We start from the raw sequence: 1,153,433 nt of genomic DNA on the forward strand, positions 1-1,153,433 counted from the left end.
TCAAATGCAACGGGGACAGATGAGAGATAGGGAGACCAAAAAGAAGAGTGGAGCAATAGAAAACACGAAAAAAGATAAGAGAGGCTACAAAAAGCTTAGTCGTGTGGAACAAAAGAAAGAGTCTATCTTTTCAGATGTTAAAAAAAGGGAAGCGGCATGAATGAGCAAGAGAAGAAATCAGAGTGGAGAAAGTAAGAGAAGAAACAAAATAGATGCCAAGGGTAAGTGCAGATGAAGAAAAAGAAAAAGAATCAGGAGGAAATGACAGAGAGCTGGAAGGAGGAGGAGGAGGGATCGTAGAAGCGGGAAAGAAACAAACATCGATCTTCGAGGGATTGAGGTGAAAAATGTGGTTGGACATCCAAGACTGGATTGTGAGAAAAAGGCGGAGATGGTATTGTGAATGGTAAATCTGCCCAGATACCATCAAACTGTATTACTGTTACCGCCACTTGGTCTGGCAGTATTACCACCGGATGACAAGTGGTGGAAGGCCATGTTCGTGTCCATGTATTTGAGTCCATTAGACTCAATGGGGGATTTTGGCAGAATTGGGCAGCCAGTTGGTGAATTTACCTCCAGCTTGTAGCTGGAGGTGAATCCTCCATGTTTCCTCCCTGTTCATAGTTGGGCACTGCAGTATTGTGTCAGTTAACGGTATTACCGCTACATTTAACCCACATCGCCCAACTCGTAATGAGGCCCTAAGTGTGGGTGAGAGGTCACCCGCCCAAGAGACCGAGTAAGTATAGTTAGAAAGATAAGAACAAAACTACTGAAGGTCAGAGTTTTTAAACATAAACATAGGTGAATCAAGGGAAAGAAGCAGAAGGGAGTGATCGACTGTATCAAACGCTACCGATAGATCTACACGTACCAATAGAGAAGAGTGTTTAGAATAGCGAACTGAGAGGAGGGGGTGACAGAAAGAAGAACAGTCTCAGTGGAGTGAGAAGGTCAAAAGCCAGATTGGTAACATGGAGAAGAGAGAGTTAGAGTTAATATGCGAGGAGACCTGAGAATAGACAATACGCTCTAAGAGCTTGGAAAGAAAGGGAAGAAGAGAGAGGTTGAAAGTTGGAGGGCAGACAGGGAATGGGCAAGAGTTTTTTAAGAATAGGAAGGATCATAGTGGGCTTGAAAATGGTAGGAAAAGTAAACAATTGGAGAGAGGTATTAAAGAGTGAAGTAAGGTCGGGAAGGAGAAAAGGGTCAACTTTAGGACCAGTGACAGGTGCAATCAGCTGACCAAAGACAAGCTTTCCCTACTCATTTACTCTCTTTAATAATGAAGGTGATTGCAATCTTACCTAAACCAGGCCTAGTTATAGTCACATTATGGTGGACGGTTGAGTCATCCCAGGTGTGGTTCACTTCTTGCCCTCCCATCCCAACTGTCATATTTTTATGTGACTAGCCTAACGGGTGTGAGAGCCCTGGAGGGTCACCTCATGGTGCCTGTCATTTCATGGTGTTGGTATGCGCATGTTTCATTTCTTTCTTTGGAGATGGTATGTTCTCTGGAAAGGAGTGACCATGGACTGCTAGTGACTGACTCGCCCATGTAGTGTTAGTAGGAAATGGGCTTTTTTTGGGTTGGCACCTTTATCATTATATTTGTTGTCTGCGATCCTTTGGTGGAATTTTCATCAATCTGGCTATGGCGTAGGGAGTTTACGGGGGAGTTTTGCTAGGTGACAGAAGGTGCAAGGGAGAATAACACTTAGCACTAGTAGGCGTGAGAGTTGCACTTGGCTGAAGGGTGAAATTGAATGACATGTAAGGTCTTAGTATGCAAGTGAGAGTAACACTGAGGGGCATCAGATGGAGTGAGTAAGCTGTTGCCGTCTTGCAGATAGAATGCATGTGAATTACACTGGCCACCAGATGGTATAGCGTGAGGTAGACATCAAAGGGTGCATTAAAGTTACTTTAGACATCAAAGAGCTTTAGGGGCGTGCATATGCTGTGCTTTTGTTAAGAGACTTTTACACTGTGCCAAATCACCATGAGAATAGTATCAAAGTGTCTGTCCTCACTGGAAGTTGCCAATTGGTGTCCCCTCTTGGAGTGTCCCGACCGTCGTCTGCGTAAGAAGAAGGAGCAGTGAGAAGATACAAGTGCGGATGCAGGAGCACACAGACAAAGGGAGGAGCGAGGTAGCAGGGAGAGGTGATTGTCTGTGATAGCTTCCATGCATGGGGATCATTTAGCGTGGCCCATGCATCTGCATGCAGAAAGGCAATATATATATACCAAGTATGTTTGGAGTTACTCATAATATGCGAGGCCGCCTCGAGGATAAATAGGTGGAGATCACCCATACTGTTGACTGTGTGATGGGCTGAAGAAGTGCTTGAACTATACAGTTAGATTGTGCTGATTTTCAAGCTGGGATTATCTACAACTCTGAATGATAATTCGGGAATCATCCAAGCGTGAAAGTGAAGAAGAGACCCTGTGAAAGGTGAAGGCAGTTGGGAAACGAAACGTTTCTATGGATCAGCGGACTTATTTCCGGAAATATATTATAAACCTGGCACTCCTAAAGGTCAGACTATCTCCCGATCAGAAGCTTTTGTTTCCGGTATCGGACACGGTCCACGCTGTCTATGGTCAGGGTCAGGGCCTGCCTAAGTTTATATGTCATTTTTTCCTATTAATTCACTTTCTGTGGGGTTGACGTGCCTTGCTGGAAAATGCCTGTGAGGATGACACTTTGTATCAGTGTGTGTAGGCGAAGGTCATATTGCACATCACAGGGTGTATGTAAGTGGTCACGCTGCGTGTTAACTGGTGTAAGTGGTGGATATCTGTGCATATAGGTTGGAGGGTCATATTGTGCAAGGGATGTTGTAAGTGAAGGATGTAGGTGGTTGTGATCATTGGGGGGGGGGGGTGATCCTGAACATCAGAAGAGCATCAGAAGGAGCATTAGAGGCCTTGCCATTGGGCAGTAGACAGGGTATTGATGTTGTAAGCAGCGGTCACGCTGAGCATTAGTGTGTGTACGTGGGAGACATATTGGGCAGTAAATAATGTGATGTAAATGGAGTCTCACTAAGAGTCATGGGGAAGATAGGATCAGACTCGGTATCAAAGGGAGAAAATAGGGGCCAGACTCCGCATTGAAAACTGTATGTTGGGGTCACACTGAGCTTTGGAACTTCGAACCGGGATGTGATGCTGTGCATTGGAGGCGACAAGGAGCTGTACTCTGCATCAGGTCTGAAGGGGCCGGGGGTATAAGTGGGAATTATACCAGATATTTTGTTGTACGTTAGGTTTATACCAGGGTTATAGTAGGAGTCAGGCGAGTGCCATACTGATAGGTGTGGGGATGGTACAAATGGGGCTCTATATTATGTAAACTTTCATACTTGGTTTTGGAGGCTGAAAATGGGTATGATTTTGAGTGTTACAGTGTGTAATCGGGGTCATGCTTGCCATCCGAGGGAGTAAGGAGGAGCACTCTTACTTTTGATGACAAGAATTAGGTTTCGAGAAAGAATCAATTTTATTTATGCTAGGGCCGGAAGGCAATGAGAATTCTGCCTCTAAATGTTGTGGCCTGCACCCCATCCCGGGTGACTTCACCAGGCATCCTCGTAGTGCTGGCCAGACCTGTATGTCCGATCTAACCAGGCTGCTGAGCTCTTGCACTTCTATTTTTATCCCTCTTGCAGCTGCTTTTAGATCAGTAGGTACATTGAGAGGCGTGTGTTCATTGTGACAGAGACCAGCTAAAGGCCACTATACTGAAACTCCATTTTTCAGCAATTTAGCCTCATAGAACCGGGGAGTAGTCATTATTGCAGGCTAATGTCCCACCCCTAAATTATTGCCAGAAGTGAAGCCGAGGGCCATGAATTGAGAAAGGGTAATTATACCAACCCCCCGGGGGGGGGGTTGTGCTGTGCGGCTTAGTCCTCCCAGCCAATTAGGAGGCTCAGAATGGGGACTTTACCACATGGCAAAGACACCATCCCAGCCCCAGCCGGGTGTAAGGTAAGTGATCCCTGCACTCCACCGCCTTCATCCTCCCATCCCCCCACTTTTCTACCTGTACCGGGAACAGTAGTGTTGTCGGCACTTCCACGACACGCGACTGGCCGCCAGTCTACGTGGGACTGCATCTAGTTCCCTTCTCCCCAATCCATGGCGCCAATTTTTATTTTTTTTAAACTGTGAAATGATGAAGACGTTGTTTCACAACATAAACACTATAAGTACCCCGGTACAACATCCCAGATTACTAATAGCAATATTACCCGAGCAAGGGGGCATTATCAAGCCAAGTACTACCCCAGGGCAGCAGTTACAAGCCCGAGCGAAGCAAGGGCTTTAATGTAAGCATTACTATTGCTTAAATAATTACCAGTCATGAGGTCTATAAGGCTACTTGTCTTAACAATGGGTAAGTACAGAAAATGTGTTGCTAAATTATTTGTGGTTTCATTTTGTGATATATTAAATAACTAGGTTGTCTTCTGTAAGGTAAGCATTTTAATTGTGAACCTGGTTGAAATTGAATACTTTTAGCATGAGTTTGCTTTAGGTCCAATATGAATCTGAACTTTTTTTTCAACACAAATGAAAGCATTATCCAAACCTTTAAATTTCTGTTTCTTGTGCTAAATTATGGAGAAGTGTCTTTTTGAAAGAAACCTTGCTGGGAAATTACATTGCTTTTTCTTGAACGCTGTGACATGCTTTCTGTTATTTCCCTGGCTACTTCTGAACTCAGAATGTCTGGAATGCAGTGAATATTAGAGGCTATGGGCTGCATTCTGAACAGTCTAATCAATAATGACTTCATGTGCTTATAACAGTTACCAGCAGCTTGCAACAACATTATGCATAGCACGAAAAGTAAACTGAAGTGTGCATTCTCTGGCAATCTACATATGTTTGTATATTAGAAAAGGAAGAGAAGAGATAACGGAAGAAGGGGAAGGAATGAAATACATTTCCTCACCCATTACATCACAAAAGCAAAAGGGCACCGCGAGCAACCGCAGCAAAACATAGAGGATGAAGAAGCAGAAGAATTTATCATCAACCCGATAATCAACCTAACATATCATTTCTGCAAGGAAGCAGATTACATGGAGCACCAACCATATGGTGACCTAAATAAAGAAGAATCCCAACAGAACAACCACAATACAAGAAAAGATTAAAAAACAACTTTAACTTTGTCAAAAAGACCCACTGCGACTTCATCAAGGCAAGATAAATGTTTAGTAATTTTGTGCATTTTTATGTGTAAGTAAATTCAAAGAGCACGGCTCTTCCACTGAATCATTGTTACTGTCACGCACTCCACTCCCTCTGGGGGTCCCATTCCTCATCCCCGTGCCCCGAATACACCCCTCGCCCTCTTGCCCGGTTCCGGGACTCACAGGTTGTCTCTTCGCCCCAGTTCCCACGGCGCCGACTGCCACAAAGCTTGGGTCGGCATGCTCTTTGCACGTGGAGACGTCTACCTCCCTGGCGTCTTCCGTGGCGGCTGCTAGACTGACTTCTTTCGTGTCACAAACCGCCGCCTTCCGCTCACGTGTTTCTGGACTACACTCACGTGATGCGCTCGCGGGTCATGTGACTGGGAGGAATTAGCAGCGCCAGTATTTAAACGGCTCAGTTGTGGGGCTTCAGTGCTTCACAGCTGTTTCTTCGGATTCCTGTACGGCGCTACATACCTTTTGTTTCACACCTTTTGGATCTTGACCTCGGATTTGTTTCACGGACTGGCAACGGATAACCCTTGGCTTTGGTACTTGCTTTTGGATCATTATTACTTCACAGACTCCTTCTACGTCCCGCCCTTCTTGTGCGGATTCTGGCATCAGGTGGGCCTGGCACTTGCAACCTTGCTGGGAAACTTACATTCTGGAAGAACAACTTTGCTGGGTCTTGGAACCTTCCCATAGGTTAAACCACCACTCCACAGACACCTTTTGGTAAGACCATTCCACTTACTTGTTGATTGGTTTTTGATACTGTTTTGGCTTGACACTTAACCGGTGTTTCCTTTACAGTGGTTCGGGGTTCCACGAGTACCGCAGTTCCGGAAAGAACATCTCCCACCTGTGGCCTCAAACGCGGCACAGAGAGTGACTTTGATTCTCTCTGTGCGGCACTTGTGGACAGAGGACTCTTCGGCTACACGACAGTCAAGACACAACAGTTACAAAGAGTTATACCAACAAGAGAACCAACACTAAGAGTGTGTTTTCAATGGTAAGAAACATGTTGGGATCTTAATGGCCTTATTAAATATGACCCATTAATTGTGTGTGTACCTGCTAGACAGTGCAAGTTAGATAGTTATTCATTTAACAGTTATTTTGCTTGACCACCAATTTTTGTATTTACCTTTTTTCATATAGAATTGATTTAATTGATTGTGTTATTTTTTTGTTTTTTTCTATGTTTATGTCTGTGATACACCTGTATTAGGAGTGTCTAGTTTTGTTTTGACTCAATGTTAATTTTTGGTCAAGGTAATCTTGTTTGGTTTGTTCATCACTTATGAATTGTTGTGGTGAATTTTTAGGAATATATATTGGTTGTTTCTTTTTGTGTATTCGATAGTTACTATGTACCTTTTTTTTAATAATAGCACAGTTATATAAATTATATTTTTTTGTAATATTTCATCATTATATTGACTTTTTAATGTTCCATTAATGGATTTTTCTTTTATACTAAAATTATGAGAATGTATAGAAGTGGATGTGAATTGAATTCTTTCCCCTCTAATTAATAGTCCTTGTAGCATCAATGTGGACTGAACTCTTGGGACAGTGCTGAGCTTTATGTGCTTTTGCATTCACTACACATATGCACTTCTACTCCGGTCCCCTCTTGATTGTTAGATAAATGTTCAAACATGCCACAGTGATTTTGGACCTCCTATGCGAAGGTGGTATCAACATCCTAGTCCTAAATGAAACATGGCTAGATGGCAACTTCAAAACCACACTGCATAACTGCATCCCAGACAACTTCAAGTGTTTACAAGTAAACCGGAAAAATGAAGGAGGAGGAGTACTGGCGATAGCATACAAGGAACACCTCAAAATTAAAACAGATGAACTGCTAAACATCAAAAACTATATATCCATGATCTTTTAACTAACAGCAAATCCCTAAACAAACCTCAAATTCATCCTGGTATACAGACCACCAAAATACGATGCAAGCTTTGCTGACGTATTCTTTGAAACAGTCACCGGACTAGTCACCGAGCAGGAACATCTGGTACTCCTCAGAGACTTTAAAATCTGGTTTGATGAAGAATCGGCTAACTCACAGAAATCACTAGCCAAACAACTGAAGACAATGAAACTACATCAACTAGTCAAAGGAGCAACCCACAATGTGGACCATACGCTAGACGCAATCTTCGCCAACAAATGTCTCATCACCACAACTCCACCATTAACGATCCTCTGGAGCAACCACCTTGTCATTCCATATGTGATCACACTCCCCACGACAATGGCAGAAAAAACAGACAAACTGCCAACTATCATGAAAAGAACCTGGAGAGCCGTCAGAGCTAGCAACCTAGCAGAACAATTAGAAATCAACAAACCACCGATAAAAACCCTGGACGAAGCGGACATCAAAATAAAAACAGAACTACTCCATAAATGGATCGCTGGAACGATCAACGGGATCTCAAAGGAAAAACCTTTTACTCCATCACACAAAAGAGCAACAGCAAAATGGTTTATCCCGCTACTCTGCACCACTAAAAGGAAAAACAGGAAACTTGAATTTAAATGGTGATAAAAAACAATTGGGGGAAGAAGAAATTACAACTCCTGTGACAAATCCACTCATACAAGAAGGAAATCCATAAGGCCAAAAGGAAATACTACAAAAACAGAATCACCAAAGCCACCAACACCCAAAAGGAACTGTTTAAAATGATACACGAAATAAGAAACCCTCCTAGCTGCAACATCGCTCCGATACCTTCAACGAAGCTATGCAATAACCTTGCAGACCACTTCAAAGACAAAATCACCTCCACAAATCATACAAGGCAGACCAATCGACTACAACATGTGACCCACTCAGCCATCAGAGGATCACCAGAACAAACTCTGAAGCTTCCCCAAATTACCAGCGAAGACATTCGTCAAGCTGGTGAGCAACAGCAACAAAGCAGGCTCCCCCATGGATCCATGCCCCCCAGAAATACAGAAATCAATCTTCACACAAGTAACACCCATGGAATACTACATATACCTTTTCAATCACTTTCAACATGGAAAGAACCACAATCATTCCAAGTGGCATGCATAAAGCCACTCCTCAAGGACATAGCGGGAAACGTGGAAGGCCACTCCAACTACAGACCTATCTCCATCATCCCCTACCAAGCTAAACCACTCAAGACATACGTCTACAGAATTCATAGAGGAGCACCAACTGTTGGACCAAGTGCAATTAGGCTTCAGACCGATGAGGGGAACGGAAATGGGATTGCTCTCAATCTGGGATGATCAACAGACTAATGCAGACTCAGACAAAAGCACAGCTCTAATCCTTCGAGGCCTCTCCGCAGCATTAGACACAGACAACAATGAAATCCTCTTCAGGAGACTAGAAGAAATAGGAATCACTGGTACAGCCCTACTATGGATTAAATCCTTCCTAACAAACAGCACAGAAACCGTCCGGATCAAACCTTTCAAATCTTCTATAAGGGAATCCAACAGAAGAGTACTACAAGGATCATCCTTCTCCCCGTTGCTTTTCAATATATACCTGATGCCACTAATCAAACTCATCAAAAAACACGGCCTCACATGCTACAACTACGCAGATGACACGCAGATCGTCTACAAAATACACGATACACAGGAAGAAAAAAAACGCTGAACAACTGCCTACAAGAGCTCTACAGGTGGATGAACACAAACAGCCTCAAACTCAAACTCGTGCAAAACTTAAATAATGATCATTGCTAAAAGCGAGGAAAACAACCACTACATCCCATTGCCAACGGAACTGGGTACAGCACTGACTCCATCAACTATAGTAAAACACCCGGGAGTCTTGATGGACAATGAACTAACATTTGAACCACAAGTAAACACCATAATCAAGACATGTTTCTTCCTTCTATACACAGTAAAAAGGATCCTACCATTCCTCTCTTTCACCCACAAAACACTCACTATCATTGCACTCATCATGTCCATAGTAGACTACACCAACAGCCTATAGCAAGGAATGTAAGAACAAATGTTAAAAAAACTGCAGCACATCCAGAACGCTGCGGCAAGACTCCTGCTCATACTACCTCAAAGAGAACACATTACCCTAGCGCTGAAAATGCTACACTGGCTGCCAATAAAAGAGAGAATAAAGTTCAAAACGATGTGCAGAACGCACAGAGCAGTCCACGCTCAGGGAACAGAGTTCCTAAAGAAATAAATACCTGTCTACTACCCGACTAGATCACTCAGATCAAGGAACATTTGCCTAGTACCCAAACCTTACAACAAAAGAAAACTTGGAGGATCATCTTTCACTTACCTGGCAACCTCGACCTGGAATAACCTACCAAAAAACATACACAACACAAGGTGTCGTTTGGAGTTCAGAAAACTACTCAGAACTTGGCTCTTTGCTCCAGATTTAGGAGGAATCAACTAGGCAGAATGGTCCACAACCAAACCTGTGAATACCCTTATAGGAAATCATAAACCCTACCCTAGCCCCATTACAAAAAAAGGGAGTAGGCGTGCACCGCCACCCAGCCCCACACACCACCGATCCAAAAGGATACTTGGATAGGTGGGGACAACCAACAGGATGGACAATAAGGGACAAGTGCTGCAACCAAAACTACACCTGCAGCAGAGCAGAGGGAGTAGCGGATATGAGCTGGGCACACACGCCACTGAGGCCACTCCAAAGAGCGCTCCCACCATGCAGCTTGCCTGCCAGCAAGGCGCTCAAAGTAGAGTACTACAAACACAGGAGATAACCATAGTGGTTTAGCGCAGAAACGCAAAGAGAAAGTGGTAGGAAATCTACAAATACTTCAAAACAATTATAACCATATCTTAAAATTGTAATTCTCTGCATACTCAACATACAGAAACTCACACAACCTCTTCTCTGCACATCAATCCGCACGCACTTCCCGACATTGCAACAACAGACTAACAACACATAATCTGCCACAACAGCACACAGGGATTTTCTGGCACCGATCGAAAACCGCACTTAACCCCAGCGAACGGTGCAAACCGAACTGAAGCAGCCAACAGGACATCACAACTCTCACGTTCCTATTCCCACTACACCCTACTAACCCCCGCCACCCACTCAAATCCCTTCTTGATACCCTCCTTTTCAGATACGCCAGAGCGCCTGAGGACCACAGCAGTGGTGACAGTGCTCGGTACAAATACCTTTAACATTAACACATTAAAATTAACAAATAAACCTTTGACAAACAATACACTTCATACAAAAATTCAAAGATAAAGCCATAATTCGCATCACGATAAAATTAATCAATTAACATACATCCAAAATCCAGAAAGTCTAAAAAGGAAAACAAGACCAAAATTAACGGGCAACAACTCAGAAATAAAGATCAATATTAATCCTATATTGCTTTTAAAAGGAACTCCAATGGATGTGGATACTTGCAGGGTAATTCATAGAATTTCGCAGAAAAGTGTCGCAAGCAGCTGGCGCAGAGTGTCCGTGTGCGATTGTCTGCGCCAGGCGCGTGCGCCAAAACCGATTTCGGCGCACAGCGTATTCATGGATTTTAGGCTCCCAAACCAGCCGTGGCGCAGAGTATCGCAGCGACTCTGCAGCAGCGCCAGTAACGCCCCCAAGAACGCCCTCGCGCAAGGAAAAGCCATCAAAATCGCTAAATCATCGCAAAGGGCTGCGCTAACCCTGGACCAGTTGATAGGGCTGCCAAACAAGGAACGCAAAGCGGGTAACGTTCATATCAGGGGTACGTGGGAAGTTTTACATGCGATTAGCCAGGGTACGTGTATGACAGGGGTACGCGTGAAGTTAAACACGCGATTAGCCAGGGTACGTGTATTACAGGGATACGCGGTAATTTTCACACGCGATTTGGCTGGGTACGTGTATGACAGGGGTACGCGTGAAGTTTTACACGCGATTAGCCAGGGTACGTGTATTACAGAGGTGCGCGGGAATAATCACACACGATTTGGCTGGGTACGTGTATTACAGGGGTGCGCGGGATTTATCACACGCGATTTGGCTGGGTACGTGTATTACAGGGGTGCGGGGAATAATCACACGCGATTAGGCTGGGTGGGTCCTCACAGGTGTACCCTGTACACCCTCCACGGCCCCTACAGGCAGCCCACAAAACAGGGGACTACCCTGCACACCTGCTCATGCCTCCCACCCCCCACCCCCCAGCAGTGTGGGGCACCCTCCACCAGGCCCCCACCCATGTCTCCCACCACCCCCACCCCCCAGCCACCATGGGCATCCCCCACCAGGCTACCACCCCCCCACCCCCCAGCCACCATGGGCAGCCACCACCAGGCCCCCACTCATGTCTCCCACCACCCCCACCCCCCAGCAGTGTGGGGCACCCTCCACCAGGCCCCCACCCATGTCTCCCACCACCCCCACCCCCCAGCCACCATGGGCAGCCCCCACTAGGCCCCCACTCATGTCTCCCACCCACCCCCCCAGCCACCATGGGCAGCCCCCACCAGGCCCCCACTCATGTCTCCCACCCACCCCCACCCCCCAGCCACCATGGGCAGCCCCCACCAGGCCCCCACTCATGTCTCCCACCCACCCCCAACCCCAGCCACCATGGGCAGCCTCCACCAGGCCCCCACTCATGTCTCCCACCACCCCCACCCCCCCAGCAGTGTGGGGCACCCTCCACCAGGCCCCCACCCATGTCTCCCACCACCCCCACCCCCCAGCCACCATGGGCAGCCCCCACCAGGCCCCCACTCATGTCTCCCACGACCCCACCCCCCCAGCAGTGTGGGGCACCCTCCAACAGGCCCCCACCCATGTCTCCCACCACCCCCACCCCCCAGCCACCATGGGCAGCCCCCACCAGGCCCCCACTCATGTCTCCCACCCACCCCCAACCCCAGCCACCATGGGCAGCCTCCACCAGGCCCCCACTCATGTCTCCCACCACCCCCACGCCCCCAGCAGTGTGGGGCACCCTCCACCAGGCCCCCACCCATGTCTCCCACCACCCCAACCCCCCAGCCACCATGGGCAGCCCCCACCAGGCTCCCACCCATGTCTACCACCCCCCCACACCCCAGCCACCATGGGCAGCCTCCACCAGGCCCCCACTCATGTCTACCACCACCCCCACCCCCCCAGCAGTGTGGGGCACCCTCCACCAGGCCCCCACCCATGTCTCCCACCACCCCCACCCGCCAGCCACCATGGGCAGCCCCCACCAGGCTCCCACCCATGTCTCCCACCACCCCCACCCCCCATCCACCATGGGCAGCCTCAACCAGGCCCCCACTCATGTCTCCCACCACCCCCACCCCCCCAGCAGTGTGGGGCACCCTCCACCAGGCCCCCACCCATGTCTCCCACCACCCCCACCCCCCAGCCACCATGGGCAGCCCCCACCAGGCCCCCACTCATGTCTCCCACCCACCCCCAGCCACCATGGGCAGCCCCCACCAGGCCCCCACTCATGTCTCCCACCCACCCCCACCCCCCAGCCACCATGGGCAGCCTCCACCAGGCCCCCACTCATGTCTACCACCACCCCCACCCCCCCAGCAGTGTGGGGCACCCTCCACCAGGCCCCCACCCATGTCTCCCACCACCCCCACCCGCCAGCCACCATGGGCAGCCCCCACCAGGCTCCCACCCATGTCTCCCACCACCCCCACCCCCCATCCACCATGGGCAGCCTCAACCAGGCCCCCACCCATGTCTCCCACCACCCCCACCCCCCCAGCAGTGTGGGGCACCCTCCACCAGGCCCCCACCCATGTCTCCCACCACCCCCATCCCCCAGCCACCATGGGCAGCCCCCACCAGGCCCCCACTCATGTCTCCCACCCCCACCCTCCAGCCACCATGGGCAGCCCCCACCAGGCCCCCACTCATGTCTCCCACCCACCACTCCCCCCAGCCACCATGGGCAGCCCCCACCAGGCCCCGACTCATGTCTCCCACCCACCCCCACCCCCCAGCCACCATGGGCAGCCCCCACCAGGCTCCCACCCATGTCTCCCACCACCCCCAAACCCCAGCCACCATGGGCAGCCTCCACCAGGCCCCCACTCATGTCTCCCACCCACCACTCCCCCCAGCCACCATGGGCAGCCCCCACCAGGCCCCGACTCATGTCTCCCACCCACCCCCACCCCCCAGCCACCATGGGCAGCCCCCACCAGGCTCCCACCCATGTCTCCCACCACCCCCACCCCCCAGCCACCATGGGCAGCCTCCACCAGGCCCCCACTCATGTCTCCCACCACCCCCACCCCCCCAGCAGTGTGGGGCACCCTCCACCAAGCCCCCACCCATGTCTCCCACCACCCCACCCCCCAGCCACCATGGGCAGCCCCCACCAGGCCCCCACTCATGTCTCCCACCCATCCCCACCCCCCCAGCCACCATAGGCAGCCCCCACCAGGCCCCCACTCATGTCTCCCACCCACCCCCACCCCCCAGCTACCATGGACAGCCCCCCACCAGGCCCCCACTCATGTCTCTCACCCACCCCCACCCCCCAGCCACCATGGGCAGCCTCCACCAGGCCCCCACTCATGTCTCCCACCACCCTCACCCCCCCAGCAGTGTGGGGCACCCTCCACCAGGCCCCCACCCATGTCTCCCACCACCCCCACCCCCCAGTCACCTTGGGCACCCTCCACCAGACCCCCACCCATGTCTCCCACCACCCCCACCCCCAGCCACCATGGGCAGCCCCCACCAGGCCCCCACCCATGTCTCCCACCCACCCCCACCCCCCAGCCACCATGGGCAGCCCCCACCAGGCCCCCACTCATGTCTCCCACCCACCCCCACCCCCCAGCTACCATGGGCAGCCCCCACCAGGCCCCCACTCATGTCTCTCACCCACCCCCACCCCCCAGCCACCATGGGCAGCCTACACCAGGCCCCCACTCATGTCTCCCACCACCCCCACCCCCCCAGCAGTGTGGGGCACCCTCCACCAGGCCCCCACCCATGTCTCCCACCACCCCCACCCCCCAGCCACCATGGGCAGCCCCCACCAGGCTCCCACCCATGTCTCCCAACACCCCCACCCCCCAGCCACCATGGGCAGCCTCCACCAGGCCCCCACTCATGTCTCCCACCACCCCCACCCCCCAGCCACCATGGGCAGCCCCCACCAGGCCCCCACTCATGTCTCCCACCCACCCCCACCCCCAGCCACCATGGGCAGCCTCCACCAGGCCCCCACTCATGTCTCCCACCACCCCCACCCGCCCAGCAGTGTGGGGCACCCTCCACCAGGCCCCCACCCATGTCTCACACCACCCCCACCCCGCAGCCACCATGGGCAGCCCCCACCAGGCCACCACTCATGTCTCCCACCACCCCCCCAGCAGTGTGGTGCACCCTCCACCAGGCCCCCACCCATGTCTCCCACCATCCCCACCCCCCAGCCACCATGGGCAGCCCCACCAGGCTCCCACCCATGTCTACCACCCCCCCACCCCCCAGCCACCATGGGCAGCCTCCACCAGGCCCCCACTCATGTCTCCCACCACCCCCACCCCCAAGCAGTGTGGGGCACCCTCCACCAGGCCCCCACCCATGTCTCCCACCACCCCCACCCCCCAGCCACCATGGGCAGCTCCCACCAGGCCCCCACTCATGTCTATCACCCACCCCCACGCCCCCGGCCACCATGGGCAGCCCCCACCAGGCACCCACTCATGTCTCCCACCCCCCAGCCAGAAAGGTCAGCCCCCACCAGGCCCCCACTCATGTCTCCCACCCACCCCACCCCCCAGCCACCATGGGCAGCCTCCACCAGGCCCCCACTCATGTCTCCCACCACCCCCACCCCCCCAGCAGTGTGGGGCACCCTCCACCAGGCCCCCACCCATGTCTCCCACCACCCCCAACCCCCAGCCACCATGGGCAGCCCCCACCAGGCTCCCACCCATGTCTCCCACCACCCCCACCCCCCAGCCACCATGGGCAGCGTCCACCAGGCCCCCACTCATGTCTCCCACCACCCCCACCCCCCCAGCAGTGTGGGGCACCCTCCACCAGGCCCCCCACCCATGTCTCCCACCACCCCCACCCCCCAGCCACCATGGGCAGCCCCCACCAGGCCCCCACTCATGTCTCCCACCCCCCAGCCACCATGGGCAGCCCCCACCAGGCCCCCACTCATGTCTCCCAGCCACCCCATCCCCCAGCCACCATGGGCAGCCTCCACCAGGCCCCCACTCATGTCTCCCACCACCCCCACCCCCCCAGCAGTGTGGGGCACCCTCCACCAGGCCCCCACCCATGTCTCCCACCACCCCCAACCCCCAGCCACCATGGGCAGCCCCCACCAGGCTCCCACCCATGTCTCCCACCACCCCCACCCCCCAGCCACCATGGGCAGCCTCCACCAGGCCCCCACTCATGTCTCCCACCACCCCCACCCCCCCAGCAGTGTGGGGCACCCTCCACCAGGCCCCCACTCATGTCTATCACCCACCCCCACGCCCCCGGCCACCATGGGCAGCCCCCACCAGGCCCCCACTCATGTCTCCCACCCCCAGCCACCATGGGCAGCCCCCACCAGGCCCCCACTCATGTCTCCCACCCACCCCACCCCCCAGCCACCATGGGCAGCCTCCACCAGGCCCCCACTCATGTCTCCCACCACCCCCACCCCCCCCCCAGCAGTGTGGGGCACCCTTCACCAGGCCCCCACCCATGTCTCCCACCACCCCCAACCCCCAGCCACCATGGGCAGCCCCCACCAGGCTCCCACCCATGTCTCCCACCACCCCCACCCCCCAGCCACCATGGGCAGCCTCCACCAGGCCCCCACTCATGTCTCCCACCACCCCCACCCCCCCAGCAGTGTGGGGCACCCTCCACCAGGCCCCCACCCATGTCTCCCACCACCCCCACCCCCCAGCCACCATGGGCAGCCCCCACCAGGCCCCCACTCATGTCTCCCACCCACCCCCACTCCCCAGCCACCATGGGCAGCCCCCACCAGGCCCCCACTCATGTCTCCCACCCACCCCCAGCCACCATGGGCAGCCAAACCAGGCTCCCACCCATGTCTCCCACCACCCCCACCCCCCAGCCACCATGGGCAGCCTCCACCAGGCCCCCACTCATGTCTCCAACCACCCCCACCCCCCCGCAGTGTGGGGCACCCTCCACCAGGCCCCCACCCATGTCTCCCACCACCCCCACCCCCCAGCCAACATGGGCACCCTCCACCAGGCCCCCACCCATGTCTCCCACCACCCCCACCCCCCAGCCACCATGGGCAGCCCCCACCAGGCCCCCACTCATGTCTCCCACCCACCCCCACCCCCCAGCCACCATGGGCAGCCCCCACCAGGCCCCCACTCATGTCTCCCACCCACCCCCACCCCCCAGCCACCATGGGCAGCCCCCACCAGGCCCCCACTCATGTCTCCCACCCACCCCCACCCCCCAGCCACCATGGGCAGCCTCCACCAGGACCCCACTCATGTCTCCCACCACCCCCATACCCCCAGCAGTGTGGGGCACCCTCCACCAGGCCCCCACCCATGTCTCCCACCACCCCCAACCCCCAGCCACCATGGGCAGCCCCCACCAGGCTCCCACCCATGTCTCCCACCACCCCCACCCCCCAGCCACCATGGGCAGCCTCCACCAGGCCCCCACTCATGTCTCCCACCACCCCCACCCCCCCAGCAGTGTGGGGCTCCCTCCACCAGGCCCCCACCCATGTCTCCCACCACCCCCACCCCCCAGCCACCATGGGCAGCCCCCACCAGGCCCCCACTCATGTCTCCCACCCACCCCCACCCCCCAGCCACCATGGGCAGCCCCCACCAGGCCCCCACTCATGTCTCACATCCACCCCCCCCCCAGCCACCATGGGCAGCCTCCACCAGGCTCCCACCCATGGCTCCCACCACCCCCACCCCTCCAGCCACCATGGGCAGCCTCCACCAGGCCCCCACTCATGTCTCCAACCACCCCCACCCCCCCAGCAGTGTGGGGCACCCTCCACCAGGCCCCCACCCATGTCTCCCACCACCCCCACCCCCCAGCCAACATGGGCAGCCCCCACCAGCCCCCACTCATGTCTCCCACCACCCCCTTCCCCCCAGCAGTGTGGGGCACCCTCCACCAGGCCCCCACCCATGTCTCCCACCACCCCACCACCCAGCCACCATGGGCAGCCCCCACCAGGCCCCCACTCATGTCTCCCACCCACTCCGACCCTCCAGCCACCATGGGCAGCCCCCACCAGGCCCCCACTCATGTCTCCCATTCACCCCCACCCCCCAGCCACCATGGGCAGCCCCCGCCAGGCCCCCACTCATGTCTCCCACCCACCCCCACCCCCCAGCCACCATGGGCAGCCTCCACCAGGCCCCCACTCATGTCTCCCACCACCCCCACCCTCCCAGCAGTGTGGGGCACCCTCCACCAGGCCCCCACCCATGTCTCCCACCACCCCCACCCCCCAGCCACCATGGGCAGCCCCCACCAGGCCCCCACTCATGTCTCCCACCACCCCCACCTCCCCCAGCAGTATGGGGCACCCTCCACCAGACCTCCACCCATGTCTCCCACCACCCCCACCCCCCAGCCACCATGGGCAGCCACCGCCAGGCTCCCACCCATGTCTACCACCCCCCCATCCTCCAGCCACCATGGGCAGCCTCCACCAGGCCCCCACACATGTCTCCCACCACCCACACACCCCCAGCAGTGTGGGGCACCCTCCACCAGGACCCCACCCATGTCTCCCACCACCCCCACCCCCCAGCCACCATGGTCAGCCCCCACCAGGCCCCCACTCATGTCTCCTACCCACCCCCATCCCCCAGCCACCATGGGCAGCCCCCACCAGGCCCCCACTCATGTCTCCCACCCACCCCCACCCCCCAGCCACCATGGGCAGCCCCCACCAGGCCCCCACTCATGTCTCCCACCACCCCCACCCCCCAGCAGTGTGGGGCACCCTCCACCAGGCCCCCACCCATGTCTCCGACCGCCCCCACCCCCCAGTCACCATGGGCAGCCCCCACCAGGCCCCCACTCATGTCTCACACCCACCCCCACCACCCAGCCACCATGGGCAGCCTCCACCAGGCCCCCACTCATGTCTACCACCACCCCCACCACCCAGCAGTGTGGGGCACTCTCCACCATGCCCCCACCCATGTCTCCCACCACCCCCACCCCCCAGCCACCATGGGCAGCCCCCACCAGGCCCCCACTCATGTCTCCCACCACCCCCACCCCCCAGCCACCATGGGCAGCCCTCACCAGGCCCCCACTCATGTCTCCCACCCACCCCCACCCCCCAGCCACCATGGGCAGCCTCCACCAGGCCCCCACTCATGTCTCCCACCACCCCCACCCCCCCCAGCAGTGTAGACACCCTCCACCAGGCCCCCACCCATGTCTCCCAACACCCCCACCCCCCAGCCACCATGGGCAGCCCCCACCGGGCCCCCACTCATGTCTCCCACCACCCCCACCCCCCCAGCAGTGTGGGGCACCCTCCACCAGGCCCCCAACCATGTCTCCCACCACCCCCACCCCCCAGCCACCATGGGCAGCCCCCACCAGGCTCCCACCCATGTCTACCACCCTCCCCACCCCCAGCCACCATGGGCAGCCTCCACCAGGCCCGCACTCAGGTCTCCCACCACCCCCACCCCCCCAGCAGTGTGGGGCACCCTCCACCAGGCCCCCACCCATGTCTCCCAGCACCCCCACCCCCCAGCCACCATGGGCAGCCCCCACCAGGCCCCCACTCATGTCTCCCACCCACCCCCACCCCCCAGCCACCATGGGCAGCCCCCACCAGGCCCCCACTCATGTCTCCCACCCACCCCCACCCCCCAGCCATCATGGGCAGCCCCCACCAGGGCCCCACTCATGTCTCCCACTACCCCCCCCCCAGCAGTGTGGGGCACCCTCCACCAGGCCCCCACTCATGTCTCCCACCACCCCCACCCCCTAGCCACCATGGGCAGCCCCCACCAGCCCCCCACTCATGTCTCCCACCCACCCCCACTCCCCAGCCACCATGGGCAGCCTCCACCAGGCCCCCACTCATGTCTCCCACCCCCCCCAGCAGTGTGGGGCCCCCTCCACCAGGCCCCCACCCATGTCTCCCACCACCCCCACCCCCCAGCCACCATGGCCAGCCCCCACCAGGCCCCCACTCATGTCTCCCACCACCCCCACCCCCCAGCAGTGTGGGGAACCCTCCACCAGGCCCCCACCCATGTCTCCCACCACCCCCACCCGCCAGCCACCATGGGCAGCCCCCACCAGGCTCCCACCCATGTCTAAGACCCCCCCCAGCCACCATGGGCAGCCTCCACCAGGCCCCCACTCATGTCTCCCACCACCCCCACCCCCCAGCAGTGTGGGGCACCCTCCACCAGGCCCCCACCCATGTCTCCCATCACCCCCACCCCCCAGCCACCATGGGCAGCCCCCACCAGGCTCCCATCCATGTCTCCCACCACCCCCACCCCCCAGCCACCATGGGCAGCCTCCACCAGGCCCCCACTCATGTCTCCCACCACCCCCACCCCCCAGCAGTGTGGGGCACCCTCCACCAGGCCCCCACCCATGTCTCCCACCACCCCCACCCCCCAGCCACCATGGGCAGCCCCCACCAGGCCCCCACTCATGTCTCCCACCACCCCCACCCCCCCAGCAGTGTGGGGCACCCTCCACCAGGCCCCCACCCATGTCTCCCACCACCCCCACCCCCCTGCCACCATGGGCAGCCCCCACCAGGCCCCCACTCATGTCTCCCACCCACCCCCACCCTCCAGCCACCATGGGCAGCCCCCACCAGGCCCCCACTCATGTCTCCCACCCACCCCCACCCCCCAACCACCATGGGCAGCCCCCACCAGGCCCCCACTCATGTCTCCAACCCACCCCACCCCCCAGCCACCATGGGCAGCCTCCACCAGGCCCCCACTCATGTCTCCCACCAACCCCACCCCCCAAGCAGTGTGGGGCACCCTCCACCAGGCCCCCACCCATGTCTCCCACCACCCCCACCCCTCAGCCACCATGGGCAGCCCCCACCAGGCCCCCACTCATGTCTCCCACCACCCCCACCCCCCCAGCAGTGTGTGGCACCCTCCACCAGGCCCCCACCCATGTCTCCCACCACCCCCACCCCCCAGCCACCATGGGCAGCCCCCACCAGGCTCCCACCCATGTCTACCACCCCCCCACCCTCCAGCCACCATGGGCAGCCTCCACCAGGCCCCCACTCATGTCTCCCACCACCCCCACCCCCCCAGCAGTGTGGGGCACCCTCCACCAGGCCCCCACCCATGTCTCCCACCACCCCCACCCCCCAGCCACCATGGGCAGCCTCCACCAGGCCCCCACTCATGTCTCCTACCCACCCCCACCCCCCAGCCACCATGGGCAGCCCCCACCAGGCCCCCACTCATGTCTCCCACCCACCCCACACCCCAGACACCATGGGCAGCCCCCACCAGGCCCCCACTCATATCTCCCACCACCCCCACCCCCACAGCAGTGTGGGGCACCCTCCACCAGGCCCCCACTCATGTCTCCCACCACCCCCACCCCCCAGCCACCATGGGCAGCCCCCACCAGGCCCCCACTCATGTCTCACACCCACCCCCACCCCCCAGCCACCATGGGCAGCCTCCACCAGGCCCCCACTCATGTCTCCCACCACCCCCACCCCCCAGAAGTGTGGGGCACTCTCCACCAGGCCCCCACCCATGTCTCCCACCACCCCCACCCCCCCCCAGCCACCATGGGAAGCCCCCACCAGGCCCCCATTCATGTCTCCCACCCACCCCCACCCCCCAGCCACCATGGGCAGCCCTCACCAGGCCCCCACTCATGTCTCCCACCCACCCCACCCCCCAGCCACCATGGGCAGCCTCCACCAGGGCCCCACTCATGTCTCCCACCACCCCCACCCCCCCAGCAGTGTGGGGCACCCTCCACCAGGCCCCCACCCATGTCTCCCACCACCCCCACCCCCCAGCCACCATGGGCAGCCCCCACCAGGCTCCCACCCATGTCTACCACCCTCCCCACCCCCAGCCACCATGGGCAGCCTCCACCAGGCCCCCACTCAGGTGTCCCACCCCAACACCCCCCCCAGCAGTGTGGGGCACCCTCCACCAGGCCCCCACCCATGTCTCCCACCACCCCCACCCCCCAGCCACCATGGGCAGCCCCCACCAGGCCCTCACTCATGTCTCCCACCCACCCCCACCCCCCAGCCACCATGGGCAGCCCCCACCAGGCCCCCACTCATGTCTCCCACCCACCCCACCCCCCCAGCCACCATGGGCAGCCCCCACCAGGCCCCCACTCATGTCTCCCACCACCCCCACCCCCCCAGCAGTGTGGGGCACCCTCCACCAGGCCCCCACCCATGTCTCCCACCACCCCCACCCCCTAGCCACCATGGGCAGCCCCCACCAGGCTCCCACCCATGTCTCCCACCACCCCCACCCCCCAGCCACCATGGGCAGCCTCCACCAGGCCCCCACTCATGTCTCCCACCACCCCCACCCCCCAGCAGTGTGGGGCACCCTCCACCAGTCCCCCACCCATGTCTCCCACCACCCCCACCCCCCAGCCACCATGGGCAGCTCCCACCAGGCCCCCACTCATGTCTCCCACCACCCCCACCCCCCCAGCAGTGTGGGGCACCCTCCACCAGGCCCCCACCCATGTCTCCCACCACCCCCACCCCCCTGCCACCATGGGCAGCCCCCACCAGGCCCCCACTCATGTCTCCCACCCACCCCCACCCTCCAGCCACCATGGGCAGCCCCCACCAGGCCCCCACTCATGTCTCCCACCCACCCCCAACCCCCAACCACCATGGGCAGCCCCCACCAGGCCCCCACTCATGTCTCCAACCCACCCCACCCCCCAGCCACCATGGGCAGCCTCCACCAGGCCCCCACTCATGTCTCCCACCACCCCACCCCCCCAGCAGTGTGGGGCACCCTCCACCAGGCCCCCACCCATGTCTCCCACCACCCCCACCCCCCAGCCACCATGGGCAGCCCCCACCAGGCCCCCACTCATGTCTCCCACCACCCCCACCCCCCCAGCAGTGTGGGGCACCCTCCACCAGGCCCCCACCCATGTCTCCCACCACCCCCACCCCCCAGCCACCATGGGCAGCCCCCACCAGGCTCCCACCCATGTCTACCACCCCCCCACCCTCCAGCCGCCATGGGCAGCCTCCACCAGGCCCCCACTCATGTCTCCCACCACCCCCACCCCCCCAGCAGTGTGGGGCACCCTCCACCAGGCCCCCACCCATGTCTCCCACCACCCCCACCCCCCAGCCACCATGGGCAGCCCACGCCAGGCCCCCACTCATGTCTCCTACCCACCCCCACCCCCCAGCCACCATGGGCAGCCCCCACCAGGCCCCCACTCATGTCTCCCACCCACCCCACTACCAGCCACCATGGGCAGCCCCCACCAGGCCCCCACTCATATCTCCCACCACCCCACCCCCCCAGCAGTGTGGGGCACCCTCCACCAGGCCCCCACTCATGTCTCCCACCACCCCCACCCCCCAGCCACCATGGGCAGCCCCCACCAGGCCCCCACTCATGTCTCACACCCACCCCCACCCCCCAGCCACCATGGGCAGCCTCCACCAGGCCCCCACTCATGTCTCCCACCACCCCCACCCCCCAGAAGTGTGGGGCACTCTCCACCAGGCCCCCACCCATGTCTCCCACCACCCCCACCCCCCAGCCACCATGGGAAGCCCCCACCAGGCCCCCACTCATGTCTGCCACCCACCCCCACCCCCAGCCACCATGGGCAGCCCTCACCAGGCCCCCACTCATGTCTCCCACCCACCCCCACCCCCCAGCCACCATGGGCAGCCTCCACCAGGGCCCCACTCATGTCTCCCACCACCCCCACCCCCCCAGCAGTGTGGGGCACCCTCCACCAGGCCCCCACCCATGTCTCCCACCACCCCCACCCCCCAGCCACCATGGGCAGCCCCCACCAGGCTCCCACCCATGTCTACCACCCTCCCCACCCCCAGCCACCATGGGCAGCCTCCACCAGGCCCCCACTCAGGTCTCCCACCCCCACACCCCCCCCCAGCAGTGTGGGGCACCCTCCACCAGGCCCCCACCCATGTCTCCCACCACCCCCACCCCCCAGCCACCATGGGCAGCCCCCACCAGGCGCTCACTCATGTCTCCCACCCACCCCCACCCCCCAGCCACCATGGGCAGCCCCCACCAGGCCCCCACTCATGTCTCCCACCCACCCCCACCCCCCCAGCCACCATGGGCAGCCCCCACCAGGCCCCCACTCATGTCTCCCACCACCCCCACCCCCCCAGCAGTGTGGGGCACCCTCCACCAGGCCCCCACCCATGTCTCCCACCACCCCCACCCCCTAGCCACCATGGGCACCCCCCACCAGGCCCCCACTCATGTCTCCCACCCACCCCCACCCCCCAGCCACCATGGGCAGCCTCCACCAGTCCCCCACTCATGTCTCTCACCCCCTCCACCCCCCCAGCAGTGTGGGGCACCCTCCACCAGGCCCCCACCCATGTCTCTCACCACCCCCCAGCCACCATGGGCAGCCCCCACCAGGCCCCCACTCATGTCTCCCACCACCCCCACCCCCCAGCAGTGTGGGGCACCCTCCACCAGGCCCCCACCCATGTCATCCACCACCCCCACCCCCCAGCCACCATGGGCAGCCCCCACCAGGCTCCCACCCATGTCTACCACCCCCCCCACCCCCCAGCCACCATGGGCAGCCTTCACCAGGCCCCCACTCATGTCTCCCACCACCCCCACCCCCCAGCAGTGTGGGGCACCCTCCATAAGGCCCCCACCCATGTCTCCCACCACCCCCACCCCCCAGCCACCATGGGCAGCCCCCACCAGGCCCCCACTCATGTCTCGCACCCACCCCCACCCCCCAGCCACCATGGGCAGCCTCCACCAGGCCCCCACTCATGTCTCCCACCACCCCCACCCCCCCAGCAGTGTGGGGCACCCTCCACCAGGCCTCCACCCATGTCTCCCACCACCCCCACCCCCCAGCCACCATGGGCAGCCCCCACCAGGCCCCCACTCATGTCTCCCACCACCCCCACCACCCCCAGCAGTGTGGGGCACCCTCCATGAGGCCCCCACCCATGTCTCCCACCACCCCCACCCCCCAGCCACCATGGGCAGCCCCCACCAGACTCCCACCCATGTCTACCACCCCCCCTCCAGCCACCATGGGCAGCCTCCACCAGGCCCCCACTCATGTCTCCCACCACCCCCACCCCCCCAGCAGTGTGGGCACCCTCCACCAGGCCCCCACCCATGTCTCCCACCACCCCCACCCCCCAGCCACCATCGGCAGCCCCCACCAGGCCCCCACTCATGTCTCCGACCCACCCCCATCCCCCAGCCACCATGGGCAACCTCCACTCATGTCCCCCTGCCCACAGGCCCTGACAATCCTCAAGCATGGGCCTCATGGCCAGCCACCACAGCCCAAAGACACAACCAAGTATTACATGCGCCCATGATACTACTCCAATGGAAACAATGGAAATCAACACATGTGTCTCACACACACACACAATGGTTGCAAGTGAACCTGAAAACCCATATCATGACATGCATGAAAACAATGAGATGAAACCACACATCGAAGAATGAAAAAATCCAAATAATGTATTAATAACAACAGTAATGGCAATCAAAATTAAACAAAATACACAAGTAAAAAAAAAAAAATTAAACTGGCTGTCCCTTTTCAAATTAAAATCAATAAATGATAATCCAAAAAAATTTCTTCCAAAGTTCAAGTCCATAAAAAGGAAATGAAGGGAAAAAAAATAGAAAAATATTGGTCCAAGGGAAAAAATATTCATAGTAAAAAAAATGTCCAAATCCAAAGTCCAACTATGTACAAAGTATTCAGGGTCCATCATCCCAACAGAAGAAATGAAACCTACCAAAAAACCTAAAATGGAACTATATACAAAAGGTGGAGCAGTGTCCGTCGACTCCAAATAAAAATAAAATATAAAGGAAACCTATCACTAAATAACTATATACAATGGCGGCGGGCCAGTCCAGCGGCTCACTTAGTGGTGTTCCGGGCCAGGGCATCATCAAACTCCTCGTCTATGTCCCGGAGGCGGTCCTGTTCCATGGCCCCGAGGGTCCGCACGGACGCCGACATGTTCACCTCCAACTCCCTGCGGATTGCCTCGAGGCACTCGGCCCGCCTCAGGGCCCTCCGCATGGAGTTCTCCGCCCTGACCATCGTGAGCCGCGCCTCTTCCGCCCGCCACCGCTCTGCATCTATGGCGTGGCCCAACCGCTGCCACACGGAAGACACTTCCTGTCCAGGGTCCTCCTGCCCTCCGGCCGATGCCTGCCCCTCCGATGTTGAAGGCCCCGAGCTATCGTGGCTCCCACCTACAGCCTCCTGCTACTGCAGCTGCTGCTGTCCATGTGCCCTGTCCGATGGTGCCTGCACATCCTCCTCCAGCTGGGGTGCAGTCGTTGATGTGGCCACCCCTGCTGGACGTCCGACTCCCGACTGTGGCAGGAATCTGTTGTCCACCAGCCTGGCCGCACGGTCGGAGGCAGCTCCACAGGGCACCCAGGTGACACATGGGTGGGAAGATGGCATGGAGGACGACTGGGGCATAGGGGGTTCCGTGGAGGAGGGGGTCGGAACAAGGTCCAGGAAACGGAGGAATCCAGCCCTGGTGAGCTGTCCCAGTGGGTCAACGCAGTCAACGAGCCATGCAAGAAGACGTGCAGACTCATCATGAAAAGACTGCAGGTCAGCTCGCATGGCCCGTTGACGCAACGCCACCCCACCCTGGATAGGCTCAACCTGGTGCAGGATAGCCACATCCGCAGGGAGAGGAAGGCCAGGTGTTGTAAGCCAATCCCCTCCCTGAGAACGGGTCTGGAGGTAGGCATCCCCGATGGTGCAAGATGATGCAGTGACAGGAGCAGGGACAGGATTGCACACAGGCACCTCTGCGGCGGCCTGTGCTGCCTCCTGTCCCAGATCCTGCACTGCACCACTAGCACCAGTGGAATCCCCACCTCCAGACCCCGCCTCTGTCGCTTGCACGGCCTCCTCCTCCTCCAAACCCCCCACCAACCTGGATGACTCCGTGCCATCCTCCTCCGTTGGGCCCTGTGGGGTCCCAGCTGCCCCTTCTGCTGCTGAGGAGTCCAACTCCAACCTCCACCTCTTGGACCTCCCCCCGGCAGCTGCGGCCTGGGACACGGCACCGGACTCCTCACTCCCCGACGAGATCAGAACCTGGGAGGGGATCCGGGCCTTGCGTCTCCGACTGGTGGTGCGACCCCTGCCACTGTGCTCCACAGCACCTTCTCCGCCCTCTTCATCAGTTGACGCTGCAGACAGGGAGAAAGAAAACACAGGCATCAGGGCACTGTCCAATGGACTCATACACACATGACAGTCATACATGAGTGGCATTGGTAAACCTCAGACATGGCATCACAATCCCCAACACACATGTCATTTCAACTTGCACACATGAGCCATACCACAGGCATATTGCAACAGCCAGCACCATCCATTCACATACAACAGCATGAGCAGCCAAAGGTCATCCACACATCACATGCAACATAGGGAGTACACTACACATGCGCACACACCACCAAACTTGCATGCATGTGTACACCTCCGCCAACTGTCGCAGTGTTCCGATCGACATCCATGTCACACCTGACAATCATTCCTCCACATCCTGTGCCATGCAAGCCCACACACACAAGCACCATCCATGTGTCACACATGAGACCCCTCGCATGTGTCACCCTCACGGCCCTGTAAACCCCCCCTACTTGCCCACATAAAAATACATGTTCAACCTGCACACTCCTGGCACACCACATGCACGGCTTACAATCAGTATGCATGTACACTTACCGCTCGACTCCAGACGGGTCTGCCTCTCAAGGACCTGGACGTGGAGCGCTGGGGATATGTGTTCCAGGACCCTCATCTGATCTTCCGACAAGTGGCCCCGGCGCCCCTTAGCATCCGCTGCCTTCAGGAGGCGCCGGGCCTTGTTGAGGGTCCTGGACCTGAAGTCCTCCCAGCGCTTCCTGACACGTTCGTAGTCGCGGACTGCCACCTCCTCCGCGTTGATGGCAGTCACGATGTCCATCCAGATCCGAGTCCGTCCTGCCTTGTCGGCGTGCAACCTTCCGAAGAGGGCATCATACTGCCCCAGGACATGCTCCACCAGGACACCAACTTCGGTGACAGTGAAGCTGGTGCCCCTCTGCCTCCTTGGCCGGGGGTTGCCACTGGTGCCAGATGTTGCAGTGCCCGACATGGCAACCCCAGAGGCAGGAGTGGGTGGGCAACTGGGTCCTGAGGCTGGGCTGTGGGGCGATGGAAAAGCAGTCGGGAGTCTTCGGTTCCAGCAGGGGTGGTAACAGCAACAGCACCCCTGGCTGATGTGCAGGCAGCAAATGGCAGGGCACGTGGGCAGCAGGCAGTCAGGCAGCAGCAGATGGCAGGTGGGAGCGTGCTCAGGGCTCTGGGGGGCAGTAATTCGGCCTTCTGGGCAGGAGCGTGGTCTTCCGTGTGTGAACGCGTGGCCAGCTTGATACGGAGTGATTTTGCACGTGAAAATCCAGCACGTCTGTGTGTAATTCGAGGAAAGGCCCTTAGCGCGTAAGCGCGTCAGCACACGTCTGTACATTCATTGGCCCAAAGTCCACCAGCGTATGCGCGTCTATGAAGTCACGTGCACGTTGAATATGGCACACGTTTGAAATGTTGCGTGTTAAAAAAATGAAAGACACGTCCGAGTGTCAAAGCGTGTAATTGGTGGAAATGGCCTTAGCGCGTACACGCGGAAGTGACAAAGCGTGTAATTGGTGGAAATGGCCCTACACGCGGAAGTGACAAAGCGTGTAATTGGTGGAAATGGCACTAGCGCGTACACGCGGAAGTGACGCTGGACGTGTGGGCCTGCATAAAAGGTACGTGTAGAACACCATTTCCTTGTACGTGCTTTTCGTGGAGAGCGAGTGGGTGAAATCTGTACTTCTTGTCGTTTCACACACGATTTACTTCACGGCGTTTCAAGTTTGTACTCCCTGTTACCTCTGACAGCTTTTTCTCTTTTTTCTCTTTTTCTGGTTTTCCTGGGCCTGTTCCCTCAAACAGCGTTCCCTTCTACTGTTGTCCTGTCTCCTCAGACAGCGTACAATTCTTCTTTTGGCGGGGGTGTTGCCAACGCGCAAACGCGCTTCTTTTTCACGCTCTTTTTCCTGGCAGACAGTGAGTCACGCACGTATCTAACATCTGTGCTTGCCCCGTGTGTAGCCTACCCCTTCAGAGGTCATTCTAGGCTGCGTGTGACACGCATACGTTCATTCTTGTGTTACTGGGTGTCACACCGTAGTGCAGGGTTTTTTTTCCGCACACGTGGTCTAGGAGGGGTTGCGTGCACGTCATCTCCCTTTTTCGGGCTTCCTGTGCGTTGCGTGACCCGTCATCTTTCCCCAGGGGTCACATTCAGCCTTGCTAGAGCACTAGGGTACAATTACCATCTGGTACCCAACCCCTTTGACCCCCAATTGCCCAGACAATAGTTTACAACCACTCCCATACGCACATTAACATCAGTGCCATGGTTGGGAGGCGAGGAATCCGTAAGGGTGGCAAAGGTGGACGAGCCACAAGTGGTGGCCGTGGTGGATCCGGTAGGGGACGTGGTCGTTACTTGCAGGGTGACCCTGCCCCCCCATGTGTGGAGGACCAGTCAAGGGCACCCATAATCCCCCCCCGCCCCCCTGGTTGAGGCTGATGTGGCTGACACCATCCATGCTCAGCCCTTGTTGGACCAGCCCATTGTGGCACCAGACCTGGCTGACTCCATGGCTGACTTCCAGGTCAGCAGGCCTATGACACGTGCGCTGGTGCACGTTGATGTCATCAGGCCACGTGGATCAGGGGCAGCAAGGTCATCTGCTGCCCCAAGTAGGCAGGGTGGAGAGGCTGCAGGGGCAGCTGCGGCTCCATCCACCCCAGCTCTCACACACCCAGCCAGGACAGTGTCGGTCCTCGTCCATCCTGCTGACATTCCCCCTGACACCATTACACTTGAGCCAATGCCTGCACCAACTCCCATGCTGAGTGTGCAATCCCACACTCCTGATACAGAGTCCACCAGGGCTCCTGCCCCTAGTGTCCAGAGCGGCGTAGGACACTCAGGATCACCACCACCTTCCAAGCGGAAGAGGAAGAGTGCTCGTCCGGCACAGGCTGATGCCCCAGACACAGCTACACAGTCCGGCCCGTCGAGGAAGCCCAGCTTCACGGATGCCGAATTGAATGCACTTGTCGAGTATGTGTCCGCACATGATAACGAGATGGTCATTCTTGCAGGATCCAAGACCACACCTGCACAATGCCAGGCACACTGGCAGACCGTTGCGGACATCGTAAGTGCCCTTGGAATCGAGAGGTGCCCAGCCAATGATTGCTATAAGCGCTGGAATGACCTAAAGCGCAGGGAAAAGAATAAGCTGGCCTCAAGTCATGCCGCAACTCTAGTGACTGGAGGTGGGTCTCCAATAGAAGACATGGAACTCACTCCACATGAGTCAGTCGCTGGGACCTACGTCACGGAGGAACAGATCCAAGGCGTGGGAGATCTGCCTGATTATGAGGCATTGTCTGGTGAGTGCACATGCATGTGTGTGTCATCCATGTGCATGGTGTGTGTGAGGGCTTCTGTTTGTGTGCCAGGTGAGGGTGTGTGCGCCTGAGTCGTTTGGGTCACCCATGTGCTTCATGCAATACATTCTGCGCAGCAGCATTTGGCCATAGCAGTATCCCTTCTGCCAACAGTAGACATCTAGCCCAAAAGCACGCCAGTTGCCCTTGAAATGTCACCTTGCCACAACATTGTTGCTTATTTTTCTCTGTTCATTCAGGCAGATTGTTTGCATTCCACCACTTTTACTAGGCATTTCTCAGTCCTCTAGTCACATGTCTGACATGGCTATGGTAAAGTGGAGTGACTTTGTTACCTGGATATCATTTGTTTAGACATGTCCCTGTGCAATCGGACCATTTTGGACTGGCAGCTCCAGGTGAAAAATCAGACCTGTTTGAATTAGAAAAGCTATTACATGAGGGAACTGGACTGAATGAATAAGTGCTGCCCTCCTCTCCATCTTCACTCAATAGCAATGGTACATGCCATCTGTGTGATGGCATGTGTATTTCACCTGGCAATCACAGGCCAATGTGTCATGCCACTGCCAGGCAGCATGCAGAAAATGTGTTCATCTTCCATCTTGGTGTCATCAGTGTGTGCCATTTGCCTGCCCTTCATACGCAGTGAGGGTGCATGCATGGGAGGGTTTTAGTCATGTGGGACATGTGTCAATCAAGTACTGGTTCTGTTGCTTCTCAGCCCTCATTGTGTGCCATGGTGCTAATGCCTGTTTCCATTTGTTTGCTTTTATGTCTTTGCAGGGGAAGACGCACCTGATACTGCTGGGGTTGTGGAGATGGTGCAGACCCAGGAGGGGTCCGAGGGCCGACCGACCACCAGTGAGGGACGTGGTGTGGTGGTGGGTGAGAACCCACAACTGCTGCAGGTCGTGCTCTCAAGGGGTGTCTCTGGCTGCACCTCCCCCGAGCTGTACTCAGGTGTTGATTCGGATGATGAGACCTACGTGCCGTCGCAGGTGAGTGTTCCTGGGAGGGATTCTGTTCTGTCCCACCCACCTGCACCAGGGTCAGAACCCTCAATGGGGATGTCAGTGTTGGCAGCTATCTTGTTCCTGGGCCAGCATATCAGAGGGGGAATGCAGTCCTGCAGCCTCAGGCAGTGCCGGCACAGCAAGGCGCAGTTCGCCTTGCCCCAGACAGGTGTGGTTCCCGCCGACGTGGTGGCCATACGCTACCTGGCAATACCGCATGGGAGCAATCCATTTACGGTATGGCAACCCAACAGGCAGCATCATCAGAGATGATGGCTCAGGCTAAGTATAGGGTGGCCACTTCCATTGTCCCCCCCGAAATGCTGATGGAGCGACTCCATCTGCCAGTCACACAGGGAGGACATGTTGGCGTCCAACAGGGACAGGCGGGCGGCACTGGCGACTCTGCAGGAAGCCATCTCCATAGAGTCCCAGGGCCACAGGGAAGCCCTGAGGCTGGAACTCCTTCATCTCAGGACGACTCTTATTGAGCTTGATGCTTCAACAAACCGAAGGACAGAACAGCAGCTGGGGCGTCTCACCCGTACGGTCTCAGCTGAGATGCAGGCAACTAGGGCGGAGGTCCGGGCATCCCGTGAGTTGTTGCATGGGGACCTCCGCACACTCATCCTCCAGAACGAGACCTACCACACCCGCATGCTTGCAGCCATGGAGGAACAGACTAGGGCCTTGCGTGGGCTGCCTCCCAAAGCTCCGGATGCAGCTGCACAGGGTGATAATAGCGACAGCAGTGATACTCCCACAATAGGGTAGCCGTGTGGGCCATGAGCCCATGGAGGTGTTTTTTTTTCGCAAGATCCACACAGGTGGGTTTTGGTGTGCACCCTGTCCTCAGAGCTCCTGGGTGGCCTCCCCAACCCCCCCGGGCCCATTAATGGCCATTTTTTCTTTTTTTTTCTTTTTTTTTTTTTTTTTTTGGGACAATGTGTTGCCTTGTGTGGCTCCCGTGGGCATACGCTGCATTGTGGCTGGGCACATGCAGGCTTGTCATGTATTTGGTTCAGATGCTTGGGTTTTTGTCACACACACCCCTCCTGCTTCCCGTTTCCATGGGCTTGCAAAGGGTGTGCCCAAGTGACATTGACGTACATGGTGACATTGGACTCCCACTACATGTGTGGTTAGTCTAGTCAATACTGTGTATACATTCCTAGTGCATATTGCTGTTGTGTTATACACTGCATGTTGCATTGATGTGTAACTCATCATCCGTGTCTACCTCCTAATTTGCAGGTCCTTTCCTCATGTCTACACAAGGCCCTCTACTTTGGAGATGGGGTCCATGTTGGCAGCAGTGCACCTACAACTCTACATGGCGGCAACACTGTACAGTTGGAAGTGGTGGGAGTGCAGGCATTTCCAGGTGGCGAGACTACTAAATCCTTACATTCGTAATGTCATGTTAATGGTAGTTTTGAGGGTCAGTAGCTGATAAGTGTTATTGCTAAATGCTCAAGTGTGTTGTTGGTCCTGCATTACTGTGAGCATTTCAGGTGTCGCGAGTTTCAATTAGGGACACTGTACATTGTGACACTTGTGTCATGTTGTGGGGATTACTTTGTTTACCTGCACATACCATGACATGGCACGGTGTGTCGTGTGGCGGTGCTGGGGATGGGTTGGGTGACATGGCACTGTCCTCATGTTGCATTTTGCAAGTGGGTATTCATTTTAGCTGCATGAATGTGTTTTTTCACTAAACTGCATTGGTGGTGTCTGTGTAGGTAGGGATGCACACATTGTAACACTTCCAGGTGAACAATCTCAGGCTGATATGGTTTTGACAGTTGATTCTCCAGATATTCAGGATCAGTGTCAGGTTGAGTCATCATTGATTGTCAGATGGTATGTGCCAGGGCAGTGTGCACTCCACAGGGGTGTGGTTTCTATGTGAAGTAATTAGCCACTAGCTGTGTACGGGCTGCCTCCCCCCGTGCCCTTTCCCCTCCCATGCGCAGCGGGCGTGCATGTGGTTGGGGATGTGGGGGCACCACCATGTCCACGGCCAGGCCCCAGCGTGTTGCAACGTTGTGCAGGACACATGCTGCCACTATGATCCTGCACACTACTGGGGGAGCGTATAACAGCTGCCCGCCAGAACGGTCAAGGGAGCGAAAGCTTGACTTAAGCACTCCGAATGTGCACTCCACTATGCCCCGGGTTGCAATGTGGGCTGTGTTATATCTTACCTCGGGTGGCGTGGTGAGGTTCCGAATTGGCGTCATCATGTGGGGGCTGAGAGGGTAGGCACTGTCCCCTGTGGAGGTGGTGATTGGTATCATTGGTGGGGTTGTGACCTTGCTCAGTATCTGACATGCATGCATGTGCAGTGGCATTCATACTCACCAAGCAGCCATGTATCGCCATGCCGCCCAGCTTCTAGGTCCCGGCTTAGGGTGGACATTCGGTAAATGAAGCTGTCGTGGGTGGACCCGGGATAGTTGGCATATACTGAGGTGATGATTCCCTTGGCATTACATACTACCTGCACGTTGATGGAATGCCAGTGCTTGCGGTTCCTATAGATGTGCTCAGATGCCCTGGAGGGACGTAGAGCCACATGGGTGCAGTCGATGGCATCTAGCACTTTGGGGAATCGTGCCACACCGTAAAAATCCAGGGCGGCAGCATGCCTTTCTGCAGGTGTTCTGGGCAGGTATATGTGCCTGCGGACTGATGGGCGTGCAGTGATGATGTTCAAGACCTGGTGTAGGCAGCGTGACTGCGTGGACTGTGACACCCCACCCACTATGGCACTTGTCCGCTGAAATGATCCAGTGGCTAAGAAGTGCAGTACATTGAGGACCTTCTCCAGGGGGCTGAGTGCTTGGGAGCACAGGGTGGGTGATGTGAGGTCATTCTCCCACTCACTCACCAGGTCCAGTATTATGTGTGGTGGAAACCTGTATCTCCCATACACCTGGTCATCAGGCATCCCGAAAAGGCTGGTTCTGGGTGTGAATATTCTGGCCCTGACTATCCTCCTCCTCCTCCTTTGGTAGCCCACGGCCACTGCTGCTAGGAACGGTATATTCATCCTGGCGTCTGAGCTTGTTATTTTTTTGCGCGCAAATTTATGCGTCGCGGGTCGACGTATGCCTGCTTCCTACTGGCGTACGTGTTTCTTTGCACGTGTTGTAGGCGATCGTGTGAAGCTTCCTGCGCACCCCTGAAATCCAGTACCCAGGCCAATAGCGTGTGGAAATTCCCGCGCACCCTGGAATACACATGCGCTGATGTACTTGCGTGTGTAAGTGCCCGCGCACCCCTGAAATACACGTACATAGGCCAATTGCGTGTACGCGCACTTTTGTCCAATTACACACGATGACACTCTGACGTGCAGTCTTTCCACGTGTGCTCCGTCATCACGTGCTATGAGGGAAATACCCGTGCGGGTCATGTCACAGACGCGCTTACGCGCTGAGGGCCTTTGGTCCAATAGAATCGCATATGCGTGCTGACGCGCTTACGCGCTAAGGGCCTTTCCTCGAATTTCACGCTGACGTGCAGGATTTTCACGTGCCAAATCACTCCGTATCAAGCTGGCCACGCAAAAACACAAGGAAGACCACGCTCCTGCCCAGAAGGCCGAATTACTGCCTCCCAGTGCCCCGAGCAGCCTCCCACGTGCCATCTGCTGCTGCTGCCTGCCTGCCTGCTGCCACCGTGCCCTGCCATTTGGTGCCTGCACATCAGCCATCTGCAGGGGTCCAGTTGCTGTGTCCACCGCTGCTGGAACAGAAGACTCCTGACTGGGATAACATCGCTCCACAGCCCAGCCCCAGGACCCAGTTGCCCACCCACTCCTGCCTCTGGGGTTGCCATGTCGGGCACTTCCACATCTGGCACCAGTGGCAACCCCAGGCCAGAGGGGCAGAGGGGCACCAGCTTCACTGCCACCGAAGTTGGTGTCCTGGTGGAGCATGTCCTGGGGCAGTATGATGCCCTCTTTGGATCGTCCCGCGCCAGCAAGGAAGGACGGGAGAGTATCTGGGCCAACTGTGTGGTTGCCATCAACGCAGAGGGGGTGGCAACCCGCGACGTCCAGAAGATCAAGAAGCGCTGGGAGGACTTGAGGTCCAGGACCCTCGTGAAGGCCCGGCGCCTCGTGGAGGGGGGCCGGGGCCGCATGAGTTCCATCCAGATGAGGGTCCTGGAACGCGTACACCCAGCGCTCCACGCCCAGATCCTTGAGAGGGAGACCCGTCTGGAGTTGAGCTGTAAGTGGCCAAGCATTGCTCTGTGAGACAGGGCATGTTGCGGTGTGCTGGTTGTCTGATACTTGCCTGTATGTGTGACATAGGCCATGTATGCATGTATGTGTGCAGGGATATCATGGTAATGCATGTGCGACCAGTGATGTGTAAACCACATGGTTGTTGCATATGTTTAAATGCGACATGGGGAGCCCTATGCAGATTTTACACATGAGAGCATGCCAGTCTCTGTTCCTGGACATGGGTGGGGGTGAGGGATGGGTGCTGATGCCAGGTACATATATGGTAGCCATGTCTGTGTGCCTGACCTGCGTGTCTGTGACTTGTGAATGCCGTGGATGCATGACACATGTGTGTGACAATGCACAGATTCACTGATGCAGCCTAGTTATCCTTGTATCCGCTGTGTTTGGGGTGTATGAGGCCAGATGGATGTGACTGAGGTGAAGCGTGTGCATGTGATAGGCATGACCCATGATGCATGTGAGTTCCATATCATTGTATGTTTCAAGAGTCCATTGGACATGTATGGAAATGTCCATGGCATGCACCATGCCTGTTACTGTGTGTGTTTTGCCTGGACTGACCCATGTGTTGTGGAGGGACATGATGGAAGTGTACTTTGACAGTGGTACTCATCTGCTATTGCTTCCTGTCTAGGGGACCATTGAACAGTACCCTGATGCTTGTGTTCTATGTCTCCCTCTACGCAGCGGCTAGTGAAGAAGAGGGCGGAGACGGCGCTGTAGAGCAAGGCGGCGGGGATGCCCCCACGGCTGCAGCGGAAGGGGTGGGTGAGCCCCCACAGGGGCCTGCTACGGTGGAAGGCGGTGAGGAGCCATCCAGGTTGGTGGTTTCCACAGAGGAGGAGGAGGCCGCCACTGAGGCACACATGGGGCCTGGTGGGGGCATCCCTGCTGGTGCAAGTGGTGCAGTCCAGGGGCTGGGGCAAGAGGCAGCACAGGTCACCGTGGAGGGGCCTGTGCATGTCGCTGTCCCTGACCCTGTGAGTGCACCACCATGCACCAGCAGGGATGCCCCGTCCCAGGCCCATCCGCAGGTAGAGGGGATGTCCATGTCACCTGACTCCCCTCCACCTGCGGACGAGGGGACATGTGGCAGTATGGAGAAGGTCCTGATTGGGGTCACGATGCGCGCGGGTGCTATTCATGATGACGTGCGTGCTTCCCGGGAGGAGCACGCACGTCATCACGAAGAGCACCGTGCCGACGTGGCCCAATTGGGATCTTCCATGTTCGGGGGTTTCCTGCATGTGTCGGCCAATCTGGCGGCCCTCTCCTCCTCTGTGGAGGCTATACGCCGGTCGTTCTCCTTGCCGTCTTCCGGCCCAGATGCCACCAGGGCCCCCTGTGGACCTGCCCTGACCAATGCAGCCAGCTCGGTGGGGATCCCATCCCTGCCACAGTCGGGAGTCGGAGGTCCAGCAGTGGTGGACACCACAGCAACTGTACCCCAGCAGATGGAGGATGTGCCGGCATCATCAGGCGTCGGTGGATTCCATCAGCTGGATGCCGTCGTGCTGGCAGAGGCAGTTGCGTCGGAGGCAGCAGCAGAGTCAACGTGGGAGGCATCATGGCTCGGGGCCATCAACATCGGAGGGGCAGGCATCGGCCGGAGGGCAGGAGGACCCAGGACAGGAAGTGTCTTCCGTGTGGCTGCGGTTGGGCCAGCAGATAGGTTAGGAGCGGCGGCGGGCGGAAGAGGCGCGGCTCACGATGGTCAGGGCGGAGAACTCCATGCGGAGGGCCCTGAGGCGGGCCGAGTGCCTCGAGACAATCCGCAGGGGGTTGGAGGAGCAGATGGCGTCGTCCCTGCGGACCCTCGGGGCCATGGAACAGGACCGCCTCCGGGACATAGACGAGGAGTTTGATGATGCCCTTGCCCGGAACACCACGGAGTGAGCCGCTGGACTTGCCCGCCGCCTTTGTATATAGTTCTTTAGTTTTAGGTTTCCTTTGTTTCTTCTTATGATTTGGAGTCGACGGACACTGCTCCACTTTTTGTATATAGTTGCATTTTAGTTAGGGTTTTTTATAGGTTTCCTTTGTTCAGTTGGGCTCATGGACCCTTGGATGTTTTGAACATAGTTCTTCATTGGATTGTTTTATATTTATTTTTTATTTATTCACCATGGAGCAATGGTCTTTGCATTTATTTTTCTCTCTCGGATTGATTTATTTTTAATGTGACTTTGGACAACATTTTTTGGGATTTGGATTTGTAGTTTTGATTTTTTTGGACGGACATGCAGCTTATCTCTTTTTCATTGCCATTGTAGTTTCATTTCATTTGCATTCAATTTTTTTTAATACAATTTTGTTTTCATACTTCACTGTGTGGTATCATCTCATTGGTTTCATGCATGTCATGTTGGGTGTTTTCCCATTCAATTGCAACCATTTGCTTTATGAACATTGGGGGTGTAACATGTAATTTCCATTTCCATGTGGGTTAATGGGTTACTTGGTAGGGCCTTTTGGCTGTGGAGGCTGACCATAACGCACATGATTGGGGATTGTGAGGACCTGGGTGCAGGGGGACATGAGTGGGGGCCTGGTGGAGGGTGCCCCTGCACTGCTGGGGGGTGGGGGTGCAGGGGGCCATGGGTGGGGGCCTGGTGGAGGGTGCCCCTGGAGGCTGGGGGTGGGGGTGCAGGGGGCCATGAGTGGGGGCCTGGTGGAGCGTGCCCCTGGATGCTGGGGGGTGGGGGTGGGTGGGAGACATGAGTGGGGGCCTGGTGGGGGCTGCCCATGATGGCTGGGGGGTGGGGGTGGGTGGGAGACATGAGTGGGGGCCTGGTGGGGGCTGGCCATGGTGGCTGGGGGTGGGGGTGGGTTGGAGACATGAGTGGGGGCCTGGTGGGGGCTACCCATGGTGGCTGGGGGGTGGGGGTGGTGGGAGACATGGGTGGGGGCCTGGTGGAGGGTGCCCCACACTGCTGGTGGGGTGGGGGTGGTGGGAGACATGAGTGGGGGCCTGGTGGGGGATGCCCATGGTGGCTGGGGGGTGTGGGTGGTGGTAGACATGAGTGGGGGCCTGGTGGAGGGTGCTCCACACTGCTGGGGGTGGGGGTGGTGGGAGACATGAGTTGGACATGAGTGGGGGCCTGGTGGTGCTGCCCCTGCACTGCCGGGGGGTGGGGGTGGGTGGGAGACATGAGTGGGGGCCTGGTGGGGGCTGGCCATGGTGGCTGGGGGTGGGTGGGAGACATGAGTGGGGGCCTGGTGGGGGCTGCCCATGGTGGCTGGGGGGTGGGTGTGGTGGGAGACATGGGTGGGGGCCTGGTGGAGGGTGCCCCACACTGCTGGTGGGGTGGGGGTGGTGGGAGACATGAGTGGGGGCCTGGTGGAGGGTGCTCCACACTGCTGGGGGTGGGGGTGGTGGGAGACATGAGTTGGACATGAGTGGGGGCCTGGTGGTGCTGCCCCTGCACTGCCGGGGGGTGGGGGTGGGTGGGAGACATGAGTGGGGGCCTGGTGGGGGCTGGCCATGGTGGCTGGGGGTGGGGGTGGGTGGGAGACATGAGTGGGGGCCTGGTGGGGGCTGCCCATGGTGGCTGGGGGGTGGGTGTGGTGGGAGACATGGGTGGGGGCCTGGTGGTGGGGGCCCCACACTGCTGGGGGGTGGGGGCGGTGGGAGACATGAGTTGGACATGAGTGGGGGCCTGGTGGAGGGTGCCCCTGCACTGCTGGGGGGTGGGGGTGGTGGGAGACATGAGTTGGACATGAGTGGGGGCCTGGTGGTGCTGCCCCTGCACTGCTGGGGGGTGGGGGTGATAGGGGCCATGAGTGGGGGCCTGGTGGAGGGTGCTCCTGGATGCTAGGGGGTGGGGGTGATAGGGGCCATGAGTGGGGGCCTGGTGGAGGGTGCCCCTGGATGCTGGGGGGTGGGTGTGCAGGGGGACATGAGTGGGGGCCTCGTGGAGGGTGCCCCTGGATGCTGGGGGGTGGGGGTGCAGGGGGACATGAGTGGGGGCCTGGTGGAGGGTGCCCCTGCACTGCTGGTGGGTGGGGGTGGTGGGAGACATGAGTTGCACATGAGTGGGGGCCTGGTGGAGGGTGCCCCACACTGCTGGGGGGTGGGGTGGTGGGAGACATGAGTGGGGGCCTGGTGGGGGATGCCCATGGTGGCTGGGGGGTGGGGGTGGGTGGGAGACATGAGTGGGGGCCTGGTGGGGGCTGCCCATGGTGGCTGGGGGGTGGGGGTGCTGGGAGACATGGGTGGGGGCCTGGTGGAGGGTGCCCCACACTGCTGGGGGGGTGGGGGTGGTGGGAGACATGAGTGGGGGCCTGGTGGAGGCTGCCCATGGTGGCTGGTGGGTGGTGGGAGACATGAGTGGGGGCCTGGTGGGGGCTGCCCATGGTGGCTGGGGGGTGGGGGTGATAGGGGACATGAGTGGGGGACTGGTGGGGGCTGCCCATGGTGGCTGGGGGGTGGGGGTGGTGGGAGACATGAGTGGGGGCCTGGTGGAGGCTGCCCCTGCACTGATGGGGGGTGGGGGTGGGTGGGAGACATGAGTGGGGGCCTGGTGGGGGCTGCCTATGGTGGCTGGGGGTAGGGGGTGGTGGGAGACATGGGTGGGGGCCTGGTGGAGAGTGCCCCACACTGCTGGGGGGGTGGGGGTGGTGGGAGACATGAGTGGGGGCCTGGTGGAGGCTGCCCATGGTGGCTGGTGGGTGGGGGTGGTGGGAGACATGAGTGGGGGCCTGGTGGGGGCTGCCCATGGTGGCTGGGGGGTGGGGGTGATAGGGGACATGAGTGGGGGCCTGGTGGGGGCTGCCCATGGTGGCTGGGGGGTGGGGGTGGTGGGAGACATGAGTGGGGGCCTGGTGGAGGCTGCCCCTGCACTGCTGGGGGGTGGGGGTGATAGGGGACATGGGTGGGGGCCTGGTGGGGGCTGCCCATGGTGGCTGGGGGGTGGGGGTGGGTGGGAGACATGAGTGGGGGCCTGATGGGGGCTGCCCATGGTGGCTGCGGGGTGGGGGTGGTGGGAGACATGGGTGGGGGCCTGGTGGAGGGTGCTCCAGACTGCTGCGGGGTGGGGGTGGTGGGAGACATGAGTGGGGGCCTGGTGGAGGCTGCCCATGGTGGATGGGGGGTGGGGGTGATAGGGGACATGAGTGGGGGCCTGGTGGGGGCTGCCCATGGTGGCGGGGGGGGTGGGTGGGAGACATGAGTGGGGGCCTGCCCATGGTGGCTGGTGGGTGGGGGTGGTGGGAGACATGAGTGGGGGCCTGTTGGGGGCTGCCCATGGTGGCTGGGGGGTGGGGGTGATAGGGGACATGAGTGGGGGCCTGGTGGGGGCTGCCCATGGTGGCTGGGGGGTGGGGGTGGTGGGAGACATGAGTGGGGGCCTGGTGGAGGCTGCCCCTGCACTGCTGGGGGGTGGGGGTGATAGGGGACATGGGTGGGAGCCTGGTGGGGGCTGCCCATGGTGGCTGGGGGGGTGGGAGACATGAGTGGGGGCCTGGTGGGGGCTGCCCATGGTGGCTGGGATGTGGGGTTGATAGGGGACATGAGTGGGGGCCTGGTGGGGGCGGCCCATGGTGGCTGGGGGGTGGGGGTGGGTGGGAGACATGTGTGGGGGCCTGGTGGGGGCTGCCCATGGTGGCTGGGGGGTGGGGGTGATAGGGGACATGGGTGGCAGCCTGGTGGGGGCTGCCTATGGTGGCTGGGGGGGGTGGGTGGGAGACATGAGTGGGGGCCTGGTGGGGGCTGCCCTGCACTGCTGGGGGGTGGGGGTGGTGGGAGACATGAGTGGGGGCCTGGTGGACGGTGCCCCTGGATGCTGGGGGGTGGGGGTGCAGGGGGACATGAGTGGGGGCCTGGTGGAGGGTGTCCCTGCACTGCTGAGGGGTGGGGGTGGTGGGAGACATGAGTTGGACTTGAGTGGGGGCCTGGTGGAGGGTGCCCCTGGATGCTGGGGGGTGGGGGTGCAGGGGGACATGAGTGGGGGCCTGGTGGGGGCTGCCCATGGTGGCTGGGGGGGGTGGGTGGTAGACATGAGTGGGGGCCTGTTGGGGGCTGCCCATGGTGGCTGGGGGGTGGGGGTGCGTGGGAGACATGAGTGGGGGCCTGGTGGTGGCTGCCCATGGTGGCTGGGGGGTGGGGGTGGGTGGGAGACATGAGTGGGGGCCTGGTGGGGGCTGCCAATGGTGGCTGGGGGGTGGGGGTGGTGGGAGACATGGGTGGGGGCCTGGTGGAGGGTGCCCCACACTGCTGGGGGTTGGGGGTGGTGGGAGACATGAGTGGGGGCCTGGTGGAGGCTGCCCCTGGATGCTGGGGGGTGCTGGGGGATGCTGGATCTACGTACCCAGCCAAATCGCATGTGGAAATTCCCGCGCACGTACCCGGCCAAATCGCGTGTGCAACTTCCCGCGCACCCTTGAAATCCACGTACCCTGCCAAATCGCGTTTGGGACTTCCCGCGCACCCCTGAGATCCACGTACCCAGCCAAATCGCGTGTGGAAATTCCCGCGCACGTATCCGGCCAAATCACGTGTGGAACTTCCCGCGCACCCCTGAAATCCACGTACCCTGCCAAATCGCGGGTGAGACTTCCCGCGCACCCCTGAGATCCACGTACCCAGCCAAGTCGCGTGTGGAAATTCCCGCGCACGTACACGGACACATCGCGTGTGGAACTTCCCGCGCACCCCTGCAATCCACGTACCCTGCCAAATCGCATGTGAGACTTCCCGCGCACCCCTGAGATCCACGTACCCAGCCAAGTCGCGTGTGGAAATTTCCGCGCACGTACCCGGCCAAATCGCGTGTGGAACTTCCCGCGCACCCCTGAAATCCACATACCCTGCCAAATCGCGTGTGAAAGTTCCCGCGCACCCCGCAATACACGCACACGTTATTTTTCAGTCCGTGTCCGTGGGTGTCCGTGTTTGTGGGTACCCCTTTGAACGTCATTTGTCCTGGAGGGCCACAGTTTAGGACATTCATCATAGCTGTATATAGGTGCTATTTGTTGGCGCACCTTTTGGCGCACATTTATTACAGGCGCAGAGACGCTACCGCCTGCTTTCTTGTGGCGGTCGTGTTTGTGCCTGTGTGCTGGTTTGACTTTTTTTGCCCTATTCGATTCCATGAATACGTGTTGTAGGCGAGCATGTGGGCGTTCCGCGCACTTGCACCCTGTACTTCCCCCATGACGCCCACATTTTGGCAAGTTGTTCCCCGTTCCGAGTTTTACGCCCTGTGTTCCACCTACTTTTGTTGTGTGCGCCGCACTATGTGCGATTTTCGCTGTGGCCTGACGCACGCCTTTAGATGGCCTGTGCGCACTTGCACTGCGATTTTCGTTATTCCACTGCGAATCGCACGTTTTTGGCCACTTGCGCCGCGCTAATTATTCCATGAATCGGCCTGTCGATGTTCCATAACAATTCTTGGCCAGAAATGGTCAGAGTAAAGCTTATCTCATTATGTACAGATTTCTTCAAGAATGATTTTCTTCTTACTGCTAAACGGTGACATTCGATAAGGTGATGCTTCTTCATAGTTTCCACATTATTACAAAAATGGCGCAATCTGGACTCTCGCGGAGTATTACTTCAAGCACCTAAAATCTCATTTGTTAAAAATAAATTCATTTTGAATCGCATACAATTATTGCTAAAAACCCTTGGAGGGTGTTGTCAAAGATAACAAGAGAAGTCATTGCATTTCCTTTAACCAGCAATATAATAGACATTGTCAGACTTTAAGGCCAAACATTAAGGTAAAATGTTTGGTAACCTAAGTTAGTGAACTCTTTCACTCATACATTCCTCATTATACCCGAAATCCACTGCAACCCCCTCACCCACAAACCGAAAAATGAAACCGTCTCAAAACAATAAACAGGCCTTTCTGCAGATGAGCAGGGGTGGGGTGACAAAGGCTTAAATGCAAAAGTCAGACTGGGTGGGCAGCATGTCTCATCTGAAACCATTCTCTTAAACTACCTAATTGTGTACATTATATACATGGCGCCACGTTGTAAAATGGCTTCACTTTACACCCTGCACCATTAGACATAGGCCAGTGTTCGTTTCAGTCCAGAAATCTTCTTGTGCTATCAGTCTTCCTCCTATAACTGCTAAACCGGTGCACACACAATACCCCACGGCTCCACCAGCAGCCATGCAGGCCAGAGGGATCCTCGCGTGCTGCCAACACACTTTTGTTGTAAGCTGGAAACGAACTCCCCGCTCCGCCAAAATCGTTAAAGTAAAGGCTTGAAGAATAACTAAAGATTATAATGAAGCCACTTTTTCTGGCCAGGTTTCGAGCTGCTGCCCACTTGAACATCTCCTGTTCCATGAAGTAACTTCTGCTATTCTTCATCTTTTCTATTTAATTCTGCTTGCACTTCACCCAGCGCCTCTTGACCCTCATCAGGACTTGTCATGTTCAGGCCACAAATAGCGAACAGTGCTGTGGATGAATCGCGCGTGCGTAATTATAGTTGCATAACCAAACAAACTGGAGAAACAAGTCATCGCGCCTAACGAAAGCATGGCACCAGCCAAAACTACCAAACGTCTATCGTGGCTGCAATAAAAAAAGGTCTTATCCCCAAGTTAGTGGCCTTTGAAGCATCCTCGATGTAATGATGTACTGTGGCAACTCGGGGCCCTGCGGGGGTGGCTGGGGTTTGTGCGGATGGGGGTGGAGGGGCCTGCTGCGCCTTATTTCGGCGTCCCATGGCTTCCTCCTGCTGGATGGCTCACGCCGACAAGAGCAGCCGGGGCACATGGGTAATGATGACAGCTATGCACTCTATCAATCCGGGGAAGAAGTCGGCTGCAGGACAGAATAGGGCGGCTCGGTATCCTGCAGGAAGCGTGTGTGGGGGGCTCTGCAGTCCCTCCATGGTATCGGTCATGCCCACACCACGTTAAATACCGATCCTTCCGCAACTTCACCAGCACCCGAAGGCAGACAAATGTGGCATCACAGATGAAGAATTGTGCTAATGTAGTACAGGGCATGCGACACTGTGATTGGCATAGGATGGCTATGTAAGGCTGCACCTCACTTCTGTTGATGGTACAATACAAATTGTCAGGATGGATAGCTCAATGAGGTAAAGACTCTGCTGTGACATGGGTCCGGCATGCACATCACAGTTCAAAACCCAGCAAGCCTGTCTCGGCTCTTCATCCTTCTGATGTTGAGACAATTGGTGCCATTAAATTGGGTAATAACAATAGACATTGTTACAGCACTTAGAAGCATTAGGAACCAGCATGAAGCACTACGTACATAAAATCCTAATGTTCTTATAATGTGATCCCTGACATTAAATAGGGAACCGAGGTTGCTCTTGGCTTATGATTGCAGCAAATGGACACGTGAGGCTGTGTCTTACATTTGAGGACTATACCAGACATGGATCTACATTAAAACAACAAAACTTTTACTGCGATTCCCATAATGTCAAAAAGGATTTTTCAAATTTTAAGACATTTCTTCGAAGAAAATACGTGGGGAGTCCCCCCGCAGCCCTCCAACACATCCCCACCATAGTTAAAACTCCAACCCAACCCCACCCCCATCTATAATTTCGATGAAAGAAGTGTGTTGTAATGTGATTATCAGTAATGGGTTTGATGTTTTGGGGTAATAACCCAGACATTAGTCCACATTACATTGAATTTGAAAATTTGCGTGGCAGCACCTGAACATGTGAAAATATGGAGCCTCATTACAATATTGGCAGTCCAGAAACAAGGGTGCCCGATCCTGCCAGGCACAGCGGCCACGCTAGGCAGAGCCATCACGAAAGCACCGACACCATTACCAACGGTGCCGGTGCTTCTGTAAACCCATTCCCGTGGGACTCCATGGGAATGGGGAACAACATTTTCCGGCACCAAGCTTGCCGGTCCGACGTGACTTGTAATGTCCCGGTGCCGGTGCAATGTCATGAGTCCGGCGGGAACCTGCCGGTAGCACCAGCAGGGTTATTACTGGACTCGTAATGAGGCCCATGGTTTGTTTACTAGGCATATGAAGCATTTGCCAACATTAGGTGGCACAGCTGGGGAATATGATACTGGACCTGCATGCAACAGTAGCATAAAGGCACGTGATTCATTGACTACAGCATGCATTATCCTTTCAGCATATTATGGTAACCTTGGCGCCACACCAGGGATGCGAAAAACAGAGTGCCATTAGATTACATTGCTGGGGTGTTTGAGGCTGCACTTGCATACAATGGCTGCACCAGGCCATGTGAGACATTGCATGTGGTGACTATACCATACATATTTATTTTTTTTAATTTTTGTAGAGCACCACATGGCCATGGGCCTCAGAGCGCTCAAAGGACATAACAAGACAAGACAACAAAAAGCTTATAATAAGCATATAATGCATAGATTGCCATTAGCCGAGCTTTCGGAAGCTTGTGACAACCCATTAACCATATTAGGGTCGCACTGAGGCTGCAGCTTAAATGTGGCTACCATACCAGGGATGTGGAGCACTGAGTGGCATTGGATGCTATTGCTGGGGCATTTGAGACTGTTCTTGCATACAGTGGCTGCACCAGGCCATGCGTGATCACGCATATGGTGACTATACCAAGCATCTGATGCATTAACTGGCCTTATGTGCAATATCCCTGGAGCTTGTGATGATCCAGTTGGCATAATATGGTAGCTCTGGCACACGTGAGATTGCAACTTTCATCTGGTTACCAAACCAGGGATGTGGAGCACTGAGTGAGTGGCATTAGATGACATGTAATGGAAATGTGCCGCTGCCTTAAGCATACTATTACTCTATCTTCTGTTAGATGTTCCAAGTAACATAAGATGGCGGCAACTGATCATATGGGGATATTTTGGCACAAGATGGCAGCACGCATGGACTAAGTTGGTTCCGCTGGGTGTACCCCTGTCCTTTCATGAACCCACCCAAGCCATAGCAAGGCAGCGCCCTCGTTAAAATATGGTTGGTAACTAAAATCGTCTTGAGTCTAATTCAGTAGCTATTATTGTATTCATCGTCCGCTTAACTACGTGGCTTTTACAACTGCACCATCACTTTCGGGTGTTTGACCAAAGAACTCCGTGCGATGTCATCAAGGAAATGGAAACGTGACATCACTTCCTGTGATGTCCCTTCCGCTGCCCCAGGCATTTTGACGAATTGACGTCCATAAAAGCTGTTCATTTATATTTCTTGGCTTTTTCTTCCTTGTGTTTCCTTGACGAATCTTTTGCATGTCTTGTATTTTGCTTAAACAAAGAAAGCAGAACTTTGCCAGTCAAATTAGGCTATGCATTCACCAGCCTTGCGTTCACCATGGCCTTGCATTTCAACTGCCCTGGCTAGAAATGGCTGCCCGTGGACCTGTTGGTGGCAGAGATGGCTGCTGCTGCTTAGCACCACCGTGCCCTGTGGTGCGGCTCCCCCTTCTCAGATCGGAAGGAAGCAACTGCAGACAGCCGTGCAGTCTTTGTAAAGGTGATCCGCTTGGTAGCCACCAGGAGACCTGCGCCCGCTTCCTCTCCTTCAATGACAGCCAGGAATGAGGCGCGCAGCGTTAGCTTGTGCGTACGCAGTAACCCTAACCCTCCGCGGGCCGTGTCACACGCTGGGCAGCACTCCTGGTTGCTAAGGGGGCCGACGGAGCCTTTGTGGGAAGAGCAGCCATGGAGCAGAGATGCTGCTTCGTGTCAGCTTACCCTCCGCCGTCATCCCTGTATCTGTTTTCAGTGACAATACCGACGGGCATCTCTACTGACCTCCCATTCACGGCCTCGGAGCGATCAGCGATCTGCGGGCAGAGCCGGGCACCCGAGGGCAGTCTGAAGACTGTCCAGCTTCCCTGGGGCATGCCTGAGCTAGGGTCAGCATTTCTGTGTCTCTAGCTGTGCCTTCTGCCTGCCCGCTAGGCCCACCCAAGGCATCAACGAGAACCTGAAGCAGGGGTGTGCCATCCCACGTCATTAGCAGCCCACGAGCAGAGGTCAGCCACTTACCTCACCATTGTCAGGCAGTATTAGGGGTTAGGCCCTTAATACATCATCTGTTGGCCAAGAGCGAGGTGAGACCCTTACTGCTACAAGCAAGCAACTGGCGGACGTGAGACCCTTTCTCTATCAGCGATAGGCCACGAGCAGAGGTAAGACCCTTCCTAAATAGGAAAGAGCCCAAATATAGTGGCAAGCCACTGCCTACATCACTGATATGGCCACGGTAGGTGGTGAGACCCTTTCTATATCAGTAACAGGTGACAAGTGCAAGTGAGACCCTTTCTATGTCAGTGATAGTTCAATGAGCGCAGGTGAGATCCTTCCAAAATCATCAACAGCCCACGATTAGTGGTAAGCCACTTCCTACATCATCGGCAGGTCACCAGTGGCAGTGGGAACTGACCCACACTGCCAGCAACCAGGGAGCAGAGGGTCCAAGAACATCAATAGTAGCCCAAGAGCAGAGGCAAGGACTTCCCGAATCAGAGGATGCAACCAGAGGCTACCACAGTTCAAAAGTGTAGAACTACACGAGCAGAAGTCAAGAAGTAGAGGTGAGCATCTTTCCATATCAATAGCAGCCGGAGAGGGGAGGTGACAATCCTACCAAGTCAACTGCAGTGTAAGGCTGAAGGTAAGGACCTACGTGCATCAACAACAAGCAAACTTCCAAGATGAAGGTCTTAGGATATCAGCGGTAGCCCAAGCGTTGAGCTGAGCACTTTCCCTTAACAACAGCAGCCAGAGAGTGGAGGAGACAATCCTACCAAGTCAAGTGCACGGTAAGGGGGTAGGTAAGGACATACCTGCAGTGACAACAAGCAAACATACGAGATGAAGGTTTTAGGATATCAGTGGTAGCCTAAGAGTCGAGCTGTCCCTTAACGACAGCAGCCCGAGACTGGAGGTGACAATCCTCCCAAGTCAAGCGCATGGTAAGGGTGTAGGTAAGGACCTACCTGCAGTGACAACAAGCAAACATACGAGATGAAGGTTTTAGGATATCAGTGGTAGCCTAAGAGTCGAGCTGTCCCTTAACGACAGCAGCCCGAGACTGGAGGTGACACTCCTCCCAAGTGAAGCGCAGAGTAAGGGTGAAGGTAAGGACCTACCTTCATCGACAACAAACAAACCTAGGAGATGAGGGTCTTGGGACATCAGTGGTAGCTACACTGTCTATCTGAGCACCGTCCCACATTGACAGCAGCCTCAGAGCACCCGTGGGGACCTTCCCACATCACCCAGAGCCCAGGAGCAGAGAGAAGGCTTTCGAACATTGGCAGCCCCACATCACTCACAGTCCTGTGGTCTAACTGCCTGAGGCAGCTGCGCATTACTTCAAGGAAGAGCGAAGCCGGTGAGAGGAAGACTTCACATTACTCCAGGATGAGCGAAGCCGGTGAGAGGAAGACTTCACATTACTCCAGGATGAGCGAAGCCAGTGAGAGGAAGACTTCACATTACTCCAGGATGAGCGAAGCCGGTGAGAGGAAGACTTCACATTACTCCAGGATGAGCGAAGCCAGTGAGAGGAAGACTTCACATTACTCCAGGATGAGCGAAGCCGGTGAGAGGAAGACTTCACATTACTCCAGGATGAGCGAATCAAGCGAGAGGAAGACTCCAATGATTGCTGCCCGCGAAACAGGTACTTATAAGCTATACATACAGAGTTCATATGCTGCAACAAACGGGCTGTAATGTATTTGCTCATGAACATTGTTTCCATAGTATACATATACGTTCTTCACAGTTACGAATGCCCCCCCCCCACAACATGTAACTAATAAAAATGGAAAGCATGCAGAATAATGAGAACATTTTAGTGTATGATTGTTTCACACCTAGTACTTATGAGAGTGCACATGGGCCAGCATGCTGACAGACCCTCCCACCATTTTACCATCCCCCACATCTATCCACCATTGTGACTTTGTAATTAAACCCCACTTTGTGACCAGACCGGTTTGACTCTTGTAGGATAGAAGATTAACATGTGCCATCTGGAAGAACAGGTTCCCCCCCTCCCCCACCCCCACCCCTTGCTGGTCTGAAAAGGCTGAGGCAGGGAAAAGAATGGGACGTACCGGCCACTCTACTCCTTAGATTGAAAGCCTCAGGGGTAGGCAAGGAAATTAGGCTGGACTGAACCAAGTCTGACTCTCTGAGAATGCATTCTGTTCTCTCAGCCCTGCCCTTGTATCTAAGAGAGGAAAAACAGCCTGAAAGCCCACGTGTGTGAATTTAGGATCACACCCTCACGTTTGCTCTCAGTCTATATGCTCCTCACACCAGACACCATGGTACACACCATGGTAATGTCAGTCTATGGATTGAGGCACCTGCTGCTATGCTACCTGCAGAGTCCACTCTCACACCAGAGGTCCATGGTAATATCCGTCTATGGATTGAGGCACCTGTCGCTATGTTATCTGTAGAGTTCACTCTCACACGAGAGGTGGCTGCTAATATCAGTCTATGGAGAGAGGCATCGGCGCTCTGTTACCTGCAGAGTTCACTCTGACACCAGAGGTCCCTGGTAATGTTGGTCTGTGGATTGACGTACCTGTCGCTATGTTACCTGTAGAGTTCACCCTCACACCTGAGGTTCCTGGTAATACCAGTCTATGAATTGAGGCACCGGCCACTCTGTTACCTGCAGAGTTGACTCTCATACCAGAGGTCCCTGGTAATGTCGGTCTGTGGATTGAGGCACCAGTCACTATGATACCTGTAGAGTTTACTCTCACACCTGAGGTCCCTGGTAATATTAGTCTATGGATTGAGGCACCTGTCGCTATGTTACATGTAGAGTTCCCTCTCACACCAGAGGTCCCTTGTAATATTAGTCTATGGATTGAGGCACCTGTCGGTATGTTACCTGCAGAGTTCACTCTCACACCAGAGTTCCCTGGTAACATCAGTGTATGGATTGAGGCAGCAGTCACTATGATACCTGCAGATTTCACTCTCACACCTGAGGTCCATGGTAATATTAGTTTATGGATTGAGGCACCTGTCGCTATTTTACCTGTAGAGTTCACTCTCACACCAGAGGTCCCTGGTAATATTAGTCTATGGATTAAGGCACCTGTCACTATGTTACCTGTAGAGTTTACTCGCACACCAGAGGTCCCTGGTAATATTAGTCTATGGATTGAGGCGACGGTCGCTATATTACTTGTAGAGTTCACTCTCACACCAGAGGTCCATGGTAATATTAGTCTATGGATTGAGGCACCTGTCGCTATGTTAACTGTAGAGTTCACTCTCACACCAGAGGTCCCTGGTAATATTAGTCTATGGATTGAGGCACCTGTCGCTGTGTTACCTGTAGAGTTCACTCGCACACCAGAGCTCCCTTTTAATATCAGTCTGTGGATTGAGGCACTGGTCACTCTATTACCTGAAGAGTTCACTCTTACACTGGAGGTCCCTGCTAATGTCGGTCTGTGGATTGATACAGGGTTTCCTGTGTGACCTTCATTGTCCCCATAAAACCATTTGTCCCTGCTAATGTCGGTCTGTGGATTGTGGCACCTGTCGGTATGTTACCTGCAGAGTTCACTCTCACAGCAAAGGTCCCTGGTAATATCAGTGTATGGATTGAGGCATCAGTCGCTATGATACCTGCAAAGTTCACACTCACACCTGAGGTCCCTGGTAATATTAGTCTATGGATTGAGGCACCTGTCACTATGTTACCTGTAGAGTTCCCTCTCACACCAGAGGTCCCTTGTAATATTAGTCTATGGATTGAGGAACCTGTCGCTATATTACCTGTAGAGTTCACTCTCACAGCAGAGTTCCCTGGTAATATCTGTGTATGGATTGAGGCAGCAGTCGCTATGATACCTGTAGAGTTCCCTCTCACACCAGAGGTCCCTGGTAATATTAGTCAATGGATTGAGGCACATGTCGCTGTGTTACCTGTAGAGTTCACTCGCACTCCAGAGGTCCCTGGTCTGTCGCTGTGTTACCTGTAGAGTTCACTCGCACACCAGAGGTCCCTTTTAATATCAGTCTATGGATTGAGGCACCTGTCGCTGTGTTACCTGTAGAGTTCACTCTCACACCGGTGGTCCCTTTTAATATCAATCTATGGATTGAGGCACTGGTCGCTCTGTTACCTGAAGAGTTCAATCTTACACCGGAGGTCCCTGCTAATGTCGGTCTGTGGATTGATACAGGGTTTCCTGTGTGACCTTCATTGTCCCCATGAAACCATTTGTCCCTGCTAATGTCGGTCTGTGGATTGTGGCACCTGTCGGTATGTTACCTGCAGAGTTCACTCTCACAGCAAAGGTCCCTGGTAATATCAGTGTATGGATTGAGGCACCAGTCGCTATGATACCTGCAGAGTTCACACTCACACCTGAGGTCCCTGGTAATATTAGTCTATGGATTGAGGCACCTGTCGCTATGTTACCTGTAGAGTTCCCTCTCACACCAGAGGTCCCTTGTAATATTAGTCTATGGATTGAGGAACCTGTCGCTATATTACCTTTAGAGTTCACTCTCACAGCAGAGTTCCCTGGTAATATCTGTGTATGGATTGAGGCAGCAGTCGCTATGATACCTGTAGAGTCCCCTCTCACACCAGAGGTCCCTGGTAATATTAGTCAATGGATTGAGGCACATGTCGCTGTGTTACCTGTAGAGTTCACTCGCACTCCAGAGGTCCCTGGTCTGTCGCTGTGTTACCTGTAGAGTTCACTCGCACACCAGAGGTCCCTTTTAATATCAGTCTATGGATTGAGGCACCTGTCGCTGTGTTACCTGTAGAGTTCACTCTCACACCGGTGGTCCCTTTTAATATCAATCTATGGATTGAGGCATTGGTCGCTCTGTTACCTGAAGAGTTCAATCTTACACCGGAGGTCCCTGCTAATGTCGGTCTGTGGATTGATACAGGGTTTCCTGTGTGACCTTCCTTGTCCCCATGAAACCATTTGTCCCTGGTAATGTCCGTCCGTGGATTGTGGCAGATGACCTTTGAATGTATCATCTGTAACACCCATGAAAGTAAGGCTACTCTACACAGAGGAATAGAACTGTTCACCCTTTTTTATGAATATAAACCAAAAAAACTACCGAAAAGAAGCAAAACTCCCTAAAAAGTGAACAAAATACATAGACCCCATGTTATTGTGTATCCTGCACAGCACCTCTGACCCTCTCACATTTGAGGGGTCATTTCGAGTTGAATAGACTTTTTTGCAGAAATACTGCCAGCTGTAAATGTCACCTCTGCCTGTGGTAGTTCTGCAAGTCCACCCTATTCAGGCGCTTATGTTCTATTATGCCTTTACGTCATTCATTCACGTTACGCTCATATTCAATCATTTGTATGGTGTAGAGGAGGGTCAGAATACAACTTGCAATTTTGCTGTCTCCCTTTCTCTCTGCCATACAAATGGCCCAGCATATGCTCCGGCATGGATTTTCATGCTGGCGATCCCTATGGGGTCTGTCAGCTTTATGCACCAGCATAAAGCAGGAATGCCCCATAAGGATCCATTTTGCACGCTGCCTGCCATGCTTACATGGCAGGCAGCATGTACAATTACAATGAAACCCTCTCTGACATGCTGCTGCAGTGTTCACAATTGAAATTAAACCCTCCCTTAGTGAGCGCCTCTTGGCATGCTCGCATGGCAAGCAGCACTCAGAATGCAAGCCAGGCAGCATTTGCTCACTTTGCACAGCGTTGTGCAAAAGTGGAGGTAAGAAAGCGGCGTGCACAGTCTTTCAAGGTTGGTAACCTCTCCATATTGCCACTCTCAACTCCCGCTCAGCTGTCAAACACTCCTTTAACATCTGCCGCCTGCTGGAAGAACTTGATCCCGATGTCCTTGGTCTCACCGAGACATGGTTCACGGCCAGCTCTGTCACACGCTTTGACACTCTCCTTCCTGATGGCTACAAGATCCTCTGCGCGCCCAGGTCCAACCGTTTCGGAGGGGGTGTAGCCTTGATCTTCCCTGAGTCGATTCCTGCCTCTGTCATTCCTATGCGGGCCTACTCCTCTTTCAAATGCCTTGTCTGCAGGCACTCTTTCTCCTGGCCACTCTCTTACCATGGCTTCTATCGATTGGCCAAACAAAAAAAGAGTTAGAGATAAGGCTTCTATCTAGCTAGGGCACAATGATAAACCAAACGGAATCAAATATAAAAAGCCACAAACAATGTGACCTGTTGCAATTGTAGTAGAATTCAGACTAAAAATATACCATATGATTTTATGATAGATTCAATTTTTATTAGCAAGTACAGTTTTTAATACAAAAGTATCCTAACTCAACATATAATCACCGCATTTTCGTATAAAACAACCAATCTGTTTGTAACCCAGAGCACAATTATTGCTTCCACACCCTCTCCTTTTTCTCATCTGCAGACCTCCTCTCATATTTACCACACACATACCATACTTTCAAACGCAATAATAAAAATACAATAAAATGAACATCTTTCAGACAAAATGTGAATAAGATTCATGTAATGCAACTCCTGGTATGACTCTGACCTTGTCACCCTTAAACGGAAGTGCAGGGTGACTGAGAGTAAATGGCTAGCTTCTTGAGCATCCTCTGACAAACTGGCCTGCCGCCCGCTCCAAAGGCAATACGGGCTCTCTGTACGCACTAAGAAGACAGGCCACATCCAAGCCCACGTCTCTGCAGCATCTAACAACTCGGCCTAACTCTTTAAAAGCTGCAAGGAGCTGGACAATCCTGCTGCAGTCTCTACCTCTCCTGTCCCCTCCCAGGCCCTCTGCATGGCCCTGGCTTCTCATTTCAGCTCTCCTGTTCGCCCTCTCATCCTCTCCCCTCTCTACTCTCTCCTCTACCTCTGGCCCCCCTGTAGCTACTTCTACTTCTTTCTCTTCCTTTCCTCTCTTTGTGGGATGTATTTACCCATGCATCCGAGCCCTACCTCAAAACTGTGCAGTACTGACATGGAAAACATCATGATGGCCAGAGCTTCCCAGAAAATGCACAGGGAAATGCATGAAGAATAGGCTGCCACTCATTTTTGCCGATGTTATGGGCACAGAAGGACGCTGCCTAAAACCACCATTGGACTACCCACACAGTAGTCTGAAACCATTGGGAGTGGCAATGCTGATTGCCAAAAGCAAACCCATAACTGTTGGGAATTCATTTTCTTAAATCCCAAAAAGGGGTGCAGTACCAGTACTCACCACTATCCAAAAGCCGGCGTTTTAAAACCACCAGATTTTGTAGAAAACTGAATAAATGAACCCAAAGCAAGCCAAAGAAAGACTTACTGAGAGGTGGATCCAATGTAAAGTTATATTCTGAAGTGACTTGAAGGTTTATAGCAAGACTGGCTGAGCTGTGGATTTCAGCAGTTTAAGTAAATTTGGACTGAAAGACACTACAAATCTAAATGTTTAAATTGACTGAGTGACCTATTTCTGAGTGTCACATAGGTTGCAATTGTTTAAATGTCATAGTTTTGAACTTAGAATCAGCATTCTAGCTGCATATGTAAAAATGTTTAGTTTTATTTGAATGCAGAAAACTGGGGAACAGAAATGACATGTAGCTAAAAACTGGCTTAAAGAGATTCCAATTTTGCCTGGCAACTACCCCCCATCAGGAGTGAAACTTGAGTCACAGCTGTGTTCCCAGGCCTATCTGCCTTTTGCTGGCCACATTAAGGATATGCCATCTCTCTGATAATTGAATTAAGGGGAGCCCCCACAGAATACAGGAGCTCTGAACAAAGCCCTGTCCTGACTCAGGCAAATGTTTTATTGGCGGGAGTCGTAAATGGAGCTTCCTCTTGGCAGAAGCTGGGAGGGGCAGGGTCTCTGAGCTTGGCAGAAACTGGAAAGACTGGTTTCTGTACCATGTGACATGAAAAGACACACCTCTATAGCCAGAATATGGTTTTAGAAAAAGATGAATAACTCATAGAGCGGACTTGTGAAAATTATTTAAATGACACCATAATTCTTGTGATTTTTCTGCCCACATTTTAAGAGGTTTTTAGAACCGGTGGCATGTTCAGGGGGGTTTTAGCGGAAAAGAGGATATTACTCAAAATGTGTGCATGTGAAAAATCTGACACTTCATCAACTAATGTCCATACTCCTTGCGCACATGTGTGTAAATCTGGAGAAAAATCTGATGTTGCAAAACCACTAAAAAGGTGCAAATATTGCCATTTCTGAATGCAAGCCCCCAGGAAGAGCAAAGTTTGAACAGGGTATACCTCCTGTAATGCATGATGGGTGCATATGCTTTTAAAACAATATGGACCTCTGCAAATATGGTTTTTTTTATCAAATATAGATTGTGTGCAATTTGACAGGGGAGGATCCTCTGACCCATAAAACCTACAGCATCACTCTGACTCACAGTTCCTTCCCCAATCAAGTGAGAAACGGAAATTGGGCCAATGGCAAGTGGAGAGGGGTAGGGGCTAGTGATGCTGCACACACACCCACATTCAAAACACATAAAAGCAGAGAGACAGGACAGATAGGGACCTTCAAATCCATTTGCAGCTGGAAGCTCTGCCGGGAAAATCCATACTTTACCTCCATCAACCTTCAGAGACCCAGACCAGACCAGCAGAGTAGAGCTGACCTGTTAGCAGAGGCAGAGCAGAGCTGACCCAGATCACTGTGAAGTGCAGAGACCAGAGTCCAGTCTAAAACCTGACCAGATCCATGGCGAGGCCCATTTCACTCAAGAATATAGTGTGAGTACCTAGAAAACTGTGCAGAACCAATCTCTTAGTTAAAATAATATAATTCAATCTATTTTAATCTAAGTAGAACTGTCTCCTAACTGTCACCTGTCATTTGCAAAGCTGTCACCTGTCACTTTCTAGTTGCAAGCTGCACTTGTCTTTTTGAACTTTAAAATTTCAAATCTGAAAAACGACCTTTATTTAATCGCTCATATCTCCGTGACCGTTTGTGCTAGAGACTTGCAGTAACTTTCCTCTGAAAGCTTAGAATCGTGGCTTTCCTACAAACCTAGAACTCCTAGCATTCCTACCCCCTATAGTTTTGCCGCAATCGCGTAAAACGCATGCGCGAATTTTGCCGCGATTTGCAAATTTCTCCACGTGTGAAAACAGCAGTTTGCTTGCCTTCCATTTGCCAGAAATTCGTTTAACCTGCTAATTATCCCTGAATCATTGCTAGTGTGAGCCTGGACTAATATTAACTAGATACCACTCACCCTGAACCTCTAGAGGGAATTAAAAGCATTTTAACATATTTTCACTCCATTGCCAGCACATATCAAAGCATTTTGCCTGTGTTTTCAACTTCTGTAGTGTAAGTTGCTGGGTGAACTGAATTACATTTGAATTGCATTTCTGAGAATTGTGTGCCTTCCTTCCATTTCCTTGCATTGCATAAAAGGGGGGGTGAATTGTCCAAGAAAGTGATTACATTGTCTTTTGCTGAAATCCTATCAAGTTATTTTCTGTACTGCATTTCATTCCACCTGCATCCATTTGAAACCATAAAAGTATTGTTGCTATCTTATCCATTTCATGTCAACTCCTTAGTGATTATAAAGAAGTGTGCTAGTGCCAGATTCTCCTTGTTAATCTTTATCATATCAGATTAAGTGTGATATTCAATTATTAATTTATTATAAAGTGTGATATATATACCTATTGTTGAAACTATCAATTAAACCTTTTAACTTGCAAAACAGAACTACTTCTTGGCTCAGTGGGGTCAGGAGGATTCCAAGAGAGGGGTGTTATATAGGGGTAGTCATCCAGAACGCATGAACTGGACATAAAGTTATATCAATAAGGGTTTTCATTCAGTATTATAGACTAGGCGTTGACTTAGCTGTAGTGTTGAATTGAATCCTCTTACAAATTGGGGGCTCGTGCCGGACGTTTGGATTAGATCTATCACTTGTGCAGATTAATACAGCGTGCCAGCTGACCAGATACACATATCCGGTCGGAGCACACGCTGTGTTACGCTGTAAAGCACTTCTCAAAGGAACGCTCTAAGAAAAAGGTCTGTTTTGCAAAAATAAAATACAAACTTCTGTAAGTCAGGACAGAGACCAATCTCTAGAATGCCGACCTTAGTAGACATGAAAATAGCCAGAGAGCACCTCTTACATAAGCTATTTGTGAGAGGTGAATGGACCGAACAGGGCCAGGAGGCGTGGTTGCAGGCAATCACACAACAGGTCACTGAAACAGGGTCAGATATATATAGAGATCAGGGTCCCTTACATGTGGCCCTGAGTGAACTATATATGTCCTCTAAGGCCAAGGATGAGCACAACAAGATTGCCAGGGTAGCGGCATATTTATATTTACATATGGGAGCCATGCAGGACAGATGTGCTGAAGGCCAAGATTTGGCGAGTAGGCAACTGCTGGCATTACAGAAGGCCCAATCTGATCTGGACTCTTCTGAGCAGAGGCTGCAGAGGAGCCAGGAGTCAGAAAATGAGAGTAGACAGCACATCATTAAAATAAAGAAGGACATGGATATACTGCAACAGGAAAAGGCTGACCAGGATACTAGATTTCTGGCCCTGCAGAAGGAGCACCGAGACAGTTTGGACTCCTTACTGCAGAGGCAGAAAAAGCTGGAGCAACAATTAGACTTTAACAGGGCATGCACGGAGCAGGTAGCCACCCTGCAAAGTCAACTAGATAGAGTGAAGGTAGAGAGCAACAAGCTGATTTCGAAAGACCTGGATACCCAGGCAGAGTTTGATGAAGAACGCCAGAAAGCTGGTGCCTTTCAAAGGCAGAGGGACGACCTGGCGGCACAAATGCAGGCTCTTAGTCAGGAAAGAGACGCCTTAGGCCAGGAAGTCTGCCATTTAAAAAGAAAAATGGAAGAAAATCACCTGGCCCACCAGGGACTGGGTGACCTCCAAAAAGAACACCAGAACTTGTTAGAGCACACCAGGAGGGTGGAGGATGCTCTAGCAAGAAAGGAGCAGGCCAATAGGGACACAGCCCAGGAGGTAACCCTCCTGCAGCAAAGACTGGCCCAGTTCTCCAGGACCAACCAGGAAGCACAGAGGGAAAATGAGGCCCTCTGTCAACACAATGATAGGCTCCAACAACAGGTAGCGATGCAGGAGAGACTGATAGAGTCTAGTAAGGCCTTAACTGAGGAACTGAAGGCACAAATGCAGGCTCTTGCATTGCAACAGGGAGCAGGGGCGGATAGAGATGAGGTTTGCAGGGAAATGGAAACTCCGGAGCATAACCTCAGGAGCCCTAGTACTAGAGGCCCTCATACCTCTCAGTCCCTGGACTCTGCCACCCCCATGTCCCCTGGCGCACATGAGCACAGGGCCACAGGGATGGCAGATTACTATCCAGCCAGAAGCATGGGGCTCATAGGCCAGTACCACCCAGGAATGGAGGGGCGGGCATCCGGGTATGGGCACCCAAGCACAGTGCAATTTAGTGGGGAACCCCAGGAGAGTAGGCCCATTAAGGGCATCCTGAAAACCTCTGCCCAGTTAGGTCAGTGGGGGGGGTACCCATCAAATCCTGGCAGCAAGGAGGAATATGAAGACTCCTCTGAACTGCGCAGGACACAGGAGACCAGGTCCCCACATTCTGCCAGCCATTCCCAGGCTCGCAGAATCCGGGAAAACCTGGAAGAGCAGACAGGAACCTCTGGGAGCAGTGCCTCTGAGTCAGAGGATGAATGGACAAGGGTTACCCGAACCAAAAAGGCCAATAAGGCAAAAAGGGCCTTGCTTAAGGACCCCTTAAAGCAGATTAAGGCGATCAGGAGCGTCATCACGCCTTACCATAAGAACGCTAAGTATTCTGTTTGGGAGCACTTAGAGTTGTTTGAGCAAATGATGGAGACTTTCCATTTGAAGGACAGCCAAAGCTGTATTCAATATGTAAAGTGGGCCTTCTCCCCGGAATACTCCAGTTTCTTTGCGGGGCTGGAGGACCAAAATCATTTAAGATGGTCCACCTATAAGGCGGCCATCTTGAAACATTTTTCCATTCATAGAAATCCTCAAGAGGCTCGCAAGGCAGCCTACAATTTACAATGTGGGGAGGATCAGGCCCCACAAGAATTTGTGCAGGAGTTAAAGCGTGCTTTTGCGCAGACCACCAGAAGGGTGCGCACAGACAGTAGAGAATTCATTAATACATTTTTTCATGCCTTGCCCAAATACATAATGACCCAGCTCGTGAGGGATTTTCACGAGAAAAGATCTTTAGACTGGGTCATTGAACAGGCTACCCGGATCTATGAGGTGCAGAAACCGGTAGATAGCAAAAGTAATGCCCAGAAAAACCCCAAAGCCAACAGCACCCCTGCTGCTGCCAAGGTGGCAGAGGTAAAGGTCACCCCCGTTTTGGATTTGGAGATGGGGGGGCCTAAAAACCTACCTGCACCTAATAATGCTAGGCCCAGAAGGTCCTCGGGCCAGTCACAGACAGGGAGCCAGGGAGGCAGCCCCACAAATGGGGTCCCTCGCTCTCCTGATTATGTAAGTCCCCGTTACAAGGGAAATCGACCCATCCTGGGTTATGTGTGGACTCCTCCAGCCCAAGGGGAGGGATCCAGCCAAGCACCTAACCCAGGGAACTTCCCTCCCAACTTCCCACAGGAGGGCAGAAATTCTCCAAATCCTGGGCAGAACTTTTTCCCCAGGTATCCACCCAATTTCCAACCCCAAAATCATCCATCCTTCTTTCCCCAATTCCCTGAGCCCAGACAACCTAATCCGGGAGAGGGGAGGCCAAGGGTGGAGGGGTACCCAAATCTTCCCAACCAGGGGTACTACCAAAGAAGGGATAGCTACCCTTCCCGGGATCAGCCCAGGGGAGAAAACAGGGCCCCGTATCAGCCTGAGCGGGTTTCCCAGTTAGAGCGCCAGGTTCAAAACATGGCGCGGGATCTGGGTCAAATACTGAGGGCACAGCAGAACCCTCAGATGAGCATGCTGGCACAGAATGCCCCAAACTCTGGACCTGGTGCCCCAGAACAATGACGGGGGCAGCACCCCGATAACTCACCGGTTCCCAGGGAGGAGGCACAAAGGGAAGGGGGGTGTAAAGCCTTGGAGGAAGCTTCCTTCCTCACTTGTAAACAGCCCCGGGAAACCCAGGAACCGGAAATAAAATCTCTTGCCCCTGAAAGTCTGCCTCCTAAGGAGCAGAGGGGGGGGGTAGGAGAAACAAAAGACCCAAACAGACACAGTTTAAGGAGGAGGCACAGATCTTCCAATTTGAGGGAGAGGGATCCTCAGAGGATCCTGGGAAAAGGATCTTCTCCTTCAGAGAGGGGGGAACTCCTCCCAAAGAAAAATGGGTCCCTAGGGATGCAAATCCAGACTGGGGAGATGTGGAGACTGAGCTACCGCCGCCCACCATCTCATCCCAGAACCAACAACAAGAAAATCCCCTGGTTCAAACCCATCCTGGTGACTGCCTCCAAAAAGGGGGGGGCGGCCCAGAACCGGAGCCAGGGGAACCCACAATGGCTCTGATCTCCAGTTGCCAACTTTTTCTTTCAAATTCCCAAGGCTCTCCTCAGAATTCCGCCCAAATCTCTTCGCTAGCGATGTCCAAAACCAGAAAGTTAGCCCACCAGTTGTCCAAAAATGTGCATTATCTGTGCCCCCTTGAGGAGAAGGAGGGAAGATACTATGCCCCGGTACAAGTACAGGGGCAGGGTACAATTTTGGCACTGGTGGACACTGGATCTCAAGCCACCCTTCTGTCCAGAAGGGCCTTTGATGAACTGAATGCAGGAAGGGGAGAGAATTACCAAATTCCTCTCACCTCTCTTCCTGGACAACTGCAGAACTTTGACGGGAAGGAAATTCCCGTTGAGGGGACTGCAGACTTGGACATTAAGATCGGGCGACACAAGGTGAAACACCCGGTCATAGTAGTGACTCCAGAGGGCACCCCTTGTTTACTGGGCAATGACCTCCTGAGGAGGTTGTCACCCCTAATAGATTGCGTAAACAAGGTCCTCTGGACCCAGACTAGCCGACCAATAAAATTAAAACAGAGTGTCAACCATGTTAGTTTAAACGGCACCTGCCACATGGTTGAACAAAAATCTGACCAAGTAGAATTTCACTTCTAGAACAACCAGATTCCAGACGTGACAGTAATAGCAGTAGGACAACAGACTGGTGATGGGGGGTCCTCTCTATTTCTGAAAATCAACCTTCCTTCCAGTCTAAAGTGGTACTCCACGCTGGAAGGAAACACTCTGAGATTCTATACTAATCCACAATCAGAAACTCCCACTCCTATAGTCCAGAAAGATGTGAAATCAGCTCAGAGCCTGGCTGATATTCAGCAAATTGGAGAGCAGTTGTTCATCCCTGTTCAGATAAATGATGGGAAGGACTCTGTTCTCGCTCGAGTGTGTGTGAACAACGGTAAGAGCTTCATCAGCGAAGCCATGTTCCGCCAACTCCCAAAAGATCCAGCCATTCCCACATTCAAACTGATAGACAAATGGGAAATGGACTTGGAAGCACCTAATTCCAAACATCTCCTGCCAAGCAGGTGTATGCTCAAAATCTCCATTGGCAACAAGAGCATAGTCCACAATTGTTGGGTCGTGCGAGACGTCCCTGCCGCCTTTTACTTAGGCAGTGACATTCTCAATCGCTTTGCCATTAGTTTGGACCTAATAAACTTCAAAGCTTGGTCCCGATTAGCGGATAATCCCATGGGCTTTGATGATCCAGAAAAAGCATTTAGGTCAGCTCAATTGCTACCTTATGCAGTTGAAATTCAGATCAAAGAGGAAGTCACCATCCCAGAAAGGACCCGACAATTCTCCCTGGAAGTGAAAGTTAAAAGGGGACAAGAGTTGAAAAACCCTGATGCTTACATACATCTACATGCTTCTCTCCAACAGCAAGGGTTAGGGGTAAAACCAACACCATTAGTCAACATAGAACATGACACCATTCTAATAGAGGTGGATAACAGCGACTTAAAGAGTATTACTCTAGCCGCAGGCACCATTATTGGAATGGCGGTTGATGACCGACATTTTTCCATCGACTTAGTAAATGAACTGTTAGGGCCAATCCCCAAGGACTGCTTTGACAGTGACAGTGACGACAATACAACACCAGACAGGATTTTTACCCGGCATGGGGGGAACTTCCTGGTGTACACTTCTTGCCCTTATGGTAAGGAAGATGTGACTTGTGACTTCAGGAGGGATGAGGTGATTTTCCAAGTCCATGAGGGCTGCCTTTCCCACCTGAAGCCTCCAGTCCAAATCAGCACTCTGACCAGGGACTTCTCCACCCAGCTGGAGGAGGCCGCTGAGATAGCCAAACCAGAAGTCTTTCCAGGCTTCAGGCAGATGGTGGAAGAGAGAGTCAACCTAGCTGACGCCTGTGTGACTCTGGAACAAAAGCAAAAGTTGAAACAAGTTTTCTTGGATTTCCAAGATCTCTTTGCGGTAGACTCATATGACTGTGGCTGCACCGACATCCACACAACAACAATCCCCACGGACCCTGGCATGACTCCTGTGTTTGTGAAGCAATATCTCTTGCCTCTCGCATCAATGGAGTCCCTTACTGAAATAATTAAGAACCTTGAGTCCAGGGGAATAATCCGTCCAGTCCACAGCACCTTCAATAATCCGGTGCTGGGAATATTGAAGCCAAACGGCCAGTGGAGACTCTGCGCCGACCTCAGGGAGCTCAACAAACGGGTCCATACTTCCCGATGGCCTCTGCCCTACATTGACCAAGGGCTGGCCCAGATCCAGGGGTCACAGGTATTCACTGCAATAGACCTGACCAATGGATACTGGACTGTGCCTGTCAGCAGGGAGGACCAATACAAACTGGCTTTTACCTTTGGGGGCCAGCAGTACACATGGACCCGGACGCCCTTCGGATACCTCAACTCCGGCAATGAATTCAACATTTTCCTACATAAGGCCATGCCCGACCTGGGTGCGAGGGGTAACCTGGATTATGTAGATGATGTCCTCATCAAAAGTTCATCTGTGGAGGAACACATAGCGGAAATCCGTTATGTTCTGACACAGTTGAGGGCCGCCGGAGCAAAACTTTCCTTTCAGAAAGCACAGTGGTGTAGAACCCGTGTTAATTTCTTGGGGCATGAGATTACTCCTCAGGGTCTCTGTCCCCAGGAAAAGAAAGTGGAAGCACTTCAGAAACTGAAAGACCCCACAACTCTGCGAGAACTAAGGAGCCTCCTTGGACTGACTAATTACAGCAGAAAGTTCATTGAGGGCTACGCAGAGATTACCAGACCCCTGATTCATCTCCTGAAGGGGGGGTCAAGTGGGAATGGGGTCCAGAACAAGCCGAGGCAGTAAGACAACTCAAGAGAAGCATCTCACAAGCGCCTTGCCTAGCTTACCCTGTCAGAAACAAGGAGTTCTTCCTGGAGACGGGGTTCTCTAATACATGCTTGACGGCAGTATTATACCAAAAGCATGACAAGGTCAATAAAGTAATCTCCTATGCGAGCAAAACTTTATCCTCTGTGGAGGAAAAATTCAACGATTGTGAGAAGGCACTCCTGGAAACGGTGTGGGCATTGAAGAATTACCGCCCGTTTATCCAGGGGGAACACATCATAGTGGAGACTCCACACCAGCCTCTGCAATATCTCCAAAGTGACAGAATCCGGGCCGGAAATGTGAGTAATTCCCGAATTACTTCCTGGATTCTGTCAATGCAAGGCTTTCCTGTGGAGGACAGATATGGCCAAAACAAGAAGAGTCCCCTCGCGCAAGGTCTGGCTGACTTGCATGATTGTGCCAGAGAAAACTGTCTCGAGGACGAAAGTCTAAAAATCAAGGACAACACGGAGGCATACCTTAATTCCCCACACAAAGTCTTTGAAGAGGACAAGTGTGAGGGAATGCCCACTGTCTATGTGGATGGATGGTCGTACCATGTTGACAACAACGGGGAGTAAGAACTGGTGGCCGGCGTAGGGAATGCATGGGTGAATGAGTCCCCAGAACCCTCCGCTGGATACAAAATTGGTCCCCGAAGTAGTCAGGTGGCAGAATTGATGGCTGTGCATCAGGCCATCCTCACTGCTGTCCAGCATCAACTCCACGAACTGGTCATAATCACAGATTCGGATTATGTACGGAACGGGTTCGTGGAGCACCTGGTTAATTGGAAAACCAGAGGCATGTTATGTGCTAACAACAAACACTTGAAACATGGGAAGTTGATTCAAAACATTGATGACCTGGTCACCTCGAATGAGATGACCATCTATTGGAAGAAGATCAAGGGTCATTCCAAAGTAGAGGGACCAGACAAAACTAGAAATGACTTAGCTGATCAGCTGGCCAAAACCGGGGCCATCCAAAGGGATCTAATTGAGATTGAGTCCCTGTTGGGGGAAATCCAGGTCACTGCTATCACTAGGTCCCAGACAAATGCTCACAACGACCTTTCAATTGCACAATGGAGTAAGGAGACCCCTGATGCTGATTTAATTACCGCTCAGAAGGGGGATCCAATAATTGGTAAATTTTACCAACACCTTGAGGACCCTGAGAACTTTCCCCTGACGGATACCGATTACATTGGGAAAGAGGACCTAAGAGTGTTGATGAAATGTCCAAAAATGTTCCGGATCCAAGACGGTTTGTTGGTAAGGAAATCCAAAGCTGGCCACGATCAGTGGGTGGTTCCTACCTCATTCCGAAGCCTGATGTTAAGTCACGCCCATGATGCGGCCACCGCCGGTCATAGGGGGTGTCACACAACATTGGAAATCTTAAGAGAGGTTGCATACTGGCCACACATGGGGCAGGACCTCGACCAATACTTGAAGGGGTGTCTTGTGTGTGCACAATTTCAGCCATCATCCCTCACGCACCGTGCGCCTCTCCAAAAGCGGGGGATGACACTGCCATGGTCAGATTTACAAATCGACTTTGTAGGCCCCGTGATTCGCTCTGCTAGGGGGAATAAGTACATGTTGACTGTGACATGCTTGTTTACCAAGTGGGTGGAATGTCTCCCAGCCCCAAATTGCAAGGCAGAAACGGCAGCCGCCTTGATGATTAACCACATCTTTTCCCGTTTTGGTCTACCTCAAAGGATTGAGTCAGACAGAGGTAGCCACTTCACCAGTGAAGTAATGACAAAGATGTGGGAGATACTGGGGGTCAAAAGGAAGTTGCATATTGCTTACCGGCCAGCTTCTTCTGGGGCAGTAGAGAGATATAACCAGACAATTGTGAGCATCTTAAAGAAGTTTGTGGCAGGTTCTGGGCCAAGTTGGGATATCCGATTACCTCTGGTCCTAATGGCCATCAGATCTACCCCTTCATCTGCAACCAAAATGTCACCATTTGAGTTGATGACTGGGCGCAAGATGGTGCTTCCGCAGCATTTGCTCTAAAGGACCCAAGAGCAGACACTAATAAATGCCTCCACAACTCATGAGTATGTGGAGAATTTAAGGAAACACCTTCAACATGCTTTTGCTTATGCTCAGCGGAATCTAGAAAGATCAGCTGATAGCATGAAGACCCACTATGACCTGAAGACTTCCAGGAAGGAATATCAGGTGGGAGACCGGGTCTATCTATACAACTTCCAAAGGAACCAGGCCAAGCAGCGCAAATTTTTGCCTACATGGAAGGGACCCTTTGAGATCATCGACAAGATCTCCCCTGTGGCCTACAAAATCCACATCCCCAAAGGTCCTTTGGCAGTGGGGGAAGACAAGTGGGTCCACATAAACCAGTTGAAATGTTGCCATCCCAGGCACACTCTGCAACAACTGGAGGAATCCTCTGGAATCCTAGCGGGTACTGTCTCAGATTAATTCAGTTCCAACCATAAAACATACCACATCTAGTCTCTAAAATATTGTGATTTGCATGAAACTGTCTCTTAGTTATACTGTTTTTTTTTTCAAAATAAGAATGTAATGTTTCGTTATGATGAAATGCATATGCTGCCCCACTATCTCAACAGTGGTGGAAAAAACGTCTATGAATAGGTATTACCGCTCTTCCTTTGTCCTAGGAGAAAGAAAACCTGGAGACGGGACAAGGAGGACGATCCGGTGACCGGGAGCAGAGACGCAACGGGCCCAGGGTACCGCCCAATTTTCCCATCAGGACCGGCGAGGAGAACCGATCGATCCGACCGGATGGAGAAAAAGATGCTGAACTGTGCCATCTATTGGAAGAAGATGAGGAAACATCCCAGGTCTTGCGAGTCCCATTCGTGAAATAGAATGGCCATCGCAAGAGGGGGGCTTGTGGGATGTATTTACCCATGCATCCGAGCCCTACCTCAAAACTGTGCAGTACTGACATGGAAAACATCATGATGGCCAGAGCTTCCCAGAAAATGCACAGGGAAATGCATGAAGAATAGGCTGCCACTCATTTTTGCCGATGTTATGGGCACAGAAGGACGCTGCCTAAAACCACCATTGGACTACCCACACAGTAGTCTGAAACCATTGGGAGTGGCAATGCTGATTGTCAAAAGCAAACCCATAACTGTTGGGAATTCATTTTCTTAAATCCCAAAAAGGGGTGCAGTACCAGTACTCACCACTATCCAAAAGCCGGCGTTTTAAAACCACCAGATTTTGTAGAAAACTGAATAAATTAACCCAAAGCAAGCCAAAGAAAGACTTACTGAGAGGTGGATCCAATGTAAAGTTATATTCTGAAGTGACTTGAAGATTTATAGCAAGACTGGCTGAGCTGTGGATTTCAGCAGTTTAAGTAAATTTGGACTGAAAGACACTACAAATCTAAATGTTTAAATTGACTGAGTGACCTATTTCTGAGTGTCACATAGGTTGCAATTGTTTAAATGTCATAGTTTTGAACTTAGAATCAGCATTCTAGCTGCATATGTAAAAATGTTTAGTTTTATTTGAATGCAGAAAACTGGGGAACAGAAATGACATGTAGCTAAAAACTGGCTTAAAGAGATTCCAATTTTGCCTGGCAACTACCCCCCATCAGGAGTGAAACTTGAGTCACAGCTGTGTTCCCAGGCCTATCTGCCTTTTGCTGGCCACATTAAGGATATGCCATCTCTCTGATAATTGAATTAAGGGGAGCCCCCACAGAATACAGGAGCTCTGAACAAAGCCCTGTCCTGACTCAGGCAAATGTTTTATTGGCGGGAGTCGTAAATGGAGCTTCCTCTTGGCAGAAGCTGGGAGGGGCAGGGTCTCTGAGCTTGGCAGAAACTGGAAAGACTGGTTTCTGTACCATGTGACATGAAAAGACACACCTCTATAGCCAGAATATGGTTTTAGAAAAAGATGAATAACTCATAGAGCGGACTTGTGAAAATTATTTAAATGACACCATAATTCTTGTGATTTTTCTGCCCACATTTTAAGAGGTTTTTAGAACCGGTGGCATGTTCAGGGGGGTTTTAGCGGAAAAGAGGATATTACTCAAAATGTGTGCATGTGAAAAATCTGACACTTCATCAACTAATGTCCATACTCCTTGCGCACATGAAATAAATGTAAATGAATATAAATGTTAAATAAATAAATAAATGTGTGTAAATCTGGAGAAAAATCTGATGTTGCAAAACCACTAAAAAGGTGCAAATATTGCCATTTCTGAATGCAAGCCCCCAGGAAGAGCAAAGTTTGAACAGGGTATACCTCCTGTAATGCATGATGGGTGCATATGATTTTAAAACAATATGGACCTCTGCAAATATGGGTTTTTTTTATCAAATATAGATTGTGTGCAATTTGACAGGGGAGGATCCTCTGACCCATAAAACCTACAGCATCACTCTGACTCACAGTTCCTTCCCCAATCAAGTGAGAAACGGAAATTGGGCCAATGGCAAGTGGAGAGGGGTAGGGGCTAGTGATGCTGCACACACACCCACATTCAAAACACATAAAAGCAGAGAGACAGGACAGATAGGGACCTTCAAATCCATTTGCAGCTGGAAGCTCTGCCGGGAAAATCCATACTTTACCTCCATCAACCTTCAGAGACCCAGACCAGACCAGCAGAGTAGAGCTGACCTGTTAGCAGAGGCAGAGCAGAGCTGACCCAGATCACTGTGAAGTGCAGAGACCAGAGTCCAGTCTAAAACCTGACCAGATCCATGGCGAGGCCCATTTCACTCAAGAATATAGTGTGAGTACCTAGAAAACTGTGCAGAACCAATCTCTTAGTTAAAATAATATAATTCAATCTATTTTAATCTAAGTAGAACTGTCTCCTAACTGTCACCTGTCATTTGCAAAGCTGTCACCTGTCACTTTCTAGTTGCAAGCTGCACTTGTCTTTTTGAACTTTAAAATTTCAAATCTGAAAAACGTCCTTTATTTAATCGCTCATATCTCCGTGACCGTTTGTGCTAGAGACTTGCAGTAACTTTCCTCGGAAAGCTTAGAATCGTGGCTTTCCTACAAACCTAGAACCGCATTCCTACCCCCTATAGTTTTGCCGCAATCGCATAAAACGCACGCGAGAATTTTGCCGCGATTTGCAAATTTCTCCACGTGTGAAAACAGCAGTTTGCTTGCCTTCCATTTGCCAGAAATTCGTTTAACCTGCTAATTATCCCTGAATCATTGCTAGTGTGAGCCTGGACTAATATTAACTAGATACCACTCATCCTGAACCTCTAGAGGGAATTAAAAGCATTTTAACATATTTTCACTCCATTGCCAGCACATATCAAAGCATTTTGCCTGTGTTTTCAACTTCTGTAGTGTAAGTTGCTGGGTGAACTGAATTACATTTGAATTGCATTTCTGAGAATTGTGTGCCTTCCTTCCATTTCCTTGCATTGCATAAAAGGGGGGGTGAATTGTCCAAGAAAGTGATTACATTGTCTTTTGCTGAAATCCTATCAAGTTATTTTCTGTACTGCATTTCATTCCACCTTGCATCCATTTGAAACCATAAAAGTATTGTTGCTATCTTATCCATTTCATGTCAACTCCTTAGTGATTATAAAGAAGTGTGCTAGTGCCAGATTCTCCTTGTTAATCTTTATCATATCAGATTAAGTGTGATATTCAATTATTAATTTATTATAAAGTGTGATATATATACCTATTGTTGAAACTATCAATTAAACCTTTTAACTTGCAAAACAGAACTACTTCTTGGCTCAGTGGGGTCAGGAGGATTCCAAGAGAGGGGTGTTATATAGGGGTAGTCATCCAGAACGCATGAACTGGACTTAAAGTTATATCAATAAGGGTTTTCATTCAGTATTATAGACTAGGCGTTGACTTAGCTGTAGTGTTGAATTGAATCCTCTTACATCTTCTACCCATACAAGGTTTCTAGACAATTCCGAGCTATGAAAGTCAGTCAAAAGAGGTTCTTCCGTGTTCTTCCAAAACCGTCAAGGACCACATTGACACCCTCGCTCCTGCCCTGGCTGACTTCTGCAACTACTCTTTTGCCACTGGAGCCTTCCCTTCCCCCCCAGAAACACTCTGTTGTGCACCCTCTTCTCAAGAAACCCTCCTGCCCAGCTATCACCTGTTCGCCATCACTCCTTTCCTGGGCAAACTCCTGGAAAAGCTGGCCATCTCCCAGCTTAATCTTCACACTGAATCTGTTGGTTGTCTCCATGACCATCAGTCTGGCTTCAGAGCTGGCAGAAGTATGGAAACTGCTCTCCTGAACATCTGTGAAGACCTGCGCTCTAACCTTGATTCTAATCTCCCCTCTGTTCTCATCTTACTCAATCTCTCTTCTGCCTTTGACACGGTCAACCATGTCATCCTGCTCAATCATCTCTGTGATAACCTGGGTAACACTGATCAGGCCCTGGCCTGGTTGACCTCATTCCTCTCTAATCGAACCTCCCAGGTCCAACTTGGGTCCTTCCTTTCCTCTATCTCACTCTCTACATGTGGTGTTCCCCAGGGGTCTAACCTTTCTCCCTGAAGGATCAACCAATACCTGGCACCTCTCGCCCACCGTATTGCCGCTCTCTGCTCCAACTTTCAGTGCTATGTGGATGACACTCCAATCGTTTTCAGGCTCCCCTCTGCCACCTCTTCTCCTTCTCTCATCTCTGACTGTCTGCCTGCTATCCAGGAGTGGTATGCCGCCAACGACCTCTGCCTTAATGCCAGTAAGACAGAGATTCTCCTCATCGGCACACCTGCACCCTCCTTTCCTGTCACTCTCTGGATGGCTTCCCTTGGCCCTCTTCCTGCTCCCACCTGTGAGGCTAAGAACCTTGGAGTCATCTTCGACTTCACACTCTCCTTTTCTCCTCACATCTCTGATGTCTCTAAGAAGTCAAACTACCAACTGCACCTCCTCAGAGGTATTCTTCCTTTCCTCCCCTTCCCCGAGAAGCTCACTGTCTAAAGCTCTGGTTCTCATTAGGCTGGACTACTGCAACATCCTCTTTCTAAATCTGCCTGCCTCTACTCCCCGCCCTCTGCAACTCATCCAGAACAGGACAGTGAGACTTGTCCTTGGCCTTAAGCCCAGGGATCATATCTCTCCATTACTGAAATCTCTGCATTGTCTCAGAGTGGCTGCAAGGATTAAGTTCAAAACCCTCTGCATTGTCCACAAGGCCTTCTGGGGCCTGGGTCCTCAATACCTCCAACTCTCTCTTCGTAAATACCTTCCTACTCGAGCTCTTCACTCCTCCACCTACAACTCCCTCAGGGTCAGTCACTTCTCCAAGCAATGGGTTGGTGGTAGATCTCTTTCTTCGGCTGGGGCCTCCCTCTGGAACAGCCTCCCTGCCTCTCTGAAACTTGAGGAGAACCATCCCCGGTTCCGGAAGCACCTGAAGACCTTCCTCTATACTTCTGCCTTCTCTCTTCCTCTCCCTTGGTAATTTCCTGTCTGATACTGCACTGGTCACCTGGCTACCCTCTGATTTCGGGCACAGGTCCCTGCCCGCCCAGTTGCAGACCTACACTGCCTCCCAGCAACCCTTGCACTTGGGTCTGTATTTGTAACCCTACAGTCCCCCTACCTGCACTTTTGCACACCTGCTGTCTGCACTTTCCCTTGCACCTGCCACCTGCTGGCCCCACTTGTTATTGATTTGATCCCATGTACAGCACTACTCCCTTCCCCTTTTCCCTGGCACTTTTCCTCTCCGACCGCCCCTGCACTTGCATGATCGCAATGTCACTTGGCCTAGTAAGATCGTTGTCTCTGTCCTCCCTCTGTTCCCCCTTCCTTGCCTTGTTGTGCCTTGAAACACTTGTGTATGGGCTCGTTACAAATGCCACATCATATCACAAGTGCACGCCGCCTTTTGCACTGCACTTTAGCACTCCACTCTGCAAATGATGAACATTTGGCGATAGGGAGCCGTTTACATTGCAGTGAATCGTAACGGTCCCCCGGCACGGGCTCCTCAGAGTTTACCACTGGCGGATGTGATATTTCTGGAATACCTCTAGTGGTATTCCAGAAATACATCCTCTGGCAATGGTAACTTCTGAAGTCATTTTTGCAAACATTTTTATATGTCCATTACCACCTACAATGCGATAGTGGAAATAGACAATATAAGTTAATAGCATTACTGTACACTTTTTAAATATAAAAAAGGGTCAATACTTCATTATTATTATTTATGGTATTTATTGTGCCCAGACCTGGCTTTGAGAAGCAACGAAGCGATTTACAGAGGTATACAAGAACACAGATACATAACAGAGAACCTTTAAGAGGTATACAACAGTACAGATGCATAACGGAGCGCATTTGAGATGTAACAACAGAATAGATATACAGCAGGGGTGGGATACAGAGGGGCACAGAAGAGGGGTACAGCTGGACCGGGTAGCGGGGAGGTTATGTGAGGGTGGTGTCTAGTGAGTGAGTGAGGGGCGATGTGATGGCCTAGGGGTTGAGGCCTACACCAAGGTACTGACCCTTTTATGCATTAAATGTGCATGAGGGTGTGAGGGGGTCACCAGAGATGCCATAGTTTCATACCCAAACCATGGGCCAGTAATACATATTTTACATTACAAAAAAGTTAACATTTTTGGGGCCAAAATTGAATTTTTACCTCCACCTTTTAGGTGGAGATAAAAACATTCAGACTTTGGCAAAAATGAACTGGAACATTTTACCTCCCATGGTATTGCACTGTAATATTGCCTCAGGGAATAACTACAGAACCCTTAATCCAAAATCCAATGGAGAGTAATCCTGGTGGTAATTTATGAATATCGCTAAAATTATTCCTACCACAGAATTTGTAATTACCTTCTTGAAATCCCTGCTGATAGCCCTCTGTGGAATCAGTCATGCATTTGCCCCTGTGTATCTTCAAGACTCCTCTGTGCCACATCTTGTGCCCCTGGTAATGCCAGTCTATAATCTGTTAAACATGTCCCTTGATCGCCTGTGGAACTCCGCTCTCCCACCTGGTGCTCCGGGTAATGTCAGTCTATAATCTGGTAAACATGTCCCATGATCGCCTGATGTTCTCCGCTCTCCCACCTGGTGCTCTTGATAATGTCAGTCTATAATTTGTATTTGGATTTATTTTATTTGTAGTGCACACCTTGCCCCGGGGCATCTGGGCGCATGTTTTGCAAGGCAGTTACAGGTTACAGCAAAGATATATTTTACATTTTACACATATATACAAGCAGTTAAGAGCATTACATAGAAGAAAAAGCTGAGCAGAACAGTCAATAAGCAGTACACAGCCAGTTCGCAAGTAAAAGGATTGACAACTGTAAAGGCTTATAGAGAGTTGGCCTGGGCATCCAGATCATGTAGCCACAATTTGGTTTTCGATTTGAAGGAGTGGATGTATGGAACATTTCGTAGAGCATTGGGTAGGGTGTTCCAGAGCTTAGCCGCAAGGACTGGGAAGCTCGAGCCTCTGGCTGTCTGCAGCTTGAAACTGGGAATAGTCAATGTGTGAGCTTGAGCAGATCTCAAGGGTCTGATTGCTGTATGTTGAGTAAAGCACGTGGATAAGTAGGCAGGGGCTACATTGTTCTGAGCCTTGTGAGTTAGAACAAGTGCTTTGAGAGATATGTGATGTGTGACGGGTAGCCAATGCAAGTTGCGTCTAGTGTTGGAAATGTGAGAGCGCCTGGGGACGTTGAGAGCTGCCCTTAAGGCATTGTTCTAAGTGACCTGGAGTTTATCAAGGTTTCTTTGACTGGTCCCTAAGTAGAGGGCGTTGCAATAGTCGATTTTGGACATGATGACGGTTCTGGCGAGGATCAGGCAGTTATCCGCTGTCAAGAAGGGGCGGCGCTCTGTGATCAGTTTACAGGTATAAAATGACGCTGAGACTACTGCATTGGTTTGTCTATTGAGGGACAGAGTAGAGTCTAAGTAGATTCCAAGTGTTTTAGTGACGTTGGAAACTTTGATATCATTCCCGTCAATAATAAAGGATTTGTATTTGGGGTCAAGTTTAGTGAGTTTGGGTTGAGAGCCTAGAATGAGTAACTCTGTGTTTTCATCATTTAGGCAGAGCCCATGATGTGCCATCCATGCCTGGATGACAGGGTAGACTGCATTGAGTGCTTTGACATCGGTTGCATAGTCGCCCGTGATAGGGATGAGTATCTTTGTGTCGTCCACATAATTAGTGTAGGAGACACCCAGATAGTCAAGTATATCAAAGAGCGGTTTAGTAAACACATTGTAAAGTGTGGGGGATACACAAGATCCTTGTGGGACTCCACACGGGACATGAGCTGGATCGGCTGCGGCTAAGGAAGAGAAGACCCTCATGGTTCTGTTTGCCAGGAAAGAGCTGATCCAGGATGTGGCTGCGTCTGAAAAGTGAGCAGCAATCTTGAGATGGTGGCAGAGGATTTGATGATTGACCAAATCGAAGGCTGCTGAGAGATCAAGAAGGAGCAGGAGCGCCTGTTTGCCCTTGTCTTTCAGGTCCTTGATTTGGGTTTTCAGATCAATTAAGGCTGTCTCCGTGCCGTGTCTGGGATGGAAACGGAATTGTCTAAGCCCTAGTAGATTGTTGGTTTCGAGGTAGTCCTGGATTTGCAGATAGGCCACTCTATCCAGAATTTTGAGTAGGTATGGCACCGTGGTGATGGGCCTGTAGTTGGAGGGGTTACTGGGATCGAGATTAGGTTAAATCTGGTATAATCTGGTAAACATGTCCCTTGATCTCCTGTGGTACTCCGCTCTCCCACCTGGTGATCCTGGTAATGTCATTCTATAATCTGGTAAACATGTCCCTTGATCGCCTGTGGTACTCCGCTCTCACACCTGGCGCTCCTGGTAATGTCAGTCTATAATTGGGTAAACATGTCCCTTGTTCACCTGTATTACTCTGCTCTCACACCTGGCGCTCCTGGTAATGTTAGTCTATAATCTGGTAAACTCTCACACCTGGCGCTCCTGGTAATGCAAATCTATAATCTGGTAAACATGTCCATTGATCGCCTGTGGTACTCCGCTCTCACACCTGGTGTTCCTGGTAATGTCAGTCTATAATCTGGTAAACATGTCCCTTGATCTCCTGTGGTACTCCGCTCTCCCACCTGGTGCTCCTGGTAATGTCATTCTATAATCTAGTAAACATGTCCCTTGATCACCTGTGGTACTCCGCTCTCCCACCTGGTGTTCCTGGTAATGTCAGTCTATAATCTAGTAAACATGTCCCTTGATCACCTCTGGTATTCCACTCTCCCACCTGGTGCTCCTGGTAATGTCAGTCTATAATCTAGAAAGCATGTCCCTTGATCTCCTGTCGTACTCTGCTCTCACACCTAGTGCTCCTCGTAATGTCAGTCTATAATCTGGTAAACATGTCCCTTGTTCGCCTGTGGTACTCCGCTCTCACACCTGGTGCTCCTGGTAATGTCAGTCTATAATCTGGTAAACATGTCCATTGATCGCCTGTGGTACTCTGCTCTCACACCTGACTCTCCGGGTGATGTCAGACTATAATCTGGTAATCATGTCCCTTGATCGCCTGTGGGACTCCGCTCTCCCACCTGGTGCTCCTGGTGATGTCAGACTATAATCTGGTAATCATGTCCCTTGATCGCCTGTGGTACTCAGCTCTCCCACCTGGTGCTCCTGGTAATGTCAGTCTATAATCTGGTAAACATGTCTCTTGATCTCCTGTGGTACTCCGCTCTCCCACCTGGTGCTCCTGGTAATGTCATTGTACAATCTAGTAAACATGTCCTTGATCTCCTGTCGTACTCCGTTCTCACACCTGGTGCTCCTCGTAATGTCAGTCTATAATCTGGTAAATATGTCCTTTGTTCGCATGTGGTACTCCGCTCTTACACCTGGCGCTCCTGGTAATGTCAGTCTATAATCTGGTAAACTCTCACACTTGGTGCTCCTGGTAATGTCAGTCTATAATCTGGTAAACATGTCTATTGTTCGCTTGTGGTACTCTGCTTTCACACCTGACTCTCCTGGTGATGTCAGACTATAATCTGGTAATCATGTCCTTTGATCGCCTGTGGTACTCCGCTCTCCCACCTGGTGCTCCTGGTGATGTCAGAATATAAATTGATAATCATGTCCCTTGATAGCCTGTGGTACTCCGCTCTCCCACCTGGTGATCCTGGTAATGTCAGTCTATAATCTGGTAAACATGTCCCTTGATCTCCTGTGGTACTCCGCCCTCCCACCTGGTGCTCCCGGTTATGTCATTCTATAATCTAGTAAACATGTCCCTTGATCGCCTGTGGTACTCTGCTCTCCCTCCTGGTGTTCCGGGTAATGTCAGTCTATAATCTAGTAAACATGTCCCTTGATTGCCTGTGGTACTCTGCTCTCCCACCTGGTGCTCCTGGTAATGTCAGTCTATAATCTAGTAAACATGTCCCTTGATCTCCTGTGGTACTCCGATCTCACACCTGGTGCTCCTGGTAATGTCAGTCTATAATTTGGTAAACATGTCCCTTGTTCGCCTGTGGTACTCCGCTCTCACACCTGGCGCTCCTGGTAATGTCAGTCTATAATCTGGTAAACTCTCACACCTGGTGTTCCTGGTAATGTCAGTCTATAATCTGGTAAACATGTCAATTGATCGTCTGTGGTACTCCGCTCTCACACCTGGTGCTCCTGGTAATGCCAGTCTATAATCCGGTAAACTCTCACACCTGGCGCTCCTGGTGATGTCAGTCTATAATCTGGTAATCATGTCCCTTGATCGCATGTGGTACTCCGCTCTCACACCTGACGCTCCTGGTGATGTCAGACTATAATCTGGTAATCATGTCCCTTGATCGCCTGTGGTACTCCGCTCTCCCACCTGGTGCTCCTGGTAATGTCAGTCTATAATCTAGTAAACATGTTCCTTGATCTCCTTTGGTACTCCGTTCTCACACCTGGAGCTCCTGGTAATGTCAGTCTATAATTTTTTAAACATGTCCCTTGTTCGCCTGTGGTACTCCGCTCTCACACCTGGCGCTCCTGGTAATGTCAATCGATAATCTGGTAAACTCTCACACCTGGCGCTCCTGGTAATGCCAGTCTATAATCTGGTAAACATGTCCATTGATCATCTGTGGTATTCCACTCTCACACCTAGTGCTCCTGGCAATGTCAGTCTATAATCTGGTAAACATGTCCCTTGATCTCCTTTGGTACTCCACTCCCCCACCTGGTGTTCCTGGTAATGTCATTCTATAATCTGGTAAATATGTCCCTTAATCGCCTGTGGTACTCCGCTCTCCCACTTGGTGTTCCTGGTAATGTCAGTCTATAATCTAGTAAACATGTCCCTTGATCGCCTGTGGTACTCCGCTCTCCCACCTGGTGCTCCTGGTAATGTCAGTCTATAATCTAGTAAACATGTCCCTTGATCTCTTGTGGTACTCCGCTCTCATACCTGGCGCTCCTGGTAATGTCAGTGTATAATTTGGTAAACATATCCCTTGTTCGCGTGTGGTACTCCGCTCTCACACCTGGCGCTCATGGTAATGTCAGTCTATAATCTGGTAAACCTTCACACCTGGCACTCCTGGTAATGTCAGTCTATAATCTGTTAAACATGTCCATTGATCGTCTGTGGTACTCTGCTCTCACACCTGGTGCACCTGGTAATGTCATTCTATAATCTGGTAAACATGTCCCTTGATCTCCTGTGGTACTCCGCTCTCCCACCTGCTGTTCCTGGTAATGTCAGTCTATAATCTAGTAAACATGTCCCTTGATCTCCTGTGGTACTCCGCTCTCACACCTGGCGCTCCTGGTAATGTCAGTCTATAATCTAGTAAACATGTCCCTTGATCTCCTGTGGTACTCCGCTCTCACACCTGGCGCTCCTGGTAATGTCAGTCTATAATCTGATAAACTCTCACAACTGGCGCTCCTGGTAATATCAGTCTATAATTTGGTAAACATATCAATGGATCGTCTGTGGTTCTCTGCTCTCACACCTGGTTCTCTTCGTAATGACAGTCTATAATCTGGTAAACAAGTCCCTTGATCCTCTGTGGTACTCCGCTCTCCCTCCTGGTGCTCCTGGTAATGTCATTCTATAATCTGGTAAACATGTCCCTTGATCACCTGTGGTACTCCGCTCTCCCACCTGGTGTTCCTGGTAATATCATCCTATAATCTAGTAAACATGTCCCTTGATCTCCTGTGGTACTCCGCTCTCCCACCTGGTGCTCCTGGTAATGTCATTCTATAATCTGGTAAACATGCCCCTTGATCGCCTGTGGTACTCCGCTCTCCCACCTGGTGCTCCTGGTAATGTCAGTCTATAATCTGGTAAACATGTCCCTTGTTCGCCTGTGGTACTCCGCTCTCACACCTGGCGTTCCTGCTAATGTCAGTCTATAATCTGGTAAACTCTCACACTTGACCGCTCCTGGGCATTTCAGTCTCTAATCTGGTAAACATGTCCATTGATCGCCTGTGGTACTCCGCTCTCACACCTGGCGCTCCTGGTGATGTCAGTCTATAATCTGGTAATCATATCCCTTGAACGCATGTGGTACTCCGCTCTCACACCTGGCGCTCCTGGTGATGTCAGTCTATAATCTGGTAATCATGTCCCTTGATCGCATGTGGTACTCCACTCTCCCACCTGGTGTTCCTGGTAATGTCAGTCTATAATCTGGTAAAACTGTCCCTTGATCGCCTGATGTACTCCGCTCTCCCACCTGGTGTTCCTGATAATGTCAGTCTATAATCTAGTAAACATGTCCCTTTCTCACCTGTGGTAATCTGCTCTCCCACCTGGTGCTCCTGGTAATGTCAGTCTATAATATGGTAAAAATGTCCCTCGATCGCCTGATGTACTCCGCTCTCCCACCTAGTGTTCCTGGTAATGTCAGTCTATAATCTACTAAACATGTCCCTTGATCTCTTGTGGTACTCCGCTCTCACACCTGGCGTTCCTGATAATGTCAGTCTATAATCTGGTAAACTCTCACACCTGGCGCTCCTGGTAATGTCAGTCTATAATCTGGTAAACATGTTCATTGATCGCCTGATGTACTCCGCTCTCCCACCTGGTGTTCCTGGTAATGTCAGTCTATAATCTACTAAACATGTCCCTTGATCTCCTGTGGTACTCCGCTCTCACACCTGGCGCTCCTGATAATGTCAGTCTATAATCTGGTAAACATGTTCATTGATCGCCTGTGGTACTCCGCTCTCACACCGGGCACTCCTGGTAATGTCAGTCTATAATCTGGTAAACATGTCCATTGATCACCTGTGTTACTCCGCTCTCACACCTGGCGCTCCTGGTGATGTCAGTCTATAATCTGGTAATCGTGTCCCTTGATCGCCTGTGGTACTCCGCTTTCACACCCGCCGCTCCTGGTAACGTCAGTCTATAATCTAGTAAACATGCCTCTTAATAACCTTTACAATTTCCTCTCTCACACCTGATGTCCCTGATAATGTGAGTCGACAGATGGATGTAGCAGTGTGCTGTGTTCCTGTAACAGTAACGCCCCTTTCCTATATTACGCCAATGACTGTGTGTCTGTGATCCTTGCTTGCAGGTCCTGGTCCCGGCCGCTACCGGTTACCGCCGACAGTGGGCTTCGTCAGCCATGACTACACCCGCTTCACAAGCCCAGCGTACTCCTTCCACGGGCGGCTCAGCAACGTCAGTAAGTGTCCCCAGAAAGCTCCCGGATGACGGGATTATCGTGCAGCTGAGAGGATCGCCAGTGTACTCCTGCCATTGTTTGCTATATCTCATATTACCTGAAGTAAAGTTAAGAAGTGCAGCTGGTCCTGGTGTTTTGGCTCCCATCACTGAATCTTGGTACTTCTGACGCTGTATTTGTGAAGGACAAAGTAGCACTACGAGTACCAGAATGCATACCGTTTAAGCTAAATCGCATTGACTATAAATTGAAAATAAAAAAAATAGCTACGAACAGCTCACACCTGAGATGAACTACATGTCTGTAATCTGTGATGCATCCTAGTTGAGGCGGGGAGTGGGTTCAAGTGGTTAGGTCCTTGGCAGCAAGGTCTGCTAATATACCCATTTTGTTTTTGTTATGCTATGGGTTACATGGTATTTTTAAAGCAGGAGTCTACCATTTTCCAAACCTAGTTTCCCTGTTGAAGTTCTTGAACTGTTGTGGGACGCCATACTGGATATCTGAGGGCAGGTGGCGGATGGTCCTGGCTGGGGCTCAGAAGCCTAATGGTTCTAGCCATAAACCTCTGGTCCTGGATTTGTGGGCTGGTGCCGTGGGGTGTGGTGTGACCCAAGTTCCATATATATATGCTCCACAATATCAATGATGACTCTGAGACATTGATTAGGTCTTAATTCGTTTAATATTAGATCTTAACTGCCTTCCAGCTGTCCCCAGCCCTACATTCCACATTCCATTCTGCAGGCTCCCTTGCCTACATTCCACATTCCATTCTGCAGGCTCCCTTGCCCACATTCCACATTCCATTCTGCAGGCTCCCTTGCCTACATTCCACATTCTATTCTGCAGGCTCCCTTGCCTACATTCCACATTCTATTCTGCAGGCTCCCTTGCCTACATTCCACATTCCATTCTGCAGGCTCCCTTGCCTACATTCCACATTCTATTCTGCAGGCTCCCTTGCCTACATTCCACATTCTATTCTGCAGGCTCCCTTGCCTACATTCCACATTCCATTCTTCAGGCTCCCTTGCCTACATTCCACATTCTATTCAGCTACAACATCCTCCCTTACTTATCATCTGAGTTCATCATACACATCTATTTAATGTGTCCAATAGTCTGTTCGAGAATACACAGATTATGCTTTGCAAATATAATACTCCATCACAGCCTGGCCTCTCACATTCCCGTGTCCTTGGACCTCTTCTCCGTTATTCCCTTATGAAGGTTCCTTCATCACCACGCACAATGCAATGTAAAGTTAACGTCATGAAGTCAACCAACATTAATGCCTCTCCTAAGAGCAGTGCATGTATCTGTCTTTCAGCATGCATCCACTGACAGTATGCCCAGCCTGTGCACTTTCGCCTTGTCATCCCTTTTTGTCTTGGTATCCTTTTATGGTACTCCCCCGCAACACCCCGCTCACTATACCACACTGGTTTTTTTTACTTACCTGCAATGCTACCACCAAAGGTTCAAACTTTTGGTGTTTGAACCTTTGGTGGTAGCATTTTTAGAACTTTTTGTTCATGCGACCGTTTAGATACAGTCTTTTTGTACAATACCTTCCACATTCCATTCTCCAGGCTCCCTTGCCTACATTCCACATTCTATTCAGCTACAACAGACTGTTGGCACTCCTGGTATCTTACCACTCACCGTTTGTGGAAGAGACTTGTGTGTTTGAGTCTGCGTGATTCCTGTGTTGTGGTGTGTCGTGTGAGAGAAGAGGGTTGTAGTGTGCTAGGGCCTGTGCTCCCATCTCTTTGTGGCTGTGTGGTGGTGTGCGTCGGTGGCCTTTCAATGTGTTCTTGCTGGAAACTGATAACTCAGGGTACATTGCAGTGCTTGCCTGCCGTGGTGTAGGTTTGAGGGGTCAGTCATGTTATGTTATTTGCTCTCATATAGCACGCCTTCAGGCCTTCTAAATGCAATGGTGTGTCACTGAGGCCAGAGGGTGTTCTTGTGTGGGGTTAGACAGGTAAACATTGGTACTTCCAAATTCCTTTCTGTTTGCTGTGTTGTAGGTCTGGATGGGAGAGTGACCATCCCGAGAGGGAATTGGCAAGCTAAATGCTCTCCCTGTTTATCACAAGTCAGGTTTTGTTGAGTAGATGTGTTTAGGTGCGATTGGTGCCTAGTAGTGTCAGCCATAGGGGTGAGATGACCGTAGGTCTCCTCTGCCTATTTCAGCATAGGAGTTTGATGATGTATGACAGTAGGGGGGCTGTGACGAATCAACTTCTGTGGCACCAGTGGTCCAGGGATGAATATCGGTTTCTAAACCGTCAATCACCCCACACCTCTAGTACACCAGAATGGATCTGAATAAATTGGACACACAAGTAAATTAGAAACCTCCTTGTCCACTTTTGGCAATGTGGATGGAACGGCAGGCTTATCTCTGCAAGGTTGTGGATCATTGTTTAATACAACCCACAAGGTAAAGGAACACAGAGTACAGACAGTTTCACGAAGGAAAGGGATGCACTCTGGATACTGACAGGATGGTAGTTGGTAAAGCAATCAGTCTTAACTGTTCAATGTTATTGGGTTTCAGCACCAAAGAAGCAAGTGGTCGTAAATGTCACAAGGGGCCTTCGGAGAAGGACCAGGTGGACCGACCCACAATGATCCTAGTGCTTGAGATGATCTTGATGCTCGACAGCATCGAGTCGGTTCCAGGACGATTTGCAGCTCCTGCGACAGAGTTCAAGACAGGAGACGGCTGCAGGTATCAGGCGGCAGGCAGTTTGGCAAGCCTGGCTGGACAGATGGTTGCAGGATGGCCTACACCGCGGTGCGGGGTCAAGAATCATCGCTGTGCTGGTTTTGGTGGATCTGGAACGCTGGTCGAGGCATATCGGATGGCTTTAGTGACTGCAGCAAGACACAATCAGTGGCACAGCCAGTCGCGGTTCGAGGTCTCGACTGCCTTGAAAATGTCCTTATAAGCTGGATGCTGGTTGATGCTTGTTGTGGCACTCCACCTAGCTTCTTTGCAGAGCTTGTGTAATCCTTTGTGGCAGACGGCCCAAAGCTGAGGAGAGTGTTTGCAGGCTACGGCCTTATCCTTTGTTCAGAGACCCTCTGGCACTTCCCACCTAGGAAGCTTGCTGGCAGAACCTAGCAGGGCACGCTTTGGAGCTGCTGGATGGGTCCTCTGAGTCCGGTATCTCCCTCTGTTCCTTGTGAGTTGTTTAGGGGAGGGATCTTGCTTCCCTCTTGGAAATCCTGGCCTTCCTTCACTGGCAGAAGCTGTAAGGCAGACTGTTCCTTCAGCCAGGGTCCAAATTAGTCCCTTTTTCGTATTCTTTTTAGAAGTGATCGGATGATCTGCTAATTGAGGAGCTCAGCCTTCTTTAAAAGCCAAATAGGCCCCAGTGATTGGAGCAGACTAAGCCTACCTTAATGAACCAATCCTGGGTCCCTACCAACAATCTTCTGTTATGCGTGAGGTCAGGACCAGAGTGCTTTGCAACAGGAAAGGTAAGAGGTGACAACATGTACTTCTAAGTACCACCCATCTTCATGTCTGTTGTAGATCAAAGTGTCTCTCTGGTTATCTGAGCCCTTTGTGGCTCTTGATCAAAGTGGGGCTCTTGATCAAAGTGCAGCTCTCCCTTGAAGTTTGTGGTGAGAACAGACTTCTGTCTCCATAAAATCACATACTTCGTCCCTCTGAAAGGGGTCTGCTTTACAGGGGGTGCCTAGGGTAAATAGTGGACCCAGACATGCCATTTTCTGTCCTTCATACAGAGGCATGGGAACTAGTTTCAGGTCGACACATTGCATATCCAAGAGGTGTGAGTACTGTCTTCATCGTGTCCATTCTGCGATCAAGCCTGATGCAGGCCTGTTCCAATTAACTCCAATAAGTATGCACTGCCACCAGCAGTTTAGACAATAGGAATGCAGATCCATTAAGCATTTTGATATTTTAATTAGGCTGCCCATGGCGGGAGGAATGTGTTGCCTTCCCCCTTCTTGAGATGCTTTGATGTACCCATAGCTGTAAAATTCCAGCGAAATGTGACAGGGAGGACTGCACCTGTAGGTTGTGTCCCCCTCCGGAGTACATATGACTATGGGCCTCATCACAAGCTTGCCGGTCCGCAAACAACGGTTGCGCACAGTGCCGGTGCTTCCGTCCTCCCCATTCCCATGGAGTCATATGACTCCATGGGAATGGGGAGTAACAATTGCTGCCGCCTGACTTACTGGACCGGCGGGGCTGTAATGCACCAATTACTCCGGCAAGTCATGCGGTGGTAATTCATCACAAGTCTGGTGGTAGATTGCCGGTTTTACCGGCACGGCTACCGCTGGACTTGAAATGAGGCCCTATGTGTTTGTTGTGCGGTGAGCAGACGAAAATGTGTGGGGATTAGCCACACACATTTTCTGAGGTTGATCTCCCATCATTCATTTTCATTACAAAACTTCAAAAAAGCCCAGCCGAGCGCACCCTCCCCGTGCGAATGATCGAATTCCTCACAGCGGCAGAGAATGTTTTTGGCATGGGTCATTTGTGGTGTTATCCAATTCCTGGTTGTATTGCATTGACCTATTTCTCAGTAGTATGTTATGTTACTCTTCTATAGTATGACATCTGACGTGTGCATGGCATGCACTCTTGGCACTTTGGTCCTAAAAGAGATGCAGTGGGAGTGGTTGGTGGGATATGGAGAGGGGAGGAAGGTTGTTTTTTGTAAAGTAATGACACGTGGCAGACCATGCTCTGCTGCATGTATGCGTCTACATGTTGAGAACGCGCATGGTGATGTGTGTTGCCTAAAGGGTGATCCGAGGCTCTGCTGTGGGTAAGCGTCTCCATGTTGAGAACACGTGTGGTGATGTGTGTTGCGAAAGTGCTGTTGAGAGGCTCTACTGAGGGTAAGTCAGGTGGCTACATGTTACGAACGCGTTTGGTGATATGTGTTGTTGAAGTGGCAATGCCAGGCAATTCAGATAAACTGTGCTGTGGGCATGCCGCTATGTGTTCTCAAAGCAAGTAGTGATGCGTGTTACTGATTTGGTTACGCAAGGCAGATCAGAGAAACTGCTCTGCCGCAGTTAAGGAGCTACATGTCAAGAATGTGTGTGGTGATGTGTGGTGCTGAAGTGGCAATGCAAGGCAGGGCACCTGCCTAGGGTTGTGCTGGGGGATAGGCGTCTACACAGTGAGAAAGCGAGTAGTGATGTGTGTTGCTGATTTGGTTACGCAAGGCAGATCAGAGAATCTGCTCTGCTGCAGGTAAGGAGCTACATGTCAAGAATGTGTGTGGTGATGTGTGGTGCTGAAGTGGCAATGCAAGGCAGGGCGCCTGCCTAGGGTTGTGCTGGGGGATAGGTGTCTACACAGTGAGAAAGCGAGTAGTGGTGTGTGTTGCTGATTTGGTTTTGCAAAGCAGATCAGGGAAACTGTGCTCCCCTGCAGTTCTCGGTGTTAATAAATAAAATGAGCATTGATGTGTGTGTTTTATAGGTTTATGGCCTGGCGGCAAGTGGGTTGGTTGTCCACCTGGATTGAGTCGAGGGTGGTCAGACCCTGCTCCATCCAGACCTGCACTTTCTCAAATAGTTGGACACCCCTGTAAGAAAGCACCCCAGGACACCAGAGGAGTGATGCTGGTGTGCTGGAAGGCCACGTCCTCAGCTCACTTTTCCAGGTAATCCATGGTAGAAAAGGTATGAAGGCCCTAAGAACCAATCACAGCAGAGGCTCATCGTTTTAAGGGTAACCAGTACGTGACGGAGCTCTGCAGACACGAGGGGTTGTTGGCCTTGGTTCCCGGGTTACCTCGAGGGGGGAGGCCCCCGAAGTGGCCTACCTGAGGCACTGTGACCACGGCGTGGATGGAGAAACGGGTGAGTAGATGCAACACGCTGTGTGAGTATGGCTGTCGTATTGGCCACTGTAATCTGGATGGAGTGGTGGCGGCAGTGTGACAGTGGTAGTATGATTGGTGTGGTGGGGACATTAAATGTTGTGGTGTAGCCTATATTGTGAGTGTAGTGTTTGTGATGTTAGCATTTTAGAATTGTGGGTGTGGTGGTAGTGATTGTCATATAAATGGGGCGGAAGATTTTGTACCATGAATTGCTGTGTGAATGTGGTAGCAGGGAGTATGCAGTAGATGTGGTATGTTGAGAATATGGCAGTGGTGATTGCAGGGCGGCAGTGACTGTTATTCCAATGTGGTTGTTGTGAATTCTCGTGACTACGGTGATGATTAAAGTGAGGCACCATATTCATGAGATTCAAGTCGCTTCTGGCCCAGCAGCTGGATGTTAATTTGATTGCCTGGGGGCAATACTCGTGGAGATGAGGACCATTAACCCTCCTTACGCACCTTTGCTCCGCTTTGGCCAATAAGTTGGCCTTCTTAGCTTATAACCACCATATTGGCCAACACTCTTGTCAATAGTGATAAATTCAACTGTGTCAGGATTGGGTCCTTTTCCCCCACCTTTCCTCTCTTTCCCGGGTTTGGTTTTCCCTTTTCTTAGTTTGTCATGGGGGAAGCATGTGGTGGTTTGATCACGATGCCCATGGGCTGTTGCACATTCTACAAACGCAAATAAATAAATAAATAAATAAATCGCCTGCCTTGTTCGAGCGCCGCCAGGGCTCACAAACGATGTGGGAGAGCAGTTGGCATCTGGTGGCCGGAGCAGCGGCAGTGCAGCCATGACTGGGGGTCTTCCACTATTAAACTTACCCTTCTTCCCAGATCCGCCGTCTGCCTTCTCGGACAACAATCTAAGCAAAACAGTGTCAGGACATGGTGAACTAGACAGTGCCTCAGGGTGTCGTAACTATGACCATACAGATCTTCCCCAGGATTCCCTAAGATACATTAACACTCTAGATTACTATGGATATAGTGCCCTACCTTCTTTTTGATACTCCCACTTTTGTCAGGAATTGATATTCGCACTGTCTGGCCATAGCACGCAGCATCAATACCTCATAACACACTCCGAACAGCGACTATTTCCTCCCACCTGCTTAGGGTGCTTATAGATTCCAAATATTCTCACCATCCAGCCAGGGGTCATGCTCCTTAGCCGGTAGATCCTTCTCGTCCGATGACCAGCTTTTCTTACCCTGTGGCAAGATTAAGCCATTTCAGCAGTTTCTTCCTTTTATATTTACAGGTCTTGATCAAACTCCTTCTCAGCCCCTGACACTAGTGGGGAAATGGTCCGCTCTGGACTTTACCAGTGGCAACTCTCTGGGTGAGCGTCTTCTCCTCCTCTCGCCTGCTCTTCAGCTCACACTCCTTTCCACTCTGGACCATGGAGCATGTCTTGAGTCACCATGACAGAGACCGCAGCTCCTTAATAGTCAGTCTGTTTGGTGTTAGCACATAACAAAGGGTTTTATACATTAGTCCCTAATTCTTCCATGATCTTAGTTGTTTGTCCTTTGCCGTGTCTTTTTCCCCTTCTAACATATTGCCTCAGCCTTTTCCTGTTATTAGATTACTCTTGGTAATCATGTGCAATTAGACTTGCTGCTTTGTGGCTCAAATGGCCTGGCCACCATTTTGAAGTCAGATGGAAGTAGTGCACAGATCGCACGGCTCCACTTCATAGTGCAAGTCCTGCTCGACAGCTGGTAGCTGTCTGGGAGTATGGTAAGTGTTTGTGCTTTCCCAGTGCATGTCTGCAGCAGAGGAAATGCAGTATTCGTGAGCAATACTGCTGGCTCCACTTTCAGTCAGTGGAGGCTGGTACATTTTTTAACTGGAGGGGCATAAATGTATGTATCAAATATGAGAGGGCGACCGAGTTCGGTGAGGCAACCCGAACCAAACAAGGCAGGTGGTGGTCCTGCCCTCTCCCCTCACCCCCTCCCCTCCCCCGCACATGAAAACGTTTCAAATAAATGGTTAAAATGGTGCTTTTTGCAGCACTATATGGGAAAAGTACTGTAAAAGACCACACAGCGCATTCACTTTTGCATGATAGCACATGAGAAAAGGCAATGACAGAAACACCACTCAAACAAAGGGAGGCGGACTTGCCTTCATATACAGAAATACCTTCGACATCAAAATCATCCAAGATGCGCAAATCCCGTCTGCCGAATCTTTGTCAATTAAGCTACCCCTCTCACTCAACCACACGGCCACCGTGCACCTCATTTATCGACCACCAGGACCCAGCGCCTCTTTCACAGAGGACATTGCATCACTTATATCCATAAACACCAAACCTAACTCGCAAACCATCCTACTTAGGGACTTTAACCTCGGTCTCAATGATCCTAAAGACACCAATGCCCTTGACTTAGCCAATTCACTATCTGATTTGGGTCACACGCACATCATCCACGAATCTACCCATATTAAAGGTAGAACTCTAGACTGGCTCTCACACATCAACTGCTCTATTGACCTCCTATCCAATGACCCATGCATCTGGTCAGACCACCACAAACTAACCTTTGCTATCAAAGCTAACACTACTCACTCAGCGCCCACCATCGCCCCTGCCATCCGCACGAGAAATAAGAAAGACATTACTCCCGACAAACTCCTACCTATACTACTCCCCATATTGAATAACATTGATTCAGATGCAGACCCTACAGCTCTAGTGGACACCTACAACCAGGCTATACTTAAAGCTCTGGATTCCATTGCCCCGCTAAAACTGCGGAAACCGAAACCACAGCGTCACCTTAACACATGGTTCACGCCTCAGTTAAGAGAACTACGTAAAGCCAAAAGAACCGCTGAGGCACTTTGGAAAAAACATCCCACAGCACCGAACAAATTTGAACTAACCCTAGTATCCTCTAGCTACAAAGAAGCCATACTCCTAGCCAAAAAAGACTCCTATAACAAAAGGATTACACAAGCGGAATCCAATACTAAAGAACTCTTCAAAATACTCAAAGAATTAGAATCCCCTATTGCCCCGACTGACAAAGGTATTACTGACGCATTATGGTGCAGCAACATCCAGAAAGCCTTATTAGATAAAATAGCTTGTCTACAATCCAAAATTAACGCAAAAAAATCTGTGCTATCTGCAGACCCTAACCACAAACAACTGCCTAACATACCTCCAACCCTCCAAACGACTTGTAAACCTTTCAGCTTCTCACCCCTTTCAACGTGGGAAGTAGAAAACATCATCAGGAAACTGAAACCTTCAAACTGCCAAGGCGATGCCTGCCCTGCCCCGTTTGTTAAAGCAGCTGCACACGATCTTGCGCCATTCATTACCAATCTCATCAATGCCTCTTTCAAATCTGGAATAGTTCCTGACAATCTTAAAGACGCTTGGGTCATTCCACTCCTCAAAAAACCTACGCTTGACCCAGCTAACCCGTCTAATTACAGACCAATAACGACGGTACCTTTCCTATTAAAAATACTGGACAGAGCAGCCAACCTACAAATACAGGCTTATCTAGAAGCCAACAACCTCTTAGGGCTCAGGCAATCAGGCTTCCGACCAAGACACGGTACGGAAACTGCACTTATTGACCTTACCACCCAGATCCAAACCTTGAAAGACCATGGCAAACTTGCACTCCTTTTATTGCTTGACCTGTCAGCAGCGTTTGATTTGGTTAATCATCAAACACTCTGCCAACACCTGAAATCTGCAGCCCACTTTTCAGATGCAGCCACGGCATGGATCAGTTCCTTCCTGGCGAACAGAGCCATGAGGGTCTTCTCTCCCACAGATTCCGCCGAGCCGGCCCCAGTACCTTGTGGTGTCCCGCAAGGCTCATGCGTGTCCCCGACACTTTATAATATATTCACGAAACCCCTCTTCGATATCCTAGACTATCTGGGTGTCACGTATACCAATTACGCGGACGACACCCAGATACTCTTTCCTATCACGGGTGACTACGAAATAGACAGTACGACCCTCAATGAAATCTACTCAGTTATACAAGCATGGATGGCACACCATGGCTTGTGTCTCAATGACGATAAAACCGAGCTGATTATCTTGGGCACTCATGCCAAACTTAAAAATCTCAATCCCTCATTCAAAGCATTTACCATTGATGGCAATCTCATCTCAGTCTCTAATAACACTAAAACCCTTGGTATTTACATTGATGCTACCTTATCCCTCTCTAAACAAACCAACGCAGTAGTGTCATCAGCTGCTTACACTTGCAAGCTTATCACTGCATGCAGACCATTCATCTCCGCACCCAACTGTATCACTCTAGCGAGAGCTCTAGTCCTTTCCAAAATAGACTACTGTAACGCCCTTTACTTGGGCACCAGCCATAAAAATATTAATAAACTACAAGTAGTCCAAAACAATGCTATCAGAGCTGCCTTGAACATCCCCAAAAAAGCACACATATCTGAGACCAGACGTAACCTACGCTGGCTCCCTGTCAAGCACAGAATATCCCTGAAAACGCTTGCCCTCACTCACAAAGTCAGGGCTAACCTTGCTCCAGCATACCTCACTAACCACTTCACACCACACTCCGCCTTGAGACCTCTTAGAGCAGCCCAAACTAACACCTTGACCATACCAAGATTTAAACTCCTCAACTCGGGTGGAGCTAGCTTCCCGGTACAAGCATCCAAACTATGGAACACCATCCCCCCACATCTACGCGCAGAACCGTCATTCAACCGGTTCAAATATAGCACGAAATGTTGGCTCCATAACACGGACTCCTGACAGTTTAACTTCCGCGCATGCACTTGTTTATTATGCCAGCTCCTACCTGTAACTACTTTGGAACCTGGCCGACTGTATTGTTTTGATTGCATACTGTATTGTTTTGATTGCATACCCATGTAACTGTAACGTAACTCTGTTTAACCCTGTAACCAGCTCTACCTTACGCGCCCATATGCCCCAGGGCCTGGCTGCGCTTTATAAATAAACTAAATACTAAATACAAATACAAATACAATAGGTGCAAGTCACTAACACTGATATACGAATGGTTCCTGGGTTGTGATAAGCCAGGAGTTTGGAAAGACCTCGTGTGAGTGGCTCACATATGCGTGTAAATAGACTTTATACGTATGCTTCAAAAACATTCTACATGAAATTCTATGTTGGATTCTCTGTTCCTTTTTCCAAACCTCAAAGAAACTTCACTAAAGTATCCAGGGCTTTAAGTGGGGTAAGAAATCGAAGGGGGGCCCTCATTTGGGGGCATGGCTTGTGGGATGGGCATGGCCTTAAATACGTACACAAACCATAGTAAGGTACGCAAACATTTTATATATTTGTATGCGTACCTTTCTATGGTTTGTGTAGTATGCAAGCCATCTTTTATAAACATAGAAATATGCAACATATTCTTTGTTTATAAAAGATGGCTTGCATACTACACAAACCATAGTAAGGTACGCACATAAATATATAAATAGTTACATTTATATATTTGTTTGCGTGCCTTACTATGGTTTGTGTACTTCGAGATGACTTGAAAAGTACATAACCCATAGTAAGGTACGCACACAAATGTATAGCATTTACAAATTTGTGTGCGTACCTTATGGTTTGTGTACTTTCCAAGCCATCTTTGTTAAACATTTCTATGTTTAAAAAAGATGGCTTGAAAAGTGCACGATTCAAGCCATCTTTTATAAAGCTTTCCCCAGGGACAAAGCCTGTCACGTCTTTGTCCGTCGGCAAAGCTTTATAAAAGAAGTCTTGAATTGTGTACTTTTCATGCCATCTTTTATAAACCTCGAAAGATGTCGAGGAGTCCCCAGGTTCGCCAAGGGTTAAAGATGCCTCGGCGACCTGGGGAAACAAAGGGACAGTAACTTCCTCTGGTGACGCCTTGAGCGAGAGGTCGCCATAGAATGTTACAGTGACTGACAGAAGTGCCAGCCAGCTACAGAGATGCTGTGGCTGTCTGACACTTCTGTCAGTTTGCCTGACCTAATAGCGCAAGCATCGTCCGTTGCTGCTGCAGCCGCAACGGGATAATGCATCCCGCCAATGTTGTGGTGGGACGGGGGCCCCAGAAGGGCCCCGACTCAACCCCACTTTTGGGAGACTGCCGGGGCCCGGGTCACTGAAAGCACTGAAAGTATCCGTAAAAAGAGTGTTTATCAGGGACGTCGTTTCATCAAAATGCCTGGGGTAGCGGAAGTGACATCACACGATCCATGACCCCCTGATGACATCACAGGAAATTATGTCATTTGACCCCACTCCCAAGTGACATCACGGGAAGTGATGGGAAACTACCTTCAGATTTTTCAGATGCGTCTAGCACCCGTGTTTCCAGGTGCTCTAATTTCAGCCAGATATAAGAACCCAGGCACAGAGGGAGGCAGGATTTGTCCAAGAACACGGATTTGGGGAATGTCATTTTCCAGATTCTACGTGGGGTCTGGAAACATACATAATGCAGTATTTGTAACAGGGTAACCAGAATCTCTAACGCAGGCTACAGCTAGTGTATGAAACATCTATAGATCAATGGACACAGAAGTATGCGTTATCTGTGGTGTTGCTGTGTTAAACAAGCCAAACAAGCTTGTTTAAAACAGCAGGCATGTGCTGCTGTTTACCAAGGAGAAAAATGCTGCACGAGCAAGGCCTGAAAATTAAATCATTTAGTATAAAAAAAATTCCCTGGTTATACATGTCTCTATGAGTCAGCTTGCACTACAATAAAAGAAACCTATAAGACTGGTCTGTGTGCATATAGGGGAGAATGGCATTTTGGTGCAGTCAGTCTAGCCAATGCTTACTGTGGCATGACATTTATTACTCAGCATCTTTAAAAAACGATGGCATGATAAGTAGTGTTACCTCGCTATACTGATGTTTTGGTGTAGCGGCCTGTATATTTTTAACTGTAGCATGACTCTTTATTAACTGAGCATCTATGATGAGCATCTATGAATCAAGCATAATAAGTGTTCTTATGGGTCTAAACTGACTTACATTGGAACCAGTTTGGGTAGGTTTTCATATTCTGACATGTCACCCAAACCAACTGAACTATGTTCCTACATAGGAGTACTGGCATATATTGGCAAAGCCAGTTTTCTGTCCAGTGCCAGTAATGATAATATAAAAATACATCTTAAAGCGAACATGAGTATGGTCTTATATAGGAATACTAGCATATGTTGGTGGAGCCAGCATGGAAATGTATGGGCACAGCCAGCATGAACAAGTTTTTTATACTGGCATAGAGTGCAGGGACCGGCATGATAATGCGTTGGGAAATGCCCTGTGCACATTTGGTGACTTGCATCTATTGTACTTTTTTCATGATTTACCCTACACCCTACAAAACCGATTGTTGGCCTTTTACCCAAATTGTTGGCCTCTTTACCCAAATTTTCACAGAAAGTGTGCTGTGTAATGCACTATTTCAAACCATTATTCATAAAATCTCCCCTGATCCCCACACCGTAAACCCATTTTCGTTAGTTCGGGCTCCCTCGCTAAGGTGGTTCTCAATCACATACGTGTGGCAAATAATTAAACCCTAAAAAAAGAACTCACCAGCCACCACTGGTGGCTGTTATATTTGTAGACCAGGCACTGCACCCTTCTTTCTATGTTACGTTAAACATTTAATCTTTCAATAAAATACATATTTACTTCTTTCACATGCAGTAGTGCATGCCCCTACAGCGACATAATCACACATAGACATTGTGCACATGTGGTGGTCTGGACCAGCCCAGTGTGTGGCGAGCCCTGTGCTTTGTTAAGGTGCTTGGGGGAGACGCACTGCACGGCTTGCAGGGGAGCTACCAAATATTGAGCTACGCCATTGGGCACCACTGGGTCTGACAAAGGGGTAGTGTGCAGTGCCCGTTTTGAAGTCTGCCAGTGAGTCCCTGGGTGAAAAGAAACTCATGGGTGTTTTCAATTTAAAATAACTGTGTGGTGCCATGGATTTATGTGTGCAGCAATGATATTACATTCAATGGTGTTTCTTTTCAAGTCCTCTGGCACCCGGTATTACGCTTAAAAATAAGAACTATGGGGGTCTTGGTTATATTGAAAGAACCTTACCCAGGTATTATATTTCAGCATAGATAACTGCAAATAACTGCAAGAGCTTCATGGTTCCTATTTGTGAGCTGCGAGGAAGCCAGGGAGAAGGGGTTAGAGCTGAACGTGGCATGTGGCATGTGCCACATGTCACGGTCATTCTTCAACCCCTACTGAGCAACTTCCCGGCCCAGCCTTCACCCTGATGGATGGGTGAGGCCTCGTCCGGGGACCCACTAGACCTGGTGTGGTGGGCCCCCCATACCACGGGCCCTCCGCTACACCAGGAGCCTCTGTTTTTTTTTAAGTTGGTGTTGCAAAGGAGTTCTCAGGGTTTGCAACTGTTGGCCCCTGTGGTCGCAGTAGCTACCCCTGTCAATCCCCAAATGATGTCCCTGGGGTTTATTGCAAAGACCCAGGTTGTGTTAAAACGTACAATGCATTTGGGTCCAGATGACCATCCTCAGGGACCAATTTCGACAGATTTTTCTTTTTAAACTACTTAGTGATGTTTTTTCTCAATAGTCTAACTGTATTTTCACATAGTAAATTAGATTTTCCTGTCTGGTGTGTCTACCTCTGAACAAGCTCTATTTAGTGTTTAAAGTTCTGATAAGCCATTCAGGTTGTTGTCCAAGGATATTTCTTAAAAACCTACGATCTGCCTTTAAGACCAAAGGTGTAAGTGTATCTTTGTCAGTAATATACATATTTTGTGTTCCAATAATAGTTTTTTTACCACCTGTGTGATTTTGTTAAATATAGAGGGGAATACCTTCTTTTTAGGCACAATATCGTTCAGCAGTCATTCCATTTCCTCCATTGATGCATGACATATGTTGAATTAAGGGTTGTATAAAAATAGAGAAAGTAGATATACACCAGGCAGGTAAATCTAATTTACTGTGTGAAAATACGGACTCGCTGACTGACGTAAGAGAGCTCATCTCCTGTCAGGTAGCATGTCTACGTTGCTAGCACAATAATGAGAGATGGCGGGCCGCTCTTCCGACGCCCTACTGTTATGTTGTGAGGTAGGGCTCAATCTGTACATACACAGACCAGCTGTGGAGCCACGTAGTTTAGTCCAGGACGCTTTATTATACATATATACATCTTTATAAGTTCCAGTTACTTGCAGTATGTACATCACAGGTTCAGGTAGACACAAGTGGACATTATGGGAACAGATCCACGGGCCATACTTTCACTCCCAGCTCAGGCCTCCAACAGACATTCATAAAACAAACACTCACACACACATTCACTGAACATTTTCCTGAGCTGTCTATTATGCATACATCAACATTCCAACAACATGCAGTCCTGGCAAGTGACACAATACAAGACTGACTTAAATTACAACACCTACCGCCACCCATTTTTATGCACTACCTTTGTTACGAAGCTGAAAGGGCTCTGCAACAAACAAAAGAAAATGTGTAGCAGGGAATGTGGCCATGCTCAGAGTCAGGCAGAACAGTCACGCAGCCAAATAAAGCAAGTGGGGGGACTGTGCTGCCTGGGACTCAGTCGAGGGGGCGGTGTTGCCTTGCCCATAGTGGTAGACCGCCATTGCTTTCAGTGAACCTATCAGCTCTCAGACAGCTCTTCACTCTTACTCTTAAAGCTTATACCTGTGAATGACACCCACATTCCCTTTCACTACAGGACTCATAATTAATCTGAAAGACATTATGAAATAGTAACCTTAGGCAAGAAGGGTCTGGAGGATCTTGGACTAGAGAAATGGACCTCAGGCATGGTTTCTAACAGGACTTGTACGCACCCCTGTATGTGCCCCTGTCCTTGTCTCAAGTCCATGGGTCAGGGTTCCGCCACAGTAAAGCCTGCATTGCTCTTGGGCCCCAATGAAATCAAAGATCGAGCACATTTTCTGATTTTGTTCATGGGTAGAACCACAACATAACACATTCAGCCATATTTGTTATTCGTACACAGGGCGGGTAGCTGGTCTGATCAGCATGCTTGTGTTAGAGTTCTAGTTCATAATAAATGCCTATGTTCCAAGTAAACTGGCACTTATTCCTTCACTCACTGCCCCTCGTCTTAATCCCCCTTAAACTTTTCACACGTACCTGCTGCATTCTGTTATTGGTCCCTCACATACGTCCATCTTTGGGGCCACAATGGGATTTGAAAAGGTGCTCTCTCTAGAGCTCCTTCATTTATTTTCTCCATACGGCCGTCTTGTATTGGGTTTGCTTTTCTTTGATGGGAAGATTCTGACCATAGACCATTTTTTCATCAAAGAACATCACTGCAAAATAAATTCCATTTGCCACCCAGGGGATTTGCTAGGGTGTTAATGGCGATAATGAGGTTGGGTCATGCTGTACCAAACAGTAATGGCACCTCAGCCGGTGGTAATGGCCTTCACTTTCCTCGGGCCACTACCATGGGCTAGTGGACAGTTAGATGAACCTGTATAAATGGCATTTAAATAATTAATAGGGTAATGGTACATTGACACGTGAGGGTAAACTTTATATCTAGACAGTTAGGCAGAACATTTTAGGACATTCAAACATATGCACATGATATATTTTTATTTGGGCTTTATTAAGCATGACCCTAGCTCGGAGGCAAAGTGTATAGTATGACATCAGAAGTGAAAGAGGGACTTCTAGAGAATATATACATAGATTGGGCTTGGAGTGTTCGTGGTCGGTGCCCAGCAGTTATGGATGCGATGTTCTTTGAATCGGTGGATCTTTAAATCAATTCTGAAGCCCAATGGGAGGTTATTCCAGAGCCTGGGAGCAGAGCAGGAGACATCTTGTCAACTAGTCTTTTCTTTTTTTGTAGTTATAGGATTCAAGTCTGATAATGATTGGCTTCTGCTGCTGGTTGCCCTCCTGAGATGTTGATTTGTACTGAGAAGTCAAGTGGTATCTTGGTAGCTAGTGCCAGGTACATTAAGGTGTATGTTCTAAAGCTGACATGGCCGCGGAGTGGTACCACTGTGGGTCTAGCAGAAGGTGCACAAGCCTCATCCTAGAAAAATATATACAGGATTGAGAGGGTGCATTACAACAGGTAGAGCATAGTAACCTATTTGTTTTTATTTAGAACAGAAGTCAATCGACATTGTGCGAAAATAACAAAAACAAATGCTGAATGTGCTTTTACTGCGCATTTGGCAGGAACGAAAATGCCAAATCCCATAATACCGAACAAGGGGAGCAGGGGTTGCAGGGGTGTCCCCCGCTGCGCTTCTTCGGTAGTATAAAGGGTTCCGGGGCTGCGGGGGTGTCCCCTGCTTCCATTGGAAGGATTGCAGTGCCAGCGGATAATAAAGTTTTGAAAACAAAAAGAAAAATAAAGGACCCTGCGACAGAAGCCCCTACCTACTTTAGGGATAGGACACTTACGTCGCAGGGAGACGGGTAAGTCGAGGTTCGTTTGGGAGTGAAGGTAAGTAAGCGGAAGAAAAGGTAAGTAGGGAGCAACGGTTGGCAGATAGAGGGAAAGCGGTACAGTGTGATCTCTTTGATCCCTGCACAACGCAATTTTCGTATTCAACTTTTTCGTATTCAAAATAAGAGGGTGCGCAGTGATCACAGAGATCGCACTGTACCGCTTCCCCCCTATCCGCAACCTAGAGCTCCCTGCTTACCTTTTCTTCCGCTTACTTACCTAGTCAATGTGGATGCAAAATTGTTCCGGATTTAAAAATCATATTTCTGACTACGTTAAAGGCTTTGAGTTAAATTACTGTCTAAATTAAATTGACACCAATTTCCTCTAAAGTACAGAATTTTAAACAACATTATCTGCATTTAGTTTATCCGTAATTTAATTTGAATTAATACACCATATTAAATATTGCCTCCATCATCAGTCATTGCTGAACTAAGGTATATTGTTCCCAAGTTTAGTTAACCAAATGTATGCTGATTGATAGCCAAAACTGGAGCAGGCATAGTATGATCAAATGACTCCATGTCCTTGGGGCATTGCCACTGCAATCCTGGTCTTTCGGACGTAACAGATGGATGTATGCTTGGAGTTAATCGTCTTGGATAGGTATGATCATATTGTATCTACTAGCTTGTGGGGGGGATCATATGTCTATTTTCCATGGGGAAGATGTGTGCACCAATGACCTTTAAACTTCATGCACAATCATTTACACATTTTGAAGTCAGTAGTGAAAATTGACTTATGTAATGCTCATTTTTGTGAATATGCTGCAGAGCCTGTACTGGTTAGGAACAATATAACTGGCTCTCAGATTATACATTAAATTCAGAACATTCTTAAAAACAAAAACATGTTTGCAGCTTGGATCCTTGTCAACTTTCTCACCTCAATAATCATCGTTTAAGTAATACTTCAGCTACCAGAAGAAGATTGCGCCGATTTTCCATATTGACTAGTCATAGGCCACATTGCTTCTGACAGAGGTTTGAAATGTCAAGTATTGCAAAAGATCTGATATCTTCCTGAAATGCATTACCTTACATCGAAAGGAAAATTCAATAATTGTGCAATCCCTGGTAAATATTGTAGAAGTAATTCATCATAACACCTGCTTCACAAGATTCTTCAGCTGGCAGGTTTTGTTTGCATGCAATACCTGGTGAATGAAGCTCAGACCGTTTTTCTAATTTTTGGTTATTTTATATCTGCACTTCATAAAATGGGAAACAAAACACACACTCCCGAGTATATCTGAGCACTGGACTGTGTATAAAACACAGATCTATACAAACAAAAATAATAGACCTAAATAACAAGGTCTAACATTATCATGAAAGGTTTTGAGAAACCCCAATCGTGTGTATTTCATGTATACTGCCACTATACCAATGCTATAACGTGCAAGTTCCCACCCTATATGCACAGATCTTCCCCAATGAATATTCAACAACCAATTTCCTTTTGACTCCCAATTGCCTGAGGATCCTGATATTGAACCTGCCTTATTCCCGCCACCGACCTTTTTAAAAAAAAAAAAATCTTTTAAATTCTTTTTATTAACTTTTTCGCCGCAGCATTAGTGCTTTGCAACAACAACGGAAACATAGATATTGTAGGGAGCAACATCTCCGGAAAACTGTGGTACAGTTATTGGTTACAACAGATATCAGCAATACTTTAATACATCGCCTCTTGTATTTGATGTATCTTCCCACTTTATCATAGCCTCGCTCAAAAAGCAAGGGTTCAAATTGCTCAAAGTACTCACGTCTCTGCCCTCCTCGCTTCATCTGGGGTCTTTATTCCCTGTGTGGGTCTTGCTGGGTTGCCAGTCTTGCTGGGTTGCCAGGGGAATATTGGCAGCAGAAGTGTGTGTCTCTAAGGTGGGGATATCAAGTATGGTATATATGGGCCCCATATGTCCCTGGGCATGGTCTGATTGAGAGACAGCCTGCCTAGTTCTGATTCCATTTCGTTACAGTATAGAATGTCCGCCCGCCACTGTTCCATCTTCGGGAGTTTGCACCTCCCCCACACCATTCCCACCCTCCGTTTAGCCCGAATCAGCAGCAAACTGGCCAGTCTCTGTACACCCCTCGGGATATGAGCTGTGTAACCCAATAGTGCAGTCAGCGGGTGTGGGGCCACTTTGTCTCCCACTATTGCACTCATGTTAGGTAAGAATTGATGCAGTCACACTGTGTGAGACTAAACAACACTTATCTGCTATATTAGGTAACCTACCTTTTGGTATAGGTGTGTACTACACAAGTTGGTAGTGTGACTGAGCAGCCAGGTCTATCTCAAGAGGGGTAAATGTGAGCTGTAGCGCTGTACAAATGAAATCCGTAAATACAAGTAGCCAAGTAACACTTACACTCAAGGTTTTAGTTATAAATAATTGTTTATTTAATTAATATCAAGTTTCAAATAAGCGTTCTTTAAAAAGGCAATTCATGTAACAATGTAAATATACTTTAAAAGTACTTATCAGAATCAAAACAAGTTAGTGGATAATCTTTGGGTATGCTTCATACACAATTCCTACACCCTGAGGTGACATCCATTATAAGGACAGTACTGACATTTATATATCACACTAGTATACTTTGCAGATTCTGAGGTTGCAGAAAGTTAAGGTTAGGGAAGGAAAACATGTCAAACAGTTTCTCAGCATGTGTGAGGGCAACTAACTCTTCCAATGAAATCTAGATAAGCCTTTCCCATCAGTAACAGTCCACAACAAGCTACCACCTATGAGGGATAAACAGTATCACAGTCAATGGACCAGAGGAGTCTTCAGGGAGCCAGGACAGCCAAAGTCAATTGGAACACAGTCTATGGATCTGAGGCATTTCTTAAATCAAAGTCTTGCACAAAGTTAGGCAATTTGTAGAATAAATCACTTGTAGGGTCAAAAGCTGTTAAGTCTGTGAAAAGAGAGTTGGAATCAACTCTAAAAGGTAAGCCACTGCAATTCCTAACTGGGAAACGCACAGCTAAAAGGCAATGAGGTAAATACCACAAGCCTAATCAGTACCTCTGATTTGAAGAAGAGTAGTCCAGCTGGATTCTGTCTTGCTACAGCGGTGCATACCCTTGTTCCTGAGCCTCAGTCATGGGGACAAGAGGGAGGACATATGGAGGGCTCCTGCAGCGGTACGTGGGAGGTCGTCGGCAGCTATGGGCTCATTTCGGTTCAGCAGCACTTGGCGTTTTCAGCACTTAGCAAACAGCACCATTGCAGATCTTGGATACCGGTTGGGCTTCCTTCACTCCTTGGGTCCTGCACTCTGGTGAGGGGACTCGGGATCAGGTTGCCCTGCTTCTGGAGCGTCCTTAGGAGACTCCTGGAGCTTCTCACCAGATTTGTTACTGCTTCAGACTTTTCATTCCACTACGGATATTTGACCCCTGGCATTGGGCTTCTGAAGCAACAGAGAGGCACAGCAAGTCGGGGGTGAGGGCCCAGTGGAGTTTGTCTCGAGGTTAGTTGGTCCCAGTAACCCAAGGGGAGAAGACGTTCCATCCGAAGCTTCTCTGTTGAGGTGAAAAAGGAGTTCAGCACAGCAGCAGGACTTCACCGGGCAATTCAAAAGTCCAGAAGGATGCAGCAAGCTTCATTCCTGGTTTATTCATTGGGTGTTCTTCCCATTGGCTGACGCTGCTTCCAGTCCCAAAACCCTCACCTTTTAAGCAAGTTTCTCCCATTCATGCACAGCCTAGGCTGTTAATCACACATCAGGGTGGATGTCCTGATAGGACAGCACGCCAGTCAATCAGGACTGGTTACATTCAGGCATTCCTGGAGACAAAGAAGGACAGGGGAGTTTTGGGACCCTCTCTCACATCCTGTCCTTCCAAACACACTGGAGCCAGAGGCAAGACAAACAACGGGCTCAAATCTATCTCAACACACAGAGTAAAACTGAAGAAAGACTACACAAACAGAAATTGACGAAAAAGTTAGACAGGGGCCATTTTGACGAAATGGCCACCTATGTGTGCTGTACTGCAGCTGAGGGTTCAGCCTTCGATAGAAAAGCACAATGGTAGGAAAAAGTAACCCACTGGTACCATCCATTTAAAGTAGTGAGGGTAATATAAAAATGTTACATGAGAGAGTAGGATAAGGGGCTTCTAGGTAATCCCCAGCACTCCACCCAAAATGGGGTGGGCTGGACCTACTGAGAGAGAATGATATCAACGGCAATTTCACTTTACTATTCTTGGGAACTGTAGTTCACACAAGAAAAGGTATTCAAACCTTGTGAGAAATCTAAAATGATTTTTTTGTGAAACTGCACTGAAGGTGCTGTGTGTCACCATACAAAACGCAGATGCCTATGGAGTTTGTCAGACTCCAGAAACAGTGAAAACACAAAACCCAAATCAGGTAAAAACACATGAGAGAGTGAGAAAAAGGCCTCACTCACTGCAGGGTAAAAATTTTAAAGTCCTAAGTCGAGCAAAAGAGCTGGGGGTCTCTAAGGTTGAAGGGAATTTGAACAAAAATGAGAATTCTCCCTAACACCTCAAAACATCAAAGACCCTTTCCCAGAATTCTCAGACCCCCCAAGCAACTCTAGGCCAGGTGGAGAATGTCAGCTGGGGTTGTGCCACATCTAGCACAGCCCTCCAGGATTTCTGAATAGAACCTATGTAATGAGATTGGGCTGTGGTAGAATTGATGCAGATATTTAAAGTGTATCAGTTTAAATTTGGTGTTAATAGCAACTCTTCTCAGAGCCACCCTCCCCCTCATTGCCTCCAGTGTTAGGAACTGTCCTCAAGGGAACATATCCGGGAAACAGGTTATAGCCGCTCACCGCATGCATGTCACGTAGTCACTCTCACTGGTTAACAGGGTACCTGGTATGTGGGTCACTAGCAGGTCTGGGGAATAAATAACCTCCCCCTTCTTTCTAATTTCTATGCAGACCCATTCTCTGCAGGTTACCTCAACCATGTTATTCACCCTTGAGGTCCTATCCTGGGACGTTAGTATAATTGACCAAAGGAGGAATGGGGTCACCAGCACCCACTCTATCTCTACATGCCTTCTATCCGTTTGGTCCCCATACCAGTATAGGAGGTATCCAGCCTGAGCCACCTCATAATACATCTCAAAATCGGGGAGCGCTTGTCCCCTCTCCTCCAACGGTGCCACAAGTCTCTCCCAGGAGATCCTACCTTGTTTCCCAGCTCATATGAATTGCACTTTCGTGGACCTCAATATTCGGAAGCAGCTAGCCGGCACTACCCGGGGGACTGACTTTGTGGTGTTGATTCTCAACCCAGAGAATTTTCCAAATTGGTCTATATCCCCCATGATCGTATTCAGATTCTGCTGCAGATCCCTGATGTAGAGCACCATGTCGTCCGTATAAAGTGAGATGATTAGTTTGTTGGTGTATAGGTGCACTCCCCTTTCCAGATGGTGGCTCCTTATCAGTTCGGCCAGGGGTTCCATCGTCAGCGCAAACAGTAGTGGAGAAAGAGGGCACCCCTTCTGCGTCCCCCTTTCCAGTGCAATCACTGGCGTGAACATGCCTTTTACCCTAATCTTGGCTCTAGTCAGGGTATACAGTAGTGATACCAGATAATCCCGTCCCCCAGACCCATTCTACGTAGGGTTGCCAACATAAAGGGCCACTCGACTGAGTCAAAAGCCGTTGTAGCATCCAGGAGTGATGCCACCACGGAGTCATCCAGATTTATCGCGGACATCAGCCCAAGCACTCGACGTATCCCGTGTGCAGTGGACAGCCCTGGGATGAATCCTATCTGGTCTGGCCCCACTAGCTTGTGAATCACCGGAGCCTGCCTGGATGCCAGTATCTTGTCCAGGATTTAATTGTCCAGGTTGATAAGGGAGATTGGTTGGGGGCATGAGCATTCGTTTGCCTCCTTGTTTGGCTTCAGGAGGACCACTACAATAGCCTCTCTCATGGAGTCTGGTAGTCTGCCATCTTTCAGTCCCTGGTTGTACACCTCTAGCAGATGGGGGGCCAGTTTCTCAGTGTATTGTTTATAGAATTCCGCTGAGTAGCCGTCTAGTCTGGGAGATCAGATGGCAAGGATTTGATTGCCGCCAGGCCCTCTCCCAGCAAAAAGGGGTGGCCTAGGGACTCTCGTTCCTTATCTCCACATCAGTACATCTGCTTTAAATATGCATTCACCTCTTGCTGGGACACCTGTACCTGGGTGGCATATAGCCGACCATAGAACGTACGCAATGCCTGGATGATGTCCACGTCCCCAAATTTCTCAGCCCCGTGTGATGTGATTGTGTGCACCCCAGAATGCAGTGGTATGGCAAGTCCCTCGGTGATGAGGAGTGTATCTATTACACAGGCTTTTACTGGACGGACCACAGGCAGCCACAAAAATAATGTTTCAATATAAACAAAAGAGTTTTCAGTTCATGTATACATATATTATTGTTAGTGGAACATTAAATGTTCCCAGATTTCAATGGGCGAAGGTCCACCCAATCTATGCCAGGGTTTACAAGCTGTCCGTGTTTCAAATGCCATCATGTTCAGTGCAAACGTAAACTCATCATCTAGAAAAAAAAGTGAGTCCATTTTTTCAATTAGCCAATCATAACTACTACAATTAATACGACTCACCCGAAGCCACTACTAAATAAAAACACACCCAACAAGCAAATATTCACAACATCAGGTCTACCAATGGTTCAGATTAAGGCGTGTAAACTCCCTAAATCATCTAAGTGGGCATCAAATCAACAGACAATTCAAAACAAACCTTTCCTTATCAGCATGTATTATCTATAAGCCCAGCCCTGTTGTGAGTTTCAACATCCTACAACAGACAGACCATTTATCTTGAGTTGTTATTGGTCCTGAAACGAACGTGTATAGTTCAGGATACTACATTTCTGGGTACATATATTGCAAACGTACCCAATTTACACCCACTACATTTAAGTAACAGTTTTCGTTTAGCAATCCCATGGTGGGGGGAAACATATTAATGGTTAACAAGAATGAGACTGGTGAAGTACAGGAAAGTAAGTTATTAACGATGACCCCAGCGTTTCTGGCTTCGGAGCCAGGGAGGGTGGGGTACCCAGGGTGCCCATGAAAGTCGGCCATAGAAAAGGAAGAGAGGCAGGAACATTAGAGCCTGGGTAGATGATTCTTTCCTCCTCTACTTTAAGACACACATTATTCATTGACATCCAGTCGTGGCCATAAGAGAGGCAGGAGGAAATCAAGCTGGTATGAGTCTGAAAACTGCACGTGGAGGGTAATAATGTCAGTGTCAAGAGTCCTAGGACACGTGACAAGGACAGACCTTCTATGCAGCATCCTTTCCTGTGTATTGCAAGGCTATGGGACCTTTGGAGATGGATCCTGACACGTTCCAAGGGGCTGCTGTACACAAAATGGGAGAAAGCCATGCCAGTTCTGCATGTGGAAGTGTAGACTGCGCATGCTTCATCCAGATACACTATTAAAACCAGGACACAGTCCAACAACTGTTCCTGTTAGACAACAACCTGAACGACCATTGTCGATAGCTCAATTATACGAGCCATTGGACACCTAGAAGGGACACTTCTGTCTTGCGTATAGGTGATTCTTTTCAACTCTGCTTTTGCGTGTTATGCAATGTGAAATACATTTGTTGTTCTGGTGTAACACGGCTACAGAGCCACTATTTTCACTCATCGTGTTCTATGCAGGCCTGGAGCAGATTAAGCAGTCTACACTCCTCCAGAGCCTTTCACCTTGTCACTAAGCTGTTTAGAGCGACACTTATCTCCTTCATTGCTATTTCGTGCATATGCCCTGCCCAGACACCCTAGCTAACTCGTAACATATATTGCATCAAATGCAGAGCGGACACCCAGACACTCCACGCCATTTGTTTGGAGTCTAGGCCGGGTCGGAACACTAATCTCTAGTGCTTTATTGTTCGACTGTATCCAATCAGAGACACGAATTACCAAATCAGAGAAACGAGAGACAACCTTCTCTGTTGCTGCTTGTTCTTTCAAAGACGTTACTCTTTATTTGAGAAGATCTTTCGTTCTGCCTCCTGTGAATCTAACACGGCCGTAACTTAATTTTATTTCTGTTTGTAAGGATAATAAACATCTGACTCATCAGACCTTGATCTTGGATCTTTACTTTTGAAAGCTTGACAGTCAGCGAGAGGCGCAAGGTACAAATGAAATAACCAATGGGAGAGAAAGGCGACTTGAATAGCCCCATAGTCAGAAGTAGCAGGGAGAGACGGATAATAGTCAGACCTCACCCAACTCAGTCTGTTTAGGAGGAAGGAGGAGATAACTCCAGAGCTTTATCGTTAACACCAAAGGTTGAAGAGAATAGCGTGATTGACAGTGTCGAAGGAAAACCGCTCAACAAGCATCGGGATAGCCGGAAAGTTAGCCTCCAGAGACCAAAGGCGTTCATCCCTCATGAAGACGAGAGCCAACTCAGTTCCTCTAGATGAACACAAACCAGATTGTTGGTCATACACAAAGCCATTGGTTTCACTAGAGGCATAGAGATGGGCGATGGCCATCTTCTTCAAAATGTTACCAATGAAGAGCGTGAAGGCAATAGGGTGATAGTTTACAAGAACTGCAGGGTCATCAGAATGTTTCTTTAGGAGAGGAAATAGTGAAGAGCAATAAAGAGGAATGAGTTGTTACATAATGTGGCCAAGGTGGAGCCAAGGTGGCAATGTTGTCTTTGAAGGTGGATGCTGGGCCCAGGAAGATCTCTTCAGTGAATTAGTTAATTGTTTACACAGTGGAGAGGATGTTGGCAGAAAGATTGGTTTGAAAGAAATTAATGTGGGGGTAGGACCAGTTGAAGAGGCCAAAGAGAAGTAAGCAAAGGCCTGGCAGGTAAAGGACAAAGGGACACAAATATCAGGTGCACTCCATTCTCTGTAGAGCCTGAACATCTCTGCAGGTGTGTCTGTTGCCAGATCAGTGTGTCTATGCAAGATATCCACCTTCTTGTGTTTTATTTATGCATAGTAGCCTCAGGTGCAGCAGAGATAGACCAGCCTATCCTCCATTGACTTAGATTTGCATCATTAGTTTTCCACAAATCTTTTCTTCCTCTTCATAAGGTCAAGATCTTAGATCTTAGTCAAACCAATGATTGCATTTGCTGGTGTTATTTTCTTCTTCCTGAATGCACAAGCCAGGTTATCGAAGGTGTCTGAGAGAGTGCTGTATAGGCAAGCTAGTGATGAGTTCATTGAGGAAGTCAGGGGTCCTTGGTCCCAGCAAAGAGGTTCCAGAAAAAGGCATGAGTAGTGACTGCTTTCGTTCATCAGGGATGGAGAATCTGAACCTCAGTAGTAGGAGCAGGGATGGAGCCTCTACCGGGTTTGGCCTGGTGAGCTCACATCAAGGAGTTGTCCATTCAAGGAAAAGCCATGGATAAGGTGTATGAGAATGGAAACTTGATGTGAGGAATTCGACCATTTACACAGGGAGTGTGCGCTCACTTGGGCTTTTTTGATGATGAAAATGAATGATGGGAGCTCCACCTCTGAAAATGTGTGAGGCCATTCCGCACAAATTGTCTCTGCTCGCTGCACGAAACGCATGGTCACGTGTACTCCGGGAGGACACAGGCCACAGGTGCAATCCTCTCCTGTCATGTTCAGCTGGAATGTGACAGCCACAGGTACATCAAAGCATCTCAACAAGGGGGAAGGCACACCTTTCTCCAGCCATGGGCAGCCTAATAAAAATATCAAAGGCTCCATGGATCTGTTTTCCTATTGTTAGTCCAGCTGGTGGAAGTGCAAACTAATGAGAGATCATTGATGCAAGCCTGGAAGAGGCTTGGTCGCCGGACAGAAAACGAGAAAGTGGGGCTAACTCCCCTTTGGTATGCAATGTGTTGACTTGAACTTAGTTCCCCCCCCTCTGTATGGAAGACAGTGCATGTCTGGGTCCGTTTGTTACCGTAGGTACCCCTGCAGAGTGGAACCCTTTCATAGGGGAGACGTATGCGATTTGAGGGAGACAGGAAATATGCTCTCGGCACAAACTTCAAGGGAGGCCTGCGCTCTCATTAAGAGTCACAGATGGCTCAATTACCCAGAGAGACACTTTGATCTACAACAGACAGGAAGATGGGTGGGACTTAGGTATATCTTGTCTCCTCTTCCCTTTCCTCTTATAGAGGACTCTGGTCCTGACCTCATGCATGACAGAAGATTGTTGGTGGGGACCCAGGATTGGTTTGTTAAGGTAGGCTTTGCCTGCACCAATCCCTGGGGCCCATTTGGCTTTAAAAGAGGGATGAACCCCCCACTTAGCAGATCACCCGACGACTTCGAAAGGAGTATGAAGAAGGACTCATTTGGACCTGGGCTGAAGGTACAGTCTACCTCACACCTTCCGCCAGTGAAGCAAGGCCAGGATTTCCAAGAGGGAAGCAAGATCCCTCCCCTAAACATCTCCCAGTGAACAGAGGGAGATAGGGGACTCAGAGGACCCATCCATCAGCTCCAGAACCGGCACCCAGACAGCACACAGCATGCCCTGCTAGGTTCTGACAGCAAGCTTCCTAGGTGGGAATTGATGGAGAGTATCTGAACTAAGGACAAGGCCGTTGCCTGCAAACAATCTCTTAAGCTTTGGGCCATCCATCTTGACTGGACGACACAAGCCCTGCGAAGAAACTAGGAGGAGTGCCCCTACAAGCATCATCCAGCGTCCGTCTTTTAAGGACATTTTAAGCACAGTCACCAGAGCCGTCCGAGACGCCTCGACCAGCATTCCCGATCCACCAACCAGCAGAGAGACAATGATTCTTGACCCTGAGCCGCCGTGTAGGCCAGCCTGCAGCTGTCCGTACAGCCTTGCTTGCCGAACTGCCTGCTGCCTGATAACCGCAGCTGTCTCCTGCCTCGAACTCTGTCTTAGGAGCTGCAAACGCACTGGAACCGCCTCGACGCTGTCGAACATCAAGAACCTCTTAAGCACCAGGTACACTGTGGTTCTGCCCCCTGGTCCTTCTCCAAAGGCCCCTAGAGACAGTTACAACCCTTTGCCATTTGGTGCTGTAACCAAATAACCTTGAACAGTAAGACTGATTACTTTACCGACTACCCACCTGTCAGTAACCAGTGTGCTTCCATTTCCTTTGTGAAAGTGTCTGTCCTCTGTGTTCTCTTACAGGGCGGGTTGTATTTTGAAGTGTGATAGAACTGTCTGTTGTAGTAATAATAAAGTAGATATTTTCATACAACCTTGTCTGGACAGTCCCTTTTATCATTGGGTAATAATTGTATTGTCGCTGTGTTGCAACTAACCAACGATCCATGACATTGCAGAGATAAGCCTGCCATTCCGTCCACGTTACCAAAATTGGACAAAGTCGTTTATAATTGACATGTGTTCCAATCTGTTCAGATCCCTTATGGTGTACTAAAGGTGTGGGGCTGATTGATGGTTTAGAAACTGATATTCATCCCTGGACCACTGGTGCCCCGGAAGTTGATTCGAACACTGAGACAATATCATTGCATGACAAGGTGATTCTTTTTCACAAGCATCCTTAATTGGTGCAACTGTTGTTTTTTCATAACTGAGGGGGCAGAAAACCTAGCCGATGCATTTTGGCCAAGAACTCCATTGTGAGGGCTGGTTCTACAAAAATGCAAAATATACATAGAGTTACCAAGTGTATATACATAAAAGGTAACACCTAAATAACATTTAACCAATGTAACCATGATTACATCTCCATCGTACTTGTCCTTAACTGAAATATGAAAAGGGCAACTGAAATACTCTTGAAGATATTCTTGAATGCGACTACATTGTGCAAACCCTCCTACCTGATGGTGCAAATGAGAGTACACCCAAAGTCTTTATTTATATTTATTTAAGTTTTTGATAACGCTCCAGCTCGCCCGTAGGGCCCAGGGTGCACATAAAACAGACAGGACAGGTGCAAAAGAAACTAGGTAGGGGGTACATTGAATAGAAAGGTTTTCAGCCTCTTCTTGAATTCTGCAAGAGAAGGAATCTCTTTCAATTCAAGCGGGATGGCATTACAGGTGGCGGGGGCCAGGACATCAAAGTTTGTCTTAACGTATTTGGCCAGATGAAATCTAGGTTGGCTTAGTTAGGCCTATTCTAGTGACCTGAGGGGGCGCAAGGGCAAATAGCTCTTCAGACGCTCAGTGAGATAGACAGGTGCATTGAGGGCAAGGCACTTAAATGTGAGGGTAAGGATCTTACATGAGACCCGGTGCCTCATGGGCAACCAGTGCAGATTTCTTCTTGCTTCAGTGATGGACTGCCATCTGGGAATGCCCAGAACTGCTCTATCGGCACCATTCTGGGTGACCTGAAGTACACTGGGCAGCGCCGGTCAGAAGACTATTGCAATAATCGAGCCAAAAATTGACCTGGGCAGAGGCTAAAATGGACATTATTTTTGTAGACAGAAAAGGGCGCACGTGGCCTAGGCCTAGAAGTTTGTTAATACAGCCACATGATGCACAGGTCTTGGCTACCTGCTGCCTCATGGTAGGTTCAGCATCAAGGGTGACACCTAGCTTTTTACACTCTTGGCCACGGGGTTGGTGGTGTTGGCGATTGAGAAGTTGGCGTACTCCGATGCCTGCTTTCTCAAGCATATGGCTGGAGGCGGTGATGAGAATTTCCGTCTTCTCGGCATTGAGGGCCATTGAATTTGCAACCGTCCAAGAATGGATGTTGGAATATATAGAGTTAATGGCCTAAGAATCCTGGGCGTAGATGCCTGAGAGTTTAAGGATGACCTGGGTGTCATCAGCCTTGGACGTTCACTTACACACCAATGCATCCTGGCAGTTGTATTGTTTTTCGATTGGACTACAAGTATTGGAATACAATGATTTGTAAGAGGAAATGCGAAGACATGAAAATGATGTCCTTGTGACCAGCACACTTCTGGTGCCCCAGAATTGAACTTTTCAACACCTACTGCACACCATTAATGTCCCAAACTCATGACTTTTCTAAGAACACCTCTTATGCCTTCCACCCACAAAAAGCTCCTTTAATTTTTAAACAGTGATCTAAAGTTTTCCCATGACACACAGCAAAGGCTCACCCTGTTCTATTTTTGTATGTACATTATGGGTTTTTCCAAGTCCTGCATTATGAGAAAAGTACCAGAATACCAAGTTAAAACCATGACTGGATAAAATATGCACACTTGACATGTGTCATTTAAACATCACCTAGCTCATGCTTTCTCACATGTAATCTTTGTCCAGTCCTGATGTTTTATGCCATAGTATTTTTAATTCTGAAAATGCCAGCTATGGACAAGCTGAAGGTGCCCTTCGTGACAGAATGACCCTCCTCCTACAGTCTAGTAGGAGAGGGCCTCTGAGAGCAGAGGTCTCTTTTCTGTATACCTCTCGCTGTTAGGCACACACTGTTTGTTTTTCCGTTGAGCTGGATAAGCTGCAGGGCTATCTGTTCGGTTATGTGTGATTTTTTCGCACTGTGAAGGCCGATTTCGCACTTTGAAGGCTAAACACAAGAAACACTGATTTATTTTGTGTGGCCTTCAAAATGCCGAAATATCACATTGTGTGTTTTTTCATCCCCCTATCCCCCACCCCCATGAATGTGATCCCATCCCCACTCCCTCATTTCCTGCGCTCATGACATTTATAAATGTACCCACTCCCTTGCTCCTCCACATTCTTTCTTCCTAAAGCGATCTTTCGGCTAACAGAAAAAAGATATTTTCACATGATACCGGTCAGTTTGCTTGCATGCACAAGTTCTGTATCTCGGCCTCTTCTGTGCCAGCAAAGCCCCAAAGATTGGCACCTGTTTCACTAACCCCAGATTCTTCAGCTGCCCACGTTAATCTGGGCTCGCGCCTCGAATGTAAAGTTCCAGTGCCAACGAATGACGAATAAGAGAGGTGAGCCTGTATTTCCCACAGTGCACTGCGAGATGTCTGAGAGCATTGTCAAGTGGCGGTACAATGCGGATTGTTGGGAAGTGCGAGAAGCTATTACTTTCAGTGCGGGATAGTACAGGCACTTCTGGGGGGCAGAGCTGCAGCACTTCAATGGGGCAATGCCAGAACGTCTCAGCAGGGCTGCCATACTTTTAGTAGTACTGTATTGACTCTGTTTGGCATTCTTATGAAGAAGGCCACAGTTTAAAATAGTTTTGAGTCTGACATAGTATAGAGACTATTATACTGTAAAGCAGGCCTTTAGCCAGCAATATTTGTTTGGGGTATGAGGCACCCCCAAATAATTACAAGTTAAAAGGTGGGTTGAGGAGAATCACCTACTCTCCACTTGATCTTTGCACCTACCCTCAATTTTTAATTTTTTATTTTGTAATGTATTTGTATTGCAGTTTCCTAAACACATAACCAAATAAAACATTTTTCCCCACGACTCGATCCCCTGCTCTCTCCTACACCCCTTCCTCCCACCAGAGTGCCTACATTTTTTTAAAAATAAACTCACAATGGTGCACTTAAAAGACATTTTTGCAGTCAGTTTGGCTAAAAACCTATAGGTCGCTGACCTGACACAGAGGTCTTGAAGCAATAAACCATTTTACCATTAGCTACTGGTCTGCCAACAGCCTTACTCCACTGGAACAGAAACTACAGTTTTATACCCATGGAGAAACTATACTCACCAGAAATTTCTATGGGCCTCCTCACGAGTTGGGTGGTATACTGACTGTAATACTGGCCAACTGTAATTGCGTTAGCGCCAACCTGTCCGGCACTATTAGTGCCGACTCACAGGTTGGGCGTTAACGGTAAATCCCCATTCCCCATTGGATTCAGGGCATTTTTGGCACAAACACTGCGCGCTATTCTAGCTTGTGGTGATTGAGCCAAAAACGGGGCACTAAATGTGATTTTCACCTCCAGAAAGAAACTGGAGGTAAAACAGCCCATTTAGCGCCCAACTCGTGATAGGGCCAGCTCTTAAATGCAGCAGTAATACCATTTCCGCCTCATTTAAGGACTACAGCCAAACTCGTAATGAGTCCCAGAGCTGTGCCAGAAAAATGTGTGCATCAGAATGTCTGTGCCAGAGAATATGGAAATCTGGAAGCCTGACTAGTGCTACGCGCAGCTGCGTTCTTGGCAAGAGAACAACATAACAAAATCACTTGCTGATAACAGTAAAAGAGAAGAACATCTTTTATAAATAAGAATCAGTAAACATGTGCATAGCTCTATCACTGAAGACTAGCCAATCAGTTTGTGTCCCAAAATAATTTTCAATCAGAGCCTCTGCCACAACATTTCTAAGCCCATCTGTAGAGGAGGAGCCAAATGCCTCAACCGGAAGTCCCGCCCCCATTTTGCCTATATGTTGGTAGCCGGAAATTGCAACATGTAAAACGCCAATAATGATGCCTATAACATGGAATGCCTTTGAGACAAGGTATCCATTAATCCATTGAGAAAACCTTATCCGATGTATCTGCGGAGATCTGATGGTCTCCTGGGGGAGATCCTTGAAGACGTGTGAAGATGAGTGAAAGAGAAGATTGGTGACATCACAATGAAGTAAAGATGGCGCACTGAGAAGAGTGACCAAGGGAGAAGATGAATAGACCGTACAGAATCTGATGACGAAATAAGTAATCGAGTAATCTTTTGTAAGTGATTTCAGTCTGGCACTTCACCCGAGTCAATGCCTAGCGTGGGATGCACAACTGAAACCCTTAATTATTTATTTGTGTCTATAAATTCTTTTATTCTGAACGATGCACCACTTATATCACGCCCCTCTCTTTGAACCCCCCCCCGGTCACACCGAACCAGGAATCAGGCTGGTTTGCAAAGTTAAAAATATTTATTTATATATTGCACAATAGATATCACACTATTTTAATGGGTATACAATAATCACCAATGGGGTGATGTCACACTAAATAATCTCTTTAATCATAAGGAGTAATGATGGGCAAAATAATGCAGCATAGACATAATACTTTTGTGTGTGTTCAATCAAATGGTAATGTGATTACTATTTCCCCCTGCACACTCTTCAATCCCCCCAATATTCCATATGAAGAAATAGAAAGAGAGAAAACAGGTTTCAGGAATGCAGAATTCAAGCAAATATATCAATCCCTATTCCCCCCCCAGCAAACACAAGAGGGAAACAGGAATGATTGGCAAACTGTCAAAAATGGTTTCAAAGTTGGCTTTGAATGAATGGGTAAAACACTAAATCTGGATTTAATTCACTGAAATTATTTAAATACTAATGGGAGCCACTTTGTATGGTTGTAGACACACACTAGCAATGATTTGAGAGTAATAAGCAAGTAGAAAACTTAATTTTGAGGTTGGGTGCAATGAAAAGCTATTTTACACATTATAGATGTTAGCCAAACGAAAAATTTGCGGCAAACATTTCCGTGTGCGGTAACTATAACTATAATGAAAATTGAAGAAGTTATGAACGTTTTTCGTGGAGGTCGTTGTTTTCAGATAAAGGCAAATTGTAAAACAAGAATGCGCTTTTAAAATACAAACAAGGTTTCTTTACATTAGGTAAGGACTATGAAGAAACAAATTACACGACAGCACAACCACCAGACCAGGACGTCTCTGATCAGGTTTTTGACCGCCGTGACGCTTGCCTTCTTCAGATGAATATATCAGCGCAAAGATGATTTTTTAACAGTATTATTACAGAAGGACTATAGGATAAGAGAGAGAGTTCAGGCAAGACAAAAAGGATTTCTAACAATATAGTTCTGGATATAAGATAGATTTGATTTGGATAGGGATGACTATGGAGAGTACATAGACTAGTGACAATCCTATACTATGGATACTCACTACCAATGTTTTGAATGGAACCGTCAGGAATTCTGGTTCTGGTCAGGGATTTCTTTCTGGGACAGACTGATGGGCACACCGGACTGGTCTGGTTCAGCGATCAGCAAGGTGCTCTGGACACCGCACGGCAGGACTGGACAGCAAGGCGCTCTGGTCTACACTGCACAGCACGACTGGACTGGATCTGCAATGGCTCTCTGGTCTTCATAGAACGGCACCAGATTGGGATTTAATCTGCCCTTCTGGTTAGGAAGATAATTCTTTGTCAGGCAAGCAGTTACAGCATAGCCTGGCTGCTTCTTTTGGTTTCCCCTTTAAGTTGAGGGATGGATTCTGGACGTTAGGCCCAGTTGAAAGTGGTTCAGCTATGCTCTGAGTGTTTCTGCTTGCAAAGTTTTTTGGAGTCTGGAACAAGAAGTATGGATGGATATCCTTCAAAGTGCTTTGCCAAATTAGGGATGGTGGGTGGATCAGTGTCTCTTTTCTAGGTCCACAGCCGTCTCTATTTATGTGTTTGATAAAGGGGTGGGTATACTGAATTATCCTAGGCGCACCCATAGGTAGTCCACTGGCTAAAGTCTGCTCTCTCCCTTGATTGGAGGAGAAAACAGAGTGTCATCATGATGATGTGGTTTATGAGGCAAAACATCCACCCCTTTGCCTTTTGCACACAAAATCTATTTTTGATATGATAAATCTTTACATGTGTACAATCTTTATACCAATAACATACATAGATCACATATTTTGTGGAGCACACCCTCTTCCAATCCTCGCTGCAGTGGGATCATGGGTCGGGATTTGACACATTTTCACACTTTTTGTCCGAGACACAACATCTGATTTGTCCACAATTTTGTACGTAAGTGCGCATGATATCTGTGCATAATCGTATGAAGTTTCATGCTTCTGACATAAATACAATTGCTACAAAACCAGAATTTTCACTGTGTTCACACAGTCTTTTATTAGTCTTTTTCAAAAATATGCTTTCTGTGCTTTGTGAATCCACAAATGGTCGTCTGTCTTTGCCTCTATCTCCATCTTGTAGCTCAAGAGCAATCCCCGCCTTCTTCCTCTGGCAGAGGCCACTGTTGACACTTTACAATCTGCATATCCTTTCAGCCAAGGAAGGTTAATTGTCTCTCCGAGAAGCAGCCCCAGTGCCCCTCCCCTCTTAATCAACACCTGAATGTGAGTTCCTGGTCCAGAGAGCAGAAGGGAGGTGCCTTGCCCAGTGGGGGGAGTTGCTTTGTAGTTTTGGCTTGCATCAGGCTTACTTTAAAAGTCACTTTGTTAAATTTTTCTTTGTTGAAAATAAACTTGCAATTTTAAAACAGGCAACTAGAACTCTATTTCCAGTCTCTAAACCATGGAGATTAAATAGTTGCAACCTATATTACTTTTGATAACAGGTCACTTAATTTATAGACATTTGATTTCAATTGCACATGTTTAAGCTTCTAAAGCAACTAATGACAGCTGTCATACAGGCGGCCGCTGGTACTGCGCCCATATTTTGACAGATTTCCACAGGCAAGCACACTTTTTACTATGGATATTTTGATGATAGATTCCACCTTTCCTGACATTGTGTGTTCATAATGAATCCTTAAATGAAGTGGCGGTTAACACCCAGCAAAGATATAGGATGTTTTATGGTGTTTTGGACCGGTATTTTGTATTTTCAGCAAACAAGAAAAAAGGGATTTAAGAGCAATTTCTGTTTTTTTTGCAATAAAGCACTGCCTTTCCTGCAATGTTCATCTTTACTTGGTGGGCGGCCCAGTAACATGTTTCAGCAGTGAAGTCTTCTTTCCACTACTGACAACTGGCAAAGTAGATTTGGCAGCCATCTTTTCGTGTTTCAAAGCGCAATTTCCATGGGTTCTGGCACACATAGGGCTTTTGCAGCCATTTTGATGATTCTTGCACCATCAACACACAGGGATGTCGCAGGGCAGAGCCTAGTGGGTTAAAACATCCCACACTTTTATGTGCGGAATGAAGATTGCATGTGTAAAGATCTCTTTAGAAAATGAAAGACGTTTTATAACTGTACAGAAGCTGTAACACAAGTAGACTAAGTAATAATAATAATAATGATAATTTCGCATTTATATAGCACTACAAACCCTCAGGTATCTGAATGCTGCTCATTATTACCCACGGTGTGTGGTGCTCATTTATCGACCTCGGAAGGATTAAAGGCTGAGTTTGGCCCTGCCGGGATTTGAACTTGCGTCAGCAGGCTCTACACAGATGTCAAAGCGAGCGCTCTACTCGCTGTGCTATTGGACCGAAGGTCTGGCTATACGTAGTGAATAGACTGCAGGCGGTGCCGCCATTATGTTGAACCTGGATATTCAATATCACATTTTAGTAAGCCAGGACCCATGAAGAGAAGGGCTGAAAGTGTGGCATAGTAGGAAAACAGCTGAAGATCAAGGAAGGATCGAGAAGGCTGTCTGGCTCAGTGTCAATGGTTGAGGCAGCCAAGAACTGGTTAGCTACCTATGGAGATACAAAAGACATGAGAAGTAAGACGAGCCCCTGTTAAGGTGCGAACGAATGACACCATAAATGCCAAGTTCTATTCATTTATAACTATTAAATATGAGAAAAGGAGCTAAAACACGGTCTTCTGTCACGTGGGTAGATGGAAATAGAAATTGGGCACAGAGCTCCGAGCCTTGAAGATAAGAACGTGCTCATACTCCCTTCTATTCTCAGGAGCAGTGATACTTTGCAAGGCCAAGTTCAATGACCGTTGATGTCCATTGTACTCCCTGCTTTAGACAATTGAGAATAAAACAGATTACTTTGCAACTTCCTGAGTCGGTCCAACGAAGGCCGGCCCTCTGCTATTGTGCACCCTAATACCCACACACCAGTAACTTAAAGAAATATAAAGGCCAAATCGTGCATGAGCCATTAAAAACCTTGACCATCAGCTACCGTGCCACACAGTGCTTGGCCCTCATGCATGGTGTCACACATTATGTGACCTTTATGTAATATGCCCATACATTATATCACTTTTTATATATCACTTATTGTCAGATTTCTCCTAATCCTTTTCAACATTATAATCAGTGTTATTCTTTCCCAATTTAATGGCCCTCGATGTATTGACCAGAATCGGGTAAAAGGCTGTGGCGGCCCTGCTGGGATCAAAACAGTGTCCTTTATACAGAACACAGATGATGGAGTTTATGCTTGATTTGCTGAGACACATATGGACTTACTGCGTTCTCACTACTTACTCTGTCACCAAAGATCAGCTCCTTAATTATTACGTCACAGACAGTATGACTATAAGTTATTGTGTCTTTGGATGCCTGCCCATTATTTACTGTGTACACAATGCTACTGTGCCTGTATAAGTGGAACATGAGTTACAGTGTACGGTAATTCAGAATCAGGAGACGGACAAGATGGCATTTTAAGTCAAAAGGGTATTAGTTACTACACCCAAAACCCAAAACCTATGCTGTTCCTAAGATTCTTGGAACTACTTCTAAAGAAAAAAAAGAAGTCGAATGGAGTGCTCATCATGATGTTCTACAAGGTAAACAAAGTCCACCGTCCAGAAAACCTATTCTAACCTGATTACTGTCCCTACCACTGTCCCTACCACTACGAACACAAAAAGTCTAACTTCAAACCTTTACCGAAAAGGAAAGAATGCTGGCTGGTTTCCAACTCCACCCAGATGTTTCTTCATCAAAATCAAGGGGCTAATTGCCTCGTGGCACAGTACAAATCAGAAGAACAACATTCTCTTCCTCCTTGGTTGGTGAAGTGCCTTCTCTAAGTCTCTGGTTCTTTTCTGTCATTGGAAACCACCTGGTTCCTGTGTCCACACTCAGTGGTATTCTTGATTTTCCTACCAAGGAGCTCCCCACTCGGGAGCTTCTTGTTTCTCTCCCCACACTGGGGCTTCTCTCTGGCTCTTGTCCCACTCTGGGACCTCTTGTCTCTTTCCCGCACCGGGGATTCTCTCTCTCTTTCAATTGTGCAGCTTCTTCTTTCCTTCCCCACACTGGGGCTTCTGTCTGTCTCTTTCCCCACTCTGGGGCTTCCTTTTTCCTTCCCCGCATTGGGATCATTTAGCTTTAACCCCTTCTAGGGGTATCTAGTCTCTTACCTTGTCTTGAGGGCTGGCTGGGTCTCTCTGCCCTCCCTGCTCTCTGGAACAATTGAGCACCTTCTCGGTTGTAGTGGTGTCCCTCTGGGAAGGCGGTTTCCTTGGCTGACGCGGAAATGCAGTTTGGCTTCTTTTCCGGTTCTCTGCATCTGGCTATTTGGCTTTGTCTCGCTGGTACTCGCTAGTTATTCTGTGCCATGGACAGTGGCTCTTGTCAACCACTTGTGGTTTGGTAGTGACTTCTCCACAGGTTCGGTGAAGCTTTGTTGGATCCAGACAGTCTCAGAGAGAGTAGGGTTCCACAGGCTTCTCGGGTCCTCTGCAAAACACACCTTCCGCGTCAAGGTGCTGCCTGTCTCAGCCTTTCAGGAGGACGTCTCTTCTTGTGGCTCGTTCTGCAAGACTTTCTCTTCCCTTTTCTTCTCATATGGTGTTGCTCATATGACCACTTTAAGATTCGGGCTGAAATGAGATTGGACAATCTGTTGATTCTCTGGTTCACGTAGAGAGGGTCTCATCAAAGGGTCAACAACCACACCAGCCATTTCAACATGGTTATTCATGCAACTATACTGCTGAATCTTCATATACTTTTCACATGAGAGAGGATGAATACAATCCCTTTCTTCGGCTTCCTTGGGGAATTAACTCCAGTGGGATCCTGCTTGCCCTTCCCCTTAGGGAGTGTTAAGCTTAGCAGGCTCACCACCCTAGTCTCAAAGGGGTAGCTCCCCTTGGGGAGAAGGGACACATTCCCTGGATTGGTCACAAGTGTCACATAAGCTTGCCCATCAGTTCTTGGGCATGTAATGCTGGACCGTAGGTCCATGTGTCACAGAACAATTGACCATTGGTTACAGTGTCATCATTGATTACTTATTCATCTTACTTTGCACATCATGCCTACCCATCATTTTATCTGCCCATCACTCACAGTATAAAAGGCCCCTGGGCATCCATGCATGTGCATGGAATGCCTACTCAGCGATTACTATGCCGCACGCATGCCCATCGGTGTTTGTGTGCATAATGCTTACGTTTATGTTGGGTTATGTTATTGTGATTTATACAGCGCACCATTGCCATTTTCATGGTCTCCAAATCCTTGTGGAAGCCATAATGCTGTTGAATGAATTGCCTTGGTTTGTAGGTTAGTGGCAGGCAGTACACAGCAACACTCGTGGCTGCAATGTAACAGCTGCATGGCACTTTTACTTCCACGAAATACATCGTATTTCGCTCTCTTCAGCCCGTCAACTCATTTTCACTCCCGATCACATCGTTACAAAAAAGGAGTGCTGCGAGAATCTCATTAAATGTACCTCTCACCATATATTAACAGTCCCACTCTATGTGAATGTCGCACAATGCAGAATAGCCTCACGCAGTGCCTGTGAGTACCATGAGGAGGAGAGAATGGCTGCTTAGTGGATGCATGTTAAGCCTCGTTTCAGTCTCACTCTGTGTGTGTGTCTCCAACCTCACAGACAGGTTCACCCCGTGACAGTGAGTCTCACTCCTAGGGAACTGCCACAATCGTAGGATGTAATTCTCATATTTGGGAATACTGTCTCCCCCATTTAAAATGAGTCTCACACTCACACTACATCGACATGTCTTACTCATTGTGCACTATGGACCACAGCTGTTTTGGGACGTAAGCCTTACACTATGGATCACTGTCTCCCTCTTTGAGCGCGAGCTGTACTCTTCAGAGCAGCCTGACTCACTAGGTGCAAGGCTCACAGCTTAAAGTGCAGCCTTCCCCAGTGTGTGTGTCTTCCCACTCGGGCCGCGTCTTACTCACTGAGTCTGAGTCTCACTACTACTGGTTGAACCGTCTGAATAAATGTGTTTTAGTTCACACCTTAAAGCAAAGTTCCACTGATTATATTTGAATCTCACACCTTGGAACACAGTTTCACTTGTTGGTGGCGAGTCTCACTGTGTGCACGGTCTCAGTTAGTGGGTGAGTCTGACACCATCAAGCACATCCTCATTCTTAGGTTTGGAGCCTTAGCAGTCCCACATTATGGGTGCGAATAACATATCCCAGAACACAGTCTCTCCCATAGGGATGTGTCTCACTCTCTAGAGCAGTCTCACGTGTTTCTAGGTCGCACACCTTGACGCACAGTCTCACGCATGTTATGTGAGCCTGGCATCTGGAGCACAGCCTGACCTATTGGGTGTGAGCCCCTCACATCAATTTGTGAAAATGACATACCATGCAGCAACATCCTTCTCATTGGATGTAAGTCTCATACACAGGAGCACTGTATCTCTCCCCGGGTGTGATTCCCACAACCAGGACCACAGTCACACTAGGTGTCTGTGCATGTCACACTTCAAAGCAAAAAGTCAATCAGTGAGGTTGCGTCTCTAACCTTAGAACACAGCATCACTCATTTGTTGCAAATCTATTATGTGATAACACAGACTCACTCAATCGATGTGTGATGCACCTTGGAGTGCAGTTTCACACATGCAGGAGGGAACTGATGACATTGGGACATTATCTCTTTCACGGAGTCTGAAGCTTACTTGTAGGAGACTTCGATTGATTTGCGTCTCACTCCTTGGTATAGTGCCATGCTTTGCAGGTCATCCCCAGACCTTTAAACATAGTGTCACGCCAACGCATAATCTTTCCTCTTAGTCTTTCTAAATTACCCCATTTGTATTAATGGAGAAAGCCTTATAACTGAGCAACAGAATATTTCTGTGAAAAGAGGATTTGGCCATGCATTCTGAAATATCCCTCTTGTAGACAGCCTCATGTTGAGATTCCAGCCCTAATAGGTCAGTTTGAGTAGGAAGGAGGAACTCTGATTTTGGGAGTGTTCAGATTCCCATTTGTGAAAGGTGCAATGACTACAATCTCTTTTCTGTTTAGACAGCATTTGCGTTGTGGCCTCTTATTTCACAATGTGGACAGTTTCCAAAGATCAGCCGACCCTGCCCCCCAAAGGCACACACTTTCTAAACCTTAGCCAAATGGCTTGAAACTCCGGGTCACAGTCCCTGTGATTGATTTGTAGCTGGTATTCCACAAGCAGCTTATGACATGGAGGTTACCCCATCAATATAATGTGGGGTACACAGTGTACACTGGTCTAGCACCAAGAAGCCACGCGGGTGGTGATGGAGCATCCAATAAACCTCTAGCTGAATTCCACCTCTGAGTACATCAGCACTGATGATGAAAGCTGGTGTTGTCCCATAAAAAGCAAAGCCGCCAAACTGAGAAGAGTAAATAGGTCACATTAAAGTGGTATCACTACATATTATCCCCACCAAAAATATCACTGTATATATGGTCGCCTGGAACGGCTATAGGTGTTATTTTTGGGGGGTTAATTTTTGGGGTTATTGGGAGCTGGGGTTGCGGGGGTGTTCCCCGCTCCTTTAAAAATAATGCAGGGGTTGCGGGGGTGTCCCCCGCAGGTTCCATGCCTTAATATCGCCACAAAAATATGGCAATATTTTTATATGGCGAGATTTTTGCGGGGTTATTAACACATGGAACCCATTAAAGTACACAACCCCTATGGAGAAGTGCTGCACTTTGCCATTTAAAGTACAGAAACCTTGCTGAGAGGTGTCTGTAGTTTCTCAATAAATGTATATTTTTCCTGCCTAGATGGGCAAGCACTGACCTACTGTGCTATACCAGGCTTAGAATGGTCAGCATCAGTCAATTACAATATAGCAGCTAACATGAGAATTGTACCATTGCCCCATTATATATTCTATGCTATTTTTCCTTTGGGATATTAAGACTGCGGTGATCTGCTATGGAGGCTGGTGAATTGTTTGATTGGAGGGGCGTAAATGTTTCCCAGCATTATGTAGGAAAGATGGAGCAAAGCGAGGGAGCCCGAACCAAACAAGGGGGTTTGGGGGGTCTCCCACTGAAATCATCTAAAAATAAAGGGTTAAAATTAAGCAGTTTACAGCACAACTTCTTTGAAAAATTGTGGAAAAAGCAATACATTTTTATAGGGTAACACATGAAAATGTGCAAGTCACAAACCGTGCATTTTCATGGTGCCTTTGTATATACACCAATGTAGGCCATCATGGCCACTGAAGAGCACTCATCCTGTAGGATATATCAGTGACGCCCAGAGAAAAGCCATGCCACAGTAAGAAACCATTTCCTGGCTACCAAAGCACAAATAGACCCAACCCTGCATAGCCCCCGCAGTCAGAGGCACACTCCCCGCAACACATGCAATCATAAACTGTTCATACAGCATTTCATTGATACATGCTCACTCTCTCGCCCGTGCACCTGTACAACATGCACTCTCTCTTTCACACAAACATACACTCCTACATTCACACGTGCACTTACAGACACAAACCCTTGCATGCACGTGTGCACACACACATACATTTTTTCTTTCTTACTTGCAGCCCCAGTCTGGACTTTAGATTTCGTCTGTAGCAAAGGCACTTTGTCTCTCGCGCAGCGCACGTGAGGAAGCAGGGAGAGCTTTGGGGTTCGTGTATATGCTGGGTGGAGATGGAGCACATCCATCATGCCGTGCAGGGAGACCTAGGATTGCACGGAGGAGCAGGAACACCCCCTATGCATAGTTATGCCTGCAGTTCCCCAGTCTCCATCCCCAATGGGCAGTGCAAGGCACTCCCTGCCTTACATGGTCAATTGGCCATGTGCGTTCGGGAACTGAAACTGTCAATGGAAATCTATGTTTCCCTTTGATAGTTAAAGCAAGCCCAGGAGCGGCCTCTCACCTGCTTGCTACAGACGAGGAATCACTCTGTGTTTTCACTGGGCTGGTTTTGGCTTGTCCATAATTGCTGGTGGGTCTGTGCCCATCGCCAGTTATTGACGAGGCACCCCTGCTCTCTCATCCTTTTCAGAAGATATTAGCACCTGCATTACCCAGGTGGCATATAGCCCTGCGAGGACGTGCTGTCGCAAGCAGATCTGCTTAGAAGTGGTAATACCATTGTGCTTAGAATACAGCAGGTCTATCCAGAAGTGCTGCCATTGTTCCATTAAACTAATCGCAGCCCTACTGGGAATGGCCAGTAATGCCCCTTTAACACGATAGTAGCCCACACTTAGAAGGCTCAGAAGTGCTGTCACTGGCTCATTAGAAGCGCAGCAGAGCCACTGGAAAGTGTCAGTCGTGTGTTCCTAAAGACCACTAGCCCTAATGATGAGGGCTGCCTTTACAGGAACACTGGTGCACTGCGGATGGGCGCTGACATTCTCTCACTAATGAAGTCGCAGCTGCCTGAAAAGTCATTATAGCTTCTCTTGCTTCATGCCCACCTACTCGAGCAGAGAGAACTTCATACCCAGTCAGTTATTGTCCTCGCTGCTAAAACCACCAAGTGGTGAACTCACTTGACACATTAAAAAAATATTATCATAAAACAGATTCATACTCCAGTCAACCCACAACGAACGCAATACTCAATGCCTGCTCATCCCCCCTTGCCCTCTCTACCCCCAACTCTTTCGCATATTTTTCTATTCGCATTCCTTCCAAGGCTTTTGATCCCTATCTCTCATCCCCCTTTCGCCCTCCATACTCTGTGCGTGTCTACAGTTCCCTTTGCATTCAGATCCACCATCCCTTGCTTTCTCTTCAATCCATTATTCTGTTTTCTTCCCTCGTTGTTTCCACTTGTTTCTTCCCCTTATCCCATCCTCTACCACAATGACTGTTACCCCTCTCACTCTCTCTCCCCTTCTCTCCCTGTCAATTTATCTCTCCCTCTCCATCTCTCCCTCCCCTCCTCTCTTTCACTCTTTCAGTCTCTATCTCTTTCTCCCCTCTCTCACCCCCTCTCTCTCAGCCTCTCTCTCTCCTTGTAACTCTCTATCCATGTCTCTCTCTCCATCTCTCTCTTTCTCGCTCTGTCTTTCTCTCTCCCTCTCCCTCCCTGTCTCTCCCTCTCTGTCTCTTCCTTTTCTTTCTTTCTTTCATTCTTTCTTTCTTTCTTTCTTTCTTTCTTTCTTTCTTTCTTTCTTTCTCTCTTTCTTTCTTTCTTTCTTTCTTTCTTTCTCTCGTTCTCTCTTTCTTACTCTTTCAAAGTGACCACAGGGCAAACAAGGTGGGGACAGAGGAGGTAGACAATAAATTACATCAAGGATAAATAATTAAATTAATAGTACAAACAAATATTGAGACTCGAGGGAAGGGGAGACAAACCTACCATGCCTTGTGAGTGTTCAGAACGTGCAAGTGCAGTTTCTCTCTTTCTCTCTCGGTCTCTCTCTCCCTCTCCATATGCTTCTATGAGGCCATCGTGTTCTCTCTCCCATCTGATTTCCATCCTAAGGATGCTTTTACTCCACGTTTCTTTGTCTATTTCTGTGCCATATAGGCTGGCGTCAATGGTGTGTCCAGGGAGTGGCCTAGGGTGGCCTGTGCTGCCCCTGCACTCTGATTGTTCACCCCAGGTGCCACCCCATTATCCTAACATATGATAATTATGAGTGTGTGCGCTCGTGCCAGCCCTGCATAAGTCAATGCCCCACTTGCCCCCCCCGTCTACCCCAGTCAAAAGAATCTGGACACGCCACTGCTCGGTGTCCCTGTTCCATCTGCATCAATGCATCTCTCTGCCTACCACTACCTCCCTCTGAACTCTCTCACTCTGAGGTGCAACTCTCCCTCCATGCTCCATCACACTGTGCCTTTATACTCTCTCACGCTTTGTAACTCGCCGCCTCTCTCTCTCTCTCTCTCTCTCTCTCTCTCTCTCTCTCACTCTCAGGTGCATCTCTCCCATCATGCTCCATCACACTGTGCCTTTATACCCTCTCACGCTTTGTATGTCTCCGCCTCTCTCTCTCTCTCTCTCTCTCTCTCTCTCACTCTCAGGTGCATCTCTCCCATCATGCTCCATCACACTGTTCCTTTATACCCTCTCACGCTTTGTATGTCTCCGCCTCTCTCTCTCTCCCTCTCTCTCACTCTCAGGAGCATCTCTCCCACCATGCTCCATCACACTGTGCCTTTTGAATCTCCCACTCTTAATATCCCTCCGCCTCTCTCTCTCTCTCTCTCTCTCTCACTCTGAGGTGCATCTCTCCCTCCATGCTCCATCACACTGTGCCATTATACTCTCTCAAGCTTTGTAACTCGCCGCCTCTCTCTCTCTCTGAGGTGCATCTCTCCCACCATGCTCCATCACACTGTGCCTTTAGACTCTCTCACGCTTTGTATCTCGCCGCCTCTCTCACTCTCTCTGAGGTGCATCTCTCCCACCATGCTCCATCACACTGTGCCTTTAGACTCTCTCACGTTTTGTATCTCGCCGCCTCTCTCTCTCTCTCTCTCAGGTGCATCTCTCCCATCATGCTCCATCACACTGTGCCTTTATATTCTCTCACACTTTGTATCTCTCCGCCCCTCTCTCTCTCCCTCTCTCTCACTCTCAGGAGCATCTCTCCCACCATCCTCCATCACACTGTGCCTTTATACTCTCTCACACTTTGTATCTCTCCGCCCCTCTCTCTCTCCCTCTCTCTCACTCTCAGGAGCATCTCTCCCACCATGCTCCATCACACTGTGCCTTTCGAATCTCCCACTCTTAATATCCCTCCGCCTCTCTCTCTCTCTCTCACTCTGAGGTGCATCTCTCCCTCCATGCTCCATCACAAAGTGCCGTTATACTCTCTCCAGCTTTGTAACTCGCCGCCTCTCTCTCTCTCTCTCTCTCTCTCTCTCTCTCTCTCTCTCTCTCTCTCTGTCTCTCTCGTTCTCTCTCTCTCTCTCTCTCTCTCTCTCTCTCTCTCTCTCTCTCGTGCATCTCTCCCTCCATGCTCCATCACACTGTGCCTTTAGACTCTCTCACTCTTTGTATCTCGCCGCCTCTCTCTCTCTCTCTCTGAGGTGCATCTCTCCCACCATGCTCCATCACACTGTGCCTTTAGACTCTCTCACGCTTTGTATCTCGCCGCCTCTCTCTCTCTCTCTCTCTCTCAGGTGCATCTCTCCCATCATGCTCCATCACACTGTGCCTTTAGACTCTCTCACGCTTTGTATCTCGCCGCCTCTCTCTCTCTCTCTCTCTCTCTCTCTCTCTCTCTCTCTCTCTCTCTCTCTCAGGTGCATCTCTCCCATCATGCTCCATCACACTGTGCCTTTATACTCTCTCACACTTTGTATCTCTCTGCCTCTCTCTCTCTCGAACTCTTTCCCGCTCACTTTCTAGTTCTTGCCTCATATGTCTATCTGCTCCATCTTTCTGTGCTTATCTCAACCTGTACAGATGCATTAAAATAAATCTCTAATTAGCAAAGAATCGGCCCCACATGCAGCACTGGCTGACTACCCCATTTTTAGGGTGACACTGGGCCCCTATTGGCCCAGCAGTAGCTGCGTCCCTGCTGTAAACACTGCACCTTCCAGGACATCTGCCAGGCCTAACATTGTAGCTGACACTGCCCCAGCCACATCAGCCTGTCGGACATTACTTAATGGAGGGGCTGTGACCATGTGTCATGCCGAGGCATCTACGTTTCCCATGAACTCCCTTTCTTCCCCTAAACCGGGATAGTGAAATCCATGATTGCAAACACATTGGGCCTCATTACGAGGCTTGCGCTCCCGTAACGGGTGCCGGTACGGGACCGGCACCGTTCATTACGGGATGCCTTATTAGGAGATCCACTAGTGGGACCCGGAACAGACGTCTGGTAAAACCAGTCGTCCTTTCCGGGTCCTGCGAGGGGTCCAAGGAGCTAATAACGGGCCCGTTATTAGCTCCATCCCCATTCCCATTGAGCTCTATGGGGGCTCAAATGGGAATGGGGATTGGTTTTGTGAATGAGGAATTACCAGGTCCTCCAAGGTTGGAATGACCTGGTAATTCCTCATTCACAGAACCCGGAGCTGGAACCTGGTATGGAGGCGGCCATGCCCTTGCTAAGGGCATGGCTGCCTCCATACTCGTAATGAGGCCCATTTACCAGACCCTAAAACTAAGATGTAAGAAACATAAGATATGATGTCATTCTTAGAAATGCAGGTGCTGTAAGGTACCTAGTGCGTCAATGAAATAGTTGATGTTATTAATATGTTTTCCCTGCCTGCCACTGATGCTAATCTAAGCAAGTCGAGATTTCTAGCCTACACCTGATAGGCTTAATTCATGCCAAATTGTGCTTTTTCAGAGTCTGGTCCAATAAAATGGTCTGGGAATTCACTTGGAAAGGAACTTGATATTTTAATAAGGCGCCCAACAACAGGCTCCTCAGGCAAAGGTACCACAGGACCTGCTCTGGGTACTTTAATGAGGATGTGTAAATAAAAGAAAAACAATATCTCATTAGCTGAACAGAAGGCAAAATAGCAATAGGGAATAATTTCCAGGAGTAAACCTGAACCTTAACTGGTATACAAATGGTGAGAAAAGTTAGGAGAAACAAGAGACATCAGAACTCCTCCAGAAATAATTACCGCTTTACATTGACCCTTTCCAGGCAGCCAATGTAATGAAGATAAAGAAAGTGTAATCTACTATAAAATATGAAGTTGCTTTCTCAGAGAAATCCTAGATCACTTTCTTGCATTAGGCCCTGAAGAACATACGTAAGGCATTCATTAAGTCTTTCAGAGTGATAGACTTGGTCGCCCTCCCTGGGCATCCTCTCGCTTCCGCTCATTCTCTTTTCTTGCTCAACTTGCATGGAATTCTCTTCCCCGGGACATCCGAGAAACAGTCCACACAGATTTCTTCAAAGCCAAACTCAAAGCCTACCTGCTTGCCTCCTAGTTACCCTCTCAACCAACCTCTCATCTGCCTGCTAGCTGACATTTTCCCCTCACGCCTAACCTGCCTCTGTCCCTCACTTTCTCTGTCTCCACTCTAGCACTTCACCCATCAGGGTAACATACCGATCACAGCTGGACTCACCGCCTACCTGCACTTAAAATGTCTAATGTTGGTTGTCCTTAATCTAATTGCAAGGGGTAAGGAGTTTAAAGTCGGGACAAGCTGGTCCCCTGCGCAATCCATTCTCTGTTGGCAAGGTTTGGCCTGCGGCCTGGCACAGGGTTTTGTCGGGGAACCAAACTCCAGGGTTCCCAGGGTCGGGTTGTAGAAGTTCGGTGAAGGTTGACAAAACCCTGTTGGTTGTGGGCGCTGGCAAGGAGTTGGTGCACCAGTACTGTCGGTAATTATTCACAGAACAGTCTTGGATTGTAGTTGTGCAATGATATTTATTAGTTCTGGTGCACCATAACACTTGCGGCACATTGTGCCTGGGTGATAGAAACACACATCCGACGCGCGTTTCGACCTAAGTGTTTCTCAAGGCAATTGGTAGTAATGTGAGCTCGCGTTGAAGCATGTGGTGAACAACCCCTGGATAGGGTGTTGGATCTTGGCTTGTTAGCTCATCTGAGAGGATGTTGCTGTAGCACCGAATGGTGAAGATCCTGTCCTTAATCTATGTATGTGCTCTTATGTATTGACCCCAGTGACTGTACACTGGTCAGAATGTCCCTCGCACTCATCCCATTGTAAGAAGCTCACAGCTTCCTGTCAAATATTATTTCTTATCTATAATACGTTCTTTTGTGATCAAAAGATAATTGTGCCTCATGTAAGTAAATAAATAAATAACATATGTTTAGACCTGAAATCTCTGCTGGTTTAGATTAGCGGTATTGAATGCAATCCCGGGATTAGACGTATTTCATGGACTTTTATGTCGGGGGTCTTCATATCATAATTGTACATACACTAAAAGTAGGGGAAATGATTTGTGATGACAATGGTATATCAATTATTAAGAATACCGGAATTCTTTGAAGCCAAGCTTGTAAGAAAAAAATGTATTGTCAATTAAAAACATAGAATCCAAATACATTAAATATTTCTGAATTTTCATTTGACTAAATAGTACTCTAATGTACCAGCACATTGAGTTAGACCAACTATTTGATAAAATGCAAAATATGGTATAAACCACAGAAACATATGAGAGGGATTCGTGAGGGGCACGCAGAGCAGCTACAACTCTAGCAAGGTTGACATGGCAACCGTAATCCTCACTCTCTGATTGCCCACTCAAACTCGTCATCAGAACTGGGGGGCCGTGGGCTGATGTCAGAAGGCCCCTTCATAGTGCTAGGCAGCCATCAATCATGCAGAACGGTGGCGCGGGGAGAGGGAGGAGTGGTAGATGGGCAGGTGGGTGGGGCAGTGGTGCATTTGTAGGTGTTCAGAGGAAAACTGGGAGGCAAGCCCTTCTGGGTGGGCCGCACAACCCTAATGTGATGGTGCTTCAGTGCGGGTTCAATGCACCACACTGCAGACGAACTGCTTAGGGTAGGCCTGCTACGCACAAGCCATAGCTGGCTTTTGGGAAGAGGCACGCCACTTCACATGACGAGGTGCAAGTGGAACTAGACCTGGCGCTGAGGCATAAATAGGCACATTAGACTCATTGGCCAGCCCAGCCCAGTGGGAGTCCAGCCGCGTTGTGAAGAGAGTGAGCTAGAGGGCCAATTCTTGAGGTGACAGGGACAACACTTACACTTCTGTAAGCTATGAACCCACTCCATGTATCATTGATGATAGATACACATAGTCCACGCCGGCAACCCCCCTTTGTGCCTCTGTCGGGAGTGGGTGGGCAGGCAAAGTGCAGACGTGCAGCATCAATGTGGAGAGTAAAACTGAGAGCATGGCGATCAGACATACTAAGAGATGCTGGACCAATAGCACTGCAACTGGAAATCAGCAGAGCAGAAGCGTGACATAGCACAGAAATACACAGAGGACATTGCACTGTTAACCAAGCAAGAATCCCAACCAGAGAGCGAAACTATCACTACACCCAAATGCTCAATCTTACATATACATCAGGCTGCAGGGAGACTCCCAGGAAGCTTACATGGGATGCAGAGTGTAAGCCTGACCTTGCTAACACTGGCATACTCGGCAAATCACAGGGGACTTGCCAGTAAGTAAAAGCTCCTTGCCTTTTTTAAAATTAATTTGTTAGGTAAAGCATTTTGACTATCATATTTTTGAAGGATTTGATTTTGGTGTTTTCGCACACACAAATATAATACAAAAAATATCCACAATTTTGCAATTTGTATTAATCTAAAAATTATGGATTTCTCCAAATTTCAACTACAGTATTACATTTTCTCTCATCGAAAGTTATCCCTCTCTCGCTTGAGGTTCCTCATGTCTCCGTTGGAGATGCAGGCAGCTGATGATGTATCATGATGCATGTGTGAGGTTCCTGACCCTGCCATCTAAGTTCCTTCTTACCTGGTGATGGCTATGTGGCATGACTCTGTTGGTTAATTATTGATATATCTCTTCCTCTTTGCGCTGTCTCCTCTCCACCTTGTGACCCGCCCCTCATCCTTGAATTCTCTCATGTCTCACTTGGTTGGTGACGAGGTCTCTTGTTTTTCCAAGTGTATTTCAAGGACTCCAGTCCAGGACCCCGCTACTTTGTGGATCCGCAGCTCACCCGCTTCGGCCAGGGAGGTGGCCCAGCCTACTCTATGCAGTCTCGCACAAAAGTCCCAGGTGAGCATGATGGAAGATCTGTTGTGTGATCGTGGACAGGTTTGGCAGCACTGAAAAGCAGTCACCATGTAAGGTAGTAGGTTAATGGTGCAACACGTTATAGGAGTGACGCTTGTGAATAGGGCTATCATTAGAAAAGAGTATCCTGTTGGCTTTAGGAATGACTAGTGGGGGAAGTGTCTTTGTGTATAGTTGAGCCAGCTCTGAGTTATGTTGTCTCTTACTTAATATGGTAAGTTTTTGGCCAGGACTTGTGCGGTTATGAGCAGCGCAGAACTGCATGTAGGGATATTTGGAACTTCACAGAGAGGCTGGCAGACCTGATAGTTTAGGAGGACTCGATCAGAGTCACCCATGTCATACAGAAATGGTTATCACCAGTACTCCTGCCATTTCACAGTACGGTGTCCTTCTCTCAGGTAATCTCCTGATTTTCATTGCAGCCAGTCTCCCTCTGAATATGCGCCGGGCATCCTATAGAATGCTGTGATTGTGTGGCGTAATTTCCATTTTGCTGGAACTCCTCCCTGGTCACGATGCTCACTCATTGGAGTCCTTCAGATCACATGAGAGATCCCCTAACATTAAAGAAAAATCTGAATTTTACTGCAACCATAAGTCCCACTGATTTATAAGGCATAGCAGGGACGGGGGGGGGGGAGAAGCAGGTGGAGACTTTCAGCACTGTTCCTCAAGCTTGCCTCGAAGAACATACCATGTTTTCGACCAACCTTTAGAATTAGAGGATGTGTTGTGGGTAGATGGAGGAGACAGAGAATAATGTGGATTCACTAACTGCAGATCCAGCATTACCCTCAAATCTTCTTCCTGTCAAATTCCTCCTTCCTTGAGGACATACCTAATAAAACAAAAAAGTTGAGGTATTCACAAAAGGTACAAAATAAAATACTTAACGCTGAAATTCAGCACACCCGTGTTTATTTGGATTTTTACAGCAAACTCCCCGCACGTGGACTTAACCGTGTCTGGAATTGTGGAGCCCACCACAGCTTCTTTTGAACTTTCACCTGGAGTTGATAATGAATCATTAATGTGGGGGGATTTGTCCAGGTCACTGGTCTAAAAAATATTCACCAGGGGAATTCCTAATGTCGGTCTAGGAGGCCTGGGTCCACCCCTGCCGAGAATAAGGAAGGGGAATCCCTGCAAGTTCATAGGTCTTCATAATGAACAAGCTCATGCTCAGGTGAGTGTTGCCACCCAGGGCTTCATTCCTTTCAGGTTTCTTCCAAAGGAAATGAACCTGTTCTGTTATCCCCCGCTACGGATCTGAATGAGCGATCTGAATGTCACTGTGCCTCGTAGGATCATTGTCTCTGTCTTCCCTCTGTTCCCCCTCCCTTGCCTCGTCGCGCATTGAAAAACTTGTGTATAGGTGCGTTACAAATGCCATATCCTATCATAGCATCCGGAGGAGAGGCTCAATAAATGTCTAACTCCAAATATTTGTCTGGTGAAAGGCCACTTGATTCAGATCCGTGCACAGGTTTACATGAACCCCATCAATGTTGTCTCTTCTTATCACATATATTTTATTCCCCTTCTACCTTCTTCTCCCGCCTCCCCTTGCTGCCTTTAGCAGGTCTTTTCCTCGTTGTTTCCTCTGATGTTCCCTTCCCATCATTGCTTTTCTTTGTGATTTCATTATAGTCTCTTATTTCTTTCCTCCTTTCATTCTGCCACGTACCTCCAAGCTCTGGGACCAAGTAACCACCCAACTGTACACTTTTGTACCCTTTAAATCTGTTTCTTTCTTCTGGCAATCAGAGGGACCCTCCCTAGATGGTGACCCACTCCCCCGGCTCACCATCCACTCTTGTCGCTCTGACCTCCTTTCATGAACCCATGTGTCATGTCCATCTATGTCATTAACTACTCCTCATTTCCATAAATCCGAACAATTATCCTCATCCTGCCTGAAATATGATGGCTTGTCAAATCTAATGAGCTCATGCCACATTACACCATACCAGTCTGCCATCTCCATGTTTATCCTCCACGGGCTCTATCTATGGCTGCCGCTTTCTTCGCCACCCTCCATGACCTCCTCGGCAACAGCTGCGTCCACCCAATGTGCGTGCCTGATCGCAGTCTTTATTATCTCCAGCTCTGTCCATTGTCCCATATTGTCCTCACCAAGATGTGTCATCAATGTGTTTGCCCCAGTGCAAAGAACATAGGCAGCAGTCCTCGCCCCGCCACAGATCATACCAGCTCCACCGCCTCGCAAGACTTGCCTGGGGGTCTTCTAAAAGTCCACGCAGTGTGTGCCTAATTTCAAGCCCCCCTACTTGATGTATAAACTTCATTCTCTTCTGCCAGCCATGGAGAAGGGCGAGGGCATGTAAAATACCTTAAACGATGAGCACACCTTAGGCCTCTGGGAACATCTTAATTATATTGGTAATGTTTTCACTCTTCTCTGTTGCAAAAATACACACAGTTCAAAAATAAGGATGACCAGAGATCTAAACTCTTAGAGCTCCAAGTCTATGCACTGAGGATATTAGCCCAGAGTCTTTAAAAGACAACAGTTTCAGGTGAGCCTACCACAGAGGCTTAAAGGAGCAAGCAAATAGTATCTGCAGAACTAATGGGCAAATCAGTGGGTAAAAGCCAAACTTAGAGGGTGGATCCAGAACAATAAACTCTCTGAAGAATCCTAGGAGCCCAGATTTCAATTCCCCCAGACCATCCAAGAGCAGCCTAAATGCTTTTATATATGACCACTGAAGCTTCATGGTAGCAGCAGATGAACGTTTCTAAAAACCTGTTGTTTTACTATATTGAGGGTGAAGTTCCAAGCAAGTGACGGCCGGAAACTCTTACCCAAGGAAGAACCTCTCACGCTGGCCTGAGGACCCCTTTCTCTGTACTGGCAGCTCTCTACAAGTTACTCAAGCCAGATCAAGGCAGAACACATTTTCATTGTCTCTGTGAAGTAGTCGCCATGTCAGCTTATTCTTAATCACCTCTAAAACTGGAGCCGTTGCCTCCAGGTCTTGTGACACAGGATTTCAACTTGGTATGAAGTGATTCACAGTCAAAACGTTAACAGCAACTCCCTCAACCACCCTGGCTACATCAACTGCCACATGGAAGTTGTATTTGGTTTTTACTTGGTAGTGTGGCCCACTTCTACCAGAAATGCAGCGCAGAGAGCAACAGCGTCGAAATCAGCCTTAGAGCGGAGCTGCGTTTACACAAGTTGCATAATATTCTGATCCGGGGTAAGTCAGATGGTGATGGCATTGAACACAGGAACATAGAAAGGGGACATTTGAAAAATATGAGAACATTCAAAACATTTTACATAAATTAGTCAGTGAACCAGTATTTACACAGTAGCACATTTACATGGGTACTTTGTGATCTCTGGTGGCTTGGTAATGCAAGTGGCAGGAAATGGTGGTGAAGAGTAAATATGTAAAACAATTAAACCAAAGTAAAGAATTAGGCACCCGGTCCATATTTATTAGACTTTCCCACAACAAACCCGAATCACTAGAATTTTTGGATTCGTCAAGGACGAACCTCAGACAAACGTTTGAAAAGGTTCATATGAAGCTTGCCCTCGTGGCTTAAAGGGGACAGGCGGCTGGAACTCCCAGTCCTTCTCAGTGAGTCCGCAGGTTGATGTTGGATGCAGGCTTTGGATATTTAGGAAATGTCTAATAAACTGGAATGCTTTTAGTTGCAGGAAAAAGGGTAGGAAGAGTTAATGAGTGACTGGGACCGTGGCAGGGAGTGAGATTGAGGGTTGGTTTTGCTTATGCAATGCTGCGTGGCACTTTCAGGGCTTTGGGTGTGGAAGAACAACACAGGAGCATCGTAAGATATTTGGGGAGGGTGGTGACAATGCAGTGAGTGTCATTCCCTTGAAGCGAGTGTATGAGACATTTGCCATTGGGTGACACCTTCAACAAGGAGTGTGAGGAGTGGGAATCTGTGAGGGTATCTTGTGGGGGAGTTGTGCTCATCTGATTGTGGTGGGAGGAAGCAGCAGAGATTTGGAGAGGAGCGGCAGATTACACAACAGTCAGTGTATGCCTCTTGAAGGGAGTGGACAGGACAGATTCCATCAGGTGACACCTGGGAGGAGGAGCAGGAGGAGCCATGAATCCCTGTGGACAGCTTCTGGGAAGGAGAGTCACACTTTCCTGATTTTTCTTAGTAGGAGCGTCCTAGATTTGGGAAGGTGGGGCGTGCCACAGTAGTAAGCACCTGTCTCTTGAACAAGTGGGCAATACACATGCCTTCAGGTGTCATCTGGGAGGAGGAGCAGGAGGAGCCATGAATCCCTGTGGACAGCTTCTGGGAAGGAGAGTCACGCTTTCCTGATTTTTCTTGGTGGGAGCGTCCTAGATTTGGGAAGGTGGGGCGTGACACAGCAGTAAGCACCTGTCTCTTGAACAGGTGGGCAATACACATGCCATCATGTGTCATCTGGAAGGAGGAGTGGAAGTAACTAGACATCCATGAGGTTGCGTTTGTGAGAGGCATGCCTACCTGATTTGCAGAGACAGCAGAAGAGGTTCAGAGAGGTAGCGGGTGACCAATATTTGGACACATTTGGGACAAAGATACAAGAAGCAGGTGATGACGTGCTGCACGTGGTATTTTAACTCCTGTGGCTGCTCTTGCTGTGTTTACTGGGGTTGCCACGCATGTGGTCAATTGAAGCAATCACGTCTCTCTCTTTCCACACCCCTGTGACAAGTCACTTGTGACAGATTTGTCAGTACAAGAAAATGCATGGGCATTGTACTCCGACAATGTGCATCCACTGAGATTAACAGAGAAGGTTGCACTTTCGTTTCCATCCACTATCTCAAGGGCAGAAGAGGGAGGTGTGCAGATCTTATCTACTAAAGATCAGGGAAGATCAAAATGGTGTGGAGTGAAAATGTTTATTTTATCCAAAATAAAAAAAGACTGATTTAGAAAGACCGCTCTGAGATTGATCCAAGCAGTCTTTCTAAATCGATCTGTCACACCCTGGATGCAAATGAGTGTGTGCAGGGGCTGACAGGCACTGCCCGGCCAGGAAGGAAGCTGCAGATGTATTAGGTAAGTGTATGTAAGTGTGTGTGTGGGTGTGTGTGTAGGGAGAATGTTTGCAGCGTGGTGGGTAGGGTGTTGGGTAATGTGCTTGTTTGGAGGAGTGTTGTGTGGAAGGAAGGGGGCGGGTGGTCAAATAAGTGTGTGTGTTTCTGCGTGTGAGTGTGTTTGTGTTTGTGAGTGCGTGTGTCTGTCTGTGAGGAGAGTGTGTGGGTTGGATAGGAATGGTTATGCCAGGTAGGCGGCGGGGGATAAATGGGGATCGAGAGGTGTAACCCCCCACAATTGTAAAGGTGAGGGCAGGCAGAGGATTTTGTTTTCCAGAGGGTTTGGGGTGGGGAGTGAAAAGTGATATTAGTGAAAATTAAAGGCTGCACCAAATAGGCAGAAAACAATCAGTCTTTTTTGCGTGCATCCTTTAATACTCAAGAATATCACATAAAACCGATCAACATTTTTAGTACTTGAACTGCGAGAGGAGAATGAAAATCCCAGGTCTCACTCTCTGGGTCAGATCATAATGATCAGGACAAAGATTATGTTACATCAGAGTCCAGACGGGAACAGACACTGATGTTGCAAAGAAGTGATGATGAGGAGGCAGAGGAGAATGACACAGCAAATGCAGAGTTTGCAGTATCAATAGAAGTGTACCCTGTAAGGAACTCAAGGAACTCATGGTGGCAACTGTTAAGACAGATATAAGTGATCACAGTTCACGGGTGTTTATTACATTGTAAGTGTAGGGTGGAAAAATGCCTAACCTAAACCTAAATCTAAGATCGGAGGAAGATGAGACCATCAAATGAAAAATAAGGCTGTGCTTGTGGCGTCTAGTCAAAGTAAAAAAGGCCTACACTTAAAAACCTATTGCCCAATCCATACAACTAATTACAAAAAGAGTTTGGCATTGGGTTTTCAATAAAGGGAGAAGTGTTCACAAATAATAAGTCAGGATATGATTTCCAGGGGTCTCCCTTCCTCACGTTTTGAGCACGGGACAAGGTGGATCTCCAGAGCACAGCACACACTTGATCCTTCCCAGCACGAGTCGACAGTTCTGTATTAGCTATTAGATTCATCGATAGTTAAGTCTCTTTTCAATAAAAAGTCTCTGTCTTCGAGGGCCTGATGGTTTCAACAAAACGAACAAACTAACACATAGCTCCTTTCCAAATGAACGTTGGGGTGATGGCTTTCAGGGGAGGGATTTCCTTTATGAGATTAGTGGTATCTGATTGGCTGAATGGATCTATCTGATCACTGTGCATTTTTTACTGCAAATGCTGAAATTGTCGAATTAAAGAAATGCGGGGGGAACCCCGACATACACCGCCACAATCCTTCTTGACTAATTACTACCCCTTTTACACTTACCATTTACATTTGTGAGAAAAAGTGCAAACATTTGATGCAAAAAAAAAACTACATTTTCGGTTTCGGAATAATGGGATTTTACATTTTCTCCCTGAATGAACTCTGACAATTAAACCCAGTATAATGAGATCTGATGCTCATCAGTGGGCATAGAATCAAGAAACCCAGAAGCCCACTGTGAGTTCATCAGGGATTTGTAGGCACCAAAACCCAAGTAAATTATGGTTGCTAGCAGGGATGGCGAACAGAGGGACGAGAGATGGTCAGGTGAGAGTTGGACTGCTCTCCAGGGAAATTAGGAACCTTCCCTGTCAGGCTAATGCCCCTAGCAGATGAGGAGGGTTGTGGAACAGTCAGCTAGATGGCGGGCAAACCTTTGACCGACTAGAATGGCTCTGGCAGACTCAACCACATGTTACGGCAGTGCTTTTGAAAGGCTAAGGGGGCTGGGGCCCAAAAATTCAAATATCATGCTCACCTCTGAACACAACAATATGACTGTGGATGGTTAGTAGAGTCCGGAAAACGTTGGTCAAGTTGCGTACTAAGGCCTCTGGACGGACAGAAGGGCTGAGGAAGAGATAGCATAAGTTATCGTCACTTTTGAAAGGTGGTTAGGGCTCGTGTCGAGTCAGTCACATGTTGTTAAGCCACTTTATGTTGGCAGTTTTGTTACTGACAGACACACACGTTTTCAGTTATTGGCAAAAGCGTACAAGAGAAAGCTTAATGTGGTTAAGACTAGTGAGACTGCTTAAAGCTCACTATTTCTGTTTTGGCTTACTGCATAAAAACCCAGACTCATTTAAAAGTGGAAAAGGTCGCTTTAATGTGACAGGCCAAAGCTTACAATTAAACGCTTACCTGGCTCCATGGCCTTACAGACTAATGAAATATTTAAACAAACAATTAACTAATTACACATTTTCATTTCCCCCAACAATTAAATAATTAAATAGAGCCATTTCCTCCCTAACTGTCCCTTGGACCCTACCATCTCCTTACCCCTTTTCCAGGCATCCCGCTTTCTCCCTGGGGCCATGCCCCTCCAGGCTCAATACCTGTTCCCCCGGGGTGGCCCGCTTGTGCAAACAGCACCACCCCATCCTTTCCCGTGTCATTCCCCCATTGTGCTTCCCTCCCCCCACATCAAAAGGGGCCATGCCCCCGGAGCCCAGACCCACTTCAATACCTCTCAGACTCCCATCTACACCAATCTCCCCCTTCCTATGACCTGCAGCCAGTCTGACCTGCCACATCAGCAACAGAAATTTTACATCACAACTTCACTAAATGCCCCGACCTGTCACACAAAACTACCAGCCAATCACCCCTTAACATACACCAAAAACCCCCTAACAACTTGCCATGGGACGTAAAAAACCCCGGCATAACCAACATACAATGGTCCTCCCCCCGTTTAATAAACCAGACCCCAGACCTAAACCAAAATGAAGGGGTGGGAGGGCGGGACAATCGCCAAGTCCAACCGTCACCTGCCTCCCGAACCTTCCCTGGCCCCTTAAATACCCCGGAGAGGCGCTCTGCCCCCACGGCCACTCGCTGGCCGTGTGCAGCGCCAAAAACCTCCTCGGTGGGAAACGCTTTGCGTTCCCCCCAGGGCCCTCCTTTTGGCTTACTGCACAAAAACCCAGACTCATTTAAAAGTGGAAAAGGTCGCTTTAATGTGACAGGCCAAAGCTTACAATTAAACGCTTACCTGGCTCCTTGGCCTTACAGACTAATGAAATATTTAAACAACCAATTAACTAATTACACATTTTCATTTCCCCAACAATTAAATAATTAAATAAAGCCATTTCCTCCCTAACTGTCCCTTGGACCCTACCATCTCCTTACCTCTTTTCCAGGCGTCCCGCTTTCTCCCTGGGGCCATGCCCCTCCAGGCTCAATACCTGTTCCCCCGGGGTGGCCCGCTTGTGCAAACAGCACCACCCCATCCTTTCCCGTGTCATTCCCCCATTGTGCTTCCCTCCCCCCAAAAGGGGCCATGCCCCCGGCACCAGAAACCCCCCCAGAGGTGTTCTTTCTGCCCCCCTCCCCCACAACTTTACTTTATTTCCAACTCTTTAACCAATCTCCCAGCCAAGAGCCCAGGTCCGCCAAATAGTGATTGTTCCCATAAATCGACAAGTGTACACCATCCTCCCTAAAGATCATAAAGCCCTCATACACTATTTCCTTATGTTCCAGCACCTGCACCGCCACAGAGGCACAAAACTTCCCCATTTCTCTGTTGATCCCCTTTCTAGCCCGCTCTATCGCTCCCTCGCTCCTCGCTCCCCTCCACACTCTGCGCGGCAACAACTTAGTCCACAACACCTCTGCTTGAGGCCACCTTTCCCGCACCCAGACTAAATCCCTTTTCATTTTCCTTAGCAGGGCCACCCCATATCCCTTACCAGGTCATTCTCCCCAGTGTGAATAATCAACACCTCCGGCGCCCCGTAGCGTTCCGGCAACCACGCCAACATAGGCAGCAACTGGTCCCAGCGCAGGCCGCCTAACCCTTGCCATCTTACCACCAGATCCTTGTAGCTACACCCCAGTTGCCTGCCCATAACCCTTTTCTCCGCTTCTTTCCCAGCCCGAATGGCCGACAATCCACACTCGCGCCAACTCCCCCTCCTTTCGCACAGCATCTGAAAAAGAAATTACAAAATTACCACCACAATAGATACAACCCCCACGCTGTTGTCAGCCAACTTCTGCCACCTTCCTTCAAAATTCCCCTTTATGAAACTCCCTGACATACCCCTTGTATCTCCCAGACCTCCAACGCCCCAAACTTTTCACCTTAGTCTCCTAAAAACCCAACCTGTTACCCTCCGATGCTGCGCCCATCCTGAAAGAATGTGTACCAAAATCCTCTCCCTTTTCTCCTACCACTAGCAGAGCCTTCCGCAATACCCCCAAAACTTGTGCCGCTGAAACCGGCGGCCCATCCTCATGCTTAAACACCAAGCCTGTCTTCCCTCCACACCGCTCCTTCCACAACCTCCCTGCCTGCACTGGGCATAAGTCCTTGCTCCCCTGCCCCAACAAAACCCAGGAACCCTTCCCCTTCTGGTCCGTTTTAGACTTATTAATCTTGATGTCCAAACCCCATTCTGTGATTTGTACATCCTCCCTCTGCAATCCCCCAGACCCCCTTTTTCCCCCCCACCAACTCCGAAACCCGAAAAGCCCCGAAAAATAACCACGTAAAACAGGTCGCAAAAAGCTCCCCCTCCCATACCGACCAGCAAACTCCCCCTACTGCCTTAACCAACCTCTGCAGCAATTCAGCCGATATCGGCCTCCTCCTGCCCTTGTCCCTCTTACTTTCCCTCGCCCATCCTTCCAATATCCTACTCGCCATTTCCCCCCCACTCGGCTGGAAACCCCAAAACCATTTCCCATAGAAAGCAATTCCTGCTAACTTCCCTGCTATAGTTGCTCTTGACCAGCCCCTGTCCATGCACCTCAGGAGGAAGTTCATGACATCATCCCTCCTCCGCTCTTCCGCATCTCATCTACCCTTCCAACTACGCGCTCCCCCCCAATAAAATCCTCCCAGGCCCTCCTGTATGACTCCTTAGACGCCCCGGCCAATGAACCCTCCACCAAAGCCAGGGCTCTCATCTTCCTATCTTCCACAGCTCCTCCGGAATCTGCTGCCCCTCCTGATCCGCATCTGGAGCTAATCCACGGAATCTCTGCCATTGAAAACAAGATAATGCATCAGCGATGCCATTATCCTTCCCTGGCACATGCGTTGCCTTAAACACCACATTCAATTCCATGCATCGCAGCACAAACTCTCTCATGAGTCTTGCCACCCTCTGATCCCTTGCTGAGTGCCTGTTTACCACATGGACCACGCATTCATTGTCCACATTGAAATTCACTTTCCTATCCTGCAAATCCTTCCCCCACAACTCCATTGCCACCAGTAATGGGAAAAATTCAAGGAATGCTATACTCCTTCCCTCCTTCAACCACAGATCAGGCCATTTCTCCGCACACCATTTCCCCCCCCAAAATACTCCAAAACCTCCTGCTCCTGCTGCGTCCAAAAATATCTGTACTTCCCATGTCACCGGGTCTCCCTCCAACCACATTGACACCCCATTAAACTTCTCCAAAAAACACAGCCAAATTCTGCAGTCCTCCCTCACTGACCCTGATACTCTTTTCCGATGATGTGGGCACTTTGCTCCCACCATAGCCCTCGCCATGTTCCTACAAAACGTCCGTCCTGGGGCCACCACCTTGCATGCAAAATTCAAATGCCCTACCAATGTCTGCATGTCAACCAGCGTCATTTTCTTGGCTCCTACCGCCCTTTCCAGCAACACCACCAGTTTGCTCACCTTGTCGTGCGGCAAGCGTGAGGTCATAGCCACTGAATCCAGTTCAATTCCCAGAAATGTTAACACCACTGCAGGCCCTTTAGTTTTGTCTTCCGCTAACGGCACACCCAACTCCTTCATTAGCTCCTGAAACAACTTTAGCATTCCCTTGCACTCTCCCTCTCTATCTGCCCCACTAATGACCAAAATATCGTCCAGATAGTGCAGCACACTCTCCCACCCCGAGTTAAATGAAAAAACCCATTGTAAGAAGGAGCTGAATCGTTCAATCAGCGCGCAGGAAATTGCGCACCCCATTGGCAAGGCTTTGTCTATGTATATGCGGTCCTCAAACTGCAAGCCTAACAACCAAAAACCCTCCGGGTGCACCGGCAATAACCTAAAAGCCGCTTTGATGTCACACTTGGCCATGAAGGCCCCCCGCCCTTCTTTCCTTACCAGCTCCACTGCCTGGTCAACACTTGCATATACAACCCCACATTCTTCCGGGGCAATGAAATCATTGACTGACATGCCCTCCGGCCATGACAAATGGAGTATTAATCGAAACTCCCCCTGAGCTTTCTTGGGTACGACCCCCAGTGGGGATATAACTAAGTCACCCGGCAGGTCATGAAATGGCCTTACAATCCTTCCCGCCACTATTTCTTTGCTCAATTTTTTCCTTACCACTTCAACATTTTCTTTGGCTGACTTCAGATTTTCAGCCCACCGGCGCACCCTTGGACCCTGGTACCCTAATCTGAAACCTTGACTAAACCCTTCACTCAAAATCTTCGCCCCTTCCCTGTCTGAATAAAATTGCAACCATTTCTGCAGCACCCCCACTTTAATTGGCGTAGAAGCTTTTCCCCACAACCCCTCTGCCTGAACCTCTCCCCCTCCCCCTGTCTCCCTGTTGGAAACACTGCGTAAGAGGGTGTTTTCCTCCACACTTGCTACATTCATGCCTGAACCTACACAGGGTCCTTGTGCAGCCGTCCTTATTAAACGCCCAACATGCCGCTGAGGACTGCCCTCTGCCTCCTTCCCCCGCCCCTTCATGGGTGGGGCGACCAAGAAAGGGCCGGAATGGCACCGGCAGCCCACTTGCTGTGTGCAATGTCGGGGCAGGCCTCGTTGGGGCCATCCATTGCAGCCAAAGATCCATATCTATCTCCCCCCATATCGCCTGACTGTTCTCCGCCATTCTCGCTCTGAATTCCTCATCATACCTTACCCAGGCAAAGCCCCCAAAACTCGTGAAAGCCTTCCTAATTACGTCCATATATTTAAGTAGGGCCACACAACGCTCAGGGAATTTTTCACAATAAACACTGGCATAAATGATAAATGCCGACGTCCAATTCTCAATAGTCACCGGTACCCTTGGGCGCGCAGCCAGTTCCCTCTCCTCTTCTTTAGACCCCTCCTTAGCTCTCACTTCCCTATGGAGCAATTTAAAAATGTCTACAAATTCCCCCGCCTAAATCTTCTCCCTGGTCGCTGCCATCAAGTGCGCCCCCAACGGTTTTGTTATCCCCATGTATGGCAGTTTTTTCTCCTTGCCTTTCACTTCAACCTCCTTTTCTTTTCCATCTTGCACCTCGAGCCCCAATGGCTCCACCACCTTGTCCGTTTGGATCTCCACTGAGCAAATGCTCTTCTCAACCCCCAAGGCTCCAATGGCCTGTACACCAACTTCTTTCCTTACCCCTTGCAGTCCAGACCCTTCATTTACCGTCCCCCTTCTTGTGACCCCTCTCTGCCATGCAGAAGACCATTCCCTTTCCTGCTCACCTCTTTCCACACCGGCCGTCTGCGGTCTGGCGTCCCCACCGATGCTCCTCATCTCTTTTCTTAGAGGGCTCCTACTGCGGGGACAAACCATGTCAGCAGACTCACCCAGCCAACAGTTCCCCCGACCTCCTATCCCCCGACCCCCCTGCACCTGCCTTTCCAGATCCCACCCCCAATATCTTCTCTCCTCCCCCTCTTTCCCCCACCGCCCTATAACCTTCCCCCTCCCACTGCCCCACATAATCCTCCAAACCACCTTCATCACCCCTCAAATACCATTGTGGCTGCAAGCTCGTGCCCCAGTCGAGTTGATCATCCTCCTGAGAGCCCGGGGCTTCCGCCCCACCACTCCTTTGACGTCTTCTCGGCAGGGCCGCGGAAACCCCTGCCTGGTCCTCTTCTCTCGGGCGAGGCGTTCCGACCTCAACCCTGGAGTCCACATTGCTAGGGGCCATGCTGCACCCTCTAGGCTCTCCGTGCGCTGACCGTGGAGGGGCCGTTCTCAAACCCTCTACCTCCACAGGACCCGCGGGGGCTGTGCAGCACCCTCCGCCCTCACTCCTCCTCCCCGGGGGGGCAGTCCGCGCCCCACCCTATCCTCCTCAATTGATGTGGACCTCTCCCTCCTTCTCCCACCCGCACTCTTCTGCAGGTATTTACCCCCTCTTCCCCTCTGCCCTGCCACCCCCTTCTGCGCCTCATCAATGGCCCCGCCGTGGTTCACCTGAGCCACCTCCTTTTGAGCACTCACAGCTTCCCTAAGCTATCATTCACTCCCTCACTAGATGGCTGCCCCCCGAAATCATTTCTCCCCCGGACGCCCTCTTGTCTATTTCCCTCCTCGTCTTCCTGCCCCTGGATTCCCACACCTCCCCTCTCCCCGCCGTGGGGGTGCAAGCCACCACTGCCGCGAGAGCCCCATCAGCTGCAGCTCTACGCTGCGGTCTACCCCCCCTTATCGCCCCCTCGCCCGTGACTTCCCCCACCGCCCCTTCCAGCTGGGCCTTAGATGCACTGCTGATGATTTCCACGGCCTCCCTCAGAGCCCTAGCATCAACCATCCCTTTCTTGCCTGCTCCCTGACCCACCATCATGCACAACTAGTCTGATAGCTCACTGAAATATGTCTCTTTCTTTTTTTTTGAAAAAACCCTGGGAACCCCTATGAGAAACCTAAAAGCAGCTCCGGCCCGCCCCCTGGTGGCTCACTAGCTGCACCGCACTACCCTGCAGTCACTTGAAAAGAAGAGCGGTCCCTTTAAGAGGACTGCTCTGCCCCCTGTGCCAGAAGGCTGTAACCGCGCACAAGGACCCTTCAATCCCAGGACGAAACCAGTAAGACCCGGGCAGAGCGGGACCGGCACCGGGTGCTGGGGACAATCAGGTGACCCCCCGCCACTTGCAAGAGGAAGGATGTGCCCCTCGACTATTCCCGCTCCCCCGCAGGACCCCGGCTCCCCCACCGACAACAAAAACCCGGGCAGGGCAAAACCATGGCACAAACCAAAACCGCCCGACAGGATCCAAGAGAAACGCCGTTGGCGGCTCCAGTAAGGGGGGGGGTAACTTATTTACGATACCCCTGTAATACTGAAGTGTTTACAAAAACACCATTTTTTTTTAAACCGCCGTAATTATAACTATACCTAACAACCCCCCGCCACTAACGCCTGACCAGACCCTACCTCACCGTCTCTAATTTCGACACCCTAGGCCCAGCTACAGGGAAGGCTCGGGAGCAGGCGACAGGACTTCACAATCGCCAAGTCCAACCGTCACCCCCCTCCCGAACCATCCCTGGTCGCTTAAATACCCCGGAGAGGCGCTCTCCCACCTGCACTGCCCACCTGGCAACCCTTGCACTCGGGGGCTGTTTCTGTATCCCTACAGTCCCCTACCAACACTTGACACTTGATGCCTGCACTTATCCTTGCCATCAGCTGGCGGCACTTTATATTCAATGTTTTTTATTTTTTTATTTTGTTTCACTGTTGATCCCATGTACTGCCCCCTCCCCCTTTCCCCTCACACTCTTCCCCTTCCCCCTACCCTGCACTTGCACCTAGTAAGATCATTGTCTCTGTCTTCCCTCTGTTCCCCCTACCTTGCCTTGTCACGCCTTGAAACACTTATTTATAGGCACGTTATAAATGCCATATGATATCATATCCCTGTGACTGCAGGTGCCACCTGTGGTCAGTGCATCATGGGTTCAGGATAGTGTTCATCTCAAGGACTGCCTGTGTTTTGGCTGAATATTAACACCCTTTCTACCTCTGTATGTCAGGTTTCAAGCAGACGATACCCGGGCCAGGAGTCTACAGTCCTGAGAAAGCTCCTGTGGTGACCCACCAGCGACCACCTTCATATACCATGGGAACCCGTACCAGATACCGTATTGTGGACCCTGTTCCGGCTCCCAATAGCTACCATCTTCCCTCACTGCTAGGCTCCCAAGTACCAAACAAGTCCTCGACACCCAGCTACAGTGTAGCTGGCCGTACCAGATCTGGGGGATACTCTGAGGACCTGGCACAGACACCGGGACCTGGACAGTACAACAGCACCGAACCTGGCACCTATAAACGCCGGGGGCCAGCCTACTCCATGCTTGGGCGTCACAGCGCTTCAGCCAGAGTCAGTGAAACACCGGGACCCGGGACGCACAGCCCCGAAAGGGTGACAGCGCACAGGGTCCGGGCCCCCTCCTTCTCAATGGGGGTGCGACATTCTGAGTTCATGACCCCACTTATTGTTGATGTCACATATTGAATGGAGTGAAAATTCAATTGGTTTTAAGTGTTTTTAGTGCCTTATTTCTCTGTTACTGACCTCATCTTTATTTCATGACTGCCTTGAAATATGCTTTAGGTTTCAATACCTAAAGCAATCTTTCCATTAGACGCATGAAAAGATCTAGAAGCTGCTAGAGGCTAAGCCTTTCCTTTACTCTGTCTCCCTCTGGCTGGTTAACTTGTGAAGATCACTTCCCGATAATTCCGCTAGGGAAGAACCTTGCTTTAAAAATACCTGTCTTGAATAATTTCAACTTCCAAAACATCGGAAGTAAAAGGTGGTGTGAAGGGGGATTTGGTCAAATAATCAAATACGGTACTTAAGCAGGAGGCCAGAAATGAAAAAGAAGCAGAGATTGACAATAAAACCTAAAGTAATTACTTAAAATAAATAACTTTGAAATCCTGTTGATTCCGTTTGATTTCTATTTCTATGCCCGGGGAGGGAGATTAGAGTCTCACATTGCCTTGATCATGTCAGCCTTGTGGTGGGTTACCAGATTACCAAGCAATGGACAGACGCTGTTGCCGCCAGCATAAATATCCCAAGGGACGTCTGGAGATTTCTCCGGCTGCTTTACCACCGTATGTAGCCAGTTTATTCATTTTACTTTTGTTTTTATGAATCTGAGGGTAATCTGCACACAGACTTTGGGCCCATAACATGGAGACCTTGTAGGTTAACCCAGCACCCTGTGACATCCCCACAGAGCTACTGATTAAATTCAAGACCCTTCGCTTTGTCCACGAGGCTTTCTAGGGCCTGGTTCAAAAATACCTTCAACTCTCCCTCCGTAATAACTGCCCCTCGAGCTCTTCGCTCCTCCACGTCCAACTCCCTCAGGAACAGTCGTTTCTACAAGCAGCGAGTTGGGGGTAGATCTCTTTCCTTGGCTGTAGCCCCCCTCTGGAACAGCCTCTGTGCCACTCTGAAACTTGAGGAGAACCATCTCAGGTTCTGGAAGCTCCTCAAGACCTTCTGCTTCTGCCTTCACTCTTCCTCTACCCTGCTGATCTGTCTGCTTCGGCACCTGGTACCATCTGATTTCGGGACCAGTTCCCTCCCCACCGAGCCACACACCCGCACTGCCGTCTAGCAACCCTTGCACTTGGGTCTGTATCTGTAACCCTACAGTCCTCTTACCTGCACTTATTAGACACCCTTTGTTTGCGCTTTAAACCTTGCACTTGCCACCCTGGTGGCTACACTACCAGTTGTTGTTTGTATCCCTTGCTCAGAACTTTCCACTTCTCCCCTTTCCCATACACTTTCCCCCTTCCCTCTCCCCTGCACTTGAGAGTTCTCAATGTCACTGCACCTAATAAGATCGTTGTTTTGTCTTCCATTGTTCCCCTCCCTTGCCTCATCGCACTCTGAAAGACTTGTGTATGAGCGCGATACAAATAAAATTTCATATCATATCATACCGCTTAATAGGGAGAAAGGAAACAGAGTGCAAACTAGACCGCCCACATCCAATGCCCAAGCACTCAAAAACCTGCTACGTGCACAGGGAACAGGTCACCTCATGATTCCATCAGACCTGCCAACCCCAGATCTGAAGGCACCCCCAGAAGCAGAGTGCTGCCCACAGGGATACGATAATACATGCAACATCTCCAGAAGCCTGATCACCATCAGAGCGTCCAAGAACCTCGCCTTAGATTGAAACATACAATGGTACCTCAGGACCTGGACCAGCCAAGGGACCTCAATATCAGATCAGACCCTTCAATCACCTCCACCTCCTCCTCGCCTCACCCATGCAGCGCACATATCACCATTCCCGGAAAATGGAGTGGGACACGAGGTGATATTTGCACATGGTAATTTTCACTTGTGATTTTAGTAACCGTCTCTGCATTATTTTGGTTCTTAATAAAATCAGCAACGCTTTAACACATTTTTTCATTTCGTATTTGTATTTTTGGTAGGACACGGCTTCTCATTGCAACGTTGGAGGTACAAAAAAAAAGTGACTTTGACAAAATTACTTTTATCTCAACGCCAAATTACTTAGCGAGTAGGTTCGAGAGTGCAAGGTAGGCCCCACTCCCTGCTATGCATTTGACGATGGAGCAGAGGGCAATATTGCCGTTTAATTATTAAATCCATACAGATATTTCATTTTTGTTTGCATGCATTAAAGATTAACGCAATCATATTGCCCTGCAAAACCCATTTCCGTGGTGCAAGATAGAACCTCCACCACCAAACACATGGCGCAGGATGATAGCCAACCTTGCACCATGGACATGTATTTTACAGGATAATACCAAGACAACTCTCATTGAAAAACGCTGGCATTTTTGAGAAAATACAAGAAAAGCATTGTCTTACAGTGTTTGGCAGTACTAACGCAGAGAAGCCATCATCGGGTTTTCTTACACCTGTAGTACTGGTATTATTGCTACACACCAACCTTAATGTGTTCTTACAGTGAAATAAGGGCATACATTGTGGGCATCTGTATCCTGACAATGCTTTGGAAAATGGTCCTGTGTTTTGCTGGTGACTTGGCATTCATTCGATTTGTTCATGTTTTACCCTACAGAACCAAATGTGCAGCTTATTCATTTGTGCCTCCACAAAAAAACAAAAAAAAAATCACCAGCCGCCCCTGGTTTAATAGAGATGGGCTTGGGAGCAGTGAGGGCTAGTAGGGAAAAATGTGACCCGAGGGAGCATGGGAGCAGGGATGCCGAGTCAAGTCCAATTTGGTGGGGGCATTTTAGCGTGGTTGATGTCCCACAGGAGATCAATGGGGTATTCTGTTACAAGGGAATGCAGAAGAAGGTCAAGATCAGGTAAAATACGTTTGGGGGAAGCAGGTGGTCTCAAGATAAGGAGGGCAGTGTGGGGTGTTAGGAGAGATTAGCTGAGTGTCAATATGCTCAAAAGGGAATGGGGGAAGTAAATTGGTAGGGTAGGTCAGTGGCATTAGCCTTGGTGGTTATAACTGTGGGATGTCTAAACCCACTGGTCCAAGCCCTGCAACATTACTGTGCATTGCTGGCAGCGGAAACCTCAGAAATGGCCAATGGAAAGCATGCTGCTCAATAGAAATCCCCATAAAGTGCACAGTGAAAAGCTGAAAAATAGGCTGCCATCCACTTTTGCCTATGTCAGTGGTAACACAGGAGACCACTGCCAAAACCCATCATTTGGCTGCCCACAGAGTAAAATCATTGCAAAAGGAATACAGAGCTGTCTCAAAAATCAATTTTTATTTGGTCTCAAATTTGCAAAAATCGAGGCTCACAAACCACCCAAAAAGATCCAACCTCCTTGTTGGGTGGTCAACATCATTCTCCTTCAAGAATCTACATAAATATAAGGTCCACAGAAGTATATGCTCTCTGAACAAAGTCCACTTTGGGACTTTGGGACACCCACAAAAATGGGTGTAATACCGTTACTCACCTCTATCAGAAGCCGGCGATTTAAAACCATTTTGTATAAAGTTGTACATTGAACCCAAACCATGCCAAAGAAAGACTTGCTATCAGAAGCCTAAGAGTTGGAGACAATTCAAAAATATATTCTGAATAGACTTGAAGTAAGAAATTGTTTGATGTATGTGTTCAAAAAGTGAGTTATATTATAAGATAAGACAATTTTTAGACATTGGGGTTAGGAGTTAAAGTTTCCCACACTGTGCTTCAAACAAATTCCACACCTCCTCCCTGAACAAAGGAAACTTCCCCCTGCCCTTGGCTAAGAAATTGACAGGCTGTTGTGAAAGGGAACTAGGAGGGGCACCCTGGCCTATTGCTCTGAGTAAAGACAAAGGAGTCCTTGAGCTGAATAGAAATGCTAATTCGGGTGTGACTGACAACAAACTGCTGGCAGGAAGAAGGATATGTGACCCTCTGAGTCAGCCCAGCTCTGGAGGCGGACCAGACTGAAATGTGGATTTAACATTGGAGTAAATATATGTTTTAGAAAAACAAATTGCACTGAACTGACAAAAATGAGATTGTTAAAATGAAAAATTCGCTCACAGTTTAAGACTAAACTGGAATCCGTGCGATGTTCTGAGACTAAACCCCGGAATGTATTCATATTGTAGCTACTGTGTTTATGCTAGGAACGTGAAAAATTACAGAAATGTGCCCAGATGAGCTTTGCATGCATATATAAAAATTGGTGCAGAATTAATATTGAGAAACCCACCAAAAGCACGAAAAAGTTGTCATTTCTGAACCAAAGCTATTAGGAAGATGAGAGTTGAACAGAAATGTACCTTGGGTAATCTGTCATGTAATTTATGTAGTATTAACATGTTGTGTATATTGTAAATATGTGTTTTATGAAAAATAAGATATACTGTTCAGGGACAAAGGGGCGGGTTTTCACCTAAGCCATAAACATGACACATCATGACACTGCATGACACGCTTCTCCTTGCTCCAGTCAGGGGACAGGGAATCCTATGTCCTATCAGATCCATAGAGGGTTGGGCATAGAGAATCAGCCTCCCCACCCACTTTGGAAATACATAAATAGGGACTGCTGGGGACAGACAGAACACACACTACCCACTTCTCAACTGATTTCTTGGCGAAGCACCCTGCAGGAAGATCCAGACATAGATCCAGAAACCAGAATCCAGAACCAAGCTTTAGAACAAAACTCTAGAACCTTGAAGCAGAGAGGCCCAACCCACAAGCTGAACCTTTTTCAAAAGCTTCAGAATCTTTTCGAATCTGAATCTAATCCCTAAACTTCCACGGGGCCTACCCAAACCATTCAACAGCCTGGCTGAGCTGTTTTGCTATTCTAGCTAAGAACCCTTTGCTAGAACCCAGATCCAGACCCAGAGAGCAGAGCTGTATCCAGAACCTGTCAGATCCAGTCCAAGAGGCCATGCAGACCAGAGTGCTGTGTGGAGAGCAGAACCCAGTGCCTGATCCTGCCTGGTGGCGAGAAAATCCAAGCCAAACCCTTGACCAGATCTTTGACGGGCCCACTCCATTCCAAAGCCATAAGAGTGAGTATCTAGTCTAGAACTGTCCATAGTCATCGCTTAGTTTAAAGTAATCCTATTCCATCCATTGAACCTGTCCAGAACTGTATTATAGAATCTTGTGTCCATCCTGAATCCTTGTCATTATATTGTCTGCGATAATTGTAGCAATAATCATCTTTGCGCTGATATTTTTCTGGAGGTACAAGTGTTTTGACGGACAGAGATCAGAGCGGAGGCGCCGCTGTTCTGGTGGCTGCCCTTTGAGTGTCTTGCTTCTTCATAGCCCCTTAGTATAAGCCTATCCATTTTGGTAAATCTTTAAAGCGCATCTTTCATTTTTGAAATTTTGACTCTGTTTCTGAAAAATCTACCTTCACAAAAACCTCTCTAACTTTTGAACTGCACGTCCTATAACCAAAATGTAACTGTCATTGAAGCTAAGATCCTAAGCTTTCCAACAAACCTTCCAATTCCTTATAGTATTTCCTTAATCACGTTTCCCGCACGTGGAAAAATTGCCACAAATTGCAATTTGACTCAATTTCACCACATGTCAAAATAGCTGTTTCTTGTTTTCAACTGCTGAAATTTGTTTTGAATCTGATAATCATTCATAAATCATTGCTAGTGTTGACCTGAACCAATCCAAAGTAACTCTCACTAATTCTGAATCCCAATTAGCAAATTAAAATCATTTTTTGTATTTTCCCATTCATTGCAATCACATTCAAAAGCCTTTGTGGCTTGTGTTTAAAGCATACCTGTTCTCTCTAAGGATGCTGGCGGTACTGGGATTGAACTGCATTATTGATTGTATTCCTGAAACCTGTGTGCCCTCATTTCCATCTCTTCATATTGCATAGTCGGGGGAGTGAGTAGCCACAGGGGAAAAGTGATTATATTGTCTTTTGTGGAAATCATATGAAGTTTTATTTCTGTGTTGTATCCTTTCCTATCATTGCATTTCCTTGAACCATACAAAGTATTCTCTGCTACATTATTCTCCTATTCCTACTCCGAACTGATTAAAGAGATTGTTGATATTGTAATATTACCCATTGCTGATCACTGTCATATTCATAAGTGTGCTATTCAGATATTATTCTATTCATAAAAGTGTGATATATATATTGTTCAATTCTTCAAATAAACCTTTTAATTTGCACAACAAACCTACTTGTTGGCTCAGTGAGGTCGTGGAGATTCAAAGAGAGGGGCGTTACATAAGGGTTCATCATCCAGATTTAAAGAACTTTTGACATAAAAATATATAAATAAGGGTTTCCATTCGGAATCCCATACTCAGCATTGACTTAATGGAATGCTGGATTGAAGTCACTTACAGATTGGGGGTTCGTAGCGGGACTTCTGGATTAGATCTACCACTTGCGCAGCTTAATACAGTGTGCTAACTAATAGGATACATAAATCCTGTTGTGCTACCATGCTGTGTTATGCTGTAAAAGCACCCCAAAAAAGGGAACGCTCTAAGGAAACGGTCTGTTTTGCAAAATAAATAAAAAAAACTTCTGTAAGTCAGGAAGGAAATAAATTTCCAGAATGGCGACATTGGTAGACATCAAGATAGCTAGAGAGCACCTATTACATAAGCTATTTGTGAGAGGTGAATGGACAGAGCAGGACCAGAATGTGTGGTTGCAGGCAATCACACAACAGATCACCGCAACTGGGTTAGATATCTGGAGAGAAATAAGATTGCCAAGGTAGCGGCATATTTATATTTATCTATGGGAGCCATACAGGACAAATGTGCTGAAGGCCAAGATCTGGCAAGTAGGCAACTGATGGCATTAGAGAAGGCCCAATCTGATCTGGACTCTTCTGAGCAGAGGCTGCAGAGGAGCCAGGAGTCAGAAAACGAAAGTAGGCAGTATATAGTTAAAATGAAAGAGGATATGGGTATTCTGCAACAGGAAAGAGCAGACCAGGATACCAGAATTCTGGCCTTGCAGAAGGAGTACCAAGAAGGTTTGGACTCCCTACTGCAGAGCCAGAAAAAGCTGGAGCAACAACTGGATTTCAATAGGGCATGCGCAGAGCAGGTAGTCACCCTGCAAAGCCACCTAGATAGAGAGAAGGCAGAGAGCAATACATTATTTCTGAAAGACCTGGACACCCAGGCAGAATTTGAGGAAGAGTGCCAGAAAGCTGGTGCCATTCAAAGACAGAGGGACGACCTGGTGGCACAGAGGCAGGCTCTTGCTCAGGAAAGGGATACCTTAGGCCAGGAAGTCTGCCACTTAAAAGGGAAACTGGAAGAAAATCACCTGGCTCTCCAGAGGCTGGGTGACCTCCAAAAAGAGCATCAAAACTTGTTAGAACACACCAGGAGGGTGGAAGATGCTCTGGCAAGAAAGGAGCAGGCCAGTAGGGACAGGACTCAGGAGGTAACCCTCCTGCAGCAAAGACTGGCCCAATATTCAAAGACAAACCATGAAGCACAGAGAGAAAATGAGGCTCTCTGTCAGCACAATGATAGGCTCCAGCAGCAGGTAGCCATGCAAGAGAGACTGATAGAGTCTAGTAAGGCCTAGATTGAGGTACAGAAAGGTCAGGCACTTGCATGGCAACAGGGAGCAATGGCTGATAGAGATGAGGTTTGCTGGGAAAGGGAAACACCTGAGCATAACCTCAGGAACCCTAGTACCAGAGGCCTTCATCTCTCCCAGTCCCTGGACTCTGCCACCCCCATGTCCCCTGGCGCACATGAGCCCAGGGCCATGGGGATGGCAGATTACTATCCAGTCAGAAGTATGGGACTCATGGACCAGCACCTCCCAGGCATGGATGGGCGGGCATCTGAGTATAGGCACCCAAGTACTGTGAAGTTTAGTGGGGAACCCCAGGAGAGTAGGCCCACTAAGGGCATCCTGAAAACCTCTGCCCAGTTAGGCTAGTGGGGGGGTACCCATCAAATCCTGGAAGCAAGGAGGAATCAGAAGACTGCTCTGAGCGTCCCAGGACACAGGAGACTAGGTCCCCACATTCTGCCAGCCATTCCCAGGCTCGCAGAATCCAGGAGAACGTAGAAGATCCGACGGGCACCTCTGGGAGCAGTGCCTCTGAGTCAGAGCATGAATGGACCAGGGTTACCCAAACCAAGAAGGCCAATAAGGCAAAAAGGGCCTTGCTTAAGGACCCCTTCAAACAGATTAAGGCAATAAGGAGTGTCATCACACCTTATCACAAGAACGCCAAGTATTCTGTGTGGGAACACTTAGAGCGCTTTGAGCAAATGATGGAGACTTTCCATTTGAAAGACAGCAGTAGCTACATTCAGTACGTAAAATGGACATTCTCCCCAGAATACTCCAGTTTCTTTGCGGGGCTTGAGGACCAAAATCATTCAAGATGGTCCACATATAGGGCGGCCATCTTAAAGCACTTTTCTGTTCACAGAAATCCCCAAGAGGCTCGCAAGGCAGCCTACAATTTACAATGTGGGGAGGATCAGGCCCCGCAAGAATTTGTGCAGGCGTTGAAGCGTGCCTTTGCGCAGACTACCAAAAGGGTGCGCACGGACAGCAAAGAATTTGTTAATACGTTTTTCCATGCGCTGCCAAAAAACATCATGACCCAGCTAGTGAGAGATTTTCATGAGAAAAGGTCACTAGACTGGGTCATTGAACAGGCCACCTGAATCTATGAGGTGCAGAAGCCCATAGAAAGTAAAAATAATGCTCAGAAAAGCCACAAACCGACCAGCACCCCTGCCGCTGCTAAGGTGGCAGAGGTAAAGGTTGCCGCCCTTTTAGACTTGGAGATGGGGGGCCTAAAAACCTGCCTGCACAGAAAAAATCCAAACCCAGAAGGCTCTTGGGGCAGTCACAGACAGGGAGTCAAGGAGGTAGTCCCACAAACGGGATCCCTCACTCCCCTGACTATTTAAGTCCATGCTACAAGGGAAACCGACCTATCCTAGGTTATGTGTGGACTCCTCCAGCCCAAGGGGGGGATCCAACCCAGCACCTAACCCAGGGAACTCCCCCCTAACTTCCCCCAGGATGGCAGAAATTCCCCAAATCCTGGGCAGAATGTTTTCCCCAGGTACCCACAGAACTTCCAACCCCAAAAACATCTGTTCTTCTTTCCCCACTTTCCTAAGCCCAGACAACCTAATCTGGGAGAGGGGAGGCCAAGGGTGGAGGGGTACCCAAATCTTCCCAACCCGGGGTACTACCAGAGAAGGGATAGCTACCCTTCCCGGGATCAGCCCAGGGGAGAAAACAGAACCCTCTATCAGCCTGAGCGGGTTTCACAGCTTGAGCGCCAGGTCCAAAACATGGCACAGGATCTGGGTCGCATGCTGAGGGCTCAACAGAACCCTCAGATGAGCATGCCGGCACAGAATGTCTCAGACTCTGGACCAGGTGCTCCAGAACAATGACAGGGGCAGCACCCCGACAACTCACCGGTTCCCAGGGAGGAGGCACAAGGGGAAGGGGGGTGTAAAGCCTTGGAGGAAGCTTCCTTCCCCACTTGTAAACAGCCCCTGCAAACCCAGGAACTGGAAACAAAATCGCCTGTCCCTAAAAGTCTGCCACCCAAGGAGCAGAGAGGGGGTAGGAGAAACAAAGGACCCAAACAGACCCATTTTGAGGAGGAGGTACAGATCTTCCAATTTGAAGGAGAGGGATCCTCAGAGGATCCTGGGAAAAGGATCTTCTCCTTCAGAGATGGGGGAACTCCTCCCAAATAAAAATGGGTCCCAAGGGATTCAAATTCAGACTTGGTAGATGTGGGGACTGAGCTAGCACCGCCCATCATCCCATCTCAGAACCAACAACATCACAATCCCCTGGTTCAAACCCATCCTAGTGACTGCTTCCAAAAAGGGGGGTGGGGTGGGGCAGACCAGAACCAGAACCAGGGGAACTCAAAACGTCTCTCATCTCTAGTTGCCACCTTTTTCTTGCAGATTCCCAAGACTCTCCACAGAATTCCCCCAAATCTCTTCTCTCTCCATGTCCAAAACTAAAAAACTAGCCCACCAGTTGTCCAAAAATGTGCATTATCTGAGCCCCCTTGCGGAGAAGGAGGGAAGATACTATGCCGCGGTTCAAGTACAGGGGCAGGGTACAATTTGGGCACTGGTGGACACTGGATCCCAAGCTACCCTTTTGTCCAAAAAAGCCTTTGATGAACTAAATTCAGGAAGGGGGGGAGAATTACCAAATTCCTCTCACCTCTCTTCCTGGACAACTTTAGAACTTTGACAGGAAGGAAATTCCCATCGAGGGGACTGCGGATTTGGACATTAAAATTGGGCGACGCAAGGTGAAACACCCGGTCATAGTAGTGACTCAAGAGGGCACCCCTTGTTTACTAGGGAATGACCTCCTGAGAAGGTTGTCACCCCTAATAGACTGTGTAAACAAGGTCCTCTGGACTCAGACTAGCCGACCAATAAAGTTAAAACAGAGTGTCAACCATGTTAGTTTAAATGGCACATGCCACATGGTTGAACAAAAATCTGACCAAGTAGAATTTCACTTCCAGAACAACCAAATTCCTTACGTGACAGTAATAGCAGTAGGACAACAGATTGGTGATGGGGGGTCCTCACTATTTCTGAAAATCAACCTTCCTTCCAGTTTAAGGTGGTATTCCACACTGGAAGGAAACACTTGGTAAGAGCTTCATCAGCGAAGCCATGTTCCGCCAACTCCCAAAAGTTCCAGCGATTCCCACATTTAGACTTATAGACAAATGGGAAATGGATCTGGAAGCGCGCAATTCCAAACATCTCCTGCCAAGCAGGTGTATGCTCAAAATCTCCATAGGCAACAAGAGCATAGTCCATAATTGTTGGGTCGTGCGAGACGTCATTGCCGCCTTTTACTTAGGCAGTGATATTCTCAATCGCTTTGCCATTAGTTTGGACCTAATAAACTTCAAAGCTTGGTCCCGATTAGCGGATAATACCATGGGCTTTGATGATCCAGAGAAAGCATTTAGGTCAGCTCAATTGCTACCTTATGCAGTTGAAATTCAGATTGGAGAGGAAGTCACCATCCCACAAAGGACCCAACAATTCTCCCTGGAAGTGAAAGTTAAAAGAGGACAGACATAGAAAAACCCTGATGCTTATATTCATCTAAATGCTTCTCTCCAACAGCAAGGGTTGGGGGTAAACCCAACACCACTAGTCAACATAGAACATGACACCATTCCAATAGCGGTGGATAACAGAGACTTAAAGAGTATCACTCTAGTCGCAGGCACCATTATTGGAATGGCGGTTGATGACCGACATTTTTCCATTGATTTAGGAAATGAACTGTTAGGACCAATCCCCAAGGACTGTTTTGACAGTGACAGTGATGACAACACAACACCAGAGAGGATCTTTACCCGGCATGGGGGGAACCTCCTGGTGCACACTTCCTGCCTTTATAGTAAGGAAGATGTGACTTTTGACTTCAGAAGGGATGAGATGATTTTCCAGGTCCATGAGGGCTGCCTTTCCCACCTGAATCCACCAGTCCAAATCAGCACTTTGACCAGGGACTTCTCCACCCAGCTGGAGGAGGCCGCTGAGATAGCGAAACCAGAAGTCTTTCCAGGGTTCAGGCAGATGGTCGAAGAGAGAGTCAACCTAGCTGATGCCTGTGAGACTCTGGAGCAGAAGCAAAAGTTGAAACAAGTTTTCTTGGATTTTGAAGATCTCTTTGCGGTGGACTCATATGACTGTGGTTGCACCAACATCCACACCACAACATTTCCCACGGACCCTGGTATGACTCCAGTGTTTGTGAAGCAATATCGCTTGCCTCTCGCATCAATGGAGTCCCTTACTGAAATCATTAAGAACTTTGAGTCCCGTGGGATAATCCGTCCGGTCCACAGCACCTTCAATAATCCGGTGCTGGGGATATTGAAGCCAAACGGCCAGTGGAGACTCTGTGCCGACCTTAGGGTTCTCAACAAACGGGTCCATACTTCCCTACATTGACCAAGGGCTGGCCCAGATCCAGGGGTCACAGGTATTCACTGCAATAGACCTGACCAAAGGATACTGGACTGTGCCTGTCAGTAGGGAGGACCAATACAAGCTGGCTTTTACCTTTGGGGCCAGCAGTACACATGGACCCAGACTCCCTTCGGATACATCAACTCCGGCAATGAGTTCAACATTTTTCTACATAAGGCCATGCCCGACCTGGGTGAGAGGAATAACCTGGCTTATGTAGATGATGTCCTCATCAAGAACTCAACTGTTGAGGAACACATAGCGGAGATACGTTATGTTCTGACACAGTTGAGGGCCGCCGGAGCAAAACTTTGCATTCAGAAAGCACAGTGGTGTAGAACCCGTGTTAATTTCTTGGGGCATGAGATTACTCCTCAGGGTCTCTGTCCCCAGGAAAAGAAAGTGGAAGCCCTCCAGAAACTAAAAAACCCCACAACTCTGTGGGAACTAAGGAGCCTCCTTGGACTGACTAATTACAGCAGAAAGTTCATTGAGGGCTACGCAGAGATCACCGGACCCCTGATTCATCTTTTGAAGCGGGGCGTCAAGTGGGAATGGGGTCCAGAACAATCCGAGGCAGTAAGACAACTCAAAAGAAGCCTCTCACAAGCACCTTGCCTAGCTTACCCTGTCAGAAACAAGGGGTTCTTCTTGGAGACAGGGTTCTCTAATACATGCTTGACTGCAGTATTATACCAAAAGCATGACAAGGTCAATAAATCAATCTCCTATGCGAGCAAAACGTTATCCTCTGTGGAGGAAAAATTCAACGCTTGTGAGAAGGCACTCCTGGCAACGGTGTGGGCATTGAAGAATTACTGCCCGTTTATCCAGGGGGAACCCATCATAGTGGAGACACCACACCAGCCGATGCAATATCTCCAAAGTGACAGAATCCGGGCCGGAAATGTGAGTAATTCCCGAATTACTTCCTGGATTCTGTCAGTGCAAGGCTTTCCTGTGGAGGTCAGATATGGCCAAAATAAGAAGAGTCCCCTCGCACAAGGTCTGGCTGACTTGCATGATTGTGCCAGAGAAAACTGTCTCGAGGACGAAAGTCTAAAAATCAAGGACAACATGGAGGCATACCTCAATTCCCCCCACAAAGTCTTTGAAGAAGACAAGTGTGAGGGAATTCCCACTGTCTATATGGATGGATGCTCTTACCATGTTGACAACAACGGGGAAAAAGAACTTGTGGGCGGCGTAGGGAATGCATCGGTGAATGAGATCCCAGAACCCTCCGCTGGGTACAACATTGGTCCCCAAAGTAGTCAAGTGGCAGAGTTGATGGCTTTGCATCAAGCCATCCTCACTGCTGTCCAACACCAACTCCACAAACTTGTCATAATCACTGATTCGGATTATGTACGGAACTGGTTCGTGGAGCACCTGGTTAACTGGAAAACCAGAGGCATGTTATGTGCTAATAACAAACCCTTGAAACATGGGCAATTAATCCAACATATTGATGATCTGGTCACCTCGAATGGGATGACACTCTACTGGAAAAAGATCAAGGGTCATTCCAAAGTAGAGGGACCAGACAAAACTGGAAATGACTTAGCTGATCAGCTGGCCAAAACTGGGGCCATGCAAGGGGATCTAATAGTGATCAAGTCTCTGTTTGGGGAAATCCAGGTAACTGCTATCACTAGGTCCCAGACAAATGCTCACAATGATCTCTCAACTACACAATGGAGTAAGGAGACCGCAGATGCTGATTTGATTACGGCTCAGAAAGGGGATCCAATAATTGGTAAGTTTTATCAACACATTGAGGACCCTGAGAACTTTCCCCTGATGGATACCGATTACATAGGGAAAGAGGACCTCAGAGTTTTGATGAAATGTCCAAAAATGTTCCGAATCCAAGACGGTTTGTTGGTAAGGAAATCCCTAGCTGGCCATGATCAGTGGGTGGTTCCTACCTCATTCCTGAAGCCTGATGTTAAGTCACGCCAATGATGTGGCCACAGCCGGTGATAGGGGGTTTTATACAACACTTGAAATCTTAAGAGAGGTTGCATACTGGCCACACATGGGGCAGGACCTCGACTAATACTTGAAGGGGTGTCTTGTGTGCGCACAATTTCAGCCAACATCCCTCACACACCGTGCACCTTTCCAAAAGAGGGGGATGACACTGCCATGGTCATATTTACAAGTAGATTTCATTGGGCGAGTGATTCGCTCCTCTAGGGGAAATAAGTACATGTTGACCGTGACATGCTTATTTACTAAATGGGTGGAATGTGTCCCGGCCCCAAACTGCAAGGCAGAAACAGCAGCTGCCCTTATGATCAACCACATATTTTCACGTTTTGGTCTACCCCAAAGGATCGAGTCAGACAGAGGTAGCCATTTCACCAGCGAAGTAATGTCAAAGATGTGGGAGATACTTGGGGTTAAAAGGAAGATACATATTGCTTACCGGCTAGCCTCTAGTGGTGCAGTAGAACGAAACAACAAAACCATTGTGAGCATATTAAAAAAAAAATTGTGGCAGATTCTGGGCCAAGTTGGGATATTCGATTACCTCTTGTGCTAATGGCCATCAGATCTACCCCTTCATCTGCAACTAAAATATCACTGTTTGAGCTGATGACTGGACGCAGGATTGTGCTTCCCGAGCATCTCCTCTACAGAACCCAAGAGCAGACATTGATCAATGCCTCCACAACTCATGAGTATGTTGAACATTTAAGAAAACACCTTCAACATGCTTTTGCCTATGCTCAGCCAAATCTAGAAAGATCAGCCGACAGCATTAAGACCCACTATGACTTAAAGACCACCAGAAAATAATACAATGTAGGAGACCGGGTCTATCTATACAATTTTAAAACGAGCCAGGCCAAACAGCGAAAATGTCTGCCTACCTGGAAGGGACCTTTTGAAATTGTAGACAAGATCTCACCAGTCGCCTACAAGATCTGCATCCCCAAAGGCAGTTTGGCGGAGGGGGAAGGCAAGTGGGTCCATATTAAACAACTAACGTGTTGCCATCCTAGGCACACTCTGCAGCAACTGGAGGAGTCTTCTGGAACCCCAGAGGGGGCCACTCCAGATCCATAAAATTCCAACCCTAAAATATTCCACATATAGGGCCTCATTACGACCCAAGGCGGAAAATCATGGTGCTAATAGCACCATGGTCCATGCCGTTAACTTACCGACTCCGCCATGGAGAAAGGGGGAATTACCACCCCATTACAAGGTTGGCAGGGCGGTAATTCCCCCTTCCTCCATGGGGCTCAATGGGAATGGGGATGGGGAAGGCGCTAAGTAGGGTATTGCAAATTGCGGTACCTTACTTAGCACCAAGGTCCCTTTGCGGGTCCCTACTTTAACGGCTGGTGTAGACCAACCATTAAGGTTGGGTCCCGCAAAGGGTCCTCGTAATCAGGTGCTAATGGGTTAACGGTGCCACAGCCTTTTACGGCGCCCTTAACCCATTAGCGCCAGGGTCGTAATGAGGCCCATAGTCTATAAAATACAATAATGCAAATGTCTCCTGATTTATAAAATGTATATGTCCGCCCCACTACATTAATAGTGGTGGGGAAATGTCTACACATATGTTTTTGCTTTGTCATCCTAGGAGAGAGAGAGAGAGATAAACCATGGAGACTAACCAAGGAGGATAACCCTCAACATTACTGTGCATTGCTGGCAGTAGAAACCTCAGAAATGGCCAATGGAAAGCATGCTGCTCAATAGAAATCATCAGAAAGTGTGCAGTGAAAAGCTGAAAAATAGGCCGCCATCCACTTTTGCCTATGTCAGTGGTAACACAGGAGACCACTGCCAAAACCCATCATTTGGCTGCCCACAGAGCAAAATCATTGCAAAAGGAATACAGAGCTGTCTCAAAAATCCGTTTTTATTTGGTGTCAAATTTGCAAAAAGCATGGTTCACAAACCACCAAAAAAGATCCAACCTCCTTGTTGAGTGGTCAACATCATTCTCCTTCAAGAATCTACATAAATATAAGGTCCACAGAAGTATATGTTATCTGAACAAAGTCCACTTTTGAGGATTGCTTGCTGGAAGAAATCTGTCAAAAATGGGTGTAATACCGTTACTCACCTCTATCAGAAGCCGGCGATTTAAAACCATTTTGTGTAAAGTTGTGCATTGAACCCAACCTATGCCAAAGAAATACTTGCTATCAGAAGAGGTGGAGACAATTCAAAACTATATTCTGAATAGGCTTGAAGTAAGAAATTGTTTGATGTATGTGTTCAAAATGTGAGTTATATTATAAGATAAGACACTTTTTAGACATTGGGTTTAGGAGTTAAAGTTTCCCACACTGTGCTTCAAACAAATTCCACACCTCCTCCCTGAACAAAGGAAACTTCCCTCTGCCCTTGGCTAAGAAATTGACAGGCTGTTGTGAAAGGGAACTAGCAGGGGCACCCTGGACTGTTGCTCTGAGTGAAGACAAAAGAGTCCTTTAGCTGAATAGAAATGCTAATTCGGGTGTGACTGACAACAAACTGCTGGCAGGAAGAAGGACATGTGACCATCTGAGTCCGCCCAGCTCTGGAGGCGGACCAGACTGAAATGTGGATCAAACATTGGAGTAAATATATGTTTTAGAAAAATGCTTATAACAAATTGCACTGAACTGACAAAGATGTGAAAATTTGAGATTGTTAAAATGTAACATTCGTCAACAGTTTAAGACTAAGCTGGAATCCGTGCGATGTTCTGAGACTAAACCCCGGAATGTATTCATATTGTAGCTACCATGTTTATGCTAGGAACGTGAACAATTGCAGAAATGTGCCCAGATGGGGTGTGCATGCATATATAAAAATTGGTGCAGAATTAATATTGAGAAACCCACCAAAAGTGCGAACAAGTTGTCATTTCTAAACCAAAGCTCTTAGGAGGATGAGAGTTGAACAGAAATGTACCTTAGGCAATCTGTCATGTAATTTATGTAGTATTAACAAGTTGTGTATATTGTAAATATGTGTTTTATGAAAAATAAGATATACTGTACAGGGACAAAGGGGAGGGTTTTCCCCTAAGCCATAAACATGACACATGCTGACACAGGATGACACGCTGATCCTTGCTCCAGTCAGGGGACAGGGAATCCTCTGTACTATCAGATCCATAGAGGGTTGGGCATAGAGAATCAGCCTCCCCACCCACTTTGGAAATACATAAATAGGGACTGCTGAGGACAGACAGAACACACACTTTCCTGTAGGAAGATCCAGACATAGATCCAGAAACCAGACTCTAGAACCAAGCTCTAGAACCTTGAAGCAGAGAGGCCTAACCCACAAGCTGAACCTTTTTCAGAGGCTTCAGAATCTTTTGCAACCTGATTCTAACCCCTAAACTTCCACGGGGCCTAACCAAACCATTCAACAGCCTGGCTGAGCTGTTTTGCTGTTCTAGCTAAGAACCCAGCGCTAGAACCCAGATCCAGACCCAGAGAGCAGAACTGTATCCAGAACCCGTCAGATCCAGTCCAAGAGGCTGCGCAGACCAGAGTGCCGTGCGGAGAGCAGAACCCAGTGCCTGATCCTGCCCGGTGGCGAGAGAATCCCAGCCAAACCCTTGACCAGATCTTTGACGGGGCCCGCTCCATTCCAAAGCCATAGGAGTGAGTATCTAGTTTAGAACTGTCCATAGTCATATCTTAGTTTAAAGTAATCCTATTCCATCCATTCAACCTATCCAGAACTGCATTATAGAATCTTGTGTCCATCCTGAATCCTTGTCATTATTTTGTCTGCGATAATTGTAGCAATAATCATCTTTGCGCTGATATTTATCTGAAGAGGGACAAGTGTTTTGACGGACAGAGATCAGAGCGGAGGCGCTGCTGTTCTGGTGGCTGCCCGTTGAGTGTCTTGCTTCTTCATAGCTCCTTAGTATAAGCCTATTCTTGTTGGTAAATCTTTAAAGCGCATCTTTCATTTTTGAAATTTTGACTCTGTTTCTGAAAAATCTACCTTCACAAAAACCTCTCTAACTTTTGAACCGCACGTCCTAGAACCGAAATGTAACTGTCATTTTGAACCTAAGATCCTAAGCTTTCCAATTTCACCACATAGCTGTTTCTTGTTTTCAACTGCTGAAATTCATTTTCAATCTGATAATCGTTCATAAATCATTGCTAGTGTTGACCTGAACCACTCCAAAGTAATTCTCACTAATTCTGAATCCCAATTAGCGAATTAAAATCATTTTTAGTATTTTCCCATTCATTGCAATCACATTCAAATGCATTTGTGACCTGTCTTTAAAGCATACCTGTTCTCTCTAAGCTTGCTGGGGGAACTGGGATTGAACTGCATTATTGAATGCATTCCTGAAACCTGTGTGCCGTCATTTCCATCTCTTCATATTGCATAGTGGGCGGAGTGAGTAGTCACAGGGGAAAAAGTGATTATATTGTCTTTTGTGGAAATCATATCAAGTTTTATTTCTGTGTTGCATCCTTTCCTATCATTGCATTTCCTTGAACCATACAAAGTATTCTCTGCTACATTATTCTCCTATTCCTACTCAAACTGATTAAAGAGATTGTTGATATTGTAATATTACCCATTGCTGATCACTGTCATATTCATAAGTGTGCTATTCAGATATTATTCTATTCATAAAAGTGTGATATATATATATTGTTCAATTCTTCAAATAAACCTTTTAATTTGCACAACAAACCTACTTGTTGGCTCAGTGAGGTCGTGGAGATTCAAAGAGAGGGGCGCTATATAAGAGTTCATCATCCAGATTTAAAGAACTTTTGACATAAAATACATAAATAAGGGTTTCCATTGGGCATCCCATACTAGGCATTGACTTAGTGGAATGCTGGATTGAAGTCACTTACATAACACACACTCAACCCCAATCGCTTGGTCATGCAGGGGTTGGAAGAGTCAGAGTGCAGGATGGCAGAGGTCATGGTGTTGGGGTGGAGGGGTAATCCCATGACTATGATTTGCAGATTGTGGGAGTCAATGTGGTGGGGAAGGAATGAGGTTGCAAAACATAATGAGTGGGTACTCCACAGTTCGAGGGTGGGAGTAGTGTCAGAGTAGAATGAGCGTAGAGTATTTGATGGGACCTGAGAAGAATAGTTGAGGGTGGAGTGTGATTTTGCACATTGTGGAATTGTAGAGGAGGCAAACAACATAAGGCAAGTGTTGAAACCCAGACAAACAGAGAGAGAAACATACACACAAACAGGCAAAACACACAGACATAAGCAAAACACTAAGACCCCTCCCCTGAAACAGACATAAGCAAAACACACAGACCCCTCCCCCGAAACATAAGCAAAACACACAGACCCCCTCCTCAAAACAGCCATAAGCAAAACACACAGGCACACACCTATAAACAGACATGAGCAAAACACAAAGACCAAACTCAGAAACAGACATGAGCAAAACGCACACACACACACACACACACACACACACACACACACACACAGAAACAGACGTAAGCAAAACATACAGCGCGCCCCCAGAAGCGGACATAAGCAACACACACAAACACACACCCAGAAACACCCATAGCCAGCACTTTTACTCACCAGTAAGCTGTTGCTGGGCTCTTAGCGTCTCATAGTGAGGACTTCATACCCACCACCAGATACTTTCCCAGTTCTCCTGTTCTGTTGGGACTCCTAGTTCCTCACTCCATCTCTGCATATATGGGAACGTATCTGATTGTAGATTCCCCTGTAGGACCTCAGTTACTCTTTTCTTTTGCAAGCACTCATCGAGAGTCAATTCCAACCCCCTGGGAGTCCGACTCCCGGCTTCTAGGGCCCCTTTGTGTGACACCCAGTGCCTCAGCTGAATATAGTGAAACCGTTCTCCCTCGCCCATCCCAAACTTTGTTTTGCATTCTTCAAAGGTCAGTTGTCTAGATCCCGAGTACAGGGCCCCAAGAGTTAGCTGTCCCCGTGCCTTCCAGGCTTCATATCCCATCCCAGGCATGCCCAGGGAGAATTCTACATTATGCAAATCCGGAGACTGTAGGCCCAGGCACGGAGACATCACAATAATTCCCATGTCCCTGTCCCAGTGTTCCAGGGATGTCTGTGTTGCATACAGGAGATCCCATCACACCGACCTAGTCCTTCTACAAGGAATGACTGGGGCATGGCAGCTTGTTCAACATCCCGCCAGAGGTTTACCGAAATACTTTTTATTCAAAGAATGCTGACTTGACTCGTCACCTAAGAAAATCCAAGAAAGTTAATTTTGGCAAGGTGGACACATGAATGGTCTAATGCTGGATGAGGTTCCTAGTTACCTGGGGTTTATCTCAGCTGGCTCTGGTTTATGGTCCCCACAAGGAAGACAGAAGAAGGTTTTCCCAAACCAATGAACCAACCCGGCATGATACATTTTTAATCTATGGCGGCCACACATTTTCTATGACTCTCATAAAATGTTCAGTGCTGAAGTGTTGGCTGCAGTCTAGCATGCAAAGGAGGTCTGGGGCTATTCCTGATCCAACCACAAGGTAGAGCCCCTTTTGACTTTTCTCAGGGTAATGACCAGCACCCATCTGGACATCCCCGGCAATGTGCTATGCCTGGAATGAGGGACCCAATCATTGGGCCTCATTACGAGTTCGGCGGTAACTGTGGCGGTAAAACCACCTGGTTACCGCCGGACTCGTATTACCATTCCGCCTCTGTGACTCCCGGAATTACCAGGGCATTACAGCCCTGGTGTCCCAGGAATTCCGGAGGCGGAATTCGGTAAATCCCCATTCCCATTGAGTCCCATAGGACTCAATGGGAATGGGGAAGTGGAAACACCGGCACCATCTCGTGATTGTGCTGGTGTTTCCACGTCTGCCTGCAGGCGGGAGGTGTTCAACCCGCCAGGTCAGACCTGGCGGGAAGATCACCTCCCGCCTGCAGGACTCGGGATCGGGCGGTCCAGTCTTAACAGTGGCAGCGGGTTTACCGCCACTGTTAATTCCGGACCGCCCGACCTGTAATGAGGCCCATTGTCTCTAAGACATATTCGCCCATTGTGCTACGTCCGATAAATGTTAATATTGACACCAGTACCTGGTTAAAGCAGCCCAGAAAGAATTTCCAGACTTACCAGCAAATCTAACACCTCATGTGCGGGTTGCCTTCAAGATCAAATGGTTATTCTTGATACTAAAGAACCTGAGGAGTTTGTTCCCAAAGCCAGTTGAAAGTCTGTGGTAAGGTACATCGAGGAACCCAGAAAAGTCCATGGTTGTCTAGTTGATTGCAAAGAAAATGCTTCTTTATGCTCACCACATAACTATTTGCCTGTGATTGATCCATCTGAGCTGTGGTGCTACCCGGGCAACATGAAATCTCCGGAAATTAGAAGTGCATTGACTAGAGCCAGACTGAAAGGGCCTCATTACAAGTCCAGCGGTAACCATGGTGGTAAAACTGGCAGGTTGCCGCCGGAGTTCTACATTTTACCGGTGCCTGGCTTGCTGGAAACACCGGGGCATTACAACCCCAGCAGTCTGGGAAGTCAGGCGCTGGTAAAATGTTGTGCCCATTCCCATAGAGTCCCATAGGACTTTATGGGAGTGGGGAACACAGAAGAACCGGCACCGTTAATAATGGTGCAGGTGCTTCCGTGAAAGTCTGCATACCGTGGCCGATGTGACCAGTAGGGTCAGACCTGTCGGGCACAGCAGTTCCGGCCAGCAGATTTGTACTTTGCCGGTCTGGAAACATTGGTGCCGGTGTCTTCTAGTGTCACACATATTATTTTTACATGTATTTATTTATTTAGTGTCATATGGTTTAGAATTAAACTTTTCATAACACAATACAAAACATATAGCAACCTCTCGAAAAATACAGTTCTATTTAAAAACCAAACATGTAGAAAGAGTTACGTTCTGTATTAAATACCATGTATGAGGGCAACATTCCTTAAAACGAAGTTACAAAATGTGTCAGAGGTAAAATAAAGGAGATTTGTTGTCCTCTTCTCAATCTTTTCCACAATGTCACTGATGCATAATTTGATAATATACAGTTAGATAATTCTATATAATAAAGGGCCAGATGTATGTTTGTCCGGAGCCGTCATGCGCAATAGACACTGCCCGCTTTGCCTGCTGTCATCGCTAGAGCTGTTGCCTTGCAAAACATACCTAAGTTCGGATTCCATTATTATTTCAAAATTGAGCAAAAACTCCCTTACATCGAAAATGGGCAACAAACAAAGAGGGAGGTTAATTATTGAAAGTGTGAGAGGGGAGTTCAGAGACATGAGGGTGCCCACCAATAAATGCAAAGGGGTTTGGGTGGTAGACAATAGTGCAAGATTGAAATTAAAATTAGTAGTAGAAACCTGCTTTAAAGCAAAAACATAGACCCTAAAAATAATTCTGCACCATATTTCACAGCACAATGTCAAATGCAATGAAGGGAAACACCTATGTTAGTGTTAAAATTAATACGCTCCATTGATATGGTAAAATAGAACTATGAATTTAACAGCACTGCTGAAATAGACCCTACTTCTGCTTCTTTAGGTGAAGTCAAACACTGTGACACAAAGCCTGAGTTATGCATTAAAGAGCTATGAAGTTCCACTGGGCTTTCACATTGATGGTTTTTTATAAATGAGGGCTATGGGCTTGCAGCTGAGCACCTCTGACAATCAGGCCAAGAATGAACTCAGAGGGGACCACCCAGAACGCCCTGGTTGAGGCCCCTTCCTTATTTCCCCAGGCAACCCAACACTTTCAGTCCATCTTTTGCCTCATTTGAAAGGCCTCTCAGCACTAGCTCTCCACACTCATCCTCACCATCTAACTCTGCCAATGTGGAGCTTTTATGCAAACTTGGGAGAACACATTCTAAAACCAACAGACAAATGATCAAACTAAATGAGGCAGTTCTGAAATTAGAGACCAGGGTGTATGGAGTCCAATGCTTTGGCTCATCAATTACATTAAAATATATCACAAAATGGGATATATCAGGAGGTGGGAAGTATCTAGGCTGTAAATCCTCCCACATACTGCCCAATGCAACTAGCGTTACTGCAACTTAGTCCGGCGCTATTAGCGCCCGATCACAAGTTGCGATGGTGGGGTAAGTCCCCATTTTTTTTGTCAATGGTACTCAATGGGGCATTTCCGGTGCAATTGCTGCTGTGGTAATAGTGCTGCAGTAATTGCACCCAAAATGGGCAGACAGTTGGTGCATTCACCTCCAACTAGAGGTGAATGCTCCGAATTTCTCCCAAACTCAGGATTGGGCGTAGCATTAATGCGGGGTAATAGCTTTACCACAGCATTTTTACCACTCTTTCCAACCCCTGATGAGGCCCAATATATGAACACTCTGAAAATGTCTTCCTTTACGCACTTTGGCCCGTGTACACAGGCTTTTACAATAGTTTGCAATAAAGTGCAAAGTTCTAAGATCTTTGAAACCTGGACATCACATGTTTATGTTCATTTGCTAATATTCTGAGGGGGTGGCTAGTAAGAGCCCTTTCGTTGGCCGATGAGGTTTGCTGTAGAAAGGCTGCCCTTTTTTCCCTGGAAACGTCCCAAAAGACTGTATCCATTTGTACGAATTATACAAAAGACCGAAAAAGGCCTCTACCATTCAGGGGTTGACCGTACCGGTCAAGTTAGCTATGGTCGTTTCCTCTGCAAACTTTTCTGTTGTGGGCAAACAACTCAAATCCTTTCTTTCTACTATCTGCTACAGACCGAGAGGTGATAGATCCAGTGGGCATGTTCGTAAGATCGCTGCAAGTCGATCAATGTTTATGGCTTGGCCAGTTGTCGAACTGGAAATTATATTGTGCCTCTTATACTGTATGAATATATGTGTATTGGCCTACGCCAAGCTGCTAATAAGCCACTTGCGAAGAAATCCGTGTTGCAAGGTCCCGACCTTAGAATCAATGTAAACCGCCATTTTAGGTCAATCCGCCATTTTAGGTTCTCTCTGCAAAGTCACCCTGTGAGCTAAAATGGTGGACATTCCGAAAATGTAACATGGCCGTCTTGACCTCTGTGTATAAACTAATGGATAACTTGCCTGCAGGCTACATGTTGGGGTCATGAACTGAGACCTTGTCCTTCGCTGACCTGTGTGTAGAGGATTACTTGCGCTAACAAAACTAAACCGCAAGCACATGTTAAACACAATGTATTCAAATACTGAAATGTGAACACTTGTTTGACTATATTGTATAAAAATGTTTAAGAAGGCTTAACATGAAATCCTAAGATACACTGTCGCCATTGAGGCTTGTTAAGTGAATACATTAAAGATAAACCCTAAGTGCACAGATGCGTGAACTCTGCACGAACCATAGATCCGTAATGTATTAACCAGTATTAACCCACAGAAGGGTTGGACATCATGTTTTCAAAGGTATATAAGGTGCGGCTATTCTAATGTACAGTCCCACTCACTGAGCACACCGAGCCATGCTGGAGTTTGTTGTGTTGTACTGAGGGCCGATAACTATCTGTTGTTTTGTCCTTTGAAACTGTTCAGTATAAAATAACGATCTTTGTATGTTCCTTTGTAACCCGTGTTCGGTGTATTTCCTTTTGTGGTTACTCAGCCTCGATATTTTCTCTTTGTTTTCACAAAGTGGGGTGACCCTAATGCCCGCAGCAGTGTGCCCAACCCTCAAGATGGCCAGTGTGTTACTGTTGATGACTTTATACTAGCTAGCTTGAGCTGGAATGCTAAAGTAAGACTCAAGGACTTTCTGCCCTTAAGAATATCTCCTTAAGTTACCAAATCAAAGTAATCTGGAATATAGAAGAACATCTATCCCACTGTACAGTCTCAGTGACAGCTGGCAAGGCCTCGTCCTCATCCCTACATCCCAGTCCTCCTACTGAGATTCCCTACCCCCCTTCAATATCTCTATCCTATTCACTTGTCTTGCCTCTCACCTTGAAGAATCAAAGTCCCATACCCCAAGAACCTCACCAAGTTCCCCATATCTCAGTGAATGGGCCTCATTATTCCTCAAAGGACCCCATATCATTGTGTGTCACATACGTCAATTTCTTCATTGAGTAAATGTCCCAAACCTTATTTAGCTAATCCTGTTTATCAGGCAATGATTGGTTTATCCACCAGTCTACCAGCCCTAGACAAGGCTTCCCACATCCTTGGGAAATGATAAATGGCACTTGCCTTCGGAGGTATTCCTAACAATACCAACAAGTAGCTCAATTCCAGCTGGACTCCCATCACCTCTTTTATCCAAAGTAACTCCATCCAATACATTTGAATAAACTGACTTTGCAACCACATGGGACTCAAGAGCCCAACCTGACCACACCCCTGAACACACAGCTGAGAAGTGCTTACGTACATTTTAGATAACTGCATTGGGTCTCTATGCCACCCGTGCACCACCTTGAAATTATGCTCTGTAGCATGAGTGGAGACATTGCTGTGGACCATAATCTTATATATCTTCTCCCAGAGGATCTCTGGGATTTCCTCCCCAGCCAATGTATCCCAATACCCTTTATAGTTTTATCTACCCTCTAAATTACTTGTAATACGAACTCTATATATTTTTGAAATGATCCCTTTCCTTGAATTCGATTCGTCCAAGACATTGTCCAATGTCTTAAGGTCTCTCTCAAAATGCTAAACCCATCATGGGTCTGTTAAGTGGTCCCTTCAGATGTAGATAGTCAACAACATCAATAACGTCCCAGTCCAACATGTTTCGAACTTTGTCATACCCCTTAAACTTGCTGTTCAGAAACATCTGTCCCACTCTTTCTAAGCCCCTTTCAAACCACTCTTGTGATTTTTGAAAACCCAAATGACTCAAGTTGATAGGCGTACCCCATAATGAACTCAAAGAAGAGGGCCACAAAGACAGCATCTTGGTCTGACCCATCTTCCCCCAAACAGTCCAGAGTACCACCATAGTGGAGTGGGAGCCCACCTTACTGGGTACCATCTTCAATGGGGACCACAGCATATCGCAAACCTTTCTGGGGTGTGCAAATACCTGCCTACATTTGAAAATCAAAAACCCTGAGATTTATGCCCTGCCCATAGACACACAAGACTCTGCCCAATTGCACAAGGCTCTGCCCACATTCCACACCCACATGTCAAAAAGGTAAACTCATTTGTGAATGCTGTTAAGTGAAGTGCAGCAAATAAATGCAACATTAACAACACTAAGTAGCAGTGTAGTTAAGATCAAAACTAAAAATTCAATTAGTAGTTGTTAATATACAGCTATGCAGGGGACCGAGAAAGAAGAGCAAAGGAACCCGTTACATGCTGATAAATACGATCCATCTACTATTTGTAAAATCTTTGTAGCTATTTATCCAGTTAAGCTCACACTAGCTTTTTGGAATGTCTGCCGCAAGGCAGGGACGTCATTTAGGGGTTGCCAGAGGTCGCAACTGCAACCTCTGAGGTCTCCCTTGCGACCTCTGTGGTCTCCCTTGCGACTGCTACAAAAAAAAAGAAAACAAGTTTTATTATTTATTTTTTATGCAAGCTCCTGGGCTGTGGCCAGCACCATGTGACTCTTTACTTCTGGACTGGCTGGCTTCCTTGTTCAGGCCCCTTGAAAAAAGAAGAAAAATAAGAACAGGTGTGCCACAAGTCTAACACTTTCAGCACTGACCCTAAATAAGAAAGAATAGCAATACCAAATAATGTGTCTTTCTGGAATTCTATACAATAATTGCTAGACTCATTAAAGGTTTATTTCATGCACACTTCAGGGCGTGAGTCACTGATTTAGTCTGTTCTTAAATGCCTCAACTCAGCCTTTCATCCTTCAGAGGTCGATAAATGAGTACCAACACAGGTTGGGTGATATTGGGTGTATATTTTTTCTCTATAAAGTGCTTAAACGTAAGTGCTATATAAGTGCTATATAATAACACATCATTATTATTTGGTCATGGACGTCTGCTTGCATTCACAGTAATTTGGTAATATGGGCCTATACACACTGATCTTAATGATACATATGGTGATCCATTCTTGTATGAAATGTACATCATATTATATTGATATCGTAACCATATTTTTCGTAGTATACAATGCTATGTGATACTACTTCCTGTCAACGGGTGAAAGGTACTGCTCCATCGCTTCCCGCAATATCACACTGGGTGGGGTCAAATGACATCACTTCCTGTGATGTCATCAGGGGGTCAAGGGTCCTGTGATGTCACTTCCGCTACCCCTGGCATTTTGGTGAAACTACATCCCTGCTGCAAGGCCGTCTCCAGATTTTGTTCATATTTTGTATTCAATACAATTCTCTGTTATGCACAGCTCTAACCTTTTAACAAAAAGGCACATTTGTGAATGGAGAGAAAACACGTTCTGTGATATGGAGCCACATTTCAAAGTCTCATTCTTTTGACCGCCAGCCATGTAAAGCAGTCTAGTGTGTTCGCGCAAACAATTGGAACTCCAGCAAACGGGCAGCCTGAACGAACGCACTGCGCAAATGAAAATGGGGGTTACAAAAAAGAAAGAGAAAATACGAGGGCGATCCCTTCAGGCAATTGGGTGGGGAACAGGGCGGGGCGCTGAAAAGGCACAGTAAGATTACTCCATTCAATGTGTGGTGTCAACGGAAAGCCATAGGGTAGAGGAAATACCCAACGTTCCGTAGGTTCACCCAACAGTCGAGCACACAGCCACATACAAAGATAGGTAAAGCAAGAGAATCACTCACTCACTCAGTGGGTGCTGGTGTGGAGGTCAGAGCTGAGTCCAGGTGGAGGGCAGCTGCTCTGCCACCTCTCCACCAGGCTGCTCCGCTGGTGATTGTGGATGAAGAGCAGTACTTTGCGCCCCTAGCGGGTTCCGCCCATGCCTCCACTTGATTGGCTAACAGCAGCAGTCTTTTGTAGCCAATCGGATGGCGGCATCTGCAGAGCTGTAGCAACTCTGGGCCTGCACTGGAAAACCCAGACACTCCACGCTCTTCCCTGGAAACCCGGCGAAGAGAGTAAAAACCCAATGATACATATGGTGATCCATTCTTGTATGAAATGTACATCATATTATATTGATATCGTAACCATATTTTTCGTATTATACAATGCTATGTGATACCACTTCCTGTCAACGGGTGAAAGGTACTGCTCCATCGCTTCCCGCAATATCACTCTGGGTGGGGTGAAATGACATCACTTCCTGTGATGTCTTCAGGGGGTCAAGGGTCCTGTGATGTCACTTCCGCTACCCCTAGCATTTTGGTGAAACTACATCCCTGCTGCAAGGCCGTCTCCTGATTTTGTTCATATTTTGTATTCAATACAATTCTCTGTTATGCACAGCTCTAACCTTTTAACAAAAAGGCAAATTTGTGAATGGAGAGAAAACACGTTCTGTGATATGGAGCCACATTTCAAAGTCTCATTCTTTTGACCGCCAGCCATGTAAAGCAGTCTAGTGTGTTCGCGCAAACAATTGGAACTCCAGCAAACGGGCAGCCTGAACGAACGCACTGCGCAAATGAAAATGGGGGTTACAAAAAAGAAAGAGAAAATACGAGGGCGATCCCTTCAGGCAATTGGGTGGGGAACAGGGCGGGGCGCTGAAAAGGCACAGTAAGATTACTCCATTCAATGTGTGGTGTCAACGGAAAGCCATAGGGTAGAGGAAATACCCAACGTTCCGTAGGTTCACCCAACAGTCGAGCACACAGCCACATACAAAGATAGGTAAAGCAAGAGAATCACTCACTCACTCAGTGGGTGCTGGTGTGGAGGTCAGAGCTGAGTCCAGGTGGAGGGCAGCTGCTGTGCCACCTCTCCACCAGGCTGCTCCGCTGGTGATTGTGGATGAAGAGCAGTACTTTGCGCCCCTACCGGGTTCCGCCCATGCCTCCACTTGATTGGCTAACAGCAGCAGTCTTTTGTAGCCAATGGGATGGTGGCATCTGCAGAGCTGTAGTAACTCTGGGCCTGCACTGGAAAACCCGGACACTCCACGCTCTTCCCTGGAAACCCGGCGAAGAGAGTAAAAACCCAGAGTCTCTGGGCTAAACCTAGAGGTTGGGCAGATATGGGTGTGCTAAGAAGGACCAATATGTACTGAGGTCATGCCCCACGTGATCCAGGAGGATTCTAAGATGGCCAGCCCTGTATTAATTAAAAAGTTGGTGCACCCATATCCCCAATGGTCTTTGGCTAGGGTCAACGCCTCCCTTTTAATCCTGTGTTTTTTCGCCTGCCATGTAAATCTATAAATCATAACATCAAATTCTCTAAAAGAATCTCTCAGACAGGGGTATAGGGATCATAGTGAATAGAAAAAGCAAGCAGGGAGGAACATTAATCTTTACAGAGTTCATCCTTCCAGACCAAGACAGGGTGAGTGCTGACCATATCTTAAGATCCAATCTCAAGGTTTCAATAATTGGGTCAACATTTAAAGCATGTAGTCTAGTTAGATCACTGGAAACTCTAATACCAAGCTATGTAATTGCCTTTTTCTCCACCTTTATCCTGTGAACCTCCCTACTCTCTGCTAGACTTGACCCAGTTACCCAAATTGGTAGAACACTGGACTTATCCACGTTAATCCTCAGCCCTGCAAATTTGCCAAACATTTTCATAGTCCCCACCATTTCCCAAAGCAACTGACCAGCGTCATCAAGATATCCCAGAATGTCATCCGCAAATAGTGAAAATTTTAATTCGGTTTTGCCACAATTAATCCTTTTAATATTGGGATGACTTCTAATAGCTACTGTAAGGGGTTCAATGGCTAATGCATAAAGTAACGAAGACAAAGGCACCCCTGTCTCGTGCTGTGGAATAGCTTGAAGGAGTTGGAAAATTATACAACGATGCAACCCACATTTGAACGTTCCGACCCACGCCAATTCTCTCAAGGACTGCCCTCAGAAACTGCCATTCCACATGGTGGAACGCTTTCGCAGAGTCTAGAGCCATTATGCATGCATCGACCCCCCTGTTTCTGCACCAAGTGGATTAAGTCCAAAGTCTTTTGAATGTTATCTGAGCCCTGCCTTCTTCTTATAAAACCAACCTGATCTCTGTGAATAAGGGAGGGAAGAACACCATTGAGCCTGTTCCCCAGGATTTTGGCAGATATTTTTACACCAATGTTTAGGAAAGAGATAGGCCTATAAGATGAGCACAGTTAGGCATCCTTTTCCACCTTTGGAATAACCTCTATTATGGCCCAGCATAGACTCTGGGAGTGTCCCACCTTCTAGGATTTCACTAAACACCCTAGCCAAAATTGGTGCAATGGTTGAACAATACATTTTAAAAATATTAATTGTGAAACCGTTGTCCCTTGGGGTTTTACCCCCTTTCATATTTTTTATTGTTGTCACTACTTCCTCTTCTGTATTCAAGGAATCCAGGAGTTTCGATGTCTCTGGTGAGATTCTAGGTAAAACCAATCTTTCCAGAAATGTGGTTATAGAGCTCCCATCACCTTCACGTGCCACGGCACACAGGTTCTCATAGTACTTTCTGAATTCTACCCCGATATTGTAATTGTCATACGCTACCTGGGAGTTTGTGGTGTGGACTGAGGTGATCATATTTGATTTCCTGTGCTCTCTCAGTTTCCAGGCCAAATCTTATCTGCCGTTTCCTGCTTTTCGTAATTTTATTGTTTATAGCTCCCATTCCTTTCATACTCCCAATTGCAGCTTCATTTCTGTTTCATGTATTAATAATCCCTTAAACTCTGCTTTATAAATCTTTAACTCCTTTGGGGATGCCAGATTGATGTAGTTTGTATGAGGGCTTTCCGGCCGGAAAGCCGCAATCTTGCCTCTCAAATACGCTTCCTTTGTCGCTCCAGATTTTTTTTGTGATCCTCTCCTAATTAACTCTCCCCTCTTTGTAGCTTTAAACCTTTCCCAAAGAATGGGGGTCGAAACCTTCCTATCATCATTGAACTGAAAATACTCCTTGATACTTACTAACAATCCCTGCCCCACTTGTCCTTGAGTAGGAAATCATTGCAAACCAACCTCCCTCTCCTTTCCTCCCCATCCCACACTCCCATCTTAACCACCACCAGATCATGATTCGGCCAGGGGAAGGTGAGAGGCCTACTTCCTGCACCTTTCTTCTTACCGTGGAGTCTACCAAAATAAGAGCTATACTAGAATAGGAATCATGTACCGCAGAGTAATGAGTCTAAGAGTGGTCGCCAGCCCCTACCAGGCGCCACAAATCCTTCACTTCCAAACCCCAGTTTATATCACCAAAATGTAGTGACTGCCCTATCTGACCTATACGTTTCCTATACCTGACCATGTTTAGAGCCATATCGAAGTCTACTCCTATGAACAGGACCCCATTCACAAATCGTTTCATCCTCTGAACCAATTGCTCCCAAAAGGGAATCTGGACAATATACCAAGCCTGCCGTAATCTTAGAACCCTGATAGCCCCACCTCAAAAACAGGTACATTGTCTCTGGATCCCTTAAGATATTCTCCACCAACAATCTGTATCGTTCTCCCACCACCATGCTGGGTCCTTTCTTTTTAATCTGCTCGAGGCTCAGTACACCTTCTCAATACCTTTCCTTCCTAGTGAAGACTTTGTCTGGAGACAAAGAAATTCCAAGCGCAACCTTCCAAATTCCCAGATTGTCATGGCATTTTTGGTCAGGGAATTCAACCCCTGTACATTCAGAGTCACCACTGTAAAGTCAATATTGAGGTCAGCCATGACCCGTACTACTGTAATACTCATATAACTCCCTTTGACTGTACCATTCTGTAAACACCTGTATCTTACCTGTTACCCCCCTTTTAATCCTGCATTCCCCTGCAAATCAAAACCAATACCAAAATAAACCCCCAATAACCCTTCCCCAACAGAAAACACACAAGCTTCTCTCCCCAGGCTTCCAGCTAGGATCACACCACCTTCCCATAACCAAGCTTAACCACCAGTAACCCTCCTCTCCCTCACCATTTCAAACATAGGAGCACCACTGCATTGAACTCCCAGTATTACCTTGCAACAGTGCTCTTTCCCAATATCACAACCCCCAAACCAACCCTGCAACACATCATCCTCTTCCTCTTGCATCACCCCCTAGCTGCCCGACCTGCCTATCAGTATCCTGCTTCCCAAAATCGACACTTTCATGGCTCCATGGCTCCCACAGCCCAGCATCCCCTGCAATAGCAGACAGACTGCCCCAACCGAGAACCATTCCCCTGCTCATTTTTTCTTAGGGGATGGGTTGTTCATCTTCTTGAATTTCGAGACCCTGGGACTCTTTTTCTTTCAAAGCTCTTTTCCCTCCTGGAAGGACCATTCCACTGCGAGTCATCCCCTCCTGTAGCTGGGAGCGCCCTCAGCCATCAAATATAATTATAATTGTACTTTCATAACGCATTTAATACCAACGAGTGGTTTCTAAGGGCAGGATCGGGATTGAAACCTGTGTTGCGATGCGTTGTCATGCTTCCAGAACAAACGCGTTGCCTCAGAGCTATCCTTCCCTCAAAACCCTCTCAATATCGTCTTCCATGACTAGGTTGTATTTCATTCCCTCATATTCGAAAGAGATCGAGAATGGGAATCCCCACCTGTACCTTACCAACAGTACCTCACCCCTTTCTCTTTCAGCCAGCGGGTAAGAGGAGAGCACAGGCATTTTCTGGCTAGGGCCTATGAACATCTTTACTTTGCCTCCTCACCTCGTCTCCTCCGGGCCTACCATACACACCAACGGCAACCGCCTGGGGTGCCAAGGGCAGGGGGGTTTCCTCTAAGTGCTGGCACTGCCTGAGTTCCTCAATGTCACAAATCTCTCCTTGGTAGATGGCCCTCTCCTTCTGCTGTTAGAGTCACTCAGCCGCTATTACCGGACCAGACGTCCCCATAATTCAAGAACAGTCAGGGGGATACACCTCACTCCACTCCCTTTTCTGAGCCATCGCCGACTCCCTCTACAGACTCCATGGTGGGGGGGTTCCGAGACCATCTGAGAATGCAGAGAGAGAGGAGCTCGATGACAGGGCTGTCCTCCCGCTTGTGCCCTCTGTTGGCCTCCAAATACCGACCCTTTAACACCAGGCAGCAGGGCCAGCCCTAGGATCCGTGTGGCCAATTGCGGCAAATTAAGTGCGGGGCACCTTAATTTGCATGAAGTGACATCAGAGGAAGTGACATCACAGTATAATAACCACTATATGTGTAGGCAGTAGCAAACAAAAGTGTATATCACCTGTTGTCAAATTTCAATAATGTAAATGGTGTGGCTAGTAACTTCTATTTGTTTTCCCCAGTCAGTGATTACATTTTCCTCAGTCGGGGATTACGAGGTGAATGAGTACCTGGTTTGCCCACATTCTCAGTGTTAGGGAGAATTCTCAAAAATGTGTTAATTCCCTTCACCTTAGAGACGCCCAGCAACTTTGCTGGATTTTGAGGACTTGATTTTTTTACCTGATGAGAGTGTGACCCTTTTTTTCCACTCTCTCGTGTGTTTTGAAATGTGTTTTACTCTTGTGTTTCTTTGATTATGGAGTCTAATAGGCATCATCTTTTCATGTGTGTCACACAGCACCCTCAGTGCAGTTGCACAGGGAAACCTTTCCAGGCTTTCCCAAGGTTTAAATACCTTATCTGGGATAAACTACTGTTTCCCAGAGTAAGTAAAGTGAAATTGACTTTACAAGTGTTTTTAAATTCCTAGACCCAGCACACACTATCTTACAATAGAGTGCTGGAGGGGTTACTTAGTATCCCCTGTGTCTAGATACACATGTAGCAGTCAAATGCTACCCTTTCCTCTTGAAATGGCTGGTGGCAGTGGTTTTACAATGAACTACCATGTGTCACGATATCCAGATCCAAGGCGCGGGAGCAACGTTATACCAACCACCCCCACTATGGTCGTGGAGCCCCGCAAGTCGAAGCTTACACGGGTTTCCTGAACCAGAGCAGGGAAGGAGGGTTAGGGTCTCGATGATTGGATGGGTAGGGTGAAGTTAGGTAAACTGGATTGGGGGTAAGGTAGAGGTTATGGTAGGACAGGGGGAGTATAGGGTAAGATTGATTGTTGCACACTTTTGTTCAGGTGTCCTCAGCCCTTACTAGCTGTTCCTTACATAAGCACCAGATTGCACACAAGTTCAACCCTCCACTATCTAACCCTATGTCAACATACCAGTGCACAGTTTAAAACATTACATTTTGCATTAAGACTTAGCTTTGGTCTTTCGAGTCCTGTCCAAGGGAGGCAGTCGAGTTCTTTGGCACGTCTGTGAAGTCCTCTCACCAATGGTCCAAGCTAAAAGAAAGGACAAGAATTAAAATATGCCCTCAGAGTTGCCAGCATTCACACCATGCCACACTCACAAACATACAAGGTTTCCGTCTCAAGGTGCGAATTGCGCAAGGTAAATGCCCCCAAAACAAGAGATGTACATCGGAGTGCACAACAAGAAGCAAGCGATCTTCCTGCAGATCCCTGCTGGCATAACTGTAGTTTTCAGTGGGTTTTCGCGAGCGGTCTTTCCTCAGACCCTCATAGGCGCGTGTGCGCTGTTAAACGTAGCAGGACGTCACTGGTGTTTTCGCCTCGTGGGCCTTCCTTGGTCTCCAGGAGGCGGAAACACCCCAACAATAATGTGGAACCCTGTACAGGTTAATTCCCTCAAAGTATGCCGCCCGTGCACTAAGGCGCTGAAGTTATGGCCACTTATCTTAATTGGGAAGTGCAGGGGCTATAGATGGGCAAACGATAGCCCCCTGCGCTTTCCCCTCGATCCCCTTTGGTTCAAGCGTGGGTAAGTACTTATCTAGTAAAGGCGAGGGGCCGGGCTGCTGCTCGGTTGGGGCTGGGCCCCTCACGTGTGTATCTGCTGGAGCTCCGGTGCACATGCGCGTTGCAGTATCACACCCTGTCCTGGCTCCTGATTTGCCTGGGCCGGCCCTGGGCATGCTGGGTATTGTAGTTATTCGATGCCGGCTGCTGGGCAATGTAGTTTTTAGCGCTGCTGTTTTCCTGCACATAGGGCAAAGCAGCCTTTTATACGGTTGCAGCTTCCTCAACAGTATTTGTGCAACTGATCCTGCCACAATAGTTCCCACAACACCCTTATGAGTGCCCTGTCTGTGTCTTTGTCTGCCCTTATCCCTGACACCATGGTTTTTCCCGACCGCTAACACTGGTAGCGTTAAATCGTGGGAGCCATGTTTTTCAAGATGGAGTCTGAGCCCCCTCTGTAAAAGCAAGTCCCAGTCTTTTTATTTCACTGTGTCTTTTTGGAAAGGTCATTCTAGAGTTTTGCTCTGCGTGCCAAACCAGGTTTGGTTCCTTTGTTCATTCGCCTTTGGCAGCTTCAGGAGTGAAGACCGCCTCCGGTGCCCGAGTATCTGGGGTGGACAGGAAGTGAGGTAGGTGCCCGAAACTCCATGTGCTTAGTCTCCTAGGAGACCCCAATGCACTCTGTGGTGATTGGCTGGCTGACTGTCCGGCAATGACAGCCACCCTCCTGGGTGAGTGACAGCTAGGCTGGAATAAATGGAAGAGAACTGAATCTTGGCTTGGAAGGCAGAGTCGACTACTGGAACTAAATAATTGAAGACAAGCTTGAAGTGGACGCCTGCTGCAACTCCTGGACTGTTGGTTTGCCCAGTAAAGCCCTGCTGCATGTCCAAATCGCCAAGTTCACCTCGACAGAGAAGCCCCTTCAAGGACGACGTCTCCCTTTCAGCTGGTGGGACAAATCGCCCCGACATTAAGCCACCTGGATACCAATCTCAGAGCTGGTTGTATTTTCCTCAGAGTGCTCCAGGAAACTGAATAACCAGGGGGAGGGACTCCAGCTTGTGTGCTTGACTACAGCGACCGGAATTGAAGATTTTCCAGTTGCCAGCTTTGTGACCAGTCACAGTGCAGTGCAGGAGTCCCCCAATGTCCTCCCTCTTGTCCCCACGACTGAGGCCCAGGAACAGCGAGATCTGCAGGAACTGCCAGTAACAGAAGTCTTCCGCTGCACTTTTTTCTTCATTTGCGAGGTACTGTGAAATGAGAGTACTTACCTCTCGCAGTGAAAGTGCTTGAAACTTTTGCAACTTGCAGGCCTAATCAGCCTGTGACCCAAAATATGATTCTTCTTTTTACAAACTACTTCTGAGAACTTTGACAGAGACGTTTCCATTTACTTACCAGAACTGCTTTATCCTATCCAAGACTTTAGCCCATTGACTTTGTCCTAGCCTATTGAATTGAATTGACTCTTCTGGTGAACTCAAAATATCTGCACTGTCTAAAAAATAATTGTATTCTTTTTATGTTCTAATAACCTATGACTTTTTGCTCCTCCTTCAAAGTATTCTGAATGCCCCAGTACTGAAGTATAATTGTGTGTGATTATATTGCCTCCTTCTTATGAATGTTTTGTGACTGACAGTTAAATAAATTAATAAATGTTTAACAAAGAAACCTTGAGTGTAAGAGTTTATTTGAACACCTGTGATTGTAGACCTCTGTGTAACATCATTACAGCTCACATTCCCTCTTGAGATAAGCCTGGCTGCTCAGCTCTGCTACCAAAATCTGTGTAGTACAGACTTATACCAAAGGTTGGTTTTGCTTACACCTGTAGTCCTAGTTGTGTGTAGTGGTCCCAAAGGGTACTGCATACAAATGTTGCCTAACAGCCAACAGCATGTTATCCTGAAGGGTTGGAAGGGGACAATCCTGCAATGTTGGTTCGAGGCGATGATCACTCCAACATGTGGTGGGGCTAGTTGGGGTGCTGTCACAGTCTATTTATATTATCTTATATTCTGGTGAAGCTTCAATGTTACAAGTAGTTAACTCTTCTTTACATCTGAATCCAAACACTTAAGGACTGTTGTGAGAATGAGCTGCCTCCTGTCCCCTTACCCATACAATCACTCCCTTGACATGCAAGTACTAACCCCACATCACAATTTCAATAGCCTAAAATGTATGCATATGAATGCAGGTGCTAACAATGAAATGCTTTAAGTTAGTAATAGCAGGGTCTTTGTTAACAGCGAAGCCCAGGCGTCGTTTAATGGCTGTGTCCTGTTCTGTCCGGCCATGGGTGTGTGGGTCAGCCAGGTTGAGTCAACATAGCCCAACATTTTGAGGGGGGGGTCTATAGCCCGAGCTGCTCAATTGTGCTGCGCCACCGCATTTGTGTTACAGTCTGAGTCTCGCTGTGCGCTGCCCACCTGCTCTATCCCCCACTGCCCCCATGCTTGCACTTAAGTGCAGCTTTAGAGAGCCAGCCCCAGGATTTGTGGGGATAGGCACACCTGCAAACATCCGATCTAAAATCAGTTTGTTTTGAGAAATGTTTTCCACACAGAAGCCCTGAACAAGTCTGAAGAGCTTGAATGACAGGTTGGCCTTAAATGCAGAACAAACAGTAAGTGATTGATTGGGGCTTTCCTAAGAATTCTTTTGTATAGTGCTCACAGCAAATTGACATCACGTAGGAGCTTTATAACACACGCATCTCCACTTAAAAGATCAAGCAGACATTTGGGGATAGAAGAAAATAGTTTTCTTCCAAACTGTGTTGGGTTGAGACCAGTTGTTATTGAGAAGAACATGGCATTCCAGAGCAGAGAACCAGCATGTGAAAGTCTGGTACCACCTTTGAAGAAGAGGTAGGTTTTTGGGGACATCAATGAAAGTGAAATTTAATGACAGCTTGGTTGCCATGGCTTTTTTGGTCTTAGAGCATGTGTAAAACAGATTCACTTCAATTTGATCCTAGCTCACATAAAAAGCCAATGGAGGCCATTAAGTGGGGAACATAGATTCCTTTTTACTCTTTTCCCAGTATGCAGGTGCAGAGTTTTGAACTCTCTGCAGTCTTGTGCTGAAATTCATTGGCTTGCTTAGATGTAGCGGCTGCAGTAATTTAGTCATCGGTTGATAATGGTAATGAGATGTCAGTCATGTGTGCTGCGATAAATGAAGAGGTTTTTAAGGTGTTACAGAGAATCGATGTTTGAAAGAGTTCACCAGACAGTGTTGACAAGTGAGAGCAAGTCTAGAAGAAGCATTTGGTTTCTTGCTTTTTCAGATTTACTGATGGTACCTCCAAAGGATGGGTGCAGAAAGGGATGAGAGGAGATCAAAGGGGTAACATAACAGGCGTATTTGTAAAGTGCACAGTTGACCCCCGAAGGGGCATCTTGACACGAACAACAGATGTTTGTTGTTACCCAACTTATTTTCTCGATCTTAGAAGGATGAAGGGCTGAATGGACCTGCCGGGATTTGAAACTGTGATGATGAGGTCAAACACAGGTCCCTGTAGTGGATGCCTTAGTCCACTGAGCCACAGACCCGGCTAAATAGGATTAGGGTAGGATAAAGAAAGTTCTGTTTGAAACCATTCAGTTTTAGAAAACTACATTACATTCCCTATTTTGTAGACATTTGGTGTTCTTCAGGAATTCTGTGATTTTGGGAGTTTCGGGTGAATTTGGGTGCAATTTACACCGGAAAGCAGATTTATGACATTATTTTCTGCATTCTGATTAATAAAACTCAGAAAGGAACATGTGCTGGAGGAGGGCAGGGATTTTAGGCAGCCAACTGGTGCTTTGCATGTGCTTTAAAAATAAAAATGCCCCTTTGCACTTCTTAACAAGTTAAGAACGCGTTGTCCAAAACAATGGTTTCTTAAATCGGCCATCACTTGTAAATCGAACCCTCTTTAAATGCTCTGATTTAAGAAAGAAAGTTATCAGCAGTGTTTACAGGTCCACCAGCACCTATTGGGCTGCTGGAAGGGGGGTATTTGTCTCCCCAAAGTTGCAGCAGGAGGTTGAGATGTGACACGTTGCCTCACATGACAAACAAAAAGGGAGCTCAGCCTCGAGGTAGAACAGCCTTGGTCTGACCCTGGACAACAAACTCAACTGGAGAAGCCATATTGAGAATGCTCAGCAGAAGGCATCAGGAAAGATGGCAGCACTGTACCCACTCCTGAAGACCAAGTCCATGCCCCTGCAGACAAAGATCAACATCTACAGGGCGATCATCAGACCTACCCTGAGGTATGCCTCCCCAGCATGGATGACTTGCCATGAGCGACACCGGAAGAATCTTCAGATAGTCCAGTACGAAGCCCTGTGGGTATCATCTGGAGCTCCACTCTTCACAAGGATAGCTGGCCTTCATCGAGATGTTGGACGAACATCTAGCGAAGCTGGGCAAGAACTTCCGCCAGTGACTGTATCAGAACCCGAAACCCTGTGATCAGAAGACTCACTGCCACCACTGAAAACACTTTCGACTGCTACGCCCAGCCCATCATGGCGAAGACCGGGTGAAACCAGCCCTAATGTGACAAGTCCACACAGACCATGAAGAAATCCACTCCACAACTACACACTCAACCAGAGAATGTGGTGTAATGAGGCTCAAGCTGATGGATAAAATATGTCAGCAAGAACAGGAAAGAAGAGGGAGGTAGAACAGCCACATTTGAAAAAGATATTCCACAACACCAGCAAGCTTCCCCATCATTATGCCTTCTGAAGCGTGGGCTGCCCGTGCGCTCAGAGTACACCTCAGTAAGTTTAGCTACTCTAAGCACACAGCCTACGCTGCAGTCTGCAAAAAGATGGAGTCAAGGGCACCCTCTGCCAGGGGCCCCATCAGTGCAGGGCCAAGTGCAGCCGTGCATGCTGCACACGACTAGCGCCAGCCCTGCCTGGCTGCTTATATTATCAGCCTAACCCACCGGGCATGATAGAAATGCTTGGCGAATGGAGAACGGATCATGCACCCACCAGGCGTTGAATTTGCTCTCCACTGATGCATGAGGTCCTGGAGGAGGGGATCACCCGTGTTGCGGTCATGGACGTAAAACAAAATCCTATTCGGCAGGGCCGAGTCCATAGGGTGAGGCCAACTGCGTGTCTGTTATTCTTGGCCACTACCATGGGTTGCCCAGCGGGGGGGATCTCAGGTCCTGTAGACAGCTGGTGCATGAGCTGGTCCGCCCGCTCCCTTATGACACACCAGAGATTTGCGGCCTGAGTGATCTTAGTTCGGGTACTGCAGTTGCGGATATGTGGAGTTGCAGACGCCTGGACTGGCACACCATACTCTGCACCACGCTCTGGACTATCACCTCCTCCTGCTGTGGGACCCACAGTGGGGAACGTGGAGCCCGGAGGCCCTCTTGACTCGGGAGGGGGATGAGCTCGTTCACAGAGGAGCCATTTTGCCCCGCCCCTTGGTAGCCACCGAGAGTGTGGGTTTTTAATGGAGTAATAAAAAATTGTGTTGATGAGAATGCTATCGATGGAGACTTGCATTGCCCCAGTAGACATCTAATATGTGTATTTCTCGCCTTCCATTTCCCTTCGCCTTCCCTCCACTATTTACCAAAAGAGCACCTTGTTTTAGAGCCTGTTCTTCCTCAGTGCTTTGAAGCTGCCTTGCAGCGGCATACTGTACATTAGACTCGTACAACCTAACAGAAGCTCATAACAGAAGATGGTGTTTCCGTCTCTCCTATCCTGCTTCTCCCTCCCTCTCTCCTATTCCCTGAGTTGCTCTGTCCTGTATTCTCTCGGTGCTTAGAAGCAGTCTTAGGGCAACATGAGCACTATGCAAGCACATTAAGTGTCACATAACCTGGGGCAGGGAGAAAGTGTAGACGTGAGTACACGCAGGCCGCCCAAAGATTTTAAGCATCACCCATTTGAATAGCTTTATCTGGATCTGAAATACTGCCAGAAGGTCCATACAAAGCTGTAAGGGGCAGAGAAGAAAGGTCCTTGAATAACCTTGCAGGGAGGTCATCTTTAATTTCTGAACAATGATCAGCCAGGGCCATTCCTAATGGATGCAGCCATGTAATAAGCGTTACTTCCGGAAGCTAGGACCACCGCATTTCAGAGCAGGGAGGGGGGGTAAAGGTCACGTGGGGTGGCGGGGAGGGGGTTCTTGCACCTTCTTCCTTTGTCCTTGGGCCCTTCCCCGGGCCAGATGGCTGCTTCTCTCTCTCACCAGTGCTAAACCCTGCCTAAAAGATGCGGGGCACTGTGAAACATTCTGGCACGTCCAACATCTTTCTGGCTTCAGTCAGTCTTTCTGGATCTGGGAGCTTCAGGTCTGTCACTCTGTCTTTATGAATATATATATAGTGGATATGTCATGGTTACATGTATCTCATTGGGAGAAATACATGTTTTAAAAAGTGCTAAGCTTAGTACCGATTAAGATATTAAGTATGCAAACAATGGGAGTGCCACCGCCAAAGTAAAGTTACGCTGACTCAGTGCAAAGGTACTAATTCCCGAATCCAAACACGATCCAATATACTACTAATTTAAGTTTAACTCACACTACACTATTACTTCACAACAGAGGCGTAGCCAGGATTGTCTATTAAGTGGGGCCTGAAGCTAATGTAGTTGGACCCACAGCGGTGACATTAACATCTGTAAATGCCCACACAGTGCTGCTCAGTGGGCATCTACAGATTTTCGGTGGGCCATGCCCGCTCAGGCCCTACCCTGTCTACGCCTCTGCTTCACAACACTTGCTTAAACTATTAGGTAGCTGATATCCTTGCTATAGTTAAAGTGAGTCTTGGGAATTAATGATGTAGTGTGACCTGTACCATTTTGTGTAGTGGTTAATGTGGCTGTGACACACACTGCACCACAATTGAACAAGACTCCAAATATAGGACAGATGTGATCTTTCAGCTACCTAATATTTTAGAGAAGTGTTTTGAGTTTGTCAATTTCCTAGGAGGCTATCTTTCAAGCCCCAGCATGCAATATTTCTCGTGGATATCCGTTTCCTAATGTCCCTTGGACATTTTGCGTCAACTTGCAACCTGCATTATTTCCCTGTACAATCAGCTTGTCAGCCTCTAGAAACTTCGTCTTCATATCCCAGCATGCACTGCTTCTCTTGGTAGCAGTTTCACAATGGCTCTAGGAACTTGGAGTTCAATTTCCTGAATACAGTGATTCACCTTGCGCTTCGTTTCTCAAGGGCAGCAGGAACTATTGCTGCCAGTATCAGCGAGCAACATCTCTTCTCCCAATGGCTTGCTATACCCACCTGAATGAGGTTTGCCTTGGATCTCTCCTCATTGTGTTGTGGACTTCTCGTTGGTTCACCACCTCTCCAATGTTATGTGTCCATTGAACTCTTGCCAGCTTGGGCTCCACTCACCTGTGTCTCGTCTTCTCCTGTTCGGCTTATGGGTGCCGACCCTGCCAGGAAGTGTTGCGCCAGCTCCTGGGTGTACAGCATGTAGACATGACCAAATTGACATCTGCTTAATTTGGAAGCGTTTTCAAGTAAATATCTAATTTTATCCTATCCCTCATCGCAAGCTTTGCTGCAATAAATTCACAACCCCTTTTTTATCAAGGTGCATAATTTTTCTGCCAATTGGGAAATCCTTTTCTATCCCCGCCACCAATATCTTTAATTCTGCACTGCACTTTAATTACTATATTATCTAGGATTAATTAAGTATTATGTATCTCCTTAAAAATGTCCCGCTGCCAGACTAACCTTAAGTTTCAAGATTTATTCACCGGCTGACCCTCTTCCTCGTCATGCACATTCGCTCAGGAGTAACGTGCTGGCCTTGGAAGCTAGACAATGCAGAGCAACACAGGTTCGAATCCCGGTCCTGCGCTTGGAGACTGGTCTCCGGTATTAAGCGCGTTTTAAAAGATTAATTAATGAATTCCAATAATGTAATAAGGTTCTATATGCATATGCCACACACCTCCACTCGAGAGGCCTTCTATCCACTGAGTGGGTCAGTATAAAGTGGAGTGAGCCTTTCAGGAAAAACTGCGCACACTTGGTATGATCTACCCTAATTCTTCTTGCAGAGGCTGTACTTGCCACCATACTTTGCCGTTGAAGCTTTAAACCACTGTCAAACACCCACACAGGCATTCTGAGAATGGTAGTGCTGACTTCCGCGCTGGAGAGCGTACTTCCTATTACAGCGTGGGCTGAGAATTTCAACGCCACGACTAGACAGCGATTTAACAAGTTTGGTGTGAGACATATACCTTAGTGTTGATGGATATAAGTTCTTTTTTGTATTTGTTCGATATCCAACATTTCACCTGGGGATGGGGTTACTTCATGGCCATTGTTCCCTGGATATACTGTGATCTCTTGGCAAATGCTATTCCTGATGTGCAAAGTGATCCTTCACCTGCAAAATCAGCACAAAATAAATGCAACATTTGCAATGCTATGTTAGTATGCTTTTGTACTGAATGCGTATAGTGTTAAGATGGATTTCTAGAATCTGGACAGATTTTAGGAGGCCACCCTAGTTATAGAGAACAGGGTAACTCTGAAAGGTTAGCCAAAACCCAATCAAGGTAAGCGTGGAGAGCAGTCAAGGCTATCCTTAGGAGAGTGGGAGTGCAGGTCAGTGGCCCACAATCAGTAAACACAATGAAGGTCATTCAATTTAGAAAGGTAAGTACAGAAATATTGTACTCAGTCTAGGCCCAAAACACACACTAGGAAATGAAACAAGCAGGTGTTAATATTACACAACACTCAATTATAAAAATATATATACAATCACCTTTAGGTTCTTAGGAATGCATTCAATAATGTATTCAACAAAAAGAAGGTAATTAGTGATGCAGTAGAATAGAGCTAAGCCACTAGAAATATACTGTAACTTTATAAGTCCAGTACCTTTGATGAGTGGGGCCTTGTGCCCAAAAGTCACAACGCTTCATTTTAGGAAAAGGGTCTGATGTAGGAAGAGTTCTTGTGTTGATGAAATGTTCCAGAGTGATATTCAGTAAGGTTACTGGTAAACCCTTCTGTACTTTGCCTCCTCACCTTGTCTCCTCATACCATCCACACCAAAGACAACCACCCGGGGGTGCCAATGGCAAGGTTCCTCTCATGGCTGGCACTGCATCAGTTCAGTCAGGCTGCAAATCTCTCCATGGGAGGTGGCCTTCTCCTGCTGTGAGAGTCACTCAGCCACTATTACCACACCCAGGCATCCCCACAATTTGAGGACAGTCAGGTGTGCACACCCCACTCCACTGCCCTTTCTGTGAAGCTGAGTTCCAGTTATGGCCACTGCAGACAAGTGACGGCAGGCATCCTTCCAGTCATATTTGCAGAAGACTTTCCAGAGCAGGATGTCTTGAAGCTGGGAGACTGAGAATCGGCAGGAAGGTGACTTACACCACAAGCTGGCGACGACTAAGGGCCCAAGTGCACTATGCTTTTGGCATGGAGTTACAACAAAGGGGGGATCTGGTTAGCAGATTACCCCTTTGGAGAAGGAATCACCTGCATCATTTTATATACTAATACAAATCAAAAAAGCCAGGGCTTTGCACACTTGCCAGATGGCAATTCCTCAAACAGGGCTGACGCAAAGGAGGGAGAAGTGCAATATAAGGGTGAAGTCCATAGAGTATCTTGGTCACAACTTGTGGGGTGTATACCAGGAAAGGGTTGGTAAAGAAGATTTCATAAATCCCAAGGATCGACAGGAGGTGCTGTCATTCTTGGGGTTAGTGGAATATTATTCTAGGTTTGTGAGCTATTTTCCTGACATGTGCAAAAACATCAGAGATTTAAGTAAGAAGGGTGTGGAGTTTAATTGGATAGAGTTGTGTGAGGCTGAGTTTGAAATCAAAGGGGCTTTTTCTTCAGTACCGGCATTACCTCATTTTGATATGTGCTGCGACATCCTGGATAATGCCTGAAGCTGACAGGTCTCCAAGCTGTGCTCTTATAAAGGGGGGATGGTTTAGACAGAGTGGTGGCATTTGCCTTCGAGAGTTTTAAGAGGAGCTGAACTGCGATACTCAGTTATTGATAAGGAAGCCCTCAGTGTAATGTGGGCAATAAACAGAGTCAAAGTATTTCTTTGGGACGTCAATTCCACTTTTAACTATTCACAAAACTTTGGTGGGAGATTTCACGACTCGTGGTCTGGAGGGGATATCTCAGATAATCAGGAAGTGGGTCACCTCATTACATGGATATGATTTTTCGGTCCAACATGTGGCGTGTAAGGAGAATGTAATAATAGATGTATTATCCCGAGCAAGGCGATAGGGGGTTATGATGAGGTGGAGGAGATGGAAGAACATGTAACAAGTATATGTTGTATGTTGGGAAGTGGTCAACAAGAGTGGGTCGAGGCACTGGAATAGGATGTGGAGATAAGGGATGTTGTCAGCAGGGTGGAGTCAGGTAGCGACAAGCAAGTGGATTGTTCAAGACCTAAGCAGTTCAGTAAAGTAAATGATGAATTGAGCATCAAGGATGGTTTCCCCTGCAAGAGATATAGAGTAGTACTTCCTTTGGGTTTAAGAAAAAAGTACTGGAAGTAAGTAATGAAGGATGTCTAGGCATAACCAAGGTTAAAGGTTGGCTTTGGTGTGACTATTGGTGGCCTGGAATGGATTTGGAAGTTGTAATAATGGCCAATGTATGCAGTGTGTTCCGTGCTGCTGATAAGATCCAGCCATTAAAGCTGCTGGAATTTACCAGCTTACCTTGGGAGTTTGTGGTGTTGGATATACTAGGTCCACTTGACAGTGACAGGGGGTGCAAGAAGTATATTGTGGTTCTTACGAAGCTCTACTCAAAATGAGTGGGGACCTATGTGGTGAGAGAGACTCCTTGAAGATGTGGGTCTTGAGTTCTATTCTGAATTGTAGGAGCGTGGAGGTGAGTCTGATGCTGACGGGGAGGAGGTTCCATAGTCTTGGGGCATAGGCAGAGAAGGCTTGTTTTCTGGTTCTTCCCATAATCAGTATCGCACCAAAACATAAGTACAGTCAAAGAGGAGATAGGACGCAGAGAAGTAAGCTATGGGTGTGGGGTGTGGTGTGAGGAAGAGTGAGAGAAATTGATGTGATGTTTCCTAAAGGGATCACACTAGTGAGGGGGGTACTGCGGACATCAGGGATTTATCTAGTAAAGGCTTTTGGAATGAAGGTGAACCACTCTCCTTTGCCCAACTCCAGCAATGCCACCCTGTCCCAAACATTAGGGACATAGGGTTCTAGGATTGAAGTTGTAGCCCTCCATTTACAAGGACATCGGAGAGGAGAGAGAGGACTTGGCTAAGGTCAAGAGACGCGTCAATCTATAGACTGACATTTCCAGAGACACCTGAAGGCGAGCATGCAGGCTGGCTTATCAGATCGCCCATGTCACTTTTACAGTCCTAAACTTCATTTTACTTCAAGCTATGAAATTGAAGTGAACCAGGACTACAATTCACAGAATGCAATTGGTGGTAAGACAAAAGCCAAGGTCCAAGTCATGAACCTCAGTGATATGGTGGCTTTCCTTAGATTCCACGCTTTGTAGCCACAATGAAGCCACAACGGGGCCATCTTTATCTTGTCTGGAGCGGCTGCCTGCTCCCACGCCACCTGTATATATCAGAATTTACCTTTTAAAAGTGCGGAAATTGCTGAAATTGTAATATTGTGATAGAGTTTTTGAATCTATTCTTACATGTGATTTTTGTTTAGGGTGTAGGTTTCTGGTTTTAATGTGATGTCATTGTTTATATAGAGTTCATTGTTTGTTATTCTGTGACTTTGTTACTTTTGTATGGCACTCTGACACACCTTTGGTGCTTTATTTGCGCTCGAATAAAAGTAAACAAGTGTCCCATCCAGTAACCTTACAGGGCGGGTAACTCGGGGCCAGATGAATCAGACCAGGACTATGCTCCTTCACTTTACGCACACGTCACCCATTTTCTCTCTGAACGTGCTCTGTTATTATAAAAACAACACGGAAATTAATAATTTGCCAGCCAGGTTCATTTTTCGGTTAACCTCCATGGATTACACATTGACCTCCATAGGATTTTCGCCGGCCGGTGGTGACCCGTGCTTCTTTGACGGTAAAGGCCCTCTTTCGGTACTGGGCTCCACCAGTACCTCTTAACAGTCGCCAGTGCGTCTCCTCCCGCTTGCTTGACCTCATTCCGGAAGCCTGCCACTTGGCGGAGAGTGAGGGGGCAGACGAAGGCCTGCGCGGGACACTGGTGGACGTGTCACATCCGGCACGGGATGTGGTGACAGTCGCAGCGCTTCAGGGCTCCTGCGATCTCCTGGCCGGGTGACGGTGTGAGGAGGCCGGCTGTGGCAGCAGGTACGTGTCCCAACTGTGCGCTTGTGAATTGTGACACCATGGGAAGGTCCCCAGAGAGTTAGCTGCCTGCGAGAGAGGGTTCAAACAACACGTGCCCTCCCTTAGATTTTAGGGCAGGTACATTCGAAGAACAGGTTATGAAGAAAGCCATATTCGAGAAACCACTTTTGTGTTGTTATAAGTCACATGAAGAGTCCTTACTTTGGCGATTTAAGGTCGCTCTTTAGTGTCTCGATTGTGAGGAGTGAGATTTGTGTGGCCAGTGGAACGCACAGCAGAGGCCAGCCGTCGTAGTGTGTGTCAGTGTGGAAGTTTGGGGGGCAGCAATGTAGTGTACAACAGAGGCATTGTCATTAAGTGTGTAGAGAAGAGTGCTGCAGGGGAAGAAGTATACAGCAGAGGGCGGCAGGAAGGCGCGGGGTCGAGGGCCTCATGTCTACGGCCAGTGGTAGCTTACTCTATAACGTTGTGGGTGTGAGATTTGCAAAAAGTGCATCGAGTCGGGAACTGACACATTTTTATTAACCATGAAGTGAAAAATAACTATATCCTACATCAATTGGGGTGCCTCCATTCCTACCAGTATTTTGCTATACATTGGATCTCTGACATTGTGATTCAGGTTGAACCAGTTTGAGGGAAATTCAAAACATTCAAATTTCAAACTGTTCCCCCTATTTATGGCTAAACATGTTCGTGGGGCCAAAGCAGACAAAGTGGGTGGGGTCTTCTTCCCCCCTCAAAGCAGGGCGGGATCCCACCGGGCGGGGCGGGATCCCACCCCTTCCACCACACAACCCTGTTTTATTCCGTTCCAAACTCGAGCACCTGCTCCAGATGGAAGTGGAAACAAAATGCTTTTCCTGTATGTCGCGCAGGGGTGTTGCTGGAAAAGACCGGGCGTTACGCTGATGTCGGAACTGTTGGGACTGGGGGCTAGCTAGCCTTTTGGTTGTAGCTCCTGAGATTCTATCCGGGGCTACAACCTAAAGATCAGGGGCTATAGCCTCCTCAGCCCCCCCCCCCTAGCAACGCCTCTGATGTCGCGATAGCAGGTATTCTGTCACTGGGCCGTTTATTCTGGCAAGCATACACACGCGGTATCATTTGTAGCAGGAGGTCGTTACTGGTGATAAAAAGAGGACATTCTTTTTTCATATTGCCTGCGCCCGATTATTCGAGCAAGGCTGCCCACCAATATGAGAAGTAGTATTTGTCTATTTCTGAGCAGCCGCAGGACGGAGAAGAGGAAGGTGGTTATAAGCGAAGTTTGGGATGGTATAATGCTTGTGCTGCTGCATTTTAAAGGGGCGAGCCGTGAGCATTTACATGTCACTACTGAAGTGGTTCCATAACCACCAGACATGATCCCCTCCTTTCCTACTCTACGCAGGATTCAGACTGGGCCTTTCCAAGCCCCTTCCACACTGTAGTGTCATTGAATTCACTTATCCGCAACCCCCATTTTGGCCGCTAAGGGAAATAAGACTGAGTGATATGAAGTCATTTGCCTGGTAGATACTTTGGTCAAGTGGGTAAGGTGAGATTTGAACCCACGTCTATTTCTTTGACATTTTACAATTTAGTTGTCTTTCAAAAGCTATCTTTTATATTTTACAATGTAAGCATGAGACTATAAGACCTTATTACAAGTTTCGTGGTGTGGGAGGGAAAAGTGCCGGTAATTCCGTGACCGTCACTTTTACTGTACTACAAAACTACATGTTTGCCGGTTGGGTTCACTGATTTACCGCCAGCCAAGCGCTGGAGGTAAATCAGGCCTCTACCAGCACAAAACTGCCGGTATTATTGGCACCGGGAATGCCAGTGCCTGTAATATCGGCAATCCTCTCCTTGGAGTCTTACGGGACTCCATATAATGTGGATTTACCGCCCTTTCCGTCACCTAAAATATCCTGGAAATTTCTGAGATGTCAGGCGGTGGAAACAGTAGGTCGGTTTGTCGGTATCTGCCAGAATTACCGGCGGGATACCAGCAAACTTATAATGACGCCATATATCTCATCTGTCCCATCTTAAGTCGTGCACCGCATATAATATACAGTTGTCTTTCGAAAGCTATGTTTTTCATTTTACAATTTAAGCACGAGACTATATCTCATCACGTCCCATCTTTAGTCATGCACCAGCATATAATGATGCATAGTTGTCTTTCGAAAACGACCTTCTATTCATTAAAGTTACATTAAAAGCATTAAACCACATGGTAAATAAACCTACCAACATATACAAATTCATAATACAAAGTTTTAGCCAAAGCATTTATCCTGCAGTCTGAAAGGGAAATAGAACACATTAGACATTGTGGCCGTAATTCATGTAATTATCTGTGCATTAAATAGGGTACTTGCATGCAAAAATGCGCACAAATCTACCTTTGTCGATTCATGGAATCGAATGTGCAGTGCTTTTTTTGGAGTTGCATGGAGTATGCGCTGGCTTGGCATGTCGTGCGAGCTGGTGAGGGCCTTGTGTGATTCTCCAAGCAGAGCCTGGGCGTGGCTTGTGCAGAGGGCTGGGAAAGGGGCGGAACACTACAAATGGGGAAGATCCTGCGAAAAAGTGGGTGCTCTGATGGACAGCCTGCAGGCAGTCCCTCGCACGCCCACAATTGCCCGGCACGAGATGTATTCATGAATTTGATTGTGCAATGTTTCAGCTGGGAAATGGCCACGTAAGTCCTTCATACGAAGGGAGGCGTGAATACACTTGCACGTAAGATTTGAGGCGTACAAGGTGGGGTTGTATGTCAGATTTCGGGGTACTTGTACTCAATCGGGGTTCCGATGTAACTTGGGGGTGTGGGAACGTTGTACTGGGGTTGGCACGCAGATTTCCTGCTTTATGAATTACTATACACATGTTGTCAGGGTGCCGGATAGGGTTACGGGTGACCCCGCGCAGGGTTTCCGAGTCACAGGCCTACTTACGGGGAACCCCCCACACACTGTTTGAAGGGTGCGTGTATTCTGCGCATAGGTAGCTGTTCTGGCTGTTTATGCTTTGTGTGTGGGCGTGTCTGGCCGTTCTGGGCCCGCCTTGCGAATACGGTTACTTTGTGCTGTAGGTTCCATGAATATGCAGGGTGCACATTTTTCTCTCTGCGCGCAGGCTCACACAGTGGGACTCATTACAATAGTGGCGGCCACGGTATGAACGGTGCCAGTAAGGCACCAGCACCATCCATACCAGGCTGCCGCATTACGAGTTCTGCTCGCGGGTTCCTGACAGCCCGCCAGGTCTTACCTGGCAGGCTGTGCAGCACCCACGAGCAGAACTCGTGATTGCACCGGCACCGTTATCAGCGGTGCTAGTGCATCCATGCTCCCCAGCCCCATTGTGCCCTTTGGGGCAGAAAGGGCACAATGGGGACCGGGAGCCCAGAATTACCGCTTCCCGCTAACGGGCATTTACCAGCCCCTTCATCTCTTAATGGTCCGGTTATTGCCCGATCATGGGAGGCGGTGCCGGTAGCGAGCATGGCAGTAGTCGTGCCTGCCATAAAGGCATGTCTACCGCCATGCTCGTGATGAGGCCCAGTGTCCTTCTCGGCGCGTGGCCCTTGCGGTATTTCTGTTCACATTTCCATGGATCGGGCTCTGTGTCTTCAAAATTATTACAAAACAATCCAGGAAATATTGGTTTAAAATTCAAAGTGCATCATTCCCCAAATACACTTTCAAATACAAGGAAGGGCAACACCTTTGTGTGTAATTTTAAATCATTAAGATGCACTGCCTTACGGTAACTCGTCGAGAAGTTTACAAACATGTTGGAATAAAAAACATACTTCTAAACATGATTAGTGATTGATTTGTGTAGTGTGTTCAGGGGTATGCTTACGGGAGGATATACCTCAATATGTGCGACCCTGATGGTAACATTGTGCAGTGCAATGAACACCAACTACAGAGATGTGTGTGGTCTCTATATCACAAGGTAAAATCTTGGTATGGCCAAATTTACATATCTTAGTCCAAAAGCAATACAATGATTACCCTTATGTCACATGATTATATTGCCTATTAATGGCATGTACAGCCTGTTTTTCAGGAGAAAGTATTTTGACACTGTACACCTGCATGGTCAATTGCAATCTACCAGATACAATTCCTCATGTTGAAACTCAAAAGTAGTGGGTCTAAGGGGTCTAAGGAGCGATGAACTACTGACAGGGCCATATCTTAGCTAATGGTGAAAATTAAATATTCCCCAAACAGCAATGTGGGCCAGCGACAGACCTTTGATTGCTTAGCCACAGAGTAGTTAGTAATCTGCATCTGAAGTAACCAATTAGTCAGAGCATTCATGATAGTCAGTGTTGACAAACTGCTGTCCACTGCCGCTATTTAACTTAACTCCTTCTTTAAGACTCATATCGCAAACACATGCAGAAGCAGAGCTTCTCTGGTGTCCCACGCCGGATCGGGGATGCTCTGCCCACATTGGTATTTTGGCTCATGTCATGTTGCTGTCTTGTGCTTTATTATTATTAAACTGATGAAATCTGTTTCTGGAATTGCAATGTTGTAAATTGTTCTAAAATGTCTAAAAAATAATATTAAGAAAATATGTGCCTGACAACCAAAGACACAAATAAAAAAATAAAATAACGTATTATTATTATTATTATTATTATTATTATTATTATTATTATTATTATTATTATTATTATTATTATTATTATCGTATGTATTGAGCAGGGTCCGAGCTTCGAGAAGCAACTGAGCTACAATGTTGCATTTTAAATGTTCCCATTATACATGCAGAAGTGCAAGGAGCAGATTGCATAGCGATGTGGGCCTGGGTGCCAGGACAGGCAGAGTATCTAATCTGACATGGGACAGCCTGAAGAGCTACAGAAAGGAGACTAAATTCCAACACGGTTTTCATTAAATGGTACCATGTAAAGCCCAGGCTTTTCATTCAAGTAAACTTTGCATTCTGGTACTTGTAGTCTTGCTTTTCCCATAAGAATAACTCACAAATATTCAAAGAAAAAGTGATTTTGGCTTATAAGTAAAGATTAGCCACTTTGCAGCTACTTTTCCACCACTACCCAGTCCAGATTCTCTGGAAAGTCAGCAGGGCTGGATATGTCACACACACAGCTTTCGAAAACTTGATATCTCTTTAAACCTCTCCGGGTTATAGGTCAAAGGATTGAATCAAAAGGATCGAAATGCAATAGGGTAGAATCAAAAGGAACGAAAACAAAAAGGTCGAATTTATTTATTTTTAAAAAAAAATTTTTTGGTGTAAAAACCACTTTTTTTTCCTATACGGAAACCCACAAAAAAAAATACATTAAAAAAAGGCATTCAACCCTTTTGTTTTCGGTCCTATTGACTCGAACCTTTGACTGGACCCGACCTCTCCGTATTGCATTATCATAACACTAGATGATGTCGTTGTTAGAAACAGGCATTTATCTTGTTATTGAACATTTTGTGATACAAATGTGAAGTTCAATAATATAAAACAGTGTTTTCATTTTTTTTGTGAACTTTTGCAATAAATGACTTTTGTTCTGCATCTTAAACAACCTATGGATGATGTAGGGATGACATTTTGCAATGGACGCGGCCCATCACACAGGCCCCTTGTAATGCTATGACAATTTGTCACGATAGTGCTACTAAGGCCAGAGAGCAAAGCAAGCCCATTTAATTTGAAAGAAAAAGAGATTCAGCCTTCAACAAGGGGGCACGGGCTACGGTGGGGCCCCAGTCTGCCTGGTGGCAATGGGTGTGATGTCATGCTCTCAGTCATGTGGCATGTCACACTGAAATTCAGTAACATGCCACATGACTGTCACATGACTGTCGACAGTACCAACCCGCACATTTCCAAACCCAGAGATGCGACCGATATGGATAGTCTGACAAGACAGGAACGGAAGGGTGTCCCTCCTGGCAACCCCCCCCCCGCACCCCCACCCACCGGCCCCCCACTGCCCCACCCCCTGTAAGTGACAGTGACACACCTGGGTACAGCATACGGATTTCTTTAGTTACTGTGTGAGACGGTGTGCGGCCCAGCGATGAATTGCAAAACAGTCTAGCAGTGAGGTGTGGCCAATACGGGTTCTTTGATAGGGTCAGGGTGTGCAGTGTGGATGCTGCAATGGTGTGGGCAGGCAGACACCAGCAGCCATAGGGTGGGCGCTAGTGGCAGTGTGTTCAGCAGAGTTGACAGTAACAGCGTCGTGAGACGGTGGTGTGCGCCCAGCTTTCTAGCGTGCAGTTCAGAGCTATGAGTGTGTGTGGCAGAAAAGGTTATCGTGCACAGCAGGCGCCAGCAATGCTGTTAATATGCACCTCTTCTGATTGACCCACAGGGCTGGAGCCCACACAGTCATTTGCGGGACACGACCATGAAAGTCTTGCTTGATGAGGGATTACGGTGTTGCTTCTCAGAGTGATAAAGAGCTTATGCAGTGTTTACCAGTGGCGGCTTGTCAATAACGAGCGGTGGGGTGGTGCCCCACCACCCATTTTGGAGGAGTTGAGAGCATAACAAGCTGCTCGCCTTCAAGACATCAGCAGTTGCGTGAGGGTGAGCAGCCTTCTCTGTGGTACGAACATCAGACTAAGCTGCGTGCACATACACCAGCTTGCGCTGTGTCAATGCACACACACATGCATTCTGCACATGCGCCTTGCGCTTTTGTGGTTGTCCAGCTACACATAAGCATGCAAAAATCACATACCTCTCATTAGCCAGAGTGCTGGCCTGCTATGGGGCAGTGATCGAAGTGAGTTCCACTACTTTTATTTTTTTCTGTTTACCATTCCTCTACTTTTACGACCATATTCACCATTCTATATGGAGGATTTTTCCATTCTCTTCCCTGTGCAAGTGTAAAGTTGTGATAGGATTTTTATACACACTGGGTCGTCCCATAAATTTGTTGTTGCTGGGGGGCCTTAATCGAAACACAGGTAGTTAATATCAAGCAGACAGAAAGCGAGAGTTAGGCTACCCCTCCCCCTTTTGGGCAGACCCAACAGCCTGATCAGGACGGTGTGCAGTTCAAAAACGGATGCTACGCTTTACCTCTAATTTACGTTTGCCATAAAGCCAATTTATTCAAAAACATGTATTGTGAAATACATACAATTGCACAGACATTAAGGACGGATAACCACAACACAAGTGGTATACAAATTATATGCATAACATTTTCATGGCAAGTAGCTGCAGTTTCTAGAACTCCTACAACCAAAGGCCTACATATTTTGCCTAATCGTTATAATGCATGAATGCAAAAAAGAAATTGTAGCAAAACTGGGGTTAGAACGTTAAAGTGCTTGTTTATCAGGACACGTTTTTTACTTATTTATACCCATATGGATATGCATACTCAAACAACCTAACATGTATCTTCCTAGGTAGATCAGTCTTGATCTAATAATTCATTGTATGATAATTTTTCGACCAATATTCACATAGGGTTATGTCTGCCCATATATCCCTGCAGAAAAGTTATATTTCAATCCCCATATCTGAAGGAGGTATTATATAATATATGGTTGACACTGGGGTGTTTCGGCCCTGTATTGAGGATCTGCCCATTCTTGGCAGTCTTCTACACAACTTAGAATTGGGTCTTCATCAGGACATATCATTTGAATTGAAGAGCGCTTTAAAAGTCGTAGGACTACCCCTTCTTCTTTTCTTCTATGGTCTGTGGGGTTACAAAACACAGGACTTATAAGTGGGGTGCTCTGGTGTGGGTTACTATATGCACACATATCCTTCTATCCTCGGCTTCTGACCTGGATTAAGTTCACATATGGGGAAATGTATGCATTTCTTTTCTTAAGGAGTTATTCTTAATTCCATGATGGATCACAATTCATCCATTTGTGGGCTATGGGGGTCTTCGGTCTCACCTACCAAAACAACAATGTTTATTAAATCCTGCCTTCATATATATTTAGGTAACTTCATTTATTGTTTACAAATCCTTTTCTGATTTTCTCTGAATGAAGGCTACTGTCATCATTTACTGACCTTCCCTTCTGGGTAGACCGGTGGTACTTATTAGATGAATGTCATGTATCGACTGGATTTTCCTCTCTTGCAGCAGACCCTTATCAGACGAGAATGAGAAAATGGTGGGGGGGATTTATCTCTGAGAATACTGCTAATCAATAACGTCTTAACGGTCTCATTGTCTGTTGGAACTCATTTTTGTTCCCAATTGCTTATAGATTTATTCTCTTTGAGACCTTTTCTTTTCTTTTCTCTTCATATACCATGTGAGAAGTGTACGTTGACAGACCTGTATAAATGCTTTCATATTGCATATAAATGTATTTATATCTTGCCTAAATCAACTGGCGGACCTCTAAAAAAAGCACTTAGATTTTGTTTAAATTATAATTGTATGTCTTTGTTTAAAGCAATGAATTTTATGTACACACTCACTTTTTGTGAAATAAATAAGTCAGAAATAAAATATGTTTTTCTTTGTGTAAAATGATATTGCTCTATGCTTCTCATGGTGACCTTGGGTTGTTCTAAGTTAGAATAATCAGGATATCCTGTTGGATACCATTTGAATAGCACTTCATACATTTTCAAATTTAGTTTTTACGGCTTTTGAAATCCTTGTTATGTGAATCAATAAGCATTTGGCATCAGTCAACATTTAACATAACCCACTGGGAAAGGGGGTTTGGGAGTGAGTTCCCCAATATACCCACTCCCTGAATAATGCTATGGATACTGCTCGTTTTAGTCGTCCGGATCGGGAAATATTACTGAGCGTCCCGCATTGAGCAAGTGCTTGCGACATACTCTTAGTAACAATACCCCGGATTAGGCAGTTATATATTAGCGCCCTTAGCATATGTGCTAATAAGTTTCAGAGGTGTGTTGGTGCAGGTGCCTGCCACAGCAACTCAGCGTACTAGATGCATATTTAATTACCCGGAATAGCATCTGAAATAAAATACACAGAGACAGAACTTACTCTGGCCAGAAATATTTCAGCGTCCACAATCAACGCCGTCTATACATCACGGTCGATGTTTGAGAAAGTGTGTGCCGGTTTTTCTCCACTGTTTATCACTGGTGTTGGATCTTAGTCCCTTTTCACTGTTCAGCCTTTTTAGATTAATATCTTGTTTTCAGAACGTGGCAGCCATTTGTACCCGGGCTAAGTGTACACACCAAGCTCTGATATTCCCAATGCACTCCCAACGAAACAATGTGGTCCTACTCAATGTCGCACACTGCATTTCAGTCGCAAAATAGAAATGGTACGTCTAAAGGGTCATACTTTTTGTTTATGATTGCCTTTTATCGATGCATTTTTGGATACATTTACTACATATTATTTTATTTTCATCATTCCATACTTGCACTGCAAGGATTACCTAGACAATCCCATGCAATGTAGTAACATGTATATGCCTTCAATCACACATTTCAACATATGCAATTACAATTTTTCATTTTTACATTTTTTTAACAGTCTTTTATTTAGAACTTGCTTAGGACGTGTCTTTTCCCGATTTACATCTACGTGTCACTTTTTTCGCAACATAAGCTGTGGGCATTTTAATTGGACCAATAGGCTACTTACTGGCCACACACAATTAGATACTTAGATATTGCCCTTTGCAATCAAAGAAACTGACCATATGCCACCATGTGTCAGAATGATATCAGATAAACAAAAACCCCAGGAGCTAGATGCCAATGGTGATATTTATGTTAACAACGAAGCCAATCGAATTATATGGAATCCCGTGAACCTCGAAAAAGCTAGAGCTGTAGCTGAGTTAGAGTTGCACCATTTTATAGAATATTGTAATAATGCAATTGAAAGTGACGTCCCGTTACCTATTTAGGACTTCTCTAGATGCACACTGCCAATGAAAAAAAGCAATAAAAAAAGGCAATATAAAAGCATATCTGAACCATAGCATGCCAGACGTGATCATAAGCATGTTTACGATCCCAGAATCCAAGTAGCTAAAAAACAACTGCGCTCGGATATTGCACAAATTCTGGAGGTTAAACACAACAGTCTCTCAGAGACTGAAACTAATAAGAGTATAAAAGCAGTAAAAACTAAATATCGCCTATGGTTGAGAAACCATAGAATAAAATGTGAGACTGAAGCCTGGAAAAAACTAGCGAGTTGCACCAGTTCTGGTGATAAAACAGGAATATGGAGTGTTAATAAGAGGTACAGTAAATATACCTGTAAACAGTATTCCTGAAAATAAATGGAGTGATCAAAATTGAGATCACATTAGGTGCTGTTGAATCGGTAGACCATTGTGAAATTATTACTTATGAGCAATGGACTTGTAAATTGTCGGTAAGTGACATAATTAGAATTATTAAACAACTAAAGAACTTGCAAGTAGCTGGGCCTGATGGCATATGTAACTGCATGATAAATTTGCCACAGGGTGCGTGCATCTCCCCCTGTTTATACAACATTTTCATAGCTCCCATCTTTGCCTTCTTGGAGCAGGATGGGGTCATGTTTTCCAATTACGCAGATGACACTAAATGTATCATCCCTATGACTGGTATTCATTCTAAAGACGAAGATGAACTCAATAGAGTTTATTCTCTGATAGAGAAATGGATGGTCGGTAACAATCTCGCCTAAAATAGAGGAAAAACAGAGTTGATGATTGTTGGTACTCCATCAATGTTGGCAAAGTTGGCCCCTCCTATAGCCGTTTCTCTTTGGGAGATGTTAAACTAACCCCACAGGTGAAAGTTAAATCTTAGGAGTGGTTCTTGATCAACTACTGAATATGAAGGCCCATGTGAGCAGTCTCGTCATTTCGAAGCTGTCTACTATGTCAAGCTGTTAGCGCATCCGAGACCCTTCATATCCCAGGATAATGCCAAAACTATAGCAAGAACTTTTATTGGCGTAAAGATAGATTACTGCAGCAGTATTCTGGTTGGTCTTTGTAAAGCAGACACCAACAGGCTTCAAATTGTTCAAAATGCCACGGTTCGAGTGGTCGTTGGACTATCCCGCCCTGACCATGTCTTAGCGGCCAGACGCTCCCTGCATTGGTTACCCGTGGAAGCGCGAACCCGATTCCGACTGTTGGTCATCACCTTCAAATGTGGATTGGGCCTCATGCCTTTGTATTTGCAAGACCTTATTCTTAATAAGGTTAACAGCAGAACCCTTAGGTCAAATAATCAGAATGATCTGGTTTCTCCCAGATGCAGAACCAATAAGGTAGAAAATGGAGCCTTCTTCTCTGCAGCCCCTAGGACCTGCCATTTGCTCCCCCCTGAGCTACGTGGCATGGTCTCTATGAACCTTTTCTAAAATAAACTGAAAACATGGTTGTTCTCTAAATCTCTCCTGTTGCTTTGACTCTTGATCTTAGATCAGAACTGCATTCCTGACCTTGTCCACCCATCTGCTCTGTTTCTTTCTGTGGTTTGTCTGCGCCCTAATGCCTAAGGGTCCATGGTTGCGCTATATAAATGAAATAAAGTAAAGTAAAGTAAAATTAGGCACACTAAAGACAAGTTGGCTTGGCTATGAGGATGATTTACTCTTATTTGACTACACCCCATAGGGGCTGCAACAAATGCTTGATGCTTTGGGTAATTATGATGTGGTGAATGGACTAAGAATGAATGTCAATACAACCAAAATGATGGTCTTCCCTGTGAAAAAAAGCTATCCCTAAGCAAACTTGGAAGATCGATAATAAAAGGATTGAGATAGTTAAAAATGTCAAATACCTCGTTGTAGTTATAGATGACAGACTTGATTGGAAGGTACACTAGGAGCAAAACAAATATACTTGCATGTTGATTGTACATACCCTAACTCCCTCAGGGCCAGTTGTTTCTCAAAGAAACGTGCTAGGGGTATATCTCTGTCTTCAGCTGGGGCCTACCTCTGGAACAGCCTCCCTGCCACTCTGAAACCTGAGGAGAACCATCTCCGGTTCCGGAAGCACCTCATGACCTTCCTCTTTGCTTCTGCTTTCTCTCCTCCTCTCCCCTGTTGATCTGTTCTGCTATGGCATCGTGCACCTGGTTACCCTCTGATTTTGGCCCCAGGTACTTCCCACCCTGCCACACATCCGCACTGCCTCTTGGCAGCCCTTGAACTTTGGGTCTGTATCTGTAACCATACAGTCCCCCCTTTACCCTGCACTTATCAGACAACCCGGTCTGTGCCTTAAACCTAACACTTGCCAGTTGCTGGTTGTACTACCATTTGTTTTTCATTATTATGCACTGCACTTTCCACTTTCTCTTCTACCCCCTTGCACTTCCCCCTTCCATCTACCCTGCACTTGCGCGTTCTCAAGGTCACTGGGCCTCGTAAGATTGTTGTTTTTGTTCTCCCTTGTTCCCCTCCTTTGCCTTGTCGGGCTCTGAAACACATGTGTATGAGCACGATACAAATAATATATCAATATCAATATTTATTAGCAGACACAGTGGCTGGTCGATTCAAACTGTATTTCAAATGTACCAAGCAAAAATAGTACCATGTATGGCATACGGTGTAGAAGTATGGGGACTGAACCTATTAGTAGAACTAGAAGCAAAAATTCTACGGCTGCTATTTAGGATGCCAAAAATTCTACCAATTGAATATCTGCACCTAGAATTGTCACAGAGGAAAATTGAAGTAGCATGCATGCTCAAATTCATCATGTGCTATGAAAAACTCACTTGTCTTGGTAATGGAACAATATTAGTTGATATGTTTAAAAAATATACTGATATAGATCAAAATGTACTACTTAAAACATTTAGCAATCTATTAAGTGTACATGGATGAGGGTCAACTGGCTTTTAGACACTGTGATAAATGGTATAACACAACCAGAATACAAAAAGTAGATTAAACAGAAACTAAGTTTATATAGCACCGAAACTGATATTGTGAGACTGGCAACAAATGTTACCAGTGGTCCTTTTATCCAATATTTGTTGGATCGTGACTAAATGCCTTGTTATATAACCGCCTTTCCAAATAGCTTTCTTATTCAACAGTACCTTTTAGTGAAATGTAATATTAGTAACATTTTAGAAATAGAAGGTAGAAAAATTGGTATTCCAAGATCAGATCTCCAATGTCGATTGTGTGGCGATTCTGAGATTGAATCCACTAAACATGTTCTAATTTATTGTGAGAGTATGGATGAAATAAGAAAGGACTACCTAAGAGCGTAAGAGCGTATAACAATTAAATGAATTGTGAAGAGATTTCAACCCTATGGAAAAAGTTCATGGAAGGTGATGATATTAATATTATTTATCACATGATTAAATTTTATTTACTATTGAGCTTATGGCCCTTAAATAAGTAGCATCTTGTGCAGTAGATGGGGTGCAGCGTAACTCTTACACCAGGTAATCAAACCAACTCAGGGGAGAAGGCAAAGTCGTTTTACTGTTTTATTATCAATTGTCTAAAACAGGGACTTACAACAGACATCAACGGACGTCGCACAAAATCTCACTTGAAGCATTTCATAAAAAATTACATTTATATAGTAAAGACTTGTCATACTTGACATCATACTACGTGGCAAAAAAGAATAACATATGAGGGGTTGTGATTGGTTTAAAGGGAACATCTACGCATACTTTCTATACGGGATCGGGTTGTGATTGGGTTCTCTACAGTCAGGTGGACAACTTATGCCCACCCCTAGTGCAAGTAATCTTCAACAGTTATTAGAAACACAGCTCATCATTGGCTATCAAACTATAAGGCTCTCTGTTACATAGCCTTTTATAATTGGTTGGCACACTTGTGCCCTTCTGGGACATTCGCTCACTAGCAGCATGTGAGCTGGTACCCCAGGTGTCAGTGGGTGAACTTTGACCATGTATCCACCCAATTAGCCCAACATCTCTCATCGCCCATGCCTTCTGCCATGGAGATTGCCTTTGAACTCGGCCTTGCAAAGTATCCTTACTCCTGGGAATATAAGGCAGACCCTCCAGCTTATAGCGATTTTGCGATACCGCAAAATGCCGCGAAAACGGCCTTTTTGCGCAAAATGCCACAAAAACGTCCGTTTTGTGCAAAAACAGCATCTTTAAAAAAAAACCTTTTTTTTTTTTTACATTTTTTTTAAAGTAATCTGCAAAAATTACTGTTTTAAAAAAAATAATACTCGGGGTGGCAGGTTCTCAACTTTTATTTACACAAGAAATGAAATGCGCTAACACATCTCATCACTTGCGCCCCAAAAAAGTGCAGCCCAATCCACAAGGGACACATGAATGGGCACATTTTATATGTGCGCCCATTCAGATGGCCTTTTTCACCTCCTTGATCAAATAAAGTGGCGTTTCTGTCAATTTAAAAGTGCATCCCTCATTTCCAAGCAAGATGCACTTTTAAATGTGCAGAAATTGTAGGCAACCCTACGCGCACGGGATGTGGGGCTGCCACTGCATGACAGAGGCCCTCATTACAACACTGGCGCTAAACCAAGGTGCTATTAGCACCATGGTTGCTGCCGGTATTATTGTAACGAGTCCACCATGGTGAAATGGTGAAGTACGACCCCATTCCAAGGTTGGCGGGGCGGTACTTCCCCATTTCACCATGGCCCTTCCCCATTCCCATTTTTGCCCCATAGGGCATAATGGGAATGGGGAAGGTGGTAATTACGGTACCGCAAATTGCGGTACCGTAATTAGCACCAAGGTCCCTTTGCGGGTCCATTTCTTAACGGCTGGTAAATCCAGCCGTTAAGGTGGGAACCCGCAAAGGGACCTCGTAATCAGGCGCTAAGGGATTACCGGTACCGGTAATCCCTTAGCGCCAAGGTCGTAATGAGGCCCAGGGTCTTTCCTGACCCTGTCATGCATTTCTTTTAAGGTATGAACCGCTGCTGTCGCTTGCATTTCTGTTCCTCAAACAGGATAAAAATGCATTTTTTGGGTCGCATTTTACAGCGCAGGCCCCTGGAGGGCCTGCCCCTGTGAAAGGCGCTGGGAGCTTGCAGAACACTGTCGGGAGAGCGATTCTATTCAAAGTACTGGCCATTTTGATGACAAAAATCTGTCGAATGTTACAATTTGACCTATTTCGTCCAGTACTATTCAATCGATTTTTCTAAATACTGAACATGTGTTGCGGGGGTGTCACCTGCTCCCCATGTTCAGTATTTTTGGTCTAGGGTGGTCAGTATTTTTGGTCAACGGTGGTTGCAGAAGTGTTTTCCCCTTTTACCTCAAAATTGGAGGTGGGGACAGAAAAAAAAGAAAATAACGAAAAAGGGACCCTGCAGAGTCGGATCCGACCCGCGTTCGAGGGACGGATCTGGCACCGCAAGGTTGCAGGGGAAGCGGCAGCGACCAAGCAGTTAAGTAGGGGAGGGGCTGGGATGGGGTGGTGGTGAAAGGTACATTTTGGGTTGTTTGGCTGAAGTGCAACTCAATTCGCAGCGAAATTGACTACGTTCAATTTTGCTGCAAATAATTACACTTCGGTCAAACAACCCAGAACACCATTCAAGGCAGCTGGCCAGCGCACAATTTGCGCACCAGCTCAAGCCTGTGAAAATGCGCCGGTCACCTTTGAGAATAAGGTGACCTGCTCATTTCCAAAAATGGGTTGTCTAAAAATAGCATATCCTCCTTTCTTTTTTTAAATGCCCCATTATTTGAGGAACTGGGTCAACATCTACATTTAAAGAAAATAAAAAAAATGGTAACACTATGAGAGAGAGGGAGAGTGATGGGTGAGATGTGAAGTGATGGGCAAGAAAGCAGAGGGAGGGCAGTGGGTCAGAGGAGGAAGCACTGCACAAGAGAGCAGAGGAAGCAGTGATGCGGTGGGAGAGAAATCTGAGAGTGAGCAGAGGTACAGAAAGTAGAGGGAGCGTGTGGTCAGTGAGCCAGAAAGCAGAGAGGAAGCGGTTGGCCAGAAAGAGGCAGTGAGCTGCAGATTGGGAAAAAGGATGAGGGAAGAGTGCGATAGCATGAGATTAAGGATGCAAGATGCAGAAGCAGCACAAAAGAATGAAGGACTGTATATTGCGGGAGAAATTGTAGAGTGTAAGGTGTGAGTTGGGAGTATGATTTGGAGTGTGGCAGGGGCTGGGCAGTGCAATTTGTGACTTGACAGTGTGACCTAGCACGTGAGTATTTGTATGACAGAGTGAGAGGTTAAGTATCGTAAGTTGTAATAGAGAGTTGGTGAGATGTGTGTTGGTGAGAGAGGTGTGTGGGTGTTTGGGGGATTGGAGAACATAGAAGGGGAATATTTTCAGCATTACAGTTGATAATGATCAATTTAGGTAATACTATTAAATAGGCATGAACATTAAACCAGAAATGTAGCCAAATCAAACACTGTTCTGCCATGCCAGAGACATCTGGGACTCTTCCTATTAAATTAATACAAAAGATACATAATAATGATACCCTGGCTCTCTTGTAGCCTTGCACTGTGCATATTTCCTGCAATGTGGCAATCTTACACCCTCCAGTTAATACAAAATGTCCCACAAAAATGCTGCAATAAATAAAGATTTGTGCCGCAAAATTTGCCATTTCATGCCGCAAAATTTGCCATTTCATGCCGCAAAATCCTGGAAGGTCTGATAAGGGAGTGTGAGCACACGCTATCTTAGGTCTAGAGATTCATGCCCATCTTCTATTGCTATCCATATCCCACGTGGTAGGAGACCGCAATTCGGTTCATTTTCTATCATTTAATTGTATTAAATGAATATACATGCCACTCATGGCGTTCTTTCTTTGCACCTTAACAGGGGATGACTCTGCCTCTCATGTTCACTGTTCTTCGAGGATAGATAACCAGTTCTTGGCTGCTTCAGACTTTGACACCAGGGCAGACAGCCTTTCTTTGTCCTTCCTCGATTCCAGCTGGTTTCTTGCTGCAACACAGCTTTCAGTCATCTTCTCCATGGGCTTGCGCATACTAAAACTGTGACACCGAAGTCCAGATTCTATATAATGGCGGCATCGCCTGCAGTCTATTCACTACGCATAGCTAGCTTCTATGATTACTTAGTCTACTTGCGTTGCTGCATCTGTACAGATATTAAACGGCTTGCATTTTCTGCAGCGCTTTTCACACGTGCGATCTTCACTTCACATATGACTGTTTACTCGATTCTTTATTTCGTCATAAGATTCCATAAGGTCTATGCATCTTCTTCTTCAGCCACTCCTCTCAGTGAGTCACGCTCATCTATTGTGACATCACCAACTCCTCTTTCTTTCATCTTCATATTCCTTCGGGGACCTCTTCCAAGAGATTGTCATCTCTACGGGGATACATCATGTAGAGTTTTCTTTGTGGATACCTTTTCTCAAAGACTCTTCGCTGAATAGGCACAACTACTGGTGTCATGCATGGCACGATTTCTGGTTTACAGCATATAGGTAGGAGGGGGGCGGGACTTCCTGCAGATGCATTTGGCTGCTCCTCTACACTATGTATTGACATTTCTGGTGAACTGACACAGGGGCTTTTATATTGATGTTTTTATGTTGATGATTTTATTCACCCCGATTTGAAATATGTAGTAATCTTATGAAATTGTCAGATTTTTTTTAAAATATATTGTATATATGTACAACACTGTTTTTGCTGAATGTATATTATAAATTGCCCTTTTATAGGCGGCCCCACTACTTTGTCTGTGGCCCCCTCTATGCTCCTCCCCTAAATTTGATTCCTGGAGACACCACTGCACATGCACCCCTAATGCCACCATCATGCACCTTTCTCCCTTTTGTACCTCTCCATCTGTTCACTCTGTTTTGTGCCCTTTCCACTCTCACTATTCTTTTTCTGTTTTCTCTTCCCTTTTCTATTTTTCTTTCCCTAACAGACCACCATCTGTTTTACCCCAGGCAAGCCTCGGTTTCATAATAGTACTATGGTGGGGATGGGTGCAGTATAAATGCTTGTAACATAAGATAACATACATAACATATGCTGTCAATGGTATTACATATATATTACGGGATGAGGGAGATATCATGCAGTTGTACTAATAGGTAACATTTACACAGCCCATGATGTAAGCATTGCATAGAGAAGGGGGAGGGGAGGAGGGATGGATAAAGTGAAGTTGAACCTTGAGTCCTATGTAATATTGTCAAATTCCCCACCTTCAGAAGTGCACCTAAATGTCTGTGTCCTGGTGACCTCTATGTCTCCCTAACTCCGGCCAGCATCAGACTCACCCCCAAGCACCTAAAATTCGGAAAAGAACTCAAGACCCACCTCTTCACGGAGTCTCTCCTCCTCAACACCTAGGCATTCAAGTCGCCCCTCGCGCCACCTGACTTGCTAGACGCCGCCTACCCCTCTACTCCCCACCACCCTGTACAGCCCCTCCTCTGTGCCCCTGTGTATCCTACCACCCGCTGTGTACCTGTTCTGCTGTTACCTCTGAAATGTGCTCCGTCATGCATCTGTACTGTTGTATACCTCTGTAAAGCGCTCCGTTGTCTATCCGTGTTGTTGTATACCTTTGTAAAGAAAAAAGTGGGGTTCTCTCATCCATATTTCCCTGCCCTTTTGCCCTCCTCCCCCTCACATTTGACCATCTTTCTTTTATTTGTTCCTGCTTTTTTCTCTTTCCCGCTTTTACATTACCCTTTCTTGACTCCTTTCTAATAATATATGCATCAGGGAATTTGTTTTTAAAACTGCCATTAGTGTTTCTTAGTTTGGCCACAATCCCTGTGCGCAGCACCTTCGAGAAGATGCTCTTTGAGGTCAGTCCGTTGATTTGAAGTCTAAAAGGAGAGCTTTTTTTTCTTTTTTCTTTTTACAGATTTTTATTAATAGAAATTCGGTATACAAGGCAAGTGATACAACCATCATGTGTAAAAAATGTCTCTCTTGTACATGTCTTGCCCTGTTTTTGTTTTGTCTTGCTGTTCGTAAAAGGAGAGCTTTGAAGAGGGCAGGATGATGCGTCCAGAACCAGTTCCCATGGATTTGTGGGCACAGGCGGGGAAGCAGCAGCGGTGGGTACTGAAAGTATGAGTTGCAAAGTGCGAAACTTTGTTTAGGAGGACACCAGAGTAGAGAGGATGGTTCCAGGAGGGGCAGGCATCAGCAGTGCCAATGTCTGCGGAGTACAAGAGCAGAGATGGTGATTTGGTTTCCGCCAGGAAAGAGGACCTGCGGGTGCCAGCCAGAGGGCGGGTGGGAGGAGGTCCGGGGGGAAAAGAAATGGGTGGGGTTAAGCTTTAGTGGAGAGAGGTAGATCGTCTCTGCTTTAGAGGACATCTGCATGCGGAACCTAAGTTGCATCCAGTGGTGGATTCGCCAAGACAGAAACACAGGTGTAACGTTCAGAGTAAAGGCGCAACAAATCTGAGTGTCTGCAGCAAAGGTGTTAGGAGAAGTCACAGAAAGAGAGAACCCGACCCCCCTCTCCCCTCCCCCCAGGGTGAGAGGGGCGCGGTTGGAGGCGTAATAGTTCCATGGTACAGAGAAAGAACAGTCAGACTAGTAGGAAGTGTGGCAGGTACATGCAAGTGGAATGATGCAGGCCTGTGGCGGCGATGGGAAAGCAGCGGAACGCCATTTCCTGGCGCCAAACCTGACACACAGGAGCATCTTCTGGGGGCAATGAAGAGTATGGAATGACAACATTAAACTAGCACACCTGGAAGTTAGTTATTAACTGGGGCTTCCTGGAACTATCTTGGGAATGCCCACACGGGCATAGCAATGTTTATACTGACAGACCAGCTCACTGATGTATTTGAGAGCCCATGGTGGATTCAAGAAGCACTGTTGCATGTTTGCACATTTAGCATGTATTCATTTCCAGCACCCTTGATTATAGTAATCCGGCATTTTGGTGCTAGGAGCACCCTTGCAAATACATACTAGCAGCTACCTGTATTTTTGTATTTGTATTTATTTTTATTTATATAGCGCCTTACACCAAAGCGCTGACATCATAACAACCGCACGGAATACCCACACACCCACAGTCCACCACCCACTAACCTAGCCACACCCTGCAATACCACCTCACAGAACATACCAGACACGACCATCACTCACACCTCCACAAGCAAACATCACACACCTCACATCAAATGTGCCCTCCTCAATGTCCGATCACTCCCAGCTCATGCCTCTGATATCCATGACATTATAACCAGTAATAACATTGACCTGTTAGCCATCACCGAAACATGGTTACATGAAGCATCAGGCCCTGCCGTTACACTTGCGCTACCACCGGGCTTCTCCATACTCAGACAAGATAGGCCAGATCGAATAGGAGGCGGAGTAGCCCTCATCTACAAAGAGAACCTACAGCTCCGACCTATCAGTCACCCCTCGACCAACAACTCTGACCTCTTATCGGCCAAACTCACATTGTCACCCAACAGCACCATCAACATTCACCTACTATACCGCCCCCCAGGCAATTCCCCAGACTCCCAGGACAACATCTTGCACATCCTTAGCAACAATATCAAAAGCTCCACCAAAACCATTCTACTAGGGGACCTCAACCTAGGATTCAATGATCCCAAGGACAAATCTGCAGCCACTCTCACCAAGGAACTCAATGACCTGGGCTTCATCCAAAAAGTAGAAAGTCCTACTCACATCAAAGGCCGCATACTTGACTGGATCGCAGACCATAACTGCCTCTCCTCTATCACCTCCAACTCCTCACTGCCTTGGACTGACCACAACTGCATAGAGTTCTCTATTCCTATCACCAAACACCTTAAGACTCTGACCCCTGCCAGCTCTGCACAAGTCAGAAGCTCAAAAAAACTCACAGAGGAGAACCTACGCCCATACCTCAATACCCCAGTGTTAGCCCCCCCATTCGCTAGCGACCCCAATATCCTAGCAGACATATACAAAGATGTCCTCACCAAAGCTATCGATGAAATAGCACCACTTGAATGGAAAAAAGAAAAGAAATCCTTACACTCCAACTCCTGGTTTACTGAAGAACTGCACTCAATGCGATCCCACAAAAGAGCAGCACTAAAAAACTGGCAATCTGACCCCTGCACCAATACCAAAAACATATTCAATTTAATCTCCCACCAATACAAGAGAGCTATCTCCAATGCCAAAGCCAACGCCTTCAACACTCGTATCGCCAATGCCAAGTCACACTCCAAAGAGATTTTCGCAATCTTTAATGAGCTCATCTCCCCCCCTAATACTCCAGATGAAATAATCAAAGATGAAGCGTGGTGTACCAGCATTCAAGCTGCCATGCTTCACAAAATTGACCTTCTCCAAAAGAAAATCAAAGACCACTGCAAAGCACTTCCTCACCAGACAGGAACCAAACCGACCAACACCCCACCCACTTCCTCCAAGCCCACCATACCTGACTTCTCCTTCAGAGATGTCACTGAAACAGAAGTTATTAACCTTCTAATAAACCTCAAACCCTCCCCATGCAAAGGCGACATTTGCCCACCTAAACTAGTCAAAGACTGCGCAGACTGCCTTGCGCCGCTCCTCACGGCATTTATCAATGCGTCCTTTAAAACAGGCATCATCCCAGCCAACCTCAAAGAGGCTTGGGTCCGGCCTCTCCTAAAAAAACCGACTCTTGACCCCTCACAACCCAACAACTATAGACCAATAACCACTGTGCCATTCTTGCTGAAATTACTGGACAAAGCCGCACACTGCCAAATCCAACACTTTCTGGAAACCCACTCCATCCTCGGGACGAGGCAATCGGGCTTCCGGAAAGGACATGGCACAGAAACAGCCCTGGTAGATCTGAAGAGCCAGATCACCCAAATCATTGACAAAGGCAAGCCGGCTCTTCTGCTTCTTCTAGATCTCTCAGCCGCGTTTGATCTGGTTGATCACAAGATTCTCACCTCCCACCTCACGCACTCAGCCAACTTCTCCAAAGAAGCAGCCGCCTGGATCACTTCCTTCCTCGAAGGCAGGGCCATGAAAGTCTTCTCGGACATCGCTAACGCCACACCCACGACAATCCACTGCGGGGTCCCTCAAGGTTCCTGCACTGCACCCACACTCTATAACTTGTTCACCAAGCCCCTCTTTGACAAACTTGACACATACGGCATCACCTACACGAACTACGCGGACGACACACAAGTACTTCTACCCCTCTCAGGCTCATACAATGAAGACGCAAAGGCACTCCACACTATCTACTCCATCATCAAGGCATGGATGGCAATTAATGGCCTCTGCCTCAATGGTGACAAGACCGAAATCTTGATACTAGGTCAACAGAACACCTTAGACAAACTGGACAAACTGTACACTAACTTCTCAATTGACAACTCCATCATCCCCGTGTCTACAGCCGTCAAGACACTGGGAGTATACCTTGACTCTTCGCTATCTATGACTAGACAAGTCAGCGCTATCACTTCCGCATCCGCACACACCACCAAACTTATAAACGCCATCAAGCCCTACCTCTCTAAACCTAACTGCCTCTCCATAGCGAGGGCAACCATTGGAGCCAAATTGGACTACTGCAATGCTCTCCTAGCAGGCACATCAGCCAAAAACATAAATAGACTACAAATCACACAGAACAACGCTCTCCGGGCCGCTCTTAGTATCCCAAGAAGAGAGCATATCACCCAGGCCAGGATCTCAGCCCAATGGCTCCCAGTCAAAGAACGGATCACCCTCAAAATCCTCACCCTCACTCACAAATGCCTCTCCCTCTCCGCCCCGCCCTATCTTTCAGATACCATCCTCAAACCTTCCTCCACACGTCCCACTAGGACGCAATACGCTAACCTACTCTGCACCCCACGCATCAAAAAAGCCAAAGCCGGAGGTCTAGGTTTTCCCTACATTGCAGCACAGACATGGAACGCTCTCCCTTCAGACATCCGAACGGAAAACTCACTTCCCATCTTTCGCAGGAAACTGAAAACCTTGTTCCTTGCTAAATAACTAGCAAACTTCAGGAAGCCATGTAAATATACTGCCTTGCTATTGTATATATTTCCTCAGTAATTTATGTACTGCTTGTAACTACGGTTTCCTTTGCAACTAAGATGTCTGTAACAAGCGCCACGATGCTTCTGGGCTGATGTGCGCTCAACAAATTTGAATAAATAAATAAATAAATAAACATGATACATAAAAAATAAATAACACATATACATAAATAACACAAACATAATACATAAATACATAAAACAATACATAAAAACATATGTTTCTGTTGTTTCTAATTTGTTTTTGTTAACTGGTATAGGAACAGCAAACCTCATTATATGTCTGGACCAGAGACACCAAGGCTCCCGATCGATCCCTGCTCGCTAGCACTAAAACCATAATCCCAACTCTCCAAAGTTCCTAGAGGCGATTCTGTTGGCAGTGCCTGCTATACAGGCACCCTCCATTAGCCCATTACTTCAAATAAATAATAATGGCATGAAACATGTTGCATGTTCTGCATTTTTCCAAATACCTAAAACGTTGTGCATGCCATGTGACAAGTCCTGACTGAGCTGGACACTCCAAGCAAGATTACTCAGGTAATATTACGTATTTAAATAAAACACAAACAGTTGATTAGCATTTCAGGTAACAGAATGGGCATACATACTGACATGTGCAACATTGCGCAGGCCTCGGGTTTCCTCTATTGCATCTCATGGGCAAAGCACTGGCTCATTATCACTGGAATTGCTCCAAGACCCGGAAATGAGTGTGCACGCTTCGTGGTAATATAAACACGCATTGGCAAAGCCAAAGGTTTTGGCTTTCGAGTTGTTCGTTGCGTTGTACGTTTATAGTGATGATTTGGCTACTTTAAAAGAGGCCTATCTCAAGGAACACGCAAGCGCAAGTGTCAGCCATCGCGTGCCTTTTACTATGTGAACTTAGCTGGCTGATGAGATACTTCTAACATTTAACATCTGCAGCCTGCACCTGAAGCCAGCAGCTCACACGGCACAGCCTGTTGCGGTTGGCCAGAACATGTTGTGATCTCTGTACTATCTGGCATGTCATCATCAATAATGTTCAAAACCAGTTTCTCAATGTGCAAATGCTGCCAAAAAGGAGGGCGTAACCCATAACAATTCATTTGCAACAGGGCCTGCAAGTAGGTCTGTACTACTCAGAACGAGAATGCGGATATACATAATGTAGGAAACTATGTGTATGAAGGCATGTCCTGTTTGATAACTATAGTTTGGGGCAAGAGGAGAATGTCCTGCTGAATCTGATGGCTTTGTGCCCATTTCTGGCTTTGTAACATTTGAGCAGTATTTATACCTTGCCATTCACCTCCAGAACACCCGAAGCAGCAGCTCTGCTCAGTGCCATGCATACCTTGAACCCAGCAAGCAAGTGAACGAGTAGCAACATGTAGAACCACCACAAGCGGATCCATACAGAAACCTGTGGTTCAGCAAAACAGAGCAGAATTCTAATACTTTAGATCACTTTTTATATTTTCAATGTCCAGCCCCCTGCAAACTCTCCATTTAGCTTTGAATTCTTCCTTTATACTTTTCTTGCACTACTTTACAAGCCAATAAGCGCCACACTGCCCTTTTAAAGGAAGGAAATAAGATAGCACGCAAGAGAGAGAGAAAATCAGGGGAAGAGATAAAGAGGGATAAAGAGGGATATATAGCAGGGAAAAGAAGAAAAGATAAAGTGATGCAAAGGAAATGGTAGACTGTGATCGAGCATGGAAATGCGCCGAAGGCTGCTACAAAGGATTAGGACTGTGATGAAGGAGAAGGACTGTGGAAGGGGTAGGGCTTTGATGAAAGGAAAGGACTCTATCAAAGGACTACAATGAAAGAGAAAGACTGTGACAAAGGGTCAAAGGACGGTGACGAACAAGAAACAGTGTGAAAAAGGAATGTGTAGAGCAGGGGTGTACAACTGATTTTGACAGAGGGCCGAAAGTACCTTACATGATGGCCATAGTGGGCCGAAAAGTAAATGTGGGTGGGGCGGGAGGCGCGTTGAGGCGTGGCAGGAGGCTTTTTCAACCCCCAATTTTTTATTAAACACATGGAAAAAGAATACTTGAGGTGTAATGATTTTTATTTGTATTTCAAACTTACATTTTGTACTACACATTTTCCATTGTTATTTATTTCTATTTAGTTATTGCATATTGTCTGTTTAATTAAATTATATATATTTTATTGACACTTGATTGGACATTCCATTATTTTGGACTGCTATACTTTGCTGTTTGGATTGCCCAAGAGGAGTATGGCCTTCGTTGAGTCAGGTTTCCATAAACAGCAAAGGATGTACATCTCCTAACTGTGCCTGTTTTAGCTTTATTTTTGGGTTCACTCTTGGAGTGTGACACTATGCCCCATAGCCCTCAACCCTCAACCAAACACTATGCCCCATGGCTCCCACCCCTCAACCAAACACTATGCCCCATGACACCCACCCCTCATGCAAACACTATGCCCCAAGACACCCACCCCTCATGCAAACACTATGCCCCAAGACACCCACCCCTCAAGCAAACACTATGCCCCACAACACCCACCCCTCATGCAAACACTATGCCCAAGACACACATCCCTCATGCAAACACTATGCCCCAAGACACCCCCCCCTCATGCAAACACTATTCCCCAAGACACCCACTCCTCAAGCAAACACTATGCCCCAAGACACCCACCCCTCATGCAAACACTATGCCTGAAGACACCCAGTCCTCAAGCAAACACTATGCCCCAAGACACCCACCCCTCATGCAAACACTATGTCCCAAGACACCCACCCCTCATGCAAACACTATGCCCCACGACACCCACCCCTCAAGCAAACACTATGCCCCACAACACCCACCCCTCATGCAAACACTATGCCCAAGACACCCATCCCTCATGCAAACACTATGCCCCAAGACACCCACCCCTCATGCAAACACTATTCCCCAAGACACCCACTCCTCAAGCAAACACTATGCCCCAAGACACCCACCCCTCATGCACACACTATGCCCGAAGACACCCAGTCCTCAAGCAAACACTATGCCCCAAGACACCCACCCCTCATGCAAACACTATGTCCCAAGACACCCACCCCTCATGCAAACACTATGCCCCACGACACCCACCCCTCAAGCAAACACTATGCCCCACAACACCCACCCCTCATGCAAACACTATGCCCAAGACACCCATCCCTCATGCAAACACTATGCCCCAAGACACCCACCCCTCATGCAAACACTATTCCCCAAGACACCCACTCCTCAAGCAAACACTATGCCCCAAGACACCCACCCCTCATGCACACACTATGCCCGAAGACACCCAGTCCTCAAGCAAACACTATGCCCCAAGACACCCACCCCTCAAGCAAACACTATGTCCCAAGACACCCACCCTTCATGCAAACACTATGCCCCACGACACCCACCCCTCATGCAAACACTATACCCCAAGACAGACATCCCTCATGCAAACACTATTCCCCACGACTCCCACCCCTCAAGTAAACACTATGCCCCATGGCCCCCACCCCTCAACCAAACACCATGGTCCCCACCCCCCAACCAAACACTATGCCACACAATACCACAATACCCACCCCTCATCAAACACTATGCCCCAAGACACCCACCCCTCAAGCAAACACTATACCCCAAGACAGACATCCCTCATGCAAACACTATTCCCCACGACTCCCACCCCTCAAGTAAACACTATGCCCCATGGCCCCCACCCTCAACCAAACACCATGGTCCCCACCCCCAACCAAACACTATGCCCCACAATACCCACCCCTCATCAAACACTATGCCCCAAGACACCCACCCCTCAAGCAAACACTATGCTCCATGACACCCACCCCTCAAGCAAACACTATGCCCCAAGAGACCCACCCCTCAAGCAAACACTATTCCCCACGACACCCACCCCTCAAGTAAACACTATGCCCCATGGCCCCCACCCCTCAACCAAACACCATGGTCCCCACCCCCCAACCAAACACTATGCCACACAATACCACAATACCCACCCCTCATCAAACACTATGCCCCAAGACACCCACCCCTCAAGCAAACACTATGCTCCAAGACACCCACCCCTCAAGCAAACACTATGCCCCAAGACACCCACCCCTCAAGCAAACACTATGCCCCAAGACACCCACCCCTCAAGCAAACACTATGCCCCAAGACACCCACCCCTCAAGCAAACACTATGCCCCATGACACCCACCCCTCAAGTAAACACTATGCCCATAGCCCCCACCCCTCAACCAAACACCATGGCCCCCACCCCCAACCAAACACTATGCCCCAAGACACCCACCCCTCACCAAACACTATGCCCCACGACACCCACCCCTCAAGCAAACACTATGCCCCAAGACTCCCACCCCTCAAGCAAACACTATGCCTGAAGACACCCACCCCTCAAGAAAATGCTATGCCCCAAGACACTCACCCCTCAAGCAAACACTATGTCCCATGGCCCCCACTCCCAAACCAAACACTATGCCCCTAGACACTCACCCCTCATGCAAACACTATGCCCCAAGACACCCACCCCTCAAACAAACACTATGCCCCAAGACACCCACCCCTAAAGCAAACATTATGCCCCATGACACCAACCCCTCAAGTAAACACTATGCCCCATGGTCCCTCCCCTCAACCAAACACCATAGCCCCCACTCCCCAGCCAAACACTATGCCCCTAGACACCCACCCCTCATGCAAACACTATGCCCCAAGACACCCACCCCTCAAACAAACACTATGCCCCAAGACACCCATCCCTCATGCAAACACTATGCCCCATGGCCCCCACCCTCAACCAAACACCATGGTCCCCACCCCCAACCAAACACTATGCCCCACAATACCCACCCCTCATCAAACACTATGCCCCAAGACACCCACCCCTCAAGCAAACACTATGCTCCATGACACCCACCCCTCAAGCAAACACTATGCCCCAAGAGACCCACCCCTCAAGCAAACACTATTCCCCACGACACCCACCCCTCAAGTAAACACTATGCCCCATGGCCCCCACCCCTCAACCAAACACCATGGTCCCCACCCCCCAACCAAACACTATGCCACACAATACCACAATACCCACCCCTCATCAAACACTATGCCCCAAGACACCCACCCCTCAAGCAAACACTATGCTCCAAGACACCCACCCCTCAAGCAAACACTATGCCCCAAGACACCCACCCCTCAAGCAAACACTATGCCCCAAGACACCCACCCCTCAAGCAAACACTATGCCCCAAGACACCCACCCCTCAAGCAAACACTATGCCCCATGACACCCACCCCTCAAGTAAACACTATGCCCATAGCCCCCACCCCTCAACCAAACACCATGGCCCCCACCCCCAACCAAACACTATGCCCCAAGACACCCACCCCTCACCAAACACTATGCCCCACGACACCCACCCCTCAAGCAAACACTATGCCCCAAGACTCCCACCCCTCAAGCAAATACTATGCCTGAAGACACCCACCCCTCAAGAAAATGCTATGCCCCAAGACACTCACCCCTCAAGCAAACACTATGTCCCATGGCCCCCACTCCCAAACCAAACACTATGCCCCTAGACACTCACCCCTCATGCAAACACTATGCCCCAAGACACCCACCCCTCAAACAAACACTATGCCCCAAGACACCCACCCCTAAAGCAAACATTATGCCCCATGACACCAACCCCTCAAGTAAACACTATGCCCCATGGTCCCTCCCCTGAACCAAACACCATAGCCCCCACTCCCCAGCCAAACACTATGCCCCTAGACACCCACCCCTCATGCAAACACTATGCCCCAAGACACCCACCCCTCAAACAAACACTATGCCCCAAGACACCCATCCCTCATGCAAACACTATGCCCCAAGACACCCACCCCTCATGCAAACACTGTGCCCCAAGACACCCACCCCTCAATCAAACACTATGCCCCAAGACACCCACCCCTCAAGAAAACACTATGCCCCAAGACACCCACCCCTCATGCAAACACTATGTCCCAAGACACCCACCCCTCATGCAAACACTATGCCCAACGACACCCACCCCTCATGCAAACACTATGCCCCAAGACACACATCCCTCATGCAAACACTATGCCCCAAGACACCCACCCCTCAAGCAAACACTATTCCCCACGACACCCACCCCTCAAGTAAACACTATGCCCCATGGCCCCCACCCCTCAACCAAACACCATGGTCCCCACCCCCAACCAAACACTATGCCCCATGACACCCACCCCTCATCAAACACTATGCCCCAAGACACCCACCCCTCAAGCAAACACTATGCCCCAAGACACCCACCCCTCAAGCAAACACTATGCCCCAAGACACCCACCCCTCAAGCAAACACTATGCCCCATGACACCCACCCCTCAAGTAAACACTATGCCCCATGGCCCCCACCCCTCAACCAAACACCATGGCCCCCACCCCCAACCAAACACTACGCCCCACGACACCCACCCCTCACCAAACACTATGCCCCACGACACCCACCCCTCAAGCAAACACTATGCCCCAAGACACCCACCCCTCATGCAAACACTATGCCCCAAGACACCCACCCCTCAAGCAAATACTATGCCCCAAGACACCCACCCCTCAAGCAAACACTATGCCCCATGGCCCCCACTCCCCAACCAAACACTATGCCCCTAGACACACACCCCTCATGCAAACACTATGCCCCTAGACACCCACCCCTCATGCAAACACTATGCCCCAAGACACCCACCCCTAAACCAAACACTATGCCCCATGACACCCACCCCTCAAACAAACACTATGCCCCATGACAGCCACCCCTCAAGTAAACACTATGCCCCATGGCCCCCACCCCTCAACCAAACAACATGGCCCCCACCCCAACCAAACACTATGCCCCTCAACACCCACCCCTCACCAAACACTATGCCCCACGACACCCACCCCTCAAGCAAACACTATGCCCCAAGACACCCACCCCTCAAGCAAACACTATGCCCCAAGACACCCACCCCTCAAGCCAACACTATGCACGAAGACACCCACCCCTCAAGCAAATACTATGCCCCAAGACACCCACCCCTCATACAAACAATATGTCCCAAGACACCCACCCCTCAAGCAAATACTATGCCCCAAGACACCCACCCCTCAAACAAACACTATGCCACATAGCCCCCACTCCCCAACCAAACACTATGCCCCTAGACACCCACCCCTCATGCAAACACTATGCCCCAAGACACCCACCCTCAAACAAACACTATGCCCCAATACACCCTCCCCTCAAGCAAACACTATGTCCCAAGACACCCACCCCTCAACCAAACACAATGGCCCCCACCCCCAACAAAACACTATGCCCCACGACACCCACCCCTCAAGCAAACACTATGCCCCAAGACACCCACCCCTCAAGCAAACACTATGCCCCAAGACACCCACCCCTCAAGCAAACACTATGCCCCAAGACACCCACCCCTCAAGCAAACACTATGCCCCATGGCCCCCACTCCCCAACCAAACTCTATGTCCCATGGCCCCCACCCACCAACCAAACACTATGCCCCAAACCACAAAGCATGCACCATGCATACATACTCATACAGACCCAACCCCCCCACCCCTGCATACAAACTAACAAGTATACACCATGCACCCATACACACCCAAACCCCCACCCCCAACTCAGCACACAAACTCACAAGCATACACCAATACACCATGCACCCATACAAACCCGAGCCCCCCAACTCAGCACACAAACCTACAAGCATACACCATGCACCCATACAGACCCAAACCCCCACCCCCATCTCAGCACACAAACTCACAAGCATACACCATGCACCCATACAGACCCGAACCCCCCACCCCCAACTCAGCACACAAACTCACAAGCATACACCATGCACCCATACAAACCCGAGTCCCCCAACTCAGCACACAAAACCACAAGCATACACCATGCACCCTTACAGACCCGAACCCCCAACTCATCACACAAACTCACAAGCATACACCATGCACCCAGGTTTGAATAAATGGGTAATCCCTATTTTTTGTTGACGGGGGGTCAAATCTGTTGGAAGGGAAGGTCTGGGAGAGAAATATATATGAAGTACAGATTGACTACCCCTCTCTTTTAGTCCTATATGGATCACAGGTCAGGATGGAGGTTGACTTGTTCAATTTGTTAACAAGGTTATCACCTTATTGGGAAAAATTGTGAAAGCAATACAACTTATACAAAATAATGATCTCTTTAATTATTTTCATAAAAACACCTTAAAAAACATTACAGACAATAATGTTCCTCAATCATACCATTCAATCATCATACTTCTATTCTAACAGGGGAGTACTACAGCTTGAAAATACTTATGGCATAACAGTGAGTATGAATATGCGTGAAAGACATAGGAAAAAGAAATTAGATTTTCCCTCATCAGTCGACATATGTTTCGGCCCGTTATAGTATACCACTAATGTCAACAGTGGTCACCGAGATAAGTATTGGGCCATCTTCAGGACAGCTGTTACTTCTAGAAGATCAATCTTGTTCCCCATTTGACACAAGAGCACATCTAAAAGTATAAGTGTACATACATTAGTATAAAAAAGAGAAAAAAAGAGAAAGATTGTATTTCCCAACAGAACTAATTCAAGGTGATGGCTAGTATCTACCATTCTAGACACAAACACAGAACCCACCTGTGGTCCATAAATGTAATTTGGACTATTGAGCTTGGTTGGACTCTTGGGTGTTACAATAATTTGACATCCAGTGTCCTCTTTCCTCTATTAATATGGAAAAGACAATTGATCGGTTTTCTATTCAAACTGATACAGAGAATGCATCTAATGAACAAATGAAACTTACAAGTAAGACCCGTCTGTTAGTGTATCTTTAAAGCCAGTCTTAATTTTGCCAGATTCGACCAGGGTCCATTCAATGGCATATAAACTTGACCAGTTGGATCAGCATGGACGAGTATTTCCAGTAGCTGATATTCTGCCTAAATAAGAAAAAGAGAACAAGCACGTGTGTTGGTGGGAATGTTCTTTAAGCTAAAATGGCAGATTTAAAACTTTAGCTGCTTCTATTTCATCGTGAGCAGAGAAAAGAGATAGAATAATTTGTTGTAAAACGTGTCCGCTCTAAGGACAACTATTTTGTGCACTGAACATTTCCAGCGTTATATTCTAATGCACTCTTATAGTGCTGTTAGTCTTGTCTCCCATCAAGTGTAGTTATACTGATTTGTTAATGAATGGCTTGCACTATTTAAACAGAAACACGCATTTTATTCCTTCAAATATTTGGAAGCTAACGGCCTGGGCTTATATAAGCGTCGGACGTGTGTTTTATGCATTTTTGCTGCATGGAAACATTTATAGCGTTCTACTACTAACAAATGCTACAAGGGGCGTTCACCTTTGTTATAGAACACTCGCTTGCATCGCCTCATTGAAAACAAAACGTCTGAGATTCAGTTTTTGTCTAGCGACATCAAGTTCAGAGGGCTTCTGAAATGCTTACTTTAGTCAGTGCAGTACGTGCGTGAGAGTGGGACCGCGTCTCTTCTCTAGCCGGCACCATGCACCCATACAGACCCCCACCCCCAACTCACCATACAAACTCACAAGCATACACCATGCATCCATACAGACTTGAACCCCCCGCCCCCCAACTCACCAAACAAACTCACAAGCATGCACGCATACAGACTCGGACCCCCCACCCCCGCATCTCAACATACACTGAACGTGCACACAACAACAACAAACATTCAGGCAGACCCGACAGCCCCACCGTCCCCAGCATCTCAACATACACGGCACTTGCACACAAAAACATTCAGGCAGAGCTCACACTCACTCCACCCCTGCATCTCAACATACACTGAACTTGCACACAAAAACAAACATTCAGGCAGACCCGACACACACCCCACACCCGCATCTCAACATGCACTTTCACACAACAACAAACATTCAGACAGACCCGACACCCCTTACCCCCAGCATCTAAACATACACTGCACTTGCTTACAAACACATTCAGGCAGACCCGACACACACCCCACCCCGCATCTCAACATACACTGAACTTGCACAAAACCACTTCAGGCAGACCCGACACACAACCCACCCCCGCATCTCAACATACACTGAACTTGCACACAAACACATTCAGGCAGACCCGACACACACCCCACCCCCGCATCTCAACATACAATTCACTTGCACACAAACACATTCAGGCAGACCCGACACACCTCCCTCCGCATCTCAACACACACTGCACTTGCACACAAACACATTCAGGCAGACCCGACAAACCACCCCCCCCTCTGCATCTCAACACACACTGCACTTGCACACAAACACATTCAGGCAGACCCGACACCCCACCCCCCGCATCTCAACACACGCTGCACTTGCACACAAACACATTCAGGCAGACCCGACACCCCCCCCCCCCCCCTCCGCATCTCAACATACACTGCACTTGCACACAAACACATTCAGGCAGACCCGACAAACACCCCACCCCCCGCATCTCAACATACACTGAACTTGCACAAAAACACATTCAGGCAGACCCGACACACAACCCACACCCGCATCTCAACATACACTGAACTTGCACACGAACACATTCAGGTATACCCGACACACACCCCACCCCCGCATCTCAACATACACTGCACTTGCACACAAACACATTCAGGCAGACCAGACACACCCCCCCTCCGCATCTCAACACACACTGCACTTGCACACAAACACATTCAGGCAGACCTGACACACACCCCCCCTCTGCATCTCAACACACACTGCACTTGCACATAAACACATTCAGGCAGACCCGACACCCCACCCCCCGCATCTCAACACACGCTGCACTTGCACACAAACACATTCAGGCAGACCTGACACACCCCCCTCCGCATCTCAACACACACTGCACTTGCACACCAACACATTCAGGCAGACCCGACACACCCCCCCCCTCCGCATCTCAACACACACTACACTTGCACACAAACACATTCAGGCAGACCCAACACCCCACCCCCACATCTCAACATACAAGCAGCACAAAGATCTGACACACACACACACACACACACAAACAAACATCCCTCCTCTCAAAACTCAAAAAAATTCTGTACTTACCGGACGACGTGCTGGAAGGCAGGCTAGCTGGAATGCTGGCGAGGTCCGGTACTACGGCTGGCGGAGCAAGGTTGAAATGCCTTCCAGCATCAAGCCTTACTGGCCACGCCAGCCGTAGTGCTGGCCCCCCATTGGTGCAGCACACACGCACTACGTAGCTCAGGGTTCGTGTGCCCTGAGCCAATGAGGGCCAGTGTTTTGTCCGGCCCGGAAGACAAAAAAGTCTTTTCCTAATCGAGGGCGGCCAATGCTGCGTGCGGGCCGCCCTCCATTAGGAAAGTCTTTGTTGCTGGCGGGCCAGACAAAACGGCATGGCGGGCCGCAACTGGCCCGCGGCCCGTATGTTGTGCACCCATGGTGTACAGGGACAAGATTGCACCAAAGAACTGTGATACAGGACAACTGTAACTATGGTGGAGGCTTGCGATGACGACGGGGAAGGATTGTGATGATGAAGGAGAAGGAAGGTGATGAAGGAGAAGGACTGTGGAAGGGGTAGGACTATGATGAAAGGAAAGGACTATGTCAAAGGACTACAATGAAAGAGAAGGACTGTGACAAAGGGTCAAAGGACGGTGACAAACGAGAAACAGTGTGAAAAAGGACTGTGTAGAGGGACAAGATTGCCCCGAAGAACTGTGATAAAGGAGGACAACTGTAACTATGGTGAAGGCTTGCGACGATGACGGGGAAGGATTGTGATGATGAAGGAGGAGGATGGTGATGAAGGAGAATGACTGTGAGGAAGGAGAAGAACTGTGATGAAGAACTGTTATGAAGGAAAAGGACAGTCCTTTTCCTTCTTCATTAGGAATTGTAATGAAGTAGATGGACGGTGATAAAGTAGGTGGACTGTGATGGAGAAGGAACATGATGAAGGAGAAGGACTGTGATGATGGAGAAGAGCTGTGACAAAAGAAGGACTGTGACAAAAGAAAGGGATTGTGACAAAAGAGAAAGACTGAGACAAACGTTTTGGACTGCAATGAAGGACTATAACAAATAAGGACTGTGACTAAGGAATGTGACAAAGGCCTGTGTGTTGAAATGAGTACTGCTCCGGAGGAGTACAAGGATGAGTAATAACTAAACCACCTACTCAGGCCTCCCACTTCTACAAACCAACAGTGATCCCAATCATAAAGAAGAAATAGGCAGAGCCAAGGGATATGCCTCCTTTGCCTTTCATGGTAATGTGGGCGGATGTCATGTAATACTCTTAAGAGGGGTGTGAATGTAATTACTCACAGACGCTGTTCACCTGTGGGTGATAAGCAGAAAAAAACTTGTGATTAATACCTAATAGGAGAAAAATGTGGTCCATTGTCAGACCACAACACCTTGCACACTCCCCATCTAGGGAACACCTTGTGCACAAGGAACTTGCGTCACATGAGGCATCAGGGTGCGTCCATGGACCTGCCCCAGTCCATCTAGAAAAAGGACATACTACGACCAGCATATATCTGTAGCCGTTGCATGTCTGTAACATATCCACATAGTCCATATGTAGATGCTGAAATGCGCCATTGGGTCTAGGAATTGCTCCTCTGCTGTTCGCAAAGTGTGCCCTGCAGTACATTTCTGGCACACAATGCAATTTACAATGAACTGTGCCACATGTTCTAACAGATTGGGCGAGGACCATTCTTCTGCAATTGTAGCATCAAGACTCTCTCGAGTCGTGTGTGCTGGGTAGTGAAGCAGCTCCAGCGCTACTCTCAATAATGCTTGAGGCATAACTGCCCTTCCTGTGCTGTCTTGTCTCCAGATTGCCTGAGTGGGTGATAAAGAACACCCCGCTTTCTCCATAGATCCTGTTCTTCTTATGGGGCTCAATCTTGTATCTCCTTTAACTGGACAATAGACATCATGTTAAAGCCCTACTTTGCTAACATGCATCGTCCTGTCATCTGTTTAACATTTTCTAATTCAAGACATGGGTGGATAATAGGCTGCTTTTTTGGCCTCTGAGTCTGTGTCTCCGTTTCCACATGAGATTAAAGTTGTTTTTTTAGAATGCGTTGTGCATTTTACGACTGCTGTGATCAATGGAAGACTTAATGCTTCTCTAAGCCTATCTAATAGGGTTGCATGTTGCACTGGAGGTCTGTATGCGCGGAGGAATCCCTCCTTTTCCAACGTGACAAACCAATCTCAGCAGCGCTTCGATAAGCGCCACTAATTCTGCAGCCTCTGCCTTTCTCCAGTTGTCTGCTCAATTCATTATGATCAATTAATAAAAGCAATGTACCCCCTTATGAGGGCATTTTCTGTAGGCTGGGGAATATCATTATAACATTCAGTATACGTTGTGCAATCATGTAAATAATCATCCTCTCCTACTGGTTCTGCTAAAATCTTGCTGGATTTACTGTCTTACATCTACCAATTTTAACTGCAGGGTTGGAAATATACACTGCATAATCTGATGCTCTTTGTGTAGTCCGTGTACTTTTGTGTTTCTCTAAAATTGCAAATAATGCATGTTCTACAAATAACATTATTGGTCACGCCATTGTTATGCTTGAAGCCTTTTAAATTGCTAATGTAGCAGCAGCTAAAGATTGCTCACAGGGATAGTGTCCCTTCATAACTGGATCTAAAATCCCACCATAATAGGTTAATGGTTTGTGTCCATGTCCTAATGTCATTTTTTTGTGTGAGGATTGCTGTCATGACTTCTCTATTTGAATGGGAAAACCAATATAATTCTTCATTATAATCTGTACTGATTTCTGTTTTTAATTCTTCATATCCTTTAGTCATCTCATCTATCCATGTTATTGTGCTCTTGTCCACCTGTGCTACTTGAAGTCCTTTTAAAAGTGCTTGAATATATGTACTGTAATCAAAAACCCAGGCCCTGCAGTATTTACATAAGCTTAGAAACTGTTGCATTTTCCTCACTGTTTTAGGTGCTACAATTTACATGATTACTTCTGCTCTCTCAGGTGTCACTTTTCTCCCTTCGTGAGAGATCAACTGTTCTATGTACAAGACCTCTTCCAGACAGTATTGTATCTTCTCTTTGTCTACCGGCTATCCTTTCTCTGAGACTATAGTAATGAGTTTAACTGAGTCTTCTCTGCATCTTTCTTCTGTCTCACTGCTGCACACCAACATGTCATTCACGTAATGGATTTTTGCACTTTTGAGTTGGACATTACCCAGGCCCATCTGGAGGACTCTATTAAAGATCAAACAGGAATAACAGTACCGCTGGGGCAAATGAGTTTGTTTCAGGCGGGTATTTCCATATGAAAAGGAAGTCAAATCTTGTGAGTCTTCATGAAGGGGAGTCAAAAAATAATGCATTTTTAGTTTTGGCTATTAGGTGGCGCTGGAAGCGCTACCTTTAAAGCCAACACTATTGTCATTAACATACAAGCTTACAATTTGGACTTTAAATGAGGGTCTGTAATGCTTTTCAATGGAGATGACATTTGAGGAGGCATACACAGTTGTAATCCCTCCCATTCCCTGCCCCTAGCCAATCTAATCCCTATGGCTAATCCCACCCATACCTGCCCATTTCGGAACTCTTTCAGTTTTTGTGAGCTTTTCCATGGAGGCAGCTATCTTGGATGATTGCCTCAAAGGAAGATCTCTGGAAACAAGGCAAAACTAACGGCCATCTTTGAATGGGAGTGATACTATGTCTCTTTAAAATAGCTAAAGTAATTTGCATGAGCTTGTATTTTTTGCAGTGACAAGCACCATGCAGCTTTCAAATAGCTAAAGTAATTTGAATTTTGTGAGTGTTTTTTGTTGTTGTTGCAATGACAAACATGTTGCTTGTTCTGCATTTTTTCCAAATACTGAAAACAAGGACTAGCATCGCATTGCTCTGGAAGCTGTACTAGGATGTTTGTCCGGAACTCTGAGTGATTCACTTTCAGATGGCCTGCTGCTAGGATCGGTGACGTCAGGCTGAGCCATTGAAACTGCCATCCGCTCTCCGTATCATTTCAGTCCAGACTGCCCTCTGCGCCACTCCCTCAAACTCAGTGCAGGCCAAGCAGTGCTATCACGGGGCTTGGATGTCTTGCCCTGGTGCCCGGGAGTACCAACGGTTGCCCATATACTTGTCCCCAGCTCGCCAGTTGCTTCAAGCTTCTGATCTTCCCAAGGTCACCACAGAGGGTAGCTGTGTGCTGTTCTGCCAAGAGTTGGAGGTGCTAACCTTGGGCCACTTTGATCACCTTGTGTGCTTCCGTTGCTCCACCAAGATGCGGCTGCTTTGCGGGCAGAGGTACGGCACAGTGTGCCGGGCGGAGTTCGACATGGTGAGGGGAATCGATAACCTGAAACAGAATAATGTTGCCACCGACTGTTATGATCAACCTTTCCCCATCATTGCTTCACTTCTGTTTGCATAACTGTGCTCGCTGCGTTACTCTGTACCTCAACTGTATGACCTGTCAGCCTCCACTGATTAATCTTCTGTTAAGCAGGTGAGTGTACACTGTGACTGAGTCACTTTTCGTTAATCCCGATTTGTTCTCCCTCCAGTGTGATAGCACCAAGTTGAATAGATCAGCCCCTCCTCCTAAAATGTTAGTCTTCCAAGTGTCAAACCACATTGGCCGAACTTGTAAGCTCTTCTCCCTGTGACATAATCCCCCAAATGTGTTAACTCACTGGTTTGAGAGCTGCGCCCTTCCTTGTTATACCCCGGAGAACTGAATGCAATACTATGAGCTTCATAAATCCTATTATTTGTACAAGACTGACTAAATAGGTTCTTTCTTCCCAGGTGAAATCAAAAAGTAATGCATTAGAGTACAGATAGGGAGTAATGGTATATGTTATGTTGATTTATACCGCACACCGATACCACCCAGGGGCAGCCTCATGGCACTCAATGAGGAGGAACACAAAGCTTGTAGGTGCTGTTTGGTTATTTGCCCACCATTGTACTGCCCATTGCCATTCTAATTCCCATGGCCATTCCCACCCAGTTCCAACTCCTCACTGCCAGCACAACACCTCCTCATGTGAACTCTTTGAGCTTGCTTTAGTCAAGCCCTACCATCAAATTTTGCAATTGACGTGCCTGCCACTATTTTTTCAAAACAGTCTTCTGAGAGTTAATAATTAGTTGTAAATGTGGTACTGGTGCAAAAGAAATGTTCTAACAAGGTCTGCTTTAAGCCACTCGATTTATAAGCACTACGTATGTCCTTAGCTAAAGTCCTTTTAAATATAAGTATTGGCAAAGCTAAGAGTTATGGCTTGTGTATAAGTATTAGACATGCCTGTAATTCCCCGATAACTGGGCTAACTGGTCAGTCTCTGATGTTTCCATGACGCCCAGGTGGAGGTTTGATTAGAGTCTTCGCACTCTGTAACGCTTACCAGGTGAAAGGAGCGATTAGGTTTGGGTCCTTGGTTGGTGAAACTCCCACCTCCCTCTGATCTCAAATCCCTTTCCCCTGGGGTTTCTTCTCACCTTGGATCGATAACCGTTGAGCTCTCCGTCCTGCTTCTCTTGTGCAGAAGTGCAGTTGTGAGTGTGGGCGTTCCGTTGGACCTAGTTGCTTCACTGGTCTGTGGGACCTTGTATCGGGTCCAGACCGGCTGTGAATCCGACTCTTGTTTGCTGCCTTCAGATGAGTTATATTGTCTTTCAGTCTCTAATCTGTCCCTTTCTCCTCTCTCCGTTTTGTCCTTCTTTTCGATGTTGTGTTTTCCAACTATGCAAATCTACGAATAATGTCTTTTGTCTCTGCAGGTATGGCTGCCATTGGAGCTCTTGACGAGAAGTCGGATGAAGAAGAGATTGAAGCACCGGCCGGGAAAGATTACAGGTAAGTGTTGATGCGCGGAGCACACCGCTGTTCTTAGATTTATTGCAAGAGTTGCTAACCTGCTGTTTTGTTCCCTCTTCTCTTTCTCCCACCTTTGCAGGTTGCAGTGATGTTCCGGAGCGGTGAGCGAGCGAAGCGCTGGAATGGTTTCAAGGTCCGCTGCTTACCCAGGTAAGTGTTGGTAGTAAGGCTATTCTTCTTATTTCCTCCAGAGCAGTGATGGCGTCAAGATCGAGGACTTCTGGATCGGGCCGAAGGTCAGGTAAACAGGTAAGCAGGATCTGGACACAGTGAGCATTATGCTGCAGGAGTGCAGAATAACGAGAAGCGTGTGTTCCAGATCGGGTGTGGCTTATATAGCCAGCCACATCCGAAGGTCCCGACCACACCCAAAACACTAGTCTGCATAGTGCAGTTCTAGGAACAGAACTGTGCTACAGGCCTCCATGTTGGGTTTAGACCCATGTTTGATACTTGTCCTATTCTTGATAATGAGCCTGGCGCCAGAGGTGCCAGGACTGACTCCAAGTGTTCCTTTTAAGGTGTTTAAAGGCCCTTGGGCCACTTTTAAGAGCTGTAGTCCCACTGTTGCCGGGGGGCTGTTATGCTTGGGCGGGGGGCAGGGGCATGAATCGTGACATGATCTGCTCTTCTTCATCGCTCATGGGAATCTCTGGTCTAAACAAGAATTAATCAGGTATTTTCAATATTTTACCTATCAATCTGGGTAACCATGATAATAAAACAGTCACTCCATACAAAAATACCTCTGGATCTAAAGGAATACCTCGGAATGCCTTCTGGCCTGTAAAGGCTAATATGAACTCTCCCACATTCATATAGTGTATCCCCAGAGTAGAACACACTATTCCTTCATCTGTAAAATATATCATCATAGTAAGCTTCATCATCAAGTCACATCCTAATATGTTTACTGGAGTCTGCCTAGAATATAGTAATGGCATTGACATATTGTGTTCTACTATAGAGATCAGCAATTTGTCTGTGAAAGGAACTAAACTCATTGTCCCGGAGAATCCCTGAGTATTCATGGCAGTACCTGACATTGGGTATTTTCCCTCACAGACACAGGAACAAGTGGCTCCACTGTCTACTAGAAATAAGAATGTCTTTTATCCTATCATTACCCTGACCCTTGGTTCCTCTTGGGTGCCTGGTGTCACTGATAGTACTAAACAATTCAGGTCGCTCTGTGGGCTGTCCTATTGTGGGTATACATTCATCCCTGTACCTGTGAAAGGATTCCATCCTATCACAGTCACACTCCCCAATTTACATGTGGGTGCTAGTTGGGTTCCTGGGTCATGTTCCATTGTGGTACTATAGCCTGGTGTGTCTGCGCCTGCTGCCGTTGTGCCTGCTGTGTTTGCATGAGTGCTTGCTGTGTTTTCCCTTGTGGTGATTGCATTTGCAATGCCGCTTGCTGCATTTGTTGGGGTTGCGGCGCATATGTCTGACCCTGCGTGTGATGTTATGTTATGTTATGTAATGTTATCAACACTTGTCAAGCGCATTGGTCGCCCAAAGGCATCATGGCGGTATACCCTAAGCAATGTACACACTGGCTGAGTACCGACAAGAACTAAAAATAAATGTTTTCAAGGAACGCCAGAAAGAAAAACAGGCCTCAATAGCAGGCAGGTGCAGAGGAAGAGAATTCCAAGCCTGTGCTGCATCCACCAAGAAAGCACGGCCTCCAACCCGAGAAAGCCTACACGTAGAAACTGACATAATCAAAGAAGACTGGGAGAGCAGTGATCTCAGGCGGACATAAGGGCAAAACTTCACCTGAGGATATTGTGCCCCTTTTTTGTGAAAGGCTCTGTGTACCTTACACATCTTGGAGCTTGCCAATTCTGTTGCATGCCTTCTCTGCTTCTGCATATTCTGGCTGTGTGTCCTATCCTTCCGCAATTCCAACATTGTTGCGGTTGTCCACCATTAAATCCTACTCTTCCTTGAGGGATATGAAATCCAGCTCGCCCTCGTCTAGGCCCATTCCCTCTTCTTCTTGGCCATAAATTGTACCCACCCTGATCCATGGGGTACGCTACATTGTTTTACTTTGCTGGTTCAATTTCCTGTGTCACCACACCCTCGTTACTTGTAAATAATGCTCCCTCTATAGCGAGTTTAGATAACCTTTTCTGGCCTAACTTCTCTTCTTCTTGCTTTATGCCCACAGCTTTCTTTTTATTATTCTCCTGTAACAATTGGCAGTGATGCACAATCGTCAATTGTATTTCTGGCCATGGCTTTGCTTCCATTCCCACCTGTTTCTTTAATTGCCTTTTCACTGGCTCGGGCAGCCTTTGACCCAAAATGTGGTAAAGTAATGCCACCGTTTTATCCCACGGTTCACGTGTCTCAAGGCGCCATTTCTCTTGAATATTTTGAATAAAAGTGACAGGGTCTTCATCCTCTCCCATTTACCTACTCATAATTGAAGCCCATGTCTGATGTATCGGGATATTGTACTCTGAGTGCCCCCCATACATCTGCTCTGCAATTATTAAACGATGTTTTATCATGTGTCATGTTTTGTGTGGTCACACCTGCATACCCTGCTCGCTTCCAAATGTCGGCAGCTCTCTCCCCTATGAAAGCTGCTAGAAAGCCTTTTATATCACCAATAGCTAACGTCATCCCTGATTTCATTCTTTCTAACTCACACATGCATTTTCCCATACCGGAAGTCAAACTCAGCAATTTACATCTCAAATTATCTTTGTCCATTTGTGCCACAGTATATATTGTGGTCGTCCTCCCCCTTCTACAGTAATGGGAGTTGTGAAAATCCAGGCCCATAATCATACTTGCCTACACTCCTCGTCTTCCAGGCGGGGCTAGTCTTACCTGTTTGTCTCCTTCCTGGCAGTGCTCTTAATCTGCTTACATAAGGCAGGGATATATACCCTGCACTGTGCAATCATGATTGTGGTCGCTCAGTGTATGGTGTCGGTTCTGGTATTTTTTCTTTAGGGTCCTTTAGGTCTGACAATTTTACCCCTCTTTCTACACTTGATTCTTTTGAAAACCTGCATGCGCTCTCTCTTCGCCCCCTCTTGTGCGCCTACCTTTCTTCGTCTGACATCATTATGCCCCATCTCGTATGGCTGTTTTTCTTCTCTGCGCCATCCTGATCTAAAGAGAGTATTCTGTGCTTGTCTGTTATGACGTCATCTGACCTACCTTCAGTTTCCCTTGATAGAGATCCTTCTACATTCACATGGGTTCTATAGCCATCTTTATCCCTTATTTGCCTGTATAAATTCCGAAGTCTCTGGAATATATCTTCTGTATCCTACTCATTAGCCCAGGCTGATCTCCGCTTTCTTTGCAGCTCCCTGCAGGGCTGTTGTGACCCTCTTTCTTCCTCCAATCGTTCTTGTGCATCAATCGTCACTTTGCTGTTATGGCATAGATATTCTATCTCATCATCTTTTAATCCCCTACTCCTGTTTATTTCTTCTTCTCTTGTCCTCATTTCCCACAATTCATCTTCCTCTTGCCTTCTTTGCATCCTATGTACTTTCATTCTTTGGGCTTCTATCTCCTCTCATTTCTTTGCTTCTAATCTCTCCTTTTCTTTCCTTGCCTCTTATCTTCTTCGTTCTTTGATTTGCATGCATTATTTATCCCTCTCTTCTTTGTATGCTCTTTCCTCTTCCTTCTCTTTCTTTTCCCGCTCTTCCCTTTCCTCTCTTTCTTGAACTCCATCAATGCCCTTATCGTCTAGTTTAAGCAATATTGTCCTCCCCTCCATTCATTTTGTGATATTGTTATTTCCTTAGCTTTGTCCTTTATTTCTTTCTGCTTCCTTGCTTCTTCCTCTATCTCAATTTGTCTGTTCTTTCGCTCATCACACTGTTTGCTTTCATTGCGTGTCCATGTATATTTGCGTTCTCTACTTTTGCTCTCTTCCCCATTATCCTTACTGCTATAAGCAGGGTGGGGGGGTGGGTATACATAGGGTTAACATACCCCACTGCTGCTTTTAATTCCTTTAAAGGATAAAATACCTTCTCTTCTTTATCTACGCTCTTATCTTCAGGAGGGGAAGGGGATCCAAAGGTGTTTTATCCTCCCCTTTATGCTGATTAAGCATTCACTCCCAGCTGGATCTTCTTTCTCACTCTGGTACCTCTTCCATAGTTCTAAAATGGCCAGCCTTTTCTGTAACTTTTTCCTCTTATATGTGGCATGCAAATATGTTGTCATATGCTGCAATATGGTTTTTATCTTCGCTGTGTACCTCGGCAATGTCATGCACAGATGTAAAAGAGAAGTGTCCCCCATGATGAAGAGTGTGTTTGACTGTCAATACTTACCCGTCCTTTTATTTGACTCTTTATTTGATCAAATATACCACACCGATCAATTAGAGCAGGCACAATCAATCGCCGCTTATAATCACAAAAATATTTTAACCACTTTTTCTTTTAAAAATCTATACAACAATGTTCTGTTTGCTCCTTCGTTTAAACTTTTTTTAATCAATTTTTGTTATTATTTCTTCTGTTAGTGGTATTTTAAAAGTCTCTTCTTTATTTATATATTAATTTCTTTTGATTTTTACCCTCCTGATTGACGTCAATCTCTTGATCCAAATGTTCACCAATCACCTTCATATTTTACTATCATTTTATGTTAATTAATCTAGACACACCAAAAGCTTTATATTGACATATTTATAAGCCCACACATGTGCACTTTTTCAATTTCACTGCTTACACTTCCTTTAATATTTTCAGTAAATGTATTTCTTCTAAACTCTACTCCATTTCGGAGTTTGATATGCACTCTTCTGTGCCCTTGCCTCAGGAATCCTTAACACCCCTATTTGGAGTCTTTATTCTAATGCGTACCCTTCTGCCCCCCTTGTAATCAGGAATCGAGGTATCTACTTCTTCTCTTTACAATCTCCCAAAAAATCCAATTACTTTTGAACGTATTATTTACAACACAATCCCTCCCCCTATTTTGCCACCTTCGCTGTTCTACTTACATCCAAGACTTTCTCACTCTATCTTGTATAGAATTTATACTCTTTTAATTGTCCAATATTTTGGCTGTTGTTTTCTTCTTCCTTAAGCTAAGAGAAATGTTTCACATTCAGGGCTTATCCGTGTAACTCCCCTTGTGACTTGCAATCATTCCTTAAAATAGTATCCTTGATCCTAAGCCAACCTCCACTCATCGCTGTTTTGCACACACGCTGTATTTCCAGCGTCTTCTGATTATGCAGCCTTGGTCTGTCTCTGAGGTAGCTTGGTTGAATTCGACATTACCCAGTCTCCATTTTCCTATCATCCACATTATGTATTCCCCCATAGCAAGCTTCTATATGTCTCATCTATCTTGCATTACTGCATATTTACAGTTATCGATCAGTAAATTACTTCATTCTTCTTTAGATCTATGATTACTTTAGCTTTAGGGACATATTTCTCTTGATGCTTCAGTTACATCATCATTCTTATGTATGTTCATATCATAATCGCATAGGTTCATGTATATTCTTCATGACATCACTATGCCCTCATCATATTTCACTTAGCGCTCCATGATATCCATAGGTGCATTCTGACATCCTTCTATGCGGTATCCTTCCACACTTTAGTGCGAGGGTATATTCTATATGGCTGAGTGCATAATGTCTCCCATAAACTCATTGTGGTAGTGGGATTAAATAAGGGGTCCCAGTCATAGCCCTTCTTCTGCTAATCCAATATAACTGTGGTGAGGGGCCGGGAGCTAGTGAGAAGGCATTCACCTACTCCTCTACAAGTGTCTGATAGCATCCTGTACCTCTTGACAAGTCACTTTCCTAACTTACACAAAGGAAGGTTTGTTTTTTGGAAATTCCTGGAGGCCTCTGTTTTCTTTCGCCCTGAAGGATGCGCAACGGCCTTCTTGAAATTCTCTCACATCTGTACTTGACCTTGAGCAGCAGTTTTACGCTGAGACTCCATTAGTTCTAGCAAGAGCAGCTCCGCGAAGTCAGCATCTTTTACAACAAACTGGTCCTCCTGTACTTCAAAAGACCATGCAAAGGGATATCCCCAGCAATACCTAATCTCCTCAGATAGCAAAGAGGATGTTAGCAGACAGCACTTAAATCTTTGATCCAAAGTGTAGGTCAAAAGGTCCGGATATAGTGGAATTGAGCCTCTCTCCCAATCAAACGGTGACAATGCCCTTGCCTTACACTGAACCGCCTCTTTATCTCTAAAATAATGGCACTTCACAACCACCTATCTGGGCCAATCACTGGAGCCTGCACCATTGTGAATTATGTCGAACACTAAAGGTCACAAGTCTTCCACTACCACAAGCTCCTTGAACATGGCTTACACTTTCCTTTCCAGGTCCTTGGGCATTTCTACATTGGCCTGAGGCAGGCCCCAAAGTCTGATGTTGATTCTTCTTCCTCTATGTTGTATATCATCAATCTTGTTCCGAACGTCTTTCTCCCTCAGCTTCAGTTCTTTAATTTGTGTGCCCAATTGGGTCTTCAGAACTGTAGCAGAGGACTGGTTATTTTCTAAGGCCTCAAACCTATCCTGCAACTTTTCCAGCCTTTCCTGGAGTGCCACAGTGGATGACTGCACCTCAGTCCTGAGAGCCCTTATCTCAGAAAGAACACTAAGAACATCTGACTGTAGGGCTTCCAAGCCACCTCCCCTCTGCAGGTCTACCATATTGAGGCTTGTTATCCTGGAGAAACTCTGATATTGAAGGCACAGCGGGTGCAAGATTCAAGTGTGACTCACCCGCCCAATATGAGGGTACCCCCAGGGGAGCACAATCAATAATTTAAATGTTCAATCAGCGTCCATATCCAGCGACATCAGCCCTAAACGTGAGGCTGGCCCACATAGCACGCATCTACGGGCATGTTTCATTTGGCACCCCTTACGCTGGGAGACAGATAAATAGGCATAGGTGTATGCCCAAAATGGCCAACATATGTGCAGATGAATCTCTAGATGCCTTTAAAAGCAATCAATGCCCCCAGTGGGTGACGAGCACCAAGGAGAGAGGTTCCCTGCAGGTCTCCTTTGTCGCTCCTTCACCACGCCTCGTCTGTGCCTCAGACCAGGTCGGGGCCTCTTCCTTCCACACACTGTTGAAAGTTGGTCTCCCACCTCAGCCGGGTCTGCACTGTGTCTGTTCAACAGGCCTTCTCGTAACCCTTCCTATTCTCAGATTAGCGTCGGGCCGGGACCCGAGACGCATCCCGATTGGCCAGCAGTTTGCCCCTACACTGCAGCGACAGCACTGTCGTCAGACCACAGGACTCCAGCTCCACACACAGGACCTGCGGCAGGCCTCTTCCTCTCTCATAGCATGGTGTCCAGCGGGCTCCGTCTTGCAGCTTCCACACTGCTGCTGACTCCAATAACAGGCCCAGAACACATCGAACCAAGAAAGGCCGACCACCTCAGGCTGAAATGTGACCACATCACAAAAGTCCACTGCTGCAGAAGGAGGGGGGCACCCCTCATGTAGCTAAGGGGCATAGGCTCTTAAGCTTGAGAGTGGCCAAAAGGGCACTAGGAGAGAGGGCAGCCATAAGGCATGCCTGCTCTTGGGTGCCCCCCGCACCCTGTCATTCCTCCTGCTCACAAGCAGCACAAAAGGAAAGCATGACATGGGGAGGGAGGAGAAAACAAACAGCCAAAAGGTGCTAAGTGACAATGGGCCTCAGCCTTTCCCTCAACAGTGTTTTCCCCTCCTTTCTTCATAAGAGGGGAAAACAATACAACAAAAGAGGCAGGATGAAGCCGGAAGCAAAGCACTTAGGTGCAATGTAGTTTTCAGCAAAGGCTGGCCTTTTGAGGGACACAAGAGCCAGGAGCATGACATAGCACCAGGGTACATTTTGCCCTATATAGACAGGGCAGATGGGGCAGCTCTGCAGAAAGAACACTCTGACCTGAGTGTTAGCTGTACTCTGCGCTCGCAGACCCAGTTTTATCGTTTGCCCGGATCCCACCCACCCCTGGGAGAAGGTACATTTGGGCAAGCGGAAGACAACGGCCGTTGTCAGGAAGTTGTGGAAAAGAAGAACAAGGAAGGCGGCATGGGTCTGGAAGGATCTGGCGGCTTTCCAGTTCCTGGCCCAAGTGCCCAAAAGTACAGACTATGATAACATTACATACCTGTTTGTTGGGTATTACCCATCATACTCATGTGTTTTATTTTCATATAATGTTTAATAAAAAGCCACAGCCTTTTTATTGCCAACTCAAAAACAAGTGATTTGCGTATTATTATGAATGCATATAAGTGTGTTATGAAAATGACCCAGAAGGTTAGCGGTTCCACAGCTTATGGGCATGATAGAGCTTTTGGGATGGTATACATAGAAGTAGCCTGTCGTTTACATGGCCATCTTTCACGCACCCTCTAGTGGTCTTCTCTGGCAACACTATTTTAAGGCAAGGAGGGGGGGCTTGACAACAATATTTTTACTCAATGGGGGACTCAGCATAAATAAGTTTGAATTGCACTGTCCTAAGGTGTAGTCCCGGCTGAGATGGGGTTGGCCCGATTGAGAAAATAGGGCATCTTTCTAATAGACACTACAATGCTAGAACTTGCAAGGTAGAGTCCCAAAAATACAGCATGCCCAACGTTGAGCAGAAAAAGGTATGCATGATGTCATAGTACAAGTGGGACATGACATACACCCGCAACTGCATTCGATGCATGTGTTTGAAGGACAACAGCAACAACCAGATGGGTTTTTCAAGCATCTCAGTGGGGTTGTGTGGCACCACGAGTCGGATGAGCACCAAGTTCACGCATCTGCAGCAGATCCACGTTTTTTTGATGCAACTGTATTAGGTGTGTGTGTGTGTGCGCTTCTCTGATCTTTCAGTTGTGTTATGACAAACGTCAATGTGCATGAAACGCACACAGAGATGATATGGTTATGATTGCATGAAGAACAAAAACATTTCATCAGTTCCATAAAAAACGCACCAATCAATTGCAAATTCTTTTGTTTTCCTTGAATCATGTGCGCAACAAAAACGAGAATTTGCAAATGTGTGACCGAGTGCACATTCTGAAAAACACCCATAGAGTGGCCTGCGACAACACTTCAGTCAAAGTGCATGCATGTGTGGACCTCTGAGAACTGGCATGCATGAGTGGAAGAGAAAGGTAGAACACGCGGGGAGAAGGTGTGCTGGCAAAATAGATTCACTGAACCAGATGTGGAGTCATTGGTCACATGGTTTCTGATTTGATTTGATTTGAGAAATTTATAACGCGCTCGAAACGGACCAAACCGTATAATGGTACAGATGACATAAACTGAAACAAATTGCAAGAGTTTTATTCATAACCACGTTCTATACAAAGGTGAGAGTTCCGGCCACCTCAAGATGGCCAAAACTTTATTTAAACAAAAAAGTTTTTAGGGTTTTTCGAAACTTAAGTAGGGAATCCAAAGTCCTAATTTCCATGGGTAAGCTGTTCCATAGTTTAGGACCGTGTGCAGAAAATCTTCTGTCCCCTCTGGACAGAAATGTAGATGACGGGACAGTCAGCAGTGCTTGGTCACTTGAACGTAAACATCTGGACGGTGTGTAGTATCTAAGCTTGTCCTTGAGGTAATCTGGTGCCATCTTATTCATGCCCTTAAAGACCAGACAAGCTATTCTAAATTGTATCAGGTCTTCAACTGATAACCAATGAAGAAAACGGCGAGAGGGGGAAACATGGGAAGTTTTGTTTAGTCCATAAATCAGCCTGACCACTGCGTCCTGCGCTCTTTGCAGTCTACTGAGTTGTTTTTTTGGAATGCCCACCAATTGTTTATTACAATAGTCCAAGTGGGCATTTGTGAGTGCTCCTAATACCTGCGCTCGATCCTCTTCCGGAATATACGGGAGAGTTTGCCGTAAAAGTCTCAGGGAGTAGAAAATAGCTTTCACTTTGGTACCAACCTGGCTTTCACTACCCAGATTGTCTTGCCAGATGCAGCCAAGCTTTTTAACTTTAGTGGAAAATGTGAGATCAACTCCCACTAGCTTGGGGAGTTGTAGATTTTTTATGGTGGCCGTGGTCTACCTACACCTTTCACCTAGTGCAGCGTTCGCCCATCCTGCAGCATGATCATCATGTGTACTGCACATGCATGATGGCACTGACTGTCCTAGGTGACTGTGGCGTGGCATGTGCTGGGGCTTATTCTGATCCAGCAAGTCTTTCTGAGTGTTTTACTGCATGGAGCGCTGTGCTCCATGCAATCTCCACAGTAGTTGTTCTTTAGAGGCCAGTTGGTGTGGGAGTTTGCGTCCGGCTGCTCCTGAAAGTAGCACAGGCTTGCATCAACAGTAGACTAGTCCTATCCTAATGTGTGTAAATGAAAGCAGACTTATGACGTCTGCAGTCTGTCATGCACACATTGGGCCTCATTACGACCCTGGCAGTACAGAGTGAACGGCGCCGTAAAAGGTGCCGGCGCCATTCACTCCGTACCGCCGCATTACGAGTTCCCCTCGCGGGACACGGTAAGCACGCCTGGGAAAACCAGGTGTGCTTACCGGGTCCTGTGAAGGGAAGAGGGAGCAAACAACGGGCCATCTCGTAATGGCCCGTTGTTTGCTCCCTCTCCCATTCCCATTCAGCCCTATACGGGCTGAAATGGGAATGGGGAAGGACCGTGTCCAGGTCCTTGGAGGGAGGAATTACCAGACCTTCCGAAACTTGGAATGGCCCGGTAAGTCCTCATTCTGAGGACTCGGACCCCGACGCGATTTCGGCGGCAGCCATGCCGCCAATAGCGGCATGGTTACCGCCAAACTCGTAATGAGGGCCATTCTGTCCGTTGGATGTTTTTTGAGCCAATGGAAATTGAATGTGTGTTGGGGTGGAGGGTGCAGAGCGAGAGTGGAGCTTGCACACCCTGGCTTGTTGCTAATCTCTTGCTTGGTGGCATGCGCAAAATGATAGAGGAAGGGAAGGACTATCCCCTAGGGTTGGTCTCCTGCCCCAAACCATCAAATTCTCACTGCCAGTGCCACTGACTGCTCATTTGACAGATTACCTTGGGAAGGAGACTGGTGCAGGTTTCATGGGTGGCTGCGCACTGTTATTGTGTTATTGTGTAATGCAGTCATTCATGTTACACTCTATGCCTGTCTGTACCTATGTCTGGCTGTGTGGGATAGTCGCCATGCATGACAGTTGTTTCCCACTAGCATAGTGTGGTTTGTGTGGCCCCTTATCAAATGGTCCCAGAGTGAATTGAGAAAAACAGTTGCTGAGAAGATGCTGTATGCTGGATACTCAGTACAAGAATCCAGAGTGAACTGAAATAATTCATTGCTGCAAACACGTTGCATTCTATGACACTGAGCTATGACACTGAGCTCAAGGTCCCACAGTCAAATGAGAGAACCAATTTCTGAGTAAATAATGCATGTTTGGGCACTGAAGTCAAAAGAAACCGAATTAGCTAAAATAACGAATTAATTAGAAAACAGTGCATGCTGGGGGAGTGTGTTAATAGTCCAAATTCAGCGTGTCACTTCCTCGCTTAACAAAAGTATTTTGTTGCTACGGCTATACAGCAATTTATAAAAGGATTACCCAAGCTTAGTACTTTTCTGCATCCTTGTGTGATATATCTGCATTTTCTAGTAACGTTGAGACATTCTGCTAAATTCAGGAAAAAGAACTGCGTTCTTTGCACCCTCGACACACATATAAATGGTTTGCTTTCAAAGGTGGGCACCTTTATACTTTTCCAGCATAGTTATTGAAAATTCTCCTTCCTCTGATTATTTTTCCAGGTTGATTCATTTTTTTTAAAGGCAAATCCTAATTTGTATTGTAAACTTTCTTCTAAGGCAGTGGTCTGCAACCTTTGGATCTCCAAATGTTATGGACTACAAATATTACCCTACTTATTCACGCAATGAAACAATAAAATTATATTTCGGTGTTTTCACTGGAAAAAAACAGTTATCCGTGATCTTTTGAAAGGGACAAACGGAAGAACACTGATAAACACATATTCTGACATTGTTTGAAAACACTGGAAAAAGACCCCTGTACATAAAAAATAATAACCCCCTAAAACCGGAAACCCTAATTATGATTAACTCTTACTAAACTTCAATCTCCTCCCCTGTCACTTCTGTGCTCAAACTCCCCATGTTTTACACTAACTATGACAACTGAAACCTTATGCAAAGTTTACTGTGTGTCCATGCGATGGCCTCTTGCTTTGCACTTGTTCAGTGGTGGACTGGACTGTGGGGATGTAACTCCACACAAAGTGGGTTAAGCTACAGACGAGCAAGTTAGAATAAAAGGCATCACCATAGCGGAGGGCGGGCAGTGTACAACGAGTCGGGTGTCCTTCATAGTTCTTTATATTGGTGAGGCCTCTCCTCACCCCATATACGTGCCCCTAACATGTAGCAACTGCCAACGAGGTGGCACCTGAAGCCACTTTTTGGAAAACGTTGTTTGTCCATATAAACGATCTGGAACCTTCCTGCTCTGTGTGCCGTGGTGCTTACGCTTCTGAAGTGGAGTGTCTCTTTGCGGTACCAGTCGTTGCACTGTCACAACCGCGACAGAGCTGGTGGCACGATGGCAGTGATCGTTGCTAAGACAGACTGGGGCAAGAACAAGGTGCAGCAGTTCTCCCCATCAGTGGTGGTCCTGGTTGGGAGAACATACATTGACACTGCAGCCGACTATGCGGCAGTCCACCTTGGTGCCCCTGGTGTAGGGAAGTAGCAAACACTCTTTAGATATGTCACCGGCCCACATTGTTTGAGGGTGCTCATGTGACAGATTCTTCTCTTAATATCGCTAACATACAATAAACAAGAAAGAGGAATTAAATATTTTCAGCAGTGCAGTGAATATCCCCATTCAACACAATGTTTCGTAGTACACGAGAAGGAGCTGATTTTCAGTAGGAAGAAGATGGCGTATCTTATCGACGTTACCTGTGACTAGGGACCGAGGGATTCCTTCACGTGGAACGAGAAGCATGCCGAGACCCTTGAAGACATTCCACAGCTGTCCAGTGCCTGAATCTGACTTTTCAGGTGAACCAGTTTCACTTGGTACGCAATGGCTGCTGGGAAAAGAGCAGCTTGAACTGTTTTTGATGCAGCTAGAGCGAGAGATGATGGCACAAAGAGGTCGATGCTCCTGTTCTATGCAGGGAGTGAGGTACATAAACTATTTAAAACACTGCTGGGGGGTGGGAGGGAGGTGGATCGTATAACGACACTGCTAATGCCTTACCTAACTACTTCTCCCTGATGGTCAAAACTGATTACAAACTATTTCAACTGCATTAAGCTACTCAAGCATTAGACGCTTTCCACACAAGACTCTGCCAGTTAGCAGCAACAAGTGCATTCCAAGATGAAGAGGGCGACTTAAGGGTTACATTATTCAGAAATACTTCTCACCTCATTTGCATAAACAATTTCTTAAGGAGCCTGACCTGCCTCTGATGTGCATTTTATAGCTCGGGAGAGCTCATGAACTAGTCATGCCCAGAGCCAATCACGTGGAAGAGGCCATGAAATGTGTAGAGCTTGAGGAAGCTCATGCAGTTAGTATGAGTATGCCTAATATAACACACAACACAAATAGTAAAAGAGGTCGAAACATAAATCTGCAACAATTTATGTGCCAATTTTGTGGTGTTGCGTTACCACGCCTGCAGGGATGTCCTGCCATGGGTCATCAGTTGGCGATGTGGGAGAGCAAATCATTTTGTCAATGTCTGCACAGCGGCATGGCCTGCCTCGCAAGTGCAGGAAGCACAGTCACAGATGAGAAGGTGGATGGCCAAAGTAATTACACAGGATGACATGCCATGAAATCCTGAAACTAAGGACATTCAACATCGTAAGGTCTCTTCTGGATCTCGGAGATCGCATCAGGAATCCAGAGCAAGCTAAGGCAACCCAGATGTGCTGCTACCATATTATCGATGCAAGTTGCAGTCCTCATTGACACCAGCGCATCCATCAATGTGATGCAGAAAACTCCAAATTACAGACAATGCCTCACCTAGCCAACCCCAAGATGCGAATCTTCACTTACGGAGGCAAGCACCCTATTCTGCTTCCACCTGCAAGTGCTGCATGATAGAGTGGACAACCCAACGACATTTTATGTCATTACGGAGGAGAAGGACACCCTGCTTATCTGCAACACACCAGAAACGCTGGGTCTAGTCCATTTTGCATAAACTGTGTATCAAGCAGACATTGCTGAACTCAGTGTGGAGTATCGAGATGTATTTCAGGGCGTCAGCTGTCTGTGGAAACAGGACGTACGCCATCTCACTATTCAGCCGGTCGCTCATTGCAGAATCCTTTTCATCTAAGTAGGAAGGTGGAAGAGTAGCTAAAGACACTGGAAGATGCAGATATCATCGGGGAAAGTGAGCGGACCAACCCCTGGGTATCCCCCATTGTGGTAGCACCGAAGCACAAACAACCGGGAGACGTTTGCATATGTATTACTTTGAGAATCCCACAAAGAGCAGTCCGCAGAGAAGAATATCTATCTCCAACATTATGCAAGATATCAGGAGACCTTCAGGAAGCTTTGATATTCTCCACCACCGGCCTACACTCCGGCTACCACCAAATACCACTGCAGACAAAATTTCGCTCCATTATGACCTTTTCATCCCCTATCAGCCTCTTCTGATAAAAGAGGCTGGCTTTGTGGTGTCCTCAGCAGTGGGATTATTTCAGCACACAGTAGGGGGTGTTCTAGCTGGTCTTAAGGGGGTCATTAACGTCAGTGACCACAATTTCATATACTCAAAAACAGAAAAGGAGCATTTGGAATGAATTGAAGCAGTCTTCAAGCACTTGAGCCAAAAAGGACTCACACTCATGAACAGAAATGCCAATTTCTGCAACTCAAAGTGCAATTCTTTGAACTTGTCTTCCAAGATACTGGAATATCAGCAGACCTGCAAAAGATTACAGGTATCAAGGACATCACGACACACTCTAACCCGTTGGAAGTATGTAGGTTCCTAGGTCTGATTAACCTTTGTGGAAGATTTATACCTAATTTGGCAGAAAAGAACAGAATGGACCCAATCCACACAAAAAGCATTAGAGGAAGCCAAAGTGGCATTGGTGGTGGACACTACAATAGCGTTCTTCAACCCCAAGGGACAGCCAGAAATCCTGGTGGATGCCAGCCCAGCTGGCGTGGGAACAGTGAGTCAATAGCAAAGCGATGAGGAGTCACATTGCACAGGTGTGTAAACACTTCCACTTGTACGCATTCAGTCATCCAATTACTTTTTTAAAATATTTTTTTTATTTGTTTATGGTTATCAAAACCTTTACAAATGTTATCACATCCATACAACAAAACATTTGTCATTAAAAATAAAAAAAAGACTTCCATTTTAACAAATCGAGCCCAGGAGTCTCAGACCTTTCTCGCTTAATAAAATCACAATGTCCATTTCACTATTCACAACCCCCTTCCTTCTTATTACACCTAGAACTTTGTGTCTCGTTTAGTGCTACCATTCTAACAGGTCCCGCCCCCTGCCCCTCCATTGAGCTTAAGTCAGGAGTTTAAAGGCCTTCAATATGTCAACCACTGCTGCTGTTAACTGTACTGCTTGGCCTGAGATCATTCTGTTCCAAATGTGATCTGATAAAATACTGTCCTCTCTATGGTCCAAACATCGAAACTTGGATAACCTTAAGGGCCATGTTCCTTCACATTCCATTAACAGATGATGAAGCGACTGATTTGATGGTATGGCACAGAAGTTACTTAGCTTGCTCACTTGGTCTCCTTGCTTGTGTATATTCAGAACTTCGCCAGTGGGGAGGAGATTTAGTCTTACCCTTGGGAAATTGTTCCTTATCCTTTGGTCTGGGTATTTTACCAGGTAACGAGGCAGATGGCCTAGCTTTTTTTCCACTGCCAAGAATAGATTGGTTGGAGTCGAGCTTCGTACCTTGGCTATAGTCTCTATCCAATCCAGATTTTCAAGGTCACTCTTTACCTTCAAGGGATTGGTTATTAGAGTTTCTATGTCTAGAATCGTCAAAGCTAGGAATATTTTTACCTTTACTTCTAGACCTGCCAGTCATCCAATTACTGTGGTGACAGACCACGAATCGTTGCTTCAAAATTTTTGAGGTCCAGTGTTTTGGCCGCCACTCCAGCTGGAAAGATGGATGTGTCCATTTCATGATTATGGGGTGACACTCCAATTCAGAACAGGAGCCGGTAACTCGGCTGATTACCTTTATGGGCCCCCATAATTACACCAGCAAATAAAGAAAACTTGGATGTTGACAATGAAGCGTTTGTGAACATGACAATAAGACTCACTGTTCCCAAGATAATGGCCCTCCAATACGTTGCGCAGGTCACAAATCAGCACAGCAGCATGCATAAAGTGGTGGAACAGCTGAGCGGAGGACCGTGGACATCTGTCCCATCTAATTAGAGGAGATAAACACCGGAAACATGAATTATTTGTCAGCTTTGAGGGAGTTCTGCTCAGAGGTACGAGAATCATGATGCCTCTGAGTCTGATAAAGACGGTGGTGCTTTGAACTATATTACAGTCATATTTGTGTGCCATAAATCCTCTTTCTCCTTTTTATTTCTTTATTTAATTAAACAAAATGTTGTTCTTCCTTGTTTTTCATGTATATTGTTTAAAGATCATGTTGCTCATTTTACTGATTAAAACAAAATAATCGAATATAATGGAGTGAACAAGTAGAGTAAGTAGGGGCCCATGAAGTCAGGCGTCAATTTTCATTTGGTAATAAGTGACGGGCGGCGGTTGGGAAAGTGGGGGAGGAATAGAGATGGTGAATTGAATGAGAGAGTAGTCAGGGGGCACATGTTAATTGGCAGAGCAGAGGAGACCAAAGTGTAGTATAGGAATATGAGATTGAGAGATCTGGCTACAGTGTGGGATGTAAGTATGTTGTCTAGTAAGTTGACTGAAAGAGTGATGTCAAGAGGGAGATGTTGGGCTTTTTTCATATTGGAGAGGTTGAGGCCACCCGTTATTACGGTAACAACTTAATCTTGGAGTGTTCTCAGTAAGAGGTCAAGATCGGGGAAGAGGTTGAGAGGTACCCTCAGCCTCTTTTTTGAGGGCTTCCAGTGGATGGTTGATAAGGATCCTAGAAGCCACACAAACCAAGGCAATATTAAGGGAAATGGTGTGGTTTCCGGACATGGAGAGATGGGTAGAATTTAATTTCACCAGCTTCAAATGGGGCCAAGCAGCCTGTCCCATGTACAGTCCCCCTCTATAGAATCACCCTGGAAGGCAATAAGCATGGAATTTGGAACAATTCAGCAGAAACATCACTTCATGGTCGTTTAAGATGAGTTATCGGGATAATCGGTGTGGTTGGTCCAGTCTACATCTGCAGAGACAGCACTCCCAGTACTTGAAGACATGTTTGCCACTCATGGCATACGGGAATCTCTGAGATCAGACAATTGGCCGCCTCCATTTCAGGACACAGACTTTGCTGAATTCATGGCATGTTATGGTGTTTCATACATTTGCATCACGCCATGCTGGCTACGGGACATGTGATGCCGAACGATTGATGTGGAGGCTGAATAAGAGATTTCGCATTGTGCTGGTGAAAGGTACAGAATTGATCAAAGCTCTAGTTACTTTCATGATGGCGTAAAGGACCTTTCCCCATACTTACACAATAGTAGAACTGGCAGAAGCCTTTCTCGACCGCAAAGTGAGTCATTACTGCCTGAACATGGATCCAGACTCAAATCGGAGAACGATATTATGAAAACAAGGGTAAGGCAAGTCAACAGAAATTACAAAGAGTCCATGTGGTGGCGACTGGTGCCATCTCAAGTTACAGGATACTGCCCTCCTAAATCAGAACAGTACCCACAAGCTGTGCCTACCTCAATAATACACGCTTTGGACGATTACCCACAGAGGTAATGGTCCATGTTGACAGCAAGGAGAGAGGATGAACAAGTCATGAGAAACAGAAAGTGAAGAGGTTACACCCCAAGAACTATTAGGATATGAGAGGAGAGACTACCAAAGGATGCCAGCAAAGTTAGAGGATTGTATAATAGAAGAATGTAGCAGAGAGCCTTGAAACTGAGACTCTTGTCAGTACTGAAAACCAGGGCAATGTTCTACGATAACCCTGGAGGGTGGTAATGTTTTGTTGTTGTTTAATGGACATGTTGCTGATATTTGATTATGGTGAAGGATGGTGATGTAAATAAGCACAGAATGGGTAACGGTGGCGGTCGTGCCAAACAGGTCAGAATAAAAAGCACCCCCCATCTGAGGAAGGGCAGTGTAGAACGAACTTGGTGTGCTGCATAGTTCGTTATATCGGTGAGGCCACCCCTCGTCCGATATATGTGACCCTACATATAACATGGGCCACAGGGAACTCTTCATATTTCCTAGTGGGCCCCTAATCCACGGGCCTGACCTTTGTGGGTATCCTACTGTTCTCCTCTCTTACCCGCTCTCCACATCACCCCACCTCCTTCCTCATCTCCCGCATTTCTTTGAAGCAAAAAAATCTCCAAGTAACTTATTTATCACTTGTAACAAATATTTTATGACAGTTTCTTTATGATCAACTACATTTGAATTCCTATATAGATACAAATGTGCTTTCCAATTCACTTTTTGGACCCATTGTTTCTTGGGCGCAAAACCCCAAACCCTACTTCTTTATTACATTTAACCAAATAGCGCAATATAGGGCGAATTTGAAAAGCATTTTCAGGGCCACTTTTAGTTCCCACTCCACTGCAGCACATGTCATTGTTCAAAATACCCTGAACAGTGCAAACACAGGCCCCACTGCCAGATCTCAGAACAGGGACACCTTGTGCAAAACAAATCTGGGGACTCAAGCATATTCAATAGGGGAAGTGAGAAACCAGCAAACCCCCATCGTGTACATCCTAATATTCCTCTACCATGTCCCCATGTCCGGCAGGTAAAAGTTGCTTGGAAATTATGGGGTTATCCATTTCCACCGCATAATTCTTGGGGACTAAGGGGATGACCATTTATGTTTCTATTTCGAAGCGAGTAGGGTCCCCTCTTGTCGAAACAACAGAAGACTTGTTTTCCCTTTTCGGTCATATTGAGCCTCTTGCACTCCAAGCGGCCTAAAGGGAGGAGAGTGAGGAGAATGAGTGAGGAGAGCGAGTAGGTAGAGTGAGTGAGGAGAGGAGAGTGACCGAGGAGAGGAGGGTGACTGATAATAAGAGAGTGAGTGAGTGAGTGAGTTGGGATGAGTGAGGAGAGTGAGAGTGGGCAAGTGTGAATGAGAGAAAGGGAGGAAGTGTGACCGAGAGATCCTCTTCGCCTTCAAGGAGGAGACTGTGGGTGAAGTTTCAAGCTCCACGGTATGAGAGCCTGAATGTCTGAGCACACTGCTCAAGCAGGAGGCGACATTGCAGGTTCTGCAGCAAGGGGTGCCCCGGGTGAGGATGGGTGCATGTGGAGGGGCCTTATGACGAGGGGATGACAACAGTTCATTCATATGTGTGCATGACCTACAAAATGTATGCATACATGCAGATCGACTGTGACTTGTACAATGTGTGGATTGGTGGATGCCACTGACCTCTCCACGTTGTTCACAAATCCTGACCCGCAGAAAACACTGGGCAAGGACCAATATGTGGACTTGCCACCACTTGAGGGAAAAGAGTAGGGCGGAGAGGATGTAGGGGACACGTATAAGCCACTAGCATAGGCTGAATATGGGGTTACTGCGCATGACCCGAGGAAGTGACATTCCCACAGAGGGCTACAGATACAGATGATGGCTGGGAACTCAAGGGAGCAGAAACATCCCCTGGTTGGGATTATGATGGTCTAGTCCCTTCTGCCCATCAGCCAATGATTCCAGTCAACGAGATCCGCTGCCCCTCTCTCCTGCTCGGGTATGCCCTGACCTGAGAATATGACATGCCCTTTCTAGATCAACACCAGGACCCATCCCTCCCAACACTTTGGGAGATTGACTGCAGGACATATTGGATTAGCCAAGTCAGCGAAAAAAAGACAACTCGTGCAGGCATGTCTACCTGTAGATGGGGCATCAAAGCGATAAAACATCAGGCATTAACCAGGGTGACTCCAACCTTATGACAGATCTGGCCACCCAAATTACTCCATCCAGCTGCAACACTACATCCGCAGTCACAGGAAAGAGTTATGCACTGTGCTGCCACTAAAGCCACCACACTGGGCACTGCCAAGTAGTACAACAGACTGCCCCACTAAGGGCCCCTAGCCTGCAGAGCAGTCAGAGGCTGACCCTCAATCAACGAGGCATGTTTATGTTCTTGAATCTAGCCACCACTGTGACATGGCGTAGTCACCACGTTGTTTGTTGTTTGTTTGGCTGACGGTTATTGCCACACATCTTTTCATGTATGGTATGTTGGCCTCTAGTGTGATGTCACCAGTACAAAGGCACCTATCATATATAGCTCCTTTAGGATGTCTCCAGAGTGCCCTCTCAGCGCCAACTCCTCTAAAACTCTGGCTTAATTGGCTCCTATCAGACCACAATGGAGCAAAAGATTTATTTTTCAATGTTCAGCGCAGATAGGGTTGAGTGTCATTTTCTGAATCTCCCACTTTATTCATTAGTCCCAAAAATCATCAAGACAACAAGCTAGTCTTTTGACATTTGCCTGTGAAAGGAAATATCAGGTTAGTCTACGTTTACTTTACTCACTCCTCATCAATGAGCCTCAGGAGAATGCAAATCGTTCTTGGAGAGGATTCAGTCTATGCTACTGTCTTCTCCCACCAAAAGGCAGTTCCTGGAAAAGGGAAACGCATCTTTAAACCAGCGCCGGATTCTCCAGCTGGCCTGGACATCTCTTTGTGAATAGCACATTTGGAACAAACCATAACACTTGGACTCAGCAGTGATGTTCTTTGTAGGAATCAGGCTGTCCCGCTCCATGGACAGGTCCCTCAGCAGGTGTCTGGTGTAGGCATAGTCCAAGAAGAGGGGGCACTCTGTCTATTTTGCTGTACACCCCTGGTCCCCCGGGCAGTAGTGCGAGTGGTTGAGTCCTCTAGCATGCATAAAGGCTCTTACCAGCATTGCTCCTTGGATGTCCATTCTGCTGAGGCCCTTGCACTGGTTTGTTAGTATGTCCGGATCAATGTTCTTCCACAGGTGCTCTGCTATTGCTGAGGGTGGGGCGCCTGCCTGCCCATAGATGTCCTTCTCCCGGGTGCCTGTGTACATGGCCCCCATCACCCGCTGTCCGGTGGGATTGTCTCCAGCATGAATTTTCTCATGAATCCCTCTGCCCCTGCACAGAGCCATGGCGCTGCCCACCTCAGTCTTTTACCAGAAATATGTTTTTAGATTATTCTTCAGTTTTTTTATGTATTTATTTATTGGACATTTGTATGGGTCCTATACAGTAAAAAGTGTTTTGAGGCGCCACAAAACAAAGGGAGGGGGGCAGAGGAGAAACAACAATAACGGTTCTACTAGGTAATGTGACATTCGGATTGTGTAAGTGCAGTGACAAGAATTGCAGGGGGAGGGGGAAGGTCAGGGTGGAAGGGATGGGATAAGGGAAAGGGGGAGGAGCGAGAAGTGCAGGATGGAGGTGGCCCCAGGTGCTGGGCAAGTGCTAAGTGGAGCCCAGAAGGGCAAGTGCCTGGGGAACCAGGGGTAAGGGTCAACTAGTGCGAGGATGGGGGTGGACCAGCCTCTGTGGCTAGTTAGGGAAGGGTGCCCGAGGGCAAGTGCTGGTTATAAGGGTGCTGGGGTCGACTGACCGAGGAGGGCCTGGCACCTGTATGACTCATAGGGGACCAGGCAACTAGTTGCAGCAGCAGGGGTACATTACCAAGGGAGAGGGAGAGGAATTGAGGAGGAGAAAAGGAAAGTCTTGAGCAGGCTCTGGAATTTAAGGAGATCCGTCTCAAGTCTGAGAGAGGCAGGGAGGCCGTTCCAGAGGGAGGCTCCTCCAGCAGAAAGAGATCTATCCCCAACTCTCTGCTTGGAGAAACCTCTGACCTGCAGAGAGTTTGAGCCAGAGGACCGAAGAACTCTAGCAAGGAGGTATTTAGGGAGAGAAAGTTGGATGTAATGAGGTCCCAGGCCCAGAAGGCCTTGTGGATGATGCAGAGGGCCTTGAATTTGATCCTTGCAGCCACCGGGAGACAGTGGAGAGATTTTAGGGCTGGAGAGATGAGGTCCCTGGGCTTGATGCCAAGGATACATCTCGCAGTCCTATTCTGGATTAATTGGACCACAATCTTTTCTCTGCTTTTCATGAAAGCTCTACATGGCATTTAGATAAACTTAGCCAAAACCATGGAAATGGCCTTTAATTTGAAGGAATTAGCCTGCTTTACTTGGAGCATTGATTTGATCAAATGAGATTAGATCACTCAATACTCCTATCTTGGAATCATCACTGACCATTCTCTAACACAGACATCATATTCAAAGCTACTAACTAGAAAATGTATGCAATAACTGTTTCCATTAAAATCCTGTTTGGGGCAATATGGGGAGTTTAGCTTCCGACCATCTGTTGAAACATATAAACTTAAACTGTCTGCAATCATTCAATATGGCTGTGGGATTTGGTCTGTTAAGCATATGGAGTCAATAGAGAAACTAGAGAGTAAATGCTTTAAAAAAGGCCTGATCCTGCTTTTAAGGTTACCTGTGAAATACATAAGAGCTGAGATTGGTCCATTGCAGAGAATTCACATATCCCATGTTAAATGTATGCATACTCCGTCCCACAATTCCCTGCCTTATTATATTTGTGTTTGTATTTATTTTATTTGTAGTGCGCACCTTGCATAATTTACAAGGAAATGGTTACAAACAGGCTTAGCAGGTTCCCCAATGGAGACAATCTTAGCAACATGAATGCATTAAGGCTTAACACAGGTTACATAGTGGTACATGATTACAGATAATACTATAGACATTACAAGTATTAATGCTATAGCAGACCGTAGGAAGCGCTAAAAAAGCGAGATATATCATATTATATTACATATATTATAGCCGGTCAGATAGCACAGCGATATAAGCGCACACCCCATATATCTATGCACATCCTGCTGTGGCACGTTCGAATACTGGCAGGGTCAACTCAGCCTTTCATCCTTCCGAGGTCGATAACATATGATACCACTCTGTGGGATAATAATATCTTCTGTTATTTCAGCACTCTGGTACCTGGTGTGTAGTGCTCTATAAGAAATACATTATTATGTTGTTTATATCAAAGAAGCATTTATAGCATCCTCTTTTAAGATACTGGCAGTCACATTGTAAAAAATGTTTTGCATACATTTGAAACTATTGATTTTGCACTAGTTGAATTTGTGTGATTTATCACAGAATCATTCACATGCTTATTGACTGTGATCACAACCTCACAAATTTAAATACTTGGGCTCGTGCATGCGACTATATGCCATTTGTGCTCTGTGTTGGGTACTCTCCAAATATGACTTGGGCGTGATAACTTGCTACAGAAATTCAACATTCTACCTATATTATCAGTGTTTGGGGCATTGTAATAGCGGAAAGGGAACTATTATAAATCTACCCATCTACATGCAGGAGAAACAGTGCCCCAGAAATCACCTGCCCCAAGAACGGAAGACACAGCCATAGGACAAAGTCCACTGTCTTTATAAACACTTCAAATGACAGGGATCACAGCATGAACAACCCAATATTCTCCAAATGCTCTCGCTCTCCAGGCACCTGTCATCCAGTTTTGTTAACCACTGATGTTACAAAAATAAGGTTACATCCCAAAAACCTAAGGTAAGGGATTGGTTAGTGAGATGAACTATATACTCATTCTATATGGGATATAGGGCATTAGTGTGCTTATTGGGTAAGCCATATCAGGTGTCTCCTCCTAAAACCACCTCTATGTGTTACAAATACAAAGTTACATGTTAGGGAACAGTGATTGGCCAGTGCAACATAGTATAAGCTTAGCTTGGAAGGTAGTTAGAGCTTGGACAGAAAGGTTCTTCTCAGCCTTGGAGCTTCAGAGAGTTAACATGCCAAGTGCAACTATTCAAGGTAGTGGGAACAACCCCGAACGTGCTACCGGTTCCTAATAAGTTACCATTTCCGAACTCCTAGGCCCTGAGACAGAACAAGCATATCCTTTGTGTCTATCAGTAATAAAGCTAAATGCCTGCATAACTTCATGTAGGGATGTCTATGTACTTCATGTCTATTGTATCTATGTCATGATGTCATCGGTGTTCTTTGAGGTTCCAGTCAGCTGACTTGTTCAATTGATGACAGCTGTATCTCTTCAATACTGTAATCCGGGTATGGTCTAAATGGTTGTCTGAGTGAGAAGAGCTTCTCACACCTGCGATACATCAATGATGGGGAGGAAGAGCCCAAAAGTCATGTACATCTCTTGTTCATCTGTCTCAGGGCTGAGAGTGGCATGTGTGTAACGAGGGCCATGTTTGGGTCTCCCGCTTCAATCCCCCCTATGGTCGACAAGTCGACCACATTTCGTAGACAACCTTCTTTATTCACATGCGGCCTTGGCATCCACACTTTTGCTTCTCCTCCCAGATGTCCATTGTACTTCACATGCTTGTCTATGCTCCAGGACATATAGCAGCAAACTCCATCTGGTTTGCACCATATCCATCTTCCCCAATAGTTGCGTGAATCTGGGGGAAAGGAGAACATTGCACTTGGCGGGAACAGAGGAACTGCATCAAATGTTGGGTTTGTTACTGCCTCCATTTTAGCAGGTGAGCCTGATAATTGTATGATTGCATCTATTAGTGCCCCATTCTCACCATTGTGGGAAGGCATGCACGTGCAGCAAGAAGGCCTGATCTTTGTGAAAATGCCTTCTTCCATACCTGTGAGAAGATCCAAAATTAATCTGTTCTGTAAAGTCATACATCGGACAACTTTCAACTCTTCTTTGATAGCGTTAAACCCCTTAATGGTCAAGTTTATAGTTTGCAACAGTTCCCATTTGGTGATCTGGAGCCATTTGGCGTTCATATTGGCCTGAACTCCTGGAACGACTGACGCAAATAACATCTCTGTCCTGCTGAATAATCTGTGTTCTGGTGGTATCACGTCCTACATTTTTCTCAACACATAGTGCCTCATTACACGGTAGGCGGTGTACCAAGGTGCTAGTAGCACCTTGGTCCATGCCGGTAAAATACCGGCACCGCCTTGGAGGAAAGGGGAATTACCGCCCTATTCCAAGTTTGGCGGGGCGGTAATTCCCCCTTCCCCCATTGCCCTTCCCCATTCCCATTTTTGCCCCATAGGGCTCTATGGGAATGGGGAAAGCGCTAATTACGGTGCCGCAAATTGCGGTACCGTAATTAGCACCCTGGTCCCTTTGCGGGTTGATTTTTAATGCCTGCTAAAAAGCAGGCGTTAAAGTACCAACCTGCAAAGGGACCTCGTAGTAAGGCGGTAAGGGTTTACCGGTACCGGTGCCCTTACCGGTACCGGTAAACCCTTACCGCACTACGTGTAATGAGGCCCATAGTTTTTTTGAGGCAATACTAATGCTGGCGTGTTCAGCTGTACTAGAGAGTGTATCCCTCCCTGGTTCGGCAGTAATTGCATGTAATTTATGCCTTGGACCTGCAGGCCCAGCAGTGATCCATTAGCACTGCGGTACCGACTCTCATGCCTGGTATCTTTGATATTCACTTGCATCCTTTGTTCTCTCCAACCTTCACTGGACCATTATTCTGGAAACACAAGGAAGCATTCTCAAGTGGTATGATTGGCGTGGTACCTGCTTGATTCTCGACCCGGGGGAGCAGTTTGGCACTTGCTGCCCTCTCCTTGATGCAATTGTAGTTTTCCTTCTGCACCATCTCCACTGGAACTGTCAGGAATGTCCATACACTAGCAGCTGCTGCCTTTCCCAGAATCATGTCATAACTCCAATCTCTCTTTGTCCTGTCTTTGGGCATTGCAACTCCTTTGTGTCACTATTCTGGCTTCTCCTTTGTTTGGGCCACCAAGAACGTACTCTATTGTCTTGTCAGTGCTCCGATTGTCATCTATCATTTCTTGAGCCTTGATATGGCTATCTTCATATGGGAAGGTCTTATGCAATATCCACCTTAGTGTAGCCCATCTCCCTTGGAACCAGCCTCTGATTGTGCAGAGCAACAGGGGCATGAGGCATTGTGCTCTGGCTGTTGGGATTTCTGTTGCTATGAATGTTCCTGAAGTACTCATGGGATAGGTGATGAGAGAGCACACATAGCAGCTCTCCTTTGTTGTCTCTCTCCCCACATTGGTCATGTGCTGGTACCACAGGTTGTTAGACACGTGGGCCAAATCAGCTAGGTACGAAATTATGTGTTCAAAGTCAATATCTATGCTTTGCCTGAGTATATTTGCTTCTCATGCACCGTTGGTTAACTGCCCCTGATGTGGCTTCAGTAAGAGTATAAATAGGGGTTGTGTTAACAGGTACCAAACCTGAGTGTGAGACAATATAACATTTTGTAGTGCAAAGAGGGTTAAGAGGGTAAAGACGGTAAAGAGGTAGAGACAACAGAAAGCACAACCTATCAACAGAACAGATTCTGTCACAGCTTCCATGTTTTGTAATGCCGGATGTCCTTTATGTTGTCCATAGAGTTAATGAGACCACTTGATAAAGTCTTTGAAATGCATCATTGCTATTTTGTTGTGTTAGTCAGTCTCTACTGAGTCAGTTCAACAAAAAACAATTGCTCCCAGACAAGTCGTACCTTGGCACTAATAAGCAATGTAATGACAGGTGTTTCGCCTTGAGTTAATATGTTTCATGTAATAATGTCCCTGCAAAAATGTTGTCTGACAAAAAAGTTACAGTTCTTTGTGGGACATTATTACATTGAACATGCAGGGGACACCCCCAAAAACCACTTTTGTTTTTTTAAATGGGTGCAGGGGACATCCCCTCAACCTGTCCCCATACATAATGTCACCATATATAATGTCGCCAATGGCTTTTCCTGGTGACATTATGTTTGGGGACATTATGTATGGGGACATTATTACCTGATACTGTTAATATGGGGTAGGTGTGTGCCACATAAAGGAGAAAAGCATAGATGAACACTTTAGGTGGTATCATTTGTCTGGATGTGGCTGCGAGTTTGAAAATGTGCTTCTCAATGTTTGTGCAGGTACAGAATCATTAACCAAAATCAGTCCAAACTTTCACAATGATTACCTAGTGTAAGAAAAAGATAGTGTGCCTATTCTAACTTTTCATTTTGTTATTGGGCCTCATTCTGAGTACGGTGCTAACCAATGGCGCTATTAACGCCTTGGTTGACGCCGTACCCGGACCGGCAGCGCCTTGGTGGATGGCGGAATTACCGCCCCATTCCAAGGTTGGCGGGGCGGTAATTCCCCATTCACCAAGGCTCTTCCCCATTCCCAAATGAGCCCCCATAAGGCTCAATGGGAATGGGGAAGATGTAAATAACGGTGACCGTTCATTACGGTCACCGTTATTGGCTTGGAGGCCCCTTTGCGCCCTCGACTTTAACACCTGCTCAAAGCAGGCGTTAAGGGCGAGGGCGCAAAGGGAACTCGGAGTATGGCGGTAAGGGATCACCGCCACCGGTCTCGTTACCGGTGGCCGCTATCCCTTACCGCCATACTCGGAATGAGGCCCATTGTCTTGCTCTAGTTGTCGACCGTGTCTACATTCGCTGAAGTGTTTCTTCTTCTTTTTGTTCTTCTTCTTTCGTCAAATCGTCTACGTGTTGGGCAGAGGAAGTCTCACTTCTGGAGGGACTGACATCTCCAAGGTAGTCCCATGCCTTTTTTCCCACGAGCTTAACTGCTTTGTCAGAAAAGGGTCCCTGTAACCTGGGCTTGTACCAGGGACAAAAAAAGAAAAATCACGCAGATACACTTGGTCTCCTGGATAAAGAGGTGGCTGCTTAAGCAGTTCAGAGTCTGTCACTGGTGCATTATCTTCATCATCCTTCTTTGACCTCCCCTGTCGGGATTGAAGCTGTTGAGAGATAAAAGAAGCACTAGCCATCATTGAAGTGAGATATTCATGCATTTCACCCCCTAGGACAGTGGCTGTACTTTGGGCATCTTTCAATGCTCTAGTGTTAGGAGCAAGCGGGAGTTGCATGCGTCGTCCTGTCACCACCTCTTGAGGGGTTAAATAGTGGTCAGATCCAGGTTGATTGAGCAATGCAAACAAAGTTAAGAGCAGGCAATTAGACATCCATTTTTTAATGTTGTTTTTATTTTTGCTATTTTTTCTTTCAGCAAGCCATTGAGCCATTCACAAAGTTCATTTGCTTGTGGGTGATAAGTGCAGGAAAATGTATGCTTAATCCCCACCGGGCCTTTGATGTGCTCAAATGTCTCATTTAGAAAGTGAGGCCCATTGTCTGAACGCAGGACCTTGCACACCCGCCATAGTGGGAAAACCTCTCTGATGAGGAATTTCGCCGCACTCAGGGCATCAGGGTCTGAGCATGGACCAGTTTCGATCCAGCGAGAAAAATGGCATACTACTACGATCATATATTTATACCCTTGACACACTTGCATCATGTCCACATAATACATAATCTACGTGGAAATGTTGGAAAGGGCCATTAGGGTGCAGTATTGTTCCTCAGACTACACGCAATGTGTGCCCCACATTTAACTTTTTACATACTATGCAATTATCCATAAAGGTGGTGATATATTGTGCAAGATTGGGACTTCCCCAATATGTGCAGCAATAACACCCTTACTAAGATGAGTGGGGTAGTGCAGCTGCTTGAGAGTAATTTGAAGCAATGCTGCAGGAATACCAGCTTTCCTGTGCTCTCCTGTTGCCATAATGCATCTGTAGGGGATATTGAACATCCTCTCTTCACCCACAACTCCTTTTCTTCTCTGGGTGCTCATCCCTGAAATTCTACTATTTGGGTAATGGCCAATGAACTATACCCTTCTTTCAATATCATGTTATGCATGTGTCAGATGGGATGTCAAACTCATTTATTTCTGTAACGTATGCTGCTCGCTTTGCTTCTGTGTCTGCGGCTTCGTTGCATCGATAGATCATGTCCCCCCCTTTTATGCGCCTTGCACTTCACGATCACTATGGCTGTTGGGAGTTGTAGTGCGTCTATGAGTCTGGCCAAATGGGGCACGTGTTGCACTGGTGTGCCATCAGCACGTCGATAGCCCCTTCTCTTCCACTGCAACAGTCTGGCATGTACTGTGGACATCAAATAGGTGGAGTCGGAGTACACAGCGATCTCCCCATTCTCATGTGCTTCTAATGTCATCATAAGAGCTACTAGTTCTGCCATTTGCGCAGAAAAATGTGAAGGCAATCTCACACTTGCTACTACTTCAACTGTCCCGCTCGGTTTTATTTTTATCGCTGCTGTCCCAGTATGTCTGTCTCCCGTCACCTGGCCTATAGTTGAAGACCCATCAATAAAGAGTACTTCCCCTACTTGGAGGGCGTTCTCTCCTGCTCTGGAGATGTCATCATGGTGTTCTGTGTATGTGGTACAGTTGTGTACATAGTCTCCCTCCTCTACTGCTTCAGCTATAAAGGTTCCTGGGTTTACAATTCCACCTCACTATTTTTATCACCGGATTCAAGATTATCACCTTAAATCTGGATGCTCTCTGCATGGTTCAAGTATAGCAAAAAGTGCTTGCTCCACGTAAAGTGTGGTACTACAGCCCATTATGATATTCACAGATTTCTCCACTGCAAATGTAGCAGCAGCCAATGCTTGCTCGCAATGGTAGTGTCTGTTCCTTACTGGCTCTAAATGCCCACTATAGAAAGTCATTGGTTTGTGCCCTAAGGTAATTTTCTGTGTGAGCACCGCCATCATCACTGCTCTGTTGAAGTGTGAGAACAAACAGAATTCCTCACTTTAGTCAGGGATCCCTAACACTAGGGCCATGCATATTGCCCATTTTAATCCCTCAAATGCTTCAGTCATCTCCTGTGTCCATGACAGGTTACTGTCCCCCCTCTGGCCCTCCCAGAGCACACTTAAAAGGGGTCTTGTGTATGTGCTATAATCGAAATGCCAGGCCCTGCAATAATGACAGAATAAAAATTGCTGCATCTCCCTTACCGTCTGAGGTGGTGGCATTCTAAAGATAGCCTCTGCTCTTTCTGGGGTTACCTTCCTCCCTTGATGTGATATTAACTGTCCAATGCCGCGGGAGGATAGCTCAGCGGCAACGTGTTCGCCTTGGAAGCAAGACGACACGAAGCAACACAGGTTCGATCCCCGTGTCCGCGCTTAGAAACCTCTGGGTATTTAAGTGCGTTATAAATACGCAACTAAGACACACACAAAAAAATAAACACAATTACGCGTCTACAAAAATAAAAAACTTCCCGTAACAGCGCCTCGATGCCCGCGGGCTGTGTGAGCGCTTTAAAAATGCTAAATAAATAAATAAATAATGTACACCCCTCGCATTGGCAATATTGCAACTTCGCCTTGTCCACCTTGAAACCCTTTTCTGCTAACATTGTCAGCTACTGTAATGATTCTTTTCAACACTGTTCTTCTGATCTGCTGTAACCCAAGATATCCTCTACGTACTGAATGACTGTGCTGTCCAGATGTATGTTCCCTAGGTTCATTTGGAGGACCCTATCGAATATAGGGGGTGATTTGCAGTACCCCTGAGCTTGCCTCGTGTGGTTCCATTTTTTATTTCTATATAGAACTATGTCAGATCTTGTGACTCCTCATGAAGTGGTATTGAGAAGAAAGCGTTCTTCAAATCTATCACTGTAAAATGGGTAGCTTCCAGTGGAATGATACATAGTATTGTCTTTGGATTGGGAACTAACGGCCCTCTGCTGCAACAATATGGTTCAAAGGGCTCAAGTCATGAATCAAATGCCACAATCGCCCTATCACCTTCTTAACCAGGTACACAGCCATGTTACACTGTGATTCTGAAGGAACCAGAATTCCTTGCAGCACTAACGTGGAAATTGTCTGAAAAATGCCTTTGTCTGCCACTTGGATAAATTATAATTTTTGCCCTTGGTAAAATAGCCACTTGCTTGAGCTTGATTTTATAGCTCCTACTCCCTTTAGCAGCCCAACGCCATATGGGCTGTTGGTCCATAAGACACTCAGTACTTGCGATAGGCCTTCTTCGAGAAATGGCAGTGGTGCTTTTTTCAATAAGACCATTCTCTGTGGTATCAAAGTCCACTGGGGTATCTTGTGCTAGGCTGACATTTGTGCATGAACCTGTGCTGGGGGTGGGGGGTTGACTCACCTGGTGCATCCTGGCTGCTGGAACCTACATCTTCATCTCCTACTCCCTCAATGCTCTCGATGTCCAGGACAGAGCTGCACTTCTCCTCCCAGGCAGTGAGGACCAGTGGTTCTACAGTGCCACCACCAGTCCACAGGGACTTCTGGCCGTATTGAGACCCTGACCCTGAGGTAATTGATATGATATGATATGTTAGGTTACTTATGATGCACTTAATACCCAGAGGTTTCTAAGCGAGGACCCAGGGATCGAACCTGTGTTGCTCTGTGTCGTCTTGCTTCCAAGCACTATTAGCAGCAGATATTTCCGCAATAACCCTTATTTCGGCTCTGTTTCTTCAGGGCGGTCAGAGCGTTACTGCCAGAGTGGTGCGCATGTTCACAGCAGGTTGTCTGCAATTATTAAATGGCACTTCATTGTGTGTTGTGTTTCGCGCTGTCACACTTGCATATCCCGCTGGTCTCCAAATGTTGTCTGCTCTCTCCCCTAGGATAGCTGGTAGTAGGCCTTTTATGTCACCCACTGCTAATGTCCTTCCCGCTGACATTCCTTCATTCCTTCTAACTCATGAATCCATTTACCCGCTCCTGCAATCAAACAAGGTAGTTTGCATTTTGAATTATTCTTATCCATCTGCACCACAGTATATATTGTGGTCTTCTCCCCTTTTTCTCTAACAACAGAATTTGTGTAATCCCTGTTCTACAATCATACCCACCTACACTTATTGTCTTCCAGGTAGGACTAGTTTTGCCTGTTTGTCTTCATCCTGGCAATGACCTCAATCTACTTATATACGGGAGGTACATTTCCCCTATACCCTGTGAGCGTCCTTGTGATTGTTATATGATATAGGCTCTGGTGTTTTATTTCTGGTTCTTTTAATTCAGACCACTTTACCCCTTTTCCTATGTCTGGATCTATCGAAGAGCCATACGCTCCCTCTTCTCACACTCTCTCATTTTCTCGATCTAGTCTGCTTAGGGACAGCGTTCTATGCTTGTCCATCATTCCGTCATCCGAACTATCTCTTGTTTCTCTCAGTGGAGATCCTTTGATACTCACTCTAGTCTAATAGCCGTCATTTTTCCTCATCTGTCTATATAATTCCCTGATCCTTTTCCCTATGCCTTTTGCCTCATGTTCATCAGCCCATGTCAGTGCTCTAGGTATGTCGTACTGCTCCCTGCGGGGCTCTAGCGACTTTCCCCCTTCCTCCCATCATTCTCGTTCTTCAACTAGTATTACACATCTATTAACGATGGGATCTATTTCATACTCCCTTTGTCCTCTATTTCTTCACATTTCCTTTTGTTCTTCATCTTCCTGTCTTCTCATCTCCCTCTTCTCTTCTTCCTCTTGTCTTCTTTGCAATCTTCTTTCTTTCAATCTCTGTGTTTCTATTTCCTCACATTTCTTTTTCTCCCTATCTTTTCTCTTTCTCTTTTATCTGCTCTTCATACCTTCTTTGTTCTTTCTTTCTCTTCTTCTCTTTTTCCTTCTCATCTTTGTATGCCCTTTTTTGTTTCTTTTCCTTTCTTTCCCATTTCTCTTTATTCTCTATCTTTATTTCTTCAACATTGTCAATACCCTTTCCGTCTAACTTGACTAGTATCTGTGCTCCCATCCACTCATTCTGTACAATTATCACTTCACTCGCTTTATCTTTCTCAGCTGTTTGTCTCTTGGTCTCTTCTATCTCTATCAATCTATCCCTTCTCTCATTGCATTCCTCAGTTTCACTATGGCTGGACGTATATTCGTGTAATTTAGTTTCTTCCGTACTGTCTTCACTCACTACTATAATCAGGGGGAGCATATATCGGATTAATATAGCCCGCTGCTGCTTTTAACTCTGTTAAAGGATAGAATCCCTGTTTCTCAAAGTCTGTACTTTTGTCTTCAGAAGGAGAAAGAGGTGCCAAAGGCACTTTGCCCTCTCCCTTATGCTGATTAAGCATCCACTCCCTTTCTGGTGGGTCATCTCTCTTGCTCTGATACATTTTCCATAGCTCTAAAATAGATAACCTTTTTGTATCTTCTTCCCCATGAACACAGCATGCAGGTATGTTGTCATGTGTTGCAATTCTGTTCTTGATAGGGGACTCTCTTGAGGCCAAGGCATGAACATTTTGTCAGCCGTGCCTCTTACCCATTCAGCATGATATTTCCTAATATTAGGTGTGTACCTCGGTAATGTTTTGCACAAGTGTAGAAGAGGCGTGTCCTCCATATAGACAAGTCATTTTTACAGGACCTTTTATACTGCTTTTATTCTGCTATTACTTTAATTATAGCACAACAATCAATTTTGGGCTGCCTATTTCCCAAAAACAATTTGTTCAACAATTTTCAAGCCTACACAATAATATTATCTTTGCTTCTTTATTATAGTTCTATCAATTCTCGCTGTCCTGCTGTTTTATCATTGACAGCCTAAGAATCTTATTTTGTTTCATTTCCTCCCTCAACTGTTACCCTCCAATGATGGACGTCAATCGCTTGCTTTTAGGGTCTGATAAACACCCACCATGCTACTGTCCCACCGATGTTAGACTCTGCCTTCCTATCTCCACCCTTTTATTTTACTATCGTTATCTCTTCGCACCTCCTCCTTTCTGTATTCCTCTACTCACTACTACCAGCAAGTCCTACAACCTCTACCTTTCTCTAAGTTATTACTGCCCTTCTCTCCTCTCTGCTACTTTACCTCCATGCCACCACTACCTCTCCACTACTATCACTACCTCTCTGCACCTACCTCTACACCTTCTCTCGTACCAATTCTACTATCACCTGTCGCCACTACAACTAGCTCTCCTCTCTTCTGCTTCGACTACCACTATGACTACTTCTCTGCTGCTACTACTAGCGCTCACTACTACTGCTTCTTACTCTCAGGACTACTCCACCACTACCACTTTCACTACCTCTATCTATTACCACTACTACTACCTCTTCTCTATTCCTGCTCTGCTACTACTATACCCACTCCTCACACTCAGCCACCACTCTACAGACCTCCCTCTCCAATAGCATCCACATTCCTTCCATACTCTCCTCCTCTCGTCTCTCAAACATCCTGCTTCCACCTCCTGTCTCCACCGAAATAACCCACACAAACCACTCCGAGCTTCCCTTTAAATAGCTAGCCCCCTCTCAGGATTGACTAACTACCCATGACCAATAACTTACCTGGCTTCAGTGGTGTGACCGGGGAGGGCTATTGGAGGCTTCTTAGGGGCTTGAAACCCCGCCCCCTCATGTGGTTCTACTGCGTTTCTGTTATGAGCCACACAATTGTTCTCAGGGAACTTTTGTTCCTGATTGTTAAAGCCAGTTTGCAGGCCTATTTTGATTGTATAACTCCCTGGTGGTTTAATGGGTTTCCTGTGGTATGGCCTTCCGCAAGACCTTTGTTTTTTATTAAAAAGCACTGGTGGGCTGGTGGGTATTTTCTTTTGTAGTGCAGGTTGAAATGATGCTGCCAGCTGGAATTGCACCCTTTGCTAAGCCATTGCAGATCAGTGTACAATATCAATCAATATACAATATCAATCAATACAGAGAAGGATTGCCAGTGATCTAAAAGTTCTTCATGAACCGTGTCAACCTACCTGTACATGCTGCCCTTGCTATCATTGACCTACCTCCTGCTACAATTCAAATCACCCCGATGATGTCACCAGCGCATTATGCCAGCCATCTGCCTTGTACATAGAGAACACATTTCGATCACAGTTCCTAGACTTCCCTATCTGCAGACACCCTACAAACTAATAGAATCCACCCACTCTGAGACTTCAAGACCCCTTAGTCCCACACCCAACCAGTGAAGAATAATCGCTAGGTCTAGGCCAACTGGTCAAAGACCCAGTCACACCCTTTGCTTTGTATCGAAACACAACATACAGATCAACATGCAAAGCCTGATAGTCCTGCCCTGGGCGCTCAAACACACCATATACTGCAAAGGAATTTTCTGATCAATCAAAGAGTATTCCAGCTAAACCCTCTAATTTACAAATCCCATAGATGTTTAACCTCATAAGTGCCATTGAGGTTCCCCCCCAGTGCCAATAGCTTTTTTTTTAAATCGCGGTATTCACCGCCCAAACCCGCCAACATTTCCCCCCTCATTAACCCCTTAAGTGCCACCGACGAGCCGGCTCGTCGGTGGCAGCCTGAAGCGGTTTTTACCGACGAGCCGGCTCGTCGCTGGCATTTAAAGGATGAACCATCTGTTGCATCAACCATAAAACCACCAATATTTGTCACCGCATTGAGCAGGACCTAAAAGCAGAGACCACCTAGTGCTCAGTTTCCCACAATAATGTTTCCCTGCCACCATGACCACTATTCACACGCGGCCCAAGAGAAAAGTCATGATGGTGCTACATCCAGAAAGATCATCCCTGCCACATTTCCAAAATACTCGGGAGTGTAATGGCCCAAAATGTCGCCCTTACAATTACGACGGCCGAAAATGCTGACTTTTTATTTTTTAGACCCCCCCCTTGCACCATATATATGTGGGGGGGGTATGTGATATAATGGTAATATGGGCGGGTCTCCCCCATGCATATGTATGTGGTGTAAAGGGGGTTACAAAAAAAGTAATAATGGGTGTTGCAATAATCACATAGATCCGTCAACAGTCATCCTAAACTACGACACGCTTGGCAAACCAGTCATTTATAGAGGGGTGGCCACTGCCCTATCAAACAAGCAATCAGCACAACTCACAAATCCTTCACCCGCAGACTCAGCAACAACTACAGACCAAGGTGAACTGTATCTAAACTGTATCTAAAATATTTTAGATTACTATAGTGGCACCACTACACACCTACACTGACATCTGCTTTAGCTTATTATTGCCCTGACCATGGACAAAAAAAACACTTCTTTAGATCTCGAGTGGCACTTTTCAAGCAGCCAGTGCATTCGTGGCAAACCCTCTGGTACTCCCACCAAAAAGAAAAGGATGTATGGTTTTGAAATAATCATAGCCACTGGTATTGCTCTGGGTAATCTTCCATGCCATTGTGCTTTTTGCTTGTCTGCACATTTGCAGAATGGCTACATCCCCATGTCAATCCACCATAGGAGCAGTCCGGCCTGAAATTCTACCCCAAATCCCCCTGTACTGGCACACAAGCAAAGCCAGACATGGTTTGGCCATGATCTACCGAAGATGTCAATTGTCATACACATGTGCCAAAAAATGCAATGGTTTAAACCCTCCCTAGGTTCTTTCTATAGGTTAACAGGGGCAATCGGTGTGCTATGTTACTAGTGGGGCCCTATAAGTGTGCTGCTAAATGTAAGAAAAAGGTCATTAGTCAGCTTGCTTGATCAGTAGGTGTGATCAGGAAGGGCTTCACAGCAGCACTGATCACCTCTTTTCTCAAAAGAACCAGCCTGGATCCTCCTAGCCTGGCCAAGTATCGACCAATTGACAATCTCGTTTCTCGAGGTAAACTCATTGAGCGCCTTCCCACAATACAGTTTTCGACCTCCAGTGCGAGGAACCTCCTTTCCGCCCCAGTAGAAGCAGCAAATCCAACCTCGTAGCACAGGAGAGGTATACTTCCGAATATTGAGACCAAACGCCTGAGAGCAGTTCCTTGTACTCTTAGTGTCCTACAGCATGAACCCGTTGACCCTTTTAAATCCTTCCTTTCTATCGAAGGCACCGTTGTGTTGTGGATTTCTTATCTCCATAGGAACTATAAAGTGAAGGTGAAACTGGGCGCTTTCCTATCCAATAAACACTCTCTTAACTGTGGAGTCCCCCAAGGCACCTCTCTTCACCCTGGCTCTTTAATGTATACATCCAACGACTTACCTCGGTGATTGACCACTTCAACATCCCTTTCCATATCTACACTAATGACACCAAAGTGGGCATCACAACAAGGGCAACGCAAACTCATTTACAAATATATATTCATGTCTGTTAGCCACACAACACTGGTTGGCCAAAAGCAGACGCTGCCAACGCACTTCAAAAGGGTAAATCACCCTCTCCGGTCCTATCCAATCCTCTGGGATTCCCAGGATGCGGGCCCTCCTCCTCAGCCATTGACAACCAATGGAATCTAGGCATTGTATTCAACTACCATCTCTCCCTTGCTCTTTTTATTCAACTAACATCTCTCCTTTGGTCCTTTTATTAAACTAACATCTCTCCCTTGCTCTTTTTATTCAACTAACATCTCTCCATTGGTCCTTTCAATCAACTAGCAGCTCTCCTCTGCTCCTTTTATTCAACTAACATCTCTCCTTTGCTCTTTTTATTCAACTAACATCTCTCCCTTGCTCTTTTTTTATTCAACTAACATCTCTCCATTGCTCCTTTTATTCAACTGCAGCTCTCCCTTGCTCCTTTTATTCAACTAACATCTCTCCTTTGCTCCTTTTATTCAACTATCTCTCCTTTGCTCCTTTTTTCAACTAACATCTCTCCTTTGCACCTTTTATTCATCTAGCAGCTCTCTTTGCTCCTTTTATTCAACTAACATCTCTCCTTTCCTCCTTTTATTCAACTAACATCTCTCCTTTCCTCCTTTTATTCAACTAACATCTCTCCTTTCCTCCTTCGATGCATCTAACATCTCTCCTTTGCCCAGCAAATATCAGCGATGTTCCGAAGATGCCACTACCGCCTCCATATTCAGTGATAGTTTTTCTCGGCACTCTAGATGGACCTCAATGTCCAAATAACCAAGCTTCCTTAATTGCCAGTCTAGATGACTGTAGCAGTGCTTGCTTGGAAATACCAAATTCAAAGCAACCAAAATCTAGCCACCTGCTTGATCTTCAGTTTGAATAAATATGACCATATTTCAAAAACACTACAAGGCCTTGACTGGCTCCCTTTTCCAGCTTGCATCACGCTCAAGGCCTCGTGCACCACGAGGACAGTGTTCTCAGACTCGAGTCCCCACTACATTCAGAACCTGTTTCACAAGCACAGCCCCTCAAGAAGCCTTTCTTCAACCCCATCCTTGAAACTGGCCATTCCGCCCTCAAGACTGAGACCCTGGAGGAGAAGGCGATCACGTGACCTGGACACTGGAACCCTCGCTCATTGGTGCTTAGACTAGAACGTGACCACCTAAATCTTAGGAAATCCTGGGAAACCCTGCAGATCCAAGCAGCGCCTCCCCTGGATTAGCCCTCACCTGGACCCGACCAATAGCCCCCTATGTATTGCCTGTACTTATCCTCCTGCACTCGGACCCCTGCATGGCCTTGACCGTTGCTCAGGTTTACCCCTATCACTATGGGCTATACCTTCTGGTATAGCCCATTTCCTGCTTCATTGTAATATTGTATTTCAGAGTACCCGGCTCCCTTCAGGGCTTTTAATGTTTTTCAACTCTTCTACTCCAGTCATTGTCACCTTATGTCAGGCTCGCTTCTACCTCCTTCCTTTTCCTCTCTCCACCCCACCCTTTCAGAAAGGTGCGCTAAACTATTTTCTAGACCTCTGATGCTTTTTTCCAAACATCAGATGTTTAATGAATTTTGCATTTTGTGTTTGCAAGTAAAGGAAATAACGCATGGGGACGGTGGTAATCGGGCGCCTTTTTAACTCTGCCCCCATGTACCTCTCCCAAAAACTCGAGCCTGACTCATTCCTCTTACGTTCATCGCCTTATCACTCCAAGATTCAGACTAACAAGAGCTGTTGGGTCGAGCTTCCCGGCCATCACCACAAAGAAATGGAACTCTTGACCTTGAGCATTGAGGTCAGAAGAGTCATACTGGACCTTTCGCAAACACCTCAAGACACTGCTCTTTAACCAGTGCCCTTCTGTGGGCTGACCTGTGCCACCTGACTCTAAAGACCTAACCTCTGATATTAACCCTGCAACTAACACCTTGATGGCCATGGGTCTAGAGCGTTCTACAAATGTGAATCAATATTGAGACAGTTCTCATCCAGATAATACAGCCTACCTAGTATTAGAAAACAACATCACTACACGTCTACATTCTAGATTCAACAGGGCCGGCTGAAGGTGAACGGGGGCCTGTTTCAAAGGTCTACTTGCCAAGACGCGAGATTTACCATGCCCGCGTGATGCACAGGACGCAGGGCGGGCTTAAGATCTGCTGCTGGTTGGGGACGTCGTATTTCAACAAGATGTTTGCCCTCCCCCTTTTCCTTAAAGGTGCATAAACCAGCCAATCAGTAGAAAGCAGCGAGGGGGATAGTCACGGCAGATTATCGCGGGACCGGCTGCCAGCAAGGAGCTGAATCACCAAATGTCTGCTGAAAAGCTACTAATCTCCGTTTGACAGCATGGTGCTAATAATGGCGAGTCCCTGGAAAAAAAACGAGCTGACAAAAAGGTTTTTGAACTTTGTGAGCAACAGACCATTTTAAAAAATAGCAGAGCTACAAGCCAACTGCCCAAAGCAACAGCCGCTTTTAATATGATGTACTGGGCCCAGCAGAGGCAAGGCCACGAAATCAATACTGTTTAGTGATAATCTAGCAGCAACGAGGGCCGTGAAAAGAATCCTCCTGTAGAACTTTACCATTGAAGTGGTATGCTGTTTGCCCAGCAAATTGTTCGTGCTACTTCATCTATAAAATGCCATATCTTATGCTATGTCCTCAGGCAATCACCTATCTCTGAGAGGTAGGTGACTGCCTGAGAACGCCAGCATAGGCAGTCTGTAATGAGCAATCACTTATCTCTGAGAGGTAGGTGACTGCCTGAGAACGCCAGCACAGGTAGCCTGTAATGTGCTTGCCCTGCACGGTAACCTGTCTGGAATTAAATTATATTTCAGAATCATGAGACTGCTAACATGGGGCAGCTTCTGGATGCCCCCTGCCCCCCGAGCCTCGGGCCCATTTCATTTGAAAAAGTTGAAAGACCCTGACACCATCCCTAAGAGCCAATCAAACCATTCCCTACGGTATACATACCCCCAGGCTCTTCCTTGGTAATAGAAGGAACAGCAATAGGCAAGTAGCAGTCCTGCAGCTGTCCTTACGCCCACCCCATAGGCATCCTCAAAACCCACTCTTAGTAATTAAAAGGTATGTACTCCTCAATTGTGGCCTCATCTGAATGACTGCATTTATTGGGGCACAGTGAAGCAAAGGTCTAGATCTGATATCGCCTCCTCCCTTTCCCCCGCATCTGCAATGCTATATCAGCTCAAGGTGCGCTCAGAGGGTGCGGCCGCACAAGGTCGCCCCCATGGCACAGCAATGGGCCAGAGGTCAAAGTGGGCGGGAACGATCGAGAGCGGTGCTCCTATACTTTTTATTTTTAAGTTTCACTGTTCCTATACTTTTATTTTAAAAAGAAACCTTTCTGGAATGGTCTAGTTTTAAAATAAACGTGTAGGAAGAAGTTGAAGCTTGCACTTCAGTGCACTGCACTTTCCCATAAATAGCAGGAGTATTTGTTTGGGGGTTTGGATTGTGTGTGGGAGGGGGAACAGCAATGGGGTGTGTGGGGAGTGGGGAGGTCCAGCAGGGAACATAGTTCCACTACTTCTTTTCATACACATCGACCACCGTAAAGGGCGCCTTGCCTCCAGCTCGGTGTCATGTAAACAGCGTCTAATAGGCGCTGTTTACATGACACTGAGCTGGAGGCAAGGCACCATTAAACACACTTTACAAGAACAGCAGGTGGCTACTATCCCCGTACAAACAGAACTGAGACCTCTGCAGTTCTGTATTTGTGGTGGGAGGGGCGGGTGGTGAAGGGCGCACACATCTCGCAGAGGGCGCTGGCAGGTGTGGGGCCAACACTGCTTTGTTTCACCAAATAAATAAAAATGCAGGTCTGGTTGTTCGGAGTGTGGTAGTCAGAATGATGCTTCATCATTTATCTGCAGTTCTACAGTATTGCCACTAGAGGGTGCCCATTGCACGCAGCCTAGGTTAGCATGCTCTCAGAGGGACCAAGAATGCGGAAATTATAAAAGAGAATCATTTACTAAATATAAAGATATATTAAAAGTCAGATGAAAAAATCGTTCATGCAATTAAACAGCCGCCGACTTTGGGCTCCAGTCGGTTACGAAATGCGCATGGGGTTACAGTAGAAATTAAATTCAGCAAATGAGATGTAATTATATAAATATGCATCAATTCAAAACATCTGTGAAGAGTGGTGTCTTGCCTAAGCATATCTGAAAAGGCGTGTGTGCGTTTTCTTTCTTCTAGGACTGTTAGGATGGCATAACACACCCCAGTGCTATGTTATGTGGCGGCAATGCTGTATAGTGGAAGAATACAGTGTGCTTCCCAGGCATTCCCATGCTTTTGTGCTGCAGCATCCTAGTTTCAGAGGGTCCAGGCTTCTCTGGGGAGTGGAGTAGTGTGCCCCCGTCAGGGCTGCCACGCCTACTCTGCTGGAGGAAAGAACGTGAGTGAGAGAAAGCCAGCGTAGGCGTGTCCAGGGAGTGGCCTGGGGTGGCACGTGCTACCCCTGCAATCAGATTGGCCACCTCAGGTGCTGGCGGGACTTTCATTTGAAGTGTGTGTGTGTGGAGGGGGGGGGGGCGTCCGTCATGCCACCCCTGCATTAATCAGTGCCCCACTTCGGCCACCCCACTCAAAAGAGTTTGGACACGCACTGAAAGATGCAGGACCAGGATGGCACAGACACAGGGAGCGAGGGATGCGGTGGGGGCGAATGTATGTGGCAGCATGGGTTAGGGTGACCAGACGTCCCGGTTTTCCCGGGACAGGTCCGGGGAAATCACTCCCTGTCCCGGGGTCCCGGGTTTTTTTTTTTTCCAAACCCCATCCGGGGTTTTGCTGTGTGGGTGTCTGGTGTCCCGATTTTCGGACGACACCGCTCCGACGCTGCAGTATGAGCCTGCGCTGCAGTGCGCAGGCTCATACTTTCACTTTCTCTGCGCCCAAGCCCCCGCCCAAGCCGGAAACACAGCCACACAGCCTATAGACGCCCTCCAGGACCTGGAGACTTCCTGCAACGTCAGCTTGTGACGTTGCAGGAAGCGCGACTTGCGACGTGTTTGGGGAAGTTATGGGACCCCTGGCTGGCAACACATAAAAGCCTCGACCACGGGCACGAACGGTTCATTCTTTTTCTTCCGTGGCTGTCGCAGCATCATTCTTCCATCTTCTTCCGTGAGTGGGGCTTGGAGTTTCTAGCAGCATTCGTTTTCTTTTCCTTCGTGACTGCTGCTGTCTGGATTCCATCGCCTGAGCGTTCGAAGAGCATTATTCTCGTGGACCTGCTTCCTGCTCCAGCCTGCAGCGCATACCTTCACGCCACCAGCTTGACATCAGTCGATCCTCTTGCATCCAGCTCGTTTGTGACCCTCATCCCTGCTGCAGCACACCCACATCGTCCTGCAATATCCAACAGGTAAGGAAATGAAATGTGACTTGCAGGTTACTCATTTTGCATCCATCTGGTAGCGGAGCAGTTCCTCTGTACATGTTCTTTAAGAATACTTGCCAACCCTACTTATTTATTTGTATGATTTATTTTTACATTTGTACAGCGCGCAGACAGGCCTTGGCCATTGCAGAGCTGTTACTTGCACACCTGTGATGTAATTGTTATGCAATTGTCAATGTGCTGAGTGTTATTACATGGAGGGCACTACAATGGGGCTGGCTGGGTTGTACTATGGCATGGAATGTTGTGCTCGCATTAAGAGTAAAGCCAACATGTGTGTTCTCAGAGGGGGGCATATGACATTTGTTTACAGGTGTCAAAGGCAACATGATTAATGTTCTTACATGCGTTGCATTTGTGCAACCCACAAGGCAAGCTTTCCTTGACATGTAACATTTTACTGGTGTTAGGAGGCAACTACAACCTGAGTGTTCTTATATGGGGGGCAGAGGGCATTGTGCAGCCAGCAAGGACATGTTTTCAATGGTGGCGTGGCTTTTATTTCTAAACTCAGCCGCTCCTGCCTCTGGGACAGAACAAACCCCCTGCCTTCTGTCCTCAACATTTTTTGTTTATGAAGAGAGCCTGTGTAGGCTTTATGCTTGCCTGTAAATGCTTGCCCAGTTCCCTCCTGCAATTCAGGCACCACTCTACTCTCATTTTGTTTTTTGGCAAATGCCAATGCTGTGCCCTTTGTTGCACCTGTATAAGTCACAAACACATTTGAGGATTTATTGACTTTCCAGGTATACTACTACAACCGTAGTTCAGTCATCAAGATATTTTTGTTGTTGTTGCGTGAGACGTAGTTCACCATATCACGATGACTGACATTACTTTTTTCTTCAAGCTTTATCTAGAAACACTAGCTAGGTAGCTACCAAAGATGCCCAAGAGGAGATGTACCGCCACTGAGGAGATGCAAACGTCATTCCCTTTCCTGAGTAAGGTTGCAAGGAGTGACAGTGAAGTGTATTGCAAGCACTGCAGATGCTCTTTTTCTATTGCCCATGGTGGAAAAGGAGATATTAAGGAGCACGTGCAAACCAAAAAGCACAAATTTTGGTTATCTGCAGCCAGCAGCAGCAATATCACACAGTTTTTTGGGAAGGCTGTTCCTGGGGACACAGACCTCAGTAGGGCTGCTGCTGAGGGCACTTTTGCCTATCACCTTGCAAAGCACAACCACAGCTTTAGATCAATGGACTGCACATCCTCATTGATAAGGAAATTGTATGATGAGAAATTTACCTGTGCCCGTACAAAAGCAGAAGCATTAGTATCCAAAGTGCTGGCGCCTTTAGCTATGGAGGATCTCCAGCGTGATTTGAGTAATGTTACCTGTCTATCAGTTTCGGTTGATGCTTCGAACAGGAAAGAGGTGAAGCTCATCCCAATTGTAATCAGATATTTCCAGGACCTTGAGGGGGTGAAAGTTAAGATTTTGGAGTTCACCTCGGTCCCTGGGGAAACCTCATTAATATTATTTGGGGAACTGCTTCAAGCCCTGGAGAAAAACAATCTAAGGGAAAAGGTAATAGCCTTTTGTGCGGATAACACAAACACAAACTTTGGTGGGAAAGCAAGAGCAGGGAAAAACAATGTTTTTTGTAAATTGAAGGAGGCAATCCCTGAAAATAAACTAATTGGTGTGGGGTGTGCAGCACACATTGTGCATAATGCAGTGCAAACTGCTGCTGATGGGCTCCCCTTGGATATAGAATCCTTCATATTGAAAGTGTATAAATACTTCCACATCTATACTGTTAGAACAGAACAGTTAAAGGAATTTTGTGAATTTGTGGAGATAGACTACCAGAGCCTTCTTGGCACCAGTAACACACGCTGGCTGTCCCTATTGCCAGCTTTTGACAGGGTGCTCCAACTGTACCCAGCCCTGAAGTCATACTTTTTCTTACAGGAAAAAACCCCTACAGCCATTACCAAGTTTTTGCAGAACCCTATTGGTGAGGCGTGGCTCTGTTTCCTGCAGAACCAGCTAGTCCTGTTTAATGATACGATTAAGGTTCTTGAAAAGCAAAACTCAAATGCTATTGATGTTGGCCAAAGGTTGATGAGGCTGAAGGAGAAAATGATAGGGCGGCGTGATGCATGTTTTCTGAGTAACAAAGTAAAAGGCCTCCTAAATGACCTCCGTGAACAAGGGCAACTAAATGAAACCCAATTCAACGAATATGTGTACTCTTTTTATGACTGCTGTGTAAAGTACCTAGAAGAATGGGGCGCTCACTTCACAGAACTGAACGTTTTTTCCTGGGTCCTCCTAAACAGTGTCCCTGTTTGGGGAGATGTAGAGGACTCCCTACAATTTGTGCAGTCTACATCAGGAAGGCTCAAACTCGATGACACAGAGCTTTTTGATGAGCTGAGCTGTGTGCGTAATTACACAGCTTGCAGGCTGGCCCAGTGGAACGAGCAAAAAAAGTCTGCAGATGAACGGTGGGTGGAGGTTTTCACCTATTTTTCACAGCAGAACATAACAATGAAAAACATGAGCATGATGGTCCAGTTTGTCTTGTGCTTGCCCGGCACAAATGCGCCAGTGGAAAGAATCTTTTCAATTATGAACAATACATGGACCGATGAACGAAACCGAATGGACATTGAGACTTTGAAATCCATATTGGTTACTAGGGTTAATTTCAGCCTGAGCTGCTCTGAGTTCCATAGCAGGCTACAGAAAGACAAATCGGTGCTACAAAGAATACATTCATCAGCAAAGTACTCATAATAGTAATAAAACGTGTACAGCAATTCTCTTGCTTTTTATCTTCACTGTTTTCAATCTTCACTGTTTTCATTCTTTGCAATAAAGGCATAGTTCTTTTCATCACCAAAAACCTTTTCGGGTGAAATAATTCCACAATAAAGTTTGCCATACGCATGTGGGGTGCATTACTTTTGTGCCATTCTATGATGCAAGGGGGCCAGCAGTCTTCATAAAGTGTGTACAATTGTGAAAATGCTTGCTTTAATCTCACAGCGAAATATTGTTGGGTTGACAATAACCCCAGTCCACTGCAGTGCTCTACCTGTACAGGTGGATCCCCAAGAATTCACTCTAAAAACAGAAAACCGTGCCACATAGTGGCTTCACAGGTATGTGTACATTAATCCAGCATTTGATCTGCTGTGGCTGCCCCCAAACTTCACTGTCATAAGCGCTATGTTCGTAGTCCCTTTTTTGTCTTTATCAGTGCTACGATATGTAGTCCTACTTTTGTGTCAGTGACCCGCGAAATTGTAGTCCTACTTCTATGTCGGTGGCTTGTCCTGTCCTGGGTTTTTATTTTGAAAATCTGGTCACCCTAGCATGGGTGCAGGTCAGTCCTGTTAGGTGATCATAGTTCTGCAGAAGGAAATCTCTGGCTATGTCCCAAAGTGTTGTGATCATGTTTTCAAGTCAGCTTTGTACAATTGGAACTTAACACAGTGTAATGTTGTATGCATGAGGGGCTTGAGAGCGGGCTCGGGCAATCTTGGAAATTAGGTGGTCTTTTTACGTGGACATCTCTCTAGGTTGTCCCATACGACAAACACCAGTTTGTTAATTCAGTCACTGCCAGTGCCAATCCAGAGCTAAGAGTGGAGTACAAGAATAGACTGTGTATGAAGGTGAAAGTTCTGTGTGTGTAAAGGAAGCTTGCTCGGCTGCTTTTTGTGCTTTATATGGGGTGTAAAGGAAGCTTGCTCGGCTGTTTCCTGTGTTTTATATGTTCTATGTGTTTAAAGGAAGCTTGCTCTGCTGCTTTCTGTGCTTTATATGGTGTGTAAAGGACGATTGCTCTGCTGCTTCCTATATATTATACGTTCTATGCCTGTAAAGGAAGCTTACTCTGCTGTTGTCTGTGCTTTTTATGTACTATGTGTGTAAAGGATGCTTGCCCTGCTGCTCCCGTGTTTTATATGTTCTCTGTGTGTGAAGGAAGAGTTCTCTGTTGCTTTCTGTGCTTTATATGGTGTGTAAAGGACGCTTGCTCTGCTGCTTCCTACACATTATACGTTCTATGTGTGTAAAGGAAGCGTGCTCTGCTGCTTCCTTTGTTTTATATGTTCTATGTGTGTAAAGGAATCTTGCTCTTCTGCTTCCTGTGTTGCATATTTTCTATGTGTTTAAAGGAAGCTTGCTCTGCTGCTTTTTGTGTTTTTTATGGTGTGTAAAGGACGCTTGCTCTGCTGCTTCCTATACTTTATACGTTCTTTGTCTGTAAAGGAAGCTTGCTCTGCTGTTTTCTGTGCTTTATATGTACTATGTGTGTAAAGGAAGCTTGGCCTGCTGCTTCCCATGTTTTATATGTTTTCTGTGTGTGAAGGAAGATTGCTCTGTTGCTTTCTGATCTTTATATGGTGTGCAAAGGAAGCTTGCTCCTCGGCATTCCTGTGTTGTATATGTTCTATGTGTGTAAAGCAAGCTTGCTCTGCTGCTTTCTTTGCTTTATATGGTGTCTAAAGGACGCTTGCTATGCTGCTTCCTGTGCTTTATTTGTTCTGTGTGTGTAAAGGAAGCTTGCTCTGCTGCTTTCTCTGCTTTATATGTTCTGTGTGTGTAAAGGAAGATTGCTCTACTGCTTTCTGTGCTTTATATGGGCTGTAAATGAAGCTTGATCTGCAGCTTCTTGTGTTTTATATGCTCTATGTGAGTAAAGGAAGCTTGCTCTGCTGCTTCCTATACTTTATACGTCTATGTGTGTAAAGGAAGCTTGCTCTGCTGCTTTCTGTGCTTTATATGGTGTGTAAAGGATGCTTGCTCTGCTGCTTCCTATGCTTTATACGTTCTATGTGTGTAAAGGAAGCTTGCTCTGCTGCTTCTTTTGTTTTATATGCACTATGTGTGTAAAGGAAGCTTGCTCTGCTGCTTCCTATTCTTTATATGTTCCATGTGCGTAAAGGAAGCTTGCTCTGCTTTCTGTGCTTTATATGGTGTGGAAAGGATGCTTGCTCTGCTGCTTCCTATGCTTTATACGTTCTGTTTGTGTAAAGGAAGCTTGCTCTGCTGCTTCCTGTGCTTTATATGTTCTCTGTGTGTAAAGGAAGCTTGCTCTGCTGCTTTCTGTGCTTTATATGGGGTGTAAAGAAAGCTTGCTCTGTCTATTCCTGTATTTTATATGTTCTATGTGTTTAAAGGACGCTTGCTCTGCTGCTTTTTGTGCTTTATATGGAGTTTAAAGGAAGCTTGCTCTGCTGCTTTCTGTGCTTTATATAGTGTGCAAAGGAAGCGTGCTCTGCTGCTTTCTGTGCTTTATATGGTGTGTAAAGGACGCTTGCTCTGCTGCTTCCTATACTTTATATGTTCTATGTCTGTAAAGGAAGCCTGCACTGCTGTTTTCTGTGCTTTATATGTACTAGGTGTGTAAAGGAAGCTTGCCCTGCTGCTTCCTGTGTTTTATATGTTCTCTGTGTGTGGAGGAAGATTGCTCTGTTGCTTTCTGTGCTTTATATGGTGTGTAAAGGACGCTTGCTCTGCTGCTTCCTGTGTTTTATATGTGGTATGTGTGTGAAGGAAGCTTACAGCTGCTGCTTCCTGTGTTTTTTATGTTCTATGTTTGTAAAGGAAGCTTGCTCTGCTGATTCCTGAGTTTTATATGTACTATGTGTGTACAGGAAGCTTGTTCTGCTGCTAGCTATGCTTTATATGTTCTGTGTGTGTAAAGGAAGCTTGCTCTGCTGCTTTTAGTGCTTTATATGGTGTGTTAAGGAAGCTTGCTCTGTTGTGTGTGATATGCACGCTATGTGCGGGTGGGGAGAAACAGCAGTGCTTCTGTCCTGTGCTGTCAGTGTTCGGCGGGTGAGGGTGCCTGATCTGCAGCCACCAATGTTGCACCTGTGTTCTGTTGCAGAAGCTTGGCTTACCTCTGACTGTCGTGTATCTGCTCTGTGTGTGTGGGAAGCTTGGATTGCCACTTCAGGTGATGTATGTGTTGTGAGTGTGAGGGGAAACTACCATTTCTCTCTATATTATATTTTGTGTGTGTGTGTGTAAGAGCATGTCTGCTTCACGTGCTCTATGTGTTTTCTGAGTTTGAGGGGTTTCTGCTTCATGTGCTCTACGTGTTTCGAGTGTGAGGGTCACCTGCACTGCTGATCTCTGGGTTATATTTTGTGTGTGGGTAAGAGCATGCTGCTTCGTGTGCTCTATGTGTTTTTCGAGTGAGGGCCACCTGCATTGCTGCTCTCTGTGTTATGTTCTTTGTGTGTGTAAGAGCATGTCTGCTTCGTGTGCTCTATGTGTTTTTCGAGTGTGAGGGCCACCTTCACTTCTGCTCTCTGTGTTATTTTCGTTGTGTGTGTAAGAGCATGTCTGCTTCGTGTGCTCTATGTGTTTTTCGAGTGTGAGGGCCACCTTCACTTCTGCTCTCTGTGTTATTTTCGTTGTGTGTGTAAGATCATGTCTGCTTCATGTGCTCTACCTGTTTCGAGTGTCAGGGTCACCTGGACTGTTGCACTGTATATTATACCTGTGCTACCCGTACTGTACATGTTCTGTTGGCGAGGAAACCTCTCACTGCTGCTGCATGGGCCACACCTATCCGTGTGTTTGAATGCATGAATGGGGAGCTTGCACCCATTGACGGCGCCAGAGGGTTTCAAGCTTTTCAGTTGTTATTTGTCTCGTGGTTTGGGGTATTATTTGGGCGGGGAAGGCGACCTGCTGCCACCGTGTCTTTTATCGCACAGCGAAATACTTCCAGTATATTCAGTGCAGTCAGTGTGCACCCAGCAGGGCGCCCGCTACAGGCTGCCTTTGCTGGTGGCCTCTTGTGGTCATCTCTCTCGGGCATTGCCATATCCAGCAGCCTTATCACTTCGTTGCCCTTTTACCCTGGATCCCATCACCGTATCTCCTCGCTGACAGAGAGAGCTTAACAGATCGTGTGTGTTTCGCTCCCTGCTGGCTGCCTTCCTTTGTTCTGTGCAGATGCCAGTGCACCTGTCCAGTAACAATGTCCACATTCTCCATTATGTTACCTCCTCTTTATAATCGATGCACCTATTAGGTGCATAGATCACAGGGTGGGTTCCCCAACTGTAGGCAAGCGGGACCCCAAACATCATTTTGAAATGGGGCCCTCTGACACATTTTCAGCGGGCCCTGAGGACATCACGACTTTCTGTGCTGTATCGTTCCAGTGTGTGAGAATATTGGGTTGCTGCTGCACATGCCATTTGTGTTATCTTTTTATGAGACAACTTTGCACTGGCAGTTCTGCTCCTGTTCTGTATTTTAGGGAAGCTTGCACTGCTGACGCCTTTGTAGTGCCTCTGTTTATCTAGAGCATTTTGTGACACTACATGTCACCATGCACCTGTTTTGGAGTACTCGTAGTATCCTAATAAAGAGGGCTGCTCCTTAGTGTCCAGCCTGTGGCGTGACACCCTCGCCTGTCCTGCATTTCGCACGCAGGGACTTCCTTGTCTGAGTGAAGCCTGGCTCGGTCAATGCCGTTTCTGTTCTCTTTGTGAGGGAAGCTTGCACTACTGCTGCCTGTGATTTACTTGAGGAACACACCAGCGCCTGCTCAAGCTGCGTTCAGGGGGTGTGGCCACACAAGGGGGCCCCCGCGCAATAAATAAAGGGTGCCTTGCCTCCAGCTCAGTGCCATGTAAACTTAAGTATCGTCTGGCCCAGCGCCTCTTAAAGAATCACGCCGGGGCACACTTTACAAGAACAGCAGGGGGCTCCGTTCTGTTGTTCGGCACACGTATTTGCTAGGTGACTGGGGCTGCGTGGTGCTTTCATTTGTGAACGTTGCATCGCAGTTCTAATTGCCTATACATTCATAACAATGGACTGGACTGCTGCCGATGACAGAGTTAGGTTTCATAAAAGTAATCACCAACCCTTTTGTTTAGGTGCCAACCAAAGACATCTTTGAGTCAGAGAGGAGTCCAGGGTTCAGTGAGGCCCCGACGGGTGGTGTCCGAATGTTGGGGATGGTGGGGTGGGCGGGTAGGGGGGCACTGACAAATCTCACACATGGCGCTGGCTGCCGACACTGGAGCACACAGATCTACCACCCTTAAACACAAAGCCCCAAACTAAGCAAGATTGATTCTACAGGGTACATGTGTATGCCAGGCAGTGCAGACATCCCACGCACAGCCCTGCCCATTTCTGCTGAAAGCCGTAGGCTAGGCCCGAGATGCGGGAGGAATGGCGGCTGCCCTGCCCCCGCTCTCTCCGCCCTATCACACGCGTCCCCAGTGTGCATTTCTTGGAAAGTGAATTAAAATTTAATGAGGTTTGTCTAAGAATGTCTTCCAAGCTACTGAAGCTATAATGGGGCGGCCATGCACAAATGAAAACAAGACCCGACCTCAACTGCAGCTTAGTGTGCATCTCGCTAGTGGCATGTGCGACTCCACGAGCCCCATTCCAGAGAGCCAAGGGGCAGGCTGTGCGTGGGCAGCCATCTTGTGTTTCTAGAGGCATAGCTTTCATTGCTGCATCCCGACTCCTCCGGCTGGCAGGGCCCAATGCCGGACACCCCTATAGCTTTTTGCTGTATATGGCAGCTTTGTTGCTCTACGTGCCCGTAGCAGAGCCATGATCCCTGTGCCTGGCCATTGCCCTGATGCTCTCTCCCTTCTTGGCTGCTCAAAGCCCACCGCCCCCTTTTAAATGCCGGAATTCCGGCCAGAGTTCCAGTCTGCGCCTGCTCGCATCGCGTGAGGACGTGTTTGGAGTTTCTTCTGCTTCGGCTTCTGCTTTCAGGGAAAACAAGCCCAACTTTCCATAAAAACCCTACTTCCGCGCGGGGCGCGCGCAGAGTTCCGAGCAGAGTTCCAGTCTGCTCCAGTACGCTCCGGGAGCTGGGGGCTGACTGGCTGACCGCCGCACCAAGGGAATTCCAAGGATACAGAAGTAGGCGCTCATTGCCCTCATTGCCCAGCGGCACCCCTCTTCGACCAGCATTTCTGCTTTTCTGCCTCTCTGTATTGCCTTTCTGAACTGAACTGAGAACTGAAACAAATTGGGGACTAAAAGTGAACTTTGAGCCCTCCTTGGTCGTCCCAAGCCGTCTGATCCCTGTTATCTGGCGGCGACGCTCCGAAACTCTGCCTCGGTCGCCGCCTGTTCTTGCCTTCTCTGTCCCTTTCTTACCCTCCGTTCCTCTGCCTTTGTCTCCCTATCCTGCTCCGCCCCGCCCCGCTCCCACCCTTCCCTCCCGGTCCTTCGCCCTCCCCTCCTTCCTCCCTCTTCCTCCCCCGTCCCCTCTCCATCCTCCACCTGAGATGGAGGAAGATCCGGATCAGTGTCTACTAAGGAGCCACACGAAAAGGACCCCACTTACCTCGAGTCAGCCTGCATCTCTCAACTACAAGGTCTTCTCAGTTAAAAGCCACAGACTTCTCCCAGGCCAACGACAAGGTCCGGCAGCATCTCCCGGTGATGGCCGCCCCCTCACCGCTTCGGCGAGTGACCCATCCTGTGCGGGAGCTGGAGGGCCCCTGCCAGGGGGTCTGAGGGTGGCCACATCGGCGACGGCAGCCGCGCACGACGCTTATCTTCCCACGTCCCCGGCTATCACCCCTGAGCCGGCGGCCACCTCTGATGAGTCCAACACCCAAGTAGGAATGGGCGGATTTGCACCGGCCCTGCTTTCTCCGGAGGCCTTGAGCTCCGCCCAGCCTAACACCAATCTACTTGTCCTGGAACAACACCGCAATTGGCAGAAGAGCCCGGCCCACCAGACCACCACGGCCCTGATTCACCCGGCTCTGGAGGACCAACTGGGCAGACCCGGCCCGGTCGGTGCAGCTCACTCACGGAACCTCTCTACACCGGTGCAACTGACGAGGCCACCTTCTACCCGACACCCAGCTTACCCGCGTCGCCTTTGATGGTAGAGGCCACAGCGCCTCCCTCAGACTTAGATGGAACCCTGGAAAACAGGGCATGTGCTGTCACGCCCTCAGATATCCATAACCAACCTTCGCCTACGAATCCCCTGCAAGAGGAGAGTCGTGATTCAGATTCCGACAACTCCTCTGCTACATCGGATAATTTCAGTTGCAAACTTTCCTCTAACCAAAACAAAAAAAGACCAATATACAGGAAAAAAGGCAAACTGGCACTTAAGCCCACGGCTGCAGCAGCCACAAACACCAAAGTGGCTGTCTCTACAAAAAAACAGCAAAACCCAGCGGCTATCCTTCCAAAAACTAACAGTCAGATTAAAAAGGTCGCCCCACAAGGCCAAAGAAAGAAGGGCTATGTAAAACTTGCCCTCTCCACCCCACTTTTGTCAACTGCATTGATGAACTTTTTTAAGACACAAGGCAAAAGAAAATTATCCAATGAGTCTGAACTTTCAGACGCGGAAATCCTGGAAGCTCTTGATGAGACCCCCCCAGCGCCTAAATCCAGAAAAACTACGGGTGCTATCGGGGCTCAACTACCCTCAGTCGGGCAAGCTCCGCCACTGATCACTCCCCTCCTCGGACTCTCACCGGACGCGCCAGCCCCGACCCAATCGGGCTCTGGTAGCCCGCCTAACAACATTCCAACTTCACCTTCAGACTCTCAGGCGAAGTCCCCACCACCACCCACCCCCGAGCGGGTGGTCTCCTCAACTGCTGATCCAATTAACACCACTCGACCGCCACATCAGGGTCTTTCGGACATTCTCGACCTACTGCAACCAATAGCGGGGCCACAAAGAGAAATGCCCCCCCATCCGCGGGTAAAGACCCACTTAACTCCTTCCATGCTCGCGGCAAACCAGCAAGTCCCCGCATCCCAGTCCTCATGTTGGGACGATCTCAATTCCCAAACGAGAGTAGCAGCACCAAGGCCTCCCACCTCGCTTGACATTGGAGGCTCCAACCCCACGCGCAGGCATTCATTGGCGAACCCTTCATCTCTAGGACCAAGAGATACGCCACTGAAGAGTGGAAGAAGATGGGACTTCCCCTCACCTCCCCACAAAGAGTCCCCTAACAATAGAAAGGACCTGACCACAATCATGTCAGCCCTAACCATCGCTATGGCCCCATTCTGCAAACTTTATGAAACGCTAAGTGACTTCTCAAAGGACAACACGGCCATTTTAGCGAACATACAGTCAAAGCTTACCTTCTTAGAAGGATATAGAACAGCCATCGACCTGAAGTATGACCTTCCGCACACAGCAAGACAGGAGGCAGTCTTTGCGTCGGCCACGGCTGCGGCTCCCTCTTTTTCTAAAAAAGGTCTTCATCAGACACATCAACGCACAAGTCAACTCAGACCTCCCAGCTCAAAAACCTTAACGAATTTGCCACAATATTCGCAAATAAGCCACAACCATCACCAAGTGTAAACATGACTACATGCAAGAAAGTTCTAAAACTAGCTACGAATGATCAACCACCCGACTCAGGTCGCCAATCAACCCAACGCAAGCTTGAATCTGGGGTACTGACGCCTAACCATTACACCGCTCTCGGACCTGCAGCCCAGGGTCCCATTCGAGCAGGCTCCGTGACGGACCTGACCAAGTCCCCCATCTTAATAGAAGAATGCCTAAACTCAAGTCTCATACTGTCTGCGTCGCCTAATAATGCTCAAGTATCGCCTGAGAAAGGTCCCTCTAAAGGCAATCCCCCACCAACATCTCCTTCTACCTCCAACTCAAACCTACAGCGGACCCTCTACTCCAGTCATTGGTGGCCCTGAGTCCTCACAAGTCCATCCAGGGCCTTCGCAATAACGACCCTCCAAGACCTGTGCCTGGCCTACAAAGGAGACCAAGAACCAGATCAACGAGATCTCCTACGCCAGGGGCACGCACAATCCGACACCAAACAGAAAAACACTCTGACCACACGAGGGACAACCCCACCCGTATTTTCAAAATAGAGCAAATTTCCAGCAAAGACAAATATGTCATCTTGAACAGAAGAACTGTGCTAAAGATAACATCGTCTCTACCCTCCCTAAAGAACCTAAATTCGACAGATTTTAAGTGGGTCGAGCCTTACCACAGAGATAACAAGGCTAAAGCCTACCTTCACATCTACTCCTGCGCAATACAAGACATATGTCGTCAAGCCGGTGAAGACTTAAAAGCACAAGGCTTGCTGCTTTCTGAACTAACAACTCTGGATCTCAAGAACCCCATCAGGGAAACATATCCTAAAAAAGGAAGAATCAGCGACCACAGCCCATCTCAACGACATGCCGATCGAAGAAATGAACTGAAATCTTACTTTACAGCTCCATCCAGGACTCCGAAAACGCGCCCAGCCTCTCCTGCCCGCCCACCACGCCCAGCACGTGACTATTCTGATCTGAATCGAACATCACTGAAAATTCACCATCCTAGCAATGGCAGACAAGAAACATCTAAGAATCGCCCGCCCCATTCTCAAATCCACAGATTCCGTCCGGATCAAAGAAAGCAAAGCTGGAGAGATCAGTCCCCGCGAAGAGACCCGCTCAACTATAGATCCCGGGCACAATCGAAATCATCCCCGCCGATCGCCATCAAAAACTCGACAACTCCATCCGGCCCATGGGAATGGATAAAGGGTGCCCTATCCTCAAATCACCTTAGATAGCAACTACCAAAAGAAGCCGACACTCAATTTCATCAAAAGTCCTTATCGTTGGCCTCTTGGAACACTAGAGGACACACCCATCTAACTGATCACAATACCGTCGACCTGGGTCAATTTGACATATTTTGTCTCCAGGAAACATGGCTCCAGGAAAAACCGTCAATGGACGGATACGACATCGTGATCTCGCCAGCTGTCAAAGGTCTCCTAGGATGCCCCTCAGCAGGCCTTCTGATTGGAATTCGGTCAGATCAAAACTTAAAACTCATCAAAACAATGGCAAGATCCTATGAGGTGTTGGCGGTTTTAATTGAATGGAACCCTGCGCCTGAATTCCCGAAACAACATGCAAAGCAGTCTTCAGCACTACCACTCGCTTTGATCACTACTTATTGGAATCCTCAAAGGTCATCCACACTACTCTTCTGTCAAACTATGGCTGAGGCAATCGACGAGATTCTTACTGAATGGAACACTCCTTTTCTACTTATCTGCGGGGACCTCAACGCAAAATGCACACAACCGCAAAACATCCCCTTAAATCCCACCGTCACCACAGCAGCGGAGCTCAGGGTCAAGCTTGGATGACCCTTAATGACATCCAGGAACCTGCACAATGCCGCCTGGATTCTGGAAGGGCAGTCCCACCTACCGACCTGGGAGAGAGGCCGGTCTTCAGCTACTCTAGACTACATCTTCGCCTCCCCAGCACTGTGTGCAGTAATCCAAGATTTTCATGTAGTCAAAACTCTACCAAGCAACCACAATATGTTAACTGTATCATGGCCCTCTACCGGCCGCATTCCATCTCGCTACCCTGCATCGGTCGAAACGAATTCCCAACAAACGCGCCTTCGTTTGACATCGGCCAACATCAGACTGATCACTCAACAGTACGTCTCGGAAATTGAGTCGGAACTGGTTCTTGATCCACCACCAAGGCCGAACTACCTGCCTATGCTTCTCAAGTACAAGCACCACGCGACACCTGGTCTGGCAACCCCAAAAGCCTACAATCACCAGTATGACAAACAAATAGCATTGAAAAAAAAGCATTGAGACAGCTCAGAAGACGCGCTAAGGCTGACAATACCATTGCTGCATGGGACTGCTGGAAAGATGAAAACAAAATCTACAAATCATGGATCAGAGCGCGCCGAGCCATTTTATACCAACATGACGCTGAATCAATGATGAGCGTCTTAACGACAAAGAAAACAGCGGACTTCTGGTCCCTGATAAACGCCTCTCAAGGAATCACAGCCTCAAGCATGATTAACTCAGTCCCGGAACAAGTCTGGGTCACTTTTTTCACTGATCTCTTCGCCAGTCCGATCCCTGCAACAAATACGTCTTTCGATACCACTGCTGCCCCTTGGATTAACTTGTCAGCCCCAGCGGACATAAGTGCAGCTATTCAAAAACTAAAAGCGTCAAGAGCCCCAGGCCCAGACGGCCTGACGAATATAGACTTAAAGAAACATCTCACTGAATGGGCAACCTTCATCAGCATTCTGTTTGACCATTGCAGAACCACCAGAAAGATTCCATCATCGTGGTGCAAAGCAACCATCATTCCAATTTTCAAACAAGGAAGCAGGGAAGCGCCCGCAAACTATCGTCCAATCGCCTTACTGGACATCATGGGCAAACTTTTTGCGACTCTTCTCTTGGACCACTTCAACCGATGGGCGAAATCGGCCCCTTGCAGTGACCCATTCCAACTAGGCTTCGAGAAAAATGGTGGTACTGCACTGAACATCCTCATACTTACCATCTTGAAAGCCAAAATAAAACAAGGGTCCCCCACAGTCTACGTGGCATTTATTGACTTCTCACAGGCCTTCGACAAAGTCGGGAGCTCAAGACTGTGGAGAAAGCTGGAAAATTGGAATTGCCCGAACGATGTCCTACAACCAATAATAGCCCTTCACACCAACACTACACTCAACGTCCGGCTGAACAGACAAGGAGCACTGTCCAAAGAAATCCAAGCACACAGAGGAGTAAAGCAAGGCTGCCCCCTAGCCCCGGCGCACTTCGTGGCTTTTTTGGGGGACTACAAAGACTCGGAAGCCCAGGTCCGAAGCTTTCTGCCGAAGTTTGGCAACTGCACCCTCTCCCGTCTTCTCTACGCTGACGACTTGATTTTGTTTGACTAAACCCCGATCGGCCTCCAGCGGCAGCTGGATAACCTGGCAGTCTATATGAACACCAACAACCTCCAGATCAATCAGACAAAAACGAAAATCATGATCCTCTCTAGATCGGGCCGCTTCCAGAAAAAAACCCGATCTTGGTCAGTGTGTAAAACCAATATCGAAGTGGTCCCGCACTTCAAATATCTAGGAGTGATCATTGACGGGACTTCGCAGGAACTTAAAATGCAACAATGTCTGTGGGCCAAAACCAAACAACTGACTTCCCAACTAAGAGCGATTGATAGAAAGTATGGCAAATTTTCGCTAGCGCCGGCCATTAATTTCTATAAAGGAAAAATGGTTCCGGCCCTGACTTACGGCATGGACGCCATGTTCACTGTACCGTCCAAACTATGGAGGACACTGGAGGGCTACATCTGGAAATCCCTCCTAGGCCTACCCACCGCCATTCCAATCGAAGCCATCAGAAGAGACCTGGGCCTTCTACCATTAAGTGCCACCGTCAGCGGGTCCTCACTTGCCCTCTTCAGGAAGACTCTTATCAAAGACGGCTTGCCAATTCTCAACATCATTGGACAGGAACTCAAATCAATGAACTGTAAGGCTGTTCAAAAATGGATACACCTCCAAAAAAACAAACTGGAGGACCTGCAATGTACACTAAACAACCTGATCACGAACCCGCAAAGAGTCAGTGAAAAACTGAAATCGCAAGACTGGATCAACACTATCGACAAAGCGGTAGCAACCAAGTTCCTAAACCATCTTCCACCAATTTACAATAAATTGAAACTCCCCATGGCGTACTGTCTGAGATTCCCGGATAAAAAGCTACGCTCTACATTTCTAAGAGCACGCTTAAACTTGCTCCACACTCGAGAAATGTTAGTGATGAGAAGGCTGTCCACCGTCACCACAATTCCGGACTCTACTGAGACCATTCGCCACCTTCTCCTAAACTGCCCCGCTTTAACTCAAGTTCGTACAGCTTTTCTCACTCCCCTATGGCTCGACTCGGTACTGATCGATGAGCAAACATGGTGGTACAGTTTGATATCTGGCGAAAAATCCAGCTGGGCTGCCGTCACGGCCAAAATAATGGAAGCTGCCTTCATCAAAATCAACGCTGCTACCTAGACGTCTCTCTGGCCATTGAACTTCAGTGCCCAGGCACCCAGCAACTGATGACCGTGCCATAGACAAACTTTGAGATAGCTATTGCACTCGACACGCCTTGACTCAGGCTCTACAAATTTTAAGCTGTCCTCACTTCAAAGGACGCATCCTTGTAAAAATCACTCCCTGTGATTATACACAAGTAAATAAAAATAAAAAATAAAAAATGCCCACTGCCATTCCACATCCCCTCTGCTCAGGGGAGTTGCTAGGTCTGGAAAAGACCCGGGGCTATGCTGATGTCGGAACTGCTGAGACTGGGGGCTAACTAGCCTTTTGGCTGTAGGTCCTGAGATTATATCCGAGGCTACAACCAAAAGATCAGGGGCTATAGCCCCCATAGCCCCCCCTAGCAACACCCCTGCCTCTGCTGGTTGGCAGCTCAGAGGGCGCATGTTACAGGTCCTATGCACTATATGCTGTGCCACATATATTATGCAGTGCTATTTATTTTCAAATGTCTTTATTGTTATTAATAAGCAGCAATTGGTTTGTAGCAGATGCCAAGGATACAATGAAGGTACAGCATAGGATAACGCAGAGAGCAGTTACAATAGTGTAAAGCACGACAGATTAACATAAACAGAACAACAGAAAGAAAAATAACTCCCCAAGCATGTCAACTCGGCTCTGATAAAAGGTAAGTAAAATTGGTCATTACAATGATAGCGGGGCAGCATCTTGCACATCATAAGGTGGGCAACTGGATGACAAAGGTACCTTATGCAGTGCTATGCTGCCCCTTCCAATATATGCACAGTGGGCTCTTCTGTACCCTATGTGCTGCTTGTGCTGCTCCAGGTGCCCTGTGCTACTATAGTTGCCCTTTTCTGGCTTATGCAACCTGTGCAGTTCCATGTGCCGCTCTGTGTTCCCTGTGCTCTGTATGTGTCTTACGCTGATGTATGTTTTTTGTTCCACTACATGTTCCCGGAGCTGTTCTACATGCCCTGTGCGACTCTGTGCTTCCTGCACTGGTGTATATGCCCCCTACCACTCCATAAGCCTTGTTCTGCGCAGTATGTTTTGTGCTGCTCTGTGTCCCTTGTTACACTCTACAGGTACCCTATGATCTGTCAGGAGCCCTACATGCGATGCACAGAAGAATCGGCTACGGAAGATTATTGGTAACAGTGAGTAATAATTTGGTGAAATTAACCCAGTAAAGGGGAATCAAGTCTCTGTCACTGGGCGTGATGCTTTCTCACCTCTCAGTGGCTTTATGGGTTTCCCAGGGATACACAATCCCTTGCACTGTGGATTTCTCAGGGGTTCCTGAAACCGTCTTCTGACGTTTCTCCATTAAATTAGTCTTTTATCAGCAGGACCGTCCCTCCAATCAACTGGTGGTAGAGCAGGATCATCCTTGTTGGTGAGAAGATGACCCAGGAGTTAGGACCAGCAGCCCTTAGTGTGACGAATCAACTTCCGGGGCACCAGTGGTCCAGGATAGAATATCGGTTTCTAAACCATTAATCAGCCCCACAAATGTAGTACAACAGAAGGGATCCGAACAGATTGTAATACAAGTGAATTATAAGACCTCCTTGTCCAATTGTTGGTAACAGGGACGGAACGGCAGGCTTATCTCCACAAGATTGTGGATCGTTGGTTAGTTTCAATTCAGCCAAAATACAATTATTACCCAATGATAAAAGGGACTGTCCAGTCAAGGTTGTATAAAAATCTCTACTTTATTATTACTACAACAGACAGTTCTAGCACACTACAATTACAACCCACACTGTAAAGGAACACAGAGGACAGACATTTTCACAAAGGAAAGGATGCACTCCGGATACTGACAGGAGGGTAGTTGGTAAAGCAATCAGTCTTTCTTTTCAAGGTTATTTGGTTTCAAAGGGGCAAATGGTCATAACTGTCTCTAGGGGCCTTCAGAGAAGGCCCCCCTGGTCAGAACCACAATGTACCTGATGCTGAAGAAGTTCTTGGTGCTCGAGAGCATTGAGGCAGTTCCAGGGCACTTTTCAGCCTGTGAGACAGAGTTAGTGGTGAGAGACAGCTGCGGGTACCCGGCTGCAGGCAGTTCGGCAAGCGAGACTAGATGGAGGTCTGCAGGCTGTCCGGTGCGGTGGCTCGGGGCCAAGAATCGTTGTCTCTGTGCTGGTTGGCGGATCTGGAATGCTGGACGAGGCATCTCGAACCACAGTCAGCGGTGCAGCCAATGGGATTCCAGGACTCGACTGTCTCGAAATTGTCCTTAAAAGATGGAGGCTGGATGATGCTTGTGTGGCACTCCTCTTAGCTTCTTCACAGGGCTCGTGTCCTTTCAAGGCAGATGGTCCAAAGCTCAGGAGGGTGTTAGCAGGCAACGGCCTTGTCCTTTGTCCAGAGACTCTCTGGCACTTCCCACCTAGGAAGCTTGCTGTCAGAACCTAGCAGGGCACGCTGTGCGCTGGCTGGGTACCAGTTCTGGAGCTGCTGGAAGGGTCCTCTGAGTCTGTTATCTCCCTCTGTTCCCTGGGAGATGTTTAGGGGAGGGATCTTGCTTCCCTCTTGGAACTCCTGGCCTTCCTTCACTGGCGGAAGATGTAAGGTATACTGTACCATCAGCTCGGGTCCAAATTAGTCCTTCTTCTTACTCCTTGCAAAGTCTTCAGATGATCTGCTAAGTGAGAGGTTCAGCCCTCTTATAAAAGCCAAATGAGCCCCAGCGATTGGTGTAGGCCAAGCCGCCGTTAATGAACCAATCCTGCGTCTCCACCAACAACCTTCTGTTATGCATTAGACCAGAGCGCTATGCAACAGGACAGACAAGGGGGTGACAACATATACCTAATTCCCACCCATCTTCCTGTCTGTTGTAGATCAAAGGAAGAAGGCGCTTGTAGGCTGTGACTTCCCAGAGTACAGGTGACTATGTGTTTGCTACGGGAAGCAGATGAAATGGGTGCAGAATGGCCGAAACGTATTTCTAGGAGGTTGGCCTCCCATCATTCATTTTAATTTATCAAAAAAATCAAAAAAGCAGAGGCGAGTGCACTCTCCCTGTGCGGTAGGTCGCATTCCTCACACTTGGCATCTTGCCTCTCTTCAGGGTCGGTGTTCCTCAAGACTCAATGTCTCCCCAGTGTTGTTCTGACTACTCCCTCCTGGCCTGGGACTCATTTCTCCTCCCGCCTCCTCAGCCTGCTTTGGGGCATTCGGCCTCCACGTGCCTTACTGGCCTTACTGGCTGGGGTCTGCTCTCCTTCTCCTCAGCTTCTCTCACTGCTGCCTCTTCTCTTCAGTTACCACCTTCTTCTCTGTTGTCTTCCTCTTCACCTCCAAAACCTCCTTATCCCTCCTCAAATCTCTTTCCAGCGCTCTCCAACCACCTACCACAACCTTTTCCAACAACCCACCCCGAGCAAGGGACTACAAACATTGCATCCCGGCCTGAGAACCCCTCACAGGGGAGCCATGCTTCTGTAGCTTTGTTTCCCAATGAGCTCTCCACATGCTGAAGGTCATGAACTTGCAGCATTATGTACATGGAGCCGCAGAGTGCACAGCAGGGTCAGCAAACGCCGAGAAATGGCTTCTTGAATGCATCGTATGAATCTGTAACTGTTTTTAAATAAACGCTGCAATCGTCGCGTGCATGGACATGTTTTCTTTTAAAGGGAAAGCTCTACTTTTCTGTGGTGGGGAGCTCTTCATGCTTGTGGAGCGCCAGTGATGCCCGGCAAGGTCCCACTGGGGCTTTTTAGAGAGTTAAAACGTTTTTAGGGAGGATGGGGTTGGGAGAATATAATGAAGTGTTATTTATATAGCGCTTTCACCAAAGCGCTTTACAAAGAACATATTTGCACGCAATATCACCCATCTGAAGTTGGTACTCATTTATCGACCTCAGAAGGATGAAACAGTGAGTTGGCCTTGCCAGGATTTGAACCTGCAGATCACGTAGCGATCGCATCAGCGAGCGCTCAAGCCGCTAAGCTATCTTACCGGTTATATATACCCAAAAGTCTGGCCTGTGGTGAGGCCTTGTGGCTGTCTGCCATGCTCTGTTAAACCAAGGGTAGGTGAATAGAGGATCCTCCCCAGACCGCCCCCAGGTCATTCCTCTACTGGCTCGGGGAAGCACTTGTCTCCTTGAGTCGCCTGCTTGGTGGTCCCCAGAGCCTGACAGGGGACCCTGTATCAATTCCCTGTGCACTCTATGTGCCCCTTTGCTGGTCACTGTAGCCTGTTTTCTTTTATGTGTCCTGCTCCCTGTGCTTCCATTTTTGATCTGTGCGGGTCCACATGCTCTGTGATGCTTTGTGTCTTATGTTGCCCTATGCTTATTGCGTCACTATATCTGTCGTTCCACATGCTCTGTGATGCTCTGTGTCTTATGCTGCCCTGTGCTTATTGGGCCACTATATCTGCCACTCCAGATGCTCTGTGATGCTTTGTGTCTTATGCTTCCCTATGTTTTTTGGACCACTATATCTGTCGTTCCAATTGATCTGTGATGCGCTGTGTCTTATGCTGCCCTATGAGTATTGGCCCACTATAATCTGTCATTCCACTTACTCTGTGATGGTTTGTGTCTTATGCTGGCCTATGCTTATTGGACCACTGTATCTGTCGTTTCAATTGCTCTGTGATGTTCTGTGTCTTATGCTGCCCTATGCTTTTTGGCCAACTATATCTGTCATTCCCCTGCTCTGTGATGCTTTGTGTCTTATGCTTCCCTATACTTATTGGTCCACAATATCTGTCGTTCCCCGTGCTCTGTGATGCTTTGTGTCTTATCTTTACCTATGCTTATTGGTCCACTATATCTGTCGTTCCCCGTGCTCTGTGATTCTTTGTGTATTATGCCGGCCTATGCTCATTGGCCCACTAAGTCTGAAGTTCCACATGCTCTACCCCATTTTGATTCATCCTGTGCCACTCTATGTGTCACTCTATGTGCCCCTCACATGCACTGTCCTGCACTGCGTGCTGCTTTATGCTACCTATCAACTCTATGTGCACTTTGGCACTCTACATGCCTTTTGCATCTACATGTGCTATGCGCTCCTCTAGGCTCTATGCGCCACTTTACGTGCCTTGTGCCACTCAATGAGACATGCACCGTTGATTGGCAGGTATGGATGGTGTCTAGGCAGGGTGACATTGGTGGGTATTTTCTTTAATTGAACCTGTCACATGGCATAATTGTTATGGCACCATGCTTGTTTGTGATAGTGTGTCAGAAGGTGCACAGCTTACCTATAGTGGACAGTGTAAGGATAGGTAGTGCATACACGTACACAGATGTATCCATGCATGTGGAATTGTGTGGGGAAATGAAGTGCATGCGTTGGCAGTGAATGCGTGTGTGCACCGTGTGCCTGGGTCTATGTATGAGAGGAAAATGCCTGCAACTGTGTGCATGGCGAGCTGCACTGTATGCCCGTGTGGATGTGTGAGGAAGCAACATGCATGAGTGCTGCAGTGTATCAGGTGGAGGGAGACATGCCCGTTTCTGTCCACGAGGAAGCGTGAAGGAAGGTAGAGTGCATGCATGTGGCAATGTGATAACCCCTGCATTTGTCCATTTGGACCCTTAGCCAACCAGCCATCATTTGCTCATTCCTCCGATGCACCTTGTTTTCTTACAAGAAAATTAATTTGGAATGAGACAGTAGTTTCAAAACCCAGGGGGAGGGGAGAAGGTTAGAGGAGGCACCTGCAGCGGTTACCGGGCCGCCTACTCCATTTTCTTTGGTTTAGTCCCGTCGTCAGCTGCATAACCCCATTTGTCCATTTGGACCCTTAGCCAATCAGCCATCATTTGCTCATTCCTGCGATGAATCTTACAAGAAAATTAATTTGGAATGAGTCAGTAGTTTCAAATTGGCAAACTTGGCCGCAGTTTTATTTCCACAACAAAAGAATCACTGCACATATTTCATGAAATCCAGTCTGTAAGTGTGGCGCTTGCTCCATGTCCAAGATCACCTGCTTCCCCCTATACCTTTGTATAGCGTCCATGGTAGGCCCAACTCTCCCAACCCTTTGTGCCTGTGCCTACCCTGCCCATGCAGGTGTCCGTGGGTGGGGAGAGCGCTGTTTCTTTTTGGGGGAAGCTGAGCCCTTGTTACCACCAGACGCCCCTACCGTTAGGGAGGATTTCATTTTACACCCACCCACCCCACGAAAGGAACAGAAGGATGGGTACACCTGGACGTCGCTGTCGCAGGACAGTCAGACTGAGATAGGCTCCCAAGAGGCGCTGGTCCGAGAAGAGCGAAGACCCTTCCGCTTCCTTCTGGCTCACTCAGAGTCTGTCTTTTGTGCTTGGTCGCCCAAACACTGCCAAACCACTAGGTGGGTTACCGCCCACCGTGGCTCCCCTTCTTCCTGTTTCCTTTTACAGCTCCAATAATTTAGTACATATGTTGCAGTAGAAGAGTTCCATCCCCATTGCTGACAGATGCACATCATCTTTTAAAAAATACTCGGGGGGTTTTTACGTTGATCAGGCCATGTCTGATATGTTGGAAGCCTCTGCCCTTGCAGAACTTTGCCATTGCACCATTCAATTTCTTCCTCGATTTTTAAACTGCTGTGTGGTTCTCGGGCCCCTCTCCATTCCGCCCTGGGAATCACCTCTGACCACACGATCTCCGTTTCACCCAGTTGTGCCGATATCTCCTGTAATGAGAGCATCATGTCCCTCAACAAGACCCCCCTCCCTAAACTGGTCAAATCGTTCCCACCCAAGTGGACGACCAGCACATCTGGCCTCTGCTGCTTACCCAGCAATTTCCGCAGCAGCCCCGGCAGCTGTGCCCATTTCATCCCTGGCAACCCATGCCACCAGATCCGGAACTCACCGGCCGTCAGCTCCTCCTGCTGCGGTGTCCAGCTCACCCTGGCCCTTGAAATAAAGGAATGCCCCACTACCCAAACGTTGCACCGCCTCCTTCTTTGCACAGCTGGTAATGAGAAGGAGAGGAGATGGTAAGTTATATTACATTTTTTCCAGTCTGATATACCTTTTGAAACACCGTGAAGACCATCTCCCTAACTTCTTGATGTCATCCCCCCACTGCTGCGGACGTGGCAGCCCCTATCCGAAACGAGTGGGTCCCGAACAGGCCCTCTGTTAACCCCATTTTCGCTAATGCCAGTTCCATCACCTTTTTGAACTGGAAGCAGCTCAAGGCGGACCCGTCCCTATGCAGCAGCAATGGTGCCCTTGCATCAGATGGCTGTCGTTGCTGAAGGAAGTTTGCCAAGGCAGCCACCGGGCACACTAGACTCATGTGAATGGCCTGAAGTGTCAGCGACACCCCCTTCCCTTTCTGGTCGGTCTTTGACCTTCGCACATAAATCACCACCTGAGTGCTGCTTACCTGCACATCCCTTAAATGCAAAAAGCCATTCCCTTTGTCCCATTTGTTCTCGGGCACCAGCTCGCTGACTCTGAGTGATAACCCCTGAGAATGCTACAGTGAAGGCGGCTGTAAATAGCACCCTCTCTGATTCGCAATTGCAGACTGTGTTCAGGCATTTAATCAAACCATTATTATGTATTAGATCAATGGGCCGCCTCTCGTCGGGCTTGGGTACCGCTTGCTTGGCCCATCCTCTCATGGCCATTGTGATGTAATGCTCCTTGGTAGGGTCCTTTTCACCCCTTAGCTTGGCATAATGAGCTATAGCTGCCAAGTGATACATCATCCAGGCTCTGGTTTTCCCCATCCTCCAGCACCAGCCCACAAAGGCCCATACTGCAAACTCTTCCTGACCCTCTGGCTGCACCTCCCACTGAAATGTAATAAAACGCTCCCAACTTGCCTTGTAGCTCTTTGCTGTGCCTGGTGCCAGGGCCGTGTCTATCAAAGATCTCATATCATCCCAATCCTTCCCCACCAATGGTCCTTGAATGGGGCCATCACCATCCTTGCTTCTGGGCAGCTCTCTCGGAACTTCTACCACTGTAAACGAGACAGAGAATCAGCGGCTGTATTTTTGATCCCGGGGAAGTGCCGTGCCCTGCCTCGATGTTTAATGCCAGCAGGCATTTGGTGAGCTCCCCGAGCAACCTCAACACTCTCAAATTACTTGATGACCCTAGATTAATAATCTGAACCACTGCTAAATTGTCTGACCACAAGGATACTTTTTTGTTCTCCCTACAACTTAAATGCTATTATAATGAGGAACATTTCCAACAGCGTGATGTCCTTCGTGATTCCTTTCCTATGCCACTCATCTGGCCATGCTTTGCCGCACCACCTGACCCCTAGGATTGCCCTGAAACCGAGAGACCCCGATGAATCAGTAAATAGTTTGAGCCTCTCACTGCTTGCCCAGTCCTCCCTCCAGATTGAGACCCCATTTGATTCTGACAGAAATGTTTCCCACATCCGGAGGTCCTCTTTTACCTCGGATCCCAACCAGACGTGTTGAGAAGCATGTTGCAGCCCCACTGTCTTCAGTTCTACACTTCTGGCAAACACTTTCCCTGATGGTATTCCTCTCCCCGCAAAATTAAGGTTACCCGCCAGTTACTGTGGCTCCCTCAGGGTTGCTTTGCTCTTCCCCTTCAAACCTTGTATCATGTCTTTCAATTTCTGCACCTTGTCCTGTGGGAGCCTACATTCGCCCTTCACTGAATCGATTTCGATCCCGAAGAATGTCAGCGTGGCGTTTTCCCTGGAGCCAGTGGGACACCCATGTGAGACATCAACCCCTGAAATGCCTCCATGAGTGCTCTGCACTCCTCGGTCCCTTTCTTACCAATAAACAGAAAATCATCAAGATAATGTAACATTCCACCCTCCTTCATTTTTTCTCTCACCGTGAATTCCAAGAAAGTACTGAATGCTTCAAAAATAAGCGCATGAAATGGCACAGCCCATTGGCAAACATTTGTTGTAGAAATAATTCTTGCCCACCTTGAACCCCAGCACATGGTGGCTGTCCTTGTGAATTGGCAGCAGTCTAAAATCTGATTTTCCCAATAGGGCACCCCTCCCCGCTGCTTTTACCATTTGTACAGCATCTTCTAAGGAAGCATACTGCACCTTACACAAGTCCTCAGGTATGCCGTCATTCACTGATTGCCCCTCTGGAAAGGAGAGGTGGTGGATCAGGCGGAACTGGCCTTCTTCTTTTTTGGGTACCAACCCTAGTGGCGACACCATGGGAGCAGAAGAGAAGGGGCCCGCCACCCCACCTAGCTTGATTTCTTTCTCCACTTTCTGTTCCACCACCTCCGGCCTCTCCAGTGCTGACCGCAAGTTGATCCCCTGCCACAACAACTTTGCGTCAACCTTGTTGTGGTATGTATTAAGGAAAGGAGTCATGGCAAGGAGGTTAACTAGTGTGGCTAAGTTCCTTTTAATCATACTCATGTCTTTCACAGATTTGTTAACATTATCTCTATCCGTTAGTACCTCAATCTGTCTTTGCTTTCTCTTTAGGTTTGCTGCTGCTTTTATGCTTTGCTTCGCCTGAAGCGTGACACCCTTTGGGTGACTGAATTTGCATGCTTTACCATAGGGTAAACTCCCTCTGCAAACCTCCAGCAATCTTCTCGCTCCCCCTGGTGGGTTGCTGTCCGATAGAACCAGGAGGAGGGCCCGCAAAAGGATCCCCTACCACGCTGCGTATAACCCCCTCTGTCTCTCCAAACCCAGGACTTCTCCCCTTGCTGTTTGTCCTTGGGTTCCCTGGCGGGCATCATCTTATCAGTGTACCCCCCAACATCGACCTCATCCCAAGACATTGCAGGCCACACTTGCATTTTTAGTCTGAAATCCTGATCATAATCTAACCACCCTTCACCCCCATACTTCAGGTATAGATCATGAATATATTGCTCATAAGCTGCCATTGCTAGGGCATCCTGCGGATATTTTTCAAGCATTACTGACATGTACATTCTAAAAGCTTTGAGCCAGTTGTGAATTGAGTGCTCCATAGCGCTCTCCCTATCCCTTTTCTTTTTCTCTTTTTCAGACAACTCTTTCAAGCCTCCCCCCAGCGGTACAATCTCCAACAAGTCAAAGGTGTCCACAAATTCTTTTCTCCACAGCCTCTCCTTGGTGGCCCATGGGATTTTCCACACAAGTGAGTTGACTGCCACTCGTACTGGTGCAAACCCCGGCATTGGCCTTCCATATTGTGTAACCCGCCCCCAGGCTTCCCCTGCCCCCAAGTTGCTTTGGCCCACTGCTGAAGGCTGTGTCTGGTTCTCTCCTCCTAAATAGAGAGCCCCGGGCCCCTGCACCCACCAACCAAGCCCCACTTGTACCCTCGTTGGGGCCATTGGTGCAGGCTGCTGGTCCTCCCCACTGACATTGAGAGCCCCGGGCCCTTGTCCCCACCATGGTTGTCCATTCTGTGTCCCTGGCGAAGTAGTCACCTGAGACAGCTGACTGCCTCCCCCAGTTGGGCCTATGCTAGGTAAACCGACTGATAAAAATCCCCCAGGTGGGATCCCACCCCTTTGAGGTAGTTGGCCAGTCACCCCCACCGGGGACCAAGCCTGATGCATTCCCCCCACAGGCCCCCTTGTGCCCTGAGTCATGCCTTGTTGAAACAATGCACCAGTACTATTCCCCATAACACTCTGCATACTGTCATTAGCACATACATTTGGCACTTGCCCATTTTTACCCGACGCCTGCATGCACTCCATTAACATACCTGTGACCATCTCAAGGGATGTGGGATCTTCCACAGCTACATCCACCGGTCTGGTTGCAGGAGTGCTGGGCGGGCCCCCACAGTTCCCTGGAGCCTCAGCAGGTGTAGGAGCCGGTAAGGCTGCATCCTCCTGAGCCCTCCCTTTCCCTCTTGGTTTCTTGATGGCGCTGGACTGCTCCTTGTTCGCCTTGGCTTTCGCAGTCATGGTCCGCTTCCTTCTCTTAGATTGGACCACCTCCTCTTCCCGGTCCTCCTCTTCTTCCCCTTGGACCTCAATTTCCACCAATGCTTCCTCACTGGCACTATCCTGGAACATGAGTGGTGAGCTGTTCACCTGACTGGACCCGGGAAGCTCCTGCCCTGTTTGTGCCACCATTGTTGCCATCCAGTGGGGCCCAATGGTTGCATCAGCTAACCTCGCCATCTCCAGAAAGGCCTCCAATTCCAATCTCCAAAACCTTTGCTGGGCTGCTGTCCTTGCAATACAAGTTCAAATGGCTCCTGCCGTTGATTTCGAAATGACTGTCTTCCTGTGATGTTCTCCTCTAGTCTCTTTTCCTTTCCTTGTTGCTTACTGCCCCTTGCAGGAGCCACATGCTTCCCTGGTGGTTCGGATGGTGCCTTTCGCCAGTAGCTGTTATGATGTGGCACTCTCCCTCCTTATGTGAGCCTGACCGCTTGCCGCACTATTGCCCCCAGTCTGAATTGCCAAGCAGACCGGGTTCCGGAGCCTGCTCACGACCCCTTTCTTTTTTTTTTATTCTCTGCATGCTCTGGATATGCTGATAGCAAGAAAAGGGGAGGTGGGGAAGAACCTCCTTTCTTCCGGGTGCCTGCCCAGTCGCGCTCTGCTGTTCCCCCTTCTGTTTTCATCCAGGCAGCCTGGTACCCACCACTTGCTCACAGTTCCCCTTCACCCTTGATTGGCCTGGTGCCGCAGACCAGCTCCGGGCATGGCTTTCACACTCCTCGCAGCTCCTTACCAGCGGACGGGCCCCTCTACAGTCCACCGCCGTGCACTTCTCACTTCCGGGTTGCCTTCTCGTCGCCGCACACCTCCTGGAATGTCGCCGATCCTTGTTGGCGCCGCTTGCGCTTTGCTCCAGGGTCCAGCCCGACGTCTTTCCTCCGGCTGTGACGCTGCTCAGTCCGCTTTGCTCGTGGACCCGGACTCCAGCCCCTCCTCGGCAGTTCTTGCTGCGCGTGATATGGCACGGTCTCTTCCTGGTTCACGCTCCGACGCCGCTGATTCTTCAAACAGTAAGCGTACCGAGTCCTCCGGCTTCACTCAGCGCACTCCTCTTCCAACGATGTCCCAGCAACTAATGAAGTCCAAAAACGAAATCCTTCCTTACAACGGCGGCGGCTTGGCAGGCGTCCTACTGCAGGTGCCGGATGCTTCCTGCTGTAGGACGCCTGCTTGTTATAAAGGGCTTACCCCGCCCTTTTCCTTTGTTTGCCGTTCGCAGGCTTTGGGTGATTTTGGCGCTGTTCCGCCCCCGGACTCTCCCCTTACCCAGGGGGAGGGGAGAAGGTTAGAGGAGGCCCCTGCAGCGGTTACCGGGCCGCCTCCTCCATTTTCTTTGGTTTAGTCCTGTCGGCAGCTGCATGAACACTCCTAGCAACCACAACATGCTTAGCAAAGGTGATTAACCGGTTCCCTCGTACAGCTGTGACTAAGCACTGGCGCCTTTGTTTTCCACGAATTCCTCTAAATACACTCTGTTCGCTGAAATTAAAAACAGGAAAAAGCAGTCCAGGTGGCTGCCCATTGCACCGCGTTAAACAGAGTTGAAGAGCTTCAAAGCATGTGCATTGCAGATTTACTGACGCCAAACGGAAATCCACTGCATCTGCTCAACCCAGACAAATACAAAACAATGCTTCATTGCCTGAGGCGTAGAGTCCATTGATATGGACCATGGCCTCTGAAATCAACATAACACTGCCCTTAAGCACGGGTATTGGAGCATGTCCATTTCCAAGTCGAAGCACCCACACCGTTTCCAGTTAACAACAAGCTGCATGCCTTGGCAAACATTACTATAAGACTGTACTGGCCAGTTACTGCTGCTGTGTGTCTCCATGTCTTGATACGAAGATGGTCGTGTAGTGGATAGTTTCAGATCCCAAGCTGCACTGAATGAGGTTATTCTGCCTTGTCTTTTTGACTCTTCTTACTCTGCATCCTGGGACCTGAAGCCTGCATTTCTAAAGAGAAATTAAACTACAAGAGCTGTCCAGAACTGCAAAATGGCATTAAGTGGACATGCGCAACATCACTTACGCACTCTTTCTGTGCATCTTTTTGAGAACACGTGAATCAGGAAGAGATGCTGGGTGAAACAGTGGCCCGTAGTTATTCACCGATTCTCGATTGTGAGGTCTAAGAGTTGCCTTCATAATGTACTTACTTACTCGCCAGTTACTTTAAATGACCACTTGGCTTGGCAATGGACATTCCCTGGGCTCCAGCATAGGGGCTGGGAGAGGGGATTCGAAGGTACTTCTCAATCAAAGGCGCTACTTCCTGTTGCTTAAAAGTCCGACCAGATATTTCTACTTCCTTTCCATGAGTGGCCTTTCTTGTAACAGGCAATGCACTCTGGGTGTTTCTGTTTCACTGCTGTTGAAGCAATGGACTTAACACACCTGCTAACATGCGTTAACAATTGCTAACCGATAACAGGTGATAACTGTAGATAGTATAAGACGGGTCACGTGGTATCTCTGTGAAGATGAGCATTCAGGGGAACCGACTCCTACAGCACCTGTCCTCCACTTTGCTCTCACCCCTCCACCCTTTCAATCTCTAGCGGCCACACACACACGCACACACACACCCACCACCCCCCGAAGAAAAGGTCCTACCTCATTGTGAGGCAGTATAGCGAAATGAGGTAGCAACATCAAAACTGCATGTACAATAGTACATATGTCCTCTGCTATGAGTGTGGGGGCTGTGCACCAGATGAGAGCATTGAATGAGGGCAGGAATGCAGCAGCCATAAAACTTGGTGGTCGAGAAAGTAAAAACGGGGAAAGATATGTTCTGCAAATAAAATAGCCAGGTCCTCATTATGGGCAAGGGGTAAGAGAAGATGCTAGGCCATATGATTAAAGTCAGGAGAGTGATCTTAGCCAGTGAAGAGAAAAGGGTGATCATTGAGTAGTGGAAAGCAACAATGGGAAGGTGCCATTTCATTGTAAGCAGCGAAGGAATGATAAGGTGGCTATTACAAACAAGTAATACGCGTAGTAAAAGGAGAGGGTTGGATACAGTCTGGCAAAAAAGATGTAAGATGTGGGTAAGGTATCCGATTCGATGGAACAATGATTACTGATAAAAAGCCGATTGCGTGTTTTTAGGATCTCTATATATGTGAGCTTATGTTATTATTTTTTTTAACAATATTTATTAGATTAATAACAACATGAATGAAAAGCAGAAATCTAAATTGACAGATATAAAACTATCTTAAGTGAGGTACCTTAATATCAAAAACCAGTAAAGTTACGAATTCAGAAGCTACCTATATAGAGAACTTGAAGAAAAACGAAGATTAACCTACAGCTTATACAATGAGATCTACTATGAAGGAATACATGTTTTTGTAAAAACAGACAGGGGGGACAGACAAAGGGGACAAACAAGAGAAAAAAAAAGAAGGAAGAGGGGGAAGGGGGGAAATACAAATTAACGATTTGACAGGTAGAATTTTAAAACATTCCAAATATAAATTGCGAAAGTATTTGGTTACAAATAAGGGTTCATTAGCCATTTGAAGAGACATTGAAACAATCAAGATATCGAATGAAGAACGACAATTTTACATTGTACTTGCGGATAGAGTCTTGTGAGTTGGCCATACATTGTTCTATTCTTTGAGTGTGACAAATATTATTCCACCAACCTCTAATACAGAGAGAACGTGCATTTTTCCAATTTGCAGTTATAAGTTTCAAAGCAATAATGATGAATAAATCATATAGGAACTCATCATGAGTTGCGCGTTAACGCCGGCGCTATAAGCCCTACCGCCAAACCCCCTGGCGCTATTAGCGGCGGATCACAGGTTTGGCGGAACGGTTATTGCCCATTCCACTTTGGGCCCATTCGGGAATTCCTCATTTCCTATTGGGCCCAATGGAGAAAATTTGCGCTATTACAGCCGGCGGATTTCCAGGATTTCCGCCAAGGTCATGATCTGGCGGACCCTTAAATGCAGCGGTAATAGCGCTACCACCGCTACCTAAAACAATATTCAAAAAGGATAGTGGAACATCAACCTTGAAGATACACTTTAGAAATTTCCAAACATCTTGCCAGAACGTGTAGACAAAAGAGCAGTTAAAAAACATGTGTTCATAAGAGGCCGGGGAATGTTCACAAGTACAACATCCATCATTTAAGTTATTCCTAGACTTGGACAATTTGACAGGTGTAATAAACGTCCTATGTGTGAAGAAGAGAAAGTGTTGTGTTATGTTGGCTAATTCAGAAATATTTTTAGTTTTGGCGAATATTAAGGACCATGACTGACCATCTAGGGCTAGGCCAAAGTCCCTTTCCCATAACAGACGTACAGGTTGTGCAACTAAATTAGTATTAAGGGCTTTGTAGATTTTTGAAGCTGATGTAGTGATCTGTAAAAGCCGAAGGGCGTCAGGCGAGAGGACATTGGAGGAAAAATGATACAGTGCGTCAAGACAAGCGTTAACCAACTTGTTGTAGAAATTAAAATCAGTATTGGGGATAGAGTATAAGTATCTCAATTGCTGAAATGGTAGAATAATTGGTCCATTGAAGATTTGTTGAATAAATCGTATACCTTTTTTAATCCAGGATTTTCCGTGTAGAATTCTGTTATTAATAAGAATGTTTTTGTTATTCCAAGGTAGGGGAGATAGACTGTTGTTTAAAGTCCTATTGTTAGGAAATAGGAAAACCTTAAAAGCTGCAACAGAGGCCCTGATTCGATCAGATAGGGCTATAGAGTTATTGTTAAATAGATAAACGAGATCCGCAGGGTCATATGGGTAAGCTATCTTTCCCTCTAATTTAGGCCACGAGGGTGTATCTGACACAGAAGAAGAGTTAAACCAACATAGGGACTGTTTTATCAGAAAAGCAGAGTGATAAAGTTTAAAATCCGGGGATCTAAGCCCTCCCATTTCATATGGGGCTTTAAGTTTGGCCAACACAATGCTTTTACATTTTACGGGGCCCCATAGTAAATTAAGTAAGATATAGTATATGCATTTGAAAAAAGAACTGGGAGAAGTTGTAGATAATGTAGGATAATAGGGGAGAGCATCATTTTTATTGTATCGAGCCGACCCCACCAGGAAAGATAAAGGGGGGACCATTTAGAAGTAAGATCTTTAAGGTTGTCTTGTAAAATACGCATATTCAATTTAATAGTATCATGTATTGTGGGGGCAAAGCTGATACCTAAATATTTAATAGAGTCATTTACACCATTTTAGGCCAAAAGAATCAAGTTCATGTTTAAGACAGAAGGAGTTAAGAGGAAGAATTTATGATTTTTCTTTGTTGAGTTTATACCCTGAAAGGCGCGCATTTGTGCAAGTGCTTTGGTCAAGTGTTTTGGTAGCTGTCTCGCTGTCCGCTCCTGCTGAGAATATTGCCGGGACCAGGATTGATTAACCTGCTCGCGGAGCGTGAGCCGAGGCCACTGGTCCTCCCACACTGACATTTGCTGCTAACTGATTGGATATGCAATCCACGCCCAGAACTAAACATAAGCACTGCACGTGCGCATTTATGCACGCGCATTTGTGAAAGTGCTTTGGTCAAGTGTTTGGTAGCTGTCTTGCTGTCCGCTTCTGCTGAGAATATTGCCAGGACCAGGGTTGATTAACCTGCTCGCAGAGCGTGAGCCGAGGCCACTGGTCCTCCCACACTGATATTTGCTGCTAACTGATTGGATGGTACTCGTGTTTGAACATTGAGTAGGGAATTTGCTATTGGCCGCTAGCAGTACTACTGGCCATTGTTAGCCGTTACGCATTTGTATTCATTGTTCCTTTGTTTGTTTCTAGTGCAATCCACGTCCATCTACCAGGAACTACACATAAGCACTGCGCGTGCGCTTTTATTCGCACTCATTTGTGGAAGTGCTTTGGTCAAGTGTTTTGGTAGCTGTCCCGCTGTCTAGCTTTCCAGCGAGCCACAAGGTACTGTAGTTTGGGGAAATTCATACCTACGCACGCAGTGATGTACTTTTCAATTTGCATCCAAGTTTTTATTTTTTTTACCTCACTCTGTTACGGATTACGATGCAGTCAAGGCTTCCCTCATTAAAAACTGGGATGCCTCTAAATTTGCAACCTGTGCGTAGTAAATTTCCAGAAAATTCCATCTTACTGACTGCACAGAAGCAAACAGCTTTAACTTTGTGCTCTACGCCGGTATCTGGCAGAAGTCGTAAAGGTCATAAGGTTTTAAAGGGGCGCCATTGCCTGACATTCGGCAATTTTACAAACAAGCCACGAAGTCCACTATGTCAGATTTTTCTAGAGTCCCTTCAGCTTCCCAAGTTGACCTCTTGTTAGACCCTGTGCAACGTAATTGTCTCCCTTATACCCACGCCAAGGAAAAACCCTTGCTCCCTTTTGCTAAGATTGTTATGCCGGTAGCGAGTGAAGTAACTTTTCATACCCCACTCGTCCTTGTGCTGGTTCTGTAACGTGTGCCTCTTTATCTGACAGTATAATGTTGCATAATTTGTCGCTGTCAGCCCCGGTACAGATTGAGGGTGGCCCGGCACCTTGTGTTCCCACTGATATTGCTATCATTAACCTGGATTTGAGTGAATCAGAGTTCTCTCAACATTTACTCCCCGAAGGCTCGCCCCAGAATTTTTCAGAATCCCCTATCATGTTCTCAGACATTGAACCTAACTGTTCCGCCATTGAAGTCTCGTACCTTGCCCCCACTCCACGTTGTGGTGTAGCATCTTCGGTGTTATCTTGTAAACCAGATGCAGAAGTGGTGAATAAAAATGTAATCAATATTACGTTATCTGCTATGCATGTATCTCTGCAAAACATTAGCTAAACTCTCTGACTCTTTGACTAATAAACTTCTTGACCACTCTCAAAAATTGGATAAAATTCTAGCATGGAAAGATAATGCATCCTCTTTGTTTCAAAAAAATGTTCTTGTGTCCTGTCCTAGCTATTTAAGCGATTGTCCCTTGGCCATAAATGTATTGCTAGGTACCCAAACTTCTCCTAATACGCAGGGGCCTGTGAACATTCATATCGATCACTTTGCTCCTGTTAAGACTCCCTCAAATCCGGCAGTTCCTCTTATTGAAGGAATCATTAAGAATGGCACAGTTTCCTCTGGTTTATTGGTTTATCTGCACCATCAGTCTCTGCTACTTTGACATGTTCTGGGGTAACGCCGTCTGTGAATGTCCCCTATACAATTTTGACTTCCAAAGCGCAGACAGGTGGTTCCAAAGGTCCCTCAAAGACCATTTGCAAAAAAGCAAAAAATCAGCAAGCCGTAAAGAAGTGTAACTCTTCAAAAACAAAAAGTTTCCTTCGTCAAATACACCTCCAAAAAAAAAAAATGCTTGCATTGCCTCATTGGCGGTATCAAAAAAATATTATCAAATGGCCCTATTGCGTACTCCTGCAACCCATCAGCTGGGCTCACTGGCCATCCCGCCTTATGCTCCGCTTGATGCCTTGGTTGAAGCGGTAGTTGGTCCGGAATCTTCACACTCTGCACCAACGAAGGATCCATTGACAGGTCCTAAGTCTAAAACCATCATGGGTACTAGTCTTACAACTGAGTTGCATTGGCAGGAAATCCGCCGGGCGGTTGATGCATATATGTCGGGTCATGGCGTTTTTGATAACAAGCTTTTTCCTTTTCTAAATTGTCCCAAAACAAGAACATGTCGGCCCTAGTAGATCAGGTGTCTTACGCCGCGATCTCTGCGTCGGCTGCACCTGTCCTGACAAATGCATTATAACATCAAGCAAAGTAGTGAAATCCCTCCTCCACCTCCGCCCCAAGTAATTCCTAGCGCCACTAAACGATCACTCTTGGCTGAAATTGCTCCTGAATTACTTGAATTATTACAAGTTGCTTTGCAAAAAGAGCCTAAATCCTCACCTTCCATTTCATCCGTGCCTGTGGTGACCGGAAATGGACTTGTTGCTAGTCGAACATTAAAAAAACGGCCGGCCAATTTCTGCTTATTGTTGAATTGTAGGCCTTCTCCGTGCAGCCAATATGTATTAAATCGAAATTCTATTCTGAGCATCTTTGCTGATGTGTCGGAATTAGAAGACTTTAGTTCACATGATCAAACTTTGGTGGATTTCTTTGATAAATCTAACTTGCATGCGGTTAGTATTTGGATGCAATCCCGAGTCATCCAGAATGCTATATGGTCTGCAAGAAGGCATCTGTTTGATTTGGGCTTTGAGATATCTCTGGAAGCAAACACCAATGTTCAAGTTTCACAGCAGCAGCATTCTTCCATTCTACCTCACCATATCATCTATGAAAGTCTCTCTCATGGTCAAAGCGAGTCTAGAGTTTCAATGGAGAAAAATGCTCAGCATTAACTAGCTCAGGTCTCGATGTTAAGTAAATTTACCCTAATAAACTGGAATTCTAGGGGCTACTCTCAGCTGTTGAATAACGATTTCAGCTCTTTAGGCAAATATAATTTAATTTTGCTCCAAGAAACTTGGCTAACGTCTGTCCCTATTTCGGACGCACACAATGTCCTTATAACCGTGGCTGATAAAGGTCATTGTGGAAGACCTTTTGGTGGCTTACTAACAGCAATTCAAGCCAATATTAATACCAGTATTACACCATGGGCCTCACCCAATGCCTTTATCAAAATGTCACAGCTGAAATTGGTTTCAACCTCGTACGCCATTATAAAATGTATATTGGAACCCGGTGGGGGTTACGGATGAATGCTTCCTGAAAGCTTTAAGTGACATGATGAATATAATCCTTTTAGATGGTACTGAACACAAACTTGTGATTGCAGGGGACTTAAATCTTGATTGTATCTCTAGTAGCAATAAAAATAATCTAATTCGTACCAAAAAATGGAAACAATTTGTGAAGCATTTCAATCTAATGAGGCTTAATGGATCCTTCAAATCTGATATCCCCCCGGGTTTCGACGTGGCAGATGGGTGCCTCTTCATCCATCTTCGATTACATGTACATGAATTTTAGTCTCTTCTCTGATGTCATGGACTTTGAAATTGTAAACTCAAATATGAGTGATCACAAACAATTAACTGCCAAGTGGCAGTATCGAATTGATCCTAACCTAGAGAGAGACAAATTTGATCAAGGCCAGTCTACTATTAACAATACGGTTAATAAACTCTGATGGACAAGGAAGGCTTTGGATTGTCTCCATGCACGACTGTATCATGAAGTTATAAAATCATGCTCAGACACTGGCGCTGCTAAAGTCTGTTATTCTGTTATGATCCAAGCCTTTCAGTTCCCAGTGCCCGGATCCATGTAAAAATTCCTAAATCGAACACCTTCGTTGCACGTTTTCGATCTGGAAGTTAGAGTTTGAAAGCGTTTGTTTAGACTCCAAAAGAGGGAAGCGATGAAACTTCCAGCTAGCATCTGATATAGTCAGCTTACAAACATTAAAACCAAATATAAAAATTGGGTTAAATTAAGACATGCAAAATTATTCCACACAGATAGCCAGTTGCTCTTGGCTGCTGTTAAAAGAACATCGCCAACATTTGGTCTCTTCTTAATCAAGCCACTATCGGTCCTCAAGTTGTCATCCAAGCTAATGAAGTATCGGAATCCATTTGGATCGAGTACTTCTCGGCCTTATATAAAGTACCAGATGGAGGAGTTTCATTAGATTCCATCAACTCCCCGACCAATTTTCATCTAAACTTTGTCTTGGACGACATTCGCTTTTTTATTAAGAAGGCTAGTCAGTCAGGAGCATGTGGGCTGGATGGATTTTCCAATAAAATGCTAAAAGACCATCCCAAAATATGGGCAAAAACTTTGTTTCAAATCATTACCATCATTATTAAAACACAAACACTTCCTCTTTCCTGGACACACTCAATCATTGTCCCCATTTTTAAAAAAGGGGACAGGAAAGAGCCGTCTAGTTATAGACCAATAGCGTTATTAGACGTTCCTGGGAAGATTTTCTCCCGCCTAATTTTGAGAGAGTTCCATAAGTGGACTTCGCAAGCTCAGCTTAATGATCCCTTTCAAGCGGGCTTTGTGGCTGGAATAGGTACCATCCCTAATATCATTACGTTGAACATGCTTCTTTCTGACCATGCTGCCCGAAAACAGACTTTGTTTTTGGCCTTTGTTGATTTAAAGGTCGCTTTTGATTCAGTTGATCGGTTCCATCTATACAACAAATTGGTCAGATACAATTGTCCGTCTTCTTTGGTAGCTTTAATAGTATTGCTTCACACTAACACATCCATGCAAGTTAGACTCGCATTGGGGAGGGGCGACATGACACCAAAATTCTCTACGTACAGAGGGTTGAAACAAGGGTGTATTTTGGCCTCCTCAATATTTAATTTCTTTATATACGATCTGGATGTTGCCCTAAGTCAAATTATGAGTGATCCTCCTAGTTTGGGCCCACACAGGATTCCCTACCTCTTTTACGCAGATGACTTAATCCTCATCTCTAAAACCCATAGTGGGTTACAAAATCTCTTGGATGGTCTGGAGTCCTATGTGGACAGGAATCATTTGAAAATAAACACAAATAAAACTCAAACAATGGTATGTAAATGGCATTCAGGTATCAAAGTTAAACCCTTCAAGTGGAGACTACATAATGTTGCCCTTGATAAGGTACCCAATTATAAATATCTGGGTATATCGATTGCTGATACATCATCAAATCCAGGGTACGATCTAGAAATTAAGGGCAAATTACGATCCTTGGCTGCCCAAGCAAAAATATTAATGGGTACATTTGGAAAATTCACAATAAAACATGCCAACCTTCTATCTTCAGAAGGTTCTCCCAATTTTAACCTATGGGTCGGAATCTCAAATTCCAAAAAATGCTACATGGTGGGACAAATTAAAATCATCTTTTTGGAAACAAGTCCTACATCTACCAACATGTACCCCATTACCTCGAATACGCTTTGAATTGGGCTCCCTGTCAATGCCCTCATATGTCATATTTTGCGTAAATGTCTTTTATCATCAAATCGTACAGACATTTTAGGCATGTGGCCTCTCATTTGTTAAATCAAAACCAGGCATTTTCTCGGAAATGCTGTAAATTTACTATGAATGCGTTGGCTGACGCATCAGTCGAGTTGGAGTTACTTTTAACTAATGAAGGTCATGCTAAAATGAAAATCCACCAACATGACTGGTATATTAACCAAAACATATGTTTAGTCTATAAGGACTTTAATCCAAACTTGTTTTGTCACAAGCGTTATAGAGTCATGGCTGATTATTTGGTCACATTTCCTTGTCCAAAGATTCCACAGAAGCTCCTTCGCTTCCGCCTGAATCTATGGCCAACCTTGGATGTCTTGGCTCGCAGAAACCTAATCCCAAAAGTTGAAAATCTTTGTCGATTTTGTAAAACACCTGACTAAAAAGAAACATTGGAACATTGTGTGGTATATTGATCCCAATTGATTTCCATTTGTAAGATGTATTTTTTTTTTTTTCGAGGAACAAAATGTATACATAGAAAAGGACATGTGGCAATGCATCTTTTCATCATCTTTGCTCTCCATCAAGATAGCCATTGTGCAATTTTTGGATGCTTTGTTTCCTGATAAGTGTCACTGAATTGATTTAATATTATAAGTGCTGTAATCTGAAGAGTTATGTCAGCAGTGACTCTAACTGTATATCGATGAGGCCGTTAATTGCTTTTATTTGTACGTTTCTTATTTGTATGTATTGGATATTATGGATGAAACGTGCCAGTTAATTCTTGATTGCGTTTTATTTGTAAAACATATTATGCTTTTTCGTGTTTTAGTTGTTTATGTAATGTTATTACTGAAAGATAATTTTAAGGTGATTATTGAACTGTGTCTTTATGTGTTGTGAAATTTGAAAGGTTGATTGTATCAACCAAACAAAAAAACAAAAAAAAATAAACTTGACTAATTTGGTGGACTGTGTCAAGCAGGTGGGGTATATGGAGTTTGGGATTTTTTATTAAAACGAGAACATCATCAGCATAAGATGCAATCTTAGAATGTGTTGGCCCACTTGGGATTCCTGGGATGCTTTTATTCATTCTGATGAACTCTAGTGAAGGTTCCAACAATAGGATGTATAAGATGGGGGAAAGACGACATCCTTGTTGCGTACCTCTTAATAAAGAGAAGAAGGAGGAAGACTGACCGTTAATGCACACAGAGGATTTTGGCCAAGAATAAAGCAGTTTAACTAATGAAATGAATTTTTCACTCAACCCATGCCAATGTAGAGATTGAAACATGAAGTCCCAACTGACATGATCCAAAGGTCTTCTGTGCATCCAAGGTTATGGCCGCATACCCCGTCTATCTTTTTGTCTTTAGAAACAATATAAATAACATCCAAAAATAGTCTAGCATTAGAGGAAATGTTGCATCCTTTAACATAACCCACTTGGTGCATTATTACATTTTCACCGTGGAGAGGGCCTACTTATATCCTCGAACATAAAGGAAGTACTAATAGGGGCATGATCAGAAATTATAATATTAGAAATGATTGAGTCAACAATAGTACCTGTGAGAGTTTTGGAAATAAAAATATAGTCCAGGCGGGATAATGTATTATGAAGAAGTGAATGAAATGTATAATCAAGCTGTGTGGGATGTGAGAGTCTCCAAGAGTCAATTAGACAACCCAGAAAAGCGTTATGGGATTTGGAAGTTTTAAATACACAACTGGATTTCCTATCCAAAATGGGTCAAGCACCTGATTAACATCGCCACACATAATTAAGTTATTAAAGTTGTTTGTGAGAATCATTTTTTTCAACATAAATCCAGAACTGGGTGTCAGGTTGAGTGGGTTCATAGATGTTAAGGATAGAAACATGTATGGAGTCAATCAGGAGCTTGACCCATACCCAGCGTCCCTCAGTGTCCATACCCCTGTCCAGAATATTACATGACAGTTTTTTACTAAACAATATTGCAACACCATTCTCTTTGGCGACCGCTGGGCTTGCCACAACATCCTTAACCCACAAGGATCTAAGCTTCATAACCTCCTTAGTGGATAGATGTGTTTCCTGTAGGCAAGCTACAGAAGGTTTACATTTATTCAGATGAGATAAAATCTTACACCTGTTATTGGGGTTGTTACAGCCCTTAATATTCCAAGTAACACATGTAAACGTCATTTATATAACAAAATGATGTTAGAGCATGAATATGAAACCATAATAAAAAAAGTGCAAATATGACCTTATAGAAAAGACATTTCATGAGAGCAACCAATCTCATAAAAAAGTAGAATCAATTAGATATCTCAAAATAAATGGAAAGATACAAGAGGAAAACACATGAGGGATTTAGGAAAGGGAAGGGAGACCCGATATTAAGCAAACCATACTGAGGTGAGCCAGCAAGAAAAAACATAATAATCCAATACAACAGGGACCTCAGCATATATAAAAAAGAAAAGCAGAAAAAAGGATCAGGCCAAGGAGTAAATAAAAACAAATATGAAAAGTGTAGCAGGAGCCGGTGACACCAACTAGGCTGTCAAAAGGAAAAAGACAGCACGTAGTGAAAGAGGGGCACCACACCAGCAACCGTCTGACCCAAGTTAAGGGAAAAATAAAATAATCACAGCATTAGATGGGAAAATAAATAGATTGTCAGAACAAAGTTAAGCAAGAATAAAAATGAAGGAAAAAGAGAGCGATTCAAGTACCAACTGAAGTAGAGGGATCCACCGGAGATGTAGTGTCCATACTCTCAGTTTTGATAGAACTTTTGAAAACCTTTAAATCAGCTGGATCATCAAACAAGGCCAAGCGGCCATTATGCGTCACCTTGAAAGAGCATGGCTGATATAAACCAAATCGGATAAATCAGCTGGATCATCAAACACGGCCGAACGGCCATTATGCGTCACCTTGAAAGAGCATGGATGATATAAACCATATTGGATGTTGAGTTGCTTCAGAGCTGGCCGAAAATACAGGTATTCCTTCCTACGTAACACAGTGGTTTTTACAACATCTTGTGCTATGTATATTTTGCTCCCATGCCAAAATAGAGTATTCTTTTCCTTAGCAGTTGAAATAATGAGTTGAAGTTGTTTAAATTCAAGTAGATAGAAGATAAGGGTTCTAGGAGGAAGAGAAGAAGTTGAGGCATTCTGTTGACCAACGCGATGGGGTCTCTGAATGTTGAAAATGGTGTCTAAGGGTAAGTGAAGAATGGTTGGCAGTAGTTTTTGTAAGAAAGCAATTGGATCTGATCCCTCACAAACCTCCGGCAGGGCAGAAATTCAAAGATTGTTACATCTGCTTCTATTTTCTAAGTCCTTGTTGTGTTTTTGGAGGTCTTTTGAAGATTTTTCCAACATAACCACCCTGGGAGACAGGTCTTCCACAACACCAACCCGCCTCTCCTCCTCGTCCATACGCGCCTCAAAGCCTTTCCATATGTCGTCTAATTGCTGTAGTTTTTGGTTCCTAGTCTCAATAAAGGGCTGAAAAGCTCTAATTTCTGATAGAATTGTCTCAAAGGCAGGATCTGAAGTGGTGAGCAGAGGCAGCGAGTCACTTTTGGACTTTTTCAGGTTTGTAACTGGAAGCGTGGAATCCTTTGAAGCAGGAGTGGATTTTTGGTTATTTTCATTAGAAGCCATTTAGCCTGTGTGCTGAGGCCACAAAGTCTGCCCAAAACACAACTGATCCAAGACTTTGCAGCAGGCAGGATGTTTAATAAAGAGTGTGGGTAACTTATTTGTAGATGTGACCCCAGAGTATTTATTAATATTAGCAAGTGCAGACGATGATCATAGCAAAAGAAGCTTATACCTTCTTGCAGTTGTTGACATAGCTCAGTTGAAATAGATATTTTGTGATTGAAGATAAACAATATTGAATTTTACACAAGATGGTTGTATATCCGCTGCTTGGAGAACCTCTGAGTATAGTTGGGCCAGGCAAAAAGGCTTTCTGTGTTGTTAAAAAGCAGATACCAAACCATATGGGAATGCAGACCAATGAGGAGGAGGGGATGAGATTTTACAAACCATGACAATTATGTTGTAGGTCAAGGAATAATATACATCAGGGATTCAGATGTTAGTATTAGTATTAAAATCACCTGAAAAGAGTTGACATTCAGTATTGAGGAGGTAATTGTAGGCTTCCAGGGGTGAAAGTAAAAAAAAAAGACAGTAGTACTTTCTCACGTAACTCCTTCAATAATTTTGTAGAATAAATGTGTAAGCATTACGTTGTGACAGGGCTTGAATTATCACCAACAAATGAATTGCAAAAATAAAAGCAGAGCGGCGGCAATGTTAAACTAAAAATTAAACATCCTCACATCCATTGAAAGCGGGCAGAGGCGTTGCTGTGTAGGAGGAGCCGCGTAGGCCTCAGCAGCACATCACAGCAGGAAGGACACCGAAGATTCTATCATGCAAGGCGGCGTAGAGAGGAGCTGCAGGTGCTTGTGTGTACCAGAAAAGCAGGAAACGAAGTTGTGTCCACAGCGGTACACTCCCGAAGCATGAACGGAGCTCTGGCTGACTGAAGCTATGTAGAAAAAAATTCAGGAAAAGAAGAAAATGCCTTATTTACTTGAGGTGAAGATGGAACTTATGCTCAGGCGGCCAGCTTTCTCGGTACCAGACCACGACCCCTCGTGCTGTTATCTTATGTGATGTTAAAAGGTTTTTATAAAGTGCTCATTCCGCAATGCCATTTTGGCGCTAGGAAAAACCAACAGAGTAAGAAACAGTCTAAAGTAAATTAAAATAGAAGAGATTTCAATAAGTGTCTAAACGCAAAGTGGTTCTCTGTGGCTCTAAGGGAAACCGGCCAATCATTCCATAGCTTTGCAGCAGTGACTGAGAAGGTGCTGCCAACCAACCTTGACAGCCGAAACCGGGGAACCTGGATAAAGCAACCGTCCTGGGAGTGCAGAGGACGAGCTGATATCTAGGAATTAAATGTATCCTGCAGATACTCAGCACCCTTCGCATAAAAGGCCAGATGGTCAATACAGAGTGCCTTGAATTCCCAACAGGGGGCCAATGCAAGTCACGCAAAACAGGCGAAATGTCAGCCCCAAAAGGAGCATCAGTAACTACTCTAGCCGCCAAGTTTTGTAAGAGTTGGAGACAGATGAGATAATGAGGCTGAGCAAGATATAGCGAGTTGCAATAGTCAATCTGACTCAATACCAACGGAGCCACAAAAAAGCATGAACCGACAAAGTAGGAATGGAAAAACATTCCACAAGATCTTATAATGAAAATGCCCTGATTCACAAGTGGCAGCCTCTTGGGCCTCAACTGATAAGTGGTAGATATTTTCACACCCACATATTTGACCACAGCAACAGGAGATGGAAAGGAGCCAAGTGAAGGGGGCCAAAAAAGTGGAGTCTGTAAATCAAAGGCAGATGTGGAACCTACATCCAGGACCTCAGTCTTGTCCCCATTCGGCTTTAGCCCGTTGCAGCACGTCCACTGACCCACAGCCTCCAAGCAACCCCTCAGCTGAGATGCAGTGTTAGGATTAAGACGGCCGATAATCTGATAGTTCTGTTTCAAAAGACACGAATGTTACAGATGCAGCAGTGTATTCAGAGAAACACCAGGATGCACTGTGCTGTTGTTTGTTACGAGGCAAAAGAGGATGAACACTGCTAAATACAGATTTAGTTTTCTATTTTAAAATACTTGCAAACACCACAACAACTCTAGCATTTTGTTTACAAGTATGTGCATCATTGAAATCAAAATACTGATCTATATGAAGCGTTGCCAGCAGAGGAGTATGAAAAAACAATGGATACGACGAGGCAGTGTGAATGGATATAACTGTCATTGTATAGAAGTGCAGTACATGCATGTGGCTGTATGTGTGAAGAGATGCAGTGCGTGGCCACGATAGTATGTGCGCTGGGATGCAGTGCATGCTCTCAGCAGCGTGTGGAAGGAGGTGCAGTGTCTGTTCATGGCAATGTCTGCAAGGAGATGCAGTTCAGGTCCATATCAGTGTGTGCAAGGATATGCAGTGTATGTCCATGTCAGTGTGTGCAAGGCGATGCAGTGCATATCCATGACAATGGCCCTCATTACGACCCTGGCGGAATTCGAAAAACGATGGCGGAAATGTAATACCGCCATCGAATACCGCTCGTTGCGATTATGACCCGTCACCGTAAAGTACGATGCCATTAGCGACACCGTAGTGAACGCCAACGCTAACTGCACCAAGTACGCGCACGCGCGCCTTGCAAAACCGTAATTTCCGCCATGGCGCAACGGTACGCGAATTCTGACCCTAGCGGACATTTACTTAACGCCATCAAGCATGGCGGAAAGTACCATTCCGCCATGGTGAGAATTACAGCATCGCGAACCAACCGTAAATGGCCCTACTGAGTGCCTGTACTCCACTCCCTGCCCACATTGCACAACTCCTCGTAGGCGCAATGTAGTCACACTATGCAACCAGTGAAATGTACAAGTCACCCATGCATGCCAACGAACAAATGCATGCAGGGGCTCCAAGTGCCTTGTGAGTGGCCATCCATATTTGGCATGTCACCATTGCCGTACTGATGCAGCACAGGCATGTGAAGGTTCAAGTACACCAAAATGAACTGAAATATTCCATGAGACAAAACAACAATAGTCCCCCATCGCCTGCCACCAGTGTAAATCAACATTCAAAGCAGTATCCTGAGGGAGACTGCACCAGCCCTGTACTCTTGCCAGTAGACAAACCAACCATCAGCATAAGCATGTACCACACAAGTTGGCAGAGTGACTGAGCAGCCAGGCTCATCTCAAGAGGGGCCAATGTGAGCTGTAGGGCACAGATGGCACGAATACAGAAGCAATTCCAATGGACCTGACCTCAGTCTCCCTCCAAGAAACGCACGCAAACACAGGCACCTGTGACCAGCCATTTTCTGATAATCCCATCATTCCACCAATCCACCTGGGTGACCGGCATCTGTTGCACAAAAGCTAATCCCCCGCCCCTGAGCATGACATCATAAAAACAGTCATAATGGCAGCCCCTATCCCTGACCTTACTGGGCTTCGTAGGCAAACGCGGCCAGTACAGTACCACACAACTCTACTCAGAAGCCGGAACCCAATGCAGATCATCTCACAATACATCGCGCCACAAATCGGAATATGCTACATTACTAGCAAAGAATAACGCTACACGGTTAATATCTGAATATAAATTTACTGCACATCAAAATCACCAAGCCCATACAGCTATTTGCTCATAAACTCCCAAATAAGTTGCATTACTGTGGGCTGCATCCGCAAGAAATGACCAGCTTCTTCTTGTGTGACGCCCTGTTCCTTCATGGTACACAGGGGCTACATTTACATCCAAAAAGGCAACATGGAAGCGCCTAGAACCGCAGGGCCGTCCCATGAAGTAGGCACTAGTCCAGCTGAATGGTTGATATGTTGCTCCTAGCCACTAGTACTGCGTAAGGGCATGTGGCCCATTGGCGATCGTCCCATAAGATCGTAATGGTGCTCCACTGATTCACTCGAAGCTGCAGGTGTCGACTGTAAAAGCCATCTGCAGGAGTGGCGTACAGATGGCAGCGGCAAAAGGGGAGGAGATACCTGTCACCCAAATGAAAAGAAAAATAATAGTATGGGCATCCGAACTTCATATGTATTACTCACTTCATTCAACACACTAAATCTACAACCATATGCATGCTAGCCCACTCAAAAGGATTAATTTCACCCAAAAATCACTTGCGAATCATAACGATAAAAATCGAGGTGAATGCACTATTACAAACGAGTGTTTGTGTGCATGCGTCTGTTAAAACAGAATCCATGAGATGGGATTAGGAACGTGCATAGACACAAGTGTTTGAAGGCGCGTCGAGACAGGGAGGGTTGAACAAGGGCAGATAGACGATGGTCCCACTATGGCAGCTTTGCATCACATAGCGCAGGGGAAGGGGATAGATTCCAAAAAGCCATGTACATGGCAAACTCTCAATTAAATCATCTGTCCATGCATCCATTCATCATTCCCTCATCCCGGTATAAAAACGCCTGAATATTTACTCACATAACATTTGAAATTTCCATTGAGTCTGTGCGTAATGCAGTCTGCAAAATCCACTGTGCTCCTGCCCGGATTTCTAGTGTAGTGAAGTAACATGTATTTGGGAACGTCCTGCCTTATCGTCCACTACGCTATTGCGCATCCCATTCAATTCATATCAATCATTGCATTCTCGTCATGGGCCCTGTCCCAAGGACATTCAACAATAGAACGTTATATTTCCAGTCAGACCTGTGGGCGTCTCCTCGCCGCTAGTTGAAAACCAAAAGCGCTGTCCTTCGAATTCCTCATTTGCAACATCACGTCGAAAAGGCATCTGTGAACGCTTGAATTCACAAATACATCTATGTAGTGCGGCTGTGTGTGAAAATGGTAACTGGCTTCAATCACTAATGGGACTCCCCGCCCGTCGGTGAACGTCGGTACAGTGCTGCATGAGGGTCCACCGTTGATCGAGTACTACATTCCACTGACCCTTCACAAGTTTGTTCGCGACTGCAAATTTAGTATGTGAAACAATGGGGCCATAGCAGAATTAACATATAAACCAATATTTCACTGCCATCGGGATTAAATACATGATTGTAATTGCAAGATGCCATGCGTCAAATTGCAGCGTTGTGTGCGGGACGTGCTCGCCCAAAAGTTACTGCAGCTGGCACAGGTGGAATGAATCACCACAGGTGGAGTCTATACAGCCTGAAAACACATAAATTGCACACCCAACCCCCTCCCACAACCACTCCCACTCCAAAATGCTACCGACAGGACTAGCGATGTTGGGCCTGGGGGACCTGATAGCACTGCAAGTACTCCAACTTCAAGAAGAAGACGAACACCAACTACTACAACAACCGGCCGCACAGAGGAGACGCAGGAGGAGGAGGAGGAGGGCAAGACAGGGGCAGCAAGGCCCACGGTCCCACTATGGCAGCTTTGCATCACATAGCGCAGGGGAAGGGGATAGATTCCAAAAAGCCATGTACATGGCACAGCCACTACCACCACGCAGGCAGCCCGCAATCCCACGCCTCCGAGCTTATCCATTCAACCTCACTGCTGAGCAGATCCACACCCTCTACCGTTTGGACCGGGACACCATAACCGCCATTGTCAGCATGACACACGCTGACCTTGTCAGCATGATAGATAGCCCAACCGCCATCCCACCCCTACTGAAGGTGGTGTCTGTACTCCACTTCCTGGCCACAGGCACCTACCAGCACACAGTCGGACAGTTGCATGGCATTTCACAGCCACTATTGTCACGGACACTATTCCAAGTGCTTGATGCCCTCCTGAAGCACACAGACAACTACATCTCTTTACCACGCTCGGAGCAGGAGATTACAAACACAAAAGTGGGATTCCATGCACTTGGCGGCATACCGGGTTGCATTGGTGCCATCGACTGCACCCATGTGGAATTGGTTGTCCCACATGCCATGGAGGTCCAGTACCGCAACCGGAAACAATATCATTCTATCAATGTACAAATGGTGTGTGACTCCAACAGGATCTTTACACATTGTTGTGCCCGATTTCCAGGATCAACCCATGATTCTATGGTCTTGAGGAACTCTACAATACCACGCTACATGGAGCGACACGCAGGGCACCGATCCTGGCTACTCGGTGAGTCTCATTTAATGCATGAGAATGTGGGGTAGGTGATGCGTCAATGACCTGGCAGGAAGGGGGGGGGATGCGTACGTAGCAATGTCATTCCACAAACATCCTTTATTGTCCACATACAGGTGATGCCGGGTATCCACTGAAGAGATGGCTCCTTGCACCAATCCGGAACCCACAGAACCAGCATGAGGAGGACTACAACCATGCCCACTCACGTACCCGTGTAGTCATAGAACAGGCATTCGGCCTACTGAAGGCTCGTTTCTGCTGCCTCAGCAGGTCTGGCGGGGCACTCCTGTACCGCCATGAGACGGTTGCAAAGATGGTCATGGCATGTGTCATGCTACACAACATGTGCGTACGTAGAAATGTGGCCATGCCCCCTGACGCAGAACTGCAAGCACCTGAAGATGGTCATGATGAGGGTGGGGATGTGGCAGCACCTCAAGGAGTCCGCGAGGCACAGGAGGCCCGTGAAATTCGTCAGAATCTCATAGATGCATGCTTCTAGCACTCACGCCTGGTGGCTGTTACATGGACACGGGACTTGTGGTACTGTGTGTGTCTGGAACATGCACAATGTGGACTGTACGCCAAGAAAGGCCTCGTACACAAAGATCAATGTCCACACATCTCATTGGATGAATATGAAGAAATGTATGGCAAATGTGAAATGATATTACACACCCAATCGACCCGCCACCCAAAAAAGCCCAACACACCCCCTCCACCCTCCTACCTCCCCCCCGAACACCAGTGTCCAAAGATGCTCATTGTCAGTGGGCAGACGCTATTGCAAGCCCCCTCTCCGGGTATCAGGGGCACCCCTGCCTGTGGAGCGCAGGTTCCTCCCAGATCTATGTTGGGGGCTGCCCTGGACGGAACTTGCAACGGATGATGTCTCTGCCTGCTCACGTCCATGCATGTCCCTAAGGGTTTGTGTGAGCTCAGTGAGCACACGGCGCACAGCGGCAAGTTCACCACATACGTCTTTGGACGTCGCATGCAGTTCCCCCCTCAGGCTCTCGGTGCTTCTCTCCATTTGTCCCCTCAGGCTCTCGGTGCTTCTCTCCATTTGTCCCCTCAGGCTCTCGGTGCTTCCCTCCATTTGTGCCCTTAGTGTCTCGGTACTTTGCTCCATTTCTGCCCTAAGTGTCTCAGTAGATGTTTCAATGGCTGCCTTAGAACCCCCACATTCAGCAGCATGCTCCTTGAGGAGCGTGGCCAGTTGCTGCTGTTGCACAATCATCTGCTCGAGGGACTGTTGCCTCTGCTGGGCCATGCCCATTTGCGGTGGTGTCACAGAGGGGCTGATCACCTCATGTTGCCTTGCCACAGGCCTTGTGGGGGTTGGCCAGTCGTCGTCTTGTGGGTGCCCCTGCGTGGTTTCCTCATGGTGTACGGGATGAAACAAACAGGGGGATTGAGACAGGTCATGGATGGGTCCTACATCGACAGCACCGTTTTCTGTGTCGGAGCATGCTGGCATAAAAGCAGTGTCACCTATGGTGCTGCTGCCACCAGAAGCAGTGCCTTCTGTGGCATCCATTGGGGGGACCTGTGGTGCTGCTGTTGTGGACATGCTGGCTGCTGGGGTGCCTGTTGAAGTCCCCTCCAGTGTGCTGCCACTTGATTTGTGCTGCTGCCGTGTCTTGATCCGTGCAGCTGAGGTGGAGGGTCTTTGGCCGTTGGTCTTGGCCCTCTTTGCAGGTGTGCTGGTAGGGGTGTCCTGAAGCTCGTCGTTTGAATCGGACCCTGTGGTGGAGTAAAGGAGGGCGAGCGTTATTTATGGGTCTGTGGAAATTGGAATGGCAATGTATCACATGCATTGGGGTGGTACCTGAGGGTGATTTGGGTCAGGGCCTTGGAGGTGGTCTCATTTTTGTGTGGATTGAGGATGCAGCTATTTTGCAGCCTGCAGTTAGGGTGTGCATGCTGCACATGTAGAGGGTGTTTTTAGGAATTTTACTTATGTATGTATTTAATCAGACTTTTAAAGGGCGCTATCATGGCAATGTATGTGGACGTTCTCCTGGACATGTGTTTCTATTGCACTATGGGGACACATGGTACTTCACATGATTGGACATTGTGGATTTAGCATTGTTTTATTTGGGCCACCTACCTGATTCTTCGGATGTCTGCACTCCTTTCTCCATCCCTCCGACTCCCTCTATGCTCTCCATTCCAATGGTGGAGGCACAGATTTCTTCCCAGGGGGTCAACTTGATGGGTGATTCCGATCCTCCCCCGGTAGCTGTGGCAATGTTTCGGTTGGCAGAAAGTATGCTCCGGACGCGTATCCGCAAGTCGTCCCATCGCTTTCTGCATTGCTGTGGGTTGCGGGGTGTGGTCCCCACCGCACTTACCCGCTGTGCCACCAGGGCCCATATGGCCTTCTTGTTCGCAAGTGCCGTCCTGGTCATTTGCGTCGAGAAGACGACGGCAGCATTCTCCTGGAGGGTCTCTGTGAGCACGGTGAGTTCCTCATGGGAGAAGTGGACCTGCCGCTTGCGATCGCACGCTTTTTTAGCAACTTTTCCCATATTTATGATTTTTAACTGGGGTGGCTAATGGGTTGGGATGTGTCTCAGGGTCGGATTTTTAATGGTTGTGTTGGGATTCTGATTTTATAGGTGTACGGCGTGCTGTTTCTCGTTCCGGCCCCATGTTTTTACTTCCGTTTCCGTATATTTACGGTGACCGTAATTTGCGCTGACCGCTCATTACGATGACCGCTGAGATGGGTGGCGGAATTGCACCTAGGGCGGCGTTCGACGGCGGTAAGGGGCGTTTTGGGGTCATTTCCGCCATCGCAGACTTTGCACTTCCGCCATGGCGTAATGCTCGTGCCCGATGGGTCAGAATTAGCCGCACTTTACTCCATCATGCAATGGCGGAAACGCTATTTACGCTATGGCGGTCATGTCAGTTACTTTCCGCCAGGGTCGTAATGAGGGCCAATGTCTACAAAGAGATGCAGTTCAGGTCCATATCAGCGTGTGTAAGGAGGTGCAGTTCAACTCCATGGCAGTGAGTGTAAGGAGATGCATTGCATACCCATGGCAATATGTGCTAGGAGATACAGTGTATGTCCATGTCAGTGTGTGCAAGGAGATGCAGTTCAGGTCCATATCAGCGTGTGTAAGGAGGTGCAGTTCAACTCCATGTCAGTGTGTGCAAGGATATGCAGTGTATGTCCATGTCAGTGTGTGCAAGGAGATGCAGTGCATATCCATGACAATGTCTACAAAGGGATGCAGTTCAGGTCCATATCAGCGTGTGTAAGGAGGTGCAGTTCAACTCCATGGCAGTGAGTGTAAGGAGATGCATTGCATACCCATGGCGATATGTGCTAGGAGATACAGTGTATGTCCATGTCAGTGTGTGCAAGGAGATGCAGTTCAGGTCCATGTCAGTGTGTGCAAGGAAATGCAGTTCAGGTCCAAGTCAGCGTGTGCAATGATGTGGAGTGTATGTCCATGGCAGTGAGTGTAAAGTGTTTCAGTGCATATCCATGGCAGTGTGTGCAAGGAGATGCAGTTCAGGTACATGTTAGTGAGTGTAAGGAGATGCAGTACACCCATGACAATGTGTGCAAGGAGATGCAGTGTATGTCCATGCCAATGTGTAATGAGATTCAGTGTTTGCCAATGTCAGTGTGTGCAAGGAGATGTAGTGCATACCCATGGCAATGTTTGCAAGGAGGTGCAGTGTATACCCATGTTAGTGAGTGTAAGGAGATGCAGTACACCCATGACAATGTGTGCAAGGAGATGCAGTGTATGTCCATGCCAGTGTGTGCAAGAAGATGCAGTGTATGCCCATGTCAATGTGTTCAAGGAGATGCAGTTCAGGTCCATATAAGCGTGTGCAAGGAGGTGCAGTGTATGTCCATGGCAGTGAGAGTAAAGTGCTTCAGTGCATATCCAATGACAGTGTGTGCAAAGAGATGTGAATTCCAATGGCAGTGTGTGCATGGAGATGCAGTTCAGGTCCATGTCAGTGTGTGCATGGAGATGCAGTTCATGTCCATATCAGTGTGTGCATGGAGATGCAGTTCAGGTCCATGTCAGTGTGTGCATGGAGATGCAGTTCAGGTCCATGTCAGTGTGTGCATGGAGATGCAGTTCAGGTCCATATCAGTTTGTGCAATGAGATGCAGTGCAACTCCATGGCAGTGTGTGTGAAGTGAGGCAGTACAGGGCACTGTCACTGTGTGCAAGAAGCAGATCATTGCGTGTTGTCGTTTGAGCAAACAGCTACAACACAGACTCATCATGCTATGCAAGAAGTGCAGTTCAAAAACAAGGTCATTTTTAGATAATATGGCACCCAGGGCAAAACACTAGAAAAGAATCCCATTTTGGTACTGAAAACCACACACTGCAACCCTGCCCCAACATTAGCAAAACAATATAATATAAAAAAAATAGATTGTTTTATTAAATTTTAATTAAAGTCCTTAAAAGTAATAAGTGGACACATCAATGTAGAGAACATTGCAAAAAATAATTCACTTTTATTATCTCATGTATGTGTTCATAGCCTAAATAAAGGACACTTTTCGATTTTCCTGACGTGAAAGCATTTATTGCTGCTGCGGAATTAATTTTTACAATAATTATCCTCTCAATCTAGTATAACAAGAGCCAATACCTTATCCTCATCCTTTAAAGACCAAACATGAACATGTATGTATGAGATTTATTAGGTGCTAACCTAGCAAGGATGCAACGGGGCGCTGCACAGAGGGGCACACCCAGGTGATGCCAGGTAAAGGTGTGGGGGTAGCAGTGGAGCTAGAATTGTTTGGATGAGCAGGGGAAATGGAGAGCTCCAGAGGGGGAGAATTAGGGTGGAGTGGACACATTTGTGATTGGTGAGGTGGTCTTTGGCGATTGGGGTCTTCGGGCCCTTCCTGAAGTATAGGATAGTGGGGGCAATCTTTTCGGGATTGGTAACTTGTTCCATAGAAAGAGTGCAAAGCAGAACATTGCCTGTTTCTTGTTTTTATCCTCTTGTAGTTCTTTGTTTTTCAGTCTGGCAATGTGGCTTCTGGTTGTTCTCTGGCCTCTCGAGATGGAGAGTTTCTTGGTCAGGTAGAGTGATGCTTTGGTTGTGACTTCTTTGTAGGTGATGCAAAGAATTGTCTTTAAAATGATGAATGGTCAAAGCGGTAGCCATAGCTGCTCCTTCAGAACATGGAGATGTTGTTACATGTACTTAATCCCACAAAGTGCCGGGCTGCAGCATGCTGGATAGCTTCAGAGGGGAAAAGGTGGCATCTTGGCCTCCTGCAAGAAGGTTGCCACACTTTCCAGGTGGGGGACTGCCATAAGTTGGACAACTATTCTGAAACTCAGACAGGGATGAAAGGCTAGTGTTCCAGAGGAGGTCATGCTGGTACCATCTTCTTGACATTTTATGTTTAATCACAGACGATGACAAGTCTAAGAGCATTTTCATTGGGTGAGCCCTGAGGCATTGTGGGGTGTAATCAAAGGCCCCCAAACCAACAGGACTGAAGGGACATGTGAAAATGGCCTACCGGACATTACCAATGGGAAAGCAGCATTTTAATTCACAAAGGAAGAAGAAATTCAAAGCTCCCTTTCACATGAAAACAGGGTTTTTAAACGCTGACCCAAAAATGGCTTTGCATGTGTGTTTTCAAGTTAAAGCAGGACATAAGAAAAATGCCCCCCTGCCAACATAAAGATGTCAGGGAAAAGACATGGCGTGTGTTGACAAAAAGTAATGTATATTATGCTTCACATGCAAAATACCTGCAAAACATTTGAAAAGAAAAGCCTTCTTGGATGCCATGAAAGGTTCCTGTATGCCTATTCAGGAAGACTATGTGGGTGTCTTTCTGCAAGGGAAATACAGAGAAGACTAAAACAAAAATGAAATTGCCACCCATCACAAGGTGGTGGCTGTAACAATTCAGGCTCACTTTTTAGCATGTAAATGAACAGCAGATGATTAAAAGTGTATTTTATTTCGGTGAAAGAAACAGCCCTGTACTTTCACCGAAAAGGCAAAGTGGACCCTGAAAACACACTGTATGTCAAGGAATCAAGCCTGATGTCAGAGCATGCAATATGTGAGTCCATTTCAGCCCAGGAAAAATGGTGGGACTATGGCCAAAATTCACAAAGAACTCCCCCACTGAAAACCTAGCTGGCATCTCAACTGTTCACAACTGCAAAAAAGTGTGTCCTGCTAAGAGGTGTTGAAAACCGACTTTCCCTAGACCCACTGTCTATCAGGGCAGTTCTGAGCAATTCAAATGCTCGGGCTGGTGCATGGCCAAAGAAGGGGGAATGTGTGTACACAGGGGCTATAATTAAGGCTAACTCTGGAGAATTAATACATGAAAAAATAAGCTTTTCAGATAAGAGGACAGGATGCTAGATATCTGCTGTGAGGCTTTACTTCCGGGTTTGATGTAGGCAGTGATGTGGGCAGTGGAAAATTGCTCTTGGGGAGTTTTTTTGCCTGGCGAGGAGAGGATTAACATTGAATTGGGCTTGCTTTGTTTGCTTGGTTTAATTCATCTCTCTCTGCTCTCTAATAACCATTTGTTTTGCCATAAGCTGTTTATTGTTACATTGCCTGACATTTTGCAAGGTCAAAAGAGGCTTACCTTAGTCTCCTTTCTCCCGCTGTCGCCGCAGACCAATGCAGACCATTTTTACACTGCTTCCATATGCACGGTGCTACGTGCGTACTGCAGGGATATAAGGAGTTCAGCTCCACTGTCTAGAGTGGACTCCACCTCCTTCACTAGCAACAGGCACTTTAGACTGACTCCTCATTCTCTCAAGCAACCAGCATTACCCGCTGCAGACCGCTTTTATACTGCTTCTACACATGCAGAGCTACGCGCACACTGCAGGGATTTGAAGAGTTAAGCTCCACTGTCTAGAGTAGGCTCTGCCTCCTTCATTAGCACAAGACACTGTAGACAGACTCCTCATTCTCTCCAGCAACCAGCGTTACCCGCTGCAGACTGCTTTTACACCGCTTCCACACATGCTTTCACATTATGCTTTTTGTAAAAATGGCAGAAATTGCCAAACGGCTCTGCAACCTGGAGTGGGCCCAGCTGTTGTGTTGATAAAATTCCCCTGATTAGCTGAATCAGAATATATAAATATATATATATATATTATATATATATTATATATTCCATATTACATATATATATATATATATATTACATGGCCACAGTAGTGGCCATGTAGTTATGGTTAAGTTGGTGTTTCCATAAGAAGAGCACTTTTTGGGCGGCTTATAACTTCGCTCCCCCTGGACGAATCCTCACCAAACTTTGCAAAAAAAGTATATGGCCCACTATGAATTTTTTTGCAAAGTTTGGTGAGGATTCGTCCAGGGGGGGTCCCAAACTTTGCGCACGGCTACAGCCCGAACCACTGGACGGATTTACACCAAATTTGCGGCAGGAGCGGCGGCCTGGTCCCGAAAGCGTGCTTTTGCAAATTTGGTGTAAATCCGTCCAGTAGTTTTTAAAAAAATGACCAAAATGAAAGGCAAAAAAATTAGTGATATCTGTGTTCGCTTCGCGGACGGACTTCCCTGTTCACTCCGCGGACAGCACCCTGATTGGCCCATGGCCTTGCGTCATGTCCGCGGACATGTGACGTGTTCGCTGATTGGACGGCGAGGGGGGTGGAGCGCGTCAGATTTTCTGTGGCGCCCGACATCTTGTATTCGCCGTCGACCATGTACAGCGCGGTGAAACGTGGATAAAAAATTGTATTTAGTGCCCTGTGTTGGTGTGTAAGAGTGTTTGGGGAGGGTGGGGGAGTATGAGATAGGTTCAATGTTTTGTTTTTTTATGGGCTAGATGTTTTTGTTGCGTTCGATTTGTCCGCGGAGAACACGGCTGTTCTGACATTTTGTAAATAAACTAAATGGTGGGGTGTTTAGAGGACGGAGTATGTGTCATTTTTGTTCGCAAGGAAGGTAAAAATGAGCTATGAAAACTCGCGGTGTACTTAATTGTTCGTAAATACACAAACTGGGGGTGTCCTCAGGACGCTGTCCGTATTGTAATCTGTCTAGTTGAATGTTTTCTAAGAACACTCGCGGTGTCCCGAAATGGTTGCAATTACACAAAATGGGGGTGTTCTGAGAACGTTGTTTGTATTGTTCGTTGTCAGGGTGAAAGTGTTTTAAGACCACTCCCTTTGTCCGCTAATAGTACAATTTCCTATGGGCGTCAACCGACTTTTTGTCCACTAAAGAAACGATAAATCCGGCTGGTGTGCACCGACATTATGTGATAATCCTATGACTGGCGGTATTGACCTGGCTGACTTGCTTTTGCAACACTAAATCATATCTCCCGCCCTTAAGCCTGATATTATCAAAGCATTCATATTCCCCGCCTCTCTCCGTGACGTTACAGCGTGCGTCATCAAACGCGCCCAGTCCTCTCCAGTCCTAAGTGACTTTACACAGAACCCGGAAGACAACACATATTATGTCATAACACAGCGCGCCACAATTTGGAATATGAAACAGTGATTTAAAAGCAAACAGCAAGATTGTAAATTTTGTAAAGTACATTTATTTGACATCAAATGTTTAGAGAATATTCAGCAATTTGCATTTGTCTTTGTTGTCGATCCGCAAAAGTTCATGTTGAGGCACGCGATGTTCCTTTGCGGTACAGAGGGTGTTAGATCAGCTTACAATTCAGTGCGCCACAATTCGGAATATGAAACTGTGGTTTAAAAGTAAACAGCAGGATTGTACATTTGGTAAAGTACATTTATTTCACATGAAATGTTTAGTGAATATTCAGCGATTTGCTATTGTCTCTGCTGTCGATCAGCAAAAGTTTATTTGGAGCCACGCGTTGTTCCTTTGCGGTAGATAGGCTGTTGGTTTATGATAAAAGCAGTAAATGGTCGCTCTGATAATCGGAAGGTTGCTCCAAAAACGAGCCATTAGACCACCCTATTGGTTGGTATGTTGTTTGTAGCCGCTAGTACTGCGTAAGGGCATATTGGTCTTGGCGATTGTCCCATAAAATGGTGAGGGTCATGAAGTTGCATATTTGGACCTGCAACTGGCAGTTGAAGACCCCATCCGCTGGAGTCTGTAAATCGTGACATAGGCAAAATGGGGCCACATACCTGTTTTAAAAAACATAAATTAGTCTCACCAGCCGATCTTCATTAAAAATCATCATTTTATTTATTAGGGCGTGAAACTATTTGCTATCGAAGATAGTGCAACGGAGTATGTTAATAATAAAATAATAATATTTTCCCATTCATATAGTGCTAAGAACCGTGAGGTATCTAAGCGGTGCTTATATTAACCACGGTGTGTGGTGCTCATTTATCGACCACGGAAGAATGAAAGGCTGAGTTTGGCCTTGCCGGGTTTCGAACTTGCATTAGCAAGCTGTGCACAGATGTCAAAGCGAGCGTTGTACTCGCTGTGCCATTTGACAGGCTACAGTGAAGTGGCACAGCGAGTAGAGCGCTTAACCGCCTATAGACCGGTTAAATTATTTCTATTAACCTACCCTGTGTCGTCTGCCTTTTTCAGAGCCCTCCAAACAACAGGGGATCAATTTGGCAGTGATAGTGCGCGGTAGAAAACATTATGCCACTTTCAAAGAACAAGTTCAACTTGAGCGGTCTTTAATGCTACGCTATTGTATTTATATTTGGTATAAAATAATCTAAAGGGTTACTTACAGTACAATTGCAATTTCCATTGTCTACGAGTGGTGCAGTCCCAAAATACGACTCCACGTGTGCCAACGATCTTTCGCATAGTGATATAATATATAAAAGTGGTTTCGTTTCATAAATTTTATCCTTATCTTCTCTTACGTTTTAGCAACACTCCTTCAAGAGAAGTCTTTCATCACAATCTCTGTCTGTCAAGGTCAAAACACAATACAACCTTATAGTCCGCTTCGTGAGCCTCTCCGGGGCCCGAGAAAAAAATGGAAGCAGCTGACCTTCACTGTGAACGAGCATACATTTTTACTTTGCAACATTCTGTGTAAAGCCATGTGTAGAAGTTGGTTTTTGCACGCCATGTTTGTATATTTTTTGCGTGATATTAAAAAAAGTTTGTTTAAAGGACGTTATGGTTTTAAGTACAGCCGGAAGACCCCTGAAAATTGCAAGTTATGGTAAGCTATGAAAAATAACTCGCGCCACCACCGTGCACTGCTAAGACTAACACCCAGGACATCAAAGATGACATCGCAAATGTCATTGATGAAATCACTGATGACATCACATGTGTATGTACTTTTCATGGAATTTGTGTACTAGGGATTTTTATTATAATGTTGCGGAAAAAGTGTCAAGGATATTGCAATAAATATAATACCGTTATTAGTGCTTTGAACGATGCATTGATATAAATAGCATTGTATTATGGGATTCTATCTAGTATACTGAGCTACTAATGGAGAAACATAGCATTGTGTGCAGAGTACAAGATGAAAGGATAATATTTGTAATGTTAATATGTTGAATAATGAAATGATAATTGTCCTGAAATGTTCGAAAATTCCCAAAATGGGGGTGTTCTGAGGACGTTATTCGTATTGTGTGATTGCTTAGCTGTATGCAATGAGGGAATGGCACAAAGAGTAAAGTGGACGCCGTCTGCGGACACCGCGGCTGTTCGTGGACAGGGCGTGCTACATCTGGGTTTTTCCAGGAAATCCAACATGGAAAGAAGACTGTACGGATCAGCCAATCAGATGTCGAGGTTGTGGATTTGTGTTGAAAGAGACTGTGTGTGGTGAAGATGGCAGAAGTGGAGAAAGTCAGGGTGTTGGTGCTCGGAGATATGTTTGTGCATGGTTTACAGCAGTACGCTGAATGCAGGCATGTTGCAAAGAACTTTGATGTGAAAGGAGTGGAGGTGGTGTGGAGCACTGTGCCTGATTGCAATGTACAGGGAATTGTACAAGTTTGTGAGGATATGGCCACGATGAACAGTCCGCATGGGGTAGTTTTGCACTATGGTGCTTTACATTTGGGCAACGTCAGTGCCCCTACTTTGTTGGCTGATTTTGAATGCTTGGTTCAAGCCGTAATGAAGATCCTTCCAAATGCGAAAGTAATTTTTTTCTGGATTACTACCTAGTGCAATATGGGACAATAGTTCAGTTTTTTGTCCTCAGCAAAACATTGCTAGGTGTGTCATCAACCGAGGCATGTGTGCCTTCGTGCTAAGAGCTGGTATGTTCTTCTGTAACAATGAGAATATTTATGCCAGTAATGCTGTTAATTTTAAAGAAGATGGAATTTCTTTATCTTTTACGGGAAATGCCTTTCTATTTTGGAATGTAAGGGTTGCTTTGGAGAAGGTTATGTAAAGATTTTAGGAGTAAAGTAAGAAAAAAAAACAAGAAAAAAATACAAAATAACAGGTGTCTGTCAAGCATCTGTAAAAAAAAAAAGAAACGGCTCTTTTCAGAGCCAACTTCAAAGGGGAAATGGGGCACAATATTTAAATTTACATTCACCACGCTCAGATTTTCGATATGTCCGCGGACATGGCGGTAGTCCGCGGGCATGAAAATCACTACAAGGGGGTTAGCATATTCTATGTTACATGTATATGAAGTCAGGGATATTATGGTTAAGTTGTGCTACTAAAAACCAATGAAATTCAGTGAAAAAACTTTGTTAAAGGGACGTTATGGTTAAGTTGCGCTACTAAAAAGCTATGAAATTCAGTAAAAAAAACTTTGTTAAAGGGACATTATGGTTAAGTTGCGCTACTAAAAACCTATGAAATTCAGTGAAAAAACTTTGTTAAAGGGACGTTATGATTCAAAGTAAAACCGGAAAACCCCTGAAATTCGGCAGTTATGGTAAGATAGGCAACCATAACTCGCGCCGCCACCGTGCACTGCTAACACTAACACCCAGGACATCAAAGATGATATCACAAATGTCATTGATTACATCACTATAAGTGGAGGGGGGTCTGAAATCCAAAATTCTCATATCATCCCAATTTTTACCCTTCTGCTTCCCAAACACAGGCCTTTATGTGGAGGGGGGGTCTGAAACCCAAAATTCTCAAATCGCCCCCCATTTTACGGTCCAACTTCCCCAACACAGACCTTTCAGAAAGGGGCACCTGAAAACAAACCGCTGTATCACCCTGTGTTTAATTTAAATCAAAAGTGTGGGTGAAATCATAATTTCCATATGCATTTTTACCAATCTAAAAACCCAACGCCTCGGCTTTTAAGCATGCAGGAAAGTCGAAATTATACAGAATTACACATGTAAATTACTTTTGTTCATTGACCAGTTTGATTAGTTCTTGAAGTGTAGTCTGTAAAAAAGAAAAGTATTGCAATTTGTGTGATTCAAGTTAATTTTGAGCCACAAATAAGGTGGTGTGTGTAGTTTAGTGTGATTTCTATTACCTATAATTCAAATAAATACAAATATATTCCCTTTACACCTGTCTGGTTCATGGCTCATTGATAGCTCAGGGGGAGGGATCCAGTGGGCATGATATGAGGCTGAGATATGGCTGAATAAAAGAACTTGCATTAACCGTTTATTGTGTAACACTTAGCTTGTGGAGGGAAGGCACTCCCTGTGTTGAGGGTGGCCTTTCAATAAACCGTTACAGCATGAATCAGTTAAACATTTGTCAGTCAACCAACAAGAACTTGCTTGGTAGGATTTCCCAGGAGCATGAATTTAATCCAAGTCGGATTCAGGCTCAGGTAGGAGCTTGACATCCAAATTTGGATGAGGGATAAAGAGTGCTTGAGCCGATCGATGCCATTGATGCAGTTGATCTTTACGTGAAGCTGCCTGTTATCTACGTATTGGTGTGTCTTTATGTCGGTGTTGGTGAGGGTTACCCCAGAGGTTCTTTGTAGAGCCTGAAGGTGAGAGGTGACAGGATGGAGCCTTGTTGAATTCTGCAGGTTACTATGCAATGCTGGTTTCTGTTGGGGCTCATCCGGTCAAGTTGGTCTCTTTTGGATTGGCAGGAGGCAAACCACTGCAGGACTGTTTTGTCGAAGCCCATGCTCATAGCAAGGATGCTGAGGAGGCATTCATTGTCAGAGGTATCAAAGGCAGCAGATTGGTTGATCAGGACAAGAAATTAGGGGTCTCCTTTGTCCAGGATTTGTAGAGCATATTCAATAACTTAGATGATGGTGGTCTGGTTGGTGATGATCTTCTCAATCCCTCCACAGAGGAAGGGTACTCACTTAGACAAAATTATAAGGATAGATTTATGATTTGGCAATTGTTGTCGGAATTACCTGGGTTAAGTGTGGGTTTCCTCACCAGCTGATGGTGCTAGTAAGTGGTGTGAGTGCTTAACTGTGATTTCAGCCCTATAGTCGATGTGGCACTGTTGGAACAACAGGAACTCCTATGCTGGTGCTGTGACATCCTTTGTGCACCGTGCGGTTACGGTCTAGTTCTTTCCAAGATTGTGCCTGTTATGTGCATATTGGCACTTCTTCAGTTTCATTCGGATTGTGATCTGAGCCTCACAACCCTCAGCTGATGTTTGCTTGCTGCTTGAGGAGACGCTGCCTGCTCCTTCTCCTTCTGCCCCTGCTACCTCTAGTAAGTCTGCTCCATTGCCTTCTCTTTGTATTCTTCCCTCCTAACCTCCTCTGAGCCCTACTCCATTGTCTCCCATTCTTTGCTTGATCAGTTATCCCCTCTGAACTTCCTGCATTCAACTCAACTGGAGTGCCTTTCAAAACTACCTCTTGCTGATTGGGTTTTTTCTGCCTGATGGCTTATCCCCTGGAACTGGGAATTTCCTATTGGTTCCGGACTTGCCCTGCCGTTAACTTCAAATAGGGTGTCATGGTGGAAGCTTTTCAGGATTGTCCCTATTTGTACTCTCAGTGCCTCCATTCCTGCAGAAGAGAAGCCAAGACATCACCAAGTCCTGAACCCAGGTAACCCTATGGATAACGAGCCCATACGTGAGATTCACATGTGATGACCTCCACAACAGAGGATGGGGTGATGTCATGTTTGTAGCTATAGGATTTCAGGGCTACAAAAACGTTGTGCAGGTATTTTAGAGTCATTGTTCTGAATTCGGGACATCTTGATGTGTTTCCGGCTGATATGGTTGGGGAATCTGTAATGTGTTTGGAGCTGTCACTATGTTGCCTTATCTACCTTGTCTGTGATGAAGTTGTTGATGGCGTTGCATTTGTCAGTAATCCAAGGTTTGGGAATTTGCTTTGCTCCTGTTGGATGCTTCCATGATAGTGACTGTGTCCTGGTTTGCGTGGCAATGATGATGAGAGTCATACGTGCTGTACAGTAGTTTCTCAGTTTGATGAGGGTTTCTAGTAGGTGAGATTTTTTCCAGTACTTGTCTTGGGTGTCATTGGTGTGTTTGTTGTCAATGAGTTTCAATGTGTACCAAGATGTGCTTTATTTGAGTTGAAGTTTCAATGGTGCTTGGGTGTTGGTGGTCTCATTTAGGGTGTCGTTGAGAGTACTAAGCCGGGCATTTACATTATCCGAGGGGTGGGACATGATGGGGTTTCCTTTAAGTACATTAATGGGGTTGTTGAAAGAATAGTGAGGCTTGGGGTGGGTTGGCCCCGGTGGGACAGAGTTGTTCTTTGGCGCAGGATGGGTATGAATGAGTGGTCTATCCAGATCAAAGGTGGGGGGGAAGAGATACCATGGCTGGAGAGTGTGGTGAATGCTAGGTCGAGTGTGTTGCCTTTGTTGAAGGTTGGTTCTGTGACAAGTTGATTGATGATGTTGAGCAGTTCAAGTGGAGTCTCTCTGGTTTCCTTGGTGTTGCGGCTCCGGGGCAGGTTACGTTCTCCGAGGAAGATGACAGTTGTGATGTTCTCAGACGCTGTTGTGTTGAGGTCTATGATTTCGTTGGAAAGGCTGTGTTGGTTTTGGGGTGGTAGGTAGATTTTCATCCTTTTAATTGACGCCACTCACAATTAACAACAGCTGTTAGAAAAATGACCAAGATCTTCAGGACGACCCACACATTTGGAAACAACAAATCTTTCTTTGAATTGTGAATGCAGAAGGATGGAAGGAAATATTTTTATTATCCACAAGCCAAAATATTAGGTAAATATGCAGGAAATTCTCACGGGCACAAAACCACAAAATATATCCTTATTGGTTTTTAGCCTTACACAGCTCTAGTCAAACCCATTCACTCCCGTTTTTCCAACTCCAGTCTCCTTTGCCTAAACCGTGCAGAGCGGTAACAAATACAAGCGTTACAAATATATCTTTCACCCAACTTGCGTAAAGATTTTTGTTTTATGTGTCCCACTATACAGGGTATGGCTGGCAGATGACTCCATGCCACTAGATCACGTTTTCCAGTTCACGGCTTTAAATTGGCAAGATCATGTATTTTGGCATTTGTAGTCTTGGCTGCATTCAGTAATCCTCTGTACCAAAACACAATGATTTTCGAAAGTTGGAATGTAGTGCTGATCACCCTAAAATGGGAAGCAGACATTGAAATAGGCCTAGTCACATGTTACAACATGCATTAATGCTAATTTCCTCTTTAAACCTATCTTCGATCTTTAATTCAGTCTTCCACTTTCCCAACAACCGCTCCCACTCCAAGGTCTTTCTCCTCCATGCCATCCCTATTTGTATTTGTATTTTCTTTATTTATAGAGTGCGCCGGGCCCAGAGGCATCTTGGCGCTTTGTTTTAGGTTACAGGCATGTGATACAGTTAAGGTACAATGATATAATACATAATGATAATAACGATTACAAAATATACAGTGAGGTAGATGACAGGCATGTGATACAGTTAACAGTACACATGTATAATACATCATGATAATAATAAAATTACAAAACATACAGTGTGGTAAATGAAGAACATGAGGGATATGAATAACTGATTGTACAAGAGAGTTCAAAGTATATACAAGAGCAGGTTGTCATAGGTGTAGAGGCAAACACAGGCACAGACTAAGCAGTCGGAAGATTGACAGAGGCTGCTAACCAGAATTTGGTCTTGAATTTAAAGGAGTGGAATGAGGGGTCAGATCTCAGCAGGTTGGGCAGGGTGTTCCATAGTTTGGAAGCTAGCGTAGGGAAGCTGGTCCCACCCGCTTTCTGTAGTTTGAATCTAGGCAAAACAAGGCAATTTGTTTGTGCCGATCCGAGCGGTCGGTGTGAAATGTGAGGTGTGTGGCGGCCTGCCATTTAGGTAGACGCCTGGTTGTTTAGGCATTTATGTGTGAGGGGCAGTGCTTTCAACGAAATTCTTTGACATACTGAAAGCCAGCGTAAATTGCATCTGGTGTCTGAGATGTGCTGGCCCCTGGGGAAGTACAGAGCTACCCTGATGGCATTATTCTGTATGAACTGTAGTTTGTTTAGATTATGTTGACTTGTCCCTAAGTAGAGTGCATTACAATAGTCGATTTTGGACATGATGAGGGTTCTTGCTAGGATGATGCAGTTTTCTGTAGTGAGGAAGGGGCGACAGACAGTGATGAGTTTACATATGTAGGCAGCAGCGCAGCTAACCGCATTAGTTTGTTTTACGAGTGATAGAGTGGAGTCGAGATAAATGGCGAGCATTTTAGTGTCATTAGAGACCTTGATGATATTGCCCTCGATGGTGAAAGTTTTGAAAGCGGGGTCGAGTTTCTTAAGTCGGTAGTGGGAACCCAAGATGAGGAACTCGGTTTTATCATCATTAAGGCACAACTTGCGTTGAGCCATCCACGCCTGAATGACCAGGTAGACCTGGCCCCATTACTTAATACCATAAGAAAAACAAAAGGCAAACCATTTAATTTAATATGAAATAGCATCAGTTTTTAAAAGGGATTTCTTTTGTGAGGGCAAATAACAGTGGAGTTTTTGAGAGGGAATACCGGGTCCAGAATGCTGTTATGTTTACAAGCACCACATACTCCAATTTCTATTCCGGGCTGGTCCTAGTATTTCAAAAATTCTATGGCTGCAAAATACATGCTGCCACTTGTTGACATTACAGGTAGTGACATCACAGGCTTTGATAATGGAGGGCGTCATCAGATGTGACATTACAAGAAGTTGCCACGTGTAAGCAGAGCGACAAATAACTTTCTTATGTAGAGACATACACTAGCAACTCAGACAGGGCAGGTGAACATGTGACGAATCAACTTTCGGAGCACCAGTGGTCCAGGGATGAATATCGGTTTCTAAACCATCAATTAGCCCCACACTTCAAGTACACCAGGACGGATCCGAACAGATTGGAATACAAGTGAATTATAAGACCTCCTTGTCCAATTTTTGGCAACGTGGACGGAAACGGCAAGCTTATCTCCACAAGGTCGTGGATCCTTGGTTAGTTGCAACACAGCGAAAATACAATTATTACCCAATGATAAAAGAGACTGACCAGTCAAGGTTGTATAAAATATCTACTTTATTATAACTACAACAGACAGTTCTAGCACACTACAAACACAACCCACCCTGTAAAGGAACACAGAGGACTGACAGTTATGATATGATATGGTATTTATAACGTGCCTATACACAAGTGTTTCAAGTTTCACAAAGGAAAGGAATGCACTCTGGATACAGACAAGAGGGTAGTTGGTAAAGTAATCAATCTTACTGTTCAATGATATTGGTTTCAGCACCAATGGGGCAAAGGGTCGTAAGTGTCTTTAGGGGCCTTCGGAGAAGGACCAGGGGGGCAGAAACACAATATACCTCGTGCTGAAGAAGGTGCTCGGCAGCGTCAAGGTGGTTCCAGGGCACTTGCAGGCTCTTGAGACAGAGTTAGTGGTGGGAGACTGCTGCAAGTACCAGGCGGCAGGCAGTTTGGCAAGCATGGCTGGAAGGACATCTCCAGGATGTCCTGTGCGGCGGCTCGGGGCCATGAATCGCTGTCTCTGTGCTGGTTAGCAGATCTGGAATGCTGGATGAGTCAGCTCGGATGGCTCTTGTGACTGCTGCGTGACAACAGTCAGCGGTGCAATCGGATGCGGTTCAATGCGGTTCGAGGACTTGACTTGCTTGAAAATATCCTTAAAAGATGGACGCTGGATGATGCTTGTGTGGCACTCCTCCTAGCTTCATCGCAGGGCTCGTGTCCTTTCAAGGTGGATCACCCAACATTCAGGAGAGTGGCAGAAAGTAACAGGGCAAGCTGTGTGCTGACTGGGTACCATTTATGGAGCTGCTGGAGGGATCTTGCTTCCCTCTTGGAACTCCTGGCCTTCCTTCACTGGTGGAAGATGTAAGGTAGACTGTACCTTCAGCCGGGGTCCAAATGAGTCTTTCTTCTTACTCCTTTCGAAGTCGTCGGATCATCTGCTAAGTGAGAGGGTCAGCCCACATTTAAAGCCAAATGGGCCCCAGTGATTGGTGCAGGCTAAGCCCTCTTTAATGAACCAATCCTGGGTCCCCAACAACAATCTTCTGTTATGCATGAGGTCAAGAACAGAGTGCTCTGCAATAGGACAGACAAGGGGTGACAACATATACCTAATTCCCACCCATCTTCCTGTCTTTTATAGATCCAAGTGTCTATCTGGTTAACTGAGCCCTCTGTGACTCTTGATTAAAGCACAGGTTTCCCTTGAGGTTTATGCTGGGAGCAGACTTCCTGTTTGAAAGGGGTCAGCTCTGCAGGGGTTTGCCTACAGAAAATAGTGGACCCAGGCATGCATTTCACTGCCTTTCATACAGAGGGGTGGGAACTACCTTCAATTGACACATTGCATACCAAAGGGGTCCTAGCCCCGCCTTTCCTGTTATCTATCCGGCAACAAAGCACCTTCAGGCTTGCTTCAATGATCTTGTTAGTATGCACTGCCACCAGCCGGAGTAGACAACAGGAATGCAGATCCATGGAGCCTTTGATATTTAAATTAGGCTCTCCATGGCTGGAGGAAGGTGTGCCTCCCCACATCATGAAATGCTTTCATGTACCCGGGGCTGTCAAATTCCAGCTGAATATGACAGGGGAAGACGGCGCCTGTATGGCTGTGCCTTCCCAGATTACTCGTGACTATGCGTTTTGTGCAGGAAGCAGATGAAATGTGCGTGGAATGACCTTGCACATTTCTCTGAAACTCATCTCCCATCATTCATTTTCATTATTAAAAAATGAAAAAAGCCCAGGCCAATGCACTCTCCCTGTGCGAATGTGCGAATTCCTCATAGAACACCAAGCCAGAACCCCCTCTTCTGCACAAACTAACAACATCCAGACTCTAAGCCTCACCCACCAGCATGCCATGCAGAGACCTTCAGCACCCTCCACACATCGTCGCCCTCAGGACTGACCTCATCTGCAGCAAACTGGGCAGGATACCAACAACTGGGGATCCCCTCTGGATGGCCATATGCCAAGTGCCCTCACCACAACCCACAAAGAAACATAAGGACACACAGAACAGATACTACTGCTGTCTGTCTTCATCAGCAAATTAGGTTTGACTTCTTGGTTGTGTTATACCAAAGAGGATAGTCCAGTACAGCAAAATTCCACACAAAATTAAAAAATTAGGCATCCCTTTGACATGCAACTTTGCCATAATATTAACAAAGGGGTTGTCAGGCAAGGCGCTCTGCGTGTATTTGATTATGTGCGAGTGCAAGCATTTTACCGTGTGTGCCCAGCACCGAGTGCAAGCCTTTTAGTGTCTGACAAAGTTCAGTGTATGCGTGGCAGGAGCGGAGGAGCAGTGAATTTACATGACATGGTATCACACGCTTACGATATTGCATGAGGGGAAGCATAGTGGATGCACGTGACTAGGTGTAATGGAGTACATTCATGTCTGACTTCTTAAGGGGAGTAAGAGTGCACCTATGTTTGGCAGTGTGTAAGGAGTGGGGCAGTACTCGCACTTGCCAATATGAACAGGGAGGTGCAGTGCGACCATTTTACGCAGTAGCAGAGGTTCAGGGCCATCCAGTAACAATGGTTTCCGGTGAACATCTCGTCAAGGAAAATGCCGCCAGCGGGCAACATTTCAGCCTATATGCACCCTCAATAAAATGTCCCCAAATGTTCTAGGATTGGTGTTTATAATTGTAAATTACAGCCCTTCCAGAATATTTGGGGAAAGTATTTTAGGGGTCAGGAAAAGAAATTCGCCTCCCTGATGCCATTTTTCAGGCGACATATTAGGATCCTAGCGTGCATTTGACAGTGTAAGAGGGGAAGTGGAGTGCAGCATTGGCTACTTGTGTCTGTATTAGACCTGGGAGCTGAGGGTTGAGGAGAGCAGTCATGAGTAGAGGTGAGCCAGAGCGGAGCCTGAAGGTCTGGATTGTCTCTGCTAAGAGACAAATATAAGCAAAGCTGTCGAAAGAGCCATGCATGGAACTCACTCCTCCCTTTACCATAACACAAGATCAATGCTTGGCGTCTTGTCTCCCCACCCACACAGCACAGGACCCATACCTTGTGCCTTGCCTCCCCACCACACAGGAGACATACCTTGCATGCGACTCGTCACAGTACAAGACCCATCCCGGGCGTACTTCCGCCCCACAGCACAAACCCCATCCTTGGCATTATTATTATTATGGTATCAGGGTCGGACTGGGGCATAAAATTGTCTCGGGCACCAACGAAAAAGTGACGCAGATTTGCAAATGGGAATTCATTCCTTTTGTGACGCTGTTTGAATAGTACCCAAGGGGGAGGTTTTTGATAAAATGTGGTGCTAATTGTACATTTTTAATAAATATTTATTCAGCAACACTGGCCAAACTATTAGCCGCATAGTCAAGTAAATCATCAAATTTGCCCGCATTGGCCCAAAAAAGTGGCCCACTTTGACCCAAAAAACTGGCCCAAACAAGCTTTTTTGCGTTTTTGGTTCGGCCATGGGCCTATTGCCCTAAAAGCCAGTCCGAGCATGTGTGGAATCTTTTGAGCACGGACCTAGCTTCGAGAAGCAACGGAGCACTTTACAGAGGTATACACAGTACAGATGCATAACGGAGCGCTTTTCAGAGGTAGCAACAGAACTGCTATACAGCGGGCGGGTGAGATACAGAGGGGCACAGAGGAGGGGTACAGCTGTACCGAGTGGCAGAGGGGAGAGGGGCAGACAGCGTCTTGCGAGTCAGGTGGTGTGAGGGGTGATGCGATAGCCTAGGTGTTGAGGCAAATAAATTCCTTGAAGAGGTGACATCTTGTCTCCCCACAAAATAAGAGCCAAATCTGACGTGCATCCCACACAACACCCATACCCAACATCCTGCCTCCCGAGGCCCCAAAGCACAAAACCCATTCCAGGTATACTGCCTTCAACCACCTACAACACAAAACCTATACCAGGCATCTTGCCCCCTCACCACACAAGACCCATGCCTGGCATCTTTCCTCCCTATACCTCAAAATGCGAAACCCATACCAGGCCTTTTGCCTACTACAACCCACACCAACAAGCCCTTATCATCCATCTTACCCTCACCTCACAAGACCCATGCCGCATGTCCTGCCTTCACACAACGCAGGAAGACCAATACCTGGTGCCCTTCCACAGACAGCACAAGATCCATACCTGACACCCTTGCTCCCCACCGACCATACAACACAAAATCCATATCTGTCATCCTGGTTCCTCCACGTCACAAAAACAAAACCTGATATCCTGCCTCCCCACCAACCACAGAATCCATTCCTGCCATTCTAAATTGGGCAGGTAAAGCACAGCGAGACAGTGATTTGTCCAGGATCACACACATTAGTTAAGAGGATTCCAGTCTAGTCTGCACGTTGACACTTGACCATCTACAGCCTCAGCACTTAGTGATTCAAATATGTGTTCATGTATGACTTTAAAGAGGAATGCAAATACTCTATTTTTAGCCATAACTTGGAAAGTTCTCAGATCACATTAAAAACGAACCTGACAAATATGAAAATCCTTACATTAAGCAAAAAGAGTGTCGGTGCTGCTTTGCTTTGAATTTCGTGAATGGAAGTCTACCAGTATCAGGATGAAAAGAAATGTCAGCCTAGGAAATATCCTTTAGGGCTGCAGATGCAATTTCAGGATTGAAATCGTTCTGCAGCGCAACACAAGACTGCTTGTAGCTATCGTATGACACAGACATGCTACGTGGCAATATGCATGATCTGAAGAAAAGAGTGCCAATTCAGACCGAGGGGAATGAAGGTTGTCCAATTCCAGAGCTGGAGGGCCAGAATCCTGACGGGTTTTCATGATAATCCACATTAATATTCATGAGGAACAAATTGCATACATTTAGAATTATTGTATGCAAATTTATCTCATGAACCTTAAATAGGGATATCCTGAAAACCCGGCATGGATCCGGTCCGCGGGGTCTGGAGTTAGGCACTTTAAAGGTCGGGATTTGTCAATTTGGAGCAAGCCACATTTGCTAGTTAAATGGGGATTTGGGAGCAAGGGCAACATCAGGTACACATGAGAACAATCCAGTTATCAGACAACATTCACACTTGGGGGGCTTGTCACAGACAATGGGCCTCATTACGAGTCTGGCGGTAACAGAGGCGGTAAAACCGCCTGGTTACCGCCGGACTCGTATTACCATTCCACCTCCGTGATTCCCGGAATTACCGGGGCATTACAACCCCGGTGACCCGGGAATTCGGGAGGCGGAATGGTATAAATGGGAATTCAATGGGAATGGGGACCACGGAAACACCAGCACCATCTCATGATAGTGCCGGTGTTTCCACGTCGGCCTGCAGGCGGGCGGTGGTAAACCCGCCAGGTCAGACCTGATGGGAACGCCACCTCCCGCCTGCAGGACTCGAGATCGGGCGGTCCGGAATTAACAGTGGTGTCGGATTTACCGCCACTGTTATTTCCGAACCGCCCAACCTGTAATGAGGCCCAATGACCCAGAGACAGGCAATGATACTAGAAGCCGCGCACCAAGGGAGTTTCTCCTTTAGATGCACTGCTTAGAAACACTGCAGTATTTGCAAGGCCCCAATGCCATTTAGCAAGAGCAGCTCCCAGCCCTGCTATGAAAGTAAGTGTGGAAATGTAGTGTTCTTGCATTTGGCAGTGTATGGGGTGGTAAAGTATGTCTACATTACACAGTGCCTGAGGATTGGCAGTGTGTACTTGCACATATTCTTTTAAAGATATTTCGTGAGCACAACCTACGTTTCTTGGCAATAGCTTACTCACACTTACACTTCACCTGTGTTCAGGCCTGTCCCTCTCCACCTGAAGTTCTGAGTATATGGGAGAGTCTTTAGTTTCTTCCTAAAGATATTTAACAACATTTTACATAAAGATTGTAGCAGATGATACCATAATCTCTGTGGCTGCGTCAAAAAACTCAGCCACCTTTCTGAGCAAATCAAAAACGAGAAATCACTGATAAACAGAGATGTTCGAGATGTTCTGCTCTGGGGCACTGTTATATCCGCCCTACGTCCCGCAGCGCGGTGACGTAGGGCATGTTAATAAAAGCCCCGCCCCCTGAGTGGGAGGCAGTTCCGGGCGAAGCTGAGCCAGCGTGTGTGTGTGTTTCTTTGCGCTCCCCTGCCAAGGCCGCGCCCAGGCCATGCGGCCTTCTTGGACCGGAGCAAGCCCCTCGTGCTGGGCCTCCGGCACAACGCAGGACATAACAATGGCGACGAGGAAGTGAGCGAGCATCCACGCGCTCCGGAGACCACACGGTCGCTCCGTATAAATTTTTGGACACCCGGTGGGGGCCTCACGACCACGTGACCCCCACCCCAAAAAAAAAAAAAAAAAAAAAAATTTTTTTTTCTCTTTTCATCCCCCTTTTCCACACCTCATCCTCGCAGGGTGAAGAAAAAAAAAGAGTTTTTTTCACGTGTCGTCCCAGGCACCACCAGCACGTCGTCTCCTGCACCAATCCATCGGAGCACATGTGCCGGTAGGACGCTGCATCACCACAGGGCACGCACGAACCTGAAAGGTAGACACTCGGCGACTGAGCGCACGCATCACCATGGCGACTGGGCTATCTACCCCTGGACCTTCCACACCGTCCAGAATGGCGGAAAACCTGTCCATGGCGTCACCACCGCCTCGCACGCAGGGAAGTTCGTCGACGTTGATCCAACCATTCGACCCATTCACGGACCCATCGTCCAGTGGGCCCAGATGGCAGCTATGGCTACAGAAGTTCGAGATGGCCATGGAATGTAAGGACGTCACGTCATCCAGAAAAATGAAGGCTCATCTACTCCTTAGTGTGGGCGACGAGGTGCTGCGCATCTTTAACTCCCTGGAGGTGGACGACGGCCAAGATGCATACCAGAGCGCGAAGGACGCTCTGACAGCACATTTTCTCCCGCAATTGAATCCAGACTATGAAACCTTCATCTTCTGCACGACCATCCAGGCCACCGACGAGACCCTCGACGCCTACCACACGAGGCTGAGGAAGCTGGCCATGTCGTGTGAGTTTACGAACACTGAAAGGGAGATTAGGAGGCAAATCATAAATGGAATTCACTCGGAGAAGCTGAGGCGTCTCGTGCTCAGTGAGAAGGGTATCCCTCTACAGCGCATCCTGGAACTGGGCCGACAAAGGGAGCTTGCCCACTCCAGGGCCGCAAACATGGAAGTGACCCTACAAAAACTCCAGCCGTCACTGTCCACAGCATTGGTGGCTCAAATCTCGGACAGACAATCAACGAGGAGCGAATATGGCAGCGGTTACACCCAGAACAGGTGGCAGCCTCGAGCACCAGGACCAACTGAATGTGGATGGTGTGGTGGCCAAAGGCACGGAAGGCGAAATTGCCCGGCGCAAGGCACCACGTGTGGAGCATGTGGCCGGAAGGATCACTACGCGAAAGTGTGCAGATCCGTGAGTACGCCGTTGCAGCCCCCACAAGGATCCCAGGAGAAAGGGTCATCGAAGAAAAAGAAACAAGCCAGCGCGAGGAGGGTAGCGGTAGTCAACTCCTCGACGGAAGAAGGAGATGATCTCTCAGCCCTACGACAAACAGCAGGCACGGAGAACGAAGGAAAGGGCCGAAAGGTATACTTAGTATCGACACTAAACCAAGGACCAGCCCAGTCGAAAAGAACCGCCAGGCGACGAAAATGCATGGTCAACATACAAGGCCAGGACATACAAATGACCATCGACACGGGGGCGTCGGTAAACGTCATGCCAACCACCGTTTTCCGAACCCTCGCTCCACGACCCGAGCTAAAATCCACAGACACTCGACTATTTGCCTACGGCAGTCGAAAACCTCTACCAGTCATCGGGAGGTTCCGCACCACGCTTGAGCATGGTGAACAGAAGTTGTGGTCGAAGATCTACGTCGTCAAGGCGGGAATTGAAAGCCTGTTGAGCGGAGATGCGGCTGAAGACCTGGGCGTGGTAAAATTCATATGCCACGTTGACGACACATCCGAGGTCGAGAACTTTCTCAGGCAGCACCCCATGCTACAGAGGGGGATAGGCTGTCTCAAAGGAAAGACCATCAAACTACATATTGATCAGTCAGTGCAACCACGCGCAGTAAGACACCGACGGACACCTTTCCACATGAGGGAACAAGTCGAGAAGGAGTTAAGGTCACTCGAAGCCGCTGGTATTATCGAAGAAGTCACGGGACCAACACCGTGGGTTTCCCCGATGGTGGTCACCCGGAAGCCCAAACAGCCAGGGAAAGTTCGGATCTGCATTGACATGCGCCTGCCCAATGCAGCCATAAAGAGAGAGCGACACATAACGCCGACAATCGATGAAATCATCACTGACCTCACGGGATCGTGTGTGTTCTCGAAGGTAGACCTAAAGGCGGGGTACCACCAGCTGAAGCTACACAGAGAATCGCGCTACATCACCACGTTCTCAACCCATTTGGGCCTGAGGAGGTACAAGCGCCTGAGTTTCGGCATATCGTCGGCCGCGGAGGTTTTTCAACAAACCATCCAGGAGGTCATCAGAGGCATACCAGGGGTACTGAACGTGAGCGATGACATCCTGATACATGCACCGGACATCAAGGAACACATCGTGAGACTGAAAGCACTACTGGGCAGGTTGGAAAGCGCCGGACTCACAATCCATCGAGAAAAGTGCGAATTCCTAAAACCAGAAATTACGTTTTTTGGATACCGGTTCGACCGCACCGGCATATCGCCTGATCCCCAGAAAGTGGCGGACATACAAGCTGCCAGCCCCCCCATGACTCCCACCGAGGTGCGCAGTTTCCTGGATATGGCCACCTACTGTGGCAGATTCATTCGGAACTTAGCAACACTATCCGAACCACTGAGGGAGCTAACAAAGGCCAGCACCAAGTGGGACTGGGGACCCGAATGCCAGGAGGCATTTGAGAACATAAAAGACTCCCTGTCAACGGACACCAGGATGGCCTACTACGACACGGACCTCCCGACAGAACTATTTGTGGATGCCAGCCCAGTCGGACTCGGAGCAATCTTGATGCAGGTCACGAAAGAGGGTACAAAAAGGTCGATTGCTTATGCATCCAGGGCACTCACTGCAACGGAACAAAGGTACTCCCACATAGAGAAGGAGGCAATTGCCGTTCTATGGGGATGTCGACATTTCCACATGTACCTATATGGGCGCAAGTTCACGGCGATCACCGACCACAAGCCCCTGCTACCAATCTTCATTGGGTCATCGGCACACCCACCAGCCAGAATCACCAAGTGGCTGCTACACCTCCAGCAATATGATTTCGAACTTGTCTACCAACCGGGCAGCGGCAACCCCGCGGACTTCCTGTCGAGACACCCACGACCAGCCACCCAGCAGGAAGTGTTAGTCGCCGAAGAAACGGAGGAGCACATCTGTCAAGTGGTCCACACCATGAGGCCCAGAGCGATAAACATCGAGGACATTACGACAGAAACCCAGAATGACCCATGTTGCGATCTGGTAAAGGATGCCATCTTGTCAGGCAACTGGAAAGACTTCATGTCGCATACACGCAATAGAACCGAGGGGGCCAAGGCGTTCCTAGCAGGCATGTTCACGGTTCGACAAGACCTCTCGATCACTGAGGGAGGGCTCCTGCTAAGGGGAGACCGCATCATCATACCCCCAAGGCTGCAAGACAGGATAGTTGCCCTAGCGCATGAAGGACACCAAGGGCTTGCAAGGACAAAGGCACGGATCCGACACAGGGTTTGGTTCCCTCACATTGACGATCGAGTGGAGGACTTAGTGAACACATGTCTACCCTGCCAAATAACGAGTGGACCCCCTGACCCAGAACCGATCCTATCGGCCGAGCGTGGCCGGGCACGATGGGAAGCGATCAGCATTGACTTTTGCAAAATCAGAGAGGGGCTACATCTACTGGTGGCAATCGATGACCACTCACGATATCCAGAGGTCGAGATACTGGAGTCCACCGCCGCGGAAGTGGTCATCCCGGTGATAGAAAAGATGTTTGCCACCCATGGTCTGCCCACGACCATTAAGAGTGACAATGGACCCCCATTCACAGGGGAGGAATTCAGGTCATACCTACAGGAACTGGGCATCAAATACCACCATATCATGCCAAGGTGGCCGCAAGCTAATGGGGACGTCGAGCGTTTCATGAGAACTATCAACAAGGTACTCCGAGTATCTAAGGCAAACGGCAGCCCATGGAGGATCGACCTGTTCCGTTTTCTAAGGAACTATCGTGTCACCCCCCACAGCACCACGGGCATACCACCCGCTGACCTTATGTTCGGAACTGTCATCAACTCGTCGATTCCCCATCATCCAAGCAGAACCCCTGACGACATTGACCATGCACGTGTGGAAACGAGGAGAACACGTGCCAATGCTCACATGAGCGCCAAGAGAAGAGCAAGGCCCTCGAACCACAGAGTGGGCGACCAAGTCATCATGTTGCGAAACCCCACAAAATCCAAGATGGACACCAGGTATGACGAACTGCCATGGACTATCAGCAACCGGCGTGGGACCATGATAACGGTCACACGGGGAGGTCGGGAAGTAACAAGGAACGCCTCCTGGTTCAAGCCCGTGCCCCAGCACCTCTGGACGGATGGCGAAGGGCACCACGACGACAACGAGCAACAAAGCAGCGACGTGCCGGCGCAAGACCCCCAGGAAGGATCTGCGGGGGATTGCAGCTGGCAATCACCGAGACTACCCAGCAGTGAGGACACATGTACTGAAGGTGAGCAGACTGACGAGCCGAGCGGGGACAGCCCCCAAGCGAAGCGGTACAGCCTGAGAAAGGCCACGAGGCCGCCTGCGAGGCTGAATGACTATGTATGCTAATTTCCCCAGCAGTGGCAGAAGTGTTATAGTTGAGCATGCGGTTTACGTTTATGTTGTTTAGGTCATGTTGAAATAAAGGAGGAATGTTATATCCGCCCTACGTCCCGCAGCGCGGTGACGTAGGGCATGTTAATAAAACCCCCGCTTACTGAGTGGGAGGCAGTTCCGGGCGAAGCTGAGCCAGCGTGTGTGTGTGTTTCTTTGCGCTCCCCTGCCAAGGCCGCGCCCAGGCCATGCGGCCTTCTTGGACCGGAGCCAGCCCCTCGTGCTGGGCCTCCGGCACAACGCAGGACATAACAGGCACGGGCGGGGGTCGCATAGGTTTTAAACCTGTCAGTCAGAAATTAAGGCACGGAAGAAGAAAGACAACGATATGTAATATAGAGGGTCTTAAACGTCACCCGTTGCTTTTTTCTGGGAGCTAGTGATAACGAGCTAAAAATAGCGAAACGTGAGAAGATTTCTTGACTCCAAAGATCAGACAAGCTACAGCATTTTGCAGAGTCTGAAGCCGGTGCCTACACTAGCCAGGCAGCCCCACAAACAAGCAATTCCCACAGTCCCAGTGACGTCACTAGAGGGGGCTGGTGGGGCCTAGGCCCCTCTTCTGAAAACCTGCCCCCCCCTTCTGCCCCTCTACCTCAGATGGGCTACTTTCTCTGCACTGTCTGCAGTGCTGTGGCAGCACAGCCCACGCACAGGGCCACAATCAATGCTGCCGCCCAACAATGAAGAGCTGTTAAGTCACCCTGCAGCCAAGAGCATAGAGTGGGGGGTAGATTTCTCTCCTCTGCAGGTGCCTCCCTCTGGAACAGCCTCCCTGTCCCTCTCAAATTTGAGCCGGACCACCTGAAGTTCCGGAAGCAGCTCAAGACCTTCCTGTTCTTCTCTGCCCTCTCTCTCTCACTGCCTTGCTAACTTCCTGTCTGCTGCGACGACTGGATGCATGGTACCCTCTGAGTCTCACCGGATACCAGGCTCCTCTAAAACCAGCCTTCCTTGCACTGCTGCCTGGCGTGCTGCGCACTTAGGGGCTGTAAATGTAAACCCTACAGCCCCCCTCCATCCTTGCACTTACAAAGAGCTGTGCTGCCCTGGCTGCACTTACTCAGAACCTGCTGCCCTAATTGCACTTCCCCCTACCATCACCCTTGCACTTTCCCCTCCCCGTACCCCCTGCACTTCTCACTGTCCCACTTGCACTATCTGAATGACCCAAGGCCTTGTAAGATAATTTGTCTTATCTTCCTTCTGTCTTCCTTCCTTTGCCTTGTGGTGCCTAGAAACATTTGTGTACAGGTGTATTATAAATCCCACATCATATCATATCCAATATCTAACAAAACTAAAACTGTTGGCTTTGTCAGTGCTTGTTTTAAACAGGAGTTCCATACAATGGCAGGCTTACTGTTCATAAATCAAGTGGCAGAAGGCACACTTGGATAAGAAATGTTTATTACCCTAGTAGTGCATTTAGAGATGCAATTAAGTCTATTAGCTCTCAAAAGACTGCTTTGAAATAGCACTGGCAGACATTCAAGCACAGAGTTTGATGTTACTATTTGATTAAGCTAGCTCAAAGAGACCTGAGGAGCATGTTTTTGGGTGGTGTGGGCAGGTAGTGGTGGCAGTGGCTATAGGGAGTAGCATGGTCTGTCAATGGGTGTGTTAATAACCAAACAACACTCACAAGCTATGTGTGGCGCCTCACATCCATTCTCTGCACGGATGTCAAAGCGAGCGCTCTACTCGCTGTGCCACTTGACCAGCAATGACTTATATGTGGTGCTTTTGCACCCCTAATAGCAAAAGGTAAAATTAAATAGACCTGCGGCGCTACCCATGCCTGAGACAGCATAACATGATCTATAAGTGGTTGCAATTAAAAGTGTATCCAGTAGATGAAACTTTTCAACAGATGCCAGTTAATGATGGTGGTTTCACTCCTCTCATTAAGACACATTGGAGCACATGTTGCTCCGAAACGTAATTTGGCGGCGGGGTCCTGGTACCTTTACGCTTAGGTGTAGCCAGGTACCACAATTATGCAGCCTTTTACCCTGCACATTTACACTCCCGCATGCAAATAAGTAAACGTTGCCTGGCATGCTTGCATTTACCTTTAATTGTGAACGCTGCTTACCATGTACGCACTATATACAGCATTCACAATTACAATTAAACGCTGCCCGACATGCTTGCATGTCGGGGCACCGTTTAATTGTACTTACGAACACTGCTTGCCATGTGTGCTCTCTTGTCACACTTCATTATAATGCTCTTCACATTAATGTTATGGATTGCCACAACTGTATGTAGTATTTATATTTAGATTTTTTTATTAGTTACATTTGTGTTTATTTGTGTTTATTGTTCCCAATATTTCCAGGGATGGATATGTGTATCCTGTCATAGAACATTTCTCTGGTTTCTTCATCCTAATGCGTAATCTAGAGGAGCAGGCGTGTGCGTCACTCGTGGAGCCCACCCCTTAACTTCTGGCTCATTAGATTAACAATGGGAAGAAACTGTGCATGACAGCAGGTATTATTCCAATACTGTATTGAGTGTATGAGAGTGTATGAGAGACGTTATGCACTCAGACAACCATACTGTGTGTACCCCCAAAATAAAGTGGTAGCAGGAGATTTGCATACACCACTGAATATCGAAGAGCTGAAAAGAAAACCTGACGGGTGTAAGGTGACGTCATAAGGAGAAGATACAATTATGCACTAAAACAATATAACTGAAGAAGCAAAGTAACATACATACAAGTGAAAAGAAACCATATATACACAGAAGATAAGTAACCAGATGAGTAGTATACGCAAGAACCACAAGGTAGAATAGTCACATAGAAGTTTGCTGCAGTACAAAATATAACACGGGTAATGTTGAAAAAATGGATGTCGGATTCGAATAATAGTAAGCGAAGAGCTCGAATGAGAGAGACCAGGGCTGCAGAGCTCACAGAGGCTGGAAATACAAATTCATGCATGAACAGCAAATAGCTGTTGCCCAAAGATCAAGGATACCACAGCAAGAAGTAACTGGAGGGTACAAAGGGAGTCAATGAGGATAAGCAATGTACATAGGACGTTTGTCTTAGATTAAGTAAATGAGCGAACAATTGTCAATGCCAAGTATTGACAATTTAAGATGCAGAAAAGCATATGTGAGACGGAGCAACCAAGACTCTAGGGGTAGAAGAGGGTAATGACACTTGACATAATGAAATCAAATAGCACTAAATAGAAGGTGAAATGGACAATAACATGTCTCTTCACATTTGGTACAAGATCAGAACACAAGGCCTATTTATAAAACACTGGAGGAAGTTAACAATGTACCTTAACTCCCCTTAAAGTTCCAGAGAAGAGTCCATCCAGTACAAAGGAGAGTCCTTGGCCGAAGGTTTGGTTGAAGAGGGATGGTAGACTATTTGGGCAAGCCGGCAGTAGTCTGAGGTTGTTCTCTGCACCTGGGTTTCATTTTGCTTATGTGTTGCTAGTGAGCCGAGTGTCCAGGGTTGGGAGAAGATGCCAACTTATCATGAGGGCCTATGCAATAATGAGCATACAATATTAGAGGGGCCAATCCGCTGCTGTTATGCTGTTATAATCTGAATTATACGTAGTCAGAGGGACGTTCGAGGCTTGCCTGCTAGATGAGGGACAGCCAATAATGTTACTAACACTTACAGAACCTATAGGTAGATATGTTCCTCTAACCAATACGTCAGTCCAATGGGTTTTATTATTTGCCATGTAGGATGACATCATAGCTGACACACATTGAAGTATAAGCCTTTGTATGCCTGAAATGTAACTGAGAATGTCTGGACTACGATTCAATGTTCACCAGGTTTCACTACTTCATTGGGCTGATAATAAAGTAGAATTTTGCCATATTCTTTGAGTTGGTCCGGTTATTTGGGTCCACGATTGTTTATTATGGTAATCCTATTCTGCGCATAAGAATGCTCAAAGGTGGTAGTGCACAGTAATGAGTAAAGTAACTTAAAAGGTTCCGGAATTTGCTGAAACACCCACATTTTGAGTGGTTGGACGTCCCCTGAATTCTGCCAGAGATTCATATGAAAAAAGGTTGAGGCGACTGAGAATAATAAAATGGGGGCCCTGCAAAAGTAGGCAAGCTGCTGCCATCCCTCAAATGTCACTATAGGATTTCCATCTGCTCTATTGGGACCTGGCAGGGCTCATCAGGACAGTGATGCATTTTAAATGTTTTTCTCTTTCAAGCACTATTGCACTGAGAGAGTATGAGGTGCTGGTTTGCCCCCCCCACCCAAATGTGACACATGAATATTTGTATGCCACCAAAGTGTTGGCTCGTGACATGTACACATCCGTGGGTCTCTTTTGGGAAAGTTCACAAAGCATTAGTAATAAGTGAGAAGGAGGGAGGGAATGGGAGTAAGAATGAAGATTGATGGTTGAGGGCTGGCGACTGAGAAGCAAGAAGGACATGAGGAGGAATGAGGATCTTCTCAAATGGACGCAATGAGTTTACATATTCCACATCCTCACTTTGTCACCTCACACCTCCTCATACACTACTCCCTCTGGTGCAATGTATTTTCAGTGGTTGTGGACCAGCAGTTAGTTCAGGGTGCAGCAGTGGCGGAGGCAGCTTTTGGTGCCGGGGGATCTTAGGGCACCAGCGGGAAGCTGGGGGCGCACTGGGCACCAGGGGAGAACCAGGGGGTTGGTCACCCCTCCTGCCCCCACCCTAGCTCTGCCACGGAGTGTAGGTTAGACTACTGGCACTCACTTTAGTGGATCTGCCTCAGGGTTTAAGGGGAATGGGCTGGGGCCAGGGCTGGGTTGAAGCAACCCAGCACCATCTCCTAAAGGGAGCAGGAGGCCTCTTTATTTTCCTGGAGCACTCGTGAGCATCATTCACTTTTGAAATTTGAAAATGGACTGTGGTAGAGTTACACCTTTTGGAATGATGTGTATATCATGTATTGCAGGGAACTTGGTAGCTTCTACTTTCTCCGCAACAGTAAACATTTCCACCAATCTGAAAAAGGTTTGGGTCCATAATACTCAATGTACTACACTTCTTCAGCAGGGATCAAATTGCCACTGTGCAAATATGTATTGCTTCAATGCAGATATGCATTGCTACAATGCAGGTGGCAGAAGAAGTCACGGGAGGGAATCACTAATGCATCGTGGGAACCAAGGACTGTGCAAGGGAATGAACCAGGACGCAGGACATCTCCAGATGCCCTGAGAATAGGGAGCAGCGATTCGCCTGGCATAGCATTGCCCCCTCTCTCCTGCAATTCTCGAACGCGTCGAAGGTGCATCTCTTCAATGGACATCAAATGGACCAATGAGCACAGTGGAAGCTCTGGGGCTCACACTGGGTCCGCCTTTCGCGCCCTAGTCTGGATCCCCTTCCTGGGACCCTAATAATCAGCAGTCTCAAGTGGCTAAACAAAACCCTCCACCCACACCAATATAGTCACCGCTCTACAGCTCTCCAATCAAAGGACAAACCTGTCCTGCTGGACATAACACCCAGAACCTCCCCAGGTCTCCCATCTGGAACCAAAATGCCCCCGGATTACAAAACATATTCCACCGCGCAAATCGCATCCACACAGACGCCAGATGCTCCTGGTCCTAAACACACCAACAATGAAGCACGGCACCTGGTCTTTTCCCTGTACTCCCCTGATCACCTCACCCGCTTCCCAGTACAGAGCCAACTGAGTGCCTGGAGAGCATGAACGTGGCAGCTGTGCCCAGTGTGAATCCTAATAACATAACATGACATATTATTTTATCCTCGGGGTATGCAACCTTTGGCTCTCCAGATGTTTTGAACTACACCACACATCAGCTGTAGCCAGTATTGTCAATGGTGAGGAACCATGAGATTCTTAACCCAAAACATCTGACGAGATACAGGTTACAGATCCTTGTAGTGCTTTGATCCCTTGTACAGCGCAATTGCTTTGCAGATAGGCTTGCCCTGGTTAAAACCAAAGACACACATAGATGTAATGTATGGATGCACCAGGGCGATCTCTGACAGAGTGCACATGGCATACAATATTGAGTTGCATCATTCCAACATGTCTGTGCAATGGGCCTCGGGGTTAGGGTCAGGGAGTTTGTTAATCCACGTCTTGTTGAGGTTCCGATATGTCAGACGATGGTGGAAAAATATGCAATGGTCGTTAATCAGCGAGGAAACAAGGAAATGTGATCACAAGGAAATGCCAGCAGGATCAGAGCCGCAACATTGCATTGATAGAACGAGGCCCGACCAGCATAAACGAGGCTTGAGTGACACGTCCCCGAGCAAGGCATCACTGAGCCAATTGAAAGGTCTGGGGCTGTCATTAGCCGGACTGGAGACTTGCGGTGCCAAGGGAACAAGACATGCTGAGCGCGTATTGAACTCTGCGCCGCTGCCACCGCCCGGCTCCCCGCTGCTCCATCAGAGAGACGCTCAAATCCAGAAAATCCAATTTTTACAGATGGATAACGATTTCCTCCGCTGTTGCCGATCAATACGTTCACCTCTCTGATTGTGAGCGACAACGGAGGAATTCGCCAGTAGCGGGAAAGTAGTGGCTGATGGACGAGCATTGCCGCACCCAGCCTCGGCCACAGGATGTGTGCACACTGCACCTGCCCTCAAATGCTCCTGCACTGCATGTGCCCACACATGCCCACTGCTGGGCACCCATTCCTACACACTGCCAAATGCAGGTGTACTTGGCCCATTACAACTATGGCGGTGTGGGAAAAAATTGGCGGTAACAGAATTACTGCCACTTTTCTTGCTTTGCCATACTGCGAGTATGGTCTTGGAGTGGGGAATTTACCTCCAGCATTATGTTGGAAGTAAATCCTCCCACTTTTCCATCAAAAATTGTAAAATCGGAAAAATTACTGCAGCGGTAATTCCACCACAGCAATTCCATAAAAAATGCCCCACAGAGTCCAATGGACTCTCAAAAAATGAGGACTAAGTCAGTCACCACCACTTGTAGACTGGCAGTAATTCTGCCGGACAAAGTGGCTGTAACTGTAATTCCGATGGGTGGTATTCTGGCCGATTTACCACCGGAATACCACCCAACTCGTAATGAACCCATCCCTGCACACACCACAAAATAAAGGGAACACTCTATATTCCTTCACATACCAAAGGCAGGCACATAGTACCTCTTACAATACTGTCCAATATAGGCATACTATAGCGTACCACACTCACTGCCAATTTCCAAATGCAGGCACACCTTACCTATTTCACATGCACTGCCAAATTCAGGTGCACGCTGAGAGGAGGCTGAGGGAAGCCTGAAAGAGAGCTGAGCGCCATCCTCATAGGCATTTGTCAGACACTGCTATCATATGCCAAGGTAATCACACTATTTAACAGCTGACATCATTTTATCCCTAGGTACTACCATTATGTAGCACCTGGCAAATACCTATAAGATGCCTACAAAAAGAAGCCAAAACTAACCATTGGCTTTGCCAATGCTTATTTTGTTTTATTTTGCCTTTGCACTTTATTTTGTTCTGTAATTATAATTAGTGTTTGATGGCCACAGACTGTAAACTAAACATGGCCATATTTAAACTATGGCAGAGAGTTGCTGTGTTGTTAGTGGCTTCTGTATAGTGTAGCTGCAAATATTATTAGTAATAACAAAGTGACTTGGTTTTAGGGCGGGTCCGATGCTTTTCCAAGCAGAGAATGGGGGGAGAAGATCTCTTTCCGCAGCTGGGGCCTACCTCTGTAACAGCCTCTCTCAAACTTGAGCAGAACCACCTCCGGTTCCGGAAGCAACTCAAGACCTTCCCTTTCTCTTTCTCTTTTCCTCTCCCCTGATAATGTCCCTGATAGCTCAGCGCACTGGTCAGCTGGCCACCCAGAACTGGGACCCAGGCTCCTGCATGTCAAGTTGCCCTTGCGCTGCCTCTGGGCTCCCTCAGCACTTAAGGGTCTATAGCTGTAACCCTACAGTCCCTTCTCTTTGCACTAAAGAGCCACCTTCTGGCTGCTCTTATTGAGTCACCTGCACTTCTCCTCACCCCCCAGAACCCCATGTTATTATTATGTGGATATTCAGAGGACATCCCTTTTACTCCTCCTGAAAGCGTGAGTTTTTGGGGGCTCACCAGGGTTTGGGGGTAGGCCTGCTTCTGTGTCAGGATTTTCGATTGCCCTATAATCTAAACGTGCACATCTCCGGCTCTGTAGAGGGATATAGAGATAGGATAGTCTTGATTTTGATGATGCAAGTATAAAAATATATTGCAATGTGATGGATTTGATTCCAAATAAATACATGTATTCTATCACTGTCAACACATCAGACACACATTCATACACACATGGTTGCACACTTCACCATTTCCCCAATTGCTTTCTTGACCCTGTAGTGCAGGAATTACCCTGTCCTGGAACGCTACAGTAAATAGAGCAGGTAGCCCAGCATTCCCCAGTGTTATCGGTGCTCAGCCTTCTGCCATGTGTGATCCTGAAATGACTGATAACCTATTCAACTCACTGATACAAGCATAATAACGTGCATACCAACAAAATATACTCTGGGTCCATAGCAAACATCGGACAGTACGGTCTGAAGAGACAACAACAAAACCACCACACAACCTGAGCCAAACAGAAACCAACTAATTACCCCCTCCTTTTTCCACTCCCGCATACCTCTCAAGTACTACGCAAGCCAAAAGCACCAACTAAACCACACACCTAACAACACGCAAACAACACACTCACTGCTAACCACATCACAAAATCAAATGTCTGCAAAAAACAAACAACCCGGACACTGGAAGCTATTCCCCTGGACCCATCTAGCCCAGTGCACAGAACAAAGCACACCGAGAAAGCTGAGATGCACAGTTGCCCGTTGCTCCTGGTTTTAAAAGCATCAACAGAAGAACAACCTCTAGCCAATTCCTTTTCCCTCACTAACCAACCCCACCAACTTTTCTTACAGAGCCTTGGAGGGTGTGCAGTCAAAATATCGAAAATAAAATGTTGAAAGACAAAAAATTCGAAAACATAACGCCGAAAAATAAAAGTAGAATATTTTTTATTTATTTATTCATTTATTTTGTAGAAGTCCCAGGGGACGTGATGGTGCGGTCGTGGTGAGGCAAAGAGGTCTGGGCAGCTAGGTACGAGCCATAGAAGTGGACTGCGTGGTACGAAGGCAAGAGACAGGAAAATGGCGAACGGAGGTCGCTGTGATCAGTGACTGCCCAGGAGAGAGAATGGAGGGGCTGCGAGGCTGAGCTTGTGTCGGAAGATAATCGTGAAGCAGAACCTGATAGGGCTCGCTGCGTGGAGGCAGCGGCAGAGGAAGCAGGCAGGAGCAGAGAGGTGATCTTGTGAGTAAGACAGGGAGCGGAAGATGCATAGTAGCCGGAGTACCCACGGCGGCGCAGCATAAACGCAAAGAGCCGGCTTGAGGGGAAGCGGGCACCACTGAGGAGTGAAGAGACCGAGTGGAGACGATACCACAGGAAAGGGGCCCAGCATCTGTAGTCGGCACCTCTCTCCGAAGGCTCGGAGCACAGGAGCCTCGACAAACTTACACAGGCTATTGGAGAGTAGTATCGAAGGTACCTGGCGGAACAAGGAGTCTGCCTAAGAGTTGAGTCAGGCATTGGACGCTAGTGGTGGGCGTGAGATATACCCCTGGGGAAAAGCTGCCACGGCCGCAAGACTGACGGTAACTGGAGGGTGATGATTCAACACATCTGCTGAATTGCTGCCCGTGAGGCCGGCTAATCAGCACGACAAAGTGATGAAAGTTGTTGGGCACCAGGTGTGGACTGCAGGGTTCCTCATGCAAGGGGAGATGGAATCTTTGAAACTGGATGTGATATTACAGCAATTTGCGAAGCTTAATGAGGCCATTGGAGGATTGGATGCAAGAGTCAGAGACACGCGCTCTGAGGTACTGGCAGAAAAGACGGACATGAGCAGGCTGGAGAACTGCCTAACGGAAGTGGAGGAGTGAGTGGGGCGAGTGGAAGAGGTGGCGGAAACAATCTATATTTTGCAGCTGCAACTTGAAGAAGTGAAGGCAGCACGCAAAGAGTTGAAGGATAGAAGCAGGTGATGCAATATATGCTTTTTTGGGTTTCCGGAGAAAGAAGAGGAGAGACCCTGTGTCATTTTAGGGAAAATGGATCTCTGCAGCTCTACAGCTGGAGATGACTAGACCAATGGAAATACAAAGAGCACATAGGGTCCAGTGAAAGAACGAAAGCAACACAAAAGCACCTGGCCCGCTCATTGCATGCCTGTTGCCATGCCAGCAAGTCAGTCAGATATTGGCGGTGGCTAAGAGGGAGAATCCAATGATCCAATGATGTGGGAAGGCCATACAATATACCTCTCAATGAATTACTCCACAGAGACAATGGAAACGAGAAAGAAATTCTGCAGTTAAGAAAGCTGGCCATAAAATCTGGTTTACTGGACCCTGCCACAATGCTGATGCAGGCAGAGGAGATTCTGAGGGAACTCCAAGCTTTCTATAAAGCACTTTATACAGCGGAACCAGCGGAGGATATGACATCAGAGCAACAGTTCCTAGATGTGTTGATCATGCCGTGCTTAGAGCCAGAGGATCGGGAGAGGTTAGGGGGCTCAATCAAGGCAATGGAAGTGTTTGAAAGTATTATGTGCATAAATAGTGGGAGATCCGTGGGAGAGGATGGGTTGTCAGTAGAGTTTTATAAGGTGGGGGTGATCAAGTTGGCTGCCAGGTTTGGCACAGGTTTAACGAGGCTGTGTAGCGCGGGGGGTTTAGTGAGGAGTTTGATGAGGCGTTAATGACGGTACTCCCGAAGCCAGGCAGGCACCCTCTCTTTTCGCTGATCAACATGGATATCAAGATACTGGCCAAGGTACTGGCCTCACGGTTGAAGAAGTACACACCAAAGTTAGTACATGAGACTCAAGTAGTGTTCGTTCTGGGTCGGTCGGCGAGAGACAATGTTATGTTGTGGTTGCATGTATTATAGGAAGAGAGGGGAGGGAAGAAACCTGGTATAGCGCTTTCACTATACGCTAAGAAAACAATTTATCAGGTGGAATGGGGCAAGTTGTTTCAAATAATGGAGCACTTTGCTCTTGGTCAGGGGTTTTGTGTCTATGGTTCAATTGCTATACAAGAACCCTAGCGCTAGGGTCATGGTGAATGCATTGGAATTAGAGGCATTTGAAATTAATATGGGGATGAGGCAGGGATGTCCACTCTCTCCGCTGTTATTCATACTGGCACTGGAGCCGCGATCGGAAGCATCAGGACAAACCTGAACATTAAGGGGATAGATACGTCGGTAGGAGAACAGAATGTGCTTAAATATGCAGATGAAATTATGTTGACATTGTCAGAACACGAACAATCGGTGGCGAAATTGATGAGCACGGTCGCAGCATGTTCACTCATCTGAGGATAGGAAATCAACTGGGAGAAGTGTAAGGTAGTGAGCCTCATTACGAGCATGGCGGTAGCCGTGCCTGTATGGCAGGCACGGCTACCGCCATGCTAGCTACTGGCCCGCCACCCGCGATTGGACAATAACCGGCCCATTACGAGTTGAATGGGCCGGTAACTGCCCATTCGCGGGTGGCAGTAATGCCGGGCTCCCGATCCCCATTCTGTCCCATAGGCAGAATGGGGGTGGGGAGCATGGTTCCGCCGGTGCAATCACGAGTTCTGCTTGCGGTGCCGCTCAGCCCACCAGGTAAGACCTGGCGGGCTGTCAGGAACCCACGAGCAGAACTCATAATGCGGCGGGATGGTATGAACGGTGCCAGTGCCTTACCGGCACCGTTCATACCATCACCGCCAGGGTCCTAATGAGGCCCAGTGCCTCTAAATGATAATACCTATAGGGGGTGTGTGCGGGAGGCTCCAGTGAAGAGGGTGGGGAAAAAACCTTACATTTCTAGGAATATATTTAAACAAAGGGATATAAGGCATTGCATGGGATACATTATAGAGGTCATGGGGGAAAGCATGAGAGGAATTTGAGGGGAGAAGGTCTGAACCTGTCCATCCATGGGCGGACTCAGGTAGTCAAGATGGTGACAGCAGCTCTTCTGAATTATGTATGCGGAATGCTGCCCGTGAAGGGGCCGGCGAGCCTCATGAAAAAAATAATGCAGGGTATCAAGACATTTGTGTGGGGACCAGGAAGCCACGATTAAAAATGGACAAACCGTACGTGCTAACGAAGGCGGGTGGGCTCAGGTTGCCCTAAATGGAGGTATATTATGTGGCCCAGCATCTGTCCCAAGTGGCGGAATTCTTCCGTATGGAAGTGCTGCAACCAAAGTGGCTGGGATGGGAGCAGAAATTTGCAAAGAAGAGCGAGCGGGGTGTTATTTTTGGGGTGAAGGGGGAGGACAGGAAGCACCTGATACTAGGCGCAAGTATAACAGCAAGGGAAAGAAGGGCACACACACGGCTTCAGGTGGATGGGTCCTGGCATATGGAGGCTCCAATTTGACATAACAGGTACATAAAGATGAGGGGATGCAAGAACACTGGAGGAGTTGGGAGACTGCAGGTCTGAAGCAAGAGGGAGATCTGCTGTCGGGGAACAAGGGTAAGTCATTCCGGGAGATGCGGACGCAAGGGGTGCTGGGATCGGGGCAGGCGTGGAGGCACAGACAGCTGTTGCATAGTCTGCAGAGGATCCTTAAGGAGAGTCAGTTGGTGACAGGCAGCTCCTCGCTCACAGCGTGGATAGGGAGATGGGTTGGGACAAGGGACTTGTCGGAAGAATCTATGCAAAGTTATTAGACTCATTGTACATGAATGGTGTGAGAAGCGGTATAGTGGATAAGTGGCAGAAGTTATTGGGCGAGCAATTCTCAGAGGAGACTATACACAGCATTTTTCATAACTTTGAGAAAGGGGGGACGGAGGCAAGGCTAAAGTTAATACACTATAAAATTATACAGGGGTGGTACTGAACACGGGTCAGGCTAGAGATGTCTGGATTGGCACTAGATGACAGATGCTGAAGGCGTGGGAGTAGTGGGGGGACCTGCCTGAAGCTGCAGGGCTATTGGCTGGGAGTTTGGGAAAGAGTGGAAAACACACTGTGACGGAGAGTCCAGATGAAGCCTAGACTGGGCATATTGCACGATCTGTGGCTGGTGCTCCAGACAGCTGGAGAAGACGAGAAATGGCTAAACATAGCACTGATGGTTGCAAAGCAGATAATCTTAGACACGGGAGAGCAACCACAAGGCCCGCAGTGGACGCATGGGAGCAGGAAATGGTCAGGGTAGCTTCATATGAGAGGCTGGTGTATAGGGTAAGGCATAGAGCGGCAGATTTCCAGTTAGTATGGGAGAAATGTCTGCATTGTGCCTGAAAGCGGGTGGGAGGAGGGAGGTGAATGGGCGTACGGCGAGAAGAAATCTGGGGTGGGACGCAGAAACTTGGGCAAAGGGCGAGAATGGTAGGGGGCAGGGGGATGCAACCAGGGATGGGTTATAGGACCGCTGCATCAAGAGGCCGAGGTAACAGGTTGGGGTTTGATGCAAACGTTGTAGTTCATTTCTTTTCTGGGTTACCTCGTTCAAAGCGTTGTTACCGTAGATAGGGGGGAGTAGGGGAGGCACATTCGCGGGCATTCACACTCAAGAGGTGGTTTAAGGGGAAACGGACTGATGGTGGGCGGGAGAGGAGGTCAGCAGGGAATAGGTAGGACTTGAGGGACACCCAGTCTCTGGATTTGAACGGGGATAGGGGGCACCTAGAGGTAATTGTTGGGTTTTGATCTGGGGTGGACTGCAGAAATTGGGAGGTGGGCCAGGAGGATTAACTTTGTTCAATGAATTGAGAGGAACTGATATGAGAGGCAATGAACTGAGGGGAATTGCACTGAACTGAAATGAACTGACTTGAATATTATCAATGGGGCGGGGCTGATTGGACTTCATTAACTGATTGACTATTTAATGTATTAATGATGTAACTGAACAGATGCAGCATGGGTGACTATGATTTCACTTGAATCAATTAGACCTGATTTGTTGCATCAGAAAGAGTCTGCGAACATCATGGTTGGGGTGGGGTGAGGAGACATGCCTGCGGGGCAAAATGTATTGCGGGGAGAAGAGATTGTAATGATCATTTTCATTGTTATTTCGTTTATTGCGAAGAAACATTTGCAATGAATTTACACGGTACAGTTCTCTGATTGTAAAATGTATTAAAACTATAATGACAAAAAAAATAACAATCAATAAACAGAATTCTTCACACTACAAATTAAACCCTAACTGACACTACGCCACTACTTCATAGGACACACGATAACTTATCATTTAAGCAACAGTTTGCATCCTTTTCGAGAGTATTATATGTGCATATAGCATAGCCTCTGCATATGCATATACCCAGCATATTGTATTTGGTTACCAAGGACATTGCATGTGGACTAATGTATTCTGAGTGCATAGTTGGTGGCGTGTATTATGTGCTGAAGAAAAACTCACTTGTGTTTTAGGCACAGGCCACCCATGCTCTGTCTAAGGGCCTCATTACACGGAAGGCGGTAATGGTTAACGGTCACCGTTAATGGTAACGGTGACCGTTAACCATTACTGCCTTACTACGAGGTCCCTTAGCGGGTTGGTGCTTTAACCAACCCGCTAAGGGACCTTGGTGCTAATTACGGCACCGCAAAATTGCGGTGCCGTAATTAGCACCTTCCCCATTCCCATTATGCCCTATGGGGCAAAAATGGGAATGGGGAAGGGCAGTGGTGGAAGGGGGAATTACCGCCCCGCCAACCTTGGAATGGGGCGGTAATTCCCCTTTCCACCAAGGCAGTGCCGGTATTTTACCGGCATGGACCAAGGTGCTATCAGCACCTTGGTCCTCCGCTTTCCGTGTAATGAGGCCCTAAGAGTTGAATGTTTTCTTTCAAGCTTTAGAAAGGAGGACATTTCTCTCCTTGAGGTTGGAATTCCAGCGGTGGGGAGTCGGATAGCTGAATGCCCGACCTCCGATTAACGTGAGAGCAGTTGACGATCTCTGGGTTATATACACAACATAGCTGTAATTTACCTTTAATAAAGGAAGGCCCTTGATTGTAAAAGGTATGTTTGCTAAACTGGCAGCCATTATAACCCAGGATGGATGGCAGTGTTAGGTTATGCTATTTTGTGCCTGAAAAAACATAGATGCAGCCATCTGTAGACACTGGAGCTGCAGATTCCGAAACGGGGGCATGCCCTCTTAGAGTGCATTGACACAATCTTTCCTAGACAACACTTGGGCCACCACCAAAACGTGTCACGCATATTTCCTGTCCAGAAATGCCAGCTTCAACAACTGATTAAACGTGTCTGACTGACCAGTTTAACAGGAGTCAGGCATGGGGCCAGTTTGAGAGGCCAAAGAGAAAGGCATCATAACGTTGGATGTCTACCTACACTCAGAGCTCAGATTTGATCGGGATCAATCTCAAGAGGTTACGTGTATCCATTGATTGCTGCTCAATAAGCAATATCAGAGACACTGAAGTGTTTGCAGCGTTATCTAGCCTGATTGTTAATTGGGTGTCAAAGGTGCAATCATAATGGCATAGCTGTTTATAATGGCCCTTAGTGTAAGAATACACATATTATAAAGTAGAGGGGACAATACGTAGCCATGTGGAACTCCACACACTGATGTTAGAAACTCAGATCGAAATGGCGGCGGCAATACAGCAGAGGTTCGATCTATACATCTTGAGCCTATTAACTGTAAGGCTGGACCAGTCAAAGCTGTGGTTTTTAATCTTTGTAGCAAAATTGTTTGGTTGACACTGTTGATAGCCATCGATAAGTCCAGGAGTACTCGGGCAGATGTGTTGCACGAGTCACCCCAAATACGAAGATCATCCAGTGCAGCCACCAATGCAGACTCCTTGCCCCTAGATTAACAAAGGTCTACCTACCTTTCACCCAATAGGATCTGGGCTGCAATGTAAGTCTGACGCTGGGATACAAAGATTCATTCCAGTAGATTAGAAGGATAAGGGATATTTCTAATTGTGCAGAAATGAGTCATGTCATTAAGGTCACCATCATAACCCAATTGGGCCTCATTATGAGTATGCCGGTCCGGTAACAACGGTGCCGGTAAGCTACTGGCACTGTTGTTACCGGACTGGCAAACTCTGAGTTCTGAGAGCGGGTGCCTTTCCGCCCGCCAGGTATGACCTGGCGGGCGGAATGTCACCAGCTTGCAGAGTTTGACAGTAGCACCGGCACCATCATGAATGGTGCAGGTGCTACCGTCCTCCCCGTTCCCATTGAGTCCAATGCGGCTCGAATGGGAATGGGGAGTAATTTTTTCAGCGCCTGGCAATGGGGAATTACCGGGACCGGCGGGGGTGTAATGCCCCAGTAAATCCCCATTGCCAGGCGCCGGAAAAAAAATTACTCTGGCGGCAGCCGTGCTGTTTTTACCAGCACAGCTACCGTCAGGGTCGTAATGACCCCCATTAAGTCTTCTAGGCAATAAGAACCCCCATTAAGAATCCCTATGCGAATGGACTGATTTTTCCAGCCCATCACCTGAAGAGCTTTCTCAAACACTGAAAGGGCCTCATCACGAGTTGGGCCGTATCCCGGCGGGAAATCCACCGGAATACCACCCAACGCAATTACTGTTACCGTCACTTGGTCCGGCAGCATTACCTCTGCATTCCAATTGGCGGTGGCGTCACTTGGTCCGGCAACATTACCGCAGGATTACAATTGGCTGTGGCGGTGGAAGTCTTTTTTTTATTTCAGTACAAAGGACTCAAGGGACATTTTCTGCAAAATTACTGTGGTGGCAATTGCGCTGTGGTAATTGCACCGCAAATGTGCAGAAAATTGGCAGATTTCCCTTCAGCTCAAAGCTTGAGGTGAATCCTCCAACTTTCCACCCATCTCATAGTTGGGCAGTGCAGTAATGCAGCGGTAATGCTATTATCACCCCATATTTACCGCACCACCCAACTCGTGAAGAGGCCCATTAGTTCCCTATAGACCTTTCCTACCCGGGTGACATTATTCCAGCAAACATCGTCAAGCAACTTACTGGTCCCCAATGACTGTCCTTCTCAGGATAAACAACTTATTTCTTGGCGAAGGCACTTTTCCAGACAGAATAAAAACAGGGCTCATATGTCCCCTTTTGAAAAAAAGCACCCTAGACTCTGAATACCTAGCAAACCACTGTCCTATTAATAGCCCGCTTTACATGTGAAAGCTCATTCAGAAGGTAGTCAACAATTAACTACTCGTTAAAATTGACCATCTCTGCCTGCTTGAGATAATCAATCTGGCTTCTGTCACAAATGAAGCACAGAGACAGCCACTGTACAGGTGGTCAATAAAGTCTTGCAAATTATTGATAAAGGTGACGCATGGCTATTAGTCCTCCTTGAACTCTGTGCCACATTCAACGTGGTCAACCACGACACTCTACTGTGCCTCTTTACTCGCAGAATAAGCTTTGGAGGCACCATCATAAAATGGGTCTCTCCATAACTTTCTGGGAGACACCAATCACCCAGATAGGTTCTTTGAGGTCAGTGGGACACCACATGACCTGCAGTGTCTTCTAGGGCTCCATCCTCTACCCAGTCTTATTCAAGCTATACATGGAACACCTTAGCGCACTCGTAATCAACGCCTCAATACCAAAATATGGTATCAATACTCAGCTTTACTTAACACTAAAAGGCCCCTAGGACATGGGCCCTAGAGACACACAGGCCTTGCTAACATAAAAACATGGATGTCAAGCGCCTACATTAAACTTAACCCATCCAAGACAGAATGTGTCTTCCTAGGCCCCCCACTCATGCAGGCTCCCAATCAAAGATGGCTGAACGGTGTGCCCTTGAATAGATTTACCCCACAACTCACCAACACAGCAAAATCTCTTGGATTCATTGTGAACAGCAGCCTATCCTTTCAATAACACACACACACACACAGAAAAAGGCTCAAACGGCGTGGCTTCAGATCCCCCTACTTTGATGGAACAAATACTCCAGATCCGAGGACTTCCCAACAGTAAAGCAGACTCTGGTAAACTCTCACATAGATGGGGTAGATCCCTACAACAGGGATCCCAGCCACATTATGAATTTAGCAGCTTCAAATCCTGGCACTGCTAACTCAGCCTTTCATCTTTCGCAGATTCTAAAATGAATACCAATTTCGAATGGGTAATAGTATTTTTATAGAAAAAATTCTATGCAAAGTCCTTTGGTTAAAGCGCTATTTAAAACAACAGATTATTCAGCTGAGAGAAAGCACTGAAGGCGAAGCTGCAGGCGATAGTCAGAGCACTTTCCCTCAATGACTTTTGCACCGATAACAGTGATATTAGATTTAATATCATTGTTGTTTAGCAAATTTAGTTTGACTAGAATTTAGCAGGGCCTACACCGAGCTCCTTCAAAGGTGCAATTTCTGTTTTTATGGCCCAATTTGTTTCAGTTCATTGACCATTTTAAAAAATGGCGATCATGGCGTGAGCGTGAATAGGCATAAATACTCTGCAAAAGTGCATTCTTCTTTGCACTTCACAGGTGCTGTGAAACTCCAAATCCTAGATACATGTTGGAGAATTTCAAAAGTGAATATCTCTTATTTAGAGTTTTCAATTTTCAAAACGTATGCAGCTTCGGGCAGTTCGAGGCAAGGACTAGGTATATAATAAAAATCTCGAAAAAATAATGTCAACAATTACCAGAAATGTCTTCCGAAAGCTACTTGTTTTTAGATCTATGGAAAACCCATTAAAAAGGCATTGATTTTTGGGAATTCTGTTTCATATATGAAAACATTCATGACACTTCACCAAATTTGCCATGTGTGGCCGTTTGTGGCCACATCAAGTTTTTGCCAAATTCGGTGAACTTACATGGACAAGATCACACATTAGTGGGAAACAGGTTTTATCATTGTTCTCATATACACAGTGTTGATCCAAAAGAGAACAACAAGCTGATATCTTAATTAGGTTAATAATGTCATTTATTGGTGAGTTTTCATGGTCTTGACCGTTTTTTCAGGCAGAGATGAAGCGACGGGGGCTTTAAATCTCTGACTGAGGAACTGCTTAAGACCATTAAAGCTTGCAAATAAGTAACTATGTTAACATAATTAAGAAATTGACTTGTTTTCTTTTGGATTAAAACTTTTTTCTACCCTTTGCTTACACGGTGCAATCAATGAGCATTGCAGATCGCACTCACCAGGTCCCCATAATACGCAAGCAACCTTAACACATTAGAAAATGAAATATGTATATCCTTATAGACATCATTGGATTGTGCCCTAGATGTGTTTTGCCCTTTCTTGAGAGTTTGATCATAGCATTGCACTAATGCTTGGTATAGTTACAGTGTAGTCAAATTCCCTATAGAGTTTCAGAAAATAACATTCCCAAAAAACTATGTAGCCTTTGACGAATAATTCTTAAACATTTACCAGTAAATATCGAGGCAGCGATTCCAACATTGAAATATTCTGTCTTTTTCCCGGATGGCTATACATTTAAAATAAATAATCAAGTTTTGAACAACTTTTAACATGGTGTTTTCTCATATGGAAAATAAAACAAAATCCTCCCAAATATCTCAAAAATGGCCTCCTAGATTTTCAAGATCTTTGCCATGAACCTGGATCTTATTAAGAATTGATGCACTGAAAAACATTTTTTAATAACCGAGAAATTCACAGGGTAATTCATGGAAATTTGCACAAAAGTGTCGCACGCGGCTGGCGCACAGCGTGCCCGTGCGAATGTCTGCGCCAGCCGCGTGCGATAAAATCAATTTCCGCGCACAGCATATTCATGGATTCTCGCCTCCAAAAGCAGACGTGGCGCAGAGTGGCGCAGTGACCCTGCAGCAGCGCCAGTTACGCCCCCAAGAACGCCCTCGCGCAAGGAAAAGCCATCAAGATCGCAAAACCATCGCAAAGGGCTGCGCCAACCCTGGACCAGTTTCCCGGACTGGCAAACAGCAAACGCAAAGCGGGGAACGTGTATTACGGGTTTCGGGAACACGCGTGCGCGAGAAGTTTCACACGTGGTCGGGCCTGGGGGAGCGTGTGCGTGTATTTCAGGGGTGCGTGAGAAGTTTTACATGCGATTGGGCTGGGTGCGTGTATTTCAGGGGTGCGTGGGAAGTTTTACACGCGATTGGGCTGGGTGCGGGTATTTCAGGGGTGCGCAGGAAGTTTTACACGCGATTGGGCTGGGTGCGTGTATTTCAGGGGTGCGCAAGAAGTCTCACACGCGATTGGGCCTGGGGGAGCGTGTGCGTGTATTTCAGGGGTGCGCGAGAAGTTTTACACGCGATTGGGCTGGGTGCGTGTATTTCAGGGGTGCGTGGGAAGTTTCACACACAATTGGGCTGGGTGCGGGTATTTCAGGGGTGCGCGAGAAGTTTCACACGCGATTGGGCCTGGGGGAGCGTGTGCGTGTATTTCAGGGGTACGCGAGAAGTTTTACACGCGTATGGCCTGGGTGTGTGTATTTCAGGGGAGCGCGAGAAGTTTCACACGCGATTGGGCCTGGGGGAGCGTGTGCGTGTATTTCAGGGATGCGCGAGAAGTTTCACACGCAAATGGCCTGGCTGCGTGTATTTCAGGGGTGCGCGAGAAGTTTTACACGCGATTGGGCTGGGTGCGTGTATTTCAGGGGTGCGCGGGAAGTTTCACACGCGATTGGGCCTGGGGGTGCGTGTGCGTGTATTTCAGGGGTGCGCGAGAAGTTTCACACGCAAATGGCCTGGCTGTGTGTATTTCAGGGGTGCGTGAGTAGTTTTACACGCGATTGGGCTGGGTGCGTGTATTTCAGGGGTGCGCGGGAAGTTTCACACGCGATTGGGCTGGGTGCGGGTGTTTCAGGGGTGCGCGGGAAGATTCACACGCAATTGGGCTGGGTGCGGGTATTTCAGGGGTGCGTGACAAGTTTCACATGCGATTGTGCCTGGGGGAGTGTGTGCGTGTATTTCAGGGGTGCGCGAGAAGTTTTACACGCGTATGGCCTGGCTGTGTGTATTTCAGGGGTGCGCGAGAAGTTTCACATGCAAATGGCCTGACTGCGTGTATTTCAGGGGTGCGCGAGAAGTTTTACACGCGATTGGGCTGGGTGCGGGTATTTCAGGGGTGCGTGGGAAGTTTCACACGCGATTGGGCTGGGTGCGGGTATTTCAGGGGTGCGTGACAAGTTTCACACGCGATTGGGCCTGGGGGAGCGTGTGCGTGTATTTCAGGGGTGCGCGAGAAGTTTTACACGCGTATGGCCTGGGTGCGTGTATTTCAGGGGTGCGAGAGAAGTTTCACATGCGATTGGGCCTGGGGGAGCGTGTGCGTGTATTTCAGTGGTGCGCGAGAAGTTTCACACGCGATTGGGCCTGGGGGTGCGTGTGCGTGTATTTCAGGGGTGCGCGAGAAGTTTCACACGCAAATGGCCTGGCTGCGTGTATTTCAGGGGTGCGTGAGTAGTTTTACACGCAATTGGGCTAGGTGCGTGTATTTCAGGGGTGCGCAGGAAGTTTTACACGCGATTGGGCTGGGTGCGGGTATTTCAGGGGTGCGCGGGAAGATTCACACGCAATTGGGCTGGGTGCGGGTATTTCAGGGGTGTGTGACAAGTTTCACACGCGATTGGGCCTGGGGGAGCGTGTGCGTGTATTTCAGGGGTGCGCGAGAAGTTTTACACGCGTATGGCCTGGCTGTGTGTATTTCAGGGGTGCGCGAGAAGTTTCACACGCAAATGGCCTGGCTGCGTGTATTTCAGGGGTGCGCGAGAAGTTTTACACGCGATTGGGCTGGGTGCGGGTATTTCAGGGGTGCGTGGGAAGTTTCACACGCGATTGGGCTGGGTGCGGGTATTTCAGGGGTGCGCGACAAGTTTCACACGCGATTGGGCCTGGGGGAGCGTGTGCGTGTATTTCAGGGGTGCGCGAGAAGTTTTACACGCGTATGGCCTGGGTGCGTGTATTTCACGGGTGCGCAAGAAGTTTCACACGCAAATGGCCTGGCTGCGTGTATTTCAGGGGTGCGCGAGAAGTTTCACACGCAAATGGCCTGGCTGTGTGTATTTCAGGGGTACGCGAGAAGTTTTACACGCGATTGGGCTGGGTGCGTGTATTTCAGGGGTGCGCGGGAAGTTTCACACGCGATTGAGCTGGGTGCATGTATTTCAGGGGTGCGCGGGAAGTTTCACACGCGATTGGGCTGGGTGCGTGTATTTCAGGGGTGCGCAGGAAGTTTCACACGTGATTGGGCTGGGTGCGGGTATTTCAGGGGTGCGCGGGAAGTTTCACACGCGATTGGGCTGGGTGCGGGTATTTCAGGGGTGCGCGACAAGTTTCACACGCGATTGGGCCTGGGGGAGCGTGTGCGTGCATTTCAGGGGTGCGCGAGAAGTTTTACACGCGTATGGCCTGGGTGCGTGTATTTCAGGGTTGCGCGAGAAGTTTCACACGCGATTGGGCCTGGGGGAGCGTGTGCGTGTATTTCAGGGGTGCGCGAGAAGTGTTACACGCGTATGGCCTGGGTGCGTGTACTTCAGGGGTGCGCGAGAAGTTTTACACACGATTGGGCCTGGGGGAGCGTGTGCGTGTATTTCAGGGGTGCACGAGAAGTTTCACATGTGATTGGGCTAGGTACGTGTATTCCAGGGGTGCCGGGGAGTCCTACATGTGATTTGGCAGTGTGGGTCCTCCCAGGTGTTCCCTGTACACCCTCCACGCCCCCTGCAGGCAGCCCAGACCACAGGGGACTACCCTGCATCCCTGGTCATGTCCCGCAGGCAGCCCACCCAACATGGGCATGCCCCCCAGCAAAGGCACATGTCTCCTTGCACTACTGATCACCAACTCATGTCCCCTTGCACCCCCGCCCCCCAGCATTGCGGGGCACCTGCCAGCAGGCCCCCACTCATGTCCCACTCATGTCCCCCTGCACCCCCACCCCCCAGCATTGCGGGGCACCTGCCAGCAGACCCCCACTCATGTCCCACACATGTCCCCCTGCACCCCCACCCCACAGCATTGCGGGGCACCTGCCAGCAGGCCCCCACTCATGTCCCACTCATGTCCCCCTGCACCCCCATCCCCCAGCATTGTGGGGCACCTGCCAGCAGGCCCCCACTCATGTCCCACACATGTCCCCCTGCACCCCCACCCCCCAGCATTGCGGGGCACCTGCCAGCAGGCCCCCACTCATGTCCCACTCATGTCCCCCTGCACCCCCACCCCCCAGCATTGCGGGGCACCTGCCACCAGGCCCCCACTCATGTCCCCATGCACCCCCACCCCCAGCATTGCGGGGCACCCTCCACCAGGCCCCCACACATGTCCCCCAGCCAACATGTCATCACAATCTAGATCCCTGGCCCTTATGGTCAGCCTCCAAATGCCAAACACCCACTCGAGTATTGCATCCACCCACTTAGAAATGGCAATAACATGATAGAACCCCAATTGCAAGTTTGGAAATGAACACATGTCCCTCACATACACCCAATGGGTGTCAGTGAATCTCAAAACCCATATCATGATATGCATGGTACCAATGAGATGATACTACACATTGAAGTTTGATGAAAAAAATGTATTAAAAGCAGCATAAATGAAATTAAAAATAAACAAATGACAATGGGAACCAAAAACCAAAAGCAACATGTCCGTAAAATAAAGAAAAAACACAAATCATAATCCAAAGGAAAGGTGTCCAAAGTCACAGTTCAAGAAAGTAAATCCAAGGTAAAAACAAAACTGAAAACCATTGCTCCATGGGTAAATCCAAAAAAAAAACTAAAATCCAACAGTCAACTATATACACATAAACAATCCAGGGTCCATGATCCCAACTGAAGAAATGAAACCTATATAAAAATACTACCTAATAAAAAAACTATATACAAAAATGTGGTCCATTGTCCAAAAGGTCCAAAATAAATAAAAAAGCAAAGGAAACCTAACACTAACTACATAACTATTTACATGGGCAGCGGGCTAGTCCAACAGCTCACTGGATGTTGTCATGGGCCAGGGCATCATCGAACTCCAGTTCAATGGCTTGGAGGCGGGCATGTTCCCTGGCCCCGAGGTCTCGCAGGGATAATGCAGTGTCCAGCTCCAACTCCCTGCGAAGACCCTCGAGGCACTCAGCCCGCCTCAGCGCCCTCCGCATGGAGTTCTCCGCCCTGACCATTGTGAGCCGTTCCTCCTCTGCCCGCTGCCACTCCGCACCTATCTGCTGGCCCAACCGCTCCCACATGGAAGCCACTCCCATTGCAGGGTTCTCCTGCCCTCCCGCCGATGCCTGCACCCCTGATGTTGATGGCCCCGAGCCATGATGCCTCCTACGTCGAGCCTGCCGCTGCCTCCGACGCAACTGCCTGTGCCAGCACAACGGCATCCAGGCTGATGGAATCCACCGACGCCGTCGTGCACGTGCCCTGCCCGATGATGCCGTCACATCCTCCATCTGCTGGGGTCCAGTTGCTGGTGTGTCCACCCCTGCTGGACCTCCGACTCCCGACTGTGGCAGGGATGGGATCCCCACCGAGGTGGCTGCATTGGTCGGGGCAGGTCCACAGGGGGCCCTGGTGGCATCTGGGCCGGAAGACGGCATGGAGTACGACTGGCGCATAGCCTCCACAGAGGAGGAGAGGGTCGCTAGAGTGCCCGACACATGTACGAGATCCCCGACCATGACCGCTCCCAACTGGGCCACGTTGGCACGGTGCTCTTCGTGATGACGTGCGTGCTCCCCCCCCGGGAAGCACGCACCTCATCACGAATGACAGCCGTGCGCAACGCGACACCAATCAGGACCTTCTCCATACGGCTAGGGGTCCCCTCATCCGCAGGTGGAGGGGAGTCAGATGACATGGACATCCCCCCTACCTGCGGACGGGCCTGGGATGGGGCATCCCTGCTGGTGCATGGTGGTGCAGTCACAGTGTCAGGGACAGTGACATGCACAGGCACCTCCACGGCGACCTGTGCTGCCTCCTGCCCCTGCCCCTGGACTGCTGCACTTGCACCAGCAGGGATGCCCCCACCAGGTCCCATGTGCGGCTCAGTAGCGGCCTCCTCCTCCTCTGTGGAAACCACCAACCTGGATGGCTCCACACCATCTTCCGCCGTTGCAAGCCCTTGTGGGGGCTCACCCACCCCTTCCGCTGCAGCCGTGGGAGCATCCCCGCCGCTTAGGCCCACAGCGCCGTCTCCGCCCTCTTCTTCACTTTACGCTGTGTAGAGGGAGACATAGAACACAAGCATCAGGGTACTGTACAATGGTCCCCTAGACAGGAAGCAATAGCAGATGAGTGGCACTGTCAAAGATCACTTCCATCATGTCCCTCCACAACACATGGGTCAGTGCAGGCAAAACACATGCAGTAACAGGCATGGCGCATGCTATGGACATAAGAAAACATGTCCAAGGGACTCTTGAAGCATACAATGTTGTTTTTGGACTCACATGCATCATGGCTCATGCCTATCACATGCACACACTTCAACGTACTTTCATCCATCTGGACTCGTACACCCCAGACACAGTGGATGCAAGGATAACTAGGCTGCATCAGTGATTCTGAACATTGTCACAGACATGTATCATGCATCCATGGCATTCACAAGTCACAGACACGCAGGTCAGAAACACAGACATGGACACCATACATGTACATGGCCTCAGCACCCATCCCTCACCCATGTCCAGGAACAAAGACTGGCATGCTCTCATGTGTCCGTTCCGCATAGGGCTCCCCATGTTGCATTTAAACACATACACCAACCGTGTGCTTCACACATTACTGGTCTCACATGCATGACCATGATGTCCCTGCACACACACACGTGTACATGGCCTATGTCACACATACAGGCAAGTATCAGACAACCAGCACACTGCAACATGCCCTGTCTCACACAGCAATGCTTGGCCACTTACCGCTCGACTCCAGACGGGTCTGCCTCTCAAGGATCTGGGCATGGAGCGCTGGGCGTACGCGTTCCAGGACCCTCAGCTGAATGGTACTCATGCTGCCCCGGCCCCCCTCCACGAGGCGCCGGGCCTTTATGAGGGTCCTGGACCTCAAGTTCTCCCAGCGCTTCTTGACTTGCTTGATGTTGCGGTTTGCCACCCCCTCCGCGTTGATGGCAACCACAAAGTCGTCCCAGATCCTGTCCCGTCCTTCCTTGTCGGTGCGTGGTGATCCGAAGAGGGCATCATAATGCCCCAGGACAAGCTCCACCAGGACACCAACTTCCTTCTGACTGAAGCTGGTGGCCCTCTGGCTGGGGGTCGCCAGTGGTCTCGGATGGTGTTTGCCCCGACATGGTGACCCCCGAGGCAGGCGTGGGTGGGCAACTGGGTCCTGGGGCTGGGCTGTGGAGCGATGGTATCCCAGTCGGGAGTGTTCTGTTCCAGCAGGGGTGGACACAGCAACTGGACCCCTGCAGATGGCTGATGTGCAGGCACCAAATGGCAGGGAACGGTGGCAGCAGGCAGGCAGGCAGCAGCAGATGGCTCGTGGGAGGCTGCTCGGGGCTCTGGGGGGCAGTAATTCGGCCTTTTGGGCAGGAGCGTGGTCTTCCGTGTGCTTACGCGTGGCCAGCTTGATACGGAGTGATTTGGCACGTGAAAATTCAGCACGTCAGCGTGTAATTCGAGGAAAGGCCCTTAGCGCATAAGCGCGTCAGCACGCATACGCGATTCCATTGGACCAAAGGCCCTTAGCGCATATGCGCATCTGTGACGTATCGCGCACGGGCGTTGCTTTTCATGGGGTGCGGTGCATGTGTTTTGTAGGCGTTGGGGTTCACACGCTATTACTTCAGAGCGGGTGGGTGTTGGCTACGCGTTCTTCTACACGCAAGGCAGACGGTGAGTGGTACCCTGCTCCCCCAGGCCCGATCGCGTGTAAAACCACCCGCGAGCCCCTGAAATACACGTACCCCACTCCCCCAGTCCCGATCGCGTGTAAAACCACCCGCGAGGCCCTGAAATACACGTACCCCGCTCCCCCAGGCCCGATCGCGTGTAAAACCACCCGCGAGCCCCTGAAATACACGTACCCCGCTCCCCCAGGCCTGATCGCGTGTAAAACCACCCGCGAGCCCCTGAAATACACGTACCCCGCTCCCCCAGGCCCGATCGCGTGTGAAACTTCTCACGCACCCCTGAAATACACGCGCACAGACCAATCGCGTGTGAAACTTCTCGCGCACCTCTGAACTACACGCGCCCAGGCCAATCGCGTGTGGAACTTCTCGCGCACCTCTGAAATACACGCGCCCAGGCAAATCGCGTGTGGAACTTCTCGCGCACCTCTGAACTACACGCGCCCAGGCCAATCGCGTGTGGAACTTCTCGCGCACCTCTGAAATACACGCGCCCAGGCCAATCGCGTGTGGAACTTCTCGCGCACCCCTGAAATACACGCACCCATGCCATTCGCATGTAAAACTTCTCGTGCACCTCTGAAATACACGCACACGCTCCCCCTGGCCCGATCGCGTGTGAAACTTCTCGCGCACCCCTGAAATACACGCACACGCTCCCCCAGGCCCGGTCGCGTGTGGATCTTCTCGCGCACCCCTGAAATACACGCGCCCAGGCCAATCGCGTGTGGAACTTCTCGCGCACCCCTGAAATACACGCACCCAGGCCATTCGCGTGTAAAACTTCTCACGCACCCCTGAAATACACGCACACGCTCCCCCAGGCCCGTTCACGTGTGGAACTTCTCGCGCACCTCTGAAATACACGCACACGCTCCCCCAGGCCCGACCGCGTGTGGAACTTCTCGCGCGTGTAGAACTTTGGCGCACATTTTTTTCCTGCGCAGGGACGCTACCGCTTGCTTTCGTGTGGCGGACATGCATGGGCCTGTGCGCGTCTTTGGCCGTGCGCTGTTTTTCCCTGTTCCATTCCATGAATACGTGTTGTAGGTGAGCGTGTGGGCGTTCCGCGCACTTGCCTCCTGTACTTCCCCCGTGACGCCCACATTTTCACGAGTTGTTCCCCATTCTGCGTGTAACGCCCCGTGTTACGCCTACTTTTGTTATGTGCGCCGCGCTATGTGCGAATTCTCTGTGGCCTTATCGCACGGCGTTCGATGACCTGTGCGCCAGCGTGCGCCAGCGTGCGCCACTCACTTTTTCAGCGCACATCCCACATTTTGCACGTGCACGGACTTCCATGAATAGATGTGCGCTGTTTTCTATGCGATAATCGCACTTGCACTGCGATTTTCGCTATTTCACTGCGAATCGCACGTTTTCGCACGCGTGCGCCGTTTTTTCAGCGCACATTCATTCCATGAATCGGCCTGTCAATGTTTAGATATTGACATTTTAAGATGTATCTCTATATCCTGCATGCGCACAATGAGTGTACAGTTGTTATATGCAGTATGCACCTGTAAGTGTACGACCGTATATGTAAAAACTATGAAATGCGTATATATCGTTTATATAAGCATCAGTTATCAATTATATATTATTATCAAAGTGAAAACTAACATTCATCTCATGTTTAATATGTACAAGAGACGTATACACCATATACGTGTGCGAAACATGCTTATACAGAACACATTTCTAAGAATACGTCTCTAAATGTACATACATATATGTAAACACACACACTCATATACACACACTTAAACACACGAGCCCACCGTACACTAATTTGTACAAAACATGCACGTTTGATCATTAAAAGTCCTATTCGCCAATACACAGGTATAACTCATAGATAACTCGACATGTACGAGCGAGTGTTCCAAATGAACATATAAATGTACATTATGCAACATACAGTTATGCTACACAATCTTATGCCACACATTGTTACGCCACACATTGTTGCGTCATACACTGTCACCTCATACTATAATACAATTATATGCCATATGCATACAACAGTCATATGCTATATGCATAATGCATATACATCTCACATGCATGCAAAGCTTACATGCATGTGTCAATGTACCAAATTAACATGAACATGTGTATCAGGCAACACATTTTTGTGCCACACAGTCCTGCCCCACATGCTCTTTCACAACACACTGTCAGGCAATACAATGTTACCTCAAACTATAATACACTTATATGCCATGTACATACAATACATAGCCATTTACTATATGCCATTCTCCCTAAAACATAAGACGGAAATGATCTTGTAAAAATAACTTTTGGCTAAACACTTAAGGTTATTCTAACCAAACATAAAGTCTACACACGCTATATATAACAAGGTTAATGTACAAATACTTAGTAAATACTGCTACAATTACCACATACTGCTACAAATGCAATAAAACTGCTATAAGCACTCACTCCATTCAACAACAAATCCAACCTTGGCATTCACTTTAAGTATTAGGCAGGCTACAGCAACACCATAGTTAAAGGGAGTGTCATTTTATTTCAGCCAAGTCATAAAAAGCACAGCAACACTAAATAGCCATCACTGGAAGTTGATCTCCAGTTCAGAGCCAGATAGGCAGTGCATTGTGGGTAAACAAGATAACAGGATGATACCTTATTTCGGGTAACAAAGTAAATTATTTGCAAGTTTTCGTAATCTTCACATCACTTCATCATACATAGGAAAGGAATGAGGCTCTTGGAATAGCAGGACAGCTCAAGAATTCCCTTATGGAATGTCTTATCTGTCTGTGTTTCTGATTTGTGGCTCCTTCACAAAGAGCCACACACTTCAGAAGTTACCCCCATGCATTCCAGTCTGAAAGATTTAAATGGGGCATTGAAGGCCATATGCAAGCAGGGAAGAGAAACAGACACTGCTGGGCTGCTGTCAGAGAGGCATGAAGGGATGGTGGCATGGCAGTCATGGCAAGTGCAAACCTACCAAAGGCTGGTATGATTTATCCAGAGCCTGATCCATATACAGTTCAACTAAGCCTGCTGCCTATCATGCCCGTCTATTTTTAAACTTGGCATAGGAAGTACAGTCAATTCTTATCTCGAGATTGAACATATATGATCATGGTGGGCAACACATCAGTCAAGATGGACATGCAACCAGCTTGGCGCGAGGTGGTGGCACCATCATGTCGGGCTCTGCGTCACTTGGCGTCATTGCTTTTGGGAGATTTTGGCACAGAGGCCCGCTTCACCTGCCCCACAAAATATGCCTGGCACAGAGGCCCGCATCTGGGGGCAAAATGAATCCAGAACAGTGGCAATAGGTGACATGTTTCGGCTAGCAATACCTGTATGCCCACTGATTGCTTGGCAAGCCTTAGCCGGCAAAGCAGTGCACGGTCCAGCAGAGCTTTCTTTGTTTCCAATTTGGTGGCAGCAAACACAGAAGAGTCAGTTATACTGATGCATATATAGTGCTGTCCAGACTTTGAGTACCCGGATATTTGGTCTCCCCCTTCTTTTGTTTACCGCTCATGCCTGCCTAGCCTGGGGTCACCAGAGTGGGTGCAGGGTGCAGGTTGTAGAATCTGGACCTGCTGACGTCCACAGATTCACCCACGGGCCTCACTCATGCAGACACACAATGAGGCAGCGGACACAGGAGGAGGAAGCAACACGCCTTTATTCCTCAAACTCCAATTGCAAACTGAACTTCCCTTCTCCATCCCTCCCCTTCCTGTAGCCCCATGTCCCTCTCCACGTGATGTGGGAGCTGGCTGCTTTCAGCGACGTCACACAGGTGATTCCTCACTGGGGTTTGCTGTGCAGTAGGGTGTTTATTTATTTATTTATCTGCATTTTTGAAGCGCTCCAACAGCCCGCAGGCATCAAGCCGTTGTTACAGCCATTGTTTGTTTAGTTGCGTAATTGTTTTTTTTGTGTCTTAGTCACGTATTTATAACGCGCTTAAATGCCCAGAGGTTTCTAAGCTCGGTGTTGCTTCGTGTCTTCTTGCTTCCAAGGCGAACACGTTGCCGCTGAGCTATCCTCCCCGGTTTGCCCGACTCCAAACAATACCACACTCAAGTCACCTACCTAATATGCCCACACAATGATGTCATACAGCATATAGATGACCCCCTCTTGTGCACCAACACCTCTCCTTTGGACTTCCCGCATCCCCCTTCGGTGACCCCACCGAATAATAGCATTACTTTAGCTCCCTCTCCTTCCTTCCTTCGCCGTTTCTCCGTGAGGACAGTCTCTCCTTCCCAGCACACCGCTCGCCCCCAGCTCCTGTACTCCCCCTCCACCCTTACCATCTCATGCCGTCACCGCCGCTCCCGCCTCCCCCCATTAAACCGTCTCTGTTTCATAACAGCATTTCATAAATGAACGAATGGGAGAGAAATCCTTCATATTGCCGAGCTGGGCTGTAATCCTATTACTGGGCTTTATCGATCTCACTGAGTGAAGGCGCTAGCACTCACCCTCCCAATCACCACCCTGCCAGGAGGGGGACCGCCACTGCTAAGGAACAGAGATGGAATGGCGGAGAGTAACGAGAAAGGGGGGCAGGTGTGGAGGAGGGAGAAAGATAGACAGAGGATAGAAAGGTTGGGCAGAGCCGAGAGGAAACTAAAAGCGAGCAGGGGCGCAGAGAGGAATAGAGGGTATGGAGATCAAAGGAAGGAGAAAGAGGGACAGAGGTAAGAGAGGAAAGAGGGTTTGGGGACAGGGAGAGGGATAGACATGCAGAGGAATAGAGGGTATGGAGAGAAGGGGAAAGAGAGATGGATAGCTATAGAGAGGAATAGAGAATATGGAGAGAAGGGGGAGAGATAGAGGGAGATATAGAGGAATAGAGGGGAGAAGGGCGACGAGAAAGTGGGACAGAGATAGAGAGGAAAAATGCTTTGGTGGACGGAGGCAGGGAGAGAGGGAGAGATTCAGAGAGGAATAGGGTACGAGAGAAGGGCAAGGAGATAGACAGAGAGAGATAGAGAGGAAAGGTGGGTATGGAGGGAAGGGGAGAGAGAAGAGAAAGGAATATAAAGTATAAAGAGAAGGGGACGAGAGAGTGATAGAGAGGAAAGGTAAGGAAGGACCAAGGGGAAAGAGAGAAGGATCGGGAAAGATTTTTGAGAGAGATAGAGAGGAATAGAGTGTATGGTAAAAAGAGGAAAAATTGATTGAGAGAGGAAGAGAATGGGATACATTGTATGGAAAGGAAGGGGAAGAGAGAGATGAGGAAAAGACAGAGGGGAACAGAGGGTAGGTATGGGGAGAAGGTGAACAGAGAGAAAGATTGCAATAGAGAGTATGGAGAGAAGGAGGGAGTAAAGGCGAGATGGCTAGAGGTAGAGGGGACAAGAGTGTGTGTGTGTAAAAGAGAGAGGGTAAAAGGGAGGATGGGAACACGGAAAATGGAAAGAGGGCTGCAGAGAGGGGCGTCTGATGGAAAAAGACACAACGGGGGAGGGCTTAGGCAATCAGTGAATGCGAGAATACGAACACAAGAGAAGGAAGGCGGAAGGTAGTGCAGACAGAAAGAGAATGTGTGGATGTTTAGAGCACCTCAGAGTGTGGATGCGAGATATATACACATATTCAGAGTAGAAGGCAAGGAATAACAATGAGGTCCTAAGGCAGCGAAATGAAATGAGGGGAGATGGGGGAGAGTGTGAGCCGGTGGAGAGAATATAAAGTGAGAGCCGGTGGAGAGAATATGAGAGAGGGTTCAAGGTACAAAGTAACATTGAGAAGAGAAGGCAGAAAACTGAAGTGAGGGGAGATGGCGGAGAATGTGAGCCAGTGGAGAAAATATGAGCGAGGGTTCAAGGTACAGAATAACACTGAGAAGAGAAGGCAGTGAACTGAAGTGCGGGGAGATGGGGGAGAGTGCGAGCCAGTGGAGAGAATACGAGCGAGGATTCAAGGTACAGAATAACACTGAGAAGAGAAGGCAGAGAACTGAAGTGCGGGGAGATGGGGGAGAGTGTGAGCCAGCGGAGAGAATATGAGCGAGGGTTCAAGGTACAGAATAACATGGAGAAGAGGAGACAGAGAACGGAAGTGAGGGGAGATGGGGGAGAGTGTGAGCCAGCGGAGAGAATATGAGCGAGGGTTCAAGGTACAGAATAACATGGAGAAGAGGAGACAGAGATCTGAAGTGAGGGGAGATGGGGGAGAGTGTGAGCCAGCGGAGAGAATATGAGCGAGGGTTCAAGGTACAGAATAACATGGAGAAGAGGAGACAGAGAACTGAAGTGAGGGGAGATGGCGGAGAATGTGAGCCAGTGGAGAAAATATGAGCGAGGGTTCAAGGTATAAAATAACACTGAGAAGAGAAGGGAAAGCACTGAAATGAGGGGAGATGGGGGAGAGTGTGAGCCAGAGGAGATAATATGAGCGAGGGTTCAAGGTACAGAGTAACACTGAGAAGAGAAAGAGAAGTGAAGTGAGGGGAGATGGCAGAGAGTATGAACCTGTGGAGAGAATACGAGTGAGGGTTCAAGGTACAGAATAACACTGAGAAGAGTAGACAGAGAACTGAAGTGAGGGTAGATGACGGAGAGTGTGAGCCAGTAGAGAGAATATGAGCGAGAGTTGAAGGCACAGAATAACACTGAGAAGAGGAGACAGAGAACTGAAATGAGGGGATATGGGGGAGAGTGTGAGCTGGTGGAGAGAATATGAGCGAGAGTTCAAGGTACAGAATAACACTGAGAAGAGGAGACAGAGAACTGAAGCGAGGGGAGATGCCGGAGAGTGTGAGCCAGTGGAGAGAATATGAGCGAGAGTTCAAGGTACAGAATAACACTGAGAAGAGGAGACAGAGAACTGAAGTGAGGGGAGATGGGGGAGAGTGTGAGTCGGCGGAGAGAATATGAGCGAGAGTTCAAGGTACAGAATAACACTGAGAAGAGGAGACAGAGAACTGAAATGAGGGGAGATGGGGGAGAGTGTGAGCCGGTGGAGAGAATATGAGCAAGGGTTCAAGGTACAGAACAACACTGAGAAGTGGAGGCAGAGAACTGAAGTGTGGGGAGATGGGGGAGAGTGTGAACCAGTGGAGAGAATATGAGCGAGAGTTCAGGGTACAGAATAAGACTGAAAAAGTAGACAGAGAACTGAAGAGTGAGGAGCAGGTCTGGCTCAAGAACAGAGGGAAAATGTGTAGAACTACAACAAGAGGAGGATGTATGGAATAAGATGGAGAGGATAAGGTAGGGATTAAGAGTGTAGGAGTAAGACTAAGAATTAAAGAGAGGGGGAACATGTAGGGAAAAAGCATTAGAGGACAAGGCAGGGAAAAGGAGTGACTGATCAAGTTAGGGATTACGAGTGCCGGGAGAAAACAAAGACTGAAGAGCAACAGGGCTGGCAAAGAATAAGAGGTAAACCTGAGAAGGCAAGAGTCACCGTCATGGCAGCTGCCATGCATGATATGGTGGTCGCAATTGACACTTAATTGTTGGCCAAGATGTAAAAATGAATGGGGCCCCAGATAACTGTGCCTTTTTTTACACCCCGACAGTAAAGTGTGAAAATTCCACAGAGGGGGCTCGTGGACCCAGCCCTTTCCATGAGTTTCACAACACATTTAAAATGAGCCTCTTAATAGTGCATATTTGGATCCAGATTTATCTCATGAATAATCATGAGGCGTATCCTGACAACCTGACCTCTGTGCAGCCCTCGAGGACCACAGCTGGCCACTCGTAGCACTGAAACAACAGCTCAACACAATCAGCGGCTGGGGGACTAGCAATGTACCTATCTACTGGAGTAAACTCCTGCCCTTACCCTCTGGTTGAACATATTTGCCTCTCTCTATGATAGGGGCAACAGCTCCCTCCAGCCCTTCTCATCTCAATAACCTGACATGAGTAAGAACTCCTCCAACCCAAGAGAAGCAACACCTGAACTTTCCTCTAAGAGACAACAACTCATCCCCGATCTAAAGCAACAATAATAACCTCTAGAGACCCATCTTGGAAATCAACAAGTTCTCACAATGTTTGCAAAAAATCACCCACACTGTATTGGAGCGCCAACTAATCCTCACCCTTACGGGAGTGGGGCTCTTCCACACTATAATGGGGCAAACACGTGCCCAGGCACTAGAGGGATAGACATTTACTCCCTCCGAGGGGAGCCATCAGTGTTGGACTGGTCGATCAGAACACCGGAATAACCCTTGGTGGAAAGAGGCAGGGGCTAGGCTATAAAAGAACCTAGTGAGAAAGAGAATCAGCCCGGCACACAAAGGCACGGAGTGCACGGGTGCTCCAGGACCCGCACTCCTCCACCCACCATGGTGAAGGCCATCTGTGCTGAATGTTCTTATAGGTATGTCCTGAAACTGTGTCCAAGGCCCCCTGACCCACACTCCGGAAAATCAAAAGTCTTCTCCCCTACTGCCACAGACTGCTCAACCGTAGGGCTTGCAGGTAGTGGTCTGTGGACAACTGAATGAGGCCCACTGTGACATAGACTGTGGCTTTGAGTGGAAACACTGGGCGTGCCCAACTATGGCTTCTCCTAAAATGCAAGCAACATGCCACAAACCGTGCTCTTCCGCAAAAGCAATTGAAGCTTTATGCCTTACCGCTGGTGCTCTAGCATGGCCTTTCCACTGGTCTCCCCCAGGGACGTCATTTCACCCAAATGAAAGGGGACTCTTGACCTCTGATGACATCACAGGAAATGATGTCATTTGACCCCACCACAAAGAGAAGTCGCGGGAAGTGATGGGACACAGCATTTCACCCCTTGACAAAACAGGAAGTGGCATCACATAGCATTGTTCCTATGTACACTATGAAAAATATGGTTACAATATCACTATAATGTGATATACATTTCATGCAAGAATGGGTCGCCATATGTATCATTAAGATCAGTGTGTATAGGCCCATATTACCAAATTACTGTGAATGCAAGCAGACATCCATGGTCAAATGATAATGATGTGTTATTAGATAGCACGTACGCGTAAGCACTTTATATAGAACAGATATACATACAATTTCACCCAATCTGTGTTGGTACTCATTTATCGACCTCAGAAAGATGAAAGACTGAGTTGAAATGTTTAAGAACCGACCAAATCAGTGACTCAACCCCTGAAGTGTGCCTGAAATAAACCTTTAAATAGTCTAGTAATTATTGTATAGAATTCCAGAAAGCCACATTATTTGGTATTCCTATTCTTTCTTATTTAGGGTAACTGCTGAAAGTGTCAGACTTGTGGAACCCCTCTCCTCTTTTTTATTTTTTAAGGGGCCTGCACAAGAAAGCCAGCCAGTCCAGAAGCAAAGAGCCACATGGCGCTGGCCACAGCCCAGGAGCTTGCATAAAAAATACATTTAAAAAATGACACTTTTTTAAAAAAAAAATTTTTTTAGGTGTAGCAAACCCTAAAATTACCATGGTTTACAAAACAAGCATACTTTGTAAACCTAAGGGATACGTAAGGTTTTATACACAACTGAACATTTTATTTAAACAGAATGTGTTATTTGTAAACCTTTGCAAACGTAGTGTACACTTCAAATTCGTAAATATGAGTAAACATTGTGTATACAGAATTTATGATTATTTGTAAACCTATGCAAACCTAATGTATGCTTTGACATTGGGCCTCATTAGAAGGTTGGAGGTAACCAGGGTGCTTTTAGCGCCATGATTGCCTCCATACCGCAATCTGGGCCCGGGTTCCTCGAATGAGGAATTACCGGGCCATCGCAACCTTGGCGGACCCGGTAATTCCCCGTCCGAGGAACCCGGACCCGGTCCATCCCCATTCCCATTCGAGCCCCCATAGGGCTCAATGGGAATGGGGATGGAGCTAACAACGGGCCCGTTAATGACGGGCCCGTTGTTAGCTCCCTGGTCCCCTCGCGGGACCCGTTAAGGACGCCTGGTTTTTCCAGGCACCCATTGCGGGTCCCGCGAGGAGACCTCGTAATAGGGCGGAATGGGTTTACCGGCACCGGCACCTTTACCGGTGCCGGTAAACCCATTCCGCCAACCTAATAGTGAGGCCCATTGTCATTTAGAGTAAACATTTTGTTTACAGCATTTACGAATAGTTGTAAAACTTTGCAAACAGTTTTCCATACAGTCTTTTGAGTAAACTTGAGTTTATTAAATAATTATGTTGTAAACCCTTGCAAACATAAGTTTCAAATGTTGTGCATTTTAAAGCACTAATTAAGGCTTCAAGTAAGCATCAACGTTACATTTTGGAGGTGTTTCCTACAGAAACCTAGTAAGTATAGATCTGGAATTTCCTGCAGAAACTGTTTGTTCCTCTCTGCAGATTGACTCAATAAGACATATACAAGTTGAAGGAATCATTTTGATGGTGCATCACTGACAGCCCACCTGAAAAATAAAATGCTAGAAAAATATGGAAATCCTCTGTCATGTGATTGCATGCAAGATTGCACTGCCCGCTACACATAAGATAAAGATCCAGAAAGAAACAAACACATTTCCTCATGAAAAAACAATTATAGCCACTACATTTCTCTCAAAGGCTAGTTTAAAGACTGGAGGGGGTATCTATACTTCTGCCCTTTACATGGTTGGCACAGAGCACTCCAGCCAAGGTTCTCTATATGGTACTTATGGACAGGCAACCAAGGTTTAAGCTCTCAGGAGGGTATGCAGGCTCTTTCTTAAGTACATAGAGTCCCCAAGCCCCCACAAAGGAATGTCCAAACTATGTAAGGTGATAACACAGCTTCTTTATATTAAATAAGGTTCATTAAAATATATACATATAAATAATAACACTTTGTACTCAGGCAGTACTATTCAAATAATGCCACATATATATATATATATATATATATATATATATATATATATATATATATATATATATATATATATATATATATATACAGGCGTGTGAATTCTTAAGTAAGGTGAACTTTCATTGATCAAGGTAGAAAGGCAAGTTAGTTTCAGAACATAGGCAATATATTTGTAAGAGACTCAAATAGCAATACTGTGTGAGGATCCCCCACCTGGGCAATCTGTAATGGAAAGGTTAGGGAGTAACTTATCTTTCCTTTTAGAGCCCAGTCTAAACACATATTCCAAAAAGGCTCTGCTTTCTTTCTACAGGTTCATCCACCCCAATGTACCTGAGATGCCGCAGGAGAATAGGATCCAAGATGAATCTGGGGCACCTGGATGACTCCTGAGGCTGGAGGATGCTTTTCCTCCTCACCGTACCTTTGGTGCCTTGGCAGGCGAAGTGGCAGAGTTTCTTGGCTTCACTTGACGGGACCCCTGAAAGATGGACCCCCTTTGCGAAGAGTCGCTGGGATGCCGAGGTCAAGAGAAAAAGAGGAACCAAGTTCTTTTGGAAAAAGGTAACAGTTTCGGTCTTCGAGGTGGTCTCCTTTCGACGGGGATTACTTCACTCGTGTAAGGCCTAGGAAGTTAAAACTTGCTGTGCACTCCAAAAAGGACTGCCTGAAGAAGATAAGATCCATGGGGACCTGGGATGTCTATCGGTGGTGACGGGTGCAGTTGCAGAAGTAGGTGTTGGGTTTCAGGATTTTGCGGTTCACCGACTTTCGGATCTTCGGTGCTGCAGCCGCAGCACAGAGCTCTGAATGGCTTCTGGTGACCTGAACTCGGCCACTGGACTGGACTACTGGCCCTCCCCAAGGCTGGACCCTGGGGATGTCTTCTTTCCGATTTTGGTGGTGGAAATCCACCAGCAGACCTTCCTCTGCACACAGAGAACTGGAATCTTCATCGGAGGGAAACAGTGGTCAGATGTCATGTCAGGGATGTCACTTGAAGGACTCTTCTGGGCGGTATACAGCAATCTGACTTCCAGCTGGACCCCGGGCGACACAACTGGACTTCTTCGATTCAATATGTCCAAGCAATACTCTTCTGGACTCACAAAGACCCTTGTCCAGGTGGCAGGCACACAGGTCTGGCTTCCAGGGTACTTCCGATGAAGAATAGCAGCTGCACGATGGTCCAACATAGCTCAGGAGGAGGTCTCCTATCCAGGTCCTCTCTTGATTCCGTTCTTGGATAAGCTCAGCAGTCTTTGGATTCCTTGAAGAAATGCAGCTGCAGACTCCTTCCTCCAGCTGGATCCAGGATTCAAGCTTCAGGTTTCAGCTTCAGCGTCACAACACATTGGTGAGTGAGAGACCCCCTGTTATATACATTTGGTCTCTATTCACTCAGGTTGAGCCAGGCTCAGCAGCCTATCATTTACAAGTGCATTCATGCAGGCAGGCAGCCAATCAGGCTCACAGGCATTCAGCCCATTCACTTCACCCAGACACTCATAACACAGAATGTGGACTCAGTGGCAGAAAACATAAGGAAAACCCACACAGAGAAGTGGTAGGACAAGGACTAGGAGGCCCTGTCCCTCCAAAAGGCATTTCCAGCTAGTCTCTTACTTGCTGCTTTTCCCAGACCTCAAAATATGCACTAGCCATTGACTACTGATAACTGACTCTTAGCATGTAAGAAAGTGTGTGATTTCTTTGTGTAGAGAACTAAATGTTCAGTACTTTGCAAAGTGAAGTTTTACCCATCTACCCGCTCCCCCTTTCACCTAAATCTCGTTTGGATTGGTGTTTCATCCTGCATTTATGGGTCTTTACTTTTTTCTCATTTTCATCTTATAATAACCAGTCTCTCAGTATGCTAGAGCACTACCATTAACCTTTGCAGAGCAAATTAGTATAAGCAACATAGGAAAAACATGTTTACAGCCATGCACGGATAAAGCCAATATGTAAGTTTGTTTATTAAAGGAAAAACAAGTTGTAGGCTGAGCATTAAGCATGTAGTGGCCATTGGCATTCGCAAAGGAAGAGTCATTTGAAAATGCACTTTTGTAGAAACCATAGAGGAAAACTATAGATGATGCTAATGCACACTATATGAGTAACCCATAATAAAAGCATTCTGATATACAAGGATCCCTACTTGGATATGCCCAGCATATGCATCTACTAGCTTGCTAAACTATTTTATTGCACCTCTACTCTCCTTCATTGCAGAGTATCAGCTCATGTTCCTGAGGAGTCATCAGAATCACAATATACTTATGCCATGCAGTATCTATAAAGATTACACATCCAAGGACCGGAGCAGGGAAATCTTACTTAAAAACCAGCAACTTACCTACAAGGTCCATGGATTCAAAACAGATTAATGCCCATGACAATGTGTGCGACTGTGGGCAAAAAGCTGAACATACTGTGTCTTTCTAGAATCGGAGTGGTGCATGTTGTGTGTGGATTTTAGCTTAGATATATAGAAACAAAGCTATGGGGAAAGCAAGAGAAAGAAAGAAAGAAAGAAAGAAAGAAAGAAAGAAAGAAAGAAAGAAAGAAAGAAAGAAAGAAAGAAAGAAAGAAAGAAAGAAAGGAAGAAGGGAAGAAGGGAAGAAGGGAAGAAAGAAAAAAAGAAAAAAGGAAGAAAGAGGGAAAGAAAGAGAGAAAGAAAGAAAGAAAAAAGAAAGAAAGAAAGAAAGAAAGAAAGTAAGAAAGAAAGAAAGAAAGAAAGAAAGAAAGAAAGAAAGCAACCTTTATCCCAGAGTGGCAGACCGCTTACAGCGAGCGCCTCCACAGTGCATCTGATTTAGAGAAAGGCAGAAGAGGACAAAAAGAACAGCATGGCAGAATGTTCAAAGGTCGATATTCACTAGGGAGTGGAGGGGAGAACAGCAGATCCCAAACTGGAGGAGCAAGACAGTTGCACAAAGAGGGCCTGCCCAAAACTGAGCTTTAAAATGCGAGCTGATCTGAAAATGCTCACAAATCGGGACATGAGTGTAGATGACATTAGTATGCCTAAATACATATCCATTGTCAAGACATTGAAGAGACATGCATGATAATGGTTATTTGTTACTGCTGTGCTAGTTTGCGGGCATGTGAAGTCTAACAAATGCTGAACCTGCACATACATTCACCTAAGCCCCTTCATTTTTAGAGGGCAACAACTGATTAGTGAAAGATATGCTTGTGATGTTCAGTTCTGTAGCTCTATTACCCAAATACCAATAAACCCATAGCCCACCAGACTGATTACTGATATTGGTCAGGATTAAAACACATCACCAACATAGCACCTGATGGTACTGCTGTTGCCTCTGACCTAATAGGCTTAGCAGAAATCCAACTCCTGCACCTCAAACTCAGCAGGTAGAAACCCTAATGTGAATCTTTGTTACAACTTTTTCTAACCCCTACCCCACTTGTCTAGCCCACTTACCTCGCAGTCAAAAGTAGCTCTTCTAGGGTGCTATTTATTCTCGAAGTCTTTCCCAACCTTAATCTTCATTTGCTTCACCCACCGCTTCGTTCTAAATTGTGTCACTCTCGCTCCACCGAGACTGCCCTCCTGCATGGATTTCCTCACTGCCCATCTAAGCTCTCCTCTGCTCTTATTCTACCCATCCTCTCGCCTGTATTTGATACTGTTGACCATTCAGTTCTTCTTTTAGCCTCACTTCGCCAAATGGTTTAAATCCTATCTCACTAATCATTCTTATTCTGTCACTTGGTCCAGTAACACTTATTCTCCCAGGCCTTTTCTCTTTTGGGTTCCTCAAGGTTCTGTTCTTGGTGCTCTTCCCAAAGCTCAGAAGCAATGCAGAGACTGATCTCTGATACTAAGCATATTATAAAACAAGAATTAATACTACCCCTCTTTCTACTCATCTCCTCCGATAATATATAATTCCATCTATACTCCAATGATACTCACATTTTCTTTTTGTTCCTTTCTTTTATGACCCCTCGTCTCTTCCATTCTCTTCATCTGCCCGTAATCTAGGAGTCATTTTTGATCCCTCCCTGTATACCTTCACATTTCTAACATTGCCTGACCCTCCTAGTAGGCTTTATTTAATATTCACTGTTATGCTAATAAACGTATTAACTTTCTTGTCTTTTCTCATATAGACTACTCCTCAGCCCTTTTCCTAGTTCTCCCTTCCTCCCATGTTCTTCCATTCTGTTCTGTCTATAATTTATTGATTTGTCTTCTCGTTTCTCTCCCCCGCTCCTTAATCTCTTCTTTCCTGCTTGCTATGTCTTTGCTTCCTTTTGATTCTTGAATTCTTCTCCTTTTACTCACTATTGTCTTTGTATGTATTAATGGTCTTGCCCCTCTTTTTCTTTCCTCACTTATATCACTCTGTTCTGATTCCAGTGTGTTGCGTTCCCAGAATCAGTTTCTACAATCTGCCCCTAAACCCTCTTTTACCACCACACGTTTCTGTTCCTTTGCTACACTTGCTCCTTCCTCTCTTCAATCATTCTTTCCATTCTCTCTGCATTTTGCAAGCTGACCTTAAAACTTGAAAAAAGGAGAGTTGCGGGAACGGTCTATTAGTTATGCGCTTGTCTCCACTATCAACATGTGGGATATTGTGCAATTTCTTTCCCCCGAAGTTGGCTGCAGGTTGCCCAAGATCCAAACAAACTTCCGACAAAGTTTGGATTAGTTTAACAAATTGTATCAAGGTTTGGGAGGGTGACCTGCGCTCTACTAATTAAAGATTTCAAGTCCAACGAAGTGACGAGATAATGTCAAATGTTCTGAGGACAATAACATGTATTAAAAAAGACTTGCTTTGAGGATATTTTTATCTGAAACATCATTTGATATTATCTCATCACTTCATTGGACTTGAAATCTTTAATTGGTAGAGTGCAGGTCACCCTCCCAAACCTTGATACAATTTGACCTTAAAACTCACCCATTATCTGCTCCCTCTCACAACTGATTAAATGTGCTCTACTGCCTGCTGATTACCTCCAAATGTATCAAAAACTGGAATTGTACTACTGTTTGTTAATATTTTTCAGCGCTTTGGTGAAAGCACTATACAAATAAAATAAAATAAGAAACACACACGAGTCTGAAATCTAGACTTAAATGACCTGAGGAATTTGAGTAAATGCAACAGGCAAGAAATAGGGACTAAGACAAGATAAAAGACAAGAATTAAGGGTATAACAGATGTTTATCCAATAATCAAGATTTGTGATATGTTCCCTCTACCATGGGTAGGCAGATTAAGGCAACCATTTCTTGAACGTTTGAGCTTCTCAGGGAGATTTGACATATTTTCTGTTAAATGAATTGGGAGCAATAATAATTGCAAAGTCTGATTATATGCCACTGACATCATGCCATGAAGTCACAGTTGTCCACTCTTCAATTCTAGACAATATCGCTTTGCATGCTGGGGCTTTTTCTGATTTTTCTATTATAGACATCAGCCTAAAAGTCTCAGCACGGAGGGATACAATTTCAAGGCTGGAACAAATAGATCCCTTTGCCATGGTGGCACCCAACTATGATAATGCAACACTTACTGTTATGGCACTGGGTGTGATGGGGTGAACAACAGATCCTTCACCTCATACCTTCCCTTTCGTATTCTTGACGCATTTCCTTTCTTCCTCTTTTGCACCATCTATCTGGTCATGTTTGTTTCATTCTCTCTCCCCACATACATGTTATTCATTTTCATTTATTTCCACTCCCCATCATAGATTTTCAAGCATTATGTACATCTTCCTTTCTCTGATTAGTTTGTTTCATTTCTTTTCTCCAATAAAACATTCCATTCACAACTTTTAGTTTTTGGCACATTTTTGTGGCTTGGGCCACAAATTTGCCAAAACCATTGTTACAAAAGAGAAATGAGGTTCTGAAATAGGAATTTCTGGTTGGCATAGCAACCAGCAATGCCACGGCATGAAATGGCCAACTAACTAACATTTATTTTTCCAAACTCCTTCGCAGTACTACCCAATGAGGAGTTCCCTAACATGATTTGCTGCAATCAGCAGCTTCGTATGAAGCAAGTCAGCCTGGCTTTCCATTTCTCAACTGCAGAGTGATTTTCCTTACTGGCCTATTTTGGGCTATTCCATGCATAATTTGACTATTTTTGGGTGACTTTCAGCAGTGATTTGTGACTGGCAGCCTTCCTTCAATGTAAAACAAATGCTGCCCTTCTCCCGCCAGTCTCTGGACTGCTGCGTGTGCGGTAAGAATCTAAACATCAACCATAGACTTTGTGACTGAGCTCTATGGAGACAAAAAATGGGGGACTGTGATTGTGACAAGAAATGGTTGACAAACACTCAGTGGGGTCAGATATGGCCATCAGCCTTAGGGCAGGGGTACACAAACACTCACTACTTGTGGGTGAAGAGGAAGAAAGTAAGGGTCTGCCAGTCACTGGACCTGAAGCAGCCTGTCAGAGTGCATCAGTGGACTATGATAAGACATTATAACCTAAGTAAAACAGGTGGAAACATAGACGTTGGTATTAAATGCACACACATCCTGAAAATGCTCATTGGGGCCTCATTCAGTGGAGATGGGGGAGACAGTATAGCAACGTAGCGCGCCGGCACGGGTGGATGCTTTCTGTGTGCTGGATCTCTGCTGTCTGTGTACTTTTCTGAGCACACTGTGAGCTGTGAACACCTTACTTTCTTCATGTCTTGTCATGTCCTGGGACCCTACCACGTACCTATGGGTTTCCTTATTTGGGTTTATGAGCCGGTCCATCACTCTTTGAAATCAGGATTAGTCTGGAGGAAAGTGTGAAAGAGGCTTGAGAAAGGAACAAAGGACTGTGGCACTTTCTGGGCAAGAAAGGGAATAAGGGACCGAGGGCATGAAGGCAAGAAGATAAAGAAGGGGCTTTAATACTGGGGGTTAACTAAAGAGGGTAGTATGTGGCGAAAAGAAGGGGCAGGAAAAAAGGGAAGGTTAAAGGAGGAAAAGAAAGATGGAGAAGGCAGGAAGGTATGTAAGCATTAAGAAATGCGAAAAATAGAGGTAGGAGGTAAGGAGGGATGGCAGTGAAAAAGGACGTGGCGGGTTGAAAGATGGGGAGTGGGACAGAAATGGCGAGAGAAGGCAGAGGAGAAAATAAATAACTTTTTCCCAGTCTCTGGACATGGTGGTGAAATCCGTCTCCCACTGTCCCATTACCAAGCTGTGACAAACACTTTCCAGTAAGTTCTTTAACCCCGAGGCTTTGACCTTTCTGTACACATGTTCAGGTATCCGGGGGATTAGGCCGGTCTTCGCGTCAGGCAGCCCAGGCTGCAGCCTGACGTCAGTCAGCCTGTAGGGGGCGCTGCACCAGCAGTCCACAGTGCTAGAATACACGCGTAACACGTTAGTTTCCTAACATTATAAAAATGAATGTGCCTATTAATTTTTATAATGTTAGGAAACAAACGTGTTAAACGTGTATTCCACTACTGGCACTGCTGCAGGCTGCAGCCTCGGCTCTCAGACAGGACAGTGCTAGAATACACGCGTAACTCGTTAGTTTCCAAACATTATAAAAATGAATGTGCCTATTCATTTTTATAATGTTAGGAAACATGTATTCTAGCCATGGCACTGCTGCAGGCTGTGACCTCTGCATTTTATAGTCCATTTGGTGCCCAGGGTGAAACATTAGAAGTGCGACCCCCCCCCGCACACCATCCCATGCGCCACTCCCACCGCACCCGCGCTCCACTCCCGCCGCACCCCGTGCACCACTCCCACTGCACCCTGCGCGCCATTCCCAAACTACACCGTTAAGGAACTCCTACCCAAAGTCATACAGTCCGTCACACAAGGAATGAATTGCCATTTGCAACGGTGGGCCACTTTTTCACTGGTGCCCAAGACAATTTTATGCCAAGTCCCATTTAGGCTGCAGACGAGGACTGGGCACACCAACCAAGAGACCATGAATATGGCACAGGATGCACTATATACAACCAACAAAGAACACAAGATGCTGAAGGGGGTTTAGAGGCAACGTAAGCCAAAAGGGCAATGGCAATGAGACACCTGAACCCAATAAACAATCACTTTCACATTCTTTGAATGGGAATCAAGGGTTATGCTTTGATACAGTAAAGTCTTGACTGTTGTAAGGATACATGGACCAGGATTATTTATTTATTCATGCAATGTTTGTCAGGTACCTTCATATTTATTTATTTATGCAATGTGTGTCGGATACAGGTATCCGACACACATTGCATAAATAAATAAATTATCCTTCTCCATGTACCCGACAAACATTGCATAAACAAATAAATAAACCGGTTCATAGCTTAAAGAATATTTACTCAGCAACACTGGTCAAAACTATTGTCCGCATAGTGAAGTAACTCATAACCAGTGCCATGGAAGTGGTTTAAAGTGTAATGGATATATAGTTTGGAAAATAAGCAGCATGAAAGAAATAGCGATGCTTTAAACTATTATTTTGGCCATTTTCTGGGCTTGCAGGGACGCACCATGGGCCCAAATGGGTCTCCGTTTGTACCTTGTCGGGGCCCATGATGCGTCCCTGCAAGGCACGCACACTCCCCAGACCACCTCCACTCCCATCCCAATGCCAGCACGAAACCAATTTGTGACTAATGGGCCACCATTAGCACTTTCCTGCCGGCATTGTGATGGAAGGGGCTGGTCTTAGCTGCACGGGGACCTAAAGTGTTTTTATTGGTGTGCTTATGCCCCCACCCCAAGTGGTGCAAAAGTGGTCAGAGGGAGCCTCTGACTTCTGTAATGTCACATAGTACTTTTGTACTACGTGACATTACAGTCGGAAGGGGCAGCGCCAGCACCTGACCTGTAGAACTTTCCCCACGTCAATGTGCTGCCCCACAAACTAGGGAATTCCATCCCCTCTAGAGGCTCCAGGGGCTGGGGCAAATGCGTCCCCCGGGGCTATTGCGCCCCGGGCAGTTGCCTGCCTCGTCCGGTCCAAGAAACAGGCCTGGCCTCGGCCCTCAGGCAGGGCAGGGAAATTGGCAAATAAATTAGCAACATTTGTTGCTTTATTACCTTCCCCCGGCCCCGGGTGGCGCTGGCGCTGCTGGCGCCAGCCAGGCCCATGGGCGCACGTGCGGTTTGCCCTCCTCTAGGTTATGGGTGCGCACTGACACTGAAGTGTGGATCGATTGGGGCTGGCTGGTGTTGTCTGCCCCGGCTATTACAGAAAAGAGGAGCGAGTGGGTCACTAAATCCTGAAGTTGTTCCCATCACAAGCACACACTGCCAAGCAGCATCAGAATCAGCAAATACAAACAGTTGCTGCATCCTGCCCTCGCTGATTGGCCTTGTTTCAGGAAACCCGGCAGTAACTACAGCCTGCCGAGGCAAGCACACTTCTTTCCTCCTGCTCCCGTCCTCGCAGGTGAGGCCTATTGCTGCATAGGCGTTTTATTTATTTTAAAATGGCATTGCGGAGATGACTGGGCCATCCAAGAACAGCCTCTGGAGGCCACAAAGCTAGACACTTTTGTCAAGGCTGAAGTAGTCATGAAAAAGGAAGCGAGCACTGGTGGTGGACTCTCCTCAGGAGATCAAAAGGCCGTTTCTCGGAAGACCTGGGCATAGTGGCACTGTCAGCAGATCTTAGACAGTTGCACGTTCCAGCGGGGTTGGATTGGTCGGTCCATTGGCCGGGCCAAAATCACTTTGCGGGTGAGGCACTGGGGGCCGGTACCACGCATGGGCCGGTTTGGGGGTTACTACGCCCCCCAAGTTCCCGCTCCCGAGCATATTGTTTGTCGTTCCCTCTTTCCTGGGCATGCACTGCTGACTTTATTTTAGTGCAAGAGTTTCATACATTTCACTGTTCGCTCAGACTTGTCTTATACTCTTCTTTGTCGTTGTGCTTCTTTTGTTTGGAATAGCAATAATGCTAGTCTAACGAGATAAACAAACACCTACACGAACGCGCCTTGTGAATGATGGTGTGAAGGATGGATGCAGGTGCTGGACCAAAAGCTGAGCGAAGTCTGCACAGCAGCTGGCTTGGGAAAGCGACTCAGCAACTACAGTAGAAACCGTCTCCGTGGATGGTTGGCCCGTCTTCCGTATAATGCAAATACCAAGACTTGTAGGATGCATGCTTCACTTTCTTTTTCCATTGGGGGTGACATGCTGTAGCATCAACTCATGGCCTCTAAAATACCCTGAACAGTGCAGCTTCCGATCTCCTTTAACACAAACGCTGGGAAATGGCCATGACTAGCTAATGCCACATTAATCAAAGCCAGGTCTCTAAAGAATGGTTCAAGTGTTGGGGAATCACCTGATCACACTTTCTGTCGTGTGACCAACCAGTGCGCAAAAGATGTTTCAGAGCGTGGGGCTCTTGATGCCACCCATTTCTGCATTTGATACACCAGCAGCTAAACATACCCTGGGGAGGCAGTTCCTTCGGCATAGTCCATTTCTCTCCCAAGCTCGGGACAATGTTCTTTACCATAATAGAGAATGTGAAAAAGCGCAGTGCTGCAAGGCTGGGGGGTGGGGGTCGGAGGGCAAAGCACATTACGCTTGGGGTACACTGGAGATGCTTCCCCTGATACCCGCAGTACTCCAAGTCCCATGAAATAAAATTTGTCTATACACTGCACAATGTGCAAGGGCCGCTGTTATTCAAGCAGCACGCGACTAGTAATTTGCAAAAAGTAAACTTAACGAGTCCCAAGAAAAGGTCATCTTCCACCCTTTAAGAATTTGATTGTTTTTGTTTTTATGTTGGGATGGTAGACATCGTTTTTCTTTGCGATCTTACAGTTTCATGGTGCTGTCGGGAGCTAAAATGAGTGATCACGTAGGAAACATTTAAGAATTTTGAGAGTTCACAAGCATGAGCAAAACAAACCCCAATACTTGAACTGCCATTTCTCTGCCGCGGTAATGCACTGCAGTGTGTTTCAATGTAAAGTCCACATTGTAATGTCATCATTTTACAACGCCACCAATCCAACATTAACATTGGGAGCTATGTTGAATTGTACATGCATGTTAACTCTCTGCATATGTTTAAAGTAGACTTTACCACTCACATGAAGTATTGATATTGTTTACGTGTGTCCCTCCTAAATATATTTAACTTCCCGTGAAATATTTGATGCAATACATATTGCATAAATGCATGTATTTTAATGCTGAGATAGACGGGCTTGTACAGCTATCGGTGGGTATGTTGCTGGTGCTTGTTCTTGGAGGTTTGAGTAACACTGTTCAAGACCAGTTCATCACCCAGTTCATCACCTTTTAAGAGTAGCTAAATGATTTTGTTGATTCTCTGACCTGAGTCACAGCAGCAAACTGGTCATTGTTACTAAAAAATGAAGAGCAAAAGCAGACTAACATAACCAGGCCTGTTCGGGTTTGACCCTCTTATTGCTGTTTTCTGAGGTTCATGAAATTCAGCAGATGCCAGCATTGACAATTTTGTTAACTCATAGTCCCCACTCCTGCTGCTCAGCCCATGACACATGCATGAGATCCCAGGTCAGGGGAGGGGGGCGCCAACGATGCTTCCCGGCTGGGGTGCAATCTGTTGTAAGACCGGCCCTGATGACGCAGACAGCCGCTCGGCTACCCATCACGCCAGCACATAGGGTTTCTGCTATTTTGGGGTGTAATTAAATATTGTGTGCAGAAGCTCAATGTCTCTAGAGCTCAGGTACTTTCTGGGCTGGACTACTGCAACACCCTCTTCCTTAATCTACCCTCTTTCTCTCCACGTCCCCGCCAGCTTATCCAGAATAGGGCTGTGAGACTTATCCTTGGCCTCAAGCCCAGGCACAGCATCTCTCCAGCCCTAAAATCTCTCCACTGGCTCCAGGTTGCTGCAAGGATAGAATTCAAATGCCTCTGCATCATCCTTAAGGTTGTCTGGGGCCAGGGACCATGCCATCTACGACTAACTCTCACCAAAACTCTCCCACCAGATCTTTATGCTCCTCCGGCACCAACTCTCTGAATATCAAGCAATTCTCTATACAGCGAGCTGGTGGCCGATCTCTTTCCTCGCTGGCTCCCTCCTCTGGAACAACCTCCCCCTTCCTCTCTGTCTTGAGCCAGATCTCCACAAATTCCAGAAGCTCCTCAAGACTTTCCTTTTCACCTTCTCCTTCCCCCTCTCACTCCCTTGCTAAATCCCACAGTCACTGAGATTGGTGACCGGGGCCCTTATGTGTCCTTTTGGGTTCTGGCCTTCCCACCCCAATCGCCTTCAGCTTCTGTCCACTCCCAGCACTTGCCTTCGGCACCCACTGGTCTGTGCTGTATCACAGACCTGCACTTATTGTATTGCAAGTTGACCACTCTTATCAACTAATCTCAGACAGGCACTTAACATCTGCTTGCAACCTACTCCCTAGCACTTCCCTTTGTGGAACTGCTAGCACATACCCCCTCCCTCATCCTTTGTCTCTCTATGCACGTGCACGTTCTGAATGCTCACAAGGCCAAGAAGGACCGCCTCTCTCTTTCATTGTTATATTTGATTTTCATTCTCATGTTCCCTCCCTGTTGCACTGTGGGGGCTTTGAAACACATTTACTTGATGTATAAGCACCTCACAAATGCACAATAAATAAATAAAATGCAGAAGTCTCATTGTATGACCCCAGATGTCCTTTGCCACTCCTCCTCGTGATGATGTGATGACATTTAGAGGGAATTTAAAGGTCAGCAGCTGACATACTCAATATTATGACAAAAAGAAATTGGAGAAAACACTGCAATGTGGTGTTCAGTAGAAAAACCACATTCTCCATGAACCATACAGTTCCCAATAGGTTCTCCAATGATGTATTTCATCTCAGAGGACAGAAAAATGTAACTTTATTACTCACCAAACATGCCTGTTAAAGCAATGTAAAGAGACGCCGGTTAGCCAAACATTGTTGAGTACAGCTACTGTACTGAATTTAGTACAGCCAAAATGTTTAAGCTCCATTTTTGAGTATAGCCACTAGATTAAATAGGGAACTGCTTCCCTTTGAATCTTGCCACTGTGTTGAAAGCTAAGTGCACTTTGAAGTGTGCGACTATAGTAACCACCCTGCCTCTGCAGCTGTGTGTATAATATTTCACACAATTGACGCATGTTAGTATAACGACTATTGTTCCTCTCCTGCATACCATCCCAATTACCACACATTTCCAAAAGGGCCAGTCACACTACACACAAAAATAGACATCCAACACAACAAACAACCGTAAACAGAAAATCACCCAGACACTCGGCCATACCCCTCCGGACACATTAAGCCAGTGCACACAATCAAAGCACTTTCAGAAAGCCGACACGCACACACGCCAGTTTCTCCTGGTTCTGCAAGCAACAACAGAAGAGCACAGCCACTATCCTATCCCTCTTCCCACACTAGCCTACCCTGCCCTCTTTCTTACAGAGCCATGTGGGCACCTGGAGACCATGCAAATGTTAGCGATGCACAGTATAAATCGACATAACATAACTAAAGTTCCTTTATTTACATCCTGCACAGGGGGCTGCAGTGCCTACTGCCTAGCCTCTGAAAACCATCTGTGACCAGGCATTGCAGCCGCCTGTGCTCCAGTATATATTGGAGGCATGAGCATAGTGACTGTGTGCAAGATCAAACTACAGGTTGGTGTTTGCAGATTAACAGCAACAGGATTTTGCCCTTCACAATGTGCAACGTATTTCATATGTACGGTGTGTGTAGTTAAAATGTACTTTGGTTGAGAATGTATGTAGTGTTAGGATGATGGAAAATCCTTTACAGCCTTTAGAAATAGACCCAAGACAGATGAGCGACTAGCGGTGATCCGCCCTCCTATGCTAATCCACAGGAACACATCCTGTATTGGTCCTAAAATTTAAGGGAGAAATGTGAAGACGGCAGCTACTGGATAGAACTGTACGGCCGTTTATAACGTATTTTGGGTTAATGTCACACAGATGTTATTGTGTTGGTTTTACGGAGCAGAACTAAGAAACAACGGATGAACATGGACGCATCAGAAAAGCTGTGATCAATGTATACCATATCAAACAGATAAAAGCATCTTTATGTCCGAGTAGAAATGTCGAGCACAAAATAGCTGTTATACTAATATGCGTCATTTGTGTGAAATATTATACACACAGCTGCAGAGGCGCAAATGTTTTCTCTTTAACTAGTATGTAACATGATGTTCACTGCCGGCTCCTAGGGGCTTCATTATTAAGAATGGACAGCAGCTGAAAGTGGGGTCTGAGGTGCTGGAATATTTATTGATGCATTTCCATTAAATTCCAATGCCAGAAACAGGGCTTGGAGCAGTGCAATCGGTACTGTCTTGAGGACAGTTCACAGAGACACCAGCCCTGCATTGAAGGCCAACAGTGCCTTCGTTGTAGCCTGATACGATTGTGTAACTTGCAATATGGTAGTACTGCAGACCTGGGGTGTGTGTTGGGGGCTTGGAGGGGTTTAACAGTTATCTAGGGTAAGTATTCTACCAAGTATCAAACATGTGCGTTAAAGGGCATTGGAAAGGTTGGTTCTGAGGCAGTTAGGGGCGATTTTGTTTTTCAAGATGAGGATATTTGGCTATTAAGGGTTAAAGGTTTCCGTGCATGGGTCATGTGGATAGAAGAAGACAGTATGACAGGCTGCATTTTAGTAATGCTATGGCAGGGGATTATGGTCTAAGCTAAAGTAGGAGCATTGTTAGAGCCTTTTAACTCTTTCAGTTTGAAGGGGAAATGGAGCCTCAGGGGGGCCCCCAGAACTGCCCCCATGTTACCAGTCAACAGTCTTTTAATAATGTAATATGTTCCTTTCTAGTCCCTCCTTTCCCCCATTGCGCTGTCCCTCCTTTCCCCCATTGCGCTGTCCCTCCTTCCCCCCTGGGGATGTCCCTCCTTCCGCTGTCTCTCCCCCCTTTGGGCTGTTGCACCCCAACTCTTTGGGCTGCCCCTCCTCCCCCGGTCTGTCCCACCTTCCCCCCAGGTTGTCCCCCTGGGCAGTCCCCCCCAGGCTGTCCCACCTATATCTACCCCCTTTGCCCTGTCACCTCCCCACCTATTTGCACAGTCACTCATTCATTCTCATTCAGTTCCTCCATGCTTAAGGTAAAATGCAATAAACTAGAAATGCCAAAACTATTGGCTTTGCCAATGTTTTTTTTAAGTTGAACCATTATTTTGAAACTCATCTCTCATACATTTTCTTTCACTTCTGTGCCTTCCTCTTCAGTGCACATCCTTCACTTTCTTGAACTGTACTTAATCACAGACTTAATCACAGAAGTGAAGAGCTCTGTAAAAACGTCACTTCAATGCGTTTTTAATCAGGGGCATTTCAGTCACACATATTTACAGGGGACGCCTGGGCAAGCTTGGAAGGGGTGCTACTGTCCGCAAGCACGAGAATTTCAAACAAAGCTGCATCCTGTCAAGAAGCTAATCTTTTCCCCACACTAAATCTAATGTTACCGTAAGCCAGACACATTTCATAAACTCTGCCTTTCTTTCTGAGAGGAACATGACCGCGCCTGCATTGCTATAGGTGCTCCAGCTCCTGCTTTCCCGCTCAAGGAAGCCCAGCAGTTTGAAGGATGACCTTTGCGTGGAGCATGACGTGACTCTCACGCTGAACTGACACATTGCCAGGGCCCTTCCTCAAATTATTGTTAACTAAAACAGTGCCGGGTACTGTGGAGAAGTATCCTGGGAGCCAGTCTCATTGAACTGTTTGCTGCTTGAAAGTGTTTGTTGTTCCTCGCAATTTGACATATTACTGAAGCAGGCTCTGCCATGCTCGTGGAAGTGATGACATTCTCTAAAGTAAAGGGCACCTTCCTGCTGATGAGAAAAATGTATGGTTGCCTCATTATTTGTCTAGATTTATTTTATTTATTGAATCAAGATAGTTTAACATTTACTCTCTCATCATTTGGCCAGCAAACACTTTTCACACATATAACACAATAGGCCTGTTAAGAATAGTGATGCAGACATGTCTGCCTGCATTTTAGCCCATGCTGTTCTGGTTTTTCCATTAGAAATCCAGAATGGCAATGTCCAGGGTGCAAAGAAAACAAGCACTGGCAGTGCCAATAGTTTTGGCACTTACTGCTGTTCTTTGTATTTATGGGCACCAGGGTACAAGGATGAGAGTGCACATTTTCAAAGGGGGATGTGATAAAGTGTGCAGATGTGCAGTAGAATGTTTTGTATTGGCGAATGTGTTATCTGTTGCCTTGGGGAAAATGTCTGTTATGCTTGTAGATGTGACCCACAGGGTCCAGCCAACCCATTATCGCTGATGTAGGAGTGGAGTCAGATCGCTCATCAATAGAGTTCAGCTTTTGTACAGAACTAAGAAAGATGGATGTGAATGTGGCAGCTGCTGGTTTTCAAAGGAATGTGACAGGTTTGGTTGGCGGATAAGAAACAGAAACCCACATACCTTCGCTGAAGGATCAGGAAGGGGCAATTACCAGTGATTTATAGCTGGATACAGCTACAAGCAGAACCCCAATAATGGCTTTAGGAGAGTAAGATTACAGCACAACAGCAGAGGAGCAGAGCAAATGAAAGGAGGAATAAAACAATCAAAAATAGTAAATGAATCCCTTTTTTGTAGGAGAAGCCTTTGATGTGAACTGTCGATTATGAAAGCAATTGTATATCAAAAGAAAATTCAAAAAACAATATTTTAGTTTTAATTTTACAGCTGTTAACGGTGCACCATTTTTGATACAGTCGAATTACCAAAGTTCCAATTCAATTGCCTCCTAATCCATCTTCATTCATTCGATTATAAAGTGCCTTGATCCCAAACTTCACAATAGGTAAGTTGCATTACTTTTTTAACGAACAGAGTGTGGGGCATAACTCTTTCTTATGCCGTAGTAGTCTTTTTGTCTCCTTGTGCAGGGAAGCAGGTGCCTAACGGCAGTGCTCCAGATAAGATTTTGAGGTGGGAGTATTTTACTCCCTATTTTCAAACTTTGAGCGTAAATGTGATTTCAAGAGAGTAAAAATGACTTTTCTCCTTTGCAAGAGAGTAAAATGTATGTGACATCCAGCCGACGTATGGAATTCATTACTATGCGGCAGCCTTCTGCATTGTGACAGAATACACCTTTTCTTATTTCTCTAATGTTTGGACATTTGATCTCTCCTGTATACATTTAAATGCTGAAAGCTTTCTGGCTTCTGTCAAGTAACCTGACCTTTGCACTGCCTTCTGCTCTAAACCTGTGTGTAAATGTACACAGGAAAATAATAAAGCTGTCGTATTTACAAGATTTTCATGCGTAAAAAAGCCAGGTACGCACCTTATCTGGAGGCCTGCCTAACGGCATAATGCATTTTCTGACTTTTAGAGGTATAGAAGTTCTGCATGCCTAGCTTTGATGCATGCTCCCAATAACAAGCATTGTCAAGGGAAATAGTTTTGGCATTTACTGCTGTTCTTTGCATTTTGCATTTATAGACACTAGAGTGCAATGCTGAAAGAGAGGATGCGATAATGGGGGGATGAGGTGTGCAAGAGAATGAGAAGGAAGGAGAACAGGGCAAGGGTGGAAGCTATTGATAGAGCTTGCTATCGATAATGAGCACGAGAAAATATAAGCCAGAAAGGGGGAGAGTTAGAGGGAAAGAAATAAAGCGAGAGCGTGAGAGGAAGGTTGAGAGGGGGTAGGAGGGGTAAGATGGGTTGGGGTAGAGAGAGGGGCTATGGAGAGTGGGGGTAGAGAGGGAGTGGGTTGGGTTGGTAGATGGTGAATGTAGGGTGGGTCGGGGTAGAGAGAGTTGTTAGGCTGGGTTGGTGGGGGTAGAGAGAGTTGGGTAATGTGTAGGGTGACCAGATGTCCCGGTTTTGCCAGAACAGTCCCATAATTTGGCCCTCATTCTCCCCATCCTGAGTGTTTTTTTTTTATTTTAAAAACCCAGTCCCGATTTTGGGGAAACGGACAGTGACAGTCTTAGTTTTGGGGGAAAGGATGGTAGGCAACAATTATAAAGTAAATAAACAATATTTACTCAGAATGTTGCTGTGGCAGGAGGGGCTTGAACCCCCAAACCTACAGATACCAGCCTCACACAATAACCGATTGTTGCACCAGACAAGTTGCTTAACAAAACAACAGCAAGTCCTGTGATATGTATCAGCATCTACATGGCCCAGATGTCTCTTGGAACTGGGGCTCAAGAGTCCTTTCACCATGTTGATGGCGTATTTAAGGAAGCCACGCCCAGAAACCAGCATGAAATCTGGTGTGTGTACAGGACAAGAGAGAAGGAACCCAGGGTAAGTAAAATGTGCGTGTGTGTTTGAGTGTTTACATTCACACAGTTTGTTTGAGGTTTTGAAGAAAGAGAGAGTGCGAGGGTACACTCGACCCTTTCAATTCCATTTCTGCTGACAATCAGCGTGCACAGCGCATGTGTCTGCTTTTCCCTTTTTCACGCATATAGAGGTGTTTGAACAGCCATGGAGCCCAGCTAAGGCAGCAGTTGTGTGTTTTCCATCAGCATTATAAGCTGTTTGGCAGTCACTGTGCACACCGACCCATTATTATTATTATTTTTATTTTTAGGGTCAGAAAAGCCTAATATGATAGTGGGGTCGCTATAGACCTCCAGCATGATTGTACAAAGGTTCATGAAGGGAATTTTTATCTGTTTCCTCCACAAAACATTATGTAGGGAGGGGCAGGGGAGTGAGACAGCAGCATTAACAAAACCTTGACAATGTTCGGAGTTAGTTAGATATATGAGCATGACGTTTAGTTCCATGTATCCCTTCAGGAACATTGAATTGGAACAACCGCGCAGTGAGACAAAACTGGGGTACCAGAATAAGAACATATCCGGACTCGGCCACATGAGGTGAGGCGAATTGATAGGAGGTTTTGATTACCTCCAGTGTTGTCAAGATGAAAATATTTGAGTCTTGAGTCTCTGTGTTGCATTTCAGGTGAGAACAGGGATTTTTCCTCTTTGGATTTATTGACTAAAGACGCAAGACACCCCCATACCTGAATTTTTGATCAGGTAAGATAGTGTGTCCATACCATATATATAATGGTGTATTGTTTAAAGGGCAGGCTTACTAAGATGCTTTGTCCTCCTCTTACGTTGCAGTATAGCCGCAGAGTTATCTAGCACCACTGAAGGATTTAGTCCATCGTTGACACGCGTCTCCATTAATTCACGTGGAGGTGAGTGCCAATCTGTATACACATAAACTGAGATATACACACAAGATATATCTGTGTCTAAACAAATAAGAGATTGGAATTCTGATGTTATGTATATTGTTTGTTTGTAGATTGAGGTTTGATGACATCCTCCACCTTTTGACATTTCGGAGTGGTTGCAACAGAACCATCCGTCTCCTGAAGAAGGTTGCTTATATTTGCTGGCTTTAATTAGGGGCCTATTGTGACGACCGAAACATATGTTGAGTTACAGCAAATAAGCAATATGCTATTTGTTTTTGTATTAACACTTACTGTAATCACCAAGAGGTGTTGAAATTGATGTTAATATATTGGTTCTAGGTGGTCTTAGTACCACAAGTCTGGAATATTGACATGTATAGTGAGATTGTGAATGAATGATGGAATGAATGGTGGTGTTTCAATGTGGATGTTGAGAACAATAAATGTTTGTGTAAATTGCTTATAAATAAATATATATTTTTTTGACAAGACTTGGTATTGTTTAAATGTGTACACATGTTCTGATCTCATTTCGCCCAGGTTCATTTTTGTTGTTACATTATATTTAGCCTGTAGAACCTGTGGCAGTAAGGCAATCCCTATTTCGAAACTCAAGTCTCAGAGGGGCAGAGAGGCCATTACAGAATGAGGCTCCTGCCGAAGAGAGCGATCTATTCCCCACTCTCTGCTTAGAAAAGCATCTGATCTGAAGAGAGTTGGAGCTAGAAGACCGAAAGGCTCTAGCAGGGAGGTATTTAAGGAGAGGTATTTGGATATAGCAGGGTTCCAGGCCCCAGAAAACCTTGTGGATGATGCAGATGGTCTTGAAGTTGATCCTCACAGCCACCGGGAGCCAGTGGAGAGATTTTAGGACTGGAGAGAGGCAGTCCCTGGGCTTGAGGCCAGGGATAAGCCTTGCAGATCTGTTCTGGATTAGTTGAAGGGGGCAAAGGAAGAATAAAAGCAGATTGAGGAAGAGGCTGTTGCCGTAGTCCATCCTGGAGAGGACCAGAGCTCTGGCAACATTGAGTTTTTGCGGGAAGGTGAGGAAAGGGAGAATGTCTCTTAGTTGAAGCTAAAAATGGGCCTTCTTGGCAAGGTCCACGATTTGAGGCAAGAAGAGAGAGGAGTTGAAGATGACTCTCAGGTTTTTAGCCTCACAAATGGGTGAGGGGAGGGGGCCCAAGGAGGAAGGCCTGAGAGTAGAAGGGAAGGAGGGTGCTGGGGTACCAATGAGAAGGATCTCAGTCTTACTGGCATTAAGGCAGAGATCGTTAGCAGAGCACCATGCCTGAAAGCAGTCGGACCGTCAGGAATAAGAGAGACAGAAGAGGAGGCAGTGGAGGGAAGCGTGAAGGAGAACTGTGTGTCATCCGTGTAACACTGGGAGTGAAGAGAGAAGGAGGAGATCAAGTGGGCCAGAGGGGCAAGGTAGATGTTGAAGAGCCACGGAGAGAATATAGAGCACTGAGAGACACCACAGGTAGAGAGTGAGGTGGAGGAGAGGAAAGGGCCCAATTGAAACTGGGAAGGTCGGTCAGATAGGAAGGAGTTCAACCAGCCCAGTGCCTGGTCTGTGATGCCAAGGGTGGCATGATTGACCATATCAAAGGCTATGGAAAGATCAAGAAAGATAAGAACGGAAAATGAGTTGGAATCAAGGTTTGGGGGCAATTCTTCACAGGTGTTCAGGAGAGCAGTTTCCATGCCTCTGGCTGCTCTGAAGCCAGACTGGTAGTCATGGAGACAGCCAACGGATTCAGTGCGGCAGATCAGTTGGGAGATGTACAACTTCCCCAGGAGTTTGCCCAAGAAGGGAGTAATGAAGCTAGAATGGTAGTTAGCTGGGCAGGAAGGGTCGGCCAAAGGCTTTTTAAGCTGATGGTGCACAAGGGGGTACTTGAGGGGTAGTGGAAAGAAGCCAGTGGCAAAGCAATGATTGCAGAAATCAGCCAAAGCAGGAACGAGGCAGGAAATGTTGTCCCTGATAGTTCTGGAGGAGCAGGGGAGCACCTGTTTGGAGGAGACTTTCATAGAGACGACTTGCTTAGAGACCTCATCCTGTGCTGGGCGAGAAACAGGAAAGTAAGAGGGGGGAGAAGGGGGCTGAGTGGCGGCCGAGAACAGGTGAGGGAGGAGGAAGGGAAGTAAAGGAGAATGAGAACAGGATGTTCTGAGTTTTGGTTGTGAAGTGTGAGGCCATTGCAGTGTAGAGGGCCTGGGATGGAAGATGGAAGTAGGATTGGCTAGTTGCTTGCAGACTTTCAACAATTCAGCCATGTTGTTGGTGGCCCCAGAGATGCATGCTTGGATATGGGACCTCTTCTTTGAGTGAATAGAGAGTCTATATTGCCTTTGAAGCATGCGACAGGCAGATTTTTCACTGGATGTGCTTGAAGCCAGACACTTCCATTCAGCAACTCTGCACTTGCGTTTCAGAGAGGCTAGGCCAGAGATGCACTTGGATGCAGGCTTCATGCGGAGTCTCATGACTGGGACAAGGATGTCTAGGGTGTTGGAGATGGCGAGGTGAAGGATAGCAAGGGATGTATCAGTGTGAAAGTCAGTGGCAGAAGTGGGGGGGTGAATGAAACTGGCGGCAGAAGCAGCAACTGACACTTGCTTCATTGGTCGAATGACAGAGAAGGAGACTGGCAATGTGGGCAGAGGCTTAACCAGGGGAATTAAGAGATCCAGGTAAGAAGACGAGAGAGCATGGTCAGACCAGAAGAGAGGTGTAGTGAGAGAGTTGGAGATAGGGATGTCTGCTGAGATGAGCGCATCCAACGTGTATCCGCTGAGTGGGTCGGACCACAGGGAAGAATGGTGAGGGAAAGAGAGTCACAAAGACTCTGGAAGAGTCCAGTGGCCACATAAAGAGAGTCAAGGTGAATATTGAGGTCTCTGAGGATGAGAAGTTTGGAGGGAGGGTACCGGGAGAGAAGAGGTGAGGTCGGCCCACTACGAAAGGAAGAGAGAGACTGGACCACAGGTCCTGTAAATAGTGGCGAGAGTAATCGAGAGGATAGGAGAGACACCAATCCTGCAGACGAGGCATTCGAAGGAAGAGCATGATTGAATGGGTTTGATAGTAGGAGGGACTCATTCAGGGAGGATCAGGGCCACTCCGCCTCCAGACAGGTTAGGCCTGGGCTTAGAGAGGATCCTGTAGCCCTCGAGGAAGAGTGTGTGAAAAACAGTGACAGAGCTGGCAATGAACCACGTCCCAGTGAGAGCGAGGACGTCAAGGTCAAAGTCTTCAAGGAGGTGTAAGATATCAGAGGAGTGTAAATGGCAGAGCAAGAGTTGATGTTAGTTAAGTGAAGCTGGATGAAAACATTGAAGGTCTTCTGAGGAGGGGTACAGGGATGAGGTACACCCATCGGTGATGGTGAAGTGGCCAGGGGGGTGGCAGAAAGAGGAGTGGCTGGAGAAAGGAGGAAGTTGATGAGAGATGGACGACGCCTATCAACAAGGAGGAGGTTGGGCTGACAGCCCTGGGCCATGACAGTGTCATTCTGGTAGACATTAATGATCAACCTAGAGGATGGGAAGTGTGCCAAGAGTATCTGGTCCCATCATTAATGGGCGATGAAGAGAAAGGGGAGAGGACTAAGATCATATGGGGAGTCCATAGGTCAGGAGAGGGAGCAACAAAGAGGATGTCAATGACAGTCTGCCTGGAAGAAGCGTTGACGTAGATGTCAGCGATGTGCAGGCCTGGGTTGGAGACCAGGAGATCTTCCTTGAACATTTTCCTTCCAGGCTTCAAAAGAGAGGTAGGATAGATGATAGAGTAGCAGTTACAATAGATAGGAGAGTTGGAGAGCACCATGCAGGGAGAGGACAGAGAGATGAAAGGGGGAGAGAGAGAGACAGATTAACTGCAAAATGCACAATGAACTCACTAGGTGGCCTAGAAGCAAGACAGGCACAGATGAATCGGGTGCACAACGTCACACAGGTCACTGAAACAGGGGGTTGCACTGCTCCAGCAGCAGAGGAGGATCGAAGGCAACTCAGTTGGGATGCACCCTTCTTTGGAATACGAGGAAGGTGCCTTAAATGACCAGTCATTGGGCACTTCTTGTGGTTACATTAATGGAAACTCTAGGCACAAGGACTTTGATGGTAGGAACTGAGCCGAGCTGCTGAGTGGGCATATACAGAGTGCATATGGAGTGCAGTAATCAGATGGCCGGTCACTAAGGTATTAAGTGGCAGAATTCTCCAGAGCACTCCAGAGTTAATCGTAGCCACCAAAGGATCCTCTAATTGCTACCAGCTGAACTCTCTGTACCTTGCTATTTGAGGTACCCGTCTGCCGATACAGATCTGGGTCTGGCCGCGCAGGAGAGTGCTCACCCCCTGCTCGCAGGAATCTGGATCTATGACCACCACCTGGTGTCACAATGCCTCCAGCATCGCCGTAAGCCCAGCAGCACCTCTCGGCGCCAGTTTCCCTCAATCACCAATTTGAGCATCCCGTCCAGATGGTGGCTCCTTGCCTGCACCCCGGCCACACTTCACAACAGCCTGGCAGGCAGCCGCTCCGTCACCCCTGGGCTCTCACCCCTGCCCATGCCTCGGTGGCCCACTGCCCTGTTGCAGATCTTTGCCACGGGAGCTTCCCAGACGTAAAGGTTTCATAAGCGACACCAGCAGGGTCCCCAGCACTGGTTCATCCCCAGATATAGCTGTGTTGGCATTGAAAAAAAGCAATATATTGTCCGGATTTCAGGTGGCTGTACTGAGCTTACTGGTATGGGACCATATTTATTTGGCCCCTAGAGATGCTGGACCGCTTTCAATAGTTCTGAACAATTAGTTAGTTGCCTCAGTTTAATTTTATTGTGTTCAGGGCTTCTTCTGCTGATCACTACACTCTCATACCTGATAGCAATCGGCTATTATCTCTTGAATTAGCTCCTGTGTGTGGGCCCCAGTCCTAATCTCGTCAGCTTTGTGGCCCTTGCCCACCTCTACTGACCATTATAAGGTTGACTCGACACTCCTGGAATCACTAGGTGTGCAGGCCCTCGATAACTCTCCACTGACTTCTCTGCATGTTATCAAATGCCCATCTGGACACCCAACTGGCTTACTGTTCGTTAGGACTTCCAGCTGAATGCCAACTCTGATTTGTGCGCAGGCCCTGGAGCTCTTCAAGGAAGATGCCCCCCTCGTTGTTCCTTAAGTATTCCAAGGGCCTTCTCCTTTACTGGTGGGTTCACCCCTAATTTTCCCTCTGCCACTCTCCAGTGCCTCCTCTCCAGAGCATGTGGGGAAGGTCAGGGTCCTGCTAATGGTGTCACTTTTATCTTTTAGGTCCAACTGCAGTGTGCTCGATTGGACTTCAGTAGTTAAGGGCCTCTCCTTCTGCCAGGTCTGTGAGGCATCATGACCCTCTATGCACAGGAACCCACGGACCGCGGGCCGTGTACAGAATGATCTGCTCCTCTGGCGTTATTCAGGTTCACCAGAGACTCTAAAATCCACGGAGGGGGGAGCATCCAACTCTGAGGTGGTGTGTGCCGGCCTCCATCTCTGCAGACAAGTAGCATGGGTCCTGGGGACACCCTCTGTCTTGATGGGGATCAGCTGGTCCCTATGTCAAAGATCCACCACCCTCCAGAGAGAAGTTTTCCTGGTTGGTTGTGAGCCACAAGGTCACTGGGCCACTCTCCACACTTCCTTCAGAGTGTAGACTATGTTTTGAAACTTTTTACAAAAATTTAAAATACTTGCAATACCTTGTATTTACAAATGTTTGCTTTTTTGTAAACCTCACCAAAAGTATGGTTTGAAAGGTTTACACATTTTTGAGAACCATTAACGGAAATTGTCTGCAAAATTGTTGTAAACTGCTGTAAATCTTGTTTAAAGGGTTCACAAAACATTCATAAATATTTCAAACCATACGTTGGATATGGTTCACAAACATATAAACCATTGTAAGCACAAAGTTTTGCCTGTAGTTTACATTGGTGGAAAACATTTGTAAACTTAGTGTACACAGATTCAAATGTTGTGTAAACTCCAAGTAAACATTAAGTTTGCAAAATGTTTAAAACACATTTGTAAACTGTTGCAAAGTTGAGGTTATGCAATGGTTTACATATCTGATGACATTGGTAAACTATCATTTTCATGCAGTGATGTGTTAACTGCGCATCATGTAATCTAACTATAATGTTTTGAATGATCTAAATGGAAACAGACATTAGAATGCTAATTGGCCGAATGATGTGCTCACATGGCATAAACTGAGCTGGCAATGATACTCTAATTAGGCATATCGGAAAATGGAAATTTTGGGCCTCATTACACGGTAGGCGGTAAACCATGGTGCTATTAGCACCATGGTTGCCGCTGGTACCATACCGGTACCACCATGGAGGAAAGGGGAATTACCACCCCATTCCAAGGTTGGCGGGCGGTAATTCTCCCTTCCTCCATGGCCCTTCCCTATTCCCATTTTTGCCCCATATGGCATAATGGGAATGGGGAAGGAGCTCATTACGGTACCGCAAATTGCGGTACCGTAATTAGCACCAAGGTCCCTTTGCGGGTCCCAACTTTAACGGCTGATCTACACCAGCCGTTAAGGTCGGGTCCCGCAAAGGGACCTCGTAGTAAGGCGGTAAGGGTTAACGGTCACCGGTACCCTTGCCGGTGACAGGCCACCGAGGCATGGGCAGTGGTGAGAGCCTTCTGTGTAATGAGGCCCTATGTGTTTGCTCCTTCTCCATAGGACTGTAAATGATTTGATCAGTGTGCATTATGGGTGATCGATTCTAGCGGCTGAGGATGTGATGAATTGAGATCGCTGTCAAAGTACACCCCAAGACTGCACGCTCCTATGGCCGGGGATGAGGAGTATATGAAAAGGGAGACTAAAAGGCACATTCGGGTCAGGGGGAGGAATGGCGCAGGTCTAAGTGCACTTAGGAGCCAGCATGTGTGGAGGCCCTATTGGCAACCAGATATTTTACAGGAGAGCTCAGGGTTGAGGACAAGTCATTATGGGACACCCACTGGAAGAGTTCCAAGAGATGGCAAACGCGAAAGAAGAATCTTAGGTTCCTTAGTCTGCAAGGATTGAGAGGTCAAGTGGATGGTCAAGAGAGTCGTAGGCAGCAGTGAGGTTCAGGAGGAGAAAGATGGAGGAGCACTGAGGTTCACTAGAAGCAATTAATAAGGGCGGGTAGAACTTCTGTCAAACGTATAACATAGAGAAGATACCGGATGTGCTCCCTACTGGGTTATTGTCTCCCATTCGTTGACACTGACCTGGTATTAATTTATCCCATGATTCTTCTTCTAGTACACGTCCGGCAGGGGCGGAACAAAACCTACATTTCGAGGGGGATGGGAGTGGCTACTTCACAAAATAGTCAGGGCATACCCAGCCCCCACTGTTCTACTCCACCATGGTCTGGTGTGGGGAATAACTATGAAATAGTACATTTTAAAGCGCAATATCTAGAGATGCGATGGACACATTTCATGAGAGTAGCACCTTTAAAGTTTCACTGCGTTTGTTCAAGTACGTTTTTCTGCACAAACACAGTAAATCTTTCACGCCACCAGTTTTGGGGAAAGGCTTCCCTAACCTCTCTGCCTAACAAAATGCAAGTGTGCACATCCAGGGGTGCACCTAGGCTAAAATGTAGGCGAGGCTAACCCTTGAAATGACAGGTGGGGCGCTAACTTCAGACATGGTGGGGGAGTGGCAAACTTACTTGTGTAGGGCATCTAACTTATATCCCCAAACGCATTGAAGAAGATCATCATTCAAGACTCGGGTGCTTCTGACCTGCAACCGTCTCTCAGCACCGTCACCCCTGTTGCAGATCACAATGCCTATAAATTCCACACAAAGCTTACATTAGATTGCAAAACCACACCTTCTTTGAACAAAAACAGTTTGCAAGTGAGAAGGCAAGTTAAAGTAGAGTTGGTGCTGCATCCTGTGCAAGAAACTTGTTTATTCATGTTAAAAGTGCTGTATTCAAAGGAGTGGTGGAAGTGGAAAAAATGAACTAGTGGTACTCTGCATCCAAAAAGGAGGGAGTGGGATGGTGGGAGATTGGGGAGGGTAGGATTGTGCCAGATGGGGTTTGACCTTTGGTTGGCCATCTACAATGTCTCTTGTTGCTTTGTGGCTAGACTTGACATTGCTTGGAATAATAAACAAGCACTGGCAAAGCCGACAGTTTGTGATTTTATGCAAGAATGGGATAGGCACTGATATAATGGCATTAACTTGTGATAAGATGGCAACGGCTGACACATTCAGTGATTACCTAGGCATATGATGGCATTAACTGGCAAATGCCATTGTAATACCTCAACCCAAAACGGTTGGCTTCATGAATGCTTGTTTTTAAAAGGAGTTCAGTGCATGGAACAGATCTAAATAAAGTGGCTGAAGGCACACTTATTTGAGGGTTTCTTACTACACCAGAAGCCATTTACAACTGTAATTAAGCCATTAACTCTCAGCAGACTACTTAGAAATAACCTTGGAAGGCTAATGGATAATGTGAATGCTTGATAAAGCTAGCTCAAAGAGATCCCATGATGATGAGTTTTGGGAGGGGCAACTAGTGGGTGGGACTGTCATAGGAATTAGCATGGCCCTGGGCAGTCAGTGGGCTGGTAAATAACACCCTCAAGCCGTGCATCCCTCGTCACAAGTCATCTCCCTCCTAATTGTACTCCAGTTCAAAAAGTTTCGGCTTACAGCAAAAATTAAAAATACAATGAAATAAAACTAAGGTAAAAGTGAACCTCTCTGGTCAGTTTCCCCTCTGGTCCTTGGCTGCTCTGGTGAACTCTCCTCTGGTCCTTGGCTACATCCTTCCTTTGGTCTTTGGTTCTCTCGTAAGTCAGTGGCAAAAACAGGAAACAAAACGTGTCAATTTTTCTGTCATTCACACAAACAAGTACCTTAGCTACTTGAAATGCACATAACCACTGCTCCACACAGCTGACAAAATATCTAAAACGTTCACTGTACAGAGCCATATCTTTTAAGCTCTGCAGACATCAATGATGTAACAAAGCAATCTTGGCCTGATCCCTCTGTAATAACCCCCTACCCTATTTCTTGCAGATCATGAAGCTTCTAGCTCCTTGCACACCATCTGAAAATGACAGATGGTGTGCAATGAACGACCCAATATCATAGAATAACAGGACATAACAGAGTTTGCTGCACTACTGTGGACGGGCCAAGCAACTTCAGTGAATGGGAGCAACATGGGAGAAAATGCAATGTTGGTTCAACCACTGTTAGTCCGCTATACTAGAATCTCTGGTGCACTGACTGGCTGGTGAGACTTTTGGGACTCATCACCAGTTTGGACTCAGCCCTTAAATGCGGCCTTAATGCTATTACTGCTGCATTTAAGGGTTGGCCAAATCTCCAGTGGGGCGGTGTCAGTTTTACCTCCAGTTTTTTGCTAGAGGTAAAAATCGGCACTTACAGCTCGTTTTTGGCACTATTAGCGTGGCACTATTTGCACCGACACTAATAGCACGACACTAACCCCAATGGGTCCAATGGACCCAATGGGGAATGGGGATTTACAGCCATACAGCTACTCGTGATCCGGTGCAAATTGCACTGAACCGAATAGCGGTAACTATATTAGCGCTGGGCGGTATTGCAGCACAATAAGCACCAGGATACCACCCAACTTGTGATGAGGCTCATATGTCTACCTGCTGAATCAAGTGATATGAGACTGGGGCAGGGCCAGTGCAGTAATAATGCAATTTAATGTGACAGTATTGGAGCCACTAGCAGAGGGGCACCAGAGTACACCCATTTGTCCCTACACTTATTAAAACTCTCCCGTTGTAAGGGTGTAAACATAATCACTTATAAGCACTCCAATTTTTGCAGTTGAAGTCAGGGTGAGATTACATTTTTTGCCCAGGATCACATACTTATGCTAAACAGCGAAGCAGGTATTTTAACCCACTCTGCAATTTTGGAACGGCCACCATCTTGAATGTTTTACTTGCAACATATATTTAGGTTTTGGGTGTCAAGACCTACAATAATATTGCCCTATGGAGTTTACTTGCAAAATACACAAATTGCCTAATAAAGCATCATGGCAACATGTAAACTGCCTTACAGAGTTTACTTGCAAAATACACAAATTGCCTAATAAAGCATCATGACAACATGTAAATCCTTATAGCAGCATGTTGAGCCAAAATAACATCAGTGTACCTTTATTTTCCACATCCTGAATGGAAAACTATAAGATGCAAAAAACAAACTATCTATTGTGGGGTACATTTAAGGCCCTAAGCAGAAATCCCCTTTAACCAAAAAACGCATTGAAATAGTGCCACAAAAATGGCTGTGCTTTTCTTTTCCTAGCACATGTGTGGCGAGCATTGAACACTGCCACCCAAAGAAGGGCTCTGCATTTGCTTTACTTCAAGTTGAATCATAAGAAAATGACCTGCATTCAGAACGGCACCGCATTTGCTGTTCTGTCCTCTGAATATCAAAGCAGCGCACAGCATTCAAGACGGCCCTGCATTTGTTCTTTCTTTCTTTTAAAACACCACCAAATTGTGCGCCCATTGAAACACACCCCTGCATGCTTTATTTCATCTCATTAACAAAAAGTTAGACGATACCTCCCAAGAACGGCATTGTCTACTAATAAATCACATGAGGGGCAGAGAGTTCTGTTTTTCACTCAACACAGCTTTTGTTTCTTTTTGCTGTGAACCATTGTGCTAAAATTGCAGTAAATGAAAGAAATAACGTGACGTTTCTTTTTCCATGTCAATATCAAAGAAATCCTGTGCAGCATCCTTTTGTGTCCATAAACCAACAGTAGATGCAAAACCCCCCAGAAGATTCATAGAAAAACCATCCTGTGATCTGCAGAAACCGCATTTGTAAACTTGAAATGATAGGAAATGAACACACATGTGAATCTGCTCTTTTGAAAATAAGGAAAATGCTGTTTAAAAGGTAATGTCAAATGACAGCTTTTGCTCGCACAAAAATGTGATTGAATATGTGGGTGGGGGTTTGGTTATATAATGTACATTATATTTATTCCCAAAAGACTTGGGTACTCAGAAAAGACTCAGAAATCAATAAAATGGGTTTTGGCCAGGCACTGAATTTAATGGCCAGCCCTACCTCCCACTGCAAAGTCACATCCATAAGTGAACCGGCCCACAATGACATATGCAAAGGCTGAGAGTGTGAGGATTCACTGCCCTGTTAGACTAGCAGGCTGCCGTGGAAGAAGGAATAATGGAAGGCAGTAGGGCTGGTGCATGACTAAGAGGTGCGATTTCCTCCAGCACCCACTTTGAATGAGGAACTGCCAAACTTCAAAGGGCATCATAAAAGTCCTTTGTTGTAAACCGAGCCTGGCAGGGACAGTTTGATGAGGGGGTCTGCAGCACCACCCACACATGTGACAAATCCACCCCATTGAAATTAAAGGACTGCTGTAGTTTAAGACATTTTTCCCAGCACCCTGAATAAGTACTAATTTTGAGTTATGCCAGTTTTCCATGTGATTTTTGTACAAATGTAAAGAGCCAAGTAAATGTTTCTAGCACTTGGTGAACTGAAATGGCAATGAAAGATGCATTTTGGGGTGAAATATAAATGGAACAAATATGAAACTAGGTGGGAAGATGCAGATTGTTATTAGGAATATGTGTAGTCATTGGCAGAATTCTAAATATTATGCGTTTCTTAAAAACTGCGAAAATGTGCCAAAGGGTGATGCAACCTCGCACAGAGTCGGAGGACGTATTGTCCAATTCCCTGTGACCTATGGAATCCACATATCTACTTCTCATGGTGGTGGCTAGTATAAGTTTGAGGTTTTGATCTATAACTCATTTTTGGTAAACAAGTAGACTGGAGAGACAAAGAGAGACTATAAAGGCAAACACATACATGATCTCATTTCCCTGAACCAATTGGCCCAGGGGGAAGGGAGAGGACTGGTAGGCGGTCCTATCCCAGGAGAGGAATGATTCCAGGGTACCTCCTTCCAGGTTGTAAATTCGATGATGTCATTTTGGCTATATAAGCGGGAGACAGAGACTCACTCACTATGAAGACTGACTCAAGAATCAAAATCCATTCAAGATCCAGGAAACCAGATCCATCCATCCAGGCAGATCCATTCACTCATCCAGATTCAGGCACACCCAAGAATCCAGGGAGAAAGGAGAGGAGGCAGCTGATCCCATTCTAGAGAGTGCAGTGACCCGCCCTTGCCTAGCTGTCCAGCATCCCATCTAGGAGAGCCCAGTGACCAGATCCCTTCGCCCAGCTGTCCCAGTGACCAGATCCCTTGGCCCAGCCATCCAGAGTGACCAGATCCCTTGGCCTAGCTGTCCAGAGACCTGGCTGGCATTCCAGAATCCCAAACACAAACTTACATTGTAATTAGCACATAACCCCAGTTCCCAAAACTGCCTTTCCTGCTCTTTTGACCCTTGTACCCCATTGAAATCCCAACAAGTCCTAAATTGCCAGTATAATCTGTTCACCTTTCCATAGACAAATCTGCATTAGCCTGTTTATGTTAATGCAGCCCTATTAATAAATCTTTCAAAAGACTGTATAACTCCTTAGCAATATTTTCCAGTAAATCAATGAATTCCCCTATAAAGCGATTCACGATGAGTTGGTTGATGTTTGAAATCAACCACCTCATGTCAAGTGCCTTTCTTCAATGAATATTGCCAGTAAAATATAGGGCCTCATTACACGGATGGCGGTAAGGATTTACCGGTAAAATACCGGTACCGGTAAAATACCGGTACCGGTAAATCCTTACCGCCTTACTACGAGGTCCCTTTGCGGGTTGGGGGATTTAACGCCTGCTTTTTGCAGGCGTTAAAATCCAACCCGCTAAGGGACCTCAGAGCTAATTACGGCACCGCAAAATTGCGGTGCCGAAATTAGCGCCTTCCCCATTCCCAAAGAGCCCTATGGGGCAGAAATGGGAATGGGGAAGGGCAATGGCGGAAAGGGGATTTACCGCCCCTCCAACCTTGGAATGGGGTGGTAAATCCCCTTTCCGCCAAGGCGGTGCCGGTATTTTACCGGCATGAGCCATGGCGCTAATAGCGCCATGGCTCACCGCCTACCGTGTAATGAGACTCATAGTCTCAACAAAACTAGCCTTTGTTTAACAAAAAACAAATTTGCCCATGTTATGTGTGCTTTCTTACCAATTCCAAATTTCTACTGTGCATTTGTCCCATAGAAAATCCCAAACTGTAGTCCCGTTAAGAGTAATCCCTTTCTATCAGAATCCCATCTGAAACGTGCCTCTGTTTCTTGTCCTGAAAACCGATTTTCAATTTTGACAGCCAAGCCCTTTCCGTGGCTGCCTATCATCCCAAGTCCTGTGTAGAAACAAATTTCCATTCTGCCGCGTGTGTTTTCCTTTGCATTTGTTATTGTTTCCCAAAATCGACTTGCTTACCTGGTGTTCACGTTGTCCTGGTGCCCTGCTTAGTAGTCTGTCAGCTTCCTTATCTCTCAAGTGTAGCAACACAAATTTCAGTCCTAGCTATCCCATTGCGGTTGCAAACTGCTTTGCGAGTGACAAGTGAAATCCGATTATGGTGCTTTGCTCCTAAATAAGGTTTTCTTTTTCTTTTCCGGCCTCCCATCTTGGGGTGGTGGGCTGCATCATAAATCTCTTCATACTGACTCCTTACCACTGCCTTCAATGCAGAAAGAATTTAGTCAGCAAAAGTTTGGGGGGGAGTGTTGCAGGGGGGGTGCTTACCCTGAATGCCATCTGTTGCTTTTGAAAATGATTTCTCGTGTGCTTGCTATTAAAGGTTTCTGTATATTATGTTAGGAGTTTGAATTAACTGTGTTGTGGGGATTTTTGCATTTATATTGACCCAACATCAGTGTTGCTGCCCAATTATTTGATCTTCGTTAGGGACCTACTCAAATAAAGAACCTGTGGCTGATTAAAGATAAAACACGTTTTTATTGTGCATCACATTCATTGTCAGTGGAAGGTGTCCCTGGCTGGAGTGTCCTGTATTATAAAACCGTTACACTATTCACCCACTTTATTTTCAGCGCTTTAAGACACACAATAAAAGAAGTTGTGTAATAAACTCACCTATGTTTGGATATTTGTCACACATCTCCAGTGTGCTGTTATGTATGCTTTTAAGAACATTCAACTAAGGACATCAAAGCAAACTTTACTTTTTAGCATATCAAGCTATTAGACATTATGGGTATGAACAAATATTTCAAAGGGTGCTTTATTTTGTTGCTTGCTTTAACTGTCAAATATTTGCAAGGTGACTGGTGGTCTTTCAGTTGGAAATTCACCATGTAATGTGATAAAAGAAGGGCGGGATAACGGAGCGTGGTCGAGATGGATGGGTGACTGTTGGAGTATGCATGGACAGGACACTGGTGTGGGCTGGCGGCGCTATGGCTATGCTGCTGATGACAAAAGAAACGTGTTGTCGAGTTCATTACTTCACTGGCTGCATAGCCAGGAACGCAGCCTGTGGGCCTCATTACGACCCAGGCGGTAAGGGGTTAACGGCAGCGTTAACACCGCCGACCCTTACCGCCTGAGTACGAGGTCCCTTAGCGCCATGGCGCTTTTAACACCTGCTTTTAGCAGGTGTTAAAATCCATGGCGCTAAGGGACCATGGAGTTAATTACGCCACCGTAATTTACGGTGGCGTAATTAACGCCTTCCCCACTCCCATTATACCCTATGGGGCAAAAATGGGAATGGGGAAGGTTAAATGGGGATTGGGGACTTACCGCCCGCCAAGGTCGGAATGGGGCGGTAAGTCCGCCAACCACCATGGCGTAAACCCGGGATTTGTGTGTTTTGGTCAGACGCAATTTTTATGTGCCATGTCTAATTAGTTTTAGCATTGTTATCGGGTGACACTGCCATGCAGAGCATATCTGTGACTTGTTAGCCAGATAGGGATAGGTAGTTAGAATATGTGCCCTCCCAGCTCAGTGACACAAAACCCTGGCGGCGTCATCTGTGTTTTTATAATTATACATGTAATTGCTAATAGATGCATTGTATATATTTTCTACATTGATACATGTCTTTGTGTGGTGTTTTTTATGCGTATTGCACGTAGGACCTATGGCCTACGTAATAAAACTATGAAAACATTTTTTATTAAATGAAAAATCTGGTACTCTGTGTAATTCTCATTTCGTGAGGTGATATATACAATTCACGAAATGTGACCTAGTTTGAATTGGAGCTAGGCTATTATAGTTGGTTTGAAATGGTTCATCTGGGGGACTCCCCTTTGTGTGCTAATGTTGTCACTCATTTGTCCCCTGTATGCCTTTGAGTGCGTATCCCTTGTGTGGCGGTAAACGTAGTTTACGCCATGGTGGTAAAGTCACGGCCCAGGCGGTAACTTACCGCCTGGGTCGTAATGAGGCCCTGTGTGTCTGGTGCTGGGGGGAGCTGTGACTCGGGAAAACGGGCAGTGCTTGATCATCCGAGCTGAGCAGATTGTAGATTTGCCTTGAAAGAAACAAAATGCACCCAGGACTATGTTCCTTATCCTTTGAACTGTTTAAAGACTCATCACGGAAGCCCTGCACCTCAGCTCACATTTCGGGGGAGGGGGTTAGGGGGTGCTGGAGCCCAATTAGCTCAATGACGTTGCACGCCTGACGTCCAGTATACAAGTGAAACAGTCCTCACAATCCAATCATGCCGATGTAAAAAGAAGTGGCTACACGTTTTTCAACGCCAGTGTGGTGGTGAATGGTGGAAACCACTCCTCTGTGGCATTTTTAATGGCGAGATAATTCCATGTGGTTCCACCTTGCGTGTCATCAAATATTAGAAAAGCTAATGTTTAATGCCTCTGGTGATGTCTTCAGAATGATATAAACAATTCCCAAACTTAAAATGAAGAAACCCCTTTTATGATTAAAAAGGGGACACTGCTATATTTAGTAAAGATGGATGTGTCAAGATACATTGAGCCATTAGCTAACATAATTGATACTAACGTGGCATTATATACAAAACAATAACTTCCATAATACATCAGCTGTTTGTCCGTATTCCTGAACAATATGAGACTTTGGCCTCATTACGAGTTTGGAGGTAGCCATGGTGCTATTAGCACCATGGCTGCCTCCAAACCGTGGGACTCATTACAAGTTGGGTGGTAAGGGATACCGGGCACCGGTAAGGAGACCGGTGCCCAGTAATCCCTTACCGCCCAATTCCGAGGTCCCTTAGCGGGAACCGTAAGGGACATGTGGTCTGACCACACGTCCCTTATGAGTCCCGCTAAGGGACCAGGGCGCTAATAATGGGCTTGCTAGTCGCAAGCCCGTTATTAGCACCCTCCCCATTCCCATTGAGCCCTATGGGGGCTCAAATGGGGAATGGTTTGTTCAGTGAGGACTTACCGGTCCCTCCAGGGTCGGAATGCACTGGTAAGTCCCCATTGAACAAGACCGGACTTGGACACGGTATGGGAGGCAACAATGGTGCTAATAGCACCATGGCTACCGCCCATCTCGTAATGACCCGCTCCATTACCTGGTTCCTTCAATGAGGAATAACCGGGTCATTCCAACATTGGAGGACCCGGTAATTCCTCCTTGAAGGAACCATTCCCCATTTACATTTGAGCCCCCATAGGGGGCTCAATGGGAATGGCGAGGGAGGTCATAACGGGCACATTACAAATGGCCCGTTATTACCTCCCTCTTCCCCTCGCGGGACCCGGAAAGGATGTCTGGTTTTACCAGACCTCTGTTCCTGGTCCCGCAAAGGGAACCTCGTAAACAGTGCTCCTGTAATGAAGGGAGCTGGTCCCGTACCTAAGGTAGATTGGAACCCCGGCTGCATACCTGCACCCCTAAATCTGACACCCGATATTTTACCTGTGCACAGTGAATCCTATGCACAAGTGTCTGTACGCCTGCCTCTCGGTGACAGTTTGTATGAGGGATTTGCGTGAGCATTTCCCTGCGAGAGGTTGCACAGTCGGATCCATGAATATGTATCGTTTCACGCAATAGTGGGTGTGTGATCGACTGCCTGCGGTCTGTCCCTCATAACGCCCACATTTTCCCTTGTTCTTCCTCATTTTCCGAGTTCTGCGCCTTCCCTGCCGTCTACACATCCACACGCAATCTCTGTGTGGTGTCTCACGCAAGGCACTCGGCTGCTCGCAGGGACGTGCTGAGCCTGCGCGAAGTCCCTGCAAAGTACTAAAAAGTACTGCGCAGTCGATTCCATGAACCGACAAACGGGATTTTGCACTCAGTTTTGCAGTCTCTGTGCAGATAATTCCATGAATCAGGCCCTTAATTGGAGTTGTAAACACACTGTTGGTGTAATATAAATGTCTTACTAGGCCTGCCTTCAGCCACTCGATTTATAAGCTCTCTGTGTGCCCTTCACTGAAATCCTGTTAAAAACAGACATTGGCAAAGCCACTAACGTTCTTTTTACAAGCATTGCCAAAGCCAACATTTGGTTTTGTGCATACATTGTAAGGTTTTGCTAGGTCCTGCTATTAGATCCCAGGTACTCCTAACATTTTACACATGCTACCAATAATTAGTAGTTAATTCCACTATAGCTGCGCCTGGGAGGTGCCTTTCCCATGCCTACACAAAGCCCACACAGTTGGCCTTGACAATGATTGTTTTTATTAAGGAGTATAAAAGTTCTACCTTGCCAAGAATAAGTCAGTTTACCTGTTCTACTTATTTCATCAAAAATGGGCTCCTCATTTTAAGCCACCACTGGTTATGTTGGGATGTCCTCCAGGGAATAAGGGTGGTTACCCAGTTTCTGCTCATTACAGATTGAGTAGTGAACTGTGCTTGACGTTCTTTGGCACATGATTTATAATACGCTTTGTTCTGCTTTATCAAAATATGGTACATCCATTGTTGTTGGAAAATATGCACAAGACTGTTTTTCATCGCTGACATCAACATTTGTGTCCTGTTAATTCAGTGACTTTTTCTATAAGGCATATATTTCTCTCATGGCCACATACGGGCATTTGCTGTTGCAGACAAATAATACCCCCTTAGTATTTTCTCCAGGTCTGCTTCAAAACCTATGCATTAATTTATAGCCAATATATTGGGGAATGTGTGCTCTAAAGAGTACCGTTTAGCTAAATATTTCAGAAATAATTTTCCCCATCCTGAAAATGTCCATGACAGGGATGGGCTCTTTGGCCGCGGTCGCTCGGAAGGTGCCATATGGGCCTGACAAGATAATATTCCCCTGACTCTCCCCCACCCCCGAATTGTAATCTGACACTGTAACAATAACTCACCCGCCTCAATAAAAGCAGAAGAAACTCAGACAGTGGCAGAGCAGGAGGGGTGATAAGGAGGGGGCGGGGGTCGGTCACCCCCACTGCCCCCCCCCCGCCCAGTGCGCCCCCAGGCTCCTGCTGGCATCCTATTATCCGTCCCCCCTTCCCCTCCCAGGCACCAACAGCTGCCTCCGTCACTGCCCTCAGGGTTTTCATCAAGTCCTTATTCCTCAGGGTGCGTGCGGACTGCAGTGAGCACTCTAATTTGGTGGATTTGTTCCCCTTTCTATAGAGAAATGATGCCTTGAAGGAGCTAGGAGCTCCCTTTAGCAAGGTGCAGGAAGCAACATTGACCAGGGCATTGCCCTTCCAGCCAGTTACCTCTATTACAGAACACTCTTTTCACACTGCAGGATATCATTCATTAAGTCGTTCCTTCCCTCAGTGTCAGATGGTAACAATGTTTAATTATAAAGCTGCTGTTGTAACACCTCTTTGCAAAGACAAGGCCGCCATTTTGTTTTTAACAATAGTATATAAAACAATAGTATATAAAACACTGCATGCTCGGGCTGGGGCATACAATTGTCTCTGGCACCAATGAAAAAGGGGCCCACAGTTGCAAATGGCAATTCATTTTTTTTTTTTTGTGAGGGACTTTCAATGGTAGCATGGGGGGAGTTTTCTGATAAAATGTGATGCAAATTATTTATTTTAAAGAAATGTATTCAACACTGGTCAAAACTGCTAGCTGCATACTGAAGCAACTCATCAAACTGGCCCACATTGGCCAAAAGCCTGGCCCACTTTGACCCAAAAAAAACTGGCCCACACCAGCATTTTGCGTTTTTGGTTCGGCCATTGCCCTGTTGTTCTATAGGCCAGTCCGAGCCTGACCCAGGTACGTTTCTGGTGGTGCGGGGCTCGGTCTGGGCAGTGTGACGGCTCCAAAAATAGGCAAGATTTCTATTGCTGCCTGTTCTTATGGAACACGCATTATAACTTAGAGTTTTAAAGTACCTCATGGGCTACTGAAAAATACTGGTTGCGGTAAATCCTGCTGGTTTAGCGGGTTGATTACCTTCTGCAATATGAGGTACTATCCTATAACTGTATCTCTACAGAAAAGTTGGAGGTCATTATTTTATATATACCCCCACACTTGTAAAAAAAACTTCAAAAAAACAATCAGCTCTTTCACTTGCAGGTCAAAAAGATGCAAGGGTGTCACAAACTGGGGTGTGTGAGTTTGGGAGTCACTCTGGCATCATGGAGGTGCACAGGGCATAGAGGGCTCATCACTGGCACAAGGATGGACATGTATCTTTCACACTTTGTATAAGCCGGAAATGAACTATTTCAGCAAAGGTGCATACGGCCATGTTATTGCGGTATTCCCCAAACACTGGCCGCCTTGCAATATGGTGTGCTCTAGCAGTGGCAGAGCCATCATGTGTGCGGACCCCTGAGGATACGGAATACAATAACACACTTTACCACATTAGCTATGCCCGACGAAAATACCGCAAAAGATATGAGGAGGCAAATATATTTTCTCTTTAGGTGGCACCTACCTGTTTCACACAATACCACATTGCCTAATAGTCTTACCACTTTTCATACACTTTGCTGGACTCTACAGTAAACTGTACATGCACCATTGGACAGTGTAATATCACATTAACAGTCACAGATGAGTGGTGGATGGGTCTGCATCAATAACCTGTGGCTTTACCACTCAGCAAGAAGAGGAGGGTCTTGGGTAAATGTGGAGAAAAGAGAGTGGGGCATTTCAATTGTGCTGATGGCTCTTTCAATTCCTTTTAATGCTTCTACAAAGCCGGCCTTTTCTTTATTGTGAAAAATCAATTTCAAAGTCAATGTGACTCTTGACACATAATGAAAAAAATGCAATATAATATACTTCCTTGGCTGTTCCTATGATTAATCAGGACATTGCTTGAAAACACTGCGAAGACTACACCGCCTGCCCGGCCCTTTGAATCATACACTGAGGGAAGCACCAAAAAATAAATCCTCGCCTACCTTACTTCATGGAGGTCACAACCAATGCTGCCTTCACACCCAGCATCCACTCTTCAACTTATTCCTGCCTGGGCCGACATGGAAATGGAAGAGGGTTCCTCTTGGAGAATCATGACATAGCTTCCATGGCTGTCAACTTACTTACAGATTTATTTTTTTGCCGGCAATAAACAAGTTGGACATCCTGACTGCACCTTGTTTGCCACAGAGATTGGGCCCTTTAGTAAATGACTAATGGCTATAATGCGCCCCCTGACTGGTAACTGCCCGCTACAATGGTAAAACACTCTCCCTTCGCTTGGTTCTATTAACTGGTGTTGCGGGCAGTGGCGCAAAACAAAATAGTCCTGATGTGGGATCTTCCAAATGCCTAAAAAAAAGCACAAGCCATGTCACAGGCTCCCAGGCTGGCCTAGGCCACCAAGCATGCATAATACAGGTCATGCTGCTGCAGGGATGCTACACTATGTCAAACATGCAAACTCGTTTTTTACACTGTATGGGCCTCATTACACGGAAGGCGGCAAACCATGGTGCTATTAGCACCATGGTTGCCGTCGGTACCGTACCAGCACCACCATGGAGAAAAGGGGAATTACCACCCCATTCCAAAGTTGGCGGGGCGGTAATTCCCCCTTTCTCCATGGCCCTTCCTCATTTCCATTTTTGCCTCATAGGGCATAATGGGAATGGGGAAGGAGCTAATTATGGTACCGCAAATTGCGGTACCGTAATTAGCACCAAGATCCCTTTGCGGGACCCAACTTTAACGGCTGGTTTACACCAGGCGTTAAGGTCGGGTCCCGCAAACGGACCTCGCAGTAAGGCGGTAAGGGTTAACGGTCACCGGTACCCTTACCGGTGACCGTTAACCCTTAACGCCTTCCATGTAATGAGGCCCTATATCTTTCGCCTAGCGTAGAAACAAGTGGAGAAGAAGCAAAGCTGTCCTCACTGGACTCCCCAAAAACACCCTTGCCCCGCTGCAAGTCATGCAAAATGCAGCAGCCAGACTCTTACTCCACCTCCCAAAACATTCACACATCACCAAAACTCTAGTCTAGCTCCACTCACTCCACCAACCTCAAAGAATTGCCTTCAAATGACTCTGCACTGTTTTCAAAGCTATCCACCACATCTCAATCTTACCTTCACGACAAACTCAAACCATCACCCACACAAACACAAGTCAGGTAAGCCAGCATATCCTACACATTCCACTCTGCAAACTAACATGTACATAAAAGCAAGCATTTACACACTGGGCACACAGGCCATGGAACACCCTTCCTCTTCACATGTGCACTGTGTGGAGGAGCAGATGGGATGCCATCCCCAACCCCCCCACCTCCATCATATTGGAGCAGCAGGAGAAGAGCCCTATGTGGGACACCAGGTATTGTACCATTGCCACATTGAGTGTATGAGAGACAATATGCACTTAGACAACCGTATCGAATGTGCCCTTGCCCTGAAAGGGTGGAAGGATGTCTGCACACACCATTGGACATAGAAGAGCTAGAAGTGAAATCGGACGAGGGCCGAGTGACATCATGAGATAGAGACAGGAAGACGCATTTAAACAATATGCAAATACTTAAAGAATAAAGGTATAACTGGGATAATAAGAGAAACAGATTATTGAATATTAAGAAATCATATGTGCTAAAGAAATTAGTGAGTAGAAATGAAGTGAATGTATATATGTAGAAACGCAAGGCAGATGAGACATATAGAGGCTTGCCGCAGAATAAAATATAGGGTGCCTGTAGCAGCCATGAGAAAAAGATGGACGCTGGACTCATGTTAAAGCCAATCAAGCTACCTCAGAGATAGACCAGGGCTGCAGAGTCAGGAGACACTGCAAAAACAGCTTCGAGTGAGGAGTAAAGAAGGGTCTATTGGACTGGGACCAAGGATGCCACATCAGGGAATAATTGCAAGGCACAAAGGGAGTCAAGAGGATACGCTATGAAGGTAAGACATATTTCTTTTAGATTAAGCAAAGAAGAAAATATTTGCAAGTCTCAAGTATTGGACGGTCAAAGATGCGATAAGCTTCTGTGAGGAAGAGCAACCATGTGTCTAGAGGCCAAGAAGAGTAATGACACTGAACTTAATTGAATCAAATAGCAGTAAATCAAAGGTCAAAATGGAATAAATCGTGGTCTATTCAGACGTGATTCAGAAGTCGAAAACAAGGGCTATTCATTAAGCTCTATATGAAGATAATGGTGTACGTACACTGCCCTGAAAGTCTCAGAACAGATAACAGGTTTCAAGGTCAACTATAAAGAAGAATCCTTGGCTTTGGGCCTGACCGATAGGAGATGTTATACTAATTGAGCAAGTGGGTAGAAGTCTGACCTTGCTCTCCGCACATGAGTTTCGTTTTCCCTAGATGCTGCTAGTGAGCCGAAAGTCCAATGTTGGGAGGGAATGCCAACAAATCAGAGGGCCTTGTAGCAACATGCTATACAATGTTGCATAGGCCAATCTACTGCTGTGGTTCTGCTATAATTTGTATTGTATGTATTTAGAGGTGGTTCAAGGCATGCCTACCAGATAAGGGGCATCCAGTGATATCCTAATACTTAGGATATCACTGGATAGCCATTATTCACAAAGAAACACTCTCCATCAGAACCATACCCCACCAAGAGGAAGAAAACATTGACATCCTGTCAGTCAAATTAGCACTCTCTCCAAATAGCACAATAAATATTCATACCGTATACCGTCCACCCGGCCCAACCACCAACTTCATAGGTTAAGTCAATCACCTCCTAGGAAACAACCTTAAAAAATCCACAAAATCACTATTTATAGGTGACCTTAACCTAGGATTCAACGACCCTAAGGACAAAACTGCTATCTCCCTAGCCAAAGACCTCCAAGACCTAGGCTTCTCTCAAAAGATCATTTTGCCTACTCATACTAAAGGATGTATCCTAGATTGGATTATAGACCACAACTGTAACACAGCCATCACCTCCAATACTAGCCTCCCATGGACAGACCACAACCTTCTCCTATTTGACATCCCTGTCTTACTAAGCGGTAAAGTACCTACCAAAGCACCAGCGACTCTAGCCAGAAGTGCCAAAAAACTCACTGCTGACAACATCAGTGCACTCCTCAATCTGCCATGCCTAGCGCCCCGTTCTCTCCTAACCACAACATCCTCGCAGAAATATTCAAAGACACCATCACTATGGCTGTCAACACCGTTGCCCCATTGGAAAACAAAAAAGAAAAAAAATCCTTCCACTCCAATTCCTGGTTCAGAGAGGAACTCCAGACCTTGCGCAAAGACAAACGCTTAGTGCTCACAAATTGGCACTCTAACCCCTGCGATACCACAAAAGCTAACTTCAAATCCATAGCAAGAAAACATAAAGACACAATTTTCCTTGCTAAATCTGAAGCTTACAACCACCGCATCTCCAATGCCAACTCAATCTCTAAAGAACTTTTCAATATATTTAAAGAACTAACCGTACCACCTAGATGCCCTTATGAGATCGTCAAAGATTAGGCATGGTGTACAGGCATTCAGTCAGCAATGCTTACAAAAATAAACCTCCTCCAAAACAAAATATCCCAACACTTCAATACCTTACCAAAGCAAAGTGCACATGCACAGATAAAACCTAATGTAAAAGTAAGAAACATGCCCAAATTTGCATTTACCGAAATTTCCGAAGCCGAGGTCACTGACATCCTCAGACGCCTCAAACCCTCACAATGCAAGGGTGATGTATGCCCCCCTAAAATTATCAAAGATTGCGCAGAACCACTTGCCTCTCTTCTCACAGCTTTCATCAATGCATCCTTCAAAACGGGCATAGTCCCAAACAGCCTTAAAGAGGCCTGGGTTCGCCCTCTCTTAAAAAAAAAAGACGCTAGACCCTGCTAACCCTAACAACTACCGACCCATAACCACAGTCCCATTCCTCCTGAAACTACTTGACAAGGCCGCTCACAAACAGATTCAACTATACCTTGAATCAAACGCAATCCTAGGAAAAAGACAATCTGGGTTCCGGAAGGGACACAGAACTGAAACTGCCCTTCTAGACTTAATAAATGAAATTACCAACATCCTAGACAAAGGCAAGCCCGCTCTCCTCCTTCTCCTTGACCTTTTAGCTGCGTTTGATCTGGTAGACCACTCTACTCTTACCAATCACTTGACACACGCTGCACACTTCTCAAATGAGGCAGCATCCTGGGTAACATCATTTCTAGAGGGTAGAGCTATGAAAGTGTTTTCTAACACCGCACATGCAGCACCCTCCATCATCCACTGTGGTGTGCCACAAGTTTCCTGCACTGCCCCCACGCTTTATAATCTTTTTACCAAACCACTATTTGACAAACTAGATGCGCTGGGGATCACATACACTAATTACACCGATGACACGCATGTTCTCCTTCCCCTGACAGGGAATTATCACCAAGACGCCTCTACCCTACAGCAAATCTACTCTACCATTCAAGCTTGGATGGCTACTAACGGCCTTTGCTTGAACAGGAACAAGACCGAAATCCTCATTCTAGGACAGAAATCCACCCTCTCCAACCTCAACCCACTGTACATCAATTTTAACATAGACAAATGTATCATCCCAGTCCTACCCTCAGTCAAAACACTGGGGGTTCACATAGACGCCACGCCATCCATGGACAAACAAGTCAGCGCCATAGTCTCGGCCTAGCACTGAGTACTAAACTCCTTAACGCAATAAAACCATTCCTAACCAAGGTATAACTGCCTCTCCATTGTCCGAGCAACAATTGGAGCCAAACTAGACTACTGTAAGGCGCTCCTAGCCGGTACCTCAAAAAAAAACGTATCTAGGCTCCAAACAACCCAAGACAATGCTCTCAGAGCAGCCCTCAGCATACCAAAAAGAGAACACATCACACAAGCCAGAAAGGCAGCTCACTGGCTCCCAGTCAAAGACCGTATCTCCTTCAAAATTCTCACAACCACCCATAAATGCATCAACCTCACAGCTCCCTCTTATTTATCTGACACGATAGGTAGATTTCAATCCACAAGACCAAGAAGAGCACAATACACAAATCAACTAGCAATACCTCGCATCAACAGAACTAAAGCAGGAGGAATAGGCATCCCCTTCCTCGCACCTAAACTCTGGAATTCCCTACCTACTGACCTTAGAGCTGACATATCTCTCTTCTCCTTCAGAAAAAAACTCAGAACTGCCCTATTCAACTAAACCTGTTCTCAGGTGCTCCTGCTGCTCTTGCATATCTGTAAAAAAGTACATTTCGTCCAATGTAACCATACGGACATGAACTGTTTTGTAACTAAGTATAAGCAACACTGTAACTAGCGCCACAATGTCTTCGGTCTGCAGTGTGCTCAACAAATGCGAATAAATAAATAAAATAAATAAATATATGATGTGCAGATATATATATAAGTAGATATATAAGTTTCCGTAACCCATCCTTCCCTTCAATAGGTATTACACTTTGCCATGTAGGATGATGTCATAGATGAGGCATATCGAGGGATAAAGCCTCTGTATAATCAAAATGTGTTAGTGCCTGGACTACAGTTTGTTGTTCGCCAGATTGTGCTACTTTATTTTGAGCTGATAATAAAGTAGTACCTTGCCATATTCTTTGAGTCTGTCCGGTTATTTGGGCCTGAGATCATTGTTGTTAATTCCATCAAGCACATGAGACGATTCAAGGTGCTAGAGCACATTTTGGTAGCAGTCAGGATGGTTCTGGTCCAGTCTACCTGAGCCCAGATCTAGACACTCAGACTATCGACTACTTTTGACATTAGTCGAAAGATTGTGGAGCTGAGCTTCCTGTGTAGGGCTGCGCGCAATATACATGTGTAAAAAGAATGTCCGATCCCTGCCAGTGCCCCGCAGACTGAGGCGAACTGGTCGATTGGGGAAGAGTCGGTGCTGAGGGACTCAAGCTGAGCCATTGATGTACGTAGAGCATTAAAAGTGCAAATATTGGGGGGGCACTGCACTGTATATATATATATGTATATAAATTACAGGATTTTTTGGGATTAGAAAGAAAAGGAATAGATACCTCGATTCCTGGTTCCAAGAGGGGCGGAAAGGTACATACTTAAACTTCAAGTAGGGGTATTATTTAAGGATTCCTGAGGCAAGGCCAACAAGAAGATTGTGAATCAAGCTCCAAAATCGGGTAAAAAGTGAGATGAGATACATTTACTAGAGTAAAGATAGTAAAGGAAGGCGTGTGCAAAAAAGTTAAAGTGCACATGTGACTGGGGTTATAAACATGTCAGTGCAAAACATTTATTGAGTCTAGGTTAGGAGATATAAAACAATAGTAAAAAATTAAGGTGATCATCAGATTTGTAAATCAAGAGATTGACGTCAATCAGGAGGATAAAAATCAAAGGAGAATAATAAATAAATAAAGAAGAGATTCGTAAAATGTCAATAATAAAACAACGAGACGGCACAGATTGATAGAAACTGTAAAAGAAGGAGTAAAAAGAATATAATTGCATAGATTTTTAAAATTGGTTAAATGTTCGGTTTATTGGTAATGGGTGGCTATTGATGATGTTTGCTCAAATTAATCAGTGTGGTATATCTGATAAAGAAAATATAAGAATAAAGAATCTCGTAAGTATTGGCAGTCAAAATCGACTTGTCACCATGGGGGACAATGCCTTTTTACATCTAAGCAGGACACTGCCAAGATATACACCCAAAATAAGGCAGTATCACGCAGAGGGTGTGAAGGGCACGACTAATAAAACACTTATGCTGTGGCCTCAAGCAGACTCACTGTCAAAAACAGTATTGTGACATATGACAACTTATTTACATGCTACATATTGATATTGATATTTTATTCATATTGCGCTCATACCCAAGTGTGTCAGAGCACGACAAGGCAAGGACGGGGAACAAGGGAGAACAAAAACAACAATCTTACTAGGCCCAGTGACATTGAGATCTTGCAAGTGTTCATATAAGGAGAAGACTTTACAGAAAAGGTTGGCGATTTTAGAGTTAAACAGTCTGATGAGAGAAAGGACAGACGGATATAGATAGAGGAAGAAGCAAAGAGACAAAGAGAAATGAAGGGTAGGACTATGGAAGTGACGACAATACCGAAGGAACGGAAGGGAGGACAGATATTACTCAAACTAGATGACAAGGGCATTGATGGGGTTAGCGAAAGGGAAGAAAGAGAAGTGTGGGAAGATAAAGAAAGGACAAGAGAAAGCATACAAGGAAGAGAAGGAAAAAGAGAGGAAGCAAAAGGAAGAACAAAAAAGGTGTGTGGCAAAGAAAGAAAAGGAGAGATTAGAAGAGAAGAAACGAGAGGAGATAGAAACCCAGACATTGAAAGTACATAGGCTGCAAAGAAGGCAAGAGGAAGAAGAGATGAGAGAGATGAGAAGGGAAGAAGAGATGAATAGGAGAAGGGGACAAAGGGATAACAACATATTTTATCTATTCAATAAAGGCATGGTGCAGATTAAAGCAAGAGAATAATCAGAAGAATAGAGAGAGTCACAACAGCCCCACAGGGAGCTGCAATGGATACAGAGAATGCAAACATGGGTCGACGAGCATGAAGTAGAAGACGTAGGGAAAAGGCTTGGGGATTTATATAGGCAAATAAAGGATAAAGATGGGTCTAAAAACCAAAGAGAATGTCGAAGTATCTTTATCAAGGGAAACAGGGGGAAGGTCAGATTCCATAACAACAGATGAACATAGAACGCTGTCTTTAAGTAGATTAGCTCTTGATGATGTAGAAATGGATGAAAGCCATACATGTTAGGGCATAATGATGTCAGACGAAGCAAGGGAAGAAAATAAGAAGGCACAAAGAGAGGGTGCATGTGGTTTTTCGAAAGACTCAAGTGTAGAAAAAAAGGTAACATGGTCAGACTTAGTGGACCCTAAAGAAAAAACACTAGAACCAGGCCGGCGTTAAAAGCGCTCCCCAACCTCATTGGGTCAGACCCAATGGGGAATGAGGATTTACTGGCCCTCTGCAACTCATGATCTGGTGCAAATGTTCCCCCGGACTGAGTTGCAGTAGTGCTATTACCGTTGGGCAGTATGCCAGCAGTATTACCACCGGGTTACTGCCCAACTCGTGATGAGGCTGATAAGCAGGGAAATACAGCAAGACAAGTGTCCAGGCAGTCGACACACAGAACTCTCCAGCGACAGCCCTTAGAGCACATGTTATATGGCATATCCTACAGGAATATATCATAGCATTTGCACAATGGTGGGAGGTACATGGCATGAAATTACAGACATTTTGCAATAGCTGTCATCATCTCACTTGTGACAAAGCTTTGCGGGGACATCGGCGGGGTACATCATGTTGTTCTATGGATAAGAGGTATTCGCAGAAACACGACTGTTATCTACCATATATGGTGCTAATGCTATACTTGTTGAGAGCAAGCGGACGAGAAGGTCTGACGCATCCCTTTGCCTTGTTACGGGGTCTTGGTCTTTTCTGCACCAAGGGGGGCTTAGGCATGTATTCAGGTAGAGTGCAGAGGGAGTAGGAAAGGCAAAATGGAGGATCCGCGGCCTCAATGTGTGCGAGAGTCTTATGTCGCATACCATAGCATAGCATATCATAGCATAACTTAACATAGCATAATAATCCTGCCACATCAACCCCTCATTTGGTCATCCATGAGACAGGGCATACACCACAGGGAGCAGGATTGGGGCATGGCATCAATCATAGATGCCCAGGTACACGGGTGCCATAGGGATAGGCACAGCAATTGTCACAGAGAGGATGTTACTTCAGAGACATTGATCGTCGGCCTCTAAGGTCCCAAATCAAAAATTCATACAATTCGGCATCTGTGATTTGTCCTAACATATCTACCATCTCCTGCTCATTGGAGGTGTCCTCCTTAATTAGAACTGTCTCTATTTCAAATGGCAGCAGTCTGGCCTCGGCTTGAAAGTGAGACACCTGTTTAGCACAGCATGACAGAAGGCAGTGAATAAGAAAAACTATCATTGCAAAGGCGGCATTTATGACAACTATGATTAAAATACCATGTAGAATGGAAGAGCCCAGTGAACCAAAAGTGTTTTGAATCCAGGTTAAGAGTGAGCTGGCATAACCTTCGTTTATCTTGTGTAAGGTGGTATCAACCCCTTTTAGGTGTTTCATGACGTCCTCAACCTGGGAGGAGTTCTTGGGAACCCAGATGCTGCATTCTTGTCCTATTATTTTACAGGTACCCCCTTGTGCAGCTAGTAAATAATCAAGGGCCATTCTATTCTGGAGGACCATAGTTCTGAGTGCAACTTCTTCTCTTTTAAGAATCTATATTAATTGTGTAGTGTTGTTGGCTACCTGTTCTAGGAGGAGTGATAGGAAATGAAGATTGGCCCTGTTGGTTGTAGTGCCAATGCTTGGTATCAGGAACCCTATGATGCCTTTGAACCATATCCAGGTGTTGCGTTTGAACAGTCGGGGTTTGGAGTGAGCTTCTGGAAAAAGGGACACATGGAGGATCGCTGGGCGAATTAACCCAATGGTGCACTGACCAGCGCAGTTAGCTGGTAGCCATTGGTAGGCGCTAGCCCCACAAAGGAAATACAACCCTCTGTGGGTGTAGAGTGCTATTGTGGGGCTTGGTGTGCCATTACTATGAAATGGTCATATCCTACTGAGAGCTGTGTCGTTGTAGGTGGTGGTGGTAGCACTTCTAGTAAGGACATAGGTAGCTGGTATGATCCCCTTTGAAGTCAGGTTGCCTATCGCAGTGAAAGAGATTTTAGCATGTAGAACACATCATTTCGGTATCCCAGGAGGTAAGGTATTGTCAAAGCTGGGGTAGAAGAATACCCAGAGGAAGGGATGGGTCAAATTGGGACAAGAAGAGTCATTTATAAGGAGGTAATAACACCATTCAGCAAGATTGAACATTGAACGGGACAGGGATGAAGGGGATCCCCACACTGGCATACATAGGAGTGTGGAAGCATACATAGCAATCAGAGTGATTCATTAGGTCATCGTAGGCCCAAGAGAAGTTGAGAAACCTGTTGGTATCTGGGTGTAGGATGGCGTAGGTAGGGGGGCAGAGCTAATACCATGGTAAGGAATAGCAACATGTAAACAATGCAGCATTATTCCTAGCTTTAGCAGTACAACCTTCCGGAGATTTGGCTTTATGCGTGAACGTTCCAAAGAGTGTCTGTCATTACAGGTACCGGTAGACAGGTGAGATGATGATAAATAAGTTCAGGATCCCCGCAAGCATAATGATTACAGATGTGTATAGCTGGAAGAAATCAGCTGATGCACTGGGCACATTCAGCTGTCCTCCAAAATCCCCTTTGGTTGGAGGACTTATGCACCTACGTCCAGGTGCGCAGCGTTATTGTAGCTGCTTGATGACAAAAACCTTTGAGAGTGATGGGCCACCCATATGAGACAAGTATAGCACACATTTGAGAGTGAGGGCCACCCGTAGGAGACAAGTGTAGCAGTGGTTCACCTGCTGATGTCAGCTGAGATAGTGGCTGCACTCCGGAAGTTGTACCTCAGGACCAGTAGCAGAACTTCATTGCCAAGGAGTGCTGGATGCGGAGTTACCAGGGTTTTACCTGTGGTGACCCCAGTGGGCAGTTTAAGAGGGGTGTTTTTATCCTGTGCCCCTGCAGATTGAAGTGTTGCTGTGTCTTTGGTGCTGGTGGAGGGTGGGTTGTCTTTGTCCTGGACCTCTTGCTGTTTTTCATCATCGATTGGAGATCCTGTTTTCACACACTGGCTGGCTTGGACCTAGGAGTCATGGCCTCTACAGCGTACTGTTTTGTGGGTTGTCAGCAGGATCTGGAAGGACCCTTCCAGTGAGGATGCAGGAATGAATTTCACTGATGCACTTTCAGGACTATCCAGACTCCTGGTAGGAGGCTGTAGCACAACGTTTCAGGCGTTGGAGGCAGAGCTCCTTGGATTTGCTGGAAGTGAGAGCTGACAATGAGCATTAGTCTTTTGCAATATAAAACAACAAGATCATCATTCAGTTGAAAATTCATAGAGTTCAGGAGAAGGTGGCAGAGTAACTGACATTCTCATGGGCCTCCCCATGAGAATCTCATTGGTGGGGAGACCAGGTACTCAATTTACAGAGTTTCCTATGTCCATGAGTACAAGAGGGAGGGTATAAGGCCACTTTAGACCTGTTTCCTGGCAGACCTTGGCAAGGGGGAGCTTCACATTGAATTTTCGGTGTTCCACCTCCCCTGCCGATTGTGGGTGAAAACTACAATGGAAGTGCTGAAGGATTCCCAAGGCACTGTAAATGTTTTGTACAATATGTCCAGTGAAATGAGTGTCTGTGTCAGAGTTTATGGAAACTGGAAGGCAAAAACATGGGATTAACTCTTTGAGCAGTTTCTTGGCCACTGTAATGGAATCAGCATATTTACAGGGGTAGGCCTCAGTCCATCCAGAAAATATGTCAAAGATGACCAGAAAGTACTCAAAGGAGGCACACTTTGGCATGCTAAGAAGTCTATTTGGAGATTCACAATGAACTGGAGTTGTTTTCATAGGCTTTCTAGGGTTGAACGAGAGACATGTTGGACAGTGAGCACAGAATTTCTGAGCAATGAAGGGAAACAGGTGCAAATATCTGGACTCCTGAGGTCATGTTTGCCTTGCTTGAATGGGACACAGAGTAAGCAACACGTGCTAGTTATGGCAATAATGCTAGTGGGGCCACTAATTCGCCCGCATTATCATGCCATAGGCGATAAGAACAGCTCACACATTTGTTACTTTCCCAGCCCTGTTTCCCGGCCTGGAGGGCAGAAAGAGAAGCTAGGGGGTCTTCAAATGAGAGGAGAAACAACAACACATAATCAGGAGCCGGAGGGCCATGCAGGGCCGCACTTTTCGCATGGCCATCAGCCAGCGCAGTACCCTGTGACGTGCTGTCAGAAAGTTGAGTGTGGGCCTTACACTTCACAATGGCCAACTCGGTAGGTAGCAAGAAAGCATTAAGCAGGGCTTCAACATAGGGTGCATTGAGAATGAGAGCACCTTGTACAGTTAGGTAACCTCTTTGTTTCCAGAGGGTCCGATATTCATGTGAGATACCAAGAGCGTAACCTGAATCAGTATATAGTAGCTGCGCATTGTGTGACGATCGTGTAAGCCTGTGTAAGGGCAATGAGGTCAACAACTTGTGCTGATCGTACTGATGGAAGCTGAAAAGCATCTAACACTTCAAAGGAGGTAAAAACGCTAAATCCTGCATACAGACTATCTATTGAATCTCTAAGACAAGACCCATCAACAAAGGGAATGAGGTCTGTATTGGGGAGGGGGATATCCTTGAGGTTGGTTCTTGGGGATGATACAACGTTAACTGCTGCAAGGTAGTCGTGAGGGTGACCGTCATCAGGTGTGGGTAGGAGGGACGCAGGGTTGAATGGGGCGCATCTGATGAGAGTGATGTTCACATACAGACAAGCAAGGACATGCACCTTTAGGAATAGTAGGCACCGAAGCCTTGAAAAAGGATTCATATGAAATCCAAAACACGTCGGCAACTGACACATCATCAGAGGAGCCTATTAAATGCAAATGAAAAGTGCACATAAAATGAAATTATGTTGATGTTTACTAGATAGTTGTGTGGGACTTACAACACAACTTATGATTTTGACGTGACCAACTCATGTAAACACTTCCTTGCACATGCCTAATTGTTGTACATACACACATATGGACTCTTGCACCATTGTACTTGATGAATTATGTTTTTCATTTGTGAAATGTTGTCTTATTACAAAAGAAACCTATAGTAGCATGAATTTTTATTTAAAGGAATATCTCCAGGACTGAGTACTTGGACACAAATTGAGTGAGTATTTTATTAATGTTATATTGACCTTGAGTTTTTGAATTTATTTACATTTAGAAATACCAGAACTAACACGTGAGATAAGATAGCCCACATTTTCAGGTCTATTGCATTTCACGTTTAGTTAAAATGTGGGATTTTCTTATCCCTCAGGGAGTGCATCATTGGGCCACTTTTTAGCATATAACAAGTTATGTTTGTGTTCTGTCCCCTACGAAGGCGACATCCTGGAGGTCTTCCTGCACAATCTAGAAGAGAGAGTTGGGGAGTCAATAAAACCCTTTAGAAAGGACCTGTAGGTGAGCTGACGACTCTCGTATGTTAATGCAAAGAGATACTGAGAGTCAGGCTGGATAGGGACAGAGAAGAAGGCAGAGGCAAGATCACTGCAAGTGAAAAATTGGGCGTTGGGTGGGATACAGGAGAGAATGGTCAGGGGGTCCGGGAGCACCGGATGTGAGCCGGCTTATTTAGTGCATGAAAATCATGAGCGAAATGGAATTTGCCTGTGCCTTTTTCTCAAGTGGGAGCACTGGAGTATTGCAAGGGCTAGTGGTGTAGGGTTCCATGTCATTTCATCGCAGGATGTTTTTTCGCAGGTATTTTTACTGCAAATATTTTATCGAAAAAAAACATCAAATTTTTTTACATTTATTTTGGGTTTAGTTTATATCTATTACCAAAAACCCAAATCCCATATATATAATTTTTTAACCCCCCCAAAAAAAATGTGATGGTTTTATTTCGATAAAAAATTCACAGTAAAAAACCCAGCGAAAAAATGATCCGCGATGAAAGGAAGTTGTACCGTGGTGTAGTGCAGGATGCCTTGACCAATGAGGGAAGAGATGACAGGCTTGATACCTTCCTCTGCCTCAGAGGTCAGTCTTCACTGGGGCACACGCTTGAAGGTTGCTAGTTTTGTCCAGTCAGATTTGATCCGGTATTTCTCTTTGATGACGGTTGGAGAGTGTGGTACAATTGGCAGTAATAGCTTCACCTTCCACCAGTGTCTCAGGCCATTGCAATTTGTCCATAATTTGTTTGTAAAGAGTGTCTTTGAGCACAACTCGCAGGAGTTGTTTATGGTCCCCAATGGTGGGATCATAACAGGCAATCACTGTGTTGAAATGTTCCATGAAAGCAATGGGGTTGTCAGGCAACGTGCGGATGTGTTGTGCCATATGGTATTAGTCAGTGGAGTTCCATGGAGTGTGGATTCTCATAGGTTCAGCATTGGTATTGGACTGAGGGTAGGTGCGCATAGGCATAAGGGTGGTGGTAGCGCACGAGGATGGTGAGGCATCCATAGTGTGCAGTGAGGGTGGCTTAAACATGGATGAATGGCATATTTGAATATCTTGCCTGCTAAGTTGTCCTGGCCTGGAGTTAAAAGTGTAAGAGTTGGACAGTGCTTGTAAGTCATCAATGTATTTTTGGCAGATAGAGTCAGACATGTGCCTCTACGACTGGGGCGTAGGCAGGGGACTGGATGTAGATTGAGGTGGGAACCTACTTGGTTGGGAGCGACCCCAGAGTGGTATGCAGGTAGAGGCCGCTGGCAGCGGAAGTGTAGGCGGGGCAAGGGGAGGAGATGATGTTAAATCTCCTTGAGGAGTTCACAGAGGGTGGTGGGGGAGTGTGGCTGGTGGTGGGTCCCTTTGGTGCAGATTAGGTGGTGTGCAGGCACTCAGGAAAGGAAATGGAGGTATTTCATCTAACAGGTTAACAGGTGGTGCTGTAGGTGCTTATTAAGGGGAGTCTTTAATAGTGTCTGCAGAAACACTTGGTTAGAGGCCTGTTCTGTGAGTGTGTTTTTATTGTTTGGCAGACCCGCCTTGGAGGGATGCTTGTATTGTTCTAATTCCATCTCTAGCTTAGCCGGAGAGTTCCTCAGTGATCTAGTCTGACTGTCATGCAATCTGTCTGTAGACACTTTGTACCAGGCTAAATAAGCTGACAAATGACCATCAGACACCTTAGACTTTCTTTGTTCCAAACCATCGTGCAACACGACACAATGATCTGCATTATCCACATGCAATGAGCCCTGAAGTTGCTACTTAAACTCCTTTTGAATCATAGTTAAAAAAAGTCCACCCTTTCAAATATGGGCAGGTGAATGCCCCAGATGTTGAAAACATGAAGAAGCAATTGGTCCCTACTGCAGGTGTACGTGGTGTGGATAGCTCTGAACCCATGTCTAAGTCTAGGAATTTAAAAGAGCAGGGAGACACAAAGGGAGATTGGTGTCAAGCCCACTGGGAAGTAACGAGAAATATGAACGCAATGCAACATGAAAGAATTAGCAGTGAATTAGCAGCAACAATGAGTCCTTCATTCCATTCTTTCCTGGAATGGTTCTTCCCCACATGTGCAAGAATTGTCTCTAATGGGTTCAACCCTTCTCCCTGATAACCAGCACTCATTATGAAGTCTGCTGCTGTGTCCTAATCTCAATTTACATGCTCACGGTACACACTTATCAAGACACGTTGTGCTGGGCTACTTATCTCTGGCCTTAGGACCCATCTTCAGTATCCTCAGGCATTTGAAGTGAACACTGAACAACAAATAAAAAGACACCAACTCACAGAGACCTCCCGCTCAGCTGGTGAGAGTGGTGTGGTGTGCACAGGAGACTGCGTGTGAGCAGTCTGGTGCAGAGCACTGACCTCCCGGTGCACACCTCTGGCTCATCCACTCTCCCCCTGTCTCATCTGTCTCATCTGCTGTTCACCTACAGTCCTTCACCCCAGGGTCCGCAAATCATGCCTGATTAACCCAAAATCACCAGCAAACAACATGGGCAAAGGCGGGGCTTAAGAAACTGCAACGGCAGTCTCACCTCCATGTATCCAGTCATGTGAACACTGCCACACCTGTCGGGCCTCACAGGAACTGCAGGTTCCCCACACACAAGGCTATCCCACTGTCTGGCACCTCCAGGACGTGTTATCTCTAAGGTTGCGACTCCTGCCACAAAGTCCCAATCTAGCGTCCCACTTCCAAGTCCTTACAAATGGACCTGGAGTAAGTGCAGGTCAAGAGGGGTGGTGCAAACAACCTAATGATAGTTGGTTTTCACTGTTAGTGAAAGATGAAAGACAAACAGGTGAGGTGGCCCAAAAAAAGGGCAAACAGGAGCAAGCAAGGAGTGATAGAGTTTGCAGAATATAAATAGAAAGTAATACACAAGGACTAGAGGATCTGCTTCAGAGTTAACTCACCAATAACATTTGGCACTAACTTCAAAATGGCTAAGTTCCTTCAGCATCGCCTCTTTAGTTGAAACAAGAACACAGATATAGGGCCTCATTATGAGTCAGGCGTTAAAGGTTTTACGGCGCCGTAAACGGTGCCGACCCTTAACGCCTGATTACAAGGTCCCTTTGCGGGATGGTGATTTTAACACCTGCTTTTTGCAGGCGTTAAAAACCATGCCGCAAAGGGACCTTGGTGCTAAGTGTGGTGCCGCAATTTGCGGCACCGTACTTAACTCCTTCCCCATTCCCATTATGCCCTATGGGGCAAAAATGGGAATGGGGAAGGGCCATGGCGGAAGGGGGAATTACCACTCCGCCAACCTCGGAATGGGGTGGTAATTCCCCATTCCGCCATGGCGGAGTCGGAAGGTTACCGGCATGGACCATGGTGCGATTAGCACCATGGTCATCCGCCAGGGTCGTAATGAGGCCCATAGACCGCAAGGCTCTGAGTGTTGTAGTAGATAAAGCAATAAAGGAAGGGCCAATCAAGAAAATTTAGTTATAATCACATTTTTTTTGTTCTTGCCAAGCAAGGCCTCTCCCGAGCATGGAAGCAAATCATGTGCATTAAGTTGTCTGTAGCATGGAGAGGGCCCTGTTGAATAGTACCAAAAGAATCTTCACCATGCCCACAATAAGTCAAGAAATAAAACACAAAGTCAATTCTTCAAACAAAAATCACAAAAGTAACCCAAGGGAATATGTAAATTCCCTAAACAAGGCAGGCCTGCAGGCAGAAAATTAAAGACATCTGGCGTAGGCCAAGGATATGTGTGGTAATGGAGTACCATGGCGACCCTCTTATTGAGTGGCAAAGGCAAGCCACGGCATGGAGAATGTCACAAATAACACAGAGGCCGAGGACACACACTCGGCCACACCATCAGCTGCGACCATAGAAACGCAGCCCCTGCAATGCACAATAGCCTTACAGCAACGGCACGCTGAGAAAGAGCTCTTAATAGACAACAAGGGGCAAATGCATCAGAACCGGAGACCAATCCCTGGGGCTATGCGACAACACACCTGGATCCGCAATCTGTACACCCACCCAGGACACCAATCTTGGTTATGTGGCGGAACACATTGACCACGGGCGCAGTGACTATGAAACTCACTCAATCTAGAGACAGTAGCATGTCCAAAAGGTTTGCGAACCACAAATAGACTGTGACATAACACGCGGGCTGTAGGCCTGAATCACAAGAAAATGCAATGAGGATCAAAACATCATCTTTAAACAGTGTAAACTGCAAACTGAACACACAATAGAAATCAAAAATTATAAAGCAGATATCAGCAGCACAGAAGCTTTTTAGCATAACATGACAAATAAACAGTAACCCCATGTGCAGGCTGTTTGCAAGAAAGGCCCTCTTAAAATGTGCAGATCCTTATTGAGGGAAGGGAGGGAGTCAGTGAACTACGAAACCCAAGTTTAAAACTACAGAATAGAACTACACAAGGACTGCATTCTGTAGTTCAGTGCTTATCTTATCTTTAATTTATGTTTGGAGAAGACATTGAATCTGCATTTTTTACTCTCGCTGCACACTCGTCTAAGGCTTCATTTCCCATCAGTATTGTAGTCCGCCTGCAGTTCCTGTTAGCTCTAGTATAAATAGCTACCTTTGTGCCTTCTCGTCTCCTCTTGATACTTTGTTACTACCTGGCACTTAAATAGTTACGTAGACTCTCAATTGCTGCTATCTGCTTTTTTACACATGTAATTAAACTTGACTTGCATATTTTTTAAACTTCCACGTTTTACTTGTATTTTATTTTGATCCCTTATTCATTTCCTTTTAGCCATTTCTCTGCCGCATTTAGTGATTGAGCGATTTGAGTCAGCGTTTTTACGCTCCCTGCTTGCTCCTCTGGGACTTCATTTCCCATCAGTATTGTGGTCCTCCTGCAGTTCCTAGTCCGCCTCCAGGCACGACTAAAGCGGTTAGTTCCAGTTAGTGTCCGGTGGGGGGGGATCGAGGGAGGGGGTGGCGGGAGCTGGCAGCGGACCTTTGAATGGTGACTTGTTGACGTGTCTCGTAGAGGAATGGGGACTAGACGCTGAAGTGCCGCCGGCATGTTTCGGGAAGGTGGTTGGCCTGTTGAGAGGTGTTGCGCGGATGGCGGATGCGTTTGGAAGTGGCGGGTAGTTGGCGGAGCTGGGGAAGGGGTGTGAGTTGGTGGGGGGCATTTGTTTGCGGTAGGGTAGCTGTTGGTGTGGATTGGTTGGGTGTGGTTGTTTGCGGTTGGGTGGCTGGTGGTGTGGAATTGGGGGTGGTGGTTGTTTGTGGTTAGGTGGCTGGAGGTTCGTGTAGGAGTGTGGGTGTCGCTCGGGTTGGTCGCGGTGGGTAGGCGGCAGCGCGCGGTGCCTCGCCTGAAGCGCATGTGTAGGCGTACGGGCTGGGGTCTCGCGGGTCTGCGTGCCGATCTCTGGGCTCGCTGGGTGGTGTGAGTTTGGGGCGTTGTGACAGTTGGTGTGGATTGGTGGGGAGTGGTTGTTTGCGGTAGGGTGGCTGGTGGTGTTGAATTGGGGGTAGTGGTTGTTTGTGGTTTGGTGGCTGGAGGTTCGTGTGGAAGTGTGGGTGTCGCTCGGGTTGGTCGTGGTGGGTGGGCGGCAGCGCGCGGTGCCTCGCCTGAAGCGCATGTGTAGGCGAACGGGTTGGGGTCTCGCGGGTCTGCGCTCTGGTCTCCGGGCTCGCTGGGTGGTGTGAGTTTGGGGTGTTGTGACTGTTGGTGTGGATTGGTGTGGTGTGGTTGTTTGCGGTAGGGTGGCTGGTGGTGTTGAATTGGGGGTAGTGGTTGTTTGTGGTTGGTGGCTGGAGGTTCGTGTGGAAGTGTGGGTGTCGCTCGGGTTGGTCGCGGTGGGTGGGCGGCAGCGCGCGGTGCCTCGCCTGAAGCGCATGTGTAGGCGAACGGGCTGGGGTCTCGCGGGTCTGCGCGCCGGTCTCCGGGCTCGCTGGGTGGTGTGAGTTTGGGGTGTTGTGTCTGTTGGTGTGGATTGGTGGGGTGTGGTTGTTTGCCGTAGGGGGGGTGGTGGTGTTGAATTGGGAGTAGTGGTTGTGGTTTGGTGGCTGGAGGTTCGTGTGGAAGTGTGGGTGTCGCTCGGTTGGTCGCAGTGGATGGGTGGCGGCACGCGGTGCCTCGCCTGAAGCGCATGTGTAGGCGTACGGGGCGGGGTCTCGCGGGTCTGCGCGCCGGTCTCCGGGGCGCGCTGGGTGGTGTTTTGAGTGGTGGGGGGTGTGTGTTTGCGATGGGGTAGCTGGTGGTATTGGATTGGGGGGTGTGGTTGTTTGTGGTTGGGTAGCTGGTGGTTTGTGTGGAAGTGTGGCCTGTGTGTTGATTGGTGGGGTTGGTGCACATCATCCTTTAGGATGGGGAAGCGCCTGCGTGGGTCCGCCCACGCGTTCGATAATTAAGAAGAAGAAGAAAAAGAAGTTAGTGTCCGGTGTGTGTTGTGTGCGCCAGACTCTTTCCCTGACTCCCAGGTTGCAGTCTCTATCCCCAGATAATTACCGGTGGATTCTGTTTTATATCCCGTTTTTTTAATGTCTCGCGCCAAGCTAATTATGAATATTCAAAAAAACAGGAAAGCTAGATTGGTGTGTTATAACTTACAGTGTCCCTTCCTATACCTCTGTCCCCTATTGCTACCATCCCTGATTGTTGTTCTATAAATTTACAATCCGACTGTAGCACTAAGGTTTTGGACAAAGTTCAGCCCTGTTTCACTGATCAGCCTCCCATGATGGCTACTACGATAAGCACTTCACGCATCTCAAGCATCAAGCAGGTGGAACTCTGTAATTCCATCAATGCTGAGGCGGATGAGTGTTCTCAATCTCTGCCTATTACTATTCCATCCACTGATTCTGCTAGTGCCGCTCCTTTTATTCATGCTGCTCTTCTCCATACCCGCTCTGTTCGACTCCATGGAATAGAGATTGCTGACCTCCTATTGTCCACCAGTGCTGATTTACTCGCAATTACAGAGTCTTGGCTTGATGAAGCCACACCGTCAGAAGCACTACTTGCTGTCCCCAACAACTATTCCCTTCTTGGTGCTGACCGTATCAACTGCGAGGTGGTGGAGTAGCCCTATTTTTAAAAAACTCTCTTCATTTTCACTTAATTTCTCCCTTTCACAGAGGAGAAATATCCCTGCTTATCATGGTTTTTCACCCTAAGTTACCAGGTGAATCCAGACGTGGGCCCATTTCTCACTGTTGTTAGAGAGGCACAGCTCAGCCTCACTAATTAGTGAGGCAGGACTAGGCCAAAACACGTGTCTGGGGTTGCTGTTGGTACTCTTGTTCGGAGGAGAATTGCCTAGCATTTCAGTGCTGGACTGCCCCTCGGCAGGACAAATACTGATATGCAGGGACATTTCTCCTCTGTGAAAGGGACAGTGACCTAAAGACTTGGTTGAGAGTATCCTGGGGGCCATCCACCCAAGAGGAAGGACACCTAGAACCACCCTTGTTTTGAGAATATCACAAATACGTCCCTGACCATTATTGTCAATTATAGACCACCGAGGTCCCTTTCCTTTTTCGAGGAGCAGTTTCTAAACATACTAAATAATGTCACTAAGTCCCAGACACCTGTCTTGGTGATGGGCGATTTTAATTATTGGGTTGACGCTCCCCCTGATGCTGCTACTGTATCACCAATTGGTGCTTTGGGTACTATAGGCTTCTTCCAAATGGTGTCTCTGTCAACTCATATTGCTGGGCATACCCTTGACTGGCTTTTGGTACATCATTTTACACTCACCAATCTGACTGTCTCTCCTTGTATATGGTCTGACCACTCCTTGCTGTCGTTCCATATTATTCTATCAGAACCCCCCGCTAGACTTGACACCAATTCCAGATCTGTTGTGCATTTGCATAATTGGAAGTCCCTAACACCAGAAACAATTTCTCCCCTACTTAGTGGCAAGGTTGGTGCTTTGGAGGTTTTTGGAAATGCTGACAAGCTAGCACGTCACATCACAAATAACCTTGAGGTGGTGACTAATCAGTTAGCACCTCTAACAGATCGGTCCTTAAACAGTAAATCCACTCACAAAGGCTGGTTTGACGACACTATAATTCAACTCAGGTAAAGAAACGGACTGCTGAACGTTGCTGGCACAATAACCCCTCCTCCTCCGCTCTGGCCAATTATAAAACTTTGGTGAAGCAATGCAAGGAAGCTGTTATCATAGCTAAATCCTCCTTGTATAATGATATGTTTATGCATGCAAAATCTAGTTCTAAGAAACTTTTTGCTATCCTAGAAGAATTTAAGGGTAAGTCATGCTCTGTGCAGGGCCCGGTGAAAGATCAAGATTGGTGTCAACCATTAATGATTGCTTTATTAATAAGGGTAATATGCATCAAATCAGTATTCAGTCCACCAGAGACGCATGTTCTTTTAGGGACATGTCCAATTCTGGCAGTGTGGAACCAGAATTCCTCTACAACTACCACATCCATTTTTTCTTTTGTCCCTTGTTCTAAATCGACTATCTTGCAAACGATCTCCTGCATGAAGCCTACTTTGTGCCAGGGCGATGTCTGCCTCTCCAGCCTATTCATTAAGTGCATGGATGTGCTTTGTCCTGGGTCATAAAATTCATTAACCTCTCTTTTGCTGAGGGGTTGGTTCCATGATTATTGAAGGAGGCTTGGGTCAGCCCTCTCTTGAAAAAGGAGAATCTTGATCCTTTTTTTGTGGATAAAAATTGGCCCATCTCAAATGTCCCCTTTCTTTTAAAGATCTTGGATAAGGTTGTCTGGACCCAGTTTCGGAATTTTTTTGAAGGGAATGCTATTCTCTTGAATCACCAGTCGGGTTTCAGAATGGGGCATGGTACTGAAACTGCCATGTTAGACCTCAAGGCAAATCTACTAAACAGTATTAGTCTGGGGCAACCAGCAGTACTGATGCTGTTGGATCTATCCTCTGCTTTTGATCTTGTGGATTACGCATTATTAGAGGATAGACTTCGCACCGAAGTAGGATGCTCCACCAAGGTGTCTCAATGGATTTCCTCTTCTCTTAGCCCACCTAATGCCAGAGTGAGCGGTGGCGAGTTTTTTCAAAGCCCACTCCGAATATGTGTGGTGTCTCACAGGGGTCAAGTCTCTCCCGGGCCTTGTTTAACATTTAGATCATTCCTTTTTTGAGACTTCATGATAGGTGTCCAGTATGCTAATTATGCTGACAACACTCAGGTCATCGTAAAATTGTCAGGCTCTTACGCTCAGGATTTGGCCAATCTTAATTCCATTCATGCTGCAATCCATACAAAAATGCTCATCTCACCCTGGTGGTGGAATAGCCCTTGTCTTCAAAACTAAATTTAGAGCTTCCTATTCTATCCCTGATCATAATCTAAAAATGGAATGCTTTCTATGTTGCATTCTGATTTCCCCTACGTGCACTCTGTTTGTTTTGGTGGTCTATCGTCCACCCGGGTACGATGCCCTGCTTTGTGAACAATTTCTTAATCTTGTGCTCAAGCTTCAAGTTAAGCATCTGGGTCTTCTCATTGTTGGAGATTTTAATCTCCCCTTGAACACTGTCTCTATGTGTCCGGTTACCAACTTGATGTCCTCTATGCAGGACCCTGGTCACCCTCAATGGATCTCTGAACCTACCCACATCCGTGGGAATATCCTCGAATTGGTTTTTGCCCCCATAGCTGCTCTTTCCTTAATTTCTGTCAGTCCTATACTTTTGGTCTGACCACTTTTTAATATCATTTACTTACCCCCACCAGGTTCCCCTCCCCCACCCTGTTAAACCCTCTGTCCTTAAACGCAGCTGCCTGAGAGTATCTAGTCTCGATCTGACCTCTGCTTTGCTAACTAACGCTGTGGACTGCTCTCTACTCAAGCTTGAAGCCGCCTTCCTAGCTTCGGCTGACCTGCTAGCCCCTATTAAACTTTGTAAACTTAAAACTCGCACCCCTGAACCTTCATTCACTGATGATCTTATAGCACTGAAACTGCATTGCCGTCAGGCAGAGAGAAAGTGACGTCTGGATTATTCCTCTTCAGCTAAGAATTCATTTCGCTGCTCTCTCTCAGCCTATCATAAGGCCCTTACTACTGCTAAGAAGCTCTACTATAGTCAGAAAGTTCAATTAGCCCTTAATAAACCTAGGGCTCTTTTTGATCTTCTTCAATCTCTCTCTTCTCCTGAGAACAGCAGGGCCTCAGTCCCTCCGTCGCAGGGCCTGTGTGACTTTCCTTGAAGAAATCTTCACTATTTGTGAGCATATAAAGGCTGGCTTGCCGGTGCTTACAGCTCCTAAAATTGCTACTGTCTGTCCTTCTCCTACTGCCTGCTGGTCCTCGTTTCCGCAGTTCTCTAACTCTGATGTACTGTCAGCTATTTCTAAACTGAAGTCAGCATCTCCTAATGATTCTATACCTCTTGCTGACCTGATTGAGCATATTACGACTGCTGTTAATACCTCTTTATCCACTGGGTTCATTCCTCCTTTTCTTAAGCATGCTCTGGTAGTTCCTCTTCTTAAGAAGCCTTCCCATGATCCTGATGTTCTGTCCAACTATCGTCCTATCTCACTTCTTCCTTTCCTTATGAAGTTGATGGAGGCTTCGGTGTCCCCTCTTCTCTCCAACTTTCTTGAATACTGTCACTTCTTTGATCCTTTTCAGTCTGGTTTCTGCCCTGGGAGGGGCACTGAATCTGTCCTGAACTCGGTACTTGATGACCTGGTATGTTTGGTGGACAAGGGTGGTGTCGAAACAGTCCTGCTTCTGGATCTGTCGGCTGCTTTTGACACTGTTGATCATTCCATTCTGCTCTCTCGTCTCTCCAACGCTGGTCTCTCCGGCCGGGTCCTTGATTGGTTCACTTCATTTTTGTCTGATTGCTGCCAGTCTATTTCTCTTCCCCCATTGCGATCTGATTTGGTTACGCTCCTCTGTCGCGTTCCTCAGGGTTCTGCACTGTCTCCTATTCTCTTTCATATCTATATTAGATCTCTTCTGCTTCTCATCCAGTCACATGGTTTCTGCTAGTATTCTTATGCGGACGACACACAGATCCTCGTCCGCCTCGATCTTACTCAAGCCGAGACTGCAGCACTGCTCAGGAACTGCTTGGAGGATCTGGGGCACTGGATGATGACTAACTGGCTAAAACTTAATGGCAGTAAGACCGAGGTCCTGGTTGTGGGTACTTCATCTCCCCTACTTTTTTGGATCTCACAATTTTGGCCGTCGTGCCTTGGCCCTCTTCCTCTTCTGGTCCAATCGGTCCGAAATCTGGGTCTTAAAATTTCTGCTTCTCTGTCCCTTGATAATCAGGTGGCTAGTGTATGTAGTGCCGGGCACTTTAAACTCTGCATTTTGCGGAAAGTTCTGCCCCTTATTCCTGCTGAATGACAGGCTCCGGAGTGGCAGCCTAGGTTCTCAGCACCCTCTCTCTACTTGGCCCGGCCCCGCTATCTGATCCAAAGGCTTCAACTGCTGCAAAACGCTGCCGTTCGTTCCATACTTCACCCTCCTTTTGGATCCCATATTTCCCCTCTGCTTAGGAAACTACACTGGCTTCCCATGGCCAGCCAGATCCTGTTTAAATCTCTGTGTTTGGTGCATCATGCCTTCTATGGCTTGGACTCTGAGTATCTTCAAGCTAAGTTTACTCATCACATCCCTCCCCGTCTGCTGCGATCTCAGTCTGCATTTCTTGTCGTTGCTCCCCGCTATCGCCTGTCACGCATGGGAGGCCGTGCCTTTTCGGTGGCTGCTGCCAGAGCATGGAATGAGCTGCCTATTGCTCACCGTGTGACTGAAGATCACCTCACTTTCCGCCGGCTGCTGAAAAACACTCCTTTTTAGGCCGTCTCTCTCTCTCTTTCTGCTGTCGGTTTTTTTACATTGATTCCCCTCCAGTAGCCAGCGCCAAGATGCCTTTGGGTGTATGTGCGCTTTATTAAGTTTATATAACATAACATAACATAACATGCCTGGATGGCTATCAACTCCCTTGCATTGAATACCAAGAAGACAGAGCTCTTGATTGTTGCCTCTAGTTCGAAATTGAAATCTTTATCGCCTGAATACAAGAGCGTTCTCATCTTTGGCACCATGTCCCTGTGGCAAAAAATGTGAAGACTGTGGGTGACATCCTAGATGCCGAGCTAACAATGAATCAGCATGTTGCTCAGACCCGATTTCCTGTGGCCTGATCAACAAACTGCTGTGTAATATTTGACCATTTCTGACAGACAAAAATTAATTCACGCCTTCACTAATGCATCAGTATCGTGAGTGGCTGTTCCGCAGTCTAACGTGTCATCTCTTCAAGTTTCTCAGAACGGAGCAGTGCGCACCATCTCAGGTCTGTCAAGATGAGCTCATATCACTGTGTCCAGGTGGGACCTTCATTGGCTGCCCGTGAAGCTTAGAATAACTCATAAAATCCTCATGCTGACTCACAGATGTCTTCTTAATCTTGCTCTTAAATACCTTCTGGAACATCTCCTGCCCTATGCCCCATCTTGTACTCTCAGGTCATAGAACCAACTCAGAATTGTACAGCTCAGATTCAAACGTTCCAAAGCTGGTGGGTGCAGCTTTAATGTTTAGAGCCCGATTGCCTGAAACCTACTCCCATGTAGCCTTAGAGCTATCCCGAAACTGGAGTTAAAAAAGGTTGAAGACATATCTCTTCAACCTACCCCCTATTTATCGGTTCTGCTCCTTTCTATTTTTGTCCATCGGTTTCCGGATCTCTTGCTCTCCTTGAATTGTCTCTGTTTTTGTCTGTTTTGTTGTGTATGTGCGCTCTGAGGCCTTTATACAATTTTTTAATAAATAAATAACTTGCCATCGATGTGTGCTGTGACAGCCTGTTAGTGCTTGTGCAACTGCATGGATGTGCTCTGCTAAAATATGGGAATTCATACTGTTTTTTTCTCCAACTTTTCTGCCAAGATCGCTCAACACAGTCTTGTTACCGTAGTGGTCTCTGAGTGACAGCCCCCAAATAACTATGCACAGGATAGCCTGAGGCACTCATTTCATTCGTTGGGGACTCAATTTTGAGCTCTATAATGGAGCCAGCAAAGATCGTATAGCAGCAAGACAGACAGACAGAAGCCAGACAGACACAATAAATATGACAGACAAAGCTAAAAATATCTGTGGTGCAACTATCTACCCAGTTACAGACAAATACAAAATATACAAAAGGGTGTAGATAGAGAAGCAGTGCATACATGAAATGAGTAAACCAACATTTAGTCAAAATGCAGTGCAATGCCAAGCAAAACAGAGTGACAGAAAATATGCGGCTGGGGGTTGTATTTAACGATCAGCGATAGGGAAATAAGTTCATGACTGTGCACTGAACCAGAGATCCTCTGTGGCCCACCTCTCGACCCCCACTGCGCTTTTGGCAACTTAGCAGTCAACAGGTGTGTCACAAATATAAAAGCAACCTCTTTTATGGTGCAAACCTTGTGTTACTTGGTCATGCGTTTGTGGTTGAAGGCAGCCTACAGAAAGATTCCTGAGCAGTTATGCAAGAGACAAAGGCATTATTCTGTGGTAGCCCAGATTGGGCCCCTTCCCAAGAGCAATCTCAGCTTTCCAGCAGCTTGCAGCAAATAAGGAGATTAGACAAAGACTGGTGGGTAAACCAAGTTTCTTGTATTGGATAGAAAATACACAGCATACAGAATGATCAGGTGATAAGCAGGAAAATACAGCAGGAGAAGTGTCCAGGCAGTCGGCACTAGGAGCTCTCCAGGAACAACCCTTATAGTGCAGGTCATGTAGCATATCCTATGTAATCACTAATATATTATAGCCTTTGCACAATAGTGGGAGGTACTTGGACGAAATTGCAGACATTTGGCAATAGCTGTCAACATCTCACTTGTGACCTTCTGACGAAGTCTTGCGGGGACATAGGCTGGGTACATCGTGTTGTACTATGGATAAGCAGTATTCACAGAAACCCTACTGTTATCTGCCATGTATGGTGCTAATGCTATACATGTAGAGAGAAAGCAGAAGAGAGGGTTTGGCATGTCCCTATGCCCTGTTACGGGGTCTTGGTCTAATCTTCACCAGGAGGAGTTTGAGCATGTCTGCAAAGCAGATTGCAGAGGGCAGCAGAGGGAATGGCAAAATGGGGGATCTGAGGCCAAATTGTATGTGAGAGCCTAATGTAGCATACCACAGCATAGCATAACATAGCATAGCATAACAATCCTGCCACATGAACACTCTCCTGCGTGTACACTCTGATAAAATGTCACCTGCTCTGCCTGGGAGGTGCATGTTGGCTGACCCCCACTCCCACACACTGCCATGGCTTACTATTTATGAGGAAAAGTATATGGACTAACACAATAAGCCTCCTCACCAGTTTCAGAATCCTGTCTTTTGAGCTGCCCAATCAAGATATCCCTTTTTTCGCTCTCTTCCTAGATATCTGTGCACCTCAATCTTAACATGGACTTCATTTACCAGTAGACCTGCCCAGTGAAGCAAAGGCTTGAAGCTGCTCGGCCTACAGCGAGGTATGAGGTGATGCCTGGGAGCATATTAGCCTTGGGCCCATTACTCAGAAGGTGATGGTGGGAGCTGTAGTTAGTTTGAGTTTGCGCACTGTCTTGTGGTGTGGGGTGCAGTTCCCCTGCCATTGAAATGCAGGTCCATATTTAACTTTTCATTGAAAGGCTCCAGCGACAGGGTTTTCTAAGTGAATTAAAGAGCTGAAATTGTATCACTATTTTAGACGGAAAAGGATTGTTAAATGTTGATCGTACTCTCCAAATGTGGGTCACTTCAAACCCATGTTTGTGTATTAATTCAGTTTTTTTTAATGTCTGTTAAAACAATGCACCCCCTGAACTCCAGCCACATAAAATGGCATTCCATCGTCCATTTACAACGGGCTGACCCAGTAACTCTCCCCGTTGGCTGCCCTCCACGTGCACACTTGCCCTTAACCCTGGAGCATAGTGGGCAGAGAACTGTGCCCTGTATCCTCCATGAACCCCTTACTCCCTCACACACTACAGCCGTTGTAGTGCACAATCTTTCTCACATGGACCTTATATGGTGAAACCACAAAAGCTCTTCAAGGCCGGGACCCAGGCTTTGGAGCCTTTGGCTAGATGCCCTAGACTAGGATAGAGTCACACTCTGTTCCTTAGCACCCACAGGAGGGTAATTTACCTTGTTTTGGTCCTCCCGGAAGCCCTGTTTGCCAGCCCATCCCTCCTCCCCTGATTCACTCCAGCTCTGCCTGCCCATCCTTAACCTGTACATATATCCATTAGGGAGAGAATCAGGGACACAAGACTCCAGACATCAAGGGAGAAGAAGGAGAGACCTGCATGTCTGCACCCTCTCTCCTGGTTCGCTGCTCCCTTCTTAATCTATAGATCACTTTCTGGTTGTTTATTTGATCACTGCCACCCTGGGACGGATTGACTGTTAACGTTTTAAAACAAATCTCCATTTGGCTGGCCGCATAAAAGCCTCAGGGCTGGGCCCTTGCTGAAATAGGGCTGCTTCACTACTGTTGTAATCAGATTTTAGGGGGATTTCTTTATCCTTTCACTCTCGCGTCTTCTACACAGTCACTGTGACAGAAACCCGAGCCACAATCGTTTCAACCTCTCTTTATCCGTTTCTCTCTCCAACTCCTAGTTTCCCTTTCTCTCGCTCCTCCTCTTCCGGCCTCCCCACCTCCCCCCACTCTTGCCACTGCCACGTTTGTTAAGGAGGTTCTTTCTTTAAGTTAGCCTTACAGGCAGGGTCGGACTGGGGCATAAAATTGTCTCCGGCACCAATGAAAAAGTGGCCACAGTCGCAAACGGCAATTCATTGCTTTTGTGACAGACTGTTTGAGTAGGACCGAAGTGGAAGCTTTTTGATAAAATGTGATACAAATAGTGCATTTTAAAGAAAATGTATTCATTCACACTGGTCAAAACTGCTATCCGCATGGTGAAGTAATTTAGCAAACTGCTTAGGATACTACTACTAAGGGTGGAGGAACTCCCCCAAAAAGGGACCAGCAGAATTCCATGGTTCACTGAGCCAAAAGTTTAGTAACCCACACAATTAAGGGGTCACTTTGGGGGAGGGATCTAGCCCACCTGAGCATCAAAATGTAAACCACCCATGCCCCCTCTAAAACCCACCGGCACCATCCAGCACCCTAAAACTTCTTTTCTATTTCTAATGCTAGAACACTGGCCATCGCAAAAAGTTAAACAAACCACACATCCTCTGGTGACCGGAAATGGGGCATGTTACAGGGACCTCTGGCTTCTCAGGGCCATAATTGTGAACCCTTCTGTGAGCTCCTCCAACTCCCCTGGACAAACTTCTGAGGAAGTTCTGAAAGTGTGGCAATCAAACAAGCCAACATTCGAGCGTTTTCATTTTTGCATGAACTGTCCCCTAATCACTATATGTTTGGAGTTGAAAAATGTGTGCTGCACTGGTATTCTGCCAACGGGGGTGCTGGTGGGGTGGCAAACTGCGCTGCACCGGTATGCTGTGTCGGCTGCTGGTATTATCCTAGTATGCCTATGCCTATCGCCCTTGCTGATTTCTCTTCCAACCTCCCTCCTGCCCACATCTGCGGCATCTAACAATTCGGCCGAACTCTTTAAAATCTGCAAGGAGCTGGCCAACCCTGCTGCAGTCTCCACCTCTCCTGTCCCCTCCCAGGCCCGCTGCACGGCACTGGCCTCTCACTTCATTTCAAAAACTCAGGACATCCTGTCCTCACTCTCCTCCTATCACCCCCTCCTCCCTCCTTCTCTGCCTTTCCCCTTTTTTCTGCTGACGAGGTTTTGAGACAAGTCCGATCTATGAAAGTCTCGTCAGAACAGGTCCACCCCTGTTCCTCCAAAACTATCAAGGACCACATTGACTCACTGGCGCCTGCCCTGGCTGACTTCTGCAATCACTCTTTCACCTCTGGAGTCTTCCCATCCCCCCTCAAGCACACCCTTGTGCACCCCCTTCTTAAGAAACCCTCTTCCGACCCCTCCTGCCCAGCTAACTATCGCCCAATCTCTATCACTCCCTTCCTGGGCAAGCTCCTGGAGAAACTGGCTATCTCCCAGCTTAATCTCCATGCTAAATCTGTTGGTAGTCTTCATGACCATCAGTCTGGCTTCAGAGCTGCCAGAAGCACGGAAACTGCTCTCCTGAACATCCGTGAGGACCTGCTCTCAAACCTTGACTCTAACACCCCTTGTGTTCTCATTTTGCTCGACCTCTCTTCTGCCTTTGACACTGTCAACCACACCATCCTGCTCAACCGTCTCCGTGATAACCTGGGTATCACTGGTCAGGCTCTGGCATGTCTGACCTCCTTCCTCTCCAATCGACCCTCCCAGGTCCAACTGGGTTCCTTACTCTCTGACATCTTTTTCTCTACCTGTTGTGTCCCCCAGGGATCTAACCTCTCCCCCTGGCTGTTCAACCAGTACCTGGCACTTCTTGCTCACCGCATCACCGCTCTCTGTCCCAACTTTCAGTGCTATGCGGATGATACCCAGCTCATTTTCAGGCTACCCTCGGCCTCCTCTTCCCCTTCCCTCATCTCTTACTGTCTTTCTGCTATCCAGGAATGGTGTGCCGCCAACGACCTCTGCCTTAATTCCAGTAAGACTGAGATTCTACTTATCGGCACACCCACTCCCTCCTTCCCTGCAGCTCTCTAGCCGGCCTCCCTTGGCCCTCTTCCTGCTCCTACCTGCAAGGCAAAAAACCTCGGGGTCATCTTCAACTCCACACTCTCTTTCTCTCCTCACATATCTGACGTCTCTAAGAAGTCACACTACCAGCTACACCTCCTCAGAGGTATCCTTCCTTTCTTCTCCTTCCCCAAGAAGCTCACTGTCTCCAGAGCCCTGGTTCTCTCGAAGCTGGACTACTGTAACAGCCTCTATCTAAATCTTCCTGCCTCTACTCTCCGCCCTTTGCAACTCAACCAGAACAGGACTGCGAGACTTGTCCTTGGCCTCAAACCCACGGACCGTATCTCTCCAGGACTGAAATCGCTACACTGGCTCCCAGTGGCTGCGAGGATTAAGTTCAAAACCCTCTGCATTGTCCACAAGGCCTTCTGGGGCCTTGGCCCAAAATACCTTCAACTCTCTCTTCCTAAATATCTTCCTTCTCAAGCTCTTCGCTCATCCACCTCCAACTACCTCAGGGTCAGCCGCTTCTCCAAGCAACGAGCTGGGGGTAGATCTCTCTCCGCAGCAGGGGCCTCCCTCTGGAACAGCCTTCCTGCCTCCCTGAAACTTGAGGAGAACCATCTCCGGTTCCGGAAGCACCTCAAAACCTTCCTCTTTGCCTCTGCTTTCTCTCCCTATCTCCCCTGCTAAAATCACCGAACCTTCACTGAATCTGCAACTGGGCCACTCACCTTGGCCCAGCCACTCTTCCCTGCACTGCCTACCTGCACTACGGGACTGTCTCTGTATCCTACAGCCCCTTCTCCCGGCACTTACCTTGTACTTGCCACCAGCTGGCCCTATTATTTATCTTGTATTCTACTAACCATGTACTGCACTCTCCTTGCACTTGCCACCAGCTGGCCCTATTATTTATCTTGTATTCTACTAACCATGTACTGCACCTTCCCCTCTCCCCTTCCCCTTGCACTTTTCCCAGTCCCCCTACCCTTGCACTTGCGCGATCTGAATGACACCTGGCCTAGTAGGATCTTTGTCTGTTCTCCCCTTGTTCCCCCCCTGCCTCGTCGCACCTTGAAACACTTGTGTATAGGCGCGTTACAAATGCCATATCATATCATACACCGCCCCCCCACCCTCTCTTCTGGTTTCCTCTATTCACCGCTCCACTTCCCGTTCTCCTTCTGCCTACAGTGCCTAAAATTGACCGGAAGGTGGTATTAAGCGCCACAGGGGAAATCTACTCACATAAATAGATTGTGTGTAGTCTGGAGGGGAAGGTGGTGCCTCACAAGTGGAGTGTCACCTGTATTCATTATGTATATTGATACAGCATCTCATGTAACAAATCCATTTTGCCCTATTTCCCTGATTGGAGAAGGGTCTGATATGAATGGGGATTATGTTTCGCAGTCTTGAGGCATGCACTGAGAATACTCGTCTCCTTTTCTGTACCTCACTTGCATGTCTAAAGTTGTATGGTGATAAGAGATTGGTTTCTGGTGCTATACTCACCCCAGATGGTGGCCACACCACCACATTCTCCACTGAGTTGAGTGTTAAATCAGTACCTAAAGACATAAAAGGTGTGACATGAAGACTTTTTAATTCAACTTTTTTCGATTCTTTGCATTTTAAGAACATCCATTTCAGGAGTTCAGTTCTTTCTATATGATGTAACTATTTTTTCAGTATTTCCGTACATTTTTATCTTTCCATTCTTTTCCTTCCAACCTTTTCTATAGGTATTTCCTTTAAGAGGTATTCCTATGGACTTGTGACTGAAGTATGTGATAGATCATATGCATTATAAGTAACTTACTGATCACTGGCAGGATGGAGACCCCACAACACATGCAACCCATGATGAGGAGAGGGTAAAGGCATATTGTGGACATGGGACAACAAACATGAACACCACTGTACCCACAGTGGATACGAAAATAGTCCAGCAAGTCAATGTCAATATTGGGGCCTTGCAGAGGGTAAGTAGTATGAAATGTGGCAGAGGGTACCAGGATTTCAGGCAATTCAGACCTTGTTGAGAAAGGTGGTGGTGCAGGAGTGCAAGGCGTGGAGAAGGAAGCCAGAGGTTCTAGCTTAACGGGAGCTATAGCCAAGTCTCTGCCACATGTCAGACAGCAAGGATAGCACAATACATATAGACCGCTGGTGCCTATAGTCCTAATCCTGGAAAAAAGCAAGAGTCAATAAGGTGAGAAGGTAGCCTGCTTGGCTTACAGCTCATATCCTACCAGGAGTCCGTGATTGCCACAAGGGAAGAAGGAGTGTTGCTCGCCAGCCTGGGATAAAATCCTGATACTGAAAGAGAGAGAAAGACTCGGCTGGTGGTGGGCTCAAGCCCAGCAGAGCTGGTTTTCGCTAGTTGGTAAGAATAACTTACACACCCCAGGACATGCCGATGTCAATAAGAGAGATTTAGAGGTGGCATTGGCTTCGGCAAGAACAGAATTGAATAGAATGCAACAGTGCAAAACAAAGTGAAAGTAGACAGGCATGTAGAACAGGCACCAGATGAATGGAAAGCTGGATATTTCCTATTCAAGATAGATATACACCCATAAAAACATGCATGTGGAAAAGGAGGGAGAAGGAAGTGCACAGGTGGACAGCCTAGGATATGACAATGCTGAGAGGTGGAGTGCATTCAATGAGTTTGAGGATGACGAGGATGAGGAGGCAGAAGAGGCACCGAACAAACACCTAGAGTGGAAAATTTATGGGATGGGAGCTTAAGGAGTAGGTTTGGCTGGATGTTGGTAGCAAGGAAAAAGGGAGGTGGAAAGAAGACTGAGGGGAACAAAGCATGACTGCAAATGCCTCTCATACATACGGGGAAAGGCAGGCCTCAATACGTGCAATGGGCACAGATGGACAAAAACAATCTAATAAAAGCGCTCCTGGCCTTTACAGCGGGTGCAGGGAAATGGATCTATGCATTTGAAAAACAGATGGCGGGAGTACCCCTAGCAGTAGGAGACATCAACAGCCATTTGGGGCATCTTTTAATAAGATCCAAGCAATAATATGGGATGCGCTGCGGCAGGCATATTCTGACACACCCGACTTACAGTCTGTCATGTAATGTACTATGGGCGATGATGAAGACGCTGCTCAATTCATTCTTAAAGTTCAAGAGATGTGGAGAGCAGAAATGGGTAATGCATGGGATCAATCAATACCCCTTTTCTACTTCATTGTTGAACAGTGCCTACCCAAAGAGGTACAGAAGGTGGTTCACAAAATTGTGGGGGTTGAAGGAAAGGAGTGGCCCGAAATACAGAGCATAATAGTACACCATTGCAGAAGAATAAAGGAGCGTGACAAGGAAACGACTCAGAGGCGACAAGTAGAGGAAGCAAAACTAGTACAAAACAAACTAGCTAAGGTCACTATGGAGGTGTCAGTATCGATGCCAGCACAAACAGAAGTAGCAGGATACAGCCCTAATTTCACAAACGTCAGAATAGCTGCGGTGTGGTCAGAAGGAGGACAAGGACAGTGTGGCAGGAACACACAGTACCCCGGCCCACAGTGGCAAGGAGGATATCAGCGATGAAGAGCGGGGTTCCGAGGATCAAGGGGGCCGGGCTTTGGAGGAATGGGACCCCAGGGAGGAGGAATGGGGCCCTTGCAATGTTGGAACTGTGAAAAGTGGAGACATTTTTCAAGAGAGTGTAGAAGCAGGCAGGGCATGGGGTACAGTTACGGTCAACAAAATGATGGTATGCCACCTCAAAGGGCCCCTCAAGGGCCAGCTCCCAGGATGACCTCCATACCCCACAAAATACACGAAGCATGCACGCAGTTGCCCCTGCAGATACCAGGCCCTCCTCCACAGCAGCAACCTCATTTCCAGGATATAATTCATACCCTTATTAGGACAGCCCACAGAGAGCTCTTGCATGTCCGGTCCTATTGATGACCCTCAAACCTGAAGAGGAACCCTTGGTGGGGGCAGAGATAGGAAACAAGCAATTAATTTTTATGGTTGATTCAGGCACTGAGAAATCATGCATCAGTGAGGGGGATGTATCATTATCTGGCAAATCTGTTGAAACACAGGTAATCTCTGGGGCTATTTCTACAGTTCCATATAATAATGATTTGGATGTAAAGGTGGGAGTGGAGGTGGTTTGCGCTACCCTATTGTACTCTGAAAGTTCGCCTGTCATCCTATTCAGCAGAGATCTGCTGAGCAAGTTGAACATGATGATCTGATTTCATTAACTGACCAAGGCATTGTCTGCGCCATACCAGGGATGTGTGCAATAAGAGCGATGGTCATAAAACTCACCATGGTACGTGAGGTGGTGGTCCGAGGAATACCTGCAGACCCGGACATCTTTATCTACGCATACTAGTACTAGTTGAGGCAATGCCATACATTGCCAAAGCCTGTTGAAGAGTGCAAACCGATTTCATTTTTCACCCTGTTGTGTCCCCAGAATTGGTGGCATGTAGCTGTGGAGCAGGTGTAAGTGGATCTTGGTCACCTAGCCTAAGCCCCCCCACCTGGTGCCTTCCTGCTTTCCACTCTTTTTCACCACTTAGCAAGCCCCGCCCACCTGGAGCCTTCCTGCTTGCCACTCTTTTTCACCACTTAGCAAGTCCCGACCACATGGTGCCTTCCTGCTTGCCACTCTTTTTCACCACTTAGAAAGCCCCGCCCACCTGGTGCCTTCCTGCTTGCCGCTCTTTTTCACCACTTAGCAAGGCCCGCCCACCTGGTGCCTTCCTGCTTGCCGCTCTTTTCCCTACTTAAAGTGCCCTCCAGTCTCTTTTCCTTTGCAGCTGGGAGCAGGTGTAAGTGGATCTAGGTCACCTGGCCTAAGCCACGTCCACCTGGTGCCTTCCTGCTTGCCGCTCTTTTTCACCACTTAGCAAGGCCCGTCTACGTGGTGCCTTCCTGCTTGCTGCTCCTTTTTACCAGTTAGCAAGCCCCGTCCACCTGGTGCCTTCCTCCTTGCCGCTCTTTTCCCTACTTAAGGAGCCCTCCAGCCTCTTTTCCTTTGCAGCTGGGGAGCAGGTGTAAGTGGATCTAGGTCACCTGGCCTAAGTCCCGCCCACCTGGTGCCTTCCCCCTTGCCGCTCTTGTTCACCACTTAGCAAGCCCCGCCCACCTGGTGCCTTCCTGCTTGCTGCTCTTTTTCACCACTTAGAAAGCCCCGCCCACCTGGTGCCTTCCTGCTTGCCGCTTTTTTCCCTACTTAAGGAGCCCTCCAGCCTCTTTTCCTTTGTAGCTGGGGAGCAGGTGTAAGTGGATCTAGGTCACCTGGCCTAAGCCCTGCCCACCTGGTGCCTTCCTGCTTGCCGCTCTTTTTCACCACTTAGTAAGCCACGCCCACCTGTAGCCTTCCTGCTTGCCACTCTTTTTCATCACTTAGCAAGCCCCGCCCACCTGGTGCCTTCCTGCTTGCCGCTCTTTTTCACCACTTAGCAAGCCCCGCTCGGTGCCTTCTTGCTTGCCGCTCTTTTCCCTACATAAGGAGCACTCCAGCCTCTTTTCCTTTGTAGCTGGGGAGCAGGTGTAAGTGGATCTAGGTCACCTGGCCTAAGCCCCGCCCACCTGGTGCTTTCCTGCTTGCTGCTCTTTTTCACCACTTAGAAAGTCACGCCCACCTGGTGCCTTCCTGCTTGCGGCTCTTTTTCACCACTTAGCAAGCCCCGCCCACCTGATGCCTTCCTGCTTGCTTCTCTTTTTCACCACTTAGCAAGCCCCGCCCACCTGAGGCCTTCCTGCTTGCCGTTCTTTTCCCTCCTTAAGGAGCCCTCCAGTGTCTTTTCCTTTGCAGCTGGGGAGCAGGTTTAAGTGGATCTAGGTCATCTGGCCTAACCACCACCCACGTTCTTAGCCCTGCCTCTTCCTCCCTCTTAACTCTTAGATCAAGGCGTCTCTTGCCCGGGCGTCCAAAGTGAAGGGCAGTCAAAGAAAAGGGCAATTCCTGTTTGGACCTGTTCAGACCAGGAGGATCCAGGGCCTGAACCCCTGCTAAAACAACAGGTAAGCATTCACCAACATGTGTTTACACCCTCTGTGCCCACATGCCATCCCCACCCTCTCTGGTCCCCTGTCTTGTTCCCTTGCCCCCCCCTTGCCGCACACAGTAGTCTGTCCTGATACCTTCTGGTTACACCATCACCGTCTTGTGGCCAATGCTGGATTTTACTTGTATGGACTTCATTGATTCATGGTGCGTTCCCCTATCTCAACAATCATGCTGGACTTCTTTTGCATCTTGTACTCATGGTGGCCCTGAATCATGCTGTTCCCATCCCATCTTCATCTTGTATCCTGGCTTGAAACATTATGTGTTACTACCGACTTCTGCAGTTGTATTCGCTCTCCACTCTTGCTTCTCCACTCTTTTTGACTGCTTACACTCTGTTCTCCCCTCCCCTCTCCTTTTTCCTATCTCCTCCCCTCTTCTCCTTACTTTCTCCTATGCACTTACTCTATCAGAATTGTCCCTGGACCTAGTATGATAGCAACCTCGTCTGTCGCTCTCCCTTCCCCTTACTGTTCCCCCCTCCCTCCAGCACTATCTGAAACGTTGTCAGGACTAGTACGATAGTCGCTTGTTTTGTTCCACCCCTCCCTTTCTGCACCCCTCTCCCTCACCTTTTGTTTTTCTCCGGCTCTACCAGAAATGTCGTCAGGCCTAGTACGGTAGTCGCTTGTCTGTTTCCATTTCCTTCCCACTCTCCCCTCCCTTCCCTATCTATGTCTTAGCTCTTGCACTATCTGAAATGTTGTCAGGCCGAGTACGATAGTAAATTTCACATCCTTACTGTTCATGGCCTGTAAGAATATCATTGTATTTTCCCTTGTTCCCTTCCTTGCCTTGAAGCACTTTGAAACACATTGTGTATAGGCGCTATATAAATAAACAATCATATCATATCATATCATACCAATATTGTCCCTTGACTTACAAGGGTTGGTGGTACCTGCAAAGAGAGTGGTTGTCCCCGGAACGGACAGGCAAGAGTGCGAGTGCGAGTGGTGTACTGTACAATGCATCGATCACACCATACCCCTCAAAGAGGTAACCGATGCTAAACAATGACAATGACGGGGAGATAATACCAGAGATGTGTATCCCCTCTGAGATCATGGTGCAATGCAGAAGGGTGCAGTACCCCCTAATGACTGTTGTTGCACCACCTCCCTTCATTGAGGCAAACTTTGAATATGTGTCCACACAGTTGTGGACGACCAACAGACATGACGTAGGGCTTCTAAAGGAGGTGACTCCAGTACATATCACACTGAAGGATGGAGAAGTACTACCCCGAGTAAAACAGTACCCGTTATTGAGACAGGCAGAGGAGGGAATAAAAGATACAATTCAGGCCCTACTCAATCAAGCGATAATAGTACCATCCACCTCACCATGCAATACCATGATCTACCCTTTCAAAAATGCCACAGAAAGCAATTGGAGGATGAGCCAGGATTTATGCCCTCTAGAGGACATAGTACAAAAATAATTTCCTGTAGTTCAGAACCTGCCACCATTTTGTGTAGTATCCCTAAATAAGCAACCCACTTTACAGTGGTTGATTTAAAGAATTCCTTCTTTTCGCTACCCTTGCACCCTGACTCACTGTACCATTGCCGTGACATTCATCTACCACTCTCTATCCAGGATATCATTTTCCTTCCTAAGCCTATTCGTGGAGGAGACAGTCAAAATTATGGCATCTTTACTTGACCTTGACCCTGATTTGAAAATCAAATTCAATGCCATAGCTTGCCAATCAGAACAGATATCTTGAAATACACATTCACTGAAAACCTCGTACCAACATTTTCAGAGCCATATCCATTGCCCAATCTATCATCAGACTCAGAGACTGGGGTGGTAAGACACATGTTAGGGCCATTCAGCCTTCAGACACTGAAACTATGCCACCAAAGCATGGGAAATATTCTTTCCTGAGTAGTCACAGGAAAGTTCTGCCTCCATTTGCTGCAGGCTTTCATGGCGGTCTTCAATATCATCCATGTTACCATTCTCTTCTCCTGGTTGTAGGAGGCCAACAAAGACAGCACCAGTGCCCAATGCTGGAACTGAATCGCTTGGCTTGAGAGGATGGATCCTCCTTGATTTGGCTGATTTCCTTTCAGTCCTATTGAAGAAACGGGAATATCGATCCCCTCGAGCCCACTCTCCGCTATTCTTTCAATGCTTCTGATGCACCTACTCTGTCTGATAACATAATTTTGTCTTGCTGATGACTCCCAGATCTATATTAGTGCAGATAGCAGATGTGATCAATTCAAAGGACTATGGAACTACTTCAAAGCTGTGGCATAATGCAGGCACGTCAACAGGCTTTGTATGAATGCAGGTAAAACCAACATCATATTTGTCAGAGAACCCAAAACCTTTGAACATCTTCCACTTAAGGCTTCACTTAAAGACAGTTTTCCTCCTCCATTTTGTTTTTAATTGAAGTCCAGTATCTCGATCCCACAGTATGCTTTTGGCTGATTTCTACAAAAAAAGACTGCATAATAGGAATACACTACAAACCCTGATTCCAGAAATCAACTCCAGTATAAGAACTCCACTAGATTGGTGGTAACAGATGCAGATTAACAAAAATAATGCATAAAGTATTTCTCTAAATCAACAAGCATTATTTAGAACATTTTAAAAAAAACAATTTCTTCCCTCATTTTTAATGTACAGAAGGGTCTTGTATGCATTACATAGGAAATGACCACCAGTCTGATTTCAGAACAGCCAGAGGCATGGAAACTGCTCTCCTGAGCACCTGTGAAGACCTACTCTCTAACCTGGACTCTAACATTCCCTCTGTTCTGTTCCTACTCGATCTTTCTTCTGCTTTTGACACTGTCAACCACACACTCCTCATAAACCGTCTCCATGATACCCTACACCTCGAGGATAGGGCACTGGCGTTGCTGAACTTCTTCCTTTCTAACAGACCTTCCCAAGTGCAAATGGGTCCCTTTCTCTCCTCAACCTCATTCTCTACCTGTGGCGTACCACAGGGCTCTATCCCATTGCCATGGCTCTTCAACATCTACCAAGCCCCTCTGGCTCACCTGATCTCCACTTTCTCCCCTCATTTCCAGTTTTACACAGACAACACAAAGCTATTTTTCAAGTTGCCTTCCCCTACCTCTTACTCCTCCCCACTCATACCTGTCTGCTTGACTACTATTCAGACATGGTGCTCCGCCAATGATCTGTGCCTTAATGCCAGTAAGACAGAGATACTTCTCATTGGGATGCCTGCTCCTTGTCCCCCCCCCCCCAATCTCTGACTCAGACGCCCTGGGTCCTCTCCCCTCACCCTCAGAAACATATTGACTCCTCGCTTTCTTTCTCTTCACACATCATGGACCTTGCCAAGAAGTCCAATTTTTCACTCCACCTCTTCAGGGGTAGTCTACCTTTCCTTACCTTCCCCCAGAAGCTCAACATCTCCAGAGCTCCTGGCTCTCTCTAGACTGGACTATTGCAACAGCTTCTTCCTCAACCTGCCTCTTTCCTCCCTTCGCCCCCTTCACCTCATCCAGAATAGGACTGCAAAAATTATCCTTGGCCTGAAGCCCAGGGACTACATCTCTCCAGCCCTAAAATCTCCTCACTGGCTCCCGGTGACTGCAAGGATCAAATTCAAGACCCTTTGCATCATTCACAAGGCTGTCTGGGGCCTTGGACCACTTTACATCCAGCTTTCACTTCCAAAATACCACCCGGCCAGAGTCCTTCTGGCTCTAACTCTTTGCAGGTCAAACGTTTCTCCAAGCAGAGAGTGGGAGGTAGATCTCTTTCCTCAGCTGTCACCTCCCTCTGTTACGCCCCCCTCAGACTTGAGCCAGATCTTCTTAAGTTCCAGAAACCTCTCAAGACTTTGCTTTTCTCCTCTTCCTACCCTCTCCTCCTCCCATGATAACTCTCCATCTGCCGCTGCGACTGGGGCCTGGTCCCTTCAGAGTCATTTAGGGGCCAGTCCACCCCCTACTAGCCCCCCTGGCATCCTTTGTCAGCACTTGCCCTTGGGCTCCCTTTCCCGGGCATAGCCCAACTTGGTCCTCCCTGTCCACTGCACTCATCCCCCCTTCCTCCTTGCACTTTCTGCCCACCCAGCACTTTCCACCTCCACCCATAGGGGCACCCAACTCCTGCACTTCTGCCTATACCCTTGCACTTACCACTTTGTCATGCGCTTGCACGTGAAGGATTGTCACAAGGCCAATATAACAGTTTTGTGTTGTTCTGCTTTTGTGATTCCCATGCCCCTCCCACCCCCTATCTTAAACACCTGTGTGTAGGCACCATACAGATTTTCAATAAATAAATACATGGTTGTGAAGGTGTCATTTTTTTCACCCCTATTTATTTTTAAATTTGTAGGAGCGAGCTTAACCTTGGGGCGTCTTTGCGCTAGCTACATGCGGGATCAAAAAAGCAGCTGACAAACTGTGAATTACACTAGTGGAAGAGATGAGTTTTTATTTTTTGTGGAAAGTGCTATAGGATGGTTCTGATCTCACAGCAGACAGGATTGAGTTCCAGAGAGTGGCGACAGAGACTGGGAAGATGGAGTCTCCCACTTTAATTCTGTTGAACTTGGGAAAGGTCAGTCGGTTGCTATATATTGTGTGAGTAGGCCAGGCGGTTTTGTGTCTGTGCAGCCTCTGGGTCAGGTAGCTTGGGTACAGTGTTCAAATGACATTGGCAGGTGATGGTGAGGATTTTGAACCTTATCCTTTCCCTGATGGGGAGCCAGTGAGCTTCTTTCCTTACAGCTGATATGTGGTTGTGTCTGTTAAGGCCAAGGGCTGTGCACAGGGCATTCTTCTGGGTAATTTGTAGTTTATTTAAGTTATTTTTCATGGTGCCGCCAAGGAGGGAGTTGCAGTAGTCCAGTCTGGAACCAATGGTGGCCCTGGCAATGTTTAGGCAATTATCAGTGGCTAGGAAGGGTCTGTTTGCGTTAATAAGTTCGGTGATGTAGGCGGCAGAAGATGAAATTGCATTGACATGGTGTGATATGCTCAGGGTGGCATCCAGTGGAACCCCAGAGTCCTAACAGCAGGAGAGACATGGATGGTGTTGTTGTCGATGATGAATGATTGATAGGTTGGGCTCAGATAGGCGAGGTGGGCAGAGATGTCTACGAGGAGAAATTCTGTTTTGTCATCGTTAGAACAAAGGTGATGGGTGGCCATCCCGTCTTGGATAATTTCCTAGGTGGAAATAGTTTTTGCAGGGAGCCTGGTGGTGGTTGTCAGTTAGGGGGATGAGGATTTGGGAGTCATCAGCGTCATTGGTAAAATTGATGCTGAGTGAGTCCTCGTGGTCGAAGAGTGGTTTGGTGCATACATTCTATTGTGTGATTAGACACAGGAACACAGAATCCTTGGGGAACCCTGCAAATGTTGGTGGTAGGGGTGCTGAATAGTTGTTCGCGAAGACTCTCGAGATGCGAGTGGCCAAGAAGAACGCGATCCAGGTGGTGGCAGCAGTGGGAAAGGAAGCAGAGGTGGAGAGGTGGTGGCAAAGTGTGGAGTGGTCGACGAGGTCAAATGCGGCCGACAAGTCTAGACGCATGAGGCGGGAGATGTTGCCGGAGTCCATGGGGTCACTGAGCTGGTTTTTGAGGTTGAATAAATGCCTAGATGCAGAACACTTTTTCTCCTGCAGGGAAAGTAAATGCTTACGCAGTGGAGTAACTTTGCTGAAAATGTTGGGGGGGACATGACATCTGAAGAAAAGGTGCCCCAGCCAAAATAATGGGGTCAAAATGGTGTGCCATGAAAGTTGGAGGGGACAAACACCCCTGTGACCCCCTAAAATTACGCCCATGTGCTTACGCTTCCCTTACCTTCAGGATAGAAACTCTAAAAACAGCAGGGGACTTTTTGAAACGTGTACCACCCCCAACTAAGTGGAGTAAAAAACAGTACAAAAACCAGGAGGTGTTAAACCTCCTTATTAAGGCCGTACTTGCTGCATGCACTTAAACTGCCAAGACCATAATCACGCAGGTGGCACAAAACATGCAATACGCAAATACTGTCAGATTCCCTCATTAATGCTACACTCATAATGAGCGCTTTGGTGTTTGGGGAGATTCCAATTTCTCAGAAAAAGGCTGTTGGTCATCGGTCTTATTCTAGCTCTTAAAACTCCAATTGATTCATCACCATCTTCCCAAAGGTGATGGCCCCTGGACAGGAGGAGCAATGTCCAATTCTAATCTAGTGCATTGCAGCAGCCAATGAATTGGTCTCACAGCCATCTCTCTGCATCATCTACAACTGGCTGAAAATGCCCCTATCCAGTTGGTATGGAGATTTTGCAAACAGGATCATGTCTCACGGGCAAGGAAGGGCAGGCGGAGGCTCTCTGTTCAGGCCTCTCACTGTGGGTAAAAACCACAGAACAGGTTATCATGCCATGTTTTTCGAGAGATGGGCGCCTGCTACCTTTTTTGCTTTTGTTTTCAGGAACTTAGTGTTGGTCACCCTAGGTTACCTGGGGTAACCCAGAGGTGGATCCCTTGCTCACTGTGCTCAGAGAGGCACAGCTCCACCTCACTGATGAGGCCCAACAAGGCTGAAACACGTGTATGCGGTTGATGTTGGTACTCTTGTTCGAAGGAGATTTGCCTGGCATTTCGTGCTGGATTGCCCTTGTGGGAAACAGCTGAGATCTACACAAGCACCTTAACCAAAGCCATAGACTCGGTAGCCCCACTCCTTGCCAGAAAAACAAAACCTACAGACCACCGCAATCCCTGGTTCACCTCCAAGCTCCAAGAACTTTGCACTCAGAAAAGCCTATTAGAAGCTATCTGGAGAAAAAAAACAGCATAGCACCCTAAACTGGCCTTCAAGAAGATTGCAAAAGAATATAAGCAAGCCACCACGCCAACTAAAGCAGCAATCTACAATGCCAGAATAGCCAAAGCAAATTCTAATTCGCAAGAATTATTCAGAATACTGAGAGACTTGAGAAACGTGCATCACAACCCTCACCAATCAACAAAGACCATGGTGCACAAACATACAGAACGCTATGCATGCTAAAATGTACCTACTCCAGAAATAAATCAAAGATAAACAAGCCAAGACTAGTCCTATGAACCCTCCCCCACCCACCACCACTTCTCACACTGCACCTACCTTCTGCTTTAGAGAGCTAGAAATAGCCAATATCCTCAAAAACCTGAAGCCAATCAAATGCAAAGGAGACATATGCCCAGCATCATTCATAAAAGATTGCTCTGCAGCCCTAGTGCCCTTTATCACAACATTCATCAATGCCTGATTCACCATGAATCTTGTCCCAACAGAACTTAAAGAATCATGGGTCCTCCCACTGCTAAAAAAAACCCTCACTAGACCCAACACTGCCCAATAATTACTGCCCTATCACCACAGCACCCTTCCTGCTAAAGATCCTAGATCCAACATTACCTAGAATCCAATCACATCCTAGCGATGCGACAATCAGGATTCCGTCCTGGCCATGGCACTGAGATCGCACAACTTGACATTAAGATTCAAATTGACTCCTTCAAGGATGAGGGAAAACCAGCACTTCAACTAGACCTGTTAGCAGCATTCGTCCTAGTAGACCACAAAACTTTATGCCATCACCTCACGGCCACAGACAACTTCTCCAAGGAAGCCTCACTTTGGATTGCCTCCTTTGTAGAAGAAAGGACATGAGAGATTTTTCTGACACAGACAGTGCTTCGCCCATCCCCATCCCATGTGGTGTTCCCGAAGGATCATATGTTTCCCCATCCCTTTATAACCTATTCACCAAACTCTTAATGGACCTCCTGGACGATCTTGGCATATCCTACACAAATTACGCCAATGATACCGAAATCCTTCTTCCGCTCACAGGCTCTTACGACACAGACTCATTAATGCTGAATAGAATATATTTGACAATCCAGTCTTGGATGACAACTAACTGAGATCCCACTGGTAGGCTCGTTGGTAGTGCTAAAGAAACTCAGCCCACAATGCACATCCTTCCTGATAGATAGAATCCAGATACCTGTCGCAGACACATTAAAAACCCTAGGTGTTTACCTAGACGCCTCCTTATCCCTCAACAGAATCAACGTAGTAAGGAAATTCCTCACCACAGATAGCTGCATGACCATTTACAGGGCAATCACAGGGGTGAGATTGAATTACTGCAATGTCCTATTTGCAGGCACTTCCAAAAGGAACTTAAGTAAACTGCAAGTAATACAGAATAATGCCCTTAGATCAGCACTGAACATCCCAAAAAAGGACCACATTGCAGCCAACAGAAAAAGGGCTCACTGGCTCCCAATAAAAAAAAAAAAAAGGATTTTCTTCAAGACTCTCTCTATCATCCTCAAATTGAGTAAGACCCCAGTACTTGTCCCAGAAAATTGAAAGAACAAAATCCAATAGACCAATAAGATCCCTCCATGCCCACAAACTAGCCATACCAAGACTGAAAAGAGCAACAGGAGGGAGAGGGGTCAAGCTTCCCAGCAGTCACAGTTAACCACTGTAACTCCCTCCCAGCAGAACTAAGAGCAGAAACCCCATACTGGGCCTTCCAAAAAACCTTGAAAACCTGGCTCTTTTCCTAAACCACTGTTGACTGGGATATTACCCTGCTGGCAAAATATGTCTTAAATGTCCTGAACTTCTTTTTCCTAATTGATAGTCTTTGCCCAATGGGTACTGATATACCCCCTGTTATGAATCAAGCTTGTGTATAAATGTAACTGGTCTGCAAAAGCGTCCTGGTGCCTGAGGGTTTAGGTGCTCTACAAATGAAAGGAAAAAGAATAAATAAAAAAGAAATAAGCTGGAATTTTCTTGACTCCGAGCATCGAGCAACACAGCGTCAAGGTGTCCCTGCTTCTGGGCGACATGATTCGACTTGGCTTCCAGCAGGCGTTCTCTTCTGGTTTCTCTATGGACCCATTCTCCGGACGTCAGACTCACAGAACTGGCTTCCAAGGTGCTTCGATGAAGAGCAGAAGTTTTGCACAATGGTTCCTCGTAGCTCGGGTAGAGGTCTCCTAGCCAGGTCCTCTCTCGGATCAGTCCTCGACAGACTCGACAGCTCTTGGATAAAATCAAAGGAAATGCAGCAGCTGGGCTTCAGTGATCAGCTTCAAGTTTCGACTTCAGCTTCTGAACAAATTGGTATGTGAGTGGTACCCAGATATACACATCTGTCGGTCATTCACTCTGGCTGAGCCAGGCTCAGGCAGCCAATCACACAGAATGGCATTCACGCAGGCAGGCAGCCAATACGGCGCAGAGGCAATCAGGCCATTCACTCCCCACAGGCAACCATAGCAACAAATGTGGATTGGGGCAAGCACCCAGCCCTTCAGCACACTGCACTGCTTGCATGTCAGTTACAGGCAGGACTGGCTCATTCATTGTGTCACACACACATAAACCAGACACCCATAACAGGCAATGCATATTGGTCACACACGTCATTCACACAGATCCCACTCCAATAAAGTCACTGTGAAGCCTCAGCCAGTCTGGCCTGGACTTCCCCATAAGACCTTATATGGTTCTTCCACCCAACAGCCAATCAGAGGAAGGGACAGAGTCAGGGCTTTCCAGGACTTTGGGAAAACAAGGTAACAGGCAATAGAAACCCAAAGGCCCCGTGGGCCATCTTGCCTTCTATCAGGAATCCACTGATTCCTATGGCAGGGCCTAGGTATCACGAAAATGGAGTATACTCGGAGCTCCTGTCACATCAGCATGAAGCTGTTACCAGCCGATACCCTGCTCTATGGGCAACACACAGGTGCCCAAAAACATACACTAGGGGTACAGGGTTGTACCCCCACCCATGGGTGCCATAAAGGTATCCCAAGGGTCTTTGTTGGTCACAACCAAAAAGAGGAAGAGCTGCAATGCCAGGGGTCCCAACTGCACTCCTGTGCAGAAAATAAAACAGAACACACATGATAAGGGAGTACAGGACAAGGACAGGAAGAGGGAGGCCCTGTCCCTCCAATGCATTTCTGCCATTACGCTAGGTCATTTACAGATGGACTGAAGAGCAATGGCCCTGCCACTCTCTTCTTCCTTGGGAATGTTGTTGGAAGCATAAATCCCACAAAAGCTGCCTCTGTCAGTTTACTGACAAGAGGTGGAAGATGTCATTGCCGCTGGCTTAGATGCTTGTGTGAGACAAGTCTGTAAGGGTATCAGACTTAATCCGTTGTTGAATCAAAAAGTTGAAACACATCGAACTGCAGGTTGAGCACCTTATCATCTGCACCCAGAAAAAGCTCTGTGCTTTTCAACCGTGCTTGCCACCTTATGATTGAAATGGTGTTCATTTCCATGGTGGCGATATCAACATGATTACCTACAGCCTTCAGCAAATCATTGGCCACCAATGTTGGCATTCAATCTGAGAATTGATCCGGTTTGCTCTCAGGCAGCCACTCTTCAAATACTGCTATTTATCACTAAATTATGTATTTGCCTGGCCAAGGTGTACAGATGAGTGGGCTTTTAGCTTCTTACCAAACTCATCCAAGGTACTCTCCTCTTTTCCCGTGGGTGATAGAGGGGGGCTTGGATGGTTGATAAAGCTGTTGAGATGTGCTTTGTCTGTGATAATGCTGAGCCCACAACATACTGAGCTGGTGGGTGTGAGGTGAGACATTGTTTGTCGTGATTGTAGAGTCTGTATTTATCCTCCAGGCATTTGTCTCTGGTTGTTATGGTTTGTGGTTTATCTCACACACTTTTGGCCTCCTGAATAACATCTGGTTGGAGAGGGAACCCTGCTGCACTGAGGCGAAGATGCCTGTCTTCACTGGGGCAGGTGCTGGAACTCACCACCACAGAATCTCCATTCATGACAGGCTCTGACTGAAGAGGGGTTTTCCTCCTCATCATCTTGAATGGAGTCAGAATCAACAATGGTGCGGGCTGAGGGATCCTGTCCCTTACTATGTCCACTAAAAATAAATTCATGGTTGGAGTTAGCATGATTTGCTTGAACTTTTCTACAGGAGCCATCTTTGTCTGGCAAAGTCTTATGATGCCAGAAGGAAGGAATAGGTTCCTAAGGTCAATGTGGCATTGGTGGGGTCCAAATAGTCTAGAAAAACTTGGGGATGATGACGAGAGGTGATAAATCTACACATGCCGGATATCTGATGAAGAACACTGAACCCAAGCTTTCTGATCCAGTCGTCAGGAAAAGAAAAACCTGAAGAACCTCTCCCCAAAACATTGTGTGAGGGAACGTGTGAAGTTGAGACCGCCATCAGGAAGACAACAGTTTCTGGAGGGATGGCCACAGATTCTGAGTGAAACTTGTGAGGACTCATTGCTCTCCTCAAAGTGATTAATGGCTATGGGTGCATTGGAGTGGCATCCAGGGACACCATCTTGTGGACCGTGATCTACAGGGATTGATGTGGGTGCATAGCAGTCCATGCCAAGTGGCAGCCTAGGTGCGCAGTGTGGGTTCCTGTGGAGGCTAGCCTGAGAAAGGGAGCTAATTTTGGGAATGACGAGGGCCTTGGCCTTTGAGGATTACCATGGTACTAGTCTTAAAGGTTGTTTGTAGACGTTTCCAGTTCCGCTGAGGAAAGTTTGTTGATCAGTCCAGCCTTCAAAGCTTGTGGATCCCTTGGCAGAGCAAGTACTGGACTGTAAGAGTGTCACCTCATGGGAAATACCCGGGAGGATCAGAATGCAAGGCTGCTCACAGGGTCACTGGGACTTTTGACCAGACTGGGATATGGGGACGTTGTCACACTTGCGGGAGCCTGGCTAAATAAACCCTGTCCCTTACCTCTTATGAAGTACTTGAAGCTTTGTGGAACTGGCCTCTGCAATATTTCCCCCCAAAGTGAAAGCCTGAAAGGGAGTATAGCAAAGAAAGCGTGTTGCAGAGAGTGCAAGCAGCCACTCCTGATCTGGATCTCGCTTCCCTACACGCAAGTGGTGGTGGCCCGCGAAAAAAGAGCCCTGTTACAAGAGTGGCAGCAACTGTGACCACAGGAACTGGGTGTAGAGGCAACCAGCCCCTAAGAATCTACAATAATGGCAGACCCCCACCAAAAAAAGAATATCTGTTTTCAGGCAGAGCTGCATGAGTGCTCCTTACCCGACCACGCAGAGAAAGGGACAAGTGATTGAGATCCAAGCAGCATGTGAGAGATGAGGCCAGCTACTCATTGGCTTTCAGCATATTGTTTAAATCTTCAGGGATGGACATAGGAGTATAATCGTGATACGAGAGTTACAAGCTTTCATATGCCACAGAGGAAGCCACTGCTCGCAGTGAAAAATCTTCATACTCCGATCAACGCATCAAATGGAATCCACATTCCTATGCATAGCACACACTGCGAGTCTAGAAAGCACAGAGCATCACACTTACTGAGAATAGCACCCTGTAGGATAAAGGAAGAAAACAGCAGCAACATGAAGCTTGCTCTCTCTTTATTGCCCACACTAAGGTGGCTGAAGTGAGTGGGGCTGCCCCATTCCTACGATAAGCCTGGAAGTGTTTTTGTGCGGGGGTGCATGCAGGTGACAGGTGTCATGAGTGACAAGTATGACATGACAGAATGACAGTAATGACAGTGTCAGGAATGAAGAGGCCAAACAGGATGTGAGGTGGAAATTCTTTGGCCACAAGCTTTATTTTAGTACAAGCCATGGTGCGAAAGAAAACCAACTATAACAACATCATATAGAGAATAACAAGAATATATTTTGGGGACAGAGTGATCAGGTGAGCGTGGGGCCCTACTCCCATGTAGGTCCCGCTCGAGGCTGATCCCCGCCGCTCTTCATACTCATGCTTGTAACGTTCGGTGGACCCAGCGTGTGAGCTTTGTCGGTGTATTTGGTGGACCCAGCTTGTGAGCTGTGTCTTGTTCCTTACATACTTGGCTTCGCAGTATGTCTTCCCTGTTTTCGCTTGTCTTTTCCGGGTGAGGTGGGGAAGTATGTGCTCGTTGAGGGGTTATTGTTTGCCATCCTCAGATGTGGTTTATAGGCCTTCCACTTGCCTTCCATCTGATCCGTATTTGGGACTTGCACCCATTCAAGCTCACAGAGTGACTTCTTGCTGTTTTCTTGGCTCATGATCCACTTTTTGTTTGAAACCGCTTCTAGGAAATCTTGCATTTTATACTCCTCATGGTGGGTTCTTTGAGCCAATTTGTTGTGTGATCATTTGGATTGCTGTTTTTTGGAGGCGTTTTAGCATTGGTGTGCGCACTTTGGTATCAAAATTTGACATTTTCTTATTTCATGATCCTCCAAGCTCTTTTGCTGTATTGTTATTTCTTCGGGGTTGGTTTCTTGGAGCCTTACTAGGATCTTACCCGGCTCCTGATCCACTTGTGTATGAGACCTCCTTTTTTTTTTACTTTTCTTTATTGGCAAGTAGCAGCAGCAGGCATACAACACAGTGCATAAACAGTTGCTATCATACATTTGGATTTCGCAGTACATATAAGGAGTGTTCGTAGGGGGTGGGGTAGCAGCCCATAACACTTTCCACAGTTCAAGGTCTTAGTTCAACTTGTGGATCTGAAGGGGGGAGAGAGTGGTTCTATGTCATCTTTGTTTTTCAGGTAACTACAGAAGTCTTTCCACACATTTTTTGGCCGAGAATTCATAGGGAGGGAGCTGATGTATTCCTCCTCGCAAATCTGTTTCCAGGTGAGAGCCTTCAACCACATCTCAAATGAAGGGGGGGGGGAGCGGCGCTTCCAGCATTGCAGTATACATTGTTTGGCCAACATAGCACCGACATTCAGAAATTTAGAAATTTTCTTCACCTCAGCCCCAGCGCACAACCCGAACAGAACAGCCAACGGATCGAGGCCCACTGGGGTCCCGACTATCTCTGATAGGGCTTCAGTCACTGCTTTCCAGAATGCACAAAGCGCGCAACAGAACCAAAACATGTGTGTGTGGTCCGCTTCCTCAGATTTGCATCTCGGGAATGTGTGGGTCAGGTTCTGTGCAAATTTCCCCACCCTGTGAGGTGTGTAGTGTAATCGGTTAAGGAGCTTATATTGCATACATCTAAATCTGGAGTTAAGGGAGACTTTGCGTGTGTGCAAGCACATTTTGCTCCATATATCATCTGTGATTGCTAGGCCCAGTTCCTCACTCCACTCGTCCCGCGGTTTCGAAGGTGCATCCTCTGATTTTTCTAGCAGTATCTTGTACAGAGAAGACGTTATACCCCTACTGCTGGCTGAATTGGCTATGTAGTGGATCTCGGGTGAATCAGGGGGCTTGTCTGGGTAAGTGGGCCACATGGCGCGAACTGCTGCTCTTAGTCTGAAGTATTGCAACAGCTCTAGTGCTGGGGCCCGAGTGACCAGGGTGCCATATCTGCGGGGTGATGAATTTATCATCGGGATATCGGTCTGACAGAGCCTGATACCCCACGTCTAGCCAATGTCGCATGAGGAGTTTATCGTGGGTGGAGGTGAGGCCCAGGAAGTGCCAAATGGGTAGCCACTTATAGTATGGCCGATGCTCAGGCTGAGATTGCATAGCCGATTCCATGCCATAGTCATGGTGGCCAGGGGATCCGCTGGGGCATCCGTGTGGTATGTGCGGCAGAGTATTAGGGACATAGGGCCTCATCATGACTTTGACGGTAACCCTTAAATCGGGCGGTAGCGCTATTACCGCCGGATTAAAGGGTCCGCCAAAGCAGGACTTCGGCGGATTTCTCCCCAGCTCTGAGCTGGGGGGAAATCCGCTGAAAATTCCCGTTATTACCGCCGGCGGGAAATCCACCGGCGGTATTAGCGCGAAATTTCCCCATTGAGCCCAATGGGGAATGGGGCATTCCCGAATGGGCTCAATGGGGAATGGGGATTGACATTACCGCTGAACTCGTGATCCGGCCCTCTCTCGTGGGGGAGTCATATGTTGCCACTTCTTGCAAACCGCACCAGGGTGCCACAGAAATTGGGGGCATGCAGAGTGTAGTTTCCAAAAGTATTGCTTCCCAGGCCAGATCAGGACGTTCGCAAAGATATACAGGAGCTTGGGGACCGTATTCATTTTAATTAGGGACAGTTTACCCGATAAGGAAAACGGGAGGTTTCGCCACCTTGACATTTTGGACTCTACGAGTTGCGCTGTAGCAGTGTAGTTGTCGGCCAGTAAGGAGGATCTGGATAGTGATACCTGCACCCCCAGATATTTGGTGCCACCTGGGGACCAACGGAGAGGGAATTTGCATGATGGCTGTTGGGTCGCCGCAGTGAGTGGGAATAGCTCCAATTTGGAGTAGTTTATGGTGAAGCCCGATAATGTGCCTATTTTTGTTATGTCGTGGGTAATCGGGTCTAGATGTACAGACGGGTCTCTAATGTAAAGGAGTACGTCGTCAGCGTATAGTGATATTATTTCCGGTGTGTCCCGCAGTCATATGCCCTTGTGGCTGTGTCTATCTCTGACGTTATCACCCATGGGCTCAATGGCTAGCGCGAATAGGATAGGGGAGAATGGGCAACCCTGGCGAGTGCCCCTGTGGAGCATGAAGGGTAAAGACGTTAGGGAGTTGACCAGGACTTTAGCCACAGGCTATGTGTATATTAGTTTACTATAGGATATCATGCTTAGTCCGATCCCCATTTTCCCCAATACTGCCCACATATATTGCCAGGACACCATGTCAAATGCCTTTTTAGAATCTAGTGTAACCGTGACTGCATTGGCTTTTGGATCAATTCTAGACATTACATTAAAGAGCCGGCGGATATTGAGGGCTGTTGAGCGACCGGGGACGAAGTCGCTTTGGTCTGGGTGTACCAGGTGCAACATTATGGGGAGGAATCTACTTGTGATTACCTTGACAAATATTTTGGTATCTGTATTTATAAGTGACAGGGGCCTGTAGGATCTACATTCATCTCAAGGCTTACCTGGCTTGGGGAGAACAGTTATGAGAGCTTCCCTAAGGGATTGGGGGAGGGTGGTCAAGCAGAGTGACTCAGTCCAAACTCTATTTAGTTTCGGTGCCAAAATGGCCACATGTTCCTGGTAGAATTCTGAGGTGAGCCCATCTGGTCCAGGGGCCTTGCCCTTCGGGAGGTCTGGGATGGCCTTGACTATTTCGTCAACAGTGATCGGGGCATCCAGCTGCTCTCTGGTGGCTCAGGTGATGAAGGTCATGGGGATATGGTCAAGTAGATGATTTATGTCCTGGGCGGTGTGCTCACGCTGGGGTGCATACAAAGCAGCATAGAATTCCGTGAGGGTGTCCAGGATATGCTGGTCGGGCCAGTGTTGGCTGTCAAGGGGGGTCTTACCCCCCTCTGTGCGCAACATTCTGGTCAGAGTTCTCCCTGGTCTGTCCCCCTCACCGTACTTCCGCGCCACCAGGGGTCGGGTGTAATACTGTACCTCTCTAAGGGCATGGGATTCCAAGATTTCCAGCTCCACCCTTATTTGTGCTAGTTTGGCTGGGGTGGGTGCGGTGGCGTATTCACGCTCAAGCTTTTTAAGTTTGGTTTCAGAGCGTTGTAGATCATGCTTTATGACCCTCACTACCCCCGCTTCCCTCGAAATACACATACCTCTAATATAGACTTTGAATGCCTCCCAGCGGCTCCCCTCGAGTGTATCGTGTTGTTTGTTGCAGTCAAAGAAGGTGTTTATGTCGGCCAGAATCTCTGCCTTGAAAACTATATCCCGCTGTGCCTCTGATTTGAAGCGCTGGGCAGAGCGGGTAGGTGGGCCGGGCCCCACCTTGATCTGTAGCAGTGATCTGAGTGTGCGCGCTAGTATCTGGGTATCTATGGTCTTGCCCATCAACCCGCTTGATGTGAGGAACAGATCTATCCTGGATGAACTGTCATGTACCGACGAATAATAGGTGTATTCTCTTGTGTGTGGGTAGAGTGCCCTCCATGTATCGCATAGGCCCAAAGAGTCTGTGTGTGCGTAAGCGACCGGCAGCATGTGACATGGCTCTGCGGGTTGTGCCAGTACTGTCAAGGTCATTATCTAGGATCAGGTTCATGCCCCCCCATATAATTGGGACTCCAATATACCTCAGGAGCAGGATGGTCACTTCGGCGAAGCACTCAGGGGCATCAATATTCAGGGCATATGTGTTCACAAGCAGGTATTCCATATTGGCTAACAAACAATGAAGGATTACATATCTGCCCCCTGAGTCAATATAACTCGTACACAGTGAGAATTCCACTGATTTGTGGATCAGAGTTAGCACTCCTCTGGACTGAGTGGAGTATTTTGTATAAAACCTGTTAGGGCCCCAGGTCGGTGCCAAGCAAGATGCAAGGTGTCCCAAGCCATGTGTTTCTTGCAGGAGGAGTAGTTTGATTCCAGTCTCTGGGCGTATGCAGTGATTCTGCGGGCTTTTGTGAAATTACTTAACCCACGGACTTTCCATGTCATCAGTTTAACGGTCATGACGTAGCATTATGGAACATCCCAGCAGTGGGATCCGTCACCATTCAGCACCGCGTGTACTACTGTGGCATGATCGTACGACATCTCAGCCTCAGCCACCGCTTTCTTGCCTTTTTCCTAATAACATTCCCCAACTTTGCCACCCCCCACCCTCACTGCCCACCCCCAACTAGCAGTGTATTGATCCGCACCCAGAAAGCGGGCGCCAGCGTGCCATTCCCAGCTAAGTAGCGCCAGTCCGCAAGCCCAACTGGGGCACAACTTCGAACATTCCGTCTGAATATGCATTGCAGCTGCAGCAGGGGTCGCTGCTGCCGTGTAACCAACTTTGCTAATATCGCGGTGCAACAGACACTTTAATTCACTTAACCACAATAGATGCTCAAGGTTGCAAGAGAAGTCATATAATGCATAATGAAAAAAACAATTGTAACAGTTGAGGCATAAGTGTTAGGGGCCTGCGGATGAGTTGGGCAGGCAGAGGCACCACTTTGATGCATGTCATGGTGATATAGAGGATCAGGGGTGTTTCTTTCCTCAGGTGAGGATGGCTTGAGGTTAGTATCTTCAGGGCCCAGTTGGCGCATCATGATGCTAATCCTGGGAAAGAGGGGGCCATGTGGCGGCGAGCCAGTTCTCACCCGAGAGGCCCTCTGCAAGTGGCAAGTGTCGTCAGCCTCAGTCATTGTCCATAAGGTCGTCCGCTGGATCTCTAAGAGGGATCTGTGTTTTGATGAATTTCACTGCTTCATCTGGGACCGTAAATAAATAGAGTTTGTTGCAATGGGTGAAATTCGGGTGGGCGGGAAAGAGCAATATTCACATTTATTAGGCTGAAAACTGTAGACCATCAGACCTAGTTTCAATCCGGGGGAGGGTGCATGTTATTGTATATTTTATATAAGCCAGTCAGCCCAGTTCGGTATGGTGGCTGCCAGCAGTAGGTGGGTCTTTTTTGAAGAAGGCTGTAGAGAGACAACTGCTGGAGAGTTTAGCTGCTGCAGAGACTTTGAAGAAGACTGGAGACAGGAGAGTGCTGCAACGGGGAGCTAGAGATGTGGTAGCAGGAGAGAGAATCAGAATGCCTCTAGAGAATCCAAGAAAGTTTTAAGACTTAAAGGGGTGAGAGAGGAAAATCACATCAAAAGAGGAAGTAAAACTAGGAGTGGAGTGCAAGGGAGTAATAGGAACAGGGGAAAGGCGGAAGGAAGTAAAACCAGCAGTGCATTTTGTGAGGAATGCCTTTGCATTTACCATTTTCCCTCTATCAGAAATGACAGGCCGCTGGCATGCCCCAGGTATTATCCATAATAGTATTATGAGCAACCCCCTGGGGTGCTAATACTTTTTTACTTTGTTTTTGAAGGAACCAGGCTTTGAGCAATTCATTACACATATATCAGTGATCGGAAATAACTCGGGATTTATAGGTGGGCCCGTAGGTGCACATGTGAGTGTGCAAGGAGGTCATGGTGTGACACTTAAGTGGAGACTCGGCCTGGGGCACCATCTCAATGGACAGGGTGAAGGCTGGGCGGAGGCGCAGCGGGTGGACATCAAATCCAGGTGGCTACTTGCGGATTCCGCTTGCATTCCCAGCCTCTGGATTGCCCACCTCCCTCCCATAGGTGCTAATATGTAGTGCAACCATAATCGTAGACGTGTGTTCTGGAGGCTCACCACAGTGTATGGAATACAGCAGTAGGTCTAAATATGTCAGACCGGATGTAACTATGGATCACTACTTTATGTGCACATTAATGTAAGAGGAAAGAAAGTAAGACTAGCAGAGTGGACTGAGTAGCAGGCAGAGAACTAGGCAAACTAGGTGGAATGTTGTTGTTTGTAGTCATCTTACGTTCATGGAAGCTGGTTTAAAGCAGCACAATTATGAGAGGGAATGTCAAGGAGTTTGTGATCAGCTCGTGGGTGGAGCACCATTTTAACAGATGCATGCAAACAGCAGGTCACAGAATTAGGTATTCCATCAAACGCATTTGGGTGTGCGATCATGTACTTTTTCAACTGTTTACCATCAATATCATGCACCTTCCCCTACAAAATGGGATATAGTTGACACTATGAGATTTAGATACACTAACCTAAACTTTATTGAAATACATGGCAACAATGCAGTGTTTACAGTAGCAATATTGTACTTAAGCATTATGTAGTAACTGACAATTTTAGGGATAGAATTTCAGGGACTTTTAATAAAATAAAGTTAACACTTTGCCAAACATAATATACTTAGCTTAATAAATGTATCATCCTGATTGCTTATGGATTGTAATTATTTGAAAAATAAAGAACTTTTCTTGGCAGGAAAGCCCACAATGGCTTTTGTGAGAGTGAGGCCTTTTAAGAGTGGAGGAGCTGATTACTGCTGGACTCTGTCCATTAGCGCCTTTGAGCTAGCAGTAAACAGAGAAAAGAGGGCACGGAGAGCCCTAACGGCAAGTGAGGAATGCAGGGTTAATTATATTTTCATTAAACAAGTTAATTTGCTATTGCCAGCTGTGCTACACAAGTGCCGATTTAATTAGCAAACCTACAGAATTACGTAGCAAATTAGTATAGAACACTACTTATTTGATGTCCTGCAATTCCATCCTTTACATTTTTGACACTTCCTACTATTCGGCAGATTGAAAAATACAGATATAATTTTGTGAAATCCTAGGTATTTTGATCTGAATCAATAGCCAATGAAAGAATATTAATATGACAATAACACCTGATTCGGCGGGCCTTAACGGGGTTGTGACTTCCCGGGGCCCAAGTTATAGGTCCAAGAGCAGCAAGGACCTTAACATGGGTTCCAGTGAAGTGGTTTGAGTAGAGAAAAAGAGCAGAAGTGAGAGGAGGCACAGGAAGTGTATGGGACAGTGCGTTCGAGTGCAAATGACGATCGGAGGGAATGGAATGGTGAGTAAACACAGATACAATCGGATAGGTACTGAGGAGCAGGACCATTGTCAGCTTTGTAGCCCAGGAGAAGGAACTTGAAAAGGGAGTAGCTGTGCATGTAGAGCCAACCAGCATGTTGTCAGTAGGTAGAAGTGTGGGAAGATCTGGCTAGGTTGAAGAGGGTGTGGGTAGCAAAGCTGAGGAGTGTATATGGATGGAGGAAGGAGTACAGAGGAAGGAGTACGCTTGAGCAGTGGTTACGTTTGCTGACCATGAGGGTGGAGATTAGAGTTTGTGATTAAAAGGATGAATGTTGAGGAGTTTAATACAAGCAGCAAAGACAGTTGTGCAGATGAATTGTTGCAGTCAGAGGTCGCTGTCAAAGAGGATTCCAAGATTGCAAGCAGTGGGTGAGGGGGCAAGTAGTACAGGTGGGAAGGATACAGGAGAGGAGAGGGGAGCAATGGCATTGGAAGCTGGGAGAAAGATGAAGAGCTCAACATAAGACTGCGGAGAGTCAGCCAGTGACACATTTCAATGATACAGTGTGTAATCCATTCAGAGAGAGCTGGGATAAAGAGGGAAAGGAGAACAACAAACTGAATGTTATCAGCAAAAAGGTGACAGGGGAAGCAAAAGGACGAGATAAGTCTTCCTTGGGTAGAGACATAAAGGGTGAAGAGCAGAGGTCTAAGGACTGATCTTTGGGGGATGCCTGACAGAATGAATAATGAGGTCAGAGATTTGCGAGTTCCAGGAGATGTTAAAGGATCAAACGTTCAGGTAGTGCCGATTCCGGTGGGAGCATATTTGTAAAACCCAAGGTCCTCGAGAGCGAGAAGGAGAGAAGCCTGGTCAACAGTATTCAAAGGGGAAGAGAGGTCCAAAAGGATGTGTATAGAAGAGAGTCTGGAGTAGTGGGCCTCAGAGAGAAGTTTGGAGGCATGCATGAGTGAACTCTGGATGGTTACTTATCTATGGAAGCCAGATTGAAATCGATTTCCCTGGTGATGATTCAGTTGAAGACTGCCTGCTCAAGGGCATTTGAATGTTAGGGAAGCATGGAAACATTGCGATAGTTTGCAGGGATGTTTGTGCCAGCAGAGGGTTTCTTCAGTAGGGTGAGACATTTTTAGATTTGAACGGGGCCTTGAAGACTCCAGCAGACAGAGAGAGAGAGCGGGGGGATGGGGTGTTAAAGAGCTCAGAGCGATAAGGGTAAGTGATTGAGACTAAGTCTGAGACCAGTTGGGGAGAAAAAGAGTCAATAAGCGTGCAAGAAAGGTTGGAGGTGAGAATGATGGGTGCAAATTCAATAGGAGAGGTAGGGGAAAGTAATTGAGAGTAGAATGGGTAGCGTGAAGAGGTGATGGATACAGGAAGAGCTGATGGGGGAGAGAGAGGAGGGCTGTGAAAGTGTCACAAGCAGGCCCGGCTCCAGCAGGAGGGCCAGGGGACAGCCCCCACCCAAGAAACTGCTCTGGCCTCTCCTAGAAAGGATGCCTCTGCTCGGACCAAAAGTTGTTGCTGCTTGTGTGCCGTACCGTTTTCTTTTAGTTTGGTTAATGAACATGAACAAAAGAAAACGGTACATGCACACAGGGCGCACATTGCACAGTGGTCAAGAATAGGGTTAAGAGCAGGCGGGCTGCTATTATTAGATGCAGCCACTTTTTGGACTCCAAAAAGCAGCCGCAGCAGCCTGCCTGCCCTTAACCCTGGAGCACTGCAGTAAGTGGCTAAGTCACTCACAGCGCACGCACGCAGAGCAACACACGCACATTGATTGAGCATTTTCACGTGCCCTGACTATGCGCAGGCATGGGCCAAGCTTAAACATCCTTCCTTTGCTGGCACAAAAATCATACTGCAGTGAATGCCGACACGGTTCGGGCCAGCTGCAGTGTCAGTGCGCCTACAATTTACGTTGGAACTTCCCAAGTTCCAAGGCTGGAGTCAGTCGGACTTGGAAACAGAGTAGAATTTCAGTTAAAGGTAGGTGGTGGGGGAGGCAGAAGCCAGTGTGCCGTAGCCCCAGGGTGGCATACTTGCCAACCCTTCAGATTTAGGCTGTAGGCAGTAGGCTACTGCTTTTTAAGCAGTCCTACAGCCTACAGATAATATGAACCTGCAGCCTACCGTAGAGTCACATAAATGACTACTCGCCACTTAAAAAGCAGTAGCCTACTGGCTACAGCCTAAATCTTTAGGGTTGATTTCAGTGACAGATCCTACTGCTCTTTAAAGTGGCGAGTAGTCATTTATGTGACTCTACGGCAGGCTGCAGAACCAAGCATGCAACACATAATTATACATTTTTAACATTTCAACATCTTTTCATGTTGTGCTGTTTAATGAGTTGTGTATTTTAGAATGCTACAATGGTGCCAACAATGTATGTTTTGTATTTTCCTGTGATGTCATTGTTATGGGAATTATTATTTCTGAAACTTGAAAAATCCTACATCTTTTTGGTCACAGAATGTTGGCAAGTATGTGGCTCTGGCACACTGAGATTCTAACCAGAAACTGGCAGTCAGGGCACTGGCAGAAGACTCAGGACTGACAGTCTGTCAGGTACATCAGAGAAGAAATGACTGCCTGTCCTTCTCACTGAAGCCGGTAGACTCTACTGGGAGCCTGTGCTTTCCGAGATGCATGCTGATCGCAATAAAAACAGCTGTGTGCAACATTTCCAAGTTTAGTCCAAGAAAAAACAGTTTCATTTTGGCTTTAGTTGACACCTGGCCGGGAATTAAATAGGAAATATTGCACAAATATATTTTAAAGGCATGCACTTTTACTTTAAAAAAAAAGAATATTTTGCATTAAAAGCAGCAGGATGCACTTTTCACGTATTAGAACTTTTTTTTTTAAAATGTGTTTATTTTAAACAGGCAGGTTATGGCAATACAAAGATTAATCACTTGCGACATGTAGCATACAGTAATACCATTTGACGCTCCTCCCACCCCACCCTTTGGTCTCAAGTTCCTTCTTCACGTCCCCGTAGGGGATCTCCATCCTGAATAGTTCTCCTGGCCATTTGGGGCTTGAATGTCAGGGCTGGGAACCTTTGGTCAAACTCCAATACCGGACCCCAGATGTTGCGAAAGCGATGCAGAGTGCCTGCCCCGGCAGCCGTCACCTTCTCGGCGATCAGGATGTCCCAGACTTTCATCCACCAGAAAGGCATGAGAGGACCTTCCGTCGTTTTCCAGGTGCAGGCTATCACGTTCCTGCCCGCAAGTAGGCATTGCGATAATAGTTTGGCCTTGGGGCCAGACCTTGGGTAGATCCCAGGGATCGGTGCTCCAAGGAGGATAGGTTCGGGGGCCAAGGGCAGTCGCACATGAGTGATGTCCGCTATCATCGCCAGGCATTGTTTCCAAAAGGCTTGGGCCTTGGGGCAGGACCACCACATGTGGAAGAAGGAGCCTATTTGGCCACATTGCCTCCAGCATTGAGGGTTGATCGTGGAGTTCATGTGGTGGAGTCTTGGGGGAGGGTAGTACCACCGGAGGAGGATCTTGTAGGCGCACTCTCTATTCGTGATGCATGATGAGGAGGTGTGAGCCCGGGACCAGATGTCAACCCACTGTTGGTCTTCAATTGGATGGCCCACGTCCGCCTCCCATAGGGCCATACACCGGGTCTTGGAGGTTAGGAAGTCCGTTTGGAGGCGCTTGTATAGAGTGGAGATTCTTCCTCGGGCGGGAGCTCATTAAGGGTCAATTCGATGGCTGTGGGGGGACAGTAGCCGCCTGGCGAGTCTGTGGGTGGGTGCACCAATGGCGTAGCTGGGTATATGTGAATCTATCTTGTTCCTGGATCCTAAAGAGTTCTTTGCATCGCTCAAAGGTGCAGGGTTGGCCCCCTTCAAAAGGTTGACCCAGGGTCTCTAGGCCTCCTGCAATCCAGGCCTTAAAATTCCAGGGAGAGAGACTAGGAGAGAAGGTCGGGTTCATAAACACTGGGGAGAGGGGGCTGGGCCCCGTCGGGATCCTCTTCTGTTTCAACGCCTTGTCCCACACCAAAATGGTGTGTTTGGTGGATGCCAGAAGATTCCGCCACTGTCACCGTTCCGGAGGGGGGACATGTGGGAGAAAGCGTAGCGGGAGGGGTAACTGCGCTTGTTCGAGGTCCACCCATCTAGGGCGGTTGGTGAGGACTTGCCATGATTGAATACAAGACAGATGAGCCGCCATTTCGTATTTCTGCAAGTCAGGGACCCCGAGCCCACCCAGTTTTGCGTTGCCCAGCATCGTGGATTTAGGGATCCTGGTCTTTTTCCCCCTCCAAATAAACTGCAGCATTTTCTTCTGTAAGTGTTGAAGGACTGGCACCGGCACCGGGAGTGTGGAGCATGCATACAGAAATCTCGGTAGTAAGTTCATTTTACAGGCTGTAATACGGCCCATCAGCGATATCTCCTGTGTCGCCCAGCGTCTCAAATCTGCCTCCAAGTTTGTAAATAATGGGGGAAAATTAGCCCGATAGGTCTCGCTTGGGTTGGCCGGGATCTGAACTCCCAAGTAGCTAATTGCTTTAGTCGTCCATTGTATTGGGCACAGCGGAACCAGGGCTTCTCGGTCTTCTTGGGTCAAACCCACTCCCATGGCGACTGATTTCCGGTAGTTGACTGTGAAGCCTGTGACCCTGCCATAGCTCGTTATCTCAGCCAGGGCTTGAGGGAGGGAGGAGCAGGATTTCGTGATAGTCAGGAGGACATCATCTGCATAGAGGGCCAGCTTGTGGTGTGCCGGGCCTGATTGAAAGCCTTCGACTGCAGGGTTCAACCTGATCCGCCGGGCAAACGGTTCCATAATTAGAGCGAAGAGAAGTGGCGACAGCGGGCATCCCTGTCGGGTTCCGCAAGTTAGGTTGATGGGGGAGGAGAGGGTGCCGTTAACTCTGAGAAGGGTTTTGGGGGCTTTGTAATTTGCCAGCGTCATGGTGCAGAACTCCGGGCCAAATCCAAAAGCCTCAAGGGTGAGCCTCATGAAAGTCCAATCCACTTTGTCAAACGCCTTGGTCGCGTCCAGGGCCAGGAGCACCCATTCCCGGGAATCTCGGGAGGCGAGTTCCACCAGATCCAAGGCTCTTCGAATGTTGTCGGCCGTGGAGCGGTCTCTGAGGAAGCCACTCTGATGCGCACTGATTATCTCCGGCAAGAATCGAGACAGACGTGATGCCAGGATTTTAGTTGTGTTGAGCAGGGCAATGGGTCTATATGATGCAGGGTTCCTCGGATCGCCTCCAGGTTTAGGTAGTAAGACCGTAATTGACTCCTGCATGGACGGGGTTACAGTGCCCGTGGTCCTGAACGAGTTAAACAACTGTACCAAAGGTGCTAATAGTTGGGGTTTGAAAATCTTGTAAAACCTGGTTGTATACCCATCAGGGGCAGGGGCTCGGATTTAAGAGCTTTTATTGCCTCGTCCACTTCTTCGTCAGTAATCAGCGCCTCCAGAGAGTCACGGGCTGTTCTTTTTAGCCGGGGAAGCGCTGCACCCTGTAAGTATTCCTCCATGTCCCGCGCTGGAGCGGTCATCACCTGAGTCAGGTGGGCCGCAGCGAGCTGCAGTTTGTCCTGGTCAGCGTAATGGACCTTGCCTTGTTGGTCCCGCAGGCCCACAATTGTACTGTTCCTCTTTGCCTTGGCAAGTTTGGCCACTAGTAGCTTATTTGCTTTGTTGTTTTTAGCATAATAAAACTGTTTTGCTTTTGCCATTTGGTGGGCAGTGTGTTCGGCATAGTGAGACTCAATCTTTTTTTGTGCTATCCGGATGGCCCGCTGAGTTTTAGGGGTCCAGCCCTTCTTCTTATGGGTCCTTTCTGAATTTTTAAGGTCCTCCTCAAGGCCCTGGCAAGTTTGACGCTTGTGTCTATGATAGGCCACTCCTTGCGCAATCAGTTCACCCCGCACTACTGCCTTCATTGTGTCCCAAGTGTTGGCGGTAGAGGTGTCCTCACTGGGGTTCTCCTTGAAGAAGTTGGTGATCGTGGTTGCGATTGCGTCCCTGAGTGGCATCTCGTTGAGAATCAGATCATATAGAGTCCATCTGCGCTGTTGGGGGTTAGCTGGTTCCTGTACTCGGATTTTCAGGGTCACCGGAGCGTGATCAGACAAGATTCTGCAGCCAATTGTCACATTGTTAGTAAACGTGAAGATTTGTGGGGACACTAGGAGAAGATCTATCCTGGAGAAGGTTCTGTGGACATAAGAATAAAAGGAAAAGTCTCTTTCGGATGGGTGGAATACTCTCCATGAATCCACCACCCCCAAAGTTCTAAATAGTTGTAGGAGAGCCAGGGCTATGGTGAGGTCTCCGGCACTGGGTGGATGTGACTTGTCTTTCGTGGGATCCGGGACCCCATTGAAGTCCCCTCCAATCACTATCTGGCCTTCCAAAAACGGGGAGAGAGTTGTACTCAGGGATTCATAGAACAGCGCCTGGCCTGAGTTGGGTGCGTATACGGAGATTATAGAATAGAGTTGTCCTAGTAGTAGGCATTTCACCGCCATGTACCGCCCCTCTGGGCAGCTTATAGAGTCTAGAATTTGAGGGTTCAGTCCCCTCCCAAATAGGATAGCTGTGCCACCCCTCTTGGAGTTCCCAGACGCAAAAAGTTGCTTCGGAAAGTTTCGGGAGCGCAGGCGGCTATGGTCTGCCGGCAGCAGATGGGTTTCTTGTAGCATAGCCACAGCTGCACCGTCGTTCTGAAGCTTCTGTAGGATGGACTTGCGTTTGGCGGGTGAATTTAGTCCCTTGACATTCAGGGAGACGAACCTCAGAGTTCGATGTTCCGGGTCCAGGTCCGGGGAGGTTGACGAGTCCTGAGGGAGAGGGGGAGATGCAGAGGGATCAGCCATCATGTCGCGGAGTGTGTAGCCATTCCCCAACCTGCCTGTGGGTTTTTTTTCTCGGGCCGCCAACGGGAGGGCCGAGTTTTAATTGAGGGTGGCTGACCTTTTGCGGGTCTAATGCCTTCCTTGGTCAACGGGGCCATAGAACAGTGAGTAGCCAACATGGCTAACCTTATAGGTAATCTTAGTGGTTTGTTCCAAGGACTCATAGATGGACTGTGCCTTGGAACCGGGCATGGGCCGTGGAATAATGCCCGCTGCTTAAAGAATGAAGCTTATCTGTGTTCCTGAGGGAGCAGATCGGATCATGGAGCTGGGCGGAGAGCCGGGATCGAGGTGGAAGCTCCATCATGGGGTCGCATCCGGATATTTCCTCTTCCGGAATCTGGGAACCCTCGACCAAGAGTCTTGTGTGGGATTAGGGGAGGCCACCAGGTTTGAATCAGCCGTTGCTTCGGAGGGCGGGAAAGACGAGGGTTTGGAAGCATCTGGGTGCAGGATGTCGGTAGCATCTTCCAGGTGGCTAAGTTTCTTGCGCGAGCCCTTGTAGGAAAATTGCAAAGCTGTGGGAAAGAGACATCTGTAGCGGATTCTTTGAGCCTGAAGAAGGGTGGTTAAAGGGCGAAGGGCTCGCCTCTTTTGAAGAGTAAGAGGAGAAAGGTCCTGGAAGATCTGGAATGTCCCTTGGAATGTAATTTTGTCTTTGGAGCGGCTTATTGCCGAGATGGCTTCCTTCGTAGTAAAGAAGTGCACCCTAGTAATGATGTTGGGGGGGCCATCCGATTCCACTCCTCGTCGGGGGTTCAGCCTGTGGGTGCGATCTAGGAGAAGCAGTGAATCTTCGAGGTCAGGGAGAAGAGATTGGAAAAAGAGGCCCACATATTCAGCCAACCCCGTGTCTCGGATCGAGGTGGGAACCCCCCGAATGCAGAGGTTGTTGCGCCAGGCCCTATTTTCGAGGTCCTCTTGCTTGTATTCCAGGATGTCGTACTTGTCCTGCAATAGTCCGATTGAGCGTTGGACCTCAGTTAGCGCGGAGGAATGATCTTGGATATGATCCTCACCAACTCCCACTCTTTGTTCAACCTCCGAGACTTTTTTTATCTGTGCTTTCAAGTTTAGTTGTGAGTTCCGCCATACAAGAGCGGAATTCTGATTTGATATCCGTCATGATTTCACGTATATCTTCTTTGGTCGCCAAAGGTCCCTTGTTATCTAAGGATTCCCGTGAGATAGAGGGGCAGGAATCTTGTTTTTTAGCTTTGTCGGAAGCGGTCAGCAGAGTTGCTATGTCCGAAGACTTGGTGGTCTTTTGTTGCTTGGACATCGCGCTGGTTGTTAGAGGCAGGACAATGGCCTCCGGGAGCGATGTAGCGGTGAAGAAGAGTTGCTATGGGAGCTGCTCATGTGGCCCCCAGAGGCTAAGAAGCACTGCCCGTGCGGGATGTAGGCCTTATCCGCGGGCAGCAGGACCGTGGGCCGGGGCGCCCCAGGAAGAGCTCAGGGAGAAGAGCATGCGGGTTAGGCCTACCTTAAATCTCTCAAGGGGCTCCTGCTGAAGGCTCCCGCCGCCAACCGTTGGGGGGAGGGTCTCCCATCTCTGCTCCAGGAAATTGAATCGTTCTAGGGCCGTTGCATATGTCCATGGGCCGGAAGGTAGGAAGGTAGGCCCCACCGAGCATCCAGGTGGGCCACTAACGCAGCCGCGTAGATCTCTGTCCGCTGGATGTGTAGCTGTAGGGCGGCATGGACCGCAGCGCCCCAGGAGGAAAAGGGAGAGGGTGCACAAAACGGGGCAGATGCATGCGGGGCTCCTCGCCGGTTCCAGGGGGGGCCCGGGCCACCCTCACCGGCCGATGGAAATAATCCCCGCTTGTCTGGATATCCGGATGTTCATCCGTCCCCTCCGGCTCGACTGCTACAGGGAGGATCGCCTCCGACTCCTGACTGCGGACGCCATCATAAGTGCGCCCGCCATCTTGGATTCTCCGAGCGGCAGAGGGGGGGACTGGGATTCAGGCGTTGAGTACGGACATAGTGCTCCCTCTCCCGGCTTTCATCTTTGAGCTGCTAGTGCCCCATCGGTTCCGATCCACATAGCTGGCGTCGATGGATCGTATAGGCCACAGGAACCGCACAATTTTAGCTGTAGCAGCGTGCCGTCCACGGGCGGCTTTAGAGGAGTGACTGCATTGCGTCGGCTCCAAGCCACGCCCCTGTATTAGAACTTTTTAAGAGAGTGCAAAATCTGATGCAAAGCAAACAGTCCTTGGAAATTCCAATATACTGTAATTGTGACTATGGAAGAGTTTTCACCACAGTGAGGGAACAGGCCCGCACAGACTAAATCACACTCTGGTGTCGTACTACCAGCTTCAGTGAGAACGAAGGACAGACTGGCCTGGCAGGGAACAAGGTAGGAAAGCCTGATGCTCTCAGTGCCAGGCACTGTAGTTCTGCTGCCCTTCTGGGCTTTTGTATTTGCAGCAGGAGGTAGGCAGAGAGACACGGTAGTGGGCCAGTGGCTGGTAGTTTGTTTGTTGTTGTTTTCTTGGCTGTGTAGGGTTAGAAAGTGACAGGTGAAGAGGGAGAGGTGCCGTGCTTCTTTGGGAGAGATACACCACATGTCAGAATGAGGTGCAGGGAGAGATATATTGCATGAGGGAGACAGAAATGTGTGGTTGGGGTTGGGAGTGAGGAAGAAAAATGGGAGGAGGCGCCGCAGTAGAGTGTGGTGCATTTGACAGTAGGGTGCATGGGACGGTTGTAGTTATAGAAGAAGTACACTGAGAATGAGCAGTTTAAGTAATAGTGAGGTAGGTTCAGAGAGCGTGGTCTATGAGAAATATAGCTAGCAGGGACTCGAGACAGGGTTTACACGAGAGAGCTCAGCTGTTTGGTAGATAGCCGTGCACTGGTAAAACCATTGCTGCAACAACAAAAAATCACAGCAGGTTCAAATATTGCCACAATTTGTGAAGTGCTAAACAATTATGCAGATGCTTTTCCAGGACTGCATGAAATATATCTCGCTGCACTGGTCATAGACATTTCACCTGCCTCCTGTGAGAACTCATTCTCTACTATGTCCTGTGTAGTCACAGCCTTTCGGCGCTCAATGCTTCATGATCGCAAAGAAAATCTGACCATATTAGCATACGAGAAAGAACTGACGGAAAATCTTTGCATGGATGACTTTGTAAGGGAGTTTTCAAAGATAAAGAGAAAGTTACCCCTTTAAATCAGTTGCCAAAGTAATGTTCTCATTTGTCAAGAATACAGCTTTTTTGCATAGTTAAAGAGAAAATTACCCTTTTAGTTTAAACGAGTTGTCAAAGAACTATTCTCATTTGTCGAGAATACAGCTTTTGAAAGAAAAAAATTCACTTCTTGCTCATTTTTTATTCTATTGTTTTTTGTTCAAAGTATTTTTGTTTTTGGGGAGTACACCTTACGTCTAACGTAATTAATCATAAATGTTTATGCAGTTTGAATTCTACAAATGAAAAAAATTTGAAAGAACACAGATGGGCTGCTTGGTTAAAAAGGGAAGAAGAAACCAATGGTTTGAGCTTTTGGTTAGGTATGTGGTAGGCATTTGCTAGGCACTGCTACTATGGTGGTACTCCCTGGCCATAGGTTTGCAACAGTGCCGGTAAAATTATGTGATTACCTAGACATTTGATAGCAGTGCTTAGCAAATTCCTATGTAATACCTATACATAAGCCACCTGGCTTTGTCAATGCTTGTTTTTAACAGGACTTCAGTGCAAGGAACAGATAATAATCAAGTCGCTAATAGCGCACTTGGTCAAGACATGTTTATTACACCATTAGTCATTTACTTCTGCAATAGACTCTCAGCTGACTGCTTAGAAATAACTCTGGCAGACAAAAGTGTCAAATTTCATATTGATAGAGTGGTCTCAAAGAGATCTCAGGGGGATATGTTTTGGGTGGCTAGGGGGCAGGTAGTGGGTGTGTCCTTTCTCACTGGCCAACTCTCACTTTACTGTACTCGAATACAATAGTTTCAGATTAACGGTGTCACATCATAGCCCAAACTAAAAATAAATTGGGAAAGGTGTGCAGGTATGGACTTTGTAGAGCTGTTAATTATTACACAAACTGCATGCAGAGTGCCAACCTAATAACAATGTTTGATGCCTGCCCTAATTGAAGATGCCAAGAATGGGACTTTCAGAATGTCTCTTCTATACTTGGGTGTCAGGCAGCCTGCCCTGCCTGAAAATGAGTCACGGCAAGAATGATGGCTTTGTTCCTCTTCACTCTAAGGGTACCTCTCATAATGATTCCTACCTAATCAGAATGTATCCTTTGTACTTGAGAGGGTTTAGCAGCTTGCCCTGCCTGCCAGGGACTAGGGCAAGATGGTGAGTATGGGTTGTGTAGTAGTGCTTTCTGTCGTACGTAGTTACTAGAGAGTTTCTGACCAAACAAGTATGGAAGACTGCCCGGCCAGAGGATGTCATGGCTGCGGCTGTTTATAAAGTACTGATCCTCATTAGCTCATGCAGTTTGGATAACTGTCATAGTGCATGTATAGTAACAGAATCTAACCCGTGTATTGTTTGTGCCAGATTATAATGTAGCTCCGGTGTGGGTTAGGCTACTCTCACACCAACTGGAAATTGGGCCCCCCCAATAACACCTCTGGCCCACCTAGATGATACATTCTGGAGCCGGGCCTGGACACAAGTTTGCATAGCTCGGATAAACAGCTGTGAAAGGTACCCTTGATTTCTGTTCACCTGCAGATGGAGGCAAAATCACCTCTTGTAAAGTAGTGCAATGGGCAACATCAGGATTATACCATTCAACAAGAAAAGTAAAGTTTGGTCAATAAGGAATCCGAATATGAATAAAGGCCCAACAGGAATACACAGACCTGGATGTAAGGAAGTCATATTCAAGTCTCAGAGAACGTTTGTAAAAGAAATCTTAAAGGGAAAAGGGAACGCTGGATAGAGGGAAGGGACGAGCTTCCACCTCAATGTCTAAGCCGACAAAGAGACACCAAAGGTAGATCAATGAAGCCATTGACCATTTCCACTTTCAGCCTTAGGGTTAGAGTCTGAAAAAGTACTGCAAATGAAAGGAACGCAGAGAATGCAATAAATCACACTTTTGTTGAAGAAAAAATCATGACAGGTTCAGAATTGACCTATTTGCGATGCCATCGTTGATATCCCAGGTGTTAGTCTTAGCAGTGCATGGAGGTGGCACGAGTTATGGTTGCTTAGCACACCATAACTGGTGAATTTTCTGGGGTTTTCAGTTTTACTTGTATCCATAGCGTCCCTTTAACATATTTTTTGCACTGAATTTCATGTTTTTTATTAGTGCAACTTAACCATAAAGTCCCTTTAACAAAGTTTTTTCACTGAATATATATATTCTATTTTTTTATTTTGTATTTTGCATTTAGTTTATTACAAACGTTTTGCATTTCCTCTTTTATTTCCCTATTATATTCTATAGTACTTTTACATAGTAATAACTAACTTGCAGTGGCACTGTTCTGTCAGACACCATGCTAAAGCGACAACTAGGTGCCCACGTAGGGTGCCATTAGCAGTAAAGCAGCGTGACTTGCACAGGGGTGGCATGAAGTGCGAGCACACACACTCATAATAATGATCCTAGTTTAGGATAAAGGGGTGGCACCTGGGGTGGCCAATTAGATTGCAGGGGTAGCACGTGGCACCGCAGGCCCGTCACTGGATTTTCCACTGCACCCCTAACAACCGGGGTGCCAGATTGGCTGGCACTAGAAACAGAAAATCTGGCCCCACAGCCAGGGAAGGGGTTGTGTGAAAATCAGAGGCGTAGACAGGGTAGCGACCACTCAGCAGCGCAGTGTGGGCATTTTTACAGATGTCAATGTCACTGCACGGTGCCCAACTACAATAGCTCCAGGCCCCACGTGTTAGACAATCTTGGCTAGGCCTCTGGTTAAAATGTGACTTTTTGTGGGGACCTTAATACGGCGCATTTTACAACGCGGTAGGCTTCAGATATTTTTTTTGTGTGGAATCTTGAAAAATGAAAAAAGACAGTTTTTCAAAATAAATATGCGTTTTTGAGTTTGGTTGAGATTTTAAAATGTGTAACATGTGCTGAACTCTGGTGTGGAAAGGAAGGTGCGCTACAGGTAGAGACAGTCCAATTTGCAGGGAAGGTATTCCTATAGAAAATGTAGATTTCTTATGAGCACAGACTTTGAATATTCTCTGCAGATTTTCGAATTAGCCTGCAGATTTCACAATGTTTCAGCAGTTCCCACAGATTACCCCTCTGTAACATGATATTGCTGACTCGGCAGATATCCGTTTTCTTCATAGATTCCTAGTTTGCCATAGATTTGTACTGCCGCTACCTCTAGGTTAATTGGCTGATAATCATTAATATCACAATATTGTTGCATCTCTCTCTGACACGTTGTTTATGAGACTCGTATTTGTAAGTACATCCTTTTTTTTTAAATATGTAAATGTGTTATTTTTAGAAAAGCAGGCAGACATTATTTTAAATAAAAATGAGCTGGACATGCTTTGCAGGGGTATGCCCTTCCTTTGCCCTGTGAAGCATCTTGTGTGTTGCAATAACTCACACTGCAGAGGTCCATGGATGATGCGGCATGATGGGGGAAACGGGATGTAGCATGTAAAGGTGGAAGGGGGGTATACAGTATCCGCAGAAGAGCCATGTAGGGTCTCGAGAGCAAATCCCCCATCCTAGCACGGTCTTTGGCGGGGTCCACTGCAAGGAAGTGCAGTCCACAGCACACGCACATTTTCTTGGACCAACAGCTGTTGACTTTGGTTTCCCTGGAGATGTCCTCTCTGCTTTTAATTATTTGATGACCCTTCTAGGGGTTGAGAACAGGGGGTTGGGGGGGGGGAGCTTGCGATATTGATACGTTGCTTGGCATTCCTAAAGCGCTAAACTAATAAGGCTGGTGCCACTTAGGGCAGAGTGCCCGTTCGTTCAATATTGCTGTGAACATAACCTTATGTGGCTATTCTGGAGGATCTGTCCTAGCCACCAACATGTTTGATTTTTAGAGCTGCCCTCTCTGCGAAGGAAATCATTCTGGGAGATTGGACGAGTACTGCTTTTCCATCCAATCAGCTTGGATTGAGGACCTGCTCGAAACGTCATAATTGGACACAGTTATTTTATGTACGCAGAACAAAATTAATCTGTATGAAGGGGGCTGGTGGAGGTTTTTGGAACTGGTGTGATTTACTTTGACCTCTGCAATGTTTACCTGGCCTATTTGTGTGTATTGTTTTACCGTAAATACTTTAATAAATAAGTTAATACGCGATATTTAGGTAGATTGAGGTTAAACAGTTTATAGGTCAGTGCCCTTATATCAAGTCACGAAATCACATGACAAATAATCCCATCAGAGAATGGAAAAGGAGTGGGAAAAGAGTAGGGGGCGCTGAATCAGCGCTCTCCTCTCATCCAATCCACTCGCCTCCCGTTAATTTCTCTCTACTGTTACCTCCCACAGCCCCTCCCTCAATATTCTTGGGTCTGCCCCCCCCCCGCCCCCCTCCGCGAGCCAAAGCTTCTCGCACGTTCACTCTCCATCTCACCAGCTTCTCTCTTTCAGGCCCTTTCTCCCATGTACTTATCAGCTCCCATCTCTGGTTTACTATTTCAGCTGTGATTGCTAATGGTGTTGCCGATTTATCAATCATGTCATGCGTCACGTAATCCCTATAGGTAGGGGGCTCAGACGAAGAGTTGCATCACATCTTAATTTCGGATTTCTTGGGATCTGCCACCTTAAAGCTTTTTTAATCAAAGGTATCTCTCCCTCCCTCTCACTCACTTAAGCAGCTCTGTATCCCCAGGCAAATTCATTTGTCCTGGTGAGAGCCTGGCACATGAAGGGCTTTGTGCAGGTGCCACTGGGCGAGTGGCTGTTGCAAGGATTTTTGCCGCCATGTGTGGAATGCAATTTTGACACACCTATCTCCCTTATTTAGTGACTTCATGCCATGCACCCTCATGTTTTGCGGCAGCGTCACATTTGTGTCATGGCTGCCACATTCGCAAACTCAGGGCCGGCCTTAGGGGCAACAGCGCCTTGGGCGAATTGGTGCCCTCCCCAGCCCCCCGCGTGCCCCTGGTCAACAGAGGGTGGAGCGGAGGGGGGGGTGGGGCCAGAATGTGGCATTTTATTTTTTCTTTCTTTTTTTTTTAACCTCCTCGCTCCGGCGAGGAAGTTAATGATATGAACAGGGCGCATCAGCACCCTATTGTTATTAGATGTGCTCCGCTGCTGCGGTGCATTGAATAACAATGAGGCGCCTACCGCACCTTCTCCCCACTACGCCAGCTCAGGGAGCCCTTGAAAGACTCCCCTGAGCTGTCGTGGTGGGGGGCTAATGGCGATTTTTGTTATTTTTAGTGCCCGCGGTGGAGGGGCGAATATAATGACAATAAGGTGCTGAGAACAGCATCCTATTGTCATTAAATGCGCCTGCCGCCGCAGGCTCATTTACTAGCAAAAGTCTGGCTGCCTCGCCTTCTCAAACTACGCCAGCTTGACGGAGCCCTTGAAAGACTCACCCAAGTTGGCGTGGCAGGGGCTAAAGGTGCCATGGGCGATGTGGCACCCCGGGCGGTCGCCCGGCTCGCCTCCCCCTAAGGTCAGCTCTGCACAAACTCATTGACAAATTGTAACACACACGTACAGAAACGCACACGTACACGCAACGCACAACCTGGAAGCTTCATTCATAAGCAGAAAATACAGTATCAAACAAATACACGCAGGGGCGTGTCCAGGCAGTGGCCTGGGACAGCATGTGCTACCACTGGAATCTGATTAACCACACCAGGTGTCACCCCATTATTCTCAACTATGATCATTATGTGTGTGCAAGCTCGTACTTCATGCCACCCCTGCATAAGTCAGTGCCCCACTTGTACCACCCCAGTCAAGAGCCTAGAGCGCCACTAAGTACACGTACAGCATGAACAGGGGTGAATATAAGCTTCCTTCACAAGCATATGGGGTTGGGTGGGAGAAGGCATCGATCACAAATGATACTGCAAGGGCAAAGCAAGAGGAAATGTACTCACACAAAGTTAAACATGGGCAGGGTCAGTACATCCGCCCCACTGCATTGGCAGCACCAGTGCAAGCTTCCCTCACACATGGGTACTGGCAAACCACAAGGAAGGCCAGTTAACTTTCCTTTACAAATTGGTACAGGCTGGGCCAGTGCAATTTTCTGGTATCACAATTACCTGAACTAGGGTTGCCTAGGCAAACTCCCAAACAAACAGTTACAGACAAAGCATGGACAGGCTATAGCAATCTCCCTTCAAAGATAGGTCCACGCACATAATGATGAGCGCCTGTGCAAGCATCCCTGAGAGATCGTCCTTTGGAACATGAGTGCCAAGCAGGCAAAAAGCTGTCGGCAACCCCACTATTCAATGTCAACTCACTGGCTGTTTTGATCTTGCTTTGACTTGCCTGTACTTTCTAATCCTCAAACTACCAGATTCCTGAAAGGTGCCTCCAAAGGTTCATTTAGACTAATTCATTCCAAGAGAGTTGAATTTGCACCAACATTTTAACAGCAAAAGACCCATGCTACAACTTTGACAAGTTGAGATTTTTGCATTTACCCTCAACATGCACATATTCTCACTACCACGCTCACCTGGGCTGTGTAATCTAAGGGCAGTCACTGAGGACTAGGGTTCAGGATTGCTTGGGCAGTGGTCACAGAGAACAATTTGACCAGTTTTCAAATTAACTGCATAGCTTTTCAGTGCTAACTTTCCAAGGAGTGCTAGCAAACATTACACGTGTGAAATCATCCACAGGTTCATTTGAAAATATTGCAATGTGAAAGTACACTGAGTGCTCAAACATATCTACTCATGCTGCCGTTTTATAATTGCATAAATAAACAGCAAACACCACAACACATTTATTCTGGCATCAATGCTTCAGGTGTAGTCCTGTGTGGCATTGCTTAAAAACCTTTGAAATACACCAATTCACCTTTTCATGGCAATTAAAAGCTTTCAAACAATTGTGTGCTGCAATTACAGCTCTCATCATGCCCTTCCATGAGTTTGTGGAGACAGGCATCTGCCTCCTTATTACTCTACGTAAAGGAGACCCCTAACCCCTCTCTTCTGGTAGCCTTGCCTGCCTCCAGAAACTCTAGGCGCAGAAAGCTTCTGAGCTGCCGGTGGTATGTGACCTCTTTGGTCTATCAACATTTCACCCTGCCATAGCTGGGCTGTTTTCCCTTTGCATCCAGATTCTCTGCCACTGCAGCCTAAAACAAGGTGGCGGCAGGAAGTCAACACCTGAACCTATGAGTAACATGGTTCACAGGACGGTACCCCTTATTTAAAGGAGGGCATCCTGTAGCCACAGCTACTTTAGTTCTGATAAGATTACATCTTTTTTTAATTATCATCTCAGCAGATGAAAAAGTCGCTTTTTGGCACCCTTGGTAGCTGATGCTCTAGGAAGCAGCCTAGGATGGCTAGTCCTTACACTAGCATTGCTTCTGTCCTAGCCCCTTTTCCACTGTGCTTGCTTACTTCTAACTCATGGTAAGGTCCTGTTTCATTTTCCTCCTTATCCCTGTGATTTCTCTTCTCCCTTCTGTCATCTCTCCTTCCCTTCCTCCTCCTCAGGGCCCCGGAGAGGACTGAAGGTGACATTAAGATCAATACAAGAAACCTGCATAGATACACGTCCCTACTGATCTATATGTGGAAGAATTGGTGCCACACCTTAACCATTCCCCTCCTGAGCCACTGGTACCCTGAAACTCCACTCCCCCTGCTGCACTATACTACACTTGTCCGTTCTCTGTTTCCTATTCCAGAAGGTAATGTCATCTGATGGTACAGACTTCTCGTGCGGTTCTCACCCGCACGTTGATTATGGTATGACCTCTGTGAAAAATCATGTATCAGTCGGTATAGTTTGCTCAATGTGCAGACGCATGGAGTGCAAAGCCCTGTTTATTGTCATTATTGACTGTGGATGTACCAGGTGACTCACAAGAGACAAGAAAGGCAAGCCGCCTCTTCCTCGACAGAATAGGGCAATAGCTGGTCAGATAGCGCAGCGAGTTGAGCACTCGTTTTGACATTTGTGCGCAGCCTGCTGAGGCAGGTTCGAGGCCCGACAGGGTCAACTCATCTTTTCGAGGTCGATAAAGGTACTCAGTGGAATAATAATAACAACTGTTATTGTAGCGCTCAGATACCTGTAGGTTTGCAGCGCTATATAAAAACGACAGTATTGTCATTATTTCAATTTCTACAGAGAAGGTTTATGCCAAGCTGCCTCGCTCATTTCTTGATAGATTACAGCAGGCACGTGGACATTGACTTTAGAATTAGAGTAATAACAGTGTAAATGTTCCTTTGTTAGTACATTGATTTCGACTTTATTACCCCATCTCTCTCCATCTAAATCTATTTCTCTATGTCAGCATGAATATCTATATATTTATATATATATTACCTTCTACACGTCCCCCTATCTCTCTGAAAAAACATTCCCGACAGTGCAATGCATCACATCCCAAATCACCAATAAATCAAATTAAAATATCAATATCTGATGTATTTTATTTACACATATGTACGTACACACACATTATTTAGTAGGTGTGTGCGTGTGTCAAGTGGGAGGGAGAGGGCAGACTACACCCACTCTTGTTTACCAGAATGGAACCTCTGTACCCATGTATTTTCTCAGTACAAATGTGCATGATCTCTCTGCACAAATATCGAACACATGTGTATCGTGTATATGAGTGTGTGGGGGAAGGGGCTGACAAAAGAATAAGGACGAGGTCTGAGGCACAGAGACAATATGATGGGGGAGGAAGAAAGGGAACAATGTGTGTGAGTGATTGATGGACGGGGCCAGGGAAGGGCCGGGCGAGTAATGGATCACGGGGGCTAGAGGGATTGAGAGAGAACATGCGCGAAGGAGAGCGAGGTCTGTTTGTTTTTATTCAGTAGCACAGCTCTCCCAGGCCTGCAGTGTGCTGGCAAATGAGCAGTAATACCATGACATCACCGTGTGAGCTGAACCTCCCCTAGGGGTGGGGATGGGAGCTGAGAGAGGGAGGGGGGGGAAGCAGTGAGAGAGAGAGAGAGAGAGAGATGAGCCTGGGACCTGCACTCTAAAAGCACTCACGCACACACACACAGCAGCAGCAGCAGCAGAAGCAGCAGCAGGGCATGCTGACAGAGCCTGGCTATGATCGCTTTCGGAATGACTCGGTGACATCATTGGAGGAAAGGGAACACAGCCTAGACATGAGCAGCAAGGTCGCCTCCACACCGGTCACCTCCACATCCCCATCCCCAGCCCACGCTTGCCCCCAGCTGCCTGACCCGCAACTGCATGATGACCAGGAGGTTGCCACCACCTTCTGCATGCTCATCCCCAAGATGCCCCAGTGGAAGTTTGCAAACCCGTCTGGGTTCTTGAGCCGTAGCCCCTCTAGTGTCAGCAAGGACCTGCCAGCTGCCCGCGGTGCTGCCCCGGCGGAGGCAGCGGGGCCTGCCTCTAGCTTGGCCGCTGTCCTTACTGCCTGCGAACCGGTATGCTCAACTCCGTGCTCTTTGCAGGTGATGAACCGTTTCCGTGGTGGAGGCAGTGGTGGTGGAGGTGCAGGCGGAGGAGGAAGAAAGGCGAGCCGCGTGGAGGGCATCAAGCTTGCTGGCGAGGAATGGAACCGCAAGGGGAGTTTCATCAACAAACCAGCACAGGGTTGGCAGCACCCAGATGACCGGGTCATGGGGCCTGGTGTATCCTACATTGTTCGGGTAAGTTTCCATTACTACTATGCATGGGTTTACTCGCCACGCGCTACTTAGGCCACTGCTCACCATCCTTAGGGAACATTTTTATCAATGTTCTTAGTTGTCAGTTAGTCCAATGTGCATCTATGAACCATAAAATGTCTGAACTTTTGTGCATTGCCCCTCTTGAGTTGTTTCCCAAAGGTGTCAACTGTACCAGAGGTGGTAAGAAAGGAAAAGTAGCACGAGGATCTTCAAATGCCACTGCTGAGTGGGGTATGTGTAGTGTCTTGCCCTAAAACACAGCAGTTCCCTATACAGAGAACTCTACATTGTATTTGGGACTTTGCAAATTGTTGTCCTTTGCTTAGCGTCATGTGATACTCTCAACAGTGTAGGCCTCTTTCAGGCCAGTTGCATATTATCAGCCTCAAGTTCATCAGCAGAGTGGCTACCATACCTTCTAGAAAAGAGGTTGGAAACCTTTGGCTCGCCATATGTTTTGGACTACAACTCCCATCTGCCCCAGCCAGAATAGTCATTGGTGTGGGATCATGGGTGTCAAAGCCCCAAACACCTGTTGAACTACAGGTTGCAGACCCCTGTTCTAGATCCTCCATTCACAGAATTCGCCAGTAAGAAATGTAAAACGCATGCAGTATCCAAATTTCATGAATGACAAGTGAGATTTGGAAGTGTTTCACAGAATTAGGAGGCTCTGTCTTTACTGAAATTAAAAGATTCTGTAAAAGTGTACGTTGAAGTCCAATTGACTACGGGTGCAGTTATTGGTCGCTTGCCACACATGTCTGGATTAGTAAAATGAGCGCAGTTCAGTGCATATATCTGGACAGTATTAGGCCAGAGTAACACATGCAAAGCTTTTCTTTAGGGAATTTCGTGAGTTCTGTATACGGTATAGAGAAAAGAAATGCCCATTATAATGTTATGGAGGTAATAATGTACACCTACAGAAATGTAGACTGTATGACAATATGGATTTCACCTGGGGTTGGGTTGGCCATTGACTTGGAGCTATGTGGGTATGTGGGTACCTTCCATTCCTGGAATGAGGAAGTGGAGGGGCTGGTCAAAAGGGTAGCTTCAAACATTTGGCAGACAGAGTACAGGCTAAGTGCTTGTATGAATGCATGTGGATTTCTTGCATACCTCTCAACTCACACGCATTTGGTGGGTGACACCCGCCAAGGATTTCATTTGTTCACCCACCAATCTCTATACCCATCCTTACACTTTAATGGATTCTCGCCCGCCCAAAATGAAATGGCCTATTTTCATGTGCCCCGGGGACTCAAAAGGTTGGGGGTTATGTTTTTGTACATAGTTCAATGCCGTTTTCAGGCAGTTTGATGGAAGAGGAAAACATATGGCGCAGCCCCCAGAAAGAAGGGTGCCAGGGCTTAACATGGCGGAGGGGCCACAAACACCACCCCACCCCACCCCACCTCTTTCTCCTCAGGAGAAGGAACAGGAAGCAGGGGTCACAGATATGGGGACCCGTAGGAAGGGGAAACAGAGGCCAAAAAGGGGTTTGTACACAGGAAGGGGAGGAAGGCCCCTTCCCTGTCGAATGCCCTGATTGGAGGGTACAGGTGACTTCGCATCCTTCAACAGGTGACATCAGAGGCCTGATTGGACCTCTAAATAGTGGATGCAAAGGGGGGGGGGCGGTGCGGTCTCTTTCTTTTGTAGATATGTAATAATAAACTGCGAGCTTGTTTTGCTACAATAAGACGAGTTTGGTTTGGGCCCAGTTATTCGTATAAAGTAAGCTAAAGTGTAATTGTGCGATCGGTTGGGGCTGGAGGGGCGAACAGTACCCGACTGCCTATGTTAGAAGGGCGGTAACTTAACAGTGAAAAGAAACAAGGTCTGTGGTGAGTTAGAAGTTAGGAGTAAGTTGTCTCTCTCTTGCCCTCAGAGCCTGCAGAAAGGACCACTTGTTCCCTGGCTCACTCCAGAATAGATGCATTTACATAGCGCCTTGTAAACAGCTGACTCACACGCCAAGCCTCCTGCACGCCCATTCATTTCAATGGGCCTCTCACCCGCCAAAAATAAAATCGGGTGTTTTCACCTGCCTTTGGGACACAAATGGTTGAGAGCTATGCATTTACCTGGAGAGCACAGAGCAAATTATGTTAGCTGGAGGGAGAGCAGGGGGCAGGACCAGGCATACACTCTTTCATTTCCTATGCAAAAGACTGCTGTGGGGAGGAATCCAGGGTTCAAACAAGGTCGCACTCCCCAGAGTGTTACTTTGAGGCCCGTGCTGTTTCCATGGCCCAGATGCAAGGCAGAGCCCATTTCCTGAGCACAACCTACTTAGGTGGCTACTGCACCGAGTAAGGGCTCCAGGATAAGCATTGGGGAGCATGTGCTATAGCATTTCTATTCTTTTAGATCATTGTTTCAAATATAAAAATATACACTAGATATAGTTGCCATCAATACTTTCTCATTAACATTTTTAGTAGAACATACTTTTACATGGCAGCATCCTGTACCCATGATGTCACAGCTCAAGTGCTTCCTAGAAGGCCACGTGATCATACTTCGCGTAAGCCGGCAACGCTGAACAACACGTTCCTTGCAGCATGTCAGTGCTCAATTGGCTCGTCTTCTCTCTCTCTCTCTTTTTGATTGTTTAAATTCCGTGTTTCGTTAATTCCCTAATTTCGGCTAATGCAGACTGCGAGCGTTCTCTCTGCTATTGCGCATTTGTATGCTCTCTAGGCTCGCACGGCGGCAGCCGGGACCTCTCTGGGGAGTGAGGCCTGCTGCTTGGAGTGCGGTCACAGGCTGCACGCTGCTGGCAGCTGAAGCAGGCGGGGCACCGCCACTATGCGTGGCGGTCCCCCGTGCCCGACTCAGGCCATGCCGCCTAATGGAAGGTCACCGCAAACATGTATTATTTAAAATAGACCATACATGGGACAATGTGACCTCTAAAGACAGGGCAACCGAAATGAAACGCAAGAACGATGCTGAAAATGGTTTATTTTATATATATCATGTCATAAGCCCCCACCCCCAGGCCACCTTTCCCTCCAGTTTCTTTTTTTAGCGTGTGGTGTGCTGTAAAGCTCCACAATAAATGAATAATAAGGATTGGCGACTGCAATGTCACGTGTGCTCTCAGCTCTGCCCCCTCAAACAAAGTAGTCATGCCTTGTTCTCTTACAGTACTCATTTGCAGGCAGGCGGGAGGCTTCTGAGCGTGGGAACTAATTCCTGCCCAAGCCACAAAGCTTAAACCAAAACCGCCTAATACTGCAAAACCGTAAAAGTGCAAACAGAACCAGAAAGGGTGCTGCTCAGAAGCAGGGCTTTTAGGAGACCAGCTTGTTGTCACAATAATTGGGTTTGTGATGAACTTGAGGATACATTGGGCCTCATTGCGCGGTAGGCGCTAAGGGATTACCGGCACCGGTAAGGGCACCGGTGCCAGTAATCCCTTACCACCCTATTCCGAGATCCCTTAGCGGGTACATTCCTCAACGCCTGGTTTTACCAGGCGTTATGGACGGGACCCGTTAAGGGACTTCAGAGCTAACAGCGGGCCCGTTATTAGCTCCATTCCCATTGAGCCCTATGGGGGCTCGAATGGGAATGGGGAATGGTTCCCGGAATGGGGATTTACCAGGTTCTCCAAGGTCTCAATGACCCGGTAAGTCCCTATTCCGGGAACACGGACCCATACCGCGTAATGAGGCCCAATGTCTATTTCTTTGACTTTGTGGGGCACTTCATGGTCATGCTAGGTTGGCCATGGATGTCCTGCATTTGTAGAAACGTAGCAGCTGGCTCCTAAATTCCCTTCGACTGTGCAAGGATCAGACGTCCCTTATGCTCTTGACCTGTGTATTCTGTAGGCTGTGGGAAACACTCAAGTTGGACCCTTAAAATGAATTGCTTCTGAGGCAGCATTCCGAGAGCAACAATGCTGTCTGAGCCGCGGGCTCGCACCTGCTGCATGATAGTAGATGTTAGAAGGTCCTTAAATTCCTTGTTTCTGTAGGGTAACAAACTGGCAGTCATACACTTCTTCCTTGAACACCCCTTTCTGTTTGTGTGAGAGGGTTGTGATGAAGTCTGCATGCCAGCTCTAGGGACCAGCAAGGTGGTGACACAGGAGGAATAGTCCCACACTGTGTCAGCAGATGTTGGGCCAAGTAGCGATATGGAGAGGTTCCCCGGGGCATTCTCGCTTGAACCCTGTACAGGGTAAGCACAACCATACGGGACAGCCTGGCTGGCCCTGCTGCTTCTCCACCCCTCAGGGGGTAAGCACATGACAGTCTGGGTAGCCTCGACCCTCCCCAGGCCCTTACTTGCGCAACCAAGTGGAGCACTATAGCTAAGTCCCTCTAAAACTGAGGCAGAATCTATCTCTAGGCAGACCCCAAGCCTTAGCAAGGGAAAACAAATGTTCCCCTTCAAGGGAAGTCTGTTGTATTCACCTGACACTACCCAGCTCTGCTACTGTTACACAGAAGAAGTAGTGGAACTATGTTCCCTGCTGGCCTGCACCCACTCCCCGCAAACCACATCACCACGTACCCTCCCACACACAATACACACCACCAAACACTTGCACCTGCTGTGTAAGGAAACGTTCACTGCAGTGCACTGAGAGGGCAAGATTCAACTTCTTCCTACACTTTTATTTTAAAACGAAACCATTCCGGAACGGTTTCTTTTTAAAATAAAAGTATAGGAGCTGTAAAAGGTCATTTTAAAAAGTAGAGGAGCACCGCTCCCGACCGCTCCCGCTCACTTCGACCACTGCTGTTACAATGTATCCAGCACTGGTCGGATACATTGTAAGCCCCAGGTATATACTCTCTTAACTCCAGGTATATGCAGAGAGTTTGGTCACTTTATCTAGAGTTTCCTTCATACATAAATTACACACTGGGGGAACAGGAGGCCTGAGTCCGAGAAACACGATCCTGGGGAGGGGAGAGTCCAATCCAAGATGGGCTTGCACACTAAGCCCAAAGTAAGGCCATGGTCACCCAGTAGCAGCAGCCAATCGAAACCCTGCCCCAGTTACAAGTCACAAGTAGAGCCTCACCAGAAGCCGAGACCAGGGGAAGGAGGGAGGGCAATATTAAAACTAGAGACCACCAACCTGTCGTTGGTGGTTTGGAGGAGCAGAAGATTGCACGTTGTTGGTGGCTGTAGACTAGAGAGAGTTGGAGAAAACAGAGGCTAGAGAGACTGGAGAGGTGGCTGCAGGGGGAGCTAAGAGACTGTGGCAACGAGAGACTGAAGGAGACGGTGGTAAGTTCAAAGGTACAGTAGAAAACAGTGTCAATGACCTTCACTGCTACAATGGCCATAAGGAGGAGCACTGTCCCATAGTCAGCAAGGAGAGGAAATGCATGCCGGAAAGGTCTGCCCTGTGGCAGGACTCGATGGTGAGAGGAGGTACACGAGTTGGCTAGCAAGTTAATGATACCATAAAATGGGGGAAAGGAGCAGGAGGGACTGTGGCTAGGCTACAGCTCAAAAGACTCCCACCGTCTCTACATGCTGGCTACTCCCGCTGTCCTCCCACCATCTCTCCATGCTGGCTACTCCCGCTGTCCTCCCACCATCTCTACATGCTGGCTACTCCCGCTGTCCTCCCACCATCTCTCCATGCTGGCTACTCCCTCTGTCCTCCCACTATCTCTCCATGTTGGCTACTCCTGCTGCCTTGCTTGTTGGCAAGACTATGCATCAGAGTGAGTTTTGGGGTATGGGATCCCATAAAGCCAGCCAAAAGGAAAGCGTTTGGGAAACCCTGGTACACATGACTCTCTGAGCAACTGCAAACTGGTGACAAAACCCTTTCCTGGACAGCAAGGACTGCAAAGTTCATTTAATAGAGCTGAGACCCTTGTAAGATTGGAGAGGACATTGGGGGGTTCAATCAGGGGGTTTGGAGTGAGGGCCCGGTTAAACCAAAGAGAAGGCACATCCTGACTGGTTTGTTTTGGAAAAATCCCCTTTAAGTTGGCTCATTTGTAATTATACTGCTAATAAAAGTTGTTAAAGTTGAGCATTTGGCCTTGGTGTACTTCTTGGTTCCAGGTGAATCCTGTGAAACGCCCTACAGATTGATCGGGGCCTGTACTCCTATGCCTCATCCCATTTCCGTCACATACAGGCAAGGCACTTGTTTATTTAATGTAAAACGCATGGAATCTCGAGCTTTACGACCCTGGTTTATATAAAATGCCATAAAGGGCCATGGTGGCTAGGCTTTGAGTTCCCGGTTAATGAATAGTACAATGCCCGCAAGGGGCAGGCAGATTAAAGCCCTTCTCCCTAATATGATTCTGTACCTTACATGTGGTGACTATACCAGTTAAATAAGACATTACCTGACCTAAAATGGCTTTACTGTGGAACTGGGAGCACTCGGCATATGTTAGCAACATCTGGGCATAGAAGGCTGTGTCTTTCATATGATGCTGTTACCTGGTATGCAAAGCTATAAATGACAGAGGATGGCAGTAATAGGCCATTTGAGGCGTTGCTGGCATATGAAGGCGGTGCCCCAGTCTGCACTCCTTCTTCTGGATGCGCTCCTGGTATATCATGTCTGCTGCTACCTCTTAATTGCAGGACCATTTTTGATATGTGGTTGGTAACTAAAGCAGCCTTTTGTCCGTTTTAGTAACTCCTTATTTTATTAATTTACGCTTATTGTAGTTGCTGTCCAAGGTCAAGGAGCATCACTTCATGTGACATCAAAGTCAAGTGCTTGATGTCACTTCTGCTACCCCTAATACTTTGGCGACATGATTTGGTTGGGCCTTGAAAATGCTGCCTGTTCGTGTTGGCTAACATAGGAGGTACATTGTGGTTGGACCTTGAATTGCCTGTTTGTTTTTGTTTGGGCCTTGAACGCACTGTTTCTGTTTGTTGGCTTGTGGAGGTCCACAGTGCTTAGGCCTGGAATTCCTGTTTTCCCTATGGTGCATATCATGGGAAGTACATGCAGGTAGTTATTTAAAATCCTTGGTTCTGTATGCAAGCTGGTCTGGAAGATGCAGGTTTTTATGCCTTGACACCCCTGTTCCTGTAAAAGAAGGACTAAACTATGGAGCAAAAAAAAAAGTGAAAAAACCCACAGTCGGATTACATTTAAAATGCCCATTAGCCTGTGGCGCATTGGTAAGGGAAGTCTTTTTTTGAGCAAATGATAACATATTCCAGTTTAGTACCTGTTTACGAACCATCTGGTAACACATAATCTAATATTATTTAGTATAAATGTGTATCCTAACCTATTGCAACTGATAGTAGTTGTATTTGGAGAGATCAACATAAGTATAGACCAGGCATATATTTAAACTGTAATAAGCAAATCCTAGCAAAAAAAGATAGACATAACATAGGACCGCTCTAATGACTGAACATTATGAATTTAGGTATTGTTTTCTACTTGTTTGTCATAAAAGTGATTTTCATTCTTTACCTCTGATTTGAGGCTACGTAAAATATATTTTTTGTGATCATTTGCCGGTGTTAATTGCAAGCGCATTACATCTATTGTTGTGGAGAAAATGAAATGAGATAGGGTTGTAATGGCCTGGCAGGATCTTGATTTCTGATCTTTACATTTCATGTTGCTACATGGTAGATTTCCTGGTAGGAGCAGGATTGCTTGTCCTTAATCTCCATGTTGCTGAATGGGGGCATTCCTGGCAGAAACAGGAAGTCTGGTACTTAAACTCAATGTTGCTGCATTGTTGCTTTCCTGGCATGAACAGGATTGCTGGGCCTTAAATTCGATGTTGCCTCATTTTAGATTTTCGGGTAGGCACATGATTGCTGGGCCTTAAATTCTATGTTGCTGCATTTTGGCTTTCCTAGTGGGCACCGGATTACTGGTACTTCAATTCCATGCTGCTACATGGTAGCTTTCTTAGCAGGAACAGGATTGTGGGTCCTATAATTCCATGTTGCTGCCTGGTAGCTTTCCTGGCAGGCACAGGATTCTTGGCCCTTAAATTCCATGCTGCTCAATTGTTGTTTTTCGGGCAGGAACATGATTGCTGGCACCTAAATTCCATGTTGCTGCATTGTTGCTTTCCTGGCAGGAACAGTATTCGTGGTCCTTAAATTCCATGTTGCTGTGTTGTTCCTTTCCCGGCAGGACCATGATTGCTGAACCTTAATCTCCATGCTGCTACATGGTGGATTTCATGACTGGAACACATTTGCGGACACTTAAATTCCATGTTGCTGCATGGTGGCTTTCCTGGCAGGAGCAGGAGTTCTGGTCCTTAAATTCCATGTTGCTGCATTGTTGCTGTTCTGGCATGAACAGGATTGCTGGACCTTAAAGTCCATGTTGTGGCATGGTGGTTTTCCTGGCAGGAACAGGATTGCTGATCCTTAAATTTCATATTAATGCATAAAACCTTTCCGGGAAGTGACAAGATTGATGGTCCTTACATTCCATATTGCAGGACAGTGGCTTTCCTGGCTGGAACCGGATTGCTGGTCCTTAAATTCCATATTAATGCACAGTGGCTTTCCTGGCAGGCGCAGGATTGCAGTCCTTAAATTCCATGTTGCTGCATGGTGGCTTTCTGGCATGAAGATGTTTGCTGATTCTTAAATTCCATAGTGCTGCATGAAGTCTTTCCTGGCAGGCACAGGATTGCTGATCCTTAAATTCCATATTGCTGCACAGTGACTTTCCTGGCAGGCACAGGATTGCAGTCCATACATTTCATGTTGCTGCATGGTGAGATTCCTGTCTAGCAGAGGATTGTTTGGCCTAAAACTCCATATTGCTGCATGTGGCTTTCCTGGCAGGACCATGTTTGCTGGGTCTTAAATTGCAAATTGCTGCATGATGGCTTCCCTGGGAGGGACAGGATTGCGGGTCCTTACATTTCATGTTGCTGCATGGTGGCTTTCCTGGCAATGGCATGTTTGCTGGTCCTTAAATTCCATTTTGCAGCATGGTGGCTTTCCTGGCAGGCACATGATTGCTGTTCGGGAAATTCACATTGCTGCACAGTGGCTTTTACTGGCAGGAAGAGAATTGCTGTTCTTTGCATTCCATGTTGCTACATGGTGGCTTTCATGGCAGACACAGGATTGCTGGTCCTATAATTCCATGTTGCTGCATGGTAGCTTTCCTGTCACTCACAGGATTGCTGGTCCTAAAATTAAATTGTTCTGCATGGTGGCTTTCCTGACAGGGACATGCGTGCTTGTCCTTTAATTCCATATTGCTCCATGAAGCCTTTCCTGGCAAGCACAGGATTACTAGTCCTTAAATTCAATATTGCTGCACAGTGGCTTTGCTGGCAGGTACAGGATTTGCTGGTCCTTAAATTCCATATAGCTGCACACTGACCTTCCTGCAAGGTAAACAAGATTGCTGGTCCTAAAATACCATGTTGCTGCATGGTTGTTTTCTAGACAGACACAGGATTGCTTGTCCTAAAATTCCCCATTGGTATATGGTGGCTTTCCTGGCAGGTGCATGTTTGCTGGCCCTTAAATACCATGTTGCTGCATTGTATGCTTCCCGGGGCCACAGGATTCATGATCCTTAAATTCCATGTGTCTGCTTGATGGCTTTCATGGCAGGCACAGGAGTGCTGGTCCTTAAATTCCATATTGCTGCACAATGGCTTTGCTGGCAGGCACAGGATTACAGTCCTTACATTTCGTGTTACTGCATGGTGGTTTTCCTGGCAGGCACAGGATTGCTGGTCCTATAATTCCATATTGCTGCATCGTAGCTTTCCTATCAGGCACAGGATTGCTAGTCTTAAAATTCCATAATGCTGCATGTTGGCTTTCCTTGCAAACATGTTTGCTGGTCCTTAAATTCCATATTGCTGCACAGTGGGGTTCCTGGCAGGCACAGGATTGCAGTCCTTAAATGCCATGTTGGAGCATGGTGACTTACCTGGCAGGCACAGTATAGCTGGTCCTTACATTCCACATTATTGAATGGATGGCTTTATTGTCAGACACAGGATTGCTGGTTCTTAAAGTGCATCTTGCTGCATGGTGGCTTTCCTGGCAGGCACAGGATTGGTGATCCTTAAATTCCATGTTGCTGCTTATTTATTGCTTGATGGCTTTCATGGCAGGCACAGGATTGCTGGTCCTTACATTCCACATTATTGAATGGATGGCTTTATTGTCAGACACAGGATTGCTGGTTCTTAAAGTGCATCTTGCTGCATGGTGGCTTTCCTGGCAGGCACAGGATTGGTGATCCTTAAATTCCATTTTGCTGCATGGTGGCTTTCCTGGCAGGCACAGGATTGGTGATCCTTAAATTCCATTTTGCTGCATGGTGGCTTTCCTGGCAGGAACAGGATTGGTGATCCTTAAATTCCATGTTGCTGCTTATTTATTGCTTGATGGCTTTCCTGGCAGGCACAGTATAGCTGGTCCTTACATTCCACATTATTGAATGGATGGCTTTATTGTCAGACACAGGATTGCTGGTTCTTAAAGTGCATGTTGCAGCATGGTGGCTTTCCTGGCAGGCACAGGATTGCTGGTCCTATAATTCCATATTGCTGCACAATGGCTTTGCTGGCAGGCACAGGATTACAGTCCTTACATTTCGTGTTACTGCATGGTGGTTTTCCTGGCAGGCACAGGATTGCTGGTCCTATAATTCCATATTGCTGCATCGTAGCTTTCCTATCAGGCACAGGATTGCTAGTCTTAAAATTCCATAATGCTGCATGTTGGCTTTCCTTGCAAACATGTTTGCTGGTCCTTAAATTCCATATTGCTGCACAGTGGGGTTCCTGGCAGGCACAGGATTGCTGGTCCTTACATTCCACATTACTGAATGGATGGCTTTATTGTCAGACACAGGATTGCTGGTTCTTAAAGTGCATCTTGCTGCATGGTGGCTTTCCTGGCAGGCACAGGATTGGTGATCCTTAAATTCCATGTTGCTGCATGTTGGCTTTCCTGGCAGGCACAGATTGTTGCTGCCTGCAGTTCCCCCTTGTTTTCTCTTTGGTGACTTAGTTACGAGGTATACAGAGGTTCGGTATATGATTCCCTTTTTTCTATGGTTCATACATAGGCTGCTTGGGCCGTAGATCGCCCATCTTTTCGTGGCAGCATGTTGCTCACCCTCTGAGTTCCCCCAGTCGTGTATGGCTGGTCACATAGTTCGGATTGGTTCACTTGTGTTCTCAATGCCCTACATTGACAATACGTGCAGGGCAGGAGACCCTGTACTGCCTTTATATGATGGTCTGAATGGGCCAGCCAGGTTTTATACAAACATTTATTTATTTGATAGCATATCAGGCAGCAGGCTGATTGGGGATACATATTTTTAGTAGCTACTGCATGTCCGGAAAAGCTGATATGTGACATTCATCGGAGGAGGCAAGATTAAGATGCTTCATGACCCCCCTCTGGCCCCTGCTCCGCCCACTCCTCCTGTCTCTGCTGTAGGTATGTGATGAGGTGTAACTCCTGGCGTGTCAACTCCCCAGGGGAGACATCTGTACTGATTGGCTCCTCCAGCAGGATCTCGCAGGGCATGATGCCCAAGGAACTTCTCCTTACATTACAGCAGCACTCCAATCCCTTCCATGACTCCCAGTGGAACAAAGCATTGACTACAAGCTGGTGTGTTGGTCCCACAGGGATGTCTGGTCTTTCAGTCCTTTGTATCCGTGAAAAGTAACTCAGCGCTAAGCTATAAAGCACATCTTTATCTAATCGTTTTACGAACCTAATCCTATGAATTAGATCGAAGATTGTATGTTTTATTCTTATGAGAATGGCAAATACGGAAGTGAAAGATGTACTCTATTTTTTAAATGATTGTTTTGTGATGTATTTCTCTTTCATGAATTAATTGTGTAAAATTTGCGGATTAAACCAGAACACAAATAATTTAAAGAAAATTAACAAAATAGAACACATCTGCGACTGAAGGGAAAATACTTCCATTCACGTGCAAGGTCAGACATTATGCTGAAAATATCTAGAATGCTACTTGGCAAAAACCATAGAACAGCCTCACATTGTTATTAAACTAAAGCAAGTTCAGCTTAAATTCTGGAAGGAACTGAAAACGTAGTCTTCTAGTGAGCATTGCCAGAAACAACAGTCCTATTGGGGCGACCCCCCCCCTATAGGATTTGCCATGTCAATGAAGGTCAAAAACGTGTCCTCGACCAAACCTGACAATATGGACTTCCTCATACTTATTTCAAATGATGGGCCTCTGTGAGGCCTATCTACTGCCCTGACGGTGTGGCAAGCGGAGTGCTGTGAGAGCGGAATATACGGAAGGGCAGTAGCAAGCAGCAGTGGGGCCAGCAAAAGTGGCAGCGCGTGGTGGGGAAGTAACAGTGGGGTAGTACTAAGGGGATGGATGAGTAAAGGAATGGTTGCGTTTCAGAAAAATAGAGGTTTGGGGTTGGAAGGAACAGAAACAGGGCAGAGGTCTGCCATCATTATGATTACTAAACCGATAGAGTGGCATGAATCTGATGGCATAATATCACCAGCTTTAATGGATGTCGGCGTAATTTGGCTGGCAGATGGTCCTATATCTACTTGAGCTCAGATCCCTCCCCACAGCTCTTGTTGGGCCCTTGCTCCCCCCAGCCCATACGTGCACAGCACCGTGACATGGCTGACACAAGGATGAACCCGAATTGAACGTTGAGTCAAAGGTCACTTATAGTGGGAAGCGTCACGCCTCTTCACTCCCTCTCTTCAGGAGGAAGCATCACCTTTGACCCCAGGATGACTCTCAATTGAACTTGGAGCCACTTGCCACCTTCGGGGTTACGGTGTCACTTGTTCACCCTGTCTCTCCAAGAGGGCGCACCACCTTAGACCCCAGCATCAGCCTCATTTGGAATTGGAACCTCAATCCTCTTTCCATTGAGGGACCCTTACGTCTTCACTAGAAGAAGCAATAGGTTTGACCCTGGGTGACGCTCGCTTAAACTTTGCTGACCTCTTCCAGATCCTAAAGTGTCACTTCCTCGTTGCCTCTTTCCTGGATATAAGGACTGCATTTCTCTGCAGATCGGCCCTCAGTGGAACTTGAAGTCACTGCATCTTCCAGTGGGCGAAGTGTCACTCCCTCACTGTGTCTCTACAAGAGGAAGCGTCACTCTAGACCCCTGGATGACCCTTGGTTGAATTTTGAGGCCAGTGTCTCTAACGATGTGGACCTCTCACTTTATCACTAGGTTTCTACAAGAGAGGGACACAGCACCTCTGGCAAGGAGCAGCACACGTCTGTTCTACTGTGCTTTTTGTAAATGTGTAATCCTTCCGTGGCGTTGTGCCTTTTAGGACGTTTTCCAGTCTTTCTTCACTTAGAAGAAAGACTGGAAAAAAGGGCAACTGGTAAGTTAAGGACGGCAATGCTTTCGTTAACACATTAAACATGGTCTGCCAGCTGTGACATGTGACTTAAAAAGAAGCAAGTTTCTAGGTTTCATTAAAATATATATATATATATGCATTTTCATTTTTGCAAAAATGTTAACATCCTATACAATAAAACAATACGTCGAAACAACTAAACAATGAAATACTGATCCATCATCTATCAAGCTAAGTCCACAGGCAAATATAGCATCACTATCTTATGCGTTTCTATAAAACATGGACCAGGAGCAATAATGGGTGGATAGAGGGAGAACGAGAGTGGGGAGAGAGAGAGAGGGAGAGAGGAACACATATATATATATATATATATATATATATATATATATATATATATATATATATATATATATATATATGTATATTTATATATATATATAGAGAGAGAGAAATAGAGTGCAGAGAGAGAGAAAGAGAGTTCAGAGAGAGAGAGAGAGACAGAGAGACATAGAGGGAGAAAGAGGAGGGAGAGAGAGAAACATATATATATACATAGAGAGAGAGAGAGAGAGAGAGAGAGAGAGAGAGAGAAACACACATATATATATATATATAGAGAGAGAGAGAGAGAGGGAGAGAGAGATAAATAGAGTGCAGAGAGTGACAGAGAGACAGAGAGAAATAGAGGACGAGAGAGATAGAGGGAGGAGAGAGGGAGAAATAGAGTGCAGAGAGAGGGAGAGAGAAATAGTGCAGAGAGAGATACAGAGAGACATAGAGGGAGAGTGAGAGGGGAGAGAGAGAGAGAAATAGAGTGCAGAGCGAGAGAAATAGAGTGCAGAGAGAGGCAAAGAGACATCGAGAGAGAGAAAGAGATCATGAGAGAGGGTGAGAGAGAGAGAGAGAGAGAGTGGGAGACAGAGTGACATAGAGAGAGAGAGAAAGAGAGAGGGAGAGAGTGAGAGAGAGAGAGATAGAGCAGCAGAGTGCAGAGAGAGAGAAATAGTGTGCAGAGAGCGACAGCGAGACAGAGAAAGAGTTAACGAGAGAGGGTGAGAGGAGGAGAGTGAGTGAGAGACAGAGTGACATAGAGAGAGAGAGAGGGGGGATTGAGAGAGAGAGTGGGAGAGTGAGAGCAAGAGAGTAGACTCTCACTATGTACTTACCTGCCATTAATTACCATGTGGTAAATACTGTTACCGAATGCAGAACTATTGGGTTCCTGCCCCATTATGAGAACACCAAAGGTTTGGTGGTAATGGATGCAGATTCTCAGAATGGTGCATTCGGTATTTCTGAAAATCTGTATTCATAATGTAATTTACATAATTATTTTGCAATGTCTGCACTTTGTGGACTGGGCTCGTGCACAGCCCAAAGCACACAGCCTTCCTTACCTGGAGATCCAGCTTCCCCTCTTAGCCCCTCCTTTTATAAAATTATTGATACATTGGGCCCACTGTTCCTGTTTTGGAAACTAGAAGCAGGACAGTCATTGGACCCCATTGGTGTGACAGATGATGCAGCCATTTTATACTTCTATCTAAATCCTGAAACTGTCCCAATGAGTATATGTGGTGCATGGTTAAAAACACTTTAATGTTAGCGTGAGTGTTATGATAAATGGAATGAGCACCAAGCCCAGTATGCATTATGTAATTAGTGATTCAAACATGCAACCCTTTTCATCACAGACATATATTGTCAAATATAAAGATCTGTGGACCTATTTATGCTCCCAGATGTGCATTGATGTCCTGCAAGCAGCCAGGAACCCCAACTGGTGTTGCCTGTCCCCTTTCCTTTCCTCATAGGGATATTTTGAAAGGGTATCTGGCCATTGCATCGAATGAAATAGCATCGAATGCCATACCAGAGGGGAAAAAAACATTGAAAAAAAGCATTGAATGCATTTTTTTTATTTCAAGTTTTTAGTTTAATTAAAATGGGGTTCAAAGGTTAAAAAAAGAGGGATCGGGGGACCGACCCCCCTTTAAAAAACATGAGCAAATGCATTCAATGTTTTTTTCGATGCTTTTCTTTCTTCTGGTATGGCATTCTATGCTATTGCATTCGACACAATGACTATACACCTTTCGAAAGAGTGCAATAGAGATGTTCCAAGCAGTTCATCTTGGAAAGACAATCTTCGATGAGAAAAACAGGTATATGAGTACTCCGAGCCTTGATCATGTGCTTTGCTCAGTAAGAAAAGTGTAACATTTTTGTTGTGATTACAGTTTATCAAGGAGGTGATCATTAGAAATGAACATTGTAAAGTTTTAGAAAAAGCTTTTTTAATAGTTGCTATTGCTGAGAATACAAAGCAATGTGTCATTCAAAGTGTCCTGCCTTCTTGGAAAGGGTTGCACTCAAATGAAAACCAATGATCTTGTACTTTTGTGAGCACCAAGTCAATGGGCCTCATTACTAGTCCGGCGGTAGCCATGCCAGAAAAACCGGCAGGCTGCCGCAGGACCCGAAATACCATTCCGCATTTGTGATTGCTGGAATCACCGGGGCATTACAACTCCGGCGACCCGATAATTCCGGAGGTGGAATTCCGTAAATCCCCATTCCCATGGAGGATTCCATGGGGATGGGGACCATGGAAACACCGGTTCTGTCTATGACGGAGCCAGTGTTTCCATTTCCACCTGCAGGTGGGTGGCGTTACTCCTGCCAGGTCAGACCTGGCGGGTGTGACACCTCCCACCTGCAGAACTCGGAATCAGCTGGTCTGGAAACAATGGAGGCAATGGATTTACCATCACGGTTGTTTCCGGACCGGCAGGGTCGTAATAAGGCCCAATATTTAATTTAGCTGCTGGCCACTGATTTGTTTGTAGTGCTGCTGATCTTAAACATTTGTTACGGTATGCGCAACCACTAATTATTAACAAAAAATAGAAAATAATAACTGCATTCTGCAGACCCAGCTGACTGGTACTTTGGTCCCTTCAGAACCCCACAATCCCCGACAGAGCCTATCCATGTCCCCTTTCCTCCCCCAATCAGAACAAGTCTCCTCAGTGTGATGGTGACAATCCTGTAGAACAGATGAAAAAGAAACTCACAGCAATCCACCTTCCCACCTTTCAAGATGCTGGTGTTTTTTTCTCTGGTCGCCCTGATGTGTGCAATGGCTGTTGTGGCTTTAGCAAATATGCAACTGAGAATGTGACTTTCACCCATAGGTAGAGAGACACACAATACGAGACGCAAGGTCCCATCACTATAGAAATTGTCACAAACTTCCAGCTTGCTGTTATGCATGATGTTAAGAACACCTGACTGGTCAAATAAACGCACACCCTTTTCTGCATGTCAAGCTAGTAGAAGTGGATATAAATGAATCTTTAAAAGGAACTTTATTTACGGTACTCAATTTATTTGCCTTGGTAGCAGACCCAGATTTGGTAGGAGTGCAGAGGGTCTTTCATTTGGCAATTTCTCAACACTAAACATTCATGCCTAAAAAAGGCACTCATAACATTAAATTGCGAGGCCTTTGTTAGGTGCCTTTTTGTCATCGGCCTTTTGTCTAGTTCATGGCTGCTCTGAAAGTGAGTAGCTTCTTGCAATACAGGCACAAAACGGGCTGGGTTGGCTGCAGCCATTCAGTAACACTGCCCATTAGCAGGGCATTGCTGAAAACCAAAGCAAGTGTGAAAGCCTAGCTGCCAGGGGCAGCAAAAACAGCCTGCAGGGCTCTCCTGACGAGGCCGCAGCTGGGGGAAAGTTCCTGCCCTCTCCGATTGTCCGGTGCTCTGTGTTATGGAGCCTGTGGGTGGCAAGCTTACCTACCCCCATTCCCCAGCAGCCATACGCTACTGACACTACCTCTGTCTCGTCATCCCTCAAACATGTTCGCAATCCCCCCAAAGTGTTTCCATGCCCCTCCTATAAGCCATCACAGGGCCTAATGCATCTGCCCGCCATATTCTCAAGGTGCATTCAGGGACCCTATACCCGTCCTAAGTCCCATTATATGTGCATTCCTACACCCAGACCCAGAGGCTCCATTTTGCCCCAGTGTGAAACTGCATGGATATGGGTGGGGAAGGGGGTGGTAGTAGGTGTGTAGGCTCATCATATGTTTACTCACATGCAACATGCATGCACCCATTCGGGAAATACCTTAGCATGACCCCACATCTGACTGGATCAGGAGCAGGGGAATGGGGAATGCACAATGCACAGAAACATATTTTCTGAGTGTTTGACATTGTTCCAGGTCCGCAGAGCAGCTGCCTGGAATACATTGTTTCACCTTCAGAAAGACTACACATGTATTTCTTTGACGTTTAAAATTCTATGTGACATGCTATTTAAGGCAGACCATAACTAATCGAGTACTACTCCATGTGTGGATTGATGTACATCAGCAGCCCCTAGCCCCCCAACCACGTGGATGCTGAGAGCCGGCGAATGCCTATATGTCGGGCACGGAGGCATTTAATGTGTAATCATGGGGCTGTGCTCCTGACATTTGATTGTCCACCCAGCCATGCAAAACTGTACAGGGCCCCTTTGTGAGTAAGGTGACCTATGCACTTTATAGACTTCGACATCTGAACAAAACACATGATTTGTGGTTCTAAGAGATGTCCAGTTCTTTGTTAATCAGATCCTATCTGTTTCCATGGATATCTTAGCATGGTCTGATTCTGGGCCCATGCCGGGCAGAGTTTTCCGGCTAGTGGAAGGAAGCTACCTATGCAACTGGTGGTTTGAGCGCAGGACAGTTCATCATTTGGGAGCGGATGCTCATGGTATTCGAACAGTGAGATATATTAGATCAGCACACAACAAGGGGTTATAGATCAGATCAGCACACAGCAAGGGGTTATAGATCAGATCAGCACACAGCAAGGGGTTATAGATCAGATCAGCACACAGCAAGGGGTTATAGATCAGATCAGCACAGAGCAAGGGGTTATAGATCAGATCAGCACACAGCAAGGGGTTATAGATCAGATCAGCACACAGCAAGGGGTTATAGATCAGATCAGCACACAGCAAGGGGTTATAGATCAGATCAGCACACAGCAAGGGGTTATAGATCGGATCAGCACACAGCAACGGGTTATAGATCAGATCAGCACACAGCAAGGGGTTATAGATTGGATCAGCACAGAGCGAGGGGTTATAGATCGGATCAGCACAGAGTGAGGGGTTATAGATCAGATCAGCACACAGTTAGGGGTTATAGATCAGATGAGCACACAGCGAGGGGTTATAGATCAGATCAGCACACAGCAAGGGGTTATAGATCAGATCAGCACACAGCAAGGGGTTATAGATCAGATCAGCACACACTGATGGGTTATGGATTGGATCAGCACACAACAAGGGGTTATAGATCGGACCAGCACACACTGAGGGGTTATGGATTGGATCAGCACACAACAAGGGGTTATAGATTGGACCAGCACACACTGAGGGGTTATGGATTGGATCAGCACACAGCGAGGGTTATAGATTGGATCAGCACACAGCGAGGGGTTATAGATTGGATCAGCACACACTGAGGGGTTATGGATTGGATCAGCACACAGCGAGGGTTATAGATTGGACCAGCACACAGCGAGGGGTTATAGATTGGATCAGCACACACTGAGGAGTTATGAATGGGATCAGCACACAACAAGGGGTTATAGATTGGACCAGCACACAGCGAGGGGTTATAGATTGGATCAACACACACTGAGGGGTTATGGATTGGATCAGCAGACAACAAGGGGTTATAGATTGGATTACCACACAGCAAGGGGCTGAATTTTGCCATCAAATGGGAACGTTCAGAACCAAAGCTGGCCTTGGACCAATAATGGTTGGCACAGGCCCAGTACCCAATGCGCTCCTGTTCAGTGCATGGAAACGTTTTAGGGCTTTAAAGAGCTGCAGAATGATATCACCCAAAATGACCTACAACCTAAGAGGGCAAAGTCTTCATTTGCTGAAATACCTGAAGGGTACTGGGACACAAGAAGGATGATTGCATGTTTCACTAAGTGGTGACCTTTGGGCCGGACCAATAATTAACACAAGATAAAAATATTGAGACGATGGAACAGTGTTTTAGAAAGTCGAGGTGCAGGGGAGAACAAACAATCCTGGCACAAAGATTGTATAACATATTCAACATAAGGGTATCTAAAAGTGAAGGATACTCCCGTCCCCTGCACAGTATCTAGGGCTTGTATTGCTAACAAAAGTAAAATAGTTTTAGATAATCCAATTAATACTTTAAGACAATGTAATGCAAAGTAATTTCAATAAAGTAGACTTATGAACAACATTCACTTTGTATGGAACCAGCAAAATATCGTAGAATCCACTTTTGAGTATCCAATGATCACCAGAAAGCAGTCTTCAATAATGTATTGTCATTTTAATGCTCAGCGTGCTATTTGTATCCCTTCATCAGGATGAAAAGTGTTCAATCTATTAAATAAACAGTCAACAAATACAAGTTTTAGAAAATATGTATCATAGTTGTACGATTTGGAAAATAAAGTACAGACACGTATGATCACGTAAGTCATTTACCTTTCAAGTGAAAGTCATAAATATCTTCTATTGATGATCATTGGATACTCAAAAAATTGATTCTACGATGTTTTGGTAAGATTCTATACAAGGTTAATGTTAAAGCACCTAGCCCACTCCATTCCAGAGGGTGGAGCGGTGAAGATAAGTCCCAAGTTGGCTTGACATGCCAACTGGGGTGAAAGGAAGGGAGAAGGACGTCCCAGGCTGGGAGAAGGAAGCCCCAGGCCACACAGAGGAGCAGACCGGATGAAGATCGCGGCCCACCTCCTGCGTCTAATGACGCACTGGTGAGGAGATGGCCAGAAGAAGATTGCAGCATGTGGCAGTGATCCGAGGCAACATCCGGGGAACGCTGCCTGATTTCAAGATGGAGGCACAGGCTGGGCAGTGATAGGGGCAGCCCCCATGCTAACAAGGCTCATCCAGAAGCTAATTAATGTCTGTGGGGTGCGGCAGTAACCTCGGGTGGCCCCAAGCCCACTGGGCCACACAGAAGAAGAAAAGGGTCACAGGGTGTGGCGAGGACAACAAGTGGGCCCCCCAGTCATTGACACCCACCCAGAAGACAGCCCAAGGCCACAGGGTGCAGCAGTTAACGCAGGCAGACTCCCACTCAGGCAGGGTGCTGCCCAGGACTTTTAAAAAGTGCAGGGAGCAAAGTGATCATGGATGGCCCCAAGTTGTAGACGGGGCCACCCAGAAACATGAACAGTGGAGCTAGGCCCCAGCCATCATTGCAACCAGGCTCTGCCAGAACCAGCCAGCATGAAACTAACCCTACAATGCAGCTCTGCACCAGCCAGCATGTGCCAGCCCTGCAATGATGCCCTGCAACAGTCAGGTTGTCCATCAGTGTCACCACCAGAGACAGACCTTAAGGTACTGAAAGGAGGTAACTGACTGCATCAGTCACCCAGTTGTGACATAGTGTTTATATGTAGTATAGATGTTGTATGCCAATGTATATATTACAGTGGCTGCAGTAGTGGTAGCGGCCCTATAGTTATGGTTAAGTTGCTCAAACCATAGGAAGAGCACTTTTTGGCCGGCTTATAACTCCCCCCCCCAAGACTAATCCTGCCAAACATTGCAAATATAGTATATGGCCCCCTCGGTTTGATTCCGCAAAGGTTTCATCCAGGTGGGGCAAAGTTACAGGGGGTTCCCAAAATGTGTGGTTTTCCTCATAGACGCAAAGGAAAAAAGATTTTGCTCATGCCTACAGCCCAAACCGCTAGATGGATTTTCACCAAATTTGCACCAGGAGTGGCGGCATGATCCCGAATGTGTGCTTTTGTAAATTTGGTGTAAATACATCCAGTGTTCTTTTTTAAAAATGGCTCAAAAGTAGGTACAGTAAAATTGGTGATATCAGGGTTCGGTCTGCGGACTCACCTATTTGCTTCGCGGACACCCCCCTGGACCAAATGGGGTGTGGTGTGATGTCCGCGGATATCGGACGCACCCGCTGATTGGATGGTGAAAAGCTTGAGGTGCATCATATTTAGGGAAACGGCCGCAATGTTGGATCCACGGCCAGCAGCATTTTGCAAGCAGGCCAGTTCTAATGCTTTTTAATGTTAGGATATGTGAGGTCTACAGACTGACACAAATGTTTTGAGTTAGTTCTCTGTAACTGAAAATGTTGCTAGAGATTTACATTTCCAATGCTGCCGAGGGTGTTACAGCATTGCTTGTGACCCAATGTTTTGAAAATAGGTTGACATTTTACTGGTGTTAACTGTATGAGGTCTCCGAAAACAATAACATGTTTTCCTCCAAACAGTTCTTCGTAGTCGGTTTTTAGGACTTCTTGCATTCTTAATTAAAGCCAACATGAGGTTAGAAACCATACTTACCTCATCTTTTAGGAGCACTCTCATTTGTTCAGAATTCTGCGTACTTCAGTAGCAGCCTCTGCTGATAATGTTTAGTCTTCTAATTTATTTTGGTGTTCTACTGGAAGGAGAAGTAGTTGGTGGAAAGTTACACCTCCTATGTTGTAGGCAGCTAAACCTGTGGTGGCTGTTAAAACAGTCGAAAGGTTGTTGTTTGTGAAGGTTTGTAGAAATGTGCTGATTATTTTATTTAAGAATGTTTTCCCAGATCCAGACCAGCTTCACAATTTACATACAGGAGAAGAGGTTCATAAATCTTACAGCTACACATTTTAATTTCATGTTTAAAACCATGCTCAATTTCTTTAGTCACTTCTAGAAAAAATGTGAGTTTTTCATCATTTAGCTTCGATTTGAGCACTGTCAAGTCTTCTTCAGATTGTTTATATTGACAGATTGCATGTTCTACCTCAGTCATGGCTATTTCTTCTTCATTTAGAATGAGTGGTTCTTGGTTTCCTGTAAGGGAAGGTTTACTGCCCTCAGGAATGGTTTTATCTAGTTGAGCTTCAATTTCTTCCTCTTGTAGGCGTTCATTGTCCAGCATTTGTTTGTATTGTGTGAAATTGAAATTTGTTATACTGTTTTCATTTGCTTTGAATGAAGTTTCAAATGAGTTATAGTCACCTAATAATTATTATTCTTTTATCCAAGTTTTAAAAAGTTGTAATAGGGCCATGTAATACAGTTCTCTATGTTGTGGAGATTTAATTGATAACAAATCCCAGGTTCAGTTATATATAACTGCCCTCTCCCGAGTCCTCCTTAATGAGAGAAGCCCCCCCTATGCTTAGACCTTTACCCTTGATTTTATTTGATGAGAAAGATTGAGGTCCTTAGTTCAGTCTCGCTGTGATGTTTTGATGTCTTGATGAATTGATGACGCGTCGTGGCTTTGATTTGATACGAAACCAATCTTAATTAATAAAAACAAATAATAATAACTTTATATGATTAATTAGGCTGGGTTCGGTAAGTTTTACTAGGCTTCCTTCACAAGTTGAGACTGAATATTTGCCAGTCATGACATCTGGTGTGACATTGTTTTTGTAGGAGTAGTTTTGGGCATTGGCATAAGAGTACATGTTTTCCAAAGCAGTACTTCAATTTGGGTAGAATGTGTCAATATAATTGTTTTTTTAAAATGTCTTAGCTGTTGGGTTCATTTGTGGCTATTGTTTCTGTCTCTTGGTAGGATTTTAGTACTCTTTTTTTGGTATGAAGCAGGACCAAGGTTTAGCCAGACAATGTGATCATATTTGCCATTTAAGGCTGTAACTGTTAAATGGTCCGCAGCTTAATAGCACCCCCGTTCTCTATGGGAGAGCATTTTTTTACCAAAACTGCACAATTTTTGTGTTAGTATTTTGTCAGATAATATGTCATCCTAGAGGTCTTTTAGTTCTGATAGGTTGTGACATATCTTGCAAATGCAGTGGAACTGTCTGCAATGTATTGTATGTCTATGTTTGCATTCCACAAGAGAATGGGAAATGGGTCTCCTAAAGGAAATGTTTATTTTGTGTTTTTTTGGTTTTGTATTTTTTGGCAGATTTCTGGCGTTTTTTTCCATAAGAGGCAAAAGAAGGGGGGGGAGGGAAGGGAAGGAAGGGAGGCATGGGGCACCAACCACAGAGACAAAGGGGTAGGTGGACAGAGGAAGATGTTGGGTGTGCCTTAATAAAGGTAGTGGCAGTGTTTCTCGTGCTCCTTGACTGCGGCCTCTAAAGCACTCCAAAACTGCCATCCCCTAGAGACCGGTGCTTCACAGTACAAACATAGCACTGTGACCCTTGAAAGGTAAGGGACCACAGCGTTCTGCATGGCATGCAAGGCCACCACTGAGATCCTCTGCCCCAAAGGAGTATCCTTTGTGGTTGCAGGAGTAGTTGAAGAAGATGGGATAGAGGGCGTCAACCTATTTTTCCCTGAGAAAGTTAACGCCTTCCACAGAGCACCCGGGTGTTTGGACTTGGAGGTGATCGCGTAGGAATACAGTCCCGGTTTTCCACGACTGAGTACAAATTTGCACTCAGTTCATCGAACCTTGGTTGAAGAAGCCTTTGGTACATTAGCAAATGTGGTGAATAACCACCACACACAGGACTCACTGTGAGTGCTGGAGAAAGGGTCTTCCTCCACCTCATCGTCCTCTTGCTCCTCATCATATGTATCTCTGTGCCTGTTCCCCTATCCAAGACCTCCAGGTTGTTGAGGTTGTGGTGGTGGGGGTGGCTGGGAAGGAGGGATGGCCATAACAGATGCCATGAAGGTCTCCAGGAAGTTATGCAAGACAGATCTCCAAAGCGGCATAGCAGGTGCTCTCTCCTGGATAGCCAGACTGAGAATGAGGAAAAGTAATGGGTGGGTCCCTTCTTAGGAACCATCTGCGAACAATTACGCTGTCCGTGCACTACCGAGTCGAAAATTTGTAAAAAGTTGCCAGATCAACCAAGAATGGGTCTTGGAACTGTCGAAGGGTAAAGTGTCAGCTTGAAACACCCTAGATTGGCGGAAAATGCACTTTTAAACTGTTCACGAGCGAGGACACTGTCCGAGGTAAGGCTGTCATGCCACATGTATAATAATGTTCAGGGTATGAAGGGAGTGAGGTTTCATGAGAGTGTCTTTGATTTATTTGATGGGGAGGAAAGGGGGACAGGTGCAAGAAGAACAGTGATAAACATTTTTAATGACAAGAGTTTTGACATATTGTAAAAGTTCCTTAAAATCATTACTTAGTTCATCCAATTTTGCAGACAGGTTCCTGATTTGATTATGTACAGTTGAGTATAGATTTTCTCTTTGTGATTCTTGGGATTGTGTATAATTAAATTGGTGTGTGGTTTCTTCATGAAAACTATGTACTGTAAGAAAAAAATAAATGATTTCTGTGAGGTCTGTACAAATGACATTGTTTATATTAAAAGATGTATTGTATACAATTAGAGATATTATAGTTACTCATTTCTTCTTTTGGGAAGTTTTCCTCTACAAGTGTGTGTGTCATTTCTGTCAAAATGAAAAAACTGTGAATTTTCCTTAAAAGACATGTGTACATAATGAATGCTAATGATAAAGAAATAAATACAGTACACTTACTGTTTGATGAGGGATTGTTTTAGAATAAGCGCTTGGTGTATGTTAGACTCCATGAACAGTTGTATTGAAGTGATAGTATGACGTGTACAGTTATGGTTTATGCTTGGTGCATTCCATTATATTGGGTGATATAAATAAAAAAATATTTGTACATTTACAAGTAATCATTTGTACAAAAAGTTATATTTGGGGCAGTAAATATAAGTTACATTGTTTTATGTATATGTGTTTGTTGGTTGATGGGTAGAACATTTTCTGTCCTCCCCTGTGCTTCTGGGCTTTGTGAATGCTACCTCCTGTCCGCGAACATTCGTATTGTCCTCAGACTTTACAGCTGCTACATTGGGTGTGAGTATAATATAAGGAAGAGGTAGGGAATTAAGGGTGCACTGGTGTAAACCTATGAAATTCGCTGAAAAAACTTTGTTAAAGGGATGCTATGGTTAAGTTGCACTAATAAAAACTTATGAAATTCAGTGAAAAAACTTTGTTAAAGGGATGTTATGGTTACAAGTAAAACCGAAAAACCATTGAAATTCACCAGTTATGGTAAGCTAAGCAACCCTAACTCACGCCACCACCGTGCACTGCTAAAACTAACACCCAGGACATCAAAGATGACATGACAAATATCATTGATGACATCAACGATGACATCACATGTCTAGTCCACTTGGTTTTGTTCACTGACAAACCTAGGCCTGGTGGTTTTCTATACTGAGAATAATCATTTTAAAATGGAAAAGATGCTTTATATCTAAACGTTAAAGTTGTCCTATGTTGGTAAGGTACATTCCTCAGGGTTTGGCCTCAAACTTGTTCACACTATATATATATATGTTGCCATTAATTAGAAGAGGGGTTAGAGTGAAGGTATCCTGGTGTGAGGTAATGGGATAGTTTGGTGACCTTCTATGCAAAGTGGACATGCTCTTTCATATAGAAACCTGTTTATCAAACAATTACAAAGCCATTGCCGGACAACTGTAAATTAATACACGCCAACAGAGAAAACTGACTAGGACACAGAATCGTAATCATACACAAAGAACACATCTGAGTGCCTCAACTCATCCCAACCGATGTAGAAGACTGTGAATCACTCCTCATTGAGACCAAACTCAATGACCAAACCAACATAATATTACTCCTGATCTACAGACCACCATTTTACAACCTCAACTTTGCAACAAAATTAGCTGACGTTGCCACCATTTTATCAAACTACTATGACAACCTAGTCATACTGGGAGACTTCAATATCCGGTTCGAAAAACAAAACAAAACTACAGCAAACTCACTCTGCGCGCTGCTGGAAACATTACAGTTCAAGCAAATAGTAAATTGATCCACCCACAACGCCGGACACACCTTGCACTCAATTTTATGCAGAGAAGGACTATGCGCATCTGCGCCACCTACACCGATGGGATGGAATGACAATTACTTGATACCATTCTACATCACATTCCATAACCGCTTAGCGTCCGGAAAGGTAATTCTCCATGCCAGCAGGAAAAGAAACTGGAGGAACCTAGAACAGGAGACCTTGACAAACTTACTAGACTCTACCCTTCCAATCACAACAGAACCCGCTGAAACAACTATAGAAACAGCAAAAAACACACTCTTGAGCTGGATCACTAAGGCCCTAGACCACCTGGCACTAGCAATTCCATTCAAAGACATCCCAAAAAAACTGGCAGCAAAATGGTTCACAGAAGAACTGAAAGAACTAAAAAAAAAAACAACCACAAAATGGAAATAGAATGGAGAGAACAATACAACCAACCAGACAAAATAAAATACCAACGACAGCTCAAACTATATAAAATACCAGTCAACAAAGCAAAATAATACTATGACGCCACACGAATCGAATCCGCAAACAATCCACAAGAAGAAATCTTCAAAATCATCAAAGAAATAAAAATAACCTCATCCTGCAAGAATTAAGAATTCCATCATCCCGACACAAGCACTTTCTAACAACCTCACCAACCACCTGAGATCAAAAATTCATACCATCCAAGAGACCATCAACACAACCCGGGCTAATTCAACCACTACTGCCGAACCACAGACACCGGTCGAAATACAGACTAGAGAAAAACTCACCTGCTTTGAATAAACCTTCACCACACTGATCAAGGACACCAACCTTGCAGGATCCCCCAGGGACAGTTACACCGCTGACATCTTCAAAGGAGTCATCACCCACACAACCCCAGCGGCACACTTCCGGAACCTGATGAACCTATCTCTTAAAAGAGGAATCATACCGTCCTTCTTCAAATCAGCATACATCAAACCGCTGATAAAAAAGGAATCAGAACGTGCAGAGGACCCGAGCAACTACAGACCGATATCTACCCTGCCCTACCCAGCAAAGATTCTGGAAAACATTGCATACAACCTATCACTCAAAAGAGGAATCGTACCGTCTGCTTTCAAATCAGCATTTATCAAACTGCTGATAAAAAAGGAATAATAAAGGGCTGAGGACTAGAGGAAATACAGACTGATATCCAACCTGCCCTACCCAACAAAGATCCTGGAGATCCACGTATACAAGATCCTATTTAAATACGTTGAAACAAAAGGAATACTGGACCGGTCAGAAGTCGGCTTCAGACCATTGAGAGGAACAGAATCTGCGCTCCTATTGATATGGGATGACCTGAAAATAAAAACGCAGACGACAACGCCCAATCGGTCTTCATACTACTGGACATATCAACAGCATTTGACACAATCAGCCACGCAACACTAATAAAAGGAATGATGGAATGTTGCATACAGGAATCCGCACTAAAGTGGCTTACCTCATTCCTAACAAACCAAACCCGAAAGAACCTACTTGCCACCATTCACCTCAAACACCAAACATATATCCTGCCGAGTCCCACAGATATGTAGCCTCTCTCCTCTGCTTTTCAACATCTACATGTGCCCACTGCTGAAAATCATTCAAACCCGCGGACTAACTGCCTACAACCAAACAGAGAACACACAAATAAATTTTGAAAACAAAAAGAACCAAGGAAAAAAATAACTACCTCAACAACTGGCTCCGAGACATCTACAATTGGATGACAATTAAAACAACCTTAAACTGAACCCGGCAAAAAAACGTAAATAATGCTATCACCCGCAGGATTCAATGCAGGCAATGCACAACTAGACTGGCCGGCGGGCATGGGAATGCAACCAGAGACTACTGACGTGGTCAAAAGCCCAGGAATACTCATAGACAACGATCTATCCTTGGAAACGCAAGTCAATGCAATCACCAAAAAACTATTCTTCCTCCTAAGACTACTCAGAGGATTACTCCCATACCTCTCCTTTCCTCCAAGATCCCTCGCAATCATATCCCTGATACTCACAGTAACTGACTACACAAACAGCCTCTACCTAGGAATGTCGGAAAGACTCACCAAGAAACTCCAAAGGGTGCACAATACAGCAGCCAGGACACTACTAAGACCAAACAGAAGAGGCAACATCACGCCAGCACTAAAGAAGAGAACAGTACCACTCCTTTCCTTGGCAAACTCCTGGAAAAGCTGGCCATCTCCTAACTTAATCTCCATTCTGAATCTGTTGGTTGTCTCCATGACCATCAGTCTGGCTTTAGAGCAGCCAGAAGCACAGAAATAGCTCTCCTGAACACCTGTGAAGACCTGCTCTTTAATCACGACTCTAGCCTTCCTTCTGTCCTCATCCTCCTTGACCTTTTCTCTGCTGTTGACACAATAAACCATGCCATCCTGATCAATCATCTCTGTGATAACCTGGGCATCACGGATCAGGCCCTAGCCTGGTTGACCTCCATCCTTTCTGATCGACCCACTCAGGTCCAGCTGGGGTCCTTTCTCTCCACCACCTCTCTCTCCACATGTGGTGTTCCCCAGGGCTCTAACCTCTCAACCATTCTCTTCAACCTTTACTTGGCATCTCTGCCACACCTCATCTCTACATTCTCTCCTAACTTTCAGTGTCATGCAGATAATACTCATCTCTTATTTATGCTCCCCTCTGCTTCCTCTCCTCTCTCGCTCATTCCTGACTGTCTATCCATGATTCAGGAATGGCGTGCCTCCAAACACCTCTGCCCTAATGCCAGTAAGACTGAGATCCTTCTCATGGGGACTCCTGCTCCCGCTTTCCCTCGTTCACTCTGGCTGCCCTCCTTGATCCCTCTACCTGCGCCTTCTTGCAAGGCAAAAAACCTTGGTGCCATCTTTGACTCCACCCTCTCCTTCTATCTGCACATCACGGACCTCTATAAGAAGTTCCACTACCAGCTGCACCTCCTCAGAGGTATTCTTCCTTGTCACACTTTCCCCCAGCAGCTTACTGTCTCCAGAGTCCCGGTTCTCTCTATGCTGGACTACTTCAACAGCCTCTTTCTAAATATTCCTGCCTCTACTCTTTGCCCTCTCCAATTAAACCAGAACAGGACTGCGAGTCTTGTCCTTGGCCTCAAGCCCAGGTATCATATCTCTACGCTTCCATGTAATTTCATCGCGGGATGTTTTTTTGGTGTTTTTTTTACCACAGATGTTTTTTTTTTTGGTGGGGTTCCCCCCCAACAGCCCATTCCTTTTCACTTTGTATCTATTACCAAAAACCCACATCCCATATACATACATTTTTAACCCCCCCCAAAAAAATGTGATGTCTTTTTAAATAAAAAATGTGCGGTAAAAAACCCCGCGAAAAAACGTTCCGTGATGAAAGGACGTTGTATCTTCTCTACAGCACTGAAATCTCTCCAGTGGCTCACGGTGGCTGAAAGGATCAAGTTCAAGAACCCTCTGAATTGTGCACAAGGCTTTCTGGGGATGGGGACCACAATACATCCAACTCTCTCTTCCTAAGCACTTTTCTTCTCTAGCCCTCAACTCATCCACCTCCAACCATCTGAGGGGCGGACGCTTCTGCATCAGAGAGTGGTGGGTGGATCTCTTTCCTCGGCTGGTGCCTTCTTTTGGAAAAGTCTCTCTCAAACGTGAGCAGGAACACCTCAGGTTCCAGAAGCTACTCAAGACCTTCCTTTTCGCTTCTGCTTTCTTTCTTTCTTTCTTTCTTTCTTTCTTTCTTTCTTTCTTTCTTTCTTTCTTTCTTTCTTTCTTTCTTTCTTTCTTTCTTTCTTTCTTTCTTTCTTTCTTTCTTTCTTTCTTTCTCTCTCTCTCTCTCTCTCTCTCGCTCTCTCTCTCTCTCTCTCTCTCTCTCTTTCTCTCTCTCTCTCTCTCCCTCTCTCCTGATGATGTTCTTGTTTGCTGAACTAACTGGTGGCCTGTCCTCCCTCCGAACCTTATGGGGATCAGGCTCCTTCACGACCAATAGCCCCATGCACTGCCTTCGCGCCTACGCACTAGGGACTGTATCTGCAACCCTACAGTCCCTTACCTCCTTGCATGTTTTAGAGCCGGCAACTCCGGCTGCAATTAGTTGAGCTTTGCTTATTGCACTATTCCCTTCCCTCCCCCTGGCACTTCTCCTCTCACTCCCCCTTGCATGATCTGAATGACACAAGGCCTAGTAAGGTTGTTTGTTTTGTTCCCCTTTGTCTTCCCCTTCCTTGTCTTGTTGCACCTAGAAACACTTGTGTATAGGCACTTTATAAATGACTTATCATAGGTGCTTTATCAATTACTTATCATATCATATACCATATCAAAAGCCTGCACTGGTTACCAGTAGAAGAAAGCATCTAATTCAAAGCACTGTGCATGACCCAAAAACCCTTGCACAGGCATGGTGCTGAATCCTTCTAAGACAAGATCAGCCGAACGGTCCAAGAAGATACCTAGGATTCAGCAACGACCTACAAATGAAGAAAAAAATTATGAAAAAAGGGATTTCGGCAAAAACAGTGTTCTCACGTCTAATTGCAAACCTCTGGAACACCATGCCCAAAGACATTAGAACCACAGAAGAACACATCACCTTCAGGAAGCGACAAAAAACCTGGTTATTCAACAGACAATGACAACTGCAAAGGGACACCAGCAGCAATAACATCACAGACAAACAACCAGGGAAGAGGCAAGATGGGCCGACAAACTGAAACCAAGAACATGGGTAGATACCATCAAGCTGCAACCAACGAGTCACACCAGAGGCTCCGACAAACCTACTGACTTACTAGCCCACTTCCTCTTCTTGCTCCTCTAACACAACCAATGTCACTACACTAGATCTTGGGCTAGCCACACTACACATAAACACACCAAGAATCAATTCTGTGTTCACACCCACCATCCCTGAGAGCACACCTAGAGTGAACCACCTGCCACATAGTCCATAAAACAGTCAACCAGACAAAGACATCACATAGTCATACAGCAACAGCCACCCACGACTCTGGATGCCCTATGGACACGATTTAACCAGCGTGCACAACCGCAACCCACCCCAACATCACATGACACACCAACACAAACACTAGCACACACCTTACCCATATGGTTACAGTGTACAGGGCCTCCTGCACCAACTCCCATAGGCAAACAACACTCGAAGACTCCAGTTCCTCCTGGTTCTGAACCTATCCTCTCATCCTATTCTCACTAACACGCCTCACACCTCCTCTCTTGCAGAGCCACGCAGGCACCTGAGATTGCCTGTGGGTGGTAGCAGTGCACGGTACATATCAACATAACATGACACAACATAACATAACATATCAATAAATGAGCTGTCTACATGTGTTCAGGAGATATCCTGGTTAAAAGCCGGATCCCCTCCCGACTTCCCATCACATGTCCTGTGGCATATTGTCAAGCAACAGATACAAAGTAGACAGAGACCACTAAGTGGACTCAGGGGATGCACCTTCTACTGGGTGGGAAAGGTTACAGAAATTCACAGAACGAATCCTCGAATAAATCTGTTCATCAAAACTCTCAGACACTGATTTACCTTGAAGACGTTGTGCTCCGATGGATAGCCTTTTTTAATACATGTGTGTCAAGTGGACTGGTGAGTCTTTATACCCATTATCTGTTCATTTGCAGGAAGGAGGATGGTCACTTTAGGACAAAGCCCCCCTAAATGGAGATCAGGGATTAAGTTCCCTTTACAGAAATATGAGCCAAACTGGAATGGACTAAGGAAGGACAATTCATCTTTACCTATTCACACAAGCACTGCCTTCATCAATACTATCTCTTCAATAGGTGCAATAATCATGAGATTCATTCTATATAATACACATATATGTATATATGTCTCACACATGTAGAATTCCCATCACAAATTCCATTTCAGTGCCCTTAGGGAACAAAACATGGTAGACGAGAGCTCCTCTGGGCAACATCAGAACATACACAAGAACTACATTCAACGTTAATATGAAAGGATTAGCAATTTGAAGTTCTGTAATGTTTTCCCATAAGGAACCGTAAGGAACTGTACACAACAGGACATTAGATCCATATTAGGCTTTCTGTATTTCATGTTTCTGGCATAAACTGTAATGGGAAAGAGACTAAGGGCCTAATTCACAGAGCGTTTTCCAATGGAGTTTTGCCATTATAAAACGCGTCTTTGAATTAGGCCCGTAATGTGTGTATGTGTTTCTGTTGTCGTATGCAGGGGCGTTGCTAGGGGGGGGCTAAGGGGGCTATAGCCCCTGATCTTTTGGTTGTAGCTCCGGATAGAATCTCAGGAGCGACAGCCAAAAGACTAGCTAGCCCCCAGTCCCGACAGTTCCGACATCAGCTTAGCCCCGGGTCTTTTCCAGACCTAGCAACTCCCCTGGTCGTATGCATGCATTGTGGGACTGGCTCCACGTACCAGTCTGTTATTTATGATCTATTCAGTATGCTAGTTGAAACCTTTTATAGATACGAGTGTGCACTGGGTGGATAAGTTGTATGAATATTCCTTTAATGTGATGAACGGTCTACATAAGAGGGTAGACAGGGCTAAGCCTCTGTTCTAATGTACCCGGGATCATTCCTCTTCAGTTTTCTTATCATTGTGAGGTCAGACCCCAGGACCCCTCCTGGTGTAGGAGGACCTCATTACCACCGCATGGGAATTACATTTGTTCCACCATTTCTGACAGGGCTAATGGGGCCTAAAATGTTGATTCTAAACCTCTGCAAAATTAAAAGGTTCACTGCAAAGTAAGCACTTTGACCGATATATTTTTCCAGGGGGAGGGACGTGGGGGGCGGGGGGTAGTGCGTGGAGGGGTGGATCTGTCGACTGTGGAGGATCAGCCAGCTTGGCTGTTGACTCAACCCTTCACCTTGTTAAATGAATAAGGCCAAACTATCCGGCTCTCCTAGGTTCTCTTCGGCAACTGTTTACTGGCCCCGTCGCCTGCCTTTTAGCTGCGAGGACACTCACGCGAGAGGTGACTTTCTTATCTGAACTGTTCAGGGATGTGATGGCCTCAGTTACACATGGAACAGTCATATTATGGCTATGTGCGATGATGACTCGTCACGCATCCTGATAGCCCATGCCCTGAACGCAGGGTAACTGCTACGCCTAACGCCCACCCTCCCGAATACTGACTAAACATGGCTGACTAACCCGCAAAGGCATAGGTCAATCCAACTGACTCTTGCAGCCTCTAGTTTCACATCCAGGTGTCATGAGGAACTGTGATACAGGATAATGATGACACCTTGCTTTTCAGAGAGCACATTCTACCTCACATTTTGGCGTCTCATTGCTACTCTTACTCGACTCAATGGGCCAGATGGTATTGACTTTGGGAAGCAGAAGGGCTGCATCGACCTTGAAGTATTTGGAAACTGGCTTGCTGGTGTTGCAGAAAGATCTTAGCAGTGAGTGTGTAATGTAACTTCCTGCAGTCTCCCTGTGGCCTAATGTGGGGTCTGTTTCCAATAACTGGGAGTGTCTTGCCCTCTTTGTCATTTACCCTCAATCATCAATGAAATCGGTGGCCTCTAAGTGGGGATCTTGCGTGTTCCCCACACAAAGTGAACCCCCTACGCAAGCCATTTGTGTGTGTGCACACCCTCTAAACGACCACTCCTTAAATGGCTTTGGATCCCTACTATGTGGCAGGATCTCCCCATTCCTTGGGATAGGTTCCCTACTGCCTGGCGTTGAACCAACCCTTCAGAGGTGGTGGGCGAGCTCTTCCTTTTTTGGGGTAGACACTCTCTTAGTTGGGCTTCAGCACCTCCTGTCTCTGGCTGTTAGGTGTGCCATGGTTTCATGGCAAATATCTTTGATTGCAGAGGGAGGTAGCACATTTGCATTGCCATAGGCAGAAGAACTGGAGTTTGCATTTGTAATCCAGGTGCCAGATGCATCCTTACTGTGACCCCTTACTCCCATGCCCAAAGCCACTTGTTAGTTTGGCAGAGGTCTTCATGCCCTTACATCTATTGCACGGACACACACACACACACATTATCAAGCAATAGGATAATACTGGGGCTGTCACACGCCTATAGGAATCGTTCTGCATTAAATTATAAGTAGTTCTTTCCCCTGCGCAGACAACCAGAAATCAAAGACACATTGCTGATGTTGGTACAAGTTTGTTTTACGACTTACCTCGGCTTTTTGAACCTTTCTAGCCTTGAATGTTCAAGTATTTTCAGTACATACCTGGTCTCCAGGGCTGCTTGAGATGATCCCAATATTTGGCACGCTACTCCCTGGCCTTTGGTGTTATGTTGTTGTAATGCTGTACTGAGCTGCACTGAGTTCGAGAACGGCGCCAGGCAGTGAATCGGTTGTTGTTGAAAAGCGTGCACCCACCTTGGGGCGCTCCACAATAAAACTGATTATACCCTTTACAACTTTGCTAAGTATCATTGAGATAAACTTAACACTCGGCCCTCTGGAGCTTACCTAAAATCCAGGACAGAGAGAGTAAAAGAAATGACTACAGAGTTTGGCAGGGTGTCAACTTTGAACTTTACAGCGGAGAGGGATGAACACCGCGGAGCAACCTTTGGCGCAAGTCATGTCATGGAAAGGGACATCACAGTATACAACATTGCGGTCACGTGCCTCTGTGCGGCACAATGGCTCGGCCATGTTTTTTAACTTAAAATCTGCTTTCCTCCAAAACTGAAAAGTGATGTATAGAATGCTTTAAATTAATCATAAACAACAAATAATGATGCCTCATGGAACGCAGGAATACATTGAATCACTTGTGTTACCTAGCGTAATGTGTTTATACGCATGCGTGAGCCTGAACGAGGCTCGCGCATGCACTGTTCAATAAACGAGGACCGAGACGGAAGTTGCAGCCGGGACCCCATACCGAGCAGACGTGTATGTGAGTTATTTCTCTGTATGCGTGCGTGCTGTGTGGGGGAGGACGAGGAAGTGCTGTGGATGTGTGTGTGTGAGCCTCTACACGTTACATTTGTCGGATGAGGCACTCCGACAGACAACGCAGCTCTGAATCCTACACGGCAAGTTGGCAGCCATTTTCAATTTACACATGTGACAGTTGCCGCCCAAGAGGGTGCTTTTGCGCTGTCTTTGTGTGTCATTTGCACAATTTTTGGAACTTTCACGACTGCTGGTCACCAACTGCTCGTGAGTTTAACGCTTTGAAGGTGTTTTTAGTGTGTTACACCTTACCACACAGCGTACAATACAGGGCTGGGAGGAATCTGCAGTAGGACATTTTGGTGCAGAAATCAATAGGAAACCATGGTGCAGGATCCATCTACTCAGATTTGACATTATAAAGGTCAGTGTGACCCTCAAGCAGCTGCAATTTCACAGACCCACGGACAAGAAGACACTGCCAGTGTGGGGGTGCCGATCCAGTCATCATTCCAAGTGAGTGGGGTGCCCTACAAGACCTAAGAGGAGTCAGACTTGCCGCCTCACAACATTACGTGGGGTGCTCGTGCAGTTTGCAGAGATGGGTGAACATGATGGGGCAGCCATCGCTCCAGTGCAAATACCACGCTGACAGCAGGGCACTCTGGTGCCCATGCCAGAATTTGACATTTCAGGGTCCCCGTCCAAGCTTGGGCCTAAATGGCTGCTGTGGGTTAAGAAACTCAAAATGTTTTTTAGAACCACCGGCGAGACGGAGGACGATGCAAAGGTGGCAACGTTGTTATACTCAGCAGGAACTGATGTACACTGCATATTTGAGTCGTTGAACCTGCAGGTTACCACCTATGCAGCTGTCAAACTAGCTTTGCAGAATCACTTCCAACCCATGGCGAACATGGATTATGAGAGATTCGTTATGTATGCGGAAAAGCAGCTGGGTGACAAATCCCTGGATCAATTTTGCGCAAGACTGAGACAAAAGCACCTGCTGGTGGGAGAATGAGGAAGGAATGGTACGAAACCAACTCATTCAATGGTGCAGCTCTGGAAAATTGAGGAGACAGGTTCTTCGGGAGCCCAGCCTAACGCTAGCGCAGATCTTGGACACTAGGTGGGCCTATGAGCTTGCAGAGAGCAGAGGAGCAAAGATGGACACTGCTGTCCGCGCAGGAAGGGGGAAGGAAGCTTTTGCGGTGAGTAAGACAGCAGAAAAGAACTGACGCCACTCCCAACAACAGCATTCCACAATCCTGCCAAAACTGTGGATATGATCTTCCTCATGTAGGAGAATGCCCGGCGAAAGTGAAAGTGTGCGGCAGATGCAGTATGCCAGGACATTACGCAAGGGTGTGCAGGGCTGCGGCTCCGGCAGCCACTTACAGAGGACCTGCAAGAGTGGGCGGGGGAAACCCCAGAAGATCCAGAAATGTCACAGCTATCGAACAAGACATTCAAGAACTGGACCTAGCGGAAGAAGAAGAGGATGAGGAGGAGGTATTCTTCATCCCCAACATTGCCACAGGTGCCAAGAAAAGGAGGCTGCCGACGTGCACGGTCAGCATTGGGGACACTGGTGCATCAGTGTGTGTTCTAGAGGCAGATCATTACGAGGCCCTTCCTGGACCACCCGAGGTCGAGACATCCAGAGCAAAGATCTACACCTTCGGGGGTGTATTGCTTGCCAAGAGTGCACGCACAGTTATTTATCACTAGTACATTTGCAGAGCAGAGCAGAGCAAATACTTTGAACGCAGGTAGACGGAGCAATAACTCACAACCAGACACGCAGTTAGCAAGATAATGAGCACTCATACGGCTATTTATTCATAGCTAAGAAGCAACAAGTGATAAAACAGAAATAAATCACAGAAAAGAAAGAAAATACATCACCATGGCTGTAACTGAATCCCTCATCTCGCCAGAAGTGGCTGGAAGACCCCGGTAACAGCCAGGCAGAGAGCCCACAGGAAGGTCGGAACAAGGCGTCCCCCCTCCGACTGAGGTCTTTGTGTTTTTTCCACCTGACCTTTCCAGAGCTCTGCATATATGCCCTCCTCAAAAAGGGGTGGCAATTTCTCAAACCTTCTGGCATTAGCGCTTGCACATTGCTGAGTGACCGTTGGTTGCCGGCTGGGTCAACCGACAGTCACCCCAAGGAGCAAAGCTTCCCTCTTCTAAAGCACCACGGAAAACAACTCCATAACTCATCCTGAGCAAGACATAACAAAACCTTTTTATATATCTGGTGCCAGCCGGCACCTGTGGATCCAAGCAGCTTTCCCAGCACAATGTCCTTGACTGAGGCCTGCATACCAGGCTCAGCAACTAATAACATTGAAAGCATGTTTTTTAGCAAAGCAAGTGCAGTTTTCACTGAGGCATGGAATAAATGTCCATTATAGCTCTGAATGCCCCCAGAATGCACTGCGCATCAGCGCCATGTTTTAGCTCAAGCATAACAGGGGGAAGCACACCACTACCCATCCAAGGCATATTTATTGCACCAGTCACCCATGGACAGAACAAGATCAAAGCTAGGTTCTTCGTAACAGATGTTAGTCCTCACTCCCTATTGAGCTGGCACTTGACATCGTCCACTTCACCATGTCGGTGTACCAATCCAACGTTGAACATCTCCTAGAATGGTATGAGAACCTCTTCAAAGGTGTGGGCAAACTGAAGGGGGACCCAATCAGATTACTCATCGACAAGACAGTGAGGCCGACGGCCCTGAAACACAGAAGAATACCATTTCACCTGAGTGCCCAAGTAGAGAAAAAACTACAAGTACTAATTGACATGGACATAATAGAAAGAGTGGAAGGCCCTACCCCATGGGTGTCCCTGATCGTGGTTGCACCCAAACCCAAACATCCGGGTGCGGTACACATTTGCGTTGACATGGGTCTTCCCAACGCCGCCATAAAAAGAGAACGACACCTCACGCCAACTTTGGACGACATCATAGGTGAGCTACAAGGGGCCAAGATGTTCTCCAAATTGGACCTACGGTCAGGATACCATCAACTAGAGTTGCATCCAGAATCACGCTACATTACAACCTTTACCACAAATGAAGGGCTATACCAGTTGAAGCGGTTGAGCTTTGGGGTGTCGTCAGCGGCGGAGGTGTTCCAAAACGTCATCAGGGGAGTCCTGGCCGGATTGAAAGGGGTAATTAACATGAGCGATGATATCCTTGTCTTTGCTTCCTCCGAAGCGGACCATATGAAGAGGCTGGAACGGGCACTAGACAGACTAATGAACCTGGGCGTTACACTGCACAAGAAGTGTGAATTCTTCAAGGACCGCATTGAGTTCTTCGGCTTCGTCTTTCATGCCGGAGGCATATCTCCAGATCATGAAAAGGTGCGCGACATTCGGGAGGCTACCGCCTCAGAGTCACCTGTGGAAATTAGAAGCTTTCTGGGCATGGTGATCTATTGTGGCAGATTCATTAGAGACCTGGCTTCCCTATCTGAGCCGCTGAGGGCGTTGACAAAAAGTGACGTGGTATGGACATGGACTGCTAGAGAGCAAAAAGTGTTCACAGACATCAAGGCAGCGCTGTCGGGCCAAGAAACGATGGCCTACTTCAGCCTAGATAAGGAGTCTGAAATTGTGGTGGACACAAGTCCAGTTGCCCTGGGCGCAGTGCTATTGCAAGCAGATGCCCAAGGGCAAATACCAGCAAGGCCCTCTCCGACACAGAGAGGAGGTTTTCCCAGACCGAAAGGGAGGCACTGGCAATATTGTGGGGGTGTAAACACTTCAGACTGTATATACTGGGCAAATTGGTGGTGGTCATCACAGACCACAAGCCACTAATACCAATTATGGCAGGGGCCTCATCAAAACCGCCCCCGCGAATTGAACACTGGATGCTGTCCCTGATCGAGTACGGGGTGAAACTGCAATACCAGCCTTGCACTAATAAACCAGTAGACTACCTATCTAAACACCCCAGAACAGGCCGCGATCAGGACAAGGTAGAAATGGTAGAGAGCCTTGAAATGGTCCGCAGCATTGTGGAAGCTGCCAAGCCTGTGGCCTTGGTCCAGCAGGAGATAGTCGCGGCGTCTGAAAGCGATGAGGTATTTCAGGTCATCCGATCAGCCATAGGCAGCGGAGAATGGAAAGACGTGCTAGTCAACAATTCCAGACGGGAGGCAGGGGCCCAGAGAGACATGCATGCCTTGTGGAAAGCCGGGAATGAGCTCTCAGCATCAGAGGATGGACTCATCCTACGTGGCCGGCAGATAGTCATCCCGAGATCTCTCATGGCTAGGGTGAAAGGGCATCAAGGTGCAGCAAAAATGAAAGCACGCCTGAGGCCCAAAGTGTGGTTCACCGATCTGGAGAGTCGAGTGGACGAGTTTGTACGAGTATGCGTCTCTTGCCAAGCGGCGAGCCCAGCAGAAAGAGGTCCCCCAATGAGATCCATGGAGAGAAGTGAGCAGCCATGGGGCACTGTTCATGCAGACTTTGGGTCCACAGGAAGAGGGATGTATTTTTTAGCCGTAGTGGACCAATGGTCCATGTACCCCAAAGTAGAATTGGTAGAATCAAAAGCCTGTGACCACACCATCTTGGCACTGGAGAGGATCTTTGCTACGCATGGTTTCCGACTGGAACTTTGCTTGGACAATGGCCCGCCATTTCAAGGACATCAATTTGCTAAATACCTCGAAGACAGAGGTATCAGGCACCGGAAAGTAACACCACTCTGGCCGAGAGCAAATGGAGAAGTGGAAAGGTTCATGCGAATCCTGAATAAAATATTCCGGATCTCTTTGAATGGGGGAGGGGAGTTACGGCAGAGCCTGTTTGAATTTCTGAGAGAGTACAGGATGCCCTGCACCAATCCACAGGTGTTGCACCAGTGGAGGCCCTGTTCAAACGTTGCCTGAGAGGACTGATACCTGGGGTCATTGACAACGAACTCATCTGGCGGGAGAGACACACCAGGAATGACAAAGAGAGCAAGTGCAGAAACCTTCAGGAAAAGGACATTGTAGTAGGAGACACAGTGTTGATCAGGAACAGACATCCGGAGGGGAAGATGGCCCTCATTTATGAACCCCAACCCCTCGGGGTAACCCATGTAAAAGGGTCCATGGTCACAGCAGCCAACGGACGAGGGACGGTAACCAGAAACATATCGTACTTCAAGAAACTCAAGGTCAGTCAGCCAAGTGACCCGCCAGAGGCGCTCGAGCAGTCAGTACCAGAGGATCTCCTGCCAATGGAGGCACCAGATGGGGGAGAGGGCCTGACACAGGAGGTACCCGATCAGAGAAGGGTGACATCGTCCTGCTCGATTTCAAGACTATGTCATGGACCCCGAATCCTATAGTGGTCCAGAGCAGCACAAGTTAACTCACGTTGAGTTGTTATACTGTTAATATGTTATTGTTTTCTTGTTTAAAGAAAAGGAGGAATGTTACGTAGCGTAATGTTTTTATATGCATGCGTGAGCCTGAACGAGGCTTGCGCATGCGCTGTTCAATAAATGAGGACAGAGACGGCAGTTGCCGCCAGGACCCCATACCGAGCAGACGTGTATGTGAGTTATTCCTCTGTATGCGTACGTGCTGTGTGGGGCGGCCTGGGGCATAATTGAACCCACAACAACTCGATTCGTCATAATACAATCCATATTCTTTCTTTAGAAAAATACATATTCCATAAAAACAATTTTAAAGGCTAATGTCTAGCCCTAAACTTTCTTTTGAACCAGTCAGAGTTTTCCAAAAAGTCATTTAGGGCACATGCCACTAATCCTTTACTTAATGTACTTTCCGCTTAAATTGAGAAATAAACAAGTGCAAAGGCATATCATTATTGCAGAAACGCACTGAAGAGTCGATACATTTTATTGTTGTCTTCACATATGAACAATCTAATGCAATCATTGCTTTTTAGATGAACTATTTGAAAACCTTAAACAATGTTATATCCACTTTTCACCATTGAGCAATATTCAAATGCAAATTATTCACATTTGAATCTTGCCCAGTAATTATATGCTTTTGCACTTGTTTATTTCTCAATTTAAGGGAAAAATTAATTGTTTTATAAATTACATTGAGTATAGGCTTTGTGGCATATGCACTGAAGGACTTTTTTTGTGAAAACTCTGGTCAAAAGAAAGGTTAGGGCTAGACATTAGCCTTTAAAACTGTTTTTATGGAATATGTATTTTTCTAAATAAAGAATATGGATTTTATTATGACTTAACTGGTTTACACTGACCCTTCTTCTTCCTCAGCCTGCCTGGAGTCCAAAGGAATGAAGGGATTCAATGTATTCCTGCGTTCCATGAGGCATCATTCGTTGTTGTTTACATTATAGTTTCTTCCCCGATGCCCATGAAGAAGGGGACACCCATCTGTGAGTTTAGATTTAAAATGATCATAACCACTAACGTTGCTATGGGCACTTTCATACCACAAAATAATACCCAACTGGTTTGCAAATGGTTTGTCCAAATCGACAATGTCGGAGGCGGGCTAAAAAATGTATGGCATGGAAGGTTGCCTAAATCAACTCTAGTGGTCATGATTAATGTAGAGTCTTGATCCGTCACTTTTGTAGTGCAAAGAGAAAGCCCAGATCCAAGAAACGAGGCCAGTTACATTACATTGCATTAAATTTTTATTTTACTCCGCTTTCCCCTCCAGAATTACGTTTCTCATATATCAACCCTTATTTTTCACATAACCTCAGAAGGTAAACTCAAAGACTATTTAATTAACACATTGAGTATGCCACATTTGGGTGATGCACCGCCTGCAGGGCTCTGTGTACCATTTGCAGGTGAGAGTTTGCTCATGACCTCCTGCCTGGGAAAGGACGGGCAAGCAGCAACCAGAGCTGCCTGGGGGCCTTAAACCTTTGGAAAGCTTTCCCCAGGCTTCTAGCAGTCGAAGATTGGAGCATGCTGGATGGTTGGAGAGTGGGTAGAATAACGGAAGCAATGCGTGGAAGGTAGCAAGCCTAAGTAAGCAGCCCCTATGCATAAAATGAGTTTCTCCCCTTCACCACATCACTCACAAACTGTGTAGCAAATAGACAGCCTGTGGCCGCTGCCCCTAGGCTGATGGGGGTGTAATGAGTACATTCGGCAGGCAGACTCTTTAGACAGTCAAGGCCCATGTAAGCCCCTCGCCAACCAAATAATGTATTACTTGATTTATTTCCCCTTTCTGTTAGGAAGGTACCCAGGTTCACAAGTGATGGTGCCATGAGCAACACTCAAGCTAAGTGACAGTTCAGCATGTGATATGCACTAACTACATAGATGATAAATAGTATGAATGTACATGGAACAAACAGTGTAGTCTATTGAACAGTGTATGAGCTAGACTTTATGTGCATTTTACAATTCACATTATCACTTCTAGTTGATCCCAATTTCAGTACAAACTTCGGTTGGGATGACGATGATGTATGCAAATATATTCTATGGCTAACGCTTAGGCGCAAGCGCTAAATACATAAACAAATCATTATCAGCAGCCACATAAAATAAGATCCATATTTGCCCAGGATCACATAGATTGGTCAAACAGGGAAGCCTAGCTGAGAGCCTAGGTTTTGTAGTTGCAATGTGTGTGCTTCACACTGCATTTTCCTTTTGAATCTTTGTTTGCCAAGGGCAAAGGATGAATTGTTGTCAAGTTCTGGCCGTTTAGTTCACATCGTGCTGCATGCTTGTACAGTATTTGTAACTTAATTTTGCCAGTATAAAACTCAACATGACACATAGCAAAATGCAATAGAATGGCAACCTAAAAGCCAGACCCAGTGATGTAGCCAGAAATGTCCAAATGATTAGGCCTGCACATAAAACGCGCGGGCCTTGGGCAGGGGGCAATCTAACTATAGATACGTTGACTTCAATGGGGCATTTTCGTTAGCATGTAGACTAGGGCAGAGACACAGCTCAACCAAGTGCTGCTTTCCATTGGTTGAGATCACACATTGATGTGAGCCTAAAAAGGTCTCTGGGCCAGATGACGTGTTTGGCGGTAATAGTGAAACATACAGTATTCGAAAATATATCATGTTTTACTGCTCCACCAAATTCCGGGGTTGAAACCTGAAACTATTCAATTCCTCCAGGTTTTCTTTGGAGGTGACCTAAGAACAAATGCATTAATGGCATCATGCAGTGACGTGGCATGTCCCCATGGAGTTCTGCGAGACTCCAAAAGGCGCCATAACTGTAGCCTCTGCGTGACTCAGAATTATGCAGACCCTTCAAGTTACCGCATGATTACCGCATAGAGTAACCGTAATTCTGTTTGCCAACAGGTACCAGAACTCCGAAACCATAACGTGCTCATAGACGAAATCAAAAGGAATTTCAGTAGTATATAGCACCCAAGCACCGTACGATATCCTATTTGCTCAACTGATCTGGACTATGGTCAATGAGGGCGTTCAACCTACCAGCGCTTGAGGTCATACCAATGATATAAAGAGCGCTGTATAAATTCCAAATATTTTATTTATTTATAGCATTTGATTGTACCCCCAAACCCTTGGGTATCACGGAGTAGGTTACATATATCTTCGTTTTCATGTGAAGGTTGCATACATTTTGAATTGCAAAAACAGGCCAGTCTTGTGATATTAGGAGGGTTACCGGCTCCGAGGGAGAACTTGTGCTAGGGTTTTAGTATTTATTGAACAACCAAGTTTTTAGTTGTTTTTTAAACTTTGGTATAGAGGTTTCATTGGACAGATGGGGCGGGAGTGTGTTCCAGATGCAGGGGGCTGCAATGGGGAAACTGGTGTTGCCTGCTCTTGTGGTGGTGAAGCGTGGGATGTGTAGCTGAGTACTGCCATTGGATCTGAGTGCTCTAGGCGAGGCTTTGCGTGCAATGCATCTTTTGAGTTAAGTGGGGGTGGCATCAGATAAGCATTTGTGGGTGGTGGTTAGTGTTTTGTGAAGAATTCTTGCGTGAACTGGGAGCCAGTGCGCATCTCTTCTGTGTTGCATGATGTGTTCTGTCTCTTGATGCCCAGTGCAGCTCTGACGGCTTTATTTTGTAGGAGTTGGAGTTTGGTTAAGTTTGTTTTGTGGTACCTAGTAGTAGAATGTTGCAGTAGTCTATTTTAGTTAGGATGAGGGCTCTAGCAAGAATTAGGCAGTTGCCTGTAGAAAGGAGGGGCCTACTTAGTGTGATGAGTTTGGCAGTATAGGTCGTTGAGAAGGCAAGGGCGCTGATGTGATTGTTCATGGTGAGATTGGAGTCCAGGTGTACTCCTAGAGTATTGACTTTGTGTGAAATGGTGATGGGTGCGCCATCAATCACTATGGTGGTGTAGTCTGGGTGGAATTTGCTGAGTCTGGTAGGGGAACCAACTATGAGAATCTCAGTTATTTCTCCATTAAGACAAAGGCTGTTATTGTCCATCCAGTTTTGGATGTGGGAGTAGATAGTATTGATGATGGCCGTGTCCTGTTCCAAGTTGCCTATGATGGGAATAAGGATCTGTGTATCATCAGCAACGTTTGTGTAGATTACTCCCATAGCATCTAGTGCTGCAAAGAGTAATTTAGTGTAGGCATTGTATAGAGTGGGAGAGAGACAGGATCCTTGTGGTACTCCTAATGGTGCCTGGATGGGGTCTGCTGCAACTTCCCCTAGGGTAACTCTTGAGGTGCGATTGGAGAGGAATGATTTTATCCAGGTGGGTGCCTTCTGGGAGAAATGGAAGTTGGTGGATAGGGTTTGGCATAGTTTGTCGTGGTCGACTCAGTCAAACACTGCTGAGAGGTCTAGGAGTAATAGGAAACACAGTTTACCGGAGTCCCTGATAGCGTCCATCTGGTTTTTTATGTCCAAAAGGGCGTTCTCCGTACTGTGATTGGGCCGGAAGCCTGATTGTCTTTCTCCTAGTTGGTGATTTTGTTCAAAATGGGATTGTACTTGGGTATAAGCTATTTTTGTCGATGATTTTGAGGAGGAATGACACCGTTGTTATTGGCCTGTAGTTAGTGCGAATTGTTGGGTCTAGTGAAGGCTTTTTAAGTAGGGGTGTGACCCATGCTACTTTGATGGAAGCTGGTATTTCACTGGAGTTAAAGGACTCATTCACGAAGCTAGTGATGATGGGTGCTAGCGTTGTGGCGCAGTCTTTTACTACTTTAGCTGGAATGATGTTGCCTTTGCAATTGGAAGGCTTGAGTGATGCTATTGTTTTGAGGACCTGATCAGTGGTGACTTGTGTAAAGTGGAATTCAGGTACATCTGAGCTAGTGGTAGTAGTTGGATAGTGGGGGGCATGGTGGCAAGATCTAGTAGTTTTTTTTGTGAGGCTATTTTGTTTTGGAGTGTGGTCACTTTGGAGGATAGAGCGTCCCGAATGGTGGTGCACCAGGCTTTGCTAGGGATTATATGGCTAGTGGAATGGATGGGTGATTCTAGTTCTCTAATAATAGTAAATAGCTCATTAGTGTTAGACGCTGTGGCGGCTATACGGTCATTGAGAGATTCCGCTTTGTGAGAGAGTACACTGCGTTTATAGGCTTTAGATAATTGTTGTAGTTTGGTTTGAAGTTTTGTGGAGTTATTTTTCCTGGTTAGGTGTTCTAGCACTCTTTTTTCTCTTCTAAGTTCTATGAGTTCATTGTTGAACCAGGGGGCCGCTGCGTTTAGCTTTAGGCACTTTGGTTTTGAGGGGGGCTACTTTGTGTATAGGAGGATGGAGCGACCTCTGATGGGCCCATGGGAACAGAGCTCACCCTCAAGTACTTTAAGACGAGATAGCTGCACCTTGAGGAGGATGGGGTGCAGGATTCTCTTACTCCAACACCAATCAATAAGGGCAACTCAATGGTTTGGCAAAGGGAAGTCCGTTTAATGACAAGTACAAAAAACGTGGAAACATTAGGAAATCATCAGTGATGCGATCGCCCGTCTCGCTTCAACTTCCACAATCTTCATTCAAACAGCAATTTTAATAGGCAATATTCGTCATCATTGACGTGTAACATTCGAAAGTTTGTCATGCAAGTCTATTGGTTGGAAAAGGTTACTTAAGTATAGGTACTATAACTGTATGTGGTAACAGAGTGTGAGGATTGGATAACTCTTATCGGGTGGGCGTCTACGCCCCTCCCTCTACATTACTCGTGCTAGACGTCACTACAAATACAACGTCTCATTGGTTCTACTAGCTATAGGACAGGACCCTAGATTACTTGGTCCATTGTGATTGGGTCAGTTACACCCCTAGGCATAAATCTCCACTTTAATTAGCAGCTTGCAGAATGGTTACCCAGATGCGGCATGGCCCAAGATTCACCCTGCCTTCCTTCCATCGATCAGTACTTTAGGGCTATGTGTCAATTAGTTGGCTGAGGATGGCCTCGAAACTGTAGCTTCTTATCAGGGAAAGTTATGGCATCCTCTGGTTTTGGCTGACATCAGACGTTGGTACCTATTTGCGCTTGGCTGGTCATGTGTCAGTAAATCGTGAAGCTGCTTCATTTTCCATCTATTTGTGTATTTGATTCTCTCTTTGGCCTCGCCACCTGTCTGGGCCTCCTTATCTCGACCTTCACGGTAGGCTGCTATGCTCTTAGGTTTCGATTCTTTGGAGTTGTTGATTTCCTCCCTTCCTTGGGTTGACCTCGAATTCCTAGGCATGAGCTACTTCTTGCTAAGTTTCGATTCCGCTATTCGGTCTGGCTTTGTGCTGGTATATGAATCCTGGCCTGTTTGGCCCCTACCATCCTGGACTTAATTCTGCTTTCATGTAAAGTGGACTGCACTTATATAATGTGATTCATTGAGGTAGATATATATAGTTGGCGCTTGCTGCTCTATTCTTCTACTAAGCATCGCAAGCCGTACTGTTTTGTGAGCTTCTTGCGTTACAAGCCTATGTACAGGTGTTAGCTGGTTCCATATTTACATCCTGCTTTATGGTTGCGTTTCTTTATATTTTGACATCGTCTTAACTTCTATTTCTGTGATGTCTTTATTAATGGTGTTTAGTGTTAGTGTGCTATCTTTTGGTTGTTGTTTGTTCATCTGTACGTCTGCCCGAGCCCTCGTGACGTCACCATTCACCTTCGATTAAGGCCCTTTGTGTCTATTCTGGGACTGTCTGAAAGTAGTCTTCATGTTGTGTCAGCTGTTGGTACGGTTATCTCAGTGGGTACCGTGCTGCCCATGGTTGTCTGGTTATTGGCACTTCAAACGGTATTTCTCTTCTGATGGGCACTGGGCAGAGCCCCAGTGTGGCTCTCTGTGGATTTATTTTCTCCTCATACGTCACATATCTCGGCGAGTATGTTCCTGGTATTTCAAAATGGGTGGCTGGAGTGCAGGCCAAATCTTGGACCTTCTCTACACTCGTCAACTGCTAATCTTAGGCATTGGTGATAATGCTTTGCGATACTCTCTGGAATAGTATTATCCAGTGGTATAGAATTGAGTAGGTTCTTGAGAACTGGGTTTAAATTCTCAGGGGTAAGCTTACGCGCATTTCATATATTTTGACATCGTCTTAACTTCTATTTCTGTAATGTATTTATTCATGGTGTTTCGCCTTAGTGTGTTATCTTTTGGTTGTTGTTTGTTCATCTGTACGTCTGCCCTTGCCCTCGTGACGTCACCATTCACCTTCGATTAAGGCCCTTTGGGTCTCTTCTGGGACTGTCTGAATGTAGTCTTCATGTCATGTCAGCTGTTGGTACGGTTGTCTCAATGGGTACCATGCTGCCCATGGTTGCCTGGTTATTGGCACTTCAACAGGTATTTCTCTACTGATGGGCACCGGGCAGAGCCCCAGTGTGGCTCTCTGTGGATTTATTTGCTCCTCATATGTCACATATCTTGGCGAGTATGTTCCTGGTATTTCAAAATGGGTGGCTGGAGTGCAGGCCATATCTGGGACCTCCTCTACACTCCTGTCATGATGCCTACCTCCAAGGAGCCAGGTTCGACCCAGCAACCCCAGAGGCAGGCATCATTCCCCCCAGGGAAGTGCCAGCGGGCCAAAGCTGGGGCCCTTTGGACACAGTCCTGGCGCCTTAGGCGCCAGGCTCATGTTGGACCCCTGTCCTGGCGCCTTAGGCGCCAGGCTCATAAAGCTAGACATGTGTTCAAGTGTTTTAATGTGCACTTACCTGATGCAGACCATGCTGCTACATCCAGGCCCTCTTGAGGCCTGAATGGAACTACTTTACCTGTGGGACTACTTTCCACCTGGGTGTGGTCGGGGAAGGATACATACCTGATCGGTGGAAGGAAACATACCTGGAACTTCTTCCAGAGCTATTTAAACCACGCCCGATCAGCAACTCACGCTTCGCGTTGTTCTGCTCCTCGCAGCTGGACGCTCACTGTGTCAGCTCCTGCATCTGGACTTCAGCCACGCCTGTCAGCATCCTGGGTCGCCTGCAAAGGGAGATAAGAGAGAATTGGAGAGAAAGAAGACCTTACCTGCTAAAGCTGCATCACGGAGACATCACACCGACGATCCTGAAAGGGAAGACATCATTTTAAAAGCATTTCGCCTCAATCGCTGCAGCGCTGCATTTCACTCACCTTTCCTGGGCACCTCCATCTTCAGCAGCGATCATCCGGATCCGCAGCCACTTCCCAGAGCCTAGAGAGAAAAAGACAAGAAAACAAGGCGAGAGAAGGAAGGGAATAGGAAAAGCTCAGTTTCCTTCTAAGACTTACCTGTTGGGTCATTCCCATTTCATTTCGGGTCCTGCCGCTTCCTGGCATTCCGGACCCCGGCCCCTATGGGGAAAAAAGACAAAGACATTGAATGAGCGAATGCAAAGATATTACCTGAACGCTCATCCAGAACTTACCTGTCATTTACTGGAACTGCACGTTTCACTTCGGGTCGGCGCCATATCTCCGGCATTCCGAACCCCAGCCCCTAAGGGGAAAAAGACATAAGCATTAGCGCTTGCTGCAATAAGACAATGAACATTATTATTAAGCTTGAACTTTTGAACTTGCAACAGAACTCTTACAGCGCCTCACCTGAATAGTCAAGCTTATTTTGAGCTCCCATCAAACCTCAATCCAGTGAAGTAACTGGGTTTCAACGCGCCCCTGCATCAGAAGCAGGATGGAGAACTCATCCTTCCAGACCCTAAGGTGAGACTTCACGGGGAATCGTGGAAGGGTATCGTGGAGGGTTGGAAGGGAGTGGGAGGCTTGAGCATTATTCCGTCAGTAGGTAATACTCCCTTTTCACGCACAGGGGAATATTCCTGCGAGCCAGAAAAGCCAGAGTAGAGGGGCCCTTCCTGTCCATCTTCAGAGTCCTGGGCTTCACCATAGAAGAAGCATCAGCACTCGAAGCCAGACATGCGCCTCTGTGGGAATCAGGTGAGCGTGACAGAACGCAAAGCCTACCAACAATTTCCCACCCGGGCGCTATGGAGACTTCCGAGACAGATCAGCTGGCCCAGCTTTTGTGGGAATTATGGGCAGAAGTGCACTCAGCCCGCCAGTAGACTAACGCTCTCAAAAGAGAACTGATCCTATCAAAGGAAAGAACAGATGACCTGGCCAAAAGGTTATTGCAGGCCCAGGCAGGGCACACTCCTTTACCTAATTCCGGAGGTACTTCCACATCAATGGGTTTGAATAACCCGGTACAAATCAATCTACCTGGACACATGCCTTTGGCCCCGCCTGAACGTTTTGCGGGGGATCCCAAGAAATATGCCGTCTTTATGAACCAATGTCGTTTACACTTTCTATGCAGACCCGGGGCCTTCCCTAACGACCAGACCAAGGTAGCCTTTATACTATCTTACCTCAGTGGCAGTGCTGCCGAATGGTCTGTTCCATTGGTAAATCAGCATGATCCCATTCTCCAGGATTTTCAGGGCTTCCAGGCCAGCATGGAAAGATTGTTTGCTCGACACTCTCAAGGACAGGCCCTTGATAACGAACTGCTATCCTTACGACAACGTAATCAGGATCTCCTGTCCTACGTTGCCACCTTTAATAGACTGGTTGTGGAAACTGGATGGCCAGAAAACAAAAGGATCACATTGTTTCATCGAGGCCTGCGCGGAGAGCTTAAGGATGTTCTAGCTCAGATTGTAAATCTACCCCAGGTCTGCGCAGACTACATAGACTTGGTGGTTCAACTTGATCACAGACTTCAAAATAGAAAAGCAGATCGGTTCAAGTATGAAACCCGAGTACCGATCAAAACCCACGCTAACTCCAAGAGTACCGACGTATCCGAACCTATGCAAATCGGCGGTGTTAAAGGTCCATTAACGCAGAAGGAACGAGAGAGAAGGCGGCAAATGCAACTTTGTCTGTATTGCGGGACTTCCGGTCACTTTCTTCGAAATTGTCCAGTCAAACCACCTAAGAAGGTGGTTGGAGCCACTGATAACGATTTATTGACACCTGATTCGGGAAACGACCTAGCCCGACAAGCATAGGGGTCCGCTTGCCGAGCTTGAAAACAAACTCTTTGACCTCGCATTTTGTCATGCCAATGGTGCTCGTGGACCCAAAACAGCCTCAGCAGTTGCATGCTATAAAAGCATACATAGACAGTGGAGCTATTGGAAATTACATAGACCATGAATTGGCTTCCAGGATTAAGCTCCCTCTCCGCTTGAAAGTAACCCAAGATGTCATTACTACAGTAGATGGAACCGAAATAGCCTCATGGCCTGTAACGCATTCCACTGTTGAAATGACACTGGTGGGTCAGGATGGACATCGGGAAGCAATCGTGTTTGATGTGATCAAGGCCCCACAATTTCAAGTAATTCTTGGAATTCCTTGGTTAGAAACACATAATCCCAGAATTGACTGGCGAGCAAAGAAGATAAGTTTTCCTGATTGTGAACCAACTTGTTATCCAAGAAATCCAGTTATGGGTCTAGCCTCAGCAACTTCCACCCCTGTACAGCTCCCGTCAGAATACCAAGAATTCCAAGACGTTTTTCAGAAGGAACAGGCTAACACGTTACCTCCCCATCGGTCTTATGATTGCCAAATCGATCTGGTACCCAATGCTCAACTACCTTGTAGTAGGATTTATGCTCTTACGGAACCTGAGAACCTGCAGTTGCGTCAGTATTTAGATCAGTACCTAGCCAATGGTTTTATTCGCCCGTCCAAGTCTCCTGTCTCCTCAGCTCTGTTCTTCGTGCCGAAAAAAGAGGGCGACCTTAGAACATGTATAGACTATCGCGCCCTAAATCAAGTAACGATTAAGAATCGTTATCCTCTGCCCCTGATCCCTGAGCTTATCGACCAGGTGAAAGACGCTTGTGTGTACACCAAGTTAGATCTCTGAGGAGCTTATCACCTGGTGCGTATAAAAGAAGGCGACGAATGGAAGACTGCATTCCACACCAAATTTGGGCTCTTCGAATATCAGGTGATGCCCTTCGGTTTGTGCAATGCACCTGCCGCCTTTCAGTACTTTATGAATGATGTTCTTCGGGAACTTATCGATATCTGTGTCATTGTTTATATTGACGACATCCTGGTGTACTCTTCTTCAGAATCCGATCACAGAAAACATGTTAGGGCAGTTCTTGAGAAATTGCGCCAGCACAGACTATTCGCAAAGCTCGAAAAATGCGTTTTTCATACCACAGAAGTTGAGTTTCTCGGATTCACCCTGCCACCTCAAGGAGTCCGAATGGACTCGCGAAAGGTGGACGCCATCCTCAAATGGCCATCTCCTAGCTCGGTGAAGGGAGTTCAGAGCATGCTCGGCTTCGCCAATTTCTATCGAAGATTCATCCCGGAATTTTCCCGAACAGTCCAACCCATCACAGCTCTCCTAAAGAAAAACAAACGCTTTGAATGGACTCTTGAGGCCGAACAAGCCTTTCAGGACCTGAAAACCAAATTCACCTCTGCACCTGTATTGAAGCACCCGCACCCAGATCTCCCTTACATTGTGGAAACCGACGCATCCAGTTTGGCCATGTGAGCTGTTCTGTCGCAAAGAGACCCAGAAACTAACCAACTACACCCTGTGGCCTTTTGGTCCAGGAAATTTTCTCCTCCTGAAATCAACTACGCAATTACCGACAAAGAGTTATTGGCTATTAAATCTGCTTTCAAGGTTTGGCGTCACTACCTTCTCGGGGGAAGACACACCATCACCGTAATTACAGACCACATAAATTTACAGTATTTAAAGACGGCCAAAGCTCAATCTTCACGACAACTCCGATGGGCTCTATTCTTTGTGGAATTTGATTTCGTAATTACCTATCGCCCTGGCTGCAAGAATGGTAAAGCAGACGCCTTATCCCGGATTGGCATGGAAGAACCCAATTCGAGTTTAGAACCTGTGCCAATCATACCTGAACAAAGAATCTTAGGCCTAACTTCATTGCAATCTATTGAGGACATCCAAACGCAAGTAAAACAACTTCTAGACTCTTCAGCCTTACTGGAATGGAGTCAAAAGGGTCCTCATTACACCGTTAAGGATGATTTACCCTACTTCCAGGAGCGGTTGTTTCTGCCAAGTAAAGAATTGCAAGAACTTGTTATTGCCCATCATCATGAATCATTAATGGAAGGACAACCGGGTATCGCTAAAACGGAGGAAAAAATCAAACGCCACTTCTGGTGGCCTTCTTGGAGAAAAGACATAAAGTCTTTTGTAATGTCTTGCGGAATTTGCGCCCAAAACAAGGGTCAAAAGAAAAGGCCAGCCGGCCTACTTCAACCCTTGGATATTCCACCGGCACCATGGCACACCTTGTCAATGGACTTTATAACTGACCTGCCTCCTTGTGCTGGTTACAACACTATCCTTGTAATTGTGGATCTATTCTCCAAAATGGCCCACTTTATCCCTTTAAAAGGTTTGCCTTCAGCTTCCACCTTGGCCAAGGAATTTCTGGAGAATATAGTTCGCATACATGGTTTCCCTTCCATATTAGTCTCGGATCGTGGAAGTCAATTTATCTCCCATTTTTGGAAGAAATGTTGCCATCTAGCACAAATAGATGTGCGGTTATCCAGCAGCCACCACCCCCAGACAGACGGACAAACCGAGAGAACCAATCAGACTCTCGAGCAATATCTTCGGTGCATGTTACACCAATCCGAGTTAAATTGGAAAGACATCCTTTGGATCGCAGAATATGCATACAACAATTCAGTGCATTCTGGAACCGGACAAACTCCTTTTTATACTTTGTATGGTCACCATCCTCGGACCTCTGACCTAGATCCACCCTGACCCTGGAAATGCCCGCAGTAAATCATCTGCATTCCACAATAACCCGAGCCTTCAAAGAAGCTGCAACTCATTTACAGCAAGCCAAGAAAAAGTATAAAGAAAACGCTGATTTGCACCGAAGTAAAACTCCTCCTTACCAAGTAGGAGACCAGGTATGGCTAGCAACGAAACATTTACCCCTCAAGGGCCCGCAAACCTTCAATCCCAGATTCATAGGACCTTATCCCATCAAGGCTATAATCAATCCCGTGGCCTTTAAACTGGATTTACCGTCTAACATGCGTATTCATCCAGTTTTTCATGCATCACTTTTGAAGCCAGTACAACCAGGGACCCGACTGTCCAAGCCTCCAGACCCAGTTCAAATTGAAGGGGAATTAGAATTCGAAGTTAAAGACATTTTAGACTCCAAGGTGTTAAAGTCAAAACTCTTCTATCTTGTTGACTGGAAGGGATATGGACCTCAGGAGAGATCGTGGGAGCCTAGTAACCATGTTCACGCACCTCGATTAATACAAAGGTTCCACCGGAGATTTCCGAACAAGCCAAAACCCCCGGAGGGAACAACCTTGGGAGGGGCCTTGAGGGGGGGTACTGTCATGATGCCTACCTCCAAGGAGCCAGGTCCGACCCAGCAACCCCAGAGGCAGGCATCATTCCCTCCAGGGAAGTGCCAGCGGGCCCAAGCTGGGGCCCTTTGGACACAGTCCTGGCGCCTTAGGCGCCAGGCTCATGTTGGACCCCTGTCCTGGTGCCTAAGGCGCCAGGCTCATAAAGCTAGACATGTGTTCAAGTGTTTTAATGTGCACTTACCTGATGCAGACCATGCTGCTACATCCAGGCCCTCTTGAGGCCTGAATGGAACTACTTTACCTTTGGGACTATTTTCCACCTGGGTGTGGTCGGGGAAGGATACATACCTGATCGGTGGAAGGATACATACCTGGAACTTCTTCCAAAGCTATTTAAACCACGCCCGATCAGCAACTCACGCTTCGCGTTGTTCTGCTCCTCGCAGCTGGACGCTCACCGTGTCAGCTCCTGCATCTGGACTTCAGCCACGCCTGTTAGCATCCTGGGTCGCCTGCAAAGGAGTATAAGAGAGAATTGGGGAGAAAGAAGACCTTACCTGCTAAAGCTGCATCACGGAGACATCACACCGACGATCCTGAAAGGGAAGACATCATTTTAAAAGCATTTCGCTTCAATCGCTGCATCGCTGCATTTCACTCACCTTTCCTGGGCGCCTCCATCTTCAGCAGCGATCATCCGGATCCGCACCCACTTCCCAGAGCCTAGAGAGAAAAAGACAAGAAAACAAGGTGAGAGAAGGAAGGGAATAGGAAAAGCTCAGTTTCCTTCTAAGACTTACCTGTTGGGTCATTCCCATTTCATTTCGGGTCCTGCCGCTTCCTGGCATTCCGGACCCCGGCCCCTATGGGGAAAAAAGACAAAGACATTGAATGAGCGAATGCAAAGACATTACCTGAACGCTCATCCAGAACTTACCTGTCATTTACTGGAACTGCACGTTTCACTTCGGGTCGGCGCCATATCTCCGGCATTCCGAACCCCGGCCCCTAAGGGGAAAAAGACATAAGCATTAGCGCTTGCTGCAATAAGACAATGAACATTATTATTAAGCTTGAACTTTTGAACTTGCAACAGAACTCTTACAGTGCCTCACCTGAATAGTCAAGCTTATTTTGAACTCCCATCAAACCTCAATCCAGTGAAGTAACTGGGTTTCAACGCGCCCCTGCATCAGAAGCAGGATGGAGAACTCATCCTTCCAGACCCTAAGGTGAGACTTCACGGGGAATCGTGGAAGGGTATCGTGGAGGGTTGGAAGGGAGTGGGAGGCTTGAGCATTATTCCGTCAGTAGGTAATACTCCCTTTTCACGCACAGGGGAATATTCCTGCGAGCCAGAAAAGCCAGAGTAGAGGGGCCCTTCCTGTCCATCTTCAGAGTCCTGAGCTTCACCATAGAAGAAGCATCAGCACTCGAAGCCAGACCTGCACCTCCGTGGGAATCAGGTGAGCGTGACAACTCCCCCCTCTGGTCGGTTCATCGACCACTTCTGCTTCCTCCTTTGTATTCACCTTACTTTGTTCTTCTGTATTCATTTCTTCTTCATCTTCTGGGTTTGTATATGATGGTGCGAAGGAGTGTCTCTTTCGAGTCCACATTTTTATCACTTCTTTCAAACTTCCTGCTGTTTTTACATGTTCGTCTTTGTTCCAGGTCATTGGCTGGCATTGTCCATTTGGGCTACAATAAATCCATTTTCCTTCATACTTTCTTCGTTCCCTGGGATACACAAATTTTGTTCCTTCCGGCGCAAATTCACTGGCCTTCACAAAGTTTCTTATTTCTTCATCAGTCAGGTCTCTGGGCTTCCAACCTGGTTTGACATCGATCATGATCTTCATCCCAATGGCTTTCTTTGCAGTTTTCTGGCATTGTGAGATAATTATCTTGATAACACATAATCCTAATAGTATCCTCAGTAGCAGGGCTCCCAGGAACTTGAATATGTCTGCCATCCATTGTGGGAACCATGAAAAAAGGGTTCCAAACCAGCTGTCGTCATCAACTTCGTCAGTTTCATCGATCATCTGGTTCTGTAGCTTTGTTAGCATCTCTATGGCTTCTGTCAAGGTTTCATTTTCTTCGTCATGATAAGGTGTAAATGTGCAGCATGATTCCCCGATTTTTGCACAATCTCCTCCATCCATCGCTGTGATCATGTCAAGCACATATCTGTTCTGTAGAGTCATCAGTCGGATTGCTCTTTAACTCTTCCTTGATTGCGCTGAATCCTTTTATTGTCGAGTTGATGGTTTGCAGTAATTCCCATCTGGTGATTTGCAGCCTCTTAGTATTTGCTCCAACCTGGAATCTCGGCATGATGATCGTTGTGAACACATATGAGGTGAGGCTGAAGAGCCTGTGCGCATACGGGATTACATGGAATGCTTCTTCTGATTTGCAGGAAAAGTTATTTTCTCTTTTCTTTCGGGATACCAGCTCCACAGATCTCCTTTTCCTCAGGTGAGCATCTGCTTTTGGGAAATTGTCAATATTCAGGTCACTTTTTGGGATCACTAGTGCAGGAACATGGACGTTCACTATTGTGCATATGCCTCCCCAGTTTTTTGGTAGTCTTATGTATGCTTTGGATCCACACGCCCAGTAATGATCCATAATTACTGCGTTTCCATGCGTCATTCCTGGAGCCTCAAAAATTCGTCCACAGTTCTGATTCTCTCCCATTTTCCTTGTGCCATTGTTCCTGAAGCACAATTTTGGACTTTCCAGTGGCACTATCTGCAGGGGTCCTACTCTGTCTTCAACCCATGTCAGCAATCTTGTGAGTTTCAGCCATAAAGGTTTGCACAACCTCTGTGAGTTCTCTACTGATCCCTTATAGGCTCCAAAGACCACCCATGCTCGCAGATCACCATTCCTTCCTACCATCCGTCTGGTGAAAGCACTGTTCCTCAAATCTGCATTTGGCCTCTGTTCTTCCAATTTTTTGCCTCTTCTTGAGTTTTTCCTTGGACATTCAGCTTTGGGTTCACTTTCCATCTGATTGCTGTTCCTTTAACTCCAGGCTTCTCCTACCTGATCACGTGATTCCTTGTATGGGCTCTGTTTATCGTCTTAATGTCCTGTATATAATCGTCTTCATCGGGGTAATTTGTCTCGGTTGCCCATATCAATGAGGCATCCCTTCCCATGAACTGTCCTCTGGTGTTGCACATTGCTACGTGTGAAAGACAGTGTGCTGTCGGGACATCAATTTCTACAGCCACGAAGATCTTGGATTTCCCCATGTTGTACGATAGGAGTGCACAAACAAAACATTCTCCTTCCGATTTTCTTCTTCCAACTTCTTTCATGTGCTGGTACCAAATGTTGTTTCCTACATGTGCTGTGCTGTCCAGGTAGTCGTTCAGTTCACTGTTATCTTCATGCAGGCTCCTCTTGAACCTTAGTGTCTTCCAGTAGTTCGCTATAACTACATCTCTAAACGCGTCTGTGTGACTTTTCCTTGCTGGAGGACTCTCTGGCATTCTGGTCGATGGAGCAGGTTTCTTTATCTGCATCGATGTGGTAGGTGAAGGTTTTGTAATTCTCTCCTCTTCTTGCATTCTTTTCCTGCCCTATATAAGTGCCTTTGTTAGCCACCAGCCTGTCACCAGCCCAGTGTATGGCTGCATTGTGGGTCTGGTACTTGTTCCTTGTGTGGTTGTCAGTACAGTCTCTGCGGTTTTATTTTTCACTTCCTCATGCCGTTTCTTTGCTCTAGCTATAAATGGGAATAAATTATATATTAACATTTGTGTCTTTGCAGTGAATTCTCCTACAGCCACGTCTGTCTTTTTAAAGGTGAGTCTTCTTTTGTTGGCTTTTCTCTTGATTCTTCTCGGTTTCTCTCATTATTTTCTGGGGTTAATTGTTCGGTAGGCAGTCCCATGCTCTCGATTGCCTTCGGTTGAGGTCCTGTGGCCATTGACACATGCCCTGGTTCATGTGCATTCAGTATGTGGGTGCGTGTAGTTGTCAGTGCTAAGTTTTTATTCATTCCATGCTGACCATGTCTCCAGCTCTTCTCTTCATTTGTTACCTCAAGTGTGTTTGTGTCACTGTTAATTACATTAATTTTCAGTTCATTTACTTTACCATCGGGTTTTCTCGGGTCTGGAATAACTATATAGGATCTTGGTGCTTTGGTGGGACTCGTTCGTACATCATCAGGTGGGTGCACTGAAATTGGAATGTTTCGTGCACCAAGAAAAAATGCAGCGCTGATCGTTAATGACAGAAAAATAATGATAAACACAATGCCTAGATACATGATTGTACAGTACGTGAGGCGGCAGCATTTCCTTCGGGAGAAGCGAGGGCGCCCCTCTGCTTGTGGGAGGACCAGGTTACTGTTCTGGGCCCCCATCCCGCTCATAACAAAATGTCAATGTTTATTCTTTTCCCCCAATTCACTTGTTCTCGAACAGTTTGTGTCATAAAGTGTCTGGTGCTTCACAAGTGCCCCCCCTCTTGTGGGTGACGATTGTCTCTTGATACAGGATGCAGTATCCTTGCTAGACTATGGAAAAATAGATTAGTCTAACACTTCGATAAGTCACTTTTACTGTGTATATTAAAAGTAGGTGAGTTCCCAGTCCACCCCCCGAATCTGCTTCAGTCCTGCAGACATGCTGGACACTGTTCAATGTGAAGAAATGGGAAATGGCAATCAAAACAAATAAAGATGAAGTTCTTGTCTCTGCTCCCTCGACCTGTCTTTTGGCGGAAGGTTTCTCTGGAATCTCCTCATGTAATCTCTCTGAAAGTTGGACAGCTCCACTTGAAGCATGATGCCGTGGAAGAGCGTTCCCATCTGTGCGACGTTAGCTGGATCTCTGATGAAGGTGAGGACGTCAACCTCGACATGTCTCCCCATCATTTCCGGAAAGTCAGTTACTAGGCGGAAGAGGACATTGTGAGCCAGTCGGCTGTCCTCAGGTGACAGGGCCATTTTTCCTGCCTTGCTGGGTTCAGGATTATAGGCTCTTCCCTTGACTTGAACAATGCTTGCACTTTCCTGACGCGTGGATTGCGACCAGATAACTTAGCTTGGTCCACAGCTAGCTTAAGAGTTCAGAGTTTGATGGATCTCTAATGAAAGTAAGAGTGTCAGTGGTTCTCCCAACGATTGCTGGGCACTCTTCTATGATCCGAAAGAAAAGCGTATTGGTGAGTTCATCTACTATCGCCTGTGGTGGAAGCATTTGTGTCCTTATCACTGCTATTCAGGCAGTTCAATCAAGGCTTCCACGATGACGGTAAGTAGTTGCCACATTATCTTCTTGTTTGCAGGATCCTGGATAAAGTCTGTGATACTGGTAACCCTCCCTACTAGTGATGGATAGGATTCCAATACTAACTGAAAGTAGGTTAGCACATCCCTTGTTATATTTCTGCTGGCGGACACCATAAGTGCTGCACAACAAAGTCTTGATATTTGATGATTCAGGATACTGTGTTTAGCTCTTAAGGTAAAAGTCTTTGATCAATGTCTGTTAGAGTCTTGTTTCCCAACAATGCTGGAGTGTGGGTTGATTCACAAGTTTGTGTCAACAAAATGTTTTGTGGCTTAAATGCGCAGTTTCTTCTTCACCCTGCAACTAGGATGCACAGAGTGTCCGTTTTATGCCCTTATTCCCCTTTTTTGCTTAGAGGAAATGTCCAATATAAGCCACAATTTGCTCAAGAGTTCTTTGTCTTGGCTTTGCTGCTCAAGCATCCTTCTTCCTAGTCATGGATCTCATCTGCACGTGCTGAGGTTTTCCTCGTTGTCTGTAGTTTCTTCGCAGTGGGGTGCAGCTGGAGGACTTTCTCCGATATAGGGCTTAATGTCATTGAGAAAAAGCCATGCTCTCCTGCCTGGCAGTTTTACAGCTGAAGGAGTGCAGTCCTCTACGATGAAAGGGACATTGAATCTTGGCTCGTCCCACCTCTTCCTCGTGTGGTTTTTTACTACCACCACATCTCCAGGAAAGACAAGTGGAACGCGTAGACCTTGAACTGCATCTGTTTCATTGTCTCCTGCTGTGTTTTGTGCTTCGCTGCACCCTTTTCGTCGTCGCTGCAGTTGGTCTGAAATTATTGTAGGACTGGATGTCATGCAGTTCAGATATTCTTGTAACTCGGATCCCAGGACCTCTCGGGTTGGCTGGGCATCACATCTAGCTCTGTCTTGGGGGGTTAGGGGAGTATTGATTCTCCTTCCTGTGACTATCTCGTGCGGCGTAAGATGATGGTCAGAGCCTAGTTGGTTCAGAAGAGCTGCAATCATCCCCTCTTTAGAGTAAGCTTCAACTTGGCTATCCTTTCATTTAACAAGCCGTTGAGCCTCTCACAGATACCATTACCTTCTGGATGATACGCCGACGAGAACTTGTGTTTTATACCAAGCAACAAGCTGATCTGTTCAAAAACTGCATTTACAAAATGAGCCCCATGTTCTGATATCATCACCTCACACACCCCCCATTTAGGGAACACTTCCCTCACCAGAAATGTGGCTGCACAGGTAGAGTCTGGGTGTGTACATGGACCTGCTTCTATCCATCTAGAGAATGGACACACCACTACAATTAAGTACCTGTACCCGTTACATACTTGAATCATGTCGACGTAGTCGATATGTAAGTGCTGAAAAGGCCCATTTGGCCGGGTGATGACTCCTCTCACTACTTTTAATGTGTGCCCAGCGGTGAATTGCTGGCAGATATGCAGTTCACCAAAAAGAATGCAACATGCTCTGCTAAATATGGTATAAACCAGTCTTCTAAGAGCGTTGCTGCTAAATTTTCCTTTGACATATGTATGGGTTAATACAATTTCTGCAATGCCATTTTTAGTAGGGCTACAGACATTACTGGTTTACCAGTGGTGTCTTGTCACCACAATCCATCAGAGGGGTTTAAAGAACACCCTCGACGTTTTCACAGGTTCTTTTCGTCCTGCGGTGCCTCCCCTTGAAGCTCCATTAGTTGGTCTGCCCCATATTACTATAGGCTTCTGGTGTGGTTCGTGCTACCATCATTCTCTCATGGGTACATGCCACTTCCACTTCCATGATCGTCTCACTTTTGGATGCCATACGCTTGGCTTCCGTGTCTGCTGCATGGTTTCCGCATGACACGAAATCTGTCCCTTTGGTGTGGGTGGCGCATTTCACGACTGATATGCCCACTGGGAGCTGTGCCTTGATCAGCCTGTCCAATAAGGCTGCATGTTGCACTGGCGTGCCGTCCGCTCGAAGGTAGCCCCTCCTTTTCTAGCGCGCTGGTCCTGCGTGCACTGAGGACGTCACATACGCAGAGTCACTGTACACCGTTACTTCCTGGTCTGCGTGATTCTCAGTGGCGAGTATCAACGGCAATAATTCTGCAGTCTGTGCCGAATAATGCAATGGTATTTGTGCACTGACGAGCACTTGGAATTCTCTGTTTGCTGTGTGTTTTATAACGGCAACGCCTGTATATCTTTGTCCGTCTTCTTGGTCGATACTCGAAGAGCCATCAATGAAAATGATCTCTCCTCCCGCCAGGGCATTTTCTCTCACCCTGGAGATTTCATCATAGAATTCTTCATAGTTTGCACAGTCATGTATCGGCTCTCCTTCAATGACTGGCACTCCTATGAATGTAGCTGGGTTCACTGTTTTACATCGAACTATTTTGATCGATGGATTAGATATGATCACTTCATATGCAGAGGCTCTCTGAGACATCAACGTGCTATAGGTTTCTCTGAAATAGCAAACAGTGAATGTTCGACGTATAACATCATGGAACATCCCATCACAATAGTGGTTGCCTTTTCTATGGCGAGCGCTGTGGCGGCTAATCTTTGTTCGCCTGGGAAGTGGCCTCTCATTACTGGGTCCAGGATCCCACTGTAGTATGCCAGGGGCTTGTATTCCAATGAAGTTTTTTGAGCGAGCACTGCCGTCATAACGTTGACATCTGTTTGCAAAAACAGGTAGAATTCCTCTGCATAATTAGGAATTACGAGAACTGGAGCTGTACAAATCGCTCTCTTGAGTTCAGCAAACCCTTTTTCCATTACCTCAGACCATTCAGTCTTTTCCTTTGTCACCTGGGCTTTCTTTAGAGCCTGAAGCAAAGGCCTGGTGTATGAGCTGTAAGCGAAGACCCATGCTCTAACATAGTTACACAGGCCTAGAAAGCTCTGCATTTGCTTTATCGTGTGTGGCTTAGCCGTGTTCAATATGGCTTCAGCCCTTTCTGGGGTCACCTTCTTCCCTTCATGTGAGATCAACTGGCCTTTGTATAGCACCTCTCGTTGACAATACTGCAACATTTCTTTGTCAACCTTATAACCTTTCTCAGCCAGTATAGTCAATAGCCGAATAGAATTGTGTCTGCATTGTTCTTCCGTCTAGCTGCAGATCAGGATGTCATCCACACATTGGAAACGACACTTTCTAATGCAATGTTGCTTAGGTCCATCTGTAGGACTCTATTGAAAATGGACGGGGACTCACAATAACCCTATGGCAACCTCATGCTTTTCAGACGCATTTGTCTGAAAGTGAATGATGTCAGATCTTGAGAGTCACGGTGGAACGGGATTGAGAAAAAGGCATTTTTCAAGTCAATCACCGTAAAATATTTTGCCTCGGTGGGTATATTACATAAGATTGTAGATGGATTAGGGATTAGAGGGAACTCTGCCTCAACAATATCCTTTAATGCTCTTAAATCTTGAATTAAACGCCAAGACCCTCCCTTTCATTTCTTGACAGGATAAATTACTGTATTACATGGTGACTCTGACGTCACCAAGATGCCCTGGTCCATCATGGCAGAAATTGTCTTCGCAATCTCCTCATCTGCCTCTCTGGACATGGGATACTGTCGCACTCTTGGTAAAATTGCTCCTGGTCTCAGTTTAATTTTCACTTCCCCCCACTCCCTTCAGGAGGCCTATGTAATATGGTCCTGTAGTCCATACTGAGACAGGCACCTGGGCCATATCGTCATCAAAGTATTCCAGACGTATCAGTGCCAAAATCATTTTCTGAGGCACTTCTCTTTTGATCATTTTTACCCAAAATATGAGATTCACTTCCACCCTTGTCTCTTCTGAATCTGGTTGTTCTTCAAACAGATCGTGATCAGTGAAGTCAGTCACTCAACACCCTTCTTCAATGGCGATAATTGCGCACCATTGTCTGCCTTCATCATCGCAGCCTTCAACCAATGCTATTTTCCCCTCACACAGCTGCGGTATGTATCATTAAGGGAAATACTTGTCCCTCCTCTTCATGCATAGGTATTCCTGGTCTGAATAAAAATTCTGCGGGGTTCACATGGTCCTATCTGCAAGGCCTGGCAATTGTGCCATGAGCACACTCATGCCGCATGCGAAGACCTCTGGCTCTAGAGGTACAGTTCTCATGGCTATGTGTCCCGAGTATGCTCTGATCATTTCGCACACGTTTGAATAATGCATTCCTGGAGTGGAGCATACTTTGCCCTCCTCCGTGAACGATATTGTCATATTCCATTTTTTCAATAAGTCTCGACCCAAAATGTTTACCGGGGTCTGCCGTGAATATAATAAAGGCACATTCATCTCATACTCTCCTACGGAGACTGGGAGTGCGTCTGTAAATGGAACTCGACTGTTAGCTCCTGTAAAACTCTGCGTATCTATGGCCTCGCCGGACAAGGAAACTTGCCTTCACGTATACACAAGCGTGTTGCACCTGTGTCAACTAAGAAGGAATATTCTTTACCCCCTATGAATACATTCACCCTAGGTTCCCTATTAGGGTCTGGAGTCACTGATAAGATAGAGCACATCAGGGTTCCCAGTGAGCTGTCCTAGTTCGGTTCACTGTACACTTGTGTATTCCCTCCACTCCCTGGTCTGCCTTCCCTTGCAAAGTTTGTGCCCTGAGACAATTGCGGTGGTGCCTGTTGAAATTGCCCTTGAGGCAAATTCCCCATGTTCGGGGTTTTAACCCCTTGTTGCGCACCCTGCTGCACGCCTGGTGCTTGCTGCTGCACTGTGTGGTTTTGCGCATTGCCCTGTTGTGAGATCGCAGGTGGATTCACCATGCCTGCTCCCATTCCTTGGCTGTTGTGCCACACTTCTTGACTTTTGCACGTGCGCGCCAAATGCCCCGTCATTCCACACAGCCAACATACTGGCGGTGGTCGGATTATTTGTCCGTTTGACATATCTGGGTTGCCCATTTGCACGTTTTGAAAGCCTCCTTGATTACTCTGGTAACCTCCTTGATTACTTTGCCATCCTCTTCTTCTAAATCCCCTTCCCCTCGGGTACAGTCCTACGTTACCCTGGTTGTTCTGCTGTGGGTTAGCCACCTGTTGTGAGCTCTGTTCAGCTGGGCTAGTTAGCATGGCTCCTACGAGAACATACTTTGATAATTTCTTTTACACCACCTTCACTTCCTCACCCTTTCGTGTTGCCTCCTTTTTCCGATTCTTTTCTTGCAACAATCTACAGTAATGTGCGATAGTTAACTGTATTTCAGGCCAAGGTTTAGCCTCAACTCCTACCAATTTCTTGAGCTGTTTCTGCACTGGTTCTGGCAACCCTTGCACAATATGTGGTAAAATACCGGTATAGATTTCGTCCAAGATTCATGCATTTTCGAGCACCCACACGGCTTGTAAATTCTGGCTATAAATCAACGGATCTTCTGACTCCTTCATTTTGCGAGTCATTATAGCTCCCATATTGGAAGTGTCTGGGTACAGCACTTGTAGCACTTTCCATACTGCTGCTGTGCAATTATTAAATGGTGCTCCGTCTTGAGCAGTGTTCATTATGGTTACCCCAAGGTACCCTGCACGCGTCCACACATCGTCTGCTCTCTCACCAAGTATGGCGATCAGGAGACATTTGATGTCCCCTATTGTGAGCAGGACACCCCCTGTCATTCTTTCTAACTCATGTATCCACTTCACGGCTCCCGATGTCAGCATTGGAAGCTTATTTTTCAGGTTTTCGCGATCCATGTATGGCCATGGAATATATTACGGTCTTGCTCCCCCCTTTTCTAGCAGCGGAAATTGTAATGTGCAGCCTTCTTTCTCTTCCCCATAGCTCTTCTGTCTATTGCTGGGGTAATATTCCCGCATTGCCGTCTGCCTGGCAATGTCCTCAACCTGTCTACATAGGCGGGTGCTGACACCCCCCTCTGACCATGGGGTGTTCCGTCATGCCAGTCTGACTGTGTGGCAGACTCTGATGTCCTCGGTGCGGACTCACTAGCAACCGACCATCGTACCCCCTTGTCCCTGGGGAGCCGCTTTTCGTGCTGTCTCCCTTCTTCATTTGTCTCGCGCTCCTTTTCCTCTCCAGAGTCAGACAATTGATTGTTCCCAATTCACGCAACTCCTTGTGTCATCATCATTTTTACTGATTTCTAGTCTGTCCAGAGACAGTCTCCTGCTCCCACTACTTCAAATGATATCCTCAGTGTCATACAGTAGAGTGCTCTCCAGGCGCTCGTCTTCAATTTCCCCTTGGGGTATTTGTTCTAACACCATTTCGTCATATATCTTATCGATCGTTTCCCCCAATGCGTGACAAAGTCATCTTCCATATTTGCCCCGGTCGTGCCTGTTACTGAGTCATACGAAGGGAAGAATTCTTCAATGTCTTCCCATTCTACATTCTCGCTTCAGCTTCCACAATCTTCATTCAAACAGCAATTTTTATAGGCAATATTCATCATCATTGACGTGTAACACTCGAAAGTTTGTCATGCAAGTCTATTGGTTGGAAAAGGTAACTTAAGTATAGGTACTATAACTTTTTATGGTAACAGAGTGTGAGGATTGGATAACTCTTATCGGGTGGGCGTCTACGCCCCTCCCTCTACATCACTCGTGCTAGACATCACTACAAGTACGACGTCTCATTGGTTCTACTAGCTATAGGACCCTAGATTACTTGGTCCATTGTGATTGCGTCGGTTACACCCCTAGGCATAAATCTCCACTTTAATTAGCAGTTTGCAGAATGGTTACCCAGATGCGGCATGGCCCAAGATTCACCCTGCCTCCCTTCCATCCATCAGTACTTCAGGGCTATGTGTCAATTAGTTGGCTGAGGATGGCCTTGACACTGTAGCTTCTTATCAGGGAAAGTTATGGCATCCTCTGGTTTTGGGTAACATCAGACGTTGGTACCTCTTCGCGCTTGGCTGGTCACGTGTCAGTACACCGTGAAGCTGCTTCATTTTCCATCTATTTGCGTATTTGATTCTCTCTTCGGCCTCGCCACCTGCCTGGGCCTCCTTATCTCGACCTTCACGGCAGGCTGCTATGCTCTTAAGTTTCAATTTTTTGGAGTTGCCGCTCTCCTCCCTTCCTTGGGTTGACCTCGAATTCCTAGGCATGAGCTACTTCTTGCTAAGTTTCGTTTCCGCTCTTTCGTCTGGCTTTGTGCTGGTATATGAATCCTGGCCTGTTTGTCCCCTACCATCCAGGGCGTAATTCTGCTTTCATTTAAAGTGGACTGCACTTATATAATGTGCTTCATTGAGGTAGATATATATATATATGTATATATGTATATATATATATATATATATATATATATATATATATATATATATACATATATATATATATATATATATTTGGTGCTTGCCGCTCTATTCTTCTACTAAGCATAGCAAGCTGTACTGTTTTCTTAGCTTCTTGCGTTACAAGCCTATGTACAGGCGTTAGCTGGTTGCATATTTACATCCTGCTTTGTGGTTGCGTTTCTTTATATTTTGACATCGTCTTAACTTTTATGTCTGTGATGTCTTTATTAATGGTGTTTCGTCTTAGTGTGCTATCTTTTGGTTGTTGTTTGTTCATCTGTACGTCTGCCCGAGCCCTCGTGATGTCACCATTCGCCTTCGATTAAGGCCCTTTGTGTCTCTTCTGGGACTGTCTGAAAGTAGTCTTCATGTTGTGTCAGCTGTTGGTACGGTTATCTCAGTGGGTACCGTGCTGCCCATGGTTGTCTGGTTATTGGCACTTCAAACGGTATTTCTCTTCTGATGGGCACTGGGCAGAGCCCCAGTGTGGCTCTCTGTGGATTTATTTTCTCCTCATATGTCACATATCTCGGCGAGTATGTTCCTGGTATTTCAAAATGGGTGGCTGGAGTGCAGGCCAAATCTTGGACCTTCTCTACACTCGTCAACTGCTAATCTTAGGCATTGGTGGTAATGCTTTGCGATACTCTCTGAGATAGTATTATCCAGTGGTATAGAATTGAGTAGGTTCTTGAGAACTGGGTTTAAATTCTCAGGGGTAAGCTTACGCGCATTTCTGACTTGAATGGGTAGTGGATTGCAAGTTTTGGTTGTGTGGTCAGTATCTAGATTTATTTTGAATTTAATTAGGCAGTGATCGGACCATTGCATATTGAGGACATTTATTATGGTTACTGCGTTATTAAGGGTGAGTATCCAGTTGAGGAATCTACCTTTGGAGTGGGTAGGGGTGTTCACTATTTGGGAGAAGTGCATCTCCTGGAACGCCTTTTGGCAGGCTACAGCTTTGATGTCCGCGGGGTCATCATAGCCTAAGTTGATGTCCCCTAGGTGGATGTATTTTGTTTTAGTTTTAAGTAGAGGTGTAATTAGTAGAGGTAGGTCTATGTCTGGCTTACTTGGTGCACTCTGTGTTCTGTAAACTATTAGGAAGTTGATGTTGTGCCACACTTCTTGACTTTTGCACGTGCGCGCCAAATGCCCCGTCATTCCACACAGCCAACATACTGGCGGTGGTCGGATTATTTGTCCGTTTGACATATCTGGGTTGCCCATTTGCACGTTTTGAAAGCCTCCTTGATTACTCTGGTAACCTCCTTGATTACTTTGCCATCCTCTTCTTCTAAATCCCCTTCCCCTCGGGTACAGTCCTACGTTACCCTGGTTGTTCTGCTGTGGGTTAGCCACCTGTTGTGAGCTCTGTTCAGCTGGGCTAGTTAGCATGGCTCCTACGAGAACATACTTTGATAATTTCTTTTACACCACCTTCACTTCCTCACCCTTTTGTGTTGCCTCCTTTTTCCGATTCTTTTCTTGCAACAATCTACAGTAATGTGCGATAGTTAACTGTATTTCAGGCCAATGTTTAGCCTCAACTCCTACCAATTTCTTGAGCTGTTTCTGCACTGGTTCTGGCAACCCTTGCACAATATGTGGTAAAATACCGGTATAGATTTCGTCCAAGATTCATGCATTTTCGAGCACCCACACGGCTTGTAAATTCTGGCTATAAATCAACGGATCTTCTGACTCCTTCATTTTGCGAGTCATTATAGCTCCCATATTGGAAGTGTCTGGGTACAGCACTTGTAGCACTTTCCATACTGCTGCTCTGCAATTATTAAATGGTGCTCCGTCTTGAGCAGTGTTCATTATGGTTACCCCAAGGTACCCTGCGCGCGTCCACACATCGTCTGCTCTCTCACCAAGTATGGCGATCAGGAGACATTTAATGTCCCCTATTGTGAGCAGGACACCCCCTGTCATTCTTTCTAACTCATGTATCCACTTCACGGCTCCCGATGTCAGCATTGGAAGCTTATTTTTCAGGTTTTCGCGATCCATGTATGGCCATGGAATATATTACGGTCTTGCTCCCCCCTTTTCTAGCAGCGGAAATTGTAATGTGCCGCCTTCTTTCTCTTCCCCATAGCTCTTCTGTCTATTGCTGGGGTAATATTCCCGCATTGCCGTCTGCCTGGCAATGTCCTCAACCTGTCTACATAGGCGGGTGCTGACACCCCCCTCTGACCATGGGGTGTTCCGTCATGCCAGTCTGACTGTGTGGCAGACTCTGATGTCCTCGGTGCGGACTCACTAGCAACCGACCATCGTACCCCCTTGTCCCTGGGGAGCCGCTTTTCGTGCTGTCTCCCTTCTTCATTTGTCTCGCGCTCCTTTTCCTCTCCAGAGTCAGACAATTGATTGTTCCCAATTCACGCAACTCCTTGTGTCATTATCATTTTTACTGATTTCTAGTCTGTCCAGAGACAGTCTCCTGCTCCCACTACTTCAAAAGATATCCTCAGTGTCATACAGTAGAGTGCTCTCCAGGCGCTCGTCTTCAATTTCCCCTTGGGGTATTTGTTCTAACACCATTTCGTCATATATCTTATCGATCGTTTCCCCGATGCGTGACGAAGTCATCTTCCATATTTGCCCCGGTCGTGCCTGTTACTGAGTCATACGAAGGGAACAATTCTTCAATGTCTTCCCATTCTACATTCTCGCTTCAGCTTCCACAATCTTCATTCATACAGCAATTTTTATAGGCAATATTCATCATCATTGACGTGTAACACTCGAAAGTTTGTCATGCAAGTCTATTGGTTGGAAAAGGTAACTTAAGTATAGGTACTATAACTTTTTATGGTAACAGAGTGTGAGGATTGGATAACTCTTATCGGGTGGGCGTCTACGCCCCTCCCTCTACATCACTCGTGCTAGACATCACTACAAGTACGACGTCTCATTGGTTCTACTAGCTATGGGACCCTAGATTACTTGGTCCATTGTGATTGCATCGGTTACACCCCTAGGCATAAATCTCCACTTTAATTAGCAGTTTGCAGAATGGTTACCCAGATGCGGCATGGCCCAAGATTCACCCTGCCTCCCTTCCATCCATCAGTACTTCAGGGCTATGTGTCAATTAGTTGGCTGAGGATGGCCTTGACACTGTAGCTTCTTATCAGGGAAAGTTATGGCATCCTCTGGTTTTGGGTAACATCAGACGTTGGTACCTCTTCGCGCTTGGCTGGTCACGTGTCAGTACACCGTGAAGCTGCTTCATTTTCCATCTATTTGCGTATTTGATTCTCTCTTCGGCCTCGCCACCTGCCTGGGCCTCCTTATCTCGACCTTCACGGCAGGCTGCTATGCTCTTAAGTTTCAATTTTTTGGAGTTGCCGCTCTCCTCCCTTCCTTGGGTTGACCTCGAATTCCTAGGCATGAGCTACTTCTTGCTAAGTTTCGATTCCGCTCTTTCGTCTGGCTTTGTGCTGGTATATGAATCCTGGACTCTTTGTCCCCTACCATCCAGGGCGTAATTCTGCTTTCATTTAAAGTGGACTGCACTTATATAATGTGCTTCATTGAGGTAGATATATATATATATATATATATATATATATATATATATATATACATATATATATATATATATATATATATTTGGTGCTTGCCGCTCTATTCTTCTACTAAGCATAGCAAGCTGTACTGTTTTCTTAGCTTCTTGCGTTACAAGCCTATGTACAGGCGTTAGCTGGTTGCATATTTACATCCTGCTTTGTGGTTGCGTTTCTTTATATTTTGACATCGTCTTAACTTTTATGTCTGTGATGTCTTTATTAATGGTGTTTCGTCTTAGTGTGCTATCTTTTGGTTGTTGTTTGTTCATCTGTACGTCTGCCCGAGCCCTCGTGATGTCACCATTCGCCTTCGATTAAGGCTCTTTGTGTCTCTTCTGGGACTGTCTGAAAGTAGTCTTCATGTTGTGTCAGCTGTTGGTACGGTTATCTCAGTGGGTACCGTGCTGCCCATGGTTGTCTGGTTATTGGCACTTCAAACGGTATTTCTCTTCTGATGGGCACCGGGCAGAGCCCCAGTGTGGCTCTCTGTGGATTTATTTTCTCCTCATATGTCACATATCTCGGCGAGTATGTTCCTGGTATTTCAAAATGGGTGGCTGGAGTGCAGGCCAAATCTTGGACCTTCTCTACACTCGTCAACTGCTAATCTTAGGCATTGGTGGTAATGCTTTGCGATACTCTCTGAGATAGTATTATCCAGTGGTATAGAATTGAGTAGGTTCTTGAGAACTGACTTTAAATTCTCAGGGGTAAGCTTACGCGCATTTCTGACTTGAATGGGTAGTGGATTGCAAGTTTTGGTTGTGTGGTCAGTATCTAGATTTATTTTGAATTTAATTAGGCAGTGATCGGACCATTGCATATTGAGGACATTTATCATGGTTACTGGGTTATTAAGGGTGAGTATCCAGTTGAGGATTCTACGTTTGGAGTGGGTAGGGGTGTTCACTATTTGGGAGAATTGCATCTCCTGGAACGCCTTTTGGCAGGCTACAGCTTTGATATCCGCGGGGTCATCATAGCCTAAGTTGATGTCCCCTAGGTGGATGTATTTTGTTTTAGTTTTAAGTAGAGGTGTAATTAGTAGAGGTAGGTCTATGTCTGGCTTACTTGGTGCACTCTGTGTTCTGTAAACTATTAGGAAGTTGATGTTTTCTTGATTGACTAATTTGAGAGAGAGTTTCGTATCCACTAATTACTTCCATTTTACATTCCCTAAAAAGTAAAGAGGTTTTGTGAATGATGGCCACTCCTCCTCCTATGGCATCAGGGAGGTCTGCTCTGAGGAGGGTGTAGTCGGTAGGGACGGCAAATGTGATCTGTGGCCCAGAAGCATAATGTAGCCAGGTTTCGGTGAGTACTACACAATCAAGTTTAAACTCTAATATGAAGTCATGTGTCTCGATTGCGTGTGCTCCAAGGGATCTGACATTTAGTAAGGCTCCTAGGAGGGGTTGTCTGGTGTTGGGAGAAATTGGAGTTTGGGTCAGGTGGGCCTGGGTGATGGTTGCTTTGGTGTTAGGAGGAGCAAGAGAGGTTTTTTTGGGCTAGTTGTCTGCTGATAGCTGGTGACAGTGTTTTCCTGGGTCTCATGGATTTTGGGGGTCATAGTGGTATTGAGACAGCAGGGGGGATGACTGTTGAGGGGGAGGTGCTGGAGATGGGTGCGTCCTGAGAGTCTGGAATTTCTTTTACAGACAGTAGTGGATCTTGTTTGGGTAGTAATATAGGTAGTTCTTGATGAGAGGCGTGTGCGCGGGCGCCTAGTATTGGCGAGTTTTGGCGTGGGGTTGCTGTGTGAGTGGTAATGCTGGTTGGTTGGGGAGGAAGAGCGTGGGCCAGGGCAGGGGGTGGTGTCTGGGTTGTAGAGTCGTGCCAGGCCTGTATTGTGACGTATGAATGCGCCTTTAGAACATGTTTTGTTATTGAAGGGGGCGTTAGTTTGGAAACTAAGATTGGTAGTGGCAGATTTAGTAGTGGTGGTGCTGATGGGCAGGATTTGATGAAGCATGGTTCTATGTAGGAGGAAGATGAGAGAGCTGAGGATGGTGAGGATGGTGTAGCTCAGGGAGGGGGCTCTCGCAGGTGTGTGGCCAAGGCTGTTATGCAGAGATTTGAAAGTCTGGGCCGGTATTTGCCAGCGTGCAGTGAGGCGTGAGTTTGCATTGGGGCAGACGTGGGGGAGAGGTACTGGTCGTGTTAGGGAGATGCACTAATAGTACAGTGGGACTAGCTGATGTCCGGCTAATACGAGATTTTGGCAAAAAATGGGTGCGTGCATGCGGCTAGGCTAAGTTAAGCAGTGGGCAGGGCTAGGTCAAAAGTGGCAATTGCAAACACAGGCTAGGTCAAAATAGGCTATTGGAAACACAGGATAGGTCAAAGTAGGCTGTTGTAAACACAGGCTAGCTCCTAATAGGCCATTGCAAACACAAGCTAGGTCATAATAGGCCATTGAAAACACCAGGCGGCTCAGTGAACAGATTTAAGGTATCAGGTTGGTGGGCGACACATGCAGTGGGAGAAATGAGGAAACACTCTGTAGAGGAGGTCCCAACCACGACTCGTACTCCAGCCATCCATTTTGAAGTACCAGGAACGGTCACGCCTAAAACGAGACATATGATGAGCAAATAAACCAACAGAGAGCTGCAGTTGGGCTCTGTCCATAACCTATCAGAAGCACAGCACCTGTTGAAGTTCCAACACCTAAGAAAACCTGGACAGTAAGGTACCCATTGAGAAAACCATACCAACAAATGAAAGAGAATGAAGATTGTCAGAATGCAGTCCCTGAAGAAGCTAAAAAGATCCTGAAGGAAGACCAATTTTGACGTCACAAGAACCTGGACTGACTCACATATAGAAGATATGACGACCTGTGAATGATGAAAAGAGACGAAACACCATGGATAAGTAACATCATGAACCTAAAGTGAAATAATCAATGTCAAAGATGTCAGAAATAATGCCATATGCACGATGAAGATATTCAGTTAGTTTACACATGAACATATGCAAGGAACCGCAAGAAGCAAGAATTTGTGAGGCATGCTTATGCTTAGTTAATGTTAATGTTAATGTTAAAGGACATTTGTACCGCGCACTATCACCACCGGAGTGGTCCCCTGGCGCTCTCGCGTCTCTGAAAAGGGAAGGGAGGGTGGGGGTTAGTGGGAAGGAGCTGGAAAAGTGCAAGAGAGCAGTGATGTGCTGTTGGCGGACTCAGTCCGGTGGGTCCGTTGGCTGTCATCGTGTACTCTTGTACGAGTCTATGTGTGTTTTTGTTTTGTTGTTGCCATGTAGTGAAGTTTGTGCGGTTTGCTGTGCTGAAGGTTTCTGGTTGTGTTTGGTTTGGAGTTTGAGAGATGTATGCAGAGGGGAAATTGTTAGTGCAGTTGATTAGTTGGCATCTCTATCCCGATTTGAGGCGGTGGGTTTCTGTATTCTCCCCAGATGGTTTTCGGTAGCACCCCTATGCATCTGAGTCCATCCAGCCTTCAAGGTCCCTTTTACATCTTGCCCCTTCCTCCCCCCACCTTCCTCGCAGCGCCATCTATCTTCCCTTCCCACTCATACAGCCATTGAACCTGCCTACGCCTACGTATCCCGACAATTCCAACCACTGTGGTACCTGCTGGGAACAAAGGGACAAGTGTGTTTGTTGGGTGGGATTAGGTAGGGTTTTTTGATACCGTCTCCGTGGGTGTTGCCTGTGTTACACTCTACCCGGTGAGACTCGCCCGGGTGCCGTGGGAGCTTCCCAGTGGGTTCTGGTAGCTGTCCATGTCTGGTTAAGTCTTGTCATCCTTTTTCTTTCTGTTTCCGTTTTCAGTTTGCGTCTGTGGTGTTGAATAGCCAGGTTTTTAGTGATTTCCTAAATGTTTGGTGATATTTGGTGTTTCTTATTTCTTTTGTGATGTTGTTCCAGGATTTTGCAGCTACATGGTAGAAGGAGGGGCCTCCAAATTTTTTCTTGAGGTATGGTTTTGGTTCCAGGCGGTACGGTTATCTCAGTGGGTACCGTGCTGCCCATGGTTGTCTGGTTATTGGCACTTCAAACGGTATTTCTCTTCTGATGGGCACCGGGCAGAGCCCCAGTGTGGCTCTCTGTGGATTTATTTTCTCCTCATATGTCACATATCTCGGCGAGTATGTTCCTGGTATTTCAAAATGGGTGGCTGGAGTGCAGGCCAAATCTTGGACCTTCTCTACACTCGTCAACTGCTAATCTTAGGCATTGGTGGTAATGCTTTGCGATACTCTCTGAGATAGTATTATCCAGTGGTATAGAATTGAGTAGGTTCTTGAGAACTGGGTTTAAATTCTCAGGGGTAAGCTTCCGCGCATTTCTGACTTGAATGGGTAGTGGATTGCAAGTTTTGGTTGTGTGGTCAGTATCTAGATTTATTTTGAATTTAATTAGGCAGTGATCGGACCATTGCATATTGAGGACATTTATTATGGTTACTGCGTTATTAAGGGTGAGTATCCAGTTGAGGATTCTACCTTTGGAGTGGGTAGGGGTGTTCACTATTTGGGAGAATTGCATCTCCTGGAACGCCTTTTGGCAGGCTACAGCTTTTATGTCCGCGGGGTCATCATAGCCTAAGTTGATGTCCCCTAGGTGGATGTATTTTGTTTTAGTTTTAAGTAGAGGTGTAATTAGTAGAGGTAGGTCTATGTCTGGCTTACTTGGTGCACTCTGTGTTCTGTAAACTATTAGGAAGTTGATGTTTTCTTGATTGACTAATTTGAGAGAGAGTTTCGTATCCATTAATTACTTCCATTTTACATTCCCTAAAAAGTAAAGAGGTTTTGTGAATGATGGCCACTCCTCCTCCTATGGCATCAGGGAGGTCTGCTCTGAGGACGGTGTAGTCGGTAGGGACGGCAAATGTGATCTGTGGCCCAGAACCAGAATGTAGCCAGGTTTCGGTGAGTACTACAAAATCAAGTTTAAACTCTAATATGAAGTCATGTGTCTCGATTACGTGTGCTCCAAGGGATCTGACATTTAGTAAGGCTCCTAGGAGGGGTTGTCTGGTGTTGGGAGAAATTGGAGTTTGGGTCAGGTGGGCCTGGGTGATGGTTGCTTTGGTGTTAGGAGGAGCAAGAGAGGTTTTTTTGGGCTAGTTGTCTGCTGATAGCTGGTGACAGTGTTTTCCTGGGTCTCATTGATTCCGGGGGTCATAGTGGTATTGAGACAGCGGGGGGGATGACTGTTGAGGGGGAGGTGCTGGAGATGGGTGCGTCCTGAGAGTCTGGAATTTCTTTTAGAGACAGTAGTGGATCTTGTTTGGGTAGTAATATAGGTAGTTCTTGATGAGAGGCGTGTGCGCGGGCGCCTAGTATTGGCGAGTTTTGGCGTGGGGTTGCTGTGTGAGTGGTAATGCTGGTTGGTTGGGGAGGAAGAGCGTGGGCCAGGGCAGGGGGTGGTGTCTGCGCTGTAGAGTCGTGCCAGGCCTGTATTGTGACGTATGAATGCGCCTTTAGAACATGTTTTGTTATTGAAGGGGGCGTTAGTTTGGAAACTAAGATTGGTAGTGGCAGATTTAGTAGTGGTGGTGCTGATGGGCAGGATTTGATGAAGCGTGGTTCTATGTAGGAGGAAGATGAGAGAGCTGAGGATGGTGAGGATGGTGTAGCTCAGGGAGGGGGCTCTCGCAGGTGTGTGGCCAAGGCTGTTATGCAGAGATTTGAAAGTCTGGGCCGGTATTTGCCAGCGTGCAGTGAGGCGTGAGTTTGCATTGGGGCAGACGTGGGGGAGAGGTACTGGTCGTGTTAGGGAGATGCACTAATAGTACAGTGGGACTAGCTGATGTCCGGCTAATACGAGATTTTGGCAAAAAATGGGTGCGTGCATGCGGCTAGGCTAAGTTAAGCAGTGGGCAGGGCTAGGTCAAAATTGGCAATTGCAAACACAGGCTAGGTCAAAATAGGCTATTGGAAACACAGGATAGGTCAAAATAGGCTGTTGTAAACACAGGCTAGGTCCTAATAGGCCATTGCAAACACAAGCTAGGTCATAATAGGCCATTGAAAACATCAGGCGGCTCAGTGAACAGATTTAAGGTATCAGGTTGGTGGGCGACACATGCAGTGGGAGAAATGAGGAAACACTCTGTAGAGGAGGTCCCAAGCACGACCCGTACTCCAGCCATCCATTTTGAAGTACCATGAACGGTCACGCCTAAAACGAGACATATGATGAGCAAATAAACCAACAGAGAGCCGCAGTTGGGCTCTGTCCATTACCTATCAGAAGCACAGCACCTGTTGATGTTCCAACACCTAAGAAAACCTGGACAGTAAGGTACCCATTGAGAAAACCATACCAACAAATGAAACAGAATGAAGATTGTCAGAATGCAGTCCCTGAAGAAGCTAAAAAGATCCTGAAGGAAGACCAATTTTGACGTCACAAGAACCCGGACTGACTCACATATACAAGATATGACGACCTGTGAATGATGAAAAGAGACGAAACACCATGGATAAGTAACATCATGAACCTAAAGTGAAATAATCAATGTCAAAGATGTTAGAAATAATGCCATATACACGATGAAGATATTCAGTTAGTTTACACATGTACATATGCAAGGAACCGCAAGAAGCAAGAATTTGTGAGGCATGCTTATGCTTAGTTAATGTTAATGTTAATGTTAAAGGACATTTGTACCGCGCACTATTACCACCGGAGTGGTCCCCTGGCGCTCTCGCGTCTCTGAAAAGGGAAGGGAGGGTGGGGGTTAGTGGGAAGGAGCTGGAAAAGTGCAAGAGAGCAGTGATGTGCTGTTGGCGGACTCAGTCCGGTGGGTCCGTTGGCTGTCATCGTGTACTCTTGTACGAGTCTATGTGTGTTTTTGTTTTGTTGTTGCCATGTAGTGAAGTTTGTGCGGTTTGCTGTGCTGAAGGTTTGTGGTTGTGTTTGGTTTGGAGTTTGAGAGATGTATGCAGAGGGGAAATTGTTAGTGCAGTTGATTAGTTGGCATCTCTATCCCGATTTGAGGCGGTGGGTTTCTGTATTCTCCCCAGATGGTTTTCGGTAGCACCCCTATGCATCTGAGTCCATCCAGCCTTCACGGTCCCTTTTACATCTTGCTCCTTCCTCCCCCCACCTTCCTCGCAGCGCTATCTATCTTCCCTTCCCACTCATACAGCCATTGAACCTGCCTACGCCTACGTATCCCGACAATTCCAACCACTGTGGTACCTGCTGGGAACAAAGGGACAAGTGTGTTTGTTGGGTGGGATTAGGTAGGGTTTGTTGATACCGTCTCCGTGGGTGTTGCCTGTGTTACACTCTACCCGGTGAGACTCGTCCGGGTGCCGTGGGAGCTTCCCAGTGGGTTCTGGTAGCTGTCCGTGTCTGGTTAAGTCTAGTCATCCTTTTTCTTTCTGTTTCCGTTTTCAATTTGCGTCTGTGGTGTTGAATAGCCAGGTTTTTAGTAATTTCCTAAATTTTTGGTGATATTTGGTGTTTCTTATTTCTTTTGTGATGTTGTTCCAGGATTTTGCAGCTACATGGTAGAAGGAGGGGCCTCCAAATTTTTTCTTGAGGTATGGTTTTGGTTCCAGGCGGATTTTGTTGCATGACCTGAGGAATCTGGTAGGCTTGTAGATTGTTATTTTCGTACTAAAATAGACTGCGCAAGCGCCACCTATACATATCTACCTCAAAGGGAGCACTTTTATATAAGTATTCTTCCACTATGCACAAGAGCGGAATCAACCAAAGGTTACTAAAGGTCTCGAGAGAAGATCTTTGCAGCGAACAAAATCAAAAATTAAAGACAGAGAGAAACTCAGACGCATGCAAATCGTGCCAGGATGCTAAGGTCGTATCAGCTGAAAGACCAACAGTGGATACAATTTGTGAAAGAAGAACCAGGTATCCTGTTCAGAAAGGTCAAGATAAGACACAGAAGGCAGATGGCTGGCAAAAGTAAATCAAACACACAAATTGAATGAAGAATAAGACAATTTCGCGGTGTCAGAATCACGTGATCAGCCAAGCGAGAAGGGATGAAACTTTAACACCCATGCATGGCCTTGTGCCATGCACAGATATCTTAATGTTTACAGACCAAGAAGCAGTCTCGAGGCCAACCACAAAGAAATAATTGACACATGACCACTAAGGTGATGATTGATTGTAGCAATAATTGGAAGCAAGCTGGGGGTGCAGACGAGCTCCCTGCACCTGGTAGGCTATCCTTCACGCTGCTAGGCAAGTGGAAAAGTATGAGTGGGGTTGTTGCCAACCCAATCATAGTGGACCAAGTAATTTAGGGTCCTATAGTTAGTAAAACCAATGAGACGTCGTACTTTTAGTGACGTTTACAGTAGCCATTTTGAAGGTAGGGCTTAGATGCCCCACCTTACAGTGTTTGTCAAATCCCCTCACTCCGTTACCATATACAGATATAGTACCTATATTAAAGTTACCTTTCTAGAACCAAAAGAATTGCATGCCAACTTTTAGGGGGTAATTCATTGAATAAACGTGCGCCGAATTTGTGGCGCATGCTGGTGCAAGTGTGAAAAAGCTAGCGCACACGTGCGAATCGCATGCATGAGATTATTGGGAGGCCCTGTGCGTGTTTTTACAGGGATGTGCGTCAAATCCGCACTTACCTTACACGTCACTGCGACTTTACAAACGCGTGCGTGACAGGAACGGGGAAAGCGCACAACTTCTCATGCACACACCTAAAAAGGGGGCGGAACACCCTCATCTCTGACTGTCTGTCTGCTATCCAGGAATGGTGTGCCGGCAATGCCAGTAAGACTGAAATTCTACTCTTCCTAAATATCTTCCTTCTCGAGCTCTTCGCTCATCCGCCTCCAACTCCCTCAGGGTCAGCCACTTCTCCAAGCAACGAGTTGGGGGTAGATCTCTCTCCGCGGCAGGGGCCTTCCTCTGGAACAGCCTTCCTGCCTCCCTGAAACTTGAGGAGAACCATCTCCGGTTCCAGAAGCACCTCAAAACCTTCCTCTTTGCTTCTGCTTTCTCTCCCCCTCTCCCCTGCTAAATTCCTGACTGAAACTGCACTGAATCTGCAACTGGGCCACTCTCACCGATCCCGGTCCTTGGCCCAGCCACTCTCCCCCTTGCACTAGCTCCCTGGCAACCCCTGCACTGTGGGACTGTCTCTGTATCCCTACAGCCCCGCTTCCCAGCACTTCTCTGCACTTACCTTGCACTTGCCACCAGCTGGCCCTTATTATTTATCTTGTTATTCTACCACGCCTGTACTGCACTTTCCCCTCTCCCTTTCCCCTTGCACTTTCCCTTTCCCTCTGCCCAAGCACTTGCGCGATCTGAATGACACTTGGCCCAGTAAGATCGTTGTCTGTCTTCCCTTTGTCCCCCCTCCCTGCTTCGTTGCGCCTTGAAACACTTGTGTATAGGCGCGTTACAAATGCCATATCATATCATAACATGGGGAATAGTGGAGCACTATATAGGCGTAATGTGGGAAGTACCGCTGGAAAACACACGCAATGCCCACACGCTAGTGAACAACACGTATTCATGGAATCGAATAGGGAAAACCCGCGCACGTCAAAACACACACACACGCACAAATACATCCACCACACGAAAGCAGGCGGAAGCGCCACCGCGCCGAATAAAAGTGCACGCAAATAAACAAGCATATACAGCTACGATGAATGTCCCATTCCTCGCAGCAGTGATCATGGGACACCGCAGGAGGAGGAGAATAGCCAGGCCCCGCATTTTTTTGCCCAGAACCAGCCTTTTTGGGATGCCTGATGTCGAGGTCTATGGCAGGTATAGGTTTCCACCTCATATCATCCTAGAGCTGGTCACTGAGTGGGAGGATGAACTCAAATCACCCACCCTTTGCGCCCAACCATTGAGCCCCTTGGAAAAGGTGCTCAATGTACTGCGTTTTTTGGCCACTGGGTCATTTTAGTGAATCACTGCCATAGTGGGGGGCGTCTCACAGCCCATGCAGTCACGTTGCCTACACCAGGTGTTGGCAATCATCACTGCACGCCCCTCAGTCTGCAGGCACATATACATGCCCAGAACACCCGCAGAAAGGCAGGCAGTGGTCCTGGATTTCTACAGGGTGGCACACTTCCCCAAAGCGCTCGGTGCCATAGATTGTACCCATGTGGCCCTACGTCCACCTAGGGCCACTGAAAACATCTACCGCAACCGTAAGCACTGGCATTCCATCAACGTGCAGGTTGTATGCGATGCCAAGGGAATCATCATCTCTGTCTATGCAATCTATCCTGGGTCCACCCATGACAGTTTCATATTCAGAATGTCTGCCCTGATCCGGGCCCTGGAAGCTGGGAAGCATGGCGACACATGACTCATAGGTGAGTACAAATGCCTGTGCATATGCATGCATGTCACACACAGAAAAATACACAAGCCCAACTAATGACACCATACAGGGGACAGTGCCTACCCTTTGAGCACCTACATGATGACTCCAATACGGAACCCCACCACACCACTCCAGGTAAGATACGACATGGCCCATATTGCAACACGGGGTATAGTGGAGCACACATTCGGAGTGCTCAAGTCACGCTTCCGCTCCCTTGACCACTCTGGTGGACAGCTACTATATGCACCCCCAGGTAGTGTGCAGGATCATTGTGGCAGCATGGGTCCTTCACAACGATGGGACACAGCGGGGCGTACCGGTGGACATGTTGGTGCCCCCACATCTCCAACCACACGCACGGCCACTGCGTATGGGAGGGGAAAGGGCATGTGTCGAGGCAGCCCGTACCACATTTTCACCTAAACTCCAACCCCTGCGGAGTGCACACAGGCCTGGCACATACCAGGTGACAATCGATGATGAGAAAGGGACAATTAACTGTCTCAACCTTACCACCCTGAGAATGTGTCCACAGAAGTGCCACATTGTGTGCATCCCTAGCTACTTAAACACAACCAATCCCATGTGACCAAAGGGAACACATGCAAGATGCATATCCCCCCGCAAAACAGAGCATGAAAGTACTGGTATGCCACCCAAACCCTTCCAACCCCATGACCCCCGTCTGCCACACCATACCATGGTGTGCAATGGCAAAACATCAAACTATATGCACAACACATGACACAATAGTCATGAAGTGCCACGTAAGATATGTAAATAGGCACCAGACAATTACATCTGACATGGAATCTGAAGAAATGAATGACCAAAACCTCACACCCTGAAAACGGTGGCACAAATGAATGCCACCAGTGGTGCAAGCAACAAAAGTCAGAATACCTGTTGCCATGCACATTGGACAATAGCAAATTGGCATTACAAACACTGTGTGCTGTGTGTGTGTCCCCTGCAACACACTGCTCACCGGACAGCACAGTAAGTGTGCATTGCGTTGGGGAAACCCCTTGAGCATCCTGAAAAATAAGTACAATCAACCAAATAGTACCCTGTCATGCATGTACATGATCAATGAATCAGAGGTGAACATGGATTGTCGGGACACAGCATGCCTGAGAAGGCAATCTGGGTGCACCTGTGTGCATGGTGTCGCCGTAGTTGGTGTGGGGGGGGCATTGTGTCAGTAGGGACATGCATCGAATACATGCATGTGAAATGAGTGAAGCTCAGTGTCCTGTACACAGCACATGTGAACATTGCACTCAAGAACCCCCTTGCGTGTTAAACCACACCAATCCCCTGACACCTCAATATAAAACCCAACATAGGATCAGCCATTGACCAGCAGAACATAACATGTACAGAGTACCCCTATCGACAATGGCAGACAGTGAGCAATCACTGATTCATTGAAATCCTTATAGGCCTTACACAATAAGGTGCATCAAAGCACCTCAAGGAGGGAGGGAACAAGGGAGAATAACAGTACATTCCTACAAGTCCTTAAAACAGTCCAGAATGTGAAAATAAACTATCCAATCAAAGTATATAGTACAAGTACCTGGAACAATAAGGGAGCGTCTAGGGAGGGAATGTGGGAAAACAAAACTAGCATCAACACTGCTATGCCTGATGGCAATAGTTGCAGTGCAGGAGTCACATAAGGAGGGGGTGAGGGAAGAGGAGGGAAGAAGTGAGGAGAGTAACAAAACAAGTGACAAACTGTGGAAGGGTGACGAAGAATCAAGATAGTGCTGGGGAGGGGGAGAAGAAACACGGAAGGGAAAGGGGGAACAGACGACCTGTAATTAGTGGTGGAGGGACTGATGATAAAAGTAAGTGCCAAAATAAAACTCAAAAAGGTGAAGGTGGGGGGCGGATGGACGGAGGCAGAGGGGGAAGTGTCTGCAAAGAACAAGCGGCTACGTATCACCATGCCTGACGGCAATTGGGGTAGTGCCAGAAAAAGACAGACACAGGACAAGGAGGAGGGGAAAGGGTGGTGGAGAGGGAGAGGGAGGAGAGAAGGGAGGAGGGGGCCAAGGTGTAAAGGCAGGAAGCGGTGAGGGGGAAAGAAAGCACACACAGGGGGAAGAGGGAAAGAAGACGGTGCAGAAGGGGAGGGGATGTGATGTTGAAGGGGGAGACAGAGGGAGACTGGCGGGGGCAGGTGGAGACTGACGGGGGCAAGGGAGACAGGGGGAGACTGGCAGGGGGCAGGTGGACAGGTGGAAACAGGCGGGGGCAGGGGAGACAGGAGGACAATCAAAGGACCCAGAAGGGTGGTGGAAAGGGGTGGACAGGGGTAGACAGGGCCTCCATTGTGGGCCATTGGTAGCGGTGGCAGGCTCCAGCCTCCTGGTTGGCCGGATTGTCACAAGGGACAAGTGCAACCAATGGGAGGGGGGAGCAGGTCCAGGCCACAAACATGACAGTTAAGTCAAAAGCAATGCGGCCATATTTCCAATGCACAACAAAACACCAGGCAGGGCTGCAAGATGGCCAAAGCAGGGAAAGAAAGGAAATGGGGGTAGTTGAAATGCGTGGTGACAAGGATATCTCAGCGTGCAGTGTTCATGTGGCATATCAAAATCACTGTAGGCCAAGTGTCCATATGGAACATTGTCAGCACACGGACCCCTCGCACCATCAGTGTGTGTTACACAGCCAAAGGGTGTATGGTACCGCCTACATCAGGAAGTGCATGAACATAGACAGTCAATTCTTAAAGAAATCATAAGCAACATGATGAAATGCACAGTCAACATAATACTCACCAAAATGTAGTGCAGACATGCATTGGAGAAGCCATCCGGAATACCCACTAGGGGTGTACACACAAGTAGGACTGCAGGCTGGCCACAGATATGACGGAAGCCCAATGCCCCTGTGTGAGATGCTGTCACACCGAGCCATCCTTGTGAGCCCAAGGAAAGGGGAAACAGGAGTGGCATATGTGTCAGGATCCCAAGCAAAACGCATACACGAGACAAGCCTGAATGAGCCCACTGGAACACACAGTGGATGCCTTCAAATGCCACAAGCACCACAATGTCACATGAAAGCACAGTAGACAAAACAAAAAATTACTTGCAGGAAAAAAGAAAAATACTAAAAAAAAATGGCCACATATGACCTGGGGGGGTGGGGGTAGGGAGGGGGAGTTACAGGGTGCACCTCAACACCCAAATGTGTAGATGTTGAGATTTAAAAAAAAAAATCACTGGGCTCAGCGCTTGCACGGCCCGACCTATGTGGGAGATAGGTTGTCGTTGTCACCCTCTGGATGGAATTCAGAAGGTGGACGCGGCACATTTGCCTCACCACGCCTTTCCGCGGCTTGCCCCTCAACGGCAGCAAGCATGCGGGTCTGGTAAGCCAGGTCCTGCATGGCAATAACATGTAGGTCTTCATGCATTACCTCTCGTGTCACATATGCTTCCTCCTGCAAGGACTGACGTGTAAGACAGAGTTCTGCCTGTATGGACTCACATGACATACGGAATACCTCCCGGCTTGCATGGAGTTCAGCTGAGATATTCTTTCAAGCAGCTCCATCCTGTCTTCTGCCCGCCTACTGTCATCCATCATGAGAGCACCCAGAGCAGATCGGTGGTTTTGATGTTCGACCCTCAGGGCCACACGGTGTGCCTCTACTTGAGCAGAAATAGCTTGCACAGAGCCACCATTTCAGCCCGGCGGGCCCTGTCATAGGTCGCCATGCCCAGCCTGAGTGAGCGGCACGTGGACCGCGTAGCCTGTTGCTGGAGCTGCACTTGCCTTTCCCGGGGGAGGATGGAACGGGCCACACTTTCCATACCTTGAGTCATCATCTCAACTGCTGCCCCCTGTTGCTGTGCTATGGCACTAATGGCATGCTCCCACTCAGTTGACCCAGTAGCGCACAGCCACCGCATTGCCAGACACGACACCTGCCGGGCCCAAGGAGCCGTGGTCCTTGCTGGGTTGGGGCCGCCTGCGGCTGCAGGACTGCATCCCTCCGTCGACCTGATGCCGCAGGAACATGGCCAACTGGTATTGAGTGTGATAATGCACCCGTAACCACCACAGGCAGACATTCCAACCCCGCCTGGCCCCCTACTGCAGGTGTCGCAGACAGAAGATCATCCAACACAGGATCACTTACCGGTGATGACACGTCATGATGCAGATCTGGCTCAACATAGTGGTCAGAGGATACATCAGAGCCTGACTCAGAGTCTGCTATGGACACGATGGCCTGGAGCACCAGTGGGTTCTCGTGGGCTGCCACCCCATGACCACTACTGGTGCCTGGATGGTCATGTGTACTGACCACCGTCTGGGATGACATCTTCATCCTCTGCCTCTAATGCTTCATCACCTGTAACATAAACAAAAGAAACAAGAACACACATCTCAGTAGCACATACCGCACACATACAGATCACAACATTGACAGCCAATACATGAAGCAGACATGTCACATGCAACTCAAAGCCCAACATGTATCCAGTGGCATTGCAATGCAAGGGTATACCAAAAGCAGAAAAGGATGTGTGCAAAATGTGAAGCCAACACATGTTTTGCATGTTGTCCATCACCTGCATCACACACATTCTCTAGCAGGCACATATCCAAGGCAGAAATGAGAGATGGCAAGAAAGAGATGGCACATAGCATAAGCATGTGGGAACACACAAATAGCCACAGCTGGTAATCACACCAAACACACCATGACACATGTAACATGCATGTGCACGTACAGCACTCAACAACCATTGACTATGCAGAGTGCGTGTGTCACAGGAGGCACCTACGCTACTGCGTTTTGATACATTATCACACAGCAGCATTGTGTTGGCATGGTGAAGGGCTAAACTTGGCACAGGAGTGGGTGTGTGTGGTGCAGTGCATGTCTACCCCCTCAACTTCCAACATCAAGTTGTATGTAGTGATGTCAATCTCCAAACGTGACGGCAGTGTAAGGGCAATTGCAGCCATCATGTGCAAATGGCATGCACCATGTAGCATGGATACCGTGAAACACCCACCCTATGAGCAATAGCAGGGAGGCACTGCATGGCTATGAAAGGTTCCCCAAAGAACTGTGCATTGCCAGACAGTGTTGGCATGTGTCTATTGCATGTCATCAGTCAAATGTCACTACAGCTGATGAGAAGTGGACATGATGCAGGACAGATGAGGAACCATCAATAGTACACCCATGCATGCAGAAGACACAACACCAATTGAAAAGAGGCAGTGGGCCTGTAACAGGGGGAGCCATGTGCATGACACAGATGTGGACACCCTAAAGTTGTGCATGATGACACACAGACCCACAGTGAGCATCAAATGGCTGTCTGAATAACATGACACTTGGATCATCCTGGAGACATACTACAATGAGCAGGCGGTCAAGGACACCTAAGGGCATACATGGAATGCACATAGAACATGAATGTGCACACATGTGCACAGGGTGCCACTGCCATCAGCATAGTCAGAATGAGACACTCTGCAGGTGCCACTGCCATCAGCACAGTCAGAGTGAGACACACTGCACCAAGGACTAAGGATGTATATGACATGATATGATATCTCATCAACATTGCCCTTGTACATAAGTGGCTAAGAGCACAACCAAGCAAAGGGAGGGGAACAAGGGAGAAAAGGAAATGAAAACAACATCATACTGGGCACAGTGACATTGAGAACACTCAAGTGCATGGAGAAGGGATAAAGGGTTGAAGACACTGGAAGGGGGAGAAGTGGAATGCGCCAAACAGAGGAGACCAAAGATTGAAAATGAAGTCCAGTGATAGAATAGGCATTCGAAAGGTGGTAGTGCAGCCAGCAAGTGGCAAGTGCAAGGTCCTTTGGATAGGGCAAATCTGATGAGTGCAGAAGAAGAGTGGGGGACTGTATGGGTAGACGTACAGGACCAATTGCAATGGGAGGCCTGGAGGCAGTGCAGCAGGGAGGCAGGGTGAGCAGGTAACTGGGCCCGAAGGACACAGGGTGTGCAGGTGCACAGTGCCAAGAGAGGAAACTGTTCAGCTGGGGAAAAGAGGGGCTAATGCAGGAGCAAATAGGAAAGTCTTGAGGTGCTTCCAGAAGCAGAGATGTTTCTCCTCAAGTTTCATCGTGGCAGGTAGGCTGTTCCAAAGGGAGGTCCCAGCCGTGGACACAGATCTGCCTCCAGCTTGTTTCTTCGATAAACAACAGACCCTGAGGGAGTGTGAGGTAGAGGAGCAAAGGACTCGATAGGGGAGGTATTGGCAGAGGGATAGTTGAAGGTATTTTGGACCTGGGCCCCAATAATCCTTGTGCACAATGCAGAGGGTCTGAAGTATCACCCTTGCATCCACTGGTAGCCAATGAAGGGATTTCAGAGCTGGAAAGATAGGATCCCAGGGCTTGAGGCCAAGGACAAGTCTTGCAATTCTGTACTGGATTAGTGGTAGAGGGCGCAGTGTGAAAGCAGGTAGAATATTGAAAGGGCCTGTCACAGTAGTCCAACCTTGAGACAACCAAAGCTTGAGAGACTGAGAGCTTGTAGGTGAACGATAGGAAAGGCACAGTACCCCTGAGGAGGTTAAGCAAGAAGTTAATATATCTCAAGAAATGTCAGAAATGTGTGTGGAAAAGGAATGTGTGGAGTCAAAGGTGACCACGAGGTTGTTGGCCTTGCAGGTGGGGGTAGGGGGAGGGCCAAGGGGGGTCGGCCAGAGAGTGAAGGGAAAGGATGGTGAAGGTGTACCGATGAGGAGCATGTCAGTCTTGCTGGTATTTAGACAGAGATCGTTGGCAGTGCACCAATTTCAAATGTCAATGAGGCAATCAGAAATGAGGGAGGGAGAAGAGGTGGCCAAGGGCAGCCTGGAAATGAGTTGAGTGTCATCAGCATAGCACTGGAAGTTGTAGCAGAAAATGAAAATGCAGTAGGCGAGAGATGCCAGGTGCTGTTTGTAAAGCCAGGCCGAGAAGTCAGACCACTAGTGAACACCACAGGTAGAGAGGGAGATTGATGAAAGGAAGGACCCAAGTTGTAGCTGGGAGGGTCACACATGCCAAACACACATGTCATTGAGTAACACGCATCAATATTCATCGGACGATGCATCATAATCCATCCTCTCTTCCACTCCACGGATTTGTTTTTCCGGGATGAACTCTGCAGCGATCTCCTTATGCTGAGTGAGTTCATTCTACTCTGGTGGTGGCCCACCACCAGTCATCAGAGACATGGAATAATTGGAGGCACGCTTTTGTTTTGCACTGCGTCGGAGGTCATTCCAATGCTTGTAGCAGTCCTGAGTCGTGCGCACCTGGAATCCCATGGCTGTCACACCATCCACAACATGCTGCCAGTGGACCCAACGCTGGGCAGGCGTTGTATGGCACTGTGGGCCCACAAGCATATCGCGTTGGTGTGCCGACACGTAGTCCATAAGGAAGTCCAGTTCCTGCTTGCCGAAAGGCTTCTTCCTCGACGTGCCGGAGGCCGGAGCCGTGTCTGGGGTCCCAGCCTCTTGCGCAGGAGCACCCTTGCTCCTTTCGGGCGGTGGTGCTGACCCTGAGTGGGCAATGTGGCCCTGATCAGAGGGGGCAGTGGTGCTGGTGGACTGGACCAAGGCAGTGGGTGTTGGAATGAGGATAGGTCTGGCTTGGGTCTGACTCACTGCCGGGGTGGTGTTGGCTGCATCTGCCCATGCAGTTACCACCACCCAGCTGCTTGGCGCAGCAGATGTCATAACTGCCCCAGATACATGTTCCCCAGTCACAGCTACAATGGACATATGTGACCCGCACCTCCGGACAAGATGGAAATCGTCATGGGAGTCCTCTACACGCAGCGCAACATTCACTGCCTGATCCCGAGCCCGGGTGGTGGTCCCCACAGCTGCACCTGCAGCTACCACCACCGGTGGGCCTGTGCCAGCAGATGTAAGTTGCTGTTGGCACCAGGTTGTGATGCAACACCTGCATCACCAGGAGCCAGAGGGGGTGGTGGCATATCTGAACCAGCACGTGGCTGGGCATCCTGCCCCAGTGTGGTACCCCAGCCTCTTCCCTCGCTGTAGCCACCCTAGCCACACTGGACTCCCTGTCCCCCCTGGTCTCTGCGCCCACGTGCCTGACCAAGCACACCCCTGGGAGGATGCCCAGCTTTGCCCCCCCTACCCTTTGGTGGCCACCCAACCATGGCACAGATGGTAAATAGCTGATGGGAAGTGCACTCAACAATTGTCCTGGGCAATTGGGTTGGAGGGGGCAGGGTACTGGATGAAATAGGTACCCCATTGCTCCTGCAAGGCTGTCTGTGACCCCTGGGGAAAAATGACAGGTCAAGCAATGCTCAGGCCGCCCCCCCCCCAAAAAAAAAGAAAGAAAGAAAAAATAAAAAATAAAAAAGAGTACAATCTCTAAAGAAAAGCATGCACGTGACCCCGGTAGCCCACGTGCGTGGATTTTACCTCCAGGGACACAAAAAACATGTAACACAAAAGACATGTATGCGTGGAACACGTGGGCTACTATGACCTCGAAAACAGTATGCGATGCACAGGGGGAACCACAGTGGGAAAAATAGCGTGCGCGACTAGAAGAGGTACGAACTTCAAACGCTGTGAAGTAATCGCGTGTGAATCCAGAAGAGTAAACACACGCGTTGGTCTCCACAAACAGCACGAACAGTGGACTGCTGGCCCGCGCTCGCTTTTAACCTGTGCTGAAGGCAACGCCCATGCGCTTAACGTCACTGGCGCTCTTACGCGCTAAGGCCCTTTCCTCGAATTACACGCATTCACACGTGGACGTGCTGTTTTTGCACGTCCAATTCACTATGCACCCGTGCTGAGGGACACACCCGCGTGTGTAATGTCACTCACCTTGAATTACACACCGACGTGATGTTTTTTCATGTGCCAATTCACTCTGCATCAAGCTGGCCATCTGACCACACATGGAAGACCACGCTTCTGCCCAGAAGGCCATTTTCCTGCCCCCCAGAACCCTGGGGAGCCTCCTACAAGCCATCTGCTGCTGCCTGCGTGTCTGCCTGCTGCCAACAGTGCCCTGCCATTTGGTGCCTACACATCAGCCATCTGCAGGGGTCCAATTGCTGTGACCACCCCTGCTGGAACGGAAGACACCCGACTGGTATTCCATCACTCCACAGCCCTCCCCCAGGACCCAGTTGCCCACCCACACCTGCCTCGGGGGTTGCCATGTCCGACGCAACACCATCCAGCAACAGATGCAACAGAGGTAACCCCCCAGCAGAGAGGCAGAGGGCTGCCAGCTTCAGTGCAAATGAAGTTGGCATCCTGGTGGAGCAAGTCTTGTGGCATTATGATGCCCTCTTCACACCATCACGCACCAACAAGGAAGGACAGAAGAGGTTCTGGAAGGACATAGTGGGTGCCATCAACGCGGAGGGGGTGGCACTCTGCGACATCAAACATGTCTAGAAGTGCTGGGAGTACTACAAGTCCAGGACCCTCAAGAAGGCCCAGCGCCTCTTGGACACTGCAGATGCAGTGGGGCACCGGGTCCACCTTACCACCCAGCAGATGAGGGTCCTGGAGCGCATTCGCCCAGTGCTTCATCACCAGATCCTCAGGATGCAGGCCCATCTGGAGTCGAGCGGTAAGTGCCCATGCATTCCTGTTTAAAAGAGTGCATGTTGCAGTGTGGTGGTAGTTAGCTACTTGGCTTTATGTGTGACATGGGTCATGTATGGATGTTTGTGTGCAGGGACATGATGGTGCTGCATGTGAGTCCAGTCAGGCGTGACCCACATGGATGGTGTATGTGTTACAATGCATCATGAGAAGCAGCATGCGAATGCACCCATGTATGCATGGCTGTGTCTGTACTTGGACATGTTTGGGGTGTGAGAGATGGGTGCTGCTGTCATGGACATGCATGGTGTACATGTCTGTGTGTCTGAGCAGTGTGTGAGTGACTGGTAAACGCCGCGGATGCACAACACATGTTTGTGACGATTTGTCGATCCACTGATATAGCTTAGTCATCCATGTAGCCACTGTGTCTTGGGGTATACCGGGCCAGATGCATGACCCTCCGGTGATGTGTGTGCATGTGATCAGCATGTACCATGATGCATGTGAGTTTCAGCCCACCATTGGATATTTCTATGGTGCCTTGGACATAGATGCAAATGTGTGTTGCATGTGCATGCCTGTTCCTGCATGTGTGTTGCCAGCACTGACCCATGTGTTGTGGAGGGACATGATGGAAGTGACGTTTGACAGTGCCACTCATGTGCTATTGCTTTTTGTCTAGGGGACTATTGTACAGTACCCTGATGCTTGTGTTCAATGTCTCCCTTTACACAGCGGTGAGTGAAGAAGAGGGCAGAGACAGCGCTGTGGAGGAGAGCGGCAGGGATGCTTCCACCGGCCGGCAACACATGGCCCAGTCACCCTCCCAGGAAATTCCATCAACCGGCAGCAAGGGGACTGGTGCTGTTTCCGACACTACGGCTGCAGCGGAAGGGGCGGGTGAGCCCCCACAGGGGCTGGCGACGGCGGAAGATGGTGAGGAGACATCCAGGTTGGTGGTGTGTACGGAGGAGGAGGAGGCCGCTTCAGAGCCACACATGGGGCCTGGTGGGGGTGGTACCACTGGTGCAAGTGGTGCAGTCCAGGGGCAGGGGCAGGAGGCAGCACAGGTCGCGGTGCAGGGGCCTGTGCATGTCACTGTCCCTGACACTGTGACTGCATCACCATGTACCAGCAGGGATGCCACGTCCCAGGCCCGTCCACAGGTAGGGGGAAGGTCCAGGTCATCTGGCACTCCTCTACCTGCGGACGTGGGGACCGGTGACAGGATTGAATCTGTCCTGTTTGGTGTCGCTTTGAACACACGTGTCATTTGTGATGACGTGCATGCTTCCTGGGGGGGGACCACGCACGTCATCACGAAGAGATGTGTGCCAATGTGTCCCAGTTGGGAGGGCTCTTGGTCGGGGGCTTCCTCCATGTGTCGCTCTGTCTTGCGGCCCTCTCCTCCTCTGTGCACACTATACGCCAGTCGTTCTCCATGCCGTCTTCCAGCCTAGATGACACGAGGGACCCCTGTGGACCTGCCCCAACCAAGGCAGCCAGGCTGGTGGAGATTCTGTCCCTGCCACAGTCGGGAGTTGGAGCTCCAGCACAGGTGGTCACCCCAGGAACTGGACCCCTGGCAACGGACGATGTGCAGGCACATACAAGCAGGGCACCTGCACAACGGCCTCGGGTGTTGCCATCTACCTGGAGGCAGTCGTGGTGGCAGGGGCAGGCAGCAAAAAGGCGGCAGAAGGCTCGGCATAGGAGGCATGTGGCCTCGGGGCCCTCTACATCATCTGGGCAGGCATCAGCCGGCGGGCAGGAGGACCCAGGATTGGGAGTGTCTTCCGTGTGGCAGCGGTTCGGCCAACGAATAGGTGCAGAGCGGCAGCGTTCGGAGAGGGCACGGCTCACAATGGTCAGGGTGGAGAACTCCATGCACAGGGCTTTGAAGCAGTCTGAGTGCCTCGAGGCAACTCGCAGGGAGTTGGAGGAGGCCATGACTGCATCCCTGCGAGACCTCGAGGTCAGGGAAGAGGCCCACCTCCGGAACATCGACGTGGAGTTTGATGATGCCCGGGACATCGAAAAGTGAGCTGTCGTAGTAGCCCACCACCTTTGTATGTAGTTATTTAGGTTTAGCTTTCATTTGGTTTTTATTATTATTTGGAGTTCACAGACTTTACTCCACTTTTTGTATATAGTTGTATTTTAGATAGGGTTTTAGGTAAGTTTCCTTTTGTTTTGGAATAATGGACTCTTCACACTTTTGTTTTCAATATGTACATACTTTATGTTTTTTATTTTCACATGGAGTAATGCTTTTTTATGCTTTTCATCTTGGGGTTTATTTCTATGGACTTTGGGGGTGGACCACTTTTTTATGTTTTGGGTTTTTATTTTTCCTTGGATTTCACTTTCTTTTTCATATTGCTATCATTATTTCTTTATTTGCACGTGTGATTTTCATATTGTCATTTGTTTCAATTTTTAATCCATTTCATTATTCTTCCTTCTTGGTTTGGTCTACTATGATTTCTTTTGTGCATGTCTCCATGAGAATTGGCAGTCATGTGTTGAGACTGTGTGGCTCTGTAGGACATTTGTTGATGGGCATGCTGCCTCTTTTCAGACTATCATGGAATGGGTAATTTAGTAGGGAGTGGGTGCATTTGATCGTTGAGTGTTTGTACTGGGGTGTGGGGGTGTAGAATTTGGATTGGCATTATGGCCATGGGTCTGTATAGTTATGACGTGGTGTTTGGGGGGACATGAGTCAGGGCCTGCTGGCAGGTGCCCGTCAATGGGGGCTGGGTGGGGGGACATCAGTTGGAGCCTGCTGGCAGCTGCCTGTCAATTGGGGGGGCATGAGTCAGGGCCTGCTGGCAGGTGCCCATCAATGGCGGGTGGGTGGGGGGACAAGAGTCAGGGCTCCCAAGTGCATGGTGCCATGTGGCCTGCCTGTGGGGCATGGTCAGAGTGGATGGTCTGCCTGCGGGGCATGGTCAGGGTTGATGGGCTGCCTGCGGGGCATGGTCAGGGTAGGATGGACCCCTGTGGCATGGTCTGGCTGCAGGGGATGCATATGGCCTCTCACCACACTGCTGTGTGAATCCGGGGGCACGGGAGTGACAAGGTCCTGGCCTCTGAACATGGGTAATAGCAACTTTGCCTCCACAGGTAGTGGTCTTCACCTTGGGGTCCCCAAAGATGTATGATAATTCACGCACAAAGGGCTATAGATGGGCTGGGGCACCTGAGGGATCTCATTTACCTCCTGTAGGGTCTACTGCACGGGGCGGGTGGTGCCGCACTGGCCGCATGTTCTCCACATCCTCTTCCTTACATCTGTCATACAAGCGCTCTGCTTTTGGCTTCTCTTAGAGTCACTCATCGGAGAATTGGTGTGCACATCTTCAGAGGGTTTGTGATGCCATGATGTCATAGCCCAAGTAATGAAGGTGTCACCCCATGTTTAAGCATCAGACTGGACTGGACTGTGCAATACAACAATCCCGTCTCCCAGAATATGGCTTCTCGTTGACTTGACATATGGACTGACCCATGGATAGCATTTGTGGAAACAAAGGATGGGCTTGATCTTGCTCTGGTCTCAGGAGGATAGCTCAGGGGCAACGTGCTCGCCTTGGAAGCAAGAGGACCTGGAGCAACACAGGTTCAATCCCTGGGTTCATGCTTAGAAACCTCTGGGTAGTAAGCGCGTTATAAATAACCTATCATATCTTACTCCTCACCCAAGGATACATTAGCACCCTCCCCTTCCCAAACCATAGAGGTAACCCACGCACTATTGTCCAGGCTGTAGGAGGGAGAATCTGTTCCCCTCTTCTTCAGAGACAGAGTTTGGAGCCTCTTCCTCCGCAGCACCACCCTTTTCTTTTTTATTCCATATCATATTTGGCTTCCCGCCAGTTTCCTCCCCTACACATCTAACTTGGCAGCTTGGACGAACATGATGCGAGAAATGGGCTGATTGTTTATGAGAAAAGCCTCAGGACCAGGGTTGCTGCTGGATGAGGAGGACCCCCCTCTCTTGGGAATCCAGTGGTGCTTTTAAGTCTTGGAAGCTGCATTTCTTTAGTGTCAGGATGTATTTTCCTGGTGATCCTCCAATGGGGCCATGCTGCAGTGAGTCCTTTGTCTCTGATGTCATGGGATCGTCTGCACTAAATTGCCCCTCTCTCCTTGATGCCTCTAATGTCTAATTCTGACATGAGTCCCACCATGGCATAATTTTAGGGAGGGGCAGGGTGTTTGTCCCCCCCAACTTTCATGGCACACTATTTTGTCCCCATTCATTTGAATGGGGCACCTTTTCTTCAAAGGTCATGTCCCCCCCAACATTTTCACCAATGTTTCTCCACTGACTCCCACCAGGGGCTGTCTCGGGAGGATAGCCCCCTGGCAACATGCTTATCTTGGAAGCAAGACGACACGGATCAACACGCGTTGGATCCCCGAAAAACCTCTGGGTATTAAGCGCGTTATAAATAACATATCATATCATACCATATCATATCACCAGCACTCTGCAAACTCTTAGATTCATGAGCCAGTCTCTCTCAGACGAAAACGCCATGAAGAGTCTCGTGTTCTTCCTCTTTTGTTCACATTACTCTTGAACGCCATGAAATGCTGCCCCCCTCAGAGCTCAGGACATCTCATGTTCTCTGCATGACCTCGGATGGAGGGAGAGGGGGTGATTCAATAGGGAGTTTTGTCACTGTCTCAGTCGCTATGTCTCTTAGGCATCACTCATAAAATCTGGACCAGAGGATTGTGTGCACTGGATGGCGCATCGCTTTTTTGTGACAAAAATCTCCTTTTCCCTGGGGCAGGAACCACACACAGGATGGTACTGGTACCATTAATCAAACTTAACACTAGATGATCAAAACAGTATACTTATGAATATCAACAGCTATATTATATACATACAATTGCATCTATATCATCTATTGAGTAAGTGACATAGTACAAGCTTGGGATCCTCTGCAAACACATGTCTTTCACTCCTGCCTTGAATTTGAGAGTAATTTCCCAAGCCCTGGTTATCTCCCACGTGGATTGTGGAAATGCTCTAATCCCATGAGTCCTGCATACCACCTCGACCATCCTCCTGAACGTCATCCAGCATGCCTCATCACAGGACTAAGAACATGTGACCACATCGTCCCCAACCTCAAGGAGTTGCACTGGCTTCCCCTTCCAGTACCCCTAATATTAAAGACGGTCTGCACCACCCACAATGCAGTCCTGACCAAAACCGCATTCTACACCAAATTCACCATCTCTGGTGTCCAGCCCACCACAAGAAGCTACAGCACAACCAGACTGGAAACACAGAACTGCAAGAATGATGCTATGTCTGCCATATCTCTACTCTCTGGAGCAAGGCACAGAGCTCTGTACTGCCATGCAACACGTATCACTACCCTACGCCTCAGATCCGGGCAGAAATACTGTATGATCCAGCAGCAAAGACATTGTTGGCTCCCAACATGTTCCTAACACGTTGTGTGGCCAATCAGCCATGGCTTTGGCGCAGCAATAAGAATTCAGTCCCACTATTGGAGCCCCTCTCTGACCATCATGCACCACATACAACATAGCACATAGGGAACTCTGCACGTATGCACTCTTCCACCCGTGCTCCAGTCACTGCCATGCAATGTCCCCAGACAAGCTGGCATCGCTGAGCTGCTGCACGATTGCCAGATGGGCACTATAGAAGTAGCACTTGCCGCCTGCTGAGCTGCTCTTCTCCCCTCGCTATAACGTTTGCGGTGGGCACGCTGCTATTCTCCCCCCACCTGCCCTTGAGATACTTCCGGAGGCTCCTTGCAAGGAAGGCACCCTCCAGGGTAGCCACCTGTGTACTCTCCCTCCTTCTCCCCTTCCCTATCTCCCCCCCTTGCTCATGTGTGCTCTGGAAAGAAGCCTGTGGGCTGAGCTGTGATGATCCCCTGATCTCTTTCTATTGCCCTTATCCTGAATCCTGCCACAAACATGAGCAATTCAAGGCTATAAACATACACATGCAATGTGGCACTGAGATTTGTACGGAACGTAAACACGTGCATTATGTGAAGCGTGACACCTGCATGTGATGTTCAAGATGTTGACATGCCATGAGATATGCAACATTCATCTGAGTTTCGAGCTCTGACATGCCATGCGATATGACGCACGCGACTAATGTTGCTGACAACACAGGTGCTGAAGGCGTGCACTATGCCACATGCCTGATGGTTTCAAGGTTGCAGCCACACGTGTGATGTGAGACTAGTCATGGGCGTGGGACTTTTCAATGCAATGTCTTATCACGGATATCACAAAGAGAAGGTGGAAGCTGGTGAGAGTGTGTGGAGGTCTCTGAACACACTTAGAGAAGGTGCTGGGAGGAAATAGGAGTCCGGGGATGCACAAAGAGAAGACGAAGTGACAGAAGTATTGGGAGGGGGGAGAGTGTCAGTGAATACACACGGATCGATGGTGAAAGGCAGAGGAACAGGTCTTGCAGAGGGACTGTCATCTGAATCCTTGCTGCCTTCCTTGACCTCACTCGGTGGAGGCCTCCCCTCCTGCCTTCCTGCTCTCTCTCCTTTGCTATCTGTACCCCCAGGTGTCCATGACACATCCGGTGCATGTGCAAGGAAAGGTGATGGTGAAAAGTAACCATGAGCTCATGGTTTTGGCCATCATCATAATGGGAGGCAGGCAGACAGGATGACCTAGGGTGCCTGTGCCAGGATGATGGGGGTCTGGAGGTTCACTGGGATATCTCGGGAATTGATGAGGTGTGCTCCTCCATCACAAGTGGCAGCAGGATCACTGTTTGCCCTAAACCACTGCTGATAAGTGCATGATGTGTGGAGTGTATGGGGCTGATTTCACCCATTGGGAATCTATCGCCCCAGGGGGCATTCCTCAGTCACTCTACAGTCTATGTGATGGCTTTCGATAGGAGCGAAAGAGCATAGTACAGAGGATGGGGAGCTAGCACACACGATGGAGGCCAGAGGGGAAGAAGATAAGTGATGAGCGTGCTGAGAGAAATGGGGGAACTCCAGCTCAGGGCGACTCTTTGATGCCCTAGGAATTTGCATTAGGAACAAGGGTGTCACACTGATCGCACCCTGGAGACCATATCCCAAATACAACGTCATCTCCAAACCCAAACCCAAACAAATTCCCTATCTCCACTGTGAGCAATGCCAGGCAGGGAACTACTTTTCAAGATGGCTTCCCTGGCGTGGGTCACGGTCTCCAAGAAGCTCACAGGGATATCCTTATTTGTTTCCATTTCATCTTGATAGAAGGACACACAAGGACTCTGGAGTTGCATCTATGAAAAGTCAGACCTGTGCGAAATTGGGCTTCAAGTTGAGGTGAACTGCAGATACAGAATGGCTTTGCTTCATCTGAGCAGGTGTTGTATGGTGGTTCTTTGTGATTTCTCCTCTGATTAAAACGTGTGCTAATTAAGAATTGTGTATAATGTATGCATGTTTTTGTGGGATTTATAAAGTGCAAAGCTAGCTTGAAAGCAGCATAGAGCTGTACATAGGGGACGTACCCACGGGGCTACAAATAGAGAAAAGGGGTAGCAGAAGTAGTTAGGGTGGGTGGGAGGAGCAGGATACTAGGGGCTCCCAAGGGATGAAGTACGGTTGGATGGAGCCATAAGCAATTGGTGAGATGTTCTTTCAAGAGGAGGGTCTGTAGGTCTTTCATAAAGTGTAGGATGGAGAGTGTCTGCATTGGTAAATTGTTCAAGACAAAGTCTGCGCAACAGGAACAAGTCTGTTTCTTGTTTTTCCCTCTTGCAGTTTTTTTATTCTGTCCATACAATATTGTGGTGGAGCGCTAGCCTCCGAAGATGATGATTTTCTGGGCCAGGTAGAGTGGTGTCTTGATTGTGACTCTTTATAGGTGATTCAAGCTGTCTTGAACATGATGTGCTCTTGAAAGGTTAATTAGTGCAACCTCTTAAGAATGTAATTAAATAAGGTGTGGTCCAGTATGCAGGATGGCTTTCAGAGGGACGTAAGCCACATCTTTGACTCCTGCAAATACAACATTTACACCTTCCAGTGGGAGGTGCCCAGGGCTTGAATTAGTGTTCTGAAACTTGGGGTGGAGAGGAAGGGTTTGTTTTTGTGGAGGAGTGAAAGCTTGTACAATTCTCGTTGGGTCTTCTTTGCAAAGTGTGTTTTGAAAAGAGCGGTTGCAATCGATGGTACCGCTCAGAGATTTTATACTGGGTGATATTAGAGGTGTGAATTCATTGAGTTTAATTTTCATCATCCCATTCTGGACATTGGGTGTACTTGTTGGGGTTTCCTCATAAAATGTATTTGGTCTTTTAAGGGTTGATGTTCTGGTAGTCACTAGTTAGATGAGGGACAGACAGTGCTTATGCAAATGAATGTTGTTGATGCAATTGAACTTTTGGTAGATCTCCAATTAATCTGCGTGTTGGTGTAGCTTATTTATCCCTGTGGCTAAGCAGTGCATTCCCCATAGATTCCAAGTAGATGTTGTTGGTGTTAAGGTCCAGGACAGGAGCCTTGTCTTATTTCGCAGGTTACTCTCTGGCACTGGGATCTGTTGAGGCTCATCTGGATGAGCTGGTGTCTGTTGTTGCTGTAGTACACAAACCATTGCAGGACTTTTCCTTCAAATCCCATGCAGGAGGCAAGGATGTTGAGGAGAACTTCATGGTTAATGATATTGAAGGATAAAGAGAGGTTGACTAGGGTGAGTAGGTAGGGGTTGTCAGTGTACATTAATGAGGAGAGTGTTGTCGATAACCTGGATTGTGACAGTCTCTTTGCAGCATCATCGTCAGAATCCAGAATCGTAGGCCTTTAGGAGATTATGTTAAGCGATCTTTTTGTGCGACTGGATGGTGATGATTTTCGTGATAACTTTATTGGAAATTGTGGATGCCTTGTGGTTCCATAGTTGGCTAGGTTGGCAAGTGTGGGTTTCATCAGGAGAGGAGGATCTGCCCATTTTCAGCTCATCTGGGAAGGTGCCTTGAGCTGATAATGTTGAGGAATGGAGTTGGTTTGAGAGCCACGAGAGTATTGGTCAGATCTTCTGGAGTAATCTCAATGTGTTCCAGCTTGATAAGTTGCGGTCTGCAATAGGGAGCCTCTGGAGCATCTATCAGGTCTGTGAAGAAATTGTTGAAGGTGTTGTGTTGCATCGATTGTGGATTGTGCCACTGCAGGGTGTGGATGTTCTACAACTTGGAGGACCTTTAAGAAATGCCTTTAAAAATGCATTTGAAGGCTCGCCATCGAAATATTTGTTATGAAATAACTCATTCTGGAAAGACCATATAATTAGGGGTAGACGCATTACTCATAAATGAATCATTCATTGCCTCAATGCAAAAGACTGTGGCAAAATGTAAAAAAATCACAACACTTCTAAAACATTTTGGAAAAGAAGAAAGAAGGCACAACGTACAACATTGTCATTACATGCTGTCAGCGCATCGATTTTTACCACAGGCCAGCAGCCGTATGCAGCGCTACTGTCCCGCAGGCATGGGCATTCGTTTCACAGGGATGGAAATGCATTTTTATTTTTATTTTGTTGAGGTGGGGCATTAAGAAACATTGCATGTGGTGCCATTTTTTGCAACACAAAGTATTTTTCAAATAATACCACATTGTGATGATTTTAACGCACTAGCGGCAAAGCCATCATGAGTTATGCTCCTTAGAATACCACATGTGATCATCGTAATTAAACCCAAATACTGTCAAACGCCTAATTGCCAGATGAGTTGCGCGGATATGATAAGTTTGACATGATACATAATGTCCCACACATCACATGTAGGTCCTCAGCCTTGAACATTCCGGGCTCGTGGCGTGCCTCACGTCACAGTTGTGAGCTCGCAGCCAAGAACCTAGTTGCTGAAAACATCCAGCTGACACAGGACTAATTACACCATGCATTTTCAGTGCGTATCGAGGGCATCTCCTTAATTAACGAACAGTAATTTAATGTCAGGGAAGAGGAGTGAAGACAGAACCCTGCTTCTGGTCCTTTCCAGAACTTTCCTTCCACGCTGCTGCCCTCTCCTCGGGTTTAATCACGGATGCATTATTGCACCGTGTGGAACTGACAATGCGTTCTCTAACTTAATTTGCAGGTGAAGCAAAGAGCAATGGCAAAGCGTGTTAACCCTTTAAGTACCTGACAGTATCCGCAGTGACGGGTGGGGCTAGACAATAGCTGGGGGCTGTGAAAGATTTGGCAGAAATAGAAATAGACACAGAGCTTTATCTTGAGATGGAGTAACATATCGAAAGAGTTAAACGAGGATATAGAGACAGGGCGTGAGGCTGGCACAAGGCCACTGTTGGCGCACTACTGGATGGAGAGAGAGCAGTGATGATTTTTGTTGTTGTTGTATTTCTATCATTTATTTATTTATGGAGGAACAATGCTCATTGGATAACAAAAGAGCATACAAATCAGATTTGACAGGAAGCAGTGAGCTTCTTACAATGGGGCTAGTTTGAGGGACATTCTGGCCAGGTTGTGGGGTGGAGTAAATGGAGCAGTCACTAAGGACAATACCTGGATGACATACATAGATTAAGGACAACCAACATTAGAAATGTTTAAGTGCAGGTTTACGGTACGGCCAGCTCTGCTCAGGATGTGACCATGATTGGTGAAGTGCTAGAGTGGAGGCATAGGAAGTGAGGGACAGAGGCAGGTTAGAGGTGAGGGAAAAATGATAGAAGGCAAATGAGAGGTAGGTTAAAAATGTATCTCTGAGACGATGAGGTGAGCTTTTAGTTTGGTTTTTAACAAATCGATGTGGACTGTTTCCTCTCGGATGTCGAGGGGAAGAGAATTTCATTCAAAGTGGAGCAAGAAGAGGGAAAGAGCAGAAGTGGGTGGACGCACAGGGAGGGTGAGGAGCTACAAGGGTAGTTGAGGAGGCAGAGTGGATATGGCTTGTAGAGTTGGAAAGATGAGGATAGATACAGTGGTTCCTTTCCGTGGATAGATTTGTGAACCAGGAGCAGACATTTAAATCTGACTGTGTTTTTGCATCGTCAGCCATCTAGCCTGGTGACTGTACGAGGAAGTAGGTGTGAAGTGAGGGAGCTCAATGAGGGTCCTTGTAGCGAAGTTAATGATCTTGTCGAGAAGGACAGAAATCATATTTGGGGAGATCAAAGAGCATGTTGGCGCAGTAGTCCAGGTTAGAGGAGACAAGAGTGGTTAAGAAATGCTTGGCAGTGTGAAAAGGAAGGGGTTGCCTGATTTTCCTAATATTTAGGAAGTTGGGACGAGCCTCTGTTGCAGTTTTGAAGATGAAAATAGAGACGTTGTGAGACAGGTCATAGATTACAAGATTTCTAGCTGAAGAAGAGTAGGGGAGAGTGTCAGGTGGGAACTGTATAGGCAGGGGAAGACATGAAAGAGAGTATTTGGCTGCTAAGCATAGCACTGCTGTTTTGGTTGAGTTTAACATCACATAGTATGAAGCTATCCAATATTTAATGGCAGTACCTTCCTCCTAGAGCCCTTCGCTCATGTTCTTCTAAATCTCTCCGGATGAGTCGCTTTTCCAAGCAGAGAATGGGGGATAGATCTCTCTCCTCTGCAGCTACCTCCCCTCCCCTTGAATGGCCTCCCTGCCTCTCTCAGCCTTGAGCCAGAGCTCCTTAAGTTCCGGAAGCTCCTCAAGTCCTTCCTTTTCTCCTCTTCTTTCTCGCTACCTCTCCCCTGTTAACCTTCCCTTGCTCCGTCTGCTGACTGGCTACTCAGTGTGCTCTGAGTCTTACAGGACCCCAGGCCCTCCCCCTGAACAGTCCACCTGCACTTGCCGCTTGGCCCAACTTGCACTGCCGCCTGGCTAACCTTGCACTACCGGGCTGAGATTGCCCCTGGTAGTCCAAGCCTTTCTTGCACTTAACTCAGGACCCTACAGCTCTTGGTGTACTTCTCCCTGTACCCTCCACCCGGCACATCTTGTTGCACACTTGCACAATCTCAATTACACAAGGCCTAGTAAGATCGTTGTCTTCCTCCCTTTGTTCCCCCTCCTTCGCCTTTTTACGGCTTGAAACACTTGTGTATAGGCACATAATAAATAACAAATCAATCAGTCAATCAATCTTGATCGCCAATTCCAAGCAGAAAGAGAGTAGCAGTGTCAGTGGCAGTGGAGTGGTCCATGAGAATTAGGATAGAGGATAGGTTGAAGTGCTTAACAGAGGCGATGGACTGGAAATCAAAAGTGGTCCTGGAAATGCTTTTAAAAGTTGCCCCAAATTACAACATGAGAGCAAGTCCACCACTGAAAGTATGATTTTTAAAGCACGTTTGTTCCTATTTAGGGACTGAAAAGCAGTTAAACATATGCAAAAAATGGACATATACCATTTGCCAAGAGTGAGGAAGGGGGTACTGGAAGCTTTCTAACAAATTCTTTACTTTAAAAGGACTTGGGATATCAGAGATAGAAGGAAGAGGGAGTGATGTAGAGGAGTCAGAAACCATTTGACCCACATAAACTAGGCGCAGGATTCAGAAGCCCACCAGGAAATTTCCAGATCTCCCTGAAGGCCAGTCCACCCCTGAGAGGGTGGTAAACAACAGGAGGAAAGCACAATTAGTGCAGATAGAGGGCTCACTTGAAGCAAGAGAGGATGGTGTTCTAGGCAGTCAAAACTGGGGCAGACAAGGGGATGTTGTGACTCAGACTATACACCAAGACCTGATTCAGAGAACAAAATATATTGAGGGGGTTATAAAAGAAACAGACAGCAAGAAATAATTGTGGGGAATAAAATTCTTCATTCACTACCACTGTTGTGGGCTGTTCCACACACCCACCACCTGCACTGAGGGCTGATCATTGCTTTCACCAACTGTGCTAGGGGTTGATTCAGGCCTTCACCAGTGGGGATATTCCTAGGCATGTTCTGGTCGCCTGTGGGTGAGGCGATGCTGGGCCTCCACCATTGCTGTCCCATGCTTTGACCACTTCTGCGTTGGTCTATGTGCTTTCATCACCTTCAGTGGGGAGCATCCATTGCTTCCCCCGTTTATGCATATTTGAAGGTGGGGTGCTCTGGAAGGAGGGGCCTGCCAGAGGATTCATGACACTTCCTATGCTCCGCTGCGTCTATAAAGTGTCTTTGGTTCACGCTTGTTACTAAGATAGAACAGTAATGACACAGCATACATAACAGTTGAAAACACCCCAGCTTGTTAATACTGTTAAATACAGATAACTATTTTAATGTCAGAAAACAAAGTACAGCAGTTAAAATAGCAGACATGACATTGGCGGAGTAGGTTATGCAAGACAAGACCTTACTGTGAAAAGATATATGTCCAGAAGGGCCAACTAGATATGCCAAAGGAAGTGGCTGTCCAGGGCACTGCTCCAGGGGTTCCTAAATATTCCTATGGGTTGGTTCTTGATCTAAATGTATAAAGATTTTTGCCGGAGGTTCCTTTATCAGATTAAACTCTCAGGACGGACACTAGAGATTATTTGGGAAGCCAAAAAATGACAGGCCAGGAGGCTCCCTTATTTCTCAACCATCAATTGGGGCAGTGAAGGTTACCATGTGTCATATTTCATGCTGTGGAATTCCATTCATCCTGGTCTTTTGTATGTTAATGCACATTAGCACCCACCACGGGTGCGGCAGCTAATCAGGTTGCTCCAAACCCAGCCTGAATCTGCTTGTATGAGCCCAGGTTCAGAGCAACCCGAGGGTTCCATGCACCCGTCCTCCACCCGGGGCTGGTCTGGTTTCTCCTTCCCTGCCTCCCACCATCAAATTCTGGCCCCTGGTCACTCCCCATCCCCTCTCCTTACCTCCAACTGGCTCCATTGCCCTGCACACCCTAGGCGAGCTGAGCTTCCGCTAGAAGCCATGGAAATGGAAGAGGGGCTTCGCTGAAGCTGTAATTTGGGCCCCGGCCTGTTACCTGCCGGTGTAGCCCTTAGAACGCGTTGTTAATGAATTATTAGCACATTGGAATGTTGGCAGTTCTATTGCAGGCAATGCACTGGCACAGGGCAATACTGTGGCAATTAGCCCCGAGACGGCGGGCCAATAACGCCCCAGAAAATGCCCCTGGGGCCCTAGTTACAGGCCCGAGCACAGCGATGGCCTTAACGAGGCCCCTGGGGCATTAATGGGGGCGGTATTGGCCCACCGTCGAGGGGCTTATTGCCATTAGTACCCTGGCCCGTTAGACCGTGGTTTTTTCTCTTCCGACGGGTGGCAGGGAAGAAGTTTCCAATCTGCTTGTCTCATCTGGTGTACGCAGAAAGCGAAACACAATGGGGGTCGGATTTTGAATTAGGTCTGACACCAGTTCAAACCTTGGCTTGTATGAGTTTCCAAATGCAGTGTAACATGTGTACAACTACAGTGATGATTTAGCACTTTGATCAGCACTTGTGCACTGATCAACTTGATCATACATTGAAAATCCAAAGGGATAAGCTGCTACAGTACAGAGAAAGCATAACTATAGAACAAGCATCTCTAAGTTGTCACCAATCATCCAGTCATAACACAACAGAACATAATTGCTAATTGCATAATTTCTCCACTCCCATATATCTTGTCTCTCGTTCTTGCCGCCATCAATTGTTCAACATCTGGAAAGCCCAACACGTTCTTACTTTCTCTGCCTCTAAATCTCCTATCTCCCCCTTGTTTTTCTACAATTTTCTACTATTCAACTCTTCTCTCTGGTCGTCCTTCTTTTCATCTTGCTCCTCTTTGATCTGTTTTTCACTCTGCTGTTCATGTGCTTGGCTTACTATCCCCTCCTGATTCCATTTGTTCTGATCTGCATTCTCTACACTGGCTTTCTTTTCAATCTCGTCTTCTTTTTAATTTCCTTTGTATCGTCTTTAAATGCCTTTATGGTCTAGCTCCTTCCTATCTTTCTTTCTTGATTTCTTTCGATTCTACAACATGATTCTCTTTTTCTATGTTCTGTTCGCTGTTCCTCCCGCGCCCCCTCTCGTTTTCGATCTTTTACTTTTCTGGATCCCAAGTATTAGAATTCCATTGCTCTTTTTTGCACTCCAATTCCTTCTTTCCCTCTTCAAAACCTGACTCAAAGCCTATCTCCTCTCTGACTGATCTGTTGGTTTCATGTTTACATTTTGCGCACATTGTACCATGCTGCTTTGTTTTTGTGAAACGATTAGGTGTTAAGGGCTATAGAAATAAAATAAAAATACAAGTTACAAAATGCTAAGGACCTAGAACCAATGTTTAGCAGAGACGAAGAACTGAAAGACATTTTCAATTACTCCCCCCACCAGAACTTGCTACATCCCATACAACAAAAAAAGTATCAACGTCTCGAGCCAGACATGCTTTTCCATTGGATCAAGAACTAACGAGATCTGGAAAATACCAATGCGATATTAGGAGATGCAACGCCTGCTAACACATCGACAGAAGCAACGCCTGCTAACACATCGACAGAAGCAACGCCTGCTAACACATCGACAGAAGCAATGCCTGCGAACACATCGACAGAAGCAACTCCTGCTAATACATCGACAGAAGCAATGCCTGCTAACACATCGACAGAAGCAACGCCTGCTAACACATCGACAGAAGCAACGCCTGCTAACACATCGACAGAAGCAACGCCTGCTAACACATCGACAGAAGCAACGCCTGCTAACACATCGACAGAAGCAACGTCTGCTAACACATCGACAGATCTGCACTGAACCTGCTGTAACAACCCCACAGAACCGAACAATACAGATTCAAGGGATTTACATCTACAAATCGTCCAACATTGTGAACCTCATCCAGGGCAAGAATTGCCCAGAGTCAAAGTACATAGGTGAAACCTGCCAGTAACAGCATGAAGGAATGAATTTACACAGCCATACCAGCTTGAATCAAAACACAGAAACACCAGTGGGGCAACACTTCATGCAGGACGGGTACACTCTAATAGACCTGTCAGTTCCGTATTAAAAGAAGATTTCACAAATACAAGATACCGAAGAACATGATAAATTCAAGTTTTTGAAGATGCCCAACCAAAAAAACAAAGGTTTTAACAGAGGCATTTGATTGTGTCTCACTGTGAGGAACCTTGATGCCTAGCCAATTATGCAGCATACAATGTGAACACGGCCAAAGGATCCCCCATTCGTGTAGGTGCTAGTAATTCTATTTCTTGTCAATACATAGAAGCCACTCAGCATTTGCCCATACTGGAAAAACAAGACAGTTAACTATGCATAGCAATTTAAAGTGCCTTCAGAATAAGCAGCTCGCAAAACACAGCTATACGGACCCATGGCCAACTCCAGACACTATCGAGGGATTGTGGTGGCGAAAACCGATTGGTGCACTGCAACCCTGCTGCTGATATACTGAGGTCAGAGCCCCGCGCGGCGACATACCTGACAAATCTGCGTGGGTGAGCCTTCCTCTGGTAATATAGCAGACGCCCAATGTGAAAATGAGTGCCACATCTGATGCGGGTGTGAGAAAGCACTGAGGCCGGTACGGTAGAGAGGGGAGCTGTAGTGGCGAGCAGAGAGATCAGAGAGAACTGCCGGAGAGCTGTGTGCCGCATAAGGCGAAGGTAGGCCTGATTACGGTACTCTGCAGTGCTAACTGAAAAAAACTGAAGAGGGATCCCGCCTTGGCCTTGGAAGCGATGGCAGTGAAGGACCAAGGGAAAGGTGACCCTGCCCCCAGACCCACATCAAAGGGATTACAGCACAGGACCATCAGAAACCACTCCCTCACAACTCAAGCGCAACAGGAAAACTGTCCTTGGGACCCTCTATGCAATTACACAGGATCAGGCGGAAGTGTGCCATAGCAGCAGAGGGCCCCCTAAGGAAATCGAGGTAGAACCTTTGAACCTGCATGAGGGAGATACTCCACAGCCAGCCACTACAAAACACAGGGGGTACTCCGAGGCACAGTACATTGGAACAAGGAACCAAGGCCCTGGAGGCTATTGAATAGTCGTGTACACGACCAAGGCAGTTCAAAGGGGTACTCCACGTTTCACCCTCCCCCTCCGGTGAGTTGATAAAGGAGGGTGGAGGGTCAAACATGGAATATCCAGTGTCTCGCTTCAGAATATCACCGTGGCACGACGGCTCAGGGGTAGACTTAACTGTGAGGTGCAGTATGGACTGTGGGGGGATGAACACACCCTACACTCCGGAAAATCACATACCCCATAGTGGGACAAACTTCACAGTGGGAGAGGAGGTAAACGGTCAACACGGGCATACTGAAAACAGAACAGCAGAGGAGGGTGAGAAGGGGAGGAGAGAGACCTACAGATGCCAGGGGCTAAGGTGAAAAACACCCCGGCCAAACACAAATTGTCTGCTGATCCTTAAGATGGACAATTAGAAAACTGTTGGTGACAATGCCCGGAAGAAGGACCAATGGCAGACCCTGGAAGATAACCGAAGAGTGCAGACAAGGAGGGGGAAACACACAATATAGCCCTGAACAAGACTTACAAGAATGCCTCAAAGGCTTAGTGGATAGAATGGTGACTACCTTTCAAGACCAATTTGCAAAAATAAAGGAAGACCTGCAAAGCCCCCTATAAGAGTTGAGGAAGAAGATAAATAACCTTGACACCAGGGTAGACATAACCAAACGCAGTCTTTCAGAGATATCTGAGGAGGTCATACAAAACAGCAAACTCTTGGAGCAAGTAGTCAAGGCCCCCCAAAACCTTGTACTGCAAGCAGAGTACTTGGAAAAATCGGGCCCTCAGGTCGATTATTCGAGTGAAAGATCTTAGCGTAACAATCTTTGATGTGGACCTGAAGTGCACGATTCAACGATGCTTCGGGAGACTCCTGACGGATATACAACCTGAAGAAGTGAGGACAGATCATATATAAAGGGTAGGCCCCAAGAGATCAGGCCCCTGGATGAGAATGAGTGATGTTCTTGTCGCTCTTTCCGCATACACAATGAAAGAAGGCATACTGCACGCAACGAAGGCTCAACCTAGTATAGCTGTCAACAGGGTTCAAATCCAACTCTTCTAGGACTTGGGGCTATCCATGTTGCAAAAAAGGAGGGCTATAAATCCTGTGCCGAAAGTGCTCATCGCCAAACACATTCCGTATGAATGGACATTCCAATTTGGACTCCTCTTCTGGTGAGATGGCAGGCAACAGCGAGTCATGACGTGCTGTGAAGGATTGTCGCTTATGAACCTAGAGGAAGAAGGAGATCAATCAGTGCAGGCCTTTGGATCCTCTTCCTCTAAAGGTATTAAACCCTGGGAGTGGACGGGGGGGCGGGAAAGGCTGGGCAACAGAAAAATAAAACTGAAAGGCCCCCAATTAAAGTAGGAGACGCAGGACCCACAGAAGAGAATTGAAATCTTACCCTGGGTTGTTACATTACAGGCACGCAAACTCATACTAATAACACAGGCAAAGCGGAATAATGGAACACAGGGATGTTGATTTACATCAGCTGGAGGGCAGTGTATGTGATAGGTCAAGACGGAGGTTGGGAAGTCGGAGAGGTATCATGTAACCTGATAGGGGGTGTAGCTCGCCCCCGCTGGGGTGGACCCTAGGGTTGAACCAGGACCAATGCCCCAGGATAGTATCTGGGGAGGTTTGTAGGAACACTGGCCATGATCGGGGTAGGATAGGGGCCAGGGTGGGGGTATAGGGTGAGGGGAGTAATGTTGAAGAAGGTTCAGGGGAAGGTTCAGGGATGGGCAAAGGACATTTCTGTAAATGAAAGAATTTAGACAGCACTTTTGTCAAGAGGCATAGGGGGATACAAGCTGGTTCTGCACATGTAAAGCCTGGCAGGAGGTGTAAGGAACTCATGTTGACAACAGTTAAGACAGACACAAGTGATCACAGTTCAAGGGTGTTTATTAAACTGTAAATGCAGGGTGGAAAAACCACTAAGATACTCCTTAATCTAGGATGGGAGCAAGCACTGATCATCAAATGAAAAATAAGGCGGTCCTTGTTAAAATAAAAGGTTTATACTACAAAAAACTGTTGCCAATTCCTTACAGCTAATTACAAAATGAGTGTGGGATAGGGTACCAATAAAGAAAGAAGGGTTCTCAAAGAATAAGTCAGGATGTGATTGCCAGGGATCTCCCTGCCCCACGTTTTGAGCGTGGGAAAAAGGAGGATTTCCTGAGCACCACACACACTAGAGAGCTTTCCCAGCACGAGCTGGCAGTTTTACAGCATCTATCAGGTTCTTCGATGGTTAAGTCTTTTTTCAATAAAAGTCTCTTGCCTTCGAGAGTCTGATATTCTCAACAGAAAAACACAAAGTTCTGTTCCACAAATACTTTGGGTGATGGCTTCACCACTGGATCCCCCTCTTCTGGGCGCTGACCCCACACAAGTTGTTTTCAACAAATCAAAACAGTTCCTTTCTCAGTGAACTTTGGGTGATGACTTTTCACCCCTGGATCTCCCTTGGCAGGCCTCAGACCCCAAATGACAAGGGGCACTTCACTTCCTCTGGTCTTATACTACTTCTTGCTTTCACAAATCTTAATGTCTTTTCAAACAATGCAGCGTGGACTTCCCTCGATTGGGCTCACTCTTGGCAACCTTTGTAACACACAGTTCATGCGCTCATTTCATCAAGCAGGATTCATTTTCCTCAGTTTCCCAATCATTTGTCGGTTAAAGACTTTCGACGTTGGAGGATTTTACAAGACCCCTGTATGATCACGTTGACCTCTTTTTGCCTTTTCTCAAGGCTTTCTGATTATAGTAGTTCTACCATCGGGTAATCGGCCAGAGTTTCCTGCATCAACATCCACGCAGTGCCAGACTCTTCTGTTGTTGGTTTCCCCCTCTTCTCTGAACAGTATCCTTTGCCTTTGAAAGTTCCAATTAGCCGTTGGGTACTTTTAATTTAACACAGTTCGCTTTCTTATCGATACTCCCCTCGACTCACCGGCTGTGATGAACCGCTTTGCTTTCTTCTCCTTCGAGTCAAGGTTGGTACCACAGAGACCTGCATCTCTCCCTGGCTTGGCTATCAGTGGAGGAGGGTCTCATGTACAGTAGACATCTGCTGCAACACACGTTGGCTATTGTTCGTGGTGTTAGGTTTCTGCAGAGGTTTTACAGGCCTTGGTTGGAAAGGGCAAGGTTGCTTCTTTCCTTGTCACCCCCTTGGTAAGCACCATCATTCACCTTCTTTTGAACTGCTGTGCTGAGTTAGCTCTCACGTTGTGCGGTCTGCCTTGCTCATCCTGTGCTCTTGTGCTCCACCTTTTATGCCTGTGGGCGAGGCAAAAGGTGGTCAGGTGTGTGTGATTCTGGTCAATCGCCTGACTTTGCCTGACCCTTGTATTGGGACATGTCAGGCAAACGGCTCTGGTGTTAGTCCGATGTCTTTCGTGTTTTGCGAAAGTGTTTGTTGGGAAAAAGGGGGGGCAGTGTTTTGGAATATCTTACGTGGTAGGATGGGGAAAAGGTGTTGAAAAAAGGGGATACCACATCTCACCTGTTGGTGTTCCACTGCCAGTGCCCAAGGACATCCCCTCCAGGGGATGCTTCCTCACTGGACCACCCCCAGGAACTTGATTCAATAGAGATGGCCGTGTCCTGGCCACCTGGATGACAGATCCCCGAAGACTAGCTAGGGAGACACCTTCAGATTTCTCACATACCCTTCCTCCATGCGATGTAGGCACATTTGTTTCACAGGGGAACTGGGAAACAAATCTACACTTACATGGTTGTTTTCTTTTCTCTATTTGACAGTGAAACAATAAGGTTGCAGGTCTAGAAAACATTGTATAACCCTAGGATGAAATCCTTTGCATTGGCTAATCCAAACTAGGGGTGAGTGGTCTGTAACGAGTGTGAACTTTCGTCACAATAGGTAGTACCTAAAATGGATAATGGCACACTTGACAGCCAGGGCCTCCAATTCCAACACAGAGTAATTTTTTCACGTGGGAACAGCTTGCGGCTGGTGTATAATATGTGAGGTTCAAATTCAATCACAAACCTGGGAGAGGATGGCTCCTAACCCTGTAAGGGAGATATCTGCCTTTAAGACAAACTCCTTAGAGAAGTCGACTACCTTTAGGATTGGGTTCTGACACATCGTCTGCTTCAAGGTGTTATAACATATCTCATCCACGTCATTCCAATTAAGTTTCTGGGGTCGGCATTCTTAAGTTTATCTGTCGGCTGGGCTGTTTTGTCTGAAAAGTTGGGGATAAACATTTTGTAGTATCCATTAACCCGAGAAAAGCTCTAAGATCTTTTTTGGTCTTGGGGGTTGGTGTATATAAGACTGCTTTTACTTTCACATGTTGTGGTTGTACATTCCCGTACCCTACGAAGAAGCCAAGATATTTTATCGCTGGTTAGGCCAATCTGCACTTCGCTGGATTAGCAGTTAGGACAGCATTTCTGAGGACTTTCAAGATGGTATAATGATGGAAGTGATGGTCCTCCCAAGTCTTACTATAATTGACTATGTTGTCAATATAGGCTCCACAGATATCAGAATAGGGCTGTAGGATTGTATCCATGAGGCGTTGGAAAGTGGCAGCGAACCGTGTAGACCGAAAGATAGGACTTTAAATTGGAAGACTTCTAGCAGCATTGAAAACGCAGTATTTTCTTCATCTGGTCCATATACGGGAACTTGCCAATACCCCTTAGTTAAATCTAGGTTAGATTGAAAGGTGGCTGGTCCGAGTTTATCAATTAGGTCACTAATGCGTGCCATGGGACAGGAATCAAAATCTGATATGGCATTAACTTGATGGGAGTCAATACAGAATCTCCAGGAATGGTCAGGCGTAGTGACCAGCACAATAGGAGAGGACCATGGATTTGAGGATGACTCAATATTGTTGGCTTTGAACATTTTGTCGACTTCCTCGATCACTATCTGCTTACGGGCTTCTGGGAGTCTATATGGATTTAAGTGTACCCCTTTAACATTAGATGTTCTGATACAGTGGTATGTTATGTTATGTTATGTTACTTTGCATTTATATAGCCCTTATGTACCATTGGTATGGTCTGAAGGCGCTGGTAGGTTGAACGCCCTCGGAAACCAAAGTTCAAGTCAGTAGAGAGAGTAGAGAGAGTCAAAGGTGCTTGTGAGCACCGGATATGTGTGCAGCTGGTGTGGCATTCGTGTAATAGCTGATCAGGGGTATGTGTTCGTTCTGGCAGGTTTTATCCAGACCGGTTCTGGCTGCGTTAGGACTGAGGAGAACGCCTGGCTGGGGGGTGTGAAACCAGCAGTGATTAGTTAGAGTGATGTGAAGTATGAGGCGGATGTTGGTATGAGAACAGCTATACCGAATGCTGTCATAGTATCTCTGTGTTCTAGTTGAGTGGTGATGTAAAGAGGAGAGTAAGCATGGTGATGTGATAAGATGGTTTACTTGCTCTTTCAAACGTTACCTGTATTCCAAACCATTCATGTATGTTGCGCACTTCTATGCGATCTAGTCCATTCCACGCATTCCAAAACATTCCATGCACTCAGAAACATTCCACGCACTCCAAAACGTTCCACGCACTCCGAAACGTTCCATGCACTCCGAAACGTTCCACGCACTTCCGAAACATTCCACAAGTACTTTTACTCTTCTTGGTTTTTTCGAGAATACATTGGGAAATGAAATGATTCCATCCTATAGGTCTTGTTGGTGTTGAGTATATAGCTTGAAAGGAATTAAATCAAAAATATCTATGTCTTTGTGAACTAGACAGGCTAGTACTTTGGCATGTGTGGCTGACGGGTTCTCTTTCCACTCTTTCAAGAGATTTACAAGACCAGCTTGTTCTCTGAGGTTGGTAAGAGGACCAGTACTTTTTGTTCTATGGAAAAGGATCTTACATTCACTTTCTTGTCATAAGTGGCCTTTTGTTGGCTTTGGGCTTTTTCCATATGAGTACAAACTAAGTCTCGGTTCAACTTCATATGTTCTCGCATTTGGGTAGCAGTTTGCGAGATGGGAATAGGGGCATCCTCTCGTTCTTTACAGGTTTCCTGGAGCATGTTCAGGACATCTTTCGGCTCTCTTCCATAGAGTAATTCAAAGGAAGAAAAACCTGTGGAAGCTTGTTTTTTTTTTCTCACTGTGAATAGTGCCCATGGGATCATTTGGTCCCTGTCTTTCCCGTCCTTGTCTACCAGTTTTTAGAGAAATAGTTTTAAGGGAATCTTTCTACCTTGGGGATGGTACACAGAAGTTCACTAGGTGGTAATGTGGAGTAGCTCTTTGACTTCAGCATAAGCTTGCTCATAAAATTTGAGCCCTGGTCCGTTAGAATTTCCTTGGAAAAATGTACTCTATGGTAGAAGATGTTTAAGGATCTGCTGGGTGTTATTATGTCGCATAGTGAATGCCTCGGGTTATCCGGTTACATAATTCATGATCACAAGGACACATTTATTGTCTAATCTGGAGGTTTCAAACAGTCCAATTATGTCCATACCAATTCTTGAAAAGGGGATTTCTATAATCGGCAATGGATTCAGACGGGCAGGTGATGGGATGTGCATCCAGACCTTTTGACATATCTTGCATGTTTGGATGAAATTTTTGTAGATCAGCATGGCTACCTGGCCAGTAAAATCATCCTACAATATGCACCTGGGTCTTAAATTGTCCTAAATGCCACCCTGTAAGGTGAGAATGCACAATTTCCAGTACAGCCTTTCAGTGGCTTTTGGGTACCACCAATTGTCTTTTTACCATACCCTCTGGGGAGGTTTCTTTTCTGTAAAGCAATCCTTATTTTAGAAAGAAAAAGGGTCTCGCCTTCTCTAAGCCTTCTTCCGGAATAGCCTGTAAAAATGCTTCAGCGAGATCTGGATCATTTCGCTGGGCGAAGGCTAGGTCTGGATAGATGGTGGGTTCCTCTCATTTCCTTCCTTCGATGTTAATTGATTTATCAGCTTCTCCAAAGCCTAAGTTACCTCATTCTGTGTTATCTGGTTCACTTTCTTTAAACAGAGGAAACAGAGATCTTTCCATAATTCCCTGGGCAATTTGATCTCCCCGATGTACCTCAAAACGGATCTCACCATGGTTTTGTGATAGAAACGTCACATCTTCCCTAAAGTCGGGATCAATAATGGCTGCTAAAACCTCTACCCGAACGTACACGCTAGGACAGACTTTGGGGTCAGTCGAATATAACACCCTGTAGGGGGTATCAAAACTAAGTTTGTCGGAATCATCCCTCTTTTCCCAGGGGGAATGGTAGCTTCCCTACTGCTACAGATATCAAACCCTATTGATTCCTTGGTGGTGATGGAAGGGCTTGAGGCTCTCTGACTAAGTTTATGAAATTGTAGGGTTCCCCAATTAGTTTCAATTGAGTCACATCCCATTCTAAAACCATGTAAGGAACTCAAGGTGGCAACAGAAAAGACAGCCACAAGTGATTACAGTTCAAGGGTGTTTATTAAACTGTAAATGAAGGGTGGAAAAATGCCTAAGCTAAACCTAAATCTAAGATGGGTCAAGCGTCGAGCATCAAATGAAAAACAAGGCATTCCTTCTGGCGTCTTGTCAAAATAAGGGCCATACTAAAAAAAAAGTATTGCCAATTCCTTACAGCTAATTACAAAAAGAGTGTGGGATAGGGTTACAATAAATAAAGAAGTGTTCTCAAAGAATACGTCAGGATGTGATTGCCAGGGTTCTCCCTTCCCCATGTTTTGAGCACAGGACATGGCAATTTCCTAAGCACAGCACACACCCAAGCTTTCCCAGCACGAGCCGACAGTTCTACAGCAGCTATCAGGTTATTCGATGGTTAATTCTCTTTTCAATAAAAGTCTTTTGCATTCGAGTGCCTGATATTCTCAACAAACAAACACAAAGTTCTGTTCCAAGAAAACTTTGGGTGATGGCTTCACTCCTGGGTCCCCCTCTTCTGGGAGCTGACACTTCACAAGTCGTTTTCAACAAATCAAAACAGTTCCTTTCTCAGTGAACTTTGGGTGATGACTTTTCACCCCTGGATCTCCCTCGGCCATGCTCGGACCCCAAATGATAAGGGGCACTTCACTTACCCTGGTCTTTTACTACTTCTTCCTTTCACAAATCGTAATGTCTTTTCAAACAATGCAGTGTGGACTTTGCTCGATTGTGCTCGCTCTTGCCAATCTTTGTAACACACTGTTCATGCGCTCATTTCATCAAGCGGGATTCAGTTTCTTCAGTTTCACAATCATCTGTCGGTTAAAGACTTTCGACGGTACAGAGGATTTTACAAGACCCCTGTATGACCACTTTGACCTCTTCTCGCCTTTTACTAAGGCTTTCTGGTTATGGTTGTTCTAACATTGGGTAATCGGCCAGAGTTTCCTGCATCAACACCCACGTGGTGCCGGACTCCTCTGTTGCTGGTTTTCCCCCTCTACTCTCAACAGTATCTTTTTACCTTTCAAAGTTCCAATTAGCCGTTGGCTTCTTTTCATTTAACACAGATCAGTGTCTTATCTATACTCCCCTTGACTCACGGGCTGTGATGAACCGGTCTGCTTTCTTTTCCTCAGAGTCAAGGTTGATACCGCAGAGACCTATGTCTCTCCCCAGCTTGGCTATCAGCAGCGGAGGGTCTCATGTGCCATAGACATCTGCTGCAACACACGTTGGCTATTGTTCGCTGTCTTGGGTTTCCATCTCCAGAGGTTTCATGGGCCTTTGTCGGAAAGGGCAAGGTCGCTACTCTCCTTGTCATCCCCTCGGCATGCGTTGAACTGCTGGGCTCAGTTAGCTCTCACGTTGTGCGGTCTGCCTTGCTCGTCCTGTGCTCTTGTGCTCCACCTTATATCCCTGTGGGGAAGGCAAAGGGTGGTCAGGTGTGTGTGATTCCAATCAATTGCCTGACTTTGCCTGACCCTTGTTTCGGCACATGTCATGTAAACGGCTCTGGTATTAGTCCATTGTCTTTCATATTGTGCAAAAGTATTCCTGTGGAAAAGGGGGGGTGGCAGTGTTTTGGAACATCCTACGTGGTAGGATGGAGAAAAGGTTTTGAAATAAGGGGGATACTGTGTCTCACCCATTGGTGTCCCACTCCCCCTCCCCACGGAACCCCCCTCGCAGTGATCCTCCTTCACTGGTCCACCAACAGGAACTGGATCCAATAGCGAGGGCTGTGTTCTGGCCACCTGGATGACAGATCCCTGGGGACTAGCTAAGGAGACATCTTCAGGTTTCTCACAGAGGGGAGAGGAAATGGGTTCCTCTTAACTGCCGCCACCCTCCTCTGTGTTTGGACTTGCTCTGGCATCCACCCTCATAGCATTCCCACCTCCGGTTGAGAGGGTTCCTATCCCTGTGCCTTACCATATATTCCAGAAGTAATTCCACAAGACATACTGGTGGATTATGGTACATTAGTTTGGCTGTCATTCCAAAGGAATTTACCATCAAACTCATATTGAGTTTAATAGTCTCCAGCACACATATAAGGGATATAGTACAGCTTACTTGAAAGGTATACAGTACCTAGCCTACTTGTAAGCAATACAGTGTCCCAAACAGTTTAAACCATCTCATTATCTTCATTATGTCCCTGTTTACAGCTCCCAAGGCCTCTCAGCCTTCTCACCATCAGTACTTGGCCAGTCTGCCAAGTTGGCCCAAGACTTTGAATGATTCTTGCTCTGCCAGTCTGTATCTGTGGTCCAGATGCATGCTCCTATGGTTTGCTGGCTTCTGGAGAACTGCTTATCCTTGCCTCTTACCTGTTTTTGGTAGGCTTGTGCCTTCACTTTTTCAGAGCTTTTGGTTTGGTTCTATTCATCTGATGATTTTGCTGGGTCCATTCCCTAAAACCTGGCATTTACAAGCGCAGAAAGTCCTCGTTGGGGCGGATATCACTGTAGCATTGTTAATGGGAAATCCAGATAAAGCAAAGACCAAAATATGGGAAAATGATTGGATTAACACAAGAGCAGCATGCTTTCAGTATAAGAGCTTTGCAGACAACCCATTTCAATTGAAATTCTACAGTTCCCCTGCAACCTACTTGTTGAAATTTCCTAATTTGCAACATTGAGACGACTTTCTGCAGTTCAGACTTAACCTTTGGGCAACCAGAGAAGTTCTATGTAAAAGGCGCATGTTTGAATTGAAAGATGCAAAATGTCGGTTTTGCGAGTCTGCGAGAGAAATGCTCAAACATCTTTGTACGGAATGTATTGCACTAGTTGCGCAGAAAACTCTCCATTTCAAACATTTATTTCCAGATCACTGTGGCATGACAAACGATAGTTTATGGGACCTATTATTTCACACCATGAGGAAAGATGTAAAATACACAATTCTTAATTTGTTACCTAACATTAGCATAAAGAAAAAATAACACAGTGTTACGCGGGAATAATGTTAGTAATAATGGAATCATTTCTTTTGTTTTAGATTCATATAGTTTGTGATAATGTTTATCTTGTGGATTTGTTATTCTTGTGTTATGATTTTATCATAGGTTTTTAATTGAGTGACATGTTTTATATGTTTGATATGTTTTAATGTTGTTGTATGTACAAAGGTCTTGATATATCATGACCAAACCAACTAATAAAAAAAAAATTAAAAAAAGAAATCAAATGAAAGAACATTGATTTTCTTTTTCGTAAATCGGCCAAAGCTAATTTTTTGTTTTCAACCTCAGTGTTTTTTATTCACTATTTTAACATAGAGCCCTTTAACCAGGTCTCTATGAGATACACTGCAATAAAAACACTTGAAAAATGAAGAATACTGAAAATGAAGAGGTAAAAACATTTACTGAAAATAAGGTAAAGCTGAAGAAAGCAAATACATGCTAACTTTAACATTTAACTCTAATTAAATCCTAAAATAGATTAAAATAAAAAGCGAACGACTCCTGTTTAGGATCAGGATGGTTCAGCGTGGTTAGGGATGCAGCGCATGATGAAATGGTGGTTGGAGTTTTCAAGGCTTTCCCACATTTGTAAAGTATACTTCAAAGCTGAAAAAGACACGTGCAAAAATGGGCGTTATGGGGTTAGCTGGGGATGATCTGCAGGATTCCCTTAGCACTGCTACTTCAATCAGAAATGAGAACACATTTTTAAAACTAATACATATATTTGTACATAATTCGTTTTTTAAGAAAACAATGTAAAATAGCACGTATTTGTACTTTTTTCATTTAAATTGTCTTTATTTGTACTGTTCATGCAACTTTTAATGCCAAATTAGTTATTTGTACTTTTTAATTATTACAGATTTATTTTCATTTGGGGATACTGTAGTATGCTTGAATGTATGGATGCGTGTGTGATGTCATGTAGAATGTAAATGTTTCACTGTAGTCGAGAAAGTGAAGGGAATGATGACTGTTGAGAGATCACCAAGTGAAAGGAGGACACTCTGCTGCATTGCATGACTTAAAAAATATAGCTTAACTCACCTCAATGCAGCCTCTGCCTGATACTTCAATTGTGGCGACTATCGCTCCCAGCATAAATCCACGCTTTGTCTGAAGACTGCATCCTGTGCTGCTGCATTTGTGCTGTATTGTCAGCGCTGCATTTGCTGGTAAGGCTTTAAACGTAGTTCTCATGTTCCCCTGGCATGGCATCTGCTTTATTTGGGGCAATTCTGAGGTGTTTCGGGGAGGATTTCTGGGGCCCCTGCGCTCCAGCGGCATTGCCGTAGAAGTTGTGATGATGCTACATTGTGATGACGATCAGGTACAATCACATCTATTCAGTGATAATGCAGGATACCTAAAAGGGTTTGTCCATAAAATACTACTTGTGTATGGGTCAAGGCCAATTGTGCATATGGTGAGGTCTATTCCCATAATCCTGAGGGATCAAGTAAGAAAGATCTGTTGAAACTGGAGCAAGAAAGGATAATTGAAAGAATTGAATCATCGGAATGGGTGTCTCCACTGCTAGTGGTTGCAAAGCCAAATGGCAAGTTGAGAATGTGTGTTGATCTTCGGTCCCTGAACAGATGTGACAAATCTGATTGCCATCCCCTTCCGAATATTGCTGAAACATTTTCTAAGCTAGGGGACGCTTGGTTGTTTTCATCACTTGATCTTACTTCAGCATATCATCAGATAAAGTTGCATCAGGAGTCCAAACAGCTGACAGCTTTTATTACACCTGAAGGGCTTTTCTAGTTCATGAGAAATCCTTTTGGCCTAATGACAGTGGCATCAGTCTTTCAAAGAATAATGCACCAGGTATTTAAGTATGAGCAAGGAGTAATCTGCTTCCAGGACGATCTACGGTATTTGGCCAAGATCAAGAAACAAATGATTGCAGGTTGAAAAACGTAATGCACATGCTAGTCGAAAAGGGGCTCAACTTGAGTGTAGAAATTTGCAGATTTAACAAGGAAGAAATTGAGTATCTTGGTCATAAAGTATCAGCAAATGGAGTGAATGTAAAACAAAAACTAGTGGTTAAAATGAAAAGAGTGGCAGAACCAAGTAAAAAGGAACAGTTACGTTAATTCCTGGGCATGGCTGACTTTTATTAAATGTTCATGCAACACTTTGCTGACAATAATGTAAATATGAGGGCAGTACTTTAAGAATAAGTCCCCTATTAAATGGTCGGGGCAATGTGCATCAGACTTTACTGACGTCAAAATGGCTTTAGAAAACACTCCTTCTCTGCAGCACTTTAAATTTGGAAGAAAACCACTATTACCACAGACACAAGCAATACAGGATTTGGTGTGGTTTTCATGCAGATGGAAAGAAGTGAAGAAAATGTGATCGATTTTGCCTCTCGGTTACTTAAAGGAGCAGACCCCAACTACTCCAATATTGAAAATGAACTTCTGGCAATACAATCAGTGGTTGGAAAGTTTAGAACATTTCTATGGGGTTCGTGCTTCAAGATGCAAACAGATCATAAACAACTAAAAGAAACATTGCAGAAGAATGGATTGGATGGAGTGTCAACCAGGATAAGGTGTTGGGTTGTGGGACTCCAAGAGTATCATTTTGAAGTTGAATTTGTTCCAGGAAAAAGGAACATTTCAGCAGACTGCTTGTCGTGGCTCGCTATGGATGTTGAGAATGAGGAAGATGAAAGGCAAAGTGAATGGGCCTCATTACGACCCAGGCGGTAAGTTACTGCCTGGGCCGTGACTTTACCACCATGGCGTAAACTATGTTTACGCCATGGTGGTTGGCGGACTTACCGCCCCATTCCGACCTTGGCGGGGCGGTAAGTCCCCAATCCCCATTTACCCTTCCCCATTCCCATTTTTGCCCCATAGGGCATAATGGGAGAGGGAAAGGCGTTAATTACGCCACCGTAAATTACGGTGGCGTAATTAACTCCATGGTCCCTTAGCGCCATGGATTTTAACACCTGCTAAAAGCAGGTGTAAAATCCGCCATGGCGCTAAGGGACCTCGTACTCAGGCGGTAAGGGTCGGCGCTGTTTACGCTGCCGTAAACCCCTTACCGCCTGGGTCGTAATGAGGCCCCATGTGTTTTGTATATGGAGCAAAAGATGATTGGGAAAAAGGAATGTATGGCTCAGGATGTGGTGTTAGGAAAGTTGAGGGATGAACTTAAAGAAATGGGTATGATCATGAAGAAATGTGTGTTGGGATCGGAAATGGAAGAATTATGGATGGTGAGGGCTGAGTTGCATGTAATGGATGAATATGTGCTGAGAGGAGACAGAGTTATATCACCCACAGGCATCAGGAAGAGAATTGTTGGAATTGCCCATGAAGGGCATCAAGCAATTTTAAAAAACAAAGCAAGCAGTTTGTGCGGAATATTGGTGCCCAGGATTTGACATAGAAATTGAGCGTGTTGTAAGGAACTGTGTATCTTGTGTAATAAGTGAAAAGAATTTGGTAGCGAGAGTGACGTCACAATGCCTGCTGCTTCAGCCAGAGAAGTTAATTTTTTTAAAAACATCTATTTATTTATTTCTATAGCGCCGGTGCCCACAAGCATCAGGGCCCATTACACATACACAGGGAACAACAGGAAAGAAGACGGGACAATAGAGCATGTTTACTGGGCCTGAGTTAGTTACTTTACAAAGTTCCTAACCGTTGGATAAGTCCTTCATTTGAACAACAGTGTCTTCAATTTCTTTCTATAGGATAGGTAGTTAATTAAAGCCGCTAGAAGCTTTTGAAATTCCTTGCTTGTCAAACAATTTTCCGTGACACTTAACAGCGAGACCCTGTTCAGATTTGATAAATGCGTTTCTGTGGCATTGTGAAAAGTGAGCGAGTGTGCACTTTGTTGTAGCATTGGGGCTAGAAAGTGCCATCATTTTCTGCTTGTTGGGGTCAATAATAGCAATGGGGGAACACATTATCTGCAGACATTGAGATCTGTTATATTGTGCTGATGACATGGGGCGATTATCTATGCTTTTCATGCCGGTCTGATATCACAGAGAGTATATCGCTCGCTTTGACATCTTTGCAGCGCCTGCTGACGCAGGTTTGAATGCTGGCAGGACCAAACTCAGACCTTTCATCCTTCGGAGGTCGATAACTGAGCACCACACACCGTGGGTAATAATAAGCAGCGCTCAGATACCTGAGGGTTCGTAGCGCTATATAAATACTAATTTATTATTATTATTATTATTAGGATCATGCTCTGATGGCAACAATGTCCAGACGTGGGACTATCATGTACTTAAATGGAGCCTTTGCTCGATTTAAAATCATGGGTGTTTTCACTGATGGGCATTTTCAGATATTTTGGGGACCACTTGAAAACTAATACTGATTCATTAGTATGGTATTTTGGATAAGGCATATATGGTCAGTTTTGGTCAGTACTAGCAGTGGCCCCACTGTGGCGGTACACCAATTACAAACATATTTTGGTAATTAGGGTTCTGATCAAATGTCTTTGCACATTTCCAACACATAACATAATACCTCCCTACTCTAGCTTTAAATGCAGCCTGTTTTTTTTTTTTTTTTAACATATTCTACTGTCACAAAGTGCCTGTCCAGTGGGGCATTTGACATTCATTTGTCCAACAGTTGTATGGGGTGTAACCCCAAACACAGTGCAAATGTAACAGAAACAGTGTTATTTAAAATCCACCATGCAGTCCTCATTCTCTCAATAAATCTTTGTGATGTGCCCTTATTTTTTGAGGGTGGTCCACAAACCCTCGTAAGATTAAATATTTAGAAGGTATGGATCGCTGACTAATATTGCTGAAACACTGTGCTTTGGTAAGAATACTGTATTATTACAATACATGAACGTTTATTTTGGGAGTACCCTTAAAGTCCTACAAATATATGTTTAAATCCCATTACATTATGACCATATTTACTCACCCTTTGAACTCGAAAAGTTAGAATTTGCCTCTTGTGAATTGCTTTGATTGGGATCCCTCTATGATTGTGACATGATGCTTTAAAGAAGACCATCTGCCTACATTGTTTACAAATATTCATGGGGTAAACCTAATTGTTAACTATTACAGATCAACAAATGTATTGTGTGCGTTACAATCTGACAAATGTGAATACTATTTGATATATACATTTTTAAATGTTTGCTTTAGGGGGCCATGAAACCCCAACAAAAATTCCTGGCTACGTGTCTGATGGACCCTGACCAAACTCCTTGTTGTACTTGGCAGGCTGAACAGAGTCTCCCATCCTCGTCTGAAACAGGTCTTTGTGATCACTGCACATTTTTATACTGTGCATTACAAAATAGCGATGTTTAGGTTTGTTTTGTTTTACCCCATTTCACTGCATGTAGGGGGGAGTCCCTGCAGCCCCCATCTGCCCCTCATATTTATTATTAACTTACCCATCCCCCCCATATATATATAGATGCATTGGAATGGAGCTTTAAATATTCGCCATTGTGGGATGCGCAGTGATGATCTGCACAGTAGTTGTCCTATACTGTCTGGAAGAGCCTACGTCTAGCCACAGCTAGAACCAAATTTCGCATACAGGAAAGACATTATTTTCCTGTAAGTAAAATCTTTTCATATCATTGATGGAGGTAGCGCAGACCATGATACTGTTGCCAGTTTACCTGGTGCTTCAAAAGATGTCATTTATACAAGTGTGCTGAGCCTGCAATGAGCACTGTGGTTGCACGGATAAAGTGTTTACAGTCCACTACTTCCCAAATGTGCAGATATGAACGTGGAAAGCAGAGTTACAACAACCATGTTCCCCTGGTGAGCAAATTGTACTGAGCGGAGACAAAGTTTGATGCACCCCACATGCTTAATATTACCAATGAAAGTGAAAAATGAAAAGTTAAAACACTTACTCAGCATGTTCTGAAATTGAGATCCTTAGAGTAACAAATCTGAAAAAAAAGATTGCCTGAACTGCATTCAGAATAACAAACCAATCAAGATGGATTCCCTCTGGCCATCAGGCAGTTTACGTGAAAAACTTGACTGGTCTTTCGTTGGTCTCCTTGCTGTACACTGTAGTTGTAATCACAGGGTACTTAGGTGATTACATTGATCCTTACCCCTTGGTTGTAAGCTTGTTCTCTGAACTGGGCAACAGGACAACCACCAAGCCTCCAACCCTGAGGTGCCTCAGCTATACTCCAGGATAATACAGTCCTTTCTGTTTCTCTTGGTTGACCAACAACTCCTGTTGGGTGAGGCATGAGATGGTCCTAAACTACTGCAGGGCTACCTGGATGAATGCTTTGACCTCGCCTGCTTGGTCATCGCCTCCTTTCCATTCTTCCTTCAGTATATCTAGGACGTTGCAGGGCCCCCGACCAACCCAAAAAGGGAGAAACCAGTTGATGCCTGTGGTATTTTCGGTGCTGGGATCAGATCCCATGGAAGTAGTTTGTCCCAGTGTTGTGCGTCCTCATACACCAGTTTCCAAAGAAACCTCTTTCAGGCCTGGTTAATGCACTCCACGAGGCCATTAGTTTGGAGGTGATAAATGGAGGTGCGAAGGGTCTCAACCTGCACAATCTTTTTAGCTCAGCTATGATTCATGACATAAAGGCATGCATTTTGGGGGGTGAAGGAACAGTCCTATTCCAGGTCAGGTATGGGGCGCAACCCATACTTTTATCAGCCAAAAGATCAGCCAAATGAAAGAAGAAATTGATCAACAATAGAGCTTGAATTTATGACCATACAAAGGGCCATGTAGGCACTAAAGTTTGACCTAATAGGGCACACATTTGCATCAGTCATTAATCCTGCCCCTTGACTTGGCTGGCCAGGTAAAAAGATCCAGAGCAATAATATAATGTGGTAGTTCTTTGCTTTCCAGTCATTCACCTTCTTGATCGTCCACTGAGAATCCCACCAACAATCCAGTGTAGATTACTTCAGCCAGTACCCACTTGATGAGGGATCCCGGGGCCAAGGGAAAGAGGAGGAGAGATGCGACAAGATCACCTGCTAACTCTGGGGACAATTGGGGAGGAGATTCAGAGGGCTGGGTACCACCTACAGCTTGTGGGTGTTGGGCCCAGCGGTAGTATGAGGAGGATCCTTTGGAAACCTTAAACTGGTTCCCAAACAAACTTGTCCTCAGCATAGTGCATGAGACAGCCACATTTGCACATCACATGCAAGTCTTAGAGGTACCATCATGTTCCACCTCAGTGGCCTGTCAGGGCAGTTCACCCCTTGAAGCTTAGAGCCTGACCACAATACCTGTTGTGCTTGGCAGCCTAATAATCATGTCTTCCCACCCCCTGTCTGAGAGAGTTTAAAGCAGGGGAAGAATAAGAACATTATAAATACAGCCAGCACCAGTTGCTGAGTGTGTATTGCTGTAGCAAGTTGTGCCTGCTGATTGCAGGGCTCTGGAGCATGATATGAGGAATGTGGAGGATTGGAGGCTGTTGGAGACAAGGGGAGGAGAACAATCTAGGAGAAGTTGTTAGGGATTGGAGGAGGTGGTAAACACAGGAGGAGGCTGTGTAAATAAGTGAAGGATTTGGTTGTACTGTAAGCCGGGAGTGAGATTTTGGAGGAAATGGTAAAAGAAGGCGGGAATTTAGACTTGGAGGTGACAACAGTCGAAGGAGTTGGTAGGACTTCGGAGGAAGAAGTAACATCGGGAGAGGGTATTGGCCCAAGGAGAAGGTTGGGGCAGGAGGAGCTGCTGACAAAGTCAGCAAGAATAGGAAGTCCCCAGTGGGCCAGGTGAGCCCTAGGCAGTATGAGATGGTCACAGGAGGAACACAGTTGGAAAAGACAGTCATTATCAGATCAGAGCCATGCGGGTAAAGGAGGTCCAGGGATACAACCCTGAAGGTGAAGAGGGAGTTTATGTACTAGAAATTGGTAAGGGGCACTCCTGGCTCCACGTCGAGTTGTGCTTATATCTCATGGATGCAATACAGCAGGAAGTGAAGGAGCCGTGTCAAGCAGCGACCTAGGGACTTGTTCCTAGAGGTGGACAGAACAGCAAAGAGTATGGGACCCAGGAAAACCTGGAATGTGGCATGCTAAAGGCGAGATTTGTACATCGAAGACTTTCAGTTGCTGTTTGATCTTGTGTTAAGGTTTTTGTAAAAATAAGAGACTAGAAACCATATCTTTTGAGTCCAGTCATTTGTGCAATCCACAAAACCTCCATGGAAGTGCATTATTTGCCACTGTGTAGATAATCATCAGATCCTAGAAGCCTGTCAGCCTGTGGGTAAGAGAGGTGGCATTGTACTGCAGACACAGTGGGAGCTACATAGGTTTATCATCAGAGGCAGACAGTTGGGATCTGAGAGCTGAATGTATCAGAAATGCTGTCACTCTTCTATTCTTTTGGTCAATGTTGAAACGTATCTTTTTTTTCCAGTACATGGGCTGCATCGAGGTTCTGAGGTCAATGAGGTCCCTGGATTTTAACACGCGCACTCAGGTCACAAGGTAAGACCAGTGTTTTTCATCTTTTTCCTCTTTAATACTGAGATTAGCAAGTGCAAATCATGGAAGGTTTACAGCACCTTACTGTTACTCACACCTGTTACCCAGGTCTCAATATGAAGGGCAATGAATAACAGCGATAGAAGATGCTCTTGTTTCCCATCTGACTCTGGTAGATGATAACAGAGTGGTGTATTATGCCCCTGGCCATGGTCAAAAGGCAGGCAAGACATACTTTTGTGCAAGGTATTTTGGCTCAGTTGTTTAATTATTTTTCTGGTTGCCCTGCTATTCCCTCACCATATACATTGAAGGCGTGGGATGGGATGAGGGGAGGAATTTGATGATTTGTTCTTGTTAAATTTTCTGAATTTAAGGTCAAATAGAATGGAATGGGCCACCTCCTAGGACTTGGAGGTGGACGCAAAACAAGACATACAGAGAAACAGCTTGAGATGCCAGCCAAAAGTGCTAAAGGTACTGAGTGGAGATGCAGGAATCCAGGCACAGGATAGAAAAGATGACTGTAGTCGTTCATTAACGCCATAACCTAGAATTTAAGGTATTTGCACACAACATGGAATGGAGAAATTCCCTGGGTATAGGGAATTCTCTTCCGAGTAGGCTTGTTGCACTTCCGGTGGATGTAGCCCTTCTCCCGGGAACCCACTTGCTCCAGAAGAACACACATAGGCTTAACTCCAGTCAGTTCCACTCTCGGGACCTCCTCTAAGTCTTGAGGCATTAGCATTCTTTTAGTTGCTAAAAAATTCATATTGAGGTCATGGAAATCAAGTACTTCATTTAACATTGATGACTGGGTGGAGGAGCTACTTACTGTTTCAACATATGAAAAAGCCATTTACAAACTCACTGGTGACATTGAAAAATTTTGGGACATTTGGAGCTGCTTTCTTGATGCATATGGATAAACCTGATCTTTGATCTGGGGTATTATGTACTTACCCTTGAACACTCATAATCTGTATAATACCTGTAGTTTGTGTGATGGTTTTTGTAATGCCCTTTTGTCTGAGGTATAGTATTTTGCATTGAAATTTTTGGTTTATGTCTTCTACTCCTACGCTCTTATTCTCTTTCTTCCTTTTCTTTTTCTTTTTCTTCTTTTCCTTTCTTCCTTCTTGTTCTATTTTTGATGTTTATATGTTTGGATTGTTTATGGCGAATTGATTACTTTGCTTTCACTTGGTTGATATGTGTGAATTTCATGGACTGCTGTTCATTTATTTATGTTTGCTTACTGTGAAAATAAAAAATTTAAATTTCTTTTAGTTTCTTCAGTCAATCTCCAGGGACGGGGGTGGAAGAATATGTTGAATGGGAAACTGTGGGCATTCTAATCGGTGACAAGAATCTTTTTTACTGAAAACATTGCATGAAATTGGCGGCCTTCTCTATTGGCCATGTATTGTTATTTGGTGACATAAACACTATCAAGCATCCTCCTATGGAACATTCGAGAAATGAATGTTTCTGTGAAATACCCTCCTTGGCCTGGGAATGTGTGGAGGGGAATTCAATAAGAGGACCACGACCGTAAGCTCCTTTCAAACAACCAAAAAGTTTAGTCAAGATCAGATTATATTAAACTAAGTGCAGGGATTCTGTCTGAGATGGCACATTCTCCTATTGGGGACACAATGGTGTCAGTAACTATCCAGTCATCTGATTTTCATGATCCGGAGCAAAGGGCCAGGTGGATTATAATTATTATTATTATTATTATTGTTATTAGGCTATTTAATGAACATGGACCTAGCTTTGGGAAACAACAAATCCCTTTACTAGTCGTAGGGGGAAGGACATGGTGAGGAAAGCAGCAACACATGGGAGTGGGAGCTAACAACGGGAGAGAGGGAGAGCAGGTGATTTGGGGCGCAAGTGCTCTACAAGCAACCAGTGGAGGGATAAGGGGGGATCAGATCACCCAGTCCCAGGTTAGGTGGGGAGAGGAGGGTGGGTGGACCTAGGTATAAGTCAGAAGAAATTCATTGAGGAGGAGGGTCTTGAGCACCTTCAAGAAATGTGTAAGCGAGGGAAAAACTCTAGTGTTGCTCAGGAGCAGGTTTGAGAGACTGGGGTCATGAAAAGAGAAGGTCTGTCTTTTGGTTCTTTCCTTCCTGCAATGGCGGAGTTCAAATCTTAATACGTCCTTACTTCTGGTGGACCGTAGGCCTCTGAAGATGCTGAGTTTCTCATTGAGGTAGCTTGGTGACTTAAGGGTGACAGGCTTGTAGATGATACAGCAGGATCTGAAGATGATGCCTGCTTGCAGTTGGAGCCAGTGCAGTTTGATGAGGGTCAGAGTGATGTGGTCGAGAAGCCAGAGTCCTTGGATGAGTCAGGCTTCAGAATGTAGGACTCATTTCAGGGTTTTCAAGATAGTTCCAGAATGGAAGGTGGATGAATAAATGAGTGCTGAGGGATCCTTAGCTGAAAGTTAACATTTGCCAAAACATACAAAAGTAATTAGTTTGAATAGAGACGGTATGGTTTTCCATGCAACCTTGTGGGAAGCTGCAGATGTGATAAATAGAGAATACATGATTACATTCACAACTGCCTGGAATAAAGAAGAGTGGCCAAGTGGGCAGATCTTGCAAGCCATTTAAAACATCTGGCGACTGAAAATAAACATTCAGGGTCCCACAGGACATATTGAAAATCTAGACATAAAGAGGATAGCTTAGGCTGCCACTTACAGATACAAATGGGTACACATTGAATAAGTAGAAGATCACTTAAAAGGGAAATAAATCGGATCTTCTGCTAACACACGCATTTCATGAAACCGCAATTGCATTAAGAAAGTTGTTAATGAGACGGTCAGGGCTCCACTGACTAATATACCTTGCATGCAGTGAAGGCCTTTGATGTGTTCCATGCTTCGAGGGTGCCAAAACACCAAACCTACAGGAGGAGTCCATGGTCAGTCTTGAGGCCCTAATGACAGTAGACACAGCCAAACAGATCACCAATGCATCTCTAGCGTGCTCGGGCCTCGGCACTAATGGATTCCTCACATCCTTTTAAAATAAGGTGTTGGCTGGGCACCTACAGGATTTAAAAAAACATTTTTATTTTTTGTGAAGGATATGAATATCATGATGGAATTGGCCCCCACACTCTTAGCCAAGCAGAAAATTGACAAGTCCATTGGTTTGCTAAATGCATACATCTTTCCGAATATCTTTCCTGGAAGCCTTGAGGAGATTAACCCTCAGTTGATCAAACCAGATCTGAAGAACATGCAGCAAGTCATTTACGCAGGGGAGATTGCAGACATACTTTCCCTTTATTATTATTATTACTTTTAATGTGCAACACACCCAGAGGCATCAGTGAGGCGTGAGAGGGCAGCCAGAGCCAGAGAGCCAGAGCCAGAATACAGAAACAGAAAGTCACAAAGCGCAAAAGACTGATTAATCCTTAGAAATTAAAAAGTGGGTTTTATGTCTTTCTTAAAGCTGGAAAGGGATGTAATGGCACATAGATTAGAGGGAAGAGAATTCCACAACCAGACACATATCCATCAAAGCCCCAGTGCCACCAAAATGTTTCAGTTTAACCTGGGGAGAGAGTGTCTTGTTAGTGCCATTAGAACGAAATGTTCTTATGGTAGGGGCCTTGTGTAGTCGTTTCACTAAATAGCCAGGTGCCTTGCAGACAAGACATTTATGAGTAAGAGCGAGGATTTTATGTGAAATCCGATGAAGGACAGGCAGCCAGTGGAGGGATCTTCTCGCCTCAGCGACATGGTCAATCCTGCTCAGCCCACATACAGCTTTCACTGCTCCATTTTGGGCCACCTGCAAAGTTTTCAAATTGGCTTTCGAGGTGCCCACCAGTAAGCTGTTGCAATAGTACATTTTGGATTTGAATAGAGCACATGCTACTAAAGACATATTAGTTCTAGACAGATAAGGCTTAATCTGTCTTAGCAATTTGGTAGTATAAGCGCAGGAAGTTTTGACATTTGCCACATGCTTTTTCATAGTAAGGCACGAGTTGAGATAGACTTCCATAATTTTCACAAAAGGTATGACTGGAATGACACAGTCAGCCGTTTTGAACTGGCTATCGTTCTGAGCCTACAATCATCATCTCTGGTTTATTGTTGTTAAGTGCCAGGGACTTAAAGGCCATCCAATCTTCAATCATGCCATATATATGATTTATCTTAGTAGGTCCAGGTCATGGGTCCTCGACAACTAAAAGACCAGTTGGTGTATTTGACTCGGGCACTGTCCAGCAAGTCAAAGAGGGTGTGAGTATAGAAAATAAAAAGGGTGGCAGAAAGACAAGCACTCTGGGGAACACCACAAGATAATGGCTTAGGAGGTGCTTTAAAGTCATCAACAGATAACCTTGTAGTCCGAGGCCCAAGAAAGGAGGCCATCCAGGAAACAGAGGACTAAGAGCAGTTAAAAATCTTAACCTCTCAAGCAGCAATGAGTGATCAGCCAGATCAAATGTTTCTGAGAGGTCAAGGAGCATAAGCATGGCAACATGATTTACATCAATAATTTCAACCAAATTGGTCCTTAAATTCAGCATGGCGGCGTTTGCACCTTGCAGTACACAGATTCCTGATTGACGAGTTACCAGTAGATGATTCTTATCGATATACTCTTGGAGTTGTAGGTATGCAGTCCTATTAACAGGAACGGAACCTTTGTGATATGTCGAAGGTTGCTTGCAACTTCCGGATCATGAGTCTACTTCTTGAGTAGTGGAGTTATCCACCCGTTCTTTAGACATGAAGAAAAAACCGAAGACAAGAAGTAGGAATTTATAATTTCAGTGATAAGTTATTGCATTACATTGGGCCTCATTACGAGTTATGCCGGTATGGGAAAAACGATGCCGGTATGCTAATACCGGCATCGTTTACCGTTCTGTAGCATTCCGACCTGGAAACATGGCATACTAAACAATGGTGCCGCTAATAGCGGCATAGGCGCGTACACGCTGTAAGCAATATTCAATCAACACTACAGCTAAGTCAATGCCTAGTCTGGGATGCTGAGGAAAACCCTTATTGATGTATTTTTATGTCCAGTTAAGTACTCTGGATGACAACCCTTGTATAACACCCCCTCTTAGAATCCCCCTGACCCCACTGAGCCAAGAAGTAGGTTTGTTTTGCAAATTAAAAGGTTTATTCGAGAAATATAACAATCTATATCTATCACACTTTTATAATAAATTAATATTGGATATCACACTTAAAATATGACAGTGATCAACAATGGATAATGTTCTACTGGTAAACTGAGTTGGTTACTTAGAAGTAGTATAGGGGATGAGGTAACTGAAATGCTTTATGGTTTCAAGAAATGCAAGGTGGAATAAATGCAGTACAGAAAATAAACTGATATGGTTTCACAAGAGATAATATGTTCACTTTTCCCCTGGTGGCAATTCACCCCCCCACCCTATATGCAATGCAAGGAGATGGAAGTAACACACACAGTCTTCAGGAATACAATCAAATACAATACGGAATTCAGTCCCCCCCCCCCAGCAAGCTTGGACAACAGGTATGCTTTTTAAAACACTGGCAAGAGTGCTTTGTAATGTGGTGGCAAGGAAGTGAAAAATGCTAAAATTGCTTTTAATTCCCTATAGGAGGTTTGGGGCGAGTGGTGGACACTTTAAATCAGTTCAGGTCAGCCCTAACAATGGTTCAGGGATGGTTAGTAGGTTGCAAATGAATTTTAGCAGTTCAGGCAAAAGCGGCTATCTTTTTACAGATGATGAAATCAGGCCAAATCGCAAATCGCGGTAAATTTTGCGAGTGCGTAAATCACGATTGAAATAGGCCTCGTCACGGATCTGGTCAACACGTCCAGCAGCGGTTCTCTCTGCTCGGCGGGTCAATCAGGCACCAGTTCTGCTCACAGCGATCCGGATCTCTGGTTCTGCTCACAGCGGTCTGGGTCTGGTCTGCGGTTCCGGCAAAAGTTCTTGGCAAAGAATTCAAACAGCTCGCCTGGCTGTTGAATAGTTTGGTTAGGTTTGCTGGATTCTGAAGGCCTGCTGAGAATACTTTTGCTTGCAGTGGGCCTTCTAGGTTCAAAGTTCTCTAGTCTATGGGTCTCTGGTTCTGGACTCTGTCTGGATGGGATGTCGGCTGTCAAAATGCTCCGCAGAAATGGAAAATGCATGTCTCTACCTGTCCCAGCAGTCTCTTTTTATGTGTTTTAAAAAGTGGGTGGAGAGGCTAGCATCACAAAGCCTGCCCCTCTCTTGATTTGATAGGTCAATAGATTCTTTGGTCCCTGATTTGGGAAGGGATAGTGTGTCAGAGTGATGTCATTGACATCAGAAATGACACTCCCCTGGTCAATGTGCACACAAATCTATTCCTGATCCAAATACATATTTCCCAGGTACACAGTTGTTTGACATCACATACACACATCATATATTACTAAAGATAGTCCCTGTCCCGACTCTGGCATTTCTAGGAGCTTGCATTCAAAAATGGCAACTTATTTTAGTGGGTTTTGCAACATTGGTTTTTCATCAAAAATTATACAAAGGTACATTTCCCTTCCACCTATATCCCAGTAACTTTCCATGTCTCTAGCTTAAATACAGTGTCTACAATATTCATAATTAGCGGGGTTTTGCCCCAGAACATGGTACAAATCGTTGTTTGGACTCAAATCGTGAGGGCATTTTCCATACTAAGCCTCTCAAAGTTGTACATTCCTGTCATTTGGTTACAATAAGTTATCACAGTTTCTATAAAATATATATTTGTTGCAATTCAACTCCCCAAAGTGTTTGGGTCCGCCTCCAGAAGTCTGGGTGGGTCAGTGATCTCTCCTTGCTGGCAGAGGGCTGTTGACAGGAAACACTCAAAATTAACATACCCCATTCAACTGAAAGGGGCTATTGTCTCTCTCCTCCAGGCTGAAGGGGAAACCCCCTCCCTCTCACTCAGAAGGGCCATGTGATATCCTGCCTCCTGTTGTGAGTCTCTGGGGTGTTAAGAGTTCTCAGCCTCTTGGCCTCTGGGAACAGCAGGTGGCTAAGATTTTCAATTAACCAACAAGCTTTGAAGTCCCTGCCCCTCTTGCAACTCCTAAATACAGTTTCCCTGTCAGAGTGTAGACCGCTAGCGCCGCCTTGGGGAATTTGTCGGTACTGCATCCATTTTTGAGTTGTCTTGAATTTGACAGGAGATTTTTGCTATTATTTTGATAGGCATCCTTACATTAGAGTGGTGATGTGGAACCCCCCACAAGAAAGTTGTATCTTTAGAGTGGTCTTGTGCCAACTGCGCAGTTCTCCTGGATTCTGGCGTGAATGTGGGCGGCGACAGCTCATCCCCACATCCACCCAGTCTATTGATTTAGTTTGTTCTGGGATAGAATAATGGGCGGTGCCAGCTCATTCCCACATCTACCCAGTCTAAGGATTCAACATGGGTCAAAACCCTTGACAACGCGCCCCTTCAGGGAGCAAATACCGGCATGCCGGTAATAGGGGGTAAACCCAACCCACGCATACATGCAAATACCGGCATCGCGAAGCCGGTAATCACAGGCTGCACGGTGCCGGCCATACAGGCATCGCGGGCAACCTGCAAACAGCAAGCAGGATACAAGGCAGCTGCCACAGGTGCACACAATCCCACAGGTGGAGCCAATGGAGGCTGTGCCAGTATAAACTGAGCACACCCACACACCACAACCCCCCCACCACCCACAGGTGAAGGCGATTCAGAGTGGCCCAGTACAAAAGGAGCACACCTACACACCCCATCCCTTCCTACACCAAAATGCTACCACTAGCAGTTGTAATCATGGTGCTGGAGGACATGCCAATACTGCTACAACTACAGCAACAACAGCAACAACAACAACAACTACAGCATCAAGAACAGGCAGCACAGAGGAGACGCAGGAGGAGAAGGAGGGTGAGACATGCCCAGCAATCACCACCAGCGCAGGTAGCTGTGCCTCGTAGGCAGCCACCAATCCCTCGCACCAGACCCAGCCCATTCAACCTAACCCCTGAGCAGATCCACACCCTGTACCGGTTGGACCGTGACACCATCACCACCATAGTGGACATGATACAGAACGACATTGCCAGCCAAATAGAAATACACACTGCCATCCCCCCACTACTAAAGGTGGTGTCTGTGCTACACTTCCTGGCCACAGGCACCTACCAACACACAGTGGGACAGCTGCATGGCATTTCACAACCACTATTCCACGCATGCAGAACCAAGTGCTGGATGCCCTCCTGAAGCACACAAGCACCCATATATCCCTACCACGGACTGGCCACGAGATAGCCGAAACCAAAGTAGGCTTCCATGCACTGGCAGGCATGCCCAATTGTGTTGCCATAGAGGCGGTGTACGACAATCACAACCAATACCACTCCATCAATGTGCAAATAGTATGTGACTCCAGCAAGATCATCACCCATTGCTGCGCCCGATTTCCTGGATCCACATATGATGCCATGGTACTGCGCAACTCAACGCTACCCCATCACATGGAGCGACATGCTGGACCACGTGCCTGGTTGCTCGGTGAGTTGCACAACAGGCCCATGTCCATGCTGTGGGGTACTGATGTGTGCGGATGCAGTAGGGTGGGGGGCTACTGCAGCTGGGTGGGAAATGGGGGGATAGTGCACCTGGGTTGCACTAGCCAGTGAGTGGAGAATGCATGCAGAGCTAAACACTCCTCCCCTAAACCAGGAAAACAGAACACAACACATCACTGGGCCACTTATCACAAATATTGCAGATGGATGACAACAAGTAAGAAGCACAACCAGGGCATCATCATTATTGCAGGCAATGCATGAATGAATAGGATGGCAACTGTGGCAATGCAGCGAGTGTGACCATGCATATTAAAGAATATACAGCATGATTTGGAGGCCAAACATTTGTGCACTACCAAAGGACATCTGCCAGTGCATGCATGATTACACCCAGCATCATCTATTGAACCCCATCCATTGTACCACACCTCATTACAGTATACATTGCATCTAGGTGACTATTTTGTACACGTACAGGGACATGTGCATGCCCACACCAAGTAGCTGCTGCCAGGACTGTGCTCCCTGAAGGTGGCAGTTCGGTGTGACATACACCTATTTGTATCTGCTTGCAGGTGATGGGGGATATCCCTTGAGGCCGTGGCTATTTACCCCTGTGCGGAACCCGCAGAACAGCCATGAAGAGGAGTACAATCGTGTGCACACTCGTACCCGTGTTATGATTCAGCAGACCTTTGGCCTGCTGAAGGCGCGGTTCCGCTGCCTAAGCAGGTCTGGTGGGGCACTCCTATATAGGCCCGAGAAGGTGGCAAAGATCACCATGGCCTGTGTCATGCTGCACAAAATGTGCGTCCGAAGCAATGTAGCACTGCCACCTGACATTGACATGCATGGGCTCGGTGAGGATGAAGGGGATGGAGACGGAGGCGAAGGAACCCCCCTGCCAGTACGTGATGCACGGGATGGCCATGCTGTACGCCAAGCACTAATTGATGAATACTTTTGAAACGCATGGACAATGTAAGTAATGTGTCCGAGACACACTGAATCTGGACATGCACACTTTTTTTGTTCGAATTTCCCCACTGTACACCATCACACAATAAATGTACATGTACAAAAAGAACAATGTCCAGCCAATGATTTGCTTGGACACAACAGTGTATTTTCAGCAGACGTGATATGGTGAACATAATCCCCTCACAACCCCCAGTAAACTCTCTCACCCACCCCACAAACCCCAGAAAATACCCCAGTAAACTCCCTCACCCACCCCACAAAACCCAGAAAATACCCCAGTAAACTCCCTCACCCACCCCACAGATCCCAAATGTCCACATATGTCCAACAAACAGTGGTCCCTTCACCAATGTACTTTTTCTAAATGTCATTGCCTGTCTTGTTATTTCTTGGCAATTTTTGGGTCTGGGGGTGCCATGGTCAAGCGCCGTACACTGCTCCGTGTTAACCGCACAGGGCTCGATTGGGCCGAGGTGCAAGGGGTTGTTGCAGTGGAGGTGTCAATGGTCAGTCCCATGGCTTGCCCAAGGTGTGGGCGCTGCATTTGTGGGAGATTTGCAAGAAGGGCCTGTGTGAGTGATCCCATACACTCCCTGAAGGCACGCATCAATGACTCCACAGCAGCAGTATTGGCTGCAATGGCCTTGGCAATGGCCCTCATGGCCTTATTCCCAGTGTTCACCTGTTGCCACATGAGTTCCAGTATGGACTCTTGTCGGGCCTCAACACTTGCCAGACAAGCCTCGAAAGAGTTGTCGGCTGCAGGAGTACCGGTGGCCAGGGTGGTGGCTGGCAGGGTGGTGGCTGGCAGGGTGGTGGAAGGCACCTGCGTGGGGCTCTCGTCCAGGGCCATGTCCTCCTCAAAGATGCCAAAGTCAGATTCCCCTAGGTCCGAGTCATGGTGGCACGGATCGTACATGTCCTCAGACTCTGTAGGGGGGGGCTGGTGATGGGGCTTGGGGTGGGTGTGACGGACATGATCTCTGCCTCATTATGCACCTCTGTAGACACAACGTCCGTGGTGGCTGGCGGAGTATCAATGGAAACGGCTCCCACTGTTGTGGGGGCCTGCTGCTGTTCTGTGGCTGCAGGTGTCCCCTGCAGGGTTACTGCAACTGGCTGTTTCTGTAGGCATTTTCTTGGGCTGGGGGGTGGCGGTGGCACTGGTCCCTTTGCGTGCAGTGGATGTACTTGCACCCCTGTCTTGCGTTCCATCTTCCTCAGGGGTGCCTGGGGGATAGAAGAGATGCAGGTCATCAGTGATGTCAAATGGCAGCTATGATGTATTGCGGTGTGATATGTTCATACATTCAGGCATCATTTCATTTCTGGGGTGTGGCATTTGGTGTTCTGAGGGGGCGTGTGGGCAATCAATGCATGGCTGGTGGCATGGAATTGGTTTGGTGTCTGTGTGGTGAGTTCTATGGGCATGGTTGGGTCATGTTGCACCTCTGTTGGGATTGGGATTGGCACTCAGCATACGTGTGGTGCAGGGTGTGGCACTCATTCTTCAATGGATATGTTGATGTAGCCTTGGGACATGCATTACCTTGCATAGTCTCACTTCCACATCACTTGTGCCACATCATGGTTTAGTCTACATGGATGTGATGGTTCACTCACCTTCCTCTGTGGTAGTTGCAGCGCCAACCTCCTGGTCTCTAATTCCCTCAATTGATTCTGGGTCGATGAAGGAACTTGCGATCTCCTCTCATGCCGTCATCTTCACGGGGGGGTGTGGGTCCCCGCCTGTCGGCATTGCGGCCCTCCTATTATCCACCAGGATCTTCCTCACTCGGAGGCGGAGGTCGTCCCACCGATTCCGGCAATCAGGCATACTCCTTGGGGTGCTCCCCACTGCCGACACCCTCTGTGCGCCCTCCTGCCAGACCTCTTTTTTTTTGGTTTGGGCTGCATGCTTGCTCCTGATCGTATCTGCATGCTCTGCAAGGGTGTTGGCAAGCATGGCGAGTTCTGCGTCTGAAAAACGCTGCTTTCTCTTCCTTTGGGAGGACTTCTTGGTGGCCTTTGACATCCTGCTTCTGTTGTGGCACACAACAACACGAGAGAAGTGGTGGTTATGGAGGATGGCAATGGAATGTGTTTTTAAAGATGGCCGCCGGCCCATTTCCCGTTCCTGCGCGATGACGTAATTTCCGGGTCTGTTTTTTGCAAACACGGTAATACTGTGCCGGTATTACCGTGCTGGTATTTAGGGGTTGGTATGAGGCGGTACCGCTATGGGCAGGTCCCACGATGCCGGTATAGGGGAGTTGGAAGCCCTTTAGCGGCATGGCGGTTTTGCCACTACTGGCATGGGGGAACGCGCGTGCCCGCGCACTCATAATCACCCGCTATTAGCGGGTTCATAGGAGCACGGACCCGCTCATTCCGGCATGCCGGTATTGAACCCGGTTTTACCGGGCAACTCGTAATGAGGCCCATAGACATTGGAGAAGCAGTTGACCACATTGTGTGGCCATACACCTCTTCAGTACTGGAGGGGTTTTGTTTAGGTCTACATTTTGCTACATGGGTGACACCAAATTGTCAGCATCCATTTACCAGGATAAGGAAAAAAAAAATCATCCCCCATGGGGTACACTTGCCCAACTGCCATGTATGGCGATGATGTGTGATGTGTTAAGGATCCGTTCTGTCCTTGACAGCAGTGATGGACAAGTTGGGGGCTTATAGATTGCTATCGGAGTTGTAAATTAATTACCTGAAATCAAAATTATTTCAGGTATTTCCCCCTACTTGAGATTTGGCCACTTAAACTGAAAAATATGGGTGTGTGTTAAGAATTCCATTAAATACATACTAAATATCATGTGGAAGGACAAAAGGAAAGACACTCAAGCTGGTATATGGGGAAGGAGCTATATGTTGTTAGCATGTCAAGAGACCGCTCAGGTGGTATGTGCAAATAAAGTTCCTGATCTTCTGCTAGGCGAGGAGGTACCTATCAATGAAAAGGTCTTGAAGAGAGAAAACCCATTGATATGACCGGCTCTGACTCCTTAATGACTTTTTAAAAACCTTCTTTGACCGTTTTTTCAAAATTTCTGTTGCCATTGAAATGCATATCATTGATTTGCACATGTACCTCGTGTTTAATACCCAACATCTGTAATCAAGAATGACATTTAACCAACACTCATGGAGATGTTTTAGCGGCTTGTCTGGCCGTAGTTTCTTCATGTGAATTTTTTACTTCACTTCAGTGAAATCAATATTGCATTCAATACAAGAGGTGAGCCAAGAACAATGCATCTAAAAATAACAAAAAGAAAAGTAAATATAAAATATGCAATATCCTATTTGACCAACATTGTATAAGTTATGTATATGATACAATAGAAAAACAATTGTTTAAAAAAAAGCAACAATTATATATATATGTCCTACAAATGCTAGGTACCATGAGCGGTGAATGAAATCCAGCCATATGTTGGACTGGGTCATAAGGTCCTTTGGGGATTAAACAATCTAAATGTTTTAAATGCCTACATTTCCAGTAATAGGCAGGTCCATCTTTTAGAAGTCTATCTGACTCCTGTGTGCGAACACAATGTTTGTGTGTCTTTTAATTGGACATATTGTAACACTCGTGCATGGGAGAAATGCTTTTTACTGTTCACTTACACGTAGACAACACGGACCAGATTATAGACAATTTGCACAAGTGCAAGTGCAATTTTGCACCGGACAGCGTTTGCCCTACTGCAAAAGACATTGGGGCCACATTAGAAAACCTTTGCACCCTGAAAAGGGCAATTTTGCATGGTGTTAGCAGTAGGGCTAAAACTGCCCTAGTGCAAACAAATGTATACTTTCAATGCATATTTGCACCAAGGCGAACTTTGCCCTGGCTCATAAATCCATTGAAAGAAGAGGTTTTTGCCCAAGGGCAAACTTTGCCCTAGTGTTAATACCATGTAAAATTGGATTAGTAATATTGAAAAAATGTTTTTGCAATGGGGCAAACTATGCCCTAGTGCTAGTACCGTGTAGAATTGCACTTGCACCGGGGCAACATTTCTATAATCCGGTGTCTGATTGGCAACATTAATTCCCGTATGCCCTCGCATCGAGCCAAGCTTCTCTGGGTCTTTGATGTTGGAATTTCCCTGCCAAGACTATCGGCAATGCCAACAGTGGGTTCCTTAGATGTATATGGTTTACTAAGTTGAACGGTGGGACGGGTGAGGCTGTGTGCATGTGTTTTCTCCTGGCAAATGCAGGTCTGGCTAGTAGAAGCTGGAGCTTCTTTAAAATAAGGATGTCTTGTTTTTTGGTCTTCCAAGTCTCCTAAAAAGTCCTTGCCATCATTGCATACACTATGAGTCTTTCTACATTGCAAATCCTGTCGTTTATTTTTAAAGGGATAGTGGTATTACTATAATTCTTCTCCAAACGAAGGTCCTATCTGTACCCAAAGGCACCCCAGTGGGCTCAGTGATTTCCCTTAAAAGAGCAGGAACATGTAGGGTGGCAATAGGGTGAGCTTTTGGCCTCCGTGCATGGCCTGGTGGGGGTTGCCATGGCTTGCTCGCCATAGACGGACCCCTGGCAAGCCCACCACCCACCAACCAGGTCTGGCAGGGAACTTTGTTGCAATACACAAGGAAAGGATGGCAATGCAAATACATCCATGATTCACATCTAAAGAGGTATCATGTTTACATATTGATTAAACATTAGATTTCTTCAAAAATCTCAGACCTTGGCAAAATGTTGTTTACTTGCATGAGACATTCAGAAAGTCAAATTATGTCTTTGTTGCTCCCTGCAAACAACATGAAGAAAATGCATGCAGTCAATTTGCATGGCCTAGATAGACTGTACAATGCATTCAAAAGAGTTAGACATCTTGCTCTTGTGCAGCCAGGCCAGAAAAGAAGTGAGAGCCAATGTCGGCTCCTGCAACAACCTCCACTTAGGAACTTGGGTCCCACGCTCCCCAATCCATTTGATCACTCAAAGGAAGTGCAAGGTTCCATTGTTGCACTTTGTTACCCATACAACGTGAAACTTCCCACCCTTCTTATTATTACGCCTATGTGTGCTCACTACTGAGTGTCTAATGATAAGGGTGGTAGAGGGAGGCACCTGTTTGGCCCTGTAAGGGTCATACAGGCTCCATGGTTCTTACCCTTTGCCATCATGAATATACCTTCCTCACACTTGTACTGCTATGCATCACACTACCCTTCATTTGTTGTCTCCTACTTCATCCCAAAATTCCACCTCTCCTACTCCTCGCCCCTACCTCTTCTCCCTCCCAGCTTCATATGGCCATCCTCTGCACCACCAAGTTTCATCCAAACCTTCTTCCTAAATGCACCAGCCTGCTCTATTCTCTTAACTCACCAATCTGACAAGGCCCTCCACCACCACCTCTCATTTTAACCTCACCTGTGAGTTCTGGAGTTTCCAATATGTCTGCAACAAAACAGCTTTCCTCTCTGGCTACTTTGATTCACACAAACCCAGCATCTCTGAGATGAGGAGCACAGTAATATAGATCGCACTCAGCCACATGGCCACTTTAACCACCCTGCCTCTTACACCTCCTCCTTCTTACCCTTGATCACAGAAATATAGATCGCACTCAGCCACATGGCCACTTTACCCCCCCTGCCTCCTACACCTCCTTCTTCTTACCCTTGATCACAGAAATATAGATTGCACTCAGCTACATGGCCACTTTACCCGCCCTGACTCTTACAGTTGTCATGGCTCTGCTCAATTTATACCTTTGAAAAGCCGTCTTCATCCTGCCCTTCAAATCTCCCCCATAGAGTGTGAATTATTGCAGTAGGGAGATAGGCCCAGCCGTGCCAACCAGTCTTTGACATGAACAAGCCAGGTGATTTTCGGCCAGCCCCTCAAAGATAATACATACATCAGGACCTCATGATATTTCTCCAGGCCCTGTTTGCCCCCATATCCAGACCCAGTAATATACAGGTCTAATCGCTATTGCTTCATCAATGGGTGGAAGATCGCTCTACATGCAAATAGAACTATTTGGAGTGCTTGGAGGAAGAGACAGTTGCTTTCAAGAATGTATTCTCAGACGCTTTTAAAGGTGATGTATCTGCCTAGCCCCAGACCTCTGCCCCATACATGGCCGACGTCTTGGCATGCACCTGGTACAACTGGTTCTATAGCACCCATTTTATTATCCTATAACTTCTTTGTCAACGACACCCAGATAATCTGCCCCTTCCCTGTGTTTGCCCTTGACATCTCTAAAAATGTATCTGTCTGCCTTTGAGGCCTCTGTCACTAAATGGCGCTTCATCATCACATCTATATCTAATCTAAAACAGATTACACCTACCAAACACCTACCGCGCTACATCACCTCTATCCTTCTACCCTGCTTTTTTCTCTCTGGCCCCCATGGTCTGCAACGTGGGGGCCCTCTATAATTATGATCTCTAGCTCCAACATTCATTACATTGACCAGCCACTGTAGCCACACTTAACTTGATCTTTAGGACAATCTGCTCCCTCCTCACACACGCTTTCAGATCGCTAATATTTACTCTTGTTGCATTTTGACTACTGTACCATCCTGCATGTGGGAATGCCCTTCTATTTGTTTCACTCCATGACACATTACTCAAATGTACCCACTGTACCATGAATAATCATCCATGCTCCTATTCTACCTATCTCCTTGGCTCCACACTGGCTGGCTCTCTATGCACAATCACCCCTTAAATAAATTCTTACTCCTGACAAGCCCATTTCATCTCTCCTCCCCTATCTATTGCTACTCTTGCACCCCCCACTGTAGCACCTAAACCTATTTACTCCTCGCCAACCCTATGTTGCCTCCAATTTATAATTCTTCTCCCATTATTATTCTTAATGTTATTATTATGGTATTTATTGAGCGCAGACCTAGTGTTATGATGCATGCATCCAGACTTTAGGGTCAGACCAACCTTCCCCAGTTGCAGGCTCACATGGGGACCTTCAAGGCACCAAAACGTTTTCAGAAGCCTTCCTGGAGCCAGTCCTGTCGCCTTTGGTGCCAGGCTCATATTATTTGATCATGTGAATGAGGATTCAGTGAACATGGAGGCACACATAGCCCAGTCCGGAGGAACTCAGCCATGCAGTCTAGTTTCCAGGGTGTGGCAGGACTTGGGACTACTTTACCTGAGACTATTTGATCAAGGCTATATAAACCACACGCAAAGAACAGAACACTCTTTGCGTTATTCTGCACTCCTGCAGCGTAACGCTCACTGTGCCTGCTCAGCTCCTGCTTACCCGGACTTCAGCCACGCCTCAGGAACCACGGACCATCAGCACCTGTTGGAGAAAAGGAAAGAGAAAACAAGCAGAAGAACAGCAGTTGTGTCCTTACCTAAGAGAAGCAGTCCTCCAACTCCATCCGAACGGCCTTCTCTTCTGCCGTTCCTCGGGACCACCGCACCTGCACAAAGAGACACAAGAAGGGAGAGCGAATACTCACCCAGCGGTGACAGTCTTCCCAGCATTCCATCAAAGCGGTTCACGTGATCGCAGCTCCAGAGCCACACCGCACCTGCAGAGAAAGGGAAAAGAAAACATCAGGTTAGTCGCGCAAAGAAAAACCCATTTACAAATACATCTTGTCGCTGCGCTCTCGCGCTAAAACTCAGCTGCAGAAATACTGTGCAGCGTCACAGTGAGAAGCCCATCCCTTCATCTGGCACCTCCAAAAACACACCTGCAAAGGAATAAGCACAATAGTGAAAACTTCGGCAACAAAAGAACACATTAAGCAAAACTGTTACCAAGAACCAATTGGTACAAGACTTACCTACGTAGTCACAGCTGGTCTGGATTCCTCTACAGGCCGCAGGATCAGTGACGCAACTAGATCCAGTGAAAACGCCTATGAACATTAAAGCGCCCCTGCATTCAGATGCAGGACGGAGAGTCCACCATTAAAACACCTAAGGTGAGTCATAAGCCCAGTTGGAAGCGGTAGGAGATTAAGGGAGGTGGGAGTCTTGACTATCCTCCGCAGCAGGTTAACATCTCCGTTCAACATTCTAGGGAAACGCCCACGCTTGAGAGAAGTAGCGAGACAGAGAAAGACACGCACAGACGTTCATCGCTCAGCTTCGTGCGATGCCCCCGTGGAGACCAGGTGAGCGTAACACCTAGCTTCGGGAAGCAATGGAGCGCTTTGCAATCACAGGGGGAAGAACAGCAATGGAGCGCTTTGCAATCACAAGGGGCAGAACACAGTGAAGGAAGCAGAGAAAAAGGGAGCGGGGAACTAACAGGGGAGGGCAAGGGTGGGCAATTGGCTGCAAGGGATCTACAAGCAACAAGGAAGCAGACCGTGGGAAGCAGATCACCTAGTCTCAGGTAGGGTGGGGAGTGCAGGGTGTGTGGAACTAGGTGTTAGGGAGGAACCATTCCTTGAAGGGGAAGGTCTCAAGCTCTTTCCTGAACTGTAGAAGCAATGCGGCAAGTCTGATGTTGACGGGGAGGAGGTTCCAGAGTTTTGGAGTGTATACAGAGAAGGCCTGTCTTCTGGGTCTTACCTTCCTGCACCATCGGAGTTCAAGTCTGCACATTTCTTTATGCTTGGTGTATCGCAGGCCTCCAGAGTTGCTCAGTCTCTCAGTGAGATAGCTTGGGGACTCGAGGGTGACAGCTTTGTAAATGATGCAACAGTATTTGAAGATGGTACAGGCTTGTAGTGGGAGCCAGTGTAGCCCAAGAGGGTCAGAAGGATGTGGTGGAATATGCAGAGTCCTTTGATGAGTCTTGCTGCGGCATGCAGAACTCATCTCAGGGGTCCAAGGGTAGTCACCAGAAGGCCTTCCAAAGGGGACTTGCCACCATCCCGGTGGGAGAGTACTGTGGCTTGGACAGCGGATCTGAAGTTGTTCTCTCGGATAAAGGGCTTGATTTTCAACCAGAGATAAAGTTGGCACCAAGCCGTTTGCTAAGGTGGTAGTGAGGTCTTCCATAATTAGGTTCTTGAAAGGTGTCCATGTAGTTGTTGTTTTGCAAGATGGGATGTGTAGTGTGCTGTCATTTGTGGCATTGGTTTCTATTTGTTGATCGATCCTGTTGATCTTGTTGACAAAGAAAGAGTTGCTGGCAGTGAATTTATTGAAGAAGTGTGATACAGGTGGGTCAGGCATTGGGTTCATATAATGCTTTATGGCTTTGAAGAGGTCTCTACTTTCATTGTTGGTCTTGGCACTGTGTTTTGGTAATAGTTGGCCTTGTCAGTGCTGATCAATCGTCTGCATGTAACATAGAGTTCCTTGAGCAGGGCAAGGTCAGATGTGCTGCATGATTTTCGCAAATTCTTTTCTTGTTTTCTGATGGTTCATTTGTTGAGGTTGAGTTCTTGATTATACATGGGTATGGAATGTTTAGGCTTGGGGGAGCGCTGTTCACTGGGGCATGGAAGTTGATGATGTTTGTGAGGGTGGTGTTGAGTTCCTTTAAAAGTAAGTTGCAGTCCTGGTTCATCAGAGGTAGATCAGTCCATGTGAGGTGGAGTTTGGTGAGGGTGATGTTGAGTTCTTGGAGTAGTGAGTTGCAGTCCTGGTTCGTTAGAGGTAAATCAGCCCATGTAAGGTTACATTGGGTGAGAGGCTCCACTAGGAAGTTCTTGAAGTATCTGAAATCTGGTTTGATTTGTTTCCAATGAGTTTGTGTTATGTCTTGCTTCTCGTCTGTCCCTTGTGCTGTGAGCTGTGGTTTTGTAATGTCTACTTCTGGAATGTTGAGTCAGTGTTTGAGGGAGCTGCTTGGATGAGAGGATGCCGGTGGATCTATCTACATGTCTCATACTTAATGTAACTACCTTATAACTGCAATCCTGTTTACTTACTTAAAGAGGCTACTTACCACAGCAAGGTATCTCTGTGTCTTGAGTGAATAATCCATCTTTTCAGTTTGCTTGAGAGGTGTGGTGTGACAATCTCAAAGGGGATTGCCCGATGGTCCGACCAGTCAAGCAGAATAGGAGAGCTGTGATGGAGTGTAGTCAGGGCTGTGATGAGGTCAAGGATATTACCTTTTCTTTGAGTTGGGTCTTTTGTGTGCTATGTGAGGTTCAATATGTCGAGTAAGCCATGTAGGTCTTCATTTAATTGGTTGCTGGGTTGCCGGGGATGTTGAGGTCACCGGGGCAGATGTTGTTGGCATGCTTGAGAGACATGGTGGTGACCAAGTCTGAGAAGTCTTCAATAAAGGAGGGGTGGGCTTGGGTGGTCCATAGGTGAGGTGAAAGGTGACTGTGTCCGTTGGGTTGAGGGAAAGTGGAAGGATAGGTTTTCAAAAGAGTCAATGGTGGTGATGTCTAGTTGCGTGACTGGCCATGATGTCTTGTGAATGATGGCAAGGCCTCTGCCGATCTTGTTTGGACGGTCTCGCTGTAGAATTCTGTAGCCGTTGGGGTTGAGGACATCTAGGATGTGGGTGGAGGCTGATGTCATCCAGGTATCAGTCATGAAGATGCCATCCAAGTCATGTGTGGTGATGAGGTTGGCGATAACAGCTGCATTGTTGAATGCTGAGTGGACATTGGGTAGCAGCAGTTTACGTATAGTGGTGGATGCTGGAGTGGCGTGGTTGCCGACTAGTGATGATGATAGGGTTGCGCTGTTGGGAGAGACGGGTGAAATATATATTCAAGGGAGTTTACCTGATGTTAAGATGGGTAGGGGTTCTGGTCCTGGTTCTGTTCCTGGATCTCAAGGTCTGAACAGGTACAAACAAGAATTTCCCTTTTCTTCATCTGCCTTTTACTTCGGCACAAAGTCAAGAGACACCCCTGATCTAAGCATTAAGAACAGAAAGGAAGAGGCAGGGCTAAGAAGGTGGGTGGGTCTTCAATCATGAGCCACATGCACTGGCTCACCAACTGCAAAGGAAAAGACGTTGGACGGCTGCTTTAGTGGGAAAGAAGGGCAGTGAAACAAGAAGTCACCAATAGATTAGCAGTGATTGACAGGTGAGTGGGGGCTTAGGTCACGTGACCTAGATCCACTTGCACTTGCTCACCACTTACAGAATGAAAGTGTATGTTTGCAAAACTCCTTCAATGGTGTTTCTATTGCATTCATGTGTAAAAGTGTACATTTCTCATTTTCAATGGACAACTTTAAGGCGGGAAAATGCGTAGCAAATAAACCTTTCCCATTTCTCTTGAGTGGTTCAGAACTAATAAAAGGTTGCTGCTTAGTGATGTAACCAGTAAATTAGATAAATTATATTATTTGTCTAGGTATGCACACAGTGAGATGTCCTTTTAGCTCCCAAAAAACTTCTTCTAGATTTATGCATTACAAAGAGAAGGAGTCAGGGTATCTCGCTGTATACACAAAATTCAGATATATGTCGTCAAATCTATAATTACAGAAGCCCTATACGCTTCTTAAATATTTAGTAATTTATCAAAATGCACAGTCAATTTATAAACCATCGACCCCTCACTCCTTTCACTAATAAACAGGGATGAGATTTAATCTATTCTCCTTCAGAGTAATGCTCAGCTCGGGATGGTCTCCCCTTAATATTATACTCAAATATACATTTCTATTGGTTGAATGCTCCCCTTAAGAACAGGTGGGCATCAGTCTGCAAAATGGTGTCAGCTTCCCTCCACAGCCTGGTTCTCTTCTTTCAGTATTTGGGCTTGTTTGCTGACTTTCCCACTGAAGAAGTCCTGGCAATTTAACTCCATTTAGGCCTCTCTTGCAGTGTACTGCTCGTAATCCACAAATGGTCCTAAAGGAAAGCAATCTATTCCATTCCCCTTTCTGTTGTTAAACATTCTCCTTTCTCTCCTTCTTCCTCTCAGCAAGTGAGTGTGCTTCCAAAGAATCTATGGGTTTCCATGTTTCATAGAGCAGACACCACTCCCTTTAGAGGTGTGTGCAATTTCTCTAATCTAATTGGTCCATGTATCTGATTAGACAGTGTTCCAAAGGTGACACCACGCTAAACAAAACCCGGCATTCTCACTGGGAATATTAATGAGGAGAGCAGTCTGATCCACTTATTGTGGATTAGTTACACATTCTGGCTTTTTCCCATCATTACTTTTATACAAAGGCCCTCATTACGACCCTGGCGGAAAGCGAAAAACGATGGCGGAAATGCAATACCGCCATCGAATAGCGCTCGGTGCGACTATGACCCGTCACCGTAAAGTACGATGCCATTAGCGACACCGTAGTGAACGCCAACGCTAACTGCACCAAGTACGCGCGCGCGCGCCATGCCAAACCGTAATTAGCACCATGGCGCAAGGGTACGCAAATTCCGACCCTAGCGGACATGCACCTAACGCCATCAAGCACGGCAGAAAGTACCATTCCGCCATGGTGAGAAGTACGGCATCGCGAATCAACCGTAAACGGCCCCACTGAGTGCCTGTACACCGCTCCCTGGCCACATAGTACAACTCCCCGTAGGTGCAACGAAGTCACAATGCAACCAGTGAAATGTACAAGTCACCCATGCATGCCAACGAACAAAAGAATCACAAGAGGGGCCAATGGGAGCTGCAGGGCACAGATGGCACGAATACAGAAGCTATACCAATGGACATGACCTCAGTCTCCCACCAAGAAACGCACGCAAACACAGGCAGCATAATTCCGATAATCACATCATTCCACCAATCCACCTGGCTGACCGGCATCTGTTACACAAAACCTACCCCCCGCCCCTGAGCATGACATCATCCAAACAGTCATATTGGCAGCCCTCACCCCTGACCTCACTGGGATTCGTAGGCAAACGCGCCCAGCACAGTACCACGCAACTATACTCCGAAGCTGGAACCCAATGCAGATCTCCTCACAATACATCGCTCCCCAAATAGGAATATGCCACATCACTTGCAAAGAAGAACGCTACACGGCCCATATCAGAATACAAATTTAATGCACAACAGACTCACCAAGCCCATACAGCCATTAGGCCATGAACTCCAAAACACATTTCACCATTGTGGGCTGCATCCGCAAGAAATGACCAGCTACTTCCTGTGTGACGCCCTGTTCCCTCATGGTACACAGGGGCTACATTCCGTACGAAAAGGCAACATGGAAGCGCCTAGAACCGCAGGGCCGTCCCAATAGGGAGGCACTAGTCCAGCTGAAAGGCCGAAATGTTGCTCCGAGCCACTAGTACTGCGTAAGGGCATGTGGCCCATTGGCGATCGTCCCATAAGATCGTAATGCTGCTCCACTGATTAACACGAAGCAGCAGGTGTCGGGAGTAAAACCCATCTGCAGGAGTGGCATACAGATGGCAGTGGCAAAAGGGGAGGAGATACCTGTCAACCAAAAGAAAAGAAAAAGAAAAGAATGGCCATCAGAACTACATTCGAACAACTCACTTCAATGATCACACTAGATCCACAGCCATATGCATGCTAGCCCACTCCAAAGGATCATCACCACCCCAAAACCACTTGCGACTCATAACTATCCATATCGAGGTGAAAACACCATCACAAACGAGTGTACCTGTGCATGCGTCTGTGAAAACAGAATCCATCAGATGGGATTGGTAACGTGCATGGACACAAGTGTCTGAAGGCGCGTCGAGACAGGGAGGGCTCAACAAGGCCAGATAGACGATGGTCCCACTATGGCAGCCCTGCATCACATAGCGCAGGGGAGGCGGACAGATTCCAAGAAGCCCTGTACATGGCAAACACCGTATCAAATCATCTGCCCATGCATCCATTCATCATTCCCTCATCCCGTAATGATAACGCCTGTTTCCATACTCACATAACATGTGAGAATTCCATTGAGTCTGTGCGTTATGCAGCCTGCAAAATCCACTGTGCCCCAGCCCGTAATTCCAGTGTTGTGAAGTAACATGTATTTGGGAACGTCCGGCCTCATCATCCACTTCGCTATTGCGCATCCCAAACTATTCATATCAATCATTGCATCCTCGCCATGGCCCCTGTCCCAAGGACACTGAACAATAGAACGTTATATTTGCAGTCAGACCTGTGGGCATCTCCTCGCCGCTAGCTGAAGACCGAAAGCGCCGCCCTTCGAATTCCTCATTTGCAACATCACGTCGAAAAGGCATCTGTGGCCGCTTGAAATCACAAATTAATCCATCTAGTGCGGCTGTGTGTGAAAATGGCAACTGCCTTCACCCACAAATGGGACGCCCCGCCCGTCGGTGCAACTCGGTACAGTGATGCATGAGGGCCCACCGTTACTCGAGTACTACGTTCCACTGACCCTTCACAAGTCTGTTCGCGACTGCAAAGAATGCATGTGAAACAATGGGACCATAGCCGAATGAACATATCAACCAATGTTACACGGCCATCGGGTACTAATACATGATTGTAATAGCAAGATGCCATTCCTCGAATTGCAGCGTTGTGTGCGGGACGTGCTCGCCCAAAGGGGAGAGCAGCTTGCACAGGTGGAATGAATCACCACAGGTGGAGGCCATACAGCCTGAAAACACATAAATTGCACGCCCAGTCTCCTCCCACAACCACTCCGAAATGCTACCGGCCGGACTCGCGATGTTGGCCCTGGGGGACCTGATAGCACTGCAAGTACTCCAACTCCAAGAAGAAGACGAACACCAACTACAACCGGCCGCACGGAGGAGACGCAGGAGGAGGAGGAGGGCAAGGCATGGCCAGCAAGGGCCGCGAGCACAGCCACTACCACCACGCAGGCAGCCCGCAATCCCACGCCTCCGAGCACATCCGTTCAACCTCACTGATGAGCAGATCCACACCCTCTACCGTTTGGACCGGGACACCATAGCCGCCATTGTGGACATGACACAGGCTGACCTTGTCAGCATGATAGATAGCCCAACCGCCATCCCACCCCTACTGAAGGTGGTGTCTGTACTCCACTTCCTGGCCACAGGCACCTACCAGCACACAGTCGGACAGTTGCATGGCATTTCTCAGCCACTGTTCTCACGGACACTATTGCAAGTGCTCGATGCCCTCCTGCAGCACGCAGACGACTACATCTCTCTACCACGCTCGGAGCAGGAAATAACCAACACATAAGTGGGATTCCATGCACTTGGCGGCATACCGGGTTGCATTGGTGCCATCGACTGCACCCATGTGGAATTGGTCGTCCCACATGCCATGGAGGCCCAGTACCGCAACCGAAAACAATTTCATTCACTGAATGTACAAATGGTGTGTGACTCCAACAGGATCATTACACATTGTTGTGCCCGATTCCCTGGATCAACCCATGATTCTATGGTCTTGAGGAACTCTACAATACCACGCTACATGGAGCGACACGCAGGGAACAGATCCTGGCTACTCGGTGAGTCTCATTTCATGCATGATGATGTGGGGTATGTGATGCGGCAATGACCTGGCAGGAAGGGGGGGGGGTGCGTACGTAGCAATGGCATTCCACATAATTCGTTTATCGTCCACATACAGGTGATGCCGGATATCCACTGAAGAGATGGCTCCTCACACCAGTCCGGAACCCACGGGACCAGCATGAGGAGGACTACAACCATGCCCACTCACGTACCCGTGTAGTCATTGAACAGGCATTCGGCCTACTGAAGACCCGTTTCCGGTGCCTCAGCAGGTCTGGCGGGGCACTCCTGTACCGCCATGAGAAGGTTGCAAAGATGGTGATGGCATGTGTAATGCTCCACAACATGTGCGTACGTAGAAATGTGCCCATGCCCCCTGACGCAGAACTGCAAGCACCTGAAGATGGTCATGATGAGGGTGGGGATGTGGCAGCACCTCAAGGAGTCTGCGAGGCACAGGAGGGCCGTGAAATTCGTCAGCATCTCATAGATGCATGCTTCTAGCACTCACGCCTGGTGGCTGATACATGGACACGGGACTCGTGGCACTGTGTGTGTCTGGTACATGCACAATATGGACTGTACGCCTATGATGGCCTAGTACACAAAGATCATTGTCCACACATCTCATTGTTTGATCGTGCATTGTTTATGGCAGATGTGATATCATGTGGAACACCCTATCGACCCGCCACCCAAGTGAGCCCAACACACCCCCTCCACCCTCCTACCTCCCCCCCGAACACCAGTGTCCAAAGATGCTCATTGTCAGTGGGCAGTCGCTATTGCAACCCCCCTCTGCGGGTATCAGGGGCACCCCTGCCTGTGGAGCGCAGGTTCCTCCCAGATCTACGTTGGGGGCTGCCCTGGACGGAACTTGCAACGGATGATGTCTCTGCCTGCTCACGTCCATGCATGTCCCTAAGGGTTTGTGAGAGCTCAGTGAGCACACGGCGCACTGCGGCAAGTTCGGCACATACGTCTTTGGACGTCGCATGCAGTTCCCCCCTCAGGCTCTCGGTGCTTCTCTCCATTTGGACTCTCAGGCTCTCGGTGCTACTCTCCATTTGGACTCTCAGGCTCTCGGTGCTACTCTCCATTTGGACTCTCAGGCTCTCGGTGCTACTCTCGATTTGTGCCCTAAGTGTCTCAGTTGATGTTTCTATGTCTGCCTTAGTGCCCCCACATCCATCGGCATGGTCCTTGAGGAGCGTGGCCAGTTGCTGCTGTTGCACGATTAACTGGTCGAGGGACTGTTGCCTCTGCTGGGCCATGGCCATTTGCGGTGGTGTCACAGAGGGGCTGTTCGCCTCATGTTGCCCTGCCACAGGGCTTGTGGGGGATGGCCAGTCGTCGTCTTGTGGGTGCCCCTGCGTGGTATCCTCATGGTGTACGGGATGGAACAGACAGGGGGATTGGGACAGGTCATGGATGGATCTGACTTCGACATCCCCGTCTTCTGTGTCGGAGCATGCTGCCATTAATGGGGTGTCACCTATGGTGCTGCTGCCACCAGAGGCAGTACCTTCTGTGGCATCCATTGGGGGGACCTGTGGTGGTGGTGTTGTGGGCATGCTGGCTGCTGGGGTGCCTGTTGATGTTCCCTCCTGTGTGCTGCCACTTGATATGTGCTGCTGCCGTGTCTTGATGCGTGCAGCTGAGGTGGAGGGTCTTTGGCCGTCGGTCTTGGCCCTCTTTGCAGGTGTGCTGGTAGGGGTGTCCTGGAGCTCGTCGTTTGGATCGGACCCTGTGGTGGAGTAAAGGAGGGCGAGCGTTATTAATGGGTCTGTGGGAATTGGAATGGCAATGTATCACATGCATTGGGGTGGTACCTGAGGGTGATTTGGGTCGGGGCCTTGGAGGTGGTTTCATTTGTGTGTGGAGTGAGGGTGCAGTTGTTTGACAGCCTGCAGTTAGGGTGTGCCTGCTGCACGTGTAGTGGGTGTTATTGGGGTTTTTAATTATTTATGTATTTATTGTGGTTTTAAAGTGCGCTATCAGGCCAATGTGTGTGGACGTTCTCCTGGCCATGTGTTTCTGTTGCACTATGTGGGCACGTGGTACTTCACATTATTGTACATTGTGGTTTTGGCATTGTTTTATTTGGGCCACCTACCTGATTCTCCGGATGTCTGCACTCCTTTCTCCATCCCTCCGACTCCCTCTATGCTCTCCATTCCAATGGTGGAGGCACAGATTTCTTCCCAGGGGGTCAGCTTGATGGGTGATTCCGACCCTCCCCCGGTGGCTGTGGCAATGTTGCGGTTGGCAGAAAGTATGCTACGGACGCGTATCCGCAGGTCGTCCCACCGCTTCCTGCATTGCTGTGGGTTGCGGGGGGCGGTCCCCACCGCACTTACCCGCTGTGCCACCAGGGCCCATATGGCCTTCTTGTTCGCAAGTGCCGTCCTGGTCATTTGCGTGGAGAAGACGGCGGCCACATTCTCCTGGAGGGTCTCTGTTAGCACGGTGAGTTCCTCACGGGAGAAGTGGACCTGCCGCTTGCGGTCGCACGCTTTCTTCGCTACTTTTCCCATTTTTCTTGGTTTCACTAGGGTGGATGATGGGTTGGGATGTGTCTCAGGGTGGTGTTTTTAGTGGTTGTGTGTATTTAGTGGTTTTATAGGTGTACGGGGTGTTGTTTCCCGTTCCGGGCCCATGTTTTTACTTCCGTTTTCGTATATTTTCGGTCGCCGTACTTTACGGTTGGCGCTCACTGCGGTGTCCGCTATGATGGGTGGCGGTATTGCACCTAGGGCGCCGTACGGTGGCGGTGTGGGCCGTTTTGGGGTCATTTCCGCCATCGCGGACTTTGCACTTCCGCCATGGCGTGGTGCTCGTGCCCGATGGGTCGGAATGGGCCGCACTTTGCTCCATCGTGCAATGGCGGAAACGCTATTTACGCTGTGGCGGTCCGGTCAGTCACTTTCCGCCAGGGTCGTAATGAGGGCCAAAATCATTTTTCCATCTCAAAGTAACATACTCGCTGGCACGGATGCTAGGATATATAAATCACTGGTGCCCGCTGTTTCTGCAGGTAGATTTCCTCATTTGGCTAATTTATATAATAGAGATAATGTGAAACACTTACTTCCCCAGGTTCCAAGGTAAATTCGGTTCCAATGTTCAATAAAAAGAAACAAAGAAATACGAGATTGTAATACAATCTCAATTCAGTTCTTGGCTCCTTCAATGTCAAAACAAAGTTCTGGTAGCCAAAGTTCAAACAACAGAACACTTTTCTTCATAGTGAAATAAAGACTTTTCACTTCCTCAAATAGCATCAGTGTCATTTGCAGCAAAGATACCTTGCCACCACTTCTAGTTGTTTGAAAATAAATACCACAGTTCTTTGTTAGGTTAAGGTCAACACAACCTCTGGTAATGTTATAGTATGTCTTTCTTTATAAGATTAGAAATCAAAGTTTAGATCTTTGTCAGGATAACCTCACAGCACGTGTACTTTCATATTAGCAACTCTCAACTTTGAGTAACTTCTGCAAGAGTTCACTATGAGGCTCTAATCCTCTGCCTCATAGTATTCCACCCACCTTAAACTGAGCTACTGAAGTATCAAATCTACTGACAACCAAATACACAACCACAACTTCAGTATGTTGTAACTTTAAATATTTTTCAGATATGACAATATTGACTTTATGGTACTTCAACACCTTCAAGTAAGCAAGACACTCTTCCTCTGAATATTCCCTTTTCAGAGGGGCAGCCTCTTTGCCACTCATGTCTGTCTGCAACACTGACAACCCAAAATTCCCTCTAGGACACACTTCTCTCTTCTTCCTGTTGGCTTTGGCCATGTAGGTTGTACTAACTTCAAAGATCAATTACAAGTAACAAGTTTCCCTTCCCCAACCTTGCCTTTATCCCTCTGTATCATGTTAGCCAGGATAATTACCCAGAACAGGGGAGTTGCTAGGTCTGGAAAAAACCTGGGGCTAAGCTGATGTCGGAACTGTTGGGACTGGGGGCTAGCTAGTCTTTTGACTGTAGCTCCTGAGATTCTATCCGGGGCTACAACCAAAAGATCAGGGGCGATAGCCCCCTTAGCCCCCCCCCTAGCAACGCCCATGACCCAGAAGCTTTGTTGCCACTCTCTTGGCTTAATGTCTCGGGAGGATAGCTTAAGGGAAACACGCACACCTTGGAAGCAAGACGACGTGGAGCAACACAGGTTCGATCCACGGGTCCGCGCTTAGAAACCTTGCGGTATTAAGTGCATTATAAATAACCAATTATACCAATTATATGTAATCCTTGCAAACTCTTGTCTTGGGTGATGCTGTTATTCTATTTGGCTCACAGTAATGCTTAAACCATTTTTTGGCTCTGTAAAAGGCTGGTTTCAATCCTAATTGGGGAAACACTTTGCTCACTGTTGTCTTGGGCAATGCTTGCTCTTTACAACTTGTAGAGATAATGTCAAAACACTTAACTTTTATTGTTGGATTAGTTTTACTACTTTAGTATAGAGTCAGAGGCCACTCTTCCTCCCGAAATCTTTATTAGGCACACGCAACCAGTCCTTTATGTGTTTTCACAAGATTAGAGTTCAATAATAAAGGTTTACTGTATTTCTTCCTTACGCAAGTGAAAGAGAGAATGTTTGCTTATACACAAGTGATTGTTTTTCTGGATACTGCTGCCGAGAGTGCTCATGCCAGGAATCAGAATGCTCAGTCAGACTCACCGGCTTCTATATTCCATCCTTGCATGATGCAGGATTTATGCAACTTCTAGCTTCTTTTTGGACCTACATCCCTCGTCGATAAAGTTGTCTCTGGTCCAGCCATGCAATTGAGGAGCACCTCTCGCTCCTGAGACCCACGGCTAAACAGCATATTCTGGCCACAGTCTCCGGCACGCTTCATGTGCACTTTCCCTGCAATTAGGTTCACATGAAGGAAAGCAGTTTTCCTTCATGCTTTCCACTTGCACAATCTCTTCACATTACAGTTTGGGGGAACAGGACCCCCACAGGACAGGCCGTTCAAATGTTCTTGATCAGAGTCCTGGCGTCCCTTTGGTTTTCCCACTTCTGTCTGGATTGACAACACTGTGCTTTCTTATTCCTGCTTCTACTACTGCTGCATACACTCTAGCCACGGTTCCAGCTCCTTCGAATGGCCTGCATCTGAGAGAGTTTTTTAAGCTTCTCAGCTTTCCTTAGTTGTGAGCTATCAGGTTTATTTGCCTGACTACTGCTGCAACATTGCTCTTCAGTCCCAGTACTTATGAGATTATGGGACTTGTAGTCCTCAATAACAAAATGAGGTCATTTTGGCAACTTCTTATTTTTAAGGGTATATTTATTTCCCTTAAAGGTATTTAGGGATACATCATCAGCATTCAATGGAAAAGAGGAAAGCAGTTTTATTTAAGGCAACATTTACAGATTCCCTTTCACTGTATCTTTGGGAGAAAGGGGAATTGTTGTGCTTATAGGATTTAATTGGTCTTTCCTTCCCTGGGGTTCTTTCAGATATTATATTGGCCATGCCCACATCCACAGATTTGATATGCGGTTCAGATACACCAGGGCAACAATATGCCATTACCTGTTTTGGCAGTTTGAAAAGATTCTCCCCTTTTAACGATAAATAGAGTGTCTCATCCCATGGGATCTCCTCACTACCCAGGGTCTTGTCTCCTCCCAGGTGATCCTCATGCAGATCACCACCCCCAAGTTCAGGAGCAGGAAGCATCTACCTTTCCACAGCCATCTGTGAGGAGACGTTAGGCAGGCTCTTAGTGAGGGATCCGTAGGATTCATCACAGAGGGTTGACAAAGTTCTCACATCGCAACCTAGAGAACATCCTAATGTTCACCAGCAATCTCTTCGGGAAAGTGCTAGTAGCCACCACACTCATGAACATTTTGAACTGTTAATAAATATTTGTTTTGCAAACATTTATGTTGCCACCCATTTGCATCTCCTTAAATTCTTACATGCTTTGAGGAGGAGCATCCTTGCTTGGTTGCACCCTTATTCCAAACACTGACTTACACTTTTGATTTCAAACTTGTGTGAGTATCTGGTCCCCTGCTGGTCCACCAGCCTGTTCCACTCCTTGGGACATACCCTGTGCACGGTGACTGCTAGTCAGTTCAGATGACAGGCACTAGATGTAGGGTCTCTGTTCCTAAGGAATAGCTGAAGGCCATGTCCCAGACACAATGACTGAGGTGCATGGCCATAGGCAATTCCCAACAGGCACTTTTGTTAGGATCATTGTGCCTGGGAAATAGCCCAAGTACATGCTCTTATTGGGCGCTGCAGAGAGTATGATTGTGCCCAGGTCTGGCTGAGACCTGAGGTGTTGATGAGTGCAGCCAGAAAGGACCCAATTTGTATATACAGTATTTTCTCGAGGTGGTTTATGAGAGAGACATTTGGGAATCTGTCCACCTGAAGGTAGAACCCAAGATTAGTTAGGTACCACTGGGTTTGTACCGGGAGAGCGGCAGGTCTAGAGAATTGGGGTCTGTGTGGTGGTGGGAAGAGATGTTAAGGAAAATGCAGAGATAGCTGGAAGTGGCTGTGCAATGGATAGTGTTACTTAATGGATTTACGACAGTAGTGTCGATACTGTTTCCCACAATACTCAGCCGAAATGTGAAAAATCTCACCTTGACAGATAGAGTAGACCGCCAGGAAACAACCAAGTGCAGCCGTGAAAGCTACCCTAGGACAGCCCTGTCCTCTCCGACCCGGAGTGGGATTAACCAGGGGAGAGAACAGGGTAGCCAGGGAAACCCTCGATGGGGAAGAAAACCCTGGTAGAATCTGGAAGTGTTGTGGATCCGGATGGTTGATGAATGTCTTCTACGAGTGGCTGTGGGCAGGAAGGCTTCGTCTGGATGGACGAGAGGTAAATGATCAGAGTAGTAAAAGTGGATAGGAAGTGGAAAGTAAATGATACAGTTAAAGGGTTCTCACCAGCTGAGTGAAGAAGAGGGTGATTGATTTAGGGCTCCGAAGGAGAAGAGATCGGGCGACAAGAGCTCTAAAAGAAACAATACTTGGGTCAGAATCTGAATTGGGAGAGACGGAACGAAGTTCCGAGTTTATGGCACTTACAGCTCTGGGGTGTTTCAGCAAGGTTGAAAGCAGGGTAGGCGTAATCGTGACGCCGATGGATAACTGGGCTTGATGAGAAATCCCGAAAGATAGCGAGACCGGTATGGGGGTGAGAGTCCTGAGATGAGAGCTTGAGGGAAAAAAGGTTACAGAGTTAGACAAAAGGCAAATGGTAGAGGCAGAGATGTTGAAATCCCTAGAGGCGAACTCACGGAGCGTCTGTAGAAACAGAAGCGACGCGAGGAATTGCCGGCTTCCGTGTTTGATAAAGGATCACGTGAGCAGGCCGGAACATCTCGGAGAAACGTGAAGAGTCTAGACCGTTACTTTCAGAACAGATGTCCTCTTGAGAAGGATTCTCGGGAGTCGCGTAGAGAAGAGTACCACACAATCGATTGCGGGCCCATAGTGACCACCTCCCACAATGTGTAACAGTATACCCCCTCCTCCTGGGGGGAGAACCCGGCTTACCCGGGTGAAAAAGAAAGAACCGTCGAATCAACTTAGGAGCATGAACACCAGAAGCAGGTTCCCAGGACCGTTCAGCAGGCGAGTAGCCCTTCCAATCTACCAAAAACTGCAATTTACCCCTCCTGTAACGAGAGTCACAAATATCGGCCACTTCATATTCAGATCCAGTAGCAGTGAAGACCGGAGGTGGAGGAGGGTTCCCCGATCTCCGAAAACGGTCAGGAACGACCAATTTGATTTGAGATAAATGGAACACTGGATGAATCCGAGACCAGGAAGTCGGTAGGGCGAGTTTGATTGCAGCAGGCCCAACCCAGGACAAGACTTTAAAGGATCCAAAATATCTAGGAGACAATTTAGATGGTACAAGATGCCGGGGAAGGAATCGGGATGCCAGCCAAACAGAATCTCCCAGGATGATAGTAGGGGCTGCTCGACGATGCTTGTCTGCGTTCCTCTTAGCCCGATCTTGAGCCTCTTGAAGAGATAATCTAGCTAGCTTCTGTCCCCCTTGAATGTCCGAGAGAAGACTGTCTACACCAGGGCAACAGGAAGCAGGAATAGAAACAGTAGGTACAAAAGAAGGGTGATACCCATAAGAACAATGAAAAGGACTGGTGTGAAGAGCAGAATGCTTGGAGTTGTTGTAGGCGAACTCCGCAAACGGGAGCAATTCTACCCAATTGTCTTGGGCTGCTGAGATGAAACATCTCAAATATCCTTCCAAAGTTTGGTTTAATCTTTCCGTCTGCCCGTTAGTCTGGGGGTGGTATCCGGAACTTAATGCTCTCTTGATTCCCAGAATGTGACATATCTTCTGCCAGAATAGAGAGGTATATTGGGGGCCTCGATCTGACACAATGGTATCTGGGAGTCCGTGTCGAGAAAAGATTTCAGAAAGGAATATTTTTGCCATTTTCGCTGCTCCAGGAAGTTTCACTAACGGGGTAAAATGTGCCAGTTTGGTAAAGTAATCGATGGTGACCATGATAGTGGTTTTATTCTCAGAAGGAGGTAGGTCCGAAACAAAATCGGTGGAGATAAACTGCCAAGGTCGGTCTGGAATAGGCATTCTAGAAAGTAAGCCCAGAGGAGCCCTCCGAGAAGACTTAGACTGAGAGCAGATAGTGCAGGCTGCAACATAATCACGGATGTCTGCCTTTACTTCCGGCCACCAAAAATGTCGTTGAACAAGCTCCAAGGTTGAGGCGTATCCTTGGTGGCCCGCTGCTCGGGAGTCGTGACACATTTGCAGAACTTCTTGTTGCAGTGAAGGAGTGGGAAGCAGAACCTGAGTTCCTCGAAAATAATAGCCCCTCTCTTCAGTGAGCGGATGGTTAGCGGCGATTTTCTCACATAGGAGTTTGTTCTGATTTGTAGCACACAGTACTTCTTGAAGAAAATCCGTTAGGACTGCAATAAATCGTGCTGTGGGGAACATCCTTTCAGAACAAAAAGTAGAAGCTGGAGAATCTTTCCGAGAAAGAGCATCAGCCCTTAAGTTATGTTTTCCAGGAAGAAAGGTGAATTCGATCCGAAAGGGAAGAAAGAAATAGGCCCAGCGGGCTTGTCTACTGTTGGTGGTCTGAGCATTCTGGAGAACTCTGAGATTTTGGTGATCGGTTCGGACTTTGACAGGGAAAGAAGATCCCAAAAGCAGATGTCTCCACTCTTCGAAAGCCCGTTTAATAGCTAAAAGTTCCTTCTCAAGAACTGAATAATTCAGTTCTGCTGCGTTAAATGTCCTAGACAGATACGCGACGGGTCTTTCTTCCCCCTGGTCAGAGAGTTGTAATAGCACAGCTCCCAAAGCGTATTGAGAGGCATCAGTCTCCACTATAAATGGTTTGGTCTGATCAGGGGTGATCAAAATAGAGGTAGAAGTGAAAATATCTTTCAGAGTCTGAAAGGCACTTTGGGCTGCTTCGTTCCAGAAGAATGTGACGTTCTTTTTTAGTAATTGTGTGATGGGCAGAATGATTTCAGAAAAACAGGGGATGAATTTCCTGTAGAAATTTGCAAATCCTAGAAATCGCTGGATGTCTTTGACACAGGAGGGAATGGGCCAATCTAAGACTGCGGACACTTTCTTTGGATCCATAGATATGCCCAGGCTAGATAACACGAAACCTAGGTAAGTAACTTGCTCTTGGTGGAATACACATTTTGAGGCTTTGCAATAGAGATGGTTTGATTTGAGTCGACCGAGAACTATGTTAACATGATTGATATGGTCTTTTGGGTTGGAGGAATAAACAAGAATATCGTCCAGGTATACAATTACAAAATGAAACAAGATATCAGCGAACAAGTGATCCATGAATCGTTGGAATACTGCTGGTGCATTCACTAGACCAAACGGCATCACATGGTATTCAAAGTGTCCGAACGGGGTGCAAAAGGCTGTTTTCCATTCGTCCCCAGGAGCTATTCTGATGAGGTGGTAAGCTCCTCTGAGGTCGAGTTTAGTGTACACAGAAGCCCCCTGGACTGCCTCTATAATGTCAGATATTAAAGGCATGGGGTACTTATCGGGAATAGTAATCTTGTTGAGACCTCGGTAGTCAATGCATGGGCGGTGTTCCTCAGAATCTTTTTTGGGAATAAAAAAAAGAGAAGAGCCCGCTGGGGAGATTGACTCAGAGATTAGACCATTGCGTAGATTGGCCTGGAGATAGTCTTTTAGGACTGCCTTTTCCTTTTGGGACAAAACATACATTCTGCCAAAGGGAATGGGTTGTTCTGGAAGAAGGTTAATGTGACAATCGTCCCTCCTATGAGGAGGTAGAGTGGGAAATATGGGATTCTCGAAAACTGACTGAAACTTTCGATGACACAGTGGGATGATCTCGAGTTGGTTTATGGTGGGCCCGGTTGGAAGGTTTGATACTTCAGTTGGAATGTGAACACCCACTGACTCCTGGGACAAACAATGATTTACACAGAACTCCGACCCTAGGAATAAAGTACCTGCTGACCAGTTAATATAAGGGTTATGGAGTCGTAGCCATGGAAGACCCAAAATAACAGGGAAGTGAGCGGCTTTAATAAGGTCAAAAACCAAAGTTTCGTTATGATTGGCGACCATACAAGTAATCGGTTCGGTCTGTTCCTTGATCGGGCCGGAGCTCAATGGACTTCCATCCACTCCTTGGATGGGAGTAAAGATGGATTTGGAAACAAGTTGTATCTCGTGTTTTGTGGCCCAATCATTATCCAGAAAATTGCCAGCGGCTCCACAGTCAATCAAGGCTGGTATGCCCGCCAACACTCGTTCTGAAAGAATCATAGATAGAGATACCACCACCATGGTTTGGCAAGTAGCTGTGTCAAGCGACATTCCCATTCGATAAGGGGAAACAGGATTTGGAGCCACTACCGTTCTTCCCCTTGCGGTAGGGCTTTGAAGTTTCCCGTTTTAGGATTTGGGGTACGTCGTGTGGGAACCAAGTGACAATCTCTCAAAACATGTAGTGAAGAACCACAATACATACACAGTCCACCGGTCTTTCTTCTTTCTCTTTCAGAGGCGGATAGTGGTCCCCTCACAGCTCCAATCTGCATGGGCTCTTCATTTTGGACGTGTGGTTTATTTCCTGTTGGATAATATTCACTAAAGGATCGGGTACCCTTGCTCTTTTTCCGTTCATAGGATCGTTCCTGCAACCGGTACTCAATTTGCATTGTTAGCGTTATCATTTCTGCTAGGTTGGCTGGGCGAGGAACCCTAGAAATCTCGTCTTTCAGCTCGTCGGTTAATGCCCTACGAAAAAGAGTTAGAAGACCCTCATCCGGCCATCCTAATTCAGACGACAACTGCTTAAATTGGGTGATATACCCTAATAAGTCCTTTCTGCTCTGTCTTAAGTCAAGGAGTCTTTCCTGAGAGGATACAGTGATTTCTTTTCTCCCAAACATGGATTTTAGACTGTTAGAGAAAGCAGTATAAGAATCAAGGATAACATTGTTTGAGGTAACCAAGGGCGTGGCCCATGCCAATGCGGGCCCGGATAAGTGAGAAATCACAAACCCCACCTTATCTTTATCCGTTGGGAAGAAACGAATGTAAACTGGACCGTACAGCTATCAAGGAATTCTTTGAGCTTGTAAGGATCGCCGTCATACATTATCGGAAGTAATGTGGACGGGGGAGTATCGGAAAATGCTCTAGCAACTTGTTGTCGTAATCGTACATTGTCTTGCTTAAGTGATTGTACCTCTAAAGACATAGCCTGCATAGCGGCCATTAGTTGCTGCATTTGTTGTTCCATAATGGTCTTCGTCTGTCAATATTCGGGCGTCGCTTACTGTTACTTAATGGATTTACGACAGTAGTGTCGATACTGTTTCCCACAATACTCAGCCGAAATGTGAAAAATCTCACCTTGACAGATAGAGTAGACCGCCAGGAAACAACCAAGTGCAGCCGTGAAAGCTACCCTAGGACAGCCCTGTCCTCTCCGACCCGGAGTGGGATTAACCAGGGGAGAGAACAGGGTAGCCAGGGAAACCCTCGATGGGGAAGAAAACTCTGGTAGAATCTGGAAGTGTTGTGGATCCGGATGGTTGATGAATGTCTTCTACGAGTGGCTGTGGGCAGGAAGGCTTCGTCTGGATGGACGAGAGGTAAATGATCAGAGTAGTAAAAGTGGATAGGAAGTGGAAAGTAAATGATACAGTTAAAGGGTTCTCACCAGCTGAGTGAAGAAGAGGGTGATTGATTTAGGGCTCCGAAGGAGAAGAGATCGGGCGACAAGAGCTCTAAAAGAAACATACTTGGGTCAGAATCTGAATTGGGAGAGACGGAACGAAGTTCCGAGTTTATGGCACTTACAGCTCTGGGGTGTTTCAGCAAGGATGAAAGCAGGGTAGGCGTAATCGTGACGCCGATGGATAACTGGGCTTGATGAGAAATCCCGAAAGATAGCGAGACCGGAATGGGGTGAGAGTCCTGAGATGAGAGCTTGAGAGAAAAAAGGTTACAGAGTTAGACAAAAGGCAAATGGTAGAGGCAGAGATGTTGAAATCCCTAGAGGCGAACTCACGGAGCGTCTGTAGAAACAGAAGCGACGCGAGGAATTGCCGGCTTCCGTGTTTGATAAAGGATCACGTGAGCAGGCCGGAACGTCTCGGAGAAACGTGAAGAGTCTAGACCGCTACTTTCAGAACAGATGTCCTCTTGAGAAGGATTCTCGGGAGTCGCGTAGAGAAGAGTACCACACAATCGATTGCGGGCCCATAGTGACCACCTCCCACAATGTGTAACAGATAGTGTGATGGTGGTAGCCTGAAGAGGCATAATGCGGCATTGTGCATGGGGACTCATCTAAGTAGTGTAAGCTGGGCAAATATTGCAGAAGTGAGTAGGCTAGTAGGGAGGTGTCCTGACCTAATGACCTGAAGGTTTTGACTAGGAGTGGAAACAGGGTCTTGATGTCCTTGGTTTCAGTTTTATGATGCTTATTGGCTAGTGATTGTTCGGCAGTGTTCCAGTTTCACATTGGATTCTAAGACCCTGCCATGAAAGTGGTTGTGGGCGACACACAGGGTTTCAAACTGCACCCTCTGTTTGACTGGGCACCAGCATGGTGTCCTGAGAACTGGAATGGTGTGATCTCTTCTGTCTAGAGTTGTGAAGAGTTTTGCTGCTGGCAGATACACTGGGAGGCCCAGCTGAAGCTGTTGGCATAATCCAAGCTCAAACCTTGGCTTTGAGGGAGTGGGAGTTTTGCATGAGTTGCTGTTAGTTGGGACCAAATTTGCATTTTCTATGTCCAAGGCGTATATGTTTATTTGTTTGGATGTTTTGAAGCTACAGATAATAACGTTTGTTGGCTTGAGTTTTAGGTGATTTTTCATTATCCATGTGTCCATCTGTGAAAGGCAAACTGAGTTCATTTAGCGTTGAGGTTACAATATGTTTTTGAATAAATTGAGTATGATCTGGGTAATTGTAGCAGGTTATACCTGAGTTACTCATGCTTTCCAAGGGTGCTGGATCACATAGATATTAAAGTGTAATTGTGTGAGGCTGGTCCGTTGGAGAACCCCACAGGTAATATTGGGATTAGGGACATCTTGCTGCACTTTTTGCAGCATTTTCTTATGGGGGAGGCAGGCCCTCATAATGCGTCACATTCCCCCATAAACCCCTCTAAAAAATCTATGTAAAAGTACCCTAACCCAGCGCCCCCCCCCCACCCTAAGAAATGCTGTGAATAATGCAGCAGAAGGTCAATTTCATCCAATATGGTGAAACGGCTGCAACTAAGTGGTCGGTTCCTAATATTGCACAGTGATGATTTGAAGGATGATGGGTAGGGGCTCTCAATACTCTTCAAGATGAACAGCTTCATTGGGCATATTACGGATCCCTCTAGTCTAATGTGCACAAGTATTTTAAGGAGAATTTAGTGGCTGATGGTGATGAAGGAGGCTGAGCTATCCAGAAGGATGAGTGCATTTGGTGTGTAATTTGTATCCCAGATGAAAGAGAATGTTGATTCAGTTTACCTCATTAATCTGAATGCACGCTGTGATATGCACATACCTGTCTTGGATTAACTTCTGTAGGATTGTTGTGGTAAATGGGATGTTGGTGATAGGGTGGTAGCTGGAAGTGTTTTTGGGGTGTTTTGTTTTAAATAATAAAGGCTTGATGTATGTGATTTTTGAAGAATTTCAGAATGGTACCTTGCTCTGTTGATTAGTTGAAGAAGGCATTGAAGAGGGGGCGAGCCCAGATGGTTATATTATGGCTTTGTAGAGGATGGGTGGGCATGAATCTTCTGGTGACCGTTTGGCTGCTAGCATTGACTGTGCTTGCAGATTCCTCCTTGGAGAATCACATGGTATGTGGGGCTTGTCCTCTGGGTGATGTGGGATGGCAGCTGCCGTGTCATCTTCGTGATTGGCAATGTCACAGGAACTACAATTCCCAGTGTAAATTCTGCATGTTGAATGTCGGACACGCGATGCAACATGTTTGTAGTGATTTCAGAGTAGGGCCACACGAAATAAAGCCACATCATTCTGGAAGCTCAAGGCCCAACTTAAGCTGTGAGGATTAAGTTCAAAACCCTATGCATTGTTGACAAGGCCTTCTGGGGCCTCGGGCCAAAATACCTTCAACTCTCTCTTCCCAAATATCTTCCTTCTCGAGCTCTTTGCTCATCCACCTCCAACTCCCTCAGGGTCAGCTGCTTCTCCAAGCAACGAGTTGGGGGTAGATCTCTCTCCGCAGCAGGGGCCTCCCTCTGGAACAGCCTTCCTGCCTCCCTGAAACTTGAGGAGAACCATCTCCGGTTCCGGAAGCACCTTGAAACCTTCCTCTTTGCCTCCGCTTTCTCTCCCCCTCTACCCTGTTAATATTACTGAAACTGCACTGAATCTGCAACGGGGCCACTTACCTATCCCGGTCCGCGGCCCTGCCACTCTCCCTTGCACTGCCTCCCTGGCAACCCCTGCACTGTGGGACTGTCTCTGTATCCCTACAGCCCCTCCTCCCAGCACTTGTCTGCGCTTATCATGCACTTGCCACCAGCTGGCCCTTATTATTTATCTTGTTCTACTAAACCTGTACTGCACTTCTCCTCTCCCTTTCCCCGTTGCACTTTTCCCTTCCCCTCCACCCTGCACTTGCGCGATCTGAATGACAACTGGCCTAGTAGGATCGTTGTCTGTCTCCCCTTGTCCCCCCCCTGCCTCGTCGCGCCTTGAAACACTTGTGTATAGGCGCGTTATAAATGCCTTATCATATCATATCATAACATTGAGTCTCCCGCCAAACATCCCGAGCTGTTCCTATATACTGTTGCACAGCCTGTGTTGCCAGCCTGTTTTTACATGTTCACCTGGCCTGCTCTTGCCTGCTCTTTTGTTTTGAATACCACTTGGGCATTACCAGACCCCATTCTGTTTACCAGACCTGCTCGTGCCTGCCATTTTGGTAGCACATCTGTCCCATAGTGTAGTCAGAACCTTTCGACTACTTTTTTTTTCTTTGCCTGATGTCTGTGCATTATTGCCACATGAGGATACAGTCCTCCTCCAGACGGACCTTTCTCTTTTTTGTGACACTCTGCCCTGTCTATGTGACCCTCTCTTATGATCTACCGACTCAACCCTGTGTTTTCTTTCCAGCCGTTTGTACCCTGGGTTTTTCGATTGTCAGTTGTAAAATTCCTCTGTTTTCTCCTTCCATTCTCCTCTTTGTGTGAACCTCTTGTTGCCTAGTACCATGCCTGAAGTTTCCTCCCTGCTCCAGAGATCCCCGCTAGTGGTTGTGCAGATGTTGTCTTCCTTGATACCTACCTGCTCTACCTGCAGACCTTCAGCTCCTCCTGGATCTGACTTATTTTCTCTTTCCATTGGCTGTATGTCGGCATGTCACGTTTCGTGCTGCCTAGCAGGCTTTCTGGTCTATGCACTCCACTAGGCTGCAAGGTCTTCAGGTTCACTTAACCTTTCTACCGCTCTACATTTCTTCTACGTTATTGTGCATACTTTTTTGATCCCTTAAATGCTAGTCACTGGTTTCTTCTTTTCTTTACCTATAGCCTGGGGGGCCTGCTGCTGGTAATTCCTCCTAGCGTTCAGCACCATACCTGGAGACAGTGATTATTCATGGCCTAGAAGCTGTATTGGATGGTTCGAGGGACACTCCTTGTAGATATCCAACCTGACAGGTCAGAAGACTACCAATGTATGTGTGGTGCTTTGTAGGGTGCTGGATCCATTTCGTAGTTGGTTGTTGAGAGTTAATTGCCCAAATAATCCTTAATCCGTAAAGTATTTTGGCAAAGTTGAGAGCGTTTAATGGCTTCTAGGTCTGTTAGAAGCTTGCCCTCTTGATGTCCTTCCATGGTTCGATAGTTGTCATTGGCACATTGGCGTTTTTGGATAGTGATGAAAGTGCGGCGAGTATGGAGAATGGAATAGCGAGGTACTGTTATGTCCTCTTTCCCTGTATGCATGTGTGAATGAGGTCACTGATAGAATGTTGAGAAGTGGTTGGAATGTACACTTACAACAGCTGCTTCCACTCCAGGCAGTTGGAGAATGTAAACCTGAGTGGTGGATGCCAGTGGGCCCCCTCTGGCGCTCTGCCCCCTAACTGAGCTCCTATCCTGGTACATCTTAATAAGAGAAACTTGTACCAATCTAACTGAAGTCTGGAGGATTCATCTTTGCAACGGGTACTCATGCCAGGTAGTGGAGGGTAAACACGTTGCAAGGGTCTTGATGCAGAACATTCCACCCAGAATGTGGTCAGCTGAGTGGGTATATCATCTCACCAATTCTTGGAGGTGGAGGACATCCTGGTCTGAGGACAATGTTTAGCAGCCTTGCTTTCCTATTCCCTGGTCGAATGGTGAGAGGTTAACTGAAAAGTTAGTGACTGCATCTGCAAAGTTGTCTGTAAATGAAGGGTTGCATGAGATTAGTCTGTACAAAACAGTTTGCAAGGAAGTGTGCAATATGGAGCAATGTGATAGGAGGAATTAGCAGTCTGGGTTGGTGTCAGAGGGTGATGCCTTTCTGTCAAGGAATCATCATCATCATCATCAAAATGCTTTTATTCAATATTCACCATAAAGCACATACAAATTACCCAAATGCATGATCAACTGTTACCTAATCAATATACATTATCAAATAACTAAAGTTAATAAAGACATCATAAAACGATACAATCAGGCTTGCTAAAATTATCATAAAAAGAAGAAATTACAAGCAATCACGTATTAATAAGTTAACACACTCATTACTAAAAGCATAAAATACAGTTTTCAGGAAATAGCAGCGTGTCCGATTTTAATGAATCACATTTTAACTATTATTTACCTGCTTCATTCCACAAATCCATGTACTATGCATCAAGCGAGCTGTTGCATTAACCACAAGACATTTTTATGTGCTTCTACGGAGGTCCATAGCCATTCTAGTAGTTAGAACCTCAGCAGCCCTCAGTACAGGTCTTAGATAACCACCTCTTATGTGGTGCAGCTTCTCGCATACAAACAGGAAATGAGATGCATCCTCAATAATAGCCCCGCGCAAAGAACAAACTCTTGTGCCATCCAAACTCCATGACTGAAAGCAGCCAATGGTAGAGTTCCCAACCTAAAACATCCATATAAAGACCTTTCAAAAGGTGGGTTAGTTACATCAAGATACTTCTCGAAACCGTGGGAAAACGTATGTAATAAATACACTGGTTCTAACTTTAGATGGATGGCCATGTCTATGAACAATTATGTGCATCTATTGTGTACCAGTTTGTTACCCTACATAGTTCAGCCGACATAATGATGTCAGGTGTTCCAAGGCCCTGGGTTCTTTAAGTTCGTACAACAAATTCCTCACATGCCTAGCCCATGGCAGGCTTTTGCCACCCACAGGAGACAAAATGTGCTTCAGAGAGTCTCTGTATTTTTCGAGTCCCTTGGTGGTCCCCAGTCTAAACCAGTAGAAACTGGTTTAAAAGCGACCAGATCGCCCAGCTCTTGGATGGCCACATCCATGTGTACTACAGCCAATGGCACACTCTGGGGCAAGTATTAGCAATTGCTTAAGAAATTTATTTTCTAAGATTGATAGACTTTTAACCTTATCATAACCCCACGTTTCTGTGCTCCATATATGGATGCTGGGATTGACTGCTTGTTATATTGCTCCAATGAGGGGCTCAAAGACCCACTATCATGCCTTACATAAAAACGAGTTTGTTGCACAACAGTACTTTCCTAGGTTGGTTTTAGATGTATCTATGACCATCCAGCGTATTTATGGAACCGGGTTCCCAGGTAGTCTAAGAATGTAACATGTTCTTGGCGGGCCCCATCAACATCTATGGGCAAGGCAATATGTTTCTTAAAAAGTGGATTGAAAACCATTATCTTTGTCTTCCCGATGTTCAAGCTTAGCTCCAGTTCCTTATATTTGTCTAAAAAAGCATGTAATGTAACTTTCAGACCCTGTGGGGGTGTGGCCAGTATCACAGTGCCATCGTGTAATAGAGAGTCAGGCATTTATCTAAGCCCATTTTAGGGCAATCCTGACATCTTAGCAAAAGGGCATTGATAACCTCTTGAATGTACAGGTTAAAGAGGAGGGAGGTGAGCACCCACTATTGCCTATAACCTCTGTCTACTTTGAATGGCTGTGTAATCTCACCCCCTAAGCCATAGCGCATCACAGCGGTGTTCCCAGTGCATAGAGATTGGATTATAGTCAATAGGCATGGTGGAATATTTCTGATCATCAAAATTCTCCACAAGATATCCCTTGAGATACCATCGAAAGCTATCCTAAGATCCAGAAACACAGCTTACAGTCTGGATTTCATTAGCACTATGTATTTCTGGATCAGAAGGAACAATCTAAAGCTTTGGTGATTGGTACTCTTGATTGGCTGAAACCCGTCCTGCACATCGCTAACAACGCTCTGATTATTGGTCCACTCTTCCAGGTGACAGAGAATCACCTTACCAAAAACCTTCCTAACACTGTCCAAAGGGGGAATTGGGTGGTAGTTGGCAGGTGACTCTCTGCCTCCTTTCTTATATATCGACACGATAACCACGTTTAACCATGATGCCGCTATCAAGCCTGTATCTAAAATTGCGTTAAACACTTTAAATAACATCGGCCCACAGGTCTTCACTTTGTCCTTAAGTAAATCTATTGAGACTTGGTCTGTAGTAGGGGCCCTTCCACGTCTTTGAGAACACAGATCCGCTTGAACCTCCTCCACAGTTAAATGTAAGTCACCCCTGCTGCCGATCTCACTTCCATGTATTATCACTTAGAGGGTAATCACTTCCGTATTGGCACCATATAGGCCTATGAAAAGTCACTCTGCCATACATCGGGCGAGATATTGAAATTAATTGCGTTATCTTCATTTAGCTCTTTATAAGAGATCAGCTTCCAAAAGGTAGCACTATTACCTTCCTCATGGGCCTGCAGCAGGGCTTTCCAGCGATTAGAATTGCATCCTTTCTTTTTACTCGCTAGCAGTGATATATAATTATGTTTTAGAAATCTAAGGGCTGGTCTTATCAATGCTAGGTCTTATTCTTACATAGGTTATTAACTCAAGTCTAGCCACCCTACAGGCAGCATCATACCAGCCAATTTTGTTTATTGTTTTTTCCTTAGTGTGAGTGGCCGGATATGTGATAATGGATATCACATTTGCCAGTAGCTCACTGAATTCCGACATGGTTTCATATGCTGTTGACTCTTCATGACAGATAATGGCCAAATTATTCAAGATTGAGCCATACCAGGCCTCTTTGATGTTTCTTCCCAAGATTTCAGACCATTTAATGTACTTGCGGGCATTCACCATTGTAATAAATGGTTGGGTTTCTTTTGCAGGATCCTACCATGGCACCTATACACCCCGTGATCGTGATTGCACGCAGCTTATGGTCACAATTGGATCTATCCAATGTCTTGAAGGTAATCAACCTGCCCCATTCCCACCGGTTGATCAAGAGGTAATCAATAATGGAGACATCATTGTGTCCCGTAAAGGTTGGTTTTGCGGTCTGGTCTGTTTAAAACGGCCATTACATATCCTGAGGCAGATGTTATGGAATATTCGTGCAGTTTCCATTGATTGCTGATGGGCTCCCCTCGCATAAGCAGTGTTTAACATAGCGATATCCCAGGTGATCTCCTGGTCTTCACACAAATCTTCTAGCTCTCTTATTGGCTCCAATTTCAGGTTCAAGTCCCCGGGCTACCACAGTAAAACTACACAGGTCCTCTTTGAGAATTTGGCTGGTAATTACATTTTGTATTTTGTCCACCACAACTAGACCACTCCCTTTGCAGGCTCTATTATATACATTGAAGAGAGAAATACAATAATCACTACCCACTTTGATAGTCAGAAACTTCAGATTAGCAGGCCTGCTTAGTGCAATACCACATCCCAGTTTAGCACTGAATAAATCCAAATAGAAAGGCCTACCCAAGGGACCATGCGTGGCAGGAATATGGGAAAATACTATAGAGCCCATGTTTCTTGGAAAATTATAACATGAGAGCCTCTAACCAAGACGACCCGGTCAGTGGCATCCAGATAAAGTTTCAGGCCCACAATGTTCCATGAGAGAAGTCTATATTCCCGTTTATTGGTGGTGTTGATTAGATCTTGGTCCAGTCAGTCCACCTCATCTGATAGCCGGAGCTCTTCCGAAGCTGCGACTAGCACTACTCCCTGGTTGATTAAAAATGGTTCCCATGGATCTAACCACAATACCTACATTTTTGGGAGAATAAGTCTGAGTCTCAACGGCCATGGATCTAACCACAATACCTACATTTTTGGGAGAATAAGTCTGAGTCTCAACGGCCAATATTCCAATGGCCAGCTCCTCCAATCTCAGGGACATTTGGATATAATCCATGCGAGTGTTCGAGATTGGGACCCTAATGCATCTGACAATATCTTCCCTAATGATGGACAAACACCTTCTTGCGTGTCTGAACCAATGAATACACGATTCTTGGTCCTCATATACATTCCTTGTTAGTCGGGGGACATTAGCCAAAACAATTGATGGGTAGTCATTTTTATGCATATTTTGCTTGAGCTGCCTACCCTGTGTTTCATTATTTGAATCACCCATAGGGCAATATCGAGTAATGACCGGGATTAAGTTGGGCCCGAAAGTAGTGGGTTAAGGATATTTGTTGGCCTACAATGGGTGCTAAGATCTCCAGTGTGTCCGTAGCCCTTAGGATAACTTTTTAGCACGATACACTGGGCCTACTTGGGGGGTTGATCTTGTCATCTGTACCCTCTTCTCAGGTTGAAGGGGCAATATTGCTTTGGGTTTGATAATTGGGGCGAGGGGTTTATTATCTTGCTGCTGTCTTGGTTGTTGTGCTATATGTGCAGCGACCAATGCTAATTGTTCTTTCAGGGATGCACCTGCTGTTAGCAGCCGCTCCAAACACTTGTCAAACTTGTTCACCAACAAGTCATTGATTTTGAGAAGCATTTCCTCAGCTCTATTAGTTGGAGCACAACAGCAACAAATGATACAAGGGGCAGGAGCAGGATGGGACACAGTTTCTATCAAATTAATCTCAGGGACATTTGATGCTTGGTTAGATATACTAGCCATATTTTGTTCAAAGATGTTTTCCCTCCTAGTAGTTCAGTGATTATAATGCCCTGTGATGTTGTTTAATAGGCTCAGTAGCTCCAGAACCCCCACACCCACGCCCCGTCCCTCTCTGATGTGCTCTGGGTTACCCCCTTCCACCACTCTTAAAGGAGCTCCTTGGGGATGAATTTCAAGAACACTTGTCACAGGGTCAGCTTCACCAGAGTTAACATTACTCACCGGGAGAGCATAGTTCTCGACCCTTGTCCATGTCTATATTCAATTTGAATGGCGCAAGCAAGTCGTCTGCAGGCCCGCGTCTCAAACATGACCTATTGCCATTGGCGGGTGCTGTCTCGATCACATGAGGGGAAATGCAGATCTCAGTTTTCTCCTCAACAACGCAATTAGAAGCACTGACCCCTTTTACCAAGCCTACCCCAATTGTCCCACTAAGCCTATTTTTGGAGGTGAAAGTGTTGGACAATGGACTGTCAATAATGTCAATAATGTCAATATCAAAATAAAAATAAAAGGCCTTGTATTTCTGAGATTAATATGTTTACTTCCCTGAAGGGCTTAAAAATTCTTGACATTTGCTTGTGAAAAATAGAACCGGTTGCTTCCCTTTTCGGAATTTGTTTAGAAAATACCAGAACAGTATAGGGACAAGGCAAACGTGGAAAATGGGGAGACAGGAGAGATAATAACAATTTAAACAGAACTCCAGTGGTTATACAATATAGTGTAAGATCAAGTGGTTAAAACAACAATCACAAGGCATAGTAGATTCGTCTCCCCTTCCCTTTATTCTCATTACTTGTTTGCACTATTAATGTAATTAGTTATCCTCCTGTAATTCATTTCTACCTTCCCCTGTCCCCACCCTGTCTGCCCTGTGGGCACTTTCAGACAGTTTTGCTAATTGTATAAGTGCCTAATAAATGACCAATAAATAAATAAATAGACTCCAGGTTTTGGTCATCAATCTTGCCTTCTTACATCCTTTAGTTCTCTCGTCATTGGGTCTTGTAAGCTAGCAGGAATGGAGAACGCCGGACTGGCTTAAGGGGCACCCTTAGTCCCATTCTCCTCCTCACGTTTTGCTGGAAAGGACAAAACGCATTATGGGAGGCGACAATGTAGACTCCAAAGTCTAAATACAATTCAGGGCCCGGATGCATAGTGTGTTCTAATTCAATATCAATATTAACTCCAGCGCTACTTTACTAAATATGTCTCTGGTGTTTCCTGCGTGGATCTTAGTGCTGAAGGTGTAGTACAAAGTAATACAATATCATACAATATCGCGGATCAACCGCGATTTATCTGCCTCAACATCAACAGTCAGCGACAGGCAAGCGGGCAGGTGAGTTAGGCGCTTTGGCATGCAAAGTCAAGTCAAAGCAGTGCGTAAACGTCAAATTCACTCACAAGTACATATCTCAATAGCCTTGAGTCGCGGCAGAAGAAATGTGAATCTGCGGACTGTTCCATCCTTATCAAGGATCCCCAAGTGCTTAAACAACAATTCAGCTCTTACAAGCTTCATCGTCAGGCCGCAAACACCCATGCCTTTCTGCCACGGGCTGTCACGGAATCTCTGTATAAGGGTGCATTTATTATTCCTTACTTGACAGTGCAATTGATGAATTTAATTATATGATCAGGGGGGGTGGCTCTCACTCCTTTCACTGGCAGTCCTCGATACAACACGCAGGTTTACTACGAGTGAAGGAGGATGGGCTCAAACATTTACCGAAAAAGAAGTAATCAACTCCATAAAAGACTTTCCTGCAGTGTGTAGGCAGTGATCCTTAGGTCCAGACATCATCAGACCTCATTCATACAAGAGGGCTAACGACACCCCCTCTGGAGCCCGAGCAACTACCAACAACACAAAATACACATTTGTGCATTAGAAATCGAGTACGTCCTGAGGAAGGCCGCATATTTGGAGAACCAAGGTTTTGGTTCATGAGACGGCCAAAACACACTGTGGCGACTATATCTGTAGCAACAACTGACACTGCAAACAAAGGGCAGGTCCATGAAAAAACAAGTATCTAAAGATATCCTGGACTCAGTCAGGGTTGTTTTACAGATTGCACTGAGAGGGGAGATCTATGTTACTCATAGATTCCAAATTTGCACAATCACGTTTTTTTGTGTCTGAGAATGAAATTAGATGTTATTGTTCAATGTAAAATATGTGTATGAGGGCTTAAAGATGTACCATAAAATGTGTCTATATTTGAATAGTTATTTTTAAAGAAAAGATGTTCTATTGCATGCATTAAAATATATTTTGTGGAGTAAAATTGAAAAACTAAATTCTAGCAATATATTGAAGCTATTGGTGTGTGACGTAAACGCCTTGATAATTTGTACTTTATACACAGGGCGATGGCCAGACAGATGTTTATCTATGTGCAATGTACATACCACCTGAGGAATCCCCATATTATGATTAGGACACACCCAATGCTATTGAATCAGCACCTCTAGCCCTTCAAGTGAAGGGTGGTATATTGATATGTGATAACCTAAATTCATGAACTGCCAGTAAACTATCGGAATAGATGATGAGCACATACTAAAAGAGACTGCCATCATCCAAAACACTGACATAAAACAAAGACAGAGCTGTTAACACAAAACAAACAGCCATGGAAAAACTCTTAAATCTATGCAAAATATTAGGCATACTCTCCTTTAATGGCAGAACAAAGTAGGGGATTACATAACTTCATTTACGTGTAGGTATTTGGCCAAATTCTAGCCAAAAAATAGCTATTCGGCTCAAGCCATATAGTTTCTTTCTATTAATCTCCAGGTGAATAATTGCCCCTCTCATTTCAATGCAATGTCGCAACTCAAAGAGGAAAACATGGAGTGCAGAATGCCAAATAGAATGGAATCATACATTTGGCCTCATTACAAGGTGGCGGTCCGGAAATAAGGGTGCTGGGAGCAGCATCCTGGCACCCTTTCCGGACTGACGGACTACAAGTATGCCTGCAGGGGCTGTTGCTCCCGGCAGCTCTGACCTACAGCACTATATAGGACTACATGATAATGGGCAATTACACTTTCCACCGCCTGACATCCGGGCGCCAGGACTTGTAATGTCCCGGGGGCACTGGGATGTAAGGCGGCGGGACAGTATTACGAGCCTTTTACCGACAAACTCATAATGAGGCCCATTGTCTGAGAGAATTCCTGATTAAATATGAGACCAATTTGCATATGTTTGTGTATTAGGGAAAAAGAGCTCTGCCATGAGTGAGATATGAGCATGGTTTGTCATATGAGAAATGCCTATCGAGAACCTGGAATAATTCATAACAGGTAGTTGAGAGCATGAGTGCTGAGATAGAAGTCAGCTAGAGTGTAATGCCCCTGTCTGATAACCCTCTCAGAAGAACTTAATGTGTGGAAATCTTGCAAGTTCGACTGTGTCCCAGTCTGCCAAAGGGCGTACCGAGAGCTAGTATGAAGACTCAATTAGGTGGTACCAGGGCTCATTGACGGTTGCCCTTAAGATTGATGGTTTCTCTCATTCTCCTCTCACATTCTTCCTTTAGTGCAGTGCTGAGTGGAGTGCAGCAGGGCCCCCCGACGGGTTGGTCCGTCTATTTGCACATAATCTAGCGTAGCATCCTTGATGTGCTGTAGCACTCTGCATTCCTTGGCTGGTGTGGTGTGAGCTGCCCTACTCATCTCTGTGAGAGGTTTGAAAATCGCATGTTGTTATCAATGAGAATACAGCAAGAATGCAAGACTACAACCATGCATATTGTGGTTTTCAGGATCCCATTTCAATCCCTTTTTTCTATGGCTCTGGTTGTGTCTGCAGAATTTATAAAAACAAAAGTCTCTTTACTCCCCCCTTTCCTTTACCATCCTACTTCCTACACATACTGACCCAATTACCTTAGCTGGTCCTCAGGTGGAGCAGCCCCAGACATAAGGTTCTGGAGTATAGCCTTCTCGAACATCTAACACACATTTGGGGCAGCTTTCTTACCTACATAATTTACTTGAGCACAGTTCAGGACCCACGCACACGCACAATGCAACATTTTATTTAGGAAACAGTTATGAAAATCTACCTTCGAGGTTAAAGGCAACATTTAAAGAACATCACAACTATCCCCCTAGAACATGTACACAGGGTCTGTATATTACAGGACCAACATGCTTATTTAAAATACTCCTCTTTCCCAGTCCCAGATCTCCCCCGCATACTAAATTAGCTTTTTGTTCACAGATCAGACACAGAGACCATGGTGGGGATAAAATACGCCAATGCTTGGATAAGTCTGGGCTCTCTGAGACCACCACATTGGTGGTTTGGGGGTGTAAAAAAGCTCAGTAGCATAACAAAACACAGACTTGACACCACCCTCTGTTGGTTGCCCTATTGACCTAGATGAACATTGGGATGCTGTCCTAGATCAATAGGGCTGCGACGGTGCACATGCATGTCAGGTAGTGCAAGATGCTGCCAAAATGTCCCAAACCATATTGGACTCTTTGGAGAACTTGCTTATTGGCTAATCTTACACATAGCATTACAGGCCAGTCTTCCTTCCCCAACAGGAATGGTTTTAGAGTGGACATGGAGGGATAGAGAGCACTCAATCTGCTGGTGTTGTGGTATGGGGGCTGAAGAGGGAGAAACAAAGAAAACATGGAACTTTGTGTGGTGTGGAGGCAGTGGAGTAAGTGGATTGAGGTTTGGTGGAATTGATCGACTACCAACAAGCAAGTATATTCTTAGAGCTTGTAAGGTTTGGGCAGATGCAGTCAGATGTAAGGCTTTCATATGTGTGTTTACCACTGATCCAACACTGTCAGCCTCTCTTGAAGAGTCCTCTCTCTCGGTTGGCCAAAGTAGTTGGGAGCGGGAGTCGACTCACTTCGCATATATCCTCAACTTGTGTCCGGCATGAGCGGGCAGAAACCATTTATACATTCCAAAGTGAGCTGTAAGAAAAGGTTAAAATGTACTTTCAGCATAAGCTACCTTGCAGTTCACAAGGGATAACAATGCGTGCAATTCGCAATGGCAACTGGAAATTGCAAAATCGATTTTGTTCACTGCAAACTAGCACTTTGCATTCGTGAAGCCTACCATTTTGAGTAGCATTGGTTTTGCATATGCAATCACTCTTCTGTACATGTGGTCCTTGCTTTTTGTTCATCTGTTCTTTTCTGGCTTGCATGATTTAAATTAGCTTGATTTGTGAATTAAAATGAACAGAAATAAATGAAGCATGGGAACCAATATCTAAAATTGTACTATATATTTTTAAGTTGGTGTGCTTTTCAAGTTTGTAACATGACTTATTAAATAAAACAGCTCTTTGGCCTCTTATTTGGCTTCAGTCCAATGTTTGATGAACTATTTGATGTTCAGCTGAATACTAGATATGCTAATATGCACAAACCTAGAAAGTATGCGACTCTCAGGGACAATTCCATTTGATGACCAACTTGCTAGCACTATGATAGACTACGTTATGGCTGTCATACAGACAAATACAATCAAAGCATTCATAATGAGACTTCAGAGCCACCTATCCGACCCTAAGCAAATAGTTGGATACCTACAGAAAAAAGAACCAGACAAGCTGGACAACAACCCATCGCAAATGTTTAACAGACTTTTACTGAGATAAAAATAGACACCAAATAGCAGGACTCTCCATTGGAACACACTCAGTAGTTAGTATATTAGAGACTCTAAAAGACTATTTCCTATAAAAAAATAAAAGCCTGATGAAGTAACCAGTCTTGTTGGCAAATTCATAAGAAACATGCTCAAAACAGCATAAGACAAAAAACAGACTATGACCAATAGCCACAACAAAACAGAAAACCCAATACAATTGGTTCTCAACAAACTGCAAAATTCTGCACATTAATCGTAGAAACCTACCCAATGAAAACACAGAGACCATGACAACAAAACTGCAATAGAAGATGAGCATGACATGCTTCAAAAATGTAAAGTACTCACCAAACGAAAAAAAAAAAGAATATACACAACAAAACAATGCTGAAACATTCATCAATCAGTATGAACAAACACTTTTTTGACAGAAAAGGAATACATAAATGGTAAAAAATAAAGTAAATATAAATTAAGACTAAGTAGTTGAAAAATAAAGGAACATACATTCTGGGACCTATTTCGAAGCATACCAAGAGAGCATTTGAATCTGGAACACATGGCGGACATGGATAAGCTACAGACATTATAACATCATAAAGGACCAACTGACATTACTGGGCATGGAAATAATGCTAAAACAGACAAAAGCTGTAATCCTCAAATTTAAACGGCATAATCATTAATCAGCATACACTTCCTATTAGATCAAATGCTTAGGTCGAGCACAACAAAACTACAAGAGAAGAAAACTATTTAACCCTATCATATTTGTTGGTCGCTTTCCCCCACTGTTCCCCCACAGCAAGGACAGAAGGCAAAATCACCTCATTACATAAAGTGATAACCACCTCAACCCAAATACCTATCCAAGTATTTATGTGGGGAACACAATAAGGAAGCACCCTCAATGAGAACACATAGAGATTTCTCCCGGACAAAGATATATCACGCAGGAGCTGCATAGGTTTTGTCCTAAACGACAGAACAACAGACAATATATACAGTGACAGACAAATATGTCCACAGAACCCTCAAAGTTTAAATATGTGACTGCATAGTCCAAGAGCATTTGACGCAGCCTGGCACACACAGGCTTTCAGTGAAACTCCTTGGAACTGGCGTTTCGGGGGAGGGGGAAGACTGACAAGATGATAAAGCAAAGGCCCATTGTTTTTTACTGTGTACATGTAAAACCCATAAATAACAAAAATAAGTGGGCACCACTACACTTTTAGAAAGTCAATATATAAGTATTAGGCACTCAAAAAAAATTGAGTCAAAAAATAGACAAAAGTTCGAATGGATGCTTACAGGAGCTGGCTGTAATAAGTCTGGAGACACCCTGACTCATGAACTCAAGAACCAAAAGAGGCTAGATAAAAAATCTAGTCACACAGCCGCTCTCCGTGCCAACCCTACACGGGTGATGTAGTTTAGACATAGATTTAAATGATAGAAATGTAAGTTCTTTTCTTCTAATGCATAAGTTCAATAAAGAAACACTGATTTCCAAGTAGTAGTGGGAGTAATATGTTTATCAAAAACATGAATTCAAAAAGTGAAAAAAAGAAAAGTCACTAATTGTGTCTTAGTGAGGATTCGGCTGCCACTTCTCGTATTTTAAATAGACTTCATATACCAATGCATTTCGGAGCATATAGCTCCTTCATCAGGGTGAGTCTAATCTAATAACATAAAATAAAAATATAACTCATAACATCAGAAATAACACAATATGTTATCATGAATCACAAAAGTGAAAGAAGGTAAAAAATTAGAAATCACATACCAAAGAACAGATGAGGGTTCAGGTCAGGTTGGAATATGTAATAAAAAATAAAAAATAAAGAGTCAATGGGTGAAAGTAGCGTAAGGAATATGACCATGTAAATAGAGGGAAAATAATGTAAATGGACTCACGAGAAGTGTTAGGCCACGTAGAAACAAGAATCTACAATCTAAAGCAGATGTGTGGTCTGCTGCCGGTAACAGCAGCGTGCAGAATGCGGCCAAATCGGTAAAGCTGTAAGAAGCAAAAGTGTGTTTTAAGAGGAGTTAAGGAAGCGCGGTGGCGCTGTGATTAAAAAGGACCGTCTTCAATGGTTACCTGGAAGACAATCAGGGTCTGTGCCGGCTAGAGAAACGCCGTTCTGCATCGCTCTAGGCAAGCGTTGCTAATGGTAACGCTGCTATAAATACCCACGTGATCGCATCGCATCGGGAGAGCAGCGCAATGCGGCACATACAATTAGGAGACTGCATAAGAGATATGTAGGCATATATGGAGCTAAAGATACAATTATCAACACTCTGGTGAATTAAAGAGAAAAAGTGGATAAAAGAAAAATTAAAATTATATGTGCAAAAATATATTAGACATAGAAAAAATACTATAGAAAATAGACACCAGGGATAGTAATAGAAAGAACGAACATATAACTACACAGGCACCAAAAGTTGCAGCCCATGTAAAAGTAAGGGATAGTAAACATGCATCCCAGCCGTGGTAGGTGGCACCGAAGGTGTCACCTTGGGTCCCAGACGTGTGTCCGGGAAAGGCTGCCTTGATGCATGGGCATGATATATGCAATTAGTGTGGCAATTTAGAAGATTAGCAGATGCTAAAATAACGACTCAGATGATCTAGAACACTATATGGATATTATCAATATCTAAGGATACTGGCATAGGCAACATTGGTCCTGGCATTATGTTGTGGACCACATTAGATGTCTATTAACAGTCAAACCATTGCGTGTAACATGCAAAATCATCAATGATAAATGCAAAAAACATTATGTAATGTCACATGGAATCAACATAGATACATCCAATTCAAAGATAACAATGATAATTGATTTCTTCATTTAGGCCATTGGGATACAAGCTCCCCAGTCTATCAATCCAATATGTCTCTCTTTGGTTAAGCCGAAGGCCCAGATCCTCATGTGGATTGACTTTGTTTAACACTTCAAGAATCAGAAATCTGATTTGAGTCAAATTGTGGCGTTTCTCGCTCCAATGGCGAGCCACTGCTGAGTTGGAATTAGAGTTACGTATGCAAGAGCGATGTTCGTTCCAACGCACTTTAGCTGCTCTCATGGATTGGCCAACATAATATTTCCCACAGGGACACTTTATTCCATAAATGATATTCTCGCTATCACAAGTGCCAAATGTCTTCAGCAAAATCTTATTGCCTGTGCTGGGATGGTATATGGTGTTGCCTTTGATGACTAGGTTGCAATTAGTACAATGAAGACAAGGGTATGTCCCCGTGCTTTGAGTACTAGGTTCTTTCAAGGGAGGTCTTGTGCGTACTAGTTCATCGCGTAAATTCTTGCTTCTTTGATAGGCAAATACCGGTAATTGAACAAACAATTTCTGTACTCTAACATCATTCTTAAAGATGTTCCAATGTTTCTTAATGGAATTCTTTATCTTGTTGCTCTGAATGGAGAATCTTGAGACATATACCGGTGTTTGTAGCTCCCTTTTGGGTTTAGTGGTGCCGGTTAGCAGTGTGTCGCGATCAAAAGTTTGTACCCTTTGGGACGCTGAGTTCAGTTCTTCCTCTGTATAGCCACGTGCTAGAAATTTGTTTTTCATAGCTAGCTGTTGAGCTAAGCATTCTGCAGGATCACTCACTATTTTTTTCACTCGTAAGAGTTGACTGTATGGTAAATTCTTCAGAAGGCTAGGTTGATGAAAACTGAGACGGTGTAAAAGATTGTTGCGATCGGTGGTCTTGGGGAACAAAGTGGTGTTGTAGCCATTATCTTTCTTGACAATGCAAACATCAAGGAATGTGATATGTTCTCTAGATATCTCGCTCGTGAATTGAATGCGTGGATCGATGCTGTTAAGATATTCAAAAAAGACCATGAACATATTGTGAGTGCCTGTCCAAATTCCAAATATATCATCGATATAGCGTGACCATAGGTAGATGTACTGATTCCACTCTTGCTTTTTTAGTACATGCTCGGATTCAAATTTGTGCATGAAACAATTAGCATATGATGGTGCCATAGTGGCACCCATCGATGTCCCTGAAGTCTGTAAAAAGAACTTATTGCGATATTGAAAATATGAGTTCTCTGCAATAAATTGAAGAAGAGTCAGAATAAATTCTTTCTGTGCACGGATTGGTGGCGATTCAAGTAAGAGCCATTCAACAGATTCGATGCCTAGATCATGGGGAATAGATGTGTACAAGCTCTTAACATCGATTGTGAACATAAAATGCTCTTGATTGAATATTGTGTCATTGAGCTTCTGTAAGAAGTGCGACGTATCTCTGATGTAAGTGGAGGTTTTTTGTATCAGCGGTTGGAGGAAAAAGTCAATATGAACTCCAAGCTGTTGGTTAATGCTGTCCATACCAGCGACAATAGGTCTTCCTGGTGGTTTGACTTGATCTTTGTGGATTTTGGGTAATGTGTAAAAGTTCAGAATCCTGGGATGGGTGTTATTGAGAAATTTGCGAGTATGTTCATTTATCCAATCTAGTTCAAGCGCTTTATCAAGCAGGGTTTCCAAGCAAGTTTTGTTTAATTGACACAGTGGGGTCGTGGTCCAAGGGTGCGTAGACAGTTCGATCTTGTAATTGTCTCATGCATTCAGCATCATAATCTGTGGTGTTCATGATCACCAATGCTCCTCCTTTATCTGCTGGACGGATAGTTATCTCTTTGTCACAATATAGGTCCCGAATTGATTTCATTTCGTGTGGTTTCATGTTCTTGTGTGGTGGGATTTTGTAACTGATCCGTTCAAGATCCTTGGTAACCATTTTCTGAAAGATGTCTATCGATGGAACCGAGATTGGTGGTATAAAACTACTCTTGACTCGGAACTCTTGGAAATCAGGAATATCGGTGGTGCTCTCATGTGGTTCAAGTTCCTCAAAGAATACCTTGAGTTTCAATTTTCTAATGAACTTGTAGAGTTCGATCTTGGTATTAAACAAGGTTGTGCTGTATGTTGGCACAAAACTTAACCCTTTTTGAAGTGTGTTTACTTCAGTCTTGCTCAATGCTTTGTGAGATATGTTAATAACTAGGTTTTCCTCAGTTGTAGTCGTGTTTGTGGCTTGTTTCTGAGGTTTCCTCCTCCCCCTGCGGGTTCTTTTGAGCGGGCTCCTAAAAAAGCCGAGCTTGTGGGTATTTGGGTTGAAGGACTGGCTGGGCGATTGTCGTCACCCGATGGTTGTTCTGTGTGTGCGTCAGAGTCCCTTTGCGCTTCTGAATCAGAGCTAGATGTAGTGTCTGTTGGATATTTATATAGTTTCTTTGGGGCTACTGGTCCGTATTTTTCCATCCATGTATATACTTCTTCATTGATATAGTCATAGGTATCTCGTTTGAATTTTTTTACCTTTTTCTGTTCTAACTCAGTTTTATAGTCTTCATGTTTTGTATTAATTTCTGTTAAGATAATATCAGATTCTTCTTTCCCCAGTGACATCACAAGCTCTTTTTCGATTTCTTGGATTTCGGAGTTCAGAGAAATTAGATTTTTAGATAGTTCCTGGATGGTTAAAAGAATCAAGTCTAGGGAACACTTGTTCAGAATCGCCTCCCACTTACGTACAAATTCTTTGCTTTCTTTGCAAAGGGTAGGACGGAGTTGAATGCGTAAACCTCTTGGGATACGTTGATTCTTAAAGTAGCGACCCAGTGTGATCGCATGGAGTTTTCGGTTGATTTCCTTGCGGATTAGATATTCTAGCTGTTTGATGCGTTTCGCCGGATCCTTGGTGGTAGTGGCATGTGTGCCTATAGTCGTTTCACTAATCAGTTCGAGAATGGCAGCTGCTTCCTCAGTCGAAAACCCTAAGGTCTCTGCACATTTCGATGATAGTTCTTCGATGTCTTCAAAGGACATGTTGTTTATGAAAAATATAAAAAATATAAAAATTGAAAATACTAAAATGAATGTAATCAATGTGTGCCTCCACTTGCGTGTGTCTCAAAAAAGGAGGAATAGGAAGCAAATAACAAAAATAAGTGGGCACCACTACACTTTTAGAAAGTCAATATATAAGTATTAGGCACTCAAAAAAAATGGAGTCAAAAAATAGACAAAAGTTCGGATGGATGCTTACAGGAGCTGGCTGTAATAAGTCTGGAGACACCCTGACTCATGAACTCAAGAACCAAAAGAGGCTAGATAAAAAATCTAGTCACACAGCCGCTCTCCGTGCCAACCCTACACGGGTGATGTAGTTTAGACATAGATTTAAATGATAGAAATGTAAGTTCTTTTCTTCTAATGCATAAGTTCAATAAAGAAACACTGATTTCCAAGTAGGAGTGGGAGTAATATGTTTATCAAAAACATGAATTCAAAAAGTGAAAAAAAGAAAAGTCACTAATTGTGTCTTAGTGAGGATTCAGCTGCCACTTCTCGTATTTTAAATAGACTTCATATACCAATGCATTTCGGAGCATATAGCTCCTTCATCAGGGTGAGTCTAATCTAATAACATAAAATAAAAATATAACGCATAACATCAGAAATAACACAATATGTTATCATGAATCACAAAAGTGAAAGAAGGTAAAAAATTAGAAATCACATACCAAAGAGTGTTCTAGATCATCTGAGTCGTTATTTTAGCATCTGCTAATCTTCTAAATTGCCACACTAATTGCATATATCATGCCCATGCATCAAGGCAGCCTTTCCCGGACACACGTCTGGGACCCAAGGTGACACCTTCGGTATGAGGCTGGTTGGGCATGACAGGTTTGTAACTAGTCCTGATTGGTGCTAGTACTATGGAAGGTATTTTGAGATGTCTGATGTGGGTATCCTGCGGGTAATGGCTATAAGATAAGAGGTGCAATTTCTTCTTGATTGAATGGTCGGTTTCTCATAACCGGTCTCCCGTCCTTTCAATTCCTTAGTGAAAAAGGTTGACGTTCTGAGCCATTCTTCTGCTCTCGTTATGCTGACTTTACAGCTCCATGGCATGGTGTCATAGGCTGTTTGTGAGGATATCCCAGCAGGTGTACAGATCAGCACCTCATCCTGTTAAGTCATCAAGGTGGGTTAAATCTGATGTTTATTGGCAGATGAGAGCTCATTGAGGTCTAAGGAGTGGTATGAGGCTTGCTATAAGTGCATGCAAAGTCCCGGACAGGTGACAGCAGCCAAATGTGGATAAGTTGTGAGGTATGGAAGAGCTGGTCCAAAAAACAATGATTGAGAGGCAATGTCATTATGACCCTGGAGGTCCTGTAAAAACGTATTTCCGTATACCAGCATTTTTCCAGACCTGCATATGTTTGCCAGTGGGGGTTGCCTGATATACCTCCAGACAAGAGATGGAGGTAAATCAGGCTGCCACTAGCAAAAAACAGCCAGTATTACCGGCACTGGTATCAGCGGTGCCGGAAATACCGACAATCACCCCATCGAGTCCTCTGGGACTCCATGGAATAGGGATATACCGTTCTTCCCGCCACCTGTAATATCCCAGGAATGGTGATACCGTTTGATGGTATCCTGCCAGATTTACTGGTGGGATACCACCAAACACATGGACCAGAATGACGTGGCTCCCTGAAAAACATGGTTATGGACAACTAGGTTTCCCACCAGTAGACTGGGGAGGGCCCTTAAAAGGTGAAGGTTCCAGCCCGCACTGTGAGGACTGCTGGGGCCTAAGCCATGCCCCTCCCCTTCCTCCAGTAAGAAAGTAAAAGATGTCAGGAGGAGTCAAGAGCTGGCAATAGGATACACCTGATGTAATGTGATAGATTTTCATAATGTCATAAAGGTTTGGAAACAGGTGAGTGCTGGCCCTGCAATTCCGCCATTTTTAAAAGCTGGCACGCGGCCCCCTGCCATGCTGCCCATTACCAGGGGAAAGCAGGGCATTGTAGGATCACGCAGAGATCCCGAGAACAAAATTTAAGACTATTCGGTGCCCTCTCATGTAGAAATTGTGAGGCGAGTGCCATGCAGGGGCGGGAGATAAAAGCCTTAACCGCTGACTTATAAATTATTTGCGTTGTGGTCACTGTAGCCAGCTCAATGCTGCGCTAATCTCTACTTTGAATGGCAGATGAATGTCATGGATTTTTATTGGGGGAAGGGCAAGAGAGAAACTGATCTTCTCCATCCCGTTCTAGAAGAAAATGGGGTCGGATAGTTTGGGATACCAGTTCCTTTAGGTGGAGGTGGAAGCAATTCAGGTATGAGCATCATGCGGCACGCCCTCTTCTGGTTACGGAGGGAGCGTGAAGAGTGGCACCCCAATACAACGTAATCAGGGTCACTTTTCAGATAGACGAAAAATACAGCTGTGCTGCAGTGAAATCACTTCCACTTTTTCCACTTTTACATATAAAACATTTTATTAGTTGAACTATATAATTCTATTAAAAACACTGATACTTCAAAGCCGAAAAAAAGAGTAAATACAAATGCTCATCCACATTTAAGACAGCACAAATATAGACATATTTGATGATTTCATACACAATTTACACCGATATTAAAAACCAAAAATGACACAACAACAAAGTGACACAGGAACTAATAAACACAAAAAACATTCAAAAACTCTTTCCTACATGTACCGAGTCACATATCTCAGGAGTGTACCCTATTCTTGTTCTCTCCCTTGTCACATCCTCTCTATTGGAGGTGGTCTTATTCTCTGTTCAATGATGACCTACTTAACAATGTTTTGGTGACATTGTCAGAATGATGTCGGCACACAGAGTTTTGGCCTCGAGATCTACTGGTAATGTGCAATTTCTCCTAGTGATTTTGGGGGAAGGGCCAGGACAGTGCAGCAGGACAGTGCAGTGTTGATACAACCCATTACTGGAATCCTGGATTCCTGTGTGTTCAAAGCTTTAAGTCGAATTGGTACTGAGTCATCTCCTATGTGTTCGCCCATAAATTCACCACAGCTTTTTGCTGCTTTATTGAACCCGGCGCATTGTAAAATAATCAATCCCCCTGCCAGGTGGGTGGATGGGTTCATTCTGCTTCATTCATGTGGTGGCTGTAATCATTCTTCTGCTATGCCTCTTCGGATGTTGACATAATTCCGTACCGTGTGGTCAGGAGTGCAAGGATATTTCCACCATAGCATAGTGCCATTTCGCTACCCACTCCACTGGGAGCACATTTTCTGCTTGTGGGCAAATCTACCAGCCCTTCTCACCACCAAGTCACTGCCTGCACCCACATATGTCTATGATTGCCTTAAAACAGGCTATGGAGAGATTGTATGCAGCAATATAGTAGCCAACATGATCCATTCCAATTTTAGGTGCTTATCCAGTCCTGTTTTTTTTTCTTTGCATTCTGGGATTTGTAATCTGTTTAATAATGGGTAAAGCATAAGTTAACGTCCTAGAATGCAAACACAAAATCAGGACTGGATAACCACCTAAGAATGGGATGGATCATGTTGTCAACTATTCAGCAAGTGCACAATGCCTCTTTTCCTTGTGATCACCACAAGAATCGCAGAATTATGCAGTCAGAGCACCTTTTAAAAAACTAAATATAAAAGGGGACACAAAAGAAAGTAATATGCACTCAACAGAAAGAAATACAATCAGTTGAATTTACTTGACCCCCAACATGAGGAGGCTGGCTCTGCCAAACGCACTCACCCTGAGGAAATCCGATGGGATGGAGGGCTAACCAAATCTGCTTCTGTCCCAGTGAAGACCCTCCCTCCAAGGCCGGGGCTAGGAATTGTGAGGTCTTGTGTGGTAAAAGATATGGGGGCAGCCTTAGATTGCAAATGTAATTACATCATTGTGACATCACAGAACATTACGCCAAAAGAGTGACATGAATCTTTGATACTCAAAGGGGCCAAGGGAAGTTACATTAACAAAAGTTGCCATAAGTTAACCAAGAGACAAATAAACTGCAATGTCCACTAACAAATAGTCACTGTAATAATAGTAAAAATAATAATAATATTAACAATGATAATAATAAACAAAATAGGTGAATCAATAGATGAGTAAGGCTGTTGCAATTCTAGGAACTCACAATTTTCACAGATAAGGAACATCAATTTAAAATGACTTACCCACAGCCACACGCTCAGTTAAGTGGTGAAGCCATGATTTGTGACCAGTCTGCAACTTTGGCACTTGGCCGCAGTTCTTCTGAGGTCTCGCGGGAAGGCATGTGGTGTTCAGCGCTCAAGAATACTGTCTGCCACACTGGCTTCGTCGAACGGAAGATATAGTGGAGGATTGTGCCTTTTCTTCCTCTGGAATCTTGTGCCAAGGTAGTGGCTTCTTCTGTTATGGGGTCCTTGGATTATTGCAATGGCATTTATTTGGCCGAACCATCTTTTTTGGTCCAACGTTTGCAGTTCCTACAAATTCCGGCTGACTTTGGGGGCCCCACGATTATCTCACTCCTGGGGTCTCTTACATCGACTGCATTGGCTTCCTGTAATCAGCCAGATTGATTTTGAGATACTTTCTTTTACGCACTGTGCCATACACATGGCCGGCGCTAATTAGATCTAACTATCTCGCTAATTATCTTTTTATAGGCTGACTAGAACTCTTCACTCATGCTCACGAATTTTGCGGAAAATTCCACAGTATCATAGCTCCTGGGCAAGGGGACGTTCCTTTTTCAGTCTTGGCCCCTATTTTGTGGAACGCTCTCCCAGCGTAGCTCCAGGGGACTGCGGATCATCTTCAATTCCGTAAGCCTCTGAAAGCCCATCTCTTTTGAGTTTGATTGTCTCCTAACAGTTCCTCCAACTTGATTGCTCGCAAAGCCTGCATATATGCCTCTGGGCCTTGGTTTGCGCTCTACAAATTTTATACCATACCATACCCAGAGTACTCTATTTTATAGTGCTGACTCGTAAAGAACACAAATCATCATAATACGGTCTGACAAGATCTTATAAATATTTATAAAACATGTGATAAGCAAAAAGCAGTATGCTGGCAGCTTTATTTGTAGACAGTAGAGAATGGTAGGTTTTCGCAATAGGCCTGTTTTGAGGGGTCTGATGTTCTAAAAGTACATCCCTGTCTACTTGATAGCTTTATTTGCCCCATCTTAAATCGAAAACTACAAGTACCATGATGCAAAGATGCATGGGGTTAAAAAAGCCCTTAAGCCTCAAGAATGAAGTCACACACACAACACAAACTACTCAGTTTTAAGGTCTCCAGGTTCCAGTCATTGTTTGGCACAGGCATGCTGCACATATGGCTTATAAAATAGTATGTTGTACAAAAAAGAAATTAACAGCTTTTTGCTATGTTAAATATGCACACATAAAATAAGGAAGGGCATTCAAAACGTTTTTATGACACATTTTAATTGTTCTGAAAAGAATACATATTTGTGAAGCTAGTTGGAGCTTTCTGTGGGTTTCCTTAGACTATTGCACCAATCAGAGTTCTTTTCAAGCAAATGATAAAACTGTTTTGTTGTGTCGGAAACAATTGTTACTCAAAGGAACAATTAGCTACTCATTTAAATGTTCTGTTAGAATAACACGAGTGTTAAGTATTTGAGCATTTGCAAGGTTTCAGTGGGACCTGCAGTGTGCGGCTGCTCAAGCACGCAGCCCCATTGGTTATTTGGACATCAGCCTCCCTGGCACCCCCTACGCCTGCAATTTAGGGGCAGTGCCCAGTGGTCATGTAGAGAACGAATTTTCCACAGATTAACGGTGTGCGTGACTCCACTGACACAGCAAAGCAACTTAAGATGGGGCAGGCAAAGGCTTTTTAAAAAATAGTATTTTTTAGGAGAAATGCAATTTGTTAGAAACACAGTTAAATTCAGAAGCTCTTTGTATGTAGTGGATGGAAGCAGGCACAGCAGTAAATGTTAATGGATATTTGTACCGCGCACTATCAGCACCAGAGTGGTCCCCTGGCGCTCTGGCGGCTCTGAAAAGGGGAGGGGGAGAGTTAGTGGTAGTAAGCAGGAAAAGTGCAAGAGAGCAGTGATGTGCCGTTGGCAGCCTTAACACGGTTAACACCGCTCGCTGGGCTTCAGGTGTTTTTTTTCGGTCGGTAGCCGTTGTGTGTTGTTGTGCAAGTGTATGTGTGGTTTGTTTTGTTGTTGTGGTGTAGTGCAGTTTGTGCGGTTTGTTGTGCTGTAGGGTTGTGGTTGTGTTTGGTTAGAGTTTTAGAGGTGTATGCAGAGGGGTGAGGTTGTAAGTGATGGTTATTGGTATCGCTGTCTGGAAGCAATGTGCTAAAATGTCCACGTTCATTCCAGGTGTGGCCTGGGAACGTCTCTGTATTTCTGTCTAGAACCGGCATCAGGCAATATTCATAATCCTTCCTTATATGAGGCGCATCAGTATTCACAACTGTGTCTTAATTCGGCTCCTGCCCACCTTTGAAGCCTGTCTGTATGTGAGGCGAGCAACTGTTTGTGATTCCATCCAAATCTGGCATATTCTATCCAGATGTGGCGATGGTCGGCGTTCACAATCCCATCCAGCTGGACATGCCATTCATGCAGGCTACCGCTCATACCCCATCCCAGCCTGGCACATGTCAACACCGGCAATTACGTCCAGGCGTGGCATCGTCCATCATTCCCAGCTCTGTCCGTGCCAGGCCCAATCCAGCGTCCACAACTCCGTCCAAATGTGCCTACCACCTACATTCTGAATTCCATCCGAATGTGGCACTTGGTAGTGTTCATGGAGTGGGCGGGGTTGCTAGATGGAGTTGGGCTGGGATGCTAAGTTTTGTCCTTAACAGGGTTGTCGCTTGTGTTTTATTCCACTTCTCGTCATCTCTTTGGTTATTTTCGGGGTTTCCCTTAGGTTGTAGGAAGGGGTTGGGCAGGGATGCTAATTCTGTACTCATTAGGCTGTCACTTGTGTCCGATTACACCTAGCATTGTCTATCTTGTTATTGTGGGAGTTTCTCGTAGTCGGTTCTGGGGTTGTCTGTGTCATCCTAAATTCTGTCAACATGTTCTTTGTGTTACTTGTTTGACTTTTTAGTTGTTTCAGTTTGATTCTGTTGAGTTGAAGAGCCAGGTTTTCAGTAGTTTTCTGAATTGTAGGTGGTCTTTGGTGTTTCTTATTTGTTTCGGGATGGTGTTCCAGGTTTTTGCGGCCAGGTGAGAAAAGGATGCTCCTGGAAGGGAGCACCAGAGGCAGTTACCTAAAGGCCACGGTCTGGTTTATTTATTTATTTTCCCAATGTTTGTCGGTTCCGTGGACCCGATAAATTTATTTATTTCTGCAATGTTGGTCGGACCCAACATGGCAGAAATAAATACATTAATTCGGTCCACGGACCCGACAAACATTGAACAAATGAATAAATAAACCGTGCTGTGGCGGAGGACTGTTACTGCCTCTTGGCACCCCTTTTCTATGCAGCCCTGGAAGTCTAGTTCATGCGCCCCACTGCTCTCTGCAACCCCTTTCTATGTAGCCCTGGAAGTCTAGTTCCTGCGCCCCATTGCGCTATGCACCCCCTTTCTATACAGCCCTTGAAGTCTAGTTCCAGCGTCCCACTGCTCTCTGCAGCCCTTTCCGTGCAGCCCTTGTAGTCTAGTGCCTATACCCCACCGCTCTCTGCATCCCCTTTCTATGCAGCCCTGGAAGTCTAGTTCCTGCGCCCCACTTCTCTCTGCAGCCCTTTCCGTGCAGCCCTTGAAGTATAGTTCCTGCGCCCCACTGCGCTCTGCACCCCCTGGTTTCTAGCTCATGTAGGAACATGCAAGCAACAATGTCCGTAGGGAGTTAGTTCAACGTATGCAGGAATACGGTTCTGTTTAGGGAGGGGAGTATGCACACAGTGCACCGACACCCCGGTGTGGACATGAGCTGGGTCGGTTTTTCTAACAGATGAACTCCTGGGGGGGAAGGGCTCCTGCTGGACCAGGGAGAGACACTGGGCTCAAGCAGTGACCCCAGGGTCGGGTCCCAGGGCATGGTTGATGAAAGGGGTCAAGGGATCAGCAACACAACTCAGGGACAAGGAGCAGGACCAGAGCACAAGGCCATGTACGAAGGAAATGATACAGGACTCAGCGACAAACTTAGAGGCACGGCCTATCGGCAATAGTGGACGGAAAAAGTCTGTGGCCCAGGGGCAATGAAGGAGGGAAAGAGTCTGTGGCACAAAGGCAATGTTGGAGGGAAAGAGTCTGCGGATCAGGGGCAATGAAGGAGAGAAAGAGTCTGTGGCTCAGCGGCAATGTAGGAGGGAAAGAGTCTGTGGCTCAGGGGCAATGGCAGAGGGAAAGAGTCTGCGGCTCAGGGGCAATGAAGGTGGGAAAGTGTGTGGCTCAGGGGCAATGGCGGAGGGTAAGAGTCTGTGGCTCAGAAACAATGGTGGAGGGAATGAGTCTTTGGCAATGAGTCTTCAGCTCAGGGGCAATGGCGAAGGCAAAGAGTCTGTGGTTCAGGGGCAATGAAGGAGGGAACGAGTCTGTGGTTCAGGAGCAATGAAGGAGAGAACGAGTCTGTGGCACAGAGGCAATGGTGGATGGAAAGAGTCTGAGGCTCAGGGGCAATGAAGGAGGGAAAGACTCTGTGGTTTAGGGGCAATGATGGAGGGAAAGTGTCTGCGGCTCAGGGGCAATGAAGGAGGGAAAGAGTCTGTGGCTTAGCGACAATGAAGGAGGGAAAGTGTCTGTGGCTCAGGGGCAATGGCGGAGGGAAAGAGTCTGTGGCTCAGGGGCAATGGTGGAGGGAATGAGTCTGTGTCAATGAGTCTGTGGCTCAGGGGCAATGGTGGAGGGAAAGAGTCTGCGGCTCAGGGGCAATGAAGGAGGGAAAGAGTCTGTGGCTCAGGAGCAATGAAGGAGGGAACAAGTCTATGGCACAGAGGCAATGGTGGATGGAAAGAGTCTGAGGCTCAGGGGCAATGAAGGAGGGAAAGAGTCTGTGGCTCAGCTGCAATGAATGAGGGAAAGAGTCTGTGGCTCGTGCGCAATGAAGGAGGGAAGGGGGCACCAGAGGCAGTTAAAGGCCACAGCCCAGTTTATTTATTTATTTGGTCAATGTTGCAGGGTTCAAGCCACCCCCAAGGCATCTGAAGAAAGAAATGGCTGCTTGAGGTACAAGTCAATATTTTATTATAGTTCTGTATTTTCTTTTATAATAAAATTGTTTTATGCTTATTTTATTTTCAACAAACTTCAAAAACCGCAGCAGAAACAATGATACTTTGTCATTGATATTTTGGGGGAGAACCTTTATCCACAACACTTTTGGTAGCAGACATACATCGAGTGACTGAATGCACACTGTGGACACATTGATCATTAAAATGTGTTGTGTTCTACAATGTTCTTGTCTGCTGTTGGTGACATGGAATGTACATGTTACACTTTAGAACTGATTGTAAACTTATGGCTTTTTGGTCACATTTCCTGCTGTAAAATGCACCATTTCAGCCCCATATTTGGAAAAAATATCTTGGGGGGGACCCCCCTAAACCCTCCCTAAATTGTTATCACTGCCACTGACACCAAAAGCTATCTTTTGGGACTGCATGGCTATGCCTTTTGATGCTATTGTGTCAAAGGTCACACACCATCGCTTTTGAACATATTGCTTTGGGTGAGGGTGTTAACTTTTGGCTCACCGGCCCACTGGGTGACAAAAAGTTAATACTTCGGCCCCACATTCAAAAAGGTTGGACAAGCCTGGTCTAGTGGCACCTTTGCTTTAGATGTATGCAAGCTCACGAATAAACACATGGGCCTCATTATGAGGTTGGAGGTAGCCTTGCCGGTAATAGCGGCAAGGCTACCTCCATACGGACATGAAAGTCTGGCACCCGCGAATGGGCAATTACTGGGTCATTCCGACCCCGCTGGACCCAGTAATTCCCTTTTGCGGGTGCCGGTGCCGGTAAATCCCCATTCCCATTTCAGCCCCATAGGGCTCAATGGGAATGGGGAGGCCTGTAGCACTGGCACCGTTCATAGCGGTGCCGGTGCTACAGTCATGCTGTGCTCGCGGGTGCCTTTCATTCCGCCAGGGCGGACCTGATGGAAAGAAAGGCACCCGTGGGACATCTCAGAGTTTGCCGGTCTGGTAACAACGGTACCGGCAATCAAACTGGTACCGTTGTTATCGGATCGGCAACCTCGTAATGAGGCCCATTGATTGGCAATACTGACTTCCCTGGTGGGACAGCCCATTTGACGAGGTACCTTTCTACGATCTTTGCTGCTGCTTCTAATATGGCATTTATCTTGATGCTCTTGAATATCACAGACTAATGTGACGCCTGTGGTGCCAAAATGTTTGGAAAATTACAGTTCCTGAATTTCTCTTTTGCTGTCGTGGATCTCGCAGATTCTATGAATACCACTAACAAAATAGCTTGAGGGCTGTTAGGGAGAATTCTCATTTCTGTGCTAATTCCCTTCAACCTTAGAGACCCCCAGCTCTTTTGCTGGACTTCAGGACTTATTAATTTTAACCCTGGAAAGATGAGCCCTTTTTCTCTCTCATGTATTTCGATCTGATTTGGATTATCTGTTTCCTTGGTTTTTGGAGTCTGCAAACTCCATAGGCATCTACTTTTTGTATGGTGACACACAGTACCTTCAGTGCAGTGTCACAGAGGAATCCTTTAGATTTCTCATAAGGTTTAAATCTCTTTTTTTGGGTGAACTACAGTTCCCAAGAATAGTAAAGTGAAATTGACTTTACTTTCCTTTTCTCTTTGTAGGTCCTGCACACCCCATCTTATGTTGAGTGCTGGGGGGTTACTTAGTAGCCCCTTTTCCTACTTACTCATGTAAAACATTTTATGATAACCTCACTACTTTAAATGGCTGGTGGCATTGGTTTAATTTTTCTACCATTGTGCTTTTCTACCGCAGGCTGAATCCTCAGCTGCAGAATAGCACCCATAGGTGACCATTGTCCTAAAATGACCTCGCTCTTCTTTTTTCGCCATTTCTTGTTTGTGAGGTCTTTCTTATGTTTTACTCTGCGCGCTAAACCAGGTTTGAGCCCTTTGTTCATTTAGCCTTTGGCGGGCTTCAGTACTGAAACCCAACTCTGTCTCCAGTGTGTCTGGCAGGACAGGAAGTGAGGGAGGTGCACCATACTCCCCTGTACTTTGTCTCTGTGGTTACCTGAATACACCCAGTCCTGATTGGCTGGCTGGCTAACCTTACAGGACAGCCACCCTGCTGTGTGTGTGTGTGACAGATAGGCTGTACAGGAATGGGAGAAACCTTCTTAAAAGGTTAGGCTTCTTGGACTGAATACAGAGTCGACCACTGGGAAGAACAACCCAATGAAGAAAACATGAACAAAGCTTGCTGCATCCTCCTGCTGCTGTGCTGCAACTCCTTTTTCTGATTGACAAGAGAAACTCTGGACGGAACGATTTCTTCCCTTGGGTTAATGGGGCCAACTAACCCTGAGACAAACATTGCTGTAAGACCTTCCCCAACTGGCTGTACTTCTTTGCTGCTGCTGGAACCGAGTGTCAGGGGTCGAGAAATCTGTAGTCGAGTGCAACGTCTATAAGCCGGCCAGAAAAGCTCCAATAGTCTCCTGAGGACCCTCCTGAAGACGGACGACCCAAGCTCGACTCACCTCACCAGAGTGCTGGATTCAAGGAGTGTAGGAAGCCCAACCGGTGTCAAAAATCTGCAGTGGTGCTGTTTACCGAGCGCTGAAACCGCGAAGTACCACTGATACAAAGAATGCCCATAGCTGCTGCCAACCTTTGAATTGCTGTGCAGGAGTCCTCCAGATGTCCTCCTTCTTGTCCCCATGACTTATGCTCAGGAACACAGGATCTGCATCACTACAACCAGACAGAAGTCAGCTGGATTCTCTTCTTCCAATCAAAGGTACTGTTCTGACTTTGGGGTACTTACCTCATCGTTTGTAGCTTGCGCTTCTCAGTTGAGACTTCCACTAGCTGCTTTTCTAGAGTTGATTTTAGCTCTAACGTTCACAAGTGTAACAGCTTGTGGCCCAACAGTGATTTTCTTCAACAAACTCTCTAACTTTGGTATAACTCTTTGCTCTCTAAGAAGTGCCTCAGCTCCATAGAGTTTGCTCAAATTGATTTTGGCTGTCCTGTCTCCGTGCAGGCTCTTCTAATCCATTAACTTTGATTCTTACTGTCCCTCTTAGGTGATACATTGGTTTTTAAATAATATTATGGGGAAAGGTTTTGATCTAGACTTTATTGGAAGATTTAAAAGGGCTCACATGCTCTGAGAATCTGTTAACCTTTTTCCTTCTGTTAAACATTCCTTTCTGCCAACCTGAGAATTTACCAAGTACAAAAGTAATATATAAATGCCAGTACTGTCCTAGTTAGTGAAGTCACCTCAGAGTGTAGGAGGTGTGTATGAAGCATCTCTAAAGAACATCTCTAAAGAGTATCTACTTGCTTGACTTGATTCTGAGAAAGTATTTTGAAGGGTATTTTTATTGTTGCACATTGCCCTTTTTAAAGAATGCTTATTTAACATTGACCATTAAAAATAATTATTTTACTAGAAAAACTGAGTAAGTGTTTTTTGGATACTTGTATTTGTGAATTTCGATGCTACAGGTCTACAGCTCACATTTACCCCTCTTGAGATAAGTCTGGCTATTCAGCATCCACACACTGGTCAAAAGATTGGTTTAAAAGTCTTTGCTACCTGCAACAGTACAAGAGTTGTGTATGCAATAAAATGTCCCTGTGGCCTTCTATCTGTGTATTTCATTTATTTATTTAATTTATAAGTAGCACCCAGACCCAGAGGTATCACAACACTAAGAATACGGGACAGAGTAAGTAAAGTAGGCATTTCCAGCAAGCATTTTATAGTACAGAAGGCAAGAGTCACATATATTTGTTGAACGGTTTTGTTTTTACTTTCTTTCGAAAGAGCGAGTAGGAAGGTTCATCTTGAATATGCTGTGGGAGGGCATTCCAGAGTGCGGGTGCGATGGTGGTGAAGCTGGAGCCCCCAGCTCTTTTTCTGGTGAACCTGGGTGTGAACAGGGCTGAAAAGAAGGAGGAGTGGAGATTCTGAGTGGTGTGTTTCTTGGAGATGTGGTTGGTGAGGTAAGGGGGGTCAGTGTTGTGTAAGCAGCGGTAGGTTATTGTAAGGAGTTTGAATTCAATGCGTGCTTTGAATGGGGTCCAGTGAACCTTGTGTCTGATTTTTTAAATATTATCCGAGTGTTTCAGGCCTGAGACTGCTCGGAGTGCATTGTCTTGTAACAGTTGGAGTTTGTTGATGTTTTTGGTTGAGTTGCCAGCTAGGATGGCATTGCTGTAATCCAATTTACTACCTATGATGGCCCTAGCTAGTTTGAGGCAGTTACATGGGGTGAGGAATTTATTGGAGAGTTTGATAAGTTTAGTGGAGTTGGCAGCAGAGCAGGCGATTGACAGATTTAGGAATTGAGTTGGATTTGACGGATGCATTAATAAAGCTGGCCAGGGTTGAAGCCAGGGGTTCAGCACGCATTTTAATGATGTGAGCTAGGCATATGTCTCCAGAGCAATTGGAGGCTTTGATTTGCTGGATGGTGCTGAGGACTTCAGATGGAGTGGCGGCAGAGAATTGCAACTGACGAGAGTTGGCTGTGGTCGAGGTGGTGTTTACCCAGGGGAAGAGCGGTGCAGGAAGTAGGAGAGAATTTTTGAGGATGGCTTTATCCCTAAAATTGTGAGTTTTGGTGACAAAGGCTGGATGATTGAGCACCATGCTTTATTTTTGGGGAAATTGTCGGTCGGGGGGGGGCAGGGGTTTCAAGCTCTCTAAGGATTGTGAAGAGCTCTTTGACAGAGCTGGCCTCAGTGATTCTATTGTCATAGATATTGGTTTAGTGGCATTGATGGCTGTTTTGTAGGTGCTGGCTGTGTGATGCAGAGCAACTTTGTTGATAGACGTGGGTTTTTTTCTCCAAAGATGTTCAAGAGAGCGTTTTTGGTTGCAGAGGGCAGCCTCGTTCGTCAGTGTACCAATTCTGGGGATTTCTTTTTCTGCAGAAAGTATTTTTAAGGGGGCATGTTCGTCAAGTGCAGTGAGCAATAGTGTTGTACCCTGCTAGGATGTCTTTGGGGTGCCATTGCTTGGTGCTGAGTCGAGGGAGGCAAGAATAGAAGGGACTAGTAGCTCGGCTGTGAGTTAGCCGATGTGTCTGGCAGTGATCTGGGGGGTGCGGTAGTGGGTGTGATTTTGGTGCTGTTAGTCCTTTTAAAGCAGATTAATGAATGATCTGACCAGAGAAGGGGCTCAATATATATAACTTGGAGGGCTGTGATGCAGGAAAGTATCCAGTCAAGGATTCTACCTTTTTCGTGGGTGGGAGAGAGGACCAATTGAGTGGAGTTCATCTCTTCAAGGGTTGCTGTGAGAGCGGTGGCCCCTCGGTCAGCGGGGTCTTTGAAGCCTAAATTGAAATCTCCAAGGAGAATACATTTGGTATTGGGCTTGAGAAGAGGGGCAATGAGTAGGGGGATGTCGGTGTTGGGAGCACCAGTGTGGGAAGGTTGGCGGTAAAGGAGTAGTAAATTGATGGTAGTTTGGGGGGAATATTCAATTTTGGCCAATAGGAGTTCGTAGCCTGGGAGATTTTGGAGAGAGGAGGCTCTGATGGGGATGGTGGATTTGGAGACTCCTCCTCCTTGGCTGTCTTGTTGGTCAGCACATAGGATGGAATACCCGGTGGGTAGAGCCTGTGATGGGAGGGGTCCTGCTGCTTCATGTAACCAAGTTTCAGAGACAGTTAATGTAGCCACGTTGTTGGCTAATAGGAAGTCGTGGATATCAGAGGTGTCGGCGCAGATGGAACGGGCATTGACCAATGAGCAAGCAAGGCATTATGGTGAGGTGGGGTGGGGGGTGTAGGGGCGTTAGGGGTGATGGGTAGGATGGTAGCTGCAGTGGGGGAATAGGTGTAAGGGGGTTTTGGTATTCCCAGGGCAGTTGTGTTTGGTCTTTTGGGGCTGGAGGGGGGCTCTGTAACCTGGAGTGGCATCTGTGTGGACCGGGCTGAGCCTAGACAAGGTGCTTGATACTCTTTAGGGGCAGGGGAGTTGCTAGGTCTGGAAAAGACCCGGGGCTAAGCTGATGTCGGAACTGTTGGGACTGGGGGCTAGCTAGTCTTTTGGCTGTAGCTCCTGAGATTCTATCCGGGGCTACAACCAAAAGATCAGGGGCTACAGCCCCCTTAGCCCCCCCCTAGCAACGCCCCTGTTTAGGGGGATAGGGGGTTTTAGGAGTTTGGTCTCAGGCTGGGAGGGGGGGGTTCAGAAACCTGGAGCCTAGTCTGTGTAGTCGTGCTGGGTCCAGGCAGGGTACCAGGTGCTCATGAAGTTGAAGGTCGATGGGAGTATGGGGTCTGGGTTTGGTGAGTTTGTTATGCAATGAGGGCTGTTTAGGGCAGTAGTTTGGCTGCTCTGTGGGGTTGGTGAACCAACCCAGGTCTGCAGGTCTGGGCCGGTAACCTTGGGAGGGGTGCAGTAGGTGAGGTATTGGCCGTGTGGCTGTGATGCTCGGGTGGAGTGGCGGTGGCCAGTTTAGTAGGAGGATAAACAGGAGGAACAGGAGTTAGGGCGAATACAGTGAATTGTGACGATCTGTTGACATGAGGGGAGAGTTGGGAGACAGCGTGTGCAGCGGTACATAGGCAAATAACAGAATTGCAGTACATTAACATATTGTGGTCAACATCAGCAATTGCATTGAACAGAGGATGGGTCATTTTTCAAGGGTTGCTCTCATGCTGGTGAACAGCCAATTGAGCTGGAACGGATTTTAGTTTAGCTGTAACTGATATCCGCTGGTAAAATGGAGAAGTGTGCTCTAACTTCACACAAACCATTCTGAAATGGTGAAAATGGTTGCAAAAATGAGTGGAGCTGTTAACAGTAAAAACTAAAAGTAATGGAACACTGCTACCAACCGTTCCTGCTCACTTCGACCTCTGGTGAGGAGGCATGGTAATCTTGCTACATTTATGACAGTCAAACTAATTACGAGCTGGGCACCTGGTGTAAGTGTGTGGTTTATTTTAGAGAACTGGCCAGTACAAGTTTGGAGTTTGCAGTTTCGTGTAACAGGCCCGTGGAATCAGGCATAAAATCCTGTGCTGCTACTTATGGGCTCTCTACAGTAAAGTGGTGTTCATTTTTTTCTTTGAAGAGCCTGTAAGTGAAATGTCACCTGTCAAGCTTGTCCTTAAATACCCTATCTAGTGAATTGTCATTCATGGAGCGTTAACTTAAAGGGCATTTCCAGTCAAGTGCAATTTATTAAACCTTTCCTGAAAGGGAATGTCCAGTCACGTGTATTTTATTGTACTTTCCCTTAAAGCACCCATCTAGTGACGTGTCATGCAACGAGCTTGTTCTTAAAGGTCCTGTCCTGGTGCTTGTTATTTATTGAGTTTTTACTATGGGGAGTCTATTATTGAAATGTCTGTCATCATCTTTTACTTAAAGCTTCTATCCACTGAATTGTCATTCGTTAAGCTTTTCCTTAAAAGGCATGTCCAGTCATATGCCACTCATTGAGCTTTTCTTTAAAGGGCCTGTCAGTGAAATTGTCATTCGTTGAGCTTTTCCTTAAAGGGCCTACACAGTGAATTGTATTTCATTGAGTTTGTCATTACGGGGGCCGGTCCAGTTAAGTGCCATTCATTGAGCTTTCATTTAAAGGGCCTTTCTGTAATATGTCATCCATTACGCTTTTCCTTAAAGGGCCTATACAGTAAATGTTTGTTAATAGCTTTTTTCTTTAAAGGGCTTATGAATTGAAGTGTCACTGTTTTTGCCTTTCTCAGGCTCATTCACTGAAGTCGTCCCTTGCACCTTTTTTCAAATGACTGTCCCCTGAAATGTCGCTCATTATGCTTGCATGTAAAGTCTTAGAGTTCAGTGTCATTCATGCATTTTTGTCTTGAAAGGCACTGTCTAGTTCAGTGTAGGTCATTGCACTTTTCGTAAAAGGGCCTTTTATTTAAAAGCCTTGTCCATTGAACTGCCATTTGTTGGACTTTTCTTTAGAGGGTGTGTCCATTGGAGAGTCTGTGAAACATAATGTCAACTAACCAGTCTCGTTTTTGCTATACCCTGTGTTGTTCCCATGACCCTCTCGTGGAAGGGTGTGTCTGCTCAAATCTCTGTGTGCCTGATACAGTATCATTGGGCACCATTACAATAGTGGTGGGCACGGTATGAACGATGCCGGTAAGGCACTGGCACCGTTCATACCGAGCCGCCACATTATGAGTTCTTCTTGCGGGTTCCTGACAGCCCGCCAGGTCTTACCTGGCAGGTTGTGCGGCAACCGCGAGCAGAACTTGTGAGTGCACCGGCACTGTTATCAACGGTGCCGATGCAACCATGCTCCCGACCCCCATTGTGCCCTATGGGTCAGAATAGGGATCAGGAGCCCGGCATTACTGCCTCCCGCGAATGGGCAATTACCGGCCCCTTCATCTCGTAATCGGCCGGTTATTGCCCAATCGTAATGAGGCCCATTCTGTAGGCAAGTACTTTGCTTTTCCATGCACATCGCCTGCTGCTTCTTTTCATCACAGGTTGGCCGGTGCGGTATTAACGTGCCGGTAATTACGAATACCGGCACGCTGCAGCACTGGCCAACTATGCGTTTTCTGGTGGGGTGGAGGAATTGGCCGTATTACAGATGTTGGTAATACAGGCACCTGTAATACCGGCAAATCCTCCATGGAGTCCTCCATGAATGGGGATTAACACTGTCAAGGCGGCACTCGGAATCCAACGGTAATGCCGCCAAATGGAGTGCTGGTAACAGTATTGTCATGTTTCCTGTATTCTAGTGGATTTACCGCTAGGATATCGGCACGGTCAAAATGAGTCCTATTGTGCTCCCTTATTCTCTCAATCTCACAATGCTGCTTCTGTCTGTAATGCTCTTCCTGTTTCTGTCGCTTCTTCCTGTCTGGAACCCATCTGCCTCACTTTTGTGGTTCAGATTGTCATTGTTTGATTCTCTAGTTTCCCTGTGTTCCCCAGCCTCTTTCTGCACTTCTGTTTCTCTCCGTGCCACATTCTTCTCCTTGTGCTCTTTACCTCTTCCTGTGCTTGTTTGTTTCTCTTTTTGTTCTGTCAGTTTCCCTGGCTCCCCAGCCTCTCTCTGCACTCCTGTTTCTGTCCATGTGTCATTCATCTCCTGTGCTCTTTCCCTTTCTCTGTACTTTCCACCCTCTTTTTGTCCTGTCAGGCTTCCAGTGCTTCTTCTCTGTGTGCTTTCTGCCTGTGATCTATCTTCCTATCTTCCTTCCTGAACTGCTTCTGCCTGTGAGTGTGCCCCTTCTCTTTATCCACGTCTCCCAAGCTCTTTATGTCCTGCTTGTCTCTTTGTGTTGCCCTGTCTCCCTATTTTTGTTTGTTTACCCTCCTCGCCATCTCTCTCTGTTCCTTGGAGCTCTCTGTAGCTGTTAAGAGACTGCACCCCTTCCGTTTCTCTGAGACCCGTTTTTCTCCTGATACATACTGTTTCTGTCTCTTTTAGTATCCATGCTACCTCTTCCACAGTCTCTCTCGCTCTCTTTTTCTGCACTCTGCTTCATCTACCTCCACCCCTCTCTTTTCCTTGTAGTCACTCTATCTTTGCTCCTTCTGTCTCCCTGTATCTCTGCTCTCTCTCGCCCGTAATTCATTTGATATCCTTTATGTTTTTCTGTTCTCCATCAGTGCCTGCCCCTGTCCCTCTGTGTGCCTGTCTCCTTGTGCCCTTTCTGTGCTCCTACTGCAGGGATAGAAATTAAGATTTGATAAGCAGGAGCTAAGAACATCTCCTGGGTGTCCAGCATTAACCAGCGACCAGGAGCTGCCACTGGGGGAGCAAGAGCTTGTACATAGCGTTCTGCATATCTAACTTCCAGATAAGATGCAAACCTTTCACTTTGTCCATTATTTATGACTCCCTATGATGTAAATGTTTATTTTTAGATCGCCGCAAATGCAGAGGTACATTCACGTAGGTTTGTTGATTCGACATCCATTGGCCTGGGGAGCCAAAGGCAGCTCCTGGGAGCTGTGGATGTCAAGCTAAGAAGGCTCTTCTAGATCACAAGCAGAAGCTAAATAGCTCCCAGCTCCCCTAAATTCCGAACCCTGTAATCTGGCACATGTGCTGTTTCATGGGCTTCCAGAGAAGCAGATAGCTCCCTTTGATTGGATTGCAAAGTAGAAAAGGTTAGAGGTCATGGCTTACTTTTGTGAAGTGGTGTGAAGGTGCACGTCCCAGTGACAGGAGAGAAAGCAGGGTCGCAACACTGCCCCCATTGTATGTCTAGCCCCCCCGTTAAATTGGCTCTAGAGGATGCACGCATGTCTGTCTTTGGGCTGTAATTCCTTGCAATCCAGAGGGTAACCCTCTTCCTTTCTCCAGTGAAACCAGTCTCAGTGGCCAGTTTCATTGGTCAGGTGAGGTGGTGTAGCAAGTTTGAATTTCGTGGACAGAGCTCTACCATGTCAAATCCGGTAACCTGGAAGGTGTAGGCAGATCTATGGGTATAATGACCTATCATAGTGAGGACTGTTTACAGTTTGTCTGACAGGATTATGTACTGTGAGAAGAAGAGTGAGAAGAAGGGTATTGGTGGAGCAGGGGTTTGGTAAGGGGTCCCTCTATGTCTAATGACTAGGACACTTTTATTCCTAAACTACATGGGCTTCCTGCTCTTAGATATAAGGAAAGAAGACCCAACATACAACTGCAATTCCTGATTGTGCATTTGTATGATTCACTAGGCACTAGAAATCCTGGTCACTAGCTTGTCAAAGCCAGCTAAGAGCCAATACTTCCCCATTACTCAATACTTCAACCTAAGCTGCGGGGGAGGTCAGAGGTATGTTGCAGCCTTTCTTGAGAGGTACTTGACGGACAAATTCAGCATCCCAGTTCATTCATCCCCACAGACCAGCGATGTAGTCCTCACCGGAAACCGTTCTCTCTCCCTGTTGACTGCTGAGGCATGAAGGAACACTGAGACTTTGCTGGGGCGTTATGTCTTTATCCACAGGTTGTACTGTACTTTCTGCCTGCCCTGTCTGCTCTACATGGATGTGCTGTCATGAGAGTCTGAGGGCGGAATGTGGTGGGAATGTTCCTTGCTAGGTGTTTCTTGTATGACAGTCGGCGAGATTGATGTGTAGAGGCTGAGTGAGAGGGTGTGCTGGTAGATGTTCCCCAATGTTTCTATGTCCTGTAACTTGTTTTGGCTTTTGTGTTGACATACAAAAGCTATTTGCCAGGCATTACCATAATTGGCCATTATTGGTAGCATCTTGAAAATGGTGTACGTAGCTGGGCATATGATAGCAGTGCCTATGCACATGACAAAACTGTTGGCTTTGCCAATGCTTGTTTTTAACAGGACTTTGTGAAGGACATGCATACTACTTATAAATCAAGTGGATGAAGGCAGAACCTGTTAAGACATTTGTATTACACCAGTGGCGCACTTGATTACTTCTTTGAAAAAGCCTTGGCTATCCACAGCTCAATCCTGGTTTCTAGCTGGCAGTGGTGTGGTCTCAGCCTCCCAGGCAATGAGGAGGGGCAGAACGGGGGCTTTTACCACATGTGCCCCCGCTCCGAACCCCCTTGGAGCTGGAGTCTACTATCTTCCCCCGCTGGATATTCTGGTAACTGCTCCTTTGCACCCCCACGTCCCCATCCACGCACCCCCAAGCCCATTTTCCACACATTTAGTCCCCCTTCCCGTACCTGCCCCATGTACCTTGCGCAGCTGTCACTCACCAGCGTCGAGAACAGTACAATGTGCCCGAGCACTAATATCAATATTACCTTCACAGGGGGGCATTAGTTGGACATGTAATGCCCCAGGCAATAGTTAAAGCTCTTGCTTTGCTTGGGCGTCTAACTGGCCCGGGACATTACCTGGCCTGATAATGCTCCCCCTGTAATGTTGCTTAATTAAAAGATAAGATATAACTAAGATAAAAGACTAGCTCATTTGTACCAAATTGATGCACTACTATTCCCACAATTCTGGGAAACATTCTGTAGTTCCTGTACATACCTGCAAACAGACTGTGGCACTCATTACGGGTGAGCCAGTCTGGAAGAAAAGCTGGTACTACTGGCTCCGGCATTTTTTCAGGACCAGCTCACGCCGCCTTTGCTGATAGGGGCAGTGAACTATTGGGAGGCCTGACCTGCTGGTAGTACAGGCCCCTACCAGCAAAGAATTGCCCCTATCACCGGCACAGTTACTACAGGTGCCAGTGATATGAGCAAACCCTTTCCATGGAGGACTCCATGGAATGGAAACTCACTGCCGTTGCCAGCACTCGTAATATCCTGGTAACACCGGGATATCAGGCGCTTGTAACGGATTGGCGAATCTGCTGGTAACCTTCCGCTGACATCAGTGGTGTACTTGCAGACTCATAATGAGGGACTGTATCTGAAATTAAATTTAGAGTGCCAACATGCACACAAAGGACTTAAAGTGCAATTGTTGTATATAGTTAGAGTGTTGACCCACTTGTCTTGCCTTCCAGGCCTCCTCTTGGCAGCTCACCTACTGCTGTCCTGCCTTCCAAGCATTCCCCTGGACGTCGATCTGCATGTCGGTCTTCTTTCTTCCTCCTTCCCTTTTTATATCTTATTCTAAAACTCTGTCAAGAACCTAGCCATATTTATGAGCAACAGACTCAAACTGAAATCCCAAGTCAATACAATAGTTCAAGTGTTTCTACCATGTCTGCTCTATCCAACACATTGGGCCTCATTACGACCCTGGTGGAACGGGTTAATGGGCTCCGCAAAAGGAGGCGGACCCGTTAAACCCGTTCCACCACATTCGAGGTCCCCTCGCGGGACCCGGTAAGGACGCCTGGTAAAACCAGGCGTCCTTACCGGGTCCCGCGAGGGGAAGAGGGAGCAAACAACGGGCCACTCGTAATCGGCCCGTTGTTTGCTCCCTCTCCCATTCCCATTCAGCTCTATGGGGGCTGAAATGGGAATGGGGAAGGTCTGGGCCCGGGTTCCTAGAGGGAGGAATTACCGGACCCTCCAAACTCGGAATGGCCCGGTAATTCCCCATTCTGGGAACCCGGATGCGATTTCGGCGGCAGCCATGCCGCCAATAGCGGCATGGATACCGCTGAGGTCGAAGTGAGGCCCATTATTTCCTACCTCTCTTTCAAACACATAGGGACTCATTACGAGGCTGGTGCTCACGGAATGAAGGGGGCCGGTACGGGACCGGCCCCTTTCATTTCGCTAGGGCCGATTACGGGCTTCCCTTTGTGGGACCCGGATCGGATGCCTGGTAAAACCAGACTTCCTTTCCGGGTTCCGCGAGGGGAAGAGGGAGGTAACAACGGGACAATCGTAATGTGCCCGTTGTTACCTCCTTCCCCATTCCCATTGAGCCCTATGGGGGCTGAAATGGGAATGGGGAATGGTTCCTGCAAGGAGAAATTACCGGGTCCTCCTATGTCGGAATGACCCGGTTATTTTTCATTGCAGGAACCCGGTAAAGGAGCCCCGTTTGGCTACCGCCAAACTCGTAATGAGGGCCATAGCGCTGGTTTTCTTCTTCCTGATTCTTTCAAGAATCAACTACGCAAACAGCAGTTACATAGGTTGTTAGGCAGAATCACCTGCAGTGCCCTTGGGGAGCACTACAGGCAATTAAGACTACAAGTGTTAGTACAAGTTCACCTTTGGTACAAGCCTGTACTACACAGTTATGTGGTAGCAGTGGCTGAGCAGCCAGACCTATCTCAAGAGTTGAGTGAGCAGTAGCACAAGTTACACAAAGGACCAACCAATACAGTGATTCAAGTAAACACTTACTCAAGGTTTCTCAGTAAAAGAATATTCATTTATTTACTCAATCATTTATAAAACATTACACTAGCACAAGTAGCTCAATATCACATACTAATACACCATCAAAATCCAACCGGCAAGTAACTAAACAAGTTTAGCTCAAAAATGAAGTGTGAACAAAATGGCACTTTAGATACTTAGAAAGGGAGGGAAAAGACAAGGTTATAAGAATAGACAGCCCACATGCATTCATAGGCACGCAAAGGGTTTCATGTACACACAACCAGCAATTCTTTTCAATAGGCCTGGGCCAATGTCAATGGTTCAGAGTCTTTTGTATGGGATAGCACAGCTCTGGTATGCACCGGTTAAGTCTTTGCCACAGATTTCTAAAGGATTTGGCTAGGCGAAAAGTTTGACAAATGTTTAGGGAAGCGCAAGACTTCGTAGTTGAGGAAAGTTTCACGCACTTTCTCAATGGCCGAAAAGATTTCTGGACCGCGGTTGCACAGTAGCTTTTAAATGAAGAAAGCTGTAGCAGAGACTGTTGTTCCTGGCAGTTCCTGCAGATCTCGCTGCTCCTGAGCTTCACTCGTGTGGACAAGAAGGAGGACATTGGGAGGTTCCTGCACTGCTCAGGGAAGAGGCCAAAAGCTGTAGCTAGACGTCGGTTTAAGGTGCGAGTGCCTTAAAGTCCCCCTGGTGTCCTTCCCTCTGGCTATCCGGTTTTCAACAGCACTCTGAAGAAAATTCGACCAGAATAGGACAGTGTCCAGGTGGCTTGCGAGTTGGTTGTTCCCACCAAACTCAAGGGAAGAAGTTAACCTTGAAGGGCTTCTCTGTCGTCAGAGTTTCAGGCAATTCGGACCTGCAGCAGGGCTTCACTGGTCTTCCAGGAGTTGCAGCAGTCCTCTTCCTTCCTCTCCTCTTCGGTTCCTTCGTTTCAGTGGTCGACTCTGCTTTCCAAGTCCCAGAGACCTGCCTTTAAACAGTTTTACCCCCATTCATTCAGTCTGGCTGACACTCACCCAGCAGGGTCTGTCTGTCCCCAACTTCAAGCTGAAATCTGGTTTGGGTAGATCATTCTTGGTGATGGCTCCCAAATTATGGAACAGCATGCCTAATGCGCTGAGGTCAGAAGTAAACCACCTTACCTTCAGGAAGCACTTGAAGACACACCTTTTCAGATTAAGAGGCTGGGGAAAGCAATGTTTCGGGGTCCCGATTAGGCCGCAGTGTTCGTTACTTAATGTCTGTCATGTTACTGCTGTGTTGTAAGTGTTGATGCCCTTTGGCTACCGGCGCTATACAAAACAAAATACATACATACATACATACAGGATGACTGTCTTTGCCAGACAGCCAGCCGGGCGATCATGCCAGAGTGCATTTAGGTCTCCTAGGAGACTAAGTACAGGGAGTTTCGGGCACCTCTCTCATATCCTGTCCACCCCAGACACTCTGGCACCAGAGGAGGGCTTCAGCACAGAAGGCCGCCAAAGAGCACGAACAAAGGGACCAAACCTGGTTTGGCACGCAGAGACAAACACAAGAAGGACTTTTCCGAAAAGAAATGGTGAAAAAAGTTGACCGGAGTCTGTTTTTACAGATAGGTATTGGGCGCCATATTGAAAAATATGGCTACCTTTAATTTTTAGCTACCATTGTTAGCATTCTGGAAAAATGACGGTAGTTGATCTAAACCACTGCCACCAGCCATTTAAAGTAGGAACAGGTAACATTTTATTGTTACATGAGTGTTTTGACTCAGGGGAAGCTAAGCAACCCCTTCAGCACTCTATAGGAAAATAGTGTGTGCTGGGTCAGTAAATTTAAAGAGACTAGTAAAGTCAATTTAACTTTACATACTCTGGGAGACAGTAGTCAGTCCCAGAGAAGGTATTTAAACCTTGGGGAGTCTGAAAGACACCACTGTGCCACTGCACTGAAGGTGCTGTGTGACACACAGAAAAAGATGATGCAATGGAGTTTGTTTAAAACACCATATCCAAAGAACACGAAAGTAAATCTCATTGAAAATGAAAAGTTCAAAGCCCCAAAATAAAGCAAAAGAGCTGGAGGGCTCTAAGGTAGAGGGAATTAAGCACTTCTGTGAGAAATCTCCCTTACACTGGTATGACGGATTACCTTACAAAAGAACTTCAAGCGAACGGAAATAAAGCAGCTAGACTACTACTCAGACTCAGTAGGAGGGAGCACGTAAAAGTGGCTCTCAGAGTACTCCACTAGATACCAGTCCAGAAAATTGATCAATTTCAAGGCCCTCTGCATGGTCCACAGGGCACTTGAAGTTGAAGGAGCAGAATTACTTTAAAACAAAAGTCGAACTGTACCAACCAACCAGGGGACTAAGATTGAGATAAGGCACTATCTGAAACCAGAAGGTTTTGCAGAGAACAACATGGAGACGCTGCCTTTTCCCTTTTCTGTAGGCTGGGAGGATGGCTCAGGGGTAATTTGTTTGTCTTGGAAGCAAGACAATGCAGACGAACACATGTTCAAATGTTGGTACCACACTTGGAGGCTTGTCTGCGGTGATGAGTGCGTGATAAAAGATTAATTAATTATTTACAGTGACCAAACACTGGACCAATCTGTACCATTGAATCCCAACTGCAATACAGGAAAAGTCTAAAAATCTGGCTTAATGTGTAACAGACAGAATGTTCAATGTACACCCATCACGCATTGGAAACAACACTTTTCAATAGTTCTAATTTCAGGTGTAGACACAACCTAAGAGAATGTCATACAGATTCCCACCCATCTGCCTAGGACACAGCACTTTGGAAATTACAATGACTACAATATATCACATCACAGCACTACCAAAACCCTAAGCAACGTGTTAAGTCTTGCTCACTCTCTCAGGATAACAAGGCCACCGGCCCAACAACGACAAAGCCAGGTAGGTATTTGAATATATTCGTTATTGGTGTTCTGATTACAGCACCGCGCAGGGTGCTACCAAGTAGATCTTTTCCCCAAGCCAGCGTCCACCACCCAGGCTGGCCTCTCTCAACTGGCAATGGTCAATACTGGAATCCACCATTACACACACCACGTTCCATGACTGACTTAGGCAAAGGTCACAAGTCCACTACCAATAGTTAACATGACACAGCTCACTACACTTCACACACCCAAGTGGCTACTCCTCACACAAAAGGTAACAGGTGGCCACGACACAATGCCGTACTTGCCTCCCATAATACCTAAACTGAATGCATCAACCACTAAAGCCAAACATTTCTAACAATTACACAACCGATAGCAAGACCAATAATTTGAATGCACTATGAATACCCCACCATCAATTTCTCTCCACCTTACTCACCACACACAAACACAAACGCAGCCTTGCCACCCACATGTGGATTTTAAAGAAGATCTACTCCACTGGCACAGAGCATCACAAACTTAGAATTCCAGCTACAACTGACATGCCCACCACCTGGCCTATGCAATCCCACATTATAAGCACATGGCCACCCCTGTGGATACAAAGCCTGTCTCCTACATTTCACACCAAGAAAGCTTACAAAGTACACAGAGCTAAGGGTGCCTCTGAACTGCAACCTCAACACGAAGCACTCAATTTTGCCTTTCCCTCTCCTATGAACTAACCAAACCCACCCACTCTCTTCCAGATCCACCAAAGCACCAGAAGACCATGCAAAAGTCAACAGTGCATGGACAAATCCTAATGACATAACATTAGTTTCACACCTTACTTGCACCATGCTTTTTATTCAATTTTACCGGTTACCACATTGAAAAACGGATGTTTGACAACTTACTTCAGTCAGATTGTATCCCCTCTCAGAGAAGCTTTCAGTGTACACAATTATCAACCGCTGGAGGGAGGCCTGTTGAGAAATACTAAAGTCACGGTAAGCGTTCTCTCATGCAAATTAGGCAGTATACTCTCCACCTAATGTATTATGAAATATCGTTGTCTGGAGAGTAAGATTATCAACAACAGAGACAGCACGGTCCCCACATTTCTGTTTTCTAGAATTAAAATGAATAAAGTAATAAACATAAGAAATAAATATGAAACTGTCAGTGAGTTAGTGATGCTAGTTCATAACAGGAGCAATAAGAGAGGGGTGTTCCCCCACCCTTTCCTCTGGTTTTCAAGGATTGTGGGAATCCATGTGAGGTATAAGAGCAGAACATAGAGGCCTATAGCAGTGGGCATGCATACTAAAGAATACAATAACTAAAGACATTGCTGAAACTGTGAATGTGTAAGTACATTTGTACCCCAATACGCCCATTAAACAGGAAGTAATATCCCGTTAGTGAATAAAGTTAATTAAAAACAAATGAAGATATTCAATCTATTATAAAAGGATTGGGTAATTAAAACCCTTGCCAATATGTCGTTACAGAAGACACCACCGTGCAACACCAGACCTGTGAAATAATTGTAAACATAGAAATACTGCAATGAAATCAGCTAATAGTTTGACAAATGGAATATAAGTCTCCTAAAAAAAAAGGAGCGGATGTAATATTTATAAAAAAAGTACTGTGGAAAGGCTAACAATGTTCCCCTGATGAATTTCCTTTAACAAATATTTAGAACGTATGGAAGGAATGAAACATGTTGGGATGAATGCAATGAGATGGACTGATAAGCGTGTAAGTGAGATTGAATGAGACAGTATTTTTACTGCGGAGGTTTACAATATAATGTAAAGATGTTTAAAAACTCTTTTTGCACTGTTGCCTGAAAAACCACTGGTACTCATTAATTCATGTAATATGGAGAATAATGAATGTATCAAGATATGTTTATAGTATAAAGTCGAAACCACTAAATTAGTATATTGGAATTTATACAGGAGAATATTGTATGCAAGTGAGAATTGCCTATGAATGAGGAATGATTAGTTAGTATCGTGGTGAGAACCTTAGACGACATAAAACCAGTAAAGCACTTATAAGTATTGATAATTACCTCTCAGAGTACATGTACCCTAATCAGAGACATATGCTGTATTTTTGTATTATACTTGGCATTTATAAAGTGCCTTTGCCATTATTATAGTCTCAATGAGACCTTAGTGGGACCGCACTCAGAGGACCGACGTCCAGTTTTTGGAGGTCAAGGAGTCAAATTATGATGTTTGTCTATGCATTTGGCCAAATAAGGCGTAACGGGGCTGGCCAGGCTACGATAGAGTGCAATACATGTGAAACATGCCTGTGGGTGGGTGCTGAGAGGAGTCAAGACGTGGCTTGAATGCTCACGATTAAAGGAAATCAAATTCATTATACTGTGGATCTTTGTGGTGGTAAATGTTGAGAAAATATTCATTTTTAACAAAACGCCACATTTTATTTGTATTCAAAAGAATGTATTTAAACTCCATAGGATAAAAACACATTTTAACTAAAATAATAATTGAATTATATTTTTCTCCTATTAATGGTGTGAGAAATCCACTCCATTGATTCCCTGTTATGGGAAAATTAAGATTATGGTACATTAAAATAAAACCAATTCCTGCACTCAAATCTATATTCATTAATCTATCCCACTTGTTTTCAATACTGTAGTTGAGGTTTCCAATTCTGACATTGAAGACATGTATGTATCTGAATGGTAATGCACTAATCCAACAGACAATAGTTGTCAACAATGTAAAAATGGTGACTAAACTCTCTTAACCAATTTCTGTGATACATGAGCTCTGTTTCAGCCATCAAATTGTCTTTAGGTTTTGTGTGGTGAAATGTTCCAGTCACCTCATGTAATGCATACATTGCCACAGTCTGTTTTCATTATCTATGATCGTCGGGCAGGACAGTTGTTTTGCATAACAATGAAAGGAGCGATCCCTGCTTGACCCATAGCACCAGCCATATGGATAGAGAGTCATGCTAGAGCAGATAGACCCTGGAGAACTGTGCATGGAGGACATAGAGTGGAGCTTGCTACAACAGTGGGACACTGATGAACCATGCCTGTTGAAAGACTTAAAGAAGGTTAGTGAGTGGATGTCCTCCCGAGGAGATAGACAATGACATTTTGCAACATCACCAAAAAGTCCTGGATGTATCCGCTGCTGATAGTTGGAGACAGAGGCGTTGTACAGTGGCACCACCGGTGAACCCAGAGTAGAAGGAGGAAGGAGGGAAACGGGAGGGAAACTGAGCAGAAGACTCAGAGACTAGATTTAGAAAAATAAAGGTGGTGTCCCAAATGCTGAGTTAAGGAATGATCAGGAGAATCAAAGGAGAGCACTGGGAAGAAAAACAAGGTGGATACACGTGAGAGTGCACGAGGCACTATACTGCCTTATGGAACCTTTAGTGAATATTTCCAAATGCATATCGGCCACTGTTGAGCATTAAGAAGAGGAAGGTAACATGGCACTGCATCCCAAACCTGAAGTGCCTTGAATTCCTCCTTTCAGTGACTTCCTGCTATGTATGTACCCAAAAGGAGTTATTGTTCATGTGTACTGTTGTTTGGTAAATGTGAATGAAAGTTTATGCTTGCTTTCTGATTTCATTGGAATATAACAAATTTCAGAGTGAGACAGGCTAAGACCTCTGCCCCTTGGATTTGGGCAAGAGTCTGGTCTATATAAAACAGTAGCCATTGAGACAAATGTACGCTCTTGTTCAACCTCCACAGGTCTACACACTAGTGGCCCTCATTACAAGTGAGCCTGTACAGAAATAAGTAACACAGTTACCAGCACCTTTTTTAGAATGGCTCACTTCGAGTCTGCCACTAGGGGCTGTGAACTAGCGGCAGCCTGACCTGCAAGTAGTTCTGGCCCCTACCGACAGATTTTTCACTGAAGCACCGGCACCATTATTAACTGTGCCAGTGCTTCATAGTTCCCACACTCCACAGGAATGGGAATTTACTGTTCCTCCACTGCCTGTGATAACCCAGTAGCACCGCGATATCAGGCGGCAGAAACGGTAAGGCGAGTCTGCCGGTGCTACCGGCGGGTTACCGGAAAACCCACAATGAGTGCCATTCTCTATTGGCCATGAGTATCCGCAGTACAGAGATTTTCTAAGTGAAATGAATTGGCCAAATAATTTTGGAATCTTCAGCATTTTTATTAATCTCGTCCAAGGATCCCAGGGATGTTAAAGGTGGTAGGCACTGGCATCTACTAAACCCTCCTGTTGTGTGACAGTGACATTACATCTAGGACACAGGCACCAGAACACTAGCCACCCATTCTGTGCCAGAAACACCATTTAGTGTCGACTAGACAGATGTGAGGTCAACCCGACCACATTCTAAGGCACCAAATGTACTAACCCACACTGCAAAAAATTGAATGCAAAGAATCAATGTATGAGGTTTTTTGAAGTTGCCTTAAACAGTGTATAACCACCCGGTAATTACGGGCAAGTAAAAGGTCTTGGATAATAGCTTTGTTATGCTATTTTTTTTAAATCACATGAATAAAAATTGTAATTGTGTTACATGTATATTAGGTGCTCTCTTATGTACAGACCACTCACAGTGATCTGTTAAAAGTGTGCTGGATCCATGCGCGGCCAGTGTCAGAAAGGTGGGGTAGCCTAAGTCCCTGTTTTTTCCTAAAATTGCTATATCCCCTCATGACGTAGGCCCCCCCTTATCAAAAAAGAGAGCCACACTACCCCCTTATATTGCAAAAAAAAAAAGTATAATTGTGGAGGTCATGGCATCAAGTTCAGATAATGCCCACACTCTCCAAAACTATCAGGAATTGTTTCATATTTCTTGGAATGGCAGATCTCTTTCTAATTGAACACACAGGCCACAATGAAGCAATTCTAGAGATTTAAAAGCCTGATTCCTATCAGAAAAATCTATTATATTTCCCCTAACAAGATGAATCATAGATTTGTATTGTTAATGTCGAATAACCAGGATTGCTGATGCAAGATATTCATTCCAAGGTGAATATCATAACAGAATGTGTTTGTGTTGGACCTCCTATACAAAGTGGTTCCCTTGCTGCTGCCTACCTAATGATGGGCTGGTGACTAAGGTGTGTGTTTTCTTTTAATTTTAGCTGAAGCCTGATGCAGGGACTAATTCTTTGAAGATTCTCCTTTTTCCACATAAGCACAATTATATATATACGTGTGCAATATGTTGCACGTGCATTATCCTTTTGGATTGGCATTGTGAAATATTTATACCAAGCGCACCAACCAGCACTTGCCTTTGGGCACCCTTCCCGTGGACCAGATAAGACGTCTCCTATCTGGTCCACCCCGTTCCACCATACTTGTCCTCCATCCCCCACCTTTCCCTAAGCGCTTGCCCTCCGTGGCTCTCCTCAGCACTTGCTCATCCCCCTCTTCCCCACTCCTGCACTTCGCCCCTCCCACGCTCCTTCATGCCGGCCCATCTCCCTACTTCCACCCCCCCCCCCTGCATTTCGTTGTATTTGTACTTGCACAGTCAGAATGTCACAAGGCCTAGTACGACTGTTTACTGTTGTTTTTACCTATGCCCCACCCCTTTTTTGCCTTGTGGCGTCTGGAAATGTTTGTGTATAGGCACCATACAAATGTCCAATAAAATAAAATTTTAAAAAAGCTCATTGCACCCTGTATGGCATGTTATGTATTCATATTTTGTATGGACAATAAAGAAAGCCTGTTGTTCCCAATGGGTAGCGCATATGCACTCCTAACGGACAGGGCCCCTCAAAAGATTATGCATACATCAATATTAATGATTTTAATCACATTCTCACCATTTTTATTTATACATTTCAATAAAACACCCATACCTGGACTCATTTCTCTGTTACATGGCCAACTTCTTAAGAACAATTTCGAACTCAAAGGCTAGTAAACAGCAATAAAGACTTGAACAGTACAGCTTAATCATGAAACAACGAAGTCTCACATTTCCATTTTAAATGTCAACGCGTTTCGGATATGCCATTGTATCCATCTTCAGGGCTATAAGCTGTGCTTTTATTGATGTTCAACAATATTGAACATTCATCTGTAACCTACGACTTACAGATGAACCATTGTCGTTCATTTCATTATCCTTTCATGGAAAACATATTCATGTGGTAAATATAAATCAGGTGAAACTAAACTTAGGTTTATGTGGATTCAGAGATAGAGTCGAACCTGTAAAAACCATTATAGACAAGTGATCTATGCACATAATGTCCTGACTGGTGTCTGAGAATGTGATTAAAATCATTAATATTGGTGTATGCATAATCTAGTGAAGATTCTTTTGAAGGACCCTGTCCGTTCGTTAGGAGTGCATGTGGGTTACCCGTTGGGAACAACAGGATTTCTTTATTGTTCACAAGTGCATGGCCTTTTAGGGAACAATATCCATGTGCACCTGAAATCATTGTAAAAGTTCTATTTAAGATAACTGGGAGTTTTTACAAGTTACATTAGTTAAAACAAAGCTGTTGCTACTCCATTCCATTCTCTTTATTTTGTATGGCTCATTATGCACTAAACATGAATTATAATTACACGTGAATGATCTGCAGAGGGGTGCTGCTGCGCCATCTATATTATGCAGCATTGTAAGATGCAACGGATGGCTAGCTGCATACAAAGGCCAGCCAGCTTTTTGGAGTCACGCCCCAAACCAGAGAAATCATGCAAGAGACACATAATGGGGACGGGGTGATTGTACAGTCCAGAATAGCAGCTAAAGTAGCACATACCACCTCCCAGTACTGCATCAGTTTAGGACAGGACCAGTGCATGTGTATATATGTGGCGTTGTCAGCACCGCACCTGGGGCATCTGGGAGAATGGTCCCTCGACATGTGGTGTAATTGAATTGGGGTGAGGTGGTACCTGTGTAGGACTTTGAAACTGATCAATTTGAATCGGGAGTCTAAGGACACATTGTGAGTGCGAGCGCACATGTGTTTCCAGCGTTCGTCAGACATTTCCACCTCCAAGTCCTCTGCCCATTTGCGTTTCAGTTTGTCGAAGGGGGGGTTGTTCTGTTTTGCAACAGAGCCTATATTCTGGATACCTTTCCCTTAAAGGAGTTGAAGTGGCATAATTCCGCTACAACTTGGATGTCAGGAGGTATTGTGGGGAAGTCAGTGTATCTGATTTTAAGAACTTTCCGGAGGGACGAGTATTGGAGATACGCAGTTGGCTTCTGTCTAAGGGCGGATGCTAGATCTGGCCACTCAATGAAATTACCATTTTCAAAGGTGTCTCAAATTGATTAGTAGCCCAATGCAGCCCACCGGTGTATGATGGATAGTGGTAGGTGTGGGACCCCAGGGAGGAAGTTCCATAGAGATAATTCGCCATGGAATGGATGGGGCATATCTAATAGCTTCCAGGTTTTAGAAAGGGCAAGAGAGGTGCTAAGAACAGGGTCCAGAAACTCTAACATGGTCGGAAGAGGAGAAAGAATTAAGGAGCGGACATCTCGGTCACTGACTGCCATCCTCTCAAGTCTAACATGGAGAGGGGGGTCCTGTGTGTTAAACCAGTAAGAGGCAAACTGAGCCTGTGCCACCACACAGTATTTGAGAAAATCAGGGGCATTGAATCCTCCACCCCCCATGGGGGTGGTCAAAGTCGTTTTAATCAAACTGCCCCAGAGTGCCATAGAAAGGTATTAATGGTACGAGTTAGCGCTTGAAAGAAGCCGTCTTCCGGCAATAGGGGTAAGTTAATGAACTTATATAACAGTTGTGGGAGTATGACCATCTTTAGGATTTCGATCCGACCAGCCAAGGAAATTGGTAGTCTCGTCCAGCTAGAGGCCTTTTCAGTGAGTATCGTAAGGTACTTCTGATAATTCTCCTCAAACAATGTCTCAGGACGACGAGTGACTTATATACCGAGGTAAGTGAAGTTTGACTGGGACCAAGTAAACCCCATAAGATCAGAAGGGGGACGCGTGCTTTCAGTAAGTGGGAATGAACAGGTTAGATTTGGAACAGTTCTCCTTGAGCCCAGAGATGCGCCCGAAGTGAACAACATCCTCCAGTATCAGAGCAAGGTTGATAGAAGGGGAACGGATATAGAGCAGGGTGTCGTCGGCATATAAGGAAATTATATCCACTTGGCCTGCTGTTCGCAGCCCTCTGCGTTCATGGCACGGCGCATCCTATCGGCAAATGGTTCCATGGCTTAATGGAAATGAATGGAAAGAAGGGGCAGCCCTGCCTTGTGCCTCTGGCGACTCGGAATAGGGAGGAGCATCTCTCCTCTGTACGGACCCTGGCCACTGGATTGGAGTAGAGTAATTGAACCCAAGAACGAAACCTGGGTCCGAATTTACATTTTTTGAGGACCCGCCACAGGTACTTCCACGACACGGAGTCGAAAGCTTTTTGCATGTCCAGTGTAGCAGCTACTGCTTGCACGTTCGAGCTGATTCTACTGATAATATTAAATAGATGCCTCAGGTTCAGGGAGGTGGATCCTCCTTGGATAAATCCTGCTTGATCGGGATGTATGATATGTGACATGAAGGGGGCTAAGCGTGAGGCTAGCAATTTGGCAAACATTTTTACATCACAGTTAATTAATGATAGGGAACAATATGAGCCACATTGGGTTGGGGGTTTGCCTTTTTTAAGAAGGACTGTTATTATAGCTTCCCGAAGAGAAGGAGGGAGAAGGCCATCCGAGCCCGGGGACTTGCCAGATGACAGCGAGTCCATGGCCTCTGAGAGTTCGTCAGTAGTGAACAGTCTCTCAAGAGAGCTATTAGTCTCATAAGAGAGGACCGAAAGGTGAAGGCTGTCTAGGAAGGCATGGATCTCAGCTTTAGAGGTGCTCTGATCTTCCGAGTAAAGGGCTTCATAGAAAGTCAGGAACTCGGTGTTGATATCCTGCAGGGGTGTGGCTAGGGTGCCGTCAGTTCTCTCAATAGCAGGAATGTTGGGGGAACCAAACTCGTGGCGGATGAGTCTGGCTAAAACTCGGCCCGGTCTCTCGCCTTCCCTGTATTTTCTTGCGAGCTGAGGGTTATCAAGAAATTTCAACTCGTGTTCCACATGGGCTCGAAACACATCTAGTTCTGCACCTAAAGATGCTAGGATCTCAGGACATTGAAGAAGAGCGTATTGAGACTCAAGGGACGCAAGGGCTGCCTCGCTTTTCTGGATATCCCCTCGAATCACTCTCAAAATGCTGCTTTTCTTTGAGATGGCGATACCCCTAATATAGGCTTTAAATGTCTCCCACAGAGACCGAGTTAGGGTTGATCTCGAAGAAGTCTTCAATGGCAGTCTCTAGTTCTGAGGCAAAGGCTGTATTGAGCAGGGAATGCGGTTTCATCTTCCACCCCCAAGTTCTTTCATAGTCTGGACCCCAGCAAAGAGAGATAATCTCAGGAGAGTGGTCGGAAAGGGTTCTAGGAAGGATTGATTGTTGTGAGACGTTTCTTATCAGTATATCCGATATCAACCACCTGTCAGTTCCAGAATGTGAGTCGAGGACTGAAGAATAGAAGGAGTATGTTCGGGACTCAGGGTATAACAGTCGCCATGCGTCTCCGATGGCCAGCCAGTGAAGGGATGAAAGAATGGTGTAGGCTGCTCTAGAAAGTCTGGTATTGTGTTGAAGTCACCCCCCAACCTCCTGTATCGGTACCATAGGGAAGCTGGCTAATAGAGAGGCTAATTGAAGGTAAAAGTCAGGGTCATCCACATTAGGACCATAAATATTCAACAACACCAGTTCTTTATTTTGCAGATCGCCATGGAGCAGTACATATCTACCCAGTGGGTCTGTCTGTGAAAATGTACAATTAAATTTGAGGCTTTTATGGATCAGGGTCTTAACCCCCCGACTCTGGGTAGAATAGCTGGTATAATATCTTTAGGGACCCCACCCTTTGGCAAATTTTCCACAGTGTTCAGCACATGCATGTGTTTCTTGAAGAAAAAGTACTTTTACCCCATGCCACATTTTCTTATGGTCACCCAGCGCCCCGCACATTTCAGCTCATGAACATGACATTATCATTGCCATTTAGAGTAGGAGCACTGGATAGACTACGGGCCTCATCACACGGTATGCGGTAAACATGGCGCTTTTAGTGCCATGGTTGCCGCCGGTATTTTACCATGTCCGCCTTGGTGGATGGTGGAATTACCGCCCTACTCCAAGGTGAGCGGGGGCGGTAATTCCCCATTCACCAAGGCACTTCCCCATTCCCATATTTGCCCCCATAGGGTTCAATGTGAATGGGGAAGGAGCTAATTACGGTACCGCAAATTGCGGTACCGTAATTAGCACCAAAGTCCCTTTGTGAGCCTGTTCCTTAACGGCTGGTAGCCGTTGAGGTCGGGTCCCGCAAAGGGACCTCGTAGTAAGGCGGTAAGGGTTTACTGGTACCGGTGCCCTTACCGGTACCGGTAAACCCTTATCGCATTGCGTGTAATGAGGCCCTATGTATTTCAACGGGATAGCAACCTAGGGCTTAGAGCCCAGGATATGACCTGGATATGTCTCGCACTCCGCCCTCTTTGTGAATATCAAGCCTTTTTTAACGTAACACCCGTTCCATCCCACCCCCTCCCACATCCCTTCCCCAATCAGAGGAATGACAACCCCATAACCAAATAACCAAATCCAAACCAATGGCATCAACGCCTGGGGTCCTGTGTGCTGGCCTGGCGGTAATGCTCTGGGATGGGGTCATAAAAAGGATAGATAATATGCATTGGAAACATTAACCTGAAGATTACATCAGATTGTGTGACGGGGAGATCAAAACATCATACGGCGAGAGTAAGCTGCACGCGCATAACTGACAGATGGATCTCCTACCCTCATGGGTCAGGGTCCACACCTCCCCATAGGTGTCTAAACATGTAACAAATGGCAACAGAATGATGCAGCCATGAACAGTTAACCAGGGAAGTGCTTGTCTATGAATTTGGAAGCCTCCTCTGGGATCGTGAAAAAGAAGACCTGATTGGAGTGCTCAATTCGCAGCTTGGCAGGGTATAGCATGGAGTATTTAACCTGCAGATCACATAGTCTTTTCTTAACTGCCATGAAGGATTTGTGTTCCTGTTGAACCGCAATAGAAAAATCAGGATATAGATGGATCCTAGAGGACCACAGAAAAAGCTTCCCCTTTGCTCTCGCAGCCCTGAGGAGGGCCTCTCGATCTCGAAAGTTCAGAACCCTGGCTATGATGGGGCACGGGGGTGCACCAGGTTTAGGTTTAGCTGATAAGGCTCGATGGGCTCTTTCTATTGCGGACTGTGGCGAGAGCCTAGGTGAGCCAAGCAGTGTGACTAGAGTGCGCCCCAAATAGTCTTCCATGGGTTCTTTGATGTTGTCTGAGGGGACCCCAATTATGCGGAGGTTATTGCGTCTGGAGCGCGATTTGAGATCTTCATTCTTTTTAGCTACCTCCAGTACCCGTCTGGACAATGAGGAGACCTCTGCCCGGAGTGTGCCCAAGTCATCCTCCGTCACGCCAACTCACATCTCAATTTCAGCCACTCGGCTGTCAATTTTCTCAATGTGTGCTTTAATCGAGGATATGGAGCCATTCATATTGTCCAACTTGGAATGTAACGTGGTGAACCGCTCGCGGATATATTCGATCATTTTCTGTGAGTCTATGGAGTCTGGGGGGTCGAAGTGGTGGGTGCGGGCTCCGGTTCCTCCTCCAGCTGTCTGGATGGTGTCTTAGCAAACATGTTGATGGATCTCTGTCCCCCCCCCGCGCCTTTAGTCATGGTGGGAGTTGGGCACAGGCCTGCCGGCCCAGGGGACTAGTATATGCAGGAAGTGTGCAAACGAGGAGAGAGGACTGCAGGTAGTCGGTGAGGAGGTGAGCAAGGGTGCCCGCATAGGGCCCTGCCAGCCTGATTGGCCTGTAGGATCGTGGTTTCTTAGCAAAACGTGGGCACCCAGAGTATGCAGCAACGGACCAAGTAGACAGTCTGAGTCTCCAGAGCATGCAGTAGGTGTGCAGGCGTACAGGAGGCCCAGAGATGTGAATGTCTGGGAACAACCAGTCCAGCAATACTCAGAGTCAGGGTACAGGACCAAGGGAGCCAGAGCGAGTCGTGAAGATGCTGTGATTTTAGGGCTTTGTGCACTCGGATATGCCAATGAGGAGCATCAGTGGGGCGTCAGGTAATCGAGATGGGGCAGGGACGGTAGTTGATTAGGAGAACACGGGCTGGCCAAAGTACAGTTAGTGCATACCGGGTTGCTAGTAAGCAGGTGTTCACAATGTGCGCAGAGAGGACACGCCAGCAAGCGGTAGTATACACAGTTCAAGTTGTAGGCTTATTCACCAGTCCACCCCACACACTGAACCCAGGTGGCCACTCCGTCGAGATTCAGGGGGGCAGCACTCGATTGAGGGCGAGTGACGCCCCTGAGGTCCAGAGCTCCCACTCCCATTCACTGTCACAGCCACCTATATCAGAGCCAATGCTGAGGGATAGGCTCCCTCACTGATGCAGTAATTCAAGCTAAAATGCACTTGTTCGCGCTCCGTGACTGCTCGAGTGGGTTGTGTTCCCCCACGTAACCCAGGTGTTGTGATGACCACTATTGGATTTATCCAGCCACTGGTGGCCATGTTGTAACGCCCCCTGTGGCTCAGGCTGATGCTTAGTATGGCCCCTGAAGCTCAGGCCCTGGCCCGGCTGCGGCAGATTTGCTAATTGTTAATCGAAGGGGCCCAGGATGGTCACAGACCCCGCCGCGTGATGGGTGCTCAAATGTGGCAGGGCAGGCCTCCGTAAAATACTTTGCGTTCCCAGGGGGATAGAGGGGGCTGATTCGGGAAGCAACGGTAGGCCTGGTGTTTATCTCGAGACCCCCGCCCAGGGACTCACCGTTGGATCTGGATTCAGTGTGTATGGATCGTAGTGAGAGGCACCCCACCGGGTGTACAGGTGCAGGGGGAACCACTGCGGGTGCCCACTCCGGGAACGGCCTCCTCCAGTGACGCGGCAGAGCCGACTCGCTCAATGCTGGGCAGGGCGGGAGTCACAGCAGTCCACGCTGCAACCCGAAGAGCTGCAGGGTCCGGGAAGAAGGGTTCCTCAGGTCACGTCCACAGCAGCCCTCCAGGGAGAAGCTTCTCTTCCCCGAGCTGTGTGGGCCCAGGCGCGATCACGCCGGAGATCAGAAATGGGCCGGCAGAGGCCCCTCCCCGCACACAGGCCGTGCGTTCCCGGCCTCAGCAGCCGTTCTTGTGGAAGTGACAGCCGGGTCGGTCCGCTGCCTGTCACCGGCCTGCCTGTGGCCGCCCAAAGCTCCGGAACGGAGCAAGCTCACAATGCCAATTTCGGATGATGGCTGGACCTAGCACCCATATGCAGATTCCTGATGTCCCCTTATTGAATAGGCACGAACCAACACAGGATGGCACTCATTTAATGCCTCCCAGCATGAAGCTCTCACTTAGGCGGCCATCTTCGCCTAGCGCAACAGTGCCCGTGACTGATCATTTTAGTCTTTTATTCATTATCTGCCAAATATCAACAATTGCGGAATTTAGGAAACTAATTCTGTTTTTGTTTAGCATTTTCTTACAACTTTTTCCTGGAGGATATGAGGATATTTCTACACTGTTTGTTGGATCATTCAAATGTATTCCCCAAGAGGTTCTAAAGGTGTCATGATCCGCCGAACCCACCCATTTTGGACTTCATGGTCCATGATGCACTGCAGTGTAAACTCTGTGGTTCTACCAACATGGCCAACGCTTCCGAAGCACTTCACACCAGCCTTTTCATGCTACGTTCGGCTTCCTAGAAAAAGGCCACGCCTCCGCGTGCCGTACGTCTCAACGCTACTGCTTGGTGTAGCTAGACGTGCGTTTCCAAAGTTCGCTTCGCGCTCTTCTTGATAGCTTATTTCATTCCTTCCTTCTGGTACTCTTATTTCCCTTCCCCTTACCTTGTTTTCGTGGGACTACTCCTGGAAATTCCTTGTGCTCGGAGTCGGAGCCCCGACTCCTTCAAGCTACATCCAAGAGCGTCACAAGAAAAGAAAAACAGGTGAGTAGGGCAGCAACTTGTAACAGATTGAGACGCCTCAAACCTGTTACAAAGACAGATATGGAAGCCGCAGTCCAGGACCTCACGAGAGGCATGCAAGAATTAACCACTGAAGTTCAGAACCTTAAGACTGAGAATGCTGCATTAAAGCAGCTGGTTTTGTCCAGAGATTCTGCTGCCAAGGAAAGTGTCCTGTTAGGGGGAGTAGTAGACAAATATGCCTTTTTAGATTCCTGTTTGGTACATTTCACCTTCAAACCATACTATATTTCCACCCCACGAGCTAAGGTTGGCTTCATGATATCTCATCTTATGGGCAATGCCTTAACCTGGGCTACTTCCTTAGTGAACGCTGGCGATACTCTCCTGGATGATTACGATGGGTTTGTGGAAATCCTTAAGGCCATGTTTGATCGCCCTGAGCTCGTTTACAGTGCTCAGGAAAGATTGCTTGAATTCCAACAAGGGACCCAGGACATGCTCACGTATCTGACACGCTTCAAACAGTTAGTCATAAAGGCTGACTGGTCCCCGGAAGCCAGCTTTACCCTCTTTCGAAGAGGTTTAAATGAGGAGATAAATGACAAATTAGCCAGAGTAGCTCGCCCAAGCTCCTTTCAAGCCCTCATGGACCTCTCTCTACAGATTGATTTCCGGATTCAGGAAAGGAAGGCGGAGAAGAGGAAATCTAAACCAACATCTCCTAAGCCAGCCACGAACTATCCCGGTCCTAAAGAAGCAACCATTACACAAGCATCTGAACCTGAACCAATGCAATTGGGAGGCTTCCGAGGACCTATTTCCCCCAAGAAAGAATCCGTAGGATCAATACTGGGCTATGCATATTTTACGCCTCCGATAAACACCTTGTAAAGGAATGTCCCATAGCGTCACCTCGGCGTTCGGGAAACGCCAGCTCCCGATCCTAGGCGGAGCACAGCTTCGGGAAAAAGACGTTTGCTCCTTGTCTATTCCCTCCTTGAAATCTCCTGGACAAAACACTCTTGTGATCCTGCAAACAATCTTATCCTTTTCCAAAGAGGAATCCTACCCCATCCTGGCTTTAGTGGACTGTGGTGCCATGGGCATTTTCATAGACCATGATTGGGCTGTCAAACATCACATCCCACGAGAAACAACCGGTCGAAGCCATTGATGGCAGACCCTTGTCTTCTGGACCCATAACCCACCAAACCAAGGACTTACTGTTGTCAATAAACAATCATCAGGAAATCCTCAAATTTGACATCATTAAATCGGCTCATTATCCCTTGGTTTTGGGCATGCCTTGGTTGCAGAAGCACAATCCCTACATCAATTGGGCAGCAGGTTCCTTATTTCTCGGTTCAGAACATTGCATATCCCATTGTTTATCTCTTACCACCTTGCCAAGCCCTTCAGAAGACCTCCAGGAACCTCAGCAATCCTCAGTAACTGTCTCCAACATCATCCAGATTCCCCAAGCATACCAAACATGCTCAGATGTGTTTTCAACAGCCATTGTTCAATCACTCCCCCCTCACAGATCTGAGGATTGTGCTATTGATACAGAACCTTCAGCAGTGATCCCCTTTGGAAGAATGTTCATTTTGTCGGAACCGCAAAAGAGAGCCCTCTGAGAATATTTGGACACCAATTTAACAAATGGAACTATTCGATCTTCCAGTCCCCAGCTGGTGCGTCTCTCGTCTTCGTTCCTAAAAAAGACTCAAAGGAGCTTAGACCATGTTTGGATTACCGTGGCCTCAACCAATGCACCCTCAAAGACCGCTACCCATTACCTCTTATTTTGGACATCCTGGAGGCAGTGAGAGGTGCTGTCGTCTTCACTAAACTCGATCCCAGGGGTGCCTACCATCTCATTCGTATAAAAGAAGGCGATGAGCGGAAGACAGCCTTCAGAACTCCCTTTGGCCACTTTGAGTATCTGGTAATGCCCTTTGGTCTCGCTAATGCCCCCGCAGTATTCCAACGCTTCATGGATCGTGTTTTTTCTGACATGTTGTTCCTTTTCGTCATTATATACCTAGACGACATACTGATTTACTACAAGGAACCTCGGAAACACCAAGAACATGTTAAGGCAGTTTTACAACGTTTACGTGAACTTAAGCTCCTGGCCAAACCTGAAAAATGTCTTTTCCATGTATCAACCGTTCACTACCTTGGGTTTGTTCTTAGTTCCAAACGTATTGGAATGGATCCTTCCAGGGTTGATTCCATCTTGTCTTGGCCTGTTCCTACTACTGTGAAACACATTCAATCCTTCCTGGGGATTGCTAAATTTTACAGGAAATTCATACCCGTGTTTTCTGACATTGTACACCCTATTGTAACACTCTTAAGGAAAGACACTCCCTTTCAATGGTCCTCAGCTCAGGACTCAGTGTTTCAATGATTGAAATTGGAATTCACTTGAGACTGATGCAACCGACTATGCTATCGGAGCAGTCTTGAAACAAGAACTTGATGACAAGATGGAACATCCCATTGCCTATCTATCCCGTACCTTGACTCCCGGTGAAACTCATTATTCCGTCCGGAGAAGGAGTTGCTAGCCATCTGACAAGCCTTCACTGACTGGCGTCATCTCCTTCTGGGAGCTAAACACCCAGTACAAGTTTGTACGGATCATCGGAACCTACAAGTGTTAAACTCCCTGGAGTGCAGAAACAGCCGTCTTTTTTGCCCAATACCAGTTTCAAATTCTTCACTTTCCTGGAACACATAACATCATAGCGGATGCCTTGTCCAGACATCCTGACTATGAGCCTCTCGAAACACGCGCCTTTCCCATGATGTTTCCTGACTCTATAATCGTAGCTCAAGCTATTTCTCTCCTGGAGGAAATTCGTGCTAATACACGTTCTTCCGAAATCTGAAAGGAATACGAAAGGAACAATCTTAGGAACCTCCAGCAGAAAGACGGGTATCTTTTCAAGGAAAACCAGCTGGCAGTACCCACACAGGAACTCAGACGTGAAATCACAAGACTATGTCACAATTCTCTCCATTCAGGACATCGAGGCATCACCACCACCTATGTCCAATCCTGTGCAGTCTGTAAACAGAACACACATGATAACAGAAGACCAGCAGGTCTCTTACACCAACTAGCAATGCCAACACGACCTTGGGAAATCATCGCCACAGATTTTATCGTGGAGTTACCCCCATCCAGAGGATACACGACCATAATGGTTACTATCAATCTGTTTACACACATGGCTCACTTTACACCCTTGTTCAAGCTACCATCTTCATCTGAATTGGCTGGTATTTTCCTGGAACACATATTCAGACTTCATGGACTGCCTTCCAAAATCATCTCTGACAGAGGTCCCCAATACATATCCCAATTTTGGAAACAACTATGTCAAATATTGGGAATTCAGCGTGCGTTGTCATCAGGATATCACCCATAAACAAATGGAGCAACAGAACGAGTCAACCAAAACCTAGAGCAGTATCTTCGCTGTTTCTCCACCAAAGTCCAGGATGATTGGTCACTTCTGATTCCTGTAGCTGAGTTCGCTTACAACAATTCGGATCATTCAGCCATCAAAACCAGCCTGTTCTTCTGTAGCCAGGGATTTCATCCTTCAGTTCTACCATCTATCTTGCCTCATCCAACCCCAGTCCACCAAAAGAAGACCAAACCCTCCTTACGCGGTCGGAGACAAAGTTTGGCTGTCTTCGAAACTTCTTCCTCGACATCTACGACCAAATAAATCGGCCCCCAATTATTATGGAACCTTCTCCATAAAAGAAATCATTAATCCAGTAGCCTACCGCCTCCAGCTTCCGGATTCGGGGGAAAAGGATTCATCCAGTCTTCCACACTTCCTTGCTAAAACCATTTGTGCAATCCACCCAAACTGCTCCAAGGCCCCCTTCAGTACTTGTTAACAAACAAAGTTCGAGGTCTTCAGGATATGTAGACGCAGCCAACTCCAGTATCTGGTTGAATGGAAAGGATACCCTCTCAGTGAGCGCACCTGGGAACCAGTCTCAAACATGAATGCCCCTCGTCTGTTGCAAAGATATCATCGGATCCACCCAGGCAAAAACGGAGGTGCTGGGCTTAGGAGGAGGCATGCTGTCATGATCCACCGAACCCGCCCATTTTGGACTTCATGGTCCATGATGCACCGCGGTGTAAACTCTGCGATTCTACCAACATGGCTGGCGCTTCCGAAGCGCTGCACACCAGCCTTTTCATGCTACGTTCGGCGTCCTAGAAAAAGGCCACGCCTCTGCGGCACCACGCGTCTCAACGCTACTGCTTGGTGTAGCTAGATGTGCATTTCCGAAGTTCGCTTTGCGCTCTTCTTGATACCTTATTTCCTTCCTTCCTTCCTGGTACTCTTATTTCCCTTCCCCTTACCTTGTTTTCGTGGGACTACTCCTGGAAATTCCTCGTGCTCGGAGTCGGAGCCCCGACTCCTTCAAGCTGATTCGTCTGCCTCCTGGTTCCTTGCCCAGATATTGAACGCTTCCAATTGGAAGGCTAAAACCTCACGCTGCACTACGAAGACCCGCGTCCAGGTTTATACAAATCCCAGACAGTAAAAAGAAGGAAGCTACATCCAACAGCATCACAAGAAAAGAAAAACAGGTGAGAAGGGGAGAAACTTGTGACAAAAGGGAGCCATTGTCAGTGACTGAGTTATTTCTGTTCTGTGCAACCTGTCGGGGGGAGGTTTGATCTGAATCCACTGCTACACATTCTCCTGCTGCCACTTCTTCTTTTGAAGGATGAACACTTTTAGCAGTAGGGGGAGGTTTGATCTGAATGCACTGTTTATTTTCTTTTCCCTGGCTTCTATCCGCTCTCTCCATTTGGGTTCTGTCTTTACTTATTTATCCTAAGTAGACTGTAGGCCACGTCTAAAAGAGAGTAGATCCTTTTGTACCCGGGTTAACCTTTTGTGCATCCACTTCCTGTATCTTGCCAAACTGTATAGTGACATTCTTTTTGATGGTAATTTTCCTGCAGGGAAGCCATTTGTTTCACTTGCATTATCTCACTGTGTGTGCATAGGTAGGTTTCCTATAGTGAATTACTTGCATACCTTCAAATGTGTGCTTCTATGGTGGAGGCCTCCCTTGATGAGAAATCCATTGGAGGCTCATCTCTCAACACCACAATTGCTGTTTTGAAGTCTCCTCACTTGTTTCAAACTCTCCAATATTTGTCACACCATGAAAGATGGACACGTATTTGCTACTGCTTAGTCCAGTGAAGGACACTTGGGTTCATTTTAGGTATCCCCTTGTGAAGAAATGTGCCTGTCTTTGAGGATGCTTAGAATCATTTTGGCATCCAGTCCTATGAGGGCAGGAACATCTCTGATCCTCATAGGGGTGAAGGTGTGGGTTAGGATAACTATTCTTTGCAGGTGCATCCTAGGACCCATATGTCGGACGAACATATGTATTGTACGTTGTTGGTTATTAGAGACCTGCGCATTACGTTCTCACGTACTGACCAATTCAACCTACTGCTCTGAGTTACATAATACCCAGGATTGGAGGTGTTGGTTTGACATATATTGTAATTTTTACTTGGTGAAGATTTCCATACCCCGTGTGGGGTTTTAGCAACCTCTCAAAATAATCTGGCATTCCCCGATTCTCCTGCAGTTTTTCTAGGGGGCCAACAAAATAAGCCCTTTTGATCTGCCCTTTTGATCTCTTCACTCTCGATGAGTACTAAATTTGAGGCCTTAGAGAGTGCACTTTTTAGCAATCAAGATTTGGCTCTGGAACTTTTCTCCATGGCACAGCCAAGATTATGTGCTGGCTTTAGAGACTAATGAGGATCTAACTACCCTGAGAATGTGTTCCTTGTTTCATCCCTGTACTGCGTCCAGGTGAGATAATGCTCTGATTCTAAACTCCTGAATACTGAGAGCTACTCGATCGAGAATCAACTTGAAACATTGAGCACCTTACTCGTATCACCATGACCACCCACATCATCTTCAGATTCACATCAAGATACAGTTAATCATCTACAAAACAGGGGTGTTTTGTGCAAGGCAGCAATAAAGCCATGAATGGCTTCTAGCTGCCTAGAGGAACCTCTGTCAAAACTGCCATGTCCTTTCAGGAGTCACTTCCTTTTTACCATTTTGGGGGGCAGGGTATTTATTTAGCACACGTGTATCATTGGAAAGCCATGGAGCACTTTACAGAATAATGGGGGAAACTTCAGGAGGGGTGAGTTAGTAACGAGTGATTCAGCATAGGAGCAGAGACCAAACAATAAAGGGAAGAGGGTGACAATCCAGAGACGCAGACAACACAGTGGAATAGCACCAGGTAAAGTCAGTAGCACCCTGGGGTTAACACAGAAGAGGGTACAGTAGGGGTAACTTGATTGATCATGGGGACACAGCAAGGAGGTTATATAGGAGGGGTGGGCCTTGCTTTGCACCGGCTGAGGGGGAGTGGCCGATACGAGCACAGAACTGGGTCTGTTCCACAAAGAGCAGGGGTGAACTTCTAGATGTACCTTGTACCTTGCACCATGACTGCTCCTCAGTGTCAGGGTGATCTGATTCACAGCATTTTCTTGATTCCACCTTTGCACGCACATCCTTCTTGAGAGAAAGGGTCATAGACTCTTTCTCAGGGCACTCTGTACACCTCTCTATACACCTCTCTATTTTAATTGTGCTGGTTTTGGTGTTCCCTATCTTTTCTCAACTTCTGGTCTCCTGACCTGCCCTCATCCCTTGTTTTGGGCTTTTTGTAATTGCACCTTCTCCTCTCTTTGATTTATAAAGTGCTAATAAGCTTCCAGACCTTCCACTTCTCTGCTCTGTGGTATTCCATCCTTTCTCGTGCACACTCCCTGTCTATCTGTCTCCATCGCCCCATCTTCCTCCTGGACATAATCTTCCTCTATGGCGCTGACATTATGCAAAGCCAAACCTAATGTCCTATGCTGTAAAATGGGGGAATTGGGGTTGAAAGGAGGCATTGTGGTAAATCAGGGTTTCTTGTATGCATTCCCATTCTCCCTCTAGGCCAATTCACCTTTGTCTCATTAGGGTTTTGTGAGTGTGTGCCAGAGGTGTGTGTCTCTCTCTTGATTGACTCTGGAGCCATGTTGTCCTGCTCATCTCTTGGTTCAAGCCTTGTCTGCAAGCAGTAAGATGCTCACTTGTTACATTGTTTGATTGCTGGGCCTGAATGACTCATTTCCTTCTTTAGGGCTTCTAGTTTGGAATTTAAGGCCATCCTCACTTTTTTGGCTTGGAATCTGTTCTATTTGTTGTTTTTTCTTCATTTCTACTGAACCCCGGGCTGTAATTTCTTGGTTAGGTTATGAGATTGTTTCCTTGTATGCAGTGAAAACATTGTTTTTACTTAACCAACAAAATAAAATCGACACAGAAAGACCGAGTTCTGAATCAAACTGTCATACCACAATCATACGAGTGTGCGCATGCGCTGACCGGCGCTGCCAGGCGAGGGAAGTTGCAGGAATTAGGTGTTATTTTGTGTGTGTGTGTGTGTGTTTGATGGAGGAATGCTTTGGGTCTGACGGGGACGAAAGGGGCAGCTTGGGGATGGGGGGCTAGAGGGGGGTGCAACCTCCCGAATGTATTGAAATCCAGCCAGCCTGGGAGAGGATGGGAGTGGTGGTGTTCGCGGGGTCGCCTTCCTGAGGGATGGTGGGGGTATTTGACTGTAATATTGACGGCATTTTGGAGGCCAGAATTTTTTGAGCTTGTTCTTCAAAATGCGTAAATATCACATAAAACTTCCTTTGAATCTGGGAGAGTGTTTTGACCCTCTCTGTACTCAGCTGTAAATCGTGTTGTTGCCTCTTTCTGCATATCTGTAATTTGGCTTTTTCGCTTTTGTGTCTCCTGTTTTTAAACGGACTATTGTACGATATTGTTAAACACTTTAATGTTTTACCGTTTATAGCTTTATGACTGCAGCCTTATCATTATACGTAGTAGCTTTGTGTAGCTGAAGGGAATCAAACATTTGCCCAAGAGAGTAATTGTAGGTTTGCAATAAATTAGCCTTGAAACCATCTGCATTGGTGTAAGTTAGATCTGGACACTAGCCAAAAGCCAAGTGAGACTCCGAGCTGTCCTTGACCAGAATAGAGACACGCTTACGTGTTTCAGTAAACAGATCATCCTTGATCAGACCATCTATCAAATTAAACAAAAGTTAATAAGGACCAAAAAAGGTGATTTCTGAAATGAGCAGTAACCAGAGTTCAGCCGAGTACAATCCACACTGCAGCCCTAAAGTAGAGGTTTCCTTACCCACTGCCTGCCCTGGACTAACTAAGGGCTGTACCAGGAGTTATGGGCCCTGAAGACCGAGTTAAAGGCACAAGTGCAGCTGCGTGGCCTAGGATCGCAAAAGAGAGGTAGGTCTTGATAAACTATACTGGGCCATGTCTGCCAGAGTGAAAAAAAACAGAGCGATGGCCAGGAAGTTGGGAGCGGGTGAGTCGAAGCCAGGCCACATCTTTCAGGTGTGGTCCAGCAAGGATGTAGTGCGGCGGCTGAGGGCGGAGTCATGGATCTGTGTCGCTTATGCCCATATACTAGGAGCCACCCCGGTTAATTGTGAGGAGAGGGACATGGAGGGCTGAGAATGTTTACAGTGCCAATGCCTTGTCCATCAGATGTGGCACGGGCGAGGAGGGGAGAGGTGCTGCTGATGGAGCTCTCAGTGGTACGTATTCCCCCAATGAGAGTCACTGTTGCGCTCATAATCCTGCTGGCAGCGCACACCAGGGGAGTTGCTAGGTCTGGAAAAGACCCGGGGCTAAGCTGATGTCAGAACTGTTGGGACTGGGGGCTAGCTAGTCTTTTGGCTGTAGCTCCTGAGATTCTATCCGGGGCTACAACCAAAAGATCAGGGGCTATAGCCCCCTTAGCCCCCCCCAGCAACGCCCCTGGCGCACACCATGGGATTTGTGCACCAAATCCCGATTGGTTAATTTCTGGGCAATATGAGATTTTCGAGACATACCTCATGCCTTATCATACATCACTCCCTCAGGAAATCATTCATAATATGAAACTATGAATAAGAAGAAAATGCCTTTCATTATTGTTTTTCTACTTTAGAAAGTGGCTTGCCCGTTTGATTTCAGTATGTAAAAAACGACACATAGCTATCACCCATCCCTAAAATATACAAAAACAGGTGCTATGGATTGGGACCATGAACATGATCCTTTCTCCTAAGAATCTGCACACTTAGACGTTCCTGAAAAACATAAGACTCTCCTTTGTAACATGTGCCTATTCTTAGTAGAAAGGACCACATTGATGCCTCCAGTCCTTGTACCCGTGTTTGTCTATTGCTGTGAATGATTTGCTTTAAATTGCTATTAGAAACTGTGCCGGTTTGGGCAAAAGCTGAGATTTCCCTTATCAGTCCTTTTGTCGAAAACCACAGCATTCTAAACCTGATTTCCTTGCATCATGAGAAAATGAATCTGTTTAAGGAGAATGTTCATTAGAGTGTAATCAGAGAGGTGGAATGATTAGATTAAATTAAGTAGTTTACATCTATGGTATCAGCCTGGCATGCTAAAAAGGTAATCAAAAGAGCGAGTTAAAATGGAGTATAATGACTAAAAAGACTTACATTAATTTGAATTTGTATTCGTTTAAATCGTTATGTTATCCAATTTTTATACTGCCCCCACCACCACTACAGTGGTTTTTCAAGACTGACCTTGTCCGAGAGGGTGTGTGCATTGCGACCCCCCCATGGTGTCAATAGACCTTAGTCACTGTATAGTAAAGCAATGGGTAGGTGGGAGGGAGGAGATAACAAAAGGGGATTAGCCAGAGACAAATAAATTAAATAGGGAAAAAAAAACAACTGGGCTGAGGGGGAGCTAACATGGTTGTGGAAGTAGGAATGCATATTTAATTGTGATTAGTTATCGGTTAGTGGAATAGAAAATGCCACGCAAGTATGATATGATATGATATGATAGTTTATTTATATAGCGCCTATACACAATGGGCCTCGTTACAAGGAAGGTGGCCACGGAATGATCAGTGCCGGTAAGGGACTGGCACCGTTCATTCCAGGCCACCCTATTACGAGGTCTGCAGGGGATCACGCTCAGGACGCCTGGCCACACTACATGTGCTTAGCGGGACCCTCTAGCAGCCCAGGATGCTAACAATGGGCTTGTCATTAACGGGCCCGTTGTTAGTATCCTCCCCATTTCCATTGAGCCCTGTGGGTCTCAAATGGGAATGGGGATGTACCAGGTCCGGGTTCCCGAGAATGGGAATTACCGGGCCTGCAAAAGTCGGCATGGCCCGGTAATTCCCTACTCCTGGAACCAGGACCCGCAAGCAGGTATGGGCGTAGACATGCCGCTAAAAGCGGTATGGCTACCTCCATACTCGTAATGAGGCCCAATGTGTTTCAAAGCGCTTCAAGGCAAGGAAGGGAACAAGGGAAATTACAATTACATTCTTACAGGCCATGAACAGTAAGGATGTGAAATTAACTATCGTACTCGGCCTGGCGACATTTCAGATAGTGCAAGAGTTAAGACATAGGGCCTCGTTACACGGAAGGCGGTAAGGGTTAACGGTCACCGGTAATGGTACCGGTGACCGTTAACCCTTACCGCCTTACTACGAGGTTCCTTTGCTGGTAGGTACTTTAACGCCTGCTGTTTAGCAGTTACCGCAATTTGTGGCACCGTAATTAGCACCTTCCCCATTCCCATAGAGCCCTATGGGGCAAAAATGGGAATGGGGAAGGGCAATGGGGGAAGGGGGAATTACCGCCCCGCCAACCTTGGAATAGGGCGGTAATTCCCCTTTCCACCAAGGCGGTGCCAGTATTTTACCGGCATGGAGCAGGGTGCTAATAGCACCTTGGTCCTCTGCCTACCGTGTAATGAGGCCCTAGATAAGGAAGGGAGGGGGAGAGTGGGAAGGAAATGGAAACAGACAGGCGATTACCGTACTAGGCCTGATGACATTTCTGGTAGAGCCGGAGAAAAACAAACGGTACAATTCCATTTAAAGGGAACATTTTACTGTGATGGCAATACCTAATGCAGACAGTGCTTGTTACTAGATGTAGTTATTATGTGGTTGCGTGATCGACGTGAGAGGCTCTAAATCAGGCCATAGTATAGAATCAAAATAAATAAAAAATGCAAATGAAAGGCTTCCTAGCAGCATAAAGAAATACTTACCAAAACTCCTTGAACTCCTTGGTAGTGATCTTAGGGTACACCAAGAAATCTAATTCTCCATATTGGATTGGAAAATAGTGTGGGGGATGGTGTTAAAAGACTCAGATGTTTTAAATGTTAAGCTGAATGTTGAGGATGTAATGTTCCATTGCAACACATGGACGGGTTTTCTGTTTTTTTGTCACCCCACTTTTAAAGGTGGTAGAGGTCAGAATGCAGGGGTTTTATGTGTGTTGGTGGCCACCAACCTAAAGTGTCATATAATCCTGTTATTTAATTCAGCTGCCATTCCATTAATTGAGATTGTTTGAATGCAAAGGGTAATTCATTAGATTGCTAAACTGATTCACGCCCCTGCAATGGTGGCTGGTAGAACTGATCAGCAGGGCCTGAAGATGCTTTGGTGCGCCTAAAAGGGACCTGTGTCCAAAGCGCTGCGCCAAACACGGCGTACCAACTTCCATCAGTCAATCAGAATCAAAGTAGGCCATGTTTTCTGCTGTCAATATTCTGTGACAAATGGAGTCAAACACACTCTGAAATTCCAGGGTCCAAGTAAACTCAGCCTGTAGATTTGTGAGGTCCCTTAGCAGTGCACTCACTGTAGCAACATCTTCTGTGTTTCTCATGCAATAGCTAGCCAGACCTAAGAAAGATGAAAAATCAAATGAATGCGTGGGTTGGATTGTATCATTTAATGCAGCCCCTTTGTCTGGGTCCGGTCTCATAACATGATATGAGAAAATGTGGTGAAGGAATTTTAGTGTTCGTTTGTACAACTCACACATGTCGTTGTTGAGCGTAAAGTGAGCAGCCTCTAGCGCCATACATATCCTATGAGTGTCTCATCATGACGGTCAGGATTAGTGCCAAATATTAAAATGTAATTTCTATAATTGAGGCAATTTGGTATGTGGCACAAGATCTTGTGACTCTTCTCCTGGAAGAGTTCAAAGACCGTGGTGACCCAGAAACTGAGGCACTTAAATCTATATAGGCCTAAATGTTCTGTTTGTATTTATAAAACTCAAAATTTGTTTGTGGGTTTGTGGCTTGGCGAAGTGTTGTTCCTTATACAATTCCACACTGTTTCACCAATCTGCACCAAATTCTGCATAGTTACCTGTTAGGACCCTCCATAGATTACTGGCTACATGACATATGGACCCCACCCCTTTCACCGGATTTCAGCGCCTTTGCACATGAGACAATTGCCTGTCATCGGCGAAACATTAATGTGGTCGTAGAAGAACCAGTCTCGACCACATTTCAAGGCCCTAGATGCACCGTTTCTGAGATATTTGCACCATCACGAACTGCGCCATGCCCGGGTGAGGTGATAGGTGGGGAGAGAGCACTGAATGCCACAGTATGCAAAAGGACACTAACTCTCGCCTTCCCCCCCTTTGCATGCACAGAGTGTGGAAGTTGGATGTGGTCGACAGTGGAGGCTCGATGCGGGTAGAAATTGATGTGTATCTGACAGTGTACGGAAAAGTACCTTTGCATGCACAGAGTGCGGAAGTTGGATATGGTCGACAGTGGAGGCTCCATGCTGTTAGAAATTGATGTGTATCTGCAAGTGGCCGGAAAAGTACCTTTTGCATGCACAGAGTGTGGAAGTTGGGTGAGGTCGACAGTGGAGGCTCGTAATTCTGCTACATTCAGAGACAGATTTGCAGTGTTGTTTCAGTGAATGTTATTATGAGGTGGAGCTGCCTTCTAAGATCATCCTACATAATCATTAAGGCAGCACTGGGTGTGGAAGCCGAGTGTGATCGGCAGTGGGCAGCAGTGCTTTGGTGTGCGAGCTGGATCCATGACCATTGTGGTAAGTCCACTGTTACACTGTAAAAATCAAGTGCATTTATTCACTGCTTCGACTGACTTTGGGCTTTCTTATTTCAACTTACAGGGTAGTTTACCTGATTTCTGTCCCTGGGTGTCTCTATTCATTGCACTACATTTCCTCCCCGACTATCTTCCAGGTATGCGGAAATGGGGAGGCAAAGAGGTCAGGGAAACGCCAAATGTTTATTATCTGGGCAGTGGTACTCTTATCGACGAACTGAGAGCTCCTGAACCAGACTTTGTTCCTGAACAGCTGGGGATCGCCCTCTTGAGTCACTAATGCAAAGTGCAGGACCAAACAGTTTGTCAAATGTAAATAATATGACAAAGGCACAGGTGCACAGGACTGTGGTCACACCGGAGTCCAACCCTTTGTCGGATCCTACGCTAGATCAAAAGGAGCTCTCACTGCCTGATACTCCAACAAACTTCACCTCCAGTTAAAGTCCGCATTGGTCAATGCAAGGAACATACACAAGAAAATAAATGACGGTGTCATGGCGAGGTGGAGTCAAAGTGACTTTGATATGTTTGAGACTGTTATCAACACTAGTTTTCCGCTGCAAGGCAATGTCATTACTGGGGCCCATGTGTGATGCTCTCCAGCAGACCATGATTACGCCAAGAAATAATTGAACCTCCTCATACGTTCCTTTCATTCAGTCATCAATGTCACCAATGGTGGAGTGCCCTTAGAGGGACTTAAAATCTCCCCAAAAGATGGAGTCTGCAGCAACTTTGACTGCCCTGAATTTTGTTTTGACATTGTTGGTCAACGTACAGGTTCAATCGGGCATTTTGTTGGAACTGTCTAAAGAAGCAAGCAATACCAAATTAGCTTTGGTGGGTTTAAAGACAGTAATACATTCATCAATACTGGATGCAATAAAAGATTTAAGGTCTGCTGTTGTGAGACAAGAAACCAATATCGGTGACTAGCAGAAGGGTATTGCTGTAGCTAAAGAAATGGATAAAGACCAGAAATGTCTGAAGGCTGGTATGCATCGGCCTGAGGCAGCTCTTGCAACGGTTCACTTGGAAGATGAAAGGAGTCTCTTCTTTACATCTGCCGATTTGGATCATACTCCACTATCTGAATCTGTTTTGGAGGGGTTTATGAGGTTCGCACATGCAGCCAACGATTCATTGATATATGGGGGGTCTACTCTCGATTGCAAGGAGCGAGAGGAGGTGGAGCACTTTGAGGGATCAAAGAACCTGGGCGGAGGAGGCAGTAGAGTCAAAAAGGGAAAGAAAGGAAAAATAAACAGCACATTATAAATCGAAGCGCTTTGCGCTCTGCTTCCAGCCAGGCTCCCAAATCTAAGAATCGAAAGGCTCATAAAATAAAGACCCCGACTGGACATTGGAATCAAAGCCTACCCAGAATGGTGTCTCTTACTAATAATGGGCAGAAACAAACATCTGACATGGAGGTCTCAATAACCCCAAAAAAGAACACCACAATGCAAATGGACACATCTCTAGACCACAAAGAATCTGCGTGCTCACAAACATCAATCAATGGGAACCTATATTCAATAGTGGCAAACCAAAAAAATTCTGCAGGATCTACACTAATATCTGTGAATAAAATGGGAAAACAGGATTCAGGGCCTACGAGGAATAAGGAGAACCCGTCACGAAATGTGAATACACCAGACAGATGCAGTGGCTGACCTAAACAGATTGGAGCGGATCATCTACCATAGCAAAACGTATGAGGCGCTGAATTAGGGTAAAGGCTCCAAAAGGTCTTGAAACGGACCTAGGAAATCCTTTAAATGATGCTGAGATGATTCCTGAACTCACCTCCATGGAAACCATAAAGACGACCTCTTGCTCGGCTTTGAGGAAAACATATAACAGCTCCCTTGATGGAGATTCTGCAAAAGAAACAAGAGAAATTAGTTCTCCTACCAGCAAAAGGGTATGGTGGAAGATGGATAAGAGAGGTGGTGACACAAGGGCTCTTAATTGAATCTTATCGGTTTTGAAGAACATTGAAGAAGAACATTGAAATGATGTATTTGTTCTCCTCGACAGACATGGAATAGGTTTGTTTTCCTCATGCAAATTGTAGTGGGTTTGATATCACAACATAGTGCAGATACGTTATTGGCAGCCCAAGTGGAACTTAATTGTATGAGCCTTGAAATGTCTTCAGTCCTAATCGAGAAGATTGGCAAGTTTGCGATGAAGAAAAAAGACTGTTCTGATTATAAGCATTCTGAAAAACATCATGTTCCCTTTTCTGCTCCATCGTTAACATCTCTGCCATCACCGGTTGGGGAAGGAACTGCTTCAATAGAGGTTAAAAACAAAATCTGGGCTATGCTCCCCGACATAATTGATCAAGCTGTTGAGAATCCACGGTTATATATTTGAGAGTATATATTTGGTAAACAGAACCTCATATTGTTTCAGGAGACCTGGCGGAAACAAAGGTTAAACTTGGGTGGGTTCAGTGGTCGTCCGTTCGAACGATGCTAGTGTCTCATTTAGAACTCATGCCAACTTCAACAGATAGTCTCCTTGCTGCGTTAATTAAACTTATAGGATTCGATTTGTTCAGGCAAATTGTGGCAATAAATGTCTATTGGAATCCCGCCTCATCCTCTCTAACCGATTATTTAGAAACCCTTTGGGAATTGCTGCTAAGAATCAATACTCAACATGGCGCAGTGGAAATAATCTTGGCTGGTGGCCTCCCCTTACAGTGCATTAGATCCTTTGGACTGGGCAGAGACCTGTCAAATAAATACCCTAATGCCAATGTTGAGAGATGGCTTACCTTTAGTTGGGATCTAGTAATGGCTAATGGTAACATACATTTTGATATCCCTCCGCTTTTACTTGGTCCCACGGAAATACAGGATCATCTATAGATTATTTCATCCTCTCTCGTATTTATTTACCAAGTGCACTGATTTGCAGGTGTGCTCTAGGGGCTCTAGTGACCATGAAATGTTGATATGATCTTTGGCTTTAACATAAGGCATATATTATTTAGAGAACTATTGCATATTTTAATAATTTATTATTTGAATTATCTTGGATTAATGAAAAAGCCCACGCTCATGCACATAGTTGTGATTCACCTGTACCACGGCTTTGTCAAAGGCTGATTCAATTAGACTACGCATTCCATTTCCCTACCTCTCTCATTCCCTCTTCCCTCCCTCCTCCTGCCTCCCAGCTCACCCCCGACCAGGATTGGCCATCAAGATCTGCCTTGTGAGCTAGTCGCTAGTCGCCAGCTTTGCCCTTGGCTTTCCCCCCTTGCATCCTGCATTGCAGGTGAGTTACATCTGTTGTAGACCCTCCTGGGCCTTTATTTGGTGACTTTTGCCTGTTGTTTGTGAGCCTCCTGCCCAGCCTATGCAATCCATTTCCTGACCTCTTTCCTTCCCTCTTCCCCCTCTCCTCCCGCCTCCCAGCCCGCTCCCCGACCCAAGTTGGCCATCAAGATCTGCTCTGAGAGCTAGTCACCAGCATAGCTCTTAGGGTGCCCCACTTGCATCCTGCACTGCAGGTGAGTTACATCTGTTGTAGACCCTCCTGGGCCTTTATTTGTTGACTTTTGCCCTTTGTTTGTGAGCCCCCTACCCGGCCTATGCACTCTGTTTCCCTACCTCTACCCTTCCCTCTTCCCTCCCTCCTCCCGCTTCCCAGCCCGCCCCCCAACCCAGATATGCCAGATCGGTGCTCAAAACTGTCCTTACCAGGTCAGCCCTCTGCCCATGCAGCCCCTCCGGCTAAGAACCTGAGGCAAAGGGTGTCTCCAACAAAGGCTGCTCCAGGTTGTGCCTGCAGGTGTCAGCAGGCGAAGCCAGTGCACAGCTGTCAACCTGCTGCGACTACCAAGGTAAGTGTGACCTGGGTGCAGAGTAAAGCTAGCCCTTTGCTCCAAATCCCTGCCACTTCACATACACTTTGAACAGCCCTGCATCAAACACCTAGAAAATTGTTCATGTTCATTTGATTCACACCTAGAAGGCACCCCCTGTTGTGATTATAACTGTGATTACTAAAATGTCAGAAATCTGGTAGCATTGCATTGTCTCAAACCTAGAAGGTGCTTAGTGTGACAGTACTGTGAATTTACTAGCCTGCGTCGTACACTTTGAAATTTGTTAGAAACATGTTGGCACTGTACTGACTGATGCTCAGAAAATTGTTAGCATTGTATTAACTCAAACCTAGAAAGTGCTTAGTGTGATACTACTGTGAATTTACAAGCCTGCGTCTCATTATTAGAAACTTGTTAGCATTGCATTTACTCAAAACTAGGAAGTGCCCACTGTGATAGTACTGTGAATCTACTAGCCTGCAGTACACACTTAGACATTAACTCACAATGAATAAATTGTTAGCATTGCATTGACTCTAACCTATGCCCACTGTGATAGTACTGTGAATTTACTAGCTTCCGTGGTAAACTTACAAAATTGTTAGCACTGTATAGACTCACACTTGAAAATTGTTAGCATTGCATTAACTCACACTTAGTAAATTCTGTTGTCCCTGTGTTACGCTTTCCCACGCTCTCTGTCCTTGAGCCCTAGTCTAGAAGCTGGTATCACATCCAGGGTCATTGCTCTTGCTGTCAAAGATACCTCGGTCCCTAGGTGCTGCCCCTGACATCCCCCAGGATAGAGACCCCACATCAACAAAACCCTCCTCACCTACCCCCTCACTCCTGGCCTCTCAAGACCTTACCCTCTCTGCATAATTCATCCCCCCATGCATGGCCCGCGCCCTTATACCCAACTTCACGAACCACCCCTACACCTCATGTCAGCTCACAACCCATGAACCCAGCCCCCGAACTCCACTCCCCCGGGACTCACCTGTTCACCTCCTTACCATCACCCCACCACCAGATCTGAAGACCCCTCTGGCATGCCATTCCCCCCCTCTGCTCAAACACTCATCCCCTACTCCTCAGCCCTTCTGAACACCCTCTAGTATCTATTGAAAACTTCTGTTCTCCCCTAGTCCATACATCCCGCGCAATGTCAAACATACAAGCCACAGGACCTCTCTGGCGCTTCAAATTTCACGAGCGCCTCTCAACCAACCCAGACATACCACCACCCATCATCCCTCGTGCATCCAGTGATAACCCCCCACTCCCCGGCCATACAGCCCACACAGTGTCAAACTCACAAGCCAGAGGAGCTCTCTGGCGCTCTAAAATTCACATGCGCCTCTCAACCCACCCAAACACACCTCCACCCATCATCCCTCTTACATCCATTGATAACAACCTTTCTCTCACCGTCCATTCACCGCACGCAATATCAAACTCTCAAGAAAGGGGAGCTTTCTGGCACTCCAAACATCACAAGTCCCACTCCACTACAACGCCATCCCTCTGCCCACAGTGGAACTCCTCACCCTCTAATTCTACCTCCCATGCCACCCTCTCCTCCTCCCACCCCCACCCCACTACCACGCCATTGTTGTGCCCATGGAGAAACTCCCCACCCTCTCACCCTACCTCCAATGCCACCCTCTCCATCCCCCTCAACTCCTACTCTACCCCGCCTACAGACCCCTGCCTCATATCCTTTCCCTTCACTTAAAGTATATTGCCTCATCCTTTCCAGAAATGTTGCTTCACCCTCACCCCCTTAACCCCCTGCCCTCTCTCACACTCCTATGGCACCAAAACCATCTAAACGATTAAAGAGTGACTGGTCCTCTCCCTCAACCCTCCACTCTTCACCCCTTAACCATCGGACCAACCTACCAGCCTTTGCCACCCCTACCTCCCATCCCTCTGTGTGCCCCTCCCATCCCCTCGCCCTTGACTTCTCATCCAGTACCCCTAAACCCCCAGCACCCACCAGACTCAAACCACTAGCAACCCGCCTAAACCCCCCACCTCATGTGCTCCACTCACCTCCCTTAAATTCCCCCATGATCCTCCCCTCCTCGTCTCTCACATACCTACCTCCGCCCACCTACTCTTCCCCTCCCCCATCGTAACCTCCCCACAAATCACCCAAAGTACACATGCATCCAGTCCCCCTTCCAATCCGCCCTCCCAGTCTCCACCACCTAGAATGATCCTCCCACAGCCCCTTCTTGGTCTGGCATCCATGTCGCCCAAACGCCCCCTGTGGTGAGCACCACGTAATCCACCTCCCCTCATGAAGTCACATGCATCCTTTTTAATGCTCTCTCCGTAGCACGAAACATACACAACATCCTTGACCTCCTTTCCTCTGACAATCCCAACCTCATTTTTATCACTGAAACCTGGTTCTCCGATGATTTTGTGGCACTGGCGCACAAGGCCTTCCCACCTGCTACTACACCCACAATAGACACTCCAAAGATGACGGAGTGGCAATCCTCTACAAACCCTATTTCATCTGTTCCACTCGTTAAAATCTAGACATGCAACGCCTCCTGTGAATCCCTTCTGGTAAAACTCTCTCTACCATCAACATTCTCCCACAGCTTCCTACTCATCTACAGACCCCCTGGATATGACAGACATTTTGCCAATAATCTCTGCGACTCTATTGCCACCATTCAGGTAAAGCACCCATTCCTTACACTCCTCAGTGACTTCAATATCTGGTTTGATATGCCCAACAACCCCATAACCCATCCGCTAGTCAACAGTCTCGATTCACTCAACCTTTCCCAACATACAACTGGTCCAACCCACTCAGGTGGGCACACCCTTGACGCGATCATCAGCTCCATTGACCTGGTCTCTATATCCAGTCCCAAACCACTTATCTGGACTGAGAACTTTTCCATCCCTTTCTCAATCCACACACCTACCCCACCTCCTGCGGCCACTCCTGCCCCCACACTTGTCCACAAATGCTGGAACAGAGTAAAAGGCATCCCTCATCCCTCTTGAACCCAAGAATTACAGACTTATCTCTAACACCAGATTTCTAGAGAAACTCATTGACAGGACAGCATACTCCCAGCTCAGCTGCTTTGTAGAGTCCAACAATCTCCTTGACCCCGCACAATCAGGCTTTAGACCACGACATGGAACAGAAACCACTCTGATGTGGGATGATCTCATAGTCACAGCAGATTCTGAGGGATGCGCAGCACTGATACTCCTTGATCTCTCTGCAGCCTTTGACACAGTTAACCATTCAATCCACCTTGACCACCTCCCCTTCCTAGGAATCCGTGGCTCGGCAATGAATTGCCTCCTTCCTCAGCAACAAGAAACAAACCGTCTTCCTTCCCCCTTTTGCCTCAACAGCTCACCCCGTCAACACTGGATTGGCCCAAGGTGCATGCCTCTCCACTCTCCTCTTCAACCTCTATCTGACCAGTCTAAGAGGAACCATCTGCGCGCGCAACCTCTGTTTTTACAACTACGTTGATGATACCCAAATTATCCTAATAATTACCAATACTAACACCAACCCATGCCCTGACCTTGAGCTTTGTCTCTGAGATATTGACCAATGGATGACTTGTAACCACCTCCTTTTGAACCCTGATAAAACCAAAATCATGGAGTGCAGCAATACCGCCCTTCTCCCACAGCCACTCCCATGGCCCCCCTCCCTCAACCCACCTCTCACTCCCTCCGATATAGTCATAAACCTAGGCTGCACTATGGACTCAGGCCTAACCCTCTCCCGTCAGATCAATAATGTTTCAAAATGCTGTCACTACCACCTCAGACTTCTAAGACGCATCTTTCCTTACCTCTCCTACCTCAACAGACTCGCCGCTGTTATGTCTATTGTTATGTCGAGACAGGACTATGCCAACCCCTTATACCTGGGAGCACCGACATACCAACTCAGCAAACAACAAAGAGCCCAAAATGCTGCCGCCATACTCCTCATCGCCCTTGGACACAGAGGCCAAATCTCTCCCGCTCTTCAAACCCTCCACTGGCTCCCAGTCAGACAAAGGGCCACCTTCAAGACCCTATGCATTACCCACCGAGCAGTGCACAAGGCCGGCTCAACATACCTATAAGAAAAGATAAAACTCTACCTCCCATCACGCACCCTCAGATCAAGCACTTCCCTCTTTCTAGCGATTCCAACCTCCAACTCTGCCAGGTTTGGAGGATCTGCTTTTTCAACCTTAGCCCCTACTCTGTGGAACTCCCTCCCCACACATTTTTAACACACGTACAACTACATGACTTTTCGCAAAGTTCTAAAAACCTGTCTCTTTCCATAATGCTGAATATGACTATCTAAGACTGCTGAAACCTTGCTACCTGACGATAAATGTCCGGAAATCCTGAGCAATAACGCCACTGAAGGTGACTAATAAATTATGAATCAGTTCACTCTGAATGCAACAATCGCAAACGCAGATCTTAACTCCAGAACGTCGAGCCCTCTAGATCAAACCCTCCTCCCATACACTCACCTATCATATCACTATGCTCACTCTCTTCTCTACACCGACAAACAATCAGAAACAACTACACCCCTCGATAAATTTCGGCCTAACTGCTCACTCACGAACATTACCTCATGAATACCTCAACACTTAGATAAAATGCAGCTATACCCCTCGAATTCGGCCTAACTGCACAGATAAGCATCCTAAACAGGCCTAACATAGCTAGAACCCAGTTCTGGTGACCATCACCCTGACTGCACACATGATTTCAAATACCACCACACCGAATGCTAGGATACAGCTAACAATGCACAGTTGCTTCAGCTGCACCTCATTCGCTCAACTGACCTGGACCAAGGTCCGCGAGGGTGTTCAACCTACCAGCTCTTTAAGGTCATACCAATGATATATAGAGTGCTACATAAATTCCAAATAACATAACATAACATAAATAAAATTCATTAAGCATGAAGCAACTTTGCCTGTAATGTATAATAAAAATACAAAATAATTAAACATCATGTTGTCAATTCACATTTGAGGTTAAACACATCAGGTAGGAATGAACAAGGAGAGGAGACAGGAGAAGCCGGAACGAAAAGAGAAAACAAACCAATATGTTAATGTCCTGATCTTGTGCAAACCAAGATAAAGTTTTTTAATGCATCATCCTCTTCATGATGAGGACTCATGAAATAAGTCATATGCCATGAGAAATTAGATCAATTTGATATTTGAGATAATTCAATACATTTAAAAATGGTTGAATCTTCAAATCATTAGTGCAAGAAAGAACATTGTTTTGGTAAGTACTTTATGCATCATGAAACCAACAAGAAATGCTTCTAGTTGTATTAGAAAAACATGACGGGTGGCATGTAATTGTTAGATAGTCTTGATATAAATATTAACAACATGTTTGGTTAGGGGGTTGGAAGAACTTACTTGTATTAAATATAGGGCTAGGAAAGTGAAACATTTTTAGTAATTGTTGATTTTCAGATGGAGATCCAAACAGGATCTAGACAAAGAGCAAATAAAAATAAGAATCAGGTATACCACCTAATTTATAATAACCATATGGCATGATAGTCTTACTATAAAAAAGAAATGTGAACCTCTTTGGTTAATGACAGATGCATTAACATTTTAGTGTTTCATGGGTAGTTGTACAGTAACCAAGATTCATAGTTGTAGATGCTGGATAGCCTGAAAAATAAAGAAAGAGAAAGAAATACATATTGTTTAGAAAAAGTTGTTTGAGATAAAAAATATATTACATCACAAAGATAAATGGTGTATGTTTAATTTGGGAGTAGTGCTTAACTATTTTCTATTAAATACCAAGGGACCAGATTATTTCAATAGGAGGCTGTGAGGAATTCGACCAACCACACAGTGGGTGTGTGCTCACCTGGGTTTTTTTAAATTTAAAAGAAATTGAATGATGGTAGATCAAACTCCGGAGAATATGTGGGGCTAATCTGCACATAATTTGCTATGCTCACTGCATGACATACACATAGACCCGTGTATTATGAGTGGATGAAGCCTACAGGCACTGTCCCCCCTGTCATATTTAATTGGGATATGACAGCCAGGATTACACCATGTCCTCTCAGAGGGGGGGGGGCAAAACATTCCCCCTGCCATGGCCAGCTTATCAACTAACAAAGGCTCCATGGATCCACCCTGTCCATGTGTTGGCTATGCTGCTGGTGGCAGCTTTGCATATTAATCAGAGTTTATTCAAACAGGCCCACATGGGGCCTGGCTGCAGAGGCTAACAAAGGAGACAGGAACCCCCAAGAACCTTTGATATGCACTGTGGCAACATGAAGCCAGCTCCCACCCTTAGTAGCAATGGACAGTGAAAGGTAATGTATTGGACTGCATGTTTACAGTAGTCATTCCCGGAGGGGGACCCCATTCAGAAGGTAAGAGTATGTAGATTGACAGAGACAGAAAGTCTGTTCTTGCCGCAGCTTCATGGAAGAACTGTCACTTTAATCAGGAACCACAGACAGCTCCATTAACTAAAGAGAGCTGTTGATCCCCAACCGACAGGAAGATGGTTGGAATTTAGTATTACAGGTTTACACCCATTTACCTTTTCTCTTAGTGGGGGCAAAGGATCGGTTTGTTAAGTGAGCATAGCCTTCACCAATCACTGTGCACCATTTGGCTTTAAAAGAGGGTTCAGCCCCTCTTTTGGGCCGATCATCTGAAGACTTTGTAAGGGGTAACAAGAAGAACTCAGCAGTGGACCCTGGCTCAAGATGTAGTCTGCGTTACATATTCCACCACTGAAGGAATGCCAGGACCTCCATGAGGGAAGCAAGATCCCTCACCTAAACATCTCCCAGGGAACAGAGGGAGATACTCCATCCAGAGGACCCTTCAACAACTCCAGGACTGGTACCCAGCCAGCACACAGCGTGCCAAGCTATGCTCTGCAGCAAGATTCCTATGTGGGAAGTGCCAGAGAGTCTCTGAACCAAACCAAGGACAAGACAGCTGCCTGCAATGCTCTCCTCAGCTTTGGAACGTCCGCCTTAATGGATGACATGAGTCCAGTGAAGAAGCTAGGAGGGGAGCATCGACAAGCATCTACCGACGTCCACCTAAAAGGACATTTTCAAACCAGTCGAGCCCCTCGAGCTGCAACTGACTGCACCGCTGATTGTTGTTACGCGGCAGTCGCTAACGTCGTCCAAGATGCCTGAACCAGTGCTTCAAACCCACCAACCAGCACTGAGACAATTATTCCTCACCCTGAGCCGCTGTGTAGGCCAGCCTACAGCCATCATACAGCCTTGCTCGCTGAACTGCCTGCCACCTGAAAACTGTCTCCCATCTTGAACTCTGTCGCAGAAGCTGCAAGGCATCCTGAAACTGACTCAACCCTGTTGAGCACCAAGAACATCTACAGCACAAGGTACATTGTGGTTCTGTCCCCATGGTCCTTCCCCGAAGGCCCCTAGTAACATTTTACGACCCATTGCTCCATTTATGTTGAAACCAAGTATCCTTGAACTATTGAGAATAATTACTTTACCGACTACCCTCCTGTCAGTATCCAGACTGAATCTCTTTTCCTTCTTTGAAACTGTCTGTCCTCTGCATTACTTTACAGGGTGGGGTTGTATTTTGTAGTGTGCTAGAACTGTCTGTTGAGATAATAATAAAGTAGATATTTTTGTACAACCTTAACAGGTAGTCCCTTTTATAATTGGGTGATAATTGTATTTTCGATGTCTTGCAACTATGACCTTGCAGAGAAGCCTGCTGTTCCGTCAACGTTACCAAAATTGGACAAGGAGGGTTGCAATTTGCTTGTGTTTCCAATCTGTTCTGATTCCTTCTGGTGTACTAGAGGTGTGGGCTGATTGATGTTTAGACACTGATATTCATCCCTGAACCACTGCTGCCCCTGAAATTGATTTGTCACAGAAGCGGCGTTCTGCAGGACAATGCGGTTGCTGCAATTGACGTGACAGAAAGATGATTACACAATGCTGTGGTTTTCAGTCTTCTGATTTGCACAGCGCTGAATAGATAATGTGTTTTATCTCCATTTCTTCCACTTTTCATCATTTGTGAAGCTAACCTGGGTTCTTTTCTGTCACAGGGAAGCCATTAACCGGCTGTACGAAGCAGTTCCTGGGGTCAAAGGCAATTGGAAGAAAAAGGTAAGTGGAAAATCAACTATCATGTGTTAGGTCTCAGTGAATGGCAGAGACAGACACGTAAAAGGGGAATGACAAGGGATAAAGGCTAGTGATGAATGGATAAACCCAAATAGTTTCAAGTGTGCAGAGGTTCCGGGGGTGGACCACAGAGGCCCTTCACAGATAACCACAGGATTCTAAACCTTTCACATGATTTGTAGCAATAGAGATATTTTTAGGGCACAGACTTGCCTGACAGTGGATTAATTAATTGTAGACTTAACAAGTTCTTGGTATTCAACCCTGTATAATACATCTTTCTATGGGATGCAGCTTTGTTTCTATCCATTTCGAATCTGTCGTGTGTATCATGCATTGTCTTGTGTAACTAGACCAAGAGATCGGACATATCTCTGCATCATTTGAGCACGGTGGACGAGAACAATTCAAACACTGTTGACCTTGGGCTGGTGGCAGTGGGGATCCATCCTCAAGACCCTCAGTGGTGGTGGAAGGAAGATAAGGGAGGGAGTAGACTATTGTATATATTTTGGTTAACGAGATTGCCCCTAGCTTTCATGACCATTAACCTGGTTTTCCCATTTTTAGAATATTCAGGGAGTAGAGGGAGGAGTAGGCAACAGAGCAAGGGATGTCCCATAGCCCTTTAAGTTCCCCATTCCATGAATGTGAAGCTAGAGTTCCAGCCTAGCTTTCAAACCCCCCTCTCTATGAATTCAGCTTACTTTACACTAAGAGTCATTGCACTGGGATTCCTGGAATGCATTGCAACCTGATTTTGAACATTTTAACTGGAGCGCTTTGGACTAATATGTCAATCTTATGTTGATCCTGCTGTTTATTTGACCTTTGTGTAGCACCGATGACTTTGATATGTTTTTCTTTTTAATTTTCAGGCTCCGAATAAAGCCCTTTTTCACATCCTGGGGAAAAGCAACTTGCGCTTTGCAGGAATGAACATTGCTGTGAACATCTCCATTGATGGACTCAACCTTATGGTGCCCACTAGTCGGCAGGTAATGAGCGATCTGCTATGAGAAGCCAATCCTACATCACTGTCACTGCTTGGAGCACCTCAAGCACGTGTTCATCTCCATGGAGATGCAAGGAGGTCTTTTGAGCTCACAAAGAAGGACTAGATGTCCTACTTCTTTAAGGTGTATCATTTCATATCCTGCATTCTGCAATCTCGGGGGTGTTGTCCCTGGAGGATTCCTTCCATGCTCACAAGGCCACCGTGGTGTAATCAGGGCTGGATGAGTGTGAACACTGGTGTCTCACAGATTGATACCTGCACAAATAGTAAGAACCTCTTTTTAGAAGGGTTTTCCTAAGCATAGGTCCCCCTACACCCAATATCATTGTGAGGTTCCAGGTTCATCTATAACATTTTATTCTGTACCAATAAAGAAGAATAGACCTTTAAACAAAGGATATTCATGAAATCATCATACCTTGACCTATAGAAATGCGTGTTATGTCAGCACTGACCGACTGAATGGTTTTCACTCACTTGCTTACTCAACCACTTAATTAATTTGCTTGCTCCCTCTTCAAACTGCTCGGTTACTCATACTTTTACTCACGCACTCAACCACATACCCACTCACTCAGTCACTCAATCGCGTATTTACTGCTCCTGGCTCATTTGCTTAATCACCCACTCTCTCACCGTCACATTCTCCCACTGCACCCTTTCACTCACTCACTCACTCACTCACTCACTCACTCACTCACTCACTCACTCACTCACTCACTCAATCACTCACTCACTCACTCCATAATTTAACATACATTGAAAGTTGCACAGAAAATCCTCCCTACTGCTATTGTCTTTCAGCTGCATGCCTCGCTTTGTTTGATGTTATGTGTCTTGGTGGAACTCTAGTTAGTTTTAGAGAAAACGGAGAAGAGTTTTATAATATTAATTTAAAGCATTCTAGTTGACTGGCTTCTTCACATTGCCACAGCCAAAGGCTGTTGGGTTGGTGTCAAATGTATAGCCAACCCGTTTACATCTTGTGTCTGTCCCATATGGCCTCTGCCTTTATCTTGTTTCCTCTACTTTTTAATTCCCTGAGTTCTAACATTGCAGCCAAATGCTCACAGAGATAGCTTTGTATCCAGAGCTCTCCACCTTATCATTCGCATGTTTTTGCTGACGGAAATTAACAAGAAGAAAGTGGAAGAAGCAGCTATGGAGTAATGCTTGAAGAACGACGCGTACGTGGAGACTGCGTAACTGCAGAACAGATGCATGCAATGAGGGCGAATTCCTCTTTGACGTCACACATGTTTGGAAAGGTCAAGTGGTGTGTACATGAATATCTCGGACAGGGTCACCCTTGGCTGCCGAAGAACTCAAAATTGTTATGCACAATCCGTAGAGAAGTACACGCAGTAGAAACAAGGCTGCCAATGGAAATTCGGACAAGAAACCTGGGACTCTTAGATGTGGTCAGTGTAAAGTGCCAAGGGTTCATTTCTTTTAGCCTGATTAGACTCCGGGCTTGATTGGAAGACTACGTATCAGTAGTTTTCTCCTGGACATTAAGCTATAGTCCAAAGTAGGGCCTGATATTGGCTAACACAAATGCCATCCAGCTGCCATGGCTCAAAAAAAGGTTTCAGTGGTTGAAGGACCAAGGCCTAGCTTTTCGCAGGGGAGTGGGATGGATACCATGCAGAATTCGTCGATAATCATAGGAGGCCTCACAGAGGTATGCTTTGCAAATTATTAAGGATGACGCACAAAATATGAATAGTGATGGGCATTGTCTACGTACAGAAACCCCTGCGATTTTAAGTTAGATTAGTATCTTCCGAGATCCACTGCAGGTTTCTTTATGATGACACCAAGATGCATAAAGAGGGATTTCAGAATCGCTCGGTATAGAGTAATGAACTTTGGTCACATTTGCAGCAAAAGTATCTTAAGTCAAGGTTGTGGCAAGTAATCGATGAGTGTTCATTGGTGGTGGGGGTCCGGTCCAATCTTTCATCAGCTCTTCCAGCACTTTTGAGGATGAGGAAAAAGTAAAAGGCCAAGATTGACAGACTAGTGTGCAAGAGAGGGCTTGCAACCCCAGATTCTATGGGGACAGTAGCAGACCAAAGATGATCGGTGACTCCAGTAGTTGTAACAACTGCATCTTCTGACAAGAATGCACACAAACCAGACAGTATGGGCCAGACAATATTATCAATGCCCTCTTATCATTAGATGCACTATGGTGGAGCTTCAGCTCTTGTGACAGGCAACATTCAGTAAATCTGTGCGGTGATAAACAAATATGTGAATTCTCTAGGCTGAGTGTGGACCCCTTGGCAGTATGACCAGATGTCACACACTTGCTGGAGAGAAGGGTGTGCCAGTCCTGGTGTCCTCACTGACCCTTAACAGGCACCAGAGATTATACCTGCAGTCTTCATGGTCTGTCAGTCTATGGGTATTTCTGGGACCATCAGTGTACTCCCAGGAATAGATGAAGTACAGCTTGAGGCGGGCCTACGGTTGTAGATTCAGCTGCTCTCTGTGGGTCAAGGGACATGAGCAGCACATAGTGGCTTCCATCTGGTATCTTGGTGGCCAATACAGTCAGTACTGATGCAGAGCTGTGTCAGCAGGAATGGTCTTGACAGACTGCAGATTTGAGCAGGGCCTCCACCAGATCCATCTTCAGGTTGGTATCTAGCACTGTGCTTTTGGACTTGCCACCAGATTCTACTAGGCAATTGAACAGGTCCTCCAATTAAAAGGGGTTTAGGGGTAAAGGGGTAACCATTCATCCATTCAGAACATTTGGTGGTCACCCAATTAGTGGAGGACATTTACTTTTTCCAGGCTTCTTTCCAGGCTTTGTATCAAGTGTAAATTCAAGATTTCATACCAGGCACAATTCACACGTCTGGCAACTGATGCCCTAGATGTATGAGTCAGACACTATCAATGGCCATATGCAGCACATGTGTATCCCGATTTGGATGTAATGCCCTCCAGAAAAAGCAGTCTGTACAAAAAGGCTGTTATCAACCAGTGTGTCCTTTACTGCCAGAATGGGATGAGATTCACACTCGCACTTCAAACTACAGAGGGTATCCTGTTCCTGAGTGAAACAAGCACAGCATGTATTCATGTCTTTAATGAGGCCTCTGGGAGGGAGGGAAAATGGCTGTCTGTGGATGGATGAATTTGGGGATGTAAGTATGAATGAGATGCACATTCATGGTGGATGAACGATTGGGAGCTGGATTTTTGCGGTCGATGTATGGGTTATGGATGGATGGAATATGGCTGAGTGACTTCAAGGAGACTGGACGAATGATGGAGGGGATGGATGAATGCATTGGCATTGTATTTGTATGGCACTCATGGGTGATGATAGATGAGGGGGACGGAAGTATGGAGGTGTGTGGATAGGGAATAAATTAATGGGATGGAGTGATCATGGTTAATGGATGTGGACGGATGACATAATTGATGTGAATGGATACATGCATGATGAATGGGTGGAGATTTATTGATGGATTGGTTGATGTATGAATGATGAATGGATGGGTGGGGTGTATTGGGGATGGATTGGTTGATGTATGAACGATAAATGGTTGGGTGGGGTTTATTCAGGGTTGGATTGGTTGATGTATGAATGATGAATGGATGGGTGGGGTTTATTCGGGGTTGGATTGGTTGATGTATGAATGATGAATGGATGGGTGGGGTTTATTGTGGATGGATTGGTTGATGTATGAACAATGAATGGGTAGGTGGGGTTTTATTGGGGATGGATTGTTTGGTTGATGTATGACTTAATGGATGGATATGTGGGGTCTTAAGGGGGATGGATTGATTGGTTGATGGATGGATGAATGGATGGATGGGAATTGGTGGCTAGATGGTGTGGATGGATGGGGTGGCTAGATGGGCTTGAATGGGCGTATGGGAGATGTAGAGATGAGCAGGCTGATGTATAGATGGGTGGGAGAGTAGAAGAATGGATGCATGGGGTGGAGGGATGGGGAATGGACCTATGTATGGGGCAAAGGATCAGATGGGGATGGATGGAGAACGCATAGAATGAACGGATGTGGTGCATGGATAGATGCATGGGCTTTGGGTTGGTGGTTCCAAAAGAGGGTGCTATTTTGGCTGATTTGGAGTGGCCTTCAATGGCGGAAAAGGATGATTTATTTTTTTTATACCCTGGACCCTCATTGGCGTATCTTGTCCCTGATGCCCTGCCTTCATCGGTGGTTGGGGAATTTCTCCACCCGAACCTCGCTTTTGCTAACCTGCCACCTCCCATCTCCACCTCAAACATCCCACCAAAAACCCACACACATACACACAAATACAGCATACATACACTTACCTGCACTCAGTCTTCCATCTTCTGGGCTGTTGAGCTAGGGCTTGTCAGACCCTGCGTGTGGTGTGGTTCAGGTCTCGAGCTCGGTGGACCTGCAGGCTTCTGCATGCGGTTTTCTTTACCACTATTAATAGATTGCAGCCAAAAGACTGTACTGTGGGTTGATAGGTGCATTGGTGGAAATGGATGGATAGTGGTGAATGGAGTTGTATGGATGGATGAACATTGGTGGATAAGGGGCTGAATCTATGGGATGGAAGTATGAATGATATGTGGATGGATGATTCAATGTATGGAAATAAATGGATGGAGGGTGGAGGGATGGGTGGGGAGGAATGGATTGACAGGATGAATAGAGATAGGGATAGTGATGGATGGGTGCTGGATGGGTGGACTGGGGATGGATGGATAGATGAATCTATGGATGGATTGATTGGGATTCCCTGAGGGATATATTGATTGGTTGATGTAATTTTACTGGGATTTATACTGTGCACCACTGTCATTTTCAAACTCTCTGGGTGCTCTGAGTGCTCTCATAGAGAGGAGGTGAGTGATTCTATAAGGGATGGAGGGGAAATGCATGATGGCTTTGCTGTTGTGTTGATGCATGAGTACAGAAGTGGCCTTAGTTCTGCATGTGGGTACGTTTCCTGGTGTTCAGTGTCAGGAGCGTAGTGATGTTTGTATCCGGAAGTGAACCACACGTATTAATACTGATAGGATGCCTTGACTGGGGTTATGGTATGAGAGTTAAAATATATTGGAGGGGGGAATGAAATGCTGTGTTTGTGGATTAGTTTGTAGTGTGCTTGAACGCAGAAGATGGAATGTTAATGGGTATGGTTAGCACAGGTTGAAGAGAGCCATGTTTGTAGCTCAGTGGACTAATGGATCCAATACAGGGGCATGTGACTGACCTCATGATTACAGGTTCCCGGCAGGTCTACTCAGCCTTTCATCCTTCTGAGGTCGCTAAAATGAGTACCATTACGTTTGGTAACAATAAACACCTGTTATCTGTCAATAGCACTAACTTGCAGTTTACAAATACACCTATCATGTTATATCAGATTGTGCAAATAGTGTAATAGCTCCTATTGTGTAGCTGCCAGTGCAAAAATTACAGTGTAGCACAAAACACGGTGGACACATGTTGCGAGGCCACCAAGGGACACGTGTGAGTGGGAAAGTGTGGTTACTGTTGTGGTGGGACAGCACAGTCACAATTTGCAGGAGCAAACGAAAGCGGAGGTCACATTGTTTTATGAATTACTTTGTTGCATAATGGAGCAGGACGCACATTCAGTGGTTGTCTGGCCGAAGCACAACGGGCAAGCACATAATGTTGATGTCTAGGGCATAGTGCCAAAGGCCTTTGGTTGTTGGGTGGTGCCTTTATTCATAAGGTCATGAAAATCCATATCTTTAGCATTTTCCTGAAGGAAAGGTAATCATGGATTGGGTGCAATTTTCCTTGACTGAGTGTTTCCAGTGTTTGGCTGCAAGGTTGGATAAAGTGAGTCTCTGTGTCTCTTTCCAGCATAGCATGTAGTTTCTGGCAACGCACCAATGGTGGATCTCAGTGTTTTTCCAAGTTGTTATTGGATGATCTTTGCCTTGAGGAATTTAGCTCCACACCTTTGAAGGGCTCTGTGAGTGATTCTGTGAGTGATGTGATGCAGAGTGCTTTGAAATGGATTCCTTTTTTGGCTGTTAGTCAGTGGAGTGCTTTTAAGTCTGGTGTTATGTGACCCCTCCCATGAAGCCTGAGTAGTAGTCTTCCGACTGTATTCTGGATGTGTTAAAGATTATTAGTAAGGTAATTTGGCACACTAAGGTATATGTTGTTGGCATAATCAATATTTGAAGAAACCCATGAAATGATGCAACATGTCCTCTGCAGGAAGTTCAGGGATGGCATTATCAGACTGACTGCGCATAGATGGAAGAAGCAATTCTTTACTAAGATGGTTATTTGTGGTCCCTGGTACATCAATTGTCCATAATAATCCCATGGTGCTCGATCACTTTTGAGGTTTCCAGACGGGCCCCCATTACCTTAGGACAAGGAAATTGTATTCATGAAGCACTGCGTGAAACAATTAGGAAGTCTGTTTTTCCTGGTTGAGTTTTAAGTTGTTATTTGTTATCCTTTTGCTCAGTTGTGTTCAGCAATTGGTGAGGGTGATGTTTTTGTACTTTTTGGTGGTCATTTTGAAGAGAGTTTGTATTTCATTGGTTTATATCTAGCAGGTGAGTCTGTGCTAGTTGATGAGTCGCATAAGTGGGGCTACGTATATTTTAGAAAGTAAAGGTGATATGTGTGATACAAGTGGGACTGCACAGGTTATCTTGCGAGTGATCGGTTTGAAATGGATAAACCATCTGGGTTCTGTTACGTCAATGAGGAAAAAGAATCATATTCACTGTAGTGCTGTGTTGTGTACATCTGCTTCTTCCAGTCTCCTTACTATTGATCCTCAAATGCCAGTGTCAAAGCCTGCCGCAATATCTCGGAATATGAGGGCCAATGTAATATTGTCCTCATTGATTTTAAGGAGCCCCACATGGATGAGTGTTGATTATGTTCTCCTCACTGATTTGAATCCTACTTGTGAGTTATGTAGTATCTTAGGAATTCTAACTGTTTCAGGATTTGACTACATGTATAGCTTTCCAGGATTTAAACTGGGTGCAGAATTATGGAGGCTTTTGAGGAGTAGTTTATTGATATAAGTGTTAATATCTCATTGACTGCCCCTTTTCTGTAATACACGCCTTGAGCTACTTCTACGTATGCCACATATAGCAGAGAATATGGCAGCGGGCTAATAACTGCTACAGTGTATATGAAAGCAGGCCTTTTGATTGGTTGGCAGCCCAATCTAAACTTGGATTTAGCAGCGCGTGAACAGAACAAAACCTAGGTGTACAAGCTACGTCAACTTGTTATCTGTTTTTCGAATTAGTCCATCATATGTCATCAACCTGATCCAGTGTGAGCACACAGCTATCTTAACTCGAAGAACTAATGAATAGCCCTTGTTTTGAGTTTTTCATCACGTGTTAAGAGACCACGATTTTTCCATTTCAGCCTCTCAATTACTTCTATTTGATTTTATTGAACAGGGTGACCTTACCCCCTCTGGTCTTTAGAGACATGCTCACTCCACCTTACACAGACTTTTGCCTTTGTGGTTGTCCAATACTTGGCATTAGCAAATGTCCTTGCACTCCTAATCTTAGCAGAAATATGTCTTGCACACATGGGGCCTCATTACGACCCAGGTGTTAATGGGTTAATGGCGCCATAAAAGGTTGTGGCGCCATTAACCCCTTAACGCCTTACTACGAGGTCCCTTTGCGGGTCCTGACCTTAACGGCTGGTCTGTACCAGCCGTTAAGGTAGGGACCCGCAAAGGGACCTTGAAGGTAATTACCGTACCGCAATTTGCGGTACCATAATTACCGCCTTCCCCATTCCCATTGAGCCCTATGGGGCAAAAATGGGAATGGGGAAGGGCCAATGGTAAATGGGGAATTACCGCCCCGCCAACCTTGGAACGGGGCGGTAATTCCCCATTTACCATTGGCGGAATCGGTAAAATACCAGCGGCAACCATGGCGCAACTAGCGCCATGGTTACCGCCTGGGTCGTAATGACCCCCATGGTCTGTTCATTCGACTTCCCTTGTGTCTTGCATCCATCTCTCGAAATAATTTCCTTGACTTCAGGCCAACATACTCCCTTATTCTGCACATGAAAATAGCTTCTTCATTAATTCTACATTTTGCAATCCTAGGTTCGCAGTTTGAGGTAGCTGGGTTGATTCTTTAACACAGGCCGTTGTCCATTTCCTTCTAATGGTTGTCCTAAACGTTATATATATATATATATACCTCTTTTTAGCAACCTTCTATATGCTTTATCTACCTTGGGTTACAATGTATTTACAGTTAAACATAAATACAACGTTTTTAAAGCTGCAGTTTTATTTCTAAGTTTTCCGGGCTCCTCCTGCAGCTAGTGCTTATTTTTTTTTTGAAAATAAATAGCTCTTACCGAGATTCAGCTGCAGCTTTCCTGCTCCGGTCTCCGGTCCCCGTCCTCCGCGTACAGCACCAATGAAGGAAAAGCCACCCAGCGGTAGCTTTTGTTTACTACAGCTGGCTGGCTTTTCCTTCATTAGTGTCGCAAAAGCAAAAGACAGCACAGGCGGGCATCCATTTCACAAAATGGATGCGCCCATGTGCTTGCTTTTGCGAATTTTGAGCTTGAATAGCTCAAAATTTTACATAGGAAGTTTTAAAAAAGAGAATGATAGTATTTTTTTTTATGTTGCCTATCTATTTTTTAAATAAAATGTTTTACTAGACCATGCCTTTAATCTTTTGGTACAGGTTTCTCTTAATGCTTCTGTTACATCATCAGTCTTGCGTTTTTTCATATCGTTTCAGTTTAGGTGTATATATCTTGTTCATGGCATCATATTACTGTCATCAACATTTTCTTTAGAGTTCATCCATGATTCCCATAGCCGCATTCTGGCACTTCGGCAATGGACATCCTTATATGTAACTTCCTTCCACTGCCTCAATGTGAGGGTATCTTCTGAATGGCTGTCTGGGTGCATATCGTCTTTCGTACAATCGACGTACATACAACGCGGAATGGAAATAACCTTGTGCATGAAGTCCCAATTGTAGCTCTTCATCTGCGACTCAAATAGGATGGTGGTGAAGGGGTGTGGACTAGAGAAGAGGCATCCACCTGCTCCTCTACAGATGGATGGATGGCAATTTAATAGTTAGATAGATGGGGATGGATAAAAGAAGTATGGAAGGATCAAGCCAAGATGTCGAAAGCTACATTGTTCACATGGTGGACAAGCACCACTGTAAATAAATATCTAAATAAATAATTGATGCATTTAAATGCCCTTTCACGGCACCTAAAAACAATTAATGGTCAAAATTATACCTGCAAAACAAATGGACACACACACACATGCCCCTTCCACTAGCCCCCCCCCCCCTCTACACACACATCATCTAACCCAAGGTGCACTCTGGACTGGTGCTGATACCTTCCTTTTCTCCTCTTCCTTCTCTCTGCCTCTGCCCTAATAACCTAGCTATCTCCTACTTCCCTCTCTCCCTCCTCCCCTTAACAGTTTCTGACTGGCCGGCTTGTGTACCTCAGAGTCTCACTGGTCCCGGGCACACCCGCCAGTCCCCTCTTGCACTTACCTCAGGGGCCTACACCCCACACACCTACACTGCACTGAGAATTAACCCAAGAGAGTGGCTCTCTCGGCACTTACCCAAGTCTCCATCGACCGGGTGAACTTGGACCTTCCCCTCCCAGTCACGGTCTGTGCACTTGCATGATCCGAATGCACCATGCCTGAAGATTGTCTGTTTTCCCCTGTCTTCTCCCCTTAATTGCACTGATAAAACTGTGAATCACCGTCGGGCCTCTTTGCTGTGTCTCAACTTGTTGAATGTATTATTCGCACTTACTCTGCCTGTGCAGACTATTATTGTCTCCGAATTTCAAGGGCTCTGAGCGACTGTTGTGTTTCCCCATGTTCCAAGGCTCCTTGAAAGCTTTGATACACTTGAAAAAGTCGCCCCTCTCAAAATGAGAACAAGCAAACCCAAGGCACATTTAAACAAGTGGTACACGCCAGAACTTAAGGCCTTGCGCCTAAACAAAAGAAAATGCGAATATGACTGGAAACTATGTCCAACCGAAGAGAATAAAGCTAGTTTAACTAATATCTCTCGGCATTATAAAATTAAATTTGTCTAGTGAAACGTAATTCCTACAATGCTCGCATTGCCAATGCCAATTCAAATATGAAGAAACTTTTCTCCATCTTGAAAGAACTCAAGTCCCCCATTGCCACACCAGATACCTGCATTAAAGACCAGACCTGGTGTACAGATATCCAATCAGCCCCAGCAAATAAAATCACTACACTGCAAAAAAAAATCTAACTAAAAAAAGACTCCCTAAACCTCACAAACAAGCCGCCACCTAACAACACCATCAACAACCCAACCAACAAATTCTCCTTCACTAAAACTACCATCTTAGAGGTAGAGAAAATGATCCTTTCCCTCAAACCGTCGAACTGCAAAGGTGACATCTGCCCAGCACAACTAATAAAAGCCGCTGCCAGAGACCTTTCACCGTTCATTTAAAAATTGATCAACTCCTCCTTCGCCACAGGTAATATCCCGGCGAACCTAAAACAATCATGGGTGCTCCCTCTTCTCAAGAAGCAGACTCTTGACCCCTCATCCCCACTAATTATCGACCCATCACTACCGTACCTTTCCTATTGAAGATACTAGACAAGGTTGCCTATACACAAATTCAAAGACACCTTGAATCAAACAATCTACTGGGAGCCAGACAATCTGGCTTCCGCCCACTCCACGGTACTGAAACTGCACTCATTGATCTAAAGACCCAAATAGACGAACTGAGAGACCAAGGTAAAACGGCACTCCTCCTCTTACTTGATCTCTCAGCTGCTTTCGATCTGGTGGATCACAGGGTCCTCTGCAAACACTTGGACACTGCTGCACATTTCTCCACGCATGCCACCAAATGGATTGAATCCTTTCTGAGTGAGAGAACAATGAGAGTCTTCTCCCCTTTGGCAGCAGCCGACCCTCTTCCAATCACGTGCGGCGTCCCTCAAGGCTCCTGTGTTTCACCAACCCTGTACAACATATTCACTAAACCCCTCTTCGATGATCTGGACCTTCTAGGTATCACCTACACTAACTATGCAGATGATACACAGATTCTCCTCCCGCTTTCTGGCGATCACAGCGAGGACGGGGAGTTGATGAATAGGCTGTACCTCATTATTCAGGCATGGATGGCATCACATGGCCTCTGCCTGAATGATGATCAGACTGAGCTGATCATTCTGGGCACACAGGCCAATATCAACAAACTAGGCAAGGACTACTCCACGTTTAACATAGATGGCAACAGCATCAAGGTTTCGAGTGAAGTAAAAACACTAGGCTTCTATCTCGACTCCACCATGTCTTGTGCCAAACAAGTTAACTCCTTAGCCTCCACGACAGCCTATACCTGCAAATTAATAAGAGCAGGTAAACCCTTCTTATCTAATAACAGTTGCATGATCCTAGCGAGAGCCTTAATACTATCACGACTCGATTACTGCAATGCCCTTTACAGTGGCGCTAACAAAACTATCACCAAAAGGCTACAAATCCTACAAAACAACGCCCTTAGAGCCGCCTTAGGTATAAAGAAAAGGGAACATATCTCCTCCACTAGACAACAATACAAATGGCTCTCCACCAACAAAATAATTCACCTAAAAATGCTTTCCCTGACGCATAAAGCCCTCAATAACGCTGCCCCCATTTACCTGATGGACAAAATAAAAAGAAAAATCTCTAGCAGACCTACAAGAACTCCCAACTCCAACTGTCTGGAAATTCCAAGATTTAAACTTGCCAAAATTGGCGGCACTAGCTTCCCTGTGCTAGCCGCTAAATGGTGGAATGCCCTGCCACATAACCTTAGATCAGATCAACCTTTCCCTCACTTTAGAATGAATCTTATCAAACACCTCAATGAAAACAACACGTAAGGACTGAAAGACTTTAATTTGTGTTATGTTACTTATCTGAATGTATATATGTATCATCAAAGTTTTACCACTATCGTAAATTTTAATTATGCAACATTGTAATTTGAATTTGCTGTAACACTGTAATTTCTACGCAACATTGTAAACTTCGCATATTCTGTTCACTGCGCCCGCTTACCCTTGGGTCTGGCGTGCAATACAAATAAATAAACAAACAAACAAACAAACTTGTCTGTGTATAGGCGCTATATAAATAAACAATACCATACCATACCATTAGCACCCTGGAAGGGGGACGCTGACCAATTAGGATGCCCGGAACGCGGGCTGTATTGTATGGTACAAGCCTGCATTCCGAGTAGCATGGGTAGCCAGCACCCTCTTCCTTTCTCCTTCCCCCTTCCACTACACCTCTTAGCACCCGTGTAGTTTCCTGCACAAGTGCAAAGAGTGTGTTTTTTTGTTGGAAAAAAAGCAACACACCTTTGCAGTGCAGCGACGGCCCGTGCAGTGCTTTCCAGACGTCCGTGCACTGCTTTCCCAAAGTCAATTTTCAATGTTGATGATGTCATAGTCATCAACATTGAAAATGCACTTAAGAACCGCTGCGCCGAGCCGCAAAGGTAAGTTTTCTTTTTTTGTGTGTCAAACACACCATTAGCACCTATGCATGGAGCTACACAGGTGCTAATGGCTATATGCCCCTCTGCAGTGTACTGACCCTGTGGGTAACGTTAACTTGGGGCCATTACCAACAGGGTCAGCTCGGGGCATGTCACCCCAGGAGTTATTTTTATGACTAGCACCATGCAAACATGGGACCTCCTAGATCTGAAGCTTTTCTTGTTTAGAGCAGGTATCCCAACGAGTTTGATTTAGTACATTAGGTGTACATTCATGGATCACCCTACTGTTCCTTGCTAAGTCAAGAAGGTAGAAGCACAAGGAAGGACTTTATGAAGGGATTTTTGACATGCAGTTGTAAGCCAGAAGGGCATAGCACTGGCCTAACAGGAGGGGCTCTGTCTAATGGAACTCAACAAGGGATGGGAGTACTGTCGGGAGAGCAGGCACAGTGCAACTGATCACTGTTGGGACCTTACAAACTTCAGGCCTCCCTAAGGTTACAGTAGCCTTAGGGTTAGTCAGCTATCCAGCCTATAGAACAGGGTATCCGTGTGTGACGGCCTGTCCCAGCACAGACCATGTAGTGTAATGTTTATTGAGCTTGTCTGAACAATGCCTTTGCCTGGCATTGCATCATGCTGCAGCATATGAAATCACTCAGAAGAATCCAGAAGCGTCATCATAAGCCGGAAAGGCAGTGGGGGCATCTCATGCTGCCATCACCTTGAATGCCTGTCTCAGTAAAATCACAAGTTAATAACATACCTTCGCTACCAGGGTAACTGGGCACATTGAGTTTTCTATCTGTGGCCAAGTAATAAAACCTGAGCAATTCCCTTTTGATTTGTGATCTAGTTGAGTCCTTCTGTGTTGACTTAATACACTGAGGACCGGAGGCTTATAAGATTCTACAAGGCTAACTCTTTTGGAGCTTAAACTTTCAATTCAATAGCAGAAGGAGTGAGGGTGGGGAATCGGGCCTCCTGCGAAGACAATATAAGATTCTGAAAGCTCCCATCTCGCTCCTTCCCTCTTTGTCTCAACTGTTAAGCGGCTTCACTTCAACACTACAGCTAGGTCAATGCCTAGTCTGGGATGCTGAGGGAAACCCTTATTGATATATTTTTAGGTCCGGTTCATGTACTCTGGATGACAACCCTTATATAACACCCCTCTCTTAGAATCCCCCTGACCCCACTGAGCCAAGAAGTAGGTTTGTTTTGCAAATTAAAAGGTTTATTTGAAAAATTAAACAATATATATATATATATATATATATATGTATATATATATCACACTTTTATAATAAATTAATATCTGATAGTACACTGAGACATATGATGTGGATCCACAATAGGTAATGTTACAGTGGTACACTTGATTACCTAGAAGTAGTATAGAGGATGAGGTAGCTGAAAATGCTTTATGGTTTCAAGGTGGAATAAAATGCAGCACAGCAAATAAACTTGATATGATTTCAACCAACAACAATGTAATCACTTTTTCTCTGGCAATTCATCCCCCCCCCTGTGCAATGTAAGAAATGGAAGGAGATGGAAAGAGGAGCACACAGTTCTCAGGAATGCAATCAAATACAATACGAAATTCATTTCCCCCCCCAGCAAGCTTAGAGGAAACAGGTAGAAGTTTGAAACACAGGCCCAAAATGCTTTTAAATGTGATGGCAATGGATGGGAAAATGTGCTAACTGATTTTAATTCCCTCTAGAGATGCAGAGTGAGTGGGAGATGCTTGTTGGTATTAGTTCAGGCTCACTTTAGCAATGCTCTGTGAGTTATTACCAGGTTGCAAACGGATCTTAACAAAGGAAAGAATGGAGCTGCTATTTTGACAAGTGGAGAAATTGAGCCAAATCGCAAATCGCGGTAAATTTCGTGAGTGCGTAAATCGTGAATCACAGCTTTAAAATAAAAGTTAAACCACGTTCCTAGGACAAACGGTTCCGGAGATACAGACGATTTAATAAAGGTAGATTTTCGGATTTAAAGTAAACCTCAAAATGACAGGTGACAGCTTGCAGCTGCAGAATTGACAAGTGACAGTTGTGCAGCTTTACAAATGACAGATGAAACGATTTCTAGGAGGCTGTTCTAATTAGGTTAAAATAGTTTGGATTATATTATTTTAACTAAGAGATTGGGTTCTGCACAGTTCTGGCGGATACTCACTCCTAATTTTGAAATGGATGGGCCTCGTCACGGATCTGGTCAACACGTCCAGCGGCGGTTCCCTCTGCTCGGTGGGTCAATCAGACACCGGTTCTGCTCACAGCGATCCGGATCTCTGGTTCTGCTCACAGCGGTCTGGGTCAGCTCTGCTCTGCTGGTCTAGCCTCTCTGGATACAGCGGCCTCTGGTTCTGGATACTGCTCTGCTTTCCGGTCCGGATCAAGTGGATTCTGGATGTAACACTGCTTTCTGGGTACTGGCAAAGGTTCTTGGCAAAGAATTCAGACAGCTCGCCCGGCTGTGGAATAGTTTGCAAATGATTTTAAGGATGCTGAGGCCTGCGAGAAGAGTTCTCAGTTTGTGGGTTTAGGCCCTTGCTTTAAGTTCTGAAGTAAATTTCTGGTCTCAGAAGATCGATGGATGTGAAGTCTGGAGTCTCCCGGCAGAGCGTCCCGCAGAAAATGTAATTGAATGTCCCTACCTGTCCCAGCAGTCTCTTTTTATGTGTTTTGAAAATGGGTGTGTGCCTGGCATAACTGAGCCTGCCCCTCTCTACTTTTCATTGGCCCAATTCTCCCCTCTCTCATGATTGGGGAATTGGGTTGTGAGTCAGAGTCATGAGGTCTGTTTATGGGTCAGAGGATCCTCCCCTGGTCAATTTGCCCACAAATCTATATTTGATTTGAATACATATTTCCCAGATACACAAGTGGTTGACACTACATGTACACATTATATATTCCTTGTGGTCCATGCTTGTCCGCCTCTGATCTTCGTGGGGGCTTGCATTAAGAAATGACAACATTTTGCGCTTTTTGACTGGTTTACCAATATCGGACATTTACCAAAAATTACACACATGTGCGCAAGGAGTGTGGACATTAATTGATGAAGTGTCAGATTTTTTAACATGCAGACATTTGGAGTAAGACCCTATTTTCCGCTCTCAAACCCCCAGCATACAACACAGGGTCCTAACACCTCTTTAAACGTGCACAGAAAAATCACAAGAATAATGATATTACTTATATAATTCTGACAAGTCCGCACTATGAGTTATCCATCTTTTTTTTAAATTATGCTCTGGCCCAGATGGGTGTGGTTTAGGTTCCAAAGCACATGGGAGAAGCTTCTGTCTGCCCCCGCCTCCAGCTCGGGTGGCTCCCAGAGGCACTTCTCCTCCCACTTCTCCAAAGAGGAAGCCACTTTACGGCCCCCCAATATAACATTTGCCTGAGTCCAGGACAAGGCTTTGTTGAACCTCCTGCCAGTGCCCATCCCCTAATCTAATCAGAGAGGTGTCAACTCCTTTTGGTGGGGAAGCAGGATGCAGCTAGGCCTGGGAAGAGTGGCTGAGCAGGTTTCTCCTGTTGGGGGTAGTCGTCAGGCAGAATTCAGCTAAATGTCACTTTAGTTCCCAGTTTAAATCAAACTTACAATGTTTACCTATACATTAAATAAATACTTCCTTCAAGTCATTTCAGAATATAGTTTTACATTGTATCCACCTCTTAGCTAGTCTTTCCTTGGTCTGGTTTGGGTTCCTCTGTTCAGTTATACACAAAAGTCTGGTGGTTTTAAAAAGCCGGCTTTCTGATAGTGGTGAGTACCGGTATTGCAACCATTTTTGGGATTAAGAAAATGAATTCCCCACAGTTCTGAGTTGCTTTTTGGCAATCAGCATTGCCATTCCCAATGGTTTCAGCTACTGTGTGTGTAGCCCAATGGTGGTTTTAGGCAGTGCCCTCCTGTGCTCACAACATAGGCAAAAATGGGTGGCAGCCTATTCTTCATGTTTTCCCTGTGCACTCTCTGGGGAGTTCTGGCCATCATGATGTTTTCCATGCCAGTACTGCACAGTTTTATGGTAGGGCTTGGATGCATGGGTAAAAACATCCCACGCAACTTTGGGGAAGACTAGAAACAAACCGGGAGTGATTTCCAAAGGAAGAAAATGCCCAAAGACATTAAACAAAAATCTTTACCACGCTATAGACTGACAATACTTTGAGACGAGGAGAGCTGGAATCCCAAGGCAAGGATGAGGCATCACACTGAGAAGTGTAAGAGCTATCACACACTGATTGCTCATCTACTAAGCATGGGCTAATTACGGGAAGAAGGATGCACATTAGTAAACCCAGACTAAGAGGGGCGCAGTGGCATCATCCACAGCCCCAGCCATAATGGAATGTACTCAGAAGACATCTTGATGCACACCCACAAATGTCCACTTTGTACTCCTTAACACACCATAACATCTCCCTGGGCCACAAATGCCATCACCATCTATCCTTAATGGTGCGGTCATGCAACCCACGCCATTATGATTGACCCCACACCTGTAGCACCCTGCTGGTATCCACATGACTTACCCTCAGGCTGACCCAAAACTTATCTGATTTTATTTATTTATTTATTTATTTATTTATATTTGTATAGCAATCAAACAGCCCTTGGGCATCGAGGGGCTGCTACTTGTAAAGAGCTTAGTTACATGAGGCATACAGTACAGGTTGGATGCATACAATAAACATTACAGGCAGGCAATATATATTACAGGCAGAAGATAGTTATATTATTGTATCGATGTGACATATGGTGAATAGCTAGATGGAGAGTAGCATATTGACTGCACTGAGGAAGGCCATGTGTGAGTTTTCAGCTATTAAGGGTGTAGAAGGGCATTCCATTTAAAACTGATACTGAAGCCAACAAGAGCACCTGAATGCCAACCTTTCTGGGCACCCTTCTGGTCGCACTTGCAGGCACCATGGGTACACATCATCAACCACGAAATACTACTAGACTGACTAAACCACACAATGGATCTTGCGGCCCGAATTTCACAGCATCACCCAGCCCAGGTTAATTACTCACAATTGATCTCTAAACTGAGTCTTTTCAACTCTATAACGAAGACATCTAACTAGCGTTCAGGACCCAAATCAGAATTAATAAAAATAATCCTAAAATAACCTAACCATAACCCATCTTGGATTACGCAATTAGAGGAAATGCAGCAAGCTATGCCTCAATGGCGAAACATATGATTTGCCCCTGGGGTCGATCTTTGGGATCCTGACAGGCAATCAGGATCCAAGACTTCCAGGCAATGTACATACAGGTAGCCATGGATCACAACACCTGTCAGGATGCCCCTTCCTTCCCCCACTCCTTCCCCACTCACACCTCCTGCCCCAGTATGCCGCTCCGAGGTATGTTCCTCTGCCCCGTGCCACCATCCTCACCTGCCACTCTTTCTTCCCTCGATACCACTGCCCTTCTACCATCTTCCCCAGTTCCTCATGGCACCGTTTCCATGACATGGAAAGTGAGAACGGACATCACTGCCACGTTTGCTGAGGCAGTAAAGTCTGTTCTCCCTTTTCATGCCATGGGATGGTGCCATTGGGAGAGGGGGAGATGGCAGATAGGCAGCAGACACCACACCTGCCAGCTAGCACCTTGCTAATAGTGGTGTTGCCTACGCCAGTGCTCAAATTATTAACCTAGGAGTTTCCCAGACACATTACCATCCTGTAAAAACGTGCAACATTTCAACACATAAACATACATTCTGGGAACTGTTTCTTACTCAAAACTATCCTTTGCCGAGGAAAACCAATGAATGAAGAACAATCACCTCCAAATCCACATTCTGAAAAAATGTTTCCTTTTATTGAATGACCTCAAAGTTCACTTGTTCAAGGTGCTAGCAGTAACATATGAGATGTTTTAACATTTCTATATAGGTCTTCTACACTACACAATCAAACAGTTGCAGTTGGCTCAATACAGTAAAACCAGGATGATGTTCAGCATAAAGAAACATAACCGTACCACTTCAGCGTTAACATAACTAAAATGGTTATCCATGGACCAAATAATTGAAATGAAGGCAATCTTTTTTTTTTTTTTTTTTTTTTATTTGATTTAGCTGAATTCTATCAACTTTTCAAATTTACATATTTATACAATTAATAAAATGAAATGTTGCAAATAAATAAATACATGGTTCATTATTTGATACAAAATTCACATTGGTACAAAGTATAAAAAAGAACATGTGAGCGATTTAAAATCACATATATACATTGAATTTCAAATAATCACATGTTTATATAAAATCTTCTCGATGCGAACCCATAATGATTTCATTCTCCCATATTATGGCAAAATAGAATTAGATACATTGTGTAAAATTTAGTCATACCAGTTTAGAGATGTATTTCTGTTTGTAAAATGGTTTCCAGGAAATGTACCATTGATTTCATGATTGAAAATCTAGGACTGTTTACTAGGATGCTCCATATCTCCTTTTCATCTCGGTCCACATACAGATTTATAAGTTCGGTAAATTGTTTTGAAGGCAATCTGTGTCACCCTTGAAAACTACTTGTAGAAGGGTTACATCAACTTCTCCAAGCTCCTAAATCTTGACCAATCAACATAGACCCTTAGATTATTGCCAGATAAAAACGTACAAACAACCAAGATCAAAGAATTTGAAATTGGAACAAGACTCCTGGCAACACAAGATGTCACAGATGGACTCAACATGACACCAACTCTCGAAGATGGTTCAAGGGTTTTTATTAGGATTTTTGGAGAAGGACTCAATAATGGACACCCCTTTCTCTCTAGTATCCCATGGCCGTTTCCCTCCCTAAACCAGGAATCCCTGCACCCCAAGGTAGTCACTAGTGATTGTTAACTCGTACTATTTACAGGTGACTGGATAATCGTGATGACCTAAAGCCAAACATCTTATAAAGCTGCCTCCCTCAAGGACTTGCTTGGTGGATCCTATCCGGTGTTCCCACAAGACTACAAAATCTTTACAATTGGAATATGTCCCTCTTGATTGCTGAGGCTCCACTGTCCTTCGCTCTCAAACCCTCATATTCTTCTCCCTGGTTTTCTTTCTGTTTCCTGTCTCTTCCTTCTCTTGAAACAGTACTTTCACCCACTGTCTCTCCATTCTCTCTCTCTCCTCTGTCTTTCTCTGCTCCTTCTCTATCTCTACTTCATTCCTCTACCCTTTGATTTATTCTCCACTACCCTCTGCGGTAAATACCCTCCTACTACACTCCTCATTGCAGTATGCTACTCTCTCCTCTCAGTACACTTTACCACTTTCTCCCCTTAATATTCTACTACTCTCTTCTCCCACTACTTTCTTTTCCCATTCCCCTCCTCCAGTGCTCCCTCTTCCCACTCCACTGCACTGCACTACTCTACACTTCACTAAACCATTCACCGTCCCCCTCCTTTCACTCCCTCATTCATCTTTTCCACTTAATTATTCCATTACACTCTCAATAAATCGCAATCTCGCACCTTATACACACTCTCATACCGAAGTAACACTTTCTCTCACCAACCATTACCTCACCTTGCAAATGATTTCTCTAAGTTTTCCTGCTCTGCTGCACCATCCTTCCTTTGCCTGGTCTTTAGGCCCACCTTCTCCATCTTTGACCTCACCCAAACAACTCACACAGACTGGTCCCCTCTACTCTTTTATCCTCCACCTTCCCTCAGGATTGGTGCTCTATGTCTACTGGTTCCCTGGGCTAACTGCTGCCTTCCCCCCCTACTCCTCTGAGACATGTTACAAGTGTCAGAAAGCCTAAAACAGGGTTTAACCACCACACCTTTTTGTATGAGGGTCTTCTGAAATGGCAGATCATTATGAACAAAGTCACTGTTATTGTTTGTTTCCACATTTGATGAAGTTTCCGAATTGTCCGTTGACTGGTGCAGCTTTCAGTTGCTTCCTCGCTCTCCCACTCCTCAGTTCCCTGTGTAGGCTGATATCGGTTATTCATCACAATGACTCCTGGCCACTCTAGTGCTTTGGGCGAAAGAGAAAAATACTGGGTCGCATTATTAGATATAGAAGGGACTGAGACTGGGGTTTCCCCATCTCCCCCACCTCTGGAGCAAAACAGGCTTCAATAAATGCCCTGGTAGGCCTTCTGCCCCAGGTTGAGAGGGGTCCCCAGCGCCTATGGATAGGGTTAAATCTCTGTACCTGTCACAAAGGCCAATCACTCTGATATGATATCATATGTTAAGTCATTTATAAAGCGCTTGTACGCAATGTTTCTCTGACAAAAGCTCCTGCGGAAACTCTGATAACAACTGAATTTCGTAAGATTCAAAGGAAACTTGAAAAGCATTACTTTTCAGACCAGCCTTCCCAGATGGTTGACGAGATCCGAGAGGAGCATGAACATTAATTGAACTTGGATTTATACACGCCAGGCTTATTTTAAAAGTTCTTGGGATGATATCTTTCCCATGTATGTGCAATGTAGTGACTGCATTTGCGTGTAACGCACTTATAAATAGGAGCCTTGAACTATTCCCACTCAAACCAGTGGTTAGAGGGAATGGAGGATATACTTTTGGGCAAATAGGCTGTTCTATGCCAGATCCCAAATTGAGAAGATGGCCTGGGAGAGCATATTAATCACACAGCCTGTAAACCAAATTAAGGACATGGCAGAGTTTTCTAGGCCTGTCTGCCCCATTATTGAGATCTTCTCCAAAAATCCTGAGAGATGATTGGCAGGAAGAGTGGCTGTACTCAAAGGCTAATCTATTCAATTGTAAATGTATTTAAAACGTATCTATGTTATCTGCATCTACCAGGCTGGGATTGCCACAACTCTTCTCGCATCTAATTTAGCATGAAGTAATGGATGTCCCTTTCCTTATGCCACAGCGCTCCTCCTCTACTAAAACTTGATATATGAGAAGCATCCTCTGTGGCGGGGTCAGGCCCCTTTCTGATGGCGGCCTGAAGGAGATCCAGGTACACAAACAAACAGATGACAATAATTTCAGGATAGGATAGGGCTTCAAACACCATGTGGTGAGGGATTAGGTGGCACTTATGAAAGCAAGGAACATTCAAGGCACTCTCGATAGAGGACCTGGTGGAAAACCTTAACACATTGTTTACAGACAACATTCTCCCAGCATCCATCCTCAAGACCCTCCCCGCAGAAGCTCTCCTTGTCTACCTGGAGATCATAAACAGTTCCCTAACTCAAAGCACCTTCCCATCCACCCTAAAAATTCTCCCCCTACTAAAAAAAAACACTCTGGATCCCGACAACCTAGGTAACTATCACCCCATCACCCATCTTCCCTTCACAGGTCAGATCATCGAGAAAGTGGTAGCCGCACAACGGAAGCAACACATTGACACCAACTATCTCCTCTAAACCTACCAATCCGGGTTCAGATCCAGATGCAGCACAGAGACAGCAACCTTACCAGTGGTCGACGACACCCTCAACATCCTTGATGACGGCGACCCCTGCCTCCTGGTTCTACTGGACCTTTCGGCTGCTTTCGGCACAGTAGACCACCAGGCGTTTAGGGACACTGTGAGAAACCTGACGGTGCCCCACCCGCTAGTCCCCGGGGACCTGTCATCCAGGTGGCCAGGACATGGCCATCACTTTTGGATCCAGTTCCTGGGGATGGATCAGTGCTGGAAGATCACCTGGGTGACGAGTCTTCAGGAGTGGAAGCGGGACACCGGATGGTGAAACGAGGTATCCCTTTCCGTGTAACACCTTTACCCTGTCCTACCAGATAGGATACTTAGGAACTCAACACCCCCACACAAACATTTCCTCATGGACAGCTCACTACAATAGAAATTGGACTAACACTTGAGCCGTATACCTGACATGTCCCAATACAATGGTCAGGCAGGGTCAAGCAATTATGGATCATTACACACACCTGACTTCCATCACACTTCCCCACACGGATAAAAGGTGGAGCACTAGAGCACACTCTGAGCCAGGCAAAACATGCAGGGAAGCAGCAGTTCCAAAATGGCATTTTAATACACAGCAAAAGACGGCCAAACCAAAGAGGATTGCAAGGAGGGACGGGCCCTTGACCTTTTCAACGAAAGACTGTTACTTTAATGAACCTTCGAGAATAGGAAACATAAGACCAGAAATCAAGGCTGAAGAATCCTGCATTGTGTGTCAGAGGTACCCGGGGCTCTTCCGTGTCAATACTCAAGGCGGGGAGAATCGTTTGCCACTGTGGTACTTTCATTGACTCCTACAACAAAGCAGCACCAGTGAAGTCAGCACAGCCGGTGTGTTGGGGAGACATTTACGAGACCGATCTGTGTTGAAGCCAAAGTTGCAAGCAGCAACATTGTATACTGAAAGCTGAACAGAACAGTGTATGAAGTGTATGTGGCAAGCAATGTGAACACAATTAAACAGCAGATGAGTAATTGAACTTTGAAGCCAAGATATAATACCTTAAACAGAGTGCTCATTCGAAAGTCTGTGTTAGGTATCCAGCTGAAAAGCGGCAAATGTGAAGAGTGATAAAGAATTGTGAAATCGAAGTGGTCCTTCAACGGGTAAGGCAAAAACATGTGCACCTTCGAAAGTCTTAACAATAGTAATAACATAAAGAAATTTGATGACAAAGTAGATGAAGTTGGTCCGAGCCCGACACAGGCAAATCAGCTAATAGCTTTGCCTAAAGCAAGTTTGTGCTAAAAGTAAATTGGGAACTGAAATTACTCCGAGGCCGGCAGAGGGAGACTAATTGAACATTGTGTTAAGAAAAGGATCTGAGCCCAGCTGAGGGCGATCCGGGTTGAACCGTGAATCACCTGAGAAATTGGATACATGTGTTGAAGTGGATCTGAGCCCGGCAGAGGGGGATCCGAGGTGAATAGAGAATATCATACGAGCATGCACTACATGCGGCTGAATTTTTGTTAACTATAATTTTCTATAATCGAGTGTAATCTTTCTGTGAATTTCAGCGACGAGCAGGTTATATTTTTATAACAACCTGCTAACAACAGATTTACTTGTTGGGGATGGATCTGTGTGTTGGGCTGTTATCTGTTATCTGAGCCTGCATATCTGGGTTACAGAGTACATGTTGACACGCTACCAACAGTTGCATGTTCAGCCGCGCTACCAATAGGTGAAGCATGTGCTCCTGTAAACCCATTGTTTGACTTAAGGGAGCACATCTTGGACACAATGAAGTCTAAGGAGGCCCACCTATAGCCACATATCTCTAAGTCTTACCAATGAATCTTCCGTTTTCACACCAATGACGGAGTGGGGAGTTGGGGGTTAGGGAGTTTTGTACCAGGAATGTGTGGACATTGTAAGAGGAGAGGTTAAAGGGGGAGTGCTCCCACCACAGGTGTCTTCATTGGTCTAGTCCATGTGGTGTTGGGGAAAGGTTGTACTGTCCCCTCAAGGTACAGCCACTGGGTGGTAGTGTACAGAGGGGTTAGAGAAAGGTGTCAGTCATGACAATGGGGACACTCCAAGTGGAGAATATGGTAAGGAAAGTACTCTCTCCTCCAGATGTGTGCAATTGAAAAGTGAAGGTCTCACTCGTCTTGAAGTAGGCATTGGGGGCAAGAGATGGTCTCGCTGTTCCACGTATGGGCATTGGAAGATGGGGTATGGAAGGGAAGTTCACACACCTCCAGATACGGACATTGGGGGAGTCCACAGGGAGTTGAAGAAAGGTACACCCCGCCAGGTGTGTGGGTATTAGAAGAGGAGGTAAGGCGTGGGTAGGTCTTAACTGTCCAGGTAGAACCTTTGGACTGTTGGTGTCCTTGGCATGCAATATTTTAGGGGTCACTGGGCTTTGGACCACCCTCTCCCCTCCCCCATGCTGCCTGAAATCCATGGTTGTGGCTGAAGGGACCTGCTAACCTTCAGAGCTATCATGAGCAGGACACATGCAGGTGATGGGCAGCATCCAGTTCCGCAGCCTGCACCTTCCCAGCCACAACCTCTCAATTCCTTTTGGAACACATTTCTTTTGCTATTATAAGCAGCACCTTCCTTTTGCGTGAATGTTCAAGCAACTGGCACTGTGAAGGGACATTTCCAGCTGAAAGATGCCACGCAGCTCCAGGTGCCCACCACATCTGGGCCTGCTTCCAAGGCAATGAAAGTGAGTAACACAGTATTGCTCAGTCATACAGATGAGCTTAGTGCCATGATTTCTACTGGCTTCACATGCAACAGGGGTTTGCTGTCTAGCCCGGTATTCTTAACGTTAAGCCTAACAACAAGGAGGATGTTCCTCAAAAACCTGTATGAGCTCCCCTTCCCATTTCCACCAAGAAATGGTGTTGGGAGCAAGTGTCAAATTAGCCACAAGTGGTGCAATTTATAGAACATTTTGCCACTAGCAGTGCTTTATTCGGCGCAGCCAGCATCAACATGCGATGCAATGTGCTTGTGTGAACTGTTGGTGACATGAGAGTATTGTAACATAGAATCGAGAGGATACAATGCATATAGTTACATAATGTTTCTGAACATTTTGATGAGAAACAATTTCAACCAATTATTTTAAAAAAGCTTTTAAGGGAAGCCCAGCCCAAACCCCTTACTGGCTTAGCTCGGTATCTGGTCATTGCATTGAATCCAAAGCAAAATCATTGAATGCATTTTTCTAAATGGTAAAGGGTTTAGTTTAGTAAAAGTGTGTTTTAATGTTTTAAAAAAGGTGAGTTTGGGGGGAACCCCCCCATTTAAAAAATGCATTTGCTGTTTTTTTTCCAATGCTTTTTTTGTCAATGGTATGGTTGTTGATGGTTTGGCTGTCAATGGAATCACTAGGAACCGCTTAGCTCATGTGCGCACACTCTGGCCACTTCAGGGAAAACCGAGATTTCAACACTCCACTTTACAAATTCACCAGATGCAACCACTCCTGATTGCAGTGGGATTGTGGGAGTGGGGGATGGAAGCCCATGGAGATGGCTGGCTTGGTCTCGCAACCTTTTCTTACCACACATTTCTTGCAACAAAACAACCCAGGACTTTCTCTGCAGTTCACACTCCAGCTGCACACTGCCCTGCCAAGGGTGGGGGTATCACCAGTCGCCTTTACTCTCTCTCGCCAGCTCTCGCTCCTACTTTCTCGGTTTCTTCTCCCTCACACACGCACTCTTTCTATTCTCTCCTGTCTCTCTAGTGTCCCTCATCCCCCTCCTTCCCTCACTCTCATATTCCTCACTCTCCCTCTAACTTTCTGCAGCTCTGACGCAGTTCTGCTAACATTCATCAGAGCTAGCCTGATGTTCTCGTGTGCTCTGCCAGTCCGCCGTTGCCAAGCAATTCCATAAACGGGGAAGTCTTTGCGGACCCCGCAGCTGGTAACGAGGCTGGTACACAGTGTCTGCTCTGCGGCCTCGTGCAAACAGCAAAGTAACTATTTCACTGCCGAACAACTGCAGACTGGGTTACTGACATCTCGGAGTCAGTTTCCCTGTCAGGACCTGCACAAGAGGGCACAGCTGGGCCAGCTTCTTTCAAAGGAGGCATTGGAGTGGGGGAAGGCTGGTATCTGCAGAAATGATCGAATCCAAAAATACCTAATGAGAAATGACCGAATGTATTTGGTTGAATTTCTTAGGCATTTTTGTACATTTGAAATAATATATAGATGTGGGGTGGGGTAAGGGTATGGGCGTAGGTAGGCAGAAGTGGGAGGTGGTGTGGGGGTCTCTCTGTGCATTATTAAAAAAGAATTCGAACAGAAGAAATGCAGTCTTTTCTCAGTAGGTATTTTGTTTCTGACCATTTCAGTGATCCGGGAAGGATCACCAGATGGGACTACCTTTACTAGGCCATACTCCAGGTGCACCTAGACTGAAACTTCGGAGGGGGGTGATGGACACACACTTCCAGTGTTGGGGGAGGAGCTAGCCATCAGAGACTTGGTGTGGGAGTAAAACTTAATTTATTGGGCCTCCCATCCCATTCTCCCAAGTAATGTCTGTGGGAGCTACTGTCAAATTAGCAGCAAATGGTGCGGTTTAATGTACGGCTGAACCCAAAAAGTCGGCCGAAACATGATACGATTTTAATGGTTTCTAGCATGGCAATGCTGTGCTTGTGATGTGACTGTGGTTGGCTTTGTCAGGTTCATGTCATATGTCCAGCAACATTGTCCCATAATCAGAGGCACTGCAGATGGAGTGCTTTGGAGGTGTCAGTGTGCCATCAGAAGGGAGGCACCAAGCAATTGACTAGAAAGTGTGGTCCCTGGCTTTGTGCCATTTCATAGGGTTACCTGACATAGCATCATGAAGCCCAACATGGCATAATATGGCATAACAAGGCAGGAAAGCTGGAGAGAGAATGGTCTGCATGACTATAGACAGATGCAGTAAACTGTGATGTTGCCAAAATGAAAAAGGATGTCTCTCAGTGTATTGGGTGGTCTGTTGGTCAAGGAATAGTAATAATAACCACCTCAAAATCATTCTACCTCAGATCCTAATCAACAACACATCTTGACACACCACTCCAATGCCAAAACAACACAGGTTACACAATGGAACGTACAACACAAAAGACAATATATTTCAGTTAAAACCCCACTAAAGCCCCACAGACAGACACACACAAATCTCCACACTCTTTAAACACCACTATGAAGGACTCCACAGAGAACTGCACAAGCAATTTATATTAGCATCTGCGAGTGCACAGTAAAAACTGCTTCAGATGACTCGCAAATCAACTAAAATGTACACACCTTATAGAGTGAAATCCTTTATATATGTGCACACATTGCAAAGAAGAAACCTTGCCCTCGCTTCCAAGTTAGTAGCCTAAACCACTTCTTGCAGCTCATGAAGCTCCAAGAAACCATGAACATATAGAAAGAGTGCTATACACGACTCAATAATGTAGCATAATGGAACACATCAAAGATATTTCCTCATTCTCCTGTGGGGGAAGTACTCTGGTCGGCCCAAACAACTTCAGTGTTTGGTAGCAACAGGGGAAGAAATTAAGTTTGGTTCTGCTGCAATCCGTCCATTATACTAGAATCTCTGGTGCACTGACTGGCTGCTGAGACTAAATATCTGCCTGGAAAAGCAAGCAATGGTCACCAATGTAGGCGCCTAAAATGACACCATTTTGTCCCAAAAATCATTATATCTCGCCCATTGCAAGGAAGTCTTTTTTTAAATAGTGCAAATTTGATCATGTCTAGGGTCTCCAATTTCCACAACTAAGCAGCAGTGACATTACATTTTCTGCCCAAGATTGCACACTTGGCTTAAACAGTGAAGACAGGATTTCAACACAGTATTTAGGCATACATGTACATACTTCTGAGCTTTACTTGGTGCAACTATTTAAGTTGTTGCTATTAAGGACTGCAATAATACTATTGTACGCTGCATACTTGCAAAATAAACAAATCACACAGTAAAGCAACCTGACAATATGTACATTCTTATATAAACATATATTTTTTAATTTTATAAATTATACATCTATCCAATTATGGATTTGTACATATACAACCACAACATACATAAAAATCAAACATTTAACTCCATATCCAACCCATACATGAATTAAAAACACAGTGTATCAATTGATAGTTCCCTTAAAATGTCAATAAAATAGCCATAAAATGTCATTATATAAAAAATGAGATTGACTTCATTCCCTTCGAATAAGCGTTTCTACATAGCACCAATCTCATTTTTGTCAAAGTTGTTACATAGGCCTTAATGCGTCCAAACTAGCACAGTAACATATTATATGGTCAGCCATTTCGCATGTTGTTTCACCACATAGGCGACATAGTCGCAGATTACAGGGTATACTGTTTTGCTCTCCCAACATATCCAACACCTGTGTTCGGTGACATTTTAGTCATAGATCGTTGTGAACGCTAGCACTGTTTGGAAATGCCTCATTGTATTTCGGTTTAGTACAGTGATCCACCAGTAATGAATGAATTGGCCACTAGGAGAATTGGATGCAAGTTGTACTAAATTACTCTCTGACCAAAAAACATTTGTTGACTCTCTTACCCATAATGTAATGCTTTTCTGGGGCTGCGACAGACATTGCAGATCATAACCTGTGGACAAGTGTTGGTATTCTGAACAAATTTTACCTAGGGTTTCAAAATCTTCATAGTTGTCAAGTGTTTTATATGCCCGAAATGCATCAACAATCACAGTGTTACTACCTCGTTGTAATAGATTATTGTAAAATGAAGTTAATTTACTAGCAATGATTGCGTTTATTGCTCAGATGTTGAATTCGAGCAGAATTAATTGTATACGCAAAGATTTAGGCATACGAAACAGAATGCACAAAATCCTATTTTCAAGTCACACAATATTTGCAGTCAAAATGTGACCCCATACCTCTATGCCATAGATCATACACGGAATCATTTTTGCAGAGTAAAGGAGAGCAATAGTTTTGTAAGAGGAACCACCCTGTTTACCGATAAATACACTCAAGGCCCAGGTGATTCGCATACATTGTGTCTTATTTTCCTCCCAATGGGTGCCCAATTTAATCTATTATCAATTAACATGCCCAAGTATTTGTAGCAGTCTACCATTTCTACAGCCAGTTCATTTAATTTCCATGTGAATTTAGTGGTGGTATGACGGATATTTTTGCCAGAGAAAGCCACGATTTTGGTTTTTGTGATTTTGATCCGCAGAACATTAATCTAGGCGTAAGTGTCAAGGGCATTTAGCATGAGTTGGACTCCCCTGGAAGTGTAATTGAGGAAGCATAGGTTGTCAGCATATGCAGGCCACCCAATCCTCAGTGGACCGATTTTAACAGGGCGTGCCTCACATGGTTGTAATACATCACATACGTCAGCTAAATACGGATTGAATAAAGTGGCTGCAAGGTGACAGCCCTGCTTAATACATCTAAAAGTGGGGATTAGATTGGATAATATGCCATTGCCTAGAGTCTGACTCTCACACTGGTGTCATCGTGGAGTAGCTTGATCATATTAAGCAAGCCAGATGGAATATTCCTGGACTGAAACTTATTCCATAGTCTGTTTCTCATAACGGTGTCAAATGACAAGCTAAAATCTATGAACGCTCCATAAACATGTAATTGGCGTTTGTTCCAGGCATATTCAATTGAGGTAGCTAGGGTCAACAGATACAGCTGTGCTGGCTTTACATCTGAACCCGGATTAATTAGTGGGCAAGATGTTATTATCGAGGATCTATTTGTTGAATTCAGTTAAAGGGACTTTCGCAAAGACCTTTGCGGGTATATCCAGCATGGTCAGCATACGATAATGTGAGGGGTTTTTGGAGGAACCTTTTTTAAACACAGGGAGGATGGTACTCTCTTTCCATGTTGGTGGGGTTACTCCGAGCTCGCCAATATTGACAAACAAGGCGTGGGGGCATAAGCCCATATTCCAGGGGATTTTTTAAGTAAGCCGTTGCAGGAGCCATCTGGTCCTGTGGCTCATAAGGATGGTAATTTGGGAATCAAGGTAAAGAAATCTGTTGTGGACGCAGAGCATGTCCATTTAGCAGGAGTTGTGAAGTGCGCATCATCTGCTGGAGATGTAGATCCTAGTGTTTTACTAACGTGATCCGCCCATCTGTTTTCTGCTACACTGTTTATAGGTAGGTTGTGTTTATTTGAGCCACTAAATGCTGCTCAGATGCCTCTATAGTTATTTGATCTTGCATTATTAACTCATTTCAGCCTTAATTTAACTTTGCCGTCTGCAAAGTGGCGACGCAACCAAGCTCGATAGTTCAATTAAGTAACTTTAGATTTTTTGCGAGCTCTTCGTCATGTACCTCATGTGACTTGTTTTTAATAAGTTGTTTCTGTTACTTACGCAGTTGTTTTTTTGCAGATTGAATTTGGATGTCATACGGTTTTCTAGAGGCAGATTTGTGATTCCAACGCTCACTTGCACAAGTTTTTGAGTGTAGTTACCTTAATTTCTGCAATTAACTCTGTAAATTCAGGTATGGTGGGATTCTTTTGTAGTGTCCTATTACTTGTCCAACGTGCAGTAAAAATAGGCAAGGCTTGCACGAAGACAGCCTTAGCATCTTCAAGGTTGGTTGGGTTCCATGGTCTCCTATTTGCACCCAGGTTCAAGAAGAGGTCACCATTCATTTCATAACTCCACTCAGCGATGGAGCCAGTGAGTAGAATACAGATTGGCAAGCGGTCGCTCTCATCACGGATCAGGACTGACATATCTTTCACCAGATGTAATGCTGCATTGTTAACGAATATATAGTCTATCGTAGACGCGCTTTTATCACTGATCCGTGTGTAAGCTCTGTGTGCATCAACTTCACATATTAAGGCAAATAATATCATTTCAGCGTCATTTTCTACATCCTGAATGGTAAACTACAAGACCAAGAATGTAAACTATTGGACACCTGAATGATTATTCTTCTGTTTTCCACTACTATTTTTTCATGACTTTAAGACACGCTAAAATACATTGTGGTATGAGATCCCCTGGCTTTATAGATTGTCACAAACTTTCAGCTGGCTTGTATGCATGATGTGAAGAACATTAGACTATCCTCATAAAAGCAAACCCTTTTTTCACATGTGGAGTTAAAAGACGTTATGGGTGTACACATATTATTATAAGGGAACTGTATTGTGTTATTCACCTTGTCTTGGAAGTAGAGGTGTTGCTAGGGGTGGCTGATGGGGCTATAGCCCTGGGTCTTTTGGTTATAGCCCCGGATAGAATCTCAGGGACTACAACCAAAAGGATATAGCTAGGGCCGAATCCCGCCAGTCCTGACATTAGCTTAGCCTCTGATCTTTTCCAGACCTACTAACACCCCTGCTTGGAAGAAAGACAGATTGGTTAGGTAACAGGAGTTCTGTAGGGTCCTTCAGCCGGAAATGCCCAATCACAATGCCTCAAAATTTACACATTTAAAAGACGCAGTTTATAACAGTAAAACTGTGTTACAAAAGTAATTGTGAGGTTATTGCTTAGGTGCTGGACACAGCACCAGATCTGCATTTCGCCCTGTTCATGGCAGCTGTGAAGGTGAGCAGATCCCTCCAACAACAGCCTCGTTTTTTCAAATGACGGGAGTGGTAAAGTACTGTTAGCCCCAGGGTGATGTGTGTTTGAGACTGTATCAATTCAAAGGCGCTACATGGACAGTTGCGGCCTATGCATGCCCCCCCCTCCTCTTTCAATGCACACACCAGGTGTAGTGCACCTTTTCTCTTCTCTCACTGTGCTTTGCCAATGTCGAGTCCTGGAGTGTTGGGAACATTCTCTTATCCCATCGCCTTTTCCAGTGCTTATATCTGGAAGAATGAGACATTCCCTTTCCCATTGCACACACCTAGAGTTTCAGGACCTTTTCTTACCAAAAACCTACTTTTAATGTTCACATAGGGAGGAGGGACACCTTACTCCTGCCCCCTGGGCGCTGCCACCCAGTGCCAGTACATAGAGCGGTAATACCTTTCCCAATCCCCCCCTATGGACTAGACTGATGCTGCCAACTGTGGTGGGGCCACTCTTTCTTCTCTTATAATGAACTCACCCTGATGGCACGGAGGGGAGTTTTATTGTTTTACTCATTTTAATTGTCTTGGAGGCAGACACATATTTGATAGGTTTACTAATGTTGTGCGGGCTTTTTCAAGTAGAAATTTCCCACCACAGGGGTAGTTGTCAAAACATTCATGCATACGCAATCAAGTACTTGTAACCAAATAAATGTAGTGGAGGCAGGAGTCAGCTATTAAAATAACTGCTGCCCATTAGCAGGGCATTGCTTGAATCAAAGAAAGTGTGATGGGTTTTGTAGTATCTCGTATCCCTTCCCTTCCCAGAGTGTGTTAACCATGTTGCTGTGATGTCATGAGTGAGTGATGGAATTATTGCATATCATGGAAGGTTCCTTCCAATAGGTTCCAGGAGCTAGAGTTGGAGATAGCTACCTGGGTGGTGGGGACCGGTCGGTCTTCTCCTTCCCCTGTACTCATAACCTGTGTACCTAAGATCTAATAAAGGAACCTACGTCTACCTACATGAGCCTGCAGACTACATTACTATATGTTTGCACCCAGGAAGCCAGCAAGATGAGCAGCCGGAGGAAAGTCTGCTCCAAAACCTCTCAAATCTCTCCACTGTAACGCCTGTGCGGGAGGTGTCCCTCTGCCACAGGGAAGAGCAGAGGAAGGTGGAGGGGATGAATGAGCATGTTTGGGAGCGGTAGAGAGAGAGAGAGAGAGAGAGAGAGTGTTGTCTAGTGGTTCGGTTAATGACTGTGCTCTAATCCTGGTTTTGGCCCATACATCTTTTGATTCTGGGAAAATACTTTATCTCTGTGCGCCTACAATACAAATATATACAACACATAAATCAATGGGAATGTGCCTTCTAGTACTGTAACACTTGTATGTTCCCAGCAGCCTCCCATCAATCTTCCAGGTGGACTCCACAAAGCACACTGCTCCCTGCACAGCTCCCCGTGTACACTGTATGCCTTTACATCTACTGCCTCCTGCTGAGACCTTCCCAGGAATGACAAATGGGCTTTACCTGAATCGAACACCCATTGCAGCATAAAGAGTCACTTCATGAGTGTGTGCACAGGGACAGCGTCAGGGTCTTTCAAACATTTCAGTTGAAAGGGGCCTCAAGTCTCATCAACTTCCCCCATGTTGCCGGTCAGGAGTCATATAACACAGCAATATATTCCATGTTATGTTACTTTCGTTCTGGGCTTAAAATGTGCACTTTGCAGTGCTCTCCTCATATGCTGCATTTGCTGGAGCCCTCCAGCCCATGTTATGTTATGTTATAGGTATTTCTAATGTGCACTATCACCTAGAGGTATCCTGGTGCTCAAGAAGAAAGACCTATAGGAGTAAAATGAGTAGGGCAAAGAGAGCACATTAAGGAAATAGGAACATTTTAAGCAGTTTCTGAAATTTGGAAAAATCCACAGTTAACCACAGGGCAAGAGGAAGTTAGTTCCACAGTTGAGGGGCAGCCATAGAAAAGGCTCTAATCACCAAAGGTGGCCTTCCTAAATATAGGAGCCACCAATAAGCAGAATTTGGCAGAGCGGAGAGACTAAATAGGAGTATAGGGATAATTTCTCTCCTGGAGGATAACCGCAGCCTACTTGTGGAACGCACAGTGATTCATAAAAGGGCCTTAAACTTAATTCTGCTTTTGACCGGCAACAATTGGAGTTGCGCAAAGCTGAGGGAAATATGTGACGATGTAGGCAGGCCCATGACAAGGAACGCAGCTGAGTTCTGCAGAATCTGAAGCCTACGGATATGATCTTTTGCCTGGCCAAGAAAGACAGGAATGCAGTAGTCAAGGACTCCAGAGATTGCTATGGAAATCACAAGGCCCCCAAAGATGAACAGGTAGAAATGGCATCAATTTTGTAAGTGTGTTAAGCTTTAAAGAGACAGTTTTACAGATAACACTAATCTGTGCTTCAGGAGAGAGAGAAGATGTGATTTTAACGCCAAGATGTTTGACTGAGTCCACTGGCACGGTAAGCTCCCTAAGCTAGAAGGCCACAAATCCAGAGTCCACAGCTGACCAGAGGGCCTATGAACATAACTTCAAACTTCTCGCCATTGAGCTTGAGCCAGTTGAAATTCATTCAACTACCAATGGTGGTAGGACAAGATCTACGGCGCATAGCAGAGCCCGATGGGTTCAGACCCACTCTCATAATAAGCTGGTTGTCATCAGCATATAAATAAAAAAACGACAGCCATGAGAGTGGATCAACTTTACCAAATTCTTTGTGTCTAATTTACAACAAATAAATTCAATGGGATTTTCCCAAGTACAAACATGTTTGTAAATCAGGCCATTTGTGTGCAGAGAAGCAGTTGTGTTTGGAGCCCAGAGCTGTAGAGAGAGGCAGCGGCACCCCCAGACAATTTTCATAGGGATGGCCTGATCAAGTCACTGGAAATCTTGGGGTGGCACACCAAAACAAACACATAACCGGCAGGTGGGCTGGTGGGGGGGGGGCACCATTTTTATAAGGGTGGCCGTGGCCCCCCTTGGTCACCCCGTAGTGGCCACTCTGGAGAGGGGAGGTGCGAATTCCGTGCTCCCTTCCTCACCAAATATGAGCGACATTTCATGAAACGTACTTTATTGTCAGAATGGTTGTCTGAGCTCCGGTCAATTTTACAGGCAAGTTAAAATAAGCCTGCATCTGCTCTGTGCCTATAGTAGTTTTGAGAATTTGAGTATTCAACGTGCTTTGAAGCGCATGATTTTCCTAAAGTGTCCACAAAATAAGCCCATAAGTACTATTTAAACTGTTTATCGCAAAAGGCCACAAATCACAATTTGTGAAAGTAAAGCACTCTTTCTTTATTGCCTAGGCCCAATTTTTTATTCCACTCCGACCCTGTGTGCCAGCTAACGCCACGTGAAGTCTACCAAAATGCAGTGAGTAGGGGATGAGGGCTAAGGATGGGGACTGTGAGCTCTGCAAGGAGCACTTCTACACCTTGGAGCTAGACGTACTGTGTCAAATGTAATGTAATATAACTGGGTCTTGTATAGCACGACTTCTGAAATGTGGTTGGTTTCTATGGCGCTAAATCAAAAATGCATTGGTACTGCCAGCAGTTTTGGCTTATGTGTAGGCATGGGATGGGCGCTACTGTCAACTTCCTTGACCTGAATACTCGGAACGTCCCTTTTCCCCTCCTCCTCTTGTGTCTCCTCCTCACCTGAGGTATCAGTGTCTTTGTCCTCCACTGGGCTAAGGGAACAGCGGGCTCTGTAGTCCTTCTCTTTTTTTGATTGCAGCTTGGGTCTCGCACGGGAAGAAGCCACAGTGAAGGCTGTTGTAAAGCACTACCATTTGACCCCTTTCCCGGGAGGGACCAAAAGTGGGGAAAAAGCCAGCCGCGGCAGAAAAAACCCTTTGGATACAAGGACCCGGCAGGACCTCCAGTGAAACTTGGACTCGAGGTGGATCCGAACCAATGAGTAGGTAACAACTCACTCTTGGAAGGCAAGGTGGTAAGAATTGGAGCAAGTAAATAAGTAACTGGAACAGGTAAGAGACAGGAAAACTAGCGTGGAGGTAAGAGAAAAGGGGAGGAGACTGGAGAGAGCTAGGGAGGAAGAAGCGAAGGGCACCGAATGGACGGAAGTACGAACGATGAAGGCAGAAAGAGGAGGAAGAATGAGACAGAGCGCGGAAGGCGGCCAAGCACACGGGCTAAGCGAAAAGTTAGAGCGAAGCGCAACAGCGGCTGCAGAGGAAACAGCTGATTGTAGTGGTTGCAACGCAAAGAGTGTTATGGGGCGTGGCTTAAATAGCGCTACGTGCATCCACGCAGTGAAAGACTAGACCGCTGGATGCACGTAGGTCCTGGACGTGATGGGAATCAGGAAGAGTGTAAACAAGCACGGGGCCACAGGCGCCAACTCTGAAGACAGCGCATGACACCTATCCAGGCAATGCCATAATTGTCATACCTGCCTTAAGACCGCAACAGTTGGCAAATGTTGCTAACACCTGCAATAAATTGGCATTGCCTGACAAATGCCTTTCTTATGCCACTACAAGAGCCTAAACTGTTCGGGTTTATGTAGGCACTATGCAAAACATTGCTTGTGTTTGCCAGTAATTCCGTTTAGGTGGCTGAAGACACAACTTGACGCTTTTAAGCCAATTTTATTACGCCAGGAACTGGCTTTCATCTGCCATTAAGCCATTACCTTTCAAATGAGTATTTAGAAATAACATTGGCATCCTTTTAAAAGTAAAGTGCTAGCTCAAAGAGATCCAGGGGAGGTGAGTGCTGTCTCGGGAGGTGGGCAGGTAGCATGGCAATGTGCAGTGAATCCGTGTATAAAGCAAACAACACCCATAGTCTGTATCCCTCCTCACATCCTATCTCTCACCTATCATCGCTTCGCCTGCACTTCTAGGTGGCACTGCTTAATAGCCAAAACAAAAACAAAAAAACAGAGTAAATGTAAGAAAGAGGCACATAAGAAATGAAAAAGAGTAGAGAAAAAGTGTGAGGGAAGTGAGTGAGATGGGGTTGAGATAACTCTAGGTATACAGCTGTTTAGGAATAGATAAATAGATGCAGAGAGAGAGAAAAGCATTGATAAAGAGCAGAGGTCGTGGAGAGGATGATTCTCGGAGATGGAGACGCTGATACCACATTATCTTCAAGGCAGACACACGGACAACGAAGATGAGTAGATGCAGAGGCGGGAAAGATGAGAATGGGTCAGAGGGTCCCACAAGCCAAGGTTAGATCCTAACGTCCATCACAGGCTTTGCCCAACTTCTGCAAAGAGCTAAGGATACTCTCCACTCACTGGAAGGCTTCCTAAAGAACCCTAACCCGGGCCAGGATGAGACTCTGTAGGAGGTCTTAGGTTGGGCGAGACACAGGATAACCCCTTCAGTACCATTCATCCAAATCAAAGAAAAATATCCAGCTCCAAGTTTTAATTCTGAAAACCCTCCACTTAAAACTGAAACCGAACATCATAACAGTTAAAGCAACATGTCAGAAACACACAAGAAAAATAAACATTAGTAAATACGGGGATGCCACCAATACATGGTGTCAGTCAAATCTGAAGACATGCCAAACTAGTTCACCCAGAGGTGCCCTACCAGTTTCCTCATCCAGTTCCCTGGGAAAAAAGCAATTGCTGCGCATGTGCAAGTATTCGTTATGTAGCAATCAAGGAGTAGGTGTGCGGATTGCACCATCAGTCACAAACTCAACAGAAACAAGCCTTGGCAAAGCAAAAGGTTTTGCCTTGAGTACAAGCTTTAGGCATTTGCCTGGAACTGTTATTAGATGCCAAGTTGTTTGCACCATTGTGCACCTGCTACAATCAATAGGCAGTTAAATACCACTATAGCAGTGCCTTTCCTATGCCTACACAAAACCCCAATGTGTTGGCATTGGCAATGCTTCTTGTTTGAACTAATGGTGCCAGAAGCTTCCTTTACAACAGAATTTCCGAAAGAAATTAGAACATGCTATACATAGGATTTGCTTGCTGGGTAAACCTCAGCGCTCAAGCACATTTTCCACAGCGTCATATCCATCACTATGGAAGTACAAAATACATTTCTGTATTTATATATCATATGATAGGTTATTTATAATGAGCTTAATACCCAGAGGTTTCTAAGCGTGGACCCATGTAGTCTTGCTTCCAAGGCGAGCACATTGCGCCTGTGCTGGCCTCCCGTGCCTACTTTGTACATCAAGTGGTACCAGCTGTGGAAAAGGATTTTGTAAAAGGATTATTAAAATATACATTTTGTTTTAATATTTATATCAAGGCAATAATACAAAGTAGGATGAATGTGAATGTTATCATGGAAATATGTTCTTTTTATATTGATGCGTAAGGTTTTGTAAACAGAATCACAATTAAATAAAATATGCCTGTCAGCAGAGTCAGGCACCTTCTAAACAGGTAGTGACTGGGACAATCATGCATTGAGTGTCAGAGGAAGCACATGAGTTTTAGATACTGTGCTTGAGGATTTAAGGAAACTTATTACGTCTGTGCTCTTAAAATATAATAGAAAGTGTGAGAACATATATCACAAGCCGAAGGTAACCGAGGGTGGATAGCGTCCGCCTACTGTTTTAGCGGGTTGAGGCCATCCCGTGTGTGTTTTCAAGGAATTTAAAACATAATCATTTTCTGCCCTCACTTGAAATAAACAGTTGCGCGAACGGCCTGGATTCAAGCACAGGTTGCGGAGAGGCCAAACACTAGACCGCAAGACCACACACATCTCTTAACCGAATGTAAAAGGTCACCAATTGCCACTCTGCTATACAGGACACGTTTTCTTACAGAGTCTTAACACAGAAGCGTGTTCTACTACCAACCCCCCATTGGAAAACACTCTGTGAATTAGGGCCACAGACTTAAAAAGGGGTGCTCCTTTTATAAGAAGCTCAGCAGTGTTATAGGAAAAGCTGTCCTCTTGGCCATGCGAATTTGTCCTGTGTAAGACAAACTGAATGAAATATGCATATTTCACTTTAGGATATGTTGACTTCTTGTGACGCCACAACACATTGCCCACGCTGCTTGCCGCCATTTTGCCCTGAACACATGGAAAAAACATGACAACACAATGATTTACTTTCCATCTTGCCAGGAAGGCTGTTCAAGTATGCCATGATGCTCACACATTTGCATGATTTCAGGGCAAATTCACAATTTTAAGGTAGCCTTTGTCAATGAGATGCTAGCCCTCCAGCCTCTAGCTTGTGTTTTTTCAAAGTCCCCACTGCAATTTCGGTGGCATTCACAGGAACCAGGAAAACGGGGGAGTTAATCACCCATTTCCCTCATCATGACTACTAAATACTCTACCAAGGGCCAGATTAACGATGGCACTGGAGAAAGTGCACATTGTACAGCCTGGAGCAAACAGGCGCTCCTGTGCCGCACATTTCTACTTATCTATGTGGTATTGAAGCGCTCAGTTTCCAGAGGCAGCGCGGCATCCGCATTGCAGTACATGATAGCACTATATTTTTGAAGAAATTTTGATGCAGAACTCTGGTACCAAAAGAATGTTGTAAGGCCTTCTTTTGTGTATTGTTTGTTTGCTTTGCTTGAAACGTGGTGTAAAGCACCAAAATAAGGTTTTAAGAATTCCGCTATTGCGTTTAGTAGGCAAAGTCGTGAAGTGACTGTGGGTCCCTTTCTATTGTGCACTCCTTTACATTAAGTGCAATATCTGTACATGCCAACAGGCAAGAACATTCTCAGAAAATAATGTCAGGACCACAAAAGTCTGACTGTAGTTTGATGTTACTGAGCAACAGAGCTAGCTCAAAGAGATCACAAGAGAGTGTATTTTTGGCAGGGAGGGGCAAGTGGTGGAATTGCCATAGCAATTAGCATGGTTATTGGCAGTCAGTGAACCAAACATTGATAACAACATATTACATTCCAGTCTGTAGGGGTGAGGGAATATCTAGCCATACCTGATTTAACCCATTGCATACTGGGAACGTAGCCCTATATTTCCTATCATAAATTCAGACCTTTAAATCCCACCATGTAATGAGAAAGCCAGGTTAGCAGCTGCTCAACCTTATGGAATAATCATGTTTGGGAAAGGGATTATTGAAAAATCAAGTGGTTACTCATTTTCTAAATTTCTTGTGCTTTCCGGGATCCAAATTGCCAGGTTTATCTAATTCCGGTTTGCAAGAGGTAGAGAAGGCGGGCAGCGGCTGTATAATATGTGCTCACTATGCCTTTTTCTAATTTCCGGGGAGAAAGGCAAATACACAAGTATAACAATACAAGTATTGTCTTCTGGTGTCCTCCCAGCAAATGTACACCTCTCTACTTGCTGAATAAATTCAAATCTATACACGGCCCGCTCATCACTCACCGCGATACTGACATCACTAACTTCACAGCCAATCAGGTGCTGATTACATCAAAAAATATTGACCAACCCCCCACAAATCAGTATATGAACATTTTCAGAGACATTTAAGACCAAAACATAACTATTGCAGTAACGTTTAAATAAGAAATACATTAAAATGTTTAACATAACTTCAAAACTGTAGTAAATATATTTTAAATCATCAATGAAGTCAAATTACTTTTCTGAACATTAACATATGGCGCCCGCCATTTTGGAAATAAGAATGGCTGACAAATTCTGCACATAATACAAATGCTGGTAAAGAGTGCCAAAGGGGTGTGGTTTTAAGCAGAGATGGGTGGGAATGGGTGTAAACCTATATGCATTTAACTTAGCAATAGGTGTTAAATGGGTGGGACACATAGCCAAACAACACAAATCCATCCTCATATGTCATCTGACCCTCATTCATCGCTCCTATTTGAAGCTCTTATTTTAATGAGAATAGTTTTGGCTTAAAGGTAGCGCTTTCAGCAACACCTAATAGACAATAGACAATAGACAACACTAAAAATGGTGCAATGGCAAATGTTCGCTGAACTAAACCCTTCAGTTCATGCAAGGTGTCTTTGGGGCGTGAGCCACAAGGGTTTGTTGGTCTAAGGGTAGATACCAAGGCAGGCTGATGAAACAGATCACTATTTAGAACAGCGCAGGACACTATTTCCTGCTGATGAGTGGTTTCCAAGGCTTGTAGAGAAAGCACAACTCTCTGGTCTGGAGCTGGACCCACACCTTGAATGCAGGGTAAAGGAGCTGCACAGCACAGGGTGTCTTCTGTCACCACTTACAGGACTTCTGACACTTGTATGTGCACACGGTCCTTGTGGAACAATAAACAGTGGTCGTCTTTCAAGTTATCATCGAGTTCCTCTCCCTCTGAGTTGTGTCTCTAGAAATATATTAGGGGGCAAACAAGGGGCACACATTGAACTTGAGGTGTACAAACAAATAAGCGCCAATAGGCCACATTCGTTTTGGTATGCATATAATGTTTTCAAAATATTTGTATTTTTTGAAAAGGTGCAATTTTACAAGGTCAGGACCGGTTTAGGAAAATAAAAGGTATATATCAAGTTATTAAACACCATCAAAGGTAACTACTTTTCAAAGATTACTAGGAGGTCCACAAAATAAGTCAAAGATATTTGATATAAACTAGAGTATTAATATGCATTTTTCATAGAACACAGATTATGCTGTTTGTAGCTGTAGCTGTATTAAAATAATATATAAAAAAAGAAATGAACCATCTGTAATCACCCCCACTCTTCACATTCAAAAGGTATCTTCATGCTCCAAGCCACAGCTTCCTGAATTACACATCTGCCACACTTGCACATTATACTCCAATATGACAAGTCAGTGGGTTTCCTTAAAGTGCCCACTCAGAGCTTTGAAATGGACAATTTACCATCAAATCCTTCTCAATTACTACATGTTTAACAATAATAACATCACATTTTTGTGTAGTGCTTCATGACAGAATCCTCTCTCTTCTAAGCTCGGTATTAAGTACTTTACCACCCATTTTAAAGGTAATGTAAGGTAACGTAATCGTGAAAGGTGCACATCTGGCATTTTGTAGTGGCATTGTGGTGCCTGGGTTTGCCAAAGAGTCGGTGGTTAGTGAAACGGAGGAAGAGGCAGGTGCGAAACATGTGGTGTTGAGGAGGGCAGATGGAAGTACCCCAATCCTGGGTGCTGATGTGATTCGATGTGGTTTGCAGTATTGACATTTGGGTATATGAATTATTCAGAGGTAAAAGCACACGATCTACTAGATGACAATTCTGGGACACTGGGAGAGCCATTGGTGAGGTTTGGGGTACAGTATGTCATAGAGCTAGAGCCAGGGACGCCCGTCCATAATGGGTAACGGGGCGTCAATCTACCCATTTTGGACAAGCTGCTAAGCAGCTGAGGGAGTGCTCCAGCGCTGGCTTAAACTGTAATGCAGTGTTGTACCTATTTACACCAGTGACAGGGAATTTTGGTATTGTTGGGAAGTGGGGATTTTAAATTGTTTTGCCCAGAAGGTGGCAGGGGTTATTAAGTGGTTTGTACTAGGAGCTGCAGAATGCCCCTTCGCTAGCTACAAGGTCTCGTTTGTGGTCTTGATTCCCCTGTTGGGCTGTCTATGGTGTCAATATTAATAAGTTGCGAAAGTGGGGTACAGCTTGGTGGTGCAGAAAGCGAGAGGAGAGAGGAGACTGTGGATAGATTTGTAGAGGAGGAAATGGAATGTATATTGAGAGACGTTTTGAATGGATAAACATCCCATACTGTGGTGCGGTGGTGAGTTGGAGAGAGGATCCCAGCAGGTTGAAGAGTGAGTCAGCAGCAAAGTTAAGTACTTTGTTTAGTGGAGATTAGGCGTAGAGGGAAGACCAAGGAGCAGGCTTATGCAGTAGCCCAACCTGCTGAGAACGAGTGTAGAGGTGGGGTTTTTGGCTAAAGATGGGTGAGGTGAGGGCTGATGTTCCTTATGAAAAGCACATTTATCCTGGAGGTCACATCAGAAGTCATTCTGAATTGTTTGGGGTCATAGATCGTTGTCAAAGAGAACCCCCAAGTAGAAAGTCTTTGGTGATGGATTTAGGAGGTTCAGTAGGAAGGAGAGGGGTGCGCAGGAGTGGGGTTTGCATTGGAAGCAGGTGGTTAAATAAATTCTGTGTTGGAGGAGTTAAACGTTAGGCAACACAGGGCCATCCAGTGGCACATGGCTGTGACACAACTGGTGATGCTATCCAAAATAACATGGGTGGGGAATGGAAAGGGAAAAAAGATGTGGGTAACATCTTCAAAAAGGTGACAGTGAAACCGAAGGATGGGCTGAATTTGCCTAGTGATGAGGTTTATAGAGTAAAAGAGGAGTGGGCCAAGCAGTGACTAAGGGATGGTTTTTGATATACAGTTCCAAGAGTTGAAGATGGAGTAATTAGAGGATTAGGAGGTCACACGGGTAACTATAGCATCCTGGAATCCCATGGATTAGAGGGTTGGAGTTGGGAGTGCTTTGCCACAGTTTTAAAAACTGCAGAGGTTTCAGTTGTTATGAGGATGGAAGATTGGTGAGAGTGGTGATCAGTGGTCAGAGCTAGATACATTGGTAAGAGAAATGTCAGTAGTGTGTTTGCTATGGGAACCTTATTGGAGGGATCGATGAGGATAACCCAAATGGGTCTCTTGTCAGTTTTCTCATGGTTTACACGATTGGTGCTGGTTCATCTGAGTGGTTCTGGTGAGACTTAGAGACCCAGCCTGAGGCGGCTAGAGGGCAAAATTTCTGGTTGGTCTGATCATCAGAGGGTGCCATGCTAATTTTTATTTTGTGGTCTAGTAACTAGTCAGAGGTTTCTGACGGCCTATTGATCTTCCTCTGTGCGGCATTGCCCGAACATTGAGTTATATAGCGTAATTGATAGTAAATAATAGGACAATGATATATAGGTCACTCAATTCATCAACATCTGAAGAAAGAAGGGCTGATTCTGACCGGCCAAACTTGAGGTGAGTGTGAGACTGCAGATTGCACACAGATGTCAGGCTCTTAATTAGCAAGAAAACATGCTACAACATTTGTCCTTGGTTTGAGGAAATATAAAGGGTCATCTTGGCTAACTCACAGGCAATACTGGGCTCAGCGCCCAAAATACCTCAGATAACTACAACCTGTTCCAGAATCTGAGATCTGTTGTGGAAGGAAAGATGACTCTGGTATCATTCAAACATACACATTTGTGCAGCAAAACCTTTGCTGTAGTTAACTTGGCTGCATGGAAAAATCTTTGTCCATCGTAGGTGAGGGTGGTGAAGTCAGTAGAGAGAGCGGGTGAGGGCGAGTATGAGAGATAGAGAAAGGCACGTTTTTTGTGCTAAACTCATTTTTCGGGGCAGGGAATACTTGCAATAATACTGCCTCTTCTGCATCTAATGTCTTCTTTTGTTTGGTGATACCCTGCCAGCCCATGACACCCCTTGAAAGCTTTTTGCTTGATGTTCATGTGCACTGAGAAAATTAAACATTGATAATGATAACTTGGTTGGAGTTGTGTGTCAGTGGAGAGGAGTCAACTAGGATGAACAGGTAACCAAATGCGATGAGGGTTCTATGTTATTATAAGAAATGCTGAAAAGCCATCCGAAGTTCTAGGCCAATTTGTTAAAAATACTTTGTGAAAAAGTACTGACGTCGGGAAGTATTCCCAAATCATGGCAACTCGCTTACCTAGTGCCAATTTTTAAGAAAGGCGATAAGAAGGATCCTCGAAACTTCAGATTGTTATCGATGCTTGACTGTACTGGGAAAATGTTTGCATCGTTATTACTTGAGAAACTAGAGGAATGGGCTGACAAAAATGAAATACTCAATTCTTTCCAAAGTGGTTTCAGGAAAGGCTATTCCACGATCTATAATATAACCATTCTTGAGATTCTGCGCTTGAAGGCTATGACGAACGGTAGCCCACCACTGTATGCCTTATTCGTGGACTTTAGGACAGCCTTCGACTCAGTTCGCAGGGAAAAACTGTGGGCTAAACTCGAATTACTAGGCTGCCCAGACATTTTGCTGTATTACCTAAAACTACTTCATGAGGACAATCTAGTAGCATGCAGGTTAAACAGCCAGGGCGACATGACGGCTGTAATCCCCCAGAATCGAGGTGTTAAACAGGGCTGTGTTACGGCCCCGTTTCTATATAATCTTTTCACGCACGATTTACCAGCCATTATTGCCATGGAACATAACTGCCCTCCCGCAGTTGGTATTACCCATTGCCCGGTGTTAGCATACGCCGACGACCTTATAATCATGGATCATGCATTCAGTGGTCTTCGAAGATCTGCCCTGAAGTTATGGGAATACGCAGCGAACAATGACTTGGTAATTAATCAAGAGAAAACCCAATTAATGGTCTTTTCGGGCAAGAAGATCGCCCGTCCACGGCTTATACTGCATGAAGTGGAAATCAAATATACCTTGCAGTATAAATACCTAGGTGTTGAAATGGACGCAAAGTGCGGTTATAACTCTTGCATCCAATCGAGGAAAACCAGGGCAGCGCAAGTAACAGCACTCGTTAGCCAATTCGCAGCCAAAAACTGTGGCTTTAGTCTGTGTGGAATTCGCCAACTTTACACACAGGTTTTAACTCCTATGGTAGTCTACGGATTGGAAGCATTATTACAAATGGACTTGAGGTGGCTGCAAGTGATAGAAGGGAAACTTTGGCGGAGAATATTAGGGCTACCTCAATCTATCCCAATGGCGATATTAAGATTGGAATTTGGTGTCTCCTCCTTAAGGTCCATCGTATTAAAAAGGAGAGCATAAATGTATCTAAAGCTGAGCTATAACACAGAGAATCAGCTATTGAAAGCAATCCACTCAGAAATTACTAAGGAAACAACTAATTGCCAATTTAAAAAAGTGAATGAATCATTTCTGAGGGAATTATGTTGGATCAAGAGTTGTGATAAATACACTAATCTCGTAAGAAAAGCATTGTACAAAAAGATTGACCTTTGGGACTGGCTCGAAAATTACGATCATCTTGAGAAACTCCCCAAATATCAATATACACATTACATGCTATTCTCCTTCAAACAAATGCAGACCTATCTAAATCTATACCCTTCAAGCAGACTCAGGCGTTTTGTACTCCTGTTGAGGATGGACAATCTGCTGCTATTGACCAACAGAAGCGTCCATAACCTTTTGTCGCCTATGGAGAGAACTTGTCGCCTTTGTAAGGATAGCAGTTTGTAAAGAAACTGCTAACCATTTACTAAACAAGTGTGCTAACATGATTGATGTCTACCTAAAATGTTACAGTAAACTTGTGTATGACATTGTATTCATACGGGAATCGATATTTTGGGAACGCCTTATCAACACTCAAAGTTTGCAGATGCAAATTGCTACCTTTAATGTATGTTTGGAAATAGAAAGACTTTTGAACATTTGCATCTGAAGACTTTTGAACATTTCTCACCTGAATCTACCTGGATTATGATTGACTATATGATGATGATGGTGATTTGTGTTAGTAGAAAGTTATATTAATTTGCTGTGAATATTAAGTTTAAATGATAATTGAATTAGGATAGTATGTAGAATCATGAGTTTGACTTTTCAGTTCATTTTATATTTTTTTATACTTAGTATTGTGGTTTTCTTTTTGTTTTATTTTGTAACTTATCAATATGTGTAAAGTTTAAACTGTAACACATTATTAATAAATTAAAAATTATTATAAGAAATGAAATTACTTTGTGGTAATTTACTTCATAGTAATTCCTTTATGCATGATATGATTGATTATTTAAACGCACTTAATACCCAGAGGTTTCTAAGCGCGAACCCGGGGATTGAACCTGTGTTGCTCAGTGTCGTCTTGCTTCCAAGGCGAACACGTTCCCTTGAGCTATCCTCCCGAGCATGCCCACTCTTCCCTCTTCACTACCACCCCTGCACCCAACCTGCCCCTACCCATTTCTACCCCATAACTCTTAATTACATCTACACAATAACTTCTACACAAAGTAATTTGAAGTAATACAACAAAGTAATTTACCTAGAAATAATTGACTTTGTTAAAACAACACGTTGTGGGTAAAGCCACTTTACTTTGCCTGCCTCATCGCGGCTTGCAGGAGCTTCTCTCCCCTCACATCTCCTTCCAGACTGCCTCCCTCCGCTTCCCTGACCCTGATTGGGTGTCGGCTCTGTTTTTCCCATCTACACCGCCGGCCGTAGTTTGGTGCAGCATTTCCACTGCACTGCCATTGGGGTGAATTATTTGAATTTATTGCACATCGCGTGTGCTCTCCATGCTGTAGTGTGTAAAGCCACTTTACTGGGCTGCCACTTCTCTCCCCTCGTCCCTCCTTCCCATCCGCCTCCCTCCCTGGACACCTGATTGGGCACTCTGCCCCCCTAACGTGAACCAAATAGGGAAGCCCCTGCCCTTTGCAGACCCATGCGACTAAAGACCCATAGGCAAAGGATAGCTCCCAGAGAAGTAGCTCCAGATGGTGTCTGCCGGTGTCAGCTGGGGAAGCAAGAAGCCTGCAGCCGTCAACCTGCTTTGACTGCTAAAGTAAGTGTGGCGGGTCTGGGGGGGCAGCAACCACTTCAGCCCACTAAATTGACTCACCCCTCTGATTACTCTATTACTATCTCACAAAACTCTTTAGTATCTCAGTGAACTTTATTGCCTGCCCGTCTCTCAATTCTGGCTAAGAAAGTCGATTCTCCTGTGCATTGCCGCTTGTGTTTGTGTTGGACCTAGGCCTTTTTTCCTCGTTTAGGAAAGACACATTTGGTTGTTTTTACATTACTGTTTGTGTTGAAACTAGGCCTTTTTCCCTTTTTTAGGAAAGATGAATCTGGGTGTTCTTGCAGTTCGTTGTTCCCACTGTCTTTATTCTCACTGCTCTTGCGCTCCCCTGTGTCCCCTGCTTGTTGCCTCCTTCTGTGTGAACCCTCCACCTATAGTGCCTCCTGTGGTGCTCTTTTACGGGCTGTGCTTCTTTTCCTTCCTATCTCTCCCATCTTTCCTCCTGACACCCTCTATGGTGCTCTTAAGCTCTCCCATCTTCTGAAACTGCTTCTCTATCTCCTATCCTATCCCTCTCAATAAATCTGGAAGGAAAAAGTTCAAGATGGATATCCTGGTACCCAACCCAGGCTTCCCATTGACTGATATCCACATCCGTGCTTCTTCCAGACAGACTCTAACTGACATCCTCTTTGCTGTTCACTCTACAGACCTATGGACCCTCATATGGTCTCTGTTCTCTCTCCCTACTCCTCCTTTCCCATTAATGGTGGCACCCAGTGGGAGATCCTTGTGACCATCTTCAACTCCTCAAGACCATCATCAATGTCTATCTAAATTGTACCATCATGGTCCAGGGCTTTTAGCCCAATCTCCTCCTTCTTGATAGGCATCTCCCAGGTCTCATCAATTTCCTCCCTACCCCTGCCACTCATTCTAACATGTCTCTCGCACCTATGCCACCTCCTTCCTTCCTCCTCCACCACCTCTCTGGCACCCAACTCCTCCTCCACTGCGGACCCTTTCCCACTTCCGTCTACTGCCTCTGCCCATTCTGAGGCCTACCTGATGCCTCAGCTGGGGTACCTCACTCTTGCACCCCCCCCCACGGAAGTCTTTCAAATGTGGCAACCTGCTCCATGTAGCTACTCTCAATCTGGGGTCAACCATTCCTCTGAAATTCTGCCACCTCCTTGAAGACCATAACATGGATGTCCTGGCCTGTCACGAGTTTTGACACTCACCTCCCTGAGGGCTACAAGATCCTCTCCAAGCCCAGACCCGCCCATCCCGGAGGTGCAGTGGCCCTGAACATTCCAGAATGGGTCCCTGACTCTGTCACTCCTACGCAGGCTTACTCCTCCTTTGAATGCTTAGTATGCAGACCCTAGACACGTCACACTTTCTCTCTCAGAATGGGCTGCCCTCTCCTCTTCCCTCCTTGCCTTGACATCCCAACTTCTACTCCTCTGAGACCTCAACATCTACCTGGATGCTTCTAATCCCTCCTCTGGGCTTTTCCTCACCCCATGCGACTCTCTCTCCCTTTCCATTCTACCCTCAGGTCCAACACACACTGCTGGACACACCTTGAACGTTCTCATCTCCTCAGACACACCCCTTTCAAACGCTCTCACCACTCCTCTCTTGGACTCACCGCTTTCTGGTCTCCTCTCACCTGAAACGTCTTGCCCCTCAAACAAAGCCTACTCCAACTCCACCACCTTCCTACTCAGTCATTGGGGCCAAGAAACAAGTGTCAATGGATGCCTTTGACTCTACTTTCTGTTCTCATCCTACTCATGTGGCTGGCTTGCAACCAGACACAGCCCTCTCTAACCTGTATCTTTTTTATCTCCAACACTCTGGATATCCATGCCCCTGTCCTGAGAATCCATCTGAAGCATACCTCCAAGTGCAACTCTTGGTACGGCTACAATCTCACTGCCCTCAAACACATGTGCAGGCTGACTGAGAGAAAGTGCAGGCCTACGGGCACATCCTCTGACAAACTGAACTGCCACCTGCTCCAAATGCAACACAGACTCTCTGTCCTCTCCAAGAAGAGGGTCTATATCCAAGCCCACGTCTCTGCAGCTTCTCACAACATGGCCGAACTCTTTACAATTTGAAAGGAGCTGGCCTACCCTACTGCTGTCTCCTCCTCTCCTGTTCCCTCCCAGGCCCTCTGTAATGCTCTGGTCTCCCATTTCACCACTAAAACTTGGTACATCATGTCTTCACTTTCCTCTTCTTCTCACTCTACCTCCCTCAGGTCTCCCTTGGCTGCCTCTCCCTCTCCTCTTTCCTTGCTTAGACAATACCTGAAGATGTCTCTAGACAAGTCCAAACTATGAAAGTGTCATCCAAAAAGGTGCTCCCCTCCTCCTCCATAACTATCAAGGACCACATTGCCACCCTCACTCCAGCTTTGTCTGACTTCTTCCATCAATATTTCATAACTGAATCTTTACCCTACCTCCTCAAGCACTCCCTTGTGCACCCCCTCCTAAAAAAGCCTTCTGCTGATCCTACAAGCCCGGCACTATATCACCTGATTTGTATGACCCCTTTTGTGGCCAAACTCCTGGAAATGCTGGTCATCTCCCAGCTTACCCCCCAGACTTAATCTGTTGGCTGCCTCCATGACCATCAGTCTGACTTCAGAGCAGCCAGAGGCACGGAAACAGCTCTCCTGAACACCTGTGAAGATTTGCTCTCTAACCTCGACTCCAGCTCTCCCTCTGTCCTCATTGTCCTTGACCTTTACTCTGCTTTGACATGGTCAATCATGCCACCCTGATCGACTGACTCCGTATGAACCTGGGCATCATGGATCAGGCCATATCATGGCTGCCCTCCTTCCTCCTCGACCATCCCTCCAAGGTCCAACGTGGGTCCTTTCTCTCAACCACCTCTCTCTTCACATGTGTTGTCCCCCAGGGCTCTATCCTCTCACCTTGGCTCTTCAATGGTTATACGGCCCCTTTGGCTCACCTGGTCTCCTCCTTCTCCTCAAACTTCCAGTCTTATGCGGATGAAATTCAGCTCTCTTTCAGGCTTCCCTCAGCATCCTCTCCTCCCTCGCTCATTCCTGACTGCCTGTCTGTGATTCAGGATTGGTGCATCTCTAACGAGGGGCGTTGAAGGAGGGTGGCAATGTGGTCCTTGATGATTAAGGAGGTGCAGGAGAGCTCCTGTTTGGACAACAATTTCATAGATCACACTTGTGCCAGTAAGATGAAGATCCTTCTCATTGAGACCCTGCTTCAGCTTTCCCTCTCTCACTCTGGCTGCCCACCTTTCGCCCTCCACCCTCGCCTTCCTGTGAGGCAAAAGAACCTTTGTATCATCCTCGACTCCACCTTTCACCTTCTCTCCTCACATTACAGACCTTGACAAAATGGCCCATTTCCAGCTGCACCTGTGATTCAGGATTGGTGCATCTCTAACGAGGGGGGTTGAAGGAGGGTGGCAATGTGGTCCTTGATGATTAAGGAGGTGCAGGAGAGCTCCTGTTTGGACAACAATTTCATAGATCGCACTTGTGCCAGTAAGATGAAGATCCTTCTCATTGAGACCCCTGCTTCGGCTTTCCCTCTCTCACTCTGGCTGCCCACCTTTCACCCTCCACCCTCGCCTTCCTGTGAGGCAAAAGAACCTTTGTATCATCCTCGACTCCACCTTTCACCTTCTCTCCTCATATTACAGACCTTGACGAAATGGCCTATTTCCAGCTGCACCTCCTCAGAGGTATTATTCCTTTTCTCACTTTCCCCCAGAAGCTCACTGTATCCAGAGCACTAGTTCTCTCGAACCTGTACTACTGCAACAGCCGCTTTCTCAATCTTTCTACCTCTACTCTTTGCCCCCTGCAACAAATGATGAACAGACTCCAGGGCTTATCCTTGGCCTCAACCCAGGGACCGTATCTCTCCAGCCCTGAAATATCTCTTTTGGCTCCCGGTGACTGCAAGGATCAGGTTCCAGACCCTCTGCATTGTCCAGAAGTCTTTCTGGGGCCATGGCCCCGCACTACATCCTGCTCTCTCTTCCGAAATATCTTCCTTCTAGAGCCCTTTGCTCAGCTACCTCCAACTCTCTGAGAGTGGGGGTAGATCTCTCTCCTCTGCATGTGCTTCCCTCTGGAACAGCCTCCCTGCCCCTCTCAGACTTCAGCTGGATCACCTGAAGTTCTAGAAGCAGCTCAAAACTCTCCTTTTCTCCTCTGCCTTGTCTCTCTTGCTCTTTACGTACCTGTCTGCAGTGCCGATTGGTTGCTTGGTTCCCTCTGAATCTCACAGGGTACCAGGCTCCTCCATGCCCGGTCCTCCTTGTTCTGTCTCCTGGCCTATTGGGCACTTGGGGCTGTAAATGTTACCCATACAGCCCCCTTCCTCCTGCATTCACCTAGAGCTCTGCTGCCCTGGCTGCACTTTCTCAGAGCCATTCTGCCCCCCTTTTCCTTCCCCTTACACTTCCTCCTCTCCTTCAACCTTGCAATTCTATTGTCGCCCTTGCATGAGCCGAATGTCAAAAGGCCTAGTGGGATCGTTTGCCTTGTCCTCCCTTTCTCTTCCTTTCCTTGTTCTTGTGACGGCTAGAAATACTTGGGTACAGGTGTGTTGAAAACGGCACATCATATCGTATCATATAACAGCATCCCTCCATGAGAAACATTGTTTCCAGTCCCTTTTACTCCTTTAAATGTATGGAGGACAGTCTTTGGGACAAAGGACTAACTCCCTGCTGGTTATTTAACTATGTTTTAATAATATGCAGCAACAAAGCTCTTGAGCTGTCCCTGTAAGGGCTGAGATGTTGAAATCCTTGCTTTCAACAAGCTTCATTCACTTTTCTTTCAGTTTGCTTGTTCCATACTGTTTTTTTCTCAGACTATAATGCCAGGATTAGAAGTGTGAGAATGGAGTGTGATGATCATATCTGGTTTAGGGTCTTAGGCCTGACTTTGGCTCATATGAGATGTCTTCAATCTTCTCGCAAGGTTATACATTTGTGGAAGTCAGCTGTTCTTGGTCATTGTGTGATGGTGGCATGCCCCTTGTCATGCATGCCTGCGAAGAGAAGCTACAGACAGCCTACCTTCATTGAGAAGGGACATCACTCAAACCACCTAATAGTAAAACTCCATCACAGCTCGGCTTCAAATAAAATGTAGTCAGAGGCAGTGTTTTCCAGAAGAGACACCCCTCAAAGCTCAGCTTCAAATAATATGGAGTTAAAGACAGTGGTGCTGATTCTGAAATGTTTTTGTGCGCAAGAGATGAGATGCATTACCGAAGAACATAGATTACAATTCATCTCGTTCTGCCATTTACATCTCAGTCTGATCTCGCCCTTTAAGGAAGTCTCTCCTAAAATGGTGGGCAAATCACCTCTGAGGAAGGGCATCAACAGCGAACCCTTACAAAAGCTGCTGCCTCTGTGAGAACAACAGTGAGAGGCACCAGCTCTTCGAGGTACAGAGCACAAAGGGGGTCAACATGTGGCTCCTACAACACCCCCAAGAGATTTCACGGTTAGCCAGCAGACCACCTTGCTTTTAGGTAGTGACTTACATGCCAGGCCTGTCCTCAGGCCTCATGCGTGGTTCTTGGTTTGCAATGCAGTGTTAATGACGAAACATCCAACTGTTCAGAAGCTGTATTAATAATGTGTTTTGCATATTTTTTTTGTTTTTGGCAGATACTTGCGAACCACCATATGCAGTCCATATCGTTCGCCTCTGGAGGAGATACGGTAAGGAACCCGGGCTTCACCCTGTTACACCCCTCCAGGGAAGCTGCCAGGTAGAGCAGTATGTGCGTACCCAGATTAGCTCTAGGAGGCATTTGGGGTTCATATTTTGGGGGAGGCGGGAGATCCTTCACTACAAAAGGCTTGTTTTTCCTTTGTTTATGTTGGTGAGTATGCGGGCAACATTGCTCCAGGCGCTGGGTACCCCAGTTCCTAAGGTAAAGTTTTTTGCTTGCAATACCTTTTTAAAATGGATTAGCTTAATGCCATATTACATCACCATATTATTTATAGAACACAAGGAAATAGGCTACCCCGCCTGTTTGACACTGGCCGGTAGTGTTAACAGCACAATATGACCGATCATATCATTAGATCTGTATATGAAATAGAGAGCACCAAGTATACATTTACACATTTAACACATTTTATTTTCTGTCATGGTCTAAAAAGCCTGGTGAGGCCGTTATACGTACAAGATCAATTTTGAACCCATCATTCATGGGAGTTTATACACATTGTATCATATTCAGTATTCATATAATTCATATAATACACCGTTTGCAATTTGCACTGTGGGGGTTAGTACTATTCGTGACTTAGAATGTGGTTGTTATAACCAAAACATCTGTCTAGTCGACACTTGTGGTGTTTCTGGCATGAAGTAGGTGATTTTGCATTCTAATGCCGTCTTCAGGACTGTGGACATGGACTGGATGGTGTCACTGGTGTACACCATTAGTGGAACCTCTGCGCCATTGATGTCAGTGTCACAGGAGTGGAGAAGATATGCAGAGTACTTCTCTAAAGGTGCCTTCTGTGCGCCTCTGGTTGTTTGATCCTGTATGATTCAGGTCTCGTATCTGGCTTGAGCAGCTCTCTGTAGCTTCCTATTTCGGTGTGCTGTATCCGGATATACAAAGGTGCTCTCTATTTCATGTACAGATCTAATGATATGATCGGTCAGATTGTGCTATAAACAAACAGGCGGGGTAGCCTATGTCCTTGTGTTCTATAAACTGTTACATACCCTCATGACATAGGCCCCCCCCATATTAAAAAAGAGGGTCCTTACCCCTTAGATTTTGGAAAAATATTACATCACCATCAATAGAACTATGTTTTACTAATATGCAGTCAAGCTTTTGAGTTGTCCCTGTCAGGGCTGAGAGGCTTACATCCTTGCTTTTAACATACTTCATTCAGTTTTCTTTAACCATGCTTCCAGAGTCTTGCTGAGTGGTGTAAAATCTATGGTTTGCCTGGCGCTGTTGAACTCATGTCATATACTCTATATTGTTTTACTCTTTGAAAGTTAGACCTTGTTATATACATTCCAAAAGCCGACACATTGCACCACTGTACTTTGTGTTAGGGTAGTTGTTTGCTCCTTATGTGCGCAATTTTAATAAAGGACCCAGCCTCCCAAACAGAGGCGTTGCTAGGGGGTAGTGAGGGCGGTATAGCCCCAGGTCTTTTGGTTGTAGCCCCGGATAGAAGCCAGGGGTTACAACCAAAAAGACTAGCTAGCCCCCAGTTCCGATAGTCCCAAAATTAACGTAGGCCCGGATCTTTTCCAGACCTAGCAATACCCCTGCTCCCGAATCTCAAGTAAGCCATCAGTGGGACAAATTCACTGTAACACATAAGCATTCTTGGGGGAGGGGCAGTGATACCAGTTCTTTACAATATGTTTTCTTCCACACGTTCCTCATCTTGTGAAATACACCTCAGATGCAGTTTGCTCCTGAAAGTGTACTAGAGCCACCAATGGCATACTGCAGCTACGGGAATAGCTCCATCTCAATTCCTTGGTGCTCGCTCATGCCAGAAGTGATGTCATCCACACGTATACTCTAAGCTGCAGATGCATTTTTACTAATTTTACAAGAACACCTTCCTTCAGAACAGTCACTCAACATTTGTTGTCTATTTTTGATGGTGCGTCCCTAATCAGGTTTTAAAGCCTGAAGTTGTATCGTTCCGTGTCTGTCACTGAGCCATTCTCTTCCTGCCTTAATTCTCTATGTAGAGAGTCCACTACACCCAAGTATACTTCCTATCAAACAATGACCACCAACACCAGAGACGTTGCTAGGAGGGTCTATGGTGAGAGGGTCGGGGGGGGGCTATAGCCCCAGGTTTTTGGTTTCCCAAAACAATCGCTGCATATTGAATCGACACGCAGAGTCATACGACTTCACACCAGAGGTGATGAAAATAGGGGAAAGACTGTCCTTCCAACCTCTTTATCCAATGGGAATCCATTCATCAGGCCACGCTAAACATATTTGAACCGGCGGTCACCCTTCTAGTCTTGCTGCTCCCCTCAAGAACTGCTTTGAAACACTCCCGCATGCGCAAAAGCTCAGTCCCAGGTGAAATGTCCTGAGGGTTGGCATCATTGGAGCTTTTGGTCCGTGTTTGGCATCCATGAGCTCATTCCTTCATATCAATTCCATCCGCGCTCGTCCCTTTGGAGCCAGTGTCAATGCAGCGGCGTAGCCAGGATTTTCTTACACGTGGGACCTAAAGCTAATGTAGTTAGGCCCACGGCAGTGCCATTATCATCGGTAAATGCCAACACAGCACTGCTGAGTGGCATTTACACATTTTTCTTGGGTCTTGTCCGCTCATGCCCCACCCTGTCTATGTCTGTGTGTTAATGGCGTCAAGATCATTGGCACCCGCTGCTTTAATGCCATCAAAGCCTTCAATGGATCCTGACTGCGACATCTCCCTATACCTTTGATAGGTCTACCAAATTCAGGGTTATACCTGAGGAAGAGGAGGAAGAATTCCAAGGAGAACATGCCATATGGTCTGCAACTATTGGGGGGCCTGGCAGAGTCAGGATTACCAGAGGAACAAGCCCTTGATGAGCAGTCCACAGGCTCCCCTCTGCAGTTTGACAAGAACTTATTGGCTGGACAGCTCTCTAGACCTCATGCAACCTCCTGCAGCTTTTAGGCCAGACTTGAGCTCTTTCAGAGCTTCAGTTTCTAGAACGATGAACCCTCTGGGCATCTCTGCTTCTTCTGAGGAGATCAGGTTGCATGCATTTACAGATACTTTAAAGTGAAAGGTCCCCATAGGTTGCCTGCATTACCATTCAAATAAACCTTAATGGACAAGCTGAGCCAGTCCGAAGCACGTGCGGATGAAGAGCTGATGCAGAAGCATAGGGCAAGTTCTGCAGACCCTATCATTCTGACATTCCACACTTCCGGCAGCTACATCTGGCTCTATGAGGATAGCATTCCCCATGACCCCTCCTGATAGGGAGTGAAAGAATTTGGACTGATGGGGAGGTCAAGGATTTTACCCCAGGTAGCCACATCTTGAGAACACTGAATGCCTTGTGCACTCAGGCTCACGACTCACATGCCCTTTTGGAGGCTGCAGAAGTTGCAGGCAATCTTACACCTGATGTGCACGGATTTCACAGGCAAATGGTAAAGACACAGCTAAACCGCCTCTTCTGACAAGACTAGACACCACTGATTGCGTGGGCCTCCCCATGGGACAGGTGTGGTTTTATGGAGCTGCTCCTGGATATTTCACCATTGTTGTGCGGGCTAAACTACGTGTTATGCTGTGTGATGGTTTGGACCTCTCCTGAGTCTATGAGAGTCTGAAAAACGTCAAAGCTTCCCATCGCAGACAGCCACATCGCTGGGCTTATGAGCTACGTCAACTTCCTTCTCCTCAGATAGAGGCAGGTAACAGCCTTATTCTTTTGCCCAAAAAGCTGGGGATATTCCCACCAGCGTCAGCCACAGCTATAACAAAAACAGTACTAATGTTCTTCAAGAAGCTGGGATATTCCAAAGACCTCGGCTGCCGTGCATTCAAAACCCCTTTAAAGTTGACCTTTATACATAATTTGACTCTTGTGGGGAGCAGGACTCGAGTGCTCAAGAGGGCATAGCAGGACATCATGTTGGACAGATGGGTCTTGCCGACCATAGACCAGGCATTTTGTCAGCTCTTATTGACAAAACCTACACAAAAACGCCCTATTTTGCTGTCATCTCCTCTGGCACTGCTCCTACATCAAGAGACAAGTCATCTACTGCTGAAGGACGCAGTGGAGATTTTTACAACATTGGTAGAATGGAAAGGCTTGTATTCCCATCACTTCCAGGTATCAAAGAATAATGGATGTCTAAGATCCATCCTATATATGAGACTCCTCAACAAGCTTCTCCAAAAGGGCTGACTCAGATATCCACCCTAGCAAGACCCTCCAAGGTCAAGAGTTGCATGAGCGACAAGTCGAGCAACTCCAGAGCTCAGACAATCCAAACAACTCCCTCTGGACTACTCAACCTTAACCATTCCATCTGAAGCATTCAGTACAAGTTTGTATTTCCCCCGTTCAGGCTCATTTCGACCAGAGAGTAGTCACAGAGGTCTTGGCAGATGGTTATGTTAGCTGTCGTTCTGCACTGGAAGAGGGTGCATATTGTCCCATACCTTCATGACTGTCTCCAGCGTGCCAAACAGAATCATCAATTGAAGATCTCCAAAAGAAGAACAACCTCCTCCAAAAGTTAGGTTTCTCCATCAGCCTAAAGAAGTACTTTCTGACACCCTTAAAACAACTACAATGTATTAGGGCATTTCTGAATACAGAGCGTGGCATTGCTCGCTCTCCTCAGTTAGAGTGGCAAGCATTCTGACCACAGCCCTCTTCCAAACAAATGGGGTACACCAACGGCGGGATTTCTTGAGGATGTCAGGGCTGGTGATGTCTTGCAGCATCACAGTCCTGGACGTAAGACCGTGGATGTAGTCGCTGCAGTGGTCCCTGAGGAGTTCATGGTCCCAGTTCAATGGGGACATGAAGGATATTATTCTGGTCCTCCCACAGGTCTATTGAGCATTCATGACCAACTCCCTTCCGGTAGCCCCATTCTGACAGCTGTGGTTTATGGTCGCCCTGTTCACAGACCTATCTCTAATGGGATGGGGACCTGATCTGCATGACCAATCAGTGTTCAGTCCGGCGGAAGAACAGGAGACATCCATGGAGCTCAGGCCAGTTCATCTGGCAGAAAAATCCTTTTTAGCATCAATCAGAGATTTAACCATGCAGGTCCTCGTGGACAACACCACTGCCATGCACTACATCTATAAGAGGGATGTGTGGGATTCCTCAAGCTGTGCAGGCCATGCTCTTGAGGTTTCAGGCAATCAGGAAGTAGGTGACCGTGACAACTTCACACCTCGTCGGCAGTTGGAACACTAGGGCAGATACTCTGACTGGATCTCAGGAGTGTCCCAGAGATTGTGGAGCAGACCTTCCTGAGATCATCCTGTTCACTTGCAGCTCCAACAGGAAGTGTGAGACGTTCTGCACCATGGGGTTTCTGACTGGGGAGTCCCTGGGCAATGCACTGGGGATTCTGTGGGAATTTTACCCGGTGTACAGATTCCCTCCTTTTACAGTGATTCCTTTGATGCTGAGGATGTTTGAGCTGAGGGGAGTAACATAACCTCGATTACTCTGGACTGGGCATTAAGGAACTGGTACCTAGTCATGCTCCACATACTATGATCTCCTTGGCGGATGTCATGGATGGAGGGTGTGCGGATTCAGGCTTGCGGCAAAGAGCTACAACCCAAGACTGGGACACTGTCTTCATACCTGGCTATTGAGAGGTACAAGGACTGCGATCCCTCCATAGAGGTGATTGGTGTTATGCTCTCCGTGAGGGGCCTATATACCAAGCCAAGTCCATCTATGCTTCTTGATGGCTCAAGGTTTCTTCTTTGTGTCGCAGTAGAGAGCTTGACCCATTGTTGCATTCTACCAGCACAGTTTTGGAATTATTTTTATCATTGGCCAGAGGAGAGTTACCACTCGCACAGCTAAAGTTTATCTTGCAGATTTAAAAGGACACATCACCATGTCTCTTATTGTGTGGTTCTGAAACTGTAAGTGTCTCAGAGAGCTTACTAACACTAAACTGCTAAAACAGCTTGTCGCCACTTTTTGCTGCCATCGTTTTTTCATGACAAGCTTGATGGTGGCACCATTTGAGCACATTCATTCACCAATCTTGCCAGCCTTTCTTCAATCTCCAAGGAGCCTCCCTGTTCATTAAACCATCTTTCCGTCCGAAGGTAGCACTGAAATTTCATTTTCAGCAGACAATCCCCCTTCTGGTGCGATTTCCACCTCCTCATCCATCCAAGACTGAGGAGAGATTCCATATACTGGACTAAAGTAGGGTGCCGACATTTTAAGTCTAGAGATCTAATGAAGATAAGCTGGATGACCAACTGTTCTAGGCTTCACTCGGACACAGAAGGGCAGGGCAATCACTAAGCAGGTGGTTAATGCTCTGTATCAAAGCCTCTTGGAATCTGACCCACAAAGAAGCACCAGAGGTGGGTGTCCAGTCAACTCGTCGAAAAAAAACTGGTCGACTGCAATTTGGTCGACGCAATTTGGTCGAAAACCATTTCGTCGAAAAATTTTTTTTATTTATATATTTATTTTTGGGTTTTCGTTTTGTTAAAAAAATGGGTTTTTAGAGAAAAAAAGGGGGTTGGGGGGGGGGACCCCCCAAAAAAAAAAAAAAAGGGTTAAAATAGAAAAAAAAAAAAATTCGACAAAATGGTTTTCGACCAATTTGATTCGACCATTTGTCTGGTCGACCAATTTTTTTCGACGAATTCACTGGCAACCCCAGAGGTGGTGCATGCTCATTCAGTGAGTGGCCAGGTAGTCACGTCTTGTAAAGGAGAGATCCCCTGCTGGGCACCTGCCAGGCTGGAATGTGGACCTCTTCATACTCTCACTAAGCAGCCCCACCTGGATCACCTGCCTGGTAAACCAGCTAGAGTGGGTAGGTCAGACCTGCAAAATGTCCTCTATGAGGTGCTATTCTGGCTTTGCATGCCCATTGGGGTTACGATACAGCTTTGAGAGCCTTTCACAAGATGGGGAACCTGTGGCAGAAATATATATATCTATTGAAGAACAAAGCACATGCCTGCAGTATGTTCCTGTTGCCTTTCCACATTCCCTGCAAAATTCAAGTATTTGCTTGGAATGTTTGCATGTTACATTTCTGCTATTCTTCACCCCCATGCCAAAAGGGCGGAACTGAGGGAAATGGCGCTAGTGGCTTTGAGTGTATGTTATGTTATTCGAAATGTGCATAGACCTACATTGGTATGTCTTCGATGTGCTGTGGTGGATGAAGGCCGTTTAGAAGACCGTAGTATATGCAAACATGAGAACATTAAAAGGAAATTACATTGCATGCAAATAGTAATTAGATTCTGGTGACTATTCAATTACTAGCAGAGATGACTAGTTAAAAACATTATATAAACCTTGCAGCACATTTCAGGGTCTATGTAACATCTGCACTGAATTTCTCATGGGACTCAGCTGTATTCTATGAGTTTCAGTGCAAGAGGGAGAATGAGTATTGTAAATAGTCTATCAACCCTTAAGGAAACTGTCTATTGTTGAGAGCTCTGCTATACTTTACTTGGAGAACACGCACACACTGTATAATATGCAGTCAAATGCTAATTACATGCACAATTGCCAGATATGTCAAAGATTCATTCAATGCATGTGCTCTTGTCTGTATATTTGGGTTATTTATTTATTCTTAATATACTGTCAGCCAAATGGCTTTGCATATACAACATAATACATAATTACATATTAATTACATATTAAACACATAACATAAAACAAACTAACCTCATAAGAACGATAAAATGAACAGTCCACACATCAAAATATAAAAACACAAATGTCATAGAAAAAGGTTGAAACATGGCTGCAAAGATACAAAATTACAAGTATATATTAGGCAATTTAGCAGCATAGTCATTTTAAAATTGCAGCACATTTCTAGTAAAATTTCACCATATAAAGATGAAATTCCAGTCATTTCCCACTAAGAATCTAGAATCGAGGGAGGACATGTCAGACACATTGAAAGCATTATCATAAGATTTGATATAACTGGATCTGATGTACAGGAAGCTCTTGCACTCAGTCATGAGATGAACCAATGTTTCTATTTCAGATGAACCACACAGGCGACACAATCTATCAGATCCTGGTCTGCCTTCAAAAGCACCTTTAGTGGCAAAAGCCTCACTGATGTTATAACTGAGTAACAAGTGTTGCCTCACAATTGCGCTATTTGGAAATGCAAAAATATAGGTGGGTTTATAAAGGTGAGCAGTTCTATAATCGCAGTACGGCCCACTAGTACTTTTTGTGTAGAGGTTCATGAGATACTGAGCAGGACTGTGCAAGATCAGAGCCTGTTTCATTCTATTTTTCACTTGATACTCCGCCCATGTCTAGAGAGGTCAAAGTACCCTGTCTGCCATTTCGTATAGAGGGATAGGAGGGCCCCATGGTCACCAGAGATTTACAATTATGAAGCTCCATACATTATTGTAAAAAGCTCACTATTACAGTGTTGTTGTTCATATGACATAACTACTTTAAATATAAAGTTATAAGTTATGCCTTATTGTTAGGCAGAATTATGTGCAGTACCCTTTAGGAACACTACACAAAATTAAGACTACACGTTTAAGTACGATTTCACCTTTGGTACAAGCCTGTACTACACAGTAAAGTGGTAGCGAAGCGATTGCTGAGCAGCCAGACTTATCTCAAGAGTAAAGTGAGCAGTACAGGAGATTACACAAAGGACAACAATCCCTATGTTTAAAATAAACACTGATTCAAGGTTTCTGAGTAAAATAATATACATTTATTTACAACATAATTTATAAAACAGTTCACTATCATAAAGCAGCAGAAAATCACAGCCTTACTATACTACAATAACACCCCAATCAATTCTGGACAAGTTAAGCTCAAAATAAAGTGTGAGCAAAATGGCACTCCAGCAATTTAAAACGGAGAAAAGACAAGGGTATGCAAAATCAATAGCACCAACAAGTTATAGTCAGGGCAATCTAGAAAAGGCTACTACAACTGGGATTCAATAGGTCTGGGCCAATGTTAATGGTTCAGAGTCTTTGCAGAGGATCACATAGTTCAAAGTAGTTCACGGTTAAGTCTTGGCCAAGAGTTCAATACGAAGTTGGTTGAAGGAAAAGTTACTTAAAGGAGAAGAGAAGGACAAGCCTTCAGAGAGGCGAAAGATTTTGCACGGTTTCACCGCGGCCAGACGGAACAAACGACCGAATTTGCACAGTACTTTTAAAGAAGAAGAATGCTGTTGCTGAGGCAGTTGTTCCAGGCAGTTCCTGCAGGCTCACCGTTCCTGAAGCTTCAGTCGTGGTGACAAGAAGGAAGATGGCTGGAGGGTCCTGTGCTGTCCAGGGAAGAAGCCAGCAGCAGAGCAAAACGACAAATAAAAGGTGCGCTCCTTAAAACCCAAACTGGTTCTCTTCCCACTGGCTATCCGATCTACTGCAGCTATGCACAGTAAATTCAACCATGATGAGGACTGGTGTCTGGTGTTTGGCGAGCTGGTTGTTCCCACCAAGCTCAAGGGAAGACCCAGAGACAGGCTTTTTATGCACCAAATTCCCCATTCACACAGCCTGGCTGTCAATCACACAGCAGGGTGGATGTCCTGGCAGGGCAGCCACCTGGCCAATCAAACAAGAGTGTGACTTGGGTCTCCAAGGAGACCCTGTTTAGGGGGCCTCAAACTCCTGCCTCACATCCTCTCCACCCAGACACTCAGGCGCCTAAGGAGGGCTTCTGTGCTGAAGCCCGCCAAAGGACGGCGAACAAAGGAACCAAACCTGGTTTGGCGTGCTGAGTAAAACACTAGAAAGACCTTTATAAAAAGATATGGCACGCAAACTCGACCGGAACCAAGTTACAATTAAAGTGGATTACTGGGTTTCAGTTTGAGGGTACTACCATAGCCTCAAATGGTACCAAAGGCTATTTTCATAGTCTGCAGTAGAATAAAAATGGTAGATACCACCGCCACCAGCCAAATCTTAGAGAAAGGGGAACATACTAATGTTCCATGAGAATCAGACAAAAGGGGACAACTATTAACCCCTCCAGTACTCTATTGGAAGATAGGGTGTACTGGGTCTGTAAATTTAAAAATACTAGTAAAGTCAATGGTAAATTAACATGTTCTGGGAGACAGTAGTCAGTCCCAGAAAATGGAGTTTAAAGTGGGAAGTCTGAAAAGACAACCCTGTGTTACTGCACTAAAGGTGCTGGGTGACACACAATAAAAAGATGATGCCTATGGGGTGGGTGAGACTCCGTAGTCCATGAGCATAGAAATGTACAACACACCGCAAAACACATGTAAGAGTGGGAAAAAAAGGCTCACACACTTACCAGGTGAAACAAATTAAACCCTAGAAATCCAGAAAAGCTGCTGCAGGACTCAAAAGGAAAGGGAAATTAGCCATTCTGCAGAATTCTTCCTAACACTCACCCCCCCAGACTAAGGGACAGGAAGATTTAATCCACTCCAGGATGAATCTCTTCACTCTAGTCGGTCAAACATCCTAGAGAGACCATCAGCATTTTGGTGGTGACATCCTCACCTGTGCTCAATGGTGAAATCAAACCCTTGCAGGCAGATTGCCCATCTTAGCAGTTTTGGGTTTTCCCCTTTCATTTGCATCAAACATCTCAAGGGTTGGTTGTCTGGCTGTATCACAAAAGTAGATCCATACAACTATGGTCTAGACTTCTTCAGAGAAAACACAATAGCAAAGCACTCACGCTCAATGGTTGCCCACCATGTTTCTGGTTCCTTCATCTTCCTGCTCATGAAGCAAATGGGGTGCTCCCTACCTTTCTCATCCAGTTGACTAAGGACTGCACCTATACCTGTTTTGGAGGCATCTCTCTTCTGGCTGCACAATGAAGGGTTGGTGATAATCAGGAGCTCTTAGGACTGGAGCTCGACAAAGGGCTTTCTTCAGGTTTTCAAAGGCTTGAGTGCACTCCTCATTCCATCTGACCTTCTTAGGGAATTTTGGAGAGGAGACCACATTCAAGGGAAAAGCTATGGTCCCATAGTTCTCTATGAAGTTCCGGTAGTACCCAGTGAGACCTAGGAAGGCTCTCACCTGTGTTTGAGTAGTAGGAGTGGCCCAGTTTTGTACAGCTTGTATTTTGCTAGGCAATAGCCTTATTTAACCTCCTCCTACTTCATGACCAAGGTAGACCACCTTGCTCTGACCAATTTGACATTTACTTGCCTTTATGGTCAGATGGGCCTGCTCAAGAGCCTGCAATACATATCCTAAGTGGTCAATGTGTTCTTTCCAAGTAGGGCTGAACTGTGCAATGTCATCCAAGTATGCCATGCAGAAGTCCTTCATCCCATTCAGAACTTGATTAACCACCCATGGAATGTAGCAGGTGCATTCTTTAATCCAAAAGGTTTAACCTTAAACTGGTAGAGGCCTGCTGGGGTCGAAAATGCAGTTTTCTCCTTGGCATGGTCTGTCATGGCTATTTGCCAATAGCTTGAAGTATGATCAAATGTACTGAGGTACTTGGCTGCACCACGTTTATCCACCAGTTCATCTGTCCTGGGTAAAGGGTGGGCATCAGCCTTTGTGACTGCATTTAGAGCTCTATAGTCCACACCGAATCTCAACTCCTTGGATCCTGCTTTTGGTACTAGAATAACTGGACTAGACCATGGACTTGTAGATGGCTCTATAACCCAGAGATCAAGCATATTGTTGACCTCCTCCTTTATGTGGGTCCTTACATGGACTGACATTCTGTAACGTCTGCTTTTCGCAGGTAAACAGTCACCAGTTAGAATATCATGCTGGCCCCAAAGGGTCAAGCCTGGTGATAGTGAAAACAGGGAGGCAAACAGATTTTTTTTTTTAAAATTATCTTTATTATTTTCAACACGTCTACATGTGTTCAACATTACAGTAACTTCTCCCCCCCCAACACCCCGCCACCCCTGCCTCCCCCCCTGGGGACGTGCATTTTTTTACTTCAGGGATCACATTAAGCATTGAAAATGCCTGAGATCTTAATGTTATGTGGGCACCACTGTTCCATAAAGTCCGATTGGAGATACTCCAGGATTACTCCCCATTCCTTTACGAATCCGTCTTTCGTTCCCTGGATGGTGTGTGTGACTTTTTCCATCGCCATCTGGGCCCAGACTCTTTGGAGCCAAGAGTATATCATTGGGGTGTCTTTCTTCTTCCAATTGTGGGCTATTGTTGTCCATGCTGAGGAGGCCCATAAAGCTGAGGAGGCCCATAAAGCTTCTCCATTGTGCTTTTTTGAGTCTTTTGGCTCTGTCGTCTCTCATCCCACACAGCCAGACACCCTCCCCCATTTGTTCTACCTCTGGAAATATTTTGCCCATTTCTCCCTTGACCTCTTCCCAGAAGGGCGTTATTCCCTTGCATGTCCACCAGATGTGTTTCCACGTCCCCACCTCTCCGCATTCCCTCCAGCATAGGTTCGATGAATTGGGGAACATTGTATGTAGTCTTTCTGGGGTGTAGTGCCATTGGGTGATGATTTTTGTCCACATTTCTCTTGTTTGTGCGGATCTTGTCATCTTTGGGATCAGCGTCCAGAGGTCCTCCAATTGTTTTCTTGTCGGTTCTTCGCCCAATGTTTTGTTCCATTTATTCATATATGGCCACTTGATTTTTTCGTCCTGCGAGTTGATAAAGGAGTATAGGATCGATACCCATTTCCTTGCCCCTGAATTAGTTGTGATATATGTCTCGAATGGGGTAAGAGTTCTTGTTGCCGCCTTGGCTACATCTGGGGATTTGAGCCAATGTTTCAGCTGCTTGTATCTAAATTTCTCCCTTGTGTTGCGTGCTGAGGGTATGAGGCACTCTTCGTATGATCTTATTTCATTGTTGAAGAACATTTCCCCTATTTTTGTTATTCCTGCCTCCTCCCAGCATTCATATGCACCCTGCTCCATCCCCGGTGGGAATTGCGGATTTCTGCTGATTGGGGTGAACGGGCCAAGCATGGTGGTCATTACGCCCTTTCTCGTTTGTATATCCCACGCCTCCATTGTTGTTTTCATGATTTGACTTATTTCTATGTTGGGGTGTCTATGTTGTTTCTGTTTCCAGAGGAGTTCCACTAATGGGGTTCTAGCCACTGCTCTGTCCTGTGCGGCCCAGATCGGTTGTGGGTCATCTCCTAACCATTCCCGTAGTACTTTTAACTGTGCCGCCTGGTAATATTTCTGAAAATGAGGAAGCGCCAGCCCCCCTTCGCTAATCGGAGTGGACATGATAGCCCTGGCGAGTCTTGGCGTCTTCCCTTTCCATACGAAAGTTGTGATAGCCTTTGAAAGTGTTTTAAAGAATGATCTGGGTACCCCTATCGGGAGAGCCTGGAAGAAGTATAATATTTTTGGGAGGATGGTCATTTTTACCGCTTGGATCCTGCCCCACCACGTGATCATGAGGGGGTTCCATCTCTCCAGGTCCCTACAGAGTTTTGTTAGTAGTTGCGGGTAATTATTCCCATAAAGTTGATCCACCTTTCGTGTGAGCGTTATACCCAGGTATTTAATGCCAGAGTCTGCTATCTTCAGGTTCAGTGATTTGGCTTCCCTCCCTATCTCCCCCCTGTCGCCTGCCAGTATTAGAATTTCCGATTTGCTCCTATTGATCTTTAGGCCTGAGATAGCCCCAAATTCTTCTAGTTCCCCTACCGCTGCCCCCAGTGTTCTACTCGGCTCTTCCAGTGCTAGCAGCATGTCATCTGCATATGCGGATACCTGGTGTTGTGTGCCTGCCATATCTATCCCTTTAATGTGTATGGCTTCTCTAGGGGTTCTAGAAAGATAGCGTATAGCAGTGGGGAAAGCGGGCATCCCTGTTTTGTTCCCCGGGATATGCGAATCTTTTCAGTAACCTCCCCATTGATTGCCACTCTGCAGGTAGGGACATTATAATTCGCTTTTATTCTTGCAATGAAGTTCTCCCCGAATCCCATGGAGTGCAGGGTCTTAAACAGCATGGACCATTCCACCCGGTCGAACGCTTTCTCTGCGTCTACTGCAAGGAGGATAGCCGGGGTCTGTTTTATGCCTATTTTTTCCACTAGGTGGATAATCCTTCTAAGGTTGTCATGGGTTTGTCTTCCCGGGATAAAGCCTGATTGGTCTAGATGTATTAGATTCGGGAGAAGCAGGGAAAGTCTAGCAGCTAGAATCTTAGTGTATATTTTGGCATCTATATTGATCAGTGAGATTGGTCTATATGAAGCCGGGTTTGAGGGGTCTTTCCCTGGTTTGTGGAATACTAGGACCTTCGCTTCATTCATTGTGGGGGTCACGTTACCACTTTCTTTAAATGAGTTTAGGAGCCTTGTTAGGACAGGGGTTAGCAGATCCGCATATTTTTTATAAAATGGGGCCGTGAAGCCATCCGGGCCTGGAGCTTTATTTATCGGGAGATCATTTATTGCCTTTTTAACCTCTTCCTCTTTGATGGGGCCCTCTAGGACCTGCCTGTCTGGTTCTGAGATCTGTGGGAGGGTGAGGGCTTCCAAATATGTGTCCTGTGCGTCTGCGTCCAGGTGGTCTGTAGAGTATAGTTTCTGGTAGTATTCTCTGAGAACTTCCCCTATGTCTTGTGTGCGCGTGAGGAGTTCTCCTGTTGTGTCCGTGATGTTTTTGATCGTAGTGTCTGTTTGTTTTGCGCGGAGTTGTCTCGCTAGAAGCCTATCCGCCTTGTTTGCTTTGATATAATACCTTTGTTTTAGGTATGTCAGACTCCTTTCCGGCCTTTCGTGCGTAGCATCTCTAGTTGGCCTTGTGTATGTCTCAAAGCCCTCTTCAGATCTCTAGAAGGCTGTGCCACAATTTTCCCTTGCAGTTCTGTGATAGACCTTTCCAGTTCCCTTTCCCACATGTGCCTCTGTTTCTCTTTCGTGATTTTCAGTGTCATTATCCTTCCGCGGATCACCGCTTTAAACGCCTCCCAGACCGTGCTCATAGAAGTTTTCCCATTGTCGTTTTGTGTGAAATAATCTTCTATCATTTCCCGTACTGTTTCCCCCGTGACCGGGTCTCGGATTATGTCCTCCGGCAATCTCCACTTCCATAGACCATTCGGCTTCCCCGGGATTTTCACATCTAACCACAGTGGTGCGTGGTCGGAGAGTGCGATTGCCCCCTTTTCCAGCCCCTGGATCTTGCCCATCAGGGTAACTGAGGCCCAGAAGTAGTCGATTCTTGACATGGAGTTATGGACATGCGAGAAGTATGTGTACCCTCTTTGCTCCCCCTTCATTTCCCTCCACACATCATTTAAGGCTATTTGGACCATTTGTTGCTTGAGGCTTTTCGACGGTGCCCCTTGCCCTTGTATGTTACCCGTGCTTCTGTCGATTTTAGGGTCCCACGCCATATTCAGGTCACCCCCCAGGATCACCTCCCCTCTTGCAAAGGATTCCAGTTTACCCAGAGTATCTCTCATAAAGCCATCCTGTCCCACATTGGGTGCGTATACGGACGCAAGAGTGATCCGCAGTCCCGCCAATACCACATTAGCGAACACATATCTTCCCTCCTTATCTGCGGTAGCGTCCTCCAATTTAGCGTCCCATCCTTCTCTCACTGCTATCAAGACCCCCGATCTTTTTTCTGTGGAGTTCGACTGGGCCCATATTTTGAAGCCCTTTAGTCTGGTTTTCTGCTTGTCCTTGGCTCTGACATGTGTTTCTTGGAGAAGCAGGAGATCCGCCCTTTCCCTTTTGAGTAGTCTCTCCAGCTTTACCCTTTTCGTGGGGTGATTCATCCCCCTTATGTTATATGTTACAATGCGTACCTTCCCCATCCCACAGTGTTCATAGTCTTTGCAGTTGGGATCCCTTGCTTTGGTTTCACCTTTATATTCATGTCCCCAGTTCCGTGTGCTTTCCCCATTAACTCCCCCCCCAACCAATAACCATGAACCAAACAACTTGCCCCCTAGTTGGGCGAGGGTTCCTACTGTTGCCCGGGCGTTGCACCCAGAGCTCCCTGCCCATCTTACCCTCGGGGGACTTTTTCGTGGGGGATACTAAACCCAACCTTCCCATTTGTCCTTACCGGATTCCAAGCCGATTGGGCCCTCCCGGCAGCCGACTCTGCCTTTGATGTGCCGTTTCATATTCTCAGCTTCCCCCTCACTGAAGCGTAGTATGGTTGCCTCACTGGTGCCCACGTCGTTCCCTTTCTGTTTTTTGGTCATGACATCTACCTGCGATCTTCTCTTCCCTTGTTTGATCTTTTTTGTCTGATAGTGTCCCATCCTTTGGGTTTTCTCCTTTGCTCCGCTCTAGTCTTTGCCTGATCTTCTTCTTCCCCATCTTCTTGGAGCCCCATCATATTAAAGCCCTCTACGCAGGTGGTCACTCTTCTCTGTTTTCCTTCCCAAGTGAAGGTCAACCCAAAGGGGAAGGTCCACTTGTAACGGATTTCTTTTGCCACCAAAGCCTTGATAAGAGGGCCCATCGCTCTCCTTTTCTGCAGTGTGATCAGGGCCAAGTCTTGGTATAGTTGAATTTCATGTCCATTCATCTTTATATGGTCCATATCTCTGGCTTTCCTCAGAATCTGCTCTTTTTGTGGGTAGGAGGAAAGCGCCACCAGCACATCTCGTGGTCTTTCTCCTGGCGCTCCGGATCTCTTTGGTCCCACCCTGTGGACCCTGTCCACTCCGATTGTATCTGCCTCTAGTTCTCCCAGAATGTCTCTAAACACCTCCTTGACAGCTGTCTTAAGATCTTTGTCCAGTATTGTTTCTGCCATGTTTTTTATGCGTATGTTTGAGCGCCTGGAGCGATTTTCCAAGTCCTCACATTGGATCTCCAGGTTATGAGTGAGTCTCACCAGATGTTCCTGGGTTTCGCTCGTCTGGCGCGTATCCTCCTCAACCCCCTGCATCGTTCTTTCCAATATGTCCGTTCTCTCCTCCAATTTGGCCACGTCCATCCTGAGGTCCTGGACCGCCTGCTTCATGTCGTCTTTCATTGTCGTGAACTGCTCCTGGACTGTTGACATGAATTTTTCTTGTAACTCCTGAAACCATGCTTGCATGTCATCTCTCGAAGGTGGATGGTGAGGGTTTGTCTGCGCCATGTCTTCGCCCTGTTGTATGTCCTGTTGCTTCCCTTTTGCTTGCGCTGTATTGTCCGTTGACCACAGCTGTAGTATGTTTGTTTCTTGCCTTGTGGCTTGTGGGGTCTGCTGTGGAGCGGTGATCTTATTTTTCGCCCTTGACATGGTCCGTCAGAGTTCCCAAGGGATTTTATCGGGTTGCGTTGTCCCACTGATCTATATGGTATCCCCGCCAGGGAGCACCTGTTGCTGTCTTCCTGGGTTACACCTCGTCTTCCCCGTGCGGGGTACCCTCCACAGTTGGTGATGCCTGATTGGGCTCTTACGCTCCGGGTTGTGTATCCCTTCCAGGCGTGGGTTACCAGCCTGGGCGGCACCTGGGTAGCCCGGTGTGTCCGTCTGTTCCGTGGGGTCTCACAGTTCCCTGCTGGTATGTTCTAAGTCGCCCTCTGGGGTGCCGGTTGGGGCTCTCCACCTCGCCCCTTTTTGAGTATCTGCGGGTAGATGCCCAATGCTGGGTCCTTGCTGTGGGGTGCGGGGGGGTCACTGGGTTGCTCTCTGTTCCTGGGTCTGCCACCCCTCCTTGGCTTGCCCCTCCTCTGCCTTGGGGTTTCCTCCTCTGGGTCCCAGACACCCACGCCAGTACTGACCATGGGGGGGACTCACCCTGTGCCGTCGCCGCTAACGTGCCTCACTCCTTGGGCCTTCGTGCTCTTCCGCCCCTCGAGTCCGGTGCCTGGTATCCGCACTGGAGTGTGTCACAGGACTCTCCGCGTCGGCCTCAGGTGCCGCCGACTTCCAGATCCGTGGTCGCCCCCTCGGATTGTCTGGCTAGGGAGGTGAGGTTGCTTCAGGGGCCTGGGTCCGTCCCCCTTCCTACGCGGGGTGAGCCTTCCCGCAGCTCCCCCTGTCGTCTTGCCTGGAGCTCCCGATGGGGGAGGGGCGGTCGCCGTCTAGCTCGGTGATCGAGCATTCCCCGCCCGTCGAGACTTGGTGGCCGGATCGGCCGCTTCTGAGGGTGCAGGGGGGACGAAACGCTTGCTTTGCGGCACAAAACGCTGCTTATGTGGTGCTTTTTCGGTGGCCCGGGGAGAGCGCGGGTCAGACGCGACTCGTTACCCCGGCGGCCATCTTGGAATCTCAAGGCAAAAACAGATTTAAGATAAACTTGCACTCCTCCTGTTGTTCAGATGTCAGATTAGAAGAGAGATTGAATCCTTCTATTTTCTCATCTAAAGGCTGTCCCCTGAGTAGGTCAGGTAGAGGTTCGCTCTCCTCCTCCTCTTGACCTGAAGCTAGAATCAAAGCTCCCATTTCTGGTCTCGAGACATAGGCCTTCAAACGGTTGCTGTGAAAGACTCTGGGAGCCTCTTTAGGATTGCCTATGTCCACCAGATAGTTCACCTCTCCGAGTTTTCCCACACCCTTGAAGGGTTCTATCCACTTGTCCTGCAAGACCCTCTGCCTTGTTGGTACCATAACTAGCACAAGCTGGTCTTGAGCAAACTCAATCATGTTGGCCGTCTGGTCATGCCAATGTTTCACCAGAGCCTGACCTGCTTTCAACTTATCACTATCTTCTGCCATCATGTGTGATATTCACCTTCAGAGACCTATCACATAGGCAGTCACTCTGACTGGCTTGGGGGAAGGAGCACTCTCCAACCCCTCCTTAACCAGGGCCAAAGGACCTCTGATTGGATGGCCATAAAGAAGTTCAAAGGGACTATATTCAACTCCCTCCTGAGGGACTTCTCTATAAGCAAAGAGAAGGCATGGCAGTAGAATGTCCCACTTTCTTTTAAGGGGCTATTCTAAAGTACCAATCATGCTCTTCATAGTACAATTAAACATTTGAACCAGTTCATTGGTTTGTGGATGGTAGGCTGTAGAGAACTTGTAAGTGACACCACAGTTTTTCCACATGGCTTCCATGTAGTGGGACATAAAATTGGACCCCCTGTCGGATATTACTTCCTTAGAAAACCCTACTTGGTAGAAATACCAAGTAGAGCCTTAGCCACAGCCTGGGCCATAACAATTCCCATTGGTATCACCTCAGCATATCTAATAGCATGGTCTACTACAACCAGGATAAACCTGTTTCCTGAAGATGTGGGAGGATCAAGGGGACCAATAATGTCAATTTCCACCCTCTCAAAAGGAACTCCCGCCACTGGGAGAGGCACCAATGGTGCCACATTCTTGGCTCACTCTTGCCAGAGGTTTGGCAAGTGTGACAGCTCCTACAGAATTTGTCAACTTCTGAACCCATTTTAGGCCAGTAGAAGTATAAAGAGAGTCTTTCCTTGGTCTTTTTGAAACTGAAGTGACCAGCCAAAAGTATCTCATGGGCCAACTGTAGGAACTGGAGTCTGTTTTCTAGGGGGGACTACAAATCTCTTGCAGTCCCCAGGGATAGACTCAGTCAGTTCACTGTAGAAGAGGCCATCTTCCCAATGCAAACAGGTGCTTCCCAGGCTCTTGCCCATCAAGCTGAAAAGCTGCCAGTAGGCGAGGACCTTCAAGAGTAGGACACTCTCTTTGTCCTCTGCTGAAGTCTGCCCTGTTGGGTCCCTTTCTGCCAGTAAAGACTGCAGTTCAGGATGGTCAGCAGGATCCAGGTCTCCAACTAGAGCAAGGTCCTCTTCCAGTTCTGATTCTTCTTCTTCAGTAGTTGGATTAACCACACAGGGTGTACCTCACACTCAACCTCAGCTGGTGAAGGAGTCACAGGTGTGACTTTGGACAATCTTGGGGATGTCCTGGTTGGTATCACAGGGGTGCTATCTGCTTTCTTCTGGGAGGTCTTAGGTTTCCCCTTCGCCTCTTTCTTTTTTGAAATAGCAGTTAGTAAGTCCTGTGAACTGGGGGTGATAGTTTCCTCTATCATGTCCCCAGGAGAGCCCCTCAAGGTCCTCTCCCTGGCAGGCATAGTGAGCTCCTGTTTCCTTTTAGTGGGAGGCCTGGGGGTACTAGACACAACTCCAAGAGTTTTCAGGTCATTACCCAACAGGACTCTCCCAGGCACTTTACTCTGCACCCTAACAGGTATTTTGACAGTCATGTAATTACACTGGATGAGAGCTGGTAACTGGGGAAACATTTGCACAGGGCCTCTAGCTAACTTAGTTAGGTATTTGGGTGCCTTAGCAACATCATCTACCTTGAAAAATGATTCATCAACCACAGTTAGGCTGGCTCCAGTGTCTCTGATAGCAGGGGTATACTGGCCATTTACAAGGACACTATCTTCATAATACTCTTTAGTATTATCGGTGATGGAGTTATAGACATCTAAATTCTGTTGTTCTCACAAACCCAGGGACACTAAGGAAACACTAGCTGAGACTCTCATGGGTTCATCAGCAAGTAGGTGAATATTTCCACTTGTCATAGGTACTTCTTCCTCTGGGGAGAAGGCTAAGGTGACAGTGTGGACCCCTGAAGGTTTACCCTTGCATCTGGGATCCACTTTCACATGGTCAGTTGACCCACAAACATAACATTTACCAAATGTTTTGATGAATGGGGGTTTGTTCTGACCCACCTCTGGTTTTGCACCAGGAGGTACACTAGCCTGGTTCGGTTTTCTTTGGGGCTTACCCTTGTTATTTTTGGGGTCCTCTTTTTGGATTGGAGGCATTCAAATTATCCGTGTTATCTTTCTTTGGCTGCTTTCCCTCGTCCTTCTTCTGAGTTGCCCCAGAATCCTCGTGAGTAGCCCTGTTGGGAACCCACAAGTCAGAAGCCTTAGCTAACTTTTTTGGATCTATCTCCTTAGAATCAGCCAAGTGCTGTCAGAGCTCAGGAGAGCAGACATCATATATTGACTCCAACATAACAAGATTTCTCATACCTTCATAAGTGTTAATTCTATAACCCTTAACACACCCTTCTAAGTTCTACAAACATTCACACACCCAGGTAGCCCAAGGGGTACCATCATGCTTTTTGAGGGTCCTAAACCTCTTAAGGTATGGGAAGGGGTCTTCCCAAATCTAGCAATTAAAGCTAGCTTCACACACTCATAATCCATCCTATCCAACCCCTCCGCCCCCAACTCCATCACAACATCAGATGCAACAGTGGGTAGCCTAGAGAAGAGCCAAGGAAGCAACTGATTCCCTGTAATATCTTGAATCCCATGGTTATATTCAAACATTGCCAACCAATCCAAAATGTCAAGCTTAGCCTCATACATACCCACAATTTCTTTAGGCATACAGGGTCTCTTAGGACTGGAAGACCTAGAAGACTCTGGGAGAGAAGCATTCTCAATAGACAACTTTTTCCTTTCTAGTGCATGATTCAACTCCATTTCTCTGAGCTTAAGTTCTTGATGCTTTTGTTCAGATTGAGCATTAATACGTTTGAATTCCAATTCAAGCCTCATCTTTTCTAGAGCAATGAATTCAGGACTGAGTGTAGGACCTGATGGGGTCCCAGTGGACAAAGGTTGAGGTTTCTGAGCAGGTAGAGGAGCAATAGGGCCTATATTGTGAGACTCATCTGCCTCATATAACTCATCCATAACATTTGGAACATTATCTTCCTCATCACTTTCCACATTTTCTGGAGGGGTAGGCATTCCAGACCGACTCCCCAGACTTTAGTTCTCCAACAATTTTTCAATGAATTCTGACTTTTTGCCTTTAACAGAGAGATTCCTATCTCCACACATATTTTTCAACTGATCAACAGTGTAAGTAAGGAGGGTCTCCTGACTGTAGCTTTACATATAAGACATGATTAAAATTGCTTTTAGTGGTGTTGAGCCTTGTGGTTAGTTGAGCCAAGGTAATAGCAGCACTCTAAGTGTAATCACTATACTTTATCCTCACCACTGTACTCCAGTGTTAGACAGAATCATGTGCAGTACCCTTTGGGAACACTACACACAATTAAGAATACAAGTGTAATTACAATTTTACCTGTGGTACAAGCCTGTACTACAGAGTAAAGTGGTAGCGATGGCTGAGCAGCCAGACTTATCTCAAAAGTAAAGTGAGCAGTACACAAGATTACACAAAGGACAACAATCACTATAGTTCAAACAAACACTGATTCAAGGTTTCTGAGTAAAAGAATATACATGTATTTACACCAACATTTATAAAAACAGTTCACTATCAAAAAGCAGCAGACAAGTCTTAATATGCTACAATAACACCCCAATCAATTCTGGACAAGTTAAGCTCAAAATAAAGTGTGAGCAAAATGGCACTCCAGCTATTTAAAAGGGAGAAAAGACAAGGTTATCCAAAATCAATAGCACCAACAAGTTATAGGCAGGGCAATCTAGACAAGGCTACTACAACTAGGATTCAAGTCAATAGGTCTGGGCCAATGTTAATGGTTCAAAGTCTTTGCAGAGGATCACACAGTTCAAAGTAGTTTGCGGTTAAGTCTTTGCCAAGAGTTCAAAACGAAGTTGGTCGGAGGAAAAGTTACTTAATGAAGAAAGATTTCCTGCGCTTTCACTGCAGTCGGGCGGAACAAACGACCGAATTTGCACAGTACCTTTTAAAGAAGAAGAATGCTGTAGCTGAGGCAGTTGTTCCTGGCAGTTCCTGCAGGGTCACGGTTCCTGAAGCTTCAGTCATGGTGACAAGAAGGAGGATGGCTGGAGGGTTCTGCGCTGCCCAGGGAAGAAGCCAGCAGCGGAGCAAAATGACAAATAAAAGGTGCGCTCCTTAAAACCCAAACTGGTTCTCTTCCCACTGGCTATCCGATCTACTGCAGCGATGCACAGTACATTCGACCAGGATGAGGACTGGTGTCTGGTGTTTGGCGAGCTAGTTGTTCCCACTAAGCTCAAGGGAAGAAGATTCCTTGCAGGTCTCCTCTGTTGTCGAAGTTTCAGGTGATTCGGACCTGCAGCAGGGCTTCACCGGGTGTCCAGTAGTTGTAGCAGTCGTCTTCCGTCAGCTTCTCTTTGGTTCTCTCATTCCAGTGGCGACTCTGCCATCCAGTCCCAAAGACGGGCTTTTTATGCACCAAATCCCCCATCCACACAGCTTGGCTGTCAATTACACAGCAGGGTGGCTGTCCTGGCAGGGCAGCCACCTAGCCAATCAAACAAGAGTGTGACTTGGGTCTCCAAGGAGACCCTGTGCAGGGGGCCTCAAACCCTTCCCTCACATCCTGTCCACCCAGATACTCAGGCGCCTATGGCAGGCTTCTGTGCAGAAGCCCACATTGGACGGTGAACAAAGGAAGCAAACCTGGTTTGGCGCGCAGAGAAAAACACTAGAAAGACCTTTACAAAAAGATATGGCAAACAAACTCGACCGGAACCAAGTTAAAATAAAAGTGGATTACCGGGTTTGAGTTCAAGGCTACCACCATAGCCTCAAATGGTACCAAAGGCTATTTTCATAGTCTGCGGTAGAATAAAAATGGTAGATACCACTGCCACCAGCCAAATCTTAGAGAAAGGGGAACATACTAATGTTCCATGAGAATCAGACAAAAGGGGATAACTATATACCCCTCCAGTACTCTATTGGAAGATAGGGTGTACTGGGTCTGTAAATTTAAAAAGACTAGTAAAGTCAATGGTAAATTAACATGTTCTGGGAGACAGTAGTCAGTCCCAGAAAATGGAGTTTAAAGTGGGAAGTCTGAAAAGACAACCCTGTGCCACTGCACTAAAGGTGCTGGGCGACACACAGTAAAAAGATGATGCCTATGGTGTGGGTGAGACTCCATAGTCCATGAGCATAAACATGTACAACACACAGCAAAACACATGTAAGTGTGGAAAAAAAGGCTCACACTCTTACCAGGTGAAACAAATTAAGCCCTAGAATCCATCAAAGCTGCTGAGGGACTCAAAAGGTAATGGAAATGAGCCATTCTGGATAATTCTCCCTAACACCTATAGCTCACATTCCAAATAAAAGAAGTCAATGAACATGGCTTGGGGCATTCAAAACAATTTACGTACCAATTTGCTTCAAAACATTTCAGAGCGACTAATTGAGTTATTGCAGTATTTAGTTGCTTATTTAGATACTAACGTGAGGGCAGTAATACATAGCCATCGGAAGAAAAAATACTGTCTTATACTCCATTATATCACCACTCTTCAATAACCCATGTACTCTAGAGAAAAAAAAAACACTCGCTCCCCCTCTGGATCCCCACCTGAGTCCCAAAATATCCATTTCCCTACACTGAGGAGTCCTGTGTGCCTGACCTTGGGCTAGTGGGAATTCTAGGGATGCTCCTGTTTGGGCCCTGCAATGCCCTTGCACCACCACAAGTCTAAGGCGGAATCGCAAGCACAATGACAACACAAAATCACCATGCACACTTGGCAGTCACATCCGTGACACATTGCAACGCACATCCACCCATTGGGTTGACCCTCATATACACTCAGTAGACACATTACAGTTTCAGCGTGAATGACAAGGTAACAGTATCCTGAAATATCACTCTGGACCATATCGTATGAAAACCATCTCCTACTTGCAAATCAAAGTCTAACATATAAATGAGGAGATATGGCCAAAAAGCTTATCTGTGTAAAGCATAGCCTACCATGCAGTAACATCTAGGTTTGTGTTGTATATGGATGGCCAGTGTTATTTTTCAGCAGTCTTCTGAGAGTGCATGCCTTAATTGTGCATGTAAATGAGTTCCTGTTTTAATTGAGCAAGGCAGGTGGGTGCCCTTGCATCGGTTCCTTGCACTTAAGTACAGTTAAAAACAAGTACTATACCACAGTTTAGGCTTCTGTATAGGTAATAGACAGCAGTGCTTGGGAAATGTCTATTTCTTGATTTCTAGCTACTTCCATCATGCAGTAACATCAAGGTATTGAGGACATCTTTTTTGACACAAGACTGCACCAGTGAGTCATTATCAACAATCCCTGGAGTCTCACTGCGCCACCTGGTAGCCGTATAAAACTTTCTGGAACAGACTGTATCTTAGATGTATTTCACAGACTGAAGAATCTGTTAGAGAAATACTGTAGAAAGAACAGTTCTGAAGCCAAGTAGTTAGTCAGTTTGTATGAGGAATTAATTTATTAAAAGATAGCATTTATTTATGTTATTATTATTTAATTATTTATAGAAAGCACAGTAAAAGTAATGCATTTTGAACACAAAAACACGTACAGAATTTACCATTGATAGAGCGTAGGACATGGGCCCTTTACAATGGGGTCAGATAATGTGACTTGAAGTCCAGATGTTGCATGGGAAGGTGGAAACAAAAAACAGGGACAAGCACAGGAATTAATGACATTGGAAAGGGATGTTGGAGATAGTGCTGAAATAAGGATGGTGGGATGATGGAAATCTGCTGTAGCGATGTCCATGAAGGGTAGGGTGAGAGCAAAACAGGGTGATGCTGTAGTGTAGAGTGCTAGGAAACAGGTTATTTAGAAACAAGTGAAGCTTTGAGGTTGAATTTAAAAAGTAGTAGAGTTCGAGTAGTACTGCGAGGGAGCAGAAGAGCATTCTAGAGTAGGGGAGCGAGGAGAGAGAGAGAGCGCTTAAACGAGAGGGAGCACAGGTGGTTGTGTGGTGCCAAGGAGGGGAGACAGGGATGATTCTAACGAGTGAGGAGGAGTAGGAAATGAGATGAGCAGATAGGTGAGGTTGGGCGAGTCCATGGATAGTTTTGTGGAAGATGAGAAGGAGATTATACTAAGCCCCTTGTTTCATAGATAGCCAGCCAATCTGGCGATGGGAAAAGTTAAAGCAAGAAAGGTTCAAAAAGAGGTGAAAAAGCATAGTTGTGTGATGGGTAGAAATTGACACAAAGGATATGAATGGAAGCAGAGAAAGAAAGGTAATCAGGAGAGCAGAGAAGAAACAGAGGAGCAGTAAAGATAGACTGTTTGGATGGGAGGTAGTGAACTTCAGTTCTAGTGGAGGTGAGCATGAGCGAGTGAGACACCATCTAATATTTTATGTCAGACAGTTTGACATTTTTGACAATGTGTTGCATAAGGAGTACAAGGAGAAGAAGGTCTGAGTGTTGTCAGTAAAGAGCTGATATGAGAAGCAATAAAGGGAGTCCTGGGTCACCAAGAGCTGAAGTATAGAGAGTAAAGTGAAAAGGACCAAGGACAGACCTCTGGGAAACTTCAATAGTAAGAGGGTGAGTGGAGTGTTATGGCTGTTCTAGGACACCTAAAAGTGTCTGAGGGCAAGGTATTAAGCAAACCAAGTGGGGGCCTTATTTCTGATGCCAAGGAGATAGATTTGAGGGAGAAGGTCAGAATGGTCCACAGTGTCGAGGTCAGCAGAGAGGTCAAGAAGAATAAGAATAGATGAAAGGTTTGCATGCTGAGCGGAAGAGATGATGATGCTGAAATTGAGTACAGCTGTCTCGGTAGAATGCAGGGTCCGAAGCCAGATTGAAGAGGGGCCTGGGGGTTGGGACTATCAAGGAACTCAGTGAGTTGATAGAATAGTACTCGCTCTAGTATTGAACTCAATACAAGTAATGACAATTATTGTGGCACCATCCATGCCTAGACAAGCGGAAGCTTAAACTAAGCACCATAGTCGACACAGTTTGTCACAAAACCTCGATTCACTTAGTGTTAGACATGGAGGCAATTAAACCAACCTGTGCCCTTTCAAAGTGAGTTCACCACATTCTCCACCCATGTAGTTAAGGGCACTTGTCTACAAATCCTGTTCTTGGGAGCCCAGAGAAGTCAAACTTTACAGGATAACCGCTCACTATGCAAATAATTCCCATTTACAGCAAATAGAGGTATTTTGTGTTACTCTTTTGAAAACATGGACAGGATTTGGCTCTTAGAGGCTTAGAAAACCTGGTCTAGGCTCTTTAGATTTGGTTTATTTATTAAGTTTATTTATGTTTGCCTTTATATCAGCGCACACAGCACTGAGGCATCTAGGCACCAGTAATAGAAAGTGCAGTGTGCAGTTCATAAAGTGCAAGGACACGGATATGGGTTACAGCATAATGGTAGGTGGTGAAGCTCAATTTGTCAAAGCCTCACCTCACGGTGAAAGGGCTACTATAGGTTTGCAAACAAGCATGAGAGACAAAATCAGTATGTGAACACAGTCTGACAAAGCTTCACCTCATGGTACGGGGGCTACTTCAGGTGTGCAAACGGTTGTATACGAATTGTTCGTTTTACAACTGTTCGAATGACAATCGACCTTTTCACAATTGACCGAATTGTGAAGGTCAATTGTACCATATGTCGGGGGAAACCCCCCACAACCCCCCACCCAACGCCAAACCCTATATATATATATATATATATATATATATATATATATATATATATATATATATATATATATATATTCGGTCAATTTATGAAAAGGTCAATTGTGACCCTTTAAAACCGGTCAATTGTTCATTCGAACAATTGTAAATGAACAATTTGGGTAATACCGTACAAACGACCATCCGAGACATCTGTGTGTGTGTATGTGAACACAATCTGGAAAAGCATCACCTCATGGTGCAGGGGGCTACTTCAGGTGGTTGATATCTTCTGAGGAGAATGGTGTCCACTCAGTTACCAACATGAGTTTAAAACATCCCTTCCTGATTAAAACTCATTGTAAATTCGAAGCTACAGAAGTGGCACAGCAAAATACTCTTGGGGGTTAGCAACAAATGTCGGCTTAGAAGCAACGTTCAGAGCAGCAAATGTTGCAGAGCCAATCACTGGCTGTATGAGCTCATCTAACATGCTGCTCTTGTCTTTTTCGCAGGACACAACAGACTATGTGGCTTACGTCGCAAAGGATCCAATCAACCAAAGAGGTAAGTACGAGAAAGTGATTTCCGGCGATGATAGCAGAGATAATTAAGAGACAATAGAAAGACTAAAGAGGGATGAGGGGGAGGGATGGGAACAGGACATGTTGTTTATTTGAAAAGCAGGTTGAAGTTTGGGTTTGCGTTTTATGTTTTTATTGATGCAGATGTGTTGCTTACAGCCGATGAAGAGGATATTTCCACAGAGATGTTGGTCGTATTGACAATGAAGGAACACTATTCTCAGCAATAAAGATATTGGAGAGGAAGGCAACGGGGTGCTAGTGATGAAGCTGCTAACCAAAAACATATCGATCTTGATGGACAATATAATGGGACGATATGGTAGATGTTCCTGTGTTGGACACAGGTCTGGCCATGGGGCAGTTCTTTTTCTATAGGTTCTGGTTGCACAAGATGTCATTCTAGGTAATATCCTGAATAGCTGCAATCTAGGGAGTCAGGGTTTCTAATACTGGCTATCTTGGTGATGATTCTGGGTATCTGGGGGATGATGTTGGTTATCTTGGGGATGTTGTTTGTTATCTGGGGGATGATACTGGTTATCTTGGTGATGACGCTGGTTATCTGGGGGTGATGTTGGTTTCTGCTGGTGAGTGTTCATTTAGATGTTAGTTGGATTCATGATAGAAGACCAAAAAAGGGTGAACATCATTTTGGGACGGTCCTGGAGGTTTTGGAAATTTCAGTTTTCACTAGTGGGGACCTTCATGAAGCCAGCCCTGATACCTATGGTCCTTTTGGTGATGATGCCCTACATATTCTGTAAGAAATGAAGACATGTGCCCGTTGTGTGCAAATGTTTTCTGTCCAGCAAGAATGACTGGTACCTGTGGTCATGTAGCAGACTTGTAAGATCAGAAGTTGTAGTCTGTACATTCAAGAGAAAGACTGCAGAGCTGAGCATGTGAAAGTCCCAATAGAACGTGGGCAAAGAAAGTTCAAATGTGACTGCAGAAGTCTAGGAGATGGTATATCCCTCCTTATGCTAAATGTGAATATTATTCTCAGAGCAAATATTTGTGGATCAGTAAAGCTAGTAGATATGTAGGCCAGGAGGTCATCAGTGTTGGTCAAGCAATCAATGGTATCTTTAACACATAGAGACAGAAAAACTTTCTTGATTGTAGAAATATATTGAAGTTTGTTATGGCAAGAGCACCATCATCCGGTCAGTGCAGGAGGCAAACAGGATGCTATTGCAGACCAACGTGGTTAGGCTGCGTGTGTATTCACAGAGTGTGCCCTGGCAGGCAACATGCTCCACTCTGAGGAAAGAATGGATGCCATGGTTCCTTGCTCAAGCAGAGTGAGCGCCAGGGAGGTGGCATGGCCCATGGAAGAAAACATTGACAGCCAGAGAGGTGGCGCAGTCTCTGCCAGAGAAGACTGCGCACTCAGTCAGGCAGAATGATCTCCACTCAGGAAACAGCGAGAGACATGTTTTAGGCAAGATTTCCTGTGTGCCTGCTCAGGAAAGCTCATGTGGCCTGGCCAGGGCTGAGTGAGTGCTGCTTATAGAGCATCTTGTCGTTACATGGCAGAGTGAATGGCGATTCTTTAGGATTGTCCCTGATGAGGACACAGCGGATTCCCGTTTCGTGTTCATGTCAGAACAAGTGCTGAGTAGGTGGAATTTCATTTGGTTATTATTATTATTATTATTATTATTATTATTATTATTATTATAATAATAACTATCGCCATTGTTACCGTTTGGTAAGACGTCATGTTTTCCAACCAGGAAAAAGTTAGTGCCATGCAGAGTAATGTTACACCACCGTCAAGGCAGAGTGAGTGATGTGTAGAAGCATGCTGTCTTGTCAGGTCAGACTCAATGCTGTGTTGAAGCAGGCCAGCGTGTCAGGGCAGAGTAAGTGCTATGCAGAAGCATTTTGGCGTGGCAGGGCAGAGTGGGTGTTATGTAGAAGCATGGTGGCTTTTCAGGGCAGAGTGAGTGCTATGTAGAAGCATGCTGGCATTTCAGGGCAGAGTGATTGCTGTGCAGAAACATGCTCGCTTGTCAGGGCAGAGAGAGCGCTGTGTAGAAGCATGCTGTCTTTTCAGGGCAGAGTGAGTGCTGTGTAGAAGCATGCTGGCTTGTTAGGGCAGAGTGAGTGCTGTGTAGAAGCATGCTGGTGTGTCAGGGCATAGTGAGGGCTGTGTAGAAACATGCTTGGTTGTCAGGGCAGAGAGAGTGCTGTGTAGAAGCATGCTGGCTAGTCAGGGCAGAGTGAGTGCGGTGTAGAAGCATGCGCGCTTGTCAGGGCAGAGTGAGTGCTGTGTAGAAGAAGGCTGGCTTGTCAGGGCAGAGTGAGTGCTGTGCAGAAGCATGCTGGCATGTCAGGGCAGAGTGATTGCTGTGTGAAAGCAGGCTGGCACGTCAGGGCAGAGTGAGTGCTGTGTAGAAGAAGGCTGGCTTGTCAGGGCAGAGTGAGTGCTGTGTAGAAGTATGCTGTCTTGTCAGAGCAAAGAAGTGCAGTTTAGAAGCATGCTGACTTGTCAGGGCAAAGTGAGTGCCTTGTAGAATCAGGTTGGCTTGTCGGGGCAGAGTGAGTGCTGTGCAGAAGCATGCTGGCATGTCAGGGCAGAGTGATTGCTGTGTAGAATCATGCTAGCTTTTCAGGGCAGAGTGAGTGCGGTGTAGAAGCATGCTAACTTTTGTGGGCAGAGTGAGTGCTGTATAGAAGCATGCTGGCTTTCCAGGGCAGAGTGAGTGCTATGTAGAAGCATGCTGGCTTGTCAGGGCAGAGTGAGTGCTGTGTAGAAGTAGGCTGGCGTGTCAGGGCAGAGCGAGTGCGGTGTAGAAGCATGAAGTCTTGTCAGGGCAGAGAGGGTGTTGTTTAGAAGCATGCTGGCTTGTTAGGGCAGAGTGAGTGCTGTGTAGAAGCATGCTGGTGTGTCAGGGCATAGTGAGGGCTGTGTAGAAACATGCTGGATTGTCAGGGCAGAGTGAGTGCTGTGTAGAAACATGCTTGGTTGTCAGGGCAGAGAGAGTGCTGTGTAGAAGCATGCTGGCTAGTCGGGGCAGAGTGAGTGCGGTGTAGAAGCATGCTCGCTTGTCAGGGCAGAGTGAGTGCTGTGCAGAAGAAGGCTGGCTTATCAGGGCAGAGTGAGTGCTGTGTAGAAGTATGCTGCCTTGTCAGAGCAAAGAAGTGCAGTTTAGAAGCATGCTGGCTTGTCAGGGCAAAGTGAGTGCCTTGTAGAATCATGTTGGCTTGTCGGGGCAGAGTGAGTGCTGTGCAGAAGCATGCTGGCATGTCAGGGCAGAGTGATTGCTGTGTGAAAGCAGGCTGGCACGTCAGGGCAGAGTGAGTGCTGTGTAGAAGTATGCTGTCTTGTCAGAGCAAAGAAGTGCAGTTTAGAAGCATGCTGACTTGTCAGGGCAAAGTGAGTGCCTTGTAGAATCAGGTTGGCTTGTCGGGGCAGAGTGAGTGCTGTGCAGAAGCATGCTGGCATGTCAGGGCAGAGTGATTGCTGTGTAGAATCATGCTAGCTTTTCAGGGCAGAGTGAGTGCGGTGTAGAAGCATGCTAACTTTTGTGGGCAGAGTGAGTGCTGTATAGAAGCATGCTGGCTTTCCAGGGCAGAGTGAGTGCTATGTAGAAGCATGCTGGCTTGTCAGGGCAGAGTGAGTGCTGTGTAGAAGTAGGCTGGCGTGTCAGGGCAGAGCGAGTGCGGTGTAGAAGCATGAAGTCTTGTCAGGGCAGAGAGGGTGTTGTTTAGAAGCATGCTGGCTTGTTAGGGCAGAGTGAGTGCTGTGTAGAAGCATGCTGGTGTGTCAGGGCATAGTGAGGGCTGTGTAGAAACATGCTGGATTGTCAGGGCAGAGTGAGTGCTGTGTAGAAACATGCTTGGTTGTCAGGGCAGAGAGAGTGCTGTGTAGAAGCATGCTGGCTAGTCGGGGCAGAGTGAGTGCGGTGTAGAAGCATGCTCGCTTGTCAGGGCAGAGTGAGTGCTGTGCAGAAGAAGGCTGGCTTATCAGGGCAGAGTGAGTGCTGTGTAGAAGTATGCTGCCTTGTCAGAGCAAAGAAGTGCAGTTTAGAAGCATGCTGGCTTGTCAGGGCAAAGTGAGTGCCTTGTAGAATCATGTTGGCTTGTCGGGGCAGAGTGAGTGCTGTGCAGAAGCATGCTGGCATGTCAGGGCAGAGTGATTGCTGTGTGAAAGCAGGCTGGCACGTCAGGGCAGAGTGAGTGCTGTGTAGAAGAAGGCTGGCTTGTCAGGGCAGAGTGACTGCTGTGTAGAAGTATGCTGTCTTGTCAGAGCAAAGAAGTGCAGTTTAGAAGCATGCTGGCTTGTCAGGGCAAAGTGAGTGCCTTGTAGAATCAGGTTGGCTTGTCGGGGCAGAGTGAGTGCTGTGCAGAAGCATGCTGGCATGTCAGGGCAGAGTGATTGCTGTGTAGAATCATGCTAGCTTTTCAGGGCAGAGTGAGTGCGGTGTAGAAGCATGCTAACTTTTGTGGGCAGAGTGAGTGCTGTATAGAAGCATGCTGGCTTTCCAGGGTAGAGTGAGTGCTGTGTAGAAGCATGCTGGCTTGTCAGGGCAGAGTGAGTGCTGTGTAGAAGTAGGCTGGTGTGTCAGGGCAGAGCGAGTGCGGTGTACAAGCATGAAGTCTTGTCAGGGCAGAGAGGGTGTTGTTTAGAAGCATGCTGGCTTGTTAGGGCAGAGTGAGTGCTGTGTAGAAGCATTCTGGTGTGTCAGGGCATAGTGAGGGCTGTGTAGAAACATGCTGGATTGTCAGGGCAGAGTGAGTGCTGTGTAGAAACATGCTTGGTTGTCAGGGCAGAGAGAGTGCTGTGTAGAAGCATGCTGGCTAGTCGGGGCAGAGTGAGTGCGGTGTAGAAGCATGCTCGCTTGTCAGGGCAGAGTGAGTGCTGTGCAGAAGAAGGCTGGCTTATCAGGGCAGAGTGAGTGCTGTGTAGAAGTATGCTGCCTTGTCAGAGCAAAGAAGTGCAGTTTAGAAGCATGCTGGCTTGTCAGGGCAAAGTGAGTGCCTTGTAGAATCATGTTGGCTTGTCGGGGCAGAGTGAGTGCTGTGCAGAAGCATGCTGGCATGTCAGGGCAGAGTGATTGCTGTGTGAAAGCAGGCTGGCACGTCAGGGCAGAGTGAGTGCTGTGTAGAAGAAGGCTGGCTTGTCAGGGCAGAGTGAGTGCTGTGTAGAAGAAGGCTGGCTTGTCAGGGCACAGTGAGTGCTGTGTAGAAGTATGCTGTCTTGTCAGAGCAAAGAAGTGCAGTTTAGAAGCATGCTGGCTTGTCAGGGCAAAGTGAGTGCCTTGTAGAATCAGGTTGGCTTGTCAGGGCAGAGTGAGTGCTGTGCAGAAGCATGCTGCCATGTCAGGGCAGAGTGATTGCTGTGTAGAAGCATGCTAGCTTTTCAGGGCAGAGTGAGTGCGGTGTAGAAGCATGCTAACTTTTGTGGGCAGAGTGAGTGCTGCATAGAAGCATGCTGGCGTGTCAGTCAGAGTGAGTGCTGTGTAGAAACATGCTATCTTGTCAGGGCAGAGTGAGTGCTGTGTCGAAGCATGCTGGCTTGCCAGGGCAGAGTGAGTGCTGTGTAGAAGCATGCTGGCTTGTCAGGGCAGAGTGAGTTCTTTGTAGAAGTAGGCTGGCGTGTCAGGGCAGAGCGAGTGCGGTGTAGAAGCATGAAGTCTTGTCAGGGCAGAGAGGGTTCTGTTTAGAAGCATGCTGGCTTGTTAGGGCAGAGTGAGGGCTGTGTAGAAGCATGATGGTGTGTCAGGGCATAGTGAGGGCTGTGTAGAAACATGCTGGATTGTCAGGGCAGAGTGAGTGCTGTGTAGAAACATGCTTGGTTGTCAGGGCAGAGAGAGTGCTTTGTAGAAGCATGCTGGCTAGTCAGGGCAGAGTGAGTGTGATGTAGAAGCATGCTCGCTTGTCAGGGCAGAGTGAGTGCTGTGCAGAAGAAGGCTGGCTTGTCAGGGCAGAGTGAGTGCTGTGTAGAAGTATGCTGCCTTGTCAGAGCAAAGAAGTGCAGTTTAGAAGCATGCTGGCTTGTCAGGGCAAACTGAGTGCCTTGTAGAATCATGTTGGCTTGTCGGGGCAGAGTGAGTGCTGTGCAGAAGCATGCTGGCATGTCAGGGCAGAGTGATTGCTGTGTGAAAGCAGGCTGGCACGTCAGGGCAGAGTGAGTGCTGTGTAAAAGAAGGCTGGCTTGTCAGGGCAGAGTGAGTGCTGTGTAGAAGTATGCTGTCTTGTCAGAGCAAAGAAGTGCAGTTTAGAAGCATGCTGGCTTGTCAGGGCAAAGTGAGTGCCTTGTAGAATCAGGTTGGCTTGTCGGGGCAGAGTGAATGCTGTGCAGAAGCATGCTGGCATGTCAGGACAGAGTGATTGCTGTGTAGAAGCATGCTAGCTTTTCAGGGCAGAGTGAGTGCTGTGTAGAAGCATGCTAACCTTTGTGGGCAGAGTGAGTGCTGTATAGAAGCATGCTGGCGTGTCAGTCAGAGTGAGTGCTGTGTAGAAGCATGAAGTCTTGTCAGGGCAGAGCGAGTGCTGTTTAGAAGCATGCTGGCTAGTCAGGGCAGAGTGAGTGCAGTGTAGAAGCATGCTCGCTTGTCAGGGCAAAATGAGTGCTGTGTGAAAGCAGGCTGGCACATCAGGGCAGAGTGAGTGCTGTGTATAAGAAGGCTGGCTTGTCAGGGCAGAGTGAGTGCTGTTTAGAAGTATGCTGTCTTGTCAGAGCAAAGAAGTGCAGTTTAGAAGCATGCTGCCTTGTCAGGGCAAAGTGAGTGCCTTGTAGAATCATGTTGGCTTGTCGGGGCAGAGTGAGTGCTGACCAGAAGCATGCTGGCATGTCAGAGCAGAATGATTGCTGTGTAGAAGCATGCTAGCTTTTCAGGGCAGAGTGAGTGCTGTGTAGAAGCATGCTAACTTTTGTGGGCAGAGTGAGTGCTGTATAGAAGCATGCTGGCGTGTCAGTCAGAGTGAGTGGTGTGTAGAAACATGCTATCTTGTCAGGGCAGAGTGAGAGCTGTGTAGAAGCATGCTGGCTTGCCAGGGCAGAGTGAGTGCTGTGTAGAAGCATGCTGGCTTGTCAGGGCAGAGTGAGTGCTGTGTAGAAGTAGGCTGGCGTGTCAGGGAAGAGTGAGTGCTGTGTAGAAGTATGAAGTCTTGTCAGGGCAGTGAGAGTGCTGTTTAGAAGCATGCTGGCTTGTCAGGGCAGAGTGAATGCTGTGTAGAAGCAGGCTAACTTGTCAGGGAAGAGCGAGTGCTGTTTAGGAGCATGCCAGCGTGTCAGGGCAGAGTGAGTGCTGTTTAGAAGCATGCTGACATTTCAGGACAAAGTGAGTGCTGTGTAGAAGCATGCTCGCTTGTCAAGGCAGAGTGTGTGCTCTGTAGAAGCATGCTGTCTTTTCAGGACACAGTGAGTGCTGTGTAGAAGCATGCTGGCTTGTCAGGGAAGAGTCTGTGCTGTGTAGAAGCATGATGGCATGTCAGGGCAGAGTTAGTGCTCTGTAGAAGCATGCTGGCTTTGACAGTGCAGAGTGAGTGCTGTGTGGAAACATTCTGGTTAGTCAGGACAGATTGAGTGCTGTGTAGAAGCATGCAGGCTTGTCAGGGCTGAGTGAGTGGTGTGTAGAAGCATGCTGGCGTGTCAGGACAGAGTGAGTGCTGTGTATATGAATGTTGGCTTGTCAGGGCAGAGGGAGTCCTGTGTATTTGCATGCAGCCTTGTCAGGGCAGAGTGAGTGCTGTTTAAAAGCATACTAGCTTGTCAGAGCAAAGTGAGTGCCTTTTAGAATCATGTTGGCTTATCAGGGCAGAGTGAGTGCTGTGCAGAAGCATGCTGGTGTGTTAGGGCAGCGTGAGTGCTGTGTAGAAGCATGCTGGATTGTCAGGGCAAAGTGAGTGCTGTGTAGAAGCATGCTAACATGTCAGGGCAGAGTGAGTGCTGTGTAGAATCATGCTGGTGTTTCAGGGCAGAGCAAGTGCAGTGTAGAAGCATGCTGGCATTTCAGAGCAGAGTGAGTGCTGTGTAGAAGCATGCTGGCTTGTCAGGGCAGAGTGAGTGCTGTGTAAAAGTAGGCTGGCGTGTCAGGGCAGAGTGAGTGCTGTGTAGAAGCATGAAGTCTTGTCAGGGCAGAGAGAGTGCTGTTTAGAAGCATGCTGGCTTGTCAGGGCAAGTGAGTGCTGTGCTGAAACATGCTGACGTGCCAGGGAACAGTGAGTGCTGTGTAGAAGCATGCTGGCTTGTCAGGGTAGAGTGACAGAGTGAGTGCTGTGTATATGAATGTTGGCTTGTCAGGGCAGAGGGAGTCCTGTGTATTTGCATGCAGCCTTGTCAGGGCAGAGTGAGTGCTGTTTAAAAGCATACTAGCTTGTCAGAGCAAAGTGAGTGCCTTTTAGAATCATGTTGGCTTATCAGGGCAGAGTGAGTGCTGTGCAGAAGCATGCTGGTGTGTTAGGGCAGCGTGAGTGCTGTGTAGAAGCATGCTGGATTGTCAGGGCAAAGTGAGTGCTGTGTAGAAGCATGCTAACATGTCAGGGCAGAGTGAGTGCTGTGTAGAATCATGCTGGTGTTTCAGGGCAGAGCAAGTGCAGTGTAGAAGCATGCTGGCATTTCAGAGCAGAGTGAGTGCTGTGTAGAAGCATGCTGGCTTGTCAGGGCAGAGTGAGTGCTGTGTAAAAGTAGGCTGGCGTGTCAGGGCAGAGTGAGTGCTGTGTAGAAGCATGAAGTCTTGTCAGGGCAGAGAGAGTGCTGTTTAGAAGCATGCTGGCTTGTCAGGGCAAGTGAGTGCTGTGCTGAAACATGCTGACGTGCCAGGGAACAGTGAGTGCTGTGTAGAAGCATGCTGGCTTGTCAGGGTAGAGTGAGTGCTGTGTAGAAGCAGGCTAACTTGTCAGGGAAGAGTGAGTGCTGTTTAGGAGCATGCCAGCGTTTCAGGGCAGAGTGAGTGCTGTTTAGAAGCATGCTGACATTTCAGGACAGAGTGAGTGCTGTGTAGGAGTATGGTCGCTTGTCAAGGCAGAGTGTGTGCTGTGTAGAAGCATGCTGTCTTTTCAGGGCACAGTGAGTGCTGTGTAGAAGCATGCTGGCTTGTCAGGGAAGAGTCTCTGCTGTGTAGAAGCATGATGGTATGTCAGGGCAGAGTTAGTGCTCTGTAGAAGCATGCTGGCTTTGACAGTGCAGAGTGAGTGCTGTGTAGAAACATTCTGGTTAGTCAGGACAGATTGAGTGATGTGTAGAAGTATGCAGGCTTGTCAGGGCGGAGTGAGTGGTGTGTAGAAGCATGCTGGCGTGTCAGGGCAGAGTGAGTGCTGTATATATGAATGTTGGCTTGTCAGGGCAGAGGGAGTGCTGTGTATTTGCATGCTGTCTTGTCAGGGCAGAGTGAGTACTGTTTAAAAGCATACTAGCTTGTCAGAGCAAGGTGAGTGCCTTGTAGAATCATGTTGGCTTATCAGGGCAGAGAGAGTGCTGTGCAGAAGCATGCTGGTGTGTTAGGGCAGCGTGAGTGCTGTGTAGAAGCATGCTGGCTTTTCAGGGCAGAGTGAGTGCTGTGTAGAAGCATGCTAACATGTCAGGGCAGAGTGAGTGCTGTGTAGAAGCATGCTGGTGTTTCAGGGCAGAGCGAGTGCAGTGTAGAAGCATGCTGGCATTTCAGGGCAGAGTGAGTGCTGTGTAGAAGCATGCTCGCTTGTCAGAGCAGAGTGAGCCCTGTGTAGAAGCATGCTGGCTTGTCAGGGCAGAGTGTGTACTGTGTAGAAGCATGCTGGCATATCAGGGCAGAGTGAGTGCTCTGTAGAAGTATGCTGGCTTGACAGTGCAGAGTGAGTGCTGTGTAGAAGCATTCTGGCTAGTCAGGGCATAGTGAGTGCTGTGTAAAAGAACGCTGGCTTGTCAGGGCAGAGTGAGTGCTGTGTGGAAGCATGTTTTCTTGTCAGGGCTGGGTGAGTGCTGTGCAGAAGCATGCAGGCTTGAAAAGGCAGAGTAAGTGCTGTGTAGAAGCATGCTGGCGTGTCAGGGCAGATTGAGTGCTGTGTAAAGCATGCTTGCTTGTCAGGGCAGAGTGAGTGCTGTGTAGAAACATTCTGTCTTTTCAGGGCAGAGTGGGTGCTGTGTAGAAACATGCTGGCTTGTTAGGGCAGAGTGAATGTTGAGTGAGCATGCTGGTGTGTCAGGGCATAGTGAGTGCTGTGTAGATGCATGCTAGATTGTCAGGGCAGAGTGAGTGCTTTGTAGAAGAAGGCTTGGTTGTCACGGCAGAGAGAGTGATGTGTAGAAGCATGCTGGCTATTCAGGGCGGAGTGAGTGCTGTGTAGAAGCATGCTCGCTTGTCAGGGCAGAGTGAGTGCTGTGCAGAAGCATTCTGGCTTGTCAAGGCAGAGTAAGTGCTGTGTGGAAGCATGCTGGCATGTCAGGGCAGATTGAGTGCTGTGTAAAGCATGCTTGCTTGTCAGGGCAGAGTGAGTGCTGTGTAGAAACATTCTGTCTTTTCAGGGCAGAGTGAGTGCTGTGTAGAAGCATGCTGGCTTGTTAGGGCAGAGTGAGTGTTGTGTAGAAGCATGCTGGTGTGTCAGGGCATAGTGAGTGCTGTGTAGAAACATGCTGGATTTTCAGGCCAGAGTGAGTGCTGTGTAGAAGAAGGCTTGGTTGTCAGGGCAGAGAGAGTGCTGTATAGAAGCGTGCTGGCTAGTCAGGGCAGAGTGAGTGCTGTGTAGATGCATTCTCACTTGTCAGGGCAGAGTTAGTTCTGTGTGGAAGCAGGTTGGCACGTGAGGGCAGAGTGAGTGCTGTGTAGAAGCAGGCTGGCTTGTCATGGCAGAGTGAGTGCTGTATAGAAGCATGCTGTCTTGTCAGGGCAAAGTGAGTGCGGTTTAGAAGCATGCTTGCTTGTCAGGGCAAAGTGAGTGCCTTGTTGAATCATGTTGGCTTGCTAGGGCAGAGTGAGTGCTGTGTAGAAGCATGCTAACATGTCATGGCAGAGTGAGTGCTGTGTAGAAGCATGCTGGCTTTTCAGGGCAGAGTGAGTGCTGTGTAGAAGCATGCTAACTTTTCAGGGCAGAGTGAGTGCTGTGTAGAAGCATTTCGGCATGTCAGGGCAGAGTGAGTGCTGTGTAGAAGCATGCTGTCTAGTCTGGGCAGAGTGAGTGCTGTGTAGAAGCATACTCACTTGCCACGGCAGAGTGAGTGCTGTGTAGAAGCATGCTGGGTTGTCAGGGCAGAGTGAGTGCTGTGTAGAAGCAGTCTGGCTTGTCAAGGCAGAGTGAGTGCTGTGTAGAAGCATGCTGGCTTGTCAGGGCAAGTGAGTGCTGAAGCATGCTGACGTGTCAGGGAAGAGTGAGTGCTGTTTAGGAGCATGCTGGCTTGTCAGGGCAGAGTTAGTGCTGTATAGGAGCATGCCAGCATGTCAGGGCAGAGTGAGTGCTGTTTAGAAGTATGCTGGCATTTCAGGGCAGAGTGAGTGCTTTTTAGAAGAATGCTCGCTTGTCAGGGCAGAGTGAGTGCTTTGTAGAAGCATGGTGTCTTTTCAGGGCAGAGTGAGTGCTGTGTAGAAGCATGCTGGCTTGTCAGGGCAGACTGAGTGCTGTGTAAAAGTATGCTAACCTGTCAGGGCAGAGTGAGTGCTGTGTAGGAGAATGACGGCATGTCAGGGCAGAGTGAGTGCTGTTTAGAAGCATGCTGACATTTCAGAGCAGAGTGAGTGCTGTGTAAAAGCATGCTGGCTTGTCAGGGCAGAGTTAGTTCTGTTTAGAAGCATTCTAACTTGTCAGGGCAGAGTGAGTGTTGTGTAGGAGCATGCCAGCGTGTCAGGGCAGAGTGAGTGCTGTTTAGAAGCATGCTGGCATTTCAGGGCAGAGTGAGTGCTGTTTAGAAGCATGCTCGCTTCTCAGGGCAGAGTGAGTGCTGTGGAGAAGCATGATGTCTTTTCAGGGAAGAGTGAGTGCTGTTTAGAAGCATTCTGGCTTGTCAGGGCAGAGTGAGTGCTGTGTAAAAGCATGCTAACATGTCAGGGCAGAGTGAGTGCTGTGTAGGAGAATGCCGGCGTGTCAGGGCAGAGTGAGTGCTCTTTAGAAGCATGCTGACATTTCAGGGCAGAGTGAGTGCTGTGTAAAAGCATGCTGGCTTGTCAGGGCAGATTGAGTGCTGTGTAGAAGCATGCTTTCTTCTCAGGGCAGAGTGAGTGCTGTGTAGAAGCATGTTGGCTTGTCAGGACAGAGTCTGTGCTGTGTAGAAGCATGATGGCATGTCAGGGCAGAGTGAGTGCTCTGTAGAAGCATGCTGGCTTTGACAGTGCATACTGAATGCTGTGTAGAAGCATTCTGGTTAGTCAGGGCAGAGTTATGTGCTGTGCAGAAGCATGCTGGTGTGTCAGGGCAGAGTGAGTGCTGGGTATATGTATGCTGGCTTGTCAGGGAAGAGGGAGTGCTGTGTATATGCATGCTGTCTTGTCTGTGCAGAGTGAGTGCTGTTTAAAAGCATACTGGCTTGTCAGAGCAAAGTTAGTGCCTTGTAGAATCATGTTGGCTTGTCAGTGCAGAGTGAGTGCTGTGCAGAAACATGCTGGTGTATCAGGCAGTGTGAGTGCTGTGTAGAAGCATGCTGGCTGATCAGGGCAGAGAGAGTGCTGTGTAGAAGCATGCTAACTTGTCAGGGCAGAGTGAGTGCTGTGTAGAAGCATGCTGGTGTTTCAGGGCAGAGCAAGTGCTGTGTAGAAGCATGCTAGCATTTCAGGGCAGAGTGAGTGCTGTGTAGAAGCATGCTCACTTGTCAGAGCAGAGGGAGCGCTGTGTAGAATCATGATGTCTTTTCAGGTCAGAGTGAGTGCTGTGTAGGAGCATGGTGGCTTGTCAGGGCAGAGTGTGTGCTGTGCAGAAGCATGCGGGCATGTCAGGGCAGAGTGAATGCTCTGTAGAAGTATGCTGTCTTGACAGTGCAGAGTGAGTGCTGTGTAGAAGCATTCTGGCTAGGCAGGGCAGAGTGAGTGCTGTGTAAAAGCATGGTGGCTTGTCAGGGGAGAGTGAGTGCTGTGTAGAAACAAGCTGGCATGACAGGGCACGAGTGCTGTTTAGAAGCATGCTGGTGTGTCAGAGCAGAAGAAGTGCTGTGTAGAAGCATGCTGTCTTGTCACACAGAGTGAGGGCTGTGTAGGAGCATGCTGGCTTGTGAGGGCAGAGTGAGTGCTCTGTAGAAGCCTGCTGGCTTGTCAGGGCAGAGTAAGTGCTGTGTAGAAGCATGCTGGTGTGTCACGGCAGATTGAGTGCTTTGTAAAGCGTGCTTGCTTGTCAGGGCAGAGTGAGTGCTGTGTAGAAACATGCTGGCTTCTCAGGGCAGAGTGAGTGCTGTGTAGAAGCATGCTGGCTTGTCAGGGCAGAGTGAGTGCTGTGGAAAAGCATGCTGACTTGTCAGAGCACAATGAGTGCTGTGTAGAAGCATGCTGCGTTTCAAGGCAGAGTGAGTGCTGTGTAGAAGCATGCTGTCTTCTCACACAGAGTGAGGGCTGTGTAGGAGCATGCTGGCTTGTGAGGGCAGAGTGAGTGCTCTGTAGAAGCATGCTGGCTTGTCAGGGCAGAGTAAGTGCTGTGTAGAAGCATGCTGGCGTGTCACGGCAGATTGAGCACTGTGTAAAGCATGCTTGCTTATCAGGGCAGAGTGAGTGATGTGTAGAAACATGCTGGCTTGTTAGGACAGAGTGAGTGGTGTGTAGAAGCATGCTGGTGTGTCAGGGCATAGTGAGTGCTGTTTAGAAACATGCTGGATTCTCAGGGCAAAATGAGTGCTGTGTAGAAGCATGCTTGGTTGTCAGGGCAGAGAGAGTGCTGTGTAGAAGCATGCTGGCTAGTCAGGGCAGAGTGAGTGCCGTGTAGAAGCATGCTCGCTTGTCAGAGCACAGTGAGTGCTGTGTGGAAGCAGGTTGGCATGTCAGGACACAGTGCGTGCTGTGTAGAAGCAGGCTGGCTTGTCATGGCAGAGTGAGTGCTGTGTACAAGCATGCTGTCTTGTCAGGGCAAAGTGAGTGCGGTTTAGAAGCATAATGGCTTGTCAGCACAAATTGAGTGCCTTGTAGAATCATGTTGGCTTGTCAGGGCAGAGTGAGTGCTGTGCAGAAGCATGCTAGCATGTCAGGGCAGAATGAGTACTGTGTAGAAGCATACTGGCCTTTCAGGGCAGATTGAGTGCTTTGTAGAAGCATGCTAACATTTCAGGGCAGAGTGAGTGCTGTGTAGAAGCATGCCGGTGTGTCAGGGCAGAGTGAGTGCTGTGTAGATGCATGTTGTCTTGTCAGGACAGAGTGAGTGCTGTGTAGAAGCATGCTCGCTTGCCAGGGCTGAGCGAGTGCTGTGTAGAAGCATGCTGGCTTGTCAGGGCAGAGTGAGTGCTGTGTAGAAGCAGGCTGGCTTGTCAAGGCAGAGTGAGTGCTGTGTAGGAGCATGCTGGCTTGGCAGGGCAAGTGAGTGCTGAAGCAAGCTGACGTGTCAAGGAAGAGTGAGTGCCGTGTAGAAGCATGCTGGCTTGTCAGGGCAGAGTGCATGTTGTGTAGGAGAATGCCAGCGTGTCAGGGCAGAGTGAGTGCTTTTTAGAAGCATGCTGACATTTCAGGGCAGAGTGAGTGCTGTGTAGAAGCATGCTGGCTTGTCAGGGGAGAGTGAGTGCTGTGTAGAAACAAGCTGGCATGACAGGACACGAGTGCTGTTTAGAAGCATGCTGGTGTGTCAGAGCAGAATAAGTGCTGTGTAGAAGCATGCTGTCTTGTCACACAGAGTGAGGGCTGTGTAGGAGCATGCTGGCTTGTGAGGGCAGAGTGAGTGCTCTGTAGAAGCCTTCTGGCTTATCAGGGCAGAGTAAGTGCTGTGTAGAAGCATGCTGGTGTATCACGGCAGATTGAGTGCTTTGTAAAGCCTGCTTGCTTGTCAGGGCAGAGTGAGTGCTGTGTAGAAACATGATGGCTTATCAGGGCAGAGTGAGTGCTGTGTAGAAGCATGCTGGCTTGTCAGGGCAGAGTGAGTGCTGTGGAAAAGCATGCTGACTTGTCAGAGCACAATGAGTGCTGTGTAGAAGCATGCTGCGTTTCAAGGCAGAGTGAGTGCTGTGTAGAAGCATGCTGTCTTCTCACACAGAGTGAGGGCTGTGTAGGAGCATGCTGGCTTGTGAGGGCAGAGTGAGTGCTCTGTAGAAGCATGCTGGCTTGTCAGGGCAGAGTAAGTGCTGTGTAGAAGCATGCTGGCGTGTCACGGCAGATTAAGCACTGTGTAAAGCATGCTTGCTTATCAGGGCAGAGTGAGTGCTGTGTAGAAGCATGCTGGCTTGTTAGGACAGAGTGAGTGGTGTGTAGAAGCATGCTGGTGTGTCAGGGCATAGTGAGTGCTGTTTAGAAACATGCTGGATTCTCAGGGCAAAATGAGTGCTGTGTAGAAGCATGCTTGGTTGTCAGGGCAGAGAGAGTGCTGTGTAGAAGCATGCTGGCTAGTCAGGGCATAGTGAGTGCTGTGTAGAAGCATGCTCGCTTGTCAGAGCACAGTGAGTGCTGTGTGGAAGCAGGTTGGCATGTCAGGACACAGTGCGTGCTGTGTAGAAGCAGGCTGGCTTGTCATGGCAGAGTGAGTGCTGTGTACAAGCATGCTGTCTTGTCAGGGAAAAGTGAGTGCGGTTTAGAAGCATAATGGCTTGTCAGCACAGATTGAGTGCCTTGTAGAATCATGTTGGCTTGTCAGAGCAGAGTGAGTGCTGTGCAGAAGCATGCTAGCATGTCAGGGCAGAATGAGTACTCTGTAGAAGCATACTGGCCTTTCAGGGCAGATTGAATGCTTTGTAGAAGCATGCTAACATTTCAGGGCAGAGTGAGTGCTGTGTAGAAGCATGCCGGTGTGTCAGGGCAGAGTGAGTGCTGTGTAGATGCATGTTGTCTTGTCAGGGCAGAGTGAGTGCTGTGTAGAAGCATGCTCGCTTGCCAGGGCTGAGCGAGTGCTGTGTAGAAGCATGCTGGCTTGTCAGGGCAGAGTGAGTGCTGTGTAGAAGCAGGCTGGCTTGTCAAGGCAGAGTGAGTGCTGTGTAGAAGCATGCTGGCTTGTCAGGGCAAGTGAGTGCTGAAGCAAGCTGACGTGTCAGGGAAGAGTGAGTGCCGTGTAGAAGCATGCTGGCTTGTCAGGGCAGAGTGCATGTTGTGTAGGAGCATGCCAGCGTGTCAGGGCAGAGTGAGTGCTTTTTAGAAGCATGCTGACATTTCAGGGCAGAGTGAGTGCTGTGTAGAAGCATGCTCACTTGTCAGGGCACAGTGACTGCTGTGTAGAAGCATGCTGTATTTTCAGGGCAGAGTGAGTGCTGTGTAGAAGCATGCTGGCTTGTCATGGCAGAATCTGTGCTGTGTACAAGTATGATGGCGTGTCAGGGCAGAGTGAGTGCTCTGTAGAAGCATGCTGGCTTGACAGTGCAGAGTGAGTGCTGTGTAGAAGCATTCTGGATAGTCAGGGCACAGTGAGTGTTGTGTAGAAGCATGCTGGCCTGTCAGGGCAGAGTGAGTGTTGTGTAGAAACATGCTGGCATATCAGGGCAGAGTGAGTGCTGTGTATATGTATGCTGGCTTGTCAGGGCAGAGGGAGTGCTGTGTATATGCATGCTGTCTTGTCAGGGCAGAGTGAGTGATTTTTAAAAGCATACTGGCTTGTCAGGGCAGAGTGAGTGCAGCGTAAAAGCATGCTGTCTTGTCAGGGCAGAGTGAGGGATGTGTAGGAGCATGCTGGCTTGTCAGGGCAGAGTGAGTGCTGTGTAGAAGCATGCTGGCTTGTCAGGGCAGAGTTAGTGTTGTGTAGAAACATGCTGGCATGTTAGGGCAGAGTGAGTTATGTGTATATGTATGCTGGCTTGTCAGGGCAGAGGGAGTGCTGTGTATATGCATGCTGTCTTGTCTGGGCAGAGTGAGTGCTTTTTAAAAGCATTCTGGCTTGTCAGGGCAGAGTGAGTGCAGTGTAAAAGCATGCTCTCTTGTCAGGGCAGAGTGAGGGCTGTGTAGGAGCATGCTGGCTTGTCAGGGCAGAGTGAGTGCTGTGTAGAAGCATGCTGGCTTGTCAGGGCAGAGTCAGTGCTGTGTAGAAGCATGCTGGCATGTCAGGGTAGATTGAGTGCTGTGTAAAGCGTGCTTGCTTGTCAGGGCAGAGTGAGTGATGTGTAGAAACATGCTGTCTTGTCAGGGCAGATTGAATGCTGTGTAGAAGGATGCTGGCTTGGCAGGGCAGAGTGTGTGCTGTGTCGAAGCATGCTGGCGTGTCAGGGCAGAGTGAGTGCTCTGTAGAAGCATGCTGGCTTGTCAGTGCAGAGTGAGTGTTGTGTAATTGCATGCTGGCTAGTCAGAGCAGAGTGAGTGCTGTGTAGAAGCATGCTGGCTTGTCAGGGCCGTGTGAGTGCTGTGTAGAAGCATGCTGGCGTGTCAGGGGAGAGTGAGTGCTGTGTAGAAGCATGCTGGCATGTCAGGGCAGAGTGAGTGCTGTGTAGAAGCATTCTGGCTCGTCAGGGCAGAGTGAGTGTTGTGTAGAAGCATGTTGGCTTGTCAGGGCATAGTGAGTACTGTGTAGAAGCATGCTGGCTTGTCAGGACAGCGTGAGTGCTGTGTAAAAGCATGCTGGCTTGTCAGGGCAGACTGCGAAGCATTGTTTGTAAGAGCAGAGTGAGTGCTGGGTAGGTGCATAATCCTTGGCCAGCGCAAGTTGGATGCCAATTGGAAGCATGTTCCACTTTCAGGGAAGAATGAGTTCCAGTAGGTGTCATCTTGCGCAGTCCTAGTAGAGGGAGTGTTGGGTAGACACATGCTGGTTCGTCAGGGTAGAGTGAGTGCTGTGCAGAATTATTCTGGCTTTTCAGGGCAGAGTGAGTGCTGTGTCGGCATGCTTCAAATGCACTCACTCTTCCCTGACAAGTTAGCATGCTAACTTGTCAGGGAAGAGTGAGTGCATTTGAAGCATGCCGACGTGTCTGTGAAGATTTAGTGCTTTGTAGAAGCATGCTGGTGTTTCAGGGCAGAGTGAGTGCTGTGTAGAAGCATTCTGACTAGTCAGAGCAGAGTGAGTACTGTGTAGAAGCATGCTGGCTTGTCAGGGCACGGTGAGTGCTGTGTAGAAGCATGCTGGCGAGTCAGGGCAGAGTGAGTGTTGTGTATAAGCATGCTGGCTTGTCAGGGCAGAGTGAGTGCTGTGTAGGAGCATGCCGGCTTGTCAGGGCATAGTGAGTGCTGTGTAGAAACATGCTGGCTTGTCAGGCGGGAGTAAGTACTGTGTAGAAGCATGCTTGCATGTCAGGGTAGAGTGAGTGCTGTGTAGAAGCATGCTGTCTTGTCAGGACAGAGTGAATGCTGTGTAGAAGCATGCTGGCTTGTCAGGGCAGAGTGTGTGCTGTGTAGAAGCATGCTGGTGTGTCAGGGCAGAATGAGTGCTCTGTAGAATCATGCTGGATTGTCAGTGCAGAATGAGTGCTGTGTAGAAGCATGCTGGCTAGTCAGAGAAGAATGAGTGATGTGTAGAAGCATGTTGGCTTGCCAGGGCATAGTGAGTGCTGTGTAGAAGCATGCAGGTTTGTCAGGGCAGAGTGAGTGCTCTGTAGAATCATGCTAGATTGTCAGTTCAGAGTGTGTGCTGTGTAGAAGCATTCTGGCTAGTCAGAGAAGAATGAGTGCTGTGTAGAAGCATGTTGGCTTGTCAGGGCAGAGTGAGTGATGTGTAGAGGCATGCAGGTTTGTCAGGGCATAGTGAGTGCTGGGTAGGTGCATAATCCCTGGCCCGGGCAAGTTGAGTGTCTATTGGTAGCATGTTCCACTTTCCAGTTGGTGGCATATTGCCAAGTCCTTGAAGGAGGAGTGCTGATTGGCGAAAGGCTCTTTGGTTCATGCAGAGTGAGTGCTAGGCCGGCATAGATTCCCTGGATAGGCAGAGGACGTAAAATGTCTCTCAGGTTTTAGCACAGAAGCTTCTAGAGCCAAATCAAGAAAAGGGGTGGGGGGTTAACGCCTACCCACAGTCAGGCCACTCCATATGCTTCCCATTATCCATGGTTCCAGAGAAATGCTTGCCCGATGCATGGCTAGTTAGAGGGCCCTTCTGATTTCTGCCTAGCACTGAGCTGATATTGTCAGGGCGATTTTTTGTCTTAGGCAGTTTTGTTAGTCAGTCAGCATGTGACACAGATGGCCCTATCGCTTACCCGCACTTAACTGTACTTAAGAATGTCTGATGTTTATTGTCCACCCATTTCCGGTGACTATTCCATTTTCTCCCCTCCACAACCTAGTCAGAATGTCACTCAAACTCACGCTATTGTAAGAATCCACTGCTTCCCGTCTATTGCACACTATTTTATAATCAAAAGAGCATCGTTAGGCCATATATATGAAACAAAAATAAATAAATAAAAAACAGTAAATTACTTCTGACGCGATAGGACGTTCTACCTTGCGTTCTACCCTGGAAATTTCGTCCTAAATGTACCAAATGAATGCATGTTGCCTAGCATGATTATGGCGTTACCTGCCCAGGCAATCACTGGAAGGAGGTGACATTAGCTCGTAAACACCCCATAATGGATGGTGGCCCATTAGCGGCAGGCTTCTTTTTCCATAAGTGAGACCCTTCCACTATCAGCCCACGCAAGTACAGTGTTTGCTGAGGGTCTCTTCCCCAACATTTGGTGCTCACAGCCCACAGATGAGGTAACTTCATTTCTGGACCTGGACACACAATACCTCATGAAGCAGAACTCCTATGGTGGAGGTTATGACTTATTTCCACTGCTTGGCATCCGACATTCTGCTCCGATGCCTGAGGAGTTTTGATGTGGTTTCAGGTCCTGGGGTCTTTTTGAAGTAGCGCCTTTTCTGCCCATTGTATAGATCACCCAAACCAGTGGTGTGCACCTTCCATCATCTCAGAGGGTTAGAGACCTGGCAGGAATGATTTCTGCGGTGTATTCTCTGTCCAATAATTACCAACAGGCTCCCAGACCTGTACATAGAGCCTGTTATATAGACCCGTATGTGCTCCACCTCCTTCTTTGAGGGGGGGGGGGGGGGGCATTGCCATTTTTCCCTCAAAGTCCAAGTGAAGAGACCGAAAGCCGTTTTCCTAGTAATGACACACGCTGAGGTGTGAACAAATACCCATACACTATTTACTCAGTGTCAGAACAGACACTGAACAAGTAGTGCCAGTGTTAGGATTTATTTCACCTAACGTGATGGGTCCTCAAATCCTCAAATCCTCCCCTAATCCTCATAATGAGGCTGGAGTTCATGTTCTAGGACCAAAATGCGGACCCCTGGTGCCCCTTTCCTGCAATGGCAGCTGCCTCGAGTTGTCTTAATGTAACACTGGCCATGACTGCAGGTGAGCTCAGTAGCCAGCCTAGAGGGGGAAGGGATTATAATGGATCATATGAGGGGTGCATTTCTGATTCTGCCGTGCCCTTTACTTGGGAATGTGAACAATAAACACGAGGCCATAACACCATTGCAGGAAAGATTCCCAGCCACCGCCTCACAGCATTCGCTCTACGGATCCCTGCAGTGGGACACATCTTGGTGAATCTATCCGCTTCTCTCTATCTCCAAAGCTAGTGAGTCTCTTTAACAAGGTTCAGAAGGGTGCACTACCCAACACTGATCAATCCCGAAGTTGGAAGAATAGTTTCTCACTCTGCAGGGAGTGTACAAGTCTGTCTGACATGATCAGCCCGGGGATGCCAGCACGCGCCTGTCCTGCGCTAACCAGCACCTACAATACTAGAAAGAAGCACTTCTTTATTGTGCTCATGTTCCCGCCTTCTGTTTCATGCTCCAGTCTGGCCAAAGCTGCTGCATGATTTTTTTTTAAATGTTATTTTATTTTGATCTGCAATGCGCCATATGAAAACCAAGTTGCTTCCAGATGCCAAGGATACATGGGGAGGGACCTAAACACAAGGGGATGTGGGCACAGGCTAGGCCATTCATAACTGTTGGTACAGCCGAACAAGAACAAGGAAATCAGATAATGTACCTGTAGGCCAGTTTTGGAGGTCAGATTGCAGTACTCTTGTGACCCACCTGTGGCATTCTAGTTGTTCACGTGGTAGATTGTTCCTCGAGGAGAGTCCATTGACCTACATCAGTTTATTCCCTGCTCGCAATTTGATTGCAACCTTTGGTTGGTACATTAGTGATCTCAAGTGCTTCTTTGGTTGGTACACTAGTGATCTCAAGGGCCTCTTTGGTCCCTACACTAGTGATCTCAAGTGCCTCTTCTTTTGGTACATTACACTAGTGATCTCAAGTGCTTCTTTGGTTGGTACACTTGCGATCTCAAGGGCCTCTTTGGTCGCTACACTAGTGATCTCAAGTGCCTCTTCTTTTGGTACATTAGTGATCTCGAATGCTTCTTTGGTTGGTACACTAGTGATCTCAAGTGCTTCTTTGGTTGGTACACCAGTGATCTCAAGTGCCTCTTTGGTTGGTACACTAGAGATCTCAAGTGCTTCTTTGGTTGGTACACTAGCGATCTCAAGTGCTTCTTTGGTTGGTACACTAGTGATCTCAAGTGCTTCTTTGGTTGGTACACTAGTGATCTCAAGGGCCTCTTTGGTCGGTACACTAGTGATCTCAACTGCCTCTTTGGTCAGTACACTAGTGATCTCAAGTGCCTCTTTGGTTGGTACACTAGTGATCTCAAGTGCCTCTTTGGTTGGTACACTAGTGATCTCAAGGGCCTCTTTGGTCGCTGCACTAGTGATCTCAAGTGCCTCTTCTTTTGGTACACTAGTGATCTCAAGTGCTTCTTTGGTTGGTACACTAGTGATCTCAAGGGCCTTTTTGGTCGGTACACTAGTGATCTCAAGTGCCTCTTTGGTTGGTGATGGAGTTGCAGGCTAGTCAGGGAATCTGGCTTTTCCCCAGTAGTCAGAGGCAGACTGGTCTATAGGGAACTCTGGCGATTCCCCGGTAGGCTTCTGCACCTTGGGCCTCTTTTGTGTGATATTTCCAAATATTCTCATAGGAAAGGTATTGGGCTTGCTGAAAAGGTGAAATATGGGCCCATTTTGAAAATTATTTCTATGGCCTCTTTGGGTTCCGAGTAATTATTTCCGGAGCCTCTTTTGGTTCCAGGTCCACCTCAGCCAGTAGTGGTTGGGTGCAATGCAGATCACCTTGAATGGATCCTCTCGCTGATTGGGGGTCAGTAGAGGAATCGAACCCTGAGCGTGATGTGATCATGAATCTTTAGCCCAGAGATCATTATGAATGCTCTGTGCAATAGCAGTTGTGTCTTGTGGAGGGTTGGAACATGTTGCGGTAGATCATGTTACAGTAGTCAAATAAGCTCAGAAAAAATGCTTGAAACAGCATGCAGCCATCGCTCTCTAAAGTGAGTCAGGCTTCATCCCCAGGGCCCACTCTACCGCTGAGGGCGCGATTAGTGAAGTGCTCTATAGTCCACCGGACATTTTCTGCAGGACCCTCAAACTCCTTGTGAGCTCACATACCAGAGTATTAATACCTGTTACTCACTGAGACTGTCAAGGAAGTAACCCATCATGGTGAACTGATTGAATGCACTTTTTTCACATTGCACTTTATTATTGTCTATGTGTATGAATAGTCTTGTGAATTTTAACTGATGAAATAGTATAATTGCGTATTGTTTTGCTGTGCATATGCATGTCCAACCTTTCTATACAGCCAGCTATGGTGGCTCTTATTATAATAATAATAATGAATAATTGAATAAAGAATTGTTTAGTGAAGCAAATAGTTTTCCTCCCCATTCGCCTCTCATAGTACAGTTTTTGTCTTAATAGCCCCTGGAAGGAGGCAGAAGGGGAGGTCCTACCTTTGTGCTGATAATGGAAGTAACCCATCATTTCAGCATTTTCATCAGGCTCCCAGGTGGGAAATTCATTACCATCAAAAGGTGCATTCACAATCTGGGGGTATCGGGCAGATCTCTGCACCTGTTTCTACCCATGTTTAAAAAAAAAAAAAATACAACAGACGCAAAGGCACCTTCATGCAAAACTAACCCTGCAGTCCCATTGGCGGAATTAACATGGCAACATGTTCACGCTTACAGTCCACCTGCTGCCCATGATATGCAAAGGTCATTCAACCCGTGCAAAGAGTAATGGGCTTTCCAACTCCCTCTTTCATTCGTCACGGCGTCATGCATCTTCTTAAATGTAGGCTGATACAGCACCTGTCCTCGACAGTTGTAATTTTGGGCAACATATGATGTAACCAGTTGTTGCATGGAGGGACCTCTTTTTGGTTTATTTCTTTATTTATTTTTTCTTTCGCCGAAATGCAGAAAGAGAAAGTAACTGCACCACTCCTCTATCTCCACTGCATGGCGCTAGATGGGAACCGTGCTGCCCAGGCGCAAGCTTTTGCATTAGCCAAGTGCATTATGATGCACAGGGATGTGTTAATGCTCATCTGTGCTTCTGTGCTTCTGCAGCCTTCTCTCACACAGCATTGCTACGATATGACCCTGCAAACGAGGAACAGTTATGAAAGTAGAATTTGAATACCACTTTCTCCAATGCTTTTTGTGGAATCGGCCTCTTATTTTTATGTAATTTTATTTATCACACTGTAGAATTTAAATTAGAGTTATTGGGCCTCATCAGGAGTTGGGTGGTAGCCCTTAAATGCAGCTGTAATGCTGTTAGCGGCACGTTTAAGGGCTGGGCCAATCACGAGTTGGCCAGAAAGTTGGAGTTTTACTTCCAGCGTTTTGCTGGAGGGAAAAATCTCCACTTTCTGCCCGTTTTATTGGTGCTATTAGAGCAGTGCTATTTGTGCTGGCACTAATAGCGCAAAAGAAAAACATTAGGTCATGTGGACACAATGGGGAATGAGGCTTAACCGCCTTACTACTACTCGGGATTTGGTGGAAATTGCGCCAGACAGAGTAGCAGTAATTCTATTTGCGTTGGCGGTATCCCAGCACTATTACCGCCGGGATACCTCCAACCTCCTGATGATGCCCATTGTGTCATAAGCATTGCATTATGCTGACATCTTGGATGCCCGACGAGAAAACTCAAGTGAGGACTAACAATTGCTTCTCCAAGTTAATTGCCAAATTTCACCCCTATTGCCATTCAAGCCAATTTCCCTTATTTTGCTTTGTTTTTTAACAGAATTAAATTCAGCCCAGTATGTACAGCCCTGGAAGCATTGCTAATTGGCTTTTTTTTAATTTTATTGTATGTGATTCTGTTAATTAGTGTTGTTTTTGTAAAGTCAATGCTTAATCCGCTGAATTTCTTAAGGGTTCATGCGAGCTTCTCCTCACTCACCTCCTCCCCCAAAGTCATTCACACCTGACAGCACTGGGTCCCATGCGAAAAGCTGCAAGGTGCAAACAGAGGCATCATTAAGTACTTTCCAGCAGGCTAACCTCACCACCACAACTCCACCAAAACCCAAAATGTAAATCTACAGCAAGAAAGATAATGAAATTAAAAAGAGGGAAAAAACACAGCAAACCATAATGTACATTTCAGCAATGATGTCACAATAAAAATACATCATTGTTATTAGGATTAGTGTACCCAAAATCCCAAAACAATGTTGGTTGTAAATTAGTGCCAAATCTGTATTATCTCATAATGGAGGATTATTTCAAGCTGTCCCTGAAGTTCTTTATACATGGAGAGTCTATCTCCAGCTAGCAAACTCCTTGACCGACCAAACTGCAACGTTAAATGCTGCTCCAAGTGTATACGTGTGTAGATATAGTACGGTAAACTGTAAATAGTATTTGTATTCTGTATTTTTATTTATTTTTGTATTTTAATTGCTTGACGACAAGAAAACAAACGCTCAAAAATAGATTTTAAAAAAGAGCGATTGAAGAAGGTGCTGGTGGGGATGAGGTTCAAACCCGGCTCCACTGCCTTCCTGCTGCCGGAGGCTAATGCTCTCACCACTTCAGTGCAAATGTTGCAATGATAAAGCTTTAAGAATCATAGCATATCAACCCACCCCTACATACATCACAATGCAAAGTGTCACAAATTGACAATGGCATTGCACTGCACCAAAGCGAGGTGGGTGGGGGGGCTCATTGCCTCTCATAGTGTGTCTGTGTCTGTTTTCATTTACTCTTACAAAACCAACAAATATTAGAACTGGAAAAGCTAGTTTTGGATTTTATATGGTGCCCTGCAACCTGTGACTCTCTGGATTTTTTGGACTTCAACTCCCACAATCCCTCACCAGACTGGCTAGAGCTGAATGGGAGTTATAGTACAAAATGTATGGGGAGGCAAAAGTTGCATATCCATGACAATGTGTGCTTTATGCTGGATAACTTTAGGGATATAATTACCTTTATACTAGGCTATGGTTTGAAGATTCAAGCTGCGGGAGGCAGCCCTCTGCTTAATTGTTTACTCTGCTCTGTGCATGTTTAAGCTGTTTTCTTCTTTCTAGCCCTGAAAAGTAAGCTATTTACTTAAACTGAAAATCACCAGTTGAGATCTAAAACGTATTGTATGAATCTTTTTGTGGGACTGCAACTTGTATTTGCATCACGCATAACAAAAATGCAGCTCTATCGACTATCAACAATCTAACGAGGTTCAGCACCAATGATGGGGGTGTTTGGCTGAGCTCTGTCAGTCACATCCTTAAAAGGCTGGCGGCCTCTTGAGTGCAGGACTTTGAGATGTGTGTCTTGCCATGATTGTAAAGGCTAAAAGCTTTGATAAAATAATCTTTCAAACATGATGATCTAGATTACAAAATAGTGCACCAGATTTAGGGAATATTCAATAAATCCCATTCAAGTACTTCACTGCATCCAAGCCCCTTCCACCTTTCTCCTTTTTTGCATTCCACCTTTCATGGGGTGGTGAGGAGGAGAGTTAGGAGAACCCACCTACGATCCACGTTTTTACCCTTCCAATACAACTTTGTTCTGTACCGTGCTGCCCTGTATATCTTTGTGATATTCTACATGTCTCCCCTTTGCCCTATCTAGTCAATGAAACAATGAAATGCAAAAGAAGGTCCCTACCAAGTAGGATTGGCTATCCTTTTAAAAGTGTATTCGGCAAGATGCCAATGTTGTTCCAATGCATCTGGGCCTGTCTACCTGCCATATTACATTCAGGCCTCCCTACATGTCCAATTACTAAACTGTTCCTATTTGATAACATCGAGCAGCGACATATTCTGTTATGCAGTCGTGATACATCTCCAAATTGTGGCAACCGTGCTAATCAAGTCTTGTGAATATCACCTTTATTTATTTATTTTTTTTATTATTTTTTTTTTCATTTAGTTTATACAAACTTAAGAAAACTTTTTGAAAACTTTCTTACATTATCGTTGTCATGCTCGACCCTAGCATACTTAATTTCTAATTTTTAGTATGTATTTCTTCTAAAACATTTACAAATTTATCGGAAGTAGCATTCTGTCACTCTATTCCATCAGAGTCTGTCTTGGGCTGCCTTGCCCGTTTGGGGAGCACGCCTGCTTCAACTTTTTTCTTGTGGCAACGTGCGATTTCTTATATCACCTTTTAATGTTGCATTGTACACGCATGAAAACAATGCTGTACTGTAGTTGATATCAGATAAACGTTTATTAGCTGTAGTCTTGACTGTTCCCTATTCCCAAAATCTAACTCTATCTCTACACCACCATCATGGTCAGAGATGCTAGTTGAGAACAGCCACTAAAAATCCATTATAAAGTTAATTGGAAACCAGTGGCAACTATTGGCAACTGCAGTGTGAATGTACCATTTTGATGTAAGAGTAGTAAGAGGCAGAGCATAGATACAATTCAAATGTATAGTAAGATGCATGAGAAACGGTGGGGCTGGATGGAAAAAGACAATAGACAAAAAGGGTGTACCACCTCCTCAGCCAGGCTTTAAGTGGTTATAATTCAGAAGAATGGCAACTGACCTTTAATTTGAGGGTTGAGGTATCTTGTTGTGGGTACAAGATGTCTTGATTATCAGTAAGAGGAGTACCTGTGTAGGGGGTGAATACCTTGTATTTCTATGGCAATAACTATAATGTTATAGTAATACCTCTAATATGGGGTGAATAACAGAGCAAATTATGGCAATAACTGGTATGTGGTGAAGGTCTATCAAATGCCTATACGAAAGGCAAAACCAGATTCACCAATGCTTGTTTTGTTGGTTTTGTAATGGTGTAAATGAAAACAGAAGAAGATGCTTGGAGAGACAATGATCTTTTCCTGCCCTCGCACGGTGCAATGCGATTGTCACTTTGTAGCAGAGTGCATTGAGACATATACAGATGTGGTGATGGTCATCTACGCTTCCCAAGGCTTCACCATATTGATGCTGGTGGTGAAGTGGTGATAGCATATACCTACGGTGGCAGGAAGTCGGCAGAGCTGGGCTTGACTCTTGCCCCTGTCCACGTATTTTTGACCGAATTGGCCTTTTTAAACATTTGGATTGGTGTTTTTGTTTTGATGTCTTCAAGCAATTAAAATACAAAAATCAATGACATAAATAAATACAACTACAAGTTACAGCTTACAGTACTGTATGTATGCTTATGCACAATTGGAGCAGCTTTTAACATTGCTGCTTGGTTGGACGTAGGGTTCTGCACTGACTTGCTACCTAAAAATAGTCTATACATATAGTGACATTTCTAAGCTGATTAAATAATCCTTCCAGGGATCAAATATCACAGGTTAGGAACTACTTGACATCCAACATTGTTTTGACTTTTGGGTAAAATGCTGATCACAATTGTGCCTGTTGTGACATCTTTATTGAAATGCGTGCAGCATTTTGCCTGCCTTTATTTGTTTCACACTTTTCTAATAGTACTTTTGAATGTAGTGTTCCAGTGGCTGTGGGGTAAGAGTGCATCAGACATAGGGCTTCATTACGAGATTGCTGAAATACTCCAAAATGGAATTACTGTTACTGCCACTTGCTTCTGTGGGTTTACCATTAGATTCCAACTGGCGGTAGGTGGTGTAAATCCCAATTATCTGGAGTCCATATGACTCCATTGGGGATTTTTGGTGGAATTACCATCAGTGGAAATACCGAGTGGGTATTCTTACAATTATGGGAGGAAAATTGAGGGATTTACCACCAGCATCAAACCACCACATTTTCCTCCAAAAATTGGCAGAATGACCATGTGGTAATTCCACCAGTGGTGATTCCGGCAGCACAGGAAAAGTGGTGGTAACAGATTACCACCACTTTTTTCCCACACCAACAGCCTCGTAATGCGGCCCATACAGAGACGCGTGATTGATACTGCTTCTGTCACCTTACAAGGTGTCGGCACCTTGCACATTGCGCCACTCACTGCGTGGCTGTGGCCAGGGCCAATGCAGGACGGTGCGGGTGCTTTCACCCGAGTTGAATGGCAAGGAGCCACTTCGTTGTGAAATGATAAATAGCATCTCAATAGACTGTTCATGACCATTATTGAAGACAGATTGGGGGGAAAACCATCATCCAGATCTGTGGCTGATTTGATTTGGCTGATAAAAGAAGCAATACGTATACATGCTGCTCACAGGGATTGTGTTTAAATTAGGGATACAGCTTTGATTGTTGCAGGACTTGGGTGTTCTCTTTTGTCAAGTGGGAAGGTATGATCTTCAGATTTCTTTCTTACAAATTCCTGTAATGCTATTAGGTGAGTATGCTAATTATGGCCACATCAGCCATGGGAACTAATACATTCCTTTGAAACATAGCAATCTGAAAACATGTATATAGTAAGGTGTGTAGTTGTTAGCTTATAGGACTCGGAGGTTCATATGTCTGTGTCTTTGTTTCTTTGTCCCCAGCTTGCCATATCTTGGAGTGCTGTGATGGTCTGGCCCAGAGTGTAATAAATACAGTTGGACAGGCCTTTGAGCTGAGGTTCAAGCAGTATTTGCACAGTCCTCCCAAAGTAGTGGTCCCACCTGACAGGTAAGACCTCATCCCAACTCAATCTCCAGTGGCCATCTCCTTGGCCGAGCTTGGATGAAAAAGTTGAATAGTATGTATACTCGGCAGAGCCAAGGATTTTCCTCTTACTTTACTGCCAATTCTTACAAAATGAAACCATGATCCACCTTCACGCCAATAGGAGTTGTTCAGGGCAGTGACCTTAAAGCTCCCTCATGACTAAAATATGCACCCTTTTCACACCACACTAAGACACGCGGGCTAGAACTCAACCCATGCATGTGAGTGATGCATCAGAATCAGGAATTAATGAATCTGCCTACGGTTACCAAGAGGTACCCCAGAACATAGGAATACCTTTACCCACAGCCATAAAGCCCTTTTCTTTATATGCAAGGGATTTGGATGTAGTGCACCTTGTTTATCTCAATCCTGCGTTGAAATTGCTTTCTATAATTTCTCTTCTGTGACTTTCCATCTTTGGCTCTTTGGACTTTCCACAGAATGCTGGCCAACGATGAGTCCGCCTGGGGAGACGAGGAAGAATCATCTGAGCATGATTACTACAACAGCATTCCTGGGAAGGAGCCGCCCCTGGGAGGAATCATGGATTCCCGGATCCGACAAGGAGCACTGATGGGCCACGTGCATACTCAACCTACACCACACAGCACAAACCACTTCATCCAGGTGAGTGCAGAGGTACCCCCTCTCCATTTCCTTCAGCAAGATAGGACCTAAGGAATGCCCTCCAGAGTCTCCAAAACAGATGCGTGCCGCATTACCCCCAATGCCAATGTTCTGCATTCTGTGTTGCATGATATCCTCCCTGGATCCCAAAGAAAGCCGTCAGCTGTGCAACCACCACTTACAACTCACCTAAAGCATGCTCATCTGTTTACATTGGGTTTACTCAACAACTAGTTCTGGCACATGTTGATACGCCATCATCTTGCAACCTTCTCTCGTGGCCTTCTACTTCTACAGCTCTGAAAGGTTCCATGTAATAATGGCCCCGCAAAAATGTTGCCTGACAAAAAGTCGCCTTTTTTGCAGTGACATTAATCCATTGAACATGGGGGAACACCCCAGCAACCCCTGTTTTTTAAAAATGTTATATGGGATCAGGGGACATCACCGCAACCCGTCCCCATACATGATGTCAACATATATAATGTCACCCGTGGCTTTTCCCAGCGACATAATGCGAGGAGACATTATTACGTGATATCCTCTGAAAGTGTTACGCAGGATTCCTGCAGCCACGTTGGTCTTTACAGTATCGAGTTTTCTTCTTAATTGTATGTACGACCATGATTCATCTTACATGTTGCTTCATTTCTGGTCATCAGGACACACACACACACACACTACCATTCTCGCACTGTTGCACACCTTCTGAATGCAACCAGAGTGCTATGCCACCCTTTGAATAGCTGTTTCAAGTGATTATGGATGTAAAAACCTATACCATTCCCATCTGTTTTGCAGACTTTGCTAGTTGCTTTAATAGCGCAGCACACATTTCCCCCCACATCTACTCATCCGTTCTTATTGAGTCAGCTTCCCTTGATCCCCGGTCTTTTCGAATTAGATCACCATTTCTAACTCTACAAGGTAGACTTCAAGATTAAGAGCTTAAAAGGTGTGTTTCTTTCCTGTGTGATCACAAATGTCCGAATGCTGACCCTCGTCAATTTCCCTGTTTCTCTTTCACAGGGGGGCTCTCCCTCAAGACGAGACCAAAACCTCCACGTGGGCGCACATTGGGACAATGACACCCTTGGACTGGCAGGTTTGCATTCCGATTCATTTCATAATTATGGTCGACGTCCATTTGAAGTGCATAGGTAATACATAACCTGAACTCTGGAATGCTATGGTATGCAGTACAGAGCTAAACAGACATGACTGAGGACCACATTATGTTATGTGTCATTGTGATTTACACCGTGCACTGCTGCCATTTCCTTGGTCTCCAGTCGCTCTGGCCGATCTGAAAGCAAGGAGGGTTCAGGAGGAGGGGATGGAAAGTGCAACAGAGCTTTATTGTGCTGTTGATTTTGTTGGGAAAAACCAGTCACTGTGTTTAGTTGGTAAGGCTTTGGTGGTGTTATGGTGTGTGATTTAGTACAGCAACTCTCCTCAATAGAGTTTTATATTCAGTAACAAAACACTTCCGGTGGATTTTGTACACCATCTGAAAAAAAGTGGGAAGATCTTGCTCACCTTCCCGCGTTCTGTGGTTTCGTTTTCTCTGGTGTGTTGGGGTGAACTGGGTGTTGGACCACACGTCTGAGAAGGCTCTCGGTAGGTCGCTGGATGCCTTTGAACTTCAAAGGGTATCACTACATATTATCACCATCAAAAATATCGGCATATATATGGTCGTTTGGAACGGCCATAGGAAATATTTTTGGGGGATAATTTTTGGGGTTTTTGGGAGCAGAGGTTGCGGGGATGTCCCCCGCTCCTTTAAAAATAATGGGTGGTTTGCAGGGGCGTCCCCCGCAGGTTCCATGCCTTAATATCGCCGCAAAAATATGGCGATATTTTTGTATGGCGATATTTTTGCATGGCAATATTTTTGCTGGGATATTAACACATGGAACCCTTCAAAGGAGAGCCAGTTAAATCCTTCCATAGAATATTTGAGATCCTTTCCTACTCAGGTCTCTTCACAGGCACATTAGCTGCCTTCCATGGTTCACTTTTTAGTAGCTTAGTCTTATTGTTGGGTTAGGTTATCACCACAGGAAAGAAACTGACTACTTGTGACCATTTGTTGTGGATTCTGCCCCAACACTGATCCGTCTCAGCAAATGGCAGAGGTGGGTCAGCGCATCTACAGGAATGCATATGGTAACTCTGAATGATGTACACAATGGCTGCCACCATTCCAGGGTGCATTTTGACAGATTGTGGCAGGGTTATGCTGGAGCAGAAAAAAGTGGCACAATCCTCCAAAATGATCCAACTTCGTGGCAGCCGTAATAACCGCGTCTCGCACTATGGCATGGTTGTGCGTGAGTGGGCGATTACCAATCCGGGGAAACACTCTGTGCTAGGAGGCTTTGAACAGGCCGATGCAGGCGTAATATGTTCCATCTTGATTTTTGCAGACATCCACATGGATTAGAATCTGGCCCTTAATAGTATGATGCAACGGAAAGCTTGTGATATACAGAGGTGATACAGAAAGATGTGATATACAGTTTAAAATACTTAAAATAACTTCCAATGTCCCAGTAAACACCTAAATAACTCTAACATAGTACTTAAAATGTAAGCACATATATATATATATATATGCGATACTATCCACAATCAGAATAAATAAATAACAATCAGATATCACCATATATTTAAATGTTCATTGTTCTGCATAGAGGTTACCTTCAGAAACATTGGCCCTTTGCTAGACAATAACATGGCAGGAAAGTTTGAGATTATCTAAACATGGACATTCATTGCAATCCCAGAGGGGTCAGCATTGCGTTCTAGCCCAGTGGGTTTACCACGCAGGGATCCTTAGAAGTCTGCTCTAGGATCCCATTCGATCTTTGTCATTGGTGGACATGCTTTGTTTTGATGTCGATAGTGCCTCCTAGCTGAACGATGGTGTCAGAGGCGCTAAGCAGCTCCATGAAATTATTGGAACGACAAGGTGGCCCTATGCAGGCACTCGGGTCTCTTGGTTTGGTAGATCCATTTCTCTGACCTAGTGTTGGCAGGTGCGGTAGGAAGTACTTTCAATCTGTAGGCAGATGTGTGGGGACTCTCTTGTTCTTTTACTTCTCCCCCTGGAACAGAACGCAGAATATTCTGCATGTTTCATACCATGAGGTCAAAGGTCACGTGATGAACATCGCAGCCCATTAAGAATTGTAACTATATAAAAAATGCAACCCTTAACTCATCTTGAATAACTCGGTCAAGAGGTGCCTAAGAAAACCACTACTGTCTCTTGTTTCAATAAGAAACTGGTGGTCTTACTTAGCCCCTGAAAAGAGAAACTATTGTATCGCTTGTCTTGAGTCCTAAAGCAGCAGACAGTGACTGCACTTACCAATGTACATCATAAGCACTAAGGGCCACTGCCAGATAAGGACCCTATGAAGTCAGAACCAGGTCAGAAAATCCGAAAAGTTTTTCTAAACATCAGCAGCAAAACGTCAGTCCTCCTCACCGCGAGCGCTAAAAGCAAAGGAAAACACTGCGAGCGGATATTAGAATGTTCAGTGTCTGGCTGAGTGTCTAAGCGAACAAGTAGTGTCTTAACACCCTTTTGAGAATGTTCATGGAGGCCGAACCAATTAGGATGCTGGAATTCTGGCCACTATTAGCCTTTAGCACACGGGTGGGGGGAGCCAGCCAATCAGATGGCTAGGAACGTGGGCTTGAACCGTTAGGTGGCAGGAATTCTAGCTTCATCCATGGCTTGACCACCGGAATGTTCATGCCACTAGCCCACGCTGCTCCTTTTCCCTTTCTATGCCTCCAGTCAACTCAGACATCCCCACCTGAACGGGGATTTGATTGCAGTGTCAGTGCCTCGGCTCTCCCTGCTTCTGTCTAGTGTGTCCTTCTTCCTATGCCCATCCCCTGTGCACCATCACCGATCCTATCCATTGGCCTTACGCGGGTGAGACCCAGAAAGCCTCCTGCTCCGGTATCACTCAAAAAGAAGGAAATGCCGAATGCACTTTCACTGCGCATTCGGCAGTAACAAAAATACTGAAACCCATTATACCGAACAAGGGGAACAGCGGTTGCAGGGGTGTCCCCCGCTTCCCTTGGATGGTATAATGGCTTCGAGGTTTGCGGGGGTGTCCCCCGCTTACATTACATGGATTTGAACGGATAATAAAGACTTACAAAAAAATCTAAAATGAAAAAGGACCCTGCGGCAGAGGTTCTGACCCACTGTAGGGAGAGGGAACTTGCGCCGCATGGAGACTGGCGAGGCGAGGCACAGGAATGAAGATGAGTGAGTTGCCAAGAGGTATATTTGGCTACACGGGTTGCAGGTAAGGGGAACACAGTAGATCATGATCTATGTGAAGATATGGGGGCGCACAATAATCACATAGATTCTCCCGCTCCTAAGTGTTGGAGCCCATCCCCTCTTATGACTTCTGCTCTTCTGTGGGTGGGAACCTGGTCTCCTATCCTGGCCTACATGCTGACTGTCCACCCCCCTGCGATGTAACCCCCCCACCATCCCACTGCACAGGCTGCACTGTTGCAGCTTGACTTGCAGTGAGAGGTGGATCGGCATGTTTTCACCAGGCACTCTTCTTTCAGCCAGCAGATGCCACCCTGTTGGATGCTAAAACACCTGCGGGTCAAGGCTACTCGGGGTCATTAATTGCTACTTACTTTGCACTTAAGGGCTGACATTGCACCCATCCATGGGCACTAACAGTGCTTTAAGTGGGGTAGAAATCAAAGGAGCGAGAGCGTGGTCACGTTTGACAGCATGGCTTACGTTTTGGGTGTGGTCTAAGAATTGATAGGCATGGCCTAAGAACAGAAAGCACTGCAGGGGTGTGCCCTGCGTAACGAGGCAGATATTCCAACACTGCCTGCTTGGTACATTCCTACCTGGATATACTCTCCCTTAAAGTAGAACAAATCAAAGTTCCAAGTCATTATTTATTGGACCCTTGACTAGGGTCTGTGCCATAAGGGTATGTGGTGAGGTACATGAGCAGATGCACTAATATCTCAGTACACGTCAGGCAGGACAACTCTGCAAAGCCATAAAGTGATTTCAAATGTAAAGAAATACAAAATAAAAAAAAGCAAAATCACACATCATCATGACTCAAAGTCCTGCAAGGCTTCCTACAGCAACTATCTTCAATAGAGTTTCATGTTCAGTAACATAACACCCCAGGGAGAGTTTGTCCACCCTCTGGAAAAAGTGGGAAGACGCTGCGCGCCCACCTATACCCTCCACTTTTACCCTCAATATCAGCACAGCGACAAAACCAGGAAAAACAACCCCTCCAGTCTCCAGGCCAGCAACCTCTCTTTCCAAATCCCTGGACATGGCAAATCATCATGACCCACTTTCCTTCTCCCACTTTGCCCTCCGCGCCCCCATGTTTGGCTTTGAAATATACTCTGTTTTATAAAGATGACTCAAAAAGTACACAAGTCATAACAAAGTACTCAGGTACATATATAAATACTTAAATATGTTCAGAAAAAAGTATTTTATAGCGTTATTTACCCTTATCTTTAATAAGGGACTACAAATATCACAATGTAATGCAGTGGAAGCCTAAAAAAGTAGTCTGTGGGTTTTCTAAGTGTACTTTCAAGACTTGGACTCACTGAAAAAGATAATGGAGCTCATTTTCCATATGGGGGTTGGAGTAAAATCAATGCGAAAAATCCAATATTTTCATGCATTTGGATGGCGGAGAGGAGGGGAGGATCGTAGGTTATGATTCGGCCTCACTCTTCCTCTTCGCCATGCAAATACTCCAGCATCTTCACCAGCATGTATTTTCAGGCTGGCGCAAATGCTTTGGATTCCTACGTGAGAAGCAGGTAAACTCCATAGCAATCCACTGTAACCTGCCTGGTTTGACAATAGTATGCTCAATATGCAAGGAAAAAGTTACATTCCGTAAAAAAGACTCTTTGGTGTAGCAAGAATACAAGAAAATAAAGGAGTACACAACTTTCTGTGTGACATATTTTAATTCTAGTGAAATAAGGCGTAGATTTGGGCAGTTTACTGGTGCTTTGTGTGTGCATTCAGAATAAAAATGCCCCTTTTCGAGTTCTTATCACTATTTGGGCTAGTAACTGCTGCTTTGTGTGTGATTTTGAGAGTCAAGAACGCCCATGTAAAACAATGGTTACTTAAATGAGCCATCACTTATAAATAGCCCCCACTTTAAATGCCCTGTCAAAACAAACAGTGAAAAGCAGTAAAGTACTAGTCAGGCCAGCGCTGTGCAGCTACTGCTGGGCAGCTGGGGAGTTTTGGGGGGGGGGGGGTGTCCAGAGCATCACAAGCGGGCGGAGGGGTCAGGGGGGTTACAGCACGGCCTTGCTGGGACAGGCAGTAAAAGAAAGCTTCACCTTCCCCTGGGAACACGTCTCTTGCAGCCCCTCATGCCCCCTGCCGAAACAGATGATCGTAGGGTGGGGCTTGCAGACTGTCATCTTCAAGCTCGTACCACTCAAGTATGTGTTTGTATTGTCTTCATTTGAGCTAGCTCAGAGATGGTTTCTGCCAGAAGTGGACTGACTACCATGTTCCAGGGGGGAGTCTCCATTCACATACAATCATCTGCCATCTAGCACCACAAGGGGACCGCTAGAGCATCTATGCCCGCGCGCCTTCCTGCAAGGGCCCATAGCAGTGAGATTTGTGTTCACATGCGCACTTGCACTCCTGGTTTAGATGGTGGGACATGGGGGGGTGACATTGGGGTGACCCTGCAGAGCACTGGATCAACTTCCCTTTTTTGAGCCCAGGTCCACTTAAAGCCCTGAGCACCAGTGTGGGCCCCAGTACTGGTATAGAAGGGGGTTTAAAGGCATGATTGGGGTGCACTGGGAAGGGTGTATGTGGGTTCTAGTATTAATAAGGTATGGGTGATCCAATGCATGGTTGTGAGGGCAGGGCTGTGTGAGCATCCCAGTACTGACTTCGTATGGGGGCTGCAAAACATGTTTGTAGTGCACTGGCATGGGCGTGTATGGGTCCCAGTGCTGAAATGGTATGGGAATTGCAGAGGACACAGGCCACAATGGAGTTTCACAAGCAGATTTTTCTGTTAGGCATATTACTAGAACAGAAGAGTGCACTGAAGGTCACCACTAAGAAGTGTTAAAAGAAATACCTGTGGCCTGACCTGCAGTGCATTGCACATATCTGTGGATACAAGGATGTACCGGAGTGTGAGCTGAAGTGTCGTGCATGTCATATCTGAGTCGATGTACTCTAATGCTAAATTGCGTTTCTGTCCTTAAGCACAGTCCATTGATGGCTATCTGCAACCTGACAGAAGACCACTTGGTTCCCGTGACTATGACGTGCACATGTACGTCAATACGCAGAACCTAGATGGTTGGGACACCGAGACTGTGGGACCGCGTGCCCCCGAAGACAGCCCCAAGAAAGACCTCTTCGATATGCGTAAGTACCAGACTGCACAGCTGAAAGGTTAATGTATGTGACCCAATAGGGAGTTAGGCAATGGAGGAGACAAAAGGGCGGAAAATATGGTGGGGTAAAGTTATGTATCTTATGAGCGGAGCAGCGATCCTAAAATGGGATGAAAAGTCTTCAGAAACAGAAGTGCAAACTAGAGAAGAACAAGCTTCTAACCCAATAATAAGTCAAAGGAGAAGGGGAGACAGCGGAGAGCAGATGTGGGGAGATAGTCTAGGCCAATTTTGGGAGGTAGAGATATCTTTCAAAAGATAGATATAAGGGTGTTGAGATGGTAAATTAGTTCTTAGTAAACACTATGAGTAAAGATGAACAATTTTAATTAGACTGAGCGGTGAGAAGGCGCTATGGCTTGTGGAGGAATGAGCTGTAAAGGCATGTTTCAAACATACTTGATTAGACACAACATTTTCTATGTAGCTGCCCCCGTATTCTTCCACTGTGTTTTTTTTCTCCAATTTTAAGGCCATCTGTAGGTTTCTTTTTTAAGAGGAGAAGTTCTAATTGGAATGGAAGGGTTACACTAATTATATAATGATAGATTTCGGAGAAAAAAGAAAGTGAGGTGAACCAGTAAAGAGGGAAGGGGATTAACTTGAACACCCAGAGAGACACAAGCATGGTAGGGAAGGCGGTCATGAGTAGAATGAGTAGAATGAGTAGAATGACAGCAGAAGAAGCAGACAGATACATCAGGGTGTCAGAGAAGAGGACTTGGTGAACAAGAGGCACACTATGGGGATGCTGAGAACAGGATAGGTGCCAGATGAGGTCTGAAGGAGCTTGGGGTAGACACCATTGAATGGAGGTAGGGCACACACAGAAGCAGAGCTTGTGATAGAAGATACGATATTTAGGAGGGTAACAATTGGGTTGGTACAAGTTATGCTAAAGAGTGCTAAAGATTGAGGTTCCTTAGAGGGTCTGTCTAGTAAAGCATTGAACTGAAACAGGAAACCATCAATTTTCTGCATTGCATTACCCATCCCACAGGCCACGTGGATATAGCATTCCATTGGTCAATTCTATGGATATCATACTCATCTGGCCCTTAATACACTCAGTATCCACCAATAGAAAGGATTGCATAATAAGAAAGATCTGCATACCCTCTCACCTACATGGACTCTCTTGCATGTTGAGAAGCTTTCAGCGTTCAGGATATCAGACAGGGCATCGAGCAGTGAGTTTCACAAGTTACCAATGATTTAGTTTACGTGTCTATTTTCACTTTCAGGGCCTTTTGAAGATGCCCTGAAGATGCATGAATCCATCGTTGTTGGTAGCCCACCCGTCGGTGACCAGTGGCCCAGTCCACCAACCAGGAAGGCACCCATCGCCCCCACGGAAGAACAACTAAGGCGGGAGCCATGGTATCATGGGAAGATGAGCCGGCGAGAGGCAGAGAAGCTCTTGCAGATGGATGGGGACTTCCTGGTGAGAGACAGCATAACAAACCCTGGTCAGTATGTACTGACTGGGATGCACATTGGACAACCAAAGCACCTCCTGCTGGTGGACCCTGAGGGAGTGGTAAGCTTCCGTGGAAACACTATTCTATAATCACTGTCTGAAATGCTAAACCTAACTTTGTTCAAAAAAAGAGAATGAGTTCCTAGCAAGTAAGCATGTAATGGGTCAAAGAACAGATGGATTAATTAAGATACTGAATGCAATAGTGGGCCATTGAGGAGTTAATCTTAAACTCTGACCTAGTGCTAATGTGCAATGCACCTTGGACATCTGGTCAACCTACACACGTTTCTGCCAGTGATAGAACAGCATTTAGATCCCTGACTAGTCATATATGTTTGATTGCACACGTAAAGACTACTTTATGTAGGTGCAATCCATATGCTAAACCTACCAGAACAATCCAACCAGACCTAATGAAACACAATTCAAACGAACCTAACCCATCTCCATTCAATTTAGCACAACGCTGATTAAAAATAAAGCAAAACCATTCTGTTCCACCCGAATTTAAGTTCATCATGCAAGTTATCAAACAATTATCTGTGAGCTACCCACACTGTAATCAGTACACATTCCTGCACATGAATTATTGACCATTGCCTAACATTTCATTGACCCCGCACAATGATTCATCGGCCCACTTTCCCATTGTAAATTGATTCCAATCTAGTAATTCTTGGATCCCTTTATCTTCTGATTCATTAATGGTTTAACGAGTGAGTTATTGATCTCTTTTGAGTGATTTATTGATACCAGCCAATTGAATCATTGACCTCCTAGCGTTTGATTCTGAGTATCCATATCTGTGTGTAATAAACAGCCATCGCCTGGAACCAAGATCAATTTCTTTGCCAGATCCCTACTCTTCAATATACTGAAACGGAACTTCTCTCTGCTGCTGCACGTGGTCTTGTTGTTTCCTGCATCCTCCCATGGTCGCTGAAATTGTCAAATGCCTTTATTTCAGGTAAGGACGAAAGATGTTCTATTTGAGAGCATCAGCCACTTAATCAACTACCACCTACAGAATGAGCAGCCAATCGTGGCTGCTGAAAGTGAACTTCACCTGAGGCAGGTGGTCAAGAGGAGGCCCTGAGGATCAAGAGCGTGTCTACAGGTGAGCCAGTGAAGAGGAATGATGGTGCCTTGATGCCGCTGGGTTTAGTGCGCTTAACAAATGCAAAAATTAATAAATACACAATTAAATGGTATGAGCATATTAGAATAGGGTAAATAGAGGAGGGACTGAGCGAGAGTAGGGATGAAGAAGAGGTGCAGGCTTAAAGGGAGACTGGAAGCAATGGCAGGTGTAACAGTTTTTAATTGGAGATGTGTAGCAAGGGAGCCTGAACCAAACAAGGGTGATTTATGGTGGAACATTTTTAAAAAATTGCTTTAAAATAGTGCATTTCCAACATACTTTCTCTGAAAAATTGTGTAAAAGGCAACAGTTTGCAATCGGTTTTGTATGGTAACACATGAAAAAATCCAACAGATGCAAGTCACCAACACCCCTTTGCACATATATGTCAATGGAAACTGCAGCAATATATGCCAGTATTACCATATAAGACCATACTCATGTTGGATTTACCAGTACAAAATGCCACGCTATATTAAGAAAATATGTGGATCCAGTTTTGGCTACATCAATGTAGGCAAGTCTAGACAGGTAATAACACTATCCTTACGAGTTTGGCGGTGCGGGAAAAAAGTGGCGGTAATACTGTTTAGCTCCATTTTTACTGCACTGCGAAACTACAAGTTTGCATGTATTACTGTCACTAGGGATGTAACGGTATAACGGTATACCGTTAAAGATTCCGTGAACCACTTAAATGAACAATAATAAACGTCACATTGTTTATACCGTTATACCGTTCATACCGTTAAGTGTGCTTTTCAATCTGATTTGGAAAGGCTGCAGTAAGCAATTGCTGCGCAGTCTTGGTTTTGCACTGTTGGATATGCCGTCTGCCAAGTAGTTTCAGTTGGAGCAGTTTTTAATGCCATTCCATAAACCACACATGCCTTACACAAAATCAATATATTAGCAATAGGAAGAATAGATACAGTGCCAAGAAGGAAAAGGGTTTACTTTAGGGTGGCGGCTTTGGGGTTTATATATTTATAATGGATAATGTTCTCTAAACATATGGCAGTGGGGGATTTCCCTGGTTCTATCATTGAATTTACATATAATAAGTCACACTGCGAAATTCACTCATCTCTGTGGGTATTCCCTGCTGCCATACCAAAGGGTAACATGTCAGTGATTACTGAACACCTTTTGGCCCGCAAATAAACTAAAGGCTGTAACATAAAGAGAAAGTGCGCGTGTGTGTGTGCGTGCGTGCGCGTGTGCACAAGCGTATACTACCATCAGCCTCCATTGATCTGTGGCATGCAGGTTATCAAGATGGCAACATGTTCATCTTCACCAGTAGCCAGTGGGGAAGCAAAAAGCCTAAATGACCACTTAAGAAAAGCTATTCAGTTTGCTTTGCCAGTTGCAGCAGGCCCCCACCCCACCCCCTCCTCTCCACACATGTGTTTGTGTTTGGTGGAAGCAAGGCATTTCAGTGGAAAGTATGTTGAAAAGCCCAATTCTGGCCCTGGGTGCCTGGTTTTGTTTGTGATGATACATCTGTCAATTTATGACCTTTTAGAAAATATTTGTTAAGATCAGTTAACTCCACCTGCTATACCGCGATAACCATGATATACCGTCATTTGGCAAGAAGGTTATCGTACCGTCATAAAACGAATACCGTGACACCCCTAACTGTCACCGGTATTACCAGATGGTAATAACGTTGATTTTTGAAAAAACGCTGGCATAACCATCTGGTAATACCGGCAGCAGTTATACCGTCAAAAATCCCGAATGTAGTCATACAGACTCCATTACATTGGGATTTACACCAGCAAACCACCCCTTGTAATCAGGTGATATTACTGCCAGAGGTAATAGTTTAGTTTAGTTTCTTTATTTGCACCACGTGCTGAACCCTGACGTAACTGGGCGCCAATACCTTCCATGGTAATACCACCTTGCCAAGTTGCGGTATTGGTAATTCCATTTGCCAGTATTCCAGGGGATTTACCGCTGGAATTCCAGCAAACCTGTAATGAGCTTCATACTCGTGACGTTAAGTAATAAATGCCATGCTACCATAAGAAAACATATACAGAATGGCTGCAAAAATGTCGATTAGTCTAACCACACAAAGAACATTCATCATGTATCCTTTAACCTTCATGTCAAGTAAAAAATGGCATGCCAAAGTAAAGAAATATGTCCAGACTGGCACAAGCAATATAGGACAATACCACATAGGAACACTCATTATGCTGCCTTCACCCTTGATGGCAATTAAAAAATCCCATGCCACAACAAAGAAATTCATCCAGACGGGCCTTTCCAATGTGGCCCAGTTCCACACAGTAACACTCATCAAGGCCAGTATTATGTAGGAACATTCATCATGCTGCTTTCAGCTTCCTTCACCTTTGATGCACAGTAAAAAATGCCATGCCACAGTAAAGAAATATGTCCATAACACAACACACAGCAGGCTGCCTTCACCTTTGATGCACATTGAAAAAAATGCCCTCCCTATCCCTCATCCTCGAAATCATAGGCATGCTCTCTATCCTGGCACACATGCATGAGAGTTTATATGACAGCATTATTCATTCACTCTCACATTCACACACATCAGCATTCATGCAACATTCTTTCTTCATTAATTCTCACATTCAAACACAACCATCAGCAGTCATTCTTCATTCCCTCTCACATAAACCTCTGCACCCGTACAGCATTCATATGCTCTGTCATTCCCACTTGCACCCATACAACATATACTCTCTAATTCATGCTCGTATTTACAAACACAACCACTAACATAAACGCACACACATACTGTACATGTATTCTTTTTTTTATTTTCTTACCTGCATCCCCACTCCAGTCAACTCAGCCTTGCACTGTCTGCTACAATGAAGGTCCTATGGAATCCATGCAGCATACAACAGGAACCAGAAATCAGAGTACTTCTGGTTACTGCATGTGCACAGTGGAGCTAGAGTGCCTCGATCACAGCGCCCCTCAGGCCCTGGATTTAGAGGGAGGTACAAGAGATACCTCTTTTACATTCAGCCAATTACTTCCTGTGACAAATCAAATTCTGGTGTACCAGTGATCATGGGGTAAAAATCTGCTTCTAAATCATCAATTAGCCCCACACCTCTCATAATAATAATGAGCTCAGTTTTGTCATCATTCAGGCACAGACCATGAGCAGCCATTCATGCCTGGATGATGAGGTAGATTCTATTCGCCAGTGTCAAATCCATGTCGTAATCTCCCGTAAGTGGTATGAGGATCTGGGTATCATCTGCATAGTTAGTGTAGGTGATACCAAGATCATCCAGATCATCGAACAGGGGCTTAGTAAATATTTTATACATTGTAGGTGAGACACAGGAACCCTGTGGCACACCACAAGTGATAGGAATAGGGTTGGCAGATGAGGATGGTGAGAAGACTTGCATTGTCCTGTAATTCAGGAATGATTGTATCCAGCCTATGGCCTCCTGAGAGAAGTGCGCGGCTGAGTCCAAATGGTTCCAGAGGACTTTGTGGTCCACAAATCGAATGCAGCCGAAAGATCAAGTAGAAGTAGAAATGCGTTTTTTCCATTGTCTTTGAGTGCGTCGATTTGTGCCTTAAGGTCTAACAGAGCTGTTTCAGTCCCATGTTGGGGCCTGAAACCTGATTGTCGGACTCCTAATAGTTGATTCTGTGCTAGATACTTCTGAATTCGGCGATATGATACCCTATCTAAGATTTTAAACAGAAATTATAATGTGGTAATCGATCTGTAATTGGTAGGTATTGCTGGATCAAGAGATTGTTTTTTTATGTAGGGGAAGTACCCATGACTCATTTAGGTTACTAGGGATGGTACCGGTGGAGAAGGAGGCATTGGTTAGTTTTGAGATGAAAGGTGATAGGTCTATGGCTGCATATTTAATGATTTGGGCTGGCCAGTTGTCGCCCTGGCAGTTTCATGGTTTTAGGGTGAGGATCACTTTCTTGACTGGCCTCAATTCTCGGTGCTGGGCCAGCCAAGCCTTTCTTTAATTTCTCCTTCGCCACTAGCTGTTCTCCAACTGCGCCACACTAAAAAACGCTTCCCAATCACAGGGTTTCAAGCCTTGCTAAAGTGCATTGTGGAACATGCAGGTTATATACATCCCTATGTATATATTTTGTTGCATCGCCGCAAACTATTCACTACGTAGCCAGCCTTAGGATCCCTTTGTCTACTTGCGTTATTGCATCTGTACAAGTGTAAACTGATTTTGCATTTCTTTCAGCTTTTCTTTGCATGAGCATCTTCATCTCGAGCCCGAAATGTTGCTCATCATCGACACCTCCTTTTCAGATGTTATAGAATGTTTATGTTCTTTCGTCTTACATATCTTTTCAGGGTGCGTCAGTTCTGCTTTACACGATGTCACCAGTCTTCTTTCTTACTCATTTTCATACTTCTTCCTGGATTCTTCCAGGAAAACGTTATTTCTTCGTGCATGCATAGAGGGCTTTCTCAATGGATACCTTGTTTCAAGGATTCTTTGCAATATAGGCATTTTCACTGGGACTGCACGTGTTGCATTTTCCGGTTCCCAACATATAGGCAACATGGCTGCGGAGCTTCTGGTAGGGGTATTTGACTCCTCTTCTACAACGGCAGCAGCATATCATATATGGTTGCTGGTGAAAAAAAGATTGGATAAATAAAGAGCGAACCTGCAGTAGATTGCAGGAACAGCGGAAGCATAGATCTATAATCAACACTAAACAAGAAATGGCAAATATTATGGGTATATGATTGAAACCACAGTGAATTCATTTGAACATTGTACTGTATAATTGATCTGCAGTTCTTCAATGTTTTATTGTAATGTATAATGTAATGTATGAGATGAATTATAATGTTTTTGTTTATTTATTTAACTGAGTGAACACATGTAATATCTGCATTTTATGAGAGAACTGTTTTATTATGTGATACTCTTTTTATATTCTTTAATGTGATAATACGGTTTAGTGCAAAGGCCAACGTGACCAAAGACACTTAATAAAAAAAAAAAAATAATAGACAAGGAAGGCACTGCATCATCAACATGTTTAATGGGCATACAATGCACTACCACAGAAACATATTTAATAGGCAAGCAAGTCACCGTTGCCACAACATGATTAATAGACGAGCAATGGACTTCTACAGCAACTTGGTTAATAGGTAAGCAAGGCACAGCCGCAGCAGCATGTTTAAAAAGGAAGCAAAGCATTGCTGCAGCAACATGGGTAATAGGTAAGTAAGGTACTGCTGCAGCAAAGTGTGGTTAATAGGCAAGCGAGGCACAGCCACAGCAGCATGGTTAGTAGGCAAGCAAGGTGCTTTCGAAATCTCATGCCCAATAGGCAAGCCAGTCACAGCCAAAGCAACAGGTTTAAAAGGGAAGCAAATCACATCTGCATCAACATGGGTAATCTGTAAGTAGGGTACCGCTGTGGCAACGTGTTTAAAAGGCAAGCAAGGCTCTGCTGCAGCAGCATGGTTAATAGGCAAGCAAGGCACAGCCACATCAACATGTTTCGTAGGCAAGCAAGGCACTGCTGAAGCCACATGCTCAATACGCAAGCAAGGCAAAGCCGCAGCAACATGGTTAATAGGTAAGTAAGGTACTGTTACAGCAACATGGTTAATAGGCAAGCAAGCCACAGCCACAGCAACATGTTTAGTAGGCGAGCAAGGCACTGCTGAAGCCACATGCTTAATAGACAAGCAAGGCACAGCTGCAGCAACATGGTTAATAGATAAGTACGGTACTGTTACAGCAACATGGTTAATAGGCAAGCAAGCCACAGCCACAGAACATGTTTAGTAGGCAAGCAAGGCACTGCTGAAGCAATATGCTCAATAGCCAAGCAAGGCACAGCCACAGCAACATGTCTATTAGACAAGCAAGTCATAGCTGCAGCAACATGGTTAATAGGTAAGTAAGGTACTGCCGCAGCAACACTTTTAAAAAGGAAGCAAGGCACTGGTGCACTAACATGGTTGATAGGCAAGTAAAGCGCAGCTGCAGCAACATGTTTAGTAGGCAAGCATGGCACTAACACAGCAACATGTTTAAAAGAGAAGCAAGGCTCAGCTGCAGCAACATGGTTAATATGTAAGTAAGATACTGCAGATGCAACGTGTTTAATAGAGAAGCAAGGTACTGCTGCAGCAACATGGTTAATAGGTAAGTAAGGTACTGCTACAACAATATGTTTAGTAGGTGGAGCAAGTCACTGCTGTAGCAGCATGTCTAATAGGGAAGCAAGACACTGCCACAGTAACATTGTTAATATGCAAGCAAAGCACAGACGCAGCAACATGGTTAATAGGTGAGTAAGATACTGTTACAGCAACATGGTTAATAGGCAAGCAAGCCACAGCAACATGTTTAGTAGGCAAGCAAGGCACAGCTGAAGCCACATGCTCAATAAACGAGCAAGGCACAGCCACATCAACATGGTTAATAGGTAGGTAAGGTACTGTTACAGCAACATAGTTAAGGGGCAAGCAAGCCACAGCAACATGTTTAGTAGGCAAGCAAGGCACTGCTGAAGCCACATGCTCAATAGACAAGCAAAGCACAGACGCAGCAACATGGTTAATAGGTGAGTAAGATACTGTTACAGCAACATGGTTAATAGGCAAGCAAGCCACAGCAACATGTTTAGTAGGCAAGCAAGGCACAGCTGGTGCAACATGGTTAATAGGCAAGCAAGCCACAGCCACAGCAATATGTTCAGTAGGCAACAAAGGCACTGCTGAAGCCACATGCTCAATAAACAAGCAAGGCACAGCCACATCAACATGGTTAATAGGTAGGTAAGGTACTGTTACAGCAACATAGTTAAGGGGCAAGCAAGCCACAGCAACATGTTTAGTAGGCAAGCAAGGCACTGCTGAAGCCACATGCTCAATAGACAAGCAAGGCACAGCCGCAGCAACATCGTTAATAGGTAAGTAAGGTACTATTACATCAACATGCTTCGTAGGCAAGCAAGGCACTGCTGAAGCCACATGCTCAATAGACAAGCAAGGCACAGCTGAAGTGACATGGTTTCAAAGATGGCCACCTGATCGGCTATAGCGTGTCCAGCCCCACAACAGTTTTGTTGTGCCTGACCGATTGGATACAGCACCTGCCGCATCAGCTTCATAAGCCAATTAGGTGAACTAGCCGGCGTAAGCCAGCCCACCGACGAAGGTACACGACAAAGGTGCCTGTCTTAGCCTGTCTATGCCGGTCGTGCATGGCCCGTGCACTGACCCACTTTACTCCTGCACTGTAAGTACATTCCTCTACAATAACCTACTACCGACCAGCTCAAATCTCCCCATCAATCCCAAGCCTTGAACGCTCATTTCAAAGAGCCAGCAGATTCGCTCTCCCAGCTCTTTCCCTGTTCTCTATGCTACTAACTCTCCCCCTTTTTGACTCGCTCCATCTCCAGCACTCTACTCTACCTCTGCCTGCATGGCAGCATAGATTCGAACTACTGTAATGCTCTTTTCTACTGATCCTCGAGTGCACAAAGTTGTGACATGTACCGTGCGTCCTATGTATTTGCATTATCTCGCACAGTATGAACTTACCGTGACTCCTATGTATTTGCATTAGTTCAAAGTCTGCTCGTAAACATTATCACTAATGCCATTATCTTAGCATGCATGAATGTACTAGTCACCTGTATGTCACCAACTGTGCTGTAGCATATTTCCTCTACTGATAAACACATTTTGCTGACAAGACTGTCCACTCCTGCTTTGGCGATCAAATTGTCTATGATCTGAGCAGCTATATGCCTCTCCCTTCAGATCCCACATCACTGCGCCGCAGGAGAATGCCCCAATTTCTAAACGTGATATTGTGATTTTGCCTGTTTGCTCCCTGTGCCTCAAATTCAGAACGTGATATTGTGATTTTGCCCTGTGTGCACCCTGTGCTTCTTAGCTCGAACGTGCTGATGTGATTAGGCCCAACTAGGCCTACGCCTGCCCACCTGCCACACGGACCTGTTTGAATCCTCACTGCCCATATGGCGCCACAGGCCCCACCACTATCTGAGGACAAACCCCCTACACCCTTTCTACCCCCTTTAATAGATCCCCCACTGACTTGCTCACACAAACACCCTCAGCACATGTGCTGCCTACCAACTCACATAATAGATCACAAACCAAGACCAGCTGCAGCTCTAACACTACCCAGACTCCCAGCTCCCACCCCAGATCCACATCCATGAAAAACCAAATCCTAGGAATCCGCTCCCACCACAGGCCCATATCACCCAAGAATAAACCACACGCCACCATACCTGCTGCACACAAGCTCAAAGCTCCCACCCCAACCAATTCTACATCCACACCTTCCCCCGACACTACAGCTATCGCAGCCAAGCCCAGCAAAAACAGAGATGCACCTATAGCCTCTACACACGCAACCTCAAGTGCGCTCTAATCAACGTCAGGTCACTCCCGGCTCACGCCATAGAGATTCATTACCTGATCACCGACCTTGACTTAGCCATCCTTACCCTCACTGAAACATGGCTTCATGAAGCCTCTGGCCCCTCGATCTGCCTCTCCCTCGCACCAGGCTATACTATGTTCCACAAAGACAGAACTACCAACATAGGAGGGGGGTGGCGATCATCGCCAAAGACTCATTGACCATAAGACAAATCAGCACTACTTTCGAAGAACACACAGACGCACTATCTATCAAGCTTGCAGTCTCTGCTAACGAGACAATCACCATACTTGCCATATACTGCCCGCCAGGCCCACTACTAGAATTTCAAGCTAACCTGCTTCACTAGATAGGACTCAACCTGAAAAACAATAGCAAAACATCATCCTAGGTGACCTTAATCTCGGCCTCCGAGACCCCAAGGACAAACAAAGCAAAGCCCTTGTCAAAGCTCTTCATGACCGAAACTTCATCCAAAGAGTCACTGATCCTACACATACCAAAGGGCGAGTACTGGACTGGATGTCAGACCACAACTGTGACATAGACATCAGCTCCATCACGCCATGCCCTTGGACTGACTACTTCCTCATACACTTCTTTATCCCAACAAAACCACCACCCAAACCCATGGCACCCATACTCTCAGCTACTGCTAGATCAGCCAGACTCCTCACTAACAAAAGAATACTCCCCTTCCTAGCGGCTGCATCAGCCTTGAGGGCTCCCTTTTCTACAGACCTGGTAGCACTAGTTGACACACACAACATAGTTATCAAAAGAGCCATAGACGCCATTGCACCTCTAACCAAGAAAAAAGCCAAAATGCAGAAGCACTCCAACTCATGGTTCACCCAAGAGCTTCTAGACCTGAGATCCTTAAAACGAACAGCACTCACCACATGGAAAGCATGCCCGACCCACCCCACTCTAGAGGCCTACAAATGCCTTGCCGCCCGCTACAAAAAAGTAATCACATTAGCCAAAGCTACATCATACAACTCCAGAATAACCGACGCTCATTCTGAGGTGAAGGAACTATTTGCTATCTACAGAGAGCTTGCCTGCCCACCCACCAATACCCAGGAAACAGTCAAAGACGAAACATGGTGCAATAATATACAAACAGCCATGTTACTCAAAATAGACACACTAAAAGATAAAATAAAAACCACCTCAGTTCCTTGCCTATGACCAAGCCCCCCCTAAACCCAGCTCTCGCTCATGACAGCAAAGATTCTAACGCCTTCTACTTCAGACCAGTCACTGACTCAGAAGTCACAGCCATCATGGAACGCATCAAGCCTTCCTCATGCAAGTGTGACATTTTCCCCGCAGCACTCATCAAAGAGTGCAGAGAGCCACTAGCACCACTGATTACAGCCATCATTAATGCTTCTCTATCCACCGGCATAGTCCCCCCTGCTCTCAAAGAAGCATGGGTCTGCCCATTACTGAAAAAACCTTCACTCGACAAGGACATGCCCAATAATTATAGACCCATAACAACCGTCCCATTCCTGCTTAAGATACTGGACAAAGCAGCATACCTTCATATACAACACTTTCTGGAAGAAAACCACATCCTGGGCAAGAGACAACCAGGTTTCCAGCCAAGGCATGGAACTGAAACCGCCTTACTTGACCTAAAAATGCAAAATGAACAAACCACAGACAAAGGCAACCCAGCGCTACGCCTGCTGCTTGACCTGTCGGCAGCCTTCGATCTGGTAGATCACATGACCCTATGCAGACACCTCAAGAAGGCAGCTCACTTCTCACAGCAAGCTACCATATGGATCACCTCCTCCCTTGAGGGAAGGCTAATGAGGGTATTCTCAGACCAAGCATGCGCCACCCCCACACCCATCCATTGCGGAGTTCCGCAGAGTTCCTGCACGTCACCGACTCTCTACAACATTTTTACCCTCCCTCTCTTCAACGACCTCAAAAATCACGGCATAACTTACCCCAATTATGCCGATGATATACAAGTACTACTCCCACTCACCAGCTCCTACGAACAGGACACTGCCAAGCTAAGTGAGATCTATGCCATCATCCAGGCCTGGATGGTGGCTAACGTCCTCTGTCTCAATGGAGACAAGACTGAAATACTCATAGAAGGTACCAAACAAACACTCAATAAATTGGAAAGCAAATACTCCTCCTTCATCATAGACAGCACTCCCATCACCACATCAAAAACAGCCAAAACACTGGGAGTACACATAGACTCCACCTTATCCATGTCACGACAAGTCAGCGCCATCACATCTTCGGCAGCTCTTACCACCAAAATCATAAATGCTGTCAAACCTTATCTCTCACCTCAAAACTGCCTGTCCATAGCCAGAGCCACAGTGGGGCTAGATTGGACTACTGCAATGCCCTCTACTTAGGCACTTCAGCCAAGAACTTAAAGAAACTCCAAACCACTCAAAACAACACCCTCAGGGCAGCCCTCAGCATTCCCAAAAGGGAGCACATCTCCCAAGCCGTAAAGACGCCCATTGGCTCCCAGTCAGAGAGCGCATCCTATTCACAACCCTTTCCATTACACACGCCTGCCTAGGAAACACAGCACCTCTGTACCTCTCAGAAACCATTTACGGCGCCACATCAGAAAGACCTAAACGCACCCAACACTGCAACCTGCTTGCCATCCCAACTTTTAAAAGAGCCAAAGCTGGAGGTGCCAGCTTTGCAGTCCTAGCACCAAAAAATTGGAATGCACTACCATCAACACTCAGGAAAGAGGCCTCACGCTCAGCCTTCCGCAAGTTTCTGAAAACTCAACTATTCCACTAGGCCAGCCACCTTAGACACTTCAGACATACCTTACCTGACCTGTAGGTTCATCTATGTTAATTGCCCAAACCGTAACTGAAATGTATGTCTAAACTGCTGTATGCTCATGTAATCCTAAAAGCTATGCTCTTTGTCTAAGCAAGTATCCTTAAAAAGCGCCACAATGCCTTAGGGCCGATGCTCGCTATACAAATGCAAATAAATAAATAGGTAAGTACGGTACTGTTACAGGAACATGGTTAATAGGCAAGCAGGCCACAGCAACATGTCCAGTAGACAAGCAAGGCATAGCTGCAGCAACATGGATAATAGGTAAGTAAGGTACTGCTGCAGCAACACTTTTAAAAAGGAAGCAAGGCACTGGTGCAGTAACATGGTTGATAGGCAAGCAAAGTGCAGCTGCAGCAACATGTTTAGTAGGCAAGCAAGGCACTGCTGATGTCACATGTTTTCAAAGAGACATAAGGCACCGCTGTAGCAACATGGTTAATATGCAAGCATGGCACTAACACGGCAACATGTTTAAAAGAGAAGTATGGCACAGTTGCAGCAACATGGTTAATATGTAAGTAAGGTGCTGCAGCTGCAACGTGTTTAAAAGAGAAACAAGGCACTGCTGCAGCAACATGGTTAATGGGTAAGTAAGGTACTGCCCTACCAATATGTTTAGTAGGTGGAGCAAGACACTGCTGCAGCAGCATGTTTAATAGGGAAGCAAGACACTGCCACAGTAACATTGTTAATATGCAAGGAAGACACTGACGCAGTAACATTGTTAATGTGCAAGCAAGGCACAGCCGCAACAACATGGTTAATAGGCAGCAAGGCCCTGTTGCAGCAACTCATTTAATAAGCAAGAAAGGCACAGCTGCAGCAACATGGTTAATAGGCAGCAGGGCCCTGTTGCAGCAACTCATTTAATAAGCAAGCAAGGCACAGCCGCAGCAACATGGTTAATAGGCAGCAAGGCCCTGTCGCAGCAACTCATTTAATAAGCAAGCAAGGCACAGCCGCAGCAACATGGTTAATAGGCAGCAAGGCCCTGTCGCAGCAACTCATTTAATAAGCAAGCAAGGCACTGCTGGAGCTTCACGTTTGTTTGAATCATAAAATGAGGAGGCACTATATAGAAGCTCATTTGACCACACAGTGTGTGCGGGGCATAGTGGTGCGGAAATGAATACAGAGAATAAATAGCAGAAATGTTTTAATTTTTTTAAATTGTTATTCAGTTAACAAGTAGCAGCACATGTAGGGAACGTAGGATGACAAGTTGGATGCACAGAAATACCAATTAAAAATGGTAAAACACAGAAATCTTAGACTGAAAGATAACCAAAGAAAAAGGTGAATCAAAATGTCAATGCCAAGTAATTTCATGAACACATAATATTCTTCCCTTTGTTTATGTAGCACATCTCGTAGCGCATAATCCCCAGTTTGCATCCTGCCTAATTAGTACATCTAGGCGAATTTCCAGCATACACACCTAACGCATTATTATTACCTGCTTATCAGACTGCTGGGAATTTATACATAATGGAGATAATAACAAAATGACATTTTTTATAATTGCATGAAATTAGTGTAATGATGAATTAACAAGTCATGAAATACGATCTGAATGAATCTTTATACTAACCTGCTATTATATCTCCAAACGATAATGTTAATATTCCGCCCGGCATTTGTTGAGGTTGTAATCAACCGTGGGTTTAATTCTTAACTGTTTTTAACACCTTGTATGTTTTTCTTTCTTTCTGCTTCTCACTTTTATTTCTGTGCTTTGTTTTCCTATCCTTGGATTCCTTATTACATGTTTCAAAGGATTTGTGTTTATCAGTGCTAATCAAGACTGACAAAGGTTTAACAAAAATAAAGTGTAGGTCAATAAAAAATTAAAAATAAATTATTACCAGTTTACATCATGCTCAGTTGTCACACTACATTATGCCCACTTAGCATAACATTCCCAGTTCTCATGTTGGTAGTAATTACATCGTGGCCTGTTTCCAGCATACCCACTAAGCACATCAATTTGAGTTTACATTATGCCTTATACTACTTTGCATGTAAAGTCTTTTTTTTTGCTATGCCCAGTTACCACAGCATGGCAGGATTTACCATCTGCTGTTGGTACCAGGAATAAGGGGGATTCTACAGTGCTTTAATTTGGGGGCCTGATGGGATCAGTGCAGTAAATACTCTGCACTTGAGCTTGTGTCTTCTAGTTGCTTGTGTTTTGGCTGGGTGGGATAGACTGGTAAGTATGCCTACATGAACTTTCACTGAACAAACCCAATCGCCTACATTTCTGGGAGATTCGTTACGAATGAACCTCAGACAAATATTTGGAAAAGTTTGTCTGAAGTTTGTCCACATGGTCTAAAGGTTTAAATGGGGGCACATGGCTGAAGCTCCTGTTCATTGTCTGTCCGCTTTTTTGGTGTGGCAGGATGTTATGGTTGTAGGCAGGCTTATGATGTTTAGGGACATTTATGGATATTTAGAGTAGTGGCAGGAAGAAGGGTAGAGAAAGTGAGTGAGTGACAGGCACCCAGTCATACAGTGGGATTTGTGGTTGGTTTTGTTTAGACAGCCCCGTATAAGATGTTTAGAGTGGGTGGATAGCACTGATTGCATTACCAGAGATCTGGGGAGGTAGGCGACACACCAGACAGTTTCCATCTCTTGAGGCGAGTGGATGAGGCATGTCCTAGTGGGTGACATGTGGATGGAGAAGGGGAGGAGACAGGAATCCATGAAGGCAGCTTGTGTGCGAGAGACATTTTCACCTGATGTTGCTGTGCTGGAGGAGCAGAGATTTGGGGAGGCTTGGACGTGACACACAATTGGACACATTTGGAACAACATGTCAACTTCCAAATGCGCCAGAGGCAGGCTAGATGCGCTGCTTGTGGTCATTTCATTCGTACATTTGGAATTGCTGTGTCCACTCTGGAGTCCGGAATTGCATGTGGTCAATTGAAGGAATCATCCAACTCATGTTAAACACCCCCGTTACAAGTCACTGAGGGTTAATGGTAATGTTTATTTATAAAGCACCTATACACAGGCATGTGTTTCAAAGTGCTCAAGGAGGGTGGGAACATTCGCTCAGAACCCTTCAAATTCTGAGACGATAATAGTCTGCATAGCCACAGTAAGTGCATACAATACATTTAACAGTTGAGACACAGCAAATAGGCCTGACGACAATTCTGCAGTTTTACCATGTGCACTTAAGGGGTGAAGAAAAGGGAGAACAGACAGACGATCTTCAGCTAATGGAGCATTCGGATCGTGCAAGTGCACTCGTGCAAGTACATCCACTAGTACAAGAAAATGCATGGGCATTGCACCACACCTGTGAGCCGCTACCAACACTGACAACAATGCTTGCACTTTCAGTATCTCCGAGCAGGGGAAGTATAAAGATGGAATCTACTGAATAGCAGAGAAAAACACAATTGGAGTACTTGAACAGCAAGAGCAGACTGGAAACCCCAGATCTTTTCTCTATTTCAGACTGCACTAATGATGAAATGGGTGATGATCAAGCCAGAGATTACGCTCCCTCACAGAGCGAGCACAGGCAGGGACATGCATTGGTGTTGGAGAGCAGTGGTACTGAGGTGGAAGAGTAGAATAGCACCACGGATGCAGAGGCAGTATTATTAACATGTGTACCCTCCACATCTATACATTGAGAAACAGACGCCCTGTCGCAGGTCAGAAACCACAACACATCTTTATGTTGAATCCAGAACACAACCAGCCTCGGCGCAGCAAGCCACACCACACCCACAGTAACCTAGCCTCTGCGCTTCTAGCCCACTAGTGCAGAAGTTGAAAGTGTAGCAGTATTTTACAGAGAATTAACCACATCCACTTTTGACCACTTGCATAGTCTCCTAGAAAATGGTATGCCAAGGCAGGGTAATGATCATCTATGCAGTCTCATGTGCAGCTGCACCATTCACAGACTTGGAAAGCAGGTAAAAGATCTGATGTTCATCCTTGGATCAATCATCAGACAAGCAGCATGCCCCACTAGTCTGCACATTTAACCCTAGAAATCCTTCTCTTGTATTAGTGGTTGGCGCTTGGAGTAGAACTCCAAGCCCTTCCCCGTGAATCCCAGCATAGCAGCGATCAATCATTGGGTCAGGGGAGTGTTATGGAGGAGTTTGAGTGTGGCCACAGATATTTTATGACTCATGACAGACAACTCCTGATCGATGCTATACTGATCATAATGTTGCTATTAGATCTCTTGCCCTACTCATTTGTGGCCAATGCTGAATTCCGGCCCCCTATAGTAAACGTTGATTACCTCTGGGAAGTTCCTGGCCAACATTTGTTCTCTCGCAAAGTGGTACTGAAATTGTATGCAGATGTTATGGTTTCGGTGGGGTGTGTACTACAGCAGTCCATGTGCCAAAAAGTCCACTTTTTCATAGACATGTGGACTAGTGGTCAGAACATGGACTACAATCACTGTGGCTATGGCCTTGTAGTCTGCATTTGGGTTTTGTTGCAGAATACAATGGATCCAGTGTTAAGGCAATGCTTTGTGCATGCCTTTCCCCTCATGGACACATGCTTACTAAGCAATTGGGAGCCTGTGGAAGAAATGGCAGCTGTAGCCAAGAACATCAGCTCCCATATTATCTGCAACAACTCACTTTGCTAACTGAACGTGTGCCGAAATGTGCCACTGCACAACCTAAAGCCGGCAATGGCCACCCATTGGAACTCTACTTTGAACATGCTGGACAGGCTATGTGAGCAGTGCATTGTTATCCAGCACTCATATCAGAGCTCTCGGAGGGGCATTTTAACACTGTGCCAGTGGCAGCCTCTGACAAATGTCTGCTCTATTCTATGAACTGTCAAGGAGGACACGAGGTAGGTTAGCCTTCACAACGTCTCCTTCTGATGTACCTACTAGAGCTCAAGCGGACCAACATGGCAAGTGCCCATGCCATGCCAGTTGAGGCGGGTGTGGTACGGCTGCTAAGGCATCTGCTTTCTAGCTTGCATGGTTATTCATGGGGTATTTTGATTTGAAGGTAATATTGAATACACACTGCTGGCTTCCTTTGTGGACTCACATTTCAATGCATAAGTGGCTGTCTTTCATACACATGTCTCAGAAGAAGAGGCCTTGCAGTCGCAGCATGCATCCCAAAGGGGAGACACTGTGCAAATGTGCAAGAATGGTTTTTTGCAGGATTTGCAACATTAATTGGTGCAAGAATGCAGGCAGCAGAGAGAACACCAACCAAGCCAAATATTGCCATCTACCCTGGACATGGCAAGCTCACAGATGACAGCCACATCAACAGGCCGTACATCAGTAACTCCTGTTGAAAGCTTTATGAGACATGCAGCCACAGCCTACAAAGAGGAGAAACTATGGGATACCCTCCTCAGTTACCCAGGCATCTTGAATAAAAATGGGTAATCAACAGGAATAGACAGCACAGAATCAACCACAATGATGTGTGATGCCACTCTAAAGGGGTGATGACCCATTACAGTATAGGTACACCAAGCAGTCTGTCTGGCCAGTGGCACTTGTGTAAGGTTATGTTGAATAGCTAAATTGCCCCCTGAGAGTGTTAATCCAATAGAGTTTTCAGTACGCTATTGTCCCTGACAGCAGAGGAAGCCATGCACTGCTGCAACTTAACAATTGCCATTTATAAAAATGAACAGTCCTTTTTTATAAAATAATTTGTACTGATTTTTAAACAACATTGTAACTTACAGACATCAATCAATGAATCAATGGTTCATAACATTGGGCATCATTAGTGTCCATCTACCTACTCCCCCTGAGTCCCCTCCCCCCCAACTCCAGCCTATCCTATATACTATACCACTTTAAATTCTACCAGCTGTCACAAACTATCCATTGGTAAAGACCCCTCACATTACAGGAGAGACCTCCCCCTCTCGGGCTGCACCATGCATTGACCCTGACAACTCTTGCACCAATTACTTCCAGGAATCTAGGGATACACTCTGTTCATCTCAGCCGCTACGTGCTGCTTCCTGCCACACTGCGGTTTCCGCCCTTGACCACTTCTGAAGGTCCCTCCACCATAGACCTGACTCTGGTCCCTTACGCGCCTTCCATCCCATAGCAATCCTACTTTTCGCCAAATGTGTGCTAGGTCTTTTAATTTACTAACGTGTCTCGCCCGCTTCCGCATGCGAAAATACCCGACATACAAGCTGCTGGGGAAATCACGTCTAATGTTATACCTGCCGTGGCCAAGGCTCAGGCTCTCACCTCTTCGCATGCCCAAAACATGTGTAGTAGATCTGCTACAATCATTCTGCATTTTGGACAAACCTGTTCCTTTGCGCTGCTAAACTTGGCAATTTTCCCCAGGGTCAGGTACGCCCTATGGGAAACATGCAGTTGGATCAGCTGGAGTTTTGCGTTTCTAGAAACCTTTTTATGGTACATTTGTGTTCTTCCCCAGGACCCATCTGTTAGCTGCTCATGCAATTCTGCTTCCCGTCTGCGCTTGGTCTGCACCATCTCACCCCCTGGTTGTGACATTAACAGCTCAAAAATGAACAGGCACTTAATTGCTATCAGCTGACACCTACCAAGCACCAACACACCTGCTTGGATGATGACAGCAATGATTTGTTCCCAAGCCCATGTTAGACACTGAAAAGTGGGGCAGCGTAGTTCCGTGGTGTGTGTAGTTGGGAAATGGATAGCTGTAGTAGTGACTGTGGCCGTCATTACGACTTTGGCGGTAGCCATGCCGCTATTGGTGGCATGGCTGCTGCCAAAATCGGGTCCGGGTTCCCAGAATGGGGAATTACCGGGCCATTCCGAGTTCGGAGGGCCCAGTAATTCCTCCCTTCAGGAACCCAGGCCCGGACCTTCCCCATTCCCATCTGAGCCCCCATAGGGCTGAATGGGAATGGGAGAGGGAGCAAACAACGGGCCGATTACGAGCGGCCCGTTGTTTGCTCCCTCTTACCCTCGCGGGACCCGCTCTTCACGTCTGGTAAAACCAGATAGGTTCAAGAATCAAATAGGATCAGCACAAACCCAAGTTACAAAAGTCAACAAAGAATGCATCACACAAAACACCCTACTCCTAAAACTACAACAAAAACCACAACAATACTCAGTACTAATACAATACTACTATTACCATAATGCAATGCAAAAACAGTACATACCACAAACGCACAGAAAGGAAAGTGTAATTCGTTTGTTTTTTATATTTTTGTTGACTTCAAATATGTATAAGAACTTTTTTTGTGTTTTTTAACTTCAATAAAGCGACATAAAAGGGTAAAGGTACAAGAGGAAAAGGCACATTTTTTTCAGAAGGAGAAATATTTAGACAAATTTGAACAAATAATTGCTTCAAAATCATAGTATACGGCAAGAAAATGCTCAGAGAACCAACAACACACAGATATCACTCCTCCAAACTTCTGAAAAGGCTCCTGAACTGTTCTAAAAAGCACCTTCCACCCACCCACCCACCCACCAAGTGTGAGCCTGCGCTGTGTAACACTGTCCCTTACAGCCCAGTAAAACTCACAAAGGAACAGGACGTGATATAGGCCTTATATAGGGGGTAAACTTCCTGGCTGCACAAACCCCGACAAATTTGACAAATCACTAGAGTGGGCCCCGATTGGCTAGACGAACGTGAGGAATAAACCCATTTTTCGTAATAAGATCTGCCATTCCTGATTGGAGAAAAGCCCACGGCAAGATGGTTGGGGTTTGTAATTGCCCACACACCAGTCCCGTTTTCGTAGTAGGTCCAATCTTTTCTAAAGGATTTGTCTGCCACTAAAGTCTGTTCTAGAAATGTTTGTGGACCCTTATTGGAAAGCAAAGCCAGTCCCTGCAATCAGGCAGCAAATAGGTCTTGAAACCTCTGTGAACACTTCTTACTGGCTACCTTTAAAGGACATTTATGTTCCTTGTAGTTGTACGGCTGGGGCAATGACCACATTTTCACTGGTTTTAGTGCTGAATCAGTGACTAGATATGTACTGGTTGTGCCAGTGAAATGTTTACAAATGGCTAGTGCAATATCAAAATGTGAGAGGGTGCACAAATCACCAGGCTTTCAGACATACAGACTTCTGCAGATACAACTCTGTTTTTACCATAAGAGGACTACATGAATGCATGGGGTATATCGGTATGTACTACACATACCATATCAGCTTGCTTGCTTCACTTCTCCTTTACAACATGAATGCATGGGACATATTGGTAGGTACTGCACATAACACACCCCCATGAACTTGCTTGATCCACTTCTCCATGACACCCCTTCGCCCACACTTCCTCCAAGTTCACACCTGACCCTGCCACAGTGAGTGCGAAGTCCAACAGTACAACTCTCTGGCTGTAAGTGGCCATCAAGGGTATCGGCGACATTCTGCTGTGAATAGAGAAATGGCAGTGTGAATAGGCACCCTCACGGTGGTCCCCTGACATAGCTGTAGATAGAACTGAGCCAATGAAAAGGTGACCAGATCGCTACAGGAGGGGATCACAAGTTCCTACACACTATGACCTGGGTGCCCCAAGTGTGTATTACCAACTACACAACCATTGGCCCCTCACACACTTCCTGGTTCCTGACAGTTTGTTGAGAACTGTTAGTGGATTGCCAGGTCTCTGAGTTTTAATTTAGCTGAATAAACCCAACGCCAAATTCTATGAAAGAAATTCAATAAGGAGAATATGCAGAGCTGTCCACACAAACTGAGCCTGGGCACACCAAGTGAATCAATTAATTCAGTTGATTATTAGGATGTTGTATTAGGGTTTATCAATAATTCACGAGAAAAAGGCTTTTTTGGAGTACCAACGCGTCCAGTACTCTTTTTGATCCCTGAATACATTACCTATCCTGGGTGCCTTGATAGGTGGAATAAATACTTCAAACGACCAAGTCAGTGGACAGGAGCCCTGGGCCAACTAAACCTGGGTGACAATTACTGCTCCAATTGTACAAAAGCTTTGACCACATATAGCCTATACCGTTATGGTTTTTGATCTAATTGTCAATTGGTAAACAGAAAAAAGCAACACAATAAAATAGAAAATAAACATAAGGCCAATTTAGAAAGGTGTTAGTTGAGGTTGTATTTGAAGCCCACTCTCATGACATCTGCTGACTTGGTGGCCGCGTCCTCACCACGTCACACCCCGTGGCATATGCATGGAGCTGGTAGAAACATAGCCACACCCTCATACATCACTGTACACTTGCTGACTCTGCAGGTTACCATCTCCATATTACTGGGACACCACCAGCCACCCAAACCAAATATATTGAGGTAAGTAATGAAATGAAAAAAGGCAGCCCAAACCATGGCGCATATTGCATTAAGGAGACATCAATATGCAAAAGTGTAATGTGTTCAGTAAACGGGAGGGGGTCGGGGTGGAGGGTGCCATGGTCCCAATTCCAAGGAAATAAATTAAAAGGCATCCCAAACTGTTTGCAATTTTTCACACTTACTCAAAAACAAAAAACAAAAATATTAAGAAGGCTAATTGATTTTTTAATTTTTTATTTCTGTTGTTAAAAAGTGTCACAGGTTACGGGGATTCGAACCGTCAATGATTGGGACTATAGGTCCATGACTGAACCCATGTGCCACTGCCTCCCTAATGTGCTTCGATGAACACCAATGCATACACCTTTGCATTTCGATAGAGAGTGTTGCAGTGCAGGTTCTAAATGGCCCTAGCCCGGAGCGGTGCTATCAGCAATAAAGGTCCATTGCCACATTGATATGATAGGTTATTTATAACACACTTTTAAGCACAGACCTGGGGGTTGAACCCATGTTACTCCATGTCATTTTGCTTCCAAGACGAGCATGTTGCCACGGAGCTATCCTCCCGAGACTTTGGACATAATGGGCCAATGGGAGGGGCTCATGCTTGCTTATGCTCTCACGTTGACAGTACAGTTTTTGTCCAGTGCCACACCTTGGCGAATGTACTGATATACAGTGGCTTTCGCTTTAGGTGTATCAACAATGTTACAATAGAAATGGCTGCCTGAGAGGCCGCCCACAGGGAAGAGGGAGATCGCGTGGCACGCCGCTGGCTGAGATCTGAAACTGCCCTGGTAGGTTCTGCACCTCCCCGATTTCAAAATCCCAGTCTACATCCTGCTTGGAGAATCCCAGTACACAACCAGTTTAAGAATCCTGACAGAGCCACACCTTCTAAAATCCCAGTGTACCATCAGTTCGCACTGTGCCAAAATATGCAAATTCAAAAGTATTTTCCATTGTTATTAATATCGCAGTGTACACAATCCCAGTATACATTTGATGTATAGCAAAACAATTTCATAATGCTACAGTTTACATCACGCAATTCCAACATCTTCGGTCAGATAGCACAGCGAGTAGTGCGCTTGCTTTGACATACTATGCAGAGCCTGCCAAAGCTGGTTCGATTCCCGGCAGGGCCAAACTCAGCCTTTCATCCTTCCAAGGTTGCTAAATGAGCAGCACACAGTGGGTGATAGTGAAATGCCTGGGTTTGTAGTGCTATATAAATGTTAAATTATTATTATTTCTCCTATTTTACTGATACATGATTCTAGCATAGTCCCAGTTTACAAAATGCCAGTAGACATCCAGTTTGTGCAATTCCAGTAAACTCATATTTTGGCAATCCCAATATGTTCCCATTATGCAGTAGTCTAATATATTCCAATCATAAACCCACGAGTCGAATATCCCAGTTTACCACACCCCATTATATTCCTGTTTGGATAATACTTGAGTGACCGCCCAAATATCTGAGCGACCGCCTGAAGGTGTAAGTGCCCATGCGCAAACTTAGATCTAAGGATCAATCCAGACTGGCGCAGCCAGATACAAGCTTGCCAAATTTGGAGGATCCTGTATTGATGTCCTAGAAACCGCAACCTGGAATGCCCTCACCCCGGCTTTAAAAAGAACCTGAACGACATCCGAGTTCAAGCAAAGACTGAAGACCTTCCTTTTCAACTCCCCTCCTGAGTAACCCCTCCCTGGCACCTACCTCTGATTCCTGCACCATTGTTGTTTGGCTTGTCCGCTCTGTGTGTGCTTTGAGGCCTTCTGGCATGCAGTGCTTTATACAAATTAAAATAAATAAATAAAATACCAGTCTACTCCCAGTTTGCACAATCCCAATATATTATCTGTTTTTTTTTCAATGCCAGCATGCTTTCAGTTGGACATCCGCCGTATAATGCAGCGGACAATACCAAATCAGCTCGAAATATCCTAGGAGGCCAGCTTCTGTTGGAGAAACGCTACTTCCGCAGCACAAACTGAGAAAACACAACACATATTGCAACATCCGCTGTAGAGCCTATTGGCAGGCAATATGATGATGCGCGAACCATCACATGGAGACCTGGCTGTCCATGCATGACGGGAAAACTGGGTACCTGCGACATCACGAGGCAAAAACAGAACAGCTATGCTGTTGGCACCTAATAGGGCAGGCATGACTCACTAGATGTTTTGGACTACAAGTTCCCTTGACCGTGCAAAGTGAAGTCAATGGTGAGAGATCTTGGGAGTCGTAGTCCAAAACACCTGGTCAGCTTCATTTTGCAGCTTCTTATGATCCCACTGTTGTCAATGGCGAGGCATAGTGGGAGCAAATGTCCTGGTGAGCTGCTAGATCCAGATCCTGGCAATAGGTGATAAGTGGGAATAGATGCAATAGGAAAGATGAAAGAAGGTTCTAGTATCTCCCATTAACTAGCTGGTGAATGTATGTGTCCTCTGCTATTATGTATTTGTATAAGTAGTTTTGTCTTCTATGTGTTTTTTTATGTACATTTTTCTCATTTTTCCATCCTCAGACTGCGGCGCAGATCTGAACTGCTACTCAGAGGAAGTCTTCTGTAGGGGAGAGACCTGGACAGGCTCCAGCGATGCACCTGTACAGGTGTGGGACTCCCAGGAGCAGGAGAAGGCAACCAGAAGAGATTGGGATGACGGAGCTCCCTTCTTCTAGCCATCGCTGACCCCGGCTCATCTTAATATCTGTCCTGGAAAGAGGCGCCACACACAGCAAACTTGTGGACCCCTGCCATAGGCCAGGGGTAGACGGCACCCCGATTACCCACCTTTCCTTCCCTCATGGACTTGTTAAGCACGCAAGTTGTTCTGCTAGCAGATGACCCAGTCCTGACTGTGAGATTCTGGATTTCAGCCTCACAACCCAGTATATTCTGGGAACTGTAGTCCTGCTTTTCTCATTTATGGGCTGGCATGGAATTCCCACATCATATTGGGCCTGGACTAGAAACCTGGGAGCCTCGACCATGACTTCTCTCATGGTATGGAAAGCCATCCATCGCATGTGCCGAAGGGACATCCATATCGCGCAGCATCTCCACTGCAAGCCAAGAATAGCCCATGGTCTTGTGGGAAATGTGTCAGGGAAAGATGTGATGGAGGGCATGGAGCCAGAGTTGACCCTAGTAATATTTTTCAAACCTAGGGGGCCCAGTAGGGATATGTAATTCCAATTGTGACTTGTTTCCTTTTTCTAATAAAATTGAATAAAAACAACGATGTTGTGTGAGGCAACGCTGAGTAACTGGCATGTCCGGGTAGGGAGCTACTCTGTCTTGGCCTGTTTAAGCTGCGATCTGATGCCATTTCTTGAAAGTGTTGTGGCTTCTCTTGGCAATTGGTCGCTGTTGCAGCAGAACGAGAGCGCCAACCTGAAACACGGGAGGCAATGAAAGAGGGCAATGCTGTCAGGAGAGCTCCTGTGCAGCTAAAGATTTTGAGAACTTTTGAAACTTCTCCAAGGTTTGATTATAATTTTTGGTATTAATGTTCTCCTGAACAATTCTCTTGACCAACTCTTGCCAAAGCTAACATGGCAGTTCGAAAACCCTGATCCCGGCACTGCGCTACCTAATGATGGTATATTGCGACAGACCTTGGGTGAAGCACTATTGGCATTTGATGGCAATCACAAAATATAACAACCAAATCAAACAATAGAGAGACACCAGGGTATGTGTTAAAGCAGCAGGTGGGTTCCCCTCCTTCCTTTCTGCACCCCTCCCCCCTCACCTCTTGTTAATCTCCGGCTCTACCAGAAATGCCGTCAGGCCTAGTACGTAGTCGCTTGTCTGTTCCCATTTCCTTCCCACTCACCCCCCCCCCGCCTCCTTATTTGTGTTTTAGCTCTTGCACTATCTGAGATGTCGCCAGGCTGAGTAAGATAGTCAATTCCACATTCTTATTGTTCATGGCCTTGTAAGAATGTCACTGTATTTTCCCTTGATCCATTCCTTTCCGTGAGGCGCTTGGAAATACATTGGGCCTCATTACGAGAATGGAGGTAGCCATGGAGCTATTCGCTCCATGGCTGCCTCCGTTCCCGGCTCCATTACCGGGTTCCTTCAATGGGGATTTACCGAGTTACTCCGACATAGGAGGAACCGGTAAGTCCTCCTTGCAGGAACCCATCCCCATTCCCATTTCAGCCCCCATTGGGCTCAATGGGAATGGGGAGGGAGGTAATAACGGGCAGATCACATCTGGCCCATTATTGTCTCCCTCTTCCCCTCGCGGGACCCGGAAAACACACCTGGTTTTGCCAGGTGTGCAATCCAGGTCCCGCGATGGGAAGCTCGTAATCGGCGCTCCCGTAATGAAGGGGGCCGGTCTAGTACCGTCCCCCTTCATTACGGGAGCGCCAGCCTTATAATGAGGCCCATTGTGTATAGGCGCTATATAAATAAACCATCATATCATATATCATATCATACCATATCATATCCCTGGTAAACGAACATATAATAACGACAAAACCTCCTAGGCTGCTAGTGCACTGTATAGTACAGTTAGTAGATCTGACCCAACATTAGGTCATTACTCAACCACTGACTTTTATTTATGCGTGTACATAACCACCACACCAGGGGATTTAGCCAGAGACATCAATGTAACATATCATCTATAAAACACACACATAAATTAAGAACAATACATCTGGGATATCACAAGCATATACAAACTTTACAGTAAAATGCAATGTGCTAGTAAAGTGTTCCTGTACATGTAAACATGTTTATGTTTATTGAATTTTTATAGCGCTTTAAGCCAAAGCGCTTTACAGTACAACAACAGGTACATAAGTGAGAGAATCATATTTACAAACATGAAACAAGTCATTAGAACAATATGTAGAACAATTTACAAGGAGGAGGGGAGGGTGTGTTGAAGGGGAGGGGAGGGGATAGGTGAATGGGGTTACAGTGTCTGTTTTGAGGTCAGGAGAGTGGGAGCGAGGGGAAGGGGAAGGGAAGTGGGAGTGGTCTGGTGTCCTCAATGCCCCTAAGTGGTATCAGTGACCAATTTAAGGTCATTAGGGAAGGGGGAAGGAGAGAGGGGAAGGAGGGGGGGCAAGGGTTAGAAGGGGAGAGGGGTAGGGAAGGGGAGTCAAGGGGGGAGTGAAGAAGATGAGCTTTCAGAGAGGAGCAGAAGGATGAGTAGGTAGGGGAGGAGCGGATAGAGAGCGTGAGGGAGTTCCAGTGTAGGGGGGCCAAGAGTTGGAAGGAGCGGAAGCGTAAGGAGGCACATGGGGCTGGGGGTACAGTGAGGAGGTAGAGGTTTGCTGAGTGGAGAGAGCGGGAGGGGGAGTGGAATGAGAGGAGGGAAGAAAGGTAAGGGGGCAGGTCATGGAGAGATTTGTAGACAAGACAGAGGAATTGAAATTTCAGTTGTGAGAGGAAGGGAAGCCAGTCAAGTTGAGAGAGAGTGGAAGAAATAGTCTCAAGGGCAGAGGAGACATAGAGTACGAATAGAGGAGTGGTAGATGGATTTTAGGGGAGTTAGGTGAGAGACAGGGAGTCCAGAGAGGAGAGAGGAGCAGTAGAAGAGGCAGAAGAATATAAGGGAGGAGATTAGGAGTTTGGAGCATTAAATGTGAGAGGAGCGGATTTTGCGGATGTTGTAGAGGTGGTGACGACAGGCTTGAGAGGTTAGAGAGATGTGGTTGGAGAAGGAGAGAGAGGAGTCAAGATGAAGGCCGAGATTGCGGGCATGGGTAGATATGGGGAGGTTGGAAGGTGGAAAGTGGATGAAGGGGGGGAGAAGGGGATAGAGTGTTAGGAGGGAAGAAAATCACCTCAGTCTTGTTAGTATTAAGGGAAAGAAAGTAGGATGACATCCAGTCTTTTATAGACCTGTAAACACTACTACTCAATTTGTATAGAAAATTGCATCCAAACAATGCACAAAATATGACTAACACGTCATGTCTTTTACCCTAGACTATTTCTATCTTGAAAAACCAACCCATCTACAGAAGACTAGCACATGCCTAAGTGCTCTAACTTGCTTTGTGATGGCCCTGGCCGCAATGTCCAGGGCCACTTTGGCCGCAGCTTAGATCATGCCACCTTTTTTTATGAGCTTTTCGTTCTCTAAAGCGTACGTCTCTGGCTGTCCTCTAATGTTGACGGGAGCAGCTGGCACGGTTTATCTCCCTCCACAGTAACAGGCATAGGTCTCTTCTGCTAAAACCAGAAAACATTTGTATTTATTTATTTAATGTGTTTCAGTATACAACTTTACACATTTACATAAAATCATAATAGTTTAATACAATAGATCTTATTCAACAAAAGAATGCAAAGTTAAAATTCAAAATCAATGCACCGAATGATTAAAGCTAACATCACTCACTTTACAGTTTCACTCCAACTTTTACCCAAACCCTATAAGGCCAGTTGGAGAGATTTGCTTAAGGTGTTGTAGCACCATCTCCAAAATGAACCTGACTTGATTGTATCCAATTGGTATACATATTCTCCTAAATTCTGCACATAAATATTCGCTAGGGAGGGACATTCTGTTAGAATGTGCTTAGGAGTCTCTAAAATAGAGCGGTTACGGCAAATTTGGCAATACCTCTCTGACTTCGGAACGTTGGTCATTCTACCTATCGCTGGAAGTCGGTTTAAGCGTAATAGTAGAATAAAACGCCAAAGGCTTTTAGAAGGACAACTGTTCAAATACGATTGTGGCTTTTTACAAGTATACAACATCTGAGCTACAAAACCATAACTCCTCAGAGTAGATACATATGAGCCATGTTCACCCCAAACTAACAGATCTATTTTCTGGTTCCACTCTTTATTCAAGACATGGTAGTTCTCCTTCTTTCTCCATGAACAACCCAGCGATTCCAACAGGTTCATTACACTCTGCTCGTATTTTGAGCTGACGGCGCTACCGCACGTATCATGCCCGATCGTATAGAGAAAGTGGTAGATAAAGCATACAGTAGTGCCCTTTTTTAATGCCACCGGTTTTAGAGAGAACAGGCAGAGCTCCAGCCTGATAATTGCCATTGGTATGCAAGAGGGTAGTCGTGGTATGTTCTTCCAGAACTGCCCCTCAATTCTCTGAAGCCATTCTAGATCGATCATTCTGAGGCACTCCAGGCCATGAGTGACAGCAGGATCATAACACTGAAGATAAAGGTGTCTAACTCCTGTAAGTGAATATCCACCTGTTCATTTTGCATGACAACTGGCCAGCTCTCTTCAGTGGTGCTCTCATACAACCTTTGTAACCTTGCTGGATTTCCGGTTCCACACCAAGATATCTATATGCGGTGACCTACTCAATGGGGGTTCCCTTAACCACCAGAGAGGGCCGGACTACTTTCTTTGACGAGAATAGCTTCAATATCAATTTCGCTTTACACCCATTTACTCCCAACAAGTTATGATATGACATGATATTTTATTTGTATCGCGCTCGAACACAAGTGTTTCAGAGCGCGGAAGTTAACCTCAGCATATTCCCAAAGTGCCTTTGCTGCTCGACTTATCCCGGAATTTCGAAAGCAATGGTGGCCGCTTCCTCCACTTGAAAAAAAGATGTGATTTTCCCTCTTCATTTATTCACATTATCAGCTATGTTGTCAGTTTGAATATTTAATGGTGCAGAAGGCTTCTCAATTGTTACCGGATTTAACGCATTGTTCACATACGCCTGCCCGCTTCTTAATTTATATCTGCCAGGTTTTATCTTTTGCTTAGCTGGCTTTTTCTCCTCTGCAAGTTCAAAGTAGTTAAGTAGACTTACTTATTACAGCTCACACTTCACCACTTCAGCTTCCAGACGAGCAGACTGTTAACAGCACTCGCTATGTGCTACAACTGACTTCTGCAATTGTATTCGCTCTCCCCTCTTGCTTCTCCACTCTTTTTCACTGCATACTCTCTGTTCTCCCCTCCTCTCCGTTCTCCTATCGCCTCCCCTCCTCCCCTTACTTTCTTCTATGCACTTACTCTATCAGAATTGTCCCTGTACCTAGTATGATAGCAACCTTGTCTGTCTCCCCCCACCCCCCATCCAGCACTATCTGAAATGTCGTCAGGCCTAGTATGGTAGTCGCCTGTCTGTTTCCTTCCCGCCTCCCTTCCTTATCTATGTCTTAGCTCTTGCACTATCTGAAATGTCGCCAGGCCGAGTACGATAGTTAATTTCACATCTTTACTGTTCATGGCCTGTAAGAATGTCACTGTATTTTCCCTTGTTTCCTTCCCTTGAAGCGTTTTGAAACACATTGTGTATAGGCGCTATACAAATAAACTATCATATCATGTCATATGCACTCGGTGAATGCGCGTGAGTTCTGAAGATATGCCGCTTCTTCTTCCGTGGGCGGGTCGAAGTCGTACCCAGCTAATAATATAAATTAAATTTGTTTGTGCACCAGATGGAAACAAAATAATCACTATCCAGTACTGGTGTCAAGCCGTAAAGGTAGCAGTCAAGAGAAAAAGTCCAGGACTGACCAGTGCTGCTACTCGCAGGTAAGCAGGAGCTGACAGCACTCGCTACGCACTAATAAATGTTGCAAGTGTTCTGGCTCTGAGGGGAGCCCCGAGCTCCAGCCGTCGCTTTCTCATCCTTCAGGAGGCTCTGTAGGGAATTGCTCAGGTGTGTTCGCTGTGGGTGAGATCACAGATCCTGTTTATCGCAGGAGCTGCTGCAGGGAATGGTGAAGGAGTGCCGGCTGTGTGGGAGCTAACAGACCCTGAAATCCCCATCCCTGTGGAGAAGGGGGATGAAAGCTGGCTGCAGGAGCACACCGTTCTCCCTCCTCTTGAAGGAACTGTTGTGGGGAATGTTTCAGAAGTGCTGGCAGCGCAGGGAGCTCACATATCCTGAGTCTGCAAGCCCCCTAGAGAATAGTGAGCCGTGCTGGCCACGGGGGAGTTCACAGAATCGCATGCGCCATACTCTGTAGAAAATGGGTAAAGGTGGGGGGAGCAAGAGCAGACTCAGGCCTGGTTAAGTCCAAATTCATGGCTATGGCTTGTGTCTAGTGCCTTTGTGAATGAAGAGCCTTCATGGAGCTGAGCCAAGCATCAACTCACCCTCTGTTGCACTTGCAAAGTAAATTAAAGTGCCAGTGCCACCCACTGGCAGTTAGAAGAATGGCATGCAATCATCTACTTGCAGAGTATGTTGTTTACCTCTTGCCAGGAAAGGCATGTTGGGACAAAACAAAATAAAACATGCAATGGGGAGAACGTGTGGTCTGAAACCTCCCAAAGTACAAACTGTGCAATAAGAAATCCTGGCTTCCACACTTGACAAATCTTGACAAATCTATGCAATCCTGGGAAAATCACTCGACTTACATGGGTTTTATTTCCTTTGGCTGCCATAAGTGGTTTCATTTAGTGATACTCTGAAAAATGTAAAAGGCGCCTCAATGCCCTTGGGCTGTACTGCGCTCTACAAATGTAAAAAATAAATAAAAATATAAATAGAATTTCTTAAAAACACGCCACTTTTATATATAATGCATTAAACTACAGTGGTTGTTCCATGTATCATTCTTCTCTCCGAATGAAAAAGGGAAACAGATTATGTACAACACTCTTTTATGGACACGAGGGTTCACCTGGGCTGTTTTCCTTTACTGCATCCAGGACATATGGGTGCTGCTGCCTGCTACTCCCAGCAGTGCCAGCTGAAAAACTGAGGATAGCTCCATTAGGATTCAAGCCCACTAGAAGCTGTACAATATAACCAGCTCCAAGTAAGTCCATGTGAAACAATGATTAAAAGTAGATGACCTTTTCTTGCAGTTTTGCTGTTGTGTGTCCAAGTCTTGAAAGTACAGAAGCAAAAGAGAGGGGATTGTTTAGGCCGACATTCCTTTACATTCTTGCACATGTAGAGTTCTATTCAGGATGGTGAAAATAAAGCTATACGAACTCATTTTGCATAGCATAAGGTTTCCTATATTTTTACGGTTAGTTCATATTGTGATTTGTGTCCGTTTAAGTCATCTCTATGAAACAAAGCATTATTTTGGCTCCTCAAAACTGCCATGTGCTTACATTTATATCCGGTGGAGATGGGAATGTATGTTGTCAAGTGGGTAAAGTGCATAATGAGATCAAATTCCATTTTATTGAAAGTGTGTGATGCTGACAAATCCTTTAATTTCAGTGTGCCCGATCTTCCATTACTGGGATGCCAGGCGTATGTTTTCTGTTGTGGGGCCCTGGAGACAGGACATGAGGTGTAGGTTTATGTTGTGGAGGGCAGGGAAATGGATGGCAGCTATTTGTTTTTTGTAGTTGCAGTGGGTGAGGATAAATGATGACAGGTATGGGTTTTGTCTTTGCGGTGGAGCGGCAGAGGGCAAGGTATCCATCCTTTGCTGGTTCAGCTCATGTTTGGCCCTCAGAGCCAAGCCAGGCCCCATGGCTCTCCTCTCGCTCGACCTCCCCCATGAATTCATCATCTCCCCACCTCTAATAATGTGGAGGAGTGCTGGCTGCCTCCACCTGCAGAAGGTGCCATAGGAAATGACCCAGGATGTCAAGCCGTGGTGGAGCTCCCAGCCCTTGCTTTTCCCTTCTACCCGCAGGAGCCACTGCATGAAGTGCTTTGAAACACATTGTGTATAGGCGCTATGTAAATAAACAATCATATCATAACATTTGGGTGGACAATGGAGGAGCAAGTGTGTGGGGGGAGGGAGTACTCCCAACTTCAGCAGCCCCAACTTCTCTCTGCAGGAGGCTCTGCTAGTAATGACGTAGGAGCATTGGATGTCAGAGAGCTCATAGCGCCTGTAGTCCCAGGAAGCAGGAACTAGGAACTAATAAAAGTTGAATAGGAGTGTGCCACACTCTCTCTTAAATAAGGTTGTTTATTTGTGAACAATGATATGATATAGCATTTATGACGCGCCCATACACAAGTGTTTCAAGGCGCCACGAGGCAAGGGAGGGCGAATAGAGGACAAAGACAACAATCTTACTAGACCCAGGTGACATTGAGATCGCGCAAGTGCAGGGGATGGGGGTGTAGGGAAAGTGTGGGGGCGAAGGTGGCGGGGGCAATGCAGTACATAGGATCAACAGTCAATATCTATTGATTTAAATTGAAGATGTGGGACTGTAATGCTCACTGTGGTCACTTCCACTAAATGACCTTTAAATAAAGGCTAAACACAACTCACAAATACTCTTGAGTCATCACTATATAAAAAGCAATTCTTATAGAGAAATATACCCTCTGGTGGAAAAAAAAAGTTTTTATTTCATGTTAACACTCCTTTTAATTTTATTTAATTATTTAACTTTTCCGACTTGATTTGCACATCAATTTTACGTGTCCTTAGGACAATTTCTCATGTTTAAGCTTGTTCCTAAAGTGTTCGACGTGATATCTGGCTGCGCAATGAAAACAAAACCTGAAATTACCCTGATGATGTGTGGAATGAATGTGCAAAACATGTGTTGGCAAAGTTAAATAGTTAAAGGCAATGACAGTGAATGTAAAAACAAAAATAAACAAAAATCATTCCAGCACCGGACACTGGGCCTCATTACACGGATGGCGGTAAGGGTTTACCGGTACTGGTATTTTACCGGTACCGGTAAATCCTTACCGCCTTACTACGAGGTCCCTTTGCGGGTTGGGGAATTTAACGCCTGCTTTTTGCAGGCGGTAAAAACCAACCCGCAAAGGGACCAGGGAGCTAATTACGGTACCGCAATTTTCGGTACCGTAATTAGCGCCTTCACCCATTCCCATAGAGCCCTATGGGGCAAAAATGGGAATGGGGAAGGGCAATGTTGGAAGGGGGAATTAACGCCCCGCCAACCTTGGAATAGGGCGGTAATTTGACCTTTCCACCAAGGCGGTGCCGGTATTTTACCGGCATGAACCATGGCGCTAATAGGCATGGTTCACCGCCTTCCGTGTAATGAGGCCCAATGTTGTCAGTTTTGTAGGTGCACTGGCCAAGCAGTTGAACACTACCTTGTATGTCAATCCCGTAGGAAAACACTCTGTGAATCAAGCCCAAAATGTATTTATTGCAAAATTGATGAGCAATGTCAAAGACAACAGTGTTGGCTTTTGGTAGGCATGAAATGGGCATTTGCCAATCAATATCATAGTGGGATTACCAGACCTTAAGACGGAAACAGCTGGAAAATGGCGTGAGTGCCTGACAAAACATAGTAACAATACACACCTGTTGGCTTTGACAATGCTTGTTTTTAAGAGGAATAGACGCAAGGGCACACATCTTGTATACAAATCATGTGGCTGAAGCCAGACTATGTTAAGACATTTTTATTAAACCTCGAGCTCATTTCAGTGGACATTAAGCCATTAGCTCTCATGCGCTACACTGCACAAAGTGTGATGGGACTGCATGGCACAGGCTTCTATAAGGGATCCAAGGACGTGTGTTTTGGGCGAGGTGGGGCTGGTAATGAGTGGGCACAGTCATAGAGAACAGCATGAGTGGTCAATGAGTGGGCGGGGCAACAACACAGGCCGGCTGTGTGTCACTCCTCACACCCCAGCTCCCTCCTATCTATACTCTAGTGCAATAGCGTTGGGTTACAGTTGGCACCAAAACTAGAACAATGTATTAGATTCATCACATGCAGTGTTCTGGATGCCATTCCAGAGGTCTGGCATACCCAGGTTAGGGTTCCTGGATAATTGTGCCTAGGGGACAAAGCTGCACCTTACTGATGGGGTCTAAGAAGGCCAAAGCTGCTGTGGCATTGTGTGGTCACCGGTGCACAGTAGATGTGGTCTAACTCCCATCGGTGGTAGGGCCAAGACTGATTTCTTCCGGTTGATCTCCTTCTATAATTGAGGAAGCGGGCCAAGAAACAATATGATGGAAGACGCACGGAGCAATTGCTAGTCCTTTTGATTAATTCAAAACTTGTTATATGCAACGTTTTGGTGTTTTAGGGTGTTTCCCTAAATGGCCGCTGCTTGCTGTTTCAAGTGTACCAAAATAGAACTCTGTAATGAGTGCAAACATGGCTGAAACATGTCCCGCAGGCTTGTATTGCAGGTGGAGAGAACATACCTTTGTAGCTTGGACTGGACATTCCCCATTGGTTGAAGGGCTAATAATGCTAGTGATTTGATTGGTCCCCTTCTGTATTCGGGCACAGTGGGAAGGAAAGATGCAGTAGAAGATGCCCAGCGCATTTGCGGGTGGGTTTTCATTGTTGTGAGCCTTGATAAACGGAAGCGCGTATTCTCGCCTGTGAGCCTGTGGAGTCAAGGTGCACTTCGCTGGTAACACCAAACATTGCAGAAGTGTGTCTTGGGTTGCGTGCATTAGCATGAAGAGGGGACGTGCCAAACGGTCTAGGCGCTGTAGGCTGGATTAAGACTTGTATGCATTGACCCGCTTCCGTGATGACACAGATGAGATGAAAAACCAAGGAAAGGAAGCCCCCTAGGTCCGTGGCTCCAGATTTTTATGATTGCGTTTAAACATTGAATTCATCCTTTTTGGAGGGTTCATAAGGGCACCCCAAGTTTGGCATGGTCGGAGAGTGGCCCAGGGAAGCAGCATTTGTTTCCCACCTGGTGGCTCTTGGGTGGCCTATGTGAACTGTCTTTCAGTCTCAGCACTAGTGTTCTGATAGAACCAGGACATCTAGGCTAGGTATCCAACCTGTACTGCATCCTTCTGGTTTATGCTGCACATGTATGTGCAATATCCTCATGTAAAGAACACACTGAAAGAGCCACGTGAGTGGCACAAGCCTGACCACCCTCCAGCTATGGTCCCACAAGAACAAGTCCAGTTACAGATACATGGGCCAGCGGTGTTCGCAACACAATTGAAATGCAGTTGAATAATATATAACTCACACTTCAATCAGGGGCATTTACTAACGACTGGGACACATTGATGAACTAGCATTCAGAATATGATTTGGGATGAAAACCAGAGAAGGATGCAGAAACAATAGTCTTAAGCTTTGTACCTAAAGACTAAGTCATAAGAAATGCGATTTAAGGGATCTTATTAAGCCCTCTTCCACGCTACTGGGAGGTTAAGAACATTTGGTTAACCTGAATCTTGCAAGAGACTGGAATTGCAAGTCAGGGTGAGTCACGAGGGACCGACAAGAAGATGCGATCTTGGTTCAGAGACTAAAGTTAATGTGTTGCTTTAAGGGATTCCAAGAGCTCACACCAATCCAGTAATGTATTTGTATTTATTTGTTATTTATATAGCGATTTACGCCAAGTCACTGTACATATGCGAATTTACAGTACAATGATTATGGAAGGTAGAAGTACAATACACAGCAAATAAGCAAGTTCAGTTACAAAATGAAATGAAGTAGACAGTGAAGGTTGAAGTAAAACACTTTTTGAGCTAGCGCGGATATCGGAAAGGGAATCAAGAGATCGTAAACAGAGAGGGAGAGCGTTCCAATGGAGATGAGCAAGCAGAGAGAAAGCGTGATTGCGCACAGGGGGGATGAGATACAGATAATAAGAAGTAAGACTGAGAACGAAGTACACAAGAAGGGACATAGTAAGACACAAGGGGATGTAAGATAGATGGATAGGAGCAAGACCATAAAGGGACTTAAATACAATACAGAGAAAGTTGAATTTCAGTCGAGAATGAAATGGTAGCCATCCAAAAGAGGCTAAAGAAGTGGAAATATAATCACAAATAGAAAGGGATTACAAAAGACAAATAGAAGAGTTAAAAACAGCCTTTAAGAGACTCTAAGGAAGAAATGGGAAGACCAAAGAGTAAAGAGTAATACAGAACAGTAACATAACTGTGGAAAGGATATTAGAAGTTTAGTAGTGCTAAAAGTAAGAAAAGCTCTGATTTATGGATATTAAAAAGATGCAAATGACAGGATCGGGAGGTAATACAAATATGATGAATGAAAGAGAGGTCAGTGTCGAGATGGAGACCAAGATTATGGGCAGAAAGAGAGATAGGAGAGAAGGAGGAGTAGTACTAGCTGGGAAAAAAAGAACTTCCGTTTTTGAAGCAATAAGAACAAGAAAGTGATCAGACATCTAAGTGTTAATAGCAGAGAGACAAGCAGAAAGATTCATGTAGTTAATAGAAGTGAAAGAAGAAAAAGACAAAAAGAGTTGGGTATCATCAGCGTAAAATAATGAGATAAACCAAAGGAAGAGATAGCATTAGCAAGAGGAGAAGTGCAGAGAGAGAAAAGAAAAGGGCCAAGGACAGACCCCTGTGTAATACCATGGGAGAGAGGAGAGGCATCAGAACAACTCCAGCCCATGAGACCGAATAGGTGCAGTTGGATAAATATGAGTGAAACCAAGATAATAGAGAACCAGAAAAACCAAAAGAAGATAGACTGTTAAACTAGTGTATGGTCTACCGTGTCAAAGGCAGCGGATAGATCAAAAAGTATAAGAATCGAAGAGTGTTTAGAATAACGAGCTGACAGAAATGAATCACAAATAGAGATAAGTGCAATTTCAGGTGAACAACGCAGTGAAACCCAGACTGAAAGCCAGGAAGAATAGAGACACATTTTAGCCTGGTCAGGAGCTTTGGAAGGCAGGGTCGCCACAGTATTTAACAGGGTTTATTCCCACAAATGAGCCTACAATTGCTGGCACTTCAAGAGTTCTGGACTCAGCAACCAGATTATGTTGCTTGGCTTAGCATTGACATGGCAATACCACTCTCTAGCTCTAACTCTATTCCAAACACTGGGAGTTACGTCTGTGGCACTTGATTGCTGCCTATCCGACCACACCTTTCACACTAATAACCACAACAAACCCCCATAACCCAATGCCCTCCCCTGGCCACACCCGCCCTCAACCTCGTGATACTACACACATACCAATTCCCAATACTCATTAAGGACACCTCAACTACCACCACAGATTATGAATCCCTGCTGGTAAAGCTCCAACTCTCACCCTTCACATTGCACACCTTCCTACTAATTTACAGACCCCCTGGCTACAAAGAAACTTTGCAGACTCACTCTGCAACGCTCTGGCAACTACTTTCAATCTACATCCAACACTTACTATCCTAGGTGATTTCAACATCTGGTTTGACTCCTCTTCAAACCATCTGACCTGATATCTCACAGACAAGCTAGTAGCCTTCAACTTGACACAACGCATCTCCATGCCCAGCCCCACTGGAGGCCACACCCTCAATGCTGTTTTTAGCATGACAAACATCATATATACACTGCTTCTACGCCCCCTTACATCGACAGATCACTTAGCAATCTTCTTCTCGGTTGCACTCTCAACCACGAGCGGAACCCAATGCCACGCCTGACCACCACCCACCTCCACACCTCTCACTCCACTCCGGACCAAAGTTGGTATGACCCCAGAACTAGCGAACAACCTCCTCACCTCACTCCCAGCACTTTCCCTCCAGGAAAGGCCCCCATAAAACTATTTCACCTCTGGCTATTGAGGGCCCTGGCACCCGTCACCCCAGCAAATAGTCCCTCTCAGAGGTCAGGGCCCACACTCAGGTGTTCCACCGCCAACCTGAAATCGTTAAAAACCCTCAAGCAGCATCTGGAACAGGCCTGGAGAAACAACCCAACCGCCCAGAACAAAACTGCCCTAGGAAGACTAACAAGACCATATAGATTGGAAATCATAAAAACCATGATAACATTCAATGAGAACAGAATCTTAAACTCTTGCAACTCGAGCAAGTAACTGCATAGAATAATTTCTGAATTAAATTCTCCAAGCTGCTCTCCACCCAACTACCAATCTCTATGCAACGCCTTATCAGAACACTTCCCTCAATGTCGCTATAAAGAGACACTGTGCCAACATCTCAAAATCAGAAAGAATGCTTCTGCCCATTACCCCTCCACAGCCCAACCCCTGTCCAAACCCCATCCCGATACAAACCTTCACCTCTTTCTCTCCAATCTCACACCAGGAGTTCCTAGCACAAACCCGCCCATCAGCTTCCCCCGAGGACCCTTGCCCGTCCACCCTCCTCAAAAACATCCTAGCCTCAACCTCTGCAGGCAGTATTGCATGCTCAATCCTCAACCACTCCTTAATATCGGGAACCTTCCCAGAAGCCTTAAAAACCTCCTGCATCAAACCCAGCCTCAAATAACCTACACTCAACCTACTCCTCATCCAGAACTACCGGCCCTTCTCCAACACCCACACCATGGCCAGACACATGGACCGCACAGCATACAAGCTGCTCGGCCATTTCACTGAAGCCAACAACCTCCTGGACCCTGCCCAATCTGGCTTCAGACCACTCTGAGGAATGGAGTCCTCCCTAGTGTCTGTCTGGGATGACCTAAAAAGAGCAGCGGGTGCAGAAGGTTGCGCTGTTCTCATTCTTCTTTACCTCTCTGCCACCTTTGATACAATCAACCACATCATTTTCCTAGACAGGCTGCACTCTTTCGTAATCAAAGACACTGCCCTCTCTTGGATGTCTTCTTTCATCTCTAATTGCTCACAAATCATGCTCCTCCGCGCTTTCACCTCTACTTCACGACCAGTACCAAAAAGGGTCCAACAAGGAGCATCTCTATCTCCCCTCCTCTTCAACATCTCTCTGAACACACTCCCTGCACTCCTAAACTCCCACATTCTCACCTGCTAGAACTACATGGACGACACCCAGATCATCCAAATAAATCCTCATATCTCCAGGCTCCAACCATCGAGATCTGTCATCGTGCCTCTCGGATATTGATTATTGGATGATGACCAACCACCTCATCGTCAATCCTGGAAAAACGGAAATCCTAATCTGCAGGAAAACAGCACTCCTTCCCAACCTATTTGCTGTCCTTAATCCCTACTCCCCCCCTGCCCTGGAAACCTCCACATCACCAAAAAACCTTGGATGCACACTGTACTCGGATTTATCCCTCTCACCAACACATCAACTCTGTATCCAAACCTGCTTCTTCCATCTATGCATCCTTAGGAATAGATTACCATACCTCACACATCCTCACCCTTTCTCTGTCATATTCTCCTTCATCCTACCTTGCTTATACTATGCAAACTGCTTTTACTTAGGCATTGCAGCATTTCAGCTGAGGAAACTGCGAAGAATCCAAAACGCTGCGACCCGCCTGCTCATTAGCCTACCTCCTAGAGAACACATCAGCCCTCCACTAAGAGTCCTCCATTGGATCCCTATTGGTCGATGCACTACCTTTTAAGCCATGCACATCACTCACCAGGCCATCCAAAACACGGGCCCAGAAGTCCTCAAAGACAATGTCACTCGTCACCACCCCTCAAGGACACTCAGATCTGGCACAGCATCTCTCGTAGTTGTCTGAAATTACATCTCCCCCAGACTGGGCGGATCCTCCTTCTCCGTCCAAGTGCCCATTATCTGAAACTCTCTGCCCCTGCACATCCACAGCATTAACAATCACGTGGCATTCAGAAAGGCCCTCAAACCTGGCTCTTCCCCTCCTCCTTTCGAAACCCTCTCATACGCTATACTGAAGATACGTGCACAGAAACACTGACCCAAACCAAACAACACAGCTATACATCCATACACGCACATGTGCCAACAGCATGTGCAGAGGCACACCATGCCAAATAGCTGGGCACACATTGAATATGAGGCACTAGCACTCTATGCTAAACCACCAACAGCTTGCTAGAGCCTAGCCAGCCCACCTAAGTCCCAACATGGGAAAATGCAAACACGCATATTAAAATGAACTCTTAAAATCTCCCACAATGGACTGCTGTTACCAAGGGGGTTCCAACCACACAGCACATTGAGGCCATACAAATGAGGCAAGGGCGCTATATAGATGACAAATACAATACAATACAAGAGATCACTGGAGGTGCTCTTTTAGATTCTCCTGCATCTTCTCCTGAGGGAATGCTCACACAATGGCAGGTTTTGAAACCCAGGGGAGCCAGATACTTTGGTCTTGATATAGGGGGTGTCTCTAATCCACACACAGGTTTAAGGAGGCAAATCAGGGCACTGACTTTGCCAAGCCATGGAAGCCACTCTGTGGCCAAACCTCGCTTATTATTTTCTTTGTGTTTTTTGCGTGGTTTCTAGCTTGCCACAGTAGTCACTACATTTTGTCTCGGAAGCATAGCTCAGGGTCAACGGGCTCGCCTTGGAAACAAGATGACAGAGAGCAACACAGATACGATCCACGGGTCAGCGCATAGAAACCTCTGGGTATTAAGCGCGTTATAAATATCCAATTTTATATATGTATAAATACATTATGCTCCTAACCCAACTGACCATCCACAGTTCCAGCAGGATGGACAAGGGAACGCTGGAGCGAGTTGACGCATGCCACTTCAATTCTGTATGCAAGGAAGTGCAGTGCTAGAGGGAATCAAAGAGCAGCTCTGCAATTACCCTTTCCACTGCAGGAGCCAGGGGGGATTACAGTGTCCCCTTGTACAGGATGGACAAGAGGACGCTGGAGCGAATTGACGCATGTTGCCCCAATTATGTATGCAAGGGAGTGCAGTGCTAGAAGGACTCAAAGAACAGCTCGGCAATTACCCTTCCATTGCAGGAGTCGGGGGGCGGGGGGAGACCTAGTAAAAAAGAAATCCACTTTTTGGATTGTTTTGGGATTGCTTCTGGATTGTTTTCAAGCTGCAGATTTTTTTGGGAGTTATTTTGGATTTTTTGGGGATTTTTTCAAGCAAGGATTTATTTGTCTTGGGTTGGAGGATTTATTTTGGATTTTTATTGACTTGTTTCTCAGTAAAAACAATCCACTAACACTGATTGGCAGGCAGGCATTTCTACTGGATTTATTTTGGAGTTTTACTGACTTGTTTCTCAGTAAAAACAATCCACTAACACTAATTGGCAGGAAGGCATTTCTATTGGATTTATTTTGGAGTTTTACTGACTTGTTTCTCAGTTAAAACAATCCACTAACACTAATTGGCAGGCATTTCTACAGGATTTATTTAGGAGTTTTACTGACTTGTTTCTCAGTAAAAACAATCCACTAACACAAATTGGCAGGCAGCATTTTTACAGGATTTATTTTGGATTTTTTGAAGCAAGGATTGCTTGCTATTAAAGTGGTGGATTTTCTTTTTTTTTTTTTTAACTTGTTTCTCAATAAAACCAATCCAGCAACACTACACATTTTTTACTGCATTTGTTTTGGATTATTTTACAAGCAAGTATACATTGTAAGATGTATTGTTGATTTTTTCCAACTTGTATCTCTGTAAAAACAATCCAGTAACATAGGCACACATTTTTACTGCATTTAAATGTTGGCAACATAATGTCAAACTAGTTTCGACGCAGGTAGCCGTTATTTAGCATTTTAATCTGATTAAACATTTCGCAGAGATTAGGTTTTATTCATTTTGCATTTTATTGGTGCAAATTACAAGTCCAACTGCACTTAACTAATTTCTCCAGTAGATAATGCCTAGTCGCTAACATTCAGGGTATACCAATTTGCAGCAATGGGTAGAAGGAATGGCTAACACCTCGGCCATACCTCCCATCGCGCCACCTGGCTCGCTGTACCGGGTGGCCGCCTATCTCCTGCCTGCCACCCGGTACAGCTGTACTCCTCCTCTGTGCCCCTCTATATACCACACCCAGCTGCGTATCTGTTCTACTGTTATTTCTGAAAACTGCTCTGTTATGCATCTGTATTGTTGTATACCCCTGTAAAGCGCTCTGCTGTTTCTCGAAGCTTGGTCTGCACTTAATAAATTCAATAATAATCAAATAGTATGTAGTCAGACTAAAATTGGTATGCATTAAATTTGAAAGGATGTTTTGATTTAAAACATAAGACCATACAAATCTCATATAACAGTTACAGTTCTTTTTATTTAATATTTGTAATTTTCTTTTCATAAAACATATTTGGCAGATGTAAACATTTCTTTTACTTAACATCCTGCGTACTTAGATACATTAATAACACAGTTCTTCTTAAAGCAGTTTTTTTACTCCTCACTTTCATGTAAAAAAGCTGTCAGTAGTAGAATACACAATGAAGTAATGGTGACAACACTTTCTGCCTCATCACGAGTTTGGCGGTAACCCTTACATGCGGCGGCAACGCTATTACTGCTACCGCGATTTCCTTAGCCAATTAAAAGAATCTTCTGCTTCTTAATCTAGGTCATATCGATTTGGTGGTGCAATGATATATGTTTCACTCTCTACTTGCACCAGGTTGCAGGCATTAGTTATGGCACTCATTGGCACAGCATCAACCAGGTCACCCTTTTCTACAGTCCACAACTGTCCAATGCTACCAATCATTTTGAAATTCTCGATCAAGGCAACATTATATATTGCTGAATCCACTCCGAACTGTAAAAAGCAAACTGCAATTCCCAATGCAAGCTGGTTTCCCTTTCTATAGGATACAGCACTCTGCTGTCTCTTTTTCAATCTGCAGTACTCTGATCCATAAACATAAAAACCCCTTTTGTACATATTTACTCTTAGGAAGCACTTCACTGTAGTTTCCTTTAAACCATACATGTTTTGCAGTAGCTTGTAATGCTCTTCCGGCAATTGTTTCCAAACAATTTTCCCCAGCGCACATATGCCCATATCAATTTCTTTACTTTTGTCTGGTAATCTAGTACAATTGATTGCACTATGATACAGGTCTATCACTTCATCTGATAGTTGTTTTTTGTGCACTTCAAACAGCAAAGGTGTCACCTTCCAAAGCCCAATTACATGCAAAATTTGCATGTCAACACCTTGTTTGGCATGAATATTTTTTAACAGAAAGCCATTCAAATCTTCAAAAATAAAACAATTATTGATATACAGCGGGCCTGTAAAACGTACGCAGTCTGTCAGATGGATCAGATTGTGAAGGTTAAGAGTCATTCCTCTTTCACCATACAACTGTTCGCAGAGTTCAACAAATGTGATTAAACATCTTTCAGCATCAGATAAATCCTGCTCACTAATGCTCTCTTTTGACAGCTGATAAATACCTCGTGATAGTAAACAGAAATGTACAAAATAAGATTCGGTTAGTACCTTTTTTAATATTGGTACACCCCAGTACAATAGAAAGTTTCTGAACTCTGATGCTTTCCAATGTACAAGGTCTTCGATTGTACGTGGAACCCGTGTGACAAACAGTGTTGGCTTAATCTTTTTTAGAGCATTGCTGACATATTCTTTTTTATCAAAAAAGGAAAAGTATTTGTCCTTGTTCTCTTTTGAGAACCAATTTCGCAGCAAGAGATTCATGACACCCAAACACACTCCGTGCATATAATCAATGACACAGCTATTTCTTGCGTCTGTATATTGTAAGTACAAAAACCAAAATGGACCCTTGTGGCCCCTTACTACGTGATTTGCATCACCAGTTTGTATTTTACCAATAGCTGACTCAATGTCTATACTCATAGTTGTTTTGGTTCTCATTGTTTGGTTCCCTTTAGGATCATTTTCATCATAAGGAAATATGTGTGATGAGCCTCCATTCTGAAACTTATAACGCTTCCCTTTTTGTAGACAATGCCAACAGCTGTAGTACCCATTAAATTGTACACAGTTATAAACTAAAGCCCTTGCTGGCAAGTCACATGTGCATGTTAACAGGGCACACCTTGAAAGAAAAGGTCCATTTTCGTCATGAAATTCATAACCTTTTTCGAGCAACACAAGTTCCTCATACAAAGGTTGCAGAAATGACCACATTGGAGGCTTGCCCGGGGAAATCCATATCCCATAGAGCAATATATTATGTCTTTTTTTCCTCATGGCTATTGGCAGCTCATTTATTAACATATAAACAGGCCACATGCTTACATTTGAAGACTTGAAAATTGGTACCCCGTCTGTATTCATTGAGAATGACAAATTATTCTTGTCACTTAGAATACCTTTTTTATACATCTCTTTGTAGAACAGCCCGTCATAAATATCGCTAATATTTCCTATGTTTTCTGAGTAATGTTTAAATCGATGTCTTCTAACATAATCTGAAAAATCATTTCTTTTCCACAGACTTTGCAACTGAGCAATAATTGATAGCTGAACAAAATAGGACATAGCACCAGATTCGGTCAGGTTTTTCCCACAAACGTGACTAGTACATTGTTGAGTACTCTTTTTAACTGGGGTATAACATAAAGAACAATAATAGTGAACTGTTGGTATCAGATTGTTAGCCAAATCCTTAAAAAAAAGTCTAAGGTGGTACAAAGATTTGATCATGCAGTGACCTTGAGGAAGAAGCATCCCGATTACTGTTAGAATATCTGAAATTGCCTCATCTGGTAACTTAAACTTAATTAGTAGACAACAAATCATCAAAACATCAGCCCCGAGTGATGTGGTTGTACCAGAGTGAATGTGTTCAGTCCCTGGAGGAATTTCCTGAGGGACGCCGTCAATTTCAGTGGTTTCTCCTTTAGGGAAATCAATATCATCCAAAATCTCTCCTTGCTCACTAAATAAGTTGTCATCTTCACAATCATCTACAAGCACATCACAATTTCGTAACTTGGATTCCATAAGGACTTTTTCAAAGAGTTCATCGTCAACATCAATCCCTGTGGCCGGAATAGCCACAAAATCCTCTGGTGTGCAATGTCCCTCATAATTTGATGATATGCCACCATCATCACTATTTAATTGTGAAGTAAAAGATTCAGAATCTGAACAGGAACTAAAAGTCCCAATTGCTTCCTCGCAAGATGATGGCTGTATTTTACATGAATGGCTTTCTTCTGTAGTTGCTGATTCTGTTATTCTGGTCTTTTTTGAATTGGGTTCAAAGTAATTCGCGCAAGATGTGCTTTGGTTGACATCTATGAATGTTGTTCTCTGTATATGAAAGAAAATGTAATTGAACTTTAATGATATGACCAATACATGTGAAAAGAAAAGGAGTGTGTGACTATTTAAAAGAAGCACACTTCTGCCAATATTTTTTTTAAAAACTCCCTATATATGTACCCACATTTACAATTGTATTTATTTCGTTTATTTATTCAGAGTGGCAGGGAGGATGTTCCAGAGGGAGGTACCAGACGAAGACAGAGATCTATCCCCAGCTCGTTTCTTTGAAAACCGACTGTCCCTGAGGGACAGAGAGGTAGCGGAGCGAAGAGCCTGAGAGGGGAGGTATTTGAGGAGGGATAGCTGAAAGTATTTTGGACCCAGGCCCCAGAAAGCCTTGTGGACAATGTCAAGGGTTTTGAATGTAATCCTTGTATCCACTGGGAGCCACTGGAGAGATACGATCACACCAATCTTGAATGGCAGTTAGGTGATGAGAGATGGAGAGGAGGTGGCCGAGGGCAGCCTGAATAGCCTACTGTCTCTACCCCCAAACAATAAATACTATGGATGGTACTCTTAAATAATTAACATTTCTTAAGCAGATGTAAGTAAAGCAAGCAGAAAACAAATAATATGCCTACCAGTTCTTTTCCATATGGACCACGTTTCTTTCGATTCCCAGATGTCATTTTATCAGCAAGTATGTTGCAGCTGTAAACAAGTAAAACATGTAAACTAAAATATAGGCAGCATTGGGGATGGATATGTGAAAACTCCTTGCAGGTTGCCTCTAGTCTCTTGCTCTGCCTGTGCAGACTATTATCGCCTCAGTATTGCAAGGGCCCTAGCTGACTGTTGGTATTCCCCCTTGTGCCCACCCTCCTTGAGCGCTTGGAAACACTTTTCTGTGTATAGGTGCTATATAAATAAACAATACAATATCTTCGCACAGCCCTGCACTCTGCCTGTACATACTTCATAAAGAGATTTACAGTCCATGTTTGCAGCTAAAGTTTGTCTTTGCCAGTTAAACTAATAGGCTCGTTTTTTTCTTAGTTTTGCACAATATATTCATACTTGCCAACCCTATTGATTTAGGCAGTAGGCTACTGTTTTTGAAACAGTCCTACCGTCCACAGATTTTCCCCAAAGGAATGCATTGGGGATATTGTTATTTTAGGCGGCAGACAGTTACTAATTGTACTGTTTTTAATGAAAAAAATCGGGAGTCTCCCGCCTAAATCGGGAGGGTTGGCATGTATGGCTACATGACTCTGCCCTGCACTCTTGCTGGGACAGACCTTAGGTGAACCACCAGTGGAGGCAAGTTAATGTTAATGTTAAAGGATATTTATACCGCGCACTATCACCACCGGAGTGGTCCCCTGGCGGCTCTGAAAAAGGGAGAGGTGGGGGTGAGTTAGTGGGAATAAGCTGGAAAAGTGCAAGAGAGCAGTGATTTGCTGTTGGCAGCCTCAGCCCGGTGGGTCCGTTGGCTGGGCTTGGGGTGTTTTACGGTATGCAGAGAGATGAGATCGTTAGTGGATTGGTTAGTTGGCCTTTCTGTCCTTGCAATTGTGTCTAGGTGTGATGCTTGCTATCATTCACTATTCCTTCTGAGTGTGTGGCGCTTGCTAATTTCAAAATTCTGTCTAGATGTGAGGAGGGCTAGTGATCATGATTCCATTCGGGTGTTGCACTTGTCATCATTCACAGTTTCATCTAAGTGTGGCGCATGCTAGCATTCATAATCCTGTCTAGGTGCGGCGCAGACTAGAGTCAAGAATTCCATCTAAGTGTGGTACATGCTAACATTAACAATCCTGTTATGTGACGCAAGCTGAAATTGAGAGTTCCATCTAAGTGTGGTACATGCTAACATTCATAATCCTGTCTAGATGTGACCATAGCTCTCAACTCACCCGCTTTTGGCGGGTGTCACCCGCCTTGAAAGCAGATGAATCACCCGCCCAGTCCCTCAGGCGCCCATTCACTTCTATGGGCATCTCACCCGCCAAAAAGAAAATCGGGTGTTTTCACCCGCCTACGAGACAAAAAAGGTTGGGAGCTATGTGTGACGCAAGCTAAAATTTAGTGCATGCCTCCAAGAGTCTAGGCCCGAGTGGCCAATCACGGGTGGAGGGAGGGCCGGGAGGCGGGCGGAGGGAGGGGAAGGGGAAAGGATTGGGCGCAAGGCTGCAGGCGGGGGCCTGGGTGCACATGGGGACACAGCACCAGATTTTAATTCAGTGGCAGAGCGTACCAACATACACAGTATCTGCCTATCAGACTGAGGAGGGTATCAGTCTCCATGTTGTTCAACCTGCACTGCTGGAATAAATATGTACTGCCCAGGCTGCTGTTACAGAGCAGTGTCAAACATTGCCTACCAGCTCAGTGTGATTATTTTCTGTGAAGTTAGGTAATTGAATTTGGTGTTAATTTACCATTCACAATTATACATTTTAAACATTTGAGCATCTTTCCATGTTGTGCTGTTTGATGGGTTAGCATTTTCGAATGCTCCAGTGGTGCTAATAATATATGTTTTGTAATTTCCTGTGATGTCATTATGCTAAATAATGTTTTTGAAACTTGAAAAATCCTACATCTTTTCGGTCACAGAATGTTGACAAGTATGTATATTTCAACAACAAATTTTTTTCTCCCAAGCACAGTTATAAAAAACGACATGGGCTAAACTTTTGGGCTACATTGGTTTCCTTTCAATCAAGTCTTTCCTTTCTGCCTATTCTGTCCCTGCTTTGCTTTTCCTACCCAGTCTTTCCTCTCTGTCTATCATTTCCCAGCATTCCTTCCCCAACCCAGTCTGTCCTCTCTGTCTATATCATGGACTTGCTTTGTGGGGGGTATGGTCTTGGGGATATATATGGGCACTTTTCAAGAAAATCGGACTTGCAAAACTGTTTGGAGGGATTGCGAGATCACGCTGATAGAAGGTAAGCACTTTGCAGCTTTATTTTGTATTTTTTGTCATTTACGTACGTTTAAATCCGCGTGGGGAGCGACGCCAGCGCATGCAATTCGGGCCGCGCTGCGCCCTGCATTCTGTGCCAGTCCTTATTGCTGTTCACATTGTGCGGTATTGCGCGCACGCGATCAGCGTTGACCGCGTGTGATGCCCGAAAATATATTTTCAAATATGGCGATTCTGCCCCAAAATATATTTTCAAATATGGCGAAGGGCACGCGTTGCCGTGGTAACTGGCTTCTGGCTTGGGAGCGTGCTGGGCGGTGCATGATCAATCCTGCTGCCACGCATAAAATTATAATTCCCCCCCCAGGCCACCATACCCCATTATTGCATTCGATTCCACCAGATCGCGTTTCGGCGCGCTGCCCCGAGCTATGTTCCGCTGCCCCCCACCCCAGGTCAGCCACCCGATCCCGGCCAACATACCTTGTGCAGAAACCGCCGTGCACCGCGATCCCGACGTCTGGCAGCAGCTGTTTCTTTAAATGCCCAAATACGCCCAACATTCGCGTTTCATTCGCATTTTGGGAAAATGCGAGCCAGCCAATAACAGGCAGGTCCCTAAACCCCCCCCCCCCGCCCAACATGCCATTATTGCATGTGTGCTAATTCCCCCCCCACCCCCCGTTACCCTGTGCTGCAATGCCCCCCCACCCCCTCCGTTACCCTGTACTGCTAGGCCCCCCCACCCCCTCCGTTACCCTGTACTGCCATTCCCCCCCACCCCTCCGATGCCCAGTGTGCTACTATCCCCCCACCCCCTCCGTTACCCAGTGCAGCTAGCCCCCTCAGCCCCTCCGATCCCTGCTAGCCCCCCACCGTTACCCTGTACTGCTAGGCCCCCCAGCCCGCCGTTATCCTCTACTGCTAGGCCCCCCCACCCCCTCTGTTACCCTGTACTGCTAGGCCCCCCCACCCCTCCGATGCAGTGTGCTACTATCCCCCCACCCCCTCCGTTACCCTGTGCAGCTAGCCCCCCCAGCCCCTCCGATCCCTGCTAGCCCCCCACCGTTACCCTGTGCTGCTAGCCCCCCCAGCCCGCCGTTATCCTCTACTACAATGCCCCCCCACCCCCTCCGTTACCCTGTACTGCTAGGCCCCCCCACCCCCTCCGTTACCCTGTACTGCCATTCCCCCCACCCCTCCGATGCCCAGTGTGCCATTCCCCCCACCCCTCCGATGCCCAGTGTGCCATTCCCCCCCCACCCCTCCGATGCCCAGTGTGCTGCTGTTTCATCCGATGGCCTTTTCCCAAGCCTTGGAGTCTGCAGTCCCTGAACTGGACATTCCATGCAGATGTTTCGGAGTCTAGGCACTGGCTGGCTCGCAGCCTTCTTCCTCCTGTGTTGCGATCTGATGCAGCTTGTTATGGCCCTGCCGTGCTGTGTTAAGTGTCTCTCCCTGCTTGTGTGTGTATGCAGGCTGTTCTGCTCACACATACCGAACAAGCAGTTCTTTGCTGCCCTACCTGTATTCATAGTTTTTTATTTTTGGGCTCTGCCACCCTTCCTGTGTGTTACACATGCGATTGCTGCTCTAATTTTCTACTTATGTTGTCCCCACACTACCCTTTGCGGCCCCTCCGTCCTGCTAGTGCTAAGGCTCCTCTTGCCACTACCCGCAATCTGTCATATTCTCTCTGGCTACGACACCTACACGTGTCAATGGACACGCAGCACCATTTCTGGCCAAGCAGCTATGTCCGGTTGAATTACAGAATAACGCCGGAATCCAGTCTTGCCCCGCCTCACGTTCTGGATACATACCAACAATAGCCAGTGGCTTTTCACCTGCCTATGTTATGGTTGTTACCGCCACCCCAGCCTGTACACCCACTTGATATAGGTTTGCTCCCAGCACGCTAAATTCAACGTCACTCCTTCTCTCACATATATAATATAGCCATTGTACCAGTACCAACATAGAACTAACTGTGTCTCTACCACTGGTAGTATTTCGCAATAGCCTACCTGCCAAACTGTTTCTGCCCTACCAGTCAAACTGTGTTAGCCTACCCACCCACGCTTCTTATCTTACTGGCAGAGCAACTAAATTACTCTATAAGCTAAGCATGCCTATGTTTTACTAGCCCACTGTGCTGCCCACTGCATTGATGTACACTAGCCTATGCTTGACTAGCCCACTGTGCTGCCCATTGCAATGATGTACACTAGACTATGCCTATGCTTGACTAGCCCACTGTTTCGTTTTCCCCCCACTCTCCCCCTCCCTCCCTTCCTTATCTATGTCATAGCTTTTGCACTATCTGACATGTCGTCAGGCTGAGATTACTGTTCATGGCCTGTAAGAGTGTCATTGTATTCTCCCTTGCCTCGAAGCGATTTGAAACACATTGTGTATAGGCGTGCTATAAAGAAATTATCATATCATGTGAGTAGAGTGAGAAATCGTGAGTGACATGACAAGAGGGGATGCATGCGAGGGCGCCAGAGAGAGAAGGGGAGAGAATCCAGTGTAGATGAAACGTGGGGAGAGAGTGAGGCTCTGAATAGAGTGCATATATACAAAGTGTGTGGCTGTGATGAGAAACTACAATAGGTGTCCAGTCACCAACAGTAGATAGGTTTTTGGTCCGCAAAATGTAAAGGATAGCTGTGCAAAAATTAATAGTATATTCCAGATTTGGCTTTTTGAGTACATTTTTTATTCAGCCTGTATCCAAACATATGGCAGTATTTGTACTATAACATATTTTCATTCCAACAAGAGTGTTCTGTGAAACTGTTTATTCTTTTGACGTGACAAGTAATATCTCCTAAGTTCCAAGGTAACTTAGGTGGGAAGTGACTGCCCACCCTGCGACCCACCCACAGTTGCCCCCTCTCCCTTTTTCTTCATGCACTTATCAGACCTACCCTGTCTGCTGCCTTAACCCAGCACTTGCCACTTGCTGGCTGCACTACCACTGTTTGTTGTCTTTATTATTTATTTATTTTCTATTTATCTTTTTCTACTGTGCTCCGCGCTTCCCACCCCCTGCCCCTCCATGCACTTTTTCCCCTTCCCCTCTCACATGAACTTGCGCGTTCTCAATGTCACTGGGCCTAGTAAGATTGTTGTTTTTGTTCCACTCCTCCCTTGCCATTACGCACTCTGACACACTTTGTGTATGAGTGCGATATGAATAAAATATTATTCTGGTAAACTAATGCCCAATCTCAATCACCCCTTTTCTGGGAAAATGAACATGTGCTACTCAATCCCCTGCCCGATAAACCGCTTTGCTCACATAGCATGCATTACTAGTTGCCATTTTCCATAAAGTTTATATTGCGACTAGTTGAAATGAAACATCGTTTTTCAAATTTAGTGAAATAATTTATGCCTTGCATTGGGTATTTAACATTTGGGTGTCTTTCAGACCACTAGGAAATTTAAGATGGCCCAATCTTGGTGCTCAGATGACTCTTTTTTTGTGGTGCATTTTGAATCTGACGATACCGTTCAGTGCTTGGGAAAAGAAGACGTGGAGTTCATCACTGACGACTTGCGTGGAGATGACTGGGGGCGCATTCGTGCCTTTTTTGATACTGTAGAACTGGACCACGATGGAAACGATGTGATTCGGAAAAAGGATTACTCAGGAACAATTGTATTGTCTGGTGGTAAGTTGTTGTGAGTCACTAGTTGATACTATGTCAGCCATCTAAATCTCTCGTAGCTTCTCAAGGTGTATTTCAATAACGCAAAGGGGATTTGTTATCATAGAAGATGTTTGATTTGTGTAGCGCACCGGCACCATTATTACAGTCCCCACGTGCTCAATTGGCTCTACATAGAGGAGTTAGGGTGTTGGTTAGTAAGGGAAGGCGGTTAAGTATAGAGTTTGTGCTTTTCTGTTGATGCATGTGGAACTAGGACAAACTGTTTCTATGTTGGTTTGGAAGTGGGCACTGGATTGTCGTGCCAGGGCTGTTCAGTGGTTGCAGGTGTTTGTGTCGGGTGTGTGTTGTGAGTGCTGTTTGCAGTACTAGAAGTTGCTATCATTTTATATATAATTTTATTTTTCAGAACGATCAACCTGTGTTACTTTTATCCGAAAAAATGTGCCCGAAACATGACGGGTGATGCCCTCTTATGCCACCTCAAAGAAAAGGCACATGTAAAAAAACTATCTGGAGGAAAGAGAGGAGCTAGTGTCGTTTTGAACACTGTACTGCAAGAAATGAGGGATGAGAGTAATGAAGCGAGTAAAAAAAAAAGATGTGGGAAAGAAGGTCCTTCACAGAGTGACAGTAGTGAAGTAAGCGGAAAGAAACAAGCGCTAGCCAAAAAGAATTTGCATCCTTCCAAGCTAGCAGAGGTGTCTATGTTCATGGCACATCCTCTTCCTCTTACTCCAGTGTTTCCAGAGGTGCAAATTAGACTGTCACCAAGGGCAGTCACAGGGAGGGTTGAAAATTCCGAGGTATTTACACCTCCACAATTCAGGGGTTTCCCAAATACATCATCGCAACAAGGCCTCCGTACGCCACTGCCTCTACCTCTCCCGGATATGGCGGCTTCTAAAGGGCAATGGGCTACACCTAATAAGGGGTGTGAACCATACTTGTACCACACTAGCCAGCCACAACAACGGCTTATCCACTCCACGCCATTTACACAGGGTATACAGCCAGATGAACTCAGTAAGACCATGGCACCACCACTATATAGTCCCCAAGCTTCATGGCCAATAGAGTCACATCTAAGGCCACGCAGACTCGAAATGCACCAGGGCTTAAATGGGGCAGGAATAGCACATTGTGAACAAGACACTGAACATGAAGACATGAGCAGTGTCTTGAGGGGGAGCATGGAATCATCATTTGGAGATTATGGACCAGGGACAACGGAAACGGTCGATCGGCCCCCCATAGACAAAGATGACAATATGGTGGAAAGCCTAACCGGTATGTGCTTTGAGTAACTACATTGCAATCTTGGTAATTGTCATTAAAATGTGTACTGTATTAACATGTGTAATAATATTTGTACTATTATTTCAGCATACTGGGACACAATGGATTCCCGCCAGCAGGTAGCAGTTGAGCACTGCTTGGAACTGGCCCTCCAGTGGATAAAGAGGCGGCGGACGGGAGCCACAGAAACAGTTTTTCCCGATCCAAATCCCAACCCTGGCCCATCAACTGCAACTGCATCAGAGGTAAGTGCCATTAGAGTTAAATAAAAGTTGGTTTGTGCCCCTATGAAATAAATAAATGTTTCTTTCTCTATCCAAATGCTATTGGTTGTAGGCTTCTGTGTGTCTCCACCCAAATCTGAAACCCTCCTCCCCAACATTCCTATGAAGCCATAGGGCTTCTAGACAAATGTCAAAAGGGTGGGAAAAGGTAGCTGAAATACTGTGGCTCATGTATTCACCGGTTATTGTCCATCACTCATTATATGCCCACATGTAACATGTCCATTACTTAAGACCGTTATGCTGCCAATGTCATATAGTGGTGTCCTAATTTTTATTTAATTTTTAATTTTTTTAGATAGTTATAAAAGCAAGCACATAGTTAAATTCCCAAAAGCAAGCACATAGTTAAATTCCCATAGGTAGTTAAATTCCCATAGGTGTACGTGATCGACATTAGTTGGCCTGGGAGCCAAATGTAGCTCCAGGTAGGCATTGCTTGTATGGCTCCTTTACCAATGCACTGTACATGGGGGAAACGTGACATTGGTCATTTCTTCACAATATACCAATTATGCAAATAAATGGGAAACAACTACGGAATTGCCATTCTTTGATCTGATTGACAGCTTTGAGAAATGTAGTAATTTTTCATTTTTTGTGTACACAGAGAAAAATACCCCTTGTGACAGATGGGACATGCAGGTTTGCAGATGTGTTGGTGAACCCAGTGAAGTTGAGGGAGATTGTGGTAACTGCCAGAAAATCACAGACCGGAAACCCAGCACGTTACCTACAGAATAAGCTGCTGGATCTTTTGTTCACAAAAGAAGAACTGATGGCAGCAAAGGGGAGGTTAACACTGGATCGTCATCGACAGGACGCTATACAAGGTACATAAATGGAATTACTAAAGCACATTAGAGGGAATACAGTAAAAATCGTCTATGCTTTATTTCTCACAGCCATGTGTCAACCAAAAAGTACTTTGCTTGCTCTTTTCAAACTTCTTACACATGTTTTTTTGCATTTCAGAATTTATCCATGTTAAATCCAGGGAAATTGGCTTTCCATTACTCTCTGCAGCCGAGTACAGAAAAGCCCTCCAAAACAAAATTGGGAACTACCGGATTAAGAAGAAGGCGCCAAACCTCGTCTTTTCGACACAAGTGTAGTTCCCAATTCCCTTGCTCTTTGCCCTTGGCATGGATACTTGTATGACTCCCTGGACCAGGATCTAGGTCCCCTCTCACTCACTTGCTCCCTCCCTGGGCTGGGCCCCACTGGACTCACTTGCTCCCTGGGCCCCACCGGACTCACTTGCTCCCTAGGCTGGGCCCCACCGGACTCACTTGATGCTCCCTGGGCCCCACCGGACTCACTTGCTCCCTGGGCTGGGCCCCACCGGACTCACTTGCTCCCTGGGCTGGGCCCCACCGGACTCACTTGCTGCTCCCTGGGCTGGGCCCCACCGGACTCACTTGCTCCCTGGGCTGGGCCCCACCGGACTCGCTTGCTCCCTGGGCTGGGCCCCACTGGACTCGCTTGCTCCCTGGGCTGGGCCCCACCGGACTCGCTTGGACCCTGGGCTGGGCCCCCACCGGACTCGCTTGGTCCCTGGGCTGGGCCCCCACCGGACTCGCTTGGTCCCTGGGCTGGGCCCCCACCGGACTCGCTTGGTCCCTGGGCTGGGCCCCCACCGGACTCGCTTGGTCCCTGGGCTGGGCCCCCACCGGACTCGCTTGGTCCCTGGGCTGGGCCCCCACCGGACTCGCTTGGTCCCTGGGCTGGGCCCCCACCGGACTCGCTTGGTCCCTGGGCTGGGCCCCCACCGGACTCGCTTGGTCCCTGGGCTGGGCCCCCACCGGACTCGCTTGGTCCCTGGGCTGGGCCCCCACCGGACTCGCTTGGTCCCTGGGCTGGGCCCCCACCGGACTCGTGTGACTTTCTGGACTGGTTCTGGGTCCTCTCACCCATTTTTTAATTGTAAAGCACCCATGTTTTGGATTGCTACAGTCGTGTTTTTGTGCTATGTACACAGTGTCCGATTGAATCTCTGCCTCTTTTTAATAAATATAGTAGTGAAAAAAAATGTTGCTTTTTTTTAAATATAGTTAATATGCCATTACATGGTCCTGACTTTCGTGGCCATTTTACCTAAATGACTGACCTAATAAGTCATCACTATAGTTCTAAACAATTCAAAATGCAACTCTCTAAAATGGGCAGCAGTTAAGCCACAGTGAGGCTTTTAAAGCCCAATTCAACAAGGTGCACCGAATGTGTTTTTTAAGCGTTTCTTTTCAGGATTATAGTAAACATTATTTTTGTAAAACTCCTAAATTTATTTCCAGCTCATAAACCGAAACAATGCCTATATTGTTAAAGGATATTTTTGGGGTTGCTTTGTTTTTTTGATTATTTGGTGACTACATTAATTGCTTTTGGATTTCAAAAGGTTTATTTGGGGATTGCATTGCATTGCTTTTGGATCTCTACGAGGGTGCATTAAGCCAAAAGGAAACCGGATGTAATCCGTTGCTTTTGTATTTATTTAGGGATTGCTTTTGAATTTTTATAGGATTGTTTGGGGATTGCAAACCCCTCCACCCCTCCGATGCGCAGTGTGCTATTCCCCTCCACCCCTCCGATCCCCCGTGTGCTGCTAGCCCCCCCACCCCCTCCGATCCCCCGTGTGCTGCTAGCCCCCCCACCCCCTCCGTTACCCTGTACTGCTATGCCCCCCCACCCCCTCCGTTGTGCTGCTATGCCCCCCCACCCCCTCCGTTACCCTGTGCTGACAGGCCCCCCCACCCCTCTGATGCCCAGTGTAGTGCTATGCCCCCACCCCCTCCGATCCCCCGTGTGCTGCTAGCCCCCCCACCCCCTCCGTTACCCTGTACTGCTATGCCCCCCCACCCCCTCCGTTACCCTAGCTGTACTGCCTGCCCCCCCCACCCCCTCCGATCCCCCGTGTGCTGCTATGCCCCCCCACCCCCTCCGTTATCCTGTACTGCTATGCCCCCCCACCCCCTCCGTTACCCTGTACTGCTATGCCCCCCCACCCCCTCCGTTACCCTGTGCTGACAGGCCCCCCCACCCCCTCCGTTACCCTAGCTGTACTGCCTGGCCCCCCCCACCCCCTCTGATCCCCCGTGTGCTGCTATGCCCCCCCACCCCCTCCGTTACCCTGTACTGCTATGCCCCCCCACCCCCTCCGTTACCCTGTACTGCTATGCCCCCCCACCCCCTCCGTTCCCAAGCCTTGGAGTCTGCAGTCCCTGAACTGGACATTCCATGCAGATGTTTTGGAGTCTAGGCACTGGCTGGCTCGCAGCCTTTTTCCTCCTGTGTTGTGATCTGATGCAGCTTGTTGTGGCCCTGCCGTGCTGTGTTGATAGTGTGTCTCCCTGCTTGTGTGTGTATGCAGGCTGTGCACACACCTACCGAACAAGCAGTTCTTTGCTACTTATGTTGTCCCCACACTACCCTTTGCGGCCCCTCCGTCCTGCTAGTGTTAAGGCTCCTCTTGCCACTACCCGCAATCTGTCATATTCTATGTTTGACTAGCCCACTGTGCTGGCCACTGCATTGATGTACACTAGCCCATGCTTGACTAGTCCACTGTGCTGCCCACTGCAATGATGTACACTAGACTATGCCTATGCTTGACTAGACCACTGTTTCATTTCCTTCCCACTCTCCCCCTCCCTTCCTTATCTATGTTGTAGCTCTTGCACTATCTGAAATGTCGTCAGGCTGAGTACACCCGTACTGTTCATGGCCTGTAAGAATGTCATTGTATTCTCCCTTGCCTCGAAAGCGATTTGAAACACATTGTTTATAGGCGCGCTATAAAGAAACTATTATATCATGTGAGCAGAGGGAGAAATCTTGAGTGAGATGACAAGAGGGGATGCATGCGAGGGCGCCAGAGAGAGAAGGGGAGAGAATCCAGTGTAGATGAAACGTGGGGAGAGAGTGAGACTCTGAATAGAGTGCATATATACAAAGTGTGTGGCTGTGATGAGAAACTACAATAGGTGTCCAGGCACCAACAGTAGATAGGAGGTTTTTGGTCCGCAAAATTTAAAGGATAGCTTTGCAAAAATTAATAGTATATTCCAGATTTGGCTTTTTGAGTACATTTTTATTCAGCCTGTATCCAAACATATGGCAGTATTTCTACTATAACATATTTTCATTCCAACAACTTTTAGAGTGTTCTGTGAAACTGTTTTCTTTGGACGTGACAAGTAATATCTCCTAAATTCCAAGGTAACTAAGGTGGGAAGTGACTTTGGTGCGTATGTGATGTATGTAGAAATCCCATTTCCTGACTGTTTTCTCATATGCAATACTAGAGATTGATCTTGCTGGTGCGCACATTGTTTAGTAATTGATCTCTTGGGTCCCCTCTTCTCTCCTCCCTCTCCCCTGTCACACCTGGTGATGAGGTCTCTAGACAAGTCCTGCCCACCCCTGCCACCCACCCGCACTGCCTCTGGGCCGCCCCTTACACTGGGGTCTGTATCTGTACCCATACAGTTGTCCCCTCTCCCTTTTTCTTCATGCACTTATCAGACATACCCTGTCTGCTGCCTTAACCCAGCACTTGCCACATGCTGGCTGCACTACCACTGTTTGTTGTCTTTTATTATTTATTTATTTTCTATTAATCTTTTTCTACTGTACTCCGCGCTTCCCACCCCCTGCCCCCTCCATGCACTTTTCCCCTTCCCCCCTCACATGCGCGTGGGCGTTCTCAATGTCACTGGGCCTAGTAAGATTGTTGTTTTTGTTCCACCTCTCCCTTGCCATTACGCTCTCTGACACACTTTGTGTATGAGTGCGATATAAATAAAATAATCAATTTTAATTCTGGGAAACTAATGACCAATCTCAATCACCCCTTTCCTGTGACAATGAACATGTGCTTCTCAATCCCCTGCATCCACTCTACTGGCCCGATAAACCGCTTTGCTCACATAGCATGCGTTACTATTGCCATTTTCCATAAAGTTCACATTGGCGACTAGTTGAAATTAAACATCTGTTTTCAAATTTAGTGAAATAATTTATGCCTTGCATTGGATATTTAACATTTGCGTGTCTTTCAGACCACTGGGAAATTTAATAAGATGGCCCAATCTTGGTGCTCAGATGACTCTTTTTTTGTGGTGCACTTTGAATCTGACGATACCGTTCAGTGCTTGGGAAAAGAAGACGTGGAGTTCATCACTGACGACTTGTGTGGCGTTGAGGCGGGGCGCATTCGTGCCTTTTTTGATACTGTGGAACTGGACCACGACGGAAACGATGTGATTCGTAAAAAGGATTACTCGGGAACAATTGTATTGTCTGGTGGTAAGTTGTGAGTCACTAGTTGATACTATGTTAGCCATCTAAATCTCTCCTAGCTTCTTAAGGTGTATATCAATAACGCAAAGGGGATTTGTTAATCATAGAAGAATGTTTATGAATTGTATAGTGCACCGCCGCCATTATTACATTCCCCGCGTGCTCAATTGGCTCTAAATAGAGAAGTTAGGGGGTTGGTTAGTAAGGGAAGGCAGTTAAGTATAAAGTGTGTGCTTTTCTGTTGATGCTTGTGGAACTAGGACAAACTGTTTTCTATGTTGGTTTGGAAGTGGGCACTGGATTGTCGTTCCAGGGGGGGGTTCAGTGCCAGGGCTGTTCAGTGTTTGCAGGTGTTTGTCGGGCGTGTGTTGAGTGCTGTTTGCAGTACTAGAAGTTGCTATAATTTTATATATATATTTTTTTTTTCCAGATCGGTCAACCTGTATGACTTTTATCCGAAAAAATGTGCCCCGAAACATGACGGGTGATGCCCTCTTATGCCACCTCAAAGAAAAGGCTCATGTAAAAAAACTATCTGGAGGAAAGAGAGGAGCTAGTGTCGTTTTGAACACTGTACTGCAAGAAATGAGGGATGAGAGTAATGAAGCGAGTAAAAAAAAAAGATGTGGGAAAGAAGGTACTTCACAGAGTGACAGTAGTGAAGTGTCAAGCGGAAAGAAACAAGCGCTAGCCAAAAAAGATTTGCATCCTTCCAAGCTTGCAGAGGTGTCTATGTTTATGGCACGTCCTCTTCCTCCAGTGTTTCCAGAGGTGCAAATTAGACTGTCGCCAAGGGCAGTCACAGGGAGGGTTGAAAATTCCGAGGTATTTACACCTCCACAATTCAGGGGTTTTCCAAATACATCATTGCTTCAAGGCCTCCGTACGCCACTGCCTCTACCTCTCCCAGATATGTCTGCTTCTAAAGGGCAATGGGCTACACCTAACCAGGGGTGTGAACCATACTTGTACCACACTAGCCAGCCACAACAACGGCTTATCCACTCCACGCCATTTACACAGGGTATACAGCCAGATGAACTCAGTAAGACCATGGCACCACCACTATATAGTCCCCAAGCTTCATGGCCAATAGAGTCACATCTAAGGCCACGCAGACTCGAAATGCACCAGGGCTTAAATGGGGCAGGAATAGCCCATTGTGAACAAGACACTGAACATGAAAACATGAGCAGTGTCTTGAGGGGGAGCATGGAATCATCATTTGGAGATTATGGACCAGGGACAACAGAAACGGTTGATCGGCCCCCGATAGACAAAGATGACAATATGGTGGAAAGCTTAACCGGTATGTGCTTTGAGTAACTACATTGCAATCTTGGTAATTGTCATTAAAATGTGTACTGTATGAACATGTGTAATATTAATATTTGTGCTATTATTTCAGCATACTGGGACACAATGGATTCCCACCAGCAGGTAGCAGTTGAGCACTGCTTGGAACTGGCCCTCCAGTGGATAAAGAGGAGGCGGACGGGAGCCACAGAAACAGTTTTTCCCGATCCTAACCATGGCCCATCAACTGCAACTGCATCAGAGGTAAGTGCCATCAGAGTTAAACAAAAGTTGGTTTGTGCCCCTATGAAATAAATGTTTTCTTATCTATCCAAATGCTATTGGTTGTAGGCTTCTGTGTGTCTCCACCCAAATCGGAAACCCTCCTCCCCAACATTCCTATGAGGCCGTAGGGCTTCTAGACAAATGTCAAAAGGGTGGGAAAGGGCAGCTGAAATACTGCGGCTCATGTATTCACCGGTTATTGTCCATCACTCATTATATGCCCACATGCAACATGTCCATTACTTGAGACCCGTTATGCTGCCAATGTCATATAGTGGGGTCCTCATTTTTTAAAATTTTTTTTAGCTAGTTATAAAAGCAGGCACATAGTTAAATTCCCATAGCTAGTTAAATATTCCCATAGGTAGTTAAATATTCCCATAGGTAGTTAAATTCCCATAGGTATTTCCCATAGGTATACGTGATCGACATTAGTTGGCCTGGGAGCCAAATGTAGCTCCAGGTAGGCATTGCTTGTATGGCTCCTTTACCAATGCACTGTACATGGGGGAAACGTGACATTGGTCATTTCTTCACAATATACCAATAATGCAAATAAATGGGAAACAACTACGGAATTACCATATTTTGATCTGATTGACAGCTTTGAGAAATGTAGTAATTTTTCATCTTTTGTGTACACAGAGAAAAATACCCCTTGTGACAGATGGGACATGCAGGTTTGCAGATGTGTTAGTGAACCCAGTGAAGTTGAGGGAGATCGTGGTAACTGCAAGAAAATCACAGACTGGCAACCCAGCACGTTACCTACAGAATAAGCTGCTGGATCTTTTGTTCACAAAAGAAGAACTGATGGCAGCAAAGGGGAGGTCAACACTGGATCGTCATCGACAGGACGCTATACAAGGTACATAAATGGAATTACTAAAGCACATTAAAGGGCATACAGTAAAAATTGTCTATGCTTTATTTCTCACAGCCATGTGTCAACCAAAAAGTACTTTGCTTGCTCTTTGTAAACTTCTTATACATGTTTTTTTGCATTTCAGAATTTATCCATGTGAAATCCAGGGAAATTGGCTTTCCATTACTCTCTGCAGCCGAGTATAGAAAAGCCCTCCAAAACAAAATTGGGAACTATCGGATTAAGAAAAAGGAGCCAAACCTCGTCTTTTCGACACAAGTGTAGTTCCCAATTCCCTTGCTCTTTGCCCTTGGCATGGATACGTGTATGACTCCCTGGACCAGGATCTAGGTCCTCTCTCACTCACTTGGTCCCTGGGCTGGGCCCCACCGGACTCGCTTGGTCCCTGGGCTGGGCCCCACCGGACTCACTTGGTCCCTGGGCTGGGCCCCGCCGGACTCGCTTGGTCCCTGGGCTGGGCCCCGCCGGACTCGCTTGGTCCCTGGGCTGGACCCCACCGGACTCGCTTGGTCCCTGGGCTGGACCCCACCGGACTCGCTTGGTCCCTGGGCTGGGCCCCACCGGACTCGCTTGGTCCCTGGGCTGGGCCCCGCCGGACTCGCTTGGTCCCTGGGCTGGGCCCCGCCGGACTCGCTTGGTCCCTGGGCTGGGCCCCGCCGGACTCGCTTGGTCCCTGGGCTGGGCCCCGCCGGACTCGCTTGGTCCCTCGCTTGGTCCCTGGGCTGGGCCCCACCGGACTCACTTGGTCCCTGGGCTGGGCCCCACCGGACTCACTTAGTCCCTGGGCTGGACCCCACTGGACTCGCTTAGTCCCTGGGCTGGACCCCACTGGACTCGCTTGGTCCCTGGGCTGAACCCCACCGGACTCGCTTGGTCCCTGGGCTGGGCCCCACCGGACTCGCTTGGTCCCTGGGCTGGGCCCCACCGGACTCGCTTGGTCCCTGGGCTGGGCCCCGCCGGACTCGCTTGGTCCCTGGGCTGGGCCCCGCCGGACTCGCTTGGTCCCTGGGCTGGGCCCCGCCGGACTCGCTTGGTCCCTGGGCTGGGCCCCGCCGGACTCGCTTGGTCCCTCGCTTGGTCCCTGGGCTGGGCCCCACCGGACTCACTTGGTCCCTGGGCTGGGCCCCACCGGACTCACTTAGTCCCTGGGCTGGACCCCACTGGACTCGCTTGGTCCCTGGGCTGGACCCCACCGGGCTCACTTGGTCCCTGGACTGGTTCTGGGTCCCCTCTCACCCACCCTTGCTCTACCCCACTGGACTCACTTTCTTCCTGGGCTGGGCCCCACTGGACTCGCTTGCTTCCTGGGCTGGGCCTGGATATTCATGTGACTCCCTGGACTGGTTCTGGGTCCCCACTCACCCTTGCTCGACCCCCCCCCGGACTCGCTTGCTCACTGGGCTGGGCCTGGATACTGGTGTGACTCCCTGGACTGGTTCTGGGTCACCTCTCACCCTTGCTCGACCCCACCGGACTCGCTTGCTCACTGGGCTGGGCCTGGATACTAGTGTGACTCCCTGGACTGGTTCTGGGTCACCTCTCACCCTTGCTCGACCCCACCGAACTCGTTTGCTCACTGGGCTGGGCCTGGATACTGGTGACTCCCTGGATTGGTTCTGGGTCCCCTCTCACCCACCCTTGCTCTACCCCACTGGACTCACTTTCTTCCTGGGCTGGGCCCCACTGGACTCGCTTGCTTCCTGGACTGGGCCTGGATATTCATGTGACTCCCTGGACTGGTTCTGGGTCCCCACTCACCCTTGCTCGACCCCCCCCCCCGGACTCGCTTGCTCACTGGGCTGGGCCTGGATACTGGTGTGACTCCCTGGACTGGTTCTGGGTCACCTCTCACCCTTGCTCGACCCCACCGGACTCGCTTGCTCACTGGGCTGGGCCTGGATACTAGTGTGACTCCCTGGACTGGTTCTGGGTCACCTCTCACCCTTGCTCGACCCCACCGAACACGTTTGCTCACTGGGCTGGGCCTGGATACTGGTGACTCCCTGGATTGGTTCTGTGTCCCCTCTCAACCTTGATCCCTGGGCTGGACCCCACCGGACTTGCTTGCTCCCTGGGTTGGGCCTGGATACTGGTGTGACTCCCTGGACTGGTTCTGGGTCCTCTCACCCATTTTTTAATTGTAAAGCCCCCATGTTTGGGATTGCTACAGTCGTGTTTGTGTGTTATGCACACAGTGTCCGATTGAATCTCTGCCTCTTTTTAATAAATATAGTGGGGGAAAATATGTGTCGCTTCTTTTTTAAAAAGTTAATATGCCATTACATGGTTTTGATTTTCATGGCCATTTTACCTAAATGACTGACCTAATAAGTCATCACTATAGTTCTAAAAACAATTCAAAATGCAACTCTCTAAAATGGGCAGCAGTTAAGCCACAGTGAGGCTTTTAAAGCCCAATTCAACAAGGTGCACCAAATGTGTTTTTTAAGCGTTTCTTTTCAGGATTATAGTAAACATTATTTTTTTAAACTCCTAAATTGGAACTGGCCCTCCAGTGGATAAAGAGGCGGCGGACGGGAGCCACAGAAACAGTTTTTCCCGATCCAAATCCCAACCTTGGCCCATCAACTGCAACTGCATCAGAGGTAAGTGCCATTAGAGTTAAATAAAAGTTGGTTTGTGCCCCTATGAAATAAATAAATGTTTCTTTCTCTATCCAAATGCTATTGGTTGTAGGCTTCTGTGTGTCTCCACCCAAATCTGAAACCCTCCTCCCCAACATTCCTATGAAGCCATAGGGCTTCTAGACAAATGTCAAAAGGGTGGGAAAAGGTAGCTGAAATACTGTGGCTCATGTATTCACCGGTTATTGTCCATCACTCATTATATGCCCACATGTAACATGTCCATTACTTAAGACCGTTATGCTGCCAATGTCATATAGTGGTGTCCTAATTTTTATTTAATTTTTAATTTTTTTAGATAGTTATAAAAGCAAGCACATAGTTAAATTCCCAAAAGCAAGCACATAGTTAAATTCCCATAGGTAGTTAAATTCCCATAGGTGTACGTGATCGACATTAGTTGGCCTGGGAGCCAAATGTAGCTCCAGGTAGGCATTGCTTGTATGGCTCCTTTACCAATGCACTGTACATGGGGGAAACGTGACATTGGTCATTTCTTCACAATATACCAATTATGCAAATAAATGGGAAACAACTACGGAATTGCCATTCTTTGATCTGATTGACAGCTTTGAGAAATGTAGTAATTTTTCATTTTTTGTGTACACAGAGAAAAATACCCCTTGTGACAGATGGGACATGCAGGTTTGCAGATGTGTTGGTGAACCCAGTGAAGTTGAGGGAGATTGTGGTAACTGCCAGAAAATCACAGACCGGCAACCCAGCACGTTACCTACAGAATAAGCTGCTGGATCTTTTGTTCACAAAAGAAGAACTGATGGCAGCAAAGGGGAGGTTAACACTGGATCGTCATCGACAGGACGCTATACAAGGTACATAAATGGAATTACTAAAGCACATTAGAGGGAATACAGTAAAAATCGTCTATGCTTTATTTCTCACAGCCATGTGTCAACCAAAAAGTACTTTGCTTGCTCTTTTCAAACTTCTTACACATGTTTTTTTGCATTTCAGAATTTATCCATGTTAAATCCAGGGAAATTGGCTTTCCATTACTCTCTGCAGCCGAGTACAGAAAAGCCCTCCAAAACAAAATTGGGAACTACCGGATTAAGAAGAAGGCGCCAAACCTCGTCTTTTCGACACAAGTGTAGTTCCCAATTCCCTTGCTCTTTGCCCTTAGCATGGATACTTGTATGACTCCCTGGACCAGGATCTAGGTCCCCTCTCACTCACTTGCTCCCTCCCTGGGCTGGGCCCCACTGGACTCACTTGCTCCCTGGGCCCCACCGGACTCACTTGCTCCCTAGGCTGGGCCCCACCGGACTCACTTGATGCTCCCTGGGCCCCACCGGACTCACTTGCTCCCTGGGCTGGGCCCCACCGGACTCACTTGCTCCCTGGGCTGGGCCCCACCGGACTCACTTGCTGCTCCCTGGGCTGGGCCCCACCGGACTCACTTGCTCCCTGGGCTGGGCCCCACCGGACTCGCTTGCTCCCTGGGCTGGGCCCCACTGGACTCGCTTGCTCCCTGGGCTGGGCCCCACCGGACTCGCTTGGACCCTGGGCTGGGCCCCCACCGGACTCGCTTGGTCCCTGGGCTGGGCCCCCACCGGACTCGCTTGGTCCCTGGGCTGGGCCCCCACTGGACTCGCTTGGTCCCTGGGCTGGGCCCCCACCGGACTCGCTTGGTCCGTGGGCTGGGCCCCCACCGGACTCGCTTGGTCCCTGGGCTGGGCCCCCACCGGACTCGCTTGGTCCCTGGGCTGGGCCCCCACCGGACTCGCTTGGTCCCTGGGCTGGGCCCCCACCGGACTCGCTTGGTCCCTGGGCTGGGCCCCCACCGGACTCGCTTGGTCCCTGGGCTGGGCCCCCACCGGACTCGTGTGATTTTCTGGACTGGTTCTGGGTCCTCTCACCCATTTTTTAATTGTAAAGCACCCATGTTTTGGATTGCTACAGTCGTGTTTTTGTGCTATGTACACAGTGTCCGATTGAATCTCTGCCTCTTTTTAATAAATATAGTAGTGAAAAAAAATGTTGCTTTTTTTTAAATATAGTTAATATGCCATTACATGGTCCTGACTTTCGTGGCCATTTTACCTAAATGACTGACCTAATAAGTCATCACTATAGTTCTAAACAATTCAAAATGCAACTCTCTAAAATGGGCAGCAGTTAAGCCACAGTGAGGCTTTTAAAGCCCAATTCAACAAGGTGCACCGAATGTGTTTTTTAAGCGTTTCTTTTCAGGATTATAGTAAACATTATTTTTGTAAAACTCCTAAATTTATTTCCAGCTCATAAACCGAAACAATGCCTATATTGTTAAAGGATATTTTTGGGGTTGCTTTGTTTTTTTGATTATTTGGTGACTACATTAATTGCTTTTGGATTTCAAAAGGTTTATTTGGGGATTGCATTGCATTGCTTTTGGATCTCTACGAGGGTGCATTAAGCCAAAAGGAAACCGGATGTAATCCGTTGCTTTTGTATTTATTTAGGGATTGCTTTTGAATTTTTATAGGATTGTTTGGGGATTGCATTGTTTTGTGATTTGTAGTGGATTGTTTGAGGATTGGATTGCTTTTGGATTTTTATAGGATTGTTTGGGGATTGGATTGATTTAGGATTTGTAGTGGATTGTTTGGGGATTGGATTGCTTTTGGATTTTTATAGGATTGTTTGGGGAGTGGATTTTTAGTGGATTGGATTGCTTGTGGATTGGATTGTTTTTGGATTTTTAGTGGATTGTTTGGGGATTGGATTGTTTTTGGATTTTTAGTGGATTGTTTGGGGATTGGATTGTTTTCGGATTTTTAGTGGATTGTTTGGGGATTGGATTGTTTTGGGATTTTTAGTGGATTGTTTGGGGATTGGATTGCTTGGATTGTTTTGGGATTGCATTCCACTGAGGATTGCTAATTAACATATTTAAGGGTGCATGAAGCCAAAAAGAAGCCAAAAGCAATCCTCTGAGTACAATGGGAGTTTCTGGAGTTAAAGAGGATTTAAAGAGGATTTAAATGTTTGGGAAAATCCAGTAGCAATCCACTTTCAATCCAGATTTTTTTGGTAGGGTTATAGCACCCCCTTGTACCGGATGGACAAGGGGACGCCCCTACCAAAAAGATCTGGATTGAAAGTGGATTGCTACTGGATTTTCCCAAACATTTAAATCCTCTTTAACTCCAGAAACTCCCATTGTACTGAGAGGATTGCTTTTGGCTTCTTTTTGGCTTCATGCACCCTGAAATATGTTAATTAGCAATCCTCAGTGGAATGCAATCCCAAAACAATCCAAGCAATCCAATCCCCAACCAATCCACTAAAAATCCAAAAACAATCCAATCCCCAACCAATCCACTAAAAATCCAAAAACAATCCAATCCCCAAACAATCCACTAAAAATCCCAAAACAATCCAATCCCCAAACAATCCACTTAAAATCCCAAAACAATCCAATCCACAAGCAATTCAATCCACTAAAAATCCACTCCCCAAACAATCCTATAAAAATCCAAAATCAATCCACTCCCAAACAATCCTATAAAAATCCAAAAGCAATCCAATCCTCAAACAATCCAGCAAAAATCCCAAAACAATGCAATCCCCAAACAATCCTATAAAAATCCTAAAGTGCCATCCCTAAATAAATACAAAAGCAATGGATACATCTGGCTTCCTTTTGGCTTAATGCACCCTCGTAGAGATCCAAAAGCAATGCAATGCATTCCCCAAATAAACCTTTTGAGATCCAAAAGCAATTAAAGTAGTCACCAAATAATACTTTAGAAATCAAAAAAACAAAGCAATCCCAAAAATATCCTTTAACAATATAGGCATTGTTTTGGTTTATGAGCTGGAAATAAATTTAGGAGTTTAAAAAAATAATGTTTACTATAATCCTGAAAAGAAACGCTTAAAAAACACATTTGGTGCACCTTGTTGAATTGGGCTTTAAAAGCCTCACTGTGGCTTAACTGCTGCCCATTTTAAGAGTTGCATTTTGAATTGTTTTTAGAACTATAGTGATGACTTATTAGGTCAGTCATTTAGGTAAAATGGCCATGAAAATCAAAACCATGTAATGGCATATTAACTTTTTTAAAAAGAAGCGACACATATTTTCCCCCACTATATTTATTAAAAAGAGGCAGAGATTCAATCGGACACTGTGTGCATAACACACAAACACGACTGTAGCAATCCCAAACATGGGGGCTTTACAATTAAAAAATGGGTGAGAGGACCCAGAACCAGTCCAGGGAGTCACACCAGTATCCAGGCCCAACCCAGGGAGCAAGCAAGTCCGGTGGGGTCCAGCCCAGGGATCAAGGTTGAGAGGGGACACAGAACCAATCCAGGGAGTCACCAGTATCCAGGCCCAGCCCAGTGAGCAAACGAGTTCGGTGGGGTCGAGCAAGGGTGAGAGGTGACCCAGAACCAGTCCAGGGAGTCACACTAGTATCCAGGCCCAGCCCAGTGAGCAAGCGAGTCCGGTGGGGTCGAGCAAGGGTGAGAGGTGACCCAGAACCAGTCCAGGGAGTCACACCAGTATCCAGGCCCAGCCCAGTGAGCAAGCGAGTCCGGGGGGGGGGTCGAGCAAGGGTGAGTGGGGACCCAGAACCAGTCCAGGGAGTCACATGAATATCCAGGCCCAGTCCAGGAAGCAAGCGAGTCCAGTGGGGCCCAGCCCAGGAAGAAAGTGAGTCCAGTGGGGTAGAGCAAGGGTGGGTGAGAGGGGACCCAGAACCAATCCAGGGAGTCACCAGTATCCAGGCCCAGCCCAGTGAGCAAACGAGTTCGGTGGGGTCGAGCAAGGGTGAGAGGTGACCCAGAACCAGTCCAGGGAGTCACACTAGTATCCAGGCCCAGCCCAGTGAGCAAGCGAGTCCGGTGGGGTCGAGCAAGGGTGAGAGGTGACCCAGAACCAGTCCAGGGAGTCACACCAGTATCCAGGCCCAGCCCAGTGAGCAAGCGAGTCCGGGGGGGGGGTCGAGCAAGGGTGAGTGGGGACCCAGAACCAGTCCAGGGAGTCACATGAATATCCAGGCCCAGCCCAGGAAGCAAGCGAGTCCAGTGGGGCCCAGCCCAGGAAGAAAGTGAGTCCAGTGGGGTAGAGCAAGGGTGGGTGAGAGGGGACCCAGAACCAGTCCAGGGACCAAGTGAGTCCGGTGGGGTCCAGCCCAGGGACCAAGCGAGTCCAGTGGGGTCCAGCCCAGGGACTAAGTGAGTCCGGTGGGGCCCAGCCCAGGGACCAAGTGAGTCCGGTGGGGCCCAGCCCAGGGACCAAGCGAGGGACCAAGCGAGTCCGGCGGGGCCCAGCCCAGGGACCAAGCGAGTCCGGCGGGGCCCAGCCCAGGGACCAAGCGAGTCCGGCGGACCCAGCCCAGGGACCAAGCGAGTCCGGCGGGGCCCAGCCCAGGGACCAAGCGAGTCCGGTGGGGCCCAGCCCAGGGACCAAGCGAGTCCGGTGGGGCCCAGCCCAGGGACCAAGCGAGTCCGGTGGGGTTCAGCCCAGGGACCAAGCGAGTCCAGTGGGGTCCAGCCCAGGGACTAAGCGAGTCCAGTGGGGTCCAGCCCAGGGACTAAGTGAGTCCGGTGGGGCCCAGCCCAGGGACCAAGTGAGTCCGGTGGGGCCCAGCCCAGGGACCAAGCGAGGGACCAAGCGAGTCCGGCGGGGCCCAGCCCAGGGACCAAGCGAGTCCGGCGGGGCCCAGCCCAGGGACCAAGCGAGTCCGGCGGGGCCCAGCCCAGGGACCAAGCGAGTCCGGCGGGGCCCAGCCCAGGGACCAAGCGAGTCCGGTGGGGCCCAGCCCAGGGACCAAGCGAGTCCGGTGGGGTCCAGCCCAGGGACCAAGCGAGTCCGGTGGGGTCCAGCCCAGGGACCAAGCGAGTCCGGCGGGGCCCAGCCCGGGGACCAAGCGAGTCCGGCGGGGCCCAGCCCAGGGACCAAGTGAGTCCGGTGGGGCCCAGCCCAGGGACCAAGCGAGTCCGGTGGGGCCCAGCCCAGGGACCAAGTGAGTCCGGTGGGGCCCAGCCCAGGGACCAAGTGAGTGAGAGAGGACCTAGATCCTGGTCCAGGGAGTCATACACGTATCCATGCCAAGGGCAAAGAGCAAGGGAATTGGGAACTACACTTGTGTCGAAAAGACGAGGTTTGGCTCCTTTTTCTTAATCCGATAGTTCCCAATTTTGTTTTGGAGGGCTTTTCTATACTCGGCTGCAGAGAGTAATGGAAAGCCAATTTCCCTGGATTTCACATGGATAAATTCTGAAATGCAAAAAAACATGTATAAGAAGTTTACAAAGAGCAAGCAAAGTACTTTTTGGTTGACACATGGCTGTGAGAAATAAAGCATAGACAATTTTTACTGTATGCCCTTTAATGTGCTTTAGTAATTCCATTTATGTACCTTGTATAGCGTCCTGTCGATGACGATCCAGTGTTGACCTCCCCTTTGCTGCCATCAGTTCTTCTTTTGTGAACAAAAGATCCAGCAGCTTATTCTGTAGGTAACGTGCTGGGTTGCCAGTCTGTGATTTTCTTGCAGTTACCACGATCTCCCTCAACTTCACTGGGTTCACTAACACATCTGCAAACCTGCATGTCCCATCTGTCACAAGGGGTATTTTTCTCTGTGTACACAAAAGATGAAAAATTACTACATTTCTCAAAGCTGTCAATCTGATCAAAGTATGGTAATTCCGTAGTTGTTTCCCATTTATTTGCATTATTGGTATATTGTGAAGAAATGACCAATGTCACGTTTCCCCATGTACAGTGCATTGGTAAAGGAGCCATACAAGCAATGCCTACCTGGAGCTACATTTGGCTCCCAGGCCAACTAATGTCGATCACGTATACCTATGGGAAATACCTATGGGAATTTAACTACCTATGGGAATATTTAACTACCTGTGGGAATATTTAACTAGCTATGGGAATTTAACTATGTGCCTGCTTTTATAACTAGCTAAAAAAAAATTTAAAAAATGAGGACCCCACTATATGACATTGGCAGCATAACGGGTCTTAAGTAATGGACATGTTGCATGTGGGCATATAATGAGTGATGGACAATAACCGGTGAATACATGAGCCGCAGTATTTCAGCTGCCCTTTCCCACCCTTTTGACATTTGTCTAGAAGCCCTACGGCCTCATAGGAATGTTGGGGAGGAGGGTTTCAGATTTGGGTGGAGACACACAGAAGCCTACAACCAATAGCATTTGGATAGATAAGAAAACATTTATTTCATAGGGGCACAAACCAACTTTTGTTTAACTCTGATGGCACTTACCTCTGATGCAGTTGCAGTTGATGGGCCATGGTTAGGATCGGGAAAAACTGTTTCTGTGGCTCCCGTCCGCCTCCTCTTTATCCACTGGAGGGCCAGTTCCAAGCAGTGCTCAACTGCTACCTGCTGGTGGGAATCCATTGTGTCCCAGTATGCTGAAATAATAGCACAAATATTAATATTACACATGTTCATACAGTACACATTTTAATGACAATTACCAAGATTGCAATGTAGTTACTCAAAGCACATACCGGTTAAGCTTTCCACCATATTGTCATCTTTGTCTATCGGGGGCCGATCAACCGTTTCTGTTGTCCCTGGTCCATAATCTCCAAATGATGATTCCATGCTCCCCCTCAAGACACTGCTCATGTTTTCATGTTCAGTGTCTTGTTCACAATGGGCTATTCCTGCCCCATTTAAGCCCTGGTGCATTTCGAGTCTGCGTGGCCTTAGATGTGACTCTATTGGCCATGAAGCTTGGGGACTATATAGTGGTGGTGCCATGGTCTTACTGAGTTCATCTGGCTGTATACCCTGTGTAAATGGCGTGGAGTGGATAAGCCGTTGTTGTGGCTGGCTAGTGTGGTACAAGTATGGTTCACACCCCTGGTTAGGTGTAGCCCATTGCCCTTTAGAAGCAGACATATCTGGGAGAGGTAGAGGCAGTGGCGTACGGAGGCCTTGAAGCAATGATGTATTTGGAAAACCCCTGAATTGTGGAGGTGTAAATACCTCGGAATTTTCAACCCTCCCTGTGACTGCCCTTGGCGACAGTCTAATTTGCACCTCTGGAAACACTGGAGGAAGAGGACGTGCCATAAACATAGACACCTCTGCAAGCTTGGAAGGATGCAAATCTTTTTTGGCTAGCGCTTGTTTCTTTCCGCTTGACACTTCACTACTGTCACTCTGTGAAGTACCTTCTTTCCCACATCTTTTTTTTTTACTCGCTTCATTACTCTCATCCCTCATTTCTTGCAGTACAGTGTTCAAAACGACACTAGCTCCTCTCTTTCCTCCAGATAGTTTTTTTACATGAGCCTTTTCTTTGAGGTGGCATAAGAGGGCATCACCCGTCATGTTTCGGGGCACATTTTTTCGGATAAAAGTCATACAGGTTGACCGTTCTGGAAAAAAAAATATATATATAAAATTATAGCAACTTCTAGTACTGCAAACAGCACTCAACACACGCCCGACAAACACCTGCAAACACTGAACAGCCCTGGCACTGAACCCCCCCCTGGAACGACAATCCAGTGCCCACTTCCAAACCAACATAGAAAACAGTTTGTCCTAGTTCCACAAGCATCAACAGAAAAGCACACACTTTATACTTAACTACCTTCCCTTACTAACCAACCCCCTAACTTCTCTATTTAGAGCCAATTGAGCACGCGGGGAATGTAATAATGGCGGCGGTGCACTATACAATTCATAAACATTCTTCTATGATTAACAAATCCCCTTTGCGTTATTGATATACACCTTAAGAAGCTAGGAGAGATTTAGATGGCTAACATAGTATCAACTAGTGACTCACAACTTACCACCAGACAATACAATTGTTCCCGAGTAATCCTTTTTACGAATCACATCGTTTCCGTCGTGGTCCAGTTCCACAGTATCAAAAAAGGCACGAATGCGCCCCGCCTCAACGCCACACAAGTCGTCAGTGATGAACTCCACGTCTTCTTTTCCCAAGCACTGAACGGTATCGTCAGATTCAAAGTGCACCACAAAAAAAGAGTCATCTGAGCACCAAGATTGGGCCATCTTATTAAATTTCCCAGTGGTCTGAAAGACACCCAAATGTTAAATATCCAATGCAAGGCATAAATTATTTCACTAAATTTGAAAACAGATGTTTAATTTCAACTAGTCGCCAATGTGAACTTTATGGAAAATGGCAATAGTAACGCATGCTATGTGAGCAAAGCGGTTTATCGGGCCAGTAGAGTGGATGCAGGGGATTGAGAAGCACATGTTCATTGTCACAGGAAAGGGGTGATTGAGATTGGTCATTAGTTTCCCAGAATTAAAATTGATTATTTTATTTATATCGCACTCATACACAAAGTGTGTCAGAGAGCGTAATGGCAAGGGAGAGGTGGAACAAAAACAACAATCTTACTAGGCCCAGTGACATTGAGAACGCCCACGCGCATGTGAGGGGGGAAGGGGAAAAGTGCATGGAGGGGGCAGGGGGTGGGAAGCGCGGAGTACAGTAGAAAAAGATAAATAGAAAATAAATAAATAATAAAAGACAACAAACAGTGGTAGTGCAGCCAGCATGTGGCAAGTGCTGGGTTAAGGCAGCAGACAGGGTATGTCTGATAAGTGCATGAAGAAAAAGGGAGAGGGGGCAACTGTATGGGTACAGATACAGACCCCAGTGTATGGGGCGGCCCAGAGGCAGTGCGGGTGGGTGGCAGGGGTGGGCAGGACTTGTCTAGAGACCTCATCACCAGGTGTGACAGGGGAGAGGGAGGAGAGAAGAGGGGACCCAAGAGATCAATTACTAAACAATGTGCGCACCAGCAAGATCAATCTCTAGTATTGCATATGAGAAAACAGTCAGGAAATGGGATTTCTACATACATCACATACGCACCAAAGTCACTTCCCACCTTAGTTACCTTGGAATTTAGGAGATATTACTTGTCACGTCCAAAGAAAACAGTTTCACAGAACACTCTAAAAGTTGTTGGAATGAAAATATGTTATAGTAGAAATACTGCCATATGTTTGGATACAGGCTGAATAAAAATGTACTCAAAAAGCCAAATCTGGAATATACTATTAATTTTTGCACAGCTATCCTTTAAATTTTGCGGACCAAAAACCTCCTATCTACTGTTGGTGCCTGGACACCTATTGTAGTTTCTCATCACAGCCACACACTTTGTATATATGCACTCTATTCAGAGCCTCACTCTCTCCCCACGTTTCATCTACACTGGATTCTCTCCCCTTCTCTCTCTGGCGCCCTCGCATGCATCCCCTCTTGTCATCTCACTCAAGATTTCTCCCTCTACTCACATGATATAATAGTTTCTTTATAGCGCGCCTATAAACAATGTGTTTCAAATCGCTTTCGAGGCAAGGGAGAATACAATGACATTCTTACAGGCCATGAACAGTACGGGTGTACTCAGCCTGACGACATTTCAGATAGTGCAAGAGCTACAACATAGATAAGGAAGGGAGGGGGAGAGTGGGAAGGAAATGAAACAGTGGTCTAGTCAAGCATAGGCATAGTCTAGTGTACATCATTGCAGTGGGCAGCACAGTGGACTAGTCAAGCATGGGCTAGTGTACATCAACGCAGTGGCCAGCACAGTGGGCTAGTCAAACATAGAATATGACAGATTGCGGGTAGTGGCAAGAGGAGCCTTAGCACTAGCAGGACGGAGGGGCCGCAAAGGGTAGTGTGGGGACAACATAAGTAGCAAAGAACTGCTTGTTCGGTAGGTGTGTGCACAGCCTGCATACACACACAAGCAGGGAGACACACTATCAACACAGCACGGCAGGGCCACAACAAGCTGCATCAGATCACAACACAGGAGGAAAAAGGCTGCGAGCCAGCCAGTGCCTAGACTCCAAAACATCTGCATGGAATGTCCAGTTCAGGGACTGCAGACTCCAAGGCTTGGGAACGGAGGCGGTGGGGGGGCATAGCAGTACAGGGTAACGGAGGGGGTGGGGGGGCATAGCAGTACAGGGTAACGGAGGGGGTGGGGGGGCATAGCAGCACACGGGGGATCAGAGGGGGTGGGGGGGCCAGGCAGTACAGCTAGGGTAACGGAGGGGGTGGGGGGGCCTGTCAGCACAGGGTAACGGAGGGGGTGGGGGGGCATAGCAGTACAGGGTAACGGAGGGGGTGGGGGGGCATAGCAGTACAGGATAACGGAGGGGGTGGGGGGGCATAGCAGCACACGGGGGATCGGAGGGGGTGGGGGGGGCCAGGCAGTACAGCTAGGGTAACGGAGGGGGTGGGGGGGCATAGCAGTACAGGGTAACGGAGGGGGTGGGGGGGCTAGCAGCACACGGGGGATCGGAGGGGGTGGGGGCATAGCACTACACTGGGCATCAGAGGGGTGGGGGGGCCTGTCAGCACAGGGTAACGGAGGGGGTGGGGGGGCATAGCAGCACAACGGAGGGGGTGGGGGGGCATAGCAGTACAGGGTAACGGAGGGGGTGGGGGGGCTAGCAGCACACGGGGGATCGGAGGGGGTGGGGGGGCTAGCAGCACACGGGGGATCGGAGGGGTGGAGGGGAATAGCACACTGCGCATCGGAGGGGTGGGGGGGCCTGTCAGCACAGGGTAACGGAGGGGGTGGGGGGTCATAGCAGTACAGGGTAACGGAGGGGGTGGGGGGGCATAGCAGTACAGGGTAACGGAGGGGGTGGGGGGGCATAGCAGTACAGGGTAACGGAGGGGGTGGTGGGGCTAGCAGCACACGGGGGATCGGAGGGGGTGGGGGGGCTAGCAGCACACGGGGGATCGGAGGGGTGGAGGGTAATAGCACACTGCGCATCGGAGGGGTGGGGGGGCCTGTCAGCACAGGGTAACGGAGGGGGTGTGGGGGCATAGCAGTACAGGGTAACGGAGGGGGTGGGGGGGCTAGCAGCACACGGGGGATCGGAGGGGGTGGGGGGGCCATGCATGCAATAATGGCATGTTGGGCGGGATCGGCCGGGAGGAGGAGGGGAGGGGGGTTTGGGAACCTGCCTGTTATTGGCTGGCGAGCATTTCCCAGAAATGCGAATGTTGAGCGTGTGGGCACTATAAAGCAAAGTATAGCTAGACGTCGGGATCGCGGCTGTTTCAGGTATGTTGGCCGGGATCAGGCGGGTGACCTGGGGTGGGGGTCAGCGGGGCGCGTTTGGGGGCAGTGTGCTGAAACGCGATCACGCGGAATGGAATGCAATAATGGGGGGGGAGCTATGAACATGGGCCGATCTTCTGCTGCCACATATATATATATATAATTCAGCTGGAGTGATTAAGCACCGCCCAGCACGCAAGCCAGTTACCACGGCAACGCGTGCCCGTTTTGTATTTTTTTTGGATCGCTGCATGGCTGCATGTAAATCAAACTAAATGCCAGATGCGAGAATCGCCATATTTGAAAATATATTTTCAGGCAGAATCGCCATATTTAAAAATATATTTTCGGACAGAATCGCCATATTTTAAAATATATTTTCGGGCTGAATCACCATATTTTAACGTATTCGAGTCATCACACGCGGTCAACGCTGCACATGCACGCAATACCGATCGATGTAACAACAATTAGGCACAGAATGGCGCATGCAGCACGGCCCGAATTGCATGCGCCTGTCGCTATCCCACGCAGATTTAAACGTGATAAAAAATACAAAATAAAGCTGCTTACCTATAATCAGCGTGATCGACCTCGAAATCTCTCCAAACAGAGTCCGATTGCGAGTGCCCATATATATATACCCCCAAGACCATACCCCCTCCCCCCCCAAAGCAAATCCACAGAGAGGGCAGACTGGGTTGGGGAAGGAATGCTGGGAAATGATAGACAGAGAGGACAGACTGGGTTGGGGAAGGAATGCTGGGAAATGATAGAAAGAGAGGAAAGACTGGGTAGGAAAAGCAAAGCAGGGACAGAATAGGCAGAAAGGAAAGACTAGATTGAAAGGAAACCAATGTGGAGCCCAAAAGTATAGCATGTCGTTTTTTATAACTGTGATTGGAAAAAAAAATTGTTGTTGAAATATAAATACTTGTCAACATTCTGTGACCAAAAAGATGTAGGATTTTTCAAGTTTCAAAAACATTATTTAGCATAATGACATCAGAGGAAATTACAAAACATATATTATTAGCACCACTGGAGCATTCGAAAATGCTAACCCATCAAACAGCACAACATGGAAAGATGCTCATATGTATAATTGTGAATGGTAAATTAACACCAAATTCTATTACCTAACTTCACACGAAAATAATCACACTGAGCTGGTAGCCAATGTTTGCCACTGCTATAACAGCAGCCTGGGCAGTACATATTTATTCCAGCAGTGCAGGTTGAACAACATGGAGACTGATACCCTCTTCAGTCTGACAGGCAAATACTGTGTATGTTGCTACGCTCTGCCACTGAATTAAAATCTGGTGCCATTTCCCCATGTGCACCCAGGCCCCCGCCTGCAGCATGCACCGATCCTTTCCCCTTCCTCTTCCCCTCCCACCGCCCGCCTCCCAGCCCTCCCTCCACCCGTGATTGGCGACTCGGGCCTAGACTCTCGGAGGCATGCAGGCCCACCATGGGACAACAGCATTTTGAATGCGGCGTTCCCAGGTGAGCTGGTGTGCCCCCTCGGTCCCATCAGGGCCTTTTTTCATTTAAAATCTGGTGCCGTATCCCCATGTGCACCCAGGCCCCCACCTGCAGCCTTGCGCCCAATCCTTTCCCCTTCCCCTCCCTCTGCCCGCCTCCCGGCCCTCCCTCCACCCGTAATTGGCCACTCAGGCCTAGACTCTCAGAGGCATGCACTCAATTTTAGCTTGCGTCACATCTAGACGGGTTTATGAATGTTAGCATGTACCACACTTACATGGAATTCTTGACTCTAGTCAGCGCCGCACCTAGACAGGATTATGAATGCTAGCATGCGCCACACTTAGATGAAACTGTGAATGATGACAAGGAATCATGATCACTAGCCCTCCTCACATCTAGACAGAATATTGAAATTAGCAAGCGCCACACACTCAGAAGGAATAGTGAATGATAGCAAGCATCACACCTAGACACAATTGCAAGGACAGAAAGGCCAACTAACCAATCCACTAACAATCTCATCTCTCTGCATACACTGCTCAAACTCTAACCAAACACAACCCTAATACGCAGCAATCCGCACAAACTTCACTACACTGCAACAACAAAACAAACCATACATAGACTTGCACAACAGCACACGACAACTACGGACCGTAAAACACCCCAAGCCCAGCCAACGGACCCACCGGGCTGAGGCTGCCAACAGCAAATCACTGCTCTCTTGCACTTTTCCAGCTTATTCCCACTAACTCCCCCCCCTCCCTTTTTCAGAGCCGCCAGAGCGCCAGGGGACCACTTCGGTGGTGATAGTGCGCTGTATAAATATCCTTTAACATTAACATTAACTTGCCTCCACTGGTAGTTCACCTAAGGTCTGTCCCAGCAAGAGTGCAGGGCAGAGTCATGTAGCCATACATGCCAACCCTCATGATTTAGGTGGGAGACTCACGATTTTTTTCATTAAAAACAGTACAATTAGTAACTGTCTCCCGCCTAAAATAACAATATCCCCAATGCATTCCTATAGGGAAAATCTGTGGACGGTAGGACTGTTTCAAAAACAGTAGCCTACTGCCTAAATCAATAGGGTTGGCAAGTATGAATATATTGTGCAAAACTAAGAAAAAAACAAGCCTATTAGTTTAACTGGCAAAGACAAACTTTAGCTGCAAACATGGACTGTAAATCTCTTTATGAAGTATGTGCAGGCAGAGTGCAGGGCTGTGCGAAGATATTGTATTGTTTATAGCACCTATACACAGAAAAGTGTTTCCAAGCGCTCAAGGAGGGTGGGCACAAGGTGGAATACCAACAGTCAGCCAGGGCCCTTGCAATACTGAGACGATAATAGTCTGCACAGGCAGAGCAAGAGACTAGTGGCAACCTGCAAGGAGTTTTCACATACCCATCCCCAATGCTGCCTATATTTTAGTTTACATGTTTTACTTGTTTACAGCTGCAACATACTTGCCGATAATATGACATCTGGGAATCAAAAGAAACGCGGTCCATATGGAAAAGAACTGGTAGGCATATTATTTGTTTTCTGCTTGCTTTACTTACATCTGCTTAAGAAATGTTAATTATTTAAGAGTACCATCCATAGTATTTATTGTTTGGGGGTAGAGACAGTAGGCTACTCAGGCTGCCCTCGGCCACCTCCTCTCCTTCTCTTATCACCTAACTGGCATTCAAGATTGGTGTGATCGTATCTCTCCAGTGGATGCAAGGATTAAATTCAAAACCCTTGACATTGTCCACAAGGCTTTCTGGGCCCTGGGTCCAAAATACTTTCAGCTATCCCTCCTCAAATACCTCCCCTCTCTGGCTCTTCGCTCCTCTACCTCTATGTCCCTCAGGGTCAGTCGGTTTTCAAAGAAACAAGCTGGCGATAGATCTCTGTCTTCGTCTGGTACCTCCCTCTGGAACATCCTCCCTGCCACTCTGAATAAATAAACTAAATAAATACAATTGTAAATGTGGGTACATATATAGGGATTTAAAAAAAAAATATTGGCAGAAGTGTGCTTCTTTTAAATAGTCACACACTCCTTTTCTTTTCACATGTATTGGTCATATCATTAAAGTTCAATTACATTTTCTTTCATATACAGAGAACAACATTCATAGATGTCAACCAAAGCACATCTTGTGCGAATGACTTTGAACCTAATTCAAAAAAGACCAGAATAACAGAATCAGCAACTACAGAAGAAAGCCATTCATGTAAAATACAGCCATCATCTTGCGAGGAAGCAATTGGGACTTTTAGTTCCTGTTCAGATTCTGAATCTTTTACTTCACAATTAAATAGTGATGATGGTGGCATATCATCAAATTATGAGGGACTTTGCACACCAGAGGATTTTGTGGCTATTCCGTCCACAGGGATTGATGTTGACGATGAACTCTTTGAAAAAGTCCTTATGGAATCCAAGTTACGAAATTGTGATGTGCTTGTAGATGATTGTGAAGATGACAACTTGTTTAGTGAGCAGGGAGAGATTTTGGATGATATTGATTTCCCTGAAGGAGAAACCACTGAAATTGACCGCGTCCCTCAAGAAATTCATCCAGGGACTGAACACATTCACTCTGGTACAACCACATCACTCGGGGCTGCTGTTTTGATGATTTGTTGTCTACTAATTAAGTTTAAGTTGCCAGACGAGGCCATTTCAGATATTCTAACAGTAATCGGGATGCTTCTGCCTCAAGGTCACTGCATGATCAAATCTTTGTACCACCTTAGACTTTTTTTTAGGGATTTGGCTAACAATCTGATACCAAAAGTTCACTATTATTGTTCTTCATGTTATACCCCAGTTACAAAGAGTACTCAACAATGTACTAGTCCCGTTTGTGGGAAAAACCTGACCGAATCTGGTGCTATGTCCTATTTTGTTCAGCTATCAATTATTGCTCAGTTGCAAAGTCTGTGGAAAAGAAATGATTTTTCAGATTATGTTAGAACACATCGATTTAAACATTACTCAAAAAACATAGGAAATATTAGCGATATTTATGACGGGCTGCTCTACAAAGAGATGTATAAAAAAGGTATTCTAAGTGACAAGAATAATTTGTCATTCTCAATGAATACAGACGGGGTACCAATTTTTAAGTCTTCAAATGTAAGCATGTGGCCTGTTTATATGTTAATAAATGAGCTGCCAATAGCCATGAGGAAAAAAAGACATAATATATTGCTCTATGGGATATGGATTTCCCCGGGCAAGCCTCCAATGTGGTTATTTCTGCAACCTTTGTATGAGGAACTTGCGTTGCTCGAAAAAGGTTATGAATTTCATGACGAAAATGGACCTTTTGTTTCAAGGTGTGCCCTGTTAACATGCACATGTGACTTGCCAGCAAGGGCTTTAGTTTATAACTGTGTACAATTTAATGGGTACTACAGCTGTTGGCATTGTCTACAAAAAGGGAAGCGTTATAAGTTTCAGAATGGAGGATCATCACACATATTTCCTTATGATGAAAATGATCCTAAAGGGAACCAAACAATGAGAACCAAAACAACTATGAGTATAGACATTGAGTCAGCTATTGGTAAAATACAAACTGGTGATGCAAATCACGTAGTAAGGGGCCACAAGGGTCCATTTTGGTTTTTGTACTTACAATATACAGACGCAAGAAACAGCTGTGTCATCGATTATATGCACGGAGTGTGTTTGGGTGTCATGAATCTCTTGCTGCGAAATTGGTTCTCAAAAGAGAACAAGGACAAATACTTTTCCTTTTTTGATAAAAAAGAATATGTCAGCAATGCTCTAAAAAAGATTAAGCCAACACTTTTTGTCACACGGGTTCCACGTACAATCGAAGACCTTGTACATTGGAAAGCATCAGAGTTCAGAAACTTTCTATTGTACTGGGGTGTACCAATATTAAAAAAGGTACTAACAGAATCTTATTTTGTACATTTCTGTTTACTATCACGAAGTATTTATCAGCTGTCAAAAGAGAGCATTAGTGAGCAGGATTTATCTGATGCTGAAAGATGTTTCATCACATTTGTTGAACTCTACAAACAGTTGTATGGTGAAAGAGGAATGACTCTTAACCTTCACAATCTGATCCATCTGACAGACTGCGTACGTTTTACAGGCCCGCTGTATATCAATAATTGTTTTATTTTTGAAGATTTGAATGGCTTTCTGTTAAAAAATATTCATGCCAAACAAGGTGTTGACATGCAAATTTTGCATGTAATTGGGCTTTGGAAGGTGACACCTTTGCTGTTTGAAGTGCACAAAAAACAACTATCAGATGAAGTGATAGACCTGTATCATAGTGCAATCAATTGTACTAGATTACCAGACAAAAGTAAAGAAATTGATATGGGCATATGTGCGCTGGGGAAAATTGTCTGGAAACAATTGCCGGAAGAGCATTACAAGCTACTGCAAAACATGTATGGTTTAAAGGAAACTACAGTGAAGTGCTTCCTAAGAGTAAATATGTACAAAAGGGGTTTTTATGTTTATGGATCAGACTACTGCAGATTGAAAAAGAGACAGCAGAGTGCTGTATCCTATAGAAAGGGAAACCAGCTTGCATTGGGAATTGCAGTTTGCTTTTTACAGTTCGGAGTGGATTCAGCAATATATAATGTTGCCTTGATCGAGAATTTCAAAATGATTGGTAGCATTGGACAGTTGTGGACTGTAGAAAAGGGTGACCTGGTTGATGCTGTGCCAATGAGTGCCATAACTAATGCCTGCAACCTGGTGCAAGTAGAGAATGAAACATATATCATTGCACCGCCAAATCGATATGACCGAGATTAAGAAGCAGAAGATTCTTTTGATTGGCTAAGGAAATCGCGGTGGCAGTAATAGCGTTCCCGCTGCATGTAAGGGTAATCGCCAAACTCGTGATGAGGCAGAAAGTGTTGTCATCATTACTTCATTGTGTATTCTACTACTGACAGCTTTTTACATGAAAGTGAGGAGTAAAAAAAACTGCTTTAAGAAGAACTGTGCTATTAATGTATCTAAGTACCCAGGATGTTAAGTAAAAGAAATGTTTACATCTGCCAAATATGTTTTATGAAAAGAAAATTACAATATTAAATAAAAAGAACTGTAACTGTTATATGAGATTTGTATGGTCTTATGTTTTAAATCAAAACATCCTTTCAAATTTAATGCATACCAATTTGAGTCTGACTACATCCTATTTGATTATTATTGAATTTATTAAGTGCAGACCAAGCTTCGAGAAACAGCAGAGCGCTTTACAGAGGTATACAACAATACAGATGGATAACAGAGCAGTTTTCAGAGGAAACAATAGAACAGATACGCAGCTGTGGGTGGTATATAGAGGGGCACATAGGAGGGGTACAGCTGTACCGGGTGGCAGGCAGGAGATAGCCGGCCACCCGGTACAGCGAGCCAGGTGGCGCGATGGGAGGTATGACCGAGGTGTCATTCTCTCTACCCATTGCTGCAAATTGGTATACCCTGAATGTTAGCGACTAGGCATTATCTAATGGAGAAATTAGTTAAGTGCAGTTGGACTTGTAATTTGCACCAATAAAATGCAAAATGAATAAAAGCTAATCTCTGCGAAATGTTTAATCAGATTAAAATGCTAAATAACGACTACGAGCGTCGAAACTAGTTTGACATTATGTTGCCAACATTTAAATGCAGTAAAAATGTGTGCCTATGTTACTGGATTGTTTTTACAGAGATACAAGTTGGAAAAAATCTAAAATAAATCTTACAATGTATACTTGTTTGTAAAATAATCCAAAACAAATGCAGTAAAAATGTGTAGTGTTGCTGGATTGGTTTTATTGAGAAAGTTAAAAAAAATAAAAGAAAATCCACCACTTTAATAGCAAGCAATCCTTGCTTCAAAAAATCCAAAATAAATCCTGTAAAAATGCTGCCTGCCAATTTGTGTTAGTGGATTGTTTTTACTGAGAAACAAGTCAGTAAAACTCCTAAATAAATCCTGTAGAAATGACTGCCTGCCAATTAGTGTTAGTGGATTGTTTTAACTGAGAAACAAGTCAGTAAAACTCCAAAATAAATCCAGTAGAAATGCCTTCCAGCCAATTAGTGTTAGGGGATTGTTTTTTACTGAGAAACAAGCCAGTAAAACTCCAAAATAAATCCTTTAGAAATGCCTGCCTACCAATTAGTGTTATTGGATTGTTTGTACTGAGAAACAAGTCAGTAAAAATCCAAAATAAATCCTCCGACCCAAGACAAATAAATCCTTGCTTGAAAAAATCCCCAAAAAATCCAAAATAACTCCCAAAAAAATCTGCAGCTTGAAAACAATCCAGAAGCAATCCCAAAACAATCCAAAAAGTGGATTTCTTTTTTACTAGGGGCTGGAACGAGTAAATGCATGTCATGTACGGGATGGACAAGAGGACGATGCAGCAAGTTGACCCATGTCGCTCCAATTCTGTATGCAAGCAAGTGCAGTGCTAGAAGGAGTCAAAGAGCAGCTCGGCAATTACCCTTCCCACTGCAGGAGCCGCGGGGTGGGGGGGGGACTACAGCACACCCTTGTGCCCGCTGGACAAGGGGACGCTGGAACGATTAAATGCATGTCGCTGCAATGCTGTATGCAAGGAAGTGCAGTGCTAGAAGGAGACAAAGAGCAGCTTGGCAATTACCCTTTCCACTGCAGGTCATTAAACATTCAATGAGTTGACGCTGTGGTGAGGTCCATATGAGGCATAAGGCAATTAATGGGTTGCCTTTTTCTCAGTGACAAGACAAAACATCTCAATGAAGTGCCCTTTGACTCACCTTTGGTATAGAAGGCCAAACACAATAGGCTCACACGCGATCTTGGCCGTTCATTTTGTTTATACATTTATAGTAAAGAAAGGAAATGTCTAGACTAATAATACTAGTAAAATATGTATTTATATTGACAAGCTAGCACTAAAAACTGCTGAAATAAAACAAAAAGGTGAAAATTAGTCTGTAAAGATTAAGAGGCTCAATAATAGATCACGCGTTATGAAACCTTTCATACCAGGGCAAATGAGTCAGTAAGCCAAAAACATTGCTATAAGAAGAATTGTCACTAAGGAAGAGTCTTAACACGGATGTGCCCGCAAGCAGGAAAGCGTGTGCCTCCACACATGCTGGCTTGCCAATAGTCACAAACAAGCCAGATGGAAGCATCACAGATGCCACACTCTGGCTCCCAGTTGAGATGTTGTTTGCTGAAATCCTTCTTGCGGACGTGCCAGGGTGAAGACGGGTTTGCTTCCAGTTTTAAGATGTTGAAGATTCGTGTACATTCTTTTCCTTGCTCCTCTATGGTGCACACTTACAATACCACCCGCTGCTCCTGTAAATGCTTTGCTTTTAATTGGGTCACCCATTCAAGCATCCCGTTGCTCTCCAGTACAGGTAACTAAATTATTCAGGGCGTACAACTCCTAGATGACCCAGTCTAAGCTCTCCATGGACCCATATGGCTTGATTACCTGTCCCAGGGCTCACAGCACTCACTGAAGATCCAGTCCAGGGCTTCCTGGCTTCAAGAGCTCATCTACACAGCCACCCCAGAGGCTTCCAGGCGCTTCAAGCAGGAAGACATCTCCAACCTTGCACGCAGGATTCCCAGAATCATAGCCCCCTGCACTGTCCCTGGAGGGGTAAAGCAGGATGTCTCGGTCACACTGTGATAAGCAGTCTCTTTTGCAAATAAGAAAGAACAAGTTGCGTCAGGTTACTTAAAGTGGGGTCAAGATGCTAAATGTTTTGGAGCCCAGTCATGAACTTAGATACCTGATAAGGTGTCGTACATAGAGGACCAAATCATATTGCTTGCTTTTCATTCTTTTTTAGCTGTCATTTCGTTTACACGTATCTTGTTCCAGCGCTTTATCAAGGCTTTGGACAAATGTTGTTATAAGTGCGATGTCCAATGTGATAGCTGGGCCAGAAAGGTGAGGGGCCCCTGCTGCAGAACTGTGGAGGATCTAGGTCCCTTCCCTTCTTTGCCCCAGTTATCACACTGCTTACCCCATTATTAATAACATTTGGCTAGGCCTTGAAAAAGCGCTGAAATGAGCCTGAAACACGTGTCAGCAAAATGGCTGTGCAAAAAAAAAAATTGTCTTGTGCAAGCTATGTGCAGTTGCCTTTGTATAGTGTTATCACAACACTGTTGTCAGCCCGTTTCTTGGCCCGGGCGAGGCGGGCGACTACCCGGGGCGCAATCGCCGGGGGCGCAATAGCCCACACTGGTAAGGGCTCAACTTGCCCTGTGGGCGCATTCGCCGTGTGCACGATTGCTCCAGTAGATGCAGCAGGTGCTGGCGCTGCCTCTGACGTGCTCACGTTAGGTGCCAGGGGAGGCACCTAATGTGAGCACATCAGCTACTCGAGCAATAGCGCACAAACGACCCCCAATTGACATCCCCGGCCCGTCAGCCTTCCTCCTTTCAATCCCCACTGCGGTGCGCCAGGACCCCTGCTGCTAAGTTTCATTAGCAGCAGGGGTCAACATCAGACTCGGCGCCATGTTAGGAGTTAACTTCCCCGTGGCTTATATTTTGTTCCCTAAAACAAAGGGGCATACGTTTCATGCAGAATCTAAAAGTGAACGGAAAAAATAAAAATAAATGCGGATTACCTACGTGAGCATGGCAAAGAAAAAAAAAACAGTTACAATTTGAATAAGTAAAGATGAATTTATCCACTAAAATTCAGCCTTCTAAAGATTTTGCTTAAAACATGCATGTTGAATAGCATGGGTGTTATTGACCCCTGGGACACACTATGATCTACTCCACAGTAATGTGGTCCGAGCTTGAGAGGACACATCTGCGCAAATTGAGCATCCATTTTAGGGAGATGAAACCCATTTTAAAAAGTAGCCCCTAGTTTTCCATGTTGACGAATAGAACCTTTATTAATGCCCCATAGTCAACACTGTTGAAAAATGAGCGGCCTAGGATGACTGATGGTGCCCCCACACACATAGCATCAGGCTGCACCTGAATTGAAGTTCACTATGTGCTACAAGCAGCCGGCCCAATTGATAGTCCCCTAGTAAAGTGTGCAAAGAAAGGTTGAACACCCAATGCCTAAATCGTGTACACAAGCCAAAAACTGTTAGCTTTGCCAATGTTTTTAACAGGACTTCACTGATGGAAACTTACAGTGCTTATACATCAATTGGATGAAAGCAGACCTGGTTAACACATTTATACTACTACCAGCTCAAATTAAGTAATTAACTGTCAGAAGGCTGCTCTGAAAAAACACTGGCATGCACTACGAGTGCAAAGTTTGATGTTAAGTCTTGATTAAAGAGAGCTGAAAGCGTTTCCTTCTTGCTTAGTACATTGACAGGACAACTCTAGCGTGAACCAGACAACTGAGTCCTTTCGCCAGTACAGACATAGCCCCTGGTACTTGGCTTGTTCACTTGGGGGAGTACAAGTGGATGCTTTGTAAACACACTATTCTTCCCTTATTTCACCAAAAATGATCCTCGGTAACCACCCAGGTATTTTTTGATTACATCAAAATGCGAGGAGTGATTAACTAGAGGCGCAACTCATGAGGGAGCCAATAACCAGAGGGGTGATGGGCCATATGAACCAAGGACCAGAGGAGAGCGATCAACCACTCCGCCATATTTTGTTTTTAATCTGTGTTTATTTGATTGATTTAAAAAAAGTATATTTAGTAGAAGTTAAATTGATTTATTTAAATCATTTATTGCTCCAGAGACCCGCTCTGCAATTTTCGTTAGTTTAGTAGAATATATTTAGCACTCATTTGATTTGCCGCTTTTAACTTTCTCATGCAGCTTGTTTCCACCGAGCACGAACTGACTGGGAAGCTAACTACACTTCCCAGCAGTCCTTGTAGTTCTGCGCGCCCTCATCTCTTCAAACCCGGCGCGAACGCGCCAGTGCGAAAGACACAAGCCGGTCTGTGCCAGTCCGTGGCCGGGCGTGTCGGCTTTTTGCTTGGGGTAAGTCCTTGCCATATTAGTTATGGAAACCTGTCCCCCTTCTCTTAACACCATCACCCCTAATCCATCATGTCTTAATGTTAATCGTCAATCTGACAGTGTCTACGATGCCCCGCTGCAGATTCCGCTCACAGCACTCCCTGTTAATCAGCATCTAGACGCTGTCATTGTCTCAGCACAGGGTAATATTCAGGCTAATAACAACAAAGGAGGGGCTTATACCATCACACACCCCTAGGCCTTTTGAAATGCATGTTACTTAGTACAAGGTCACTGGTCAAGCATGCCTTGAAGTTTCCACATATATCGAGGACAACAACCTCGATATCTGTGCCATAACAGAAACTTGGGGCACTTCATCATCGGGACCCTCACTCCAGTCCGCCATATCGGAAGGTTATTGTATGATCAGACAGGATAGAGAAACGGGGAGGGGGGGGGGGGCTGCATCTTAAGGAAATCTCTATCAGCCTTAAAAATTAAGGGCTTTTCTATGGAAGGAACGGATCTCCTTCACTTAAAAATAGGGATGAATTCTAAAACCACAGTAAATCTTGTTCTCATCTATCGACCCCCGCCTTGCATAGGCAAATTCGGTACGGATCTTGCAAGCTACTTTCTGCCATTACTGAAACTCAATTCGCGTTTTATAGTACTTGGAGATTTTAATTATTGGTTGGGTCACCCCGAAGACCAGAATGCCCTTGAACTTGCACAATCATTTACAGATTTGGGCTTCTCGAAAATAGTTCAAGCCCCTACTCATAACCTGGGACACACCCTGGACTGGGTAGCTGTTATCAATATCCCGCATTACGATGTATTGGTCTCTCCTTGTCCATGGTCGGATCACAGTGCTGTGAATTTCTCGATCCATGTACCCTTTGTTACTAAAGTCCAGCCCATTCATTCGGAAGCAATCTCATATCGCAACACGAAACTTCTCACCCTGGACAAAATAGAAGCTCTTACTTCTCAGACTCTACATATTCTAGAGACAGGCGACATCGACGCGATTTCTAAGAAAATTAGCTCTAACCTTAAACTGGTAGCAGACTCCCTTGCACCTTTGAAAGTTAAAAAAATATCATCTGAAAGGAAACCTACCAATCCTTGGTTTTCACCTGAACTTCAATCTTTGAAAGCCGCCTCCCTTAAGTTATTTTATATTGGGAAAATTAATCAATCCCGTATAAAATTATCCAACTATAAAATCTCTGCTCATAACTATAAAAGAGCTATTACTGAAACCAAGAAATCCTATCTGGATATACTAGAATCCTACAGGCTACCTCGAATTCTAAATAATTATTCAAAATTCTTAAAGGACAAGAGACTGTTCCAGAACCTGCAGTGTCAACAATTACAAAAAATGACAACTGGTGTTTGAATATCCAGAATGCCATGGCTAATAAACTCAATGGTATTCGAGAATCTATAGCCACAAAAAAAGTGCTCTTGACACACAGGGCACTCACATGGTCAATAACATCTTTATCAGGGATCCAAAGTCCCTATTTTTGACTTTGTTCCCATATCAGAGGTGGAGCTTACCGCTATTATCGACAAACTCAAAGCTACTAATTGCACAGGGGATCCTTGTGCATCTACCATCATTAAAATATGCCCCCCCATGTTGGTACAGGCTATATGTAAATTCGTTAATGCTTCACTTCAGAGCGGTATGGTTCCTGATGACCTGAAACATGCCTGGGTTACCCCATTATTGAAAAAACCTAGCTTAGAAGCTTAGATCAAGGAGTACCCACTAATTATAGGCCAGTAACTAATACCCCTTTCCTACTAAAGATACTGGATCGAGTTGCCTATACCCAGTTAGCTCAGCACCTTAGCGAAGGGTTTAGATAGAGGCGCACACCTATAGTAAGTAAGATTAGTAAAGAGATTCGAGGATTATGTTGTATAAACTTTTAGGTGCGGGGGGGAAAAACTGAGGTCATGGCACAAGACCCCGACAATAAACAGTAAACAGAAAGAGGATTCAACTTGGGAACCCTCCCGTCCCCTGCACACTTTCAAATGTTTGGATTAATCCAATACAGTTGTTTAAACTGCGTTATATGCATTGTACATACATTTGTTTCTAACACATATGGTCAGACACAGGAGTGTGAGATAAAAAAATATATATCTTTATAGTCAGGCTGTATTATTTTCAGCAAGAATTATAGTTCAGACAAAGATTATTTACAGTGCATAGAAACAGTATCAATAGATAAAGCTCAAATTGAAGAAAAATGGAGTCCAAATTGATTAGCGACGCGTTTCGAGGAAGTTCTCCTCTTCTTCATAAGGCCACACTTGGACTCTTAATGTAAAAGGAAAGCATAAATTCAGTAAAGAAAATTTTGTAAGCACAATGCATAGACTGTTCATGTCATATTAAATGTATACAGTTAAAAAATAAATGGCATTAATTGTATTTAGAACATTAATCTGTCCCTAAAAAATAGGGAATTGAAACAATGTAACATGTTCTAATATGCATTGTAATCCATGCAACATTATAAGATTAACTAGGTTGCCCCTGCTCGAGAGAGGGGCTGAAGGTCTACTGAAGCATCTTTTCCTGCAAAATTAACTGTATAACGTCCATCATGCTGTAATTTAGTAGAGTACTACCTCTAATGGGATCTATTACGTGGATGGTGAAACATAAGCTAAAGAAAATAAATATGTAGGTAAAACAACACACAGATAATTCTTAGGTTATATCAATCTAATATGGAAGAAATACAAAAATCGTTACCTCTGTGAGTAGAAAATGCCAGAAACAGAGAACCGGACGGAGCGGTGAAAATAGATAGACAGTCTTCGTACATCAGTTAGTTCCTTAAAACATGGCTAATTCCCAAAAAGATACCAGAAATCTAAAGAAAACAAAGCCTGATCAATGCCAAGCTCAATGTTCAAACGTAACAGTCATAGGTGTGAGATAAAAAAAATTGAGTAACATACCTAACCAAAATATGGAGGGCGGAAAATAATCAATACAGCGGCCCACATAAGGATGTAGAACTTAAGTTTCCCGCCGTCACTACAGAGGTGCCTCAGTATGTGGGAATTCTGTCATACGAATAGACAAACTGAACAGGAATGAAGTCCTGATTAGTATAATATACCTAGCAATCTAATATGAAGTAATGGAAACATAATATGATGTTTAATCAAGGCAAAAAATGTAAAGAATTACCGTGGTAAGAATGTGCAAATGGCACAATTCTCAAAGCTGATGTGCAACTGATGTCAAGATTGTGTGGCCGGTCAACAGCTGAAGAATCCGGCAGTAATAGGTCAGTTAGAGTATCAACTAAAGAAAGTGTAAGGAAAACAGAAAAAAAAGAATCATGAGACTAAGGAACTATTTCCCTGGTCCCTAGATAGATAAATGCACATGCATTCACGCTTACCTGGAGCATAGGGGGGCAATCCTGAACAGAGTCTGTTCAGCCGAGTGGCTTGTTGTTCACAAACCATGGAGACTACATGTGACCATGGAGATAAATAGAGGACTGAAGTAATAGGTAAAGAAAAAGGACTAAGAAGTAAATGGGCCTCAAGGTCGGCCATCTTGGAACGAGGTTATATTGTAATGAAGGTGTAGATCTCTAGGCATTCAATGACAAGAGGTAACTTAAATCGGGAAGCGTAAAGGTGCGTAACTAAATAAATTAAAAGGAAAAAATTCATACAGTACAGAAACCTATTGTGCGATGTAAATCGGACATTACAAATACTAGTCCGCACATCGTAGAGCGGGGAGAGGAAAGTTGAGAAAAATAGTGTACCATGTGAAATAGAGTCGAAATTAGCAATGACAAAGGGTCTTGAATCGAACGAAACGCTCGGATCTTAAAAGGGAAAAAAATAGCACGGAAAAAATGAATATAATGTTCAGATTATCTGGCTAAGGTCATTTAATGACCATGTGTAACCTATCAGTTCAAAATAGGTGGATCACATGGATTCACATTATGCAGGAAGAGGGAAAAAAACCTTAAATCTCTCTCTCATTGCATGGACAACCTAGTGCAATATAGCAATCTCAATGGGGTAAATGCATTTATTTTACAAAAGATCAAAATTAAATGTGATAAGTATAACAGAATGACAAAAAATGAAAATTAAGAATAAGAACAATTTTTACACTGTGTTTACAGGCAATTATTTTTATGGCAACCATCTACTAGTCTCAACAAAGTAGTGCCTTAGATCACAGTCAGACACAGGAATAGCGATGTGACTCTCAATTTTATGTTGAAGATCAATCATTCCTTATTGTCAAATTCAAATCACAGAAAACAGTTCAATGTGAAATCTTCATTTAGACCCCAGGGCTGTAAAGAGCTTAACTTATCAATCCAATAAGCTTCTCTTTGTAGTAAGAGTGACTGATAGTCACCTCCTCTTGTAGGTCGTTTAACAACTTCTAGCACCTGGTATTTTAGTTGGGCAATTGTATGTTTTTGCATGTTGAAGTGGCGAGCTACCGGTGAGTATTGATTATTACATCTTATGTTCGACTTGTGTTCAGACAGTCTTGATTTAACAGGTCTTTTGGTCTGTCCTACATACACTTTGCCACAAGGGCACTTCAACATATATATGACACCTGATGTCAGACACGTAGAATAGTCTCTTAATTTGATTTTTTGACCATTCCTGGGGTGAGTCACTACATTACCTTTGATTGTGTTATTACAGTGTATACATCCTAAACAGGGGAAGGTGCCTAGTTTTTTGGTAGCTAGGAGAAGTTGTTTCTCCTTTGGTACTCTTTCAGCTTTCACCAGCTTGTCTCTTATATTTTTACCCCTTTTAAAACACATCATTGGTGGTGTGGGGAACAATTCCAATAGAGTTTGATCATTATGAAGAATATTCCAATGTTTCTTTATACTTTTTGTGATCTGAAAACTCTGTCTTGAGAATTTTGATATGTATAAAAGTGGGGTGTCTTTAACCTCCGATTTAGGTTTCAGTAAATCTGTACGGGGGATCTCTGAAGCTCTGTCTTTGGCAATTTCCAAAATTTCTGGTGGATAGCCTCTGTTCTGAAATTTACTAACAAGATTTGTGCATTCCTTATCTAGAACTTCTGGGTCCGAAATTATTCTTTTCAGGCGTAATATTTGACTATATGGTAGACTTTGGAGCATCGCCCTCGGGTGGAAGCTGGAATAGTGAAGCAGATTGTTTACATCAGTCGGTTTGTGGTATATAGACGTAGCTATCTTATTGTTAACAATACTTAAGTTAACGTCAAGAAAATGTAAATAAGGGTTACCAATCTCAATAGTAAATTTAATCCTAGGATGCACTAAATTGAGGTATTCAAAAAATTGGTCCAAGTCATCTCGTGTGCCACACCAAATGCAGAAAATGTCATCAATAAACCTCTTCCAGGTTAAAATGTATGCTGCCCATGTGGGATGTTCCAGTACATGCTGACTTTCGAACTGAAACATAAAGGTATTAGCGTACACGGGCGCCATCGATGATCCCATCGAGGTACCCGATGTTTGTAAAAAGTATTCGCCCTGATGTCTAAAATAGCTATTGTAGAGGATTAAGTTTAGTAGCTCCAGAATGAATTGAGGATTACCTTTCACACCTGAATTGTTAAGTAACAACCATTCAACAGAATCTATACCTTCACTATGGGGTATTGAGGTATATAAGCTACATACGTCCAGGCTGAATAGTATGCAGTCTTCACTGATAGCTGAAAAGTCTTTAAGTCCATTAAGGAAGTCTGTTGTATCCTTTAGGTATGTGGATGATGCCTGTATAAGCGGTTGTAGTAATCTGTCAATGTAGACTGCCAGTGGGTCGAAGATACTTTCTGTCCCAGCAACAATCGGTCTGAGGGGTGGATTTTGTTTATCTTTGTGAATCTTAGGGAGCCCATAAAAGACTGGTGTAATCGGATGGGAATTAGTGAGATATTGATGTGTTTTATCATTAATCCATTCGTTTTCTTTGGCTTTTAACAGAGTATTGTTAATTAGTTCTCTGATTTCTGGTAGCGGGTCCCTATCTAGTATGGCATAGGTGTCTGTATCGCTAAGGAGTTCAATGCATCTTTTGACATAAAAGGATGTATCCATGATTACGATTGCTCCCCCTTTGTCAGCCGGTTTAATCGTAATGTCTTCACTTTTCGCCAATTTATCTATTAGATCTAGTTGGCGGTTTTTGATATTAATGGGTGTTTTTCTTCTATAGTCAATTCTGCTTAAATCCTGTAGGACACTCTTCTCAAATAAATTCAAAATTGAATTTTGTACCTGTGGGTCAAATGTACTCTTGGGACGTATTACCAGTAAATCACTTTCTGGTAGTCTAGATTCCTTTTCAGGTTGCGAGTCAAAGAAAATTTTAAGTCTTAATTTTCGCATCAATCTGTGTAGACAGATTTTTTCTTGAAATAATGAAGTATTACACGTAGGAACAAACGATAATCCTTTGTTCAAAATGTTAAGTTGTTCTATTGAAAGAATCTTGCTGGAGATATTCACCACTAGATTATTGTCCTTTATTTGTTTCTCTTTTTTGTTTGTGGCTTTCTTCCCTCTCCGGGTCTTTCTCTTATGCCTAAAAAAGCCCCCGTTGATGTATAAGGTTCAGCGTCTTTATTAGTTGGAGATGTGGACACCCCTGGTCTATTGGTGTCTTCTGTTTGTTCACGTTCACTAGTGCGGTCTGTGGAAGGCCTCTGAATGGGTTCACCAACACTGCTGTCGCTACTGTTACCTGAGTTTGCGAAGTTAGAGTCTTGTTGGTTATTACGATTAAAATTTCGCTGTCGGTAATATTCTTGCCAATTGTATACTATATCATTGAGATAGTCAAAGGTGTCTCTTTTAAATTTTCTCAATTTCCTCTGTTCAATTTCAGTCTTATAGTTTGCCAATTTCAGGTTGATATCCTCTAGTATCTCAGAGAGATCTTTTGCCGATTTAAATTTAGATATTTGGTCTTGGAGAGTTTTAATTTCAGAATCAATAGTTACAAGGGATTTTGACAGCTCCTCAATAGTTAGTAGTATAAGGTCCAAAGAACACTTATTCAAGATCTGGTCCCATTTTTGTACAAATATCTTATTTGCACTACAAAGTGTTGGTCTTAGGTAAACCCTCAGACCTCTGGGAATTTTCTTAGCTTTATAATATTCCACTAGTGTGCTAGCATGTAATTTTTGGGAGATCTCACGTCTAATGAGTTTTTCTAGTTTCTGAATAGTTTTTTCGGGGTTGTCTTCACTTTGTAAAGTTTTTTCAGTATCTTTGATGAGACCTAAGATACGGGTTGCTTCTTCTGCACTGAAAGCTAGTGTTGTGGCGTGCTTGTCGGTTAGCTCATTTAACCTTGAGAAGGACATTCTAAAGTTAAGTAGTTAGTTGAGTTAAATGTGGGTGCACCCTATGATTTGTGCCACACTAGATGACTAGTGAACAAAATAGCGAAGGGTTTAGATAGAGGCGCACACCTATAGTAAGTAAGATTAGTAAAGAGATTCGAGGATTATGTTGTATAAACTTTTAGGTGCGGGGGGGAAAAACTGAGGTCATGGCACAAGACCCCGACAATAAACAGTAAACAGAAAGAGGATTCAACTTGGGAACCCTCCCGTCCCCTGCACACTTTCAAATGTTTGGATTAATCCAATACAGTTGTTTAAACTGCGTTATATGCATTGTACATACATTTGTTTCTAACACATATGGTCAGACACAGGAGTGTGAGATAAAAAAATATATATCTTTATAGTCAGGCTGTATTATTTTCAGCAAGAATTATAGTTCAGACAAAGATTATTTACAGTGCATAGAAACAGTATCAATAGATAAAGCTCAAATTGAAGAAAAATGGAGTCCAAATTGATTAGCGACGCGTTTCGAGGAAGTTCTCCTCTTCTTCATAAGGCCACACTTGGACTCTTAATGTAAAAGGAAAGCATAAATTCAGTAAAGAAAATTTTGTAAGCACAATGCATAGACTGTTCATGTCATATTAAATGTATACAGTTAAAAAATAAATGGCATTAATTGTATTTAGAACATTAATCTGTCCCTAAAAAATAGGGAATTGAAACAATGTAACATGTTCTAATATGCATTGTAATCCATGCAACATTATAAGATTAACTAGGTTGCCCCTGCTCGAGAGAGGGGCTGAAGGTCTACTGAAGCATCTTTTCCTGCAAAATTAACTGTATAACGTCCATCATGCTGTAATTTAGTAGAGTACTACCTCTAATGGGATCTATCACGTGGATGGTGAAACATAAGCTAAAGAAAATAAATATGTAGGTAAAACAACACACAGATAATTCTTAGGTTATATCAATCTAATATGGAAGAAATACAAAAATCGTTACCTCTGTGAGTAGAAAATGCCGGAAACAGAGAACCGGACGGAGCGGTGAAAATAGATAGACAGTCTTCGTACATCAGTTAGTTCCTTAAAACATGGCTAATTCCCAAAAAGATACCAGAAATCTAAAGAAAACAAAGCCTGATCAATGCCAAGCTCAATGTTCAAACGTAACAGTCATAGGTGTGAGATAAAAAAAATTGAGTAACATACCTAACCAAAATATGGAGGGCGGAAAATAATCAATACAGCGGCCCACATAAGGATGTAGAACTTAAGTTTCCCGCCGTCACTACAGAGGTGCCTCAGTATGTGGGAATTCTGTCATACGAATAGACAAACTGAACAGGAATGAAGTCCTGATTAGTATAATATACCTAGCAATCTAATATGAAGTAATGGAAACATAATATGATGTTTAATCAAGGCAAAAAATGTAAAGAATTACCGTGGTAAGAATGTGCAAATGGCACAATTCTCAAAGCTGATGTGCAACTGATGTCAAGATTGTGTGGCCGGTCAACAGCTGAAGAATCCGGCAGTAATAGGTCAGTTAGAGTATCAACTAAAGAAAGTGTAAGGAAAACAGAAAAAAAAGAATCATGAGACTAAGGAACTATTTCCCTGGTCCCTAGATAGATAAATGCACATGCATTCACGCTTACCTGGAGCATAGGGGGGCAATCCTGAACAGAGTCTGTTCAGCCGAGTGGCTTGTTGTTCACAAACCATGGAGACTACATGTGACCATGGAGATAAATAGAGGACTGAAGTAATAGGTAAAGAAAAAGGACTAAGAAGTAAATGGGCCTCAAGGTCGGCCATCTTGGAACGAGGTTATATTGTAATGAAGGTGTAGATCTCTAGGCATTCAATGACAAGAGGTAACTTAAATCGGGAAGCGTAAAGGTGCGTAACTAAATAAATTAAAAGGAAAAAATTCATACAGTACAGAAACCTATTGTGCGATGTAAATCGGACATTACAAATACTAGTCCGCACATCGTAGAGCGGGGAGAGGAAAGTTGAGAAAAATAGTGTACCATGTGAAATAGAGTCGAAATTAGCAATGACAAAGGGTCTTGAATCGAACGAAACGCTCGGATCTTAAAAGGGAAAAAAATAGCACGGAAAAAATGAATATAATGTTCAGATTATCTGGCTAAGGTCATTTAATGACCATGTGTAACCTATCAGTTCAAAATAGGTGGATCACATGGATTCACATTATGGCTATCCACCAGAAATTTTGGAAATTGCCAAAGACAGAGCTTCAGAGATCCCCCGTACAGATTTACTGAAACCTAAATCGGAGGTTAAAGACACCCCACTTTTATACATATCAAAATTCTCAAGACAGAGTTTTCAGATCACAAAAAGTATAAAGAAACATTGGAATATTCTTCATAATGATCAAACTCTATTGGAATTGTTCCCCACACCACCAATGATGTGTTTTAAAAGGGGTAAAAATATAAGAGACAAGCTGGTGAAAGCTGAAAGAGTACCAAAGGAGAAACAACTTCTCCTAGCTACCAAAAAACTAGGCACCTTCCCCTGTTTAGGATGTATACACTGTAATAACACAATCAAAGGTAATGTAGTGACTCACCCCAGGAATGGTCAAAAAATCAAATTAAGAGACTATTCTACGTGTCTGACATCAGGTGTCATATATATGTTGAAGTGCCCTTGTGGCAAAGTGTATGTAGGACAGACCAAAAGACCTGTTAAATCAAGACTGTCTGAACACAAGTCGAACATAAGATGTAATAATCAATACTCACCGGTAGCTCGCCACTTCAACATGCAAAAACATACAATTGCCCAACTAAAATACCAGGTGCTAGAAGTTGTTAAACGACCTACAAGAGGAGGTGACTATCAGTCACTCTTACTACAAAGAGAAGCTTATTGGATTGATAAGTTAAGCTCTTTACAGCCCTGGGGTCTAAATGAAGATTTCACATTGAACTGTTTTCTGTGATTTGAATTTGACAATAAGGAATGATTGATCTTCAACATAAAATTGAGAGTCACATCGCTATTCCTGTGTCTGACTGTGATCTAAGGCACTACTTTGTTGAGACTAGTAGATGGTTGCCATAAAAATAATTGCCTGTAAACACAGTGTAAAAATTGTTCTTATTCTTAATTTTCATTTTTTGTCATTCTGTTATACTTATCACATTTAATTTTGATCTTTTGTAAAATAAATGCATTTACCCCATTGAGATTGCTATATTGCACTAGGTTGTCCATGCAATGAGAGAGAGATTTAAGGTTTTTTTCCCTCTTCCTGCATAATGTGAATCCATGTGATCCACCTATTTTGAACTGATAGGTTACACATGGTCATTAAATGACCTTAGCCAGATAATCTGAACATTATATTCATTTTTTCCGTGCTATTTTTTTCCCTTTTAAGATCCGAGCGTTTCGTTCGATTCAAGACCCTTTGTCATTGCTAATTTCGACTCTATTTCACATGGTACACTATTTTTCTCAACTTTCCTCTCCCCGCTCTACGATGTGCGGACTAGTATTTGTAATGTCCGATTTACATCGCACAATAGGTTTCTGTACTGTATGAATTTTTTCCTTTTAATTTATTTAGTTACGCACCTTTACGCTTCCCGATTTAAGTTACCTCTTGTCATTGAATGCCTAGAGATCTACACCTTCATTACAATATAACCTCGTTCCAAGATGGCCGACCTTGAGGCCCATTTACTTCTTAGTCCTTTTTCTTTACCTATTACTTCAGTCCTCTATTTATCTCCATGGTCACATGTAGTCTCCATGGTTTGTGAACAACAAGCCACTCGGCTGAACAGACTCTGTTCAGGATTGCCCCCCTATGCTCCAGGTAAGCGTGAATGCATGTGCATTTATCTATCTAGGGACCAGGGAAATAGTTCCTTAGTCTCATGATTCTTTTTTTTCTGTTTTCCTTACACTTTCTTTAGTTGATACTCTAACTGACCTATTACTGCCGGATTCTTCAGCTGTTGACCGGCCACACAATCTTGACATCAGTTGCACATCAGCTTTGAGAATTGTGCCATTTGCACATTCTTACCACGGTAATTCTTTACATTTTTTGCCTTGATTAAACATCATATTATGTTTCCATTACTTCATATTAGATTGCTAGGTATATTATACTAATCAGGACTTCATTCCTGTTCAGTTTGTCTATTCGTATGACAGAATTCCCACATACTGAGGCACCTCTGTAGTGACGGCGGGAAACTTAAGTTCTACATCCTTATGTGGGCCGCTGTATTGATTATTTTCCGCCCTCCATATTTTGGTTAGGTATGTTACTCAATTTTTTTTATCTCACACCTATGACTGTTACGTTTGAACATTGAGCTTGGCATTGATCAGGCTTTGTTTTCTTTAGATTTCTGGTATCTTTTTGGGAATTAGCCATGTTTTAAGGAACTAACTGATGTACGAAGACTGTCTATCTATTTTCACCGCTCCGTCCGGTTCTCTGTTTCCGGCATTTTCTACTCACAGAGGTAACGATTTTTGTATTTCTTCCATATTAGATTGATATAACCTAAGAATTATCTGTGTGTTGTTTTACCTACATATTTATTTTCTTTAGCTTATGTTTCACCATCCACGTGATAGATCCCATTAGAGGTAGTACTCTACTAAATTACAGCATGATGGACGTTATACAGTTAATTTTGCAGGAAAAGATGCTTCAGTAGACCTTCAGCCCCTCTCTCGAGCAGGGGCAACCTAGTTAATCTTATAATGTTGCATGGATTACAATGCATATTAGAACATGTTACATTGTTTCAATTCCCTATTTTTTAGGGACAGATTAATGTTCTAAATACAATTAATGCCATTTATTTTTTAACTGTATACATTTAATATGACATGAACAGTCTATGCATTGTGATTACAAAATTTTCTTTACTGAATTTATGCTTTCCTTTTACATTAAGAGTCCAAGTGTGGCCTTATGAAGAAGAGGAGAACTTCCTCGAAACGCGTCGCTAATCAATTTGGACTCCATTTTTCTTCAATTTGAGCTTTATCTATTGATACTGTTTCTATGCACTGTAAATAATCTTTGTCTGAACTATAATTCTTGCTGAAAATAATACAGCCTGACTATAAAGATATATATTTTTTTATCTCACACTCCTGTGTCTGACCATATGTGTTAGAAACAAATGTATGTACAATGCATATAACGCAGTTTAAACAACTGTATTGGATTAATCCAAACATTTGAAAGTGTGCAGGGGACGGGAGGGTTCCCAAGTTGAATCCTCTTTCTGTTTACAGCTCAGCACCTTAGCTCATACCCTATTCTCAATGCATTCCAGTCAGAGTTTAGACAAGGTTTCGGCACTGAAACCTCATTACTGGATCTCAAGTCACAACTGCTTCTCTCATCTCACTGGACCAATCGGCAGCGTTCGACCTTGTCGATCACAGCATATTGGCAGAAAGGCTTATGTCTGTAGCCAACTGCTTACAGTCCGCCACTAATTGGCTACTCTCCTTTCTATCCAATAGATCTAGTAGAGTATGCACCCACGATGCCAAAGCGCCTGCTTTTAAGATACACTTTGGTGTCCCTCAAGGAGCCAGTCTGTCCCCGTGCATATATAATATCTTCATGACTCCCTTCTTCGCCCACCTTGCCCAGGAGGGTATTTTATTCTCCAACTACGCAGATGACACACAATGTGTCATCCCCCTCACTGGTCAACACAACCAGGATGAAAGATAACTAAATCACATATTCACAATCATCAAACATTGGATGATGCTGAATAATCTAGCCTTAAACCGAGGAAAGACGGAACTTATGGTCGTGGGTTCTGACAACCTCTTGTCTAAATTAGACCCAGTGTATAAACATTTTCAGCTGGGAGATGCTCTAATTCCCACTCTCCCTAAAGTTAAGATCTTAGGGGTGGTGCTGGATCAATCGCTTACCATGAATTCCTATGTGGCTAGTACGGTGTCCTCGGCCACCTACTATATTAAACTGTTATCTCATATGCAATCATTTATCTCTCAACCTAACGCAGAATCCATTGCTCGTGCCATCATAGGATCTAAACTGGATTATTGCTGCAGCCGCTTAGCAGGTGCTAGCAAAAAAAACATTAGTCGCCTTCAGGTGGTGCAGAACGGAGCGGTCAGAGTTATCGCTGGTCTGGCCCATAGAGCACACGTGTCTGAGGCACGCCGCGCGTTGCACTGGTTGTCCGTGGATGCGCGCATCACCTTCAGACTCATGGTTATTACCTTTAAATGTCTCAAGGGCACTATGCCTACCTACCTTCAAAGATATATAGGATTAAAACCTAATTGCAGAAATCTTCGCTCCAGCAATCAGAACCTGCTCCATCAGTCCAAAGTTAAAACCAAAAAAGCCCGATGGGGTGCCTTCGACCTTTGTGGCACGAGCTATCTGGAACACCCTACCACTGCAGTTGAGACTCTCTGTAGCCCTGAGTAATTTCAAGAAGGACCTAAAAACCGTTCTTTTCAAGTAGTAGTATATGATCCTTAATCTCTCCGTCTGCTTCCGGATCTACTAATTTTGCTTGACCTTTCTTGTTTGTCTGCGCCCTCACACCCATTGGTTTATGGTTGCGCAATAGAAATGTAATAAACATAAACATAAACAAAACCAGGTTCCCCAAGACCAGAAGGGCGGCTGAGCAGAAAAGAGTGACTCACAAGGGAGTCAAGGACCAGAGGGGTGACAGAAAAGCGGAGCAACTCACAGGGGCCCATGCCATGCGTGATGCCATGAGCCAGTCCTGAATTTTCACTTTGCATGGAGGTCCTTCTAGGTCCATACTTATAATTGGAAGAACACAAATACCAGTCCTATCATTTAACAGGAAATGCCTGGGCTGGCTCAGTGTCACAAAAGACATGGAAATACCTGGCAGGTAGGCAAGGGAGCCAAGGACCGGAGGAGAGCGGCGAATCAAGGACCAGTTGGACGATGGACCAGAGAAGCCAAGGATCCAAAAAGCCAATGAGGTGCTTTTATAAGTCACACATACAAGAAATTAAAATAGACACTAATTGTTAGAAAAACAAAAAGCTATTTTAATAAAAAGTTCTTGAATCACAATGTAATAAAACCTGTATCATGTGTATAACAGTGATTTATTGACGTTGGGTAGGAGTTACTTAACAGCAGGGTATAGTTTGGGAGTGGCGCACATGCTGAACGTGCGGTGGGGGAGCAATTTAGTGTTTCGCCCTGGGCACCAAATGGACTAGAAACTGCCCTGACTGTTGTCCACATAGCAGTTTGCAGAGACACATAAACTTTGTAAATTCAGAGCTTCATACAACATAACAAAGGCCAGCGCTTTTGGCAATATCTGCTTGCCCTATGGGACAAAAGGAACCAGATTGCATGTCAACGGGTTGGTGAGCGTTGAGCCCTCCTTACCTATCAATGCCTGAACTAGTGTGAGAATGTTCCAAACCCATAGGAGTGGCTGTTAGCTAAGTGAAGCCTGTCAACCCGCTTTCAAGAAAGTCACATTCTTCCCTTTTCAACCCTCAAATGTCATGTTTGGATCTAGTCTGTAGATCTTTCAAACTTTGGACATTGTTTGACACCTGAAGTCTTTCTGAATCTCTGCCAATGTATGAAGCCATAATCCGCCATGTCCTTGATCTATTTTCAGAATATTTTGTCTATCCAAAGAAGTGGTTTCCATTTTCCGTAATGTGGTGATCTCTCCAGCAATTGGCTTCAAGGTTAAGGCTTGTGTATGTCAAAGGCACAGTCCCTTTTAATGTTGTACAATGACCTGCTTCTGATCTGAACATTCTCTATCAGGCGTGTTATACCTTTGAGGGCTGTGATTGCAACTGGACTTCTGTGCCGTTAGGAGTCACTTAGTGCTTCTAATCCTCTCCATTTAGGGGCAGCTCCATCATATGACGGGAAGAATTGGCCAATCTGCGGAACAATGGAACTAGTTCAATGCAGCTCCTTCCGAACCCTCCTTTTCAAGAGGGATGTGCACTTGCTTTTTCCTTCCCCCAGAAACATTCAATTCTGGGGGAAAGTTGGTTATAATAAACAAGAATCTGGGAAGGTCTGCCATTTTGAAGGATCTATGTGTCTTCACCAACAGCTCTATCATATGACTGGACGAATTGGCCATTCTGCAGAAAGATTGAACTAGTTCAATACAGCTCCTTCCAAACCCTCCCTTTCAAGAGGGGGGTGCATTTGCTATTTCCTTCCCCCAGAAAAAAACAATTCTGGGGGAAAGTTGGTTATAATAAAGGAGAATCTGGGAAGGTGTGACATTTTGAAGGATCTATGTGTCTTCACCAACGGCTCTATCATATGACCGGAAGAATTGGCCACTCTACGGAAATATTGCACTAGTTTAATGCAGCTCCTTCCAAACCCTCCCTTTCAAGAGGGGGGTGCATTTGCTATTTCCTTCCCCCAGAAAAAAACAATTCTGGGGGAAAGTTGGTTATAATAAAGGAGAATCTGGGAAGGTGTGACATTTTGAAGGATCTATGTGTCTTCACCAACACCAAGAGCCTGAAGTTCTCACTCCCCGATTCCGACTCTGCAAATCTGCTGGGCAATTATTGCACACACTGGCACCTATTGTAGATTTCACACTCCAGAAACCAAACTTTTCCCTGCAACTGCATATGCCCTACCTCTTCCTCTATAGCAATCCTTTGTTAATGGGGAGCCCTTTATGCCTCCTTGCCCATTCCCTCATCTCCGGCCACGCGCACTTCCTTTCCTCACACCCTCCCTCACCTACCCAATCCCACCCGCTTCTTCCAATGAGTCCTTACTCCCGTCCATCAATAACTTTAACTTAGTCTACCCACAAAACCTCCACCACGACCTCCCTTCCCCAGGCCTCACCTGGACTCGGTACTCTGCCCAATACTTTCTATAAACGTTTGCTAGGATCTGGTTTGCATCTCCAGAATGGACGCTTAGGTTTACATAAGAGAGAGATGTATCGTTATAATCCATGAGCCTTCCTTGCCAGAATACTGATGCATGGAACCCAACTCAAGGTACCCAATTTATCTGTTTTATCATATTGAGAATTATACAGAAGAGGCCACTTCGCTACAGAGTTTGTGATTGGTCCTTACTCATCAGTGTTGCCAAGTGCGGGTGGTGCATGGTGGCCAGTTTTGAAGTACCAACTAATTCCCCGCTAGTTTGTGAATCAGCCATGGTTGCAGTGCTTGTTTGGGGTATGGATGCTCCAAAGCCAGAGCTCAGTATCCTGATACGTTTGCCTTCACATTTATCCCACATTTTTCTGGACTTGCATATTATGCTGAGCTTACTGGGTTCAGGAACCCATCTGTGGATGGACGGGATTGGAGGGGAAACACACATTTTTTAGGTTTACTTGTACACAGGACCTTATGGATATATGGTTTGATCATCAGAGCAGAGTAATTGAATTATTGGTTCTGCTTGATCAGTGGACCAATTTTCATTTTACCAGCACTTATTTCGAGATGTTTAGGATCAAGCAAAGCCTTGACATTCACATTTGCATCTCGGAGCTTTTCTCCAGACTGTCATCCTGTACTATGTTACAATAGACCCTTTGGGATAGGGTTGATGACCTTGCAAGTTCAAGTAGATGGTAGATATCAAGGAGTGGGAGAACCTTTCTTTGCCTCATCGGCTCTTCACAAAAGTTGAGATCTCATGGTAAAGGAAGAGCCCAGAGTTACATTTAAAAAAAACACAGATGTTTTAGTTTCCAAACAGATGTGGTGGGAGCTCTCATTTCTTGAAGCCAAGGAATTGACAAGGATTCCTCATTTGGGCTGCCAGTTATCACAATGTAAGTGCCAAGGGTTCTAAGAGATCCTACTACAGTGCCGCGGTCCTTCTCTAGACAGATCTGTACTTGCATATGATCTGTGTACTTTTGCAATTGTAGCAGCTGTGCCTTGATTAACTGAGCCAATACTTGCATGTAGCTATTACAGGATAAAGATGAGAGTGAGGATCTTGGGGCATATACCTCTGATGAGTTTGTGGTCCTCATTCTGACCTGCTGACTCTGCCTTATTAGGAATGGAATTAGAATTGGAGGGCTAATCCAGAGATGCCAGTGTACTTTTTCAGACCATGGTGTTGGATATCATATACAGATGACAAATTGAGGTGGATCATAAATGTTGGAACACCAGTGGCGAGAGGCATCAGAAGCTCTCTCCTGATTATGACTGGGATTTTGGCTGAAGCAAATTCAGTACCTGTCGTCTGCTTACACCCTGTGAAGTTGTCATGTACTAACCCCCATCCTAATGATTGAATGTGGGATCAGCTTGCGGTCAGTGAACTCTTTGAGACAAGGGGTTCAACACTTGATATCTAGGGCAAGGCTGTCAATATAATTCTTGATGGGTGGTCCTAGGCAAGGCTGGACAACACCATTCGTTGTGGGGCCAAATGGCCTGCAAGTTTAAAAAAAGGGGATCATGCAGGTCTCCCCATTACAAGGATAAATATAAAAGCCGTAGGTTCACAGCCGACGCAAAGGGGCAGATAACGGAGGGAATAGTGGGCACAGTGATACACCGGGAAAATAATGCCATACTAATATGATCCAAAATGATGAGTGCGGCTTCTGGTGACGGAGGAGGTCAGGGAAGATTAAATCTCCGGGAAGATTAAATCTCCGGAGGGCAAATCGGGTTGAGGACGGAATTGTCTGTGTTGCACCATTAAGGATTTGAAGAAGGCCTGCAGGTTGCTAAAATGTTGAATAGTGGCACAAAGTAAACTCTTGATAACGTCTTTTTTTGTCTCCAAACAAATCATGAAGAATTCACCTGGAAGAATATTATCTCTTTCGTAAGTCCCAGTTCAGCCAATTTTTTCACGTTGACGATGTTCCAGTTGAACTTGAAAGGATAATGCATTGTCTACCAAAAAGGCCCCTTTTTTTCATAAAGGGTCCTTGTGGTAGACAATGCATTTTATACCAGTTGTTTGCTTTACAGCTGTCTGAGAGAAGGGTTGCAACAGTGGCAGAGGCAACTTTTGGTGCTCGGAGGAAGGAACGTCTGATTCCTGAGGAGGCACTAGTATTCCAAATGAGACATGTTTAGTCATGGCTGGTGAATATCTTCTATGGAGGGGCCTAAATATTCCCCCAGAATTAGTGTGAGAGACTGAGTGTACTAGAGCAAGCCCCAAAAAAGTGAGGGTGTTTTGGAGGGTACTCTCCAAGAAGACTATCAAAATAATGTGTTGAAATGGTGAATTTTACTGAACAGTTTTTGAGAGAAATGGTGTGACTAGCCATGTCTGTTTAGCCGTCTAGCTAGACAGCTGTGGGAGACTTTGTGTTTATATATATATATATATATAATATATATATATACTACAAATTCATTGTGTAATGGTGTGATTTAAATAATCAATTAAGAAAAATGCCATTTATTCTCACACTTAATAGAAGAGCAGGTGTGTCAGCCAAACATTTCTCCAATCAATGAATATTGCACATATTTTTCCACCATCCTTTTTTTTACCTTTGATGACTTAATGTACATTGAATTAACCACCATCCTACTAAATAAAATATTGGACATGTTTAGGGAATGTACGTTTTGAAAATTTGCTGCAGAAAATTCCATAGTCAATGCCAAAACTGCTACAAAAGATAGCATTCATAGAATATGTTTTTGAAAGAACCAGTTTCCAAGCAACAGGACCAACAAAGATCATAATTTAAGAATTTAGATTATGTAATTTCAATGGTGTAAAGAAAGATGAATAAACAAAATAATAAAGTCTTTGTGCTATATTTGCTGATATTAAAACCACCTTAATCTTGAACCAGATAGTGGACCATATCAATTCATCAAACCGCATCTCACAATCTGCTTCCCATTGCAGTTTTGATGACCATTTAACATCTGTAGGTCTCCCTTAATTCTTATAGAAATTAGATACCTTAAATACAAGAATGGACCTCATGAGTAGAAGTCTGGTTGGATCCATATATAATCTATCTATAATCTATAACATTTATATTCACACAATCCAAGCGGCATTCAACAAATTCAAATAGTGACCAGATGAAAAGCCGGGTACAGAGAAAAATGAATCCGGTGTAAAGATGTTGGCTCAAGTTATAATTTGATTGACATATCTAAATCCTTTACTTAGCCATGATATCCATAAAATTGGTCTACCGTTTCTGGTTATGTTTTTATTACACAAAATGTAAGGAGCAAGACTTTTGATGGTTGATCTATTTGATAAAACAGGAATTCAGTTAAATAGGAGATAGTCAGACACATTTTCTGGAACAAGCTGATTTAGATCTACCAAAGATATATATAATATTTTTATTATCAAAGGGTAAAACCAGTTCTTGTTCAAATATTTGGGTACATGGTCCCGTTCATCAGGGAGAAAACAATTCTGTGCCGTTTTCAGTATAAAGGACTGGGGTAGTACCTGAAACCAAGAAATCCAACACCCCTATTTTCATGCGAGTTCTTTAATTTACTCAAAGCAATTATTTTCTTTTTCTCCTGACCTCACAAAAAGTCTAACAGGAGTGTGTTCATGGATTTAAAAGTAAAAGCTGGTAACGGCATATGAAGCATTGGTTGATAATTCAGAACCACCAGTGTGAACATCATTTTAATGGCTTCCAGTCTACACCTCCATGTTAAACACAAAGGGGACCATGATGCAACCGAGTCCTGTAATCTCGACAAAAGTGTTATGACATTTGCTTTAAATGTTTCAGGATTCAGATCAGTGATAAGAATTCCCAAATATTTATTGGACAGCGGGCACCACTTGAAACCAGAGGTTGGAAAATCATGTTTAAGACATTGCGAATTAGGTGGAGCATTTCTGATTTCTCTTTATTTAATGGGTAACCGAAGAAAAGCGAAAATATTTTTTATAGTTTCCATTAGGTTGACTCCCTTGGATTTTTAATAAAAAAACGAAAATAATTGGAGATAAAGCACCACACTGTTGGGTGCCTCTTTGGAGTGGGCATAGGTGGAAAAGTGGCGACTCATAAAAGTCTGAATATAAAAGTTTAGCAAGGTGTAATAATCCCTATCCAATGCCATGCCATTTTAGCACCTTAAACAAATAGTCCCACTCTACCCTATTGAACACTTTTTCAGCATCTATGGCAATCTTCCCCAGTTCAGATTTAAGGTATGTTGTGAGTGTCTTACTCGACTTGTTGGAAGTTTGATAGATCTTTCACTTATATTTTAGTAAAACTCCACAATCATGTTCTAAAATGTTTTTTTTAATGGTAAAGCATAGAAATAAAATGTCCTTAAATAGGCCATCATTCAAAATAGAATTATATTTTTTTTCCAGTCTATATAGTTAACTATAAAGTTCCTCTAATTCCTTCTTCATCTCTTTTTTTTGGCCATGTAAGAACTAATATACCCTTGTAAGTCTGCTGTATAGGTGTCCCAATTTTTAACTGAAGATTTATCCACAGCTTTTAAAATTTGAGATATGACTCTTCAAATATATGATCTTCTAATAATTAATTATTCAATTTCCAGCTGTTGGAACCTTTTGCAACATTGTCCAATTCCCGATTTGTGATCACTGGACTTGATCCAAAAGGACTGGGCTTTCTATTATAGAATCTATCACTGCACCATATAAGGATTTGGATATGTAGATGTAGTCAATATGGGAAAATGGGTTGTAAGGGACAGAGTGAAATGTAAAGTCAAGATCTGTGGGAAGTGCCAGTATCCAGGAATCCACCATCCAAACCACTGCCAAAGAGCAAATAAATTCCTTATGTGTTATGCACATCTAAATTGACACCTTGATCTTATGTCTAAGAAAGGGCCATTTACGTTGTTAACATCACCACAAGCTATGAGGTTAGGCAGATCAGACTGTACTGAAATGGAATTAAATTGACCCAAAACATGGGATTCGTGGGACCATCTATTTTAACAATGGAAAAGATCTGAGTGTTTATTTGTAGCTTAACTAAGGCCTATAATGTAGAATTGTGTAATTCATCCCTTTCCTAATAGGAATCGTAAAGCCATTCCATTTTCCTTCTGCTTTGCTAGCAATTACATCCACAACCCAAAACCTTTTCAATTTCATGTATTCCTGTAACGACAGATGTTTTTTTGTATACATGCAACAACCAGTTTCAATCGATTCAAATGTACTAGTACTTTCTGCCGTTTTACCAGATTATACAGCACCTTTCCATTCCACGTAATACATCTAAATGTCATTATCTGACAATGAGTGAAAATTAGTCTTTTCAATAGAAATGTAGTTGTTCATATTTTTACAAGTCATCTATTTCCTATTAATATGTATTAGAAAATACACCCCACACCTATAAATCTTCTATTATGTAATGCATTTTTAAATAAGATAAAAAAGAAACAAGAGGAAGGATAGGAAAAAAGGGGAAAGGTGTTACAATACTTGATACAAGGGTGTTGATGATATACTGCTTTGGAATTTAGAATAAATAGAGAAACAGCACCCATAGTATATAATAAACCAAAAATATAATATCATATCATAGCTATAAGCAAGCATGCAAAATCGATTTTGTATATCGGGGCGGGGTAGACCCAACAAGGGTGTTATGGCAGACATCTACCACTCCCATACCCGCTCCTTCTTTTTATTTTGGTAAATGACTTTAACTAGAGAGGTCTCATAGCTGGTAAAGACCCATATGCAAAAATACTTAATATCACTGATGTGACAGATGGTTGTTGCTCCCAGGCCTGACTTGAAGTGTCTTCCAAATTCCTTATAATGTTTTTGAGATCCGCGGGATCATCAAAAACAGATGTTTTGCTTTTAATCGTTACTTTGAAGGTGCAAGGCTGCACCAAACCGGACCTTGCATTCATTTGCTTGAGAGCAGGAAGATAATATAGTAGTTTTTTCTGTGCTGAGGTGTCACCTTATACACATCTTGTGAGATGAAAATTATGTGACCATTCCATATAAGGTGATTTATTTTCTTTGCCTTTTTTACAATCATTTCAAGCTGAGTATATTCTAGAAGAAGAACAATGATTGTCCGTGGGTAAGAGTTCATATTAGGATCTACATTTTTTGAGTCAATTCTGTGGGCCCTTTGTATATTCAGAATAATAGAAGGGTGGAGGTTGAGAGCATTAGGAAGCATTTTTTTCAAAAAACAAAACCACTTAAACTCCTTCCACCTCTTCCAGAAGACAGAAAACATGTACATTATTACTGAGATGTCTATGTCTATTTTTCAAATCTGTTGGAGGTTTTGTCTTTGGGCTATTACCTAACTTGGTGGTATTTTAGTATTGTGGTATATTGCAGTAAATTGGCATTACCTCATTTTGGTGGTGATTTAGTGGTGTGAGCATACCTTTCATAACACTGCCCTATATGATAATACAAACCTTCCCCATTTATGACTATGTCCTGTACTTGGGTTGACTGTAGGCATCCACCCAGGGTTAGCACATTTAGAGGGAACATGTATTGTCAAAAGTGGTGCATAAAGTGTGCCAATGACTTATCTACGTCACCAGCATAGGCCCTTGGAAGGCTCTGTTAAATTACGGCATGCATGGTGGAACACACTCACACCAACACACAAACTTTGTAGCTGGCCTTTGTGTTGCCACTTTTGTTTCTTACTTTTTACCTTCGGCGGTAAACACTTTTACCAATGTGAATCCCCAAGATGTTTCCCAGTTACTTTTCCCCACTGAAAGAGGGATCATCAGACATGTGCAAAGAAAAACAAATAGACACTTTTTCTGTTATTGCAGTTATTAGTTCTGAAGTACAGCTATTTATGAAACAAGAAACAAAACATTACATTTCATAAGAACACAGTTATGAGCTCTTACCAACAGATCAGCACCGCTGTGGTTATCTAAGAGACAAGATATCAACGTGCATTGCAAAACCGTTTTCTTTTTGTCCCACTGTGTGAAATACCACAATGATCCAGTTGAAAATAATGACCTATTCTTGTCTAAACAGTCACAGAGATAATTGGCAGTCATCCAACGCTCTTCTCAATTTCACAAGCACTTACATAATGACTTGAAGTAGCTGTGTCTTATCTGCATGACCCCTTTTTACTCCTGTCTGTCTGTGGGGAAGTCTTCCCAAGCCCCCACACGATCACTGGCACTCCCAAGAAGTGGCCTTGGACTCCCAAGCAGACTAGGACTGCGGTCTTTGAATCCCCTCGGCAGCCAGCAGCAAAGCAGGAGCACCCAGCAGAAGCGCAGGAAAGAAGAGCCCTGCCCTTAGATTCACCCCCTATTTAATCAATTTGCCTGTCAATCAAGAGCAGAGTTGCCTCCCCTCTGACGTATCTAAACACCTCCTATGCTCCTGATCCCACTGACCTATCCTCAGCAGGAATTTGTATATGTATCCACTTACTTTCCTGCTTCTTTCGCACACAAAGGACTCTCAGAATGCACACAAAAAACAGCCATTCATTTCTCATTGTTTTTTTCTAGTGAAAATTTCTCTTCCATAGAGAAAAGCCAAGACAGAATTTCCATCCGTGTTCACTGACATTGCAATGTTAATCAGTTGAACTAATTAGTTATTGGGCTGTTAATAATAGCAAAGTTAGTTAATTAGAATAGGTAATTTTTTCCAACGCAACTTTACAAGGATGGGAATTCTCATAATCCATATATATAATGCACTTTGAATCCACTCTCTTTTTGCAAACATTCTGCTTTGTCATGGATGGCCGAATTCACTGTTATAATGAATCAGTGTGGCATTTCACCTGTTTCAAATAGTTTACCGTCTGTTTTCAGCATTTCCGCTACCCATTTGCACTCATTTGACTGGCTGCTTTTAAAATGACTGACATCAGCACCCATTTTGCTGGCTGCTTTTAAAATCACTGCCATATATCCCTGAGTATTTAGTCACTTATTATCAGAAGACACCAGATCGCTTCTGTGACCTTCCGCACCCTCATTTGATGGCTGTTTTTGAACTGCGATTTTGCAAACTTCAATGATGATGAGGCCATCCGTCTAAGAGTCATTGAAGGATGCTTATCCTCACAATTCCGGAAACACTTACTAAAGAAGCCCTTACCCCTGCAGGAGATAGCAGAACTAGCTGGAGTATATGAGCGTGTGGATGTCCAAGCGACCAACATCGAGAACCCGAAGAAGGCGGATTCGATAGCGGCCATCGTCACCAACCAGCAGGGACAAGGATGCCAACCTGGCAACACATACCAACAAGACTCTTGGAACCCGACACAGCGAACCCAACCAGAGAGACAATGTTACCTCTGTGGGTTTGAATTTCCCCACAAAGGTCAATGCCCAGCAATTGGCCAAATGTGTATGAGGCGTGACCAGGAAAATCACTTTCAGAGCATGTGCCGAGAGAGGACTCCCCAACTACCAGCATACCGGCCCCCGAACCAGCCAACACATATCAGACGATATGAACCACCAAGACCTTTCATCCCGTGAACATACCCGGAGAGGGATAATGCCAGAGACAACAGTCCCAGGAATCCCACCCATCCGGGGTTTAGCAGAGCCGTAGAGAACCTACAGGTAGAACCGACCAACGAAATTTACATCAGCCAAGAGCAAATCTACCACATGCAGACCAGCCCTGACGAAGACCCATTTGACTGGCTGCTTTTAAGATGATTGTCATCTGCACACATTTTGCTGGCCGCTTTTAAAATTACTGTCATCTGCACCCATTTTGCGGGCGGCTTTTAAAATCACTGCCATATATCCCTGAGTATTTAGTCACTTATTATCAGGAGACACCAGATCGCTTCTGCGACCTTCCACATTCTCATCTGATGGCTGCTTTTGAACTGCACAGAGCTTTCATATTTGTTCAGACAACATTTTGACTTGGGCCTCAAGGTATTGAAATCTGTCCATCTCCCTATAATTCTCTCTTTCGGGCCTAGGCCGGTACTGTTTCTGAAGAGCTAATCAAATGTTTCCATTCTTTCAACTCTGTGCAACATCCTCTGCCCCCCATCTATGCTTTTCACATCTTCAACTCTTGCCTTAACATGAGACTACCTGCCATCCAGTTGTTAGAGCTTATTATTTGTGACTTCCATAAAAGGTATAAGTGCTCTAATTTCCAATAGAATGGCCTCTTTATTGGCTTCCATCAACATATGAGCAGGTGGAGGAGATTCACTCTTTGGCCTTTTTAAGTTAGAGGCTACTGCATAACATTTTGTAGAGCTTTGCTCATACATTTGCAAATTTTGACTGTATTCACACACTCTCTACACACAACCAAAATCTAAACAAGGACAGTATGTGTGAGGAATTCCATCATCCTCATGGTGGGCGTAGGGCCTCCTGGGTTTTTTAACATTTTAAAAGAAATGGAATGATGGTGGATGAACCTCTGGAAAATGAGCGGGGCTAATGAACACACATTTTCCTATGCTCACCGCACAATATAAACATAGATCTGTGTAGTCTGGGTGGACACAGCCTACAGGCACAGATCTCTGTATCATACTTAGTTGTGATCCGTCTGATGGAGTACACGATGCATCTCAGAAGGGGGATGCCCAAAACTTTCCTCATGCCATGGCCAGCCTAATTAAATATCAAATGCTCCATGGATCTACCCTGTCTGTGTGTTTACCCTCTGCAGGTGGGGGCAGCAATTAACATAATTAACATACAAATAGAGTATACTTTAAACAGGCCCACATGAGGCCTGGCTGCAGAGGCTAAAACAAAGGACACAGGAAACCCCAACACCCCTTTCATATGCACTGTGTCAACCTGAAGCCACCTCCCACCCTAAAGTATCAATGACAGTGAGCTGTCATGTCTTGGACTATGTGTTTACAGTAGGCAGCCCCCACAGTGGGATCAAATGGTATCAAAATGTGGTTGCAGGAGACAGAAAGTCTGTCTTGCCACAGCTGCAAGGGAGTCCTGCCGCTTTAATCAGGAACCACAGAGAACTCAAATAACCAGAGAGATCCTTTGATCCACAAAAGACAGGAACATGGGTGGGACTTAGTATTACCATTTCACACCTTTACCTTTTCTGTTGCAAAGCACTGTGGTTTTGACCTCAGGCATACATGAGATTGTTGGCGGGGACCCAGGATTGGTTCATTAAGGTAGGCGTAGACTATAGCAATCACTGTGGCCCATTTGGCTTTAGAAGAGGGTTGAGCCCCTCTTTCGGTCAGATCATCTGAAGACTTTGCAAGGAGTAATAAAAAGATGAAACCATTTGGACTCTGGCTGAATGTACGGTCTGCCTTACATCTTCCGACAAAGAATGAAGGCCAGGATTTCGAAAGAGGGAAGCAAGATCCCTCCCCTAAACATCTCCCAGGGAACAAAGGGAGATACTGAATCAAGGGGAACCTCCAGCAGCTCCAGACCCAGTACCCAGCCATCACACAGCATACCCTGCTAGGCTCTGCAATCAGGCTTCATAGGTGAGAAGTGCCAGAGAGTCCCTGAACCAAAGCATGGGCAAGGCCGTTGCCTGCAACACTCTCCTCAGCTTTGGGCCGTCTGCCTTAAAGGACAACACAAGTTCAGTAAAGAAGCTAGGAGGAGTGAATTGATAAGCATCAACCAGCGTACACCTTAAAGGACATTTTCAAGCTAGTCAAGCCCCTCGAGCTGCACCCGACTGCACCGCAGACGGTTGTCATGCCACAGTCGCTAACATCATACGAGACACTGTGACCTGTGCTTCAGACCAGACAACCAGCACTGAGACAAAGATTCCTGACCCCGAACGGCCATATAGGCCAGCCTGCACCAGTCTGTCCAGCCTCACTCCCCGAATTGCTTGCCGCCTGATACCCAGAGCTGTCTCTGTCTTGAACTCTGCGGCAGGAGCTGCAATGTGCCCTGAAACTGACTTGACCCTGTAGAGCACCAAGAACTTCTACAAGCATAAGGTACATTGTGGTTCTGTCCTCTTGGTCCTTCTCCGAAGGCCCCTTGTGACATTTTATGACCCATTGCTCCCTTTGTGCTGAAACCAAGTATCCTTGAAATATTGTGAGTAATTACTTTACCGACTATCCGCCTGTAAGTATCCAGAATGCATCCCTTTTCCTTCTTGAAACTGTCTGTCCTCTGAATCCCTTTACAGGGTGGGTTATATTTTGTAGTGTGCTAGAACTGTCTGTTGAATAATAATAAAGCACACATTTTTATTCAATCATGATTGGACAGTCCCTTTCATCAATAATTGTATTTTCGCTGTGTTGCAACTAACACACGATCCCTGACCTTGCAGAGAGAATCCTGCCATTCCGTCCACATTACCAAAATGGGGCAAGGAAGTTTATAATTTGTTTGTGTTTCCAATCTGTTCAGATCCGTTCTGGTGTACTGGAGGTGTTGGGCTGATTGATGGTTCAGAAACCGATATTCATCCCTGGACTACTGGTGCCCCGGAAGTTAATTCCTCACAGTATGACAGTTAATATTCTTTTGTCTGACCATGAATTCCATCTATTCCTGTCACTGAAAATATATTTCTTTTCTTAGGCCTAAAACAGGTATTTATATACTGTTTCAAAAGTATTGCACAACTCCTTCTCACCACATTACCAAGATCAAATATGCCGCCATCAAAAGAGCCCTTGTTCTGGTAAAACGGTCCATCACAATACCTTTTATTTCTCTTTTAGAAATAACGTGCTGCGGCCATGTTGTTAATGAAAATGACATCCACGGCGTAGTCCATGTAGCTGACAGACGGTACAGCAGCGCCAGTCATGGGACTCTACTGGCAGGGACGACAATTGGTTGTCTCCAGGGGTCGCAATTGCAACCCTTGGCCACTCCTGTGCAACGGAGCCTGCATAGGCAGAGAAAAAAACTGAAAGTAAAGAAGGATCGTCCTGTTTACATTGATTTCTTTTTTAAGTCAGTCTGACATCAAAAAGAAATGATTTCCATTACGGTTTTATGGTGCGCATGACAGCAACCATAACTGTTTTCTTGCGTGCATGGAGCAAGTTAGGTAGGCCTGCCTGCAGGGCAGAGGAGTTCCTTGTCAGAACAACAATGGATTTGTAAAAGGTCAGAAAGTGTTTTTCTTTTGTAAATGTGTGTGCGTGTATGCATGAAAGGGAGTGTGTGTATGTATATTTATAATATGTAATGTGTGTGTGAGTGCATAATGTATGTGTGGCTGGGAGTGTGAGTGAATGGTGGATGGGTGCAGTATAAATCAGCATGTGAATGGTGTGCTTGTGTTCAATACCTAGATTTCTTACCTGTAATCTTCATTACTCCTAGTCCTACTATTTCTCATCCCAGTATTTGCCTATGAGGCACCTTGCCTCATATGTTAGTACTGGGATGAGGAAGATAGACGTGAAGGTAAGGCTGGGCCAACAGGCTCAGCTTGGAGTTGGAGGTGGAGGGTTGGTGGGATAGGGGACGTGTCATGAGGGTGGGACAGGAGCGGGGCGTGCTATCACCTAATGGGCATTCATGATAAAGCAGACTTGATATGTTTTATCAGTGTCTAGACTCGAATTTTGGTACAGCGAGTCCAATCCTGTCCTTTCTTAATGTGGCATGACATTTTTACAGGGCATCTATGATAAAGTAAGCATGATTAGTGTTTATTACCTGTCTAGACTGGCATTTGGGTGTAGCCAGTCTATTCACTTCTTACTGTGGCATGACATGTTTACAGGGCATCTCTAATAAAGTAAGCATGTTAAGTGTTATAACCTGTATAGACAGTCATTTGCGGGCAGCCAGTCTTCTTTTTTTACTGCATCATGGCATCATTTTGTGGGCATCTATAATGAAGTAAGCATCATGCATCTTATCACGTGTCTACACTAGCATTTTGCTGCAGCTAGTTGAGCCATTTCTTACTGTGACTTGACATTTTGTACTGGGTGTCTCTGATAAAGCAGCCAGTCCTTATTGTGGCATTGTATATTTTTTTGAGCAGGTCTGTTAAAGTAAGCATGATGAGTGTTATGATGTGCTTAGATTGGCATTTTGGTGCTGCCGGTCTAGGTATGTCTTATTGTGGCATGGCATTGTATACGTTACTGTGCATTGTCAAGGCTACAGCAAACCTGATAAGTGTTATTATATGTCTGGCCTACATTGTGCAGCCAGTTTTGACATGCTTTCGTATGGTGGCATTGCATTTTTAGTAGCAAAGCAGTAAGATAGCTCTGCAGGTTGAGCGCTCACTGATGTGATCTGCGTGTGAACTGCAGGTCGCAGGTTCAAATCCTGGCAAGGCCAACATAGCATTTCATTTTTCTGTGGTTGATAACTGAGTACCAAATTCAATTGGGATGATACTTGTATTTAAATATGAGCCATGTACAGTGCTTTGATGAAAGTGTTATATAAATAACAAATCATTATCATTAAAGCATTAATGCCCCAGTGCAGTGAAATTGACTTGCATCTACTGGATGTTTGGATACTGTATTTTTGCAGCAACAGGCAATGTAGGGATTCTACTTTTCATGTAATGACAATAACCGAAAGGCAGCTATAATTGGAATAATATAGAAGTAACTGGCCACACAATGCTGAAGTGGCATATCTATGGCAGTGCCTTGGCCTATTTTCTTGGGCGTGTTTATAGTTTTTTAAAAACTTTAACACATTTTTAATCATATACTTCGAAACTCTTAGTTCATTACAAATACCAATACACTACTTCAGGCACAACATTCTAAAACGTACATTACAGACATTAATTAATTCAAAACAATACAGCATAATATCATATTCTATGTACGTATCAGGGCCTTACTTCATTATAGCGGACTAATCGAGAGAAAAAAAATGTTCCCAAACGTTTTGCGTATCACTATTAAAATATTCACTAAAGCAATGGTCATTGAGATAGAGTATCCATGCAATAGCCTAGTCCACATGACTTTACTATTTAAATCCTCTAATCTCCTTATGCACTTTCCCAACCACATTTTCCTCGGCCCTAGTGTTGCGCTTCAGCCAATGTTTTTGTGTTTCTGCCTCGTAAGCCTAGTAAGTTAAGACAAAAGAACATATAAATGTAATGATGTTTCGGCCCTGGGAATCTCATCACGGAGGACTGCATCTCCTTATATGTCATAGGATGTGTGGTTAGCTCTCTTTGTAATTTATACATGATATTCTCTGTATATCTTTCCCCATGTTATCATTTTCATTTTGTTGTACATCTTCAATGGGATTTCCATCAATGGAAGCTTGGCTGAGTACATTTCAGCAAGAATCAGGTCGAAGCACTCTGCCAAAATTGCTCAATGCTTTGTCAAAATTATTGCTTAAAGATATATAGAAATCTTCAAAAAGCAAAGCCAATGGCGGAACCAATATTGCCTAGGCCTATGTTGTACTATTGGGTCTAACACTACTATATTATGAACCCATTCATGGCATATGAAGGTAGGCCCATTGTAAAAAATGTGATTGGTATCTAAAACATTTTTGTCTGCTTCAGTATGTATTTGGTATTTTAATTTGTTTACTTTTGTGTACTTTTTGTACTCCTTCAAGCCACTGTCGGCAATGCCACCAGGATTAAAGAGGAACTGATGCCATCAGGGTCAAAGATCAAGGGACATCACTTCCTGTGAAGCCACCAGGTCTGTGATATCACCTCCCCTAGCCATGGTATTTTGGTGAATTGATGTCCCTGTCCGCTGGGTGCGGCATACAACTCCCAAGAAGAAGGCTCACGATGCCGAGGTACTGTAAGTACCAAACACTCGTTCTGTACACTTCAAAAGACCACTCCGCCATCTTGTGTTTATTATGATCGGGAGTGGGACTGTTAGCCATCTCACAAGGAACCAAGCAACGCCTCACCCCCCCTCCCCGACCAAAGTTCTACCGCAAGATAAGGGCAAGTGCATGTCATATAGACATCACTGCAAGGCGGCAGTGAAGCTGGTGGTGAAGATTTTTCAGGCTTCCTTCAACAGATAATATTAATTTTGTTTTTATTTGTTTTTATTTTTTTTAATTGTATTAAGATCTGGCATGATAACCAAACCTTTCATAAAATATGAAATACATGAAAACAATTATAAAACAATCGTACATTATACCTATAACAATATGTGATACAAAGTACATTAAAACTCCTCTGTCCAAATTGCATCACATTCACGGATAACAGGCTAAGTAAAAAGAAGACAGTATACATTTAGATTGAAAATAATACCCATACAAATCTGATGGTGGCTAAAATTAACCAATAGGGTTTCCATTACGTTCACAACTTGTGAGTGAATTGGCACAGAGAGGAGCCGTGTCCAGGTCCTCACCTGAGCTGGATCTCCCACGTGTTGACAACTAAAGAATACAGGGGAGACCCCCTGCAAGGTTGCTCATCAGTGGCACTTATAATAAGCATCTCCTTCATTCACAAAGCAGAGCTTTGTTGGTGCTGCACCTCAGTCTGCAGCAGAAGAGATGCCTTCATTTAACAGGTGTCTCATTAAGAACCGGAAGGCAAAAGACCCAGAGACTATCACCCGACCCAGGGGAGAGCAGTAGCCAGCGCCGTGCCATCTCCTGTCGGTGACAGGCGGCTGCACCGGGTGGCACCTTGGCACCCGTTGGCAACCAAATCTGACTAATGACTGTAGTGGTCCTGTTACAGAGCCTGACATCCGTAACCATTAGCATAGACCCTGCCACATTCCGCAAGGGGGCATAGAGGGCGTTACACTGATGCATGGCACACTTCAGACAACTCAACAGGAAATAAAACGAGACTAGTGTTGTATCCTTGCTCCGCGGCTCTGCGCGCGGGGAGACAGGATGATGTAATACAGGGCCGCGCGGCCCGTGTGTCGCTGCTCCGGCAGGAGCGAAAGAAACGCACGGCACACAGGTTGCTTGTCTGCCCGGAATTGCCCTCTCGTGCTCGGGGGCAGGGCTTTTATTAACGCGCCCTGCGTCACCGTGTAGCGGGACGCAGGGCGGATGTAACATTCCTCCTTTATTTCAAATGAGGTTAACATCAAACAACAACATGTCGTGAGCTATGATTCAAACAATTTAAACTACTAGACATCTAGGGATCCTCCTTAATTACATTCTACAGGAGGCTGGCTACCACACATAGGCCCTCATTACGACCCTGGCGGAAATCGAAAAACGATGGCGGAAATGCAATACCGCCATCGAATACCGCTCGGTGCGATTATGACCCGTCACCGTAAAGTACGATGCCATTAGCGACACCGTAGTGAACGCCAACGCTAACTGCACCAAGTACGCGCACGCGCGCCATGCAAAACCGTAATTACCACCATGGTGCAACGGTACGCGAATTCTGACCCTAGCGGACATTTACTTAACGCCATCAAGCATGGCGGAAAGTACCATTCCGCCATGGTGAGAATTACGGCATCGTGAACCAACCGTAAATGGCCCTACTGAGTGCCTGTACACCACTCCCTGCCCACATTGCACAACTCCTCGTAGGTGCAATGAAGTTACACAATGCAACCAGTGAAATGTACAAGTCACCCATGCATGCCAACGAACAAATGAATGTAGGGGCTCCAAGTGCCTTGTGAGTGGCCATCCATATTTGGCATGTCACCATTGCCGTACTGATGCAGCACAGGCATGTGAAGGTTCAAGTACAGCAATATGAACTGAAATATGAGACAAAACAACAACAGGCCCCCATCGCTTGACACCAGTGTAAGACAACATTCAAAGCAGTATCCTGAGGGAGACTGCACCAGCCCTGTACTCTTGCCAGTAAACAAACCAACCATCAGCATAAGCATGTACCACACAAGTTGGCAGAGTGACTGAGCAGCCAGGCTCATCTCAAGAGGGGCCAATGGGAGCTGCAGGGCACAGATGGCACGAATACAGAAGCTATTCCAATGGACATGACCTCAGTCTCCCTCCAAGAAACGCACGCAAACACAGGCACCTGTGACCAGCCATTTTCTGATAATCACATCATTCCACCAATCCACCTGGCTGACCGGCATCTGTTACACAAAAGCTAATCCCCCGCCCCTGAGCATGACATCATTAAAACAGTCATAATGGCAGCCCCTATCCCTGACCTTACTGGGCTTCGTAGGCAAACGCGGCCAGTACAGTACCACGCAACTATACTCAGAAGCCGGAACCCAATGCAGATCTTCTCACAATACATCGCTCCACAAATAGGAATATGCTACATTACTTGCAAAGAATAACGCTACACGGTTAATATCAGAATAAAATTTTAATGCACATCAAATTCACCAAGCCCATACAGCTATTAGGTCATAAACTCCAAAACATTATTCATTAATGTGGGCTGCATCCGCAATAAATGACCAGCTTCTTCTTGTGTGACGCCCTGTTCCTTCATGGTACACAGGGGCTACATTCACGTTCAAAAAGGCAACATGGAAGCGCCTAGAACCGCAGGGCCGTCCCATTAGGTAGGCACTAGTCCAGCTGAAAGGTCGATATGTTGCTCCTAGCCACTAGTACTGCGTAAGGGCATGTGGCCCATTGGCGATCGTCCCATAAGATCGTAATGGTGCTCCACTGATTAACTCGAAGCAGCAGGTGTCAGGAGTAAAAGCCATCTGCAGGAGTGGCATACAGATGGCAGCGGCAAAAGGGGAGGAGATACCTGTCACCCAAATGAAATGAAAAAGAATAGAATGGGCATCAGAACTTCATTTGAATTACTCACTTCAATGATCACACTAAATCTACAGCCATATGCATGCTAGCCCACTCAAAAGGATTATTTCCACCCAAAAATCACTTGCGAATCATAACTATATAAATCGAGGTGAAAACACTATTACAAACGAGTGTTTGTGTGCATGCGTCTGTTAAAACAGAATCCATTAGATGGGATTAGTAACGTGCATAGACACAAGTGTTTGAAGGCGCGTCGAGACAGGGAGGGTTCAACAAGGGCAGATAGACGATGGTCCCACTATGGCAGCTCTGCATCACATAGCGCAGGGGAAGTGGATAGATTCCAAAAAGCCATGTACATGGCAAACTCTCAATTAAATCATCTGTCCATGCATCCATACATCATTCCCTCATCCCGGTATGAAAACGCCTGATTATTTACTCACATAACATTTGAAATTTCCATTGAGTCTGTGCGTAATGCAGTCTGCAAAATCCACTGTGCCCCAGCCCGGAATTCTAGTGTTGTGAAGTAACATGTATTTGGGAACGTCCTGCCTTATCGTCCACTACGCTATTGCGCATCCCATACTATTCATATCAATCATTGCATTCTCGCCATGGCCCCTGTCCGAAGGACATTAAACAATAGAACGTTATATTTGCAGTCAGACCTGTGGGCGTCTCCTCACCGCTAGCTGAAAACCGAAAGCGCTGTCCTTCGAATTCCTCATTTGCAACATCACGTCGAAAAGGCATCTGTGACCGCTTGAAATCACAAATTCATCCCTGTAGTGCGGCAGTGTGTGAAAATGGCAACTGGCTTCACTCACAAATGGGACGCCCCGCCCGTCGGTGAACCTCGGTACAGTGCTGCATGAGGGTCCACCGTTAATCGAGTACTACATTCCACTGACCCTTCACAAGTTTGTTCGCGACTGCAAAGTTAGTATGTGAAACAATGGGAGCATAGCAGAATGAACATATAAACCAATATTTCACTGCCATCGGGATTAAATACATGATTGTAATAGCAAGATGCCATGCGTCAAATTGCAGCGTTGTGTGTGGGACGTGCTCGCCCAAAGGGGATTGCAGCTGGCACAGGTGGAATGAATCACCACAGGTGGAGGCTATACAGCCTGAAAACACATGAATTGCACACCCAACCCCCTCCCACAACCACACCCACTCCAAAATGCTACCGGCAGGACTAGCGATGTTGGCCCTGGGGGACCTGATAGCACTGCAAGTACTCCAACTTCAAGAAGAAGACGAACACCAACTACTACAACAACCGGCCGCACAGAGGAGACGCAGGAGGAGGAGGAGGGCAAGGCAGGGCCAGCAAGGCCCACCAGCACAGCCACTACCACCACGCAGGCAGCCCGCAATCCCACGCCTCCGAGCTCATCCGTTCAACCTCACTGATGAGCAGATCCACACCCTCTACCGTTTGGACCGGGACACCATAACCGCCATTGTGGACATGACACACGCTGACCTTGTCAGCATGATAGATAGCCCAACCGCCATCCCACCCCTACTGAAGGTGGTGTCTGTACTCCACTTCCTGGCCACAGGCACCTACCAGCACACAGTCGGACAGTTGCAGGGCATTTCACAGCCACTGTTGTCACAGGCACTATTGCAAGTGCTCGATGCCCTCCTGAAGCACGCAGACGACTACATCTCTTTACCACGCTCGGAGCAGGAGATTACAAACACAAAAGTGGGATTCCATGCACTTGCCGGCATACCGGGTTGCATTGGTGTCATCGACTGCACCCATGTGGAATTGGTTGTCCCACATGCCATGGAGGTCCAGTACCGCAACCGGAAACAATATCATTCTCTTAATGTACAAATGGTGTGTGACTCCAACAGGATCTTTACACATTGTTGTGCCCGATTTCCTGGATCAACCCATGATTCTATGGTCTTGAGGAACTCTACAATACCACGCTACATGGAGCGACACGCAGGGAACAGATCCTGGCTACTTGGTGAGTCTCATTTCATGCATGATAATGTGGGGTATGTGATGCGGCAATGACCTGGCAGGAAGGGGGGGGGATGCGTACGTAGCAATGTCATTCCACAAACATCCTTTATTGTCCACATACAGGTGATGCCGGGTATCCACTGAAGAGATGGCTCCTTACACCACTCCGGAACCCACAGAACCAGCATGAGGAGGACTACAACCATGCCCACTCACGTACCCGTGTAGTCATAGAACAGGCATTCGGCCTACTGAAGGCTCGTTTCCGCTGCCTCAGCAGGTCTGGCGGGGCACTCCTGTACCGCCATGAGAAGGTTGCAAAGATGGTCATGGCATGTGTCATGCTACACAACATGTGCGTACGTAGAAATGTGCCCATGCCCCCTGACGCAGAACTGCAAGCACCTGAAGATGGTCATGATGAGGGTGGGGATGTGGCAGCACCTGAAGGAGTCCGCGAGGCACAGGAGGCCCGTGAAATTCGTCAGAATATCATAGATTCATGCTTCTAGCACTCACGCCTGGTGGCTGATACATAGACACGGGACTTGTGGCACTGTGTGTGTCTGGAACATGCACAATATGGACTGTACGCCTATAAAGGCCTCGTACACAAAGATCAATGTCCACACATCTCATTGGATGATTGTGAAATGTTTATAGCATATGTGAACTTATGTTACACACCCCATCGACCCGCCACCCAAGAAAGCCCAACACCCCCCCTCCACCCTCCTACCTCCCCCCCGAACACCAGTGTCCAAAGATGCTCATTGTCAGTGGGCAGACGCTATTGCAAGCCCCCTCTCCGGGTATCAGGGGCACCCCTGCCTGTGGAGTGCAGGTTCCTCCCAGATCTACGTTGGGGGCTGCCCTGGACGGAACTTGCAACGGATGATGTCTCTGCCTGCTCACGTCCATGCATGTCCCTAAGGGTTTGTGAGAGCTCAGTGAGCACACGGCGCACAGCGGCAAGTTCACCACATACGTCTTTGGACGTCGCATGCAGTTCCCCCTCAGGCTCTCGGTGCTTCTCTCCATTTGTACCCTTAGTGTCTCTGTACTTCTCTCCATTTGTACCCTTAGTGTCTCTGTACTTCGCTCCATTTGTGCCCTAAGTGTCTCAGTAGATGTTTCTATGGCTGCCTTAGAACCCCCACATTCATCAGCATGCTCCTTGAGGAGCGAGGCCAGTTGCTGCTGTTGCACGATCACCTGGTCGAGGGACTGTTGCCTCTGCTGGGCCATGCCCATTTGCGGTGGTGTCACAGAGGGGCTGATCACCTCATGTTGCCTTGCCACAGGGCTTGTGGGGGATGGCCAGTCGTCGTCTTGTGGGTGCCCCTGCGTGGTATCCTCATGGTGTACGGGATGAAACAAACAGGGGGATTGAGACAGGTCATGGATGGGTCCTACATCGACAGCACCGTTTTCTGTGTCGGAGCATGCTGGCATTAATGCAGTGTCACCTATGGTGCTGCTGCCACCAGAAGCAGTGCCTTCTGTGGCATCCATTGGGGGGACCTGTGGTGCTGCTGTTGTGGGCATGCTGGCTGCTGGGGTGCCTGTTGGAGTCCCCTCCTGTGTGCTGCCACTTGATTTGTGCTGCTGCCGTGTCTTGATCCGTGCAGCTGAGGTGGAGGGTCTTTGGCCGTTGGTCTTGGCCCTCTTTGCAGGTGTGCTGGTAGGGGTGTCCTGAAGCTCGTCGTTTGAATCGGACCCTGTGGTGGAGTAAAGGAGGGCGAGCATTATTTATGGGTCTGTGGAAATTGGAATGGCAATGTATCACATGCATTGGGGTGGTACCTGAGGGTGATTTGGGTCAGGGCCTTGGAGGTGGTTTCATTTTTGTGTGGATTGAGGATGCAGTTGTTTTGCAGCCTGCAGTTAGGGTGTGCATGCTGCACGTGTAGAGGGTGTTTTTAGGATTTGTAATTATTTATGTATTTAATGTGACTTTTAAAGTGCGCTATCAGGCCAATGTATGTGGACGTTCTCCTGGACATGTGTTTCTGTTGCACTATGTGGACACATGGTACTTCACATGATTGGACATTGTGGATTTAGCATTGTTTTATTTGGCCCACCTACCTGATTCTTCGGATGTCTGCACTCCTTTCTCCATCCCTCCGACTCCCTCTATACTCTCCATTCCAATGGTGGAGGCACAGATTTCTTCCCAGGGGGTCAACTTGATGGGTGATTCCGATCCTCCCCCGGTAGCTGTGGCAATGTTACGGTTGGCTGATAGTATGCTCCGTACGCGTATCCGCAAGTCGTCCCATCACTTTCTGCATTGCTGTGGTTTGAGGGGTGCGGTCCCCACCTCACTTGCCCGCTGTGCCACCAGGGCCCATATGGCCTTCTTGTTCGCAAGTGCCGTCCTGGTCATTTGCGTCGAGAAGACGACGGCAGCATTCTCCTGGAGGGTCTCTGTGAGCACGGTGAGTTCCTCATGGGAGAAGTGGACCTGCCGCTTGCGGTCGCACGCTTTTTTCGCAACTTTTCCCATTTTGATTGTTTTCACTAGGGTGGCTAACGGGTTGGGATGTGTCTCAGGGTAGGATTTTTAATGGTTGTGTTGGGATTCTGATTTTATAGGTGTACGGCGTGCTGTTTCCCGTTCCGGCCCCATGTTTTTACTTCCGTTTCCGTATATTTACGGTCACCGTATTTTGCGATTACCGCTCATTACGGTGACCGCTATGATGGGTGGCGGAATTGCACCTAGAGCGCCGTACGACGGCGGTGAGGGGCGTTTTGGGGACATTTCCGCCATCACGGACTTTGCACTTCCGCCATGGCGTAATGCTCGTGCCCGATGGGTCAGAATTAGCCACACTTTACTCCATCGTGCAATGGCGGAAACGCTATTTACGCTATGGCGGTCAGGTCAGTTACTTTCCGCCAGGGTCGTAATGAGGGCCATAGTCTTTGAGCCTGGCGGGCGGTCTATTGGCAGTTCTTAAGCTATATCGCCCGCCTCTGGGGCTGATCCCCACTGTCTCACTGGGTGTCTCACCTTCCATGTCCGGCTCACCCATGTCCGGCTCGCTCCACTGCTCCCACGTCCTGTTGCCCACTTCTACCTCGTCCTGGAGGTGAGCGGGGTCTCCTTCGTTCGACTGGGCTTCTTCATCTTCTTGGTGGCCTTCGCCATCAGTCCACAAGTTGCGTGGCACCGCCTTGAACCATGACACATTTCGTGTCACATGTCGGCGTCCTCTCGTTACTCTCACCATGGTCCCTCGTTTCCCACTGACGGTCCATGGGAGCTCTTCGTATCTGGTGTCCAGTTTTGACCTTGTCGGGTTTCGCAGCATGACCACCTGGTCGCCCACCTGGTGGTCGGACGGCCTCGACCTTCTCTTGGCACTCATGTGTGCGTTGGCACTCGTTCTCCTTCTCTCAGTACGCTCATTTTCGATTTCGTCCGGGGTCCTGCTGGGGTGATGTGGGATCGAGGACTTTATTACGGTGCCATACATGAGGTCGGCTGGCAGGACACCCGTCGTGCTGTGAGGGGTGACCCGGTAGTTCCGCAGAAACTGGTACAGGTCAATTTTCCACGGGCTGGCATTTGCCTTTGACACTCTCAGCACTTTGTTAAGGGTCCTCATGAACCGTTCAACATCGCCGTTCGCCTGGGGCCATCTCGGCATGATGTGATGGTACTTAATGTTTAGTTCGTGCAGGTACTGTTTGAATTCTTCCCCTTCAAAAGGGGGACCATTGTCGCTCTTGATGGTGGTGGGTAGACCATGTGTTGCGAACATCTTCTCCATGGCAGGGATAACCCCCTCCGCTGCTGTGGATTCCACTATCTCGACCTCGGGGTATCGGGAGTGATCGTCGATGGCCACTAAAAGGTAGAGGCCTTCTTGTAGCGTGTAGAAATCGATGCTGATGGCCTCCCACCGGCCACGACCACGTTCCGCTGACTGAATGGGTTCTGGCTCTGACAGAGCTCTGGTTATCTGGCAGGGTAGGCAGGTGTTTATCAGTCTTTCGACTTTCTCGTCGATCTGTGGGAACCACACCCGGTGCCTGATTCGAGCTTTGGTCCGAGCCATCCCTTGGTGTCCTTCGTGGGCCAATGCCACTATTCTGTCCTGGATGCTCGGTGGGATGACGATGCGATTACCCCTTAGTAGCAGTCCACGCTCTGTGATCGACAGGTCTTGTCTTATGGTGAATATCCCCGAGAGAAACGCCTTCGCTTCCACTGTCCTGTTGTGGGTGTTCTTCATGAAGGACTTCCAGTCGCCTGAGATGATGGCGTCCTTCACCAGGTTGCAACAGGGGTCCTGGTGGGTCTCTGACTCAATGTCCTCGATGCGGATGGCCTTTGGCCTCATGGCCCGCACTACCTGGCATATGTGCTCCTCGGTCTCTTCGGCTACTTGAACTTCTTGTGGGGTTGCCGCCCGAGGGTGCCTTGAGAGGAAGTCCTCCGGGTTTCCCCTTCCCGGCTGGTAGGCCAGTTCAAAATTGTACTGCTGGAGCAGCCATTTGGTTATCCTTGCCGGCGGGTGTGAAGACGTGCCCATGAAGATGGGTAACAGAGGTTTGTGATCTGTGACTGCCGTGAATCTCCGTCCATAGAGGTATAGGTGAAAATGACGACACCCCCATAGCATGGCAATGGCCTCCTTCTCAATGTGGGAGTATTGTTGTTCTGTCATTGTGAGAGCTCTTGATGCGTATGCAATGGGCCTCTTCTCCCCTTCTTTGGTGACCTGCATGAGGATGGCCCCTAGACCGACGTGGCTCGCGTCCACGAATAACTCTGTCGGGAGCTCAGTGTCGTAGTATGCCATCTTTGTGTCCACAGACAGGGACTCCTTAATGTTTTCGAACGCCTCCTGACACTCTTGCCCCATTCCCATTTTGTTTTTAATTTGGTTAGCTCGCGTAGGGATTCCCGAGAGAGTGGCCAGATTGCGGATGAACCTCCCACAGTATGTGGCCATGCCCAGGAAGCTGCGCACTTCAGTAGGTGTCATTGGCGGGCTTGCGGCTTGAATGTCGGCAACCTTCTGGGGGTCAGGAGAAATGCCTGTGCTGCTGAATTTGTAACCAAAGAACGTGATTTCCGACTTGAAAAATTCACATTTCTCTTTGTGTATTGTTAATTCAGCGTCTTCTAGCCTGCCCAATAGCGTTTTGAGCCTCTTAAGATGTTCTACCCTGTCATGAGCGTGGATCAGGATATCGTCGCTCACATTGAGGACACGCGGTATGTCTCGGATGACCTCCTGAATTGTTTGTTGGAAAACTTCGGCCGCCGATGATATCCTGAAACTCAGACGCTTGTATCTCCGTAGCCCCAGATGTGTTGAGAAGGCCGTTAAGTAGCGAGAGTCTCTGTGAAGCTTTAGCTGGCGGTATCCTGCTTTCAGATCAACCTTGGAGAACACTTGCGACCCGGTGAGGTCGGCCACGATTTCGTCGAGCGTGGGTGTGATGGCTTGATAGCGGTGTTTGGAAGACGCATGTCTATGCAAATCCGGACTTTGCCGGGCTGTTTGGGCTTTCTTGTTACTACCATCGGAGAGACCCATGGTGCAGGCCCAGTCACTCCCTCTATTATTCCGGCTTCTTCTAACGCTTTAAGTTCTTTTTCTACCTGCTCTCGCATGTGGAACGGTGTCCTCCTGTGTCTCACTGCCTTCGGCTGTACCGATTCATCTATGTGGAGCCTGATTGTCTTTCCTTTCAAACACCCTATCCCCTTTTGCAGGTTGGGGTAGTGTTCCAAAATCTTCTCGACTTCTTGCACTTCATCCACTTGACAGACGAACTTGACCACCCCCAGATCTTCAGCCGCGTCCCCACTTAGAAGGCATTCGATCCCCACCTTCACGACATAGATTTTTGACAGTAGTCTGTTTTCACCATGGCCGAGGGTGGTGCGGAATCTGCCGATGACCAGTAAGGGCTTCCTGCTGCCATACGCAAACAGCAGTATGTCTGTGTCCTTCAGATCTAGTTGTGGTTGCAGCATCTGGAACATGCTTGTGGGCATGACGTTTACGTAGGCTCCTGTGTCGATGGTCATCCATACTTGCTGATTTTGAAGGGTGACCAGGCATTTGCGCCTCCGGAGACTCTTTCTCTGTGTTGCCTGCCCTTGCTCCAACGCCGACACTAGGTAGACCTTCCTCCCTTTTTTCCATTGTTCCTTTCCGGATTCATGTGGTGTCCCTGTGACATCATCTCCTTCTTCCTCGGTCGATGAATTAGCGGTTTCGACTCACCTTGAATTGGCCTGCTTCTTCTTCTTGGTTCCGCTCTTTTCTTGAGGGTTTTGCGAAGGCTGTACCGGGGTGCTCCCTGATCGGCATACTTTTGCATAGTGGTCCTTTCTACCACATGCCCTGCATGTTGTTTCTTGCGTGGGACAGTTTCGCCGTCCATGTCGCGGTCCACCACACCATCCACACTCCGTGGGACCCAGGACACGTGGCTGCCACCTGTTTTGTGCGTAGTTGCCACCAGCCTCGTCCCTCATGAATTGTCTATTGGTGACATGGGACACCATGGCTGTTGTGAGGGCGGGCTGTAGTTTTTGTAGCGTTGCTCCCATGTTGGCAGCCCTGGTGTGTGCCAGTTCTCTTTGTCGACCAAGTTCTAGGAGTCGTGTTAGGGAGATGCCTTTCTCACCGAGTACCATCTGTCTCAGTTTCTCCGACTGAATGCCGTTGATGAGTTGAGTCCGGATTTCTTTTTCGACATTTGTGAATTCAACTAACTTCCTGAGCCGTGTGTGGTAGGCGTCCAAAGTTTCTTCTTCTGCCTGAATAGTGGTGGAGAATATGAAGGTTTCATAGTCCGGGTTTAGTTGTGGGAGGAAGTGCGCCGTCAGGGCATCTTTTGCTTGTTGGTAGATGTCCTGACCATCATCAATGGTTAGCGAGTTAAATATGCGTAGTACCTCGTCCCCAATGTTTAACAGCAGGTGCGATCTCATCTTCCTGGCAGTGGTTATGTCATTGCAGTCAATCGCCATTTCGAATTTCTCGATCCATAGCTGCCATCTGGGGCCAGCTGATGACGGGTCTGTAAATGGATCAAAAGGCTGGATCATTAACGAGGAGTTCCCCTGCGGGCGAGCCTGTGGTGATGACATCGATAGATTTGCCGCCAGTCTTGAAGGCGTGCCGGGTCTAAGGGTGGATGCGCCGGTTGCCATTGCTGCATTGCTGGGGTTCACTTGCCTCACCTTGGTGCTGGTCCCTGAGCGATCCCTTTTATTTTTCCAGATGGGCAGTAGTGTCAAAATCAGGCACTCACCACGTGCAGCCGTGCTGATTTCATGGATGTGGATCAGCAGTGGGCCTCCACCGATGTTTCTTGGCGCCTCTGACTCATGGGAGGCAGAGAGAGTTGTGGCACTTCCACGTGTTGGTGGTAAGCCCTTTTGGTCATGAGACCAGGTTGATGCTTGCTGAGGATTTGTTTTTCCTCTATTATTGTTTATATTGTTATTTTTTTTTTTGTGGTTTTTGTGGGTGGGGGGGTTGATTGTGTGTCCCCCCCCCAACCGAGTGTCCAAAAATGTGTTTATATGGCCGTGGGCCATCCACAGCATGTCGAGCGTCGAGCGCGTGTGCTTCGTTCAGTTCTCCTCATCGCCATTGTTGTATCCTGGCTCCGCGGCTCTGCGCGGGAGGAGACAGGATGATGTAATGCAGGGCCGCGCGGCCCGTGTGTCGCAGCTCTGGCAGGAGCGAAAGAAACGCATGGCACACAGGTTGCTGGTCTGCCCTGAACTGCCTTCTCGTGCTCGGGAGTGGGGCTTTTATTAATGCGCCCTGCATCACCGCGTAGCGGGACGCAGGGCGGATGTAACAACTAGCATTGATGGTCTGTGAGTTTGTGTAAAATTAGCAGGCTGTCACCTTAGGGCTGAGTGAATTGGATCCTGCCGGGCACCTGCAAAGGAGGCAGAGTCCACCTACTTTTTCAGAGGGTGGACACATTCCCCCCTACCTCCAGCTAAAATGAGAAACATTGAACATTGAATGTCCTCTTTGAATGTATGCATTAAAGCTTCACCCCTGCACTATATAACATGATGAAAAATATCAAACAACTAAAGGTAAAATGTCCCATTTCAGTACTGCAAGTGCCAGGGAAAACATTTGTATTGGTCCTTGGAGTTTAGAACATGCACACCATTTAGCGTTTTCAAAAAAACTATAGGAAGAACATATCCTCTCTTAGTTTTGTGTGTGTGTTGATTATATGAAAGACAAATGCCATTCGTCCTGTGCAATTTGGGTGGTTATGGAAAGCCATTTTAATGAACTGTGCATATTTCACCTTGATAGTCTAATTTCTGGTGAGGTCCCATCTGTTGTGAAGGAAAAGGACATCTGCCCCTTTAAGGGGAAAACAAAACTAGAAACTGGAATGGGCGGGGCGGGAGGAGGGGATGCAGGAAGGAGAGGGAAGTAAGTAAGAAAGAGGAAATAAAGAGTTCAAGACGTATCTTGTGTCCTGTGTCGTGTTTGAGGGCCTAGTTGGCAACTTTACAACTGGCAACGAAGCAGAAAGAAGCCCACGCCAACGCCGGTGCAACCACATAGTGTACACCCACACTCAGCAAGGAGGGCCGGAGTACTGCAACGGTGAAGGAGGAGCGCGGAGGGCCGAGGCGTCACCGTGACAGGAGGAGTGCAGTGCCGCCGGGTGGAAGAGGACCAGCGTGTGGCCGGTGAGGAGGTCCGGTGCACCAGCAACCAGGTCCAGGAAGCGGCTAGTGAGGAGTTCCGGCGCGCCAGAAATCAGACCCAGAGAAGAGGAATCCAGGGAATAAGCTTGCCCGCCGAGGAGGACCGAAAAGCCAGCAGAGCTGCCAGCGGACGTGCCAGAGCCACGGGACTCAGGAAGCGCCAATCCGGAAGAGGAGGAAGTCTGAACGAACCAGCAGGACTGTCCCGGAGAAGTAAGGAAACACGCAAGCAGCATTTTTCGGCTGCAGAGAGTACAGAGACACGTGGAGGGATGGAAACATGCGAGGAGGGCACGCGGGCCAGCCGGAGGTAAGAAACCCGGCGGGTCGCAGTCAGAGGGAGCAGAGACTGCACATAACACACATAAATCCACTTGAAAACGAGGAACTACGAGCACAGGAAGTGATATGGAGGGACATTAGCACAGATGCACAAAGGGCCCAAAACATTAATGAAACCACTTGAAAGCGAGGAACACTGCCAATTTAACCACACTGTCACAGGGCCATTGAAACACAAGGAAGACCAAGAAAACCACTTGAAAGTGAGGAACACTGTCATAAAACACAGTTTAACCACAACTGTGACAGGGCCACTAGAAAACGAGGAAAACTGCCACATAGGGCAGTCATTGGACAGACCCATAATAAACCCTACAAAGGGAGGACAGCATCTACAAAGTGGTCCAATTAGACAAGGACACCGGAAAGAGAGGAAGAACCAAGGGGAGACACCAAGCCAAGAGGCCCACACCAAGAGAGTGAAGACCATCCACAGTATGAGTTCACCACGGGTATACAAAACACCACGCCTGTGACAAAGAAAGGGCGACCAGCCACGGCCAGTAATCAGCAACCAAATAACTCAGCAGTCACAAGCCAAACCCGAGATGTCGCAATCTGGAAACGCTGCAGTAGACACTACTACACCACCCACACCTGGGATAACTCCCACCAACCCAATATCATTCCTACATCGCCCAACCCCTTTCCCACTGGAACCTCAAGAAAACTAAGGACAGAGGTGGCAGGAATGGATGGACGAATTCAAAAAATGTATGAGGGCCGTAGGAAATCAAGATGCACCAAACAAGCTGGACATCTTTACCAACCTCGTCGGAAAGGACATCAAAAGCGTTATTCAAACCATCCCGCCCACAGATATTATATGATATGATATTTTATTTGTATCGTGCTCGTACACAAGTGTTTCAGAGCGCGACTAGGCAAGGAAGGGGAACAAGGGAGAATACAGCACAACATAAAAATGATCTTACTAGGCCCAGTGACATTGAGAACGCGCAAGTTTATTGGAAAGGGAAAAGGAAAAAGTACATGGAAGGGGGAGACTGGAAAGTGCAGAAGCCGAGGAGCGCAGATAAATAAGATAAATAGAAAATTGAGGCAAACTGTGGTAGTGCAGCCAGCAAGTGGCAAGTGCTGTATTTAAGGCAGACAGAACAACATACCAAAGGCTCATTGATGCCATCAACAGCCGCCTAGTTGTTGTCCCAAATAGGGACTATGAACGTTACACTTTCAACCAATGCATCCAGATGCCTCATGAAACGATTGGCCAGTTCATACTACGCCTCCAGAGGAAAATAACATACTGCGATTTTGCAAACTTCAATGACGATGAGGCCATCCATCTAAGAGTCATCGAAGGATGCTTATCCTCACAATTCCGGAAACACTTACTAAAGAAGCCCTTACCCCTGCAGGAGATAGCGAACTAGCTAGAGTATAAGAGTATATGAGCGTGTGGATGTCCAAGCGACCAACATCGAGAAACCGAAGAAGGCGGATACGATAGTGGCCATCGTTACCAACCAGCAGGGACAAGGACGCCAACCTGGCAACACATACCGACCAGACTCCTGGAACCCGACACGGCAAACCCAACCAGAGAGACAATATTAACGCTGTGGGTTTGAATTTCCCCACAAAGGTCAATGCCCAGCAAATGGCCAAATGTGTATGAGGCGTGACCAGGAAAATCACTTCCAGGGCATGTGCCGAGAGAAGACACCCCAACTATCAGCATACTGGCCCCCGAACCAGCCAACACAAATCAGACGATATGAACCACCGAGACCTTTCAACCCGCAAACATACCGCGAGAGGGATAACATACCGCTCCTCTCCATCCCAGCCTCTAGAATACGGAGTACCCCAAGGCTCGGTGCTCGGCCCTTTCCTATTCCCACTCTACACCTCCCTCCTTGCCCCTGTCATCTCCTCATTTGGCATCTCTCACCACTTCTATGCTGATGACACGCAGCTCTTCCTTTCCTTCTCTTCCTTCTCTCCTGATCTCCACCTTAAACTCTCGCCCTGTCTTACTGCCATTAAAGACTGGATGTCTTCTTGCTTTCTTTCCCTTAACTCTGACAAACCGGAGGTACTTTTCTTCCTCTCTAACTCCCTTCCCCCTCCCTCTTCTCCTCCTTTCATACACTTTCCTCCCTCTAACCTCACTTTCTCCCCCCATGCTCGCAACTTAGGCATTTACTTCGACTCTTGTCTCACTTTTTCCCATCATATCTCTCTCACCTCTTGTGCCTGTCGCTTCCACCTCTATAACATTCGTAAAGTCCACCCCTCTCTTACTTTCCATGCCACTAAACTTTTAATCTCCTCCCAAATCTTCTCTAGCCTCTTCTACTTCTCCTCCTTACTCTTTGGTCTACCCACCTCACATCTCTCCCCCCTCAAATCTATCTACCATTCGGCCATCCATACTCTCTCTCTCCTCACCTCCCGCGATTCCATCTCTGCCACCATATCCTCCCTTGGCTGGCTTCCCTTTCACTCCCAACTTAAATTTCATTTTCTCTGCTTAGTCTTCAAATCTCTCCATAATCTTGTTCCCCCTTATCTCTCTTCCCTTCTCTCTTTCTACACCCCCTCTCGCCCTCTTCGCTCTGATGACCACTTTCTCCTCACAGTTCCACCTTCCCCTTGAGCCTCCTCACGCTTCCGCTCTTTCCAACTCCTACCTTCCCTTCACTGGAACTCCTTACCTCTCTCAATCCGCTCTATCCCTACCTTTTCCTCATTCCGTTCCTCCCTTAAATCTCTCCTTCTCCATTCCCCACCATGATTTCCCTCCCCCTCCCCCTCTCCCTCACCTCCTTTTCCCCCCCTTATCAGCTCCCTCCTCTCCCCTCCACTCCATCCTCTTCCCTACCCCTCCATCTCCCTCCTCCTCCTCCTCCCATTCTTCCCTCCTCCTCCCATTTCTACTCCTCTACTCCCTTCCCGTCAGTCTAATTGCTCCACATATTGTTTTGTCGATCTGATTCAAAATTGTATCTTGCTTCTATTGCTACTATTATTTCTGTTATTGTTTTTTTTTAATAACACATTTTATTAGATTTAGAACATACAACCATTGGGCTTTCTGGGGCCAACATTTAAACAACAACATTAATGATAATAATAGAAATAAAAATAACGTTGGATGGGAAAAACACTCATATGGAACACATGCTATATGCTATTATGTAGCATTCAATACATAGCGTAATAATGTTTGGTACGAAAGTAGGTTTTCCGCAGCATTGCCTACAACCCTTAGTCTATGATGTTATGATATTAGAAGTTCAGTAGTTCATATTGTGTCTTCCCAGCGTTGCCATACTCTATCTGCTTTTTCAGGGCAACCTCTGGCTCTGTACACCCTCCTTTCTATTGCGATGCAGATTTCTACATCTGTAATCCACTGATTCACCTGCGGCGGTTCCGCTGCCCCCCACAAGCGTGCTATGTTTCTTTTGATGATCGCTGTTGTGGTCATCAGGCAGAGCTTTTCGTATTTTCAGAGATCGATCTCAATGTCCACTCCCAGTAGCAACAGTTTGGGATCTCTGGGGATCGTCTTGTTCAGGACTCTTGATAACACGTCGCAGCATTGCTGCCAGTAATGACTGATTACCGGGCATTCCCACAGTATATGAAAGAAGGTTCCTTCCTCTTCCCGGCAGCGCAGGCAGTTGGGTTCAGCTATTTTGCCCCATTGGTACAGTGCTACTCTCGGGTAATAGATCCTGTGCAGTATCTTCAGTTGTATTAGGCGTAGTCTGGCCGATATGGTGACTTCACGGGGGTACATCAGGATTTGGACCCAGTCTTCCGACATTATTTCTCCTACTTCAGCCTCCCATTTCGACTTCAGTCGTTCCAGTTCTGGTGTGGCAAAGGAGGTGATAACACTGTACATCACAGTGGTGACTTTAGCTGGAATATGGTCCACCACTATGTTCCGTTCCAGTGGAGTAGAGTCTGCCTTGTCGGAGAGAGCAGAGAGGTGCTGTTGCAGGGCGTGTCGGAACTGTGTGTAGTGATATCTCTCTTTTTCCGGGAGGTCAAAGGTCAAAATCAGTTCATCAAAAGGTCTGATAGATCCTTCTGTTAAAATGTCTTTCACTTTTTCTATACCGTGTCTCATCCACACCGGCCATTTCGGCAGTTTGATTACCTCAGGGAGGTTCCTGTTCTTCCACAGCGGTTGTAATGGAATGATTTTGTCTCCCCAGCCTATAAAGGTGTGTGACTCTGCCCAGATACGTGGCGTGTGCGAGGTGATATCACGTGGAGATGCCCTAGGTGTCGCAGCATATAATTGCATGGGGGGTGACGCTCTCACATGTGGTAGTGTGGGATCGGCGTGTAGAGTGTCGTTTATCACTGCCATCTGACTGGCCCAGTACTATGTCTGTAGCCTCGGTAGACCGATACCTCCTTCCCATATTGACCTTTGTAGAGTTCGAAGCGCTATTCTCGGGTGTCCACCACCCCACAGGAGTTGCCTAAGTACACGCTCTATCTCCTGGAACGTCTTGGTTGGTATGTGCAGCAGGGCATTCTGTAGCACATACAGGTAGCGGGGAAGTGTTAACATTTTGAACAATGCAGCTCGTCCTAAGAGGGTCAGGGGTAGAGACTTCCATTGTTGCACATCTCTTGTAAATCTTTCCGTCATGGGTTGCAGGTTGTCGGGTATATAGTTGTTGAGATTTCTTGTGATCTGGACACCCAGATATCGAAACTGTTCATGCGCAACTTTATATGGGCAGGGCTCAGGGGGCTCGTTTCCCAGTTGGTTCAGTGCAAATAGTGTGGTTTTGGATCGGTTCACTTTCAAACCACTAAAGGTGCCGTATTCTTGTAATAGCTGTGTTACCACTGGGCAAGTTGCTTTAGGTTCTTGAAGGTATATCAGTAGGTCATCCGCGTATAGTGAGACGTTGTTTTCCCACTCTGGTCCTCCGGGGATGCCTTTCCATGTGTGCATATCTCTTAGCCATTGGGCCAGTGGTTCCATGGACAGCGCGAAGAGAAGGGCTGATAGTGGACAGCCTTGTCGTGTCCCCTTCCCCAGGGCGAAGGATCGTGACGTCCAGCCATTACCCTCCCTTCGGCAGTCGGCGCCTCGTACAGCAGTTGGATCCAGGTCAGGAATCGCTCGCCGATCCCCATTTTACGCATGATCGCCCAGAGTGCTTCCGAGTGGACTGAGTCGAAGGCCTTCTCAAAGTCCACCGCGAGTACTACCATGGGGGTGTCCAGGGTCTGGGCGCGCTCAATGGCCAGGTGTAGTCTACGTATGTTCATCCTCGTAGATCTACCAGGCATGAAACCACATTGATCTGGGTGTATTAGGGATGTTATGACCTGTTGTAGGCGCATCGCCAACAGTTTTGCCAGTATCTTCGTCTCACTGTTAATTAGAGATATTGGTCGATAAGAGCCACATTCGTCTGGGGGTTTGTCTGCCTTGGGTATCACAACTATCGTCGCCTTCCTTAAATCTGCTGGTAGGCTGCCGTTGTCTCCGGCCTGCTGATACAGTTTGAGTAAGTGTGGGGCCAGTTCAGTTCCGCCTATCTTCTTCCAGGATTCAATGAGGAAACCGTTTGGACTAGGTGTCTTTCCGGACTGGAGTTGCATCATAGCTGCCACTATCTCCTCTTCTGTGATTTCCATTTCTAGGCCAGCCGCTTGTTCAGCATTAAGAGAGGGAAGGGCGATATTTTCTAACACAGAGATTTCAGGGGGAGTTTCAGGTGCTCTGTATAGTTTTTCATAGTATTTTGCAAATTCCTCTGCAAATCTGCGTCTGTTGATCTCGTTTCAGCATTTTGTGTTGTTATCGCTCTTACTTGGTTGTGTCCCTCATCTCTCCGCTCCAGCCATGCTAGCATCTTTCCAGCTTTGTCGCCTGTTTCATAGATTCTGGCTCTCATCACCCCGTGTGCCTGTTTAGCATTGTCCAATGCAATATTTTGTAACTTTTTTTGAGCTAGGATCAGAGCTCTGTTCGTGTCAGGAGTATCGTGGATTAGGTGTGCTTCCTCCGCTAGTTTGACATTTGCTTCTGCTTCTCTTATTGATTCCATGTGTGCTTCTCTTTGTGCCGCAGTCCAGGAGATGATCTCTCCACGAATCACAGGTTTATAGGCTTCCCACAGAGTAATGGGGGAGTCCACCGTTCCTTCATTTAACTCGAAGTATGTTGTGCTAGCATTTTGTAGACGTTCTAACAGTTCCGGGGACCCTAGATGGTAATTATTCAGCCTCCATACCGGTGGCGGGATTTGTTTACACGTCGTAATTGACATTAATAGGGGGGAGTGATCCGAGATGCCTCGTGGGAGGTACTCTGCCTGTGTCGCCGTGTGTATTATTGATGCTGGTATAAAGAAATAGTCTAGGCGCGACAGTGATGCGTGTACCCCAGAGTGATAGGAGTATTCTTTGCTTTCCGGGTGAAGGTCCCGCCACACATCCCTAATTCCAAATGCTTCGACAAAGGTGGCCAGATTGATTCGGTGATTGGGGTCTCTATTGCGGAGGTGTGTGCGGTCTCGGGTATTGTCCATTACATCGTTGAAGTCTCCCCCCAGGATTAGGATGTCTGAGGTGTCCATAGTGATCAGTGGGGTGATGTCTTCTATCAGCGTGGCTTGCAGTGTGGGTGGGGCATAAATCGCCAGTAGGTAGATCGTTTTTTTCCAGAGCGTGCCTGTGACATGCGTGTATCTGCCTCCAGTGTCCTGTGTTGTGTCCGTAAGGGTAAAAGGAAGTCTTTTATGTATCAGTATTATTACTCCTCTGGCTCCCATCGTGAATCCTGCTTGTATTGATGTGCGGTAGTTGGACCACTTAAACAGTGCATTGGTTGTTCCTGCCAGGTGAGTTTCAGTTAGGAAAGCAATATCTGGGCTGTGTCTATTCAGAAATTGCTGCACTAATCGTCTCTTCAGACTGCTTCCTAGACCATTCACGTTCCAGGTGAGGAGCTTTAAGGTTCGGATCTTAGTATCTTGCGGCGTCATTTAGGCCTATGTGGGTGTAAATGACAGTAACGTTCTTTGGGGTCTGGCCTTTGCGTTCATTTGTACCATGACAGGGCACAACGATCTAGGTCGCACCAAAACCTGTGTCTCGAGAACTTCAATGTTCCATTGAGTTTGTCCATCCTTGAAACATAAAAGCACATATCCAACTCCCCCTCCCAATACTTCGCCCCCAACTGAAGCATCTGCCGCCCCATTACAACTCAAATACAAATTGAACAAATTAAACAAAAGCTGTAGTCTCGCAGCCCATTGCTCGTAAGTTCCCACTGTGCTCCAACGCAGGGAGGCGGGGAGGAACTTTCCAGGGGGGGGGGGCTTCCACCTGTTCTGGCCGCTTTTCTATGAGTCTCTTCATGGCTGTTATAATCATGTAAGCAGAGTGTCAACAATGCATAGTACCTTACACCTTGCTTATCGGGGCCTTCAGAGTTCTTGATTGTTCATGTCTCAGGTGTCAGTCTTCTCTTTCTTGTGGTTGTGGAACATTGCCTGGCGGTTGTCGGTCCGGCGGTTCATGTCTTGGCAGGGCTCGGAGGTCTCTGTTTCCGTTGCCTCTTGTCTTGGTCCAGTCACCTTCAATGTGTTGCTCTGCCCATTTCCACACATCTTTGGGGTCAGTGAAGTGGACCGTCATGCCTTTATAGTATATTTTAAGTTGGGCGGGAAATAGGAGGCCGTATTTCACATTCAAGGTTTGCAACTGTCTTTTGAGTTGGTCAAACGACTGTCGGGCTTTTTGCACGTCTCTGGTGTAATCTGGAAAAAACGATATCTTCGATCCATTGTATGTAAGGGTGCCTTTTGCCCGTGCCATTTGGAGCAGTGCGTCGCGGTCTCGATAATTCAATAGCTTTGCTATCACTGTGCGTGGGGGGGCACCTGGTACTGGGCGACCCGTCGGCACGCGGTGGGCCCGTTCAATTGAAAAGAAGTTGGAAAATGTATCTGTTTCGAACATGTCTGTGAGTAGCTGCTCCAGAAATAATTCCATGTGCGGGCCTTGAACTTTCTCCGGCAATCCCAGGATTCTAACATTATTACGCCTGGATCTTCCCTCGCTTTCATCGACCCTCTCCTCCATGGTTTTTAGGCAGGTCGTAACTCTAGCTAGTTGTTGTTCTACTTGCCGTAGGCCGTCCTCCGTCCCAGATATGCATTGCTCTGCTTCTCCGGTACGGGACGTAAGCTTCTGGAGGTCATGCCGGAGGAGGGAGACGTCCATGCTGATGCCATCTATTTTTTGCTCCATCGAGGCCTGTGAGTCTGTTATGGCAGCCATTATGTCTTTTAACGATATTGTGCCTTCTGCCTGTGGTATAGTGCCTGGTAGGTCTTGTTCCGACAGGGTGGTCGCTGTCGGCGTCGTGTATTGATCCATCCAGCTCTGGGAGATTAGTTTCCTGGGTTTATCCTTGCCCATGTCGTACGGCGATGGTGAGGTGTCTCCGAGTGGACAGGCGCACAGTTTTGGGGTTTCAGGCCGGCTTGCGTAATATTCCTTCTGCGCCCTCCTGGGTCGGGGGGTGATTGCTAGTCCGTGGAGGTGCGGGCGCTTGTTGGTTAGGCCTGTGGACAGTCGGTTCCAGGCATAGGTCGCTGGTCGCAAGTCTATCACAGTATGGTACTCCTTCACCTTGCTACGTACTGATGGGTGCGGCCATTTTGTCCGTGTTTTCCAGCTGTCCTGTAAATTCACTGATCGCACTACGGGCCTGCGAAGGCACGGGTCTTTGCCATGCGTACCCACAGGTCGGAGTCTCTGGAGGGTCTGTGGCGTCTCCCGAAACAGGTTATGAAGCCAGCGGATCACGTGCCATGGACCTACTGGGCCGCCTGGTTCTGTATGCCGTCTGGGCTCCTTCTCCTGCAGGCTCGGTATGAGCGCGAGGGCCGGTGTAGGGCAAACGTATGGCTGTTACCCTAGGTTGCCGTCTCCCTCTCGGGTCACCCTGGCGGCCCGACGGTGCACTGGGGCCCGCCACACCACTCACACGGGCACAGCGAAGATCAGCCGCCCTCGGGAGACAGTGGGCCCGTTCTCCGTGTTGTTCAACAGGTTCCCGCCTGGTTCAGTTTGCTGGCCGGGAGTGTTCCACGGGCGATGTGCGTGCTGCTGTTGTGGTGGGATTTACACCTCCTCATGCGCGGATGCTATTGCTGCGTGCCTCCATTCCCAGCCACAGGTCATTGATCACAGATCCGTGTCAGAGTGACGATCCTTCATGCGGCTACGATCCAACGGGCACGGCCATTTTGTCTGCGTTTTCCTGCTTGCCGCGCAGCTTGTTTTCCTCGGCTCCAAACTCACCCAGGAATGTGCGATTTTGGCCGGGTCTTCGGAGGAAGCCAGGATCAACATGATGATGCTCTACACTAGGTCTGCCACATCCTCCAAGAAGCCGGCCTCACACTTAATGGCCTGAAGTGCGAAGTCAACGCACACAGCCTGTGCTTCTTTGGCCACATCTTTTTGGACCAAGGCATCAAAGCTGATCCGGACAAAATAAGTGCCATAGTGAACCTGACAAGCCCGAAAGATGTGACCAAATTATGCTTGTTTCTGTGCATGGCAGGATACTGCGCACAATACCTTTGCCATTATGCAACACTCACCAGTCCCCTACGGCAACTGCTGAAGAAGGACTATCCTTTCATCTGGGCAGACCAGTGTCAACAAGAGTTCTCCGCAAGCAAACGAGAACTAGCGACCAACCGCCAGCTGGCATATTTCAACCCACGATGGGACACATAAATAACCATGGACGCCTGCCCAGTAGGACTGGGGGCGATACTAGCCCAAAGCAAGCCGCAACAAAACACTGAAACTCACATAGTCACATACGCCAGTCGCATGCTGAATGCTACTGAACAAGCCTACTCACAAGCCGAACGTGAGAGCCTGGCGGCTGTCTGGGCGTGTGAAAGATTCCACCATATCATCATCGGAAGGACCTTCACACTGATCATCGACCACCAGACCCTATTGGCCCTATTTGGAAACCCCAAGATAAAGATGCCACCACGCATTGAATGGTGGGGGATCCTCCTCCAGGAGTCCACAAACCTGGAGGGGAACTCAACCCAGCTGATTACCTGTCAAGACACCCGGACAAGCCCCCAGACACCGGAATACAGGGCGAAGCGGAGGGATACATTGCATACCTGTCACTGAATGCCCTTCCCCCCAGCAATCATGGCAAAACTATTTGAAGAAAGAAGCAGAGCAGAACCCACGATCAGGGCAGCGGTCCAACTCACGAACACGAACAAGTGGAGACAGGCAGCCAAGGAACACTTTGATTCCGGGGGAGGGGGTGGAGGTGGACAGGAGAGACCTAGTGAGAATGGAGAAGACACATGGTGAATTAGCCACGACAAACCAAGGAACACTACTGAGAGGAAACCGACTAGTGGCCCCCAAGAGCCTCAGGAAACCCCTCATCATGATTGCACATGAGGGACACTGCGGCATAGCCAACACGAAAAAGATACTACGCAATCAGGTCTGGTTCTCTCACATGGATACCATAGTCAAAGATATATTAAGGCACTGCAGACCATGTCAAGTAAATGTGGCCAGCCCACCGCCGTGCCTATAACAGACAGTCCCCCTCCCAGAAGGACCGTGGCAACGTGTAGCACTTGACTTTTATGGCCCGCTGGAAGAAGGAGGCCACCTCCTTGTGGCGATCGATGAATACTCACAATTTCCACTAGTGAAACACGTGCAGTCCACAGCCTTCCATCACGTTGTAGCCATAGTATATTAACTGTTCAGCGAATGGAGCATCCCGAAACACAGTGAAAACCGATAGTGGATCCCCATCAAGGGCCAAGAGTTTAGGAAATTTGCAGCACACCTTGGATTCCACCACCAAAGAATCACACCACTATGGCCACAAGCCAGCGCCATGGTGGAGTGCTTCATAGCAAGCATCAAGTGCACACGCCAAAAAGCTGCAAGTGACCAGACCTCCATGCCGCAAGCCATCTCACAAATGCTGAGAAGCTATCGACACACACCTCACGAGGTGACAGGCCGAACCCCAGCAGAACTGATGATCAAATACAAACCACGAACCCGACTACCACAACTGGAAGACTACACCCCGGCAGAAGATGACGAAATAAGAAGAGAACCCGATAAACGACAAAAAGCCAAGGCGTGGGCTGACAGGAAACGGAGAGCCAGAGAACCACAGATTCTGGTTGGGGAGACCGTGCTAGTCCGGCAGACCCAGTTCAGGAAAACTGACTCGAGATACCGGTGACCGAAGTCAAGGGGCCAATGATCAGGGCCATAGGAGACCAAGGTGAAATAACGAGGAACGTGTCATTCTTCTGCAAAACATTCCAATAAGACCCGGAAGAGGACAAGCCCCTCGAAGAGGACGAGCCTGAAGGCCAAGGGACACCCCCCAAACTCCCTGAGGCCCCCAGATCACTAGGCCAGGGCGACGAAAGAAGTGACCCGGCCAGCCGGCCCCATAGGGTCTCAAGAAAACCCATCTGTCTCATTAAGGAAATGTAGACACTGAACTTACTTGATAAGTAAGGGGGGGTGTTGTGAAGGAAAAGGACATCTGCCCCTTTAAGGGGAAAATGAAACTAGAACCGGGAATGGGAGGGGTGGGGGGAAAGGAGGCAGGAAGGAGAGGGAAGTCAGTAAGAAAGAGGAAATAAAGAGTTCAAGACGTATCTTGTGTCCTGTGTCGAAAGAGTTCAAGACGTATCTTGTGTCCTGTGTCGTGTTTGAGGGCCTAGTTAGGCCATAACAACATCACATTGTGTTTGTTGATGAGTCCCCCCCCCACACTTTAATGTTTAGGACTTGACCCCTGGAAGTTACAATGTAAGTGTGTGGCCTTAGGATTCAGGAAGCTGCCATGGGGTTCAAGGCCAATGAGTCACAGAGGGATTGCTGATCAGCTCTGCCTCTAACAACCACGCAATTGAACTGGACACCGATCTCCAAACTCTACCACACAAACCACCAGACCTACCACACGTACCAGCAGTCCTACAACACAACACAAATGCCGTCATGATGCCACCCAGACAGATCACTATGCCCTGTGTGGACGTGTGATTTGGTCTGATGCCAAACTGAGTCCTAGGTAAAACAATTATAAAGTTGGATATTTCTGTACTTGCTGTCAGCCAGAAATAACGTCATTTCATTATAGCCACCAGTATGGATGTGTAATAGTGGTGTCTGAAAGGGGCAGCGGCTGTGCTCTTGAGAATTCCAGGGCATCTTTCTACCTTTATAATTCATTAGCAAGTGGCGGTTAGGCCCCACAAATAGGAGAGCGAGAGAGTGAGACCGTGTGCCAGCTGCAATTGTTTCATTTATTTATTTAGAAGTTTTGTAATGCACCGGATTGCTGCGGCAATGCTCCAGAGCACAGGGAGGGTGCAACTGCAACCTACTATCGCAGAGCTGACGCACATTCTTTGACGTGAGCTGAGAATATGACTGGGCAAAGGGCCAATTCAAATATATGAAGGAATTTGCAGTTCATGCAAGATGGTGCAATCCCCTCCAGCAGCCGGATTAAGCGCTACCAGGGGCCAGATGAGCACAGTTTAGCGCATATTGTGTGGCTGCGAGTGTCGGGGATAGCGCCAGTTTGAAATAACCTAAGGCATGAGCTGGTGCGTTATTCATTTTGTTTGTGTTTTGTTTCCTCTGCTCGGCAGCCATTTTTGTTAGCACTCCTTTGTGAAGACAAAGCGCAGAAGGGTATCTGCTAGCACATAGTTTAGTGTGTAGGTGGCGCAACGGCGTTATCCTAGGTCACGTCGCTCTGGCACATTACGCCTATTGGAAGGTGGCATAATAAAATGACAACCCCCTCAGAGAACGCTATGAGCGTAGGGTTTATGCAGCTGATGACCTGTCCTGATTAAAGGTGGGTTAAATACACGTGTGAACGTGTTGAATGAGAAAGTAGCAGTCCTTGTGTGTGAAGAATGAAAATAATGCTTTTGTAAGCTTTAGGATAGCTATTAACGTGCTAACAGCACTGTCTTCTGACTGTGAGGTCATCTTGCTGATGCAGAGTGCTCTTTGAAGTCACATTGCCTGTATCTTTGACAATCTGCCCTGCCCACCATCTTGCTAAAGACAAGTGCATTCCTGCCGCCTTGTCATTGCCAGCAGTGTTAATGGAAAGTTGTGTACTTTGTAAGCAGGGGATAATTTGTGTGCTGCTTTACATTAATCGTCCTTACATGTGGCTCACAGGCAAATCAAGTTTTATTTAAGACAATGGGCCTCATAATAAATTTGCCGGTCTGGTAACAACGGTACTGGTAAACTTGTTACCGGATGGGCAAACTGCGAGTTCTGCTCGCAGGTGATATCCCACCCGCTAGGTCTGGCCTGGTAGGCGTACCGGTACCCGCGAGCAGAGCATGTCGGATGCACCGGCACCATTCTGAATCATGCCGGTGCATCCAACCTCCCCATTCCCTTTGAGCCCTATGGGGCTAAAAGGGAATGGGGAGCATTTTTTTCCAGCACCCACAAATGGGGAATTACCATGTTCAGCGGGGCCGTAATGACCCGGTAATTGCCCATTCACGGGTGCCGAACAAATTAGCAAGTTTGACGGCAGCCTGCCGGTTTTACCGGCAAGGCTACCGCCAAGCTTGTAATGAGGCCCATGGGCCTGAATTTCAAAAGCATGTTTGAATGGGAAAGTCCCATTCTGAAGAGCTTTCTAAATCAGGCCCACAATGTCTCTTGCTTTTCTAGCTGCTTGTATTTCGTTCGGGAACTGCTGCTGCCTTTCAAGTGCTTCTAAAGCACAAGCAGCCCATTCATCAAAAGGCATGTGCACCTCTGAGATAATTGCAAGGTAGCTAGCGCCTGTGTTTCAGGGCAAATCCATGCCATGTATGATATTTCAGGGGCCAGATTACAGAAACTTTGCATCGATATAAGTGCAAGGTTTGCACAGTATTAACACTATGGCAAAGTTTGCCCTATTTTTAAAAACACTGGGACACAGTTAAAAAACATTGTACCTCGACAAGCACAGTTTGGCATATTAAAAGCACCAGGGCAAAAATTGCCCTAGTGCAAATAAGATGCATTTTCACTACATTTTTGCACCAGTGCAAATTTTGCCCTAGTGCTGCCCTGATGCAAAAATTCAACAAAAATGTATCTTTTAAAAATAGGGCAAATCTTGTCCTAGTGCTAATACCGTGCAAACTGTGCACTTGCACCTGTGCAAAATTTCTGTAATCTGGCCCCAGGCCTTTACAAAATAAGCACTGATAAACACATGGCACTGTGCTCAGCGCACACCTTTGATAATCTTGACCCCCAGGTCATTCCAGTCAAAGGCAGCCGAGTGGGAGCCATTAATGAAAGATGGACTTCTTGTTTGGGGAGGAAATAGTGAAACAATGTTTAATTGCTGCCAGATTACAGAAATTGTGCACTGCTACAAATGCAAAATTGCACGGTATTAGCACTAGGGAAACGTTTGGTCTATTTCTAAACACACTGGGACAGATTAGAAAATCATTGTACTACAACAAGGGACGTTTGGCATGTTACAAGCACTAGGACAAACCTTGTCCTAGTGCAAAAAAAGATACATTTTCACTGCATTTTTTGCACCAAGGCAAAGTTTGCCCTAGTGCTAATACAGAATGGTATTAGCACTAGGGCAATCTTTTCTCTGGTGCAAAAATGCATCAAAAAGTTGTCTTTTTTGTACTAGGGCAGTTGTTGCGCTGGTAGTTAAGCCATGCCAAACTGCTGTTGTCCTTATATAATGGTCTTCTAATATATCTCAGTGTTTTCTAACAAATAGGGCAAACTTTGCCCTAGTGCTAATAAAGTGCAGGTTTGCACTTGCACCGGTCTAAAGTTTCTGTAATCTGGCCCCTGATGTCTGCAGGATAAGGTCCGCGTAAGAATGTTTTTTCACACAGGGGCCAGATTATCAAAGTTTTGCACTGGTGCAAAAATGTGGAGCAAATGATTTTAGCACTGGTTTTACAGCCCAGATAATTGGGAAAGAAGCAAACAGATTTAGGGTCAATTTGTATTATCTAAACATGTTTTGACAAGGGTAAAAATGAAACAGACCGTTTGATTTGCTATGTTTGACGAGTTCTATCAAAAGAAATGTATCAAAGCATCTGCTCACTTTTTACAACTTGTGCAAATGTTAAATAATCCGGCCCCAGATTATCAAAGAAATTGCGCTTTGTGCTCAATGCCTTTGTTATTAAGCCCTGATTTCCGTGTAGCCATTTTGTTTATCATAGATAGCACTGCTTTTTAACAACAGCGTGACTGACCACAAGGACGATGCAATTATCAAAGGGGCGCTAAGTGCTGCTTTGATAATTGCTCAGTTTAGCAGCTCTGTGATAATGGCCGGGCAGTCAGCCTCCCATGCCGCACAGGCTGTGGTAAGTACACTTTGCCATTTAGTGCTGCCTTTCATTTCCTTAAGAACAGATACTGGACCTAATTCACAGGACGTTTTCCAATGGGGTTTTGCTGTTATAAAATGCAACTGTGAATGTGGTGACATGTTAACACACTTGTTTCTACCTGCCTTTGCTTCCTTTTCTCCTCACTGTTATGGCTAGGCTATCTGCTTACATGCGTGCACCTCGCTGCGCTGGATGAATACACAGGGACGGAGCTGCTTCTCAAAACGTCTTTGTTATTCGCCATCTTTCTTTAACAGCCCAACCGCGCTACCCCTGTGTCAATTCCCTTCCTGCCTCCCACTTACGACTCTCCCGCAACTAGAACGTCAACATGACATCCCCCCCAATTTAAACAGTTACCCAACGTGGGTCAAATGTACAGGAACATTGTCCACTAGGTCATTTCCTCTATGAGGCAGTGTTAGGAAAGATTTCATGATTGTATGTATCCATGTGTCAACCCCCAAACTTTTTGCTGCTGTTTTACACCCTTATCTAGACTTTGCCAGAGAAGTGCAGCCTTCCGCCGCACTCCTCTGGGCTTTCACTCAATTCTTATGGGGAAACTGATATGCCCTTAAGACAGTTAGTACTGGGAGACTTAGTTTCCCTTAGTCCTTTCCTCATGTTGCAGCTTTTGTGCAACATGAAACAAGAGTGCACTGTAACTTACTTTACTGCGCTCTTGGGTCTCTAGCCATTCCAAAGGCCCTAGAAACTCTTGCTGGACTTATTATGAACTGTGCCAGTGTGTCCTGGACAGGACTGGTGGCAGCTATCGTTTCTCTTGTGTTTTGAACCCTTTTTTGCCATGTTATCCGTGCTTACCGCGTTTGGCACAAATAAGTGGCCTGGCTCCATCTTGCCCCTTCACTTTCCCCAGGTCGAGCCGACCCGGGTTAGTCCTTCTTTGGTCATGCACTTTCCCGTGTATGTATGCCTCCAGGATGTGGGCTGGGATGTCTGTTCCCAATACACATTCTGGGTGCCAGAGAGTCTGGAGTGTCCTAAATGCCTGGGACCACCGTGGTCCGTGATAGGTCCACGTATGGTGTGAGTGTTTGTGAGCAGATCTCCCATTGGGTCCTCTCCGTTTTGGGGCGAAGGGAACTTTGGATAAGAGCAGGCTAGAAACACCACTACCATGTCGATCTCCTGAGTTCACACCGAATGAGGGATAAGGAGCCAAGTATCCTGCAACAAGAAGCTGAGTCGAGGAACAGCTGGTGACCCGCTGAAGGTTTGGCACCCTGAACCGCTGTCGTCCTGCGAGACCCCGCTGAATCTGCTCGTCCTAGAAGTTCTGCGAAGGCGCTTCGACCCATTGGAATAGTGGGATCAACTATTCCCGGCACCTTCATCAAACCGTGCAAGTAAGCCTCTTCGGAAGTGTCACTGGGCCAACCAGTGGGCTGACCAGCTTACACAGGACATTTGCTCTGTCACCGCTGCCGTTTCGGGGAAGCCCTCGAAACTTGGCCTACTGCTAGCTCTGTGTCCACAGCACTCTCACACCGAATATCGTACACTTGGCATACCCAGGTCTTAAGTGAGACGAGTGCGCCCCGACCAGAGTAAACACGGTTGCCCTGTTGCCCTGCTGTGGTAACAACCTGTGCACATTTGCTGTATTTGGGACACCCTCGCCCCTGCACCCTACTACCGCAGAATCTACACGGTGCAGAGACGTCCTAATCATCGCATCTGAACCTGCCAGCAACATGACCTGAACTGGCGAAGTCTGGGTCTGCCTGCGTCGGGGACCGGTGAGTGGTCCATACCCCAACCGGTGGCCCCTAGCGCAGGAAACCACTTCTCTTCCACCGCTGTTGCGAAATAGCGGATCTGTCCCGCACTCTCACCCTGCCTCCGCCCGCAAGTGGAGGTCTTGCTCGAATAGCGTGGGACCTGTTCTTCATCGCTTCATCCAGCTTCCTGAACAGTCAGAATCCCTTGAAGAGACCCTATTTTTGTCCATTGGAACAAGCGTGTGCATGTACTATTGAGCATAAGGCTCCTCTCTTCGTAGGGCTCGGACCTCCTCCTAGTTAGGTGAAATCCTGATGTCGAACTGGGACTAATGATTATTTGCACTGCCTGTTTTCCTCCCCATCTAGGTGGTCTACATATTACGTGCTCATAACTCCTTAGGCCCTCCGGTCTTGTATATATATTGTATTGATTGTGATGGGTTGGTTTACTTTAGTATTATTGTGATTCTTTGCTAAAGGCCTTATAATAAATGTGAAAATCCCTGTTTTCGGCAGTATTACAGCTGGCTGTATTAGCCCGTAGTATTAGCACCGAAAATTCCCCATTGGATCCAATGGACCGAATCAGGAATGGGGATTTACCGTTAAGGCCCAACCCGTGATCCGGTGGTAATACCGCCGGGCCGTTCGGTGCTAGGGCTATTACAGTCGACGGATTTACAGCTGGGAATACAGCATAACTCGTGATGAGGCCCACAGTCTTGACCGCCGCCATCGTTACCCTGATTTGTCTGGCTTGTCCAGTGGTTACCCTGTTCCAAGAAACTAAGATGGCCTTCTGAACCTCTGCCCCTCCAGGTCCGAGTTCAGAAATCCATCTTAACCAATTGGTGTCCAGTGATGGGATAGGACTGAAGGTATCCAGTGTTGCATACGAGTGAAGGCATTTCGAGTTATTCCTACCAGGACACATAGTGAATTGTCATAGTATAACTTTTTAAAGGCCATAGTCCTATCTAACAGTATGGAAACAAGTACCTTGCTAACTTTGAATGCTTCTAAATCCGAAACATTGAAAAAGATGTGTGCTGAGAGAGGTGTCTCCTCTCAAGGCCTCAAAATGGAAATGATACAAAGAATCATGGCCTGGCAAGAAGCTCTGCCTAGTGCTATAGCTTCAGCGGACAGTGCAGAAGGAGGTGGGGCTGCTCTCACTGGTAGAACTGACAGTTCTTCTGCTTGCACTGGTCCACAGCGACCATGAGGACAGGAGGATGAAATGTCCAATGTTTCCTCTGCCAGTGCTGATGGGGAGCCCACACTTGAATTCAAGAAGCAAGAACTGCTGTTTAGGCAGAAGGAGCTTGAGTTCAATATGGCCAAACTAAAAATCGAGCAGGCAGAAAAACAGAAAGACAGGGATCACCAGTTGGAACTGGCCAAGCTTCAAGTTGCCAATGGATCCAAGGGTCCTGGACATGGGTCTGGGGCCGCCTCTCATCCAAAGTTGCCAAAAGATCTGCTCAGTGTGTATGAGGAAAAGAATGACATTATGGACTGGCTGAATACATTTGAGTATGTATGTGAAGTTCAACAAGTTGACAATGCTGATAAAATTGCCTGGTTACTTAGCAGACTGCCCCATTCTGGCTGCAGTGCCATTATGGAAATGTTGAAGGCTGAGAGAGCAGATTTTGCAGAATCTCAGCCTTTTTCAAACTTTAAAATGTTCTCATTTTAAAGTTTGGAAAGACTCCTGCCCAATACTGCCACAGTATTCAGAGAGTATAAGAAAAAAGGAGGTGGTACTTGGGTATCTTATGTAACTGAATCCTTAAAAAACTTGACTGGTTGGGTCAAAGTGTATAAGGTTTCTACCTTTGAAGGTATGATAAGTCTTGTCATGCTGGAACATATGTTTGCATCTTCTTCCCCTGAGTTTAAGCAGGATTTGGCAGATTCAAAGGAGATAGATCCTAAGAAACTTGCCATTGCTGCCAATTTATGGGTGTCACATCGAATGTCCCATAAGGACAAGACTCGTCCTGTTAAGCAGGAGGAAGGGAAAAAGTCCAAAGATAAGGAGGGTGGGGAAACTGATAAATCTTCTTCCCAAAAGGGCCTCAAAAAGAGAAATAAGGGTAAGACACAAGAGAACTCACAGGGTAGTGGAGGTCAGCCTCCGAAACAGAACTCTGGTTATAATAAGCCTCCTTATGTAAACAGACCCAATGGATCTTGTTTTGCTTGTGGAGCAACTGACCATGTGAAGGGGGATCCCAGATGTAAGGTCAAAACCTTTGGTGTCCACTCTGCTAATCTGGCCTTCTCCTCCTTCGAGGAAGAAGAGATTACCGGAGCATCCTTCTCCTCCGACTCCTTCCCCAGTGGGATAGAAGCTGAGGTAGTTTTAGTTTCCCTGGGTTCCTGGGAGCCTAAAGTCACAGAGGCTTATGCTAGGATTCCAGATAACACCAAGCACTACTTTAAAGACAGTGTGCTGATCAATGGAGTAGATACTCCAGCTCTTAGGGATAGTGGGTGCAGTCGAACTGTAGTGGATTCTACCTTAGTAGACCCAGAGGAAGTTGCCAGAGCTACTCTGATGCCCACTAAGTTGGCTGACGGCCCACCTCTCATGTTCCCAGTAATACCTGTAAATCTTACTAACAATTGGTACAGCAGTTAGGATTCCTGTGAGCATTCATAGGAGTGTCCCAGGAAAGGTCTTGTTGGACAATGGTCTCAGAGCGTTAGGGCTTGTGATGATACTGCTGACAGACCCTGCACAAGGTCACAAAAGAGGGCAGCACTGGCCAAGACCAATGCTCTGCCCCAGCCAAAGGGGAAACCCAAGGCTAAAGGAGTCAAGAAACCAAGAAGAGGGAAAGAGAATATTCCCCCTAACTCGCCTACCACTGAGGTGGAGGTAGTTGGTCAATCACCCAGACCTGACGAGGAGGTGGTGATGCCTGAAGTGTTTGACCCCAGTGACCACCTGGAACTAAACGATTTGTTAGTAGAAGGTGGTCCTGAAAGGGAATAAATCAGTAAAGGCCAACGTGAGTGCCCATCTCTGGAAGGCCTAAGGACACAGGCCTGCTCCCAGCTTGAGGGTGAACATCCTGGGAAGCATCAGATTTATTTGGAAGGTGGACTCCTGTATAGTGAACCACAGAGTCTACAGAAGGAGACCATAGGAGGTTGGTGGTTCAAGACCCTTCCACCTGCAGCAGGCGCATAAAGTGCCCCTTGCTGATCACCTTGGTATTAAGAGGACCAAGCAAAGGTTATCCCTGCACTTCTACTGGCCCAAGATGGGGGTGCAAGTAGAAAGTCACTGCATGAGTTGTGCCTCCTGCCAGTTATCTGGTAAGAGTGGTTCAACAATCCAAGCTCCACTGGTACCACTCCCAGTTGTGGGAGTACCATTAGAGAGGGTAGGGATCGACATAGTTGGTCCCCTTGACCCCCAAACATCCTCAGGCAATAGGTTTATCCTGGTGCTGGTCGACCATGCCACCAGATATCCTGAGGCCATCCCATTCAAAACTGTGACTGCCAAGTCAGTTGCAAAAGCTTTACTTGGCATCTTTACTAGGGTTGGCTTCCCTAAAGAAGTTGTGTCTGACAGAGGCAGCAACTTTATGTCGAAGTACATGCAGGCTATGTGGAAAGAATGTGGGGTCACCTATAAGTTTTCTTCCGCATACCACCCCCAGACCAAGGGTCTGGTGGAACGGTTTAACAGGACCTTAAAAAGTATGATTGGGGCTCTGGAAGAACCTCAAAGAAGAAAATGGGATCTTCTTTTAGCATGCTTACTGTTTGCCTACAGAGAGGTACCACAAGAGGGTGTTGGCTTCAGCCCCTTCGAACTTCTGTTTGGTCACCCTGTGCGGGGACCCTTAGCCATAGTCAAGGAGGGATGGGAGATGCCCACTCCCCCCTATTACTACCAACGTAGTAGACTATGTGTTAGGGCTCAGAAAAAGGATGGTTCCCCTGATGGGTCTGGCTAGTGACAAGTTGAAGGCAGGACAAGCTCTGGCGAAACATTGGTATGACCAGAAAGCTTCCCTCATCAACTTCACACCTGGTCAGCAAGTCCTGATCATGAATCCCATAAGGCCTAGAGCTTTACAGGATAGGTAGTCAGGCCCTTACACAGTGGTGGAGCCCCTGGGTGAGGTCAACCATTTAGTGGACCTTGGAAGGCCTGGACAGGCTCCAAAAGTGTTCCATGTAAATAGGCTGAAGGCTTTCATCCCAAGAGTTGAAATCGCAGCACTGCTATTGGCTTCAGATGTTGAGGAAGAGGAGTCTGAACCTCTCCCTTTGAGGGTGTCCGAGTGGCCCCTTACTTGACTTCTGATCAGCAGGCTTAGGTGAAAAGTTTGCTTAGGCAATTTACCCCCCTGTTTTCAGAGTCCCCTGGTTTGACAACTTGGTTCAAACATAACAGACACGGGAGACAGTGTACCTACCAAAAGTAGGGGATACAGGATGTCAGACAAAGTACGGTCTTACATTAAGACGGAGGTCAACAAAATGTTAGCTCTTGGGGTGATTGAACCCTCCAGTAGTCCTTGGTCCAGCCCTGTGGTTTTGGTTCCAAAAGCAGGTACTTCTGAATTGAGGTTCTGTGTGGATTATAGGGCTCTGAATGCTGTCACCAAGACAGATGCACACCCCTTGCCTCGAACAGATGAGCTGGTGGATACCTTGGGTGCCTCCAAGTACCTCAGCATGTTTGACCTCACTGCAGGCTATTAGCAAATAGCCCTTGAAGAACATGCCGAGGAGAAGACAGCATTCTCAACTCCAGGAGGTCTTTACCAGTTCAGGGTAATGCCTTTTGGGTTGAAGAACGCACCTGCCACTTTCCTGAGGCTTGTGAATCATGTGTTGAATGGGTTGGATGAATTCTGTCTTGCATATCTGGATGATATAGCAGTTTTCATTGCCACCTCGGGAGACCATGTGAAACACCTTGGGATGGTGTTACAGGCTCTTCAGAAAGCCCACTTGACCATAAAGGCCAGTATTTGCCAGATTGGACAAGGCTCAGTGGTTTACCTTGGACATGAAGTAGGTGGAGGGAGGATACAGCCTCTACTCAGTAAAGTAAAAGCATTACAAGACTGGCCTACCCCACTATACAGACCCAAGTGAGAGCCTTCTTAGGACTCACTGGGTATTACAGAAATTTCATGGCAGACTATGGCACCACTCCTAAGAAACCCAAGAAGGTAACTTGGACTGAAGAGTGTGAGAAGGCCATCAGTGGCTTAAAAGACTCCTTGTGCCAGGCCCCTGTTCTCAGGGCCCCTGATTACCGAATACCTTTTATTGTGCAGACAGATGCCTCTGACACTGGGATAAGAGCTGTACTATCACAAGTAGATGTGAGGGTAAGGAACACCCTATTGGCCTCATTAGTCGCCAGCTTAAGAACAGAGCGCTGAGATGGTCCACAGTAGAGAAAGAATGTTTCTCTGTTGGGTGGGCCCTATGGAAGCTGAGGCCCTACCTCTATGGGACCCACTTCACTGTGCAAACTGACCATAAGCCCTTAAAGTGGCTAATGAACATGAAGGGAGAGAATCCAAAGTTGCTTAGGTGGTCCGTAAGTCTACAAGGCTTTGACTTCGCTATTGAGCATAGGCCAGGTGTCCAACATAGCAATGCTGATGGGTTGTCCAGAATGTTTAACCGACCTGAACAAGAAACTCATCCAGGGGTGGATTAGTTCCCCCTGTCCTTAGTCTGGGAGGGGCGCGTGTTAGGAAAGATTTCAGGCTTGTATGTAATTTTTCCTCCATGTGTCAAACCCCAAACTTTTTGCTGCTGTTTTACACCCTGATCTAGACTTTGCCAGAGAAGCGCCTTCCGCCGCACTCCTCTGGGCTTTTGCTCAATTCTTATGGGGAAACTGACATGCCCTTAAAACAGTCAGTACTGGGAGACATAGTTTCCCTTAGTCCTTTCCTCATGTTGCAGCTTCTGTGGAACATGAAACAAGAGTGCACTCTAACTTACTTTACCACGCTCTTGGGTCTCTAGTCATTCCAAAGGCCCGAGAAACTCTTGCTGGACTTATTATGAACTGTGCAAGTGTGTCCCAGACAGGACTGGTGGCAGATATCGTTTCTTTTGTGTTTTGAACCCTTTTTTGCCATGTTATCCGCGCTTACCGCGTTTAGCACGAATAAGTGGCCTGGCTCCAAAATGGCCATGCCATGAGTTTCTTTGTCCTTTCCTTTGGCCATCTTGCCCCTTCACCTTCCCCAGGTCGAGCAGACCTGGGTTAGTCCTTATTTGGTCATGCACTTTCCCGCGAAACCCAAAGATTTTGCGGGCTTCTGCATGCCTTGTGTGTATGCCTCCAGTATGTAGGCTGGGATGTCTGCTCCCAATACACATCCTGGGTGCCAGAGAGTCTGGAGTGTCCTGAATCCCTGGGACCACCGTGGTCCGTGATAGGTCCACGTATGGTGTGAGTGTTTGTGAGCAGATCTCCCATTGGGTCCTCTCTGTTTTGGCGCGAAGGCAAGTTTGGATAAGAGGAGGCTAGAAACACCACTACCATGTCGATCTCCTGAGTTCACACCGAACAAGGGATAAGGAGCCAAGTGTCCTGCAACACGAAGCTGAGTCCAGGTACTGCTGGTGACCCGCTGAAGGTTTGGCAACCTGGACCGCTGTAGTCCTGCGAGACCCCGCTGCACCTGATCGTCCTAGAAGGTCTGTGAAGGCGCTTTGACCCATTGGAATAGTGGGATCAACTATTCCCGGCACCTTCATCAAACCCTGCAAGTAAGCCTCTTCGGAAGTGTCCCTGGGCCAACCAGTGGGCTGACCAGCTTACACAGGACATTTGCTCTGTCACCGCTGCCGTTTGGTGGAAGCCCTCGAAACTTGGCCTACTGCTAGCTCTGTGTCCACTGCACTCTCACACCGAATATCGCACGCTTGGCATTCCCAGGTCTGAAGTGAGACGAGTGCGCCCGGACCAGAGTAAACACGGTTGCCGTGATGCCCTGCTGTGGTAACAACCTGTGCACATTCGCTGCATTTGGGACACCCTCGCCCCTGCACCCTGCTACCGTGGAATCTACACGGTGTAGAGACGTCCTAATCATCGCATCTGAACCTGCCAGCAACGTGAACTGAACTGGTGAAGTCTGGACCGGTGAGTAGTCCATACCCCAAACGGTGGCCCCTAGCGCAGGAAACCACTTCTCTTCCACTGCTGTTGCGAAATAGCGGATCTGTCCCGCACTCTCACCCTGCCTCCGCCCGCAAGTGGAGGTCTTGCTCGAATAGCGTGGGACCTGTTCTTCATCGCTTCATCCAGCTTCCTGAACAGTCAGAATCCCTTGAAGAGACCCTATTTATGTCCATTGGCACAAGCGCGTGCATGTACTATTGAGCATAAGGCTCCTCTCTTCGTAGGGCTCGGACTTCCTCCTAGTTAGGTGAAATCCTGATGTCGAACTGGGACTAATGATTATGTGCACTGCCTGTTTTCCTCCCCATCAAGGTGGTCTACATATTACGTGCTCATAACTCCTTAGGCCCTTCAGTCTTGCATATATATTGTATTGATTGTGATGGGTTGGTTTACTTTAGTATTATTGTGATTATTTGCTATGGTCTATGTAGGCCTTCTAATAAATGTGTCTATATTTGTGAAATAACACCCGTCTGGAGTTATTTGTAAGTGTCCTTGCTTTGTGTGCTCATTGAGGTCTTTCCGTCACCCTCACCCCTTTTGAGACTTAGTCTTGACCCCCGCCATCGCTACCCTGATTGGTCTGGCTTGTCCAGAGGTTACCCTGTTCCAAGAAACTAGGCTGGCCTTCTGAACCTCTGCCCCTCCAGGTCAGAGTTCAGAAATCCATCTTAACAAATTGATGTACAGCAGTGGGATAGGACTGAATTTATCCAGTTTTGCATACGAGTGAAGGCATTTCGAGTTATTCCTACCAGGACACATAGTGAATTGTTGTGGTATAACTTTTTAAAGGCCATAGTCCTATCTAACAGTATGGAAACAAGTACCTTGTTAACTTTGAATGCTTTTAAATCCGAAACATTGAAAAAGATGTGTGCTGAGAGAGGTGTCTCCTCTCAAGGCACCAAAATGGAAATGATCCAAAGAATCATGGCCTGGCTACCCTGTTCCAAGAAACTAGGCTGGCCTTCTGAACCTCTGCCCCTCCATGTCCGAGTTCAGAAATCCATCTTAACAGGCGGCAAGGCCTATTCCTGGCTCTCTGAGGTCGAGGGCTAGGGTGTTCAGCAAGTCCTCTTTGTCCGGATCTCCCACCCATGCTCTCCGGTTCAGACACCTCTGGGTCCTCGTGATCTCCACTCGTTGGAGATCACGAGGACGAGTGGAGATCACGTTGGACTCATAGTCGAGGGGTATCTCCACTCTACTACTGAGACGCTGTGACCCTGAAAGCAGGACCTTCTTGAAGTATTACGAGTTGCGCGTGGTTGAGCCCCTGTCTCCTTGGGCTGTGATCATGGAGCCGTTCTTCTCGGTTATAATGAGTGGCTCCTCTTGAAATGCATGCCGTGTGTTTGTGGGTCTGAGTTTGTTTAACAGCTACCACATCCCCGACAGCCAGGTGGGAGTCTCAAGCCTTCCGGCGATTGTCTGCATTTTCTTTCATGTGCTCCTTGGCTGCTTTATCGCTTTCTCTCACCTCAATGTCCGCCGGCGGCTGGTCCTCTGGTTGGCAGGCTAGGGATAACCGAGTCCTTATGTCCCTCCCAAATATATTTTGGCTGGGGTTTTCCCCGTGGTTCTGTGGGGTTGCTGCAATAGTCTCGCAACAGCTGGTGTTGTACTTGTTCGTAGGGTTGCCTAGTGAGCTTTGCCACTTATAATGCGCTCTTCAGATTGGCCATGAATCTTTCAATCCTGCCATTGGCCTGAGGCCAAAGTGGAGTGACCTTGTGGTCACTGAAGTTGCTGAAACTATGTCCATTGAAAGGAGGTCCATTGTCCGTCTTTACTTGGTGCGGAACGCTGTAGCCCGTGAAGATGCGGTCTAGCACTGGTATCAAATGATGGGCAGCGTTTGATGATATAATTTGCTCTTCAGGATATCTTGAGTACTCATCCATAACAGCCAGGACATACCTCACCACTTCAATAGGGCCAAAGAAGTCTTCCGCCACTGCCTCCCATACCCCTCCGGTCAGTTCAGACATTCTCAGTGGTTCCGGATGATGGTTTGGAGTCAGGAGTGTTGGGTGTTCTGACCCACGTTTGGACTATTATGCTACAACATTTGGTGCTCTGGGCTTAGGAAATCCAAGATGGGCGAAAAAGCCCACATGTGCGCCAGAATCTATGAAAACCGCGCAGTTTGTGCGCACACCAAAATGGTCGCCTGACTTGCCACCCCCCGGTGCGGGTGTGCTGGGTCAGAAGAGCCATGAGTGAAATGGGGTGCCAAAGAGAAAAACAGCAGTGACTGTTCGCTAGAAAGCACTTTAAAAATCACCCTTTGTTTCTCTGAAGGCAAGCTCAGAATGCCCACTTCAAACATTGCAGAATATCCAACAATCTCACTGAACACCAGCAGACATTTGACAGAATAAAGTCTTGTGGGAATACAAAATCTGGAAAGAGGATGAGCCTAAAATAATGTTCATAGCAAAACTGGCTGAGCTGTGGATTTCAGCAGTTTAAGTAAATTTGGACTGAAAGTCACTAAAAATCTAAATGTTTAAAAGAAATGAGTGACCTACTTTTGAGTGTCACATAGGTTTCAATTGTTTAAATGTCATAGTTTTAAACTTAGAATCAGCATTCTAGCTGCATGAGTAAAAATTGTTAGTTTATTTGAATGCAGAAAACTGGGTAACTAGAAGTGACATTAGCTGGGGCCTGGCTTAAGGAACTGAATTCTGCCTGGCATCTACCCCCACAGGAGTTAAAACCTGCTCAGCCACTCTTCCCCTTGCCAAAAGGAGTTGTCACCTCTCTGATTAGATTAGGGGTGGAGCAGCTACAGGGAGTTGAACAAAGGCCTGTCCTGGGCCCAGGCAGATGGTTTATTAGGGTAGTCGTAAATGGCTTCCTTTTGAACAATGGGCCTTCCAGGGCCCAGGCAGATGGTTTATTAGGGGGACCGTAAAATAGCTTCCTCTTGGCAGAAGCAGGGAGGGGCAGGGTCTCTGAGCTTGGCAGAAACTGGATAAACTGGTTTCTACACCTTGTGACCTGGGAAACCACACCCCTTTGGGGCCAGAACATAAATCTAAAAAGATGGATCATTCATAGAGCGGACTTGTGAAAATTTTATAAGTGATATCATTATTCTTGTGATTTTTCTGTGCACATTTGAAGACGTGTTAGGACCCGGTGGTATGTTCAGGGGGGTTTTTAGCGGAAAAGAGGATATTACTCTAAATGTATGTATGTTAAAAATCTGACACTCCACCACCTAATGCCTACATGCTTTGCGAACATTTGTGTAAATGCGGGGACAAATCCAATATTGGTAACCCGACCAAAAAGTGAAATATGTTGCCATTTTTGAACCCAAGCCCCCAGGAAGAGCAGAGTTTGAACAGGGTATACCTCATGTGATATGTGATGGGTGCATGTAATTTGAAACCACTGTGTATCTATGAAATATGTCTTTAGGTCAAATATAGATTGTGTGTAATTTGACAGGGGAGTGTCCTTTCTGCAAGCCATTAAATGACATCGCTCTGACACTCCACTTCTTTTCCCCAATCAAGAGAGAAAGGAAAGCTTGACCAATGGGCAGCTGAGAGAGGGGCTGGCTAGTGATGCTGCACACACACCCACTTTCAAAAGACATAAAAAGAGCCACTGGAAGCTAGAGAGGAGATTTCTATTCCACCTTCTGCTGGGAAAATCCATACTTTACCTCCATCAATCTCCAGAGAGCCAACATAGAGACTTCAATCTATCCACCTTCAGAGACCAAGACTTTACTTCAGAATTTGTAGCAGAGAGGTCAACTACAAGCTAAATCCCTCTTTAGCAGGCCTCAAATCATTGCCACTATTCACAGCCAGGCGAGCTGTTTGAATTCTTTGCAAGAACTCTTGCCATTTGCCAGAGAGCAGTGTTGTATCCAGAGAGAGACCAGCTGAACCGGAGACTGCTGTATCCGGACCCACAGACCTGATCAGAACCAGAGACCCAGACCAGACCAGCAGAGTGATGCTGACCCAGACGCTGTGCGCAGAAACCGTCCGTGGCGAGCGAAGAAAACCTGTTGACCAGATCCGTGGCGAGGCCCATTGCTTTTAAAATTGTATTGTGAGTACCTAACAGAACTGTGCAGAACCAATCTCTTAGTTAAAATAATATAATTCAATCTATTTTTATCTAACCAGAACTGTCTCCTAACTGTCACCTGTCATTTGCAAAGCTGTCACTTGTCATTTTCTAGCTGCAAGCTCTAACCTGTCGCTTTGAACTTTTAAAATTTCAAAACCGAAAAACTACCTTTATTTAATCGTCCGTATCTCTGGAACCGTTTGGGCTAGGAACTTGGTTTGACCTACCCCTGGAAGCTTAGAATCTCAGCTTTTCAACAAGCATACTCCATAATCACGATTCTCGCACTCGCGAATTTTACCGCGATTTGCTATTTGGTTAAAAATCCAGCCACGTGTGAAAACAGCAGCTTCATTGCTTTCCTTTGCCAAAAATTCGTTTAACCTGCTAGTTACTCCTAGATCCTTGCTAAAGTGAGCCTGAACTCATCCCAAGTATATTTCACTCACCCTGAACCTCCTGAAGGGAATTAAAAGCATTTTCAGCATATTTCTCACTGCATTGTCACCATATTCAAAGCATTTTGCCTGTGTTTCAAAACTCCTATCTGTTGTATAAGCTGCTGGGGGGGGAATTGAACTGAATTCTATTTGATTGCATTCCTAAGAACTGTGTCATCTTCATCTCCTTACAGTGCATAAAAGGAGGGGTGAATTGTCCAAGAAAGTGATTACATTGTCTTTTGCTGAAATCCTATCAAGTTATTTTCTGTACTGCATTTCATTCCACATTGCATCCATTTGAAACCATAAAAGTATTGTTGCTATCTTATCCATCCTATAACCACTCATCATTGATTATAAAGAAGTGTGCTAGTGCCAGACTATCCATTATTGATTACTGCTCAGATTAAGTGTGATATTCAATTATTAATTTATTATAAAGTGTGATATATATATATATATATCGTTTAAATTATCAAATAAACCATTTAAACTTGCAAAACAGAACTACTTCTTGGCTCAGTGGGGTCAGGGGGATTCCAAGAGAGGGGTGTTATATAGGGGTAGTCATCCAGAACTCATGAACTGGACGTAAAGATATATCAATAAGGGTTTCCATTCAGTATCCCAGACTAGGCATTGACTTAGCTGTAGTGTTGAATTGAATCCTCTTACAGGAGACAGCAGGTGGGGCATTGCTTCAGACGTTCCTCCACCATGGAGTCCCGTTGCAGAAACCAGACTTGTTGGCGCAGCATTCACTTGTTGGAGACCCCACCCCTATGGCCTTTGTGGGCCTGCTCTATCACCTTCCTCTTCAACGCGGTGCGGATCACCACCTTGTGGCCTTTGGGCAAGAGATTGTCCTCAGAAATCTCTAGTACCTCTTTCACTTGCAGAAAGCGGTCTTCTTCCTGGCGTACATTTTCCGGTGTGAGATGGCCTCGTTCATTGGCCCTTCTCCATTGGCCAGAGCGGAGCCCTTTGTATACAATTTGACAGGCTTGATCTGCGTCCACTTCCTGCACCAGACAGGACGTTTCGATGCACATCAGGCACTGCCTGTTGTATTAAATATTGCAGGTAGCGGTTCGCCACTGAGGGTTCTGGTGTGCACGTCTCTCGTGGGTGACGGGATAGGAAGTCAGCCGGGTTTTCTTCTTTCCCTTGCCTGTGGATGCTCTCAAATGCATAATCCTGCAGGCGTAACCCCCATCATGCGATGTGGGGTGGCATCTTGGCTTGTGGGTTGCCATAAAGAAATAGCAGTGCTTGATGGTCTGTTACCACCTGAAATGGCTTGCTGTAGAGGAACAGGTGAAAGTGTTCACGCGCCCACACCACGGCAATGCTTTCTTTCTCCATCTGTGAGTAGGCCTGCTCTGTGGCTGAGAGGCTCCTGCTGGTGTACGCCACTATGTGTGATTCGGTCAGGTCTTTTTCATCAACATGGGCCAGGATGGCCCCCAGCCCCAGAGGACTTGCATTGACAGTGAGCTATGTCTTTCGTTCCGAGTCGTAGTATAACATGTTTTCGGCTCTGGACACTCTTTCTCTGATGACTTCGATGGCTTATTGGCACCCTTCTGTCCAGTTGAATACAGCATTTTGTTTCGTCAATGCTCTTAGGGGTTTACTAACCATGGCAAAATCTTGTATGTATCTTGTACAGTAGTTTGCTAGGCCTAGGAAAGACCTGAGTTCTGAGACGTTGGTCAGTGGTGGTGTCTCATTAAGTGCAGCCACATTATCTGGATCGGGTATCATGCCATTTTTGGAAAAGAAGTGTAGTGTGGGCATGCACACCTTTGCCAGGGTTTTATCGTGCTTTCCTACATCAGTTACAAAGACTAGTATGTTGTCACTATAGTTCAGACAGTTCGGAATGTGATTTATTTTGTTGTGGACCTCTGCCTGAAATATCCCAGCTGCTGAGGAGACTCCGAAGCCCAGTCTTTTGTATCAGAATAGCCCTAGGAGGGTGACGAAGGTTGTGATATTTCGACTTTCGGGGATTAGGACCATCTGGTGGTATCCTTTCTTCAGGTCCTGCTTTGAGAAGACCCTGGCTCCATTACGCAGATGTATCATATCAGTGATACTTGGAGCCATGTATCTGCCCCTTTGAACTGCCTGGTATGGCCTCCCCATGTCCACGCAGGGTCTTATCGCATCTGAGCCTTTCTTTGGCACTGGAACAATGGGCGAGACCCACGTGGTGGGACCTGTCATCGGCTCTAGGATGTACTGCTTCAGGAGCTTGTGCAGTTCATCTTCAACCTTTTTCTGGATATTCACAGGTATGCCCATATAGTGTTGTGCTATGGGGCGTATCGATTTGTTGACGTGTAGCTTAATGTATTTGTTGCTGAGTTTTCCGATGCCTTTGAATAATTTGTGGTAGAGAATCTTTATCATGCGCTCCGGGTCTATTTACTCGTGGACCATGATCTTGTACAGCACATGGATTAAAACCATTTCTATAGCCGTCTTGAAGCTTAACACGCAGCGCTTTCTTTGCCAGACTTTAGCACATGGAATATAACTTTCTTTTCCTGTCACTTGTACCTGCATGAGCCTTCTAATTGGCCTGCGGATTTGAGGGGCATGGTGGCTCCATATGCATAGATTTGTACCATGGCTGGACTCATCTTCGGGCGTTGCAGTAGTTCTTGAAACCTCCTCACTGATGATGTTCACGGTCACCCAGTGTCACTCAGGAACTCTGTAGGTCTTTCATTGAGTTTTATGATGAGTGTGAGACTGTGCTCCATGACCATGGTATTTCCTAGGGCACACACATATGCCTTCCTCCGGTGTTCACTCCCTGAGGAGCTACCTTAGGATTCCGACGGGGACTGTTCGACTAAATATTGCACGTGGCAACGTGAGCGTCACTCCGGTGGTAGCCGGGTCACATATCTTCTCCTTTCCCTACTCTCTCTTTGGTTTCTCACCTCCCTGAGTCTCGGTCTTCGGGTTGTGGTCCATCGATTTTGTTATGTGTGTCTTGCCCAATGGTTGGGTTGCCGTGTAGCTTGGGCTTGTACCTGGGAGGAGCCTCTCACCCTCTCTCCCTTCCTTTGTCTCTGTTGAGGCAGCAGACTGCCTTGAAGTGTCCTCCTTCTCCCCATGTGGCACAACGCTGTCCACTTGCTGGGAAGGGTCCTTCATGTGGATACTCAAACCCACATTTGAAGTAGTATGGTTCATTCGGCCTCCTTTCCTGTTGCAATCGATGTACTGTTTCTCCGATGGCAGTGGTGTTAAAGCTTTCCACCTGCGAGTCAACTGCCCTTTCCGCCCTGGCCAGCGTCAGTATTTCATCTCATGTGCAGGCTTTTTGCAGTAATTTTCTTCGGAACGTCTGGGATTCACATCCAGCAATGATTTGCGATCGCAGGGCCTTGGTGTTGGAGTCGTTTGTGAAGTGGCAATGATTCATTTTGATTCTGAGTCTCATGACATAAGCATCCATCGTCTCACCTTTGGCTTGTTTGGTGCTGTGAAACAGGTGTCGCTCATAGTCCACGTTAGTATGTGTGGTAAAGTGTGCCTATAATGCATCCTTTAATTCTTGCAGGGAGCCTATAGATGTTGCTTGCATCTCATCAATGATGTCGCCGGTAGCCGGACCAACCACCAATTTCAGCAGGAATTTTTGTCTGTTCTCCTCGATGGGCCCTGTGGCCCCCATGTACAGTTCAATGTCTCTCATCCATCGAGACCATCATGGCCCCATGTTGCTGGTATCTGCTACATCATATGCCCCTGGTAGTCTGTATTGGGCCTGCTCCTGCGGGGCTGCTGATCTCTGATCCACTGCCCCTTGAGCGTCATCCTGTGCCTGTGTCCCATCCTGGCCAGACATCCTCACTTCTGGGATGGTTCCCTCTCCCATCGAGATCCCTACGGCCGCCTATAGTCACAAACACCATGTTTGGGGAGAGAGAAATGCCCTGCAGAGTTGCTGGACCTCTCATTTGCTGAATTCTGGCACAAGCACCATTGGAGGAACGATTCCCCACACTCAGCGTGTGTGACAATTCACCGCCGCAGCTCGGGAGATGAATTTGTTCCACCGAGGTTTCCAGTGTGGGCAGGATGCCTTCCAGCATGGAGAAGCATTCCCCTTTTCTTGTCGCGTGTGAGAGCTCACCGCCACAGCCTGGGACTCCGCTCCGCTACACCGAGCATTCCAGGGTGGGCAGGGCACCTTCCTTTCACGTGCGGCTCCTGAGCGACTTGTGGCGCAGCACTCTTCCCCCGAGAGACAGTTGTGTCTCAAAGCTGCTACGCTCCTGGGCACCATGGGCGTCCGCACATCCTGCGGTTCCCCTCATCGCCAGTGTTATGGCCAAGCCATCTGCTTACGTGCACGCACCTCGCTACGCTGGATGAACACCCGGAGACAGAGCTGCTTCACGAAACATCTTCTTTATTCTCTATCTTTCTCGAACTGCCCCACCCCCATCCCTTGCGTCACTTCCCTTCCCGCCTCCCGCAACTAGAACGTCAACATAACACTCACATTCCCAAAATGAAGCCTAAAGTCTCAGTGATGCCTTCCTGGGTCATTGACAGGGTGCACTGCCCATGAACCTAATTTTCATTTTAAAACGGAGCAAAAGTCTGCACTCCTTCTTGCATGGTAAAATGGCTTTTAAACAGCCAACGTATATTTTAATTTTCTGGGTATGTCTCAGGATTGACAGGCAGCTGAGGAGACACACCAAAGAGCATACATTTTTGTTAAAAATATGCGAAAACCTATACATATGCAGAGGCTCCTAATGAGCCTCTTATTAACGCTTTGCCATTTAACTTTGTTGGGGGTGCAGATAGCTCACAGGTGGTGCTGAAAGCCACCATTAGCTGATCGATAAATACAGACATGAGACAATGCGCCGTCTCTGCTGTAGCAGAAAGATATGATATGATATGGCATTTATAACACGCCTGTACACAAGTGTTTCTAGGCGCGCCAAGGCAAGGAAAGGGAAACAGAGGGAGGACAAAACAACGATCTTATTAGGCCTTGTGTTGTTCAGACCGCGCAAGTGTAGGGAAGTGGAAAGGGAGAAGTGCGGGGGGGGGTGGTGGCGGATTGCAGGTAACTCAAAATGTGCAGCCCGCGACATTCCAGCAGATTTCGATAACTCTGGTGAGGACTAATTTGTCCTTCAGCGTGCCAAGATCCATGCACTCCCGGCTTACGCCAAATAGGCCACATGCAACGCTACAGGGAGACATGCAAAAACAGTAAAGGCCTGATTCATGGAATGTGTTACTGTGCACAGCTTTCTAATAATCTGAAGGCAGCGCAGTAGGAGCGCACAGAGAAAGAAAAAAGAAATGCAAACCTTGATCGTCTGACCCTAGGGCTTCTCAGCACCAACCAAGCACATCTTTTCTCTAAATGACGAAATAGAAACCAAACTTTAACGTTATTAGTTTTGGCTTCCATTATCTGACATTTGCACAAGCTCTAAAAAAGTGAACAAATGCTTTGATAACATACAATGGAGCAAACAGGTTTTGTCACAATTGGTGTTATCTAAAACATTTGCACTGGGACAAAAATAAACCATATTGTTCTTTGTACCTTGTTTGTTGCATAACGTAAAAATAAATCTGTTTCTACATTTCTTTTCATGTTACTCATCAAACATAGTAAATAAAACAGTTTTCTTTTTGCCCTTGTGAAAACATGTTTAGGTAATACAAATTGGGGATACCTCTGTTTGCTTCGTACCCAATTATCTAAGCAGTGAAATCAGTGCTAAACTCATTTGCTCTCCTTATTTGCACCAGTGCAAAGCTTTGATAATGTGGCCCACGGGCAAAAGCTAAATTTGCTGCACCCACTACAAACCGCATCTGCCCTCATCCCAGGTTGTCCTCAGCACTTCACATGCATGTCTTACCCACTGCATTCAGAAGCTGCAGCTTTTTCATAATGATTTAGATCTTTTTATCACAAGGTAAAATTAAATTGCACACACGCACACTCTCTCGCTCTATAAAATATAGGCTGTATTAGAAATTATGACCAGAACAGGAAGATTTAGCAATAATAATATGCATAATCATGAACAATCTATATTAGTACAATTGAAAATGATGACCCTCAGATATCTCCTTCCCATAATCCCGCTGGCCCCCACCCACGCACACACTTACGTACGCCTCTGTGAAGCAGTTTTCTAGGCTATTGTGATCCACCTTAATTACATTCATTAGGCATCTCTAGGTTGCTGGAAGGAGGCTATCACTTCCTACCACCAACCTCACAGGCTCTCTGTGAGTACCCCAGATTTGGAGGTGCAACTACCGCTGCCTTTGCTTGCCTAATCACTACCTCTGCCCTGCCACCACCTGCAGCCATTAGGCCTACACTAGAGTTCCAGAAACCACTGCACGAGTCACTGAAAGTGAGAATATGCTAGTGGTGCTCGGTAGCTTTGCTACCACCACCTCTAGTGCTGGGTGGTGGTCGCTGCATGATTAATAACAACGTGGCAATTGAGTGAGTCAAAGCGCATGCAGCCCCGGCTCTGGGAAGGAGGATCTGAGTCCAGGTGGGAAGGGAGGAGGCTACATGAAGGCAGGAGGAGTAGTGGAGTGAAAGAACGAATGAGTGAGGATAAAGGGTCTGTGGCAGCCGTGGTGATGGTGGAAGTCACGAGGGAGTGGGTAAGTAAGGGATAGGAGTAATACATGCAGGTTCTGCTGGGTAGGAACAGCCAATAATGGGACATGACTTGGTCCTCTTCGAAATGCGGGGTAAGACGGAATTGAATTGGTGTGTCAAGTGATTGGCTTTGGACTCTAAGGTACCATCGTGATAAAATGTTTGTCAACTTGCAGGTTCTGAAGTGGGGAACAGGAGTAGCCCTGCGTGATCCAGCATTGGCATGAGAGGGTTGGGCGAGGTTGAAGTAGGTCATCAAAATGCAGAATCACCTTTGTGTCATGAGAAAAAGGCCAAGGCTTTCAATGGGGGGGTTCATCATTACGTCTAGTTCTGTACCCATGTGCTTAAGGCCATTCAGGGATGGCAGATAGAGTAGTCTTCTTTTAGTTCTTGGGCTAATCTTGTTTGGTGGTGACATGAGGCAGTCAGATGAAGTTAGAAGAATGTGGCAACACAGGAGAGGGCGCATTGTGGCAGAAGTTTGGGATAACTGGGCTAAGACAGAATGTAAGGGATAGAGGAATATTGACTAGTGTCCTCGAAATGCTGAGTGATATGCACTTTCAGTAAATCTGTAGTTCTACAGAACAAGCAGCTGCAATGGGGGAGCACACAGGTGTGTGTCAGCAAATATTCCAGATAACCAAGAGGGTGCCATGGCGGTTGGAAATATAGGATCGGTAGGTGAGTACTAATGTGTGGACAGGGCTCCAGGGTGGCATATGTTGGTGCAGTAAGGGAGCTCACAGGTTAACAAAAAGGGGTGCATAAATACAATGTGAAAACATGCATTTCTTAAGTAATGGCAGTACTCCAAGATGTTCAATTTGTTAGTGTGATGTCGGAGCACACATGGATGAACAGCTAGTCACAGCGTTGAAGCATGCAGGATCCTGAGTGATGGCAGTAATATACGGGTGATTAGCTAGAGGAAGTGGTTCTGTGTGATCACTGCGACCAAAAATTACCAAATACTTTTTTTCAATTGGTGCAGTTATTTGTGGGGAGAGTCCCCCTGCATCCCTCCCAATTCTCCCCTCACATCATTGGTTACCCTAACACACCTCCGACATGTAACTGCGCCGACATTCCGGAAAATAAAACAGAAGCATTTTGGCATTCAGTATTTTTGCACTCTCAGTAAACAAGCGATATCCATGAAGTGATGGGGCACACACCTTGCCCGCCGATGTGAGGAGAGGCAAACGGTGTTACCCAATATGAATACCCCCAAGTTACTGTGAAAAAGAGGCAAGTTAGATGTGGTATGCAAAGGCGGGCATAGGATCAGGGATAATGTTTGGTGCACATCGAGTGACTACTGTTCTGGTTAAGTGTTTTAAAATCTGGGAAAATGTAAGATGCACACCAAGCGACTACTGTTCTGGTTAAGTGCTTTAGGATCAGGGATAATGTATGGTGCACACTGAGTATATACTGTTTTGGTTTAGTTCCTTAGGGGATCAGGGGGAGAGAAAGGAACACACCAAGCAACTACTGTGGTATTTGCGTGCTTTGGAATCAGCAATAGTGGAAGGTGCACAAGGTGCACACCCAGTGACTTCTGTTTGGCTTTAATGACTTAGGCTCATCGAGAGTGTATGGTACACACCGACTGACTACGGTGTATTTTAGTACTATAGGATCCGGGACATTGCAAGGTTCACAGCAAGTGACTACTTTTTTGGCTTAGTACTTTCGGATCAGGAATAGTGTAAAGTGCACATGGAGAGACTACTGTTTTTATTTACTGCTTTTGGATGAGGGATAGTGGAAGGTGCACACTGTGTATAAACTGTTTTGGTTTAGTTCCTTAGGCTCAAGGCTAGTGTGAAGTAAACTCTGGGTATCTACTGTTTTGTTTAGTGCCTAAGGATCAGTGTGAGTGTAAGGTACACACTGAGCGACTACCATAGAATTTTTTTTTTCTTACTTTAGTATAGGGAGGCTGACAGGTTCACAGCAAGTGAGTAATGTTTTGGGTTAGTACAGTGGTATTCAAAACTATTTTTAAAATATTGTGTCTGGGACCTCACAAGCTATGCTTCATATTTGCTCATATTTGCTACTAAAAGCTTTCACTGTATTTCCTTTTGAAAGAGATTTGTAACCTCGCCAAACCCCCAGACATCCTTTCTACCATTAGGGGGCCAGCATAGCATTTTGAAGACCACTGGTTGGTGGAGTGGAAGGTCCACCCCAAGAAACTACTGTTATGTCTTATTATCAGGGATAATGTAAGAGTGCTCACCGAGCGACTTCTGTTTTAGTTCAGGGTTTTAGGATCAGGGATAGTGTAAATTACGGATGGCCATAAGGAGTAGCATGGCCAGGGGCATTCAATGGGTGGGCAAATAATCAAACAACACCAAATAGCTTTCGCCCCATTTCATATGCAATTTACCCCTATCTGCACTCTAATGCAGTCATTTCCACTTCCACAAACTAAAAAGGGGAGGCATGAGTAAAGCTTTATTTTACTGTTTTTCATTCAATTTTGATAGTAAATTTAAATCCCAGATTAGATTTTCTTTCTGCTCATATTACTGTACATGCTGGCACTATCTCATCCAGGATAGGGAAAATACAGCCACAATCTTGCATTCATTTTCCCACTTTTTACAACCCTAGCCTGCCTTATATAACCCTAGCTTGCCTTACATGACATAAACATGCTGGTACTATCTCATCCAGGATGGGGAAAATGCAGCTACAATCATGCGTTCCCTTCCCCACTTTTTACAACCCTAGCCTGCCTTACATAACCCTAGCCTGCCTTACATCCCCCCAGGGGCGTTGCTAGATCTGGCAAACTCTTGGAAGAACTTGCTATCTCCCAGCTTACTCTCTACACTGAATATGTTGGTTATGTCCATGACCATCAGCCTGGCTTCAGAGCTTCCGGAGGCATTGAAACTGCTCTCCTGAACACCGGTGAAGATCTGCTATCTAACCTTGATTCGAGTATTCCTTCTATCCTCACCCTCCTTCTTTCCTCTGCTTTCAACATGGTCAACAATGCCATCCTGATCAATCGACTCTGTGAGAACCTAGGCATCACGGATCAGGCCCTGGAGTGACTATCCTCCTTCCTCTTGGAGCGCCCCCCCCCTACTCCCAGGTCTAACCTGGTCCCAATCTCTCTGCCACCTCTCTCTACCTGTGACATTCCCCAGGGATCTATACTCTCACCCTGGTTTTTCAACCTCTACTTGGCCCCTTTGGACCACCTGATCTCTAATCTCTACCTTCTCTAACTTTCAGTGTTATGTGGATGACTCAGCTTTCCTTCAGGCTCCCCTCAGCCTTCTCTCCTCTTTCGCTCATTCCTGACAGTCTGTCCGCGATTCAGGATTGGTGCGCCTCCAACGATCTCTGCCTTAATGCCAGTAAGACGGAGATCCTTCTCATTGGGACCCTGGCACCATATTTCCCTCTCTCACTCAGGCTGTCTGCCTTGGGCCCTCTTCCTTCACCTTCCTGCGAGGCAAAAAACCTTGGTGTCATCTTCTATGACACTTTCTCTTTCTCTCCTCACATCTCAGATGTCACCAAGAAGTTCCACTACCAGCGGCTCCTCCTCAAAGGGACTCTTTCCTTTCTCACTTTCCACCAGAAGCTCACTGTCTCCAGAGCCCTGGTTCTCTCTAGGCTGGACTACTACAATAGCCTCTTTCTCATTCTGCCTTCCTCTACTCTCCGTCATCTGCAACTAATCCAGAACAGGACTGCAAGACTTATCCTTGGCCTCAAGCCCAGGGATCATATCTCTCCAGCCCTGAAATCTCTCCACTGGCTCCCGGTGGCTGCAAAGATCAAGTTCAAGACCCTTTGTATTGTCCACAAGGCTTTCTGGGGCCGGGGCCCGCACTACATCCATCGCTCTCTCCCAAAATACCTTCCTTCTTGAGCCCTTCGCTCAGCTACCTCCAACTCTCTAAGGGTTAGATGCTTCTCCAGGCAGAGAGTGTGGGTAGGTCTCTCTCCTCTGCTGGTGCCTCCCTCTGGAATGGCCTCCTTGCCCCTTTAAACTTGAGGCAGACAATCTGAAGTTTCAGAAGCAGCTCAAAACTTCCCTTTTCTGCTCTGCTTTCTCTCTCTTCCTCCCCTGCTGACCTACCTGTCTGCTGTTGCGACCAGTTGCTTGGATACCCTCAGAGTCTCTATGAGTCCAGGCTCTTTCTTGATCGGTCCCCCTTGCACTGTCTCTGTGTCTATCATGCACTTAGGGGCTTTTAACTGTAACCCTGCAGCCCCTTGTTTTCCTTGCACTACCCATAGCTGCGCTGCTCTGGCTGCACTTACTCAGAGCATCGCAGGCCTGTTTTCCCCTCCCCTCTCCCTTGCACTTCCCCTGCCTTGCCTCTTGCACCTCTCCTTCTCACAATGACATGAGGCCTAGTGAGATTGTTTGTCTTGTCCTCCCTCTATCTTCCCTCCGTTGTCTTGACGCACGTAGAAACACTTGTGTACAGGTGCGTTATAAATTACTTTTATCATATAATTTTATCACAGATGCCCAGAAAAATATACAATGCCACAGTAAAAAATGGCTAGACTGGCAGCACCCAAATGCCAATTTAGCCAGGTAATTACACTTAGCAGGATTGCTTTATCAGAAATTCCCAGTTAATAGAAAGTCATACCAAACTGAGGAATGACTAAACTGGCTGCACCAAAATGCCTCTCTAGCCACTAATACCACATATCATGCCTGCTTAGCCTGGACATGGACAACCATTATGATTTATCACACAATCCCGCCCCCCACACAACCCCTCTCCCTCCCACCCCCAACCTCCAAAATCAGCTCATTGGCCAAGAATGACCTCCACGTCCCTCTTCCTTGTCCCAGAGCTTACATATGAGGCTCCTTGCCTCATAGGTAAGTACTGGGATGAGGAGGAGTGGCACTAGGTGTAATGTAGATTACAGGTATCTAAGTCAGGCATTATCTGCATGTACCTCTACCTCATCCCAGTACTTGTGTAGGAGGCACAGTACACAAGTACTACCCTATATATAAGTACTGGGACGAGGAAGAATAGGGCTAGGAGTAATCAAGGCATTAAACACAAGTAGTGGCACAACACCTTTGAGTTGACTGGGCTTCACCACTCCCCCACCCCACTGACATTTTAGGCTATGTTGACTCGACCTGGCTGACCTATAGAGCAGTTGCCAGACAGAACAGGACACATATGTTAAACAGTACCTGGGTTTTACTGTTAATAAGGGCCCAGCAATTTCCAATGTAAAGCATTTCACTGTTTGTACCTGAATTCAAATGACACATTTTTTAGGCATTTGAAATCAAGATGTGGGTCTAGTACTTGCGTGCCAGATGAGTGATTGGAAGGGTAGAGAGGGAATAGGAGACTTAAAGGAGAGTGTCAACTGCTTGTAACATTGAAGCTGCACTAGAATAGTCTCATTAAAATGCATAAAGTAAGATGCCCCCACACAAATAAGTTTGCCCCTCCCCACCACCCGTGAAGTTAGCGCCTCTCCAAACATTTGAAGGGTTAGCCGTCCAAAATGCAAGCTTTGTTGTGCCCCTGTACACAAACACACACACCATTCACCATATACACACCCAGCCATCCATACATTTAAGTGTGCATTATTTCACTGTACATGCACACCTAGGCTGCCATCCATACATTTATACATTTTTGTAGTCACTCTGCCTTCATAAAGAAATGATTTCTGTTACAGAAGTAATTTCTTTATTAATTCAGAGTGAATTCAAAATTAAACTTATTTTTTTTGTTGAGAAAAAAAAAATCCTTTAAAAAAAATAATAATGTCTTCAAGTGGGGCCCCGTCCCAGGACATGTGCTGGCGGCGCCCCCCGCACCACGGGGGCTGCGGTTGCCCCAGTTACGCCAGTGCTGCCTTGCATAACTCCACCCATAGCCCCTCCCGGTAGCTCTGCTCTTCCTTTCAGTCCCACCATCAGGTGGAAGTCCGGAGTGATTTCTTGTTTTTTTCTATTTCCAGCACTGGCAAAAGCCCATTCAGAATGCTAGGCAATGACGCATTACCATCCCATCCAGTAAAACAAAATCATTATTATTAAATATTTACATTATGGGTACAGGTCGGCGATGAGGTCTTGAGCATGCGACATTAGTGTGTAGACAGCTCCGGATGCATGCTGAAGGCAGAATGCTGCAGAGCCGAGGTCAACCTTTAGCAATAGCGCAGAATTCCAGCAAACATCTTGAGACGTCTTTACTCCACGTCTGTACTTCTCAGGAAACATAAAGAGTCGACATTAAGGATCGGCCCTCACGTTGCAAGCCAACGTGGCCGAAGCGTGGCATGGAGCTGATGGTGAGTGGCAAATGCTAAGGCCACTTTAGAGCCCTACCCCAATGCTGGAGGACAATCACGGACCATGTTTACATTGATCACAAGGCTGATCTGAACAGTGGGCCCTTTTCCTTCCAGCTGCGCATGATCGTCCATTATCAGAGGGGGTGGGGCTGAGGGGCGTGGCCCAGGCCAGGGCATGCAGTACAGTATCTCTTCATAGAACCCAATCCTAGCGATTTGCATAAAAGCAAAGAGCATTATGGGAACATAAGAATGTCCACAATTTTAAATTTTAAACATGTCTTATAGTGACTCAGTAAGAAACAATTTTGAGCGAATAACGGAAGTTGGGCTCTGCAGTTTATATTGGTCCTCCTACTCACCTTAAGAACAAACATGTCTGTACATTGCAGGACATATATACCAGTTTAGAGGATGCAACAAGTATGTGAGGCTTTGGTTGTTTCTGTTATCAATTTCCCCGAGCCTACTGAAAGTGTTTGCTTGTTAAAACGTGGTGTGCGACTTCAGGTCAGATCTTGTTCTAAAGCTGAGGTATCAAACACAGGAGCAGTCTGCTATAACGAGTAGACTGCTTACAGAGAACTGTAGGCAGCACTGCAGTCTTCTGAAAGCGTGGGCTGCAGAGTCTCCTGAACGCGTGGTGTGCACGTCAATGTGTAATAATGCGGCTTCAGAACAGATCCGCTAGTATCCTGGGCAATCTTCTGGGGGAGACAGAACAGCTCTCTGGCCCTTTTCCTGTGCTGCTACTGTTCATGCAAGTCCCACAGAGCCCATGCAAAGTTGCCCCTAAGGAACAATAGTTATCTTTGTTGGAGAGTTACTTTGGTTTTATGCCCCAAAATCGGGCTAAGTCCTTTCCTTAAGCAAGATGTGTATCATTTGAAGAAAAGTCATATGGGTTGTGTTGGTGTTTGGATTTTGTCTCTTTATCCAGCCAACACATGTTTTGCACTATCAGTGTTTTTTTGGTGCTAAGGACGAGTATGCTCGTCCATTTTTGCATAGACTTGATTAAAGTTCAGCAGTTAAGTTGTTAAAGCTTGTCTCATTTGGATGGACAGACAGCTCCTTCGGTGGTGTAAAAGCATCTAAGGGCTAATGGGCTAGTGGGTTTTTGGAGACATATTTATTAAGTGGGCAAGTGATACCTGCAAACAATTCTTTCAGATGTGCAGCGGCCTCTAATACCAGTTCATAGAGGCAGTTTTACAGGCTTAGGTTCGCTTGGCAGTTAGCCAACTCTGCCTAAAGTTGGTCTAAACAATGCCTGAATAGCGCACACATCTTCTGTAGGGTGTGGGCAATTACTATAATATAAACATGAGTTGGTGAAATGATAAGTGTACATGTGACCATGCACAAATGCCCTCAGACGTGCAACAAACAGTGACTGTCAGCACTGTGCATATGTGTCTCTATTGTATTTTTTTTCAATGTTATACTGGTATGGTACAAATTGCGAAGGACGTCCACTTGTAGACAAGACGTTACAACACTCCCGAAGCTTTGTCAAGAAAGACTGCCACTGCGCAGGGACTGCTTAGTGTGGGGGTGCATTATATATGTTTTCATATATACAAATATATATTTATTTATGGCTCACTAATGTGAAAAGTTCTGCATATATATATCTAGCGTTTGTAGCAGCGCTAACACTGATTGAGTACCAGGGTATCAGTGCCACTATAGCTGATGTGGAATTTGATAAAGATGTGTTATACATTCTGCTATGCCGAACTTCCACTTGTCCCATGTTACAGTGCACTTCCAGCAAGCCCACTGTGCTGCAAGACCACAGCCATGCTGTTTTGGCATCTTGCACATGTCCAGGTAATATAGCATAAGAATGACATTGATTGTTGCACATAATAACAAATCAGGTTGGAACCCCCTGGCGGGGTGACCCGAATCTGTGCTAATGGGCTACCAAGAAGATGTTCTTGAATCTCTGGATTTGGGTACACCATCATAATTGGTGTTCCCTTTCTGTTGTCTGCCTCGGACACGGTCCACAACCTGAACATCATCATATGGATCCAGGATTGGGTAGCAATCAGTGACACAGGCTGAAGCGGATTGGCAATCTTCTTGTAAACTCCATCACTTCCAGGATCATGGGTGTACCTGCATACGGTCGATGCTCACTCGCATTCTGTTTGTTTACTGTCGTTGCTGCCTACTAGCACAGCTCATCAGCTCACGCTGACTTCAGTTCAGGTGCTATTATCATGACACCCAGATACATTTGCAACCGGGTAATGGTTAGGAGGCCTAAGATAACTTCTTGAACTGCATAGATCTCCAACAGGAATCGCTCTCCATTGACGCCCATTGGAGAAAACCATAGCATCCAAGACTGCGCACACTGCACAAGGTCTTCACCAGTTGGGTCCCAAACTACCTACAAAACTGGAAAGTCAGTACGCTGCATCCTCCACTCCATGGTCTATAGAGATCAACCTAAGCACAGTGGAAGAAAAGTGAGTACAATAGGGGCCAGACTCTTGAATAAAATGGCTGACCACTTGTGATGATAAGAGAGTCACCAACAATTCAGTAAAACATCTCAAGCTATTTATTTTCAGACAATTTGTCATAAGTTAGCAAAACAGCAGGAGGTCTCTGTTACATCCTGTGTTATGTGCTGTGCATGTTGGTTATGAACGATGGCGGCTGCCTTTGGGTGCCACGTGGGATAAAGTGTGTGCAAATGCTAAATGTTCCTTGGAGGAGATTTAGTCCCTCGGATTATGTATTAAATATTCTGTGTCTCCTGAAATGTACCTACAATGAACTTGCTTACTTAACTGTAACTTGAAGGTTGCAATAAAGCTTTAACGATGTGTATTTGATGACTCCTGGGCATCAACCCACCTACATTTTTGGGCATACCACACTCCCACCCTCCACTGTTCCATACTTGCACCAGGCCCTGTTTTCCAAAAAGCAATGACTCTTCCAATTCCCCAAGGCCACATCAACGTCCATGATTGGAATCACACAACTAGATTGCGGTCTATAAATTTCATACCATGCCATCTTCAATTGAAGGGTCTGATCACAGCCTAAGAGAATACAAGAAAAAGGAGCTAAATGAACCAGCCACTCCATACCACTAGAGGTCAGCCAACAGACTGCAACAACCACAAGGATGCATGCAGAGCTTTGCAACAGTACTAAATAAATAAACACATGGTGTACCTGTGTGCTCGAGGTGTAAAGATGCTGATTGTGCTTTTTAGCACCTCATCCACTCTTAAAGGCTCCTGTGGATGTGCTGGGCTCTCTGGGCTCTCTCTGAAGCTCTCTGAGCCTCTCTGGGACTCTCTGGAGCTCTCTGACTTCTCGGCAAAGGTATTCAGGCAGACAGGAGACAGAGTCAGGTTCATCAGGTTTTATTTCGCCAGACTGACAAAAACCACATCATTGTCGCGTACACAATCCCCTGCCCCCTTCTGAAAATGGAGCTTCCTTTTATACTTTTCAGAGCAAAAGAGTCAAACCCCTTCCCTTTTCTAAACATGTCCAGGCAAAACTCTCCGCTGACTATACTCGTGCACCTGGCAATTATTTCTTATCTGTTTAAACCTTCAAATTGAAATACATTCTGACTCCCATCCTAGGATTTTCCCGGCCACATTACCCAAATATGGTCACATAGCTGCGTTGCTAGGCGAGAAAATCTAGACATGGCCTCGTTATATGTCTGGTTTCAGAATGCTTATCTGGTTTCTGCTGGGCACTGAGGCCTTGAATTTTTCAACTCCAGGACTTACTCATGCTACCATGCTCTGCAGAACTTCTTAATTGAATGCATTGTTCTAATTAAAGGGATTTGTCAGTTTCACTAAAAACACTTAATCATTTTCTCACTCTATTTTTTATAAAAATGCATTCTGTACCCTGCCTACCTACCAAACCATGATCAAAAAGCGTTTTTGACTATATAAGCATAATGCCATTTGAAATACTAATATCCTTTAACCCTATGAGTTCTATTTTCACACATCTACAATACTAAATCACTCCTTACAAATGTCTCTGCCTAGCTTTAAGTGGGGGGCTGCCCCCTTCTGCATTCAGTTGCTGGTACATCATCTTCATTTCGGCACCTCCGTTACACTTCTCCCTCTTGAAAGTTCTTGGTTGCTAAAACAATTTCTTTCAACCATATTCATGTCCATCCTCCTTGATACTTCTCTAAAAAATATTCCATCACAATTCTACAATTTGTCAAATACTAACATATTATTATTATTAAAACAAAACATGCGTGTGTCGCTAAACTTCTTTTGTCTTCTTTCATCTATGCACTACCTTCCTTTCTCAATTTACTTTAAACTAACTGTATGCCTTAGATATTTTCACAGCCATTGTGAGACTCGAGAGGTTGGTCAAGCTTTGAGATAACCCATTAGCCCACTGTCTTTTCATATGTCATATCTTGTCTGCAACTCCCACCCCAACGAAATACAATCTCTCCTTGATCTTATTCTGCCCAGGTATATATATACAATGTTTTCAAACTGTATCTTTCCCTCTTGTTCCACACATTTTCTTCTTCTGTATCTTCCACTTTACTCATCTTAGTTTGGCATTGGTGGACCGTCTGTGCCCTGTCGCCTTTGTCCTTTCTTTTGAGCTGTTTTCACGGTCGGTCTCCCAGGTTCTTTGATGCTTAGACCAGGCGTCCATTGTCTTTTTTCCTTTTTCACAAAGAGTTCACTTTTTCTCGATTGTCTCTCTTTCAAAAAATACATTGTTCAAATGAGTCCAAAAGAGGGGACGTATCAGCATGGCGACACAGGGTTGGGGGAATCTTTTGCAGACACATTTCAGATAACCTTGATTGGGCTTCCACTGGGTTTCTCTATGACCTCCCTCTTTCCTCACACGGTTCGATGTTAATTTCCCGAGACACACAGCTCCCTCGATGTATACCTGTAATATAAAACTGAATGAGTTTCTTTTGTAAAATAAACATGTCTCTTTTATTCATCACACTCCCTATCAAACAATTTCCTTAAAAACCCCTCTGATTCACATTCCAGCTCTCATACCCTACCTCCTAGAAAACCTGCAAGACATTCCCTCTTATCGAACACCCCTGCCTCGTAGAGAAGCTATAAGACATTTTCATTTAACCATTTCTTTTTATGGATCATTTTTGCCTCCTAAACAAACTCCACCCCCATCTTTCGCTCTGTGTCAGCCGGCTAAAACCTGAGTTTGTTTTAAATAAAATCATTTTGTCCATTATGGGACACATTTCTCACTTGATAGTGACACATGTAACCCTAAGGAAACAAAAATAATAATTAGAGAAAGACGTCTTCTTCTTTTCTGGTCTTCCAGGCACATCCGTAGTAGATGACAGAAAACATCCTTGGGGATCACTGTTGTCTGTAGAAAGTCAAAATAGGAATAAAATAATTTGGGCACTGGTAAGGGGTCAGGTTTTCTGTCCAACTTCAACCCTTTCCTCTTTTTCTGCTATCAAAAAATACTTTCTGGATCATTCTCCCCTACTCGTTGGTGCATATAAACAACTATTTTCCAACCACCCTGCAAGGATACTTAGTTTAAGCTTGGTTCTTTGCTCAGTTTAGCTGCACATGCTTCCTGGTTAGCAGTAAATACTTCCTCAGCTCAGCAGTAAATACTTGCTCCTTAGCTGCCATTCTTCCTTTTCTCTTCTCGTCTTTGTTGGACTATGGCCTTTGCTGTGCTTTGTGTTCCTATTATGTAGACAAAACAGAGGTGTTTCGCTGCGCACCATCCCTGCCTAACTTAATCTAGTCTACCCCTGTTTTTCGAGACTTTGGCACCAATTCTTACTATGTGCCCCCATTTTTTATTGTACATAACAATGTTTGCCTCTTCTAATAATTGCATACCCCTATCACATCAATCTTCTTTGGCATTATGAACACAAGAATAATTACTCACCTTTAATTTGACTTCTGTTTTCTGTGGTTGTCTGAAACATGTTGTCATCTATTTTCTACTCTTTCCACACCTGATTGTACCTATCTTGGGAAAAACAGCTGAACATTTGAAGACATTGGGCCTCATTACACGGATGGCGGTAAGGATTTACCGGTACCGGTAAAATACCGGTACCGGTAAATCCTTACCGCCTTACTACGAGGTCCCTTTGCGGGTTGGGGGATTTAATGCCTGCTTTTTGCAGGCATTAAAAACCAACCTGCAAAGGGACCCACAGAGCTAATTACGGTACCGCAATTTGCGGTACCGTAATTAGTGCCTTCCCCATTCCCATTGAGCCCTATGGGCCAAAAATGGGAATGGGGAAGGGCAATGGTGGAAGGGGGAATTACCGCCCCCCCAACCTTGGAATGGGGCGGTAATTCCCCTTTCCGCCAAGGCGGTGCCGGTATTTTACCGGCATGCACCATGGGGCTAATAGCACCATGGTTCTCCGCCATCTGTGTAATGAGGCCCATTGTGTCTCTTACTACCTCTTTTCCTGTTAGTCACCTGGATCTTCCTACTTTTGATGCAGATCAATTGTGTGTCCACACCCTTTTAGCGTGAACTAGCGTAAACTAGTACTTACCTTTTTATTTTTCTCCCTAATTAAGGCCATGCAGATATTTCTTGTGCTTCCACGCAAAGGTCCATGACTTTTATCTGTAACATAAATCAAAATAGTTACAGGCATTCAAAAAATGGTTTTTTACTTACCTCACTATATTTTCTTAAAATGGCTTTGTGTGCAGTTTCCCTTGTTTGGTTGACCCAATTTATTGTCAACCATACTCATTTTCTCTGTCTTCATGGTCACTAATGCTTTATATTGGCCTATGCTTCTTTCTACAGTTGGCCAGGAAACCTCATTGGTGTTATTTGTTTTCAATCGTTTTGATTCTTTTGTCCGTTTTATGCTTTTGGGTTTATTCCCTATCCTTTTATTCATTTGTCCAATTGTTCCTTTCCTCAATTTTTCTTTTATTCATTTTTTATTTACGATAATCAATCATTTTCATCTTTTTCAATTTATTTTTTCTGATCCTGTGTAACAAAAGCCCACAGTCTCCCTAATGTTTTTAATCATTTTTTTAAATTATCTCTTATTTATGTTGAGCACTTATGTCATTATCTTTTCATGTATACTAAAACATACCTCTTTTTTTTTGTTTTGATTGATGCTGTAAGGAAAGTGCCACTTCATACTCCATTTAGCCCTGCATGGCTGTATTGTCATCCATGACATTGTTTAACCTAAATCTTTTCATCTGAACCATTACTGTCCTTCATGATTCTTATTTCTTTCTGTTTGCTTCTTAATCATTTGCCATGTTTCCCTATGTTATGGCTCCCTCTAATTACCTGGAGGTCATCTGTCTCTTTCTTTTGTTCATAAATGTTCATGGCCTGCACGTGAATCTGTTAAACATTTTCATAATTTCTTCACCAGGTCACACAGCTGGCTATATTACCATGCTACGCCACAAAAAAAAGTCCTTTAGTTTTTTTTTTTCCCCAACCAATCTCATTGCCCTTCTGCCATTTCATGCCTTCAACTTATGCTCGTGTCTAAAGGGTGCATGTCCCAAATACACAAACATGCTTCCTTGGTAACCTAAACACAATCATCATGCTATCAGGCTTTGTCATTCAATCGTTTGTTCAACCATCTAAATCCTATAATAATAGATTCTCAACTGTTAGTCCTGAATCAAAAAGGTTTTTCACTATTTTTTCAAGGTGTTCTTTCCACGCCAGCCGCCAAGGCCTCAAAAATTGTAAACTACTAACCCTGGTGTAACACCATTCAGGCTGTCCCATCACACAAGGTAGAGTGCCTGAAAAAAGACTTTTAGGAGCACTCCAAAAAAAAACTATTCTGTACATTATTCTATCCTCAAAACTCCCCGAAAAGCAGGTCACAGAGGACCCAATAACCCTCTTCAACATCAGAGGGCTTCCTAAGTCAAAAATAATAGAGAACATGAATAACATTAGATCATTCAGCTACAAAGGCGATGCCTGCCCCTGCCCGCACGTTAGTTTATAAAACCTGTGTAAAATCACTTGCTCCGCATCTCATGACGTTCACCAATACCTCCTACAATCCCAACACTATTTCTGCAGCTGTAAAACAACCCTTAGGAGTGTTCCTTTACTCACCCTTGTCCATGCCGTGCAAGGTTACATGCTACAATCTGTTCTATTCCACTTATCATTGAGTGCCATTGCCTACACTTCACTACCACATTCACAAATGCCCAAAAAACTGCTTATTCATTTCCCATGTCATTATCAGAGTTAAATTGGACTACTACACTGCCATCCTTGCAGACATCCTAACAAAAATCTTCACAGGCTCTAAATAGTGGAGAGTGATGCTGTATGCAGCTCTCAGTATTCTCAAAAGGATACACATTACTCACGCCAGGTGAGTTGCTCACTGGCTACCCGTGAAGGAACAGTTAATTTCAAGATCCTAATCATCACGCATATATGTATTTTTCACGCAGCATCAGTATATCTGACTGATGCTGTTATTACAGTCAGTTCAGCCTGACCCAAAAAGAAGTCACCATGTCACTCAAATGCAAGTCCCATAACTCAAAAGAACTAATGCCGAAGGTCTAAGCCTTCCCCCACAATGTTCCCAAACTATGGGTTGTTTTCCCTAGCAAACTTAAAGCGGAACCATCCCTCCTCATTTTTTTGCCAAAACCCTCAAAACTTCCCTGCTTAACTACCCCTATTAGTTCACCCAGCAGTGTCTGTACGAATTCCCCCTGCTGCTTAATTGACTTCTATGCCATGTGTTTACTCAATTTCTATTATATCCAATGTAAGATAAACATGCAACTCATCCATTGTAACTACAGTGTTATTTGATTGTCCTATAACTACAGGCGAAGCTGTGGCATGCAAACACTTGTGTATGCCATTTTCCTTGTAATCTGCAAGCCTCTTCTATGTAACAGCACCACAATGCCTAATGGCTTCTGTGTGCTCTATACATTCTAATAAATAAATAAAAAAGGATTTTTCATGCATTTAATCCTTTCCTTTCTACTAGGAGTTGCTAATTCCTTGCCAAACCTACAATAGGCATTAATACTAGAACACTACAATGCCCCATCTCTGGGCATTCATGGACAACTCCTCAATAAGATATATATTACATAGAATAATGCCCATAGGCAATACTGAATATTCCCATAAGGAAGCCATTCATAAGCCAGGAAGGAAGCGCACTGGCCATCAGGAGATAAATGCATTCTTTTTTTTTAACTCATGGCCATCACACAAAAGATGCCTTTTTGTCCACGTCCCTTCACACTGATCAGAGTGAATCACTCTTATTAGTCCATCAGAGCCTCCTGGTCAGTCCAATATATAGGCCTGCCTTTAAAAATCCACAACTGGGGGGCCCATATATCTAGCCATCAAGCTCCTAAAACTGGAATGCCCTCCCACCAGCACTAGGAAATGAAAGAATCTTACATTGCTTTCCTCAAAATGCTGAAAACATTAATCTGCAACCAAGCCTCTCCATGATCACATCATGATAAATAGCTAAGATGGCTACAGCAATGCCATCCATGTGCTAATTTTTCTCTTGTTCAATGCAATCCTGTACTTATACCCTTGAATCCTTTGTATTTGCACTACAATGCTCCTGGGCTGATGTGCACCTTTATATTTAAGTAACTACCACTGAAAAGTGCTTATTGAAATGACACCACAGCTAACACATTCTCCCCACAGACTGCTAAACCAATGCCACATCTGTAATCTTAAAAGCCGTCTTTGCTCCATGGATACACAGCCCCAATGTCTATCATTAGACCAAAAAAATCGTTTTTTCTTGCCATATTTCTCCTTGCATTTTAAAACCCTAGTGTCACTTAACTCTTCTAAACACATCTGATCACCCTCTGGGGCTGTTCTACTGTGAAACACATTCATGTTTCCGTTTTGCAAAAAATATTTCTTATTTTTAGGTTGACACCTTTTATTCCCAGGAGCCTCGGCGTATCCTGTGTTTGCATATAGCTGAGCCTACATGTACGCTCACTTACTCGTCCTCTGCAACACAATCATTTTGCATGTAATGCACCTTATTTTCACACTAAATTTAATATATAAAACACAACTTATCTTGAGCATTTTTCAGCCAACAATTACACCCGCTGCATACATAGCTGATATGCATCATACAATGCTGTCTCTCCCGACTGACTTGACCTATGGTTCTTGAGGGTGTTCAACCTATCAGTGCTTTACAATGATACCACTGATATGTAAGGTGCTATATGACTGCCAAATAACATGGAGTGACATCCTTGCTCTTATTAACATGTCTTTTTACAACACATTTAAAATAATGTATCTAGTTTACCGCCCTTGACCACCACAAGTCGTAATGAAACATAAATGCAGAATGCAATGACCAAATCCAAGTCCTGCGCTTATCACCCGTCCCATTAAAATAGTCAGCTACTGTCTCCTTTAATATGTATCCCCTTACCTCTGGTTACTCAATGGGTCAGCTGCAACTGCACTCATAAATGGTTCCAACTTCCAAGTGTTGGCATTTATTCCATAATGCGCAACAATGCTCAGAAAGACCCTTTGCATCTGTCATCTGTACTTGACACATTGGGCCTCATTATAATCCTGTCGTTCCCGGATTGAAGGGTGCCGGCACAGGACCGGCCCCCTTCAATTCTGGAGTGCCGATTACGAGCTTCCCATCGCAGGACCCGGATCGCATGCCTGGTATAACCAGGTGTGCTTTCCGGGTCCCGCGAGGGGAAGAGGGAGGCAATAATGGGCAAGTTGTACTCTGCCCCTTATTACCTCCCTCCCCATTGAGCTCTATGGGGGCTCAAATGGGAATGGGGATGGGTTCCTGCATCCTATCTCGGAGTAACCCGGTAAGTCCCCATTGCAGGAACCCGGTAATGGAGCCTGGAACAGAGGCAGCCATGGAGCTAATAGCTAATAGCTCCATGGCTACCTCCATTCTTGTAATGAGGCCCATTGTTTTTAATAAAATAAAGCCTGTCTTTTACTGCATTTGTTTGTACGCGGTAAGTATGGCCTTGCAAAACGCACAATCATTTTGCATTTCTTTCAACATAGAGCAATTGCTTAACTTTCCAGGGTTATCTCAAAGAGCTGCTATATCGCACATCCCTGTCTTGATGAATCACCGTATTCACTCTTGTGGGTCCTCCTAACCTTGCTTCTGGGTAAATGAAAACATTTTGCTTTTCTCGTGTATAACTTAGTTGCATTCTGTTTAAATATTAATTCTCAATTGCGTGTTTTGAAGCAGCTTTTCTGACTTCATTTTTCATGCTAAACAAAATATACTCATGTTTTTGTCATCTCACAAATGCAAGCTAATTTAAAATATATAAAAAATACACACTATCTTTTAAACCACGGCACGCAAGCCCCAAACAGAACATTCCAACAAAAACACAGCTTGTTTCACTTCAGCGAGACATCCTTGTCACCACCTTACTGAATTGAAACAGAAATAAAACCTAGACTAGCATTTCACCATGCTCTGCTTTTACCTTGAAAATCATTCACTCATTTCTTGTCTTTCTTGCACATCTCACAGGCTCACAGTTCATTTCTTAAGTCATGAATTACTATAATTTCAACTGGAGTTTTTCTACCGCACACAGTAAAAAAGGCCCTCCTGCACGGTGCATTCCTTTCTCCAGCGTGCTTAAATGCGCAACAACAGCACTTCTATAAATCACTGTAATTCAGTCATTTGAGCGCGGAATTCTATTGTACCTGACATGATTCATCAATTATCTTGCATAGTACTACGAAATCACAATTTTAACTGTATAGTTGTTAGTTTCAATTCTTTGCACTGTCTACAAGTGCAGACAGCTTTTTTCACTTATCTCAGAACTGTTTGGACTTTTTTTAGGTGAAATCACCACAAATGTTTGTGCCTTAAGTCATAGCATCTGATCATCTACATTTTTGTTATTTTTTGGCATTTTTCAAATTTGGCTGAAAGCCAGGTTTTATATTAGCTTGAAAATACCATTTTTATATTATTTCCAATAGTTTACAGTGCACACAGAAAGTTACGCCATAAAACGAGACAAAACAAAAAGTCATAACATATAACAAATTAGACACACACACACAGCCGGATACATTTAAGTGCACTTCCTAGTGTCACCTGCCTCTGAAGGTACACTTCTGCCCCTATATATGTGCGTTTCTTTACAAAACGTGAGTTCACCACTTTCAAGGAATCTTTAAATTCTCTTGGTCTCCTAATCACCCCATTAACTGGGCTCTGGGTGCAAAAAACGCCTTCCAGCCGTCTTTAAATGGGCGTATCCTCTCTCTCAGGTGTCCTCCCCGGTATCTGCTCTTCTTAGGTATCTTCCTGGTATCTCTCTCTTCTCAGGTATCCTCTTGGTATCTCTCTCTACTGCTCGGGTACCTCAAGTCATTATTTTTTTCATATATATATATATATATATATATATATATATATATATATATATATATATATATATATATATATTTATATATTACATGGCCACGGTAGTGGCCATGTAGTTATGGTTAAGTTGCTGTTTCCATAGGAAGAACACTTTTTGGGCGGCTTAGCTTATAACTTCGCTCTCCCTGGACGGATCCTCACCAAACTTTGCAAAAAAAGTAGTTGGGTCACTCTGAATTTTTTTGCAAAGTTTGGTGCGGATTCGTCCAGGGGGGGAAAAGTTATAGGGGGGTCCCAAAACATTTTTTTTCCCCATAGACTGAATGAGAAAAAACTTTGCGCACGGATATATATATATATATATATATATATATATATATATATATATATATATATATATATATATACATTATACTCTTACTCTGATGTTATTTTTTGTTCATATTTCATATCCCACCGCCCTCCATTACCTTTAGCTGGGGTTCCCCATGAATATTTTACACTTGTGATTTTTAAATGCTGTTAATTTCTTGGCTTTTTCTAAAATCTGGACTGACATTATTATTTTTCCCGGAAAAGTTACCACAATATATATGTAGTCTCTTTCTGCCATACTGTTCTCCCTACCTGCCCTGTCCCTTCTTTTCTATTGGCTAGGGCAGCTGCAGTCTGGCCCATCCCTATCTTATTTTCTATCCCCTTTTCACCGCTCTTATCTTGGGCAGAACAGTATGGCTCACCTTAGTCTCTTAGTCTTGACTGTCCAGGCTCTTTTCGGCTTGAAGAGATGTAATCTGTTCAGTAATCTGATCAGTCTGGTCATCATCCTATCCATCCTGGGTTGGCTTGCCATTTGTGTTCGAGGTGTTAAGACCCCGATCGTGCTTTTTAGCACCTCTTCTGCTCTTAAAGGCTCTCTTGGATGTTCTGGGCTCTCTTGGCTCTCTCTGAAGCTCTCTGAGCCTCTCTGGAGCTCTCTGACATCTTGGCAAAGGTATTCAGACAGCAGGCAGACTGGAGACAGTCAGGTTCATCAGGTTTTATTTCGCCAGACTGACGTACACAAACTCCTGCCCCTTTCTAAAAATGGAGCTTCCTTTTATACTTTTCAGAGCAAAAGAGTTGAACCCCGTCCCTTTTCTAAACATGTCCAGGCAAAACTCTCCACTGACTATACTTGTGCACCTGGCAATTATTTCTTATCTGTTTAAACCTTCAAATTGAAATACATTCTGGCACCCATCCTAGGATTTTCCCAGCCACATTACCCAAATATGGTCACGCAGCTGCGTTCCTTGGCGAGAAACTCTAGACATAGCCTTGTTATATGTCTGGTTTCAGAATGCTTATCTGGTTTCTGCCGGGCACTGTGGCCTTGAATTTTTCAACTCCAGGAGTGACTCATGCTACCATGCTCTGCAGAACTTCTTCATTTAATGCATTGTTCGAATTAAAGGGATTTGTCAGTTTCACAAATGACAGAGTTCTTTTCTGTCTGGGTATATTAAAAACACAGAGGTGGTAATTCATAGAATTTAGCGCACAAGTGGTGCACGCGGCTGGAGCACAGTGTACGCGTGCGAATCCCTGCGCCAGCCGCGTGCGCTAAAATCCATTTCTGCGCACAGCGTATTCATGGATTTTAGCTACCAAAACCAGCTGTGACGCACAGTGGCGCAGCGACCCTGCAGCAGCGCCAGTTACGTCCCCAAGAACGCCCCTCGCACAGGGAAAAGCCATCAAAATCCCCAATCCAGTGCAAAGGGCTGCACTAACCCTGTACCAGCACGGCAAGCGGGGTACGTGTATTACTGGGGTTCGTGGGAAGTTTCACACGCGATTGGCCCTGTGCGAGTGGGGTACGTGTATTACTGGGTTTCGCGTGAAGTTTCACACGCGATTTCAGCAGGGTACGTGTATTTCGGGGGTGCGCGGGAAGTTTCACATGCAATTTCAGCAGGGTACGTGTATTTCAGGGGTGTGCGGGAAGTTTTACACGCGATTGGCCTGGGTATGTGTATTTCAGGGATGCACGGGAAGTTTCACACGCAATTTCAGCAGGGTACATGTATTTCAGGGGTGTGCGGGAAGTTTTACATGCAATTTCAGCAGAGTACGTGTATTTCAGGGATGCGCGGAAGTTTTGCACGCAATTTCAGCAGGGCAGGTGTATTTGAGGGGTGCGTGGGAAGTTTTACACATGATTGGCCTGGGTACGTGTATTTCAGGGGTGTGCGGGAAGTTTTATACGCGATTTCAGCAGGGTACGTGTATTTCAGGGGTGTGCGGGAAGTTTTACATGCGATTTCAGCAGGGTACGTGTATTTCAGGGATGCACAGGAAGTTTTACACGCAATTTCAGCAGAGTACGTGTATTTCACGGATGCGCGGGAAGTTTTGCACGCAATTTCAGCAGGGTAGGTGTATTTTAGGGGTGCGCTGGAAGTTTTACCTGCGATTGGCCTGGGTACGTGTATTTCAGGGGTGTGCAGGAAGTTTTATACGTGATTTCAGCAGGGTACGTGTATTTCAGGGGTGTGCGGGAAGTTTTACACGCGATTTCAGCAGGGTACATGTATTTCAGGGGTGCGTGGGAAGTTTTACACGCGATTGGCCTGGGTACGTGTACTTCAGGGGTGCGCGGGAAGTTTCACACGTGATTTCAGCAGGGCACGTGTATTTCAGGGGTGCGTGGGAAGTTTCACACGCGATTTCAGCAGGGTACGTGTATTTCAGGGGTGCGCAGGAAGTTTCACATGCGATTTTGCTGTCAGAGGGGGGAACGCATATTTCGGGGGTGCGCAGGGAGTCCTACATGTGAATTGGCAGTGTGGGTCCTCCCAGGTGTCCCCTCTACCCCCTCCACAGCCCTGCAGGCAGCCCACACCACAGGGGACTACCCTGCACCCCTGGTCATGTCCCCCTGAACCCCCACCCCCTCAGCATTGACAGGCACCTGCCAGCAGGCCCCGACACATGTCCCCCAGCACCCCCACCCCCCAGCAGTGAGGGGCACCTGCCAGCAGGCCCCCACTCATGTCCCCCTGCACCCCCACCCCCAACAGTGAGGGGCACCAGCCAGCAGGCCCCGACACATGTCCCCCAGGCCCCCCACCCCCCATCATTGACAGGCACCTGCCAGCAGGCCCCAACATATGTCCCCCAGCCAACATGTCATCACAATCTAGATCCCTGGCTCTTATGGCCACCCAAATCCCACCCCACGCCACCCCGGTCCAAACATCCAACCAAGCTTACATCCACTCCAAATCGAAATCCCCATTACATGATAGATCATAAATAAGCAGTATGCGCATGAGTACAAGTCTGTCAGACCCACACAATGGCAACACATGACTGAGAAAACCCACATTGTGACATGCATGAAACCAATGAGAGAAGACCACACATTGAAGTAAGAAACCAAAATGTATTAAAGTCTTGTTGATGTCATGGGCCAGGGCATCATCGAACTCCTGTTCAATGTCTTGGAGGCGGGCCTGTTCTCTGGCCCTGAGGTCTTGCAGGGATAACGCCATGTCCACCTCCAACTCCCTGCGAATTCCCTCGAGGCACTCAGCCCGCCTCAGCGCCCTGCGCATGGAGTTCTCCGCCCTGACCATTGTGAGCCGTGCCTCCTCCGCACGCCGCCACTCCGCACCTATCTGCTGGCCCAACCGCTGCCACACGGAAGACACTCCCATTCTAGGGTCCTCCTGCCCTCCGGCCGATTCCTGCCCCTCTGATGTAAATGGCCCCGAGCCATGATGCCTCCCATGTTGAGCCTGCCGCTGCCTCCGACGCAACTGCCTCTGCCAGCACGACGGCATCCAGGCTGATGGAATCCACCGACGCCGTCGTGCACGTGCCCTGCCCGATGATGCCGGCACATCCGCCATCTGCTGGGGTCCAGTTGCTGTGGTGTCCACCCCTGCTGGACCTCCAACTCCCTACTGTGGCAGGGATGGGATCCCCACCGAGCTGGCTGCGTTGGTCAGGGCAGGTCCAGAGGGGGCTCTGGTGGCATCTGGGCCGGAAGATGGCATGGAGAACAACAGGCGCATAGTCTCCATAGAGGAGGAGAGGGCCGCCAGAGTGGCCGACACATGTACAAAACCCCCGACCATGGACACTCCCAACTGGGCCACGTTGGCACGCTGCTCTTCGTGATGATGTGCATGCTCCCCCCGGGAAGCACGCACGTCATCACGAGTGTCACGCGTGCGCAACGCGACACCAATCAGGACCTTCTCCATACGCCCAGGGGTCCCCTCGTCCGCAGGTAGAGTGGTGTCAGACGACATGGACATCCCCCCTACCTGCGGACGGGCCTGGGATGGGGCATCCCTGCTGGTGCATGGTGGTGCAGTCACAGTGTCATGGACAGTGACATGCGCAGGCCCCTCCACGGCGACCTGTGCTGCCTCCTGCCCCTGGACTGCACCACTTGCACCAGTGGTACCACCCCCACCAGGTCCCATGTGCGGCTCAGTAGCGGCCTCCTCCTCCTCTGTGGAAACCACCAACCTGGATGGCTCCACACCGTCTTCCGCCGTTGCAAGCCCCTGTGGGGGCTCACCCACCCCTTCCGCTGCAGCTGTAGTGGCAGACGCAGCACCAGTCCTCTCACTCCCGGACAATGGTAAATTCTGGGAGGGTGACTGGGCCTTGCGTCGCCAGCCGGTGGGGGCATCCCACCGCTTTGCTCCACAGAGCCATCTCCGCCCTCTTCATCACTTGCCACTGTGTAGAGGGAGACATAGAACACAAGCATCAGGGTACTGTACAATGGTCCCCTAGACAGGAAGCAATAGCAGATGTGTGGCACTGTCAAACATCACTTCCATCATGTCCCTCGACACACATGGGTCAGTGCAGGCAAAACACATGCAGTAACAGGCATGGCGCATGCAATGAACATTAGCGTACATGTCCAAGGGACTCTTGAAACATACAATGCTGGTTTGAAACTCACATGCATCATGGGTCATGCCTATCACATGCACACACTTCACCGTAGTTTCATCCATCTGGCCTTGTACACCCCAGACACAGTGGATACAAGGATGAGTAGGTTGCATCAGTGAATCTGAACATTGTCACAGACATGTGTCATGCATCCATGGCATTTACAAGTCACAGCCACGCAAGTCTGACACACAGACATGGACACCATACATGTCCATGACCGCAGCACCCATCTCTCACACCCCATCCATGTCCAATTACAGAGACAGGCATGCATTAATGTGTGCATTCCGCATGCTGCTCCGCATGTTGCATTGTAACACATGCACCTACCATGGGGTTCACACATTACTGGTCTCACATGCATGACCATGATGTCTCTGCACACACACATACGTTCATGGCCTATGTCACACATACAGTCAAGTATCAGACAACCAGCACCCTGCAACATGCCCTGTCTCACACAGCAATGCTTGGCCACTTACCGCTCAACTCCAGACAGATCTGCCTCTGAAGGATCTGGGCATGGAGCGCTGGGCCTACACATTCCAGGACCATCATCTGGATGGTACTCATGCTGCCCAGGCCCCCCTCCACGAGGCGCCGGGCCTTTATGAGGGTCCTGGATCTCAAGTCCTCCCAGCGCTTCTTGACTTTCTTGATGTTGCAGGTTGCCACCCCCTCCGCGTTGATGGCAACCACAAAGTCGTCCCAGATTATATCCCGTCCTTCCTTGTTGGCGCGTGATGTTCCGAAGAGGGCATCATAATGCCCCAGGACATGCTCCACCAGGACACCAACTTCCTTCTGACTGAAGCTGGTGGCCCTCTGCCCCTCTGGCTGGGGGTCGCCAGTGGTCTCAGATGGTGTTTGCCCCGTCATGGCGACCCCCGAGGCAGGCGTGGGTGGGCAACTGGGTCCTGGGGCTGGGCTGTGGAGCGATGGTATCCCAGTCGGGAGTCTTCTGTTCCAGCAGGGGTGGACACAGCAACTGGACCCCTCCAGATGGCTGATGTGCAGGCACCAAATAGCAGGGCACGTGGGCAGAAGGCAGTCAGGCAGCAGCAGATGGCAGGTGGGAGCGTGCTCGGGGCTCTGGGGGGCAGGAAAATGGCCTTCAGGGCAGGAGCGTGGTCTTCCGTGTGTTTTCGCGTGGCCAGCTTGATACGGAGTGATTTGGCATGTGAAAAGATTGCACGTCAGCGTGTAATTCGAGGAAAGGCCCTTAGCGCGTAAGCGCGTCAGCACACGTATGTGATTTCATTGGACCAAAGGCCCTTAGTGTGTAAGCGTGTCTGTGACGTATCGCGCACGGGTGTTGCCCTTTCGCGTGTAAAACTTCCATCGAACCCCAGGAATACACGTACCCCACTCGCACAGGGCCCTTTCGCGTGTAAAACTTCCCGCAAACCCCTGAAATAAACGTACCCAGGCCAATCGTGTGTAAAACTTCCTGTGCACACCTGAAATACACGTACCCAGGCCAATCATGTGTAAAACATCCCGCGCACCCCTCAAATACATGTACCCTGCTGAAATCACGTGTAAAACTTCCCACGCACCCCTGAAATACATGTACCCTGCTGAAATTGCGTGTAAAACTTCCCGCGCACCCCTGAAATACATGTACCCAGGCCAATTGCGTGTATAACTTCCCGCGCACCCCCGAAATACGCGTCCCCCACTCGCACAGGGCCTATCGCGTGTGAAACTTCACGCGAACCCCAGGAATACATGTACCCCACTCAGTATATGCGTGCTTTTTATTTGTGCACACTTTTGTAATGCGCAGGGACGCTACCGACTGCCTTCGTGTGGCGGACGTGTTTAGGCCTGTGCGTGTCTTTGCCCGTGCGTGGGTTTGCCCCATTCGATTCCATGAATACATGTGGTTCGTGTGCGTGTGGCCGTTCCGTGTACTTCCCAGCAGTACTTCCCCCCGTTATGCCTTCTTTTTCACGTGTTATTCCCCATTCTGCGTGTCACGCCCCCTGTTCCGCCTACTTTTGTTGTGTGCGCTGCGCTATGTGCACTTTCGCTGTGCGCTTAGCGCACGCTGTTTGGAGACGTGTGCGCCAGCGTGCGCCATGCAAGGATTTGGCGCACAACCAGTGGGAAAGTAGCGCAGCGCCTTCCTTGAATCGCACGCGTGCGCGTGCGCTTGCTTTCTCACACTTGCGCCTCCTTGCGCCTGCTTGCGCTGTGATTTTCGGCGCATGTTTGTTCCATGAATCGGCCCCTTAAACATTTCCCACTCTATTTTTTATAACATGCTTTTTGTACCCTGCCTACCTACTAAACCATAATAAAAAGCATTTTCGACTTTATAAGCATAACACCATTTGAAATACTAATATCTTTTAACCCTATGAGTTCTATGTTCACACATTTACAATACTAAATCACTCCATACAAATTTCTCTGCCTAGCTTTAAGTGGGGGGCTGCCCCTTCTGCATTCAGTTGCTGGTACCTCATCTTCATTTCGGCACCTCCGTTACACCTGTGTTCCTCTTTTAATGAAAAGTACATCAAATGTTGCTGTGTTTTTGCAGCTTCTCTTTCTATATGGTTCCATGTTCTTCTTAGGAATAGGGTTCTCAGAATGTTACTTATGTGTCCTCTTTTATGGTATTTCTTTTATATTTTTGACAAAGGCCAAGCATTATAAAAGACAAAGGGTCTGATTCACAGAAGCATTTTATAATGGCACAAGCCCATTGGAAAGCGCTCTATGAATCAGGCCCTATGTCAATAAATGCTGCAGTCCCTATTTCTGGTGACTCTTAACATGTGATGCTTCTAATATTATCTACTTAATATGATGAATGACCAATATACTCACAAGGTAGCCCTTTGTTAGCAAGAGCCTGTATATAACTTACCTACAAATAACAAGTAATATATTGCTAGACATTTTAACAGCTTTTATCATTAGATCTCTCAAATCAGATTTCAAATTCTTGTAGTCATCAAACCATCCCAAAGAGGCCAGAGTTGTTTAAGCACTGTTGCAAAGACAATTAGATTGGATTGGCAAATTGCATTATCTGGATCCAGGTGGAATGAATAAGGAATTTAACATGTGTTTTCTTTTCTTTTAATAATGAGGCTCCATAATATGTCTGATGTTTTCTATTTTCTTCAGCATATCATAGTTTTAAGCTATGATTGATGAAAAGTATATATCAGCTATTACCAATTTGTTAACAGATTGTAGTTGTTTATTTGAATTTTTGCATCATTTCAGTCTGTTGTTCATTTGTATGAATGATGGCAAAAAACTATGTTGAGTGTACCGAATCATATAATAAGGGATGTCCTTTCTTGTAGCTCTCAAAAGAAAAGGATGAACTACTTGAAAAACTGGAACAAATACATTGGGCAGAGATGGGAAACATGTGTGGGACTGGGAGGTTGTAAAGGGTGTGACCTACAAAATTAAGAACTTTGTGGAGAGGTCACATGAGTAAAGTGCAAGGTCTAGCATGAGGCTAGAAAAGTACCCTATTCTGCTGAGAACAAGAGTAGTGGGGAGAGTTATAGAAGTTGGGTGAGTTGGGTTAGACCTTCCTAATGATGTATCCTATGACTATGATGTCACGTCAGTGGAATACGGAAATCATATTCTACCAGTAATACAGCGGTTTCTCTTCCTCCCTCGAGGGATTCTGAGAAGGCTCTGAGCCCTAACCTAATGAATGCAGCAATAATCTGTGGCAGTGCACAGCCACAAGACAGTCACCTCCACAGAACTTCAGCTCTCATGCTGTAAAAACGTTGGCTGCACATTCCGCATTAGACCTGTGTCAGCACAGGGGCTGCAGTTCTTAAAAGGAAGAGGCTTGTATCTTATGCATTGCCCTCAAGACCTTCTGGGGCCTCATTACCTTCAACTCTATCTTCCTAAATATCTTCCTTCTCGAGTTCTTATCAATGTCACCTGGCCCAGTAAGATTGTTGTCTCTGTCTTCCCTCTCTTCCCCATCCCTTGCCTCATCGTGCCATGAAACACTTGTGTATAGGCCTGTTACAAAATCCATATCATATTATATCATTTGGGGAGAAATATTGGAAGGCAGGAAGTGGAGTAGCTGAGTGTGGTGGGACTGGGTGGGATACCTTGTACTGCTTTGATTCTGAGAGCAAAGTGAGGGAGGTGGGGAAAGATGTCAGATATGGTTGTGCTTTGGATTTTTTGGAGGACAGACTCACAGGGATTCGGAAAGGGTGGCCGGAAGTCAGGGGTACTGCAAGGGCAAACACAAAGGAGGTGATGGGGAGGGGCAGGAGGCTAGGCATTTTTGGTGTCAAATCATGAGGGCTGGTGAGGGAGTGATGCCCATCCATGTTTGTATTCTTGACTTATACTGCCACGTACGCCTACCACAATGCTAGTCTATATGAGCAGAGCAACAGTCAGTCCACTGAGAACACATCAGTGGAATATATTCCTATTGTCAATATCCCATCTACAACTCGCAGCAGGTATGAAATGCAGTTCCATTGACAACAATCCTTAACTAGGTGTATATGTGTGGAGATACATGTTCAAAGCACTTTTTCCCTCCTCTAAAGTCATATTCCTCCTTACATGGCAGAACATCATCTCTTCTTATATTTGATGTCCAAATTACTTGACTGAATGCTTCCTTCGGGGCTCTGTCAGGACATGTGGATCAGTAGATGACTCAAAGACAAGCTCTGTGCTACAGGGGTCTTCATTACAAAAAATAGAAAATAAAAATAAGGGGTTGGGTCTCATTGAAGCCATGTAGCCTGGTTTCAACAAAACACTATCTATTCGGGTTTCTCTTTAGGATAGTGTCTCTCAGGCTTCCCCACTCGCCATTAAACTCTCCCCTCCAGGTGGGCAAAATGTCACACACAGTCTTGGGAGTTTTAGGTGCCCCGTATCACTTTCTTGTATTTTTTGTGGTATGTGGTGTTTTATTTACCACCTACAATACACTGTTTCTGTTTTTCAGTTCGTATGTTCATGATGCCAAAATAACACTTCTTTTTTTAATCGTTTTGATTTCGCAATAAATCCACAAAAATGTAAAAACTATATATTTATATAGAGTTTAATTAAATCGTGAGACTATTCATTCATCAGCAATAGCGAGATTTACATATGTCATATATTCGTAATTATGTTTCGTCAAGCTACTCTACATAATAACCATTAAGAATCCGTGAATTAACACAATAAGCACACAAATGATTGAACGGTTCACACACCTATAGAGCTTCAATCACAATAATTTGTCTTTTTCTTTCATTTCATAGTTCTTCTTCTATGATCATTACATTAGGCACACATTTCATAGCAATATAGAATAGGCGCTTGCACATCACTTCCATGAAAATCGTACTGCTACACTCTGCAACTAGGTCTGGACAAACGTTCCTGCAACAAACCCGAATCACATGAATTTTGGGTGATTCATCAAGTAGGAACCTTGGATAAACGTTTTGAAACATTTGGAAAGTTTATCCACATGGTTTAAAGGGAGACACATAGCTCGGTCTCAGGGTTCTAAGTGATTCGACCGCGGCTGAATTTGCCGCAACCAGAACCTTCGCATGAGAAAGGTGCGAACTACCAAAAGTTGGCTCCTTTCTCATGAGGACACACATACATACTCACACCCACACACACAACACACCCACAACACACCCATAACACACCCCCCACCCACACCCTTGGCACACCCCCACCCACACCCCCAACATAAACAAACCCCACTTACCTTCTTCTTCACGCTGGGTTCCTGCGGCGCCAGTTCCCTTTCACTTCCGTGATCGGGAACCGGAGCCACAGAGTCCTTTTCTTTTCTTCTTTTTTTTTAAGGGAACACTGCGGGGTTGTCCCCCACAACCCCTGCTCACTATACCATAAAGTATAGTGAGTGGGGCGATACGGGGGGCACCCCCGCAGCCTCTGTTTTATTAATTTTTTTATTTTTTTTTTAACGGAGGCTGCGAGGGTGTCCCCGCTAACTCTGCTCACTATACCTTAAAGTATATTGAGCAGAGCAATGGGGGGACACCACCGCAGCCCCCGTTTTTTTTTTTTTTACAATGCTACCACCAAAGGATCAAACATTTGGTGTTCGAAGCTTTGGTGGTAGCATCTTTAGATCTAATGGTTCATGCGAAACATTAGATTTGGTCAAAACGACCAATACCGAGTCTCAGGAAGCATTCAGGGAGGCGGGGTGTTGTTTGCTTACGATATTTAGAGACGTGCAGGTGCATTTTGAGTAGTTGTAGGAAGAAGGGTAGGAAGAGGCAGTAAGTGACTGGGACCCAGTCAGAGAGTGAGATTTTGGGATGGTATTCTTTACACATGACTGTGTTACACTTTCACTGAAATGTAGCGGATGAACAACAAAGTACCATTTCCAGAGATTTGGGGTGCTGGGGGACACTTTAGTCAGTGGCTGTCTCTTGACATAAGTGGAAGCAACACATGGCATTGGGTGACATCTGGAAGGAGGAACAGGACGAGCCAGGAATCCCTGGGGCATGCTTGCCTGATTAAGTTGGGAGGGAGTAGCAGATATTCAGGGAGGCAGTTTTTGGGAGGATCACACTCACTTCATCTACCTGGGAGGATGTTGTAAAGATTCAGGGAGGCAGACAATACATACCTCTGTGTCTGTCTCTTGATGCAAGTGGGTGAGCCAGGTGATATTTGGTGACACAATGGAGGATGAGCGAGAACAGCTGGAAATTCCTGAGGGCAGCATTTGGAAAAGTCGCACTCACCTGATTTGCTCGGAGGGGGGCAGCGTAGATTCAAAGAGGCAGTAGACACACAAGTCAGTGTTTGTCTCTGGGCATGAGCAGACGAGACCTGTGAAATTGTGTGACATACTGCGAGGAGGAGCAGGAGGATTCAGGAAACGCTGAGGGCAACTTGTGAGTCAAACACACTTGATGTATACGAGAGGGAACAGCAGAGATTCAGAGAGGTGGGCAACACTCCACTTATTGTCAATTTTTTGTCACGACTAGGAGAGACAAATGTTGTATGGTGATACCAGGGAGGAGGAGCAAGAAGATCGACGGATCCCTGATGTCAGCAGAGTGAGAGTCACACTTGCCTGATTTACCTGGGAGGAAGCATCAGAGATTCCTGGAGGTGCACAGCACACCAGTCTGTGTCTGTCTCATGACGCAAGCTGGTAAGCCGCATGCCATTGAATGACATCTGGAGAGGAAAGATGGATGATCTAGAAATCCTTGTGAGTAGCTTGTAGAAGGGCCATGCTGTCTGTTTTACCTGGCCCAAGACTGCAGAGATTCACGGAAAAGTGCAACACACAGTTGGAAACATTTGGAACACCATGTATAGACACAAACAAACAAGAGGCAGGGAGGGCTATGATGCTCCTGGTCTTTTCACTACTGAAGCAGCACTTGCTGTGCACAATTGGGAGGCCAGAATTAAAAGTGGTCAATTGAGGGCATCATCCTACTTATGTTCCACTTCCATTGTCACTAGGCACACAGGAACATATGCACCATGACCAGAAATTGCACAGGTATTGCACCATGACAATGAATATCCACAAAGACTTTCAGAGAAGGTTGCACTTTCTATTCAAGAATCGCCAGGGCTGACAAAAGGGCTTTCAAATCTTATCTAATGAAAGTCACAGAGGTTGTACTTTAACAGTGGGAGAAGACTGAACATTTTAGGCCTCTTTCTAAACCTTCCCGTTCCATTGGGTTAGAGAGCAATGATGATGGCATGGACGAGGATGACCTACACATAGATTATGCTCCCTCAGAGCCCGGTGGGAGCAAGCATTGCTTTTGGAATGTAGTGAAACTAAGGTTGATGAGGAGAAGAACACAACCACAGATCTAGGGTCTTTAATATTAATTGAAGTTTGCCCCTCCACCTGTATACATCCTCTTGATGAAAGAGACCTCCAGCTGCAGATCAGAAAGCCTATCACATAATTATGTGGCATCCAGAACACCAACAGCAGTCCCACATCCTGCACCATGATGCACAAATTGATCCTCTTTTCCGCTAGCTCACGTCAAAAGTCAAAGGAGTGGCAGTACTTCACAGAAACAAAAGCAACTGAATCTCGCCACGTGCACACTTTGTCGTAAAACAGTGTTTCAAGGCAGGGACAAACTGGGGTGCCACAAAATATATGAAGTACTTACCAGCCCGTACCATAAGATAAGCAGTATCCATTCATCGCTCCACACTGTTACCTCTGCAAATACTTCAGCTGCACCAGTGCATGACACTGGGTGCAGCTGACTAATCTCTGCCACTGCACACGTGCAGTCCATAGCATGGTTCTCCAATTGCGCCAAGGAAGTGTTATGAAAGCATTTGATCGTGGCAATAAATAGCCTATGACAGACAGTTCCTGCTCAATGCTAACCTGAATATAATATTGGCAGTAGAATAGATCTCTTGCTCTTCTAATTCGTGGAACACACTGGATTTTGGCATCTTCTGGGAAAATGTGTTCACTCCTGAGATGTTCCCACATTACTTTATGTTCTCTAAATAAAATCAGTAACAGCCTTACACAACCAGGTTATGACTAGAGTGAGGTGGGAGCTACATTGGCGTTGTCATGTGAGAGATGGTGGGGGAAGTGGATGCACCGTGGCTAAGGCTTCATAGTTTCATTTGGACTTTGTGGCCGCAGACAATGTATCAAATGTCCTTTCTTCCTTAAGGATTGGCAAGACTATGCATGTCCCCTGCATTTGGAGTGCTCTTCACCTTTCTATCGCATACTTTATCAGCAGTTGTTAGCCTATCAAATGATTGCTGTGACCCAGAAGATCAGTCCCCTTTTTAACCAGGATTACCATGTCATGCCAGAATCAACATCAACTTCAAGTGTGACTCAAGTTTCAACTGCATAACCTGAAGAGCCCAGTGGCTACCCATTGTAACTCTACTTTGCACATTCTAGACAGGCAATGGAACCAGTACAACGCCATATCAAATGACTGCAAAACTCATACGAGATCTCTAGTGGGGATATATTTTACAATGTGTGTGACAGCTTTGTACTACAGGCTTTTGAGGAGCCCAACAAGTGGGTTGGCCATGACAATGCATCTTTGATTAAGGTACTACCTGTTTGAGCTCATCCTGTCCAACGTGGCAAGTGGTGCCGATGCAGCACACTTTATGAGGGTTCGGCTTTCAACCTTGCGTGGCGATCCACAGGTAGTTGGATTTAAAGGCAAAATTGAGTACCTGCCGGCCTTCTTTGTGGACCCACCAGTAAAAGAGGTTGTTTTTCAACTGCATGCTTCAGGTTATGAGATCTCCAGCAAGGCATCACAAGGAAGAACACTGTGCAAAGGTGCAATATCATGTGTTGCCACGGTGCAAACAGTAGCAAGAATGCCCATGAGCCCAGAATGTGTCAAGCAAACCAGGCATATGAAGCTCAGAACTTTAGTTGCAATCTTTTAAAGTTTCACCCCATTGAGCCTCCTGAGGACAGGCTGTTGGCGTAAATTGTGAACTCTTTGGGGGTGCTGCAGATTATTGGCCACACTGTATGGGTTGATTGCGGGTGGATCTTCAGGACGAATACCCCCTGCTAGACAGAAATGGGGTGATGACCTGCAGGTAGTTGCTGACTAGAACGGTATCGCTTAACTCTAGATTTAAGCTAATACAATACAAGCTACTGCACAGACTGCATTACACCCCCAACAGGCTCAAGATCATCTACCCAGGGAGAAACGTCAGGTGCCCCCTTTGCCACGCGGAGGAGGTGGACCACATGCATATGCTCTGGGACTGCTATAAACTGCAGGTGTTTTGGATGTATGTTATTGATACCATGTTGCAAATGGTAAATCTCACATTGTCTTACTCACCCATGAGTGCTCTCATTGAGTTATGGGAAAATGTTCCTGGTTTGAGGATCAGATCCTTCCTTAATGTCGAGTGTATAGCGGCCAATCGCTGTTTGTTGAGAAGATGGAAAGAAGCTGTGGCTCATTGGGGCAAGGACTGGATGTCTGACATGCTTTGGGTGGAGAATTGTGAGGATCCTTACACTGTGTTGGTGAGAAAACCAGGTTTACCAGATGTCTGGGTATAGCTAGAAGCATACTCAATCTGCCCAACAACCCTTTCCCCAGTATAATGGAGGACTCAGCCATACAGGACAATCACGATTCTCCACTACATCTAAATTTCACAAGGCATGTTCCACAGTTTTGATACCACATTGTGTAATCACCTGGCCCCTCCCCCCAAAAACCTATCCCCGTTGCTGGTTGGGTGCTTGGAGTAGTATAACGTATGGATCCCCTATAGGTGTCTTAGTGGATTGGCCATCTCATGTCAAGTGGCTAGTCTACCCCTTCCCCATGAAACCATCTATTACATTGTTTCAGAGTCGCAGACTTACCATTGGCCCTTGCCCTTTTGCCGTCCTCCCCTCATTTTCACTCTCCTTATTGGTTGGAACTGGTGTCTCCAGGCCTGGGACCCAACTCAGTTCTCACCCTTCTGTGCAGCTCTTCAAGGTGACGTGAAGTGTCTATGTGCCCCAAATATATCTGGTAGTAGACCACCTTTGCCAATGAGAGTGCGCTGCGCGTTACAACATTTGTTTCACTTCTGGGTTGCTGAGAACAGCTTGTCTTCCCACCACGGGTGAATATCTATTGTCTAGTTCGTCCGCATTACGTGGTTGTGGACCACAAAATTGAGCTCTTTGGTTCTGCATTTATTATGATTTTTTCAGTTTTACTGCAGCTTGCCCCTTATGGCCTGGAGCTTGGAATGTACTGGATTATCTCTGACCGTGGCTATGAGCTCCAGCTTCCTGCTTCGTGCCGCCTGAGCCTGCTTCCCTCGTCTGTTGCCCTGTAGCTGAGGCCTTCTGTAATTTTCCTTAGACTTATAATGTGATTTCTACATGCTTATACTGTGCTATATTTCCTATAGGTTAGTCATACGTGTCCTACGAGGCTCCGTATATACTCCTGTAGTTCCATAGGGTTATTTGCCATAAGCATGTGCAAGGTTGCTCAGGATCGCTTTGTTGCCTTGCTTTTAGCGTTACTGCATTTGGCTAATGAAAACAATAATAAAAGCTTTGACAGTATGTATATGTATCTGTCCTCCACAAAACTGTGTAACCATGTTATTCATGTATGCGAGTGAGTGTTTGTGTAAGCTGTGCATGGCTGCAAGTGTTCTTCGTGGCTAACACAGCTACTTGGTGGTGTCACTAATGACATCAGTACAATGGCTTCTCAGCACCTTATCGATGCAGTCCATTGTGGGATTTGGATCCACGATCACAGTCTAGTCACCTATGTCCATGAGGACATGCACTGGATAAGGTTGAAATGTTTGTCTGAGGGAATCCCTCTCTACATACGTGCCAATCAGTGGTGCACTTGGGGGTTATCTGCAAATGAGTGACTTCGGCCATTCTTACCTTTTCGGCCGTCATGTTCATGGGGTGTGGAGAAGCATTATTGGGACCCTCTCTTCAACTGTTATGCTGCTAGGTACATCCAGGCCAAGAGACATATGGTTCCACTTTTGGGTGTACCTGGCCATCCTTCGAACTGCGGTGGATGACTCCTGAGGAAGACTTGAAGGGTATGGGGCCTGGTGGGTGGTACGGGTAATGGGGGTTGTGCTGCCCACAGTAATGCTGGTTTATTCTGCCTATGTTATGTACCTGACAATAACACTGGGCTTGTGGGCCTGCTACCTGTATGCAGTGACTGTTTGTCTTGCTCTGTTCTCTCCTTTTGGACTGTTGATCTATGGTGACTGCCAGGAATAAATAAACATTTTGTTTTTAAAGAAATCTATTAAAACAGTGCAGGAACATCCTTATACAGGGAGGAATATCTTGGTGACACATTCTTCAGTGACTGGGGCATCCTGAGTAAAGATGGATTATCAGGACTAGAAAGCACATCACCGGCCACACAGATGCTTGATGCCTATCTACTGACCACTTCAGCCTTGGGAAGGGATGATGGCCCGTTACAGTATTGGTACAGCAAGTTGCCCGTTTTTCCAGCAGAACTTGAGTGAGTTACTATAGAATCACTATGTTTCCCTTGGCAAGTGTGCAGTCTAAGACAGTTTTCAATGTGGCTGGAGCGACTGTCACTACCACAGGAGAAGACCTGGAGGACCGCATGTAGAACAATTGATATTTACAAAAAATAAATGAGCACTTAATTGGTGAAGACTATAGGAAATCTACAAAGAGCCAACACGCCAACTTAGAAGATGATGGCAATGCTTTGTGGCCCAATAGAACATTCTTTCATGGTGTGTGTGTGGATGGAAATGGGTAGCTGCAGTAGTGACTATGATTAAGTGACTCTGAAGTTGCTGTCTTTCACATTCCAATGGTGAAATGCAGCAACTGGACAGAGTTACTCAGTGATGTTTTGCCTGAGGCCCTCCCTCTCCTACCTCTTCTGCTTCAACTAGATTGTCCCACAAAGGCTGAGAACCATTAATGTGGGGATATGTAAACACGAGAACAAGCACAACCCCCTTAGATAAAGAAGTGTCCAAACAAGTGAAAAAACAAGGTAAACAAAACAATCCTACACCTATAACCTACAACTGCAACCTACAAGTTACAATCACAATCTGCAATTGCATTCTACAACTCATAAAAGACTATAGTAAAACACTACACAAAAAACACACATGGGGCAAGAGTATTGTTTCTCTTTTTGAGGAAGCAAATAGGGTGTGAAAAATGTTTTGTTTTTGCATACTTTACAAAGGTATAAAAAAGTGGAAAAGGCAAACGTGTTTGCAATGGGATTCTAACACAGGACATTGACACAAGACATTAACGAAGACAACAGACATTGAAAAAATACTTGACAGGGGAAACAGGTGAATGGCTACAAAATGACACTACTATGCAATGGACCACAAACAAACACAAAAGAAAATCCTCAAAATAAATAATGATCCAAAAACTATCCAAGGTCGCCTTCCCTGGTAACCCCTTTCATCACAGCATAGTGAAACCAATAAAAGCATAGTAAGTGAGCAGGGCCTTATTTAGGAAGATATTTTTGGTATATAATTGGCTGCACAACCTTGGATGAACTGGACGGATCACCTGAGAGGGCCATTATTGCCCATAAAGACCACCTGCTCTAGAATTGCTGACAAATCTCCTTGCTCGAACCAGAAGTGCACCAGGAGACCTGTCCCATTTTTACAGTAGGGGCACATCTTTTTTAAAAGATTAGTGTGCTACAATGCTGACATTTGGAAAAATTCACATGTCCTGTCTGAAACTCAGTTTTAATGAAATACAAGTAGGTGTGAAACAACCCACAGTCCTCGGGTAGAGAGACATGTGGTTCTTTTATTTGGTCAATGTATTAGGTGTAAGTACATGCATTGCAATGTGCCAGTGTAACGAGAGTGAGTTTAGGGATTACAAGTCCGTGTACACCACTTTCAACATAAGAGTTGTGAAGAATTCAGGGAATTCATCACTTCCCTCTGAGACTAGGGAGGTGAGCCTGCTAAGCAAGACCCTCCATAGGGTTTGGGAAAGCAGGACCCCACTAGGAGTGGCTCACCTCTAGCGGTAAAGGACTCCCATTCCTTTAAGGAAATCCCAATGAAGAATACTCTCTCTGCGTATACGGGAGTGGGAAAGACTGCTGCTACCTCTGTTTTGCATTCCAACACTATTTACACTACTCCCATATTGTTGGCTCAAGGTAATGCTGGAATCCCCTTGAATTTTGCAGGTGACAAAAAACAACATGTCCCTGTGAAGTACAGCGGGGAGAATAAAGAGACAAGGCACGTTGAATGGCAGAGGAAGAATCCAAAGAAGAAGCAAGCTTCTAATGTGTGAAAGTCCCAGAGGGGCGCAGCCATGCTACACCTTGGAGCCTATAGTAGCATGGGTAACTGAAGATGTGAAGCATCAGAAAGCCAGCTCTGAGAAGGGCAACATTGCTGAGATGGAAATGGAGAAGGGGGAAGAACCATTTTACCGGGTGGTGTGACCATGTTGGAGCCATGGTGGCCCTGGGAGCCGTGAACTGACACCAAGAACAGGGTGCAATGGATGAATGAACCCTCCACAACTGACATTATGGACAGGAGACAAACCGTCTAACCTTGTGGCTTGACCACAATGCAGCCGTGGTGGATCTGGGTCTTTAGAACCGACACAGAGACCAGGGAACAACAGAGGAAGGAATCCTTTGCTCTGTGTGCGAGGGTCACCAAAACAGCCGAGAAGGGCATGAAAAGGAGAGCGCCAGAGATGCCACCCCACTGGAGCATACCCGAATGCAGAGAAGGTACCCAGGTTGGCCAGGGTTAAGGGAGGTGTGGAATTAAATAGAGAGAAATAAATAAGTAATCTAGAGGACCAGACGAGCCTGGAGAGCCCTAAAATAAGAGAGATTGCTAAAAGAAGGGAACCTGAAGGATTCCTGTCAAAAAGAGAGGAAAAGGAGAAGACCCTAGACTGTGCCCCGCTGGAGCACTCCCAAAGATTTAGAAGGTACCAGGGTCACCCAGGGTGGCAGGATGTGAGTTGAATCAAACAAAGAGAGACACATAAGTAATCCAAAGGACCAGAGGGGTCTACAGAGCCTTAAAGAATAAGGGACATTATTACCAGAATGATACCTGAAGGGTTCAATCAATCAATACAAGGCTCAACATTAGGGGAAAGAAAAAGTTCAAGTTGGTGGAAACGGACTAAGGGTGTAACCCCTCCCCTTAAGGGACTTGAGACATTTGGTTCATAAAGAGACTTGCACACATTCCTGAGGAACTTAAAAAGAGACTTGAAAAACTTTCTTTTGTGAACTGTTAAGAACAAACATTTTGTCTTACGACCAGTACTTTGGGAGAGATTCAACTAACATTGGCCAGACAAATCAAGAGAGGCTATGGGAGGCTATGGTTTTGGCTCTTTTGTATGTTCTTTTTCAAAAGTGGTAGGGTCAGATAGTGAATAGGATTTGGGCTGAGGATTACTTATTGGCTTTGACATTAGAGTGCACCCTTAATTTCGGCAGGGAAATCCCAATTAGCGATAGGGACAGATAGGCCTTTTTTACATTTTTTTGTTAAATACAACCCTTGAAATGTAACCTCGAGTCTGACTCCTTCGTCTGGGCCTGCATATGTGGTTTCAGGGTGGGATCAGAGTAACCCTTTAACGAATCAACTTCTGGGGCACTAGTGGTCCAGGGATGAATATTGTTTTCTAAACCATCAATCAGCCCAATGCCTCTAGTACACCAGAAGGGATCCAAGCAGATTGGAAACACAAGCAAATTATAAACCTCCTTGTCCAATTCTGGTAACGTGGACTGAATGGCAGCCTTATCTCAGCAAGGTTGTGGTTAGTTGCAACACAGCGTACATACAATTATCACCCAATGATAAAAGGGGATGTCCAGTCAAGGTTGTATACAAATATCTAGTTTATTATTATTACAGCAGGCGGTTCTAGCACACTAAAAAAATACAACCCACCCTGCAAAGGAACACAGAGAACAGACAGTTTCAGTAAGGCAAGGGATGCATTCTGAATACTGACAAAGGTACACGCGTTATGTGCTGGCTGTGTACCTGTTCTGGAGCTGCTGGATGGGTCCTCTGAGTTCAGTATCTCCCCCTGTTCCCTGGGAGATGTTTAGGAGAGGGATCTTGCTTCCCTCTTGGAAATTCTGGCCTTCCTTCACTGGCGAAAGCTGTAAGGCAGACTGTACCTTCAGCCAGGATCCAAATGAGTCCTTCTGCTTAGTCCTTTCAAAGTCATCAGATGATCTCCCAAAAGAGGGGCTCAACCCTCTTTTAAAGCCAAATGGGAACCAATGATTGGTGCAGGATAAGCATGCCTTAATGATCCAATCCTGGGTCCCCACCAACAATCTCCTGTTATGCATGAGGTCATAACCAGAGTGCTTTGCAACAGGAAAGGTTAAGCAGTGACAACATGTACTACTTAAACCCACCCATCTTCCTGTCTGTTGTGGATCAATATGTTTCTCTGGTTCATTGAGCTCTCTGCGTTTCCTGATTAAAAGCGGCAGTTCTCCCTTGAAGAGGCAGTCAGAAAAACATATGGTCACTGCCATACCACTTACTCGTATCTTCCTGAATGGAGCCCCCCTGAGGGGATGACCACTGTAAACAGTTGTCCCAGACATGACATTTCGCTGCCCTTGAAACTAAGAAACGGGAGCTGACTTCAGGTTGACACAGATGCATATCAAAAGGGTACTGAATATCTTGTCTTTTGTCAGTCCTGCTAACAGGCCTCTCGCAGGCCTTCTTCGAGTAACTTCTCATCAGATAAGCCGCCACCAATAGAGCAGCCAAAGGAAAGGGCGGATCCATGGAGCCTTTGTCAGTTAATGAGGCTGGTCATGGCAGGAGGAAGGTTTTGCCTTCCCCCTTCTTGAGATTCTCTGATGTACCCATGGCTGTCACATTACAGCCAAACATGACTGGAGGATTGCGCCTGTAGGCTGTCTCCACCCTGAGTACAAGTGACTATGTGTTTGTTGTGCGGCGAGCATAGAAAAATGTATGCAGATTAGGCCCACACATTTTCCGGTCGTTGATCTCCCATCAATCAATTTCACTACAACATTTTTTTTAAAAGCCCAGGCGAGCACCCACTCTGTGTGCGGATGGTTGAATTCCTCACGGACCCGACATAGAGTCAGACCCTCGCCCAGGTTGTATGGCCAATCCCATAAACCACCTTCCACCAAAAGGACACTGTGGTATACAACTATCATATGGGCTGATCCCCAAATATCCAACGTTGGACAAACCAGGGCATAAACCTCTCTCCATCAAACTATCAATTGAGTCAGAGAAGGAAGACAAGATTGAATACCCTCCCTCTAAAATATCTTTTCACACAAAAATCCCTGAGCCAAGAGTCAAAATGACATTGCTTGAGACACTGTAGAGGATTATTGAAAATCAAGCTAGGGCCAACCAACACCACCAGGAGAGTCTTGATCGACTAGGGGTAGGCCAAAGTCATTGGACCCTCACACATAGGGTCCTGCAACCATACCACAAGTGAGTAGACCTTGGCATCTTTCTTTTACACATTTGTGAGAGGTTAGATGCCCAGTTCCAATGGGACGAGACGCTTCATAGTGTGTTATTATTTTTCTTCTTTACTGAGGGGGAACTACAGCTGCTTTATCAGAACATCAACCCCCAAGTAACTACCCCCTTCACATATATAAAAACAGCCCTGTTAGAACTGGTGGGGCAAACCGAAACCTTCTTCCCGCTGAAATTCCAAAATACATAGTTGCTTCCAAATGAAAGCCCAATGGAATTAGCTGCACAAATACAAAATCTCCTTAGCCAGTGGTTGGTGAAGAAATCCCTACCTGAGGTATTAGAGGCTATTCCAGAAGCCCCAACATTCCCCAGGGATAGCTATTCAGATAGCATAGACCCACTCCGAGGCGTTTAAATATTTAAAAATAGCTGGGAAGCTGGTAGAACAAGGAAGGGAGTTTAAACCATACAACTAAGTTTCTGCTATTGAGCCCCATAGAGGACCCGAAAACCCATTCCGGTAGACTAAACCAAAGAAAGAGACTATTCAGAAGCTGTTTCTACTCCCAGTGGTCAAACAAATGATAACCCCAGAGGAAGATGTCGGAAGGGTGAAACCAATTATTCTATCATGCCCATGTGTTTTTACTGTGTCGAAAAGGGTCCTTTTGCCCGAGCCTGCTTCCAGAACCTCATAATGGAGACCATGGAGATAGGAGAGGTAGGGGCAGAAGAATCAGTAGGAGAGGAAGATGAAAGGGAAGAAGGTCCGATAGAGACAGAAATCTGCTACTGCGCACTTCAGCCCTTCCAAATCCAAGAAACTGTCCTGGCCAATGACATCCGTGATACAGCCATAATTGACTCAAGGACCAAAGAAACTGACATACGCTCAGGCCTAGTATACACAGAAGATCTAACAGAAAGTGGGTTGTAAAGATCACCTGCGTACATGGGGATGTTGAAATCTATTCAAAAATCCCCCTACACTAGAGGTCAGAGGTCACACCACCCGAGTACGAGCTGCAGTGGTTATTTATAACACACTTAGTACCCAGAGCTTTCTAAGCGCGGACCCAGTGATGAAACCTGTGTTGCTACACGTCATCTTGCTTTCAAGGCAAGCGTGTTGCCCCTGAGATATCCTACCTATACCATTGGTTCCGACTTCCCTACCTTTCCAGCTCTCTTATAACCAATCCTCCCTGCAGCACTCTTCAATGAAATACTCTCCCTTTTCTTCCCAGGAAACATTTGAAGGAAGAGAAGACCCATCTGTGTGGATCTGGGAAAAGGAGAGTGTCAGGGGGACAACAGCCTCAGAAAAGGAGGGCTCTAGTTTTACAGGAGGGGTATGTGACAAATTCAGGGAATTCATCACTTCTTCCTTAAGGAGAGCCTCCCCCTGTTAGGCTATGGTGGTTAGCCCGCTAAGTAAGACCCTCCCTAGGGGTCTGAGAAAGTGGGAGCTCACGGGGAGTGACTCCCCTCTAGGGGAAAAAGTCTCCCATTCCTATTAGGAACACTCCCCTTCCCTATGAGAAATACTCTCTTTGCATTTATAGGAGTGGAAAAGACGGCTGTTACTTGCATTCCAAACCTATTGACACTACTCCCATATCATTGGCTAAAGGTAATGCTGCAATCCCCTTGAACTCAGGAGCTGATGCAAAACAAAATGCCCTTTGCAGTACGGTGGCGAGAATAAAAATAAAGAGACAAGGATCCTTGAATGGAGGAAGAAGAATCCCATGCAGAGCGAGCCTGTAACTTGCAAACATCCTGGGGGGGTGGAGCCATTCTACACCATGGAGCCAGCGGTAGTCGGGGAACCAAAGAAGTGAGACACCAAAAGTGACATTGGGTGACATTGTCGAGACAGAAACTGAGATGGGGAAAGAACCGTCTTACCTGGTGGTGTGACCACATTTTAGTAGTAGTGGGCATGGGAACCGCGACCTGATGCCGGGACCACGAGTCAACAGAGGAATGAACACTCCGCTCTGAGTGTGATGCATACAGAAACTGACAAGACGAATAGGAGATGAACCGTCTTGCCTGGTGGCGTGCCCACGCTGCAGCCGTGGTGGGCCTGGGAGCTGTGAACCAACACAGAGACCATGGGACAATGGAGGAACAAAACCTCTGCTCTGGGTGCGACATAAACAGAACCTGACAAGACAGATATCTGATGACCCGTCTTACCTAGTGGCATGTCCACGCTTCAGCAATGGTGGGTCTGTGGCCTGACAACCAACACCGAGACCAGGGGACAACAGAGGAACAAATTCTCCGCTCTCAGATGAGGATCACCAAAAAAGTCGAGAACGGCAGGAGAAGGACAACACCAAATACACCACCCCACTGGAGCACACCTGAAGGCAGAGAAGGTATCTGGGTTGCCTAGGGTGCAGGGAGGCAAGTGGAATTAAACAGAGAGAGACAGAGACATAAGTAATCCAGAGGACCAGAGTGGCCTGGAGAGCCCTGAAGATATAAGAGACATCAGGACTCATTACAAGGTTGGGGGTCTGGTAATAACGATACCAGTAAGGCATTACCAGCATCGTTTACCGGACCGGCCCATCATGACCTGCAATGCCGGTCCTACCGGCATTGACAGGGACCCGCTGTGGCCGTGCACCACCATACTGGCATGAGCGTGGGTGTGCGAGCACAGTGACAGTTACACCGGCGTTCCACAAGGAAGAGGACATTACGAGTCACACAGACATGCACATACCGGCATCCAGATGCCGGTAAGAAGGGCCACCATGATGCCGGCAATACCGGCATCGCGGATCACCCGTTAATAGTAAACTGCTGTGTTTCCAGCTGCCACAGCATCACACAATCAGCACAGATGGAGTCAATGGAGCCTGACCCTGCACGAAAGGAGTACACCCACACACCACACCCCTTCCAAGACCAAAATTATTCCACTTGCAGTTGCGATACTGGAGCCGGAGGACATGCCTGCACTGCTACTCCTTGAGCAGGCAGTACACCAGTGGTTACAGAGGAGATGCAGGAGGAGAAGGAGGGTGAGACTGCCCCAGCAAATTCCACCAGTAAATGCAGTTGTTCCCCGCAGGCAGCCACCAATCCCTCGCATTAGGGCCAGTCCATTCAACTTAACCCCAGCACAGATCCATACCCTGTACCGCATGGACAGGGACACCATCACCACCATAGTGGATCTAATACATGAAGACTTGGTCAGCCTGATCAACATCTGCACCGCCATCCCCCCTCTGTTGAAGGTGGCGTCTGTGCTCCATTTCCTGGCCACGGGCACTTACCAGCACACAGTGGGCCAGCTTCCTGGCATCTCGCAACCATGTTTCTCCGGTGTGCTAAACCAAGTGCTGGATGAACTCCTAAAGCATGCAAGGGCCTACATATCCCTACCACGGACAGTGCAGGAGGTGAATGACACCAAAATAGCATTTCATGCACTGGCAGGCATGCCCAATGTCATTGGTGCCCTCGACTGCACCCACGTGGATTTGGTAGTCCTGCATACTGTGTAGGTGACGTACCGCAATTGGAAGCTATACCACTCCATCAATGTGCAGATGGTGTGTGATGCCAGCAAGATGCTAACACATTGCTGTGCCAGATTCCCAGGATCCACGCATGATGCAGTGGTGCTGCGGAACTCCTTGCTACTGCTCTACATGGAACAAGATGCTGCCCGACGTGCCTTGCTGCTGGGTGAGTCTGCACTCTGGGCCATGGGAGTGTATTTGGGGGGGCGTCCATGCATAAGTAACCTGTCTGCTGCCTGGGCCATGGGAGTGTATTTTGGGTATGGGGGGGTACATGCATATGCAACCTGTCTGCTCCCTGGGCCATGGGACTTGAGAAATTTGGATTATACAAAGACTTGGAAATTTTCCTGAGGAACTTAAAAATAGACTTGTAAACTTGTATTTTGAGAACTGCCGCAACTCTTTGCTCTAACTCTCGAGGACTTCACAGGCTTTGAAATGCAAATACCACAAGGCTCTGTGGCAACGTATTGAGAGGCGGGTGCTTATAAGGAATCAGAAGCGCGCACCGCACGCGTGCGCTCTTGAGCGAGTCCCGTTGAGTCCCGCTTTGCCGCGACTCTTTGCTCTAACTCTCGAGGACTTCACAAGCTTTGAACTGCAACTACCACAAGGTGAACACTCGACCAAGGAAAGTGCATTCCCTTGCATTTATTTTGCTTTACTTCTTACATATACTCTCTTGTCCTTTGTTTAGGCTCTGTGGCAACGTATTGAGAGGCGGGTGCTTATAAGGAAGCAGGCGTGCGCACCGCACACACGCACCCGAGCGAGTCCCGTCGAGTCCCGCTTTGCCACTTCGCCGTGGCGTCTGGGGCTCCGCGGCACTCTGCAAGTTGTGTGACTATCTTGCTCGGTGCTCCTTACTATTTCCATCTGCCTCTCTTCGTGCCTGTGAGCTGATCTACTGTGTCCACAAATTTCACACAATTGTTCTTAGCCTATATTTGTACTCATGGCTTTTAGATCAAATGGCCATATCGTCTTATCACAGCTATGCCAGCCAACATACGACAACGTATCTTGTCCGAGTCACAGTCTCTTTGTGAAGAACAACCAACAGAAGCGGATGCTCTCAATATGTGCTCGACTCCAATTCACCAAACTCCTCGCTCTAAACCTAAAGCAGCGAACAAAAAAAAGTGGCTGCACTGAACAACATTGACATTCGCGAATACGGTTTTGGAACTATTGAAAATGCTGATGCAGCAGTCATACCAATTATACATGCTCCAGCATCATCTTCTTATAAACACGCCGCTGTTCTGAACTCTGATGACCGAACATGTGATCATGTCGCTCCTGCTGTGGATGCTAATTCTAAGGTGGAAGAAAGCTCCAAAATAGCCAAAATGGCAACTTCCTTATCAGACAGCATGCTCCTTCGAAATGCTCTATCTGGGGCTCCACGCCCAGTGATTCTTATCACACCTAAAACCTCTAAAGAAGCTGTGATTGAACTGGACTCTATTAACTCTTGCTTTGCGGCCGGAGCAGAGGGTTCTAAGCTATCACAATCACCTGATATGTTCCAGCACTCCAGCAGTAGCATGTCAGCTTTGGCCGTGTCATTTATTGCCCCGTCCCCTCGCAGAGCTAATGGTTATGTTATGTTATGTTACCTGAATTTGTAGAGCGCACGGTCGCCCTAGGGCATCATGGCGCTGGTGAGGAAGCTATCAAACGGGAAGCACAGTAGTGGTCAGAAAGCTAAAATAAGGTAGTTTTCAGTGCTTTCCTGAAAGCCAAATGATTGGAGATAGATTTAAGTGGCAGTGGGAGGGAGTTCCACAGCCTTGCCGCAGCAATGGAGAAGGCTCTGCCACCGAGTCTTTCCCGGGTATACTTAGGAACCACCAAGAGATTGGTGATCAGGGAACGAAGGTTGCGTTCCGGAATATAGCGGACAAATTTAGTTTGAAGAAACTCAGCACCTAGGCCATGGATTGCTCGGTGGACAATACACAGTGATTTGAACTTAACTCGCTGGGCCACTGGGAGCCAGTGGAGTTGGCGAAGCACTGGCGAAATATGAGCTCCATAGGGGGAACCTGTGGCCAGTCTAGCTGCCAGGTTCTGTATACGTTGGAGACGTTGAAGAAGGCCTGTCGGCTGAGCGAGGTATAAGGAATTGCAATAGTCCAACCGTGAGAGGAATAATGCAGCAACCACAGGAGGGCGCATAGCCTCTGGGATCATAGGAAGGACCCTCTTAAGTACCCTAATCTGGTGGTGGGCGGATTGGCAGACCGTAGAGACCTGATTTGTCATGGACAAGGAGGTGGAAAGAATGACTCCTAAGTTCTTTACTTTGTCCACTGGACAGGGCAAGGGGCCCAGTGAAGTAGGCCAAAAAGCAGGGGTCCATAATGACGGGCAGGGAGGATAGCCCACCATCATCACCTCAGTCTTGTCGCCATTAAGCTTGAGCCAGTTTTGGTCCATCCAGACACCGACTGATGCCAAACAATCATGAAGAGAAGCTGAGACCTTAATATGATCTTGATCCAGGCGGATCAGGATTTGGGTATCATCCGCGTAGGAATAGCAATTAAGTCCATACGAGCGGATAAGGCAGACCAGCGCCCATATGTAGATATTGAATAGAATAGGGGAAAGAGAGGATCCCTGGGGGACGCCACAGGTGAGGGCACAAGGGACAGAAAGAAAAGGGGGCATAGCAAGGGTCTGAGTGCGGTCTGCAAGAAAGGAGGTAAACCAAGCCAGGACTGATCCAGAGATCCCGATTTGTGCTAGACGTGAAAGGAGAATAGGATGGTCCACCGTGTCAAATGCGGCGGACAAATCCAGCAGAATCAAAGCTCCAACACCACCTGCATCCGCAAGTCTGGACATGTCATCTTGCACTGAAACAAGCACACTCTCTGTTCCTCTTCCTGGCCTAAAACCTGCTTGGGCAGGATTGAAGATCTTAGAAGATTCCAGAAAGGAGGAGAGAAGGGGCCTGACCAGAGATTCCAGGAGTTTAGACAGGAACGGGAGCAGGGATATGAGGCGGAAATTAGAGGGGATAGTGGGATCAAGAGATGGCTTCTTAAGCAGGGGAATAACCCTAGCAGATTTAAGTTCCGGAGGAACCAGACCAGACTGGCATGAGTTGTTTATAGCCGCTGTGACGTCAGACAGAATGTCTGGGGCAATAGTCTTCATCATACTTGCCGGAATAGCATCCTCTGGGGAAGCGGATTTAATTTTAAGAATCGCTGCTAGAACCTCTACCTCCGTGAATAGAGGAAAGGTAGACCAGCTAATGGTGATCCTCAGATTCCAACAAATCCTTCTAATTCCCCCAATACCTCGCATTTGACTCTTGAGATGATGAATATTGCCCTAATGGCTCTTGCTAAACTATTTGAGTCCGTTGATGGCACTCTTAAAAATCTCACAGAAAACTATGATGTGATAAGACTTGACCAAACAAAAATGACTACTGCTGTCGACCGATTGCGATGTGAGTTTAATGAAAAGCTTGACAACGCATTCGATCTACAGAAAAATCTAACCCAGTCTCTGGCCCAGAAGCAATTTGCAAACGTGAAAAATATCATGGTTTGTGCTGATGCTTTCACATAAACATTCAAGGATGTTGATTGCCAAATTGTGGAAATCATTTCAGACTCTCAAATTGGTGGGCAATCACCTCAAATCACACAGCCTTCTAAATCAAAAGCATTAGTTCCGTTTGTTCCAGGAATCATAACTGAAAAATGTGTCGCAACAAATCTTAACTCGCCTCCACATGTTGTTCAACAACCTAGTAACAAAGATAAATCTATGAGTACTGCCCAAATCTCGAAATCTACGTACTCTCTCTTTGACTTGAGAGCCACAAATCAAGTGGTGGCGCTGAAGCCTTTGACAAAGAAGCCCCAAGCACAAAAGAAACAAAAAATGTCAAAGCTTCGAAATTGGTGACCTCGTCGTCAACTAAACAATTTATCAATAACCTAACACGTGCAAATAGCAGATCTTTGGCGGCCTCGAGCACTATAACAAAAGAATATGTAGCTCTGGCTAACCTGAAAAAGTCCTGTAACTACCCGAGAGTGATCATAGATCATCCTCCTCTGGATGAATTGATTAAACTAGCTGAAATTCACCAATGTCCTAAACAAATCAACTCTAAGAGTGTACCTTTGATCATTACACCAAATCCCCCGAGAAGTTTCTGTATATGATAACACCGGACTCCCCAATGACACTGCAGCCTCAAGACAAGCTCTAAGACGCGAAATTGACCTATATCTTGAGCACCAAAAATGTGATCCTCCTAGCTTTCCCATCATAGCTAATGGTCCAGCCAAATGCACCATCGCCATTACACCTGCATCTCTGCCAGTGACGATTCTTGCAGAAAGCAACATCTCTACATCCAAGCGAGTATCTTTTGCCGAATCAGAGTTTCAGGATGCGCAGAGCCCTTCTCATGACCATGCAAATAATGGAAACTTCTCGCAAACTGATCTTGAAGAAATCAAAGATTCCATTGCTCGCCTGTGGTTGCTGAATTCGAGACCGAAATATATTTCACCACCAAAAAGAAATTCAGATAATACTCAAATAAACTCACAAATCTTGAATAGCCGCGCATCCGCGCCATCTAGCATATTGCCATCAAGAAAATCTTTATCAACCTTGAAAAAGATCACTCCTAAAATAGAAACAAGACATTCCTTGTTACTAACCTGTCGACAGGATCTTACCTCCTCTTATATCAGGAATCAACAGAGCATTCTTAAACTTTTCTCTGATACAACTACGCTCAGAGAAATTGAGTCCGATGACCTAGATCAAATTGAATTTCCAAATAAAGATGATCTTAGTACAGTCCTTGTTTGGACCCCGTCTCTGATCATACGCAACATCATCTAGGTTGCAAGTGAAGCTCTGTTTAATTTGGGCTTCATGATCTCACTTAATGCGGACACAAAGGCCCTCATTACGAGTTCGGCCGGTAGCCATGCCGATATTAGCGGCATGGCTGCCGCCGAAATCGCATCCGTGTCCGGGTCCTCGGAATGAGGACTTACCGGGCCATTCCGAGTTCGGATGGCCCGGTAATTCCTCCCTCAAGGACCTGGACACGGTCCTTCCCCATTCACATTTCAGCCCCAATTGGGCTGAATGGGAATGGGAGAGGGAGCAAACAACGGGCCATAATGAGATGGCCCGTTGTTTGCTCCCTCTTCCCCTCGTGGGACCCGGTAAGCATACCTGGTTTTCCCAGGCGTGCTTACCGTGTCCCGCGAGGGGACCTCGTAATGTGGCGGAACGGGTTGAACGGCACCGTCACCTTTTACGGCGTCGTTTAACCCGTTCCGCCAGGGTCGTAATGAGGCCCAAAATGTCCATTAAAATCATGTCTTAAGCCCGCCCAAAATGTTCAATTCTACATACCAAGATACAATTCTGGAGAAAGCTCATCTGGGCAGAAAGAATATAGTCACATCACAAGAGTACAACTAGATCAAGATGAAATACAGGTTTGTCTGTCTGTTATTAGTTGGAACACACAAGGTTTTAGTCATCTCATTAACAACCCTGCGAGTCTCTTAACTTGGCTTTCTACTCCTCCAACTTGGAATAACTATGACATACAGTTAGAACCAGCTATACGAGCCACAAAAGGAAGGCCCATGTCAGGCTTACTTATTGCCACAAACACTCTGGCGGATATACAACTATTTCCGTTGCCTGCACCCAACTCCTTTATTCAATGCTCTTATGTCATCATCAGTTCCTTCAAAATTGCTTGTTTCAATCTATATTGGAACCCTCTGGGCATCTCAACCCCACTGTTTCTTAAAAATGTAACAACTGCTTTGGAGAATGTCATTCTGTCGCATGGTATCACACACATTATTGTTGCTGGAGATTTGAACCTACATCTTCTAAATGGGGATGTATCCAAAAAACAAGAACGGTTGGAACTGTGGTACAAATTTATGTAATCATGGAATTGGGTCATGCTAAATGGTACGAGTGTGGCTGATTCTCCTCCACTTGCAACCTGGTTCAGACAAAAGCAGTCTGCTATCATTGACTATATTTTTGTCACAAGAAGTCTTTTTGAACATACCACTGATTTTGCTGTTAAAACATCTGAACACAGTGATCATCGTCCACTGACTTTTAAGATCATGTTGTCCCTAGCTCCGTGTCTGCAGAGAAAGATGCTAATGGGCTCGGTCGAAACTAACAATTCTTTGAATCGGCTGAAATGGTCTTATCAGTCACTAGTATGTTATCATGACCATCTAAAAATGTGTGATGAAACAGGTCTTGAATTTGCAAATGCAAATAATGTGGTTGCCTATGACTTGATGCAATTATATGCCACCAACCAAAACTCTAAAAAGAGCATAACTCAAGTGTGTGATAATGCAGTTCGCCTGAGAAAAGCTCTTTTTAGAAAACATAAAAGACAAGCCCAAAGCCTATCACCGGCTCTAAGAGCTGATGCTCTGAGAAACATCAAAACTGCCTATAAAAATTGGATGAAGGAATATAAGCTCACCAAATATCAAAAAAGATGGTGAATTCATGTTAATTCATACCCAAGGTAAAAACACGGCACAAATTTGTCAACTACTTAATTCAGTCACCAAAGCTCCACAACTCACTTCTCAAATAAATGGTGTCTCGGAAAATGACTGGACACGACATTTCTCATCCCTTTATGCTGCTCCAACTTCTCCTGAGACCCTAGACATACTCCCCATTGTTTTTGAACTGGAGTTTGATAAGGATGATATTCGCTACTTCATCAACAAAGCTAGCATGTCTCGAGCCCCAGGTCCCGATGGACTCTCTAACGCTGTGTTAAAAAAGAATATTGACCTGTGGACATCCATCCTTTACATATTATTTCGATTAATCATCCGTCACCAACACCAAAGTCGTGGACTCATTCAATCATTGTCCCAATTCACAAAAAAGGAAATATGCAAAACCCAATGAGCTACCGGCTAATCGCCCTCTTAGATGTCCCTGGAATTTTTTTTGCAGACTAGTCCTGCGTGACTTGAATTCTTGGTCACTGCGAACCCACCAACGAGACCCATTTCAAACTGGTTTTGTATCGGGACTCGGTATTGCAATTAACCTTGCACTCCTCGATGCCATTAAGTCTTCTTACACCATGCGGAAGCAACCACTTTATGTCGCCTTTGTTGACTTCCGCATGGCGTTTGACTCGGTGGATAGGGTACTTCTTATGAGGAAACTGGAGAAATATGATTGTCCCAAATCATTGATAAAAATTGTCAGCCTGTTACATTCAAATACATCTGTACAAATTAAGCTGAACATAGAAGGCCTCCTTTCTAAAATGATACCTACTGCAAGAGGTTTGAAGCAAGGATGCATACTTGCTTCAACCTTGTTCAATCTATTCTTATTGGACATAGCTGATGCATTTGCCGCAGCTCTGTCTGATTCCCCAAAGCTAGGGAACCAAATAATAGCATGGCTTCTCTATGTAGACAATTTAGTTTTGATCTCCCAAACTCCATCTGGTTTACAAACCCTACTTGATGTACTCGACCAATATGTGTCAACAAACAACCTCACTGTGAATCAAAATAAAACACAAATCATCATACTTGGTAAACCAAAATCATCCTTTCAAAATAAGTGTCAATGGTCTATATGCAGTCACAAGCTACAAGTGGTCTCAGAATATAAATATTTGGGGATGAATTTCAACAATTATATTTCTGAAAAACCGCTTGAACTAACAACGCAAACCAAATTAACAATGCTGATTTCTCAGGCAACAATTGTCCACGCTAGATTTGGTAAATTCACCTGCACGCCCATTATGTCCTTCTACCAGCAGAAAGTGATCCCAGTTATTACATATGGGATGGAATCTGTGCTACCGAGAACAACTGTATTCTGGAATCAGTTAGAAGTAAAATTTTGGAAATCCATACTAAATCTGCCATAAAGTACTCCTATCATGCTATTAAGATACGAATTGGGTCTTTTATTGATACAGGCACAAGTCACTTGGAAAATGTGCACATTACTTAGAAAATGTACCATGGGCTTATCCAAATGAAATAGTGTAGCCATTCTGGCCGATCATTTGCTAACTTGGACTGTATCATTTCCCTAAAAATGGAGAACACATACTTTGAATGCGCTTGCAAAGGCAGATATCTCGATTGAGCTCTTTGTCACAAATACGAACCGAGCAAAGACCAAACTCTTTCAATCTGACTGGTCATTGACTCAAGAAAAATGCCTAAAACTCAAAGATTTCAACAGGAATCTTTTTGGTCACAAACAACTGCGAACAATGGCTGACTATCTTGTTAGATGTCCTTCTCCAAATTTAAGATCGAAAATCTTAAGGCTACGTCTCAATCTTTGGCCTGTTAATGAAATTCTGGTAAGACAAGGTCTTGTAAAAAAAGTGTTAATTTACTGTCGTTTCGCCAAGGATATTTCTCTTACAGAAACTCTTTGTCACATCATCACGACATGTTAAGCTTTCATACCACATCGCTCTAAACTTGCTAAATGTTTGACTCAAAAGTACTCTGTTCGTTCTAATGATGAAATATGGGCTGAAATCTTTGGTTCTTCGAAAATATCAGTAAGAATTGCAACAATTCATATTCTTGATGTTGCCTTCCCATATTAGCGGATATTTTTTACTCCTACACAATGAAAATAAATCGTGAAGTGATGTTAGCTTTGATAATGTGTGTGCTTAAAAAAAAAATGATTTTATGTATTTTTTAATTATATTCTGCATCTGTCAGTTTTCTTCAGAAAGTTATTGCATAATCAGAATGACGAAATAATGCAAATACTGCGAAAGTTCACTGATATTTATACATCCTTTGTAGATAATTTTGCACCAATTGGTTGTTTTTATATATTTGTAAAGTTGAATTTTCAACTAATTCAAATAAAAAGAATTGAAAAAAAGAACTGTTATGAACGAAAATGTTATCCTACGACCAGTACTTTGGGAGAGATCCAACTAACATTGCCTGGACGAAGCAAAAGCACGAAGGTTAGGCCTATATCTCATTTGTATGTTGTTTTTCTAAGGTGCTTGAGTCAGACAGTGCAGAATTTGAACTATGACTGCTTTTTGGTTTTGAAAATTGACGATCACCCTTAATTTAGTTTGTATGCACGTAAATCCTTCTTAGCGATATGGACAGATACGTCTTTTTTCCTTTTTTAGTTAAATAAAACCCTTGAAATGTTCCTTCTCCTGGTTCACCACATAGTACTGGCCAGACTGATGGCCTGCACACACAACATACCAAGCAAGCAATCAAGTGTGTGTAAAATGTCTTACATATCCCTTCCTGGGCCATATCCTCGTGACATGCTCACCTCAGACAATGCCTGCTGTGACTGTGGGAGACTGGTACCAACACCCACAAGCATCCCAGGTACACCATTCTCTTCAAAGACCTGCCTATTACCATCCTCTTCCCCTGAGAAGTGAATCTCGCATTTTTCCTCCACCTCTACCTCCTCCACCTCCCCTAAAATATGGGTAAAAGAAACAGGAACAGGAGAATGACAGAGGAGCCTTGTGTTGTTTTCTTTAACAAAAGTAAGGGTAGATCGAAAAGACAATAAGTGGGGACTAACAAAAACAAAAACAGACAAAAGGGCGCACATATAGATCAAAAAGCAATACAATCGAATGCAATCTAGGGGCTGCCAGCGAAATTGCAATGTTGCTGCTGTTAGGCTCAAGAGGCTGCAGTAGTCATAGAAGTGGACTGCTATTGGCTGATAGAGACACAGCGGTGGGCTATGCAGCGATGGCGGTCTTGGCGGCTGCTCTTGGAAGGCCAGCTTTGAAGTGGCATAGATGGCGTCAGTGGGCTTGGAGCCGGCACAGAGCACCGCACCAGGCTCCTGGTGACTATTTTGCCTGGGCTGGGTCCAGATATGGTGCCTCCTCCACACGTGCCGGACAGCAATTTGTGTGTACATCTGGGTGCAGCAGCGGCGCCTGCTGATGGTAATCTCTGCAGGATGGCGAGTCTAGTTGGGGTGGTTCATGGCAGTATTGCCCTTACTGTCTGAGCCTGTGGCATCCTGTGCTGCTAAGTGGCTGCTCAGGTATGGCTTGCTAGTTGTGTCTGGAGATGTGGCTGAGGCAGACTTTTAGGTGGACTAGTGGACTAGTGGTGAGCCTGCAACTGCTGTTAATGGGGTCTTCTATGATTAGGATTTGATGTGGGGCCTCATGGTGGAGTAGCCCTCCCTTCTCGTATTGACCCTTTGCTGCCACCCCGAATGACTTTTTCCATCTTTTTGCCGTGTTGGTTATTTCTATCTTGCCTGTTATGAAATGATGTGTCATTTATAATGCGCCTGTACACAAGTGTTTCTAGGCACGGCAAGACAAGGGGAGAAGACAGAGGGAGGACAAGACAATCTTTCTAGGCCTTGTGTCATTCAGATTGTGCAAGTGTGACAGTGTAAATGTTCAGGGGGAAGGGAGAGGGGGGGGAGTGCCAGGGAGAGGGAAGCCTCCTCTATCCTTCCTTTTTTTGTTCATTTTATTGTTGGCAAATGTTGTTTTTATCTGCTAAGTCATCATTTTTATAGTTATTCTGGATAATCTTTACCTTTCACCCTATATGTTTCTCATTTGTCTTCCCTCATTACTTGTTTACTCTTTCAGTAGTGTATTATAGTCATCATTTCTTTTCTTGTACCATTTCATTAATTGTGTACAGCACTTTGGTTTAAAGCGCTTTAGAAATTTAAAAAACAAACAATGCCAAAAATATCACCAAACTCCTCCAGAATTCTCCAATGCCCCTCTAAAACACAGGTTGTTGGCTTGCCCTGTGCACGCCTGCTTGTACAGCCTAACAAAACACGCAGAAAACATGAAAGTTAAGAGGTCCTTGCTTAGGGGTCCTCATCTTTACAGAACATAATGAATCTTGAAAAGGGGTTAGGTGACTTTGATTTACATTTGATTTGCCTTTGATTTGCCTGCCAATGAGAACCCTTGCTTCTGAACCCTGTTGAATGGGTTTGGGCACTGTTATTGGCGACCGCAAAGGCCTTCTGAAAACTGAATGTGGTCTTGTTTTCAGTTCGAGCCATAATCACGATGGGTCAGCAGTGTGGCCAGTCTTATTCCAGCTGTGGGTTCCTGATTAATGCAACTGATTAAATATTGATACCTGCTCTCCTTTAGGGCAATGGCACCTACCAAGCAAATGCAACTGCTGTTCTTGCTGTAGCTCTGTCGTTCTGGTCCTAGCCTTTCTCTCCGCCCTTTCTGGTTGATAAAGACCCTGCCCTGTTCCCGTTTGTTCCTGCCGGAATGTCTTGCATTCGGCTATACCTGATCTAATTTGGACACCATTTTCCAGCCCTGATTCCCTTACCTTCCTTCCATACTGCACCACTATCTTGTTTACAGTTTGACAGTATTGTTAAAGGAACTTTGTTTGGCTTGGTTGTTGTAAATATCCTGTTTTAATGAAGGATGGTTTTGATATCTCTTCCTAGTATTAGTTCTGATATCTGCTCCAGCTCAGAATTTGCGTAGGTTACCCCAAGATGCTTGGGTGGTTAGTGGTCATTCTCTGCTGGCTGTACGCATTACCTTTCTGTCCGGCACTGTTCTTGTTAGGCCCTTTTTATTATTACATTCTGTATCAACATCTCTTGATTTGAGCTACCCCTTTCCAGCCTCTGATGTTGAATCCCCCCTTTTCCTGGGATGCTTGTCAGTGATTCCTTTCTAGTACAGTCATAACGCCAACAATGATAATGTAGTCAATTGTAGCTTGCCTGGTAGTGCCTTTCCTTGTCATTTATGCATCTGTCCTATGTCCACCTGCTATATCTCAAATCTTCTGCTTTCTTCCATTTATAAAGTCCTCATTCAGTCCTTTCCGGAAGCTTCCATTATCAATACATCTTAGTAATACAGGTGTATGTGCTTCTGCTCGTTCCTCTGAAGATCAAGACAACCTGCTCCTGACAAATGCTACGGTCTGCCTCCTACCTCAGTGCATAAAGCAGGCTGAGCCTACTGTTGATATCCTCTGACCCCAGGTAACCTTATGCTGGTCAATATCAGACTTTAGAAAATAAATCAATGCCTTTCTCGTCACTTAGCATGTTCTCCACAACCTGTCATACACACCACCAAAAACCTTATCCAGCCCATTATATGTTCTAATGACTACCCTTGACAGTGCACACCCCTATTCACCCACACAACCCCTTTCACCACTAGTGTATTATTCCACTAGCTGTTAATGTTAGCCATTCCTTGCTTCCCTAAATGGGATGCCGGTAATAAATACTCTGTTGTAAGGACTGTTTGCCCTGCAGACAAGTAGAAATGTTAGGTTGGTTTGGTGATCTAAAGCTAGGTGCAGGAGGAGTGATTCACAATTTGGCAACAGGCTGTAACCAACTAATCTAAGGCTGTAGACCCTTCCAATGTGCAGAAGACTGTTGCTTCCTGAAACTATGTTTATGGTTAACTAATACCCACCGAAAGAAATCTTGGTAAGCTATCCTAATCACTGGCATACTGCCCTGCACATATTGATCCTAGTTCATTTCTGTGGTTGGCACAGCCTAATAGTTAATAATGATATGGTTTTAGCAGAGTGTCTTGACAGTGTGGCCAGTCTGTGGGGAGAGGTCGGAGCAGCTGCTATCAAGCTCCTACTGTTAAGCTGTGCATCCAGCCATTTTTCTGCTTAGGCAATAGCAACCTGCAGGATAGGCCATATCTTCTGGTAAATATTCACCTTCCTGAGTTAAGGGCCCGGCAACAGCCAGGGCTCTTAACAGTGGCCATTCAGCAATGGTAGCAGCAGGGGATGGCTCTCCCTGTGGGCTATTATCACCATTAAAATCATTGAAACCAAATCATCTTTCATGAACTAGAATCTCCTATTGCACCACCTACGATCATCACAAAAGATAATATCTTGAGTAGTAACTTCCAAGATACGCACACTGGCATAATCAATGCAAAATCAGCCACCTTGTCAGACAGCCCACCACATTACCTCCAGACTGTTTCATCTGCCCACACACATCTCTTCAAATTCATACCTATCTCCGAGCCCGACATGGCCACCACCAGGAAAGGGCTCAAACCGTCTTGCTGCAAAGGTGACATCTGCCCTGTCACCTTGGTAAAAGAATGTATAGAACCTCTTCTCCAACTCATTAAGGCCATCATCATTGCCTCCTTTGCCTCAGGCACTGTCCGCCCATCTTAAAGAGTCCTGGATCAACCACCGCTTGAAAAACCCTCACTAGAACCAACCATCTACACTAACTACTGGCCTATCACCACTGTCCCTTTCCTCCTGAAAATCCTTGATAGAGTCACCTAAACCCAACTTCAGGAAATCCTAGAAACACACCACAATCTCAGCTTCAGACTCAATAAACGCATGCCGGCCAGACTTCTCAGATCCCCCCACAGTCACTGCCTCATCATTCCGAGATTCAGACACAAAAGAGCCGGGGTGGGGGGGTCCATCTTCCCAGTGGTGGCATCCAACCGCTGGAACAATCTAACACATTCAAACCTAACCCTCCTACCCTCTCTTCAGGACAAAGCTCAAGACACACCTGTTCAATTAACCCTATACTGTATTGTTCAGGAGCAGCCAATTATCTCTGCAGGAAGTCCCGGCCCCCTACTACCTGTATGCTGGATGCCTGATGTGGGATATATAGACCCACTCAATGCATTGCCCCACATCACTGAGCTGCATTTGCGCAAGAAACAGCAACCTGGCTGCGCTGGCTCCTGTGTGCGCCAGGACCTCAAAACTGCGTTTTGGCAGCAACCGAAAAATGGCTAAACCATCTTATCTCACATACTTCAGGCAAAATGGAACAAGGGGACACACTGCAAAAGTATTCCAGTTTGTTCTGAGACATATATATGGAATCAAGGGAACCGGCAGCACTGCATTGCTGCAAAGGCCAGAAATTCCTCTTCAGAATGAAACTTTTCTTCACCCTTTCAAAATGCTGTGTTATGCTATTTCCATCTGTGCATTCTGAAACCACTGTGATGGAAATGGCCCTGTCAGGCACAGGATATGTCATTGTGCCTCAGAAATACAGGGCATAATTCCTGAATGACAGGTCCTGTCATAGTAGATTTTGAAATAAATCAGCAAGCAACTTTCTTTTCACTCGCACGGGAACATGCGTTTATTTCTTGCCAAAATGTATCCAGGTGCAGCAGTTCAAAGAGACTTTTTACTCTCTGAGCCAGGTCAAGGATAAATGTATCTATACTTTAGATAAGAGTCCTGCTGCAAGGAAAATGACTACAGCTTCCAAGACAGTCGCAATCTGAGGAGCTGCAAACCGAATTAAAGAAAGAAATTATAGCAGTTTAACATATGTGGAAAAATGGGCTGTGCTGACTGAAGAGAAAAAATTGACCTGTTTAAAACTCAATTGTTAATGAAAGCCTGCATACTTAGCAATGTAAAAGAATTATCTTAATGGTGATAGTACACTCATAGGATATCTTCTGTCATAGGTTTGCTTAATTCAAGGCCCAAAGTAAGAAATTAAACAGTTTAAACACATAGGCTTGTTTTGCAAGCTCTCAGAAAAACCTGTTGTTCCAGTTGCCAGCTATGAAACTCCTCCAAGGAAGGGAGATACACCCTAAATCCAGGACACGCAGGTGTGAACTGCCAGCTTGAAACATTTTGAATGGGATAGGACAATGAAAGTTCACATGCTCATTAGACATTTGTCTGTGCTCCAGGCTGGGACAATAGCAGTCCTGGGACGCTCACCTGTCAAGTGTGAAGGGACCATAAAACCTTCAATTAAGACTGGAGACCCCCTTGCCAGCAAGGAAATGACAGCCGCTTGCAGTTCAAGGAAAGAAAAAAAAACAGGATCAAGTAACAAAGGGAATGCCTTTTGGTGCCAGAGACTATGTTATAAAGAAAGTTTAAAGACTTTTATTTCTGTAGCAAGAATTAGCAGTCATTTAAAAGTTTGCAGTTCTTAATCTAATTCTGTGGGCTCTCTTTTAAAACTTGGTATAACTCATTGCCGCATGGGGAATAGAAGTTACAAAATATGACAGATTCCCAGAAAAGTATTAATGTGGCAAACATAAGATTTTTTTTTTTTTTAAATTCTTTTTTATTAGGCAGTGTGGCAGCTAAACAACAGGCGAACAGCGCCCAGCAGGTACATACTGACAATACAGTTCATGGTACAGTCATACAAAGATTGCACACAAAGTGATTCAGAAACAGAACTACAAACGACGTGCGAGGAGGGGTGGCTGAGCAAAATACTATGGAAGGAGCACTCACACTAGTGAGAAAGAGCAGGTGAAGGGGAAGCAACCGGAGTCATGTCCAGGTCGGACAAGTAGGAGCGGAACCTAAGCCAGATGTCCCTAGGCCTGGAGTGGGTAGGTTGCATGAGAGACCAAGTTTCCTCGGAGTCAGAGGCCCAGGTAACCGCCTTTAACCATTGGGCATGTGTGGGGGGAAAGGGGCGAAGCCAGCAGAGCAGGATGGACCGAACCGCTAAGAGCATGCAGAGGCCAGCCAGTTTTTTGGAGTTTCGAGGGAGGCCAGGGAGGTCGTGGAAGAGACACAATGCTGGGGAAGGATCAATGGGGTGATCGAGCATAGCAGATACCGTCGAGCAAACCGCTCCCCAGAACAGTGAGAGGCGGGGGCAGGACCAGATCATGTGGATGTAGTCCGCGTCATCTTGCCTACATCGAGGGCAACTAGATGGATGCTCACTGGACATGCGATGCAATCTGACCGGAGTATAGTGGAACCTATGCAGCACTTTTAACTGGATGAGTTTGAATCGGGAATTAAAGGACACCCGGTGAGTGCGGTCGCATAAATGTGCCCAGCGGTCGTCTGACATTTCCACCCCCAGGTCCCTCTCCCAAGACCCCCTGAGTTTAGAAAATTCTGGGAAGGATCTGGACTGCAGCATGGAGTATAATCTGGAGATTTTACCTTTCATGGGTGAGGGGGATGTGAGTTCCCCGATGGCCGGGTCGTCTGGTGGTAACGCAGGGAATGTTGGATAATTACGCTTAAGGGTCTTACGGAGAGACGCATATTGAAGCCAGACACTTCGGTCACTCCTCAAGGGCAGGGGAAGATCAGTCCACTCAATGAATATGCCCTGGTCAAACACGTCCCGCAACAGCTCATAGCCTGCTTCGGCCCAGCGACGAACAGTAAGTGGTGTGACCTGGGGGACCCCCGGGAGGAAATTCCAGAGGGGAAAGTTGCCGTGGAAGGCGCGGGATACTCCAAGCAGCCTCCATGTTTTGGCTAATGCAAGGGATGTGCAGGCGACCGGGCTCTGTGAGTCCAGTACCAGAGGAGCGGGTTGTATAACCAACGAGCGGATTTCGCGGTCACAGACCGCAAGCTTCTCGAGCCGGACATGAGGGGGGGGGTCAGTTGTGTTAAACCAATGAGAGATATATTGGATCTGGGATACTAGCCAATATTTAAGAAAATCAGGGGCACCAAAGCCCCCCCTGGCCATGGGGGTGGACAAGGTCTCATACTTAAGCCGGACCGCTCCTGAGTGCCAAAGGAAAGAGTTGATTGTACGAGTCAAGTCGCGAAAAAAGTCCGCGCCTGGCCACAAGGGTACGTTGGCAAACTTGTAAAGCAGCTGAGGTAACACCACCATTTTCAATAGACCCATTCTGCCCGCGAGGGAGATCGGGAGCTTGTCCCAGGCTAAAACCTTAACGGACAGATGTGTAAGGTACTTCCGAAAGTTCTCTTCGAGGGTTAGTGCCTGTTGGCGTGTTACTGCTATTCCCAGGTAAGTGAATGTGGATTGAGCCCATGTGAATCCCCGAGTGTCAGGGGGGGGGAGAGTGCATTCCGTAAGTGGGAAAAGGGTGGATTTCGAGCAATTCACCCTAAGGCCCGAGATCCGGCCAAAATAAATGATATCCTCCAGCACTGGAGGCAAGTTGAGGGATGGAGAGCGAATGAACAACAGCGCGTCATCCGCGTATAGGGAAACTATGTCCGCCCTCCCGGCAGTGCGGAGGCCTCTGTGGGCATGGCGGTGACGAAGCATGTTCGCGAAGGGCTCTATGGCAATTGCAAAAACCAAGGGAGAGAATGGGCACCCCTGCCTCGTCCCCCTGGCGATCTCAAAGAAAGGAGAGCAGTGGTCACCTGTACGGACCCTAGCCACGGGGGACGAATAAAGTAGCTTGACCCAAGAGAGAAAGGAGGAACCAAATTTACAGCTCTCGAGAACCCGCCAAAGGAATTGCCATGATACCGAGTCAAAGGCCTTTTGCATGTCCAGCGTGGCCGCTACAGCCTGAGTCTCTGGGCTAATCCTGTCAATTATATTAAATATACGCCTTAAGTTCAGGGAGGTGGACCGCCCCGGGACAAAACCCGCTTGATCGGAGTGAATGATGGAAGGTAGGATAGGGGCCAACCTGAGAGCCAGGGCCTTTGCGTATATTTTGGCGTCGCAATTTATAAGGGAGAGCGGACGATACGATCCACAATGCGAGGGGGGTTTGCCAGCCTTTAGCAATACTGTAATCGTGGCCTCACGCAGCGAAGGGGGGAACTCACCTGTCTCGATCGACTCCTCCCACACAGCCAACAAGTGGGGAAGGAGAAGTGACTTATAGGACTTGTAAAATTCGACTGGGATACCATCCGAGCCGGGGGCTTTCCCCGAGGATAGGGAATCCACAGCGTTGGAGAGCTCCTCCAGTGTAAGTGGGGAGTCAAGAGAGCCCGCGGCCTCAGGGGATAAAGCCGACAAGGGAAGGGAATTGAGAAAGGAGTCTATTTCTTCCATTGATACTTCGTCCGAATTGGAGTATAGGGACTTGTAAAAATTAAAGAATTCCGTGTTGACGTCCCGGGAGGAGACAGCCAGAGAGCCGTCCAGTCTCTCAATCCCGAGAATGTGTGGGGAACCTGTCTCATGTCGGATCAACCTTGCAAGGAAGCGACCAGGGCGCTCGCCCTCCCCGTATTTCCGCGCGATGCCCGTGTTGTCCAGAAACCTCTGTTCACGATCAGCCAGGGAGCGAAACGTATCCAATTCCGCCCCAATGGCCGCTAGGTTACCCGGAGAAGAGTAAAGTGAACACGCAGCCTCCAGGGTCGACAACTTGGATTCACTCTCGGCTAGATCTCTCCGAATCGATTTGAGGACTCCGTTTTCCTTGGAAAGTGCAATCCCTCATATATAGGCCTTGAAAGACTCCCATAGTGTGGCTAGGGATGGTACCGAGCCTGCGTTTAACTCAAAGAACTCTTCGATAGAGTCCTCGAGCTCGGAATGGAACTCTGGATCGAGTAGGGCGAGGGGTTTCAGTCTCCAACAGCGGGACCTGCCGGAATCAGGGGCCCAACTCACGGTGATGGTCACTGGAGAGTGGTCGGACAAGGTTCTGGGTAAAATCATTAACTGTTTCACGTCTTTAACCAAGACATTGGAGATCACCCAGCAGTCAATTCGGGAATATGAGTCGTGGACTGAAGAGTAGAATGAATAAACGCGGGAATCGGGATAAAAGAACCTCCATGCGTCCACCATGGCCAAACGGGGTAGGGATGATAATGCAGCATAGGCCGCCCTGGAGAGATGACGGGGCTTGGACCCAGATCTATCGAGGGCTACATCGAAGATAGTATTAAAGTCACCCCCCCAGAGAATTGGAACAAGGGGGAAGCCATCTAGAAGGGACGTGACCTGTCTGTAGAACTCAGGGTCATCGAGGTTGGGGCCATAAATGTTCAGCAAAACCACTTCTTTCCCTTGAAGCGTGGCGTGTAACAGAACATACCTGCCCAGGGGATCAATATGTGAATAGATGAGGGTGAACCGGAGACTCTTGTGGATAAGGGTCATGACCCCACGACTTTGAGTAGAGAAGTCGGTAGAGAATCTATGAGGACCCCAGGTTTTGGCGAAACGCACACATTGTTCCATGCGAGCATGTGTCTCCTGCAAAAAGAGAATCTTGGACCCGTGGCGCTCAGCCTGCAGCTGGAGCTGCCTCATCTTTCTATAGTTCCCCAACCCCCGAACGTTCCAACTCATAAAGGTTAAGTCCCCCTCAGCCATAGATGTGATAGTGGTAGAGTCAAAAAAGGTGTCCAAGACCAGTGGGTGAGTGCTGCACCACGGTCCGCCTTCGCTGCCAGCGCCAATTTTCTGATAATAAAACCCCAAACATGTCCCACCCCCACCCACATCCCCCTCCCAAACGGAGGAATGACAATAACATGACCCCCAACATGTCCCACCCCCACCCACATCCCCCCCCCAAACAGAGGGATGATAATCCCAAAACCCCCCAACAAAAACCAAACCAGTGGCATCAGCGCCTGGGGGCCTGTAGGCCAAATTGGCTGTGTCTCTCCGGGCACGGCAGGACAAGTGAAATGAATAGTGCCAACAGTGAGGGCTTGTACGTAACTTAGGCGAACGTATTGCACATATTAGTGCGGCACGTAACCATGACAATGATCATTGTAAACAATTACAGAATATAAGACCAGCGTGAATCCAATTTAGGAAGGTGGCAGGATGCGGGCTCTCCCTGGTCGGGCAGGAAGGAAGCAGTATGTCCTTGGAACAAGAGGGGGTATTAGCCTGGGAAATGCTCGTCCAGGAACTTGGAGGCCTCTTCTGGAAGAGTGAAGAAGAACACCCGGTTGGCGTGCTCCACTCGGAGTTTGGCGGGGTAAAGCATGGCGTACTTGACGGAGAGGTCGCGCAGTCTGCGTTTTACCGCCAGGAAAGTCTTGCGCTCACGTTGAACGGCCACAGAAAAATCCGGGTAGAGGTGAATCCTCGCACCGCCCAGTGAGAGCTCCCCCCTAAGCCTCGCGGCCCTGAGGAGGGTATCGCGATCGCAGTAATTCAGCACACGGGCTATGATGGGCCGAGGTGGAGCACCGGGCTTGGGTTTAGCCGTTAGGGCTCGATGCGCACGCTCTATGGCAAATTGTGGAGAAAGTTGGGGTGAACCGAGGAGTGTCAACAATGTATGTTCAACAAAGTCTTCCATTGATTCGTGAACTTCGTCCTCAGGAACGCCGATGATACGGAGGTTATTGCGTCGTGATCGGGATTCCAAGTCCTCATTCTTCCTTTCTACATCGAGGACCCTGTTGGGGAGGGCAATGACCTCAGAGCGTAGAGTCCCCAATGCATCTTCAGCGGAGCCCACCCTTGTCTCGACCTCCGCCACCCGGCTATCAGTCCTCTCAATATGGGCCTTAATAGAGGATATAGTGCCATTCATATCGTCTAGTTTTGAGTGGAGTGCGGTGAAGCCCTCCCGGATAAAATCCATCATGTTTTGGGACTCCGGTGCTGTGGTGGACGATGACGCCGCCGGAGCCTGCTCGGTGGTTCCCTCCGGCGGGCTCACCGATGACTTAGCGTACAGGTTGATGGAGGTCTGTCTCTTTGAGGCCCCCTTGGTCATTCTGGCTAGGTTGGGTTTCCAGTAGGGTGAGGGGGGGGGTCCCAGCAGTTCAAGGGGGTACGGTGTATGACCCTCGCGGGACGCGTTTTTTTTTTTTTTTTTTTGGGGGGGGGGCCGGTGCCTATAGGCCCACTGTGTTGGGACCCCGGTGGGCCGTGGAGATAAAGCCTGAGGAGAGTCAGGTGGAAGTGATCCGAAAGCAGTGGTATGTAGTGGCCGCTGCGGAAGCCGGGCTGTAGGTCAAGCGAAACTGTAGGAAAGTTAGAGAGGAACCCTGATCGGCCCCCCAACTAGATGAGCTGGCTGAGCCTTCAGGACAGCGATATAAATGAGCCAAGTCCCGAGGATTTTCAGCCCATGGGGTCCCTGAATGTGGGTTATGATAATGATGTGGGTGGTTGGGACCTTTGAGAAATCAGAGGGAGTCCCCCGGCGTTGCGACTCCGGGGAGAGGACAGCCGCGCCGGAGTCGTGCACCAGCACCCAGAGGGATGGGCCCCAAGTCGCTGAGGCCGGCGCTACCCAGCGCGCCACGTACCTTACTGGGCCCGGGGCCCTGCAGTGTGTGTCAGCAGGGGGGAGCGTGGTGCTAGGTGTCCAGGGGAGCACCTTCGCTCGACCCCCTCGCAGTAGTGTCTCCCCCAGCCGTCCGCTCCCCTGTCGAGCAGGACCCCAGTCCGGAGGGGTGGCCGCGGCTTTATGTGTGCCGCACTACCGTGGAGGCAGGATGCGCAAAGGCCGGTAGGCTCCAAAGTCAATAGTCTCGAGACGGCTCCAGCCGTTCGAGAAGCACGGTTCGTCTCGCCGCTGACGATGGATGTCGAACCGAAGCCGCCTCGCAGGTGGGGGAGGGGCGGAGAGATCACTGGTTTTCGGGGACCCCGGCCCCGCTCAGCGCCAGGATTCGACCCAGATGGGGCTCGGGTCGACCCCGATAGTGTCGCGCCCCCCGGGGTCCGGGTCACAGCGGCGGCAAGGGCACACCGCGAGGCGGCTCCGGGCTCCCCGCGGCCGCGGCCGTGTGTATGTCGCCCCTCTGCGATGGCAGGATATGCAGGGACCGAGCTCCGGGGGAGGTCTCAGGACAGCAGTTCCCCGGCGGGGGCAGGCGAGGAACCACGCTGGAACTTGTAGCGGCTCCAGTCGTTCGGGAAGCACGGTTTGACCCGCAGTCGAGGGAGGACGTCGGTTAGGAACCGTTTTGCAGGTGGGGGAGGGGTGGAGGGATCACTGGTTCTCGGGGTTCCCGGCCCCGTTCAGCGCCTGGATTCGACCCTGATAAAGCTCGGGTCGCCCTTGATCGTATCGCGCCCTCCGGGGTCCGGTACGGATCAAAGAAGGTGCCGCAAGATAGGATCCTGTGACTGCCTGCCACGGAGAGTCACGTTCAGGTAGCCATCTTGTTCGGCGCTCAACAGCGCCCCCCCCAAAAAAAACATAAGATTTTGTACGTACCTACCTGGGCGCAATTCACATTTGTGTATATAATTGTGGAATTTTAGGCCAAATCTTTAATGTGTAAAACTACCAAAATGTAACAGAAAGGTAAAACAAGGTCGCACAGATTGGAGGATTGGACCAATATTTGCTGCACATCATATGTAACCTGTGGGTATAATTTTCCAAGAGATTGCAAGTGTATAAATGTATGTTTTTGGCAAAATCGGATTTTAAGTAAAGTAAATGTGGGAGTGTTGGGACATTGTAAACCTCACCTCATAAACCTGACATCATCCCCTTAGAAATCCAACCAACTGAGAGCGAGGCGGAGACTAGCTCCCCTGCCCAATCCAAGTAGTTTAGGAGTGGGCGTAGTTATAATTGCCCAGCCTCTACCTTGATGATGTAATTTTGCATTATAAATAAGGGTCCCTGACAAGACCCTGGACACACACTGATTCCTGATTTCCGACGCTGGCATCCTGTTCCTGTCTGTTCCTGTCTTCATCTTGCATTTATCCATCTAAACTCCAGATCCTAACCACAAGGTCAAGCATTGCTGATTCTGCTTCAGCTAGGACTCAATCCTAAAATAATCACAATAACCAAGGGAAACGCTGTGGTGTTTTGGGAAGCATCCTGAATTAATCTTGCTGCCACTCACTGCATGCTGCTGCTATCCTGCTACCCTGATGCCCTATAGTATCCAGTAACCAGAATTGCCAGTCCAGAAGAACTATTCTTTGGTATCCAGTCCATGCTTGCTGATTTTGTCCGGCTGTCCTGTGTTAGACCAGATCCGTGTGGCGACCAGAACGCTGACTGTCCAAAATCCAAACTAAAAGTGGACTGTGAGTATCAATGGGAACCTTAGAAAACCATAGCCTAACTTGCCTTGCCTTGTCCTTAGTTCCACTCTCTAAGTCCTCCTATCCTTATCCTGATCATTGTAATATTGTCAAAATCAGTCTTGAAACCCTGCCTTTGATTCCTTGTGCTCGCACCAACAGCTTTAATAATTTTGTCTTTAAAATCCTGGGCTATTAATCCTGTTTGGAGTGATCGGACTGGGTCTGCCAGGGCGGGCGCAGAGTTGCTACGGTTGCACTCGCGAGTAACCCACGGGGCCTACTGTGTCTCAATCTGGTAGCCTAGCCTGAATGCCCCAGTGTAGAGTAAAACTGTCCTTGTCAAAATTGTCAAAATTGATTTCTGTTCCTTTTTCGCGCCTTCATTTTCTCAAAAACACACCTCACTAGATCTTGCATAACTCACTCAATTTAACAGCTAGAGACCTCGTTTCACTTGCATATTCTACCTAGGACCCATGGCTACACAAAAACCATATTTCACCTGTTTTTTATTAAAAACCATTTTGGTAAATTAATGTGGGAATTGCAAAAGTGTGTACAATTTCCAACGTGTCATTTTGATTGTAAACTGTTTAAATCTTCAATTTAATTTCAAATTGTATGCTTTTGCTCAATCTATTGTTTATGATTGCCAGTATCTTTCCAATGTTGCTCCAGTAAAGAATTGTTTTTGTTTCAAGCGTTTTAGACACATTCATTCATTTATTCATCCATTTCCGAGTGTCATTTTAGCATTGCCAGGGTTTGAAATCCGTTTTCTCTCTTGATTGATTATTTGTGGGTTGAGGGAACATTGCAGGGGGAAATTCTAACTCCAGTGCTATCTTACCTAAAATCAAAAAGTGCTCCTATTTCCTGGTGTTTTATAGTTGTGTCAATAGAAGGTTAAACTACGTGCATTGCTTACATTCATATTGTTCTTCTCACCCCATTGGTGATTGCTGCCCCATATAAAGATTTGTATGATTTATTTTAATTTTCAAATAAATAAATAAATACATAAATAAATAAATATTTTATTTTATCAACCAGCCTGGTTAATGGTCCATTAGGACCCGGGGTATTTGAAAAGGGGGTGTGATATGAGTGGTGTATCCTCTCAATATTGAATCTAATCTAACCTAAGCATTTCAATTGCGCGCTGCATAATGGGCTGAGACTAAGGCGCGCGTCGCCCGATTGAAATCCTTAACACTGAAATAGTGCCATGTTTGACACCAGCAGTTATGACTATTCCGCATTGAGTCTTCGACAAAAAATATTCATTAAGAAAACCCTATAAAATGACAATCTCTTGGAGGAAGTTTTCAAAGGGATATGAAAAAGAGAAAGTGGAGTTGGTGATGTCACAAGAAACAAGCGTGATGCACTGAGAAGGCTGGCTGAAGAAGAGAATGGATGGACCTTATAGAAGCTGATGACGTAGTAAAGAATCAATCAAGTAAACTTTCTTGTGAGAAGCAAAGAAAATGCAAGCCATTTAATAATTGTACACAGTGGTCGAAGTGTATGAAAAGAAGTAGTGGAACTATGTTCCCTGCTGACCTGCCCTGCTCCCCACAAACCCCATTGCCACACCCCTCCCACGCACAATACAAACCCCCAAACAATTGCACCAGCTGTTTAAGAGAAAGTTGAGTGCAGTGCATTGAAGTGCAAGTTTCCACTGTTTCCTACATTTTTAGTTTAAAATGAAACCATCCCGGAACGGTTTCTTTTTAAAATAAAAGTATAGGTACAGTAAAACTTAATTTAGAAAAAGTAGAGGAGCACCGCTCCCAACAGCTCCCACCCACCTGACCACTGATTGTACAGATGCAGCAACGCAAGTAGACTAAGTCCCGGGAGGATAGCTCAGCGGCAGCGTGCGCGTCTTGGAAGCAAGACGAGATGAAGCAACACAGGTTCGATCCCCGGGTCCGCGCTTAGAAACCTCTGGGTGTTTAAGCGCGTTATAAATACGTAACTAAGACAAAAACACTATTCCTGTAACAGCGCCTCGATGCCTGCGGGCTGTGTGAGCGCTTTATAAATGTAATTCATTAATTAATTAATTAAGTGATCATAGAAGCTGGCTATACGTAGAGAGAAGATGCCATTAAATAGAAACTGGACATCAGTGTCACGATTTTAGTAAGTTCAGACCATGAAGAGAAGAGCTGAAGACTGTGCACAGAAAATAATTAGCTGGGATCATGGAAGAAGCGAGAAGGGCTGTCTGGTCTGAGGCAGCCAAGAACTGGTTATCTATCATCAAAGAACAGTGAACGTTAGAAGCTCAATTATCCCTCGTTAAGGTGCAAAGAAAGAACACCATGAGTCCAAGTTTATTAATTCAAGACAATTAAATGCTATAAAATAGGCTGAATAGTAGTCTCCTGTCACGTGAGCTAAGGATGGGAATAGAGTTGGGCACGCAGTCCAGAACTTTGATAAGCACGTGCCCACACTCCCTTATATTCCCAGAGACGAGAATACATTGCATGGCCAAGTTCAAACACATTCTTCATCACAGAAGGCATGGGTGATGATAGATGATGGGCTAATTGGGTGGGCAGGTACAGTTCAGTCTACCCCCTGGCACCTACGTCTGAGATCACATGCTGCTAAGTGGATTGAATGTTCAAGAAGGGTACAAGCAGGCCAACCAATTGTAGAGGACCTTACAGTTTGAGAGCCAATGGATACCATGTTTCTAATAAATATTGAAGATGACTTGCACTAGGGGTGGGCATGAGTTGTCCACCTGACTGTAGAGACCCACCCACAACCTGACCCCTTATAGAAAGTATACTTAGATGTTTCCCTTGAGCCAACCACAATCCCCAAAGGTTTTTTCTTATTTGCCACATAGTATGACATCACGTTTGAGGCATTTTTGCTATATACGTACAGTTTTTTATTAAATACTTTGAGAAAACACTGTGCAACGTCCGTTGATGTCATTTGTAACTCTCTGTTTTTGATAATTGATATTAAAACAGCAAATAAACTTTGCCATCTTCTTTAGTTGGTCTGATTATTGGAGTACAGAGTTATTCTGTTTCCCATCCACCTGCATGACACAATACCTAAATTAAGTCCCCATGGTCAGTATGTATTCATGGCTCTCTTCATGTCTGTAATAAGCGCCTAGACGCCCAAGGGCTTTGCACGCTTCTACAAGCGGAAAAATAAATAAATAAATAAATACATTTAAAAAACAGTCTGAGGCACCAGTGGGTTGCATACATTATAATGGAGACAAAGAATTATGGCCTTGGTTTGATAGCCACAGATTATCACAAGACTGTCAGCCAGCAGCGAGCTAAAACACTAACAGGGTAATTCATGGAATTAATGTGCGCTAAAAAGGGAGTGCAAGCATGAAAATCGCAGCACACGTGTGCGAAAGCCGTGCATGCAGATGTTTGTCGATTCATGGAATGCGCTGCGCATGGCTTACCTGAGATGTGCGCTGAATCCGTGTGTGGCGCACACGTCATTGCGACATCCCGAAGGCTGTGTGCCAGACGGCCAGTGAAGGCGCACACAAAGGAGCGCACACACCTAAAAAGGGGGCGGAACACGCAGAATGGGGAACAACACGTGAAAATGTGGGCATTACGGGGGAAGTACCGCTGATAAATCCTTGCATCGCCCACACGCACGCTAACAACACGTCTTCATGGAATCAAACAGGGGAAACCCGTGCGCCACAAAAGACGTGCTAATCCAGAAACACGTACGCCAGCAGGAAGCAGGAGTAAGTGGCCCTGCACAGCATAAAAGTGCGCGCAAACAACAAAGAAGCTCATACGCTACGATGAATATACCGTTCCTCGCAGCACTGGTCATGGGACACCGAAGGAGGAGGAGGATAGCCAGGCCCGCATCTTTTTACCCAGGACCAGCCTTTTTGGGATGCCTGATGACCAAGTGTATGGGAGGTACAGGTTTCCACCCCAAATTATCCTAGAACTGGTTGCTGAGTGGGAGAATGACCTCACATCACCCACCCTGTGCTCCCAAGCACTGAGCCCCTTGGAAAAGGTACTCAATGTACTGCATTTCTTGGCTACTGCATCATTTCCGCGGACAAGTGCCATAGTTGGGGGTATCTCACATGCCACACAGTCACACTGTCTACACCAGGTGTTGGCGATCATGATTGCACGCCCCTCAGTCCGCAGGCACATAAACATGCCCAGAACACCTGCAGAAAGGCAGGCTGTGATCCAGGACTTTTACGAGGTGGCACACTTCCCAAAGTGCTAGGTGCCATTGATTGCACCCATGTGGCTCTACGTCCTCCTAGGGCAACTGAGCAACCGCAAGCACTGGCATTCCATCAATGTGCAGGTTGTATGTGATGCCAAGGGAATCATCACCTCTGTATATGCCAACTATCCGGGGTCCAGTCATGATAGTTTTATATTCAGAATGTCACCCCTAAACCCGGGACCTGGAAGCTGGGAGGCATGGCGACACATGGCTCATTGGTGAGTACAAATGCCTCTGCTCATGCATGCATGTCAGACACCCAACTAATGACAACCATTATCACCTCCCCTGGGGACAGTGCCTACCCTCTGAGCACCTACATGATGACGCCAATACGCAACCCCACCACACCACCCCAGGTAAGATACAACACAGCCCATATTGCAACCCGGGGTATAGTGGAGCTCACATTCGGAGTGCTGAAGTCACGTTTTTGCTCCCTTGACCACTCTGGTCGCCAGCTGCTATATGGGCGCCCAGTAGTCTGCAGGATCATAGTGGCAGCATGTGTCCTGAACAATGTTGCAACCCGGTGGGGCGTGCCGGTATCCCCACATCCCCCACCACATGCACGGCCGCTGTGCATGGAAAGGGAAAGTGCATGTGGTGAGGCAGCCCGTACCCAGCTTGTGTCAAATTTTTTCACTTAAAATCCCACCCCTGGGGACTGCACACAGGCCTGGCACATACCAGCTGACAATTGATGATGATGACAAAAGGGACAGTCAACAGTCACAACCATACCACCCTGAGATTGTTTTCCTGGAAGTGCTACATTGTGTGCATCCCTAGCTACTTAAACAGACCCAATGCTGTGTCAGTAAAATGCACACATTCATGCAGCATGAAGGACTACCCCCTTGCAAAACAGTACACCCAAATAGTGGTATGTCACCCAACCCGTCCCAAACCCCATCTCAGCTGCCCAAGACACCATGGCATGGCATGCAATGTTAAAGCAACTAAATTAATGCACAACACATGACACAAGTGTCACAAAGTGCACCGTCCCAAATAAACAGGCCAGAGACAATTCCCTCTCACCAATGAAAAAGAAACAGCACACATGAAGAAATACTTACCAGCAAGACAAAACATTAATACAGGACCCAACAGTGGCAACATATGACAGTAAGCAATCACAATACTGCAAGTGTCACAACCTGACAAAGGCAGCACTTCGACCCCTTCCATCTCCAGTGTGTTGCTGGTAGGTAAATGTGGCAGTGTACTGCATAAAACATGAACTGCATCTGCAATGGAGACAGGCAAGTTAAGACATGAAAAAGCTACATGCAAATATGCACAATGGGCATTATGGAATACAATATAGAATATACAAATCAACCATGCTGTGGAGAAATCATCAGCAATTCCCACTAGGGGTGTATACACAGTTTGGACTACAGACTGCCCACACAATTTATGGAAGCCAAATGCATCTGTATAAGTTACTGTCACACGGTGACACCCTTGCAAGCCCTAGACCCTAGTTCAAAACAGTTTCAAACACAAACACAGGACAAGCCTGCATGGGCCCAGCTGGAACACAGAGTGGATGCCACAAAGCAACACACTGTAACATGAATGTGCAATCTGAAGAAAAAAAACGTTATCAACAAAAAGCAAACCAAAAATAAAAAATGAAAATGAAAAAAATTAAAATAAAATGAAAATTAAAAGTAAAACTTAAAAATTCAAATTAAAAATGAAAAAGATGAATCAGCCCACAGGCAGGAGCCTGCACTGCCCACATCTGATGTTGCCATACTTTTCGTACTAAAGATTATACGTCCAATACAGCAACCGTCAATATTTATTCTACCTGCATCCCCATAGCAAGGTGAGCACGTTATTGCCGCACATGGTTATCTCAGCTGCCCCTTGCCTTTGTCCTCAAGCTGCCTGCCCCTAAGATGGCCGACATGCTTTTCGGCATGGAAACGAGTCTGTGTCTAGGTTGCTAAGCAACAGCAACATATTTCACCCAGAATACAATGCCAGAAGGCGAAAGCCGGCACTTGCAACGTGAAGGCCTGAACGAAAAGGCCCTGTTCTGCGCCTTCCATTCCATTTCTCAACGATTTTAGGAGTGGGCAGGAGCCCCTCCTAGCAACCCCCACACAAGACCAGTTATGCTGATCTGGATGAATCTGTCCACAGGCAGGAGCCTGCACTGCCCTCATCTGATGTCGCCACACTTTTTGTGCTAAAGATTATACATCTGATACAGCAACCATTAATATTTATTCAACCTGCATCCCCATTGCAAGGTGAGCACGTTATTGCTGCATATGGTTATCTCAGCTGCCCATTGCCTTTGTCCTCAAGCTGCCTGCCCCTAAGATGGCCGACATGCTTCTCGGCTTGGAAATGAGCCCGTGTCTAGGTTGCTAAGCAACAGCAACATATTTCACCCAGAATACAACGCTGGAAGGCGGAAGCCGGCCCTTGCAACGCGAAGGCCCAAACGAAAAGGCCCTGTTCTGCGCCTTCCGTTCCATTTCTCAATGATCTTAGGAGCAGGCAGGAGCCCCTCCTAGCAACTCCCCAGCAAGACCAGTTATGCTGATCTGGATGAATCAGCCCACAGGCAGGAGCCTGCACTGCCCGCATCTGATGTCGCCACACTTTTCGTGCTAAAGATTATACATCCGATACAGCAACCGTTAATATTTATTCTACCTGCATCCCCATTGCAAGGTGAGCACGTTATTGCTGCATATGGTTATCTCAGCTGCCCCTTGCTTTTGTCCTCAAGCTGCCTGCCCCTAACATGGCCAACATGCTTCTCGGCGTGGAAATGAGCCTGTGTCTAGGTTGCTACGCAACAGCAACATATTGCACCCAGAATACAACGCTGGAAGGCGGAAGCCGGCCCTTGCAACGCGAAGGCGCAATCGAAAAGGCCCTGTTCTGCGCCTTCCGTTCCATTTCTCAATGATCTTAGGAGCGGGCAGAAGCCCCTCCTAGCAACTCCACAGCAAGACCAGTTGTGCTGATCTGGATGAATCAGCCCACAGGCAGGAGCCTGCACTGCCCGCATCTGATGTTGCCACAATTTTTGTGCTAAAGATTATACATCCGATACAGCAACCGTTAATATTTATTCGACCTGCATCCCGATTGCAAGGTGAACACGTTATTGCAGCATATGGTTATCTCAGCTGCCCCTCGCCTTTGTCCTCAAGCTGCCTGCCCCTAACATGGCCGACATGCTTCTCAGCATGGAAACAAGGCCGTGTCTAGGTTGCTAATCAACAGCAACATCTTTCATCCAGAATACAACGCCGGAAGGCGGAAGCCAGCCCTTGCAACGCGAAGGACGAATGAAAAGGCCCTGTTCTGCGCCTTCCGTTCCATTTCTCAACGATTTTAGGAGCACACAGGGACTCTCCTAGCAACTCCCCAGCAAGACCAGTTATGCTGATCTGGATGAATCAGCCCACAGGCAGGAGCCTGCACTGCCCGCATCTGATGTCGCCACACTTTTCGTGCTAAAGATTATACATCCGATACAGCAACCGTTGATATTTATTCTACCTGCATCCCCATTGCAAGGTGAGCATGTTATTGCCGCATATGGTTATCTCAGCTGCCCCTTGCCTTTGTCCTCAAGCTGCCTGCCCCTAAGATGGCGACATGCTCCTCGGCATGGAAACAAGGCTGTGTCTAGGTTACTAAGCAACAGCGCCATATTTCACCCAGAATACAACGCCGAAGGCGGAACCCGGCCCTTGCAATGCAAAGGCCCGAACGAAAAGGCACTGTTCTGCACCTGTTCGCGCAATGGTCGTGTGCTGGGACCCTACTTATCCTTATTTGCCTACCCTGGGAGGAAAACCTTTATGAACAGCAATGACTTGCCGAAGGCTCAGCTCCCTCATCATGTGCACAGACTACTAATCCAACGGACCCAGAGTGCAAATGACGTCAACTTCATCGCTGGTCACTCCACTATACTAGTAAGCAACCTGTAATACTACGCACCAATCGATCACTGCTCACTATTGAACCTTGCTACTTTGAGTGGAGCGACATACTACTGAAACTAAGACTGTCCATACCTAATAATGACGTGCCTGAATGTATACTATGCCTAGACAAAGTAGAATATAACTCCCATTGCTAATATTTATGTACAACCCCTTTTTGCACCTGACTGTGCACTCTTAACCAAAGTCTAACCCTAAATACAAGAGAGCCAGAGGCAAGTGCATGGCTATTAGCACAAAACATAACCACGCCACTTTAATGTTTACGGCGTCTGGTCAATTGGCCTAGGTTTTGCTAGCCGTCTCCTATCCATCTACACATTTGCATCCTTGGCCCACCCACGTAACTCAAACTGAGCATACTTGAGTGCTCTAATTCTAGCCTGTCTACTTGATTTTAACCTACCTGTGAATTTTGATTTTTGCATACCTCTGCACCTTTTGATTTTAGCCACCTTGTGGAAAAGCATTTCATTTTAGCCTACCTTTGCATTTTGATTTTAGAATACCTGCGCACTTTGATTTTAGCCTACCTGGGCATTTTGATTTTAGCCTACCTATGCATTTTGATTTTAGCATACCTGTGCACCTTTGATTTTAGCCACCTTGTGCATCTGATTTTAGCCTACCTGTGCATTTGATCTTAGCCTACCTGTGCATTTTGATTTTAGCATACCTCTGCACCTTTTGATTTTAGCCACCTTGTGCATTTGATTGTAGCCTACCTGTGCATCTTGATTTTAGCCCACCTGCGCACTTTGTTTTTAGCCTACCTGTGCATTTTGATTTTAGCCTACCTGTGCATTTTGATTTTAGCCTACCTTTGCATTTTGATTTTAGCCTACCTGTGCATTTTGATTTTAGCCTACCTGTACTTTTTGATTTTAGCCTACCTGTGCATTTTGATTTTAGCCTACCTGTGTATTTGATTTTAGCCTACCTTTGCATTTTGATTTTAGCCTACCTGTGCTTTTTGATTTTAGCCTACCTTTGCATTTTGATTTTAGCCTACCTGTGCATTTTGATTTTAGCCTACCTGTGCATTTGATTTTATCCTACCTGTGCATTCTGATTTTAGCCTACCTGTGCATTTGATTTTAGCATACCTTTGCATTTTGATTTTAGCCTACCTGTGCATTTTGACTTTAGCCTACCTATGCATTTGATTTTAGCCTACCTGTGCATTCTGATTTTAGCATACCTGGGTATTTGATCTTAGCCTGCCCATACCACTAGTCTACTGATAGGAGCCAGCTCATGAGCCTTACATTGACAACTTTAACCAACCCATCTTAAATCTAAGTGAGCATCTTGCCTCTGGAAACTTGTCTCCTTGATTATGACTGATAACCTGAGGACCCATTCCTTAGTACTTGGACTTGGACTTTTTCGCCACAATGGCCCTTGCCACCTTCCTAACATGCCCACCTAAGCACAGAAACTTAAGCCTTAGATCTAGACTGTCACGCCTGTATGAACCTAAAAAAACCTACCTAAATAACCACCCGTCGCTCACTATCCCCCAAACTTTCAAAAGCCTACCCAGACACGCACTGGGCCTTAGACCTAATGACGTAATCTCCACTAGGGATATTAATACTACCCCCATAATTTGGGCTAGCCTCAATTCAAATACAATACAACCTACAAAAAACCCTTCACTCAATAGTACACTGACCCTATCTTGCTCACTCATTAATGCCAGATCCTTGGTAGCACACGCTACTGATATCGCTGACATTCTAAACAATGAGAACTTGGACTTGTTTGCCTTAACTGAAACCTGGCTTCACGAATCAGCAGGACCAACCCTCATGGTTGCACTACCTGATGGCTACCAGATAGTGGCCGAACAATCATATTTAAAACCAGCATACCTATCAAACTTAGCACCTTACCTCTTTGTTCCACATGCAAAGTATTAGCAGCTAAACTTCCTCTGTCTAATAACCGGACTCTAACTATCTACCTGATTTATAGACCACTGGGCCCTTTGGAAAAATTCGAGGAGGACCTAACTAACCTTATAGCCAATAATTCTAAAGACCACTCACAAACTTTACTATTGGGAGAATTTAACCTTGCCTTTAATGACACCAGCAACAAATACTCCCAATCAATAGCAGCCTTGCTAAAAGATCACAGACTCACACAAAAAGTTATTTCACCTACCCATATTAAAGGTAGGACCCTTGATTAGGTGGCTGATGGAAAGTGTAACATTACCATTATCGATAATATCCCGCAATCATGGACCGACCACCATCTAATTACCTTCTCTGCCACGCTAGATCACCTAAGTCCTAAAATTGTTGATTTGGCACCTCCACTTCCTTCTAGAAGTATAAAAGATTTTAGTGCTGAAAAACTTCTCCCTTACCTCCTCCCACATATCAACAATTTAGACACTAACTCAGATCCCAAACTACTAGTGGAGGTCTTTAACAATGCCATGACTAAGGCCTTGGACACTGTTGCTCCTATTAAAATGCGCAAAAGTAGACAAAAAACCCACCTCAATGCATGGTTTACACCCCAACTTAAAGAAATAAGATTACAAAAAAGAAAGTTACAAGCAATCTGGCTTCACTCCCCCACTAACGATAACAAGGCTAAACTTAGGGACCACTCCAAATATTACAAAAAAGAAATAATTAACACAACAAAGAATATATTCAATGAGAGAATTGCAAAGGCCAAGTCTAACACCAAGGAGCTTTTTTACAATCCTCCGTGAAATGGAATCCCCCATCCTTTCGGTAGACAATGCCCCTAAGGACAAACCATGGTGCACTGCAATACAAAACACCCTCTCGAATGAAATTTCAACGCTTCAACTTAAAATAGCCTAAGAAAAGTCCTCACTGACCCCTTTAGAGCATCAAATCCCTCTACATACAGGGAACAACATGACTCTACTTTTCAGCTTTAAAGAGATCTCTATCCTCGAAACAGAGAAAAACATAATCTCTATAAGACCTTCAAACTGTAAGGGTGACAGCTGCCCTGCCCAAATCATAAAGGATGCAGCTAAAGACCTAGCTCAATGTATTACTAAGCTTATCAACACCTCCTTCAGAACGAATACAGTGCCCAACAATCTTAAAGAATCCTGGGTCCTCCCATTGCTTAAAAAACAAACTCTAGACCCTAAAATCCCCACCAACAATAGACCCATCACCACGGTGCCCTTTCTTCTTAAAATTATTGACAGAGTAGCCTATACTCAAATACAGAAATACTTACAAGCAAATCAATTACTATGATCACGTCAATCTGGCTTCCACCCCCTTCATGGCTCTGAAACAGCCTTGCTAGACCTCAAGACTCAAATTGACGAACTGAAGGACAATGGGAAAATGGCCATTCTACTTCTCCTGGACCTGTCTGCAGCCTTCGACCTAGTAGACCATGCAGTACTATGTAACCACCTCAGGTCGGCGGCTCACTTTTCAGGAGAGGCCATAGCCTGGTTCCAATCCTTCCTGGCAAACCGTACAATGAGAGTCTTCTCCCCTCCAGCCTCTGCCAACCCAATTCATATATCGTGCAGAGAACCACAAGGATCTTGCGTCTCACCCACTATGTACAACATCTTTACTAAGCCGTTGTTAAACAAGTTGGACAGACTGGGTGTCACCTATACAAATTACGCTGATGACACCAAGATCCTCATCTCCCTCTCAGGTAACTTTATGGACGACACAGCTTTAGTAAACAGGATATACCTCCTCATTCAGGCATGGATGGCATCCCATGGCATCTGCCTAAATGACGACAAAACTGAGATACTGATCCTAGGCTTTGAAACTAACATCAAGAAACTTAATGCTAGCTACAGCTCCTTCAACATTGATAACAACTCTATTAAGGTGATGCCTGCTGTCAAGACATTAGGTATCTATCTTGACTCCACGTTGACATTTAAGAAACAAGTGAACTCACTTGCATCTACTACAGCCTACACATGTAAGTTCATCCGTGCCTGTAAACCGTTCCTCTCCACTTCGAGCTGCATTACCTTAGCCAATGCCCTCATAATGTCTAGATTAGACTATTGTAATTCCCTGTACTCAGGCGCCAACAAATATGTCAAGGATAAACTACAAAGACTTCAAAATAACTCACTAAGAGCAGCTCTGAATATCTCCTTTAGAGAACATATCTCTAACTTTAAAAAAGACATCCACTGGTTAAAAATAACTGACATTTTGAAAACTGTCTCACTTACCTCTAAATGCCTGAACAAGCTAGCACCACCTTACTTGGCCGAAAGGATAAACAGGAGAACCACTACCTGCCCGACGAGAGCTGCCAACGCTCATACCCTTGAGATCCCTAGATTTAAACGAACTACAGCTGGGGACACCTGTTTCCCAGTTAAAGCGGCACAATCTTTGAACACGCTCCCTACTGACATCTGAATGGAACAACCATACCCCACATTTAGACGTAAGTTACTCAAATGGATACGAACAAATGACCTTTAATCCGACTCTACCTACTTTATGCACAACTTCCTTCTCTGTATCTGCCTTGACCTTATCCACTAATTTGTAACATGTGTAGCCAATGCCTTACCACTACATTGCACCCAGTAGTGCAGTAACCATATATTACCTGTATGTGTGTATATGTATTTATCTGATACTCCTATGTAACCAAGCTTAAGTCATCTTGTCCTACTGCGCCCAGCTACCCAAGGGTTTGGCGTGAAATATTAAACAAACAAACAAACAAACAAACTAATTCAAATGAAAAAAATGAAAATGAAAAAACAAAAATTCAATTGAAAAATGAAAATGAAAAATTCAAATGAAATATGAAAAGAAAATGAAAATGAAACAATAAACTAAAACATTGAAAAGAAACAATTAAAATGAAAAATTCAAATTCAAATTAAACATGAAAATGAAAAATAAAAATTAAAAATGAAAAATAAAAATTCAAAAATGAAAAATAAATATAAAAATCAAAAACAAAAATGAAAAATATACTAAAAAATGAAAAATAAAAATGAAAAATACAAATCAAAAATGGCCATGGGTCGACCGGGGGGGGCACCCAGGAGGTAGGAGGTACAGGGTACACCCCAATACCCAGGTTGAGAAAAAAAAAAACCTCCATGGGCTCATGGCCTGCACGGCTACCCGATAGTGGGAGAACTGCCATTGCTGTCGTCACACTCTGGTGGTACCTTAGAATGTGTGCGTGGTATGGGAGGCAGACCACGCAAAGCCCTGGCATGCTCCTCCATGGCAGCAAGCATGCAGGTCTGAAAGGTTTGGTTCTGCAGGATGATGGTCCGGAGATCCCCATGCAGCACCTCACAGGTAGCACGGACTTCTGCCTGCAAGGCCTCACGTGATGCCCAGATCTCCTCATGGATTGTCTGGAGCTCAGCTGAGATTGTGCGTGTTAGCTGCTCCAGCTGCTGTTCTGACCTTGTACTCTGGGACACCTCAAGTGCACCCAGAGTATCTCTGAGGGACCTGTGTTCTAACCTCAGGGCATCCCTGTGGGCCTGTGACTCTGCAGATATGGCAGTGCGCAGAGTCTCCAGTTCAGCCCGTCGGTCCCTGTTGGATGTCAACATGTCCTCCCCGTGTGAGCGGCACGTGGACTCTGTTGCCTGCTCCTTGAGCTCCACCTGCCTTTCTGGGGGGAGAATGGAAGTGGCCAGCCAATCCATGGCCTGAGCCATCATTTCACATGATGCCCCCTGTTGTGCTGCAATAGTATACATGGAGTTCTACCACACAGTATTTCCTGGTGGCGCACGGCCACCGCGTTGGCAGACACCACACCTGTTTGGCCCAAGGTGATGTGCACCTTGCTGTGCTGGCACTGCCAGAGGCTGCAGGACTGCATTCCTCCTTTGATCTGCTGGCCCAGGAACAGGAGCAAATATAGTGGAGTGTGACCCTGCAGCCGTAATCGCCACAGGCGGACATTCCAACACTGAATGGCCCATTGAGGGGCCTACCCCCAGTGCAGGTGCATTGGACAGAACAGCATTCCTCCCAGAAACACTCACTTGCGACAGGACATTTGTCTCAATGTCTGATTCAGCACCTGAGCTATAGAGGTCATCGGAGGCGTACCCAGAGACACCAGTGGACAGAATGGTCTGTAGGACTAATGGATTTTCCTGCACCACCATCCCACATCCTCCACTGGTGCCTGGTTGGTGCTCTGAGTACTCCTGCGCCATCTCCTCCTCAACAGCATCTAGTGCCTCATCACCTGCACACAAATATAACAAAAGTGATGAAGACAAGCATGAACAGCATAGCCGACACACATAGGCATCACAATCCACACATCCAATACATTAATGAGACATGTCACACATGACACTAACTCTGGCATGCATGCACTGGCAATGAAGTGGAAGAGGACCCTAAAAGCAGACACGGAGGACTCCAAAATGGAAAAGCAACACATGTGCTGCATGGTGCATAGCACCTGCATCACACATTAGCCTGTGAGTGGAATGGATAATCTACAAACATGACACATGCCAGCACACAGGTGGCACGTAGCATAGCCATGGCAGAATTGACAAAGACACCCAGATGGTAGTAAATCAATACACAAATCCAAGGGAGCTAATCTGGTCCACGATGCACTGCCAGTGGGCCCTATGTTGAGCAGTCGTAGTCTTGCACCCTGCAGTCACCAGCATGTCGCAGCCATGTGCCGACACGAAGCCCACAAGTGCCTCTAGTTCCATATCATTGAAACTCTGCTCCGTTGATGTGCCGGAGGGGCGAGCCGTGTCTGGGGTCCCAGCCTGTTCCGCAAGAGCACGCTTCTTCCTCTTGAGAGGTGGTGTGGACCCTGAGTGCCTTATGCTGCTCTGGTCGGTAGGGGCTGAAGTGCAGATGGACTGGCCACTGGAAGCCGGCAATTGCACAATGATCAAAGGTCTCACTGCAGGCATTGGCTGCTGGGTGCTGTTGCCAGGACCAAACAACACAACTGCCTTGGTGTGATGGTCTGGGACCAACACTGTCCCAGCTGGGTGACTCAGAGCCAGGGTGCATTCAGCTGAAGCTACCCCTACAGCCTCCTCACCCAGGCTACTTGGGGCAGCAGATGACATTGCTGCCCCAGATCCATGTGGCCTGGTGACAGCAACTTTCACCGGCACACGTGGCTTTGACTTCGTGACACGGAAGTCGGCCTGTGAGTCATCCCGTGCCAGTTCCGTGATCAATCTGGGCTGGATTAATAGGGCCTGAGTTGGGATGGTGTGAGCTGCATCTCCCTGCCCCATTGGGGGGGCATAGGTGTCCCTGATTGGTCCTCGACACACTGGCCTCTTGGGCCACGCTGCGCACGTTGGCCACCATTGCCACCTTGGCCACCCTGCTCATCCTGGCCAAGTCCCCTACCGTGGACACCTCTTGGAGGTGAGCCACCTTTGCCTCCCTTAGCACTTGGTCGACTCCCAACCATGGCACTGATGTTCTTGTGCGAATGGGAGGTGCAGTAAACAATTGTCCTGGGTAAGTGGGGTGAAGGGGGCAGGGTACTGGATGGAATATGTACCCCTGTGCTCTAGCAAGGCTGTCTGTGACCCCTGGGGGAAGATGACGGGTCACGCAATGCTCAGGCACCCCAAAAAAAGATTTACATGCACACGACCCCTCGGTAGCCCACATGTGTGGAATAAAGGACCCGCGGTATGCTGTGGCACTCAGAAACACAAAAATAAGCTTACACGTGGTACACACAGGCTACAATGACCTCTGAATGGGTATGCGAAACACGGGGGCAATCACTGTGGAAAAATACATGCGCGACTCACCGTCTGCCTGGAAAAATAAAGTGAAAAAGACACACGTGGGCGCGTAGGGAACACCCCCGCCAAAAGAAGAATTGAGCTCTGTCTCAGTAAACAAGCAGTACGCACTGCAACCGTTGTGAAGTAATCGTGTGTGAACCGACAAGAAGTACAAGAATCACCCGCTCGCTCTCCACAAAAAGCACGTACAAGGAAATGGCGTCCTACACAGACCTTTAACCCCTGCCCACAGAAATGCCCATGCAGGCCACGTCACTTACGTGCTAACGTGCTAATGGCCTTTCCTCGAATTACACGCATTAACACGCTGACATGCTGTTTTTGCACATGTGGATTCACTATGCACCCGCGCTGAGGGAAATGCCAACGCGCGTCACGTCACATCACTTATGCGCTTACACGCTAAGGGGCTTTCCTCAAAATACACACTGATATGCTGTTTTTTCACTTGCCAAATCACTCTGTATCAAGCTGGCCATGTGACAACACATGGAAGACCACGCTCCTGCCCAGAAGTCCATTTTCCTGCCCCCCAGAGCCCTGAGCCACCTCCCACGAGCCATCTGCTGCTGCCTGCCTGCCTGCTGGCCACATGCCCTGCTATTTGGTGCCTGCACATCAGCCATCTGCAGGGGTCCAGTTGCTGTGACCACCCCTGTGGAACAGAAGAATCCCGACTGCAGTTCCATAGTTCCACAGCCAAGCCCCAGGACCCAGTTGCCCACCCTCACCTGCCTCGGGGGCTGGCATGTCGGGCCAAAATCCATCTGGGACCAGTAGCGAACCCCCGGCAGAGAGGCAGAGGGCTGCCAGCTTCACTACAGGAGAAGTTAGCATCCTGTTGGAGCAAGTCCTGGTGCATTATGATGCCCTCTTTGGAAGAACACGCGCTGACAAGATGGACGGAAGAGGATCTGAATGGACATCATGGTTTGTATTTGTATTTGTTTTATTTGTAGTGCGTACCTTGCCCGGGGCATCTGGGCGCATGTTTAAGAGGCAGTTACAAGTTACGGCAAATAGATGAAATATTCAATTTACAATTTACACATATTTACATAAATGTTGCCATCAATGCGGAGGGGGTGGCAACCCACGACCTTCTACACGTCCATAAGCGCTGGGAGGACTTCAGGTCCAGGATCATCAGGAAGGCCCGGCGCCTCTTGGACGCAGCGGATGCAGTGGGGTGCCGGGTCCACCTTACCAACGGCCAGATGAGGGTCCTGGAACGCATTCGCCCAGCGCTTCACCTCCAGGTCCTCAAGAAGCAGACCCGTCCGGAGTCGAGCAGTAAGTGTCCATGCGTACTGATTGGACGCAGTGCATGTTGAGGTGTGCCAGGAGTGTGCAACTTGGACATATGTCTGGAAAGATCCATGTATGGATGTGTTTGTACAGGGACATGACCCTGCTGCATGTAAGTCCAGTCATGTGTGATGCACATCAATGGTGTATGTGTTCTAAAGCATGATGCACAACTGCATGTGGAGACACACATTTGTTAGCATTTCTGTGTATGTGCTATGCCATGGTTGGGGTGTGACACATGGATGCTGGTTACACCTTCATGTACGTGCACGGTGTACATGTGCGTGTGTGTGTGTTTGACATGTGTGCAACTGTGATATGCCATGGATGCATGTGACACAGGCATGTAGGAACCCGATTGGCAGATGTGACATAGTTGCTGATCATTGTAGTGTGACAGGTGGTGGAGATGTACAGATGCATGTCTGTCTGGTGGTGTATGTGCATGTGTTTGGCACTCCCCATGTTGCTTGTGATGTCATGTCAACCTTCGGATGTTCATGCTGTTGTGTGTATATGGATACTGATGCCTGCTGCACGATTCCTGTTAATTTGTGCATGTGTATGGGTTTAAATTGTATGAGAGTTGGGGAGTGTGATGCCATCTGTGAAGTTTGACACTGCCACTCATGTGCAACTGTCATGTGTGTATCAGACCATTGTACAGTGCCCTGATGCCTGTGTTCTGTCTCTCCCTGTCTGCAGCATCGACTGATGAAGAGGGTGGAGATGGTGCTGTGGAGTACAGCGGAAGGGATCCCACCGCCAGCCGGAGATGCAAGGCCCAGCTCCCCTCCCACGTAGTAATCTCTTCCGGGAGTGAGGAGTCAGATGCTGCGTCCATGGCCGCAGCTGACGAGGGAAGGTCCAAGAGGCAGAGTTTGGAGGTGGACTCCTCGGCAGCAGTAGGGGCAGTTGAGCCCACACAGGGGCCTACGGAGGAAGATGGCACGGAGTCATCCAGGTTGGTGGGGGGCTTGGTTGAGGAGGAGGCTCTGGAAGCCCCACACACGGGGCCTTGAAGTGGGGATTCCACTGGTGCTAGTGGTGCAGTCCAGGAGCAGGGACAGGGGGCAGCACAGGCTGCCGCAGAGGTGCCTGTGTGTAATCCTGTCCCCGATCCTGTGACTGCATCATCTGGCACCAGCAGGGATGCCTCCGCCCAGACTCGTTTTCAGGGAGGGGATGCACATACAACAAATGGCCTTCCTCTCCCTGCGGACATTGCAATCCATGACCAGATTGAGCCTGTCCTGGTGGCGTTGTGCCAACATGGTATTCGGGATGACGTGCAGGGTTCTCGTCTGGACAATGCACATCATTTCAAATACCTCTTTGGCCGTGTCGACCTACTAGGACAGCTCGTCAGCACTGGGTTCATCCGTGTGCTGGATCTTCTTGTGACCCCCTCCTCAACTGAACCCCCTATGCGCCAATCGTCCTCTGTGCCATCTTCCCACCCAAGTATCACCTGGGCCCCCTCTGGAGCTGCCCCTGAGTCAGCGGCCAGGCTGGTAGAGGACACATCCCTGCCACAGTCAGGTGTCAGAGGTCCAGGAAGGGTGGCCACCCCACCAACTGGACCCCAGCAGATGGAGGATGTCCAGGCATCATCAAGCTGGGCACGTGCATGGTGGCACCAGAGGATTCCATCAGCCTGAAGGCCGTTGTGGTGCCAAAGGCAGTTGCATTGGAGGCAGCAGCAGGCTCAACGTGGGAGCGATCATGGCTTGGGGCCATCAACATCCCTGGGGCAGGCATCGGCGGGCGGGCAGGAGGACCCAGGATTGGGAGTGTCTTCTGTGTGGCAGCGGTTGGGCCAGCAAATAGATGCGGAGCGGTGGGAGGCGGAGCGGGCACGGCTCACAATGGTCAGGGCGGAGAACGCCATGCACCGGACGTTGAGGTGGGCTCAGTGCCTCGACGCAACTCGCAGTGAGTTGGAAGAGGGCATGGCTGCATCCATGTGAGACCTCAGGGCCAGGGAACAGGCCCGCCTCCGGGACATTGAAGTGAAGTTTGATGATGCCCTGGCCCGGGACATCAATGAGTGAGCCGTCGGACTAGCCCGCCGCCTTTGTAAATAGTTATTTATTAGGAAGGATTTTGGTTTGGTTTCATTTGGATTATTGGGCTCATGGACCCTTGAATATTCATTTGTATATAGTTATGTACCTGGATTTTTTGGACCCATGGAGGAAAGCTTTGGTTTTTTTGGAACTTTGGATTTTTTTGTGTACAGCCTTCATTTTTGTTGCTCAATTTTGGACATCCGGACTTGGATTTATTTTTTTTCTTCTTGTGTGCTTTTGTTTTATTCATTCAGTTTTGTATTTAATACTGTTTTTTTCTCTACTTTACTTGTGTGATCTTCTCTCATTCGTTTTGTGCATGTCACAATGTGGGTTTTCTCAGTCATGTGTCGCCATTGTATGGGTCTTACGGACATCTATTCATGGGTATGCTGCTTATTTGGTTTCTATCATGCCATGGGGAATTCAGTGTGGAGTGGATGGAATGCTTGGTTGGGTGTTTGGACTGGGGTGGCGTGGGGTGGGATTTGGGTAGCCATAAGGGCCATGGGTCTGGATTAGGATGACGTGTTGGGTGGGGGGGACATGTGTAGGGGCCTGCTGGCAGGTTGCTGTCAATGGGGTGGGGTGGGGGTGACCTGAGTCGGGGCCTGCTGGCAGGTTGCCATCAATGGGGGTGGGGGGACATGAGTCGGGGCCTGCTGGCAGGTTTCCGTCAATGGGGTGGCATGTGGGGGGCATGAGTCAGGGTCTGCTGGCAGGTTGCCGTCAATGGGGATGGGGTGGGGGGGACATGAGTCGGGGCCTGCTGGCAGGTTGCCGTCAATGGTGGTAGGGTGGGGGGGACCTGAGTCAGGGCCTGCTGGCAGGTTGCCGTCAATGGGGGTGGGGTGGGTGGGACATGAGTCGGGGTCTGCTGCAGGTTGCCGTCAATGGGGGTGGGGTCGGTGGGACATGAGTAAGGGCCTGCTGGCAGGTTGCCGTCAATGGGGGTGGGGTGGGTCTTTTGTGGTGGTCCCACACCACAAGGGACCACCCTACAAACCTGGGCATGCCCCGCAGGCAGCCCATCACCCCAGACCATGACCCGCAGGCAGCCCACACCACAGTGGGGACATATTCCACGCAATTTGCCTGGCGCAGGCGGAGTACACAAATTCAAGAGGGTGTGCAAGTTGATTTTCACGGGTTTTGGCTGCCGTGAGCGGGGTACACATATCGAAGGTGGTGTGCAGGGAGATTTTCACACGTTTTGGTTGCCGCGAGCGTGGGACCCATATTCAAGGGGGTGCGCAAGTACATTTTCACATGCTTTGGCTGCCGTGGGCGGGGTTTGCATAGTTTTTCACGCGATTACAGTGTAACGGCCCTGTAAGCTGGTCTAGGGTTAGCGCGTCCATTTGCACCATATTGGGGTTTTCGATGGCTTTTCCTTGCGCAAGAGGTGCTCTTGGGGGCGTAACTGGCACTGCGGGATGTTCGCGGCGCCACGGCTCAAAATGGCTTGGGAAATCCATGAATACGGGGAGCGCCAGAATGCTGTTTAGTGCACACGGCTGGCGCACGCTGGCGCACGCTCCCTCTCTGCGCTGCCCACGTGCGCTGCTTCTGCGCTGAATTGTATGAATTACCCCCTAAATGCTGACTGAAAAGCTATGCATCTTTTTTTGTCAGCAAGTGCACGATGTGGAGGAACGAGTGTTAAAATGCAACGAGATGTTAATAACAATGGTTGATCCACATCACCCACTTGCTGACAAAGGATTTACAGCTACCAAGAACTTTTGTAAACCTGTGAAAAAACTGTAACCATTTGTTTTGCCTTATTATGAAGTTTTAGTGAATAACCGTTTTATTGAGAGCAAGCATTTCGATCAGCAACGCCTTATAATAAGGCATACCAACGTCAGAGCATTTGCACGGGTAAGTTATTATAAAACACACAAAATAGCAATCCAAATGTATACCTTTCCCCAAATAAATCAAAGCTTTTCAGTATAATACCTAGGCCCGCTGCTGTGTGAAGATGGAGACCGCCCCCAGCACCCCACTGCCTGCAGTCATTAATGCAAAGAGACATGCTGAAAGAGCTCCTCACCTCAGGGATTGATTTCGAAGCCGGTGGGGGCCGCAGAGGCCTAGAGGCACACAAAGCCCTGTGCGCCGCTTGCGCCGCACCGGGTCCTTTTTCAGGCCTGTAATTTGAAGCATCCATTGGCCTGCTTTATGAGCCTTCATCAGCCCCCCTACTTCCCTTTCTGTACCCACAAAGAGCGCCGCTTCCATCTGCCAATTAGACCTGCCTCGGAGGACTCGCCGGAGCTGGGTATAATGGTCTCACCTGGGGGCCTCGGCTGGGGCTGGGCTGCTCCTCTGACAATGGACCGCACTGAATCATTCTTGACGCTGCCTCAAAGCACAACAACCCGGGAACAACTCGCGCTTCTATCATAGCCAATAAGGCAACTCTAGGGTGCCATCAAGAGAGGGGAACCAGGGGGCACATGTGTCCCTCAAAAATCTAATCCGTCGCCCGTGTAAGGGATTGAGGGGTTAAATGACCCTTTGCCTCCCATGGATAGTGGTATTCCTTGCACAGGTTTTTTCAGTCCTGTGCTCATCAACAAGGGACTGTGCCTGGCCCTGAAAACAGACTCGTTTTTATGGGAGGGCAAAAGGGTCACTTGCCCAGGGCCCCTACCTTGGAGGAGGCCCACAAGGCTGCCTGATCTAAATAAGTAAGATTCCTTTGATCATCAGACTTAAATAACACACAGGGTATTTTATGGCATGGTGCTGACGCTCTAAACCTATAGCCTGTCTATTTTGGCAAGTACATTCTGCCTCGATCAATTCATCATGTAATGCTTTCTGTGTTCACTGTGGTATATATAGTTTGTGTGTTCGTTCCTTGCCGCGCAACTCCTGTAGCATTCTTTCCTTCCTGTGGGAATTATCTCATCATGTGCAATAGCCACATTTGAAATGCATATTGGTAAATTGAGTGCCACTATGTTTCAGAAGTTAGCTCAGTGTGTTAAACACTAATTGCAGAGATATGTGTTCCTGTGCAAGAAAAGAATAGCACATTCCTGTAAGGCTGGCTGAGCCTTTCCTATGTCTGAAGTTTATAAACCTGCCTGTGTATGTACTTTGTCTTGCAGCACCACAGGTGCTATTATCAGCAATGTACCTGCATCAGATGGGGGTTGCTATAAAAACAAACATGTCATCCTTACGGTGAAGGTCTAGAAATTGATTTGTTCAGATGGGGTGTTGTAAAACCTATGCAATCACCTCCAATGATGAGCATAAACTGTTAGTCCAAGAGATGAATAAGAATCCAAATTTGGAACCAAAGAATTCCTGCGTGTATCCTGGCTTTGCCAGCAGACAATACAGTGATTGTGGTCAAATCGTCTAATATCTTGTACATTACTGTATTGTCTTCTGTGAAGTTTGCCTCCTCACATGCTGGTGGCATTGTTTAGCCCATTACTTGATCTTTCTTCTCATGTTTGCCATTTGAGTGGAAGGGGTGATAAACAGAAGGGTGCGGACCAGATGGTGCAGGACTCGGGCAAGCATATTTTAAAGTCTGCTCATTGAAGCAAAAGAAAGCTTTGCATTTTTGTAAAAGTCGAAGGTTTTTCTGCACGTTTATAAATGACAATTTCACAAGCCTGTGTTTTGGAACTCTGTAAAGCTTTAAAATACAAAAGAGCAACCCAGATTAAATCACAGTCATTGGTATGCTGGTGCTTGTATACTTCTCTTGATGATGGACAGAATGAAGCTAGAATCGTTCTGTGTTACACCCTTCTATAATATTTTGTTTTTAAAAATTGTCATGTTTGGTAATGTGATTGGTGTACTTTCCAAGCCAGTTTTATAAAATTAGATTATTTTAGTTCATGGTAAGAACTGGTAATGAAAGTGTTCAAATGCGGAAATTGCAGAGTTGGCACAAATCCCAGATTCACCCCTTAACCAGTGTGTGTAATGCTAATCTTGTATTGCCTAGCCTCTTGAAATTGCCAGTCCTTGAACCTTTAAAAATTGTCAGCCCTTCAGAGAGATTTCCTTCTCATGGTATGATCGTCAAAACAGCCTCACTCATGGATTTAATGGCTATAGTGTTGCTTCCACTATAATAGTGTACATTGATATACTGCACACCACGGGCACTTTATTCTTTTGATTTCTAATGGCAACACTATTTGAAAACCATGTCCCACTTATAAACTCAGTCTGTCTGGCTACAGACACCTTCCTGGTAGCTTCTAATCTGCATCCACTATCCATGCTATGGTATGTGTAGCTTTCTCTTTCCTTCCAATTGATCTCCTCTATCCATGCTTTAGCACGTTGGCATTCTGTGAGGTAGCAAATGTGAGATCTCTGTCTATTCTGGTTACATGCATTGTATACATACAGGCCTGCATTAATACTACAGGCTGCATACTTCCTGGATTCTATTGATAACAAGTCTCCTGAATCTACGCTAGAAGACATGTAAATTGTAACCTCTTCATAGACTGATAATGTTGGCCTTCAAATGGTACTTGTTTATCATTCTGATTAGAGCAAGAATGAAGAGGTTAAGGGGACTCAAAGGGAGTAAACATCCTTTTTTTTAATGATGTGAGGCAGCATATGAATCTATGGCTTGTGATTGTGGAGGGGAAGGGGGGGCTGGGCCAATTATTCTCAATCACTTAATTCCTTTGGTTTGGTGGAGGGGCCTTACAGATGTCAGTGCCCAGCACCCCAAAAGTGCTTAAGATGGCCCTGCCTGAAACACCGCTCACCACACTCCCTCCAAATCGGAAGGGGACAGCAGAGCACTCTCGCCAATATACACATACGAGCACAAACAACCCCTTGACCACTTTCTATTCTATGTACCCTACATCTATGCTTCCCTCTCCTCCACTTCCATCTCCTTCATCTCTCCCCCTGCCCCTTCTTATGAATTGCACAGCGTCAGGTCTCTCTAGACAGGGAATTTGTCAATGGAGCCGGGAGACTACTACCAGGATAACTGTACATTAAACCCCTCCTTCCAAAAATAAAGACAAAAAATAAATACTGGGCACAGTTTTTCTTCGTACATTGGCCATAGTAGGACACTATTTCAAACACCATTTGAGAAGATTGCCGCTATTATCATTTTTTTGAAGGAGTTGCCCCTTGACTTCGACAAGTGGTTCCGTTTCTCATATCGAGGAAGTGTGCCTCAGTCCCCTGCTGCCAGCTGCTCCTTCTGTGCCACCACCGGTTGGAAAGAATACAAGCAGGGCAGGGCCACCGGCATGACCACCTCGGGCGCCATTACTCGGGGGCGTCTTTCAGGGTCCATGGAGCTAGTGTGGTGGGAGAAGGCGCAACTGGCATCCTATTGAAATGAAAAGCACACCGCTCTCGGAAGAGAAGCGCATTTAATAACAATTGGGTGGTGATGCGTGTTTGGCACACCCCTCCCCCTGGCATGACCAGGGGTATAAGTGGGGTGGCACAATGTTGTTTTCCCACCCAGGGCGCTGCTGATGCTAAGGCCGGCCGGGATATAGGAGTGGGAGACCAGTAACATAAAAACTGGGGACCTGTGAGGAATTCGACCATCCGCACAGTGGGTCAGTGCTTGCCTGGGCTTTTTCGAGAATGTAAATGAAATTTAATGATTGTAGATCAACCTCCGGAAAATATGTGGGGCTAATTTGCACACATTTTCCTATGTTCACCGCATGACATACCCATAGATTTGTGTAATCTTGGTGGACAAAGCCTACAGACGCAGTCCCCACTGTCATATTTAGTTGGGTTATGACAGCCAGGACTACACTATGGGCCTCATTATAAGTCAGGTGGTAAGGGGTTAACAGCGCTGGTAAAGGTGCCGGTGCCGTGAACCCCGTACCGCCTGATTACGAGGTCCCCTCTGGTTTTACCAGACGTGCAGAGCGGGTCCCGCGAGGGGAAGAGGGAGCAAACAACTGGCCGCTCGTAATCGGCCCGTTGTTTGCTCCCTCTCCCATTCCCATTCAGCCCTATAGGGGCTGAAATGGGAATGGGGAAAATCCGGGCCCAGGTTCCTGAAGGGAGGAATTACCGGGCCCTCTGAACTCGGAATGGCCCGTTAATTCCCCATTCTGGGAACTTAGACCCAATTTTGGTGGCAGCCATGTCGCCAATAGAAACATGGCTACCGCCAAAGTCGTAATGATGGCCTATGTCATCTCAGAAGAGGGGAGGGCCAAACCTTCACCCTGCCATTGCCAGCCTAATTAACTAACAAAGGCTCCATAGAGCCACCTTGTTTAGCTCTGTAGCTGGTGGAGATATTCACATACTAATCAGAGTTTAATTCAAACAGGCTCACATGGGGCCTGACTGCAGAGGCTAACAAAGGAGACAGGAAACCCTAACACCCTTTCATATGGACAGTGTCAACCTGATGCCATCTCCTGCCCTTAGCATCAATTGACAGTGATATGTCATGACTGTGACTGCACATATTACAGTAGTCATCCCCGCAGGGAGGCTCCATTCATAAGGTACAAGTATGAGGATTGATGGTGTCAGAAAGTCTGGTCTCGCTCCAGCTTCAAAGGAGACCTGCCACTTTAATCTGGAACCACAGAGAGCACCATTAACCAGAGAGACCCCTTGATCCACAACAGACAGGAAGATGGGTGTGACATAGTAACTGTAAAGACTGGAGGGGGGTGTCGGTACTCCTGCTCTCTATATGGCAGAGGAGAGGCACAGAGGACCCCAGCCAAGATTCTCTATAAGGTAGCAATGGATGAGCAATCGAGGCCTAGCTTCTCGGGAGGTGATGCAGTCTGGTTCTTAAGTACAGTATAGTCCCCAAGCCCCCACAAATGAAGGTCCACACACTGTATTAGTTAAAACACAGTCTTTATACAATTAATATTCAAGGTTATGTACACTATCACAATATCTATCACAATAACTCACTTTGTGCTCAGAAAATCTACAATGGCAAATATATACAGTTCTAAAGTGGTACCACAATTATTATCAGATCTCATTAAAGTGCATCAATAATACTCTGGTCAAATGTCACACAGATCAAGGAATAAAGGAAGCTGTTGTTTACAACAATTGGCAGAATATTGACCCCTACCAACTAGGCACAATTCTGTGTGGAGATCCCCCCACCGGGGCAACCTGTAAATAAAGATATATCGTACAAGCCCAGTCTATATATTGTTCAAAAGAGTCTTATTTCCTTCTAAAATAGTTCTACAATCCCAATGTACCTGGAATAGCAGAGTTCATCGTCGGGTCATTGACGGATCCTTCTTGAGCGGCTCCCTTTAAGGCAGGAGCCACGGATCGCCGAGATCCCATGAGGAAAACGGGGTGAACGACGACAGCGAGGTGGCAGCTTCATTCCTAGCGGTGCTCGGCGACAACAGGGCATTGGCGTCCTGCAAGGAAGAGGCGTGCGGGGCACCTCGGTGGCGATAGTTCAGGACTGCAAACAGATTGCGAAGAACTGTGGCCCAGCAAGGGTGTCGAGCCATCCGGCGTCTCTACGGTCGTCAGGTGGCGGGAAACCCCCCGGCGGATGCTCCTCTGCGCGTTGGCGTCCTCGACTTTCTCTGGCAGACAAAGCGGTCGACGGCGCAGGCCAGAGCGTCCTTGGATCAAATGTTATTTAGGCAAAGGGAGCATGGCTGCTCCGGTCGGCGATGGCGGTCGACGACGATGATGGACAACAGTGTTCAGGTGCTTCTCTTTGTGGTTCCGCGGTGGTCCCCATCTCCGGTCGGCAGCATGTCGTAGGTCTGGCTACCAGGGAGCTTTGGCAAAGATCAGCTGGTGCATGATAGTCCCTCATAGCTTGGGAGGAGGGCACCTTACCAGGTCCTCTCTGGGTCAGTCCTTGGAGACACAGCAGCTTTCAGATTGATGAAGTAGAGCAGCATCAAGACTTCTCTTCCAGGAGGGCTTCAAGGTTAAGCTTCAGTTTCAACTCCAGTTTCTCTTCAGCTTCTGAACACGAATTATAGCAGTGAGAGGCCCCCAGATATACTAGTTGATCTCCCATTCATTCTGCTGGGTCACACTCAGGCAAAAAATCATTCAGAAGGGCTTTCATGCACACAAGCATCCAATCAGGTGCATAGTGCATTCAGGCCATTCACTTCTCTCCAGACACTCACAACAACTTATGTGTATTGAGACAAGTACCCAGCCATTCAACAATCCACACTGCATTCATACCAGTTTCGGGCAGGGCTGTTGTGTCAAACACCAGAAACCAGACATCCACAACAACAAGTGCATATTGGTCACACACTCCATTCACCCAGGTCCCACCCACAGGGTGTACCCACAACATACAGTCACTGGGAAGGCTCCAACCAGTCTGCCTGGACTTCACAACAACACCACATATGGAACTTCCACCCAACAGCCACTCAGGGGAAGGGACAGAGTCAGGGCTTCCCAGGACTTTGGGAAAACAAGGTAACAGGCAATAGAAAGGAAGAGGCTACAGGGGCCATCGTGTTTCCTATCAGGAATCAACTGATTCCAATGGCAGGGCCTGGGTATCCCAAAATGGAGGATACTCAGAACACATGTCAAATTCAGCATGGAGCTGCCACCAGCACATACCCTGCTCTGTGGGCCACACATAGGTGCCCAAAAACATACACTAGGGCCACAGGGTTGTACCCCCACCCATGGGTGCCATAAGGATATCCCATGGGTCTGTACACCAAACCAAAAGAGAGAGCTGCACCGCCAGGAGCCCCACATGAACTCCTGCATGGAAAACACGACAGAACACACTATAAAAGTCAGTAAAGGACAAGGATATGGGGGCCCTGTCCATCCAATGCATTTCCAGCATCACAGTAACTTTCTTCCGTATACGCGAGCTCGCCCCAGTAATAGGGGCACCTTCATGTTATCGGAGCGCTGTGTGCAGCGCAATATAATTTTGACCACTAGCTTCAACTAGGGCTAGTGTTTACTTTTAGCACAGGGTTGCGCAAGCATATTTAAAAGCTAGCCTGCTGTTTTCCGAATTTTCTTTCGTTCGCGTGCACGGTACCTGTGTCGGGGTAAAAAACTACTGCACGTGTGCATGATCCCAGCTGATCTAACTTCTGCTTGAAGGCGCGCGGGCGCAGAAGCAAAGATCTAAACAGTAACAATGGTGCAACTGTGCAGTGATTCATACTAACTCAGAGACACTTGCGCGCATGCGCAGGTCCAAGTCTCTTACTTAACTTTAAAAAGGCAAACAAGTTTCTGACGCAAGAGTTGTTTTTGATCCACAGCAAACTGTTAAAGAGTAGTAGGTAAAACAGTTAATTGAGACTATTTCTAGAGAGAACCTAAAACTGCTCTGTAAGAGCTGTGGTGTGAAGACATAAAGGGTCTTTCTGGGCAATTCCCAAATAGACTCTTTGAGAAAAGAGATTTCCCTGCTGGAAACATTTGGTGAAGCAGCATCAAGGGAACCTGGAGATAATCTTCAAGAGTTGATCAAAGCCCAGTATAATTATTACTTCCAAAGAAGGCAGCAGGAGGTACCAAAGAGACAGTGGCAACAACCCAAAAGTCCAAGAGCTTTACAAGTAATTTACTCCTCTGGGCTATCAGAAGAGGAGTACCAGGTATGGTTTTTTGAATGGCATTGTTATGGATTTTGGGGAGACGGGAAGGTAATTTAAGAGAACTTATTTTAACGGGTATGTTATCTCTTTTGTCCACTCTGCAGGTTTATGACAGCAACTGATGAAACCTGGTGTTTTCTTGTTTTATCCACTTTCCCTTTCCCTCGGTGTACCATTTTTAGCTGTATCAAATAGGCTCAGTGTGCTACATCTTAGGGGGACTGTCAGAGTTCAGCAGATTCTGCGGACATCCACTTCTGAACTCAGCCTGACAGAGAGAGAATGAGAGAAAGTTATAGAGAGAGAGAGAGAGAGAGTGAGAGAAAAAAAAACACCTGAAATAGAAAAATACAGGGATAGCAGCTGAGTTTTGGCCCATTAGAGGAGGTTGATACTGCACACCTGCACACAGGCCGGTGAGATAGATAGGGCGCAGGTACTAGTACCACTCCTTTAAGATAACAGAAGTGCCAATGTGTTTTCTGGAGTTGCCCTGCAGACATCGGAGCGGTTGACCCAATATCACAAGCCCTTTACCTTCACTGTGAGGGTAGTGCAAAACACCAGCTTGCAGGGCCCTTGGAACTGAGGGCCGTTCCACCTACATACACAATTGTGAATATACACAGGGTCACCAGGCAGCAGTGGATGTGTGGTCATGCACTCCGGATCTGTCCCCATGTGGTTGCTCTGTCCAGTGTGTCTGCTTCCTCAATTCTGGGAGGTGCAATCTATCGGGAGACACATTTAATTGCCTGCGTTAGTGTGGTCAAATCATCTTTGAACTCATCACCTAACACCGCTGCTGCCCTATGTGCATCTGACGCTCTTCTAACAGGAGATATAGGGGTGTGCATAGGCCGACCAGTGACCACCTCGTGAGGTGACAAATGATGATCTTTGCTGGGCTGTTTGTGTAAAGTGAAGAGGGCCAGGGGCAAGTAGGGTACCCAGCTCTTTTTCAACGTGGTACACAGTTTGGACAATTTGCTTTGGAGGAGCCTGTTGATCCTCTCCACAATGCTGTTGTCCTGTGGGTGGTACATTGAACAAATCCAGTGCCTAATGCCAAGTAGTGCTGTGACGTGCTGAAACAGTGCATTGAAAATATGAGTGCAATTGTTACCTTAAAACCTTGTACACGCCCCAACAGGGGTAAACCTCACATACCAAGAATCTAGCAGCACATTTAACATCTGGATGCACACAAGCCCCTGCTTCTGCCCACCTTTAAAAAGGGCCAACCACTACTGTGAGGTACCTGGAGCCATTGCAACGCTCACCCATGTTGGAATGTGTAATTCACGGAACGGGCCAGTAGTGTGGGGAAATGTGCCCTGTAACATGCGTAGTGTCATCCCTGTACTGAAAACATTGGCATGTGGTACAATGTACGACCATTTCTGTGATGTTCTCTTGAATGTTTGGTACAAACCAGTCCTCCTGTATATTTGCTGCAATGTGCTGCTTCAAACTTTGGGGTGGGTAGTGTAACTGTTCAAATGCTAATGCTAGGAAGTCCTGTGGCATTACAGTCTTCCCGGAGCTCTCTTGTCTCCGCAATAGATCTGTTGGGGATTGATTGCATCCCCTTTGTAGCCACATTCCTTCTCCATTTCTGGTGCCTTTCCCTGTAACTCAATTATTTGGGAGATAGGCAATGCTGTGTAAGGTATTGGATATTCACACACTGGTGGGGTGGTCATGATGTACTCAGCAGGCATTGGATTTGGCAGATCCACCATTTTGGCTGCTGTGTGGGTGGCTGCGTTCCCAATTGATAATTCATCTCTAAAGTTAGTATGGGCAGTGCAATTTACGACCGCCACAACAGATGACTGAGATAAGGCTTCTATCAGTATGCTGCACTGGAGACCCATTCACCCTCTGAAACTGCCTACTCTTCCTGCAGTATAGATCGGCATGCACAGTTGTTATGACGTACACTGAGCCTGAATATATTATGACATAGCACCCTTGGGACGCTCTCAATGCTCCAATGAGTGCTATGAATTCTGCCGCTTGTGCAGAATATTGCATGGGCAATCTTTTTGTAACCCCTGCCGCGTACTCCCCTTCTTCAAGTCGTACCAGCGCTGTCCCTGTATGCCTCTGTCCACTCTCTTGGTCATGTGTGGATGACCTACCAACAAACAATACCTGACACTCCGTCAATGCCCAATGTTTTGCTTTGGGGTGTCATTCTCGTCACCTCCCGTATGTGGCACAATCGTGCACCATTAGATCTTCGGCAGTGGACACATCTGTTAGGAAGGTGGCAGGATTCACTGTTTTGCATCTAACCACATGAATGTGGGGCTTTGAAATAATAATCTCGTATGCAGAAGATCTCTGTGTAGTAAAGGTGGATTTTGACCTCTCCAGGATGGCAAATCGAGAGTGTTCCACAAACAATGTAACTGATCACCCCATTCCAATCTTAGAACATTTTTCGATTGTAAATGTAGCAGCTGTAAGTGCTTGTTCGTACACAAACTGCCCTTGCATCACTGAATCCAGTGTGCCGCTGTAATAGGCCAATGGCTTATGGCCCATAGTGCTCTTCTGTGTCAACACTGTGTTTATGAGCTGGCCATCTGAATGTGAGAACAAGTCAAATTCCTGTGTGTAGCCTGATGTGGCCAGTACAGTGCTGAACTATCTGATCATATCTGCAGTCCACTCTAACTTCTGATCCTTTGTTTTTTGTGCTTCCTTAAAGGCCTGAAGAAGTGGTCTTGAGTGTGCTATGTAATCTAATATTAATTCCCTACAGTAGTTGCACTCCCACAAAAACCTCTGCATTTCTTTAACTGAGGTGGGTCTGTCGTGGCACGTACTGACGCTGCCCTATCTGCTTGTATTCTTTTACCATGCCCTGATATGAACTGCACCAGATGGAGCACCTCCTGTTGGCAGTATTGCAAATTAGACTTGTTGTCCTTGTACGCCTTATGGGCCAGTAACTGTAGGAGTGTAATGGAATCCCTTCGGCAGTGCTTCTCACTGTCACTGCACTCTAGCAGATTGTCCACGTACTGGATAATCATGCTGGGTAACTGAATGTTCCCTAAATCAGTATGCAGTATTCTGTTGAAAATTCTCAGGCTCTCACAGTACCCATGAGGCAACCTAGTGTGTTTGAAACTCATTTGGACCTGTGTAAATGCAGTGAGGTAGCTTGACTCAGTATGGAGTAGAATCGGAAAAATGGATACTTCAAGTCCACTACAGTGAAGTATGTGACTTCTTTGGGGATACTGCATAGAATTGTCGCAGGATTGGGAACAACCGGAAATTCTTTCTGTACCACACCATTGAGGAGGTGTAAGTACTGAATCATTCTTCAATTGCCCCCTGTTAATTTCTTGACATGGTATATAGCAGTGTTACACTGATACGTGGTTGGCACAATGATTCCCCTTGTCCAGTAGGGACTGTATTGGATTTCAGATACCCTCCTCTCCCTTCCTTGATTACAGATATGGTTTACTCTGGATTGCACAGCATCTGGCTTCAGTTTTATATGCACAGAGGTCATGTCTTTCAGTAGTCCCACATCGTTTGGATTTGTAGTCCACAAATATGCAGGCATGCGTTGTAAGTCTTTGTCAAGAAATAGAGGTGGAGTTAATACTGCCATCAGGGGGCACTGCACCCTTCGAAAACTAAACCATTATGTTGCAGGGGATACAAACCTCTAAAATTATCTCCCCATTGTTGTCATTGTTCTCAAACAGCTCATCATCTGTCAGTTCCTTTAACTGTACTGTATACAGAGCGCTATGCGCCACTCAAACCTGTCCTTGTCTATCCCTAGCATGACATCCCTCTTCTCAGAGACCAATAATCCTTGAAAATCTAGCGAAAATATTGTTCCCACCATCACCTCAGGCAAAACAACTGGACAGAACATTAAATCTGTAGGCACTCGGCAACACTGCTTAGCGATCTGAGGCACCACCTCCAAGAGCACACTAATACCATTAATGAACACAGGAGTCTCATGAACCACCACCTCCTTTATCGTGTGTATTATCAGCATTGCCCTTTTGTCACATATCCCGGGTGTGGAGCCAACTATACTGTGATCTGTAAATGATGTTGTCATGTTTAATTTGCTGAGCAGATCTCTGCCCAGCAGATTAACAGGGGAACTTTCGGAATATAGTAAGGGAGCCCGCACCACCTTCCCTCCCACCTTTACATCCAGCTCCTCAGTGTATGGAACCATGGAAATAGCTCCAGAGAATCATGGTGTGTCAAGATATTTGCCTGATAATGGGAAATTATCCTCCATGATGCATAATTTCATTGCACCTGAGTCCACCATAAATATATCCTCCACCCCCACCAAGGCTTCCACTTCAGGGTGGGGGGTCTTGACAAGACCGGACACGCGAGTGCTCTCTGAGAGCTGTCTTACTCAGGATGTGTATTTGTTCCAGGGAATGAGATAGGGTTACCCCCATCACTGTTACTCCTCCAAAGGGGCGGTGGTTCTGCTCAGAACCCTATTAACTAGGGTAACACCTTCCTGCTGTTGCTGTGTTGGGTGCCATACTTGTATATCAGATGCTTCAGGCTGCTGATTATATGTTTGATGTTGCCCCTGTAGATATACTTGATTCTGATTCCCTTTACCATGTTGTGGATACCCTAGCCCTTGGGGAACTTGCCCCTGCTGCTGTGACCTATAAGTATACCCCATTGCAGACCTGCTCCGGCATTCCCTTGCAAAATGCCCCCACCTTAAACAATTGCAACATTGTGATGGTCCAAACCCAACCCCTCTGATTCCAAATCACCCATTCATGCTCCTCGGGAGCCCCCTCTTCCTTTCTGGGGTCCTCCATGCTGCCAAAGTGGGCCAGGATACTGTTGCCCATGCCCCACTGTCCTTATCCTCTTTCAGCCAGAGCACAGCAATGGTGGCGCTCACGACCTGTTGGGTGTTCTCTGTCTCCTCCATCTGTACTGGTGTCAACACAGGTGCCTGGACAACAACTTTTGCCAGTTTATTTTCTACCAGTTTTGCTTCCTCCGTTTGATGCCTTTTGACTGTTTCCCTGTCCCGTTCCTTGATTCTTTTGCAATGTGCACTATTGTACTTTGTATCTACGGCCACACCTTTGCTTTGACACCCACAATCTTATTTAGCACCTTCTGCACTTCATTTGGCAAGCCCCTCTTTGCAATAAAATAGAAAAATGGTATTAAATGGTCCCACAGTCCTCTTGTTTCAGCTCTCCACGTCTCTTGTAATTGAAGTATGAATTTAGCTGGATCCTCATCATCGTCCATTGTACACTGCGTCAAGGACTGTAAATCGGGGGTATCTGGAAAAGCCCTTCATAGCGTATCCCCCACCTGTGCTCCAATTCTGTTGAACGATTCTCCATCATAAGCATCATCCTCCAGGAACATTCCTGGATACCCTGTTTTCACGCACACATCCCCGGCCTGGTCCCCAATTATAGCAACCATCAAGCTCCTGACACCCCTGCTGTTTTCTTTTCAAACTCATATATCCACTTACTTGCCCCTGCTGCGAGCTGTGGGAGAGCCTTAATCAAGTTGTTTTTGTCCAACTGGGGCTAGGGCACATACTGTGTCCTCCCTGCCTCCTTATATATGAGGGGCAGCTGCATCTTCGCCCAGTTTAACACACCCTTCTTCTTAATTCCCCTTTTCCTTTCTAGCTACATACACCCAATCCTATTTCTCAACCTGCCTCCCACAAGCCTTCTAGCTGGGGGTATACACAGCTGCCTCTTCACCCCTTCCTTCTTCTTCACCCTGTCCCTCATCAAAGTTGCAACTGTCTTCCTCTGTCTCATCATTTCCAAACACTGTATTCTCCTGTCCCAAGATTATCCACTCACCCTTTCTTCCCTCCTTTTTAATACATACATTTCTTATTCCATCATTATCCATCCTGAGTAAGATGTCCCCTGATTCCCATTCGTCTGATCCTTTTTCCAACACCCTTTCATCCCTCACTTCCCCTGTTCAGCTCTGCTCGCAACTCTGCCACCATTTTATGGAACTCTCTTTGCCTGAACCCTGTGTGTGCCTATACTTCAAGCGGGTGTGCATATGGGGGTGGGGGAGTAGTTGCCTGTAGTGTTACTGATGCTGAAGGGGTTCATATCACGGTGGACACAAAAGTTGGATTTGGGTACCCTTCTGCAGGACACGTTGTCAAGGGATATAATCCCCTGTGCTCCTCTGGCACCCCACTCTCTACTTCTCGACTCCTGCACTTTCCTTCTTTCTTTGTCTGTGCCCCGACACCATCCTCTTGGTCCTCAAACATTTGCCAGAGGTACAAAATGTTTTTTCTCTTCTATAGCTGTTTCCCCTTATACTTAGCTGCTAAGAATGTGGACCTATGTTCCAGGACACTCTTATTGTGGGAGCCCTGCTCTGGCCATGGGCAGGGCATGCCGTCCTCCCGTCTGCGTGATCCACTGCTTATGGTATTTTTCCACCCTGTCACGATACAGTGGCAGGGCCTTTTACATTTACTCTATTGGTGTTTCTCCACCCATGCTGGTGATGTATGTGTCTTACTGATCCTGCAAAGCCTTGCTGAAGTGCTGCACATGCTGCTGCTGTTGCTGCTTATGACAAAAAAAGATTGTCAACCCCCACCCTTTTCGGTCCCCCTCCCCACGCACACACACCACTTCACACAAACATCCAATGCCGAACCATGCCGTGACACAAACAATGAATGCCCCTTCTAGGGCCTGTTCTTCACCCAATAAAACATGAATACAATAAACTAAAATAACAAGCTAAAATAACAACCACTACTTATTTCAGGCCCACAATTTACATGGGACCACTACATTTATTTCCTTATTCCTCCTTTACTACCATCCCTTCTCCTCCGAGGGCCTCCCTGCCTTACCTTTGCCTTACCTTATAATGCCGTACCAAAATAATCGTTTTGCAATACAAACACCAATAAGAAATAACACAAACCACACCCACGTCACAACAACCTCACTCTCCATGTCTTCACATCTCTCAAACTTCCCCATGCATCTGTCCCTTACTTGTTATCGCTTACAAGAGTCTACTCACATGTGTGTGCTCACCGGAACTCCTCTGTCACAGGGTTCCAAAACCAGCTTGTACTCTCCTCTGAGAGGCTCCCTGCTTCAAAGAGCAGAGAGGACTTCTCTTAAAATGGCTCCTGCTAAACTGCTTCCACTTTGAAAAGGAGTTTTTTTCGGGAACAGTCACTGTAGGTCAGCGTGGCCCCCTCTGGAGAAGTGCCCTGGAAGCCTCCGCAAATATGGGGGGAGCTGGGATTGCATCGGGGTCACCAATTGAAGGCACGCCCCTAAATGCTCACACCATAGAAAAATACAACCTGCTAGGGAAAAAGGCCCAGGTCAGTCTTGTAAAGATAACAAGTTTTAATCTCACACAAAATTGAGAGCAACAGCAAGGAACTCTGCTGCCCAGAACTTCCTGCCAAAAAAGAGTACAACAGAGGATTAAGAGGAGAAACATCATCATTGTGACATATTGCCATACAGTAAAATCCCACGTAGCTGTTTGGTGTTCGCCTATACAGGATCCGTCTACTCCATAAGGGATGCCAGGTCACTGATTCCATCTCAGTCCATTGTCTTCCATCACGTGGCTGCTGCAGAGATCATTTTCTCACCAACGAAGGTCAAAGAACAAATTAACTACACTCCTAACACAATGCTACTGCATCATTATACTGTGCACCTGACAGGCTTTAAGACTGGCACAAAGGAGGCTCTATGGTATCCTTACCTCCACACACACATTTCACTCCCTTCACGCGCCATCCTGCTCCAAGGTCTCCACCCTCATTTTGAACTATAATTCACCCCTTGCAGCACCTCGCAACACAAATCATATGATTGTAATTGAAAGACATGCAATGTCTGTTCTCTTTGAATATTCAAGACTTATTACTTTTGGTTTAGTGGTCGATGGTCGCCCAGTGCCATGGAATTCAGGGATTTTGGGGCTTATTCAGTTATATGGGCTGTAACTCATGGTCGCCTAGAAGTGGGCCGGGTCATGCTTTGGCCAGTGTGAGATAACATGCATACCAGGCACCGGTCTATGATCGCGACCCGGTAGGGCACATTCATTTCGGATAGAAAAGCATCTTTGCAACCCTGTTAAAACAATAAATTAGCTTTATGGCAGTTGGGGGTTTGGATTGTCCTCCTGGGAGCTTGGGAATGGCTGGAAGTTTCCCTCGTCTTGCAATTAGGCCGTGTCTCCTAACTATGATTACTGACATCTATGCAAAATAGCAGTCTTGCTCGCGCCCTCTGCTACATAATGCGGGTTGATTATATTGGGGTGGGGTCCTACCACCATCCACTCTCCCCCTTGGCCCATCATATTGCTTCAAATGTAGCTTGCCTTACTCTAAAGTGCTTATTGCGGTGGGACGGGTTCGTCCCTTTCCCAACAATATCCCTATAGGGATAAGATTTGGACATCCAGCAGAAGCCAGGCTACCCACATGGAAATGCAGATGGCATCAGCCAGTACTTTTGCCTTGATGATGAACCAGACCTTCAATAGGGTGGTGGTTCACATGTTTAGGCTGGGACAAGTGAGGAATTCGACCATCCACACAGTGTGTGTGTGTTCCCCTTGGCTTTTTTGAAATTTAAAATGAAATTTAATGATGGTAGATCAACCTCCAGAAAATATGTGGGGCTAATCTGTACACATTTTCTCATTCTCAACGTACGACATGTGCATAGTCCTGTGTACTCTCGGTGGAAACAGCCTACAGGCACAACCCTCTCTGTCATACTTAGTTGGGATATGACAGCTAGGAGTACACCATGTCATCTCAGAAGGGGGAGGGCCAGATATTCACCCTGGCATGGGCAGCCTATTTAATTAACAAAGGCTCCATAGATTCGCCTGTTTAGCTGTGTATCTGGTGGCAGCATTCACATACTAAACAGAGTTTCATTCAAACAGGCCCAGATGGTGCGTGACTACAGAGACTAACAAAGGAGATAGGAAACCCAAACACTCTTTCAAATGCACTGTGCCAACCTGAAGCCAGCTGCCGCCCATGGAATTGATTGACAGTGAAAAGTCATGTTGGGGACTGCATGTATTACAGTAGAAATGTTTACTTAGAGTCACCTCTGTTCCTGCGCCACAGGGTCTCATTACTGAGTCTGTCATTCATAAATGATGTCTTGGTACACTTATTTAGGTGTGATGTTTTATAATTGTCTCAAAAATTATTTTCCTTTTTTTGGATAACTATAGCACAATGTTACATCACATCAAGGTGCAGTTCTCCTTCACAGTGTTATAATACCCTCTACACGTGTTTCTCCAAAAAACAATCAAACGGTTGATCAGGAAGGTTTTTCTAACATAAATCTAAATGTAATAAAAAGAGAAAAATAATGAAAGTAAAGTTTGTATGACATACTGGCTAGACATCACTTAATTAATAACTCCTGTAAAGCGGTGATATAATTGTAGTATTCGGGAGAGGCTGTTAATCTAGTGAATACTGAATATATCTATTTTGGTCAATTTTGACATTAGGTACTCAATAAATGTTGATTAATACTCATTGGGCAGTCAAATCTACCAATATTTGGATGTACAATAAATTACTGAGTTCAAGATTTTGTCCTTTCAACTTTGTTTCCAATAAATTCCTTTCATAGATATTCCTTTGTTTTAGATTAGTTTGTTGCTCGATATCTGGTGGATCCAATTTTGGGACGATTCCCATCAAAGTTTCGGATGGCTTGTTGTTAGGGAGTAGTTAATCCTGTTGGATATTGCAGACATTTTTTAGATTTAAACTAAAATATCCAATAGGCAACTGAACCATTACTAATTTGTTAAAGCATGTTGTGCTGGTTCTTGGTTAGGGTACAGGCTTACCTTTTCATGTAGATGGAGGTTTCCTTTCTTTTTGTTTCGCCTTGACCGACATGGTAACCGCAGCAATTTGCACCACGAATTCAAGAAGGCCGTCTATTTTGGCGCAATGACATGGTACGTTGCATGCAGCGTGGCCGTGTCATCGCATCGACCGATATCTTGAGTTGGTCAATACAGCAAGAATGCGAGCCATTTCTTTTATGCTACTACTTGCTCGCCAGTAAATAATATAATTCAATTGACATGTGTTACCTGATTGTCTTAATAACTTGTTGTAGATTGGCTGACCAATGATAACATTGTTGAAAATATTACATTACAAGTTGTTTGTCTCCAGTAGGGGAGCAAATGAGGTTTCTTCAATGCATTGTTATACCTGAACATGGAGGAATCTAAGGTTAACAAATAAAAATATTAATAAAAATGAAAAACAAAATATTGCACACATTTTCACAAATAATGATTCATTTCAGTGTCCTGGTTTAGGCCAGTAAAACAACAGTCTGTGATACAGATCCATCTTTCCTCACAAGTAGTTTTACCAAATTACCTTCACTTGGTGGCACACTAACTTTTTCTATACCAAAGAATTTTATGAGTAAAATGTTTGCTTGGCCATGATTTTGGTAAAAGTGTTGTGCCAATAGGTACTTGGCATCTTTATGTTTCAGAGTTCTTAAAAGTTGTGAAATTCTAATTTTTAATGGCCGTATCGTGCTGCCGATGTATAGTCTTTGGCAGGTGCATTGGATTCCATAGATGATATTTTCAGAATTGCAGTTTATGAATTCTCTAATTGTGTATACTTTTCCATTTGGCAAAGTTATTGTTGTTTTCCCATTTGCAGAGAAAGGACACATTGTACAGGTACCACATTTGTAGTTTCCTTTGAGGTTTTCAAAGTTCCAAAGTTGTGGTATCCCTCCTTGTGTTTTTTTGGAATGTCATCCAGATGTTCTGTAAGATCGACTTCAGCTTTGAGCATTGGCCAATGGTGTGATAGGATTTTTTTGAGGCAATGCACTTCAGAGTATTCGTGGTGATAAATCTGACCTGGTTTGGGATTGCGGATCTGTTAGATGTCTTTTTTTGCAATAATTCTGTTCTTGTTCTGTGCATGGGTTTTAAGTATGCTTTGTCTAGGTTTTTAGTATCATTTCCTCTAGCTCGAAGGTTTTGTTTTGCCTTTGCTGTGTGTTTTTCCAGCTCCTTGTTTTGGGTGCAATTCCTTTCCATTCTTAGGAATTCTCTATAGGGGATGTTGGCCTTTATGTATTGCGGGTGATTGCTTGTTGTGTATAAAGTGCTGTTTCCAGTTGTGGGTTTTACATATAAGGTTGTTTGTAAGGTTTGAACTTCAATGTAAAGTTCCAGGTCCAGGAATTGATTTCTGTTTGTGGATTCTTGCATGGTGAGTTTCAGATTATAATAATTATTGTTAAGATATGCATGATGTTTTTCCAGGCTTGTTTTTGAACCATTCCAGATGAGCAAAAAGTCATTTATAAATCTGCCCCAGTAAATAATGTTGTTTTGTTCTGTGAAAACTGTGTGCTGCCAGGCACATTCCAGTTCATAATGGCCCATTAATAAATTGGCATATGCAAGAGCAAATTTAGCTCCCATGGCCATTACTTGTTCCTGCTTGTAAATTTGATTATTGAAAATGAAGATGTTATTGTGAAGTGTGAAATTTAACATTTCTATTATTAGGTTCTGTTGGTGATAAGATAATGACCTGGTTTTCAAGAAATGGTACGTGGTATCAATGCCTTTGGTATGGAGAATGCTGGTGTAAAAAGATGTTACATCGAATGTGACCAGTCTGAAATTTTGCTCCCAGTTGATGGATTCTAACTGCTGTATCACATATTTTGTGTCCTGTATGAAAGAAAATAATCCAGATGCAAGTGGGTGTAGATGCTTGTCGATATATTCAGATATAGATTCTGTTAGTGAGCCTATTCCATTTATGATTGGTTTTGTTGAAGGTAAATTCTTGTAAGGCTTGTGGATTTGTATGATACAATAAATGATGGCTATAATAGGATATTGATTTTTCATAAGGGCACTTTCGTCATCAAATAATAGGCCTTGACAATGCCATGCATCCGGTGGCAGCATTCACATACTAAACAGAGTTTCATTCAAACAGGCCTAGATGGGACAT

The 1,153,433-nt window shown here is 46.5% G+C and overlaps 3 protein-coding genes, 1 long non-coding RNA gene and 1 pseudogene across 10 annotated transcripts; 3 read left to right on the plus strand and 2 right to left on the minus strand.

Moving 5' to 3' along the window:
* Positions 1 to 43,306: 43,306 nt before the first annotated feature.
* LOC138480752 (putative divalent cation/proton antiporter TMEM165 pseudogene) lies at positions 43,307 to 47,151 on the minus strand (annotated as a pseudogene).
* CIMAP1D (CIMAP1 family member D) lies at positions 46,825 to 148,039 on the plus strand. The gene is made up of 4 exons (XM_069648002.1): positions 46,825 to 48,938; positions 79,271 to 79,381; positions 130,292 to 130,405; positions 145,307 to 148,039. Exons 1-4 carry the CDS (start codon positions 48,677 to 48,679, stop codon positions 145,789 to 145,791), a joined length of 972 nt encoding a protein of 323 aa, XP_069504103.1. The 5' UTR covers positions 46,825 to 48,676; the 3' UTR covers positions 145,792 to 148,039.
* Positions 148,040 to 192,724: 44,685 nt separating this feature from the next.
* On the plus strand, positions 192,725 to 901,213 carry SHC2 (SHC adaptor protein 2). 3 transcript variants are annotated; one of them, XM_069648025.1, is made up of 14 exons: positions 192,725 to 192,988; positions 506,077 to 506,274; positions 632,346 to 632,416; positions 755,645 to 755,705; positions 756,602 to 756,721; positions 809,658 to 809,711; positions 837,529 to 837,580; positions 866,388 to 866,514; positions 866,997 to 867,183; positions 868,213 to 868,288; positions 874,496 to 874,660; positions 875,934 to 876,229; positions 877,140 to 877,289; positions 900,499 to 901,213. In XM_069648025.1, exons 2-13 carry the CDS (start codon positions 506,080 to 506,082, stop codon positions 877,266 to 877,268), a joined length of 1,533 nt encoding a protein of 510 aa, XP_069504126.1. In that variant the 5' UTR covers positions 192,725 to 192,988; positions 506,077 to 506,079; the 3' UTR covers positions 877,269 to 877,289; positions 900,499 to 901,213. The 3 variants fall into 3 exon arrangements, with proteins under 3 accessions (XP_069504126.1, XP_069504132.1, XP_069504117.1); XM_069648031.1 differs by lacking the exon at positions 506,077 to 506,274 and having other exon boundaries at positions 192,726 to 192,988; XM_069648016.1 differs by lacking the exon at positions 192,725 to 192,988 and having other exon boundaries at positions 505,596 to 506,274.
* Positions 224,277 to 303,988, minus strand: LOC138569766 (uncharacterized). 5 transcript variants are annotated; one of them, XR_011303325.1, is made up of 4 exons: positions 302,419 to 303,988; positions 249,442 to 249,551; positions 224,916 to 225,051; positions 224,277 to 224,619 (listed from the first exon to the last, which is right to left on the minus strand). XR_011303325.1 is itself a non-coding variant. In XM_069648053.1 (3 exons), exons 1-2 carry the CDS (start codon positions 302,840 to 302,842, stop codon positions 249,487 to 249,489), a joined length of 489 nt encoding a protein of 162 aa, XP_069504154.1. In that variant the 5' UTR covers positions 302,843 to 303,988; the 3' UTR covers positions 224,277 to 225,051; positions 249,442 to 249,486. The 5 variants fall into 5 exon arrangements, 3 of the variants coding, with proteins under 3 accessions (XP_069504154.1, XP_069504173.1, XP_069504145.1); XR_011303326.1 differs by lacking the exon at positions 249,442 to 249,551; XM_069648053.1 differs by having other exon boundaries at positions 224,277 to 225,051.
* Positions 901,214 to 940,338: 39,125 nt separating the features above from the next.
* On the plus strand, positions 940,339 to 941,583 carry LOC138509161 (uncharacterized). Its single transcript, XR_011280300.1, has 3 exons — positions 940,339 to 940,366; positions 941,016 to 941,238; positions 941,381 to 941,583. It is a non-coding gene; the product is annotated as an uncharacterized lncRNA (long non-coding RNA).
* The last annotated feature ends 211,850 nt before the right edge of the window (positions 941,584 to 1,153,433 follow it).

This window comes from Ambystoma mexicanum, chromosome 1p (genome assembly GCF_040938575.1).
Source record: "Ambystoma mexicanum isolate Mex_15411 chromosome 1p, UKY_AmexF1_1, whole genome shotgun sequence".
Lineage (NCBI taxonomy): Eukaryota > Metazoa > Chordata > Amphibia > Caudata > Ambystomatidae > Ambystoma > Ambystoma mexicanum.

Bases quoted from the DNA above. Each gene is read 5' to 3' on its own strand.
- CIMAP1D (XM_069648002.1), top strand. From the start codon at position 48,677: ATGAGCGAAGCCGGTGAGAGGAAGACTTCACATTACTCCAGGATGAGC. The intron at 48,939-79,270 runs GTACTTATAAGC...CCTTGCTTGCAG, and splicing joins GATTGCTGCCCGCGAAACAG to GTCCTGGTCCCGGCCGCTAC. The intron at 79,382-130,291 runs GTAAGTGTCCCC...TGTTTTTCCAAG, and splicing joins CGGGCGGCTCAGCAACGTCA to TGTATTTCAAGGACTCCAGT.
- LOC138569766 (XM_069648044.1), bottom strand. From the start codon at position 302,842: ATGGCGAGGTTAGCTGATGCAACCATTGGGCCCCACTGGATGGCAACA. The intron at 299,700-302,418 runs GTATGTTAATGG...TCTCGTTTACAG, and splicing joins ATCCCTTGAGATGGTCACAG to TGGTAGAAGTTCCGAGAGAG.
- SHC2 (XM_069648016.1), top strand. From the start codon at position 505,684: ATGCTGACAGAGCCTGGCTATGATCGCTTTCGGAATGACTCGGTGACA. The intron at 866,515-866,996 runs GTAAGACCTCAT...GACTTTCCACAG, and splicing joins GTAGTGGTCCCACCTGACAG to AATGCTGGCCAACGATGAGT. The intron at 874,661-875,933 runs GTAAGTACCAGA...TTTCACTTTCAG, and splicing joins GAAAGACCTCTTCGATATGC to GGCCTTTTGAAGATGCCCTG.